Source organism: Leopardus geoffroyi, chromosome B4 (assembly GCF_018350155.1).
Source record: "Leopardus geoffroyi isolate Oge1 chromosome B4, O.geoffroyi_Oge1_pat1.0, whole genome shotgun sequence".
NCBI classification, from domain to species: domain Eukaryota; kingdom Metazoa; phylum Chordata; class Mammalia; order Carnivora; family Felidae; genus Leopardus; species Leopardus geoffroyi.
Window position 1 is genome coordinate 87,898,564 of NC_059341.1, and position 978,087 is coordinate 88,876,650.

General features: G+C 36.9%; 4 protein-coding genes, 1 long non-coding RNA gene and 2 other non-coding genes across 25 annotated transcripts; 4 read left to right on the forward strand and 3 right to left on the reverse strand.

Annotated features, from left to right (window-relative positions):
• Nucleotides 1–134,739: 134,739 nt before the first annotated feature.
• Nucleotides 134,740–630,280, reverse strand: TAFA2 (TAFA chemokine like family member 2). Of its 4 annotated transcripts, XR_006709583.1 has the most exons (6): nt 628,441–628,520; nt 309,199–309,305; nt 184,015–184,167; nt 182,639–182,763; nt 145,303–145,545; nt 134,740–136,859 (listed from the first exon to the last, which is right to left on the reverse strand). XR_006709583.1 is itself a non-coding variant. In XM_045467008.1 (5 exons), exons 2-5 carry the CDS (start codon nt 309,302–309,304, stop codon nt 136,848–136,850), a joined length of 396 nt encoding a protein of 131 aa, XP_045322964.1. In that variant the 5' UTR covers nt 309,305; nt 628,777–630,280; the 3' UTR covers nt 134,740–136,847. The 4 variants fall into 4 exon arrangements, 3 of the variants coding, with proteins under 3 accessions (XP_045322964.1, XP_045322963.1, XP_045322965.1); XM_045467008.1 differs by lacking the exons at nt 145,303–145,545; nt 628,441–628,520 and adding an exon at nt 628,777–630,280; XM_045467007.1 differs by lacking the exon at nt 145,303–145,545 and having other exon boundaries at nt 628,441–628,510.
• On the forward strand, nt 550,741–550,892 carry LOC123592316. The gene has a single exon (XR_006709705.1). It is a non-coding gene; the product is annotated as a small nucleolar RNA SNORA62/SNORA6 family (small nucleolar RNA).
• Nucleotides 630,281–655,693: 25,413 nt separating the features above from the next.
• Nucleotides 655,694–656,929, reverse strand: LOC123592062. The gene is made up of 2 exons (XR_006709571.1): nt 656,854–656,929; nt 655,694–655,937 (listed from the first exon to the last, which is right to left on the reverse strand). It is a non-coding gene; the product is annotated as an uncharacterized LOC123592062 (long non-coding RNA).
• Nucleotides 656,930–686,814: 29,885 nt separating this feature from the next.
• On the forward strand, nt 686,815–805,717 carry USP15 (ubiquitin specific peptidase 15). Of its 9 annotated transcripts, XM_045466168.1 has the most exons (22): nt 686,815–686,981; nt 709,370–709,497; nt 717,157–717,287; nt 726,638–726,764; nt 733,267–733,412; nt 737,340–737,401; nt 756,025–756,111; nt 762,508–762,652; nt 784,433–784,606; nt 786,048–786,206; nt 786,287–786,511; nt 791,217–791,300; nt 791,391–791,485; nt 791,584–791,775; nt 792,682–792,797; nt 792,971–793,243; nt 793,626–793,696; nt 794,013–794,128; nt 794,745–794,894; nt 796,476–796,579; nt 800,620–800,708; nt 803,739–805,717. In XM_045466168.1, exons 1-22 carry the CDS (start codon nt 686,893–686,895, stop codon nt 803,919–803,921), a joined length of 2,946 nt encoding a protein of 981 aa, XP_045322124.1. In that variant the 5' UTR covers nt 686,815–686,892; the 3' UTR covers nt 803,922–805,717. The 9 variants fall into 9 exon arrangements, 7 of the variants coding, with proteins under 7 accessions (XP_045322124.1, XP_045322126.1, XP_045322130.1 ...); XM_045466169.1 differs by lacking the exon at nt 756,025–756,111 and having other exon boundaries at nt 686,823–686,981; XM_045466170.1 differs by lacking the exons at nt 794,745–794,894; nt 796,476–796,579; nt 800,620–800,708; nt 803,739–805,717 and having other exon boundaries at nt 793,997–794,127.
• A 42,759-nt stretch (nt 805,718–848,476) lies between these two features.
• On the forward strand, nt 848,477–969,484 carry MON2 (MON2 homolog, regulator of endosome-to-Golgi trafficking). Of its 8 annotated transcripts, XM_045464961.1 has the most exons (37): nt 848,996–849,018; nt 863,728–863,791; nt 869,234–869,314; nt 872,584–872,711; nt 873,926–874,057; nt 875,910–876,039; nt 884,407–884,504; nt 885,224–885,349; nt 887,540–887,734; nt 897,771–897,895; nt 898,314–898,450; nt 900,518–900,671; nt 906,859–907,091; nt 909,241–909,322; nt 909,898–910,082; nt 911,247–911,359; nt 918,764–918,868; nt 919,225–919,305; nt 919,384–919,457; nt 919,727–919,817; nt 924,263–924,364; nt 925,305–925,307; nt 925,496–925,606; nt 927,132–927,307; nt 930,111–930,273; nt 931,893–932,186; nt 934,323–934,521; nt 938,324–938,952; nt 943,601–943,744; nt 944,344–944,361; nt 944,645–944,773; nt 948,825–949,015; nt 955,201–955,261; nt 956,346–956,469; nt 958,987–959,194; nt 961,862–961,944; nt 968,124–969,484. In XM_045464961.1, exons 4-37 carry the CDS (start codon nt 872,625–872,627, stop codon nt 968,285–968,287), a joined length of 4,947 nt encoding a protein of 1,648 aa, XP_045320917.1. In that variant the 5' UTR covers nt 848,996–849,018; nt 863,728–863,791; nt 869,234–869,314; nt 872,584–872,624; the 3' UTR covers nt 968,288–969,484. The 8 variants fall into 8 exon arrangements, with proteins under 8 accessions (XP_045320913.1, XP_045320910.1, XP_045320915.1 ...); XM_045464954.1 differs by lacking the exon at nt 869,234–869,314 and having other exon boundaries at nt 848,491–849,018; XM_045464962.1 differs by lacking the exons at nt 848,996–849,018; nt 863,728–863,791 and adding an exon at nt 866,279–866,295.
• LOC123591137 (activated RNA polymerase II transcriptional coactivator p15-like) lies at nt 856,913–858,264 on the reverse strand. Its single transcript, XM_045464963.1, has one exon. It carries the CDS (start codon nt 857,514–857,516, stop codon nt 857,121–857,123), a length of 396 nt encoding a protein of 131 aa, XP_045320919.1. The 5' UTR covers nt 857,517–858,264; the 3' UTR covers nt 856,913–857,120.
• On the forward strand, nt 964,262–964,391 carry LOC123592331. The gene has a single exon (XR_006709719.1). It is a non-coding gene; the product is annotated as a small nucleolar RNA SNORA38 (small nucleolar RNA).
• Nucleotides 969,485–978,087: the final 8,603 nt, after the last annotated feature.

Genomic DNA, 978,087 nt, shown 5'->3' on the forward strand with positions numbered 1-978,087 from the left:
AACAATTATGTGAGAGGGATGTTATGGAGACTGTTGCTCAGAGTTAAGAAGTGACTTATCAGAAATCATTGTAAGTTAGAAGAGCCTTATCTGAACCAAATTCTCTATTCACCACTGTTATAAAATTACTAAATGTTCTCGGAACAGAAGCAGGTTCTGCAACATGTGATGTTTGGTTATACACAGTGACCCATGCCACTTTTTTTTTATGTTTATTTATTTTTGAGAGAGAAAGAGCACGAGCAGGAGAGGGGCAGAGGGAGAGGGAGACACAGAATCTGAAGCAGGCTCCAGGCTCAGAGCTGTCAGCATAGTGCCCGATGCAAGGCTTGAACTCATGAACTGCGAGATCATGACCTGAACTAAAGTGGGAGGCTCAATTGACTGAGCTACCCAGGAGCCCTGTTACTTTCCTTACAGTAGGATCCACCAGTAAAAAGCCCACTGGGCTACTCACAGGAAACCAAGGTTTTAGCCCTAGGACTCCCCTTAGCTCTGATATCTGAAGTTGGTCAATTCAATTGGCTTTGGTTTCCTAAAAAAATAAGTGGACTGGTTAAAAAAAAATGTTTTCTAACTACAAAATACAAATTTTAATGTTCAATAGTATCAGTTATGTGAGTTTTGATCAAGATTTGGTAAAATGTGTTTTGACAACCCAATGAGTAAAAAGGTACTATAATACTAAACATTTTTCCACAATTAAACATTTTATCTTCCCAACAATCCTATGGAGTAGATATTATTGTGCCTATTTTACATATTACAAAAAACCAGGATCTTGGAGGGTATAGAAAAATAAGCTTTCACTGGTTATAAGTGACACAAACTATAATTTATATCAAGGTATACTGACAACGAGCTCACTGCCTCTATCACTGCCACCCAGCTGTCTCTTGGTCATGGTAGATGAATTTAATTTATTTATATCTGCTCCATTACCTCAAAACTCCCATCTCAGGACCATTGTTGAGGTTGGAGTTCCAGAAAAACAATGTGGAAAAATTCAACAGCATGAAGATGTTTTTTTAGAAAGTTGGAATAATTGTTTTCTTTGCTGTGCAGAAGAAGCATTTTATTTTGATGAAGTCCAAATAGTTTATTTTTGCTTCTGTTTCCCTTGCCTCTAGAGACCTATCTAAAGGAACTTGGTGGGGGGAAGGGAAAAAGAGGAAAACCAAGAAACATACTCTTAACTGTAGAGAACCAACCCAGGGTTGCTGGAGGGGAGGTGGATGGGGGGATGGGTGAAATAGGTGATGGGGTTTAAAGAGTGCACTCTTGTCATGATGAGCCCTGGGTGATGTATGTAAGTGTTCAATCACTAAATTCTACAGATGAAACTAATATTACATGATATGTTAATAAACTTGAATTTAAATAAAAACTTGAAAAAAGAAAAAAGAGGAAAGTTGCAATCAAACAGAAATATATAACACTGACTGTAAGTTGCTCACAGCTTTAATCAGCCTGAGTCATTTACAGGAAGACAGTCTGTTATTACATTTGTATTCCTAAAACCAAAAACCAGAAATATAATCTGGCTAAGCAAATGGAATGTGATGACAGCATTTGAAGCCCTAGTATTTGAGAGAGTTTCTCAAAGCAGCTTTTATATTTCATCCTTTCTTCTATTTCCGAGGTCTGTTCTTATACGAATTGCAACCTGGACTGCAAGACTGGAAGAGAACACACATACAAGCATTCTTTATTAACACCTTTTTCCTTTGAAAACACATCTAGGTTTCTACATTTTAGTTCTTTTAGCTCTTGGGCAAAAGATTTAATTTTTTTTCCAGTTTTACTGAGATAAACTTGACATAGAACACTCTATTAGTTCAAGTTGTACAACATAATGATTTGATACATGTTTATATTGTGAAATGATTACAATAAGTTCAGTTAACATTAATTACATAGTTACATTAATAACATAATAGCATCAGTCACATAGTTAACAATCTTTTTTCTGGTGAGAGAGGTTTTCAGGTCTACTGTCAGTAATCTTTAAATATACAAGACAGTATGGTTAATTATAGTCATCATGCCGTATAGTACATCCCCAGAACTTACCTACCTTACAACTGGAAGTTTGTACCTTTTAAGTAGCCTCATTCATTTTGCACCCACTGCCTTCAACAACTATAAATAATCTCTGTATATAAGTTCATATTTTTTAATCACACAAATAAATGAAATTATACAGTGAATTTTGTTCTTATGTCTGATTTATTTCACCTCCAGATCCATCCATGTTGTTTCAAATGGCAGGGTGTCCTTATTGTTTATGGCTGAATAATATTTCATTGCACATATACTTAGACATGGTGCTAAGAAGTTAAAATCTACCAAAAGCGATTAGAACATAATTTAGAAGATGCATTAATTTCTATTTTTGTTGGGTTTAATAATAATAGGGACTATTGAGTTACCTACATGGCAGTTGGTACTCAACTTGTGTCAGTTGGATAACTTGTGTCACCATTCACTTTGAACAATATCTGGAAGATGTAGAAATGAATATATACCACCATGAAATCAAATTATCCCTTTTATATTGCCATAATTTGTGATATCATAGATGGAAATTTGTTCACCAAATAAAATATTATGTAATTTATGCTACATTTTATAAAAAAGCAATAGTTTGGGAAAATGGTGGAATTTTGTCTTTTAAGAAGGTGTCATTTTGGCGGTGCTTTAAATAAATTTTTGTACCTAAATACTTTCTATGCACTTTCTGACATCATAGTAATATAATCTCTATGTATTTCATTCATTTTTTATTGCTTTATTTGAAATAATCCTCCTTATAAAATTTATTTGTATTTATAACCTCTCCTCAAATAGATAAAAGTCCCTTAGATAAAGACTTTAAAAGATTAGTCTAGCTGCTGAATGGGTAATGAATTAGGAGATGGGATTGGGAAGAAGAAAAGCAGTCAGAGATAGGCCAGGTACAGTAGGTTTTAAGTGTATTCGAATTGGACAGATAAGGAACCATGAATCAACAAAAGTTTGCGATGATAAGATACTTTCCAGGAATGACTCTGAGTTTTATGGTTTCATGTCCTACATGTTTAGACCTTTAATCCATTTTTATTTTTATTTTTGTGTATGGTATAAGTAGTTCAGGTGCATTTTCTTTCATGTAGCTGTTTAGTTTTCTTAGCACCACTTATTGAAAAGACTTTTCCCCACTGCATGCTCTTGCCTCCTTTGTGGTAGATTAATTGACCATAAGAGCATGGGTTTGTTTCTGGATCCTCTAGTGTATTCCAGTGATCTATGTGTCTGTGTTTGTGCCAGTACCATACTATTTTAATGATTACAGCTGTGTAGTATATCTTGAAATCTGGGATTGTGATACCTCCAGCTTTGTTCTTCCTCAAGATTGACTTGGCTACTCGGGGTTCTTTTGTTTGGTTCCATACAAATGTTAGGATTATTTGTTCTGATTCTGTGAAAAATGCTATTGGTAATTTGCAAGGGATTCCATCTTGCACAGTCTTATGTGGAAAGAGAAGAAGAGGAGTTGGGTTGCTGGAGGGTAAGGTGTATCATGTTTATTTGTGCATATGAAGTTTGAGATGCCTGTAAGAAATGCTAGAGAAAATGGCAAATATTTGGCTGTAAGAGTAAGGAGTGTAGACCTCAGAACAGATATCTGACTTGGAGAAATCTGGAAGTTACCACCACATAGGTTGTAAGCAATGGTGTAAACAACCCAGGAAAAAGAGTGCAGGAAGCCAATTTAAGAGGACATTAGGCCAATTCCTTGGAAACTGTACTATTGAGAAATTGGGAAAGGAGTAGAAATCACCAAAGGACATAGAGAATAAAAGCCAGAGACTAGAAAGAACATTAGAAAAGATTGTTTCACAGAGGAGTGATCAAGAATATTACCTCCTGCCAAGAATAGTAAGATAAATACAAAAAAAAAATCCTATTCTGTGTTATGGTGGTTATTGGTAACCTTTGCAAGAGAAAAGTCAAATGGAAGAGGCATGCATGTGAAGAAAATTAAAAGGGCTTGCAAAGCTCTTTTCAGGAGTTTGGTTGTGGAAAGAGTGGAAGAATACACTGGCAGTTCTCTTTATCAGGATAATTGATGCTAGCAGCCTCTTAATAAACCAACTATAGGGCTTTAAACAATAAATGTTTATATCTCCCTCACACAGTGTTCAGTGACCCCCTGCCCTCCATCCTGTGGTTATTTAATTTGCGACGTATGGCTTCTGAGTTCACCATGGCAGGGAAAGGATCTATGAAGGAGGTACGCCCCCTTAGTGTTACATGCCACCTAGTGTTACCTATCACAATCCATGGGCCAAAACTAGTCTTATGGCCCAGAAGAGTTAGAAATTCTAAGGGAGCACGTGGAATAATTGGTGCACACACACACTACTTTACCAGGAGAACTGAAGCAGCATGTGGGGTCAAGGAATATTTTTGTGTGTTGATTGCTTGATTTTGTTTGTTTTTAAGATCAGAAATACTAGAACATATTATCTGATGAGAATAGTCAAGGAAAGAGAGAGGGAGAAGCAGAGAAGGAAAATCTCAGCAGACAAAATTTCATGAGAAGGCAAAAGGGGATAGAATCCAAAATACACAGGAAGGAACTGGTCTCCAACATTTTGTCTGTTGAGTCACTGTCACAAAAGGAGGCAGTAGAGATTGGTGGAGGTCTGTTTATAGATTCGGTGACGGAAAGATGAAGAAGTGCCCGCTGGATGAGTTCTGCTTCTCTACTGAAATGTGAAGTAAGGTTATGAGGTGAAACTCAAGAATGTGGTGCATGGTGGGATGGAAGCCCAGGAGATTGAAGAGCATGATGAAGTCATGAAATTGCTTCTGTGGAGAAGAGAAGGCTTTCACTTGACAACCTATTTGATTTATTTCCTGAAACTCTCCTCAAAACATTCAGTTCTCCAGCCACCCTAAGGTATTTAATATAACCCAAACATGCCATGTACTTGCTCAGGTTCCATGAATTTATTCTTGCTTTTCCTCTGCCTAGACCTTTCTCTCCAACCCCAACTTATCCGCCTTGTAAATCTCCAGTCATCCTTCAGCTCTTGACTCAAATAGGGGCTTTTTCCTGAGACTTTTTCTGCTCCTTTAGGAAGAGCTGGTCCCTTCCCCTTCCTCCTTCAGTAACCCATGTCCTTCCCATCAGACTCTGACTTTCCTAAGGTCAGAAACCTTTACTCTCAGAACCTGGCACAAAATGCAGAGATGCTCATAATTGCTTGCAGACCAGCCCTAGGCATTTAGGAGAGTATAAAGTATAGTAAAGATTGTGAATAAAGATTTTTGCTCTAAACCTGATGAAAATCTAAACTTTAATTATTTAAAATATTAAAAATAGCAAGACAGGATAGAAATCAGCCCATATTTACTAAGGAAAGATAGCTGTTTCCTGCCATGTAAGCAGCCCATTCCAAGTCAGAAACACTGTAAATAACTAATTAAAACATTTTTCTGTTGTAATAAAAATAAAATGCCTTAAGCAGTCTAACCTGCTTTCCCCAACTCATTTAGCAACTTCCTTACTGTGTAAACGCCCTTTACAAAATAGACACCAGCTTTGCAGAAGGTATTTTTGAATAATTGAAATATGAAAGCAAAAATTTTAAGGCATGCCATCTGTTTTGTTTTTCTTGGAGCCCAATGATTTTATCTTTCCTGGGATTCAAACCACCTCACCCTTTATAGCAATTCATTAAAACCTCACTGCAGGGGGAAGGTGAGCAGGAGAATCACAGCCATAGAATATGAAAAATATGAAAATAGCTGCTTCTGTCCTGATTTCTGTATTCAAACTTCCCAGGTAATCCAGGATGTTTCTACCATTTTGAATGATCCCTTTCAATTTTGTAGGCTTTATGGGAAGGAAAATTTGGAGCTAGTTTCCTATTTTGGCAACTCAGTTTTTAACCCGTCTATACTGACATGGTTATGTCTTCCATACCATTGCACAAATCCAACTAAAATTGCTACTACTCGAATAATAAAGTATTGCCCCATTTCTCCATATCAAACTGAAAGCAGGTTTCCAAAATTGCCAGGACCACCCACACACATGCATATTATCAGAAAGCAATATATAATTAGTGGAGGCAGCATTTATGTGGAGCTCTCAAATGTATTAAAGGCAAAATTTGAGAGCTAGTCCTTTACCCTTAATTGAATTACAAAATTAAATGTCACTTCAAAAGTAGGGGAAGCCCCCTTTCCATGGGAAACCATGAAATGAAACTGTGGTACAGTGGTCACAAATGTTGGGCTCTCAGATTTCAGTAATTCTGCCACCACCTAGCTGTGCAATATACATACAGTCTCCTTGAATCTCAGTTTCCTCACCTGTGAACCGAGGGCACTAGACCTCTTGATTTCTAAGATGAGTTTCAGCCCTAAATTTGAAGAAAAACAAAGGCTACCTAGATAATATTTATGTCTTACCATGAAACCTGTCTGTACACTTTTCATATCACCCAGTGCTGTAAAGCTTGATAGGTGTTCAATAAATGGTGAATAAGCAAATGAACACTTACACGGAAGCAGGTATATGAAAAGGCTTGTAAGAGTCAGTGGAATGCAAGACAATAGAAGGAGAGAGCAGATTAATGGGTTGTTAAAAAGGAAGAAAAAAAAGATACAATATTTACTTTTATTTAGCATGCTTGCCCACTTGCTTCTGGTTCAGCCACTACTTACTCTTCTTTAGGTACCGTTTGTTCCTAAACTGGCAGTGGAAGGAATTATTAAGTATTAAAGAATCTCTTTTAATTAGTACTTATCTGAGTAGTAGCATCAGAAAATCCAAAATAATAGTGGCTTAACTGAGAAAAAAAGCTTAGCTCTTGCTCTTGTAAATTAGGCACTTTTGAGCTGGGGGTGTAGCACCATGACCATCAGTAATGCAGGCTCCCTCTGTTCTTTGCTCTGTCAAAAGGCAGATTCCACCCTATAGCCAAGATGGCCCATCCAGCTCCAGCGTGCCAGTAGGCCAGAGCTATGAGAATTAAAAGGAAGGAGAAAGACCTGTCTTTCTTTGAGGAACATCACTTCCTCTCACCCGCAAAGAACACAGTCACATGGCCACACAAAAATACAGAAGAGGCTGAAAAATTCAGTCTGTTTCTGTTACTACCACTAACATTTTCAGGAGTGTCCCTTACTCTGAAAGAAGAGAATGGATATTGATGGATGATATCTTCCATTGGATTTCTGGCCCATGTACAGAAGTTGGTTCTGGGCTCAGAGGCAAAACTGTGAAGTACCTTTTAGGAATGCCTAGCTTCCATTTTCTGCGTCTCTCTCATTCTTGTAACGATTACTTGTTTCCTCCCAGGCACCCTTAACTTGGAGGAACCTAGACAAATAACTCCTTAATTTTAATCTATTTGATACTCAGTATGGTACTTCTCCAAAGAATGTTTGCATTTTCAAAGAAAATCTCAAGAGTTCAAAACTTAAGCCTAGAAATGAAATAAATGTCTGGTTAAACAAAGCCTTATTGAATAAATATCTCAATGAAGGAAAGAAAAGCTTTAGGAGGCACTCTTCCTGAGCAGCTCAGATGATCCCACTAAGAACCACCTGGTCTGTCTAGCAATAGGACCAACCATGTAGCAATTCATTCTTGTTTTTGCTCCACCCCCTCCCCACCCCACTGGGTCCTGGCTTTCTTCTTCCTATGTTCTTATTAAATATTACAGAACTATATTGTATATAGCAGAGTTTTATCTTTACTTTAATACTTTAATTAAATTTGATTTCCTCAACCTAAATGAAGATTATGGTTTGATGTCATTGGAAACTTCAGGTTAGGTGTTCACCCAAAATATAACTATCAAAATCTTAGTAGATGACTACTTTATAGATGCTAATGTGCTCACATTTCATTAGTATTAAATTTTAATTGAATAATAACTGTGCTAATTAAAGCAACAATAAAGAAATAAATGACATCTATTACTATAAGACATTCCAACTTTTGAAAGAAATTTATCCCTTAATATATCCCTCTGTGTCCAGCTATTAGAGTACAGGGATTACTTTTGATTCCATATTGTGAGTCACTTACCATTCACTTGGTTTGCTTTATAGTCACTATGGTCCACTGGGTAAAATCCAGACTATAAATTAAATAGCTAAAGAGCATGACAACTCTCCGTATCTATAACATTTTACATGTTTAAAACAATGTAGACTGTTTAAAATTGTGCTAAAGCATCTGGTAGGTGTTATTTTATTTAAACATGGTACATTTTTATCCTAAATTAAAAGACTGAAAAATTTTAGGATTCTTTTAAAGATACCATAGTTATACTCAGGAGTTGGCAATAACTGGGGCTTGGTTTCATGACTGCCTAGTATACCAGAGTGCTAATTCCTCAGGGAGCATTTGTTCACTGTTCTCAAGGCAGCTCAAGTAAGACATGGTCAAACATAAAAAAAAGATGTGAATAAAAATATTTGGGGTGGGTGCCTGGGTGGCTCAGTTGAGCGGTCGACTCTTGATTTTGGCTCAGGTCATGATCTCATGTTTCATGAGAATGAGCCCCGCATTAGGCTCTGTGCTGACAGTGAGGAGCCTGCTTGAGATTGTCTTGCTTCCTTTCTCTCTCTGCCCCTCCCCTTCAAAAGAAATAAACATTTAAAAAAAAATCTGGGAAGCTCTTAAAAGCACAAATTCATGAAAATTCCCAGTGTTCAATCTTGTAAAGGCCGAGTGCAGACACAACACAGAAATCATTCTCTTTCTTTCACATTACAAGAGAAACAGGAGATTCTGTTGGAGGTTGTGGTAGGAAGAACAGTTCCCATCCTCCACCACTTCCTAATCCCTGGAAGGTGCGTGTATTTACCTTATACAGAAAAAGAAATATTGCAGATGTAATTATGGCAAAGGACCTTGAGGTGGGAAGAAGGGCCTATATTATCCAGGTAGGCCCAGTCTAATCACACAAATCCTTAAAAGTAGATGACCTGTCCCAGCTGTGGTCAGAGGGAGCCATGACCAGGGAAGAACGGAGAGAGAAATGCAATGTTGCTGACTTTGAAGATGGGGAAAGGGGGTTGTAAAACCAGAAATGTGGGTGGTCTCTAGAAGCTGTGAAAGGCTGAAAAAGAGCCTTTTTTCTCCGAGACCCTCCTAGAGAGAAATGCAGCCCTGCTGACACCTTAATCTTAGCTCAATGAGACCTGTGTTGGACTTTTCACCTGCAGAACATAATTATGTGTGTTGTTTTAAGCCATTAAGTGTGTGATTATTTGTTACAGCAACAATAGGAAACTACACTGAGAACCACACTTTGAGTTCCTATTAAGCACTCAAAAATACTAAAACACAAAATCAAATGACATTTGAGTAGAGAAAGTGTGGCCTATTTCTCAAAAGGGAAGATGTTTAGTGTTTGACGATTGTTTAAAATCAGGGATAGGCATATTCTTTCTTCTCATGATACGGTTTTAAACCATATGCAAAACTGTTTTTCAATTTCATCAAAACTGAAAAAGTAAGGATATATGAGGATGAGTAATAAAAGAACATTAGCCGTTGGATGGGAATAAGGAGGAAACAAAAAAAAAAGAGGAGACTTTTGTACTTTTTATTTGTACTTTGTGTGTACTTTTATTGGAGTTAAGCAGCCTGATAAAGGATTTTAGTGATTTCATATTACAAACAAATGCAAAGGTCTGACAAGCTAAGAAGAGAATATCATGAAGTGGCCTAATGAATAGCCACAGCTGTTCTACAATATAGAATTTTTCTGAATATGCCAATGGTATTATGTCTTATGAAGCACATGTGTGACAGTAATTTTTCTTCTGTTCTAAATTTGGCTCACACTACTCCATTTTCAATCAAAAATGCTTGCATCTGCCATCTCCAAACGTTTTTATTTTTTTTTTAATTTTTTTACTTCTGTAATAAAATCTCTGACTCTGCTAAATACTATGTATTTTCCAAATCCTGGATTCCAAATCAATACTTTAAATACTTTAAAATCAATACGTTAAATACTTTAAAACTTAGCAACCCAACCAAATTTCTCTATCTCCTCTAGCACTGGCTGTAAATGAGCTAAACAAGCAAAACTGTAAATGAGGTGAAGTACCTCTTGGAGTGAAGGGTTTTATCTTGTAAGAAGCTATAGTCAGTCCCATAGCTCGGAAACCCCAAGGCTATATGGAAAACCCCTAAGTTATTTGTAAACCCTTGGCTGGAATGATTTGGGGGGGGGGGCATGTAGAAGGTTTGAGTTTCCATATTGCAAAGCCAAAGGTTAGATTCAGAAAAGTGGCAGTTTGAATATGTATTAATTAATACGTAGATGACATAACTCTGCAGCTTGGTAAGAACAAAGAGTCTTGGTAAGACTGGACTTCAGCTCTGATCTAGCTAAATATGTCACCAACCCCACATGTTCTGTTTTAAAAGCCTTCTTTCTTCCACTGGAGTTTTGTCCAGTTGAACACTCTCATTTACCAGAAATAAGTCAATGCTTACTACCATGTTTATAAAAGTACTTTGTTTCTGCTCACACACTAATCCGCAGAGATCTTGGTCTTCTATAAACCTTCCTTCTCTATTAACATCTCTGTCCACTTTTCATACTTTGTTTCTCCTCCATACCATTCATCAGGTGTCTTCAGCTGTCAGTAATTGTTATTTCAGAGCATTATGGATAGATGATAGGCCTTCTAATCACCCAGAATTGCCCCTCCTATGTTTTAAATTCCCAGTAGGTGCTAATTAGGGACCTAAGGAGCAAGGCAGGATCCAAAGGAAGCCTCTAGTCCATTTATCTTTACAATATGGCCCAAGAATTTTCACAAAACAACAGTCAGATTTGGATTAAAGAAAAATCTTTTAAGGCAGTCAATACAGATAGAGGAAAGAAATTAAAACGCTCATCTTTTGAACTGAACTAAACATGAACAAAAGGGATTTCTTAATGGGGCGGACAGTGCTTTTTCTGCTTTGAGGCTGAAACTCAAGCACAGAGATTTGCAAGAAAAGAAATGGGTGATGTTGACACTGCTGACAGCAGTCTTATCCTTTCCTATGTGGCACCTGCAAGTGGGAGAGGAATGAACAATAAATGTATTGAAGACTTACATATAAAGAACAAAACCATAGAAGTTCTGAAAGGAATAATATGGAATGTGGTGGTGGAAATTATTTTGTAGTGAATAAGCCTTTCTATGTTTTTTACATTTTCATTCTAATGATTTTCAAATATGTAATGTGGCAGGCAGATTAGTCCCCCCAAGATGTCCACACCCTAAACCTTGGATCCTGTGATTGTATGACTTTATAGGACTAAGGAGACTTCGCAGACATAATTGAGGTAATGGATTGTAAGCTAAAGAGATAGCCGCAGGTTATCTAGGTAGACCCAGTCTAATCACATGAGCTCTTCAAAGCAGAGAGCATTCTCTGGATGGAGACTAAGGTGGCAGAAAGAGAAGTTGGAGAGATTGAAAGTGTGAGAGGGATTTGATCCACCTCTCCTGAGGGGTGGTTATGTAGCAAACATGAGGAGTGTGGCAGCTTCTAGAAAGAAAGACTGAGCCCAGCTGACAGCCACAAGGAAACTGGGAACTAAGTTCAGTTCTACAACCATAAGGAATGTATCTGGCCAACAACCTGAACACGCTGGGAAGCAAATTCATTCCCCAAAACTTGAGAAAGGAACTCAGCTCTGCTGACAATTAAATTTGATTTTGTGGCACTGAAAGTAGAGGTCTCAGTTGAATTACTCCCTACCTGGTCTTTCCACCTACATACTGTGGGATAATAAATTAGAGTAGCAATAAAAAACTAATTCATGTCAAAAATCTTTTTTAAAAGTTGACTGAATACCTATAGGCCAACTACTTAGATTCAGCAGTTGTAAACATTTTGTCATATCATTTTATGTTGCGTTTTGCTCATTTGCAAGTGAGTTATAGAAGATAAAACTTCATCACTAAGTACTTATGGTCCTGTACAAAAAATGATACTCTGCTATATAACTATAATGTCATTGTCACAATTAACAAAGTTGAAAATACAATCAGGGGCACCTGGGTGGCTTAGTTGGTTAAATGTCCAACTCTTGATTTCAGTTCAGGTCATGATCTCATGGTTCCATGAGCTCAAGCCCTGTGTCAGGCTCTATGCTGACAGCCCGGAGGCTGCTTGAGATTTTCTCTCTCCCTCTCTCTCTGGTTCTCTCTCTCAAAATAAATGAATAAACTTTTTTTTTAAAGCGGTTGTTCAAAAAAATGCAATCAGTTTGTTGTAATGCTTATTCTGAAACCATGAATTTCTTTCAATACAATTAATACATTAGGGAACAACTTGAAAATAACAAAAGCTTGAATTTATGATTTTTGTCAGCAAGCTATACATACAGCTTCTCTTTAATTTGGAACAGGATCCAATCACATATGACAGCATGTATTTGATTGTTATGTCTCTTAAATATTTTATCTGGAAGAGCACAGACTTTTTAAAATGACATTAATTTTTTAATCAGGGCAAGTTGTCTTAATAGAATGTTTTAAATTATTCCTGGGCTTATCTAATTATTTCCTCATGAATTAAGCTAACTTGTTCCCTTTCCCTTATGTTTTATGTAAAAAGTTGGATCTAAAATCTTAATTAGAACCAGGTAAAATATTTGGGGAAGAACAATTCATAGGTAATATCTGTACACCAACATTTCTTCCTCCTTCTCTCCTTTCCTTTCTGTCATCAACTGTTTTTTTCTCCCCTCCCCCATCTCAATTTCCACTGACAAGTGGAGGAAAATGTTTAATTCTTCACGTTTAATTATCAATTTTCATAATAAGGAGTAGGTATAATAGGAATATGTAATTTCTAAGAATAACACAAAACTCAGAAACCATAAAAGAGATGATCAGTATAAACGAGCTATAATTTTTAAAAATGTATGCATCATGGGGCATCTGGGTGCCTCAGCTGGTTAGGCATCCAACCTTTGATCTCTGCTCAGGTCTTGATCTCAGAGTGGTGAGGATAAGCCCCACATTGGGTTCTATGCTGGGCAAGAAGCCTACTTGAATAATAAAATAATAAAAATTAAAACGTATGCATCATAAAATTATGATAAAATCAAAAGAAAAATAGGAAAGAAATGTTTCCTTTTTAATGTTGATTTATTTTGAGAGAGAGACAGCATGTGCATGAGCAGGAGAGGGACAGAGAGAGGGGGAGAGAGAAAATCCCAAGCAGACTCTGTGCTGTCAGTGCAGAGCCTAACATGGGACTCAGTCTCATGAACCATGGGATCATGATTTGAGCTGAAACAAAGAGTCAGATGCTTAAACAACTGAGCCACCTAGGCACCCCAAGAAATGTTGATTTCTGTTTATAAGTACTAACTGTATACCAGCCTCACCTCCTTCTCTCCTTTCCTTTCTGTTATCTACTGGGTTTTTTTGGTGATAACATCTGTGATAGGGCTATTTTCTTAAAGGAAAAATCTCCTATAATTCAGTAAGAGAAATACCAAAATTTCAATAGAAAAATAAGAAAAACAGCTTTATTATTATATAGAAATTCAAATGACTTTTAAACATAATTATTTCTAACATTCATCTCACCTATCCATTTGCCAAAGATCAAAGCTGTATCAATGCACAATGTTTATCAGTGTAAAACACCTAATAATGAAAACACACTAAGCTACAGATGATGTGGACAAACAGGTGTTCTCATGTGTTGCTACTAAAAATTGAAATTGGCGAAAATTATATTGAAGCCCATTTGGAAATGATTATCAAAACTAAAACTCTATTAACAATTCCCCTTTTTAAGAATTTAGTCTATGGGGCCACCTGGGTGGCTCAGTCGATTAAGTGTCCACCTTCAGCTCAGGTCGTGATCTCGTGGTTCACGAGTTCAAGCCCCACATCAGGCTCTGTGTTGACAGCTCAGAGCCTGGAGCCTGCTTCAGATTCTGTGTCTCCCCCTCTCTGCCCCTTCCCTGCTCATGCCCTGTCTCTCTCTGTCTCTCAATAATAAATATATGTTATTTTTTTTTTAATTAGCCTATGGACAATCTTCAACAGATTCAAAACTAACTTACTGCATAGTATTTCATTTATGTTTTAAGTGAAAAAAGCCACATGGGTATCAGTATATATGCCAAAGCTGATATTTGTTAAAAATATAGATGTATATATACAAGCACATGCATACACATCATACATATATAGGCATATATTTTCTTGTATGTGCATAAACTATCCATGAAAGTAAGTGTTTGAAGTCAACTCTTGGGATGAGAACACTGTGGCTGTGAAAAATGGCTGGAGAGAAACTTATACTGTAGATTTTTTTAATACTATAAGAATGTTATGCTTTACATAAATATTACCTATTCAAAAATAAAGTATATACATGTAACTGGAATAAATCACCCAAAGAGTGAATTTAGTATCAAGGAGAAAATCAAGAACTTTATTCTCTCACAGTTTGGGAGGTTAAAAGTCAGAAGGGCCATGATCTCACTGAAGGCTCTAGGCAAGAGTCCTTCCTAGCTTCTTCTAGCTTCTGGTGTTTCTTGGTTTGTGCGAGAATAATTCCAATCCCTGCCTGTGCCTTTATACTGCCCTCTTTCTCTTTCCACCTGCCTCTGGGTTTCTCTGGGCTCTCTCCTTTTCTTGTAAAGATGCCAGTCATTGCGGTGCCTGGGTGGCTCAGTCAGCTAAGCGTTCAACTTCAACTCAGGTCATGATCTCATGTTCCATGAATTTGAACCCCATGTCGGTCTCTGTGCTGACAGCTCAGAGCCTGGAGCCTGCTTAGGATTCTGTGTCTCCCTCTCTCTCTGCCCCTCCCCCACTCATGCTCTGTCTCTCTCTCTCTCTCTCTCTCTCTCTCTCCCTCTCTCTGTCAAAAATAAACATATAAATAAATAAATAAATAAATAAATAAATAAATAAATAAATGCATGCATGCATGCATGCCAGTCATTGGAGTTGGGCCACACATCTTCCAAACGCAGGATGATGTCATTTCAAGATGCTGAATCACACCTGCAAAGGCTCTTCCTCCAAATAAGGTGCCATTGTGAGGTTTCAGGCAGACAATGAATTTTGGAAGAGCCACTGATCAAGCCACTACACATTCTTACTAGGGGAGCTGGGAAGTACAGCCTTTATTCTGGGCAGCCGTCGCTTTAGTGACAACTGAAGGAAAGAAGGCTAATTTGATTTGGAGGGAACAAGCTGGTCCTACCTCACACCTTATTGGCTACACCTTTTCAGTCTTCTCTGCTTTTCCATTTTTTTTTTCAAACACGAATGTTTGGAGAGCCTCACATTCTCCATTCTCTAGCTGTGAGATTTCCCTTTGTAATGAGGTTTGTATCCAAAATCCGTAAGACCCTGGCCTCATGTGCCCCCATTCTTGTGTCCAGGCAAGAGCCACAGAGTATCTCCCACTCAAATCAAAGAAAATGGTGCCTCCTGGAGCCAAGCAGTTCCATCTGACAGGCTCTTTGTCAGCACTAGCACTGGCCACTACACACCTCTTCATCCCAGCGTGTCCCTTCTCACTCCTGTCCCTCATGCTTTCCCCTCGATCTGAAATTCTTTCAATTCTCCATCTGCCTTATTCCAGTGCATCCTTCCATTGTCAGCTGCGTAGGGATTTCTGAGAGAAGCTTTCTCCACCTACCACAAATTGGCCTGTGTCCCTCTATGATACACTCTCAAGGTTCTCCACACTTTTCTGTTTTTGCACTTATTTTTGCCATTAAGTTGAATTCCTCCTTATACAACTGTGTATTTAAAAGATAGCATACCAGGTTTAAATCTTGACTCTTTCTAGTTTTGCAAGCAGGGATAATATGCTCCACTCTCCTCAGCTTCTTCTTCTGTAAAATGGGTGAATTATAATACATACCTAATGAGTTTGTGGTAGAAATATTGATAAAACATACAAATATAGAGGCATGCAAATTAGTGTACCTGATACATGTCATGGCACATGGTTCAGCCCTGGAATTTTCCTTTGTGGGCAGAAAAATATCTGTCAGGTCTATGACTGACACGGCTATAACTTGGGTATTATGAAAGCTGGGGCTTATTTCATTTTATAATTGCAGACGATTGGAGGTACTTTTACATATATAGTGTCAGAATATGCTTCTTTAAACAACATGTGTGTGGAAGATATGATAGGTTGGTTCTACTACCCAATACCTATTTCCACCCCCCACCCCTTGTATTGCCCGAAGTACAGGCTTGAGTTCAGAATATTTGTACTCTTAAGCTTTCTAGCAGCCAGAAATTACCAATGACATGGGTTCGGCTACCCTTGTCATTTGGAGAGTCTTTGGTTCTGTAACCCCAGATTTGTTTAAACATCTGCATGCCTGTTTGTCTGCTACTCAAAGCTCAGGAAATCCTGATGCACTATTGTTGTATTTTTTTAAATTTTTCAATGGTATATTTATTTTATTAATAGGCAAAGAAGTCTATTCTATAATGCAATGCTTCTTAAACTTCAATTTGCATATAAAGGTCTTGGGTTTCTGATTTATTAGGTGTGGGGTGATACCCAAGACTCTATTTCTAACAAACTCCCAAGTGATGTCAGTGCTACTGGTCTGAGGCCCACACTTTGAGTAGTAAGGCTAGAGTGGATTCCTTCCACCAACTTCAACTGCAGCAATGTTATAATTAATAACAATCTTTATTTATTAGGGTGAAAAGGATGTGAGAAAGGCATGAGTCCAGCCAAAGAAGTGAACATGTGTTTTCCATGTTCTCCTTACCCCCTCCCCCCAGTCTGATTCTTTGGTGTCTGGAGCTTTTCTGAGTTTCCCTTCTAGACCATCTAGGCAGGCAAAGTCAGAAAGAGTATCAAAATGCACTAGAAGACCGAAAATCAAGTCTGAATCCGTCATTCAAACACTGTCTTTCTTGTGAAATGAGATGAGAAACTACGCCTGACAGTCTGGGTGCTGCAGTCCTTGACCACCCATCGGTCACACAATCTGGCCCTCCAGTATCAGAATGATGATACAGCAGTGCTTTGGTAATGAGATGAAAATGTTTTTCAAATGAGGCTGCAAAGTGCTGAGTCTCCAGCAGATAAAGATGAGAATGAGAGATAAGGGAATTCATCAAATATTCTTTCACTATATGCCACATTTTTTACATTCAAAACAAACAGCATTTCCCAAACCACTTTCCTATACAAACACTATCAGAACAACAACAAAAGAGGCACCCCCACCATAATAAAAACTCTGCTTATTAACATCACAAGAAGGTGTGTGCTTTGAATTTCTGAGGGAGATTTTACATTTTGAAAAACCAGAAAGACTGAGCCTGAAACCTTGTTTAGACAAAACCATTAAAGAATTTGTCAACAGAAGAAATAGAATCTTCTTCAAATCTAGTAATTAAGTCCTCCCCCCCCCCCCTCCCCAACTGCGAGATCTTGAAATGCTTGACGTTCAAATGGAGTCTACCACAATGTCCGGCAGTCACAGAGGCTATCTTCCATCTCACTCTTGTGCCAACTGCTTTTGGAAACATTGTGAGAAAATCTATCAAGCACACATAGATTTGAGAATTATAAATCAGAACTATCTGCCCAGTTAACAGAAAATAAAGCCATCATCATAGCCCTCTCCCCAGCACTGGGAATCTGTAATAGCACTGAAAGAGTGAAGGGCTATTGTATCTCCTAATATCTGATAAATGGATATATCCCATGTATACTAACAATTACATTTTAAAGTAATAATCTGATAGTCTTTGTGCTCTGATAGTAAACAAAGTAAATAGAATCTTAAATTTGGTGGATGACCAAGACAGCCCCAATCTTTCTCTTGACTAAAATTGCTTGACAAAAAGTTAATCAAATTTCTTGACTCTAGGATTTGACCTCCCTTTTCTTATAGAATTTTCCTTGGAAACTTGAGATTGTGAATTCTTTCTCTGCCCCTTTGAGATGTAAATCTCCCTAAGAGCTTCTTACCGGGTTTGCAAACTAGAGATGTCTCTGAAGAATCTGAGGCCTATTCCTTTGAAAACAAATAATTAAGAAAAACAGAACTCCTGTGTCCCAGTCTTTGTGGGAGGATAGGAGCCTAACTTCTGGGGATACCTTGCTCCAAGTTATAAAGCCACTTCCTGTCATGAAGATAAGTGAAAGTTTACTTTCAGAGGTGTGGTGTGTTGTAATCGCTGATTAGTAAATACAGGTGGTCTAAGGGACCTCCCTCCTCTGCTTTGAAAAGCTCTCCCACCCTTTGGTTCAGCCAAGTTAAGCTCAGACTGTGTTCTGCTCTCTCTCCTATTGCTATAATCTTGAGTAAAGTCTTCCTTGCCTGTTTAACTTTATCCAATGCAATGTTTGCTTTGATATAGACATTTACTTATACAATTTATTACTAAAGAAAATGCTCATATTCTTTAACATGTTCACAATGAAGGAAAAATAAGAAAGGTCAATTTTCCAAGCAGTACTAACAACCACCACTCCAACAAACACATAAGCCTTCTGTATTGGAAGAAGGTAACAGTGAGTTAATTCACTAAATCTCACAACTATGTTAAGTTTATACCATATTCTAGGTAAAATGTCAGATGCATAAGAAATAGAGGTACAGAGAGGAATGGCACAGTCCCTGTTCACTATCACACACTCCTACACTCAACTGTTGGGAGAATCTGGAATGTAAATCAACAATTGTAATTCAATATGGTAATTGCTTTCAGAGTAGTGTGTGCACTGAGTCTTTAGAAGGTCAAAGAGGAGTATCTAATTTAGATTGGGGAGGTTTTAGAGAGCAAGTGACATTTTAATTACGACTTGAAGGATCAGTAGGTATTAACCAGGCAGAAAGTTAGAGAATAGGTGATCTAGGTAGCAGGAACAACATACACAAGCCATGGTAACATGAGAAGGCAGATCATAATCTGACATGATGCATAGTTTAGTTGGTGCCTGGTTCATAAGGTGTGTGTGGAGTCCTTAACTTTTCTTCCCTTACCCCTACAACACATACATTAGCAAGTGCTTTTAATTCAGCTTCCCAAACAAAACCGGTTTGCCTACTTCTTTCCATTTCTATCCTACTTAATGATAACTTTGAAAAACAGAACACACGTTAGTGTTTTCATTTCATAGGCTTAGATTTGAACTTCTGTCGCTTGAACAAAGTCCTAAGTCTAGTAAAATGGCCAGCCCAGAATTCACCCCCTTCTCACTATCTCCATCATCACCATCGTGGGCTATCAATCATATTTTTTACCTGCTTCCTAACTAGTCTCCCTGTCTTCCTCCCTCCCTGGTAAAGTCTACCACTCTACCAATATAATCTTCAAACTGTGCTACAGTGGTCCTTAAAAAGGCAAATCATGTCACTCTCTTGGTTAAATTTTCGCAGTAGCTTCCCATTGCCCTTAGAATAAAATCTACACTTTTTTTTTCCTTTGAGGGGAGGAAGAATACATCTGTTCTACTTTTCTGGTTTCATTAAGGGTTTTATCAGAATATTCTTAGGATTTTGTTCCATTTAAAAACTGCCATGGAACTATTTTTAACTACTGTATCATAAATTGGGAGTAAACTGGGCACAAATATCTCAGCCCCTCTGTTTGGGGTCTAGGGGTTCGCAGAGAACTTGTCCACCAATGTGCCCTCTCCCAAGCCAAGAAAGAGCCTGGCCATCTTGGAGATTTCACATGATTACCTCTTTCTTATTTAGGGATGTCAAATGTCACCTGACCATCCTGTCTAAAGTAAGCCCTCTACTCCCATCACTCTCTTATGTAAGAACCACTGCTATTTTCCTTATAACATCATTCAGTGCTTTGTTATTTTCTTCATTTTTTTTTTTCTGTCTTCCCCCATGGGAATATAATTCAATAAGAGCAGGAGTCTCTTCCCTCCTATGCACTCCTGTCTCTCCAAGGCCTAGAACCACACTTAGCAAAGGTAGACAAATAATTGTTAAATAGCTTGAATCTACAGAAGTAAGGAAAGGCTAGAAAATGAAAGATGTGCCTTGAGGCCTTGAATTTCATAGCATGAAACCTTTACCATCTTCAAATAGAGAAGTTTAAAAAATTAAAATTTGAAAGCATAAAGATAAAAGGAATTGAAGTAATTAAACTTTCAAATGCTTCTTATAAAGCAGATTAAGAAATAATCAAAATTACCAAATAACTATAGTTGTGCAGAATATATGGTGTTTTATTTTGGCTAGTTGAAAGAAATACATCAATAGACAAGTCAGAACTTGGTTACATCAAAAATGGTCACGTTTTTTGTTAATTGCCAAATACCTCAATAATGTAAATTTACAACTTCCCTTTACTTAAGAACCTGAGATATATAATTGGATCTTCTTCTACCCTATGTGTATAATGTCTAATTTTCATATTCTATTTATCATTTATAAGTCTCACATAAAAAAATACGCTGGTGCTTCTAGTTGTCTAACAGGAAACATTCATTTTGTAAATGAATGTGGCTGTAACTTGACCCATTAATCTCTAACTTCACTGGTGATTTAAAGGACCTGATTTTAAAGCAATTGTCTTCCTTGTACTATATAAAGACCGTTTTTAATTTGCTGTCAATATCTTCTGGTCACTTGCTGGTGGTTTTAAGATAAGTCTCAGCTAATGCATCTAGCTTGATTTAGAAAAATCTAAGGCATCATATATCTGAGGCAAAGGTATTGATCTTCTTAAGTGACAGTATTTAAATTCCCACAGTCCATATTCTCTAAAAGGAATGTATTAATGGAAGTGGAGATGCCCAGGAATTACAAAGACAAGAGATAATTTCTTCTTTAAACACTTCTTACCATTGATTCTAACTCCTCCTCTTATCCATGAAGTTTGGTAAGACATCTGGGCAACAAGATTATCATTGCTGCTATCCAAGTGACATTTGATTAAGCCAAGCTTTTAGGGCTTATGAATACTGGATTCTAATGCTAAGAAGTTAATCCTTGTGTTTCTGATTTAATCACATTTGCAGGTTTAAACAGGGTTTTTAATTCTGTCTCTTCCATGGGTGATTACTTTGAAGAAGTTCTGATAGTCTCAGTGATGTTTGCAGTTTGTTTTGGAGATCTTTAAATAATTTGCTATGCTGAAAACCTCTTCCTTTTCCTATTCTTATAAAGGTAGGAGGTTATTGCACTTTTTTTTAGCTATTGATTATTATTGATCTTTTTCAATGTCTCTAAAACTTAAAGTAATGCCAAACCACTTTCAAAAAACAAAATATCTTAAAGACTATAGGTATTAAAAATTAATTTTTGAAAGTGATTTATAATTTATACAAACATAAAACCAGACATAAAATAATATTATTTCTAGAACTTAATGACTATAAAATAGAAATAAATTGAAATATTAAGCACAAAAAAATCCTACAAAACAAATAAAATTATAAATTTATTTACTGCAGTGGATGATGTTATATCACTGGAATTATGTCACTGGAACTGCCAGAGTTGGGATTTAATAGTTAAAAGATTGAACCTCATGCCTACTTCTGTAATTCTCAGTTTTAACTTAATATTCATTCAGAAAATGGATTTCTGCAGAAACATGTTTGGTAAAAATACATTAATAATTGTCATTTTTGTTTGCTATTCCAGAAAACTCAGACAGCCACCCCTTACAAATCACAGCCATCAAACATTATCTCAAATGCCAGTTTTAGTAATTTTAATTATAAATTATAATATCCACTAATTATTGGAATTGGGAACATAAGCATCCATTGCATATGTACTACCAGAGTTACTAATGAAATATTATAGTAAATGTAATTTTTATAGATCACTTTATAATACTTGTGATCACATTTATATATAGTATGACACCACAGGTTCTTAGTACTTGGTCAGCTATGCTAATTGGTGTTTCATGATCACTCAGTTTCCTACTGATAGTTCCTGAGCCGCATTAATCCTTTCTTTAATATGGTACATCACAATGTATTTGGCCTTCATCTGGGGAAAACATAAACACAAATGTAAACGTAGGCATTGTACTTACATGACAGTGCTCAGTAGTAAATCTTGAAGCTCTAAGAACTTGTCCCCATATCCATGGATTTTTTTTTTTTTTTTTACTTTACGTGATTATTCATTTAACCACTATATATATACACACATACATACATACATAGGTAAAATTAGTGAGAATGGTGTCTGTTTCAAAGGTAAGCAACATCCATTTCCTTTGCTTTATTTTTTTAACCTCTTTTTCCCTTTTTTTCCCCCAACCCCAGTCCAGGAAGAGATAAGGAGTTCACAGCAAGGATAAAATTGTTAGCCATCTTCTGTGTACCTGGTGATTTACATAGTTAATTTCTTTTAATCCTCATGCCATCTTTGAAAGTTGGTCAGTCAGGACAGGAGTTCAGAGAGATTAAATAATTTGCTTAAACCTACAAACAGTTGTTACAATCAGTCTCCAAACCTCGTTGTTTGTTTTTTGTTGTTGTTTCCTCCCTCTCTCTCCCTTCCTCTCCCTCACTCTCCCTCCTTCTCCCCCCCCCCCCCCAAGCCATGACTCTTCTGGAGGCATAATTCAAAAAAGTCATACCATCAAATTTAAGTGATTATTATGCATTACTAGTCCCCCCCCCCCCCATCAAAAGAGCTAACTCCTTAAGAGGTGCAATACAATGTTCACTGTGGTGAATGGAGTCTAGCCTAGTGTGGTAACAGTTAATTGTCCATTACTGTCTGTTAATGAATGAATGGAAGAATGATAAAATTTATTCCTGGGCATAAAAATAGCCTCTTTGAATCAATCCAAGTTTAGAATATTCTCTCTCTGCACCCGGAATGAGACCTTACACTAACTTCTATAAGCCTTCATTGACAACCCCAGAAAACAGGGGACAGAGACCTGACCTATTTGCCTTGTGGAGCTAACCCTTGAAAATGTACCTGGTTACAGATACTGTCATTTTATTAGTTACTCAGCATCATAAGCAACAAGTACAGGGTCAGGCTCTGAATGACACCCTCTGCAAACAAAAAAGCCTGGCCAGAAAGTTTGATGAGTGCATTTACTCTATGTGCCAGAGTTTAAAAAGAAAAGGAAAGAAATTCCTAATTAAAATTTTAGACAGTCTTTCCTTTGGGCTATGAAAAATGGTATGCATACCTTCCCTTATGCCTTCCACTCATTATTCATCCATTCATTTAGCTAATTCATTATTAATAATACTATTACTACTACTGCTACCATTACCTGTTTTCAACCCAGTGATGGATTCTAGGGAGTATCCCAAAAGCCACTTAGTAAAATGTGTGTTGTCCTTAGGAGAAAACAGTATCAGAGTAGAGATAAGAAAATGAAAAATCACACAGTAAAGGGGAAAATGCGTGGCAGTATAAAGATAAATGTGGAGTTAATTGGTTCTTAAGTAGAATAATGGTTGTCATACCCATCATAACGTATAGTGCAGTGAACAACCACACAAATTCTCTTTTCTCCAATTATCCTTCGTTTATATATTTGACAAGAGGAATAATTCTTGTCAAAATGTGTTACTAGAAGGAAGCATGAGAGGTCTGTGCAAGTGTTCTCAGGCTGGGAGTAAAAATGTCAGCACCCCTAAGCTTCCAGAAGATAGTGACCATAATGAGTTTCCCAAAGATGAACCCTGGGTGTTTTTATTTATTCTTTATCAGATAAGACTGCTGAAATAAAGTGGTTCTACCCAAACCTCCTATGTCACAGGAAAAGGAAGGCTCAAATTACCTCATAGTCTTCATTACTGCCAGAAAAGGCAAAACAGGTTTTAAAGATGGCCACTGTATTTTTCTCCAAAATAGTCAAGACATTTCTTTTGCTAAAATGTTCTTTAAAAAAATGTGTGATAGGGGCGCCTGGGTGGCGCAGTCGGTTAAGCGTCCGACTTCAGCCAGGTCACGATCTCGCGGTCCGTGAGTTCGAGCCCCACGTCGGGCTCTGGGCTGATGGCTCAGAGCCTGGACCCTGTTTACGATTCTGTGTCTCCCTCTCTCTCTGCCCCTCCCCCATTCATGCTCTGTCTCTCTCTGTCCCAAAAATAAATAAACGTTGAAAAAAAAAATGTGTGATAATAGGCAGCACAACAAAAATGAGATTTTTTTAGAAGTTGAGTCTCTTTACCTAGATTATTTCTGACAGAACCATTATAAAGCAGATAAATTTAGATCTATATGAAAAAGTTCCCCCTAATTTGTTTCCATTAAATATTAGATGAGTACTATGATTCATAGTCTAATATTCCCTGGCAATAGTATTTATAAGTGTGAAGTTAAACTTGGAAATCTTGGAAGTGGGTTTTATTTTAACCACCTGAGAAAAAGTTTATTTGAAATTAACAATTTGAAATTACTTGAAATCATTTCAATTATTTAAAATTATCAAATATTTGAAATTGAATGAAGCTCTGTCAAAAAAATGAGTTTCATAGGTGCCTACATTTTCTGCTATTTTTACCCTATTAGTGAATGTTAAGACATGAATAAATGCTGTATCCATTGGTATGATATCAGAAAAAAGTCTTGTTCTTCCCTTTTTTTTTTTAACATTTTCAATTTACCTTGAAATTGTCTATTAGCATTAATACAAGATTTCATTATGTCAGTTGTAACTAAGCTAATTCATAATTATTAGAATGGTGTAGGGGATTAATACTGCATTCGTTTCCACATCATTTTCCTAGGCAAGACAGATATAGACCATATTCTTACGCAGTTTCTTTTCACTTGTCCGTGGTAGCTTCAAAAAGAATTATACCGTAATCTTTCCTGTAGATAGGAGACTGGCAGAGAAAAGACATACGATGCACAACAGAGAAATACACTAGTAAATGTCATTATGCCCCCGATTTGTGTTTTAAAAGGATCTCGTTCCTATTTTGAGAATAAACTGTAGGACATGATGATAGAAATAGGAAAAATACTTATAAGGCAATAATTAGCAATAATCTAGGTAAGAGATTCAGTGACATGAATATGTGGAAACGGTGAAGGTGGTCAAGTGTGGTTAGATTCCAAATATAATTTGAAAACTGACTTGACAGAGTTTGCTAATGGGTATGATTCATAAAGTGAGAGTTCATAATGACACCAAAGTTTGGAATCCTAAGCAACTGGGTTAAGAGGTCATGCCATTTACCAAACTGGGAACTATTAAGGGAGAGGTGTGGAAACAGAGAAAATGAGGTACAGAATTGAAGAAAATGTAGGAGAGAAATGCTTATTTTGTGCAGAAATAGAAAGTAAAAGCATGAAAGTGAGAGGATAATTGAAAGGTGAAGACAGAAGTCTGAAATGAGACTTTAAATGCAAAAAATAGATATAAATTAAAATTTCTTAAAAATTCAGTTCATTTTGAAATTGAGTAGTTCTGTTGTCACAAACCAGGAAATAGTCTCACCTCATTGGCAGACTTTACACTGAGTAGCCATTGTGTTATCATTATATTACACTTTCCTGGAGACTTGCTTACAAAGTATATTAATATATCCGTTGCTTTTGAAGCCCTCAGCTGAGAAAAGCACAGTACGTCTGTGAACTCGGGTTGTCTTCTCGAACCTAAAAGAGTGCAGCAATCGAAGTGTCTTGCTCACATGGAAGGTGATGGCAGCCCTGGAAAATGATGATCTTCCAAGGGTTGGACTAACAGCCAGCATGCTGTTACACGCTACTGATGTATCCTCCCAGGGAAATTTATTACTCAGAAGTTTTGAATTTCCCTAAGGGAAAAAAAAAATCCTCCATGGGCACAGGTTTTCTTTAGTGCTTATGACAGAGCTTTTCCTCTTCATTCTGTGTCACAAAGATGCCTACCTATTAGGAATGGAAAAAAGTCAGCTTTGATAAATTGGAAGCCTATTTAAAATTCTCCAGCTCAGAGCCATTATCTCTCAATGCATTTTAGCATCTGTCATTCCTTATTTTTTCAAGCTAAAGGGAAAACAGGGAAAAGGGTAACCCTTCTAATGTAATAGATGACTTTGATTGCTGGAGTTTGGTTGCAAAACAATTTTTACGTCACAGACATTGATTATGTTAACTTCCAAATGCAACTTTTTAAATAATTTTTTTAAGTTTATTGAGAGAAGGAGAGAAAGCAGGGGAAGGACATAGAGAGTGAGAGAGAGAGAGAGTCCCAAGCAGGTTCCACAATGCCAGTGTGAAGCTTGATGGGAGGCTCAAACTCACAAACCATGAGATCGTGACCTGAGCCAAAATCAAGAGTCAGGTGCTTAACCAACTGAGCCACCAAGGCACCCCTCCAATCGCAATTTTTATAGGTATAAAATAAACAGTACTGGAGTTAGTCTTAAAAGAAAACAGAGCAAGACCACCATCTGCACTTTAGTCCCTGACCCAAGTTCCTAATATTACAGCTTCTCAGAGTTTTGCTCTCCAGTAGTGCCACTCCCTTCTTAATAGAAATAACTTTATTAGGGGTGGGGTTCAATCTCTTATCAACAGCTTATTGAGGCTAATGGCAGCTATTTGGTAATGGATCTTAACCTTTTATCTTTAAAAAAAAAAAAAGTGTCTACAGTCCCAGGGAACAACAGGGCTAGAACCAAAGTACCTGCTTTCAACATTGTCTCAGTCCAGCTCAGAGTATCATTAAGAGGCAAGGTAGCACAACTGGGCAAGTTTCACAGAGCTACTTGAGAACACAAAGGCAAATGTTGAAGAATTGCAAGCTTAGGCAACTCCCACGCTTTGTCAGGTACACACATCCAGCAAAATTAATGTTTCAGTCCTTTCTATTGATATTTATCCCAAGTCATCCTTCTCATCAGCAAGCTGACTTTAGGTATATATACAACTTACTGGCCTTATTGATATATTTCACTTTTGTCCCCAAATAAAAAGTTTTGAAATTCAGGTTCTCACCAACCACTGAGTAACTCCACCCTGCTGAGCAGACAATTCTTCAAATCATTCTCTTCATCCTTTTTTTTTTTTTTTTTTTTTTTTTAACTCAGACTAATCTCTGGACCATCCTGACTGACCACTCGGCTACATAGGGCTCCTTCCAACCTTCCAAGAGGTTGGGTCTGTGCTTCTGTTAGTACCAATTCTGTTTGGATTATTGTCTTAACCCCCTCCATACTGAATGTTATCAATAGCTGATCTCTAACACTAGTAGAAAGCAGGAGTTGAGTAAGTGTTAGCTAAAAATAGCAAGTTAATTCTAGTAATACCACATCTAGGAAGACTTATTTCTACCTTTGAAAACTTTAAGTTCAAATCGTTGAGTGTTGAGGGCATTGCTAAAGAGATGAAAGTTGAATATCTGAAGAGTACTGGAGAAGAGGTAAGCAGAGACCCTGCTGGCTACCACCCCTGACTCCTGGGTATCCTTACGTATCCTCATGATTGCCAGTACCATTGATGAAAGCTTTAAGGTTTGAATCTACATGTCATTTGATTTTGAGGAAGACTTCTCTATTAGCCCCAAAATAATTTTTTTAAACATAGAGAAACCACTTTCACCTCAGAATACAAAGCACTTATGATTTACTACTCCTGGAATCAAATGCCACTGACCAAAACTACTTAAATCATCAGGATCATTGTATAAATGGACTGTGTGCTTATATTTGCGGTGTTCATTCAACTACAATTTACTAATGATTTGGAATCTTTGGGTAAAAGACACTGTTCTAAACAAAGGAATGTGTGTCCAGTTTTCTCCCTTCTAATGTTGCTTCCTGTGTCTAAAGCAATCATTTGCTGTCTGTTCACAATGTTGCTGTATTTGGAGGAAATGTGTCTGCAACATTATAGACAGCCTAGAAGAAGAGAGAGGCTTGTTCAAGAAAAGGCAGCCAAGTGAATTATTTGTGGGGGTTTTTTGTTTGTTGTTGTTGTTGTTGTTGTTTTGTTTTAAATAAGATGATGATACACCTAGACAAAGAGGTTAAGTAATAAAAAGAAAAGGGATTCTGGAAGCTAGAGTAAGGTCACTTTCACTTATGTAATACAGTGATTAAAAAGAAAAAAACCCACAGAAGAGTGGGCACTGAGAGGACCCTCTGACAAGACCAAACTTTGCCACTGCCTCCTTCAGGGACCCCACCAACACATCCTAATGCCTGCACTGCCTCTGTGTCCCACAGCAACTTGACATGTACTTATATGCTGTCTTGAATTCTTAAAATATTCTTGGCATATGGAGTTGTCTCCCTGGAGATTACAACACATACCTCTTAAAATCCTTCAAATAGCTGGGGACAGCCACTAAATATTTGGTGAGTGAATTGGATCTGGTGAATTAGGTCGTGTTTAAGAGAGCTATTTAGAGATTCTTGTAACAGGACTTTGAAGGAGAAAAGAGGTGCAACAGTCTTAGATTGTGCTTTAGACAGGAAATAAAGGGAATCTCATCAAGCTCAACAACCTTTGAATGAGACTACTTTCACGTTCCCTTGGCTTGACTATACCTTAGACAGATTTTGTCGTCACTATAAGCCACTTATTTTCTTTTTCTTAAAGTATTTGCCTTCAAAAATTTGTAACTGTGTTTTTTTCTCTGCCTTTTTAAGATGGAAATCCTTTTTCATTCAAGTATAATTAACATACAGAGTAATATTAGTTTTGGGTGTTCAATATTATGATTTAACACTTCTATACATTATTCAGTGCTCATCAAGATAAGTGTACTCTTAATCCCTTTCACCTATTTTACTCTTCCCCACCCACTTCCCCTCTGGAAACCACCAGTTTATTCTTTATGTCTAAGTGTCTGGTTTTTGTCTGTCTCTTTTTTCTTTGTTCATTTGTTTCTTAAATTCCACATGAGTAAAATCATATGACATTTGTCTTTCTCAGAGTGCCTTATTTCACTTAGCATTATGCTCTCTAGATCCAACAGTGTTATTGCAAATGGCAAAATTTCATTCTTTTTATGGCTGAGTAATATTCCATTGTGTATTTATAGACCGCTTTACCCATTCATCTATGGATGGATACTTGGGTTGCTTCTATATCTTGACTGTTGTAAATAATGTTTCAATAAACATCCAGGTGCCTATATTTGTCAAGTTAGTGTTTTCTTTGGGTAAATACTGAGTAGTGGAATTACTGAATCATAGGGTAATTCTATTTTTATTTTTTGAGGAACCTCATACCGTTTTCCTCTGTGACTGTACCAATTTACATTCAACAGTGTACAAAGGTTCCTTTTTCTCCACATCCTTGCCAACAGTTGTTATTTCTTGTCTTTTTGATGCTAGCCATTCTGACTGGTGTGAGGTGATACCTCATTGTGGTTTTGATTTGCATTTCCCTTGATGGTTAGTGATCTTGAACATCTTTTCATGTGTTTGTTGGCCATCTATATGACTTCTTTGGAAAAATGACTATGTCCTCTACCTGTGTTTTAATTGGCTTATTTGTGGGTTTTTGGTATTGAGTTGCAGAGGTTCTTTATATATTTTGGAAGTTAATCCCTTATCAGATATATCATTTGAAAATATCTTCTCCCATTCAGTAGGCTGCCTTTTTGTTTTGTTGACAGTTTCCTTCACTGTGCAAAAGCTTTTTAGTTTGATGTAGTCCTACTAGTTTATTTGTGTTTTTGTTTCCCTTGTTGCTAAGGCCAATGTCAAAGAGATTACTGCCTATGTTTTCTTCTAGGAATTTTATGGCTTCAGGTCTCACATTTAGATCTTTAACATTTTGAGTTTATTTTTGTGTGTGTATAGTGAAAGAAAGTAGTCCGGTTTCATTCTTTTGCATGTAACTATCCAGTTTTCCCAACACCATTTGTCAAAGAGACTGTCTTATTCCTATTGTGTATTCTTGCCTCCTTTGTCATAGATTAATTGACCATTAAAGCATGGATTTATTTCTGGGCTCTGTATTCTCTTTCATTGATATATGTGTCTATTTTTGAGCCAGTACCATCCTGTTTTGATTACTATAGCTTTGCAGTGTATCTTGAAATATGGAATTGTGATACCTCTAGTTTTGTTCTTAGGCTATTTGGAGTTCTTTGTCATTTCATACAGATCTTAGGATAATTAGTTGCAGTTTCATGAAAAATACTGTTGTTATTTTGATAGGGATTATATTTAATCTGTAGATTGTTTTAGGTAGTATGGACATGTTAACAATACTGGTTCTCCCAATGAGCATGCCTTTGCTTGTATTTTTAGCTTCTTTCATTGGTGCTTTATAGTTTTCAGTGTACAGGCCTTTCACCTCTTTGGTTAAGTTTATTTCTAGGTATTTTATTTTCTGTTACAATTGCAAATGAGATTGTTTTCTTAATTTCTCTTCTACTTTGTTATTAGTGTGTGGAAATGTGACAGATTTCTGTATATTAATTTACTATCCTGCAACTTTACTGAATCCATTTCTCAGTTTTTATAGTTTCTTGGTGGAGTCTTTAGGATTTTCTATATATAGTATCATGGCATCTGCAAACAATGACAGTTTTACTCCTTCCTTACCAATTTGGGTGCCATTTATTTCTTGCCTGATTGCTGTGGGTAGGACTTCCAGTATTATGTTAAATAAAAGTAGTGAGACTAGACATCTTTGTTTTGTTCCTGATCTCAGAAGGAAAGCTCTCAGTTTTTCACCATTGACTAAGATGTTAGCTGTGTTTTTTTGGGTTTTTTTCCATATATGGACTTTATTATGGTGAGGTATGTTCCCTCTAAACCTAGTTTGTTGAGAGTTTTCTTTTTTCTTTCTCATGAGTGAATGTTATACTTTGTGAAATGTTTTTTTTCTGTAGCTAATGAGATGATCATATGGTTTGTATCCTTTCTCTTGTTAAAGTGATGTATTAAGTTGATTGATTTGCAAATATTGAACTACCCTTGCATCCCTGGAATAAATCTCTCTTGATTTTGATGAACGATTTTTTAAATGTATTTTTGGGTTTGTTTTGTTAATTGTTATATCTATATTCATTGGGATATTGGCCTGTATTTTCTTTCTTTCTTTCTTTCTTTCTTTCTTTCTTTCTTTCTTTCTTTCTTTCTTTCTTTTTCTTTTCTTTTCTTTTCTTTTCTTTTCTTTTCTTTTTTTGTAATATCTTTATCTGGTTTTGGTATCAAGATAATGTGGGAATCACAGAATAAACTTGGAATCTTTTCTTTGACTTCTCTTTTTTGGAATAGTTTGAAAGTATTAGTTCTTTAAATATTTGGTAGAATTCATCTGTAAAGACATCTACTCTCGGGCTTTTGTTTGTTGGGAGGTCTTTGTTTTGTTTTGTTTTGTTTTTAATTACTGATCCAGTTTCATTGCTAGTAATTGGTCTGTTCAGATTTTCTGTTTCTTCCTGACTTCCTTTTGGAGGGTTTTATGTTTTTGGAATTTATCCATTTCTTCTAGGTTATCCAGTTTGCTGGCATTTAATTTTTCATATTTTCTTGTAATTATTTGTATTTCTGTAGTGTTGATTGTCATTTCTCCTCCTTCATTTCTTTTTATTTTAAGTTTATTTATTTTGAGAGGGTGGAGGGGCAGAGAGAGAGAGAGAATCCCAAGCAGGCTCTACGCTGTCAGAACAGAGCCCGATGTAGGGCTCAAAGTCATGAACCATGAGATTATAACCTGAGACAAAATCAAGACTTGGACCCTTAACTGACTGAGCCACTCAGGCCCCCCCTTGTTGCAGGGAGTATGGCTGGAGTCACAAAAGATGAGTCTGCAGACAAAGTGCAGTTAAGTGAAGGTCCTCATACTCGAGTCGGAATGAGGTTCCAACTCCAGAATGAAGCTTCTTTTTATTAGCATAATTTCTAAAGACTACGTGCATAAAGTCAGGTAAGCAAGTGTGTTAATCAATCTAATGGTTTAGCTTTTCAAGGTTGAATTTCAAGTTAATTGGTTTCTATATCACTAGGAAGGGTCAGGTGTGAAGGACAATCCAACCCTGGACAATGTTAATGGCTCCATGCATTCCTTCCAGCAGCCGAGTTCAGCTATGTAAACATGTCCTGAGGCCTTGCACCTTCTCTAGCCCCTCCCTTTTGAAGTCTTTTCCTTTGATGCTTCTCTCCTGCATCTCCCACACCCCCTCCTCCTTCATTTCTGATTTTTTTGTTTGAGTTCTCTCTCTTGTTTGTTTGTTTCAGTGAATCTGGATAAAGGTTTATCAATTTTGCTGGTATTTTTTCAAGGAACCAGTTCCTAGTTTTATTGATCTTTTCTATTGTATTTTTTAGTCTCTATTTAGTTCTGCTTTGGTCTTTATTGTTTCCTTCTTTTTACTGGCATTGAGCTTGTTTTTTCTTTTTCCAGCTCCTTTATGTATGAAGTTAGATTATTTATTTGAAATTTTTCTTGCTTCTTGAGGTAGGCCTTTATGCTATAATCTTCCCTTTCGAACAACTTTTGCTGCATCCCAAAGATTTGGACTGTTGTGTTTTCATTTTCATTTGTCTCCATGTATGTTTTAAATTTCCTTTTTGATTTCTTCGTTGACCCAATAATTGTTTAGTAGCATGTTATTTAGGCTTACTATTTGTGTTCTTTCCAGTTTTTTTTCTTGTTAATGATTTGTAGTTTCATACTGTTGTGATTGGAATGATGCATGATATGATTTCAGTTTTTTTGAATTTGATGAGACTTATTTTATATTCCAACAAGTGATCTCTTCTGAAGAATGCTTCACATTCACTTGAAAAGAATATGTGTTCTGTTGTTTTTCAGTGAAATGTGTTGAATTTATCTTTAGATTTATCTGGTCCAATATATCATTGTGAGCCACTGTTTATTTGTTGATTTTCTGTCTGGATGATCTATCCATTTATGTAAAAGGATTGTTAAAATCCCCTACTATTATTGTATTCCTGTAGATTTCTTTATGTCTGTTAATATTTGCTTTATGTATTTGGGTGCTTTCAAGTTGGGCGCATATATTTACAATTGTTATATCCTCTTGTTGAAGTGTTCCCTTTATCATTATGTAGTGTCCTTCTTTATCTCTTGTTACAGTCTTTGTTTTAAGTCTGTTTTGTCCAATATAAGTATTGCTACCCCAACTTTCTTTTTGCTTCCTCTGACATGAAAATATTTTTCCATTCCTTCACTTTCAGTCTGTATGTGTCTTTAGGTCTGAAGTGAGTCTCTTGTAGGCAGCATATAAATGGGTCTTGTTTTTCTATTCATTCCATTACCCTATGTCTTTTGATTGGAGCATTTAGTCCATTTACATTCAAAATAATTATTGATGGATATGTACTTATTTCCATTTTATAACTCGTTTTATAGTTGTTTTTGTAGTTTTTCTTTTTTCCTTTCTCCTCTTGATTTCTTCTCTTGCGCTTTGATGGTTTTCTTTAGTGATATGCTTGGATTCCTTTGTCTTTATTTTTTGCATATCTCTTACAGGTTTTTGATTTGTGGTTACCATTAGGTTAATAGATAGCATCCTATGCATATAGCAGTCTATATTAAGTTGATGGTAGCTTCAGTTTAAACCCATTCAAAAAGCACTGAATTTTTACTGCCCCACCACCATGTTTTAGGTATATGGTGTCATATATTATATCCTTTTATTTTGTGAATATCTTTATTGATTTTTATAGTTATACTTGCATCTACTGTTTTTGTGCTTTAACCTCTGTACTAGTTTTTATAAGTGATTAATCTACTTTTGTTATGTTTGCATTAACCTGTGATTTTTTTCCTTTCTTTAATTTCTTACTCCTTATTTTAACCTTTCCTTTCTACTCAAAGAATTCCCTTTAATGTTTCTCATAAGGCTGGTTTAGTGGTGATGAAATCTTTTAACATTTGTCTGGGAGACTCTTTCTCCTATTCTGAATGATAGCCTTACTGAGTGTTCTTATTTGCACATTTTCTCCTTTCTACTTTGAGTATACCATGAAACTCCTTTCTGGTCTGCCAAGTTTCCCTTTTATGTAACTGTTTTCCTTTGCTGCTTTTAAAATTCCTACATTGTCACTACTTTTTGCCATTTTAATTATTATGTTGGTTGATGTGGACTTACTTAGGTTGGTTTTGTTGGGGGGTTTCTGTGCCTCCTGGATCTAGATTTCTGTTTCCTTACCCAAATTAGGAAAGTTTTCAACTATTATTTTTTCTTCACATAGATTTTCTGCCCTCTTTTCTCTCTCTTCTTCTTGGCTCACTATAAAATTAATGTTATTATGCTTGGTGATACTAGTGAGTTACCTCAACCTATTCTCATTTTTTTGTTATTTTTTTGCTGTCCAGCTTGGTTGCTTTCCATTACTCTGTCCTCCAGGTCACTAATCCATTCTTCTGCTTCCTCTAGTCTACTACTTACTCCCTCTAGTATATTTTCTAATTTTAGTTAGTGAGTTCTGCATCTCTGATTAGTTCTTTTAAATGTATATATATATATATATATATATATATATATGTATGTATATATATATGTATATGTATATGTATATATATAAATATACATATACATATATATACATATACATATATATGTATATGTATATATGTATATATATTTATTTATATAAATATATATATGTATGTATATTTATTTATATATATATACATATATACATACATATATATACATATATACATACATATATATTTATATGTCTATATATCTATATATATCTTTGTTGAAGGTCTCACTGTGGTCCTCCACTCCTCCAGTCCAGTAAGTATCTTTTGACCATTACTTTGATTTCTTTACCATGCATTTTACTTATCTCTGCTTTAGTTAGCTCTTTTGCTTTAGTTTTGTCCTGTTCTTTCATTTGAGACATATACCTCTGTCTTCTCGTTTTGTCTTACACTCTGTGTTTGCTTCCATGTATTAGGAAAGTCAACCAAATCTCCTGATCTTGAAAGTAGTGGCCTTATGAAGAAAAGTCTTATAGTGTCCTGTAGTGCAATGTCCCCTGTTCACCAGAACCAGGCACTTCAGGCATGTCTTTTATGTGTGTTGCATGCACCCTACTATTGTGACTGAGCCATGTTTGCCTTTGGTCCAGTCATTTGCAATGACTCTTTTTGCCTGTTGTGGGCAAGATTTGGTCCCAATGCTATAAGGGGCTTTGGACTTGGAGTTAAGTCAGACCAGATGCCTATCCTCAGCCCATTTTCTGGGGCTGCAGTCACACTTGACTGTAGGATGCTCTCCCTCTTTTGTTCCCTTCATGGCTTTTGTTTGTTGGGACCTGTAATCCGATCAGATGTCTGCTTCCATCCCACTGCTGGGGTTATAGTGGAACTGATGTGTGTGGTGATCTTCCCCTCTCCCCAAAGCAAGAGTCACGTTGGAGTGGCACTCGTCTGTGTTGGGGCTGCTTACAGAATAAGACACATCAGGGGATGCTTTAGAGGGACTCCTGCCAAGTAAGATGGGGTTTAGATGGGACAAGTCATCAGGAGAACAAGAAGGTGGGCACATGGTGTCAGCAAGCTATATGGAGAGTGTTTACACTGGTTTCCACATGATGTAAATCTTTAAAATCCTTTTACCAGTTTTACAACCCAGCAATGTCTTTGCAAGGACCTAGGTGCCATCCCTTTGACATGTAATCGTCAAGGAAGATAGAGTCTCTGTTCCTAGTCCTTGTGGGAGAGTAGGAGACTAACTTCCATTGAGTGCCTTCCTCCAAGTTGTAAAACCACTTGCCTGGAATTTTCTTTTTTTTTTTTTTTTTTAATTTTTTTTTTCAACGTTTATTTATTTTTGGGACAGAGAGAGACAGAGCATGAACGGGGGAGGGGCAGAGAGAGAGGGAGACACAGAATTGGAAACAGGCTCCAGGCTCTGAGCCATCAGCCCAGAGCCCGACGCAGGGCTCGAACTCACGGACCGTGACCTGGCTGAAGTCGGACGCTTAACCGACTGCGCCACCCAGGCGCCCCGAACCTGGAATTAATTTTCTTTTGGGTAAGGCCAGTTAGCAAAAACAGGTGGCCTAAGCTTCCCATCCCACACACCTACTCTTAAAAACTCTACTGCTCATTTCCTCCTAGTTAGGTATCTATACTTGGTGTGCTCTTTCTTCTATTGCTGAAAATAGTATCATGATAAAATCAATTTGTTTGTCCATTTTATCCATTGAATATTTTTTTCTTTAACACCCTATGCTCCTAGAAAAGGAACAGAGTTTAAACTTAGTGTCCTACTATCTCTGGACCTGACTGTTATCTAGGCCTGTGTAGGTCTGCCACCTGTTTCAGCTCTGCCAAGCAATGGGGCACAGGACCCTTCATTTGGACATTCACCAAGCTCTATACCCTCATACTCAAAGACACCATCTTTTTCTTTCTGTCTTCCTTCTCCTCCTTTTTCTCCTTGCTCCTCTCTTCCCCTTCTTTTTCCTCTTTTCCCCTTCTCTTTCCTTCCTTCCCTTTCTTTTTCCTTTCTTCTCCTTTCTTCTCTGTCTTTCTTCTTTCTCCCTCTTCTTCCTCCTTCCATCCCTCTCTCTCTTTAGTGACAGTTACTTCTGTTCCTGAAGGATACTGAATCTTTCTAATGAGCTTAAGCTTTCAGAGGAAATAGAATGAAATTGATTTAGTTCTGGGGTGCCTGGGTCACTCAGTCAGTTAGGTATCCGACTTTGGCTCAGGTCATGATCTTGTGGTTCATGAGTTCGAGCCCCACATTGGGCTCTGTGTTGACAGCTCAGAGCCTGGAGCCTGCTTCAGATTCCGTGTATCCCTCTCTCTCTCCCCCTCCTCTGCTCTCTCTCAAAAATAAATAAAAACATCAAAAAATTTTTAAATTGATTTAGTTCTAATATGAAAGAAATCACCAACATGGTTCTCTTTCCTACACTGAAAAGGCCATCGGGGCAAGGAAAGCTAAAGGGCCAGGCTACCTTCTTGAAAGGAAAAGAGTAAAGACAGAAAAGGCACAGAAAACAAAAGAAAACAAAACTGATATCTCAACAAAATATCCTATTAAAATAACATGACCAAATAATTCTTCTCAAGGAGAAATGAGACTTTGGCCTCCATCATGTTTCTATGAACAATCTAAAAGTAACTCCCCTTAACATGAGACAAAGTCTGTAGGCAACCAGCAGACTAGCAGCACTGGCATTTCCTAGGAAATTTCAGAGGTGTAGAATTTCAGGTCCTACATAGACCTACTGGATCTGACCTGCAGTATAACAAGGATCCGAGATGATTCTAGTGCTTATTAAAGTTTGAAAAGCCCTTGCATGGAGAACAAGCTCTGGAGTCAGAATAAAAACAATGGAAATTCAACACTATATGTCCAATAGAGCTAATCAATTTATATTATTACCAATATTTTTTCTCAATACATGAGGAACAAGGCATTGAGAAGTAAGGTAACTTGTCCAAAAGTCACAAGGCTAATAAATCGAATAATAAAGTTAAATGAGACCCAAGTTGAAGCCCTGATTCTGCTGATTATTGGCTAGTGACCTTGACTGAGCTGCCTAAACATTCTAAGGCTGTTTTACTATCTGAGCAAGTTTGGGGGGGGGGGGGGGGGTTGTATATACATCCCATAGCTGTTAGGTAGATTAAATTAGTTTACTTCTTTTTTTTTAAATTTTTTTTTAATTTTTTTTTTCAACGTTTATTTATTTTTGGGACAGAGAGAGACAGAGCATGAACGGGGAGGGGCAGAGAGAGAGGGAGACACAGAATCGGAAACAGGCTCCAGGCTCTGAGCCATCAGCCCAGAGCCTGATGCGGGGCTCGAACTCACGGACCGCGAGATCGTGACCTGGCTGAAGTCGGACGCTTAACCGACTGCGCCACCCAGGCGCCCCAAATTAGTTTACTTCTATAAATAATGACCATCATATAAATGGTATTTATTGTATAAATTGTATTTAATTGTATAAATATTATTTATATTTTTAATGTTTCTGATAATCTCTGGGAAAAGTTAGCCTTCATAACTTAATGTATAAATGTATGTAATCATCATTACATTATATATGAAATACCAATCAAGGTAACTACAACGGGAGGTATATGAAACAATACTGAGGAGAATTTACTTAATCTTCAAATCTTTGGCTGTGGAAATATATGATCTATAATAGGGCCAGAGACTAGACAAGAAATTGACAGGTCATAAACCTCAAGGAAAAAATGAAAAGTCACGGGAGGAAAGGTTTCAAGGGGTATCTTTTAGTTGCCAAGTTGCAGATGTTTTCAATTTAATATATGTATTAAGTGTTCAAAGTTAGCCTAATCAATTGTTCTGTCATGCTTTTGCTTTAGGTTTTCTATTTATTTTGTTCTGTTTTGTTTTGTTTGCTTTCTTTTTTTCCTTTTTCTTAGCCAGAGTTTTGCTCCATAGGGTAGAAGAAGATGAGAGACATAAAAGGCTGAACCTATTGAGAAGTTGTGAGGTTACAGTCATGTTCTTAGAATCCCGGTACTATACTAGCCCTGCCAAGCCATGCGGCAAACTGAGAAATCTCCTGCAGTGCTTTCAAAGAAACCAAATATGAAAACCAATCTAAAAACAAGCAATGTGAGGTGTGAAAGAAATCACACTGCTCCAAAACCCTCCTTACCTTTACCCAGAAGCACATGCTATAGTGCACATGTTCACTGCCTCACATAGACACACACACACCCTTATATATCTCCCCCCCCACAGTGTTTTACTTTGCTGGCCACCAGAGCAGAGGTTCTGAAATCATACTGTATCTAGTATATTTGAAGAAAAATGTTGATATTAAATCTTCTTCAAAATATATTTTTATCTTGAAATTTATCACCAAGCACGTGACATGAGGCATCCTACAGTATAGTCAGGGAACATTGCTGGGGTTCCTAATACCATTTGAACCTTCAATTTCCTAATTATCACCTACTTGATACTCCTAGAATGAACCTGTTAGTGTATTTTACAGTATTAATAGATCTTTTATTAGCAATTATGTTTCAGAATTGCTTTTCATATAAAACCCTTGCACTAACTGTGTCATCCCATTGATCTTACCTCAATGCACTCCTTACAGTCATTTCAAAGAGCTAGTAAGTTGCTAATATAACTTTGCAGGTGCATTTTGTACCTTTCTCTCTACCTATTGTAGACATACCAGCTCATTAAACACTGTGAAAGAACACTGGCTAAGGCCCCTTCTTTTAACAAATCAGCAGCGTGAAACCAAAGTGTAAGATTTTTCTTGTAATGATCTGGCTGCACCACCTCCATAATACCAGGAGGTAGGATATGAGGAGGGAATACCTCATGGAGCTGCTTCTGTAAGGGACAGTTAATATTTGGGTGGTATTTCTAAAGCTTTCTTTCAGATGTTGCTTTAATCCTCTGGTTCTTGTCTTGTGTCATTTCAAAGTCTTGTTGGTACAGTTAGCTGGCTGAATGGGGAACATGCCGAGGTCATACTGAACAATGAAACTTGTGTCAAGGCATACTTCCACACTAATATTACTAGCTTCAGTCCAGACCTATCTCTAACAGCACAGAAAAAGAACAACAAGTTGCTGTCACTTGGCAAAATAGCATCAAGGACAGTTTGAGTCTGCAGGAATCCTCATGGGATGATGGCTGCTAACATAGTTACTAACTAGAAAACACAGGATTTTTCTATTCCCAGTAGTCCTTGTGGTTGCATTTGATTATTCGGAGGTTAAGTTAGGATGAAATGTGTTTTCACTAGTACAGACTGTTTAATAAACTGCTTACAGGTAAGGAAGAAATATGCCTGAAATTGTTTATATATTCAATAAGAAAATAGAATTCGGTTAGCAGTAGAACCAATAAGAATTTAGTGGAGTCTCTTGCTGAGTTTACCATATATTTATATAAAACAGATATTGTCTTCCTGCCAGAAAAAAAAAAATCAGCACAGAGCTTAATTTGAATTCCATTACCCCAGTTAAATAATACAAAATGACAAAATTGTTCAATAATTGTATTCTTTTATTATACCCACTGTTTATGCTTTCAAATAAAATCAGTCATCTCTTACAAACAGTGTTTTTCACAGGAGACCCTTTTCGTGAATGCCTACTTCCAAAGTCCTCACTGAGAAAAAACCCCCACTAACTTAATTCACTTACAGATATTTTCATAACCTCTCTCACATGAACATAAATGTTCATGGGCTACATCCAAGAAGTTAACAAGCCTAAGATAACAGCTCTGCCGAGCTCTGAACTCAATTCCTCCTCCACTTTGAGGGAGAACATGAGATGCTAGCAAAATAATGAAATGCAATACATCAACCTGTCTGCCTGGAGAATTCAACTTGCTCAGAATAAATTAATTTAAGCCACCAGTCTGGAGATTTGAAATGCAAATGAACACCAACATGGCTGCACCACCATCTAGTTTTCACCATAGCGTTAGTTTTAAATGTGTGAAACACAGTGATAGTGGCTCTCACCTAGTGCTCCCATAATGCTTGGTACGCACTGCTATTCAAGCCTTTACTTCAACGGATTGTACTTATTTCTTTGGCGAATTTTTCCTCCTAATGATCCTGCATCCCCTGAAGGTGGGGAACATATTTTTGGTTTTAACGTATGCTTGTCGAATGAATGAATGAATTCTAAACATTTCCTTTTTTTCCTCCAAATGTCTTGAGCCCTTTAATTTCAACTCTCGTGTTTAACTCTAGTACTATTTTATGTTTGCAGATATTTAAAATTTCAAATCTACCATTGCATTTTATTTTGCTAATCATCTTTCAAAGACTATTTCAAATGTAACTTCAACCATGAAGCCTTTCTTAATCCCTCTAACTGCTAGGATCTCTTCTTCCTTTGAATACCCATAGCATTTGAAATGTATTTCTCTCCCAGAACCCTTCTTATCCCCTTTAATTCAGAGCTATTTTTTGTAATCCTTTTATTTCCCCAAACCCATGATAGACTAAAATTTCCTCAGGGGCAGGGATCAACTTTTCATCAGTTACTGAGTTCAGAATGAAGCATGGACATGGTGTTCAATTCACCGCAACTTAACCAAAACTATTGATCACAAAATATGGTTCAATACTATAAAAGATATATTAATGATTTCAAAACATAAACAAGATAGTCTGGGCTCACACAACAATCTGACCTTAAAAATAAAATTAAAATACATGGAATTTACCTAATTTAACTAATTCACCAAAGGGACAAGTGTAGGCTAAAATATTTATAGGTATCTGCATAGAGAAATGGATAATGTTTTGAAAGGTAGAGAAAGAAACAAAAACATAATCGTCAAAGATAAACATCAGGAGCTATATTATAGTGTAGAAGAATGAGCGCTGCCATTTGCTATTTCATGTGACCTTGGCAAAATTGCATTGCCTTTTTGGGTCTCTATAAAATGGACATAATCATGCCTACTTTATTTATTGTGAAAAGAACAAGATTTTTGAAGTTTTCTCTAAACTCTAAGATGCTATACAAATATAAGATGTTTTAAAACACACAGGTTGTGGGTTTGGGAATAGAAGGAAATGAAGATGAATAGGAAGGGTAAGGTCATATTGAAAACTCAAAGTCAAACAGAGCAGCTTGTATTTGATGAAATAGAAAGATGTGCATATATCTTTAATGTGGAGAATGGCATTTGAAAAGTAGTTTTAAGATGTATAATCAAGAAGGATTCCATGGCAGTAAAGTGAGTCTGACATAGACAAAGGCTGTACATTCTTACTATGTGTTGTGTCTAAAAAGCAGCTAAACTCTTGAAAATAGTAGAATGGTGATTTCCAGGAGCAAGGGAGTGGGGAATGGGAAGATTTTGGCCCAAGGGTAAGGATTTCTAGTTACAAGATGAATAAGTTCTGAAAGTCTAATGTACAGCTTCGTGACTATAGATAGCCACTCTCAAGTATATAATATAGTATCATTGAGAGAATAGATCTTAAATCCTCTCACCACAAAAGAAAAATGGTAATTATATGAGGTAATGAAGATATTAACTAACCTTATAGTGATAATCATTTCCCAATTATTTGTGTGTCAAATCATCATATTGTATACCTTAAACTTATGCACTGTTATATGCCAATTATATCTCAATAAAGCTGTGGTGAAAGAGATAATTTTTACATGTATCTGTATTTTTTTAAAACCGATTCCGATGTGAGCCAAACTGCAAATGAGACTACCTGCAGTGCTTATGATATTTTAATATGCATAAGTTTTACTTGAGGACATTGTCAATATGCATATTTTGAGGCACTGTATCTGGGTTGTATCTGATATTCTGCATTTCTAATAATCCATAGCTTCTTCCAAACTCTTTACTCTCAAATATACGCTAATGGATAAAAATAATTTTTGAAAGTGTCTGCAATACTTACAAGTCAAAATTCCTATACAAAAGTCATATTTGGGAGAATTATTTTTTTTGGCATTTTTCTACTTTTATTATGTAATATTGTAATATATATATATTATATATAATATATATAATATATTATATATATAATATATAATGTACTATATATATTATATATATAATATAATATAATATATATTATATATATATATATATCACATCACATTTTCTTTATCCATTCATCAATCAGTGGACACTTAGGTTCTTTCATGTCTTGGCTTTTGTAATTAATACTTCACTGAACATGGGGATGCAGATATCTCTCCAGGATGATGATTTCATTTCCTTTGGTTATGTACCGAGAAGTGAAATTGCTGAGTCATATGGTAGTTCTAATTTTAATTTTTTGAGTAACCTCCCTACTATATTCCATAGTGGTTGAATTAATTTACATTCCTGCTAACAGAGCCACAGGGTTACCTTTTCTCCACAACCCTGATAGCATTTGTCATCTCTTCTTTTTGATGATAGCCGTTCTAATAGTGTGGTGATGTCATTTTGATTTGCATTTTCCTAAGGATTAGTGATCTTAAACACCTTTACATGTATCTAGGCATTTGAATATCTTCTTTGGAAAATTGTCTATTGAGATTCTTTGCCCATTTTTAATTGGATAATTTCTAATTTTACTATTGAGTTGTATGAACTTCTTACAGATTTTGGATATTAACCCCTTATAAGATATATGGTTTGCAAATATTTTCTTCCATTCCATAGGTTACCTTTCTGTTTTGTTGATTGTATCCTTTGCTGCACAGAAACTTTTTAGTTTGATGTGATCTTGCTTGGTTTTAATTATGTTGTTGCCTTTGCTTTTGGTGTCATATTTAAAAAATTGTTGCTAAGCCCATATCGAAGAGTTTTTTCCCTATGTTTTCAAATACGATTTTTATGGTTTCAAGTCTTCATTTGGATTATAAGTCTAGAGTCCATTTTGAGTTAACTTTTGTGAGTGGGTAAGGGGTTTGGTGTCATTCTTTTGCATATGAATATTGTTTTCCCAGCACCATTTATTAAAGGGACTGTCTTCCCCATTGAGTATCCTTGGCTCCCTTCTCAACTATTAGTTGATCACATATGAATGCGTTTATTTTGGGACTCTTGATTATGTTCCATTGGTCTCATGTCTGCTTTTATGCCAGTATCTTACTGTTTTGATTACTATAGCTTTGTAATATAATTGAAATCAGGAAGTATGATGCTTCCAGCTTTGTTCCTCTTAGAATTATTTTGCCTATTTAGGGTATTTTGTATTCCCATGTGAGTTTTAGAATTCCTTTTTCTGTTTCTGCAGGAACAAAATGCCACTGAGACTTTGATAGGGATTGCATTGAAACACTACTAATGTCTGCATTAGAAACACCATGATTTTTTGTATGTTGATTTTATATCTTGCGGCCTTACTAAATTTGTTGTCTAAATCTAATAGTTTTTGGTAGAGTCTTTAGGATTTTCTCTATATGAAACCATGTCATCTGCAAATAGAGATTTTTTTTACTTCTTCCTTCCAAATTCTGGTGCCTTTTCTTTCTTTCTTGACTGGACTTCCAACACTATGTTGCATAGGAGTACAAGAATGGACACTTTTGACTTGCTTCTAAAATCAGAGTAAAAGCTTTTGCTTTCAATCTCTCACCGTTGAGTATATTAGCTCTGAGCTTATTTTTTTTTTTTTTTAGTTTTGAAATAAATTTTAAACACACACAAACTGTGATAGAGTGGCCACAGTCCAGGAGATAGCTATAGGAATTTAGGTGAGAAGGTGTTGAAGCCCAACAGTGACGTATACAATGTAGAAGAATGGAAAGACCCAAAAGGTATCTTAATGGACTACTGACTAGAACTTGAGCGGATAGGGATAGGATAATGGCAAAAAGCTAAAGATGAATAAAACTGAGATAAGGAAAATGAATGGTGGCACAGTAACACATGGAACAAGTAAAAAGTGATATCAGTGTAATACATTATTTTATGTTGGATATGAATTTGGAAACAGTGGTCAGAGTCTGTGATTTGGATTCTAGCCAAATTCCTGTAGTATAATCACATAGATTTTGGAGAAACTAGACAGTTTATTATCTAGAAAAGTTGATTTAGCCCTCAACTTTCTGGATAGAAAGAAAAGTTTTCATTGTCTTAAGTGATAATGATCGCATAATGTTCACCTTTTATTTACAAACAATATTATATCTGGCATTTTTTTTACTCTCCAAACTATCTTCCTGATGCTGTCACCTGTTTACTTAAAAAATATATCTTTTACGCAGATTGAATCAACTTCTATTTTTAAAATCTAACTAAATTAACATAACTTATTGGATACCTAGCACTGGGTATTGTTATAAAGGTGAGGGAATGCAAAGTAGAGAATCAAAGATACTTTAAATGTTCATATGATGTTTACAATCTAGAAACTAAAGGCTAAATCCACAGTCCTTCCCAGATGCTATAAGTAAGAACTTTTAATTTCAGTATTGGCTGTGTCTGATTCTTGAGTTATTCCTGGCCAAAGCAGACTTGATGGTAAAGGGAATTGATTCATGTTTCTTTGAAAATCCAGTGTCTAGTGTGAATTTCAGTAACTTGGAAATCCACTAAATTAAATTATAACCTTATTTTTACTCTTCATAGAGTGGATGGACTTCTGCCTCAGTTTCTCTGCATAGTCCGCTTTACTGTTTTGACTGCCAATCTAAATCTAAGATGTTTTCCTTAGGGATAAATTTTGTACATGGACTGGTCTGACCATAAATATGCTTCAAGTGTATCTTGTCATCTGGACTCATCTTACTTTGATTTGTTCATCAGATTCAGTCATTCTTTAATTGAGTAGTTATCGAGCATCAAATATATTCCAGGTTGGCTCTTATAATTTAAAACTACACCTGACTGAATCAAGCCTAACCCTTCTGAGAACTCTACACTGAATTTTTGCAATACACAGATAGGATTAAGAACCTATAACCAAGACTCTTTCTTCTAATTCCTATTCTTCCTTTGAACCCATGTTGCTAAAGTTCTAGCAAAGGTTGTGACTGGGTCTATCCAAGTCATTTAAGAAACAAGGGGTATCACATATAATTATATATTAATATAAATAAAAGCACTCTCTATATACATCCATCCATCCCAAGTGGGAGATTCCCTAAGGAAATTGAAATTAAGTGTGTAATGCCCTCTGCATAACACACCTTTTGCAGTTCCCTCTTTGAGCTCACTGGGCATGCAGTTTCACAAACTTCATGACATTTCTTGTATTCTCTCATCTGCTACCTGGTTTCCAACCCCCACACTTATCTCTATTCACCTACTCACCCAATCTTTTTTCACATGATAAATGCCAACTTCTTTTTCATTTCTAAGCTCTGGCACAGTTTATTGTCGACAATCTTTGGTTTTGTTTCTTTGGAGAGTAAATCAATCCTGCCTCTGTGGAGGCTTGAAGAAAGCATGAATTATAAAGAGGCTGCTTGCTCAAATTTTCCCATTCTGAGTCCCACAATATTAAAAGAAATTGTCCTGTGGATCCCATCTATCTAGATACTAACCCAACAGAATACCTGAGCAACTGAAAATGTTGTTTAATTCTGAGCCTTGTAAGGACAGTAAAATATGTAGTTGAGAGTGATGTTTCCCACTGTGGAATAATAATTGTATATATATCACTTAGCAAAACAATATGAAAACATTTTTTAAAGCTATACATGCAGTGGGGCTATGATACTAATCCTGTTAATCTTCACTAAGGAACAGTGAAAACCTTAGGGTAATATGGCACCGTTCTAGCTGCAATTCCTCTTGTGTTGTCAAAGTTATGCTTTTCTTCTCCTGTGGCCTCCACACAGTTCTTGTCTTCTAAAAGCCTATTCACACGTGTTACTTACTTATCACTAGATTTTTATCTTCAATGTTACCTTTTAAAATTGCTGAAGTTTTACATAAGTATCCAAACTGTGGCAGAGACAAGTTGGTTGTTCACCATATCCTCTTTGTCCTGAGCACAGGAGTAGATTAGTTGTCTTTGCAATGAAGTATGACCATGTGACTGAGCTCTGACCAATGGAATATGGACCAGGAACCACATCTATGGAAACCTCTTCACACATGGTTCTCCATGCTCTGTTTCTCTTCCAACTGGTTAGAAGGGAGATGACTGCGAGGGCCACCTTCTGAGGCATGGATTAAAAGTGGAAATGTCATTAGAAGAAAGATGATGTTTTCAAATCACCACCCACCAGTTGGGAATACCTGTTTGAATATCATCGTACAGAAAAATAGTGATAACCTACTGAAATTTAAAGATTTTACCTATTATAGCAACTAGTACTATCTTAGTTAAGAATAATGCACTATGTTATTAAGCCTGGAAAAGACTGAAGTGCTGTATTTCTGCTCATTGCCTTTATGGATTGGGTGTTTTGTACTTGGCTATTCATCTGGTAAGTGTTTTATCCATTTATATCTTGGGTTTGAATTTCAAAGCTCTAATTGGCTTCCCATTACTTTCCTCCTTAGGAGTAAACAATTATACCTTATGTCTAGTAGAAATCCAAGAGCAAAGATTTCTTATGCAACTATTCTCTTCCTACTATTTCTCTAGCATAAAGGAGATAGAAAACAGGAAAAGCAAAGGCATACAACTTCTCAATCAAGCGCATTCTGCATCAGTGAAGGAAAACAAGGAAACCTTAGTGGTGATAAGACTGGTGCAAAGTATCTCTGGATGTGTAGGTAGATGAGCAATAAAAAAGACTCTCAAAATCAAATTCCAGTTTGCAAAGTGATCTGGGAAGCTGCTTTGTCTTAGAGTAGCTCATATGAAGACTGCCCACCTACTTGGATAAAGTCATGATATGGGAAGTGGTAACTAGAAACTTCTTAGCTGTCAGATCTCCTACCGTGTAGGTTTCTTTCCCCTCTGTCTGCCCATGGAGAGATACACTTATCTTCTCTGTGCTCAAGGGTCCCTCCCTTGGCTGATGGTACATACTTTTACCCTGGGCTTTGTCTCAGTACTTAGAACTTAAGTCATGCTTTACATTTCTTACTAACACCCTCTTTTGTTATGTTAGGAAGTTTATACAGGTTAGCTTATATATTCAGTCCAGGGTAAATAACTCATTCCATCTTGTCACACAAGTACCCATAATGCAATAGTGTCCCAGCTCTCCTGACCCAGATGTGGAGTCCTTACAAAATCTTGTGAATAGTAAAAGAAAAGCTTTTAAAAATGGGAATTATACCTCTAATCTCTTTTCCTCAATAATACTACTCAACAAATACTTATTAAATATCTGCTGTGTGCAAGTCACTGTGTTTGGCTGTAGCCATGAACAAAGCAGGCTCATCCCCTGCCCTTGTTGTAGCTTTAAATTTAGTCAAATATGCCTGGATGGGAAGGTGTGCTGTGCTCTTGATGCTAGGAATTATACTTTTTTGATGGTTATCTGAGCTGAAAATACCTTCCTGTTTAACATCATTAGTAGTTTGAAGGAGCTAAAGAACATATTTAAAATATAGTCCATATCCTGTGGGTCACAACAGCTGTATAATTGTTTACCTGCATTTTTAAACCAAGTTTTTACATTGTTTAGCACAAGAACCATAGTTTATAAATCATTATTTCTATTGCTAATCACAATTCCTGGCACATGGTAAACATTCAACAAATATTTAAGCATACCCAGTATGCCTGGGTACTATTTCTGCCAGCATCAACAATGGTCGCCCTATCCTGTTACCTTCTACTACTCCTATGAAAATCATGGAAATGGAAATATGCCCTACTGATGGTAAAAAGGTCTCAATCATTCCTAGATAAATCTCTTCATTAAGCCTGTTTTCAGTTCAGACTTAACTCACTTTCTCACACTGTTGCCAACATCTCCATTATATTTCTAACTTACGGAAAGTATTTCTGGAAAGTATACCCTCCTACTCACACTGAAAAATACAGGAGTACAACTTTACCTGCTCACCCTTATTTCAGGAGAAGGAACTGTGAGGGTACATGCATCAATCATTCTCTAGAAAGTAAAGAGAGATGTAAAATTTTTGGCAAATCAATAATAAGGTGAGTGGGTGTACAGGAGACAGGTGGCAGAGTTGTAAAATCAGAGTAATTTCAATGACAGAACCTCCTTATTCCACACAATATATGAAAATATTAGGGGGAATATTCAAAATATCAAATTCTAATGAGAATACTGAGTATAGTTATCAGAAAGTCTGTGCCACTGACCTGACAATTCATTCCTGTATTGACTCTTTACAAAACTCTTTACAAAAGCTTAATTAAAACTTAGTCACTAGGGATCTTAAACTACTTACACAGATTCTTCATAAAACATGCATTTTGTAAAGTAAGCATTTGAATTTATTTGCAACTTTATTTTGTGGCTTCATGAGGAGAGGTTTTTCTATGTTACCATCAAATGCTTACAGAGTACATATATATCTGAAAGTTGTAATTATTTAGGTATATAATATTGATACATTTTAAAAGTCATATATATATATATATATATATATTCATATATAATCATCCTATGGTATAATTGGAGATATCTATGATGGTTTTTTAGCCTGTAAAATTATAATAAGTGGTTTAGCTGATACTCCTATCAGAAAGGGACAAAAAAAGGCTTTCATTTCATAGACCCCTTAAAGATTTTACTATTATCAGCATGTAACAAGGCAAACATAAGACTTATGCATTCCTAAAAAACAACCAACTTCAGTGAAGTCCAAAAATTAAAACCAGATTGTTTTATCTTTTTTTTTGTAACTTTTGCAAATTTTTAGAAACAAGAATAGGTTATACCATCAAGATAGTTGGCAATGTCATAATTAAAAATAAACTAATAATAAGAGCCAGGTACTGACTTTCATATAAAGATTCACCCAACTATTCCACATGGCTTCCTGAAAAAATTAAAATCCAAGGTACTGCTTATCTTAACCACTCAGTCATATTGTAGTGTTTATAAGAATGTTCAAAGAATGGAGTGATTCATTTCATTTAAAAGAGGAAATGTTTTAATAGTCAAAACTGGAACACATTGAGAAATACTAGAGAATAACAACAATAATACATTAATATATCAGACCTTTCAAGTTTTTGTCAAGAAAACCAAGATTAATAGATAACCAAAATTAAAATTTACCATAGGATATGAAATGAGTAGGAGAAGAAAGGCTGCATTTCCCATATATGCATGTACATATGTATACATTTCTGTACATGTGTGTATATATGTATGTGGCTATATGCATAAACCAAAAAAGACTCTAAGGTTAGAAGTGAAATACCCTTAGGAATCAATCTGTCAAATAAAATGGCATTGATTTTCAAAGGCAACATTGTTACTAGAACAACTACATGGACTGGGTCAATAATAAGGTCAGAATAAATCTCCAAACCAGCTATAATCCCAACTGCTGTCCCATAGTTCATACACTCTCAAATCTGAGTGTATACCCCCACAAAAAAAAAAAAAATCCCTGAGGTGCCTGAGTGACTCAGTCACTTAAGCATCCTACTCTTGATTTCAGCTGAGGTTGGGTTCTCATAGTTTGTGAGTTCAAGCCCCACGTCGGGCTCTGCACTGACAGTGTAGAGGCTGCTTAAGATTCTCTCTGTCTCCCTTTATCTCAGCCCCTTCCCCCGCTCACTCTCTTTCTCTCTTTTTCTCTCAAAATAAATAAATACATGAATAAACTTTTTTAAAAAACCCACTTCGCCCTCAAACTTCAAGGTTATCTTACAGGTGGTGAGGAGTAGAACCTTCAGTGGATCCTGAGAATTCAATTTGATTTTTCCTGAGGCAGCATCCTGCCGCCCACACGTTATCTATCCTTTGAGTTGAAATAACTCTTAGCATGAAATGAACAAAAATTTTTAAATGCAGAAAATACAGCTTTGGAACTATTGAATTACAGGCCAATCTGAATATAAAATTTAGGGAGTTGGTATAAAACCCAAAATTGAGGCATAATATGGTAAACATGGGTTCACACATCCATCATAAATAGTCCTATTGGGAAAAATTAAAAGAATCCATGTGGAAATTGTCACCAAAATTCTTGTACACATTAGTCTTTGGTCACCCTTCACTACCACCACAACTATTTTGATTGTTTATAGAGAGTGATGGGGCAATAACAGAGAAATTTTCATCATAAGCACTCCTTCCCACATTATTGATTAAGTTCAGTCCACAGTATAAGAAGGGTATTTTTGTTTATTTTTCCCTCTCTCGGTACAATTTTTCTGTTTACAGTTCTATTTTAAGCCAAAGTTACCAAAATGGCAGCTTAGTGCTTCGATTCCTCAGATTGGCATTACAACACAAGCACATTCAAAGCAAATGTCATCACACCATGCTAAGAACATGCACCCAGCTGCTCTGGATGGATTTGGACTTTCAATGCCTAAGTTATACCAAAGAAGTGAAAATGTGGCTATGGTTTTCCATGTATCACAAAGTATGTACAGAGCAAAAAAAAAAGCAAATTCCATTCAATTTATATGTAGGAAAGAGGACTTAATTTCCTCTGAAAAGAAACTCCGATTTTGAATATCACATGTGTTTATATTTTTTGAATACAGGAAACTCATAAGAGAACAAAGAAAAAACATAAGTGACTATTATTTCACTACCTGTCTAGGACCATCATTAATATTTTAGGATATTTTTCACATTTTTCTGTAAATTCATGTGTGTTCATGTGTGTGTGTGTGTGTGTGTGTGTGCACGCATGACTAACATTTTATTTTTACATAGCTTACATTTTATTTAACATATCTGCTTTGCAATTAAAAAGTATTCATGGAAATTAATGGCTACATAATATTTAAACAATGATTATGTTGTACTGTGTTTCTTTTTAATTTTTGTTTCCAGTTTTATTGAGATATAATTGACATATAACATTCTATAGTTAAATTGTACGACATAATGATTTGATACATATACATATATATATGGAAATGATTACATTATATTACACAATATTTAGTTAACATACATCCCCTCACATAATTATTTCTTTTTATATAAGAACTTTTAAGATCTACTCTCTTAGCAACTTTCAAATATTCAGTACAATATTTTTAACTTCAGTAATGCTGTGCATTATGTAGCAGAATTTAATTATCTTGTAACCCGGAGGTTAGTACCTTTTCATCACCTTCACCCATTTCCTGCACCTTCACTTCCTGCCTCTGGCAGCTGTCAATCTGCTCTCTGCTATCAGTGAGTTCATTTTTTTTTTTTTTTTTTTTTTTTTTTTTTAGATAGAACATATGAGACCATGGTATTTGTCTTTCTCTGTCTGACATAATTCAGTTAACATAATGCCCCCAAGGTCTGTCCAAGTTGTTGCAAATGGCAGAATTTCCTTCTTTTTTATGGCCCAATAATATTCAATGTAAATATATACTACAGTCTCTCTATGTGTTTATCTCTTGATGGATACTTAAGATTGTTTCCAAGTCTTAGCTGTTGTGAATAATGTTGCAGTGAACATGGAGGTGCAGATATCTCTTCAAAATAGTGATTTGATTTCCTTTTGATATATACCCAGAAGTGGAATTAGTGGATCATGTGGTAGTTCTATTTTTAATTTTTTAAGAAACTGCCGTACTGTTTTCCATGGTGACTGCACCAATTTACATTCCTACCAACAGGGCACAAAGCTTCCCTTTTCCTCTATCCTCACTAAAACTTGTTGGCTCTTGTGTTTTTCATGACAGCATTTAAACAAGCGCAATATCTTATTGAGTACTTTTTAAATGTTTATTTATTTATTTCTGAGAGAGAAAGAGCATGAACAGGGGAGAGACAGAGAGAGAGAGGGAGGCAGAGAATCCCAAGCAGGCTCTGTGCTTGCAGGGCTTGAACTCACAAACCCCGAGACTATATAACCTAGGCCAAAATCAAGACTTAGACACTTAACCAACTGAGCCACACAAGTGCTCTGAAGCTCTCCCCTTTTTTTTTTTTTTTAAAGATTTTTTAATGAATCAGTGTTCTTACTAATCGTCAATCTGTTCAAATTTTCTCTTTCTTCATGATTCAGTCTTGGTAGGTTGCATGTTTCTAGGAATCTATCTCCATTTCTTTTAGGCTATCCAATTTCTTGGTGTGTAATTGTTCATAGCACTTATGATCCTTTGTATTCCTGTGGTATCTTCTCTTTCCTTTCTGATTTTATTTGAGTTCTCTTTTGTTCTTGGTAAGTCTGGCTAGCTCTCTCTCTCTCTCACTCTCTCTCTTTTTCCATGTGGGGCATTAAAACAAAAACTTTTGGTAGCTACTCAAATACTTCTTCCCTCCCTCTTTCTTCTTTGCTCACATCTCGTTTAAAAAGTCAGAAAAAAAAAAGCCATTTACTCAATTTCACAGATTCTTTCATGATTAAGGTGGGCAGCAACAAAGCTGGGGTCATGAGGGAGACTGCTAGGAGAACTTCTCTTAAGGCATTTGCTTTCTTGATGAATAAATTGGAGGAGAGAGCGGCTTCTGCTTCAGCTTGTCCTTCCTTCTTGAACATTTGTTTTAAGCCAGACAGCTTTCTTGCAACTATGTAGTAATGAGACTGAAGGTGAAATGCCAATATATTATGAATGGAAGAACAGAAAGATAAAGTGAGCCTGGACCTTGACCATATTGTTGAACTAGAAGTCTAACCCCGATACTGTTGTTACATAAACAATAAATGTGCTTACATTAAAATCCTTGTTTAATGGCTAACCAAGTTTTTGCTGTACCCAATAGATTTCCTAACTGATCATTTAGATTGTTTTCAGGTTTGTACTATATATAAAAAAATTATGAGTGAAAATTACGTACATAGACTTGTGTCCCCAATTCCTCTTATATATATTCTGTAAAATATAAAAGAAAATAAATGTTAGGTCAATTCATTATTTATGTTTGTAGAAAATTACTTAAAATATTTAATATTTTAACAATAGCTGTAGGTAGTATTTTACCATTTAAAAATTTTTAAATATCTAAATGTAATAGTTCTCCTAACTATTTATCAGAAAATAGACATTTGCTAAAGAAAATCTAAAATTAGCACTTCTCTTTTGCACAATGTTTTATCTTTGCATTTATAATTATTATGTCCTTTTAACTTTCTGCTTTCTTAAATTTCTTCTAAGTAAAAAAATAAATAAATAAAATTTTGGGCTATAAATTTACCCATAAGATCAGCTTTGGTAAGATCCCATAGTTTTTTTTGTAACTACTTTTCATTTATTATTTTCTGTTTGATGTTGATAGAATAATTATTACAAGTTTTGTGATTTCCACAGAGTGGTTATTCCACAGAGTAGATGTTAATATATAAGATGATAGTGATTGTCATAGTTATTATTTTTACCTACTAACTTTGTTTATTCCAAACTGAAGATGAAAATCCTGAAGTTTCTGCTTTGTGAAATCAAGATGACTAAAAAGTCATTGTTTTTTTGTTTGTTTGTTTGTTTGTTTAATATTGCAAACATATTTTGTGAATCCTACAGGGACGTTTAGCAAGGATACATATTTTCTGCTTCTGATTATAGACCTTAATATATTTCTATCAGTCCAGGTTCATTAATGTTATGACTCATAACTGAGATGTTCTCTCACTTAATGTTCTATCACTTAAAACTGGTAGTGTTGTTAAACTTCCCAACTGTAATTTAAGCTTCTGTTCATTTCCCCTTGAATTCATAAAATTTATTTCCATATTTTGATTCACATAAATTCAAGTATAGTTTCTGGCTATTACAACTTCATTTTGGAATTTAATTTTAGCTATATAAAAGTACTTTTTTGTTATGCTTTAATATATTTTCCTTACTTTTTTGTAAGCTTTTAAATTAACACCCTGTTTTAGTTTTAGTGGCTTTTACTTAATGTTTTTCTTACCTTTTCATTTTTTCTTTTTGATTAAAAAAATAGGTGTGCCTATTCAAAATCTATTGTTATTTTACCTAATTTTATTATAAGTGAAATGTTCAATGTCATTTTACACACTTTATTTTTTATTTTTCATTTTTTTATTTTATTTTTTATTTATTTTTTATTTTTATACTGACTACTTTTCCTTTAGATTTCCATCCTTTACTATACGGTTTCTATTGTTCTTCCTTGTTCTATTATAAAATATATATTCTGTGTTTGAAAAATATATAAAATCTCTGGTTCTTTATATCACTATTTCATAAGTTTATTCTGAGAAACACTACCTTAGGAGATAGTAATGAATAGTCTTAATGGTCAGAAGAGCTTGGGATATAACCCTCCCCCACTCCTGCCTCTGATGTTAACGGCTTATAACAACAGGTTAGCATTATTCTCTCAAAGTTCTATTGAGTGGGCTCAGCTATGGGTCTCTGAGTTTCAGTCAGGTGGGACAGGATTCTAGTCATTAGAACACACAGTCATGGTGGATGCCCAAGGTGACTGGCTCTGACAACTGATCCTGACTGTTGGCTGAGACTGACCTGGGCCTACCAACTGGAGTGTCTACACAAGGTTTTAACATGTGGCTTTTGCTTGTCCCAACCCAGTGGTAGCTGGGTTCCAAGATGGAAAATCCCAAGAAAAATTGTTCTAAGAATTTCAAGCAGAATCTATAAGTCTACTTTATCTAGTCTCAGAAGTTGCAGAAAATGACATCTGATGCATTACATTGCTCAAAAAGGTATTAAGGCCAGCTCAGATTCAAGACGAGGGGAAACAAGTCCCACTTTGGGGGAAGAATAATACTCTCCTCAAGGAGGGAAAGAATTGGTAGAAGTCAGTTTTTAGAGACTAACAAAACTTTCTTGTAGAGTTACAAATTTTTTTAACATATCAAAGAAAAACTCTGTTTAATGGATAACCAAATTATTCTAGGCAAGTCTTTTTCTCACATTTAAATTGTCCTCCTTATAATAGTAGTTTCAGAAGTGCTGTCCTACACCAGCACTACCCCATAGAGATACAATACAAAACACATGTAATTTTAAGTGTTCTAATAGTCACATAAAAAATAAAAATAATTCAGTAGTATATTTTATTTAACCCCATTATCTAAAGTGCTATCATTTCAACATGTAATCAACATGAAAATTACTAACGAGATGTTTTACATACTTATCTTTGAACTATGTCCTTGAAATCCAGTGTATATTTTACATGTTTTATTGAGGTAAAGCTGACACCCTGTACATTAGTTTCAGGTGTGCAAAATAAGGATGCAACAACTCTGTGCATTATGTTATGCTCACAAGTGTAGCTACCATGTGTCATCATACAACGCTATTCCAATACCATTGGCTATATTCCCTATGCTGTACCTTTCATCCCCTTTCATCATGACTTATTCATTCCATAACTAAAAGCCTGTACCTCCCTCTTCCCTTCACCCATTTTTCCTGTCCCCCCAACCCACTCCCTTTTGGCAGCTATCAGTTTGCTCTCTCTATTAATGGATCTGTTTATACTTTTTGTTTGTTCATTTGTTTCATGTTTTAGATTCCACATACAAGTGAAATTATATGGTATTCATCTTTGTCTGACTTAGTTCACTTAGCAGAATACCCCTATGTTAGAGTACATCACAAGGGCTCACTAGGCATGTGTGACTCTTCTGGAAAGTGGTGTTCTAGACTGTAGGTTCTTTAGAAGCAGGAATCATGTTCTGACACAAATCTGCTTGATACATGGGGAGAACTTATATGTGTTCAATAAGTGTGTTAAGGAATGAATTTCAAAGTCAAAACATTTTTAAATGCACTCCTCCAATTCTTCCTCCCTTGTAAATTGAGGTATCGCTTGCCAGTCTTCCCATATTCACTGCTGGGCTTTGTCAAGAGGAATTTGCTATACTTTTACTGTTCTTAACTTACAGAAATAATTCATAGATTGCATTAATTTTATTAATACATTGATAGCAGTAACTTTGATAGTGAGTTTTGTTTTGCAAAGCCACTCATTTATTCCTCTTTTTAGTCAACAAATAATTATTAAGGTCCTAATATTTGCCACATTGTACTAGGAAGGAAATTTAAAACGATGAGAAAAATCAAACATAATTTCTACCCTCTTTCTGTTACTCTCCTTTCATTAGGCCTTAATTTGTTTTTTCTGAGTCTTCTAGTATAACATTTGGAAAAAAGTGATATGTTTTTGTCCTAGAGAAATTGTCAATGTATTTCTATTGATGCCAATTTGACTAAATATATATTCCTTGTATTGCTACCATTTCCCCTTAAATATAGAGTATACATATTTCTCTACCATCATCAAACACAAACTGTTACAGAGAAAAATTCTGAGACCGGCATGATTATTTTCTAGTGGTAGTTGTTTGTTTTCTTTTTTTTTCTGCATAGTGCTTAGAAGATTGATTTCTTGCATGTCAAATTTCTTCAAGATGTCTCTTTTATTTACTTTTTCTTGCAACATAGTAAATTCCTTTAATCTTCACAAAGACTCATTTCTTTTTCTTAGTTCAGGAAAGATTTCTCCTTTTTTTTATTGTTGATTTCTGCTTCTGGTTCCATTTGTTTCACTTTGTTGTTTTCTCAACTTAAGCTATGCATATCTATCATATTTTCTTATGAAATTGTTTTTATTTTACTTTTTCTTCTGTATTTAAAAAGGATTTTTATTCTCCTCTATACAGAACTGTGCACAGTTGTGCCATTGTGACCAAATATTAGCCCATACTCCATTTGTCAAACCATGTGCTCTGAGAGAAGCTGAAACCACTCAGGGGTATACCTTGTTCTTATTTTGTCATTTAGATGGGAGCTTATTTTCCTAATTCATCAGCCAAGATAAAGCACCTTTTCCTAGCCTGCATTAAGGACCCTCTAAAATCTCTCGACAGCCCTGATTCTCTATCATTAACTTTGTATTCTGCCGGGCCATTTTCCTTTTTCATCAATAATGTTTTTCAGTTCCTTACTGATTTTTCTTTATCAGATCCATCATTTTCCTAAACCTATATCTCAGTTGCTTGATAGGGTTTTTAAGTGTTAATAAACTTACCAGATTCTCCGCATCAATTTTTCTTTCACATATCATTGTTTTTATTTTCTATTTTTCTCCAACATTTGATTATGAAAACTTCTCAGCTACAGAATGTATTTTCTTTTATTCTTTGTCATACAAACATTACTATAACTCTGATGAAGCACATGAAAACTCTTGTGACCCAACCTTCAGACCACAATGTCTGCCTCCTCAACTTGAGTCTGTCTCCACAGGCCCAGGTAGAGGCACTTGTGCTCAATTTTTTTTTCCACCTTTTGAAAATTAGTATGTATTCTTGGTTATAAAAAAAAAATTTTTTTTCAACGTTTATTTATTTTTGGGACAGAGAGAGACAGAGCATGAACGGGGGAGGGGCAGAGAGAGAGGGAGACACAGAGTCGGAAACAGGCTCCAGGCTCCGAGCCATCAGCCCAGAGCCTGACGCAGGGCTCGAGCTTCCGGATCGCGAGATCGTGACCTGGCTGAAGTCGGACGCTTAACCGACTGCACCACCCAGGCGCTCCTGTATTCTTGGTTATAAAATTAGTATATGCTCACTTCAGACAGTTTAGAAACTATGTATAAATATTGAAAAAGAAAAAAAAAAAATAACTTATGACCCACCACCCAAAATATTAACTTTCCGATGCGTTTCTTTTCATTCTTGTGTTTTCATTCTTTGCCTTCCTTGTACAACTTATATCATGACATTTCAACACCATTAAATATTCTTCAAAAACATAATTTAAAATTTTGTATACCATTCTACTATAATGATATTCCATAATTTACTTAACCATTGCTTAGTTTAGGTTATTTTAAAATTAAGGTTATTTTCAAATTTTAGCTATTAATGTACAAAAATATCCTTGAATAGAAACCTTTATATGTACTTTTGGTTACTTTCTTTGGCTTTCACTAAAGATAAAATATTTTTTACATACTTCTTTTGGGAAAATATCTCTTAATGACTCTGACCAATTTTTCTTTTGGAATGTTCATGTTTTTCTCAGCTTTATTAAGATATAATTGACATATAACATTGTGTAAGTTTAAGATGTACAATATGTTGTTATGACAATCTTATATTTTGCAAAACGATTACCACCATAGTGTTAGCTAATACTTCGTCACTTCGTATGCTTACCATTACATTTTATTTCCCATTAGGACAAGCTTGTTAATTTAATTTAACTTATTTATTTTTGAGTATAGTTGACACATCATGTAGCATTAGTTTCAGGTGGACAACATAGTGATCCAACTTCTCTATGCCTTATGCTATGCTCACCACAAGGGTAGCTACATCTCTCACCATATAATGCTATGACAATATCATTGACTAGGGTCCCTATGCTGTGTCAGTTATTCCTGTGAAATTTATTCCCATAACTAGAAGCCTGTATCTCCCATTCCTCTTCACCCATTTAACCCATCCTCTTACCCCCTCCTCTCTGGCACCCATTGGTTCTCTGTATATATAGGTCTGATTCTGCTTTCTATTTGTTTCTGCATTTGATTTGCTTTTTAGACTCCACATACGAGGGAAATCATGTGGTATTTCTCTCTCTAACTTATTTCACTTAGCAAATACCTTCCAGGTCCATCCATGTGGTTGCAAATGGCGAGATCTTATCCTTTTCTATGGCTACATAATGTTCCTCTGTGTGTGTGTGTGTGTGTGTGTGTGTGTGTGTGCGCGTGCGCGCACATGTGCACGTGCGTGTGCCTGTGTATGCATCTAAAAACATGCCACATCTTTATCAGTTCATCCAGTGATGAACACTTGGGTTGCTTCCAGATCTTGGCTATTGTAAATAATGCTTCAATAAAAATAGGGGTGCATATATCTTTTCAAATTAGCAATTTAGTCTTAAAGATGGCCAATAAACACATGAAAAGATGCTCAATATCACTAATCACGGATGTGCAAATCAAAACCACAATGAGATATCACCTTATAACTGTCAGAATGGCTAAAATCAAAAAAAAAAAAAGAAGAAGAAGAAGAAATGACAAATGTTGGCAAGGATCTGGAGAAGAAGGAACTTTTATGCAGTGTTACTAGGAATGTAAATTGGTATAGCGTCTAAGGAAAAGAGTATGGAGGTTCCTCAAAAAAATTAAAGAAATAGCATATGTACTAATTTCACTAATTTTTAAATATATTATTTTGTGCTATTATTCTATGTGTTTTAGCCATTAACCCATTATCTGATAAATGATTTGTAAATATTTTCTGCCATTACTTAGGATGTCTTTAACTTTTTTGACTGTTTCTTTTGCTCTGCAGAAGCTTTTTAGTTTGATTTTGTCCCACTTACTGGCTTTTGCTTTTATTGCTTGTGCTTTTTGTGACCTATCCAAAAATCATTGCCAAGATCAATGTCAGGGAGCTTCTTCTCTGGTTTTTTTTTTCTAGAAGTTTTATGGTTTCAGGTCTATATTTAAAATTTTTAATCCATTTCAAATTAATTTTTGCAGGTTGTATAAAATAGGGATTCAACATCATTTTTCTGCAGATGGTTATCCACTTTTCCCAGAACCTTTTTTTGAAGAACCTATATTTTCCCCCATTGAATATTCATTAATCACCTGTCAAATATTAGTTCGCCTTGTATGCAGAACTTCATTCCTGGGCTCTCAATTCTGTCCCATTGATGTATGTATCTATTTCTTTGCCTGTGCCACACTGTTTTGTTTAGTATAGCTTTGTAGTAGAGTTTAAAAACAGGAAGTGTGATGCCTCTGGCTTTGCTGTTCTTTCTAGGATTGGTTTGGCAATAAGGCTCTTTTGTGGTTCCATAAAAATTTTAGGATTGTTTTTTTTTTTCCATTTCTGTAAAAAATGCCACTGGAATTTTGATAATGGTTACATTGAATCTATAGGTAGCTTTGGATAGTATGGACATTTTGACAATATGAATTCTTTCAATCCATGACATGATATATCTTATCATTTATTTGTGTCTTCTTTAGTTTCTTTCATCATAGTGTTATAGTTTTCAGTATACAGATCTTTTACCTTTTAGATTAAATTTATTCCTAAGTATTTTATTGTATTTGATGCAATCAAATGGCATTGCTCTCTTTATTTCTTTTTCAGATGTTTTGTTGTTAGTGTGTATAAATGCAACTGACTTCTGTAAGTTGATGTTGTGTCCTTCCCAGCCTTTTGAGTTGCTATCAGCTACAAGTGCCTGAGGCACTTGCCCTGCCTGCCCTTATTACTTGTACTGAGTCTCCTCAGACATTTTCCACACTGGGGTCAATGTTGCCACTTGATCAGCCCTGTGGTTCTTATTATGATTTCAGGACACACTTCAGCAGTAACCATCAGGCAACTTTGAGGAATAAGGTTTATTACTCACAGGTTCTGCAGGATAAACAGCATGTCAGCAGCCACACAGCAAGATCACAAGGGAAAGAAGGAGAGAAAGAGCAAGCAAGCAAGCATGGACCAGACACTTTGCCTTTATTAGGGTCCAGGGGTGGATTATCTAGAGATTTGCAGTTTCACTCTTTATTGTGTAACTTGAGGCATAAAAGTGGCATAAAAGCATCCGCGTTTCCTGGACTTTCTGAAAGAAGAATCTTCATGGGTGCGGGTAGTCTAATTTCTTACCTAGATGTTTTGTTAGTAGCTGTGTTTCACAGCTGACAATATTTGTATTCAAGATAGGTATCATTTGAGATGGGTGGCTTGACAATAAAAAGCTTAATGTCACTCACTCACTCTACCCTTTACCCTGTGAGGCATTAAAGAGTGGCCGATATGTGAAAGTCAGGGGTAGAGCAAGTAGTGGCCAAAAGTGTGAACATCTGCATAGGATTATAGTAACAAATCCTATAGTAATTATACAAGCAGTGGTCCCCAGGCTGTAGCCATTACCCCCAACTAGAAGAGTCCAGCCACAAAATATGTCAGTGATCTCAGGGACCCTGGAATCTGTTCAGAGATTTTGGGTAATATTGCAGAATATTTTAAATCTTGGGTCATCTGGTAAAGCAGGTTTGAATGTGTCTTGAGTTGCTGATATACACGATACAAGCAGTCCCAAGGGGGCACAAACCTTTTGTTTCTTGTCCAGTAGGTAGTAGGGTCAGATAGTTGTCTAAAACCATTTGGGCAAGAGACTCCTGGGAATGTTGCACAAGAGGCAAGGTTCTATGCAGTCACTCTACATGTTGGGTTAAAGTGGTCAGTAATTGCTGGTTGGTCTCAATTACCCAATTTTGAGTGCCTAGGGCCACTACACTTTTCCCAAGTCCAGTCAATCCTAGTAGTATTGAAATGTCCAGGAATAAGGGAATGAAGATGATTCTTTTAGATTAGTAGTAGCCAGTCAGGGAAGAAAATTCAGGAGGCCTATGACCTCAGGGGAATACTTACAGAGGCAAGCTGAGTGAGACAATAGTGCATTAGAGTGTAGCCCAGGGGAAGCCAATCAGATGGTCGATGAAGTATAGTGTGCCAGGTGAGGTCTTTACAATGTGGGCCTACAGTAAAACCTAAAACTGGATATTCCTAGTGTAAAATATTAATCAGAGCTTCTGGTGGTAAAACCAGAAATGTGAGCCTCTTCTTTGCCTATCTGTGCTATATGATTCCAGGTGGTATAATTTAAGTGGTATGTGGGCCAAGAGCTGTTTTTGCCTGGGCACAGAATCACCAAGGTGACCTCAAAGGCATCCCAAGATGAACTTCAAGGAGCAGGTAGGGCAGAAAATAGTTGGGGCATCTAACTAAAGGGAAGCTCAGGGTAAAGGTAGTGGTGGTAAGTGGAATTGGCTGAGGTTGAGTATATCAGTAGAGTATGAATTTATGATGAGGTATTGTCATTTGGAGGCCAAATCACAGGTCTAGCAAGCTCTGATTTCCAGTGCATGGGCAGCCCTCTCAGCCCAAAGGATATAAATGTTGGTGGTGTTTATGAAGCATGTTGCCAGCCATGTGGAAAGTCTAGTGGGAAGAGTAGTGAAAGTGGTCATGATAACATGGGGGGTACTTGTGGTATGGGATTGTGGCATCACAGGGAAGTACTGGAGGCAGGTTCAGCAGATACGTGGTCAATGAAGTGAAACCTGCGGCATAACTGAGGAAAGCAGGAGAACAGCAGAAGTTTTGGTTGGGTATTCCCATGTAAGCATACAGAAGCTGAAGATGAGAGAGTATAGGCAAGGAGGAGTGATCTAAACGTGTCGTATTTCTAGGTAAGGGAGCTGTCTGGTTCCAAATGGACATTTTGGCCTGCCACAGTGGGGAGATATGATACAATGCTGCCCTGTGGCTGATGGAAGAGGTACTCAGTTTGACGGACAGCTTGGGTAGGCAAACAGAAGGTAAATTCATGAAAATAATATTCCATTGGATCCTCTGATTCCATCAGAGCAGTGTGTTTAACCCATCGTTCCCAGAAACTTTGAGTCCCCATTGTAGTATCTTGCTGAGTTTGCAGTGAACTGGGGCAGGGGGTGGGGGGCGGGGGAGGGCGGGCATCTGAGTTAGTAGTAATATCTGTGATGCAGTGATATGTCCCTGGGGTGTCATCTATGATGTTGTGGGAATAGTCATTTCCAATGATGACCACTTGGGTTAAGACATAGTCATCTCTAACCATGAACTCTTGAGTTGGGGTGATGTCATCTTGGGTGATGTCCTTTCCAGTGATGAGTCTGTTGCAGTTGGGGTTGAGATCCTCTCGAGTGGTGGTCACCGAGGGTAGGTGACCCTCCTATAATGTGGCTGTCTAGTTAGAGTATTGGTCATGGGCTGAGAGTAGAGTATCCTGATACAACTTGGAGGCTTCCCTGAGGACTGAGCTACATATCTGCATAACTGTGGTTAGTGAAACAGATTTTTAAGAGGTCCCTGGAGTTGTTAGTGGCACATTTAGCATAGGAAGAGGTGCTGCCCTTGCACTCCCTCAGGAACTCATTCAAGATGTACAAAGATTCTGGGCAATATCTATATCCTGGGCTAAGGCAGATCTTATGGATGCTATTGAGGCATTCCTAGGACCAACCCATGAGAATGATTGAAAGATTATAGGGGCACAGTCTCTATAACCAGATGGGTTTTATGTATGAGCAACATTTGATGTATTTGGTAGGGGGTGAAGGCGAATGTCATTTAAGCATCAGAAGGCCCATTGCATGTATAGAGATTTAGTCCCTTTGCTCAGTGGCATGCTGTCCTGAGCTCTTCCATCAGGGCTCTGCAACATTCCCTTCTTTTCCACCTTGTGGAGCAATTGGGGACTGGAGTGGTGGTGTTTCAACATTGCTTCTAGGTAAAGATTAGGCCCAAGGGGTCTTCTAGTAACCCGTCACTCAGACTGCACAAAGCAGTAAGAATAACAATAGCTGTATAGAGCACCAACATTTGATGAGCTTGGGTTAGATTCCTTCTGAATGAGCTACCTGCATGTTACTAATGGCTGAATGTGGTTCTCTTTGAGAAACTTTGGGTTACCTCATCTAGCATGGAGTAAAGCCATGACTTACACTTTTCTCTCCATGCTATCCTCTCTAAATATGGATCCAAATATGGCAGAGAGTTTCTTTCCTTCTTGCAGACACCCAAACTGTGCCACTGGTTGATCACGGGGTGATGATTTCCACCTCCTGTAATTAGTATGGGAATTATTTTCACTAGCCAACCTTTATAGACACTATATTCAGGCAGAGTGGCTGGCATGGAGGTGGCTGCTTTTGGAGACTCCTCACCATTGCTAGGGTTTCCAAAGAAATGATCTCACACTAACTTGGTAGACATTTGACCCAGGGAGTATTCAGTGATGAGGGGATCAAACCAGTTGCCCTGGATCACATTGCCATTGAGATGCAAGTGATGAGAGGATGAAAAAATCATAGCAACAAGTGAACAGTGAGTCAGAAGATGAAATAAAAAAGGCAAAATCTTGGAGGGTAAAACATTCATCATCTTGGAGGATAAAAGCTTAAGGATTTCCAGAGACAATCAAAGTGGAATTTTAGGGTGTGTGGAATAGTTGGTATGTGCAGTATGAAGGCCCCAGGGATGAGAATTAAGCCAGGCAGGCAAAATTAAAGGGGCTTAGGGCAAGAGTTCAGTCCATTTTGGGAACCATTTTGGGTCAAGGATTCTTCCACAGTGGGAACATATTAGAACATATTAGCTAGGTCAGTGACTGCAAAGGACATTTCTTGGGTCCATTGAATGTCCTCAATCAATTCTATAACATTAGTAATTGGAGTTTTAATGGGGGGAACCTGAGCATGGAGGTTTCTATAGACAATGGTGAGGCACTACTTATTAGTGACTGGCTTAAGTACAGGCCAACTGTGGCTGTTGAAAGGGGAGATTAGTGACCCCATCTCAAGCATATCTTTAATGACAGGCCTTCAATGCCCTGTTTAGGTTGGTATTGGATGGTGTTTACCATATTGACTGGAAGAGGAAGTCACTGGCATCCATTTGGTGAGTCCCACCAAGAAAGCCAAGTACTTGGGCTCGTTCCATGTGGCTTGGCATAGTCTCAGTGTATCTATGTCTATAAAAGGGAACAAAAAATTAGCCAAGGGGGAAACCACCAGAGGAAGCTGTTTGAGTCAAATTATTACAAAAGTTACGTGAGAACAGATATGTTCACCTTTGCTTGTTTTACCAACAGCACTCTATGTTGAAGGCCTTCCCTGTTGGAAATTTAGGAGATTACCTGGAATGATAGTGATTTGGGTTCTGGTGTTTAACAGTACCAAAAAGGACTATATATTTTTGTTGTCCCAATAGACCACCAGAGGCGTAGTTGTCCCCAGAAGGTGGGACAAGCCCCAAGGAGCCACTGATTTCCTAGGGTAGGGGCTTAATTGAATGCCAGTCCTGGAGATAAGGGAAGGATACACAAGAATTAGTGGAGACTGGGTTTGGGACAGAGGGTTTAGAAGTAGCTGTGTGGCAAGAGGGTAGATAGTAGAAAGATAGATATAGCTGGAGAATATGAGTTTTAGGGACTAGAGTTTAGAAACTGGGTCTGGTGATCAACTGGCCAGGAACACTGAAATTTTATAACTGCCAGTAGAGTTTGCCTGTGTATTCCCATAAGTGGCAAAATTAGGTCAAGGATTTACTGAGGAGGAAGTAGGGAGCCCTTTCATTCAGGGAAATTTTCTCAAAGGGAATTCCTCTGGAGCAGAAGGGGGTACAGGGAAATGAGCCCGGAGTATCTGGACTTCTGAATGAGAATGTCCTCCCTGTCTGACAACCATCTCAACACTCTCCAGTACCTTTTGAATGGTTTTGGCACTCCCAAATAAAATATAGTAGTGCCACCTTGTAATTGGAGGGAACACCTTGTAAAAAGAATTCTCTGGACTTGGTCCAGTGGAGCCTCTTATAGATGATGAGGGGATCACTGGGTCACTACGATCATAGAAATGATAAAGCCATTGGACCAGGCTAATTTTGCACAGCAGGAGACTGGCCTTATTTGATGTTTTCCATTCACTGTGAGCCTTGACAGTCATGTGATGAAAAAACAGGCACAGTGCCAGGCAATAAATACCAAGTGAGGAGAGGGAGGGCCCTGGTATGAATATCAGTAGCTCAAGGGCTCCTTTGTTTCCTTCTCCCTCCTCGCTAGACATCTGGATAACCCTGTCACCTTTTCTCCTGGTGGCAGGAAGCCTCATGAAGCATGTTTCTTTGTATTGCACCATTCGAGGGGAAAGCTGAGGGGCGCAGGATCTGTGGTGTCTCAGAGGAAACATGCATATAGCCCTGATGCATCTTGAAGAGGGTTGTGGATTTTAGGTTATTTTTAAAAACTATTCTTTTTTCAATGTTTATTTATTATTTGAGAGAGAAAAGGAGAGCAAGGGAGGAGCAGAGAGAAAGGGGGTGAGAGAGAGACCACCCCAAGCAGGCTCAGCACAGAGCCCAACTTGGAATTTGATCCCACGAACCATGAGATCATGACTTGAGCCCAAATCAAAAGTTGGATTCTTAACTGACTGAGCCACCAGGAGACCATGGATTTTAAGGTTTTTAGAGGTACCTGCCAGTTGGTGCATTTCGGCAGCCATAAGTAACAATTGAGAGCCTGTTCCAAAAACCTGTAGTAGCCAATCAGCTTCTTTATCTCGCTGCTACACAAAATCTTTAAAGGTTTGAATTTCAGTTAAAGTATAATTTTCAGTTTCAGTTTCTGCTTCCTAGTTTTCTCCTGTTATTTTGACCTTCCGTGTTGTTACTGGGAAAATTTGTGGAAGACATCCCTGTGAGCCCTCTTCTTAAGGGGCCCCCTCCCTTCCAGGGTGTCCCAATTGACCTCTCCAGGATTGGGGTCTGCCTCTACTTGCTCAGCACTCACAGGATACTTGGGGAAAGCTGCTAGGCCTCTGGAGCATCATAATACCAGAACCTTGGCATGTTGATATACAGAGGAATCAAGCCATGCCCAGGAAGCTTCCATGGGGGGGGGGGGGGGGGCGGGGGAGGGTTGCACTTATCAAGGAACTGGTGAACCTCCTTGGGAGTTTTAGCTCAACTTGGCCCAAGGCATGGAGGACACAGTCCTGTACCCTATGCCAATTGTCTGTCCCCACCTACTAATAACAGTGTTATTAACTAGGAATGCCTAAGGCACTTACCTGGGCCCATACTTACTAGTAGTAAGCTTCCCGTGAGGGCCAGTGTTGCGGTGAGACCAGCCCTTGTGATGCTTATTTTGATTGCAGGACAAACTTCAAAAACCATCAAGGATTTGAGAAACTAGATTTATTACTCACAGTTCATAAAGAGAGTTCTGCTCACCTCAGGGTCACACAGTGAGGTCACGGGTAAAGGGACCAAGGGTGTTAGGGTCCAAGTGTGTGGTGTCTGGAGTTTTCCAAGTTCATTCTTTATTGGCTAACTTAAAGCATAAGAGTGTGGATTAGGGCATGGGAAAGGAGAAGAGGAGTTATCTAGGTTATTGAAATAGGGAATTCATGGGGGGGGTGGGGGCAGGGAGCTGGTGTCTGATTGTTTTGCTGTGTCACACAGCTGGTAATGTTTATTTAAGATGGATGTCTTTTGAAAGGGATCCACTGACAATCAAAAGCTTAATGTCAGGCAATTTTACTAAATTTGTTTATTCTAACAGTTTTTGGGTGGAATCTTTATGATTTTCTGTATATAAAATCATATCCTCTGCAAACAGACAATTTTACTTCTTTTCTGATTTGGATGCCTTTTATTTCTTTGTCTTGTCCGATTGCTCTGGCTAGTACATCCGGTACTGTGTTGAATAAGACTGGTGAGAGTGGGCACCCTTTTCTTGTTCCCAATCTTACAAGAAAAGCTTTTAATCTTTCACTGTTGAGTATAATGTTAACTGTGGGTTTGTCATATATGGCCTTTATTGTGTTGAGGTATAATTTCTTCTACCTATACCCAATTTGTTGAGTATTTTTACCATGAAAAGATATTGTTTCAAATGCTTTCTCTGCATCAATTGAAAAGGTCATGTGATTTTTATCTTTCATTCTATTCATGTGGTGTATCACATTTGTTGATTTCCTTATGTTTTTTCAATTTTTTTTTTAATGTTTATTCTTGAGAGAGAGAGAAACAGCATGAGCGTGGGAAGGGGCCGAGAAATCTGAAGGGACAGAATCTGAAGTAGGCTCCAGGCTCTGAGCTGTCAGCACAGAGCCCGATGTGGGGGTTTGAACCCACAAACCGTGAGCTCATGACCTGAGCTGAAGTCTGATGCTTAGCCCACTGTGCCATCCAGGTGCCCCTGATTTGCTAATTAACCGTCCTTGCATCTGATAGATAAAGCCTGCTTGATCGTGGTGTATGATCCCTTTAAAGTGCTGTTGAATTCAGTCTGCTAATATTTTATTGAGGATTTTTGCATCTATGTTCATTAAGGATACTGGTCTATAGTTTTCTTGTAGGTGTCCTTATCTGGACTTGCTATCAGGGTAATGCCGGCCTGCTAAAATATGTTCGGAAGTGTCACCTTCTCTTCAATTTTTTAGAAAAGTTTGAAAAGGATTGACATGAATTCCTTAAATGTTTGGTAGAATTGACCAGTGAAACAACTAGTCCTATAGGCTGTTGTTGTGAAGGGTTTTGCTTTGTTTTTATTGAAGTATAGTTGACATACAATGTTAGTTTCAGGTGTACAACAGTGAGTGATTCCAAAATTCTATACATTACTCAATGCTTACCATGAAAAGTGTAGTCACCATCTGTCACCCTACAACGTGATTACAATAGTGACTTATTCTTAATGTGCACTTTTCATCTTCATTACTTATTTTATAACTGGAAGTTTATACCCCTTTATCCCCTTCACCTATTTTTCCCATTCCCCCACCCACTTCCCTTCTGGCAACCACCAGTCTGCTCACTGTATGTGTCTGTTGGCTTTGTTTGGTTGTGATTTTTTTGTTTGTTTTTTGTTTGTTTGTTTTTTTAGATTACACATTGAAGTGAAATCATTTCATACTTGTCTTTTTTTTGTCTGACTTATTTCACTTAGCATAATACCCTAGGTATATCTAGGTCCCTCCGTGTTGTTCCAAATGGCAAGATTTCATTCTTTTTTATGGTGGAGCAACATTCCATTTTATTCATATACACCCCACACCTTCTTTATTCATCTATCATTACACACTAGGGTTGCTTCAGTATCTTGGCTATTGTAACTAATGCTGCAATAAACATAAGGGTACATATATCTTTTTCACTTAGTGTTTTCATTTTATTTGGGTAAATACAGAGTAGTGGAATTAATTGATAGGCTATTTGGTATTTCTAGCTTTGATTTTCTCAGAAACCTCCATACTGTTCCACAGTGGTTGCACCAATTTACATTCCCACCAACAAGGTACAAAGGTTTCTTCTCCCCCACATCTTCACCAATAGCTATTTCTTGTCTTTTGGATACTAGCAATTCTGACAGGTGCAATGTGATATCTCATTGTGGTTTTGATATGCATTTCCCTGATGATCAATGATATGGAGCATCTTTTCTTTTGTCTTTTGGCCATCTGTATGTCTTCTCTAGAAAAATTTCTATTCAGGTCCTTTCTGCACTTTTGGTCAGATTGTTTTTCTGATGTTAAGTTGTAGAAGTTCATTATATATTTTGTGTATTAACCCTTTACTGATTATCTCATTTTGAAATACCTTTTCTCATTTAGTGGGTTGCCTTTTCATTGTTTATAGTTTCTTTTGCTGAGAAAAAGTTTTTTATTTTGGTGTGTTGTGAGGTTTTTGATTATAGATTCAATCTCTTTACTCACTGATCTGTTCAAATTTTCTATTTCTTTAGGATTCAGTTTTATCAAGTCATAAGTTTCTAGGAATTTACCCATTTCTTCTGGGTGTCTAGTTTGTTGGCATATAGTTGTTTATAGTAGTCTCTTAAGATCCTTTGTATTTCTGTGGTATCAGTTGTAAGGTCTCCTTCATTTCTAATTGTATTTGGATGTTCTCCTTTTAGGTGAATCTAGCTAAAAACTTGTCACCTAGTTTATCTTTTGAAAAAATCAGCTTTCAGTTTCATTTATCTTTTCAATTGTCTTTAGTCTCTATTTCATTTATTTCTGCTCTGATCTTTGTTATTTCATTCCTTCTGCTAACTTTGAGCTTCATTTGTTCTTTTTCTAGTTTCTTCAGGTGTAATATCATGTTGTTGTTTGAGATCTCTCCTTTTACTTAATGTAGACATTTTTCACTATAAACTTCCCTCTTAGAACTATTTTTGCTGTAGCCCATAAGTTTTGGTATATTGTATTTTCATTTTTTTCAAGATATTTATTTTTTATTTCTTCTTTGAAATATTGGCTTGCAGGAGTGTGTTGTTTAATTCCACTATTTATAAGTTTTCCAGTCTTCCTCCTGTTATTGCTTTCTATTTTCATATGATTGTGGTCAGAAAAGATACTTGATATAATTTCTAACTTCTCAAATTTGTTGAAACTCGTTTTGTGGCCTAACCTAAGATCTGTCCTGGATAATGCTGCATGTGCCATTGAAATTCTGATTCTGCTGCTGTGAGATGCAATGTTCTATATATGTCTGTTAGGTGCATTTGGTCTATAGTGTTGTTCAATGCCACTATTTGCATATTGATTTTCTGTCTGGATGATCAATCCCTTATTGAGAGTGGGGGTACAGAAGTCCCCTACTATTATTGTATTGCTTTATATTTCTCCTTTAGTTCTGTTAGTATTTGCTTCATATATTTAGGTGATCCAATGTGGGTGCATAAATATTTACAATACTTATGTTTTCTTGATGAATTGACCCTTTTATTATTATATTATGAACTTTTTTGTCTCTTGTGACGATTATTCACTTAAAGTCTATTTTTTCTGCAATTAAGTATAAGAATACCTTGTTTTATTTCACTTTCTTTACTGCACTTCACAGATATTGTGGTTTTTACAAATAGAAGGTTCATGGCAACCGTGCATGAAGCAAGTTTATCAGCACCATTTTTTTCCCAATAGCATATGCTTCCTTTGTGTTTCTGTGTCACATTTTGGTAATTCTCACAAAATTTCAAATCTTTTCATTATTTTCTTGTGTTATCTATGATCAGGGATTATGACTAGCTAAAAGTTCAGATGATGGTTAGCATTTTTCAGCAATGAAGTGTTTTTTAATTAAAGTACAGACATTGTTATCTTAGATAATGCTATTGGAAAGTCAATAGACTATAGTATAGTATAAACATAACTTTTATATGCACTGGGAAACCAAAAAATTTCTTTGGCTCACTTTATTGCAGTGGTCTGCAACCAAACCTTCAGTATATCCAAGTTATCCTGTATAGCTACCTCTGGTCTGTGTTAGTTAGTATGTGGTTGGAATATCTTTTTCCATCCATTCACTTTCAATCTATGCCTGTATTTTAAAGCTACAGAGAGTCCTTTGTAGGCAGCATATTACTGTATCTTGATTTTTTAATCCATTCAGCCATTCTTTTGATTAGAGAATTTAATCTGCCTACACAAAGTCATTACTGATAGCTATAACTTCCTATTTTAAATGGGGCTGCTAGCTGGGCTCCACAATCATCTCTGGGTGGGTGCAGTCACAGGGTGTGTTCCCTGGCAAGGTGGTACCATTGGTTGCAGTCTGCAGTGAGTTGGTACTATAAGCTTGGGTCTTCAATTACTCCTGGCCAGATAGGGTCTCAGACTGTGCTCCTTGGGTGGATGATACTGCTATCTGGATTGTTCAGGCAGGGCTTCAGGTGGAGCTTCACATCAGAGAGAGCCTCAGGCTGTGCTCCAAGATCAAGAGAGCAACAAGCTGAGCTCCATCATTAGGCAAGTGCTGGCTGTGCTCTGCTGTTGGACAAGCTCACAGGCCAGGCTCTCTGGTCAGATGGGGCCTCTAGCTGTGCCCCACAGTTAGGTGTGGGTGGAGGTTGTGCCGTGTGGTTAGGCAGAGTCACTATCCAGGCTTCCTGTTTGGGTGACACCAGGGGCTATGCTAAACAAATGAGCAGGGCCAATAGGTTGAGTTCAGCTGTTAGATGGAGCTCTGCAGCCTGCCTGTACCATAGGCTGAGCTCCAAGGCTACTCAGATCACTGTTTGTGCTTCCTGGTCAAATGGAACTGGAGGTTATGCATTTGGGCAGGTCTGCTGACTTGCTTCCTTCTACTAGTGTGCCACAGTGTTCTTTGCAGTTTCATGGCATCTATGGTTAGACTTTCTGGTGGGGCAGGGATGGAATCTATACTCACCAGTTGAATGGGGCTGCTGACTTGCTCTCCTATCCAGGTAGGGCCATACAGTGGTCTGATAAGGCCCTTGTCTTGGGATCCAAACCAGGCAGAAACGCCACCTGACTTCCTTGGCCCTGCAGGGTCATGGCTTGGGTCTCAAATTGGGTACCACTTTCATCAGAAACATGGTCTGCCAGTATCCATGCATTGGTTGCTCTAATCCATGGCCCCTTCTCCATCTCTATCTGATGCCTGGTGGTCCAAGCACCCCAATTATTTCAGTGGTCCCTGTGAGGCAAGACCCAAGTGGCCCTCCTGGGAAGCATCCTGCAATTCTGTGGAACAGGATATTTACCTTGGGCTCTCTTTGCCCACTGGAGAAATCCTAGGCTGAAGAACTCCTCTGTGTGCCACTGTGCTGGCCTGGGGAAGGAGCAATGCAGAATGAAACCAATTCTGTTACCCTTCTAATGTGGTTCTTCTCAGCCTCATTCCTAGGAGATGCTTCTACCTAACCCCTGGGTTCTGGGATTTTCACCGCTGTGTCTTGTCTGTGAATAACTTCTAGTTGCTCTTTTGTAAGTGGGATTGAAGTCAGGAACCACCTATTCTGCCATCTTGATGATACCACCTTGTTTCTTTTAATAAGGAAAAAGTAACCTGGCTCAGGACTGTCAGTAGAAAGAAAATACAGATTACCCTTCTTTCTGCTCCATAGTTATTAGGCTGCCTTTAAGTAACTACTGTTAGGCTTAAACTAAACAGGTATAAAATGAAATAGCCCACTTGTATTGATTCATAGGAATTCATCAGGTATCACTTTGCTGAGCAAAGGTAAATCTCTGCCTTCACTCCTTGATTCTCTAGTTACCAAAGTATGTAAGAATTTACTAATGGAACCTAGGAAGGGGATGATCCTGATTCAGCCTTAGAAACCAATGCTACACAATGGGAAATTGGTTGCCACGGTTCTTATTGCTGCATAATCAGCATCAGAATGCTAGAGGTAGATAGTAAGGAGGACTAAATCCACTTTATGATAGATGGCTCTATTTCTATATGGCAATATGAATCACAGTGTTATATCCTCAGCTCCTTATGATCTAAATTTATTGTGATCTGCTCTGTCCCATATATATGGTATTTTTAAATGCAGTCAATTTCAGAGATCAATTTGTTAATCACAACATCAGTTTAGCTGATGTAACTAAAATGATAATAATACTATGAAAATAGTGAGAGAGTCCAGTATTAGTCAATACTAGCGACCAGAGAGAATTCAGGTATCCCCTATTGTTTTTTTACCATTGTCTGTCAGGATTGCATCTCTTTGGAGTGTTACCTTTGGATCTTCTTTTGAGATCTTCATCCTTTGTAACTCATTTAAGGTTAGTACATAGGACTGGTCAATTATCTTCCATTTGGGAATGGTTTCTTGGCCTGGAAAAGCCTGTAGTTCTCAAATGAAGGCAGTTTTTCCACTAGAGGACATTTGGTGATGCCTAGAGACATTTTACATACTGAAAAGCATAGAACAGCCCTCCACAACAAAGAATTACCCATCTCAATATATCATTGTACTGAGGTTGAAAAACTCTATGCTAAAATGACCAGGATGAAGACCACACGGAGGAAAGAGCCAAGAGTAGGTGACATAGTACTTACATTATTACATGTTATTTCTGATTTTCACTATCAAAGTAATCCTGTCATATAGGTACTATTATCCCCATTTTACACATGAGGAAGGTATTGTGTGTATGCACACATATGTAGATAGGTAGGTAGACAGAAAGAAACATTATAAATAACCTTACAAAGTCTATTTTAATTATCTGTTTCCTGTCAGTGCTCAAAAAATACTATAACAGTTCAAAAGGAATACTGGACTCATAGCTCAAGAGCCAAGATCTAAGTCCAAGTCTGTCCCATTGTAAACCCCTCACCTTCCCATGGTAGTACTCTACTACTAATAATACGAATGAATATTTGTTCATCTGTGAGGCATTGGTGAACACTCAACTGTTATTTTGCTCTAAAGGGTAGGTGGGCCTGGAAGCATCCTCCTGCATGTATTCACACACGTGTAGCTCTGTGCAGTTGTAGAAGGGGTCTTTCATATGTTATCTCATCCTCAAAACAATTGTTGAGGTATGAAGTTTTATACACCATTTTGCACTTGAAAAAACTGAGGCCACATGAATTTAGGGATGCCAAGACTCAAACTCTGATCTTTATGATTCTTTACATTAGTCTTTGCTAGAAAAGCCATTCTTAGCTTAGCTTTAGTCATGTTCACCCTAACTGTTCTTTCAACGCTTCTCACAGTTGAACATGGTCGTAATATTTGCTCTTTGCCTTTGGGCAAAGCAAGGTGTTATTTGCTTACGATCCTGAGATTTCAGCTGTTTCAAAGCCTACCAGGCCAAAATAGCTAAATGGACCAATAATTTGGCACATCAGTACCCTACACTAGTGCATTGTGTACACTATGAGAATATCCACTTAATCTCACAAATAGACTTTATAAGATATCTCAATTGACTCCATTGCTCCTAAAATGCTGTAGGCTACACTGTTAATATGTCAATAAGAGTACAAATTTATAATCAAAATTATAGTGATTACTGCCCACATTGGGTATGCTACTTACACAAACATAGTATTTTCATGTTTTTTGCTACTGTAAACATTAAAGAAAGATCAGTTCGAATACTGCCTACATTATTACTGGGATGGATTAAAGATACAGTTTCCACCTAAGGATCTTTCACCCAATATATTGTGTCTCCTTATCAACAGAAATCAGTAAGAAAAGTAAATTATGATATAACCCTGGGGTTTTTTTAGCCCACCATTAATCGTTACCTTTACATGCTATGGAAATTCACTTTACCTAACAAAAACAACATTCTTAATGATATATTAGCTCAAATTTAACAAAGTATGTCAGGAATTAGAAATGTGAATCTCAGACGTAATAACATGTCAGTATGAGTGAATTTCCTTCTGTGTCTGTGTCACTTTTGAGCCTATTTTTCCCCCATCACATCTTGATCTCTTCAAATAACACCAACCCCCATCACATCATTATAAATAAGTTTTAAACCCTTCTGAATTAAATAATTTCACAGTTTCCTCTTGGCTAACCTTTTTCTCTAGCTAATCTAGAATTTCTACGAAATGTGAACAGATCAAATAATCACATGCCATCCTATTTCTTACTTGAATGTGATAATTGTTAACATCTTGCAGTATTTTCTATTATCATGAATAAGATCACATTGATTCACTTCAAAGATGCTGAAAAGATTAACCGTTTGTGGGAACAGAATATGTTGAATGCTCTAGTTTATTTGATGGGTTTTTAGTAAAATTGAATTATGATTGGAAGAGATTGTGAACTTTTCAAATATGTATCTCAGAAGATGTCTATTTGCTTTATTATGGCTAAATGCTTTCAATCTGCTATGTTAATAATATTTAGTAACTTAGACTCCTAGTGAAGAGAAGATATATTCTTACAGAATTACAGAAAACAAACTGGAATGCCAGTCACCTGTGAATTAATTGTCTAAAACCTAAGCTCAATAATTTAAATATTATAAGATCGTGTGCCTATGCTTTCTTTCTTTTTTTTTATTTTTTAATGTTTATTTTTGAGAGAGAGAGAGAGCAGAAGGAGGCAGAGAGAGAGGGAGACACAGAATCTGAAGCAGGTTCCAGGCTCTAAGCTGTCAGCACAGAACCCCATGCAGGACTTGAACCCACAGACTGTGAGATCATTACCTGAGCCAAAGTCGGACACTTGACTGACTGAGCCATTCAGGTGCCTCAGATAATGTGCCTATGCTTTTAAAACAAACACCTGGTATTTGTACCCTGTATGTTTTGCTTTTAATATAGAAATTAAACTGAAAAACAACAACAACAACAAAAACTGTGATCCACCTTTCTGTTTGTCACCAAAACTGCTTGGCTCTAATAAAAGTAAATTTTTTTTCTGTTTAATCTGAATACAATGTTTATAACAGCAACTCCTGCTTGGAGTTACACATACACACACACATACATATGACATACAAATTCCTTCCTCCTTCTTATTGCAAGTAATGAATTCTGCCTACAAGTTGAGAAAAAATTAATTCAAAAGTATTTTATAGACAGTGACTCATAATTTGTGGAATATAAGAAAAAACGTTTTGAATGTAAATCTGTTTAGGTCTCTCCACTTTTAAAAAGTCTTCCCTAATCCCCTACTTACTCAAGGATAAATAATAAGCACATTATTAGGCACCCAAGAACCTTCATAACCAGAGCTAAGCTTGTTTTCCAGCCTCATCTCCCATCCCTTCTTACCATTTCTTCTGATCTATGTCTGGTCTATCTGATGCTCCTTGGACCTACACCCCAGGACACTGTTATTTCAAGTCTTTGCCCATAAATGGCTTTCCCAGGCTTCTCACTTCAGGAGCTCCCATATTTTCTTTATCTCAATGAAAACAATCAGCATTCTTGTCTTATTTCATGCCTATAGCCCTAGTTTGCCACCTAGTCTTATGCTACCTTGTACATACCTCTCCCTGAGTTAGAACCTGACAAATTTGCACAGAACAGAAATATTTGATCTTCCTCTAAGAAACATACAGGACCTTAAAATGTGCATTTTGTACTCTAATCTTACACCTGTTTCAACCTAAACTTATTTTCCCTTTATAACCTAATTCCTGCACTTATTTTGGCTTTACCTTGTTCTGTTTTATGAACACATTTTCAAATAAATAAATATAGTTGCATTTAACTTAAAAGCTGACATCAGAATTATTAAAGAGAAAATTGTCTTTATTTTGAAGCACATTTTTAAGCCATTGGGAGAAAAGGTAAACTCCTTTGGGCAGCCTTCAGGGCAACAAAAGTGATCATCAAATTGTTCTGCAATAACAATGAAGAGAAATTTGTCAGGAAGAAATGAAAAAGAAAGAAGGTAGGGGAGAACAGAATATAATATATAGAAGATTTAAACTAGAATTTTGAATATTTCAGAGGAATTTAGGAACAGAATAATCCTAAGATTAATATTAAGCTTATTTCATTGATGTTAATACAAACCTATGCATCATTCCAAATACCAAATACATATTGTGCACCAAGGGACAGAATCCCATCTCTTGGATGTCTAGATACATAGCAGGAGACTGCTAAAAAGAGGATCTCTAAACTAAGCTAATTGTTGAGTTTGGGAGCTACGTCAGTTATATCCATAAGAACATAAGAACCCCTGATAGTTTCAAGAATGTTGTCCTAGACATTGACCACAATCTATGGAACACATATTAAGTCAATTCGAGCTATACTTTAAGGACAGTGTGATTCCACCAGATAGCTACTATGGAGGAAAATCAATCGTGGCATTATTTTTTTTTTTTTTAATTTTTTTTTTCAACGTTTATTTATTTTTGGGACAGAGAGAGACAGAGCATGAACGGGGGAGGGGCAGAGAGAGAGGGAGACACAGAATCGGAAACAGGCTCCAGGCTCTGAGCCATCAGCCCAGAGCCTGACGCGGGGCTCGAACTCACGGACCGCGAGATCGTGACCTGGCTGAAGTCGGACGCTTAACCGACTGCGCCACCCAGGCGCCCCAATCGTGGCATTATTAACATAAGACTTTGTTTGAAAATGCTTAGGCAGAGAAGGCTTCAGAAATCTTTCTAATTTGAGAAATAAGGGCAGTAATTTTACAGGATTTTAGCAGGAGGGCTTACATAATTTTCAGCTTATTTTAAGAATAGTGTAAGGGCAAATATAAATTAAAAATAAGACAATTTTTGAAAATAAAGAGACTGCTGCCCTTTTCCTTAGAACATTTATTTTAGAGAACTTACTGTAAGTTCTTTTCTGTCCCTTTGAAATGCGTATAAATCTTTTTAGAAGTTATTAAGCCTCTTGCCAGCTTTATGACCCCAAATGTCTTTCTCAAGGACCTGGGAGCCATCTCCTTTTAATGTAAGAATCAAAAGAGTTTGCATCCCTTTCCCCAGTTTCTAGGGGAGGGTAGGAGCCTAACTTGAACAAGTGCCTGGCTCCAAGTTGCAAAACTACCTCCTACCAACAACATATGAGAAATTTATTTTCCCTTGATATTAAAACAAGTAATACAGATTATCACCCCAATTACCAGGTGAATAAATTTAGAGTGAACTGTATATGACACATGGTGCTTTCAAACATTCTTATTTGAGAATCAGTTATCATTTATCTTTAGAAAATGTATGCAATGGGTTGTATCTACTTCCCTATATAAAAGGATGTGATTTCTTCCTGTTTTTGCAATCTCTTAGCACATTGCCTATGGTACGTATCACATTCTGGTTTAATGCTCATTCGTTAATAATAAAACTGGTTACTTTCTTTACTATCCTTGTGAGAAGTTTTCTGGTTGGGAGAAGATTTAAGTTTATGATTATGTCCCCAACAGTTGGTCAAACAATTGACCAACAAGTGGTCAAAAGATGGTTTTCCCAAAGGGAGAAATTTTGCTTCGGATTAGCAGCAACTGGGCAATTTGGATTTACTGAAAGAATGTGTAGGAGGGTATATTACACCATCAGAGATCATTGTCTTTTGCGAAAGAGGGTGAGAAGAACAGCTGTGTGTTGGAGGAGTTGGAATAAGGACATGTAAAAATCACAGTGGAAAATCCTCATTCAGTGTCCATTATAATGAATTATAGAAATTGACAATTATTTATTTGAATGATCTCTCTCCCATTAAACACATTTACATTAGACTGTGTAACTCATATTTGTATTCTTGATGTCTCGAATATATTACTGTGTAATGGACATTTGTATTGATATATAATTGGCATAACATTGTGTAAATGTAAGGTGTACAATGTGTTGATTAAATACATCTATCTATTGCAACATGATTCCTCCCTATCTTTAGCTAACGTCTCTATCATATTACATAATTATCATTTCTTTTGTGTGGTGAGAACATTTAAGATCCGGCCTCTTAGCAGTTTTGAGGAATATATATAATATCATTGATGATAAACACTGTGCTGTGCTTTAGATCTCCAGAACTTATTTATCTACTGCTTGGAAGTTTGTGCCCTTAAATAATATCTTCCCAATTCCCCCACCTCTCAGTTGCTGATAACCATCATCCCGTGTTTCTGCAAGTTTAGCTTTTATTATTATTATTATTCCAAATATAAGTAATACCATACACTATTTGCCTTTCTCTGTTTGGCTTATCTCACTAAGCATAATGCCCTCAAGGTCCATCCATGTTGTTGCAAATGGCAGAATTTCCTTCTTTATTATGTCTGGACAATATTCCATTGTATATAAATAGCCATATCTTTATCCATTTATCCACTGGGAGACACTTAGGTTGTTTCCAATTCTTGGCTATTGTGAACAATGATGCAATAAACATAGGAGTGCAGATATCTTTCTGATATACTGTTTTCATTTGCTTTGGGTATATACCCAGAATAACATTGCTGGATCATGTTCTATTTGTGGTTTTTTGAGGAACCTCCAAAACTGTTTCCCATAGTGGCTGCACCAATTTACATTCCCACCAGCAGCACACAAGGGTTTCTTTTTCCTCCACATCCATGCTTACACTTGTCTTTTCTCTTTTTGATCTTAACCATCCTAACAGATATGAGGGACTATTTCATTGTGGTTTTGATTTACATTTCCCTGATGATTAGCAATGTTCACCACTTTTTCGTATACCCGTTGTCCATGGATGTCATCTTTGGGGAAATGCTTATTTGGTTCTTCTGCCCATTTTTTAATCAGGTGGTGATTGTTGTTGTCGTTGTTTTTGATGCGGTTTTTACTGGGTTGTATGACTTCTTTATGTATTGGATATTAACCACTTATCTGATACATGGTTTGCAAATATTTTCTCCCAATTTGCAGACTGCCTTTCATTTTGTTGATTGTTTCTTTTGTTGTACAGAAGCTTTTAAGTTTAACTTAGTCCCATTTATTGTGTTTTGCTTTTGTTGCTTGTGCTTTTGGCATCAAATCCAAAGAATTACTGCCAAGACAAAGGTCAAGGAGATTTTTCCCTATGTTTTCTTATTGGAGTATTACAATATCAGGTCTTTTGCTTAATTGTTTAATCTATTTCAGGCTAATTTTTGTTAGTGATGTAACATGGGGGTCCAGTTTCATTTTTCTGCATGTGGTTATTCAGTTTTCTCAGCACCATTTATTGAAGAGACTGTCCTTTCCTCAATGAATGTTCTTGGCTCCTTTGTCAAATATTAGTTTGTTGCATATATGGGGGTTTATTTCTGGGTTCTTTTCTGCTCCTTTGGTCTATGTGTCTGGTTTTATGCCAGTATATACTATTTGGATGACTGTAGCTTTCTGGTATGGTTTAAAACCAGGAAATATGATACTCAGTAGTGAAAGAAAGCTTTCCCTCAAAGATCAGAAACAAGATAAGCATGTCCACTTTCAAAGCCTCCAGCTTTGTTCTTCTTTCTCAGGATTGCTTTGACTATTCAAGGTCTTTTGTGGTTCCATACGAGTTTTAGGATTTTTTTCTATTTGAAAAATGCCATATAATTCTGTTAGGACTGCCTCAAATCTATAGATAGCTTTGAGTACTATGGGTACTTTAACAAATCAATTTTTCTGAATTATGAACATGGGATATCTTTCCATTGTTTGTGTCATTTTCAATTTCTTTCATCAAAGTCTTGTAGTTTTCCTTATATAGATCTTTCATTTCCTAGGTTAAATTTATTCCTAAGTATTTCATTGTTTTGATGCTATTGTGAATGGGATAGTACACCTCAGTTCTTTTCAGATATTGCATTGTTACTGTAAAGAAACACAACTGATTTCTGTATGTTGAGTTTATATCCTAAAATTTTACTGGATTTATTTATTCGTTACAAATGTTTTTTGGTTGAGTCTTGAGGATTTTCTATATATAATGTTATATCATCTGCAAACAGAGATAATTTTACTTTTTCTTTTCCAGTTTGGGTATCTTTTATTTCTTCACTGATTTGGTTGCTTTAGCTAGGACTAAAGAGTACTATGTTGGATAAAAGTCATGAAAGTGGACATGCTTGCCTTGTTTCTGATCTTTGAGGGAAAGCTTTCTTTCACTACTGAGTATAATATTAGCTGGGGGTGGGGGTGTCATACTGATCGTTTATATGTTGAGACATATTCCTTCTATATCCAATTTATTGAGGGTTTTTTTCATGAAAAAGTATTATGTTACATCAGATGCTCTTTATGCATCTATTAAGATGACCATATGATTTTTATCTTTCATTCTATTGATGTGGTGGATTATGTTTTTTGACTTGTATTTTGAACCACTCTCACATCCGAGGGATAAATCTCACTTGGGTATGGTGCATGAACCATTTCACATATTGTTGGATTTGGTTTGCTAATATTTTGTTGAAAATTTGCATCCATATTCAGCAGGGATATTGGCCTGTGATTTTCTTTTCTTGTGATGTCCTTGTCTGGCTTTGAAATCAAGCAATGCTGACTTTATAAAATGAGTTTAGAGTGTATCCTGATCATCAGTTTTTTGGAAAACTTTGAGAAGGATTGGCATTAATTCTTCTTTACTATTTGTTGGAATTCACCAATGAAGTCATCTGATTTTGGGCTTTTGTGTAGGGGAAGGTTTTTGATTATCTATTCAATCCCCTTACTAGTAATTGATCTATTCATAGTTTCTATCTCTTCATGATTCTGTCTTGGTGTCTTGTGTTTCTAGAATATCATTTCTTCTAGGTTACCCAGTTTGTTGGCATATAATTGTTTATGGTAGGCTTTTATGATTCAATGTATTTTTGTGGTATCAGTTGTAATGTCTTATTTTCTAATTTTATTTGAGTCTTCTTTTTTTCTTAGTTTGTCTAGCAGAATTTTTATTAATTTTGTTTGACTTTTTGAAAAAACAGCTTTTATTTTCACTGATAATTTTTATTTTTTTTATTTTTTAAACATTTATTTATTTTTGAGAGACAGACAGAGACAGAGCAGGAGCAGGGGAGGGGCAGAGAGAGAGGGAGACACAGAATCCGAAACAGACTCCAGACTCTAAGCCATCAGCACAGAGTCCCATGTGGGGCTTGAACTCACAAACCATGAGATCATGACCTGAGCCGAAGTCGGACGCTTAACCGACTGAGCCACCCAGGCGCCCCTTTCACTGATAATTATTAGTCTCTATTTCATTTATTTCCACTCTGAACATTATTATTTCCTTTCTTCTGCTAACTTTGGGCTTAATTTGTTCTTTTGAAACTAACAACTGACAAACTTAGGCCATGTTTTAGGCTTCCACTACCAATTATTTTTAGAAGGAGTCTAGCTATATGCCACTTAAAATAAGAGGTCTTCTTACAGATACAGATGAACCCTTATGTCTTTAGTGACCCTATTTCTCTGATTATTTGTTGGAAAGGGTAATTAAACTCACCAGAACCACAGCCATCCAAATCTGCATTTGCAATTGGACTTTTTCTTTATGGTAGTTTTGTTTGTTGATTTGTTTTTTAATTTCTCTCTCTCTTTTTTTTTAAAGAATAAACTCCCTGTCACTATACTAACACCTTTTGTTATCAAGTATTCCTTTAAAGTATACATGTCCCATGGTATAGGTTTCAAGAAAACTTGGAATTTAAGGACCTAGGTCTCTTGTTCTTAGTACAGATCACATCATGGCACTGGACACTCTCCTTATTACTGTCCACTTAAGAGACAGTATGTTGCTACAGTTCTTGAAAGATCACACATCCAGGCCAGAGGGCTGCTTTAATCAAATCTTTAACCTCAAGGGGCATAAATAAGCATTTCCTCCTCTGCTTCTTTCATTATACTAATCACCCTGCTATAATCATGTCTAACCTCTACACCAGCTCTTCTACCAGATTGAGAGGTCCCAGATCAGAAATATACTCTATTCATATTTCTGTCAAATCCAGTACCTTTCCTGGTAGTTACTAAATGTTTTCTGACTCAATGAATAAATTGTAACTTCTTCAAATACAAGTGAAATTTGCTGAATTAAAATAAAATGAGAGAGAAAGTTTATGTAGCATGCATCTCTGGATAATTGGTGGTGACCATCTGGAGAGCTATATTGAGAAGGGCTCTAAATATAAATATGTAAGTAAATAAGCACGTAAATACACATACACTCCTTGAAAAGACTGCTATAATAAATTAACAATATTTTCTGTGCACTAGTAGAATAGTGCTGGCACGAATGACACATAGTTATCACCTCAAGACCAAATGATGAAAATATCTATATTTTATAGTTAGTTTTCAAAGACTACAATGTAATTTAAAGCATTTGACTTTCACATCAACCTTTTTCCTGCTTTACAAATGTGTAAAAAAGAGATGAAAGCATGGTCATTTTCCAAAGCTTAGAACTTACAGGTCAATAACTGGCAAACCTGAAACTCACATCTGAATTCTAGCAACAATAACAACAAAATACCAGAGATATCCCCACTACACCACTATTGCCGTCTTTTCTATTACCTGTAATGAACTCAGCTCATGTGCAGTCATTCCCAAGATACACATGGATGGCTACAGTTTGGGCATAATTATAGCAAGGGAACAGGCTGGAAAGTGCAAACTGAACAATTTTACTGAAGTGTATCCAGATGTGTTTCTTGCAAAGTCCTGTTGCATTAACAGTCACTAATGATGTGTTCTTAGACATTTCATTTCAAATTCCTGTATCATCCAATGATTGAAGGTTATTTAAAAGTTAGTTTAACAATAGAAATGTCCAGATAGTGATTGAACTTTGATTGTGAAATGAAGTTGAAGTCCTTTGCTCTTTGCTTTGTATTGCCTAGAAAAGTCAAGTTAGCATAAACAAGCAAACAACTCTAACAGCTATAATCCAAATGGTAATGTAGCTCAAAAATGTGTAAGGTGAAAGTATAAAACAAGAGGAGGAAACTCAAGAAAACTGGCCCAAAGCATTATCAGCCTTTCCATGTATTTGATATTCTTTTCTTATTCTGTTCAGTCCCCACCCCCACTCCAGTCCACCTCCTCAGGCATGTAGAATTGTTGGTCGTCAGAGAAACAATTTCAAGGATTTCTGCAATCCCGTATAAATTCTGCTAAGGCCTTGCTCTGTAGTAGTGTGTCCTGAATTGGAGACTGAGGAATAAAGAGGTTTGGGAAGGTAGTACTTAGATGTGGGAAGACCTTCATGTCAGCATCGGCAAAGAGATTTCCCACAGGTCTCTGGCCTCAGATCTCCCACCAAACAGGATAACATGGAGATGTTAGGAGTCTCAAGTGTGCAAAATGCTTAGGAAAATGCCAGGCATGTGTCAGCCACTCAATAACTGTAAGTCACTAGTAATAAAAGTAAGTGTGGTTATCAAATTGTTTACTTTTTAATATAAATAGTATTAAAATGGTGCTATAGTGGAGAGAACATAAATTCTGAAGCCTAAAGATCTGGCTTTGAATCCATCCCTGCTGAGCATGTAAACAAACCTCTAAACCTCACTATTTCTTAGTATCATCATCAGGAAAATGGACCTAATAATATTTAATTCAAAGGTATGTTGTTAAAATCGGGGCTTTACACATTAAGAAAAAGGGTTTTTTTGCAAACTAAAGGAAAAGTGCTACGTAATCATTGGTTACCCTATCTGCATAGAGTAGGCAGAGCCAGTCTGACTTGAGGGTGACTGAATCTTCCTAAAATCACTTTCTAACAGGCCTCGTGTAGATATTTTTTTCTCACCCTTACAAATTATTTTTGTAGCCAATCCAAGTGCTTCTAAAGAAGATATAAAGCTGTTATATCAATTATGCCATTAGGTAGGCCTAGACTTGTAACAAAGGTATCCCACTCACTTCTGCTCTGACAACTAGGTGAGAACAGATCTGAATGAGGTAGAGGGTAGCATCAGAAGAGAGACCTAGCACATAGAAACAATATTTTGGAAGGACAGAGTGTGTAATAGGTGGTATGAGCAACACACATTAGACTTCAGAGAGAGAGGACATTGGCAGAATCAAACACCGAAGAGAAATTTCACTTGCAAACAACACAATTCAACTAAGTTTGAACTCACAAAGACTTTTTGTCATTTTCTTTTTGATAAAAACTATGAAGGTTATACTTTTGGACAAAATATTTTGCTTTGTTTGATATGAAAGCCATTTTAAAAAAATGTTTATTTTCTTCACTTATGTTACTTGTCAGTCCACTGATTCATCTAAGTGAACTATAGACACAAACTACCATATTCTTGAACCACTGAGTGGGGGGAAAAATCCTCTTTTATTGTAAAATCTTTGTTTTTCTCCCCAAAGATTCTGTGATGAACACTACATAATTTTGATGTGTTATAGTCCCTGAAACTAACTTTATAAAGACAGAAAACAACATTCTGGCTACCAGAAATCTCTCTGTAGTGATGCTGACATCCTGAAGGAGCAGAGAAAAGTGGGAGAGGCCACTTTTCAGTGGGTCTTGGTAAAAGGAAGGATGTCTCCCTTCACAGCAGGCAATGGCTATTACTCTTTAATATGGAAATGAGCAGGCTAGGCATTGTTTCAAAACTTATGAAATGTCACCACACGGATTTCCCTGCACCTGCGTGAGCCACAGAAATTACAGCAGTGCTCCCAATTCATTCCAAACATCACTGACAATCGCCTTACTTTTTGTTTTGAAATTATAAACTTATCTCCCTCTCTGTTTTCTATCCTAAGTATACATATCCAGACTTCCCTGGGAAGCCGCTAGACTTTAGGTAGAACCTTCTGAGATACACAATGGTAATGCTGATTCACACACAAGATTGTGAATTGCCGAGGATTCTAAATTGTGTCCTATACCATGCTTAATTAATGTGCAAACTTACTGTGTTCCTTCTCAGTTACTCTTGCCTGCCTAGTCACAGCAAAGCCACAGAGAGGTCTTTGGGGGAGATTAAGAATTAATACTTGAAGTGGTAACTAGACTAGGGAATGAGATATTAAGATGGGTAAGATGAGAAATATGGATTTAAGCAAAACTTAGACTATAAACATATTTTCTACAAGGTTATGAGTACTTTGGGGGGACCTCTCATTCACTCCATATTGCACTCCTTGCAGCGTCCTGCTCAAATGGGCATTTCATAAATACCTATTGATTATGACGCACAGATACGGCTTTTTTAAAATTTTTTTAATGTTTATTTTTGAGAAAGAGGGGTAGGGACAGAGAGGGGTAGGGACAGAGAGAGAGGGAGACACAGAATCCAAAGCAGGCTCCAGGCTCTGAGCTGTCAGCACGGGGCCAAATGCGTGGCTCGAACTCACAGACCTTGAGATCATGACCTGAGCCAAAGTTAGTCACTTTACGACTGAGCCACCCAGGCGCTCCGACATGACTTTTAACAGTATCCAAGCAAGGAACTCAAAGCTCCAAGTTTAATTAAACCCTTTTCATTGCATTTTTCACCCGATTCCCTAGTTATTTAGAATAGTAGAACATTTAGCTTCCCATTTACATTCTGGACCTAAATACTATTTTCTAACATTCTCATCACTCATCTCTGGACAGTTGTTACTGTCTGGGATGCTTGTGAATGGAGCTAAGTGGCACCCTTTTTTTTTTCTTTTTTGAAAGTTTGTATTGGCAGGTGTCCTCTTCTTAGGAGGCTGACAAGTTGACCAGAAAAAAAGAGAACAGGAGAACCTCTCTGAAGTTTGTAAATGTAAAAAACTATTTCTGATGAGCTAGAATAATCTCACTGAGATCAAACTTCAAAATAATACCAGGGCTCCGGAGAGGGAAATCTACATAAAGGAAACCATCCCAGAGTGATCATCTGGCTGCAACACCAAGACCTAGGTGTGTTTAGAGATATCAAGGCTCTGGCGGGGCTTGTGGTTCAGTGGAATCCATACTGTGCCAGTCTCCCTAGCATTTGCCACATTTCTTAGGGTAACACCAAGGGGCAAACTCCCCAAGAGATAACACCACTTTTTGCTCCAAAGATGGCTATAGGACACACTTTGATTAAATGCGGGCTCATTCTCTAACTTTGCTAAACCTGTGCATGTAACTAGCAGCAACAAGTGCAGACTTCTGGCTTCCCTGTGGGCCTGATTTCTCAGAGAAGCAAGGACCACTTGACTGCAGCAGCACTGCTCCCAGCCAACTCAGGGGTTGGTGAGTTCCATCTCAAGTGGATCACTGACTTCTAGGACCATTTACAGTTGAGAAGTACATTCCTAGGTTAATGATTATCTTTGGGAGTTTAGAGAAAATATTTGAAGAAGTAAACCAAGGAAAAAAAACTGGATTTTTTTTGTTAGTTAATACATCATGTATTTGAGCCTTGAGACCTACGACAAATTGTAAACATGACCTTATTTGATACTGAGTTGTCCAACTGATATACCTAACCATCATCCAAATTGCAAGAACTCTAGGGATTATCTGGGATACAAACAAATAAAACTAATTATAATGCAGAATCTTATTAATTATGGCAAATCAAAATGTCATTTCAGTGGCACACACATCATGCCATTATTTCTACTTGCACTAGCTTTCCTGCAAGGTGTCTGTGAGCTAGTTTAACATGGAGCTAGTTTAACAGAGCTAGTCTGTGAGCTAGCTTATACATTCATTTCCCCAGCTAACCTTCATGCAGTGAAGGCATACATATCTCCTACTGATAACCAAGGGATTCTTATTTCCCTCGTTTGTGAGACACCTCCCATTCAGCCTCTTTTAACTGATGCCAAAGCCATGATGCACATATTGTGAATAGTCTGACATACCCAAGGAATTGACTCATCTCACTTTTAGTCACCTTCTTTCCCCTTCATGCAAATGTTCTGCCCATTGACTACCCTGTGGAGTAGTCATGTTGAGCTTTCAGCTCTCTCCAGCTAACCTACCTGCCACTTGCACAGTGGTATTTCAACTAATTGCATCATATGCAGTGGATTTTCCTTTACCACTTTTAAAGGTACAGGAATTTAGAATGTTGAATTTTTTTAAAAAAAAATTGCTTTTCAAAATAACAAAAGTTTATGATAATCTACCCAAATATTTGAATTGTTTAAATTTCATTTATTTATTTTGAGAGCAAGAATGAGAATGCATGTGTGCACAAATGGGGGAAGGGCAGAGAGAGAGAGAATCCCAAGAGAGAGAATCTGCACTGACAGAGTAGAGCCTGACACGGGGCTTGATCTCACGAATCGTGAGATCATGACGTGAGCAGAAATCAAGAGTCAAGTGCTTAACCAACTGAGCCACTCAGGTGCCCCTCAAATATTTGAATTTTTATTTTATTTGTTCCATATTTATGATTAGAAATTTTATAAAATCTGCCTGATTCTTTTCCATTGTTGGCAAAATAATCACATACTAATTAATAGCATGTAAAACCATATCAATTCTTCTTTAGTATCATACATGTTCTCCTGTAGTATGGATAACTTAGAGCTTTTGAGGAAAAGTTTAAAGGAAAAAGGGAACCAAAATATCTATAATCAAATATAAATATGACCCTATTAAATAAGAAATGTAATAGTATAACTAAGGAAGTTAATATAGTATGAATCATGAATAATGGCAGGGTAGTATTCTTCATAGGACTCAGTTATTATTGGCCCACCTACTCCCAAGCCGTAGTGGTCAATAACTCATAAAACCCTATTACCTTCACACGCCAATCCCCACCAAGGTTCAGGGGGAAATAACAAGTGGCCTTTAGCAGCAGCAGAGCGAATAAAGATTTGAGGAAAACGAAGCTGTCGTAGTTCTAGTATCACATGGACTTATGCATTAGCAAACAGGGAAATACAACTGCCGGTAGTTTAATACAGTTGATAAAGTCTTCATACCTTAAAATCTGAATTGTATACACTTAAAGACTGCATAAGAATTATCTGGCCTTGGATATCAAGACTGACACACGGAAGTGATCACATTAATATGATGCGCAGGCTGGTTTGTGACACAAAAAAAGAATTAGAAAACAACCAAACTCTGTACAGGAGTCTTTACAGGAAAGGCTAAGGATGGAGACATTTAACACATACAGTCAAAACTAAATATATCTCCAGAGACACAAATATTAATGATTCAAGTAAGATGGAAATTTTCTTCCCTCCTGTAATAGTGCAAGACTGGCAGGCAGACTCCACTCTGTCAAGCTATCTGGGGTCCAGGCTAGCAGGACATCTCTACCATCCTGTGGGTATTATTCTCCTCTGTGTGATAGAAGTGAATGTCCAGCCAGGATAACCGGCAAAAAAGAAAAAGAGAGCATGAAGAAGCCTATCTTAAAGCCCCATCCAAAGGGAACACATTTCACTTCTGTTCATATTCCATGAGAAGAAGTAGATAGCAAAATTTGGACAGCTAGCAGAATTGGACTTAATAGCAAGTCTGCACTACAGGTGCATTTTATTTTTGGTTTGAGAGAGATAAATGGTTGGGTGGATGACTGCCATGTATTAGTGATTTTATAAATAATTTGTAACTTATGTTATCTAGTTGGTGTAATGACTTAAATTAACACTTTTTATCATATTGTACAATGCCCTGAGGTTTTTTTTTATTTTTTAATGCTTTTATTTATTTTTGAGAGACACAGAGAGACAGAGCATGAATGGGGGAGGGGCAGAGAGAGAGGGAGACACAGAATCCAAAGCAGGCTCCAGGCTCTGAGTGGTCAGCACGGAGCCTGACATGGGGCTTGAACTCACGGACTGTGGGATCATGACCTGAGCCCAGTTGGACGCTTAACTGACTGAGCTACCCAGGTGCCCCTACAATGCCCTGAATTTAAAGAAAAACTTAGGCTGTTGGGGGGGGGGGGGGGGGCGAAAGCTTATTGATCTGATTGGATTCAAATTGCAGAGGTTAAAATGTTAAGAATAAGGAGAGTAGGTAAGCAGCAACATGACCAAAGGCTATCTAAATCAGGACTTCTCTAGACCCTCCCTTTACTGTGTTACTAAGGATTTACACCTATTTTGCCACATCTTCAACTTTCTTTATTGATGTATTGATGTTTCCTACTTTCTGAATAGTGAGCAATGATAGATAGGTACAATATACCTATTCACATATGTAGCACATCACTGAGAAACATACTACACCAAATATCAATAATTAAATGTGCTGCGAGGATGTGAATAAAAGGGAACTTTTCTGCTTTTACAACTGTTGGTGTGAATGTAAATTGATAGGGCCATTATAGCAAACAGTATGAGGATTCTTCAAAAAATTTAAAATAGGTATGATCCAGCAACCCCATTTCTGGGTATGTAACCAATGGTAATGAAATCAGTATATGTATTCCCATGTTCATTGCAGCATTTTTCACAATAGCTAAAATATGGATATAACCTTTGTCCATCTGCAAATGAATGGCTAAAGAAGGTGTAATACATGTATATGTGCGCACACGGTCTCACACACACACACACACACACACACACACACACACACACACAGTGGAATCTTACTCAGCCATGAGAAAAAAAGGAAATACTACCATCTGTGACAACATAGATGAACCCAGAGGACATTATGCTAAGTGAAATAGTCAGACAGAGAAAGGCAGTACTGTAGGTGGGATGACTTATGTGTGGAATCAAAAACTAGAAGAGAAAAGAAAAGAATAACTTATAGAAGCAGAGAGTAGAATGGTGATGACCAGGGGTAACAGGGTGGAGGAAATGAGAAGATATTGATCAAAGGTACAAAATTGTGAGTTACATAGAATTAATACATCTAGACATCTAATATAGATCAGGATGACGATAGCTCAGAACACTAGAAATTTACTAAGAGAATGGATTCCTGGTGCCCTCATCACAAAAAAATAGTAACCATGTAAAAAAAGTTTATGTTAATCAGTTTGATGATAGTAATTATTTTGCTATATTTATGTATATCAAATCATGCTGCAACCTCAAATATATATAATTTTCATTTAAAAATATTTTTAGATGTGCCTGGGTGGCTGAGTCCGTTGAGCATCCAACTCAGTTTCGGCTCAGGTCATGATTCCACAGACCACATTCAGCATCTCTCTCCCGCTCTGTCCCTCTCCCACACTTTTGCTCTGTCTCTCAAATATACATACATACATACATACATACATACATACATACATACATAAATACATAAGAAAATAAGTAAAAATTTTATGAACAAATAAATAAAATTTATTTGTAATGTGCTGTAACCTGGTCTGGAGACAAACTAATTGACCCCTAATATTTGGGAGGAAAAGGGAGGTTTTTCAACAAGTTCCAGCCATTTGGCTCATAAAACTACTCTCTTTCCTCAGAGCAAAGCATGTCAAGAAGTTACCAGGATCCATATTTAGTATTGTCCATGTATGTAAAGGCCCGACTCCCAACTGCTTTTGTATCTCTGATATATTCATTTTTATCATTTCCCCACTAATAAGATAATGGAAATTTGGGGGGGGGGGTTTATTCCAACCATCTGAGTATTTCCTGATCTGATCTGAGAAGGGTAGTCTATCCAGGAGAGTTCAGAGTGCATTTAACCTGACACTTTTCAACTAGATCATTTGAGAGTCACAGTCCAAGTACCACTTCTTTGGTTTTCCCATCACATTGATCTCAGCAACATCTAAATAAAGAGGAAAGGATATTCTCAAAAACTAGTTTTCTACAACTCTTGTGAGCTATGAGCAAGTGGCAGCATCCACAGAGTGTTGCATGGAAACAGGATCACCATTTTAAGATGCTTCTGTCATAGTATTTCTTAAGGTTTAGGATTTTAAGCTCATTTCACTGACAAGGAACTGTTCCTTCATCCCTATAAAAAATAGTCTTCCAGCACAGTTTTTATTTATATACCAGTATTTTTTTTCTTTCTTTCATTCTCTCATTCTTTCGTTCTCTCTCTCTCCCCCTCCCTGCCTCCCTGCCTCTTTTGTACATCAGTATCTCTTACATGATGCAGAACACAGTAAGGAAAATAAAGTAGCTAGTCTTACATAGTGGTTAGACATAGAGATTTTGCAGGCTGGCCAGTAGATAATGCACCCACTGCTTGTTAGCTTTGAATCCAGCCAAGTTATTTAAACAATCTAGGACTCCGTTTCATCATCTGTAGAAGGATGGTCATGTTTTTGCCATGGCATTGTCTGAGGATTAAATGAGCTCTTTTGCCTGACACATGGTAAGCAGTCAATAAGCACATGACAGTTACTATCGTTTATCCTTTGATTGACTTTGAGTTTAAGAATAATGTTGACCCCTTTACAAATTATGACATAATACTGTTGAGGTCTCTTCCCAGGTCTGCCATCTGCATTGCCTTTCATTAGTATTTAAATTGGCCGTAAATATGTACATTTCCCCAGCATTTCAACATTATGTTTTCCTATATGTTTCAGTGGTGACTGATGGTCAAAACATCTGAGACTCACTATGCTTGAGAAACTGGTAATGAAGCTTAGAGAGCTTATTGAAAGTGCCATTTAACAAAATATATTAGTCCATTCCAAATGTCATCTCAAACTCTATTGTATTTCACGTTAAACGCCATGCAAAAACAGAACTAAAAGGCTCCAATTATTTGCTTATTTCCAAGGGCATGAGGAAAATGTCCCTAGCTGACAAAGTAAAAACGAAGGTTTCTGTAGCACCCCTCTGACAAAATGGTGGAAAGCAAGCTGAGCAAAAAATAGTCACTGATAATGACTCATCACTTATTGGGAATAATTGATGTTTTCTGATTTCCAAATCTTCTTTCAAAATAGCATCTACTCATTTCACTATTTCATGGTATCCTTTTTGTATCCGTTAATGTAACATTTTCTTCCACAATTCAGTGGGGGAGATTTCTCCCTCCTGAAATGTCACCCTCCATAAATAAGTGGAGTGTGAGCCTTCCATCAATGTAATAGTTAAACTATGGCAAAGCTGAGTAATTGAAACAGAAAGAGAAGTCACCTTGACACTCCTATAACTAGGAAAGCAGCTTAAGGCACTGGAGCTTTTATTGTGAATGAGCTGAGTGAGTTTATATCTCTTTGCCAAACAACATATATTTAAATAATATTCCAGCTTTGAGGCAAATCTTCCAACAAAAATTCTTGTTGGATTTTTAATATTCTATCAATTACAGTAAAATATACATACTTTGGGAAATAAAGTGAAACCACAGTTTCTCTAGGTATTATGCAAATTATTGATATCACTTTGACATCTTTTTAAATGATTTTTTAAATATTTTTGTTTATTTATTTTGACAGAGATAGAGAGCGTGATTGGAGGAGGTGCGGAGAGGGAGAGAGAATCCCAAGCAGTCTCTGCACTGTCAGTGCAGAGCCTGACATGGGGCTCAAACCCACGAAACCATGAAATCAAGACCTGAGCTGAAACTGAGGGTCTGACGCTCAACAGACTGAACCACTTAGGGACCCCTCACTTTGTCCCTCACAGGCATCTTTTACAAAAAAAAAAAAAAAACAAAATCTCACCAAAATGAAAAATAAATGAAGTCATTGCTGTTGACCCTTCATATGAATTCTAGGATTCATTAAAGTTTGGGTCTTGTTTTTTTGTTATTTAATACCCCACAATAGGCATTGGAAAAACAGGTATACTAAACAGTCTGGTAGATTTGGAGTCATGCTAGCCCAAGTAGATATTAGGGGGAAAAAAACTAGAAGGGATTTAGAAAGGTAAGGATGCCACTTCACTGTATAGCTCACTGGAATAAGATTTTTTTTTTCTCCTGAATTAAACACATAATTGTACCAAATTGCCATTTTGGCATTGCTAATGTAGGCTCATTCTTGAACATCGTCATTATTATTTTTTATACATACAAGAAAATGGCAGCACTTAACTTTACATAATAAAAGTTATTTTTTGGAAGACTCCTTTGGGTCATGAGGATATAGAATATTTTATAACCTAGTTTGGGCAAAGACCCCATTTTAATGATCTGAACTGAAATTAAACTTCCAGCTCAATATCATTGACACTTAAATTCCATGTAGCAAATACTGTATGACCCAATAATAAAAATAAGGGCTATTCATAAAAATTAGAACTCTTAGCCTTAGTGTTTATTGCCTATCAAACAGATTTTCTCTAAATTTAATAAAATGCAATGTGTTCCTGCTTTGATGCATTAACATTTCCCTTCACACTTTCAATAGCATGGTGATTATTGCTTAAAATTAAATTAAACTTGAACAGGCCTTGAAGTCTAAGTTCAAGAGCTGTTCAGTTGCTGCATTTTTCTGGAAATGATAGAAATGTAAGGAAAGATGCAAAGGTGGAAATCATGGTGCCTTTGGTACCATGGTACCTTATGGTACACCACTGGGCAAACTGAGTTGCTTCATGGAATAGTTACAGAATAACTTGTTTTGATGGAAGTAGTTAGAGACCCTTTTAGTAAATTCAGGCCCCATGCCAACTGGGAATGTGTAAAAATCCTGCACACAGACTCTATATGCAAACAAGGAAGCATTGTTATAGGTGGCCCAGAAATGACTGCTCATGTCTCATTGGACTCTTCAGGGCCACCTGATCTTTCAGTTAGGAATCTCAGTCTAAAATAGTTCTTCCCTGATAGAATGTTTATTGCCTAGATATAGGATGCTTACAGTTCCTATCCAATTACAGACACATAAACACACTCAAAGATGGTCATATGTTGGATTATAAGAATATTTTTCTTTTAAAAAAATCCTTTTACTCAGTCGGTTGAGCGGCCAACTTCGGCTCAGGTCATGATCTCACGGTCCGTGAGTTCAAGCCTCGCGTCGGGCTCTGTGCTGACAGCTCGGAGCCTGGAGCCTGTTTAGGATTCTGTGTCTCCCTCTCTCTGACCCTCCCCCATTCATGTTCTGTCTCTCTCTGTCTCAAAAATAAATAAACGTTAAAAAAAAATTTAAAAAAAATCCTTTTACTTGGACTTCCTATTTTCCTTCATGTAAAGCACAGTGAAAACAAAAATTAATACTACAAGGCACTTGCTATAGTGCTTCAAGTCCAGAAGCATCAAGAGATGACATTTTTAGATTTGTGTTCCGTGTATTTTCCTGGTTTCTAAACTTTGAATATTTATTTGTCAGTATGTATCAGTGGTGTTTTTATTTACCAAAACTGAAAATAATGCTGCAAAGTATGATATACAAGTACACTTACAAAGAAAACAGAGGAGGACTTTTAAAATCAGAATTATATTTTAAAAGTTAGGTATATTGTTTCCTGGGTCGTCTTATGCTCTGTGGAGGGGCTGCCCATCTGGGCAGAATATTGGCAAGGCCACACTGAGCTGGTGTTATAAGGGCAAAAATATCGAATAGGTCTGGCCCTAACTATAGGCCTCTAGGCTTGGTCCTGAAATTGCCGTTAATATAAGTCTTAATGTACTTTGCTGAAAGCAAATTCTTAAAGGGCCAAGCCTGGCAATTGTCTTCATATTTAAATGACCTTTTAAAAACTATTACAATAAATCCATAAAATAGCTATATGCTGCTCTAGTATGAGGGAGCCGATGGTTATCCTGACATTTTTTACCTCTGCATTATACTTTTCGCTCCCATAGCAATGCTATAAATTTTAAGTATAACCACCCTTTTATAGAAAAAGGTATTTAACATAAAATTCAGCTTTCAGCATTGTTTGACCTGAATATTACCAAATTATAAATCCCCTTGTTCTCAGGCAAGCAGTGCTCAGTGAGATTCTGTACACTTACTACATTGCCTTCGCCAGGCCGATTGATACCTGAAAAGCAGAAGATATAATCAGCTGCTACTTAGTTTAAACTATCTGAATAATTATTTCAAATTTACATTTTGCCTGGAGTATGTAAATAAACCATCTTCCTGTATGTACATCCTTTCTTTGGACTCATGATCCCTGATGAAGTATCCTCAGTGTTTCTTCCAATTGTCTTGTCTCTGGGTAACAAATACAGTGATTATCAGTTCACTATTGGATTGACTTTTTTTAATATAACTTATTGTCAAATTGGCTTACATGCAACACCCAGTGCTCATCCCAACAAGTGCCCACCTCAGTGCCCGTCACCCTCTCCCCCAGCCCCCATCAACCCTCAGTTTATTCTTTGTATTTAATAGTCTCTTATACTCCCTCCCTCTCTGTTTCTAATTTCCACCCCCCCTTCCCTGCTCTCATGGTCTTCTATTAAGTTTCTCAAAATCCGTATATAAGTGAAAACATGTGATATCTGCCTTTCTCTGACTGACTTATTTCACTTAGCATAATACCCTCCAGTTCCATCCACATTGCTGCAAATGGCATGATTTCATTCTTTCTCATTGCCAAGTCATATTCCATTGTATATATAAACTGCATCTTCTTTATCCATTCATCCATTGATGGACATTTAGGTTCTTTCCATAATTTGGCTATTGTTGAAAGTGCTGCTATAAACATTGGGGTACACCTGCCCCTATGCATCAGCACTCCTGTAATCATTTGGGTAAATTCCTAGCAGTGCGATTTCTGGGTCAGAGGATAGTTCTATATTTAATTTTTGAGGAAACTCCATACTGTTTTCCAGAATGGCTGCACCAGTTTGCATTCCCACCAACAGTGTAAGAGATGCTCACCACCATCTATAGTTTCCCGGTTTGCTCATTTTAACCACTCTGACAAGTGTGAGGTTATATCTCAGTGTGGCTTTGATTTTTATTTCCCTGATGATGAGTGACATTGAGCATCATTTCATGTGTCTGTTGGCCATCTGGATGTCTTCTTCGAAAAATGTTATTCATGTCTTCTGCCCATTTCTTCACTCGATTATTTGTTTTCCAGGTATGGAGTTTGGTGAGTTTTTTATAGATTTTGGTTACTAGCCCTTTGTCTGATATGTCATTTGCAAATATCTTCCCATTTTGTTGATTGCCTTTTAGTTTTGTTGATTGTTTCCTTTGCAGTTCAGAAGCTTTTTATCTTGATGAGGCCCCAGTAGTTCATTTTTGCTTTCATTTCCCTTGCCTTTGGATACATGTTGAGTGAGAAATGGCTGTGGCTGAGGTGAACGAGGTTGTTTCCTGTTTTCTCCTCCAGGGTTTTGATGGTTTCCTGTCTCACATTGAGGTCTTTCATCCATTTTGAGTTTATTTTTGTGTATGGTATAAGAAAGTGGTGTAGTTCCATTCTTCTGCATGTTGTCTGCTTCTCCCAGCACCATTTGGTAAATAGACTGTTTTCCATTGGATACTCTTTCCTGCTTTGTCAAAGATTAGTTGGTAATATATTTGTGGGTCGAATTCTGGGTTCTCTATTCTGTGCCATTGGTCTTTGTGTCTGTTTGTGTGTCAGTACCATACCTTCTTGATGATTACAGCTTTGTAGTAGAGGCTAAAGTCTGGGATTGTGATGCATCCCGCTTTGGTTTTCTTTTTCACCATTACTTTGGCTATTTGGGGTCTTTTGTGGTTCCATACAAATTTTTAGGATTGTTTGTTTTATCTTTGAGAAGAATGCTGGTGCAATTTTGATTGGGATTGCATTGATTGTGTAGATTGCTTTGGGTACTATTGACATTTTAACAATATTTGTTCTTCTAATCCATGAGCATGGAATATTTTTCCATTTCTTTGTCTCTTCTTCAATTTCCTTCATAAGCTTTCTATAGTTTTCAGTGTATAGATCTTTTACATCTTTGGTTAGGTTTATATCTAAGTATTTTATTGTTTGTGCAATTGTAAATAGGATCATTTTCTTTACTTCTCTTTCTGTTGCTTCATTGTTGGTGTATAAAAAAGCAACTGATTTCTGTATGTTGATTTTGTATCCTGTGACTTTGCTGAATTCATGTATCAGTTCTAGCAGTCTTTTGGTGGAGTCTATAGGGTTTTCCACGTAGAGTATCATGTTGTCTTCAAAAAGTGAGTTTGGCTTCTTTACCAATTTGGATGACTTTTGTTTCATTTTGTTGTCTGAATGCTGATACTAGGGCTTCAAACACTATGTTAAACAACAGTGGTGAGAGTGGACGTCCCTGTCATGTTCCTGATCTTAGGAAGAAATTTCTTAGTTTTTCCCCATTGAGGATGATAATAGCTGTGGGCTTTTCATATATGGTTTTTATGATGCTTAAGTATGTTCCTTGTACCCTAACTTTCTTGAGTGTTTTTATTAAGAAAGGATGCTGTATTTTGTCAAATGTTTTTTTCTGTATTGATTGACAGGATCATATGGTTCATATCCTCTCTTTTATTAACATAATATATCTCATTGATTGATTTGTGAGTATTGAACCAGCCCTGAAGCCCAGGAATGAATCCCACTTGATCATGGAGAATAATTCTTTTTCTATGTTGTTGAATTCAATTTGCTAGTATCTTGTTGAAAATTTTTGCATCCATGTTCATCAGGGATATTGGCCTGTAGTTCTCCTATTTTTGTGGAGTCTCTGTCTGGTTTGGGAATCAAGTACTGCTGGCTTCATAGGATGAGTCCAGAAGTTTTCCTTCCACTTCTGTTTTTTGGAACAGCTTGAGAAAGATAGGTATTAACTCTGCTTTCAATGTCTGGTAGAATTCCCCATCTGGTCCAGGAATCTAATTTGTTGGGAGATTTTTGGTAACTTATTCAATTTCTTTACTAGGTATGGCTCTGTTCAAATTTTCTATTTCTTACTGTTTGAGTATTGGTAGTGTGTGGGTGTCTAGGAATTTGTTAATTTCTTCCAAGTTTTCCAGTTTGTTGGCATATAATTTTTCATAGTATTCTCTGATAATTGCTTCTATTTCTGAGGGATTGGTTGTGATAAATCCATTTTAATTTGTGATTTTATCTACTTGGATCCTCTCTCTTTTCTTTTTGAGAAGCCTGGCTGGAGGTTTTGTAATTTTGTTTATTTTTTTTCAAGAAACCAACTCTTAGTTTTATTGATCCATTCTACTGTTGTTGTTGTTTTTATTCTATATTGTTTATTTTTTGCTCTAATCTTTATTCTTTTCTTCTGCTGCTGGGTTTGGGGTTTCTTTGCTGTTCTGCTTCTAGTTCCCTTAGGTGTGCTTTAGATTTTGTATTTGGGATTTTTCTTGTTTCTTGAGATAGGCCTGGATTGTGATGTATTTTCCTCTTAGGACTGCCTTTGCTGCATCCCAAAGGGTCTGGGCTGTTGTGTTTTCATTTTCATTTGTTTCCATATATTTTTCTAATTTATTTTTTAATTGCCTCGTTGGCCCACTCATTCTTTAGTACGATGTTCTTTAACCTCCATGCTTTTGGAGGTGTTCCAAACTTTTTCCTGTGGTTGATTTCAAGTTTCATAGCATTGTGATACGAAAGTGTGCATACTATAATCTGAATTCTTTTATATTTATTGAGGGCCGTTTTGTGACCCAGTATGTGATCTATCTTGGAGAACACTCCATGTGCACTCTAGAAAAATGTGTATTCTGCTGCTTTCAGATGAGAAGTTCTGAATATATCTGTCAGGTCCATCTGGTCCTGTGTATCATTCAGGGCCATTATTTCTTTATTGATTTTCTGTCTAGATGATCTGTCCAATGTTTTAAGTAGAGTTTTAAAGTCCCTTGCAATTACCATATTCTTACCAATAAGATTGCTTATGTTTGTGATTGTTTTATATATTTGGGTGCTCCTGAATTCAGTGTATAGACATTTATAATAGTTAGCTCTTCTTGATGGATAGACCCCATAATTATGATATAATGCCCTTTTTCATCTCTTGTTACAGCATTTAGTTTAAAATCTAGTTTGTCTGATATGACTACTCCAGCTTTCTTTTGACTTCCAGTAGCATGATAGATGGTTCTCCATCCCCGCACTTTCAGTCTGAAGGTGTCCTCAGGTGTAAAATGGGTCTCTTGTAGACAGCATATAGATGGGTCTTGTTTTTTTTTTTATCCATTCCCATATCCTATGTCTTTTAATTGGAGCACTTAGTCCATTTACATTCAGTGTTATTATTAAAAGATATAGGTTTAGAGTCATTGTGTTATCTGTAGGTTTCATGTTTTTAGTGATGTCTCATGTCCTTTGTGGTCCTTGCAACATTTCACTCACAGAGTCCCCCTTAGGCTCTCTTGCAGGGCTGGTTTAGTAGTGAAGAATTCCTTCAGTTTTTGTTTGTCTGGGAAGACATTTATCTCTCCTTCTGTTCTGAATGACAGGCTTGCTGGATAAAGGATTCTTGGCTGCCTATATTTCCTGTTGATCACCTTGAAAGTTTCTTGCCACTCCTTTCTGGACTGCCAAGTTTCAGTAGATAGGTCTGCTACTACCCTTATGTGTCTACCCTTATAGGTTAAGGCCCATTTGTCCCTAGCTGCTTTCAGAGTTCTCTCTTTATCTTTGTACTTTGCCAGTTTCACTGTGATATGTCATGCAGAAGATCTATTCAAGTTATGTCTGAAGGGAGTTCTCTGTGCCTCCTGGATTTTAATGTGTGTTTCCTTCTCCAGATTGGGGAAGTTCTCATCTATGATTTGCTCAAGTACACCTTCAGCCCCTTTCTCTCTCTTCTTCTTCTGGAACTCCTATGATACAGATATTGTTCCATTTCATTGAATCACTTAGTTTTCTAATTCTCCCCTCATGATCCACAATTTTTTTATCTTTTTCTTAGATTCCTCTTTTTCCATAATTTTATCTTCTAATTCACCTATTCTCCCCTCTGCCTCTTCAGTCCTCGCTGTGACCGCCTCTATTTTATTTTGCACCTCATTTATACCATTTTTTAAAAATTCATCGTTACTATTTTTTAGTTCCTTTATCTCTGCAGCAATAGATTCTCTGCTGTCTTCTATGCTTTTTTCAAGCCCAGCCATTAGTCTTATGACTATTTTTCTAAATTCTTGCTCCATTATATTGTTTATATCTGTTTTGATCAATTCTTTAGCTGTCATTTTTTCCTGGAATTTCTTTTGAGGAGAATTCTTCTGTTTCATCATTTTGGCTAGTTTTCTGTCTCATAGGTACTTTAAAAGCTTGTTGTGTGCCCTGGACCTGCGAGCACTACTATTTTAAAGAGGGGTCATACACTGTCCAGGGCCTGGCCCTTCAGGAAGTATTTTTTGGAGAGTGTTACTTGCTCTATGTTGTGACTTTGGTTACTTTAGCTCCCTACTCATAGTGATATTTTGGACCCTCCACTAGGTGTGCTTTGATTTGTTCGTTGAAGTAGCCCTGGGAAGGAAAACAAACAGAAAACGGAAACAGACAAACAAAAATACCAAAAACAAAGTAAACAACAGGATGGAGGCAATGCTGATGGAAGAGGCTTTATCCCATATAAGGAGAGAAATGACAGGGGTGGGGAAAAAGAAAGAATAAAAATTGACCACAGAGACTATACAGCTTAATCCAGAGAGAGAGAACGGAAAATAAAGAAGGATGTGGAGAGAGAGAAAAAGAAAATAAAGTTATCCAGACAGAGAAACTATATGGATTAATCCAGGGAGAGAGAAAAGAAAATTCAGAAGTAGGTGGGGAAAAAGAAAAGAAGATAAAGTTGTCCAGACAGAGAAACTATATGGCTTAATCCGGAGAGAAAGAATGGAGAATAAAGAAGGAGGTGTGGAACATGTATCAAGAGAATGGATTAAATATGTCTGCTTAAACAAACCAACAACCAGAGTAACCAGACTAGAAGAGTGAAGAGATAAGAAGGAGAAAAGGAAGGAAGAATGTATCTATATAATAAGAATTGTCCAAGAATTAAACCAGGCAATGCAACAGTGCAGGTCTGAAGGAGGAGCCGTCTGTTACCTCAGTGTCTATCCGGCTTGAGTGGATGTGCAGTTACAGGGAGCAGAGGGGTGGGGTTTGGTATAGGTGGGTCCTGGACACCAATCCCTGAGGCCTTGCCTTGGTGGTGGGGGGGAGAAAAATGGTGACACCCCAGTCTCTTCTCCACAGACCCGGTGTCCTAAACCACTCTGTTTGAGCCATCCTCACTGTGCTGTGGGCACAAATGAAGCAGTTTGTCTCACTCTGCTGACTCCTGTGCCTGGCATTTGGCTTGATTCAGACTCTCACTCTGCACGCCCCAGTACTAGGGAAGCATTGCTCCACACCACCCAATATGTGGTCCCTTCTGGCGGTCACAGGCAGGCTTTGTCCTGTCCCATAGCTCTCCAGGGAGGGGATAGCTTTCTTCTACTGCGGACTGTGCCCCTGAGCTAGCCACTGAGCCTGGGGCAGGCTCCCCTCCTCCCCAGGCTCATGATCCAGGCAGCAGGCCACAGTCCAGAGCAAGCCCCACAGTTAGAGATCTGATCTTTCTCCCTCAATTTCTGAGGTTTTTCTCTTGTTCAGATACAGTCCCATGCTTCCCCAGCCGCACTTTATCTTCCCTTTGTTTCTCTGCAGAAGTGGATCCCTCCCCTCTGTTAGTTTTATCTCTCCCAGTTCACAGTCACACACCTATGGCCCATCAGGTTGTCCTGGTGGGTCCCTGGAAGCGCGACCTTCTCTTTTCCTCTGGGACTCTTGGGATTCAAAGTAATTTGGCTTCAACACTTCTTTGTTTGAGAGAAAAGGGAAGTTTGGATCCCCCTACTTCTCCGCCATGTTGGCCCCCTCTCACTATGGATTGATTTAAAATTCCACGTTAATATTTAAGCCTGTGGTGGTATGTATCTTTTCCACAGAATAGACTGAAAAATTAAAGAATCTAGTTTGCTCATTTTATCAAGACCTCTCTAACGGCGAGGCACTAGAAACAGAGATTCTTTCAATCTATTTGATAGGGAAGAAAACAGAGTAAATTTTGTTTTCTGGTATATTTGTCTAAAGTCTATCCCTATAAAGCTTTGAAAAAAATAGAAATGGGGTTGGGGCGCCTGGGTGGCTCAGTTGGTTAAGCGTTTGACTTTGGCTCAGGTGATGATCTCACAGTTCACGTGTTTGAGCCCTATGTCAGACTCTGTGCTGACAGCTCTGAGCCTGGGACCTGCTTTGGATTCTTTGTCTCCCTCTTTCTCTGCTCTTCCCCCACTGATGCTCTATCTTTCTCTCTCTCAAAAATAAATAAACATTAAAAATATATAAATGGGGTAAATGCTTGGGTAATCTGGTCAAAGTGTAGAGTCAAAAAAGATAACCTGCTTGTCTATCCCTTATCTCCACTTACATTTGTGATATTGAATACACAATTTCTAGATTTCTACTTGGCTCAGCTTCCTGAAGATAGAGTCTAAAAAAGGAAACAAAATTCACCATCCCATTTACTGGGACCCTGGAAGAAGCCCAGTGTAAGTCAAGAAAGATAGTGTTGTTGGAACATGGCATTTGCAAATATGTCATAAAAAGTTACATGAATTCTTGTTTTTTAAATCTAGGGTTTTTTTTCCTTGTCACTCATGTCTCAACTGAGGAGATTGTTCTCAAAACATTTTTCCATTAACATCAGTGACAGAAGGAAGGCCAAGGGCTTAATGAACAGAACTCACAAACAGGAAAAATCAGATGGCATCTTGGGTTACATTTTGCAATAGGTCTTCTTTACCAATTGTGCCACTGCAAAGACGCTGACTACTATATAATAATGACATACCGAAAAAGAGAGTCTCCTGATAGAATAATTGACAGAAATCATGATTCACGCTATATAAATAGATGACAATAATATGCAACAAATCTTACTTACAAATATTAGAATCAACCCTCAGTAACAACAAAACAATGTATTATATTTCAAAACTTTTAGTTTGACTGGTATGAATTTGGATGTGTATTTGGATTGTTCCCTCTGGTAGTTGCAATTTTCCATTATCTGAATGTCCTTTTCTTTTACCCTTTAGCCTAGTAGGATAAAAGTATTTTTAAAATAAATGTATTCATTGGGAAACTGCCCAGTGATGGTGATAATGATGACAACTTAAGTAGGAGAACCTGATTGGCATTAATCAATTCACTAAATTCTTACAACTTCAGAGTTAGATCCTGTTGCCCTTACTTTATAGATGAATAAATAAGGACACAGAGACCATAAATAGCTTGTGCCAAGCCGTGGAGCCTGAACTGGAACCCTGGTCTTTCTGATTGAATACTCCAAGTTCTGAACTACTAAGTTAAAACACCTCTGTCCTTTTAATGTAACAATTCTTCCATCAAAAGAGAGATCACAGCTTCAAAAAATTCAACAGCATCTTCTCTTCCACAGAATAATTAAGATTTCTGAAATCACTGGGGCACCTGGGTGGCTCAGTCGGTTAAGTGTCCAACTTCAGCTCAGGTCATGATCTCACGGCTGGTGAGTTCGAGCCCTGCATCAGGCTCTGTGCTGACAGCTCAGAGCCTGGAGCCTACTTCAGATTCTGTGTCTCCCTCTCTCTCTGCTCCTCCCCCACTCGTGCTCTGTCTCTGTCTTTCTTTCTCTCAAAAATAAATAAACATTAAAAAAAGATTTCTGAAATCACTAACTAGACTTTCAATACTGAAAAAGAAAATTAGAGAAAACAGTTCCTCTGGTCAAAAGGCCAGATATTTTATTTCAATTGAGAATGTTTTCACTTGCATTTAAGACGGTGAGAATTAAGTTACTATCTACTTCATGAAATAGCAGTCATTACTATGTTTAGTAAGCTGTTTGCAGCAAGATCTTTTAGAATATAAATACACTGTTATACAGCATTTTCTACCAATAGAATCATTGTTTCCCTCCATATGTTCTTCCTGTAGGTGTCTAATGAGTTTCCACATATGAAAAATTAAAAGGGAATCTATCTGAGGAATAATTCCAGCAACCACGGCATATGGAGACATAGTTTTCAAGTCCCTTTGCCATGATTTCTAGGCAAAGCAGCAAGATTTCCCAGTGGTAGCAGCTAGCAATACTGTCGTCCTCCACTTATAAGTTCTACTGTGTTCTTTGCTGCAGATCTTGGGCTATTCTATTTTACTCCATGTCAAAAGTGATAATGGGAAATGAGGCACATTTTCTGTCAGACTTTGAGTACATACTTTACCTTGTCCAAACCATAGTGGATGCTTCCCTGCCCTCAGCTCAATGCCAGGACTCTGTGAAAGGAATTATTAGGACATTTGCATATGGTGCATTTAGCCCTGCCTCATTTGTGAAGCCCTTTCATGTTTCTGAGTGGCTGATGCTCCCCCAAATACTTGTGAGAATGTGCCACACTAACTGGCTGTGTTTCAGTAAGACATTTTCCAATCCATAGCTCTACTTTTTCCTCATTCAAATGAAGAAGACCCTAATACCTTTGATATAGGGTAGTAGAGACATACAGTAAAAAGTGACTCTCCACCCGCTCTGTCCTTCCAGATCCTTAAAGGTAGTGATTATATGGCTTATTTCTCTTGCATTCCACTTATACATACATATATTCACTCATCAATTTACTCATTCACAAATATTACTGAGAAAATTCCTGGATTGAGGAATTCGTACTATCTTTCATCACACTTTTGTGTGTGTGGTGCTACCTAGGAGTACATATGTTTACTTCACTGATTACATGCCAATTCCCAGCTTGGTCTTTGGTGTTTTGACATTAATGGAATTGACACAGTCTTCACTCAGGCCTATACCTATACTATAATTCTAAATTGTGATTCAAGCAAGTGGCCGTTCCAGCCTTCTCTCTCTGTCTCTCTCTCTCTCTCTCTCACCTGCCTGCCTGCTTCATCACTTAAATAAATGAATATGAGTGTCTGCTACCTGCCAAACACTGTCTTGATACAAGGAAATGATGCTGAAGAAAATAAACAAGATGTTACCTTCATGGGATTCACATTTGAATCAAATGAGAGGTATAAGAGTAAACTAGGTAATATCATATCTTGATGAAAGCTTTAAGAATGAAAAAGTTAAATGGTAGAGTGAATGGACAGAGTAGAGTGTAACCTACTCTAGATAAGGTACATAAGAAAGGTGTCTGTTTAGGAGGAAACGTTAGAAAGGATATATGAGTGACAAGAAGACAACCAAGTGAAAATCTGGAGGGATGACTTTCCAGACAGAAAAGCTCTAGTAAGGAATATGGAGTTATTTCTGTTTTATTGAAGTCTGGTCAACTTATGGTGGGGCTTATTTGGAGGGGTGATTTATACACTTTTAAAAGAAGTTTTTATTGAGAGAATTATAGATCCACTTGCAATATTAGAAATAAAGATAATGGATACCTGACCTATTACCGAATTTTACCAATCTTATCTTGCAAAACTATAGTGAAAAAAAACTATAGTAAATATTACAACCAGAATACTGACATTGATAAAATCCACCCCACTTTTACTTACCACTACGTTTCATTTTAGCTAGCCATATTAAATATGAGTAATGAAGGCTTATTGTGGCTTTAATTTCCCTAGTACCTAGAACATATTTTCTTTGCAATCTTTGTATCCTCTTCAGTAAAACATTTATTCATGTCTTTTGCCCATTTTTCCTCTTAGATCTTTTATTTTATTGCTGATCTTTTGTTTATTTGCTTGTTTAGATTTAATTGATGTAATATAGTATTGGTTTTAGATGCACAAAAAAATATGCCTTGATATATGTGCATGTTGCAAAATGATCATCACAATAAGTTTAGTCAACACACAGTTAAAATTGTTTTCTTGTGATGAGAAGGTTGAATATTTACTCTTACCTCTTAGTAGTGTCCAAATATATAATACAATATTGTTAACTAAAATTGCCATGTTGTATATTACACCCCCAGAATTTACATAATTCATAATGGGAAGTTTGAACGTTTGGCAACTTTCACCCATTAGTGCACCCACCCAAACCCCACTTTGGGCAATCACTAATCTGTTCTCTATACCTGTGAATTTGGATTTTTGTTACGTTCCACATATAAGTGAAATCAGACAGTTTTCGTCATTCTCTGTCAGACTTATTTCACATAGCATAATACCCTCAAGGTGCATCCAGGTTGTCACAAATGGCAGAATTTCCTTCTTCTTTATGACTGAGAAATATTTCTTCTTTTAACAGAGAATAAAGCAGAATTTTAATCTTATACTACTGTACTTTTTTAAAAACATAATTTATTTTCAAGTTATCTAACATACAGTGTATACAATGTGTTCTTGGTTTTGGGAGTAGATTCCCGCAATTTACTGTTTCCATACAACACCCAGGGCTCATCCCAACAGGTGCCCTCCTCAATTTCCATCACTCATTTTCCTCTCTCTCCCACCATCAACCCTCAGTTTGTTCTCTGTATTTAAGAATCTCTTATGGTTTGCCTCCCTCTCTGTTTGAAACTGTTTTTTCCCTTTCCCTTGTCCCATGGTCGTCTGTTAAGTTTCTTAAGTTACACATATGTGTGAAAATATATATTATCTGTCTTTCGCTGACTGATGAAATACCTTCCAGTTCCATCCATGTTGCTGCCACTGGCAAGATTTAATTCTTTCCCCTTGCCAAGTAGTATTCCATTGTGTATATAAACCACATCTTCCTTATCCATTCATCCGTTGATGGACATTTAGGCTCTTTCCATAATTTGGCTATTGTTGAAAGTGCTGCTATAAACATTAGGGTATATGTGCCCCTATAAATCAGCACTCCTGTATCCTTTGGATAAATTCCTAGCAATGCTATTTCTGGGTCGCAGGGTAGTTCTATTTTTAATTTTTTGAGGAACCTCCACACTGCTTTCCAAAACGGCTGCACCAGTTTGCATTCCCACCAAAAGTGCAAGAAGCTTCCTGTTTCTCCACTTCCTCACCAACATCCATTGTTGCCTGAATTGTTCATTTTAGCCATTCTGAACAGTGTGAGGTGGTATCTCAATGTGGTTTTGATTTGTATTTCTCTGATTATGAGTGATATTGAGCATCTTTCCATGTGTCTGTTGGCCATCTGGATGTCTCCTTTGGAAAAGTGTCTATTCATGTCTTCTGCCATTTCTTCACTCGATTGTTAGTTTTTTGGGTGTTGAGTTTGGTAAGTTCTTTATAGATTTCGGATACTAACCCTTTATCAGATATATAATTTGCAAATATCTTTCTCATTCCATCAGTTGCCTTTTAGTTTTGTTAACTGTTTCCTTTGCAGTGCAGAAGTTTTATCTTGATGAGGTCCCAATAGTTTATTTTTGCTTTCATTTCTGTTGCCTTCGGAGACAGGTCGAGCGAGAAATTGCTGGGGCTGAGGTCAAGGGGTTATTGCCTGTTTTCTCCTCCAGGGTTTTGATGGTTTCCTGTCTCACATTGAGGTCTTTCATCCATTTTGAGTTTATTTTTGCATATGGTGTAAGAAAGTGGTCCAGTTTCATTCTTCTGCATGTCGCTGTCCAGTTTTCCCAGCACCACTTGCTGAAGAGACTGTCTTTATTCCATTGGATACTCTTTCCTGCTTTGCCAAAGGTTAGTTGACCATACATTTGTGGGTCCAATTCTCCGTTCTCTATTCTGGTCCATTCGTCTTTGTGTCTGTTTTTGTGCCAATATCATACTTTCTTGATGATTACAGGTTTGTAGTAGAGGCTAAAGTCTGGTACTGTGAGGCCTCCTGCTTTGGTTTTCTTTTTCAACATTACTTAGGCTATTCTGGGTCTTTTGTGGTGCCATACAAAGTTTAGGATTGCTTGTTCTATCTTTGAGAAGAATGCTGGTGCAATTTTGATTGGGATTGCATTGAATGTGTAGATTGCTTTGGGTAGTATTGACATTTTAACAATATTTGTTCTTCTAATCTATGAACATGGAATGCTTTTCTACTTCTTTGTATCTTCTTCAATTTATTTCATAAGTTTCTACAGTTTTTAGCATACAGATATTTTACATCTTTGGTTAGGTTTATTCCTAGATATTTTATGGTTCTTGGTGCAATTATAAATGGGACTGATTTCTGGGTTTATCTTTCTGTTGCTTCATTATTTATGTATAGAAATGAAACTGATTTCTGTACATTGATTTTGTATCCTGTGACTTTGCTCAATTCATGTGTCTGTTCTAGCAGCTTTTTGGTGGAGTCTTTGGGGTTTTCCATGTAGAGTATCGTGTTATCTGCAAAAAGTGAAAGTTTGACTTCTTCTTTGCCAATTTTGATGCCTTTTATCTTATTTTGTTGTCTGATTGCTGAGGCTTGCACTTCCAACACTATGTTAAACAACGGTGGTGAGAGTGGACATGCCTGTCATGTTTCTGATCTCAGGGGGAAAGCTCTTAGTTTTTCCCCATTGAGGATGATACTAGCTGTGAACTTCTCATATATGGCTTTTATGATGATAAGGTATGTTCCGTCTATCCTGACTTTCTTGAGGATTTTTATTAAGGAAGGACAAAATAAGCTGTATTTTGTCAAATGCTTTTTCTGTATTGATTGATGGAATCATATAGTTATTATCCTTTCTTCTATTAATGTGATATATCACCTTGTTTTGTGAATATTGAACCAGTCCTGAAGCCCAGGAATGAATCCCACTTGATCGTAGTGAATAACTCTTTTAATACACTGTTGATTTCAATTTGCTGGTATCTTGTTGAGAATTTTTGCATCCGTGTTCATCAGGGATATTGGCCTGTAATTCTCCTTTTTAGTAGGGTCTCTGTTTGCTTTGGGAATCAAGGTCATGCTGGTTTCATAGAATGAGTCCAAAGCTTTCCTTCTGTTTCTATTTTTGGAACAGTTTGAGAAGGATAGGTATTAACTTTGCTTTATTTTTTAAACATGTTTCTAAGGTTTATTTATTTTTGAGAGAGAGGGACAGAGCATTAAGGGGGGAGGGTCAGAGAGAGAGGGAATCACAGAATCTCAAGCAGGCTCCAGACTCTGAGCTGTCTGCACAGAGCCCGATGTGGGGATTGAACTCATGAACCATGAGATCATGACCTGAAATGAAGTCAGACACTTAACTGACTGAGCCACTCAGGCACCCCAGATAATAACTTTGCTTTAAATGTCTGGTAGAATTCCCCTTGAAAGCCTTCTGGGCCAGGACTCTTATTTGTTGAGAGATTTTTGATAACTGATTCGATTTCTTTGCTGGTTATGGGTCTGTTCAAATTTTCTGTTTCTTCCCATTTGAGTTTTGGTAGTGTGTGGGTGTCTAGGAATTTGTCAATTTCCTCCAGGTTGCCCGGTTTATTTGCATATAAGTTTTCACAGTATTCCCTAATAATTGTATTTCTGTGGTGTTGGTTGTGATCTCTTTCATTCTTTTTCATTCATGATTGGGTTCTCTCTCTTTTCTTTTTAAGAACTCTGGCTAGGAATTTATCAATTTTGTTTATTTTTTCAAAAAACCAGCTCTTAGATTCATTGATCTTTTTTTTTTTTGGATTCTCTATTATTTATTTCTGTTTTAATCTTTATTATTTCTCTTCTTCTGCTAGATTTGGGGTTTCTTTGCTGTCCTGATTCTAGTTCCTTTAAGTGTGCTTTAGATTTTGTATTTGGGATTTTTCTTGTTTCTTGAGATAGGCCTGGATTGCAATGTATTTTCCTCTTAAGACTGCCTTTGCTGCATCCCAAAGGGTTTGGACTGTTATGTTTTCCTTTTCATTTGTTTCCACATATTCTTTAATTTCTTCTTTAATTGCCTTGTTGACCCATTCATTCTTTAGTAGGATGTTCTTTAACCAACATGCATTTGGAGGTATTCCAAATTTCTGTGTGTGGTTTATTTCAAATTTCATAGCATTGTGATCTCAAAATATGCATGGTATTATGTCCGTTATTTTATATTTATTGAGGGCCATGTTGTGACCCAGTATGTGATCTATTCTGGAGAATGTTCCATGTGCACTCGAGAAGAATGTGTATTCTGCCACTTTCAGATGAAAAATTCTGAATATATCTGTCAAGTCCATCTAGTCCAGTATATCTTTCAAGGCCATTGTTTCTTTATTGATTTTCTGCAGAGATAATCTGTCCATTGTTGTAAGTGGAGTATTAAAATCCCTTGCAATTACCATACTGTTATCAACAAGATTGCTTGTGTTTGTGATTAATTGATTTATATATTTGGGTTCCTTCAAGTTGGGGACATAAACATTTACAATTGTTAGCTCTTCTTGATGGATAGACCCCATAATTATGATAAAATGCCCTTCTTCATCTCTTGTTACAGCCTTTAGTTTAAAATATAGTTTATCTGATATAAGTCTGGGTACTCCAGCTTTCCTTTGACTTCCAGTAACATGATAGATGGTTCTCCATCCCCTCACTTTGAATATGAAGGTGTCGTCAGGCCTAAAATGAGTCTCTTGTAGACAGTATATAAATGGATCTTGGTTTTTTTATCTGTTCTGATACCCTATATCTTTTGATTGGAGCATTTAATCCATTTACATTCAGAGTTATTATTGAAAGACATGGATTTAGTGTCATTGTGTTATCTATAGATTTCATGCTTGTGGTGATGTCTCTGGTCCTTTGTATTCTTTGCAGCATTTCACTCACAATGTCCCCCTTAGGATCTTTTACAGGGCTGGTTTAGTGGTCATGAACACCTTAAGTTTTTGTTTGTCTGGGAAAGCCTTTATCTCTCCTTCTATTCTGAATGACAGCCTTGCTGGATAAAGGATTCTTGGCTGAATATTTTTCCTATTCATCACATTGAGTATTTCCTGCCACTTCCTTCTGGCCTGCCAAGTTTCAGTGGACATGTCTGCTACTACCCTTATGTATCTACCCTTGTAAGTTAAGGCCCATTTGTCCCTCGCTGCTTTCAGAATTCTCTTTATCTTTGTACTTTGCCAGTTTCATTGTGATATGCTGTGAAGACCTATTCTTTTAAAATATTCATGTATATTATATATTTATATTAATATATATTTATATTTATATTTGTATATATCTCAAATCAGAAAATGCAAAACCACTGGACTGATATCTGACTGTGCCTTGCAAACAGTGGTTGTGCTGGTCTGGAGGAGGGGCTCTCTTCTTTGGGCTTGAGGGGCTCTCAGTGTCAATCTTGCTCTGATACACAAGTTACCAGTCATGGAGAGGCATGGTTTGATGTAGGTGGGCCCATTGTCCATTCCCTGAGGCCCTATCTTGTTGGTGATGGGGAGAAACATGGTGACACCCCAGTCTCTCCACCCCCCCACTGCCCTGGTTCAGGTGTGCCAAACCATTCTGTTCAGGCTGTCCTCTTAGTGCCGCTCAGGCATGAGCAGGCCAGTTTGTCCCACTCCACAGTCTCTCATGCCTCTCAGATTGTCAGCTGGCTTTCAAACCCTGATGTCTTGAAGGATCCCACTCCGCTTGCCCTGGTTTCATGGCAGAGCCACTCTGCCACACGAACAAAGGGCCTCTGGCTCCTCACTGTGCCCTGCAGGCACGAGTGGGCCTGTTTGTTCTGCTTCACACTCTCCTGCACTTCCCAGGCACTCAGCTGAGATTCAGACCCTGATATCTTAAAGGATCCCTTTGGTGTGTCCCAGTTCCAGGGTAGTGCCACTCTGTCAGCCAGCTGACAGAGGGCCTCTCTGACTAATATTTCATTGTATCTATATATACCAACTTTCTTTGTCTATTCATCAATGGACATTTATATTTTTCCATGTCTTTTCTATTTAAAATGAAATTTTAATGTTTTTTTCTGGGGGAGAGAGAAAGAGAAACATGAGTAGGGGAGGGGCAGAGAGAGAGAGAGGGAGAGAGAGAATCCCAAGCAGGCTCCATGCTGTTAGTGCAGACCCTGACATGGGGCTCGATGTGGGGCTTGATTTCAAGAACCATGAAATCATGACCTGAGCTGAAATCAAGAGTTGAATGCTTAATCAACTGAGCCACCCAAGCACCCCTACTTATATTGTTTCCATGTCTTTCATATTTTAAATGCTACAGCAAACACAGTGTTTGGGATAATGGTGTTGTTTCATTTGGATATATACTGAAAAGTGGGGTTGCTAGATTACATGGTAGTTCTATTTTTATTTTTCTGAGGAACCCCATACTGCTTTCCATAGTGGCTGCATAATTTACATTCTACCAACAGCATACAAGGACTTTATGGATTCTGCTTCCTTGCCCACACTTGTTATCTATTGTCTTTTTGATAACAGTCATTCTAACAGGTATAACCTGTTACCTCATTGCAGTTGATTTGAACTTTCAAATTTTCAAATTTCAAGATTTTTCAAATTTTCAAATTTGAATTTGAGATGGCAAAACTGCTATCTCATTGCAGTTTTGACTTGATTTTCCTGATGATTTGTGATGCTGAGCATCTTTTCTTATTATCCATTTGTATGTCTACTCAAACAAAAGTCTATTCAGTTCCTCTGCCCATTTTTTAATCATATTTTTTAGCTATTTAATTCTATGAGTTGTTTTAAAATACATTTTGGAGGGGTTCCTGGGTGGCTCAGTCAGTTAAGTGTCTGACTTTGGCTTAGGTCATGATCTCCCAGTTCTTGGGTTCTAGCCCCATGTCAGGCTCTGTGGTGACAGTTTGTATTCTGTGTCTCCCTCTCTCTTTGGCCCTCTCTCGCTCATGCTCTGTCTCTCTCTCTCTCTCTCTCTCAAAAATAAACATTATATATATATAAATATGTATATGTTATTAACCCCTTACCAGACATGAATTGTAAATATTTTCTCCCATTCCATAGGTTGCCTTGTCATTTTATTGAAGGCTTCCTTTGCTGTACAGAAAGTTTTTAGTTTTTTTGTAGTCCCATTTACTTATTTTTACATTTATTGCCCTTGGTTTTGGTGGCAAATTAAAAAAAAAATCAATGCCAAGGCCTATGTCAAGGAGTTTACTAAGCATGTTTTCTCCTAGAAGTTTTATGGTTTCAAATCTTATGTTGAAATCTAATTCATTTTGAATTGATTTTTGTTTATAGTATAAGATAGTGGTCCAGTTTCATTCTTTTGCTTCTGGCTCTCCAATTTTCCCAGCACCACTTATTGGAGAAACCATCCTTTACCCAAATTTTGGCTTTATTGTCTTAATTGACCCTATATGCATCAATTTATTTCTCAATTCTCTATTCTGTTCTATTGATACATGTGTCTGCTTTGATTACTGTAAGTTTGTAACATAGTTTGAAATCAGAAAAGTGTGGTGCCTACAACTGTTCTTTCTGAAGATTCCTTTGGCTATTTGGATTCTTTTCTGGTTCCATACAAATTTTAGGATTGTTTTATTTCCATGGGAAATGCCATTGGAATTTTGATAGGAATTGCACTGAATCTGTAGATAGCTTCGAATGGTATGGACATTTTAACAATACTAATTTTTCCAATTCATGAGCACAGAATATCTTTTATTTACGCCTTCAGTTTCTTTCATCAATGTCTTATGGTTTTAATTGTACAGTTTTTTTACCTGCTTGGTTAATTTATTCCTAGATTTTTTTATTCTTTTTGATGCAATTGTGAATGGGATGTTTTCTTAATATCTCTTCATGATAATTCATTATTAGTGCATAGAAATGTGACAGATTTTTATATATGGATTTGTATACAGCAACTTTCCTGTATATTTTAATTAGTTCTAACAGTTTTTGGTGAAGTTTTTAGGGTTTTTCTACATATGATATATCATTTTCAAATAGAGACAGTTTTACCTGAATAACTTTTATTTCTTTTTCTTGTATTCTGATGCTTTGGCTCAGACTTTCAGTACTCTACTGAATAAAAGAGGTGAGAGTGGGCAGCCTTTTTTGGTTCCTGATTTTTGAAGAAAAGTTTTCAGCTTTTCATCATTGAGGAAGCTGTGGGCTTGTCGTACGTGTACAATTTTTATTATGTTGAGGTACATTCCTTTTATACCCACTTTGTTGAGAGTTTTTATCACAAATTGATGTTGAATTTTGTCATACATTTTTTCTGATCTATTGAGATCATATGATTTTTTATCTTTAATTTTATTAATATATCACATTGATTTGTGGATGTTGAATGATCTTGCATCTCTGGAAAGGTTCCATTTGATTGTGATATGATCCTTTTAATGTATTGTTGAATTTGGTTTGCTCTTACTTTGTTGAAGATTTTTGCATCTGTGGTCCCCAGGAATATTGGCCTATGATTTTCATTTATTATGGCATCCTACTCTGGTTTTCATCTCAGGGTAATGCTGGCCTGGTAAGATGAATTTGGAAGTATTTCCTCCTCTTTTATTTTTTGGAAGAGTTTGAGAATTTGGTATTCTTTTTTAAATGTTTGGTAGAATTGAATAGTGAAGCCACCTGATCCTAGACTTTTGTTTTGCTGGAAGTTTTTGATTACCGATTCAATCTCTTTACTAGTTATCGGTCTTTTCAGATTTTTTATTTATTCTGGGCATGTTGCATGTTTTTAGGAATGTATCTCTTTCTTCTACGTTGTCCAACTTGTTGGCATATAATTGCTCATTGTAGTTCTTTTACAATATTTTTATTTCTGTGTTACCCTTTCTAATGTCTTCTCTTTCATTTCTGATTTTATTTCAGTCTTCTTTTTTATAGTGTGTCTATCTAAAGGTTTGTTATTTTGTTTATCTTTGAAAAAACCACCTCTTTCAGCGAATCTTTGTTATCATCTTTTTAGTCTCTATGTCATTTATTTTCACTCTAATATTTGTTATATGCTTCCTTTGCAAACATTGGACTTAGTTTGTTCTTATATTAGTTTTTTAGTGTATAGATTTGGATTGCTTATTTGAAATCTTTCTCTTTTCTTAATGTATGCATTTTTCACTATAAATTCCTTTTTAGCATTTTTGCTGCATCTCGTAAGTTTTGGTACGTTGTATTCCCATTTTCTTTTGTCTCAACATTTTTTTTTAATTTTTTTTGTTGACCCATTGGTTGTTCAGTAGTATGTTGTTTAATCTCCATATATTTTTTAATTTTCTACTTTTCTTCTTGTAACTTCTAATGTCATACCATTATGATTGAAGAAGATGCTTGATATGATTTCAGTCTTCTTTAATTTATTAAGACTTGTTTAGGACTTAACATATGATCTCTACTGGAGAATGTTCCCTGTGCCCTTGAGAAGAATGTGTGCAAGACATTCTATAAATGTCTAAGTTTATCTAGTCAATCAAGTCATTTAAGTCCAGTGTTTCTTTATTGATTTTTCTGTCTGGCTGATCTACCCATTGATGAAAATGGGGTATTGAAGTCCTCCAGTATTATTAGATTGCTATCTTTTTCTCCCTTTTGGTCAGTTAATATTTGCTTTATATATTTAGGTGCTCTTAGAGTGGGTGCATAAGTTTTTATAAATGCTATATCCTCATGTTAGATTCATCCATTTATCATTATATAAAAACCTTGTTTGTTTCTTACTACAGCCTTTGTCTTAAGGTACTTTTTGTCTGATATACATACAGTTACCCCAACTTTCTTTTGGTGTCTGTTTGCATAAAATACTTCTTTCCATCCCATTACTTTCATTTTGTGTGAGTGTCTCCTAGGCCACATGTAGTTGGGTCCTATTTTTTATCCATTCAGCCACTCTGTATCTTTTGATTATAGAATTTAGTCCATTTACATTTAAAGTAGTTATCAATATATATGTACTTATCACCATTTTGTTAATTGTACTCTGGCTGTTTTATAATTCCTTTGTTTCAGCCTCCTACCTCTGTGCTGGTCTCTGGAGGAATAGTCAAGGTGAGTAAGCTAAAGTCTATTAAGAACTCTTTCTTAGTCCCTCTCACTTGTCACTGTGCTGGTTTTATGGCAAGACTGTATGTTGTTGTGCTGGTGTTTATAGTAAGGTCGTGGCTGAACCTCTCCTCCCCATTTTGATGTGTGTTTTTTTTCTCATTAATCTGATGTGTAGGAGTTGTCCAGATAGTTTTTGGATTTCTTTCAAAGGGAACTGTTCCATATGTAGCTGTAGACTTGGTGTGTCCATGGCAGGAGGTGAATTCACAATCTTCCTAAGTTGCTATCTTGAATCAGAACTTCTATTGTTGACTTTTGAGAATATTTACATATTCTAGATACTGTTCATCTGTTGTATATGTGGTTTGAAAATATTTTCTCCAAATCTGTAGTCTGTATCTTCAACCTTTTCACATTGTCTTCCACAAAGCAAAAGTTTTTAATTTTGATGAAGTCCCAGTTATGAATTTTCTCCCTTAATGGATTATGTATTCGTCTCAAATCTAAGATTTCTTTACCTAAATCAAAATCCCAAATATATCTCACACTTAAAAAAACATTTCTATTATTTTAAGTTTTACATTTAAGTCCATAATCTGGATTGTTTTATTTATTTATTTTTTTAATGTTTATTTATTTTTGAGAGACAGACAGACAGACAGAGAGTGAGCAGGGGAGGGGCAGACAGAGAGGGAGACACAGAATCCGAAGCAGGCTCCAGGCTCCGAGCTGTCAGCACAGATCCCGTCGCGGGGCTCGAACTCACGAACCGCGAAATCATGACCTGAGTCGAAGTTGGACGCACAACTGACTGAGCCACCGAGGCGAGCCAAGGATTGTTTTAATGTTTGTACAAAGTATGAAATTTTGTTTAAGGTGAGGTGTTTTTTGTTTATTTGTTTATTTTATCTGTTTTTGTTGGTTTGTTTGCCTATAAGTGTACAATTGCCCCCACACAATTTGTTGAAAGATAGATTTATTCTTTTAAAAGTTTTTTTCTGGCTGTTGTGTGCAGAATGGATTATCGTCAGTGGTCTGTATAGGAGTGGGAGGACCAATTAAGAAACTTTTTCATTTACCTAAGTAAATCACCTGGTGAATTAGGCCAGGGTGATGGAATAAGAGATAAAAATGGACTCAAGGTATTTGAAGCTGTTAAGTGAATAATGCTGCTGATGGAATAGATGTGGAGGAAAGAAAATGAGAGAATTCAAAGATGACTAAGTGTTTAACATGATAAACGAAGTATATGGTAATTGTAACATTAGAGGAGACTTAAGAAAGAAGGAAGAATGATCTGTTTTGCTCATGTTCTGTTTAAAATACCAATTAGACAGCTGAGTGAGGATGTCTGGTTGTAGGTTGTTAGACTAATGATCTTAGAATTCAAGGGCAAGAGCAGGGCTGAAAACACACATTTGAAGAGTCATGTGTGGATGATCTTGCTTAGGAAGAAAGTCTAAATAGTGAAGAGAAAAATTTTCATCATTGTCATGGTTCAAGAAATTAAATCTCCTGAAATATTCACATATAAAGATTTCCTAAAAGTGATTAAGTTGGGATACTATTAATCTAACATAGCAAATCTCTATTTAATTATTTATACTGGCATTAATCTTTGATTAAATATTTTAATATATTTTATTGTATATACTTATATAGAAAATACTAATGATCTTAATGAAATGACAGATTTTACATTAAAATCTTGTATGTGCTTCATTGCACCAAATCAGGATCCAATGAAATAAAATGACTTAGTCTATATTGATTAATATTTTATCTTTTAAAAATAGAATCCAGGGGCGCCTGGGTGGCTCATTTGGTGAAGTACCTGACTTTGGCTCAGGTCATGACCTCGCAGCCCATGAGTTCAAGCCCCACATCAGGCTCTGTGCTGACAGCTCAGAGCCTGAAGCCTGCTTCAGATTCTGTGTCTCCCTCTCTCTCTGCCCCTCCCTGGCTTTACTCTGTCTCTCTCTCTCTAAAAAATAAATATTAAAAAAAATAAAGATAGAATCCATAAAATAAACAAAATACACTGGCATAAATTATCACTGGCCAAACATTATAAGTTTTCAACCTTAATGACTGTGATTCTAAGTGAAGGCAACCCTCACAATACAATTAATCTTCACTTTTATGTGATTCAAAGGAGTCTTGAGTGAACGGATTAGTTCTGGATATGGTAAAAATACTTGTGACTGCTTTTAAGTGGATCAAAGTTTGTCTCTAGGAATTGTTAGTCAAAGACATTGATAGATTCCTATAAATTGGAAAACAAGTTTATTTAAGAGTGACTGAGAAATTGAAAATGGGGTAGGAAAATTTACCTAAAAATTTTGATAGAGCTGCAAAGAGAGCTCTATAAGGAGTTCTCCAATTACTAAATTAAATTACTCCAATTACTAAAAAAAAAATGTGCAAAAGATGAGAGCACTTTAAGTATAGACTTTACAGTATAGGCTTGCGTAAATAGTAACTGGAAATCAAGAACTGAGAAATATGGGAAATTCTTTTAAAACTAAACAGTCTCTTTAATTTCTCTTAACACCCATATCCCTCTGTCCTAACTAGTTGCTTATGTTAAATGGTGGTTGAGAGAGAATTGCAAAATAAAATAGAAAGTATAATGTACATTGGAGTTTGGGGAGATTTGGATTTGATACTCAATGATTTACTTAATGGTTTTATAGCCCTCAGATAGTTATATCTATGAATCAATGTTCTCTGTAAATTTAGTGATTATGTATATTCTCACATGACTGTAGTAAATATCAAATGAAATTAATCAAGGGTCCAATATTGCAGTAGGTGTGTTTTAAAATACAATATCTCTCTTTAATTTGTTTTACTTCTGCCTGCTTTCTCAAAAGGAATTAGTCTTTATTGTAGAGGGGTAATTAACATTAGAAATAAGGTAGCAAGTGCATATATGAGGGAAGAGATTATTTTAACATGATTTCATTTGATATGGATGGTCTCTCAAAAAATTATTGAAAGAACTCCTAGATTATAATGTCAAACCCTTGAATGAAGTCATTGACTAGTCACAGATAGTGGAGAAATGCTGGAAGGCTAGGGATAGTAAACGTATTTTTGATTTCCAAAGATCGAAAGAATAATAATGGTTGGATTATGGGACAAATAATAGGCGTATCCTATTCTAGGTTACAAAATAATTTCAAGTTCCATAGAATTCCTTTGATTCCTTTGATAATAGTGTTAACATAGCTACACTACAGTTAAAAAACATGACCAAGCTACATAATTTTTTTAAAAAAGACATGTAAACCTCCATATGGTACTTTGTTCTCATTTGATGGAAATTTTGACTCCCAATAATAGGACATTTGTTTAGGAATATTAAACTGGACGTGGAAAAGCCTCGGCTTGTGATAGCATCCCATGCGATATCATAGTTGTGTGAATATTCAAATATGACATCTGGTCAGCAGTTGGGAACATGTGATGACTCACCAGGAATATTAGATATTTGCCAATTTCTTCTTTTACTTTTTCTAGTCCACAGGGACTAGATAAATAAATGGTGTTGATGTACATGGAAAGTTGTCCATGAAAATATGGCCTTCAACCTTAGCCTTATTTTTACAGCACTCAAATCACCTGATCTAGAAATTATAGGCATCTCTGCACATTACCCATGTGATCTGTAGTGTTTTCCTATACACAACTAAAGGGAACACCATGATTGATAAGTCAATGCTCATGAGCCACAGACTTGGGTAGTCAGACATCTCGGATTTGAATCCTGCTCTCACACTTAATAGTCACATGATGTATGTCAACTAGTTAATCTCTGCTGCTTTAATTTCCCATCAGCAAAATGCAGACAATAATAGTACCTGCTTTATGTGAGCACTACAGGAGTGAAGATTTCTACAAGGCTTAAACCATATATGACAAATAAATATTTGTAAAGTAAATAATTAAGCTATTGTTTACATTTTGTCTTTAAACTGAGGCTGCGAACTGACTTGAACATGGTCTTTTGAAGAAAAATAAGCATTTCTAATTAGGAGTAAGAGAATTACAGTGCTACTCAGTCCTTAGGATAGCATAAGAATGCCACACACCTACCCTATTTACTCAAATCTATAAATGTTTAAAAGATAACATCCTTCTAATTGTAACAGTATTAAAACCTTGTAAGAACCACCGTGTGATATGCCCTTGTTTTAATTAACAATGTACTGTAAATAGCTCTCACTGATAGAAAATGTTATACAGATTTCACCAAGATCATATGCCATGTGTCTTCTCTGGCACACTCTCACAATGAAAATAATATTAGAACACATTTTCCTAGCATGTTTAACTTTGCAGAGAATTAAGCAGTCTCTCACTTCATCTTCACAATAGCTCTGGGCAGCAGAGAAAACAGATATTATCATTTATCTTTCACTGGTAAGAAAATTGAGGCCCAAAGAGGTTAAGTCATTTGCTTGCCTAGGGTCACAATTTATCAATTCGTGGCCCATATTCTCTACAGTGCCCTCAAAAAATGCCTAAGTCACGAATTGAAAATCTCTGTCACTCTTATTCTCTGTATTCCTTTGAAACAAAACAGGAGGCAATATCTCTTTCATGATGGAGAAACTCAACAGAGATTCTGTTTATGGTTGTGCCTACTGGACACTGCACAACTCCTCAGGACCGACATCCACATAATGATATATGTCACTGGTACTCCCTGGATTTGTAGTGTCTAACCTGTATGACCGCTTGAGGCACGGATGGAGCAACTAGTTTCGCTGATCCAAAAGCCTGAGTCAGAAGCAGCAAGCAACAGTAGAATTGACATCCTGGTTTCCATTTCATTGTATGGTTTCACAGCAAATAAGAAAAAAAAATAATAAAATCAAACAAAAGTAACTTTAAGAGAAAAATCTGTCACTCAGGTTGAATTTTCTCTTAGTTGAAATTCACCCTGTCTATATTCAATTGAATAGAATGACATTTGATTGAATGACTGGGGAAAAAAGTGACACGATACATCCGGATTCAGGCTCTCAAATTCGGTTTATTGTTTAGTGCAGCAACCCCTGAAATTAAATGAACACATACAGGAGATTCATCATAATGCTATCTGTGGAATCCTGTTATAGGAAGACAGTGCTATTACAAAGTCCTCCCACAGTTAAACTCCCAAGATGGACTCGATATTCTGCAAAATAGCACATTGCATTTAAGCTGAGCCTGGGATTTTTCTCTTTCTTTCCATTTTTTGACTTAAATAAGAAAATCTTGCAATTGGATTTTAAAAAGCTCCTTGTGAAGTAATTATCTATAATCCATTCGCAAGTATTCTTTTTCAGTAAACCTGTAAGAGATGCTAAGAGGTATCTCATACTTTCCCTTTCACAACTGCCACATGGTTCTCATCTAAACTGGTTCTGATAATGAGTCTTTTAAAACAGAAAATGGACCATTTTAACTTTTTAAAACTAAATAGGAATCATAATAGAAGAAAGGGGCCTAATGTTAAGCCAGAGGTGAAATGAGGAGGGTCAAATGAGTTTCATATAGTATCACTAGGAATGCTACCAGAAACAATTAAGACAACAAGAATATTTAAGCTTCCACTAGTGTTTATGGATGCTGGCAACATACATCATTAGGTTGTTATGAAACAATATGAAATTTAAAAACTTCTAAAATTGTCTTGATAAAAGCATAAAGGAAATTCACGAAAAGAGCACTGAAGGTGAAAATCAACAGTGACCACTGCTGTTGATAATTTTAGTAAAATATTTGAAATGACTGACAATGAAAGAGCAACAGCAACAGATTGTGTACGTCAAAACAAACAACTTTTAAATTGTAATTTGAGATTTGAGTGTGTTTCTTAATGCCTTCAAAGTAAAAAAAAAAAAAAAAAAAAAAAAAAAAGGATGTTTTTTCTATGTGAACTCACCAGCAAAGACTGACAAAAGTGGTTAGGTAATATCTTTCTGCCATTTAGCAGCATGGAGATTATGAGGAACGGTTTAATCCTTCAGATTGTTTAGCTGTGACATTTTTGATGAATAGTACAAGAGATTTAACTATCAGCCGGAAAACAAAAAGAATTAACGTGACATTTGCACTGCAAATCACCATCACGCTCCATTTGCCAGAATCTTTCCTAACAGCTGATACTCAGCATTTTGAATAAGGAACAAGTTAGTCAATCAACAAGAGCAAACTCAGTTATTACTAAATGTGCCTTTAATGTAGTGTACATTAAATCATGCAATGATTCACTTAATAAGCAATGTCTTGGCTGCCTGCTGCATCCCAGAGACTGTTATGCAGTAAGATTATCAAGAGAAAAAGAGTAGGATTGCAGAAGTTAGCCAGACAGCAAACAAAGGAACATTGCAAAAGAAAGCAATGTGAGCATGTAGAAAAGGCACCTACATCTTGTGGGGTTCAGGGGAGACTTGATGGAGGTACATACTTTAAAGGAAAGCTCTAAAGTATTTTTTTCTGTCTCATATCAAAATCATTTTACCAAAAAAAAAAAAAAAAACCTGAGAATGGATGGATCACAAATAATTACCTCACAAGCAACTCTACAAAACATCTCTGTAAAATATTTTTAATACAAATTATAAAATATCAACAGAAAAAAACTAAGATTAAATTTTTAATATACACTACCCTTTGTAGAACCCTGAATTAAGTCCTTGTTGAGAGTAAGTCCTTGTTGAGAGTTGGGTTGTAGGAAGACTTTACCTCAAAACTGTTTTACCAGTATGAGTCTTGTGATAACATCTCAATATTCATCCACTTAATTTTATGGTGGAAATATTAATTAGCAACCGAATTTGATAATTTAAACTTACAGATATGAGAAAGGGCTGATTGGAAATAGCTAGGGAAAGATGGAGAAAGAATCCTTCAGAGGCAAAATGAGTGTTTGTAGAAGCAGATGTGTTCTAGGAAGTACATACAAGGACTTGGTGTGACAGGATTTGTTGCATAGGGGAGGAGGTAAGAAGAAGTAGGTAGGGGCCAAATAATGGAATGCCACTTATGTTTGAGTATAGAGTATAGGTTTCATTTCAGGATAGTGGGGAGCCACTGAAGAATTTAAAGTTGATGTATATCAAAATCCCATTAGGATTGAAAAGATTACCGAGATAACCAAGTAAAGTTTGCATTGAAGACTATCATGAAGCTACTAGTGGTGATTGAAAAAATGGCTCCAATTCTTCATCCTTGCCTGCATCTAGCCTTGTATTGTGTCTTTGCAGTAACTTTCACCAAAAGGTGGAGTCTTTTTCTCTACTCCTAGAATGTGACCTACCCTTATAAGTTGCTTTGGACATAGAATATAGCCAAAGTGAGTATGTCCCAGTCCTAAGCCTTTGCCTATCTATCTTTATTGTCTCAGAACCTTGCTTTCTCTGCCATGAGAACAGGCAAAGCACGTGAAAGGTGACATACCACGTGGAAGTAACTAAGTTGCTCCAGCTAAGGTAATGGCATATTGGCCTATATCTGGAAATCTTGAACACATGTGACAGTCCAAACTGAACACTGCCTGTGCATCCACAGCCACCAGCAGTCACAAGTGTGAGCCCAGCCATGACCAGCACAATTTCCCAGCTAACCCATAGATTTGGAAGCAATAATTGAGGGTTGCTGTTTTATGCTTCTGTGTTGTGGAGTTGTGTATTACATAGGAATACGCCTCTCTAACAGATCTTCCCTTGATACATGACAGTTGGGCACAAAAACAGGAAACCTCACTTCCAATTATGAACCAGAGGTAAGCCTTTAATATAGAATGCCACCTATTTGGTAGTCTTTCTTCCATAACATGCTCAAAACATTGCTGAGGTTCCCAGTAATTAATACATACCTGTCCTCATCAAAAGAATAGGCTTCTTTCTAAGCTATTTTATCTCCCTGCTCTTCATTTCGCCATCTTACATCCAGCTGGTTCTCTTTGTAGTGCTGCTTTGACCTCAGCGCCTCATGCCATCTTTCTGAACATTCTTAAGCTAAGTATCTTCAAATTCAGTTTATTACCCCTCCCAAGAAGGATATCATTTGAAAAGAAGGCAAAGCTTACTACATTTGACCCTTGAACAAGGCAGGGGCTAGAGGCACTGATCCCATGTACAGCTGAAAATCAATGTATAACCTTTTTTCTAATTGAAGTATAGTTGACACACTGTTACCTTAGTGTTAGGTTCAAACCAGCGATTCAACAGCTCTGTACATTATTCTGTGTTCAGGGGTGTAGCTTCCATCTGTCACTTCCATCTGTCATACAACACTGCTGAAGTACCATTGACTATTTCCCTGCGCTATACCTTTCACCCTGTGACTTGTCCATTCTATAAATAGAAGCCTGTACCTCCCACTCCTCTTCATTTGCCCTTCCCCCAACCCCCTCTCCTCTGGCAATCGCCAGGTTGTTGTTTGTGTTCATGTGTCTGTTTCTGCTTTTGTTTGTTTTGTTTCAATTTTTAGAGTCCACATGTCAGTGAAATCATATGGCATTTGTCTTTCTCTGTCTGACTTATTTCACACATAATAGACTCTAGGTCATCCATGTTGTCACAAATGGCAAGGTCTCATTCTTTCTTATGGCTAAGCAGTATTCCATTGTGTGTGTGTGTGTGTGTGTGTGTGTGTATGTGTGTGTGTGTGTGTATTTACATGTGTTATCTACCCACCACATCTTCTTGATCCATTAAGCTATCAATGGACACTTATGTTGCTTCCATATCTTGGCTATTGTAAATAATACTGCAGTAAACATAGAGGTGCATATATTACTTCAAAGTAGTGTTTTTGTTTTCTTTGGGTAAATAGCCAGTAGTGGAATTAATGGATCATACGGTATTTCTATTTGTAATTTTTTGAGGAACCTCCATACTTCAGTGGCTGCACCAATTTACATTCAAACCAGGAGTGTACATGGCTTTCTTTGTTTCTATATTAATAACACTTGTTATTTCTTGTCTTTAAATACTAGCCATTCTAACTGGTGTAAAATAATATTTCATCGTGGTTTTTATTTGCATTTTCCTGATCATTAATGATGTTGAACATCTTTCCATTTGTCTTTTAGATTTAACCCCTTATCAGATAAATCATTTGAAAATATCTCCCATTTAGTGGGTTGCCTTTTTGTCTTATTGATGGTCTTCTTTGACGCACAAAAGTTTTTATTTTAGTATAGTCTCAATAATTTGTTTTTGTTTTTGTTTTTGTTTTTTTCTTGCCTAAGGACACATGTCTAGAAAAATGTGAAGGCTGACAAGATTATTGCCTGTGTTTTCTATTAGGAGTTTTATGGTTTCGGGTCTCACATTTAGGTCTTTAATCCATTATGAGTTTACTTTTGTGGATGATGTAAGAAAGTACTCCAGTTTCATTCTTTTGATTGTAGCTGTCCAGGGTTCAGTGTTCCCAGTACCATTTATTGAAGAGATTGTCTTTTCCCCATTGTATATCCTTGCCTCCTTTGTTATAGATTAACCGACCATAGAAGAATGGGTTTATTTCTGAACTCTTCTGTTCTGTTGATCTATGTGTCTATGTTTGTACCAGTACCATACTGTTTTGCTAATTATAGTTTTGTAGTAAATCTTATAATCTGAGATTGTGATATATCCAGTTTTTTTTTTTCTTTCTCAAAATTGCTTTGGCTATTTGAGGTTTTTTGTGGTTCCATACAAATTTTGGTATTATTTGTTCTAGTTCTGTGAAAAATGTTGCTATTTTGATGGGGATTGCATGAATCTGTAGATAGCTTTGGGTAGTATGAACATTTTAACAGTATTAATTCTTCTGGTGCATGAACATATTAGATATTTGCATTTGTTTGTGTTGCCTTCAGTTTTTTCATCAATGTTTTATAGTTTTCAGAGTACAGGTATTTCACGTCTTTGGTTGATTCTTAGGTATTTTTGTTGTTGATGGTGGTAATTGTAAATGGAATTCTTTCTTAATTTCTTTTTCTGCTACTTCGTTATTAGTGTATAGAAATGCAACAAATTTATGTATATTAATTTTGTATCCTGCAACTTTATCAAATTCATTAGTACTTTCAATAGTTTTTGGTAGAGTCTTTAGAGTTTTCTCTGTACAGTATCATGTCATCTGCAAATAGTGACAGTTTTACTTTTACCTTACCAGTTTGGATGTCTTTTATATACTTTTCTTGTCTGATTGCTGTGGGTCAGACTTCCAATACTATATTCAATAAAAGTGGTGAGAGTGGACTTTCCTGTCTTGTTCTTGATCTTAGAGAAATCTCTCTCAGGTTTTCATCATTGAGTATGAGGTTATCTATGGGTTTGTCATATAAGGCCTATATTATGTTGAGGTATATTCCCTCTAAACCCACTTGTTGAGAATTTTTATCATTAATGGATGTTTGAATTTTGTCAAATGCTTTTTCTGCATCTCTTGAGATGATCCTATAATTTTTATCCTTCATTTTGTTAATGTGGTGCCATCACATTGATTGATTTTCAAATACTGAAACATCTTTGCATCCCCAGAATATATTCCACTTGATTGTTTAATGCATTGTTAAACTAGGTTTGCTAACATTTCGTTGAGGAGTTTTGCATCTGTGGTCATTAGGGATATTGGTCTGTAATTTTCTTTCTTTCTTCCTTCTCCCTTCCTCCCTTTATGTCTTTCTGTCTTTCTGTCTTTCTTTCTTTCTTTATCTGGTTTTGGTATCAGGGTAATGCCGGATGCATAGAATGTATTTGGAAGCTTTCGTTCATCCTTTATTTTTTGGAATAGTTGAGAATAGGTCTTAACTTTAGAAGAAGAATAGGTCTTCTTTAGATGTTGGTAGAATTCATGTATGATGCCATCTGGTCTCAGTCTTCTATTTTTTATTTTAGTATTTTATTGATTACCAATTCAATTTTGTTACTAGTAGTCATTCTGTTTAAGTTTTCTATTTCTTCCAATTTATTTTTGGAAGATTGTATGTTTCTAGGAATCTATCCATTTCTTCTAGTTTGCCAAGCTATCTGGCATATAATTTTTCATAGTAGTCTCATAATTCTTTATGTTTCTGTGGCATCATATGTTATTTTCCCTCTTTTATTTCTGATTTTATTTATTTTTAAAAAATTTTAACGTTTATTTACTATTATTAAGAGACAGAGAACATGAGCATGGGAGGGGCAGAGAAAGGAGAAGACACAGAATCTGAAGCAGGTTCCAGGCTCTGAGCTGTCAGCATAGAGCTGGATGCAAGGCTCGAACTCACAAACTGTGAGATCGTGACCTGGCCAAAGTCAAACGCTTAACCAACTGAGCCACCTAGCTACCCCATTCATTTCTGATTTTAAATGTTTGGATTCTCTCTTTTTTCTTGAGAAGATTGACTGTCAATTTTATCCTTTCATAGAATTAGCACTTGGTTTCATTGATCTTTTCTCTTATGTTTTTGTCTCTGTTTTTATTCATTTCCATTCTGATCTTTATTATTTCCTTCTTTATACTAATGTTGGGTTTTCTTTTTTTTTTCTTCTTCTTCTTCTGGTTCCTTTAGATGTGAGGTTAAATTGCTTATTTGATATTTTTGGGGTTTTTTTGTTTTTTTTTAATTTTTCTTATTTCTTGAAGTAGGCATGTATTGCTATAAATTTCCCTGTTAGAACTACTTTTGCTACATCTCAAACACTTTGGACCATTGTGTTTCATTTTCATGTGTCTCAGGTATTTTTTATTTCCTCTCTGAGTTTTTCATTGACCTGTTGGTTGTTTAGTAGCATATTGCTTAGCCTTTATGTGATTGTGTTTTTTCCAGTTTTTTTTTTTTCATGTAATTGATTTCTTGTTTCATACTGTTATGGTTGGGAAAGATGCTTGATATTATTTAAGTCCTCTTTAATTTATTGACACTTGTTTTCTGGCCTAACACGTACTTTGTCCTAGAGAATATTCCATGTGCACTTGGAAAGAATGTGTGTTCTATTGTTTTTTGATGGAATGTTCTGTATATATCTGTTAAGTATATCTGGCCTAATATGTCATTCATATGTTTGCTTATTTTCTGCCTGGATGATGTATCTATTTATGTAAGTGGGGTGTTAAAGTCCCCTACTAGTTAATTATTGTCTGTTTTAGGTATTGCTATTCTGTGTTTGTTTGTTTGTTTGTTTGTTTCATTTGCATGGAGTATCTTTTTTCATCCTTTCACTTTCATTCTGTATGTGTCTATAGGTCTGAAGTGAATCCAGCATATAGATGGGTCTTGTTATTTTTTTTTTTTATTCATTCTGCCACCCTATGTCTTTTGATTGGAATATTTAGACCATTTACATTTAAAGTAGCTATTGATAGGTATGTACCTATTACCATTTTGTTAATTGTTTCTGGTTGTTTTGTTGTTCTTTGTTCCTTCTCTTTTTCCCTTTCCTTGTGATTGATGAATTTCGATAGTGTTATGCTTGGCATTCTTACTCCCTATTTTTTTGTTCATCTGTTATAGGTTTCTGACCTGAAGAGAGTTTCAGCAGCTTTCCCCTTCCATTTGGTGGAGTTCTAGTGCTGCATCTTTTATATTGTAGTTGCTCCTTTAAAATATGTTTTTTTTTCTTATGCCCCTAGAGCCTGTAGGGTTGTTATGTACTAGGGGCCTGAGGCTTGCTAAGGCAGCAGGGCAGTTATGGTACCTGGATCCTACTATCAAGGTGGGGTGAGAACGTAAACCATGGTTCTTGCCAGCCTCGCTGACCTGAAGTGGGTACCAGCTGTTACCCTGCCATTTGTCAGGATTCTAGGGCTCGTTCCTTTATATTTTGATTGCCCTTTTAAGCCATGGCCTTTTTTTGTGAGCCCCAGGGTAAATGAATCTGCTCGTGTCCATCAATACTATCCCTCCACACTGCAGTTCGCAGCATTGGGGGTGGCGGTTCCTTTTGTTACTGGGTCTCTGTCTCTCTTCCTATTTTGTACATGGTCTCTCTGTCTTCTGTTGTGCAAAAGCTGTTCAGTCAGGCTTCAGCTTTTCTTCAGGAGGAATTGCTGTATAAGTAGGTGTATATTTGGTGTGTCCATGGAGGAAGTGAGTTCAATGTCTTTGTCACCAGCTTAGACCTGAAGTCTCCTGTATAACTTTGGACTCTCCTAAAACTTAACTACTAATAGCCTATTGTTGATCAGAAGTCTTATCAATAACATAGTCAATTAACACATATTTTGTACGATATATGTATTACATACCATATTCCTAAAATAAAACTAGAGAAAAGTAAATGTTATGAAAATCAAAGGAAGAGAAAATATATTTCTAGTACTTTACTTTAAAAAAGTCCATGTAAAAGTGGACCCACACAGTTCAAACCTGTGTTGTTCAAGGGCCAACCATACTTATATTGTATTCATTGCTTCTAACACGATTCTTGGCACACAAGAGCACAAAATGATTTGTTAAATAATGGATCTCTCCTTATTCCTTATGTCTAATAAAACTGCTCTCCAGTTTCAAATCTAGTTTCTTTGCTCCTCTCTAAATTTATAAACATCATTCCCTTTTATTTTACTTGCCCTCTGGGGTCTTCCTCTAGCCCTATCATATACTCCAATAGCATGTAAACTGACAACCTGCTATTTACTACTACACAGGTTAAAATCCTGGCTTTGCCACTTACTGTGACACTAGGGAAACTGTTTAACCTCTCCGTGCCCCAGTTCTCTTATTACAAAATGGTAGTAACAACAATATGTATCTCAAATAATATTAACTTAAGTAATAAAGTTCCTAGAACTCTTGTCACAGAGTAAGTACTCAAGTGATGCTAGCCTTTTTTTAGACCTTGGACTATGTTCATCCAAAGATGATCCCAACTATTTATTTTCACCTGTTCGTTGTCCAGACTGCATTATACTAAAGGAAAATCACATATCTCTACCAATTAGGTGCCCTATATTTTGACATTATTGTCTTGTGAGCTCTGAGGATCTAAAAACACCAAAGTTTGCTTCAAATATTTTCTCTTCCCCTTGATTTCAAACCGAACTCTGTATCTTGTTTTACTCAGCAGATAAATCTCATCTATTTGAGACCTGCATGTGCCGCTGTTCCCTCAGCCCAGAGGCCCCTAGGCATTATTTCTCTTAACCGCACTTTTAAATAGCTTCACTCATTTTTGTTCATTTATCTAACAGCAGAAACACAGATTCTTCTCACACTAAACCGTCCCTTTGATATTCCCAACCTATTACCAATAAATTGGTAATAAATTGGTAAATCTTCTTTTATCAATTCCTCCTTCTCTACTTCTTTTTCAGTCAGCCTGTGAATGTTTCTGGTCCATGTCAAAAAATAGATATATTTCTGCTTGTTCTGCCACAAGTTATTCTTTAACCTTCTTTGCAGCCACACAAGTTTTGAAAAAAGGGGCTTAAATATAATGCCTCTACATCTGCCCATATACCAGCAGGCCCCCGAATTTTTCATATCATATATGATATGATATTATATGCTATCAACACAACTTTTACACTGACTGCAGGGTGAACAGAACTGACCTCTTTCAAAAATGAAGCACCACCATTTAGTTAAATACTATGCACTAGATGCTGCACTTTGCATATATTAACTCATTGAATCTTCACAGCAATCCTGTGACATTACATATTTTCACATTATAAATAAGAGTATTGCCACTTAGGTAATTTATTTCTTATATATTTATGATCTTAGAGTCATTAACTAAAGTCTCAGTAGCCTGGGTATAAATTGATACCCTTGTACTAGTCAACCCAAGTTACTTGACTCAGGGTCTACCATACTAGTGACACTGTTTTATGGGGGGGTCACCAAAGACCTAAGCACCAATTGCTTCTTTAGTGTTCACGCCAGTAGATTTTCTTTGGAATTTGGATCTGTTTATTCCTTACACATTATGACTTTATTTCCATCTAGATATGGACACTCCTGCCTTCAATTCCTTTGTATTTTCAGTTCTAGGATTTTTTTTAATGTTTATTTATTTTGAGAGAAAGCGTACAAGAGAGCAGGGAAGGAGAAGAGAGAGGGAGAGAGAGAATCACAACCGGGCTCTGCGCTGACGGAGGGGGTGGGGCTCAAGCCCATGAACCCTGAGATCATGACCTGAGGCAAAACCAAGAGTTGGTCACTTAACTGAGCCACTCAAGCTCCCCCAGTTCTAGTTTCATAACACACCTCTTCCATAACACCTCTTTCATAACACACTATCTTCCCTCCTTCTTTTGCAGAATATATAAACACAAATTTATCTCTTCCACGTTTAAAAAAAATGCACTTTTTGAATTCTACCTCCTCTCCATAAACATTACCCCACTTTGCCTTTTCATTTCCCACTGAAAGAGAAGTCTGTGTGTGCTACTTCTACTTTCAAATCTCTCATTCACTCTCCAACCCACTGAAAGCTCACTTCTACAATAGACACTTCATTGAAACTGCTCTTACCAAGACCAACAACAATCTATAATTACAAATCCAATAAAACCTGTTCCGTTCTTATCTGACATGAATTTTCTGAATGTTTCATTGGCGCTTTAAACTCCATAGGCTTAAAAAATTTAACTCATTGTCTCTACTAGCCACTCAGCCTGCTTTTCCCCAGGTTTTTCTGTCATACGTAACTGAATCTCAACTATCCCATCTTAGTAGGGGAAGGGGACATTCCAGAGTCCCTTTCCAAGTGTCTCTTTCACTCATGCAATCATGTCATCCAACTCATCGCTCCCACCTTGGGCAAAACCCTTCATTAGTGGTTCTTGACCCTGAGTGCTCATTAGAATTACCTGGGGAGCTTTAAAAAAATGGCCTAATATTAAAGCCTGAGCCCAAGTAAGAGAATATCGGAGAGTAGGGTCAGACATGGGTCATTGTTAGTATCCTCAAGTAATTTAAATTGCAACCAGGATTGATATCCACTGTTTCACATTCTTCTCAGTGTAATAATAGTCCAAGTTCAGGCCCTCATTCCCTCTACCTGGATTTTTTTTACTCCTCTGTCATTTCTCTTCAAGTCCACAATCTCTCAAGATTCTCAGTCACATTTTTGCTAAAATCTATAAAACACCACTTTGGACATGCACTGTCCTCCTCACCTAACTTCTAGAATAAAGTTCATAAATAAGTAAGTGAGTAAATAAATAAATACTGTTTGGTCACTCTGCATAATAGAATTTCCAGAAAAACATTTAGGACATAGTACCTATTTAGTAATTTGCAATACTTTGAAAACATATGAAAAAATAAAAACAAATGTGAAATACTTAAAAGTCTTTTGGGTGCTCACTTTCTCAAAGGTTAGCATAGTGCCATGCATATGGAGAACATTGAAAAAACTACCTAGTGTACTGATTTTAAAAGTGTTTTAAAGGCTAAACCCCAGGTAACCCCAAAATGTAATCTAGCCAGATACATTTGGATCTAGTAGGAATTTAGTAACTGTCAGTTAAATGCCAGATACTTGTAATGTCTATGCTACTTTTCACAGCTTTACACAGTGCAAATAAAAACAAGGAAGAAGAAATCTGCTACCTCTACTCTTTTTCAAGAGCATTCTATTACACATAGGCCTTACCTTGATAAAAATAGTACCACGTGGAGTTCTCTGTGTGGGTAAGGGGAGCAGGAAGCTGCCAGTGTACTATTTCTCTATTTTTTCTGTTTCTCCTAGTGAAGTGTCTGCCATCATTCTAATTCTCCCCACTTCAAAGTAAGTCGAAATGAGAAAGGGCAGGATGATGAAAAATACTATTTGATATTTTTGCATATATGGCTCTTTCAGATGGATATATCACCTATGAATTGAGAAAAGATTCATCCATTTAATCACTGTGCTATCAGCTATTGTGTGTTACCAAAAGTCACAACCCAACTGTACAGCATTGTGTGATAGAACAGGACTTGCTGAGGGCAATGAAAAAACAGGATCAACTCCCTTTTTATTTCAACCTTAGATACAGACTCTCAGTTCTCCTCCTACCCATTTAAGTCAAAACTAAATTTGAAATCACACGTGGTACGGCCTGGTAATAAAACTGGAAGTTTCCATTATGTTAAGGCAACAAGGGTGTATAAAAGTAAAGAAAAACACAGCTAAAGGATGTTATTCTAAAAACAGAGAATTTGGAAAAGTTATTAAAAATCAGTTACTCATTGACCATATTCTTAGACTCTACCCCACACTACAGTGAACGTTTGCCAAGTTAATTGAAAAGGATAGTATCTCTCTCCCCCACCCCCTCACACACACAAACAAATATACACACACTGTGCATGTGAAACTGGTAAAATCTAAATAAGGTCTGTATTTGACTTAATGGTATTATACCCATGCTAGTTTCCTTATTTTGTAAGATTGTATCACTGGAGGACAGTGGGGAAAGGGTACGCAGAGGTTCTCTGTTCTTTCTTGCTTTTGAATTTTAAACTATTATTAAAAATTGCTTTTTTAAAAATTTAAAAGCTGAGTTATAACCATATCTGATATTTTCATCAATATTTCCATATGTAATGTATTTCAAAGGATAAACAGCCTATTTAATAATTTGTATAATAACAACTTTGCGTATTACTAGCAAACATACAGCAGTTGTGCTCATACTCAAGATGTGGGCAAGTAGCACAAGTGTAAATGTATCTCTTTCATTTGTTTCCTAGCAAAGAAGCAAATCAATTATTGGAACCAAGATTTGCCATAGGTTTTTATCAAAAGGAGGTTGAAAATTTTATGTCAGCTTCCCCATTAATTCAGAGGTTTTCCTGAACAGTAACAGAAGGACTTTTAAAATAAAACACTCAAGGGGAGTCTGGGTGGCTCAGTGGGTTAAGCGTTTGACTTCGGCTCAGGTCATGATCTAATAATGGTTCATGAGTACAGTCCCCACATCAGGCTCTGTACTGACAGCTCAGAACCTGGAGCCTGCTCAGATTCTGCCCCTCCCCCTCTCAACAATAAACATTAAAAAAAGTTTTTTTTAAATAAAACAGAATCAGAAAACAGATTCTCCAAATGTAACTCATGAAAGAGAGTCCATTTTATATCCCAATTTTATTTACCTTTTCTGAATAGTCACAACATTAATCTATGGGGGATAATCTAGTTAGTATAATTGAAATTCCATTTATTTTTTTCTATTGATATGCATGTGTCACACTTGTATATAATACAGAATTTCCAGTGTTGTTTTAAAGGACGCATTTAAAAAAACGAGAAGCATGATCTACAATTTCAAACAAACCTAGGACGAATTCATAATTTCCAAGATAAAATAGTTTTCTAACTCTGTTCCAAAGAAATTAATGATATTATAATTGGTGCAAAAACTCCAGCACAACTGTTCTTTCTTTCTGATTTCATACAGTCTTGAACTATTGTAAAATCCACTCAGAACCATCTAATTCATTTTATGTATAATTAAAAGGGAGGGAAGAAGTCATTTCATTCCATGGATTTGTGGGGCAGTGTCCTTTTTGATTCAGTGCCAAAAGTGTACTTTACAAATTTAATTTTGAACAGATTTTACACTTTTGATTTTTATGCCCAGAGACATTCTGGGAAATGTATTGGTCTTTGAAATTTGTTACCAACTAACAGTCCAAAATTCTCCAAGGTATGTCAGCCCCCATCAGGGAAGCCAACATATAACTAGTTGGCCATGTCAGTGAGTTTTAAAAATATGAAAGATGTTCATATCTTCTCTAACATAATGGAACTTCTAATAGGACAGTTTCTGAAGTATCTTCCTATTAGTCTAAGATGACTAAGCAAAGAAGTCTTTCCCTTTACATCCCAATTACAGAATGGCTATGAGATTTCAATTCTTCCTTCACATAACAAATGAAACAAATGTAGTATAAAATTATACATTCTGTAATAACTTAGGAAAAAAGTACATACATGTTTAAGGCCTTTATAAATATTTGTAAGACTTTCCTGTAGAACTGAAAAACAGAAATGTTAAAATGACTACAAAAATGTGGACAGAAACTGACCTAAGAAATTGTTTGAATGGGACAACTATAAGCAAATATTTATAAATTTGATACCAAGGAAAATGAGTAATTCTATTAACAGACTGAACAAATATATAAGCATTCAAACAGTCATTGGGAGCGAGCAAGGGGCAGTCTATTAAAATGATAGAAAGTATAGTTAAAAAAAAAATTACTAGAAGAAATCTAAGTGAGTAACACTCAAGCTAAGAAATCAGATATCCACATGCATCCCTGGCAATTTTTTGAAACTGAAGGCTACCTACATATTTGACTGCTCACTGCTGATTTCTGTGAAGGAAAAAAGTAAACACAAACATGAAAGAAAAAGCCCACTTAAAAAAGAAAAACTGAAAGGGAGAGTACTCTAGAAGTACAAAATAGTATATAATGAAAATGGAAATTCAGTTCTAACTATTACCTATTTGACTGACAGAGAGCTGCAGTAGAATGTTAGCCTTGGGGAAACATGTCAGCTTGTCTATACATTCTTATATGATTGATGTATTCAGATAACTATTACTTGCCAACAATAATTATTATCAATGGATATATATTTCCATTCCTTTAACAAAAGCAACTTTAAGATGTTAAAACATGTAGGCTTTCAGAGCTCCAAGATTAGGATACAAATAAAATCGTCTCAGTCTACACCATGCCAAAGGAGAAGTTTGCAAAGGAAATATCAATAAAGCTGGGTGCATTCCCACTAGCCAGTGAACACAGGACCGGACCCAGGAACACATCCATGGCAGAAGGCTGGTGCACTTGGCAAACTTTCAGAAACAAGAAAAGCAGTCATATTTGAAGCCAAAAACCCAAACGGTGAGTGTCTCTGACATCACCTGGAAACACCAACTCTTCAGATGGGAACTTCAAATTTTTTTAGCAAGTGCAATTTTACGAGTTGAACACAGTTCAAATCTGACATCTTCATGGCATAGAAGTTCATGTCAGACTTTTTTAAAGTCTTGGTTTCAAGAAGAGGCTGATTATGAGCCATGAAATCCCTTGGAAATATAGCTCTGGAGTGCCTCTTGTGAGCGGTATAAAAATCTCCCTTCAAGATCACCTCAGGAATTAAGTTTCTGTGCATATGTTGAATGTAATCAGGCTTGAGGATCACTTGATTGATTTATCCTTGGTTAATGGGTTACCTACAAAGGAAGAAGAAAATATAATCATTTTATAACAAGGCTATAATCTTAAAACTCCAAACACAAGTTAGTATTAGAAATTAATAGAGAACTCAAAATGGTGGTATTTACTTTATCAAATAAAATGTTAAAATTTTAAAGGCTACCACACTCAGGTGTTGCCACCTTATAAAAATACATCATTTCTATTTATCATCTCACAATATTTTTAGAGCCACTTGCACAACTATTCAAATGACTGCAACTGTGACCAGGAAGATCTTAACTGGTCTTGTTACCCATCTCAAGTCCAAAGAATGATTCTGGGATCTTCATATGTCTTCATATGTCTTCTTGGAAGACATAATCCAGAGATCATAAACACATTATGCTAGGCCTCAGTAAAGAAAGGCCTTTGTTCACAGGAGTACAATCAGACCACATACAGTCCTTGGGCCTTGTCTCCATAAGATCCATTCTTAAAATAGTTTAAAACATGGGTGTTTATTTGACTCAATTATGTTTCAGAAAAATTAACTCTTTAATGAGGAGAAAAGGAACACCTGGGGAGAAAAACAATGATTACGCACCTGTTTTACCAAGTTTTAAAGGTGTCAAAAATTCTCAAAAATTTGATTAGAGTTGTATGAATGCTGTTATAAATATTACTGAGGGAGATCCACACTGGCTTTTCACAACATAATAAACATCTAGAATTCCTGATACCTCTATCTTTCTATATACGCATAGATGTGGATGATAGATGGACATAGAGAAAGAGACAGATTTCTGCTGTGTCAGTGAACTTCCAGGCACACTCTAATACCAAGGTACTTAGAGTTTCATAATTGTTCTTTTTAAGCAATAGTTATAACAAAAAGTGAATCCCTGGAAATTACTGTGGATACTTTGCTTTTATTCCATTAAATTACATAATTACTCATCCTTTCATAAGACATTTATAGAAAAGCTTTTTTTTGTTTTGTTGTTTTTTTGAGCAACTATGAAAAAGAGAAACAGTAAGCAAAATAATCTAGCGATGGCTCTACCATGGCTAGTCTCCAATTACACTACAAAAAGAAGATATAAAATTCAAAAAAGTATTTTCTGCATAGAGGCAGTCATCTTATTTGTGTCTCTCTGGTCAGCTGTCTTTCCCAAGGAAGGAGCATCTGCTTACATATTTAAAACTACATGCTCCCATGCACAGAGGAACTATGGAAGGAACTGAACTGAGGATGAAAGGATACAAACACAGAAAGGGCCTGCTGACATCTAGAGATGCTGGGAGCAGGGGCTATCTTAGGTAGAGCAGCAATCTCATGATCAGTTTGTCTTCCACTTAGTTGGTCACTTTACAAAAGTTCTGTGAATAGCTCCCAATTTGAGTGTTAGTGTTAAGAACAACATGGAAAGTAAATATAAATGTCTCTACAGACATTAATGGAGAGATAACCGATCATTGTGAAAAACACAGAAACTTCATGACAGACTCTCTTGATAAACACTGATTTACCAGAGTCTTTGATTGCCATTGCCTGAGCAAGATTGCCACTTGCCTTTTCTGAAGATTCTCCTCTTAGTAGGAAGAATTATAAAGCATAACAAGGGATTATATTTCCAAACTAGTGCCAGGAAAAGAGAGGAATTGAGAAAGAGAGGGACTGAGAGGAAACCAAAAGGTTAGCCTCAGCAGAGATTCAGCACAGGCATCTGGAGGGACATGGTGCGGTGAATCCATGAGAGCAAGTGGCCTGACCTCCTACATCATTTCAAGCCCTGGTTACAAGTAATCTCTTCATGGGTATGGTAAATGCATTCTTCTATCTTCATTCCAAGCTAAGCATTTTAACCTACTAGGTTATATAAAGCTGGGGAGTGATTCTCTCAACTATTTATATATTAAAGCTTTATTTTCACATTCTTTTAAAAATAGACACTCAACTTTACAGTACAACACCAAAGGTCTATGTACCTGGAACAAATTTTTCCTCCATCTCAGTAAACATATATGTGTACACATAGACATATATGTATATATATATTGTGTGTGCATATATATATATATACAATCCATATCCTAAGAATATCATAAATATACATTTTTATTGTTTCTATCAGCTAAAATAATTGCTAGAAAATGAAAATTTAAACGCAACTAAAAGAATGATCTAAATAAGCATAGACTGAAACCTGATTAAAACAATTTTTTCTCACCCCAGTTTTACACAATGCTCCTATGTTATTAATCCTAAAAATGTCCTAGCACATTTTATGAGATGAAGATAGGGCTTAAGTGGACTGTTTTAGATTCAGTCTTTGTAGGGGTGTCTGGGTGGCTCAATCGGTTAAGTATCTAACTTCAGCTCAGGTCATGATCTCACAGCTCATGGGTTCGAGCCCTGCCATTGGGCTCTGAGCCTGGAGCCTGCTTGAGATTCTGTGTCTCCCTCTCTCTCTGCCCTTCCCCTGCTCACACTCTGTCTCTTTCACTCTCAAAAATAAATATTTAAAAAAAATTATAGATTTAATTTTTGTAGATTACTCTGATCCAAAAATTGTGATTTGGCCTGTGGAGTTCTACAGTAAGGTCAGTGTGGCAATAATAGCAGTCACAGTGGATGTGTCATGCTACCTCTGGGCCCCTCAGTTTTCCCCTATGTAAAAAGGTTGCTGTGCAGATCAAATAGTATAATGTCTATGAAAACACCTAGCTCTGAGCACCTGGATGGTTCAGTCAGTTGAGCATTCAACTCTTGATCTCAGTTCAGGTCATAATCACATGGTTGTGAGATCCAGCCTCACATCAGCTCCATGATGGGCATGAAGCCCGCTTGGGATTCTCTCTCTCTCCACCACCTCTCTCCTTCCTCCCCCCCCCCCCACCCAAAAAGCAAAGAAAGTAAGAGTGAGTGAGAAAGAAAGGAAGAAACCACCTAGCTTTGCCAACTCTGGAGTAGTACAATGAAAGTTTGTTTTTTTTTTTTTTTAATGCACTAAAAGCACAATGAAAGGGTCACATTAATAGACATTCAGTCAAATTAGAGAATTCCTACAGAACTCAAACAAAGGCTAATTGTCCTTTTCAACGTAATATAAATATGAACCTGTGTGAGCATGTATCAGCACCCTCCTTGACACCCTCCAGATTGTACCAAATGAAATGGCAAAACCAAAGATTTAAAAACATAAAGATGATTTTGAATATAGGTGCATTATCAATTTTAATTGCCTAATACGCAAGACCCAATAGTACTTAAAAATGAGACTGTCTAAAATGTAACACACAAACAAGTCAACCCTTCACAATTTAATGTGCTTCTTAAACAAGTGCAAGTTACTCAAGTCAAAGTTCTGGCGGACTAGTTGGGAAACAAGTGCCATTCTACCCTTTGTAGACTATAAACTAGAACTTCCTGATATGCAAGGGTTGTTTAAGCAATATTTATGCAATCTAACATTTAAAAATGTTGCTTTCATTTAAAATTAATTTTTAATACACTACATCAAGCATCGCCTTATTTTCAGAACTCAAATATTGCTCTCTTTTCACTCAAGCTGTATCTTTTGGAAGAGGCCAAAGAGTAAAAAGTTTTAGGTGGTCAAGAAGATTTTCAGTAAAATGTTTTAGCTGGTCAAGAAGATTTTCAGCAAGTTACCAGTAACTAAAAGCAGGAGGTTGTTATAAAACCATCCTTACAGGATAGGAAATAGCATTTGCTACCATGAATGCACTGTCTTTTGGTTCTGAGGGCAATAGATATAAAATACTGCATGAGGGAGTGAAATGGTCCTACAGTCATTATAGTTGTGCCTTGAGCTTTATAGGCTTTAATCACTACCTCAGTGAATTTGCTTTCCAAAGGCATTGTTTCACAAAGCTGTTTCTTTTTATGTAGGTCTTATTTGTGCGTGCTGCACACCAGCCAATTCAGCAAGAGAAACTACTTAACAGTTGAACACATGCAAAAGGCTAATAATAATAATAACGGCAGTTTTTCTAGTCACAAGCACAAAGCTATCTTGATAATGATCCACCAGGATGAAACTCACCTACTAACATTAAACAAATTAATTCTTTAAGAATTACCCCCTTTTTAACCCATCCATTTATCTCCCCCAACCTAACAAATCTATTATAGAATACTGATTAGGTTTCTCAAAAATGTATGCTAAAATCACATCCTTTAAATCTGTTCACCAATTAGAGAAAATAAAACCAGGTAATAGCATATATAACATTAGTTAAGTGTGAAATTAAGTGAAGTCAACTATTTTATACTGTTTCTATTTTATGTTTTGAACATTATGAAGTATCCTCTGCCTATCTTCAAGATAAATTAAAAGGCTAAAAAGGAAATTCAAGAATCTATCCTGTCCCCTGTGTAAAAGATGATTTTATAAAGTTCTTAAAATAATTATATTCATGGAGTCTGTAATTCCTTTTTTTTTTTTCCCACTCAAGCCTGTGCCTGCATTGTCAGGGGGAGACACACTATGGTGACAGGCATGACAAAGTGTGGGCTCAGTGGGCACACAGCCTAGGTTCAGATCTCTGCCTTAGCAATTTCTCACATTTTGGGGCTGAAGAAGTTATTTGAATTCCCTGAGCCTTAGTCTCCCGGAATGTAATACGAGAATTGTATTATCATCAGGCTTCATACATTTCCTATTGTGCTTAAATAAGACAATCCCTTGAAAGTCTCCAGGTAAATGCTTTTTAAATTATAACAGGTGGCAGTAGTCATAATTCCCAAACACGACACAAAAGATGATACATAGGATAACTATTGGAGGGGGCAATACTGCTTATTTCTCTGTAAGTATTGATTTCAAGTTAATTTTCCGTGTCTTCTAGAAACTGATCTTGCAATTATTCATTTCATATTCTTCTAATCATAAAAGTCATATAAAGAGGGGAACATGGCCTTTTAGCCTGCTTTGGGAGTGAGACTATCTTTTCAGATGAGATGATACAGAGGAGCGGTTTAAAAGAATGTACCTGAGGCTGTGCTTCCTAGGTTCAGTGCTTAGTTCTTCTGATAACTCAGTGTGTGACCTTGAGTAAAACAGGGACCTATATCATAAGGTTGTATGATCTGAGGAGCAAATAATAGGCCAAGTGCTTAGAACAATGCTAGGGACATAATAAACTCTATGTAAATGGTAACTATTATTCACACACACACACACACACACACACACACACACACACACACTTCTAGGTATCTGAATGCAATGAATTCCTAGTTTTTGTTCCTGATTATTTCTGATCATACATCACTAGTCTTAATAGACACATAATTCCATTCTTTTTTATTCTTACTTTGTCTTTTGCATGAGACTTTGCATACAGAACAAATATTTAGTAAGTAAGAAAGAAATATGTGGCGATATTTCCAAAAGGAGGTGGCAGGTTTAAATGGAGCACATGTCCAGTCTTCATAATACAGCTACTTAAATAACATCACAATAGGCACCATGTCAAACTCACATTACGATAAATAAATGTAACTTATTTGATAAGAGTAAATGGAAAGCTAGATACCTTTATAATCCTAAAAGCTGATTTGAATGAACTTTCCCTTGCGTGGAACATCATTGCTGCTTCACTGCAAATGTATTTTTTTAATGTAGCTCTTACAAGTACATGAATTAAGCTCTTCCCTTACTTTTTGTGTACAGAATGTGCAATTAAAACATCATCACTCCGCAGAAGCAGGTTTTCTCATTTAAACTAGAGAAAAGCTGCCATTGAACTGGTCATAACTGTACATGAATGCACTTGTCCTATCTTAAAGCACCTTATATACTTAGGTATTACAAAATGAAAGACACCTGTCTGTCTAGGATAATCATTCAAGAGCAAGCTGAACAGACAGCTTTTAGGTATTGATGAGGCACTATAAGGCAATGACATATGAATCATCTTTATAATTATACCCACCTATAAAAAAAAAACTAAGGCTGTATTTTACTTTCTTGGCAATGGATGTGATTCCTATAGCCATGAAAACTATTGGATTTTCATGCCACAGTTTAATTTTCCCTCCTAAGAATGTCTGGTGCTGGCTTGTCCTGAACATTTAACATTTGAGGCACCAAAAGCCATCTGTATAATAGTTCAGCTAGGGTCAGTATTTCTACTAAATGACTTTGTTATCTGTCCTATAAATTCTCAAAAAATCTAACAGCTTTGGATGTTTGGGAGTCATTGCAGACAGCACAGAGCACTGCCCTAGCTAGCTGGATATATTTAGGTATAACACACGTGGGTACCAGTGTGGAAGAAGAAGATGGCATATAATCTAACCAGACTTCTGGAGAGAAGCAAAGCACCAAACATAACTGAGGAGACATGGCCTTATTCTGATAAAAGTTTTATACTAGTGTTACTACCTGCTAGTCTTAGAACACTGGACAAGCCACTTAAAAATCTCAGAATCTCCAGGGCTTGTATCTGTCAGCTCAGTCTGTCGGACTAAGTGAGCTTCTAATTCCCTTCTATCCCCAAACTACTAAGACTTTTCTTAAGAAGCACTGATTCCAAATGGGATTAAGCTTTATTCTGATTACCTAAATTCACTGGTGGTACAACCACTGTGTAGAGTTCATTTTTCTAAGAAGCCTATTCATTATATTAGAATGCAGAACTAGTAAGCTTTTACCACAAACACAACATCTGTCACTGGCTTTCAACTTCCTATGCTGTGTAAATGAAGATCTTGACTGGAAATGAATCTTTGGAACAGATGGACCTGCCCTATTTCTTGGAACTTTGAAAGCTGTACAGCGCGCCTGCCATGAACTCTTCTACGTGACTCATGAAAGCAGATGACTGTTTGCACTGCCATTTATGCACATTCATCTCCTCAGAAGCAGGTCGACTGATACTGCCTGGATGACATTCACTGCTAGCAAAACAAAACATTGCCTGATTTCTCTTTGGATAGTTAATAAATTCCTCTGGGACATCAAGGAAATTTAAGACTTTCCTTCTCCTGGCTCCTGTACACAACTTGTATTTATTCCAGGTGGAAAATGACCCCCAAAATGAAGATAATTCTGAAAGACAACAGGATAATGGGATCCAGTTATTTTTCTCTCAGAACCATTCAAAAGTCCTTAAAAGAGGAAAACAATTATTTTGAATACTTGACGGAAATCTGAATAGACTTAAAAAAATATTCCATATACCAGCAGAGTTCCCGCATTTTTAGAGACAGTGGAGATTATGAACTCAATCGGAAGGTACTTTACCTGCTAAATTTGATACTGGGTTCGTTTTTTAGACTCACCTCTAATTTATGAAGGAGTCATTTGAATTGATAGTTTTTATCCACTTTCTGACATAAAGCCTTACTTTAAAATTTTAAATCTGTTCAAGAATCTCACTTCTCAAGAGTTTCAGCTTCACTGCATATGAGGGCTGGCAGAAGGTACACAGTACAAATTGTGCTCAAAAGGTGAATTTAAGAGAAGTGGGTAGGGGAGAAGGGCTAAAACTTGATAGCCTAGAGATTACCAAGAACAACATTTTCTCTGAGCTTCCTGGATGGTTTGAGTTATAAATACAAATGGCTCTTTCCTTGAGATACCTGTCTGAGTAAAGAAGATGTTGTTGTCACCTGGAGAAGAACTTGGTGCAACGTGTACCAAGCCGGTACCATGCGTGAAGTAGCACATTCGCCCTCCTCCCCAGCTAATATTACATTAGAAATTATCCTACCATATGTGGCAGATCTTGGAAAAAAAATTGCTGTCTGTAACTTCCAAACCTAGAATGTATTTTCTGACAAACAGGGTAATATAGTCAGTGATGTTTAATATGTCGGGTGCTTTTGCCTCTTCCCTTCTTTTTCCTCAGTTATATTCTTCCCGGGGTTTCTTTTTTTTTTAAGAATAATAGTCACATATCAGAAGTTTCAAAATCTCAAAGTTGATTAAAATATGAATCTTTAGCTACTTCTAATAGCTTAGATGCTAATTTGACATAGCTGATTCAATTATAGAGCAATTTATGTAAGGATTGGACCATTAAGTAAGAATATTATCTTCATTTGGGCTCAGTACTTTTCCTGTTAACTTCTACATTAACAGGCAGGTTGAACACTGACAGAGGTCCACTAGTACACCCAAAGTTTTTATTATCCATTTCCTATGCTTGGAAAAACAATGTCAATGGCAGGGCCACTGTAGGTGACAATATTAGGTTCACCTCCTTGTGGCAGGGTTGTTTAATTGGTGGGCCTCATAATAGTTCAAAGAGCGATGCCCCCTCCTTATTTCTATAGGAGATAGTTCAATGCCTTTCTTTACTGAATACTGAGACACTTCATTGCTTTCTGATCCCTAAAGCTATACCAAGTTCATCTTTCACCCTGAAATCAGGAGCATCTGGAATGCTAATGGTAACTATAAGAAAGATTAGGTTACAGTTAATCCTGCAACACAGTGTACACACCTGCTCTGTGAGAAATAAATCAAGACGAGAGCTCATTTCGGGAGATGTTTTGAATCTTTACTCCTCAACGAAACTTCTGTCCCTTCCTTAGAATCCGACCAACACTAGGATTCACCACACTAGTGCTCCAACGTGGAGCCAGAATATTTTTGAGTGTGGAAAAATCAAAAATTGTCATCAGGCACAGCAGAAACCTTCTCTTTCTACTTCTCCATTCGAACTTGAAGAGTTTTACACGTTTGCCTAAGGAACAAACACATGTCAGGTACTCCACTGTTCAACAGATTATTACAGGAAGCAAACCTGGGAGAAAGGGAACATTTCAACAAACATAAAGGGACAGTGAGACAATAACTTCTTTTACGTCCATAAAAGTTCACAATGGAGATAGGTTTGCATCTCTCCTAGAGGATCACGAACTCGTAGAACATTTTTTTTAATTTCAGAAAGATACTCATAAATGGGACCTAAAATGAAAAAGCTTTTACGAGAAATTGATACAAAAATAGCAAGAATTTCTTGTGAATATTTTGAGAAGCGTTCTGCACAAACTTAATTAAAAAGTTCATTAAAGTAAAGGGAGAAAGTATATAGAAATTAGTACACCATCGTTTTAACATAAAAGGGTAAGAGAACTATGCAAATAGTATTATGTAGTAATATTCAATCACAGTTCAAAGATTTAATATTCATGATCTTTCCTGAACAGCCATGTCTACGGTAATTTGTGATTTTGCTAAAGCATGAACCTAAATTGTACACAATTTAATGTTGATAAATGGGGCCAGGTCATTTAACCAATGTATAGGTCTAGCCACCCATAGGCATTCACAAGCCAGCTTTGTTATTCTCTGCTGATCAACTGTGTAATCCTCATTAACAGTCTGAATGGGATCCATGACATTTTACAGATATAGACTTGCAAAGGTTTGCTTTATAATCTCTTTCCCAAGCTACTCCAGAGATATCAAACATCTACTATTTGAATTTCAAATATTTGAGAGTATAACATGAATAACAATAATAAATAATAAAAATCCTATGAAGGAGTGGCTAACAATTTAGAATCAGACAATAGAAGGTTTTGGTAATATGAACCAGAAGTAAAACATTTCCTACATAAATTTGAGACTTCAGGATAGTTAAAACCAATAGCACGAGAAAAAATTAATAATGTTATAATATAGAAAGATGTCTCCCAATTTTGAAAAAAAAAATGGAATATTTGAGTAATGAGAACCAACCCCTTATCCTTGTCACATCTAGATCTCTCCCTACCTGAATGGAAAATGGAAGACTAAAATGATGACCTGAGAAATAACAGAACTTTTGAGTTCGGGTCATCACGAGTACTTGATTTTATCCACACAGGTCAGAGCCAATGCAGTCATAAAGTGGGTCAGTGTCATGACTTGCCATAGACACTTGTTATAAAGGATGAAGCTGGAGGAAATTTATAGGAGCTTCATATCAATCCACCTACCCTCATCTCTCCATCTTCCCAATCCCTTCAGAGACAAACAGGCTCATCTCTAGTCATAACTAACTATTTAATACTCACAGGACTTGATATGCCCATTCATATCTCCTTATCTTTATACATTTTTACCTTTGCCAGAAATCTCTTCTTTCAAACCTCAGAAGCAATGTTACCACTTCATAATTCATAAGCCTTTTGTGATTCATCCAGTCAGCACTTTGTCCATACATCTTTTATAAGACATATCTCATCATATTATGATTATTTAGTAATCTCTGTTTCTCGCACTAAGCTATGATATAGTAGAAAAAAAGATATTCAGCATACATTTTGTTTCCTCAGTGCTAAGCAGCATTCTAGGCACATAAATAATGCCTAATATTTGTCAAATGAAAGACTGAAATGATGGATGGGTGGGTGGATGGGTAAATGAAAAAATGAATGAATGAAGGTAAGAGGAAAGTGATACATAATTTCAGGAGAAGGACACCTAGGGCTACTATTTGGATTCTCTGTGAATAGCTAGGGGAACAATGAGATGACCCCAAAGGTCAGTTCCTCCATTTTTAATTTTTTTAGGATTATTCCCATGATTCTGTGGTTTCAGAATTTGAAATTATAGATATGCATGGGTCCTGACATCGGTTTCAAATTTGCACCTTGGATATTTAAATGTATTCTCATTTGGAAAAGGTCTGATTTTTAAAACAAAATTAATTCATGAAAATAATGATGCAAGAAGATAATAGCAATGTGTGATGCTTTAATTGGTATTAGACTAACCACTTGGGATGTGGAAAATGTCCAAATAGATACATCAAGGTTGATTCCAGCATACTCATTACAGTTAACATTTCAGTTAGAAATTATCCTAATTTTTTTAAATGCAATTCTCTCTTGAGTAATTTCCATACTGCTGCTTAACACTGTCAGGAAAATTTTCTCATGAAATATTCCATGGTGACAATTATCCTACACCTAAGTATTACATGCTCACTTGACATCAGGTATGGTGTTACAAATGAAATACCAACAAATTTCTTATAATGGAACAAAGTAAACAAATTTCACAATGATTGATTCACTTCCAAAATAACTAATGTGAATTCAATCTCTCTTTCTTATATACTGATTATATACTCTATGTAGTTTAGGATGCCTCACCCCTCCCCCTATTTCTTTTTTCAAATATAGAGGCTAGAAGGTTGGTTTTGTTTGTTTGTTTGTTTGTTTGTTTGTTTTGTTTTGTTTTTGAAAGAGATAGCAAGTGTGTGCAAACGAGGAAGAGGCAGAGGGAGGGAGGGAGAGAATCTTAAGCAGGCTCCACGCCTAGCATGGAGCCTGATGTAGGGCTCAATCTCACAAACATGAGTCTAAAGAGTAGAAATGACAAATAACAAATAACAATAACAGTAGAAATAACAAATAACAATAACCAATTAATGGACTGAACCACCAGGCACCCCTAGAGGCTAGTGTTTCAGAAGGCAAAGAGTTGATTTTTGCTTAGTGAAATGCAACAGACTCCATTATCTGGTCTAGACTAGAATGCCAAAGACAGCTGATCCTTCTCCTCATGGAAACCTGGAACCTTCCTCACCCTTTCCTTTGCCTCCACCTTTCAGATCATAATTGCTGGAATCAATAGACAACTTGGTGCACATTTATGTTCCCTTGTAACCCTCAGAATTATTCTTTGAGATTATCCCCATTTACTATTTACAGTTATTAGGCCTTGTTATTAATGACTATTATCTCCAATTTACAGTTGAAAACACTGAAGTTCAGAAAAATTAAGCAAAACTTCTGGAAGATGCATCTAAGCAGTGATAGTCTAGGGACTGAGATCCTCATTCTGGGACTTCAAACCTACTAAAATAGGTACTGCATACCTGTTTCTTCCATTAATTTATTTGACTAATATTAATTGAGCACATAATAAGTAGTAGGGATACACTTGGGATATATTTTCCAGTTTGAGGAGTAGTCCTGCTTTACACCTGTTGTCCCGACTTTCTGTTGAGCTTATCTTGGAAATATGTTCTATTATGGACAATAAATTATATCTTCATTCATATAGAGTACTCATCTTTACTGTGGAAATTTGAATTTTAGTAAACAACTACTGAATGTTGAAATCTTAAAGCTACGAATGAATGATTCTTTAATACGGGAATTTAAGCCACTGTGGTTGCAAAAAAGGGAACATTTTTTGAAGCATAAAACATTTCTGAAATCCATTAAATCACATCAAGTTGGTAATAAATTTTTAAGGCTGGCATTGAGGAAGGGTTCCTAGATATAGCTCTGTACTAACTTCTTCAACTTTTCCATCATAAAAATGAGACATTGAGGTTGTAATGTGAAAGACTGACTATAATATTATCAGTTACTATTGTAATCCAAGGTCATGAACTCAGAATCAAATTAAAGCCATGGCACACACTATTACCTTTGAGATAGAAGATTCATTTTAACAAAGAGGTCAAAAGAAGCTTCTTACAAAATCTAGATCTATTTTGAAACACTAATACTCCCTTAAGTATGAGGTTCGCTTACTAGATATTTTTGTTATTTCTATTGCACCATAATGAAAAATATTTTAATGGCATCTTTCTAATCTTGAGTAAAATTGAAAAGTGATCATTGGGATTTTCAATTTCCCTCATTTTTTTTCTTTTCTTGACCATGAATAATTAAAAGTTGGCCAAGAGGTGGTGTGTCCTACGTTTATTTAAAGTTCACCTACTGATGATATTAAAAAAATAATAATAAATTTAAGACTTTCAGAGAATCAGGCAAGCAGTAATTACAAGTAATGGTTAAGAACATGGGTTAAGAGCATCCTCCAGCCATGGCTGGTTCTGACTTCAGTATCTTAAATGTGCGGCGCTGTTATTTCACTACAAAAAAACTGTTTTCTTTCCTATACATGGAGATTGTCCCTGTCTCATCATACTACTATGAAGATTAAATGAAATAATCTTATTCTTACTCTATTCTTATTCTATAATAAGAATACAATAAATACTAACTTTTAAACATAAACAGTACCTTGAAATAAATATTTTCAGAAACATAAGTTTGTATACTTAACAACATTTTCAGTATCCCATTGTCATTATAAAATATGAAATCTTATTCTATAATAAGACATTAAGTATGGATGTATTTCTGGCTCTCTGATACTATGTCCTTTCCAAAGCTATAAATTTCCTGTGCAAAGTTTGCTTTATTTTCAAAGGTTATGCTAGAGTCAGGATAAATTATAAGGAGGGTATATTATGCACATGAGGTCTAACACAACTTTTGTTATTTTCTAAGAGTAGAAACTTATATATAACACATTTTGTTGGAAATGTACTGAGGTTAAAAAAAATCACTTAGGTTTTATTTGTTATTCCATAAATAGGAATTATTAGCTTCTGCTAATTGCTGAATATCTATAAACACTTTCAGCATCAGCTTCTACTTGCTGTTTTTGTGATTTAGTAAGAACATTAATGTTGTATTACTAACAGCAAAATGGGCAAGAGTGGCTCAGGATTCAATAAAGCAGTCCTTTACTGCTGTACCAACTACTCCAAGCTAACTTCATCTTAAATTGCCATAGGCAAACAAATACAAAAACCTTAACATGAAGAAGAGAAAAGAATAACCCACAAACCTAGCACATAAACCCTAGCATAACATTTCTTTCAGGTTAAGAAAACATTTTGACCATAAAGGGAAACTTTTTTGGTGAGACGGTCTTTGAAATATACGAATGGATATAGAAATACCAGTTGAGTAAATGACAATAATTGCAGTGTTCAGGGGGAAAAAAATGCCACCTTCATGTGGTAGCTTCTGATAAGTCTCTGAAGAGATGTTGCTGAAGAGCCATGGTCTAGTGGCTGTAAAGGAAAACCTGTATCTGCTCCTGCAGCATAAGCCTAGCAAAGGTGCCTTTACAATTGATAAACACAACAGTTTCCATGAGGCCCATCTGTGGTAGCTAACTGGAATGGCCCAGATCCTGTTACCATCACAGACACTAGAATCCACATATTTCCTCTTTGTGATCCCTTACCAGCATGATCTGTTTGCAGCTAATCCAAAAGAGAATAGGTGCACAGAACAACCTTGGAAGAATGTTTGCTTTTGAAAGCCCACGTATAATATGTATGGAGGCGGTAAGGGGAGACTTGAGATATCTCTACATTAGTGCTTAATCAGATTGACAACTTGGAATATAATGTTCATGTTTGAGTTCTGAAAAAGCTGGCTCATTTTATACACCTGTTAACTTTATTGTTTAATGTATTTTACTTAACAAGTAAATATAGCCCTTACCCTTAAATAGGAACTATGTTGAGTGCTTTACAAATATTAACTTATTTATTCCAGACAGGGACCCTATGTGGTGGGTATACTATTGTCCCGATCTCACAGATGTGCAAACTGAGGAACACAGCTATTAAGTAACTTGTTAAAGGCCACCAGCTAATAAGTGGCAGATTAGGGAAATGAATCCAAGTAATCTGACTCCAGAGACCAGTTTCTTAATCATTACACCATCCTTGAAGACATTCTCAACAGAACACAGCAACCATTTCTCATCGAGGCAAATAGGACCCATTGTAAAAATAGACAAACAGCTCCTGGCAATTCATCCATTGTGAGTGATTAAGGCAAAACTAGTACAGCTCTTGGAAACGGTCTGGAGTCTCAGAGAAATTTTTTTTCATGCAAAAGTCTTGTTAAATTAAAAACAGAATATTACTCCCTTCCCAAGAAACACTTTCTTGCTTATATATTAGACTAAATCACTAGGCATACTAGCTCTAGAATGTGTTTCTGACTGCTATGTTTCTTAGCTCTCTGTATGTGGTATGACTAAAGAATGAGGTTATATTCTTGAGTGTAATAATGGCTGTTGTTGTTCTTATTAAAAAAAAATGCATCTGGGGCACCTGGGTGTCTCAGTCAGTTAAGCATCTGACTTCGGCTCAGGTCATGATCTCGCAGTGCATGGGTTCAAGCCCTGCATCAGGCTGTGGGCTGACAGCTCAGAACCTGGAGCCTGCTTCAGATTCTGTGTCTCCCTCTCTCTCTTTCTTTCTCCCCCCCCCCCCACCCTCTATCTCTCAAAAATAAATAAACACTAAAAAAAATTTTGTTAATGCATCCTAATATCATTTAGAATGACAACTTTATAATTTACTTGCTTGCCTTATGGATTTTCTCAAAAGACTGGCATTTCCTAACTAATCTGGTATCTCATAATATGAGGAATATAACCTGAAGAGGTAGGTCAGAAAAAATATGTCAAACTTCCATTGTAGATGGGACAAGACAATGCGCAGAAGAACTGGGATCTCCATACAACAGAAATATTGTGACTAGATTTGTCTTTGGTGTCTAGTTCCTAATATAATGACTGGCACTAAATAGGTGTTCAGTAAATGCTTAGCAAATTCAGATTCAGGTATGATTTTGTTCTATTTCCATTGACAGGTACAACACACACAGTTTTTAAAAAAAACCTCCAAATTTATACGTAAAGTGCCACACCTGCACACATAGAAAACATCCTCTAGGTATATAAAAATATTCTACTTTTTAAAAACATTTTAAATTCTTTTTTGATATATAATTGACATTAGTTTCAGGTGTACAACATGATTCAATATTTATATACATTGCAAAATAATTACAACAAGGATCTACTTAACATAAATTTTTTTGTGTAAGAATTTTTAAGATTTATTCAGTTAGCAACTTTCAAATATGAAATACAATATTGTAAATGATAGTCACCATGCTATATTTAATATCCCAATGAGTAAATTATTTTATAACTGGAAGGTTGTGCCTTGTGACACCCTTCACCCATTTCGCCCACTGCCAACCTCCACCTTTCATGACCACCAATCCATTAACTGTATCTATAAGCTTGGTGCTGTGGTTTTTTTGTTTTGTTTTCTTTTATTTATATTCCACAAATAAGAGATATCATATGGTATTTGTCTATGTCTGACTTATTTCACTTAAAATAATGCCCTCTAGGTCCATCCATGTTGCTACAGATGGCTGAAATTGTGCCATTGTATGTGATACACACACACACACACACACACACACAACATTTTCTCTTTTTCTAAGTTTTTATTTTAATTCTGATTAGTTAATATACAGTGTTATATTAGTTTCAGGGGTACAATGTAGTAATTCAACAATTCCATATATCACCTGGTGCTCATTACAACATGTGAACTCCTTAATCCCCATTACCTATTTCATCTACCCCCCCTCCCCCCACCTCCCCTCTGGTACCATACAGTTTGTTCTCTACAGTTAAGAGTCTATTTCTTGGTTTGTCTCTCTCATATTTTCCCTTTGCTCATTTGTTTCTTAGATTCTACATGAGTGAAATCATATAATATTTGTCTTTCTCTGACTTATTTCACTTAGCATGGTACACTCTATCTCCATACATGTCATTACATGATATATATATATAGATAGATATATAGATATATGATATAGATATAGATATGATATATATATGATAGATATATATATGATATATATATGATAAATTAGTTTATACACCACATCTTCTTTATCCATCCATCATTTGATGGATACTTGGGTTGCTTCCATATCTTAGTTATTATAAATAATGCTGCTATAAACAGGTGTGCATGTATCCCTTTGAATTAGCATTTTTATATTCTTTGGATAAATACCCAGTAGTGCAATTGCTGGATTGTAGGGAAGTTCCGTTTTTAACTTTTTAAGGAAGCTTCATACTATTTTGCACAGTGGCTGCACCAGTTTGCATTCCCACCAACAGTGCAAGAGGGTTCCCCTTTCTCCATATCCTTGCCAACACCTGTTGGTTCTTTTGTTGTTGATTTTAGCCATTCTGACAGGTGTGAGGTGATACCTCCTTATAATTTTGATCTGAATTTCCATGATAGTGAATGATGATGAACATCTTTTCATGTGTCTGTTGGCCATCTGAATGTCTTCTTTGGAAAAATGTCTGTTCAGGTCTTCTGTGTATTTTTATATTGTATTATTTGGGGGGGGGGTGTTGAGGTTTATAAATTCTTTATATATTTTGGATAGTAACCCTTTATCAGATATGTCGTTTGCAAATATCTTCTCCCATTGAGTAGGTTGTCTTTTAGTTTTGTTAATTGTTTCCTTCACTGCACAGAAACTTTTTATTTTGATATAGTCCTAATAGTTTATTTTTGCCTTTATTTCCCTTGCCTCAGGACACGTATCTAGAAAATAGTTGCTGTGGCTCATGTCAGAGAAGTTGCTGCCTGTGTTATCTTCTAGGTCTTCAGGTCTTACATTTAGGTCTTTAATCCATTGTGAATTTATTTTTGTGAATGGTGTAACAAAGTGGTCCAGTTACATTCTTTGCATGTAGCTGTACAGTTTTCCCAAAACCAATTGTTGAAGAGACTTTTTTCTATTGGAAATTCTTTCTTTGTTGAAGATTAGTTGGTCATATAGTGGTGGCTTTATTTCTGGGTTTTCCATTCTGTTCTATTGATCTATGTATCTGTTTTTGTGCCAGTTCCATATTGTTTTGATTACTATAGCTTTGAAATATAACTTGAAGTCCAAAATTGTGATGCCTCCAGCATTGCTTTTCTTTCTAAAAGCTGCTCTGGCTATTCAGGGCTTTTTTCATTCTATACAAATTTTAGGACTGCTTGTTCTAGTTCTGCAGAAGATGCTGCTGGTATTTTGATGAGGATTTCATTAAATGTATAGGTTGACTTGGGTAGTATAGACAGTTTAGCAATATTTGTTCTTCCAATCCATGAGCATGAATGCCTTTCCATTTCTTAGTGTCATCTTCAATTTATTTCATCAGTGTTTTATAGTTTTCAGAGGACACAACTTTCACTTCTTTTTTTTATTATTTTTTAAGGTTTTTAAAAATTTTTTTTAATGTTTATTTATTTTTGAGACAGAGAGAGACAAAGCATGAATGGGGGAGGGTCAGAGAGAGAGGGAGACACAGAATCTGAAGCAGGCTCCAGGCTCTGAGCTGTCAGCACAGAGCCCGACGTGGGGCTCAAACTCACGGACCGTGAGATCATGACCTGAGCCGAAGACGGACACTTAACTGACTGAGCCACCCAGGCACCCCTCACTTCTTTTTTTTAATGTTTATTTTTGAGAGAGAGAGAGAGATAGAGAGGCAGAGTGCAAGTGGGAGAGGGGCAGAGAGAGACAGAGACACAGAATCCAAAGCAGGCTCCAGGCTCTGAGCTGTCAGCACAGAGCCCAACACAGGGCTCAAGATCATGACCTGAGCCAAAGTTGGACACTTAACCAACTGAGCCACCCAGGCGCCCCATAAGTCTTTCACTTCTTTGGTTAGGTTTATTCCTAAATATCTTATTATCTTTGGTGCAATTTTAAATGGGATGGTTTGCTTAATTTCTCTTTCTGCTGTTTCATTATTGGTGTATAAAAATGCAACCAATTTCTATGCACTCATTTTGTATCCTGCAAATTTACTGAATTCATCTATCAGTTCCAGCAGTGTTTTGGTGGACACTTTTGGGTTTTCTATGTATAATGTCATCTCATCTACAAGTAGTAAAATTTTACTTCTTCCTTACCAATTTGGATTATTTTTATTTCTTTTCATTTTCTGATTGCTGTGGCTAGGACTTCTAGTATTATGTTGAATAAAAGTAGTTAAGAGTGGACATCCTGGTCTTGTTCCTGACCTTAGGTGAAAAACTCTGTTTTTCCCCATTAAGGATGATATTAGCTATGGCCTTTAGGATGTTGAGGTACATTCCCTCTAAACCCACTTTACTGAGGATTTTTATAATTAATGGATGTTGTACTTTGTCAAATGCTTTGTCTTTGTCTATTGAAATGATCATATGATTCATATCCTTTCTCTTGAAGTGATGGTATCACAATGATTGATTTGCAAATACTGAACCACCCTTGCAATCTAAGAATAAATCCCACTTGATTGTGGTGAATGATTTTTTAATGTATTTTGAGCTCAACTTATTAGTATGTTGAGTAGTTTTGCATGTTGATCAGGGATATTAGCCTGTAGTTCTCTATTTTAATGGTGTCTTTATCTGGTTTTGTGGGCTAATGTGATGTATTCTGGAGAATGCTCTGTGTACACTTGGAAAGAATGTATTCTGCTGTTTTAGGATGGAAAGTTCTGAATATATCTGTTAAATCCATCTGTTCCATTGTGCCATTCCTAGCCATTGTCTCGTTTATTTTCTGTTTAAATGATTCGTCTGATGATGTAAGTGGGGTCTTAAAGTCCCCTACTATTATTGTATTATTATCGATTAGTTCATGTCTATTATTAATTGTTTTATGTTGGGTGCATAAATATTTATAATTGTTATATCTTCTTGGCTTGTCCTAATTATTATTATATAGCATCTTTCTTCTTTGTCTGGTTACAGTCTTTGTTTTAACATTTATTTTGTCAGGGTGCCTGGGTGTCTCAGTTAGCTAAGCAGCCAACTTCAACTCATATCATAATCTTGTGCTTCATGAGTTTGAGTCCCACATCAGGCTCTGTGCTGACAGCTCAGAACCTGGAGCCTGCTTAGGATTGTGTCTCCCTCTCTCTCTGCCCCTCCCCTGCTTATTGCTCTGTCGATGTCTCTCTCTCTCTCTTAAAAATAAACATTTACAATTTTTTTTAATTAAAAAAAATAGTCTCTTTTGTCCAATAGAAGTATTGCTATTCCTGCTTTCTTTTGACATCCACTTGCATCATAAATTTTTCCATCGCCCTCACTTTCAATGTACAGGTGTCTTTAGGTCTAAAATGAGTCTTCTGTAGGCATCATATAGATGGGTCTTATTTTTTATCCATCCTGTCACACTATGTCTTTTGATTGGAGCATTTAGTCCATTTACATTCAAAGTAATTATTGGTAGATATGTGTTTATTGACATTTTGTTACTTGCTTCATGGTTGTTTTTGGAGATTTCCTTTGATCCTTTCTTGTCTTTGTCTCAAGTTTTGTTGATTTTCTTTAGTGATATATTTTGATTTCTTTCTATTTACACTTTGCATACTCACTAGGTTTTTTTTTTAATATGGTTACTATTAGGATTGTGTCTAACTTCTTCTGCCTATAGCAGTCTACATTAAGTTGATGCCTGTGTAAGTTTGAACCCATCCTTTACTCCTTTCCTCCCCCACATTTTAGGCCTATGTTATATTTTATATCCTTTTTTGTGAGTTCCTTGGTTGAATTTTTACAGAAATATTCATTTTTACTACTTTTGTGTTTCCTACCTTTGTACTGCCAATTTTGGCCTCTATTTTCCACTCAAAGAGTCCCCTTTAAAATTTCTAGCCAGGCTGGTTTACTGGTTACAAACTCCTTTAGTTTCTGTTTGTCTGGGAAACTCCTGATATCTCTTTTTATTCTTAATGGTAGTCTTACTAAATAGAATATTCTTGCTGCAGATTTTTCCCATTCAGCACTTTGAATATATCATGCCACTCCCTTCTGACTTGGAAGGTTTCTTCTGAAAATTCCTTGCTAGTCTAATGGGCTTCTCTTGTATGTAACTGTCTTCTTTTACATTGTGGCTTTTAAAACTTTTCCTTTATCACTGTATTTTCAATTTAATTACAATATGTCTTGGTGTGGATGTGCTTTTGTTGATTTTGTTGGGGGTTCTCTGTGCCTCCGGGATTTGCATATCTGTTTCCTTCCCCCACATTAGGGATTCCAGTCATTGTCTCTTCAAATAAATGTTATGCTACCTTTTCTCTCTCTTTTTCTTCTGGAACTCCTATAATACGAATGTTATCACATTTAATGACATCACTGAGTTCCCTAAGTCTATTCTCATTTTGCATAATTTTTTTTCTTTGTTTCAGCTTCATTACTTTCTGTTACTCTATTTTCTAGGTCACCAATTCGTTCCTCTGTTTTTTCATCAAACATGTTCATTCCATCACAAGTTTCTCATATTGTTTATTGAGACTTTTACCTCAGTTATTCCTTATGTCTGTGTGAAAGCTCTCATTCATGTATTCCACTTTTTTCTCAAGTCCCATGAGTATTTTTATGATCATTGCTTTAAATATTCCATTATGGGGGCGCCTGGATGGCGCAGTTGGTTAAGCGTCCAACTTCAGCCAGGTCACGATCTTGCGGTCCGTGAGTTCGAGCCCCGCGTCGGGCTCTGGGCTGATGGCTCGGAGCCTGGAGCCTGTTTCCGATTCTGTGTCTCCCTCTCTCTCTGCCCCTCCCCCATTCATGCTCTGTCTCTCTCTGTCCCAAAAATAAATAAACGTTGAAAAAAAATTTAAAAAAAAATTCCATTATGCATGTGACTTATATCTGTTTTGCTTAGATCTCTAACCATGGTCTATTTTTTCATATGGAATAGATTTCTCCATCTTTTCATTTAGCCCAAGTCTCTGTGCCTGTTTCTGTGTGTTAGGAGACTCAGCTATGTCTCCTCTTCTTAAGAATAATGGCATTATGAAGAAGAGGTCCTATAGTGCCCTGCCATGTAGTGTCCCCTGTTCCCCAGGGCCTATTGCTTCTGAGAATGTCTTCAATGTGTGATATATGTGCTCTGCTGCTTTGTCTTGGCTACTTTATCCTTTAGGCCAGTCATCTGCAGAGGCTCTCTTTGCCTATTGTGAGCAGTGTTTGGTCCCTGTCCTGAAGGTGGCTCATTTTAACGAGGTGTGCTCTGGTCTGCTTGTGAAATGAGACCTGTTGCCACCCCCACTGGAACTGAGGTTCCATAAAACTCCTCCCATGTTGGGAGATGTGGTGTAAGCAGGAGTTTGGGGTCAGTTTTCTGGGGTAGGGGGCCTGTGAAGCTTGACTGAAGCAAAAGTGACTGTGAAGGGTGGTTCCAGTAGACTGGAGAAGCAGGGCTTAGTGTAAGCTAGTTAGTTAGCAAGAACATGTGCTCTGCACATGTTCCCACAGGTGGCCCTGTGCTCATGCTGAAGGGTAGGGGAAGGAAATGGCAATAGTTAGTTCCTTTGTTCCCAGTGAGGTCTCTCTGCGAACACTGCCTCTCTGGTACATGCTCTGGGAAGAGCAAATAGTCCCACACTGTGTGCCCAAGGTTCTCTTCAGATTGCTATTTCCATACTGTGGATTGTTAGCTTGCCTTCTCTCCAAGATCAGCACAATGCCCTCTGGGCTCAATCTAAGCCAAGCCTGCTGACCTTTAAAACTCCAAGCTTTAAGCACCACAGGTGCCAGAAGTAACAGAATTCAGGCCCTCTCCCTTTCCAAGTCCATTGAAATGGGGATTCATTTACCCTGCACAGTCCTCTGTGTTAGTCTGATTCTCAGCCTTTTCCATGTTTCTGGCTCCCTCCCCGCTGTAGTGTCCATTATATGTTTCTCTTCCAAACCACATCTCCACCCTTCCCACCTTCCTTTATATGGCCTCTTCTCTACCTCTAGTTGTGGAGTTTGTTCTGCCAGTCTTCAGGTCAATTTCTGGGGTATTTAGGATGATTTTATAGTGATCTAGTTGTATTCGTAGCATAAAGCAAGCCTAAGGTCCTCCTACACTGCCACCATATTCCTACATCTTAACACATTTTCTTTGTTCATTCATCCATTGATAAACAGTTAGGTTGTTTCCATGTCTTGGCTACTGTAAATAACGCTGCAGAGAACATGGAGGTGCATAGATCTCTTAAGTTAGTATTTTTGTTCAGATAAATGCCTAGAAGTAGGTTACTGGCTCATATGGTACTTTTAGTTTTGATTTTTTGAGGAAACTCCATACTGTTTCCATGGTGACTATACCAATGTCTATTCCTACCAAGAGTACACAAGGTTCCCTTTTCTTCATATCCTTACCAACACTTGTTATTTCTTTTTTTGATAGTAGCTATTCTAATGTGTGTGAAGTGACATTTCATTGTGCTTTTGATGTGTATTTTCCTGATGATTAATGATGTTGAGCATCTTTTCACATATCTGTTGGCCATCTGTCTTTGGAAAAATGTCTATTCAGATCTTCTGCACATGTTTTAATCAGATTTTTTGGCTATTGTTTGTATTCTTTATATATTTTGGATATTAACCCCTTATCAGATATATGATTTGCAAATATTTTCTCCCATTCTGTAGGTTGTCTTTTCATTTTGTTGACAGTTTCCTTTACTGTGCAGAAGATATTTAGTTTGTGGTAGTTGCAGTTGTTTCTTTTTCTTTTTGCTTTGGGTGTCAGATTAAAAAAATCATCTGCAAGACCAACATCAAGGAGCTTACTAATGTTTTCTTCTAGGAGTTGCATTGTTTCAGGTCTTACATTCAAGTCTTTAATTCACTTTGAATTAATTTTTGTGTATGGTGTAAGATAGTGGCCCAGTTTCACTCTTGGGCTGGTAGCTATCCAGTTTTCCCAATACAACTATTGAATAGGTGGTCCTCTCCCCATTATGTATTCTCAGCTCCTCTTTTGTAAATTAATTGACGATATATGCATGTTTTTATTTCTGGGCTGTCTATTCTCTTCAACTGATCTATGTGTCTGTTTTCATTCCAATACCGTACTGTTTTAATTACTATAGCTTTCTAATGTAGTTTGAAATCAGGAAGCATGATATCTTCAGTTTTGTTCTTCTCTCGAAAGATTGCTTGGCTATTCAGAGTCTTTTGTGGTTCCATATAAATTTCAGAATTCGTTGTTCTAAAACAGAATTGCCATTGGAATTTTGATAGGGATTACACTGAATCTATAAAATGCTCTAGGTAGTATGGGCATTTTAACAATACTAATTCTTCCAGTCCATGATCACGGTATATCTTTCTATTTATTTGTGTCTTTTTCAGTTTCTTTCATCAATGCCTTATAGTTCTAAGTGTGCAGATCTTTCACCTCCTTGATTAAATTTATTCCTATGTATCTTATTCTTTTATAATGGGATACTTAATTTCTCTTTCTGAAAGTTTATTATTAGTGTATAGAAACAACAGATTTTTGTATATTCATTTTGTATCCTGCAACTTTACTGTATTCATTTATTCTAAGAGCTTTGGTGGAGTCTCCAGAGTTTCTAAATATAATACCATATCATCTGTATACTAACAGTTTCCTCCTCGTCCTTTCCAATTTTGATTTGTTTTTGCCTAATTACTCCACCTAAGATTTCCAATATTATGTTAAATATAAGTGGCAAGAATGGGCATCCTTTTATTTGTTTCTAATCTTAGGGAAAAAGCATTCAGCTTGTCACCATTGAGGATGATGTTAGCTGTGGGTTTGTCATATGTGGCCTTTACTATGTTGAGAGTTTCTATCATAAATGGTTGTTGATTCTGTCAAAAAGCTTTTTCTGCCTCTATTGAGATAATCATATAATATTATTCATCATTTTGTCAATGTAGTGTATTCACATTTATTGATTTGCAGATGGTGAATCATCTTTGCCTCTCTAGAGTAAATCCCTCTTGATCATAGCATATGATCCTTTTAATGTACTGTTGAATTATAATGCCTGAAATTTTATTGAGAATTTTGCATCTATGATCATCAGGGATGTTAGCCTATAATTTTATTTTCTTGTGGCATTTGGTCTTGGTATCAGAGTAATGCTGGCCTCAGAAAATGAGTTTGGAAACATCCCCTGCTCCTTGATTTTTTGGAAGAGTTTGAGAATAATTGTTATTTAATCCTTCTTTGAATGGTTAGTAGAATTCATCAGGGAAGCTATCTGGTCCTGGACTTTTGTTTATTGGAAAGTTTTTGATTACTGATTCAATCTCCTTACCAGTAATCAGTCTGTTCATGTTTTTCATTTTTTTCATGATTCAGTCTTGGTAGGTTGTATGTTTTTCAAAGTTCATCTATTCTAGGTTATCCAATTTATTGGTGTATAATTGTTCATAGTAGTATGTTATTATCCTTTGTGTTTCTGGGGTTTCATTTGTAACTTCTCTTTCATTTCTGATTTTATTTGTTTGGGTCCTCTCTTTTTTTAGTGATAATAGCTAAAGGTTTATTAATTTTGTTTATCTTTTCAAAGAACTATATCTTAGTTTCACTGATCTTTTCTATTGTTTTTTGCCATTGCTTTTCTTCTAACTTTGGGCTTCATTTGATATTTTTCTTATATTTCTTAAGGTGCACAGTTAGGTTGCTTATTTGAGACCTGCCTTGTTTCTTAACATAGGCATTAATGGCTATGAGCTTCCCTCCTACAAGTGTTGCATAGGTTTTGCTTTAGCTGTGTTTCATAGTTTTTGGTATGCTGTATTTCCATTTTTATTTGTCTCAAGGTATTTCTTTTCATTTTGATTTTTGACCCATTGGTTGTTCAAGAGCATGTTGTTTAATCTCTACATATTGTTGAATTTCCAATTTTATTTTTGTAATTTCTAGTTTCATTCCACTGTAGTCAGAAAATATGCTTGATATGATTTCAGTAGTCTTAAATTTATTAAGATTTGTTATGTGGTCTAACATAGGATATATCCTGGAGAATCTTCCATGTGCACTTGAGAAAATGTGTATTCTGGTTTTTTTGGATAGAATGTTCTGTAAATATGTGTTATGTCCATCTGGTCTAGCATGTAGGTTAAGTTTGATATTTCTTTATTGATTGTCTCTGGATGACCTATCTATTGGTAAAAGTGGAGTATTAAAACCTATTTATTGGATTGCTGTTGATTTCTCTCTTTAGGTCTATTAATTTTTCCTTTGTATATTTAGGTGCTTCTATGTTGTGTGTGTAAATATTTCCAAATGTTACATCCTTTCATTGGATTAACCCCTTTATCAGTATGTAATGCTCTTCTTTGTTTCTTATTACAATCTGTTTTAAGGTCTATTTTGTTTGATGTAAGTTAGCTACCTCAGTTTTTTTTTGGTTCCCATTTGCATGGAATATATTTTACCATCTATCCACTTTAAGTCTATGTGTCTCCTTACATCTAAAGTGAGTCTTTTTTAGGACATATACAGATGGGTCTTATTTTTTACTTCATTCAACCATTCTGTATTCTGATTTTAGAATTAGCCTATTTACAATTAAAGTAGTTATTGGTAGGTATGGACTTACTGCCATTTTGTTACTTGTTTTCTGGCTGTTTTTTTAAGCTCTTCCCTGTTCCTTTCTTCTTCACTTGCTTTCTTCCTTAATAATTTGGTGACTTTATTGAGTTGTATGTTTAAATTTTTTCTCCTTGTCTCCCAAAGGTTTTTATTCTGTGGTTACTGTGAGGCTTACATATTTGTAATGGTCTATTTTATGTTTGTACTGAAGTTATTATAAGCTTATCTAAAGCTCTACATTTTTTTTTATTTTTTTTTTTTAACATTTATTCATTTTTAAGAGTGAGAGAGACAGAGCATGAACGGGGGAGGGGCAGAGAGAGAGGGAGACACAGAATCGGAAACAGGCTCCAGGCTCTGAGCCATCAGCCCAGAGCCTGATGCGGGGCTCGAACTCACGGACCGCAAGATCGTGACCTGGCTGAAGTTGGACGCTTAACCGACTGCACCACCCAGGCGCCCCTAAAGCTCTACATTTTTTTAAGTTTACTTACGTATTTTAAGAGAGAGAGACAGAGAGTGCACATGTGTGTGCAAAAATGAGGAAAAGGCAGAGAGGGAGAGAGAGAATCCCAATCAGGCCCCATGCTATTGGCACAGAGCCCAATGTGGGGCTCATCTCATAAACTGTGAGATCATGACCTGAGCCAAACAAAAGAGTCAGATGCTTAATCACCTGAGCTACCCAGGCACCCCTAAAACTCTACATTTTTACTCTCCAATCCCACTTTTTATGTTTTTGATGTCATATTTTACATAGTGTGTTTTCCTTAACTAATTATTGTACTTATTACTTTGTCTTTTACCCTTCATACTAGCTTTGTAAGTGATTAATGCACTACTTTTTCTTTATATTTACCTTTACTAGGGAGATCTATTCTTTTCTTGTTCCTAATTAGAGCTCTTTCTTTTCAACTTAAATCCCTTTAACATTTTTTTTTTTGAAAAGCCAGTTTAATGATGATGAACACTTTTGGCTTTTCCTTGTCTGGAAAACTTTATTGTTTTTTCAATTCTGAATGCTAACTTTGTTGGGTAGAGTGTTCTTGGTTGTCAGGTTTTGGTTTTTGTTTCTTCCTTTTAGCACTTTTATTACATCATACCACTCCCTCTGGTTTGTCGTTTCTGCTGAAAAATTGATAATTTTATGGGGGGATTCTCTGTACATAACAAGTTACTTTTCTCTTGTTGCTTTTAAGATTCTCTCCTTGCCTTTAACTTTTTAAATTTTAATTATAATGTGTTTGGGTGAGGTATTCTTGAGTTCATCTTATTAGAAATTTTCTGAATCAAAATTATGTTTCCTTCCTCAAGTTAGTAAAGTTTTCAGGCATTATTTCTTCAAATAGGCTTTCTTCTTTCTCTTTCTGTCTTTTCCTTCTGGGACCCTTATAATGTGAATGTTAGTCCACTTCATGTTGTTCCACCAATCTCTTAAACTATCTTCAGTTTTTTAATTATTTTTTTCTTGTTGCTACTCTGATTGGATGTGTCCCACTGCCCTGTTTTTAAATTACTGATTTCTGTTTTCCGCTTCCTCTAGTCTGCTGTTGAATCCCAATAGTGTATTTTTCACTTCAGTATTGTATTCTCCAGTTCTGTGACTTCTGTTTGGTACCTTCTTATATTTTCTATTTCTTTGTTGAGGTTCTCAATGTATTCATCTGTTCTTCTCTTGAGTTTGGTATCTCTGTACCAAATAGTATTTTTATACTATCAGTTTCAATGTTCTATTATATAACATCTCCATTTCATTAAAGTTTTTTCTGAAGCTTTATCATATTCCTTTGTTTGGAACACACTCCTCTGTTTCTTCGCTTTGCTTGACTCTCTGTGTTGGTATGTATGCATTAGCTGAAACAACCACCTCTGAGACTCTTGAAGGAGTGGCCTTATGTAGGAGATTCGCCTTATTGCTCAACACTGCCATAGCTCTTGGTTGTGTCTCAGACCTTTGTAATTGTCCAAGCAGCTTATTCTATTTTTATTAGCTCCCGGTGTTTAAGGGTGTGCTACAATCTATGTGTCCCAAAAGGGGTGGGATCTAGATTCAGTGCCTAGATTCAGGCTAATTGTAAGTGACATCCTTAGCAGATTTTAGAGTATGCAAATATAGTCCTATGTACTACATGTGTAAGCCTTGTTAGCAACCAGAGCCAGGCAACCTGGAGGTGGCCACTGGGTGGCAATCACAAAACTCAGGACTCCACACAAGTGTATAAGATCCTTTCTGGGAGATATTGGTGCTCTAGAGCACAGCAGAGAGGGAGCATAAAGATGGGACCTGCCAGGAAAAAAAAAGAAAAAAGTTGGCGACTGAGTGCTGGAGCAAAACATAGGGAGGGTGTGAAAATGGTGCCAGCCAGTCTTCATCCCCAGAAAATATTCCAACAGTGTCCTACATATGTATGTTAAGTGAGATGCCTGCCCCTTAGGCCAACACTTTAATATAAGCAAATGAGACTCTCACTTAAAGTCTGAGCATGATCTGCTACCTTTCAGCAGGGCCCTGGGGCAGGTGACTCCAAGTGCACAAGCCCTTTAAGAGGCATTTCCCAATTCACTGCAGCCTTGTGGGTCTTATGAACAACAGCTCCGTTGTTTTTCAAAGCTAGATGTCTTGGCAGTTTGTCTCTCAGGTGTGTCTCTCTTAAAAGTTAGTGTATCCAATGTGAGGTTCAAACCCTTTGCTCCTCAGGGAAAAGCTCCAGGCTTGGAATTCTTTCCCAGTTGTGGGTTGCTAGGCCAGGGATGAGGTTGATAGTGAGATTGTGTTCTGGTCTGTCCTACCCACTTTAATGTGGGTTTTTTTTCTTGTTTACCCAGCGTGTAGGAGTTATTTAGCCAGTCTTGAGGATTTGTTTAAAAAGCTCTTCCATATATATAGACTTAGTGTGTCCATGGAAGGATCTTCCTATGTTGCCATCTTGAGCCAGAACTCCTAGAGAAAAACTCCACTTTTTGAACCTGCTGCAGTTGGGTATATCCATAACAGTTTTGATCAAGAATTGTGGTCAGATTTGTTGCTTCAGGGCTGATTGCATAATTGCTAGTACAAACCCCTCCAGAATTATCTTTCCTTCTACCTTGGAAAACAACAACATGCCAGACCATGTCTGCACTTTGGTCTTTGGAAAGAGGATGACCCAGAATTGACACTTTGAGGCCCTCTATGATGAGAATTTAGCCTGAATAAGACATAAATCTTTGCTTTAAATTACAGATGTTTGAAGCTCATTTTTTTGTTTTGCTTTTTAGACTAATCTAATGCGGAATCCATCCCATCAGATCATGTGTTGGAACATCTCCTGGGCAAAAACAATGTCTTATTCATATGTGTATATCCACAGGATTTAGTATAGACCCTGACATATAGTAGGTATTCAATATTATTTTAATAACTGAATATCTGTTTAATCTTTATCAGCACAACATTAAAATGAGGTACAATACCTACAGTTTTAGGGAAACAGAGTTTATAAACAGCACTGGAAAATTCTGTAATTCACGGAAATCAAGTCAGGGGAACCTGAGTGGCTCAATAGGTTGAGCATCCGATCCTGGCACAGGTCATGATCTCACTGCTTGTGAGTAATAGCCCCACGTCTGAGCTGACAGCTCAGAGCCTGGGGCCTGTTTCAGATTCTATGTCTCCCTCTCTTTCCACCCCTCCCCTGCTCATGTGTGCACTTACTCTCTCTTTCTCTCTCTTTCAAAAATAAAATAAACATTAAAAATTTTTAATAAAAAAAATCAAGTCAGAAACCTGATCAAAAGGGGTTATTATATGGATGCCTAAAACAAAGTCACTGAATTACAATTATAAATTTTGTATAGACCTTCTATTATGCAAAAACAACAGTTGTCAATTGAAAGTCCTAGAGAAGAGTTTACTTAAGTGATTTACAATGCATTTCTAGTCTCCAAAAATTCTCACTTGAATACTGGTTCATTGGTTATAATTCTGCATGCCCATGGCTAGTTCAAAAGGTCTTTTCTTCATCAGATACTAAGTACCTTGTTTGTTTTTTTTTCCTTGTTTTCATCTTAGTACAAAAGTTCTTCCCGATGGATGTGTATAACGCATGGATCTTGATGAACTGGTATTGTTTCCCTCATGAAAGCTGCAAGTTCCTCACATTATATCCTGTGAAAACTACTACCAGTATTTTATCTGACTTCTAACTATAGAAGTGTCTTAACTTTTAGTGGTGGGTCTAGTTCTTTAGCCCTTGTAATTGTATATAGATGATTATACACACACACGGTGTTGAATATTCACAATATTTCTTCTAAGAATATCAACTATGCAGTCATAGCATTTGAAGAACAAATGACAATCATGTCAATATTAGTCAAAACTGAAAAAATATTGTAGAAAATATATTTACATTATAATGGTTACATGGCACCTAGAGTTTTTATACTTCTTGTGAACAATATATTTATTTGGAGAGTGTATAATCTTTGGAAACAGATTGGTGTTTGACCTTTGTCACTTACTAATTATATAACTTTAAGAAAGTTAATTTCTCTGGGCCTCTTTTTCTCATCTGTACTAAGGAATAAGAAAACTTATAATGCCAATGCGGTAATTACTAGAAATATTTTGTTGAGATGATACAGCATAGTACCTGACAAAAGTTCTAACTCATCAAAGACAGGTATTATTATCAATGTGATTGCTATTTCATATCTTCTATCTATTTTTTAATACTGTTGCAAATGTATTAGGACAGGAGGGCAGCCTTTTGTTCTAATTAAGATTTTGAATGGATAAGGTCCACCCACATTATGGAGGATAATCAGCTTTACTCAAAATTCACGGATTTAAGTGTAAATCACATCTAAGAACACCCTCACAGAAGCGTCTAGAATAATGTTTGACCAAATATCTGGGTACTGTGACCCAGATTAACACACAAGATTAACTGTCACAAAAACTAATTTGTTGCCTTTGACTTTCTGAACATATGATTCCTATACTTCACCATCTTGTGAATAAACAAGATTATCTGATGACTAAGCAAAAACTACAATACTTGTTGAACTTCTCTCTAGTAGACATTGAAAGAGACACTCCTAATGGAATCATTCCTCTTATAAAACCTATTAAGAGGTAGATGACATCTGCATTTTGAATAGGGATTAGTCTATTTTCATGTTTGGTTTATAGAGCTCTCATTTTGTACTAGATAAGAAGAGAAAAGAAGGCAAGTGCTCTGGAGAATGTATTATTTCTATTCCAAATACTGAATGGCAATACTAATACCCTATCCTCATGTTAGCAAAATCTACCTAGTAGCACTCTGGAAGAGCACAGCATACTCGGCAAGCATTCGTCATGACACACAGTTGGTGTGCATGTGTGAGGATGTGGCTGAGAGAACCACGGTGAAGAAAAGTGTAAGGATGACATTAGGTTTATAAGGCTTGTGGTACCTTGACGTCACTGCACAGCAACCAGAGCAACTCTCCTGGGGAAAATGGTGAATTAAAAATCACCTGATCCATCCTGACAATGTCTTCATCTTTCTGTAATCTCAGTAACTTCAGAAAGGCTGAACCCTCAGTGAGAGGTTACTGGTACTACCAAAAATAATTCTACCCTAGATTTTTTTAGATCACTGATAGGAACACTTTCCTTCCATGTTATGATACCTGTGGTATCATATAGCAAAGTGATACAGTTTCACTGACTAGGGTCTCCTTAAACCACCACATAAGTGTAATATCAATTTGTCAAGATTAACATTAACAGCCTTTATTCTAAACCTGTTCATAAGGAATCCCCTTACAGCTCCTATAAGAAATCCTTATAGTTAAATGTTAAAATGTGGAGGCAGATAGTTCACATCTATGTTACATATGCAAGGGTACTCTCAACAAGTTGATTTCATTTGTGAAATTTAATCTCAAACAGTGGTTGACTGTCTGCCAGACATTTGCCTTCAGTAATCTTGCAAATCAGTCATATGTTGTAATTGAAGTTGGAGGTTGAGATTTCTAATCATGATACCTGTTTAAATTTTTCTGTCAGCCAAAGTGTCTACGGAGAATATTCAATTTTATTTCTTTCAAGACAGTATAAAAACATCTCAGTATATGAATCCTAGAAACAGTCTGACCAAATCAACTCTCCCCACAATTATTCCAACAGCTCTTGCCAGAAGGGGTTATTCTGAAGTTGCAAAGTAGAGATTGTATTCAATTATTTCCAAATGTCCTTAGAAAATGAATTTACACTACCTAGTATGATCTATTCTGTCTCTCTCACTCATATTCTTTTCCAAGTCCTGTAAAAGAAAACTAGGAGATATAAGGTAAAGGTAAAATATGTGTGCCACCAGAAGAGAACAAGCAATAAAAGGTGAAGTAGTCAAGAGTAAGCAGAACCCTACAGAATAGTCCTTTATTGACTTTGGGCTAATCCCACCATACATCATGGGAACCCAACATTGCTACTTAATATAAGAGCAAAACCCAATAATACTAAACCACAAGAGCTAAAGGTATATTCAACAGCTAAATAACTCTCATCTTTATTAAGTTCAGTATTAACCGTTACAAGAAATAGAATTCCTAGCTTAATATAAATGATAAAAATACTTATTTCTTTATTTTAATTTGGCAATTTGAGTATTAGATCTTTTCAGCTTAATGGCTGACTTTGCTTTAAAATATATTAATTGTGGGGCACCTGGGTGGCTCAGTCGGTTGAGCATCCAACTTTGGCTTAGGTCATGATCTCACAGGTCACGGGTTCGACAGCTGACAGCTCAGAGCCTGGAGCCTCCTTTGGATTCTGTGTCTCCCTCTCTCTCTGCTCCTTCCCAGCTCATGCTCTGTCTCTCTCTGTCTCCCAAAAATAAATAAATGTTAAAAAAATGAGAAATAAATAAAATATATTGTTTTTAAAGTGTTATTTTTTTAAAAATTTGTTAATGTTTATTTATATTTTTGAGAGAGAGAGAATGAGCAGGGGAGGGGCAGATAGAGAGAGAGAGACAGAATCTGAAGCAGGCTCCAGGCTCCCAGCTGTCAGCATAGAGCCTGAAGTGGGGCTCAAACTCACAAACCACGAGATCATGACCTGAGCTGAAGTCAGATGCTTAACCAACTGAGCCACCCAGGTGCCCCATGTTTTTAAAGTGTTCTATAAGCTAAAAGCATTAATAAATGTGTACACTGTTGTGAGGCTCCAGTATTTCATGGCCACAATCTTAAACTATTTTTTATTTAATCAGTTACTATTACCCTCCCATATATAAAATCCTTCTTTCCCCCTCTCCTCTCTTCCATATTTTGTAACTGGTAGGAAACTTTAAAATGATTTAAAAATCTAATCTGAGAAGTTTTACTTATGGGTCTATTCAAATTATTTCTTCTTGTTTCAGTTTTGGTAGTTTGTATGTTTCTAGGAATTTGTATATTTCTTCCAGATTTCCCAGTTTGTTGGCATATAATTTTTCATAATATTTTCTTATAATTGTTTGTAGTTCTGTGGTGTTGGTTGTGATATCTCCTCTTTCATTTGTGATTTTATCTATTTGAGTCCTTTCTCTTTTCTTTTTGGTAAGTCTGGCTGGGGGTTATCAGTTTCATTCTTTCAAAGAATCAGCTCTTAGTTTCATTGATCTGTTTCATTCATCTGTTTTTTATTGTTGTTTCTATATCATTCATTTCTGTTCTAATCTTTGTTATTTCCCTTCTTCTGCTAGCGTTAGGCTTTATTTGCCATTCCTTTTCTAGCTCCTTCAGGTATAAGGTTAGGTTGTGTTTTTGAGACTTTTCTTGCTTCTTTAGTAGACGTGTATTGCAGTATACTTCCCTCTTAAGACGCCTTTTCTCCATCCTAAAGGTTTTGAACTGTTATGTTTTGATTTTCATTTGCTTCCATGTATTTTTTAAATTTCTTCTTTAATTTCCTGGTTAGCCATTCATTCTTTAATAGGATATTTTAATCTCCATGTATTTGTGATCTAAATTTTTTCTTGTGTTGACTTCAAGTTCCATAGTATTGTGTTCTGAAAATATGCACGGTATGATCTCAATCTTTTTGTGGTTTTGAGGACTGCTTCGTGACCCAGTATGTGATCTACTCTGGATAATGTCCCATGTTAACTCAAAAAGAATGTGTATCCCACTGATTTAGGATGAAATGTTTTGAATATATCTGTTAAGTCCATTCGGTCCAGATTGCCATTCAAATTGTTTCCTTGTTGATTTTCTGCTTAGATGATCTTTCCATTGCTGTAAGAGTAGGGTATTAAAGCCCCATACTATTATTTTATTATCAGTGAGGTTCTTTACATTTGTTATTGATTGATTTATATATTTGGGAGTTCAAGTTTGGGGCATAAATATTTACAATTGTTATATCTTCTTGATGGATAGACCCCTTAATTATGATAAAATTCCCTTCTTCATCTCTTGTTATAGTCTTTGTTTTAAAATCTAGTTTGTCTAATATAAGTATGGCTACTCCAGCTTTATTTCTACATCCATTAACATGATAGATGGTTCTCTATCCCTTCACTTTCAATCTGCAGATGTCTTTAGCTCTAAAATGAGTCTCTTGTGGGCAACATACAGATGGGCCTTGTTTTTTTTTGTTTGTTTGATACCCTATGTCTTTTGATTGGAGCTTTTAGTCCATTTATATTCATAGCAATTATTGTGTTACCTATAAAGTTGGTGTTCCTGGTTATGTTCTCTGTTCCTTTCTAGTTTTCATTGCTTTTGGTCTTTTATTTCCCCCGTCAGAGTCCCCTTTAATATTTCTTGCAGGGCTAGTTTAGTGGTCACAAACTCCTTTAGTTTTTGTTTGTCTGGAAAACTCTATCTCTCCTATTCTGAATGACAGCCTTGCTGGATATTCTTGGTTACGCCACTCCGTTCAAACCTGCCACATTTCTGTGGACAGATCTGTGAACCTGATCTGTCTTCCCTTGTAGGTTAAGGACTCTCTTTCCCTTTCTGCTCTCAGGATCCTTTCCTGATTTGTGTTTTTGTGAGTTTGACTATGATATGTCTTGGTTATGGCTGTCTTTTGTTGAATTTAGTGGGAGCTCTCTGTGCTTCCTGGATTTCGATATCTGTTTCCTTCTCCAGATTAGAGAAGTTTTTATTATAATTTGATTAAATCTCCTTTTTTCTTCCCTCTTTTTTTTAGCTTCATTATTTTCCATAATTTTATCTTCTATATCACTCATTTGTTCCTCCACTTTGTCCATCCTCTAGTTCTTTTATCTCTGCAGTAAGGGATTTTCTAATGTCTTCTATGCTTTTCTCAAACCCAGCTAGTATCCTTGTGATTGTTGTTTTAAATTCTGGTTCAGACATCATCTTTGTATCTGTATTGATTAAATCCTTGGCCATGACTTCTTCCTCCATCTTCTCATTTTGTGTGGGTCATCACTGTTTTTCGTATGTGTTAAGAAAGCATGTTGTATTTGGGCTCCTGAGAGTAATGGCTATAGTAAGAAGAGGTCCAGATTAAAAAATAAAAAACAGGAAGCTAAAATCTATTTCCCCTAGAGCTGAAGCTTTGCAGCACTCTATGATCAGTAAACTTGATGCATGGGAGGGGTCTGTGCTGGTGTTCTGGGGGTAGAGCTTGCTGTGCTGATTCGTGCTCTAGTGAGGGCATGGCAGGGGCGGGGGGTGATGTAAGCAACTCTGGCCTCCACTTGGGGGTGCTGTGTTGCACACTAAAGTTGGTCACTGCTGATGGTGGTGGCGGGAGGGGAGAGAATGGTGTGTCCCTGCCCTCTCATCCTGAGAGCAGGGAGTTCATGCCTGCTACCTCTTACTGCTACTCTCACCTCTCTTCTGTCAGATCCCTGGCTTCAATGAGCTGTCTGCCTGCCAGGCAGCGCAGTACTCCTGTTTTGTTTTTTTTTTTTTTTTTAATCTCAGATGTGTTGTTGTGTTTCAAAACTCCAAATCTTGGGGACCCACGATGCAGACCCGCACTGATCCTCTGGGAGAGGGTCTGGTTACACGTTTGTTGTTTCCTGGTTTGTCCCAGAAAAGTGGTCCCACCTCAGTGCAGCAGTTCAGAGTTTATGGTAAAACACAACACAAAGCCAGCAAAGGTTTGTTTCCCTCAGCCAGTGTCTTTCTTCCTATACTAGGAAACAGGGCAGCAGGTTGACATCACCAGTTCTTTTTGTCCCTGGAGAGGCCATGTCAGCACTCGCAAATGTACTCCAAACAGGGGAACTATTTCTCCTCAGGGGGCTCAGGGGATCCTCAGACCATACTGCCTGCTTTCAGGTCTCTGCCAAGCCCACCAGGCATGACCCTGGTGATGGTGTGGACTTCTAAAACTTCAGATTTCCAGCTCTGCTGCTTATAACTTGTACTATTCAGCCCCTCTCCTTTTTCCAGTCAGTGGTTTTGGGAAAAAGTTTTTCTTGTGCAATTTCCCCATTTACTTTTACTCTCTTTACCTCTCTCTTGCTCCTCTCTCTCTGATAAGGGCTCCCTTCCCTCCACAGCACTCGCAATTCTTTTCTTCCCCAAATTAACTCTCCATAACTCCCGTCTTCCACAATGTGCCATTTTTTTTCTATCTCTAGTTGTGCAGTTTTACTCTCAGTCCTTGGATCAATTTCTTGGGTGTTCAAAATGATTTGATATTTATCTAGGTGTATTTGAGGGATGAGGCAAGCGTAAGGCCCCCTACTCCTCTGCCATCTTAATCTTCTCGTTCTGCTATACTCTTATTTTAAAAATGTTTCTTATATTACATTCTACTTTAAATAGATGTATATTCTACAGTATTTTCAATGGTTTGTCAATGGTACCATACAATGCGGAAGCAAATCTTAAGATTATGAGAGTAAATCATATTCAACTAACAGATTGTGAACTTCTAATATTTCTTGCAAATGTCATGTTCAGAAAGAAATTTAAAGTCCACATAATCTGGTAGGTTCTATATACTTGTTGTATAAATTGATGGCTCTGGCTCCCTGGAACTCTCTCTTTCTGCATTTTCTAAGACTCTACGGTCTCTTCGTTTTCCAGTCACTCTGTCCACATTTCATGTTCCTAAGCAGGGACCTTCTTGTGAATTACCTGAAAAAATGTCTTTGATTCTCTTCTCTCTCAACACATGTCTTCTCTGACAGCCTTCAGAATCATTTCCTCATCATCTAGGGGATAACTGTTCTCAAACTTCTGTCTTCATCTCTAAGGCTGTATATCAAACTGTCCAGTCGATCTCCATCTCATTGTGTCCTTGTCAATTAATATCACCAAATAGGTTAGGCCAAAAATAGGGGACTTTCTGAAATTTTCCTTTCACTATATTCTTATATAAAATTGCCAAACCCTATTGATTCTACTTCTTAGGCTATGACACCCTCAGTGTGTCACTTTCCTGTCTTAGTTCAGGCCCATCATCTCTTACTCCTCTCAATTCCTTGCAGGTGACACATTGCCAACAAATAGATTTTCTAAAGTGTAAACCACATCTCTTCTCTTTTCATTAAGGTTCTTCAGTGGTTTATCATTTCTTAGAGATTAACATCCAATCATTTAGCATGGCATTTTAAAAAACTATTATGATAAAAACTCAACCTGCCATGATTCCCCTCACACACACATGAACTGATTTCTATTCCATGAGCAAAGAAAGACATGATCTTCTATACCTCCCTGCCTTTGCATAAGCTGTTTTGTGGTGGTGGTGGGATAGTAAACTAGCCCACTCTAAGTTTCTGCACATCCTTTAAGTCACAAATTGATGACTTGCAGAAATTTACTTTTTCCCAAGGCAGCCCATTCAACATCATCTAGAGCTGACACCATTAGAGTTATTCCTTGCCCTTAATTGTACTCCTTGTGGTCATGCAGAACAAGTCTAATGTTTTTCTTTTATGTGATAGATCTTCAAATAATTTAAAACATGTTACTCCTAGTGCTTCTGTTCTCTGACGTAACTATCCACAAAATCCTTTAGATAAGCCTTTTTTTTCCCCTAGCCCACTAAAAGTTAGCATCCAGAACTTTATCATGGTCAGACATGGTCTCTGGGGTACACAGTAGAGTGAAGCTTGACTCTGCTCTTTGTATTATGCACACCTCACATTATTCACAAGTGGATTGCTCAGCAGAGAGCCGGGATTCATGCTCATCCTAGAGAGAACTGGGAATTAGGCCACAGTTTTGTTTTCTTATGCAATCTCTGCACCAGTCATAAAGCATTTGAAATTCTGAGCCTGTGGGAAAATTACCTTTTATTTCTCAGCTGTATCTTCATCCTGTTGGCCAAAGTAAGAAAATGAAATTGGATCTGAAATCACTGATTAAGAGTTGTAGATTCCATGTAAATTGTATGAAGAGTAGAGAAGAGAAAGAAGTATGGGGGATGTATACAGTGAAGATTATCTATGGTTTTTGACAGAGCTGTCACCCACTATGGGAAAAGGAGAAGGCATAGAACCCCCACTAGGTAGCATGCCTTGGAGAGGAGAACGGAATATTCAAGTCCTTTGAGGTAGTGTTCTTCATTTATTAAGGCACTACAGATAACCAAAAACAGGCTTGCCTCTCTGAGGGATAGTTACCTCTGAACAAACATCAAGCTCTTCCATATTAAAAATGTATCCCTCACAGAAGTTTAATCCTCAGATAAGAGAGAGGGATGTGGTCCTCACCACTTAATTCACAGGACATAAGCAAGAACCTAAGGATGTACCTCATAGTTGCTAACGAACTTGTACCATGTCCCAACTTGATTCTATTACCATGTGTGAACATTCACAATTAATGTTAAGATTATAATCACAATATTCAGAATAACACAAATAAACGCTTGGCTCAAATACTATAGAAGTATTTAAATCTTAAAGGAACTTCAACGTATTCATATGTTGCCCATTTTTCATTTTAATTATAAAACTATAGGCCTCATTTTGGAAATATAGCCCTGATGATATGTATTTTTAAGTCTTTGCGTTAATTTCCAATAACTCTCTAAAGAAATACCAAGAGAGACACTTCTGGCCCTATTAGATTATTCTTAAGTAAGCAGCTCTTAAATTTAAAACACCAGGTTTAAATGTTACTTTTACCAGTGCTGTTACATGGACACTAGCTTGTTTTCCTACCGACCTTTGGATTCATTATCTAATTGAGGGGGAAAAGTCCTTCATTATATTAATCCATTTCTGTCCGCATCTCTTTAAAAAAAATTATTATAGTGATTATATAGTCCCTTATATACTTTTCCAAATGTCCCTAATATTTGAAATTTTAAATCTTTTGCGATATTAAGGTCACTAAATGTGTGTATTTCTTACCTAATACTTTTTACCTACTCTTCTTAATACATATCAAGTTCAAGATGTTCTACTGTATTTATTTCCATTAATTAAAGGACCTAGACTTAGCAGTATTAATGCAAAACATAAGACATGCTCTGCCTACAACTGTCTCCATCTCCCCTACTGGCAACTTCGTCATTCTGCGTGCTCAGGACAAAAATTTCAGTCAGTCGTGATAGGCCCCTGTTACCCTTCCAATCCTAAACTTAAGCCTCGCTCACTGCACTCCAGCCACACAAGCACCACTGCTGTCCCTTGAATGTGATATTCCCACAGCAGGTCCCAGGTCAGGTCCCTTGTACCTGTTCTTCTCTTTACCTGGAAAACCTGTCCTCTAGGTAGCCATGTGCCCCATTCCCTCACCTCCTCCAGGACCTCAGTGAAATATGCAAACTTCCTCCTCTGCACTCTCCATTTTCTTCCATGGCACTTATCACCATCTACCATACTATCTACTTCACCTACTTATTGTCTCTCTCTGCATGATAGGTACAATTCTAAAGATGGACCCCCAAGATTACTGTCCCCTAGTTACTGAAATAACTTTGTAAGGGACTTTGTAAGGTCTCTAAAGTTGCTAAACAGCTGACCTTAACATAGGGAGATCATCTGGGTTATCTGTGTGGAGCCAATGTAATTATACCTGGCCCTCAGAAGCAGAAAAGTAAGGCAGAAGACATATGGGGGTCAGAGAGATTCAAGGTATGAGAAAGACTCCATATGCAGTGGCTGGTTTGAAAATGAATGAGTGTGATGAGGAAAGCAGGCATTCTGACTGAGGTGAGAGAGGCTCCCTAATGACAACTACTAGAAGAACAGAAACCTCATTCCTGCTTGTACAAGGAACCAAATACTGTCAACAACCTGAATGAGCCTAGAAGCAGAGTCTCCCTAGAACCTCCAGACAGAAACACAGCCCTGCTGTGAAAACATGAAACACACCCTGCGATTTCAGCCTTGTGAAACCCAGAGCCGATAAATAACTGAACCATGCTGTGCCGAGTCTTACCAACATAGAATAAATGAATGTTACGGTAAGTCACTACATTTGCTAAGGGTGCAATAGAAAACTAGTATACCCTATTAGAATATAAGCTTTATGAGGGCACGGATTCCCATCTGGGATTTTTTTTCCATGCTGTGAATAGCACCTCACAACAATAGACAATAAATACTTGTTGAATGAATGAATATACACAGTATATGCATTCTTTCCCATGAAATCTGTATTTTACAAGATGATAACGTTTTTTTGACCCCAAAACATTGAATGAAAATATTTAAAACTAAAATGTAAAAGGTGGATTGATTTGAAAACTGTTTAATCAGTAGTCTGTATCTCTGCAAGTTAGTGGCGACTGGTTGCCACTTCCTAAAGCACTGGTTTTCAAAATGCATATCCTAACAGGTCATAAAATCAAATTATGGGGTTGAGATAGGTATGAAGAAAGTAAAACCAAAAAATTAGAACTTTAACTTCAGTGTGGGATGTATGAGTGTGTGTATTCTGGATCACACTGTAGGATGTATTTCTTACTGTAGAAACGTACCAGCAAAATAATTGGAAAACAACAGCCCTAAAGGTCACTGCACTCTGTGCTGTGGACCAGGATGCAATTTAGGGCCTGACCAGAGGTGAGATGAAGACAAATGAATGGTGAATGTGTCTGTTACAAAAGAGTTGATCAGGAAAGAACTACACTATGCGAAGTCTGTGATTAAATTTGCAAGGCAAGAGAGAGCACTATGGTTGAAGTAGTCACACAAATTGCACCATGTTAAAGTGAAGAAATGAACCCTTTTCCTCGTGTGATCTTTTTTGTTTTGTTTTGCCTTGGGGCTGGAATGGTGCCTCTGGACACTGTTCAGACCCCCCTAACAAAGAACAGTGTTCTTGGTATAAAATCCAACAGCATCTGGAAGAGGAAGACTTGAGGCTTTCATCAGCAAAGCATCTAAGATGCTGTTTCTCTCTTCCCTTACAGGGAAGGATTAAAAACCTAATACCTATCTATCTTCTGAGATTAGCCAGTTATTAGTGTCATATAAATTTAGCAGGAAAGGAAGTTAGAAGTTTCCTTGGCACGTGGAACCAAAAAATAAATACTGGTTAGAGGAACTGGAAATTCAATCTAACTCAATATTCTCATTTATTTTGCAGATGATGAAGCTGACCCAAAGGCTTACACTATCCCCATTATTATAACAATGTTACTCTTATATTTATCCATGATTCCAGTGCTGTCTGTGGACTGCATATGGATAACAAATATAAGGATAATGCAACTGTATGCTCTTCATTCCCCTTCTCAAGTGCATACTTCTGGCTGATAGGGCTCACACCATGTATCTTTGTACCCTCATTAATGCCTATTGTGGTTGGGGAACTAAGATAATACCTGCAGTCCACTTAGCAGAGTGCCTAGTACACTATAAAAGCTAAGTAAATACCAGCATATATGCTTTTGTGGCTTTGACTGTAATAAGAGCATTATTACTATAGAATGTTTATGCATGGGGAATTCTTAACAGCTGTTGATTTTCATTGCATTATAGGACAAAAAAAAATCATGCTTTATCCACTTATATTCAGAGACAATAGAAAACTAGAGTTTTTATCTCCGTAATGCACTTTAAGTAAATTAGTATAGATGAAAGAATTCCAATTAAAAATCACCCAGAAAATTTCTTATGTGAAAAATAAATAGACCTAGGATTTATGATTCATAAAGATAATATTTCTAATGAAAATATAAAATCTTGCATATTATGAAGTTCATCTTTCTTTAGGTAAGAATCAGACTTAATGCTACATGACCATTGGCATTTAGAGTTTCGAGCCCATACCCAAGGCCATGGGCTCTGAATTCTAAAAGCAAAATGTGAGTTCCTTTAGGAGATGTTCCACAAAGAAAGAATTTCAAAACATTAAAATAAGTGAATCATAGTCTGTTTTTTTCTGAGGATCCAACAATGTTATCAAAGATTTTTTTTTTCCCTCAAATCTTACAGCTCTATAGCACCTTTCCCCCCTGCTACTTTTGTATGATAGAATTAGCGTATAATTATGTGCTCTTTCACACTGGAAAGACTATTCTTTTATTAATGACTCTTTGAAAAAGTTCTTTATTATTTATCTTTGAAAGTGAGTTTGAAATCAAAAGGCTCTCATGACTTTTCCTTTCCTTCTTTTGAGCTTAGGAGTTCTTAAAAGTAATACAATAGGTGGTTATGGATGTCACAGGCAGTCCTAAGTTTCCATTTTTAAGATGAGAAATCAGGTTCAGGAAACAAAAGTTGCATCCTCTTTTCCCTCCATATTAAATGTTTGAGGTGTCGAAGAACATGTATGCAAAATATTGATGTTCCAAAAAGGCTATTTGCCTTTTCTCTCCCTTGTCAGGACAAATAGAAAATGCGTCAGAACAATAAGAAGGGGGATATAATTCACATTTTATAGTAGGCAAATTCCAAATTAGTCTTAAATGAGGGATTCACCCAGCCCATAATCTATAGTCAATTCTGGAAGGTACCACTGTATCTCTGCGGAGGCTAAGCAAGCCTCATTGCTGTTTTTGGCTGACTGCTTTTTTTCTAACATTAGGCTTACCAGAGTACTCCAGATTGAATATGGGCAATTAAAAGGGAGGGTGTACATTATTGCAAATTTTAATCATTTCTCGGGCCATTTTGTTTGCAGTGATAATCCCACACGACCAACATATCTTGCATAAGAAACTCAAATGACTCTTGGATGCAAGCAGCTCTTCAGTTACTTTGTAACCTATTCCTGCTTAATTTCTTGGACTTTCCCCACTTGTGGCCAGGACCTGCCAAATCAGGGCTTCAGTGGCTGCTTGGCTTCCCACAGCCATGGCTAACTTATCAAAGACTGGCACATGAACAATAATGCCAATGACTCAAGTGATGATCAGAATCTTCTCAATTACACTGCTGCTATTTATGTATGGCAGGAACTCTCTCTGTCCAACACTTCCACTGTGTGCAAAGTAATACTGTGCCAGAACTATTTCAAAAATGTGTATCTCCTATGTTTTTGGTACTATTTCAGTGGAGAGAGAATAATAATAACCTGATGACCTTGGAAACTTTGTTTTTGAGGCCTCAGGGAAATTTACCCAAATTTTTTTGTGAGCCAAAAAACATTCCAAATTGCACATCTTTTTGCCTAGCCATTTGGAATGCCATGATATCCCTTTAGTTGGAAATGTCTACATAGCTGCATTCTCACCAGCCATCTTTTGCTTTTGAAGAAAAAAATAATAATTTACTTTGATTGTACGCAAGAAATTCCATCTTTCAAGATCACTGGTCTTATATATGATGGTTTTTCCTTTTTAAATGAGAATAGTTGCCTGAGTCCTCCCTCAAATATCTTCAGTGAGGTCCTCCTTTAACAGATCTTCAGGGCAAAAGAGACGAAATATAAACAGAAAGTACAAGCCACTATATGTGACATCACACCTTATAACTAAAACAAAATGGAGGATCTAGATATGGTCTTCCTCACTCACAAGTTCTTAGCCTGTCATCCAACTTGTTTAATTACATTATGAAAGCCAGTTAAACCTGAAGAATTTCAGAGACTCAATTTTACCCTTGGACCGCTGAGACTAGAGCCCAGCAGGGAGTGAAGCAACCACTTGTAAAACAATTTACTATGAGAATTTCCATCCCATGGTCTTGACCTTTTCATTTCAATGATCCAGAAAGTTAAAGGTCTACCTGATATGAATAGAACGATAGGAAACTTTCCTCACTATTACTTAGTTAAACTTAAGTTAAATTACCCAGTTTCAACGACGGTTTAAGAAATTAGATTCTGGAATGAGCCTGCTTGGTTTGAACTCTGGCTTCCCTGTTAATTAGCTGGCTGACCTTGGGAAGTCACTGAAGATTCTGAAACTTTGGTTTACTCATCTGTAAAAAGGAGATAATAACATTATCTTCCTCACTGGGCTGTTAAGAGGATTAAATGAGCTCAGTCACATGCGGTACTTTGTTCGGTTTATGGCATATGTTTTAAGTATCCAATAAATGTTAGCTTCCCCATGTCCACCGAAGTAATAAAAAGCTAAGTTTAGTTGTAGAGTGCTATTTTTTTTTTTTTAATTTGCTTCGGAATCTCAAATCTTCAGTGAATTTCCATGAGTGCTATTTTGGACTAAGAATTAACAGTGTTAGGAAGGAAATATTTCCATGCTATAAATAACTTATAAGGAAATTTTATATTGCCAGGATGTTTTTTAACAAATCAATATAGTTGATATCATGTGCTAACTGACTGAATAATACAATTATTCTAATTAACTGATCATGCAGTCTATGGGTTTTGTAAAAGTGTGTCAGCATTTAGTCAACAGATACAGTCATGAATAATTTGACAAAGTATAAAGTTATTTTTGCTGTTGGAAACTTAGTTTTGTGTATGTGTGAACAGTCAATGCACTAAACATGTTATTCAACAGACTGAATTATATATCTCATGGGATTTCAAAAATAATCTTGAATAGGTCCAGACAAGGTTTTTAAAAAAAACTGCTATTATTAAACACTATGGTAAATTAACCAGTCTCTGGTTTTATGTTACTATTTATAAAGTATCACCTTATATCATTATTCTGTTCTTGTCTCCAATTATCCAATTCTAATCAATAGTCTGCTTTCCCCTCAAAGCAAAAAGCAAAACAAGACAGAACTTTCATTTGCTGATTCTACAAAGAATTTAAATTCTGCCAGTCCAGAATATCCATGGAGCTAATTAGGAAATTAGAGAATAAATCTAACCATTGTTCACTTCTCTACCATGTCCCAGAAGTCAATCATTGCAAAACGAAATACATCATTGTCTGAAGAGTATTCCTTTCATATTGACCCTGAGATTTAGAAACTACTCTAGGTAACTCATTACAATGATTACAGAGTTAACCATTAGAAAACTATTTACTGACCCAGAAATCAGGGAGATCAAAATAATTACTTTCATGAAAATGAAAGAATCTTCACTGGGAAATTGAAATAAGGTTTGTTTTGGTTTTGGTTTTTTGGGTTTTTTTTTTTTTTCCCAGAATTTATTCAAATTACTGTCCATTAGAATTAAGGATTGGGGTTACCTTCCCAGCATTTAACATGATTCCTCAGGGGATTTCACATTACTGTAAGTATCTCATGAAGGAACAAATAACATTAATTTATTAAATAACATGACAGTTTATGGAAATCTATAGAAGATGTTATTCTGAGTGAAATAAAAATGTGCTATGAGAAAATGAATTAGGAAGAAAATGGAGGGGGTGGGCGGGAAATGTAGTATGGAAAACTCTTCATTCTACAACCATCACTTAACCATGTTACTACACTTTCCCATGCTCTATAAATTCAGAGACCTTTTGCTTTCCCAAGCTGGCTGTCCACTTACCCTAGTTGTTTTCACTTTATTCCCAGAGGAACAGCTCCATCCTTTCCGATCCGGAAGAACTTTACATTCCTCTCCCTCAAGACATGGCTGCATATGGCACCACCATTTCTGTTCCACTATTGAAGCTACAGGAGATAGAAAAATCAATTCAGTGTTTTCTATTTGGACTAGTTAATTCTCTGAATGTACATTTAAAGAGGAAAAAAGGGCACCAATTTTCCCCATCACTGGGTAGATTGGGTTTTGAAGCATGCTTCTCTTTTTGTCCAAAGGGGCTGAATCTTTCTAGATTTTCTGGCTAAAAGAATTTTTATTTTCTATTTTAGTTTATTGTGGTGAGAACACTTAACATGAGCTCTACTCTCTTAACAAATAGTATTGTTAATTATAGGCACATTGTTGAAGGATTTTTTCATGTGAACATATAGGCTTCATTGGAAAGAGACTTCTGTAGGCATATGTGTGAAATTATTTACCTAAACATATAAAAAAATAAACCTATTACCAGTTCATAGTATTTTAGAATCAGTGTAATATTTCCCACAAGTAGGCTAAAATTAGGAGGCTATTAGAATTAATGTAATTGGGGGGGATTTTGTTCTTGTATTTTTTTTAATTTTATTTTTTATTTTTTAAAATTTACATCCAAATTAGTTAGCATATAGTGAAACAATGATTTCAGGAGTAGATTCCTTAATGCCCCTTACCCATTTAGCCCATCCCCCCCTTCCCACAACCCCTCCAGCAACCCTCAGAATTAATGTAATTATTTTAATGTGGGCAGTAACCATCATCACAAGGAATGAACCATGCTAATATGAGTACTTAATTATCTATGATAATATCAATTAAATAGACCCATACAAAGATTTATCTCCTATTGTAATTAGGTGAACCCTCCAATAAAGAAATTAATATTTTGATGGATCTCCATAAAAATCAATATTTCATGTGAATTTAATCTACAACTACAACTTTGCTCATTTGTATGGTGCTTATTTTTTCATTCTTAAGAACCATCCATGGGTTCTTAGGCAACCATACTGTTTAATCCATTATTTTCATCCTTCCTTTCCCAATTAATTTACATACATAAGCCCTTCACTGGCAAATCAGTATTTCATGGTATCAAAGTAAGAAACACATGGACTTGTCGGAACCTCATTATAATGCCTTATTACAAAACGGAGTAAGGTCTTCGACCTCCTTCCAAAGGATTTCAGATTTCAGAATACCCCCCAAATAATCTCTGTACAACCACATGATTTATGGTATGGTCCCTCAGGATTGACCATAGTCAACAGCATTGTAGTGGGGTTCCAGTTCTAATGAGTCACCAGCTATACAACCACAAGAAGCAATGGAAGAAGTCGCACCATCCACACAAGATGGAGCTGCTCGCGTGGTGCCTGCCACCTGTCCGGGGAAGCAGGAACACTTGACCGTCTGTGATCGCTCTTCTATCTTGTTCTTATTACAGCATCTGTGGAGTGCCACCACCTCACAAGTGCCCGTTTTAACATGGTGAGCTGCACAAACAAAAACAAGAGATAAGGCAACGCTGAGAAAGCCTTGGATACTCCCGCCCCTTTTTAATTAGAAGTGCATTAAATATTGCTCTATAAGGGACCCACCATGCATGAAACTAGAAATACAATGATGCTGACTCCATAATGCAGATTTGATTTCTTTTCTAAATGTGGTAGGACCATTTCTGTCAGTAAATGCTTGGTGAAGCAGGAACAAAAAGTGACCAGATTAGGATGAGCTGTTAGAACAGTCTGAAATACAGAGGCAATATGTGGTGCCATCAAAAACATACTTATTTGCATAGGACTTTCTGTCCAACAAAGAAGAGTAAAGCCATAGACAAGGTATCCTGCAGTGGGGCTAAGAGCAGACCTGGTCTCAAAGTGGGGGAGGAGGGATTAAGGTTATGTTGTTCTTCTAGGGATGAGTGCAAAGGCCAGAAATGGAACCTCTTTTCAGGAAGAAAGTACAGGGTGGAACCCATCTTCTAGGTATTCTTCTGCCCAGTTTCCCTGGGCATGAATTAATTGGGAATTCTTCAAGTTGCTGCCATTTTCCTGAAAGTCCCAGCCAGCTTCAGACCTGAAAATCATTTCTTTCAGTTCCTCCTGAGGGAACAACTGCCACCAATAGCAACAACTGTCGCCAGAATGTGGATGGATTTATATCTAGCCTGGAAGCCCCATCCAACCAGCTTTAAGTTTCCCCGACCCATGGCGTTAACCTGGCAGTAAGGCTACTGAATGGTTTGGGTGCTTGAGAATTTTGGACCTCACTTATCACGTTACATTAGGGTTCTAGTTTGCCCTCACTTTTTTGCAGCATTTCATCTTCAAAGTATTAACCCTACTGTGAAATTATAAAGAAGTTTCATCTGCTAAAAATAACAAATTTAAAATCAAACATCTGTTGAAACACTATGCTTTCAGAAATTTAAAAAATGTGATTGATATAAAAAGCACATCTGAAGTTGTTTAATGTTATAAACATATCGAGGCCCATTTTGTAAATGAGATCAGTACATCATATATTTATATTAATCTTCCCCTTGGGTATGAGTATCACTGTGCTGTAACTCAGGTTAGATACCTTCCTTAGATTTTTCTTGTGAGAGAGAACAAATCACACATATTGTCAACATCATCCCTCTATGTGAGACCAAGAAAGTTGGGTGTGACATACAGCTTTGACATGCGATTCTCAAAAGAATTTGCAAGAAGCAGATACCATTTCCAATGTCATAAAGATCTTCCTGCCACTGAAGATACAAATGGGGATGTCTCGGTGTTTGATTCAAACAGAAGGCTATCTGTGGGAAAGTTAAAAACTTGAGAGCGAGACTTCTTTCTTCTTATGCTCTAGAAAACATTTTCTTAGCTAAGGATGATTCAGTTTGTTTTAATTTATTGAATGCTTCACATTATGTCATACAAGTCCATATACTGCTTTCTATACTGCACTTCACTTAATCAGATTTTATTTGAGTCAATATCACACCTGAGGTATGTTTCTGAGTACTGGGGCTACAACAACGAAAAGGCAGGACATAAAGCCAATACTAGATTTTTAAGCTCCTGGAAGGAATTTCTGTAGGATAGGTGAGAGTAGAGAGGGAAATTATATTTTTGTAAGTCTCAGAGAAGACTTCTGTGAGTTAATCTAATGATGACCTGAGTGAGAAGAAAGCATCTATTATGAAGATCTAGGAAAGGAAGAGCATTCCAAAGAAAAGCAGCAGTAAGTGACAGGGAACTGAAATGGGGAAATGTGTGCTGTGTTCCCAGGTTACAGTGTGGCTGAACAGTTGAGAGGTCTATGGAACTGTGTCAGAAATGTAGGAAGATCAAGTGGGGGCTGGGATGCTGCAGTGTGGGGACTGGATTTCACAAGGGAAATACTCTGGGTGGATATGGTACCATCTCATAAATGCTTTAGAAGTTTGCTCAGACTGTTCTTTAAATAATGGACTGAAGAAAGCAAGAGTGCGATCAGGGAGACCAGTTACAAAGAGTTTGTAAGAGTCTCAAAGATAAAGGATAGGACTTAGGCTATACTAATAGCAGCAGAGTTGGGGAGAAGTGGAAGATTAGGAGTATTTCCCTGTAGAGCTGTCTGACTTGTTAGGGGATTGAATGTGAGCTGTGAGTGAAGGAGGAATTAGGATTCCTCCTCAGCTTGTCCTGAACAATTAGAAGTTGGTAAATTGGTGTTCCTGCAAATTGATGTTTGCCAGATGGGAGATTGGGGGGTGGGGGGTTGAAATAGGTGAAGGTACATTCATCATGATGAGCACTGAGCAATGTGTAGGACTGTTCAATCATTATACTGTATACCTGAAACTAATACAGCACTGTATGTTAACTATACACGAACCATACACATATATAGTGGTGGTTCTGGCAGATAGAGAAAGCCTGGGAATAGGGGGGTCTGGCAATAGCTGGGTGGGGTTAAGACATCTATAGTTCTGTATTGTCAGTGTTAAATTTGAGATTATTACAAGGCACCCAAGTAGCTATGTAAATCAGGCAGTGGCATTTATGAAGCAGAGCTTAGGGAAGAGATCTGGGCTGCAGATACATACTTAAGAAATCTAGACTCATAGGTGATATTTAAAGCCACAGACTAAACCAAATTACCATGGAAAAGTTGCCGTGAGAGAAGGGAAAGAATAGTCAAAAAAAACTCAGTCCTAAATGGGGAAGACACCAATAAAGACTGACAAAGAGCAGTGCATTAGGTAAGAGAAAAAGACCATGGGATGAAAGCATGAAAAACCAAAAACTAAAATGTTTCAAGAAGGAGGGGCTTGATCAGCTTTGTCAAGTGCTGCTGAAAGGTTCAATAAGCAAAGAGACATCACTGTCCATTAAAAAAGTAATATCATGTACTAGCCTTGAAAACCAGAGTAGCTGGGTTCAAACGTAAGCTCCTCCGAAAAGCTGTGTGACCTTGGGCAAATTATTCAGTGTCTCTGAATAGCATTTTTTTTTCCTATCTAAAAGAGGGATACTAACAGCACCATCTTTATAGGGTTGGTTTGAGGCTAAAATGAGTTAATGGATATAAAGTATTTAGAGCACTGCCTGCCTTATAGTAGGCACTCTGTGTTAGCTATTGTTAGCATTTGATCACAGTAAAAATCATTTTAGAGGCATGATGAAAATAAAAGCATGATTAAAGTAAGTGTATTGGAGAATGGGATGTAAAACAGTGCAATTATACAAATTTCTTCGAAGAAGCTTTTCTGTTAAGGGAAGAAGGAAGCGAGCAATAGTTGGAATGAAACATGGTGTCAAGGGAATTTTTTTTTTTTAATGGATGCCATAAAGGCATGCTTGCTTGCTGGAACGATCTGGTAGAGAAACGCACAATATAGGAAAGAAGATGGGTAATTACAAAAGAATGTTCTTGAGAAGGCAGAAGGAATTGAGACTCGGGGCACTTGGGGGGTTAACAATAAATTGATGTGAAAATAATCCATTTTAACAAGAGTGAAGGTCGGATGTGTAGCTACCAAGGCAGGTAGGTGTGAGTAGACTGGGCGGTGAGGACGTGAGGCAGTTTCTTATCCGATTTCATCTAATTTTGCCATGAAATATGAGAGCTGCTTGAAAAGAAAAAAGAGGATATACAATAGTTATCTGAGAAAGAGGGAAAGTAATTGTACTGGGAAGGAGTAGGAGGATTGCCTGAGGGAGCTGGCTGGTGCACACTGTAAACTGCAGAGGACGTGGCAGGATGCAAGAAGGGCTGGGATTTCAGAGTGGAATGGAGAAGACCCTCTCTGTCATCATTATTTGGGATCCTTGGACTTCTGATAGTGAATCAGGAAAACGGAGATGTAGGTCATGAGATCAGCCCTACAAGTCTTTGAATGGAAGCCAGGCTGGAGGTAAGAGATTATTAGTGACTCTGTTCAGCACTGAGCTGAGACAGCTCTGGGGACAGCCTGAGGTGGTGGGGGTTCTGGCCCCTTCCACAGTACAATGGCAACCAGGAGCACAGAACAGCAGGCCACTGACCTCTCCCCTGAAAGAAGAGGCACTATTTCAGCACTCACAAAAGCCATTTTACCGTCTTTGTTATAAGGAGAGTTTATCATACACTGGAAAGGGATGGACAGGCAAAAACTCTGCATCTGGTTTCCCCTTCCCAATGCCAGCACCAAAATTCATTTCTACGTTGCCTGATAAGAACTATAAAAGGATAAAGTAGTTGTGGTAGTCATAATAAACATTAGTACTGACTGCCAAATATTTCTGGTTCTCTCTTCTGGACACACGGTAATATTGTACTTTTCCACCTCATTAACTTTAGATGTGGTGATGTGACTTGCTCTGGCCAATGAAATGAAAGCTCAAGTAAAATGAAAGCAGTCACTTATGAGCAAAAGCAAAGGATATCATCTGTGTGGCCGCTTTAAAAGCTAGTGTGTAATTCACTACATTCCTCCCTACCAGCCCGAGCCACCAAATCTGTTCTTAACAGTGGGAACTACATCAACCTGAGTCTCCAAGTGAAGAGACATGAAGCAGAGTCCCCACCAACCATGATGGACCTGAGTGGGAAATAAGCCTTGAGTTGTTAGAAGGCTCTAAAATTTTGAGGTTGTTGTGGTTACTGCGTCAAAACTTAGCCTGCCCTGAGGACATAGTAGTACTTTCTACCACATCCTAGATTGTTTAGTAGGATATATTTTTCAGAATGCATTAGTTGGAGGATAAACCAGTGAAGCATCATATCTCAAAACATATTCTAGCTTCTATCTGAGTCAATGCAAAATGCATAAAGGAAAGTGTTTATACATTATATAAAGGACTGCAGAGAATTATTCCATGATTGGATAATTACATTGGCTAGGTTTGATATGTGAGGACTCTAGTGAAGGAAGTTATGCTTTCTTGTCTGAGGAGAAAGGAGGTAAAATGATGCCCATATGGCATAATAAAGAGGAGGAGAAGGCAGGAGCTGCACTGGGAAGACTGACAGACATGTCCTCCCCCTCAGAAAACATGGTACTAAATATGAAGAGATTAATAATAAAGCTGACCAGGAAGAGCAAGCCTGACAGACACGGGCTTTGCTGCTGTGACCTTTCTCTTCATTGAGGAAAGAAAAGAAAATGTACAGACATACAGGTTGAGTTTCCTGGTGAGAAATGAGACTGAGTAAAAACATCTCTCTCAGCGTTTGTTCTTCTTATTAAAATTGAAGTTGTAAAGCTTCTTTTGTGGAGAAATGAGAGAGTGTTAATTAACCTTTTTAAAATAGAATAGATGATAGGTAAGTGGATGGATGGATGGATAATATACTCACAGTGTTTGAAGGCATGGGTAGGAAGAATATGGCCCAGTACGTTCTCATACAAGCCGGTAAATATGCCAAGTGAAACAAGACACCTCAAAATGCGGAAGTGAAACTTCTAGCAGAATTTAGTTCATCTAAGCATGGCCGGTATATACATATACATAGTTTTCTTATTTATCTATATGTCTAACATCTTATGATAACCAGATTCTTATATACAAAGACTAATTTTTCATGTAAACTGCCCAGCATGTGATACGTGTTTAATAAATGGTAAACAAGCAATTTAAGAAAATAAAACTAATTCCCGTGGTTTTCCTTAAAAGGTTAATGAGACTGTAGGAAATTCCAGCAGTTACTAGAATTCTCTACACAGATCCAGACAGAGCTCCATGATAAACTAACCTAATCAAATATTAGGGCTTTCCAAATTAACAAAATAGGCTTCACAGACAGTTAGCATCATATTAAAATAATGCAAGACCCCCTGGAGAAGATTTAAATGAAAAAAGAACAAACAAACAATTTTCTTCATGTCACAATTCCCAAGTCAGGCACAAGCAAATAAAAAACACCTTTCTTCTATTCTATTTTTTCCTCCCTGGATGTGATGCATGAACACCAAGTGTTGCCTCCTACATTTTTGCGAAAGGATGCTAGAGACACATAACTCTTATGAAACATTAATTCTTATGAAAACAGGGATATCAAGTTTTACACAGCTCTAATTGTTGCCTTCCAAGGTTATTACCCTATATCTCATTTCAACAATAGGATCATTAGCCTAGAGTACCCCCAGAACATGACCTTAAGATAGAAAAGAAAATGTGCAGACATCCAGGTTGAGTTTCCTGGTGAGAAACTCACCTTGCCTTACAGGGCAACTGGGTGGCTCAGTCGGTTAAGTGTCTGACTTCAGCTCAGGCCATGAACTCATGGTTCATGAGTTCAAGCCCCACACTGGGCTCTGCACTGACAATGCAGGAGCCTGCCTGGGATTCTCTCTCTCCCTCTCTCTCTCTCTGTCCATCCCCCACTTGCTTGCACTCTCTCTCTTTCAAGAAAAATAAACTTTAAAAAAAAAGATACTGCCTCTTAAATCATGTCTCAAGACTCCTGAAAGTTTTCTAAAGCTATTGTGACTGGTAAATTCTGTGGCATGAAGTCCTATAAGGAATTTTAGCAAACGTTTGTTGTTTTCAACTACTTTTTTACCTACTGAAAGGAATTTCTCCAGAGGGGGGGAAAATGGAATGAAATAACATTTGCTCTGTATGCATGCATAGCTTTTTAAAAATTATATGGCCATACACATAATTATGTATGTATATGTATATACATATATATATATACACACACAAGCCTTGTAAAAATTATGCCCATACACATAATTATATATGTGTGTGTGTGTGTATATATATATATATATATATATACACACACACACATACATATATATATACACACACGTAGGTTTATACATATGTTAATATGGTCACATTTTATTCATCAACTGTGAATCAGCTATAAACATATGGGTATGAAAAATTGGTACACCATAGAATATTTATGCAAATCATTTTACCTTGAGTAGTGTTTGCTGGCCTTAGGTTAATAAGAGCACAGAGCTACACATATCACATTCTCTATATATGAATTATTTGTTCACTCTGAAAACAATGTATAAAATAATGATTACTGCTACCATTTATTGAATATTCACGGTATGCCAGGCATTATTCCATTTTATCATTACAACAACCACTGGAGAAGAAGATAAAATTATCCCCAATTTACAAATGAAGAAGCTGAGTCCCAGAAATATTAAGTAAAATAGCTAGTAAGAGAAAAACCAGAGATGAGAATCCAGGCAGTCTGCTTTCAGAAACCATCATCTTAAACACTATCCTACAGTGCCTTTTCTATAATGCTCCACACGCATCAACAATCTCCAGTTCCAGATGACTGGAGGAATACAGGACATGTTCCCCCACAAGTGATGCTTGGTAGCCTCAAAGGGACATGGGCTCTGGAGCTCAAATACCCCAGTCCAGGTCTTGCTATACCTACACTGTACTTGAGTAAGCCCTTAAGCAAATCCATTCACCAAAGAACTGCTTCGTACATCTCTAAAATGGCTCCGCAAAGTCCTTGTGAAGACTGCATGAGACAATTTATATGAAACTGCTTTTAAATTGTACAGCATTACTGCAATATTAATTAAATTTGTTTTTACTATTAATGTAATTAACGAATACAAAATGATGGAACATATATAAGTTACAAAGACACAACGGCTAGGGAAAATTATCTACATTTTCTAAAAGTTCTAATTTGATATTTCAAAAAATCTATATATATACTTAATTGTGTTGACATGAGATGCATGTAAAAAAATACTTAATTTGACATGTAAGCTACAGAACAGAGTAAATTTAGCATCAAGTTGTGAATTTGTTCCTAGTTGGTTTCCTTTCCATTAGATTTCAGTTCTTATTTGTATTCTGATTTGTCTCATTGATTCCAAAATTTTGTTTGTCTCTGTACACTCCTATTTAATAGTTTTACCCAGCTTGACTAGCTCCCCGGAGAGTCTGCATTACACCTTCTAAGCAGAAATAAAGCATCACCTACATGCACCAATAGACATCTGAAATGCAAGCTAGTTAGTGGATTTAGGTTGCTGTAAATCACTTTGAATGGAAAAAATGTGCTGAAACAAAAACTTCTTAGGACAGCTAATTTCTCACTTTAATTCATTAGAAGGAGAAAACAGGGCACATTTTTAGACTTTCATGCTGAAGCAATCTAATTAAAAGAAATGGTTATTTAAAGAGCTCAATGAAATTTCAAAAGTTCACATAATTTATGAAGTCAAAATGATCAGGGAGGAAATAGCCAAGTGCTGGTGACATTTTTACAAAGCCTGTTTTCTAAAACTGCTCCGTTTTTATCTGAAAAACAGTCATTGGGGGAAAAAAGATTGCCACTAAAGGATAATAACCCCACTAACGGTACCATTTCTATTAAGAGAAAGCTCTCAACCAGAGGATGTCCACCAATCTATTTTAAGAGAAAGAGGTAGAACAGAAGAAGATCCACTCTTGAGAGAATTTTAGACACGTTGCCCCTCAACTCAATCATGAACATCTTCTACATCCACATTCTTTTAATATTTATTTATTTTTGAGAGACAGAGAATGCACACATGTGAGCAATTGTGAATGAGCAGGGGAGAGGCAGAGAGGAAGGGAGAGAGAATCCCAAGCAGGCTCCACATTATCATTTTGGAGCTCTACATAGGACTCCATCCCACAAATTGTGAGATCATGACCTGAGCTGAAACCAAGAGGATGCTTAACTGACTGAGCCATCCAGGCACCCCTACATCCACATTTTAAATGAGAATTGATGTGAGGGAGACAAACCTCACAGAATAGTGGTCTCTTTATAAACTGTCCAGAACTTCTGCTGGTAATGCCTGCTCTGAAGAACAGAATCTGGACGGATCAAATCCCTCTGGCTGGAAATTTGAAATGAAAGCCACCAAACTGCCACATGGAAATGGGCACTTGAGCCAAAGGTCATCTGGCATTCAGAATCAGGTGACCCACGGAGAGATGTGTGTATGTGTCACGGTGATGGGACTCCAAGGAAGCAGACGAGAAACGGAACTAAGCACAGATACAAAGCGAGGTTAGAGATAAGAGAATGAGTAGTCCGACAAGCTGCCTTGGTGTTTGCCCTTCCTCAGATCTTCCTGAAAATTTTCCTGCATTCCTGAAGTACTTTAGAGAATAAGTTTCAATGAACCTCTTTTTTTTCCCGAGGTAATTTCATGATGTTTGTGTTCTTTGACCCAAAAATGTGCTGACCAGGGTAATTCTCTCTTTTTTTCTAACTGAAGTTATTATTAACAAAAGCTAATTATCAGCTAGAATTATCTCTGTCCCCACTTATAAGAGCAGGAGACAAGTGTCTACCTTTTCAAAGTATGATCCAAGAAATGCCCAATCCACTTTCTACATTTCCCTCATAATGAAAATTCGACATTTCAAGTCATGACCCTGAGGCCATCTTGAATTGCTCAGACAGGAAAATGGCCTGTTGTGCTTTTTTAAATGTTTCTAATGTCAAACGTTTAAAAGCAGATTTTCTGCTTAATCCCAAATTACATACACATTTAAAAAATGTGAAGAATCAGAACATCCCCAATTCCTATAAACTATAAGAGTCATGCTGTTCTTTTATGATTAATAATATTCCTGTGAGTGTCCCTGGGAGGGAGGGTAGCACAGCCCAAGAGCTTCTTGAGGAAAATGACATGATGAGTAGAAAAGCAGGCACAAGAAAGCTGGGATATTTGGGCTCTCATGAATAGTTCTCTGTCTCTGAAGAGTGTAATGTGGAGTAGGTCATTTAGGTCTCTGGGTATCTTTCCTCTCCTGCAAAATGAAGAAATCAGACTAGTTTTAGTGGTAATTTAGAATTGAAAGTTCCTTCCAATTCTAAAATTCTTGGAATTTATGAAATGACTGTTTCATTATAATGGGTACAATATATTAGACCTATCAGAAAATGAAAGTCAAAGTAAAAGATTTTTTAACTGCTTCAAACTAACATAAATTAAGTCTATTAATTCACTGAACTTAATGAGAAACTGAGAAGGGAGTTTATGAAATTTATATTTTGAATATATTTCTTATCTGTGTGAAGTCACAAATCTTAACTACACAGAATAATATGCACTATAAAGTCAACCTGCATCCTTATATTGTTTTATGTACAGAACAGTTTGATTACTGTCAATTCCATGAAAGCAATCAAATCCAAAAGGTAACATAGCACAGTGGTTTGGGTGAGGATTTTTTTTAGATATTTGTTTTTAAGAGACAGAGAGTGTTAGCAGGGGAGGGGCAGAGAGAGAGAGGAAGAGAAACAACCCCAAGCAGGCTCCATGCTGTCAGTGCAGAGCCTGATGCAGGGCTCGATCCCAAGAACTGTGAGATCATGATCTTAGCCAAAATCAAGAGTCAGGTGCTTAACTTACTGAGCCACCCAGGAGTCCTGGGTGAGGATTCTGATGCCAGATGGTCTAGGCTCAAGCCCCGGCTTCAAAAGAGAGTGCCTAACTGTTCACCAAGCCTTCTTTTTCTTTTCTTCTGGGCATACAACTAGACTGACTACATTTTCTATTCTTTCTTGCATGTGACACATGGAATATAGGCAGAAGTTATATGTCTTCAAAACCAGGTCTATAAAAACCTACTTTGTCAGCCACTCTCCCTCTTCTTTCATATAGATGTCAGTGCTAAAGGTGACCTTGAAGAGCTACCATCAGCCTGTGACCCTGAATGACTGTATCAAGGAAAGATCCAGCCCCTGACACTAACTGGTTTCACATGCAGAAGAAAGAAGCTGTGTTAAGTCATTGAGATTTAGAGGTGTATCTGTTACAATAGCAAGTATTAACCAATATGCAATAATATTCCTATTATTGGAAATAGGAAAGAGTCAGGTAGAGCACAAATGCTTCTTAAGGGAGTTTATACAGTGAATCAAAAGAGCAGTGCTGTGTTTTGAATGTTTGTGTCCCTGCAAAAGTCAAATGTTAAAAAAGGTATGCCCAAGGTGATGGTATTAAGAGGTAACACCTTTTGGGGCGCCTGGGTGGCGCAGTCGGTTAAGCGTCCGACTTCAGCCAGGTCACGATCTTGCGGTCCGTGAGTTCGAGCCCCGCGTCAGGCTCTGGGCTGATGTCTCAGAGCCTGGAGCCTGTTTCCGATTCTGTGTCTCCCTCTCTCTCTGCCCCTCCCCCGTTCATGCTATGTCTCTCTCTGTCCCAAAAATAAATAAACGTTGAAAAAAAAAAAAACTTAAAAAAAAAAAAAAAAAAAAGAGGTAACACCTTTGGAAGTTGATTAAGTTTACTGCTGATACAAAAGAAGCCCCCGAGAGCTAGCTCACCCCTTTTGCAATGTGAGGGTACAAAGTGAAGTCAGCATCCCCGAGAAGGGTCCTCACTATACCATGCAGGCACCCTGATCTTGGGCTTCTAGCCTCCAGAACCGTGAGCAATAAATTTCTCTTGTTTATAGGCCAGTCTCTGGTATTTTGCTATAGGCAGCCTGAATGGACTGACAGAGAACAAAAAGATATGATCTAAAAAATTTATTTCAAGTCTCTATGCTTCAGCTACTCATCTGTAAAATGGTAATTATAATATCATCTACCATAAAGGGTTGTAATGAGGATCCACTGAGTCGACATTCATAACGATGCTTATATTTTGATGAAGAATAAATGTTAGCTATAATTATTATAGAGGCTAAGATGACCTTACTTAGATCCTTGATTCTATTTATATAATACAAGTATCTAAGAGAGAACCATCAATTTGTAGAGACTTAAAGAAAAATAGAGATAAAATCCTACCTTGCCATTTTACAAAAAGGAAATTGATGGTTAGAAAACATCTACAATATTCACTAGCGCAAGATCACAGAGCTAGAGAGTGGAAGATCCATAATTAGAACTCGGCTGTCTTAATTTTCCATTCAATCTGACTTCCATTACCTAACCCCCACATCTCTGTTCACCACATTCCTCTCATTCTGCCTCTGTACTCCTTAATTTCTACCCCTTCCACAACTTCACTTCTACTGACTTGGCTTAAGCACCTTTAGCATCTTTTCCTTGCATAACCATCAGGGGCCAGGACTGGTCTCCCTATTTGCTAACTTGTTCCCTTACACAGCCATAAACATATGCATTATATTACAGTAGATCTCCTTAAAACTAAGCCCAGAGTGTAAACTATTCCTAGCTCTTCATTTTTTTTTTTGTAGGATACAGTCATACTCTTGGCACAGCCCAAGCATTTTTCCAATGGTCCATCCTCCAGCCACAATTTCATAGGCACTCTTGTTGCACACCCCACTAAAATCCTATAAACTATTTTTAGAATCTTATTATTATATCTTTGCTCAGGCTACCTATCACTCTTGAATCCTTGCCCCACTTTTTATCTCCAGGAAACCTCTACCCCTTCTTTCAAACTCAGAACATCACAACATCTACTCTTTGAAGCTGTTAACTCCTCAGGTAGACTGAACCACTCTGTCCTCTGAATAACATTTTCTTACTTTTTCTGCAATACCTGTAACAGTGTTCTATATTTACTTTTTATATCTCTGTTTTTCTCTACTAAATTGTGAGACCCAAATTCATGATTATTCATCTCTGAATCCCCAGCTTGAGGCACAGTTTGAGATCCATAATAGAAAAATCAATATGCTTGATGAATAAATGAATAAATAGATGATTTACTATAAGAGTTCTCAAAAGAGAAAAAAACAGTAAATTGAATCATTTTTCCAAATGCATGCTTAGATGAACTTACTAGAAATTGTAAAAACATTTGACCTTGTCATTTTGTGGTGGTGTGTGTATGTGTGCTTAATTTGTTCTACTAGAGAGCCAAGTAGGGTTTCAGGGGGAGAGATACACTCAGTGAGCCCTGGATTGGGAGATGGAAAGTCCTAGTTTCTATTTATAGCACTACCATGAACTATTTAATCTTTGGTAAATCAGTTATCTCCTGAAGTAACAAGTTATCTGTAAAATAAGGAAGTTGGCTATGATGACAGATGATTTAATATCATGGGAATGGGAATAATCATGGTAATGGGAAAAAAACGTGTAAAGTCAGCTAAAAGTATCTCAACCAATAGTATTGGTATATAACAGAAGAAACCTCCAATGTAGTCAATGAAAACTTATTCACCTGAGGATTATGACTTTCTGTCCTTCCCCCCAAAACCTTGATTTTGGTTCCAAATTGGTCAGGACAATTCTTTGAAAACTCAATTATTTGGATTTCAGTTTCCTCAACTACAAAATTAGAAGGATCTCTCAGTATCTTCTCCTCTCTAAAAATGTAATCTATGGTGTGCTATATGTACAAATCAGAGGGATAGAGGCACTAAAGTCTTTTAATTTTAGGAAATAATTATCACCTAAGAGAAGGAAAACTTTTACTGTTTTACTGTTTCCTTTATCTAATTTTGCAGATTCATAATTCTATACCCTTCAGTATACTAAGAGGTTTTCTACATATGGGGTATTCTTTGAAGCCAGCAAGACACCTATAAGCAGAAGAAATCAGTAACACTCAAGAATGAACAAAATCTTTGCCTTCCAACAAAATCTGTTCTCACACACAGATTTGCTTTGTTCCCAGTGATTGACATGAAAAGCAAATTTAGATTATCTTTCCTCTACACTTCAGCAATTTCAATATGGAACATCCAGGTTGTGAGTGTCACTCTAGATCAAAAGGATATAAATCTTAAGTCAAATTATTAAGGAAGACTAGATGAGGCTTTTTTTCAGTTTTTAGAAGAAAGATGCCAGTAACTTTTGAGAAATTACATGCCGTACTACCTATTCACTGGATAAGGATTTACACTGCTATCAGTTAAGCTTTTTGTTGCTGTTGATAGCTTCTGAAAATGTCCTTTTAAAAAATGACTTTAGAATTCATTAATGATGTGAAATTCAAATTAGAATAGAGAAGTAGCAAAGTATAGTGAGAGGATCACTGGTTGGTGAGTTGGAAAATCTACATCCTCATTTGTACTCCATGACTAACTAACCAAGAGAGCTCTGCCAACTCATTCACACACTGAAGACGCATCCAACACTGACTCAGTGCCAGGCATTGTGCTGTCTCCCCAGAATACAGACCAAAGGAAAAACTCTACCTGTTTTCATGGAGCTCAGCAGGCCATAGAGGGAGGGCATCGTGTATACAAAAAGAAAATAAAGGATAAAGGGGCCATGACACCAGGAGCCATAGAATGTACTAAGAGTTTTTAAAAAAAAAAAAAAAAAAAAAAAACAATCCCACCCAATGAGGGGCAGGCATGAGAAATGAAATAGGAAATAATTTGTGAAGAAGAGTAGGGAATTTTTTTTTTAATGTTTATTTATTTTTGAGAGAGACAGAGTGTGAGCAGGGGAAGGGCAGAGAGAGAGAAGGGACACAGAATCCAAAGTGGGCTCCAGGCCCTGAGCTGTCAGCACAGAGCCCGACGCAGGGCTCAAACCCACGAACCGTGAGATCATGACACCATGAGACCATGACCTAAACCGAAGTCGGACACTTGACTGACTGAGCCATCCAGGTGCCCCGAGGGAATAATTTTTAAAGAAGGTGATGCTTTATCTGAATTTTGTGAGATGCCTGAAAGTTGACATGTCAAGTCAGCAACATTAGCCTCACTTAGTTTCCTGATCTAGACTAGATGATCTCTATGTTATCTCTGATTTTAAATTTCTATAACTTTATGTACCTTCTTATTAACAATACAAAGAGGTACATATTTGTGTTTTGCTTACATGAGTACATTTAACCATACCACATATACTATCTAGAATGCTATATTGAAATATTTCTAATATAAAACTTTTTTTAATATTTATTTTTGAGACAGAGGGAGACAGATGATCCGAAGTGGACAGAGAACTCAATGCAGGGCTGAAACTCATGAACCCTGCCTCAGATCATGACCTGAGCTGAAGTCAGATGCCTAACCAACTGAGCCACCCAAGCACCCTCTCATATAAAACTTTCTAAAACACTTACCTTGCCTTTTTTTTTTAATTTTTTTTGAATGTTTACTTATTTTTGTGAGAGAGAGCACAAGCAGGACAGGGACAGAGAAAGGGGGACAGAGGATCCAAAGCAGGCTCTCTGCTGACAGCAACAAGCTCAATGTGGGGCTCAAACTCACAAACTGTGAGATCATGACCTGAAGTCAGATGCTCAACTGACTGAGCCACCCAGATGCCCCCCACTTATCTTGCTTTTTTTAAACAGTATCTCCTAAATATCATTTATATTAATCTTCGCCATGATCATAAGCATTCAGTTCTCAGGTGTGTTGGAGTATAGCTTTATACAGATGCAAAACGAAAAGAAAGAAAAACCCAAACAAACAAAAAACAAACACCAAGACATAGTGTGAAATATGTACAACGTATACTGACTGGCATCCCAGGAATTCTTGAAGAGGTCTCTGGTGTTCTGTTGTTCTTTTAATAATTTGCCTTTTTCTCCTGAGGGTGAAGTGCACACATATAATAACATGCCCTCCTGGGCAGCTTAAAATGGACACCACCCAGCAAAACTAATTAATGAATCAAAAGCTAAAACACCCCTCTGTGGGAGGCAGCAGAGCTTCTGGGATGTTCAAGGGAAAAATCAGACAGATGCCAGGTTTTCCACAGCTGTCAGTAGCTGTGTGACTGAGCAAAGTAACATTCAAGCTTCAGTTTCCTCATCTGTACACCAAAAATAATAAGCTAACTTCACATTATTGTTGAGAAGATTAAGAATAGGGAAGGCTCTTAACACCGTGTCCAGCACAAAGACAGTGCTCAGTGATCATTGGCTGTTATTATCATCATTATTACTAATCCAGAGACTCCTATTATCCTTGTGAGAACATTCCTCAGGAGGAGAGGTACACAGGTGGCAATGGTTTTAAGTGAAGCTAATGTAAGGATCTAGTCCTCAGCAAGTTACCTCTTTGAGAGTCGGTAGGTAACATAGTTAAGTAGTAATTATGAAAACACAGATTCTGGAGCCAAGCTATATGGGTTCCAATTCCAGCTCTGCCATTTACTTCCTGCATCATTTTTGACAGGTTAAGTAACCTCATCTCAGTTTCCTCTTCTGTAAAATAAGGCACAACCATAGAGTCGGCCCATAGCACTGTTCTGAGGACTTAATTAATGTATCTAAAGTGCGCGCAACAGCATTTGGCCACAGCAAGTATTCTGTAAATGATTGCCACTGATAGAAATGACATTTTGCTTAACACCTGTGGACAAGGAGGAGGTAGTGTCATCCATGGGGAGTGAGAGGGACACTGGTGTTCATGGTAACATCCTGCCTTGGTGGTTATGGTATTCTCATGAAGCCCCCTGAGAGTTCATTCTCTAGTGTCAGACAGACCCAAATTGGAAAGGTGACCTCTTGTGTATGATTTTTGCTCAAGTTATTTCACTCCAAAGTCTCAAGGGACTCGGTGATAACATAGGAATAGCAGTATCTACCTCATAAAACTGTTGTGAGGATGAAATGGGATCCTGAATGTAAAATGGTTACTTCTATACTGGATTTTTGGAGATATTTTAAAGGGCTCTACGTTAGGCTTAACTGAATTTGAAGCTCACACCTTGACCACTGCCCCACACTATCTCTGAGGGGCAAGGAAGCTACTCAACTGCCAAACAGTTCCACTGCCAAACCCCCGCTCTTAAACCTTGCTACCTCATTATATCCATCCGCCGGTGCTGCTCTGGTTCTCACCCAGGACTCTCAGTGAGCGTCCTCATGATGACTTGTGAACATACACATCCAACACTGTGCCTCCCTCAGATGCCATCTTTTGTTCTTATTCCCTCTCCCTCTCATGTGTGACTTTAGTCATTCATATATTTACAAACACCTGTGATTTGCCAAACACAGGGAAGCCAAAGTCCCTGCCCTCATGGAGAAGATAACATTGAAATATGACAGGGAAAGGCAGTATAGGGGGCTGGTTCAGGACACAGGTTGTGGAATTAGATCAACCTGGAGTTAAGCCCCAGTCCTCTTGTTCATTAGCTGTGTGTTGAACAAACTAGGTAATTGCTCTAAGCTTCAATTTCTGCTTTTGGGAAATGTGAATGCCAAAGTCCTCTTGAAACTGGAAGAATAACCCTCTTGTTGACCATCCACCTCGTATCTGCCTCTTAGAACTAGCTGCAGACCAAGAAAGGAAAATAAATCATCGTACTAGTTCCCCTTTGCTTACAGAGTCTGACAAGAGAGGGTAACTTGCTTTAAAATGTGATTAGTTAAAAAGGTGGGGGCGGGGGAGAGTTATGTTTTCAAAGCTTTGGCCAATTTTTCTGTAATAAATGGTCACCACCACATTTCTGTCTTTTGAAAACACAAAGCAGTGAGTCCCAATGGAGAATGAATTGTGCTTTACAACGTAATGTAAAGGTGTTTGTTCACTGTGAGCAGGTATCCTTTCATATCATGTTGCATTTAAGACATTTTTTTCCTCAAATTACACTTAAAAGGTAGTCAGTCTAAAAAGCACCTTTTTTCCCTTGGAGTAGTGGTGTCCATCATGTGAATATGTGTATATGTGTGAGAGACAGAGAGAATGAGAAAATGTAATCCAATAATTGCACACCTGAAAGCATGACTGAATAAGGAGACGCACCTTCAGTACATGCTGGTAGAGGACCCTCAGAAGGGATCAGTACATGGAGTGAACAAGCTCCAGTGACCATATAATTTATGATCCACGTCAGGAGCCATTTGAAAAGTAAATAGATTTGCTATTAATGATTATATTGGAATAATAGGTGTTAACTGCAGCTGTGTGGATGCAAACTGGAACATATAATCACTGCCAACGCTCCCTCTGAACTGTTCTGCTAAAGCCTGCCCTTGCTAACTATGGTGTTATTCTAGCCTAAATACCCAGGCTTTTGAAAATGTGCTGATCTGGGTCATTATGTCCTATGGAGTCTCGCATTGGGATTGGGGGCGGGGGAGACTAAAATCCTAGTGATGAAGTTTTGGGGTGATGGTGCGGGGTTTGGAGCTGACAGCCAAGAAAGAATTTTTGAAGATGTTTTTGGTGCAAAAAGGTAATTTTATTAAAGCATTGGGACAGGACCCATGGGCAGAAAGAGCTGCACTGGGGTTATGACGGGTAACTGATTACATGCACTCAGTTTGGAAGGGGGTTAGGGATAGAGTAGGTCTTTAGGGAATTTTGAAAGCAAGGTTTCCAAGACCTTGAGGGGGCAGCTGGTGTTAGGAAAACACCATTTATTATCATTTAGTAAAACTTTAGTCATGAGACCCTTCAGATCTGTATCAGAGGCCATAAACTTGGACTATGATTGCCAGCATATATCTTGGGGGAGTTCAGATAAAGGAAGTTTCCAAAGGAAGTTTTATATATTAAAGTAGACTTACAGGATCCTGGGGGTTGGGATAATGTTAAGCTAAGATTCTCTTTGGCCCCTAGCCAAGTGTCATCAGTGAGGCATCTGAGCTCCTGGAAGGAGGTCACTCTGCCAGTTTCAAGGACTTGTCAATGGGCTGTGGGCAGGAAGGGAATTTAATTTTTCATTTACCTTGGTTCCCCACATCACCAGGCAAGCACTTAAACCCCTTTCCTTTGTTCTTGGGTAGCCAGGAGTATCCGAGGAATATCACACATATTCCACCTGGGGGGGGGGGGGGGTAGGGGGAATGCCGTTAGCCTGTACTTTGCCCTCAGCTTGCCCCACACTCCCTCATCATAGAAGAGACTAAAGTCAATTGATAGGGAACAGGTTTTCCTACATGGGCATAGGGATTTTTGCACTCTGAAAACTCAGCCACATGTTTTCTCTGAAAAGCCTAGATTATATTGGCTGGGCTTGAAGCCTCCCAGATACAACACAGGTGGTTTCCTCTTGCTCTGCATCTATGACATCTTCTTTTCTTTTGTTTTGTGACTACAGATATTAACCCCCAATATGATAACATCTCTATTCACGAAGGCATGCAGCCCAGTACTATGTCGATTTTAGACAAAACCTTGTAACTGGAGGTATAAATAACATTGTGTTCAGAGGTGTGTTTGAGGACATCAAATACAGAAAGTTACAATATGTAAAATCATTAAATGCAAACGAAAACAATGTCAAGTATCCCAGAACATAATGTATGTGATTCCAAGCCAGAGGGCATATGGAACAAATGGCAGAAATTAGATTAAAATTGGGAGAGAAGGCACATAAGGTTGAGGTAGGATAAATGCTAACACACATACCTCTGTGAGGGCAGAGCATGTATCATAAATGCAAGAAACTAATAATACAGGGATATCAGGTCAACTACAGTCAATGCAGTAAGAACCAAACATTTTATAATGTTCTTCAGCAGGCTGGAGAGCTTGTAGGTGGTGTTAGAAAGGGGAAGAGTGTGGAAAGTGGATGGCCAAGATGATCTTACGGTTCTCCTCAGCCTGACTGAACCTGAGACAGGCTTTGCCCAGACTGTATATCTCTGACCTCCCTTTTCTTACAAAACTTACTTTAGAAAATATGCACTTGTAGATTCTTTCTCTGCCTCTTTGAAATGTAAATCTTTTCCCAGACTTTTGCCCATTTTATAACCCAAGAATATCTTTCTCAAGGACCCTGGAGACATTCCTTTGAAATGCAACCATCAAGGAAGACAGAGCTTCTGTCTCCCAGTCTCTGTGACAGGTTAGGAGGCTAACTTTGATATTCACCAATTAGCAGACACAGATGGCCCCAGATAATCACATTGACCAGTCTCCCCAAATTGTCCTTGAATACTCTTCCACCAATTGACCCCACTATTTAAAAATCCCCCTGCCTTTTTTTGAGTTCATTCTTTCCATCCTTTTGCCATAGTCTTGAATAAAGTCTTCCTTGCCACTTTTAAACAAGTGTCCAATACAATTTTTCTTCTATAGGGCTTACTGTAGAGCATCTGCTCGGACAGCTGAAAACATCATAAACTCTAAATTAAATTTGCTTGACTAGAACAACTGTGATTTCAGGGGCTCCAAAGGGCCTCCTCCTACCTTACTCTCCAAAAACAATCTCCTCACCAGTTTGCAGAGGAAAACAAAATTTTTCTAACAAAGAATCAGCCTCTCCTACAATCAGAGATAAAAGGCTGGTTGAGGTAATGCTTCAGTGTGAAGGCATTTCAGTAGTGGTGTAATCAGCCAATCAATAGGTATAAATGGGTCATTATGAGAGCCTTTCCTGTTTGGATTAAGGAGCAGGAAGCCTGAGAAGAATAGAAAGACAGGGGGCTGGTGGTGCAGAGGAGGAAAAAAGGCAGAAAAAATGAGGGCAAAGAAATTTCACAGGATTTACAGCTTCGCCTAGAGTCTGCCTCATCAACCTCCAACTGGTTTAGGATAAAAAGAAGTTGGGGGCTGAGGTATTTTTGCCATGCAGCTGCACACACAGGCAGCCACACTTGGTTTGATTAATGAAGATGTTCAGGGTTTGTTTTATTAAACACTTCTGACTTCTTGTAAAGTAGCTTCGATTTTAGAATATCACTGTACTTGAAATCTGACATTGTTTCTTCACTTTTCTTTCTATAGCATGCGTCAAATTAGCGCGTGTATGCACGTGGTGCACGCGCGCACACACACGCACCACCATAGCCTCGGACAAGGCAAAAATTACCAATCTCCCTCCATTCCATTTATTGCTATATTGAAAAAAAAAAAGCCCTCAGCAATAACATTAGAAATAAACTATATACATATATATATATATATATATATATATATATATACACACACATATATATATATACACACACATATATGTGTATATATATATATATATATATATATGTATGTATAAAGTCGTTAATAAAACTTTTAGGGAAAAATATTGTAACACAATTATATATTGATACAAAAAACTCAATAGATTTATGAAATAACCTACAATCGACAAAATAATTGAGCTAAGATAATAATAATTACAATTAAAAATCAGGAAGACCAGCAATTTTTACTTCTGTGCAGGAAGAGTTGCTAATAAAAGAAGTAAAAAATAGAAATTTATGAGATTTCATGCCATCACCAACCAGTAAAGCTCATAAAATTCTTCTAGATGTTTTTTTCTCATACCTCCTGAACTGGGATATCCCTTAGGAAACGGGGAATTTGAGAAGAAGGGGAATGTTGTGTTAGACATAAGAGTGTAAATGACTACTGAAAACGTCAACATTTTCATGTAAATGTTTCCACCCAAAGGTATAAGCTTAAATTATAGGCCTAAAAACAAACCAACAAACAAACAAAAAACCTTGCAAAGATTTCTCCATCTTTCGTTATTTAATCAGGTTTTAAACTCCTCTGTAATTCAAGAGACTCTTTAGAAGAGGTTTTAAGTAAAGTTGCCATTGTATGTGACACAGTATTTATGAGCTTAGGTGAAGCAAATATATTTATTTCCTATTTAAGATATTTAGCAAAGACTTGAAACCTACTTCCCCTAAGAACATTCCAAAGAGTTCTTTCATTGTCTCATAATGAAGAGCACAGCTGACATACAATTTTTTTTCCTGGAAGTTTTAGAATTTAATCTTAAAGCTTCAGGAAAACATTTATTTTTGGAGAATTTATGTTAAATTACTTTACATATTGGGTTTTCAACATACTATCACATCAAAGGGTCAGTAAGTTGTTTGAAAACTACTTATATAAAATACTGCTTACAGATCATTAACTACCTGATGGACAGCCCCAGGCAAGGAAGTCTGAAGTGCTTGGAGCCCAGGAAAGATCAATCAGAAACGTGAAAACAAACCCAGAAAAGGATATTATAAGGAATACAGAAATTAGTATTCATTTTACAGAGAATTGTTGAATAATGCCTCCCTATTTTGATTAAGACAAGTTCCTGTGAAGAAGCTTTGATTTCACATGCCTAATTATACATGACAGAATCAAGTTTATTTCTGGTAATAAAATTAAGAGCTTGTGACAACTCTTGTTTTGTACCCCCAATGCGCTGAGGCAGTTATCAGATTCTATGGTAAGAACTGGCTTCCTCTGAGACAGACATTTCTTGCATTTGGCACAAAGTACGTGCTCAATAAAAATCTATTGACTTAAAATTAATGAGCACTAAGCATATGCCAGACAAGAAGCCAACCAGGTGTTCTCCACTTCCTGTCCCAGACATGATATTAATTATTTCATGAACAGAAAGCAACTTCGGAAAGGAAGTGGGCAAGGGGCTCTGCTCTTTAAACTAGTAAAGGAATAGATGGTTAATATTGTAAATTATTTTAAATATGACTAATTGGGACTTAAGTCCCAAGACAAAATCAACAAGACCTCACTAAAAACTGCAAAATTCAACATTAGATTTTCTAAAGAAAATTCATTGCCATTAAGGAAGGTAAGAGGTATGCCTTTTAAGTATTTATATAGCTTAATGTTCCATTTCAAGGCTTGTATTAACAGTTCATTTAGTCAGAGGAGATTAATATATTGGTATTTTTCTTAAAATAACTCAAGACAATCCACTTTAGATCACGTATAAGTGGAAAACTAAATGGAAGCCAAAGGCATAAAAACAGCATGGCTACTTTATGAAAACAACATACTTTTGTCATCGAAGTTTGTTTGGATAGTCATGCTTCCTCCTGTGAGACTGAGACCTTTTCTGCAAAAGAGATGTAAAATAGGGAAGAAGGAAAGGTCATAATCTAATTCTTTTAGGTAATTTGGAAATAAGCCCACTCTATAGAGAAAAATGTGAAAAGTATAGAGAGAAGAGGATACTGAGTAAGAGGTCCAGGAGGATGTCTTGGTTTGGTCTGCTATGACAAAAATATAATAGACTGGGTGGCTTAAACAACGTACACTTGATTTCTCACAGTTCTGGAGACAGATCTGGTGTCTGGTGAGAGCTCACTGCCCTGCTTGTAGACAGCTGCCGTCTCACTATGTACTCGCAAGGCTGAGAGAGAGAGGTCATCTATCTTCAGTCTCTTACAATATGAGCACTGATCCCATTCATCTGGGCCCTGCACTCATGATCTAATTACCTCTCTCTCCTAATACCATCACTTTGAGGGCAAGGAACTCCAATCTATGAATCTGGGGGAGGAAGGGAGGGAAGGAGGACACAAGCATTCAGTGCACAACAGAGACTGCCTCCCACTTTAAGTCATGAAGCTTAGGTGACTGGGGAAGGCCTGAGAAGTAATTTTTCTTGCTCAAAGAGTGATCAACATAACAAAGAACTGTCAAGTATATTAAGTGCTATAAAAGAAGTCCCCTCAAAAAGGGGTGAGGCGGGACTCTCCTCTGGTCCTCATAGTGTCTCAGATTGATGAAGGAGCCAAAGACAAGCTGAGGGCAAAGGAAAAGCTAACACCCCCTCACACTCCCTATCCCCCAAGGTGGGATATGTGTGATATTCCTCAGGCACTGCTAGTGCCTAAGAACAAAGGAAAGGGAAAAACAAATGGTTAACTGATAGAGATCACAGTCATGCAGGACACAGTCTCCATCAGTTTGCAACTGTTTTAATGATTTACAAGAAAAAAAAAGGCTATCTCCAGAAACCTGTAGACTCAGTTTCCTGGAGCCCTAACGTCACCCTACCCTCCATAGTGATGTGGGGAACAAGAAGAAAATGTAGATAAAACTAAATTTCTTTATAACCTGCAGCCCACTGACAAATACTTGAGACAGGCAGAGTATAACATTTCTCTAGGAACTCCCTACTGTCCTAATGTTAATGCTTTGCTAGAGGGAAAAACAACAGAGCTTGACAACAGCTAAGCATCCTTATGTCAGGAGTCCTCTTTAGCACATGAAAGTCCTTATGGAAACCTCTCTTCTGCCTCTACCTCCCCCAACTCCATAGTGCACAATCAGTCACTCCTTACAGCCCCAGTGTCACTCTTTCTGCCCACAGGTCTTGCCCCCATGCTTTAATAAAACCACCTTTTTGTGCCAATGTCTCAAGAATTCTTTCTTGGTCATCAGCTCTGGACCCCCACCATCACTCCACAACTGCAAAAAGATCAGAAGTGAGAAGAACCCTCGAGTTTCACTGGCACAATGTTATCCTACTGGAAGTGGTTCCAAACCACAGTTTGGGAAGAGAGTTTATGGAGAGAATTTCTCACAGTCCAGTACAGGGGGAGAGAATATGTTACAGATATAAGTATGCAGTGTTCAAGAATTTTTTGTTGTCAAAAGAACAAAGTTAGGTTTGAATGTATCACTAACTCTAATCAAACTAAATGGGGACTTCAATATGTCTTAAAATATCTCCCCCCATTTTTCAAAAAATTGTATTTCAAATTTATGTTATGTACAAGGGAAGCTTTATGTATTTAGTCTTTCTTAAATTCCCTCATTTTTAATTATTTACTTTTATCTTTCCTTGTTTAATTTCATTTTCTGACTCTTAAGGAAAGAATCAAAGGAAATGAACATTTTACTATAGTGTAGTTTTTCTATGCTACAAAAGCCAAGATTACTTGTACTTGTTGGCAATGGAATAATAACTGTAAATATAAAAGTGCACCTCTCATGCCATTTTGCAGTCCGTGAAGTATCAATTATGCCTTGAACTTTGTGTAAGAATTAGGACTATAATATGTCCATACTTTTAGTATATGAGCAAGTTTGTATTATATTGTTTATTGACTCTAACATATTGACACAAATACAGGCAAAAAATCAATGCCACACACACACACACACACACACACACGTGGCTCCTCTCAAAATCCTATATAAGAAATATTGGAAATAAGATATAATTATCAATAAAAAAGAAGAGATATTGGACATGTGAGAAAATTAAAAATTGAGCACAAAACAGGAAAAAAGTGCTTTACCAAAATATATGTTTATAAGAGGATTGAAGTCTTAAAGATACTTTTCAAGTTAGAAGCTATATATGTCATATTGCCAAAATGTGTTGTTGTAGCACTGAGATAAAAAGCATGCATAAGGTTTACTTTCATCTGTAAGCTTCTGCAATAGTTACTCATATGTAATTTATTTGTAATGAGTATTTTTTTTGCATATTGTGATCTATATGAGATCCTTTTCCTCAACTGATACTCTAAAAACCCAAATATTAACGTTAGGAAGAGTCCAAAAGTGCAAAATACATTTCTTATCTTATTTCGCATATAACTTATCTCATATAAACTTCATAACTACATATCAGCAGGGAAAGCTGTCACCTTAGACTTTTGGAAACTGAGGGTCAGAGAGGTTTAGCAACTTGTTCAAGGTCATATCATTTATAAATGATAGAGCCGGGACTGAAGCTCAGGTCTTCAGATGCCAAATCTTACTTTTATATAATTTGAAATGATTCATTTATTAAATGGCCAGATATTTGTTATAAGCCCTATACTAATTGTGTATAATTAAAGTTACTTTAAAATTTTTAGGTGACCAAAGAATTAGTTTCATGCTTTCTTCAAAGGAAACAAATTCCCATTCTAAGAATAGTTTGATCCCTATGAGAATCACATATAGGATGAATTATTAAACTAAAAAACACAACAAAACAAAACTAGGGAGGAGAAGCCCAGATGGGGCCTAGCTGATGCCATGATGCCCAGAGTTAAGGAGACACAGTTGTGAGAAAAAGTAGCTAGAGTTCACAGAGCAGTTTACCAGAGAGGACAGCTATACAGAGAGAGAACTTGAATATTCAGCAGAGTACTGATACCACAGGCTTCTGAGAAAATTCTCTGAAGCAAGGGAAATACTCAAAAGGATTCAAAGAAACAGTCGCCAGAGACCACACAGGACTGGGAGTTGTAGGTGTAAAGTATGTGGGTATAAAGTATATTTAACTGCAGTTTCTGAAAGAAAGGAGAGAGAGGTTGGGAGATAGAAAAAAATATTACAACATTTATAAGAACTAATGGAAAAAAATCCCAAAGTTGATAAAAGTATATATAAACTCACAGATCCAAAAAGTTCACCAAACACCAAACACAAGAAATATGAAAAAACTGCATTAAGGAATATTATATATTATAATATAATATAATATAATATAATACATAATATAATACATAATAATACATATATTTTATATATATATGTATATATATATATAAAATATATATATTCTTACAAAATGAAAAACGTTGCCAGAGGAAAAAGTCTCATTAGGTACAAAGGAACAAAGATGAGGATATTAGCAGATTTCACACTAGAAATAATGCAAATGAGAAGTAGTGGCACATCTTTTCACAGCTGAAAGACAAAAACTGTACACCATAATTCTATACCCAACAAAAATATCTTTTAAAACTGAAGGCAGAATACACACATCATTTGACATAAAACTATTAGAATAATTCATCACCAGCAGACCTACACCACAAGAAATGTTAAAGGAAGTCCTTTAGACATAAGGAAAATGATACCCAGTGGAAAAATGGATCTATACCAAGGAATAAGAATCCTGGATGTGGTATTATGTGGAAAATATGTAAGTTTTTCTGATAATTCAATTCTCTTAAAAAGATAGTTGACTTCTAAAGCAAAAATAATAATAGTGTGGTTTGAGGTGTATACAACAAATGAAGGAGTAAAATATATAACAACAATAGCACAGAGACCAAAGAGGGAGAAATAGAAGTACATTACTATAAGATTTTAAACTGTACATGAAGCAGCATAATATTACTGTCAGATAGACTGTTACCTTCAAGATGTGTACTGTATACTCTAAAGCAAAATAAGAACTATAAGAAAGTTACAATTAACAAGCCAAATAAGATATGCTAGAATTGTAAAACTTAATCCAAGCGAAGTGAGGAAAAAAAGGAATGAAGAGCAGATAGAAGAAAACAAAGAACAAGATCAGTGATTTAAACTTAAACATACAAATAATCTACATTAAATAAAGTAGTCTGAATGCTCTGAGAGGCAGAGATGATGAGATTAGGTAAAACCACAAGACACAACTATTTCCTGCCTATAAGAAATCAACTATAAATAATGAAGACATAAATAGGTCAAAACAAAAGGATAGAAAAAGAGACACTATGCAAATACTACACTAAAAACTTGGTTGTGACTATTAATTTCAAATAATGTTGACTTCAGGGCAGAGAATATTAACAGGGATTTAAAAAAGAATACTAATGGATAAAGAGATCAGCTCATCAATAGGATATAAGGATCAAGTTACAGAAAGCATGTTATCTGGCCACATGGAATGGAATTAGAAGTCAACTACAGAGCTATCTAAAAATTGCCCAAATATTTGGAAACAAAGTAACACCCTTTAAATAACTCATGGGTCAAAGAAGACATCAAAAGGGGCGCCTGGGTGGCTCAGTTGGTTACGTGTCCAACTTCACCTCGGGTCATTATCTCATGGTTCCTGGGTTTGCATCCTGCTTGGGCTTTGAGCTGACAGCCCAAAGCCTGGAGCCTGCTTTAGATTCTGTGTCTCCCTCTCTCTCTGCCCCTCCTCTGCTTGTTCTCTCTCTCTCTCCTCTCTCTCTTTCTAATAAATAAATAAATATTTTAAAACATTAAAAAAAAAAGATATCAAAAGGGAAAATAAAACATGTTTTTAACTAAAAATATATCAAACATATGTCATTATTGTTAGGATGTCCTTGGAACCACAGTGGAGGGGATGGCCATCTTGCCAGCACAACCCAACGAAAAGCCCCTAGTAGCGTGCCAGAATGGAGGTCGACCAATCACTGGGTGACAGCACGACCTGACGCGAAAAAGGCCCACCTGGACCTAAACCCGGAACCGCTGCAGCTTAAAAACCCCACCCCACCACACCTGGGCACGACTTCCCTGACTCCTCTCTCTCTCCCTGAGTCATGGAACCTCGCCCCAGACCTTAGTTCCCGATAAAGTCTTTGACTGCTAAAATTTTTTTAGCCTCTGACTCTTATCTTTACCCTGCCTTATGCCTGACCCTAACATTTGGTGCCGAAACCCGGGGAGAGGTAGTAGCTCGCTTCCCTTGTCTGAACTCCCTCCTCGCCAAGCCAGACGCCAACCACCCTACTCCTAAGCGCCTACAGGAGCGGGTAAGTAGGACAGACCCCTCCTTCCCTCCTCTAACTACAGCTGACACCCACTACAGACGTCTCGCAAGTCAGTCTCCTTTCCTCCGCCCGCCGCAAGGCCCGCACGCCACTAGCCCCTTATTGCAGCGCGAGGGACACTTTGCCCTGCCACGCCAATGGGGAGTAACGAGTCTAAACTGCCTGGATCTCTTACCCCCCTCCAATGTCTGTTAAAAAACTTCTGGCTCCTGGGCTTACAAGGCGAACTTTGTTGTAACAGACTCATCCGCCTTTGCACTGTAGTCTGGCCTCAGTACAAATTAGATAATGATTCTCAAACCCACCTGAGGGGTCTTTACAATACCAAATCTTAACCGATCTGGACAACATCTGCCATCTGCGGGGAAAATGGGAAGAAATACCCTACGTCATGGCCTTTTGGGACCTCAGGTCTCGCCCCAACCTATGTTCCTCCTGCCCCTCTGCACGCATGCTCCTTGCCGGCCCACAACCCCCCAACCTCACCAACTTCCCTAATCTCCGACCCATTAGAGGATCTAGCCACGCTGCCCACTGGCCCTCGCCCCCCTCCATACTCCCAACCCCCAGCCATCCTGCCCTCGCCTCCCATATCATCCCAAACTCGTGCTCAGGCCCCTCCCAGCGAAAAGACCCCAGCGGCCATCTTACCTCTCCGTGAGGTGGCAGGACCTAAAGGTCTGGTTCACGTTCACGTCCCCTTCTCCCTCCAAGACTTATCTGCCATTGAAAAGCAGCTAGGGTCATTCTCGGCTGACCCCACCCAATACATTAAGGAATTCCAATACCTTGCCCAAGCCTACAGTCTCACATGGCATGACATCCATGTAATCCTCACCTCTACCCTCACCCCTGAGGAGAGGAAGCGTATCCAGGCCACAGCCAGAGAACATGCAGACCAAACCCACATGACCGACCCCACTATGCCTGTAGGGGCCGATGCTGTCCCGGCGGCCGACCCCAATTGGAACTACCAACATGCAGGCAATGGTCACCGGCGCCGGGACCAGATGATCCAGTGCCTACTAGCAGGCATGAGGGCAACCTCAAACAAATCAGTAAATTTTAACAAACTTCAAGAAATAATACAGGACCCCAATGAAAACCCCGCAGCCTTCCTTAGCTGGCTCACAGAGGCACTTACCCAGTATACCAGACTAGACCCTACCACTCCCGCCGGGGCCACAGTATTGGCCACCTATTTTATTTCCCAATCAGCCCCTGATATTCAAAAAAAACTAAAAAAGACCAAAGATGGTCCTCAAATCCCTATGGCCGACCTGGTAAAGATGGCTTTTAAAGTTTTTAATGGCCGAGAGGAAGCTCAAGAACAATGGCGACAGGCCCGTCTCCAACAAAAGGTACAATTACAGACCCAAGCCTTGGTAGCTGCCCTGAGGCCAGCCACAATAAAGCCCTCTGGACCACAGCCCCCTCCGGGGCCTTGCTTTAAATGTGGCCAAGAAGGCCATTGGTCTCGTCAATGTCCCCATCCCAAAAAGCCTACCAGTCCATGCCCATTGTGCCAACAAATGGGCCATTGGAAATCTGATTGTCCTAACCCAAGGGACGACAGACTCATGACGCCTCCACATGGCAAGCTTCACCTCAATTGGACTCTGCCTTCCAACTGCTGGAGATGGAGGATGATGACTGACGAGGCCCAGACTCAGTAACTCTGGTGACCCACGCTGAGCCCAGGGTAAAACTCCAGGTAGCGGGTAAATCCATCTCCTTTCTGTTGGACACGGGGGCTACCTAGTCCATCCTGCCGAGCTATTCTGGCCCCATCACGCCGTCCTCCATTTCGGTCATGGTTATAAATGGCACCCCCTCCATTCCCCATGCACACCGGTACTCACCTGCTGCCTGGATGGCTTCCACTTCTCCCACTCCTTCCTAGTCATCCCCACCTGCCCCGTCCCCTGTTGGGCCAAGACATCCTCAATAAATTAGGAGCCTCTATACACCCACCAGCTATCTGCCCCTCTCCCTCACCCACTCATCTCCTACTGACTGTTATCACAGACAACACAGACCACAACCTTAACCCACACCCAGACCTCCCAGTAAACCCAATCATATGGGATACATCCACCCCGACGATCGCCACCCACCACCTGTCCTCATTAGACTCAAAAATCCATTGCAATTCCCGTCTAGACCCCAATACCCAATTTCCCACACCCACTGACTAGGCCTAAAGCCCATCATCGATCGCCTACTCAAGGAAGGCCTCCTAATCCCATGTCACTCCCCCTGCAACATCCGGATCTTGCCTGTAAAAAAGCCTAATGGCTCATATAGACTAGTACAAGACCTCCGAATAATCAATGAAGCGGTAATCCCTACCCACCCAGTAGTGCCCAACCCATACACCCTCCTCTCCCAAATTCCCCCGTCCACAACCCATTTTACAGTGCTTGATCTCAAAGATGCCTTTTTCACTATTCCCCTACATCCTGAATCCCAATTCCTCTTTGCCTTCACATGGCAAGATCCAGTTACCTCTTTGGCCTGCCAACTCACATGGACGGTACTTCCCCAGGGGTTCCGTGATAGTCCCCATCTCTTTGGGCAAGCCTTGGCCAGGGATCTCCTCAAAGTCCCACTCTCTAGTCTCTGTACTCTACTACAATACGTAGATGACCTTCTACTATGTGGTACCTCTTTCAACCACACCAAACAAGATACAATCCATATCCTAAACTTCCTGGCTAACCTGGGGTATCGAGTCTCCCCACACAAAGCCCAAATCTGTACCAGCACAGTCACATTCCTGGGAGTCTCACTCACACCTACCACCAAGGCCCTAACCCAAGACCATCTCCAAGCCCTCCAGACCCTGTCCCCACCTACTAATGCAGACGAAATCCTCTCCTTCCTGGGTTTAGTGGGCTTCTTCAGGCACTGGATCCCTAACTTTGCTGTACACGCAGCCCCCCTATACAAAGCAGCTAAAGAAACCCCTCAAGGCCCACTCTCCAGCCCGGGATTGGTAGCAAGGGCCTTCCAATGTCTGGTCACATCTCTAGTCACTCAACCGGTCCTTTCCCTCCCCAATGTTTCAAAGCCTTTCCTCTTATACACAGATGAAAGGGCTGGAATTGCAACAGGGCTCCCAGCCCAACCATGTGGCCCCAAGTTACAAGCTGTTGCCTACCTCTCTAAACAACTGGACCCTACTATCAAGGGGTGGCAACCCTGCCTCAGAGCGCTTGCAGCAGCTGCCACCCTAACCAAAGAGGCACTCAAACTTACCCTACACTGCCCCCTAACGGTACTCTCATTGCACCGTCCATCTGATCTCCTTACACATAAGGCCTTGGCACTCCTCTCCCCATCACGCACACAATTGTTCCACCTGCTCTTTATTGAAAATCCTGAAATATCTCTCCAACTCTCCCCCAGACTCAATCCTGCCACCCTACTCCCACAAATTGACCCCAAAGACACTTCACAGCCACCCTTCCACTCCTGCACTGAACTCATAGACATTCTCTCCAAACCTCCATTTAACTTAAAAGACCTTCCTCTCACTTCCCCCGATCTCACCCTATTTGTAGATGGTAGCTCACTAGTTGACTCCCAAAGCCACCGACGAGCAGCGTACGCTGTAGTTACATTAAACCAAACTCTAGAGGCCCAGACACTACCCACGGGAACCACATCCCAAAAGGCTGAACTCACAGCCCTCGCTAGGGCTCTCCAATTGTCCAAAAATAAGAGAGTCACAATATACACAGACTCAAAATACACTTTCCTTATTGCACACACACACTCCCACTTATGGGAAGAAAGAGGATTCCTCACAACGAAGGGCCATTCATCACAAAACTCCTTGAGGCCCTCAAACTCCCACAAGAGGTGGCCATTGTCCATTGCAAAGGCCACCAACCCTAACCACAGAGATAGCTATAGGAAATCACAAGGCTGACAACACCGCCAGAAAAACAGCTCTCTCTCAACCCAGTTCCTATGGGCATCCTCACCGACGATACAACTCCCGACTACACCCCAGATGAACAAAAACAATACATGGCCCATCCTGATGCCCATACCAATGCAGGCTGGATCATGTTAGGCCCCCAACTGGCCTTCCCAAATAACCTAGCCCCTTCCCTACTAACAAAAATCCACAAAACCCTACACAGTGGGCTGGAGGCCACATTCAACTTCCTTAAGCCCATTATGTACCATCCCCACCTATGACAACTGATCACCAAAACACACCAACAATGCACCACATGCGCCACAGTGATCCCCCAAGGGGGAATTAGGCGCCCAGGCCCTACTCATCAGATGCAGGGCCATCTCCCGGGCGAAGACTGGCAAATAGATTTTACTCACATGCCAAAACACAAAAAATTATGGTATCTCCTTACTATAACTGACACCTTTACAGGGTGGATAGAAGCCTTCCCCATCTCATCTGAAGGGGCCTCCACAGTGGCTGAGATCCTACTCAAGGACATCATCCCTCGCTTTGGTCTACCAAGAAGGATACAGTCTGACAACGGGCCTTCACCCAACAGGTCTCCAAAGCTTTAGGCATTACTTGGAAACTCCACATACCATACCACCCCCAATCTTCGGGTAAGGTTGAAAGGGCCAATGGCCTCATAAAAGACCATCTCACTAAACTCTCCATAGAGGCTTGGCTTTCTTGGCCTCAACTCCTGCCTATAGCACTCACCCGACTCCGAGCTGCTCCCCGAGGACCCGCAGGCCTCAGCCCATTTGAACTCCTGCACAGGCGACCCTTCATGCTACCCCAACCCATACCAAAAGATCCTCCTCCTTTGGCTGCCTATCTTCCTTACCTTAGCCTGCTCCGCCACCTGATCCAACAGCACGCTGACCTCATTCTACCAGCTCCCACCGATCTCTCCTCTCCCCCAGTATCTGTAAACCCAGGAGACTCGGTACTCCTTCGAGTAAGACAAAAACCAACCCTTGCCCCCCGATGGGAGGGTCCCTACATGGTCATACTCACAACCCCCACGGCTGCTAAATTATTGGGCCACACCCCGTGGGTTCACACCTCCAACCTCAAGCACCCCCCCCCCTCTTTACTCCCCATACCAGAAGAGTCATGGACCTCCCAACCAACCGGCCCCCTCACCCTCAAACTAACTGGACAAACCCCTTCATGACTGACCCTTCCCCTCGGTTTTCCACCTTCACAATCACGATACTACATGAGCTACAAGTCTCCCACCCATCCGACCCTACCACCTTCCCCTCATTCTTCTCCTGGGTCTCCGACTGTTGGCTTCAGGGAACTCTCTCCGATTTCTCCCCCACAGAAATCTCCTTCTTTACCTTTTTGCTAACCATACTTATATATCATGATGATACTCCCCTGTTACTCCTCATTAATATCTTCCCCCTTATACCCTCACAGCCCTCCTATAGGTGGATTTTTTATCTATCTGAAACTTTTAATGGACACACCTCTATCATATCCTCTACCCCTTGCCCCCTTGTTGGGTGCCAAAATCAAGTTACCTTTAAATTTCCCTCCTTCAACACACTCCGAGCCTCTGCACAGATTACTCCCGCCATTTGCTTTTTATATGACCAAACCGACAACAAATGCTCCCAAACCTCCCCCCCCCCAATATGGGGGATGCCCCTATTACTATTGTAACATACACTGGGTCAACCAATACTGTTTCACAGGGACAAAGACGGGCCGCTTCTGCTTGAGAAATGGCAACTTTACCCTTACTATCCCCGATCCATGGGATATCCGCTGGCAAACTCGAACAAGGGGCAAACTGTATCAGAACGGCCATCACTCTAACCCCGTCTCCTCTTTAACCATCTATCGATCCTATGAACCCTCAATGGCTCCTTCCCTCTCCAACCTTAACGATCTTACCCAAACAATCACAGACCAAGAAAACCAGCTCAACACCCAACTACAGACACCCCCCACACAACATCCCTTCTCATGGCTTACGCTAATCAGACAAGGAGCGATCCTGCTTAATCACTCAGGCTTGACTAACCTGTCATACTGCTTTCTTTGCGCATCCCTCCAGTGGGATCCAGTAATAGCCGTCCCATTACCCACCCCCTTTCCCAATGCCACTAACTCCATCAATCACCCCAGAAATCAAACCTTCCTACAGGTTCCCATCCTCACTGAGACCCCTCAATGCAACACATCTCACCCGACATGCTACTCTTCTCATGCCTCCCCAACTTGCCCCTCCCCCTTGCCTATGCCTAGCCACAATCCCCCCCCCCCCACCCACCCAGGGGGATTCTATTGGTGTAATGGCACAGCTTATAAACAAGTACCAAAATGCCTCTATCTGCCTCCCAGTCACCATCATCCCCCAACTCACCCTATACGGACAGGAAGAACTCCATCAACTCCTCGAACTCCGTCTCCAAAAACGAGCCGTTTTCCTCCCACTAATGGTCGGACTATCCCTGGCCACCTCCCTATTGGCCGCTGGGGTGGGGACCAGCTCCCTAATACACTCCATTAGCTCCTCCAAGGATCTGTCAGACAGGCTCCCAATCTCAATAGAAACCTCAGCAACCTCCCTATCTGCCTTACAAAGGCAGATCAACTCCCTAGCACAGGTCACTCTACAAAAACGACAGGCCCTAGATCTCTTGACAGCAGAAAAAGGGGGAACATGTCTATTCCTGAGAGAGGAATGTTGCTACTACCTCAATGAATCAGGCTTAGTCGAAACCAATATAGAACACCTAAAGGAAATCCAAAAAACTCTATCAGCCCACCCAGGATCCTCAGACCCCCTAACCCCCTCCTAACTTGGCTCTTCCCCATAGTCACCGCACTAGTTGCTATCTGTATAATACTTATGCTCTTACCTTGTTTTCTCCATTTCGTACAAAAACAAATTCATGAAGTTTCCCAGGTTGCATTTCACCAGATGGTGGTCCGGCCATATTCCCGCATTCCAACTTCAGACCCCACATACCATAACGTCGCCCTTACACCCACAGGAAGCAGCCAGATCAGATCTGTCACCCATTATCACCAATAAGAGATTGGAATGTTAAGATGTCCTTGGTACCACAGTAGAGGAGATGGCCATCTTGCCAGTGCAACCCAACGAAAAGCCCCTAGTAGCATGCCAGAACGAATTGGAGGTCAACCAATCACCGAGCGACAGCATGACCTGACGCGAAAAAGGCCCACCTGGACCTAAACCCGGAACCGCTGCAGCTTAAAAACCCCACCCCACCACACCTGGGCACGACTTCCCTGACTCCTCTCTCTCTCCCTGAGTCACGGAACCTCGCCCCAGACCTTAGTTCCCAATAAAGCCTTTGACTGCTAAAATTTTTTAGCCTCTGACTCTTATCTTTACCCTGCCTTACGCCTGACCCTAACAATTACATATTTGCCCAAATTCAGAAAACGTACAAAACAAAGAGAGAACCCTAAGGTACACTAGGGACTTTGGATGATTATGATGTGTCAATGTAGATTTAACCTTGGTGGAAAAGTACTGTTCTGGGGAATGTTGATAATAGGAGAGGCTATGCAAGTGTGGGGGCAGTGAGTATATGGAAATCTCTCTATCTCTCTTGGTTTGCAGTAAACATAAAACTGCTCTAGAAAAAACTGTCTTTAAAAACAACACCAATCTGTTCTCTGTATATATGAGCTTTTTGTTTTGCTTTTAGATTCCACCTACAAACAAAATCATATGGTATTTGTCTTTCTCTGTCTGACTTATTTCACTTAGAATAATACCCTCAAGATCCACCCACGTTGTCACAAATGGCAAAATTTCATTCTCTATTTTATGGCTAAATAATATTGCATTTTTCTACGTATATACCACATTTGCTTTATCTATTCATCCATTAATAAAACTAAGGTCGTTTCCATATTGTGGCTATTATAAATAATGCTGCAATAAACATGGAGTGCATATATATTTTTAAGTTAGTGTTTTCATTTTCTTCATATAAATACCCAGAAGTGGAATTACTGGGTTGTAGGGTAGTTCTATTTTTAAAATTTTTAAGGAATCTCCATACTTTTTTTTGCCAGAGTTGCTGTACCAATTTACATTCCCATCAACAGTGCACAAGGGTCCCCCCATCTCTCTACATCCTCTGCAATACCTTTTATCTCTTATCTTTTTGATAAGTTACTGTAACACGTGTTTAAGGTGGTATCTCATTATGGTCTTGATGTGCATTTCTCTGATGTTTAGTGATGTTGAGCATCTTTTTCACATACCTATTGCCCTCCTGTATGTCTTCTTTGGAAAAACGTCTATTTGGATCCTTAGCTCACTTTTTAATCAGATTTTTTAGTATAGTTAATAATACTCTATTGCATGTATTTTTTAAATGTTTATTTTTGATAGTGCATGAGCAGAGGAGGGGCAGAGAATGAGGGGGACAGAGGATCCAAAGTGAGGTCTGTGCTGACAGCAGCGAGCCTGATGCAGGGCTAGAACTCACCAACCATGAGATCATGACCTGAGCTGGAGTCAGATCTCAACGGACTGAGACACCTGAGTGGCCTATTTTCTATTTTCTATTGAAAATTTTAAAGTCACTAAGAAAGTAAATCTTAAAAGTTCTCAACACACATACACATACACAAAAGTTCTTATCACAAAAAGATTATAATCGTATAGCAATGAAAGTTAACTTGGGCTCTTTGTGATGATCATTGCACAATCTATAAATATCAAATCATTATGTTGTTTATCTGGAAATAATATAATGTCATGTGACAATTATATCTCAGTAAAAAAAATTCAATTGAAAAAATCAAATAATACAAGCAAATTTTCTGGTCACAACTGAATTAAATTAGAAGTCAACAATAGAGAGCTATCTAGAATTACCCAAATTTATTTGAAAAAAATACATTTCTAAATAACTCATGAGTCAAAGAAAATATCAAAAGAGAAAATAAAACTTGTTTTTAACTGAATTTTAAATTAAAACAAAACATAATCTATCAAATTTTATGGGATGCTAGGAAACTTATAACACTAAGCACCTATATTCTAAAAGAATAAGGATCTCAAATCAATGACCTCAGCTTCCACCTTAAGGAATAAGAAGAAGAAAGGAAAATTAAGACCAAAGTAAGCAAAAGAAAGGAAATAATAAAGATTAGAATTAAAATTAGTGAACTAGAAAATATAAAAAACAATAGAACGTATCAATAAAACCAAGAGCTAATTCTTTGAGCAGTTTGATAAGATTTATAATCTTCCACCCTGGGCTATCAGGAACAAATGCAAGGGGGGAAAAATTACCCAAAACAAGAACGAGAGAAATGAGAACACTATTGTTTTTATAGATATTAAAAAAGGAAAAATAAGATATTAACTTCATACCAATAATTTTAACAATTTATATGAAATGGACAAACTCCTTAAAAAATACCAACTGCCAAACCTTACTCAAGAAAAACTGAATATGGGGCGCCTGGGTGGCTCAGTCGGTTGAGCGTCCGACTTCGGCTCAGATCATGATCTCGCGGTCCGTGAGTTCAAGCCCCGCGTTGGGCTCTGTGCTGACCGCTCAGAGCCTGGAACCTGTTTCAGATTCTGTGTCTCCCTCTCTCTCTGACCCTCCCCCATTCATGCTCTGTCTTTCTCTGTCTCAAAAATAAATAAACATTAAAAAAATTTAAAAAGAAAAACTGAATAACCCAAATAGCCCATATCTATAAAAGAAACTAAATTTTTAATGAACCACCTTCCCATGAGAACTCTATGACTGTATGGCTTTACTTATTAATTCTACAAAACATTTAAGGAAGAAATAATACCAATTCTACCAAAAGTCTTTCAGAAAACTGAAGAGGGGGACTACTTCTCAACTCATTCTATGAGGCCTTCATTACCCTGATAACAAAGCCAGCAAAAACATTATAAAAAAGGACAGAAAGCTATAAACACACACACACACACACACACACACACACACACACACACACACAAACTATTCTTCATGAACACAGATCCAAGAATTCTAAATAAAATTTTAGTAAAAAAAAAATCTAACAATATATAAAAATGATAATATAGAGTGATGAAGTGGGGTTTATCTTAAGAATTCATGGTTTAATATTTGAAAAATAAAAATCTGCCATATTAATAAACTAAAAAATTATTTCAATAAATACAGAACAAGCATTTAACAAAATCCAGTATCCATAATAAAATCTCACAACAAATTATGAATAGAAGACGACTTCCTATCCTTGATAAAGACTATTTATGGAAAACCTACAACTGTCATACTTAACTGTGAAAGATTAATTATTTTCTCTCTAAAATCAGTAACAAGACAAAGATGTCCCATTTTCACCACTTCTACTGAACATTTTACTAGAAGTTCTGGATAGTTCAATCAGACAAGATAAAGAAATAAAAGGCATCCAGAATGGAATGGAATAAATAAAACTATTTGCTGACAATATGATCACCTATGTAGAAAACCCTCTGGAATCTAGAAAAAGGATACTAGAACTGAGTGAGTTTAATCAGGTTACAGAGTATAACGTTAATATACAAAAATAAGTTGTACTTATATATATGAGCAACAAACAATTAGAAACTGAAAATGTTTTATGAGCAATTATATGCCAATAAAATGGGCAATCTAGAAGAAATGGAAAAATTCTTAGAAACATATACACTACCAAAACTGAAACAGGAAGAAATAGAAAATTTGAACAGACCCATAACCAGTAAGGAAATCGAATTAGTAATCAAAAATCTCCCACAAAACAAGAGTCCAGGGCCAGATGGCTTTCCAGGGGAAATCTACCAAACATTTAAGAAAGAGCTAACACCTATTCTCTTGAAGCTGTTCCAAAAAATAGAAATGGAAGGAAAACTCCCAACCTCTTTCTATGAAGCCAGCATTACCTTGATTCCAAAACCAGACAGAGACCCCACTAAAAAGGAGAACTATAGACCAATTTCCCTGATGAACATGGATGTAAATACTCAACAAGATATTAGCCAACAGGCTCCAACAATACATTAAAAAAATTATTCACCATGACCAACTGGGATTTATACCTGGGATGCAGGGCTGGTTCAATATCCACAAAACAATTAACGTGATGCATCACATCAATAAAAGAAAGGACAAGAACCATATGATCCTCTCAATAGATGCAGAGAAAGCATTTGACAAAATGCAGCATAACTTCTTGATAAAAACCCTCAAGAAAGTAGGGATAGAAGGAGCATACCTTGAGATCATAAAAGCCATATATGAATGACCCAACACTAATATCATCCTCAATGGGGAAAAACTGACAGCTTTCCCCCCAAGGTCAGGAACAAGACAGAGATGTCCACTTTTACCACTGTTATTCAACATAGTATTGGAAGTCTTAGCCTCTGCAATCAGACAACACAAAGAAATAAAAGGCATCCAAATCAGCCAGGAGGAGGTCAAACTTTCACTCTTCGCAGATGACATGATATTCTATATGGAAAACCCAAAAAATTCCATCAAAAAGCTGCTAGAATTGATTCATGAATTCAGCAAAGTTGCAGGATATAAAATCAATGCACAGAAATCAGTTGCATTCCAAGACACCAACAATGAAGCAACAGAAAGAGAAATCAAGGAATCGATCCCATTTACAGTTGCACCAAAACCCATAAAATACCTGGGAATAAATCTAACCAAAGAGGTGAAAAATCGATACACTGAAAACTATAGAAAGCTTATGAAAGAAATTGAAGAAGACACACACACAAAAAAGGAAAAAGATTCCATGCTTCTGGATAGGAAGAACAAATATTGTTAAAATGTCGATACTACCCAAAGCAATCTACATATTCAATGCAATCCCTATCAAAGTAACACCAGCATTCTTCACAGAGCTAGAACAAATAATCCTAAAATTTGTATGGAACCAGAAGAGACCCCGAATAGCCAAAGCAATCTTGAAAAAGAAAACCAAAGCAGGAGGCATCACAATCCCGGACTTCAAGCTGTATCACAAAGCTGTAATCATCAAGACAGTATGGTACTGGCACAAGAACAGACAGTCTGATCAATGGAACAGAACAGGGAACCCAGAAATGGACCCACAAACATATGGCATTGTTGATGGGAATGCAAGCTGGTGCAGCCACTCTGGAGAACAGTATGGAGATTCCTCAAAAAACTAAAAATAGAACTACCCTACAACCCAGCAATTGCACTACTAGACATTTATCCACGGGATAAAGGTGTGCTGTTTTGAAGGGACACATGCACCCCCATGTTTATAGCAGCACTATCAACAATAGTCAAAGTATGGGAAGAGCCCAAATGTCCATCGATGGATGAAAGGATAAAGAACAAGTGGTATATATATACAATGGAGTATTACTCAGCAATCAAAAAGAATGAAATCTTGCCATTTTCAACTACGTGGATGGAACTGGAGGGTATTATGTTGAGTGAAATTAGTCAGTCAGGGAAAGACAAAAATCATATGACTTCACTCATATGAGGACTTTAAGAGACAAAACAGATGAACATAAGGGAAGGGAAATAAAAATGATACAAAAACAGGGAGGGGGACAAAACAGAAGAGAGTCATAAACATGAAGAACAAACTGAGGGTTACTGGTGGGGTTGTGGGAGGGGCGATGAGCTAAATGGGTAAGGGGCACTAAGGAATCTACTCCTGAAATCAGTACTGCACTATATGCTAACTAATATGGATGTAAATTTAAAAAATAAAATAAATTAAAAAAAGAAACAATATGCTTTAAACAGCACATAAGATAGCATCAAAAATTATGAAAACAGCTGAGAAAAAAATTGGAAGACCTATACTCCAAAAACTGTAAGGCATTTTTGAAAGAAAATAAGATTTAAATCAATGGAGACATATATCTTGTTCAAGTGTCAAAACACTTAATATTGTTAAGGTGTCAGTTTTCTCCACAGTGATCCTTAGATTCATTGTAACCCTACTTAATACTAAAATCCTGGCAGCAGATTTTGCAGAAATTTACAAGAAGCTTCTAAAATTACTACAGAAATTCTAATTAATTGATCAATTTAATTAAATGATTAATTAATCTACAGACCTAGATTATTGAAAACAACTTTGAAAATAAAAACAAAGTTGGAGAATTAATGTTTCCTGGTCTTATATTTCTTATAAAGCTATGTTAATCAAGAATGTAAAGTACAGGGGCAGCTGGGTGGCTCAGTCAGTTTAGCATCCAGCTCTTGATTTTGGATCAGGTCATGATCTCACAGTTCTTGGGATTGAGCCCCACTTTGGGCTCTGCCTTGATGTTGCAGAGCCTGCTAGGGATTCTCTCTCTCACTTTCTCTATCCCCTACCAGTCTCTTTCTCAGTAAATAAATAAACATTAAAAAAAAAAAAAAGAATGTATAGTACTGTTAAGTCACACAGGTGAGTGAAACAAAATAGAGTCCAGAATTAAACTCACACATATATGATCAATTGATTTTCAACAAAAAGACAAAAGCAATTCAGTGGAGAAAAGACAGCTTTTTAACAAATGGTACTGGAAAAATCGGCGAGCTATAAGCAGCATGGATACTTCAATAACAGAAAAATATGATGAGTGACAAATATGCATATGAAAGGATGTTCCACATCAGTAGTCATTGTGAAAATGCTAAACTACACCACAAGAAAATATCATCACACACTATTAGAACTGCTAAAATGAGTACTCTAGAACAAAATTAGTGATAATGTGAACAAAATTGAAGACTCTGAAGTCTCACACACCCCCCAGGAGGAATGCAAAATGAAGAGCCACCTTGAAAAGTAGTTTGACAATTTCTTACAATGCTAAACATACCACATGACCCAGTCATTCTACTCTGAGTACTTTCCTGAAGGAAATAAAAACATGTGTCTATATAAAGACTTGTAAATAAAATGTTTATAACAGATACACACATACACTAATCAGAAACCGGATATAACACCAATGGCAAGCAAAAAGTGAATGGATAAATTATGGTGTAACCACACAGTAAAATACTACTGAGCAATGAGAAAGAAATGAACTATTGATACAAACGACAACATGGAGGCTTCTCAAATAATTATGCTGGATAAAAAAGCCCGATTTAAAGAGTGTATATAATTCCATTTATATCAAGTTATAGAAAAATTCTAACTAATTTATAATGACAGGAAGCAGGGGTGCCTGGGTGGTTCAGTCGGCTAAGCATCTGACTTTGGCTCAGGTCATGATCTCACAGTTTGTGGGTTCAAGAGCCCAACATCAGGCTCTGTGCCAACAGCTGGGAGCTTGGATCCTGCTTCAGATTCTGTATCTCCTTTTCTCTGCCTCTCCCCAGCTCATGCACTCTCCCTCTCTCGAAAATAAACATTAAATAAAAATTTATAGTGACAGAAAGCAGGTCAGTGGTTGCCTTGGAACTGGGAGCTAAAGCAAGATTGGGAAGGGGCAGAAGAGAGATTTTTAAAAGGAAAAAACAAAGAAAAAATGATAACATTATTCTCATAATCTAAGAAAACAATTTCCTACTCCAATGGAAAAAAAAAGAGATCAAGAAATAAGATTTGAAAGTTATTATTAAAAGTGTGCTTTGACTTGATGGGCACCTGGATGGCCCAGTTGGTTAAGTGTCTGACTTCGGCTCATGTCATGATCTCACAGTTCATGAGTTCGAGCCCTGCATCAGGCTCTCTGCTGTCAGTGCGCAACCTGCTTTGGATCTTCTGTCTTCCTCTCTCTCGGCCCCTCCCCTACTTGCTCTCTCCTTCTGTCTCTCTCAAAAATAAGTAAAACATCTAAAAAACTTTTTTTGGAAGTGTGCTTTGACTTGAAAAGTCATGAGTGTTTAGTAGTTTTAAGCCCAGCTATTTGTGTTCGTAATGAATAGATGAGAAAATGGTGGCTTCATTCATCTTGTCTTACCTTTAGTGAACAATTCTGTCAAACACCGTCTTCTTCCCAAATTTTGGGAAGTGGCAGGGAATCTTTGCAAATCTGAAATTTACTGACTTCACAGTTTAACATATATACAAATGCAGAAACATATCTAACAACTAGCAAGAAATACAGGCAAAGAGGACATGCTTAATCATACCTCTTTCAAAGAGCTGTTACAAAACTCTCTCAATCAGACTAATTCCAGGGAGAGCAGTTGTGAATTCAAAGAACTAATTCTTGGTAAGTGTTTACTATACAGATGTTATGCCAGTTACATCAGAAGAGCTGATTCGACCAAGCAATTAACCCATTTAGTCCAGTTGGGTGTAGAATGTTGAGCAGAATTCACTGAGCATCACACACCAACAGCAACTCTGGTAGCCTTTAAAAGCGAGGCTAACAAATGGTTTGCCAGATCCACACTGCCAGGCATGCTCCACCGCATCATGCCAAAGGAGAAAATTCTCCTCCATCAGTCTGCCTGCCAGCCACCAGTAACAGCCATCTGTCAAGGAAGACTTTTCCTCTTTGGAAAAAAAAATCAAGGGAAACTCAAATGCAAGTAATTCTCTAAGGAGTTTATACACTAATGACCTAGTGAAATTAAGCCCCAAATAGTCCCAGGACACTGTCCATGAGCTGCAAAGGAAGTTGTATGGATTTATAGCTGCTGAGCCTGGAAAAAGTTTATACAAATTTCAATAGAAAATTGGCCTAGACTCAGTTGGGCACAAAAGTCATTAAAGCAACAACAACAACATAAAACCACAGATGGAGTACTCCATGTAGAAACTCTAGGACCTGGCCAGTTTTCAGCCATCTGAACTCAGCCTCCTGGCTTCACATGGACTCATTTTATTCAATCAGTGCTTCAGCACTGGTGAAAGCATGTTTCTCTGAATAGGTGATCTCATCTTCCACAAAGTCAAGATCCCTCCATGGCCACAGGAACAGAGAACTTTATTGCCGATGCTGTAATTAAGGGTGCAGGGATGGGCTGGACACCAGTTCCCTATACTTGTCAATACAAGAGCTTGCTGCCAATCAGACTTTCCCTAGAATGAAATTTTTGTCTTTCAACTTTTTGACTCTCAACCACAATAAGAAATATATTTTATATCATGGTCTAGTACATAATACATGCAGAGGCGATTTTCCAAATATTTAATAATCAGTGTGTTAGAGGCATCAATCTATCAGAAGAGGGCATTAACTCAAGAGACCAAACATCAGCTGTAAACAGCCTATTACCACTATACCAATGTCAATTCGGTAAATTATCATGAAATGGAAGTTTGAGCAACGCGTACTCTTATGAGCAATGCATGCATAGGTGGTGGTTGTGTTGTTGTTGTTATCTTCTGTTCTTCCTTTTATTTGTTCAAATGCTGATCATTGCTGTCAGGATCAACTGATGCCTTAACGTCTTGCAGTTTTAAAAATACTGCTCTTGAAAATCAGTTTCATGTTTGTTTGGTTTTTTACTGTGGTAAAATACATGGAAAATTTACTGTTTTATTCACTGGAATTGAGCACATTCACATTGTTGTGCCACCAGCAACACCATGCCTCTCCAGAACTTCTTCATCTTTCCAAACTAAAACTCTGTACTTATTAAATACTAACTCCCCCATTCCTCTCTATCCCAAACCCTGGAAAACACCATTCTACTTTCTGTCTCTATGAATCTGACCACTTTATGTACCTGAGGTCCATTCTTAAGGCATAATGGTTCCATGAAATAGGACAATAAGAATATGTGCAGTGGGGGAAAAGGGTGAAACAGGACAAGAAGTGAACATATAATAGACCCATTGTCAAAACGCAAAGTTCTATCATACTTACATATCGTATAGTTAAATGTTTTATAAAAAGATATTAAAGATCAGTGATTCAGAGATCCACTAGGATACATAAGATATCTAAAACGTTCTATAGAATGCTAAGACAACTGACTATATGATCTTTCAGGAGAAATGCCCAGCACCAACAATGTTTATTCTCCCTTTTTCCTTGAGGGCCAAGTGCCCAGAATATAAAACCAGCAAGAACAGATTTCAGCCAAGAGACAAAAGCAGATAGAAAACACAGCTTCCTTCATTTCAACTCCACTGAGTCTCTATACAACTGGCACCAAATGGGCACATATGCTTTATTACCAAATGTGTAAGATGCACTTTTCACTTTCAAACTCATGTAACAGATAATAGTATTTTGTGGCTACAGAACAGTATTATAGAGTCCCTTGTGATTCTTTCAGTATGTGTTTGTTCCTCATTTTTCTTCTTGTAACAAATTAATAATGTGTTGTTTATAGTTTACTGTTTAGCAGCATATTATTATTTTTACTTTGGAGAAGTCACATAATAAGTGTCATCAAGCATTTTTGTCATTAAAGACATTGGTCCTATTTTACATCACGTTTTCAATGTGTGATGAGAGGGGCTTGCATGAGAACTGAGGGAAGGCATAAGAGATCTCTCAGGGTACAGAACCAAGGCTCTCTTAGGATAGAACCCCTGTCTGAGGCTCATCAGAACTCTTATGCGATAAACAATCAAAAAATATATTTCTATCTCTAATTTAGAAGTGAAAAATTAAAAATCCAGAGGATAAAGTTGTTTACCAAGTGGTGGAATCTGGACAAATACAGAGGTTTGAGGGTTCCAATACAGCTCTCTGTCCCTCCAGGAAAGAATCTTTCTATTCCTTCTAGATTAGGATTGCATAAAATCAAGTAAATTACATTGCTCTCAAATAAATACTATCATTTGGAATGGTGAGCAAGTAATGGATATTTTTATATAAATGACAACTGAGAAGACATCATACAATTAATTTAAGTGGCACTTAAGAAGCAAAATGTACTTGGGGCGCGTGGGTGGCTCAGTCAGTTGAGCATTCAACTTCGGCTCAGGTCATGATCTCACCATTCGTAGGTTCGAGCCCCATGTCGGGCTCTGTGCTGACAGCTTGCTCAGAGCCTAGAACCTGCTTCAGATTCTGTGTCTCCTTTGCTCTCTGCCCCTTCCCCACTTGCACTTTGTCTCTCAAAAATAAATAAATGTAAAAAAATTTAAAAGCAGAAGCAAAATGTACTTGAATAAATAAAACTGGTGATCAGATGTCATTAGCCATCATCATGAATGATAGATTCGGTATTGTGTGTACCAGATACAATGTTGGCTACCTGTACTTTTGATGACTCTTTTGATCTTCACTACAACTGCAGGAAGTTGGTAATATTTGTACCCATGTGTTCTGTATTCAAATTTAAGGTTTGCTGCAGAAAGAAATTGCAAAATTAAAACCTTGCTTTCAGAAGATATATTTGACAGATTTATACAATTTATACTTATTAGGAGGAAGCTGCAGGTGGGAAACCATGATTCAATAACTGAAATCAGGAAAACATGAGAGAGCTTTATTCGAACACAATGAATTGGTGGTAACAGCCCAGTACTGGGAGAGAAACTCATCAAGCACTTGGAAACATGGGGCAAATATTGAGGAACTTGATTAGCCTGAGAAATGAGATGGGAAGAGGTTTGCTGCAAAGGTGCAATCTATGAAGTTTTAAGACTACAGAAGGCATGAGCGGCGGCAAGGGTTCAGAAGGAAGAATTTGGGAAAGGGAGAAGGAGCAGCAAAAGAGAAGGAATGTTCAGAGATACAGAAGAAAGAGGATAATGCCAGATAGAGAAAGAAATGGAAGACAGATTTGAGGTTATGGACAAGAGTGCCAAATGCTTCAGAAAGGCTGGGGAGGTCCCTTATGGAAAAGATTCCTCTCCTGACCCCCAAGGGAACACTTATAGGGTCAGAAATAGACTCCACACAGAGCAAAAAAGGGTAAAAATTAATGAGATGCCATTTCTCATCCTCTTACTGTAAGGCAGCAAGGGTCACTACATTACACATCATTTATGAAGAATGCATCACAGGACTCCACTGGGCTGGAGATTTTCAGCGTCAGGGACTTCCATGTGTGCGGTGTTCTATACCCCAACAGTTATAACTTGAACCTTGAATCCCTTAATAGCAGTTTTTTAATTAAAAAATATAGATAGATAGATAGATAGATAGATAGATAGATATTCCATTTTTTTAAGAATGGATAGCATATGGAATCTAAAACAAACCTAATTTTTTAAAAAAAGCAGAATCAGATGTGTAAATGCAGAGAACACACTGATAGTTGCTAAGGGGAGGAGGGCAGGGGGGCTGGAGAGGGGAAGATACAGGCTCCCAGTTATGGAATGAATAAGTCATGGGAATACAAGGTACAGTCAATGGTATATTAGCGTTGTGCGGTAACTGATGGCAGCAACACTTGTGAGCACAGCATAATGTATAGGCTTGTCGAAGTGCTATGTTGTACCCCTGACTAATGTAACATTATGTGTCAGCTACACTCAAAGGAAAACATTTTTTTTGAAACTTCTTTCTCACAAGTCCAGTGTAGTAATGAAAAAAGTTTTTAAAAAATGCACAGCATGAATAAAATAACTAATATTTTTCTTCCTGTGGAATATAGATCTGACCAATACTTTTATCTATGGATTACAAATGATAAGACAAATTGATAAGAATAAAAGACATATGAAATGACTAGCAAGACTCAAGAATGAGCATGCCTACTGTTTCATCTCTAAGGCCCAAATTTCTGTTAATTCAGAGCCTCTGACTAGGGAGAAGCTACCTTGGAGTTGCAAGTCTATCATGCAATAGAATTCAGAGTATAAAAAAGAAATAAGTAGTGGAAAAGTAACAAAATTAATTGCCAAGTAACACAAAGCCAATCTGATTTCATTCAGATTCTGCAATGAACTTTGTGCCCAGCTTTAAGTACTAATGGTCTGTTCCATCTACATACATTAAATAAGAATTTTCAGGGGCGCCTCAGTGGCTCAGTCGGTTAAGCGGCCGACTTCGGCTCAGGTCATGATCTCACGGTCTGTGGGTTCGAGCCCCGCGTCGGGCTCTGTGCTGACAGCTCAGAGCCTGAAGCCTGTTTCAGATTCTGTGTCTCCCTCTCTCTGACCCTCCCCCGTTCATGCTCTGTCTCTCTCTGTCTCAAAAATAAATAAATGTTAAAAAAAATTTTTTTAAAAAGAATTTTCAGTGATTAAAATCAACAAATTGTGTCAGTAATTATGTCTTAATGGATAACAAAATTATCCTAAATCCCCCTTACACATTATATACATAACCTCTATACTGGCATAAATACTTGAATGGAACACAAACACAATTATATTTTTAAGATTTCACTCAATTTTCTTTTTACTTATTTATTTGTAATTTTTTAATGTTTATTTTTTAGAGAGAGAGAGAGAGAGAGAGAGAGCGAGCATGAGTAACGGAGGGGCAGAGAGAGAAAGGGAGACACAGAATCTGAGCTGTCCGCCCAGAGCCCGATTCAGGGCTCAAACTCATGAACCACGAGATCATGACCTGAGCCAAAGTCAGATGTTCAAGCAACTAAGCCACCCAGGCATGCCAGATTTTACTCAGTTTCCTAAGGTGTAACTATCATTCACTGACTTATTTAAATAAATATTTTTATTAATTTTTAAAATATGAAACATAACTTCTTCATTGCTAGCTAAATGAGTTCTCAAGAGATTTGCCATTAGAAACCACAGATATACCAAAGAGCACATACTCCATAATAATGAGAAAAGCAATACCTAAGATTTATATATCACTCCTATGTGCAAAGTGTAATATTATGCATCTTACATATATTAACTCTTTCAATACTTATAAGCCTAGGAGAACAGTATTAATATTAAACACATTTTTATTATTCACTCAGTAACCCGAAGAAGAAAGATAGCACTGAACTCAGTACATTTGTCTAAAGCTTCCTACTCAAAATACTCAACATCTTCAAATGACAGAGTGAAGTCTTCTGAGACCTGGAAAACCAATCTACAGTTTTCCATCCAAGTCAAGACTAGAATATAATAGCTTTGCATACTTTAAATGTAAACACTTATAACTCATATTTCTCTTTCATAAGCCTCCAGTAATTTAACAAGCAACTGACACAAATGTTCCATAAATGTTCCATTTACTACTACCGTTGCTAACATAGAAGATATTATGTCCATCTTCAAAAACATTTGTCACTAATTCCAAACATTCACATGCCTATCTGTCAAAAACTTGCTATAAACAAAGCCATATGTTTTATGCCGCCCCCTTCTCACCACTTCATATTCAGAGAGACTTGAATTAGCTCAGCAGGCACACTCTCCTTGGTCTTCTCTAAGAGAGAAAGACAAGAAAAGGGTACTTCAACCAGTTACTACTTTTTTTAATTACTAAAGCACAGTTGACATACAATATTGTATTCGTTTCAGGTATACAATATAGTGATTTGACAATTCTATACATTATGCAATGTTCACCATGACAATATAGGCACCATCTTTCACAATAAAAAGTTATTACAGTGTAATTAACTATATTCCCTATGCTATGCTTTTCATACCCTTTTTCATGATTTTGTAACTGGAAGTTTATATCTCTAAATCCCCTTCACCTCTTTTACACATCCCCCTACTCCCCACCCCCAGGAACCACCAGTTTCTTCTCTGCATTTATGAGTCTGTTCCTGGTTTTGTTTGTTTGTTCATCTGTTTTATTTTTCTAGATTCTGTATATGAGTGAAATCATACTGAATTTGTCTTTCTCCAACTTACTTCACTTAGCAAGATTTCATTCTATTTTATGGCTGAGTAATAATGCATTATATGTATGTATGTATGTATACATACATACACCCCATATCTTTCTTTTAATGTTTATTTTTGAGCGAGCACACACACACAGTCAGGGAAGGGGCAGAGAGAGAGGGGGGAAGAGGATCCGAAGCAGGCTCTGTGCTGATAGCATAAAGCCCAATGTGGGGCTTAAATTCATGAACCATGAGATCATTACCTGAGCCAAAGTCGGACACTTCACTGACCAAGCCACTCAGGCACCGCCCCCCCCCCCCCGCCACATCTTTCTTATTCATTTGTCTATCAGACACTTAGGTTGCTTCCATATATTCACAATTGTAAATAATGCTGCAGTAACATAAGGGTGCATGTATCCTTTTGAATTAGTGTTTTTGTTTTCTTTGGGTAAATACCCAGTAGTGGGATTACTGGATAGTATGATATTTTTATTATTAATTTTTTGAGGAACCTCCATACTGTTTTCCAAAGTTGCTTCCCCAGTGTACATTCCTGCCAAAGTGCATGAGGGTTCTCTTTTCTCCACATCCTTGCCAACACTTGTTATTTCTCGTCTTCTTGATACTAGCCATTCTGACTGGTATGAGATGATATCTTATTGTGGTTTTGATTTCTGTTTCCCTGATGGTAGGTGTTGATGAGGACCTTTTCATGTATCTGTTGGTCATCTGTATGTCTTCTTTGAAAAAAAAATGTCTTTTCAAGTCCTTTGCCCTTTTTCTAATCAAATTAGTAGTAGTAGTAGTAGTAGTAGCAGTAGAATTTGGTGTTGAGTTATAGGAGTTCTTTATATATTTTGGATATTAACCTCTTGTTGGATATATCATTTACAAATAATACCTTCTCCCATTCAATAGGTTGCTTTTACACTTTACTGATGGTTTTTTTCCCACTGTGTAAAAGCTTTTTAGCTTGATATAGTCCCATTAATTTGTGTTTTTGTTTCCCTTTCCTGATGAGACATATCCACAAAAATGTTGCTAAGGCTGATGTTCAGGAGATTATTGACTATGTTTTCTTTTAGGAGTTTTATGGTTTGCGAGCTCACATTTAGGTCTTAAATCAAAGTTGAGATTATTTTTGTATATAGTGAAAGAAAGTGGTCCCATTTCATTCTTTTGCATGTAGCTTTCCAGTTTTCCCAACACGATCTTTTGAAGAGAATGTCTTTCCTATGGTATATTCTTGCCTCCTCTGTTGTAGACTAAAAATATGGATTTATATAAATATGGATTTCTGGGCTCTCTATTCTGTTTCATTGATCTCTATGTTTATTTTTCTGCTAATACCATATTGTTTTGATTACTATTGCTTCGTGGTATCACTTAAGATCTGGGATTGTGATATCTCCAGCTTTGCTCTTTTTCAGACTCCTTTGGAATTCAGTAGTTTGTAGTTCCATACAAAATGTAAGATTATTTGTTCTAGGCCTGTGAAAAATATTGGTATTTTGATAAGGACTGCACTGAATTTGTAGACTGCTTTGGGAAGTATGAACATTTTAACGATATCAATTCTTTTACCCATGAGAATGATAGATTTTTGCATTTATTTGTGTTTTCTTCAGTTTCTTTCATCAATGTCTTACAGTTTAAGACTACAAATCTTTCACCTCCTTTGTTCAATTTATTCCCAAGTGTTTTATTCATTTTGATATAATTGTAAATAGGATCATTTTCTTAATTTCTCTTTCTGCTACTTCATTATTAGTGTATAGAAACAACAAATTTCTGTATATTAGTTTTATATCTTGCAACTTTACTCAATTCATTTATTAGTTGTAAAGTTTTTTTGATGATATTTTTAGAGTTTTCTACACATATTACCATGTCATCTGCAAACAGTTCTTACTAATAAACTTGTGCCAATGCTATCCAGGAAATGGATTAGATCAAGTTTGGAGCAGAGAATCAAGTCAGGGACTGCATTTTATATGACAATGATTCTAAGTGCCATTTATAGAACACATTTGGGCCAAAATCATTTAGCCAAGTTAATTTTCCATAAAACGAGCTACTACAATATGTGCTCTGTAGAATCATCATTCCTGGAAGTCTTTTAAAAATTAATAAACCCTAATATCTTTGAAGCATTTTGAAGCTTTATATCCATTATCTCATTTAAACCTACAATAACCTTTTGTACCTATCCCTATTATTTTTCCTACTTTTCAAATGAGGAAATTGAGACACATAGAAATTAAATAACTTACCTAAGATCATACAGTTCATATTTGGAAGAACCAAGATAAAAATTGAGAAAATTTCAAAATTCCAATGGTATTTAGAAAGTTACCTATACTATTCCTAGTTCTACAATTCTTATTGACATTGTAAACTAGACAGTAGGACAAGGCTTACCATGCACTTTCACATGTGACCAATTAAGCCTAAAAGCAAAATTAGCATATAATCATGAATATGATAATTCCTTGTACCAAATTAATAACTCTATTTTTATCTATCCATAAAAGAGTATATATCCTGAATTTATAGGTGATAACACATATTATGACCAAAATTTTATTTTAAAGATAATTTAGTAATTTAGAATAGTGTCTAAAGAGGGCCACATGGGTGGCTCAGTCGGTTGTGTTCAACTCTTGATTTCAGCTCAGGTCATGATCCCAGGGTCATGGGATTCAGCCCCATATCCAGCTTTGTTCTGAGCCTGGAGCCTGCTTAAGATTCCCTCTCTCTCTCCCTCTGCTCTTCTCCTCTACTTATGTTCTCACTCTAAAATAATAATAATAATAATAATAATAATAATAATAATAATAATATGCCTGAAGAAATAAAATGAATAGAATAATGATAAAATTCTTTCTAATATATAACATTTGGCCATGACATTTAGCCACTACATAAATAAGTTGTCAGATGTCAAAATACACTTGCAGTTTGCATTTCTAAGGATTATTACCTTATAGCGACAGAGATTTATGACACCTACCACCAGTGGTAGAAAAGATTCTATCGTTACTTCATTCATGATTGTATGTGGAAACATCCACTTTTAATATAAAACCTCAAACTTCAATGAATATTAAGATTACATATTGCAAGATTTAGAATATATTTATTATTTTTAAACAAAATGCTCCAAAGTGCATTTTTATTTTTACTAATAGTTTTCCAAAGTTTATTGCTCAGATGTTCAACACTGTTTAATACTTAATATTGTGATGGAGATTATTATGACAACTTCATGCCATATTAAGTAATTCTTTTCTGCAGGATATGTCCATCAAGATGCCCTAGGCAACATTATTTTAATTTCCAGAATGAATATGTGCCCATAGAAATAAGAAACCATATTCATTAGAATGTGGAAATAGCAACTTATTTAATTTAACCTCTTAAAAATACAGAGATACAGGGGTACCTGTGTGGTTCAGTTAGTTAAGCTTCTGACTTCAGCTCAGGTCATGATCTCGTGTGATCAGGTCGTCAATTCAAGACCCGCGAAGGCTCTATGCTGACAGACAGCTCAGAGCCTGGAGCCTACTTTGAATTCTGTGTCTCCCTCTCTCTCTGCCCCTCTCCCACTCGTGCTCTGTCTCCCTCTTTCTCTCTCTCAAAAATAAATAAACATTAAAATTTTTTTTAAAAATAAAAGTACAGAAATACTAATAAGGAGAACTTAATAATATGTTTTTAATAGGACAATAATTTATTTATGGAACCCAAAACTGGGATGAGATTTTACCCTAAACTGCTGATGGTTTCATCTTGGTGGAGTTAACAAATTAACAGATTAAATTGTTTGCTACTATGTATTCAGAAATATACAGTGCTAGAACAAACATCCTTAACACATAGTCTCTATAATCAAAACACATGGAGAAGAGGAAAGAAGGGAACAACAAACTATTAACACTGGTTACTTGGATGTGAGGGTGAAGAATGCAGCTGGTTTCCTCCACACTGTGTTGTATTTTTGCAGGGAACATGTATAGTTTTATTTTTCTATTTTATACTTTTTTGTATAAATGTATAATAATTAGAAAGTAGTATACAATTATTTATGTGTGCATTCCCTATTTCACAGGCAATAGTAACCCCATGGGAAAACCTTAAAAGATGATTAGGATTTAGGTAAGTTGAAGAGCAAAGCAATGTATGCCAGCATGGAGGTAGAAAAGAGAGGAAAGGACATGTTGTTTAGCCTGTAATTAAGACTGGATCAATGCTTTAAAAAGTCTTTAAGCAGCAAAGTTTAAATTTCCAGCATGAAAGCAACATTGAACGACTGTTGATCTGGAAGGAGTAATGCTAATGGGTTCTAGGAGGGAAAGATTGGAAACAATGAATCAGTATTTTTTACAGCAGCCTCACATCCCTATAGAGTGCCTGCAGCACAATATGCAATCAGTAAATGTTTACTGAATGAAAACATAAATGAATGAACTATGATATCAAGACAGAAAGTCTAGTAAAGACATCTAGAAATGATGGTTACAGGAAATAGATGAGTCACAGAGGCTCAAGTTTGAAAGCATGTGTGCATAAGACCACACGTATGGAAAGGGAGAGGGAACAGGGTTCAGTGAGCAACTCCAAAGTCAGGCTTCCTGGATATCATATTGGAACCATAATACTTACATGTGAGCTAATTGGTGGAAGTTATTTAACCAATGTTTTTTTCATATTTAAAATACTGACAATGATAGTAATTTCCTTACCTTTAAAATGGCATTAGAATAGTACTTATAAGATTAGTTGGGATAGTACAAGTATTTGTCAAACTGTCTTACACATAGTAAGCATCAATAAACGCTAGTTACTATTCTTTTTTTTTTATTTATTTTTTTAATGTTTTGTTTTTGAGAGAGAGGGAGGGGCAAAGAGAAGTAGAGAAAGGGAGGGGGAAGGGGCAGAAAGAGAGGAAGACGCAGAATCTGAAGCAGGTTCCAGGCTCTGTGCTGTCAGCACAGATCCCAACACGGGGCTCGAACTCATGTGAGATCACGCCGTGAGCCAAAGTTGGAAGCTTAAGGTACTGAGCCACCCAGGTGTCCCCATTAGTCACTATTCTTGATGTTATTTTTTTTCTTTTTTCAAAGAAAGAAAAGAGCTACTGCTCTTTCAGATGTGGTTCAGGTATAGTTGACTGAGCCTCAGGGCATTTGTCATAATAAAACTATGCTTTTTATTTAAAAAATTAAAAAACAGTGCATGCACTAATTATTATCTAACCCATGAAACTACCAGGAATCATGATTAGAACATTTTTCAATTAAACAACAACAAAAAAGCATTACTCCTACAAGATTTCAACTGATAGTATTAATGCATTTTCTTCCCAGTTTTACATCTTAGTGTTTTACACTACAGGAAATTTAACTTTTACCTGCTGTTGAGTGTAGGAACGCCTATTGAGGATAAGTGTATATACCTACTTCACCATACTGTCATCAGCACAAAGCACCAAGCCCTTCTCGGCTTTGGTGGCCACTCTGCCACAGAAGGGCAAATTGCAACACTTCTAAGCACAGGTGACTTGAGTTTGATAAGTTCCAGCATTTCCAGGGGGTAATTTCCATACAATTTCCCATTCCCATGGTGTTTGCTGCAGACATAATGGGCCACCCCTCCACATCGGCAAAAGAACCATAGGACAATGTTAGGGTCCTCTTGGGAACCACATTTCTTCTCCCATCATCTTTGCCCTCTGATCAAATATTTCCCTTGTACAAAAAATACATAAATAGTGATTTCCTGTCTTTTGAAGATTTCACAAGTATTGGTAAATGAGCATGTAATATTTTTCCTCAAAATAAGCCCTGCCCAACATTTTAAGAATTCTGCCTCTCATTTCCAGTGTATCAAACTTAAACCTGGCTTCCTAAAATGAGCTCTGCTCTTTCTCTAGCGGGGAAAAAAAAAAAAAGCGTTTTAAGGAGGCACCACCATTATTTTGAATCTCTCTTTTCCAAAAATATAACTTTAGATAATGACTCCTCTGTTTTTAAAATGTACATATTTCCACCTAAGTATATTTAAGGAGATTAAATGTAGCCTCAGGTAAAATTATATGATTAGGAAGGGAGTGCTCACAGTCAAGAACAGATTAGAATTATTGTTTCATATAAAGTGTTCCTATTATTTTAAGGTGACTGTTCTAATAACATCTAAATATTAGCAAAGTTTAAATAATATGATAGAGATAGCTACTTACCTCCCTTGTATTCCCTTCCTCATTTCAGTGCTGTTGCTGAAAAGTTGAAAGTTGCTGTCTGACTAGACACGACATTTCCCAACTTCCCTTATCTCTTGGTGGGGCCATGTGAGTAAGTTGTAGTCAGTGGAATCAGGGTACAAATGAAGTTTGCTACTTCCAGTCCTGGGGATTATAATCTCCTCTACAATCCTCAATGATCTTTCTCTCTTCTACCATCAAGCCAGCTGAAATTGTCTAAGGTGACCTTGTAAACCAGGTATTAAAGAAGGCGGAGTTTAGTCAGCCTGGGTTGCTGCAAGGCTGGGTGAGAATTAAGACCAAACTACCACTATTTCTGCCACTGTCAAGTGGTGTTGGAGGAGGGGAGGGCATGGATAATCTTTTATTGTATTAACCTATTGAGTGTTGGTACTTAATTTTTTATACCAGCTAGATTAACCTTAACTAGTCCATGTAGTCAAATTACTATCCAGTAAAAGAAAACCATATTGACCCTATATAACTTATAAGAAAAAATTACATTTCTCTCAAAGGGAGATTTCTAAATGATAATGTCAACAGATTAACACACAATTATTATAAATAGCACATGATGGAAATTATTATGATTTGTCTAACACTTATTGATTTCTTACAATGTGCCATTCTACATATATTACCACATTAATTCTGAAAATCCTACCACTGGAAAACATAAAGCATAAAGAGGTTGAGTGATTTGCCAAAGATTATTCTGGTATCAGTTGGTAAGAGAGGGGATTTGAAACACCCATCAACTGCAAAATAATCATGCGCCTAGTGAATGAAGAGAATATTAAGAAGCCCAAGCCATAAAGAATAAAGCCAATCTGTAAACTCATCACTCATTCAATTAGGAAGTTTTTAGGTACGGGGCATGATGACATTCAAGGACTGTGAGAAATAAGAATATGTAAGGAACATGAAGCACATTAAAAAGTAGTTGGGGGCATCAAACATGTACAAAAATAACTGCAACAAAATATAGTATATAGTAAATGTCCTAATAATACTACAGAATATTCTGAGAGTTTAGATGAGAAAGGTCATTTTTAGCAAAGAGTCAGCAAACTCTATAGAAAATACCACTTAACCTGGCCCTTCGTGAATAGGTAGAATTCAACGGGTAGAGACAGGAAAAAACCTTTCAAGTGGACAAATATAGGTATAATGGAAAACAGGAAATGGATAGGCAAAGAGCTAGAATGACAAGTTGGGATCAGTTCATAGTGGCTCTTGAATATCAAGCTAAGTTTTGACTTTGTTACGCATGTAACAGAAACTATTATTAAAGTTCTATACTAGCTAGATAAATCTAAGGATCAAAAATGGATTGAACTAGAGGATTAGAATCTGAAAAGCCTCATTTTTTTTCTCCCTCTATTAATGTAATAGCTATTTTGTGTGGTGTTTTATTTTTCTTTTTAATAAATATTTACTGAAGACAATTCAGAGAATACAGATGAATAAAAACCAACAAATAGTCTCCTAACATGTTTGCTGTAACTCCTTCCCTAATTTTTCCTTGAAAATATACACAGAAAAAAATGCTTTAAAAAATAGCATGAAACAACACACACTGTCTGTAACCTACTTTTTTTCTAACTTTTTTTTAACATGTATTTTTGAGAGACAGCGTGAGACAAAGTGAGAGTAGGGGAGAAGCAGAGAGAAAGGGAGACACAGGATCAGAAGCATCCTTCAGGCTCTGAGCTGTCAGCAAAGCCTGACGCAGGGCTCGAACCCACAGACCATGAGATCATGACCTGAGCTGAAGTTGGACGCTCAACCGACTGAGCCACCCAGGTGCCCCATTCTTAACCTACTTTTAAAACTTCTTCATCATAATGGTTGTAAAGCATTCCACTGACTAAATCATAATGTATTAAACACCCAATTATTAGAAAATTAGTTTTTACTCATTCACTGTCATTGATAACTGTGATGAACAGAGCAATTCCTCTACTCCACAAAGATGTCCATGTCCTAATCTGCAGGACCTGTCAATATGTTACCTTACATGGCAAAAGAGACTTTGAAGATGTGATTAAATTAGGGATCTTCAGATGGGAATATTATCCTGGATTATCTAGGTTGGCCCAATGTAATCACAAGGGTCCTTTTAAGATGGAAATAAGGAATCAGCATCGGAAAAGGCAATATAATAATGGAAACAGAAAAAGAGATTGGAGGATGCTATGCTGCTGGGCTTTAAAAATAAAGAATGTGATCACCAGCCAAGGAATGCAGATGACTTCAAGAAGCTACAAAAGGCAAGGAAATGGCCTTTCCCCTAGAGACTCCTGAAGGAACAAAGCCCAGCTAACACTTGGATTTTAGCCCAGTGAAACCGATTTTGGAATTCTGACCTCTAGAATTAGAAGATTATCAATTTATGTTGTTCCAAGTCACTAAATGTGTGGTTATTTGTTATAGCCACAGGGAAGAATAGTACATAAGACTTTTGCATTAAGTAATTAATGGGGGAGATGACAGTGTCATGTAGTAGAGCAATGGTGACAGAAATAGCAGAGAAGTGGGTGGAAGATGGTGGCGTAGGAGGACGCTGGGCTCACCACGTCCTGCGGTTCACTTAGATTCCACCCACAAGTGCCTAAATAATCCAGAAAACCACCAGAAGACTAGCAGAACAGATTCTCTGGAGCCAAGGGTAGACGAGAGGCCCACGGAAGAGGGTAGGAAGGGCGGAGAGGTGGTGCACCCTACAAGGACAGTTGGGAGGGAGCTGGGGTGAAGGGGCAGCCCGCCGGCCAAGCAGAGGCCCCTAGTCTGGCTTGCAAAAGTGGAGGAGCTGGACAGAGTGTGTTCAGACAGCAAGCTGGACTTAACATCTGGAAGGTTATAAGCTAACAGCTCTGCTCAGAGAGCGGGAGGGCTGGAGGACAACGGGAGGGAGAGTTGTTGAGCCCCGGACGACAGAGCTCAGCTTGGCAGGGAACAAAGGCGCTCACCAGCACCATCTCCCTCGCCCATCCCCCAGCCAAAATCCCAAAGGGAACCAGTTCCTGTCAGGGAACTTTCTTGTACCACACAAACACTCAAACACCCAACTCTGTGCTTCTGCAGACCCATCCCTCCGGCGGTGGTTCTGACTCCCTCCCAGTGCTGCAGGGCCCTTCCCAAAGCGGACCTCGAAGGAAAAGCGAGATGAGCCTGCCCCTCCCGCCCCCATGCACCTGGCCGATCCACCCCAGCTAATACGCCAGATCCCCAGCACCACAAGTCTGGCAGTGTGCAAGTACCCAGACGGGCCACGCCACCCCACAGTGAATCCTGCCCCTAGGAGAGGGGAAGAGAAGGCACACACCAGTCTGACTGTGGCCCCAGCTGTGGGCTGGGGACAGACATCAGGTCTGACTGCGGCCCCACCCACCAACGCAAGTTATTCAAGACAGCACAGGGGAAGTGCCCCGAAGTTCCGCACCGCTCCAGGGACTATCCAAAATGACGAAATGGAAGAATTCGCCTCAAAAAAACCTCCAGGAAATAATGACAGCTAACGAACTGACCAAAAATGATTTAAACAATATAACAGAAAGTGAATTTAGAATAATAGTCATAAAATTAATCGCTGGGCTTGAAAACAGTATAAAGGACAGCAGAGAATCTATTGCTACAGAGATCAAGGGACTAAGGAACAGCCAGGAGGAGCTAAAAAATGCTATCAACGAGTTGCAAAATAAAATGGAGACGACCACAGCTTGGATTGAAAAGGCAGAGGAGAGAATAGGTGAACTAGAAGATAAAGTTATGGAAAAAGAGGAAGCTGAGAAAAAGAGAGATAAAAAAATCCAGGAGTATGAGGGGAAAATTAGAGAACTAAGTGATACACTAAAAAGAAATAATATACGCATAATTGTATTCCAGAGGAGGAAGAGAGAGGGAAAGGAGCTGAAGGTGTACTTGAAGAAATAACAGCTGAGAACTCTCCTGATCTGGGGAAGGAAAAAGGCATTGAAATCCAAGAGGCACAGAGAACTCCCTTCAGACATAACTTGAATCGAACTTCTGCATGACATATCATAGTGAAACTGGCAAAATACAAGGATAAAGAGAAAATTCTGAAAGCAGCTAGGGATAAACATGCTCTAACATATAAAGGGAGACCAATCAGACTAGTGATGGATCTCTCTACTGAAACTTGGCAGGTCAGAAAGGAATGTCAGGAGATCCTCAATGTGATGAACAGAAAAAATATGCAGCCGAGAATCCTCTATCCAGCAAATCTGTCATTTAGAATAGAAGGAGAGATAAAGGTCTTCCCAAACAAACAAAAACTGAAGGAATTTGTCACCACTAAACCAGCCCTACAAGAGATCCTAAGGGGGATCCTGTGAGACAAAGTACCAGAGACATCACCACAAGCATGAAACCTACAGACATCACAATGACTTTAACCCCATATCTTTCTATAAAAACACTGAATGTAAATGGACTAAATGTGCCAACCAAAAGACATAGGGTATCAGAATGGATAAAAAAACAAGACCCATCTATTTGCTGTCTACAAGAGACTCATTTTCGACCTGAGGACACTTTCAGATTGAAAGTGAGGGGATGGAGAACTATTTATCATGCTACTGGAAGTCAAAAGAAAGCTGGAGTAGCCATACTTGTATCAGACAAACTAGACTTTAAATTAAAGGCTGTAACAAGAGATGAAGAAGGGCATTATATAATAATTACAGGGTCTATCCATCAAGAAGAACTAACAATTATAAATGTCTATGTGCCGAATACAGGAGCCCCCAAATATATAAAACAATTACTCACAAACATAAGCAACATGAATGTGGTAATTGCAGGGGATTTTAATATCCCACTTACACAATGGATAGATCATCTAGACACACGGTCAATAAAGAAACAAGGGCCGGGGCGCCTGGGTGGCGCAGTCGGTTAAGCGTCCGACTTCAGCCAGGTCACGATCTCGCGGTCCGTGAGTTCGAGCCCCGCATCAGGCTCTGGGCTGATGGCTCAGAGCCTGGAGCCTGTTTCCGATTCTGTGTCTCCCTCTCTCTCTGCCCCTCCCCCGTTCATGCTCTGTCTCTCTCTGTCCCAAAAATAAATAAACGTTGAAAAAAAAAATTTTTTTAAAAAAAAGAAACAAGGGCCCTGAATGATACATTGGATCAGAGGGACTTGACAGATATATTAAAACTCTGCATCCCAAAGCAACAGAATATACTTTCTTCTCGACTGCACATGGAACATTCTCCAAGATAGATCACATACTGGGTCACAAAACAGCCCTTCATAAGTATACAAGGATTGAGATCATACCATGCACACTTTCAGACCACAATGCTATGAAGCTTGAAATCAACCACAGAAAAAAGTCTGGAAAACCTCCAAAAGCATGGAGGTTAAAGAACATCCTACTAAAGAATGAATGGCTCAACCAGGCAATTAGAGAAGAAATTTAAAAATATATGAAAACAAACAAAAATGAAAATACAACAATCCAAACGCTCTGGGATGCAGCAAAGGCAGTCCTGAGAGGAAAATACATTGCGATCCAGGCCTATCTCAAGAAACAAGAAAAATCCCAAATACAAAATCTAACAGCACACCTAAAGGAAATAGAAGCAGAACAGCAAAGGCAGCCTAAACCCAGCAGAAGAAGAGAAATAATAAAGATCAGAGTAGAAATAAACAATATAGAATCTAAAAAAAACTGTACAGCAGATCAAGAAACCAAGAGTTGGTTTTTTGAAAAAATAAACAAAATTGATAAACCTCTAGCCAGGCTTCTCAAAAAGAAAAGGGAGATGACCCAAACAGATAAAATCATGAATGAAAATGGAATTATTACAACCAATCCCTCAGAGATACAAGCAATTATCAGGGATTACTATGAAAAATTATATGCCAACAAACTGGACAACCTGGAAGAAATGGACAAATTCCTAAACACCCACACGCTTCCAAAACTCAAACCGGAGGAAATAGAAAGCTTGAACAGACCCATAACCAGCAAAGAAATTGAATCGGTTATCAAAAATCTCCCAACTCGGGGCGCCTGGGTGGCGCAGTCGGTTAAGCGTCCGACTTCAGCCAGGTCACGATCTCGCGGTCCGTGAGTTCGAGCCCCGCATCAGGCTCTGGGCTGATGGCTCAGAGCCTGGAGCCTGTTTCCGATTCTGTGTCTCCCTCTCTCTCTGCCCCTCCCCCGTTCGTGCTCTGTCTCTCTCTCTGTCCCAAAAATAAATAAACCGTTGAAAAAAAAAAAATTTAAAAAAAAAAAAAAAAAAATCTCCCAACAAATAAGAGTCCAGGACCAGATGGCTTCCCAGGGGAGTTTTACCAGATGTTTAAAGCAGAGATAATACCTATCCTTCTCAAGCTATTCCAAGAAATAGAAAGGGAAGGAAAACTTCCAGACTCATTCTATGAAGCCAGTATTACTTTGATTCCTAAACCAGACAGAGACCCAGTAAAAAAAGAGAACTGCAGGCCAATATCCCTGATGAATATGGATGCAAAAATTCTCAATAAGATACTAGCAAATCGAATTCAACAGCATATAAAAAGAATTATTCACCATGATCAAGCGGGATTCATTCCTGGGATGCAGGGCTGTATCAACATTCGTAAATCAATCAATGTGATACATCACATTAATAAAAGAAAAGATAAGAACCATATGAGCCTGTCAATCGATGCAGAAAAAGCATTTGACAAAATTCAGCATCCTTTCTTAATAAAAACCCTTGGGGCGCCTGGGTGGCGCAATCGGTTAGGCGTCCGACTTCAGCCAGGTCACGATCTCGCGGTCCGTGAGTTCGAGCCCCGCGTCGGGCTCTGGGCTGATGGCTCAGAGCCTGGAGCCTGTTTCCGATTCTGTGTCTCCCTCTCTCTCTGCCCCTCCCCCGTTCATGCTCTGTCTCTCTCTGTCCCAAAAATGAATAAACGTTGAAAAAAAAATTTTTTTAAAAAACCCTCGAGAAAGTCGGGATAGAAGGAACATACTTAAACATCATAAAAGCCATTTATGAAAAGCCCACAGCTAACATCATCCTCAATGGGGAAAAACTGAGAGCTTTCCCCCTGAGATCAGGAACACGACAAGGATGTCCACTCTCACCGCTGTTGTTTAACATAGTGTTGGAAGTTCTAGCATCAGCAATCAGACAACAAAAGGAAATCAAAGGCATCAAAATTGGGAAAGATGAAGTCAAGCTTTCACTTTTTGCAGATGACATGATATTATACATGGAAAATCTGATAGACTCCACCAAAAGTCTGCTAGAACCGATACATGAATTCAGCAAAGTTGCAGGATACAAAATCAATGTACAGCAATCAGTTGCATTCTTATACACTAATAATCAAGCAACAGAAAGACAAATAAAGAAACTGATCCCATTTACAATTGCATGAAGAATCATAAAATACCTAGGAATAAATCTAACCAAAGATGTAAAAGATCTGTATGCTGAAAACTATAGAAAGCTTATGAAGGAAATTGAAGAAGATATAAAGAAATGGAAAAACATTCTGTGCTCGTGGGTTGGAAGAATAAATATTGTGAAAATGTCAATACTACCCAAAGCTATCTATACATTCAATGCACTCCCAATCAAAATCGCACCAGCATTCTTCTTGAAGCTAGAACAAGCAATCCTAAAATTCATATGGAACCACAAAAGGCCCTGAATAGCCAAAGGAATTTTGAAGAAGAAGACCAAAGCAGGAGGCATCACAATCCCAGACTTTAGCCTCTACTACAAAGCTGTAATCATCAAGACAGCATGGTATTGGCACAAAAACAGACACATAGACCAATGGAATAGAGTAGAGACTCCAAAATTGGACCCACAAAAGTATGGCCAACTCATCTTTCACAAAGCAGGAAAGAATATCCAATGGAAAAAAAAACAGTCTCTCTAACAAATGGTACTGGGAGAACTGGACAGCAACATGCAGAAGAATGAAACTAGACCACTTTCTCACACCATTCACAAAAATAAACTCAAAATGGATAAAGGACCTGAATGTGAGACAGGAAACCATCAAAACCCTAGAGGAGAAAGTAGAAAAAGACCTCTCTGACCTCAGCCGCAGCAATTTCTTACTTGACACATCCACAAAGGCAAGGGAATTAAAAGCAAAAATGAACTATTGGTACCTCATGAAGATAAAAAGCTTCTGCACAGCAAAGGAAACAACCAACAAAACTAAAAGGCAACCAACGGAATGGGAAAAGATATATTTGCAAATGACATATTGGACAAAGGGCTAGTATCCAAAATCTATAAAGAGCTCACCAAACTCCACACCCAAAAAACAAATAACCCAGTGAAGAAATGGCCAGAAAACATGAATAGACACTTCTCTAAAGAAGACATCCAGATGGCCAGCAGGCACATGAAAAGATGCTCAACATCGCTCCTCATCAGGGAAATACAAATCAAAACCACACTCAGATATCACCTCACGCCAGTCAGAGTCGCCAAAATGAACAAATCAGGAGACTATAGATGCTGGGGAGGATGTGGAGAAACGGGAACCCTCTTGCACTCTGGTGGGAATGCAAACTGGTGCAGCCACTCTGGAAAACAGTGTGGAGGTACCTCAAAAAATTAAAAATAGACCTACCCAATGACCCAGCAGTAGCACTGCTAGGAATTTATCCAAGGGATACAGGAGTACTGATGCTCAACGTCACTCCTCATCAGGGAAATACAAATCAAAACCACACTCAGATATCACCTCAAGCCAATCAGAGTGGCCAAAATGAACAAATCAGGAGACTATAGTTGTTGGAGAGGATGTGGAGAAACGGGAACCCTCTTGCACTGTTGGTGGGAATGCAAACTGGTGCAGCTGCCTGGAAAACAGTGTGAAGGTTCCTCAAAAAATTAAAAATAGACCTACCCTATGACCCAGCAATAGCACTGCTAGGAATTTATCCAAGGGATACAGGAGTACTGATGCACAGGGGCACTTGTACCACAATGTTTATAGCAGCACTCTCAACAATAGCCAAATTATGGAAAGAGCCTAAATGTCTATCAACTGATGAATGGATAAAGAAATTGTGGTTTATATACACAAGGAGTACTACGTGGCAATGAGAAAGAATGAAATATGGCCCTTTGTAGCGACGTGGATAGAACTGGAGAGTGTGATGCTAAGTGAAATAAGCCATACAGAGAAAGACAGATACCATATGTTTTCACTCTTATGTGGATCCTGAGAAACTTAACAGAAACCCATGGGGGAGGGGAAGGAAAAAAAAAAGAGGTTAGAGTGGGAGAGAACCAAAGCATAAGAGACTCTTAAAAACTGAGAACTAACTGAGGGTTGATGGGGGTGGGAAGAAGGGGAGGGTGGGTGATGGGTATTGAGGAGGGCACCTTTTGGGATGAGCACTGGGTGTTGTATGGAAACCAATATGACAATAAATTTCATATATTAACAAAAAAGCAAAAAAAAAAAAAGAAATAGTAGAGAAGTAAATAAATGATATATATTTTTTCTAGGCAGATCTGATAGGATAAGCATTGGATTGGATCTATGAGTTTTGACTCAAGCAGATAGATAATGAAGATAGGTATTAAGCTGGGAAAATTGTACAGAAAACAGGTTGGGCAAAAAAGGAGAAAGGGAAAATACAGTTTTATTTTGAAAGTGTTAAGTGTCTGATGCCTATTAGACAGTCCCGAGAGGGTAAGAAGTAGGCAATTGGATATGTTCATTTGGGATTCAGTGCAGAGGTAAGGGCTGGAGGGTTAAATTTTACTTAGAATTTGGAAGTCATCACTATTTAGGTGGCATTTGAAGCTATTAGGCTAGATAAAATTACTCCTTTAACCACTAAATATTTATTAAGCATCTGCTTTTCTAAGACCAGGACACACGGCAGTGAGCCAGACAAACTGTCCCTACTCTCATGAAGCTTTTATTCCAGTGAAAGGAGACAGATAATAAACCACATGAATAAATAAAAAATATAAGGAGGAATAAATGTTTTAATGAAAATAAAGCAAGATGGCAGGGGTCTCAGGGCTGTTTTAAATAAAGCAGTTGGAAAAGGTCATTTTCAGAAACTGATAAAATATATTAGCATTTAAAAGAGAAGGCATCCTTAAATTGAGGACCAGAAACTTTTTTTTTTTTTGAATTTTCAGGTTAATTCCAAGACATTTCTTTTTTTTTTTTAATTAAAAAAAATTTTTTTTCTTCAATATATGAAATTTATTGTCAGATTGGTTTCCATACAACACCCAGTGCTCATCCCAAAATGTGCCCTCCTCAAAAAATATTATTTATAGCAGAGGAGGGGCAGAGAGAGGGAGGGGGACACAGAACCAGAAGCAGGCTCCAGGCTCCATGCTGTCAGCACAGAGAGAGCCCCACCCAGGGCTCGAACTTAGGAAGCATGAGACCATGACCTGAGCCAAAGTCGAAGGCTTAACCCACTGAGTCATCCAGGCATCCCCAGAGACTTCTTTATTGAGAAATCATTTAAGCTGAGATTTGAATGACAGGAAGCAGCCATACTTATTGTCTTCTCCCATCTGATTAAACACTTGGAGAAAAAAACACCTTTTCTTTTTTTGCATGCAGTCTGGCACTGAGGTAGCTATTATTATGATATATATTATTGTGTTTGCCACTGAAAAATTATGAGGAAATAATAAGTGTTTATTATCTACAAGGTTGGGGGGACCAAAAGAAATAAAAGGACTTGCCCTTTCCAATAGTTCACAATCGACTTGAAGAGACTGCATAAACACAGTGACCCAAACGGCAATGTATCAGGCAGCATGATGTGTATTGCTACAGAGTATGCTACCTGAAGACATCCTGATAAAGTGAATGAAAAGTGGACTTGTAGTAAGGAGACAAGATTCTCAAACCGGATCTCACACACAATAGGACTGGGGACTTTGACAAGTAACTTCTGAGGCTTAATTTTCTTTAAGTTTATTGATTTTGAGAGAGAGAGAGAGCGAGCAGGGGAGGGCAGAGAGAGGGGGAGAGAGAGAATCCCAAGCAGGCTCCACACCATTAGCACAGAGCCTGATGCAGGGCTGAGACTCCCAAACTGTGAGTTCATGACCTGAGCCAAATCAAGAGTCTGACACGTAACCTGACTGAGCCACCCAGACTCTTGAGGCTTCATTTTCTAATCTATAAATGGTGGTAAACATATCTTCCGCTCTTACCTGCATGTGACAGGGCCAAGCCAGTCACAAAGTGAAAACAGTAATTATTATAATAGTAAAAATAACAAATATTGGGATAATCATTAGGATAACACCATCAAGAAACTAACGTGCCAAAAAATGGCCTAGAGATAGAGAATGTATGATGATGAATTTGCTTTATATGGTTTTGATTTACTAGAAACCTTAAACATACATGAATCAATTCCTAGACACAAATATTTCCCCTGGAGAGCTTTTTATTTTTTCCTACTCAAAAGGTCATCTTAAAGTTAGTGCTTTAAAGATGCTTTGTGTGTGTGTTAAGTGGCAACTAGGCATGCCCTGGGTCTTTAAAGACTGATTCTGCAACTCTTCCCAGTTCTGATGCAGATTAGTGTAGCACAGAGCAGCCATAAAAAGGCCACAATGAGTGAATTTTAGCAGAAAGCAATAACAGTGATATATAAAAATGCCTAAAATAAACATAAATCAGCTACCTCAAAATGACATATTGACACAATTCTGTGGTCTACTCAACCACCCTCTACCTTCCTCTAGGCATTTTTTTCTCCCAGTGCTCCAAACTTCATTCTCAGAAACTTTAAATCACAATGATGGCTCTGGGGAGCCTCTGCTATTCAGCTACCTTCCCTTCTTGCTTCCATCATCCTTCAGCAACACCCAAGGCTGCCAAGTAGCCAAAACAGGCTCTCTCCCAAGCGTCCAACATCGGCTATATCATTTCTCCTCATAAGTCAGCATCAGGATGCCTGGCAGCCTCACCACAAAAATGGAATCCACATCTTCCTCCACTGAGACTTTCAGCCAATTGACTCTGATAATTTTTTCTGAAGCCCCAACTTTCTCTATCCTTCTTACCTGTCATTAAATCTTCAGCCCATTCTCTCTGTTCTATATTGTCACATCTCTCTTTTTCTTTAACAAACAGAATCTGCCAAACCCCATTCCTTAAAAAATTGTACATTTCAGGGCTCATGTTCTTTTACCTGTGTTTAATAAGTAATGAGCCAAAACAGTTATTCATTTTGGATACGTAATATAACATCCCTGGGTCCTTCTCACCAGTAAAATTGAGGTGGAGTGGACTAAAATGACTGGATTTCACAATTTTATTAAATGTTGTTGTATATCTAGGTATAAAAAAAAAAGTCACCCAAATAGAGCACGACCTGACACAGGTTGGAATGGGATTCCAGAACCCTGCCCCCATGGTGTATCATCACCCTTTTTTATGGTGGCCCCTGAGATATTTCCAACCTACAAGACTCCAGGGAGCACATGAGAGTCTTTGAACTAAGGGATCATTAAGTCCCTTTACAGCTCTACTATCCAAAGATTCTATTCAACATAAGAAAAAAATAAGTAGGGAAGAAACTATAATATTGTTGAGTGCTAATTTTCACTTTATTGAAACGTTCCATAAGCAGTATCCCATTTAATCCCCCAATAATGGTATCATTTTTACTAATGAAAAGACAGATTCAGAGATGATAACTTGTTTAAGTTTACATATTTTTTAAGAAGGCTGGGATGGGATTCAAACTCTTGCTTCTTCTACTATTGTACGTTACCTCTAAACCAGATCACATCTTCCTAACCTAGTCTGCATCCCACAATGATCACGAATTACATTCTCTTATATATTGTATTGTGAAGGTGTTCGGCATATCTGATTAACATGGTGGATGTTAATATTTACTTATACTAGTAAAAAACAGAACAGCAGCAAGGAGTAGGTTTGCATAGAGCACTAAGTAACAATAGTTTTGACTGGAAGAGAGAAATGGGGAGGATAGTATTGATAAATTTATAGTTAAAAGTTTTCAAAGTTTTCAAAGACTTTTTTTAAACCAAGTCTTTCAACTGTACTAGAAAAATTGTCATTACCTGAGAATATTACTTCAAAGAATATATTTTTAATTCATATTAACCCATCCAGTACCATCAAGTCCAGAGCACACACTGGATTTGTAGCAATTGTAAAATCTTTCCAGTAATAAAATGCAAAAATAAGCAGAATTCTTCTCCTAATCAGCTGAATTCCATGTCCTTAGAACACTGCTACTGCAAATCCAAATATCTCTGGATAATTACAGAAATAGCATAGTTGTGGAAAACATACTAAGGATCTGAACTCAAAAACTTGTTAGATACTGCATTCTCGTTCTCTGTTTATCAGCTTATATTTTTCCACAGATTCTATGTTATCTTTGCTCTTTTTCCTTTGGCAGATGTTCAGGGGTGAATTATGCAATTTAGAATCCAAAATTTCACTCCATCCAGATGCCTAATTTGCTAACTATTCACTTGTCAAAAACACATGTTTACTGTCTATTACGTAATGACACCAGCTCAGAACAGCTCTGGTTTCCATTTCATGAATCGATACAGAGAATCTGACAAATGTCCCGGAAGGCATTATTCAGTGCACATTTCCATGAAATTTTATTAAATTTCATAAATGCACCAACATCTGGGATAGAAAAACTTCTTCTCCAAAAGTTTTAAGTTTCAAAATCATTGTACATTTTTCTGTTCAAAAATCCATAGATAAATTTGTGGAGTAATGATAAAATTTCACTGAGTCTTCATATTTTGTTAAAAGTTTAGCTGATCTTGAAAAGAGCCACTCTACCGTACCCCAGAAACACAGGGCAGGGGGGCGGGGAATGTTTGCACAAGTCTTAATAGTTGTTGTTAAAATTTTTCATTTTCTTTCTTTCTTTCTTTCTTTCTTTCTTTCTTTCTTTCTTTCTTTCTTTCTTCTTTCTCTTTCTTTCTTTCTTTCTTTCTAGCAAAAGAGGGGGAGGGGCAGAAAAAGAGAGAGAATCCCAAGCAGGATCCTTGCTGTCAGTGCAGAGCCCAATGTGAGGCTTGATCCCACAAACTTGTGAGATCATGACTGGAGCTGAAATCAAGAGTCGGTCACTCAATTGACTGAGCCACGCAGGTGCCTCAGTCATTGTTGAATTTTTAAAGAAAAGTGCATTTGTATTAGTTCCTCCCATACCAATAGTTGCTAACGCCCCTCATAGGGTCAAGGATTACATTACTGTGTGAATCAGTGATGATACAGTGATAGGCAGTGCATCTATTATATTTACTTTAATGTGAAAAGTTTATAAAACAGTGGGGTGGTCATGGAGAGTTGAAATAACTAGACACCAACAGATAACATTATACTGTGTTCTCACTTTAAATCTGTTTTAATATATCCAAATAATATGGGAAACATAAGTTTTTGTTAACTATAACATCTAAATTCATGCCCTAATTGATTTTTCACTAAACTCTAATAAGCACTAATATAAATAAGCAGTAATATAAGAATAATAATATCTTATCTACATATGTATCTATTAATCTTACCTACCTACCTACCTACCTACCTACCTACCTTTGTGACTTTCTCGAACTCTACCTAACTGTAAGCTTTAGGAACTTCCAATAGCCAGAACAGTGTCAGTTAGAGTAAGTAATACAAAAGAAGGAGGAGAAGGGGGAGGGAAGGAGGGAGATATCAAGCTTTATTATACCACCTTTTCTCTCTGTCCTACTAAACAAAGTACTCATTGATTATTTGATGGCTCTAAATAAATGAATATGAAAATAAGTTGAAAAGAATTCTATTTGGGAAAGGAGATGGATTTTAGTCCAAGGTTTTTTTTTTCTCTAGCAGAAATATTCAGAAACACATTGGCTTTTGTGGATGTCATATACACCATGAAGAACTGGGACAAGGCAACTTGTAATTTGAGCACTAACATTCTATGAGGGTGTGTATATATAGTGATATATATGTTTATATGGAGACTCTTATTTTTGTTTTGAAATATGATGCAAGCCCTGGATATACCTATATACCAAGCCTTGGGAAGGCGTCTGTACCTTTGCTAATTTGTTGGTGGGAAATAATAGCTTTTTTATTGCCTGCACACATAAGTCATTCATTCAATGATTAGTTACTTCCTTTTTTTCTTAAAGACCTACTACCTACAGTGTTGACACTTCATTTGATAGAGCCTTACACACACACACACACACACACACACACACACACGCACATACACACTACACAATTAAATGAGTTCACTAAAACATCTCATTGCAATTTGAACTAATTGCTGTATTGAAGGTGAACATATCTCCTAACTTACTTTCTATAGCTAAACGGTAAAATGTTGATATAGTCATATTGATGATTAAGTAGTTAGAATATAAGTGAATGCCTTGAAGATTCTCAAATTTTTATTAGGTGGAATCTGTTTTTACTGGTTCTTTTTAATACCTAATTTAGGAAGTAGTTAGGAAATAAAAATAAAACCAAAATACATCTACAGTTAAATAAGAGTTCTCTTCCCAAACCTAAATTGGAATTTTCACTTTGAGATAGCCTACTGAGGGTTATCTTTCAATAAAGTGGCTTGCAAGAAAGAAAGGGAAGGAAAAAACAAGAAGAAGAAAGACAGGGAGGGAGGAGTAGAGAAGGGAAGAAAATAGAGACCTTAGAAACAAATGTTATTTCAGAGCTGTTCTAGGAAACTCTGTGTCATTTGGACTGTGACTCATATTAACATAAATTTGCAAGCAAGAACTCTAATAAGAACATATTTATCCTCCATCCTTAAAATTCCACCAGCACCTCTCCAAGAGAATGTTAATTATAACAATGTATAACTAACTTTATGGGATTTAAATTCAGAGAAAAAAAATTTTTAATTAACTCATTTTCTGCCATGCTTCCAAACTTGTTCTCAAAACTTAAGAAATGAAAATTCTGAACTCACATTTCTGAATTTTGAATGGTTTTCATTTCTTTAGAGCTTTTAATTTGTAGGGAACTTTCCTAGCCATGATCTTCTTTGAGTTTCACAACCCATCTACAGGCAAATTGGGATTGTTAGCCCCATTTTTCAGATAATCACAGTTACATGTGATTAAATGAATTAATTTGAAAATTATCTATAGTTTTATAATTGAAAATCACTTATAAAGCAACAAATAAAATAAATTTTATGATAGATTTTTATGGATAATCTCTTTTTTGAATTTATTTTGCAAATTTAATTTCTCATTTATCCTTAGGGAGTCATTTGTACTAAAAGACATAATTAATTTGTATACTAATCCAATCTGTGTCTGCTATATGTAAAAATATTTACCTTATTCTTCACTGATGATGAGAAAACATGAATTCAAGATACTGAGAAATTTTTCTCTCACCTCTAAATCTCGTAATAGCACAGATCTAAAATAAATCACCTACTTATTAGGCACATCAGTGCATGTACCCCTTTGCTATGGGGTCATGAATAGCATTAAGTCGGGAGCAGTATCAAGTTGTAAAGGAAATGACAAGGTGCTTTCCCCCATGCCTCCCCAACTGTAATTTATTACAACTTCAATGCCGCCTAAATATTCTAAATTGGAATAAACACCCAACTGTGAAGAATCAAATGTAGATAAGGTAAAATTGCTAGAGAACTAAGAAACCAGTAGGGAGGACAAGGTGAGTGTTCACTGTGCATCCCAGCCTGATGTTAAATGTCACTTCTCTGAAAGTCTCCTGAATTCTTCAGACACAGATACTGTTCCTGCCTAAGGACTTATACCAGGGCTAGTTCATATTGCCACACTCTGAGCATACTGTGTATTAATTTTGTTTATGCTTCCTTCTTCCCCACTAGACCATGAAGTACTTAAAAGGACTAACTCTTGATCTTGACATTCCTAGGGCCAGCATAATGTCTATGATGTAGTATATACTAAGCTGCATTAATATATAATTAAGTAAATGAGCTGATGATTCACAATGAGGGAAACACAAATATATACTCTAAGAGGTAGAGCCTAACCAGGATCCAAAAAAGAGCCAGGAATATAATAAAGATTCAGGTCAAGGTGTTCCGTGTATTTATGATTCATAATTTTGACCATTCATTCCATATGTTTCTCTATAGAGTTATAGTTAGAGACTTGTAGGAAACACCATGTTAGTTATTTTTTTACTCTATATAAAGCTAACTGCTAGCATATGCATAAAATATCAAAGTGTCAAAAATAAAAAAATAATAATAAAGTGTCAAAGAATCTTTTAATTTTATTTTTTGTGTACCAAAATAAGTATAGTTTTTACTCTATTACACTTTTTTCAAAATGTTTACCAAAAAATCTTCCAAAACCTGTTTCTTTGGATCAAAGTCAATCTCCATAAACTATATTTAACTGAAATAATTTCAGGGCAAGTACTCATTACCTCTGCTATCTAAGAGCTCAGGATCCCCAGGTAGATCACAGATTGACTTCAATCCTGGACAAACCAGTCAACCTCTGAGCACTTCTGTTTGCAAGTGAGTAAAGTGAGTAGTTGTATCAGATGACCTCACAGGTTCTATCCCACTCATCACATTCTGTGTTGATGTAACTCCTTTTTAGGAATCTTAGTATGAACTCTGTAATATTTTCAGTTCTTGAGACTACTAACAAATAAAGGTAGTCTTCCTGCCCCCTGCAAAACTATCAGGTCCTTCAATTTTAATATCCTTACAGTGGAAATCTACACATAAAAATAATTTTTAAAAAGAGGTACAGGGAAGATTCTTAAAATAAACTACAGCAGAGCTTGGACCAAAATTTATGCATTAACAAACAGGAATCATATACCAATGCCATCACTGTGGTGAAAGACTTTAAGTTGGCCCCTAAGATAGCCAATTATTGGTGTTTACACTCTTATAAATCCCCCTCCCTTTAAATATGGGTGAGACCTGTGATTTGCTCATAACCAGGAGAAGATGGCAGAAGTGATAGGATGTCACTTCATGACCATGTTATAGAAGACTGTCTTGCCAGCAAAGTAACTCCCCTCTCTTCCTTATCAGCTGTGAAGAAGCAAGCTGCCATAAAGTAGAAACTCATGCTGCAGGGAACTGCTAGTAGTCTCTAGAAGGAAGAGTGCAGCCTCAGTCCTAGACTGCAAGGAAATGAATGGCCAATAACCCAAGAAAACCTGAAAATAAGTTCTAACCCAGTTGAGCCTCTGATGAGACTGAGACCCAGCCAACACCTGGACTTCAGCCTGGTGAAATCCTGAAGCACAGAACCAAGTCATACCATGTCTAGACTCCTGACCTATAAAAACCATGAGATAATAAATGTGTATTGTTTTAAGTGGCTAATTGTGTGCCAATTTTTCATGCCCCAATAGGTAACTCGTACAACTATGAAGTTAATCTTGGTCTTTTCATGCTTGAATTTTGTGTAGGGTCCTCATTAGTGCTATGCACATAGGAAGTAAAATGACTCATTTTATCTCCTCTAGAAAAGCAATGGATATAGCTACTGTATTTCTAAAAAAGTTATTACATTTTATTCTCTCAGAAATCTGGAATAAAGCATATTTTAGAGAATGAATGAGGAACATATTTCTCAAAGTAACTGACGAGGTCTCTGGCCATTCTTTACAATTAGGGTCTACTAATACTGATAGCAACAAGTCTTAAATTGGTTCACTCATTAATTTATCAAATATTTAATGCACTTCTGTCTTGTGTAAATTGTAAAGAGTACTCTGGGGAATACAGATATGAATAAGACATAGCTAGTGCCCTAAGAGAAACTACAAGTTTGTTGCACTAAGTTTTGAGAATATGTTGTCAATATGAAAAGGTTTAAATTGTTTGTAATACCAAATATCTTAACAGAAGAAAAAAATTTATTATTGAAAAGTAAAATTGCTTATATGAACTTATCTATACCATCTTTGTGGGGAAAAAAATGGCTTCAGTTAAATGACCATGAGTGTTTTGAATGGATGGGTAATATTTCAATAGCTAGGTATAAGACAGAGAACATTCTATGGGAGAAAACAGTAAATGAACGCACCTAGGGGTAAGAATTGGGGGAATTTTCATAGAACAAGTGATTTGGGCTTGAAAGACATCATAGTTTATTGGGAAAAAACAAGAGAACGGTAGTCAGCATCAATTAAAAAATCATGAAGGCTTGAACCAAGCTGGCATGGAGAAGATCCTGACAGAAAAGAAAGATATTGTGGACTGGACCCTACAATAAGCTGGTCAACTGATTGCATGAGACAGATGATAGAGAAAGACGAATTGAAAATGACTTTGAACTTTCAAACCTGCATGAGAAGGAACAGAAGCAGCATTAAAAGATGTGAGAGAGATAAGAGGCAGACTGGTTTCTGTGGAGGGAGCAGGTGTATCTGGTATGTGCTGGACTTAAAGGGAAAAGTGAGTAGGACGAGAGGTGAGAAAGAAGTCAAGGAGGTCTGCCAATGAGGAAGCCCATAAAAGTGCAGTTTCACTTGAGTATTGGGTGTACAGTGAATAAGAAGCAGGTTAAGAAATAAAGAGGACATAACAACTACATGTAACATGCTTTCAAGGTAGCAAAGCAACAGGATCTTGAATAAGAACATGCAAAACATTAGGAGGAGATTGGAGTTACCTAAATGCTTTTCAGGGTATGTCTGCCTACCAGTCAAAAGAAGAGTTCTGATCTGAGTATTTTCAAAAGACGAAAAGTATTATATTGAAGGAAGCCACTGAAATACATACAACAAAAATCTTAAATGTAATTTGGTGATTTTTGACATACATGCCCTTTGGTACATAGCAATTCTGTTGTCTGTTAGGGAAAATTAAAGGAAAAAAGTAGACCATCTGTCCTGATTTTGAATGTAATATAAGATAGGCACATCTATAAAAATGGACCACATGGCAGCTGTGATGAGTATGAAAGGATTGGTGAACGTTCAGAGGAATATGGAGTTACTGTATGTATGTATGTGTATGTATGTGTGTGCATAGATAGATAGATACACACATATATGTGTATACATACACACACACCCACACATACACACATACATATATTGAGCAATTTTCTGACATGCTTTCCATTTCTTAATACAGCACCCTAGATTGACGCAATGACAGCTAGATGCAAGATTCTAACACCTATGTTTTCAGCTATGAAAAGCAAGTTATTTCTTGATGATGAATGTTAGGTCCAGACAAGCAGATAACACCATGCCCACTAGTCCTATAATTTGCATTTTGTTTTAGAAAATTTTGTTTTCTAGGTTTTCTATTTTTAAAGTATGTGTAGCACAGAACCTCACAGTAACAAAGTGCTACCCTTTTTCACATATTCCATAGCATTTACTGCAATTCTATATAGAGAGGGTGCTTATAATTACTTATTAGTTTATATATATATATGTATATATAGTTTGTATATACATATATATATAGTTTTATAGTTAATATACACATATTAGTTTATATGTTTATTAGTTATATATACTTTATATATTAGTATATATAATTAAAAGGTTCTTATAACTATTAGTTTATATATGTATATGATGTATATACATAATGTAAACGTATATGTATTTGTAAATTTGAAATTGTGTTTAGTGTTTAATGAGAAAATAGATGTCAAATATAGGCAAACTGATTGTTCATTAAATAATTAAAAGAGGGCGCCTGGGTGGCGCAGTCGGTTAGGCGTCCGACTTCAGCCAGGTCACGATCTCGCGGTCCGTGAGTTCGAGCCCTGCGTCAGGCTCTGGGCTGATGGCTCAGAGCCTGGAGCCTGTTTCCGATTCTGTGTCTCCCTCTCTCTCTGCCCCTCCCCCGTTCATGCTCTGTCTCTCTCTGTCCCAAAAATAAATAAACGTTGAAAAAAAAAAATTAAAAAAAAAATAAATAAATGAATAAATAAATAATTAAAAGAAAAATGCAATCTTAAAAATAATGAATGACAGGGGCACCTGGGTGGTTCAGTCAGTTAAGCATCCGACTCTTGCTTTCAACTCAGGTCATGATCTCAAGCCCTGAGTCAGGTTCTTTGCTGATAGTGTGGAGTCTGCTTGGGACTCTCTCTCTCTCTCTCTCTCTGCCCCTCCCCAACCCACGTGCACACATGCTCTATCTCAAACAAATAAATAAACTTAAAAAAAAATACTGAATGACAAAAAGTTTTGAAATTCTTAAAAAAAAATAGGAAACAGTCCTTAGCTTCAAAATTATCTTATGTAAAATATGAACTGTTAACACCATCATAAAGCAAATATATATGAATATTTGAGTGGCTATGAGTCAGAAAGCACATGTGGCTTTTTGAAACAGTACATATGAATTTACCAATGGCCAGGGAATCTTACCTTATATGCAAAATGTTACTCTCAGCTTTGACTCACAGCAAAATGCATTATACATGGTCTAGCTCATCTCATTCATATAGTTTCATTTGTTCATTCCTTCTCTGTGTGTTTGCACATTCTTTCTCTCTCAGATTTATTATCAACATTTTATATTTTGCTAGATTTTCTTGGATTTTAGATATATACTTAAGGGAATGACAAAAATCAGTAAAGAAATATACTTTTAATTTCCAGAGGGAATTTTTTCTTACAAATATTATGTCATCAAGATGGCCAATAGACAAATGAAAAAATGCTCAACATCACTCAGCATCAGGGAAATACAAATCATAACTACAATGAGATATTGCCTCATACGTCTCAGAATGACTAAAATTAAAAACACAAGAAATAACAAGTGTTGGTAAGGATGCAGAGAAAAAGGAACTCTCTTGCACAGTTGTTGATGGAGATGCAAACTGGTGCAGCCACCCTGGAAACAGTATGGAGTTTCCTCAAAACACTAAAAACAGAACTACCATATGATCCAGTAATTGCATTATTGGGTATTTACCCAAAAAATACAAAAACAGTAATTCAAAGGGACACATGCACCCTATGTTTACTGCAGCATTACTTACAATAGCCAAACAATGGAAGGATCCCAAATGTCCATCAAGAGATGAATGGATAAAGATGTGGTATATGTATACAATGGAATATTATTCAGCCTTAAAAAAGAATAAAATCTTGCCATTCCCAACAACATGGATAGATCTAGAGAATATAATGCTAAATGAAATAAGAGAAAGATACCATAAGGTCTTACTCATACGTGGAATTTAAGAAACAACAAATGGGCAAAGGAAAAGGAGAAAGAGAGAGAGAGAGAAGGAAACCAAGAAACAGACTCTTAACTATAGAGAACAAACTGAGGGTTACTAGAGGGGAGGGGTGTAGGGGAACAAGTGAAATAGGTGATGGGGATTAAAAAGTACACTTGTGATGACAAAATTTTTTTTTTTTAATTCAAAAACCACAAATATTATGTCATCAAAAGAAACTGCTCTGATAGCTCGGAGACTGCAGGTTTTTCTCTAGTATCCATACTCTCCTACTTTTATAGTAAGAGAATTTCCCAATCCTTAGCTGGAAATATAACCACCCAGAATAAACCGAGGTAGCTCGGTTTACAGTTGCAGTTACAGGTAGCTATAAGATTCAATTGTAGCCAAAAGGATGTCAGTAGTAGTGTGTAATTTGTAAGTTGTGCCCATAAAAGAAAGTGGTTTGTCTTCTCTTTCCCCTTTTCTGCCTTCTTAGACCACGGAGATGAAGGGACTGCGCTAGGAGGCTGGAGTAACAAGGTAGAAGAACCCTCAGACTTGATAAATTCCCACAGCATATCGCCAATACCATTTCAGAATTTTATGAGAGAATAACCTCTTTTGTTTAAAGCAGTATTATTTAGGATCTTGTCATGTTGCTGAATGTCTATCCTTGTGTATTACTGAGGAAATAGGAGGTTCTCCATCATTATTTGCTCTTGGACATCATGCTTATTTTCTTTTCCTTCCAAATTTGCAGTTCCACTTTGGAAAAACAACTATAGTCAAATAATCTTAGAGCTTTAAGGAGCTTTATGTAACATGCAGTCTGGTGTTTCCTGATGTGTATTTAATTGGATAGGCAGTAGTCTCATGAGATAACAATAAAGGGCATCAAAGTCAAAAAAGTTTGGAAAACACTTAAAATTAATTCTCTTCTTTGAGATGCACAAGGCATATTAGCATATCAAAAATGAGTATTCCTGAAATAAAGGATCATGTTTAACTTTTTTCCCCTAGCAATGGAACATAGAAACACTTTAAACACAAAATATATTAACATATTTTATAACTGCAATTCTGTAGAACATTCTTTGGAGAATTTTTAATCACTACATAATGCATAAGTTTCTACATGTTCAACAAATAGTTCAACTCTTGCTAAGTAAGAAACCTTCCAGTAACAGAACTTGCTATTTCACAATATGGTCCATTTCATCCACTTCTTACTTTTCTAAGTAAAGACATTAATTAAGATAGACATTAAATGGTTCTATTAAATTTGCCCATGTCCACCTTTACTGGCCACAATATAGTAAGGATTATTTGCTAATTCAGTGATGGCATCTGAAAGTTTAATGACACAAGTAGCACTCAGTGAAGCAAGTAGCAACTAGAACTCAGTTCCTCTACTGTTATTGTCCACCTGCAGCAGTGTGCACTCAATTCACTTCAGTTTCATGGACAGCCTACATTGAGGAAAGGGGTAAACTGAGGAACTTTTGCTTTCACTCAATCATATAATAACAAATATCAATGAAAGAAAGTCATTGTTTTCTTTTTTTTAATATAATTGACAAATTGGCTAACATATGGTGTGTAATGTGTGCTCTTGGTTTTTGGGGTAGATTCTGTGGTTCATCGCTTGCATACAACACCCAGTGCTCATCCCAGCAAGTGCCCTCTTCAATGCCCATCACCCACTTTCCCCTCTCCCCCACTCCCCCATCAACCCTCAGTTTGTTCTCTGTATTTTAGAGTCTCTTATGGTTTGCCTCCCTCCCTCTCTGTTTGTAACTATTGTTTTTTCTCCTTCCCTTCCCCCATGGTCTTAATCTATTAAGTTTCTCAAAATCCACATGCGAGTGAAAACATATGATATCTATCTTTTTCCGACTAGAAAGTCATTATTCTCTGATAATGAACATTACCAGTTTCATTACTTGCCATTTGACTAGAAACTCAAGAATCACAAAACCAAAGAATTATACAACTATAATGCACATTTAGTCTTCCACATCCATTCTCTTAATCAGTAATTGTTGCCTCAATAAACAATCATAAATTCATATGTGGATGGGGCACATTGAAGTTTCATTAGTCATGTTAATAAAGTACAGTCTATTAGAAAGTTTTAAATAAACTAGATCTACCAAAATTATAGGATTTACAGTATAACTAACTTTATGTAAGTCTACATAGTAATATGTTTGGTAGTAATAACTAACTATAAAATTAAAAATTGCCTTACCAAAATAACCAATTTTGAAAAACAAGTATATAAATTATTTGTTGTGACCAATTTTTCAATAGCATTTTCTTGGCCAGTTTGTTTGTGACCAAGTTGGTTTTAATCAGATCATGTGCTACCATTTCATGAATTAACCAAATATACGGCTCTCCAAAAAAAAAAAAAAAGTTTTTTAACTGCATTTAGTCTAGGTAATCAAATTGATTTCAATCAAATCTCTTGGACCTCACTAATGGTAGCTCTCAACATTAAATGTCAGAAGTTTAATTAAAGATAATTAATAGTGATTCCACTGAGCTCTGAGTAATATGTAAACTTTTGAATAGCTATCTAATGACTCCACATGGACAGTTTGATTCTGAATATGAACATATTCTTGAATAAATTGTGTTCTTGTTTCTTTTCTCAATTATAATTCCAAATTAAACTTATTCAAATGTCTTGTCACATTGGTAAGATATTTGTGGGTATTAATTAATTCTATTTAAAAGAAAAAATGGTCTCAGGATACATTTGGTTCCTGAGCTGTTTGTTTGATACTTAATGGTTTTACAAAGAGATGGGCATTCAATAGGGAGAGACTAAAGTTTAGTTTCAGCCTTGGTATTACACTCAAATCTGCTGTCACATGTGACTTGAGCCATGACCTTGAGACTACCAAGGAGTTAAAAAAGCCTACTTTGATGCCATTTCTGGCCTCAGTGAACTTGTGTGTGATCAAAGATCATGTAATGGGTAGATGACCATCATTTCTACAGTATTAAATAAAGACAAGTCATTTCAATCCATTGTTAATATGTGAATATGTAACTTGGAGGAAATTTCCTTCTGTGCTATGTATATCATAATAGATAATATTTAATATGTAATAATTTGGGGGCACCTGGGTGGCTTAGTCAGTTGAGTATCTGACTCTCAATTTTGGCTCAGGTCATGTTTTCACAGTCATGAGGTCAAGTCCCACCTCAGATTTGGTTGGAGCACAGAGCCTATCTGGGATTCTCTCTCTCTCTTCTTCTTCTTTCTTTGCCCCTCCACCATATGTGCATGTACTCTGCCTCTCTTCAAAATAAATAAAATCTTTAAAAACTGGTAATAAGTTCATTCACTAATGCAAATGTATTTTTCTAAGAGTAAAATGCTGTAACAATTTATATCTAATAATAAAAGCTGCTAATTTTATGTTGAAAATGATTAAAAACACCCAAAGGGTTAAACAGGGAAATGCATGTAATTAATAAATATCAGGGAAAAACACATTAGCTATATAACTTTATGAAATACATATTTTCTTGACAAGTTTTTATGAAATGTAAATAATAATAATGTAAATAGTAAGAATAGTAGGCACTATATTGTCATTCCAATTTCTCTAGAATTAGTTTATAAGCATTGATACAATTAAAAAATCTATAATTACTCCATCCATAAATAAATAACACAAAGTATAAAAAGAAATGTCTGAGAAAAAAATGTAGTACTCCAAAATATCCTGCTCCCCCACCTACTTCAGTTAGTGTTCTAACAAAAATAGAGTTCAAAAACTTTTAAGAGCAAAATTTGGGGGAAAAAACACACACAAAACAAACCAGCCTTGTATTTAGTGCAACTGATCGCTATGAATAAAATACTTATTTAGATGTAAAAATTCTTATGTCTGGTAGAAGCACATACATACTTGGCCCAGGGAAGCCAAGGCCAAAGTCATATTTCACATTCATAGAATTAAATTCTGAGGTGTGATCATAAATCTAAAGGTTTATATTGCATAAAACAGTTGACACTCACTTATTATAAAGTGGAGATTGTTCTACTGCATGTGAAGTGAAGCATGCAGATTTCTGTATGTTCTCAGTATGCATCACTAGATAATGAAGTCTTTTGTGAAAAAAGGGGAAAAAAGAAGAAAAAAAAAACACTGTCTTTGTAAACTAACCAATTCCGTTTGAGTGATTGAGTGATCCTACACAAGCAATCTGAATTATTTGAACCTTTTGGATAATAACACCTACTTTGCAAGAGTGAAAGGATTTAAAGGGATCACATCTGTAAGGACTCTGGCTCAGAGCATGATATGTACAGATCTGCAAAGACTGGTACTTTTCACTTTCTTCTTTCCCTGGCCTGTCCTCAATGTTTGGAATTGCTGTCAATGTCAGCTTATGAACAATACACAAAAATAGGAACATAGAAAGTTGGAAATAGAAGGAACTTTGAGAACTTCTACTTTGTTGTTTTCATTTTTTTTAGCAGCAAAATCCTTTTTCAAAATAAAATCCCAACTGGAGCCCCAATATAAAACTGATCAACTAAGAGCTGCTCTAGTTGAAGCAGAGATGGAGAGCCCTGAATCCACATCTACTGTGAGCAAAGCAGATTCTGGACCACCCCACTCCTACAGAATTCCAGGCTGTTATAATGGAATGGAAAGCACAGAATGGATGAGGGCTTCTGAGTCCTGCTTTCTGGAAACTGGCTTTCCTCCAAATTGTGTGCCCTTGTTCAGGTCACTTAATCTCTTTGGTTAAACTCTTCATGTTATTATTATTATTATTATTTGAAATAAAAAGTTTGAAATATTCCATTTATGTCTAATCCAGTCCATCTCTTTCTTTTACCACCAAGCAGAGAAATCTATATACATAAATAAGATTATCAAAAGTTATCAATTGTGGCAAATTGCATTTTCAAAGACGATAGCTATGAAATATCTCTCCCTGCATCTCCTTTTGCACTGTGATCTTGTCACTTGCCAATCAAGAAATGGAATCTAATTCCTACCCCAACCCCCAATTTTGAGTGTAATTATCTTCCCTTATCTGCACTGGTCATAGTTACCTGCTCGTAGTCAACATCATGTAGCAGCACGACACTGTGTGATTTCCTAAACCGGATCAGAAGGGCCATGCAACTTACATCTGCTTCCCTTGGAAAGCTCATCTACCAGATGTACCTACTCTGGACAGTTCGTCTCAGAAATAACCCTGACATCAAGCTATGATAAGCCCAAGCCAGAGGAAAGGTCACCTTTAGGTGCCCTGGTCAACAGTCTAGCTGAATCTCATCTAGACCAGGCACCAGACATGTGAACAAAGCCTCCAGATGATTCCAGCCCTAGTCTTTAAGTCACTCCAAGCCAATCAAGCTTTCCCAGCTGAGACCCCAAATAAGCCACTCCCACTGTGCCATGTCCAAATTCCTAACCCAAAGAATCTGTGAGCATATCAAAATTGTCTTTTTGCCACTAAATTTGAGATGGCTGATTATGCAGCAACAACCAGAACATATGTGGCTTTATTACTTACTAAACCCAATGCCCTCTACAAATTTTTCATTCTGTTAAACCTTGCAAGCACCCAGTCTTTAAATCTCTGTCCTACCTTTACATTCATCACTTAGCACATTCTGATTCTCTCCCTACCTCAATCTTTTTCAGTGGATTTATTTCTTCTAGCACACTCTTGAAAGAAGGCACTCCTAGAGGTCATTTCTTCAGCCCTCTTCCCTGCTATCTCCTTTTGATTAGCTCATCTACTGCTAGGATTTCAATTATCACTTCATGTATTAATTCATTCAATAAATATTTATAGTGTGTGGCAGACACTGTTGTAGGAACAGCTATAGATAGCTGTACACCAAACAGATAACATCCTTCCTCTGATAGTGCATAAATTCTAGTAAAAATAGAAAATAAATTGGCATACAATAATATAATAATACAAGTATAAATAAGTAATATGAAGAAATATAAAGCAGGGTACAAAGGATAGAGAGGTACTTTTTACATAGAGTGGTATTAGAAGACCTTTTTTTAGTTTTATTTCCTTATTTATTTTTAATTTATTGTTGAGTTAGGAAGACATTTTTAATAAGATGTATTTGATCAGAGGGGCACCTGGGTGGCTCAGTCAGTTAAGAGTCCGACTCTTGATTTTGGCTCAGGTAATGATCTCGCGGATTGTGAGATTCAGCTCCTCATTGGGCTCTGCACTGACAGCATGGAGCTTGCTTGGGATTCTCTCCCTCTCTCTCTGCATCTCCCCTGCTCACTGTCGCTCTCCCTCTCAAAAATAAAATAAATACTAAAAAAAAAATGTATTTGACCCGAGACCTATATAAAATGAGAGATCCAGTCCTACACGTAGAGAGAGATCATTCCAGGGAGAAGTCTGCGATCAGAGTGTTCAAAAATAATAAGAAGGCAGGAATAGCTAGAGTAGAGTGAAGAAGTAGGACAGTGGCAGAAGATGTAGCCACAGTTATCCAGGAAGCAGATTCTATGAGCTCTTTTGGCTATCACAAAGGCTTTGGATTTTATTCTAAGTAAAATGATGTGTGAAACATTAAATATGTTCATGAATCTCTAGTTTTTTTCTCCTTTTTGGGCCACAGAAAATACACTTCTCAGTTGGACAAGACCTTTTGAATAGATGTGGCCAATGAAATATGAGTGGGAGTACCAGGTTACATTTCAGTTGAGAAAATAAAAATGTCATGTGGATTCTTTAGCCTCTCTTTTCACGTGCCTAAACAATCAAGAAGGCTACAAATTCCAGGTGGTTGAACTACCACAAAGCAAAGCCTCTGTTAGCTTGGATACCTGAGTAACTACTGGGAACAGAGATCACCACTCCTTTCCCCAAACAGACACACAATGGACATGGTATGTAAGTGACAGTCTTTGGCAGGGACAGGGGGGCTCACCGCTGAGGTTTATTCCTGTAGTATAATCTGGCCTACCCTAAGGATGGAAGGTACTAGAGGGCTTGAAGGGTGACTTGAGGGCTTATATTTTGAAAAGGTCATATTGGCTACTATGTGGAGAACAGACTATAGGACAAAAGAATGAAATGAGAGACTAGTGAGAGTCATTGGCAATAGTCCAGGAGATAGATGATAGTGACATGGATTAAGGTGGTAACTAAGATGACCATTATCCAAATTAAGGCGCTTTTGAGAGTAAAAGGGAATGCTGTTAACAATCATGAACTAAGAATGCCTCAGGAAAATCAAATGGTAGCTATACAGGTGAAAAGGTAAGAATATCAACAGGATATGCTGATGGATTGAATGTTGAATGTGAGAAAAAGAGAAGTGTCTGGGTAAATTCCAATGTTTTATCTTAGCAACTGAAGAATGGAAATGGGAAAGACTGAGAAAAGAGTAGATTTAGGGCAAGAGTTGGGGAGTCAAAATATGATATTAGAAAAGTTAGGTTTGAGATGCACATTAGATATAAATGGGAGATGTCACTTAAAGAGTTAGATTTAGGACTATATAAATAAAATTTTTTTTCAACGTTTATTTATTTTTGGGACAGAGAGAGACAGAGCATGAACGGGGGAGGGGCAGAGAGAGAGGGAGACACAGAATCGGAAACAGGCTCCAGGCTCTGAGCCATCAGCCCAGAGCCTGACGCAGGGCTCCAACTCACGGACCGCGAGATCGTGACCTGGCTGAAGTCGGACACTTAACCGACTGCGCCACCCAGGCGCCCCCAGGACTATATAAATAAGGGGACAAGTTGAGGCTACAAATGAAAAATTTTTTGGAAGTCAAGAGTGTATAAATAGTATTCAAAGCCATGAAATGGCTGACCACACCGTGGGGGTCTAAGTAAATAAGAGATCCAAGGGCTGAGTGAGAAGATGAGGATTCTTCAAAGAAATAGAAGGATGGCAAAAGAGATTAAAAGAGAACCAAAAAAAAAAAGGATCTCCAAGAAAAATAAGTAAAGAAAACATCTTAAAAGAAAGTATGCTCCATGTCAATATCTGCTGTGATTTCCAGTAAAGTGAGTGCTGGGAATATATTATTAGTTTTAGCAACATGAAGATCCTTGGTGACCTTGACAAGAGCAAATCCAAAGGACTGATGGGAACCAAGGCCTGACTGAAGTGGTTAAAAGAGAAAACAGAAAGATAAAATATAGAAACAGCACATTCAGACAACTCCTTCAAGGAATTTTGCTCCAATATGGAGCAAATAAATGAAGCAGAAAGTGGAGATGGGGTCTGGAGAAATAAGTGTGCTTTTATGTTAATAAGAATGATCCAAAAGAGAGGAAATAATTGATGATGCAGGGGAGAAAAATGAAAAACCAAAGGCAACCTTGAGTAGGTAAGAGAGGATTTATCTAGGGTTTATACATAGAAAGTTTGCCTAAATAGGGATCAGGGGCAGAAGAGAAAGTAGAGTACTGAATAAGAAGATGCACTTACAGGTTCAGGTTATAGGGAATTGTTTCTATCTACTCAAAAAAAAAAAGAAAAAAAAAAAAAGAAAAGAACAAAGCCAATACCTGAAAGTCATGAGGTAAGAAAATGAACAGTATTCAGAGAGAAAGAGAAATCTTGAAATGCTTTTACTAGTATAAGAGTGAATTGACGAGGCGCCTGGGTGGCGCAGTCGGTTAAGCGTCTGACTTCAGCCAGGTCACGATCTCGCGGTCCGTGAGTTGGAGCCCCGCGTCAGGCTCTGGGCTGATGGCTCAGAGCCTGGAGCCTGTTTCCAATTCTGTGTCTCCCTCTCTCTCTGCCCCTCGCCCGTTCATGCTCTGTCTCTCTCTGTCCCAAAAATAAATAAACGTTGAAAAAAAAAATTTAAGAGTGAATTGACTATGGCAGAGCTTCTCAAACCTGGTTGCATATTAGAATCACCTGGGGAATCTTCACTTGCTATCAACGGGGACACTCTACCCCAGAACAATTATATCGGATCTTCTGGAATTGGGACCAGGGCATAGTTATTGTTTAAGAGCCACCCATGAGATTATTAATTGCAATTAAGTCTCAATTAATTTGATGACCATGAATATAAAATGAGATAAAGCATAATGGTTCTTCATGCCCACCCTCCCAAAGTGTTCCAATTTATATTCCTGATGCTCAGGACCAAGAATATCATTCTTAATCTCTCCTCAATCTTCAGTGAATCTCTAGCACCTAGCCAGTAAAGTCAAATACCTCTAGCATAGCACCCAAGATCCTTTATGTAATAACCCAAACTACCTTTTTGAATTTATCTTCATCTATAGCATTCCAGAACTCTCTTCCTCAAATAAACTGGGCTGACTCATTACAAACATCACACAAACCTCCACACTTCCTTGCATTTCATTATGCTGTTGTTCTCCACCCACAGCTCCAACTTCAATGATCTCAAACCAGGCTGTGCATCAGAAAAATTGGGGGAGGTCTAAAATACACATGATATAGCCCTGTTGCAACATCTAGGTAGAGCCTAGAGAGTCCCTATTATTAGTAAATTTCCCGTGTGATTCTTACACAGCCAAGGTTGGTTCCTAAACCAAGGATGGAAATCAATGCACCTACTGAATCCATTAAAATTCTGCTCATCCTTCAAGACTCAGGGACTATCCCTTTACCATTATCCCTTCTTACTGCAATTTACTAATCCCTTTTCTCACTTACACTGTGTTTATTCCATAGGCCAAACACTGATCTAAATACTTTTATATGCATTAATCCCCACAAGCACTATGAATCAACACAGCTTAGATATGGCTTCTGCCTTATTTCATCATTTTGCTGCTGGGCCCAGCTGTGGACATATGTCCAGTTTACAGAGATCCGCTGCTTCTTCCTACTCCAGAGAAATGAGAATTTGGCAGCATGAGCAGGAAGTCAGTAAAATCAATAGCATTGGGCTGTCTGGTGCTGTGGCTTGCTACTGGATTCCTTACCTGCACATCAGCTCTTATTTCTGCTATGAAGAACACCTCTGATTCACAATGTTGACCTTAGCCTGACCCAGTGACATTGGCTTCTGCAGAGGGAAATCTGGCAGACTGACAGGGCCTTCGGGCCAGTCTGCAGCTCCTTTTGCAACAGAGCACACCCGCAGGTTATGTCTCTTTACGGTTGTATACTGATCTGGTATATGGAGCTCTGTACAATGTTTTGCTAAGAGGTCAGTACAAGTTTTCCCACATTCCTTCCTGGCAAAACATCAACTCATGGGGGACTATCCTAATTAGATAACTTCAAACAATGAACAAACTCTGCAGATAAAAATAAGTGGAAAAAAACTGCAAGAAATAACCAGTTTTAAAACCCTACCAATGATAGATTTTATCATTTGGCTGGGTTCTTATTCTTTCTGGATTAAATGACAGACATTTCTCTTACTATCATTTCCTATCCAATAAAATCAATAATACTGTGTAACTTATTGAAGCCACAGCAATTATTTGTTACATCAAATCGTGTAATTTATTTCTGTCATGGTTCTAGTCACTCCAAACTTAATTTTTGGAATACAATCTTTTCTTTTCCATCATTTTGTTAATTTTTCTTTCTCTGTGACTATGATCTTCCATAATTGCTTATGTTGTCTTAGCTACCCTGTCTTGACTGTTCTTTGCATTTCGAACTGAAGGCTAATTCGTTTCCTCTCATTGCCTAAGGAAAAAAATCAGTTCTACCCCCAAACTTTATTTTCTTCTTCTGACTATAAAGTGATACATAAAACCTGTGAACAGGTATCAAAAAAAAAATTAAAATTACACACACAACCCCATCTGAGCCACTGTTAATAGTAATGTGTTTTTCATTCCAGGCTTTGAGATATATATAAATTTATTTATTATAATTTTTTATAATTATGATAATGCTATGTATAGTTTTCACTGTAACTTAAAATATAGCAAATTTTGAGCATTTTCCATGTTCTTTGAAAAAGAGACTTTATTATTTAAAAAAATAAATCACTTTTAATAATGGTATGACAGGTTATCAAACATTACCATAACTTATTTTTACATTTTTGGATATTTAGGATATTTTCCATCTTTTACTATTACAAACAGTGCTTCAGTAAGCAACCCTATAAACCGTCAAAAAAAAACTTTCAATAAACACCTTTAAACATAGATCTTTGGCATAGGTCTGAATTTTTGTTAAGACAGATTTATAGAATTGAAATATTACCGAATGAAAGAGCACAAACATTCTGTTCCTTCCTTAATCCAACCTACAAGTGCATAAACACCTATTTTGTGCTAGACCCTCTAATAGGCTCAAGAAACATAGGTATGGACAAGATGGAGTACCCATCCTGAAGGGGCCTATGGTTGAGCAGGAGATAGGTCAACTGTAAAAGTGCACTCAGCATCTTCAGTACTGAAATAATGGTAAGCACAGCAGATGTGTCTTAACTCACTTCCACTTAGACAATACTGGATTATTTGGTGTCATCCACTCCTAGCCTTTGATTAATGGATTCCCCAACACCAAAAGTACATATTCTTAGTTAATGGCTATTCACTTCTACTGGTTAAATTGATTACTTACCAAAAATCCTTTGCATGTGTCCCCAGACATGTTTACATTACTTGTACGTGCCATTGCGCTTACATAATTTAATTATTGTAAAAAACTGATGCTATATGAATGTGAAAAGCTTTGGCAAGATTCAAGAAAGACAAGTTACTAAAAACATATTTCTGAGGAGCTAGGTGTGACTGAAAAACATTTTTCAAAAATTAGGAAAGATTCTACAAACAGATTATTCAGCAAATGCCTTAGATTCTTGAATCCCAACCTAGAAATTTAGATGATGTGTTATATACAGGGAAGATAAGGCAAAATTCTACTTTGAGGACCCATCTCAAAGAAAAGGACTTAGCCTCTGTAACAGTTGGGTGAATTAGTATATGTATTTTCCAGTTTTAAATTATACAATTTCCTCCTTAAGCCAGCTATTGGGCTAACTAACTACTGCTGGCCTCAGTGTGTGTGTGTGTGTGTGTACATGTAAAGATATATACCACTATTATGCTTTTAGCAAATTGAAATGGAACCAATTTCTGTTTGTTTATATCTTTATTGGGAATTTGTATTCCTTCCTTTGTGAACTTCCTGCTAATCCATACAAGTGTATGCAGAGGGTTTTTTTTTTTTCTTTATTGATTTGTAAAAGATTCTTAATGCATTTAAGCTATTACCCTTTTATGTCATAAATATTGTTGAAGTCTGTTCCATATATTTTATTTGTGGTGTTTTTTAACTACCACAGTTTCCAATATTCATGTAGTCAAATCCATCATTCTATATCATTGATCTCTAAACTTCCCTCTACCTTATCTATATCTTGTGAATGATGTAACAACCAACAGATTTGATCGGGATGGCAGCCAGTATTCTATCTCAGAGCCAGTTTAATTTTTTCTTTTATTACTATTTAAGTTTTGAGGACTCAAAGGTCATGTGGTATGCCTTCTTATAACCATATGAGATTCCTCCTCTACTCCAGCATCCTCCTCACAAGGATGAAAATGAGTGTTGCTCTTTAGTCACATCATAATTTTAACTATTGGTGCTACCTTAACAGTTACATAAATTGCAAAGCACGTCTGGTATATAATAGTATTTAAATTGTATTTGAATGGGAATCATATTCTTGGTGTAGATAGCAGGCATTAGATGGAATCTGCTAATACTCCTGTAAATGACTAATTTGGAAACTTTAAGCACTTCCTTGCTAAGACATCACTTGCATATGTGATTTGCTAGGTTTGAAATCTTATGACCTGGTCCAGGAATTCATTCCTATATTCAATAACTATGAACCAAACATGTACTTTTAGCAAGACGTAGTGCTAATTGTTGAAAATAACACAGAACAAACCGACATGGTTGCTGCATTCCTGAAGCTTGCATTTTACTGAAGAGGAGGGATGGCAAACAAATTATACCAATAAAAAAGTAATTATAATTTTAATAAGTATTATGAAGAAGTTAAAAGTGCTACAAGGGCTTGTAATTAGGGTTCTTTGGGTAAATGACATCAGAGATGAGCACTGAAGGATTGGAAATAATAAGCCAGTGGACTAGACGACATTGGGGTTAGCTGGGTAGCTCACAAAATCTGGAAAAGAACCCTGTGCTGCTATGTCTGTCTTACATGAGCTTAGCCCACAGCTTGAGCTGATTAAAGTATGCATAGACCTTTGATCTAAGGTAAGCCAATTCTGGGGACTAAACCTAAGAGAAGAGAATCAATGCCTCACAGGTGGTAGAAGTCAACACAAGAGGCAGACTCTGCACACCACTGTGGCTCTGTTCTTCGCATGTGGACAAAGAAAGTTGTGGGAGGAGAAAATGAAGTTTCTAGCAGAGAGGAAAGGACAGGACAGCAGAGGGGTCATGCAGACAGCATTTAAGTTTCTTGTGCCAGTTGTACCCAAGGCCTGATCACCCTGCCCTTCATATAATCTTGCAAGATACAATAGCATGCCTCCAATAAACCCTTTTTCCAAAGTTTGTTGAATATGAATTTCTGTAACTTTCAACCCAAATCATGCTAATTAACATGAGCAGGGGAACAGAGGCAGTATATTCCAGATAGAGAAGATAACACATTCCAAGGCTCAAGGCAGACAAAAGATTGACACATGAAAAAGTCCTTCTAAATGGAAATAAAAATCATCTGAGAGGAGAGTAGTCAGGTAGGAAGAGTTGGAATCATTCAGGGCCTTGTAGGCCACGTATAGGATTTGAGATGTAACCTACAAGCAATTTTCACATTGTTCCTACTGAAGCAGAAAGAGAATCAAACAAAGAAAAAAAGGGCAATTCAATGATTGAAAAATCTGTTCTTTCCAAGCATTTTTAAAATACTTTCAGCAGACATTTTTGAGCATCTATTATATAGCAGGTGTATCAGGGAGTGGGGCAGCAGTGGGGGGTGGGGGGGGTGGGGAGGATAAGCATTGGATTTTCCAGAAAACATTATATAAAAAGTAAATTTTCCAATTATTTTGAAGAAATAGAAAGTTTGTTCAGATTATGATGAATATCCTGAGAGCAGTAATTCTCAACTAGGAAAACTCTGCCTCTCACCTCCCAGGGAGAGTGGTTGAATACACTTTTGGTGGTCACAGCTGGGGTTGGGGGCTGTTTGTATCTAATGGATTGAGATCAGGAATATTGTTAAAATCCTACAGTTCATAGGGCAGGCCCCCACAACAAATAATTATCTAACTTCAAATGTCAATAGTGCTGAGGTTAAGAAACCCTGCCTCAGAGGAAACAAGGTGTTATCAAAGCTATTAACATTGAAGACAAAACAGCCCAAGAGCAGAGAATCTACTCAGGCTTGTGTCAGATGTTAAAACCGGTCTGTGCCATTAGGGCCCTGAAATAGGCAGTCATTTGCCCTCTAGAAACTTACAGTCCAATGGGGAACATAGGGCCAGGAAGACAGGAAGACAGAAATGTTGTCAATACTAAGATACTGAGGAACATATGGTCCTATAATACAATGAAGTGAGTATCCAATCCAGTCTGGGGGGATCAATAGACACTTCTATAAAGGAAGATGGTCTTAGATGCTGCCTAAGAAGGTAAGAGAAGGATCAGAGTCAGTACCAGAAGAACAAGGTAGAATTAGCCAGGCAAAGTTGGCATCAACATGGGGAAAAGATTTCAAACAGAAAAAAAGCCTTATATGCAAAGATGTGAAGTCGTGATTCAAAGATCTGCACCTGTGAAAGCATGTGGACTGTCCACGGGGCTCAGGCTCTCAGGACTTCTGAAGCAGAGAGACCCAGAAACAGCAAGGCTAACAGAGATCATGCTGAAGTGGCAAGTCCTCACTGCCCCCAGAGCAGCGGTAATTCAAAACCAAACGCAAGGCTGCACCAGTCGAGTTGACAAAGCACACAATTGTGATTTGGTGCACTGTGAAGTGGGAAGCAGGGGCATTTTGAGGTTAATTCTGACTTAATTTGCTTCAAGTCTATTTTTATATGTGTGCCTGAAGTGCCTCCGTTCTGTATTTCACTGTGCCTGGATATTTATATCGAGAGTGTGATAAATCAGTGATAATGTTATTTGGCATGTTTCACAACCAGTCAGTTTGACTGACACAAGGAATCAACCTCGCATATTTTAAAACTTCTTAAATTCACTTTGGTTATAAGGTTGTATATATTCAACATCCACCTCCATTGTTCCTTGACAAACCTTTCTTTGATTTCATATACATGTTAATTTGCAAGATACACCATTCAACCAAAGAGCAGATATTAAGCTGCACAGATCCTAGGAAGAGAAGCCTTACTAAAGGGACTGGTTGAGAGATGACACAACAGATGAGGCAGCTGAAAAATCTCAGGTAGAGAGCAAAACAATTTGGTATCAGTTGCCAGGGAATTATCCTAGTTTCTAAGGTAACTCTCAACATAGCTTGTTGTCTTCAGTATCTATTATATTATACTTTGGAAGATTTTCAGGCTTTTTTTTTCCTTTTCTTAAAGGTCTTTTACTCTTTTAAATATTCAAGATCACCAGTTAAACAAACAATTGACTATTTACATGACCAGCCTCCCAGTAAAGGAGCAGAATAAAATAATGGTATTTCTTTCCTACAGGGTTTTGTTTCTGTTTCTCTTCTGAGAATGTCATATCAAGATAGTGGGAAGGTGAGGACAGTGGTAGACAGACACTTGAGAGATCAGGAGTAGAAATCTTGAGGGAAACTTAGAATTTAGGTAAGGGCAAGGCCAGCATTCAGAAGCCGAAAAACACAGAGGTGCCTGAAATCAATGTTAAGCAAGGTCAATCATCAAAATGAAAGAGTCAAGATCCCAGATATAAAAAATATCTTATACGGACACAAAGCCTCCTCCATTTAATTCAGCAAAGACTGGTGGAGTCCCTAATTCACACAGGGCACTATGCATACCCATGTTTCCTGCTGGAGCAAGGATCAACACTAGTGACAGGTCAGCCAGCCCCCAGTCTGCTTGTACCAATAGGTGAGTCCCATTGTAAACATGGCCCATAGCACTATATCTGCCATGGACAGTGCACAACCATATCGAGAGCAGCTCCTGAAAGAGTGGTGTTACACTACATCAAAGGCGCTCTTCCTTTATCCAAACTCAGAATAGTCAAAATAGGGCTTCTTTTTACCAAAAGAAGGCTATTTTAGAAGGACCTGTCTCAAACCAGTATACTTAAGGATGAGGCTGTTTGGAAGAGTAGGGAATTCATAGGGAATCTTTCTTTTTTCCTTTTTGTTCATAGTTCAAAGGTGTACAGAAAATAATTACACTTAACAGGTTATGGATCTTCTCAACCAACTACATGGGTTTACTAACTACAGAGGGACAAAGGATAGGAGGGGAAGAAGAAAAGAAAACATGGTCTATTTTTGCTCAATCAAAAGGCTACTTCAACATGGGGGAACTTACTCTTTATTTTGGGGAGGTCAAAATATTGACTGCAACTAAATGCCTTCATTCTAAAGGCAGATGCTATTTCAGCACGGTGTGTTCTTGATTTTTTAAAAGTTGAACTCTGTTGTTCTTGAAAATGTCAGGTACAAATCCTTTGAAATGCCTGACCTTTTCAATTTCCAAACAATGGATTGCATAAATCTGTATGAAGAATAAGAGGCCAAGTTAGGAATCTGAGTTTATTCAGGTTTGTGAGGTTTTTATGATGAGCCCATTTAAAGGATGCTCATGGCACTGGGTGGTGTTTGTAAGCGATGAATCATGGGAATCTATCCCCAAAACCAAGAGCACACTGTATACACTGTATGTCAGCCAAATTGATAACAAATTATATTAAAAAATAAATAAATAAACAAAGGATGCTCCTGCAAAGGCCTAATGGACTCTGTGAAATACTTTCTTGAAGTCACATTAAAACATACACTCTATGTCAAGAAAATTTGGATGTTCCTAGATTTTTCAAAAACCTCAATGAGAAGCCCTAAATATATGATATTTTAATTTCATCGAAAATGAAAAATATAAAATAGTAGCAGCCACAGACTGAACACTGGGGCAAACCAAAGAGCGAATCAACATTAAAGTAGACACTCTTTCCCTTTGAAATTTTCTACACAAATCATATTTAAACTTGAACCACAGTTATTTAGGGCATCTTTCTCGGGAATTTTCACTTGATATTGTGATACATCAGGCTCAGATTCAGTATGTGCCTGCATCTGATGTTGTATAAACTTGAGAGTTTATGGGTGGCCATCTAGGCATGGAGAAGTAGAGCAGATTCATCGAAGGAAGAAGGAAACAGACACACAGAGGAGGGCTGAGATTAACCAGAGAGACACTAAGGGAATGGCTGCCTTTGTATCATTAGACCTTGCAGGGAAACTGAGACTAACTTCAGAACAAATTTGCCTCACCTAAGGGAAAAGAGGGCAATCAGGAAAGGTTATTTCAGTCAAGTCTTTTCTCTCTGTAACTACAGATCTGAGGTGCCTGAGTCAGATAAGGAAATTATTTCTTTGTTTAATGAATTACCCTACTACACTCTGTTCTTAAAACAAAGTTGTATGCTATTTAAGAAGCACTGGGACTCAAGAAAATGGGAAAATTATATTTGAGGGAAGCCAGAAAAGTGAGGTTGACCAAAAAACTGCAGAAAAAGCAATAGAAAAATATTCAGAACACTGTACTTTCCATTTATTCTGCTTTGGACAGTTCCCAGTGCATAATTAAAGTAACCTCTGATACACAGAGGTAAGTCCTCAAAAGATTATAAAGGAAAGAGTCTGATTTGAAGATTAGTTGAAAGAACTGGGGATTTTAATTCTAAAGAAGAGAAGACAGGTGTCTGGGACATTTAAAGGACGATTAATTACATAGAAGGAATGGCCATGTGATACCTCATTACCTATTTTCAACTGCAGTTATGCAACACATGTTATTACTTCTAATTTTCAAAGTAGATGCATACATATCGCACAAATTGGTAAACAAATGTATAAGTATATAAAGACATGATACAGAACTTCAAAAGAAGTTAATGGTTCAAAAAATAAAGTAGGTGAACTTCGTGAAGTTGTGAAGCAAGCCCGTGACAATAGATTTTAAAAGCTGAAGACTAATCAGGAGTGTTATAGAAGTGATTCCTGCTTTGATTAGTGGTTAGAATATATGGCCTCTGCTTTTTCAATCCTGAAACTCTGGATCAATGAGTTTCCTGGGAGGAGAAAATGTTTCATGTTAATAACAATGTATACATGGCTTGTATGAGATAATTCTTAAAAGATTTAATATTTTATGCAGAAACGTAGATTATTGAGAAAGGCGGTATTTTACAAGATGTTAGTTTTATAAATTTGTACTTTCTCATTATTCATTTAGTAATTTCTTCCCTATAACAGCCAAATGAGACTTTCTGAGAATTTCACTTTAAATCGTTTCTACATTTTAGCCAATAAAAAATACTTTAGCCTTGAGCTTAAGACTGATACTAAATGGGAAACATCTCTGGTTTGAAAAAGATTTTAACTTTCCTGATAAAATATTTTGAAAATATTTTGGTTTTTTGAAAAATATTTCAAAGAATCTGTAGCAAAACTGAAAATTGATCTAGTTTCAGTGTTTCAGTATTCAGAACTGAATATGGAGTCACTTGTTTGTAAAAACATTTAAAAAATTTTTTTTGCCTTCTTGTTACAGTAGTACCAAAAAAAAGGAGCATTTTGTACCTATTTTCAAATGTTTTTTATTTCTTTGAGATACAGAAATTTATACTACTAAGTCTTTATTATTTAGGTTAAAATGGATCATTTTTACAGGAACTAGGGTTTTTTTTTTAATTTTTTTAACGTTTATTTATTTTTGAGACAGAGAGAGACAGAGCATGAACGGGGGAGGGTCAGAGAGAGGGAGACACAGAATCTGAAACAGGCTCCAGGCTCTGAGCTGTCAGCACAGAGCCCGACGCGGGGCTCGAACTCACGGACCGCGAGATCATGACCTGAGCCGAAGTCGGATGCTTAACCGACCGAGCCACCCAGGCGCCCCCAGGAACTAGGTTTTAAAGCTCCTTACACCCAAAGATTTTCATTATAATCTAATTTGAAATGAAAGGAAACAGAAATAATAATTTGGTTCTTCTAAAAGAAGTCGCTGTGCTTTAATAAAATATCACCAATCACAGTTCACAGAGAAGCAAGAAATTAGCTAAAGAGCACAACTCATGAACAATTATCAGCCATGTGAAAATTCATTATTAGTTTACAGAAAATCATCTATGTCTATGAGGAGTAACTGGCAGTTTGCTCATCCCTAGATCGTATATTGTTGCCTTCCTTACAAACAATCCCCAAAGCAAGCTCATCTGGCAGTACCACAGAACATAGAACTATATGCACAGTGTACGTTTCTAGGTTAATATAATACATAATAGACTACCTACCAGTCAAAGAAAGTTGCTATTGTGTTGAGCTCAGGACCAGCTACAGAAATGAGTTGAAGTCACAAGGAATTAAGCATGAAGAAATTGTCTGTGTGACATGACAGAGATGGGTTCCAGGAAAAGAGGACACAGAGAGCAAAGATATTTCATAAAGAGAAGAAAGTCAAATAATAAACTAAGAAGTTTCCAAGGCAATTAGATGAGTTAGTATTTTAAATCTCTGGTGTCTGAGAGAGCTCCAACCTGATCATGTCTGTAGCACTACCAACAACAGAGGAGTTTTTTTTACTGTGACATAAGTCATTCAGTGAGACTATAAAAATTGTAACACAAATTTTTACTTGCATTATTAATAGTTTTTACCTATGTTCCCATGTTTAATCAGAGACACTATCTCTAGATAAAAGGAAAAGCATATGGAGACTCCACATATGCCCAAGACTTTGGTCACCTGCAAATTCTGGATCCTAATGTCCAAGCCCAAAGCTTCTCATTGCCTTTTTAGGCCAGAGAAAAATGATACAGAGACCTTGAAACACTGCAGTGCATGAGATGCTGTGGCTTGACGATCAACCTTTGATTTATGAAGAATTTGTTTAGCACAGGAATGTTCCCTATGAGGAATCAGTATTAGGGCTTTGAGCGAAGCCAGATTTGAAACATTAAAAAAAAATCCCCTAGAGAGTTGAGATAGGTCAGTATCCCCCTGGAAAGATTACCTATTTTCCAAAGAGAGTATCTCAGCATTTGGAATTACAACTTCATATTTTAAAGCTCCCCAGCGTGTGCAAGAAGCATAAGCAATCATCTGATAACTCTAAAGTCTAAAGCCCTTTGCTACCACCACTCGTGTGAATGATCCACAAAAGAAGATTCTACAAAAATACAAAAAATACAACATACCATATGGTAAGGGTCCAGGATGTTCCTACTGACAGAATAGGTAGTTGTCTAATTCCATTTTATAAGTTCATAATTTCTTCACTAACAGTACAATGCCGTGTCTGTGTTGAACTGACCACAGAATTCTTATATAAAATAAGCTTTTGTTCATTTTCATGATATTATTGAAAGTGCTATCAGTCTACATTGTGAAATAAAGTAATACATTTAGAGCCCAGATTGGGAGTCCAGACTCTTTTTGAAATATGAAACTTTAGCTAAAGAACAACAAAGTGAATCTTGAAAAATAATTCTAGAACTGATCATCAATAACAATATCCTAGAGTACCTTCAGAGGTTCTGTCTTTGCATGTCTCATTTCCATTGCAAGTCTGATGGAAAGATTTTTCTCTATACTTATTAATGCATTGTAAATATTATTGTGGCTTTATATCTCATATTCCTTAGCATACTTTCTTCAAGTTATTAGGATTTGGGGCTTTTCTTTTGATCAAATATACATACTCACTTCCAAGAGCATTTTCTTAATGATTAGATTCAAGTTCAAAAACTGCTTCTGAAAGATGAGTGGGAATCATCCTACTACTTCTACCAAGGTGATACAGCATTTTCATTAAAAAGACAACTTCACAGAAGTTTATGACTTATTTGAGAACTCTTCAGTCTGATAAAATAAAATCATAACTTTATGATTTTCTTACTTGAATTTGTAAGTGAAACAAATTCAAGCAAGAAAACCATAATGGATAATGGGTTTTAAATGTTTCTATGATAGAAAGGTAGACCTTATTAAAGCTATAGTCTTTGTTCATATAACCTGAATATTATTGCAATTAAAATAAAAACTTTATTTGTGGTTAAATGAGAATGCAACTGCAACCTAAAACAACCACCTGACCAAAGAGCTCTGAGAATGACAGTCACATTTTGATAGAGATATTTAATGTCCTCCATAAAAACACAAAGAGATTAGAACAACTGTTCAGTTAAAGTGGTAAAAGTTCTACAATTTCAAAAATCCAAGCTGTTACTGGGGAAAAACCGAAGACTCAAGTTCATCTCCCAGGGGTGTTTCATCAAACAAGTTGTTTTGTGATCATAGCTTAGTCTCCCTTCCTTCTTACTTCCCACATGGATTTCTCATCCTTCCCTTAGCTGCCTTCTCACCACCTACGTGTTACCTCCCATACAAGTCCTTTACTCATCCATTAACACATCAGCCATCTCCTACCTACATGGACACTCTAAGGCTGACAGATTTTTGTACTTTTTAGTAACTTTTTTTGGTACTTTTTGCACTTTTCAACATTAATATGAACTTGCCTCTATCAGTTCTTCTGCTGTTGTTATTATATACACGTGAACATGCTTTGTCCTTATCTGTGAATGGTAAGATTTTATTAAACACTCATGGTGTTCATACTTTCATTTCACAAATGTGCTTTTCTTCTAGTTGATGAGTTCCTTGAGAGCACAATAATCTAATTCATTGTGATGATCTCCTGGAGCCTAAGCAGTATGTGACATATGACAAATGCTCAGCCCATGTTTCTGAATGAATGAACGAACGAATGCTTGGAAGGGAAAAAAAAAGACAATCAGAATTTGATTTTATTTCAGAAACTTAATTGTTTTCAAAGAGTTGATTAGTATAAATTACTTTGAAAAAACACATTATATGTAAAATGTGTAAGAGAAATACGTTGGGATATAATTATATGTTAATATGATTTACCTAGAAAGGTGAAATTTCTTCAGTGTTTTTTTTTAAATGGTCTCATTTACAAAGTTCATTTAACATAAATTTTAGAAATATATAAATTGCAAAGAAAAAAAGTGCTTCATCTGTCTTCGATCTAAATGTCTAGTGGGCACCAGCATTCTGGAGGAGTATTTGCTACAGGATTTCATATCAATGTTAGAGCAGCATATTTTTGTGAGGAAACAAATACAACAGTAAAGGTGATTTTACTTAGGTAACATCTGTACTGAGATAAGACATTTGCAAAGTTAGAAAAAAACACATAAGCTAAAACTACTACACAAATAACCTAATAACATATTTTCTCCTCTATTAGTGAAGCTGTCACGTTTATCTATAGTTGATTTTCATTTCTTTTTTAACGCAGTTTGGTTCAATTCAGGTAAAATTTTCAATTAATTTTCTCAACATGAATCTTCCAGTGAACTAGTTATAACTTGAAAATACATTAAAAAACAACATGTAACACTCTACTAACAGGTAACACTCGGTTTCCTCAAAATACTCCCACAGGTATATATTTGCAAAAGCATATTAATTTCATGTATATGCAAATAATTAAGGGACTGATCATTTTATGTGCCATATTCAAAAGGGAAAGAAAATGTTCCCTATATGACTTACACTTTAATTTTATTTCCCAAAAAATGCCTTTCAAAATAATCAATACTTATAAAAGTATCAGTAAAATTTAAATTATACATCTAGTAAAAACTATAACTTACATTTTACGGCCCTTTAAAAGAAATATCACACACATTATCATTTTTATCTATCAATCCAGTATAGGATATAGAAAAATAAGCACCTATTATTCCTATTTTATGGATAAAGAAATTAAAATTTCAGAGATGATATGTTTTATTCAAGGAAATTCAGCTTAAACCCTAAATTCTCTTGACTCAAGTTTTTTTCTCTTTTCACTACTGTCATCAGATATGTATATTACCTTTTAAAATTAGTCTCTCAATCTGTTTATCCTACAAATGCAGTCTCCCACAGTCATTGTGAACTTATAAACAATTTATTTGGAAAAGTAGACAGGTTCATCATGAGTGATCAGCTAAGTAGTCATTGTTTGGTAATTTAATATCTTGTCTTGTGTCCTGTTTATTTTATTTTATTAACATCCAAATATCATGACTAGACAAATTACTAAGTAAATGACTTCCTATTATCCAGGCATCCAATGTGTTAGTGATACAGACATGATATTCACAATATGAAAAAGTAGAAACTATAGAAAATACTAAGAATATTTCTCAGTGGCCCAATAACATATAGTATTGTAAAAATTATAGGACAGTATGGTTTGATAATCTGATAAGAAACGTGTTCCCAGCACTAAGGTTAGAAGGCTGATGTAACTGAACAAAAATTTTAGTACTTCAATAGGCCAGCATTTTTTTTTATCACACTCATGAAAAAGACATGAATAAAATAAATCATATGATATATGAAAGAACTTTTTCCCTCAAATATGTTGTCATACGAACTCATTAAAATGTAGATTATTGATCTGCTAGGTGATATTAGCTCCTCCAAATCCTTAAGGTCTATTATGTCAATATGTTATTGGGGACTTTGATAAATGATGATTAATGACAGGAGAAGAGTACTGTGAAACAGATAGCACACTAACAAAAATTGACTAACTCTGGGTCATGCATTTTCAACAAGGGTGAAAATTGATTCATGAGAAAAAAATCTTACCCCCTAACTATAAGTCACAGATATATATGCAGCACACAATCAGATATACAGTATATCTGTGGTATTAAAATCTTAAAAGAGTGGGGATCAATTAGGGGGAAAAAAATCTAAAAACTCCTTAGAGTGCAAAAATGAGAAAACAATTGAGAAACACTCTTCTAAGTAAACGAGGACTAGCAAATTCTAAGTTAAACTAATTCAAGATGTCTTTGACTTCTTTTGATTGTTGCTACACAAGGCAAATCAATCATAGGAATACATTAAATTTCCCCAAATAATTTATGGAATGCTTTTTGATGCCTACACAATGTCCAGTATATGCCCGAAAATAACTAAATATTTTTCACCTAATGAATTTTTCACAATCAAAAAAAGAATAAATGCTTTATGATGTTTATCTTTTTTTAAGCATGCAACTACACAACAATGATATATACCTTTATTCAGTGACTATCGAACCTGCCAATACCCAAAAAACTATATTGTATTTCCTGAAATAGTAAGATCTAGTCTCCTCATAGTAGACCTGTTCTACTTTAGGTTTATTATGAAAAAAAATTCTTGAATGCATGAGACTGTGAAAGAATATTCCTTTCACAGCCCAAATAAATAATGTATTTCAAGTCATACTAGAAATAATAGGATTATCCATTTTTTAACTTTAAATATTCAGAATTTCTCTAATTCTATACTTTCAAATACATTCTGAACCAAAACCAAAACCCAATAACTTAAAATAAAAAGAGAAAAATATTTCTGAAATGTAATTTTTAAACTTTTTTTTAAAAGTCAACATTATACTTAATGCTGAAACACTAGACCTGTCACCATTATTTTTTTTTTCCAATGGAATATTATCCAGTCTTTTTTTAATATATGAAATTTATTGTTAAATTGGTTTCCATACAACACCCAGTGCTCATCCCAAAAGATGCCCTCTTCAATACCCATCACCTACCCTCCCCTCCCTCCCACCCCCCATCAACCCTCAGTTTGTTCTCAGTTTTTAAGAGTCTCTTATGCTTTGTCTCTCTCCCACTCTAACCTCTTTTTTTTTTCCTTCCCCTCCCCCATGGGTTTCTGTTAAGTTTCTCAGGATCCACATAAGAGTTAAAACATAGGGTATCTGTCTTTCTCTGTATGGCTTATTTCACTTAGCATCACACTCTCCAGTTCCATCCATGCTGCTACAAAGGGCCATATTTCATTCTTTCTCATTGCCACGTAGTACTCCATTGTGTATATAAACCACGATTTCTTTATCCATTCATCAGTTGATGGACATTTAGGCTCTTTCCATAATGTGGCTATTGTTGAGAGTGCTGCTATAAACATTGGGGTACAAGTGCCCCTATGCATCAGTACTCCTGTATCCCTTGGGTAAATTCCTAGCAGTGCTACTGCTAGGTCATAGGGTATAGACCTGCCACCATTAAAATATAAAATAAAATAAAAACAAGGATATCTGGTATCAGTATTAAATTCTTAAATTCTTTTGTAATTATGTAAATTTGTAAATTTCTGTTCAATGTTTTGAAATATGAAATCTAAATTAAGAGCATATTTAAAAGAGGAGACTAGGTTATCATTTTAGTTATGCTAGATACTGTTAGGAACAGGCAATGCTGAACATGAAATATACTTGCATCTATCCTCATAGAGCTTATAGCTAAGTGGAAAAGTAAGCATTAACAAATAAATTGTACAAATAATCAATTAAATGTAAGATAAGACATACAAAGGGTACAAGGTACTATGTGACCCTTTGAAACTAACCTAGAAGAATATGAAAAGTTTTCTGGGGGAGATAACAGATGTGAATAATAGCTTGCATTTAGGTAGACAAATAAGGCAATAAAATGCAAAAGGCACACAGAGGCAAAGGTCACACAAAGGAGCCCAGTGCCTTCAAGAAACTGCAAAAGAGAATGTGTTTGGATCACACTAAGAGGGAAGGTACCTAAAGAAGAAAACCAGAGAGAAATCACACAGGGCTTTGTCAATTGTGTTCTAAGTTTTAACTTTATCTTCAAGGTCCTAGGGGTACCTGGGTGGCTCAGTCAGTTGAGCGTCCGACTTCGGCTCAGGTCATGATCTTGCGGTCCGTGAGTTCGAGCCCCGCATCAGGCTCTGTGCTGACAGCTCAGAGCCTGGAGCCTGTTTCAGATTCTGTGTCTCCCTCTCTCTGACCCTCCCCCGTTCATGCTCTGTCTCTCTCTGTCTCAAAAATAAATAAACGTTAAAAAATTTTTTTAAAAAAAAAAGTTCCTAAAAAGTAAAATAACCAAATATTTACTTTTTTTAAATGTTTGTTTATTTTTGAAAGAGATACCACACGTGCAGTGCACACACAAGCAGGGAAGGGACAGAGAGAGGGAGACAGTGGATCCAAAGCAGGATCTGCACTGACAACAGAGAGACTGATGTGGGGCTTGAACACACGAACCAAAATGTGAGATCATGACCTGAGCAGAAATCAAGACTCAGAAGCTTAACCAACTGATCTACCCAGGTACCCCACCAAACATTTACTTTTAAATTTCACTTCAGTAGTTGTGTGGATAATAGATTAGAGTCAGGAAATACTGGATGAGAAGTGAATTGCAATAGCTCAAAGAAGACAAAGACCGTGGAGATGGAGAACATTCAGATCTGAAAGGCTCTTAGGAATGAAAACTAACAGGATTTTACAACTGATTGGATATGGGGAGAAATAGCAAGAAAGCTGTCAAAGATACTGCCGAAGACTCTGGCCTGAACAACTGGCAAATGAGCAGTGCCAACTGTGGAATGGGGAGCATGCTGTTGAGGATGCCGTCTGAGCATTCCGAATTAAACAGATGTTCTGAGAGACCAAACAAAAACCAGAAGGACAGGGGCGCCTGGGTGGCTCAGTCAGTTGGGTATCCGACTTCGGCTCAGGTCATGATTTCACGGCTTGTGAGTTCGAGCCCTGCTTCGGGCTCTGGGCTGACAGCTCAGAGCCTGCAGCCTTCTTCAGGTTCTGCCCCTTCCTCTCTCTGTGCCCCTCCCCTGCTTGCGCTCGCTCTCTCTCGCTCTCTCTCTCTCTCTCAAAAATAAATAAAGATTAAAAATTTTTAAAAGAAAGAAAACCAGAAGGATAATGATACCCTCCCTTGACTTCATGGGTACTAAGTAGCCTTCAGAAGAAGGTGGGAATGTCTTGTGTTTCTAGCAAGAAAGCCCATGCCAAGTCCCAAATTAGCCGCATATATCTGGTGCCTATCACAACGGCTACCTCAAACACTAAGAAGAGACCAGGCAGGTACCTGAACTGGCCATAACTTCAGAATGTCTTACTTACATTCCAAGAGCAGAATTCTAACAGGATACACATGAGGAGAGAAAATTCAAGACCTACTACCCAGTGGACAAAAAATAGGAATAGATGAGAAAATAGGAAGAAAAAAACAAGGGCTGCAGAATGTTATTTTTTAATGAAAGGGAGAGATTATAGTAACTCTAAAACCAGTTTCACAGCATCATGTAAAAATATATGACATTTAAAAAATTCTCTTAAAGTCCTGCTTTGTACTTTCATATAATTCAAGAAAAATGGACTTGATGAAAGCAAGGATGACAAATGAGTTGCAACAACAGAATGTGGAGTAAAAGTTTGGAACTGGAAAAGAGATATGTGGATGTAAAAGAGAGCCTAACAAGAACATGTAAAAGAAAACAAAACAGAAAAAAGAAAAATTAAAGCATCATTAGTGTTCTGATTTAAGAGGGTGGACTGAAAGACGCATCTAAGTAGGAGGCAATGGCAACAAAATTTTAGAATGAATTTCCTGGTCTCAGAAAAGAGACTCTCTAGGCTCGCAGTGCAGAATTATCAGAGAATGGGGGACTGAAAGCAGCAGATAGGTGTGGAAAGGGTGAGGGATTGAAGGCAATAATTAGGAGCCTTGGTGAAAGCTGTCTGAGAGGCAATTAAATCTCCAGTTACTCTCCATCATTCTATGTCACTAGGCAGCTGTCCACCTGCCAACCCGGCAAAAGCTTGTAGGTTTATTATTTGGGAAGAGACACAGGTAGTGTCTGGACAGGGGAACCCAAGAGAGAGGAGAGGTTACGGGCACCCTACTGAATCAACTACAGAATGGTGAAGTGAGACATAACTGCTCACCCCAGCCGCTCTTACCTTTCAACTCTCTGACATTCTCAGCCAAGAGATTAAAGGATTCTTCTCTAAGAAATCTGGCCAGTCCAAAAGGGAAAACTCAAATGTACTGACATCGCTGGGCCTCCAATGAAAGCCCTACATCATCTTAAATTGAATCTCAAATTTTATAAGCCCCAGTGACGTGCCCAGAGTTTCCAGAGCAGACAGTTTGGGATTAACTATCCGTTATTTGAGAAAAGCTTCTAGCATGGAACACAGAAACTAAAGTAACAAAGGAGGGAAAAAATATATACATTAGAAGCAAAACTATGTAACAAGAAATATTTACAAATGGGGGCCAGGAGAACATCAGATAACAAAATAGCACATAGAAATTAAAAGTATAAAGAAGATATAAAATTTTACACAGGTTTAGACAAATAAAGGTGAAAATATCCCCCACCCCCGCAAAGAAAAAAAAAACATAAAGCAAAAAGACAGAAAATATAAGACTAGAAGAAAGCAAGTCCAGGAGGCCAAAGAGACAAACAATAGGGGATCTAGAAACAGAGAGGAGGGAAAAAATAAAACAGAACAAAAAGACAAAAGCATTATTAAATGCAAAGTAAAAGTAAGGTTTTCTTTGTTCTTTGTTTTTGTTGTTTGTTTGTTTGTTTGTTAAGTTTATTTATTTGGGGAGAGAGAGTGCCTTGAGTAAGGGAGGGGCAGAGAGACAGAGAGAGCAAGAGAAGCCCCATCAGGCTCCACATCATCAGGGCAGAGCCAGATGTGGGGCTCAAACTCACAAACCATGAGATCATCACCTGAGCCGAAACCGAGTCCAACGCTTAACTGACTGAGCTACCCAGGTGCCCCAGTAAGGTTTTCTTTGAAAACTGAAATCTAAGCTTGGAAAGATTTACTCCATAATTGAAAGAAACTAAACCTAGATATATGTTGGCAATAATCATTTTTTTAAAAATTTAAGGTAAAAGAAACTGTCTTAAAAGTATCCAGATATTCCACCCCCCACCCCCCAACAAAAAAAGAGAGGCAAGATTACCTCTAAGTTAGTAAAAGGAGAAGTATGGATTAAAATAGACTGGGGCTTGGGGGCTCACACAAAGTGTGTGCTAACACAGTGACTAGACAAAATATAAACCACCGGTCACATGACACAAAGCATTTGTTCTTTACAAAGAGCTTTCATAAAACTCTAAAGAAAAACAGGGTCATCTAATGAAAATAATAGATAAAATACATGAAAAGATAATTAATAAAAATATCAGTGATCAATAAATCAATGAAGACGTGTATCATTTTAGTAATTAAGAATTGCAAATTAGGGGCGCCTGGGTGGCGCAGTCGGTTAAGCGTCCGACTTCAGCCGGGTCACGATCTCGCGGTCCGGGAGTTCGAGCCCCGCATCGGGCTCTGGGCTGATGGCTCGGAGCCTGGAGCCTGTTTCCGATTCTGTGTCTCCCTCTCTCTCTGCCCCTCCCCCGTTCATGCTCTGTCTCTCTCTGTCCCAAAAAAATAAATAAACGTTGAAAAAAAAAATTTTAAAAAAAGAATTGCAAATTAAAACAAGATGAACTCAACCAAGATTAAACAGAACGATAAATCTCGGTGTTGACAAGAATGTGTAAATTCCCTGCTGATGGTAACGTAAATTGGGATGTTTGCAACTTGACACTATATATCAATATGCATACATTTAACATATAATAAATATTAATAAACATCCTATATTAGATCATTTTTATCAGTGCTTCTTTTAGATTTTTCTAAAAAGAACACAAATAATTTTATAGTTAAAAATACCATTGTCCAAACACAGTAATATTTTAAAATTTAAGTCATTTGACCTAATAATTCCATCACTAAAAATCTAGCGTAATTAACAAATATGGGGAAAAGCAACATACAAACGTTCATTATAAGAACTATTTTATCAGAGAAAAATAAACAGCTTAACTACCCAATAATATAGTGTGGCTAAATATTTTCATAAGAAATATGAAGACAGTCTTGTAATATAATAAGAAAAATCTATGGATATAACATATTCTTGATATTATATGAATAATATTCAAGAATAAATAGTGATATATGTGTAAGATTATAGGTGTTATAGAATTTCTTTATATTTTTATATACTTTCCAAAATATCTCCAACAACAAGCGTAGGATGCTTTACGTTCTGAAAAATATAAACATTATTTTAAAACAACATTAAATTTGAAAAGCATATAAACTGAAAATACACAACGAACATGATCAAGCTTTAAGAGTTATGTAAGGTTTTCAAACAGATCAACAGTAAGAAATACTGAATTGGCAAAGGAAACGATGAATAATTCAAATAATAGAAAATGAAGAGTTCAAAATGTATTCATTCGTTAGTACTCAAAAATATTAACTAAAACTTGAATAACTATGTAAGGACCTTTTTATTTAAAAAAGATTTTTTTAAACTAATAGCCAATATTTTCAGAGTGGTAAGATGGGAAGTTTTATATACCTCTGTGAGGGAAGACAGAGTAAATTGATAATATAACTATTCCTGCATATATAATATACATTCCTATATAAATATTCCTGTGGTAGATATTTGACACTTTCTTTTCCAACATTCATTTTTCTATGTTCCTCTCTGTACTGAAGGGGGAGTGGGATCTTAGATATTAGATTTCTCAGATTGCCTTGCCATTTAGATACTGTCCATCAAGGTATGACAGCCATAAGGTGTGTGCTTAGATCTCCCTCAAAAGAACCCACTGCAAAGAACATAGTCGACCTATGACGTCCATCTGTCCCACCTGTAGATCCATTATAGGCTCCCACCAAGGCCACACATTCCCTGAGCTGCTACCAGTGGCTGAGCATGACAAGAATTCTATAGCACATAATGGGACTCTCTCCAAAGGGTAACCTTTGCTTAAGGATTCCAAGTTTGCCTAAGATGTTTTCAAAACTGTGCTGAAGTATGAGGCTCCTCCTCCTTAACTTTCCTTCTTTTCTTCTCTTCTTGCACAGGGGTCAGAACTTCCTCATGCTCTGAAGGCTTGCCTCCATCTACTCCTGCTCCTGCCCCCTTTGTACTTCAAAAGTGTCTCCCCCAATAAATTTCTTGCACATTGAATTCCATCTTGGAGTCTGTTTCTCAGAGGAAGGTTCTCATAAGAAAGGGAGACTGGAAGAACAAAGAGCCATCTATTTTTTTTTTTTTTTTTCCTGTTTCTGGCTTCAGAAGTGCTAAGGAAGGATAATGTAGATGCCTGTGGGCTTTGGCAGCATTAGTGTAGTCTGGCAGCATCAGAATTGGGGCAGGCTTCCTACTCAGTGGCATTGGAAGTGATTCCTAAAGCAGTACCAGTGTTTGAGCAACCTCGACAGCAAATACATTCAGGAGCTCTGGGTAACACTGCGTTTTGCGGGGGGGGGGGGGGGGGGGGGGGGGGGGGGAGTTTGTTTTGTTTTTGTTTTTTTGCTCTTCCACCTCTAGAGGCAGGAATGGCTTTCTGCAGTTACCAATGTCTGGGGAGTAGTATCACCCTCCTTGTTTCCTTTCCCACCCTTTCAATACTTTTGTAGCCAATTCCCTATTTTTAAATACCCTAGTATGATCTCCTCATTCCAGAGTGAACATTGAATGATACAAACCTGTTTCATTCTTTTTGACCTCAGAAATTGTCATTAGTGTTAACTATGTAAAGAAATGAATATGAACAAAATTTATTAATAAATTTAATGAATTAATATTACATATAAATGATTATTGCACAAAAATTTTATATTAGTACGAACAAACAAAAAAAGTCCCAAAGAAATCCAAGACTAGAGAGAAGTAATTTACCAAAGGAATTTAGAGTATATTATTATGTTTTCTTAAGCCCCAGATAAGATTTGTGTTTATGAATGGTGTTTAGATATATAAGTTAATACACATCATTTACTGTTAATTATACAAAGTGGGGGGGAGGGGAATGTTAAATATGCAGTTATCAGATGAGTCATAAATGTCTTATCTTAGAAATATATCCTGGGGAAATTTTTTACATGTAAAGCAAAATACATGTACAATAAAGTCTATTGCAGTGTTGTTAAAAAACAACCAACAACTTGAAAGACCCAAATGTCCATCAATCATAAAAGAAATAAACACATAACAGTATATTCATATAGTGGAATCCTATGTCACAGCATAGATGAATCTCTAGAGAAAATCTTGAGGGCAAGCAATAAATAACACTTAAAAAATGTCCATAATAGGATTCCACTTTTACGAAACTAAAAATCACACAAAATTATGTTCTGTTGTTTAGGGGGAGAAAGTCAGGAAAGGAGTACATCTGTAAGAGGAGGAGTTATAATGAGGGTGAGGCATAAGGAGCTGTGAGAGGATGACAATATTCTATTTCTCGTCCTGGTTGATGGTTGCCCAGTTGTTTACTTTATAATTATTATTGCAAGTGTACATACATGTTTTATTCTGTATTTTGAGGTATCTTAAAATAAAAGAAGAAAAATATCAGGACACGGAAGGATAAACTCCAGGAAGACAACACCTCTGTCTTCATAGTTTAAAACAGAATCACCAGCTCAGGGCAGTTCAGTCTCTCACTTACCTATGTGCATGTCAATAAATGTGTGAATAAATAAATGAATGAACATCAAGCTCTCAGACATTTTAATATGTTCATAAATTAAACCAGATGAAAATACGCCCAAATGACATCTAATAATTACCATGCGAAAGGATTATAGGTAACCCTATTGGTCTTCTTGATATTTCTCTTCGTTACCAAAATTTCTCAAATGAACATGTATTACTCTGAAAATTAAATAAAATAATGAAATATGTTGTTAAAAGTTCAGAATTAGGTCAGTTTTATGTTCTGGCCACTTTTCTTTCTATGGGAACATTAATCCAATTGTTTCCACAAACAAGATCCTTACAACACTGAATTGTATCAATATTTTATAGTTTTCAGAGTACAAGTCTTTCATCTCCCTTGTTAAGTCTGTTCCTAGGTATTTTATTCTTTTTGGTGGAGTTGTAAATGGAAATATTTTCTTAATTTCTCTTAGTGTATAGACACTCTATCAGTTAGTGGGCATTATTTTTGTATTCTGCAATTTTACTGTATTTATTACTTCTAAGAATTTGTGTTTGTTTGCTTGTTTTGTTTTTTGGTGGAGTCTTCAGGGTTTTCTAGGGATAATATTATGTCATCTCCAAATAGTGACAGCTTAACTGCTTCCTTACCAATACAGATGCCTCTTATTCCTTTTTCTTATCTTTTTCTTATCTTATTTCTTTTTCTTATCTGATTGCTGTGGCTAGGACTTTAAGTACCGTATACAATAAAAATGGTGAGAGTGGACATCCTTGTCTTGGTCTTGATCTCAGTTTTTCACCACTGAGTATGATGTTAGCTGAGGGTTTTTCATATGGCCTTTATTATTTGAGTTATGTGCCCTCTTAACCCACTTTGTTGAGAGTTTTTATCATGAATGGATGTTGAATTATAAATCAGGATTCCTAAACTTTGGTATACATCATAGTCAGATGAAAACCGGCCCAAGAGAATCTATTAATATCATAGCTAAATTGGATCAATTTTAACTGTTAGAAAACCAGCATTCTGAATATGGCCTCAAAGGAGCTACACCAGCCACCTTTCCAAGCTGACTGCATGCCACTAACCTCCTTGCTTATTTTCTCTACAGACACAGCAGTCTTCTCAGCTCCAGAGCATGCTGTTCCTTCATATCTCAGCACCTCGCACAGGCTGCTACTCTGGCCTGGATGCCCCACCCTGTGCCTACTTAATTCCCACTCCCCATTCAAAACTCAGCTCAAAGGTCTATTCTCTAGAAAAGACTTCCCTGATCACCCTCCACCATTTTACAGTTTAGATACTCTTATCGTGAAATTTTATTTTTATAATACTCTTATACCATTTTAATTAAATATTTGTCTGATTATCAGATTAACGTTTTCTTCTCTGACTATAAGCTTCATAGCACGTGGGTCATGTCTATTTTGTTCACTTTTATTTTTATTGAAGTATAGTCAAAACACAATGTTACATTAGTTTCAGGTGTACAACACAGTGATTTGATAAGTTCATATATTATGCTGTGCTCACGACAAGTATAGCTACCATCTGTTACCATATAATGCTATTACAATACTATGGACTATATTTCCTACACTGCACCATTTTGCTCACTTTTGTATCTCCAGAACTTGATCTAAAACTCGATCCTCAAAATAGATTAACAATCTCAATATACATTAACAGGCCTTCAATATAGATTTTGTTTACTGGGTCATTGGTTAGATAAATAAACTATGAAAATAAACCAACAAAGAAATAAAGAGCTACCGGAAGATGGCGGCGTAGGAGGACGCTGGGCTCACCGCGCGTCCTGCTGATCACTTAGATTCCACCTACACCTGCCTAAATAACCCAGAAAACCGCCAGAGGATTAGCAGTACGGAGTCGCCGGAGCCAAGCGCAGACGAGAGGCCCACGGAAGAGGGTAGGAAGGGTGGCGAGGCGGTGCGTGCTCCACGGACTGGCAGGAGGGAGCCGGGGCAGAGGGGCGGCTCGCCGGCCAAGCAGAGCCCCCGAGGCTGGCTGGCAAAAGCGGAGGGGCCTGACGGACTGTGTTCCGACAGCAAGCGCGACTTAGCATCTGGGAGGTCCTAAGTTAACGGCTCTGCTCGGAAAGCGGGAAGGCTGGAGGACAAAGGGAGGGAGAGCTGCTGAGCCCCCGGACGACAGAGCTCAGTTTGGTGGGGAACAAAGGCGCTCGCCAGTGCCATCTCCCCCGCCCATCCCCCAGCCAAAATCCCAAAGAGAACCAGTTCCTGCCAGGGAACTTCCTCGTTCCGCGCAAACACCCAACTCTGTGCTTCTGCGGAGGAGCCAAACCTCCGGCAGCGGATCTGACTCCCTCCCGCTGCCACAGGGCCCCTCCTGAAGTGGATCACCTAAGGAGAAGCGAGCTAAGCCTGCCCCTCCTGCCCCCGTGCACCTTGCCTACCCACCCCAGCTAATACGCCAGATCCCCAGCATCACAAGCCTGGCAGTGTGCAAGTAGCCCAGACGGGCCACACCACCCCACAGTGAATCCCGCCCCTAGGAGAGAGGAAGAGAAGGCACACACCAGTCTGACTGTGGCCCCAGCAGTGGGCTGGGGGCAGACATCAGGTCGGACTGCGGCCCCACCCACCAACTCCAGTTATATACCACAGCACAGGGGAAGTGCCCTGCAGGTCCTCACCATGCCAGGGACTATCCAAAATGACCAAGCGGAAGAATTCCCCTCAGAAGAATCTCCTGGAAATAACAACAGCTAATGAGCTGATCAAAAAGGATTTAAATAATATAACAGAAAGTGAATTTAGAATAATAGTCATAAAATTAATCGCTGGGCTTGAAAACAGTATAGAGGACAGCAGAGAATCTCTTGCTACAGAGATCAAGGGACTAAGGAACAGTCACGAGGAGCTGAAAAACGCTTTAAATGAAATGCAAAACAAAATGGAAACCACCACGGCTCGGATTGAAGAGGCAGAGGAGAGAATAGGTGAACTAGAAGATAAAGTTATGGAAAAAGAGGAAGCTGAGAAAAAGAGAGATAAAAAAATCCAGGAGTATGAGGGGAAAATTAGAGAACTAAGTGATACACTAAAAAGAAATAATATACGCATAATTGGTATCCCAGAGGAGGAAGAGAGAGGGAAAGGTGCTGAAGGGGTACTTTAAGAAATAACAGCTGAGAACTTCCCTGAACTGGGGAAGGAAAAAGGCATTGAAATCCAAGAGGCACAGAGAACTCCCTTCAGACGTAACTTGAATCGATCTTCTGCACGACATATCATAGTCAAACTGGCAAAATACAAGGATAAAGAGAAAATTCTGAAAGCAGCAAGGGGTAAACGTGCCCTCACATATAAAGGGAGACCTATAAGACTCGTGACGGATCTCTCTTTTGAAACTTGGCAGGCCAGAAAGAATTGGCACGAGATTTTCAGTGTGTTAGACAGAAAAAATATGCAGCCGAGAATCCTTTATCCAGCAAGTCTGTCATTTAGAATAGAAGGAGAGATAAAGGTCTTCCCAAACAAACAAAAACTGAAGGAATTTGTCACCACTAAACCAGCCCTACAAGAGATCCTAAGGGGGACCCTGTGAGACAAAGTACCAGGGACAACACTACAAGCATAAAACATACAGACATCACAATGACTCTAAACCCGTATCTTTCTATAATAACACTGAATGTAAATGGATTAAATGCGCCAACCAAAAGACATAGGGTATCAGAATGGATAAAAAAACAAGACCCATCTATTTGCTGTCTACAAGAGACTCACTTTAGACCTGAGGACACCTTTAGATTGAGAGTGAGGGGATGGAGAACTATTTATCATGCTACTGGAAGCCAAAAGAAAGCTGGAGTAGCCATACTTATATCAGACAAACTAGACTTTAAATTAAAGGCTGTAACAAGAGATGAAGAAGGGCATTCTATAATAGTTACAGGGTCTATTCATCAGGAAGAGCTAACAATTTTAAATGTCTACGCACCGAATACCGGAGCCCCCAAATATATAAAACAACTACTCATAAACATAAGCAACCTTATTGAAAAGAATGTGGTAATTGCAGGGGACTTTAACACCCCACTTACAGAAATGGATAGATCATCTAGACACATGATCAATAAAGAAACAAGGGCCCTGAATGAGACATTGAATCAGATGGACTTGACAGATATATTTAGAACTCTGCATCCCAAAGCAACAGAATATACTTTCTTCTCGAGTGCACATGGAACATTCTCCAAGATAGATCACATACTGGGTCACAAAACAGCCCTTCATAAGTTTACCAGAATTGAAATTATACCATGCATACTTTCAGACCACAATGCTATGAAGCTTGAAATCAACCACAGAAAAAAGTCTGGAAAACCTCCAAAAGCATGGAGGTTAAAGAACACCCTACTAACGAATGAGTGGGTAAACCAGGCAATTAGAGAAGAAATTTAAAAATATATGGAAACAAACAAAAATGAAAATACAACAATCCAAACGCTCTGGGATGCAGCAAAGGCAGTCCTGAGAGGAAAATACATTGCGATCCAGGCCTATCTCAAGAAACAAGAAAAATCCCAAATACAAAATCTAACAGCACACCTAAAGGAAATAGAAGCAGAACAGCAAAGGCAGCCTAAACCCAGCAGAAGAAGAGAAATAATAAAGATCAGAGCAGAAATAAACAATATAGAATCTAAAAAAACTGTAGAGCAGATCAACGAAACCAAGAGTTGGTTTTTTGAAAAAATAAACAAAATTGACAAACCTCTAGCCAGGCTTCTCAAAAAGAAAAGGGAGATGACCCAAATAGATAAAATCATGAATGAAAATGGAATTATTACAACCAATCCCTCAGAGATACAAACAATTATCAGGGAATACTATGAAAAATTATATGCCAACAAATTGGACAACCTGGAAGAAATGGACAAATTCCTTTACACCCACACTCTTCCAAAACTCAATCAGGAGGAAATAGAAAGCTTGAACAGACCCATAACCAGCGAAGAAATTGAATTGGTTATCAAAAATCTCCCAACAAATAAGAGTCCAGGACCAGATGGCTTCCCAGGCGAGTTCTACCAGACGTTTAAAGCAGAGATAATACCTATCCTTCTCAAGCTATTCCAAGAAATAGAAAGGGAAGGAAAACTTCCAGACTCATTCTATGAAGCCAGTATTACTTTGATTCCTAAACCAGACAGAGACCCAGTAAAAAAAGAGAACTACCGGCCAATATCCCTGATGAATATGGATGCAAAAATTCTCAATAAGATACTAGCAAATCGAATTCAACGGCATATAAAAAGAATTATTCACCATGATCAAGTGGGATTCATTCCTGGGATGCAGGGCTGGTTCAACATTCGCAAATCAATCAACGTGATACATCACATTAACAAAAAAAAAGAGAAGAACCATATGATCCTGTCAATCGATGCAGAAAAGGCCTTTGACAAAATCCAGCACCCTTTCTTAATAAAAACCTTGAGAAAGTCGGGATAGAAGGAACATACTTAAAGATCATAAAAGCCATTTATGAAAAGCCCACAGCTAACATCATCCTCAACGGGGAAAAACTGAGAGCTTTTCCCCTGAGATCAGGAACACGACAGGGATGCCCACTCTCACCGCTGTTGTTTAACATAGTGCTGGAAGTTCTAGCATCAGCAATCAGACAACAAAAGGAAATCAAAGGCATCAAAATTGGCAAAGATGAAATCAAGCTTTCGCTTTTTGCAGATGACATGATATTATACATGGAAAATCCAATAGACTCCACCAAAAGTCTGCTAGAATTGATACATGAATTCAGCAAAGTTGCAGGATACAAAATCAATGTACAGAAATCAGTTGCATTCTTATACACTAACAATGAAGCAACAGAAAGACAAATAAAGAAACTGATCCCATTCACAATTGCACCAAGAAGCATAAAATACCTAGGAATAAATCTAACCAAAGATGTAAAGGATCTGTATGCTGAAAACTATAGAAAGCTTATGAAGGTAATTGAAGAAGATTTAAAGAAATGGAAAGACATTCCCTGCTCATGGATTGGAAAAATAAATATTGTCAAAATGTCAATACTACCCAAAGCTATCTACACATTCAATGCAATCCCAATCAAAATTGCACCAGCATTCTTTTCGAAACTAGAACAAGGCATCCTAAAATTCATATGGAACCACAAAAGGCCCCGAATAGCCAAAGGAATTTTGAAGAAGAAGACCAAAGCAGGAGGCATCACAATCCCAGACTTTAGCCTCTACTACAAAGCTGTCATCATCAAGACATGGTATTGGCACAAAAACAGACACATAGACCAATGGAATAGAATAGAAACCCCAGAACTAGACCCACAAACGTATGGCCAACTCATCTTTCACAAAGCAGGAAAGAACATCCGATGGAAAAAAGACAGCCTCTTTAACAAATGGTGCTGGGAGAACTGGACAGCAACATGCAGAAGGTTGAAACTAGACCACTTTCTCACACCATTCACAAAAATAAACTCAAAATGGATAAAGGACCTGAATGTGAGACAGGAAACCATCAAAACCTTAGAGGAGAAAGCAGGAAAAGACCTCTCTGACCTCAGCCGTAGCAATCTCTTACTCGACACATCCCCAAAGGCAAGGGAATTAAAAGCAAAAGTGAATTACTGGGACCTTATGAAGATAAAAAGCTTCTGCACAGCAAAGGAAACAACCAACAAAACTAAAAGGCAACCAATGGAATGGGAAAAGATATTTGCAAATGACATATCGGACAAAGGGCTAGTATCCAAAATCTATAAAGAGTTCACCAAACTCCACACCCGAAAAACAAATAACCCAGTGAAGAAATGGGCAGAAAACATGAATAGACACTTCTCTAAAGAAGACATCCGGATGGCCAACAGGCACATGAAAAGATGTTCAGCGTCGCTCCTTATCAGGGAAATACAAATCAAAACCACACTCAGGTATCACCTCACGCCAGTCAGAGTGGCCAAAATGAACAAATCAGGAGACTATAGATGCTGGCGAGGATGTGGAGAAACGGGAACCCTCTTGCACTGTTGGTGGGAATGCAAATTGGTGCAGCCGCTCTGGAAAGCAGTGTGGAGGTTCCTCAGAAAATTAAAAATAGACCTACCCTATGACCCAGCAATAGCACTGCTAGGAATTTATCCAAGGGATACAGGAGTACTGATGCATAGGGGCACTTGTACTCCAATGTTCATAGCAGCACTCTCAACAATAGCCAAATTATGGAAAGAGCCTAAATGTCCATCAACTGATGAATGGATAAAGAAATTGTGGTTTATATACACAATGGAATACTACGTGGCAATGAGAAAAAATGAAATATGGCCTTTTGTAGCAACGTGGATGGAACTGGAGAGTGTGATGCTAAGTGAAATAAGCCATACAGAGAAAGACAGATACCATATGGTTTCACTCTTATGTGGATCCTGAGAAACTTAACAGGAACCCATGGGGGAGGGGGAGAAAAAAAAAAAAAAAAAAAAAAAGAGGTTAGAGTGGGAGAGAGCCAAAGCATAAGAGACTGTTAAAAACTGAGAACAAACTGAGGGTTGATGGGGGGTGGGAGGGAGGAGAGGGTGGGTAATGGGTATTGAGGAGGGCACCTTTTGGGATGAACACTGGGTGTTGTATGGAAACCAATTTGACAATAAATTTCATAGAAAAAAAAAAAAAAAAAGAAAGAAAGAGCTACCGAAAAACAAAAATTAAATGGCAGCTCTCTCTTCCAAGCTTTGAACTAAAAGTCACCTGAATTTTAATTTTTTTTTTCCTTTGGAAAAAATTCCATTTAATCAAAAGTCTCAACTCAGATTAGTAATTACTTTGTATGACAATGAGGATTATATATATTAAATCTTAGCTAAGGAATTCTGATTTTTTTTTTGTATATAACTCAACTGTGTGTATTTCTTTTACACTAATACAGATCCTTTTTCCAACCCAAATATCCTGTGATGACTCATTTTCTTTAGATTTAGTTTGGACATGATGGGTAGAGGAAGAAAAGGCTAGAAAATGTATTAGCCTCCTAAGATTAATGACTATATTTTTCTGTAGGGAACTTCGAGTCCTAAACTGAAATGTTTCCTCTCTGATCCCTAATATCTGAAGCTGGACCTAATGTAATTGCTTCCAAGGGGGAAATACTGCTTATGCTTTCTGACTGGCTGTCACAATGCTCTGAGTTAATCACCATCCCTTCCCAAAGTGCCCAGCTCAGTACAATCATGAGAATTCAGGACTGAATCTCCACGGCAGTTCGAGCAATAAACTTATTTATCTGTGTGTGAGGGACTTTTAGTTCCCAAAGCTCAGAATATTTTACTACGTTGGTGACATTTTCTGATTTTTAGATATCTCATTTTTCAAACCCAAATGCTTTGGATTTCTAGTGTTCCTAAGTCGTGTTCAGAAAACAGAGTAACACAATAATCCATTTGGTTGCTCTTGCGAGCACAATGCTATGGCACTGATATTTTAGAGTTATTTATTCCATTCTTTCATCTTCTCCATTTACCTGTTCTGTAATGACCTAATCTCCTACCACTATCTTTCTTACATACTCTCCTCTATGCATATCATTCTCCTCACTGTCTCCAAGCATGCTCCTACTTGAAACCATTCATGTTTATTGCTCCTTTGCCTGCAACACCTTTCCCTTAGATATTTCTGTGGCTGGCTCTAGTGGAAACTTTAAGTCTTACCCAAAGGCTTTATTTAAAATTACAATCCCTCTTGAACACTTCTTATACCTTTCTTCTTTTATTTTTTCCACAGCACTTACATGATAAAACTATTTTATTTTTCTCTTTATTATCTGTTTTCCTACCTCTAGGACAAAAGTTCCATAAAGACAAAAAATTTTTGCCTCTTTTATGTACTGATATATTCTCAGCCCTTATTGTAGGTACATGAAAATTACTGAGTAAAACAAATATCCCATTGGAATTACCATAACTTAATACTCTTATGAAAACTACCAATAGACTCTATAAGTCTAGGAGTACTGGTTCCCAGAAAGGGGATACTTTTACCAGGGGAAACAGTAGGAGTTCAGCTGAACACAAAGCTAGAGCTGCTTCCTGGTAAACCGCATAGACCAACAAGAAAGAAAGGAGTTAATAATATTGATGTGGCAAATGACCCTGATGACCATGAGGAAGAGGGTAGTTACTATGAATGGAAGGAGGAAGTACAGAAACGAGTACGTTAGGCTCTCGAATGATTCACTGGGCCATTTTTTGGCATCTTCATGTCAGTTATAACTATAAACTTGTAAGTACAACCATAGCATTAAGAACATGATAATCCAGGGCTCAGAATCCTCAGGTATTAGGTCTGGGTAAAACATCAAGCAAGCCTACCTGATGAGAAGTGCAGGCTAAAGGAAAGTGAAACCTAAATGGCTAGGGGGCTGGACAGATCATGAGTATCAGTAATGGCCTTGATACCAACTGTATTATCAAGTACCTTTTCTTAGAAATTGCAACCAACTGTGACCAATTTGATAAACTTTGCCTGGATGAAGTGAACTTATATAAGCAGCAAGTGGATCTGAGGGCTATGAAAAATGGACAGTAATGGAATACAGATGGTGCAATGTTACCAAGATTCTTTTTTGTCAGCTGTGCACCTTTCCTACATTTGCTGTGAATGTGAGCAGAATGTGAGCAGAATGTTCTCAGCTCTTCCCTTCTTCAGAGGTTTACCCTCTGCAAAAGAAGAGCCACTTCCCCAGGAAGGCAATCAACAGACTTGACTAGACAATTACTAGTAGACACAAGGGTGGACGAGGCTGTCTATCTTATCTCAAGGAGAGGCCAACTCTGGAGCAATTCATGTTTCAGAGCACCTTCAAAGAACCTGACTAGGCTATTCTCCAGCTGAGACTGTATTTGTATTTAGCCTTTATTTCCTGCTCTATCCTGCTGCCCTTGCTCTCCTCCTGAGAGCACTCTTTTAATAAATCACATAAACAAGAATTCCCGACTTGGCTCAGCTTCTGGAGAACCATACCTAGGACATAGGGTAATACGCAAATCATCTGAAAGAATGCATCCTAAGCACAGGCCTTAAAGATTCTCACAAACATGATTTCAATGAACATTAGTTCATAATTTTTTTTTCAAATCACAAAACTTTATAATACATATCATGAGTGAGATTCACCAAGACACAAAAATTTTAGAAAAGAGAAACAACTCAAATATAAAACATATATATATAATATACACAAAACATGTATTATATATACAATATATTCTGTATATATTATATGTTGTATGTATACAACATATATATTCTCTATATATTGTCTGTATATAAATATATATAACTATATATACTTTAAAACATATATGATATATACAAAACATATATTGTATAAAATTCATAAAAAGAGGAAATGCAAACATGAATGACAACAAAAATATATCAATATCAAAAGTCAATTTCACCAAAAGGAAAAAAAAAGTAATCTTGAATAGCATATAGTAGATGAAACTAAAACTCAATATATGGATTAAAGAGAGATTAGATTGAGGAGAACAAAGAACTAGTGTGGCAGGAAGATGTGAATAAATACCCCAGAATATAGTACTGAGAGACTTAAAGGTGGAAAATACAAAGGTTGAGATACACAGAGGACACTATGAGAAAGCTGACATACACATGACCAGAGCTCTAGTTTAGCAGAGATAGTGGTGTAGAAGAAATATTTGATGAGATAATGCCTGAAATATTTTCAAAGTTCATCAATCCACCAATATACAGATTCAGAAAGTCAGCCAAACCACAAATAGCATAAAAAGAAATTCACTACTAGGTATATATCATGGTTATATGGAGCAAGACTGCCTAGATTTAAATCCTGCCTCCGAGTTACTAACTAGCCATTAGGGGACAAAGTATTTAACCTTCATTTGCTAATTTCTGATCTGTAAAGTGGGTTTAATAAAATTTCATACTTCAGAGATTGTTATGAGGATTAAATGAGTATCTGTAAAGCTCTTAGAATAGTGCTGTTGAGTTTTTAATATTGAGCTTTCTAACTTTTCTCTTGAATGTTTATACAAGGTGCTCTGAATCAGATATAGATTCAGATATAGATATTATGATTACCTCCCAATAAATAAGTATATTGGCCTGCTGTGCCCCAAGCCTTACTCATGATGAAAACCAGCTCAAATGTCCTACACAAATAGCTGAATACTTTACAGGTGAATGAGAGAAGAATGGGCTTTTCATCACTTATATACAGGAGAGACAGTCATCCTCTCCCATCCTGAAAGGAAAAAAAAAATCTTTTGCTGCTTTGAGATGGGTTGGAAAGGATCCTAGGTTCTCACTCTAATCTTTTGAATGTAAATACATCTTTCCAAGGGTCAAAGAAACCTCAGGGGTCTCCAAGATCTGAGTTTCATACTTAGAAAGGTAGTGGCCCTAATCTTTCTGACACCTTGAGAGCTTAATCTAGGGACATAATCCAAGCTGTTAACCATTTATTTCACTTGAGGGGACAAGAGGAATTTTATCATTCTTTTGAATCAAAGCAATTAACTATATAATTAACTCTAGGTGTGATATATCTCAGGAGGCTGGGACTTTTTATTGGAGCACTGAGAACTCCAGAAAGTTTCACTTTCCCACAAATACCCACCCTATACTGAGTTTAAGTGATTGTTATATAAATAAAAATAAATACAATTAATGAAGCTATAAAGATAAGAGCAGAAAGTAATAACATATAAGAAGATACACAAAGGACAGGATCATTTGAAAATGAATAAAATTGACCAATTCTGGTTTTCTCAATCAAGAAAAGAGAGAAGACACACTGAGCACTAGTCACATAGAAAGAGGAGATATACATACACACAGAGAGGGTTACAAAGATAGTAAGAAAATATGCCCTGAACTACTTTATTAGCACTAACGCTTTGGGAAACCATTTGGCATCATCCGGTAAGTCTGAAGATATGCATGCCGTGAGAACCAGCATTTCTGTTCCTCAGAATGTGTTCTGAGAAACTCTTGCACATGTGCACCAGAAGTATGCAGATATGTATAGAAGCATTGTTCATAATGGCAAAAAAATAGAATACCAAATGTTCATGTATAAGAATATAAATATATTAATTGTGGTGACTTTATACAAAAAAATACAGAGCAATAGTAAAAAATGAATAAACCAGAGCTATATGCCATCACCCATAATTAATGCCACAAATACTTATTGGGCAAAGTACAGAAGAATACAGTATAATACTATTATGCAAATTCAATAACAGCCAAAATTAAGGAATATGTCATTTGGATGTAAAGACATAGTGAAATTAGAAATAAATGCAAAAGAATTATAATCACAAAATTTAAGAATAGTGATTATCTGGGGATCTAAGAGGCAAAGGAATGAAATCAGAGTGGCAGACATAGCCACAGAGTATTAGAAATACTACATTTCTCAACTGGGTGGTGAGCATGAACCACATATTCATTTTATAGACATGACTTACATATACATCATACTTACTATTTTAAATGTAAATTAGTTTAAAACAAAAGGGGCATTTTGCATGGATCCTATCACTTGGCTTTGAGCTGAGAAAGCATCTTTATCACAAACCTTTGCTTCACAAGAGTAACACCGACCATTCCTATAACCGTCCTCCACCCAACTTCTCTCAATTCTTTTATCGGCTGGGAAGGGGCACTGGGGTGACCACCCATCACAGAAGGAATGGTGTGTCTTCTCCTGTTACGTGAAGGCAGGGGGTTCGGCCCTCATAGTTTGCAAGTCTTATCAAAAGGTGAGTATTTGGGGTGCCTGGGTGGCTCAGTCAGGTGTCAGACTTCAGCTCAGGTCATGATCTCACAGTTCGTGGGTTCAAGCCTAGAGTCTCCTTCAGATTCTGTGTCTACCTCTCTCTCTGCCCCTCACCTGTTCCTGCTCTGACTCTGTCTCTCAAAAAAAAAAAAAAAAAAAAGAGGTGAGTAATTAACACTACTTTGTCCTTAGATTTGGTCCATTGTTGCCAATTGGAGGCATGGGGAATAACGTCCTTCTCGCCATCTTTTTAATTTTACACTAATAACAATTATCAAAGACCATTTAAAGTTTGATTTGTGGATCAGTATGCTGTATTAAAGAAAGAAGGAAATTCTAAAAAAGACATGATAAAATTAATATTATATGTATACACTGCCACACACACTGTGGGGTGAAAACAGGATTATAAAATATGAAGGGCTGCTTCATAAAACTCTCTTATTTTGAAAGATGTCTCTTTTTGGTTTTAAACATGGAGGTAAAGATTTTGTCCAAGAGGCATACCTCTCACAACACATCCCTCCTCTCCCTGGTGTTAATGTTCCATGTGATGCTAATGAAGTGCACATGTGTAACTAATTTAAGTGTTACAGAATTCAAGGCACTCTTAACTCCCTCTCCCCCTCAAAATAAAATTTAAATGTTGCTCATCTCTAGACTTTAGAGAGGACTGAGAATTGAATTGTAAAATCATATTTCACAGAAAAATCTGAATTGACTATTCAGGTTATGAATTCTTGATTATGGTAGGGACAGTTCAGAAATAGCCCCATTTTAATTCATTTTGAAAAGGCAGTTATTCATATACTGAGTCTTACGCTCAGGAAAGAGAACAGAAAGGTCCTGAGCTGTCAGGCTTAACACATATGTTTAAAACAAATATTCTCACTCTGTCCTGAATTGAGCCTGCTGAATATCGTACTAGGGATAGAGTCCAAAAGGTGGTGAAAGAGGTACTCTGGCATGAAGAAATATGATCCATAAAAAGCACTGAGGGGAAATTTACATATATATATGTGCATATATATATATATATATATATATACATATACATACATATTTACATATATATTATATATGTATATTAAGATACAGATCCTTTCATTACCAGGATGACTGCAATTTGAAATTCATGTTTATTACATGTCAACTAAACATTTTAACATCAATACCTTGAAAATGAAATGACGGCAGAAAGGCAGAGCCAAAATTCCGAACTCTTTGAACTCTTTGCAGAAATGGCAATAACCCTAGAAACATTTGAGCAATCATGCTTCCCCTAACAAAGCCATATCAAGGATAACTCTCTCTGCATTTTTACTTAAAGAGAATGACCAGGAAGGACCCATACCCAGCAAAACTAACAGACCAGTGAAGATAGAACAGGACGGTCTGGGTTAAAGGAAGTCACTTTCTACAGAGAGCCGAGGGAAAAAAAATCAGAAGAGCTTACCTTTATGATGGTTTGCACTGGACACAACTTTCCCCCACAAGGTCACAATAAATATTATTATGAGCAGCTTTCCTTTTGTGGCTTTCTGTAAGTATCTCTTACTCATCCTGCAAATAAAAAACAATAATAAAAACCCTAAGCATATGAAATCACTGTTTTTCCATTATAATTGTGCTACATTTAAAGCTTTCATGACACCTGAACACCTGAAAATTGCATTTATTGTATTTGGAAAGCTGTTTACTGTATATAAACTCTGAAAAGAAAAAATAAAAGTATTTCAAACAAACTACCTTGATATGATGAAAGAGATAAGAGAGGCCCTATCTCAGTCAGTCTTCATTCACTTAACAATAGCCTAAATCAACGGGGAAACATTACCATTTTTCTCCATATAAATATAGATTAACTTATTCACAAAATCCGAGGCATAGTTGTTTGAATAAATAAGTGACTTATCTTACTTTTTTTCCTAAAAGATTCCTTCTTCAATGCCAAGTCAAATGGTCAGAGTAAACAGTTTAGATAAAATGTGTGAGATGAATTCCTGCCCAGAATAAACTCATTTCAAATCTATTATTCCTAATGTGCTTTAAAAAAAAAAAAAAGTCACCTGGTACAACTTCTTACAATTCTACCATTAGAGACACACAGATGTTTTAATATTGTTGGAATCCACCATTCTGCACTTTATCAGAAGCAGGAGAGAAATGGAAAAGCAGAATGAAAAATACCAAGCAAACATTTTATTATTTTTTTAACGTTTATTCATTTTTGGGAGACAGAGGTAGACAGAGTACAAGTGGGGGAGGAGCAGAGAGAGAGAGAGAGACACACAGAATCCGAGGCAGGCTCCACACTATGAGTTGTCAGCACAGAGCCCAATGCGGGGCTCGAACTCATGAACGTTGAGATCATGTTCTGAGCCAAAGTCAGACACTTAACTGACTGAGTCACCCAGGTGCCCCCCAAGCAAACACTTTCAAGTTGAATGCACAAAACTCAGGAAAGCTATGTTCTAATAAAATAATAGCCACCTATAATAAAAGTTCAGCACCTACTTTCTCTAACTTTCTATGACATTATTTCAGTCGTTCTTCACAACAAATTTGGGATATTGGTATGTCCATCACCATTTCAAAGATGAAATTTAGAAATTTGCCTAAGCTCATATTTAATGATAGAATAAACATTCAAACCCAGAAATGCCTAATTCTAAATTCCTTACATTACTGCCTTGTTAAGGGGTGAGTGAAACTGATATAAAATACAATTCATCTGCATTTTTTTCTGAGGGACATAAAATATATGTCCATCACTTAGTGCCTTCTCAGATTCTGGTCCTATATTGAACTCCATTCTTGTTTGACCTACAGATTCTTACATTATTTCTAGGGAAGGTTCATGAGGTCACTTTCTGACCTAGCTTGATTCTTCTTCCTCTTGATTCTCTAAGTTACCTCTTTCCTCACATCTTTACTTCCAAAAATTCCATCTCCAAAAATATGATTCAGTGGTAGCAATGATGGCTATAATTTTGTATAATTTTGAAAAGGAGTCTTTCATATGGGTAAATGCCTTAAAATTGAATTATTATCTATTTTAATATAGATATATGCTAATATTCCTTGGCATGAAGAAGCTGTATGTACTGTGTATACACTATACACAGAAGATAATAAGTACTCAATAAATGTACACAATTACTATAATCAATGATAGCAATGGAAATACATGCTGTTTTCTAAAAACTACACTGAAATTACAACTATGTAAAAGGTGTATGTACATAAACACAATGGAGTTTGCAAAAATAAATAAATAAGTAAACTTTTAAATCAAATAAAACAATTACTTGGTTAGTCCAGCATTTCCCTTGGGTCATTCTGTGAGGCATCAATCTTCACAGAATGTTAATACAGTATTAGTGAAAAACATAGGGGGCATATATGTTTGTGTATGGGATTCAACAAATGTAAGAGGCATATCTGAGTATGCAGCATTTTCCAGAAGCCTTTCTCCACAGAGTAACACAGGATACAAGTGTTCCCAGGAAGCCTCTTGGAGAAATAATCTGGTCTTGTATTCTTTCTCCGTAAACCAAATACCCATTCTACACCTTCCATTTTGTAGCCTTTGTTTCCTCTCAGGACTCTTACTACTAGTTTTGTTCTGAGAATCTACTTTTTCTATACTTTTTCTAACATTTTTTTTAGCCCTCCTGCCTCCCCCCACACACACACCCGATCCCTGCAATCTTACTGTACTGCATATCATATAACTGAATGAACAGTTTAGCAAAACTCATCTGACAAGAAGAGCTGCTTAGCATAATTCTTGATAATAGCTTTCCCACAGCAAATGGCCTCTGCTACAAGGTCAATGACCCATTTGTATTTTCCATACCATTGTGCACTCACCAAATGGGATGACAGATCTGACAGCTGGTCAAACTGGTAACTGGACATATGGAAACAGAAACACCCACAAAGTTGCCAGGCTGTCAAACTAAGAAAGGAAGGGGAATACAATGCAACATGTGGAGATGTATAAAGACCACTTCCTTCTCCCTCTCACACCCCCTCCATCCCCTCCAGTCAATTATCATCTTCGGTCAGTACTACTTCCTGAGTATTTCTTAAATGTATACACTTATTTTCATTCCTACTGCAATACTGCAATTCACACCACCCAAATTTCTCTCTTAGCTAGATTTATTACTGCCAACACTGTCACCCTCTGGAATTGAAGACAAGCTCTCTGTCTGCCTTTTTCATAACCAAATTTGTAGTGTTTAACAGTCAATAAGTGCCTAATATTGTTGACTGAATGTAATAGAGTGTGGTCAAATACATAACTATGATCATGAGACACGCTTTACATGATTAAAACCTTCACAAGAATCCCCTTGGGTTCAGAAGTAAACACCCTTAATAAGTTCTTAGCAATTATATTAAAAAAAAAAAAAAAACCTAAATCAGAGATAAACATTTTTTTTTTACTATGTCCCTAATCTTAATGTTCGGGCTTTCCTCCCCATCTGCCTCTCCACACATGCTCCTAGTCTGTATTTTAACTCCATTACATTTCCTCAATTTCTTCCAGCCAAATTTCACTTCCACGTCACCTAAAACCTAACAGCCATCCACTCCATCCTCCATTCTTGTTAATGCTAACATTCTATTCACTGGTCAAGGGGCAGATGAGCAGTCCTTCCAGGACCAGGTTGAGCATCCTTCCTTACGCACACCAGGCACGTGCTACACTATTATAATTTCCATTTACTTATCTCCATCCTTCACTGTCATATAAGGTTCCTAAAGATAGGGACTGTACTCCATACAATTGTGAATAGCTAGGGCCTGGCCCAAGGGTCAGCTTAGAATGGAAAATGAGTTTTTGTTGAATGTTGGTGGTGTCCTAGATCCAAATATATTGTGTAGTTGTCAACATGAGGAGGAAGCAAGTATGTGTCATTTCTTTAGGGTAAAACTGGGAAAAGACAAACAAAGAAGAATGTGAGAAAGAGGTGGGGGAGGGGTAGACAAGAAAGGGCAATCTGGAAGAGAAGAAAAAAGGAGAAATCCAATTTGGAATTTGTTTTATTCTGATTTTAAGTTTATTTATTTTGAAGGAAAGAAAGAGGGTGCATGAGGGGCAGAGAAGGGAGAGAGAGAGAGAGAGAGAGAGAGAGAGAGAGAGAGAGAATCCCAAGCAAGCTCTGCACCATCAGCACAGAACCAGATGAGGGGCTCATATCCATCAACCGCGAGATCAGGACCTGAGCCCAAATCAAGAGGCAGATGCCAGACTAAGCCAGCCAGGTGCTATTCTAACTGAGTTTTAAAGAACAATCAAGTTTGAGCAAACTGAAGTGCAATGGAGTGAAGGAGGGTTTTCAACAAAGGAGCGTTATCAAGAAGGAAGAAGGCTGAGTGCTCCATTTCTTCTTGACCTTCTGTGAGAGCACAGAAGAGGGGGCATTCACTTCTCATTCAGTGTGTAAACACCAGACCCCAGTTTGAACGTGTCCACCACAGTCAAGGGTCAGACGCACTTTCAGAACTGTCCCCTTCATCTGCGAAAATGACAAAATATAAGTGCATTTTTTAACAGCAACCTCTGAGGGAAGAAGAAACGGGAAACTGCAGGATAAATACACACAGAGGATGAAACCTTGAAATTGCTCCTCCAGCAGCAGCAGCTTACAAGGAGCACAAGGGAAATGGGATAATTGAGTAAGCGTAACCTTGGCAGTGGAGGATGTTGAAAAGTTGTCAGAGGAGAAAACTGACAATTAAACCTTCAGACTTTCTCCTACTCCTTTCTTTCATATGACATGTTTCAGTTATATTCTCTTAGATTTCATCTTTGAAGCACTGGGAAACCCTTCGCCTCCCTACTGATGTTAAAAGTGTGTTTAATTGTAAATAAGCAAGAACTGAAAAATTGTTACGCTACTAGAAAAATCGTCTCCCCATAAAAACAGAAAGTAAGTTTAGCTGATCTAAAGAGGAGAAGATGCATGGGAAAAGGAGATAAAAGCTGGAGCCTAGTATCCACCTGGGCTCCCCTTGAGCTTAATATGCTCTGTAGAAATAAAGGCCATGTAAGACAATACACATAAGGGTCTTTTTAGGGCTCTCCTCTACACTGATCTAATGTGTATACCAATCCAGTGTAGGCATGGACTTTATCAGCCAAATCTAGTACAGGAATTTACCCTTGAGGCAGAATGCTACAATTGATAACACCAGTTCCTTTTCTCCTCACAGGGGCCAGACTGGTCTTATAAAATTTAAATCCAATCATATTAACTCCCCCTAACCCTCCTGCACCCCTGCCAAACACACACTCCTTACTTTAAATCCCATAATTTACCTACCTATTGAAACCAGAGTAAAATCTAAAATTCTTACCAGAAAGATAGCTCAACATCATCTCCCCCCTAGACCTCTCTGACCTCACCTCACATTCCTGGTCCCTTCCTTGCCTACACTGAAGCCACATTGGCCTTCTCTCTATCCTTTTGCTGGGGAAGTTCATCAAGAAGACATGACTGATAATTGGCTGCCGAGCTGGACCCAGGCAATCAGAGGCTTCTCACCCCTTGCCTATCCTTGGAAGATACATTCTTCCCACCATTTACAGAGTGGGAGTTGTTTCAAAGACCTACTCTTGAGAGTAGAAGGTGTTGCTGACACCATCTGGAATGGTATACGTGACTGAACACCATTCAGGACTCTATATATACTTTTAAGAGTCTGGTGGGTGGGTGGAGACATCTACTCTGCTTGCAGCCACCCAAGACAAGCCTCATATGTAAGTCCCCTTGCTTAGTATTCCCTTCCCTGACACCTACCAATCTGGAGGGGCCTGCCTCTTTCTTCACTTTCTCCTTGCCCCACATGTATGGGAGTCAGTTTTAGATTTCACTCAGGAAACTCCCAAGGGTACAAACCAACACCCTCATGCCAAGCTTGTTCTAGACCTTACACTAACTGCTAGCTCTGCCTTAAAGTCTCACCCCCAGGTCTTGGTACAGTGAGCTTCTATCTATGATAGCCTCCACAGAGTGGCTCCTGACCAGCCTACTTTCCAGAGTCCAGAGAAACCCACCCCACAGTCTCTCTTGTTCTCTTTCTCCACTTATTACAATCTGAAGTGGCCTTATTCACTTATTTATACATCTTTAGGGTTTACTTTATTCTTCTTTCCATTAAAAGATAATTTTCATGAGAGCAGGTCCTATCTAGTAATCATTGCTCCAGCACAAAGAATACCAACATCATGGAATATCAACAGCTGTTCAATGAAGGAATGAGTATACTGATTTTACAATCAAAAGGAATGAATCCTATTTAATGAATAACTTTAATTACTTATTTTTTTTATTATTTATTTTTAGAGAAAGAAAGAAAACACACACACGTGCTTGGGTGGGTGGTGGGAGGCAGATGGAGAAGGAGAGAGAGAATCTTAAGCAGGCTCTATGCGGGGCTCCATCTCATGCCTGTGAGATCATGACCTGAACCAAAATCAAGAGTTGGATGTTTAACAGACTAAGCCACAGGTGTCTTTTAATTTAAACAATTAAATTTCTATTATATTCAGCAGCTAGGAATGCTAATGGTAAGAACCACATACATATTAGTGGAGTAATAGGAGATAAAATAAAAAGAGGACTGAGTGGGAGGCAAGGAAATAAAAACAAAGACCAGATTAATCTCTCAAGATACATGCAGAGAAGACAAGTAAAAATACAGTGGTGTTAGAGAGATCTGAACAGAGTGAAGGGAAGGGGAGAGAAGGAAGAGAGAAGGTAAAGATATCAAAGTGAGGATAAACTTGAAGACTGAAGTTTTTGTACATTTTTATGTTCCATAACTATGTTATTATTACAATGCTGTTATAACATTGTTTTTTATGATTATTACTACTTCTAATTTCCTCATTTTATATTGAAACAAATGTATCTTCCAAAACTAAATGATTCTTCATTTGCTGATAGGTAATTAGAAAAAGCCTACTGAATAGCACATGTAAAGCCACAAATTTCACAACATTGTTGGCTTTATCCAAGAAGAATGTCAAGCTTGATGAACATTTTATGATAAATACTATGACTCTATCTACTATATCCAAGTTGTTGACTGAAATAGCAATTATCTTTGAAGTAGACAGTAATATCTAGATTAAAGATTAAAGTATTGTGCATATAAAAGAATATATAGTAACAAACTTAAGAGATAATCATGCAACTCTACCAGTAATCCTACACTGTGTGTTACATCATCCAGAAGCTGGGGTGGTTGATTCAACACATTTTCATTACTGCAATTTATTTTCTTTACATTTTACATCATATAAATACAATATCATTACAATACAGTCCTTAAACCACACTTACCAAGTACATTTAAATTAAAACCTCCCTCCTGAACAATTAGAATCTGGACTTCCCAACTTGTAAATATGATCAAAAGTTTACAGTTGCATTTTCATATGCCAGTCATATGATTAGCCCAGTTAGCTTGTATTTCCTTAGGTAACTTCAAAACAAAGTTTTTGGAATCTTAATCAGTTTCTCAACTCTTTCTGAATTAAAACAATGGCTTTAAAAATTTCATTCTAGGGGCGCCTGGGTGGCGCAGTCGGTTAAGCGTCCGACTTCACCCAGGTCACGATCTCGCGGTCCGTGAGTTTGAGCCCCGCGTCAGGCTCTGGGCTGATAGCTCAGAGCCTGGAGCCTGTTTCCGGTTCTGTGTCTCCCACTCTCTCTCTGTCCCTCCCCCGTTCATGCTCTGTCTCTCTCTGTCCCAAAAATAAATAAACGTTAAAAAAAAAATTTAAAAAAAAAAAAAATTTCATTCTATTTGTTACATTAGTGTTTCATGATGAATCTACATTTGGGATTTTATTCAGTTAAGTCAACCCTGGAGGTTTTGCCAAAAAAGCTCCAATGGTTTCCAAGGCTTGCCTGGTAGCAAGTACAAGATCCATTTAAGAACCACAACTGCCTCCTCCCTTCACCCAAATTTTATACTTCCATTCATTTTGCCACAATACTGCAATTTTCATGGGTGTAGAAACCAAGGGAGAACTTTTGCTTAATGCCTGGCAATGTATAGCCAAAGTGTTGATTGTGTACAAATGCCTTTGCCACCTAAAGACCATAATGATAGGAAATAAAAACGTATCATCACTTAAATGATTTCTCCAGAAACATGCAATATTCTAGGGATTCAAGCTCTAATACACCAAACTGGCAAAAATGAAAGAAGGCAAAATAAGTCAATCACTGGAGGTTTATGAAAGTCCTAGAAAGATATCTGCAATGAGGATGACTAAATTGAACCCCAGTGCTGTGCATCTGTGATTACAATTGAATCACGTACCCTCCTTTTCCATCTATAAAACGAGAATATCACTATATTCTCAAGCAGGAACGCCACTCTAACAAACAAGAATTCATGTGACAGTTGGAACTTAATAAAAGATATATGATAGGGGTGCCTGGGTGGCTCAGTCAGTTAAGCATCCAACTTTGGCTCAGGTCATGATCTCACCATCTGTGAGTTTGAGCCCCGTGTCAAACTCTGTGTTGACAGCTCAGAGCCTGGAGCCTGCTTCAGATTCTGTCTCCATCTCACTCTGCCCCTCCCCTGCTCATGTTCTCTTTCTATCAAAAATAAACAAACATTAAAAAAATTTTTTAAATAAAAAAGTAAAGGTATATGATAGATCAGAGGTGTTACTATTTCTTCAAAGGTCCTTCTCTCAGAGCATTGGCTTACAAGTCAGAAATACCTGCTTGAGTGAGATACTGGCTCTAACACCTAAGGAAACTTGATAAATTCATTTGTCTGGTAACAGCTTTGAGTCTCAAGGCCCACATATGGAATGCGTGGATACTATTACATATTGGTGGGACTGTTGTAAGAAATAAAAACGATGTATACAAAGCATCTACCGCAAACCAGAATACAGTAGACATCAAAACTGTATCTATTATTTTATATTATTAATATTTGGAGCATAGCTTCATTCTAAGAATGAGTGAAATAGAAAAAGCCCTTGAGCAACAAAAAGACCTCATGTTCTCTAATCATAAGTAAGACATAAACCTACTTTTAGGGATGTGGGCTAAGTCTACAGAATTAAAAGGTGAGAATATTAAGCAACAGGCTAAAAACTGGAGGCAGGGCTAATGAACAGAGATTTCTGATGGTTCTGAAAAATAAATAGTGATACAAGGATAACAAAGAATACATCAAATCTATAAATATACAGCATTCTAGGATCATTAGGTATAAGGACAAATACTCCATGGGGTGCCTGGGTGACTCAGTGTGTTAAGCCTCAGACTCTTGATCTTGGCTCAGGTCATGAACTCAAGGGTCCTGAGATAAGAGCCCTGTGTTGGGCTCTGCACTGATAGCACAGAGCCTGCTTGGGATTCTGTCTCTACCTCTCTCTGTCCCTCCCTCACTTGCTCATGTGTGCTTGTTCTCTCTCTGTGTCTCTCTCTCTGTCTCTCTCTCTCTCCCCCCGTCTCTCAAAATAAATAAATTTTTTAAAAACTTTAAAAAAAAAAAAAACTTGTTAAATAAATAGGACAAATACTCCCCAGATACCCCTAGAGGTAAGTAGAGCACAGCATGCTAACTGAAGTTACTAATATCACTGCATATGTTTCTACAGCTTTAAATGTACTGGCTTCAAATATATTGGCTTGTTTAATGTATCACTGAATCCTCATGATAACTCTTTGAACAAAGCTCTGCATGTATTAATATCCCCAGATTACACATGAGAATCTGCAAGAATAATCTGAAGACAAGTTATAAGTGGGAATGTGGTCTTGAATCCAGATCTTCTGCCCACTGGCTTGGTCCTCATTGAGACAGTAGATGAATAATGCTCCATATTCTCCGTAATGTATCTCAAAAGTACATGCTGCATTTTAGGATAGTGTGCACTGAAAAAGGCTAAAATGGAGTGCTAGCTCTTGGTTATCTGGCATTTTTTTTCATCACTTCTGTGCCATGATACTGGATAAAGGAGATACTATTGTATCTCATTACTGTGGGCTATAAATAAGATAAACAATCTTTACATGGTGCACCCTTTATCATGTATACACCCTGGTTTGATGAAAGGTGAGTTAACACTTTCAGAATTAAACAGAATTAAGTGTCCAGGATCTACCAGACACCAGTCTTTTGAGATTAGACCTAATGGAATTGCTACACCAAGAATGACAACCTTAGTTACATTTGTCAGATAAAATACAGAATGCCAATTTAAGTTGGAATTCATCTCTTTTTCACAGGTTGAGATACAACTGATACACAAAAATATTTACAGATATTTGGAAAAATATCTATTCAGATCCCCTATTTTTTAATCTTTTTTTTTTCTGCTACTGGGTGTTTAAGTTCTGTGTTTATTTTGGAAAATAATCTCCTATCAGTTTTATCTGAAATTGACATTTTAACTGTGTGTCCTATAATGCTACTTGCCAAATCTGATGACTCTACCCTAGTTTTCAACTATATCATCTTAAGCAAGAAACTAACATTGACATCTACATGGAAGCATGCTCATCTAAAGAAAAAAACAAGCTTAGAATTTTAGAGATGATGACAAACACTTAAATAATGAAATCTTCATTTGGTTTTTTTTTTTTTGTTTTTTTTTTGTTTTTTTTTTTACTATTTTATGCATACGGACGCAAGGAGACACGGCTAAAAACTATTTCTTCAAGTTGGCTGCAGTTCTGCTGGCCAATTTTGAAGATTCTCAATTGTTTATTCTGGCTAAAAATGTAGCATATTTAGTAAAGTATGGCAATTAAGAGCATGAGGTTTGAAGTCAGACATGGATGTCAAGACTTGGTGTGTACGAGCTGTTAGAGACATGCTGTTTAATTTCATAAAGATCCATTTCCTCTTCCATAAAATGCGGATAATAACTGCCTCCAAGAGCTCTTGGGAAGGTAAATGAGTTCATTGATGGTAAAGTATTAAGCACAGATCCTGACACATAGTAAGCAATCTATAAATGCGTGTGTAATATAGTCGTCATTTAAAATTCTTCTGTGATTAATTCTTCATTAAATAAGAAAAAGCCTGTCAACTGATCTCCAAATCTGGCTGATAAGCACCACAAGGCATAAGGAAGCCAGTACTGAACACGTCTTCCTTCTTACATGACCTGTTGAGGTATTTACTCCCTTCTCAGTGGCTTTAGACAATTGAGGGTAGTGTATCCATCAGATTTAAATTTCATATCTCTTTGCACTTCACAATATTAACCTTAAGCTACATTCTTTCTCTGCACTTCTGTTTCATATTCAGTAGCCCTATCCATACCTTTTTTTTATTGATTTTTTTTAATTATGGACTATTGCTTCTGGGATCCAAATGTGTTCTTCCTAAATTAAAAATAAACAAAAGGCACTACGGTTATATGGTATGATCAAAGTGAGATTTCATACTGAACCACCTGAAACAAGCAATATACAATATCAAACAATAAGCTATAAACAAATGTGAGTGTAATTGAGCTAAAACTTAAAATGTAATAAAGCCATTTAATTGGAAATAAACTAGCTTGTACAACTTAATATAAAACATATGTTTACCACCAAATAATGGTACATTGATGATACTTACAAAGAAAACTACCAGACCACGTAAAGCATCATTTCATATTCAATCTCTTCTATAAAGAAAAACTTCAGGCAAAAATGTCAACAACTAGGAAAATTTGGATTTACCTCCTCTCACCCTCTTGCAGCAATGACGCTATGTCACATGATGGCTAGGAACAGATTGTGGGAGACAGACAGTATCTAGACAACTCACAGAGCATCTACTCCTGAATAATATAGATATGGCTACATCTCACAATTGTTGGGTAGAGGATCATTAAGTAGCATAAGAAAACTACCAATCATATGTAGCTAAATCACAAGCCTAGCTTTTAATTTTGTATGTATGATAAAAACAGCTCTGCACATGTATCTAAGGTCCACATAGAGTGTTCGTAATAAAATATGTCCTCTTTTTATTTTAGAGAGAGAGAGAAAGAGAGAGAGAGCTGGGTAGGAGCAGAGGGAGACAGAGGATCTCAAGCAGGCTCCATACCCAGCACAAAGCCTGACATGAGTCTCGATTCCACGACCTTGGTATCATGACCTGAGCCAAAATTAAGAATCAGAATAATCAACTGAATAAGCCACCCAGGTGTCCCTTCCTTTCCTTTTTAATAAAGCTTGTATAGTTATGAAAGCAAGTAATTTATGGTCATGAAATCAGTTATTTTTGTCTACTCTGTTAGCACTGGGACTAGTTAAGAACTTTTTTCCTTTTACTCTAGTGTACCTGTTCTCTTGGGAAATGAGGCCACAGAAAAAATCTACTCCACCTCAGGTCCTCCTATACGCTAGCCAAGGAGCGAAAGAATGAGTGAGAATAATAAAAAAAAAAATTAATCTTTAAGGGTTTCCTGTTAGGATAAAGTTTGTGGTCTGAGAAGGACACATCTCACCTAAGAGAGATACACCTTTACCAATAAGCCATTGCAACACAGACCTTCCCCTCCACATAGAACCTCCTGTGACATAAGTGAACTGCAAGGCTCAAGACCTCCCCTCATATAACCATCTCCCCCAAGGCACCAATATAAACAAATTTCAACCTTATGAAAATCTATAAAAGTAAATAAACCATGAAAAAGACAGTTAACAGCTATGTGTTGAAAGGCATGTGATTCTACATCCTCATAAGAAAACAATAAGAGGTCCAAGAAGAGGCTATTTTTTTTTCAATGTTTATTTATTTTTTGGGGGACAGAGAGAGACAGAGCATGAACGGGGGAGGGGCAGAGAGAGAGGGAGTCACAGAATCGGAAACAGGCTCCAGGCTCTGAGCCATCAGCCCAGAGCCTGACGCGGGGCTCGAACTCACGGACCGCGAGATCATGACCTGGCTGAAGTCGGACGCTCAACCGACTGCGCCACCCAGGCGCCCCAAGAAGAGGCTATTCTAATCAAGTTCTCAATGGTCCACACTTTGCTCTAAGAATAACTGTTTAGCCAAGATTTTTGGACAAGCATGTATACCCAGTATTAAACTCTAAGCATATCAACTTCACAATGTATAATGAAAGAGAGTGACACTAGGATACACCCATTTTCCTAACTGCATTTTATATACAATCCTTGTTTGTGTTCAGCATTTGTACATAACTTCATATATCTTAATGAGCTCCTTTTGAGGGAAGAGCAGAACATTATCGGATTCTAATATAGCAAAGTACTATACTCAGCTTTCAGTTAATAGCTTAAGCAGCTGTAAATGCAACCAATTAAAAATCAAAGCAGCAACCTCCATCTACACAGTAAGCTCTATGATAAATTAATAAATGGAAGAAATACTATATGTCCTCTTAATTTTGAGTTTGATTATCCTACATGATAATGTACTTTTTCTTACATCTGGTAACAATGACTACCTCTTTCCCTTGTAGGCAGGATACTGTCAATTGTTATTTTATCTTATATGTAAGCCCTGTCTCTGTAACTAGATTCCAAGTTTGGAGAAACCATATGCTAGCTCTGCTTCCTCATAAAGTAACTCACCCTTGAAATATGCCATATGGTGTACTAAGAACTTTCACATCCATGATCACATTCAATACGCATGACCAAGAGGCTGGCAGATATAATCACCTGGCAGAGATGAGGAAACAAGCACAGAGAAGTTAAATGACTTGTTCAAGGTCAAAGTTAGTAAGTGGCAGAGCCAAAACTCAAAACCAGGTCTTCCAGATCCAATACTGTTTTCATTGAAAGTATGATAATGAAGGGCACCTGGGTGGTTCAGTTGGCTAAGCATCTGACTTTGGCTCAGGTCATGATCTCACAGTTCGTGAGTGAGAGCCCTGCGTTGGGCTCTGTGCTGACAGCTCGGAGCCTGCTTAGGATTCTGTGTCTCCCTCTCTCTCTGCCCCTCCCCTGCTCATGTTCTGTCTATCTGTCTGTCTGTCTGTCTCTCTCTCTCTCTCTGAAAAATAAATAAAAACATTTAAAAAAAAAAGATTTAAAATGACGATAATGAAAATAATGACACTAATGGCACATTTTCTATGCTTTAAAATAGAATACTTTAAGTCCTACTATATTTCCTTTCGGGGCTTCTAAAAAAGATACCCTGACCATAGATATCTTTTAATCCTCAAAGATGCAGATTATCCATGTCTGGAAATAAATTTAGTGAACTATTTCCCAATATAATACTGGATGGAGGGAGAGAGGGCCTTCATGGGTGGAGAGGATGTGTGGAGGAGTAGAGGAAGGAAGGAAGGAAGGAAGGAAGGAAGGAAGGAAGGAAGGAAGGAAGGCAGGCTACTAGCTGTATATAGATCTATGATGGGGCCAGCAGGAGCAATAAAGTAAGGAAGTGAAATGGGGAATCAGTCTCACCCTCTATTTCACCTCCAGAAAACACCTCCAGTCCATTGGTGATACATGGAAATGTGAGCTTTGTTCTGTCATACCCTCATTTCTTATGAAGAGCCAGAAATCCAGAACCATTTATGAAATCTCTCAATTTTTCAATGTTCTCAATTAATTCCATTTTAAGAACACTCTGCATGCCAAATACAGCCCTTGAGCAGCTAGTGTGCACCTTTGATCTAAGCCATTATTTTTCTGTGTAGGTTATAGAAAATACTTTCCAGTAATAGGCTATATAATTCTGTTTGACTTGGATCAGAAAAAAAAAAAAGGAGCATATAAAGATGAAAATAACCTTAAACCAATTAGCAACTTTCCCTATACTTCTTATTTATTCCCAATTTAAAATTGTACCTAGACTTACAGGCTTCAAATGAATGCTTTTTTAATCAGACAACTGAGCTTATAGGAGTATTTTAAAGTCCTCAGATTTAAAGATGCTCCGTTTAAATGGTATCTTAAAACTGTTTGCATTCCATGCGAGAATCAAGAGGCTAAAAACAGAGTATTCGTTCTTACAAGGACAAGATGTGACTCTGTACTTTAGCAGTGGCACATAAAGATTATAATCAGGAATGAAAGAAAGAAAAGGACCTACTGAAAAGCAGATGTCTTGAACTAGAAGTAGCAATCACAGCATCTGCACTTTGGCATCGTGTAGAAAACACTGAAGGAAAACAATAAAGCACAAGGTATCAGAATACCCAAGAAGTCAGCTGGTTCTTTTCAGCTGATAGGAACAAAAACTACAGAGTACAAAAGGATATTTAGAAAATTTTGGTAAAAATGTGAAGCCTTAAATAGCTTATGGTTCAGACAAACTAGAAACTAGAGGCAAAGGAAGTAAATGGAAAATAAGTGGTTTTACTTAGTTTTTCCTCCTCGTCTAAGGCTCGAAGGACAATTCAGAACTACCTCAAATTCAGACTCTTTCACCAAAATCATTAGCATTGTTTTCTTGGTGATACCATCTTTCAGACGCCAAAGCCACATCAATTTATTACATATAACTTTCCAGAAACACCTTAAAAGCATGTTTAATGTGATCACCCCAGTCAACATTCCATTCTACATGAAAACACAGAAGGACTGATTTGCAATAATAATATTTGGATTCAAGCCTTGGTCACCAGCTACTGTTAGGTAGATGATTTCTGGAGTCATTTTATCTCTTGAAGCCTCTTTTTTTGTTAAATGAACATAAGAACACTTGCCTTCACTACCTCATCAGGTTGGTGTGAAGATCAAAAGAGATAACCTATATGAAAATGTCTTGCAACCTAAATAATATATTATCCAGAGTCAAAGGTCCATAACCCAATGAAAACTACATCCTCACCCACCATTCAACAAATATTATTAAACATCTACTGTCACTCTAAATACTGGCAATATAGCTGTGAAAATCATAGGCAAGATCTTTACACACAGAGCCTACATTCTGCTAAAACTGTCAATTTTTAAATTTTTTTTTTAATTTTTTAAAGCAAGAAAAAGTGTGAGTGGGGGAGGGGCAGAGAGAGACTACCAAGCAGACTCCACACTGTCAGCGCAGAGCCTGATGTGGGGCTCACACCCAGGAACCTTGGGATCATGAACTGAAGTAGGACACTTAACCAACTGAGCCACCGAGGCACCCCTAAAGTTGAAAATCCTTAATTTAAGGTTTGACAACAGCATAGTAAACATAATAATTCCCCATTTGGCTAATAAAGGATTATAAATAAGGCTCTGATAATGCATTGCTTGCTTTCCATTCATTTCCATTAAAAAAAGAATATAATAGCATATCTTAAATAAATTCAGAAAGACACTTAGCCTAAAATCACATAGTCAAAGTATTGTTTACTATATATGCATCATCGGTACACAGTCATTATTAAGCAGTCAGAATGAACCCACTTCCTATCAGGCAAACTTAAGGGAAATGCAGCTGCTTACTCAGTTTGGCTTGGGGAAATACCATATATTCATCCAAAATAGCTATTGTTAAATGCTTATGTTATGCAAGGCCCTATGGAGGGCACTTTAAGTGATACCAAGAACAGCAAGTCCCAGGGCCTTCCATCCTTCGAAGGACTCGTAATAGAGCAGAAATAAGATTTGTAGATGTGTAAGTAGGGAATAATGCATGAAGTATTAAATGAAGGATTGTAATGGCTTAGCGAGATAAACCAAAGTTAGAAGTCAAATAGAAAATTTTAACAAATAGGACAGAGAGGAGAAAAAGAACACAATGCCAGGCCAGTAGCCAAAATTCTGAGTTAGATTCTGATTATGTCTTCACCTAAGTCTGGTTATATGAACTAAAGCAAATTACTTCAACCCAGCTTTCCTGTCTGTAAAATAAAACAATAAAACTTTACTAACTTTTTGGCCTTCACAAACTCTTCTGAAAAAAAAAAAGTCAGGATAAATTTAACAGATTTATCTGAATATCAGTTACTCCACAACTTTGGTAGTTGAATTAGATAACATATGTGAAGCACCCTCACTATTTCAGACACCAGAATGTCCTCAATATGTTTTAAAACTGGCTCTGAAGTAAGAAGTAACTGACCTACACCTTGAAGTATGGGTCAAATTTTAATAAGCTGAGATGATAAGAAAGACATACCAAGTCAAGGGAACAGGTAGGGAAAGATATGGAATTGGGAACGTGCAAGGAGGAGGGAAGGCAAGCAGTCTCCTTTGGCTCCACCCCAAAGTCTATGGAATGGAGTAATAAGAGTTAAATCTGGAACAATCTATTTCAAAAATAATAAAGCCAAGATAGGTAAAGTGACTTGCCCAAAAGGAACACACCCAGACAGGATAGCTGTAGGACCCACATCCAGGTCTTTGACTACAAGGTCCTGTTCTTTCTACTACATCAACCTAAAGCAATGCCAGTGGACATTTCACCCCAGAAGAAGAGTAGAGAAAGAGTCCTCGCTTATTAAGTGCCACTTTGCACAAAGGAGGAACAACATGACGCCAGGGTGCAGGGTAGCACTGCTCCTTTTACCCTCTTCTTTAGTTCTATACCAAGAACTGTACAACAATCACATTCACAGAACCCCAGACACCATCTGCTGACATCATACTGTACAAACACCAGAGGAAGATGATAATACAATTAAGTGTTCATCTACCGGGGGTCACTTCCCAATTTGTGGATTATCTAGGGAGCATGCGTCCCCCACATAGTTCACCTTCGCTCTTCACCTGATTCTGAATTAACTCCTTCCAGCTTAAAGTGTGAAGACTAAAAATTGATCACTATACGAAAACATATTTAAGGAGGTGATTATATGCTGACAACTACACAATGGTCCCTAATAGTCAATAGCAGCAATCTTGGACTCTCTGCTATGTAGGTTTAAGGACATCACCCTTCTCCTCCCTCCGTACCAGTGATTTGACCACTGATGTTATGACATGCCTAAATAGACTTAATCCCCACTTTCTACCAGAAGATAACATACTGATATGAAGGATTCTTCTCCCTTTTCAAATTTTTTAGTCCTGAGGAAAGCAGACAACATATCTAGGAATACTGTCTTTGCTCTTCCTCAAGAACCAATCAGAAAAGAACCTAGTAAGTACAACCAATGGAATGCACCTAAATCTAGAAATAACCCCCACATTTATGACAAATAATTGGCTAATATTTGAGACAGGATATGGGCAAGGTCTTCCTCTGATACACAAAAAAAAGCATTTTCCCAAAGCCAGAACCTCTCTCTATCTTCTTTAGGCTCAGACCTTCCTCCAATAATTAGGATCAGCCCTAGCAATTGCAATAAGAAATTTAAGAGGATACAGCCCAATACCATGGTACTCACATCACATTTGTCATTCTAGCTATCTCATGGTGCTGCAGTTCTAGAAACTGAACTTCTGCCATTTTCCCAGGCTTGACCTCCTCTCTTAGTAAGGACTTTGCTCTTACTACCCACCTGGAAGGCTGTCCCTGAAATTTATCTCTAGTCTTTGATCTTTCCTGACAGTCTTCCGTGACACTAATTTGTCTGTGTATATCTCTACCGCCCTCCATAAGATTTCTCAGGCTTTATTGACCTTGCCTTATCACTTAGATACCATACATTGCCTGTCAGAATGGACCAACCCTCAAGACCCAAGCTGGATTTGATTCCAAGAGCAATCTCTCATAGTGGCAAGGTCTGGTTATGGGCCCCAGTGGTCCTCATCTGTGTCAACTTGCTGATATTTATCACTCAGGGCTTATAATCTATTTGAAAGAGATGCACATAGGTGCACTTGGGTGGCTTAGTTGTTGAACACCCAAATCTTGATTTAGGCTCAGGTCATGATCTCATGGATGTGAGATTGAGACCTGCATTAGGCTCCCCACGGAGCATGGAGCCTGTTTAAGATATATTCTCTCTCTCTCTCTCTCTCTCTCTCTCTCTCTCTCTCTCTCTCTCCCCCCTCCCCCTCTCCTTCTCCCTCTCCCCATCCCTCATGCCCATGCACACATGCACATGCTCTCTCTCTCCCAAAATAAAAAAAATAAAATAAAAAAGAGAGATATACATAAAAAAAAAGATTGGTTCCTCACTTTTGTTGTTTTATACTGTTAGCTCTTACAGGACATTTAAAATATCAGAGAATAAAATAGTATGGTTCATGAACTGGTAAGGTTTGGGCATCAGCTATAATTACAACTACCTTATGTGACATTGACAGTGCAATGGCTGTACTGAGTGGTGGGTATGTAACTCAGGAGTGACTTCCTGGAATCAAACCATTCTTTTGACATTTGCCAACTTTGGGTAAATGGACAAAATTAGCAAGAACTTTCATTTTTCAACTATGAAATAGGGGAAGATAATGGTGCCCTTCTTTTCTTTTTAAGCTTATTTATTTTGAGAAAGAGAGAACACACAAGTGAGGGAGGGGCAAAGAGAGGAACCCAAACAGGCTCTGCACTATCAGCACAGGGCCCAACTTGGGTCTCAAGCTCATGAACGGTGAGATCATTACCTGAGTGGAAATCAAGAGACAGAGGCTTAACCGCCTGAGCCACCCAGGCACCCCAATGATGCCTTTCTTAAAAACTTCATTAAATAACACATATAAAGGGCTTATAGCAGGGCCTCATTCATAATAAATGTTCAACAAGTATTATGTGGGTGGGCTGCCATATCTAATAAATAATTAGAAGGGTCATAGAGAAGACCAAATGTAAAAATCAGTGCCATGTTGAAATCAACTATTAACTTTTCCATGAAGGCATCTCTGCCATTCCCCAGGACAATTTGGATTTGCCTCCTATGTATCAGTAACTGCTTAGTGGGGAGGTTTGAAGCACTAGGTCAGCCTTGACAGCTTACTACCTGTGTATAAGTCCTTTATCTGTTAAATGTGGAAAATAATTCTTCCCACTTAACAGGGTTAGTCTTCTTATTAAATTAGTTAAGACACATAAAGCACTTAGACTGGCACCTGACATACAGGAAACACTGAAGTGCTAGCTACTCTTCATTATTACTGTAGCCCGCACAATAGGCAGGGAGATGAAATGATGAAACCAGCATGTCCCTAAGCGATTAAAGCCAGGAGGCATCCATGTTTCTAACAAACAGGCAGTGTGTCATTAGTTCTGGCCCTGATCAGGACTCTTCCCACTGAAAGCAAGCTGAAATATTAATTGCAGCCTAAAGAAGAACACACCCCATGGAAAAGATCACCCAAACTAGAAGGAAGTAATCATAACTGCATCACCCTACAAAGAAAGAAAGCAGGCAAAGGGAGCATAACAAGTATACATAACAACTCACATTTTCAAAGCTTTTAAAGGATGCGATCTTTGTTAGAAATTCAGTGAGACACTGCACTTTAGAAGAGCAAGTGAATACAAAGACTCTTAGAATAAAAATTAGGGGCCCTAAGCAAGAATGCAGCAATCCAACACACAATGGCATGAGGCAAGAATAGTGTGAACACAAAAGAGGATTAGAAGTACCTAAAGGAAGAGAAATTCGGAGTGTGCCAATGTGCATTACCAGCTTCATAGTGACTACATCCTGGAAATGAATACAAGTTCCATTCTACACCATTTGTAGTTATCTATAAACATGTCCTAGTCATGTTGTAAATTTCAGAGAATATTTCTTATTCCAAAATGTAGATTCAGTAGGTTAAACTCCCCTAGAGTCACGGGATGCCCCGTAAGGTGTCTACAGCAGGTTGGTCTTGACTGCTAACTGCCTGTGTGACCTTGGCAAAGTTATTTCATCTCATTCTCCATTTGTCTCATCTGCAAAGTGAAGCTAATGTTGAATTCTAGCTAATAGGAATAGCATGATTATTAGCTAACGCAAATGAAAGACTTAGGATGGTGCATGACACGTACAAACATACGCATGTTCTGTTGTGACATAAGGTACCAAGTTAAAGGAAGTCACCTTTTGTTGTTTATGAATATCCAGACTAACTGGACCCCACTGAGTATTCCCGTCGCTACTCTGGAGACCAGAGGGGGCACAAGCTGATCAGTAACACTTCTCTTAGAATGCTGTGTCCTGCTCTGTTCCCCAAGGCACAGTCCCCATACCAAGGCTTAACAAGGTTCACTTTCTCTAGATTTACTCTACATTTACAACCCGAGATACTAGGAATGTGCTACTTGAGAAGTCAGATTATGCCTTTGATCTCTGTGCACCTTACATTTAACACAGCACCAAGCTCAAGCCAGGGTCTCAAAGAATAATGAATGATCAACGAATATCAAACAAGAAAAAATTATTATAAATCCAGGACTACTTGCTAAAATCAGAAGACTTTTAAACTCACTAACAAAATTATTGTCATTTTAATATTCTTTTAATAATTTATAGCTAAGAGCATTAGCAGTGTTTTAAAAAAAAATTTTTTTCAATGCTTATTCATTTTCTGAGAGACAGAGAGAGATAATGAGCGGGAAAGGGGCAGAGAGAGGGAGACACAGAATCCAAAGCAGGCTCCAGGCTCTGAGCTGTCAGCACAGAGCCAGATACGGCGCTCGAACTCATGAACCAGGAGATCATGACCTGAGCTGAAGTCAGCCACTTAACTGACTGAGCCACCCAGGCACCCCAAGTAGTGCTTTTTAAAGGGCATTGTGTAAACTGGTATATTGGAAATCTTGAAATGGTTAAAATGAATATTACCAGCATTTCCTTCCATCTAAAGACTTTTTCAAGGTTTTTTTTTTTTTTTTTTTTTTTTTGTCTGCCCCAAATGTTCTGAGAAGCACTAGGGTCTCTATGCATTGGAGTGCCTAAACATAGAAAAATTATCTGCTTCCCCATCAACGACTGATTTTTTCCATTACCAAATGAGAGGTTCTAAAGGCCCACAATGACTAGGATAAATCACTCCATTTCTTTGACTCTATTAAAGTAGATATTTTATGTTCCACTGCCACAAAATCCAAGATGAACACCAGAAATAGCCTGTGAGTTGAAGACTCTCATTTTAAAATGGCACCACAATTTATCCTAGTTCTTACTGTACCATGAGCATTACATTATTCATTAGAAGTATTTGTTTTTTAAGCAGCCATTACGCAGCTTTTGCTGAGTGTGGCGTAAGGCGATGATTTTGAGGGATATCTTCCAGAGATAAGGTCACTTTGTGGAATTCCCACCTACATGAACCTAATGTGTTTGCATAAATATAAATTCACTCTATGACATTCCTGTCATGTTTGCTCAGTGAGCAAGTAATTTGCCATTCTCATTACTCCAGGTACAAGGTACCTTGTAGAAAATCAATCTTCTTTCTGCTTCATACATCACAGCTTCCCCCCGACATCCAGAGCAGTCTGACACTGAAATGAAGGTGTAAGATACAGACACAAGTCTGTCTCAGCAACTGCATTGTCCAAAGGGGCTAATGAATGTTACACCTCACTGGGAAACCCCATCTTGGGGCAGGGGAAATGTCTATATACAAAGCAAAGATGTTGTTGCGTGCAAAGCATTTCCTATACCAGAGGGAGGAAGGTCTTAATAGTGGAACAAACAAGTAACTACAGGGGGTTTAGTGCACAGTTTTTCAAAAATATTAATCTACCATCTCTCCAGGTCACAAATCATTTTCTCCACCTCTTGACAGGCTGAAATTTGACTTTGAAAGACAATACATTGCAAGATCCTGACTGGCTATAATGTGTCAGGCTTCTCCCCAGGGACAGAGCCAGCTCATACCAGCAGATGAAACCATTTTCAGTGTTTTCACTGGTGTTGATTGCTGTTTTTTTCACCAACACATCCAATTCAACATCACGTATAAGTGCCAGTGGGGGGAAAAATACAGTGCAAATATTTTTATTCTATACCTATCTTCAAATCCATCCAAGGGTAATATGCTAGAACTTTCATGATATATTGTGGCTCACATTTATTGCAGAAAACCACTGTTTCAAATGTCAACAAACACTTGAGTACTTACGTATTATCATACAAACTGTACATAAAAATAATTAACAAACAAGCAAAAAATACAAAACAAAACAAAACAAGGTCCCTCCCTCCATGAAATTTATGTTCCAGGAGAGAGAAAATGAATGAATACCTAAATAAATCACTGTGAAAATTTCAAATATTGATCAATGCTGTGAATAAAAGAGTCATGTGATAAATAGTGATAGGTGAAAGTTAGAAAGTAGTATTAGATAAGATAATGACAAAGATATTAGTGATGATATTAGCCAAGGAAAACATCCACAAGAAAAAAGAAGAGAAAGTATATTCCGGGGAAAAATAAAGACACAGAAATAGTGAAATAGAGAGAAGGCAGTGTGGCTGGAGGAGGTAACATGAATCAGAAGAGTAGTACTGGCAAGCATCAGATCATGGAAGCCTTGTTGGTTATGATAAAGAATTTGAGTTTATTTAAAGTGCAATGAGAAGTTACTGTCAAGTGGAATTAGGAACTTTGAAACAACAGGGCAAATGACATAATATGAGAGACAGTTTTTAGGGATCCCTTTACAAACTGTTTTGCATGGATAAAGAGTTGTGGGAGGTAGACGTATTAGAAGCAAGAGGAACATTTAGGAAGCGGAGGCCATGGTCCAGGCAAGTTATCATGATGGCCTGACTGAGGAAGCTATTAGTGAAGATAAAGCAAAGTACATATACTTGTTTTAGACATATACATGTTGGGACTCATCCAAAGACTGATGAGAGGATGCTAAAAAGAATATTGGTGTCATTACTAAGACGGAGAAGGGATAGAAATAGGCAATTCTCTTTCAGACATATTAACTTTGAGAAGACAGATATCCAAATGTTACTTATGAAATTGAGAGCACAAACCTGGAACTAGTTAGAGGTAAATTCTAGGGCATACAGATCATATTTAACACCAAGTAACCAGAAGAGTTCATCCAGAAAATGGTTACAGATGAAATACAGGATACTAGTGAAATTTGAATTTCAGATACAATAAATAATTTATTAGTATAAGTAAGTCCCAAATATTGCATGGAACATAATTATACTAAAGTATATCCCTATAGTTTATGGAATGGATGCACAGATAGACAGAAAGACAGGCAATACAAAGATAGGTGTGTGTGTGTGTGTATTACGTGGGAAAAAATTACACTAAAAAAATTTACCTGAAATTCAAATTTAACTGGTTATTCTATATTTTTTTTTTTTGCTCAACGTGGAAACCCTAACTCAGGATGAGATTATAAATACAGAAGACCAAGACCTGGTGTACTCTGACCTGCAGAGGTGGATCAGAGGAAGAAGAGTTTACAAAGCATATATAAGGAGACTTAGAAGGAAGGATCAAAAGGAGAGTGTGGGGTCACAGGCAATAAGAGAAAAAAGGTGTCCCAAGAAAGTGATGCTTGACTGAGTCTAAAGTTTTGGCTCTTGCTCAGGTGTTGAATAAAATGGATTCAACTAGTAACCATGACCCTGGGCAGCATGGAAAGAAGCCTTTATGACCTTGAAAACCATAGCTACAGTGAAGTGGAGGAACAAAAGACCCACTGGAGTGGGATGGAAAGATGAAGAAGTGAATACAGAAAATAGTGGTAACGATGCGGTGACAAAGGGTGGAGAAGATACACTAGGATGTGTATGTCAGTGGAATGACCTGGTAGATAGAGAGAACTGGACGATTCAGAAATGAGAGGAGAAAATGGCGGGATGAAAGCCCTTGGCAGGAAATGAGATCCAAACTATGATGGATAGGTTGACTTTTAACAGTAGTAGAAACTATTCTTCCATTTTAACAGAAAGTAGATAGCAAATTTGGTGTGGTTTCTGAGGGTTTCGAATGTTATAAAATGACTCCACTTATAAACATGTACACAAAAATATCTCATGTATAATAAAATATGTTGCCTACATTGTAGTTCGTCCAAAATTACTCAGCTATTATGTACTCATGCAAACGGAGACATACTCAAAATTAGTTGCGTGTTTCAAGATATCTTGATAGCTAAATGAATTACTCTTAGATAGTTGTTTAGGAAAAAGTGTTCACTTTTACTTTCCCATGGTTGCCATTATTTTTCTTGAATATGGGAAGTATAAAATAGCCTCTAAACTGTTATAACATCAAGCTGAAGTTTTTCTAAATGGAAACCAGAAACTCCTAAATAACATTTTCTGCAACAACTGCATCATACCATACATCATTAAGTAGAAAAGTTTTGCTAATACAAAGTGAATGTAAAGACTGCCAAGCTCCAGGGAAACAAAGGTCAGTTGCTGTGGGAACCATACTTTGGACCTCCTGACCTTTGCATGTATTGCATTAATGTGGATATTTGCATTGGATCTCCTCCAAAATAAAAATCAGGTATTCAGTGATATAGCTATAAATGCAGCTCAGCAGCAAAGAGTGCTGCATTTTGAGGAGCACAAAGAGAAACAGTGAAGACATTTTAAAAATAGATATATTACTTTTAGAACATTTTTCTAAATATCATGCAGTCATTTGTCAGTTACCTGAGTTCCTGATATTTGTAAATGAACATGATTATTTGCCTATAACACTTCATGTTCTTATTAACAAAAGAGTGATGGTCTGATAAACAAAATTCCCTGATTTATTGAAATTTCAGAGTAAGGATTGTATGCATGGTTTCTGTTATTTTTAACACAAAGCTCACAGCTAAAACAATCCTGTATTCTTTTGAATATTTAAAGGAATGTGTCTCCTATCCATATCCCGCATTTGAAATCAAACTGATACTGCTTTTAGAATTGATGAAAATATGGGTACAGAAAAAAAAATCCTGATTATTAAACCAACTAACACATCGTTATCTTTTGATAATATTTTCCAGATAAACAGGCCTCTTTCTCAGCAAGTTTACTACAATTTAAAATTTCCACCTTCACTATCTTTGGGGAGTATTTATCTTAGTTTCCTTCTATGAACACAAGGAGCATAGACAGAACAAAATCTAAGCTCCATAAAGACAGAGCCCTTTTATGCTGCAATTGCAGAGCATCTGTTACCCAAAAGGCAGTCAAGAAAGATGGATGGAGGGAGGGAGGGAGGGAGGGCCAGCCAGAGGATTACGGGAAGTGGAAATTATGAATTTAATGAGATGACAGAAAGAGATTATAAATATATTTTTAATCAGATGAGAAAACTAAGACATATCAGAGATTCTCAATGACTTGGTACCATCCCTAAAGCAACAAGTTAGTGACAAATATTTTAATTCCTTTTTAAAAACCCAATCATTCTATATCCTTCCACCCCTCCCCTACAAAGCACACACTTTCCCTCTTCTCATTTACCTATTCACACACTCAAAAAGTAAGACAGATCTCGGGGCGCCTGGGTGGCGCAGTCGGTTAAGCGTCCGACTTCAGCCAGGTCACGATCTCGCGGTCCGTGAGTTCGAGCCCCGCGTCGGGTTCTGGGCTGATGGCTCAGAGCCTGGAGCCTGTTTCCCATTCTGTGTCTCCCTCTCTCTCTGCCCCTCCCCCGTTCATGCTCTGTCTCTCTCTGTCCCAAAAATAAATAAACGTTGAAAAAAAAAAAAGTAAAAAAAAAAAAAAGTAAGACAGATCTCATAAAAATTAGCCCAGTGACTCTCTAGGCTCTTGTGGCTAGATTTTTCCTTCAGTTTTATTGAAATATAACAGATAGTATTATATAAACTAAAGTATACAATGTGATGATTTAATATACAAATATCAAGTCTTGCTAATAGAAACTGAAAACAAATACTAAGAATATTAAGAAATAATTACCACAATGAGATTAGATAACACCTCTATCACTTAATATAGCTACCTTTTCTGGTGTGTGTGGTGAGAACATTTAAGATTTATTCTCTTAGCATTTTTCAAGTATTCAATATGGTATTGTTAACTATAGTCACTATGGTGTACATTAAATCTCCCAAACTTATCTTACAACTGGAAGTCTGTACCCTTTGACCAGCATTTCCCCATTTCCCCCACCCCCAGCTCCTGGAACCACCAATCTACTCTGTTTCTTTGAGTTCCGCTTTTTGAGATATTACATAAGTGAGATCATACAATATTTGTTTTTCTCTGACTTATTTCACTTAGCATAATGCTCTCAAGATTCATCCATGTTGTCACAAAAGGCAGGATTTCCCTCTTTTTACGGCTAATATTCCATTGTGTATATATCCATGATATGTAATAGATCTTTATCCATTCTTTATTCATTCATCCACTGACAGACACTCAGTTGTTTCCATGCCTTGGCTATTTCAAATAATGCTGCAATAAATTTAAGACCTGGTACGTGGGATTTTCTCAAGGGTACCAAAACCATCACATATACAGTGCAGAAGAGAATTAGAGAGGAAATCACAAAGGCCAATATCCCCAAGAATGACAACTGTCCTTCTTTTAGATAACCGCAACAGTTCATATATTTGACGGCACATACTTCTAAATCATAAAGTAGGGTAATTCCTTCACACAGAAAAAAAAAACTTCGGAGGCTGGGACTCTGTTATTTTCAACTTGATATCCTAGCAGTCCACCACAGCACTATTGTGTGGTAGGTTCTCAATACAGTGTGTACTGGATGAATGAGTGAATGAAAGCATGAATGCCCAGGCACTCTAGTAAGAAGCAGAATGTAATCTGGTAACTAATGTATTAAAAAAACAGTTTATGCAAATTCCTCAAGGGTTTGGTTTTAGAGAGAAGTTACTCCACCCCCCAAAGAAGGATTGCCTTGTTAATAAGGATTTCTTAAGACTAAGACCACAAATCCAAACAGCAATAAGAGAAAGGGGAGATAAAGGAGAGAGAAAGAGAGAGGTAGAGAGAGAGGGAGAAGGGAGGGAGGGAAAATAGGAGGGAAAGGAAGAGCCAAAGGGAGGGGAGGGAAGAGATACAACTGCCAAAGGGTGGTACCAAAAATCTATGCTCCTAGAGGAGACAATGGGGAGCCAGTTCTTTATTTTACTTTTCACTTCTTTTTATAGCAATTAAAGCCTTAAACTTAGCCAAAGCTAAGTATGAAGTGTACGGAAAGTAATGACTCTGGGGTTGGGAGTTAATAAAATTTTGGAATGAAAAAAATTAACAATGGCAGTCAAAAGCACAAACTAAGCCAAGATCTAATTATATTATACTTTCATGAATGTAAAAAACATTATGAAATATTTAATAATCTACCAAACTCCACGTTTTTCATCTGCCCAGGGATCCCATAGACTTGCATACAATTATCTCTTCAGTTAAATACACAGCACTTCACAAGTGCTTAGATTCACATTCACATCATTGTTCCTGATATTATGTGGCCACTTCAAATGGCTGGAAGCTCTTCCCTTGACAATCCCTCTGCTTAGAGAGTTTAGGTTACCAGAGATTCAATATGCTTGTTTTAATTAGTACTTCTGTACTATCTGCCTATATCTTACAGGTGAGCCTTTCAGCAGGTGATTTGATTTTCTTTATTCTGATCTTGCCAGCATTTCTAAAATTGAATGAATGAAGAAAGGGAAAGGGTTCAGCAGGCATCGAACAACATGACTCCCTGTCAACCAAAATGCTAAACAGATGTCCTGGCTTCTTAAGGACCCCAGAACACGAGCTCAGCTTTCAAAAAGAAATGTAACTGTTTGTATTATCTATGTTCTTTTGTTTGCCATCAAGGTAGTTGTGATTTAACTAGCAAAGGAAGGTTACCTAAGAGTTATGTAAGAGTATAACAAATAGACTTATTTAAGAACATGGTAACCTAGGTAGTACTCCACTGTCAGTCAAGAGGATTCCCATTATAACTGATTTCATGAGATACTACTTTTCTATACTATTTGATACATACACAAACAGGTAATGTGTGTATAGTTAGAAAGCATAATAAAATAAATGTGAACCACCACCTACTGTGCATTACTAATTTAAGAACAAAAGCATTATCACTGTTCTTAAACCACTCTACTTTGTGCTCCATCCCAGCTCTTTCCTGCTTCTCTTTATGCAAAAGTAACCAATAACTTTCCTTTTTTAAAAATAATTTTAGCACATATATATGTATCCTGTACCAATGCATTATTTCTATTTTCTTGGTTTGAGCCTTATAAATATAGTAGCACACTGTGTATAGTATCCTGAAACTTACTTCATTCACTCGACATTACATTTCAAAAGATATGTTTATGTCATTGCATTCAACTGTAGGACATTCATCTTCACAGTTGTACAATCCCTTGTGTGGTTTTAGCAAAATACATTCACCCATTTCCTCTTCATGGACATTTAGGTTGTTTGTAGTTTATGTTTTTGCCATTGTGAATAATACAACTAGAAATAATCTTATACATGTCTCCTGGTTCACTTGTGCTAAGAGTTTCTCTAGGAGTTATACAAGAGAAAGAAATTGGTGGCCACAGGGAATGCATGTGTTTAACTTTACAGGATACTACTGAATTGTTTTCCAAAGTGGCTGTCCAAATTAACATCACCAATAGCAGTAGTTGATGAGGTTCCATTACTCTACATCCTTGCCAACTTTTGATATTGAAAGGTTTCTGTATTTTTTACACTCTAGTGAGTACAAAATGATATCCATTTTGGTCTCAATTTGCATTCCCCCATTTGAAGGCAAATATTGTTTTTATTATTATTAAGATATAATCGACATGTAACATTGTATTTAGCCAATGTCTTTTTCTATGATGCTTGTATTTTTTGACTTCATGACTTTCATTGATATCCATTAATTTCTGAACAATTAATGGATTTTCAGGCAAGCAGTCAACACCATCCCTTTTTTTCTATCACCAAAACACCAAGATCACATCAAGTTTTTCATTAAATTAGCCACCCAGTACTGAATTTTGAGTTGTAGATACGATTACCAGTTTCTGGTCCACTTATAACAAGTATGTCAGATTTTAAGAGCTGCTGGTCACTTTTCCATGATCTTTATAAAATCTATGCCTAGATATGCTATTGACTGATCCTTTTTTTGCCAGTACACAAAAATTTCTAAGTAGAATTTTCTAAGTAGAATTATTCCAATTTGCCAAAGTTGCTTCCCAGGTTTTAACTCTTTAATTTCACTTTTTATAATAATTTTGATTGTTTTCCACCTTTGTAATTGAAAATCATTCTCTAAGTTTTATTAACACTTGCTAACTGTGGCAAAACAAACATATAGAACTCCTAGAGTAGAAAAAAGACACAGTGGAATTACAGTGAAAAATGCCTTGATTTCCTTAAGATGCTATTTGAAGACAGCTCATGTACTTGGCCAATAAAAATGAATTCTTCTCCTCAGATGAGAAAAGACAGAATGGTATTTAAAGTTGAAATGAAAGCACAGCCTGATCAAACATTTTAGATCCACACAACTCTGTTACATTATGTCTCCCACAGCATCCAGAGACAATTTTAGATTGTTAGACCATGTCAGTTAATGATGATGATTATACAGCTATACAACCTACTACAGATCTACCATAATATCATTTCTGACAATAGGGTCTGTTTCTTTGAATACTTTTATGCATAGGCATCACATTTTTCTTATTTACTACACATGACTAGAATAGCAGTACATCTTCTATCAAATATAGTTTTATGATTTTTATAGCACCTAGCTATGGCTATGGACAGGGCTTCCAGCTCTGCACCTCTGCCAGTTAGACTTTTTAAATTCAATCTGCTAACCACAGGGCATTAACATTAAAGAATCTGTATTTTTCTGGTATGGTACTATAGGAATAATCTAGCCTCTTAGTACCCTATTAAATCTAAGCAGTCTACATAATGCTTCAATCTAAGGATTCTAGCTAAACTATATAGAACTTGGGAAACATCTATTACATCAACTTTACATTTTAAAAATGACCAACTGTCACAAGCTTAAAATAACACATTAATACTATGACTTACTGTCCATCCAGTTCAAAGCTGGACATAGCATATTATCAATGCTCAATTCCAAAAACAGCACAGACACAACCTCCTATGCTGTTGTTAACTTTGCTCTCCTCATTTCCTGGGGCTCTCTGTAGCATAGACACAATTGAGCATATCCTTCTTTTTTAAACATTTCTCCTTCTTCTGGGAGTGAGGAACCCAACACCCTCAGACTCTTGATTCTCCTACTACCTTACTGGGCTCTCATTCTCAGGACACTTTGCTAATATTTGCTCTTCTGGATAACCTCTGAATGACTATCACAGTGCCCTGGGGCTCTGCCAGAGCCTTCTTCTCTATCTACAATTTCTCCCCAGATGATCTCATCTAGTCCCACAGTTTGGGTATGATCTGACTGTTCATTCACAAAATTTCCTCCAACCCTGACATCTTACTGGAGCCAGATTTTCACATTCAACGTTTATTTATTTTTGGGACAGGGAGAGACAGAACATGAACAGGGGAGGGTCAGAGAGAGAGGGAGACACAGAATCGGAAACAGGCTCCAGGCTCTGAGCCATCAGCCCAGAGCCTGACGCGGGGCTCGAACTCACGGACCGCGAGATCGTGACCTGGCTGAAGTCGGATGCTTAACCGGCTGTGCCACCCAGGCGCCCCCAGATTTTCACATTCAATTGAGAGTTTCAAATCTCCAATATAGATCACATCCTTATAGACATCACAACCTTAAAAAGTAGAGTTATGCATTTCCATCCTTCTCTCCAACCCACTCTTCCTCTCCCATTCTCCACTGTACCACCATCCAGCCAATGGAAATACTCAGAAGTCACTTGTGATTCCTCTTTCCCTCACTCTCATTTCCAACATTTCAGCACAACCGATGCTCAACATTTTAAATATAAATTAAATCCATCCATTTTTTTTTCCACCTACATTCTTTCCCAAGTCTAGCCTTCACTACTACAATGGCCTCCTATCTGATCTTTCTGCTTCCACTATTTCACCATAGAATATTTTCTCCTAATAACACACAGAGTCGTTTTCTTTTTTTACATGCAAATCTTACCACTGCCCACTTACAATTTACCAATGTAATGTTACTCAGAATAAAATCTCAACTCCTTACCATGACCCACTCACCTCTTTTCTAAAAGTGCCAAAATCCTCAAGCTCTTTATACTGCCAAGTTCCTCAGCCTAGAAGTCCCTCTCCTTCTTCAGATTTCTGTCCAAAGTCTTCATAGAGTCTTTCCTGATTATCACTTATAGCTGAGCATCCAATTTATTTCCAGTCAACAAACATTACTATCAGTGATAATGTGTTTGTGTACTTGTTTGTATATTTTCTGACTCTTACCACTAGCATCTAAGTTCCATATGAGGAATCTTTTGTCTTGCGTACCACCATGTTCCAAGCTACTTGGTCTAGAGCAGCTACTGGTTCACAGGAGATAGCAAATAAATATATAAAACATAAATGTAATAAAGACTCTTTCCAGTACCCAATAGCCATCCGCCCCCAAAAAATGCCCTGAATTATTTATATTTTCACATAAAATTTAATAGTTTTGGATAACTTGCTTGATTTGCATGCCATTCTCTAATTTTAAGAAAGAGTCATTTAAAATTTCTACAGTTTGTATATCAGCTATTCCATGTTGAGTCAAAAATGCAACTGTACTTATGAAGTCAAAAACCTCACTTTTATTTTTACTTCTGAGGAACTTGAAGAGCTAAAGCTCTTCTCTACAAAGTCAATTGTAATTTATACTCATTAAATTCTACGCCTTTCAGACAATGAAATAATAATAGCCTAAGTGATTTGAGAAAAAATACTCAGCTTTTGGCAAGTCCTGCTATTCTTTTCAAGATCCATCATCAGAAATTACTAAAGATTCCATACCTTCAGAGCCATGCCTTGGGGACAGTATAAAACTGACATAGAAGTTAGAAGTGGAAACCTCAAAGCATCCTTCCATATCAACTATATTATTAATAAGGTAAAGGAAAATGTAAATTTGATGAGCATCAGTACAGTCTAGCAATTAATGGTGATGTTCTAAAGATATAACACCCACAAGGAGGTCCCCAGCTTTGCAGCCACCATACTAGGTGAAAGGTAAACAATCTCCAACATAAACATTTGGACGTTTAAACAAAAAATATTACCAGTTTTTTCCTGGTGGGACAAACTCCCTCCAAAACTCAGGTACTGAATCAAGACGCAGGGTAGAAGAGTAAGAATGTAGGGAGATTTTAGATTAAGTTCAAAATTTGGCTCTGCCTCTCACTGCTTGTACTTGAACAGATTACAGGTCTTCCCCTCATCAAATAGCCACTGAGCACCTACTCTCCCAGGGGCTATCCTAGGTGAAGGCTACAAAAATAAGTCTATCCGGTAATTTAGAGACATAGTTTAGAACATTAGCTTTCTCCGAGATAAAACAAGAAAAATACTAATCCCATTAATGATCAGCCAAGATAAAGTAGGCAACATACTTAGCACAAAAGAAAATGCTTCAATAAGTAACTTACTATTTTTATAATTTTCAACCAGTTTACATTATTAACACATGGGCTATGTGATTCCTTCTAGCCATTGACAGTATACATTTGAAATGAAAATTTAGACTCATTCCATTCCACTGGCAAGAATACACTATAACCATTGGCCTGAACATATAAATGAACAATATTAAAAAATAGTTATAATTATATATTTTTGTATGCTTAAAGATTGAGTAAGCATTTCATTGGCCTCATCTCTGATTCACTGAAAAAGTACAAAAATTCACAGTGTTGATATATTTACTAAACAACCTAATTTTTAATGTCATATATTCACCAGGTTGCCATTAAAAACTATATCCTAAAAAGAAGTCAGAGGAAATTGTACATTTAGTACCCACTGGTGATTCAAGAGTGTGGGGTAGTATTTCCCCCCATTTTCTGGTTCTCCATTTCATAACAATTAGTTGGCTAAATACAGGAATATAGCCAAGAAGTATTATTCTGTTTCACAGAGAATTACTGTACCTAATTCAGCAGTATGTGAGACTTCTATAGTGTAATGGACCTATTTCATGCCTATCTTAAAAAGGTAGTCTCTTATCTTCTCATAGAGTAAGAGATTATTTTGTTGTTCAAAAGCCTAAGCCAGTGCTAGGCCTTCTAATAAGTGTGCTAATAAACTTGAAATGACTTGAGAAGTGCCACAAATGAAAAAGCAATAAATTGTCAGTTCTTCTGAAACTATAGTTTAATGGCCCAATATTACTATTACCTTCATATCAAGATACTAATTTGGAGTAATAAATAGCTGTAATAACAATGACATAAATTAAACAAAATAAATCATTCGCTTACCCTCTCAAAAGGTAATATGGTCTTAATATTTTTTCACCGAGGATCAAGTCTGAAATATACATGTATGAATATGTAAACTACAAAGTGCTAAATAAATGTACAGAATTAGTATCACCAGAGAGTCTCAGTATCACCAGACAGATCACTGTTACATATATTAAAAACTGTTGAGGTCTCTAGAAAAATTTTCTTCATATCAAATTAGTATAAAATGAGATTTTAATTAGAAAAAGGGCTTCTTGTCCTCCTCACTTTTGAAAGCAAAGAATAATGTAGAATTCCTTTCTCATATACAGGAGATAATAGCTTTTTGAAAATTACCAAAAGGCAAATACTCATTTTATTAAGTCCCTGAACAAAATGCCTCTGACATCTATCTATTGCTATCAGGCACATAGACACTCTCTCTCACCCACAGGCCCCAAATCTCTTTTACAATGCTTTATCAATTCATCTGAGACGACATGGAGAAAGTCTAAGTTCAGTAATCATGTTGTTAACATACACCTTTACTACTTTTAATCTTTCTTTTAAGAAAGAAAGTATACTACCTCATTCAGAATAACTGCAGATGAAATTGGTTTTTGACAGGTTGTCAAGAAAAAGTATAACTATTCTAAACACTGAATGTTAACTAGGAAATACAGAGGAGTCACTGTATCCATCTGCAAGTATTGAGGATGTCATAAACTCTACCACAAGGTCACGGATTCTAGGGATTTTGAAAGCTTCAAGCCATGTGATATGTGGTACTAGGATATCCCAGAACTTCAAGACTTCCAAGAACCACTGGCCCAGACACCCAAAATATTTTGTGATATGACACCAAATGATGGTCCACTGAAGATACTGGTTTTGAAGAACATGAATGTATTCCATGTAAATTTGGGGAAATCTCTTTACAGAGTAACATAAACCTATACGTGAGAATGAGGGAGGAAACAAGGTAATAGTTCATGGTCTTTCCCATCCTTTTATTTCAATGTATGATCACAATGTTGCATTCTTTGCAAACCTAAGCCAAAATGATAAAACTGCTCCAAAGTCAGTTTATTCTCAGGTTTCAAGTGTAATTTTTAATCTTAGAGCGATCCATTAGTGCAATTTCATGAAGAAAGTTTTGCATGAAGGAGCCTGTGTTTCACTGTGAGAGAGATACCAGAGATGGGAGTTTGTAATCCCATGGACACAGTGAAGGATGTCCACATATCCGGAGAGAAAGATGTCCAAGGCCCTACACAGGATAAGTAGTCATTCACAAATTCGTAAACTATAAGGAGCATTTTGACCTTGAAATCAAAACATTTTCAAGGGTCTATTTGCTAGTTTGAGAAAATGGAGGTATGTTACCAAAATATAAGAAAAATCATGCAATTTGAGAGCATGCTAATAGTGCCTAGGAACGCAAGGCTAAGTAACCCACAGACCCTTCTCACCAGTAAAGCTGACCAACAGGACATTTTTATATAAGGTTCTGAGCCCCAGGAGGAGATGTTTAGATTAAAAATACACATTTGGGAATCATATCATATTGGGGCAAGAGGTAGGGATAGTTAGGACTGAGAAGCATGATGAGATCAACCAGGAAGGAATACGGCATCAACAGAGCTCTAGAAGAAGATAAATCCCTAAAGAAATGCCAGTGTTTAAGGAGAAGCAAAGGAGAAGCCTACAAAAGACAGGAGGCCTGCCAAGTACCAGGAGAGTGCAAAGGTTAGGCAGCCAATGGGGGATAGAGAGTCAGTGACAAGGGATTAAATAGCAAATGTATCAAAGAATAATAAAGAGATTGGAAACCCTTCACTGACATATTTATACAATGGGGAAAAGTAGATTTGAGAGTGGTCACATCTAAAGGCTTCTGGTTTTCCATAAATTAAAAGTCATGGCAAACTGTAGAAAACAGAAGTAGCAAATTTGAGGGCAGTCTTAATAGAGTGTGAAAAGTTTAGAATATTCACTGAGAGGAATTTACTTAAGGGAAAATTTCCTAGATTCCTTAAAAGAATAATTGATACACTTACTGCCTTTTAAATATGTAAAGAAGGTACATTTATTCAATAAAAAAATATTAAAGGAGATTATGGGAAAGGACAAGGATATGGAAGACAAACCTCTGACCTCGGGAATTCAACTGTGTTAACAATTTTCAATACAATGCAAAACAAGTCCCGAGAAAAGTCACAAATATTCTTCTGTATGTGTGTGTCTTGTCTGGTGGTTATGCTGACCCATCCATACTCTTTTCTCTTTCAGTCCCTCAGGACACAAGGCATGTACTGTCAAGAGAATTTATGGAATTTAGGGGTACAGTCCATGGTATGAAAAGAAGTTCTCTCTTACCTTATTCTTTGGTATTACGTATCAGTATACATGCTAGGAACATAGCTTAGATAATTAAGTAGAGAATACTGACTTCCAAAAAGTACAGGTAGCTGACAACAACTAACTGAAGCTCTCAGGGAGCTGAAAAGCCTCGACTCTGCCTGTCTCTCATCTCACTGGGTAACATGCGCCCCAGAAATTGACTCTTGGAATCAACATAATCAACAAATGCCCACTGGGCAGGGCTGGGGGTTAAAGAGATATAAATAATAGCCCCTGTTTTCGAGGAGCTTCCAATTTAACTGGAAAATTACACCCAGCCCTGAGAAGCCCTAAATAAATTAAGATGTTATACCCTGGTCAAGACAACTAGAGGGCAGTTAGCTCAGGGTTATGCCTAATTGTTAATGAAATTTGTAGTACAAATGGAAATGTATTAAAAGAAGAAAGAACATACCTCAGGAAAAGCTGGGAAAAAGGCAGGAACTGCACTATCTCTTAAACCTAGGTGAAGCCGGAGACCCCAAGCAGCAAAGTGAAACCAGCCAGTCTTCTCATAGTTAGCACTCCCTTCACCATTACCACCAATAAACTCACCCCATGCAACTCTGAACCATCTGTGTTTCTTCAAAGTGAGTAATATCAGCCCTGATACTGCCAATGACTGGGACAGCTCTAATTTGGGAGGCACTTGTTTCAAAGATCAGATGTCTCACAGTTTCTTTGTCCTTCCAACTTGCAAAAATAAGTAATTTGCTTAGAAGTTCCCCACATGGCTAAGGAGTTACATCAAGTGCAGATGTTCACAAAGGTTGTATTTATTGTACTTTGTCCTTGCAATTTTCAAAAGAAAATAGCCGTGTTTATTCTATGTTATGTTTTCTGGGCCATTCATTTAGGATTGGATTGGAAAGTTTCTTTGAGTTTACATTTTTGCATTTAAAAACACAACAAAATAATCCAACATGCAACCAAAAAAAATAGCAATTTACCATAATTAGCACTCTTATAATCACTCAGCAGCAAGAAGCTCCCTTCCCTGATTCTCTACTCAATACTCCCACCTTTGCACAGACTCTGGGCAACATATCAAGCAAAGAGGCATTGGGATTGGCCCAGTCCTCCAAATATTCTAAACAATAAACAACCCTACCATTTCCCTTACACTCATTACTCCCACGTCAAGGAAACTCCATGTACCACCAAGTTGTATTAAATCCTGACATTTTGCACTCAAATACCACTTCAGATTAGTTTGCTTTGGCTACCAAATTAAATCCCGTAAGGCATTCCTTGTCAGGCTGAGGTACAGATACTAAAAATCACCCCAAATCTTTAGAAGGCCAACACTTCTCAGGCATTCAGTGAGCAGGGTTATCTATCCTACTTTATTTTCTGAGGTAGAGCAAGAATAAAACCAGGGTTGGTGCCAGAGAAGCAGAAAAAGCTAGCATCAAGCCTAGACAGTGAGTCACAAATAGAATTGGGGGGTAAAATCAGAATTGACAGCAAGGATCCCAAATGAGAGATGTCAAGAACTTGAAGGTGAAACATCAGAACAGCATCCAGGAAACAACAAGCAAGGCTCTGAAGAGGGAAGTGAGCAATCAAAATGCAAACAGCACAGGCTAAAGCAGAGGATGCAGAGAATCTCAAAGAAGATCCAAACCAATGCCACACAGAAGTTAATGCCTTGTCCTCACTGGCTAATAGTTTTCACCCAGTCCTTATTGAGTAGAAACTTAAGAATATCATGCAAACTCTTCACTAGAATCTAAGAATACTTGTAGCTATGATATACCTAGGGCCTGTATGCTAAACACTTTATATACACTATCTCGTTTATTTTTTTAATGTTTATTTTTAAGAGAGACAGACAGACAGAGTGCAAGCCTGAGACGGACAGAGAGGGAGACAGAAGCTGACCATGCTCTAGGTTCTGAGCTGTCAGCACAGAGCTCGATGAGGGGCTTGAACCCATGAACTGTGAAATCACAATGTAAGCCAAAGTCAGACGCTTAACCGACTAAGCCACCCAGGTACCCCTACATTATCTCTTTTAAATGTCACACCCTCTAGACAGTTATTAATTTTCTATTTCACATATGAGAAATCCAAGGCCCAGAGAGATAATTTCCTTAAACTCACCACATAGTAAGAGCCAGAGCTGGGATTCAAAGGGCTCATTTCTCTATAATATGCTATTTATGATAAAGTTTGTGCAGATGAAAATGCATGTAGTTCTTTTTCATTCTAGAACAGTGCTGACCAATGCAATTGCCACTGGCCACAAGTGGTTATCAAGCATGTGAATTGTGACTACTGCCACATGTTGAAATGATAATATTTTTAATACATTAATTTGAATAAAATACATTGATACATCGTGAAAATTAACTTCACCCCTTTTATTTTTTAAAGTGACTAACAGAAACATACATATTTATATAAAACTTTTATAAAGAAATTTATATATGTACATATATATATGACTGAACTTACATTCAAGAATAGTGCTGACCAATAGAAACGCAGACAATTTATTTCTTAAAACTTCTTAAAACAAAACAGAACCTCCAAAGTCTTAGCTACAGAAAAACAGTATCCAGAAGAGAAAAATGACAACCGAGTGCCCTCACTCTGCTCCCTTTTTTACCGTCCTCACTGGAATCCCTACTTACGGCCACACCATCATGCCAGCATCTAAGTGTGGAAACAAACTCTTCTTTTACTTCCTCTTAGAACAGCAAAGAAATGTTTGCCTCTTCAAAAGGATATTTTAAATGACCACAATACAACAGAGGTGAATCACAGAAAATTCAAGAAACATTAACATAGACCTGAATACAAGTCAGAGGTTTCAATTCTGAGCTTAGTTAGCTTACATAAGAACTTGTAAGCCTCATCCTAGCTTAGAAAGGAAGTAATCCTCTAGGCCTGAGATCAGGGACCCAAGGACTTATAGAGTCTATGCTGGTTATATAAATGTAGTTCTGGTGTAGTACAATAGAGAGTAGTAGGAAGTCTGGTAATAGGTGATGTATGTCTGGCTAAAGGCATAAAATTTGAAAAAAATTTAAGACATTCTGTTGAAATTGCTGAGGTAACCATGAACAATCTTCTGTCGCAGTCTTAAGGCCATAGGCTTTAGTACACAGAACGAAAACCAAGATAAGAAAGAAAGAATGAGAAAAGAAAATATGCAAGGAAAGAGAGTGCTAAGAAAGGAAAGTGAGCATAAAATGGTTCTGATTACTCCACAAAGTAGCCATCCCTATATGACCCAAGAAATCTGAATCATCAATTGACATTTATAATACAAAGCCTCTAACATTTCCCAAAATACTGTATGGATATGTGCTGATTATTATACACTATAGTCCCTAGAGGCAACCCTAATCCAACAAAGAAAAAAAATGGGAGGTTTTATTATTGAAGACAGCACTTTGAAAGCATGACTATGATTCTGTTCTCAATCTATGTGTCACATTCCTTTCTGTCTTATACCAGAAAAGTCAGAAGGATGTGAATCACAGAGACCGAATGGATAGAATCACGATCCTGACTTCCAAGTAGTTGTAACATTTTTCATTAATATTTTCTACACCACTTTCTCAGTAATGTAATTCTTAAGAACATCAATGAGGTCAACAAACACAGGAACCTATGTCCTTCATGCAAGAAAGCCACAATCTGGTCACAGAAGAACATATACCTCTAAGGCAGCTATGCCCACCCCTGAAAGAACACTTAAGGACAGTCAGATGACAAAAGCTGGATGCAATATCTTCCCAAACTTTCAAAAGACTCCAAAATCTGAGTCCTAAGAACCATGATTTCATAGTATTCAAAATAAAGGTGACAAAAGAAACAAATGTTTAAGTAAGAACTTTTGGAAGTGGCTCTGTGGTATAGTACTAGAAGCCCAGGACTGAAAAAAGAAGACTCATATGTATGCCACCTCGATTGACCTGAGGCAGGACATTTAACCTTGCTGGACTTAGATTAGATAGCCACTGAACCACTAAAAGCACCAACACTGTAGGATTCTGTAATGGAGAAATTTGTTCCTTACACCTATTCTAAGCAATTGTAATCATGCCATGTAAGGACCAGACCAGTCTTTACTAGAGACAAGAAGAGTGATGAGATTTGGGCACTCCAGGAAATCACCTTTCTCTCCTCACATCTGTCCCTGATGCCTTAACTTTAAGGTTGAGGACCCATGGGTAGAATTTGAGGCAGTATAAGAAGAGACATGTTAAAAGTTCAGCTGCAAGGCATTAAAGTCAAACTCCATTTACTTCATAATTATGCCATGGGCCATCACTGTCTTTGGGTCTGATAATATATTTCTATTAATAGTCTAAAGCTAGTCTCACACCAAAAGTAAAGGGGAGGCCCAGAATATGGATATCACATTCACCATACTGCTCCCCATAGCTCAAAGGTCCAAAAGTGTAGGAGTTTGAGCAATCACTGTGAGTGTCCATAGGTTGGGAACACATTCTTTGGAAAGCCTACTTATTTGAAACTATAGGTCACTCTCAGTCCCATGAAAATGATTAATGCCACTCCAGTTACAGACTCTCTTGGTTTATCAATAAGGCTACCTAAAAGAAAACAAGACATGAGAGAATTTTCCTCAAAAGAAGTTTCTAAAAAAATATTCTCATTGCTAGATTGTAGGACCTGTCTTTATGTTCTCAAGACTTTACTCTAAGATTATCCTATACCATTCACAGATTCATTCAACAAGCATTTCAGCATCATTGTATGCCAGGCAAGGGATCTAAAGTTGGCAAAGAATTAGGCAAGGCTTTCATTCCCTAAATAGCTGCTTTCCAGTTGGAAAGGCAGGTTATTAAAAAAAAAAAACTTCTTTTATATCTGTAGTATAAGAAAATGATGTGCCATGGGGCGCCTGGGTGGCTCAGTCGGTTGAGGGTCGGACTTCAGCTCAGGTCATGATCTCACAGCTTGTGAGTTCAAGCCCCGTGTCGGGCTCTGTGCTAACAGCTCAGAGCCTGGAGCCTGCTTCAGATTCTGTGTTTCCCTCTCTCTCTGTCCCTCCCCTGCTCATGCTCTGTCTCTCTGTATTTAAAAAATAAATAAACATTACAAAAAAAATTTTTTTAAAGAAAATGATGTGCCATAAGCTGGATGTGATTTGCAACTGCTCTACAATTCTATTTCCTAGACTAATATCATTTAAGGTTTAGAAGAGACCATAAATGTATACGGCCCAAACTATCCAATCCTCTCTACAAGATCCCCACCAAGTGGCTGTCCCACATATCCTAGAAATCACCGTCACCAAACTCATTTTCCCAGTAGATCCTTGTCTCCCACCATGTAAATGAAGTCACAGTCCCCATCCATATGGGTATTTTTAAATACTATAGGACAGCTATCACCTTCTTCCTGATTGATCTAAGCTGTTCCCAAGGCCTTCAGCCCTTCCTCATAATGAAATGATATAAAAACCTTCTGCCACTAAGTTCACTTTTCTGGACAGGTTCCAGTTTGTCTATGTCCATCTTGAAAAATGAGATCCAGAAGTAAACATAATCAAGGGAAAATATATATCATAATAGCTTTAAAAGAATAGGCTTTGAGTTCTGATAGATCTGTATTAGATCCTCAGCTCTACAACTTCCCAGTGCTTGGCCTTCAGCAAGTTAATTAACTTTTCTGTTTCCTCATCTCACCTTCCACATAGTAGAGATCAGAATGTTTCATTACATTCCTCAAAGGTTGATCTTAAGGATTAAATGTAATGTAGTGTGTATAATATTTAGTTTGATATCTAAAAGTTTAAACCAAAAGTTTAATAAATGGTAGTTCTTTTTGTATTGTTACTGTGTTTACTCTCCAGCTGTTATCTGACCAGCCCACAGTAAAGCATGACTAAGTTATATTTGAAGTTGTTTAAAATTTACCTGAAGACAGTCTATTATCTGTTTCTGCTTTTCATCTTTTGGTTGCAATTCTATATTTTTGCTTTTTTTATTCTCTGATTTCTTGGCTTGGTAACTCACCTACCTCTGGCTTCTTCTTTCATCCCACTTTTATTTAGAAAAAAATTCTAAGTGGGGACACTGAGCCATGTATCACAGTAAATTCGGTGTGTGGGTTCATGATAAATCTCTAACTCCCAATTGACAGGATCATAGTGAAAACTCCCCATTAATCTAAGATGCTCTCCATTTTTGCTTGAAAAATAATTAAGAAAGGATATATTTCACATTTGATGCTTCCTTATCCAAATTATGTACAGATGCTGCATGGAAATGTCTTCTTAATAGCTACATTAACTATGGTAAGTTCACTCACATCATTGTCATTCATGTCTAATTAACCTAAATGCCCGACTGGGAGTAGTAAGAACTTGCACAAGGCAAGGAGACTGAGTCTCCTAGCTCCCAGTCCTGCCATCTAAATCTACAAAAGATAAGAGAAGGAAAGCAAAATCAGTGTTCAAAATCAAGAGGAGTAATTGTCAAGAGAACCTGACAGACTGCTTTAATAGCAGAGATCTGAAGTTGTTGGGCATGGAAACTTTCTTTTGACAAGGAAACATTTGTGAAATAATAAAAACAGTAAGAAAATGTCTAAAATTGTCCCTATAAATCCAAACCTAGACAGTGTTTTGAAAGGAATGCGCAAAATTTTTTTCATAATTTTCTCTTGCCAGAAATTAAACATTTAGTTTTCCTTAATAGTAAAGTCAGAGTTATATCCAGTTTCTTGTGTAGTATCCTTGACAATAAGGCATCCAGATTGTGCTTGATTATGCCCACTGGAGAAAGGCTCACTACCTCACAAGCCACAGCACAACAGTGATAAAAATTTTTTTGTTAGGCATTTACTCCATTTATTTGATTAAACTCTATACCCTCCCATAATACCTACCCCCCCCCAAACCCATAATTGACCTGTGCTCTCTAGAGTGACATTGATCAGTAAGCTCTGCAGGTGGGAGATCAAAGGGAAGGAGCTGGTGGGTACTTATGGACAGTGCCTATTAAAGCAGGCCAGGCTACTTCTATCTACTGGGGGACAATCTCTACTAGGGGCCTGAAAAACATAAGAATGTGTGATAACTGGGTATAGGTCTAAAGTCACAATTCCTACATCAGGCATGGATGTAAGGCCCAAGAAGCCATGCAGTAAAAAACAAAACAAAAAACAAACCTTAGCTAGCAGGCAGGCAGAGTCTAGCCTCATGGAAGAGAATCAATACCTAAGTTGTGTAAACAAAGGACAACTTGTTCAAGAGCTTCACAAATCATATGAATGAATACATGCAGTTGTAGAGAAGCAGTACTGGGTAGTTCAGAGATTCTCAAATTATTTAAGCCAGGCTTGTTTAAAATGCAGACTATTGCCTCCTTTCCTGGAGATTCTAACTCAGTACCTCTAGTGTGAGGCCCAGGAGGCTTTATATTTAGCAAGAGCGGGCTCTTTGGGAAATAGCAATGCCATGGTTAAGAGCTCTAGACTCAGAAAGACATGAGTTTATACCTGCACTTTGCCAATCCCAAACATATTTCTTCTTTAGCAAAATAAAAATGATAATCACAGCTTCCATCTGTTTGGATTGTTATAAAAATTCAATAAGAAAATAAGTGTGAAGTATGTAACACACTGTCTATAGTGGCCACTAAGTAATTTGTAGCAATTATTATTTTTAGTTCTCATTATTATAACATATTGATTTTAACTTCCCCTCAAGGAATTACTTACACTTTCAAGACCACATTTCTCTCTTGGCTTCCTTATTTCTGATGCTCTGTATATCTTTGGAAATAGGGCAAAGAGGAACCAACCAAAAGACCTGCTAATTTAATATTCGCTGTATCTTTCATAGACAACCCTTCTCCCTTGCCCAGACACTACCCTCCACATGCTCACTGTCACTTCTCCCATACAAGCCTTCTGGCATGTTGCACTTTTTGCTAGAAAGCCTTCTAAGTGACTTTCTCAGCAGCTAAATATTTTCCATCTGTGAAACACTCGGATCAACCATCACCTCCCCAATGCAATCTTTCTGATCATTGTATGTGTTCTCTAATTGTAATTGTATAACAGGCAATTTCTTCATTTATCTCATTTGATCATTGAGTCTAAATCTGTAGTAAGAGAGAGAAAGGGGGAAGTTGGGCAATGAAAGATAATCAATCACTCAACTCAAAACAGTAAGGTCTGTTTCAATTGCTGAATTCAGGCAAATGCATTTTGGGCCTAGCTTATCAGCATAATATCCTCAATTTCCTACGTCACTTTCTTGATGTTGACTCATGCTAAAATTTATTGGTTCCATTAGTTCATTACCAATATGAAATTATTATATGCAAAATTTAAAAATAGGTAATAATCACAAAGGCAATTTTTGAAGTACTTGAAGCATTTTCAAGTACTAAAATTAAAATACCTATAGTATCAATATAATATATAATTCATAGACAAATAAGCACCAACTTAGACATTAAATGAGACACTGAATTGTGAAAGAATATTTTTTCCACTGACAATAAATCATTAGTAAGCATACTATATAAGATAGTCTAAGACTCTAATAATATAACAGTATAACAACAAGTTATCTATGTAGTAAGTATTAAATAGTAAGGTTAAGATGCTATGAACAAAAGGGCAAGTGAAGAGTTGCCAGAGAAGCCCTCACTAAAAGGATACAACTTAAAGAAGATGAAGAATAGCCTAGTGAATACTGGGGCAAAAATTCCCTCTGCAAGTGCAAAGGTCAAGACTCAGGAATGACACTGGTGGACTTACAGGCTAGTGTAGTTAGAGTAAGAGAGGTGAAAGGGAAAGCAGTGAGAGTCATTAGAAAGAAAATGGTGGTCAAATCATTATGGGATTTTTTGGCCATTAGAGGAATTGGTTTTTACTCTGTGTGACAAATAGTGCCACAGGAGTGTTCTGAGCAGAGGAATGACAAGCTCTGACTTAGATGTGAAATTAATCACTCAGGCTGCTTGATTATGATGTACCTTAAGGGAAGGCAGAAAACAGGGGGGCCAGTCTGGAGATTATGCACTAATCCAGGTCAAAATGATAGTGATTTAGGCCACCTGATAACAGGGCAGGTGGCAAGAAGCGATCAGATATTGGATATAATTTGAAGGTACAATAAGACCTACTAAGTAACTGAACATAAGTGTAAGAAAAAGAGTTCTCAAGGAGGACTCTAAGATTTGGGGACTGAGCAGTGGAAGGATAGAATTTCCACTATGTGAGACAGAAAAGGCTATCAGCTGTGTATCAGCCCTCCATGGAAATGCTGGATTAAGCAACTCCATATCTAAGTGAAGAATTAGGGATAGAGATCTGAATCTAAATACCAGCTTGGGAGCCACTAGCATAAAGAAATAGATCTAGGTATGATGACTATGGGAGAGTATGAACAGAAAAAAGAAGAGGATTAAAGACTGAGCCCAAGACCTCACCAACATGATAAGGTCAGGGAAAAGGAAGCAACCAGTGAAGGAGACAGAAAATAAGGTAGGAGAAAAATCAAGTGTATGATGCCCTGTAAGTCATATAAAGAAATTGTATCAAGAAATGTGTGATCACCTATGTCAGATGCTGTTAACAAATCAAGGAAGATGAGGACTAAGAAATGAACCTTAGAATTGGCCACGGAGAAGTCTTTGGTTATCTTAGTAAGAACAGGTTTCAAGGAGTGGTGACACACGGACCAGATGAGATGTGCTGTCAGAGAGAATGGAAGAAGAGCAAGATTTGTTGCAAAGGAATATAAAATAATAAAGCTGATGGGGAAGTGCAGTAAAAAGAACTTTTTAAAAAAATAATAGAGAAATAACACCACGTTTGTATGCAGGGAAAATGAATCCACTAGGGAGGTGAACAACTGATAACGGAAAGAGAAGGGAGAATCCCCAGTGTTATGTCCTTGGGAGGTGAGAGGAAATAGGAGCCAATGAACAAATGGAAAAATTCGCTTTAGATAGTAACACGGATACATCTGTGGCAATGGTTCACAATGCTGGCTGAACAAAAATATCCTCCGGGAAGTCCTTAAAATATAATACCCTGGTCTCAACTAACCATGCAAGAGCAGACACATTACTAGATTTATAAGAGTCCCAGGAGATTCCAGTGAGCCCAGAGGGTTGAAAAACACTGCTCTATAGTACAAAGCAGGAAAGCAGATGAGGGGGTGCAGGTAAATGTCTCAGTGGAACTTCGGTGTTGATCCTTTTTTTTTCCCTCCTCAATAAATCAGGAAGCAAGGCCATTAGGGAAGGGTGAGAATGAGGATGAGGAAGAGGTTCTGGACTATGAGGACAGAGAATAAATAGTGAAATGGGCATGCAGAGAGCAGAAGAGTAAAACAAGTGAAGGACACTATGCTGGCCAAGAAGCATTCCAGACCCTTTTGAGGTATATGGTTACAGATTTAAAGTGATACCAGTCAAATGGTTTTATTCTAACATCAATCAGCTACATAGGTATAGAAATAGAGGAGTTGGGTATAAAGAGAGTTGTGCTTCTCCAAGCAAGTATCGAGAAGCACAAGAAAAACAAGTGGGTCAAGAATGTATGCAAGGCAGTGAATATAATGATGGACTGGGAGATTAAAATCAAGTAAAGAGGGGCTCCTGGGTGGCTCAGTTGGTTAAGCGTCTGACTCTTGACTTTGGCTAAGGGCATGATGTCACAGTGATGAGACTGAGCCCTGCATGGAGCTCTCTGCATTGATAGTGTGGAGTCAGCTTGGGATTCTCTCTCTTCCTCTCTCTCTTCCCCTCCTCCACTCATGCTCACTCACACTTGCTCTCTCTCAAAATAAATAAATATTTTTTTTTTTAAAAATTAGGTAAAGATTGGCTAAGAGAATAAAGAAGCTGAATGATGGTAAAAAGATGGTAGGATTAATGGATTGAAGATCCTGGAGGGTTGAAAGATTCATGAAGGATATTAGAAGGATGTCAGGATAGGAAAACAAATTAAATTAAAAGATCACCAATGGTAGCCAGAGAGCAGCACAGCTGAAATTGAAATTATATGTGGGCTACAGTTATTGGTAATGCAGAGGCCAGAGAACCACCATATGATTCAGTGGCTGAATCCTGATGTAGGAAGCAGGACAAGACTATAGAAGAGGAGTTGGAGAAACTTACCTGTCAAGTGTTGGAAAGATTATGTGTATATGCATATTAAAACTGCCATGAATTAAAATATAAATAGTAATGGACAGTGGCATGAGTTAAAATTATCAAGAAATAGGGAAGAATAATTCAAGGATCAGTTGATCAGAACAGTGAGAGGTAAAGGATCAAACAGTCTGCCAACATGGGATTCAGCACTGGGGTGTTTCAGGGAGGACAGAGGGAGAATGATCTACAAGTGGCAACAGATAACTAGGAAAACTTCCCCAGCTTCAGCCTTGATAGTAACAGAGCTATTGGAGGGGAAATGTCACCACCTGAGATAATCTGCAGGGGAAGCAAGATCCTCTGAAGAGTGAGTTAAAGGAACTGTTCAGAGCAAAGGATGTGAATATGGGGGCTGGGCTCATGATGGACCTTGAAGAGCCCAGTGGAAAAGTTTTGGGGTGTGGGGAAGGGTAAGAGAAGGAGACAGAATAGGATACAGGCAAAGCTGATGCAAATTACAAGGTGGGAGAAGACTGGAGTCTTGTGGAGAATAAAGAAATTGAGGGCCAACCTAACGGGCTCAAGTTCAAATGGGCTCAAGGTAGAATGTGATAGTGAGGCTGAGAGCATTTGGGAAGAATGGAAAAGAACCCGTGGTTCCCTCTCGACTCCTTCATGTATAATCAAGGAGGTCTGGAGTAACACGATGTTCTTACCCCTACTGTGGGTGGAATGTAGGCTCTCCCCTTAAAACTGAAAGTACAGCGTCTCTTTAAAAAAAAAAATGAGGTGGTGATGGAAACAGTGAAAAGAACACAGGATTGAGACACAGAACTCTTGAAGTTAAATTCCAACTACAGTAATTGGTAATCAAATCACTGCTTTTATAGATTCCATCATTTATTGACCATAATGACTCCAAAAAGATTTATGGTCACACAAGCTGTTGCTTAGCACCTTTATTCAGTTTGTGTTATCCTAATCTCTAGCATACTCTTTTAGAAGATTTAGAATCACTAATAATCTTAATGATAAACATAAGCTCATTAAGCAGAGTCTGCAAGGGCTATAGAGTCAACAGGCCAATAGAACTGGAAGGGCAATTCAGTATCAAGAGCCAAGATGGTGCCAAGTCTTCAGAGAAAAGTCCACCAAGCTCCCCCAGATCAATCTCCATGCAATTTCCACATAGAGAGAATTGGAGATACATCAACACAAAGCAAAAGATGGCAAATGAAAAGCAAAACAGACCATTTGATACTTCCTGGATGCCAAAACACTCAAAAAGTAACTTGGAGTTTAGAATCAGCTCTGGGCAGAAGGAGGAGAGAGGGGAAGAAAGGGGGAATAAAAGAGGAATATAAAATCCTCAAATCTGACTATTCACTCAAAGCAGACTTAAGTTTTAAATGAGAAGTGACTGTATAACCTCAAGTTGGCAAGATTAAATCTTTTTTTTTTTTTCCCCTAGAGCAAAAATGAAGCCTCAAGAGCTAAACTAAGTTCAGAGAAAGGAACATACAGAAGCTTACATCTTTGTATCCCTTGAATGCTATGAAGCCACTTCAATAATAACAGGAGACATGCATTGAGCACTGAGTATGCGATAGCCTCCGTGTTAAATAGCTGACATGGATTATCACATTCCTCTTCAGAGCAAACTTACGAGGAAACACTATTATTAGATCGACTGTGCAGACAAGAAGGCTGAAACCTCATACCTACTCATAGCAAAACCAAGATTGTAACTGCTGGGTACAAAGCCCCTGACCCTAATCATTGTGTTCTATATCTGCCTCCATCTAGTAGAGCAAAACATTCATACACTCAATACTTTAGGATAGTAGATTCAGTGGATATCTTCAAAAGACTTATTTTCCCACAAGATATAAATTCCCTAGGACCTTGGAACATATTTTCAGCATTTTTAGTTTTCCCTTATAGCATTCTGCATGAGGTAGGGGGTAACTTATGCCCTTAAATGGCAATGTCTGTAATCCAATTTGTCAGGTGCCATGAGGTACAATGGTCCACATGGGAAGAGCACTTCCTATGATAGCCTTGTTGATAAATCCTAAAGAGGATTGCATGGCAGAAGTGATTTGGTGCCAACATCTTAATAAATACAGTGAGAATCTATCTCCCACTTAGGCTTTGGGATAGTTGATCGGTTTGATAAAATGACTAGAGAGACCAAAAAGAGATCATTTATTTCCTTTTTTTACGTGTCAAAATGGCTAATGAAATTATGCTGTTTAACATGTTCCTGTTCCTCATGCCATCATCAGTGTAATCATTATCATAAATTAGTATAGTTTCTCACAAGGAACTAGAGTGAATTATGCTAAGCTAAATAAGTCAGTCAGAGAAAGACAGAGATCACAGGATTTCACTCATATGTGTAATTTAAGAAACAAAACAGATGAACATAGGGGAAAGGAAGGAAAAATAAGATAAAAACAGAGAGGGGAGGGAGACAAACCATAAGACACTCTTAAAAACAGAACAAACTGAGGGTTGCTGGAGGGGGTGTTGGGTGTGAGGATGGGCTAAATGGATGGCGGGCATTAAGGAGGACATGTGCTGGGATGAGCACTTGGTGTTACATGTAAGTGATGAGTCACTAAATTCTACTTCTGAAATCATTATTACACTATATGTTAACTAACTTGGATTTAAACAAAATTTTAAAAAATATTTACAGTGAAAGTATATTACCACTTTTTTTCAATTTTAGAATTACTAGAAACTGATCCATTTCATATGTTGTCTTTCAGCATTCATAATTAATCCCTGCTATGTGCACATCAAAATCAATCCTCATATTACCTATATTATATTGGAAATCTCAGACACCTTGGTTTACCTGATACATCAAAATACTTACTTTAATTTTAGATTCAAATATTACAGTAGTCCAATTCAAATCAATATAATAAAGAGGGCACAATGCCTGACCTTATGCTGTGTGAGCACATAGTAAGGTCCAGCTGCTGTGAAACTGGACACCGTTTAATGCCTTTCTGTGATTACCATATTATATGAAAGCCATAAATGAGGAATCCCCAAGCCCAAGGTTTATTTTTGTTGCAGCTTACCTATGATCCTTTATGAAACCCTACTCAATACACAAAATCTTGGATCTGTTGTGCCTCTCCCAGAAGTTTCAAAAACTAAAGAGAAGTGAGCTATTTTAATCTCCAGTATGGAAGGTGCTGTTTGACTCGAGCTGCATATGTCCCTGGTGGTCACTGTCACTTTGTAATCTTACAAGGTCTTTTGTTTTAAATGCACAGTGGGCTTACAGAGCAACATTATCAGATGAATTATCTTCTTTGGGAAATCTTCTGGAACACAAAAGGTAATATGCAGCAAACCAATTTTTGTATTAGGTTTGTGCCAGGAAATTTCTATATATAATCAAAGCTCTGTATATAGGGCTCTTGCTTGCCTACAAAAATGTATTTGAAGAGAATTCTGCTTCACCAATGTTTTCATTCCTTGCAAGTGTTATACCTAAGCCTAAATTTCCTCCTTTGCCTCATATCTTTTTTCACTTCAGCTACATCAAATAACATTAAAAATCACTGACTCATTTCAAATTAATTTTGTACCAAAAAATGAACTTCCTTATCTACAGTAATAAAATAATGTATATTACTAATGTAATATACAAGAAGCCCCCAAATGGTATTTTAAAGGGAGAAAAATAGCTTGTAGATTTTCCTACTGGGGGAGTGATCTCTGAAGGGGTACCACAAATGCTGTCCGCCGAGTACATCAAGGATGGTGCCCTTTGCAGCCAAAGACAAGGGGCTACGATCACATGACACGTTATTTTTCTTTGCTACTTGCATTTCAACTTTATAAAGAAACTTTGTGGTGGTGACCTCTTAATCATAGTGGAATAACAGCTGTTTTCCAAGGTTGGGAAATGGTGTAGCTAGAGTAGAAAGTGGAAAGCAGATAGTAGTACAGCAAAGAAAGACAGGATGTACACCCTAAGTCTTCTACTGCCCCCGAAGAGGCCCCCACAACCCTTCTTTTCTATTCAATAAGCTCTAAGTTTTGTGCACCCAAGTGGTTCTGTTAACCTTCCTATACCCTTCCTCTTCCTGGCAGAGAGTCGACTCCTTAATATTTAATGAGAGTCTGTTGGAAATTAGTCTGTGTGGTAGACATTTTGCTACATTATGGAGCCACCAAATCAAATGTTAGATACTAGTAGGCTTCCCTAGGCCACAAGCTACTGTCTCCTGGGACTAAGGAACTATAAAAGCTGAGCTGCATTCAAGGCAACCATGGAAAAAAAACAGAAAATTGAGTTTGCCTCACTGAGCTTCTTACCAAGTTCCCTAAACAAGTCCCCCAAACACAGTGAAAAAGATCCATTGAGGTCAAGGTAAAGAAGATACTTGTGTTCATGCAAGAAGAAATATGAATTTGCTTCATTTCTAGATTTATCTTAGATACTTCATGGCATCAAAGAAGAAATGCAGAATTTGGGATCAAACAACTGACTTCAAATCCTACTTCATGCTCTTACAGATCCTTAGCAAAAGTATTCTGAAAAGGTCTGAGCTGTGGTTTCCACATTTACATAATGGGTAGATAAGAGCTACCTCATTAGTTTGTCATGAGGATTAAATAAAAATAATGTACATAAAGTTCCTGGTGCAGAACTTTATCCCAGGGTTTGAAAAATTTGTTACCTCTTTATTGGTCAAAAACTATCCAAAATAATAGTAGCATCCATTCCAACAGTAGCAGATACAGTAAAAATAACAATGACCTACTATTCAATACTTTACAGGCTAGTCACTGTGCCAAGCATATGGATATAGTATTTCTAAATCTCATTTAAAAAAAACCTACAGTGTGAATACATTATTATTTGACAGAACAGTATCCCTGGTAAGTGATACAAACAGCACAGAGAAAACTGGACATGTAAAGGATATCCCATCCGTTGCTTTGAGTCAGGGTTCCACCAGACAAATTAGCATCTAATTTGACTTCAGAAAAGGTAACTTCTCCAATGTCACACAGCCAAGAACTGCCCAATGCTCATTTTCATCATGTATTCTAAACGTAATAGTTTTCCTTAGTTTATGTAACAGATCTCAAAACCTAAGCGAAAGAGATTTTTGGGACCCAAGTAAATCTATACAAACTCACCACCCTAATTCCTGCTGCCACACTGCCCAAGACTCCCAGAACTCCCCTAACCAGAAACCCATGCAGTAGGGTAAAGTAGTACCACCTATCAGAGAAAGAAGGCCAGTGCCTCTAGCTTGATTAGAAAGTCCCAAGAGGCTAGCTGACAGTGACCCAATGTCACAAAACTTCCACTCAAAGAGCTTGGAGACTCAGAATTGAAGAATAAAGCCTAACACTCACAACCGCCAATGACACTGAAGTAGGTAGTGGAGGAAAGCAAATGCCTCTTCAGGAATTAAGGTTGAGACCAAACACCAATTGAAATGACCTCAGCAATGAACAAAATTACTACAAGAAAATGAAAAGCTACTTCCTGTACCTTTTTATCAAGCTAAATTGAACTCTGAGATGATACAAAATAACCCCTGGGCCCATATATACCTACCAAATAGATGTTCATTTGCCTGGGAAAACTCTGCCTCAAAGCAGAGATAACTGTCCTCAACTTCTCCAGATGTTTCTTCATGCTGCTATGATACCTGACAGAGACATTTCTCTGTATGTCAAAAACTGTTTTTCAAATATTGGAGATGAGCAAAAGTTTCTCTGGAGAGAACCTTCCATATCATCACTCTTGACATTTATCACACTGCGCATCCAATGGCTAACTCAGGAAAGTGATAAGAGAAACACCTAGATCAGAATCTAAATAAATAAAATAGATTGATTTTTGCAAGAGTCTCCACTTCTCAAGAGGATCTCTTTAAATAACCACTTCCTTACCACACTTAATGTGTGATTCTATTTACATAGCCCTTTTGGGGAAATAGACTTAATTTCTAAAGAACACCTGTATGTATGCCTCCGATCAGATAAGATTTATGAAAAAATGAGTGCATTTGGCTGAATTCATAAACATCAACTAAGCACGGCATGAGTATATGAAATAACTAATTATTGACTGTATAACACCATCGACTGAATCAGGATGAAAAATGGAACTACAAACAGCTATATGCAAAGTCCTAAGTTTTACTAATATTCCTTACCTTGAAAAAATGTTAACTCTAGGAGAGTGTGTTTTATTTTTAGAATGTCTGGTTTCTGACAACATTATCCAGAAATAATCATTCAATAGTGAATGCCAAGAAACCCGAGTACTAAAATGATAAGAAATATTTCAAGCTACCTTTCCCAGAAATACAATCTGTTTCTCAATTGATGGAAATTCATCATAAGCAACTGCCTAGATCATAGTTCTCCAGAAAGCTTCATCATGCTCTAATTCATCAAAAGCCACCAGACCAAATTGCCATCTAATCCCTGAATCAATGAAATAATTCATCTAGCTATTTATAAGTTTATGAACACCTTATCAAGTACCTGATGTGCTATGCCACACTAATTTTAAACTCCATCTAATGTATCAGAAACTCTAATTCTTGACATATACTTACTTTCATTATGGGATTTGCACAAGATTAAAAACCATGGCTTTACGAAAATTACAAGGGTTGCCTGGGTGGCTCAGTCAGTTAAGTGTCCTACTTCAATTCAGGTCATGATCTCATGGCTTGTGAATTCAAGCCCCGCATTGGGCTCTGTGCTGACGGCTCAGAACCTGGAGCCTGCTTCAGATTCAGTGTCTCCCTCTCTCTCTGCCCCTCACCAGCTTGTGCTCTGTCTCTGTGTGTCTCTCTCTCTCTGTCTCTCAAATATAAATAAACACTAAAAAAAGAAAGATATGAGATTCTTCAACATATTTATTACTTAGAAAGAGAAAAATGGTAAGCATTTATCAAGAAAAAATTTGCAATAAATTAAAAGAATCATTTGTTTGAAAGATCAATTCTTGAACAAAGCACAAAGAGAAACAGAAGTGAAAACCCCGGGGGCCCCAGCAGGGACCTGCTTCTCGCTAGTTGATTAATCTTAGGCAATTTGGATTCCAAATTCCACATCTATAAAGTGGGAAAAAGTACAATTTCTCTCTTTCTCATAGACTTTTTTTGTGGAGCAAATGGGATAATTTAAGAGATACATAAAAGTATGTAATGTTAGTATCAAGGGCATTTTCCAGTGACTGGAGAGGAGCAGCAAAATACATCTGGTGGCTGCCTCTTCTTGCATGGCCTTTCTCTCCACCCACTCAAAACAGAATACCAAAAAATAAGTTATCACCTGAAGTAGGACCCAGAGAAAAAGACCAATTCTCTGGCACTGAAATGTTCACTCTGGGGGCAGTTACTAAATGTCACAGAGCCTTAGTACCTCTTTCTAAATGGAACAGCTTACCTGACCCCACCTATGCAGGCAAATGACAATAGATTTAATAGTGTTACCTCACACGGCTTTCTGTCTGTAGAACTGGCTTTAGAGATAATATATTTAAAGCAGATAGCGTTGTGCTTAGCACATTCATTTATTCAACAAATAATCTTTTCTAGTTGCTGTAGATATAATAGAGATTGGAACAGAAGAACCCCAGGCCCCACTGAGCTTATATTCAAGTAAGAGAAGAACAACCAACCAAATAAATGGGTAAAATATACAGTCTGTCAGATGACGGCAGCACTTGCCCCATGGACATGCAGCCTGTGCAAGTTCACACAGCCCTGAGCAAAAAGGATCTCAGTTTGATTTAATCTTCTACTGTTGCCATCTTGAAATTCTTAATGTTTATTGAATAAGGGGCCCCATTTTCATTTCCTAGATGGTGGTAGATGCTATGGAGAAAAATAGTGAGAAGGGATTAGGGAGATGGGAGGCAGGCAGAGTGATCACCAGGGCCTCGACATGACATTGCACATTTTGAACATGACACAAAAGTGCCTAGCAGAAGGGGCTGATAGGGGCCGAAAACCACCTGGAGGAAGGGGACCTGGGTTTCTCTGCACAAAATTGGCTCCAGGAAGCTGGCTTTAAGTGGGGACAATCATACATATGACAAGGTGCCAGAGGTACCTTTAGATGCCGTAGTCTACCTGCCTGTCTTATTGTCCATCTGTGAAACAGAGAGCCATGACCCAAGAGTGGGTACCCACTGTCTTATTTACACAGAGATTCCAGTTAAGCTAGCAATGGGCCTGCCAGTTAAAAAAAAAGGTATCCTGAAAAGGTGACACTTGAATAAAGGTCTGAAAAGGTGAACAAATGAGTTGCACAGAATGGAGTAAGAGAACAGTAGGCCAAGGGAATAAGGGCCAAGTGAGTTCAAAGGTCTTGAGACAAGAGCTTGGCTCATGTTCCTCAAACAGTCCCAAGGCCAATAAGCCCAGAAAATGGAAAGGAAATCAGATCAGAAAGGCAAGTAGCCTTGTGAGGCCATTATCAGGTTTCATTCTAACATGGGAAGCCATTGGAGTTTATACAAAGTATCATGTTCCAGATTCTGCACTGAGAATGTAATGAACTGAGCAAGAGTAGAGACATGGAATGTAGTTAGTCATTATTTAGTTGAGAACAATGGTAATTTAGGCCAGGATAGTAGCAGAAACAAAGTGATGAGAAGTGATTTAAATGTAGGACATATTTTAGAAAGTAAAACCAACAGGATACTGGATATGAGAGGAGGCAAGAATGACTCCAAGTTTCTTGTCCAGAGGAACTAGAAGGCTAGAGTTGCCATCAACCAAAATAGGGAGACTGCCAGAACTTCCTGGTGGGAAATCAGGAAATCAGTTTTAGATACATTATGTTGGAGATGTGTATTAAACATCACACTAGACATCAGAGTAGGTCTATGAGTCTGGAGTTCAAATAAAGGTCTGAGCTAGAGATTCAAATTTGGTAGTCATCAACATGTTGATGATATTTAAAGTTATGAGACTGGAGAGGATCAAAACATGAGCGATAAAAAGTTCCAAAGACAAAGATATGAAGCCTTTCAACATTTAGAGGTCAGTGATATAAAAAGTAAAGGAAATTGAGAAGGACCAGCTAGCTTAAAGGAAAACTGGGAGGGTATGTTGGCAAGAATCCCAGGAAAATATGTCCAAGAGAAACAAGAGATCATTGCACCACATGATGCTTAAAGGTCAAATAAGACAATGAATGAGAACTGATCTTTGGATATAGACACATGGAAGCAAGAGTAGACCCTCAATAAATGGTGGTTTTATGGTAAATATTGTGGAAAAACTGCTCTTATCTATAAACTACTTCATGAAGCTACTAGAATGCCACAGTTGTGAGTTTATCATTCAGATACATTAGGGGAAATTGCGTTCATTTATTTAAGGGGAAATAGTTTAATGCCAGGTCATTCCAGACAAGAGCCATTAGCCATATTTTAAATGAATTTTTAATTAATTTTACTTAAATTTAATTTTTAATTTAAAAGATATGACTGTTATTAAAATTTTTTGTGTATGTTTTGAACATGTACATGAAACTATTTTTAATTGTAAGTTTATGAAATTGAAATATGGTGTTTTCCTTGTGTTTAAAATTTGGGGTCTAGAGGCACCTGGGTGGCTCAGTTGGTTGAGCCTCTGACTTTGCCTCAGGTAGTGATCTCACAGTTCTGTTCATGAGTTTGAGCCCTGCATTGAGCTTGCTGCAGTCAGTGCAAAGCCTGTTTCAGATACTCTATCACCTTTTCTCAACCCCTCCCAGACTCATGCTCTCTCTCTGCCCTTCCCCAACTTGTACTCTCTCTCTCAAATATAAATAAAACATTTAAAGAATTTGGAGTCTGAATTAAAAAAAAAAAGAGAGAGAGAGAAAAATTTGGAGTCTGAATTACAAATGCTATCACTAAATTGCACACCCAAAATTTAAGACTTAGTACCAAAACAAGAACTTAAAATATGTCATGAATAATTTTTATATTGATTATATGTTAAAATGATACTATTTAGATATGTTAGGTAGATAAAATATATCATTAAAATTAATTTCAACTCTTTCTCTTTACTTTTTTAATGTGGTTACTAGAAAATTTTGAAATTGCATACTGGCTCCCATTATATTTTATTGGACAGTATTAGTCTAATGGATTATGTTGTAGGCAAAATTAAGTACTGCAAAAATTAAGAATTTTGTCACCTGTTTCATTACAAGCTTCTCCACAACAACTGAAAGACAACCATGTACTAGGGACCACGTGATGCTTCCTGTCTGAAAATTGGCATGTAATCTTTCCATTCTGTCTGCTCGTTGGAAAGCCCCACCTTATTTCCCTGGGCCAATTTCTACCTACCCTTCCAAAATTCTACCCCAGCAAAATATGCTCTAAGAAGGTGAATTTTCTGATTCCTGAAAGTCAAGTTTCCCCCTGTCTCCCTGCATATACATGATAGTACTAGTACATTATGCTTTACATGTCTGTGTGCCCTACAAGACTCCTCAACTTAAAAGCAAGGAAGTGTCATTCATTTTTGGATCTCACGAGTTTAGCACAAGTCTTGATATATGGTAAGCCTCAAAAATACTTGTTGAATAAAGAAGTGTGCACAAAGTATAATGGTAGTGGAGATATATAAGGATATATACATGCATACTTTAGAGAAACTCATTTATTCAGCTGTAAGACCTATAGCAACCTCAAATACCTGAAAAGCAGCCATGTAATCCAAAAAAGAGAAGAGAAGAGAAGAGAAGAGAAGAGAAGAGAAGAGAAGAGAAGAGAAGAGAAGAGAAGGGAAGAGAAGAGAAGAGAAGATGCTAAGAATGACTGAGTACCCAGGCACACTGACGAGAATTTTTCATTTAATCTACACAAGAACTCTTCATTATAATAACCTTTAACAGTTATTGAGTGTTATTATTTTCCAGATACTGTGGCAAGCACTTTACATATATTAATTTTTTCCATGTTCACAACTCCATACTGTGGGTTCGATTATTATTCCTGTTCCAAAAGAAGTTAAGTAACGTACACAAAATTACACAGCTTGTAAGTGTCAAAGCCAAGTTTAAAATTAGGCAGTCCCTAATATTTGAGATGTGAAGTAAGTATAACCTTACTGCAAAGGACTTCTAATACAAACATTTACAAACCTGGAAGCCAAGAGAAATCAACTGGAGGTAAATGTTGACCACAGACACATATGAGGGCAATTGTGAGACACAGGTTTTGAACCAACTCTGTACCATCAACCCTCTTAATCCATAGGAAAGGTGGGAGCTTCCTTGGACTAGAACCTACTGCTTTCTTATTGGCTGTACAATCTAGCAATCATGTTCACCTGGCTTTTGCTAGACTAGAGTTTTGCATTCAAAGACCAAAATCGCAAATTAGATGCCAAAAGGGCTGGGTGCGGGGGGAGAAAGAAAGGGCTGAGGGAAAAATAGTACTAGATAAAGATCAACTACTGAAGTTTGACTTAACAAAAAACAAGTCAGAAGAACCATCAACTCAACAGGAAACTGAAGAGATTTGGCGCAGGAGAAGGCAGCTTCACATACATGAATTTTCCCCCAAGGGCTCCATGGAGCACAAGAGGAAGAGTGATGTTTACAAAATGATGCCTACAAAAACGATCTTACCAAGAACAGGCTAAATCGTTTTTGGTTTTTTTGGTTTTTAACAGGCAAATACATAGTTTAAAGTTTTTTTTTTTTAACAAAATGGTAAAAATAAAAAAAGTCTGGTATTTTAAAAAGTAGAAATATCAGCAGTATGGACTATTCTCTACCCAGAAAACCTTACAGACTGAAAATAACATCAATCAAGAATTAGTGTGAGTGTGCATGCCTGCAATAAATGTGCACGTTTACGTAGCTCAACAGTTTGACAACTAACCGCTAGATGTGCAATGGAAATTAAATAAGCCATGGGAGTGAGGAGTAGGGAGAGTCAGAACCACATGGGAAAGCCTAGGTAACTTTATGTCTGGAAAACAAAAGATAGGAAATGAAGGACATGGAAGGAAAGAGAAAAGTAAAGATGGTGTCAACAAAGGAAATATAGTTTCTCTTTTTTTCTTCTCCAGATGACATTGAGGTATATACTACAAATTTCAAAATAAGTCTGGAAATCCATACACACAGCTAAAATTGTGCCATAGTTTCATTCATGGGTTCTGGAAGGACTGTCAGTGATGCCACCTTTGGTGCCCTTCGAATGATGATCCACAATGATGCCCTCACTCTTTTAGACTCATGTGAGACAAGGACACCCTTTCAATAGGATTTGGTGCTACAGAAAACCTTGGCAGTAATATGTAATCATGTCAATATTTATTATATCCTATTTCCTCTTTTTTTTTTAAGTTTATTTTGAGAAAGAGAGAGAGGGGGGAGCAAGGGAGGGGCAGAGAGAGAGAGAGAGAGAGAGAGAGAGAGAGAGAGAGAGAGAATCACAAGCCGTCTCCATGCTGTCAGCATAGAGCTCAACACGGGGCTCAAACCCACAAACTGTGAGATGATGACCTGAGCCGAAACCAAGAGTCAGACGCTTAAGTGACAGAGCCACCCAGGCGCCCCTCCCCTATTTCCTCCTAATGAAATATCAATTGAGACACTTTATATTCAGTACCTGTATGATAGATCAGGTATACCCAAGAAGACTAGAAGGAAAACACTAGCTAAAAATAAAAAGTCCTGACAAAATGCTACTTGGTTCTTATTACTTCCCTGTCAGAAACTTTGTGGTTTTTCTAACAGAATAAAATACGTTGTCTGTCAGAGACAGTCCAACTTTCCATAAATCTTTAGTTTGGCCCTGGGGCTTTTTATTTTGTAAATAAGTCACTGTTCTAGGTGACTGTTGCATTAAACTGATTTTAATTTTGCAATTGTGAAGTGTCTGGAAGGCGGGATGAGGAGAGAAGGCATGCCACAAACTACAGAGTTACAATGAGGTGCTGACTGCTTGGCCTTAACTTTTAAGGTCTAAGACTGTAAAAATAAATCTGAACATAAGGAGGTTTTTTTTTTCAGATGACCAAGCAAAATTAGTTGAAGCTACACCTTCAACTAGGAGTTAAAATAAACCCATCAACTGCAACGGTGGGGGCTGAAAGAAAATATGGGTTAGTAAGGGGCGCCTGGGTGGCTCAGTTGGTTAAGCGTCCGACTTCGGTTCAGGTCATGATCTCACAGTTCACAGGTTTGAGCCCGTGTCGGGCTCTGAGCTGACAGCCTGGAGCCTTCTGATTCTGTGTCTCCCTCTCTCTCTGCCCCTCCCAGGCTCGCACTTTGTCTCTCTCTCTCTCTCTCTCTCAAAAATAAATAAACATTAAGAAAAAAAATTTTTAAATATGGGTTAATAAGTTTAGGTTACGTACAGTCAAACATTGTGCTAAGGAAATAAGGAAATCAACCTTAAACAGGACACTGGGATAACTTCCAATTGTGCAGCTTAAAATAAAGGGATCCTGAACTCCAAAGTATCTTCCAACTGTCTTCCTCCCAAAATTCACCGTGCCACTGCAATCTGAACGCCCAGTCCCCAACTCACACAATGTTAGAAATAAAAGGGGTCCCAGCTACCATTTACACCTCCCTGTGGTACGAAGAAAGACACTGAGACCCAGAGAACTTAAGCTACTTGCTCGAGGTCACACAACAGTATTAATTAGAATTAGGCCCAGACCACTTTCTGCCATACCACACTGGCAAAGCCAGTTGGTTAATCATTAGGATTATCATCCAGCTATGTCAACTGCTGTCCCAATTTCGTCATCCATCACCACCTCTTTCCGCCACAATCCTCCGATCCTGATCAGTCAATAACCAGGATCAAAATTAATCAGTAATTCCATTTCAAATGCCTGAATTCTCAATTAAGTCATACTTCTGCCAAACTAATCACTGTGTGCACCTATTACGGAAACTGGCTGCTCTTAAAGTTTAAGGCTTCAGTCTAATATTTCTGCAGAAGCTGCAATATTTACTTCATAACACAAAGGAAAGGTTAAATATGGCTTCACTAGTATACACTTAAGAAAGACTGCAAAGCGCTTCAAGCAATATAATAACCTAAGACGGCCAAATCCAGAGTAGCACTTGGACTTCTTCCTGGTGTTACCGATGCATAAGTGGTGGAAAAAATGGATGGCCAAAGAAATATTTCTCATCTCTATTTCATATTTTTTTCTGCTTTTTATGTGCACACATGCCTCATCCCAAGTGCCTGCAAATACTACCATCTATCGAAGTGATGATTGACAGGAAGGCAGACAGGTGGAGGCAAGACAGATATCAGGGCTGCCCATTTTCCACCACAGACCATGTGGGTAAAAATAAATATCTAACCTGTCAGTCAATAATATTACAGTGTTTTCATTAATTACTTTTCTCTACTCATTAGGTAATGAATAAACTATGAGATTTTCAGACAGAAAAAAATAGGACTATGAACAAGTAAAATTGAAGACTTATATCCATTTTTTTCCATCCTCGATTTGCTTTGCATGCACCTTTCAGAGGGTTTATATTTTTATTCCTTGTTCTTGCCATCAATTTTGCTTTTAATTAACTCAAACTGGCTTGTTCTTTTCCGGATTTCCAGTAAACACTTATCTTGCTGGGATCGATATAAAAACATCAAGAACTGACAAGGAGTAGCCACTGGAAACAGAAAGATTTTCAGAAACACAATACTTGCACTCTACTATTTACAGAAAGGAAAAAAAGCAAGTGACCTTTTCATCTCCACATATATAAGCTTCATGTATCTACAGTTTGGTTTTCCAATTTGTTAATCTTTAGGATTCTTTTTATTGCCTGAAAAACTGCATACAGAAATTTATGAAATAGATGAAACTTTAAGCGAAATTATTTGCATGTCTCAGAATGAGGCGTGCTCTCTGACTAAATACATGGTTATGTATATATGATGATGTGTGTGGCCATGTAAAGAATTAAGTGCCCATTTTTGGACCCAAGATCAACTTTTTTAGACCATTGCTCCTCTTTAATATTTTATAAAAACAGAAAGATATGATCTGTTAAAACAACCTAGACCAATTTTTAAATATGTCATTTTATACTGAATAGCACAAGGCTATGTCTTTCACCAGTTACTTTACTTAAGTGAACATCAATTTTGGAAAAAAAACAAACAAACACTGATATATATAATATATAGGAATCTCTGGAGCTATTAGATGTATGGGTCTATATGCAATTTTCACTTACATGACCATACTTTTAAGTTCTTATTAGTTGGGCACTTAAATAGGAAAAATAGACTGTCTTTGTTTTCGGGAACTTTACAGTATTTCATGGGGATGAATGAAATAGGAATTAAAATAAATAGTAGATAAGGGAAAATATACATGTTTGTGAGATGCATAAATAAACTATTTTAAGAGTCCAAATGAGAGGGAAAGGACATATCTGGTAAAGGAGACAAGAGAGAGATCCATGTAGGAGGTAATATTTAAGATGGACCTTGAAGGACAAGAAGAATTATGTCAAATGGAAGCAGTAAGGGGAAAGTTCTATGCTGAAGACACAGAATAAACAAAGGCAAGGAAGAGTTAATGTACTCGAAGAGCAGAGCAAACTGGGGGCCTAGGGAAAGCAGTTTAGCTGGAACATATACTATCAGGATCAGTGTGAGACAAAACCAATGCCTCGCTAGATTTTTACTTAATTTAGTAGTCAAATAAGGAGTCACAAAAATGTACCCAAACCCAAACTGTGACTCTTCATCCCATTTCTCATGTTTATCATTTCTTCCATGAAGCTTAAGTCTTTTCTGGAGATCAAAGAAGCCACATATACAAATTCAGCCAGTCCAGCGTCCTGAGAACCCATCACCTCCTGAGCACTAGGCAAAGTCACTGTTTGCACTTTCTAAGAAATGACACTCCCCTTAGAAAAGCCCTATAACTTTGTATTACCACCATCCACCTAGTCTGTATTTTTCAGATAGTTATTCAAGTTGAATTACAGGTGTTTGTAACAGGAAGTTAAACGCAAAAGATACTAATCCACTGCAAAACAGGTACCAGTCAGCACCAGCTTTCAAGTCAAGAAAATAGTTAAGTAACAGTAACTCAAAAAAGGTGTAATTTCAGTGAAATTACGTTGCAGGATAATAACAAATGAAATACAGCTATGATTCAACTTTTGTCGAGACTAATAACTACTGCCAATCACTCACTGAGAAATTCACATTTCTTACAGCTTCCATCATCATTTATTTGCTACATTTCTGTGGGAGTTTAGCTTATAAAAAATGTGTATGATTAATAATCAGTGGCTTCAGCTAGGAGATATTTGTTAGTAACACATATGACACAACAGTTTCATGATTTCTATACAATTGGGGGTTGGGGGAAGGCAGGAATGCTGTCTCAGTATCTTCAAAAGTACTTCATCCAGCAAAACACCAGGGCCTGGTTAGACAAACCCCAGAAAGTCATACATCACAAGGACACAGAGAGAACAGATGAGAGTGTGACAAAATCAGACACAGAGATAAGGCATTCCATTGATAAATCACTATACAGGCAATTTTTTTGAAAACTGTATTTAAAAAAGGACATCCTTTCTTAAACCTACCATTTCCTGAATTTATTTAGAAATATGGGTTTAGGGGGCACCTGGGTGGCTCAGTCAGTTGAGCATCCAACTCTTGATTTTGGCTCAGGTCATGATCCCAGGGCCACGATCTCATTCTGAGCATGGAGCCTGCTTAAAGTTCTCTCTCTCTCTCTCTCTCTCTCTCTCTCTCTCTTTCTGCCACTTTCCTCCACTCATGTGCATTCTCTCCCTCTCTAAAACAAATTATAAAAAAAAAAGAAAGAAATACAGGTTTAGAAATGAGTTTAAGGGAGATGTTAAAGTATGAATTTATAGCACCTGCAGAGCCACTAATAGGAACTAATAAAGTGTTAAAAATAAAGGTTTTACAAAGTCCACTCAAGAGTCTAGGGAGAATACTTATCTTTTTCTTTGGGTGGGGAAGGTGAGTCAGTGGAACACTATATTATATAGCATTTGGAGTTTGTAATATATAAATTTAATTTCAAGTTAATTGCTCAGAAAATAAGAGTCATCTCATTCACAGTATAGATTTGACAATGGTCAATTAGCATTTATCCTATGTGTGTAGCATTTATCCTATGTATGTGGGGGTTCTGACATAGTGGCAAGGAGAGGATGGGCTGGGATGGGCTGAGCATCACCAGTGGCTCAGAGAATGGTGGAATCTGGGAAGGTGCTGTGGCCATGACCACTGTTTCCTGAAGTCCAATCTTGCAGAGTCTCCTGAGAGGTAGGGGGTGGGCAGAAGGACGCTGGGGTGAGAAATAGCTGGGTGCCCCAGAAGCCAGAGTCTCCTTTTCTAAGAATAAGGAGTTTGGCTCACACCACTAAACACAAAACCTAACGGTCATGGACCCCCACACCTGCCTCCTGGCCCCAAACAGAGTCACAGCACAGGGGTGCCTCTGCCCAGAGGCTTGGCTGGGTGCCGGAAGTCCTGAGACCCAAAGGCAGTGCAGGAAGGCTACACCATAGGCTAGAATAGAGAGTAAACTACACATGTGCCAACCCCAAATCTGCAGCCTTCCAGGAGAGAAAAGGGCTTGGAGTAGCAATGGTGGGTTTGCAGAACCCTGGGGCCCCAATCCCACCTCTGCTAAGGTCCAAGGCCAGAATAACCTTAACATTCCATCCTTGGGACCAGCTGTCCCTCCCTGCAGCCATGAGGTATCTAAAATTCATCCCAAGAGAAGGTAGCTGCTTCCCCCCATCCCACCCCACCCCCGCCCCGGAGGCTTTCCCCTAAAGAGCAGCCTCAGGGCATTACTCTCTCTGACCCAGCCCACTCACTAGCACCCTGTGAGAAGTTTACACACATAGGAAAAGTACCTGGGGTATTACTGCTTCAAAACACATAGGTGGGGTGGACCAAGTTGACAAGACAGTATTACTTTGGGGAGTAAAGTGGACAGAACAGATAATGAGCATCCTTTATGGAACTTTGCCTAAATGGTGCTTACTTTTATTTGAGTGATCTACTTATTACAGTATTAAACACACAGTAATCTCAATTTGGTGCAAAAAAAGGGAAATTCATGTACATGAATGACACTAAGCAACTTGTAGTATTTGAAACCAGAACAGACAAAATAAATAAATAAATAAATAAATAAATAAATAAATAAATAAATCTCTAGCTATTACATTACTATAGAAATATTGTGACTTCAGGAGGTTTTTCTCATAGAAAGCCCTATTTCAGGGTTCATTTGATCTATAGGAAATCATTAAACCACAGAAAAAAATTAACGTGAAACTTCATGTATTTTTAACTCTTAGAAGCTTACCAGGTACCAGGGTAAATTCCTAAATATGCAAATATCATCATTCCAGTAAAGAATATTGTGAGAGTCTTTAGGTATTAAGACTACAGTATGTGGAAATAATATTAGCTCTACTATAAATAGTGTCAAATTCCCCATAAATAAAAATAAAATGTCTGGATTATAAACTTACTGGTTGGTATTTAATGCTTCATTTGGAGAAAGTGTTAGCTAACCTAGATAGGTTGGTCATATACTGTTAACTATTGTCATTTAGACAAAAAACCAGAGCACAATATTATCCTATGTTTACTGTCATATGATAGATGTTTTCAGAAAAATTTAAGTTAAATAAAAATGTGTATCAAATTAATTTTAAATTTGATGCATACTCAAAAAGAAGGCTGAGTTTTTCTGGAAGGTGTTATTAATTCAGAAATCCATGAATCTCACAAATTATTTAATTTACAATGTTATATAGTTCTCACACTGGACATTGGAGTGGTAGATGAGATTCAACCATGAATCAAGCACATGTTGATTTTATTTATACCAATTATCCTGGTGCCAGGAAGCTCCCATAATGCCCTAAATTTCATGATATAATTTTAGTGATTCTAAAATTTTGTAGATCAACGGGCTCCTAGCAAGGTGGTTCAGTCAGCTGAGCATCTGACTCTTAATTTCAGTTCAGGTTGTGATCCCAGTGTCATGGGATTAAGCCCTGCATCAGGCTCCATGCTGAGCGTGGAACCTGCTTATGATTCTCTTTCTTTTCCCCTCTGCCCATCTCCCCTACTGTGCTCACTCGCTCTAAAATAAAAACATATATATATATTTTGAAATTTCATAGCTCAATAATATGTATAAATTTTAAATTTGGTCTTAATTATGATTTCTAAATTAAGAGAAACATGAAATTTAGTGGCAGGCAGACAATAACACATGAATAACAGTTACCAGAAAGCTAGGTTCCAGTAGCCTAGTAATTTGTGAATACCAACTAGATTAAAAAACAAAAAAAAAACAAAAAAACTTTTGATCTGCATTTGCTAAAGATTTTCAGAAACCTTCATCAGAGTACAACGACTCCATTTTATAACACTCTGTCTCCGTCTCCGTAGATTCTTGTGTATTCTTTAGCAATGTATCTCATAATGTCTCATATTTCTTTAATGATGGTCACTATGAACAGAAATAGGCCTCTGCTAAGAAGAAGAGGATTCTTTGGCAATGTATCCCTTTATTAGCTTTATACATGTCAATTTTCATATACTCATTCATATTTCTTAAACTGAGACAGATATGTAACCCTTGTCTTTGGTAGGGGGATTAAGAATTTCACTGACAAAGTAAAATGAAACAACTTTTTCATGATTATGTTTTGCTCCCATCTTCTCAAAACCCAAAAGGAGGAAGGAAAACACACAGTAATACTGGTTTGATAACTCTTTGCCTAAGACCCCAATATTTCTAAGAATTAAGAGGAATAAAACAACTCTATGTTCAGTATGCATGATACCTGAAGACATCATTGGGGTTGTTGTTGTTGTTTTTCCTTAAATCTGAAGTCTTGTTTTCACAGAAAACCAGATGGTGTTTTTTGGTGTCGGGGTGGTAGTGGAATTTGTTTTGTTTGTTGTTGTTTTTGCAAAAACAGGTGTGACAATCATTTTCTCCTGCTACTGTATTAGCACATTTAATTGCTAAGTTCACAGGCAGCCATCTCAATTCTTTTACCAGCAGATGGTGAAAGTGATTTTAAAAGAGGAGTAAGGATTTTTCAAAAACCATTTCAGAACAGTATGAGATTTGCTCTTTCCTCAATGGGTGTGTCAGCCTCTGATGAACACTAATGGAAGTCACATAACAGCATCCACATTGCATTTGCCTTTAATTACTTGACAGTTATCCAGATTTTGTGAAATTACTCGCACATTATCTAACAAAGCATTATGTACTTGCAGTAACTTTCATCAAATCACTTTATAACCATTAGCTAATTAAACTTCACAATACTTCCACAAAATATGGAGATAGAAAGTTATACAAGTTCATTTTGCTGAATTCTTGGGTATGTATCACTAACAAATGGGAAAGTTAAATCCAAGTCGCAAACTCACAAGGATTTATGCCCCATTTCACACTGGTTCCTCAAATGGAAACGACCAACTTTTAGAATAAGGAGACCTTTGGTTTGCAGGCACACTGTTAATTGCTTCTCCATTATCCATTTTTCTCTTCTTCTTGGTTAGCAGAGTCCTACTTCTGTTCAGAGTGACCATCGTTAAAGGAAAATGATTCTGACACTTGTTAAAATGGTAAGGAAGACTCTATCCAAGACTGTTGCAATAAGGACATTGCAATAGCGGACAGAGATCAGACTCAACTCCAAATACAGCGAAGACAGCTGGGGATTTATAGCCACGACACAGAGCGACAGGGTCAGTGGAGAGAAAACTGCAGACAGAAGATTTCAAGGGGAAGAGAATTCTTGCGAAACTGACCTAACCTGATTCTCACTATAGACAAGCCAAGAATTTTATACAAGGTGGGGGGATAAGGCACGTGATCAAATATCAAGGGTGGAAAGATTCTCACTAAAGTGACTTAATAGGATTCTTTTCTAATGCATGGCTGGGCAGGCCAAAGATAGAGTGGGGGCCAAACTTAAGTCTTAGTCAAAAAAGAAGGCTCAGAGGACCCTGACTAGAGTTTGGCCAAAGAGTCTTTGTCACCACATATGTAGCTGAAAGTTCAAATCTCTCTTGCAGCTAGGTATGACATGTTACATGGCTCTGAACATCAACTCATTAGAAAAATCCTGCTGGAAAAAGTGTTGGGAATGTTTTCAGTTTTCTGATATTGGCACTGCCTCTTCCCCTCACTTCTTTCCTGATTACAACAAATCCCAATTGTGACCATACGAATTAAAGCCACATGCTAAAGATGGTGAGATACAAAGGAGGAGTCCAGAATATTGAAAATGTGGAACTGTTAATGCAGCTCTGGACTGCTTCCTCCAGACTTGTTGTATGAGAAAAATTAAGGCAATATAGTCAGGATTTCTGTAATTCACAAAGAAAGCAATCTTGGCTGAGACACTTGACAAATATGACTCCCTTATTACAATAGAGTGCTCACGGCAAAATTATCCTAGGTTGAGTTGGAAAGATAAAATCCAAAAGATAATTCTAGGAAAATTAAATATTAAGAATGAGTGAGCCATTGACATTTCTTTCTTCAGCCTGCATTCAGTGCTTGCTTTGAGAATATTCCACGTGGAGGAGAAACTTGGGTTATGGGATATAAAGATTTGCTACCCATTTTTTAAAAACTTAGCATGAGCTAATATAACCCATAAGTAACAAAAGAACTGCTGGTTAAATAAAAGAGAAAATAACTTCTCATCAAAATTGAAATTATAGCTTTCCAAATGGCCACACACACATTTTAACTCTCCGGTTCTCTGGAGCAAAACCTCTCCCCCTGGGCAGCAGAGTACATGGCTTACAGGACTGCAGAGCCCCTGGGCAAGTCAGAACTAAGCTCCAAACAGCCTCCCCCACCATCCCACTGTGCCAAGCAAATGTTATCATTTCCTATGTGTGCTAGGAGATGAAAAATACAGGGAAGCCCTGCTCTAAATACTGATTCATAGCTATGGCATAAATTGTGGAATGAATCACAAGTAATTTGTTATAAAAATATTAAAATTTACAAATGGCTTTTTTTTGCAAATAGAGGCAAATACATAGTTACTCGTTAGTACCATTTCTCTCAGTCATATTTTGGTAATTTCCTCTTTAGTTTGTCAACGCTTTGAATTTAAATTATGTATAACCACACATAAATGCATAAATGTGGCTCACATTTTTTGGAAAGGGCAGCCTTCTTTTTCTCATTTCCCTTTTTAATCATCTTCCCATGTCCCCTTATCCTTTGTTCATGTCCTTCAGTCTCCATCCATAATAGCACTTGCTACTCAGCTAAACCTATCATAAGTTACCACACTGATGTGTATCCTTTCCTATTTTCTCATACAATCCTACCCAGACCTATATGTGCACAGAGCTACATATACAGATACATATATAAAATTTGCCTTGCATTGTTTTATTAAACTGATAATAAATATTATTAATAATAAAATATTATTAAACATTTTTTTCTTCCACAATACTGCAAGGAAATCCCTCAAAATTATCTAGTATAACACAAGCATTTTCTTCTCTAATGGCTGCATAATATTCCAAAGTATGGATATATACCCTACTGCTGGGTGCTTTCTTTTCAGATTTTTGATAGAACAAAGTATCATACTAAACATTTAACTATATGTAGCTGCTTTTATTTCTATAACTCCCCAACACTACAATTCTAGATTTTTTCAAAGACCTCTGCAAGAGGCTATATCCATCAGCAATATATAAATAAATTTGTCTATATTCCTACCAATAATTTGCATTACTAGCCTTTAATTTCTGCCATTCTAATATTTATGAAGTTATATCTCATTTTTATTTTCATTTACATTTCTCAACAGAAATTTGAGCATCCTTTCATATGTTTGTTGATAATTTATATTTGTTCTTCTGTGTAAACGTTAAGAAAAACAATTTTTTTTTACAGCGGGGAGGCAGGGGGCGGGGGGTGGCGCCTGGGTGGCTCAGCCAGTTAAGCATCCGACTTCAGCTCAGGTCATAATCTCACCGCTGGTGAGTTTTAGCCCCACGTCGGGCTCTGTGATGACAGCTCAGAGCCTGGAGCCTGAGCCTGCTTCCAATTCTGTTTCTCCCTCTCTCTCTACCCCTCTCCCACTCATATTCTGTCTCTTTCACTCAAAAATAAACAAACATTAAAAAATATATACATTTGTTCTTCTTTGAATCACATATTCATAACATTTGCCCATTTTTCCTAATGCGTTTGCCTTTGTTTTACAACTTTTCTTATCTATATAAATATTAAAATCGGGACATATATTTTCCAGATCCATTGTATGTTTTGGTTTCCATACATAGGTTTTCCATAGGTTTTTAGTGGTTACATACAATTATTTTTTTCTTTGAGATAATGGGTTATTAGTCCTGGTTAAGAAGTTTCATTAATCTCTGTATTTTTTTTAATCATTTATTCACTTTTTAACTTTTTATATTGTAATCTGTCTGTAATTTATTTTTGCATATGGCATAGGGTAAAGATCCATTTTTCTTCTCTTCCAGAAAAATTAAAGCCATTTCGTTTGTCAATATTAATTCCTTACTTTTAACATATTCATCATTCTCTATGCTTTTCTACCAACCTATTCATCTATTCCCATGATGATTTGACTACAGAAGCTTTATTGTATGCTCTGATATCTGATATGAAAAATACTTTCTTGCTGTTCTTTTTCACATTTTTATTGGCTGTTCTAAAACATTTGTTCTTCCATGTGAACTTTAAGATTATTTTGTCCACTTAATAATTAATCTGCTCTGATTCTCATTGAAATTGCATTAAATATATACATTAACCTTTAGGAAAATTACTACTTTCATGATATTGACTTCTCCATCCTATAACACGATACATCTATCCCTTTATTCAAATTTTGCTTTATGGGTTTAATTAGATGTCATTGTTTTGTTTGTATAGGTCTGCTACTCTTCTGGTTAAATTTACTTCTAACTATTTGATAGTTTCATCATGATTATAAGACAGCATTTCTATGTATTTATTCCTAGAATAAAGAAAATAAACCGATTACTTTTGTTTATGTGATGCACATCTAGCCAACTTGCCGAATTCTAACATTAATTCTTTAATTTGTTTTTATTCAATATAAATATACATTTTAGATATATGCTTTAATGAGTAGTAACAAAGAAACAGAGCAACAGTATGGGTCCCAGACCTGGAAATTATGTCTATCATGTTAACATTAAATATTATGCCTTCGTGTGGAGGTGGAAAAATAAAGACAATGTCCAATAAATATAGGGACTGTATCATTTTCTATAATTTTTTTTCTTCAGCTAGAAGTAAACATTTCTGTGTTTTCTTTAAACAGTTGGAATGATCTCATAAATTAACAGTTTATCAAAAGATTCAGTACATTACTTTTTATGCAATAACATGGCTGGTTTGTGTGCTGCAATTTGTTGATTTGATTTTTTAATTTCATCCTTTAAATTTCATATTTAAATAACTTGATAGTTTCTTTACCACTCACCATTGTAAATCTATGGGTGTGAATCTTGATATCTCAAATTTGTACGGTGCTTTTCAGTATGATTCTAGTTTCAAAATCTTTCTCTAAAATATATCCATGCTCCTCCCTCTGTCCTCCAAGATCACTCTGCACACATATCTAATTAAGTGGCAACAAAACAGCACAATAAGGACCTAGCCCATTACACTGTGTGTTCTTGAAGCGAACAAGCTTTGTCCAATTATCATTATATTCCTAACATCTAACATCCTGCTAAGCATATTTTTGGTGCTAAATGTATTTGTTGAATAGAGTTTTATGGCTCACTAAATTTATATTGATTCATTTTATCTACATACTACCCTTGAGAAATGCATTATTATTAACCTCATTTGTCAGATGAGAAAACATACTCTAAACAGCTCAGAGACTGATTGTATAAGGACTGGGATCTAGTCTCTCACTTCCCCCTCCCATATGTTCCTTTCTATTACCCACATAATCATAAGTAGTATATCCTCCAATTATAAATTAATGTTTAGCTATTTAATGAATTCTATGAATCAATTACACTACCTTTCAACTTTTTTTAGATAAGAAATTTATTAAGATGTAAATTACATAAGTTTCACCTTTTAAAAGCATAGAATTCAGTCAGTTTTAGTACAGTCACACAGTTGTGCAATCATTCATCATTAAATTTATCAGATATGTTCCTCGGACAAGACCTAGAATCCTCTTTTCATCATATCACAGCATGTTTTCACAAATCACCACATTGGACCATTGGGCACATTTTTATTTATTTTATTTTTATTTATTTATTTTAGTTGAAGTTTAGTTGACATACAACGTTACATTAGTTTCAGGTATACAACACAGTGATCTGACAATTCTATACATTACACAATGTTCATCATGATAAGTGTAATCACCATCTGTCACCATACAATGTTATCACAATGTTACTGACTATATTCCTTATGCTGTACTTTCTATCCCTGTAACTTATTTATTTATAATTAGGAGTTTGTATCTCTTGATCCCATTCAACATGTTTTTTAATTATTTAATTTTATTTAAATCCAGTTAGTTAACACACAGTGTAGTGTTGGTTTTAGGAGAGCTGAGTGATTCATCACTTACTTGTAACACCCAGTGCTCATCCCAACAAGTTCCCTACTTAATGCCCATCACCCATTTAGCCCATTCCCTCCACCTAACATATTTTTTAAATTATCATTATGCCTTTTCTAATTACAGCCACTTAGTTCTATTTCAATGAAAAACCCTTCTATACTCAAAAATGCCTTGCTAAACATTTACATGTACCACCTGGTGAAAACAAAGAAAACGGAACTCGTCTTTTTTTCCTTTCTGTATTTGCTATCAACTTGGGGCCTATAATTTTTACTTGGATATATACTCTCCATCTGAATCATAATGTTATAGAACTGTGGTCATCTGGGGTGATGAGATGATATAGTTTCTAATCAAAATTTTATTCCAGAGCTAATCCTTCACTTTGTTTTCTGAAAGCTTTTAGCCTCACAGAATGCCTCCTATTCCATAGCACTTTTACATAAATTATTGGCAATCAGGCCCCATCTTTCCTCCCTTATTTTACAGGTAAAGAAGTTATAGTCTGAAAAGGTAAGCATCTCATTCAAGGTCACAAAAGTACTGAGTGGTCAAGCAGGGATGCATGTCAGGTCAAGCAGGGATGCACCAACTTCAGAGAGTTGTTCCTCTTACTTATGCATGTAATAGAGTATATTTCAGGCTCCATGTGACTGGTTGTTTTGTTCTCTTTGAGGTTCATGTCCTTGTAGTTTTTCCTGTTTGTTTTAATCTCTTCTCTAACATCAAATGCTTTGCTTAGAATGATCCTCCAAATCTATCTGGTTGTATTTTGTTATCTATGGTTTTTGAGATAAGTAGACCTAGTGCTTTCTCTACAACAGGAGATAGCATTCAACTACAGTTTGAATTCAGAATATTTAATCCCTCTAATTGGTAGAAAGCTAAACTAGTGTGGTTTTTTTTCCTTTCGACTAGAACTCAAAATTTGAATTTTGCTGATTACAACTACAATACTTTCACTACTTATATGGATTTACATTAAAGCCAACAAAATGTCACATTCACTCTTCATTATTATTATTATTAAAGATTATGTACATTAAAGCTAATACAGAAATTCTAGGAGTTTGTTTGCCTTCATATTTTAACACAAACTGTGGGGGATAAGCTTAGAATCCCCAAGGCTTACAACAATGGGTTAAAAAGGCATGAAGAAATACAAAATCATAAAATGCTCACACCCAAGTTTGGGTAAACCAGATTGGCACCCCAAGAATAAGGGGATGCAAAGACACTCCGAGAATAGGGAGGCACAAAGGCGCCAGAAATAGGGAGAGGCAAAGGCATCCCAAAATAGAGAGGGGCTGCAGAGCCCCAGAATAGAAAGGGAGAGGCAAAGGCCTAAAATAAGAATGGCGCAAAGGTGCCAATACATAAGTATATGTAATAAACAAGATTAGATATTTAGGGTGGTAACACTCCCAGTTCAGTACTAAAGCAGAAAAGCTGCTTTCACAGGAGGATAGGGCCAGGTTAGGTAAATTGGTGAATTGGACTATGGACCACTGAGCTGCAGGCAAAGCAGCCCAGAGGGGACACGGTTAACAAAAGAAAAAGTGCCTTGTTAACCCTGAGGCTATTTTCCTTACCTGTCTCATCTCCTAGGCTAGCTAAGATAAACAGAGCTGCTGCATCACGTCTGCTGTTAACAACAACCTTCCTCCCAACTGCCCGGTGCCGGGATTTTGTTTTGTATTAACCCAAAGCCCTAACCACATATATCCTCAAGACCCCCTTTCCCTCACGTCCAAAGTTAATGTTCACAGATTCATTGTCCCTTTGTGCACGTCCATCGCCATGTTTGTAAGCCTTCTGATCCTAATAAAAATGGGGCAAGGACCCTTATTCAGGGCTCTTGTCTTTCATCCTGAGTCCCGCTCTCTACCTAGACAGGAGAGAACTTTAGACCCAGAGTCTATGACACCAAACCTCTGAAAAGTATTTTAAGTATTTGCTTCACAGCTTCATTCAGAACAAAACTCAAGTAAAATAAGTTATCTCCCTGATATAGCTCTTTTTTTATACATAGAAGGCTTTACCTGGTCTTCTTTTCCTACAATAGTGTTTGATCTAGTCACCATGGAGCTTAAAAGGAGATAATCAAATAGCCAAGCTTATAATTCTGAAAAATGCAGTCATGATTGGATGGGGACCTAAGTCATAGAATTTTTCTTGTTGCTTATTTGGTTTTTGTCTTATTTCTTATTTCTTTTTTTTTTAATGTTTATTTTATTTTTGACAGAGAGGGAGACAGCACATGAGTGGGAGAGGAGCAGAGAGAGAAGGAGACACAGAATCTGAAGCAGGCTCCAGACTCTGAGCTGTCAGCACAGAGCCCAATGTGGGGCTCAAACTCCCGAACCATGAGATCATGACCTGAGCTTAACCGACTGAGCCACCCAGTCGGTTTTATTTCTTTTTTAGTCAATATGTGGTTTATATTCACATTTCATTATTTTCTAATTATACCCTTATATAAATTGTTTATTAGAAAATCATATCACTCCTTCTAATGTATTCCCAGTATCTTAATTTAGACAGTCATTTTAATCTCGATTTTTGTAAAAATCCCCCAAATTATCTCCCTCCCGCTGTCTTTCCTCTGAGAAACCTCCTTTCTATGAGGTGCTACCCAAGGAATGCTAAGGTTGAGCTATCAGAATGCTGTAACCTTCACAAGATGCATCCAAACACCTCAAATTCACCATATGTTAAATAACCTTCTCTTCCCCTACCTTACCCAAATCTGCCACTGCCCCAGAATCCTGAGTCTTGGCGTTACCACATATCCAGTTAGTCAAGTTAGCAACACACAATCTCTTTGATTACTCCGTCTTTCTTATCCCACACTTTTATTCATTCATTAATCACTGAACAAATATGTAAGGCACTCTATGTATCTGGGGCAGTGTCAGATGCTAATCATTTTGTTCTGTTTGTTAGACTTTTATTTCAGTAACACCTCTCTTCTCAATATATCAAAATTCTATTCATCCTTTGGGACCCAATCCAAATGGTATTTGCAATGCCTATATAACACCTGCTTTAATTTCTCTCCACCATCCCCTGCAAAAATAATTTTCTTATGTGTTCAAAGAATTATTTACTTACATACTACTATCACAATACTCATCATAGTTTGATTTGTATTAGACAGTTATCTGTAGCCCCTCCACTAGGTTATATATGACTGTCAAGTAAAATGCTTTACACATCTTTAGTTTCCCATCAAGAGATTAGTACAGATATTTGAAGGTTAATTGACACCATAACCCAAAATTCCAAAAGGTTAGCAGAGCAAAGAAATAGAATATTTAGGCAAAGTTCATACCTAAGAATCCATGCAAATAAAAAATTACTTAGGAGAAGGTAACTGACAAGAAAAGATCCCCCCTAGGAGAAAAGTGATCTACTGGGAGGGTAACCAGGTAAGGACTCAATCAGAGAGCAAGGAAGGTTTATTTTAAACATGAGAGTCCAAGCAAACATAAACAAGTGAAACAAAATCCCAGCTAAAAAGCTTCTGGACAGCAAAACTTCTAAAACCATCAACAAAATGAAAAGGCAACCTACCAAATAGAAGATATTTTCAAACCACATATCTAATTAGGGGTTAATACCTAAAATAGATAAGAAACCCATGCAACTCAATAGCCAAATAAAAAAGAAAGAAAAAAGAAAGAAAGAGAGAGAGAGAGAAAGAAAGAAAGGAAGGAAGAAAGAAAGAGAAAGAGAGAGAGAAAGAAAGAAAGAAAGAAAGAAAGAAAGAAAGAAAGAAAGAAAGAGAAAAATGAAATGGGCAAAGGACCTGAATAGACATTTTTCCAAAGAAGATATACAAATAGCCAACAGGTAAATAAAAAAAGTACTCAACATCACTAATCATCTGGAAATGCAAGTCAAAACCACAATGAAATAACAACTCACACCTGTAGGGATGGCTATTATAAAAGAGAGAGAGGGAGAGAGAGAACAAATGCTAGCAAAGATGCACAGAAATGGGAACACTTGCACACTGTTGATATAATTATAAATTGATGCAGCCACTAAAGAAAGCAGTATTAAGTTTCCTTAAGAAATTACACATAGAAATACCATATGATTCAGCAACTCCACTTCTGGGCATATATCCAAAAGGGTTGAAATCAACATCTTGAAGAGTTATATGTACTCCCATGTTTAGAGCAGCATTATTCAAAAAAGCCAAGATATGGAAACCTCCTATGTCCATTGATGGATGAATAAAGTGTGATACACACACACACACACACACACATACACACACACACGTATATTATTCAACCTTGAAAAAGGACAAAATCCTATTTGCAACAACATAGTTGAAACTGCAGGTCATTATGCTAAGTGAAATAAGACAGAGAAAGACAAATTTCACATGCTATCACTTATACGTATACAAACTTTCAGTTATAAAATGAATAAGATCTGAGGGATTAATGTATAATCTGATTGCTACAGTTGATAACACTGTATTGCATAATTAAAATTGCTTAGAGAAGGAAGCAGAAATATTCACATGCACACACACAAAAAAGGTAAATACATGACATGGTGTACTTGTTAAATTAACTCAGTGGGGGAGGAATTCTTTCAAAACATATATGCACATCAAATCATTACACTGTAAATATCTTATTTTGTCAATTTTACCTCAATAAAACTAATTTAAAAAATCAATAAATGCTAGAATCCAAGATCAGACAAACTCAGAAGCAACAAGAAGTCTGATTCTCTGGGATGGACTGGTTCTAAGAATACTCTGACAACCTCATGCAATTATTACTCCTTAACCAGTCATCAATGGCACGGTGAAGCCAGTACAAAACAGAAGCTGCAAGCAGATGATCAGTGGCCCTAATTATGGGAAACTGAGAATAATATGGAGTTATGCAACCCCCAAAACACCTAATCAGAGACACATTTAATTGCATTCAATGAAAATGGATATTTGGGTTAAAGACTAAAATCTATAATGTGGCCTAGAACTTCTGAAAAACACGGACCTCGCCTCCCTCTCAAGGCTCATCTGATACCACGGTCTACACATCCCACAAGGCTTTGGCCATCCTAACACCTAGTTTCTCCACATGCCTCTCCCAGGGCCCTCTACCTTTCTGCCTTCCTTCTACATGAAGCTAACTCCTAATCAGCCTTTAGTATTCCACTCAAGTAAGTATAACTTCATTTACTTCATCACCACAAAGAGACTGTAAAACACTGAAGACAGGAACTGTGTCTTAATCATCGTGTAGGTGTGAGGGGGTGGAGTAAAATATACAAAACATAAAAATGATTAAGATGATAAAATTTAATTAAGATGATGAAAATATAAAGCATAAAAGTTAAGATGATAAAATTAAGATGTACAGCTCATCAGTGTTAAATACATTTACACTCTTGTACACATATCACCACCACCCATCTCCAGAACTCTTTTTCATCTTGCAAAACTGAAACTCTATACCCATTAAACAGTAACTCCCCGTTCCGTTTTTCCCCCAGCTTCTGGCAATGACCTTTCTACTTTCTGTCTCCATGAATGTGACAATTCCAGGTTCCTCATTTAATTGGAACTGTTGTTTTTGTCCTTTTTTTGTGACTGGCTTATTTTACTTAGCATAATATCCTCCTCTAGGTTCAGTCATGTTGTAGTATATGTCACAATTTTCTTCCTGCTTAAGGCTGAATAGTATTCCATCCAAATGTATATATGCCACATTTTGTTTCTCTATTCATCTGTGGATGAATAATTGGGTTGTTTTCACCTTTTGATACTTATAAACAATACTGTTACAAACATGAATGTACAAAATCTCAAGACCTTGCTTTCAATTCTTTTGGATGTATGCCAAAAAGTTTAATTGCTAGATCATATGGTAATTCTATTTTCAACTTTTTAAGAAACCAACATACTGTTTCCATAGCAAAGTGCACCATTTTACATTCCCACCAACAGTGCATAAGACTTCCAATTTCTCTTCATCCTCGCCAACACTCGTTATTTTCTGTTTCTTTTTTTTCTAATCTAATGGGTATGAGTGCATATTAATCATATTTTAAATCATTCACATCAAGGCTATGGCTGAGCATATACATTTTCAATAAATATTTATGGAACCAAATCGGAGAGTTCAGCTCAGTTGCATCCAAACAAAGTAGAACCACATTGTATAGTATAATTCCACTTCAAGAATCTTGGAGTACAGCCCATTTTGTTCTCACTTGCAGGTTTGTTAACATAACTTCTATCTTCCTTCTTTCTTATTTGAAGTGTTTTAAACTGCCGAGACATATTTACAACACTAGAGTGACAGACTTCTATAATAAATATAAAATTCCTTATGTTTTGCCAGTCAATGAAATAATCACTTTTCTATGGGTGTCTTTTTCTATGTGTATATTCTACTGTTAAATAAGTTTACGTATGAGCAGTAGACATGTAGAAGAATACCCAAGCTGACCTGGGGAAACAATGCATATATTATTACAAATAAATTTTAAGTTGCTCCAAATTAAAAATGAGAAATTATGAAGGTCTGTAATACAAAGTGTCCCAATCTTTTCTTGTGGGTCAGGCTTCAGTGAGGAGGTGACATCTGAGTGTATCTTTTTCTATGTATATATTCTATTGTGTTAAGTATTCAGAGCAGCACATGTACTCTTCTGAAATTAGGCAATAATTAATTCAATCAAGAGACACTAATTAATTACCTGCTAAATATAAACACTGTGCTAGGCCCACTGGGGTTACAAAGAAGAACCCAAGGACTTGACTTCCTCCAAAGAAGTGACTGGGAATAACGGTCCATGCTCCATGGAGATCCTTTATCAGAGGGAATTCAAAGTCCTCAAACGCAATAATTTAACTGTAAAGGATAAGTTAAAGAGAATCTAACAGCCATCCATTATGTATCTAGTGCGATGACTTGATTCTAAAAAACATACTACACCCGCACTCTTCCTTCTATCATTTTGAATGAAACACATTCAACATACCACATACACTCTATCAAACAGCACTGGCAGGCTGATACAGTTCTTTCAATCTATAATAATACAAAATGCTGGAAACTCAAGTAAAAGTTGAACCAGCTCCTTGAACCATTCAAAATAATGCTTTCAGTATTTCAGTTCAAAACTTGAAAAGCAATCAAGAATACTGGCAGGAGAAGTGAAAACATCAGAAGAAAGCAAACTGATAAGCACTTACAGTCAGGATTAATGGAGCTCCTGTTTCTGCATTGTATTATATGAATGGGGAGAAAAGATAAAGGTGATCTATTCACCACTGTCATACATTCTCCAATAAAGAAAATAATAGTCCAAATAGGATATATACACAAGCAGTGAATCTCTTCAACAGGTGTACAGTCCCACATTTCTGTAATGTTGGTCCTGCCCTGGTAATGTCCCTGTGGCCAACCATTGTTTAATGAGGTCTCCATGTTGGTTCAACGGGTACTTATCACTTAATAGATGTAACTGCAACATATTATCATTTAAAACATGTTTAAAACATGTTCCTTATCTCCTTGTTACATTAGCTACTCTTCTAGGTGGCAGCAGAGATGGCTAGAGATTTAAAAGAAGAAAAAAAATTTGTCCAGGGCCGACCTCATTTTTTTTTTCCTCCATATACAACTTGTTCATTCCAATTTCTGGTCCTTTCATTATGCTATTTTATCTACACACATTTATCTATCTATCTCTCTATAAACGCTCTACCAGCACTTTCATTACAACTCTGTCAGTATTTTTAATTTTCCCTAACTCACTCCATTCTCCAAGCCAAATACCTCTTTCTTCGAGCTCTCTTACTCTACAAATGTATGTCAGTAAAATAAACTTGAACTTCAGCCCCCGACATTTAACATGCCTTAATAATATACATTAAAGCAACTGGTTCATTTTAAATTTTTTTTTCAACGTTTATTTTTGGGACAGAGAGAGACAGAGCATGACCGGGGGAGGGGCAGAGAGAGAGGGAGACACAGAATCGGAAACAGGCTCCAGGCTCTGAGCCATCAGCCCAGAGCCCGACGCGGGGCTCGAACTCACGGACCGTGAGATCGTGACCTGGCTGAAGTCGGACGCTTAACCGACTGCGCCACCCAGGCGCCCCGCAACTGGTTCATTTTAAAACACTATATAAAAATATGAGACACACAACATGGGCCTCACTATCAATGTCATTGCTTCAAGCCCACATGCAGCATCTTGAGCTTGCTGTGTTTGTGCAGATATAGGTCTGCTTTCCTTGTTTATTTTTTCAAAGGCACTATGATGAAATCATGATGATGATCATAGTGGCTTCCAGTTTTTGAGAGCTTTGTTCCAATCACTGGGCTCATTATCTTTCACATATTATCTTAGTCAATCATTAAAACAATTCTATGCAGTTGAGTTGGGAGGAGGATAATTATTTTATTTAACTATATCAGGAAACTGATAGAGAAAAGAAATTAAGAAATTTTCCCTAGAATTCATATCTCAACGAACATTCAAAGAGATCACTAGTAAAGGGTGGGACCAGAGTGTTGGCTTTAGACACACATAAAACTGGCTGATTTCAAATTCACGAGCTAGGTTGTCCTGAATGAATTTATTAACCACTTTAAGCCACATTTCTTAACAATGAAATAATATACTTGTGAGTATGAACAGGAATTAGGTATATGAAACACACACACACACACAAAATGACTGTCATACAGCAAACACTTAAGCAACTATTTTCTCTTTTTCTCCTAAATAAATTGGAAGCTCTTCATGCCAAAAAACAATTTTACGACTTTTCTGTGCTCTATTGTTTCAAGTATAATAATTTTACCATAAGTAATCAATAAATGCTTTACTACTGAATATACACTTGTGATTAAATAAAGATATATTCATATGCTAACCAATTTTAATGTTAGATTACAAGATCCCTTTAAAAATCTACTTTAAACTTTTTTTCTTTTTAACTTTTTAGTCTATTATCCATCAGTGAGATTATACTGAGGATATGAAAAATGATAATTTAACAAAGGCTGCCTGGAGACAAACATCTTCAATGACTAATGAGTAGAATCCTAACCCAGCTTGTGGCCATGAGACACTTTAAAAATATAGGATCTGGTATGCTTGCCCAAATCTTATTTTATGTATGGTATAAGAGAGCAGTGCATAAGAGGCATGTATCCCTAAGCATCTCTAATGAAAGATCTACCAGGTATTGAGTGGGAAAAAAAAAAATTGAAGACATACACCTGATCTCCAATGAACTCATAGTCTAATAGAGAAAACATGTATAACATAATGTGGTAAATACTTTTTAAAAGGTACAAAAATAATGATATAACAACATAAAGGAAGGAGATATTAGCTAAGCTTGAAGCATCAGAGAACTCAATACACATACGAACTAGGCCTTATAGAAGAATACAAATTCACAAGGCTAAGAAGGAAACAAAATGATATTCCATATAGAGGGAATTGTGGGAACAAAAACACAGTTGCATGGAAAAATTAGGTTGCAACATTTTCAGAGGATGGCAAGAAATCTGATAAGGCTAAAGCAAAGGGCAAATACAGATGTAGGTCAGAGACAGGATGGGAGGGAACATACAGTCAGGTTGTTAAAGACCTTGACAGCCATATTTTCCTAATAAAATTTGTATCTAAATATATTTGTGTTCCCCAAATATTGGATTTGTTAGAAATAATGGCCACAAAAGAAAAAAAAAACCATGTCAGAAGCTGTAATTTATTAAATGTGATAAGAACAAAAAACTAGTTGCAAAGGACAGGCAAGATATTAAATAAACAAAAGAGGGTTAACATATCTGAGATGTAAAAAATAAACCAGGATAGCAATAAGAACTTTTTCTACCTCAAAAGTTACAGTGTTAAGAATTAAATGGCAGATCGAGCCCAGAGTCTAAAGTCCAACAGTCAAAGGAGTTTGGCAATAACAAAAACTAAGGTCGTCTGAGAGAAAATGACAGAAGCACTATTTTTGGATCATTAATTAGCTAACAAACATGCATTCAGTGCCTACCACATATCAGGAAAGAGGAGTCACTAAGAAGTAGTTACAGAAACAAGAATCACCAGTTAGCAAGCTCCTGCAAAAATTATTATGAACACCCAGATTAGAAAGATCTTATTAGGAATTATGAGGAAAAATTCAAAAAGCTTTTGGGAGATGAAAAAAATATCCTCAGTAATTCATTTTATATTTGTTTTTTTTAACTTAAAGAATATTTCTGGCATATCTGTATTTCACTGTAGAAATTTCAAGAATGAGAAGGTAAACCATAATGTCTAGTGACCCATAAGTTCTATATCAATTGAGACTGACAAAAAGTTAGGATATAGCAAAACATGTCATTAGTAAACTTGAAGAAATAAAAAGAAAATGGGAGGGTATGGAAAGCAGGGCAGAAAATGGAGTGAAAATCAAAGACACAACGACGATGGTTATAGAATACTCATTCAAAAGTCACATGGAAAAGGTGATCAGTGACTCCTTGCGGAAAAAAAATAGAAAGGTTATCTGGGTTTTGAATGGTAAGAATCAGATAAAGAGAGTGGTGAATTATATAATAATCTTGAATCTACTCAAAGTCATGGGGAGAGAATAAAGGAATAGAAGTTATATGCAATAAAAGGTCAAGCAGCTGGGCATGGTAATCAGCACTGTCTATAAAGAAGGTATAAAGAAAGAAAACTTGAGAAGGGAGGACCTCAAATTTGTTCAGTCAGGAGATACACTCCAGGGGTGATAATTTCACTCTCCCAGGCTTTCCAAAGTTGTATGAATCCTCAGTCCCTGTATTAGAACCTTCACATTTAACATTCACAGAGTGGATTCTGTTTTCTTGGCCAAACCCTAACTGGTGGGTATGGTATGAGGGTAGTAAGTTTGGAAAACAAAGGAAGCTAGAAAAGAAAAAGGGTCTTAGGAGTAAAAAAAGAAAAAAAAAAAAAAAAGGACAGAATAAAGAGTCTGTAGTGGAGGGAGAAGAAGCCGAATGACTTTTTTTTTTAAAGATCAAATGACTTGTAGCTGAGAACAAATTTGTCATTGGACATAGATATTATTGGCAGCAGTAAATCATCTGGAGGAGAAGCTGGGCAGCCAGAGATGAGCTGCCGAAACAAAGGTGCCAGACAAGGAATATCTGAGGGAAAGTGGGACAAAACCATTAAACTAGGGTCAACTGCTCCAACCCATTGTTAAGAATACAGGATTTATCTTTCACAAACATCTAGTGACCCAAATCAAGTAACTCATACTTTAAAAATTTTTTCCCATTGACCTCAATACCCCATTCAAATACTAGTACCAGAAATTAGAACACCTACTATATTATTACTCCAGATAAAAATACTCATGTGAATTATATGAAAGTAATTTGTTTTTTCCCTTTCAAATATAGAACACTCATTTTAAAAATGCATATTTTTATACATCTGTCAAAGATAGATTATAGATACTAATAGTAAAGGGCATTTTTGTCCATTTCTTCTACCTGGGAGCATACATATGAATACAATTTAAAAGTGCACTACAGCACTACTAGGTATTTGTCCAAGGGATACAAGTATGCTGTTTTGAAGGGACACATGCAACCCAATGTTTATAGCAGCACTATCAATAATAGCCAAAGTATGGAAAGAGTGCAAATGTCCATCGATGGATGAATGGATAAAAAAGATGTGGTGTGTGTGTGTGTACACACACACACACACACAATGGAGTATTACTCAGCAATCAAAAAGAATGAAATCTTGCAATTTGCAACTACATGGATGGAACTAGAAATATTATGCTAAGCGAAATTAGAGAAAGACGACTATCATATGACTTCACTCATATGAAGACTTTAAAATACAAAACAGATGAACACAAGGGAAGGGAAGCAAAAATAATATAAAAAAAAAAACAGGGAGGGGAACAAAACAGAAGAGACTCTTAAATATGGAGAACAAACAGAGGGTTGCTGGAGGGGTTGTGGGAGGGGCTAAATGGGTAAGGGGCATTAAGGAATCTACTCCTGAAATCATTGTTGCACTATATGCTAACATGGATGTAAATTTAAAAAAATAATTAAATTTTTAAAAAGTGCACTACAGTTGTGCCTGGGTGGCTCAGTAGGTTAAGCGTCCAACTTTGGCTCACGTCATGATCTCATCATGGTTGTTAAGTTGGAGCCCCATGTTGGGCTCTGTGCTGACAGCTTGCTTCAGATTATGTGTCTCCCTCTCTCTATGCCCCTTCCCTTCTCACACTCTGTTTCTCTCTCTGAACAATAAATAAACACTAAAAAAAATTTAAGTGCACCACAAACATTTTATGAGTTCCAAGTACATCCAACTTTTCACTTACACAATGTCAAGGGCAAAGAATATCTCATATCTTATTTTCATCAAGTACACAGACTCCAAGGATGACCACATGTTGAAAACATATATAAGTTCTGATTTCCTTAGAATATATCATCTAAAATTCTCGGTTAATACAATGGTTCCCAAACCTGTCTTCAAATTGGAATCACACGGGATTTTTAAAAATTCCAAATCCCAATCTACCACCCAGAGAAATTAAATCACAAGTTCTCAGGGTACAGCATAGGCATCATTTTTTTTTCTATCCCCTAGATAATTCCAACATGCCAACAATATGGAAACCACTGTGTTAACACAGAACTCCTTAACGGAAACCTGATTACCCCTTGAGAGGATCAAACTCTGCTGCACATCAAAATCATGTGAGAGTCCTAACATCCCTAGACCCAGCTGCACCACAGACTAAACTATAATCATTGAGCAGTCAGAGGCAGACATCAGTTGTTTTTTAAAGAGCCCAAATGTACACCCAAGTTTGAAATCCAATGCCTTAAATCACAAGATGGTTTGTAATACTAATCAAAATCATTAGATGTCTGGAAAAAGAACTTCATTGATACCATAAAAATTCTTGCTAAAACTCTCCAAGAATAGAGAAAGAACAAAAATACATATGTTATGTAAAGATAATGAAGCTCTAATAAGTAGACCAGCTATTATGTTAACAATATTGAAAATTAAGACAAAGACAGAAAAGGGCTAAGCAAGACAAATGGAGAAAAGGAGTTGTAACTTAACCTGTTATTTAAAGATTATGATTCTTTCCATCTCTATATAATTAAAAAATACATATATGCTCCTATCCTATTTACTACCCTTGCCAAATGTATACACCTAGGAGAATTAAAAAGTATTTCGGTGGTACAAAAAGGTTTCCAAATACTCAGATATGTAAATTAAGTAACTGAATAATTTCAAAGTCAGAAAAGGTCATCTCTCATTTCTCACCACCATTCTAATCAGTAGTAACTGGCCATTCTTTGGCTGTCTTGAAAATTAGCTCAGGAAGAAAAAAAGCATCTATTACATTTCAAATGCAATGGAGGAGGAGGTTGAATTAAAATAATTTGATGATGTAATTTTTAAGTGTTACTTAATTCTTCACTTTTATATAAATATCTTTCAATGGGATGTTTAAGTATCATTTAAAACAGGTTTTATAAAGTATAATTAGATGTGTTGTCAGATGGGAAGACAAATTAAAAGTGCAACTCACACTGTTACAGTAGCAATGCCACCCAGGAACAGCTCATCTTTTCCACAATGCTCACAGCACAATGTAATCCAGTCTCTACAGCACATGTGATTATGAGACTCACAGAATAATAGTATTTAAATTATTAATCAATGCAGTTTCCTTTGGTGAAAGAACCTGAGTGCTACAGAAATAGGGGAAAGATGTGTGTGTGTGTGTGTGTGTGTGTGTGAATTGAATTGACTACCTGGTAAAAAGCCTCAGTTATCACCAGTTCATCTATGTAAGAGCTAGATATACAATACCAATTGATAGTACATGTTTAAGATACAATTAAGTGGAAACATTTATGTAGCCAATCATTTGGGGAAGATTTTGTAGTTGTTATAAATGCAAATCCTTAGACCAAAGCCTGATGACCAACAGATTTCTAAATTATCTGCACAGTTCCTAGTGCAGAGGTAGATATGATTCTAGATAATTGTACTCTTACCCTGAAACATCAAGGGGGAATCAAGAGGCAGTCCTTAAAAATCACTTTTCCCTCTTCATTGGCTTAGAAGAATTTCTTTAAAACAAAAAAGTCAAAGATGATGTAATTTGCCTTTTCAACTTCTTCAGTGAGCCACTAATGGACTCACTAGTTGCCCACTCAAAGCCAACACACTTTTTTTTTCAACAACCTGAGTTATTGTTACATTAATAAGGTAGCCATTAGACTGAGATGGCTCTAATGCTATGATGGCCCCAAACCATGTAAGCAAACCAAAATATAAGTCTTCCAATGTCTCGAAGTTACAGAATCAAAACCTAAGGATGACCAATCACAAACATCCAACTAGGCATTAAACTGTGGCAAAATAACTTCTTTCTTTGCTTCCATACCCCTTCTGTGTCTTTTCCTTGGCTCCTATAGGTAGAGCAGTCCTAACTACTTCTGATGTGACACTGCTGGACTTGATCAATTTTCATTCAATTCAACTCTTAAAATTTTTAATATTCCTCAGTTTTCCTTTCAAAATATGTAACTCTGAGAATATAAATAGTAAAAACAACTTTAAAGTGGACTCTCCTGCAAGTAAAAAGAAACACACGTGAATCACCGAAATCAGCTTTTACTTTGAAGCTGGATGTAGGGAAGCAAATTTTGCTGCTCCAAAATATGCCTCTTTGGCATACTGATGATTCAGTATGAATAATATTGTTATTGGTTATTGAATAATGATTACTCAATGCAGTTATTTTTAAGAAACTGCAGACACAAGAGATACTCAAACTCGAGAAGTTACTCTTTTGTAAGAGACATTTACATATATATATATATATATATACACACACACACACACACACACACACATATATACATATATATATATGGTAAATCTCCATTTTTTAGCGTTTTCCTCAGCGAATTACTCTAAATTTCTAGAAAATGTGATCTGTGGAAAAGGCATGAACTTCAATCTGCATAACCACCTTACTCTTATTCACTGTGTTTTGGTAACCTCCCCTAATGGACTCCCCACCCACAACACCTTCTTTTGTCTATAGCTAGAGATAGTATTTAAGGGGGTGGCTGTGGCCATCTTGGGAAGTTACTCAGTTTTCTGGGGTCTCTCTCATGTATACAGTAGGTATACGCGTTATTAAACTTTTGTTTGATTTTCTGTTATTGTCTGTCAATTTTATTCTTAGTCCAGCTAGAAGAAACTTGAAGGGCAGATTAAAAAAAATTTTTGTCCCCAACATCAGCAATATTTATGATGATTTGTAGGGGCTAAGGACAGACCACCCCAAGATGGGCCACTTTGGCACGAACATTATTGTGGATGAAAAGCAATCAAAATCCAGCAGATTCAAGAAAAGCTCTTTATCTCCCCCTCAATTGCCTGCCTGTACCAGCAAAGAGCTATTAACAAAGATTCCTCTTTACCTAAAAAACTTATCTAATAGGGCAACCATTGTTTTCCAAACAGCTCTCACCTTCCTGCTAATGGTTTTCCTCTCCTTTGTATCCTCAGACCCTAACCCTCTCTCTAACTCATCTAAGCTTCACATTGCCTTATTGTTCTTGGAATTTCATGTCTGTGTGGATTCCTTGTACATACAAAACTAAATTTGATTTTCTCCTGTTAATCTGTCTCATATCAATTTGATTCTTAGAAGGACTTTGAAGGGCAGAGGAAATTCTTCCTCCACAATAGATCCAAACATAAAGAAAGTGAAATAATTTAAAAATAATTCTCCACACAAAACATTTTGGAATTTTTCATATGAATTAGCACTATAAACTATATGAACTTTAATACCAAATGAAAGGCTCAAGCATGCTTTTCTGACAAAGCTTTATCAAATGATTGATGTGATCAGAATTTCACTTCTTTTTGCAGAATTTTCGGATAAATAAAATATTTTGTGTCCAAATTTTAAAATGGTTCTAAGTTGTTAATATTAAATAACTATTGTTAATATTAATTACCTTATTCCCTGAAAGGTGGTCTATGCTTTTCACATCTGCACTAGAAATATTATAAAGAGCTCTAAGCAAATTATGAAACAAAATGACTTTCCTATTGGGCATTATTCACCCAAGTGTATACTGAATGTTGTGTCTTCCATTGCAAAGCTCAAACAATGGATGTGCTTCTGTCAGCAAGACCTGTCTGACTAAAACCTCTTCTTTTGTAAAACTCACTCAGTAACCCTGTACCTGGCCTCTAAAATGAATAAAATTGTATTTTTACATCTTATAGTTGGTAGGCCAATGAAGTAAAATTGTCACTCTTTAAAAGCCTAGTTTTCTCGAGGTTGCATTCATTTAAGTCTACACTTTGTCACTTCCTCACGTATGCAGCCATTCTTTCACTTTGTCTCTCTCACCACAAGAAAAATCAATGCACAACAGCCACTTCTGTGAACGTCAGTCTTTCTTCCAGCCAGCCTCTTACAATGCAAACATAGTGGTGTCCTCATTCTTCTGATAGGTTCTCACACATCTTGGGATTCAGGGCGGGAGGGGAGGGGAGGAGGTGGTGGAAAATATAAAAAGGAAAGAAGGAAACCATAACAAATTATGGTAGATTAAAGATTTGCCTTTTTTTTAATTAAGAATTTCTTCTATAAAAATCATAAAAACATTCCTACAATCCTGTCCATGATTAAGGTGCTCAAAAGCCGTGAAGGGGAGTAGAATTTGACTTTAGAATATGTTTCTTTGGCACAAAGATTACTTTAGGATGATTGTTTTTAGGAAGTAGCAGACACAGGAAAAGCTGTAAAAACAGAGAAATTGCCCTTTTTTAAGAGACATTTACAAGGAAAATCTCCATTTGTTAGGGTGTCTCCTTTTCCATACCAAAAAGAGGATGTCTAAATCTCCAGAAAAGGGGCGCCTGGGTGGCGCAGTTGGTTAAGCGTCCGACTTCAGCCAGGTCACGATCTCGCGGTCCGTGAGTTCGAGCCCGGCGTCAGGCTCTTGGCTGATGGCTCAGAGCCTGGAGCCTGTTTCCGATTCTGTGTCTCCCTCTCTCTCTGCCCCTCCCCCATTCATGCTCTGTGTCTCTCTGTCCCAAAAATAAATAAACGTTAAATCTCCAGAAAATTATCAATACAGAAGGCATAGATTTATACCTGCATAGCAACCATAACCTTGATTACTGTGCTTTGCCTGGTAACCTACCATAACTGGCCTCCCCTCCCTCCAACATCTTTTGTCTTTAGCTAGAGATGATTTCTAAGGTATTATCTGGGCCATTTGGGGGAGTTACTCAATTTTCCTGAGTGTCTCCCATGTCAATAGGAGGTATACCTGCTATTAAACTTCTTTTAGCTTTTTTGTTAATCTGTGTTTTATTACAGGGGATGTCTCAGCCAAGAACCTGGAAGGTGCTAGGAAGGGAAAAAATTCCTTCTACCCTTCAAAATTCTTTGGCTGAGCTAATAACCAAATTAACATAAACCAGGTTAACAAGAGAGTAACAAATTTAATTACATTGGTATGGGGTCCCCATAAGAATTTAAGACCCAAAGACAACCCTGGCAATTGAAGCTTAATGCCATCTTGAGTTAAGACACGGGATAGGGGCTTGAGGCTTCAAAGGGGAGGAGAGTGATTCACAGTATAAGAACAGATATCTGGTAATTAGATGTTTGTCTTGCCACACAGGCCATTCGTATAAAAATTTATCTCTTTGTAATAGCTCTCTAAGTCTACATTCTGTTAGGTAAAGGGAGAGGTAAAAGTTTTTCTTAACTCTGCTAGGCCCTGATCACCTTTAGCTCAAAATAGTCCACATGCTAAAGTGGCACATTTTGGAGGAGGCTTTTTCTGAACCCCATCAAACAATAAAAGGAAAATTATTCTTCCTCCTCAAAGCAGCATTACTCAAGTTTTACTTATCAATGAATATTTACTAAGCTGTGTGATTTGGGGCAAGCTCCTTAGCTTCTCCATGCCACAATTTCCCATGTGAAAATGAGTATATTATTACTTCTCTCAACATGAGATTGTTAGCTTAAAAGGGATGAGGTATATTGGGGCACATGGGTGGCTAAATCGGTTAAGCGTCTGCTATTGGCTCAGATCATGATCTCACAGTTCATGAGTTTGAGCCCTGCATCGGGCTGTGTGCTGACAACTCCAAGTCTCCTTCGGATTCTGTGTCTCCTCTCTCTCTGCCCCTCCCCTGCTCACACACACACACACACACACACACACACACACACACTCTCTCTCTCTCTCTCTCTCTCCCCCTCTCTCAAAAATAAATAAACATTAAAAAAATATATAAAAAGAAAAAGGGAAGAGGTATGTAAAATACGTGACCTGCCTAACTGTCCTATTAAATAACCCTTATTTTGAAAGCAAAACTTCACAAAGATCTCAAAAGGCCAATCATCTTTTATAAATGTATCCTAAAATGAATTTAGTGAATCCAGTATCCTTATGTGTTTACTATGTACATCATACCTCACATTCAAGACATATATGTATTAGTCACAATATTTTTGTAACAAATACTCTTATTGGGGTATTTGGGGGGCTTACTAACTTCAAAAATGGAAGTTTACTTTGAAATTGAAAAGAAAGGAGAAGAGTGCCTATGAGAAAGAAAGTTGAACTGGCATACACATATGTTAGACAGAAGTACTGGGAGGTGATGATAAAGAAGAAAGAGCCCACACAGGTCTCCACACACACTCACACATCAGACCTCGGTATCCTCATGATGTTTAGTGGCTTTGGATTCATCCGGGGAGCATTTGAGTCCATCTAGGTAAAACACAGATTTTAGCACCTCAACCTAGACCTACTGAATTAGAATCTGTAGGGGGCCAAAACTAACATTTGACAAGAACCCCCTCCTAGGCTCAGTTCTACCAATGACTGTGATGTCAGTAGTCCATGTACCTGAAAGGGTTCAGAACAGGTCTCCCCAAAATGTGCCACTTTAGCATGTGGACTATTTTAAGCGGAAGGCTATCAAGACCTAACAAGCTCAAGAGAAACAGTTAACAGTCCCTTAACTACATAGAAGAAACTAAATTGGGGACCTGTCCCAGAATTAGGGTTATTACCAGAAATCAATTTTATCTGCGTGACTCATCTGTAGGGCAGAACCAATATCTAGTTGGCAAATAATCTACTCTTCTTATTTCCCTGTGAATTGCCCTCCTCCCCTTTGAAGCCCCAGGCCCCTCTCCTATTCCTTAGCTCCGAGTGGCATATATACCCCATTTTATATTTCTGTTTTTGAACCTCTCATGCATGTGGGGTTTCTGTACATACAAAATTAAACTTTATTTTCTCCTGTTAATCTGTCTCCTGTCAATTTAATTCTTGGGCCAACCAGAAGAACCTTGAAGGGTAAAGTTTTTCCTCCCCAATATGCCATACTTGAAGAAACTGTAAGAACTGAAGTCCCAAGTTGGCAGTAGTTATGCTTGCTGAGTCTTGCCTATTCTTGCCTTCGTTTGCATTGCCTTTCAAACTAGGCGCACACAAGGAGATAATCAATATTTCCTAAATGAACACTTGCAACTGCTTCCCAATCAAAAAAACCGAGGAACTAGTTCTCCAGCAACCAGGAAAGTATGTGAAACTCATTTTCACGGGAGAATACACTTTGCTTCTTTGGTGCTAAACTGTAATAAGCTATAATGCAAAATGAAATGACATTTGCCATTTTCCTACAAGGAACTTGATGTTATTCTCTTTGGGTATCAAATGAGTTACCATTAAAATGAATCCTGATCACACAAACTCCTCCAAACACCACACTTTGTAATTGTGGAGAACATTGCTTAATTACCTGTCCCTGCATAGCATTTACCACGTAATTAGAGAAATAGTAATTATCCTTTGAGGAACCAATAACTAAGTGGAATTGGTATATGGTAAAAGATATCAATGTCTTACTGGATAAACAAAAGAAGGAGACCTTCAATGAAGTCCTTAAAGTTAAGCCACTAAAAACAGCTCAAAGGTCATGGGTTTTAAATTATATCACCTGAATAAGAAAAGGAACAAAGTCAAACAGAAAAAATTTAGTGAAATGGTGATTCATATACTGTATCATCATTTCAGAACTTAAAGTTGGCAGCATAATTTCACCCTTTCCACTTTAAAAATGCTAAAATTCAAGTGAATTTATATAGCCAGGGCATAGGAACAGTACAGGAGGGAGGTAATATGTATTCTAGCAATTCACTGAAGCACTGCCCATAAAATATCCTGAACTGGATAAAGCGACATCAGAGTTGGAAAAGGATAGAGAGTTCCTAAGGAGGAAATTAAGAAAAGAACAAAGAAAATTAGAGGAAAGAAAGAAAAAAAAAGGAGAAAAACCAGTCTCCAAGAGAAAAGCTGTGTTGCCACAAAGTAAGTTCACAGCAGACCCCCAACCCCAGGCAGCCCCATCACCACAGTAGAGGGGCCTACAAAAAGGCCAGTTAGTCAAAGACACAGCTAGGAGGAACTAGACTGGAAGAGAAGTCTCACAAAGAAAGCACTGTGGAAACAGAGCAGATATAAATGAATAATTAACAGCCCTCTATGTTCACTCCTTACCCTCAGACCCCACAGACAAGCCTTACCAACCCTGTATTTTATAAAAGAGCACTCTAAATGCCACACTAACTAGAAGCATTAGTGCTAACGCTGAATTAGAAAATGTTTTTTCTTTCTTTTACATAAGTTATCTTTAAAGTGTATTTCATACTCATGAATTATTTAGAATTACTTCCAGTACTCTTTTCTCCATAGGAATGTATCTCTGAAGTCACAATATATGAGAAGCAGAAAAGACCATTTAATTTCCAAACAAGAGAGCATGATTTCCTGTGCCTTGAACCTCGGATGCAAGAGTTCATCATTTTCCTCAGGTCAAAGCACACTATCATTACTGTAAAGCCTCTGCCCTGCTTTAGCTTCCTTTCCAGTTAATCCTTATCCTCCCTTGCCCAAACATCCCTCCTTTCCCAAACTGCTTGAAGTCCCTAAACATGCCCATATTTATAAAAATATTAAGTTCATATCAGCGTGTTTAATTGGCAAAAGTAGTATTAGGCTTTGCATCTCATTTTGGGTTGTTTTCTCTTAACTCATACCAGATTATTACCATCCATCCGAGCTCTGGTGTCTGTCCATGTTGCTCTATTCATATCTAGTCTATTAGCTTCAAGTGCCCTTAGTAAGTAAGCATACATCTTCTGCATTTTACTTCCTCAGTCCCCAAGTTATGGACCATCTTTGTTGCTTCTAACTCTCAAATATTCTCCTGACACCACAAAACTAGACAGGTGAGAGAGATGATTCTCAAGCATATTCCGTGCCCTTTTTTAGAATTTTCTATAAGGTATACCTAGGCCTGGGTGAGTAGTCATGCAGCAAATGCTCATTTAACCACGTGCTGCCAGACTGCTTTCCAAAATGACTACATTCCCACCAGCAACTGGGTGAGAAAACCTGGGCGGCTTTTCATATATTTAAAAGTTCTCTAATTCTCCTCCCTACCCTATGAGTCCACACTCCATTTAAATTTAGTTGACGAAGGTGGTGGAGGAGGAGGAGGAGGAGAAGAAGAAGAAGAGAGGCAGGCTTGGTTTTGAAAGCAAAAAGTCAACTGGAAAGCAGTTTGGATGGAGTAGGAGATAAAATATGTCCTAGTTTAAAAAGCTCATAGAATAGACTGTAGTGAAGCTAAAAAAACTATACAATGCTAGAATGTGGTGTATTTTCTATGCACCACCCTACTTTCCTTTCAATAAGCCACAACTCCCATAAATCCACTCTCCCATTTATGCCCAGTGAGATCTAAATGACACCTCTGGGGCAGAAAACAAGCAAAAACTCCCATTCAGACTACTACTGATTTTGAGCCTGGGAAACTTTCTGCTATTATCACCATGTAAGAAAAATTGGAAAGAGGTGGAATTCTTGGTCCGAGGCCCCTAAGACTATTCATCAGGACTTTAGAGACAATTCGGAAGCCCCTGCATTTAAGAATCAGGGAAATCCGTGCAATATTCTGCTCGAAGGCTGAAAACAAGCTTGAAGGCCACGATTAAACAGAAAAGGCTAATAGCCTCAAGTCCTACCACCAGCACCTCTATGATTTCAGGATGACTCATTTTTGTTTATATTTATTATTGATATTCTTTAAACACAACTAGCATCCTAGAGTCTCTATTTACTGTGCTCTGAACTCTCTATCCCCATATATCCACATGGCTCATTCCTAGCTTAATCAAGTGTCACTTGAGCAGAGAGGCTTCCCCAACCACTCTATACAGCACCATGCCCCCAATCACAGACACAGCAATGTTGTCCTTCGAAGCACTTATCACATATATCTTCCCACTACAGTATTAATGCCATAAAAGCAAGGATTTTGTCTATTTCTTTCACTGTGCTAGCACCAGCATGTAGAAGAGTGTCTGGCCCAAAGAAGGCACTCACATATTTGTGAAACAAATCAATTGAGATTATCATAGATGCCTAAGATCCAAAAATGAACAAGAGAGCGGAGTCCCTGCCTCATGGAGCTTATACTCTTGCAGGGGAAACAGACAAGTAGGCTGTCTGATTTGTGGCACTCACATCTTATAATTCATGCAGCCCTTCCACTCTGCCATGCTGAACAAAGTACAAAAGAGAGGGTTCAATAATTTAGCAACAGCTGAGGGAAGACATTAACAAGCATGAGAAAGAGCTGAAAAGCCTGAGTTGGTTGCCTTTTTCCATCATCTATCTTTAAAGCTCTCTCAGTTTTTTAGAGGCCTATTCAAATTAGGCCACAAAAAGAGGAAGTAGCCATGAGAATTCTTCAGACTTTTATTGTTCTAAGGAGCATTTTCAGCTATATATTTTATACATGGGATCATATTTAGGTTTTAAATAAATTATCACAGTAGTAATTTAATCGATGTGTGTAAATTTACACATATACATAATTCCGTGTATAGTTTAACAATGGGTACAGGAGCTGACAATTTGGAAATGTCTCAGTGGTTATGTAACAGGTCCTCATTAAGTCATGATGCTTGTTTTCTAATGGAATGAAATCATCATCTACCAAGTCTTAGAATCGTGATACTGGTCTCTCAGTGAGCCAGTAAGAACATAAAGCTTCAGTCCATATATACTGGTGTAAGAATAAATATGCCATGTTATATTATAAGCCAGACTCCCCTTGACTAAACATGAGGAATGTGAAAGAAACGAAGTTTTAAATTCTGTCCTAGACTTTAATTGAGAGAGAGGGAGAGGGTGAAATTTGCTTAGAACGTAAACCTGAGCTGATCATGCAATTTACTCTCCAGAAGTCACATTTCCTTCCTGGCCACAGACAATCCTCTCTGACACAGAAAAATCCAATAAAACAGAAGAGTTCCTGCACTGAAAGTTTAGGGACTGAAACCCCAAGACTAAGAAGGAATAAAAGGCTTATTTTGACTTGCGTAATAACGCCTAAATATGTGTGAATAAAAGAGCCTGTTTTTCTTTTTTTTTTTTAAGTTTTTATTTTTTTTATTTTTTTTTTCATTTTTTTTATTAATATGTGAAATTTATTGTCAAATTTGGTTTCCATACAACACCCAGTGCTCATCCCAAAAGGTGCCCTCCTCAATACCCATCACCCACCCTCCCCTCCCTCCCACCCCCCATCAACCCTCAGTTTGTTCTCAGTTTTTAACAGTCTCTTATGCCTTGGCTCTCTCCCACTCTAACCTCTTTTTTGTTTTTTTCCTTCCCCTCCCCCATGGGTTTCTGTTAAGTTTCTCAGGATCCACATAAGAGTGAAACCAGATGGTATCTGTCTTTCTCTGTATGGCTTATTTCACTTAGCATCACACTCTCCAGTTCCATCCACGTTGCTACAAAAGGCCATATTTCATTTTTTCTCATTGCCACGTAGTATTCCATTGTGTATATAAACCACAATTTCTTTATCCATTCATCAGTTGATGGACATTTAGGCAAAGAGCCTGTTTTTCATATTTTCACTAGAAGTTTTCTTTGTCCTATATATACCTTTGCTCTTGGAACCATAAATGACAAAGTGTTAAGCAGCAGTAATCCTAAGCTCTTGAGGGGAGGAAAACAATTTTGGTTTATTCTAAACAATCTCTTATGAAAAAAATTCAATTGTTCTGAGAATTCTGCATAGTTACAATGGGGTTATTGTTATTTACTTTTAATTTTAATGTTTTAAATCTAATAGATTCAAAATATTATCATTTCAACATGTAATCAATATGAACTTAATGGGATATTTTACACCCTTTTGTTTTTCCTTTTTTCCCCCCAGCTGTAGTGAGGTATGGTTAAAACAAACAAATGCAAAAACTACCCATAGGCCCAATTGTCACTTAGACCAAATCTCAAAGCGGTGTTCAATACATAATTTAATTACAGTTCCAACTTCCCCCAGAAATGTAGTCTTAACCAGCCAGCCAGGAATTTTTCAACCCATGCCAATATGTCTGTCACATGGGCCCTCTCCATCCCACAAACAAAGAGGAGATCATCTGCATGATGAGATCATCAGCATCTTATTTTTCCCCCAGAAAGCTGCCCAGCCTACAACAATCCTTTTCCTTCCCTAATAACTTTCTTACCCCTACCCTCCTATAAAAACCTTCCATTTTGTACAACTCCTTGGATGGACTCTTACTTGCTAGATGGTGTGCTTTCAGGCTCATGAATTGTTTAGTAAAGCCAACTGATCTTCCTATTTATTTGAATTCCATTATTCAACAGATTTAGTGGCAGCAATGAGATCCAAAGTGAACGTCCAACACCATTGAGAGATGAGAAACTCGGGTGTGATACCCGCAGACCCTTTGAATTCAGCAACTTCTCAGCTTTTTTGAGGGCTACGGTAAGCTCCTCAGGGTCTAAGCTTGCCTCTTTGTGGCACTGGACTCCAAACCTGGTTGGCTTTCCTTTACAGGGCAGGTCAGCTTGAGCTGGCAGACATTTATACTTGAAGTCAACTGAGATGGACATTCTGCCCAGAACCCAGTCAAGCGTGCAGTTTTGCCCAGAGTCTGACTGAACTGACAGAAGGGTCTGCCTACAGCCAAGCCCCTAGCCTTTTAAACCACAATTCCCCAGGTGGAAAACCTCAGTAAGGTTCTACAGGCATTGGAGGTGGTACACACAGGGCCTTCTTATGGCCACAACACAGTACTGCAAATATACAAAGCTACATGTTTGTCTTGTTTTGTGTAAAATGAGTTTTGAAGGCTGCTAAAGACTCCACCTCAAGAAGGATCCCATGATAGGATGAGCTGGTCACGGAACAGGTTAGACTGGCAGTAGTTCACCCACCAACCTCAAGAAAATTTTATGCAATGAAGTACAATCCCCAACCCCAAGGCCCATCCCTTTTAGGTCTTAGATTGATTCCAAGAAATCCAAAGACTTAGCTAATGGGATTCTTATATTCTGGCATGCTACCTTCCAGCACAGCTGTTTATTTTATGTCTAAAAACTAGAGTCCTGCACATTGCAGGTATCTAACAAGATAGAAAAATTTTATTAACAGTAACTGAGAATTACAGTGGCCATTATGGGAATTGTTCCAATTAAATAAGATTGTTCATTTAAGAAGTGCTCTTGAAAGTAAAGGTTCCCAAATTAAGTCAACAGAATGGGGTGACTATTTTCATTGGTATACAGAAGCTTCTAAAAGGCTTTAAGATTCCAAACTAGTCTCAGTGAAGGATTTGTTACAAAAGACTAACATAAAATTAAAAACACAAGAGGTATCTAAGACAAAAGACAGTAACACTGATGTAATTTCCCTCTCTTCTTCAACAGGGGCCAACGGCAGGCCTCCCCAGGGTGGGCCACTTTGGCATAAATATTTTGAGTTAAAAGAAAACAAAACCCAGCATATTGAGGAAAAGCTCTTCACCTCCCCCTCAACTGCCTGCTTGTACCAGGAAGAGAGCTAATAACAGAGATTCCTCTTCACATAAGAAACTTATATACATATAGGGCAACATTGTTTCCCAAGGATTTCTCACCTTTCTGCTAATAGTCTTTCTCCCCTTTGTATCCTCAGACCCCCATCCCTCTCCTTACTCATGTCATTTTGCCTCACTGTTTGTGGAATTCCATGTCCATGTGGATTCCCCATAAATACACTATTAAATCTGATTTTCTTCTGTTAATCTGACCCATATCAATTTGATTCTTAGTCGGCAAGAAGGACCTTTAAGGGCAGAGGAAATTCTTCCTCCTCAGCACTTCTTTACTGGAACACCCAATCTACTAATTTGGTAGTACAAAATTAGTACTACTAATTCATACTACTAATTTTCTGAGCTGTCTTTCCACTCTAAAGAGATAGTTATCTTTTCAAATAAAGTCACCTGAGGTCATAGGCAACCCTCTTCAGAGAGATCTTTCACTCCTTGGTCAAAGACTGAACCAAGGACCACAGTAAAATATTTTTTAAACATAGAGATGATTCCCAACAGGTTTTTTTCTTTTTCTTCTCCTCCTCCTTCTCCGTTTCCTTCTCCTTCTTCTTTTTAAATAATCTCCTGAACTCAGTTAATACCGGGAAATAAAAATTTACATTATCTTTTCCTTTCCAAATCCAGACCCACAGGCTAGTAATCCCTTCTTACCTGAGAATAACTAATTTTTTTCTTGCTCATCTCATTTTAACTCTAAGAATATGGCTTGGCTTTCTGCCCGCCTGTGACATGCAGACTGTCAGTTCTTTCTTTGGCCTTCTTTGGGAGTAGCTCTAGATCTTGTAAAAATAGTATTTTTCACACCCTCTTTGAGGATGTTTCCTGGGTTCATAAGGTTGTTTAATACTGCCAAAAATCTTTACCGCTTGCCCTGGCTAAAAGCTGACAAGGTATTTAAAATAAAAAAAAAAAAATTATGTTTATTTTTGAGACAGAGAGAGAGAGAGAGAGTCAGACAGACAGCGGGACAGAGGATCCAAAGCAGACTCTGTCCGCACTGACAACAGAGAGCCCAATGTGGGGCTCGAACTCATGAACTGTGAGATCCTGACCTGAGCCAAAACCAAAAGTCAGAGGCTTAACAAAATGAGCCACACAGGTGCCTCAAGATTTAAAAATTTTTAATAATCTATAGTCAGAAATTTGGCCAGATTGAAAGCTGATATTCAGACCCTGATGGAAATTTTAGGCCTTCTCCACTAAGCTAAATGTGCCCAGAGGAAAACAACACTTTCTCATAGATGGATGGATGGATGTGTCAGTACTTTGCTATTATTTAAGCAACAACCCAATCGTGTGAGAAATTAAAACCATCTGTCCTTGTTTTACAAATCTATTGTCTTCACAGAACCAGAAGTGTAGTTCCAAAAACAATTCAAAAACCACCATTCCCTTTACCAATCTCAAAACCTCCGTCATTTTATCTCAAAAGGCTCATAAGTACTGTTAAAATTCTGGCCTTAAGAGAACAAAAGTCCTTCTAGAAAGTGCTTGCATTTTTTTTCCTTGCGCCTTTAGGATGTAAATATTCAGTGTTCTGTCTGGTCTTCTCCAGCAACTTCTTATCTAGCCCATCTCTTTAAAAATGCCCATTGCAAGGAGGGAATTCTTATGAAGTAAAAGCAATGGCCAAAGGCCTTTTAAAACCTGACTTGCCAAAGAAAAATACAAATCTTAAGTCTTCTCCACAAGTAAAAGAAAGCTTTAGCCATCTAGACCACAAAAACAAACTCAGATCCAATGTGTGATACACATACATATACATAGACAGATACAGTGTGTCTGTATACAAGTTGTGTTGTAAATATGTTTCTAACCTTGGGATGGTATAGCTAAAATTAATTTGTAAAACAGCTTTATTTAGTTGAAGACAAGCACTTATAAGGAATGGGCATTCTAAAACTCAAAAAAATTAATAGAAATAAACAAAATGCTTTTCAAGTTCACATATCTGAAAAAATATTTGATAGAAAGGCAAGTTTGAAATTGATGGTTTAATTAAACATGTCTTCAGAGTTACCAACATTAAATGCAAAACTTTTATTCTACCTAAGTTTACTAACCAACTAAATTTATGTTATCTCTTATAAGACCAATTAAATAACAGCTTAAAATAATAACTGACTTCATCTAAAGTTTAATCAAGTTTTTGTGAGTAATCTAAACCTAATTGTTAAGTAGATTAAATTAAAAATTTTAGGTCAATTTTCTAAATAGTGTGGGGGACACCAGCAAGCCATCTCAAGAGGGACCACTTCAGCATAAAGATTACTTCGAGTTAAAGGCAATCAAAACCCAGCAGATCGAGGAAAAGATCTTTACCTCTCCCCCAGATGCCTGCCTATACCAGAAGAAGAACTGTTAACAGAAACTCCTCTGTACCTCAGAAACTTATCTGTGTAACATGGGAACCTTTGTTTTCCTGAAGATCTCCTGTCACCTTCCTGCTAACTGTTTCCCTTCCTTTTGTATACCCAGATCCGACCACTCTCCTTAACTCAAGGTGTCCTGTAAGCCTCATGTTGCCTGACAGACTCTGGAATTTCACACCTATGTGGATTCATTGTACATAGAAAACTAAATTTGATTTTCTCCAGTAAATTTGTCTCATGTCAATTTACCTCTTAGTCCAACTAGAAGGACCTCAAATGACAGAGGAAAATCTTCCTAACAATACCTTCTCCATTTTTTTTTTTTTTTTTTTTTTGGTAATTTGAAAACTTAAAAGTTTTGCTAAGTTCAATAATGAGGTAAATTCATTAAATGTCTAGATCATTTTCAAATAAGAAAATAATTAAAAAGAGGTTAGATTGGAAGAGAGCCAAAGCATAAGAGACTCTTAAAAACTGAGAACAAACTGAGGGTTGATGGGGGGTGGGAGGGAGAGGAGGGTGGGTGATGGGTATTGAGGAGGGCACCTTTTGGGTTGAGCACTGGGTGTTGTATGGAAACCAATTTGACAATAAACTTCATATATAAAAAAAAAGAAAATAATGGAACATTAATTACTAAACATAGGTTTATCTACCTTTGGTTTATTACAGAAAAACTGTAAATATTTGTATATGTTAATGTTGTAATTTGAAAAAATGGTAAAGGAATATGCTTCTAGAAATTTTAAAATATGTTCATAAATTTGCAAATTTAAAAATAAATGCTCGAGACAGACCATCACTATTGTTTACTGCTTGACTTTCACCAGGAATCAAGTTTCCTAAGGGTTAAAAATTCTAATTAATATGTTATTTAAACTATAAAAATTATATAAACATCTTCATATGCCAGGAAGACAAGATATTTTCAATAAAAACAAACAAAAAAAAGAGGTATGAGGAAGAGGTACTTTTTTTGCTAAGGAAAAAATAATCTTGTCCTAAAAATGAGACTGGTTTAAAGAAAAAACATAAGATAAAAAATCAGGTTTGTTGAACAAAGGGGGGAGAAAAAAGACAAACCAAAAATCAGACTCTTTTTTTTTAATTTTTTTTTAATGTTTATTTATTTTGAGGGAGAGTGTGAGCAGGGGAGGGTCAGAGAGAGAGGGAGATACAGAATCTGAAGAAGGGTCCAGGCTCTGAGCCGACAGCACAGAGCCTGATGTGGGGCTTGAATTTGTGAACCACTAGATCATGACCTGAGCCGAAGTTAGAGGCTTATCCAACTGAGCCACCCAGGCGCCCCAAATCAGATTCTTAATTATAAAGAACAAACAGAGGGTCACCAGAGGGGAGGTGGGGGAGGGAATGGGTGAAACAGGTAAAGGGGATTAAGAGTACACATCTCCTGACGAGCACTGAGTAATGTATAGACTTGTTGAATCACTATACTGTACACCTGAAACTAATATAACACTGTATTTAACTATATTGGAATTAAAACTAAAAGCTTAATTAAAAATATTGTGAAAAAATAGAGGTAAATTTTTTTAAAAAGTTTTTTTAATATATGGCCAATGTAAGATTAAAATAAATTTATTTTTAAAAATTTTAATATCAAAATTAAGCTGTTCTAAAATTAAAATTTGGTCTTCTCTGCTAAAAGGACAAAGTTTTCTTGGACTTTGGGCTGCTTTTTGATAAGGCTGTTATAAGTTTGTATACCTTTTAAATATTAAGTTTCATAATGATCGGTGATCCTATTTAGATGAGAACTTTAAAACCTTTTTTGACATTTTTGACAAGCTTCCCAAAATGAAATTCTAAAAAATGAAAAAAAAATGCCTTTTTGATCTGAAATATTCCAAAAGATTTGCTAAACTAATTAGGCTTATTTACTATGTAAATTACATAGGAAATATTATCAAACACTACATTTTTTTAGATTATACTTGTAAGATGACGACAAATGTAAATAAAGCCCATTTCACTTCTGCAAAAATGGCTCCTCCTTGCCAGATTTTTGCCATTCTAATGTCCTTGTGACCTGGTAACAATCTGCTTCTGAAAAAAAAATTAATATGGGCAAATAATGGTCGTATATTCAGTAAACAGTCAGGGCTAGGGGACGCCCAAACCAATTCCCTAACAAACGCCATTTTTTAAGTTTTTGCATTCCTTCATCCACTACGGTACATTTCAGATGACTCAAATTATGAATAAACATTGGTATAAAGACGTCTATAAAATTTTAACACTTGCACGTAGACTCCATGTAGCTGCACTTAGTATGAGTTATCAATTATGTTCTCGTTATTTTATGTATATTATCTGGATGGGTTAAAGCCTTTCTTGCCCCAAGGCTGAAGGCCTCAAAACTGTTAAAAAATGTATTTCCCAGTTGGGGGGCACTTTCCACTATCTCCAGTGATCAAGGCACCTACTTGACAAGAGAAATCACAGGAACCTCAAAAACCTTCTTAAAATTCTATCAGTATACAGCCTTCTACTGATCCCCTGTTGTCTCATGCTAGCATGACCTGCTATTATAAGTCTCTAATATTTCATGCTCAAGCCTGTCATCAATGGATTAAAGAAGCCTTTCTAGATCCTAACTCAAAAGAACTTTTTGGTCATCGTCTACAGCCTGGCAACTTGGTATTATAAAATGTTATCAGAGAAAGACAGCCCTCATGCCATTAAAGGGGACCTTACCAAGTGTTCCTGACCACTGACAATGCTGCACTAGAAGATGCTAGAGATCTCCAAATGAAATTAATGAGGCAGATAAGTGGCTGACATTGAGCTGGACTGCTTCTGTCCAAAACACTAGATCAAGATTTCATACTGAACATAGAACACTTTCTCCTTCTTTTCCTTTTTTTTATACTGACATTGGCCTAAAAGAATAGTGCCCTCCTCTGTATCTCCCAGGCTACTGCTAGGGCGGGGTGTGTATAACCTGTTTTATTTTAGTCTAGGAAATAACTGAGCCCATAACTTTTCACAAGCAAAATAAGACACCCCATTGGTTGACTCCCTAAATTTACATTGTTGAGTTAAAAAAGACCTGCCAGGTGACTTTCTCAATTTAGGACTTACTTCTTCTGGCAGGTCACAATTTCCCTGATTAGGGATAAATGTAAATAAGGCTATGATCAAGAATGTCTCCTTAATTCTTAAAATTATTACACAATCTGCTGCTAAAGCAAGAGCAGCCCAACAAAGATCCTCCAACTTTCTAGCCAAAGTTGTCCTTTATAATAAAATAGCTCTTGATTATTTTTTTTGTCGGGCAAAGAGATATCTGTACTGTGTCTACCAGCACCTGCTCTGCCTGGATTAACACTTCTGGGGAAGTTAAAAATCAACTCCATAAGAACAAACTGCTTGTCTTTAAAGGGTGACTCTTTCCATAGGAGTGCTTCTTTGACTTATTTGATTCTGATTGGTTTGGGTCTTGGAGACCATGCCTCTAAAGTGCACTCAAATATTGGGAGTCATCTTGTTTACAGTAATCATAGCTATCTCCCTGGTGCATTGTATTCTCTCAAAAAATTTAAACATGTATTTACAGCCATTAAGCACCAAACAAGTGAGCTCCCTAAGACAAAAATGTCTAAAAAACAACAACAAATTAGGGAACAACATGGAAGTTTTTTGTGTGTCTTGTGTGCATGAAATACAGACAGACCAACACTAAACCATCCTGCACACCTAGAAAACTTATCTGAGGATTAACACAATAATCTGCACAACCTGAACCACAGAATTCAGCAGGTACACAGCATGGAGAAGTGAACTGGGGGGAGAGAGAAGCCATGGAGGGCAGGAAGCTGCTTTTGTTTGCGGAGAGAGGATGGAGATGGGGCGGGGGGGTGCTTCCTGCACCCCCCCCCCAAAAGCAGCTGGAGAGAAAGTGGAAAAGTGGAAACAGCCATGGTGACTGAATTAAAAATGGAGAAAGGAGAGGGTTTAAATTCCATTAAGACTATAAATAGGGGGAGCACAGAGTCTGAAACTCCACAGCTCAATACCTGGCAGTGCTCTGGTGGAAAGGGCAAATTTCCAGGAGCAGAGTAGAGTCCGGGGTTCTTTAGGCCACATGGGAGAAGCAGTTCCCTTGATGGGAGGACATCTGGTAGAAGCTGTGTGGCCACCCCACAGGGAAAGGCCTCAGTGGACTGGGGAGAACAACCACATTCACTGGTGCTGGAACAAGGTTATTGGGGGTGAAGCCTGGTGCCAGATGTGTGTTGTGATTTTCCATAATCCCTGAAACGCTGCTGCTACATTATCTTGTGAAGTTTTTCTGGGGCAGGCTGGCACCCAGCCACAGTCTCTGAGCATCGGCAGCAGCACAGGACCACAAACATTCCTGGGAGCAGATGGTACCTGGCCATTGCTCGATGAGACACTCCTGCAGAGGGGCAGAACAGGTAAAAGCCACAGTCCCTCAGAAGTAAGGGATCAGGAAAAACAGCCACATCTGAGACAAAACTCAGGAGGGAGGTGCTGCCTGGGGCTTGGTCACTGACTGTGTAAACGTGGGGAGTGGGTGGAAGCCAGAGACAAAGGACAGGTGTGTGATTGCTGACTGGGAGAACAGAGTACTGACACTAGAGACTCGGTGGCCAGGTGATTCCATTTTCACCACTCCCGCACGTGCACATAGGCACCTACAAGCGCCAGAACAATTCACCCCACTAAGCTAAGCAGCGCCATCTAGTGGAGAATACAGCCATTACACTAAGCCCCACCCAATGGGGCCAACCTCACTGTTCAGGAACACAAATCTCTCCACCTGCTTACTTTATGGACTATAAAGTGCTTCATAGTTTGACTTGTAGGGGAAAACAAAGTAATTTCAGCCATATTTGTCTGTTCGCCAGTCCATCTATTCAATTTTCTTTTTTTTTATTTTTCTCTTTTTCATTTCTTTTTTTTAATACAGAAAGAGAAAAAATTCATTTCAATTTTCAATTTTTATTAAATATATTTTCTTTAATTTTTTTCTACTATACTTTTTACTTTGGTGCAAATTTTTACAAATTCTATTTTACTTCCCTTTTCATTTTAGTATATACTTCAGTGTATTCATTTTTTCAAATTTTCAAATGATTTCCTTTTTTTCCCCTTTTTTCTCTAATCGATAAAGCTGCTTTCAACACCCAGACCAAAACACATCTAAGATCTAGCATCATTTATTCAATTTGTGTGTGTGTGTTTACTTAAAATTTAATTCTTTAATTATACATATTTTTTAATTTTAATTTGTTTTGCCTCATTAATTCCTTTTCTCCCTTCAAAATGATGAAATGAAGGAATTCACCCAAAAGAAGAGCAAAAATAAATGACAGCCAGGGACTTAACCAACACAGGTACAAGTAAGATGTCTGAACCAGAATTTAGAATCATGATAATAAGAATACCAGCTGGAGTTGAAAATAGATTAGAATCCCTTTCAGCAGAGATAAAAGAAGTAAAAGCTAGTCAGGATGAAATAAAAAATGCTATAACTGAGCTGCAATCTCAAATGGACGCCACGGTGGCAAGCATAGGTGGGGCAGAACAGAGAATCAGCAATATAGAGGACACACTTATAGAGAATAATGAAGGAGAAAGAAGAGGGAGATTAGGGAAAAGAGCATGATTTAAGAATTAGAGACATCAGTGACTCATTAAAAAGCAACAATATCAGAATCATAGGGGTCCCAGAAGAAGAGACAGAAATATGAGTTGAAGGGTTATGTGGGCAAATCATAGCAGAAAATTTTCCTAACCTGGGTAAAGGCACAGACATCAAAATCCAGGAAGCACATAGGACTCCTATTAGATTCAACAAAAACTGACCGTCAAAAAAAAACAAACAAACAAACAAACAAACAAACTGGTCATACTCAAATTCACCAAATACTCAGGCAAGGAGAGAATCATGAAAGCAGCAAGGGAAAAAAATTCCTTAAACTACAAGGGAAGACAGATCAGGTTTGTAGCAGACCTATCCACAAAAACTTGGCAGGCCAGAAAGGAGGGCAGGATATATTCAATCTGCTGAATCAGAAAAATATGCAGCCAAGAATTCTTTATCTAGGAAGGCTGTCATTCAAAAGAGAAGGAGAGATAAACAGTTTCCCAGACAAAAAAAAATTAAAGGAGTTTGGGACCACTAAACCAGCCCTGCAAGATATTTTAAGGGGGACTCTCTGAGGAAAGAAAAGATGAAAGAAAAAGAAAGAAAGAAAGAAAGAAAGAAAGAAAGAAAGAAAGAAAGAAAGAAAGAAAGAAAGAAAGAAAGAGACAGAAAGAAAGACAGACCAAAAGCAACAACAACTAGAAAGGACCAGAAAACACCACCAGAAACTCCAACTCTACAAGCATCATAATGGCAATATATTCATATCTTTCAGTACTCACTCTAAAGGTCAATGGACTCAATGCTCCAATCAAAAGACATAGGGTAACAGAATGGATAGGAAAACAAGATCCATCTATATGCTGTTTACAAGAGACCCACTTGACTAAAGACTCCTTCAGATTGAAAGTAAGGGAATGGAAAACCATCTACCATGTTAAAGGTGAACAAACGAAAGCTGAGTACCCATATTTATATCCAACAATCTAGACTTTAAAATAAAGACTGTATCAAGAGATGAAGAAGGGCATTATATCATAATTAAGAAGTCTATCCACCAAGAACTAACAGTTGTAAACATTTATGCACCAAATGTGGCGGGCCCAAATACATAAATCAATCACAAACATAAAGAAACTCCTTGATAATAATACCATAATAGTAGGGGACATCAACACCCCACTCACAGCAATGGACAGATCACCTAATCAAAAACTCAAAAGGAAAAAATGGCTTTGAATGCCACACTAGACCAGATGGACTTAACAGATATATTCAGAACATTTCATCCTCAAGCAGAAGAATATAATTCTTCTCCAGTGAACATGGAACGTTCTCCAGAATAGACCACGTACTGGGACACAAATCAACCCTCAACAAGTACAAAAAGATCGAGATCAGGCCGTGCATATTTTCAGACCACAACACTATGAAACTTGATATCAACCACATGAAAAAATTTGGAAAGGTAACAAATACTTGGAGACTGAAGAATATCCTACTAAAGAATGAATGGGCTAACCAAGAAGGTAAAGAGGAAATTAAAAAGTATATGGAAGTCAATGAAAACGATAACACCACAACCCAAAACCTCGGGACACAGCAAAGGCAGTCATAAGACAAAAGTATATAGCAATCCAGGCCTTCCTAAAGAAGAAAGTCCTCACATTCACAGTCTAACATTACACCTTAAACAGCTGGAAAAAAAATACAGCATATAAAATCCCAAACCAGCAGAAGACAGAAGATGAGAGCAGAAATTAATGCTATTGAAACCAAAAAAACCCCACAGTAGAACAGATCAATGAAACCAGGAGCTGGTTCTTGGAAAGAGTTAACAAAATTGTTAAACCACTAGCCAGTTTGATCAAAAAGAAAAAGGAAAGGACCCAAATAAATAAAGTCAATAATGAAAGAGGAGAGATCACAACCAACACAGCAGAAACACAAACAATACTAACAGAATATTATGAGCAATTATATGCCAATAAAATGCACAATCTGGAAGAAATGGACAGATTCCTAGAAACATATACACTACCAAAACTGAAACAGGAAGAAACAGAAAATTTGAACAGACCCATAACCAGTAAGAATATCGAATTAGTAATCAAAAATCTCCCACAAAACAAGAGTCCAGGGCCAGATGGCTTTCCAGGGGAATTCTACCAAACATTTAAGGAAGAGTTAACACCTATTCTCTTGAAGCTGTTCCAAAAAACAGAAATGGAAGGAAAACTTCCAAACTCATCCTTTGAAGCCAGCATTACCTTGATTCCAAAACCAGACAGACACCCCACTAAAAAGGAGAACTATAGACGAATTTCCCTCATGAACATGGATGCAAAAATCCTCAACAAGATATTAGCCAACCGAATCCAACAATACATTAAAAATGTATTCACCACGACCAACTGGGATTTATACCTGGGATGCAGGGCTTCTTCAACATCTGCAAAACAATTAACGTGATGCATCACATCAATAAAAGAAAGGACAAGAACCATATGATCCTCTCAATAGATGCAGAGGAAGCATTTGACAAAATACAGCATCCTTTCTTAATAAAAAGCCTCAAGAAAGTAGGGATAGAAGGAGCATACCTCGAGATCATAAAAGCCATATATGAAAGACCCAATGCTAATATCATCCTCAATGGGGAACAAATAAGAGCTTTCTCCCTAAGATCAGGAACAAGACAGGGATGTCCACTCTCACCACTGTTATTCAACATAGTATTGGAAGTCTTAGCCTCTGCAATCAGACAACACAAAGAAATAAAAGACATCCAAATCGGCCAGGAGGAGGCCAAACTTCCACTCTTCGCAGATGACATGATACTTTATACGGAAAACCCAAAAGATTCCACCAAAAAACTGCTAGAACTTATTCATGAATTCAGCAAAGTTGTAGGATATAAAATCAACACAGAGAAATCAGTTGCACTCCTATACACCAACAATGAAACGACAGAAAGAGAAATCAAGGAAACGATCCCATTTACAATTGCACCAAAAAAACCATAAAATACCGAGGAATAAATCTAATCAAATAGGTGAAAAATCGATACGCTGAAAACTATAGAAAGCTTATGAAAGAAATTGAAGAAGACACCAAAAAATGGAAAAAGATTCCATGCTCCTGGATTGGAAGAACAAATATTGTTAAAATGTCGATACTGCCCAAAGCAACCTACATATTCAATGCAATCTCGATCAAAATAACACCAGCATTCTTCACAGAGCTAGAACATATAATCCTAAAATTTGTATGGAGCCAGAAAAGACCCCGAATAGCCAAAGCAATCTTGAAAAAGAAAACTGAAGCAGGAGGCATCACAATCCCAGACTTCAAGCTATACTACAAAGCTGTAATCATCAAGACAGTATGGTACTGGCACAAGAACAGGCCCTCCAATCATTGCAACAGAATGGAGAACCCAGAAATGGACCCACAAACGTATGGCCAACTGATCTCTGACAAAGCAGGAAAAAATATCCAATGGAAGAAAGACAGTCTCTTCAGCAAGTGGTGCTGGGAAAACTGGACAGCGACATGCAGAAGAATGAACCTGGACCACTTTCTTACACCATACACAAAAATAAACTCAAAATGGGCAAAAGACCTAAATGTAAGACAGGAAGCCATCAAAATCCTTGAGGAGAAAGCAGGCAAAAACCTCTTTGATCTTGGCCATAGCAACTTCTTACTCAACACCTCTCCGGAGGCAAGGGAATCAAAAGCAAAAATGAACTACTGGGACCTCATCAAAATAAAAAGCTTCTGCACAGCAAAGGAAACAATCAGCAAAACTAACAGGCAACTGACAGAATGGGAGAAGATATATGCAAACGAGTTATCAGATTAAGGGTTAGTATAAAATCTATAAAGAACTTACCAAACTCAACACCCAAAACACAAATAATCCAGTGAAGAAATAGGCAAAAGACATGAATAGACACTTCTCCAAAGAAGACATCCAGATGGCCAACTGACACAAGAAAAAATGCTCACATCACTCATCATCAGGGAAATACAAATCAAAACCACAATGAGATACTACCTTATACCTGTCAGGATGGCTAACATTAACAACTCAGGCAACAACAGATGTTTCGAGGATGTGGAGAAAGAGGATCTCTTTTTTGCATTTCTGGTGGGAATGCAAGCTGGTGCAGCCACTTTGGAAAACAGTATGGAGGTTCCTAAAAAAACTAAAACTAGAACTACACTATGATCCAGCAATTGTACTACTAGGTATTTATCCAAGTAGTGTGTGCTGTTTCGAAGGGACACATGCACCCTAATGTTTACAGCAGCACTATCAACAATAACCAAAGTATGCAAAGAGCCCAAATGTCCACTGATGGACGAATGCGTAAAGAAGTTGTGGTATATATATACAATGGAGTATTACTCGGCAATCAAAAAGAATGAAAGCTTGCCATTTGCAACCACATGGATGGAACTAGAGGGTATTATGCTAAGTGAAATCAGTCAAAGAAAAACAAATATCATCTGACTTCACTCATAGGAGGACTTTAAGATACAGGACAGACAAACACAAGGGAAGGGAAGCAAAAATAATATAAAAACAGGAGGGGGGACAAAACATAAGAGACTCTTAAATATGGAGAACAAACAGAGGATTACTGGAGGAGTTGTGGGAGGGGGATGGGCTAAAATGGGTAAGGGGCATTGAGGAATGTACTCCTGAAATCATTGTTGCACTATAGGCTAATTTGGATGTAAATTTAAATAAATAAATAAATAAATAAATAAATAAATAAATAAATAAATAAATAAATAAATTTTAAAAATTAAAAAAAAACAATGAATTAAATGTAAACTAGAAGACATGACCTGTGACTATCACAGAGGTTAAATAAAAACATTAAGGCACACTGAGGATTAATAACCTCTGGGAACCTCCAAGTGGTATCCAAGAGTGACACTAATGACTAGATATTTGATCACATCCCTCATTTAAGCTTAGAATCTGATCAAAAGTGGAGAATTCTTGGGTGCCTGGGTGGCTCAGTTGGTTAAGTGTCCGACTCCTGATTTCAGCTCAGGTCATGATCTCAGGGTCATGGGACCTAGCCCCATGTGGGTCTCTGTGATGAGTGTAGGGCCTGCTTGGGATTCTCTCCCTCTCTCTCTGTCTGCCCCTCTCCCCTGCTCACTCTCTCTCAAAAACAAAGGGAGGGGGATGGAGGTGACAATTTTTTAAAAGCAAAACAAAATAAAAATGGGCCCCAATATTGTCACTTAGACCAAATTCTCCAACTAGTGCTCAATATATAATCTAAGTGCAGTTTCAACTTCCCCCAGGTACGCAGTCTTAACCAGTCAGTGAGGAAATTGTCAATCCATGCCAAATATGTCTGCTACATGTGCCCTCTCCACCCCACAAACAAAGAGGAGTTCATCTACAAATTAGGATGCTGAGGTCATCAGCATCCTACTTTTCTCCCTAGAAAGCTGCCTAGCCTACAACAATCCTTTTCTTTTGCTGATAACTTTCTTTTTTTTTTTTTTTTAATTTTTTTTTCAACGTTTATTTATTTTTTGGGGGACACAGAGAGACAGAGCATGAACGGGGGAGGGGCAGAGAGAGAGGGAGACACAGAATCGGAAACAGGCTCCAGGCTCTGAGCCATCAGCCCAGAGCCCGACGCGGGGCTCGAACTCACGGACCGCGAGATCGTGACCTGGCTGAAGTTGGACGCTTAACCGACTGCGCCACCCAGGCGCCCCGCTGATAACTTTCTTGCCCCCACCCTCCTTCTATAAAAACCTTCCATTTTATACAACTCCTTAGATGGACTCCTACATGCTAGATGAGGGGCTGCCTGATTTATGAATCATTTAATAAAGCCAACTGATCTTCCAATTTATTTGGGTGAATTTTGTTACTTAACAGGTATAATTGACAAATAACATTGTAAGGTATTTAAAGTATACAAGGTGATGACTTAATAAGCATATACACTGTAAAATACACACACACACACACACACACCATCAAGGAAATGTGAGCCACCACATCACCTATTTACACTTTGTTGGGTCAGGGACTGGGGCGTGGGGAGTAGAAACATTTAAGTTCTCCTCTCAGCAAATTTCAATTATATAATATAGTCTTATCAACTATAGTTATCAAGTTATATATTAGATCCTCAGCCCTTATTCACCTTATAACTGAAATTGTGTGCCCTTTTAACAACCTCTTCCTATTTTGCCCACTCCCCACCTATGAGGTTATTTTGAAAGACTCAAGTGAAATGATCCCTACTGAACAGAAGTCAAAATAATTCAAAGGTTTCTAATATTTACTTGTAAGATACAAATCTCCCCTGCTCAGGGACACAGTATTAATATAATGAAAAAACCTAAGAATTTATGAAAAAGACAGTAAGTTATCACATTTTAACACACCAGCTCCTTCCTCTTCAAAAGTTTGATTTCTCTAACCTTCTAATAGCATGTTTCTCTTTCTCTTTGTTGCTTCTGTTTTTGAATGTGGGCAAAGAAACCAATTGCACTTATTTCCACTGAATTATGATTTTTAGGAACAATCAAAAGAATTTTTTTTTCACTTTCAGCTTAAAAAGTCAAGTTATTATATACAAAATATGTTTTTGATTGCTGTATTTAGATGCAAGATACAAGTCTGCGCACTTCTTGGTTCTGTTTGTTTTTGAGTGGGGCATACACTGGTAATCACAGCACTGGACCATTCAACATATTATCAAGACTTCTCACCTAACTTAGCCTACATCCATCACTCTGGGATATCATTTTTCTCATGGCATCTAATAGCTTCCCCTGGCGACCACTGAATAAATAGTACACACAAAGGGGTCCTATGCCACACCATCTTTTGTATCATGTTCAGCATATTTCCTAAGTGAAAAGTGACAAGACCCAAGTCAAATGATCTAAGCTCTACAAAAGGTCTGTCACATATTGGTCATGTGATCTGGGGGAAAAAAGTCACTTAAACCTCTTCAATGGTAAAACTTACCCTACCGTCCTAACAGAGTTAATTATATCAAATAAAAATAAAAGGTGTTCTTACATAGTATTTAAGAAGTGTGTGTGTTGGGGCGCCTGGGTGGCGCAGTCGGTTAGGCGTCCGACTTCAGCCAGGTCACGATCTCGCGGTCCGTGAGTTCGAGCCCCGCATCAGGCTCTGGGCTGATGGCTCAGAGCCTGGAGCCTGCTTCCGATTCTGTGTCTCCCTCTCTCTCTGCCCCTCCCCCGTTCATGCTCTGTCTCTCTCTGTCCCAAAAATGAATAAACGTTGAAAAAAAATTTTTTTTAAAAAAGAAGTGTGTGTGTATATGGTTGGTCAATAGTAATGAAATCACAAATGTAATCAGATCTTCAGCATATGGTTTTCATTCAAGCAAAAATCAAATGGAGTCCTTCCAGGAAAAGAGCTCTCTGGTAAAACAACCATGTGTTGGTAATGTTCACTTTCTTCCTTTCCACAGCTATTGCTCTCAGACTTCTAGGATCACAGGGTATACAAGAGACTCAAAAAACATTTCTTTTTAATCCGAAGAAATATATTTATAGATGTAGAAGCGTCAAAAGCATACCAACTTTCTTTTATATGTTTGAAAACTAAAATCATTTAAATTTGAATAATTACATAAAACATGACATCATATAAACACATCTTGATAGAAGCAAAACCAGGGAGAAGACAAGCAGATCATTTAGGTTAGAGGCTCGCATTCTTCACCAGTAGATAGTATCTGCTACACAGTGATTCTCTTGGTCAAGAAAAAGCTCCAAAAAAGTAACTGGGGAATTCTTTTGAACAGAATGGACATACTATTTTCTTTCAGAAACTCCTATTATGTGGCTGGGTTCCCGCCTCCAAACATAAGAAAAGTCATTAAAGTCATAATTTTGCTACAATTTTTAAGCATCTATTTTGAAAGTGAGGAGAGAAAATACTTTTTTTTCTTTTTGAAAGTCAAAGAAAACAAGTTTGCATTCTGGTTTTAAGAATCTTGGTGCAGCAGACTCCACAACTCATAAATTATAATGCACTTCTCTGCAGTTTCCTCTTTACATGTAGCTGAATTATAAAAGCAATAAGGGGAAAGCAATTGTGCCACTAATTTTTTTTTTAGAATGAGGACTCTATCTATAGATCTCTGCCTTCTTTTCAAACCAATAATCCATCAAGGTCCAGGACAAAGAAGTAAATGGTTCTGCTCCACTCATCACTGAAAAAATATGCTAATGTGCTTCTCTCTGGGTATGTGTGCCATCATTGCATAGCTTGGGTATCATGTGCAATTTGTATTTTGCTTTGTTCAGAATGCAGATTACCTCTGTTAGAAATAGGCCAGAAATATTATCCCCTGCCAGGTACTAAACCACAGAGCCCAAGAAAGTCTGCACCCTTCCTGAATGACAGTTGCCCTATTGAAAGTTGTACTTCTGATAATACAGTAACACCTGAACCCAAAATAGCCCAATCTAAAAGCACTTGAATTATTCGGATTGTTCTGCCACCTAAAGTGAATTATCAAAATCCATAAATAAAAAAACACTGTTACATCTAAGGAGGAATCTCTGTTGTAGAAGTGAACAGACTCAGAAATGTTACCCCAAAACACAGTGTACTCAGAAAGCTCAAAAGGAAGACCTACCGTTCTTGTAAAGTGCTCAACTTAATCGAGGCTCTCAACAAATGTTTGCTGAAGCAAATTAAAATCAATAAACTTCCCTAAGGCTTAAATCACATCAAATAAATCAAAGATTATAAATCATCACCACAATGAAACCCTTCTTTTAATTAGTATTCTCCCATGGTGGAGGAGTTGGTGCTTCTGATAAATGCAGTGGGTTATGGCCAGGTTGGAGGGATGTCCTAAGCTTTGGGCGCGTGTGTATGGGGATGCCACCATGGCCCTGAGCTCCAGGCTGAACTAAGCTTTCATCCTCAACGAGAGGAGCCCTTTCTTCTCAAACAACACTTTTGGGGCTCTTTATTATTTTGTTGCTGCTTTCTTTTTCATGTTTCATATATGCCCACCTCATGCCCCAAAAGGACTTGAAGCATTTCAAGCAACAGATAATGAAATATACTATAGATATTCTAAAATGTTCCAAGAAAGAGCCTGGAGAATTTCTGTAATAATATTAAAACATATAAATATTGGAGTTAAAAATTAAAATGGATTTGAAACCATTTAGGAAGTAATGAAATCAAAAGATGCGAATACATATGGAAAGATAAGCTCTGGGGGAGAAAAAAAAGACAAACTCTGCTGGTACTAAACCCTTGGAGGCATTTTCTACATGATACTTCCTGGGGGAAGGGGACCTTAAGAAGCAGAATACATAAGGTCTTCAATTCATTCATGAATTCAACTGTTTACTGAAAGCACCCACTCTGTGCACTACAATGTTAAGAAATACTCTTCAAATAGCTGTTTCTTAACTTGGCCTCTGATCAAAGTCATGAACATAACTTTAATTGTCCTCAATAAGTCAAACTCAAAAAAAAAAAAACTTTTAAAAAGTACTCAACAAATACATTCTATCAGAAAACTAAGGTTGTAGCTAAGGTATGTTGTATTCTGGTGATATGATTTGGCCCCAGCAATAGAGTTCAGAGAGTATTCAGTTTTTATGGAATAGTTAGTGTGTCTTTTGAACTGAAATGTTTCTCCAAATACTGTTTTAAACATGCTTCAGCAGGAGGCTGCCCATGCAAGCCTGAGCTCCCTGCTGAGTGCTGCAGGAGGTGGGAGTCTACATTTTTTAATTGATGCCAGACAAGCAGAATAGACATTTTATTTTGACACTTAGGAATATAACGTTCATCCTTATTTCAATGGAAACAATCCCACCTCAATATAGGCAGATACAGAGGTGTCTATGAAAAGGACGAATATTTTTCTTAAAAATGAATATATTTTCAGCTGTTCAAACTATTCTTACATAGTACATAATACAGATGCTTTTAAGCAAAAAAAAAAAAATTGTTAAGGATGCTATTAGCTAATACTGTTCCATATTGGTGTGCTCCTTAAGATGACAAATTTATTTTTTTAACCTTTTATTTATTTTTGAGACACAGAAAGAGACAGAGTACAAGTGGGGAGAGGCAGAGAGAGAGAGAGGGAGACAGGTAATCTGAAGCAGGCTCCAGACTCTGAGTTGTCAGCACAGAGCCCAACATAGGGCCTGAACTCAGGAACTGTGAGATCATGATGTGAGCAGAAGTTGGGCACATAACCAACTGAGCCACCCAGGTACCCCTAAGATGACAAGTTTAAAGTAGCACTGCATGTTGGGGCTCCCCCCCCCCCGCCAAGATGAGCTAGCTGTAACAGGGGTCTCAGGTCTGTGCTCAGTGGTTTTGTGCAACAGCATGGAACCTGAAAGTATAGTTGCATGTGTCTTCTCATCAAATGTGGAAGAGTGCCTGGAAATCTGTAGAGGATGACAGTAACAATGTACACCATACAAAAATAAACTGCTATCCCTGCCCCTCCCCCCCACAAAAAGGCTCGTGTCTAAGACACACTGAAAACCTGGATCTTCCCATTAGCTTTTTCCCCACGGAGCACAACTTTGACAACTGCACATGACACTGATTTTGACAAATGCCCATCACATTCCAACAGTGCCTTGGCTATGTGAAATCACTCCTGTCTAACCAAGAGTGTAAAAATAGTGCTCCCCACTAACTCTTTCCCAAGCCCCTCAGCACCACCTCATGTAAACACCACCTGCCTTCCTCATCCAGACAGCACTACTGCCCATCTTCTCAGAAAGAAGAAGCCAGAGCCAACTCACAGCTTGTGTCAGAAGATGGATGTGAGAAGCCACACGTCTTTACCCACCCCCAGAATAGATGTACTTGAAGCGTGGCATCTGGCAGATCTAATCATGTGAAGCAAACCTGCAGAAGTGCTCCAAATAGGATGCCAGAAAGCTTATTGCCCTCATAGCCTGTTACAATAAATGGAGAGAGGTATGCACAGAGGGAAAGATACCAATTACTCAAGCTGGAGTGTGCCCAACTCAGAACAACTAACACACCCTAGATGTGTAAATCATCACCCTCAATATTTTAATGATTTCGGTAATTGAGAATCGTCTTTCCTTCACCCATTTCACCTCCAAAACAGCACTCCCTACAATCCAGTCTCCATTAGCAATCTGCTGAGACATTAATTGGATATTGACCCAAAGAAATGTCTGCTACCTGAAGCATCACTACAAGTCTCAATTGAAAACCAGCTTGGAATGTGAGAGGCGGCTAGTAAAGAATCCCATCTCACCACTTTGATTATATTTTAACTGCTAGTACCTGGAAGCCAAAGGATTCTATTTTAAAATAATGATTAAAAAATTTCAAGACAACTGCAGTATAATGAAAAAGCCCTGGCTTAGTAGTCAGGAGTCCCAGCTTTCTATTACTGCTCTGTTCTTCCAAGCTCTGTGACTATGACTCTAGACCATTTGTTCATTTACTCTTTTATTCAACTATTTATTAAGTGTCTACTCTAAGCTAAGCACTGTGCCAGTTTCCAACAGCCTCTGATTTTTCATCTGTTTAAAGGCAATATTTATATCTATTCTAACCACAGGGTTGCAATGATAATTAAGTAGACATGTTTACGTGGTAGTTTTTAGGAAACAATAAAGCACTATGCAATTATGAAGTGACCATTATTAAAAACATTCTAATTTGCTTGAATCTGTGTCTGACCACCACCTTGAGGGGTGTATATGTATATGAACAGAAGCTGTGTATACACGGTATGTAAATTATGCACAGTGATATACGTATCATAATACATGTGAGCCATAACAAAGGAGATATAATTTGTAGAACAGGAAAAAGAGAGGCAGAATATTTAGGTGAAGGAAAGAGCAAACTTTTTTTAGATTCTGATGAAATAACTATAAATGGGGCCAAAAGAAATTTACAGTTTAAACACACTACATGGAGAAAGACACATCAAACATGGTGCTTTATGCTGTATTCTGGAACCAGATTGTTGGCTTATTATTAGCTCTACTACTTATAGCTGTTGCCTAGGAAAAGTTGCTTAATCTTTGTGCCTCGGTTTCCTCATCTATAAAATGTGGTCAATTATAGTATCCACCTTCTAGAAGAGCTGGTAGGATTAAATGGGCTAAAGTATTAAAGTATATGTTGTACAGCACGTTTTAAGTCCACCTAAAGATGAGATGTTTATCCTGCTGGGACTTTACCATCTTTTATTTTTAAGGGGGTGTTATCAGAAGTAATGATGCTTAAAAATCAATGAATTTAACTATGGGCACATATTTAGGTTTTTATGTAATTTCTCTATTCAAATATCTACAAAATCTTCATGTTCCTACCATATGGAGTTTAAGGTTATTCACTGGCTTTCAAAGCTCTGTATTACCCATGATCCAAACATTTCTCACAAATTCTAACATGAATTCTACAGTTCAATGACATCAACTTCTCCTTCTATTGGCTCTTTGCCATTAACATAAATAAAAATTGTATCCTCCATCTTAAAAAACAAACAAACCTCTATTGATCTTCTTTATTTTTTTTGTTCCCTTTTACAACAAAACTTCTTGAAAGAATTATTTGTACTTGCTGTCTGGATTTCCTGTAGCATTCTCTCTTGAGCCTATTCTAATTTGGTTTTATTCCCTGCTCTTCTCCCTAGAACAGCTCTTGTCAATGTCGCTAATAACCTAAACATTGTAAAACCCAGCTGTCATTTTTCTCAGGGATTCTCTTTCTCATCTACTTGTCAAAAGTTGATTTTACTGATCACCTCCTGTTTTTTGAAACACTTCCTTCATTTTGGCCTCCGGAAGACTGTTCTTTCAATCCCTCTCCATCACCTTTCAGTCTTTGCTGGTTCCTTCTCACCTCTCTGACCTCCAAGCATTCATACAACCCAGGACTCCTCTTCAGACCTTCAGAGGGACACTAACTCCCTCGTTCCTATCAACCAGTCATATGGCTTTAAAAAATTATCTAAGTGTAGATTTCTCTCAAATTTATATTTTCAGGTCCTTCCTATTCTCTGAAATCCAGACACACATCCAACCTCTATTAGTTCATTCCATTTGTAAAACTAAAACCTCTCAAAGTTAGTATGTCCTGAACTCCCATATGTTGTTCCCATATGTTATTCCCTTATGTTATTCCCATATTTTCATATGTTATTCCTCCCATAGTTGCTAATACTCCCATCTCCCTAATCTTTGTAAATGAAGACTCCATTCAGAAGAAATCTTCCTTGATTACTCTGTCTCACACTCTACATTCAATTTATCAGCAAATCCTTTCAACTGCTTTCTGGAAATATATACAATATCCAACCAGCTCTCACAGCTTCCCCTGCTACCCAACCCAAAGGCCTCTTTGCCTCTCATTTGCACTTCTTATAGGAGCCTCCACACTTTTGCTCTTGTATTCCTATAGTCTGTTCCTACCCAGCAGTGAGAGTGAGCCCTTAACGTAAGTCAAACTGTCACAGCTCCCCTCAAAATATCTCACTATTTTCCCATTTCATGCACTTAAACCAAGTATCTTCACCACAGCCTCCTGTGATGCCTTCACCAAAGCCCTGTAGGACTTGGCTTTCTCTGACCTCAACCATCCCACCTCACCACCTTCTCAACCACCTTTTTCCGCTTCACCCACACTGCTCTTCCTTTTATTCCAACACACATCCCTTCACAAGAATATAAGCTCCATGAAAATGGCAAATTGGGTGTTTTATAAACTGCTGTGCCCCTAAACTACAACAATTCATATATTCATTGAAGAGATTCAAAGATGAATCTTTATATATATATAATATATATATGTATATATAAAGATTATATATATATATAATACATACATATTATATATATATATTGTTCCATAAATAGTAGCTCCTCCACATTGAATGCCAAGCCCAATGCCTACCCTATGTGAAACCTTCACAAAAACTTATTATCCTTGTTACATAGATAAGGAAGCTGAATCATGGGAAGGTTGTATTTCATATCCCAGATCACACAGCTGGAAAGTGGTAGCACTGAGGTTTCAACTCTGTGGTCTTTTCACTAGGCTCCTCTACATACTAAATATTGCACAATTATTTCTATTCTTTAAACTGGCAGTCTTATGTATCTGGAATGCCCTCTTCCAACTCCAAATCTCCCATATATTACAAATCAATACTTCTCTTCATAATTTCCATTCATTCATATGAATCATTCCAATTTATATCAGTGTCTCCATTTTCAGGATTAAAGCACTTAAAGTTTGTGAAGTACTACAGTGCTCTCAAATGTGCAAGCCTGTCTATAATTTTCTAAATTGTAGGTCTGTGTTAGTCTTATCTGTCCAAACAAATACAATTCAGGTCTTTAGTTTGGAACCTACTTTGTTAAAATGTCTTTCCACCTCATACATTGGTCATTGTGTGTGTTTCATTCTTTTCTTTCTTTTTTTCTTTCTTTTTGGGAACTGTTTTGTTTGTTTATTTGTTTGTTTCTTTTGGTGACTGTTTCTAACAAGTGTTAAATGATGAATTAACCTGAATATACACATAATATGTAAAAGAATACAAGTTATCTGTCAGAAGCTACACAATTCATTGTTGCTATTCAAATATTCCTATCATTGAACATAAGGGCACAGAGAGTAGATGCCCATTTGCTCACTCTAATGAAAGTCTCATAGATCAGTATTTTCCTTTGTTATCTTTTTTTTTTAAGTTTATTTATTTTGAGAGAGTGAAAACATGAGCGGGGGAGGGGAAGAGAGAGAGTGGGGGACAGAGGATCCGAAGCAGGCTTTGCTGACAACTTTGAGCCTGGTATGGGGCTTGAACTCACGAACCATGAGACCATGACCCAAGCTAAAGTTAGATGCTTAACCAACTGAGCCACACAGGCACCCCTTTTGCCATCTTGTTAACCCTCAGCTTCCCCATTTGTAAACTGAGGACATTCTGCAACTGGTCACTGTTAGATACAGATACTGAAATAGATTGTAACTAATTTTCTAACACAGACACTAAAGTGTGTGTGTTAACAGGATGTTTATTTGCCTCTTGAGTCTTTCCATTCTGTTCACTGTCTATTTACACTGAAGGCAGTGAGAGATTCACCTTTATTTTTTAATTTTTTTTTTTATTTTCAGAGAGAGAGAGAGAGAGCATATGTGGGAGAGGGGCAGAGAGAAGAGAGAAAGAATCCCAAGTAGGCTTTGGGCTGACAGTCTCAAACACACACAGGGCTTGAACCCATGAACCGTGAGATCATGACCTGAGCCAAAATCAAGAGTCATACACCACTGACTGAGCCATGCAGGCAGCCCTCATTTTCTTAAACACCACTTCCCTCGCATCACTCCCTCCGCTATGATACCCTGCACAAACAGCTCTCTACTACCTAGAGTGAAGTTTCGACTTCTTAGTGTGATACTGAACACTTCCTACAACCAGACCCCACTCTCTACAGGCTGACAGCCCACAATTTTGTAACAAACACTTCAGGCCAAAAAGCTGGAGTCCCCTCTGTGCTCTGTGCCCTTGCCCGGGTAAGTTTACCTGCACCATGCACTCTCCCCCTCTCTCTCTTTAAGGTCAACATTCTCACCATTTTTCAGTCTGTACACCTCCGCTGTGAAGAAAGTCACCAAAGTGGCACTCTATCAGCAGCACAACCTCAAACAGACAAAGCTGTCTGTGCCTGCTTTTTCCTCTTCCCTCTGATTACAACGGGAAAAATGCCACTATTTTTATTAAAGACCAATGTCTCCAGTCACGCTCAGGATCCCATCTTGCCTTCTCCAGACCTCTCTCCCACAACTTCAGTCTCCCAGTCTCTCACCCTCTCCTGAGTAATTCTACCAATCAAATATGTTTCAATACATCCCAACTGGAGGGGAGTAAAACACCTCACCTAATTCACTTATCTCTCCACTTGCCTAGAGATTTTTCTCAGTCTCCCTGTCTCCTTCTCCATCTCTCACTTCTACATACGGTTAGGGCTTGGGCCTGGGCCAGCTCTTTCTCTAGGTTCTACATTGTATGTTGAACATATTCACTTCTCTGCATCTCCATTGAAATGAGCCCTTTCCAGGCCATCATCCTTGCTAGCCTCGTCCACCTAACAGCCTCCTACCTGGTCTCTGCCTCAGGTCTTTTGCATGAGCCACACAAGAGTGACCACATTAAACATCAATCAGTTCACTTCACTGTCCTGTGAAACACCCTCAGAGGCTTCCCAAACACCGAGAACAAAATCCAACCTTATATAATGATCTCCAAGGCCTGCATCATGTTACCTTCCCCTGTCTCCACCCCACATGGACGTGAATAATCCCCATCACTGTGTTCACTATGCTACAGCCACAATGGTCTCCCTTCAGTTCTGCAAATAAGCTAAGTTTTCCCAGATTAGAGACTTTACATATACTGTTCCCTCCTGAGAAAACACCCTTCTCCCACCTTCATATCACTAGTTCCTTCAAGTTCAGCATAAATGTCACCAGCCTCGGGAGGTTTTTCTCATGAACTCACAATTCAGGGGGTCTCTTCCATTGTCAGTTTTCTCTATTTGTGTCCTATGCTCTCATCATAAAATTTATCACAGTAATTATTCTATGTGTTTTTAGGCTTGTTTTGTTTCTATCTCTTCTACTAGAATATAGACTGGGACCAGGTCTGCCTCTTTTAACATCATGCCCCCCTCGCCCCACACCCAGGATAGTGCCTGGCTCACAGTAAGTACTCAGGAAATATATGTTGAATATCAATAAATATGTCCAAGATTTAAGATTACATGTAATTATATATTATATGATCCTATCTATCTGAAATATCCAGAATGGGTATATCAGTAGAAACAGAAAGTAGATGAGTAGTTGCCTAGGGCTTCAGGTAGATGAGAGGAAAAGAGGGTGGATGCTAAGAAGCGTGGGATTTCTTCTGGGGTGACAAAAATGTCCTAAGCTGGATTGTGGTGATGCCTGCACAACTCTTCAAATATACAAAAATCATTAAACTGTACATGTGAAATGGGTGAAGTTTACGATATATGGACCATGTCCCAATACAGAAAAAAAAGAACATTTGATTAATCCATGGGTTGATTGATTTTTTAATTTCATAGATAACAGATGTACACTCGCCTATATTTTGTTTCATTTTATAATACTAAAAGTAAATGAATATGGACTAATGTTAATAAGGCAGTAAACAAGGAAAGAAGTACTTCTTCAATACCTACTGCAAACCATGAAGGTACCGGAAGTGACCAAAAAGAAAAATGCCTCAACTCTTCCCTTAAGAAGTTTGAAGAACCCATTTAATCCATATTAAGATGATGAAGAGGTGAAGAGCGAAGGTCACTGTATCAGAAACCTCTCATGATTCATCTACTATGCTCCACCATCCCTTTTTACCCCAGCTGGCATTTCAGCAACCAGCTGTGTGCAGGTTTAACTAAACAACCCCTCCCTCCTACTTTCTACCGAGACTTACACTGCAGCCTTGTGGGACATTACAGAACCACTCAGCCATTCCAACACATGTGCAAACCTGGAGGAGGTGGGCACTGACAACAGGTACAACCCTCAACCACATCAGAGCTAATCCATAAATAGTCCACTCTTCTGTGTCTCAGGTGTAATTATACCACTCTTCTAAGTCTGCCCAGTGGGACTGAGTCATAGCTGCCCATAGCAGTAAACAGCTCAAAAATGTACCTTGAACAGGCTATTACTCCTTCCCTCTCTTTCTTCCAAATGTTCCACTTCTGTGTCCTGGGATCACTTCCCCAAATAAACTACCTATTGAAAGCCTTGTCTCAGTATCTATTTGGATCTCTGTTTCAGGCAATCTTCAAAGTCTATTTCTCTATTCTCATTGTCTTACCAAGAGGACCTAAATATTCTGAATTCATACCATGGCACAATGTCAATCAGATAGGACAACCATAAATTATGCTTATAGGACTACACATTTGCCAAAATAATTCATTCAACAATTCACTCATTCTCACACCAAATATCCATTTCCACTATAAATCAGGTTTTCTTCTAGGTTCTGAAAATACAGCAGTGGACATAACAAAATCCACATTCTCTAGAGGTTTTATTCTAGTAGCAAGAAACAACCAACAAGTAAATATATAATATGGTAGATAGTGATAAGCTTTATAAAAAAGGGGTTTTTTTTTTTTTGTTTTGTTTTTTTTGTTTGTTTTTTAGAGGCTGTGACCAGAGAAGGAATTTCTGGAAAAGTGTATTTGAGCAGAAATCTGAATGATTATTGGGAGGAAATCCTCCCAGGTTAAGGGAACAGTAAGGACAAAGACCTGCAGTTAGAAATGAATTTGTTATGTTCAAGGAAGACCAAGAAGGCAATACAGCTGGAATTGAAGTATGCAGGAGAAGGACAGGAAAGGAGGCAGGGTGGCTCTTGAAGGCCAAGGGACAGAAGTTAAATTTTATTCTGAAAGCATTTCTCCAGTGGACAACTGTAAAAAGGGGAATGGTGTGATTGCATTTACATTTCTATAAGATTATGCAAGCTGCTGGGTGGTTACACTATGGGAGGCAGAGGTGGAAGCAGGGGCCCACTCAGAAAGCTTTAACAGTGGTCCAGGGGGGGATGTGAGAGCAGATCAACATGGAGGGAGGGAGAAAGCATTCAAATGACTTAAGCATCTAAAAAAAGGGGGGGAGGGGTGCTTCAGTGGCTCAGATGGTCCAACTCTTTTTTTTTTTTGAGACAGACAGAGAGTCAGAAAGAGAGGGAGACAGAGTCCAAAGCAGGCTCCAGACTCTGAGCTGTCAGCACAGAGCCCAACACAGGGCTCAAGCTCATGAACCATGAGATCATGACCTGAGCTGAAGTGAGCCGCTTACCCTACTGAGCCACCCAGGCGCCCCAAGCATCCATCTCTTAATTTCTGCTCAGATCATGATTTCACAATTCTTGAGATCAAGCCCTACGGCGGGCTCTGCTCTGCCCTGACAGCACAGAGCCTGCTTGGCATTTTGTCTCTCCCTCTCTCTGCCCCTCCCCTGCTTGCATGCACACATGTATGCACTGTCTCTCAAAATAAATAAATAAATGTTAAAATTAAATAAAAGTAAAGATGTTTGTTCTGCTCAAGCATTGTTTTTCTTGCAAATGAATATTCTGACAGAAAGCTATTCATGTTTAACCAAAAATTTTAAATTAATTCTTAATAAAAATATAAAGCTGATCTGGAATATTACATAGTGTTCATATAGGTTACAAAGCAAAGCAAAATTTGATTTTTAAGCACGTCTTTTAAGGAGAAAACTTAGATCAACCCCATTGTCACAATCTACAGGAAATCACAGTCAGGTGTAAATTATCCAAGTCAGAAGGGAAAAGAAAATCTTAGGTTCACTATGCTAAAGATTAAAAAATTAAAAGGAATTTAACGGATAAAATAGCACAAGTAAAAGAGGAGTGACAATTTCCCTTAGAAGCATAATTGCCCATTCCTGTCACTCAGAATACAGTATGAGGGGAAATCTGAAGTTTCAAAGGACATAATAAGATTTCAGATCTATAAATTTCTTAATAAATGTAATTTAGCATAACATTTTAAAGATATTTCCAGAAAACTTCATTTAAAAACACACCTTTTGCTTGTTCATTTACTTCATCTGCCTTTCTTGCTCACATCTCTAAAAAGACAGCACTCTAAAAGGTACAAACTTCATGAGTAAGTCCTGAGGATATAATGTGAAGCATGGTGACTATAGTTAACCATACTGTATGGCATATTTGAAAATTGCAAAGAGTAAATCTTACAAGTTTTTATCATAAGAAAAAAAAATTTTGTAATTAAGTGAAGTGATGGAGATTAACTAGACCTACTATACTCATCATTTTGGAATACATAATCAATTATGTTGTACACCTGCAACTAATACAATGCTATATGTCAATTATACCTCAGTCATAAAAAAGATTGAATCTAAAGATGCAAACAGTACTTTTTATGACACAGATAGGTATTTTTTTTCCTCTTAAAAACTTCATATATTAAAGGCCAACATTTAACATAGTACTTAGTACATACAAAACACTGTTCTAAGTGTTTTACATGTATAAAAGCATTTAATCCTCACAGCTACATTAGGCATGTACTATTATATGCCCCATTACACAAATAGCTCCCAAGAAGTTAAATATCTGGACCAAGGCCTCACAGGTGGAAGCCAGAATTCAAACCCCAGCAGTCTGGCTCTGTCCTCTTAACCACTACACATACTACCTCCTATTGTATTGTGCAGATGGTACCTTAGTTTAGAAAAAAAACAAAATCAGAACCAGCACCTAAAGGATGTAATTGAAGAAAAATGAGGAAAGGGCTGGGAATAAGCATCTCTCCTCAATAGCTAATTCTACTGCCACCAGGGAAGATGCAAATGATGTTCTCTAATCCTCATCTCATCTACAACTGTGAGAGATTCACCTTCCATATCATAGGCAGATTCTCATATCCTGAAAAATTTCTCCTACTTGTAGCACTCAAGTACTAACCTGTTCTGTAATAATACCAGAGCATCATGTCAAAGAAGCCGGCTTTTACTCAGCTGCATGAACAAAATCTAGTTTCAAATATTATACTTCCTTACTTCTTCTTCTAGAGATCTTATTGAAGACTGAAAAAGACCCTTGCCATAAGAGGATCTTAATAGGAAAAGAACCAATTCCATTTAATTCCAGGGGATTTTGTCCTCCAACTTAACTGAATGACAAATTCAAATTACTATTGAACTAAAGCTAGTCCCCTTCTTCAAAAGTGACCTCGGGACTCTCATCTCAAGAACCTTCCCAGATATTCCCAATTTATTCAATAGCCTCAATAGCTGAATTTGTTGTAAATAACGGCTGTCATTTTGTAGTACCCAAATTTAACCTCATAAAATCCACCAAGAAGACTCATCAAATTTAGTATCTGAGGGGCGCCTGGGTGGCTCAGTCGGTTGAGTGTCCGACTTCGGCTCAGGTCATAATCTCACGGTCCGTGAGTTCGAGCCCCGCATCAGGCTCTGTGCTGGCTGCTCAGAGCCTGAAGCCTGTTTCAGATTCTGTGTCTCCCTCTCTCTGACCCTCCCCCGTTCATGCTCTGTCTCTCTCTGTCTCAAAAATAAATAAAAAAAAACATTAAAAAAAATTTAAAAAAAATTAGTATCTGAATTTGCTAAAGAAGATAAAGGATACAGAGCTTAAATGTCTTGGTGGGATCACATAAGTAGGTGAAGTATGGAGGTGATATGTGGATATAGCTCCATGAAAGTGAAGATCAGACCATTCAATCATCCATTAAAGGTAAATCATTCAACAGGCCATTCATGTGGCAAGTTCCATGCTAATTGATAGAATTCCATAGAGAATGCCGTGAAATTCTCAAGCAAGTTATTTAAACACCTTGTACCTGTTTCCTTATCTATAGTGAGGCTAATACTAACATCTATATCCCAGAACTATTGAGATGATTAAATGAACTAATGTATGTCAACATTTAGCACAGTCCCTGGAACAAAGGATTTTAATAAATACAAAGAAAAATTTTGCAAATGTAGCTATCTAACGAGTGAGTTCTGTTCACCAGAAAGGCAGAGAGGTGGCCTGGGGGACATATCTCACAAATGATGGGAAAAGACTTTCCCAAACCTGTGAGATTATGGAAAGAGATAGGATCTTGGCCAACATAAATAGTTCTTACACCTATTTTCTTTTATTATTTTACTTTATTTTAGAGAGCGAGCAAGCTAGGGAGGGGCAGAGAAAGCAGGAGAGAAAGAATCTTAAGCAGGCTCCACAGTCAGCATGGAACCAGATGCTGGGGCTCCATCTCACAACCCTGAGATCATGACCTGAGCTGAAATCATCAGTCAGACTCTTAACCAACTGAGCCAACCAGGCACCCCTACATCTATATTCCAATAGAGGAGATATTTCCCAGAAATTTTCATATATTTATAAAGAAAAAATCTTATAAACAAAAAAATAATATTTTTTAGAGATATCAAAATAAATTTGATCAAATGTTTGGATGAGCCAAATTATTTATTTTTCCACTAAGATTACTGTCATTTCCTATTGTTTATACTTTTTCTTTTTTTTTTACTTTTGAGAGAGAGAGAGATGGAGGGAGAGAGAGAGCATGAGCAGGGGAGAGGAGCAGAGGGAGGGAGGGTGGGGGAGAGAGAGAGAGAGAGAGAGGGAGAGAGAGAGGCAGAGGCAGAGGGAGAGGGAGAGGGAGAGGGAGAGGGAAAATCTTAAGCAGGCTCCACACTCAGCACACAGCCCAACATGGGGCTTGATCCCATGATCCAGGGATCATGGCCTGAGCTGAAATCAAGAGTCGATGCTCAACCAACTGAGGCACCCAGGCACTCCTAGCTTGTACTTTTTAAAAAGAAAACCAAAATTATGAACCGAAACAAAGTCACAATTAATGGATAAATATAGCTGTTACTAGCTTAATCCTGTAATTCATTATCTTATTGTAAATTATGTTATCCTTTGGTTTCTTCACAGGTGTTACCTATCCAACTACATTAGGGGAAACTCAAAGGCAGAAAGTACATCATACATTGCTTTTTCATTCCATGCACCATTTACTATAATTTCCAATATATAGAAGGTCAATACCTCAATAAGGCCATTGTAGTTCTGAACTAGATTCTATAACAAGTGTTGGCAAGAATGTGGAGTACATGGAAATCGCATCCATTATAGGAGGGAGTTAAAATTGGTACAATCGCTTTATCAAAACGTTTGGTAGTATTTACAAAACTGAATATACACATTCCCTACACATACAGCAACTCCACTGTTGGTACATATTCAGCAGATATGCATAAATATGTGTACTCAAAAAAATGTACAAAGATGTTCAAAGCAGTAAAACATGGAATATCACCAAAATGAAACAATCTAAATGTTCTTTCAATACAGAATAAATTAAGATATATTCACATCATGGAATGCTGCACATCAGTGAAAATAAACTACCCCCTCTGATGATAAAAATGGTGACTCTTGGGGCTCCTGAGCAGCTCAGTTGGTTGAGTGTTCAACTTCAGCTCAGGTCATGATCTCACGGCTCATGAGTTTGAGCCCCACGTCTGGCTCTGTGCTGACAGCTCAGAGCCTGGAGCCTGCTTCAGATTCTGTGTCTTCCTCTCTCTCTCTACCCCTCCTCCACTCATGCTCTGTCTCTCTCTGTCTCAAAAATAAACAAATATTAATTTTTTTTAATGGTGACTCTCACAAGCATCATGTGAAACAAAGGAAACCACCCCCAAATAGATTCATACTCTATGATTCAATTTATATAAAGGACAAAATCAGGAAGAATGAATCTATAATAACAGAAGTCAGAAATAGTGATTACCTTTGGGGGAGGGACACAGGAGGGACCTCTGAAGTACTTGATCTTTCAGGATTCCAACACCCAATTTTAATGTGGGGAGGAGAAGTTTTCCCCGCCACACACGACACCTCGCAATTCTCAGACACCAGCAAGGTGTAAGAATTCAACTCAATCCTGATACTGCCCACCCAGAGACAGCCTCACATTCCACAGGTTAGGGGTTCAGCCTTAAAACACCGCCCTCCATCCTCCACTTCAGATGCCAGTCATAAATCTCAGTCCTGGTTAACTATGCTTCTGACTGGCTGGCTACAAATTGGAGGTTGCAGTGATCTTTTTAGGTTTGGTTAGTTTGCTAAACGGACTCACAGAACTCAGGGACATTTACTTATGCCAGCTAATTAAAGGATATGATCAAGGATACAAATCAACAGCCAGATGAAGAGTACATTGGATGAGATCCTGAACAAAGGAGCTTCTGTCCTCATGGAAGTTGGGGCCTAGTCCAGTGGCACAAAGAAGTGCTTTGATTCCCTAAGCATGTAAAGTCTTGAAGAAGAAAAAAGAAGAAGAAAGAAAAAGAAGAAGAGGAAGACCAAAAAGCTAGTTTCTTGGGTTTTTTACAGAGGCTTCATTACATAGCCATGACTGACATGGCCATAAATCACTGGCCATTGTTTTTATTCAACCTCCAGCCCCTATCCCCTACCCTGAGGTCAGAAGTTGGAACTAAAAGTTCCAAACTCTCAAATCACATGGTCTGTCCTCCTGACAACTAGCTCCTGCCCTTGAGCGGGGTCTAAAAGTCATCTTCATTAATAATAAGACACCCATTTCACGTTTATGGCTCTGAAGTTTTTTTTTTAATTGTGGATGAAGACCATATATATCTAAGAAATATATTTTGGTCATCTGAATGATGACTTATAAATCACATCACAACTAATAAAAAGTGTTTATGTAAATTTAAATCCTCAGAATGAACATCATTGTACTCCACTGCTCTGCTCCCTCTTCCCAAAGATATCCCTACAATTCATAAATATCCTACAGAAAGTATAAAAGGCAGGGGAAAGAACATCACAGCATTTACACTGGCCTATACAACCTTTGAGATTCTGTTGCTTCCTCCAACTAGCTTTGAAAGATTGCTAAACTTCTCCCTGCTCCCTCATCCGGGAAATAAATGTACTGGACTTTTTTATACCCTAGGCAGCACAATATATAGTGATCCATATTGTATGTAAAAAGTAAAACAAAAACACATATGATTACAACAAATTAAAAACTATGCAAATATCAAAACACACTATAGAGAGATATAATTAGCTGTTTATGAGTGATGATGTTTAAAAGAGGTTTTAATATGAATAAAACTTGGAATCAAAAGATCCCCTAGTGATATAAACAGAATAGTGGTACCAGAAAAATAGAGCCAGATGGTTTTATCACCACCCCCGAGTACCCTCAACCCTCCAACCTCTCCCTCTTCTGTAGAACCCCATATTAATTGACCCCTTTGTCCAGACCACGGAAAAAATCTTCAGAGACTGGTGATGATATGGTGGGGCAGGTCACTGTAATTGTCTGGCCATGGCTTATGTTTCACTGCATTTTTCATGGACCACAGACTATAGTACTTTTTACATTGCAGGTATTCAGTAAATATTTGTAGATTTGATTCCTTGGGATAAAAAAGAAAAAACAGGAGCAGGAGTTTTCTGTGAGGCATATACTTCTATCATAAAAGACAGGTCTTGGTTTCTCTTTTCAATGGGAAAGTAGCCTACTTATAGCCTTCACCCTCTCTCCCTTACAGAAATCCTGGCTCCTCCATGACATGAGCACCCCACTCCCCTCACAGCTCAAGTGCTGGTTTCTCTCACTGAGAGCCTACAACTCAACTGAGCCTACAAGCAAGGTAGATGTCCCCCTTTCTCCTCATTGCAGCCTCCCTCTCTGGTGATGTTTTCATTGTACCATGTCACATCCTGCTCTTTACACTCCCACTACTCTCCTCTATAAAATTTCCCAGCTTGGAATCTCATCAGATATAATCACTGTTGGTGCCATCCACTCATACCGGAGTCATTCCCACTCACTGCTTGACAATATTAACTCCTAGTTCACTACGACTTTCATACAACACAACTCCTATCTTAATATCTGGCTATTTCAATTCATACATAGAAAGGCCTTCAACATCCTGGCCTCTTCCCAAATTTCTCTCTTCCAATAATCATGTCCTATACCCTGCCCTAACCACTCACTCCTAAGACCCATTCTTCACCTTTTTATTACCTACAAATTCTCCAAAATTTCAAGCCTCCCACTTCCTGGCCACTTTCTGTCTTCAAGTGCATTGCTTCTAGTACCTCAGTTCACTCCAGCTTAAATCTCCTGGGAACTTGCAGAGCATTGATCCCACTAATTTTCACTGTCCTCCATCCATCTGACATCTCTCCACCCTCCGTACTCAAAACTCCATGGTAAATCATTACAATCACTTCCTCACATACATCCTTGATTCCATTTCCCTCTCACCACATCATCTTTCACCTGGGTTATCATATTAGTCTCCTAACAGTTCCCCCAGCTTATCCACCATCAGTCTATTCTTAATAAGCAGCCAGTAGCAGCCTTTAAAAAAAGGTCAATCGAATCATGCCATTCCTCTATTCACTACTCTCAAGTGGTTTGCATCTCATTCACAGTAAAATCCAAGTCCAAGCAATGGCTTATAAGCCCAGCTGTGACCTGTGCCCCTTACCTCTGACTTCCCCTCCTACTCCTCTTCTGTTCCCTCACTGTAGGCCAGCTACTGGAACCCTCAATGCTCCTCAAATCTGTCTGACATGCCCCTCCCTCTGGGCCTCTGCATGGACTAATTCCTCTGCCTACAATGCTCTTAAACTAAATCTATTCACATGACTTCCTCCTTTGCCTTCTTTCAGTTTTGCTCAAATCTCAGCCTCTGAATGAGGCTTACCCTGAAACCTTATTTAAAACGGAAACCTCCCCCAGCCTAGTACTCCCACTTTTCCATACCCTATTCTATTTTTCTTTTTACCATTGTACTTTTAACTGTCTACTATAGTATATAATCTGTTTATGTATTAAACCCATCATCTTTCTCTTGCCCAGCCCCATTACTAGAATTTAAACTCCATGAGGGTCAAAAGTTTTGATCCGTCTTATTCACTTATACCCACCAAGTACCTACAGCAATGCCTACTACATAGTACATATACCATTTATACCAAATAAATGTTTAAATAAAAAACATAAATATGCCTCTATGTGTTACTTGCTGAATTTCAACAGAACCAGAACTAGGCTGCAGTATAAACTTGCAGATTCCTCATTTGTTATCTTTCTGCAGGAAGTGGATTCAAAAAATAAATAAAAATCTCCTAATTGACCATATGCTATAGTCCAAAAGTTGATTTCTACATTTTCCCCCCATAGGTAAGAAATGTTCTAATTGGAGATCCAGAAGTCAGTCTACAAAAGCATATTTAATTTACAAGTACCTAAAATACTGCATATTATAAATGGGTAACAGTGAATTCAACCATTTCAATATCAATTAACAAGCAGAAATGCAAAACGCAAAGTAACTTTGGGAGTTTATGCATCTATTACCCTGATTGTGGTAATGGTATCATGGGTACCTGCATCTGTCCAAACTCATCAAACTGAATACAGTAAATATGTGCAGTTTCTTATATACCAATTATACCTCAATAAAGCTTTTTTGAAAAGCAAAGAAAATAATAAAAAGTATTATTTGATCTTGAATACCAACACTTAAGAGCAGCTATATTTAATTAAAGAAAGTGAGAGGAAAGTTGGAAACTTTTATGTTAATTCTGAAGGGGACTTCAAGGCCCTGGTAAAGTTATTAGAAATGGAGTCTTTGCCACGTCTATTTTCACTTCAAAGCCAAGGATTTCCCCTTGGCTGTCACAAGTGGATCACCAGCACTGCTCTTATACTTCTAATCCACAGATACTTTCTTTTCAACTCATCTAAACGAAATATAAGGAGAACTAGATAAAAGGTGAAGGAAAGTAGGTCTTTCTGAGATTGCTAACCAAGAGCTAGAAGGTGGCGGAGACAAAAAGTTACCTAAAAATTTACTTAAGTTGAAAACAGGTATGTTGTAAAAGACAAAGGAGCATTGCATCTATGCTCAGACATGAGCAGAGAAAGGGCAAAACACTGTCTCTAAATTTGGTGGGAAATGTGATAGTGTGTAAACTGTCTTTAGAATAAGCAGGATGAGCAAGACAATTGTTCAGTTAGTGAATTAAGTGAATGAATGCACAACTCATGCATTTATAACCCGAGGATTACTTTGTCACTGGGAAGGAAGGTGCTTGGGAAGAAGGGTTATGTTTCCTTGATGGTCTGTCATACTGGCTGCCTTTTAAGGGCCTTCGTTTGGTTCATATTGCTTCCATGCAACACTTGCTTCTTTCTTTCTTTCTGCTCAGACCTTAAATACTGATCACCATGGCTTCAGAATGCAGATACATTCCCAGAAATTCACATACAATATAATTTAATTTTAAAATACAGAGACAACAGTAAGCAAATAAATAAATAAATAATATAGGTACATACTGCTTTATTATTCAGTTATATTTACATAGCACTTTCCAGTTTACTAGCCATTTTTTCACATTTTTTTCAAGTTTGTTTATTTTTGAGAGACAAAGTGAGAGAGAAAGAGTGTGTATGTGAGAGTGGGGGAGAGGCAGAGAGAGAGGGAGGCACAGAATCTGAAGCAGGGTCCAGGCTCTGTGCTGACAGCTCAGAGCTGACACGGGGCTCAAACTGTGAACGGCAAGATCATGACCTGGGCTGAAGTCAGACGTCGAACTGACTGAGCCACCCAGGCACCCCCCAGTTTACTAGCCGTTTTAACATGAAATTTTAGGATAAAATTTCTTACAGAGACCACATACCTAGACCATAGATAATCTACTTCAAACTAGATAATCTACATCCAGAGATGGTCAACAACTTGTCAAAGGTCACAGAGCTGGCCTACAATGCAGCTTCCCTCTCTCTCCATCTTTTCTTTCCAAAAATCCACATAAATAATTCAGCCAGGCATGACTACATGCATTTTACAAATAAGGAAAATAAGGTGTAGACAGGTCATCTGTCCTAAACTGTGCAAACCATAAGCGGTTCAAATCACATTTAACGATCTAATATGCACACCTGCCAATGAAAAATCATATCTGGAAAAGAAGCAACTGCACAGCACATCTTCGATAATCTACCCCTAGATCATCTATTTATTAAAATATGTATTTCAATATTTTCATACATAGCTCTATTAATAAAAATAAACCTGTCTTCCCTCTTTAAGTATTCTTCAGACTCATAGGCAGCATTTATTATTGTATTTTTTTCTTCTCTTGATTTATAAAAACAACTTTTAATCTCTCTTAGATGACTTCGAACAGTGTAAAATCTTACCTGTACTGACTAGATCCTAAGTTTCCTTCTATTTCATGTTTTTGTTTCATAAACCACAGAGAATTTGAAAGTTTATCATTTTTGAAAGTTTAAAAAATCTAATTCATCTGTGCTTTTGTTGACAAAGGCAAAGAGAGTTGTGAAGTGTGCCCTCTGCTGGTAAAAAAAAAAAAAAAAGGAAAAAAAAGAAAATTGTCATACTTTAAACCAGAGACATCCTATGAGCTATGTGACTATCTAGTATTATCTAAAGATCTAAAATATACTAGGCTAAAAATTATTTCTAAAAAAGCCATCATGATATAAGACTTCAAATAGGAAACAAAATATATCTATAAGGCACAGAAACTGAAACTGAATGAAAAGATTTATCTTATTAGCATATTAGTGTGTGTGTGTGTGTGTGTGTGTGTGTGTGTGTGTGTGTGTGTGTTAGTATTTTATGTTTGCATTACTACTAATTGAAATCTAACAGAGGCTACAGCTAGGACGTGATAGTGAAATCATACTCAGATAGATGGTGTCACTTCTGTTATTCATCATATTTCACCAAAGGAAATTGTCGAATGGAAGTCCCCAAATTTGGTTGCCAGCATATCTTCTCCCAACCCATTGTCTATCACCATTCTACAGTAATTCCCCCATAAACCTTTTAAATACCTGTTTACAAGCCAAGAGAGACAACTCCCTGCTTGTGGGCTTTGGATTCAGGCAAATTACTTAAACTATCAACTATAAACTTAGGATAATATTTCTTACCTTCTGGGGTGCCTGGATGGCTCAGTCAGTTAAGCCTCTGACTCTTGATTTCAGCTCAGGTCACGATCTCATGGTTCACGAGACCAAGCCCTGTGTGGAGCCCCTGCATTGGGCACCGAGCCTGCTTGGGATTCTCTCTCTCCCTCTTTGTTTGCTTCTCCCATGTACACATGCACACACTCTCTCTCTCTCTCAAAATAAATAAACTCTAAAAATATATATACTTATCACTTCCTAAGGTATATTTGTGGACTAAATGGGCACTATATGTTCCTTATGGGGCGTTGAGACACAGGTGTTGCCCATGATGTATGACATCACTCTGGGAAGTGATAAGGAACTCTCTAAGGTAGTCACCTGGCCACCTCCCTGACCATTCTCCCCACTTGCTCCCTGTGCTATGGCGACATTGATCCCTTTCTAAACACACCATGCCCCTGAGGCCTTTGCACTTACTGACCCCTATGATTGTAATGTTCTTTATACATTTAGCCACACTGCCTGTTCCTACAGGAACATACAGGACTCTGCACAAAGGTCATCACATCAAAGAGATATTCCCTTGATTACCCCATATAAAATGACCACAGCCCTTGACTCTGCTTCTCTCATGAGCATTTATTCCTTCCTGTTATTATAGCCACTGTGCTTTGTATATAGTCCCTATCTTCCCACTCGGAGGCAAGCTCTGTGAGGCAGAGACGTCACTTACCTGGCACCCTGCTCTGTTCACAATGACTGGAAGAGTATCTGGCTAATTGCAGGTAATAATTAATATTTGTTGAATAAAAAGTGAATGAACTTATCAGGGACATTACAGAGCTCATTTCCACTTTGAATGAGAGAGTGGTCTCATGATGTCTACAGCCCTAGCCTGTGATTTTGTAAAGAAAGATTATCTCAAATAAATAGACCCTATGCTCTTCCTACTGTTTCTAAGAAGAGTATTTTTAGAAATCCTCATAACTTTTTGAAAGGAATAAATTATAAATAAAGCAATTAAATTAATTTTGAGGACACCATCAGATGTTTAAAGATTTCAATGCACTGTCATGTAAAATACTTTTTTCTGGATCACTGTCTTTTTCTTTTGATCAAGCATTTTAAGACAAAGTACAAAACCAAAAACAGCTACAAAAATACAACATTTCTGGAAATGGATAAGTGGTTAAAGGGTAAATATTTCACATAGCTTCTACTCTTTTAAATGAAGGCTATAATACAATAATGTTTCTTGAGAATGAGAAAGGAAAAAAAACACAGATAACCTACCAATTTTAAGTGTGTGAGCTAGTACCTGTTTTTAATAGGTCACTGCCAAACCTTGTTCAAATAAAAGTATTTTAACACATTATCACACACTATTAACATCTAAGTCTGATTCAAAAATGATATGCCTAGAATTCATCTTAAAAAAATATTACTCTCTTAAATATATGCTCATATAAAAGGCAAGCTCTAGGATGAACACATTTTAAGTATGCTTATCATCACTAAAGAATTAGCAAAAATGGAAAAATTGTTAACACGTGTGAAAATCCTACCTGACTTTCTGGCATTGCTGTCTATCTAGATGCACCAGGATTACACACAAGACAAATGATTGCAATCATTTGGAATTTTGAAAAAATGTCTGACACTATCCATTTTATTGCCAGCATTTTAGGCCGCATATTGCACATGATGAAAGAACTGACCTTTGAAAGAAAATCGTGCGGTCGAATAGAGAAAAATCAAATGACAGAAATTGACAGAAAGGACCACTATTGCAATCATACTTGGATCTCCTTCTTAAATAACCAACTTTTCCAACCACTAAAGTTTTGTTATTAGTCATGCTTCTCAATGAAAATCTCCCATCCAAGTACCTCTATGGAGAGAAATCTGGTAGCACAAGTAATCAGTTTTTTTTAAAAAGGACAAAACTATAAGAATTTCATTATCTATTCATATGTAGAATCATATTGAACATATAATTGTAGATCTTTGTAATATTTTGCAAAGTAATAAATTATTTTAAAATAAATTAAAATTTAAGGACATTGTAAGACCAAAAGGTGATGCAAGTCCCTTCAATTATGAAATCATCATGTCCTCTGGGACTCATTCTTCTAATAGAGGTATCAAAGGACAAAGGAGAAACTTTAAGTTCCTTAGATATAGCTCTTCATTTATTCATTTAATAGGCATTTCTTGAGTTTCATGAACTAACAGATATGGGAAATATAAATATGCATAGCCCCCAGCCCCTTTAGGGCTGACAGAAGCAATAACATGGCAGGGACTACTTCTGATCTGGAGAATAACATCACCATCATGAAAAGTTCTCAAAGAAAAGTCAAAACAGGAGATAAAAGAAGTAAAAACCAGTCAGGATAAAATAAAAAATGCTATGACTGAGCTACAATCATGAATGGATGCCACAGTGGCAAGAACGATGAGGCAGAACAGAAAATCACTGATATAGAGAACAAACATATGGAGAATAATGAAGCAAAAAAAAAGAGGGAGATTAAGTCAAAAGAGCACAATTTAAGAATTAGAGACATCAGTGACTCATTAAAAAGGAACAACATCAGAATCATATGGGTGCCAGAAGAGGAAGAGACAGAAATAGGAGTTGAAGGGTTATGTGAGCAATCATAGTGGAAAACTTTCCTAACCTGGGAAAGGCACAGACATCAAAATCCAGGAAGCACAGACAACTCCCATTAGATCCAACAAAAACTGACCATCCACAAGGCATATCATAGTCAAATACACAAAATATTCAGGCAAGGAGAGAATCATGAAAGCAGCAAGGGAAAAAAATTCCTTAACCTACAAGGGATGACAGATCAGGTTTGCAGCAGACCTATCCACAGAAACTTGGAAGGCCAGAAAGGAGTGGCAGGATATTTTCAGTGTGCTGAATCAGAAAAATATGCAGCCAAGAATTCTTTATCCAGCAAGGCTGTCATTCAAAAAACAAGGATAGATAAAAAAGTTTCCCAAACAAAAATTAAAGGAGTTTGTGACCACTAAACCAGCCCTGCAAGATATTTTATGGGGGACTGTTTGAGGGGAGAAATTATGAAAAAATATATATAAATACATATATAATAAATATAAATAAATAATAAACATAAAAAGTTTAAATAACTATAAATAAAAATATATATAAATATATAAATAATATATACATAATATATAATATATAATAATATATAATATAAATATTATTTACATAAATATAAATTTATATTACATATTTATATATTTAAATATAAATATAATATATAATAATATAAATAATAAATATATATAAAATGAATAAATTAAATACCAAAAGCAACATTATTATCTAACCATTTATTATATAAACATTATTCAACATTTATTATATAAATATATATTTATATTATATATATTTATATTATATATATTTAAATATAAATATAACAATATATAACAATATAAATAATATATATATAATGAATAAATTAAATACCAAAAGCAACAAAAACTAGAAAGGACCAGAGAACACCACCAGAACTCCAACTCTACAAGCATCACAATGGCAATAAATTCATATCTTTCAGTACTCACTCTAAAGGTCAATGGACACAATGCTCCAATCAAAACACACAAGGTAACAGAATGGATAAGCAAACAAGACCCATCTATATGCTGTTTACAAGAGACCGACTTTAGACCTAAAGACACGTTCAGATTGAAAGTAATGGGATGGAGAACAATCTATCATGCTAATGGTGAACAAAAGAAAGCCAGAGTAGCCATACTTACATCAGACAATCTAGACTCTAAAATAAAGACTGTATCAAGAGATGAAGAAGGGCATTATATCATAATCAAGGGGTATGTCCACCAAGAAGAACTAACAGTTGTAAACATTTATGCACCAAATGTGCCAGGCCCAAATACATAAATCAATCACAAACATAAAGAAACTCCTTGATAATAATACCATAGAAGTAGGGGACTTCAACACTCCACTCACAGCAATGGACAGATCATCTAATCAAAAAATCAAAAGGAAAAATGGCTTTGAATGACACACTGGACCAGATGGACTTAACAGATATATTCAGAACATTTCATCCTCAAGCAGAAGAATATACGTTTTTCTCCAGTGAACATGGAACGTTCTCCAGAATAGACCACGTACTGGGACACAAATCAGCCCTCAACAAGTACAAAAAGATCAAGATCATGCCGTGCATATTTTCAGACCACAACACTATGAAACTCTAAATCAACCACACGAAAAAAATTGGAAAGGTTACAAATACTTGGAGACTAAAGAATATCCTACTAAAGAATGAATGGGCTAACCAAGAAGGTAAAGAGGAAATTAAAAAGTATATGGAAGCCAATGAAAATGATAACACCACAACCCAAAACCTCGGGGACACAGCAAAGGCGGTCATGAGACAAAAGTATATAGCAATCCAGGCCTTCCTAAAGAAGGAAGAAAGATCTCAGATTCACAACCTAACATTACACCCTAAACAGCTGGAAAAAAGACAGCATATAAAACCCCAAACCAGCAGAAGACAGAAGATGAGAGCAGAAATTAATGCTATTGAAACCAAAAAAACCCCACAGTAGAACAGATCAATGAAACCAGGAGCTGGTTCTTGGAAAGAATTAACAAAATTGATAAACCACTAGCCAGTTCGACCAAAAAGAAAAAGGAAAGGACCGAAATAAATAGTCAAGAATGAAAGAGGAGAGATCACAACCAACACAGCAGAAACACAAATACTAACAGAATATTATAAGCAATTATATGCCAATAAAATGCACAATCTGGAAGAAATGGACAGATTCCTAGAAACATATACACTACCAAAACTGAAACAGGAAGAAACAGAAAATTTGAACAGACCCATAACCAGTAAGGAAATCGAATTAGTAATCAAAAATCTCCCAAAAAACAAGAGTCCAGGGCCAGATGGCTTTCCAGGGGAATTCTACCAAACATTTAAGGAAGAGTTAACACCTATTCTCTTGAAGCTGTTCCAAAAAACAGAAATGGAAGGAAAACTTCCAAACTCATTCTTTGAAGCCAGCATTACCTTGATTCCAAAACCAGACAGACACCCCACTAAAAAGGAGAACTATAGACGAATTTCCCTCATGAACATGGATGCAAAAATCCTCAACAAGATATTAGCCAACCGAATCCAACAATACATTAAAAATGTATTCACCACGACCAACTGGGATTTATACCTGGGATGCAGGGCTTCTTCAACATCTGCAAAACAATTAACGTGATGCATCACATCAATAAAAGAAAGGACAAGAACCATATGATCCTCTCAATAGATGCAGAGGAAGCATTTGACAAAATATAACATTCTTTCTTGATAAATAAGCCTCAAGAAAGTAGGGATAGAAGGAGCATACCTCGAGATCATAAAAGCCATATATGAAAGACCCAATGCTAATATCATCCTCAAAGGGGAACAACTAAGAGCTTTCTCCCTAAGATCAGGAACAAGACAGGGATGTCCACTCTCACCACTGTTATTGAACATAGTATTGGAAGTCTTAGCCTCTGCAATCAGACAACACAAAGAAATAAAAGACATCCAAATCGGCCAGGAGGAGGTCAAACCACTACTCTTCGCAGAAGACATGATACTCTATATGGAAAACCCAAAAGATCCCACCAAAACACTGATAGAATAGATTCATGAATTCAGCAAAGTTGCAGGATATAAAATCAATGCACAGAAATCAGTTGCATTCTGAGACACCAACAATGAAGCAACAGAAAGAGAAATCAAGGAATCGATCCCATTTACAATTGCACCAAAAACCATGAAATTCAAGGAATAAACCTAATCAAATAGGTGAAAAATCGATACGCTGAAAACTATAGAAAGCTTATGAAAGAAATTGAAGAAGACACCAAAAAATGGAAAAAGATTCCATGCTCCTGGATTGGAAGAACAAATATTGTTAAAATGTCGATACTGCCCAAAGCAACCTACATATTCAATGCAATCTCGATCAAAATAACACCAGCATTCTTCACAGAGCTAGAACATATAATCCTAAAATTTGTATGGAGCCAGAAAAGACCCCGAATAGCCAAAGCAATCTTGAAAAAGAAAACTGAAGCAGGAGGCATCACAATCCCAGACTTCAAGCTATACTACAAAGCTGTAATCTTCAAGACAGTATGGTACTGGCACAAGAACAGGCCCTCCAATCATTGCAACAGAATGGAGAACCCAGAAATGGACCCACAAACGTATGGCCAACTGATCTTTGACCAAGCAAGGAAGAATATCAAATGGAAGAAAGACAGTCTCTTCAGCAAGTGGTGCTGGGAAAACTGGACAGCAACATGGAGAAGAATGAACCTGGACCACTTTCTTACACCATACACAAAAATAAACCCAAAATCAACAAAAGACCTAAATGTAAGACAGGAAACCATCAAAATCCTTGAGGAGAAAGCAGGCAAAAACCTCTTTGGTCTTGGCCGCACAACTGCTTACTCAACACGTCTCTGGAGGCAAGGGAAATAAAAGCAAAAATGAACTACTGGGACCTCATCAAAATAAAAAGCTTCTGCATAGCAAAGGAAACAATCCACAAAACTAAAAGGCAACTGACAGAATGGGATAAGATATTTGCAAACGACATATCAGATTAAGGGTTAGTATCCAAAATCTATAAAGAACTTATCAAACTCAACACCCAAAAAACAAATAACCCAGTGAAGAAATGGGCAAAAGACATGAATAGACACTTCTCCAAAGAAGACATCCAGATGGCCAACCGACACAAGAAAAAATGCTCACATCACTCATCATCAGGGAAATACAAATCAAAACCACAATGAGATGCCACCTCATACCTGTCAGAATGGCTAACATTAACAACTCAGGCAACAACAGATGTTGGTGAGGATGCAGAGAGAGAGGATCTCTTTTTTGCATTCCTGGTGGGAATGCAAGCTGGTGCAGCCCCTCTGGAAAACAGTATGGAGGTTCCTCAAAACAACTAAAACTAGAACTACCCTGTGACCCAGCAATTGCACTACTAGGTATTTATCCAAGGGATACAGGTGTGCTGTTCCAAAGGGACACATGCACCCCAATGTTTATAGCAGCACTATCAACAATAGCCAAAGTACGGAAAGAGCCCAAATGTCCATCGATGGATGAATGGATAAAGAAGATGTCATATATATATATATATATATATATATATATATATATATATATATACATATATGTGCATATGCGCGCGCACACACACACACACACACACACACACACACACACACACACACAAAATGGAATATTACTCAGCAATCCAAAAGAATGAAATCTTGCCATTTGTAACTATGTGGACGAAACTGGAGGGTATTATGCTAAGTGATATTAGTCAGAGAAAGACAACTATCATATGACTTCACTCATATGAGGACTTTAAGAGACAAGACAGATGAACATAAGGGAAGGGAAGCAAAAATAATATAAAAACAGGGAAGGGGACAAAACCTAAGAGACTCTTAAATATGGAGAACAAACAGAGGGTTACTGGAGGGGCTGTGGGAGGGGGGATGGGCTAAATGGGTAAGAGGCACTAAGGAATCTACTCCGGAAAGTGTTGCTAGCACTATATGCTAACTAATTTGGATGTAAATTTAAAAAATAAAATTAAAACCAAATTAATTAATTAAATAAAATGAAAAAATAAAATCAAAATAGACTAAACATTACCTATGGGGCAATTCAGACACATTCATTTGGCCATTCCAGATATTAAAAACTATAACCATGTGCAAGTCTCTTATTATTTCCAATGACTAAACCATGAGAAGTGATACATTATGTCATCCCATCCACTTATCACCCCTCAAAAAGATTTTGAGAATTTTATTCCTTGTTTCACCATTTAAGAAACTAATACTCTGAAAATTTTGCAATATGTATGAGGTCAAAAACATGAGGGGGCTCTTAGACCTTAACTCTTGTCTGCTAGTTCCTAGGTCATAATTTTCCTATTATAAACCATATAAACTCATCTTCCTTGCATTTTCTTGCATCTTCCTTGCACTGTTTCTTCAAACATTGGCGGGAATGCCTTAATAACAAAGTAGTGTATGCTAAAATAATTCAATGTACTTTTAAAACTTCCCCCAAACAGCTTTTGCAGTGTCATGAAAACATAAAGGAAACTGACCAATTGAGGCCACCACATCTAACATACTTAAATGCGGCTAAGAAACACCCATTCTCCATTAATTCTCACACTTTCCTTTTTTTTCCCAGAATTCAAAACATCTACACAAAAACATTAACTCGAAACTATTGTATAAGATAGCCAATGAGCTTCTGGCCTTACATTAGGTAGACCAGAGTTTTTTAAAACCCTGGCAACTCCTTTAAGCTCTTTAAACCTCAGTTTGCCTCATCTGTAAAACAGAGCTAGTACCAACTATCATGTTTGTGCAATGCTTGGCTGAGTTCCCAGGACACATGTGTTAAATAAATCATCCATTTGTGTATAATTTTCTAGTGTTTCTAAGTCATTTCCTATTGCACCGTCAACACTACAGCGAGCATCTTTGGTGCAAATCTAGAATTTCTAAGGGCAATTATTTTTTTAGTCATATCCGGGAGACATTAAATAAAAGTGATTTAGCAACAATAATGAGAATCCAAACCACCTGATGCACATCAGGACATGGGTAAATCATCAACAAATGTTAATTATTAAATATAATATTTAGTGCAGTGAAAATCTGCACTTCTCTTAAGGCAGATATAAAAACATAACATTCTTTCTGTAAGCAAACTCTTAGTTTTCCTACTTTTATTTTCCTTTAGGTGTATGTACCATATTGAAACCAGTGAGAGGCACACATACCATCCTTCTCATATCTCAGTATTTCCAACCAAACACACTGTTCGGTTTATAATAGAGTGTTGTTGTTGCTGTTGCTATTTTAACCTCTGTAGGAGCTTTGAGGAGGCACAACGGTGCCTGTGGTCAAAAAGATATTTTCCATTTTTATTAGTACCTTCAAACTTTCACTGCTTTATGTTCCTACTGAATTTTCTCAAAGCACAAAAGTAGAAAAATCTCTACCATGGTGAAACTGTACCCAAATTATTTCATCTCAGACTTTGTCTTATTCCTAAGTTTATTCTATAGAAACAAATATTTGGAAATTTAATGGGAAATAATTCAATCTAAAACACAGTACTTTAAATTTCACCTTAGCGATAATAAAAGCAAATCAGTACAGTATGTTTTTGATACTCTAACACAGCTAAATATTCCACAGTAGAATGCATTTGGAAGAGAAAAAAAATCCTATTTTCCTGATTATTGTAAGGTTAGGGGGAAAAATCGCTTAAATCTAAATATGGAGGGAACAGTAGTTTGTAGTAAATAAGGTAACATGCACTCATGCTATAGACAAACATCATCCTGAAACTGGCCCAGTTAACAATAGAGTTCAGAGCTTCAACGTGCATTTACACACCCTCCTTGTTAAAATGGTGGAAATCAATTCCTTGCCCAAGAGGCATTCATGGTCCCGTATTTAAAATCATCCAGGTTCACAAGGGAACGTTTAGATTATCTGCAGATGCTGTCATGTGAATTTAGCCTCTTATTGAGCATTTGCAGTTTATGGACAAAAGATCGGTAAATTCAGTGAGGTAGGCTGTGTGAGAAGGATTAGGTTATGAGACTATAAATGAGATAGAATTTTACTACATGGAAATTGGGGAGATAAATTGAAGCTTTGTAGCTTACAAATATGTGGTATTTATAGCAAGGGCGGCACAAAAGAAATTGATGCCTGCCGCTACCCACCCACAAATCTCTAATCATAGCATGTTAACAGGTTTGAACTAATGCAGGTTCAAGTAGAACACAACTTTCCTGGTTAACGCATTTCAAAAGTGTGGTAATAAGCACTCAACAAGAAAAAGAAAGGAGAGTTCCTATTGCTAACGGGTACCATTTGCGGCTTGAGTTCATAATAAGTCTTAAACTCCAATATCGTATTCTTCAGACAAACACTACACCCAGATATTTAACACCACACGTCATCATGACACAGTATAGTAGCTCTGTGAGATTTAATGCTACTAAAATCACCCTTGTGACTAGCCCAATACCACAGCGTGAGTAATGAAGTGCATTGTAAGTACTATAGGATCACTTACTGAACTGCAATAATAATGCAATTGCTTTTTAGTGGAATGTGTTGAAGCCAGATCGTTTCATCTAATAACCTATCTTACTTCCTCAACTATTCAGTCTTCAAATCTTGACCATCTACAGTTAAGCACTGTGGGAGACTCACTATGTAAATATGATAAGTTAGCTGTAAGTTAAGTGATAATGTAAAGTCATCTTCAAATATAGCATAATCAAATGCCAAAATAGCATTACACTTTTACAATGGCAAAAGGTTCTATCTCATAAGGCCTACCCAATTGGTCTCATCAACATACACAGAATGAAAATTACCAACCTTTGATTCACTTTGCATCAGTAGCACCTGGAACACAGTAGATGTTCCTTAAATACTTGATATCTATCTGATTGCTGACTGATAACTTAGCATGCTACTATAAAACAAATTACCCAAATCTTTAAAATACGTATTATTCCACTGAGTTCTATAAACAGACATTAACTTGAAAGACCCTACTGGCATCACAAATCTTGATTCCCAATTAGGCACTAAAAGGCAAATAATTAGAAAGCTACATCCTCAAGGTTACTATGTACACTTAGTACAACAATGGACCATATTTGGCAGCATTCAGACCTAATCAGACAGTATGTTAACCAATACTGCTGAGAAATTAATTTTGTGTTTGTGAGCTTGAAGTAATTTAAATCATTTTCAGTTTTCTGATTTTTCATCTTGGCTGCCATAATTAAATATACCAAAGAGCAATGCAAAGATTCAGCAGCATTTACTAAGCATAATCATTAAATACCAAGCACTGGGCTGGACTTTTCCATATACACTGGTGATTCAGATGGTCAACCAGGTTTGGAAACCAGTTGTCTGAGGGCACTCTCTCTACAACCTATGCCTAACTAGCTCCAGTGATAAGACAGACAACATGAAAAAGGCCATCCATGCATTTCATCTTTGAAGAGCTCTATTAGCAAATTCTTCCATAATTAGCCAACATCTGTATTCTAAGAATGTCTACCCTACTACCTCTTTAAGGCTTTCAAACAAGCCTTCTTGTTCTCCTACATGAGAACACAGGTCTTCACAAACATGAAAATAGTTATCATTTCTCCACTTGCCTCAATTTAAAGTTGTCCACCCATCATCAATCTTTCTGATAGCATCCCAGCTTTCACCCTTCACAAAATTTACAACTAATATATCATTTGTGTTTTCACTTTTTACAGCCGGTGCTCTCTACTAGGACTCTGTCCACGAGTTCAAGGATCATGGCCATTTTGTGCACCACTGCACAGCCAGCACATAAAACATAGCAGGTACTCAATAAATACTTGATGGATAAATAAATTAAAGAATAAATGAATGATTTGGAGGGGCATAAGCCCATAATCATTTGGATTAGACCACCACAGTTTATTTTTAGAGACATGATCATAGAAGCATAGGAGTTGCTGTTTTAGCTGATCTCCTACATAGTAGAAAGTCTCAGTAAGAGATATTTAAATGATTTTTAAGTAAATATTTTCCAAATCAGAAAGATCAGCAGCATTTGTTTATTCTATAAATATTTGTTTCTCTACAGTGTACCAGACACTGATTATATAGTGGTAAAGAGAACAGATACAGTTCTTGCCCTCATGTGATAATGAAATTTAAGGGGTTTCTATATAGAGAAGCAAAACAGAGTATTGATTGCAAGAGAATTGCATTAAGTTCACATCGTTACATAGATCTGGCAGTGGAACATCAATCCCAATAATCAGATAATAACCACAACAAGGAAAAACAGAAGATAGTAGGCCTCAATTTAAACCAATAAATTATGGAGTTATAAAAGTGAAACACAGGCAGTCAAATTCACAGAGACAGAATGCAGAATAGCGGTTGCTAGGGGCTGAAGGGGGAGTTACTGTTTAATGGACACACAACTTCAGTCTGGGTGGATGAGAGAGTTCTAGAGATAGATCGTGGTGATGGTCACACAACAATGTGAATGTTCTTAATGCCACTGAACCATACACTTCAAAATGGTTAAAATGTAAGTTTTAGGTTTTTTATATTTTTCCACAAAAAAAAAACTATGGGGAAAAAAACAGTCACACAAAGCACCCCCATGTACAGAATTGCCGGTCGTGACTTTGTTATTGAGTTGCACATGCACAAGTATGGAGAAACACCACCAACAGCAGGATCTTCAAGACAAACAACTATGTTCGACAAATGATGCATCATTAAATGACGAGCAAGAAACCTCAGGGACACAGCTCATTTTTTACTCAAATTCCCTTTCAGGAAAGTTCTCCAGGGCTAGGAGACTCAACGATTTTTGTTTTAATTCTCTTACCTCCAATAACGCAAAGAAATTTTTCCCCCCTCAAGTGAAAAATCTTACACTTTGAAAATCCCAGAGCACGACCACCAGAAATGACTTCAGAATGAAACTGAGAAATACTGGCAAACTTAATTGGAAAATGTTAACTCTGACTGAATACAGACCATTCTCAGTCCCTTCTTTACACAGGCACAGGGGAAACAAAACTCAAAATCAAGATGCAGGTAGTATATTACTGGGGTGGGGAGGGAACTTTACAACATAAAGGGTGAGGAATACTATACCAACATTCTTCTGAGTCCTACTCAGAATCAAACACTGTACCAATCATTCACGTGAAAAGCAAAACCAGAAACAGTATCATTGCCAAGCCAGCAAGCTGTCAACATTTATTACTGTGTGTATGGGGTACTAGTAGATGATACTAAAGAAGAAGTCTCCTCCTTTGCCCTTCTGGAGCTCAAGATTGGAAGGATAATGATTGCACCATGTATTTTCCCCATCGAGTTGACACACAATGATGTAAAGAGCATAGGCTCTCTGAAATGAAACAGATCAGTGATGTAATCCCAACTCTACAACTTTTTAGCTGCACAACCGTAGTAATACTAGCTAAATTACTTAGGGTTTACCAAGCACCAGGAAGTTTGGTCTATAATCCAACCCAGTTAATCCTCACAAACCCTACAAAATAATACTCTTGTCATTTTACACATAAATTCCAGTTATTTTATTTCCCTGAGCCTCAGGTTCCTGGGGGGTGAGGGAAGAGAGGGATTAATACCAACCACATACAATGGTTTTGAAAGTCAATTCATTTAATGTGAAAAAAAATACTAGGTTCTCAGTGAATGATTGCCATCATTTAATTATTTTATGTTTACAGAAATAGCACATGTTTGGAAAAGTTATTCTAGGAGAGAATTTTAGCAATCATTACTTTTTCATACATACTGTCTGAACTGTTTATAAATAAAACTTAATTCAACAAATATATGTGCTGTTGTTATATACAAGACACTGTACCAGGCACTGCTAAGTACACAAAGATATAGGACACAATTCCTATCATTAAGATGTCTGCATTGCAGAGAATATTTAACAAAATATATTGTAGCTTAAAATTAAGGAAGATACCGAAAGGCCTAAGGGTGAGGGCTTAGTGTGAAATGCCCCTATTCTGGAGTGTATTCTATTAACATTCTCCGTCATTGTTTTGTCCGGTAACTGCAAGATACCTATTTTTCCCCATGTAAGGACTTTGCACAAGTTAAATACCAAGTAAGTTCACCTGAGCATGGTTGCTCTTGCTTTTCACATTAATACAGCATATATTTTATAAACACGTGTACCAATTGAACAACATGCTTATTTCCAATCATTGGTATGCAATTCTCTCAAAGAAAGAAGATAAGCAGCCAGTATTCTGACATTCTGTTTATGATGACAACCTAAACTGCCATCGAAACTCATTACTATCTGTTATAATTATCAGAACTGGTGAAACTGATTGATCAATAATGGAAAAGCTGGTTATTCATTGCACATGATGAGATGCCTTCAATTCCTAGAGAGATTTCCCCAGACATTTATGGTGAAATATACCCAGAACAGTGATCTCATTTGGAAATCTTATAGTGTGGGAGAATGCAGGAAATTTCCCCAGAGAACTAAGGAGATATATGATATAAGGTACTGGGTATTCCCACAGTAAGTAAGGATTCAGCATGTATAAAATGCTTGAGAGAATTTTTATAACAGAATATTTGACACAGTAATTAATGTACATTACAAAATGTCTCCTATCTCTTCCAGCTACATTCCATCAAAGTAAAGTTTTGAAACCCGTGAACTTGCGGAAATAACATGGTCATTAATTAAAATCTATTACATTTTGCCACAAAATCTTCAGCAATATCACTCTCCTTTGCCTTTCCAGAAAACAAGAGCAATACACATATGCTATCACTATTGATATCACCATTTATTCACACAAAACCAAGCAAAGGCTTAAATACATTTGGAGATTTCAATTCTACTAAACTTGAAACTAAGTTAAAAAATTGAGATATAACATACATAATTGATTTAGTTAAGTTTCCAATTTTAATTTTTTTCAATTTCTTGTTAATACCGACAATTGTATTCAATTTTAATTACATTCATTTCAATGTTAAACACTGAGACTACCTCCAGAATCATTGAAAGTTAGTCACATCACTGTAGATTAAAGTGATGCCAGTCTCAATAGGATACTGGAAATTTATATGAAAAGGTTTCATTTTATTTAGTTTTTAATAAATGACCACCATGCCAAGTTCTATACTGGCACAGGCATATGACTTTAGAATATGTTGGGAAAGAGCAACACACACAAACATAAGAGTTAAAATACAATGTGAGGGGTGTCTGAGTGGCTCAGTAGGTTAAGCATCTGAATGGGCTACAAATAATGTCAGTATATTGTAAGAGCATGAAATTGGGACACAGAGCCCAAATTACAACAAAGGACTGTGATTAAGAAAAAGCTGATGAAATTAGATTAGATTAAATTAAAAGAGCAAATCACAAGGAACCTTATATGTCATGCTGAAGACTTCAAATTTCATTTTGAAGGCAATGGCAGGCCTCTGCAGGGTTTTAAGAAAGCCTGTGAGGGGAGCCTGGGTGGCTCAGTCAGTTGAGCGTCCAACTTCGGCTCAGGTCATGATCTCGTGGTTTGTGAGTTCGAGCCCTGCGTCAGGCTCTGTGCTGACAGCTCAGAGCCTGGAGCCTGCTTTGGATTCTGTGTCTCCCTCTCTCTCTGACCCTCCCCCGCTCATGCTCTCTCTCTCCCTGTCAAAAATAAATAAAACATTAAAAAAAATTAAAAAAAAAAGAAGGCCTGTGACATGATCAGTCTTACATTTTAAAACAGTCATCCTGATAGCAATGTATCTGATTGTATTTAACATGTTTTCTTTTCCTACCTAAGAAAACACAGCACTGGGATGTAAGGAATATTTTCTCTAGGAAGAACTGAGAAACATTCTTATCAGGCAACCATCATCCTTACTCATTTTCTCTCTCTTAATAAAAATAATAGTAATAACACCTAGTACTTAATGAATGTTACTATGTACCAAGCACATGTAAAGTCCTTTAGATGTATTAGCTCATTCAATCCTCACTTATATGCCCTGCACAAGTAATTCTCATTGAGCTGGATACATAAGATAATGTGACCAGATTTAACTGTTTTCTGGATGAAAACATTTCTAGGGTTCAAACCATGTATGTTTTCTGCTCCTGGCTAAATATGTTCAATATTTGTAGCATAACTTTAACTTCCCTTGTGAGGTGAGACAGACAAGTAGTTGACTAATGAACTCATTACCTACTACGACAGTGCACTAAGCATCCATCATGTACCAGGAATGGTGCTGAGGAAACAGTGGTTTACACCAGTCAACAGTGCCCATCCCCAGGGTTCCAATCACTCACTGAGGGAAGCAACCAGGACCAATCTCAGACCTGAAACACACCGTCCGCCCGATCCACCCAGGATTATACTGCCAAATACACCTAAACCTTGAAATCCTCCTTATTTAAGCATCTGCCTTCTAAGTAATTTGGCGGGTAGATGTTTTAGTCATGTGGGGAGAGAAAGAAAAACAGAGAGACAGATGGGGTGGGGGGAAGGAATTAATGAGCGTTAGTGATGAGAATGAAGCTAAGAAAGAGAGAAATCAATGCTTAATACATGGTATTTGGGGCCTGTTTCCCAATAGCAAAACTGATGAAATTACAAGGAATTGATACTGGCATGACTAGCTTAGTAACAGGGAGAAGAATGCATAGGGAAGGTTGGGAGGGGTGGGGGGTCAATAGGTGACCCACTATGGATGAACAAGAGGTAAACCTCTCTTGGGGATAGGAAGCAATTAACTTCATTTTTACACTGAAAGTACAGAAAATGATTCATACTCTAAGTATTTTGCTTATATTAAATACAGTAGCTTTTGAGTTCAGATCTAAATTTAGTAATTATAGGATACGGTATATTTTATAGGCTCAATCACTTTATTGGAAAATTAGACAAAATTAGATGACAAACAAGGAAGTTACCACTTCATTCGAGCACTACCCACACAATACAAGACTGACAAACCAAGACTTCTGGACCATGAGTTAGAAACCATGATTTTCTTGCTGAAAAGGTGCTGAAGCATATGTGGACTTTCCTCTCAATATCCTAAAACAGCAACATAGCTTTCAGATATACTAGAAAACAGCAGTGAGAGGGTGACAGCATTTTGTACCTCCGTACTTCCTCAGTTCACCTTAGATAGCTAGCTTTTTCTACTACCTCCACTCCTTACAGTCTGAACTTGACCTGCTACCCAACAGGAGGAAAAAAGGGAAAGATAAAAAAATCAGGGAAGGAAAAACTACAGGTATCTCCCAAAAACTTCCCACCAAGGTTTACCTATTTTTTTCTTCACTGTGTGTTACCATACTTATTGCCAAAGGGTGACTAACCTCAGTTATCTTATGAGAAGGTTTATAGGATAGTTAAATAGACATTTGTTAAGATTGTGGAAGTCCAAAGTGTTGATTACTTCTAAAGCATCTTTTTTATATCTGATGTAATTAAAAATTTTCTAATATCAAGATCAGCTGTCTTACCTGGACAGCTTGAAAAGACTCTGTTCCTATTCCTCTTGCCTGCCTCTGATGTGGAGACATTTTCTGTATCATGCAGATGCTTTCCTCCCCCTCTCATCACACGATAATTTGGTATAATCATCCTTGGCCACACTAGGAAAGTCAACCAACAGCTCCATGATCTCAGCATTCATTCTCCTTAGTTTTTTGCACAGATTTGGTATATACTACCAGAAATACCACCTTCCCAAACCCACTGTCTAAGGAACCTGACTGTATTATGTTGATCAAAGATGAATAGTCATGGAGAGTTGAATGAATAGTTGTCCAGAAAGAGATAGGGATCTCACCATACATAATTTCTTCTAAAATGATTCTGTGATCCTGTCCACGGTGCCTACTGCTTCATTAGAGCAGAGCCTCTGAGGCTTTTTTCTTTGCAGCTATATGAAATTAATATCCCATGTGAGAATCCATTCTGATTTCTACACACTGATAAACTAGTATTTGACAGCTTTCTCTCAATATGACATAGATCCAAGAAACATTACTGTGGACTGTTTTTACTTGTAGGAAAGAGTTTCTACATAAAATTTATCATGCATATTCAAGTAGAGGAGATAAAATTTAACCAGAACACTTTATTGCTTTTGTTTTGTTCTTGCTATGGTTAAAAAAAAAATCCCTTTTAACTTGCTTTGTATCACACTTACTAGAGCATAATAAGTATGGCATTTTAAAGTCCTCTAATAATGAAAAATGTTTTTATGAGAAAGATTATAACCTAATTCAAATTTCATTTTATACCTTTAATTATTAAAAATTGGTTGTTCCATCTTAATTACAATGCAAACTAGAATTTTCATCTAAGGAAAAACTCTAATAAAAAATATGGAGCACCTACTCTGTGTACTGCAGAGGAACCCAAGAAAAATAGGTAATCTAGACAAATTAACTCTAAATTAACCGGTAACACAGCAAATAAAAAACCCTACCTCATTTTTCATACCATATATATTTCAGTACATGCAATAACCCAATCAAAGAGGGGCACTAATAATTTACATGACAAGGGGTAAAAAAATTCTGCTAACAATATAAGCGTTGGAAGAGACATTCACATCATCCTTGTCAAATCTAAACACTAACCATAAAAAAAATTTCTTAAAATTAGTCTATTGCCTTTCTCGAATCTCTGACAAATCACTGGCAAAATAGTTGCTTAGGTGTTCCATTTGGGTCATTTCCATTGCTCATTTATTTCAACAAGGTTTACCTGAGTAGATGGTATAGCCAGTCAAGGAAGGCACACAAAGCAGAGAGAAAGGACCCTCTCAGGCATCCCCACGATTTGCACTGAGGTGAACCCATAACAGATTTGCTTCCTTCTTGGGAATGTGAATTTCCAGACTCTTGGCAAAGCCTGAAGACATCCCTTGTCACTAGAACAGGTTGATGTACTTATTGATCTGATTCTATCTTCTAGCTCCAGTTCAGCTTGACCTTTCCTGTTGCACACTTCCCCGTTGGCCTCACAAATGGCTCTGATTCCTCCATCGGCTGGCAGACAGGGGTTATTTTGTCCAACTGTGTTTGGGTTCACAGAGCCTGGGAGATGAATTTGCTGAATAATGCTATATTATTCAGCGTACTCTCTGACTCTTCTATTTTTATCAAAGGTTTCCATTTCAGAAAATACTCAAAATTGTGGTAAGCCTTTTGGGGATTTCAAGCTAAACAAAAATGCCTTCAATGAAAAAAAGCATTCAGAATTATAAATTTGCATTTAAACGCTTGGCCATACCGGCATCACTCTTGTGGCAATATCAAACAGCATGAGATAAATCAGAACACAGCTTGAAATTATACTCCTAACTTAGCTGATTTCGTAATAATTTTAGGGTCTTTTCCTTTAAAAACCAATAGCTCAAAGACTAAGATTTTTTCAGGGGAATTCTCTCTTTTTGAATAATAGCTCTCCCATGGTTCACAGAAAGGCATATATAAAAGTACTATTTCTACAATAATTATTCCTAATTTTTAAATTTAGCTAAACATGGGCCACATATTTATAACTATAAAATTAAACAAAATCACTGAACTGAAAGCAGACTAATTTAAAATATGTAAATGAAAATTTTCTAGGCTGGACCAAGGACCTGCATGTAAGTTACTATTTTGAATTACATTTTGTGTGATTTGAAGATAAAGAATTAACATGCAGCAGGTAGCCTTTGGCATGGCCCTAAACACAGAACAGAAACTAAGAGGATAATGTTTACACTCAAACAAATTAATAAACTAGAATGTTGTTCATGAGGCAATAGAGTTGGGCTGAAAAAAAAGCTGCTAGAGAAAATTAAATTATCCCCAAGAGAAGTGATATAAATTTTAAATGTCCTAAAAAGTGAAATTCACTGCAAAGAACAAAGCAAGGAAACATTCATAGCTTTCTTTTCGCTGCAGAGCCCAACACAGGGCTTGAACTCAAGACCCTGGGATCAAGACCTGAGCTGAGATCAAAAGTCAGAAGTGACTGAGCCACACCAGTGCCCCATGATTGGTAGTATTTCTATAGCACTCTTCATATATGAATCCCCAGTCTAATGATATTTTTCTTGCACAGAACATCTATGTTACCCTACTTCATAAAGAGTATATTTTACCTCCCCTCTTCTCAAAAAACAACCTCAAATGTGGTACTTGGCCATATGTCAACCCCAGTTCATTGTGTATTTTTGTATTCTAAATCCTCTATGCAGTAAATACTATTCCCATTTTAGAGACAAAGAAACTGAAATACACAGGGGTTAATTTGTCCATTTATTAAAGGTCAAAAATAGTAAAGTGGAGATTTTAATCCAGGTACCCATCTTTAGGATTCATGTGCAAAACAGCCATGCTTTAATGCTTTTCCATGACAAGCACCTCTGCAGAACTACAAGACTAGCTCAGATCTCTGAGGAGCAGCAGGCTAAGAATCCCATGTCTCTGTGTTATCCAAATCAATCCATCCTGTTTCTTTGTTGAAGGACTTTGAGCCTCCAGGCTAGGTCTTTACTTTCTACCTCTTCTGCTATAGAGACAGGCTCTATTACCTGCCTGTTTGGGTCCAAATTCCATCAGGCCACGTCATAGATGGAGGAAAATCATGTCCCCAGTGTCTTTATTTTTCATAAGAGCAAATTCCCCCAAATATTTCTCTGCTAACCTATTACCATATCAAGGTCTCAAGGAATATATAAAAAGGCAAATGCTCACACGTGTTTTTTGTGGACTTAATCTGGCTTTCTACTATGGCAAGCTGGGCGGGGCTTAAGGACCTTATCTGTCTATGAAGAGCTAGACAAGGAAGGGGCAGGAAGACAAGGGATTTGCTCCTTCCAGTGAGTCCCATGCTCTCTCTACCCATCTTTAACCTCTGAACCTTTCCCCTCTGCCAGGAGAGAAAGCCAGCAGGTCTTGGAAAAACACCTCTTCTACCTAACCCTCATAGCAGAGACACTTTTGAAATAATTCTCAACTGCCAGCTACTGAACGCTTAATACACATCTAATGTTAGAGTCCTCTATAGCCAAACATGTCAACACAGCATAAAAGAAAAGCATCATGTGAGTCACTAAAATCCACGTCAGCTTGCAAGTAAGTTTACAAATTGTGTAAACTCAGTTAACTTTCCCAAGTTTTTCTAAACTATTGCTTTAATCACAACAGAAGGTTTTCAAAGCTCCTGACAATCAGCAGTTGCAGAGGCAACAACAGGCTCACTGACCACCTGTTGTGAGTTGGGAGCCAAGAACAAATGTGAGTAAAATCAATTTTGTTTATTAAGTAGGAAAAGGGACTTCTGCCATAACAGCCAGTACAATGACCCCAAAGGACAAACTATACACCAAACTACTTCCTGGTTTCTGTTTGCTTCCATTCACCCCTCCTTCATCTCTAATACAGGAATCTCTGCCATCTATTATCTGTACTATGATAACGTGTTACCAAGCATAATTATTTTCACTTTTAAAACATGTGTTAAAACATGTGTATTTCATTTGTAATTAATACACAGAGACACACAGACACACACAGACACACACAGACACACACACACACACACACACACACACACACACACACACACACACACACAAGAAAATTTAGGGGCACCTGGGTGGCTCAGTCAGTTAAGTGTCTGACTTTGGCTCAGGTCATGATCTCACGGTTCCTGAGTTCAAGCCCCATATCAGGCTCTGTGCTGACAGCTCAGAGCCTGGAGCCTGCTTCGGATTCTCTGTCTCATTAAAAAAATATTTTTCAAGAAAATTTATAAAAAATGGATATTTTGAAAGACTGAATAATATGTTCAACATTAAAAATGGAAAATGTTGTCAATGTATTTGTTTTTTATTTTTTAAGTTAATTTTCTGAGAGAGAGAGAGAGCCATCCTGCACAGCAGTGGAGGGGAGGGAGAAAGAGAAAAAGAGAGAGGATCCCAAGCAGGCTCTGCACTATCAGCACGGAGCCTGACACAGGGCTCGAACTCACAAACCCTGAGATCATGACCTGAGCCAAAATCAAGAGTCAGATGCTTAACCCACTGAGCTACCCAGGTACCCCAATGTATTTATTTTTTAATCAAAAATTAGGGGTGCCTAGGTGGCTCAATCGGTTAAGCATCCGACTCTTGATTTCAACTCAGGTCATGATCTCACAGTTCATGAGTTCAAACCCCACATCGGGCTTCCCACTAATAGCATCCAGCCTGCTTGAAATTATCTCTGTCTGCCTCTTGCACATGTGCATGCTCTCTCTCAAAATAAATAAATAAACTTTTAAAAACATTAGGTTAGTAACATTTTAACCTCCACTAATTGATTTTAAACAATCCTTTTATATTTCTATTCCAACTGAAATCAGACCAGTTATCTCAAACCCTTTAGTTAGAATTCATAACCTATTAGACAAACACCCACTGGCAACACTGTTGTAGTCAGTTGAGATGACAAGAAGGAAGAAAAACAACAAATTATATAAGATCTAGCACAGGCCTGATATGCTGGCCAGTTTCAACTGTATGGCATCTTTCTAACACTAATATTATTCATGTTAGGAAGGTATTATCATAGCCAAGTTGCAGATAATGACATTTTATCTCTGAGAGGCTAACAACTCATCTAAGGTCATACAGCTAATAGTTAGCAGACCTTCCGTTTGCAAAGCTGCCAATGCCAGTAAACTATGCATTATTTAGTTTCTATGTCCCATACCTCTTGAAGAACTTAAATTCATATGATAAGGTGGCCAAGTATCAGACAATATGGCAGAACATCCAGAATTGACAAGATAAACTCTTCTTCCCCCTCACTTACCCAATGCGGAAGGAAGGAAGGAAGGAAGGAAGGAAGGAAGGAAGGAAGGAAGGAAGGAAGGGGAAAAGCCAAAACACAAAAATGTGGACTCTAAAGGCAAGAGAAAGTACAATTGCCCCGTACTTCGATATCACCTCATTAATGAAGTATAAATCAAGGTCTCTCTGGAATAAACAATAAGTCCATGTGAGAAAACTAGGCTCCAGCCCTCATGATCATAGCCACATAGATGAACCTACACAGATAGGGGTCTTTCTCCCCCTCTTCCCCTAACCATTTTCCATGTGTGTGCATGCACACACACACACACACACACACACACACACACTCACTCACACTATCCTGGACTCCAGAGAAGTTTCTAGAGAATCAGATAAACATAGGAGCAGTATCACAGCAATGTCTGAAAAAAAGTGGCCTCAAAATTAACTGCTGTCAGAGCTACATATACTTCTCACTGAGGTCTCAAAGGTGGTAGTCAGAGCAGGATGCCTAAAACTGGGAATCAAGGAAGGGTTGCAATTATTGGTAAAGACAAGGTCTCTGGAATATAAGATCACGGAGAAGGAGACTCCTAGGAGCTGAGAGGCAAGGATAGTGAAAAATCATCTATATGTACATTTCAGTGGCCGAGAATTAAGATGGGGTAGCATGGGACAAAGTGAGAGCCAGGAGAGAAAACTGCTGAGAAATGAAGACCAAATACCCAGTGGTTGGTAGGCAAGAGAAATGAAGAAGAGTAGTTTAAAGGAGTTTAGGAGGAGGACAGAAGCATGGTCTGAAAATGACAATGAGGAACAAGGAAGATGCCTCCTCACCCTTGGGCCGAGCAGTATGAAGAAAAGGTACAAGAGGAAAACAGCCACTTCTTGCTAGGCATGCAGTGAAAGCAACAACCTCAAGCAGAGCCAGATGTCAGAACAAGAAAGTAAAAGGTGGGGGGGGGGGGGGGGGTGGATGGCTCATGTGGGTGGCTCAGTCGGTTAAGTGTCCGACTTTGACTCAAATCATGATCTCGGGGTTTGTGGGTTCTAGCACCTTATCAGGCTCTGTGCTGACAGCTCAGAGCCTGGAGCCTGCTTCGGATTCTGTGTCTCCCTCTCTCTCTGACCCTCCCCCGCTCTCACTCTGTGTCTCTCTCTCAAAATTAAACATTAAAAAAAGAAAGTAAAAGAAATATTCAGAGAAAAGTCTGACACTGTTGCAGACTTTACTGATAACAGCTCTCAAACTTTATAAGGCACAAAGAAGAGTTCTAGGAGTCAGGGAGGGGTGTTATAAAGGGATGGGAGAAATGTTTATAGCAACGCTATTGATAGCCAAAGTATGGAAAGAGCCCAAATGTCCATCAATGGATGAATGGATAAAGAAGATGCAGTATGTATACAATGGAGTATTACTCAGCAAGCAAAAAGAATGAAATCTTGACATTTGCAACTATGTGGATGGAACTGGAGGGTATTATGCTAAGTGAAATTAGTCAGAGAAAGACAAATATCATATAACTTCACTCATATAAGAAATTTAAGATACAAAACAGATGAACATAAAGGAAGGGCAGCAAAAATAATACAAAAATAGGGAGGGGGACAAAACATGAGACTTTTAAATATAGAGAACAAACAGCCTGGAGCCTGTTTTGGATTCTATGTCTTCCTCTCTCTCTGACCCTCCCCTGTTCATGATCTGTCTCTGTCTCAAAAAATAAATAAAACTTAAAGAAAATTTTCTTAACAGTAAAAAAAAAAAAAAATAGAGCAGAGGGTTGCTGGAGGAGTTGTGAGGGGGGAGATGGGCTAGATGAGTAAGGGGCATTAAGGAATCTACTCTTGAAATCATTGTTTTACTATATGCTAACTAACTTGGACACAAATTAAAAATCAAATAAATAATTTAAAACAAATAAAATGTTAAAAATAAAATAATAAAATAAAATAAAAGGGACAGGAGAGAAGATGTACAAAGGCTGAAATAATTCAAGTATGAAACATAGGGGTGGGGGGTCACCTGGGAGATAAAATTCTTGTCATGACTAAAGATTAGGAACATGAAATTTATCTCAATGGATTCAAGGTAGATGGTGAAGATAAAGCTGTGAGTGTTAGAGATAGAAGGGATGGGTTCTGGGGCTATCTCTTCACCCTCAGTGATGCAGATAAAAGGCATAGGGCAAGTGTGGGCTTCATCTCAGTTCATATCCAGTCCTCATAATGGCCCTATGTAGGAGGTACCATTATCATCCCCATTTTACTTATGAGAAATAGAGTTAACTCTATTTAGCTCCTGGGCAAAGGAGTCATGAACTAGAAAAGTTAGGTTGTCTTTGCTTAAAGGAGAAGGGATGTGTACCTTCAGAGAGATGTTGCAGAGGGTGAAGATCAATGGGTAGACCCAGTGTAAAGGAGCAAAGACCCGGACTACCAAGAAAGTCCTTAAGGCCAGACAAATCCACAGTAAATTTTACAGAATGCACACAGCCTATGCATATATACCTTGAGAATTTGCGGAATCTAAGTTTAATATTCATTTATACTATAAAGTTCTCTTTCAACAAAAGACATGACTCTGCCTGTTGCAGAGTCATGTCACTGCCAGTGATATGTATTTTGTAGCATTTGGAACATAATTCCAATATTTATGGTCACCTACTTTATTGCTAATCTTACTTACTTTTGAGTGCACTCCAGTATTTTCAGGATGAATTTTCCAGGCTAATTTCTTATTTGATAAGAAAAATATAGCTGACGTGGTATGATGAATATTATTAGGAAACAAAAAGTGAATTCTTCTTACCATTGGCAAAGATTTTAGTTAGGACTTTTTTGCCTTCTATTATCAGATATGGTTCCCACCGTAAATAACAGCGAAAAGTTGGCTGGAAACTGCAGTTAGAAAGCAGTTACTGATGGTGTAACACCAACCTGGAGATGCAAAGCAAGTGTTAGTCCCAGAGATCAGTGGTGAATGATGACTTACAAACAGCTCTGTGGGTAGGTTTAACAAATAATGTTGAACACACAAAGCAGACGAATGTAGCTATGATGAGGGAGAAACACACCTGAGAGAGGGTACAAGACAGAACTTCATTCAGTAATATGACCCTTCTCAATTTCATTCGACACAAAATTTCTCCACTGGATCCCACAATACAAATTGGCATTGATAAAACATGCCCATTAAAATTTCATCAAATTTTGCCAATATCTCTAACAACAGTTCTGAGAACTATTTTGCAAATCAAATATATGAAAGGATTATAAGTATCTTGCCATTTGCCACGAGGAGGATGGAGCTAGAGTGCATTATTATGCTAAGTGAAATAAGTCAGTCAGAGAAAGACAAATACCATGTAATTTCACTCATATGTGGTATTTAAGAAACAAAAGAGATGAGCATAGGGGAAGGGGAAAAAAGAGGGAGGGAACCAAAGCGTAAGAGACTCTTAACTACAGAGAACAAACTGAGGGTTTATGGGGGTGGGGGTAGGTGGGGGAGGTGGGCTAAATGGGTGATGGGTACTACGGCGGGCACTTGTGATGAGCACTGGGTGTTATATGTAAGTGATGAATCACTAAATTCTATACCTGAAATCAATTTTACCATATATCCATGTTAACTAACTAGGATTTTAGTAAAAAGTTGAAAAAAATCTGGAGGAATATATTAAATTGAAAATAAAACAGGATTGTAAGTAATAAAAACATGTTGCTTTTAATAATGACATCTGTCATAACAGTAATAATAATAACTTTAGTATTACTTCTAGTCTCACCAATATCAGCCTCAAGAAACCTGGCATAATAACCACTGGCAATCATATCATTCATTAGCCGATTTTTTTTTAATTGCTTAAGTTCCATACAAATCATGGTGTTTTCTTCCAACAAACTCTCATATAAGACTTCTTGATGTATTAATAAAGAATCCTGAGGTCGCTTTTTTAACAAGGCAAAAACAACAAACCTGCTTGGAGCTACTTATATTTATGAGCATCAGGAGTGTTGTTAGCTTCTCTTGCTAACATTAATCAGACAGCAGAAACAAAGGAGTATGGGGAAGTTCCCACATTCCACTATTTTATCTAAAAATTAACAATAGAAAAGGAAGCTACATTCTCACCTAAGAATATCCTCTCCCTCAATAATGATCCCCACATCTTCATGGATTTATTACTATTATTACTATTATCATTATTATTTCCTCAAGGGATTAAAAGAGTTAATAAAAACTCATTCAGCTCTCTCTTCTTCCTCCCCAAGTAAAGATCTTCCCTATAAAGAAACGCACATATGGACCACTCCTACAGCCATGTCATACTGGCACCTGGAAAGTTATTCCAGCCTATGCAGAGAGCAGGACTGAGCTAAGCTGTTACCCCTGCTCTTCAAAGGCTGAAATTATGGTGAGTTACATCACCCTTTGGCAGAAACAGCACCCTTCCTGTGTCTCATTATGAAACACCAACCAGATGCCCACTCACATCATGAGATTTTTCACAAAAACACAAATATTCCTGTGTGTCTGGAGAGCTAAAAGTCCATGAGCTACAGAATTCCCAAACCACTAACATCAGGAAATAAACAAACACTAAAAATGACCTTCATTCATAACAGCAACCCATACACATATATCAGCTCCTAGAAAGGGGGGTTGCTTTTTATAATTCTGCAAATTTTTCCTACATTTTATAAGATCCCAAAGACCCTGTTCCCTAGTGACAAAGGTTTCTATTAATGACTCAGTGCCTCAAAAAGAGGACACAGACTCCAGTAATACTGACATTATCGTCTAATTCTCTTCACATCCCTAATTGCTAGTCCTAAACCAAATGACTAACAAAGTATCTTCTATCAATGATCCTGTCAGAAAATGAAGAAAATTCTTACAGGTCCCATAATTTAGGTCACCAATCTATGAATACATCATATACTCAGTGTTCATATAAAGTTGAATTTTGTAGTTGACATGCCTTTTCCTACTGAATCAATGGCTTAAATTATTGCTAAATTTTTCCCGGTAGGCTATGAAAATCTATTTGAACCATTATGTACCTGAACAAATAGTATGATTTCTAATTTGTTTCACTATTAATTAGAACATCATTTCTATGGAAAAATAAATTCAAAGTCCATCCATTCATTTATTTATATTAAAACAAACCATACGAGGGGCGCCTGGGTGGCGCAGTCGGTTAAGCGTCCGACTTCAGCCAGGTCACGATCTCGCGGTCCGTGAGTTCGAGCCCCGCGTCGGGCTCTGGGCTGATGGCTCAGAGCCTGGAGCCTGTTTCCGATTCTGTGTCTCCCTCTCTCTCTGCCCCTCCCCCGTTCATGCTCTGTCTCTCTCTGTCCCAAAAATAAATAAATGTTAAAAAAAAATTAAAAAAAAAAAAAAACCATACGAAAATGTCATTTTTGGTAGGTCAGAAACAGTTGAGTACTAACAAATTCATAGGGTTAAACCTGAAACATTCATCAAAAAAAATTTAACTGAATGACATAAAATAGAAAGAGGTTAGGAACAAAGCTGTGTAAATCAAAATTCTTGTATTTACAGATCATCACATCCAGTTAATGCACAAAGGTGTAAAACTGGTATGTGACATTATGAACAGCAACTTGTTGCATTTTGACTCAAGGGCAGCTAAAAACAAACCACACATTTTTTAAACCCCAAGCCATGGAAGCATGAACCCACCCCCCTCTGTGAACCCCACACCACACCCTGAGTAGGGACAGGATGAAGGTTAGGCATCATTTACTTGGCAGTCAAAACACATGAGCAGGAGTCAAATGTTTACTAGACTTACAGACATGAGAAAGGGCCAGACTCAACTCATGCTCTATGAATATATTCATAGAGAATGGTCTGTAATTCAAATTTTTTATTACTCTCTTTAGCTATAATGTTCATTCAAATTTGTTTCAGGTAATAAATAGATTAATCAACCTAATAAAGATCTCTGGTCTGTTTTCCATTTGAAAAATCTAGAGGATGAACACCTCTGTTTTGTGTAGGCTGCTTAATTATGCTAACTATATTTGGCTGAGAATATATATTAGACAGTGAGCCAAGCAGGATGTTTGGATCACAAATATAAACCCTTATCCTCAACTCCAAATTGCATAGTTAATCTTCAGTGAAATTTCTCACAAATTTCTCCATAGTCAATAGAATGCATCTGTTATCTTAATATTATTAAACTCCTACAAAATTGCAGTTTGTTATCTTAATATTATTAAACTCCTATAAAATTATAGTTTGGGGAATTGGATGATAAAATCTTAGAATCCAGTCCAATTCCAAACTGAATTTTAAAATTTTAATCATCTTTCTGAATATAAAGTGATATTCATTAATTTTTTAAAAATCAGACAATGCAAAAATAAAGTAGAAATTGAAAGTCAGCTGTAATTGGAGAGGGCAGAAAATGGAGAACAAGGAATGGTGATAAAGGAGAGTGACTTTGCACTCACTGTATCAAAAACAATCACATCCAAAAAGCCACAGCCAATATAGCCTACTTAGCCTATAACTACTATACAAAACCATGTATGTTTAATACCAGATATTGGTTTATATAAAAAGGCCTTATGGATTTAGAATAAAGAGGTCACCTAAAGTGTCAAAATAGCAATGGGTCTAACTTTTCCTAAATAACTGTCAGGTACATTATCTTATTTGATGACTCACTCATTCCAAATATATTTATATTAATTGACTACCAAGTATGAAGCACTATGCTAGTCTCTAGGGATACAACTGTGAATAGGCCCTGCCCTCCTGAAGATTACATTCTAATGGAGCAGGTAAGATGTGAACAACCAGTTACACAATAAAGTATTTAATTAGAGTGTAAATAAAGTCTAAGGCACAGGAATACATGGTGTTCTAAGAGCATAAGGGATTCTAAGCTAGTGGGAGAAGCATGGGAGGCTTCTTTAAGGAGTGCTATTAGCTGAGTTCTGAAGGATTCGGAGCTAATTCACACTTGGCAAATAACTGGGAAGAAGGTCTATGTACAGAGAGCTGAAAAAACCCTAAAAATAAAAAAGCAACAGAGACTACTCAAAGAACTGAAAGGAAACCAGTACGCCTAGAGTAGAGACAGCAAGTGTAGGGTAGCCCCAAGATTAGGATGGTGAAGCAGATGGGGGCCAGATGGCATTAGGCAAGATTTCTGAACCTCAGTGCTACTGACATTTGGAGTCAATAGTTCTCAGTGTTGGGGACCTGTCCCACATATTGTAGGACTTCTAGCAGCATGTGTGGCCTCAACACACTAGATAACAATAGCACCTCTCTCCTGCCACCACCACCGCAATAACCAAAAATGTCTCCAGACTTTGGCAAATGTCCCCTTGAGGACAAAATTGCGCTTGGTTAAAAACCACTGCCACAAGGCCTTATAGGTGATTTAAGTTTGGCCTTTATCCTAAAAGCAATGAAAAAACACTGCATAATTAAAGCAAATGAATGATTTTTTCAAACAATCTGGGTAGGGCAAGAAGACATTAATTAAAGGAGTTAAATTCTACAGCTGCCGGAGAAATCAAAGTTCTCCAAGCCTACGGAAGACTAGGGTGACAGTAGGTCAGTCACTCCCAGGATAATCTGAGTAGGTCAGCTGCCTCACTGGAAGTGCAAACAGGGTCACTGGTCACGTACTTCCGCACTGTCCCTTCATGTAGCTGGATCATCTAGGCTTCAGGGGCCTTTTGTGCATCTGTGTTTACCAGGCAGCCTGGCAGTAATGCTCTACACAGTGTTTGCTAAATAAATGTTTGTCCATGATTATTGGAATTCCAATATGGATATTAGGGACGGGGTAGGACTTAGACAAAAATAGTATGGACACATTGAGGAGGACACTTGTTGGGATGAGCACTGGGTGTTGTATGTAAGCCAATTTGACAATAAATTATATTAAAAAAATAAAATAAAATAAAAAATAATATGGAGAATAAATTGTAGATATATATTATAAAATAAAGAATATATTCTCTCTATATTCTGTATATCTCTCCATATGTAAATAGATGGTATTTATTCTCCTTTGAGTATGTCCTTATACATTTTTTAGCACAAAACTAAAAAACCCAAATCATCAAAACCAAAGCAAAAATCAAATACAGAAAACAAAGTTGTTTCACCAGAAACAGTAATTCTTTTCTTTAGAAGTCTCATGGCTGTACTAACTTGAGAACTTTATTAGTTAGAACAGAAAGTTAGTCAACTATTTCCACTCTTGTTAACTTAGCTCCTTCTGCTCTGTAAGAAAAACATGTAATTTGTCACTGAGGTTTCTTGTTATTTCAATCCCGTTGCATTGTTAGCTATTTTTATTTTATAAGCGCTTGAAAGGTATTTACTATGCAATTTCATGGCAATAAGTAAGGTAACTCTGGATGAGCATCTAAAAGACTTGCTATGTATCCCCTTACTGAGAAACTTAAGAGGATGGAACATTTCCTATAATGACCAGGTGAATGTTAATTTCGTTTAGCACCTCCACCCCCAGCCTTTGTCTTTTTCTCTCTTGCTATTTCCCACATGTGGGCTCTGCCAGTGAACTTACTGTTCCTTCTCCATCTGTGCTTACAAACCATGGTCCATCTGTGCAGGATGAGTTTCATTTAAACCAATAACCAAGAAGTAAGAGCCAATGTCCTTAGGCATACTAGAGTGGAAAAACACTGCCCACAGAATCCCTCTGACCCCTGAGTCTGGTGAAGTCTCCAAGGACCAAAGCTATCATTAAATTGCTCTATTGGAGTTCTGGCTCAAATTTCCAGGCAAATTCCTGATTTTTACAAAACCTTATGATTCTCGATCTACTCGTGCCACAAATCAACATATAGATCATTCCTGCTTCTAGGCACTTGCAGCAGAAGCTCCTGAATTGTGATGAACCTCATCTGCACTGCCCTCAACAAAAACATATGTGTGGGCCCCCTACAGTCTAATGGAATAAGATTAGCCGGAGATAGGGGCAGACCCCCAGTCCTTTTAACGCAATCCCCAAGAAAACCTTCACACCCAATTCTGTGTGCACCAAAATTTAAGAATAACTACCTTATAGATGACAGCAATAATTACTAATGGTCATATAATTATTAATGAGTCAAGGATAAGAAGATTGACAACATAAATTATTTTTCCCTAGATGAACTGACAGGCTTCTGGAACAGACTGAACAAAATGACCTTCGAATCCGGATACAATTATATAACAGATGTTTAATAAAACTTGGATAAGGAAATACAAGCATATTTACATACACGTACATGTACTTTAATCCGTTTTCTCGGTTTTTTTATATAAGAAAAACCTCAAGACATACACGAAGGAAGAGAAAAAATGAGATTTCTCATTTTATCACTTGGAAGTGTTATGCAAGAAAGTACCAGGTTCCCAGGAAGGAAATGCATATTTATCTTACCCATCTTTTCTACCATGAATGCATCTTAAGTCTCAATTATTAAAATGAATTAAGATAAGCTATTTATACATGATAGACCTCCCAGGAAGAAATTAGATTACTCCCAAGCTTCTCACTCAGTTATCTCCTATACTCCCTGTTGTCTGACCTGACCACTCGTCATTGCTTTACTCTTTTGCAAAGTCGGCCTCAGAAGATGTCTGCATATTTGCAAAAAACAGTGTAACGGTATCTGTCCTTGCCACAGGTGACCCACAAAGGAAATTCTAGACCCCACATCTGATTCGAGATGTCAGGAGCTCAAATGCAAGGAAAATGGAGAAACAGAACTACCAATGTACAAATACAAAATGCAGTTGGGTACACTGGACTGTAATGACAGGCAAATTCATTTGATATGTTAAACCTTAGGCATCTTGCACTAGTTCTCTTTTATTTTAAATCTGTCCAAAAATAACAAATACTTTCCCACTCATAGAGCATTCCATGAAAACTGCTGAGTAAGGACACTAGAATAGGTTCTTCAGTCCTAATAAGTCACTCTAATTTATCATTTATGTTGCACAAATCCCCTTGGGGAGGATAATAAGAGGATGATATGCATAACATATTTCCTTTAAAAAGAGAAATGCCTTTCACTAGGTTCTTACTCACTCTAGACAAGAAGTTGTAAAGCAGAAACTTGATGGTTGAGAGCAGGGCATTAAGCAATGTTGAGAAAGATCAGTTGCCAAATGGAGCTTAGAATAGGACTTTTACAAGTAACTCAGATGAAATTGATGCTACATTGCCTCAATATCAATGCCATCTTTCCCATTAGTATGCCTAGGAATGCTGCTAAGAACTCAAAGGAAGGGAAGTTAAAGAGGAGGGGGAATGCTCCTACCTGTTGCTTAAACAGTCTTGTGATGAATACACACTTGTATGATCAACCCATAAAGCCTGCCATCATCGCCATAGCCAGTCGCCACAGTATCCTATACATACCAAATCAAATTCAGTACTTCACCTACAAAGTGTGTAAGAATCACCCAGAGATATTCTTAAAACAGTAATCTGAACCCGGGGACCATGGATTTGCATTTCCAAAAATCTCCCAGGTGATGCAAATGCTGGTCTATGGGCCATATTTTCAGTAATATTCCTCCAAGTGATTTTTTTTCTGATTCCTTTTACCCATGAGGGTTGTTTCTGAGTGTCCCATACTAAGTTGGTAAACTAAGAATGCTGAAGGCCAACTCACTGGTGAATTTAGCCTCTGCTATGCCATCTTGGCCCTGTGTTTCCCTGGGAAGATCCCTGAACAGGAGAATACCACTCAACAGACCCCTGTCAATATGGTGCTCACATTGGTGAACTCACCAGAAAGTGAAATAGCTACAATCCAATGTGAAATGATATGATTCAAAGACCATGTTCACTCCATTATGTGACAGTTATCATTAAATTCAAGAATGGATACAGAAAGAGAGGACCCAAAAGAGGCTGAGGTCAGAAATCAAAAAAAAAAAAAAAAAGATATACTGAGATTCTAACCCCCAGTACCTCAGAATGTGATGTTTTTTTGGAAATACAGACTTTACAGAAGTGATCAAGGAAAAGTGAGATCATTAAGATAGGCCCTAATCTAGTAGGAACCGTGTCCTTGTAAAGGGAAATTTCAACACAGAGACAGACACACACAAAGGGACACAACTACATAAAAAGACACAGAGCAAAGATGGCTATATGACTGGAAAAATCCAACCACCAGCCAAGGGACTCCAACGACTGCTAGGAGCTAAAAAAGGCAAGGAAGGGTTCTCCTCCAGAGCCTTCAGAGACAGCATGTCAGTGCAAACATCATGATTTCAGACCTGTAGAGACTAGAATTGTAAGATCATAAATTTCTATTGTTTTAACCCATTCAGTCTTTGGTACTTTTATACAGCAGCCCTAAAAAACGCACAAATATTCACAGGAACAATAGGAAGTGGCAGCAAAGAGCCCATGGTTGGAGAAAAAGGAGTGTTGTACCATAAGACCAAAGGGAAAAGAGGTTGAACTGAATTTCAGACCAAGGACAGTAAGAATTTCACAGAAATTACCTAAAGAATTGTTCTCCCTCTAAAGTGACCTTCCCGGGGCACCTGGGTGGCTCAGTAAGTTAAGTGTCTGGCTTCAGCTCAGGTCATGATCTCATGTTTCAGGGGTTCAAGCCCCACAATGGGTTCTGTGAGGACAGCTCAGAGCCTAGAGCCTGCTTTGGATTCTGTCTTCCTCTCTCTCTGCCCCTCCCCCATTCATGCTCTGTCTCTCTCTCTCTCTCTCTGAAAAATAAACATTAAAAAATTTTTTTAAATAAATAAAGTGACCTTCCTGGTCAGGTGAACAACTTTCACTGGCCATGTGATTATGCAATCTCAGAACAGTTTTGAAGTATCAGTTGATAGCAGGAAGGAATAACAATGAACCCTATATGTCCTTAGGACCTTATTATTCAAAATGTTTTTATTATCAATTCTGAAGACCATCTGATGAGGTAGGCATTATCTCTACCATTTAAATCAGAAACTGGAGCTAGCAAAGAACTAAACTTTAAATGAAATTATATAATGTACAGGCACTATATTAATGAATTCCTTATTTAATATCTGTAATTACCCTCTGAGGAAGGTGTCTTATCACCTTTCACAGGTCAGGAAACCCGTGTGTTAGGTAAACTGCCCAAGATCAGAGAGCTGGTAAGAGGTTTAATAAAAAATAAAAGGGGGTTGGGGGTCAAAGTCATATCTGTTGCTTCCCAAACTCACAGCCTTTGGGGGGCCTGGGTGGTTCAGTTGGTTAAGCATCTGATTCTTGATTTCAGCTCAAGTCATGATCCCAGGGTTGTAAGATCGAGCCCCACGTCAGGGTTCTCTTGGTATTCTCCCTCCCTCTCTCCCTCTCTCTCTGCCCCTCCCTGACTCACACATGTGCTCTCTCGCTCTCTAAAATTAAAAAAAAAAAAAAAAAAAAAAACTCGTGGTCTTTCCACTACACCATAACTGGCTCCATGTGGACTGTGGGGCTCCATGAAATAATTGTTAAAATGAGCATATGATTAAAGTGGATTTATGGAAATATATACATATATTTTAACCTTTTAATCCTCTTCACCCATTTTTCCCAGCCTCTACCTCCTGGCTTCTAGCAATCACCTATCTAGTCTATAAGCTTGGATTGTTTTGTTTGTTTTTTAGATTCCAAATATAAGAGAAATTATATGGTACTTGGCTTCTCTGATTCAATTCACTTAGCATACTTCCCTCAAGATCCATTCATGGTACTGCAAATACCAAGATTTCATCTTTTTTATGGCTGAGTAATATTCCATTCTATGTATATACCACAATTTGTTTATTAATTTTTCCATCAACAGATGCTTATGTTGTTTCCTTATCTTGGCTACTGTAAATAGTGCTGCAACGAACATGGAGGTGTATATATCTTTTCAAATTAGTGTTCTCATTTTCTTTAGGTAAACACCCAGAAGTAGATTTGCTAAATCAAATAGCAGTTTTATTTTTATTTATTTATTTTTTAGGAAACACTGTACTGTTTTCCAGAAGGCTGCACCAATGTACATTCCTAAAAACAGTGCGTAAAGGTCCTTTTTTGTTTCACATCCTTACCAACACTTGTTATTTACTGTCTTTTTATAATAGCCATTCTAACAGGTATGAGGTGATAGCTCACAGTGTTTTGATTTGAATTTCCCTGATGATTAATGATGTTGAGTGTCTTCTAATGTACCTCTTGGCCATCTCTATATCTTCTTTGGAAAAATGTCTATTCAGATCATCTGTCCATGATAAAAATATAAAATTTAATAAGATTGGGTTTTTTGCTATTAAGTTATATGAATTCTTTACATATTTTGGAATATTAACCCCTTATCAGATAGAAGTTGCAAACATTTTCTCCCATTTGGGTTGCCTTTTTATTTTTTTGATAATTTTCTTGGCTGTGCAGAAGCTTTTTAGTTGGATGTCACCTCACTTGTTTATTTTCTTGCCTTTACATTTGATGTCAGATTCAAAAAAACATCACGAAGACCCATGTCAAAGAGCATACTGCTTGTTTTCTTCTTGCAGATTTTTAGTTGTAGGTCTTACATTCAGGACTTGAATCCATTTTAATTTTTGTATCTGGTATAAGATAATGGTCAAATTCATTCTTTTGCATTTTGCTGTCCAGATTTCCCAGTAATTATTTCCAAATAATTATTAAAATGAGACAGGCACTGAAGGCAGGCTTGGGAAACTACAGTTTCCTAACTTCATAGATACAGCTAAAAAGTATTTCTCTTATTGAAAGGCCGTATGCATAGAAGAGCTGAAGAAGCCACTCACCTGGAAGTAATCAGAATTTATTGCTGCCAAAATAAAATATATTTCCCACCAATGTGTATTAGTAAAATTGTCTTTCTGGTCAAGTGGACAACTTCAGTTATAATTTAACTTTAGAAAATCTCAAGGTGGAATTTGAAGGTTACTATCAGAGTCATGTGTATGCTTATGTACTCTTCCCTTAATAAAGAGTGGAGAATCAGCTAGAGACCCAAACCATATGGTACATTAAAATATAAAATTTAAGTATTTTTAATAACATCATGTTTTCTTATCACACTCAAGATTAAGTAAAGCTTTATGGTTTAATAAAGATTTCTCACAGGACCTAAAAGATTCTGCTCAAAGACTATCCTACTTCATTTTAAAGCCATTTTTTATTCATCTTTAAATTCTGAAAGAAGATCCAACATTGCTTAAAATCCAAGAATCCAAAGATAGAGCATTCCTTTTATTATTAAATGTTTATTCTCAAAATCACAGAGTTATAACAGATGTCCAAGAGGTATTTCATTTATCCATGTAGTCTTAATACTTTATATAAGCATATTTTAAATAATGATCATGATGGAAAATCTCTAAGAGTAACATCTATTTCATACAGGAAGAGAATTCCTACAGCACAGGGGAGAAACTCATGGGATGTCCTCCCAAGCTCTTTTCTTCCCACAACCAAGAGCACTTGAAGGCTCAACTCTCCCCCAGTGTTTAAGCCAAACCTGATCTTTTGGAGGAACACTATGAACAACTCTAGCCCAAAACTTACAGATGGACAGAAGTCTCCTTGACTACTAATCCACTTCAGGTGCCCTAGAAATTTTTGTACCCCAATTCTGATCAGCTGGATTTAATTCTAATTTCTATACTCGTTTTTCAGTAATAGGCATAATGCGTGCATTCCTCCAGATTTGAGACTTTGTCTTCCCAGTGTCCCTACTGGAATAGAGTCTTGCCCTGAATTCTCATCTAGTGGTTGAAAACTTGCAATTATTTGAACGGTTTCTTTGGTTCTACCAGCCTACACGTCTGCCTGGACTCCTAAGTACCTGCATTATATTACTTTACATTTGCAACTCCATGATGAGACTGTATTTTGTTGTTGCTACACCTTTTGATAATGTGCTCTGTATCTCATCAACTCTATTAAACCACATAAATCATCTCAATACCTGTCCCATTCTAGTGGAGTAGACTTTCATATACTCTACCCTATGAGGTTAAGTGTGCTATATCCAGTCCAATTCTGAGCACGACCTCTTGTGGTGATCACTTCTTGGATCAACCAAATGCAGAACTGCCAGTACCTTGTCCTTCCTTCCTTTTATTAGGGCCCTCACATTAAAATGTCATAATTGCTGCCTATCTCAATTGTTTTAAAAAATAAAAATTAGATCCTTGAAAAAAAAAGCAGATAGAGATATTAACCATAAATGATAAAGACAGTAGTAACGAATATTTATAAGTATACAAGTAGTATATTTCTTGTTTCTAAAATAAAAATCTAAAAAATTCCATTTTAATTAATATTTCAACGCGTGTTTTAAGTTCTGTCTTCTTTTAGGAGTACTAGTATTTACTATTAATCAAAATTATTATGGTAACTGAATCTCAATAATTAATTACATATTATGTCTTTAAATTTTACTTGTTGGTGTTCTGATTTGCCTCAAATAATTTTTGGAAATGTGTCACACATAAACCACCTTGCAAGAAATGTAAGTTCTTGGTGGAAAGGGCTATGTTGTTTTGTGTATAGCAAGTGATAGTTCCAGCCCATATTAAATCCATAAATCCCCATACATTGGTTAAAACCACATGCAGGGCACTTTATTAAAATTTTTTAAAGCTTGGCTGCCATCAGATTGAATGCTGTATTAAAAGCAATTATGCTGTATTAACAGGAATAATAGAATAAACAAAACAAAGCACAAAAAAGTAACAAGTGGCACTTGTTCTAACATTTTAAAGCAAACATAATCCTCTTCCAATCCAAATCTATTAATTACTCGTGAGACTTATAACAGTTCTACACAATTTCCAAATCTTTTTCATCTTTGAAATGCAGACTTTCAGATGCAGAGGCACTTGAGAATCCACTAGCAGTGTGATTCTAAAGTAATAAGCCTTCCTCCTTGCCTCCTGAGAAGAGCAGGTGGGTGGAGAGTGAGTATTAAGGAGTTGTGGTTTTCTTTTTCTTCCTTCCTTCCTTCCTTCCTTCCTCCCTTCCTTCCTTCCTTCCTCTTTCTTTCAAGTAACAGGAAAACTCAGATTCCAAAAATCTCCTTCCCTCCTTATATATTTATTCCTCTTTAAATTGCCCAAAACTTCCTCTTTAAATGTGGGATTTGAACTTACGACCCTGAAATCAAGAGTCGGATGCTTAATTGACCAAGCCACCCAGGCACAACAATTGCCCAAAATTTTTTAGTTTAAATTCTTAATACTAGTATAAGTAGCAACAATTGGGGAATTTTAATACTTTAAAGTTGCTATCATTTTAATATAACTTAGAGTGACAAAAGCTCTGTATTTAAGATTAAAGGGTGAGAGCAAATGGATCATGAGGATTCTAGGAATCTATGCCTGGTAGAGGGGCTACCAAAAGGTAGCAGAGGGCAACAGATTATGGAAGGAAAACAAGGCCAATTGTGTGCACATCCCAAGAGTGGAGAAAGCCTGAACAGCCTGAATTTTGGCAGGTACCATCACAGCTCAGGTCAACAGATACCAAGAGCTATTAAACATGGAGGGGACCAATGACATTCAGCTCAGATTCATCCTCCTTTCATCTGCCTCCACTGTCTGCTTCCTACCTGCTGGGAAATCAATAGTCCAGCAGACATTATTAGATGTACCAGACATTCTGGGGGCCAACTGGTTCTGGAAAAGTCTATGAGAACTAGAATTTTTTATCTTTATCTTTCATCCTCTTGAGGCACTACCATCCAAATAGTGGTTCAACAACTGGGCTTAAAATCTCTCTCAGACACAAAGGAATGTGAAGCCAAGCAATCAAGCTTCTTCAAGCTTCCAAACTATGTGAGAACAGAATAAGACCTAGGATGGTCAGGCTGCTTTCTGCTTCTACTTGCATTTGGCAGGAAGGGGTTTCCATCTGGGTTCCTTGAGCCCTTGGAAAATTGTTGTTCCTGGCATTTTAAGGCCCGGAATACCAGAGACAACACTCCATGGAGAGGGAAGAACAGACTGAGATATGCACCCAATACAGCAATGGGCCTCTTTACAGAGAAACTTAAACTAGCCCATCTGGCAGGTATCTGAGGCACAAATATTCTTTACTGACTGTGGACACAGCCTAAATCATACAGAGTAAGAAAATAAGAATATAATTCTAAGGAAATACAAGTTCCCACAAATTAAATTGATTTCATTCATGCTCCAGTTGCCCTGTTCATTTCTAACATTTTTTACACTGATAACCTCCTTCCCAACTTCTCTGTTCATGCTTGGGCTCACACATTCTTGTAATCTGTTCATTATCTGTATTAGTTATTCATCAAATACTATATACCTTTGGCTGGAATCTGACCAACTTATAAAAAAAAAAAAAAGTTTGCTCTCCTAGGAAGAACTTATAAAAGACAAATCTTGACTTCATCATACAATGGCACATGGTATACTCTCCAAAGAGTTCACCATTAAAACAGAGCTATCTACCCCTTCCTTTCAAAGCCAAGATATGTGGATTCTGAAAATTTCAGCCAAAAAAGAGTATCTTCAAAAACCACAAACTATTTACGGGTAAAGGTGTTATTTATTTATTTGTTTGTTTGTTTCGCCTTCAAATTTATGTTCTACAGACTTTTGCCATGTCTTCTATTAGAAAGCATCAACATAATACACAGGTACCAGATATTAACGCGGTCTTTAAAAATGTTTCTGTTTCTAAAAATTAAGAAATACTACGTGTGAGAATCTAATATGACATTTTTCCTTCTTTCTTTCCCCTTTGCCAAATCAATCAAATTACAATAGCTACCAGAACAGTATGAGAGAAACCTCATCATCCACAACACACAGAGAGCAAACAGCAAGGCGCTTCCCAAACCAGTATTGCATGTGGAGAGTCAACAAAAGACAGGAAAGAATACAAACTGCCTTCAGTAAGAAACACCAGAGCAAGGGATCTGAGAGCTAACAGTGAACTTAACAATAAGAACTGGGATCCAAAGGAAATCTGAGGGAAAACACAATAAATAGTGAAATCAGAAAGAAAGAAAACTAGCTCGCAAAATAAGGTGCCCCAGACAGACAGGGATACAAAGGTCAAGGTAGCCCATGACCATAATGATGGATTCAGAAAGCAACACTTCTGTAATGTGCTCTTTAAATACTAAGACTGGATCCAAATGATTAAAGTGTGTTTCTCATACTATTTGACCCCAAAATTCAACCTGCTCCCGTGTCGGTTAGATATCAGAGCTAGAAAAATGAGTCAAGAAAAGTCAGTTCCTGTGCTGATTTATTGCCATCCAATTAGGCAGCTCTCAGCTCACTGATCAGAAACAAAGATTAAAGGAAAAAAGACACTATAAAGGCTAAAACTTCTGCAATCTTCTATCTCAACCAACTACACCAAAAGATATACAGAACCAAATTTAGTTTGGGTTATAAATCACTCCAAGTGTTAAAGGGAAAAGAAAACAGATGTTAACATTTAAACATGCTCCTTGTGAATTTTGGTACATTATTATCTAACTGATTAAAAATATTTTTAAATGAAGTGGAAAATGCTGTTATTTTACTGCCTACACCAAACAATTACATCCGATATAAAAAGCTGCTACAGGAATGAAAAGTTTATCGAACTACAGAATATTATATAGATTTGAGTAAGTATTGTTACTATAATTGTTATTTGTCCCACTTCATTCTAATTGTTTATGCCTTACTAAATCAGAAAAAAACACTCATCAGGATCAATATATGAATAACTAACACTGTGTGGACTGAGGGATTTGTCTCAATCCAATGGTTATGTAACCGATTACTGCTCTGTTCATTAGAAGATGTTAATATTCCAACACAGTATTTGCAAAATCCCAAGAATTTTAAGTTATGCTTTTATTTTTTATTCCTTAGAAAAAAAGTGCATGTATAAAAACTAAGACAATCTAAAAGCTGGGAAAGTAAAATAGTAATAATAATTAGGTCCAGAATTGTAGCATCAAGCCATAGCCTCTCTAAACCACAATTTTTTCTTAATATATCAGCCCAACTTATATCCTACAATCACTGTCATGATTCCATTAGATGGTGTAGGTGACATTTTTTAAATGATAGAGCCCTATGTAATACACATGTATTACTACTACCAATGCTTGGGTAACCAGAGGAAATAAGAAATAATGAAAAATAAATTTAATTCGGTTCTGGGTTGGTTTTATCACAGAATACTGATAAGTGTCATTAATTCAACTTCCAATATAGATTTTCAAAATTTATTTATCCAAAGTGTTAAGTGGCATATTTTATAAATCTCTGTTTAACAGAAAAAAAAACTTAATTTAAAAAGATAATTAGGGGCGCCTGGGTGGCGCAGTCGGTTAAGCGTCCGACTTCAGCCAGGTCACGATCTCGCGGTCCGTGAGTTCGAGCCCCGCGTCAGGCTCTGGGCTGATGGCTCAGAGCCTGGAGCCTGTTTCCGATTCTGTGTCTCCCTCTCTCTCTGCCCCCCGCCCCCCCGTTCATGCTCTGTCTCTCTCTGTCCCAAAAATAAATAAACGTTGAAAAAAAAATTAAAAAAAAAAAAGATAATTAATAAATTATTTTCCTTCCTTGAGGTACACATACCCACAAATGTGAAGCAAATTGTCCTTTTACTATGTGAGATTTTCAAAAACATCAATAAATAATAACCTATTAGTACCACCTTAGCCTACTGTCATTGAAGAATAATATAGTGCTGTGAAATAAGTCAGAGAAAGACAAATACCGTATGATTTCACTTGTAGGTAGAATCTCAACACAAAACAGAAACAGACTCATAAATATGAAGAACAAACTGGGGGTTGCCAGAGAGAAAGAGGTAAGGGGAAAGGTGAAATAGATAAAAGGGATTAAGAGGTATAAACTCTCAGTTATTAAGTAAATAGTCATAGGGGTGAAAAGCACAGCAAAGGGAAAATAGTGAAAAAGATTGTAATAACGTCATACGGTGACAGATGGTGACTACATTTGCCATGGTGAGTGCTGCGTAATGTAGAGAATTGGAGAGTCATTATGTGATACACCTGCAACTAATATTATATGTCAACTATTACTCAATTAAATTTTTTAAAAGAATAATATAGTTCTGGATTCCCTAGAATACTAGGATGTGCCCAGGTAGAGGTTAAAATGGAGCTAGTATAACTGCTTCCTCACTCTGAAAATTCCTGAATAGAACCTCTTCCCAAGTCCTTGATCTGTGGGTTTCCAAAATTTTACAAGGGAAAAATAAATAAATAAAATAAACACAACCACACCAATTCCTGCTTCAAAGTAAACACTGTGTGATGATAATATGATTTCTGAAGCATATTTTTTTAAATAATTCTTCTTTTGGTGATTGCTTCCAACCAAGGAAATTATCTCTCCAATATATGCAGTAGATAGTTTTGGTAAAAGCAGATATAAGACAGTAACAATACCCAAAAGATTCTGGAAACTTAAACTTTCACTTAGCAGCTAACTTTTCTCTGGTTACATTTCCCAAATTTCTGAATCTTCACTTGTTGTCAGTTACCCCTTTATTGACAGCTCAACCTCTGATCATAATGCTGTTATATCAAATTCATTATTACTTTTGCCCCCATTCTTATTGTTATAAACAAGCCTTATTAGGAGTAAACTACACCAAGTGTCCAAATAGCTGAATTAATAAAATGGAGAGCTAAATCATTTCGCACAACCTAAGATGTAAACCCGGTTATCATAATAGAGTTCTCTCATAGTAAGGGCCAGCACCCACTTAAAGTGTGTGAATATTACAGCTGAGTACTATGTACTATATACACAGAGCAAGGAAGGGAATCTATCACCAAAGATGTGATAACAGACAAAACCACAGTAAGAGGCTGACTAGTCACACAGTTGCTCATATTACCAAGAAACTATTGCTAGAAATATATCAAGATGGTGAAAATTGCATTTTACAAAGTCCTCTCAAGGACAGGCTAAATAAGAGACTACTTCGGTGAAGTCTCATGAGATGGAGTATATCCTCCTCTGGACATATCCAAGTCGCTCCAGTGACGTGCTGCTTAGGGAAGCAGACGGGATTTACTGAGCAAGCCACCAGCAGCCGTACTCAAACCGCTGCACCCTCATGGCAGCCTTCTAAATCAATGTGGAAGAATAAAGAGAACTTTTCCAGAAGGGGCACCAAATTATTGCCCTAGGAGGGCAGCCAGATGTCACCTAACCCAATCCGATTTTCATTTTAGATGGTGCACTCTGGCAGCACTACGGATTGGAGGGGAGACACTTAAGCGTCTTCTTACAACCACCCAGACAAGAAGTACCTAGCTAGCAACTAACTCAATCTGTGGTAGTGAGGATGGAAAGGAATGAGACTATGTCCTCTGGCCTTCCTGAGAGGTGCATGAGTTTGGATGAGGTCTTAAGGAGAACAAGCAGAAAATGATGAGAGCAGGGGTGCCTGGGTGGTTCAGTTGGTTTAAGCGCCCGATTTTGGCTCAGGTTATGATCTCCCAGTTCGTGAGCTCGAGCCCTACATCGGGCTCACTGCTGTCAGCACAGAGCCTGCTTCAGATCCTCTCTCCTCCTCCCTCTTTGGCCCTCTACTGCTCATGCTCCCAGTCTCTCTCAATAAAAATAAACATTTTTTAAAAAGAAAGAAAGAAAAGAAAATGATGAGAGCAGAGAAGGCACTTAACTAACACAGTTTCAGTTGAATAATGGGCAAAGAAGCCAAACAACATTGAGTTCAGGAGGAAGTGGGAGAATATGAAGAAGAAATTAATCTAAACCCCTTTTCTATGAAGACTATCAAAGAATATCTTAAATGTCACAAATAGCTTTGAAACAAAGTCAACAGATATAGGATAAGAAAGATATGAAAACCAGGTTTCCAACATAAAGTAAATTTATGTACATTATGTCAATATGTCATTAACTTTTTTGAGTGGCATCTTAGCAACACAGAGAAAGAATAAGTCAGACTCTTACCAGGTAATTGCACGATGGAGGCACACTGCTGTACCTAGCACACAAACAGGATGGACACGGTTCTGCAGGGAAGCACTGTTACCAGTTGCCTATAAAAGAAAGAGGCTTCTCAAGCCTTCCAAGCGGCTACTTGAATATCAAAACTGGATCATTTAGTTAGGTGTGAACTATCCTCAGGAAAGGTGTAGATTTCACAAAACCAGATCAGTGTTGGCTAGGACAATTACACAGTGCTGGCTCATGTCGGTATACACCAAAAATTCTCAAAGCCATCTCTTCCCTGTACCTATAGGAGAGTTCACTCATTTGAAAAGAGAATAATGAAATGCCTTTACTTGTCACCACTACTGAATGGCAAAGGAAATGCCTAGAACCATTCTGTCCAACCTTCCTGAGACACAAATTTTGCAAACTACAGTTGCCTCTCCCACCAAGATACAAAGAACAACACTTTGTTACAAACTTTCCACAATTTCATATCTAGCCGTGTATGTAAAACAAATGCTCACATTCATACTTCTTAATTAATAACATGAAACACCTCCACATAATTTCTAATAACCTTGCAGTAAATCCCTACAACAAAGAGCCAAAGTTACTTTAAAGGGCTGTGTGCTAGAACCAGCTAGCGCTCCTGAGAGTTAATTTTGTGTATTTCTTTCCAACTCCATTTTCAGTAATGTCAAGTCAGTAGCTTAAATCAGCCATGGTGGGAGTATTTACACCACAGAAGCTAGAAAACACTACAAATCAGAGTTTTTGTCACCTTATAGAGAGCAGTTGTTAAACCTTTACCAACCCACCACTACTCTAGGCACCCTTTAAAAGCTGACTTGGATCCCTTCCCATCTCTCAGTTTAGAAGAGTTCTCCAGGATTTCCAAAATGCCAACATTTCCCAGTCTGAAAATTCACTCTCTCTGAGGGAACATACCTTAATAGCATCCTTACTGTTGCTAAATTATACCAGAGGGAGAAAAAAAAATACTTTTTTGCTAAATCAGCTCTTGGTATTGCTCTAATATTTCAATTCTGTGCTGCCTGACAGCTAGGAGTCTAATTACCACTCTTCCATTCATCCATTCAGCAATCCTTGACTATTCAGACCTTCAACCCAGCAAGGCATTACAGATTACTCCTCACTCCTCCTCCTCTTGCCTGCTTCCCATGAAAGGACTTCATCGGAATCCAGAAGCAAATGCCTATTTTCGGTGTGGTGAGGAATGCCAGTCACCGTACTAATAAATTGCTTCGCAGGTATATACTCCATGCTGTATGCCAGGCACAAAAGAGGAATCAAGCACAATCCCTTCTTACGGAGATCAAGTGTGGCAAACAGACGTCCCCCATTGTATTTTAAGTAAGAGTAGGAACAGTGAAAGTAACTGCTTCTCCATTGTATTTTAACTAAAAGCAAGAAGAGTAAGAATACTTTGGAATTCAACGAGGACTTTTTAAATATGCAATTTCTCATTACATGGATACTTCGATTCAACACAATTTATTGACTCAGGGACTACAGTGAGTGACTTACTGTGCATACCTGTCACCTATCCATGAGGAGATAGAAACAGGGGGAGAAGCAAACATGCAGTCAAGTTATACTACACTATGAGCCATGTGTCAGACGCCATTCAGCTCTAAGATACACTTTAGTCCTTAGAACTATATCATACATAGCCAGAAAAAAAAATGTTTAAATGAATTAAATTTAAAAAGTATTAAATAAAACCAAAATATAAAGAAGCTGGCATGCTTTCCAAAATGTTTCTCTGCCAACCTTCAAGAAAATAAACCAATTATTCTAAAACTTCTCTTTCAACCACTAGATGCATTTTATAAGGTTAATGGTTGTCATGTAACGTGAAACTTACAGATGTCACACATTGGTGTCACAGACTGCTACTAATTCAGAGGAATATTTAATTGATATCTTGTAAAGTGTCCTGCAAACGAGAAAAGTAATCTGTACTAACTCCCATTAACAAAATATCAAATGCAGTAAGTAAAATAAAAAGCTATTTTAGCATTCCAATTTTCACTAAGTCATGATCAAGATCTCCAAATGAGGGGCACCTGGGTGGCGCAGTCGGTTAAGCGTCCGACTTCAGCCAGGTCACGATCTCACCGTCCGTGAGTTCGAGCCCCGCGTCAGGCTCTGGGCTGATGGCTCAGAGCCTGGAGCCTGTTTCCGATTCTGTGTCTCCCTCTCTCTCTGCCCCTCCCCCGTTCATGCTCTGTCTCTCTCTGTCCCCCAAAAAATAAATAAACATTGAAAAAAAAAAAGATCTCCAAATGAGAATTAAATTTCCATACAAAATAAAAATTCATTTTACCCCAAGGAATATAAATCTATTCTTAAAATAATTGAATTATAGTAATAAAATATAAATTTTTCCAAAGGTATGAACATATCTTTTCATATGATGAAGTAATTGACTCAATGTGACATTCTAAGATAATTTCATTCCAAACCACACTACTCAAGCTGTGTGATATGACATCAGTTTATATGTATACCTACAATACCTTGAAGGGAACTTGCAAATAATTTTCATATATAATTTAGACCAGGAGTCAGCAAGTATTTTCTATAAAGGATCCTGTAGTAAATATTTTAGGCTTCATAGTCTATATGGTCTCTGAGGCAGCTACTAACACTGCCCTTGCAGTATGTAAGCAGCCATAAAGAATGTATGAACTAACAAATATGCCAAGCCCCAATAAAACCTTATTCACAATAACAGTGGGTCACAAGTGACCTGCAGGCCATAGTTTGCCAACCCCAATTTCAATTTTTTTTAATGTTTATTCATTTTTGAGAGAGAGGGACAGACGGTGTGAAACAGGCTCTGCACTGTCAGCGTGGAGCCCAATGTGAGGTTCAAACTCACAAACCATGAGATCATGGCCTGAGCTGAAGTCGGAAGTTCAACCAACTGAGCCACCCAGGTGCCCCGCCCCCCAAATTTCAACTTTGAAAACTGAGATGACATCTTCATAGTGCAACCAGCAACCCAAGAGTTAACAGGGCAGAACAGTGCCTCTGCATCTCTTATCAAAATCTTGTTCGTTCTCAGAGTGCTGATGCCACCGTTTCTATAATATTCCTGCCTGACACCGTCATAACTGAGCGTTAATTTAGTTATTCTGCAGGAACTCGAGGTTTCATCAAGCAGCCAGCCAGAACCAGTTACGACCACTGACCTCCTCTTTGAACACAACAAAATGAAATTAACACACACCACCCCCCCCATTAGCAATTTCTTTTTATCTGATTTTGAACCTAGTAGTTCCTCTCTCCTTTACCCAGACCCTTTTTTCTTGACTTTAAAAATCCCTGACTCTCCTTGGGGGAGGTGGGGACGAAGCTGAGGCTTGCCCTTTCCTGTCCTCATCTGGCTGCCTCTCAGACTTTCCTTGCACACAGTCCATGTCTCAGTGATGGGCTTTGCTGCAACTGGGGCACACGAACATGGGTTCAGTTACAACAAGTACCTCTGAGATTTACCAGTATATCCTTCTCCTTTTACCTTCTCTTCATTCTGGATAGACTGTCTTAACATGTATGGTCTAAGCAATTGGCGATTAGATACTTTTGCATATTAATATTTTATTTTAACACATCCTCTGCCTACACATTTCATCAGTCCTCTAGCACCTGGCACTGAATAAGCTCCTCATAGGTCCTCAGTGTAGCCAATTGATTCTGTTGGTGCCACTAAAATGAAACAAAGCTGCTCTGCCTCAATTCTAACTGTTCCAGAACATCAGGGTCTGACTCAGCAAAACCATGGAATAGTAGGATTTAATAGAACCGGCAGACTTGGTGAATATTAGTCACAAAGGAGGATTGTATCCAAGCATGATGTTTATTACTTGCTAAATAGGGAGTACAGATTCAAAATATTAAGATAATTTTTTAAAGTTAATCATTTGAATTTTTTTTAAGTTTATTGAGCAATTTTACTCAGTTCATTCGAAAAAACTGAGAGATTGAAACTTACTTTGTTGGTATTATGGATACTTTGCTTTATTTTATGCTGAATACTTTTAGTAAACAAGTATTTCAGACAGGGTCATACTAAGTAGCAATGAGCATCCTAGATGAACACTGGCTTGCTTAAGAAGTAAAAAGTGGGGTGCCTACGTGGCTCAGTTGGTTAAGCATCTAACTCTTCATTTCAGCTCAGGTTGTGGGATCAAGCCCCTTGTCATGCTCTGTGCTGGGTGTGGAACCTGCCTGAGATTCTCTCTCTCCCTCTCCCTTTGCCCCTCCCCACCCCACATACACTTTCTTTCTCTCTCAAAAAAAGAAAAGACAGAGAGAAAGAGAAGTAAAAAGTGATGGGGAGAAATGTTGAAAGGCTAGTGATTTCTTTTATAGCACAGAAATTTCTGAATTGAGCAAAGGGCCAAAACATCACAACGATCCACAATTTAATGTCCTGGAACCATTAGACCAATTATTGATGGTACCATAAAGACTTCCAAAATGAGAGTTAATTTCTTGTCCTCCACATCAAAATCATGAATGCATATAAAAAGCAAGCAGTACATTTTCCCTAAGCAATAATTTTTCCTTTCCCTAAGTTTCATATAAATTACAAAAACCCACATTAATATTTTTTAGGACATTTTGGAAAAAGTAGATTTCTTTGGTCAGTATACGATGCCTCTCTGAACACATATATTTAATCTTCTGGTATATTTTTCAAGATATTCTTAGTTATCCTTTCACTGTGAGTTTGAAAGATCTTCATAGAGAAAGACCCTCTACTGTAGAGTGAAACATGCAGAGCATACAAGATTCTAATATAAGTATTACAAACAATTAACCAACTTTGAAATAAAAATCAATAAGCAAACTAAAAATTTTGTAGTTTAAGCTATTTGGTATGATCCTATCTGAAATACTTATTTACTGAAAATATTATTTCAGCATAAAATAAAGCAAAACATCCATAATACCAACAAAATAGGTTTCAGTAACTCAGTGTATCAGAAAAATGTTAAGGGGGACTCCCTTTTTCCACTGCTTTGCAAGTTGAGAAGCTGTACCACACAACAAAATGCGACTCCCTAACACAAAGTCTGACTCATGCTTAGTAACTGAGAGACTCTGGGCATGTTACTTAACCTCTCACGTGGTCTCAGTTTGCTGTGCTGAAAAATGGCATAATTAATAATATAAGAGCCTATCTCACAGGGTTGATGTGAGATAGTTATCTGTAACCTACTATAAACAGAGCTTAAAACATAGAAAATGTTGGATATTAGCCATTAGGCGTATGTTGTTTTGTCTGGGTTCTATATCATTTGCTACGACTTAACCTCACAAATGACAAACAAGAGACTATTATGTAGAGCTGCATAGAAAGGAAAATTGAGGTTGAGCAGTTTGGACAGGAGAAACACACCAGACAGAGCACAACTCAATGGATATGATACAACTGTGTGCTTCTTGTGAAGTCAGTGGCTGCCAGGTGGGTCCCCTGCACTACAGGCACGATGCTGAAGCAATGTCCTTGGCCAACCACATCAAGTAGATCAGAAACCCAAAAAGCAAAAGTACATCCAGTGACAGATTCTGTGGTTAATAACTATAAATCAAATATAGAAAGCGTGTCTGCGTGCACACCAACTCAAATATGGGCATGATATTAAAAGGTTCCTGTTTTGCCTTTTCAGTCCCTTCACCATCAGTGCCTTAGATTTAACATGAAGACTTGCCCACTGTGTTTTTCACAAAGCAACGTTTCAGAAATAAAGTTCCAGAACACTTAACCTAAGTCTCAGACCATGCAAAATCGGGAGTTCGCCAAACCGTCATCAGCCTGAGGAAATGCACACATGCTACCAGACACTTGAAGCTTTAGCCCACTGAATCTTATTAAAAAAGAAAGGGAAGATGTATTTTACTGCGAATTGCATTTTAAAGCAAAGGCAATATAATGGTACTTCTGGAATCTCATAAACTTTGAATAAAAACGGAGCAGTTCACTCTTAATGCTTTGTTTTATAAAGCTCTTCCAGATACCTGAAGTGTGAAAGCTGCTACTTTACATAAAACAACATTCTATTCCATACAGCTGTGTTCTAAATATATAACACTTGGGTACATTTCATGGCATTTTAAAATACCTTGTTTTGTATTCTGGAGCTGCATTTATTTTATTGATGTCAGAACCAAAGAATTATAAAATGGTGTCACAATTTAAAACGTGGAAACATTAGGATTTCAACACAGAATCTTCTTTTTAAAATAGTATTTTTATCTTCTAAATATAATCAAGAAACAACTTAATCTCATACATATAATGGGTTTTTCTAGATCACAGCAGCAGTTAGTAATTAACCCATTTATTTCAGAATTTTAAAAATGCCTGTAACAGAAGGGAACCTCCTCTCCATCTAATTTTCCACATACAATTTAGTCAACTTACTACAACGGTAACTATAGGTATTTCCACATTCAGTTACCATGGGCATTAATTCCAAACTTCACAGCAGAATTAAACTCATCCAAGATGATTATGTGTTCTGCAGGTTACAATTACTATGCTGCCACCATTTCAATGGCAAACTAGAAAGATTGAAAGAAAAATGATTTCAAGTGACTATATCTAAATAATCTGTAGTAATAGAGATCAACGGCTATCTAAAGAAAAATGAGCAATCTAATTATATTTTAAATAGTATTTTTCAAACTGCAGGTTGTGACCTATTAGTATGCCTCCATATAATTTAGTGGTTTACAACCTGCATTGTTTTAGCTAAATGACAGAAAAGAATAAAACAAAAACATGAGAAATATTAAAGTATATCATAAGACTATCTTTTCATGAAACATTTTTTTAATTATGTATTTCTGTGCATGTTGAATTACAGTTACAACCTATTTCTTATTATAAGTCACTGTCAAAAACCTTTAAAAGAGAGAACTATTACACATAAATATAAAAATAAAATGTAAAACTCTTGACTACTGCTTACAATTGATCTATGTAGTTCACTTCCCACGCAAATCCAAGAAAGCAATATATACTTACACAATATCTGAAGTTCTAACAAATACAGTAAAATGATTCTCTGCATTAAAGACCATATTTTCATTCCTGATGTTATGACTTCTAAAAACTGGAAATACAACTTTTCTCTTTTTATTGCTCCATCCACCTCTTCTAACTCCTTTTTTGGGAGATATATGAAGTTGAGTACCACAAAACCAACTACACAGTGGTTAATTGCCAGCTTTCTGGAAGCTTAAAACATCCTCTCTTAGAAAGTAATTAAATTATGTTATTCTGAAAAAAAGAAAAATCTCTTCTTCAGCTCAGCAATATGCTATTGTAGTAGCCGATATTCCCTCTAATTTTCACAAATGTGTATAGGTATCAATGCTATAAACATAACTGACCACAATGTCTGAATCTAACTTAGAAAAGTTAACCTGATATACATAAACAGCAGCGTGGCATATAATAATGAATAAATTAGTAGTAGCAATAGGAGCACGTGGTCTAACCAGTCACTGAAAGGGTATCAGCAGAAAACAGTTGTCCTGAACTTCCCAGAACCTGGGTTTTGTGGGCCACAGGCTCCCCTACCTAACTCCCTTCCCTCATGACACACTCACTCTCCTAGAGCTCCATCAGCACTCTGGAACTTTCTCAGGCTGACTGGACCTTTGTCTGCTCTGATACAGATCTTAATTCCCCAGGAATGAACACACTCTTTAGCCAGGATCTCCCAAGAACACTGAGGTCACATGATGGGCCGTGCAGAGAAAATGAAAATCAAGAACTATGTCAGAGACACTAACTCCTGCATTCCCTAGCAAGCTAAACAGGTGGTACTGGCCTTGAATAGTAACCAAAAACAAGAAAAGTAAGGCATTGAGGGGAGGGGTGCCTGGGTGGCTCAGTGGGTTAAGTGACCACCTTCGGCCCAGGTCGTGATCTCACAGTTAACGAGTACAAGCTCTGCATGGGCCCCCGCTGTCAGCAGAGCCTGCTTTAGATCCTCTGTCCTCCTGTCTCTCTGCCCCTCCCCCCATGGTTCTCTCTTTCAAAATAAATAAATAAACTTAAAATATTTTTAAAAGGGGTTGGGGGAAGATTTCTAATCCTTTGTCAAGACAAGGTTTAACTAGCATTCTCTGTACAGCATTTCTATTTACATTCCTGAGAAAGGCCTGTCATTTTCTTTTCTCATACTGTCCTTTTCTGATTTTGATGTCAAGACTGTGCTGTACCTTCCATCGCTATTCTCTGTAAAAGTTTAAGGTGGGAGATTGGAATTAGTTGTTCCTTGAATATCGGGATGAACGTACCTCTAAGGCCATGGGAACCTGGCATTTTATTTGTGGGCAGATTTCTACTAACTGATTTAATCTCTTCAATGCTTATAATAATTTTCAGGTTTTCTATTTCTATTTGAGTTTGTGTGAAAAGTAATTTTCTAAAAATTTTTTGCCACTTTGGGCTAAGTTTTCAATTTTATTACCATTCCATTACTCACAATGTCTTTCAGATCATGTTAATTTCTCAATTGTGCCCCTTTTTTATTCTTAATTTTTTACACTTGCTTTTTCTTTCACTTGACCAATCTTTTTAGGTATTTGCTAATTAAGTCTTTCCAAAAAAACAGATTTTGACTCTGTTGCTCCCATCTCTTAAAAGTGTGTTTTCTTTCTAAATTATGATTGTATTTGGATTTGTTCCTACTATGTTATATTCTGTTTTCTATTTTTCTCTCATTTCTATGTTTTATTCCTCTCTTGCCTATTTTAAATTATTTTCTTCCTCGTTCCTTTTTTATTTAATTAATTTGGAAATTATGTATTCTTTCCCTTTTCTTTGAGTCCTACCCTTGAAATTTTATTATGCATACTTACTTAAAAATGCAAAGCCTAGGGGTGCCTGGGTGGCTCAGTTGGTTCAGTGTCCGAATTCGGCTCAGGTCATGATCTCGTGGCTTGTGGGTTCGAGCCCCACATCAGGCTCTGTGCTGACAGCTCAGAGTGTGGAGCCTGCTTCTGATTCTATGTCTCCCTCTGTCTGCCCCTCCCTGCTCACACTCTGTCTCTGTCTCTCTCTCAAAAATAAACATTTAATTTTTTTTTCAAAAATGTAAAGTCTAATATTCATCAGTATTACCCTCCTTTCAAAAAATGTTTAGATACCTGAAGTTGTCATACGCCATCGTTCCACTGGGAATTATATACCACTGTCAAATATCTTAGTTCTATCACTTTAAGCACACTAATCAGTTATTATTGTTACTGATTCATGCAGTGAGTAACCACAAGCTTCCAATTTTCTTTGGTCATCATTCTTTCTTGCATTCAGATCTCCTTTAAGGAATCACTCTTAAGTATATGCTTTAGAATTTCCTTTAGTGAAGAGTATACTGATGGGAAGCTCTCTCTTAATTGCCTGAAAATCTCTTTGGTTCACCCTTCCTCTTGAAAGACTGGTTTGCTGAATATAAAATTATAGTGAGATAGTTGTTTTCTTTTCGTCATTTATCATGGCACCATCCTCTGGCTCCCTTTCTTGCTATTCAAAAGGCAACTCTGCATCTGCCTGTGTAGGAAATCTGTCTTTCCACTGAGCTGATTATAAGATCTTCGCACTGGAGGGGAGAGGAGACCACATAAGGCTGTGAATATCAGGGAATAGGGATCAGGGCCCACGCTAGAGTCTGTCCCCACTGATTCTGTTTGTGGTTCAGCTGCCTCTCTCACATCAGGCCTTGTTTCAACTTGAAAGTCCTTGTCTTTGTTAATTTTTTTTTTTTTTAATTCTTGGAGGCATAGATACAGGAAAGCCTCCTCTGGAGAAGATTTAGCTCTGCTTCTACCGAAAAGGAAAAAGGAAAAAGGAAATCGAGAACATGATAAAAGAGCTGCTAGTTTCAGGTTTCTTATGGGCCGCAAAAGCAACAAGAATTCAAATTTCAACTCAAGCAAGAGCCATATTGTTTTTACAAATTCTCAGGGGTGATTTTTTTCCCCCTTTAAAACCCAACAACATCAAGACAAGTATATTTTCTTGCCTCATCTTTCTGTATGATGGGTTTTCACAGGTTTACTCTTTCACAAAGATCTAACTGTTTGGTCTCTAAAACTGTTTGGGTGGGCCTTAGGTTTTGTCCCCTGTCCTCTGTCCAGAGCAGCCATCAAATAGAAGTAGGCAGGTGCCTCCAGGGATGTTACAAGTATTAAATATATCCTACAGTGAGGGCAGTGGGGTGAAAGGGCAGTCACAAGATGTGAGGGAGAAAATAAAAATGTTCCATTTTTAGTGTAACCTTTAAATATAATTAAACCTGATGGCCATTAGGAGATTACCCACATTATGAGGTAGAGGAACTAATTTTGAAAACTGGGGGCATCACAGGAATATGGAAAGCTATCAGGTGCCAAAGAAAGTAAGAAGTCTTCATTCATTCATTCATTCATTCACTCGACAAATATTTATTGAGCACCTACAAGGTAACAGATTAGACTTTTCTCCAGCTTTTGGAAATACATGAGTGTCATAAGTGTCAAAACTCCTTGCCCACAGGAGACTGACATTCTAGAAAGCATGAGGACATTAACCTATTTATTGTAAGGGTGAGAAAGACATGGCATTAAGAAGTCCAGAGGAAGCTCATAAAAAAAGAAACATAAAATACAAAACTCTCCTCCTTGGCCATTTTACTTAGAATCGGATCCAACCCTTCATTTTCAAGATCTCATCTATTATCTTAGAATGCTCACTAAGTCTGTAAACAACATGCTCTGAATTATAGGAGAAACTCAAGTTTCTTTCATCTGGATGGGGAGCATTAGAAGATAAAATTAAAACCATATTGGAGGTGCCTGGGAGGCTCAGTCGGTTGAGTGTCTGACTTCAGCTCAGGTCATGATCTTACAGATCATTGGTTTGAGCCCCAGGTCAGGCCTTGCACTGACAGCGCAGAGCCTGCTTCGGATGTTGTCTCCCTCTCTCTGCCCGTCTCCCGCTCACACGCACACTCTCTCTCTCACTCTCTCTCAAAAATAAATGAACACTAAAAATAATAATAATATTGTATGGTGACAGATGGTAGCTACACTTGTGGAGAGCACACTATAATGTATAAATTTGTGGAAACACTATGTGTACAACATAGCTAATGTAACATTACATGTCAGGTAAATAAATAAATAAGCAAGCAAGCTAGCTAGCTATAAAAAAAAAAAAAAAAAATTAGAAGGACAGGGGTTTTCAGGGTGACCTGACATTACAGGTCTTTTCTTCTGTATATGGAGTATCTCTTTAATACTTTGAATTCCTTTTTGTTGTTGTTGTTTTGTTTTTTAAGAATATGCTCTCTTGACTCAGCCTTATTGTGAAGGCTACCATGCAGGAGGTATGTAAAGACCATCCTCAGACTGTCTAGCCAGGGAGGATCTCTCCCCACCTGCTCTCAGGACATCTTCGAGTGGGTCAATTAGGCTATCTCTGCTCTAAATCTCAGGGGAAAGGGGCACCTGGGTGGCTCAGTCAGTTAAGCGACCGACTTTGGCTCAGGTCATGATCTCACAGTTCGCGAGTTCAAGCCCCGCGTCGGGGTCTGTGCTGACAGCTCAGAGCCTGGAGCCTGCTTCGGATTCTGTGTCTCCCTCTCTCTCTGCCCCTCCCACGCTCATGCTCTGTCTCTCTCAATAATAAATAAATGATAAAAAAAAACTTTTTTTTAAGTTTATAAATCTCAGGGAAAAAATGTGATGCCTTTTTCCCTTGGGTTCACCTTTCCCTGCTCATCTTACCATGTTAGGAGGAGGACAGCAAGTGTCAAGTTCAAAATATTGAACCTGGGGAAAAGGGCCAAGAAGTACAATGGGATTGTTTTTAGTCTAGTCCTTCCATGAGAAAGATGAAGGGTGCTGGAGGTCCATGCACAGTCGCATCCAACTTATAAAGGCCAGAGATTTGGAGCAAAAATGTATAATGACAAAAAGAGTTATTACATCAAAGAATCTCACTCTGCAAGTTTCCCGATAATACTACAGTTGTGGTCAAGAGCTAGTCAAGGGCCTAGCAATAAAAGTCGCAGGCCAACTCAGCCTCCTTCTACCCTGAAGTTATATCTAAAAAGATCCAACACTATTAAACAGAGAATATTATCATACCTCTTTACAAGTAAAGAAATCAAGACTTGGAACTCAAATGACTTGCCCAAAGCCACACAGCTAGTAAGGATTAAAACCAGCTTATGGTAAAGATTATCCACTCAACTGTACTGATTTGTTAAAAGACCTGGCTATTTTCCATTGGTGTTTGCAATGGTTTTCATACATGGTCCTCAAAATCATCAAGCAACGTGTTAGAGCAAGTATTATTATTCCATTTTACAGAAAAGAAAAAATCCAACTCCACTGCCCCCTTGTCTTTATCTGCCGAAATGAAGTGCAGAGGTGATCCCACCTCTACTAGTTTTCTGTTGTTATCCTAACAGATTACACAAACAAAGTGGTTTACAACAGCAAAAATTTATTTTCTTACAGTTCTGTGGCTCATCGCACTAAATTCAAGGTGCTGGCAGGCTGCATTCCTTTCTGCAGGCTCTTAATGATATTCCATTTCTTGCTTGTTGACAAATTCAGTTCCTTATAGTATTTAAACCAAGGTCTCCATTTTCTTGGTGGCTATCAGCTAATGGCCTTTCCCAGTGAGTAAAGGCCAGTGACTTTCTTGGCTCATGGACTCCCCTTCTCTACTTTCAAAGCCAGCAACAGTGGGTGGAGTATCTCTCACACTTGAAATCTTTCCTCCTCCCTCTCAGTTCTCTGAGCCAGCAGGAAAGATCCACTCTTAAGGACCCATGCAATAGGCTGGACCCACTTACATAATCCAGTAAAATCCCCCGTTTCAGTGTCCTTACCTTTGATCACATCTTTAAAGCCTTTTTCCCATCATTACAGACTAAATGTTTGTGTTCCCAAAATTCTTATATTGAAATCTTAACCTCCAATATCATGATATTAGGAGGTGGGGCTTCTGAGAGGTACTTAGGTCATGAGCCAGACTACTGCTCTTATAAAAGAGGCCCCAGAAAGCACTCTTTTATGACCTCTGTCATCTACAGATAACAAGGGCAAAACAGTCTTCCACAAACCAGAATAGGACTCTCACCAGAATCCAGTCTGCACCCTAACTGCAGACCTCCAGCTCCCAGAACTGTGAGAAATAAATTTCTGCTGTTTATTAGCCCCCTCATTTATGATGTTCTGTTACAGCAGCCCAAAATAAGACAACCATGTAAGGTAACACATTCAGTTTCTGAGTATTAGGACTCAGACATCTTTGGAAGGAGAAGACGTTATTCTGTCCACCATACTTGACTCCCTGGTGGACTTCAAGCAGAGAATTTGTACTTCTTTACAAACAGAGGCTGGTTTCGGAAGAAGAAGAAAAGTGTTTTATTAATGGCCTCTGCACAGCACAAAAGGGGAGATTTCCAATAATCATTATAATTAAATTACTATTCTCTAAGTGCTTTTAGAAAGTTTCAAAAGAGGACATCAACTTCCTAAATAAAATTAGAACAGAACATTTTTTATTGGGGTACACTTACTTTGTGATACAGAATAACTTTGCAAGATATGTATTATTAAGTTCCTATTACATATCATTAAGATGCTTTATGAAACAATAATATTCCAAATCTATAGTACCAAACCATGTCACCATAGGGAAGTATTTGTTTCCATAAAAACTTTGGTAATGACAATGCGTTAGGGTTGTTTTCTCTGTCTCTAGGTTTATGCTTACAGTACTTTATCACTTCAGGATAATTCTCTTTTTCAGCGATGCAAGTGTTTTCCATTAATTCAACCCGAAATGGCAAATTTTAAAATGTTCTTTGTGATTTCAGAGTACATTTACTTTGCTCCATTAGAAGATTAGTTTCTTCGTGAGTATTATTTAGTCGTTTTAGTCTTATAAATGAGAGATGCTTTGTAGAAGACAAAATTGGTTATAATCTTACTATTAATGTTTTCCCCAAATCTTACCATGAAATAGTTCTGCAATTTCCAGTGCCAATCTAAGCCAATAGAGATAATAACTGGGCTATTTATGTATCTACACCGTGTTATGAATAAATCCAAGAACACATCTTACCATAAAATGCTTATTCACTTATCTGCTAAAGTTTATCTGAGCAAACAGAAATGTGTATTCCATATATTGTTTGGGTTAACCTTTACTCTGTACGCTTGGGATCTTTCTAAAGCAATGAAATTCATTCAGTATGCAGCCCTAGAAAAGGCACCTTTGATAGAAAGGCAGATACAGAGGCAATGAAGTGTTCAACTTAATGGTTACCCAAATCATATTTTTCTATCTATTTGCCCAATGAATGCTATTCTCATAGCAAATTCTTCATTACCCAAATGGAATAAGTTGTTTTGATATATCATTTACTACGATTAATAAAGGTATGAGACCTGTAGATTTCTTCTAATCAAAAAACTTGAAGGATAAATAGTAAGCATCATTAACGATACAGATATCCCAAAATGAATCCAAATACAAAGGCCAAAGGTTTTTTTTTGTCATCACACTTAGGAAAGATGGCTAGGCTCACAAAGAAAATAGATCAGATGATCCTAATGTTTAAAGACAAGAACAGAGAAGCAACTCTGGAGAAAAACAATATAATAAGAGTTATTTACTGTCCCCTTTTCTATTTCTGAGACAGTGCCAAGTGCATAATATATATTAATACATTCCTCACAGCAGCTGCGTAATTTATGTGGCATGCACATTTCAGAGATGGGGAAACTAAGGCTCAAAGACAATTTTTAAAACTTGCTTAAAGGCAATTAGCTAGCAAGTGTCAGAAGTGTAATTGTTTTACTGTTTATTTTTGAGACAGAGAGAGAGGGAGGGAGGGAGGAAGGGGCAGAGAGAAAGGACGACACAGAATCCCAAGCAAGCTCCAGGCTCTGAGCTGTCAGCGTAGAGTCCTATGAAGGCTTGAACTCACAAATGGCAAGATCATGACCTGAGCTCAAGTTGGATGCTTAACTGACCAAGCCACCCAGGTACCCCTCAGAGTTGTAATTTTTAAACCTGAATCTGGGCATAAATTTCATCGTCTTTCTAAAATATACTGAAAGCTTTACCTAACAGTCATAAACACTGTTATTTTTTAAATTCTAGGGGAAAACTTAGTTTTGTTAATTTATATAAAATATATAAATTATATTTTATGTATTTATATAGAGACAATTTTGGCATGTTTTACCATTGCACACTGACAAAATAATTTAGGTCAATTTAAAAAATTATAGTTGTCAGACAGCAAACTTACAATGCTTTCTTTTTTTTTAATTTATTTTTTATTTTTTTTTAAGTGGGCTCCAGCATGGAGCCCAGTGTGGGGCTTGAACTCACGACCCTGAGATCAAGATCCGAGCTGCAATCAAGAGTTGGATGCTTAACTAACTGAGCTACCCAAATGCTCCAGCCTATGCTTTCTTAGTAACAAATTGCCAGTACAACATTATGAGGGAACCCAGGTTTGGCTTGGGAGCCAAAGCAATAAAAAGAAATAAAACAAAAAACATACATCACCCAAACATGTTGAATTTGGTTTTCAAATTTGCCTCTCCAGTGGATTCCACAACAATGCAAAATCTTAAAATAATTACCCAAATATAAGATATGTTTCCATTCAATATAATCATTAAGTTTTCCATTTGTTTCACATAAAGTATAGTGCTGGGAAAAAATAACTTATTTAACTGAATGTGATCTCTAATAAATGATATTAAGATACATATCAGTTCGCTATATACATATCCATCTGCAAACCTAAAACAAAATGGTGGTCAATAACAAGTTTCAAGTGCACATGGTTCCCATGTAATCCAAAGAATTTACAAAACTATTGCTGTAGGAATACCACTGACGATCCTCACAGTGATTCTTTTGAATTTGCATCATCTAATGAACTACAAAGTCCAGCTTTTGCTGTCTACATTCCCTAAGTTGTCAATATTAATTGTGCTATTTTAACTAATGATACAAGGTCTTGAACCTACGTAACTGAATGCCATATATTTTAACATTATATCTTAAAGCAGTGTCTCAAGTTTAGCAAATCACACGGCCTTGTTTTTCCTCCAAAAAGTTCAGTTCCAAAAACCAGTCATGGTACAAGCATTTTCTGCAAGTTATTTTCATAATGAATACAAGCTTTGCATGAAATCAGAATGTACTACACAACACATGTATTTTACTGAGAAAGGGCTCATTAAGAGGATACACCTCACTTCCAGAAAAATCTGAGCCATGTGACTAACTTCCAGGAAAAAACATACAGCAGTCAAAACATCAACAGTTTCTGTATGCAGAGTAAACAGGAATAGGAATTTCCAAATTACATAAATCAAATATTCAGCAACCTGTTTGAAACTAAAGTCCTGTGAAGAAACAATCACTGAACATAATATAAGAGGCTTTTGTTTTCCTACCTAATTATAGCAATAAAATACTGTAACCATGTTGGAAAATGCGCAGTTGAAAACTCAAATCATACTGAGACTTGTAAAATTAGTTTTCAGACTAAAAGTGTGTCATAGTATCTGAGCACAGGCCCAGAACATAATTTATTATAAACTTGTTTGTCTTTATTCTTAGTTGGCCTCTAGTTTACAAAAGGTCTTCAGCGCTAATCAATTTTTAAAAATCACAAAATCTGACTATCCAAGAAGTGTTACGTATGCCAATGAAAAATTTAACTTGTCTGTGTTAATGATTAATGAAGGTAGAAGTACAACTCTGATTTTCATCTCAAAAGTAATATTTACATCTGGCTTAGCCTTATCATCCACAAAATGATAAAAGGAACAACAAGCTTTCTCTTGCATGTCAGTTATGAAAACACCAACAATCTCCAGAACCACACCACTTTATAAAACAGCAGGTTACAATTATTAATGTCAGTGTAATCCAGAGAGCACCAGTGCACATAGGAAAATCTGGAGATAAACCCTGTCATTTCTGTGTGACCAGGAACAGGAATTTTTTTTTCACAGAGAAAGGAAACTGTGAATTAGTAACATAAAAGTAAAGACAGGAGAATTCCCCATACAAATAAAAGTCTGATAAGCCTTTTTTGAAATAGTCCAACTTAAAAAAAAAAACATGCAAGTATCAGACAAAATTCTAGTCTTCTTAGAGTCTCAAAAAACTCTTGAGAACTAAGTATCTTCTCAATATCCAAGGATCATTCAGAAGGCAAATAAAACACTAGACTTTACAATAAGATTTGCATTTTTATGTCACCTAATGACTTTGATTTGACTGTGTCTCTTTATTACATTCCTTTTTTTTTTATATGAAATTTATTGTCAAATTGGTTTCCATACAACACCCAGTGCTCATCCCAAAAGGTGCCCTCCTCAATACCCATCACCCACCCTCACCTCCCTCCCACCCCCCATCAACCCTCAGTTTGTTCTCAGTTTTTAACAGTCTCTTATGCTTTGGCTCTCTCCCACTCTAACCTCTTTTTTTTTTTTTTTCTTTTTTCCTCCCCCTCCCCCATGGGCTCCTGTTAAGTTTCTCAGGATCCACATAAGAGTGAAACCATATGGTATCTGTCTTTCTCTGTATGGCTTATTTCACTTAGCATCACACTCTCCAGTTCCATCCACGTTGCTACAAAAGGCCATATTTCATTTTTTCTCATTGCCACGTAGTATTCCATTGTGTATATAAACCACAATTTCTTTATCCATTCATCAGTTGATGGACATTTAGGCTCTTTCCATAATTTGGCTATTGTTGAGAGTGCTGCTATGAACATTGGGGTACAAGTGCCCCTATGCATCAGTACTCCTGTATCCCTTGGATAAATTCCTAGCAGTGCTATTGCTGGGTCATAGGGTAGGTCTATTTTTAATTTTCTGAGGAACCTCCACACTGCTTTCCAGAGCGGCTGCACCAATTTGCATTCCCACCAACAGTGCAAGAGGGTTCCCGTTTCTCCACATCCTCGCCAGCATCTATAGTCTCCTGATTTGTTCATTTTGGCCACTCTGACTGGCGTGAGGTGATACCTGAGTGTGGTTTTGATTTGTATTTCCCTGATAAGGAGCGACGCTGAACATCTTTTCATGTGCCTGTTGGCCATCCGGATGTCTTCTTTAGAGAAGTGTCTATTCATGTTTTCTGCCCATTTCTTCACTGGGTTATTTGTTTTTCGGGTGCGGAGTTTGGTGAGCTCTTTATAGATTCTGGATACTAGCCCTTTGTCCGATATGTCATTTGCAAATATCTTTTCCCATTCCGTTGGTTGCCTTTTAGTTTTGTTGGTTGTTTCCTTTGCTGTGCAGAAGCTTTTTATCTTCATAAGGTCCCAGTAATTCACTTTTGCTTTTAATTCCCTTGCCTTTGGGGATGTGTCGAGTAAGAGATTGCTACGGCTGAGGTCAGAGAGGTCTTTTCCTGCTTTCTCCTCTAAGGTTTTGATGGTTTCCTGTCTCACATTCAGGTCCTTTATCCATTTTGAGTTTATTTTTGTGAATGGTGTGAGAAAGTGGTCTAGTTTCAACCTTCTGCATGTTGCTGTCCAGTTCTCCCAGCACCATTTGTTAAAGAGACTGTCTTTTTTCCATTGGATGTTCTTTCCTGCTTTGTCAAAGATGAGTTGGCCATACGTTTGTGGGTCTAGTTCTGGGGTTTCTATTCTATTCCATTGGTCTATGTGTCTGTTTTTGTGCCATACATTCCTTTTTGAAAGATTTTATTCTTAAGTAATCTCTACACCCAACATGGGGCTTGAACCCACAACCCCGAGATCAAGAGTCACACGCTCCACTGAGAGAGCCAGCCAGGCACCCCTATCACTTTCCATTTTAGTAATTCTTGGTTTTACTTTTTGATTTGTTCAGGTTCTTCTGCATAGAAAGGATGATTATTAGTATCAGATCTTCAATGCAACAAACTCCTTTTTGTCGTTCCACAGTGGCCCCATTCTCCAGTCACTGGACTATAATTCCTTTTCCTTTGGCTTCCCCAAAAATAAAAATAATAAGACTTCTTTACCATCCTCACTTTGAAAATATCAACACTGATGCAACTCAGAACAGATTTCTCTAATTTTGTTTGTTTTTAATGCAGGAAACATTGTGATGAGCATCCTTACAAAGACAACCGAAAGAAGGACACTAAACTACCAAGTGAACTTTCAAGAAATGTTAAATTACAAATGCCCCAATGTGAGCAGACCTGTGGCCACTCTTAAGTTCCAAAGGCACATCCTCGGCCACCTGGGAAAATCCACCACAAAGACATCTCAGCACTGACAAAGTTGTGGGACGGAGCTGCCTGAGAAAGAGATGAGATGGGATTCTCTTTTTATAACCTTACTTCTGCTCTCTTTTGAGAAGCTGAAACGTATCAAGGCTATTTTTCCTGCTGGCAGCCAAAGAGCAATTATCTTGTCTTCCACCTGCCTCCTTGGAATAGGTCTTACAACAGTCAAGCAAGAGGCTTATATATCATGCCAAATTATCAGATGAGCCCGCTTTCCGTGAGAATATAGAATGGAAAAATGCACGGACTTCAAATATTGCTCAAAAATTTTAATTTAGAGGATTTCTCCTTCACCAAGTTAAATGTTATCTTTGGTTTTATATAGAGGACTGGGGATGTTATATACTACTCCACCATTATTACGAATCACTGGAAAATGTGAACCTGCAGTCTGCAACATGGCATCCGTCAGAAATAGTGATGATCATAAGCAATCATTTAAACATAGAAATGATGAATTCCTACTCATTGAATGCATCAGTGCTACCAGCATCAATGCTCCAACAGGAGGAGGTTACTCAGAAACTGGGTGCCTGCATGTCACCAATTTTCTTCATGTTTTCAAAGTTTCTTGTGTAGGGACATCACAAAGCATGTACTCTCTGGAAATGAACAAAGCTGGCTTGAAAACCTCAATCACAAAAGAAACACAGGGATTCCATATCACAATTTCCACAGAGAAGATTAGCTTATGGAATCTAAGGGAACCACCAATAAATGGCGTCTAGGCTCCATACTGGTCTCTTGCTCTCCAGGCTGACCACTCTTATTGCTCCATGGGAGCCTGTTAACTCTGACCTTCAGATACACTTTAGTTTATCTCTGACCATAACAGAAAATCCATAATGGCATAGGGGCAGGAAGGAATTAAGACAGATTTCTTTAACATCTTGTGTTGTTTATTTTCTGGAAATGACCAATCGGTGCTCTTACTGAGTCCAAGGAGCAGAGACAGATCTAATTCTTTAGTCTGTATACAAATAGTGCATTACCAAAATTAAGAATATGCTGAACTACAGTTTTTCCTGGGCTAAAACTACCTCAGAAGCTTCAGAAGCTACATGCCCTAGGAGTTCACCCAAATTGTACTTTAATAGTAAGAACTTCCAGGGGATCGTGAACAACAGACAAGAAATGCATTAAACCGTGTAAAGACATTAGCTAACATGTGTTGAGCAGTTCCTAAGTGCCAAGTAAATCTGTAAATACGTTCCTCACTTACATTGAGTCCAAGTACTTGTTTCTTGTACTTAAAAAAAGGAAACTGATGATATATCACTATTCATGACTCAATCGCCAATGTTGGATGTTTGAATTTTAGCACTTCCATGTGGTAAGAACAACACAATACTAACCATGCACATCACTATGGCCTCAACGTGCAAGTCCATTGCATTCTTCCTTAACATTGTAAAGATTTACGACAACATTTTAAAATAGGAACAATTTTATTTGAATTAAGTAGCATGCTTATTATGGCCAATGCATATATGTTGAGTTTCTTCTAGTACTTATAATGTTGTAAGGTAGCCTTACTTCAGGTAGACATTTAGACACCTGCTTGCTAGTCTGGGGAGTAACATTAATTTGTTCATTCATTCATTCTTTCATGAGCCATCTGAGACAAGCTCTCAGCATGGAACTAGAGGAAATTCCAAAGATAGAGGTCAGCTTCCTTTTTAAGGTATTTATTGCCTCTGCTGCTTTATTTTTGGAACATTATTAGGGAATTTGAGTTTAAAAGGTGTACTGAATGACATAAAAATAGCAATGGACTGCTGAGACTTTCTTAATCTCTAACACTGATACAACCAGTAACTTTTTTCAAGCCATCCTCAAGGGATATAATTCTTGCCATAAGGACAGGAAAATCTGTATGTGTGTGCGTATCAGACAGAAATAGTGTGACAAAACTCACGAAACATTGAAAAATAGGCTTTAAAATATACCAGCCAGGAGCAACAACCAGAAAAGGAAATATGGTCAACAATCTGATCTTTCCCTTGATTAAATTGACACCCCAAGAATTTTGGTGGCAACTCTCTGTCTAGGGAGCTAATGTTAATGATGTTCTTGTTCTTCAAGGGAGCCAATGAGATCTTGACAATTTCTCCCACCAGAAGAGCACAGAGGATAGGGCAAGGACAAAAACAAACTAATCCAAAACATCGCTTTTGATACCAGATATGCCACATCCCACTTAGAGTGTTATAAAATAAGCAATGAAGATCAGTGGACAGAAGCAATCAAAAAACAGGGACCGAAAAAATACTACAAATATCTTGCCCTAAACACTCTTGCCTCAAGATTTTCACTATTACTCTACTTTTCATTTCTGTGTACTAGACATTTTTCATAGTTTGTCTTCTTCCATTTAATCCTTACATCACTCCTTTGAGACAGGTATTACTATATAAACAGGAAAATGCATGTTCAGAAAAGGTAACTTGCATAGCATTACATAGTTAGTAAGGGATTTAGCCAGGCTGTGGCTTTAGGTCTGTTGAACTTTAAAATCCCTGATTGTGCCTCCCTATTTTTTATAATTTGCTAGATACATTTCTTTTTTGTTGTTGTTTTGCATTTTTATTTATTTATTTTTAATGTTTTTATTTATTTTTTTTTATTTTTTTTTTAAATTTTTTTTTTTAACCTTTATTTATTTTTGAGACAGAGAGAGACAGAGCATGAACAGGGGAGGGTCAGAGAGAGAGGGAGACACAGAATCCGAAACAGGCTCCAGGCTCTGAGCCACCAGCACAGAGCCCGACGCGGGGCTCGAACCCACGAACCGCGAGATCATGACCTGAGCCGAAGTCGGACGCTTAACCGACTGAGCCACCCAGGCGCCCCTGTTTTTATTTATTTTTGAGTCAGAGAGAGACAAAGCATGAGTGGGTGAGGGGCAGAGAGAAGGGGAGACACAGAATCTGAAGCGGGCTTCAGGCTCTGAGCTGTCAGCACAGAGCCCGACGCGGGGCTCAAACTCATGGACCGTGAGATCATGACCTGAGCTGAAGTTGGACGCTCAACCAACTGAGCCACCCAGGAGCCCCTATTTTTTTTTAACTTACATGTAAGTTAGTTAGCGTATAGTTCAATAATGATTTCAGGAGTAGATTCCATTTAGCCCATCCCCCCTCCCACAACCCCTCCAAGTAAGCTTTTGTTTGTTCTCCATATTTAAGAGTCTCTTATGTTTTGTCCCCCTCCCTGTGTTTATATTATTTTTGCTTCCCTTCCCTTATGTTCATCTGTTTTGTTTGCTAGACACATTTCTAGTTACACCATAGGTATAAATAGGTATACACCATAGGTATAACATGTACATAGGCAGTACATGTTCAGTTTTCTTCCATTATGAAGTGACAGGGGGGCTCAGGTGACACAGAGATCCTCCTATAGCTGTGGCTCTCCAGACAAGAGTGAATCCTTCCACAGAATGGCCAGAGTGCATGGACTGTTCCTGAGAAGATAAACCAACCATCACACCTGCACACTGCTGGAGCAAATTGGATCTCTATCTTGACTACCTTACGGGTTTATGAAAGAAATATTCTTAAAGTTATGAGTGCTGAATCTGAGGCTGGGTTAGTGAGTGCAAACTTGCTTTCGTTTGATTGACTTGGCCAGCAAGGCACTTTGTAGTAACATCTATTTTTCATTAAATGTACAGTAACTGACAGACACAAGAGTGATTGAAGTTTATGCATTGTTACCCTTTACTTTCCAGAGCTAAAACACACACACACACACACACACACACACACACACACACACACGAGAAGATAATGTATGTCAAAGCCACGATGTGCTTTAGACTTCTTGTGCCCAGGCAGAATATAGCCCAGCAGGAACCACAACATTCCAGCCAACACTACAGCAGAGGCACAGAGGTTCCCCAGCATATATCACTAAGTATACTTTTTTGCACTGTAAAATTTCCCATACTTAATTCTGAAATTGAAGGATTCATTTAAAAGGAAGGATTTTTTTTTAAACCCTTCAAATTCGAGTCTCTAATGCAATTTGTTTGGAGTCATGTGTCTTATGAGCTAATTCTTAATTCATGGTAATCAATTTGTTAATTTGGAAGCATTTTCAGTAAAGCATTATATATTTCCATTTTTTTCACAACAAATCCATAGTTATCGAGCACTTTGAAAATAAGAAATTCTATTTCTCTCTTGCTTCTGAAGCCACATCTGTCAATCACCAATTTATTTTCACAACAAATAGCTTTCAGCAAGCTTGTCTGTGCAATATTCACATTCAGAATCCTTTCTCTACATGATTTTTAAATATGTAATGACTACAGGAAATTCATCACACATGAAAGACAGACGTGTTGTATTTTCAGATTCCAATCACTGCACAAAGAAACAACATTCTCCTTCACTGTTAATAAATGAAGCATTAGTAATAATAACTATCACTTGAGGACTTACTGTATACCAGACACAAACATACTATTTAGGTGGTATTTAATATGCAAACCATTCAACATTCTAGGCATTCTTAAAAACATTTTTTTAATTTTTTTAATGTTAATTTTTTTAAAGAGAGAGACCAGGTCCAAGTGGGAGAGGGGCAGAGAGTGAGGGAGATACAGAATCCAAAGCAGGCTCCAGGCTCTGAGCTGTTAGCACAGAGCCCCACACGGAGCTCATACCCATGAACCACGAGATCATGACTTGAGCCTAAGTCGGACACTTAACCGACTGAGCCACCCAGGCACCCCAACATTCTAGGTGTTCTATTAAAAGGGTAATAAAGAAAAAGCAGTGTCCATCATGGCTGACAGCATAGCTATCCACTGTTCTTCTGAAAACAATGAAGTTCTAGGTGGGATGTGAATGCCACCGTAGGCATTATTTATCCCCTGGCTCCCTTGCACTTAAATGCAGCCACATACGCAGGCTCTTGCCAGTGGCCTGGGTAGAAGCAGTGTGTGCAAAGTCCACCTTATTTGCCTGAGTGGAAATCAGTGGACCCGGATTAGATGCTCTCCTCCTTCTCATAGCTCCAATGGCTGTTTCAAGTCTGTTCCCAATTAACTGTAAGAAGAAAAGCTACCCGTTAGATGACAACAATCAACTTAGAAACTTTTCTTTAACCATTATTTTGACGTCTGTTTATTGTAGCAGGCTAGCCTAGCCTAATAAATTTTGCACACACGTTTGTATGTATACACACGTGTGTGTGTGTGTGTGTGTGTGTGTGTGTGTGTGTGTGTGTGCTATAGTCAATAACCAAGAGGGGCTTTTGTCTTTACTTCTGCAGGTTTATTAATCCACTAAGTTCTTTAAGAAGTACAGACCAAAACATCAAGAACACCCAATAAGCTATAAATGAAACTATTGCTTTTTGATATTATATTGCTAATGACAATCAACATTTTATTTTTTTTTTCAACGTTTATTTATTTTTGGGACAGAGAGAGACAGAGCATGAATGGGGGAGGGGCAGAGAGAGAGGGAGACACAGAATCGGAAACAGGCTCCAGGCTCTGAGCCATCAGCCCAGAGCCCGACGCGGGGCTCGAACTCACGGACCGCGAGATCGTGACCTGGCTGAAGTCGGACGCTCAACCCACTGCACCACCCAGGCGCCCCGACAATCAACATTTTAACTGAATAGTTGTGAACTTAAATTTTATGGTTTACAAAACGTTTCCAAAAACATTCTCACTTTTTCCTCATTATACATCTTCTATTTTGTAGATCCCAAACTGAAATTCAGAGTGGTTAAGTGACTTCCAAACAGAAACAACTATCAACTGGCCTAGGAGGTACTATACCAAAATCTGTACTTTCAAAACTACATTGTACCAGCAATTTGTGATGATATCTCTAATGTCTGACTTGGCAAATTCAGCTAATTTGAGCTGCATATTCAAAAGGGAAGTTAATTTTGCCTGTCCTTATGTTAAAAATTAGCTAAGGGACACCTGGGTGGCTCAGTCAGTTTAAGCGTCTGACTTCAGCTCAGGTCATGATCTCACGGTCCATGAGTTCAAGCCCTACGTCAGGCTCTGTGCTGACAGCTCAGATCCTGGAGCCTGCTTCAGATTCTGTGTCTCCCTCTCTCTGTCTCTTTCTCTGCCCCTCCCCTGCTCACATTTTGTCTCCCTCTCAAAAATAAATAAAAATGGTAAAAAAAAATTTTAAAACATATTAAAAAATTAGCCATGATCAGACGTTCCTACTTCTATATATTTGAGCATGTCTGGTATAATCTATATTATTCTGAAAAAATCCAATAGACCTATGTGGAGAAATAGGAAAAGAAAAATGAAGAATTTTAAAGTTTAAAGTCTCTGAGGAGAAAGCCTCCAAATTATCTTTACGTTTTGTTAGCAGGGTAACTCAGTGAGATATAAGGCATTAGAAATAGAAATTGATTTTTTTTAATAAATAAATATTTCCAGGGCAAAAATCTGTATAACTTTTTTCAAAAATCACTTTTCTGTACTGGATTTCAGCAAAGTCTTATTATTGACATGACAGTTGGGATAGTTATGTATTTTTTTTCTGCTTCCTAAGCTTTCCTTAAAGCTTTCCAGGGATCTCCCTCAGTAAAATCTAATATTCTCCTCACAACTCTTCCAATTCTTCTTTTGCTAAGGTTAGACACCAAACAAAAGTCCATGGATATTCGCCAGGAACCTTCCCAATCCTGCACCCAATTTTGTGTCACATTTAAATAGTGTTTCTCCTACACCCTTAAAAGAAGGTAATCAAACAAGGACTTGTATCAATTCTTTTTTCCGGAAAATTAGCCGGCAGTTCTGTTACACAACACACAAAGCAGAAGGGGTAGAGATATAATTTATTTTTTATCCCCATAACTATCCTCACAGGCTAGTATTCAGATAAGACCATTCTTTTGAAGGCCCTGAGGATGTAAAAAAGCTGTTCAAGGCAGCATCAAAGTCAGGTAGGGAAGGGGAGGGGGGGGGAGCATCGACATGAAACTGAAACCTGTCAAGAAAAGAACTCAGAGGTAGAATTCCAATAGAAATAAAGTCTCAAAGTTTCGCCTGGGTGGCTCAGTCGATTAAGCATCCAATTTTGGCTTAGGTCATGATCTCGTGGTTTGTGAGTTCAAGCCCAGCATCGGGCTCTATGCTGACAGCTCAGAACCTGGAGCCTGCTTCGGATTCTGTGTCTCCCTCCCTCTCTGCTCCTCCCCTGCTCATACTCTGTGTCTTTCTCTATCAAAAATAAATAAACCTTAAAATTTTTTTTTAAAAACAAAGAAAGAAAGAAAGCCTCAATGAATTTTAGATTCCTCTGGTATATTAGTCTAGTTTCAGTGATTAGCTTTCTGAGATATTTAATATAAATGAAAATAATGCATATTCTTCAAATCCTAGATAATTATTTATGAATCTGTCAACCATAAAAGGAATTATTCAACACGAGATAAATTATTAAATTCATTAATTATCAACCTAGAAAATTATTGTTGACTGATTTGATTAGGTTTCTCCTTAAAACCAACAGTTTAAAGATACCTCTTTCAATTAAATTGACACTAGTGATTTCAGATGCTGCAAAATATATGAATGTGGTTTAATGAGATGCTTTTACTTTGTGTTCTGTTTTCATTAACTGACAAAGAAATATTCACTGAGAGTTTGGCTCCAAGTCATCGTACAAGCTATCTTTTATATGAGACAAAATTAAACACTAAAGTTCCTTCTTAAATTAGCAAGTAATGATTATTTAATTACAAAAGAGGAAACGCTTGGTAACTTCTTCTGGATTGTTAAAAGGAAAGTGATATTGTTGGTAAAGAAATGAGGATCATATCGAGCATGGCTGATTTCCAAGAAGAAATTTCTTTTAGTGACTAGATCATTAAATCCCTCTAAAGCTATTCAACAGGTATCACCAAGGGTGGAAGAAATTTTATAAAGACGTGAAATCCCGTTTCTCCCTTAGCTGCTAGGATATATCACTTTCCAATTCTCTTCCAAACTCATCAGTATTATCCAGTATTGCCTGTCTGTCCCGAGAGCTTTTTCTTATTATCCCACATACTCCTCCACATGATCTAATTCACATTCATGAATTCAACTTGCACCAATACACTGATTGTCAAAATCTACATTTTCAATACCAACCTCATTCTAAGTTCCCAGTCCATATTTTAAAACCTCTTCTCTAACACGAGGACCTCAAAATCAACATGCTCCAAATTTACTATCTCTACTTCCTACCCCACAGGCAAATAATCTGTTAGCTCTACTGCATTTCCTCCTTCCATGAATGGTGTCCATCTTTTCCTTCAGAACTTGGTCAGTGTTCCTCTGGGTATATCCACGAGTATCTATGGTCTTCATATCGCCAGAGGCAATACCAAGCCTCACAAGAAGAGGGGAAAACATGAAAATCCCCTCTCTAGTTTACTTTGGCCCTTGGAGATCCACGCAACCCAGCTCATGTGCATGTTTCACAATTTTTTCTTGAAAACAACTCAAGTTCTGGCTATAGTCTTTCTCTGTGTAGGGTCCTATGTAGCCCATAGAGACATAATGGATTCCTAATGTTGTATCATCTGCAGATACCATTGTTTTAACCTCAGTTCTCCAGCAAGATACATCAACATCTCTTTTGCAAGCCCCTTTCCTACAAATAAGTCTACAAACAGAAGCCTAGGCAAATTGTGGGCCTCATATACATTTGAATCTGTTTAACCTCAGTTCTCTCTCTCCCTCTCCCTCTTCCTTCCCCCTGCCCCTCTCTCTCTCTCTCTCTCTCTCTCTCTCTCTCTCTCTCTCAGACACACACACACACACACACACACACACACACACACACACACACACGTACGTTCCCAAATCTGCAAATTAAGGCTGCGTTTCTCATCATCACTCACCAGCATCTCTGCCAGAGGGCAGGGAGTAAAATGACATAAGAAAACAGAGCATGAACTTAAAATGTAGACATTAATAAAAAAAATATTTTATCAATTACATTCAAATTATTCAATATTTCTGATAGGTCTTGGGGTTGGAGTCAACAATGTGACTTGATAAAGGTTTAACAACACGTTGTGACTGAATCCATGATCTCAAATTAGTATTTCTGTCTAAAATAATTCTAGGATATTCAAGTTAATGTGGTTCAAACTACTCTTTTTTTTTTCAGAAGCTGCTCACAAGAAGTAAATCAAGAAACACACGAATGGAATAGCTAATCCCTAATCTCCCTGTATTAATTCTCTACAGCTGCATCACAAATTACCACAAACTGGACACCTTCAAACAAGACAAATTTGTTAGCTCCCAGCTCGACAGGCCAGAAGTCCAAGAGCAAAGACACAGGTTTCACTGCTCAGGTCTCACAGGCTGAAATCATAATGTGAGCCAAGAGGCGCTGTCATCCGGAGCTTCTCTCCTCTTCCAAGGCAATGTCATCATGGCGGAATTCCGTTTCTTGCAGTGGGAGGACCGTGGTGCCGAATTCCCTGTGGACTATCAGCAGGAGGTTGGTTTCGACTCCTAGAGGTGAGCCAAACCCCTCGACATGCGGCCCCCTCTCCATCTTCAAGGCAAGCAACACGGATTGTCCCTTGTGTCAATACAAATTCCCATTCATTCCAAATCTCATTTTCCAGGAAGAGAGCAGTCCCTTTTAAAGATGTACCTGATGAGGTCAGGCTCGACAAGGATAATCTCCTTTTCCTAAAGCCCCATTATAGTCACAGTTCAGGCCCACATTCAAAGGGAGACAATGTATACCAAGGCTTGTAATCTTGCGGAACATCTTAAAATTCTGCCTACTAATTATAGTTCTTTCTACTACATAATCAGACACTAGACCACATTATCCCCTGAGCAGAGAGAGGAAGGACCAATGGAAGGAGCAACAGACACAAGAAGGAAGAATGTGTAATACTGTTGTGGCTTCTTTGATTTACCACACGTACAAACTTCACAAAATTCTAAAATCTATAATTTATTTAGTGTGGCTCTATTAAATCTGTGAATTTCTCTGGCCTTCAGTTTCATAATTTATGAAACAATGATTTCCATTTTGCATGACCATACATTCATATGTAACATGTTTATATTAAAAAATGTACAAGGTTACAGAAAAGGGAAGATGGTCTCAACTTAACTTTAATGCCATGAAGAGTAGTCTATGCAACAAGTTCATGAAAAAGCAGCCTCCTGATCCTTTGACGCATGGTCTATTTTCTCTTGGCATTAAAACCTCCTCCTAGGAGCACCTGGGTGGCTCAGTCACATAAGTGTCTGACTTGGGCTCAGGTCACAACCTCACGGTTCATGAGTTCGAGCCCCGTATCGGGCTCTGTGCTGACGGCTCAGAACCTGAAGCCTGCTTTGGATTCTATGTCTCCCCCTCTCTCTGCCCCTCCCCTGCTCATGCTCTGTCTCTCTCAAAAATAAACAAACAACAACAAAAAGAAACCTCCTCCTAAATATTACTTCTACGTATAGAATTATAATAATATCTTTGCATTCATTTTAACTTTAAATCAGCCTACATTTTCAAGTAACTTCACAATTATTGTCCCATTAATTTTATAATTAAAAAATCCATGTACAATAGATAGGTACAGCATGTGTTACTCCTCTAATTTCACAGGTGAAAAAAAAAATCTGAGTCTGGGGAAAGGTTTAATGATTTTTTCCTTAGCAAGTTAGGAACAGAACCAAGAGCAGATGCCAATTTTCTTCTCATTTGGCCTGAGGCACTTCCTATTCCACTGGCACTCCCTGTCATCTTTATTAATAAGCAACTGAGGGGTTTTTTTTTTTGGTTGTTTTTTTTTTGTTGTTTGTTTTCTTTTGTTTTTCAGTGTACAAACATCACATCTTGTTTATCTTGCTTTGTACAGGGCATAGCACACAGTCAGTACTTGTTCATGCGATAGATATTGAACACTGCTGTGTGCCACATAAGGTTCCAGGCTGGGGTGCTGAGGCTGCCTCAACACAAGGCATAGTCCTGCATTTATAAAGCTTATCCAATTTGGAAATTACTTCCAAGGAGAGTGGTTTCTGACGGTCTCCAGGGAGCACCTGGGTGTACATCGAGTCTTTTGATGGGGCTATGGAGTCAAGCAAAGACTCCATCATGTATCAAAAAAATAACTAATCATAAACTCATCACAGTGGAACATTCCCATCCAATTCTAAAGAATATCCACTCTAAGCTGTAAAACACAGCCTCCGAGAACAGTTTGTGCCATTTACTCACTCACTAAAGACAATTAACACACAATAGTAACTATGGGTCCACCATGTTCTACAGTAATTTTTTTTCCATTTAATCCTTGCAACAACCCTTTGAGAGTAGGTGCTGTTATTATTTTCATTTTACAGTTGAGGAAACTAAAGCAAAAAAAGGAACTTGCCCAAACTCCTGCACAGTAGATCATATTGCTGAAATTTAAACTCTCAGAATCTGGTTCTAGAATCAAGGCTCTTTACTAGTAGACTCTGTTGCCTCAATGAACATTTTTTTGAGTTTCTCTTAAATTCCAGGCACAGGGAATTTATCTTTTATGTTAAAGTTCTCTTTTGTTCATCAAGATTGTAAACCAAGGCAACAATCTCATCTCATATGAACTTGTCAGGCTCTGATAGGACTAGGGTAAGGTCTGATCTGAATCATCTCTTTGGGTGGAAAATGCACTGCTTCACTGTCCACAGCTTTCTCAATGATAGTTATCTCTTCTTCCTTCTAACTCTCTTCTTATCAGGGGAGAGTTTTCATTTGTAAAGGAATTTCAGAAAGTACAAAAATGCTTACTGGATACGCCCCAAAGTCCAATTAAATATTTCTCTGGGGTATGTACCAAAGATAGCACGTTTTATATTTTTAATTACCTCTAACTTTTAATAACCTGCTCTCCTCTCCACCATCAACAAAATTAAATATGGCTGAGCTTTTGTTTGTCTGAGTCTGACCAATATTTTTAAAGCTGCAAACCCAAATCACATTTGACTACAAAGGCTTGTACATCATTTACAAACACAACTTTACCATCAAGAACTCTGGTTTGGGGGCACCTGGGTGGCTCAGTCAGTTAAGCGTCCAATTCTGGATTTTGGTTCAGGTCATGATCTCACAGTTCACAGGTTTGAGCCCCATGTCAGGCTCTGGGTTGACAGCATGGAGGCTGCTTCAGATTCTGTCTCCTTCTCTCTCTGTCCCTCCCCTACTTGCTCTCTGTATCTTTCTCAAAATAAATAAAAATAAACTTAAAAAGAACTTTGGTTTGTCTTGCAAAGTTTTAGCATGAGAGAGTAATAGGCCTTTTATGTTTAAATGTTATTTTCATTAGCAGTGGCCAGATAGTAGAAAAACTAGTGTAGGAGTATCTAGTGTACTAGAGTATCAACAGATTACCTGTCATCAAAATATCTAGAACATTTAAATTATGTTAATAGCATTAGCATTTATGTGACTTTTTTATTTTTTTACCATCCAATTTAAATTCTGCCCACATTGCTGTTACTCAGAGAATATTTTATAATCATGGTGTGTGTGCTTGAGCGTGTGTGTGTTTCTAAAGATACATTCAAAAGGAAATGTGTCGGTATTCCCAGGGTGTTTTAAATTGAACTCCAAATTCAAGAGATTTATGGCTTAAGTATGAGTATACAGTACATTTTCAAAGAAGCCAACCTTTCATCAAAATCTGTACTAGGTATGCTAAGAGACAAAATCATCTGGAAACTGCACTACATGTTTCTATTATTTTCTTCACCTATTATATTCCTTTTCCTCCTACAATTTTCAAATCCAAGTTTACATGGAAGCTTTTTGAGAGCACAAAACCACTTCCCAATTATATGCTTAGTACTTAAACACCTAATAGCTTATCTAATACTTGTTTAAATAATGAATCCAATTATGACAGTCATTAGCATTTTTCCATTTGCTCTTCTCTAATTATAAAAGCATAGTATAAAGGTAGAGGCATAATACAAATGCTGAACTGACTCGTGCACAGTCATATTCACAAGAAGTGGGGAAGGTCTCTTGGCATATTTACCAATGCACAGTTGTAAATGTTTGCCAAAACCTGAGAGCCATGTTTGGATATGAGTCTGCAATAATTTTTATGAGAGGAGAAATCCTGCTCCCCCACCAAAAAAGGGAAAAGAGAGTAGCAAAGGCAAGTTCTCCCTCCAGTGGTTTATTTATTTCAGCTGAAATTGTCCTTTCTAAGTAGCAGGCCTCATGCTTAGACTATCAAAAACACTCATGACTAGAAATAAAGACTGGACAAAGCAGTAATAGAGATAGCAAACACTTATCTGAATGATAGAACCCTTTAGAAACACTCTAAAACCCACCCAGAGATTTTGTTTTCTTTTCCTCATAATCAGTAGAGTTAAAAAATAAAACTTACATTTCAAAAAAAAAAAAAAAAACAATCAGTGAGACAGAAAGGTTATAGCAAGACAGGTTGACATCAGTTAAAACATTTCAGGCTCTCCTGATATAGGAACTGTTTCCCTATGCCACATGAGCTAAAGAGTATGCTCAAAATTCAGTTCTTTCGGTGACTGAATTAAAAGAATATCCAAGTTTCTTTCTTTCTTAAAAAAGAAGAAGAAGAAGAAGAAGAACAACAACAACAACAACAACAACAGCAACAACAACAACGACCTGTTTGAGTTGCCCCAGAAGCCACTGTATTCATCACACATAACCTCAAACTTTAGGATCCATGAGGAAATCACCAGTTGCTACTCCCACTAAGAACTAAAAATCCCAATGATGTTGACCTTGACTGACCCCTCTCAGTCAGGCTTCTCCAAGACAAATGCTTCCTCACTATCTTTTCAGGCCCTCATGCCCCACTCCACACGCAATCAGAGGGATGGATTACCCCACCCCAGACTGAGATGAGACTGTTTCCCACTGTCCTGGTAAACCTGTCCCTATAGCACCTCTATCATCAAGCTATGATTTGTCTTCCTTTCATCAGACCTCCCTATCTCTAGCAGCAGATTCTTGCACAAATAGTTTAAGCAGATTTTCTTGAGGTAAGAGGAGGGATTATGAAGAGTTTTCTCTACCCTCCAATCAATTAAGAAAAGCAATGCTGAAGTTTCCAAGCCTGCTTTCTCAATTATTGTTCACATAACATGCTAAGAATTATAAACAAGACTGTACTTTCCTAGGTAAAAGAAAGAAACTAGACAAAGTTACAGCATCTTTAACATTAAACTTACATGAAACTTCACAATTCTAAAAAGAAGATCTATTCTGAAGTTCATTGCCCCCATTTCTTCTACAGAAGAAAGAGGTCTTTTCAATGTTATGTTTGTTATGTTACATTACCTTACACTACTTACGTTATGTTTAATCCCACTCTTAGCAGATGGAGATAAATTGAACTTGATAAACCACATTTCCAGGAACATAATTTCTAGGCTGGATGACCAAAGAAATAAGAGCTAGAAGAAAGCAGACCTAGAAAGTGATTAACACAAATTGAATAAGCTCTCATGTTGGCACAAGATTCTATGATTCTGAGAAGTGAATGTTTATTTACCTTAAACACTTCACTTGAATATCTCCTTTTGTTCATTCATTTCAGATTTTACTATATGCCAAGCCCTAATGGAAGGGCTAGAATACAATGTAGAGCAAAACAAGCATGATGCATTTTCTCATTAAGCTTATATTTTATGGGATTCACAGAAATAAAAAAGAGCAGGTACAATATACCATATGCAAAAATCTATTTTAAATGAATCAAAGACCTGGCGCCTGGGTGGCTCAGTCAGTTGAGCATCCGACTTCAGCTCAGGTCATGATCTCACACTTGATGAGTTCGAGCCCCACGTCAGGCTCTGTGCTGACAGCTCAGAGCCTGGAGCCTGCTTCTGAGTCTCCCTCTCTCTCTGCCTCTCCCCCACTTATGCTCTGTCTCTGTCTCAAAAATAAATATAAACATTAAAAAAAATTTTTAATGAATCAACGACCTAAAAAGAGCTAAAACTATAAAACTCTTAGAAGAAAACATAGAGAGAAACCTTAATAACATTGGATTTGGCAATTATTTCCTGGATGTATTATCAAAAGCACAAGTAACAAAAAAAAAAATTGATAATTTGGACTTCCTCCAAATTAAAAACTTTTGTGTATCAAAGGAGTAAAAAAGCAACTCAGAGAACAGGAACAAATATTTGTAAGCCATATATCTTATATGGAAAGTATCCATAATATATAAAGAACTATAACTCAACAACAAACTCATTTTAAAAGTGAGCAAAGGACTTGAATACATATTGCTCCAAAAAAAGATACACAGTCAATAAGCATATGAAAAGATGGTTCAACATCACTAGTCATTAGCGAAATGGAAATGAAACTATAGTGATACCACTTTACATTTATTACAATGACATATTAAAAAAAACCCACCCAGAAAATAAGTGGGGGTGAAGATATGGAGAAATTAAAACCCTATCACTGTGGTGGGAATGGTGCAGCCAGCATGAACAACAGCATAGTAGTTCTTGAAAAACTTTAAAACGTAATCCAGCAATCCAACTTCAAACTTCTGAGTGTGTACCCAAAAGATCTCAAAGCAAGGTCTGAAAAATGTAACTGTACGGGGGCGTCTGGGTAGTTCAGTTGATTAAGAGTCCAACTCTTGATCTCGGCTCAGGTCATGATCTCATGGGTTTATGAGTTCGAGCCCTGCCTCAGGCTATGAGCTGTCAGAGAGGAGCTTCCTTGGGATTCTCTTCTCCCTGTCCCTCTCTCACTTGGGCTCTCTCTCTCTCTTTCTGTCTCTCTGTCTCTCTCTCTCAGACTTTTAAAAAAAAAATTTAAAAAGGTATCTGTATGCCCATGTTCATAGAAGTATTACTCATAGTAGCCAAAAGGATCCATCAATGAACAAATAAACAAAATGTGGTTTATAGACGCACAATGAAATACTGAACCTTAAAAGAAACTCTGACATATGCTACAACACAGATAAACCTTGAGGGTACTATGCTAAGTGAAATTACACTTACATGAAGTACTTTGAATAGTCAAACTTAAACCGAGACAGAAAGTAGAACAGGGGTCCCAGGGCTTTGGAGAAACAAAACAAGACACGTTGTTTATGAGTGTGGAGTTTCACCTTGGGGAGATGAAAAACATGCTGGAGAGAGTTGCACAACAAGGTCGATGGACTTAATGCCACTGAACTGTACATTCAAAAGTGGTTACCCTGGTGGATTTTATGACATGCGTATTTTACCACGATTTTGAACAACAGAGTAATTTCAGATACTGGGAGGTGCTATAAAGAAACATAACAAGATGCAATGACTGGAGAAAGGGTAAAGATGGCATTAGAATGAGTTAGAGTACTTGGAGGAGGTGACATTTTCTGAGATTTGAATGGCAAGAAAGAATCAGAAAGGTAGACCTGGTGGGCGAGCATTTCAGGCAAGAAGAAGAGCAAGTGCAATGTCTCTGTGGCAGACCTGGGCCTTGCACGTGAAGAACTACAGAGAAGGCCCAGTGGAGATGAGGCCTAGGGATGTTGCTAGGGGATGACCTACAAGAGATAGGTAAGGCATTACAGGCCAGGGGAGCATATGAATTTTCTTCTAAGGACTTGGAACTTTGGGAGATTTTGGAACAAGGGAATTATGTGCTCTAATTTGTTTGAAAAGATTATTTTGGCTGCTGTGTAGAAAATGAAACCTGTGAAGGCAAGAATCAAAGCAGATCCACTAGGAGTTGTTGTAACAGCACACGTTGATGGCTTGGCGATCATAGCAGTGGGGATGGAGACAAATGAATTCATTCAATGTATGTTTTGAAGGCAAAGCTAACAAATCTTATGTATTTACTCACGGATAGGGTAATCGTTCATTCCCTGTTCGCCTGTGACAAAACTGATTTCTGTCTATGGTTGCAGTGCCCCATATAGGGCACTTTCATTCTCAATATTACCTCAGTTTGGGCAATAAACCACAGTTACCCCAGCTATGGGGAATAAAGGAAAAAGAAGAATCAAGCATAACTCTTCAGCTTGAGCAACCAGAAGTTTGTGGTATTGATGTTTCAATGATAGTCTATTAATAGCATCATCAAATAAGGAAAGAACAGTTAGAACTCCACATCCCATTCGTTTTTATTCAATCCTTTTTGTCCACGATCATTCAAAAATCCCATGTTTCTCTTTTCATTCCAATTTAGCAGATAAGTATGCATCTTAAAACTTCAGCAGAAAAAAAAATAATAATAATAGAAAATAAAGAAAAAAAAAGCAATTTCAAGAAGGGAGCAGCATACAGAAGAATAGCTCCCATGGTGCCCCCAGTCCCATGTACAGACAAAGATCACAGATGTGGCTCTCTGGCCTGGCAAGACTATGGTAGGATGAGCTTTATTCTTGAGCTGGGAACAACAATGGGTCTGTAGCACTAACTGAGTAGAAGGAAAGACTCTCAAGGATCATCTCTGGGAAAGGAGCCCTATAGAGACACTGCTTCCTCCCCAGAAAATGGCACTGGCGATGAGCTAGAAAACACATTAAAAGTGAGGAAGGCTATGGAAGATGCTTCCTTAGGAAGACAAAGGCATAGGAATACCCTGCATCTAAGTAATTACAAGTGATGGAGATAGCACTATGTAAAATTCAAGTTAAGAAATATGTTCGTATATTGAAGTTGTCAGCTCCTGAGGTACTCACAAGGGGTGTCAGATTTATTATGATTTTGCATTCTGAGAGAAAAATCTAGATTGATGTACACTGAAAAAACACCTGCTATCTATATGTCTGTGTCTTTCTCTCTCTCTCTCTCTCTCTCTCTCTCTCTCACACACACACACACACACACATACACACCAAACCTCATGAAACAGTATTCTTTCTTTCCCTTTATCCAAAAGAGAAGTAGTAGCAACAACAACAAAAAATGCTCTAAAGTTTTCTTCTTAATTCTCAAGGTCAACAGATTTCCTCAAGGACAAAATAGGATTTCAAACCAACTCTGAGATAATGGTAAAACAAATTAACACCAAAGCTATACTAGCACTAGTCTCTTTTATGAATATTTGAAGTCCAGTTACTTAACATTAAAACCTCTTATGACAAAATAAACCAATATACTTTTTTTGCACACATATTTATTCTCATGTTGTTTTTACAACCTTGCTGTGATATTAAGATTTACTCACATATTTCTAATGGTGTTATTTTTTTTCAAATTTTTATTTAAATTCTAGTTAGCCTACAGTGCGATATTGGTGTCAGGAGAACAATTCAGTGACTCACCACATACATACAACACCCAGTGACCTGGTGCTCATCACAAGTGCCCTCCTTAATACCCATCACCCATCTAGCCCATCAATCACCCACCTCCCTCCATCAACCGTCACTTTATTCTCAACTCTTAAAAGTCTCTCATGGTTTGCTTCTCTCTCCCTTTTTCCCCCCTCTCCCATATGTTCATCTGTTTTGTTTCTTAAATTCTACATATGAGTGAAATCATATGGTAGATGAAATTGACTGGGGACTATCAGTGAATGTGATCAGAGTCAAGCAGCAAATGCAAAGATTAGTTTTGTTTCAAAGGGAACCACCACACTTCACCTGCTACCCATCATTTCCAGGCTATTTTAAGCCTCAGTTTTGTGAACCATCTACATACTATGATTTCCAGTATTACCCTAAATGAAAGAACCCTAGCAGTGCCCAAGGTCTTAAGTGATGAGTTTTTAATTTCAGTCATTGGTTTTGTCAATTGATAGTTTTAAGGTGAGCCAAACAGGATATGAAAAGCAGCAGGACTTAACCAGAGTCTATATCGAGCTGTAACATTAGTGGGGGGGAGGGGGCGTACCAATCCCTTGAGGCCAATTGAATCTATTCTATATTCCTGTTGACCTGGCCCAAGCTTTTAGATATATGTGGCCCACAGAAATAGCTGAATGATCTTTGAAAAACCACAGTGCTGAAACAAATAACTGCTAATGAGTCATGGGAACTGAAGATGAAGTCCATGTTTTATGAGGTTTTGAAGATCAACGGCTACAGGTAACATACCTGATTAGGCTTTCACCTATGCAAGCATCCTTCGTCCTGCCACTTGCCATTTGCTTTATCCCCCAACAGAGTTCTTTAATCACACTATAGATCCATCAAACCTCACACATCATTGTATCCTGCACTGTGAATTAAGCTGGATATCATTTGGATATTATCCTTTATGAGTTATGTGCTACCTAAATATTAGCAATCCTCTCAAGACTGCCTGGATATTGTGTTCCACACACAGTTACCTTCAGGCTCTGGGAGCGACTCCCCATTTTACTTAACGTTAGAGTCTCCCCCTTTGGTTTCCTTTCACATTCAGATCCTGACTTTTCAGTGAATAAAATTTCCACATGATTGCAAACTAGTCTCTAACCTCTAGTCCAGTAGAGTCAAACTCTTGGGGAATTTATTCAAGAATTTCAATTAATGGACTGAATTGAAAGCTTTTTCTACAAATAAGTGAGGAGCTACAGGAAATTGGACACTGAACAAAATCTCCTGGCAGTCATTTACACATCCATTATCTAACAGGAAAATTTTCCAACTTTACCACAAAGCTATCAAAATTATACTGCAAAACCAAATAAAATACGTTTCTACTTTGGAAAATAGAAGCATGCTTTTACAGTCTGAAGAACAGCGAGGTTTCTAAACAAAACAGTTGGCATTACTTTAAGCAAGCTGCTGATTTAGAAAGAGAAAGGGCTTGCCTCAAGACTGTGAATAAGAAGTTTTCCTTTGGCAATTGAGTAATAATTGAAGGCTGAAATAGAGTCACTATCAATCCTAGTGCCGGAGCCTCAAGGTCAACTGAAAAGCTAGTCTCTTCTCTCTTTTCCACATTTAGTTATGCCCTTTTCTTCCCTGTTGAACATGACAGATATTTTTTCTAAAGAATAGATAATCCCAATTGCAACCTTCACATTCCAGGGAAAATATTCCCAGTTAGATCAAGACAAATAAGCAAATCTATCTCTTCTTTGGTTGTTCGGTCACTTCCAGAAATCTGCCACTTTTGTTAGGGCAGTTCATAAATCTTTAGAGGATAGCCTATTTGGGCCTACACTAGATTTCCAGTAATTTAGATTTGATAAAGCTGGCAAAGCTGGATTCTTTTCCTACATACATACAGTTATTTATGCCTATTATCTATTGCTTTGCCGCTTTCAGGAAATCTGAACAAAAGATTTGAATATTCACACATGTAATATAGCAAAAGTAACCAAACAGGCATTGTTAACTACTTATTACGTGCCAAACATTTTGCTAGGTGTAGATACATCTTTTTCTTATCTCAGGTGCCAAGACAAAGACATGGCTGGAAGTCCCAGTGCAAATTCCACATTTTTATCCAACTTTTCTATGACTATTCCAGTTCATATTTGTTCTGTAAGCAACTATAGCATTTATATTTATATTTCTCATTTTAATTCAAGGCAGTGAATGCCCATATGACATTAAACAACATTACAGAGCTCGGCACATGCTTAGCATATAATAGATATATATTAAGTATTTGTCTCCCTCTTAAACATAATGTATATACTTACATAAACACATAGACATCCATTATGTAATGTCTCTCTAGATACTGGCCTTGCCTTTTACACCCTGTACTTTACAACCTTCCGATCACTGGGGGGTGGAGAAGAGGAGGATCACCAAAGCACCCATGTAGAACTAAGTGACAGATCAACTGGTACTCTGAGCAGGTAATTCAGATCTCATACAGCTATTTGCCATCTTGTCTAATTACTCAGATTTCCAAAGAAATCATTTGAAGGTCCCAAATTAACAGCCACAACTAGGTGATCCCAGTCCCTATATATTCATTCAAATATTTGTCAAATTGAGGACAAAGTGTAAGTTCAGTCACAATACTGTTCCAAAACCACCTCACCTGGCTCTAGGAAAGAGATTCCAAATCGCTTTTTGAAGAGCTGCTATTAAGTATTTTTCCTTCTCATACTAGTTGACACAAATAAGCAGCCCAGTTTCCTTGAAATATCTTCCTCACTTAACTTGCAGAACATCACACTCACCTGGTTTTCCTTTCTACTCCTTCTCGGCCTCTTTTACTGATTCCTGCTCAACTCCCCTACATCCAGGCAGCCCAATATCTAGAACAGTGCCTGTAACACTGTACATGTCCCATAGATGTCACTTGAGTGAATCAATCCATCTCATTAACAAATGTATTGAAAACCTACTAAAAAGTAGGTTAAGACATGGCTCCAAGGACAAAGGTATCTTTTTTATTTTTTGTCGCATCTGCCTGTTTGTGGGAATATTCTATTAAGAGAGAAAAGGCACAATGTTTACATTTTTTTTAATTTTTTTTTTAACATTTATTCATTTTCTGAGAGACAGAGGGAGACAGAGCATGAGCGGGAAAGGGGCAGAGAGAGGGAGACACAGAATCTGAAGCAGGCTCCAGGCTCTGAGCTGTCAGCACAGAGCCCGACACGGGGTTCAAACTCACAACCGCGAGATCATGACCTGAGCCGAAGTCGGACGCTCAACCGACTGAGCCACCCAGGCGCCCCTACATTTCTTTAGACAGTTTCAGAGACATCAGTCCTGTAAATCATCTCTCTCCAAATCCCATACAATTTTTAAAACCATTATAATTAAATGAATAATAACCATTTACTATCGGTCAGTTTTCAGTCAGATTTATACATCAATATTTTCTTTGCAATATGGAAACTTTATAGTCCATTCATATCTTCTTTATAATCAATATGTTCAGTATATTTATGGATATTTTATATGACTTAGTATACTACTTTAGTATTTTAGACTATTATAAAGGGCTTGACTGTTATAATTTTGCATTTTTAATACATTATTGCTACATCTCTGATTTGATTTTTTTGTCATTTGTTAGGAACACAATCTCCAACAGTAGTTCCTTTGGGAAGACATTATCTCCTTTATAGAACCATTTTCAGGAATGTGTTGTGATGGAAAGCAATGAGAGAATGCATTTATATGTTTCTAATATAAACCACTCCTGTGTATATGTTATGGATTTATCAAGGTAGTATTAATGATGGAAGTGAAGATTTCAAATATGTGTGATTAGAATGACAAATATTTAATGATAAAATGCAGCCATGACAAAAAAGGATCGCAAATTGACATTGCTAGAGTTTTGTTTTCTTTTTTTTTTTTTAAACTAATAGAATTCACACATTCAAATGAATTTTGCCTTGAAAGTTGTTATGTACCTTGAAAGCAAAGAATCAAAAAGACCCTCCGGGGAGTTCAAATTTTAGCTATAAAACTAATAACTGCTAGAACTTCTACATCCAAATACATGTTGTTCTCAAAGTGGTAACCTTATAAGGCAACACCAGATTCCAATGATGGTGCCATATGTTCACGACGTTTTGAGAACTCCACCTTTGAAAACATTCCCAAAGCACAAATTGCACTCTTGATTATCCTCAGAGAGCCGCACGTGTTCATTCACTGAGGGTGGATTAAAGAACCAAAACCATTTTGTGTCAAGTCCAATAAATCCGGTGAATGATAAAATTAAGCAATACTCAAAACAAGATTTAACTACAAAATAAAAAGGCAGATGTCCTTGGAAAGAGTGTAAATTTGCTCTGAAGGCGAATCCAAGAGAAGATTTTAACATGTATTGAGTAATTGCAGCAGGGTTGAAATGTGTGCAGCCTCCAGGGGAAAATATTTTCAAAGATATCAATCGTGTTTATTATACATTCAGGAACTTTTGTGTTTTAAAAATTCCTTGCTATGGGTATTTGTAAATTTAGGCACCTAGGAGACAACTGCCCCCATCTTTCTCAGGGTTATGTCTCCCAACTTGAAAAATACCCATGACTGGCATTACCACAAAAGAATTTTAGAAAGAAATTAGTTTACCTTTCAAAATTTCAAATGGCTACATAACATAGGAAAGAAAGAGAACAAATTTAAACTTGAATTTTAATCCTGATTTATCAATTTATTTTGACTAACACTGAATGTTTACTCTCTTCTAGAGACTGCTCTGAACACATTGAACCTATTAAAAAATTGCATCTTGGGGCCTGGGTGGCTCAGTTGGTTAAGCATCCAACTTCAGCTCAGGTCATGATCTCGTGGTTCATGAGTTCAAGTCCCATGTCAGGCTCTGTGCTGATAGCTCAGAGCCTGGAGCCTGCCTCAGATTCTGTGTCTCCCTCTCTCTGCCCCTCCCCCATTCATGCTCTGTCTTCCTCTCCCAAAAATAAACATTAAAAAAAATTTTAATAAAAAAATTTCATCTTTACAAGACTACTGTAAAATACATCCTCTAGTTAGCTTCATTTTTAAAATGAAGAAACTCAAAGCATAGAGATTTAGAAACCATGCATACTTGTGTTTATTGCAGCATTATTTACAATAGCCAAGATACAGAAGCAGCCCAAGCGTGCATCGACTGATGAATGCATAAATAAGATATGGTATATACACGCAATGGAATATTACTCAGCCAGAAAAAATAATGAAATCTTGCCATCTGCAATGACATGGTTGGATCTAGAGTGTATAATGCTAAGTGAAATAAGTCAGAGAATGACAAATACCATATGAATTTATTCATAAGTGGCATTTAAGAAACAAATGAGCAAAGAGGAAAAAATAAGAGAGAGCACCGAATCAAGAAAGAGCCTCTTAATTATAGAGAACGGATAGTTACCAGAAGGAGGTGGGTGGGGGTGAGGAAATGGGTAAAACAGGTGATGGGGATGAAGGAGTGCACTTGTGATGAGCACAGGGTGATGTATGGAAGTGCTGAATAACTGACTACACCACACCCCTGAAACTAATATAACACCGTATGCTAACTAACTTGAATTAAGATAAAGTTAAAAAAGAAAAAAAAAAACACTAAAAACCACACAGATCAAAAGAGGTAGAGCCGGGACAGGAACACAGGCAATTCAATCCAGATCCTGTTCTCTGAACTACGGTGATATAATTGCTTAGAATATTGGCCAAATTACTACAACAAATTAGAAGAACATGTGTTTCAAAGGTATTAAAATTTGCAGGAATGAGGAGAAATAACAACAAAAAACAAACAGCCATTGACAGGTTTTTGTCAATTGCCCAGGTTTCCAAATGCTGTGGATGGTTTTAAAGGTACCATCTATACATGCCTACCTACCCCTGGATCCCAGGCCCCAGACCTTGTAGGCCAGACTTTGCTAAGGTATCTCAGGAGCATACTGAAAGTGTGCAGCTTGCACACATGTAGAAAACATTCTTACCTAATCATACCTACAACCACAAGAGTATCATATGCATGATTCTACGAGAGGAAGAAATACAAGGTACTTAGGTATCGGGCAGTGGGTTAGGCACGGGACTGCACCTGAGAGATGGAATTACAATTGCCAGCCTGCTGGAGCTCACATCTTGAGGGGTAGATGGTCATGAAACAGGCAAACAAATTAAATGCTATTTGACTTATGAGGGAAATAAACATGGCACTGTGGTAGAGAATAAAGGGAACGGCTAGGAAAGGTCTAGAAGACCAGGGTCAGGCCCTTTAAGGCCAAATATCACAGCAGTAAATCAAATGTCATGGCACAGCAAGAAATTACGGACCTAGCATCCACATGTGAGTGGCACAGCTCAAATGAATTTTTTTTAATGTTTATTTATTTTTGAGAAAGAGTATGAGTGGGAGAGGGGCAGAGAGAGAGAGAGGGAGAGGGATACACAGAATCAGAAGCAGGATCCAGGCTCTGAGCTGTCAGCACAAAGCCCAATGTGGGGCTTGAATCCCCAATCCGTGATATCATGACCTGAGCCGAACTGGGACGCTTATCCAACTGAGCCACCCAGGAGCCCCCAAATGAAATTCTTTTAATAAGGCAGAACCTCACCCTAAGTTGGTATGTCCAACTCTCACACTAGCCTAAAAATGGTTAAAAGGCAAAAAGCCCTTCTGCCCTGTAGGATCCGTCACAGCTGATTCTACTAAATTTTGGGTGTGCCTCTCAAAAACACAGGAGGTTAAGGAATCTGTTCCCTCCTTGACATTGTGTTGCTAAACTCACATGTACCCTTGCACTGTTTATTTTCCAATTCATAGTAATATACAAGAACACTAACAGTACTCAAAGATCAAGAATTCTTTTTTGCAAATCCTCAAGCATGAACCAGTCTTTGCAAACTGGCCTACCCCAGAAAGCCTCTCTAAGGATGTGATGTTAAAAATGACATCTAAAAGGTGAGAAGGAACCCGTTATGCAAAGCCCCAAGAAAAAGAGCCTGACAGATCTGGTTCAAAGAGCAAACTTTACAAAGACTGGTATTGGGAAAATGTCTCCCTGTATTGCCATTGCCATATCTTTCTTAATACCTTTGTACATGATCATTCCCCACCACCATTAAACCAGCATCCCATGATAAGCTGTGGAAGCTATTATCAAAAAAAGCAGAGTGTGACTTTGGATTCCCTTCTTTGGGGATCTTATCTGTTCTTTGTACCTTTAGGTACAGCCCAACATCACAGATAGGTCCAGGGACTCCTATCTGGATGCCAAAGATGTTGCTCAGACTGAGATGTGCTCCTTAAAAAGTCAAGCATCCACATATCACTGAAATTACAAATACTAAAATCATCAAAGTATCATCAAGAAAACAGGGGAAAGTGAAGAAGGCCTGCTTAACTATACCTGAACCCAAAGGAAAGGGGTTTTGAGGGGGAGGGGTTCGTTAAAGCTAAGATAAAAAGACATGTAGCTCATCACAATGTGATCAACTCATGGAAAAGAAAATGTAAAATATTACCTTTAAAAAAACAGGGAATAAAGTTGATTTAAAAAGAGTAAACTAAATTTGGTACAAAGGATTATAATCCCAACTACAACTGTCCCCCTTTTTGTATGTATTCCCAGAAGAAGGTAAATGATCTTTAAATTATTTTTAAGGAAAATACTTCCCAAAAGTGTACAATGCAATTTACAGTATTTCGATAATGATAACTCAGTGTTACAAATGAAGCCAAGTCTGCCAGCGGAGCAAGTGTTGAAACACAGGCAGAAATGGCTTAGCTTGTCATTCACAGGCAGTGTGCAAAGCTTTCCCCAGGCTGCTAAGTGGTCCTGATTGCCAGGCCTCCCCAGCGTCACACCGATTCGCTCAGGGGCGGTTGAGCAGGAGGCACGCGTGCCTATGCGTGTCCTCAAGGGGCACGTGCCTGCAATCACACAGCCCCACGCCCCAGGCGGCAATGCTGTTCAGTGTGCGTTTTGCATGTGTATCTCTCTCTGGCTCCACCATCGGAGTATCTGCTATAGTTTATCACCCCCTTGCTCCTTCTGTGCTCTGCACTCAGCTGCTGCAGCTGCTTGGTAGCATCACTACTCTCTTCCCGTTTCTTCGCTGATTATTTAAAAAAGCATTCATTAAAAATTACGTCCCAAGCACTGTGTTGGGCACCAAGTGAACAAAACAGACATGATACCTGACCGCACAGGGCTTATAACGTAAAAAGGAGATAGACATTAAACCAGCAAATCCATCCTCACAACTTGCACCGATACAATACTACTGAGGGAATACCACAAAGTCCAAATATACTTAGGTTCCAGAAGGCCTTTCTGAAGAAGTAATAATTAAATCAAGGTCTATAGGACAAATAGGAGAGAGCTACGGGGGGAAAAAAGCAAAAGTGAAGACGTTTAAGGAATAAATCTCAACGTGGGGAAAGACTAAGAAACATAAGAGCTTGGCGCATGTGCAGAATAGAAACGCCAGTCAAAGGGGTGAAACTGGCATATGACCACGTGGGGAAAGGAGGCGGAGCCAGACCACAGCTTATAGATCATGTTAAATATTTTTACTACAGGGATTGGTCAATGACCAGTACTCACAAATCTGCTTGGTTACATGTTGAATGATCGCTCCGTCTGTTCTGTGGTAATAATTTAAAAAAAAAAAAATGGGGTGAAGGAGGTGTGGCACCTGGGTGGCTCAGTCGGTTAAGCTTCTGACTTTAGCTCAGGTCATGATCTCACAGTTCCTGAGCTGGAGCCCCATGTCGGGCTCTGTGCTGACAGCTCAGAACCTGGAGCCTGCTTCAGATTCTGTGCCTCCCTCTCTCTCTCTGCCCCTTGCCAGCTCACACTCTGTCCCCTTTCTCTCTCAAAAATAAACATTAAAAACTTAAAAAAAAAAAAAAAAAAAAACCAACTAGGATGGCAAGAGTGGAAGACAGGAGGCTGGTTTCAAGGGCATTGCAATAATCCAGGTGGACTCCATCTCTTTCAATTAGGTGAGTTTCTTCCTTCTCCACCAGTCACTTATACCCTATTCTGATTTTCGTGGAAAAGCTTGAGTTATTAAAGGCCCAGATCCCTCTTTTCCTCTGTGTGTTAAATCCAATAACTAGCATGAGAAAAGTTCTGGCCCTTCCCTTCTCAGCTGTGTTCACTCTTCATGGAAGCTGCTTTGTCATTAAAGCTTAAAGATGTTTTAAGCTTAGGAAGTCAATCCCCCAATAATAAAATCTTTACATTTCCCCATATTACAAGGAGATATTACCTTGAATTCTATCAAAGATACACTCTTTTCTCTCTAATAAAAAGAATTTACTATTTTAGAAGTAAAAATTCGATGGGGTGCCTGGGTGGCTTAGTCGGTTGGGCATCTGATTTCAGCTCTGGTCACTATCTCATACTCCGTGAGTTCAAGCCCCGCATTGGGCTCTGGGCTGACAGCTCAGAGCCTGGAGCCTGCTTCAGATTCTGTGTCTCCACCTCTCTCTGCCCCTCCCCCGCTCATGCTCTGTCTTTGTCTCAAAAATAAATAAAAACATTAAAAAAAATTTTTTTAAAGAAGTAAAAATTTGATTTCACATTTGATTTCCAATTTGCCAACATTTGATTTCAACAATGAATTGCATTATCTTAACATTTTATCACAGGGGCCTTAATTTGAAGTCCAAACTTCTAAGACACCATGAAGCCGCTCCCTGAAAGAATTACAAACACTTAGAGCCGTTGGTACTTAGCAATTTTCCTGCAGAAGTCTATAACACTCGCCAGATTTGCAGTAGGGTTCAAGAGTGAATGACTGAGGTTAACCTACCTGTGCCTAGCAAACCTTCCCATCACCACCATCTGATCAGCCTGGCCAATGGAAATCTTCCCCCAAACTGACAAATGTATAAGAAGAGAGTGAAGTTGTTTTTCCATTGGCATTGCTAAGCTTGGGCTGCAATGGCCTTGTGTCCTGCCATATGGAAAAATCCTTTTGAAACAGAACAAATATGTAAATAAATAGACACATGGGTAAAAAATAGAGATAGACTTCTGCCATCATTGAGTCCCTGGTTCTACTCATTAAAGTCCTACTTCTTGCATCACTTCCTCCGGATCTGAGATCTACTCCCAATATTTATTGAAGCTACTTAGCCAATCAATTCTTTTTAAGCAAGTTTGAGTTGGGGTTCTCTGTCACTTGCAACAGAGTTAGTCCTGGCTTAAAAAATATCCCCCCAAACCTTAAGAATCATCTCTTTCATGTAGTGGTCTGATATCAGAATTCAACAGAGACTTAAAGATATTAAAATTCACCCAAAATACAAATTCCTATTTGATCAGTTAACATTATGAAGTATTACTAGGACTTAGAGACCTAAGTATATTTTAGTGGATTTAATTCTAGTGGCAGAAATTAAAGCCTAATTAGAAAGCTGTGGGAATCTTATTAAATTATATTTACACATTAAGTGTTTGCTTAATAAATGTAATAAACCATAAGATCACTTGAGGTTACAAAGCAGATGGTGTATCTTAGATAAATTTAAAGGAATTAGGCAGCTCTCATAAAATTATTTCATCCAGTACATGTCATAAAATACTAAAACTTCTATGAGAGAAAAGGATCTGTATGTCTTTTCAATTTGATTCTACTGGTAATGATGATACAAGGAACAAAAACTGGTAAATCACAAAATATAGAAACACTCTGCCTAATCAATAGTGTAAGTCTCTAGAACATCCTCCAAATCAATAAGATATATAATAAGGACAAGAACCACCTAAGAGTAAATGAAAAAAAAAAAAGTGAATTGTAACACAGCCCAGAAACATTATCCAAGCTATATTAAAAGTGCATTTAACACAAGAACGTTATCAGTCTTCTTAACTTCAGTAGCACAGGCAACAAATAAAATTTATCTTTCCTTCTTCATACTAGAGAGTCATAACATTCCCAAAACCCCACCAAACTACAAAACAAATAGTTTTAAAGTATTCAGACCACCTTACCACTTTGCTAGAGACTCCCCATCTGCAGGCTTTTTGCAGTATCAAGACCAAAGGTTATAATTACTAAAGTCAATGACCGGTTATTGTCAGAGATGTGCATTATGAATTTAATTTCTAGTCAGAGAAAAAGCATTGTAGGGAAACCTCATTGAGAATGGGGTGTTTTAGATAAATAAATTTTAGGGGGCGCTGGATGGCTCAGTCAGTTAAGCAGCCAAGGCCATTTGAGGTTACAAGATCAGCTTGATTTCAGCTCAGGCCAGTATCTCAAGATGGTGAGGTCAAGCCCAGCATGGCACCCCATGTGCTGAGTGTGGAGCCTGCTTATGATTCTCTCCCCCGCCTCCTCCCCTCCCCCCACTTTGTGTCTGTCTCTCTCTATCTCTCAAAATAAAACATAAAAAAAATAGGTAAATTTTGCCAAATTGGTAAGAAGGAGGCAAATAATATATTGAGCCACACATGCCAGGCCCTTGCTGGCTGTACTTCAATCACAAATATGATGTCATCTGAGCCTCACAGCACCCCTGCATGGTGGGAACTATCATCTCTGCCTTATACAGAAGAAAGCAAGCTGAAACTCACAGCATTAAGTACACTTAAGCATAAGTGGCAAATGTGGAATGAATCCAGTCCAATGCCAAGTCCTATGTTTTTACCGTGTCATACTGCCTTCTCTTAGCTATCCAAGTTTTTCTTTTTTTTTTTAACATACTTTTATTAATGTTTTTATTTGAGAGAGAGAAAGAGCATGAGCAGGGGAGGGGCAGAGAGAAAGGGAGACACAGAATCTGAAGCAGGCTTCCTGAGTCAGCACAGAACCTGACATGGGGCCCGAACTCACAGACCATGAGAGATCATGACCTGAGCCAAAATCAAGAATTAGCCGCTTAACCCACTGAGCCACCCAGACACCCAAAGTTTTTTCATTTAGACCATGTTTTAGATAATAAATGATCATAAAATGGGAATGAATTTTAGAGGTAAATTTTCCTTTTAGCACAAAAAAAATGGAACATATTTTCTTAATGTCTCAGAGATAATCATCAATATGGAGATTTTGTTTTGTTTTCTTTATTAGCCCTCTAGGTCAAACTTTTGATTATTCCACTTACGTCATTGTGTATCCCCCTAACACCTCATAATAGTAGCTTTACACACACACCCACAGCCCTTCAAGTTTGGTCTTCCAGTCCGCTGTGGATGGGTAAACAACAGAACCAGGTTGTTTAAGAACTGTAGGTTTATTAAGTGTCATTAAAATTCCGGTAGAACTCAGAAAGTCAATTCCGTGTCTTTGTAGGAAGCTCTTTGAAATCACTGTTTCAGAGACCTCCTCACTTTATTTCCTTACTTCTAGTAAAAGTTATATCCTAAAAAACTGACATTTCAGAAAGCAGGACTGCAGATAGAAAACCACCTTCAGATACATGAAATGTTGATATAATTATACATTTATACAGTTTGGTTTGGCGTTTCTCGCCAACAATCTGACTTCTAAATATAGACTCTAGCAATGATTTATGGAGATGACAATTGAATCCTTTACTTGCCCATTAGCATAACTTTAAAATATTGTTTGTTGTAACGATACTATACCTCATCCTATCCAGTCTTCTTAAGGGAACAGTGTGAACCTTCCTGTAACAATGAAGGTTATCACTTGCGCACATCCTGAATGCCAAGCATTCTATGTGCAGTGACTTGTTAATTCTCATAACCAAACAGGTATTCTGGTAGTGGCTGTACACATTCTGCTCTTTCAACTTTGGGGTGCCAGTCATATACATCATAGTATGAATAATGCTCTTTAGGGATGGAACCCAATTATGAGTGGCCTAAAGGTCAGTACTATTTTGACTCCCCTATCATAGGAACTAAGGAATATAAGGTTTAGAAAGTTACACAAATGATGGAGATACTTCAGAAAAAGAGGTCTTAATCACTGTGACAAGCCACATCCTACAATTTCCTACAGATACTAATTAACTGGGATGCGATAAGACATGCCGATTGTGCTAAATATCAATGTCCCCCCAAAATTCCTATGTTGAAATCCTAACCCCCAATGTGATAGTATTCAAAGGTGAGGCCTTTAGGAGCTTATTAGGACCTGAAGGTGGAACCCTAACAAATAGGTTTAGTACCCTGATGAGAAGAAACAAAAGAGCTTGCTCTCTCTCTGTTCTCTGCCATAAGAGGATACCACCAGAAGGTGGATCTTTATTAAGAACCAGACCATGCTAGAAACCCCATCTCAGCCTTCCAGGCCCCAGAGCTGTGAGGAATAAATGTATGCTGCTGAAGCCAGCCAGTCTATGATATTTTGTTATGGAAGCCCCAACTGACAAAGACCATATTCATAGATGCAGACACTTAGATACACACGCACCAAACACTCACAATGTAGAAATGGCCTAGGTTAGCTTCAGATTATCCAACAATAGCTATGAATCAAAGTCTGTTTTTCAACAGTGCTCTAGAATAAACCAAGATCCAGGAAAGCCCTGAGGACTGTAAGAGCTCCCTCAAACCTAAGGGCAGCTTGAGGAGCCAGCACGCCACAGACTAGGTTCTTTGACAATAACCCTGCTCGTCTGAGATCCGTAGGAGTCAAAACATACTTAACTAATGGACTTGGCTGATACAGTGCTGTGGCTGATGCCAAATTACCAGCCTTCTAAATAAACTCCAAAGGTGAGAAGTGACCTATTTCAGATCTATAATCATGCCTATCATAAATTTATACTTACACTTGAAGGTTTTTGCATTTACCTGGAGATGCATATTCATCATGAAATATTTGGTTATCAAATTTCCTTAGATTTAGTTCTTCTATAAACCTAGACCTGTCTTTTATCCTGAAAGACAAAGTGCTGCAAAATGCAAGTGACTTCCAAGGGAGATCTACAGCTAATGGTTTGAAGGACCCCATGTGCAACTTCTACAAGAACAACCCATCACAGGACAGGCACCATCACCACCCTACATAGAGAGTTCTACTTCAACACAGTGAGGATCAACCATTTCTGAAGTCTAATTAAGAGCCCATTCATTTTTTTCATTTTTCACTAAGTATTTATTGAGTGCCTACTCTAGGTCTAACACTAGGGTTAGCATTAGACACTGAGATGAGTAAGGAATAGTCCTTGTCCTCAAGGAATGCACAGGCAAGTGAAGGAGGAAAATATAAAAATCAATGTTAGAACACCCAGCAGTGCTAACAAAATTTGAACCAAGTGCTAAGAGAGTCATCAGCTCTGCCTATGGGTAGTGCAGAAGCTTAAGAAAAAATTCACACACATACAAAGCAACATTTCTAGTGATTTGTGAAGGACAACTAGGAGTTTGCCTGGTTAAGAAGCTGAAGAAGACTGCTGGAATCAAGTTTCTTCTTGCTGTATCACTAACTGTAAGCATGTGAGAGAAAAATGTTCTTCTGGCTCTCATTATACAAGTGCTTTGTCCTCCTCTCGATTATATTTTCTCTGACTTCAAAGTGGGTAATCAGGGAAGATTTACTAGGTTGTTATTTGGATTGAAACAAAATATGCTGGAGTCAGGTAGAAACTACTGTTGTTTTTAAAATATTTTTCTGGAGGCGCCTGGGTGGCGCAGTCGGTTAAGCGTCCGACTTCAGCCAGGTCACGATCTCACGGTCCGTGGGTTCGAGCCCCGCGTCGGGCTCTGGGCTGATGGCTCAGAGCCTGGAGCCTGTTTCCGATTCGGTGTCTCCCTCTCTCTCTGCGCCTCCCCCATTCATGCTCTGTCTCTCTCTGTCCCAAAAATAAATAAACGTTGAAAAAAAAATAAAAATTTAAAAAATAAATAAATAAAATAAAAAAAATAAAATAAAATATTTTTCTGGGTCCATTTAAAATATCTGCCACAGTATCTTGACTTTTCAACAGCTCGCGTTGTGAAAACATGAGACATTTTTCTTCAAAAAGTATAACTAAAGGTCACAATTAAATTAAACATCAACATCTATTAAGATCAAGTTAATACCCCTGAAAAATAGATGACTCTTCCAAGTGTGTATTTAAATTGGCAGCTGGTGACTAGTATAACGTGTTCCACATTGTTACACCACAGCAACATGCAAGCTATTACGTGAATGCAAAAATTGCTGATGTGATGATCCCTGAGATCATTTCCAGTAAACTCCAAGAGCTAAGCTACCTATGAAACAATAGTATCAGATCAGTTCTACGATTACCATGACTTTAGAGAACTCCAGAGCTACCTCCAAAATCTAAGCAATTCCTTCATTATGGGACAATAATATACCCTGAACCCAACTGCCTCCTCAACTTAAAGATAAAGATCAAATATATTCTGGTGGAGAAAAACTAAGGTAAGAACTCATGATATTTTGGCAGACCTATAGCTCCCATGTGTAATCTTCACAGTTTGTCATTAAAGAAGTCTCTGAGGGTGTCTTGAGCAGGGTTGCTCCATCTCCTTGTCTCTTTCTATCAACAGTCCACCCCAGTTCATCCAATGAGGAAAGAAAAAGTACCCAATTCCTACACTGCTCATATATATATTCTGAATGGTACTAGCCTTGATTTCTCTGCCTACAGCACATCCTTATGCACATGCAACCTCTAGTCCTGTCGACAACAGATGTGCAAATTCTGTTACATGACTTCCACTCATCTGATCAGAGTTCCTACTCAGAAAGATTGAAGACAAGCATCTGTCAACACTGCCGTCTCACACTCGACTACAGCTGAAATCAGAGGCATCAAACCAGGGGAGACATTGACCAAAATATTTGCCATTCATTGAGAAATGCTGCTTGCCCAGAACCGCTGGCATTCACCTTGCTAACAGAAATACCTTCTTGGAATCTGTGGTATTTGTTTTATGTCCAGCTGGTCACTTTCATTTCTGATCTCATGCTAAGGTCAGAGTTATACACTTACCCCATCAGAACCTAGCAGCAATGGTCTGTTATTGTCCGGTCCAATTTATGAAGGAGATTTTCAAATTAGGACAGCGACCAGAGATGTGCAGAATGGCTATTTACAGACCACGTGCTTCCTCGGAAGCACCTGGGAGCTGGCAGGGCACGATGGTATGCGCTGATAGGAAATGATACAAATGACAAATGAGCAATGTCTAATTATTCCAGTGCTGCTCAGACACAGAGACAAAGACAAGAAAACTGAGAGTTAGGATGAAACTCCATCCTCCTCTAACCCTATTGTGTGTACTGCACTACATATTAATGTAACATCAAGCCCTATTTTTAGATCTCTGCAATCCACGGGCATAAATCATTCCGGTGCCACAAGTCACCTCTGAGTTAGCAATGCCAAGTTTAACATTTTGCAGGATCCTACTAACAATATAATTGAAAGCAAGTGATATTTAAAATGAATAGTGGTAACTGTAATAGAATAGCATTATCCTATAAATAGATTTTTTGCGAGAATTTATTAAGTAATAATTAAAAGAAAAAGTGACAAACGTGCCACTTAGCTAATTCTATCTTCACAATAGCTCTCAGGGTTGAATTTGGAATGCCGTTCTTCTGCAAAAAAAATGCAAATGGAACAGTCCTGTTTTCTTTTTACATAATACTGATTAATCCACAGTGGTTTCAGCCAAGAGGGTTGTCTCTGAATTGAACATCTGATTAAAGAAGGAAAGACACAGCACAATTAAAGGCATGAGCTGGTCAAAGTGTTACTTTCTATGATAGTCCATGACCATTTTTGGTGAAACAGAATTTAAAGCTAAATCTTCCCTCAACTCAGAAATCCTCCTCCCAAAGTTAGTAGAGGAAAAAAAAACACTTTTACTTTTAAATTAATATTAAACCAGAATGTAATGTGCTTCACATGAAATCCACTAAGAAATGGCAAGAATGGAAGGGGATCTCACTGTTTTATATAGCCAAGCAGATACAATTCACTACATATTTTCAAGATAAACAATAACCAGTCCTCAAGTAAGAGGACACAATAGCACCATTTGTCACACATAGTTCATCTTAAATTTACCTGGTATTTGAGGTGGCCATGTGTGTTAGATAACTGGCTTTACCCAGAAGAGGAGAAACTCCTCCTATCTTTATGACCAGAGGTAGTGTTGCAGCAAGGTTCCCAATAAAGTGAGATTCCCACCCTCCCACAGGTAACAGGAGTGAGGAACACTTTTTTCCTTAATGTTTACATTGCAGAGGGATGGCTCCCGGGTCCTTAAGGAAGATATTCCTGGGTCAAAGAGGTGAGGAAACATCCATAAGGTTTTCAGAAGGATTTATATACTTTTCCAAGGCAGGAAAAAGTACTTACAAGCTTGCTAAAGGAAGTGTTCTAGAAAAAGGGAAAAAACAAGTCTCTTCCCTTATTTTCAACAGGGAAAATTAAACCTCTTAATTTTTATTTGACCTTACACCATATAGGTTCAGTATGATAATCATAATGCAAACTCATTTACGGAAGATAATGTGATTACTGCAAGTCCCCAGAAGAGAAAATCAACAAAATGGGTAAAACAAAAATGCTTTCTAGACCATTAAATCAGCACAAATTAATACATCATGCCAAACCACATGCATTATGGACTGCAATGATTATTGATAACATATTTCACCAAGGGAAAAGCAGACTCTTAATAACCCTTTGTCTTCCTGTCCATTTCTGACAAGGATGATGATTTCATTTTTAATTAGTTCAGAAGTAAATGTATAATGATAACCAGAGGGAAACATTTTTGCCCCTCTGCATGAGATTATCTATACAATCATTAGCCATTAAAAATGTATTATACTGAGTACAAAGGGTAGCTTTGCATTCTTTTAAATAATGCATGTTACCCTACAAATGACAAAAAGTATAGCAGAGATTAGGTAAATGAATCAACTTAGCAAAATTCCCAATCAGTCCTATAGTCAGAACAGGTATTTGGCTGATATGATGTATCCCAGACACGTAGTTCAAACTACTTAATGAACTTTCTACCTTTATGTAGTAATTTTCCACTAAGTGCTCTTATACAGCATCATCTAATGTTAGCATTAAGAGGGATGTGTAATACCAATCAATAGCCAAATAAAACAAAACCACCAGAAGTTAGAAGGGGATAATGCAGAGAGTAATGCTTTCTGATGAGACCTTTAGAGGGCAACATCAAAAGGAATCATCCAGAGGCTGCAGCCATTAGTAGATCACATGCCCCATTGAAGATGTTGCTAACACAGCTCCTATTTGATGAAAAATGGGTGCAATCTTAGTTCTTGCTACATGTGCCTCAATTCCTCTAGAGAAATGCTTCAATAAAAAGGAATATCATAAAGAAAAGAATAAAGGTTTAACGAAAACACTAAGCAGAATCCTAAAATCAGACATCATCCAAAAAGTTTTTTGGTTTTTGGTGTTCGGGAAGGTGGAGAAAGGGGCAAAAAGGAAGGAATGCTCAGTGCTGTCAAATCTAAAATCTGCCCTCAGATCTGATGTGTTCGGCAAATTAAAAGGAAGCCTAAGAGAATCACTAAAGAGGACATCCTGGCCTGTTAGCCAAGAGAGACTCTGTAAAGCAACAGCTAACTTTTCTTTAGTCTGTTCTCCTTTAATTTACATGAAAAGAGACGCTGTTTCTCCAACACTCACCCCGAACTTCCTACTGTGAAGACAGCTGCCTTATTTGCCTTTCAGCAAATTAGAAGTTAAAATAGCCTCACTGTCAGGAGTAGCAGCAGCAATGGAGATGCTTGAAAAAGCTTCCTTTTACTGCAGTGTATTCCATTTCTCAGAGACCACCTCTACCTTTTGACTCCAAGAGAAATCTCTCAAAAAAGGATACCCTTCGTTTACGAACTCAGGATCGCACCCTCTGCTGCTCCCCTCATTGACAAAGATCAAGATAAAATCCCTAACAAGGAGGATTCTGCTTTCTTAATGCTCCTCGTGCACTGATTTTTGCTTTCGTATTCACCCTCTATCCATCACTGCTAATAAAAGTTATTAATAACATTAAAAGCCAAACAAAAGTTTAGGTCATGCTGCAGTTTGGGCAAAAGTGTAAAAATATCTCTAGTATTTTCTTTACAAAAATGTTGAGAATGAGGAGCAATGAGAGCTCATAAAGCCAGTAGGAAAAAAAGAACAAAAAACAAAGACACCATTTCTTCCAAGCAGCAAAAGGGAACATCAAATAAATGCCATCTGAGTCCTAAGTTTGGTTTGCACGTGATTTTTCCAGACAAACCAAATTCTGTGTCCAAAATGAAAATCAAGTAGTGACTTCTGAAGAATCTTCAAAGCCATGTTTTCTTAATTTCAGTCTAGGGACCTCAACATTTTCAAGATTCTGACTCAATGAACTACAATTATTTTCTTAAGCAAGGCTTGCATCCACAGAGGAAATGGAAACAGGAGGCCTGGAAGAAGAATTAGTTCATTAGGATCATATTACTGGACATCTTAACTCTTCTGCATTTCTATTTTCCTTGGTGTAAATTCATAACAACAACCCCTTCTTTCCTCATTTAGCATACACAAGCTCACTGTTTCATTTTGTTAAAATCCCCTGGATGACTGAAATAAAAATGCTACTAAATAGAATATAAATTACTGTAGTATCTATTACAATAATATTATCATTACTATCAACCAGAGGCCATTAAAATTTTTTTTTAATTTTGCCTAAGCCATAAAGAATATTGTCTAAAAAATCATTTTTTCATTCATAATCTTTTCATAGCTTTTTTTCCTGGCCATACATTAGGAAAAGCTACATGGAAGTTTTTGTCAAGTATCATTTTTAATGAATAACAATTATTTAGATAATGCAAAACTCATAAAGTCTCACTAATTAAAGATAGTTGTTAAACCAACAAAGAATATATTGGGTCAGTCTGCTAAACCTCCAAGTAGTAAACTTTTAATAACAGTATAAATCATTACCATTACCAGGCCCATTAAATATGTGTTCAGATTTCATATCGATAATAATACTATGGAATTGAGCTTATATTCCCATCTTATAGAAAGGCAAAGTGCATTGCCCAGGCTGATACAGATGCTAAGTTGTAGAGCCAGCCTTTGAATCAGAATCTACTTGAATCTAAAGTCCAGGATTTTAACCACTACTTAATATTACGGGCTATATTTATATCAATTATCACTGTTGTAAATATATGGGTTGTTTTATTGGTATGATTCATAACTCTAACAGTCCCAAAAGATTCCTCCAAGAATTTTATTTTTATTAACAATTTTGGTCATAGTTCTTATTTGGGACATATTCTAATTCAAGGGCCTCACTCAACTGAACATGGGCTGATAATTATGGATTAGCTGAAGTGCAGTGTGATTTTGGTCATTTAGGCAAGGTCAATTTTTAAAACTATCAATTCCTTTCTTTTTAAATGTTTTTTTTTGGAATATTGACCTCCTTTTGAGTAATTCCTCACCTATAATTTGGCTAGCTTCCATTTTTATTTTAATCTCAAGCCTAAAAGAGAAAGTAATGAATTCATACAGATTAGACATCATCAAGCTAAAAACTAACAAGAGTTACCTTCTTACTGCACCAAGACTGTGTATGCCTCCCTCCCCAGGCCCCCATTTTCCAAGTTTATATAACAGATCATCTTTATGCTGTTGCAGAAGATCAGTATTTCACATTGTACTGATTTTTTTTTCAATTTATGACAGCATATTACAAGAGCTGTGTATGATTTTTACAGTTCATGAGTCTCTAGCCTTGGATCAAGCCACGCTGCAGCTCAATCTTCTTCAGTCCTTGTTAGCAGAGGCCATTGTAACAAAACCAAAATATATGGAATGCACAGTGTCAGCTCCAAATCCTAGACCATAAACTCAGGTGGGCAAGTAATACAACTTTTTTAATATTGATGTTTCTGTAACAGTGTGACAGAAACACCCCAGTAAATTTAAAGATGTAGCCCCTCATCTACACCCTCACCTGCCCTCCCCAAAGTCCTGGTTTCCCAAGGTTATATCCAATTTCCATTCTGAGGAGGAAGCTGAACTGTACCACATTCTAGAGTAGGGGGTGAATCTGACCCTCAAATGCCATTGATCTGCCGTGGTATTTTCTCAGATATCCAGCTTCCTTCCTTGTCCTTGGTCACTGGCCCAAGGAGGTTACTGCCCGGTGTTCCCTCATGCTCAGCCACAGTAGCCCCCTCACTTCTAGATGCCTCAACATTAAAATCATTTGACTCTGTTCCTCTCAGCATCCCTCTTGGTCTAACCTCCCAAATAAAGGGAAGTCAAAGGAATAACAAAAATAGAATGGAGAGAGAAAGGCTATATTAGCTAATCTTGGAAAGTAATATCCAACCGCATTTTAAAGTAAAAGTAAGGGGCGCCTGGGTGGTGCAGTCAGTTGAGCGTCCGACTTCAGCCAGGTCACGATCTCGCGGTCCATGAGTTCGAGCCCCACGTCAGGCTCTGGGCTGATGGCTCAGAGCCTGGAGCCTGTTTCCGATTCTGTGTCTCCCTCTCTCTCTGCCCCTCCCCCATTCATGCTCTGTCTCTCTCTGTCCCCCAAAAAATAAATAAATGTTGAAAAAAAATAATAATAAAAAATAAAGTAAAAGTAAATATGAGTTCTTTTTTCTGTGTATGAAAACAAATAAAAATAATTGATCGGACTTTCACAATACTTAGAGGGTATCCCAAATGGAATTTTTCAAAGAAATATAACAAACAATCCTAAAATATGTATGGAACCACAAAAGACCATTTCTTTCTTAAGAAAACAAAGCTGAAAGCATCACATCCCCAATTTCAAATGATATTACAAAGCTATGTAATTAAAGCATTATTTAGTATTGTGTTGGCATAAAATACAAACACATAGATCAATGCAACAGAATGCATAGCCCAGAAATAAACCTACTCATATATGGTCAATTAATTTATGACAAAGGAGACAAGAATATAAAATGGGGAAAAGACAGTCTCATCAAGAAATGGTGATGGGAAAACTGGAAAGTAACCTGCACAAGAATGAAAGTGGACCACTAACCTACACCATAGACAGAAATTAAATCAAAATAGATTAAAGACTTGAATGTAATACCTAAAAACCATAAAACTCCCTGAAGAAAACCCAGGTGGTAAACTTCTTGACAAAGGTCTTGGCAATGACTTTTGTGTGTCTGACACCAAAAGCAAAAGCAACATTAATTCAGAAATATATATGCACTCCTCTATTTATTGGATTCTTTATGATAGCCAAGATATGGAAGTAACCTAAGAAGCTACTGATAGATGAATGAATAAAGATGTGGTGTATAAACAGACAAATATTACTCGGCCATAAAAAGGAATGGGATCTTATTATTTGTGACAACATGGATGGTCCTACAGAGTATTAGGCTAAGTGAAAGAAGTCAGAGAAGACAAATACCATATGATTTCACTTACATGTGGAATCTAATAAAAACCCACCAGAAACTGGTGGTTGCCAGATGGGAAGCAGGTAGGGAAGAGCCGAAATAGGCGGAAGCTATTAAGAGGTATAAACTTCCAGTTATAAAATAAACAAGTCATTAGAGTTCGGAGTTGAGGCCCTGGCTGGCCAATGAACTCACAAGTGTAGGGAGTATGCTACATTAGGGGCAAGTCTTTCGCTAACACCACAAGGGTCCCGGCTTAATGACTGGAGTTTGATAGTAATTCTTGCTGCAAGCATAAAAAAATAAAATAAATTAAGTCATGGAATTGCAAAGTACGGCATAGGAAATATAGTCAAAAATATTTTAATAACATTGTTTGGTGACGGATGGTAACTACACTTATGGTGAGCATTGTATAAAATACAGGATTGTCAAATCACTATGTTGTATACCATAAACTCAGAAACCACTGTATGTCAACCCTACTTCCATAAAATGTTTTACTTAAAAATAGGACTACCATATGATCTAGCAATCCCATTTCTGCATATTTATCCAAAGAAAATGAAAACACTAACTTGAAAAGATATATGCACCCCCATGTTCACTGTAACATTATAAACAAGCTCAAAGATACAGAGAACAGATTGGTGACTGCCAGATGTGGAGGGTGGCAGATGGGAGAAACGGGTGAACTATTTTTGGTTTTTGTTTTTAGTTAAAATAATCTGATTTTTTTTAAAGCTGCAAGAAGAAGTTTTCTAAGGGGCTTCTAGGAAACTTTTGTTCTGAAAAGAAAAAGAGAAAAAAGAGAAAAAAGAGGAAAGAAAGACACAAAAAGAAAAGGTCCCCCTCCCTCCTCTCCTGCCTCCCTGTTTGTGGCAGTGATGTGAGGATATGATGTCTGGGACCATTTTTTAAACATAAATTGACAAGCTCAAGGATGAAACATTGATGTGATGAAGAAGGCCAAAGTAGAGTTGGGGTGGGGGGAAGCGGGGGGAAGAGCCAGGATTCTTTATGACCTCACAGATGCTGCCCCAACTCTGCCTATTCTTGGCAAAGGAATCATTAAATATTTTGCTGAATGGCTTGGGCCATTTCAACCAAGCACTTGCAGCCCAGAATGAACCTTACTGATTGTGTTGGCCAAGGATGGGATTTATACCTAGGCTTCTGTGATGCTGAAAACTGTTCCCTTGGTTTTCTGGGGGCAGGGACAGGGGGTAGCAGGGTAGGGATAGGGGGAGAAGACTGCTCCCAGGGGCCTTCTGCTGAGGACCACCTTGCCAACCCTAGACTGCTGACACCTATTAGGTTTTGAGAAAAAAAATCCTATCTTGTCTAAGTCATTTGTCTCCATTTCTGCAACATCATCTATTTCCTGCCTTAAAGCCACCTGTGTTGTCAAACAAGCACAATAAGGTATCAGTTTTTGGAATGTGACACAATACCACTAAAGTTCATCTTTTACAAAAACGGGAACCTATTCTTGGGACTTCAAATGTGTGCTACGTGACTTCCCTAAACTTCTCTTTGAGGGACTGAGGAGTACCTCAAAAGAGATAGGTAGCCATCCCCTAGAGCAGCTAACACTAGGGCGCAAGAGGCCCAGATGACCACATTTAGAGATGACACACCTAAAGCATGAAGCAAGATCTTGTCGGCAGAGAAAACACAGTCTTCCAAATATGAGTCCACAACCAATTGCACAGTGACAGAAGCTTCTAATTATTGGTGTTCTTTAAGCTGTTATCCTGTGCTCAAATACAAACGGCATGCCTAGACTCTAGAGTCAGTAGCGACAGAGATTTCTTTATTGAAGTGGCTAATTCTTCCAAACAATTAAGGGGGGAGCCTACAGCCCTTGGTAAAAAATGACAGGGATGTGGGGATAATGGCATTTGCAAATTTAATATCATAAAAATATTTCCTCTAATTCGGGGTCCTTGCTGCTTTTTCATGTCCACTGTGAGACATAAGTTATAAGCTTTATTGTTGTACTCCAATGCCTAGAACAGGGTCTGGCAAAGAGCAGACAGTCTCTGGAACAATCACAGTCACAGAAAAGGATGTTGCTGGGGCGCCTGGGTGGCTCAGTCGGTTAAGCAGCCGACTTCAGCTCAGGTCATGATCTCTCGGTCCGTGAGTTCGAGCCCCACGTCGGGCTCTGTGCTGACAGCTCGGAGCCTGGAGCCTGTTTCAGATTCTGTGTCGCCCTCTCTCTGACCCTCCCCTGTTCATGCTCTGTCTCTCCCTGTCTCAAAAATTAATTAAAAAAAAAAGTTTAAAAAATTAAAAAAAAAAAGAAAAGGATGTTGCTATGGGTTGAGCTGTGTTCCCCCAAAATCCGTATGTTCAAATCCCGACTTCCAATACCTTGCAAGTTAACCACATTTGGAGATAACTTCTTTGAAGTGGTGATGAAGTTTAACTGTGGCTGATAAGGTGGGGTCCTACTCTAATATGACAGGTGTCCTTATAAGAAAAAGAGATGCCTATGACCAGAGAAGAAGACCATATGAGGATATAGCAAGAAGGTTGGTCATCAAGCCAAGGAGAGAGGCTTCGAAACCAAACCTCCCAACATCTTGATCTTGGACTTCTGACCTCCAGAACTGTGGGAAAAGATTTATTCCCATTGTTTATGCAACCAGTATATGGTATTTTGCTATGGTAGCTCTAGCAGCTAATATAGATGGGAATATATATGTTTCACTACAAAATAGTATTGCCAAATTCTAAAAACTGCCCATTATTTTTGTAAGCTGAAATTCCTTTCCCTTTTATTGATTAGTTCTTGTGTTTTGGATGTGGTATACACTACATGATATTTGTATTGTATTTTTATTTACAATAATTCACAATAGATTTAATTTTGCTATTCTAAGATGCTTCCAATTTTGTTTTCTAAATATAACCAAATGTGAATTATAGGAAGTGTATTTTTAGGAAAGCAGACATTTAGATCTCAAGTTCCACATACTGACCCAGCAAATTCAATCCAGGTCCCCGTATCTTTTTTTTTTATTATTACCACAAAGCCTGATGTGAGGCTCAAACCCACGAACTGTGAGATCATGATCTAGCCGAGATCAAGAGCCAGACACTTAATGGATTGAGCCACCCAGGTGCCCCCCGCCCCACATCTATGTTTAGGTTGATGATTTAATGCTTACCATTCAAGTGTCTAATCTCACTGAGATTAGTAAAATGATACACTAAAATATGGTTAAATACTAAATTTCCGTAATATTCATATATTTGGGGTACTATTTCCTTTTTTTCTCTTTGTACCTCTGGTGCACAAAGTTGCATTACTCAATTACTCATAATCTCTGGCTTATAACATATTCTTATTATTCATAATTGTATGACCCACTTTTATTCATTTATTTAGCCATTTTTCATAATATAAGTAGGAACCATGAATCTCCTCACCTGAAAGAAACAACAATACTCTAATCATAGCCCATGTTCAGCTATGTGGTCACCTTATATGACATCCCTTTCGATTCCTGAGACAATAACCATACTGCATTCCATATTCATAATTCCCTTGACATCCTTGTTATACAGAACTACTACGTCTCCCAGTATTTAAGAGATATTTTAGTTGTTAACTTTATAAAAACAGTATGTTGTAAATGATTTTTTAGAACTTGAGTTTTTTAACTATTATATTGCTAAGATTCATTCATATTTATAAACGCTGTACTTCATTCAACTGCTGTATATTATATTATGAATATACATCACAATTTATTTATCTACTCTCTTACTGATATGCACTTGGATTATTTCCAGGTTATACCCTAAATAGCACTGACATGAACATCCTTGTACGTGTTTTCTGTTATACATATAAACAAGTTTCACTTGATACCTAGTAGTGGAATTTCTGGAATAAAGGATATGTGAGTCTGCAATTTTTTCTAAAATGTCAGTATTTTCCAAAATGATTGCACCAATTAGCTCCCTGACGAGCAATGAACATCTACCAGATCTATATTCTCTCCAACAATTGATATTATTAGGCTTTTAAATTTTTTTCCAAAAGAAGCGTATAAAATAATATTGTATAATTGTCTCTATTTGCATTTCCATCATTACTAAGGGATATGAGGTGATGTAATGAACATCTCTTCACATGTTTGTTAGTCATAAGAGTTTCTCTTCTATGAAATACCTATTAAGATCTTTTGCCCATGAGGCTCCTGGGTGGTTCAGTCGGTTGAGCATCTGACTCTTGACTTCAGCTCAGGTCATGGTCTCACAAACATGAGATAAAGCCTTATGTCCAGCTCTGTGTTGGGTGCAGAGCATGGTTAAGATTCTCTCTTTCAACCCCTCCACCCATCTCCCACATGCAAGCATATCTCCCAAAAATTTTTTTTAAAAAAAGATCTTTGCCCATTTTTCTAATTCATTTGTAGGAGATGTTTCTGTGCTCTTGACGCCATTCTTTAGACAGTTGTGTATATTGTGAATAACTCCCCTTAGTTTGTTATAGGACTTTCAATTTAATGATCTCTTGAACTCAGGTTTCTACTCTTAATATAGTAAAAGTTACGTTTTTTTATAATCAACATGTTATATGCATTATTTAAGCAATATTTTCCTACCGCTAGGTCTAAAACACATTCACCTACATTTTCTACTAAATATTTAAAGATTTGTTTTTGGTATTGAAATCTTCATCTGAAGTTGATCTTTTTATATAGTGTGGGATAAGTATCTAATTTCATTTTTCTTGACCCTTAATGAAATTTTCAGGTTTTGATGTCCAGTTTTAGAAAACTATTACACAATTCTAAAATAAGCTATCCCAATATTCTGATATTACTTACATAATACTTTCCTAAATGAAAGAAAATCTTGCATGGTAGAAATATACGTTGCTAATTCCTTCATATACACTAAAATGATAGCAAAAAAAGAGAAACAGGAAGGTGATTTTCCTAACAACTAAGCATTCCCATTCCCTTCCTTAAGACATAGTTATAAATCTATCATGACTAACTGAAACACACATATAAACATACACAAACCACACACAGAAAGCCACAGCAATGTGGAAAAGGCAAAAACACTCATAGCTTCACATAACAGCTTCCATTTCCACTTTTGCATTCATACTATGATTTGTTTTACAGTCGTTTTATATTAGTTATTTTTAAATCTGCTCTAAAATTCAATTGAGTAAACCTGCTCTATGTATAAAATTAATTCACAAATAAAGAAATGGCATACTAAATAGTAAATCAATTGCCAAATATCAACTATCTCAGAGGAGCTCTTGTTTCTCCATTTCTCCACCAATTTACTCCATAAAAGTAAAAGGGTTTAACTTTTAATCCATTTAACAAACATCTATGATGAGCAAAGCAATGCACTAGAGAGTAAAAACAACACAAATTTGCTCTATGATATAATCAGGGAGCCATAAATAAATTTAAAATGGGACCAATTATGACAAGTTATATAATAGAAATGCCCACAAATGTTGATTGAGTTCAATTATGTTTGTATTTACTAAGCACCTAAGGATATGTCATTGTACGTTTCAACAATCTCATTGAATAGGCATTTTTTAAAATTTCCTTTTCAAGAAGCTACTTCATAATTTCATGATGTTGGAAATTCAGAATAGAAGTAATCAACAGGAGTGTAATTTGTTAGGCAAAATCTATTGGCAGGCACGTCTCGGACCATAAGATAAACACTGGCACAGAAGATGATAAATGTTACCAACATCTGATAAAGGCTTTTCTCCAAGCCCAAGAGAGAAGACAAAGAACTGAAGAATAAAGTCTTCAAACTCTCACCTCCTACAGTGTTTATAGTCAGACAGTTACAGGCAACTCAGTTACTTGGCTTTAGGTTTCCACCTGATCCAAGCACCGGACAAGTTCTACATAAAATTATTAGGCTTTTTAATGCCTACTCCAGGTCCTCTATTTTCCAGTCTTCCCTATCTTGACCTTTGCTACACTCCCACTGCTTTTATTCAAAACCTCTACCAGAGCATCCCATCCGGGACTTCCAGTCGCAATGGACTTACCATGATTTCTGTGACCTATCCAAGTGGAAATCTAATTCCGCCCTCTACTTCTCCTACCTCAAGGTTTTGTTTGGTATCACATCCCCTTTGGGCATGTTCCATGGCAATCCCAGCCTAATCTCACAAATTATTTACATAGATATGAGAAATTTGTCGAGGCTCCATCATTCCCTAGGGAATGAAGATAATCGTGAAGCTCTCAATTCAGGTTTCACACACATCTAAAGAAAACCCTCTGCACTTGTAGTCCAAGGACTTGATCAAGTCCAAAGTCCACAGTAATTCATATGTAAGATTGAGTCAGTCATTTAACTCTCCTGAGACTAGGTCAATTTATTACATGGAAGAAACAATGAATTCACCTGAATGCTGTAGGAAATTACATGAAGAAAGCACTTGTAAACTATAAAGTGATCTAAACTATAAGTGATGTTCCTTTCATGGCAATGATAAACCACCAGGAGAGATATTTAATTAGCCTTCCCCCAAGACATCCTGTAGTGATGCTTACTTCTCCTATACTAGGAATAAGACTGCCAAAAATTTTGTAGTAGGGGAGAGGTTTCATTTTTAAAATCATGCCTTCATTTAATCATTGACCCATTCATTTAAAAAAAAAAAGAAAAGTGAAGGCCAGGCACTGGAGATAGAACAGTGACCAAGGTACACAATTCCTGCTCTCATGGAGTTTATATTCTGTGCGTGGTTCAAAGCAACTGCAAAGTGTGGAGACATTGCAGGCACAAAGGGGACCACCAAATTCCCAGGTGAGGACACTTACTGAAATGAGTGTCATCTTTGTTTTTCATTGAAACAAGGGAGGCGATGCTGATATACATCCACCAAGCAGCCTGCAAAACCAGCGTAATCTTGAACCACATGATGTGCTCCTTGATTCTCAACCAGCAAAAGACAAAGTAGTCTAAGTAAGACCCATAAATTTCTTAACAGAAAGTCTAATGAAATAGTTCTGCACTTGAGAAAGGACATTTGCTTTCTGTACCAGTAACACATTAATTCTTTGATAATAACAGCAAATACTCAGGGATCACTAGACTCTAGGTACTGTTTTAAGCAGATGACATTCTATCCCATTTAACCATTACAACGTGATGCCGTGGGCACTATTATTACCATGCCATTTTATAGAAGAAAGGGAAATAAGGCATAGAAAGGTTAAGAAATTTATCCTAGGTCACACATCTCTTTTTATTCAAATCCAGGCTGTCTGATTACACAGTCTAATCTATACCCACCATGTTATAGATTCCTCTCATTAGAGCTACTGATGATTATAATATACAAAGGGCAAAGAACCCATGTTTAATGTAACCTGTCACTCCAGAACTCATTCATAAGAGACTGGATACCTCCAAGAACACCATTCCCTCAGGCTTGATGTGAATGGCACCCCATAGGAGTACACAATATACAAACAACATCACCTCACACAATGAACCTGTATCTCCATCATAAACCATTCTTTCTCAAGTTGCTTCTCTACCAAAGAAGGCCCAGTACCCTCTTTTCTTTCCAGGCACAAAGTCAGTTATCATTCAGGCCTGGCCATATCCTCCCTGAAGCCTTTCTGGGCTCTTCCACCTACCTCAAAGATCTTTTGATCTCTTCTACACACACTTACTTTATGTTCAGTTTACTTTATGTACACTTTGAACTACTGCTTAACATTTGGTTATGTAATGTTTTGCAGTTTACCGAACATGTATTTACTCAGCTACATGTAAGTCTGTTGAGAACAGAAAAAGGTTTTGATTCCCTCTCCTGGTTGCACGGCACCCCCTCATGCCCACAGACACACACCTTCCATACCTCATATTGTACTAAAAGTTCAATAAATGCTGTTTGGATAGTTGGCAGACTAATTGATTAATCTATTGAATAAATATTCAGCTAAACTTAAACAGCCTCCATGATTTTCTGTACTCAGACATGGATACACACACAATGTGTGGATCAGTGAGCTGATGAAATGAAGAAGGAAGTAAATAAAGCGTTCATTGGGAAATTACCCTAAATATAAAAATCACAAGAAATGGGAATGTATTAGGATTCAATCTAAAAAGTTTTAAGGGGAGAACCGGCTAATTGAAAAAGAAAAAGAAGGAGTTTTATACATTTAGCATTAAAGTAGCTTCTCAGGATCTGAAAATCAAATGCTTTAGTCCATCAAGTTTGCCATTTTCCTGCTGGAGATGTAATACATCAACCACATTTCACGTACATCTTAAAATTCACTTGACTTGCACCTTCTATTTTATTTCTTTCTTCTACTCTCTACCCACAGGCCCACACACACGCACACATGTACTCTGTATCCTAACCCCCTTGCCTTAAAAAAAAAAAAAAAAAAAAAATCACCATCTGACTATGAATTACCAGTTCTGAGTCATCAAAACCGCACCAGAGAAAGTTTTGTTCATTACCTTGGGCTCCCTCTGCTGGGTCTGCAGGAGTAAAACATACAATTATGTAGAATTGGAGGTTATGGAACTCCATTCCCCCACAGAATTTCTCCTGTTTTACCTAAAATTAAATTCACTATCTAACAAAACACAATCACTTGAAAACAGAAGAGATTTAGGACCTGGATAAACTAGTAACGATATATCAAGACAAGTGGCTTTTAAGAAACTACTACACAAATCAGGGTTCCTTGTCCGTGTTTATCTTCATTGGTACTAGAATGGTGGAATTCAGCAGGGGAGCTCAGATATTAAAGAGACAGGGATATAAAACTGTACCGAAGAAAACAATCACAAGAAAAAAGATCTGGACTACACATGTGTTTGTCAGAAGCAAATGCAGATGAAGAGGACAAAGGCCAATTTAAAGCCTCTCAGTAAGGTTTCTAAGAAAGAAAAGACAGCATTGGCCAGGCAGTATCCCTAAAGCACTACAGATCAAAGCTGTTGTTAACATTACTGAAATATAGTAGCAAATCCGATAGTAAAGAATATATTGAGCCTACGGTCACACCGCCTCCCCCAAACATCCTAAAATCACAAAGTACATTTGCATTTACTAAAGATAATAGCAGGGCGCCTGGGTGGCTCAGTCGGTTGAGCATCCGACTTCGGCTCAGGTCATGATCTCACTCACAGTCTGTGAGTTCGAGCCCTGCGTTGGGCTCTGTGCTGACAGCTCAGAGCCTGGAGCCTGTTTCGGATTCTGTGTCTCCCTCTCTCTGACCCTCCCCCATTCATGCTCTGTCTCTGTCTCAAAAAAATAAAGGTTAAAAAAAATTTTTTTAAATAAATAAAGATAATAGGAATGTAATTTATGCATCAAAATGGAAATGGTAGATATTGATTTCTGTCAGAAGGAAGTATTATTTCTCATTTAATTGATTTGGTGCTAATTATAAAAGAGAGTGGTTAAGTTGTACTAAAACAAACCATCATACCAGGAAAAAGAATGAAACTAGACCTGAGATCTCTAAAACTCTGGAAAATATGGTCTATAATATTTTTTTCCCTTTAGACTGATTTTCTGCAATGAAGATCTTAAACCAGTCCCAGGGTGATATTATAAAATCATCAAGTACTCAGAGAATTGTATACTCCACAGCCTTGAAATCTAGGACCTGAGCTTTTCTCTACAGAGTCCAGCACGGATCCTGGCATAACCTCAGGTTACTAAAGACCTTTGCCAGTAGCTCTTCTGATGTTGCCAGTCTAGCTCCTGTCTCCACTGTCCTATCATGAGCTGCCATAAAGGGTTAACCAAGACTCCAGCCCATGAGTAGCTACAAAATATGAGACGCCCAGTGCAAAATGAAAATGCAGGGCCCCTTTTTCAAAAAGTATTAAGAACTTCAAGACAGTGATAGCAGAGCAGGAAGTCAACCAAGGAAACCCTTCTAGGCACAGCCTGTAAATATGGAATCCTATGCAACTGACTACAGGGGTCACAAGCCCATGAAGCTGGCCTTGCTGGAGCCCTAGGTTAGTTTAAGGTTAGCAACAACAGTGTCTTCATGGATCCTTCATCCCCAACATCAGACAAAGATGCCAACCTCATCTTATCATCCTCAAAGCATGACCTTTGCAAGAGAGACATCCTTGCTAAAACAAACACGGTTCAGTTTATTTCCCCAAATGCATGCTGTAACCTGTTAATAGGGCATTTTTTTTTATTCTGTCTAGGTTTGGTTTGGGAAACAGAGCATCTGTTAAGAGAACCTAATTCATGCACATCTCTTTTTTTCCTTTCTTGTGAGGGGCTGTTCAATTTAAGTGCTTAAAAGCACAACCTCCAGGGTCAAACCACCAGGGTTCAAATCCCACCTTCACCACTGACCATCCATGCAAGTTTGAACAAGTCACAATACTTTGCTGAATCTGTTTCCACTAGCAACCAACATTAGAACTGCTTCATTGGGTTGCTTACCAGGATATAGTGAGGCATAATTTATAAAGAGTTTAACTCAATGCTTGGCACACAATAGTGATGGACTCGGCATTATCATTACATAATACTTTTTTTTTTTTTTTTCAATGTTTATTTATTTTTGGGACAGAGAGAGACAGAGCATGAACAGGGGAGGGGCAGAGAGAGAGGGAGACACAGAATCGGAAACAGGCTCCAGGCTCTGAGCCATCAGCCCAGAGCCTGACGCGGGGCTCGAACTCACGGACCGCGAGATCGTGACCTGGCTGAAGTCGGACGCTTAACCGACTGCGCCACCCAGGCGCCCCATAATTACTTTTAAATGTATTGGAATACGGGTCATAGAAACCCAGCTGGTTGTCTACGAGCCACCTGGGATTTAAATTTCAGTTGTTCACAGTGTGGTTTAAAGGACTGTCTTAAATAAAACTTTTGTTATAGCCCCAAGTTCTCCAGATTTTTAAAGGTCATTATTTATTCATTTACTTCATAAACATATATTAATTCTCTAATCTGTCATAAGCACTATGCTGGATATTAGGGATATAAAGATTGACACGATTAAATCTCTGCTTTAAATGGACTCACTAACCAGACGTGTAAATGGATAATTTTAATGTAATGTGCCAAGCACAACAATTGCTGGAAGAAAACTCTCCAAGAATGGCTCTTATTTCTACACTTTCTGCAAAGGCATTAACCAATATTTTGTTTCAGACTAGCTGCTCTAGAATGTTTGCATACCACACACCCTTGGAAGACACAGTGTCTCCCTCTCCAGGGCAAAGGGCAGATTTGTTTTCAGAACAGAATAATTAAGATAATGTGTCCTTCCAGGGTAAAGTTTGGGCAGATTTTCTAGCCACCGCCTTTAAAGGACTGGGGTTTCCCCCATGGGGGAGGGGAAGGAAAAAAAAAAAAAGAGGTTAGAGTGGGAGAGAGCCAAAGCATAAGAGACTCTTAAAAACTGAGAACAAACTGAGGGTTGATGGGGGGTGGGAGGGAGGGGAGGGTGGGTGATGGGTATTGAGGAGGGCACCTTTTGGGATGAGCACTGGGTGTTGTATGGAAACCAATTTGACAATAAATTTCATATATTAAAAAAAAAAAGAAAAAAGAAAAAAAATAAAATAAAATAAAAATAAAAATAAATAAATAAATAAAAAATAAAGGACTGGGGTTTCCAAAGTTTCCTCAATTGTGCCACAAATCCACTGTGTGTGTGTAGAAGGGGATACTCCATGCAGAGGAAACAGAGGTATGGGACACCATCATATGGATGCATAACTATAAACAACACAGTCGTGTCGACAGGTATGAGATACAAAGTGGGGAAAATGAGGCCGGGAAGCAATGCAATGGCGGAATCTTAGGGAACTTCGTGTGCCAACTGTAAACTTATTTCATAATGACTTTAGGTAATGACCTGTATAGCTGTTGAAAAGTTATGCATTTTTAAATCAATTTTTTAATACAGCAACATTTTTCCCAATAATCCGCTAAATAAATACACTGTAAGACATGATATACTGAAGTTACGGTTTTAGGGAGACACACTCACCAACTTACTTGACTTACTAGTTTTTAGTCAAAGTATCTTAGGGAATTCATTTAAACATTTTTTTAAATGCTTATTTATTTTTGACACCGAGAGAGAGACAGAGCATGAGTGGGGGAGGGGGCAGAGAGAGAGAGGGAGACACAGAATCAGAAGCAGGCTCCAGGCTCTGAGCTGTCAGCACAGAGCCCGATGCAGGGCTCCAACTCACAGACTGCGAGATCATGACCTGAGCTGAAGTCCAACGCTCAACCAACTGAGCCACCCAGGCACCCCAGGGAAGTCATTTTAATTAAGTACCACATTTGGATGAACCCAAAACATTTTTTGAAAGAGAGAGAGAGAGAAAATACAGGTGTGCGTGCACACATCGTTTGTATTACATGTATTCTTGTGTTTAACTTTTATTTTGTCCTGAAGGTGTTTTCCTGTGTGATCACTTATAAAGTGAAGCTTGAGTGCAGGATAATCTTAAGCCCAAAAAAGGGCCACGAATTGGTAAAGGAAAAAAAAAAAAAGAATTGGTTAAAAAAAGAAAGGGGATCGTGTTTTCCAAAGAGGGTTTCCACTGTACTCTATTTCTAACATTTACTACCTGCTCCCAACAATCTTCTTCCTCCTTTCACAAGTAAAATAAACCTTCATTCCATGTAGATTCTATTTATTTACTTTTAAATTGTTCTTTATTGTTTACATAAACCTGCTTTTAGTGTTGAATTGCTATCTTTTTCTACCTGTGAAACCTGTTTAGTTATCTTGAGGTGGAATTAACTATAATTTTTAATTTGGGGTTAAAATTACTGGATTTTTCTTTCTTACTTTTAGTTTTTCATTTAGCAACAGGTTTTGCAAAAAATGAATTAAAAGTCATTAAATGAGAAGTGTGTTTGATTTTCTTGGTAGGCTCTGAGGGGACACTGATAATCTTAAGTAGAAGAGCATAGCATGGCTGTTGTGACCCATTGATCCCAAATCAGAACACCAGGTAAAAATCTGGCTTTGCCACATACTAGATATGTCACTTATAGAAAGTTCTTCTTGTACCTAAGACTTATCATCTATACGATAAAGATAAGAATAGTTCTGATATTATACTGTTGTGAAAACCTGAAGGATTTACTATACGCTGAATACTTACAAGAACACCAAAGTACAGAGTAAGCATTCCATTAAATGTTATCTGCTAATATCAAACTGGAAGACATATTACAATTTATATGGCACCACAAAAGACCTCGAATACCCAAAGCAATCTTGAAAGAGAAGAACAAAACTGGAGGCCTCACAATCCTAGATTTCAAGATATACTACACAACTGTAGGAAACAAAACGCTATGGTACTGGCACAGAAAACAGACACATAGATGAATGGAAAAGAATAGAAAGTCTACAAGTAAACCCACAATTATATGGTCAATTACTCCCCGACAACGGAGGCAAGAATATGCAATGAGGAAAAAACAGTGTCTTCAACAAATGGTATTGGGAAAACTGGACAGCTACATGCAAAAGAATGAAACTTTCTTACACCATACACAAAAAATAAACTCAAAACAGAATAGAGACCTAAATGTGAGACCGGAAACCATAAAACTCCTAAAAGAAAACACAGGCAGTAATTTCTCTGACATCAGCCATAACAACATCATTCTAGATAGGTCTCCTGAGGCGAGGGAAACAAAAGCAAATAAACCTTTGGGACTACAAGATAAAAAGCTTCTGCATAGCAAAGGAAATAGTCAACAAAACTAAAAGACAACCTACTGAATGGGAGAAGACATGTGCAAATGACACGTCCAATAAAGGGTTAGTATGCAAAATATATAAAGAACTTACACAACTCAACACCAAAAAACCCCAATAATCCAATTAAATTGGGCAGAAGCAAGGGTGCCTGGGTGCCTCAGTCAGTTAAGCGTCTGATTTTGACTTAGGTCACGGTCTTGCGGTTTGGAGTTCAAGCCCCACATAGGGCTCTCTGCTATCAGCACAGAGCCCATTTGGGATCTTCTATCCCCTTCTCTCTCTGCCCCTCCCCTGCTTGCATGCTTGCTCTCTCTCTCTCAAAAATGAATAAGCATTTTTTAATGGGTATAAGTCATGAACAGACATTCCTCCATAGAAGACATACAGATAGCCAACAAACACATGAAAAGATGTTCAACATCATTCATCATCAGGAAAATGAAAATCAAAACCACAATTAGGTATTACCTCACAGCTGTCAAAATGGCTAAGATCAAAAGCACAATAAACAACAGTGTTGCTGAGGACGTGGAGAAAAAGAAACCCTCGTATACTGTTGGGAAAGCAAACTGGTACAGACACTGTGGAAAACAGTATGGAGGTTGTTCAAAAAATTAAAAATGGAATTACCATATGATCCAGTAACTCCACTACTGAATATTTACCCAACAAATACAAAAACACTAACTCAAAAAGATATATGCACCCCTATGTTTATTGCACAATTATTAAAATAACCAAATTATGAAAACAGCCCAAGTGTCTGCCAATTGATGAATGGATAAAGAAGATGAGGTATATATCTACAATGGAATATTATTCAGCCATAAAAAAGAATAAAATCTTGCCATTCACAACAACATGGATGGAGTTAAAAAGTAGAACACTAAGTGAAATAAGTCAAAGACAAATACCATATGATTTCATTCATGTATGGAATTTAAGAAACAAAATTTTTTTGTAAACAGACTTTTAACACAGAGAACAAACTGATGGTTACAGGAGGGGAGGTGGGTGGGGTAAGATAGGTGAGGGGGTTTAAGAATACACGTATCATGATGAACACTGGCTAATGTATGGAATTGCTGAATCACTATACTGTATGCTGAAACTAATAAAACACTGTATGTTAACTATACTGGCATTAAAAAAATATTATCTGTTAATATTATATTATTCACTTCATACTTATGGTTTCTGTAGATCAGTATGACTGCTGTGGACAACAACTTTGAAGGTATCAAGACTGACATGAGTGAAATCCACTGGAGCTACACTGAAGAACAGAAAAAATACAGGGTGCCTGGGTGGCTCAGTCGGTTGAGCGTCTGACTTCAGCTCAGGTCATGATCTCACGGTTCATGGGTTCGAGCCTTGCATCAGGCTCTGTGCTGACAGCTCAGAGCCTGGAGCCTGCTTCAGATTCTGTGTGTCTCTCTCTCTGCCCCTCCCCTGCTCGCTTTCTCTCTCTCTCTCTCTCTCTCTCTCTCTCTCTCTCTCTCTCTCTCTGTCTCTCAAAACTAAATAAACTTTTTTTAATTAAAAAAAAGAACAGAAAAAATGCACGGGGATTAAGAAGCACAAGGATGTTGGAAAACAATGCATTCTATTTTAGACATGTTGAGATTAAGTTGCCTGCATCACTTCTGTCTTCTCTCTCTCTCTCAGCAGTGTGTTCAGGTCAATTTTATCACACTAAGACAAAACAAAAAACATTTAAAAGTTGAATTAGGACTTGTTTTGAAATAGAAACTGCAGAATATATAGGCTCAAGAATTTTCATTGTTTATTCAATGTTAATCTATTCAGAGAAAAGGCCCTGAAAGCCACAGGCTTGTTATGAAGTGTGATGAAATCAATGCACGGAGTTTGTGCTTAGAGAACTCATTTCCTTGGAAACTCAGAGTCTGTGAAACAGACATAAATTATGCTTGGGTGTACCCTGCCTTTCCCAAGGCTAATTATTCAATGTAGTGGAGAGTTAAAAGTATCCAACATAAAGGGTTAAGAGTAATCAAAGCCAGGTTAAAAAAGAAAAAAAAAAAAAAAGAGGTCAACACAGGTATAAGTGACAAATTGCTCCTTTCATGCTTTATCATCTTTTACCACTTATGACACATTACTATTCACATAACTCTATCTCCTCAGTGCTCCTATCCCACTCAACATTCTCAACACCCGTTTCTCCAACTTTCTCTTCCCTGGCCAAGTACCTCCTCCTGCTCGTCTCAGGAAGGCAGGGACTATTCCTGATTCATGTTTCTGTCCCTTCTTGACAGAATGGCATAGTACATATCAGGTGTTTAATGTGTGCTTAGTGAAAAGGAATAATTGCATAAACCCACTTAAGGATGGTAAGTATTTAATGAACTCATATTCAGAGTGGTTCAGGGGATAAGATTAGGGTCACAAAATAGGCTGCTTCTATTATTGAAGTCTTGATAGCTGTAAGTATCATACATTATATCTGAATCCATGTGTGTACGAAGCTACTATAGACATAAAATTAATTTCAGTTTCATGCTTTAAACTTTTATTATTTTCCAAATAATTCAGTAAACGACATCATGAAAAGTTCTATTTACCACGTTAGATCCAGAATGTGAATGAGACAGTCCTCAATAAATATTTAATTGAGTGACTAATAAATAAACAGATTCCTTTGTTTTTCTACCCAGAAACACATAGTTTTCATTTCCATTTTCTTGAATTGTGCAGAGAAATAAACTTTATCCTACAGTAGGAGGAAAATTTTTCTTTCTTATTTTCCCTCAGTATGCTCAAAATAAAAGCATGGGACATTCTAACAACAGCTGTGTTGACATAAGTATTCCTCCAAGGCCACATCACCTATTATTTTTAAAGTACATTTAAGAACAAATTAACAGGAGTGCCTGGTTGGCTCAGGTGGTTAAGCGTCCGATTTTGGCTCAGGTAATGATCTCACGGTTCATGAGTTCGAGCCCCACATCGGGCTCTGCGCTGACAGCTCAAAGCCTGGAGCCTGCTTCGGATTCTGTGTCTCCCTCTCTCTCTGCCCCTCCCCTGCTCACACTCTGTCTTCTCTGTCTCTCAAAAATAAATAAAACATTTTTTTAAAAATTTAAAAACACACTAACAAAGTTAAGTTATATTTCACTTCTGCTATAATGTGAAATGTAAATAATCCTCCCTATAAGGAAGAAGTTGCAATTCCAACTAACTATTATGACACTAGAATTAATTGAGCCTCTTCAAATAATTGTGCCACAGCATAACATCCTTATCCATCTAGCAACTGGGAAGCCTCATAAACTCTTGACACTTCACCAATACAGGAGTAAAGACACAGAAGCACTGTAGACACCAAACTATCATCTAAATCATCGAAAATACTTGCTGCCATCTTGTACTATAGCTCAATTTTGCTGAATATAATTTGATAAAAAGTGCTCATCTGCAGAGCAGTGTTTCTCAAACTCAAAGCTACCAACATCTTGGACCACATCATTCTTTGTCGTGAGGATAGTTTTTCTGCCTGGATGTTTAGCAGCATCCCTGGACTTTACCCACTCAGTGATAGTTGGTGCTTCTTCCTCTCGCCACCCTGACAATCAGAAAGGTCTCCAGACATTGTCAAATGTCACCTAAGGAGCAAAATTGCCCCCAGTTGAGAACCACTGCTATAGAAGATGTAGTATTTGTAACAACCCTTAGAGATCCAAAGTACATAATAATCCATTTCTCAGTCATCCTGGATAAATGAGTAGTCTCTATGTTATGCATTAGTAACATTTCATTAACCAGCATATTAAGCCAACCATAAACCCCATTTCTTTGTTACAACAGATGATAAACATAAATCCAAGGTATTTATTCATTATTCAATTCAAATACTCTAGGAACTTAACCTTCTTACATTTTAGCAGCTATTTTCAACCATAAACTGGAACAGAGTTCTGATAAATTGCCTCCACTATCCCAAGTAAAAGTTGGGGAGGGAGAGAGTTGAGGGACTTTACAACCATAGTTGTAGCCTTGTACGTAATGTCTCCTCAGCTTTTTCTTTTACTCCTTATAATCAAGAGTTTGCAACAGCTATCAGGAGGCCTTCAGAATTTTTCCTGCTGTTGCTGAAACTCACACAAAGGAAAAAAATTATCTTAGCTCAAAATTAAAGTGGCTGAAATGAAATACACAATTCAAAGGAATAAGGAATATATGAATATATAAACTAATAGTATAAATCCAGTAAGACCGGTTCATGACGTGTTTATTGGCTAACCCATTCCCCAGGATGTACTGTTGCAAGAAAATGAATTAAAGTTAGAATTCTTTATTATTTAAACTTAGAAAGTGATCATTTACATGTATTCTTCATTTTGCTTCATCTGACATTTCCTGAGCACCCACTAAGGGGCAGGAACTGTGCTAGGGACATTCACAGCTAAATAAAAACATTTAAAAACACTTCTGCACATAAATGTATGACATGCTCCACATAACGGTCTTCTTTGTAAGTAGCAACTGAAATCTACTGACCCATATTTGGTATGTTTTAATTGTTCAGACTTTCAAACACAATATGTTTCTTTGAGAAGGAGATACCTATTTTATAGGCAAGGTCAACAAGAGGAAAGAGAGGGGAGAGAAAATTACATGTTTGGTAACATTTTATTAAACTGCAAAAACCATTTTCTGAACAAGAAAATGACAATCATGTCAGCAGTTAGCAAACTGAAAACCTGACAAGTGATAAGCACCAATAAATCGCTTAACAAAATGTTAGCTACTGATTACAATGTTGATGTAAAACCAAAAAAGCCAGCTGACATAAAATAATACGTTAAAACTGAAAACCTCACTAAGGGACAATGCTGTATGGTTCATGGGCTTTGTGAAAAAGTGTCACATACAAAACAATGCAAAAACATATACTGCAGTTCACTGGAGAAGCTAGAAATTTGGGGTACAAAAGCAAAAGGTCAGAGCCATTCTCTGCTAAGTAATTACAAAATAAATAGATCAACTACTACCCCTGAAACTGTAAAGACTCTGTGGATCGCATCCACACACAAGGAGAAAGAAAAAAGTGGTAACATTTGCACTTTCTCTATGCACTTAAGATTATCCAAGAGCAAGTAGTTAAGTCCTGCATATTTACAAGTGGTTTGGTATATAAAAAAATTATTTTATAGGAACTTAGAAAGTCCTAGAAGTGAAAAGCTTTAGAAGTATGACCTAGGAGCACTCCATAAATCCCTCTTTAAAATTCACATGACTCTCAGTTGTGCCCCTCGAACACCCTAGAGGGCTATATGTGCACTGCACCAAATATGTATGACCAAAGGAATAGGCATACCTTTTTGGTTTGTAATTTAATTCAAGGCAGCACAGAAGATCTTCACTTCGGTGTGAATTTTATAGCAGTAGAAAAAAAAATCTAAACTCCCACTATCTAAAATGGCGATTTTCAAATGTTTGTTTTTAAACCCTGTTTAAAAGGAACCAGATATGTTTGTATAACTCTAGTCTATGAGTTGTCTCAACTATTTAGCACATAAAATAAACCAACCATTATTCATGTTTTATACTTGCTGCCTTCCATTTCTATCCTTCTACTGATTCTCTGATGATTCTTTTACTAGAAATTAGTATTTCAGTCATTCCTTTTCATGACTTCATGGCCAGGACAGGCTGTACATTTGAGAACCCTTGTAGATGCTGAAATTGTGCATTTAGTTCACAACAGTAAAATGGAAAATGGTGTGTTAAAACAACAAACAAATGAGAGGTAACTACGCAGAGATGAATTAAGTCAAGAGAGAATCTGAAATCTATGTTGATAAAATCTTCAGTGTAGAATAAAATTTATATCACATTTAATCCCAGATGAACTTGCTTTTTAAAGCAATTGGTGCGTATCTTCAAAACAAGAAGTCACCTTAATCTGGATTTTCCCCAAGAATGCATTTAACATTAAAAATATTAAACTCCATGGGGCACCTGGGTGGCTCAGTCGGTTGAGTGTCCGACTTTGGCTCAGGTCATGTTCTCACAGTCTGTGAGTTCAAGCCCTGCAACGGGCTCTGTGCTGACAGCTCAGAGCCTGGAGCCTGCTGTGGATTCTGTGTCTCCCTCTCTTTTTCTGACTCTCCCCCGCTCACTCTGTCTCTCTCTCAAAAATAAATAAAAACATTTTTTAAAAAAATTTTTTAATTAAACTCCAGGGGCACCTGGGTGGCTCAGTCGATTAAGTGGCCTACTTCAGCTCAGGTCATGATCTCACCGTCTGTGAGTTCAAGCCCTGCGTCAGGCTCTGTGTCTACAGCTCAGAGCCTGTATCCTGCTTCTGATTCTGTGTCTCCCTCTCTCTCTCTGCCCCTCCCCTGCTCAGCTCTGTCTCTCTCTCTCTCTCTCAAAAACAAAGATTAAAGTTTTTTTTTAATATTAAACTCCAATTCTATCTTGCAAAAGGCTCACATTTAACAATAAAATGAGCATTTAACAGACAGTGTGGATATCTCTCCAATATCCACTTCTATGAGTGTATATTAATGAGGTTGTACAGGTATTGACCCTACCCCCAACTCCAGGCCTGGTCTCTGATGGGTCTAAACCAGTGACTTCAACATGATCAAACCTAATAATCCTTTATATAATATTTTGTGATGCCTTCATTCTATACTAAAATTAAATTCTCAAATATAATTATCTCCATACATAATTTCAAAAATCAATATAATTTTCAAAATAAAACCAAGCAGAATTTTTAAAGTAATTTATAAAACAAATGTATTCCAATATGTAAACCATCATGAAATGAGACACCTACAAATGCAGGTGATAAGGTATACTCAACAGATTAACTCCAATACCAGGGCAACATCCCAACCATGATGAGATTTTTTCAAATGGGTCAATAAATCTTAGAAAAATTCTGAACAAAGTACAATATTCTCACAATATACCCAGTAGCTATACTTCTAGAAAACTCAGTATATACTCAATATAAACTCAGATATACTCAAACAGTACCACCAAAACTACACTTCATGTTTAAATGTGAAACAGCTAAGTTCTAGGTTCAGATAATTATACAAAACTTTTCAGGAATTCAAACTGATGCAGCAGCTCTGGGGAATAGTACGGAGGTTCCTGAAAAAACTAAAAATAGAACTACCCTACAATCTAGCAATTCCACTATTAGCTAAAGGATACAAAAATATAGATTTGAAGGAGTACATGCATCCCAATGTTTATAGCAGCATTATTAACAATAGCCAAACTATGGAGAGAGCCCAAATGTCCATCAATGGATGAATGAATAAAGAAGATGTGGTGTGTATGTATGTATGTATGTATGTATATGTGTGTGTGTATGTGTGTATATATATATACACACATATATAATGGAATATTACTCAGCCATCAAAAAGAACAAAATCTTGCCATTTGCAATGACATGGATGGAGCTAAAATGTATCATGCTAAGAGAAATAAGTCATTCAGAGAAAGACATCCCACTCTTATGTGGCATTTAAGAAACAAAACAGATGAAAATATGGGAGGGGGGGTGAAGAGTGAGGGAAGTAAACCATAAGAGACTCTTAAAGATAGAGAACAAACTGAAGGCTGATGGATGGAGTTGGGTGGGGGGATGGCTAGATGGGTGATGGTTGGAGGGAACTTGTGATGAGTACTGGATGTTGTATGTAAGTGAGGAATCACTGAATTCTACTCCTGAAACCAATATTGCACTGTATATTAACAAACTAAAATTTTAAATTTTTTAAAAAAGGGAAAAAAGAATACCTAAAATAAACTGAAATATTCTACTTACTAAATAAGTAATTAATAACAGGAAAAAAAAGTTAGTTCTCATTACCACTATTACTTTATATTTTTTTAATGTTTATTTACTTTTGAGAGAGACAGTGTAAGTGGGGGAGGGGCAGAGAGAGAGAGGGAGACACAGAAGCCAAAGCAGGTTCCAAGTTCTGAGCTGTCAGCACAGAGCCCCACGCAGGGCTCGAACCCACGAGCCATGAGATCATGGCCTGAGCTAAAGTCGGCCACTTAACTGACTTAGCCACCCAGGAACCCATCATTATTAATATTACTTAAAATAGCAATTCAAATTTGCCAAGTCCAGTGTCCATACCCAAGAAAGCTAAAAAGATAAACGACTACAATAAAATTCGAAAGCCAAATACATTTTAACAATGCAAATTCCTTTCCAGCTATAGATATTTGGGGGGAAAAAATCTGATGCATGAAAAACCATTTGATGGTATTGTACACAGTAAAGATTAAAATAAATGAAAAAAGGAACAGTCTTAATTTATTCATTAAATAAATGTTTACCAGTTTATATTATACGCCAGGCTCTTTTCTAAATATTACCTAAGGTAGGTAATAATAAAAAATAAAAATAAATAATAAAAATAAACTCAACCTCTTTGAAAATGTGTTAAGCATTTTAAAAGAAAAGTCAAATAACTTGTGTATTAAATTTAATAACTCATAATTGGTAAAATTATATAAAATTGTTTACCTATATATATAGTCCAGAAGCACATCCAAAAGTTATGCAATTCTTTGTGGTACAGACATATCCTACGCATTAAAGTACCTCTAGAATCCCTAGCCTCTGTCCACTAAATGTCAGTTTTCACTCCCCCTTCATTGTGACAACACAACACTCGTCAAAAGTTTCTGCGCACACTTTTCCTTATGCTAGCATGCACATACAACTTGACATCACACCCTACTAAGAATTTCTGGGAATATTTTTATCGCGATAATTTGTTCAGGAATAAATATGGAACCTGGGGTTAAGCTGGTTCTGTCAAGATCAACTCAATCAGCACAAAGCTTAGGACTTATGACGGAAATTCTGGGACCCTTTCTCCTTTTGGACAGAGTGGTATGTGCATATGAACTCTGGAACTGGGCAAAACTGAATTACACAAGAGTAAAGAATTAAGAGAAGGACAGAAAAAATTAGAGATGGAGATTTAATCATCCTGGAAGTTTTATTCCAATTACATAAGCAAACAATTCCCCTTTAATTCCTTAGACATATTAATCTTTGTTTTCCCATTACTTACAGATGGAAGTCCCTATGTCTTCCTCTTGCCCTACAAGGATGCAACATAACTCAGGGAAAAGATGGAACCCTAGCCCCATGGAGGCAAGAATCTTGTTTATCGCTTATAATATGGAGCATATAGCATGATGCCTGACTGCCAATAAATATTAATTGAGTGAGTAAACAAACATATGATTGGACAAAGATGTAGTATATAGGCATGTACTATTTTCATAGCTTTACTATTTAGTACTAGAAATAACCTTGGGCAAATAGCCTCTCAGATTCCTTACCTGTAAAACTCAGAAGAGTTACCTCTTCATCTCACAATACTTTGCTCCTAGATTGATAATGCTTTAGCCACATTAGCCTCCTTGTAAAACTTCTAACATCCCCCTCTCTTTCCTGATGATTATTTGCTCTGTTGCAATGTTCTTTCTCTTCCCCCTATGGTTAGCTTTTCCTGGTCCTTCATGATTCAATCTAAATGTCACTTCCTCCACTGCGTCATCCGGGACAACTCTGCAGCCATGTCCACCTTGCTATCGTGCACTGTTAATGTCTTTCAATGCACTTATCACAAATCTATGCTAATTTTGGGTTTTGTTTCCTTGCTTACCTAGTCTCTTTTTCACTAGAAAGTAAAGTTGATGGGGGCAGATATTACCAACACCTAGCACATAACCTCCAGTACATAACTGTCAAATGAATGGTCCCTACTTCTCCAGCTCACCTCATACCACTCAAATTCTATATTCTGTTGCTACCTGGACTCATTTTAATTCCTCAGATATGCTTTGCATATGCTATTCCTTCTGCCAGAAGTCATCATCTTCCATCCCAGAATTGCAACACTATCTACCCTCACCCCCCATCCCATCATTCTTTACCCATCTCATTTCTACTGTTCTTTCAGGTCTTACCTTAACACCCTCCTTTTCCGGAAGGCTTTCTCTGACCCAAAATGCTATGTCCACTGCCATAATGCCCTATTATAATACCAATCACATGTACTATCATAATTATTTAATTACTTCTTTTCCCTGGTAAACTGTAAGCTCTATGGAGGTAAGGAGTATATCTTGGTCACAGCCATAGGCACATAGTAGGGGCTCAACAGAAACTATTCCATTCCCTCTTCCAATAAGACTGGTACTTAGGTTTGAGGTTGTGAACAAGAGCTTTCTGCCCCAAAAAAAAAAAAAAAGCCAGGTTTTTTTTTGGTTTTGTTTTTTGTTTATTTGTTTGTTTGTTTTGCCAATGGCCCAAGCAAAGCCACATTCTTAGCAAAATCTGATTCCTCTAACGTCCTATCAAGCAAAATGCCACTTCTGAAGGATTGGATAGTTCAATAAATTGCTCAGCGCTCCAGTGACAAGCATCACAAGATTGCCACCAGATTTATGATTTGGAAACTCAACTACTCAACAAAAGTAAAAATCTCTTCATCACAAGGTCAGAGAGCCAGCAGAGTGTTACTCCTACAAGGTGAGAAAGATTTGGAAATCATTACATATAGAAAGCAAAGGGTTATTTGAAAATGAGAATAAACGTTAGGGAGAAAAAAAACTAATGAAAAACAGATTTTCTATATCATGGTAAAACAACCAAATTAAATAACAAAATAAGCTTTCCTTTCAGAAAGCAAATTTAGTGGCTGATTTACCACCTCTGAATTTTTCCACTCATGGATATCATCAGCTCAATTAAGTTAATAACAAAGCTTACATTATACAATAAAGTGAATATCATATAAAGTACTATTAGAAAAGCTTATCTTTTGACTGGTCTGTAGCTCAAGAATGAGGATTTACTTTTTCTGTGATGTGAACTGATAAACAATGTATTTCTCAGGAGAAGTCACATATACGTAGAAGGAATGCATGGCTTCTTCACCCTGATTGACTTTTCTCTGCTCTCCATGTGTCTCAGGAGAAGAATGCTCTTTTTCATGCCAGAGGCTCCATGATGAATGCTGATGGGTCATATTTGACTCATCACTGCCTCGACCCTTATTTTGCATGCAATTTTTCAACTTTGTAAATTCAATGGCTTGCATACACAGCAGTGTTTGTGGTGTCATTCCTCATTAACAAGTGGGCATGTTTTTGTTTTTGAATTGTAGAGATTTTAATTAGGAGGAAAAGTATATTCCTTTTCATTAATTCAGAAGAGCCAAGAATCTTAAAAGTTATTTTATGTAATACAGGGATCCTAACAAATATTAGAAGTCATTTAATGGAAATATGGATACAAATGGGTTAGACAGAATCAAACCCAGAATCAGACAGGATGTGGCAGTTTTCATCTCCTTTGTGACTCTTCTGTCAACTCCGATAATTTTCAAGGAAGGGAAGTGCTTTCCCCATCTACGAAACTCTATCATTCCAATATTCAACAAATATAAATGGCAGAGGACAAACCTTTTCAGAACAGGATTCCTACCCACACAGGTTTTTGGTACAGAAAAAGTAAGAATAAATAAGCTGTCGTTGTAATTCATGACAAAAAGCATAAGTTATAAAGACGTCCTAAGCTTTTTCTGTAAACAGCTATAGGCAGAGAAGTTTATAATTAGCAGTGGTTGGGGAGTCAAAGACAGAAGATATTGACAGACTGAGAAATATAAGAAACAAGGATAACATCTTCTAACCACAAAGTGTTTTGTGGTTAAATATTTGTTAACAGAATTAGCAAGAGTAGGCAACAATTTCTCTTTGCGGGGGGGGGGGGGGCGGTAATTTAGAACACAGCCATTGGCTAGGTAAAGTTTTATAGAACAGTGGTTGGTAACATTTTGGGCTTTGTGGGTCTCTTTGCGAATCTTATAATCTTTGATTTCTTATTCCCCAAAAAAAAAAAATAGTCATATGCACAAAATTTTAATAAAATCTGAGAGGATTTCCTGAGCCCCTTAAGTCTATCCTTGGAAATCCTTCTCCATCTCCCTCCCTAAAAAAACCTCTGCTTTGAAGAGGGCCCTCACCTTAAATATGAAGGTGGGACTGAAACTTAAAGAAAAAAAAAAAAACATCTTATTAGGAATTTGTCTTCAATACAGTTGCAGCTCTTTGGCCAGGAAAATCTCCTATATCTCACCCCTGCCACCTGAGGGTCAGATGCACTGGAAGAAGCCCTAAACAGATACTGCCCAAAAAAGTAAAAGGAATATACTTATAGTTTAGGAGCAAATAAGCCATGATCTACTGAATTTGCATCATAAATGACCATATCTAAACTATTGAAGAACTGAAGAAAACTAATACTTATGAAGCATTTAGGTAAGCTAACCCCTCTACAAGTTGTTATTAGTGCCTACCACAGTAAATCTTCCTTAACAACCCTAGGAGTTAGTTACTATTCCATCTTAGTCCATTCAAGCCACTATGACGAAGTACCAGACACTGAGTGGTTTATAAACAACAGAAATTTATTTCTTATAGTTCTGGATCCTAGAAGGCTGAGATCAAGGTGCCAGAACATTGAGACATTCAAATCAAGACATGTCATATCAAGACATCAAACATGACTGTGTTCTGACGAGCGCTCTCTTCCTGTTCATAATGTCACCTTGTCACTGTGGTGGAAGGGGCGAGGGATCTCTCTGGGGCCTCTTTTCTAAGGACATTAATCATACTCATGAGGGCTCCACTCTCAAGACTCAATCACCTTCCAAAAAACCCTCTTCCTAATACCCTCTCTTTAGAGGTTAAGCTTCAACATAATGAATTTGGGGGAAACACATTCAGACCACAGAATTCACATTCAAACACAGTGGTTCCGTGAGAGAGGCAAACCAAGAAAGAGACTCTTAACTATAGAAAACAAAGTAATAGCTACAGGGCAGTGGGAGGGAGGATGAAATAGGTGATGAGGATTAAAGAGTACACTTATCATAATAAAAACAACAACAGTGTCTCCATGAGGTAAGTAACCTGTCCAAGGTCACACTGCCAGTAGCTGATGGAATTTGGATTCTAACTCTGTTAATTCCAAAGCCCATATTCTATTATATTGTATCTCCCCACAGCTGAGTGCATGGCATGGTCATCTACAGTGCTTAGAACACAGAACCCAGGACTGCTTTCTTGAAGCACATACTTAATCTAGTCAAAAGAATCCCAGCCCTTTCTCACCACCTCTACCACAACCCCCCTGGTATGAGTCATCATTATCTCCATATGGATTCTTATAATGGCCCCTTCACCAGTTTCCCAGCTCCCATCCTTGCCCCCATACATTCTATTCTCAACCCAGCAGCCAAAGGGATCCTTTTAGAGTATAAGTTAGATCACAGCATTACTCCTTTGCTCAAACCCTATGGTGGCTCCCCAAGAGAATCAGATTAAACACAACATGACTTACAAAAGCCTACAAGGTCCAACTCTGTCAGGTCCCATCCCTGCCTCTCTGACTTCACTTCAGGATCTTTGAAACGTCTCCCTATGGATTACTCCAATCTAGTTATACTGGCCTCTTTGATGTACTTCTTGACTTTTGTACTGTTCATTCCCTGTGCCTGCAATGTTCTTCCCTAGATTTCCCATCATAAACTCCCACACATCTTTTAAGACTCTGCTTCAAATACTCTCTCCTCTGTGAGGTCTTCCCTGACCATGCCATTTAAGATTGCATACCAACTCCTACCCCAACATCCCTTTCCCCCCTCCCCTTCTTTATTTTTCCCCATATACTTATCATTTGATATACCATTAACATTACTTATTTGATTATGTTCTATTTTCTGCCCCCTGTGAATGTAAGTTTCAGAAGAGCAGGAATTTTTGCCCAATAGTTTACTGTCATAGCTCCAGATCCTAGAACAATGGCAGGCACACAGTAGGTATACAATCAACATGTGATGAATTAATTAATTACGGAATGGTCACTGGCACTTCAAGTCTCAGTTGACAGACCAACAGAAGACACTGAATTGTAAGGTTTCCCAGAGCCTATTTGGATGATAGCCACTATAATAGGAGGGTTGCCTTGATACACTCCACTGCACGTCAATTAAATGCAGCTTTTGAGTGCATATGCAATGCTCAGCAAAGTTTGGCTTCCCCTGGTACAACCAAATGTCTGCTTCACGTCCTCTTTTCAGTTCAGTGCACCATTTAAGACATCTAAAACAATGGAAACAGAAACATTCATTTTAATTTAAAATAACCTTTTTTCAGAAGAGGTGTGAGCTTCCCATTTTAAACAGGCTTGCCAACTGAATCCTTAATTCAATAATGAGTTCCACAAGAATTAATAGATTTCATGCTATCCAAAGACCAGCAATAGGTTAAAAAAAAGCAATTTCCATCCTTGCCCACAGAGAAACTAGATATATAAAAGACAAAATCTTAAGATTTTATGAAATTGTTAAATGTGGGTAAATGGATAGAAAGACTGTCCCAAAGCTGGTTACTTTTAACACCAATGTAGGAAGAGGTCTTATCGGTCACTTGTTAAAAAGGGGGCTTAGGGAAAATAAAATAAATACAAGTGAGTCCACCAACATATTTCAATACTCCTGAAGAAACTAATAGAGCATAATCATTACTGTAATTCCTTGGTACTGTCACAACTAATGCATCCAACACTGTAAAATGAGTACTCTTTGCTGAACTACAGAGTGTTATAAAATTCTTAAGTATTTCATAGAATTCATTTCCCCCATTTAGGGACTGAGATTTACAAAGAAGTAAGATAAACTGAAACATTCTACCCTAGAGTATCAGTGCTGTAAGTTGTTCTTACTGGAAAAGCAAAATACAGTATTTTGTCCCCCTTATCTTCAGGAAATACATTCCAAGACCCCCAGTGGATTCCTGAAACTGCAAATACTACAAAACCCTGTTCTGTTTTGTGTTTTGTTTTTTGGTTTGTTTTTTTTTTGTTTGTTTGTTTGTTTGTTTTGTTTTTTTTTGTTTTTTTTTGTTTTTGTTTTTGTTTTTGTTTTTGTTTTGCTGCATATACATACCTACGGTAAAGTCCAATTTTAAATTAGGCACAGTACAAGATTAATAATAACATAGAACAATTATAACAATATACCATAATAAAATTTATGTGAATTTGAGGCACTTGGGTGGGTCAGTCGATTAAGCATCCAATTCTGCATTTTGGTTCAGGTCATGATCTCACGGTTCTTGAGACCAAGCCCCGCATTGGTCTCTGTGTGGACAGGGCAGAGCCTGCTTGAGATTCTCTCGCTCCCTCTCTCTGCCCCTCCCACCTCGTGCACACTCTCTCAGAATAAATAAACATTGAAAAAGTTATGTGAGTATGGTCTCTCTCAAAATATCTTATTGTACTGTAGTCACTCTTCTTGGAGTGATATAAGATTAAAAAAATGCCTACATGAGGAGACGAAGTGAAACAAATGGCACAGGCATGGTGACATGGCATTAGGCCACCACTGACCTTCTGACAATAGGTCAGAGGAGTATCATCTTCTTCCAGACCACAGTTGACCGCAGGTAAGTGATACCGCAGATAAAGGGGGGGCTACTGTACACAGTTTTATTATAGAGTATGAAGACTAGGCCTACTTTTATAGTGTACACATTGATTTAATATAAGACTACAGCAATTCTAAGAAATCATTAATGTCTTCTCTTGCTTGGGGATGGGAGAAGGAACACATGAGTCAACATCTATACTAGAGAAACACTTTCTCCAGTTAGTAGGCTATGTGACCAAGGCCATACATCTCAGTAACAAGCATTGCTTGAAACCATGCATGTCATAAAAAGACTAAGGAGGCTACACTTTGGGGACAGGCTTTCTTATCCCAAAGTCATAACATATGAGAGCTGGAAGGTATCGAGTCCAATTTCCTCATTATACCAACAAGATAACCGAGGTTTGAATTTTAAAACTGACTTGCCCAGGGTCACACAATGACTGAGCCAAGGACTAAAATAGTCTCCTAACCCCTAATCCAATCATTTTTTCCACTACATCATGGGTACTTGATAAATCATTGTTTTCTTTTAAGCAGCAGGAGGAAAGGCAGAGGGAGAGAGGACATTCTCATTTATTATTGTTTATTTGTATTTTGTAATATAAAGACTTTAGAAAGACAATACCAGAGTGGCAATGTGTATCTTATTTCCCCAGAGCACGATGTGCTCTTGGGTAAATGTGTTTTATGAAGAGATTTGTCCTGGGAACTTGGCACATTTTACTGTAAATATTTTAGCAGTTTCCTTTTATTTAGTTATAGGATTAAATTTTTATCCCAGCCTCCCCAGATCAATGTCTACAGATTATCAGTGGTCTTGTGAGGGAGTACCTGAACAGGGATGATGTCTTTCGTCATTAAAGAATGTTATGGTAGACATTCAAAGAAAGACCTTCTCAGGGTGCCTGGGTGGCTCAGTCAGTTAAGTGTCTGACCCGGGCGGAGGTCATGATCTCTTGGTTCGTGAGTTTAAGCCTCACATGGCGCTCTGTGCTGACAGCTCAGAGCCTGGAGCCTGCTCTGGATTCTGTGTCTCCCTCTCTTCTCTCTGCCTCTCCCCAACTCACACTGACTTCTCTCTCTCAAAAATAAACATTAAAAAATTTTTTTAATCCAAGAAGGACATTCTCCCAGTCAACAAGGAAGAACAGCTTCAGATATCGGTTCCTTCAGCTTCCCATCAGCTGCAGCAAACTACCTTTCAGGAGCTCAAGCCCTCTGATACCACCCAAATCTGGTGTCCAAGCAAGGTGGGACTATAAACTTAGTCTGGCTAATGCACGGCAAATATGAGGGACAATATTTACTCCCAGAGCTCGCTGCCAAGAGGAACAAAGCTTTGTTGGACCTGCCTCCATCCACCCAATCCTGCTTCCTCCTCTCTTCCTTCACAAGCAGTCAATCCCAAATAAATATCTTCCACACCAAGCTCTGCCCCAATGTCTGCTTCCACTCAATCTAATCTACAACAAATGTCTACTGCGTTTCCTAGGCAGATACCCTAATCAGAGCTAAGAGGATGCACAGTTCACACTACAACCAACTTCCCCAGTGCTGACTATGTATCAGTGCTGTCAGAAATAGGGTATTTCCTGTAGGAACAGGACAGTTTGAGAGACTACCTGGTCGAAAACCATAGGCACTACTCCCATCAGATCAAAAAGTCAGCACATAGGGCGGACTGAAAAGAACCTGGACTGTAGAGAGAGCAGACAGGCTGCTGGTGGCAGGGATATCCGGGAAGGACCCTCTGTTCATATTTCGTGACCAGCTTGTCTGGGCCAGGGACTGTGCTGGCTGCTTTATATATGCTGTCCCTCCAAGTTCTCACAACCACCCTCTGCTCTGAGGTAGGTTTTGTTATCCCTGTTTACAGTTTCGGAAGTAGACTCAGGCTAAATAAATTGTTTGAGGTCACCAACTCAATCACAGACACCGGAGATTCCTTTGACAACGAACAACGTTCTTCATTCCATACACAGAAGTTAGATTTAAAGCCGGTAAGGATCTCTGGAGATGGAAAAGTCAGAAAGAATGATGCCTGGGTTCTGGGGGTTGTGTGTTCCATGCTGCCTGACCAGGAACACTGCAGACAAGAAGGCTTACCTCAGCTGATAGGGATGCTTTTCTCTGATGTGGTTTAAGGTGGTTGGTGCCTGCCTGGAAGGTTCCAGTTCCTGGCCCTGTTGGATGGGCTCTCGTCAGCCTCCACCTTCATAAGCTTTACCTGAAATCGTCATTAGCTCTGCTCCTGCCTTGGGGATATACCTCACACTTGTATTCAAACAAAGAACTTTGGCCCTTTGTTATTTCAATGCTTAAATCTGAATGTATGTCGCAGTTTAATGGTTTTGTCTTTTTTTGTCAGTCATCTTTTGATTTGGCTTCATACTGTTATTTGCTTTTTGAAAACTTTTAAACTGTGAACAGTAAGAGACAAGGTATGCAAAGCAATTATGAGGACAGTCATATCCCCAACAGGGGAAACTGAATGCTCATCTTCTATAGTTAGCTCTGCATAGATAGGCCTTTCCTAGATCCCGAAGTGGGACTCCTACGCAAACCTCAATAAACACTCCACTCGGTCAGCTAAGAGAGATTGACAAAGTCATGCTCATCACTGATCCTAGTGATTTAGGAGACTCCTAAACTACATCTTCCTACAAAATGCGTTGAAACTAACCTTCACCGATTACAGTTGTTTCTGTTATCCACTACTTATTGAATGCCACGAATGCCCAGCTTCCAACAAGGGAAGCATTTTCATCTCCATATATACTAGCTACTGGCAGATATCATCCCTCCTTTTTATAAAAAAAAATAACAAACTGAGGCTCATAAAGATTAAATAACTTGCCACGTTATAAGCTTGCGATTTTAGAGAAGCTATTTCATTGATCTGAGCCAGTTCTCAGATGTGTAAAATGGGGAAAATACTAACTACCAGAGTCTCGTGCTGTCCCCATTTCCCTAGTGCTCTGCCTGACACTAGGCCCTCAATTATCATTTTTTAAATAAATCAAAGTCTCAATAATGGAATGTGAGCAGAATTAGAAATACTATATGAAAACTGATAAAGTCATTATATGGCAAATGGTGGCTCCGGTGTTGATATTCAGAATTACATGCTGGTCAGGAGCAGACCAGAAATTCCAACTTTGTCTCTCACTCTCCAAATGCCTAAATTCCTTTCACTACATTATATCATGCTTCAGATCACAGCGCTGTTATGTTCCCAGAATAATTTGCAGCCTAACTAAAGATATACCACAACAAAAATTCATAGTGTCTCCCATATTTAACTCCCCAATATTGATCAATATTCCATAGCATCTGAGAAGGAGAAAAGCTCTACCCAAGTCAGACTTCTCAATAAAATTCCTCAGCTCTCCCTCAAATAAAATTCACTATGACACTTGCTAGAAGAAGGTACAGCCTATAATAAAATTATTAGGATCCCCTTTAAATTTAGGTGGATTCTCAAAGAAAGCCAATTAAACAGATCCAATCTTTTGTCAAAGCAGAGTGTCTGAGATAATTTTTAAGTGGTTAATATTTTTTGAATTGTAACTCTTTTCCAGATAATGTTTTAACCACTTCATGTGGGTCAACGTCTTTAATCCTTATGACAACCCTATTATATAAGCACCTCTAGTATCCCCATTTTCCAGGGGAGAAAAATGAAGCACACAGAGGTCAAGGAACATGCTCAAAGTTGTACTGTGAATAAAGGCCTACCTTAAACCCAGGCATTCCAGTGCCAGAGACCATAATGCTATACAATCCCTTTATTTCTGCCTTGCCAGACTCCTTTGCTTTGAAAGACACCTAAGAAGTGGCTAGGTTTAACACTGTGCCTAACAAGGTTTTTCAACACAGAGGCGGCTACAATGTGTTGTTACTTCCCGCCCTCCTCGGCATAATTCCATGGTCTTCCAACACTCACAGCCTTCTTTACTTCCCAGAAAATACTCAGCCCCATTCACAGAAGGATCTCCCTCACATGACTAGTCATCTAAAGAAAGTCTCCTAATTGCATGTGAAAAATAGCAGTTATTGCTAAAGGCATGCCTGACTTTCTATAAAGTCAAGTGATCAAGGGGCACCTGGGTGGCTCAGTTGGTTAAGCATTCGACTCTTGATTTTGGCTCAAGTCATGATCCCACAGTTCCTGAGTTCAAGCCCCCGACTGGGTTCTGCACTGACAGTATGGAACCTGCTTGGGATTCTCTCTCCCTCTCTCTTTGTCCCTCCCCCCTCCCTCCTTCTCTCTCTCTCTTTCTCTCTAACACTCACGCACACATGCACTCTCCCTCCCTCTCAAAATAAACGAACTTTAACAAGATAATAATAAAATAAGTTCAAGTGATCAGTATACAGAGTTTAAACCTCACAGTTAATAGTACAAGGTATAACATCCCTGGAGCTACCACATTACTCAATTCCAACATATGCCATTCACCCGATCTACATGAAATGAGCTACCTGGATCAGTGCAGTGTACAACCTGAGCCACTGCAAGCAGCAGTGCTGACACATCTTATGGCAATGTAGTAACAATTTTCTCTGCCTCCAACCACAATCCTATTCACCCAGTCTCCTCTTGATGCTATCTGTTTCTTCAAGACCTTTAGTCAAATTATCCTTTGAAGTTCAAAAACTCCCTTACGTTTACCATGTGGATGATTGTTTTTTTTTTTTTTTTCCTGTGGGAAAGAAATGGAAGTAGCAAAATGTTACTGCTGCCTATTGTTCTTAAATAAGATATGTGTCCTTCTCTAGAAGGTATATTTCAATATAGAGAGAAGGAGATGTCAGCCAAGCTCCTCTAAGAAACATCTCTATCCAAAATTATGCCAGCTTCATGTTTCATATTGCTACTAAAAAGCACAAAGATGCCCTGCTCCTGGTTACACCCCAACGGAGGCATGCAGTCATGACTTAATATTCTTCTGCCCATCACGTCTGTGCAGGGGAACTCCACGAAGATCACTGAAGCCCTAATGAAGGCATGGCCTTATCCCTCCTCCCAACCAAAAAAAGGAAAGGTCAAGATCTGGTTGAACATTTGCAGAAAAAGAATTATGAAAAGAAATGCACAAGGTAGGGCGCCTGGGTGACTCTGTCAGTTAAATGTCCGACTTCAACTCAGGTCATGATCTTATAGTTTGTGAGTTCGAACCCCGTGTCAGGCTCTGTGCTGACAGCTCAGAGCCTGGAGCCTGCTTCGGATTCTGTGTCTCCTTCTCTCTCTCTGCCCCTCCCCTATTTGTGCTCTGTCTCTGTCTCTCAAAAAGAAATAAATAAACGTAAAAAAATACACAAGGAGAGCCAGTGGGAATACATAAATGTTGTGTCACATTGTTTTAGATACAGAACAAAGAATCTTCACTGATTTATGTCTCTAAGTGTCCTGGATTTTTCTCTTTAATTTAAAATACACATTAAGATTAGCCTGAAAGGAAACAGTCCTGATATTTCGCATCACCTAAAGCAACATCCCAGACCCACAAGCAGAGCCCTAATGATACCCGATACCATAGGATGTCACCTCCTCACGGGCTGGCTGTTTTTTCATTGAGCCGCTATCCTCCCAAGATGGACTAGTGAAGAAGGCCTGTGTTCTCACCTCAAAGGAATTGGTCTTATAGTTATTCCTTAGCCAGATGGACTTGGCCTTGATGTCTAACCTGGAAGTGTCAGCAAATCATCAACTACACGTAACAGTTGATTTAAAGGCATCTTCTCACTGGGGTTGAAGCATGAGGTTGGGTGTTTTTTTTTCTCTCCAAAGCCTCCTAAGTGGCCCCTCCCTCCCTGTAGCAGATCATTTAACAATATCCTGGGCAGGCTCCCTAACTTCTTAGCCACCTTTTGGTTTTAATAGTTTGTGCAGTCTGATTTCCCATCTCCTATCAGATTCAAAGCTTTTCCCCTCTCCCAACATTGCTCAGTCTGTGGTAGAAAGGACTGAAGGAAGTGGAGGACATTTTTTCTTTGTCTTCCTTCTTTACCATAGAGCGAACATCCATGCTGTCCATCTAGGACATCCTCCTCCCCTACTGAGTGGCTCCCTTTTCAGGTCAAAGGGACCCAAGTCTCTTACTTGAATGGCATTACTGGCTACCACCGGTGGGCCACAGATGCCCAATCTGGAGGAAGTGTCCAACTCTTCACTCTCTCAGGAGGCCCACTTGTGGTCTCTTTAGCTGACTTTGCAGGTATCCTCACTGTTCCCTGACATGATGAAATCTAGTTCCAGCCTGAGCTGTCTGCTGGCCTGCTCTCAGTTCCTACCTCAAAGCCCATGGCTGTGGGGATGCCCCTCATACTCAGGGGTGGGGCGGGGAAGGTGGAAGCCATCAGCTTCAGTCCAGCCTAATCTAGGACACCAATGACAAACTGACACTTCCTCCTTGCTGTGCCACAGAGTGGAAATGCAGGCTAGTCCCCCTCTCTGACTCCTCTCTGTCCTATTTCACTCCGGCTCTCCTTTCTCCTGTTGAGATAAGCACAGCGAGAGTCCAGGTCATTTGCCATATCCACCCTCTACCCTGCAGCACTGTCTTCACCGCCTTGCAGGCACCTGCAGTCCCGAAGAAGAGCGCTCTCTTAGAGTCCCCCTCATTTCGTCTTGAGAAGCCAAAGCACCCTCCTTCTGCTTGGCATCATTCCCCCATGCAAGATCACAGCGCTGCACTCCTGATGCTACTATATTCTGCACGGCTGCAAGTCTCCCCAGTCCTCTCCCCCTTCTTCTTTTACAGACTGGAATTAGGGGTAGGTGTTGGGGGTAATGACTGGAGGTAGCAAGGCTTCCACCCTTACCCTGAGTGAAGTGGCTCCCAATCAGGGTGGCTTTCTTCAGAAAGGGAGGCTTAACCTCTCTGTCCCTAGCTTTAAGATTGAGTCTCCAGAACCCAGGCAATAGAAAAACCGCCACTCAACATCCTGTTACGTGTAGAAACATCGTCCAAGGCTTTAGGAAGCAAAAAGCTGCCTTTTCGATGATCCTGAGAGTTCTCTGGAATACATCTGATAAAGACTGAAAGTCTTCAGGATGTGACAAGATTAGAAAATCAAACGCAGACTCTGACCTGATAATGTCTTCAGGGAGTTTTAAAACAATTTGTTTCTACTGAGGCTGCGATCTTTTTTTTTTTTTTTTAATTTTTTTTTTTTTTTGTAACGTTTATTTATTTTTGAGACAGAGAGAGACAGAGCATGAACAGGGGAGGGGCAGAGAGAGAGGGAGACAGAATCGGAAGCAGGCTCCAGGCTCTGAGCCATCAGCCCAGAGCCCGACGCGGGGCTCGAACTCACAGGGCCGCGAGATAGTGACCTGGGCTGAAGTCAGACGCCCAACCGACTGAGCCACCCAGGTGCCCCGAGGCTGCGATCTTGAAAGTGACTCCACCTGGGCTAAAGTTTGGGTCCTTTATTAAACTATGAGCACTATGCAATGAAGATACAAGAGGGGCTTATCTCACCAATCCTGATTAACATTAAAAGGGACATTTTTCTTAGTTACTGGATATAACCAATTAGAAACCATTCCTTCTAATGCCAGTATGACCCGTTCCCCAACACAAGATCATATATATTATAATATATAGGTCAGGCTCCCGTGGATTTTTTTTTTTTTTAATTTTTTTTAACGCTTATTTTTGAGACAGAGACAGAGCATGAATGGGGGAGGGTCAGAGAGAGAGGGAGACACAGAATCTGAAACAGGCTCCAGGCTCCGAGCTGTCAGCACAGAGCCCGACGTGGGGCTCGAACTCACAGACTGCGAGATCATGACCTGAGCCAAAGTCGGACACTTAACCGACAGAGCCACCCAGGGGCCCCTGTGGATTTTTTTAGATATCCCAACTTAACAGTCTTCCAAAATTTTTATTTCTTATGATCCCATTACCTGACATTATTATCTTAGGATCACTTAAAATTCTTTTCTAGACCACACCAAATTGGTGGTGGAGTAGACACGCCCTCAGCCTGACCCTGAGCTAGGACTTAGCACAGACTTACAGAATTTGTTAATGTAACATTTGCTTTTGATTCCACGACAAAAACATTCGTGAATCCACTATGTGTTCTTGATATAAATCCCAGTAATATTTCTTCTTTACTATAATTTGTTAAGAATCAACATGAATAGGAAGTGGCTCTTTAAAGTTCAAGTCCTACAAATGTTGGAGAGTAAGACATAAGACACAGATCCAGGCAATCATCTAAAGCTTTTAGAAAGAGGTTTTCAAACCAGGTTCTACAGAACCCTGGGATTGCATGGAGGCATCCCAGGATCCTTGCCAGTGGTGGGAAATTCAGGAGTGTGGGTCTCCCAGCACTGTCGTCCCACACATGTTGCCAACCCAAGTAGACAAGATTTCATTTGCTTTGTATATTAGGCTTAAGGTGTTGTATGGGGAAAATGGTTTTGTCACCAGAAAAAATGAACATTTCCTTTATGAACTCCTTCAGAGAAAATGAATACAGATCCTCTTGCCTTATCAAATAAGAATAAAAGCTTCCTAAAAAAAAAAAAAAAAAAGCTTCCTGCGGGAACTGGACTTTTTACTAATTACCACCATAAGAAACAGAATGTTAGTAACTATGCCAAAGCACAATCATTATTTTTGAGATTCACTGTTCTGTGTCCCACTACACAAATAGTTTCCTTCAACGCTCACAGAAATGCCTTTACAGAACTCTAATTTACTATTATGCCTTAGCCTTTATCAGGGGTCAATCTAAGGAAGAGCAATATGACAAACACTTCTGCTCTGTGTGTGAAATTGCTATTGAAGATACTGTCCATGTCCCTTATATAAAGACACATGTAATGAACTCCCCTTAGAGCTGAGAGCTAGAGAAATCTTCTAGGTTTCTTTTTTCTCTTTTTTTTAAGATACCCAGGAACTTGTAATTTGGTTTGCCTTTAGCTGCTAGTAAACTGAAACTGATATTCAGTGTTTAAAGGCACAGGGTCAGAGGAAAAAAAAAAACCAAAGGCATGGCATCAGGGAGAGGACCCATATTCAAGATGCGGTGTTTTCTGACCCAATTATCAATTTTCTCCTGACTTTCCAGGAACTCAGCCAATGTTAATGGAGTACTCAGGTGCCAAGCACTGTGGCAGGTGTCGACAGCCAAAGATTATTAAAACAGGATGCTTTCCTCAAAATAGACCTCAGTTAGGTGCTTCTTATTCTTATCTTTATGATATTTCTGTGTATCTACCGTTATTTGTATCCAGTCTCATATTTTGATAACAGATATGGTATTACAGTTAAGTACAATGAATTAGCATATTACATAAAGAGAAGGCCCTGATTTCCATTTCCCTAGAGGGGCAGGTAACAGACATGATATTCTCTCTTAGCTTCCTAAATCATCTCACAGACTGAACCTCTCTTCCAACCCATCCTATAATCATCAGATTAATTTTCCTAATAGGTTTGTTCTGATCAACTCACTCATCCACTCCCAAATATTAAGTGCTACCCCATACACATTGTCCTCAAAATCAACCAACAGTATCAAGTCAGAGACAGTCTTGGCACAGAGAATATAGAACCCACCTAAATGCATTGTCCCATATACGTGCTTACGACTGGATGGGACTGAGTAACACACTTCTAGAATGAAATGGGCACATCCAAGTGCTAAAGGCCTTGTCATTTAAAAAGAAAAAAAATATAGTCACACCAGATACATGTGTACTTTCACCTAAAAACCCACTTATGTTTTATCCATTTGGGATCTTATATAACTACCATGTAAGTTGTTTACTTTTTTTTTTCCACAGATTTGCTCACATTTGTATCACCACCACCACCCCCTGGGGGAGGCGGGTAGGACTGATCTGCAGTTTCTAATTTGTAGTTTCAAATGTGTCTAAAACCTGACTTCTGGAGCCAGAGGGGCTCCAAGAGGTTCCTTGATATGCACACCCGTTTTCCTCTTTTAGGCAGAGAGAAAGGCATTCTTTTTGCCCTTTCCAAATCCAACCACCTGGGCGAACCCAGGTCCAAGGGCACCCAGCAAATGAGCCCCGATCATGCTAACTCCAGCTTCCTCCCACAGAGCCTCCACGCAGCAGGAAGCCCACCCATGAGCCCCTGGCTGAGAGCAGTCCACGTGTCTGTCCCCCCCCCCACCCCGCCCATCAGCACATTCCTCCTACCCACCGTCTTCAGTTTCATTCTTAGCTGAAAGTCTATGTGGAGAAAGATAGCGCTCCTAGATTTTGTTACTTGCAGAAAAGCCCAAGACGTGCTTTCTATGGAAAGGAAAGTCTTCTCTTCTTTTTATGCAGAAGATTGCCCAGAATGACAATATATATGGCGCATTTGCAATATCTAAGGTGTGTATAGTTATTTAGTGTCCTATAGAAAAGACTGGGTACCTAATAAGACTTTAGTAACAATTTCAAACACAATTATATATTGTCCCAGAAAAGAAGATCCTTTAGCCAGTTTGCTCTGATTTCAACTGTCATTTTCCCAATTTTCAGAAAAGTGTTCATAAGCTCATTTCTTTCTCCTCCAGATTTAAGTATCTTGTACATAGAAATCTCTACTTCTACACACCCATGAGCCCAACAGGGCTTCTATGCCATACATTAAAATAGACCCTTATTTAGAAAAGTATATTTATGGGGTTAGGAATATTAACAAGACTCAAGAAATAAATTCTTCAGTTATGTTTCATTTAGTTATCAGATACAGTTACCCAGTGAACCAGTGAAACACAGTGATGTTAGCCTTTAGAAGTTTATGGTTCTGGAGAGCAATAGGAAACATAATACAAGGCTGTAGTGCAAAATATTTTCAATAAAGTAGGCATTTCTGATTTAGTACATTCCTCTGGAACAGCAGGCCTACCCTATAATACACAGCAGAATGATATTGCTTTGGAAAGTGTGCAAACATCTTACACTGCAGTCAACTGTATGCAGAGAAGAAAAAAAAAAAAAAGATGATGTCTGGAAGATTTTTTCTTGCCATGCTCATTAGAGAGCATTTTTTAATTACATTCACATTCCCAGATTACTGATTTGTATGCACAGTGAACAATGTAGAGAAAAGAACATAGAGTGGATATGATTTGCTGTAAACTACCAGGGAAAATGTGAACTTAGTGTCAGTTCCTTATACAGATAAAGCAGCTTTGGGGTACAGAGACCCACCAGGAAGATGAAGCATCCTGACACTCCTCAAGCTCAGGAACTCACTCTTGACCCAAAGGATAGAAAATGTGACCAATAATTCAATGTTGAGAAATTTTACTTATTGATTGATTGATCACTGGTAGCATAAAGATGTCCCAAGTTCTCTGCCAAGTTGGAGCCCATAATTGTCTAATCCAGATATGAAGGATAGATATAAACATTCTGACAATGTTCTCCTTTGCGTGTAATTCATCTCCTGTTTAAAGATCTGTGTTATGCTATTCTGAAATTCAGGGTCACTCTCCCACAGAAGTGAAGCACAGAGCCCTGATGGGGCAGTGAATAATTTCAGGCTATTTGGACACAGCTGCGGCTACTTGCATGGGTAATTGCTTTTGCCCAAATCACCAGCATAATTGTGGCTCTAAAGACATAGATTTAAAAGCCATTGAAGTGTCAAATTATATTACAACAATAGAGCCAGTTCTCCAGAAAAATATTCATGTTTTAATTTTCATCAAGCTCCAAGAATGCGTTGAACCCTTGCTATGGGGCAAAAATGCCAAAGTGTTGTGATATGTTGATGTCAAGCATGATAAACAGAGGAGGGAGGCTAACTGCATATACTATAGTAAGAACCTATCCATCATTCAGTACCACCATCTCACCCAGGGCTTGGCTTTCAATAATTTTGTTTTAATGAATGACTACAATACCTAACTTCTACAATTTAAACTGGAAATTTGGGGCTTGAAGATCGAAGGTGGGTGTCCAAAGCAGTCATGACCCCAACAAAAACTGATTCAGCTGTTACCTCTGGCTTATGTTTAGCACAGTGACCCCTCACCTTTCACATCCCATTATTTTAACAGGTAAGAAGGAAGATGAGTGCCTGCTCTGGAAAATATTCCAATCTCATTAGACAAGATCTCTGAGAAAAACAATCACCAATATGCTAAATCCATGGTGTGATAGAAATCTATTAACATTCTCAGTTTCAGTGATTTGACTAAGAATGCACATCACGTAAGGGGCAGTCTTTGGGACTTGAATGCAAGTCTTCAGACTCTGTATCCTATATTCTGTCTCACTCTATTCCATTGGCTGATTTGTATTAATAATGGATTGCATGCAGACCAACACATGTGGAGGCTGTTCTCACACAACAAGTCCAAGAGTATAGAGTTGCTGGAGTTGGTTTGGTGATTTAAGGATGCCACGGTCACTACAGTTCCCTTGGTCTTTCCCTCTGGTCTCCAGAAATGTGTAAGCACTCTAACAATTTTGCCTGTGATAGAAGAAGGAAGGAAACAAGTGTAGAGGAGAATGGAGGAGAGGCTTTAATGGAAGAGACAAAGCTCTCCAGATCCCAGGAAGACTTCCATCTATAGTTTGTTGGCTAAAATTGTGTCATATGCCATTGGTAGCAAGGGAGGCGAGGAAGTGTACATTTTTTAGGTTAGACATGTTTCCAGTCCAGTCAAAACTGGGGTTATATTAGAGTGGAATGAATCGGTAACTGGCATGGTCTGCCTCAATATTCTTTACGGAGCTGGTGTTAAGAATCATGTGAGAACATATTTGAAAATGTTTTGTTGACCATGAAGCTTAACAAAGTTGATTTATTTAAGTTGAATAAATGTGATACTATTTTCATGTATATACAGTATCATGAAAATGGACATAGAGGGGCGCCTGGGTGGCGCAGTCGGTTGGGCGTCCGACTTCAGCCAGGTCACGATCTCGCGGTCCGTCACGTTCGAGCCCCGCGTCGGGCTCTGGGCTGATGGCTCAGAGCCTGGAGCCTGTTTCCGATTCTGTGTCTCCCTCTCTCTCTGCCCCTCCCCCGTTCATGCTCTGTCTCTCTCTGTCCCAAAAATAAATAAACGTTGAAAAAAAAAATTTAAAAAAAAAAAAAAGAAAATGGACATAGATAAAATACTTATTTTAACTATAGATAGGCATATTACCTAATATACAGTATATTAGGTTTTACACACATACACCTAGGAAACAGGAAGGATGTATTTTTCCTTGTATATTTGGGACATTGTACATTAAAGATATATGTAAAAACATGTGCTAAATTAAAAACATACAGCCTATGATATTAAGGCAAAGTATAAAAGTTTTTTACTTCTTTTTTAAGTATATCATTTATCTTTGATGACACAATTTTTTGTCTAAAAATGAAGTATAAGAGAACTGATGGCTATCAGAAGGGAGGTCGGTGAGGGAATGGGTGAAGGGGACCAAGAGTGCCCTTGTCATGATGAGCACTGAGTAATGTATAGAATTGCTGAATCACTATAATGTACACCCGAAACTAATACAATACCGTATGGTAACTATACTGGAATTCAAAATAGTAATAAAATAAAAATTAAAACAGGGTATATATGCTTTTCCCTCATTTACATGTGATAAAACTAAACAGCAATTATTCAGTTTGTGAATTAAAATGCCTTGAAGCACTACCCTCTCCTTCGAAAAAATAAATAAAAGGAAAGACAACCGCAAGAAAAAATTTAAGCATAAAATTTTATATAATTCATCTTCTCTATCCAAGCACATATGATAGACACTGAATTTTTTTTTCAGGAAGTCTATTAATTTTTTCACATCCTAGAAAATGGTTTGAGAAAAAAGTCATTGCGGGAAAGAATAAGGAAAACATTCTGTCTCAGTGACAATATAATTACAGTGCCCTGTGAAGAAGCAGTTGGCACCGTAACATGATTTTTAGTGAATATTGGAGCACAGACCGACATGAACATGCAATTTGAACATGCATGATGTTAAAGTAACATATCAAGGAGCAAATTGTTTGGAAAGCCTGAAAAACACCTTACCTACCGCTCCTATCCCTACACCTACAGCATACGCCATGGCCAGCAGGACGTCTGCGGTCAAGCCCACCCTCCCTCATGACATCTCTGCCTCCCTGAATCACACCCATTCACCCCCACCACCTCAGGGCATTGGCACTTGCTGTCACCTCCTCAATTTTCCACGTTACTGGCTCCTTCTCACCGTTCCACTGCTGATTCAAATGTTACCTCCATAAAGCTGTCTTCTCTGAACCTCCTGACTTAAGAGCTGACCCCCTTCAGCCATTCTCCCCTGAAAAAGTCACTCACCATCACCTTGCTCTCATTTCTTCATGGCATTTACAATTATCTGATATGCTTTATTTGGTTCATTTGTTTATCTTATGCATCCCCACCAGGCTGGAATGTAAGTTCCACCAAAGCCGGGGGCACTGTCTGTCTTGTTTATAGCTCTATCTCCAGTAGCTAGAACAGGGTTCATCACAAAGTAAGTGCTCCATAAATATCTGTTGAGTGAAAAAAAAATTTATATATATAGTGGCTCTGATGGTCTGGTAGGTTAAATTGTGTTCCCTATAAACTTTACTGAAAAAAAAATCAATACCTTTATGGTTTATCCAAAATAAGTTGTTTAAAACACAGGCAGCATTCAATACTTAGTATAATCTCGACAGACAGAACGTGACACAAATAATTATAGGCTGAATTGCATTAATTCAACTATTATTTATACTTAATCTACAAATATGACAAAATAACAAAATATTTGAAAGGACTAAAGCTACTGCATAGAGGTGTCCATAATAGGTAGTATCTCAGATCACAAATATAATTTTTTCTTAATTTTTTTAATGTTTATTTTTGAGAGAGAGAGAGAGAGCAAGCATGCTAGTGGGGAAGGGGCAGAGAGGGAGACACAGAATCCAAAGCAGGATCTGTGCTATCAGTGCAAAGCCTGGACACAGGGATCGAACCCATGAACTGTGAGATCATGACCTGAGCCAAAGTTGTACACTCAACCAACTGAGCCACCCAGGCACCCGCACAAATACAATTCTTAACATAATGCTTCATTAAAACATTTCTATTGGTTTCTAATTACCTCAAGAAAACTACAGAGAGACACAGACAAAAAGAAATTAAAATATTAAAATTAAAAAAAGAGTGATCCAAACATTCTCCTGGTGAGTTCTTCACAACTTATTAGCATAAGAGAACATATTTTTCCAGATACTGTCAACTGTCTATGGGAAAGAATAAAGTACGTCTTCTCAAATCTATAAGCTAGATTCCTTAAATTGAAGACTACTAAACTGTTATGTCCCCTCAAGTCTGCATCTTGTATCTTAGACCTAGGTCTCTGGTCTCTGTTTTTCAGATTCAGTTCCTTCCTACCCAACTATTAAGACATAGTTGTGAAAATACAGCTGGTTCCATTTTGGATGTTTATTTCCCACCCCACAGCCCCACCCACTCCTGACCCCAGCAAATGGATATTCTCTCCCCCCTTAGTTCCCAAGATAGGATGTTAGAGGTACCTAGTTAAAAGCAAATCAGAATGCTCATGTCCTCTACTGTCGCCATCACTTAAGCTTGTGTACTTCCTTCCCACCCTAAGGACCCAGTACAAATGAAAAGGAAAAGCCCTTGGAAAATAAGAAGCATTAGATTCCTTCTTCAATCTATTTAAGAAAAAAGGAAATGTTTGTCTTGAATTCAAATACTCCAGTTTAGAAGTAAAAGGTAGTACCTTCACATATTATACAGGTATGCCAACAAACTTCCTTAATTCAGTAGAGTTCTAAAAAAAACTATTAGAGTTCAGGCTGTCAAAAGACTCATTATAAAAGAGACATAATTTCTTCCTGTCCCATGGTGTAACTTGACCTAGCACTGAAGGACTCTTCTGTTTCTGTAAACGCGTCAGATATGGCTAAATGACATTTTTTTAATGACATTTTTTAAATGCTCAAGTTGTTTCCTTAAAATACTGGCTCATGCAGTGATATAGTCAATCACTCGCCAAAAGGTGGGTTCAGGAGAGAACAAAATGAAAAAAATAACTAAGCAAAGGATTTTTAATGATACTGAAGAAACAAGCACTCCATGGATTGGTCATTAATAAAAATATTCAAACTATAACTAAAGCAGAACTGCTACCATAAACTGAGTAGACTATGGTGAATTACTAAGAACCATAAAATTCTTAAGTATCTTGTAGATGCATTTCCCCCATTTAGGAATTATAACTCAGAAAGAAATATTCTGAAAGGAACAGTCTGCTCCTCTGAGTGTCAGAACTCTAATTTGTTTTAATAGAAGGCCACAATAAATATTTTTTATGGCAGAAACTGAATAATATGCCTGTGTATTCTATCAAGTCCCAGCTTTTGAACTAAGCTCAATGTGATCAATTAGCTCAAGACTGATGCTCTTAGCTTCCCCCATGATATGCCAGTTCCTACACCCTTGGGTTCCCTGTCCCTGGAGTTCCATGACTTCAAGTTTCTTCTCTCACCCCTCTGCCTTTACCCAAGCCATTCAGTTCAAGAACTAAGTACTGCAATACTCTGTGTAACAGGTCCTGTGTTTTTAGAGCTCCGAAAGGCAAAGTGGTTGATGTTGAGGCGATAGTTGAAGTCCTTGAAAAATATCTTGGGAAGCCAGACGTGCAGCTGTCTCAGTTGTCTCTCCACCCCAAGGATGTCTTTCCTGGCCTTTCTTCTCTCCCTAACAGCTCTATGATCTCAGAAGACAATTAGGTAACAAGAAAAAGTCAGTACGTCTGAGTGTGCATGTAGGCAGCTGACAGGAGAGATTTCTACCAAGGTTCATTGTCACTTCCTGTATTAGTCAGTGTTCTCCAGAGAAATAGAACCAACAGGATATGAGAAGAGATTATGAGAAATTGGCTCATGTGATTACGGAAGCGAAGAAGTCCCACAATTTACTCTCTGTTTGACACCTAGTGGTACAACTAGGCTACATCCAAAGGCCTGAGAACAAGGGAGACGTTGAGGTAACCTCCAGTCCCAGGGCAGAGAAAGAGATGAGATGAGGTGTCCCAGTTCAGGCAATGAGGTAGGAAAAAGGGGCATATTCCTCCTTCCTCTGTCTTTTATTCTGTTAGTTCCCAAAAGGTTAGCTGATGTCCCCACCCTTGTGAGTCACTGATTCAAATGCTAATCTCACCTAGAGCACCCTCACACACCCAGATACACCCAGAAACAGCACTGAATCTGGGCACCCCATAGCCCACGTACACTGACATATGAAATTAACCATCACACCTTCTAAGGGCATCTTTCCAGAATCCTCCAGGTGGTTATTCCTTCCTTTGAGCCCTCGGAGCATTCTGTTCTTAATTCTCTGAAAGGCCAGATGCATCATAATTACTTGCTGTCTCTGGTGTCTCCATATTCATCGTTGTTACCCTATCCTTATCACAATATCTGTCACAGTAAATTTTGAATAAATATTGCTAAACATGAAGAAGCTAGAGAATAAGAAATTGTTTTCTGCTTGCCATCCAGGGGCTCCAAGTCATGCAAAGGAGATGAAACATGCAGAGAAATATCTAATATATGACAGAAAGTAATGATTAACTGCAAGTACTTGTGAACAGGGAGGCAAGTCTGACCCTGACCAATTCTATGGTCCTTACCTGTGAGAGGGGTCAGAAATGAGCAACAGGGTGCTTGGGTGACTCAGTCAGTTATCTGTCTGACTTCAGCTCAGCTCATGATCCCACAGTTCGTGGGTTCTGTGCTGACAGCTCAGAGCCTGGAGCCTGCTTCAGATTCTGGATCTCCCTCTCTCTCTGCCCCTCGCCTGCTCACACTCTGTCTCTCTCTCCAAAGTAAATAAAAACAAAAAAGATTTTTGGGGGGTGCCAGTGTGGTTCAGTCGGTTAAGCGTCCAACTTCAGCTCAGGTCATGATCTCACGGTTGGGTAGTTTGAACACCACTACAGGTCTGTGCTGACAGCTCAGAACCTGGAGCCTGCTTCAGATTCTGTCTCCCTCCCTCTCTCTCTCTGCCCCTCCCCCCACTTGTGCTCTCTCAAAAATAAACACGAAAAAAATCTTTTTAATAAAAAAAGTTTAAAAAATTTTAATGAGTCTTGTTGCTCTCAGGTGGTACTGTAAGAGAAATTATCAATTCAAAATAAGAGGCTTAATTACTATCTGGAAGAGACATCTGCACTCCCATGGTCATTGAAGCATTATTCACAATAGCCAAGGTATGAAAAAAAAAAAAAAAGAAAACAAAACAAAAAAGAATAGAAAAAGGTATATTGGTGGCTTGCCAGGGGTTGAGTAGAAGAGGTCACAGAATTATTGTTTAATAGATGTAGTTTTAGGTTTTGCAAGATGGAAAGAATTCCGGAGATGGATGGTGGTGACATGGTTAAACAACATGAACGTACTTAAAATCACTGAACTGGACCCTTAAAAATGGTTGACACAGGGGCGCCTGGGTGGCGCAGTCGGTTAAGCGTCCGACTTCAGCCAGGTCACGATCTCGCGGTCCGTGAGTTCGAGCCCCGCCTCGGGCTCTGGGCTGATGGCTCAGAGCCTGGAGCCTGTTTCCAATTCTGTGTCTCCCTCTCTCTCTGCCCCTCCCCCGTTCATACTCTGTCTCTCTCTGTCCCAAAAATAAATAAACGTTGGAAAAAAAAAATTTAAAAAAAAAAATGGTTGACACAGTATGTTTTATGTTATGTGAATTTTACCACAATAAAAAAAAATAGCATTCTGATGCATCAAATACGACCGGAAAAGAAAATTACTTTAGAGTGGAGAATGTCTGGATTTGTATCTACAGCAGCACAATGAATGAGAAGATCACTCTCCTATATATGATGCTTTAAAAATCTTGTAATCATTTAAAAAAAAAAAAAAAAAAGGAAGAAAATAAGCAAAGAGACATCTTCCCTCCACATCGTCTTTTTTCTTACTTACTTTAGAAAACTTGTCATTTTAATTTCTTTCTCTCTTTGAAATACATGTAAATCATTTTAAACGCCACCTAAGCCTCTTGCTGGGCTCAGGACCCAGGAAGGTCTTTTTCAAGGACCTCTCTCTCTGCAATGTAAACATCAAGGAAGATCCCACAGACACTGGGAGACAGGGGCACTAAGTTTGGCGGGAGCCTAGCACCATTTGCAAAACTCTCTCTCAGCGTAAATAAAGGAGAAGTTTGTTTCTCCTCTGAAGGAAACCAATCAGCTAACACACAGAGACACTCTGAATTGCTAAGTAAATATTGGATGGACTATTCTTGAGAAGCAGTGCTATGAAGTCCTCATAAAGACTAGTTATTGTTTATCTGGAGAGCGGGTATATAACGATTTGTGTCTTCTTGGCTATACACAAGAGTGAGATTTCTGCTTTTCCATCTCTTGGAGGGCCTATGATTCACTTCACATTCTGGTTTAATCATTTTTCAATAATAAAGCGATTCTCTTCCTCTTCTAAGTTTGGGCAGAGGTTTTCTAAATTGGGAGGACAGGTTTCTATTTCCACAACAGTATTCTGCATCACCTCTGGGCACTGAAATGCCTGATACATTGTAGCTTTTGTCTGGTTCCCAGCAAACATGTCCCTTTGACTGATATACCGTCTTGGTTTCAGACCTCATATAATAGTGAAATCTTGTAATGTGAACGAAATTTTGAGTCAATAAAGAGATTTCTGTATCTACTGTATGAATGTCTCTGTGGCATTACACACACGAAAGAAAGAAAAGAAAGAAAGAAAGAAAGAAAGAAAGAAAGAAAGAAAGAAAGAAAGAAAGAAAGAAAGAAAGAAAAAGTCGAGTTTTATTTAAGGTCTAAGGAAAGAGAAGATTTCTCCAAAGGTAGAAATAAAGGAAGATAGCATTGCAAGAGAAGGCACAACATGAACAAAGTGCACAGAAGGAAAAACTGAGCTTTTGAAGAACACAGAGACGTCTCATCACATAAAAAATGTCAAGGGTAGGTAGGAGCTTGGAAGACAAAACCAGTAACAGAAGTTAGGACAACAGTGCAGATATCTGAATGCCAGGAAAAAGATTTAAAATATTCAAAAAGACTATTGAAATACAACCCAGTTTGGCTCTGAAGGGAGCAGTTTATGACTTAACAAGGATCTTTCATGAAAAATATGAACGAGAACGAGTATGTTCAGTGCTATGCTTCCTTTATAGTTCTGTAAAAATGAGCTCCCAGATTCTGGACAACAATCTCCAAACGCTAGAAGAAAATACAAACAAGTCGCAGCTTTTCATTGCTCTTAGGACTTGGTCTTTTGTCTGTCCACAATTATCTGTTTTATATCCATAATAGCTAATAGCAGTATGGGATGTCGATATTAAAATGGCAGGACTGTTTAAAAGAACAATTTCTTTGTTCTCAACTCATCATCTGGGCCAGAAGCAGACACTGCTCTCACTTTTCCTATGCTGTCTCTCACAGTGGCTAAGGCCAGTGGTTCTAGTTTTTCTTTGACCTTCCTTCTCATTTTCAGGGAGGTGTCTTGCCTATTTAAAGATGATTTGTTGAAACCCAGAGGAGCAGTCACGGAAATGTAAGAACCCACAGAATGTCCTCTTTCATTTGCAAAATCTGCATTCAAAGACAGATGCTTTCAGAAAGTGGCTCTTATTTAAGTATGGCAAATATACCTGTTTGTTTTCCAAGTAACATAAATCTTTCGCTGGCCTAACGTAAATGCAACGGACCTTCAACAAGCTGGGCACAGTGACGAATGGATACAGGCAACAGCCATTTGTATTAACAAGTCCAACTTCTTTTGATGCGTGCATTAAAAGCACATGGATTGGGGGTGAGGAGAAGTTGGGGGAAAGCTGTATTTGAACTCTTTCCCATGACTTCATTAAGAGGATTTTCACCTCAACAGAAGCTTCTATAATCAGAGCTAAGATCTAATTTATTTTTGGAAAACAGAGAAAATGAAAATGTTATGAATAGTCTTATTTCAGGCAATCAAAGAGAGTGGAACAAGAAATCTAGTATTTGATTTGTTTTTCACAAGTACGGTTCAAAGAACATCTGTGCTTAAATCATGGATCCTTCTGTATAGGGTTCTCCCTTAGAAGTTTTAATAAGAATGGAGTCCATTGATCTGCAATTTGGTAAACTTGAGGTTTTTGAAGGGCAGCCAAAGTTTCACTTAGTTTTTCAACCCCTCCCTCCCTCTCTCTCTCACCTATCTTGTTCCTAGAGAACTTAAGATATGTTTTTATACTCAAGACATCACTGTGCTAAAACCTGCACACAAAAGCCAGCCAGCCTTTATTGAGACACTGAGTTCTTTCTAAAGAAATATTTCATTTACCTTCTTAACGAACATGTCTGTCTTTAGTGAAGAAATATGCCTAAAAATATACTTCCCATGAGAATTTACAAGTTTTAAATCTAGACAGGATTCAGGTCTTAGACATTAATACACACATGATTCACTCAAGATTTTAGATAATTATTATTTTTAAAAATCCACCCAGCAATTAATCAATTGGAAAAATTAATCAGCTAGAATGTTTTTCAGATATAATCTTGGTTAATTCAGAGCTGCTTCCAAGTGTTAGCGCTTCTGAGGCATCTCAGATTAAATCATGTCATTTTTCATGAAATAGCACCTAAATGAAAGAACAGGTAGTCAGTACAGGGTCTTGCACAGGGCTCAGTAAGCAATAGCTGGCAATTCAGCAGCATAGTAGTGGCCATAATAGTACCAGTCACACAACCCTCTCTGGCCCCAGCAGTTCATTTCACAGATGAGGCCCAAAGAAATTCACTGATCTGCCCAAGGTTACAAAGCTAACTAGAGGTAGAGCTGAAATTGGAACGCAGGCCCCCTGACAAGTCTAATACTGCTTCCCCAATACCTTAAGGGAAATGATTTTTTTCCATTATAATGAGCTATTTTGTCATATAAACTATCCTTAGAGAGAAGGGCTAAGCGTTACTTCCATCCTCTACTAGGAAGTCTGCTCAGTTTCTATCCGTACAACTTATAATTTCAGAATGTGATAGCCTTTTTCTCAGCCTTCACCTTCCTTTAACCTCTCTGCTACATTTAACACCATCACCTACACTGTCCTTTGGCCTAAGGACACCACACTAAATGAACTCCTATCTCTTCTATTTATTCCTTCTGTTTACTTTCTCCTCCTTCCTCATGTACTGGAAGTATGGGCATTTCCAAAGTTGAACACTTCAATCTCCGTACTGTCTCCTTCAGACATCACACATATTCCCCAGTACTCCAAAAACATTTATCTTCAGCCCTAATGTCTTTCTTGAAATCTAGCACCAGATTTCCAGCTTCCTACTGGATGTTGCCATTAGGTGTTCTAATGTTATGTCAAAATTACCAGGACCAAAATCAAAATCATCTTCCCCTTAAAAATAGCTCAAAACCCAAACTTCCACAGTTTATTAACAGTTCCATAATTCTCCAGTCTTGAAACCAAGAAGAAGACACCTTCGAGTCTCCTCACCCTTCATAAGTAATCCAGCATACATTCTATGTCTTTTCTTTATTCCTTCCTTCCCTTTCCCACTGAAATCACATTAGTCTAGTTCCTCATTCCCAGAACCTCTTAAATGATAGGTGTGCTTTTAGTTCTAGCCATCTTAAAAACTACCCAAGGGTAATTGATCCTCCTGAGTCACATTCTATCACATTGTTCCCTAGATCACATCTGTCCACTATGCCTACTAGATAGGATCTAAATGCTTTGGTCTTGTAACCAAGACTCTCTGCCATCTTGTCCAGCCCTGTTATCCACTATGTTCAATCAATTTCTCAGCAAAATACAAACACTACATGTGTTTGCTCAATGTTTGAGACTGAGGCAATGAGAAAAGGCACTCAGTGCTCAAAAGTACAGTGATTGTTTTTCTCTTAGGAGAACAAAAATTAAATGTAAACAGCCTAATACATTTTTAGAGGTGATGTCACTCACTATGAACACTTCTGAAACTAAGACTTGCACTCTCTCAGAAGGTTTTATAACCATGGTCTTCCACACACAATTCAGGCTAAAATACATTCTCAATGATAATAGTACTGAAGAAAATCAGGAAGTCTATTTCATTTTTCTTTAAGAAAAGGTTAAGGAAGTCTGTCCAAAAATTACTGTGTAAGGACTCAAAATTTAACACTTTGCTAGCTGGACTATTTTTGGTTTGGGTTTTTGTTTTGTTTTGTTTTGTTTTTTTAATTGGTGGTTACATAAGCTTATTATAGTCACTCTTTCTCTTTCTTCCATAGTATTAACAAAAATTATCTAGACTCTGACTTCTCAGAATGTTTAGGGGACTGGTACCATGAATTCTCCCCTGGGAAGTCTATTGACTCTCCACAAAGAAACACCTCTACAATAGCATTTCTTTGATTTTGTCACATTCTATTTCTTGTTTTTATGTATCCTTTGCTTTTAAAAAGTTTTTTCTCTAATATAAATTAAACTGAAACACCTGTTCTCATCTATCATATTAGCCTAAGTCCCAAAATTTGACAATATGTTCTTTCGGCAATTTGGTAGAACAATGGGTACTTCATACATTGCTGGTGCTAATGCAAAATGGTATAAACCCTAGGGAGGGAAATTTGGTAAAATTACATGTACTTTTAACCTGCAATCCAGCAATTTCACTTCTAGCAATACATCCCAAAGTAATATTGGCAAAAAGACAAAGGCCCACTTTTATAGCGCTATTTAATAAGAGCAAAGGAACAGAAATAATTTATAAATGGATTAAAACAAACCCCAGTTGCCCTTGCTCAACCTTTGCTTCTTCTTTTTCTCTTTTTTCCCCTTTCTCCTTTGTTTATACCCCCACTCCTCCCCAGCATCCCCAAATCTTGAAAAACTACAAGGATTGCAAAAGAGTTCTACAATTTCGAGGAGGGAATTATCCCCATGATTCCAAACAAGAGGCATGAAGAACCAAAACAATCTCCAAATGTTCCAATTACAAGTTCCTCCACTTAAGTAAGAGGTGAAATCACAGGACCATAACACAGGGACACGCCTTTTTTCCAGTTCTATAAAATTCCTATAAAACTCCAGTTGTGACGCAGCTGAGGGCATTACTTGGTCTTCAGGTAATGCACAGCAGCTGAATGAAGTCTTTAGTATCTACTTAAATCATTTAAATCTTATTTTTCTTTGACAAACCCAATGTCCATCAATAGCAACTGACTAAATTAACTAGGTTACATCACCCATTGAAGTATTACTCAACTATAAAAGGTCCAAGAAATGTCTACATACTACAATGGGATGATTTCCAGAAATAATAACTGAAAAAAAAATCATTGGAGAAAAAATATATGGACTATGCAACCATTTTATCTAAGAGGGGAGGATGTACATACACATATGTAATTACCTAGTTTTTAAGGTAAACAAAATTTTTAAACCATGACCTACAAGGGGAAGAAAGGACAGAGAGAAAAGTTAAACTTTTCTGAATAGGCCTTGTTTTTTACATTTAAATATTTTACATAAGAATTCAATTTTTAAAAACAAGCTCTAAAAGCTAAAAGTAATATGAAAGAATGAGTCTGTCTATCAAGCTGGTAGTATAACCACAGTGAGGGGAGCTAGTTACTAATATTACAGGTTTTCAGTAATCATTTGTTGGTGGTAGCATTAGTATTGTGATCCTTACACCGTTCTATGTGTGTTGTTGAATAAAACGAATGAACAATTATAGTGGCATCATTAGTAACAAGGATTTCCAGCACAGAAAAAGATACAGACAAAAATCAAAGAAATTACGTAAAAACTCTATAGTCCTAAACTTTAATTGGAGATATTATGAATTTATAATAGAATTTACCTTAAAGTTCCTATTTCCTAGTATTAGTACACTGGAAAAACTTTGAAACAGCTTTCAATCCAACAGTAATGGGCATTGCTTGTTCCCAGATTATACTTCAAAATGTCACTTCCTACTAAAATGAACCAGGGCTTTTCAAGAAAATAGCCTGTCCCAGGTTTATGGCAGGCAAATATAAGACAAGGTTGACACACCTTGTTACACTGAAAATAGGGTTGTTTAGAAACACTAATAAGACAACTTGGAAAGGTTCTCACTGACCAAAGATAAGGCAATTTGAACCTCAGGATAATAAAGTTCATAATTCTAATTTTTAGAAAACTCATTCACCTTTGAAAGAGGCTAAATATATATATCTGAAAATGTGTAAATAAAAACAATCAAGCTTTTCTTCTGCCATCCAGAACCTGGAGCCCACTTCAGATTCTGTGTCTCCGCCTCTCTCTCTGCCCCTCCCCCACTCACACTCTGTCTCTCTCTCAAAAATAAACATTAAAAAAAATTTTTTTAATATTCAAGAGCTATCATCAACGAATAAATGTATAGACTTCTTTTGAATCCTGATTTAAACTATATATCAATCAATCCATCCATCACACTCCTCTCTCTCTCTCTCACATATGTATGTATGTATGTATGTATGTATGTATGTATGTATGTATGTATATTATTGCGATCATATGAAATTGTGACCAAATTTTTGGCGTATAACAATGTATTAGTTTAAACTGTACAAAGGGCACCTGGGTGGCTCAGTCAGTTGAGCATCTGACATTGGCTCACTCAGGTCATGATCTCACGGTTCATGGGATGGAGCCCTGCGTCAGGCTCCGTGCTGACAATGTGGAGCCTGCTTGGGGTTCTTTCTCTCTCCCTCTCTCTCTGCCCCTCCCCTGCTCACTCACTCTCTCTCTCAAAAATAAATAAATAAGCTTAATAAAAGTAATAAAATAAACTGTACAACGTAATGATTTGACATTTGTATACATTGTTTTAATGATTAACACAATAATATTGATCTCACTTTACAAAATTTCTTGCAATGAGAACTTTTAAGATTTATTATTTTACGAATTTTCAAATATACAATCCAGTATTGTTAACTAGAGCCACTATGCTGTACATTACATCCCTAGGACTTATTTATCTCATAAGCTGAAGTTTGCATCTTTGATTACCTCCACCCATTTCTTCCCACTGTCCACACTCCACCTGGCAAATACCAGAGGTGTTTTGTTTCCATGAGTTTGGTTTTTTTAGATTTCACCTTTAAGTGTGATCATATAGTTTTTCTCTGACTTATTTTACTTACTACCATGCCCTCAAATTCCATCCATGTTGCCAAATACTGCAGGATTTCTTCTTTTTATGGCTGAATAATACTCCATTGTGTGTGTTTCACATTGTGTATGTGTGTAGGTGTGTGTGCATGTGTGTGTGTATAGATATAGATATAGATATAGATATAGATATAGATATAGATATAGATATATTTCACATTATTAATTTATTCATTGATGAACCTGTAGGTTGTTTGCAGGTCTTTGCCATTATAAATAATTCCTCAATGAACATAAGGGTGCAGATATCTCTTCAAGACAGTCATTTCAAATTCTTCAGATATAAGGAACCGCTAGATCATAACGTAGTTCTTTTTCAATTTTTGAGGAACTTCCATACTCTTTTCCATCATGACTGTATCAATTTACATTCCCACCAACAGTGCAAAAGGGTTCCATTTTCTCCATATTCTCTCCAACTCTTGTTACCTCTTATCTTTTTGATGATAGCCATTCTAACAGATGTCAGGGGATATCTCTCTGTGCTTTTGATTTGCATTTCCCTGATGATGAGTGATGTTGAGTACCTTTTCAGGTTCCTGTTTGCCCTTTGTATGCTTTCTTTGGAAAAATGTCTACTCAAGTTCCTCTGCCCACTTTGTAATCAGATTGTTTATCTCTTTGCTGTTGTTTGAGTTCTTTATATTTTTTTATATGGCTACATATATATTTTATATGTGTAAACATATACCTATAAACATTTATATGTATACATGTACAAATAATATACATTCATATACATACATTATATAAAGTTTCATATACTATAAGACATCGATACAAGATTTTCAAGATGATACAAATAAGTGAAAAGATATCCAATGCTCCCTGGTTGGAAGAACCAACAGTGTTAAAATGTCCATACTACCCAAAGCAATCTACAGATTCAATGTAATCCCTGTCAAAATCCTAATGGGATCTTTCACAGAAATAGAATAATCTTAAAGTTTATATAAAACCACAGAAGACTCCAAATAGCCTAATCAATCTTTAGAAAGAAGAACAAAACTAGAGGCATCATACTTCCTGATTTCTAGCTACACTATAAAGTTGTATAATCAAAACAGCATGGTATTAGGATAAAAACAGACACATAGGTCAAGAGAACAGAATAGAGAGCGCAGAAACAAACCCATGCATATATGATCTAGTGATTTGTAACAAAGGAGCCAATAAATAGCGTAAGGAAAACTAGACAGCCACATGCAGAACAAAACTGGAACTCGATCTGACGCCTTATCCAAAACCAACCTGAAAATGTATTAAAGACTTAAATATAAGACCTGAAACCATAAACTGGAAGAAAACAGGCAGTAAGCTCCTTGATATCCGTCTTCACAACTGTTTTTTTATATATGTATTTGACACCAAAAGCAAAGACAACAAAGGCAAAAATAAATAAGTGGAATTACATCAAAATAAAAAGCTTCTGTATACAGCAAAGGAACATCAACAAAAGAAAAAGGCAGCCTACAGAGAGAAAATATTTGCAAGCTGTATCTGGTAAGGACTTCATATCCAAAATATATAAATACTTTTAAAAAGTCATTATCTTTTAGAAAAACACAGAAATATTTTCAGAAAAAAAAATGATAGCTATCTTCAACCTTCTAATCCGGGGGTAGAGGAGTGGGTAGAGGTAAAAATGAAACAAAACTGGGTTTTGTGGAAGCTGGGTGATTTGGCTAGTATCATACAACTAGTAAGCAATAAAGCCAGAACTCTAATCTTGTTTGTCTGATTCCAAAGCCTATGATCTATTAGATACTCTGAGATACCTCTCAAATGCACCACACAGACACCTGCACACAGCCACTTGTAAATTATTACCACCTGTATTACTTATCTTTGCAGGGTTTTCTATGCCTTAAATATGCATTTAGTAACAGTTTAACAAGTATATATTGGTTATAATAAAGAGTAAAACCAACTAAAAGAGTGGCAAATTAGACTTAGAAAACAGCACAAGAAATAGGCACTTTAAAATAAATGACATGTATTTTTAATAAATGCTTTTGTTAATCCATTCCACTCATAACTGATTAGCACTTGTATAATAGAAATGAGTCTGTGATATATAATAGGAATGGGATTACAATATAAGCACATATCTAAAAAATACATTAAGATTCTAAGTGCATATAGTACATGGCTGTCCAAGTTCTTTATAAGCACCATAACTGTCCTCTTCTTCGTCTTGTTGTGCCAGTGATTTATGGAAGCCAGAAAAGAAACTTGTAGTCTCCAGGACCAGAGGGCAAAACTTAATAGTACCTTCACAGCCTGAAATAATTGGTACCTCTTTTTTAAATGCCAAACAAAGGAAACTATGTGTCAGAGTCCAGTGTTACCATCATCATAAGTCTAAGATATTTAAGCAGGTGAATCTGATATTAAGCGATTAGCATCACACTGGATACTTTAGACAACCTCTTTGAGGAAAGAAATTTCCTAGTGATGCAGCTCATGTCAAGATACACCTTCTTCTGAAATGTTGCCAAGACATAAAAGAAATACTAGTTTTGAAACTTGTCCAACATGTACATCAAGTCAGCCAGGTTCCTGAGATAGATCACTCCGCTTTTACGTTCTTCCATTTCTACATTTGCTCTCCTAGAGTTATGTATTTATTACTTTTCTATAGGATTTACTAAATAGAGAACACAAAGAGCTATAAACCCCAACTGAAAAATGGGTTTTATCAGATAAAAGACTTGGCTGTTGACCTATTCTACCCAGAGCGTTTTATACTCTGAGTTTTCAAAACTGTTTATTCTTAGTTTTACACTTAGGCTGCTGTAACATTTCTTGATTGACCCATGTTTTAGAACCGGTAAGTAGTATGCAACCTAGTAACATTGAATTATTCACTTTGCTATGACCCACCACACTTAAGGTGTCACATAGTCTCTCTATACATCAGATCATTGCTGTTATTATTTTAGTTTTAGTTACTGATTTTATTAATCATCCCCTTTCTTCCACTGGTTGACCCACACAGATGATCTATAGCATTTGGAGAGAAAAAAAGAACAGAGGACATAAGTAAGCAAATCCCCTCTGCATAATTTTTTGGCTCCACTCTGCTACAATTTTACATTAGGGAACAATTCTAAATCCTGAAACACAGGCCCCATACTTTGACGGTATTGTAAGACAACTATAGCTGTGGCCAGAACAACGTTGGGGCAGTAACAAGAAATTTCTGCTCCATGACATTCCCTTGGTAATAAACTGTCAAGAAAAGACACCCCCCCCCAAGTTTCTGTTCTTTCCTTCTGATGCATTATATATTGATAATACTGAAATCAAGTAAGAATAAATACATAAATTGGTATGTCTGCATGACTCAGGTCAGGATCTCCCAGTTCCTGAGTTCAAGCCCCACATTGGGCTCTGTGCTGCTAGTGAGGAGCCTGCTTAGGATTCTAGTTCTCTCCTCTCTCTGCCCCTTCCCCACTAGCCTTTGCTGCTCTCAAAATAAATAAAACTTTTTTTTTAAAAAAAGAACATATAAATCTCTTTTAATACTAAGAAATTGACCACAGGCCCATATCTATTATTCTTTTAAAATTCATGGAGGTTTAGGAAGAACCTCAGAATGTAACTGTATATCTATATATTTTAAATGTAACTGGAAACTTACTGAAGCAAATCATCACAAAATTCTTTATAAAAAAATAAACAGTATTGATCATGCAGTAAAACCCTTCTTTTGAAGAAGAAAACATTTCAGACAAATTTAGTATTCTTACTTGACAATATTATAGGCCCAGAAGATAGAAAACAAGGATACTTTCCTTCCTCCCTTCCTTTCTCCCCTCATCTTCCAACAAACGTTTGCTAAGGGACAGTATCATGCCAAGAAATAGACAAAGATCAGTCTCTGCCCTCAAGAATCACATAATCTACTGGTTAAGGCAAACAAATAATTATATTTTAATAAGGTGGATGCATTAATAGATGTAAATCAAAATTGCATAAATGCCCAAAAGAGAGCCCCAATAGCTCCATCCAGGTAGAAGACTGTCTTGGTATTATTTGAATGATATATTCATCAATATACCAAAGAGACTCTCCAAGATCAGGTAACTAGAACAATCCAGCAGGAAAAAAAGAAGTGTGGGGGGAGGGATGGGCTAAATGGGTAAGGGGCATAAGGAACACACTTGTTGGGATGAGCACTGGGTGTTATACATAGGGGATGAATCACTGGAATCTACTCCTGAAATCATTATTGCACTATATGCTAATTAACTTAGATATAAATTAAAAAATTAAAAAACAGAAAATAAAAAGTTCTTTCAAAACAAGGGCTGACTTCTGCCTCTTTGTATTTAATGCTCAGTATAAAACACAAGGCAGGTGCTTTAATACATCGTAATTGCACACTCAAAGCTAGAAAAATATGCCAAGTATTTTCACCATAAAGAGAATTAAAATGCCAGTGATCTTGGTGAGTTAAAAATATAAGCAGAAAATAAATGAAAACTAGAGCAAGCCTTTGACTTAAAACTCAAATAACCTGGGTTCAAATTCAATTTCAATCATTTAATAAGCCTCTGGCCTTAAGCAGGGTATGTAATAACCTCTTTGACTCTTAATTATTTAGCTATAAAATGAAGATGAGGATACTGATACTAATCCTTTGGGTCATTTTGAGGCATAAATGAACTAATATATATATATGAACTTATGGCCCATGTAGAGTATTCAATAAATTAGTCTCCTGTCTTTACTATTTACATGGAAAAAAAGATTTCCCAACTATAAAAGATCTTGAAGGATCTCCTCATCATTCTCTTTTAAGATGTTCTAAGCTGAATGCATGTGGAAAAGGTTATTCTACAACCTTCCTTATCAAAAGGCTAAATCTCCCTTGAGAGCAATCAAACAGTGCCATCAATATCAAGCATAAACTCCACCGATTAATTTATTTGACAACTACTGCATATCTACCCTCTGTCATGGATTGTGTTCCAGACCAGTGTCTTGTAAACCTGAGTCTAAGTTTCTGTTCTAGATAATCTGATGGATGATTAGTATCCACAACAAACACCAGTGTTGGAATTCACCACTTTCTGAAACAACTTTCAGTCTTTGGACAGAAGGAAGTATTACTCACTGTCAAAGAAAAACAGAAGAAGAGTTTTGATGAAATTGAAAAGGAGTTGAATCTCAGATGTGTAGAGTTTAAGATTCCTGAGACATCCAGGTGGAAAGGTCTAGTATACAATTGGATAGTCAGATCAACAAGGTCTTGCCAGGCCCCAGATTTGGCAATTGTCAACACAAGGGCACTAGATAAGTGATGAGAGAAGATGAGATCAACAAGAAAATAAGAATATGTTGATAAGAGAGACATGCCAAGGACAAAGACCAGGGAACATCAATATTTTGTGGAAAGGCTAAGGAAGAAAAGCCCACAAAGGAGGTTCTAAAGAAATGGTCATAGAAGTAACTTCCTACAAATGCTGTTTAACAAGACCATAGGGGAGAAGAGTTGAGCAGAAAAAGAAGGGAGCAGTCATCTAGAACAAATGTCAAAGAGATCAAATAAAATGAAGCCTAAATAAAATCCATTGGATAAACAATTTACTCATTAAAATGTTCAAAGGAAGATAACAATAAAGGGTCCACTTAATGTTTGAATGCCTACAAAATAATGCTCTCCAGGGAACTGTCCACTTGCACTTAACACTCCCAGTGTTAGAAATTTACCACTTTCTAAAACTCTTTATCTTTGGACAGCTCTAAATACTATAAACTTTCTCATTATGAATCAATATATTTCTCCATATATATATATATATAGATAGATAGATAGATAGATATATGTATATATCTATATATATATCTGTCCACTGATACAACAGTAGACAATAGTTTTCTAAATATCTGAAGATCAATTTTCTGATACAGCACTTACCCTAATTTTCAAACACGTGTATATACATAAATATATATTTATTGGTTCACTCTCCTACTAAACTCCAAGGATACTCTCTGTTTTACATACTAAGTACCTGCAGCACATATCACAGTGCCTGAAACATAGTAAGTGCTCCATAAACAATGATTAAAAAATGACTACATTGACAAATAAGATTTAAACTCTAGAATTACTGACTGAGCTTTTAGCATTCCTTTTTTTTTTTTTTTTTTTTTTGAGAGAGAGAGAGAGAGAGAGAGAGAAAGAGAGTGAGCACACAGGAGTACAAGCATGAACAAGGAAGGGCAGAGGAAGAGGGAGAGAGAGAATCTTAAGCAGACTCCACATCCAGCACAGAGCCCTACTCAGGGCTCAATCTCACAACTAGGAGACCATGACCTGAGAGGAAATCAAGAGGCAGACACTCCACTGACTGAGCCCCCCAGCCACTCCTGGTGTTTTTTTCCTTAATTAATGTTCATATAACTTTCCTAATCAGTATGAGAAAGCAAGATAGACTAGGTGCCTCTTCAACTCCTTCCAGAATGCTGATCATACAAAACGCTTACAAACATTATTTATAGTGGAAACATCCCACTGGGAAATCAGGAAACCTGGATCCCAGGTCTGCCACTATTTCTGTGTCCTTCAGCACATCTGGCTACTTTTCTGGACTGTGGGGTCTCATTTATAAAGTGAATCTTTTGGATTATATATACTCCAAGGTTTTCTCCTGGTTCAAAACTCTAAGATTATGGGGAAAGAGGAGCAGAATCACATGTAAATGTTATAATAAAATGTGTAAAAGAAATATTTGAAGTGTCTACTCATTGCTCTGATCATATCATTTTCTCAAACTTCACATTTTTCTTCTTTTCTAAAGTTATCATGTGTCTACGGTAAGCTCCTTTTATACCACATTTTCATTTTGCCATATCCCCAGTCATTTGAAATAAAACTGCCCTGTCATCTTCGACAAAGTGGCTCTTCAGGTGGAATTATATTGTTGTTTGTTATGATTTTAAATCCTCTCTGTAACAAGGGGCTTTTCTCTTGGCCCCAGCTAGAAAGTTTTGTTGCTACTTATAATTTTAGAGTACAATCTATAGTGATATTTATTGGCAATTAAGACAAATTATCACCAACTACTGTTCCCATTCTTTAAGCCACAGCTATAATTCAGCCCAAAAAAGTGATTCAAGTATACAAAGAGCATATTATATATATTCTAAAAATAAATGTTTTATACACACACACACACACACACACACACACACACACACACACACACACACACGTATTGCATAATACTTCTCATTTAAAAAAAAAAAAAGAGCCAGTATGTCCCCATTCTTTTCCTTCTAAGAGTCAAAAGAAAATACAACATCGCTGTAATACAGTACTTCTCCTTTGATGTTGTCATCATATTAAAAACACCCATAGCCTTCCAGAATAGGAACTTATTATTCTATATTACCATAGAATGTCTGCTGCCTGCATTATCATATCATTAGGGGGAAAAGTCCATTTACAGATATATTTTCTGTTTTACTCCAAAAGGAATTGTCTGAATTCTTCCAAAATAATTAATGTTTTCATGAGGCTTTGTCATTAATCCGAAAATTAGAAGATTGCATTGTTCAATACTCAGCAAGCATTTAACATCTAATTAGCCTTATATTGATGTTCTACAGAATCAACTGAGTTCTGCAACCAGGGACTCTGCATAAGGCTATTCCCACCCTACCCAGAAGAAACCCATTTCTTACACAGCAAAAAGCCCAAGAGAGATTTTTGTAAGGTAGACATAGTAGGCTATTTCTGTCTGAATTTAAATTCCAGGGGCGCCTGGGTGTCTCAGTTGGTTAAGCATCCAACTCTTGATTTCAGCTCAGGTCATGATCTCAGAGTATGTGAGACTGAGCCCCACGTCTGGCTCTGTGCTGACAGCATGGAGCCTGCTTGAGATTCTCTTTCTTCCTCCCTCTCTGCCCCTCCCCCACTCACATGTGCACTCTCTCCCTCTCTCTCAAAATATAAATTCCAGAAAAAGACATACTTTACCTCACATTTCTTTAAGAGGTGAGTTTTGGGGGATGTTTTTCAATTCAAAAGAATAAATATTTGAGTATATAAATGAATTTTTCAATTTTTCTTGAACACCAGTACTGTATCTCATTACTTAAAGTTTTTCATCAAATGAAATTAGGGAATCATAGAAAGTTACTTATGGGTTATTTGAGGCATATTCAAAGAATGCTATGCATGTTAGTGTAATTTTAATGATACAATTCTAAACCTAAAGGAATAGAATCTACTTAGGAGGTCTAAATATAAATCATTTGAACCAAGACAATTCTCTGACCAGCACCACATTAAGCAAAAGGAGTTTCATTTTCCAACAAGTATGATTGAGATGTGTGTTGCATGATTAAAAACTCAGCTCTGAAGGCAGGCTGTGTGTTTCAAGACTCATTTCTTCTTACAATCTGTGTGGCCTTGGTCAAGCCACTTATTTATAAAATAGGGATAACTGCAGTTCTTTCCTCTGGAATTTCTGTGTGAATTAAGTGAGATAATTCATGTAAAGTGTTTAGCACATGGCTGGTCATTGTAAATGCTCAGGTTTTAAATGTTAAAAATGTCTATAGATCTCTACAGCAAGTAATGACCACAGGGGAAATGTCTTTGTCCCCTCCCATCATTCTTGTCCATGACAGCAATGCAGGGAACCAGTCAGTACACAATGATACTCAGGGGGTAGCAGAGCCAAAATGGAAACAGGCGACTCTGGACATGCTCCCCACTTTCCTCCATTGCTCTCTTTTCTTCTCTAGGCAGCAGGTCACTGCAGGAAAGGTAGATTCCATGATGTATGAGGTTTACTTGCTGTAAGCTGAGCAAAATCCCTGAGAGAAAACAATGGAGAGAAGGGTGGCTCTTCCTGCTGACATTAAAAAAAAAAAAAAAGCTACGATTCTCTTATATCCTAGTGTTCTCCAGGACTCTCTTCTTGGTGATTTTTAAGCACTCTTCTTGGAGACCTCATCCGGTTAGAAAGTTTCAACAGTTACATGTACACTGGTGACCTCCCAAACCTCTAGCTCTCAACCATAATTCTGTCCTCAACACCAGACCCAAATTTACGAGTATTTGGATTTTCTTTTGAGTATCCCAAGGATGCCTCAAACTCCAAATGCTTAAAATTAAACCAATTATCTTCATCTATAAAGACTACAGTTGGCTCCGAGATCCTACTGTACAAACAGCATGCGTCACCTAAGCTAGAATCTATTCTGGTCTCTTTTCTCTCCCTGTCCCACACATTCAGTCTCCAAGACCAGTTGGTTCTACCTCTAATTAATGTCTTTTCCTCCTTTATTCCAACTCTTTTCTTCAAACTCTTGCCAGTTTCCACAATCACTGAAATCACAATCACTGAAATAGGTCTCTAGTTGGTTTCCCCGGCTTCCTAGACTCTACCCTCCATGGAAATTATCCCCTATGCTGCCACCAAAGAATCTAATTACAAGAGAAGGGTGGGCTTCAAGAGGGACCCCAGTAGAGAAGTACTAAAATCCTGGCAGTATAATAGATCACTCATTTTTGCTACAGTTTTACTTAGAGTAGCTACAAAAGTAGACATAAACTGGGCAAAGAAAAGGATTTCCTTTGATGTGACAGAAAGATATACTGTCAAGAACTGTGAAGGGTCTGAGATTTTTACCCTCCTTGTAAGCTTACAAGTTAGTCTACCATATTTTATGGATGCTGGCAAAAGACCTAAGACTCCTGAGTCAGAGACAGAGGGCTATTTCTCACACATAGCAAAGCAGCATGAATATCACATTTGAATTGGTTTCCTTTGCCCCCAAATCTCTCAGGTGTGATGCAAGGCTGCCCATGTGGATGCTACACATGCATTGATTTGTGGAGCCCCAAACTTAAGGAACCCAAATATTGGACAAATAATGGACTGCAAAGAGATCTACCCTTTGCTCTAGAGGGAAACACTGTATTTATTATGTTGGACATTGAGTAAATCTGCCGTTACCTTCCAAGCCTATTCACTTCTTAAACATCCTTAAAAAGGTATTATGAGAAGTTAGCATCTTGAGAGACCCATGGAAAATTGTTCCCAACACCTAAGCCTTGAATTCAAACCAGACTCTTGGCACCCACTGGCTGTATCATTTTTGCCACTCTCTGTCAGTTTCCTCACCTAAAATTAAGGATAGCACTCATCCCTAACTCACTTTACAAAATCAAATGAAATCACATCCATGAAAGAGTTTTATAAAGCAATATAGCACTAACAATGCAAATGTAGTCACTTATGCCTCTGGAAATTTGTTGTTTATTACAGAAATGAAAGATGAAAGTAATTCAGAATTTTATAATAAAAAATTAAATCTCAATTAATAAAATTATTATTAATGCCTTACTAAATGCCTGAATGTGTTCTAGGTTAGGTGTGGGTAGTACAAGGTGAAGAATAAGACACATTCCTTGTCCTCAAGAATTCCAGTGTAGGAAAGAAGCAGATAGGACAGCATCTAAGATGTATTCATGTGACAAAATAAAAGCATAAAAGGATGACCTATGGTCATCATTGACTTATAGAGCTTGGAGGAAGTTAAGTAATCATTAAACCTAACCATTTCATTTACCAACAAGAAAACCGATAAATATATATTAACTTTTTTTTAGAAGTTGACAACTAACTGGTGGCAGGGTCAGCATTAGACCCATTCTTTCTGACTTTTAATTTGATAAAAAGCCTTGACAGAAATTTCATATTCCTGATAGAGTTTTTCCAAGACCAAGAGGAAAATTTGGTTTGGCACTGCCATTTCTCTCGCCCCTATGGTCTTATTTCAGTTCGATGCCATTTTACCTCTTTGCTACCCAAGAATAACAACGGTTTTATTTATTCTTTGCCTAACTACTACTACTACTACTACTACTACTACTTCTTCTTCTTCTTCTTCTTCTTCTTCTTCTTCTTCTTCTTCTCTCTCTCTCTCTCTCTCTCTCTCTCTCCCCCCCCCAAAGGTCAAGGGTTTCCTCTTTTATTTGTATAAAAATGCTAGCCAGAACAAACTTCCCTTCTGACCTCTACTTTCTCCCTTTTGTGTCATCTGGGCCCCTACCTAATTCTTCCCCTTCATAGCCCACAAAATCTAACTAACCCTACCACCTTCTCAATCTCTGACTGCTAGTTAATCAATCTGCTTCTTTCTTTCATCTCACTCCAGTCTGCCATACCATCTACACAGTCAACTTGAAGCAGACTTCACAAAATAAAGTGAAACATTAACCACAAACTCTTAAATCCACCTTGAAGATTGAATGTAATCAGCTGCCAGGAGAAGATACAAGGCAAGGAAAACCATAGCTCACCTACTATTCCTAGAAGTACGGCTGGACTTAACAACAGGGGAATTAAGTGTGCCAACTCCTGGCACAGATGAAAAATCTGTGTCTATCTTCTGACTCCCCCAAAAACTTAACTACTATTGACCATGACCAGAAGTCTTACCTGTAACATAAACAGTCAATTAACGCACATTTTCCATGTTATATTATATACTCTACTCTTAGAATAAAGCTAGAGAAAAAATATTATCAAGAAAATCATAGGGAAGAGCATTTATAGTACTATACTGTATTTATCAAAAACAAAAACAAAACAAAACAAAAAACGTATAAGTGGACCCACACAGTTCAAACCCGTGTTGTGCAAGGGTCAACTGTTTAACATGGACTTTGCCCCAGAGCAAAATTAACCAAAGAACAATAAGCTCGATTTTAATTCTACTTACTGATTTTGAAAATTTTTCAGTACTATACAGTACCTAAATTTTTCACTCATCTCTTATTTGGGATTGAGGTGGGGAAAAGGAATAGATCTATTTTTCAGTAAGTTCCAGAGTAGCACTAGCTCCATAACCTTAGAGGTTGTATATTAATTACACAAGTATGAATGTTTAGGGACAATACAGGGAAAAACCAGATCCATCCAACTTAAAGCCTGTCTTTTGACTCATTTAAGAGTTCCAAAAATACTTGCAAGAGTAAAGACATCACACTTAAGGGTTCTGAGAAACTTTTTAAGTATATAGTTTATACGTGTGTAGGTATGTACATAAGTATATGCTAATATATGCAGTTTAGTGAAATTTTTTAAAATAAAAGCAATACAAAAAATTCAAATTAAAGTTTCCAGTAATCCAATCAGTTGACCTTTTTTGGTTTTATAATATATAAAGGTTTCCTTAATAATTAAATATAGTGGAAGAGTTTTAATTTTGTGAAATTCTCCATGGCAAGCATTTGAAAGTTTATTTAACACAGAAGGACTAAAATAAAAATCAATAAATATTTGAATGCATACTATCCATACTAAATAGCATTTAAAATTAGAATACCAATAATTTTCAATATCACTGAAGCCAAGAACAATGGTATCACAGTTAATAGTGTTCCTGAAGGTGAAAAAAGTAAATCTGGTTCATAAGAAATTATAAAAATGGTAATTATGTAGATAAGAATAAATGGCTTTAAGTTCCCTAATGAATGATGAGTCAAGTCACTGACAAGAGCAATCAAAATATACTCCATATGTGATTAACATTTAAATTTGACATTGACAAATATTATTTAATTTATACAACAGTAGAATCACAAGCATACGTAGTCTCTAAACCTCCAGGTTATAATAAATTGTGGAAAGAATAGAATTATCTATCAGCATGTTTTTGTCCTTTATGATTTGCCTAAAATGTATGTATTTTTTGAGGGCTAAAATATCTTTCATGTTAGAGATGGAAAGTATAGGTCAAAATAAATGACTCTCCCTCTCCTTTCTCTCTCACATGCACTCAATTAGACAGGATAAAAGACAATTCTTCACAGAATACTTCTCACCCATTGAAGAAACTTACAAAAAGACATTCTATCAATATGAACTATTAATCTTCTTCCCATTAAATGTATTAAGTACCTATTATGTGCTACACATCACGCTAAGCACTGAGAATCAACAGAAACATGATATACATGGTTTTGCCTCACAGAGCTTACAGTCTAACAGACTCAATAAAATTCACATGATTACTCACCTATAAGCAAAGATATTCTATATAATAGAAACTCCTAAGCCCTTAAAAGAAATTGAGTAAGAAATAATAGCATTATTATTGTAAACTATATTAATCATACAACTTGCAAGAAAACAGATTGCTTCTCTCCCTCAGACTGACATATTGAAATCTAATCTCAGGTTATATTTAATGTACCAGCATAAGGAAACTTAAGAATTCCCAGGGCATTGATAAAACTGACAACAAAATAGTCTACCCAGTGAGCTGAACCTGTGACATGAGACCCAGGTCAGACTTCTGTAGAATAGTCACACACCTGAGCTATGATACCTTCTGGCATTAGTAAAATGGTTTTAGGGGGGAAAAATTAGTAATATATGAAGGAGTCAAACTCCCTAAATAGTAAGTTACTATGTCCTCAATCCTAAAGAGACCTCTTCTGGAAAGGTATTTAGGGTCAAGCAGAGCAAAAACAAAAAAGAGATTCAGTTAAAAGTGGTAAGCCCAGTAAACACACAAAACCATCATTTTTAAATCCCTCTTCTCACCTACTCATAATGACCACTCAAGTAGAACAAAAATCTAGACATTGTGGCCAAAATTTTGACATTTAAGCCCTAAGAGGAAGCAACTGCTGTTGAAATTCCAAAAAACAATGATTTGGAGAGCTAAAATTGACCTTGTATGCTAGAATACAGCCATGTATAACGTGATGCTGTAGTTATGAAATAAATACATTTACTTCTTCAAACTATAAGAAGTAAACCAAACTTGCATTAGTATGTGAAAAGCAGACAGTTTCTGATCTACGCTTTGGGATAAAATATATCCTCTAAATAGAAAACTAGTAAATAAAGCAAACACTTATAAATTCTACACTCAGATTGGAAAGCCTTTGAGGCAAGGGTTTTGAGTCAGTGGCCAGGTTTAGGCTACTCACTATGGGGAGAAACCTGTCAAAGAGGTAAGAGTGGGAGACCTCCCCAGATTCTTACACGCAGGGAATGAAATTCAGTGGTGAAAAAGCTCTCTAAAGCCTTGAAGCTTAAAGTGTAGTCCATGGGCCAACAGCAATAGCTTCACCTGGGAGCTTGTTAAAAATCTCAGCTCCCCCCCGTCAGAACCTCCATTTTGGCAAATTTCCCCACATGATTTGTGTGCAAATACAAGTTTAACAAGCACTGATCTAAAGGAATAAGGCATTACAGAACCATACAGCCCATTCCAAATATTGGGCATAGATTTAAACTTCTGCATTTCCAGCACATCCCTTAAGCCCTCCAAGATACCACCAACTTTAAGGTGAGCTCAGCATCAAGTGTACAATGAGTCAATAAGAAGAAAGAACACTAAATGCAGAGGTTAGAATGACCCACTCCTCATTATCATTCAGCTCCTCCAGCTGAGCCCTAAACTGGAAACCACCCTGGCTCCAAATGCCAGGGGGTTGGAGGATTATGGGTAGAGATGACAGAAGGGCAGGCACATGCATATCTTCCTAACTAGCTGTCCCCACACCTCCATCTGTCAACAGTGGCACATTCATGCCCCTTAGCCTGCATATGGCCTGCAGATATGTCTGTTGGCCCACACAACAGTTCAAATTTGAATTCATTCCCAACATTCATAAATCTGGAACTTTCACATTAAAAAAATCTAAACACCTAATTCTCTTCCACAAATCAGAAAATCTGGCAACACCAGACCCACATTCCAGCACGGGGCAAAGACTCAGCTGTCTCACTTAGATGTTGACCAGAACCTCCTATACTCCCTAGGGTCTCCCCAACACTATAGCTGAGGTTGCATGTCACTTGCAATTTGTTACCTTCCATTTGGTCTGCTTCACTCATTCACATTCCCAGCCTGACCCCTATTGGCTTTTGAATTTTTGACCCCTTTATTGATCTCAAGTCATTCAACCTATCTGAATTTATTCTTTCATATGTGTAATTCAGGAAAAGGGGCTATGGCTTATATCACCTTCAGTTGGATCAGAAACCTTTTGATCTGGAATCAATCCACTGAATTATACAGTACCTCACCTTAAATTAATACTATGATTTTTTTCTACATAATTCATTCCAATTCTGACATTTTAGCTATTTTAACTATTTCTTTTCAAAACTGTGAATCATAGTCATAAACACGAATTAATAGCAAGAGCAGACACAGCAAAATCCATTGTTGAATCATTCTTCCAGATTCATTTCAAAACTTGTATATACTGAAATGGCAAACTGGGCACCTGGGTGGCTCAGTTGGTTGAGGGTCCAACTTCAACTCAGGTCATGACCTCCTGAGTTTGAGCCCCACACCTGGCTCACTGCTGTCAGCACAGAGCCCCCTTCAGATTCCTTGAAACTTTTTCTGCCCCTCTACCAATCGCAGTCTCTCTCTCTCAAAAATAAACACAAACATTAAAAAACAAAAGAAGTGCTAAATTCTATGAGGGCAAGTACCTTTGTCTTTGTTTACTGACATACCTCAAGCACCTAGGGCATGCTCAATAAATTCTTACTGAATAAATGAAGGAATTTCCCAAGAATGATAAATTCTCAAAAATTCATACACAGATTTTGAATGAATGCCTTTAATTGCCAACAAGTATATGAAGATTGATTTGCTAGCCTAACTCTATTTGGGTTCATCAAACAAACCTTTCTATTTCAGTGACTACAAAAACCAGCAGTAAAGAGAAGACATGTTAACAAGCCTAAGCCTAGTGACCTATCACAACTTGTTTTGCAACAAAACAATGTCATGTAAACTAGGCAAAATGGCTACACTGAATTATGATATTTCATCTGATTCAATTCTATGTACCCACATCTAGAATCTTGGGTCATCATCATAATCACCATCATCATCATCATCATCCCAGTCTTATAAAGCTGGACAACTGTCACAGATCACTTATCGAAAAGCATTTATGGAACATTTACTGGCGTGCCAGGAATTAAGCGCTAGATGTCTGACTTCCTAACTAAAAGATATGTCCTATAATACTATTGTATGTATCCCCAAAACCATGATGTTTATTAGATCTGTACACAAGAAAAAAATTTCCATTTTTAATTGTCTTGAAAACTTGGTCAAAAAAATACATTCCTAAGAAACTGAGGCACAGAGAAATGAAGTGATTTTCTTGTGATTATGGGTTATTTAATGGGAGGGCTACAAAAGCATCTCCAGAGCTCTCACCACTGCCCTACACTGGTTTTATAATAGTCATTTTCAAAATTTAGCCGCTAACCAAAATGCAAGCCAATGAATTTTAGCCACTCAACAAATGATATGATGAGCAAATGTATCTTCAAATAGCAAAGTCTAAATTTTGACCAAATTCTGGTATATTTATAAACATACCAACAATCAATCTAAAAAGAGCTTGCAATAAAGTACATGCATCTTAGCAGAAAACTACTGTGATACAGTATTTCAAGAACTAAACCTAAAATAAAATTGTTAGAAATTTTCCTTCAACTTAAAGCTGCCCCAAATGGGGCCTGTTTTATGGAGTATGAGATTTCAACGCCCTTTCACTCTCCTCTTTGTTTTTGGATTGCCTGACTGAAGAAATGTGGATCTTCCACCTCCTTTCTCTTTGTATACTGTACAATAACTAATTTGACTCACCTTTCTGTAGAAAATACAAACAAAAGCAAGACCAGGTCACTGCTACTCACGTGTCTGATGGCCATTCTAAGAAAGAATTTACCAAACTCTTCAGCACCAACAAATGTGAGTATGCTTTTCACCATACATCTAGAGCAAGGTGAAACTAAACTAAGAAGGAAATGGTAACAATAACCAGTTTCTCCCACCTTAAATACCTTTGGAACTGCCCATAAACTAATACAAATAAGAAATATAAGTGTGTATGTTGCTTTCCTCAAATGATCTGCATTGGCCATTTCTGAATTCTTGACTTATTTGAGTAGTCACAAATTCACTGCATTGGTACACAAAGCTCCACCGTTCAAGGAGACCAAATTTTAGAGCTGTGGAAAGCCTGCCCTCCAGAATAATGTATTCTAACAAAAATCTGTGTTCTATTACTAGGTTGAAGCTTTGTTAGTAAGATTCCTATGACCACATAAGCCTTTTTCAGTTGCCTGCTTTTGTTTAGTGTGATCCATAATGACAAACAACATGAAGACAGGAAAAAAAGACAGGGACAACTAACCCAACCTACTTTTCCTCATAGGCTTTTCCCTAAGAGAGCAAGCATATTTAGTTCCTCCAATATTTAAGTACAATTCTCATTGGAATCTCAGAGAAGGAGGTTAAAAAACAGAAATGCTGATCCAAAATCAAATAAAACCATGGCGCAGCTTCTTACCTATAGGTAATAATTGTGAAAGATCAGCTTTTTTGTACCAGAAAGCATTTGTATCCTCATAGCCCAGGCCATTTGGACTTGAAAACTTTAACTGCAAAGCACAAATGCACTTTTCCAAAAATCTTCCATCATAGTGCCTACTACAGATACCTTCATAAATTTCCTTATAGAAGCTGCATAATCCACCACAGAAAACCAAAGTGTTATTCTCTATTATTAAACTCAGCAGAAAGCTCTATATGCAGCAACAGGAGGCCATAGCAATTAACTCTGCAAATTGAAAGGTTTAAAATTTTTGCATGACCTTTAAAGGTCAACACAGTTGCCCATTCACATTCACATGCATGCAATTATACAGCGACTAGTTCATAACAGCAAAAAAAAAAAAAAGAAAAGAAACAAAAATATTTAGTGAAACAAACCTTGCATTCATTAAAAGCTACTGTGCACTGCCCAGCTTTATGTCAAGAGTTAGTTTTACATAGCCCACAGAGACAAAAAAACAAGACACTTGTCGGCTTGTCCCCATTTTGCCAAAGTACTAAATTCAGCCCCACCACCATAATTGCTCAGAATGCAACACTGTCCCATTAACCAAAATACTCTGTGAATAATTTCAAAAATTTACTGTATAAAACAATATAAATATAAATTGAATTAAATTAGTATGTTTGTGCTATGCCTACATAGCACAGGGAAAGGGAGCTATACCTTTGCTAATTGGCCATTCAGAGGAAATCACAAAATTACAGCACCTATGGAATAATCTAGGAAATTGAAGGAAGTGATTAAAAGGGCTTTATTATAAGCATGTACACACTGATTCCTTAGTTATAGCTCATACCTCATTCATATGGATCGCTGTGAATAAAATAGAATATTCTCCATATAGCTTATATATTGTTTTCATCTGAATCACAAAAGTGACCTGAAAGTCTTCTATTTTCCAAAGGCAGTATCGATAAATTGGCAAAATAGGCCAGAATTTCACGGATTCCAGTTACTAGCTTGCCTATCATCGCAACATAGGATGAAATCCAACATATACATGTGGTACACACATTGGGAAGTGGGTGGGTTTTGGAAATCGAACAAATGTGGAATCAGTATGTTTCTAGAAAATTTGTAGATACCATGTGTAAACCAGAGTAGCATGCTCCAATGTAACGCATGGTTTGTTTTAACTGTGGAGGTGCATAGTTAAGAAAGATCACATACAAACATATAAGTGTTTTAAATGTGTTGAAATTCCCAGTCATAGGCTCAATAAACACAACCCAAGCAACTCTACGTAAAGGACAAAGCTGTTTGGTTTTTTTTTTTTTTTTTTTTTTTTGCATTTGTAACCTAACAAAAATATCTCCAAAAGAAAAACTAAAAACATTTGTAACCTAACAAATAAAAGTGCCTCCAAAAGAAAAACTAAAGAGAAAAACATACTACATGCAACGGTGGTCCAAATAGTAAAACTCAATTATAAATGACCTTGTGAAACCATGGATGCAGTTACACTGTAGGTCAAATCATGTAAAATAGTGAAAAACTATGTACCTAAAAATGTAGACTTTTTAAAAACTCATTCTTTCCTCTTTAACACAAAACCAGTATAATACATGGGTGCCATTAAATGAATACACATATATGTATATGGACATACAGAGATATAAAGATTACATAGATAATACAGAGAAATATATTTAAATACTACTTTTCTTCACATTCCAACAAGTCTAACCACACTTCTTAAATTTCTGTTAAAAATAAGAAAATAAGAATTGCTTGCTATATTTCATTGACAAGGACACGTGAATCACTGTGCCAAACGAATAGAATCAGATTTTCCAAAAATGACCAAATAAATCAGTGGTCGATGACAACTAAAAAACAAAAAATGAACGGGGCCCACCTTTCCATCTCCCCTGTATCACACTATGCTCCAGATCTAAGCAAACCAGATCTAAAGCAAAACTTTTCTCTAAAAAGACTTATGATAACCCCCTTGTGAAATTATTCCTATTCTTCCAGTGGTATAGTGGTATAGTTCTCCAAGTAGTTTAGAATAAAGTTAACCAAAGAAATTTTGGAACAAAATGGCTAATATACCATATTATGTATCATTAAAAAAAAAAAAAAACCAATGGTTTGTAAGAGAGATATATGTCAAATACTGTGCAAGCATGGGAACCAGATAGGAAGTTGATTTAGTTAGTTTGGCCTTCATACCCAGCAGCAGCCGGTGTTAATGCATTTCTTCTCTTTGTTTTGATGGAGCCCTACTAATGACAAGTTGATGAATTACATGTGTAAATGTCAGGCATAGATCAAAGGGGACTATGTTAGATGCTTATTTTACTTCAACTTAGTGTTTTTCACCAAGAAAACAAAACTGCATTGCACAGTAAAGTTCCTTATTTTTACTTGAATCTTCAATGAACAAAACAGCTGCAGAATAATACGACTTAATGAGGCATCCCTAATAAAACACTGGAGAAGTAAAAGCAAGCACACTGAACTGTTTGCACTCTGGTTGTTTCATCTTCTCAAATCTATTAGAGGTAACTGATGACACTTTGGAACATTCCTAGTTTGGGGAATACATCAGAGAAGCAAATGGTCATCAGTTTGGAGCCACAGCTGAACTTCGGCAGAATCTAACAATACCTTTTACTACAACCCATGATGATGCCTGGAAAATGCTGGAAAGGCACATCTCACCCTATGTGTATAGGTTAATCCATAGCTGCAATTAGTGATAAATCAACCCTAAAATGCACTTTCAACATACCAATATCCAAAAACACCTTGTAAAAGAATCATCATTAAATACTATAATGGAGATACTGGATCCAGGACCACTAAAATTTTTGATATATATAAAATAATTTTTAGAAAATCATTTATCACCCCCTAAGTTTCATCACTTTATAAATTTTTAAAAAGGTAAAGTGGCCATGTCTAAAAACAGATCATTTTACAGCTGTGTCATCACATTTTATAACTTGGTGGTTAGTAAATACTATAATGCAGTGTCTAAGCAATATGTATCTTTTTTGACACAGATCCATGGGCGTTTCAATGAATCTTCATTCTTGGTTAAAACAGCTAACATTTTTCAGATTCAAAAGCACATATACTCAGAAACCTTACATTCCCCTTTGGCACAACTTGTAGCATCATAGGTGTTTGCTTTACATCGAGGTTTTTGGTTCTTCTTTAAGAGGTATCAGCATGGCACTATGCATAATGTGTAAGTTCAAGTATCCTCAACTACACAATTTTATTAAAGGCAAGAAAAGAATCAAGATTTTAGTCTCAAAAAATGCCACACTGAAACTGTGCTCTTCCTCTTAAGTCACCGGTGTCTAAGTGTTCCATCGGTAGTGACACTGCTCCCATAGCATCACATCTACAAATGTAACCCAATCTTTTCACTGAACATTAAGAAAATAATCAAATAAGCTCCAGTGTGGTTACTGATGGCCTCTCAACGACTACTGATGGCTTTAAAAAATTAGGACTCTAAAAAAGTCAGCATGCAAACAATTGACTCAAGATGAGATCCAAAACAGATAAAGTAGGCAAAGAGAAATATGAATGTGTCTGATGATTTTTAAGGAGGTTAGGTACCAATTCTGAAATTGTAAAAGGTTCACCAGTCTTGAGAACACATGTGCAAACATGGAAAGGCTGGAGTAAATACAAGGAATCTTAATGCTTTGTTTTTTTAAGGTTTTAGAAGTGTTTTTAATCTCCTTTGCTAGTTATTGCCATTTAGCACTTTACACAGAAATCTTAAATTAATTACTCATTTGTCTTAACTTAACGTTGCCTAATAGAGCAGTTTTAAAGTGTTAATTGATAACAGTCTGATTATTGATGTCTCCAGCAATCTAGTTGGGAAGACAGGAACCAGATAATTACCATCCAGTCAATAGTCATTGAAATTCATCCTGTCCTGAGTGAAGGACCCTTACACACTAACTGCTTCGGGGGTACTTTTCAGAGTTAAGATTGCATATAGGGTTTGTTTGTTATTGTTGTTGTTTTTTTCCAAGAATGATTTTTGCACAATTCAAGAGGGGATTTACACTCACAAAAGGAAGATATTTTCTTTTCTTATTGCCACAAGTCAAAGTCAGCCAGCACGAGGGGAAGAGAGGCTAGCTAGCCACTACAGTAAGTACACATTTGATTCCAAACCTTTCAGGCAATTGTTTTAACACTTGGTCATGAAGTGGAATACTGAGTAGAAAAGCGACGCGTCTACCCGAGGGCTCAGCGAGCGCCTACAGTTCGTCCTTTTCAAGTAGAGACGAGATAGCTCAGACTGCAGTTCTAGGAGAAATAGGGCGACGAATATCAAACTTTCCTTTGCAAAGGCAGTTTCTGGAAATAACACGTTCCCCACTGACAAGTGCAGATCAGTAGCCTAAAGAAAACACCTCTTAGTAGGAACCCGGCCTTTTTGAACAGAAGGGGGAAGGGACAGCAAAGCAGCAGGGCAGAAAAGCCATGTACCATTAACAAGATTTGGGGAGGCACCTATCAGGAAAGAAAAGTATTTTAAAAAATCGTTTCTTGAAGCTGTTCTTTTTTTTTTTCTGAACGCTGTTGGTGAAACGATCCTTTCCCTAAAGCTGTCCTGTAGAATCCTTTACCGAAGCTTTGCTTCATTCAGTCATGAAGTGTCCGTTCCCAAATCTAAGAATATCTTTAAAACACGCGAGGCTCCAGAACTTACCAAGATGATTCTTTATGAAAAGAGTTAGAGGTGGGAAAATCAATAGCCTCATTGAAACGCCCACCCTCTGCAGACAGGCCCGAGAATTAACTAATCAGAAGTGGACGGAAAGTAGGGATTTCAGAAAGGCGACCCGACACGTCCCACCGATCCTCCCTTGACCGCGACCCCCAACTCCTTACGAAGAGTCCAAAATGGTTACCAGGCGGGATGGGCTTGTGTGAGGAATGGCATCAAACCCACTGCAACCCTCGGCCGGGCCGCTCGCTGTGTTAAGAGAAATGGGGCAGAGGAGAGAGGGAGGGCACCGCTCCCCGAGCCTCCTTCGCGTGCTCTGAGCCCCTCTCGGCGTCCCTCCACCCCCGCCCCTACCCTGACCGCCCGCGAGGGAGGTGCCGGGCGCCCGGCCCGCACCTGCTCTCACCCCTCGCCGTCCCGGGGCGGGCCCCCTACGGCCCGCGACCCCCGGGTCCTCCAGCTGCCGCCCGCTCCCCGGCGCCGGCGGGGAGGGGAGGCGGGAGACGCGGCTCGCACCTACCTGCAGCCCGGCTTCCTGGTGGCGGCAACACCTAGCGACGCTCCTGCAGCTTCCGCGGGCCCGCGCCAGCCTTATCGCTCTTGCATCGCTTCCAAGATGCCAATCCGCCGTCGCCGTTCAGGGGCATAGGGAACCCACGTCTGGTGTGGGGTGTGCTCGTGGAGGGCGTGTGAGGGTGGCCCTGAGCGCGCGTGTGTGCGCGCGCGTTTCCTCCTGCGATGGCAAAGAGGGCTCAGGAATCTCTTGACAGCCACACTGGAGTCCCCCTGAAAGCGGGTGCAAGGTGGCGCGCGTGAACCTCGCCTCTCTTCCCGGCTCTTTCTTCCGCGGTGTCAAAGTAATCAAAAGACGTGTTTACTGAGGCAAAAGCCCGAGCCCCGCAGCCCTGGCCAGCGCCCGCGGTCGCCCGCGGTCCTCAGCGGGTGCGTGGGGTGCGCTCGGCTCCCCCGAATGCGAGAATCGAGGCGGTCTTGCAGCAAGTAGCTCTTATTCCATCTCTGATCCGTTTGCTCTCGACGCCGAGTAGACTTTTCCTCTCGCCTCGCGTCGCCTCTCCCTCTCACAGACACACACACTCACACATCCTCCGTCCCTCTCTCCCGCCCTCCCTTTGGCTCTCGAGGGAAAGGCAATTGGACGGAACGATTCACCTTCAGGAGAGCAGGCAGGCTACTCCCGTTCCCTGGCTCTCGCGGGTCCCAGGTCTCCAGCGCGGAGGAGTTGCCGGCGAGGCTCGGGGCAGCAAAGAGCGGCTCTGCGCTCGGCGGTCCTCAGCCCTCAAGACGCCGGCCTCCTCGGATCAGCTGCCCCTTGTTCCCGCTCTTAGCACACAGGTCCCAGCTGGTGCCCTCTCTCTCGGACGCTTTGCGCCCAGGCCACTTAGCAGCAACTCCTGGCCAGCTGCAGCCCCTCAATCCCGCCTCGAAGTGCTGCGGGCGGAGCCCCACGCAGCCCCGCCGCTGCCCCCCTGGGCATCGTGGGCTGGAAGGAAGGCAAATCCGCCGCTGTCCCCTGCCCCCAGCACGCGGCCGGCGTCACCACCGACAAGGTGCGACTTCCAACACCGAACACGAGCGAGCAGGTGTTGCCCGTGTCACTTCGCTAAAGGCGGGAGGGAAGAGAGGAGGGGCGGGGGAGGGGGCCCAGGAAACAAATCCGGATGACCAGGCGGAAAAAAAGTAAGCGGTTTAGTAACCGAAACCCGCTCCCCGCCTGTCACCCCAGGCGCTGTACTGTCGAGACACCGGTGGTGTCTTTCAGAAAGTCATCGTAAAGGGCAGGACCCCCTGGGTCCACCCAGACCCCTTATTCCAACCAGCCTGGCTGTCCTGAGAGTACGGAGTGAGGGCCTCCTTGGATGGTGCAAGGACCACGCGGAGAGAGAAGAGGTCCCGACACCGCAGGTTGAATTAAGCATTAAAGTGGGATGGCAGAACCCGGCGGCGTGGCCTCCCTCCGGTCCCTGCCAATAGCCTGTTCTGTTAGCAGCCGCGGCTGCTGCGAAGAGCGAACTGCGGTCCTGCAGGAAAGGAGACAGTAAAGGATGAGAGGGCGGCAATCGGTATAAAAGCTGGACTATGTCTCCCTCTAGAGGGAGAACCGGGTGAGAAAGCTTGACTGGAGGTAAGTAGGACTCCCAGTTTCTCCACAAAGAAAAAAAAACAGCATCTGGTTCCTGAGAATTTTGCATTTTTACAAATTCCAGCCTCTAATGGATTTAGAGACAAAATTTGCACTGCCACCCTATGTAAGCAGAGTCCTTGCTAAAAGAACATCGAGATATTTACAGAAATATAATAGCAAGAGCCTGGAAGGTCATGTCCTTACAGGTTTGGTCAAATTGGCTGTTGGTTTAGAATGCGTATGAACTCAAATGAAGGGTCTTCTTAGGCTCGCTGTGATCGAGTTTGGGATGAGCAAAACTTAATCTAACGATTAGAACATCATAAAAAACGAATGAGTAGCAATACTAGATTTAGAAAAAGATAAGAAAATCTGAAGCAAAGAAATAAGATGCTGATCCACAAAATCTTACATACAAGTCCCTTACAAACTGGGAATGTCTCAAAGATCTTGTTTCAGAGCCAACATTTATACCTCTTATTCAACTAACTGGTAATTTCCAAGGTGACTGAATTCCTCCCAGCTCTAAGTGTTGTGCTTTGATAACTCCGATTTGCTGAAATCATCAACAAACTAAGCATCGCATGCTCCCTTCACCAGCTATAAAATAAAGGTAACACTAGTCACCATATTTACAAACAAATATGGAATATATGTTTCACTTGTTAGTGATTTTAACATGCTTTGTAATTCAAACATATTTTATATCTGAAAGGCGTCAAGTAATTTAGGTTGGCGTGGTTGTTTTAATAAAAGCGCTACAGATTTTATGTTTTGTTACTTCAGTCAGATTCAAGCGAGCTTCTATCTGTAACTGTAATATTTAAGTGTTGTGAACTTGCTAATTGAAGGCTTGCTTTCGAAATGTTTCTGCATGTCTGACTTACAAAATACGTACTTATGTTATGATTAAATTCCTTCCCATTCACCATTCACTCTGAATTTTTGAAGCGATTCTATTTTAACTTGATAATTGAATTTAGTATAAGCCTAAAGAAAGAAAAGAACTTATAAGAAAATACCTTAAACTGACAAGGAGCCAAAACCAAATCAGGTGAGGATTGCTATTTTAGCTAATTTTCCTGTGGTACATTTATATCAGCCTAGCACATGACAACCATTTCAGGTACCCTCAAATGGTCTCTTTCAAAAGACTCATGTCACATGTGCCAAAGATTTTTATTTTATTCCTCTTGCCTGGCTACTTATTTCCCCAGGGATCAAAGTTTTCCTCTTAAAACAACTAGCACTGTTTTATTGCAAATCTTATAGTAATTCTGTGTCTGCTACGTTAAGAAGTAGGATGGAATCCAAGTAGGAATGGCAGTGGAAATCGGGGCCCTGTGCTGGGAGGAATAGCCATTTATAAAATCAACTTTAGAACATTGGCCTTCCTTTCCCACAAGAAATAAAAAGCATACATCATAATCCTTCAGTTTCTAATTCATTCGTTCTGTGTGGTTGTAGGAAAATCTATAATTTTATCATATTGCTGAAACTATTTTTTGTTAAAATGGCATTTTCATCTTTATTTCCCTAATTAAGCCTGTCTTTTTATAAAAATATGAAAAAAAGTAAAGAGAACAAATGTATGAATTAACTACAAAATACAACAGAGAATTTCTTATCCAGCGTCATATGATACTGGAATTCTATAACAACATTCGTACTATTTGTCAGTATCCAGATAATTCCTAGTGATTTTTAGATCAAGGTATTCCTATTTCCAGCACCTCCTAGACTTTAAAACCAAATCTTTTGTTTTCTCCCCAAAATAAAATAGCAAATACATGCCTAGTTTAATAGAAATCTTGAGATGATGCTTCTTATCATCTATTTGTTTAAATTGTCCACTTCCTCCTGTGTAAGCAATAAAAAAATCATTGCTTGGAATGCTGAACTTCACCAATTGTAACTGTGTATAGCTCTTCATATTCTGAGGGAGTACTAAAATGTCACTTTGGGGCACTTTAAGCTTTCTGCCAGAGGTTTAATATGTTATCTCAAATCTTTATCTCAAGTCCTCACAACATCCCTTAAAATAGACGATATTACCCCCATTATACATATGAAAAAAAATTGAGACTTAATTTCACTGTCATGAAATGGCAGAGCTGGGATTCAAACCAGATCTACCTAAATCTAAAGCCAGTTTTTGGTTTTGGTTTGTTTTGGTCTAGGCCTTGATTTTTCTCTATGTTCCCAAGCACCACCGCTAAAACGTGCTATCTCCTGTGTTACAGAGAAAAAAAAATCATTTGGATGTTTGGATATGGAAAAGCCTTAGCCAAGGAACTTGGCTTCATTAATGAGAACAGAAAGGAGTGATGGAAAAGAGAGGAAAACTTAGCACCAGCCCCTCTCCGTAGTCAGCCCGGGGCAGGGAGTATTAGAACAGAGGAACACAAAGTTCTGATTCCCAGTACATACGTGAAAAGGAATATCACAAGCCTCTCATTCCTGCTTGTCTCCTCTTGTTTTGTTTCTTTGGCGCTAACTGCCTTATTTCTATCTTTCCCAATAATGCCTCTCCCACTCATCTTTTAGGTGTTTTTGTCTACTTAGGTGAACAGAAGAAGCACCGAATCCATTTCATATAATCCAAGGTGGCATGCATATGTTATTAACTTTTAGACTCCTCATCACCTAGCATACTACCTAACACAATAAATACTCTTTAAATACTTTCTGGTCGGTAATCAAGACACCAAAGATCAAATAAGCAGAAAGACACCATGAAAAGAAATCAAGAGAACTACTCCATGGAGTGGTGTGAGAAAGAACTGAGGCGGGAAAACTGTCCTATATGTAGCAAATGGAATAATCCACTCCAAAATTGTAGTGACTTAAAGAACAAATATTTATTGAGTTCACATTTCTGTGAATTAGCAATTTGGGTTGAGCTCAGCTAGGCTCAGCTGGGTAGTTTCTCTGGACTCAGCTTAGGTATCTGTGGTGACCTGAAAGTCTAGTGCCTCATTCCTTATCTGACAATCGGCTGACTATACCCTGGAGTATCAGGGAGTAACTAGGCCACGTGTCTCTCGCCATCTAGTAGGCCAGCCTGGCTGTTTAACACAGGCTTCTAAGAGTAGCGATAGGGGAAGCCTCAGTACTTAAGCACCTTCCAAGGCTCGGCTTGCATCGTGTTTACTATGGTCTCCTTGACTAAGCAGCTCATCAGGCCAGCCTCGTAATGGATAGAGCTACAATGACACATTCAGAACCTGGTACAGGGAAAGGAAGAACTTGTTTTGATCTTTACAATCTGGTACAATAGCTATCCCAGAAGGTTAGCATTTTGCATGGTAGCTTAATCCACTAGATGTCTTGTGGACTGAGCTGTGAAAAGCAGAATATTCCCAGCACAGTATAAAGGACACCTATCTTGAGTAAGAACGAGAAGTTTGTCCAGATTATCAAGTCTCCAGATTTGCTCTCATTATCAGATAGTCTGTGCAACAGCTTTCACCAATACAATGGAACATGCCTCTGTAATTCTTCCTCACTAGAAAGCACAAATTTTCCAAGACTTGGTGTACTTTCCACATTAGCCATTGAATCAATCCCAAGGCTTTAACAGACAATTAAGATTTATCAACAGTATTATAAAATCTGACTTGTTAGTTAGAAATCACTAGCAACCTTTACATGGCAGTAATTATTTCATTGTTGGTAAATGGACCCCACAAAATCTGTTTTGGTTAAAGACTTTGTTTACTTCCTGATTTCTTAACGTGTTCCAAAGAGTTAAGAGGAAAAATACCTATCATGAATAACTTCCCAAATGGGCTTGATTGAAACCCTTGGCCCTACCACATCTATAAACAATCTCACCTAGTTAACTACAACTCATTCATTATGGCTCAGGACCAGGGTTAGCCCCTCTAGAAAATCATCTGAAGTGTGAAGATGGAGATCTTCACACTCACTACATTGTGTTATAATTGACTCATTTTTATAAATTTCATAAATTATCCCACATTAGTACATTTGTATTTCACCTCATGAAGCTTTAGACATGGATAGATGGATGGGTAATGAACATATGTCAATGGACAAGATTTTGGAATAACATATGATCACACTTACCTTAATATCCAATAATAATGATTTCATGCTTTCATTGTGCTGATCACATGAATTACATTCATCTAGAGATTAGATCTTCAAGTGACTTCTGGAAATCTTGAACAATGCTGACATGGTCTATGAAATTACCCTTTTTCATTGCTGTACAAATACACACACACACACACACACACACACACACACACACACACACACATCTCCAGAGACAAGGATCTCAGACTCACTCCTTAAGGTCTATCTTGGCCTGCTGACCTCCAGAGTCCCACCTACTTGTTTCTATTTCCTACATTCAGCTGTTTCCATGCACAGTTGAGGACTAAGCCTTGTTTTAGAATAGTAACTGAAGTCCAGTTTGCTCCAACAGCTGAACTACAGTGGCTCCTACGGTTCACAGGAAGTTCCACTTCTCCACAGTGTTATATTCAATCAAGGATCAAAGAAGAATAGCCCTAGACTCCGAACCCTAGCTTTCCATGATCAACTCATTTAAATTACAAGCACATAAACCTTTTTCCCATGTTGCCAGAGTAACTAGGTAAGGAAGAAACCCAGCGTTAGCTTCCTATTGAACTCAGTAAGAGCCCTTCCCTTTGACAACTTAGATGCTGGTGTTTTGCCTGGGTCTCTAATGTCTAGGTATCCTCATCCCTTGTAATCACTGAGGTCTGCCACAAGGAGGGATAAGGTGAGGTGGGCCTTCTTGGTTTCTTTGCCTGCCTGGATGCTTGCTGAGCTGCAGAGACCAGAGAGAAAAAGAGCCTTGGGAGAATCTAACGTTTGTTTCCCCAGTAGTTTGGGAGCAAATGTGAAATTTGCCTGCTTATTGCCTGAAATTTCTAAGGGGAGAAATGTGGCTGAAGTGGCCAAGAAGAGCAGTCCAAAATAGAGAGATCGTCTGAGAGTCAAGAGTCAAATCTATTCAACTGGTCAAAGACATATTAGTTTTATGGACCAAGTGACCATCACAAAAGGCTGTGTATAGCCTGAGACATCAAGGCATTGGGAGAAGAATAAAGCAATGCCTTGACTGCACTTAATAATTTGTGCCCACTTATTAATGAGCTTAATGTTAAGTTATATGAATAATGGCCTTTTGGACATTTTAGTTCTAAAGGATAAAGCAGCACACACACAAAAAACTATTTTACAGACACCACTTGTTCACAGAAAGGAGCTGTTACTATTACAGTAGTCTGAGATCTCATGACTTCTGGAACTAGGTAGGAAGCAAGTAAACAGCTATAGAATGATTATGAACATCTCACATGGATTGAGGATTGGGAAGAAACTGACAAATCCCAGATATATGAGAAATTAGTGGTCCGTATAATGAACATACCAGTCTCAACAACATAAATTTGGAGGGCAGGATCATTGGCTTTGAAGGTGTTGTCTTACTAACTGTTCTCTTGCTCCATCAGAAACAAAAGTTTCCATTGGTTTGAATAAGAAGTCCAGGCTCTTTAACCACTGTTCCTCATTTAATTCATTGGCTGTCTTCTTTCATAAGATTTTTGTAACAGTTACCCAGAGTGGTCTTTCTTCTGTCTTCACTTAAGGAGCAATACAACCTCCTACAGCCTATAGCTCCAGATGGTCCATCTCTTGATTTATCGTGCTTGTAGTAATCACGGCCATTTGATATTTCTCCTAAACCTCATTCTTCCTGCCTGGTTTACTGCATTAATTAGATTGCCTTTGGCCTCTCGCCCCCTTTGCACCCACTTTCCTCTCCCCACTTACCCCACGTAAGGTTGTGGAAGCAGACAGACTGTCGCTTCAACAGGGAACCAAAGATTTCACACAGGAAAGGTACATTCTGGAGGAACAGACCAAGACGAAAGTCAATTTTCAGTACCATACTTGAGGCTGAGTCATCCTAACCTTTAGCTCAAAGTCTCATTTCCCTCTATTATTTGCTGACTAAATAGATTAATAATCCACAGTTTTATTCATTCACAGAATGTGGCTAAGAATGGGGAGAAGGGGGATGAAATCCACTAAACTAAATGACCACACAATAAAGACTATTTTTAACTGAAACTAAGTAGAGAGCAATGTTCACAAATTTTCCGTCAAAAATAAGAAAGAAAACTAACTTCTCTCTTTCTTCTCATAATAGTTCTCTAAAATAGATATCATCTCATTTTATGATTTATAAACTAAGACTCAGAGGTTAGATAACTTGTCCAAGTAATTTAGGTAAAAAGTGAGGGCAGCCAGAATTGTAATTCGATTTTTATTGACTCAGGAACATAAACAAGAACTCCGTCTCCCAGTTTCCAGTCTGGCGTACTTTTCACCCTACGTAGTGTTCTGATCTAATTATTTCCAGAGAGCTCAAGCTCGAGCTCTGAAATTTCTCCATGCAAGCTCTCTTTGAATCCCTATACAAAATATCCTCCCTTTTTAGTATGATAGAGAATGATTTCTGTCACCCAAAAGGATCAGAATGTTGCCCAGGCAAGTTTTAGTTTCAGTTTTTTTGTACATTTTGGCCACCCAGTGTCAAAACAGCACAACTGCAGGCAAATACTAATGTTTCTGAACACGCATGATAGTGTATATACACTGTTGCTTTATAGCAACAAAAATAAATCATGACAGAGGTTCTGGAGTCTTTGAACGGTAACGTTTATACATATAGAAGATACTCCCACCACAGAAAGATGTGCATGAAACTGAGGAGACAAATCATTAAAAATGAAAACTTTAAATAGCATAAGTGAACATGTGCCTGTTCCAAAATGCTAGAAAAAATAAAGGAGTAAAAGGAAATGAGATAATAAAATTTAATTGTATGTGAGGAGGCAGTAAAAATAAGAGGAGTTGTATTCAGGTTTTGTTTCACACATTTTTTAATGTAGAGGTTAATTAGACAGCGTAATGAGCCACACAAAGAATTAGTGGAATTGCCAATATTAGAGGTATTCAGTGAAATCTCTAGTTAGACAACTGATGGGAAACCTATAGAAATCAAGTTCCACCAAGGTGTAATGACAAACACAAGTGAACACCATGCAACAAGAGATCCATTAGGATTAACATTAAAACATCATCATCTAAGTGGACTCAACACATTTAATTGTACATAGATAGCTCCTGCCCTTTGGAAAGCACAATCTAATTAAGCAGAGATGATGACATCACCACAAAATGAAGGTTTTAGCTCATTGATCCAATTACATGAATGACAAAGCAGATTAGGTATAGAGCATATGTTTGTTTTAAATTTAAAAAGCAGAGGGGCGACCGGGGTGGCTCAGTTGGTTGAATGTCTGACTCTTGATTTCAGCTCAGGGCACGATCCCAGGGTCCTAGGATCAAGTCCCACTTTGGGTCCCATGCTGAGCATGGAGCCGGCTTAAGATTCTCTCTCTCTCCCCCTCAGCCACTCCCCCCCCCAACTCACGCACTCTCTTTCTTTAAAATTAATTAATTAACTTTAAAATTAATTAAATTTTAAATTTAGAAAATATAGCCATAGAACTCTGAGTATAATAAGAAAAGGATTTTTAATAATAATAGGTCTTCTTTTGTAATTATTCAGGATTTATGCTTGGGTTCTCTGGGTCAACCTCTATTATGAAATCCTATCTCTATTGGAGTATTGGCCCTAACACCGTGCACACGTGTACAAGGCTATGGATTAGACCAGTGGCTCTCACATTTTGATTATTTCCTTATGTGAGACAGAAAGCATTCTCATAAATGCACCAGGGTTATTCAAAATTCCTGGCTTCTTTCCTGTAAGTCCTTTCTCTCCTGCTGACAAAGCACAGCTAATACAAGTGAGTGAAAAGGACAATTACAGGGATAACATTTCCAGTTTACATTTCAAAATAAATTCTTCCCAAAGTTCAGTGCTTTATTAGTAGTAACTTTATTATTAACAACTAACTTCACAACAAATCACCAGATTTTATGAAGCTTGTAATCAAGCAATAAATACTGTTAAAAATCATAATATAATTATAATTATCCCTTTGTGGTTCAAGGCATATAGCAAATCAGGAAAAAGTGGGTAGAAAGAGATTCAGTCTATACTTATCATCAACTCATAGGATTGGAAAGGAAATTTCCAAAAGCACTCAGTTTTCCTTCAAACTATCCTAGACCCAAAATCTCTTTCTCATTTTAATAACATTCAATACTCAGCAATGGAAACTCAACAGCCTCTCCAAGAACGTACTTGTAAGGAGATGCTTCACAGAGTGCTCTATTTCACAATGTACCTGTTCCAGTTTTGTCTTTGTGGGTTTTGAATAAAGGTCTCCCCCTTTTTATGATCAAGTTTCAAATTCTCCAAGGATATCCTCTAGGAAAACTCCTCTCTGTCACCATTAGATGTTTTGCAAGTTGACAAGGTATTATAGCTGAGCCTACCAAAGTCCTCTGACATCTATAGAGGAAAAGTCACCCTACTCCTCTCTCCTTAATAACATTATGGGATGCCTGGGTGGCTTGGTCAGTTATGCATCTTCTTAATCTCAGCTCAGGTCTTGATCTTGGGGTCATGAATTCAAGCCCTGCATTGGGCATAGAGCTAAATAAATAAATAAATAAATAAATAAATAAATAAACATTGTCTAAGCTTCAGTTCTTTCCTTGACAGACCTCACTGTTTCCTTTAAAAGACTGTTAGAGTCATTGAGATTGTAATATGCTCTATCCCTCCAAAAAAGTACTAATACAAATGAAATATTTGAAAACATTTGTTTTTTTTTTATTCACGCAGCATTCTGAATTACCAAAGGTGTAATCCAACCCTTGAGAGAAAAAAATATAAATTGCAACTGTGCTGCTACAATAAGTTTCTTAACTATTTCATTATTCTGAGAATAAAAAATATACCTTATTTAGTCCAAGAGATGTAAATTCCAAGGTAAAAATTATTTACAGAAGATTAAAACTTAATATGAGGGTGCCAGAAGATGCCCCAAAATAAGCTCAAACAATGATTACTACTTGAAATATTTGCCTCATATTCTAGGGGTTTTTTTAATGCAACTATGAAATTTTATAAAACACAGGCCACAAGTAATGTATTTTGTTCTCTTTGGTGGAAATAATTATAGTCAAGATGTGAAGTAACTGTAGCATTTATACCAGCAACCCAGGAAGTTTTAAGACCACAAATTTTGCCCCGTTTCTCTAATCAGTTTATATCCAGGAGTCACTATAAATGTCTGTCTTTCTCTTCTGGACTTAGACTGGGTAGCTGCTAATATACCAAACAGTTTTCAATCCCTCCTATTTGAGCAAGAAAGGAGGGATTGAATAGGTCTAAACCCATACTTTAGAATTCAGAGGAAAAATCCCTCTGCTTATGGATAATCTGCCTAGTTTTAAGGGTAATTACTTGAAAATTTAAGTAAGTTCAGGGGCGCTTGGGTGGCTCAATTGGTTGAGCATCCACTGTTGATTTTGGCTCAGGTCACGATCTCATGGTCATGAGATTCAGCCCTGTGTCAGGCTCCACGCTGGCCTTGGAACCTGCTTGGGATTCTCTCTCTCCCTTCTCTCTCTCTCTCTCTCAAAAATAAATAAGTAAAAATTTTTGAAAGAAGAGAAAATTTAAGTAAGTTCAATTTGTTTGATAATTACTTAAAGTACAAGTTGCTATTAAGTACTCCTGTGTGTGGTAGTGTGCTTCATAAATATACATACTCTGGTCTTGTAGAAGTTATAATCCAAGCTAAAGCATAAAAATGTTTCTCAACCACTGAAATCCTTTAAAATCAATTATTTTTATCCCAGTTATAGGTAGCTGCAACTAACAAATGGGATATCTTGCAAAACTTTGTTATTTGGAACTCAGATTGTCCCCATCCCATGGAAATAGTGATTAAAATGGGTAGTAGGCGCCCAGAAATGTGAACCAAGATAAAAAAAAAAAAAAAATTCTGAAAAAGCTGTTAAACACAAAGAAGTTGAACCAAATTCCCAGTTGACACGACTACCAGCACATAAACGCCGTTTGGCCTCCTCACTTGTCAGAGAGCCATTGAGAACCTGATGAAAACACATACTTCTCTAAAATTTTCATAAACTCTTTCAAGGAGTCCAGCAATTCCTGACCCATTCAAGCACCCCAGGCTAAGAAGAGCTGATTTAAGAACGCGTGGGTGACTCTGTGGGCTGAGCATCCAACTATTGGTTTCGGCTCAGGTCATGACCCCAGGGTCGTGGGATGGAGCCCCACATCAGGCTCCATGCTGAGCATGGAACTGCTTAAGATTCTCTCTCTCTCTCTCTCTCTCTCTCTCTCTCTCTCTCCTTCTGCCCCTCTCCTCTGCTCACTCTCTCTTTCTCTGTCGTTCTCTAAAATACAATGAAGGGGCAGCTCGGTGACTCAGTCATTTAAACATCCCACTTCAGCTCAGGTCATGATCTCACGGTTTGTGAGTTCAAGCCCCACAATGGGCTCTGTGCTGACAGTGCAGAGCCTGCTTTTGGATCCTCTGTCTCCCTCTCTTTCTGCCCATCTCCAGATTGTGCTCTCTCTCTCTCCCTCCCTCTCTCTCAAAAATAAATAAACATTTAAAAATAATAATAAAATAAAATAAAAATAAAATAAAATAAAATAAAATAAAATAAAATAAAATAAAATAGAAGAGCTGATTTAGACATTTGAGCGATACCAGCAAGATGATAGAATAGGAAGTTCCAGCCCTGGTCTCCCAGCAGAGACACTGGTAAAACAACAATTCTTGAGCCAAAATACTTTTATGCAACCTCCAGAATCCTGTTGAGAATTTGCAACACCCCAGGGGATCATAAAATTAAGAATTTTGCTTTGAAGTGGGTAACAGAAACAGTTTCACTTTATCTGTGTCAGACCCTCCCTCAAGCCACCCAGGTCAGGCTGAGAGAGATCCACTCAGCCTGTAATTTCTCCCTCAGAGAAAAGGCATCCCCAGCCTTTCAGGGCACTGCCTCCAAAGGCCTACTACCTTCTCACCTCACCCAGAGTGTCGAGGCAATGAGTGTAATTAGAACACCTGGGGGCAGCTGAGAACAGAGAAAAGATGGCTTCACTAGTGAATTCTACTAAACACTGAAGAAGAATTACTACCAATCCTTCTCAAGTTATTCCACAAAATTGAAGAGGAGGGAACAGTTTAAGCTCATTTTATGAGGCCAGAATTACCCTGATGCTAAAGAGGGTACTACAAGAGAAGAAAATCACAGGCCAATATGCCTGATGAATGTAGATGCAAAAATCCTCAATAAAATACAAGCCAACTGAATTCAACAGCACATTGAATGGGTCATATGTCATAATCAGGATGGATTTATCCCTGGGGTGAAAGGATGGTACAACAGAAGAATATCAATAAATGTGATGCACCACATTAACAGAATGAAGGGTAAAAATCATATGATCATCTTAATAGAAACAGAAAATGCGTTTGACAAAATTCAACATCCTTTCAGGATTAAAAACTCTCAAAAAATGAGTTATAGAAGGAATGTACCTTCACACAATAAAGGCCACATATAACAAGCTAGCATCCTGCTCAACAGTGAAAAGTCAAAACCTTTACTAGAAGATGGGAAAGTTCAGCACTAAGACCTACTCTCCTGATTCAAAACAAAAGGAACATGTCTAGAAAGGAAAGAAAGTTGTAGAATTCTCACTTGAGAGACATAAACTTAAATCATTATTTTTAGGTAAGATATCTTTGTATATGAACATAGGAGACTGAAACTTTCCCAAAACACTCATACCCTCCAGTTTCTGAATAAGGCAACAAAAGGCAGTTTCCATCCACTTGTTCACATTTGGGGTTATTGATAATAGGTTAACAATTTCCTTAGTCCCTCCCCAGATGGATTTGACTTAATTCATTTACTCAGCTAAGAAAATACTCAAACATTTCAAGGGCTTTGGGACACAGGGTTTGAGTTGATACTGAAGCATCATCACGTTTCCTCTGTTAGAGTACCGGCATATATGAGTAAAGTAATAAATGGAGTCTTGGCCAAGTTTCTGCTAACAGTGGATCCACAGACCATCCAGTGGTCACCTCTCTTGCTCTTAAATGCATAGTTATAATGGATATACCGGGTAACTTGCAGAACCCCCATATTGGTTCCTTAGACTGTAGAATCGTCTGAAACTTTTCCCTCCCTGAAGATTATAAATTTTTATGAAGTATTCTATCCCTGGATGGAGGGTGAGGGAGTAGCAGAGATCAGTGCCCCCCTTAAAAACCTAAAGGATGCATGGCTGCTGGTTCTCATCATTTACTTAGCTAGCTTGGACCCTACAAAAAATAGACATATCCTGGAGAATTACCTCAATTAGAAAGTAATCCCAAATGCAACTGCGGGCCCCATGTGGCCTCTCTGCTAGAACAGATTATCATGGCCTCTGCTGCTTGTTATGCCATTACTGATCTGATGAAAGTATCATTTTCTCCATCCCTATCGGAAAGATCAGAAATTGTTTGAATTTACTTGAAGCAGCTATGTATGTATATTTGTAGTCTTACCCATAACTAGGTTAATACTTTTGCTCTCTGACATAACATAGTTAGAAGAGACCTGACCTGGTCATTTGGTAGAACATTGCGCTGGTCGCTGTATTGATGGTACTGTGCTAATCAGATTGGATAAACAAGAAGTAGCATATAAATAACGGGCCTTGGTATAACATGCCTTACAGAGTGGAAGTTAGACCCTGTAAGGATTCAGGGAAATGCCATGTAAGTAATATGTAGGTGTTAAGTGATCTGGGATACTCTATGACATTCTTTCTAAATCAAGAAACAAGTAATTGCATCTTGTATCTTCCTGCACAAAGAAAGGAAATATAATGCCTTGTATTCCTCTTTGGATTCTAGAAGCAGCATGTTACATACTAGGAAATGCCAGTCTGACACACTTACCAGGTAACATGAAAGTCTGAGCGAGACCCAAAGCAGGAAGGAGACTTGCCGCAGGTTCGGGTTGTAATGCTTGGGCCATATGATCTGACAGACCCTTCAGAATTAAAGGTGGCAATGACGAGAAAGGATATCATGTGGTATTTATGCCGGGTCCCTCGAGTGAAATCACAGCATAGATCCCTAAGGTTCTGGATCAAACTATGCCAACTGCAGCAGTGAGTTACACACTATTGAGAGGGAGACGGTGTGTGTGAGAGAGAAGCTATCTATAGTGCTGCTGTACCTTGGTGTCGACAGAGAGCCTGACCGCGGGAGATCAAGTAATCAGTGGGCCAGAGCTAATCATTATGAGGTGGGTTCTGTCAGACTTCTCCTAAGTCAGCTCAAGAGAGCCATTTCACCCAAGACTAAGCCCTTTTCCTGGGGGCACCCCACTTTCAGTGACTAATCTAGATGTAAGAGTATAAAAGTCTAGCACTCCTTTCAAAGTTGAACTCTGAAGGGGTATACTAATTCCAGAGCTCCCCTGGAGATGGCCAAGGCCATTGTCACAGCTGCCTCACAGCTTAACCCTCCATCTTGCCATTCTTACTTCCCTTGATCCCTATTGATTCCAAGGGCATTCTTCAGTAAAATTCTTGCAAACAAATCTGCATCTGAGAATCTTTTTCCAAAAACAAACAAACAAACAAACAAAAAAAAAACCTACCTAAAAATACATACCAAAATTCTACAGAATTAGATGGGTGAAAATAAGAGAACGGAAAGAGAAGCTTTACTTCTGGATTTTTGTTTTAGTGAATCTGAATTAAATTGCTAATTTATAAAGACAAAGAGTGGAAGAAAGGAAGAGAGGGAAGGAAAGGAAAGGTAGAAGAGATTCCCCTCCCATGTTTAACATATCTCTCCCATTCCTTAAAATGCTATGCGTAAACTTTCACTTCCAAAGTTACTAAAGTGAGGAATAAGGTTAGTCCAAAGAAATACTACCATTTGCGGGGCGCCTGGGTGGCTCAGTAGGTTAAGCATCCGACTTCGGCTCAGGTTATGATCTCACGGTCTGTGAGTTTGAGCCCCGCGTCGGGCTCTGTTCTGACAGCTCAGAGCCTGGAGCCTGCTTTGGATTCTGTGTCTCCCTCTCTCTGACCCTCCCCCATTCATGCTCTGTCTCGAAAATAAACATTAAAAAAAAAAATTTTTTTTTTAAAAAATACTACCATTTGCTATTCAGCAAAGAACTAAACATTTTAACCCAAACCATACTTGTGAAAAGTCTGAATTTCATTCATTCACTTAGTAAAAACGTATTTACTACCTATAACATAACAAATACTGCTCCATATTCTATAATATAGTGCTACTTTTTCTATGTACACTCTTAAATCTATGAATCAAATAGATTTTCTGAATATTCTTGGATAAAGAGTTGTTCCTAGCCACTTATTTTCTTATTTTATATTTTGTTGATTCCTCATTGTAAGTCACAAAGTCAATAAAGCAATGATAATCAGAGTAGATATCAAAGGACATTTAAATTGGAATCGTTTTCTATTTACCAAAGATATTCTGAAGGACATTTTTTCAAGCAGTTACACATTTACATAGGACATTCAATAATATCATACTTGCAAAGTAGGTAGACATTTTGGCATTTAAGATTTGAGATGATGGGATTAAAGTGGCAATATGTGAAACCTGTGATTTGAACTAATTGAGAAAAGATGAGGACAAAATTATATTTTAATTAATAAGAATAAATATGTCAAGGTGAGCATAGTAAAAGAAAAGTTTTAAAGAAAACACATTTTTAAAAAATACAATTTAGAAGTTCTTCTTATTAATATTTTATCTCCATAAATTGATGAATTAAAACATGCTCCACATCCAGCTCTGAAAATAAGAACCTAGGTTGACTTCTAAGAATTCAAACACATAACTAAAAGAAAGTAATATGGTTATTTGAAGTGTAAAAATGAAAAATTAGCTTTGGTTAAAATTATAAATGAAACCAATTTAATTATAAACAAAATACAATTTTATTTGTATTTAATAGAAAACAAAATAAGTTGCTAACGTAAGTGCTTTTGGAAATGCAAAGCATTGGTAGATACGGGAGAAGTTTAGAGAATATTTACATACAGTAACCACAAAATAAATTAAATCTACCCTTAATCTAAATCAATATAAAACTAAATTTCTGTATACCAAGGACAAAGAGTTGTTCTAAAATATTCACAAGTTGATTTCAGTAGTAAAATTCCCAGGACTGTTGACTTAGAACATCTGAGAGTTGCTAATGAGAACTTTTCACTTCAAATTGTAAGCAAAATGTTTCATGAGGGGGTGAATTTGTTCACCAAACTTAAGATAATTAAATCACTAACTATAACCTCACAGTTCACCCAGTCCATGAAAACTTTGCCACCTTCTATCATGTCAGAACTGTAACGGTGAGTCTTCCTTTTGAATGGGTTATTAAAATAAATAAATAATTCTAAATATTAACTTTAAACAGTGCAAAATCTCATTTCTTTAAGTCTCCACTTTTCATAGGAATGTCAACAAGCTAACATACAGACTTGGAATTTTTTTTAGAGCAACTGATGAGCAGATCAGAGAGAATATGAAATGAAAACTGAAAGTACTTACGGAAAGTAGAAAAATCTAGGACAAATTATGGAGTATTTTTTAATTATGGAATATTTTAAAATAGCTAATTATTGAAATGTCACCAAAAAGAAAATTATTTCGGAGTGTCTTTACTAAAGGTAAAAGCTAACTAGAGGCACTAACAAACTGCCCCCTGCCCCAGAAGAAAAACAGAAACAAACAAACAAAGCTGATTAAGTTAGAACTAGGGGCATCTGGGTGGCTCAGTCGGTTGAGTGACCAACTTTGGCTCAAGTCATGATCTTGCAGTTTGTGAGTTCAAGCCCTGTGTTGGGCTCTGTGCTGATGGCTCAGAGCCTGGAGCCTGCCTTGGATTCTGTGTCTCCCTCTCTCTGCCCCTTCCCTGCTCATGCTCTCTCTCTGTCTCTCAAAAATGAATAAACGTTAAAAAAAAAATTTTTTTTTAAAGAACTAGAACAAAGTATGAGTCGTAGGAAAGTAAGTAGAAAAACAGATACAACAATGAAAAACACTAATAGTTATTTTGAAAAGAAATTATAAAACTGAGCCCACTTAGTGAAAAAAATACAAATTAACAAAGGGAGAAATGAAATATAAGAACAAAGATAAAAGATTTTTGAAAAATACCTGATTGAAAGAATGAGATACCACCACACACGTGTTAGAATGGCCAGGCCAAAACACTGACAATGCCCACATGCGAGGATGTGGAGGAACAGGAATTCTCACTCACTGCTGGCAGGAATGCAAAATGGTACAGCCACTTTCAAAGACTGTTTGGCAGTTTCTTACCAAATTAAATACATTTGTAACATACAATCCAACAATTATGCTCCTTGGTACTAATCCAAATGAGTTGAAAACTTATCTCCACACAAAAACCTGAGCGCAGAGGTTAATAAAAGCTTGACTCATAACTGCCAAAACTTGAAAGCAACTAAAACATCCTTCGGTAGGTGAGTGTTGATAAATAATGGAATATTACTCAGCACTAAAAATAAATGAGCTATCAAGCCATGAAAAGGCCTGGAGGATATTTAAATGGATATTACTGAGTGAAAAAGGCCAACCTAAAAAGGCCATGTACTGTATGATTCCAATTATATGACATTCTTAAAAAAGGCAAAACTGTGGAGATAGTAAAAGAAAAAATAAAGAAAAGATCATGATTACCAAGGGTTCTTGGCGGAAGGGGTGAATAGGCAGAGCACAGAGTATTTTCATTCCAGGGGATCTATTCTGTATGATACTGCAATAGTGGCTGCACGATGCATTTGTCAAAACATGTAGAATACACAACACCAAGAGTGAACCCTGATGTGGACTAGGGACTTTAGATGATGATGATGTGTCAATGTATGCTCATCAGTTCTAACAAGTGTCCACTCTAGTGGGGGTGTTGATAATGAAAGAGGCTATGCATGTACAGGAGCAGGGGATATATGGGAAATCTCTGTCCTTCATCTAAATCTTGCTATAAACACTGAAGTCCATTAAGAAAGAAAGGAAAAAGAGGAAGTAAGAGAAAAAATGTTTGAAAACAAAGAAACCAAAATATTTAACAAAATAATCCTCTCTGAGTAGCTGAAATATCGGTCATTTTTATTTTCCTTATCATACTTTTCTATATTTTCTATGATATACATGTAATACTATTATATGTTATAACCAGATATTAACTACACTATTTTAAAAAACTTGGAAATTAGTGAAAATATTTTCTAAGGTGTAACAATAAGGTGATATCAAAGGGAAGTGAATAGTCACAAAACACTGAAAACATATTTTTAAAAATAGGGAGTATTCATAGTCAATATGATCAAAACAGACCAGTATGAAAAAGAATTTATCTTAATAAAGTTTTAGACCACAGATAATTCACTGAAAAAAAAACTTATTATTTTTTAAATGAGAATTATTTAATATACACTGTCCAAAAATATTGAAAATATTGAAAGAGCACCAGCTTATTTTAGTAGGCATCCGAGTTGGTAACAAATACTAAGGTTCATTATTAAGATATGATAACGACGATTGTGTGTTAGTAGCACAGAGATAAATAATTAGGTCAATGACTAAGAAACAACAGAAAACCAAGAAAAATCTATTCATATATGAACATTTGATATATGACAGGAGTAGCATGAGGGATTGGTGGGTAGAGGATAGACTTTTATTAAACGGACCTGAGATAATTGAGGAAAATGACATTGGGCCTCACCTTCACCACATTTATGAACATCAATTCCAAGAGGATTAGAGAAGCAAATATAAAGACAAAATGATAAAGATTTTAGAAAATAATGTTACAGAATATGTTTATGGCCTCAGAGAAAGAATTTTTTAAAACAAGATGAAGAAAAATTATAACTATAAAAGATTGAAAAATTCTAATACATTAAAATGAAGAATTAAATCACAGCATAAAAGGGTTAATTAAAAAACAAAACAAAACAAAACAAAGGAAGCTACAGGGGCCCCTGGGTGGCTCAATTGGCTAAGCATTGGACTCTTGGTTTCCACTCAGGTCACTATCTCACAGTTCATGGGTTTGAGCCCCGCATCTGGCTCAGTACTGACAGTGCAGAGCCTGCTCAGGATTCTCTTTCTCCCTCTCTCTCTCTCTGCCCCTCCCCTGCTCACTCTCTATTTCTCTCTTTTGAAATAAATAAACATTAAAAAAAAAGAAAGCTATAGAGAGGAGAAAATATATTTTCAATATAGTATCCAAAATATATAAAGACTTACAAATCAAAACGTTGCAGGATATTTCCAGATGAAATTTCTAAACCATGTTAAACAAAGAATTTGAATTCAATAAATTGATGGAGTAGGGCTAAATAAGGATCAAAGCAAGCAAGCCTTATTCTAGGAGGCAGTCTGTGTCTGTGACAGAAGGCTGAACAGAGATATTGCATTGTGAGAACCCCTACCCCATTGATCATAGATGCCTATCTCCATTGAGTAGAGAAAAGCAAAGGTTTGAAAACACACACCAGAAAATCCTGAGTCATAAGGAAATTTCATTTAGCCTCAGTATGGCCCCAGCTCCGCTCCAACACGAGGTATCCACAGGTACCTTGCCCTGGAAAAACTGACTTCCCTCAAGATGAGTAGTCAAAAAAGAACCAGTACACGATCTGTACAAAGATACTGCCAGAGTAAATGAATGGGAAAAGCTAATGTAGATGAAGAACATTCTCAAGAAAATAATGCTGAAAAATAAATAAAAGTTGTAACCCACACATTTCATCATAAAAATGATTTAAATATTCAAAGATGTTATTTTGCCTCCATGAACTGAAAACAAAAGAATTCAGAAAGTCTTCATATAAAAACAATGTGACCAGTTAAAAGATACAAAGAAAAGATCTCACTTATAATAACAACAGAAAACATAAAAACACTTGAGAATGTATTAAAAGTATGTGACACCTACACAAAGACTATCTTAAAACAATATTAAAGGACTTGAAGAAGACAAAACAAATGAAAAAGTATACCACATTCTTGATTAGGAAGACTCAACATTATTAAGATACAAATTCTCCTTAGGCTGATCTTAAATTTCGTGTGATTCCAATAAGAATACTAAGATTTTTTAATTAGGCAAGCTGATTCTAAACTCTACATATTCAAAATTTAACATGTAATATATGATCTAATGATTTTTGACAAAGGAACTGAGACCATTCAATCAGGAAAGGACCGTCTTTTCAACAAATGGTACTGGGAAAACTGGATATCCACACACACACAAAAATGAAGTTGGACCCTCACCTTACACCACATAGAAAAATTAACCCACAATGGGTTAAGACCTAAATAGAAGAGCTAAAATTACAAGACTTTTAGAGGAAAACATTGGGGAAATCTTTATGACATTAGGTTTGGCAATTTCTTGGATATGACACCAAAAGCACAGACAACAAAAGGGAAAAAAATAAATTGGACTTGATCAAAATGAAAATTTCTATGCATCAAAGAACATTATCCACAGAGTGAAAAGAGAATGTAAAATAGTGCAGTCACTGTGGAAAACAGTATAGTGGTTCCTGGAAAATGGAACATAGCTACTGTAAGATCCAGCAATTTCACTTCTGAGGATATTCCCAAAAGAGATGAAAACAAATACGTGAACAGATATCTGTACACCCATATTCACAGCAGCATTATTCACCACAGCTACAAGGTAAAAGCAACCCAAGTGTCCAACCACAGATGAATACATAAACAAAATGTCACACACACACACACACACACACACACACACACACACACACTGAAATATTCAGCCTTATAAAGAAACAAAATTCTGAAACATGCTGCAAAATGTTGAACCTTGAGAACATTGTGCTGATTGAAGTAGGTTAGTCACAAAAAGACAAATACTGTGTGATTCCACCTATACGTGGTACTGACAGTGGTTAAATTATAGACACAGAAAGTACAATTGTAGTTGCTAGGGGAAGGTAGGAATGGAGAGCTGTTATTTAATGGGCCCAGAGTTTCAGTTTGGGAAGGTGAAAACGTTCTGGATGCACAACAATGGGATGTACTTAATATCACTGAACAGTACACTTAAAAATGGCTAAAATATTAAATTTTATAGTGTGTATATTTTACCCCAATTTTTATTTATTTTTTTAACGTTTTATTTATTTTTGAGACAGAGAGAGACAGAGCATGAACGGGAGAGGCGAGAGAGAGGGGAGACACAGAATGGAAGCAGGCTCCAGGCTCTGAGCCATCAGCCAAGAGCCCGACGCAGGGCTCGAACTCACTGACAGTGAGATAGCGACCTGAGCCGAAGTCGGACGCTCAACCGACTGAGCCACCCAGGCGCCCCATTTACCCCAATTTTTAAATTAAAATTAAGATTAAAAAACAAGTAATATCCAATACATTTCTGAAAAAAATATTAAAAGGGAATTAGTTCAGCCAATTAATTAAAGTACTAAGATCATCGTAGACCAATGGTGGAAGAAATGAACTAGAATATCCAGAAATAAATCAAATATGGCAAGAATTTAGATGTTTCAAGTCACTGGAGAAAGACGAATTATTATTCCTTTTTATTGAAGGACACACAGTGTTACACACTGACACACAGTGTGTTGTGTTGACACACAGTGTTACATTAGTTTCAGGTGTAAAAGTAGTGATTGGATAGCTGTACACATTACACTATGCTCACCACAACTGTTGGTACCAGGAAGATGGATTACTTAATAAGTGGTGTTGGGACAATGAGCAGCCTTTTAGAGAATAACGAGATTGGGATTCATGTTTCCCATCTTATAATAAAAAAAACAAAATTAAGCAAAAACTCAAATTTAAATAAATCATAAAGGAACTTAAAGAATTATGTGGAAAAAATCCTGATCTGAAAGGAGGAATTTCTAAGTGTGTTTCCAAACTGAAAAGTCATAAAAGAAAAGACTGATTAGTTTGGCTGCAATTATTTAAAAAAAAGAAAAAAACAAAAATGTGGAAAACCCACTAAAGTTTTCTTTAAAAGAAGAAAGTTGGGGAAAATTATTACAACTTAATCATGAGAAGATGATTAATTTTCCTTATGGAGTAAAAGTTTCTCCAAATCAGTATTATAAAGAAAATATGGAAAATGGGGAATAATCTAAAAAGACATTTCATGGGCTCTTGGTCATATAAAAAGATGCACAGACTTTCTCACAAGAAGAGAAACATATATACAGATATGCCAAAATACCAATTTATACCTATAAGTTTGGCAAAGATCAGAAAGTTTAATAACACACTCTTGGGAAAAGCATAGAGAAGCAGGCATTTTTATAGATTGTTAGCTGGTGTGTCAATGAATTTAAAATCTTTGGAGGACAGCTTGGCAAAATTTATCAAAATTTCCAAGTTTCATGCATTTGGATCCAATCTCACTTCTAGCAACTTACCCTACCAATGGTCTCGCACAACCAATATGTACACCTTTCCCAAACAAATTACTTAATTTTGCTCCCCAGGCTATACCTATTGACTTCGAAAAGTTTCCTTTTCTGGCTCTTTGGGAGATGTTCATAATAATGTGTTCTCTCTGGTCCCTCCTACAAATATCTTTGCTTAATTTCTAAGGATTTGCTAACATTTCTATCCATTTTATGCACTGGAGTTTTAGCAGTCTCCTGGTTTGTGTTGTTTTATTTTCTCATTCTCCTAGTTGCTTTTAGATGATTTTTAGCAAAAGGAAAGACAAATGCCAACCACTTATCCCACAATCTTCAAACTGCAAGTCCTCCTGATTACTTGAATCCTCTAATCCCTTGGTGTCTGAAACCAGAATCTCTCCTACTTCTTCTTGTCCTGTATGACCTACCCTTCCCATTCACAGTCATGAATTCTTCTTCCTACGCCCATCCTTTAAATGCTGTTGTGTTTTAGGATTCTACATCTTTCTCTTGATATACTTTCTTAGCAATTCCACCCACTCTCGTGACCTTAACTACCACCAGTATATTAATGGCCCCCAGATCTTTAGCATTGACCCCCATCTTCAGACTTGTATATCAATTCACCTGTGTGGTACCTACACCCTTCAATGGAAACCTAAGATTAAATTTATCCCACTTTCCCACCCAAAAACATTCTTCCTCTCATATTTCCAAAAATCAATTAATGATTACACTATTCACCAAGTTACTGAAGACAAAAATATATGTATAAGAATCATCCCTCTTCTTCACTTTTCACTCACGATCAATCATCCAGTGGTACCGATTTTACCTCTTAAATGTTTTCCAAATCTCACTCCTCCACTGCATCCTTGCTACTGCTGCTTTAGTAAAGGTCCTCATCTTTTTTGGTCCTGGAATATTGCAACAGCTTAACACCTTCTCTTCCTGTATCCAGCCTTGCCCCCATTAAGTTAAAGCCTTAACAATCTATCTAAAATCCAGATCCAAACACGTAGGCCCTATGCTTAACATCCATCAGTGGATCCCCACTGCCTTCAGGTTAAAGCCCAGACTATTTGTCATGACACAAGGCTTTCATAACACATTCCTGTCACCTACTTTTCCCATTGCATACCTTGAATTAACGTTCAGGTAGTGCAGAATTTGTGTGGTAGTTTGGCTCTGATATCAAGATGTTTCTTACCTCTGTCCTCTCTGTTTATCTTCCGTATCTTCCTTCTTTTTGGCTAAACCTTGTTTATCTTTCAAGACAGCAGTCTAATCATATCTTCCAAGAAGACTACTCTGAAACTCTTGGTTGGGATAAGTGTCCAATCCTACTCTGTACAGTTGTGCAGTTTATACACTTCGCTAAAGTACCTGGTTGAGGGGACAGGTGGGAGCAAACAGCGGCATGGCAAAAGTGTGCCTTTTTCTTTCACAAAGGTACCATGGGGGCAGAACCAGCTTCATGGGAATATGACCTATGTCATCTCATGAGGCCCCAGTCTTAGAAGGTTCCCACACCTGGTTTAATACTCTGATGTCACCTTCTTTAATTTATAATAATTTTTAACAATGGCCCCACATTTTCACTGGTACTGAGCCTGTGTATGGACTATCTCAGCCCTATAAATACTCCAATCCTCAATGTCCTCATGGACATCTCTTGTGTACATCTTAACCTTTATTAGTTTTACTATATTATATAAAAATCGTCCATTTTATCAGCACTTTCCATGTGCTGGGCATTGTGCTAAGTATCTTACATGCATTATCTTATTTAACCCTCCCAACCTAGCTCACTGTGGTAGGAACTATTACCTTCTCATTTTGTAGATGATGAACCTACGGCTTAGATACGTAGCTTACCCAGCATTAGGCATATTGACTCTAGAATCCTGTTAAACCTTCAATCCCTAAGGATTTTAAGCGAAACTTCTAATCTATAAATCTGGTCTTCCCACTAGATTTAGAATGACAAATTATGTTTTATTCATCTTTATAGCCCTGGCAACTAGCATTGTCTGAACATTTTAAGTATCTGTTAAATGTGTATTGATCTAAATGCAAATCTAATCTAATCTGCAAAGAGGTGTATTTGGAAGTTATCAGCAGAACTATAGTATAGAGCATTCCTAATGTAGGTGTATTCTTGGTGTATTTATATATATCCTGAATATGACTGGGTATCCTGGGCCATTCTTGCACTGTCTTTTAGCTTCCTTTAAACCAATTAGAATGTATCTTTGCTATCACAAAAAAACAAGAGTCCAATTCCAGGGACAGTGAAAAATATGTAGATTTTTACAAAACAGAACAGCAAAACCTCTTTCTAATTCCCTTTGAAAACCTCAGGAATTTTCTTAGAGCTTTTCTTTCCACAGCAACTGACCTGTCTTTCCTTTTTTCTCCTACTGTGTCAATTGCAGTCATCTCCTCCTTCCAGAGTCTTCTCTCTGAGTGTTAAATCTACAGAGTGGAGAGCAATTTAGCTCTTTAGGCTTCTTCAATTTCCATCCTCACCATGGCAAAGTGTATTTTCCAAGGGTTAGCATCACAATATGTCTCATCTTACAAAGCCCACCCCTTAAAATACTGTTGTGTTTTAGGGATTCATTCTTGATCCACATCTTTCACCTGGTATACTCTTCTAAAGCAATCCCATCTACTCTCTGGGCCATATTAGTATGCTAATGGCCCCCAAGTGTTCCGCACTGATCCTCATCTTCAAACTTTCACACACTTCTACACATGTCTTATTACAAGATGACACTGACATTCCTGTCATCAAGAAACAGCCCTTCTCTTGAATCTGAGTAGACACTTGTGATTACTTCAACCAACAGAGTATGGTGGGAGTGATACTATATGACTTCCACAGCTAAGCCATAAAAATGACATGCATTCTACCGTGCCTTCTTGAAATGCTCTCTTTTTGAAGCTAGCCATCACGCTGTGAGGAGGCCAAGGAGCCACATAGAGAAGCTATGTGTAAATGATCCACCTAAGGTACCAGACGACAGCCAGTATCAACTGTCAGATATATTAAGTGAGTGCATCTTCGGGTGATTCCAAACTCCTGCCTTTGAGTTACTCAAGGCAGCCCAGATGATACTGCATGAAGTAGAAATGAGCTCTCCCCACTGCACCCTCCCAAATTGCAGATTCATAAGTAAAATAAATGGTTGTTGTTTTAAGCCACTAAATTTGGAGTGGTTTGTTATACAAAGAAAGATAACTGAGACAGTTATCTAATGCTTGTCTCAATAACACTAAAGATTTAAGACAGAAATTATTTCAAAAGTTTTAAGTTGCATATATATGTATAAGTTTACTCACTATGCAGTCGCTTAGTCCATAGTTTTTTTTTAAGGTTCATTTATTTTGAGAGAGAGAGAGCACATGCATGAGTGGGGGGAGGAGGGAAAGAGAGAGAGAGAGAGAGAGAGAGAGAGAGAGAGAGAGAGAATCCCGAGAAGGCTACATCCACGCTGTCAGCACAGACCCAGATGCAGGGCTCAATCCCATAAACCATGAGATCATGACCTGAGCCGAAAATAAGAGTCAGATGCTGAATCAACTGAGCCACCCAAGCACCCCTATTCCATTGTTTAAAATGATGATGCTCGCATAAGCTTTTAAGTAACTACAATATATCACCACTATTAGTATCATTTTTGTTATCATTAAATCCTGAAATAAAGCTCTTATGAATATGATAAATAGAAAAGTGAATTGAATAGGTATCATTTAACCATTTTAATCAAATTTTGACATCCACCATAGAATAGGTGGACCAGGGAAGCAGCATCCATTACAAAATGTGTCCCATAAAAATTATTTCTGTCTACTTACAGCACATATTATATAAACTCCTTGAGGAAGTATATCTGATTTTTTTCTGGTCTTCATCAGCACCAAATAGTAAAGAAACACAGATTCATCTCTGGGCACAGGCACTCCCTCTGCAGCACATGATGATGGAGAGCTGAGGGCCCAGAACCAAAAATGGTTAAGAAAGCAGTAATGATGGAAAATACCAGTGACTGTTATTTGGACAATAAATGTCCTTATTTTTCTTTTGATGCCGTAAGACTGATTTTTCTTGACTGCTAATCAAAGAAAAGCTTAGCCGTTATAGCAGCCAAGCCTTTCTCCAGTAGAGGCCAACCATAGTTCTTAGATTCAGGAAGTTTTTTTATCTTAACTTCAGCCTGAGAGGACTCACCAGGCAAAGGCTGGTTATTATTCAAGCAGTTTGAATAATAAGTACTATTGCTTTGCTATATTGCAGTATAATCTCCTGTTTCCTATATTGTGTAATTCTTTAGTCAGCAAATTCTACTTAATTGGCTCTCTAATTATTGGGGTGTGGAGATCTATAATAATTCAAGGTGGCTCTCATTGCAGAGTTGTTCTGACATAGGAAATTAGAAATTGTAGACTTATGTAAACTCCTGAAGATTTGTCTGTTACTGTGTTAGAAACATCATAGCTAGGAACACCCAGATGGCTCAGTCATTTGAGCGCCAAATTTCAGCTCAGGTCATGGTCTCATGGTTTGTGAGTTCGAGCCCCACGTTGAGTTCTCTGCTGTCAGTGAAGAGCCCGCTTTGGATCCTCTCTCTCTCTTTCTCTCTGTCTGCACCTCCCCCACTTGTGCTCCCTCTCAAAAAGAAATAAACATAACAAAAGAAAAGAAACATCATAGCTATCCAGGCTTTTAATATTTTATAGCAAATATACTCAAACATAGAATTCACTAATCTGACCTGCTACTGATTACACCCTTATTATCACATCCCATAGACTTCCAATCTCAGTTTTCTCAGTTAAAAACAAGCACCTCATCAAAAGGTTTTGAATTATTCAATGTAACAAATGTTTATTGAGTACCCACTTACATGCAAGTCCCTGTGCTAAATGCTTTGAAAGATGTAAATATGAATAGAGACTTGATTCTTCCAGGGATTTACAGCCTAGGGATGACAAAAACAAATAGTAAATACAAGTCTCCCATGTGAAAGAATATAGTGCGTGCCATAAAAAGTATATAAATAAAGAGCTACAAAGGGTCAGTGGAAAAAGAAATAACAGGGTAGGGAAATGGAGAGTGAACAAGGTCAGTAAGAGATGAGGTTGTCCTTGAGATGAGCAGAAATATTGGGTAGAATTTTACTACAAAGAAGCCTGAGGGCAGAAGAGAAAAGGGGTGATAAGGACATTCTAGATCCATGGGTTTAAATCCTGAGTGCACTCTAGATCACTAGAGGAATATCTAATTCTCCACACCTCTATCCAACACACACAAGCCAAGGTTGGAACCATTTTTCTATGAGGACAGACTAGCATGGGTTTCTGTGTACCAAGAAGATATGAAATACAGATATGTTCTAGGAAACTGAAGGGTCCATTTTGGTTTTAAACATGAAGTACGTGTAAGAAAACAATGAAAGATAGATTTGTAAAAGTTAGATTGGAATCATATCCTACAGCAAACTTGCCTCACAGTGCACTTCCACTGTAAGCACTTAGATCTGGCCCACTTCCTTTCTGACTTCATTTACTGTGGTTTAGAATTTAAAATGTCTTCTGGTTTTATCAAAGATAAGGAGTGGGTTTCCCAGTTTTCTTCTCTTTATTGTATTGACATTATTTTCCAAAAGAGGACTCGGGGCGCCTGGGTGGCGCAGTCGGTTAAGCGTCCGACTTCAGCCAGGTCACGATCTCGCGGTCCGTGAGTTCGAGCCCCGCATCAGGCTCTGGGCTGATGGCTCAGAGCCTGGAGCCTGTTTCCGATTCTGTGTCTCCCTCTCTCTCTGCCCCTCCCCCGTTCATGCTCTGTCTCTCTCTGTCCCAAAAATAAATAAACGTTGAAAAAAAAAAATTCAAAAGAGGACTCAAAAATATCTTTGCCATCTTTAAAAGGGACTACTCTTAATTTTTCAATTTAATTTCCCTATGAAGTCCTTATCCTGACATACAGGAATTTTAACTAGTTATTTTCCCCCCGCAGGTGATCTTTTTCCAAGTTAGAGATGTGTCAGTCAACTTCCTAATTTGGTTCCAGCAACTGCTACCATGGTAGTTAGTGGGACGGTGGAAGTCTAATTTCTGGATCTTCTGAAGAAATAGTGTACCAAAGCAGAAGCGAGGAAGATGTTTCCAACTGCCTCCCCATTTGAAAATTACCTCAAGCAACAAGGAAAACAAGAAACAAAAACACAAAGTACACCTTTGCCTACACTGGGAAAAGCAAAGGGAAACAAGCTGCCTTAGCCCTCAGAACCCTACAAGGACTTGGGAATGGGAGGCAGTGATGCAGAGAAGGGACTGATAACACAGGGATTGTTTGTAAGATGACACGGTTAGTAATTAGACTCCCAAGTTTTCATCTTCAAGAAAGCCAAGCAACTGTCCTGTCCCCATCCCCATAGGAAAACACATGCTTGTTCTTGAAATACAGAGGTGCCAGTCTGAAGGTTATCAGACATAGGGGAAGGTGGTGAAAGAGTTCATACTGAGCACTAAGACCACTCTCCTCTCTCTTCTCTGTCCAGATCCAGAAAGAAGACCAAGTAAAGCAATGAGAATTCCAAAAATAGTGACAACAGAAGTTCCAAGACAACAGTGAACATCAAGGAGAGACACCAACCTATTAAGACTGGCAGGACATCACATATGTCCAGTGTTGATGTTTCTAAGAGGGAAATTAGAACAAATAAACTTAAAGTTCACACCTGATGAAGATGATATTGAGATATATTTTAAGGAGATTTTGAAACCATGGGAAAAGTTTAGCCAAATTTCCAAAGAAATTCAATGAATGAAAATGAAAAATAAAGCAATTATCAACTTCAGAAAAAGAAAAAAAAGAACAAGATAGTAAACACCTGACTCATCAGCGATCAATATTCACATAGTCAAAAGATGCAGACACAAGATAGAGATTTAATAATCAAAAATTGTGATATAGAATGTGTAAAAGAATAGAAGGAAGGAGTTAGAAGCTATAAATTAGCTTAAGTCTTTACGTCCCAAAGCAGAAAGACTATAGATGTCTATGATTAATGATCAGGCAATACCAGTATAAGCATATTATTTTTAATGGAGGTAAACACCAAAGTCAACTTTTAAAATAATTGAAAGTGGTGGCTTCCAGGGAGGAACATGAGAGAAGGTAGAAAAAGAGACTTTAATTTTTATGATATATTCTTTATAGTGTCTACTGAATTTTAAGCTATTTGAGTAGAATACTTTGGCAAGAAGTAAAGAAAGGACATAGATATTAACATGAACATTTTGCATATGTCAACATTTCTATTTCTAGATACACACTCTATAGAAACTCTCATACGTGTTTACAAGGGGATGAATGTAAGGATGTTCATTTCAGACTTGTTTGTAAAAGTAAAATATTAGCCCAAATTGAAATGTCCACTAGGGGAATAAATAAATAAAATGTGGTATATTTGAAGGACAAAATATTATACAGCAAGTAAAAGCAATGCACTAACTTTATTTTTTTTTTTCAACGTTTATTTATTTTTGGGACAGAGAGAGACAGAGCATGAACGGGGGAGGGGCAGAGAGAGAGGGAGACACAGAATCGGAAACAGGCTCCAGGCTCTGAGCCATCAGCCCAGAGCCTGACGCGGGGCTCGAACTCACGGACCGCGAGATCGTGACCTGGCTGAAGTCGGACGCTTAACCGACTGCGCCACGCAGGCGCCCCGCAATGCACTAACTTTATATAAATATAAATATATATATATATATATATATATATATGCATGTGTGTGTGTGTGTGTGTATATATATATATATATGAAAAACAATGCTGTTGAAAAAAAAGGAGTTGAAAAGTGATTTATGCAGGATGAATTCATTTAAGTAAGGTTTAAAACATAAGACAATACTATATATTTTGTCTGAAAACCATAAAATTTGAATGGAAGGACACACATTAAATTTATGGAAAAGGGGAAAGGAAATTGGACTGAATTGGGGGAACAAAGACTTCAATTTATCCTTACTGTTTTAGTCACTATGTTATAAAAAGATAAAGCAAATATGACAAAATGTTAACTATTGAGTATTGTGTGCTCATTTCACAGGTGTATGTTTTATCACTTTGTGTAATTTCCTACACTTTTTAAATATTTCCAATTTTAATATTTAATGTCACACATATACAGTCTGTGACTGCATCTACAAAGCAGAGTCTTCTTGTTCTGAGAAAATATAGTACTTTGACCAAAGTAAAGTTCACAGAGATTGAAATTTACATGCCTTATAAGAACACAATCTACAAGTAATAGGAACTAACCAGCTTGTAAAATTCTCATCAAAAATTTTCTTCCCACCTTCCTGCCCAAAAGTTGGATTCATTTAAAAGGACTTTGAGGGGTGCCTGGGCGGCTCAGTCAGTTAAGCATCCAACTTCAGCTCAGGTCATAATCTCATGGTTTGTGAGTTTGAGCCACCTCATCAGGCTCTGTGCTGACAGCTCAGAGCCTGGAGCCTGCTTGGGATCCTGTGTCTCCCTCTCTCTCTGCCCCTCCCTGCTCACGCTCTGTCTCTCTCTCTCAAATATAAATACACATTTAAAAAATAAGTTTTATAAAAAGGACTTTGAAATGAGTTCTAACCTGAAAAGTAGATATGAAATATGTGTTTAACATAAAATTTGTGTTGAAACCTATAGGCTAACCTACTAAGATTTTAACCTAAGTTTTTACGATTTTAAATATTAAGATAGTTAAGATACTGAGAAAATGAGGGGCACCTGTTAAGTTACTAAAATGTTAGTTAAGAAAATGAGAGCCTCAGTCAGTTAAGGGTCCGACTCTTGGTTTAGGCTCAGGTCACTATCTCAGGGTCATGGGATCAAGCCCCACAAAGGACTCTAGCCCTACATAAGGCTCCATGCTGGGCATGGAACCTGCTTAGGATTCTCTTTCCCACTCTCTGTCTCCCCTTCCCGCATTTGCACTCTCTCTTTCTAAGACAGAAAGAAAGAGAGACAGAGGGAGGGAGGGAGGGAGAAAATGAAAACACCTTTAGTTACGAAGATTTGCATAAAAAGGACTATCAAGATGCAAGTTTTCCATTACATATTTTGTATAGCGACTACGTTTCAAAGTCAAGCTGCTCCACTTAGTAATATTGATATAGGAAGCGCAGCAGGGAGAAGCTTTAGTACTTATGATGCTGGACATGCAATGTAGCACTAGCAAATTTGGCTTTAAGAACTGCCTAATTACATATTTATAAATGCATATCATGTACCTTTAGGATGGAATGAAGCCCCATAGCCATTTCAGTTTATCAAGTAGATGATGTAATTTTTTAAAAATATTATGCAGTCGATTAAACCAAGCAACAATATACACTCATGGTTACTTGTGAAGGCTACCACTTATGGAATGATTGTCTATTTCATTGTGTGGTTAAATGCCAGGGACTGGAGCAAGCAAAAACGAAATAACCTGGGTAAATGCAGAAATCTGAAATGATGGTTCAGTAGCACTCTCCTGTCAATCAGCACAGCCATTATCTTTAACAGTCACTGTGCATGGGCAATATTCTATTCATTTGATCAAATATCCCTGCCTCTTCAAAGACCAGCTTTTGGCTTTGGGGGATCCTTCTTTTTGTTTCTTTTTTTTTAAATTCTTTTTAATGTTTGTTTATTTTCGAGAGACAGAGACAGAACATGAGCCGGGGAGGGGCAGAGAGAGGGGGAGACACAGAACCTGAAGCAGGAGCCAGGCTCTGGGCTGTCAGCACAGGGCCTGATGCGCAGCTCGAACCCATGAACCGTGAGATCACGACCTGAGCCGAAGTTGGATGCTCAACTGACTGAGCCACACAGGCGCTCCTGTTTCTTTCTTTTTTTTTTTTTTTTTTAATATTTATTTATTTTTGAGAGAAAAGAGTGCTAGCGGGGAAGGGTCAGAGAGACAGCAGGACAGAGGATCTGAGTTGGGCTCTGTGCTGACAGCTGACATCCCAGTGAGGGGCTCACAAACGGGGAGATCGTGACCTGAGCTGAAGTTGGCGCTTAACCAACTGAGTCACCCTAGCGTCCCTTGTTTCTGTTTTCTATTTTATTTACTTCTGTGGCTTATTCTGTTGTATTTTTCCCAACATCTTAAAATAAAATGTTAGCTCACTAATTTTCATTTTTTCTTGTATATACATGAAAGACCTTAAATGTCACCCTTGGTTCTCTTTTAGCACCAAATTATTTTCATTGTCATTCCTTTATCAATCTTATATAATTTCCAATTATGATTTATTTTAGTCATGAGCTATTTAGTTTCATTTTTCAAACACAAAGGACTTTGGAACAACCATTTTTTTTCTTAAAGATTTCTAATTTTGTACAGAAATGGAGATCTTTACAACATGGATTGTTTGATACATTTGTAAAGTTTTTTACCACTTCAAACTGCAATTTTTATGAATGTTTTATCCTTGTTTGAAATAATCTGTATTCTCTAGTTGGGCAGAAGAATCTGATTATGTTGTCCTAATTTTCTATATCTTTAATGATTTTTGCTTGATCTATCAAGCTTTTTTAAAGTTTCTCAATTTCTATATATAATTCTTGAGTCTTTCCATGTTATATACTTTGAGGTGATGCATTCAGATACAAAAAGATTCGAGACGTTACATTTTCCTTATAAGCCATTCTTTTCATCATTTAACAGTCTTTTTCTGATAAGGTTTTGTTTTGTTTTGTTTGCTTCAGAGTCTACATTAATTGATATTTAATTAATAACATGATAAGATAACTCAAAACAGATTTTGATATGTCAGCAAAACCAACTTTCCTTGATATTTTTCTGCCATGTTATTTTTCATCCTTTTACATCCAACGTTTCTGTATGTCTTTGTGTTTTAAGTACCTCTTATGATAAAATAGCTTAAAGCTGCTTTTTTCGTTTTTGTTTTTAGGTATAAGAACCTGTTTTTTAACAAGTCAAATTAGTCTACTCACATGTATTGCATTTGACCTTATTTCTACTATTGTAGATATGTTATGTTTTCGATATGCTATGCTTTCCATTGCTTTCCCTCCCACCCCCCCCCGCCCCCATTTGCTATTATTGTTATCATTGTTGTCTTCATCTGCCTTCTACTGGATTGGCTTAATTTACTATATTATTTTCCCCTCTTCTACTCATTTGGAAATTGTTCGTTTTCCTTTCCTTTTTTTTTTAAATGTTTACTTTTTTTCTTTTGAGAGAAAGAGAGAGAGAAAGAGAGCACGGGGGAGGGACAGAGACAGAGGGAAAGAGACCGTGAGAACATGACCTGAGCCAAAGTCAAGAATCGGATGTTCAACTAACTCAGCCACCCGGGCGCTCCATTCTTTTTCTTTTCTTTTTTTTTTTTTAAATAGTGACTCTTAAATCTTTAACACAGTTGTCTTAAAAATGTCTAAAGTTAATTGATATTTCTATACTTCTGTCATTTATTGTATTTGTTAAAATTATTTCGCTTCAACTTCTTTTTTTCTTAATTTTAACTGTGGTAAAATATACACCAAAAATCTACTATCTTAACCATTTTTTAGTGTACAGTTCAGTAATGTTATGTACATTCACATCATTATGTACCCAGTCTCCAGAACTCTTGTCACCTTATAAAATTAAAACTCTATACTAATTAAACAGCAAATCCTCATTCCCTGCTTTCCCCCGCCCTTTGCAACTACCAGTACATTTTCTGTCTCTGTGAATTTGACCACTCTAGGCACCTTGTGTACGTGGAATCCTATAGTATATATGTCTTCTTGTGACTGGCCTTTTTCACTTAGCATGAAGTCCTAAGGTTCATTCAAACAACTTCTTTTTAAAACACCCCTCCCTCAAGTCAGTCTAATGTATCGTTTTTATTTCCTCGCTCACCAGTGCTCCTTATATTCCTCTCACTTCTAGGTTCAAATTTCATCTTCCTGAAGTACATTGTGTGAGAAACTGCGAGAAGTCAGTATGTTGTAAATTCAATCCTTTCCTATAAATCTCTTTATTTCCCTTCATCTTGAATAGTTTAACTGAGTACAGAATTTTAAGTTGGTTTTAATTTTTCCCTCAGCACTTTGAAGATATTATTCCAATGTCTCCTTGCACATACTGCAACTGACAAGTTTCCATCTAAACGGCATTTCTTTAACAGAGAAATCTTCTTTTTTGTATTTAAGATTTTCTATGAGATCCATATTTTTATGTTCATGAAAATGGGTCTACGTACTTATAGGTATGCATGTATGTGCATTGTTTTTTTTTTATTTTTATCATTCCCATCAAGCTCATTGTAATTTCTGTGTGTACGGGTATGTATGTGCGTGTATAGACAGCGTGTGTATGTGTGTATATAGAGAATTATTTTTTGTTTTATTTTGTTTTCATGAAATTCATTTTAATTTCCAAATCTGAACCTGAAGATTTCTGAGTCTTTTGAGGGGGAGGGGGAAGTGTAGGCATTATCACTTTGAATATTGCTTATTTTCATTCTGGAACTCCTAATAGAAATATGTTGGGTTTTGTCCACTCTCCACGTGTCTTAATCATTCTTTCTGGTTTTTCATACTTTTATCTCTATCCTGCATTCTGGTAATACAGTAGATTAAAGGATTTTTTTTTTTAGCAAATGATCCCTCCCTTCACCTCTCCCTATAGGAGGAATATGCTTTCTCTGCCACAGATTTTAAGCTTGCAAAGTTGGGCTTCTCTCTCCATCACCTGCTTTTTGCATGAGAACGTGACTCAAGTGTCTTCTGGCTTGAGGAGCGTGAGATGTATGTGGAACACACTTTAGTCCACCCTGCAGGTTGCAAGCCAACTGAGCTTGCCAGGATCAGCTAAACTTCAGCCCACCCACAAGGGCACGACTAAGAAATATATGTATATTATCATATGCCACTAGGATCTGAGGTGTTTTGCAAGGCAGAAAAAGTTGACTGATACAGAATTTTATATTTAAGTTTTTTAATGTTTATTTATTTTTTGAGAGAAAGAGATAGAGCACAAGTAGGGAACGGGCAGAGAGAGGGGGGGAGACACAGAATCCAAAGCAGGCTCCAGGCTCCGGGCAGTCAGCACAGAGCCCGATGCGGGGTTCGAACCCACGAACTTTGAGATCATGACCTGAGCCTAGGTCAGATGCTTAACCGATTGAGCCACCTAGGTGCCCCTATAGAATTTTGTATTTAGAGTGGAGTGCTGCCATAACAAAAACTTAAAATATGTGGAATTGGCCATGGGCATGGGGAGTAGGCAGCGATGCAATTATCATAAGAGAGTGGGAAAATGGCAGCAGTCTTATGTAGTAGCAAAACATTTGGGAAAATTGTTACCTGCGATAACACAAAAGTCAGAGTATGTACTTAATATACTTATTAAGTTGGGTGAGGTGATTTCAAAGCAGAATGTTAATTAAAAAAAAAAGCTAGCTGCTGCTTAGCTACACTGCATTTAAAAAGGATAAGCTGTGATGAACACCGGGTGTTGCATGTAAGTGTTGAATCACTAAATTCTACACCTGAAACTAATATTACACTGTATGTTAACTAACTGGAATTTAAATAAAAACTTAAAAGAAAAAATGAGACATAAGAGGTGAACTCAAAAAGAACTGCCTGGATTACAAACAGAATTGAGAAGGAATTTAAGAGTCCAGAAATTCTGAAATTTGTAGGGTTGAAAATGAAACTATTTATCATGAAATCCCAACCTAAGAGAGAAGGCAAATCTAGGTTGCTACCAGTAACACATGACCCTTGGGTAAAGGCAAAATCAAGGCTGTAACTGCAACATCCTTTAGTAAAACCTCAGAAAAGATAAAGGTGGTACTGCAGGTCAGAGTACCATGAAAGCAAAGCTTGACATGGAAATTAGCCTGCACAAAAATGTTCTCAGAATCAACACCTCTGAAAGAAAAGGAAGCAAGAAAGACTGGGCAGAGAAAGAAGGTGAGCTCTACTACATTTACAAAAAGTCTTCAATCCGCTGAATTTAGATGGCTCCTCAGAGTTGTTTCAAACTGAGGCAAAGGTGTCAAGCCTTTATAATCCCACATCAACCAGTCATTACATACTGATTGTCCCCTGGAAGTGAGCATGACCTAGGCATGGTAGCTTCTTGTTTGATATTTTATGAAAGATCCTATGTCATGAGATCAAACCCTCTGTAAGTCCTTTGATGGTAGAAATGGTTGAGGCACTGTTGGCAGGAAAGGAAAATAATACCTGTAATGTCAATTCCAATCAAGATGAATCACTGCCTTCTTCCAGGGTAGGACCCAATGTATTTAACTTACCACCATTTGTTTCTCTTCTGGGGTTGATTCCATATCACAGGCTCACCATTGGTCTCTGTTCCTGGCAGTTTACACATGTGGTAGCAGTAAGGGTTAGATCAGCCTTGGAAAAAGGGAACCCATTCTTTGGTGCTGTTGTATAGACACTATGGTGATGCATTCATGTGCTCATTGCTCTGGCTCTGGGGATGGAGGCTATTTGATGTCAACTGTTGGTGTCATTCAGTCTGTTTGTTCAATACCTGTAATGGTATATCCTTTATGATTGGTGTTCACAGGTAACACTAAAATCTTGACACTTTTACCCACTCCTCTAGGTCCAGCCACATAACTTTTCCTTAAATTTCCTGGTGCTCAATCTAACAATATTTCTCTTTTCAGGACCCTGACCAAACTTGTCTTTTCATGCAAAGTGGATGACCAAGTGTACCATCCAAACCTCTGTTCACTGGGAGAACTTCCCCTCACTACTTGCTTTCAAGTCCACTCATGAATGGATCTATAGTGCAGATGCCATCATTTTTTGGCTTATACCCACACACTGAGCTGAACCATTTCTAAATAAAACCTCAACTTGTCCCCTTTATTGTAAACTAGTCATAAGGTAGCCATCATGCAGCCAGAGGTATGAGCTTAGGTGGACTGTCTACTACACATATTATCTACTAGATCTCTTCAGCTGGGGTGGGGGGAGGGGGGAAGGGAACTAAGAAAGATTAAGAATATGGCCTAACAGAATGTTGATGGAGGTATCTGTAATTAAGGCTATAAAGTGAGGTGATCATATCTCAAAGAGAATTGTGGATGTAGCTTTTGGCATGTAGCATTGACTAGCATCAAATACATAGAAAATCCATAACAACTGAAAGTATCACAGGCTTGGACTAAAAGTCACTGAGACTCTTCAGATATAAAAAGAACCTTGCGCACCAGTGTTCTACACACAGGGGACAGACCACGAGTCTCTTAGCCACCAAGAAGAACCCTCCTCAGAAGTGGCTAAGGAGGGTGATGGAAAAGGATAAATTCTCCCTCCTCACCAGAGGAGCAGAGCAAAGTGCCCTGAAGAAGCATAGATGGGAAGCGTTTTTCAAGAAACAGAAGTAAGACTTCATCAAGGAATATTCCACATCCCCAAGGTGGAGGGACTTGGAAATAGTTGCCTAGCAAGATTTAAGAATTGCTGTGGACCAGTGACTCCCATACGTATCTCATTCTTCTTCTTGTCAAACATAACTGTTGACTATAGTTATCCTACCTTTGTTCTACCATCATGTATTGAATGTGTGAGAGCAGATACCTTATCTTTTAAGTATTCAGGACTTTGAATCACAAGGAGACACTCTACACCTTATATAAATCATGTGATCCTAGACTTTAAGCCTAATGTCATGCTTGAATGAGATTTTTGGGGTGTTTTGAAATGACTGAGTACATATGGTTAGTGAATGAATATTTGTGACTAAAAGGGCAGACTGTAGTAAAGTATATTTAAAACTCTGTCCAACATATAGTCATTCCTTCCCTTCTCTTCCAGGCAGGAGTATACTTTCCCACTATTTGATTTATGGTTTAGTCATATAACATCCTCTGGCCAATGGGATATTAATGAACACAACAGGACCAAAGGCTTACAATGTGCTTGTGTGGCTGGACTTTCTCTTTTGTCCTCCAGCTTTTCCCATCAGAAGAACATGCCTCAGGTAGCCACAAGTCATTATGATGACAGAAATGTACAATATACTTGGGCCCAACTTGCAGCTTAGAGCCAAGGTCACTTGAGTCTAAACTAGATTTGCCAAATCCTAATGGTAGTAAATGTATGGGAAGTAAATGAAAGTATATTTGTTGTATGCCACTGAGTATGTGGGTGGTTGGTTACAAAGCAGAAGCCAATTAATACAGGGAAATTTTCTCGGATTAAGAATTTATGAACTGTTTCCTTGTTTGCATCATATTGGTAACTTAATCTGTTACTATGAATATTTGTTGTGGGGGGGGTGAGGGGCACCCCCACCCTCACCCCAATTCATATGTTGAAACCCTAATCCCCCATACCATGGTATTTGGAGGTGGGCCTTTGGGAGGTAGTTACGATTAAATTAGGTTATGAAGGTGGGGCCCTCATAATGGAATTAATGGCCCTATAAAAAGAGGAAGAGACATAAAATGGCTCTCTGACTGACTGCTTGGACAGAAACATCTGTCTTCCCCTGTCTTTGGCCTGGGACTGATCTCATCTGAACCTTCTGCTAGGTCTCAGGTCTTCAGACTTGGACTAGAAATTAAACCAGGGGCTTTCCTGGATCTCTAGCTTCCAGACAGCAGATTGTGAGACTTCTCAGCTTCTATAAATTGTATGAATAAATATATATATATATATATACACACACACATTTGTATGTGTATGTATATGTATATATGTATATCTATGTATATATGTATATGTATATATATGTACATTTGTTTCTCTGGAGAATACAGAATTTGGTACTGAGAAGTAGGGTGCTGCTGCAACAAATACCTAAAAATGAGGAAGTAGTTTTAGAACTGGGTAATGGGTAAAAGCTGGAAGAATTTTGAAGCACATTCTAGAAAAATCTGGTATTGCTATGAAGGTGATTCTAGTGAGAGCTCAGGAAGAAAAAGAAGAGAGCTGAAGAGAGAGTGCCTCTGTCTTCCTCAAAAACACATGAATAATCCTGAATGGAATGGTAGTAGAAATGTGAATGGTACCAGCCATCTGATGAGATCACAGGAAACTGGAGAAAAGCGGCAAAGAATTTGGCTGAATTGTGTTTGTGTCGTAGTGTTTTGTGGAAGGTAGAACTTCCAAGTGATGAAAGGGGATATTTAGCTGAGAAGTTTTCTAAACAAAATGCTGAAGGAAAAGCTAGGTTCCCCCGATTACATAAAGTAAGTTTCAAAAAAGAAATTAATTAAAATAGAACTGTTGAGCAAAAAAGAGACCAGATCTTAAATATTGTGGAAATTTTCAGCCTGTCCATACCAAATAGGAGAAACTGTGTTGGGAAAAGAATGTTAAGGGTGTGGCTGACTTGCCATTTAATTAAGAGATTAATATGGGTGTGAACCACGGACCTAATCGATGACCCCAGCAGGGGCGTTGCCAGTTTGAACCGAAAGGAACAGAGATAGGACAAAATAAAGGAAGGCTTTTGGGTTTCTTAGATCCTAGAGGACCCAGACCATTGAGTCTTAGGCTACAAATATGTGACATTCTTCAAGACAAGGGAAGCATGATCCTGCTGCTGATTCGGAGATCATGAGAGTCACCAACTCACATTCAGCAGTCCAGACAGCTCTTAATCCAAACTATGGGGGTGAAGATGCCAGGAGCTGTGGGGGATTCACAGTCACTGGCCGAGCTGTGAGGTAGACTGCAGCTTCCCACTGAGCCATGGGGATGAAGCTGCCAGCCCAGTGGATCTGGACGGCAGAGCACCAAACGAAAGAAGACTATTCTCCCACTTTAAGGTCAAATGGGATTTGCCTTGCTAGATTTCGGACTTACTTGGGACCCCCTCCTCTCCCGATTTCTCCATTTTGGAATAGAATTGTCTACCCTATGTCTAAAATACCGTTGTATTTTAGATGCAAGCACACAACGTGTCTGGTTTCACAGGTTCACAGCTAGAGAGGAATTTTGTCTTGGGATGAATCATACTTCAAGTCTCATCCATATCTGACTTAGGTAATAGCTACATGAGACTTTGGCCTTTGGAGTTTAGAGTTGGTGGTGGAAAGAATGGAGACTTTAAGGGATGTTCAGATGGAATGAATATACTTTGCAATGTAAGGATATACATTTGGGAAGGAGTGATGGCAGAATGCTATGGACTGAATGTTTGTGCCCCACCCCCCAAATTCAAATGTTGAAGCCTTAATCCCCAATGTGATGGTATTTAGAGGTGAAGCCTTTAGGAAGTAATTAGGGTTAGATTAGGTCATGAAGGTGGCTCTCTCATGATGGGATGAATGCCCTTATAAAAAGAGGAGGAAACAGGAGATCTATCTCCACCAAGTGAGCACACTGCCTGGAAGGCAGTCACCTGCAAACCTAAAAAGGGCTCTCACCAGAACACATTCATGTCCACACCCTGATCTTACACTTCTAGCCTCCAGAACTGTAAGAAATTTCCATTGTTTAAGCCACCCAGTCTGTGGTATTTTTGTTATAGCAACCCAAGGTGACTAAGATCCCTATCCATTTAGATTTTAATTTCAATAACCATCTTATATATTCATAGAAAGTCTAACTGGTTCATTTTTCAATTTGCCTTTTTGTTTTTGCACATTTTACTGTTCTTTCCTTAGTTTCTATTTTTTATGTTTACGACCATATGAAATTTACTTATTTTTAACACAGATTTTTCCATTACTTATGGTTTTTTAATTTTTTCTTTTTGGTGCATATGTTGACACTTAAATGGTAGTTTGTTTTCTAGTGCATCTTGTAAATTTTTGTTATCTTCTGTATATGATACTTTTCTATGGTAGTCCATGAAACCTAAAATAGAATAATGTTTCTACTGGGAAGTGTTCATTTGATTCTTTCCCATATCGAGGGGTTTCAACATCCTTGGATCAATAGCCTCTATTCAGCACGTTCTACATTCTGAATGTATTCTTTCCCCATACACGTATCATAGTAATGTTTGGTGAGAGTTTATACCTACTATTCTTTAAATCTTGTTTTTGTTTTTATCTATGATACCTGGAGAATTTTTTTAATTCTTGATTAATTTTTGATATAATATCTACCATTTCTATAGGCTCAAGAGGGATTAGATAAACCATGGTGACAAGTTTCCAGATTCCCAAATTCTTGTAAAAGAATCATGTTTATTTCAACAGATCTTTTATGCCTTATGGTACTGCACCCACACTGTGATTTAAAAGATTTCTTTAACTCTATAAATGAGTGTTTTGAAGATAATAGAGCTTCTCTAGAATGACTGATTGAAAAAAAAAAGTTGACTTAGTTACTTGCAAACAGATAACTGGTGATCTAAGCATAAATTACAAGTATAAAGATCTATTAAAGTGGTCTAATTGAAAAGTAAAGTTAACACTGCAGAGGTAACAAATACTAAGATCACTGTAGAATAGATTATACTGCAGATTACTTTAATATTACTTTGGGGGTCTGGGGTGCCTGGGAGGCTTAGGTGGTTAAGCATCCGACTTTGGCTCAGGTTATGATCTCACAGTTCATGAGTTCGAGCCCCGCATCAGGCTTTGTGTGGACAGCTCAGAGCCTGGAGCCTACTTCAGATTCTGTATCTCCCCCTCTCTCTGTCCTTCCCTGCTCATGCTCTTGCTCTCTCTCACTCTCTCTCTCTCTCTCACACACACACACTCTCTCTCTCAAAAATAAAATAAACATTAAAAAATATTTTTAAAAATATTACTTAGGGCCTGGGGGGTTGGCTTTAATTATTTTATTTTCTCTTATTTTTGTTTTGCTTTGTTTTCTTTCAAGTTTTTATTTAAATTCCAGTTAGCTAACATATAGTGTAATATCAGTTTCTGGAGTAGAATTTAGTGATTCATTACCCACATACAACACCCATTGCTCATCACAAGTGCCCTCCTTAATACTCATCACCCATTTAACCCATCCCTTCTGCCCATCTCCTTTCCAGCAACCCTCAGTTTGTTCCCTATAGTTTAGAGTCTGCTTCACGGTTTGCTTGTCACTTCCCCACCCCCACCCCCATGTTCATCTACCTCAATATTACTTTGGAATTCTGTATCTGAGGAATTTTATCTAAGAGCATACTAGCATGTCCTATGTGGTTGACTTGGGACTCAAAGTGAGTATTAGGTATTCAGAAATATTTGTTGATTGAATTAGTGAATGAATAAATGTTTCTTTTTTGTATGTAATATAGGTGTTATGTAAAAGCAAATCAGTATGGTGGGGTGAAAGTGCACTGAAATAGTAGAAAATGTAGATTCTATTGCTCTGCATGTAATGCCTTTATGATTAGAGGAGGACACTTACCCTCTCTGCACCCCATTTTCCTCATACATAAGGCAAAAATATCTTTACACTTTACAAAGTTACAGTTGGAATAAAATCAGATGAATATACACGAAAGCATTTTGAAAATCATAAACTACTTACTATGCTGTTAAAAAATATTATTTGCACTGAAATAAGAAAACATGAAAATGAGACCCTCTTACAGCAAAGACTTTTCCTTTAAGGTTAAGCTATGGTAACAAAGTGACCCAAAAGTACAGTATCTTAAGCAAGATAGAAATTTCTCTCTCACCTAGAAGTCGATACAGACAGTCCAAGGCTGATATAATGGCTCAATGATGGAGTACCAGACTCTGTATCTTTTTGCTCTGCCATCCTCAATAGATGGCTTCCAATATGTGGGGAAAGGTGGTAACTCTAGCTCCCGCTAACGTCTCTGATTTTCAGCCAGCAGAAAGGAAGAAAGGAAAGGGGGGAGTGATAAACAAGACCCTTTCTTGAAAGAGCATATATGAGGGGCGCCTGGGTGGCGCAGTCGGTTAAGTGTCCGACTTCAGCCAGGTCACGATCTCCCGGTCTGTGAGTTCGAGCCCCGCGTCGGGCTCTGGGCTGATGGCTCAGGGCCTGGAGCCTGTTTCCGATTCTGTGTCTCCCTCTCCCTCTGCCCCTCCCCTGTTCATGCTCTGTCTCTCTCTGTCCCCAAAAAAATAAATAAACGTTGAAAAAAAAAATTAAAAGAAAAAAAAAAAGAAAGCATATATGAGAAGTTTCACACATCACTTGTGCTCATGTCCCATTGAACACAACCTAGAATATAACACATGTATTTGCAAGGGAGACTTAAAGCCCATGATGTGATCACATGTTCATAAATTGGAAGACAATATCGTTAACATGATAATCCCCAAATTGATCTGCAGATTCCGAGCAATATTTATCAAAATCCCAACTGACTTCTCTATAAGAATTGAAAAGTGAATCCTACTATCCATAGGGAATTTCAAGGGACTCAGAATAACCACAGAAATGTTGAGAGAGAAGAACAAAGTTGGTGGACTCACACTTCTTAATTTCACAACTTTTTACAGAGCTATATTAATCAAGGCAATGTGTTACTGCCATAAGGATAGACATAGAGATGAATGGAATAGAATTGAGCCTTCACAGTTATGGTCAGTTAGAAAAAGGGTTCCAAGACAGTTAAAAGGGGGAAAGAATAATAGTTATAACAAATGGCGATAGGACAATTAGATATCCACATGTAAAAGAACTAAATTGGGGGGGCACCTGGGCGGCTCAGTCAGTTAAGCGGCTGACTTCAGCTCAGGTCATGATCTCATGGCTCGGCTCATGGGTTCAAGCCCCATGTCGGGCTCTGTGCTGACAGCTCAGAGCCAGGATCCTGCTTCAGATTCTGTGTCTCCGTCTCTCTCTGCCCCTCCCCTGCTTGTGCTCTCTCTCTCTTTCTCTCTCTCTCTCAAAAATAAATAAGTAAATTTTTTAAAAATTTAAAAAAGAACTAAATTGGACCCTTTCCTCATACCACATACAAAAAGTAACTTAAAATGGATCCAGAGACTAAATGTAAGTTCACAAACTATAAAAATCTAAGAATAAAAAAAAGGTGTAAGTCTTTAGGACATTGGATTAAGCAACAATTTCTTAGAACACCAAAAGGATAAGAAACAAAAGAAAAAAAAAAAGAGAAAAAACAGATAAAACTTAACATGACAAAAATCAAAACTCTTTTGCTTCAAAGGAACCAACAAAAAAAGTGAAAAGATAACCGATGGGAGAAATTTGAGGGAAATTATCTATCCAATAAAGGTCTAGTATGTATAATATTTAAAGAACACTTACAACTCCATAATAAAAAGTCAAATTACCTGACTAAAAAATGGGCAAAGGATCGATCTGGATAGATATTTCTCCAAAGACGATATACAAATGACCAATAAGCAAATGAAAAGATTCTCCACATCATTAGCCATTAAAGAAATAGAAATCAAGGGGCACCTGGGTGGCTCAGTCAGTTAAGCCTCCAACTCTTGATTTCGACTCCAGTCATGATCTCAAGGTTCGTGAGTTCTAGCCCCACATGGAGCTCTGCCTCACAGCATGGAGCCTGCTTGGGATTCTCTTCTCCCTCTCTCTGCCCCTCCTTTGCTTGTGTTCTCTCTCTCTCAAAAATAAATAAATAGAAATCAAAACCCAAGTAAGATAACACCTCACACCCACTAGGGTGTCAATAACAAAAAAAGACACATAATAACAAGTATTGCTGAGGATGTGCAGAAATTGGATTACTAGTAGCAAATGTAAAATGATGCAGCCACTTTGGAAAACAGTCTGACTTTCTTTAAATGCTGAGTGGCCATTTGACCCAGCAATCCCACTTTTAGGTACTTACCCAAAAAAAATGAAAACGTACATTCACACCAATACTTATATGTGAATGTTCATAGCAGCATTATTCATGGTAGTCCAAAAAAGGAAATCCAATTGTCCATCAACTATGAATGGATAAATTAATGTGTATATCCATACAATGGAATATTATTCAGCAATAAAATAGTGAACTACCAATACATGCTACAACATAGATAAACCTTGAAAACATTATGCTAAATCGAAGAGGCCAGTCACAAAGGTACACATATTGTTTGGTTTTATGAGAAGTGTCCAGAATAAGCAAATCTATAAACACAGAAAATAGATTCGTGGATGCTTAGGGCTGAAGGATGAGGAGTTGAAGTGACAGCTAAAGGATATGGGGTTTCGGCAGAAGGTAATGACAATATTTTAAAATTGATTTGGTGTTAGATGTACAACTCTGTGAATATACTAAAAACTATTGCATTGTACTTTAAATGGGTCCAATGTATAGCATGGGAATTATGTGTCAGTGTTTTAAAGAAAAAAAAATCCATAGTTTCTTTGTGTGGCCATGTGTTCAGTTGAAACTTCTATTGCTATGGAAGAAAAGCAGAATATATATGTGTATACTAGGGGACAGTAAGCAATCTCTGACATAGGGAGTATTGTGACTTTTGGCATTGTTGGTAAGTTTCCAATTTAGTGTCGAGTCATATTATATTAGGAATGCCCAGCAAAGGAGCGGCGCCTGGGTGGCTCAGTCAGTTGAGCGTCTGACTTCGGCTCAGGTCATGATCTCAGGGTCAGTGAGTTCAAGCCCTGCATTGGATTCTGTTTCCCTTGCTCTCTGCCCCTCCTCCACTCACACTCTGTTCTCTCCGTCTCTCAAAAATAAATGAACTTGAAAAAAAAATTTAAGAATCCCCAGCACCAACACAGTGATTTATTGAATTATTGTGATACTACAGCAAGGGGATTGAAGTAAGCAGTTATTTGGATGCTAGTCCTGGCTCTACATTCACTAGCTTTATTATCTTGATAAGTCACAATCTCTCTCACTAAAAAGGTAAAAATTAAACCAGATGATTGCTACAGGTCCATTAAGTTCTAAGATCATTTGGTTCCAACTGTACAAATTGACCTTTTCACAGATTGTTTCCTCCCCATGTGTCATTTCGAGGCACGCACTTGTTTAGAGTGTTCCCTTGAGTGACCTTCATGTATATCGCCCACTTTAAATAGTTTAAATAATATTTACTTCTCATTTCAAATAGTTGATCTTGAATTTTCTTTGTCCTTTCCAAGTTTGTATTTTACTATTTGAGGTACTAGTGTACCTCAAGTTTTTGCCTCAATATTTATTATAGATTCCTAGGGCTGAATTTGACATCAGGGTAACAAATCCAAAGGACTGACTTTATTCTTTTTTAATTTTTTAAAGTTGCTTTATTTATTTTGAGAGAGACAGAGAGAGAGTACAAGCAGGGGAGGGGTGGGGGGACAAAAGATCTGGACAGTGCTGATCTGCGCTAAGAGCAGAGAGCTCAACGTGGGGCTTGAACTCGTGAGCTGTGAGATCATGGTGAAGTCAGATGCTTAAGCCACTGAGCCACCCAGGTGCCCCCAAAGTCCTGACGTTAAACAGGGAAACACTCAACTACAGTTTTAAATATCATTAATAAAGGAGATTCCCCAAATTATTCAGCAGTAATTTCTAAATAAGAAATCTGTTGTAATTAACACAAATCCTTCAATTCCATCTGTTTCCAATTAAGGAAAGTACATCTCTAAATAATATTTTTCTAGATGTTTTGCTCCTAAACTTAATTATATTTAATTATTCTTATTTTAAAAGCCATGTTTACATTGTCATCGTCTCTGTGTGTTATCTAATAACTGGTTTTTTATTCAAGACTCCTTTGGTTCTCATTTTATGTTCCTTCTTACCTGTTAAAATAGGAGAGTCCGAAGGAAGGAGTTAGTTCCATAAACCAAGACATAGGAACGTTCAGTACTTTTTAGGGAAGTCATGTTCCCTAAACTGCTCCTAAGTATGCTGTACTCAGGAGAAGAGAAATGGGCCCAGGAAGAAAAGATCACTTAAGCTCATTTTGAGGTAGGGTGGGTAGGATAGGGGTGGGGTATCCACTGCCACAATATAAAATGGAGAATGTTTAGCAATAAAAAGAATAATTGCTCATTTTTCATTTTTGTTGCACTCTTTTTCTGTAGAAATCAAGTACTAAAGTACTAAAGAATGTGTCATTTTTACATATCCCCTACATGATTCCTAGGTCAAGAAGAATCTAAAGTTTTGGGATGACAGCAGCCTATAGAAAAGTCTCTTTTCAGTGCTTCCAGAATGAAATCACCTTTTAATAATAAGAGTTTCTACTGTGGTAATCCTTATGCAGTAACAAAGACTATGATCCTTAAAAATGTAAAGCTACCAAGGTTTTGGTACAGAATCTGTAACTTATTACGCATTTAAATTGTCATAGAGAAAAATGTGTGGTTCACTATACAAGTATTTCATTCCCTCTGCTAAAAATGATCTCTAATTATAAATATCTATGTGGTATAGTATATTTGTATTATGTTTATATTTAACTATTTATGGCCTAAATCTTAAGTTAGGTCTTTTTATACAGTACTTCTCTTTTACTATAAAAACTAATTACTTTTACATTTTTACTGAAAATATTTGTCACCAACTGAATACACAATTCTTAACAGTTTATTGTGTTTTAACTGATAGGGACTATACATGGTTAATGTAGAGACATCAAATAGAAGAAATTATTGAATATTAAATCAGTCCACTGAGATAAGCCAACATCTTTATTGAAAATATATTTTAAAAAAGAAAAAAATCCTATTTGAAACGATAACAGTTACAGTATGTGAGTTATACTAGAGCTGTTCATTTAATTTACTGAGATTAAATAATCCTAGAGGGCTAGGGAGAGATCATTCTATCAAGAATGAACAATCCAGCCCCGCAGCTACGATATAATTTCACTCTTGTCACAGGCCATTGCCTGAATCTGGGCAAAATTAATTGAAGAAGCCAACTTATCTCCTTAGACTAATGCTTCCCAAACTTTGGAAGGCACAAGAATCACCAGTGAACTTGTTAAAATGCAGAATTCTAAACTTTATCTACCAGAGATTCTGATTCAGCTCTGGAGTTGAGCCGAATAATCCGTATATTAAAATGCACCTCAACTCTTTGTGACACAGCTTATCTAGAGATTCCATTTTTAGAAACACTACCTTAGAAACACTACCTTAGGCTAAGATGATTTCCTTTTTTAACCCTCCAGCCGTTAACAGTCCATTGGATAAGTGATACCTCTAGGCAGCCAAAAGGAAGAGAAAATTCCAACTGAGTTCCATCATACTTTTCTTAAGTTCAGATGAAGAGTAGCATTCTCTTGCTAGATAGATACACTGCTTCCTAATTTAAGAGTTCTCTTTTTTGAGGCAAAGAGCACTAGAATTTAATTTGGGGTGCCCAAGTCTATTCTTAATCAGAGAATACTATTTCTCTAGCTTTTAAGGAAATATCTTAAAAAATTCCTCAATTGATTTTATCATAAATTTTCTTGAATGTCATGATAGCAAATATGTAATAGACTCAACATTGGTAAAAATTTCCTTCCTACAGTTTCCCATTGAAGAATCTTTCTGCATTTTTAAAAATTGACTTATTCTCTTTAACGTAGTTTTAAACTTCTTTCAAACTTGGAAAAAATGTTCACATCTTTATAAAATTTTATTGTTTTCTGAATTAATTTGCACAACATGAAAATAGAAAGCTAGAAAATGCAAACCTTTTTAACAGTAGAAGCATTTGGGGGGAAATTATTTTAGAAGGCTGACAGTTCTGAAGTTTTAATTTTCTAATTTCCTTTAATTTACTTCAAGAGAAAAAAGTTTGAAATTCATTTTTCTCTGAAAAGGCTGAAAACTCACGGTACAATGCCATTTACATGAGCCATTGAAAAGCAGTTACAGGATATAGAGTCTAAAGGGCATTACTTAAAAGCACTCAGCCCTTGCCCTACTAAAAGCAGGGTTTTTGTCTTCTTACCTTGATCTACTTCTATTTCCTTTTAACCACTTTAAGTAGTCAGTAGAGCTGAGGGTTACTGTTAGTTTTAACCTGCCCACAAAGACGTTTCATTCAGTAAGTACTTACAAGGGAACTACTGTCCACACAAGGTTTTATAAATGCCTGAGGACACAGGAAGAAAGGGAGGGAGCAACTGAGGGAGAGAGAGGAGAAAGGAAGTAAGGGAGGAAGGGGGAAGGAAAGGAGGGAGGGAGGAAAGAAGGAAGGAAGGAAAGAAGGGAGGAAGGAAGCAAACTTTTGGCTATATGTATTGATTTGTAGTTTGGCTAGTAGTCATAAGTACTATCTAGCTCTATATATACTTACAGCTCTATTTCTCATAAGTCAGCTTGACTCAATTTCCTCTGATTGTAATCATGACGTTGGCTAACAGCTGCTTTAGCTTCCCTGAACTGATTCAGTCTCTATTAGTAAGTCTGGATAGCATTTCTTTTGCATAGTCAATAATTATTCCACTGCAACATGTCTAGAAGCTGTTTGAGGATCTACTATTTTCTATCCTTGGCTGATATCTGGCCAGTTGAAGTGTAATCCGCACATTTATAAGCTCCAGGTCCTCACCTTTGATGGGTATTTATTATAATTTGATGTTACGAATTTGGTGACATTACCTGAAGAGTTAAAATAATCTCATAATTGCTGACGACTTTGGTATGGCTATTATTTTATGTATTGTATCAGTTTTATTATTATTTTTAAATGCTTTTTTATTTTGAGGGGGGTGGGAGGGGAAGAGAGCTAGGAAGGAGAGAATCCCAAGCAGGCTCCCCACTGTCAGGGTAGAGCCCAACGCGGTGCTCAATCTTGTGAATCCCGAGATCATGACCTGAGCCTAAATCAAATGGGCCACTTAACTGAGTGAGCCACCCAGGTGCTCACTGTATTGTATCAGTTTTAGAGCTCATCTCTAAAAATGTCTTCCATACTTTTGTCAACTAGTAGTTCGGATAATATATCTTATCGAGCCCAATTTCTTATAATTGTTATCCAAGACATATCTGTGTACTGCTATAGTAGACAGACAAATTGGTCATTTTGGGTCTAAAATGATTTTGTCTCAACTTCCTTAGGGTAGGCTGTTCTACTACTTTAGTTTTCTATTACTACTATAACAAATTACCATAACTTAGTGATTTGAGACAATATAAATGTATAATCTTATATATTTCTATAGGTTAGAAGTTCAATACAGGTCTCACAGGACTGAAATCAAGGCATTGGCAACACTGTTCCTTTTTGGAGGGTTTAGAAGAGAATTCATCCATTTCTAGAAGCCATTCACATTCCTTAGCTCATGGCCCCTTTATTTTATCTTCAAAGCGATTTCTCGGTTGTCATATTTACCTTTGACCGCAGCCAGGAAAGTTTCTCCACTTTTAAAGATTCTTGGGATTATATTAAAGGATAATGTATAATGGATAATGGAAGATAATTTTCCCATCTCAAGGTCCTTAACCTGAATCAAATCTGCAAAGTCCTTTGTGTCATGTAAGGTAACATACTCACAGATCTGGGATCAGGACACTGACATCTTTGGGGAGCCGTTATCCTGCCTTTGGTGTTGTCAGTCCGTGGGTAAGATGACTGTGACACATGTCTTTGATATGTTATGTACCTATTTGTAATTAGAGAACTTCATAACAATAGTAATATTTTTCTGTTATATTGCTTCCAAGTACATTGTTTTATCCTTCAGAATACCTTCACAGAAAAGACTGTGAGTAAAGCTGGAATTTTAATATTATCTTTCTTATCCCTTTAGTGATTAGGTTTCTTTGATACGGGGTACTATTAATTTTAACACAACTGCCTAATCATTTTAATTATTGCATAGCAGCTTTGTGATCTTAATGAACTTGTTTAGACATTTGTCTTACTAGACAAACTGTCCCAGTCAAAGAAGGACAAATATTTCATGTGTAAATGGTACTATACACTGAGCTCTATTAAGAGTTTCACATTCAAGGGGCTTCTGGGTGGCTCAGTCAGTTAAGCACCCGACTTCGGCTCAGGTCATGATCTCGCTGTTACCGAGTTCAAGCGCCATGTCGGGCTCTGTACTGACAGCTCAGAGCCTGAATCCTGTTTCAGATTCTGTGTCTCCCTCTCGCTCTTTGTCCCTCCCCAACTCATGCTCTGTCTCTCTCTCGCTCAAAAATAATAAAATAAACATTAAAAAATTTTTTAAAGTTTCACATTTGTAATTTCATTACCATTTTACTGAATCCTATGAAATAAGTCTATTATTCCCATTTTACAGATGAGGAAACTAAAGTTTTCAGTGTTACAGAACTAGCAAGTGGCAGAGTGGGCCATTCACATATAGGTCTTTCCAATTCCAAAATGTATAATCTTTCCACTCTATTCTATAAACATTTCCATAAACATTAAGTTAAACTGTGTATGGAGGTGTATTACTATTTCCTACACATCTCATGAAAAGGAAAAGTTTTCCTTTCCTCCATACTATAGAAATCATGTCAAACATAGTATATAGTTGCATTCAGCCACTAATAATTTTAGAAATCCATTACTGACATAGTTCGAAAGGGCCTAGACAGAAGTATACTGGCTAGCAACAAAAAGCAATGGTAAATATTTTATAAAATCACTAGACTTGTTTTATCTTCCTCATTGAGGTCTTCTAACAGACCTTTGATAGGGTCTGTAGTGCCCTATTGCTTAGAGATACCTGGAAGACAACATCATGAAAAATGCCTCATTTAATGTTTACATCACTCCTGGAACATAGATGCATTCTTTAAGACCTGCCATTATATTGGGGCGCCTGGGTGGCGCAGTCGGTTAAGCGTCTGACTTCAGCCAGGTCACGATCTCGCGGTCCGTGAGTTCGAGCCCCGCGTCGGGCTCTGGGCTGATGGCTCAGAGCCTGGAGCCTGTTTCCGATTCTGTGTCTCCCTCTCTCTCTGCCCCTCCCCCGTTCATGCTCTGTCTCTCTCTGTCCCCAAAATAAATAAACGTTGAAAAAAAAAAATTAAAAAAAAAAAAAAAGACCTGCCATTATATTGTTCTAAGACTCTTTGTAAGCAGTTTAAATCTTTTTGCTATCTAAGCCAAAATGAAGAGAAGGATTGACCAAATAGAAAATCTGAATAATTCAGTCCTCTCATGGGAGAAAACAAAGATAATCTCTCTGGAATCTATATAGTTACAGAATCAGTAGATCATTACACAACTATCTCCTTCACTTTGGATGTGTAGACTTCCAAAATCCATAAGCATGAAAGAAAACATTTTTAAACTCTTGCACAAAACTGATATAAAGTAAAAACAATCAAGTATATAAAGGTCAATATTTTGTTGTGATTTAACTTGTCTTTTAAGACAAAAAAATCAGCATGTCTAAAATAATTTTGCTTTCTAAAGTTCATTCATTATTATGAAGTTGGGGAAAGGACTCAGAGGCTGTTTAATGTTTCTTTTTTTTTTTTTTTTTCATGAAGTGGTTCTTTATCAACCTTGAAATCTGTCAGTAAATATAAATAACAAAGTATAAAACAGGCAGATTATCCCTACTAGCAACCTTGATTCGATCTATATCACTCTTGCTTGGATAGGATAACCCAATTCTTTCTTGGAATAGTTTCTCACCATGCAAGTACATTTCATTTAAAAATGCCTACAAACCATAGAATGTACTATGTGTATTAAGGATTTTTTGTTGTTGATGATAGAATTCTAGACTGATTAGACTATCTGATTTGTTTATTGATTTCATTCAGTTTAGTTCTATTACCATTCAGTGAGTATCTACTATGGAGTAGACTGACATCAACCTTCAGGGTAGTGTCAGCTTTCAGAGCATTTTGTGTGTGCTTCCAAAAAGAGAATATCAAGCAGCAACTCAGATAATCAAATTCCTAAACTTCATGCTGATGTTAAAATGAGACTTTCCAGATCTTTTAGGGTAGGAGATATAATTTTGTTTTTTCTAATTTTTTTTAATTTAAATAACTTTCATTGGAGCAGACAGTTCATTAGAATTCCCACAACTTCGTACCATCTTACAACAGATTTGCTTCACCCATTTATAGTTACATAGTCTAACCCTTGAAAGCATTTGAGTTTTAGTCCTGGAAGAGTCTAATCACCTTATTTTATAATGAGAAAACTAATGTTTAAAGAGATTAAATGACTTGACCAGGGTTACCCAGCTAATTAGTGGCACTGAGCCAAACTCAAAATTCATGTATACTAGCCCTTTGTACAAGACGGTGTACTCATTTCACTACTTTTTCTTTCTCTTTATCAGGATCTAACGTTTGTCTGAAATAAGGAGACTCTTTTTTTTTTAAGTTTTAAAAACTATAATGGCACTTAACAATTTTTACTCATATCTCAAGTTTCACAACATCATTAACAGATTAAGCACTTTACTACATGCTGTTTTGGTGTTTGCACTACTCCCCCGCCTTTCCACTGCCTTTTAGCTATTTAGAGAGCCAGTAAAGGGAGAAGGGAACTATAAAATTACAAAAGAGAAAAGAATGAAGGGTTTAGAGTGGTGAATAAAATTGGAGGGAAAGGGAGTTATCAGAGGAAATAACTGTAGAGGAAGAACAAGGTAGAAAGAAAAAGTGAAACACTGCTTATTGAAGACTAAAGATAGTAAGACTTGAGAAATAAAGACAGCAAGGTATCAATCACTGTTCTCTTCAGGGATGTGCTCATTCTGGAAGATTCTTCCTTAGGCTCATGTAGACAGCACCAAACAATACTGTGAAGTAGGCAAAACTTGTCCTGGACTTCTCAGTATTTTCTTCCATTCCACTTTATTTAAAAACACAGTGTTTTTTCTTCTCTCTCTGGTGCATCCCAGGCTGAAAACTGGTTCTCACTTGAAACCTCAGGTTTAAACCTCACTCTCTCCCAAAGGTTTACATTTGAAGTCTTATCTCTTAATTGGCGTGTATAAGAAACTCTCTGAAAGGGATCATATAAATATCAGTGAGTAGAGAGGGGAATTATTCAGAAGATCAAGGAACCTTTCCTACAGTATCTCTAATTTCAAAGCCTACTCTGCGTTTATGTAAGGTACACTTGGTTCGAATCAAGCCTCATTTCTTAAGTTCTCAGCATACTCCTCTGCCCTTCTCAAAGCCCTAGGTTAAGGTTTTAGTGGACAAGAAAAGTGCAGAGAGTCTGAAGATGTAATGATAATCACCAAGCAAATAGTACACTCTTACAAAGTTGACTAAGGGAAACATCAAGACACTGATTCCAAATAAGCAATGTAAGTCCTGGCTTATATTCATTTATCTGTATGATTCAAGAGAAAGTTACATTTCTCATCAATTACTACTCATTCAGAAAGGAAGTGGACTTTAACCAATTCAATGTTTATGAATAATATCTTATTTCTCTTCATAATTTAAAATAGAAGCATAAGTAAAACAAGCAGAATTTCCATAAATTAGTAAACTGAGGTGTTAGAAAGTTGACTGCTATAATTAAGATCATCATTTCACAATACATGTAAGTCAACCATCATGCTATACTCCTTAAACTTACACAGTGATACAAGTCAGTTGTTTCTCAATAAAAAGCAGGGTGGGGGGGAGAGATTGTAAAGATGGGTAGAAAAATTAAAACTTACCCAAAACTTCTAGATTTTGGAGCTAGACTGGTTTCAAATTTTAGTTCTGTCAATTGCCTCAATTCCTTCTCTACAGAATGGAAATAATAATAATAATACCTATGTCACAGGGTTGCTATGAGGAATGAGTTAATATTTTAAAGTGCTTAGAACTGGTCTTGGAACTCTACAAGTGCTTATTAAATAAAATACTGTAATTGTTATTTCTTTCCTGCCTCCAAAGGCAACTAATTAGGGCTACAAAATGACCTCATAAATCTGATGTATAATTCAAATTAACATTTAACTTACATATGTATGTTCCAGTTAACTCATTGCCTTGAACATGGTGCAAATGGAAAGATTATTTTACTTTGCTGCATGGTTATAGGCTTCAATATTTCAAATATGCATTTTCTTTGAAAGAAAACTGAACAGTGTGCATGAGGCATCACTTCTCAATTATGCTATGTTTATAAAATACCGTTCATGCTGTCTCTGTCTCTCAAAAATAAATAAATAATAAAAATAATAATCAATGGAAGCTATGTTTATACAATGATAGCATGGTTTTGATTTCAAAGTCTGTGAAATTTTTTTCAACAGCTTTATTGAGATATAATTTATATACTACACAATTCATCCTGTCACTGGTAAACATTAGTGTTTACTGATTAGCTATTATGTCCCAGGCAATAAAAATGTTCCATTGAATCTTCATAAAAATCCTTTAAGATAGGTATTATTATTCCTAATTTTATGATTAAATGAAAAGTTGAGTACTTTGGAGCTAGAGGTTGAGGTGAGGTTTTAACTCCTATTCATGACTCCAATATTCCTATATCATGCTGCCTCCCCTTGGAAAATTACTTTGTTGTCTTTTAGGGGTTGGCGGAGAGGGGGGAAATGTGACCCTTTGATGGTACTCATGGGTAGGGAAACTTTTTTTTAACCTTCATAAAGAAAGTCAAATAATATAAGAAATAGCAGTAACTGGAAGCTTCAAAGTCTGAAGACTCTCAAATCAAGGATGCCATGATAATGCAAAATAGTATTATGAAGAAAATAAGCAATCATAATGCTGATACACACACATCATAATGCCAGTATACACTACGTTAATTTGGAAGGGCTCAGTACTTCTTATGAGCAAAACTGCATTCATCTTTATTATATTCCCACCAAATGAGTTAGGGTAGACATTAAGACTGGGAACGGCGAGATCATGCAGGAATTCTTATTCATCTTCTAGACTTTTCAGATCATTTACATTATCCTAAAGTCAAATTTCTGGACCTCATGCTTGGAAACACTCAAGCAGTTTTGCCACAATTCATTTGAAACAAATATTTAGGTGGTTCTTACATGTTAGGTAGCACTATGCTAGCCACTAGGTGTTCAGAGGCTTAAAATACACACACACACACACACACACACACACACACACACACACACACACGAACCCAGTGCAGCTCAGTTTATATTTCAGGTCGGGATTTCAAAAAAAGAGGTAATCAGTGTGCTCTAGTGGACAGATAGCACATGGGCCTTGGAACCTGGGTTATGAACTTACCTCTCCACTTACCGTGTGACCTTGGCATTTGATTTTTGATACTCGATTTCCCCATTTGTAACATAATTGGCTATAATTAAAGCTGCTATTACTACATATTTCAGATATACACACATTGGGAAGGTGTGGTCAAGAAAATGTTACTTTATAACATCGGAGATACAGGCTTTCTTGCACGTTTTCTTCCTCTGTAGTATCTGGCATTATTAGATACATATTTCACACCCTGTTCACCGAGGAATCGGAACATGTTTTTCACTGCAGTTTGGCGTCTGGGTGTGCCTGGGGAGGCGTCACAAAGAGCCTATAAAAGGTTTCCACCTACAACAGGAGTAGGAAGGCAGGAAGGAGTCCAAGAAGGGCATCGAGGCCAAGTGTTCGGTTTCGGATTGCTCTTTGTTTGGGCCAAACTTCACCGAGCTTAGGTTCTGCGACTAGCAATCTAAAGACTGGTGTCTCAGAGTGATTAAAATTCTCTGCCTGCCGTATCTTAGCCGTCCCCACGCCCCCCGCCCCACCCCACCCTCCAGCGTGATTGAATGCGCAAATAAGGGTTTTCAGCCGTCTGTGAGAAAAAGGGAGGGGAAGGCAGAAGTCGAGGATGGACGGGGCGGTGGCACCGCTCTAGAGACAGAGGACCCAGGGTCCCACAGACAAGACATAAAACCTGGCGGTCCCGGGCCACAAGAGGCCAAGACGAGATGCTGAACGGGCGGGGGCCGATGGGGGGCAGCAGACCACGGCGGCGCACTCGGTCCGCCCCCGGGACCAACTCTTGTCCCGAGGTGCCTCCCCCCATTACGTCTCTTTTGGTTTCGACCTGCCGACTGGGCGGGGCCGCGGGACGCCATTCCCACAATGCTCTGGGGCGTGCCGCCGCCGTCGCTGCCGCCTCCGCTACCGCTAGTGGAAGAAGATGGCGGAAGGCGGAGCGGCGGATCTGGACATCCAGCGGTCTGACATCGCGACGCTGCTCAAAACCTCCCTCCGGAAAGGGGACACCTGGTGAGAGAAAGGCGTTGAGGTGGCCGTGGTTGCGGAAGGATGGGGGAGAACTGGGCGGCAACTGCGGGCCGGTGTCTCTCGCTAGTGACAGGTGCGGGCAGGTCCGGCGGCCGCCGCGCTGGGCAGCAAGAATTGGGCTGCTCCCGAAATGCTGGGGCAAAGATTGGACCCGAGATGAGGGCCAGGGTTCGTGGCTTGTCGGGGCGCGCTGAGAGGTGTGCGAGGAGCGGCGACGGCGACTCACTCAGTTCTTTTCCTTTCCGTCCTCCTTCCTTCCGTAGTGCCGCTCCCACCTCAGGCCTTCCCGAATGATAGGTTACAGTCCTTCGGCGTAAGTCTCCGAATTTTTGACAGGTCCAGGTCCCGCGGCTGATCAAGAGCTCACCCTCTTTCCTCCTCCAGTCGTTTCCTTTTCCCGGCATTGTCGGCATTCAAGTTCCTCGTTATTCTGTTGCTCGTATTCTTCCGGGAGGCGGGCTGCAGGATGTTTGCGGTTCCTACTACACAGGTGGCATGTGTCAGGGCGCCACTTAAGAGAAAGAAACCCTAGTTTCCAGGTCCTTGTCAAAAGGAGGGATAGGAGTACAGATCCTTAGGCTAATGAGGAGTACCACGTGGTCTTGTGCTTTCGGGGAGGCTCGGTGGAAACCGGCAGCATTTCTCTTAGAAGCGCAGCCCTCTCCTCGTTTGAAGGATAACGCAGGCCTGCAAAAAGTAGATAAGTCCACTTGAGGCTTAAGTCGCTTGCTAATAGTCAGACTTATGAAATACCAAAGGATATCCTTAAAACAACTGAAGGAAGTGTGTATACATTCTAATACTTGTCGGCCATTGCAAGTGGCGTTCAGAATAACTTAGATACGGGAATGTGTAGCGTGAAGAGCAAGTGCTCTGTTTATTAAGAAGGATGATGTTCCCCTTCACAGTGGTAACCATTATTTTCGTGTCCCATTGTCACCATATCGCTGGTATATAGAGTGTTTTTTCACCTCCTCTATGACTTACTGGAAGGAACATAAGATTTAGACCTAGTTAGGTCACTGTTTTCACCACTTAACCTGCGGTGTGACTTTGAGGAAAGTTAATTTAAATCGTTGTACCTCAGTATCTTCATCTATGAAAAATGGGCAATAATAATGTCATTATGGGGTTTTTGTCCTGATTCAATGAAATGCTCTGAAATATTATGTTTATGCGATAGCATTAAATTTTAGTTACTTTCTTGTCACCGCCATTTACTTCTAATAAAATGCTGTAGTATTAGGACATTTTCAAGTTAAGCTAGTAGATGGCAGTCTTCGGACTTGAATTTTAGTACTTTGATCTAAGTCTTGGTACTGTTTTCCTACTTTGTGAGGCTACATTCTGTGCTTATATGATAAAAATCCCTGAGGGTGTAAACATACACTTGTTGCAGTACAACAGAAAGTATGCTCTTTGGATGATTTAATCGTCATTATTGTTCATATTGGAGTGCTTGTAGCATGTTTATTCTCGTGTGGAAGTTGGGTATTTCCTGAGACACAAGTTTACCTTAGTCTGTGGATTATTGAAGGTAATTCTTGCTTCCTACGCTTAAAAATTCTTGATTCACCTAGCCAATTACCACCTCATAGGAAGATAAATGTGGACTTCCATGAAATAGAAATCTAAAATTTAAATATGCCTCTTATTCATGTGGCTATTACTTCTCTTTAATGTGTGTTTTTGGTATACTGAGTAATAATTGGTGGTGTTGACACCATAGGGTGATAGGAACAGTATGTGTATTGTGGGCATTAAACTTTTTAAAGTTTAATGTTTCTCAAATAAAAGTATTTTTGCTTTTTGGCAAAGTTATTACAAAACATTTTAAAGATCTAAAAGAATACGGGAAGTCCAAAATTTGCGTCTTTTCAAAGCTTTCATTTTAAAGAAAAGGAAACTGATGCCGTATTTTTAGGTAACAGCAGAATGTGAAAAATTTTATTCTCAAATTCATTACCCTCCTTAGTTAAAGGGAAAAAGAATGCAGGAACAGGATAGTACTGGGGATTTGCAAAAACCAGTTTGGTTTATATGTAAGGCAGTTAATTTGCAATTAGGTGAAACCTGTCAAAAAAGGAAATAGTTCAGATTCAGTTTGATTCAGACCTTTAAGGAGAATAATTTGGTAAGTACAAATTTGATTATGTACACATAATTACAGAACTGGTAAAGATATTTAATAATTTAGTTGTTACTTGGGCTCATGTTTTTGGGACTCTTTCAAACTTATTTTAAACTTGTTAAAAAGTTATTTCTTTTTAATGTCTTTTTAAAAGATCTTTGGATTAGTCATTTTTGCTTATTGGGACAAATCCAGTCTGGTATTTTATAACTGAAATGGATTATATATAGATGGAACGTTGTCTTCATATATGTGTGGAACCATCTTGGAAAAACTGGGTTAATGAGAAAAAATGGAAGATTTACCATAAGTTTATTCTTAAAAGTTTAATACTAATGTTTGATGTTATGGTCAAGGGAATTAAAATGAATAAATTTCATTAGTTTGTGAGCACTTTTGGATAAGGACGGGTTTCATAGTAGTCTGCTCAGTAACTAACACTTAAGCATGGGTACAGATTTGATTCTGCTTGAAAACTAGAGTTTCTGTTTATTTGTAAATAGTGAATGATTTTTTTAATCTGCAGACTGACTTTCTATAGATGAAAATAAGTTGCACAAGTCTGAAATGAGGAAGAACAAATTTTATAACTTTGATACTAGATTTTATAGTGACAACTCAAAATTGATGCAGAATTATACCTCTTAAAAAAGTGAGGTATAAAAGTGACACTGATCTGCATTAGAAGGAGTAAAGAAGTAGTCTTATAATGCTATTTCTTAATCTGTATTTTAGCTCAAAGGAGATATTCAGAAAACCATGAACAAGGTTGTTAGAATTTAGTAACTATAGAACTAAGGATAAAGAAACTAAAATTGTTTAGATTGAATGAAAGATAACCTTCAAATACTTGGTGGCTTCTCATGACATGGAGAGGAGAGGAAATTTTGTTTAAAGTATGTTACATGTTAAGTATATTAGGGATAAAGGAACCTATTCAAGGGGGATAGGTAGTTAAATAAATGACTTACTAAGACAATTTGTGGGTTATGGACTACTCTCTTTGGAGATATAAGTAAATTAACAGATAACTACATATCATCAAAATCATCACATTATTTCCCCATTTTTATGAAATTTTATTTCTCTACCAGTCGTTTTCACTAATTTTTATGTGTGATTTTAACTTTTATGTACAGTCTATGGTAATGCATAGCTAACTTACAAATATAAATTTTGCGTCATTTTTTTAATTAATTTTTTTTATTTTACTTTAATGAGAGAGAGCATGGGCAAGCCAGGGGAGAGAGGGTAGGAGGGGGAGATAGAGAATCTTTAGCAGGCATGGAGCCTGACTCAGGGCTTGATCCCAGGACACTGGGATCATGACCTGAGCCTAAATTAGGAGTCACCAGCTGAGCCACCCAGGTGTCCCTGTGTGTCACTCTTGTATACACCCTAATAACTATAGTAGGTTTAAGATACTTCAGAGAGTAACTTTAATTTGTATTTGGAGTCATTGCACATGATCTGTATGATACTTTTGTTTAAATACGCTGGCAAGGAGTGGTCCATCAGATCAAGGTTTTCACATTAGGAGACATTCAGTTTTAGAGTTTTCCTTGCATTCCTACTCTTTTTACTTAGAAATCTTTGAGGCTTTATTTTATATGGTCTCTTATGTTTCTGAAACTTTGACACTGACAGAAAATACCTTAAAATGACAAATCAGTTTATAATGTAGAAGAGCACTATTAATCAATGTAACCTCCAGATTGTTTACTAAATGCTTTCTAAAAATTTCTTTTCATTACTATTACTGTAAATGTTAATTTTAGTTGTGCCAAAGTGTTAACCACTAAATTAGGGTACATGTCACATCATTTTCAGGAAATGAAACCAGAAAGCAAAACTGTTTTTTTAGTGTTGGTAAATTGGTGAAAATAAGGGCAGAAATAGTGACATTATTAAAGCATATTTTTTACATTTTGGTTGCTTAAAATCCAGAAAGGGAATTTTTCCTAATTTAAGCTTCTTACAAGTTTTTAAATCACTTCTAAGTTCTTAGTCCAAAATTAATGTACCTTATTTGTCAGGAAGATCCAGAGCTTTTTAGTCAGTGATTTCATTTATCTGTTTAGTGACATTTAGGCTTTTCCCCCAAAATCCTATCCTTTTTGCCCCATTAGCACATGTAAAATATTAAATGTTCTTTTTACAAAATAGTTTTGTGACAAGTATTAATCTTGCTTGTACATAAGTATAATAAGAAATTAGTGTCAGGCCACGATGTATAATATTACATTTTTTAAAAAATTTTTTAATGTTTATTTTCAAAAGAGAGAAAGCACGAGTGGGGGAGGGGCAGAGAGAACCAGAAACAGACTCCAGGCTCTGAGCTGTCCCCACAGATCCCAACACAGGGCTCAAACCCACTAACTGTGAGATCATGACCAGAGCTGAAATCGGTTGCTTAACTGATTGAGCTACCCAGGTGCCCCTATATTACATTTAAAAACCACCTGCTGTACTGTTTTAAGTACTTACATATGTTAACTTGTTTACTCTGCTACAACTCTAGGGCACTAGAATGTGAAAGTGCTGTAGGAATCTTAGGCTCAGAGTATTCACGCAGAGATATATTTGGGATTTGTTTTTTTGTTTGTTTTTTTAAATATAATTTATTGTCAAATTGGCTTATATACAACACCCAGTGCTCATCCCAACAAGTGCCCACCTCAGTGCCCATCACCCACTTTCCCTCTCCCCCACCCCCATCCACCCTCAGTTCTCAGTATTTAAGAGTCTCTTGTGGTTTGCCTTCCTCCCTCTCTGTTTGTAACTATTTTTCCCCCTTTCTTTTCCCCCATGGTCTTTTGTTAAAGTTCTCAAGATCCACATATGAGTAAAAGCATATGATATCCTTCTCTGGCTGACTTATTTCATTCAGCATAATACCTTTCAGTTTGGGATTTCAACCCAAGTGGTCTGGGGCTTTAATTCAGGCCCTAAAATCACTGTACTATACTGCCTTTTATTTTGAAGATGCATTTTAAAATGTCCCACTTTAAAAAGGCAAAAAAAAAAAAAAAATGGACGTGTTTTCTTTTTAAATGGAATCTATTTTATATTTAGTAGCAGAATTCTACCATTTTATTGCCAACTTGTCTTTTCCGACTGTTCAGTTTAGATATGTAGTATTTAGAAAAATTGTAATGTCTTTCTCCTGGAAATTGAAAATTTAATTCATTTAAAGTTTAATGGGTGATTAACTCAGTATGTAGAATAAATGTTATTTTGATCCAGAAGTTTATTTAAAATAAAGAAATTGTACGGGGCGCCTGGGTGGCGCAGTCGGTTAAGCGTCCGACTTCAGCCAGGTCACGATCTCGCGGTCCGTGAGTTCGAGCCCCGCCTCGGGATCTGGGCTGATGGCTCAGAGCCTGGAGCCTGTTTCCGATTCTGTGTCTCCCTCTCTCTCTGCCCCTCCCCTGTTCATGCTCTGTCTCTCTCTGTCCCCAAAATAAATAAACGTTGAAAAAAAAAATTAAAAAAAAAAGAATAAAATAAAGAAATTGAGATGATTTATTGTTGAAACTTTGATTTTAAATTGTTTATCAGTAATTGTAACATTTTATTAGAGGCTGTATGGCTCCTTCTCATACAGTTTTACAGAAATAACACATCAAGCAGACAGGAAGAACTTGTAGGATATTTTTGTTTTAGTTACCTTGCCTGTATTTTAAAAGTGTTGGCTTATAGTGAACCGCAAACACATAAGGATCCCTTTTTGGACTGTGAATCCATAGGAACAGCCCAGCCCAGAAATGCAAATATGAAAGTTTGGTATTTTATGTTCCATGTTTACCAAGTGATTTTGTTTTTCAAAAACAACTCTTCATGAATTTTCAAAGTCAAAAGACTTGAATTAAGACAGTGAAAATATTGATACCTCTTTAACATCTTCCTGAAAACTGATGGTTCAAGTAGCATTACTGCAAAGAGAACAATCAGTTTTGCCATATTAGTCATTAGATATATCCATTTTATTATATGAGTTTAATGTGATTTTTCTATTCCTCACTTTGAGAATCACTTCATTAATAAGCCATGATTATTGATAAAAGTGAATTGAAGCCATCAGACATATTAACAAGGAGATAATGGGAAGGTTAAGAACAACCAATGAAGGTGTTTACTTGCATTATCTGATTTAGTCCTTAAAATAAGGATCAAGAATGTATTTATATTCCTTTCTTATAGGTAAGGAAACTGAGCTCAGAGAAATCAGTTGATTTGCATGTGGTTCACAGGTGGTAATGCCACCACTAGTGAACATTTATTGAATGCTAACTGTGTCGTTCACTGTTGTAAATGCTTTATGCTTAGCGTAAGTTTTCTTATTTACCTCGTTTTATAGATGCTTTGAAGAGTTCAGAGCTGGTTTAAATACCTGGTTTATAATGATTTAAAATACTAGGTATTATCAATATCTCTTTAGTATTAGGAACGTCCTCATGCTGTCACTACTCAAATATATTGCAAATAGTATTTCATTAAATCATTATTCCTCCTTAGCTCCTTTATAGAGTTTTTCAACAGTTACTAAAACAGTTGTTTTTCTTCTTGACTCAGTTCAGTTTGTGCCTTTTATTTTCATTTCCCTAGTTTCCACTGCAATTCATACTCTATATCTTATATTTTTTCCATCAAAGTCATCTCTCCACACTCTTTTCCCATCTATTCTTTAAACAAGGGAAAGGAAGGAGCTCCTTTCAGTTTTATCATCCAGTTTACACAGAAGTCACTACTAAAGAAACATAGAATAAGACTGGTAGTAAGTAACCTCAGTTTTGGATACAGTTTAAATGACATATCTGAAGGCCTAATGAAGAATAACTCCTCAAAAAGAAGAAAAGAAGGTGAGATTTTAATAGGCAGAAAGCCTCTGTATGATTAACCTGTATTTGGTTATGCCTACAACACTTTTTACTACTTCCGTCAGTAAGATTCTGCATGGTTTCTTTATAGCCCTCCCCCTGAAAAGGAGGGTAATGACTACCTTTTCTTCTCCCTGAGGAGGAGAGCTAGCTGTCCCTTCTCTCCTTTTAGTTTTGAGAAGACCCAAATAGTAATGTGATAATTCCTTACTGTTAGGAAAAATCATGTAGCAGAAGCAGCCATAGAAAGGACCTCCTTCGTGAAAGAAGTCAAAGGCTTTCACAAGCAAGTCCAAGAGTGGCTCAGGCTATTCTAAATTTTAGAGAGCCAGTTAAATCAAAACCTGGAGCATTAAAGACCAAATTAATTACCCGAGTCAAAAGAGCATGAAGTTCCTTGAGTAAAATGTTACAAAAAAAAAAGATTAAAAATGATGAGGGTGAAATAATCATAGTAAAAGAAATATGAAGATTTGGGTTGTTTTATATTATTTAACTGTTTAAAAAGATTGACCAAGTTTAACAGTTTAATCACAGGAGATTTATGTTTGATATAGATGGAAAATTTATATTCATAAATTTGAATGGGTTTCAAGCTGTAGAAGCTTAATTCTCTGGAGAAGTACAGCTGAATAGTTACATGTATCATATAGTTATGGTGATGGTTACAAAAATTATCACTCATTTACCGTGGTAAGAGCTTTATACCTGTTCTCATTTTGCAGATAGAGAAACTGAGGTACAGAGTTTTATGTACATAGTCACACTTGGATCAGTGGTAGAGCAAAGATTCCCAAGCTAGATAGTCAACTCGAAAGCCCACATTTTAAACTGAGTGCATGATGCTCATTTAAAACTGAGCCATCTACTCATATTATGGAAGCAGCTTTTTGAAAGAAGAATACTTTGAAGTTTTAAAATCAGGAAGTGATAGCTTTATCATATCAAAATAGCACTTTCATCTGTTTTCCATCTGAGGAACCTGTAGGATATTCTGTGGCTCTCTCCTTGGTTTAGCTTTCTAGTCTCTTAGCAGTCTCATTTCTAACTTAAATAGCTCTGCTTTGGTACTGATGGTGTTTCCCATTTCCTGCAAATTACTTACTGATTTCTGCATCATAGGGCTTTACACATCATTCATATTGTTTCAAGTACATTTTACTAATTCTTGACATTGACTTTCTTCAAAACCTAGCTCAACACCAATTTCTGTAGAATCATCCCTAATAATCCTATCCACATATATGACCCTTCCACTCTTAGAAAGAAAGAAAGAAAGAAAGAGAAAGAAAGAAAAGAAAAGAAAAGAAAAGAAAGAAAAGGGTGCCTTGTTGGCTCAGTCCATTGGGTATCCAACTTTGGCTCTGGTCATGATCTCATGGTTCGTGAGTTCAAGCCCATGTCGGGCTCTCTCCTGGCAGCTCAGAACCTGGAGCATGCTTCCAGTTCTGTGTCTCCCTCTCTCTCAGCCCCTCCACCACTTGGGCTCTCTCTTTCTCAAAAAAAAAAAAAAAAAAAAACGTTTTTTAATAGTAAATAACAGCTTTATTGTGATGTAATTCACATATCATACAGTTTGCCCACTTAAAACTTACATTTTACTGGGTTTCAGTATTCTCTTAGAATTGTGCAACCATTACCTTAATTAGTATTGGAATATCACCCCTCCCCAAATCCTCTGTAACTATTAGCTCCCTTCTTCCCCCCATTTCTCCTCAAATCCCCCTGCTCTAGGCAGCTACTAATGTGCTTTTTGTTCTATAGATTTGCCTATTTTGGATATTTTGGAATCATATATGTGATATTTGTGTCTGGCTTCTTCCATGAAGTATTAGTACTTCATTTCCTTTTATTACTGAATAGTATTCCATCGTATAGATAATATACCACATTGAACTTATTCCTTCATCAGTTGATGAAATTTGAGTTGTTCATATTTTTGACTCTTATGAGTAATCCTGCTGTGAACATTCATGTGCAAGTTTTTGGGTAGATATAACTGATTTCTCTTGAGTATAGACCTAGAAGTGGAATTGCTGGGTGTCTATGTTTAATTTTTGAGGAACTCACAGGCTCTTTTCCAAAGTGGATGCCGCATTTTACATTGCCATCAGCAGTATATGAGGGTTCCGATTTTTCCACATCATTGTCAGCACTTGTTAATGTCTTTTTTTGATTACAGCCATCTTAGTGGATATAAAGTGGTATCTCATTGTAGTTTTGATTTGCATTTTCCTAATGATTAATGATGTTGCACATCTTTTCATATGGATATTGACCATTTGTATACCTTCTTTGGCAAAATGTTTATCTAGATCCTTTGCCCATTTTTAAATTAGATTATTTGTCTTTGTATTACTGAGTTTTGAGAATTTATGTATTATAGATACAAATCCCTCATTAGAGAAATGATTTGCAAAATTTTCTTCCATTCTCTGGGTTTTCTTTTCACTTTCACAATTTTACTTGGCCTCCTTCCTGAGTTCCTTTTTTAATCTTAGTTTAGATGTAAAAAGAGGTCATAAAAATTAGTTCTTGCTAACTGATGAATTTAATGTGCAAAGCAGAAAATCAGTTGGACATGCTTGAAATTTAAAATGAAGATATAAAGAGATTAATCAAGCCATTGTTTTATTTGAAAGGACTTCATAGCTTTCTTTGGTTAAGTTTAACTGAAACAATGAAATCCTGAGTTATAGTTTGGTACTTTTTTAAAAAGCTTGTACATTATCTGGTTTATAATGGCTTAAAATGCTAGATATTATCAATACCTCCTTTAGTCTTAAAAATGGTTTTATGTTCTTGCTATGTAAATGTAATCTAAATAGTATATCATTAAATTAGAGAATGAATCTTAGAGTGAATTAGCATCGAGAATGGTTTATTCTGCTAATTCTGCATAAATAGTTATACATGTTTTTTTCTGAAATTGTGTGCTACGTTGAATTAGGCTGAAATATTTGTGTATTTTCTAAGTGGTAAAAGAATTACTATTTTATGTATACGTTGCAGAGAAAAAGGTGGGTTTTTTAGAAAATAAATGATATATTTATGTCAGTATTAGACAAAGAGGAACTGCTTATCTAAAAGTTGTAAGTATAAACATACTAATGGAGAGAAGAAAAGAAAGAACTATGCATTCATTAGCTCTATGATTTCCTAAATGCAGCTACTGAGATTCCCTCATTGCCCCATACTGCTTTTAAACTTCTTTGTGTCTAAGACTATTTCTCATTTATTGGCCCTTATATATCTTTCCTTAAATTTGCTCCCAGCGTGCATAAAAACACTAAACAACTTTTAGAATTCTGTCTTTACCCTGCCACCACCAAAAAAAGAAATAAGAAGAAGAAGAAAGAAACTTGGCCATTTTAGTTCTTATAGTAGGTTTTGAGCATTTGACGACTGTCTTAAAATTAACTTTATTTTGGGTCCTAAAACTGACCCAGCTACTTTGGAGCCACTGAAACCTATTCCGTCCAGACCACAATACAATTTGTTTTTCTTGACACATTCAGATATTTAGCACGATATAATATAGACCTTTTTGAAGTACTTATAGCTTTATGTAAGTTTTTTACTCACCGAAGATTTGATTTGTATTTGATCCTCCCAGTAATCTTGTGAGGTATTTCCAGTGGTCTTCATGAAATGTAAATCAGATCATATCTTTTCCCTGCTAAAAATCTTACAGCGGCTTTCTGTTACACTTAGGATAAAATCCTTATTATTACCCTAAAGGCATTGTACAGTCTGAGTCTATTCTACATCTCTAGCTTTGACTAGCATTTCTCTCCCCACCCTCTTATAAACTCCAACATCATTTAGTCAGTTCCTCCAACATACCAGACTCCCAAAGTTCTGGTCCTAGCAAGTACTGTTCCTCTTGTCTAGATAGCTTTTTTTCTTACTCTTTCTGAAATAACTTCTATTCATATGCTAAAATGTTACTTTTTCAAAGAGGCTTTCCTTTGATCTGAATAGGGAGCCCTTATATATTTTCATAATTTCCAGTACTTTCCCTTCACGGCACTTATAGTATTTTACTACATATGTTAATTACTTAATTAGTGTCCTCCACTGGACTCTGAATTCTGTGAATATAGGGACCTTGGCTATTTTGCTAGCTGTCTATTCAATATGGAATAGTATATATGTAGTAGACGTTTAGTATTTATTGAGTGAATAAATGAATTGCCATTTCTAAGTTGAACAATCTAAAGGTTTTAGCACTAACCTCTTTAAGATCTCACAGCAAGTAATGTTAGAAGATTTTGGCCTAGTCCTTTTTCTTTCGAGTATGGTTGACAACTCTATACATGATGCTCTGCTTACCACAAGTGTGGCTAACATCTGTCACCATACAACACTATTGTGATGTTATTGACTATATTTCCTCTGCTGTACCTTTTATTCCCAGGATTTATTTATTCCGTAACTGGAAGCCTGTATCTCCCACTTACCTTCACCCATTTTCCTCATCACACAACCTCCAGATATTATCAATAGTATGTCATTAAATGAGAGAATTAATCTTAGTACTTCCCTCTGGCAACCATCACTTTATTCTCTGAATTTATATGTCTGATTCTGCATTTTGTTTGTTTTTTTAATTCATGTTTTGTTTTTTAGATTCCACATGTAAGTGACATCATACCGTATTTGTCTTTCTTAGTCTGACTTATTTCACCTAACATAATACCCTCTATAGCCTAGTTCTTTCTCTCTTCTAAATTTAGAAATTATATATATTCCAGTCTGATTTCAGGAGGTAGGAAGATTTGTAAGCAAAACTAAGCATGAAAACAAATTGAGATTAGATGTGAAAAAAAAATTCACCCATGATTTAGTATTCACCTACCATTCTGGAAAACCACCTAAAAGAAAGATGGTGTTCACTTTTTGTGTAGCCTTAATTGACATGAAAGTGTGACTCTCATATAGGCGTAGTGTGAACACTCAGGCTTTTTCTACTAAATTCTTGATAGGCAAAGATCTAACATTTACCAAAGATGCCCCACTTTGAAAATACTTATTTTCTTCATACGTAAAATGGCTAATAGTTGTTAAACTATGCCTTTTGAATAAGTATTTCACTTTTTATTTATAGCTTGGTAATAACATTATGATGTCCCTCTACTATTTCAGTTTTTAGGAGAACGCTTACTGTTTCGTAAAGAGGGGAATGGTACGTGGTTTTACTAAGCATCTATTACGTCTTTAGGTCTTTATTAAATGGGACTTGTAATCAAGTTTAATGTATTAAAAAAAAGCATTGAACTTTAGAGTCTGAAAACTAGAGTGCTTAATGAAAACAGGCCTTGCATTACTCATGTATGCAAGTAGAGTTGTATTTCATTAGTAAGTCACATTTTCTGAGTTTTGGTTTCCCCATCAACTAAATAAAAAAAGAAAGGAAAGGTTACTCTAACTATAAACTAATTAACATGAAAGCACTTTATACAAAACTTTTTATAAATATAAGGCTTTTATATTTTGTTATGTGGTAGAATTCTGATTTAAGCAATGAGCAACATGATCATATTTGTGTCTTTAAAATGTCTGTGGCAGCAGAATGGAAGGGAAATTGGAAGCAGTAAACTTAAAGTGGAAGGACAAGTTGGTCAGCTATTGCAATAATCTATGCCACTCAAAAATGATAGGGGAGGGGAGGTACAGAAATAAGGTACTTTTCTGAAGTTACTTGGTTACTAGATGTTATGGGGTAAGGAAAGGAGGAATACAGGGTAGTATTCTGGTTTCTGGCTTGGGAAATTAAATTATTGATGACATTTATTAAAGGACCCTTAGTGAAGGAGTAAACATGAGGGTGTGAAAATGATTAATGACTGGAGGTTGAAATGTATGAAAAAACCAAGTTGACATGGACTAGTAGGAATTGGAAATATGATTTAAGGATGTGAGGACTGGCCCTGGGATGCAGATTTTGGAATCATTGGTATGAAGTACAATATCATTGGAGAGTATGAACAATGAGTGAAGAAGAAATCAGCAACTCTGTGAAGTAGTAAAGTTTGAGCAGAGGAAGCGAAAGTTGCCAAAAAACAAAAGGTAGTATCACATAGTTTAACTTAAAATTTTTTTTGCTTATTTTTGAGAAGGCGAGACAGAATCCAAAGCAGGCTCCAGACTCTAAGCTGTCAGCACAGGGCCCAACGTAGGGCTCGAACTCACAAACCGTGAGATCATGGCCTGAGCCAAAGTCAGAAGTTTAACTGACTGAGCCACCTGGGTGCCCCTCACATAGTTTAACTTTAGAAAGGCTTGATAAGGTACATAATACTATGGATCCTTTGAATTTTTAAGAAACATTTTGAGGGCTCTTTGGGGTAGGAAGACTTCTTGTACAAGGGTGAAGAGTAAGTGAGGATTGAGGAGTAGAAACTTAAGCTTGATTGCAAGGACAAATCAGAAGAATGGAAGTAGATACAGAAGGAAATGAGTGTAAAAGTTGGGAGGTGATGTGGGGGAAAAGGGTGAAAGAATTGGCCCTTTTTACATGCTGAGTGGGGAAAAAAAAAAAAGATAAGATACAAGGAGAAACAAGAGAGTAGAGGTTCTTAATGGGGTAAGTCTCCAACAAGGCAGAAGGAAATTAAATCCAAAGCTTAGGATCAAAAATAATTACCTTGGATTTAAAGAGGGTTACATCCTTCACCAAACTGTAACAGAATCAGATAAGATTAAGATGTGAAGCGAGAGAGTTGGACAGAAAGTAGAGGCATTCCCCTCAGAAAGTAGGGAAGCAAGATTGTCTGTTCAGCCTAATGGATGAGAGAGTTAGACTGGTAAAGTTGAAATTTTTGGAAATAGAGAAGGCTATCTGAAGATATGCTGGAGGATTGTGGGTTATCTCTGAAGGATTTGAGAGACTGAAGACCATAGATCTTTAATCTCCACAAGATTTTCTTTACTAATTTTTGAACCCAGATAATATTAACATAATGATAAAAATATTTTCATATTAGCGTACTAGAGTGGAGAATCATGGGTAGTGCAAGGGTGAGACACTCATGAAGTTCCTTGTAACCCACTGAAACAGAGGGAAATGGTAGTGATTAAGCTACAGCCAGAGGCCTCAATCATAAATAAAGTGATTTTGATCATATTTTGGTGCATGTTCCTCATGGCATTTTATATGGGAGCACAGCCAGATGTCTTCAGATTATTAAAAAAGGACTCTATAGATTTCACCTTTGGTCTCATATAAGGTATAGAGTCTGTTGTGCAAGAAACTTAAATTAGTGCATTCATCACAAAGCAATTTATTATTACCCTTCTACACTTGGGACTCTCTGGATATTTGCAGATTGGTATTTAGATGAATTTTAGATGGTTGCAAATCTATAAAGTAATACTTCGTACTAAAACTTAAACCAGCTTAAAATCAGTATATGTGTCAATTTTAGGATTTTTGATTGTTTTGCTTATATCATCTTCCCAGATATCAAGGGTTATAATCTGTACTTTCTGTATTTTATATGCTTTTCTTTTCTTTTGTGATATCACCCAATCATTTCTACTTTTCTGGCTTACTGGTTGCTGTAGTTACCAAAGGAAATAATTTCTTGAGAATGAATACATTAATATGTGTCAGAAGCATAATTTTATAAATTTAGAAATAAGTAAATCAGGGGCGCCTGGGTGGCGCAGTCGGTTAAGCGTCCGACTTCAGCCAGGTCACGATCTCGCGGTCCGTGAGTTCGAGCCCCGCGTCGGGCTCTGGGCTGATGGCTCAGAGCCTGGAGCCTGTTTCCGATTCTGTGTCTCCCTCTCTCTCTGCCCCTCCCCCGTTCATGCTCTGTCTCTCTCTGTCCCAAAAATAAATAAACGTTGAAAAAAAAAATTAAAAAAAAAAAAGAAATAAGTAAATCATGCTTTTTCCAAAGAAAATTCTCCAAAACTTATGTAAACTTTTTATTAAAATTCAAATGTGAATTTATCTATTTGGAAAAGATCACATAAGATATGAGATTAGTATAAGAGATAAAATAAACCTACAATTTCAAAAATAAATAGTAAAACAAACTGCATTTTATACATTTTGTTGTACATATTTCTATCCCAATTAAAAAAAAAAAAAACCTAAGTTGTATTTATAATTTTATTTTTATGGTGGAAATGTCTTTTCATTTATTGACTGTCACTTAACTCTTACCAGTTTTGACCTCAAAATTATTCAGTCTAGGGGCGCCTGGGTGGCGCAGTCGGTTAAGCGTCCGACTTCAGCCAGGTCACGATCTAACGGTCCGTGAGTTCGAGCCCCGCATCGGGCTCTGGGCTGATGGCTCAGAGCCTGGAGCCTGTTTCCGATTCTGTGTCTCCCTCTCTCTCTGCCCCTCCCCCATTCATGCTCTGTCTCTCTCTGTCCCAAAAATAAATAAACGTTGGAAAAAAAAAAATTAAAAAAAAAAATTATTCAGTCTATACATTTGACTCCATTTTTGTGTGTGTATATGTATACTGTATATATAAACTGTTATTCTATCTTAAATAGAAAATATTAGCCATGTTTAATGTCCTATTTCAGGAAGACAGAAGAGTATAAAGGAAAATATAACAAAACACTTGTGTACACATCTCTTAGTTTAAAAAAATAAAACATTGGGCACCCAGGTGGCTCAGTTGGTTAAGCATCTGACTTCAGCTTCTTTTGTGAGGTCGAGCCCCGCATTGAGCTCTGCACCCTCAGTGCAGAGCCTGCTGGGGATTCTCTCTACTCCTCCCCCACTTGTTGATGCACATGCTCTCTCTTTCAAAATAAATAAACTTTAAAAATAAATAAATAAGTAAGTAAAACATTACAGAAACAGTTGAATGTCCCTGTGTATGTTTCCCTAGTCCCATCCCCTTCCCTCCCTTGTCAGAGGGAGCCACTGTCCTGAATTAGGTTATTGTTATTACTTTAAATTCTATATTTTATTTAGTTTTATAATTATTAAGATTATCTTATGTATATATTTTAATATATGCATGGATCATTAAATAGTATATACTGTTTGGGGCATGTTTTTAAGTTTTCTGTAGTTGCTCTGTGTGTGCATATCTGTTATCTTTATGTATTTGTGTTATGTTACATGTGTCTTATTTTTTTGGTTCAACATTGTAGTTTTGAGATTTATCCTTATTAATACATGTAGTTGTATTTTTCATTAGAATTCTTGTGTAATATATTTGGTATGAAAAGTGGATATTAGGTTTTTTCCCCCTTTTTCATTCTTGACAAATTATGCTGCAGTATATATTCTTACAGTTGTATTTTTGTAAATATGTGCCAGAGTTTCTGTAGGGTAAAACTTAGTAATGACAATACATGATCGTGTGGTATATACATCTTCATCTTTAGTAGATATTGCCAAACTACCATCCAAACTAGTTGGAAGGAACTAGCAGGTTCTAGTTTATTCCCCTGTGGCAGTATACAAGTTCCTGTTACCCTACATGTTCTCCACAACGTAATATTGTTGACACATGTGCACATGCTTGTGTTCACCAGCTTCATGATATGGTTCAGAACAATATGGTATGGTGTTAGTTTCTTTTTTTTTCCATTGCTGATGAAATTGAGTATCTTCTCATATGTATAGAGGCCATTATGACTTTCTCTTCTGTGAGTTGCTTTTTTTTCCCTTTTTCTGTTAAAAGAATTTTTTTTATTTACTAACTTAAAGGACTTTTTCATGTATTGTAATCCTTGGTCGGTTATGTGGAGTATAAGTATCTTCCCCAGTCTGTATGTTATCTCTTTACTTAATGGTGTCTTTGTTGTTGAATGGTAGCTTTTCATTTTAACCTTGGCAAGTTTATCAGTCTTTTTTTGCTTTTTGTCTTAACTCTTCTATATTCTAAGGTAATGAGGATTTTCTTTTTTTTTTTTAATTATACTTTTACTTTCACATTTACATTTTTAATCCAACTATAACTTATTTTTGTACAGTTAGTTCTGTTGTAACGCGGCATGTGTTCCTAAAAATCACTGTGTAATATGCAAAATCATGCAATAAAAAACACAGCATATGGGAAAAATGGGTCTGGGACACAGCACTCATAAAATTTTTGTCAGTGACACATTAAAAAACATAATAGGTGCGCCTGGGTGGCTCAGTTGGTTGAGAGTCCGACTTCAGCTCAGGTTATGATCTCACGGTTTGTGGGTTCAAGCCCCATGTTGGGCTCTGTGCTGACAGCTCAGAGCCTGGAGCCTGCTTTGGATTCTGTGTCTCCCCCACTCTCTGCCCATTCCCTGCTCATGCTCTGTCTCTCAATAATAAATAAACGTTAAAGTTAAAAATATATATATAATAAAAGTGATAGCACAGTTTTACATATGTTAAATTGTTAAGAAATATAGAACTACCATAATAAATATGACATTTTTCTTTTGAAAATGATGAAGTTGACTTGCGGAAGTAGGATTTAAAGGGTTGCAGCTTGTGAGTTATTGTGGAGGGTTGGAAGGAAAGTTTTCTGAAACCTGCCAAGAAGTTGTGGGATTTTTTGTTTTTGTTTTTTAATTTTATTTATTAAGTAATCTCTACACCCAACATGGGGCTAGAACTCACGACCCTGAGATCAAGAGTCACATATTCTTCTAACTGAGCCAGCCAGGCGCCCCTGGATTCTGCCAAGAAGTTTTAACAGCAGATGTGGCAAATGTGACTCATAACACACATGAAGGTTTGAAGTGTGTGTGCTTTGTGCATTCCTAAGCCGTTCAGTGCAGCTGAGTAGTTTTCTTCGTCACCTTGTGTGTGTTTCAGTGTTAGGACTATGGTAAAGCAGTCTAGGCATTTATGGGGCAGAATTGAAGAAGCTTCCTATTAGGGTTTCTAGGCATCTTACCTGCCTTACCCTAGTCCCAGCCCTGCTTGTGTATTAAAGTAGTGCTTTAACATATACTGAAATTTGTGCTATTGTCCTCAAATATATTAATCATGTTTAGTATATAAATACATTTAATGTTTTCAAGTTTTCAAAACAAACATTAGAGTAGAACAGACTGCATATGTGAGGTAGAGCTCTAATTTTTCCCCCCACACATTTAACCAGATCTTTCCCCACTATTCATAATCATGTTTTGGCATATATCATAGTTCCACATACACATGAGTCCAATTCTTGTTTCTTTGTGCTGTTTTCATTGGTGTCTTTGCTTCTCTCTATGCCATGATCACATTTTTTACCCACAGATCTGGCACTAACTTTGTAACCTTGGGCAAGTTATTTCTGTGTGCCTATGAAATTATAATAGTACCTACATTATTGGGTAGTTAAAGGGATAAATGAACGAATATATTAAAGTGCTTAGAAATATGCACCTGGCCCAAGAATAAAGCTCAAATGTTAATTATTTTGTTATTAAAAGTAATTTCTTTAACTTAATAAAGAGTCTTGATAACTAGTAGGCTGATATTGCCATCTTGTTTTTCCTAATCTAAACTGAGAGGAAATGGGAAAGGCTTATGGAAGGATTCCCTGAGAAAGTGACATGTAGAGTATCTGAAAGATGATAGGAACTAAATAGATGTTGGGAGCAATAGGAGAATATTCTAGGCAGATGGAGCTGTAAGGCAAAAAATGGAGTATCTAGCAACTGAAAGAAAGTTCTTGTAGTTAGATCTCAGCACAAAGAAAATTAGTACCAGTTGAGACTAGATAGGTAGGCAGGAGTAGATAGATCAGGCAAGCCCTAGTAGGGAATGTTAAGGATTTTAGACTTCATCTTAAAATCAAAGTTATAACAGTTTATAAAGATTATTATTTCATGACTTTTATTCTTTCTTAGCGGTCTAAGAATAAAAGTCATGAAAAAATCAATCTTTACAAATGGTTCTAGCTATTCAAAAAAAAAAAATCCTCAGAAACTGAAATTGGTCCATCTGGATCCTAATAGCACACCAAGGATTAAGAGTGCTGTTGAGAAAGGCACCTGGGTGGCTCAGTCAGTTAAGCATCCAACTTCAGCTCAGGTCATGATCTCAAGACTGGTGAGTTAGAGCCCCATGTCGGGCTCTGTGCTGACAACTCAGAGCCTGGAGCCTGCTTCAAATTCTGTGTCTCTCTTCCTCTCTCTGCCCCTCCCCTGCTCATGCTCTTCCTCATTCTCTCAAAAATAAATAAACGTTAAAAAATTAAAAAAAAAAAAAGAGAGAGAAATGAGTGCTGTTGAGAATGTCTAAGTCCTGTCTTTGTTCACTTATTTGTAATCGTTGAGAGGTACTGATTCTGTTGTAGGCTTTTATCAGTTCACATTGAGGAGTCTTACATTTTGGCAGATACGCAGATTAGGGGTTAAGTTTTTATAGTATAACAAATCTATGTATATGTCTTGAAATATTTTTTTTTTAGTTGTCAACTTCATCTAATACTATTATCTTTCTTGAGTATACTTGAGAAGTCTACATACTTTTTTAAAATTTTGAACTATTTCTTTATTTTTTTCAATTTATTTAAATCCAAGTTAACATATAGTGTAATAATGGTTTCAGGAACAGAATTTAGTGATTCATCACTTACATTTAATACCCCGTGCTCATCCCAATAAGTGCCCTCCTTTTTTTTTAATTAATTAATTTTTAAATTTACATCCAAGTGAGTTAGCATATAGTACAACAGTGATTTCAGGAGTAGATTCCTTAATGCCCCTTATTGGCCCATCCCCCCTCCCACAACCCCTCCAGCAACCCTCTGTTGTTTATATTTAAGAGGTTCTTACGTTTTGTCCTCCTCCCTGTTTTTATATTATTTTTGCTTCCCTTCCCTTATGTTCATCTGTTTTGTCTCTTAAAGTCCTCATATGAGTGAAGTCATATATTTGTCTTTCTCTGACTAATTTCACTCAGCAAAATACCCTCCAGTTCCATCCACATAGTTACAGATGGCAAGATTTTATTCTTTTTGATTGCCAAGTAATACTCAATTGTATGTATGTATGTGTGTATACAAGAAAGTATGTATGTGTATATATATATAAATACACACACACACACACACACACACACACACACACACACACACACACATCTTCTTTATCCACTCATCCATCGATGGACATTTGGGCTCTTTCCATACTTTGGCTATTGTCAGTAGCACTGCTATGAACATTGGGGTACATGTACCCCTTTGAAACAGCACACCTGTATCCCTTGGATAAATACCCGGTAGTGCAATTGCTGGGTTGTAGTGTTCTTCTATTTTTAATTTTTTGAGGAACCTTCTTACTCTTTTCCAGAGTGGAGAAGTCTACATATTATTTCTATAATAGATGTTCCTGTTTTTTCCTACATTTCCTTCATCTTTCATTACCACAAAATTCCACAAATAAGATATAGGTAGCCTATAATAGAAATATGGTGGACTTTTTAATTGAAAGTAGTGTTGAAAGCAGATAAATATCCATCAAATGGGAGAGTATCCTCTTACAGTAGTATTATACAGAAAGTAGTCACTTCATGATCTGAGAGTTGAACTAGAAATATTATGGCAAAAGATGAGATGAATACTACCCAGTACAAACTTACACTATAACAGTAAAGGATTTATTAAATACTTTGGCAGATAAAATGCCATCTTTTAGAAGTATCTTTTAAATATAAATAGAATTTGGTAGTATTTCCCAAGTAGTTTTAATGTAAGTTTTATAAATCGCTTGTTATTTATAGTATTACTGTTAATCTATAAATTCAGTGTGATTCCAATCAAAATCTTAATCATAGTTTTTGTGGAACTTGGTAAACTGACTCTAAAATTCATGTGGAGGAGCAAATGGCCAAGGATAGTTTAGGCAATTTGCAAAATCAGCAAGCTGAGGGAACTTGCCCTAAAAAAATAAAGATTAAGATTAAAGTAATAAAGATACTATGAAATTGACACAATGATTAAAAAAAATAGATGAAACAGAGGAAAGGCCATTTAGTGTGACATTAATTTGCAAAGAAAGCAAATGAAACATCTGAATAATTTTATTTAGATATAGGAGACACTTTAAAAGATGTTTAGTGAATGAGGTACAATTAAGTATAATTTTCTTTATTATTTAACATGTAAAGTTATTGCTAATCTATTTATTTTAGAGACAGGGTTTTCTTAGGACTTAGTCTCTGAACTTTTTCTCCACATAAGTCTCAAGTTCTGCAGTTTGAGGACTTTCTGTTACATAGTTCTGACTATAGGTTTGGGGTACTAGTGTATAGATAATTCTACAAAACCCATTTTTAGGGAATTAAACTGCTGATGAATATTCTCTAGGAATTTGCTTCAGATATTTTCAGATATAACTGTAGGATTTCATTCCTATACTTAGTGCTGCATGTGGTAAGCACAGATACATAATAATGATGGTCTCCAAATAAACTTGGCTACCTGTGTTAGTACATATGTGGACTTTAAACATCTTGTTGACCTTTACTCCTGATTTTGTTTGTGATTAAACCTAGTTAAGTATGGGGAAAATATTTCTGGTAAAGAATTTAAAATAATTATGAGTCCATGGCAAACCAGTATTTCATAGTAGATATAAAATAATCAGAATTAATTTGTAAACTTTTTTACGTTTATGATTTTTTTTATATTTTCTTTGCTAGAACACCATTATTTGACTACTTCTGTCACTGGCCATCTGATGAGAAGCCAATTCTAGATATTTGAAAATAAGATGAATACAGTTTCAATAAAGTAAAGCTTATAGTGCTTGGGTACCACACTTTTGAAACCACCAAAAAAGAAAAAGAAAAACAATTCTGCTTGCCCCAGCAGATTTTACTACTGTATGAAAAACAGATGGAGACAGTATTATTGTTATTAACTTTGTTAGTGAAGAAACTAATTGTTTTTATAGTTTTAAAAAAGGTGTTATAGTTATTATAATCGATCTTGCAAACTTTTAATAATCCATTTTCCTTATCCCCCAAAACATAGAGTAAAATATATAAAATTAACATACTGTGTTTGTAAGTTTTTTGCAGAAGAACCATTTTCATGTTTCTTTATAGTTTACCATGTTATATTTTAAAGTTTGTTTTGATTGATTCTTAAGATTACCATTTGAATTGGTTCAATTGTCAAATATTTTATTGAATAGCTACTGCATTTTTTAAGAGGTACTGTTAAGGATTTTTTTTTAACATGTATGTCAATACTTGTCCTCAAATAGATATTTATAGAACAGTAGAAATAACACTTTACACAAATGAAATATTCTTTTTCCAGATACTGAGTCACGTTACAGTTATTCTCAATAATCCTTTGAAGTAGGCATATACTGTAGTATAAAATGAAGTATCAAAAATAGCTTCTTTGCTGTTCCTGTAGTTCCTTTACTGATTTCTTTTCTTTTTTAGGTACCTAGTCGATAGTCGCTGGTTCAAACAGTGGAAAAAATATGTTGGCTTTGACAGCTGGGACAAATACCAGATGGGAGATCAAAATGTATATCCTGGACCCATTGATAACTCTGGACTTCTCAAAGGTCATTATTTCTTTTCTTCAGTTAGGTTGTAAATGTGTTCATTTGAATATGTTATAGTAAATGTATGTAATATGGAAAATGTTAATGTAAATAGATATATTAGAAATTTCTTTGGGACTCAGTTGGTTAAGCTCAGCTCAGGTCATGATCTCGCAGTTCATGAGTTCGAGCCCCGTGTCAAGCTTTGTGCTGACAGCTCAGAGCCTGGAGCCTGCTTCGGATTCTCTCTCTCTCTCTCTCTCTCTCTCTCTCTCTCTGCCCCTCCCCTGCTCATGCTCTGTCTCTCTCTGTCTCTCAAAAAAATGAATAAATGTTAAAAAAAAAAAAATTTCTTTGTATAATAGATTTGACCTAATGAACTCAGATTATTCTATCATAATTAGTTATTACTGTGTATTATGACAGATTGTTTTCATTTATTATGTAAGAAATGTTTATTATTCACATCTTTAAATGAAGAATGTAAGTTAGAAAGCACTATCTTAAAGCACTATAGTGCTACATTATTCCTAATGGACACATGATTCTTTATTTAGTTGGGGAGCACTGATAAATGTTTACATTCTTGGATTTTTGCATCAGTCTTCTCCAACCCTTGCTACTTACCAGTTTTCTGTACCTCTCATTACATTTAAAGGGTATAAAACACAAGTACCAGAGCTTCCATTTCTGGCCAAGATGGAGTGACAGGGACTAGATTTACTCTTCCACCTGAGCAAACTAAAACCTTGACAAAATATATAAATCAGTGGTTCTCAAAACATTGGATACCAGGCAGCAAAGAACAGTGATCCTTGAGATATAGGAAACAAATGTGGTAAGCCCTATGATTGTCTCAGCTTACTGCATTGATACCAGTTTTCAAAACAAGGCACAGAAGAGGAAACCCATGTAGAGCCTGGCACTCTCCCCAGTTGAGGAAAGAGTTTGGGATTCAGGGAGACCCAGGCCACCAGAGTTTTCAGTTTAGAGTACCAGATAGGAATGACCAGCAAAAAGAGACAGAGACCTAGAGATATACAGAGTCTCTCTCATATCTCCAACTGAGTGTTGATTAGCTCATGTATGTGAAGGGGGTACCCAAGGCCAAGGAAAGAAGCGCCCAAAAGAATTAGAGGGAACAGTCATTGGGGCTCATATAGGACCAAGAATAAAGTGTTCATAACAGAGTGGAAAGCCTTATAATTCATGGAGTATACTGCGAACAGTTTTGCCACTGTAATAGGGCAAAATTAATTGTCCTGTCCTTTTATCCTGAAAGCATCAAACTTTATATCTTAGAACAAAATGCAAGAGTACTTAGAGAAATTCAGAAATATTCAGCATCCAACAGGATAAAATTTATAATGTCTTGAATCTAACAATATATTACCTGGTAGACAAAGAAGCAGAAAAATATGCATAATGAGGAGAAATATCAATGTTTAAAAATTTTTTAAGTAGAAAAAATTAACAAATGGAACATACAAAACAAATTAGCAACGTGGTAGATTCAAACTCTTCTCTATGAATAATCACATTAAATGTAAATACCCCTAATTAGAGGTAGAGATTGGATAAGAAATAAGACCTAACTATGTACTGTCTATAAGAAACCCCTCTTTTGATATAAAGGTACAAATGGATTAAAAGAATTGAAAAAGTATGGCATGTTATGGTAAGCAGAATTCTAAGACTGACTCCCAGTGACTGCTCTCTCTCTTATATAATCATCTCCCCTTTGAGTATGGGTAGAGCATGTGAATTAGGATGAGATACCATTCCCAGGATTATTTATGTTGTATGGCAAAAGGGATATTATCCCACCAGGTTTAATCTAACAAGTGCTCTTTAAAAGCAGAGACTTTTCTCTGGCTGGTAGAAATCAGAGATTCAAAGCATGAGAATTACTCAGTACATCATTGCTGGTTAAAAATGGAAGGGGCCATGTGAGAAGGAAGGCAGGGGATCCTTTAGGAACAGAGAGAGACCCTGGCTCACAGCCAGCAAAGAAACAGACCACCTCAGTCCTGGCATCATGAAGAACTGAATACTGCCAACAGTCTGAATGGGCTTGGAAGCAAATTCTTCCCCAGAGTCTCTAGTTAGGAGATCAGCCCATCTGACGTCTTGATTTCTGCCTTATGAGACCCTAAATAGAGAAGTCTGTTGAGCCCCCCGAACTTGTAACTCACAGAACTATGAGATAGTAAATGGGTTATGGTTTTCAGCCACTGCATTAGTTTGTTATACAGCATATAGAAAAGTAATACCTGTGCTAACACTAATCCAAAGAAAGCTGGAGTGACTGTATTAATATATAATTATATAATACATAAATAATATATCAGTAAAGAAAATGAGACTCTCAAATCAGTGACAGTTTTTAAGAAACTAAAGAAGAACAGATTAAACTTAGAAGAAAGAAAGTAATTTCAGAACAGAAATTAGAGAATAGGAAAATAGAGAAAAAAATCAATGAACCAAAAATCGGTTCTTCTCAAAACAAATATAATATGATATGTCAATTATAAAAAAGGAAAAATAAACTCGTTCTTTGTGAAACAATAAAATGGGTCCATATCTAGTTTCTGACTAGCATCTGACTCTTAATTTCATCTTAGGTCATGGTCTCACAGTTCGTGAAATTGAGAGATTGAGCCCTGTGTCAGACTCTGCTGACAGCAGGAGCCTGCTTAGGATTCTCTGTCTCCCTCTCTCACTGCCCCTCTCCTACTCTTATGTATACACATGCACACTGTATCTCTCTCAAAATAAACAAACATAAAAAAAAAAAAAAAGAAAAAAGAAAAGACACAATTGCCAATATCAGAACATGAGAGGTAACACCAGTTCGGAATCAACAACTATTAAAAGGGCAATAAAGAATTATTACGAACTTTATGTCATTAAATTCAACAAACCAGATGAAAAAAAGTGAAACTGCCAAAGCTCATTCCAAAAGAATAGATTGCCTGAAGAGCCCTGTATCAATTACAGAAAATGAATTTGTAGCTTAAAATTTTTCACAGAAAAACTCATCAGATCCAAATGGTGCCACTGGTGAATTCCACCACATATTTATATATACCTGTTTTACAAAACTCTTCCAAAATTGGAAGCTAATACTTCCCAACTCATGCTATGAAACCATCATTACCCTGATACCAAAATCTTACAGACATCCAAAGAAAACTCTTGTCTACGTATGTTGTCTAAACAGAAGTTTAGTAAATAAAGTCCAACAATGAAATGGGTATGTATGTGTAAGATATGTACATATACACACACATACATACATATATATATATTATATATATATATGTATCATATAGAAAAATATATTTAAAAGATAATACATCAGGGCTCCAGGGTGGCTTAGTTGGTTAAACGTCCAACTTCAGCTCAGTTCATGATCTCACTTTGTGAGTTCAAGCCCCACATTGGGCTCTGTGCTGACAGCTCAGAGCCTGGAGCCTGTTTCAGATTGTGTCTCTCTCTCTCACTCAAAAATAAATAAACATTAAAAAAAATTAAAGATAATATGTAAGATAAAAGAATAAAATGAAGGAAGTGTCCTCAGCCTCATAAAGGGCTTCTACAAAAAACCTACAGGTAACATGAAAAAAGCAAGTGTGTCCATTTAGGTCTTCAGCTGACCTTAGAGGTTCCACCCAGTGCAGTAAGGCAAGAAAAAGAGGTAAAAAGCATACAGATTATACAGGAAGAAGTAATAAATCTGCTTTTATTCACAGGTAACTATGCCTAGTTGTCCAGAAAATTTGATTGAATCTACAAAAAACCAAGTTTCTAAGGAGTAATAAATGAGATTGGTTTATAGGATATAAGACGATTATTTAAAAACCCAATTGTATCTTTTTAATTTTTATTTTATTTTAGACAGCAAGAGAGGCAGAGGGGGAGAGAGAGAAAATATCATGCTCAGCATGGAGCCTCACACGGCCCAATCCCATAACCTTGGATCATGACCTGAGCTGAAATCAAGAGTCAGACATATCCTTGCCAACACATTGTCCTTTTATTATAGCCATCCTGCTGGGTGTGAAGTGATACCTCATTGTGATTTTGATTTGTATTTCTCTAGTGAGTAATGATGTTAAGTATCTTATCTGTGCTGTCTATGTATCTTTTTTGGAGAAATGTTAGTTCAGATCCTGTTCTTATTTTTTAATTGGGCTTCTTTTTATTTTTCTGTTTTAAGTGTTATTTATATATTCTGGATACTAGCCCCTTATCAGATATATGATCTCCAAAAATTGTCTCCCAATCTGTAAATTGTCTTTTACTTTCTTGTGTCTTTGAAGCACAGTAGTTTTTAATTTTGATTAAATCCAATTTATATTTTTTTCTTCTTGTGGTTTTGGTGTCAGAATGCATTCCCTAATCCAGGGTCATAAAAGATTTACACCTATGTTGTCTTCTAAGAATTTTATAGTTTTAGCTGTTACATTTATGACTTTGATCAATTTTAAGTTAATATTCGTATACGGTGTGAGACAGGGATCAATTGAACAGATTAGAGAATCCAAAAGTAGATGCACACATATGTGGTCAATTGATTTTAAACAAAGATGTAAGAGGATTTCAGTAAAGAGAGGATAGTCTTTAAACATACTGCTTGAGCTTGAGCTTTAGGTATCTGTTCGCAAAAAAAAAAAAAAAAACAAAACAAAAAAAAAAAAACCAAGAAACTGAACTTGGATCCATACCTGGCATTATATACAAAATAAAACAGATCATATAAATTGTAAAAAATAGGAGAAAATCTTTGTGACATTGTGTTAGGCAGATTTCTTAAATGTGATACGAAAAGCAAACTGATAAAAGAAAAAAACCTGTGCTCAGTAATAAAATCTTCTTCAAATGATAAATGTTAAGAATGAAAAAACAAACCACAGTGTGGGAGAAGTATTTGCAGATCACCTAACTGATAAAAGACTTGTATGCAGAATAAAGAATTCTTGAAACTATATTAATACAGCAAAACCTAGTGGAAAACATAGGCAAAAGATTTGAACAGATGATTCACAAAAGAAAATGGAGTTTTCAAAAACTGCATAATTGCATAGATTATCAGCATCATTAGTCATTAGAGAAATGAGGTTTCAAATGTGTATGTGTATGTTTGTTTGATACGTGTATCAAAATGATTAAAATTTAAAAGAATGATACCCACGTGTTGACAAGGATGTGAAATAAGTGGAGCTTCTATACACTGTTTTTGGAAATAGGAAATTTCTTAAAAACCTAAACCCATGTTTACCGTAGAAACCAGTCATTCCACTCCTACATATTTACCCAAAAGAAATGAGAATATATATCCATATGAAAACTTATACACAGATGTGCATAGCAATGTTATTTGTAATAGAGAAAATTGGAAACAACCCCAAATGCCCATCAATAGCTAACTGGATAAACAAATTATAGTATATCCATATAATGAAATCCTACTCAACAATTAAAAGGAATGAAGTGTAGGGACGCCTGGGTGGTTCAGTTGGCTAAGCGTCCAACTCTGGGTTTTGGCACAGGTCATGATCTCACAGTTTCATGAGTTTGAGCCCCATGTCAGGCTCTGTGCTGGCAGTGAAGTATTAATATGTAGAAACATAGATGGCTCTCAAGATAATTACGCAGTGTAAAGAAAGCCAAACAAAAACACTATATATAATTTTTACTTGAGATTCTAGAAAATGCGTGTAGTAACAAAAGACAGTTTTCATATAAAACTACAAAAGTGCACATTAGTCTATAGTTGCAAAATATGGATAAACAGGTAAGTGATTTTTGGGGGACAGGACAGTAGACTTAGATAAACAGAAAGTAGAGATTACAAAGGACTCTTAGGAATCCTTTAATGGGGAGGAATCTATCCATCATTTTGGTCATGGTGGTGGTTTCACATTTGTATTGATCTGTCAAAATTGACCAAATAGTTCACCTTAAATATGTGCAATTTATTGTGTATCAATTATGAGTCAGTAATTGCAGAAGTAACAAATATTGTCCACTACATATAAAGTTACTATTTGATTCTGGTACATAGTAAAATCATTTACTCAAACTCTTGAATTATTGTGGAAAACAGCTTAAAAGTCTTAATTTTTAAACTTTTCTTTCTTTTCCTAAGTTTTATGGAGGGCAATCTGTCAATAGTAGAAAGAAAATGGATGTTTAAGTAAACCAATCTATTTGAGTCCAATTTGTACAGTCTTCTGTATGTGTAACCTTTGGCGAGTTAATCAGTACTGGAGTCTGTTTACTCATTAATTTGGAGATATCTACCTCATGATACTGTTTTGAAAAGTCACCTAACAGTGTTTTCTATAGTAACACCTTTCATAGTACCTGCAGTTTTCTGTATGTATGATCTTAGGAAAGTTACTGAGTTTCCCTGAAAATATTTTCTAATCTAAAATGGAGATACCTATCTTACAGGATTGCTTTGAGAACTGAGATAACATGGTTGTCTTCTGTAGTATGTCTCATAGGATATGATGCATAGAGGTGTTTACAATGTGTAAGTCTCTTTCACCTTCAGCAGGTTCTGAAAATATGTTCCAAATGATCAGTTTCCATAAAGAATTTAGAATTACAACTAAGGTTTTAAAAATTAGTGCTTAGTTTGCATCTGCGATTGAAGTTTGTATTATAGAACTTAGAGTTTTACCGTTTCTTCTCTACATGAAAGTTTTCTCAAAGTTCAGTGTGATTCTCTGACCATAGATTGATGCTAGATGGAATAAATAACTTTCTTTTAATCTTTTCAGAATTTTTCCTCCTTCTTGTTTTATATTGTAATGTCTAAGAATGTGTTCTCACTGAGATACTACTAACAACAATTTTGCTTTCCATGTTTGTTAGTTTAAGACTGGCTCAGATTGAGAAAATCTTTATGTTGTGTGTAATTCAATGAACTATATGTGTTTGTTTCTGCACTTTGAAAATTCAGGTAACAGGACCAGATAATAAAAAATGAGTCTAAGATTAGAACTGTCATACAGGTGTAACTCATGCTCTTGCTTCTAGATCTCTGGTCTGCCCTGCAGTAAGTTTTTAATTTAACCAGACTTTTGAAAATGATTATAGAATTAGAACCACATCAGAACAACTACCTCTACTTTAGATTTTGGGAGGAACGTAGATCATGGGCCTTCTGGAGTAATGATTTGGTTTTCAAGGTGCCCTTTTTTGATTTCCATCATGGTTCCCAGCCCATATGCTTTGGAGTCATTGTAAAAGGTTATTGATTTGCTTCTGAATTTCCTTCATCACCTAATGCTAGAATGATCACTTTTACCACGTGAGGAATATCTGCTACTTGAAATATTGGGGAAACACTTTTCTTTCAGATCCCTTGGTATTTTTTTAATATTACACCTTAGTATTTTTTTTAAGAGCTTAATAAAAAAATTATGTCTTTAAATGCTGTTCATTGACTACTGGTACACACTGAAACTTTTTAAAGCAACAGTTTATTTTGAAACATGTAGATTTATATGTGAATTTCTTCAGAGCTTTCTTCAGAACTCATTGGTTAAATATTTAAATTAGTCTCCATGAATTTAAGTAATCTATCATAGTTACACTATATAGTATTAGATATATGTACTATTGTTTCTTTTTATGTATCAAGTTTACTATTTTCTTTTGCAGATGGTGATGCCCAGTCACTTAAGGAACATCTTATTGATGAATTGGATTACATACTGTTGCCAACTGAGGGCTGGAATAAACTTGTCAGCTGGTACACATTGATGGAAGGTCAGGAACCAATAGCACGAAAGGTATGTATTAAGCATAACTGAATAAAAATGTTTTTCTCCAACAGTTCACATTTTTGTTGAGGAAGCTCTGTAGGGTACGTATTCTTACCTTCATTTTATAGATGAGGAAATGAGGACAGAGATAGATTCAGGGTCTTTTAGAAAGTCACATCAGTTTAAAAACTTAGGCAGCCTGTTTTCTTAACCACTATGCTGCAAGTTTTACAGTTAGAGTTTAGAAACATTAAAAATGATGCATTATCAGGGTACCTGTGTGGCTCAGTTGGTTAAGCCTCCAGCTCTTGATTTCGGCTTAGGTCATGATTTTACATTCGTGAGATTGAACCCTGTGTCAGGTTCCATGCTGGGTATGGAGCCTGCTGAAAATTCTGTCCCTCTCCCTCTTCCCTTCCCTCTCTCTCTCTTAGTCTCTGTCAAAAAAAAAAAAAAAAAAAACCATTGTTTTTACTTTTTGGAACTAAAAAGTCATTTATGAAAGTAAGGGTGTTGTCATTTAACAGAATACCGAATGTTTAAAGTAGGTCTGCCAATCTTACACAAGTATTTAATAGTGTATCAGGCAGGGAGGGGGAAGAGAGGAAGGAAGAGTTTGGGGACCAGAATCTCTGAGCATATAATTATTTATCTTTTTTTTTTTTCAACCCAGAAACAATTAAAAAAACAAATTAGGTAACACAAGCGTATAGACCTGTAGTAGACCAAACCATACATGGATTTATTTGGAACTGCTACAGAGTTGCTATATTAACAATTTGTATGTGTATATTGGTGGTTTAGGTATAGAATTAAATCTTGGGGTGCCTGGTGGCCTAGTTGGTTAACCGTCTGGCTCTTGATTTAGGCTCAGGTCATGATCTCATAGTTTGTGGGATCGGGCCCTGCGCTGACAGTACGGAGCCTGCTTGGGATTCTCTGTCTCTCTCTCTGTCCCTGGAATTATCAGACTGAAATTTTAAAATACTGTGCTTATGGGGAGCCTGGATGACTCAGTCACTTAAGCGTCTGACTCTTGATTTCAGCTCAGGTCATGATCTTATGTTCATGACAACGAGCCCGTAGTCCAGCTGTATGCTGGACGTGGAGCCTGCTGGAGATTCTCCACCCCCCCTCCATCCCTCCATCACTTGTGCATACATGCACACACTCTCCCTCTAAAATAAATATGAATAAATAAATACTGTGCTTATTATGTTTAAAAATAAGACCGTTGAAGGACTTCAAAACTGTTAAGAATTAAATATAATTCTAAAACTATTAAGAACCAAATAAAATTTGTAATTCTAAAATAATATGAAAAAAATTAAGAAGTAAGTAATCAGTATTTGGGTAAAACAGTAAGCAGAACCAAAGAGAAAATTTCTAAACTAACTGATAACATCAGTAGAAATAAATAGACTTGGGGCACCTGGGTGGTTCAATTGGTTATGCGTCCAACTCTTGACTTCTCTCAGGTCATTATCTCAGGTTTTGTGAGATTGAGCCCTGCGTCGGGCTCCGTGCTGACAGCACAGAGCCTGCTTGACATTCTTTGTCTCTCTCTCTGCCCTGCCCCACTCATGCTTTTGCTTCCTCCCTCTCTCAGAATAAACTTTAAAAAATATATACAGATTGAAGCTTAGAGACACTGAATGATGGAATATACAGAAATAAGCAAAGGCACTTTGAGCAAAGTGCATTAGTTTAATATACATACAAGTGGACTCTTAGAAGGAGAGAAAAAGCAGAACAGCATAGAAGTAACATTGGAGGTGGGACACCTGGGTGGCTCGGTCAGTTGAGTGTCCCACTTCTGCTCGGGTCATGATCTCGTGGTTTGTGAGTTTCAGCTTTGCGTCAGTCTCACTGCTGTCAGTTTGGAGCTCACTTTGGATCCTCTGTCCCCCTCTCTCTCTGTTCCTCTACTGCTCACACTCTCTCTCAAAAATAAATAACAACAACAAAATTTTAAGAAGTAATGCTGGAGATAATAGCTGAGAATTTTCTAAAACCAGTGGAAGGTAACATGCTACAGAATCAAATGCTGTGAAACAAACCCATGCTCAAAAAAATACAAACAAAACCATACCCAATAAAAATGTTCAATAGCAAAAGCAGAAAGATATTCCTCTTACAGCCAAAAAAGAGGTCTATTTACCTTCAAAGTAAGAATAAACAAAGAAATTATTTCTCAGAAGAAATGAAATCTGAAAAATAACAATAACCATCTTCAACATGATGAAAGAAAATCACTGCCAACCTAGAATGTGTATCCAAGGAAAGGATCCTTCAGAAAAGGATCCTTCGGGTAGCGAAGAAAGCTATTTTCAGATAAACAAATTGATAGAATTTGTTACTAGCAGACCTGCACTAAAGGAAATACAAAGCAGTTTTCAGAATGGTAAGAAAATTATTCCGTATGGAAGCTTGGAGACCCAGGAAAAAATGTAGATTGACAAAAGTAAATATTGTGAATAAATCTTAAGGCAGACTATTTAAAATGGTAGTAATATCTTATTAGGATGAATATATACATAAACTTAAAATAAATCATATTAGTATATAAGTTAAGATAGTAGCCTCCAAGACAACCTCCTTATATCCATATCCTTGGGTAGTCCTTTGTGGCAGTAACATGGCAGAAGTTAAAGTGGATGTGTCACTTTCAAGATTAGATTTTAGGGTAAAGGGATCCAGAAGGTACAGACTTCAGTTATAAAATCGGTAAGTCATGGGGTTGTAATGTATGGCATGGTGACTATAGTTAATAGTACTGTATTGCATTTTTGAAAGCTGCTAAGAGAGTAGATCTTAAAAGTTCTTGTCACAAGAGAAAAATGTTTCTAACTATATAGGGTGACAGACATTGACTAGACTTTTTGTAGTGATCCGTTTCACAACATACACAAATATCAAATCATTGTTTTACATTTGAAACTAATGTTACATTTCAATAATACCTAATTAAAATAGAAAAGATGAGATTATAGAAGACACCTCAGCTCCCATCTTGGGTGCACACACCCTCTTGCACTCTGTCATTTCTCATTCTGGGAAGTTTAACTGCATACTCAGGCAGCCTGTGGAACGGCTCATATAGTAAGGAACTGAGATCTCTGGGCAATAGAGAGAAATGGAGACCTGTTAACAACCATGTGAGTGACCTCAGAAGTGAATCCTCCAGTGTCATTACAGCTTTCAGATAATTGAAGCCTTAACCTACAGCTTGACCTTAATCTCATAAGAGACCCCAAGCAGACCAACCTAGCTAAGCTGCTCCAGGTTCTTGACCCTCAGAAACTATGTGAACTAATGTTAAGTTGCTGAATTTTGGGATGATATATTATGCAGCACTAGAAAACTAGTAACTGGGATGCCTGCGTGGCTCAGTCAGTTGAACGTCTGACTCTTGATTTCTCCTCTGGTAGTGGTCCTGGGGTTGTGGTAGTCCTACAGTGGGCTCCCGCTGAGCGTGGAGCCTGCTTGGGATTCTCTCTTTCTCCCTTTCTCAAAACAAAACAAAAAAGTATATAAAAGAAAACTAAGAACTAATTTTGGTAGTTCTGGAAATAGTGTGCTGCCTTATCAAAATTTGAAGTGTGGTGTGGCTTTAGAACCAGGCAGGGAGTAGAAGCTGTAAGAAATTATGAGTATTAATGAAAGCTTAAAGTGCCTTGAATAAATTGATAGCACAATTTTAGACTTTGAGGAGGCTGCCAGTGAGGACTCACAGGAAAGTGAGGAAAATCTTAATGGAACCCAGAAGAAGTGATCTTTGTTGTAAGGTAGCAGAAAGTTTAGCAGCATTTGTCAACTGCAGTAAATTGAAAGGTAAAAAAAATATCTAATGAGCTGAATGATATGCCAAAATATTGGAAGTACTGCCTGGTTTCTTCTTGTGCTTCATATAGTCACATGTGAGAAGGGAGAGAGAAACTAAAGAAAGGGCTGTTAAAAAGGAGCCAAGACTTCCTGGTTTGGAAGATTGATGGCCTCTCCAGATGACAATGCTGAAACTCTGATGTGTTCCCAAGCAAAGATCAGACTTAAGTCACTCTCAGGAAAGCATGAACGAAAGTTGAAGCCAAGAGTACAACTGTAAAATTCTTTATTAAGACCTCAGAGAAGTCAAAGGTGGTACCTCACAATACTGTTCAGACAAAAGGCCCTTTAAAGAATTTCAGGGTGTACTTCACACTTCCTTTCAATATGTGGCTTCTAAGAACAGTGGAGCTTCTAAGAAGCTTAAGAGCATCGCCCTTCAGGCTTTCAGCGTAAACCCAAGATAGGACATAGCTAGAGGACAGACATTTGTGGATGTGACTTTTGTCTAATGGAGTGAGACTCCAGTGAGATCCACTGGAGACCTGTGGTGTTTTCACGAACTGCTACCATCTTGGACTACAGAAACAGTGTTAAGATCAAAGAGGCCTTTGATCTCTGAGACTTCTACAAGCAGAGGTCAGACTAAGAATTTACTCAACTGCACACATGTGCTAACTTTCATGAAAAAAAGTGTGATTCAGGAAACAAACAATGTTGTAAAGAGTCATTTTAAGGCCCTGATCAAGGAACTTTAAGTATTTGCCCAGGTGGATTTCAGAATTTCCATGGACCGTTGACTTCTTTGTTTCTCTCCCCACCCCATCCCCATCCCTTTTAACAGAAATATCTAAAAAATTGTCTTCTGTATGCCCCACCATTTTATTTAGGGTGTATGGTAGGCAGAAAATTTATATCGTAGTTCACAGGATTATAGATGAAGAGGAACTATACCCAAGATGTTTAAGAAACTATATCCAAGGCCTTATCCGTACCTGGATCCGATATAAATGACAAGTTTCTAAACTTGGAGTTGATATTATAATCGGGTGATACTAATGGGGGCTTTGCAGGGAGTAAATGTATTTTGCATGTTGTAGGGAGGGACTGTGACTTACTGGGAGCCAGAGAGTGGACTGTGGTAGCCAGCCTCAAAAAGCTTCCCAGTGACTGCCACCTCCTGTTACTTATATACTCTTGTGTAATCTCCCACGTTGTACCAAAGTTAGTCTGTGTGACCAGTAAAATATGGCAGAAGTGATAGTATGTCACTTCTGGGATTAGTTTCTAAAAGAAAAGATAACTGGTGTTTCTAACTTGGGAAGTGCTCTTTTGTGTGTGCACTCACACGTGTGCTCTCTGTCACTCTCTCCCTCCCTCCCTCGCTCGCTCGCTCACTCACTCTCTGATCAGTCACTCTGAGTGAAGCCATATTGCCATGCAGGCAGCCTATAGAGGCACTCACATAATGAGGAGTTAAATTCTCTGCCAGCAGCTGGAGAGGTTCTGAGAACTGCCAGCAACCACATGATTGAGCTTGGAAGCAGATTTGAACAACGTGGTTAAACAGCATAACCTAATTGACATGCATTGCACTTAGTGCAGAATACAGATTCTTCCTGAGTGGAATTTTTACCAAAATTGACCATGTGCGGGGCCATCAAGCAAATTCCAGTGCACTTCTAATGTTAGAAATTATTCAGTGACTTCTGTCCCCAGTGGAATTTAGAAGTTGGTAACAAAAAGGTAACTAGATAATCTCCTAGCTATCTAGAAATGGAACATTATACTTGTAAAGTAATCCTTAAAGAAGAAATACAAAGTAAAATTAAACATTTTAAACTGAATAATAATAACCACAACATGAAAGAATGACTAAAGCCATTCTTAGAATGTGCTAGCTTAAATACTTATACTAGAAAAGAAGTCAAAATCTTTTGTCTCAAGGAGTTATGAAAAGGAAATTAAGTCTAATCAAGAAACAATAACATAAAATAGAAAAAAACCTATATTAAATGAACAAAGTTGGCTCATAAAGAACAGTAAAATTAGATCAGTAAAATAAAGATGAGTCCAGGCAAGACTGATCAAAAATAAAATAATGCTTGAGGTGGGGGGTGGTGTCACCAAACTTTTTCTGTAAAGAGCAGATAGTAAATATTTGCAAGCCATGGTAGTCTCTGGAAGGTATTCATCTCTGCTGTTTTGGTTGCACTCAGATGATATATAAGTGAATGGGCATGACTATGTTTTAGTAGAATGTTATACAAAAATAGATAGCAAGTCAGATGTAGATGTAGCCTGTGGGGTCATAGTTTCCCCATCCCTGATCTCAGCACTGGTTAATTAATGCCTACCAACATCACAAAAAGAGGGGCAACTAGATAACTATGCATCTTATTTAGAATGTATCTCATTGAAGTAGTTTTACTGAATATTGCAAGAATATGAAGTAGTTTTACTAAAAATTGCAAGAATAAAAAAATGCGTGGTGAACTTGCAGTTAAAAGACATTTTAGAGACTTTTGTGTATGGACTTGATTTGGATCCTGATTCAAACAGTATATTAAAAACGAAACAGTAGGGGCAGTTTGAATATTGACTGGATATTTGATATGAAAGATTCGTTTTAAAGTTGTTTTTTTTTAATTTTTTTAATGTTTATTCATTTTGAGAGAGAGAGAGTGAAGCAGAGCCTAAGTAGAGGAGGGACAGAGAGAGGGAAACACAGAATTGGAAGCAGGCTCCAGACTGTGGGCTGTCAGCACAAAGCCCAATGTGGGGCTCGAACTCATGAGCCATGAGATCGTGACCTGAGCCAAAGTTGGAGGCTTAACCAACTGAGCCACCCAGGCGCCCCTAGTTTTAAAGTTTTTTTTAGGTGTGATGTGGTATTATGGTCCTGAGTCCTTGTTTTCTCGTTTTTGAAGAAATAAGTCCTGAAATATTTGTGGATGGAATATCATATGTAGGATTTTTTTATGTATTAACACCTATGATTTTGAAATTTTGTTAGACTTCACTAGTTATCTGTTTTTACCACTAGGATAAGCATAGTACTCAGTAAGTGCTACAAAAATGAATGCAGCCAACTCCTCAAAAATAGTAAATGTGTCCATTAGGCCATATTATCAGCTTGTTTTAGATACCAGATTTCCTTAGAAATCCCTTGCTGTTTCCAAAGGGGGGAAAATGCTAATATTCACAGCAAAATGAACAAATAGAAATTATATTTATTTTAATTCAATATAAATTTTTATTTCCCTCACTAGTAAAGAGATTTTACCTTTGTTGTGGATATCAATTAATGGAATTACTTTTATTTAGCCATAAGTTTTAAATTTTGGACAGGGAGCCAGATTTCATCTTGTATTTGCTTCTTATTCATATTAATATAACATAATTCACTTAGGAAAAAATGTTTCCGTGGTTATCTCTAATTCTGAAACATAACTACTGCTTTTGAATATTCGCATTCCAGTCTTAATTTCAAATATATATTTTAATGTTTATAATAATTAGGTAAATATAACTTTATACCTTGTTTTTTATGAGCCTGTTTCTTCCTGTTGCACAGTCTTCATAGTCATTATTTTAAATGGTTATTTTCTGTGCATTTTTAATAAGGCAATAGACTTTATATAAATAAATATAAGATGTTATGTAAATAAATAATCTACATAAAACCATAATAACATACATAAATATGTTAATTATTTTTCTCTGCAGTGGAGCTACTGTATTCAAGCTTTAATTATTCATATAGTATGGTTCTTTCAAATAAAAACAGTTGAGAGCATAAACTCACATTTATTTAAAAGAACATCTTTTTATTACACTACTTTTGGAAGTAAAATATAACAGTAGTATTTTGAGTACTGATGATGAGGGTTTTAATAATATAAGATAGTTTTGGAGAAAAGAAAAAAAATGACGAGAAAAATCCTGAAACCCAATAAAGTGGATTTTGAAATAATCTTGGTGTTTTGTTTTCATTGTTTACAATGAGTTTCTGATAGTTAAATCACCAGATTCTTTCCAGGAAAATATCTATTGGTATTACTAAAATTCTCATTTTTTAAAAAATAGCCTTATTTAGAAGAAAATATATCTCAATATAAATCATAATGAGGGATTTTCTTTTTTGTTATTTTATCCTGTTTTGTTATCCTATTACCCTATTCTATTATTGGTCATTCCATTTTTCCCTCCTAAAAATGAGGCCTATAGCCACCTCAGTTTTAGCAACCTGCCAATGGTTAGTATTAATACTATTTTAGGATTCTCACTCAGATACTAGAGTCCCAGAGTGGAAATTTCTGATTGACAGGAATATTTGATTTCTAATTTTTCCTCTTAAATATAGCTACGAGTAATCCTATAAAATTAAATGATATGGTATCTTTTGTTACATTCTTAACCTCAAAATAAATAAGCAAAAGGAATTTAAAACAAATTTCATTAGTTAAGAGACTGTAAGTTTGTAAAATTAAAAGATGGAGAGATGCAGGCTGTTGGCCTGTTTTAGAAATATGAATATAACAAGTATAATTAAGAGAATATAAATGAAAGAGTATCATAAAAATTAGTGTTGGATTGGACATTAAATATTAGCTAAGCTACATTTGAATTTGTTGATCTAAAACAACTTCCCTGCAAGTGAAAGACAAATTTGTAAGTCCTTTACTGAACTGATGCTAAGCTTGTGAGTACAACAGTCTTTTGGAGCCTCCCTTTTGCCATATTTGTCTAATGTATCACATATCAGGCCGATTACTATTTTCAGAAACAGTATTCATGACTGAAATCCTACAGTTAACCTTTAGAAGATCAAAAGGAAATATACTTATTTAAAAGGTGACCCTAATATATATATATATTTTTTTTTTTTTTTACTCCTTTTTTGCTTTGTTGCTTGCATGTTTAGCAGCTTTTTTTTTTTTCCATTTGTTGAATAGAATTACTAAGGGCGTATATAAAGGTCAAACAAAGTCATCTTAGGATGGAAAACTAACGTATCAGTTACAGACCAAAGCTGAATATTTTGGCAGCAGTAATTTGGAGTTATTTTCAAAGATTTAACATATAGAGTGAATTAACATATAGAGTTAGCTGTTGCTAACTGAGATTTTATAAAACTTATCATATTTAAAGGTTTTCTGCTAGAGCTCAAGTACTAAAAGCTAGAAGTAGGTCTGGATAATCAGAGCTGTATTTACATTTGGGGTAAACTTTCTCATTATAAATATTGAATGTATTTGTTATTTATAGTATACCAAAATATCTTCATAGATCAGTAAATGCCTTTCCAAACTACCAGTTAATGTCTAAAATGATTATTCATATTCTGTTAAATATTAAAATTTCCAAATATGTTTCTTGCTTTTCAAACTATCTAGTATCTTTTATTTTATATTGACAGTTCTTAATAGATGTTTTTTATTGGAGATCCGTAGTTTTTTTCTAAAGCCTCTTTAGAGATATATATTGATTGCTGTTAGAGACAGTGAAATATATTGAGCTTTGGCTAACTGATTTCCTTTGGTTTTTAGGTGGTTGAACAGGGTATGTTTGTAAAGCACTGCAAAGTAGAAGTATATCTCACAGAATTGAAGCTCTGTGAAAATGGAAACATGAACAATGTTGTAACTCGAAGATTTAGCAAAGCTGACACAATAGGTATGCAACATCCTGTCCATTGCTATTAGAAATTTAACTGTAATTCTATTTCTTATATGCTTCTAGGATGATAACTTTTTTAAGGTTTACACTTAAACATTACAGATTTCCAAGTTTGAGGCAACAAATCTTAGCCTAGAGTTGAATCATTTATCATGTCTAGATCTAGTTTACATTATTAGATGAGTTTATTATTTGTGTTATTTTACTTAAAAAAATGAAATAATTACTGTTTTAATTTAGCATTTGAAAAAATACGTATCATGTTTGTAACATGAGTATAAATTAGAGAACTGTAAGTAACATGGAAAGTGTTACTTAACATGGAAAATGACAACTGTTTATTTTCTTTTTTCCTGTTTATTCTTTGGACTTTAAATACAATTAAGAAGCTACTTAAATAAGGCAGTAGGCTTAGTAGAGTTAGCATTTTTATGATACATTAATTTTTTTCTTGTTTAACAATGAGTGGATTAGGAAATTATAGTCTCAAGTGTACCCAACTCCCTCTGTATATTTATATATCTACATATCATTATATATTTATATATCTACACATATAAGTGCATATTAAAATATATGCAATTTTTTATTGTATTTTAAAGTCACATTTTAATTTACGGTCAGAATATGTTGAATAAGATATTTTTTAAATAAATGATTATGGATTTAATACCAAAATTGTAGTTCATAGAACACAGCTCAAAATAAAAATTATAGAAGGTAGTTATTTTATAATAAAGTTATTGGAAAACAAGATGAATGGTAATATTGATCTTGTTGGAAAATGTAGACAGACAGTGGAGACATAGCAATTAATGAACAGAACTTCTCAGCCAAAAAAAAAAAAAATGCAAATTTATGTATAGCTTTCTTTGTTGAAACCAGTCATTAAGTATACTTTCTTTAAAAGCAAATAAAAATATTTCTGAATTTCACAAGTATATTTGACTTTCACCACTTACCCATTTCACAGCAGAACATACTTTTAAAACTGTATTTTCCATGAAATAACACCATTCTTCAATACCTAGTGCTTGGTTAATCCTCATGTTTTTACAAATATGATATTATGTATGGATTTTCTGTTTTCCCCGTCTTTATTTACCTAGAACATTTATAAGTTTGTGATGCAATTTAGTAAACTCATTAAGTCATCTTTCTGAAATGAATGCTTAAGGGGTGCCTGTGGCTCAGTTGGTTAAGCATCTGACTCTTGATTTTAGCTCAGGTCATGATCTTACGGTTTGCGAGATTGAGCCTTGCGTCGGGCTCTGTGCTGCAGTGCAGAGCCTGCTTGAGATTCTCTCTCTGCCCCTCCTTTGCTTGCATGTGCTCTCTCTCTCTCAAAATCAAACTTTAAAAAAATACAATGAATACTTAAAATAGTAAGAATTCCATATATAAATGTCATTATATTAATATGTACAATTAGTTGACTTTTGAACTTCTAGACTTGTGGAACATATTCAGGAAAATAAAACATTTCTTCTGTATATGAAAAACTGAAAGTTATCAATTATAGGGGCACCTGGGTGGCTCAGTCAGTTAAGCGACCAACTTCAGCTCAGGTCATGATCTCACAGTTCATGGGTTCAAGCCCTGCATCGGGCTCTGTGCTGACCGCTCAGAGCCTGGACCCTGCTTTGGATTCTGTGTCTCCCCTCTCTCTCTGCTCCTCCCCACTCACGCTCTGTCTCTCTCTCTCTCTCTCTCTCAAAAATAAAAACATTCAAAAAAATTTTTTTAAGTTATCAATATATATAAAATTGCATTAATCATGATATTAAAATATGCAGAGTAAGACTCTAAAGTCTAATAAGGGTAGTCTATTGAAATTAAATAATGTCTGAAATGTTCAGCTAGTTGGAATATAAATGAGAAGCTACTATACAGATAATGTTTTCTAGTTATTTTAAACTAGAGTTTGGTATTTCCTTTTCTCCTTAGCTTATTTCTGTAGAAAAATTATGTATAAATATGGGACAATCAGAAATCTTACTTTTAGAGAGGCACCTGCGTGGCTCAGTTGATTAAGCGTCTGACTTCGGCTCAGGTCATGATCGTGGTTCATGAGTTGGAGCCCCATATTGGGCCCCTAGGCTGACCGCTCAGAGCCTGGAGCCTGCTTCAGGTTCTGTGTCTTCCTTTCTCTACCCCTTCCCTGCTCAAGCTCTGTCTCTCTCCCTCTCAAAAATAAATAAACATTTTAAAAATTAAAATTAAAAAATATTTATAAAAGAAATCTTATTTTAGAGCATTAGTTCACGGAATAATATTTTTAAGCTCATTATATGAAGATCAGCTGGTTTAATTTCTGATTTCAGTACAAGCAGTGTGGAGTTCTCATATTAAGTACTACATAAGAATTTGTCTTATGGAGTTAAATCATTTGTAAAGAATCTGCTTCAAAAAGTTTATGATTTGTATAGATTTTAATCAACATACTAATACTTTAAAATGCTACATACATTGGATATATACCTTAAAATTGTAAGTGACCTGAATTTTTGTACAGCCAAAGTTTCTTACTGTATTAGAGCATGTTTGTCAATACTCTGGGTGGTATAAGTAGTTTGGGAGTGAAAAGAATGGAACAGAAAATATCACAATAGAAAACAACACGTGTATATAGGGCCACGATTTCTTACTGTAGGTCTTAGTTTTTAAAGTTCAGTAATCTGTACTTGAGCAAGTTTGTTCTCTAAGCAAAAGGTTTTACAAAAACTGAAATTTTGTAAAACCTTCACAAAAATTAAAATTAAACTGGGAATTTTAGAGACCTGATAAAATAGTTATCATAGTAGTTAGCAGTTGTGGGACTATGTTTTTGGCACTTTGTAGGAAATTTCTTTTTAAACCTCAGCAATACTTTATCTTCATTGTATAGATGATGAAGTTGGGGCTAAGAAAGGTTAAAAGACTTACTTAGGATCACCCTGGTTCCAAGTGAAAATATCCTAACTGGACACAGTCTCATCTCTTAATTATTGCCTTATATAATCTGTGCAAGGGTTAATTGGGCTGATTTTGTTTTTCTAAAGGAAGTAAGTTTTGAAATGATAAAAAAATTTGGATAATAAGAAAGGAAATATGGGATGTATATTTTTCCCTTGTGGTCTCATCTTGATTAAAAATGATCCAAATATTTATGTCCATAAAATACAGCTATATGCTATGTAAATAGAATTAAGAAATAGAAGGGGCGCCTGGGTGGCGCAGTCGGTTAAGCGTCCGACTTCAGCCAGGTCACGATCTCGCGGTCCGTGAGTTCGAGCCCCGCGTCAGGCTCTGGGCTGATGGCTCAGAGCCTGGAGCCTGTTTCCGATTCTGTGTCTCCCTCTCTCTCTGCCCCTCCCCCGTTCATGCTCTGTCTCTCTCTGTCCCAAGAATAAATAAACGTTGAAAAAAAAAAAAATTAAAAAAAAAAAAAAGAAATAGAAGTATTTGTTTTCTGGTTTTGCCAAATCAAAACTCATTTTCAGCTACTACTATTTACACTGACTTATAATAATAATGATAGTAGCCACAGGCAGGATCTAAATAATTTACCTCATTCAGAGCCAAAATGCCTTGCCTTTGAGTATTTTTCTCCTTAAATTGACATATTTGGATATAGAAAATGTTCCAATAAGAAACATAAAGTTTGGTTTTTATTTTTTCTTTACGAATACACTGGAAAAAACAATGTTTGTTATAAAATTTATTGAAAAGTACTTTGTTTCTATAAAATTTATTAATAGAATTGCTTAACTTTATTAAATATTCTTACTAGAAATGTTTGTCACAACAATTTTGTTTTTATTATATGAGGTAATAATTTTTCTACCTCTATGCTTTTTATTAACTGCCTGACACAGTCAGATTCGTATGTGGAAAAGTCTACACACCCTCTCAATACCTTGACATTCTCAAGTGACCTTTAATCTGTATCCAATTTGAGGCGTTAATTCCCTAGTTATACCCTAGATTGTCATTATCTGTAGCTGCACCTGGTGAATCTCAATGTGAGCATCCGGCTTTCTAGATACCACTTACTCTGTTCCCATTCTCACTTGACTCTGCTGCATCAGACCTTCAGACCTACCAATCCCTTGGCACTGCTGCTGTGATGGTCTCTACTTCTACATTGATAAATCTGATGGTAATATCAGTCTTCCATTTTCTTAACCTGCCAGCAAAAATTAATATACATACTCACTTTTCCATTTACAAATATTTCCTTTTTACATGGCTTCCAGGGCACAAGTTCTCACTGCCTGCATCTTCTCAGAGAATCTGAAAAGATCCTCTTCATATTTCTGATCTCAAAACATCAGGGTATTGCCATGCTTAGTCCTTGGATTTCCCCATTTCTTTGGTGATTTCCTTCTGTGCCCTGACTTCACATACTTTGTGTGTATCGATATCTTTTGAATTTATATCTCCTACCCAAAACTCTCCCTTAATTCCAGTTTTAATCATTCCCTAACTTCACTTCTGCCTGATAGGAATCTCAAGATATAACATGTACAAAACTAAAGTCTGTCCCTTCCCCCCAAAAAACCTGCTACCCTGTCATTCTTCCCCATCTGAGTAGTCCCCACTTGTATTCTTCCAATTGCTCAGGCTCAAAACCTTGGAATCATTCAGATTCTCTTTTGTTTCACGCCCTGCATGTAATCTAAGCAGTGTATCTTCTAAGCAGTTCCTTCAGAATCTGTTCTCATTCTCACCACTTAACATTGCTTCTCCCTTGGTTTTGATTGCTTCAGTAGCCTAGTCTCCTACCCTTGACTCAGATAAAATAGTATATTCTCATAGCTCACAAGATTCTATATAATCCATTTCCACCTTGCTCATTTCACTTCAGCCACACTGCTGCACCACAGTATTCTGAAACATGCCAAATGCATTCTTATCTCAGGGCCTTTGCAGTCCTTTCTTCTGTCTTTAATGTTCTTCCCCTATATGTGAGTAGATTGCAGAACTCATTGAAGAGGAAATTCCCATATGTGTCTCCATGTATTGTGTTATGTATCTGTGTATTAACAGATAAAGGTCTGAAAGAAGAAATAACAAAATGTTAACAGTGGTGTTTGTATTTCCTGAATTTTTGCAATGAGCAAGAATTATTTATGCAATCAGGAAAAAGAGCACTTAGTTTTATAGAAAGACGAAAATGACCTCCCTTCCTCAGCTTCTTCCTCTACCCTCCTTCCTAGGTAATGTTCTGTTTCTTGATATGGATGCTAGTTACGGGGTGTATCCACTTTGGAAATTTATCATTATATACTGATGACTTGTGAATTTTTCTGTTATATATTTATATTTCAATAAAAAGAACAAAAAGGAAAAAGACCAACCCACCAAAATAGAAAGCAGTACTGTTAGTATATTTATTTTGTGTAATTATTTAAATATTCTAGCTAATTTGCGCCAAGTTTTCAGATACATTGTTAAGATTTCCTGTTTATTTAAAGCCTTAATCAAAATCTCATTGACTATAAGACTATTAATGAATTTTAGCTAAGTAGAGCATAAACAATATTATTAGACTAAAATTAATGAAGTAGGATAGGTATAGGTTTTTATATTTCTTCAGAGAACATGTATTAATAGGTTTAGTGTTTTATAAATAATTTCTTCCCAAAGCTAGCCAGGTACTCTAAAATGTAGAAGTATTATATATTTCTTCATATGTCATAAGATACTTTACACTTTTCATGAGTCTAAGGTAGGCAAGTTACTGACCAGAATTCAATAGTTTTAATGCTATTTTCTAATAATCTCTCATGTTTAAAAATTTTAAAGATTCATTTAACTGTATGGCACTGAAATTTAATTACATCTCTACTCTCATATGTGGGGACTCCTGTTGTATAGCAGGTTAAGCTGCTCCAGGTTAAAAATACTTTTTCTACTCACATAATTGATTTAGAAATAAGGAAAATATATGGCTTTACTATGAAAACAAGATATTTTTACTAATACAGACATTCCTTCAAGAAGGCACTTTCCTTTGTGTCCATTTATTCTGTTTAATTTTAGTGAACTATTCAAACTGTAAGTTATATTCAATTTAATATAAATTACCCTAAAATTGGTTATGTTACAATTAAAAATAAAATTTTCTATCTGTAGCATCTGTGACTCATACTTCTTCTGAGTCCATCATATCATGAGAAAAATACATTGAATTTATAATGTGTAAAAAGTTAAACTTCATCCTGTATAATATAAATTATACTGGAGTGTTACATGATTAAATTTTTCTACCTTGTGAGATCTTTGTTTTCCCAAGTAATTATCTGTCAGAATTATAATTACCATTTTGTTTGTAAAAAAACACATCGGTCTTATCTTTTTTGTTCTTTATATATGTCCTACATATTTGTTCACCTATTCTTGCTATTATATCAGTATTTTAAATTTAGGATTTTTATGCTGGTGAGCACTTAGCTCTATGTGGTATATTTTAAAATATGTATTATATTTATATATCTTTCCTCCTTAAATCTAGATACAATTGAAAAAGAAATAAGAAAAATCTTCAATATTCCAGATGAAAAGGAGACCAGATTGTGGAACAAATACATGAGTAATACATTTGAACCACTGAATAAACCAGACAGCACCATTCAGGATGCTGGTTTATACCAAGGACAGGTATTGTTTAGCAGTACTGTTTATTTTAAGCATACTATACATGAAGCTTTTTGGAGTCACAAACTTTATGAATATCTTGACAATCTATAGTGGGTTCTACTCTCTCTGGCTTCCTCTTTCTAACTCATCTCTTCCCTGTTCCTGCTGTTCATTGGCAATAGCTTTTGCTTCCCTCCTTGAGCTTGAGAATAACCTACTTTTTAAAAAGAAATGATTTTCCATCAAAAAACAGCTAAAAATATAGGTCAGCAAACTTTCTGTAAAGAATCATAGTAAATATTTTTGGCTGAGTAGGCCATATGGTCTCTGTCACAACTACAACTTTGCCTTTGTAGTAACAAAGTAGTCATGGACTATATGTAAACAACAAGCTTCATTTACAAAAGCAGTCAGTGAGCTAAGTGAACTGTAGTTTGCCAACCTCTGCTAAGGTATCAACCCCCAATTTGGTCCTTCTTTATGATACAATCCAAAGACATGAATGTGTTGAAAAATGAAGATGTTTAGACACAGTCAACAAGTCCTACTGCTTCTACCCTCTAAATATTTCTTGAATTAATCTCTCTATTCCATTCTCAGCCCTATCAGTAGTGTCTTAACAGATCACTCTGCATCCAATCTTTTGCATATCCACTCTCAGTCTTTCATATTTCTGTTAGAATACTCTTTCTGAAATGTAAAACCTCAGTGTTTCCCTTTTACAAACCTTTCCTGGTTCCTTAACAATTAAATAAAGTCCAGGCAACTTAACACGGCATGCAAGTCAAGGTTTGACCTTTTTGCTAGTCTTCCAGCATCTTGCATTATCCTTGCCTTGTGATTTGTACTCTGACAAGTACCAAACCGAACTGCTTATAATTCTCTAAGCATACTATCCTATTCCAAACTCCTGTGTTTTCATTTGTGTTATTCCATCTGCCTGTTATACCCTTCTTCCCAATGCCTGCATCCATCCAGCAAAAAGTCCTTTTAAATATCAAAATAGTCAAATTAACCATCCATTTTGTCATGTAGTCTAACCAGATCAAATCTTTCATCCTTCAGATTCCAATTCAAATGTCACGTCATCTCTTCAGCCTTTCCTGGTCTATTTTTCTCAGTATCTATTTCAGGTATAGGAGTTTTCTACTTTGGAGAAAAAATTATTCCCTTAACTTTATAATGATTTATGTATAGGTCTTTTGTGTCATTCGTTATGTACTTTATTTATATGTTGAGCTTCCCAGCTAGACTATGAGTTCCTTGTTTTAGTTGGACTTTGTGTCTATTTATTTTTGTTTTTATTTTTAGTACCTAACACAGAGCCTGGTGCTCTGATATATGGAGGGTTTTATTTTGTTCTGTTTTATTAAAAATAACTATTGACATTGGTATTTTGATCCAAGTTAAAAAATTCAGAACAGAAGAAATTAATTTTAAGTAAAAGTCTACTGTATGTCATGTATTGGGCTATAAAAACATTAATTTTCAGACTTATTTTAGCTATAGTCTTAAGGGAAATCTTACAAAAACTAACATGTATTATAATTAAAAGCAGAGTTAACCTGACTGAAGGTGGTATAAGGAATTTGGAACTCTGTTGGTTAGTCAACACTCCCCTCCTTGGCCAATTTCCTCTTTGACTCCTGAGTTACCATCCATAAGTCTTGAGCTCCAAGAGTTCAATTTGAAACACATGGAATCATTTCTTTAAATGTTTTCCAGGATCGAGCCCATGTAAAGGCTGTTATCCATCCATCACGTACACTAGAAAACTGAGACTTAGACAGTTTAAATAATTTGATGTTCCTGATAGGAATGCACTTATCAGCTTGCAGCTGACGATAAATTATTTTAACAAGTTTAAATATCCTTAAGAACATTTGATCTTTTGAAATAATGATGTTTCAAACAACATGCTTTAAATTTTCCAGATTTTGTAAACAGTTATTTTCTGACTGATGATAAGTGAACTCACATTGTCCTGGACTTTTTAAAATTTTTACCGAAATTGAAAGTAAACTGAAACATCAGAAAGTGAAACAAAGATACATAATTGAAGAGTTTGCCTCCCAAAATGGGCGATTCTTATCTCTCTCCCTTAAAAGAGTGTGTGCGTGTGTGTGCACGTGTGTATGCACACATTCAGCTTAATTAAATTTTGAAATATTTCTGAAATAGTTTTCTTCTTGAAAGTTTTAACCATGAGCAAAACTTTATTCAGAAAATAATATATTTGAATAAAGGAGTGAACATTAACATTTCTGATGGCCTTCAAAATTAATATCTGATTGTAAAACATGAAATTTTAACTACACACACTATTAGGAATTAAAATATTATGGTTCACCTTTAAATATTTGTTTGATTCTTCAGTTGTAGGACCTTCCATTGGAAAGCAAACCATAAACAATGATAACTAAATGCATAATTTTGGAATTTTTATAACTGAAGTCTTTCATTTTATAACTAATTTAAGTCTTCCAAATGACTGAAGCTTACATATGTATGTGTGTGTGTGCATATGTGTATGTGTATATATATATGTGTGTGTGTGTGTGTATATATATATATATAAAATAAAACATATATATATTCAAATTTGTAATGCCAAGACATGTTTTCTCTCTGTGTGTAGTTCATATGTAGATGTCTGTAGAGTTATAAGTTGTAGTAAAGAAAAACTTCAGGAGTTAAAAATTACTAAATTCAGTTTTATAAATCTATGAAAATCTATGAATATATGATTATATCGGAATGATATCAGAAAATTGAGGAGAGTGATAAATTGTATATGATAGGAAGGGAGAAAAGTATGATCAGGGAGAGATCAGGATAGTAGGTAGAGTGCTCTTATTCTTTATATACTACACATGTACTTCATACACGTTCCTTGAATGTAGGAAGTATTAACACTTCAAGATAACTTTTATATTTTAATTAGAATACTCTCAACAACCTGGTTCCATTAATTTTTTTTTATTGATGCTTTATTGTTTGTTGTATGTGCTCTGAAACAGGCTTACATTTTATATTATTAGGATCCAAATGCCAACTTAGAAATGGCCTGAAACATACAGTCCACAAAAGTATTTTACTGAGAGTATGTAGAGTAGGTTACAAAATTGCAATTTCAAGAAAAAGAGTTGAAGGTGATTATGTAGGATGTATTCACAATTTGTAATGCTTGAGTTTACTTGAAGACATGTTTTCTATGTTATAGTTCTCCCATGGAAATTTGGTTATTAACGTATTGATATATCACATATTTCATTTGCTAATTTAGTTATTTTTGCTTAGTTTTTCTTCTGTGCACAGATTCACCCATAGCAAAAACTGGAAGAAAGGCTTTTTAGACTGGCAGATAAGGGGGAGGATTCTGACATGTTTTAGAATAAAGCATAGTTCCCTTGCCCTGTACTTTACATTTATTAGAATTGATTTCTGTCTGCCTTTACCATGCTGCAATAAAGAACTTGAGTCTGAATCTCACAATGTGACTCTATCATTTATACATTAAAAGATTCTATAATTTACATAGTGATAACGTAAATAAAGACAAATTTTAAAGCCCCAAATAAATTACGTGTGATCTGTAATTTGGAATTATCTGTGGGGCTATTTTCCAGGATTTGCGTAATGATAGCTAAGTTTATATATCAGTATGTTTAACAACTTTGACCTTCTGGGTTTTTTTGCATGGTACTTACTATGTCACAACCTACAAATAGAAAAGAAATAGAAAATATACTCCCTAAACTCAAGGAATTTATATTCTATTTATATTGCCCGGCTTTGGAATCAAAATTCAAATACCTCTTCACCTTGTCTACTATGTCCTTTAATCCCAGAGTTACTTTAGTTTCTTAGTGTATTCACCTAATCTTCTAAAGCTATCTTAACTTCAGAGTTAAGGAAAAACACTCTTTTATTGTGTCATATTTACAGGTGTTAGTGATAGAACAGAAAAATGAAGATGGAACATGGCCCAGGGGTCCTTCTGCTCCTAAGTAAGTGCTCCCACTTTTTATGGCTGATTGCATGATCTTAAAGCCTTTGATTTCAGATAACAAAATCCAGAATGATAGAAGATACCTAATTGTACATTGCAAGTATATATTCCTACTTTATATTTAAATATTTTATTCCCATTATAGACGTTTTCTAAGTTTGCATTTAAATTAATATGCTATAATTAAAAAGCCTTCCAGTTCGGATCTCTTTTAGAATAAGGTACAATGTACATATGTTATAAATATTGTTACATTGTCTAATACATCAAATCACTATTAAACATTTTGTTTACTATTTTTCAAGCTTTTTGTGATTTCTTTTAAAAGTATCTGTTAAAGAACACTATCAAAATGAGTCTGACATAAAGTTAATATTTTTATTTATTTAAATGTTTTAGAATATAAAAGCACAAGTAGAGATAGAGGAGTATAAGAATTGCTTTTGATGGTAAATGAAGGAAGGATGAAAGAATTAGAAATCGTTTTAACATTTGTTTGAACATGGTAAGAACCCTTAATTTGAGATCTACCCTCTTAACAAATTTTTTAAGTGCACAGTACAGTGTTGTTAACTGTAGGCACATTGTTGTGTAGTAAATCTCTAGAATTTCTTAATATTGTATAACTGAAACTTTATTTCTATTGCACAGTAATTTCCCATTTCTCCCTTCCCCCCAGCCCCTGGCAACCATCCTTGTACTCTCTGTTTCTATGAGTATTTGACCAAGTTTAGATACCGCATGTAAGTGGAATCATGCAGTTTTTGTCTTTCTGGGATTGGCTTATTTTACTTAACAGAATGTCCCCCAGGTTCATCCAAGTTATCATATATGGCAGGATTTCCTTACTTAACACAGTCTTACTTCCTTAAAAAAGTCTGGATAATATTTCATTGCAGTATATGCCACATTTTCTTTATCCATTCATCCATCTATAGACATTCAGGTTGTTTTCCTATCTTAGGAATTGTACTGCAGTGAACAGGGGAATGGAGATATCTCTTTGAGATGATTTCGTTTCTTTTGGATTATACCCAGAAGTGAGATTTCTGGATCAGATTGTACTTCTATTTTTCATTTTTTGAGGAACCTTTGTACTGTTTTCCATTGCAGCTGTATCATTATACGTTTCTACCAACACTATACCAGTGTTTCAATTTCTGTACATCCTGTGAGCACTTGTTATCATTTGTTCTTTTGATAGTAACCATCCTAATAGGTATGAGGTAATATCTCATTCTGGTTTTGATTTGCATTTCCCCGACAATTACTGATGTTGCGCATCTGTACTTATTGACTGTTTGTATGCCTTCTTTTTGAGAAATGTTTATGCAAGTCGTAGGCCCACTTCTTAATCTGGTTATTTGTTTTTTTGCCATGGAATTGTAGGAATTCCTTGCATATCTTGGATATTATCCCCTTATCAAATATGTGGTTTAAAGATTTAAAAATAAGACATGAATCTATAAAACTCCTAGAAGATACCTTAGGGAGAAAGCATCATGACGTCTGTCCAGGCAGTGATTTCTTGAATATGACACCAAAGCATAAGCAACAAACGCAATAGAGAAACGGGACTACATCAAACTAAAAAGTTTATGCACAGTAAGGGAAACAATAAACAGAGTGAAAACACAACAAACCGATTGGGAGAAAATATTTGTAAAGGTTTTAGAATGATCAGTTTTATACTACATTATCGAAAACACTTAGTGCCAGTTGTATTTCAATTTTAGACTTTTCAAACCTTTGAGAAATAATACGGTGCCTATTATTTTAGTATATCTGTAGAATCCAAGGGGACTCTCTTAACCAAATACATTAATCTTAGCAAATATTCACACTAAGTAGGATAAAGGACTATAAATAGTTTAATATCAGTTTAGGTTAGGTTTCCCTCAAGTGAATTGTGAAATATTTTAAACATTTTCAGAGCTTTTGAAATTTCAGAATTTTCATAAGGGATTATAAACTTATAGCTTGAAATACTTAAAATAATGATTCTTAAATTAAAAGTAATTTATTAAATGTTAACCTCGCAAATAAAAGAGAAAAATGATCTGGTACTTAATTTTTATCTTTAAAACTAAAATGCATCTTTAATGAGTGGCTCTCTGTCCTTTTTATCTTGTGAAGTTTTTTTATTTAAATTTTTTATGAGACCACTTAAGTATATTAATTAGATTTTATTATTACTCCCACTTAGTAGGGTGTAATATAAGGGTAGAACTTAGAATAAGAAGATATTGAAAGCACATGGTAGATAATTGTAAATTTCTTGATTGATGAAGCTTAGAAGTTAGAAATGTTTTCTTTGCGAATATTTACTTTTAGTCTTTAGATCAAGATAAATGTTCTTTTTTCTAGCTTATTGTTAGATTGTTATGTATTTGTTAACAGCTTTAAATAATTTTTGAAATTTCAAAGTTGCTTGTGCCTTAAGAAATACCATGAGTTCTAAGGATTTAGAGATCTTTTCTACTTAAAATTATTGATTTTCACTTGAAAGATAAAACTATATATTTTCTTTTCTTCCCTATTTGCTAGCACACAATACCATTTTTATTAAATAGCTGCAGTCCTTCTATAAGAGAAAACACAATTTCTCGTATATAATACCTAACAACATAGACATAAAAAGTGTTGGTGAATGAAAGAACTATACTAGAAATATGCTTAGTTAAGAGTTCCATTCTTCACTGAATCACCCAGTATTTTAATACAGAACCCAAATGTTAAAGCATGAAAACATTATACATATATATAGTATATATACATGATATATATATATACACATATATACATAATATATATATATTATAGTGTCTATTACTATTATATTATATAGTATCCATTATATACTATAGCCTATGATCTAGTATCCATTTACTATAAAATATGCCTAATACCATATAACAGAATGTCCTAAATTGCCCAATGATAGTCCATTAGAATGCAAAAAAAAAAAAAAAAAAATGTGTTTTTTGAAATTAGCATCAGTGTATGAAAAGACTCTCAGAAAACTAAGAATAAAAGGAAATTCTCCTAACTTAATAAAGTCTGTATACCCAAAGTCTGTAGCAAAAATTATATTGAGAAATTTTGAACACAAACCAAGTAAGATTGAAAGTGAACGAAAAAGTTCACTATTTGCATATGATACAGTCATCTATGTAAAACCCAAAACCCATCAGCAGACTATTAGAACTGAGAAAATTCAGCAAGATTCTTTAAGATTAATTTGTAAAAATTAATGTGTTTTTTATACCCAGAGGTCAGCAATCTTTTTAATAAAGAACTAGATATTTTAGCTTTTGAACCATATGGTCTCTGACTTAACTATAACCCTGCCAGTAGAGCTTGAAAGCAGCCATAGACATTATGTCAACAAACGGTTATGGCTGTATTCCAGTAAAACTTTATTTACAGAAAAATGTGGCAAACTGGAGTTAGCTTGTGAGCCATAGGTTCCTGATCCCTGCAAATATCGTTAGTATATACTCCATAAGTAACCCAATCAGAAAATAGTATAACAAAAATTAACCTAATTAGGAATGCATAAAACCTTCATGGTAAATAACTAACCTATTAGAAGACAAAGGATTATCATGTACTATGTGTTTTAATCTGATGATGCCTGTTTCTTGAAATCTATCCTGTCACTGACTCCTGTTAAAAATTCTATCCTGAGTTTTGTTTTGTTTTGTTTTGTTTTTTGAGAAACTTCACAAACTCATTCTAAAATTAACATATCCCAGTAAAGGTCCAGGATTAGCTAAGTCACTTTTGACAAAGAAGAGGAAGGAAGCTCTGAGCCTACTACATGGTGAGAATTACTACAAAGCCATAATAATGAAAATAGTATGATGCTAACAAAAGAAAGGCAAATACACTGGAATAAATTAATGAGCTCAAAAAAAACGCTCATGTAAATATGAGAACTTGGTAAGTGGCACCACTAGGCAATGAGAAACAGGTTGCTTAAAGCAGGTAGATGCTTAGATTTTATTAGGAAAACTAGCTGTTTGGAGAAAAACAGGATCACCAGCTTACACATTATTTATAAAGACCAACTCCAGAAGGAATACTCAAATATGAAATGTAAAACTTTAAAGCTAATAAGAAATTTCAGGAAATATCTATATTTTAAGAATCAGAGAACATAATGTGAAAATTAGTGGGTTTGATTACATCAAAATTAAGTATTTCTGTTAAAGGAACCATAAATGAAGTAAAAAGTCAAGTGTCAGTTTTTTAATATCTAAAACCTACATGAGAATAATACCTTAATGTACAAAGAACTTTTATAAATTAACAGAAACAAAGCAAAAATCTTTTAAAAAATAACTGAAAGATATGAATAGTTTAAAGAAGGGGAAGCTCCATTGCTGACAGGCAGATGAAGAGATATACAAACTTACTTGTAATCAGAAAGCTTGACGCACGAGGTACAACCTAACAGCCACCAAAATGACAAAAATGTAAAAGATAGCTAATACAGAGTTTTGAAGGGTTGTAGGAGAAGTGTTATGAACCAGTGGTGGGAGTGTTTACTAGAACTGCCATTATATAAACCAGTCGGTGTCACCGAAATCAGGAATTGTTTAATCCCTCTGACCCAGCACTCAGGGGAATTTTTATGCAGGTCCCTGAAGATACAAGCTTTGTAGCTGCATTGTTGCTGGTAGTGGGGATTTGGAGGCAGCCTAGCTAAAACGAGTGATGGTATGCTGTGGAATATGAGAGCGGCAGGTGGAAGTACACAATGACAAGATCTTTAAAACTGGGTAAGGTTTAAAATAAATATACAGTTGAGAGAAAAGAAAAAACAAAATGAGATTTTAATTAAGTACCATTTACATAAATTTAAAACAAAGCAGAACATATTACATAAAATTATAGTATTTAAGAGCATAGAGAAAGCACCTAGTATAGAGGAAAATAGGAGTACAGATTAGGAAGAAAAAGATGAAGGAATTACCACTTCTTTTATATGTATAAGTAAAGTAAGGATGCACATTGTTTTTTCTGGGCAAATGCCAGCTTTAAAAAGTGGAATTCTTTGTGTTCATTGAAGTCACATTATAAGCACATATAACTTAAACAAATTCAGCTCCAGCAGAGAGCCTATAATCTTAGGCCCTCAAGAGAAATCTCAGCATATTAATGTGTAGAACATTCTATTGCCATTATATCTGGCAGGAGACAACTCCTAGTCCTCAAGATGATGTGAAGATGCTAGTTCTAATAAACATCACTAACCTGGATTTTTCTGGTGCTCATATTGCTTACCACATAACCGGTTCCTACATAGAGCATCAAAAGTTGAGGGGAAAACATTAAAGTTGTAATAGAGTGATAGAAGGAAGAATCATCTGTTAAATTTGTTAAAATATGGTTTCCTAGGCCCCATCCCCAGAATTTCTGATTTGGTAGAGCTGGGTGGAGCTTCTGAATTTAACATTTCTAATTAGCTCACAGGTGATTCTAATGCTGTTTGTCTAAGGATCACACTTTGAGATATTCTGTAGGTAATGTTTCTTAATATTTACTGTGTGGGACACCATAGGTGGCAGCTTCCAAGATCTTCACCCCAGATAAGCAGAAGATAAATCTTTATGGTGGGCCCAGGAATCTTCATTTTAGGTGCTGCTTATGAACAAGAAAATACCATTATAGTAGGCATATGTTTGTTGAGAGAAAGCATGTTAGTATCTAATTGTCTGACTTTACTACACCACTGAAAACAGGAACTAAAGTGCTCTGAATGTCCTAAAATTGTCCTGAGCCCATTTTTATCATAATTGAGCCTGTATATCCTCAGCTGAAGCTAAATTTTTATGCTACTTGATTGAGAAGAAATGCTAAATATTAAGAAATGTTAAGGGTAAAATATAATTTTGTTTAAAATATGTAGTCCTGCAGTTATAAAAATGCATATACCCTAAAATAACCCAAAATCCGTGTTAGAAATCTAAACCTACCTAAAAAATACTCAAGAGTTTTCCATCTGGATTTTTCTGCTAGATACCAGCATGTGATTTGAAGTTTTCAACTTCATATTTATGTTATATTTTAAAAACTAAGTGCTTAGTTTTTTCAGAACTTGCACTTCTCATCTAGATTTGCTGATTTCTTACAACCTCTAAAAACACAATCTTTTCTAATACCTTAGAGAAGTTTTAACCCACAGTTTTCTGTTCTGTTAAATTTGACCATTTATTTTCTAAAGATGTTGGCATCAGGTACATAGTGTAATTATTCAGGTGGAGATATATAGTTAGTTAAATCTTGTATTTCTAAAAAATTATTTTACAGTAAATAAATTGTAAAAGTATAGAAGTTCCTAAAAAGAAGAGAAACCTGACCAACAGATGATCCCTTACTTTCCAGCTTGTTTAAACATAATACTTTTTTCCTTAGCCATAGCTTCTGAAGTACAACTTTATTAAATTTTGAATTCATTCAAAAATTACGCAAATTTTTTCTCTATGGTTTTATTTAGGTATAGTTACTTCAAAGAATGGTTTTGAGATTATTAATATTATAGACATGAAAAGATCCAAATTTTACGGTTTTACTGAAATAAAATTCTTGTGAGAGCAGCCCAAGAAACTGATTTAATTCAGGTATTTTCAGTAATAGCTCACAAATATTGATAAAAGGCATGTTGATTAAGTATCGGGTGAATAAAAGTTAAGTATTATTGATGATTGTGAAAGGCAGTTTTCATGGGCTAAGAAAACATCCAGAGAAAGAATCCAAAATCAACTAGATAATGCATGAAAGGCCAAAAATACTCAAATGGAAAACTAAGTTAGTTCTCACTCATACATTGTCTTTCGGCCATCTGTGTTGTTCTAATTAACAAATTCCAAATTGGTGACCAAAACACTAAGTATAAACTTAATCTGGTGCCATATTAGTTTTTTTTTTTTTTTACAGCACTCTGTCCCTGAGTGCTCTGCTTGGCGAGAGGGAGCATTTTATAAATAAAACTATTGCATACTACTTTTTGCCCAAGATAAATAATAAAAACACCTAGGTGACTCTGCAGTATTGTTTTTGTTTTTGTACACTATCGTTTTCAAATCTGTATTCGCTTAAATACATTCAAAAAATGCATAATTCTTTAGAACATTTTAGAGAGTGATTAAGCCCAATTTGCTTAATAATAGAACATTAACTGTATAAATGGATTCAGAAATGGTGCATAGACCTATTTGACTGAAAATTATTAAAATAAATATTAGGAAACTCCTACCATGTAAAGTATTGGTTTCATTTTAACAAGTTGTACTGAGACTTTTTAAGTATTTGTACATGATAGGTTCTGCTTATTTGAAACAGATTTGGTTATTACAGTTCTGTTTGGGTACTAAACAAGCTGTAGTTATTAGCATTCACAGAAAATGCACCCTCAAAGTTTCTATGAAAGTATACAAACTTGTTACCAATCTTAACCTTGTTCAAACACAAAGTAGGGGGTTGAATGATTTGAGTTTGTGGGAGTTGAGAGAATGGCTCATAAGCCAGCTTTCAATTCCTTGTCCATTCATTTATATTCACATATTTTAAATTAATAATGTGTCTTCTATTTAAAATGTAAGCTCTGAGCCATAAATCTAGGGTAGTATTCCAAAATCTGCAGTTTGTTGTCATTTTTTAAGACATTTTGAATTTTTGTAAATTTTCTTGCATGCTTTATATCATTTTATTTTGTTCCTATTTTGTTCTCCCTCAGTAAGAGACATACAGTGACTTTTTCCAAGACTCTAAGTTGAGATAATGGAACAGCCAAACAAAACTGCCTAGTATGCAGTTAAAGATCAGGAACCAAAGCTTGGAGGGTAATAACTGCAGGTGCAGAGTTCTATTCCTGGAAGTGAGAAATATAAGGATATATGAATTATCTAATAAAAAATGTAAAGAACTAAATACTGAATTTTAAAGGATGTCCCTAAGAAATGATATAAAACAAAAAGATCAAATAGAGTAATCCTGAACATTTAGGAAAACTGGGAACATATTATATCGAAGAGAACAAGGGGAAACACTTTCAGAAGATAGCGAATGGTCAGCATTGCTAAGTGATGCAGAGACTGGGGAGAGGGATGGGGAACAAAAGAGATTCTGTGTATTTGACAAGTGGAAACAGTATGTTGGGAATGAGAAATAGATGATAGGGAAAGAGGAATTGAATAGTCAGAAAATGGAACAGCTGGTATAGATCAAATCACTCACCATGAAATGTACTGACAGAAGAAAGATAACTAAGAGGGTAAATTGGTTGGAAAGGCAGGGTTCCAAGAGAAACTATATGTAAATCTTTTTGTTATTTGAATATATACATCTTTCTTAGGTATTTGTCACCTAAAGATAGGCATCATAATGATGTTAGAATGAAGTTCCTGTGTGCTGCTGGTTATCAATAAGCAGCTTTTTTCTGGTTATTTTAGATGTCCAAATTCTAAATTCTTTTTGGAAATGCTTGTGCCTACATAAATACACTCCTCATAACTGTACTTTGAGGTTTCTCATTTTAATAAAACACCCATTAAGACCTTGAGTGTATATATATACACTCCTTTGACATGCTGAAAATGCACATGGACTAAATAAATATTTCCTTCCTCCAAACACTGTACCAGCTTCCTGTTCTGGAAAAATAATATATAATCTAGTACCAATACCATGTCTCCCAAGTTTTGCCAAACAGCATGGTCACAGTCAAGTTTATGTTAACTAGTGTCCAGATATTTATTTATTTAAATTTTTAAAAGTTTTATTTATTTATTTTGAGAGAGAGACAGCATGAGTAAGGGAGGGGTAGATAGAGGGAGAGAATCCCCTTCATGCTGCCAGGGCAGAGCTTGGCATGAGGCTCGAACTCAGGAACCCCGAGATCATGAACTGAACAGAAATTGAAGAGTCCATCATTCACCCAACTGAGCTACCTGGGCGCCCCCTAGTGTCCAGTTATTTAAAAGCCATTAATTGAAGTTAGAAAATTTAGTGTATTTCATGCATAAATGAATAAGTTTACAGTTCTCGTATAGATGCTTAATATTCACAGGTACTCACAAATAATTATTGGATATATTCTTTTTTGTTCCCTGGTTTGTTCCAAAAAAGATTTGAGCAATTTATGGTAACATGTATAAGTCAATGTTAACTATATGAATAGATACAGAAATCACTCAAATGTAAACTAAACTTAGTCACAGTAAGGTGAAGCCAGAGGAGAAGTTAGCTGGCGGGAGCAAGTAAGGGCTTTTGAAGTTATCAAAATTGATCTGCAAATATATGGACTTGATTTGGGTCCCGATTCAAACTAACCAACTGGGGAGAAAAAAGTGAACATGAACTGACTGTTTAATTGAGACTGGCACTGGTATCGTATCTCTTGTGGGTTAGGGATCTATACTATAAATTTTTGTTTGTTTTAAGTTTGTATTTAAATTACAGTTAGTTATCATATAGTGTAATATTAGCTTCAGGAGTAGAATTTAGAGATTGATCACTTACATAGAACACCCAGTGTTCATCTCAACAAGTGCCCTCCTTGATATCCATCACTGCCCACCTCTCCTCCAGCAACCCTCAGTTTGTTCTCTATAGTTCTGTGTAGTTAAGAGTTTGTTTTATGGTTTGCCTCTCTTTTTTTCCCCGTATGTTCATCTGTTTTGTTTCTTAAATTCCACATATGAGTGAAATCATATAGTATTTGTCTTTCTGTGACTTTCTTTGTTTCGCATAAAACACTGTAGCTCCATTCATGTTGTTAGAAATGGCACGCTTTCGTTCTTCTTTATTGCTGAGTAATATTCCATTATATATATACTGGTGAAATTACAAATGTCTGGAATTTGCTTTAAAATAGTCCAGCAAAAACATGGGGAAAGGAGGCTGAGACGATACAGATAAAAGTGGCAGAATGTTCATTTTTGAAGCTGAGATCTGATACTGGGCACATGAGGACTTGCATATATTTGAAAGTTTCTATAATAAGTTGAAAAAAATGGGTTGCAGTTTTGGTACTGGGATTCATAATGACTAAAGGAAAGTAACTGTAATTTTATTTTTAAGTGGAATGTTTTATGTTGTAAGTACCATTGGTAGTCAAAATAAGGAACAAAAATAAAGTTATGAGAATCAATTTATACATAAATTCCCTTAAACTTTCTTCCATTTATCTTTAAATATCTAATACCCTGCCTGTCATAGGAGAGGCACACAGCAAATGCTTGTTGAACTGAATTAATCTATATCTTGCAACAGTAAAAGTGTTTAATTTTTAGAGAGATTTAAACTTTTCTTTTTCTCCAAGAACTTATCTTTAGAAATGGGGAGGGGTGCCTGGGTGGCTCAGTTGGGTTAAGCAGCCGACTTCAGCTCAGGTCATGATCTCATGAATCATGAGTTTGAGCCCCACGTCGGGCTCTCTGCTGACAGCTTGGAGCCTGGAGCCTACTTCGGATTCTGTGTCTGCCTCTCTCTCTGCCTCTCCCCTGCTGATGCTCTATCCCTCAAAAATAAATAAACACTAAAAAAGAAATTTTTTTTTTTTAATTTTTTTTTTTTCAACGTTTATTTATTTTTGGGACAGAGAGAGACAGAGCATGAACGGGGGAGGGGCAGAGAGAGAGGGAGACACAGAATCGGAAACAGGCTCCAGGCTCTGAGCCATCAGCCCAGAGCCCGACGCGGGGCTCGAACTCACGGACCGCGAGATCGTGACCTGGCTGAAGTCGGACACCCAACTGACTGCGCCACCCAGGCGCCCCTAAAAAAGAAATTAAAAGAAATGGGGAAAGTTTAAAATTGGTCTTGTTTTTCTTAATAAGATAATTTTTGTTTTACAGTGTTAGATTTTACAACATGTGGTTCTTTTATGTCAGATTTGAAAATAACTATAAAATCTTTCATTGTTTTGCAATGTCAGCATTCAAACTTAACATCTCCATATTTTGGTTGCTCAAAATGGTTTTTTAAATTACATGGTTTTCATGTAATTTAATTATTAAGTTAATTTATCAAGAATATTCAGGTAATTTATCGAGTTGTATTTTTCTGTTGAAGGAAGAAATTCAACTTAGCCTTGAATTGCATGCTTTTAGTTGAAACTCCAGTTTGAAGTAGGGCAGTTCAGATACTATATTTGTCAGGCATGAAGTTTGAATTTCTGTCTTCGTGAAATAATTTCAGTTAAATTGATGTTTTACTGTTTTCTGTCTTGTTTAAGACTTGGATCCCTATTTTATATTATACCTAGCCCAAATTAACCAAAGTTAGTTTAACACTAGGTTACTGGCTTAGTATCTAATCTATGAGTGATATTCTAAGCGCTTTTTTTTTCTCTCTGTTCTCCTTAAAAATCCACTAGAGCAGGGTTGCTGAGGAACGGTGTAATTTCTAAATTACTTCAAAGAAATAGATCTCAAGAGCTCTGGTTATAATCCACAGACTGGCTAGTCAACCCCTAAATTAACTCCACAAATGTTAGCTAGATTGGGCTATGTATAATTTATGTCAGAAGCTGGAATCAGAATAAATAAGTGATCTGTTAACATTTATCGGTAATGTCTATAATGGCATTTTAAAAGTCTTGATATACTTTAGCTTTACCTGTGGACCACATCTATCCTTCTCTTTCTTCTGATCATTATGCTTTTTAAGAGCAATCTCTCTACCAATGCTATTTATCCCAAATAGAGCATATCCCAATGCTTCCTAGACCTTGCTTTTTCTTTCACTATCTCCTCCCTTCTACATATGTATAAATGCCTACCATACTACCACACATATAGTAGACACTCAGTTAACAGTAATTCATTCTTATTTTTTTAATTTATTTGTTTAAATTCTATCTAGTTAGGGGTTCCTAGGTGGCTCAGTCAGTTAAGCATCCAGCTTCGGCTCAGGTCACGATCTCACAGTTGGGGAGTTCGAGATTCGCATCAGGTTCTGTGCTGATAGCTAAGAGCCTGGAGCCTACTTCAAATTCTGTGTCTCCCTTTTTCTCTGCCCCTCCCCGACTCATACTCCCTCTCTCAAAAATAAACAAACATTAAAAAAATTTTTTTTAATTCAAGTTAACATACAGTGTAGTATTAGTTTTAGGAGTAGACGTGCTCATCCCCAACAAGTGCCTTTCTTAATGCCCATCACCTATTTAGCCCATCCCCCCATAAACACCCCTCTAGCAAACCTCAGTTCTCTGTATTTAAGAGTCTCTTATGGTTCACCTCCCTGTTTTTATCTTATACTCCCTTCCTTATAAGTTCGTCTGTTTTGTTTCTTAAAGTCCACATATGAGTGAAATCATATGATATTTCTTTCTCTCACTGACTTATTTCACTTAGCATAATAGACTATTGCCATCACATTGTTGCAAATAACGATTTCATTCTTTTTGATCACCAAGTAATATTCCATTATACACACACACATACACATATCTTCTTTATCCATTCATCAGTCGATGGACATTTGGGCTCTTTCCATAATTTGTCTGTGGTTGAGAGTGCTGCTGTAAACATTAGGGCACATGTGCCCTTTCGAATCAGCATTTTTGTAACCTTTGGATAAATACCTAGTAGTGCAATTGCTGGGTTGTAGGGTAGCTCTATTTTTAATTTTTTTATTTTATTTTTTTTACGTTTATTTATTTTTGAGAGATAGAGTGAGACAAAGTGAGAGTAGGGGTGGGGAAGAGAGAGAGGGAGACACAGAATGCGAAGTAGGCTCCAGGCTCTGAGCTGTCAGTACAGAGCCCGATGCAGAGCTCGAACCCACAAACCGTGAGATCATGACCTGAGCCGAAGTCAGATGCTTAACTGACTGAGCCACCCAGGCGCCTCTCTGTTTTTAATTTTTTGAGGACTCTCCATACTGTTTTCCAGAGTGGCTGCACCAGTTGCAGTCCATCAACAGTGCAAAAGGGTTCCCCTTCTCTGAATCCTCACCAGCATCTGTTGTTTCTTGAGTTGTTCATTTTAGCCATTCTGACAGGTATGAGGTGGTATCTCATTGTGGTTTTGATTTGTATTTCCCTGGTGATGAGTGATGTTGAGCATCTTTTCATGTGTCTGTTAGCCATCTGGATGTCTTCTTTGGAAAAGTGTCTGTTCATGTCTTTTGCCCATTTCTAAACTGGAGTATTTGTTTTGGTGGTGTTGAGTTTGATAAGTTCTTTATGGATTTTATATATTAACCCTTTATCTTATGCATCATTTGCAAATATCTTCCATTCTGTCAGTTACTTTTTAGTTTTGTTGATTGTTTCCTTCGCTGTGCAGAAGTTTTTTTCTTGATGAAGTCCCAATAGTTCATTTTGGCTTTTATTTCCCTTGCCTCTGCAGACATGTATAGTAAGAAGTAACAGTAATTCATTCTTTTCTTTCTTTTCCAGTGTCATCTTCCCCCCAGCCTATAAATATAAATCTATCCTTTCTTTAAACACAAAAATAAAAACAAAAACCGTAAACTTACTCCAGATACCATTCTTTTTTTTTTTTTTCCTTTGTTGGTCAACTTTAAAAAACTAGTACTTACAGGGTGCCTGGGTGGCTCAGTCAGTTAAGCATCCAACTTCAGCTCCAGTCACAATCTCATGGTCTGTGAGTTCGAGCCCCACATTGGGCTCTGTGCTGACAGCTCAGAGCCTGGAGCCTGCTTCTGATTCTGTGTCTTCCTCTTTCTCTCTGCCCCTCCCCTGCTCACGCTGTCTCTCTCTCTTTCCTCTCAAAAATAAATAAACATTAAAAAAAATTTTTTTTTAATTTTTTTTTTTTAACGTTTATTTATTTTTGAGACAGAGAGAGACAGAGCATGAATGGGGGAGGGTCAGAGAGAGAGGTAGACACAGAATCAGAAGCAGGCTCCAGGCTCCGAGCTGTCAGCACAGAGCCCGACGCGGGGCTCGAACTCACGGACTGTGAGCTCATGACCTGAGCCGAAGTCAGACGCTTAACTGAGCCACCCAGGCGCCCCTAAAAAATATTTTTTTAAAGATAGTACTTAATTATTCCTTGCCACTCATTTAAGAGTGTAACAAAGTTCTCATTTGACTTTTTCTCATTTTGTTTCATCTTATTTGACCTTTCTGTAATACTTCTTTTTGTTAACTATCTCCTAGAGAAATTCTCTTAATTTGAGTCTATGATTCAAGCGTGTTTTCACTTTCTCTAACCAATTCTCTGGCTGGCTGGTGCTCTTCTTTCCATAACTGCCATGTTTGCTTGTATGGGTTGTGTACTGCACAGTTTTTGGGCATTTTCCACATTGTAATCTCTCTGTGAAAGGACCTCCTTGGAATTGTGCAATGTACAGCTTGTCTATATGCAGCAGCTCTGCTCACAACTTCAATGCATTGATACTTCACAAATTTCCATCAGATGACCCCTCCTTTCATACCATAATAGATTCTCAAAATCAGTGGATAGACTACGCTAATTCTGTCCCTCAGCTCAAACCCACACAAACATCCCATTCTGTATTTCTAGCCTAGAACTCTCTTCTGAATTCCAGACTTTTTCTAAATGTGGTATAGGTTTCGCCATGTAAGATTCACCTACAATCTTTTTTACCCCACCTTCTCCCATTCCCTCAACCTAATCTATATCCATGTCCTGTATTCCCTACTTCAGGTACCATCTCAGAGCCATCTTGAATTCCTCCTTCAACTTCAATCTTTTCATCTAATTAGTTAGCAGTCTTGCACATTCTACCTCCTAAATCAGATATTTTGATCTTAATACCCCTTTACATTCTTAAAAATTATTAAGGACCCAAAGAACTTCTTTTATATGGGTTAGAAATAAAAATAAATTTTTAAATATTTATTTAAAAATAATAATACTAAACTATTGTATCTTTACATAAGTAATATTTTTATGAAAAATAACTTTCAAAACAAAAAAATTATACTGAGAAGAGTGGAATTGTTTTACATTTTTGCAAATTTATTTAATATCTGACTGAATAGAGGACAACTAAATTCTATGTGCTTCTGCATTCAGTTTATTGTGATACATTGTTTGGGTTGAAGTACATAGAGAATACTGAGCCTCACACAGATAGGTAGAACAGAGAGAAATATTTCAAATAATTGCTACCACATCTGAACTCAACCAGTGGTAGTTTAATGATCAAAGTTTAATTGCAATGTGGAATCTGAAACTGAAATCTTATCAGTGAACTTTTTATACTGTTATTTTAAAAATCTATCATGTGTAGGGGCGCCTGGGTGGCTCAGTCAAGCATCTGAGGCTCAGGTGATGATGTCACAATTCATGAGATCAAGCCCTACATTTGACTCTGCTGACATTGTGGAGCCTGTTTAGGATTCTCATTCATTCTCTCTCTCTCTCTCTCTCTCTCTCTCTCTCTCTCTCTCTCTCTCCCTCTCCCCCCCTCTCCCCCCATTCCTCCCCTGCTTATGATCTCTCTCTCTCTCTCTCCTCTCTCCTCTCTCTCTAAATAAATACATAAACTTAAGAAATGTCTATCATGTGTAACTTGATGTAGTTGGAAAATACTAATTGAGTTATGCAGACAGTCCAAATTAATGACATATTTCATTCTACAATATTTTTAAATCACATTTGTTAAAACGTTACCAATCTTACAAGTAGTGGGAAGCTGTCAAGCCTCATGGTGGCAAAGTCAAGTTTTACAAAATTCTGTTTTTTATATGATCACTTGAATGTTATCATTGGCAACAAATACTTTGTTTTCCTTGAAGTGATAGGCTCCCTTCATTTATTTTTGAGAAGATGTTCTACCATATAGCCTTTTATGTGAAAGAATGTTGCTGTGAAAAGAGTTGCTAGTTCTGCTTGAAATTCAAATAATTATGCAAGTCTTTTTCTTCATGACAACCATGTTACTTCAGTATAGAACCTTTGTGGTTCCTGCAAACTTTCCAGTTGGTCGCATAATAGTAAAAAGAAGTGTATTTAAGGGTCAAGATTTAATAAAATCAGTATTTTCTATTTTTTCAACATGGATATTCTTAAGTGAAAATGACCATTTTCTACTGCAAGGGGCAGTGAAGAATACAATGACTATAATTTGGTGCTGCTGCCTTAACTCATGCTAAAGTGTCAGCAGTTTCACCACCATTGTTTTTGTGCTATCATTGCAAATATCCACCCGTGAAAAAGGTCAAATAACACTTAAATAGCACCTTGAAGTGATTATGAAAATAGTTTTGACTTCATAGATGTACAGTCTGAAAGAATTGTGCGACCCTCTAAGGGTCCATTGAGAACCACTTACTAAACATCCAAGACATGTTGCCCTTGCCCACTCAATAGTCTTAGCCCCATCCTTTATTAATTTTATTAATCACCTCTGGTTTCCTAAATGATCTCTCAGTCTTCTTTCTTTTTCTCATGAATTAGCTATCTAAAATACAAATCTGATTGTGTAGATACACATTCTTCCAAACTTTTAACGTGCCCAGCATAATGAAATAAAATAAATTCCTTCATAGAATATAAGTCTTTTATTATCATGCCTACCTTATTAACTTCTGTTCCTGTCACTACCTGCTTCCTGTTCTTTAAGCCAAACTGAATTTATTGATACTTCCCTAAGCACATCATGGTTTCTACAGTCCCATACATTTGCATGTGCTGTTCTTTCTACTGGAGGACTCTCACATCCAGTTTCTACCTTTCCCTCCAACTCTGCACATCATTTTGAATCACTTCATTTTACTACCCACAAAATTTTATATTTTGTTATAATTTTGAAATTTGTTACAGGACTTGCACTATGTTATAGTTACTTTGCTTATGTGTCTTTTTCTCCCATTAGATTGTGAGCTATTTGAGGTCAAGAACTGTGTCTCTCCTTGTATTCCTAGTATTTACCAAGAGCAAGGCTTATAGTAGTCACTTAATAAATGTTTTGAGTGTTTCAGTGAATTTCATAGAAACTTCTAATATTATCCTTGGATAGAGTTGCTAATGAATAATAAAAAAGGGGAGAGATGGGCAGAAAAAGGAAAAAAATATGTGCCTCAGCCACTTTATTGGATACAGTAATGAATCTTTATTTTCAAAAATTTTATTGCAGGTAAAATTTAAGAGAACATTTCAGTTTATTTCTGTGTTTCTGAAAAATTGAAGTGAATTAAACTAAAATGCAGTAAATGGATCACATTTTGAAAAATTAACTTCCTTTAATTCATTATAACTCAATCTCTAACAAACTCGGGGGTTTTTTTACTTTGCTAATTTAGCATTCTTAACATGAAAGCAAAAATGCCAGGATACTTCTATATTTCTATTAATATTTAAAAACTAGTACCTTAAAATATTAAATAACATTTTAGATGTGTTCTCTCTTTTATATTAAAACTTGGCTGATTGTGTTTTATGTTTTTAACTTAAGCACGGTAAAATAATATCTTGTAAGATCTTCTGTCAGAAAGGCTTCTAAATAGAAGTCTCACTTAATGTAATCTACCTATATACAACCTGTATCAACAAAAAGAAGCACCTTTAAAATAAGAAAAAAATCTTTACCAAGATTTCATAATATACAAAACCTCAAAAGATAAATAAAATTTTTGTGTGTAAGACATTTTTTTGCCCAAAATTTATTCTCCAAAATATGTTGCAAGTATATAGATTAGGTGAAATCCAAATCACCTAAAATTTATAGACTTCAAACAGATTCTGTAGATATACTTTCCTGCCCATTGACCATTTCATTGTTCATTAGCACCTAAGTAAAGGAAATAAAATAATTTTTTAAAACTACTCACTTTGGAGCTCACTAATTTAGAATTTATGATGACTGAGATGCTGAACTGAAAGTTAGCTTTTTACAGCTCATAGACTAGATGTTACCTCATAAAATAAAATTATTAACAAAATTACAAGGGAAATTAAATCTTTAAGAAAGTAATCATTCCTATGTAATGGATTTGTGATTATAAGTTATGCCTTTAAAGCATATTGGTTGATTAAAAGCCATTAGTAATTGAGATTTCTCCAAAAAGATTCTGAATTAATGAGGTGTGTAATATATAGTCAGATGTATGTCCTTTCAGTTTTTGCAGAGATAACTTTGGCCAAAATTACTTCTTGGGATTTAGTTTTGAATTATTTTATGCTATTCTGTCCCTATTGCCTTAGATGTTAAAGAATTGTTAAATCCTCAGATATCTGTATCATTGTTGTGTATAATTAGAATGCCATGGTACCCACTGGGACCCAAATTGGATTGCTTTTATGTGCTTCCTTTAAAAAACTGATATTTTAATTCTACTCATTTAATGAAATTATTGATTGTAAAATATTAAAAATGGTTACTTGAACTCAGAAATGGGTGTACTGAGTCAATAGATATATAGGAATAATATCAAGTTGTATATTTAATTTGGTAAATTTCTTTTGAAAATAGTTCCCTTTGTACCATTATTTTTTATATGAAAGAGTACATAGGAAATAGAAAAACAAAGGATATATAGTGATTTTGCTCATGAATCTGTTTTCCAGCATTCATTTACTACATACATTGTCATCTGTCTTTTCTTTATTTCATAATTAATTTCAAAATTCAGCATTTTTTATCTAATTTAACATTTTCATATTTTTAAAGGTCCCCAGGTGCATCCAATTTTTCAGCTTTACCAAAGATCTCTCCTTCATCTCTGTCAAATAATTATAACAACATCAACAACAGAAAGTAAGCACTGAATCTTAAAAACTCTTTGTTTAATCGATCGCCCTATTGTGGTTGCAAAAAATCTCTTGTATCTAAAATTTAGGATAAAGTCTTAATGCATTAAAATTGATTTTTTTTTTAAATTACGGATCACTTTTTCTAGGAGTAACTTTACAAGAAAGAAAGCACAGTTATAAACTTCTTTAATACATACACTATAGTAATTCACAAAAAGAAATAAAGTACTTTCAGAATTTTACATTTTAAACGCTAATTATTGAAATTTATATAGAAGTCTGTTAGAACTCGATTTTTTAGGAAGAGTGTAAATTTCAGATGTCACTGACCTACAATATGTAGTATTTTTTAAAAGTGTGTATCAGTGATTCTCACCTGGAAAGCATACACAGATTTTCACGTTCATCAACAGGCAATCACTTTTTCTTTAAAAAGTTTAGAGAAACAATTCCTTTGCCCCATCATGAATAATATTCACAATCTTGGAATTCGTAAGAGTTGCGTGAAAGTGTGTGTTGTATGGCCATAAGAAAAAAGGTTAAAAATCACTTGGACTGCACTATAACATCTGACATGAGTGTATTACCTTGAAAACTGGCTTGGTTTCTGTTTTCTAGAAAAGGATAAAAAGAAACCTTTTATTGTTTGTGATTCAGTCAAATTAGGGGAAAACCTTTAATCTAGACAATTTTATCCTTGTTTTATTTTTTGATTATATACATTACATTGTCGTTTATTTTTTAGGTTGACTGTATTTACGTAGTTAAATATTTGCATTGTTTGGCCAGTTCATAAAGGGCATCTGGTTTCCCAAAGAATTAATTTGAAAAGAATAAGGCTATTTGTGAAATAATATTTAAAATAACATCATTAAATGAATTTATAGGTTAAATTCATTTGACCTTAAAATTCATATTTAAGGTGGGGAGAGGGCTTGACAAAAAGATTTTAATGTACATCTAGATTATAAATGTGTAAGAATACCCAAAGTAATTTTGGAAAGGAAAATGAGAAAGGATTAACCCTATTAAATAATGACAACCTGTTATAAAGATACAAGGTTTCAAGCAGCATAGTAGTGACCCGAGAATAACATCTACAAATCAATGAAATAGAAAAGACAGTCCAGAAACAGCCCTTTATACATAAAAGAATTTAATGTGATCAGAAAACATTGTAGACTAATGGGGAATGGGCAGATTATCCAGGAAATGTTGTTTGGAAAATTGGATCACGATTGAGAATTTCTTTGTAAAACTTTATATTAAATTGACTTAAATTGTTAGGCATATAAAAAATGAAAGGCAAAGAAATGGCAAAAATACTTGCTACAAATAGCAGAGGATAAATATTCTTAATATATCAAAGCTGTAAAGATCAGTGAGAAATTTTCTAAGACAAGTAGAAAACTGGGCAATGATGCAGCTGGCAATAAAAGGAAAATAATTAAAATATATAAACATTTAGAGGTGCCTGGGTGGCTCAGTTGGTTGAGTGTCCGATTTGAGCTCAGTTCATCTCACTGCTGGTGAGTTCGAGCCCCACATCCGGCTCTGTGCTGACAGCTCAGAAGAGCCTAGAGCCTGCTTCAGATTCTGTGTCTCCCTCTCTCTCTGCCCATCCCCTGCTCATTCTCATTCATTCTCTCCCTCTCTCTCTCTATCTCAAAAATCAATAGACATTAAATAAGATAAAGTAAAATGTATAAACATTTAAATATTCAAATTCACAACTAACTAGAAATGTGCAAATTAAAACCATAAAAAACTCCATCCACTTCTTTCCATCTCAGTCTCACTGGGAAACATTAAGTAATTATACTTATTCTTGCAAGGAGTGGTTGGAGTATCAAGATTTAAAACATTCATCCCCTTTAGTAGTTTATAAAAAGACACGTACCATAGTGTAATAACATTACATTGTATTGTAATAGTGAAATATCAAAGACTCTATGAATATCCAGTATTGCAGTTTAGTATGCTCTTTTCTGTTTAAAAATGTATGTCCACAGGCGAAAAAGTGAAAGGGAATACCCTTATAATCTGGTTTGTATTATTTTATATGGTATCTTTTAATTAAATTCATCAAAGTAATTTTTTCATAGGAGATAAAGTACTTCTTGTATTTCTACCAATTGGAGATGCTCACACATTTACTGTAAAAGAAGCAGTTCCAGGTATAATGTGTTTATAGTTATTCTTTGGAGAGACTTTTAACATTGTGTGTAGACTGTATTGAGCATAGACTGTATTTTGACCTTTTGACTGGAGTCGTCTTATTAGTATATGTGGTCTGGTGAGTCTCTGTTTTTGTCTTATCTCCCTCCTGTAGTAAAAATAAGATGTTACAATCGGATCTTAAAACCTCTAACTGCAGAAGATACTGAGAGGAATTGGAGGATTTTCTTAAGTTTAAAATATGATTAACTAATGATTCTCCTCCCATGGATAGATTATATTTTTAGGTATTTATAGTTGTTTAATTTAGACACTAAAATAGTCCTTCATATTAGGAAATTTTTATAGCAAATAGCTAATGAGTTACCACCACGCTTAAAAGTCAAGTTTACTTTTCTTAGGTGGAACAAAATTTATAAAATGGAAAAAAATGTTTTACATTAATTTGACTTAGTATTTTGATTATTTTAAATTAATATTTGAATTTAAATTAATATCGTCATAATTATCTAAGTTATTTCACATAAGATTTCTTTCCATTCAGCTTGTAGAAATAAGTAGCGGCTTAAGGCTTCATATGGAAATAGCATGCTTCATTTAATTAAAAGTATGTAAAAAGGCTAATGACATTTTTTAGATAAATTGCATTTTTGAAACTTCAAGTATGTGGAGATATTCTACAAGAACAAAGTATGTATGAAAATCAGTAGTTATGACTTACAAGTTTATATGAAACTATCTACAGTTTCAAGATTTGAATTAAATGGATACATTACTAAGATAAAATTTTTCACTACCAGAAATAAGGATATTGGTCATAAAGATAGTAACAAAGTATACTTGGAACTATTTCATATAAATTTAATAAAGCTTTTACTAAAGACTAATATTATGAAGAATCAGTTGTTCACCCTGATGTAGTAATTTTGCCTGATCGTACATACAGTATTTGGTTGTGCCTCGATTATAATTTAAGTACATTTTTAATATGCACCAGTTTCTTTCTGTTCACTGCATTTTTCTGTCTTGCTGCATTTGCCTTGATAGAATACTGCCTTTAAAAAAATCTTTTTAATGTGTGTGTTGTCCCAACTCGTGGCATTCCACATCAGAACACATTTCTATTTTTATGTTAATTCATTTAAAGCTCTTTTATTTGAAATGGAAATGACTCCCTGTAAGAGATTAAACTGTGAAAAAGAACTTGATTTTGGAGACTGCCAGAGCTAGCCAGCCTTATGGCTCTTTACAAGTTATTTCTGGAAAGCATCATTCATTAACTGCAAAATAGGTATCATTGTACTTATGAGGATTAAATTATAGATTTTTAATGCTCAAAATGTCAAGTGTAAATGCTAATTGAAAAGTCAGTCTTAAATTTGTATAGATAGGGCTCACTTTTACCAAAAAACAACTTACTTTTTTCAGTGTCTTCATTTAGGGTGATAAATTTATAATACAGAATTTATATAGTATAGTAAGTACTAAAATTCCCATTAAGAATACAGGCATATTTATTTTTGCAAAATAGCATAGCCTTAGAGGATAAGGATTAGTTTACAATCTCTAGGAAAAAAACAGTCGTGAAAGATAACAGAGGCTATCTTTAGGCCTAGGTTTCCAGGACTTTGTTGAAGTGTTTAAGAACTGCTAGTTTTGGTATTTTCCATGACTTTAATATTTGATTCACATAGCACATAACATGTGGATTATAACTGGCTAATCTATATAGTATTAACATATTTTAAATTTATCACTTTTCATTACTATCATTGAGCATCTAGACTGTTTCAGTTTTTGAGCAAGAATTATACTTATCCTGTCACTTAGTCTAAAATGTAGATATCCTTTAAGGATTCAAATTTTAAATGACAAAACAAAAGGGGTGCCTGGGTGGCTCAGTGGTTAAGCATCCGACTTCAGCTCAGGTCATGATCCCCTGGTTTGTGGGTTCAAGCCCGGCATCGGGCTCTGTGCTGACAGCTCAGCCTGGAGCCTGCTTTGGATTCTGTGTCTCCCTCTCTCTCTCTCTCTCTCTGCCCCTCTCCTTCTCACACTCTGTCTCTCGCTCTCTCTCGCTCTCTCAGAAGTAAACGTTAAAAAAATTTTTTTTTAAGACAAAACCAAAAAATTGTTCTGCAAGTAAGTTTTTTGTTCATTTCTCAGTAAATAAAAATCCCTATCCTAGCAAATTCCATCCTGTTGCCACTACGAAGAGGAGAGCTTCCAGCATCCTTTCAGGTTATTTGTGGGCAGAGATAGATATCTGAATATATACTTAAGGAAGATGTATGTAAATGTGTTTTTAGTCTTTTCGTGTGTGTGTGTGTGTGTGTGTGTGTGTGTGTGTGTATGAGCGCACACACATCTAAGCATGAGCATGCATTTGAGCATACTTTCCCTATATACTCTGCTCAAATTCTATTATAGTTTTATATCTGGAACATGTAGAATGTATAGAAAATATACATTTTCATTTCATTTTTGTATATAGAGACCTTGATTTTTAGCACTACTTACAGGACTAACAGAAAAACAGAATTTAGCTTTTTGTTACATGTCCTTGAAGAAGTTACATTTGATAATCCAATCACCAGTTACTGACTGAAGAATTGCTAATAGGTGTCTTGTACTTTATTAGTTATTGGGCATATAAAATATTAATCATAAGGCTAGTGATCTGACAAAACCAAAAGATGCTTGTTTTTTGTTTTATACTTTTTTTTAGTTTAAAACAAGTAAATATAGTTATAAGTCTAGAAATTCTGAATTTGAATTAATCAAATTCATTTCTTTGGGCCCTCTTTTTTTTTTTTTTTTTTTTTTAATCTTAGGATATATTGCTTTTTTGAGTCTTGGAGTTGGTCTTTTTATTTGGTGGGGGGGGATATGCTCTTAAAAATGCAAAAGTATTAGTTGGTTAGCATCGTATGTTTAGTTTTTGGTTGAGGTACTTTTGTTTAAACTGTTTAGCTTGTTGGGGGGTGTGTGTGTGTGTGTGTGTGCGCGCGTGTGTCTTTACTAAAGGGTTTGTTAAAACAGGTAGTAGTATAGTTCACTTAAAGTGTTATAATAGAAAAGTGAGAATATAGAAGCTACAATAGAAAGTATTTGAAATCTTAAGTAAAAATTATTTTTAAAAAAGAATACCAGGAATAAAGTGTAGCCAATTGGGATTGTCAGGTTTACTGATTCATCATGTTTATTTGTAACACTGTATTCTTTTATTTGAATCATCATTTGCTTTTAGCAATGACCTTGATTCTCATTCAGGTTTGTTCTAATGAATAAAAAAAATTATGGTTGAAAGTATGCTTTTGAATAATAATCTAAAGTGTCCATTGTAAATATTTTATAAAATAACCTATTAAAAATTAAGGAAGAATCCATCCTTTTCCACAGAATTATTTTTTATTACATGTAAAAAGAAAGAGGACAATTTAACTTATTGACTTTCCTTAGTTCTTTCTAAAATTACCCTGGTTCCCTAACGTTGAAGATGACTTGGCTCTTTGTTTTTAAGATTAATATTTATTCTACTGATAGTCCAAATTATCCTAAGGTTATATTCATCTAGTTGAATAAACTACATTATTCTAACAAGCCAGAAGAAAGAAAAGGCAAATAATACTGGAATATTCTTGCGTAGAATCATTTCATTTTGCAGCCTTGATCAGCCCAGGCTTTTTTCTGCATTTGAATACTAGATTTTGCTGGTCTAGCATAGAAACTATAAATAGAATCTTCAGTGCATCAGACCAGTGATGTCACAGAGGCCTTGGAAATCTCTTCTCTCACCTGTAACTAAAGCACAACTCCTGTTTCTACTGTTCTCATTCAATTACAGTAGCAGGATGTAAAAGGGACATAAATGAGATGATTTATTGCTGTGGGTGGTGTTTAAAATCTCAGTGTTTTAAATTTGATGGAGCAATGAAGAATGGAGCAAGCTGTGGAGCTGCTCCGGCTAATCAAGGGTAGAAAGATATAACAGTGGTTTGTATTGGTTGGTGTGGCATAGTGTGCAGTGATTTTGTTGATGGGATGTATCTTGATTAGAGGGGTTCTTTTGATTTAGATTCATATCTTTAAAAGTACCTGAGTTAATTTTTTTTATAAAGAATTTAATGACTGACCACCTGTCTCAAGTTTAAAGTACTGTGTTCATATAACTATATTATAATCAGCTGCATTATGAAAAATATTCTTTGTTTTCTTCCAGTGTGAAAAATTCAAATTATTGTCTCCCATCATATACTGCTTATAAGAACTATGATTATTCAGAACCTGGCAGAAACAATGAACAGCCAGGCCTCTGCGGCCTAAGTAACTTGGGAAATACGTGTTTCATGAACTCAGCTATTCAGGTAGGTCCTTTCCAAAGTGAAACTCATGTGTTTCATGGAAATCAGCAATAAAAGAAGAGTAGACTTTTACATATCAAAACATAAGTATTATATGTTTTGAAAGTTTCTGTTTTCATGGAAGATTTAAGCATGTATATTTGATTCACTCATTCTAGTACTAGTATCATTATCATGTTCCTCAATTAGGTGGCATATGACTGATTACCACATGGTGGAAGATTAACTATCACTTCATGCAAAAATATAATTTCAAACAGAAAACCTAGACTCTTAAAAAAAAAAAGAAAGAAAAACACCACATGAGATCTCTCCTTTACATATTCAGTAGAAATTTCATGCGTTTTTTGGACATCTGTGGGAATGTTAGAGAATGAATCTTTTATGGTCACCAGTCCTCTAACTCTAAATAAATTTATTTTTAAATCTTTTTTTTTAAACTTAATATGAAATTAAGATTTTTTTTAATGAGAAAATTCTATGAACCTCCTTTTGCATACATATTTTAACAAATCACTTTCCCTTAAAGATCTTTTAATTTGGGGATATAATTGATCACTGTCCCTTTTTTCCCTTTGTCTCTCCATGGAACTCCCCTTTTCTTCCTGCTCTGTCTATATCCTCTTCCAACTTGTTAAATATTTATGTCTTTGATCGACTTTGAAGTAATGACCATAATCTATATATTAATATCTCACTGTTTATAAAATTAGAGCTGGTTGTTTCATTCCCCTTTGATAGAATTCTGTATTTCAAAAAGCCCAAAATAATGGTATACTATTTTTGATATTTCAATTTTAACCTTTTTTTTTTTTCTTTTGGTCCTTTGTTTTGGGGTGTTTTTTGTTTTGCAAATTCTGAAATTTTATTTTTAAATATGAATTTTTTGTTCTCTATTCGTATTTTAATAGTAAATCTCCTATGCCCACGTGTCATCCTACAAAGATATAGATTACATATAGAGTATGGATTAATTAAGGACATTATTACAATTCTTTTTCACTAAGAATAGTATACGACTCTTAACCACCCAGATTTCTAAATAAATCCTTTTGTACTTTGGCCTTAATCAATTTGTCTCCTAAATTAACCATTGCCTTTGCAGCATTCTTGGAAAATTAGAACTTAATTGTCATAATTCTCTAGATCAGGAATTGGAAATCTTTTAGAAATGCATAGGGGACATAAATATGCTTAATTTCTGATTTCTTGGTTTAGAGTTGAGCCACTCAGGAAATAGCCTTTCTGTTCAAGCATATACTGTGTAAGGTTAATAAACTCTTCCTAAACCCTCTTGATGAGTAATATTACTTATACTTTAATGTGAATTTTTTTATTCAAAATTATTTTTCTGGGATCCTAGCAATTTTTTAAAACATTTACCTTTATTTTTCTGGGAGAGGAGAATGGGAACATCATCTGAGAACAAGTCAAAACATATTATTATCCTGACAGCTATTTAGATAAAGTGTGTGGGTGCTGAGCTTGCAGAGACAGGAACAGACCAGACAGGTTCTCATTTTATTTGGGTATCTGTTGGACTACTCTACCTGACCTCTGAACATCATCTTTAATACCATCTCTGGAAAATGTTTTATATAAATGGTGGTTTCATCAGTACCAGAAAACCCTGTTCTTGTGTCACCAGGTCATAATTTTTGTATAACTACTATCCTTGCACTGCCAAAATTATTTTGGTTCTAGACACTTGATGAAAACTTGAGAAATTTTTTTTGTTTTCTTTTTAATCTAGTGTAGAAAACCAATCCTGGTGCTTTCTCATAAGGATTAAGAAAATAATTTTAACATTATAGGCACTAAAAAATTTGAGTCTCTCAGAAGAGAATGAGTTCATGTTCATGCTAATCATTCAGAGAAAGCTCTGGCTTTCATTCAAACTGAGTTCCTTTGAAGGGATTATTACATTCTAATTACCTCTGCCTTTGATATAGTCTTTAGTGTTTTGTTTCCAGATGGTTATAATTTCTCAAAAATGAGTATTAAAATTAAATCTTCTAATCACTTATGTTGAGCTAGATTTGGCATTTGTTGAACTTTCTTGTATATGTTTAAGGTATCAGAAACTTCTATTAGTTTTTGCCTCACTTTAAAGCAGTGTTATTACAATAAGTTGGTAGGTCTATTGCTGACCGTCTCTTAATGTTATATCGCCTTCACATGTTTCATTTCAGTTGAAATTAGATTCATGAGGGTGAGGTTTGTTAGGGTGATAGTTTGTTACTTTCTTGTACTAGTCTTAAAATAAGAAAAACTTTTGATGAAACTTAAGGGATTTAAAATTTTTAAGCAGTGGATATTATTTCATGTCTGTGTCTTGGCTGGAAATTGTATTTTCTCTAAAATAAAAATCTCTACATCAGTTTGGGTAAGAGAAAAAGATGAGTTTTTATTTTTGCTACTTTTGACTTTTAATCTAAATCCACAGTTAGAAAAGCTAGTACTAGTTTCATTTTCTTAAAGCTTTTGTGATTTTTGATTGGTTAGATGTCCACTCTCAACCTGAAAACTCACCATTAAAGGGAATACAAAATGTTGGTAGCCTTTATCCCTGTTTCATGAACACGTATGTAAGTTGTTAGGTCTACAGATGAAAGGGGTAAAAGATAACTAATAGAGTAGATTTTTTAAAATATTTTTTTAGATACTATTTCCTCAATTATCCTTTTTTTCCAGTTTTCTTGTAATACCTGTGAAGTTGAAGACAATTCATGAGCTTCAGAAATATTCCAATATTTCTCCTGATAATTTGAATTTCAGTGTAACTTCTTATATTTACCAATCCTAAAAAATGCATAGACATTTTAGTATCTCAGGCAGTATAATTACTGATATATTTTAAAAAATGTGAGTGGAAAGCGTACCTTTTTTTTTTCTATGTGAGAATGGATTATGCTTATTAAGCTATCAGTAGCCTTGAGGTAATGAAATCTTTTGGTTTCTTATTAAAAACTAAGTGGCACCAATCTTATTATGAATTTAATATTACTAGTGTTATTTAATTATATTGGTATTCAAGATTTTGTCTGATGTAATGGTATGAATGAATATTAAATTTTTTTGATGAGAGTAGTACTGCCATATAGTTCTAATTTCTTAAGTTAATATTTATTGAATATCAAACATGTGAGATACTTTTGGACATAAATCCTGACTTCATGAAGATTATAGTCTAGATGATTTGATTTTCACACTTTCTGTATTTCATTATGAAAATCTGTTTTTTTTAATTATTACTATGAAAAGTTTAATTCTATCCTCTTTTTAAACAGATGCAGTGAAGTTGTTTTGGGTAAAGGATGTGGAGTCCCATCTGCTTTCTCTTACTTTCTTTTCTTAATGGCCCCAGAAGCATTTTCATGGGATTCTAAGACTCTAAGGAATAGTCTAAAAACTATATTATAGCAAGAAAAAAAGAAAAGAACACATTAAAAACTAATAATATAGATTAGGAGCACAGACTATAGAGTTACACTGTCTGGATTGAAAATATGTCTCTCCTATTTATTAGCTGTGTTGCCCTGTTTATTTCCACAACTCATTTTTCTCATGAGGAAAATAATAGTACCTGTATCTTAGGAATTTCATGAGGATTAAATGAGTTGAATATAAAGCTCTTAGAATAGTGACTGTCACATCATAAATGAGTAGGCATTAGGTTAATATTTTATCTTCTTTTTTTTTTCTTTCTTTCAATTCAGGGAGCTAAGCAGAGTGACTCTGGAAAAAAAGTCTACCTTCAATAACCCCTGTATTTATTCCCCTTTCCTACAAGTCTTATTCCACTTGGGTTGAACCTAGTGAATGAAGAAAGAATTAATTATATTTTTAAATTATTTTTCACTCAGTATTATTGTAATAATGGTATTTATCATCTGCTCCATTTCTGAACTGTGTTTAACTCTCCCTACACAAACTGATAGGCAAGGAATATAATAATGAAGAACTCTTTGTGCATATTTAGTCTTCAGAGAGCTCAAAATTCTTGAGATCAGGTTATCCCTGGCCTCAGCCTCCTCAGTAGTTATGATTGTAGCCATATACCACCATGTCCCAGTGGTACAAATAAGTTAGCAAAATAGTTTTCTAATGTCCTAAATCTTTGAGAGAATGTTTAGTTATAAAAGTTTGCATTATTGGAGGTAATTTTAATTAGCATCAGTTGAGTAGATTCAGGAGCACTCCAACCCTTGTCTTTTTCATTGTCAAGGCCTAGGAAGCTCATGATTGGCTTCCTGGAAGAAGCAACTCTTCAGATGGATTTGAAGCAGGGAAGTGATATGGTCTTTTCCACTGGAAGGCAGCATGGCGTAAGATGGTTGTTTTCAAACTCTTTACTTGGAAGTAATAGGGCTCCTTACTGTAGGAAGTCATTGAAAAAAAAATAATCGAGGGTCTGTTCTGTCATATAGTGTGAAATCAGTTGTGATTCCAAGCATTTTTAAAGTCAACTTTTTTATTATTATTATTATCTGTTGGATTAGGAAAAAATCTATTCAATAAATTCAGAAGAATGTTAAATAGAAAGCTTAAAGTTTATTTTTCAAATAAACAGAATGAGTAATACACAGAAATAACATTTTTTTAAGAAACTAAAATCCTATAATACCGTGAAACAGTGGAAAAGATATTACTGAAGGTATTATTTTTGTGTTGTAGTACTTTATAGCTTTGCATATGATGAAGTATAATGCTGTTCTTCTCTCACCCTAAGACATTCTTTTTGCATTATTTGGAACACCAATTCTTAGAAGCCCGGTTTAACATGAAGCTAATTTTGTTTAGCCAAATTTATAGTTAAATAAATGAAATGGTTTTCATCAAAAAAAGAATCATTTAACCCCTGGGACATAAGAATTTAAAAAAAACAGTTGAGGATCTTGAGGAAATGACTTCTTCTAATAAACAGAGAATATAGCTAAAAATTCAAATATTTCTTCGTAGGGAAGATTTTTAAAAAATGATAAATGGCATACAATATTATGTTAGTTTCATGTGTACTACATAATGATTTGATATTTTTATATGTTATAAAATAATCGTCTGTCACCATGCAAAGTTATTACAAAAGTATTAACTGTATGCTGTACTTGACGTATCTAATCCAGGAAATTAAAATCAGTTATTTGAGTTCCTCCCATATTATGTGCCAAAAATTACATGGCACTATCATCAAAAATATGTTGAATCATCTATCAAATGACAGCTCACTTGGGTCTTCTTTCCATTTTGATGTAAAATGGAAATGACCTTACTTATATTAGAACCATTCACTTTCTCAACACAGATACCAATGTTTTTACTTTTCTCTTTGTTTGAGCTAGAGTAAGAGAGAAGTCACCCCTTCTTTCAGAAAGAGAAAGGGGGATGCACCTGGGTGGCTCAGTCAGTTAAGTGTCTGACTCTTGATTTCAGTTCAGGTCATGATGTCACGGTTCGTGAGTTTGAGTTCCCGCTGTTAGCACAGAGCCTGCTTGGAATTCTCTCGCTCAGCCCCTCCCCTGTTTGCACGTTCTCTCTCTCTCTCTCAAAATAAATAAACTTAAAAAATAAATAAACTTGGAAAAAAAAGAAAGAGAAGGGGGTGGAAAAGGAAAACCTGATTTGTCAGGCATTTTATTTGGGGGAAGAATATATATAGCATAGTTCTGTAAGAATATAGTTTTCATGACTGGGGGAGAAATGGTATCTTTAAAAGAATGACTTGAGCCTGTGTAACTTGGCTCATAGTGATTTTTTTGTCATGAAAACACACCTTAAAATTAAAAAAAAATTTTTTTTTTTAGTTTTTAATTTATATCCGAGTTAGCTAGCAACAATGATTTCAGGAGTAGATTCCTTAAGAAAAGATGCCTTTCTTAAAATCAGATACTGAAGCAATCAAACTTATTTGTCTGCTCTTCACATTTTCTGAATGAAAATACAAATTTCTCTAGGATTAATGCTTCAACTTCTGAATTAATATAGACTTAAATGTTTTATCTGCCCCTAATTCTATAATAGGAAATGACATTAAGTATAGATTGTGGAGAAACAGAGGGATGATTTCAAGGAGTTGTAAATAATTACACCTGATTCTAATACAGAATTGTTTCTACATTATTCTGGCTATAAAAAGATCAACACCAATTTACATATACTCACTAGGTAGGATTACTTACAGTGATCACACCTTATAGCAGTGGTTAATACAATCAGACTAAAATATCTTGTATTGATTTTTTTTTTTTTTTAATTTTTAAGTAATCTCTATATCCAACATGGGGCTCAAACTCACAATCCCAGTTTCAAGGTCCACATGCTCCATGGAGTGAGCCAGCCAGGTGCCCTTCTTGTAATGATTTTAATAATTGTTGTAAGGATATTTATTTGTAGGGACACCTGGGTGGCTCAGTCAGTTAAGCATCCGACTCTTGATTTTGGCTCAGGTCATGATCTCAGTTTGTGAAATCGAGCCCCTGTTCCAGGCTATGTCCTGACAGCATAGAGCCTACTTGGGAGTCTCTGTCTCATCTCTCTGATCCTAATCCGCTCATGCTCGTGCTCTCTTTCTCTCGAAATAAACAAACAAAAAAAAAGGTATTTATGGGGTGCCTGGGTGGCTCAGTTGAGTGTCTAACTCTTGATTTTGGCTCAGGTCGTGATCTCTCAGTTCATGAGTTTGAGACCCACGTCAGGCTTCATGCTGACAGCACGGAGCCTGCTTGAGATTCTCTCTCTCTTTCTCTCTCTGCCCCTCTCCTGCTCGCTCACTCACTCTCTCAAAAATAAACATTTTTTTAAAAAGGATGTTTATTTGTAATCAAAGGAAAATGTAAGAAATGTCAATCTATAATTTATAACAATAACTACAAATTTCCTCCCCTCTAAAAATAAAAACCGAAAAAAAAAAAAAAAACAAAGTGGAAGTGGTTCCAGATTTACTTCTATCACCTAAACATCAAACAGTTGATTTTCTTGATGGCAGAATGTTTTCTAAGATCTATTTCCTCCTTTATTAAATATACACTAATATTCAACACTTTATAGTTGGAAGATTCTAAAATGTGTCAGGCTTATAGTCTAAATTCTAAATTGCTATTATGGAATAGTGTCACTAGAAAATATAGGATATTGGACTGATAGAGCCTTAAGAAAAGGAAAGGCACACTAAATCCCCTCTAAATCCCTCTTAAGGGCTTGTTTTGTTATCTTTTGTCTATTTGTTTTAATGTATACATATAAACTCTGGTCAACTGAAGCTGTCCTATATTTATTACTAAAATCTCCCTAATCTTCTGGACTCTCTTTCTTTTTAATGTCCTTTATCTTAAAATCACCTTTCTATTTTAGTTTTTGCGTAGAAATAGTTTGTGATTATGCTTATTGCTCATGAACCACTTCATTAGTCACTTTACAAATAATTGCTTAGTTACATATTCCTTTAGTAGTGTATACATGTATGGAAACCAGTTGCTAAGTAATATCAATAAATTCTTAACAGTGATTTGTAAACTATGCTATACGGGGCAGGGAGAGGGTCAGTGAGTTGGTTACTGAAAGCCATTACTTAATAATAATATTTGAAATAAATTACTCATTTCCCTAAACTCATATTAAAAATTAACAGCCCAGTAAAGAACCTGCAGCCTCTGAAAACAGTACCCTTCTTTGCAGAGTGCAGGTTTTTATATCATTGTCACTTTCTTAATTTCCTCTTCACAGAGGTCTGTCAGGGCATAAGGTATCCTTATTTCACTGATGAGAAAATTGAGGCAAGGAAAGTTTAAGTGATTTGTCTAGAACAAGTTAATAAGTGAGTTAAAACTCAGTTGTTATTCCAAACATTCTGAGATAATGTATCTGTCAAAATTATACTAATCAACTTGTAAGAAATGCATAAAAATACTTAATTGTGGTCAGATATACCTAACATAAAATTTACTGTTTTAATCATTTTTAATGTCCAGTTCAGTGGCCTTAAGTATACATATTGTACAGCCATTAAAAATGTTTTTTATCTAGGCCAAGTATATGGTCCCCTTAATACAAGATGGTCCCCCAAAAGTAGTATTACTTTTGTACAGATCAAAATAGTTTTGTAGGAGATTATGTACACATTTACTCATTTGATAGAGTGTTTAAAACATTTTAAAAACTCCTTTTGGAATTGCTTTTCTTTTTCTTAATATCATTGATATTTCTCTTCTTTGATGATGAAGTTGATTTTCAAAAACCTGAAGTTTTTCAGAACATTATCTTCAGAATATTGTAGGTGATCAAGCTGGGTAATTCTTTTTAATCAAATATACTTATGAATTCATCCATTCATTTACTCAGCACATATTTATTGAGGGCCTACTAAGTTCCTTTCATAGGCACTAATTATAACATTGTGAACAAAACTGTATTTGTTTCCATGGAGCATAGTCTAGTAGAGAAGATAAACATTAAATAAATCATGAATTCTGATAAGCAGCATGAAGAAGAAAAATGGGGTGCTCTGAGAAAATAACAAGAACTTGGAGAATACCTGCTTGATCTTGGGTGTCATACTGTCCATAAGTAACATTTGAGTTATGACCAAAGAACTCATGAATTAGGTGTGAATTAGGTGAGAGTTGAAGTTAGATGGAGAGCAATACGTGTGCAAAGCCTCTAGGACAGGCAAGTTTGAGGAGCCAAAAGATGAGTAGTAACCTGTGGGATAATATTTGAACGGGAGTGGTATAAAATGAGTCTGAAGAAGTAGGCAAAGCCAGATCATGTAGGGGGAATTTGGATTTTAATGTATTATGAAAGCATTAAAGATTCTTAGACTACCGTAATTTCATCTGATTTATTGCAGTTATCTCCTAGCTGATTTATCTGCTTATATTCTTCATCCTCATGACCTTTTCTCAAAAGAGCAGCCAAAGCTATCCTGTTCAAACCTAAGGCATTTCCATTACTCCTTGTCTGTAATACTAAATGCTTTCGTATTTCACTCAACCAAGGTGAAGTTCTTAAAACAGATACAAGGCGCTGTATGATATGGCTGCATGCTATCTTATTTCCTTCCACTTTCTTCCATGTTCCCTTTTCTCCATCCTTATTAGCCCTAGTCTTGTGATGCCAAGAATGTTCATGCCTCAGGATCTCTGAACTTAGAATTTCCTAGCCCTGGAATTTCTTCCTCCAGATACTTATATCCTTGTTCTCTCTCTTCCTTAGGTCTCTTATTATCAGTCAGAACCTTCACACTCACTTTATATGCAGTAGTAACCACCCTCTCCACATTCCATACATCAGCTATGACCACCTCATATGCTCTCTACATATTTGGGTTTGTTGTCTGTCTGCCTTCGCCTACTTCACACACACACACACACACACACACACACACACACACACACACAGAGTTGCATGCTCACACACACACTCCATGAGTTCAGGGCCTTTGTTTTAGTCACTGCTATAGCCCCAAATATCTGTCTACCTCCTCCTACCTCTCTCTCACATACATGCTCCATGAACACAGGGGCTTTCAGTCACTGCTGTACTTCTGTTACCTAGAACAATGTTTGATATGTAGAAGGAACTCGAGTTAATGAAAAGTGAAGAAAGTCAACGTTTGTCTCTAGGTACTGGCTTGTGCATCATAATTATAGCCATTTAATGAAATTGGAGTGATGGGAGGAGGGGCACAGTAGCAGGAGCAAATTTTGGGTAGGGAGAAGAATATGAGTTAATTTTTTTAGGCATATTCAGTTTGTGACAACCATGAAACATCCCAAGTTAGATACATTATAGGCAGATGGATATTCTAACAAGGAATACAGACCAGAGGCTTAGGTTAGCAATGGAAATATGGCTGCTTATAGATGATATTTAATATCAGGTATAGTTGCATCTAAATGAGGGCATCTATGAAAAAGAGGTCCCAAGACTAAGCTTTAAAATGTAACATTTGAGTGGAGTAAAAACACTGCTGTTGCCAACAGGAGAAAAGAAGATTGTTTACAAGTAGTTTCTAGATTTTGTGTTGACTTTCATTATCCTAAAAATACGAGACCAGGTTATTTGCTAAGAATGAAAGAGTAAGATTGCTTGGCAGTATTGAAATCTCATTTGAGTCTGGAGATCAATTTAGAACGGTGTGGGTTTATTCACTTGAAATTTTCTCTAGCAATGTTCAGCTACATGGTGCGTACAGTAGATGACTGGGTTCATATAGTAAGTAACTGGGTTTATCTAGGGTTGGAGAGAGAAAGGGCAAAGGAATTAAGAGCAGCTAAACTAGTTGTCTTGTTTTTATCGGGGTAATTTATTTAGCTAATCCAACAAACATCCACTGAGTCTCTGGGTACCAAACAGTATTCTAGCCATTAGTAATAGAATTGAAAAAGACTGCCTGTGCTCTTAGAAGTTCTTGGTGTTGTGAATGAAATAGACATATAAATAAATAAGACACAGTATGTGATATGATAGAAGCATGATCAGCCAAATGTTACAGAAGCAAAGAGAAATGAGCCCCTGGGAAATAAGTGAGGCTTCACCAAGGAGGTGACTTTTGAGTCAGGCCTTGATTTTATTTGATAAAGTACACTATCCATAATGACTTCTCTTTTATTCATCTGGTCATAAAAATAACACTGAATTACCAAAGGTACAAATACAACATTACAGCTCATGCTTGTTCCCATAATTTTCTATCACAAAAATCCCTACATTAGAAATCTATTTTACCATACCATGGGGTGCCTGAGTCACTCACTCAGTTAGCGTCTGACTTGAGCTCGGGTTAGGATCTCACAGTTCATGGGTTTGAGCCCCATGTTGGCCTCTGTGCTGACAGCTCAGAGCCTGGGGCCTGCTTCAGATTCTGTATCTCCCCCCCCCCCCCGCCCCCCCACTCTGTGCCTCCCCTTCTCGCACTCTCTCAAAAATAAACATTAAAAAAATAAATGAAAACAAATCTATGTTACCATACAAAAAAGCTCATTGAGTATACACACATGAAACACATATTGGCACCCACTGTATGCTAGATATTAATGCTTTTTCATATGTGTGCCAGCTCTATTGAAAAGTACCTAAAATATTTTGAGCAATGACAGTATCAAGAAAACATACAGCCTTCTAAACTGATTACATCAAAGATGATGTTCATTTGAACTTGAAGGGTTTACCAGAAAATCACTACTTTATAACCATGTCGTGTATAATTAAAAATTGAAAGTCTGTCTCTGGCTTTCATTGAGAGAGATGTTGCTTTGAAAATAAACTGAATCACTGACATATATGCACTAATCTATATACACACGTATATTCATTATGTATATATGAATATAAATATATATCTATTTATATATGTAAATATAAATATATATATATAGTTGTTGTTACAGATTTGGTATGTAATTGAAGTATTATGAATGATTCTTCGGTAATTGCCCAGGACCTAATTATTATATACTTTGACAAGAAAAAGTTTTCAATAACTCTTTAAAAGAAATTATAAATTTTTAACCAAAATGTTACTAATTGTTTATAAGGAAATTCTTAATAGTAAGCTAGAACATTTTAAGATTCCTCTTATTCTCATTGTACCATACCTGAAGTGTCTGTGTCATCATGATTATACCACCATCTTCCTGGGACCTCTGCTATCTTCCCGAAACTTGTTCCATTAATCATCATATCTTTGTTATGTACCTTTTACCTCACATTTTCACTGTGTTCCTTTCAGCATATATATATATATATATATATATATATATATATATATATATATATCGTCAAGTCTTTTTTCTTCTTCTTCTTCTAAGTAAGGAGTGAAGAGGACTCTTAACCTTGAAAACTGAAAATAATGGTTTGTACTTTCTTCCTACTTTCTCATCTTCCATTCAGTAGTCCTCTGCAGCATAGCATAGTAGTTACAAGCATAGGTTTTGGAACCTGACTGCTTGGATTGAAAACCTAGTTCTGCCACTTGGTTGTGTGATCTTGAATAAGAAACTTTTTAGTTTCTTCATCTGTTAAATGAAGATAAATTGTTTAACAAGTGCTTGGTACCTGGTAAACAATGTGCAGTTATCAACTATTGTTATGTCATCACTGTGACCATCATACCAACCCCAAAAAATTGCTTTTGATAAAGTCATTCTTGACCTTCTGTTTGCAGGGTTGTTTGTAGCCTCTTTACCTTTGAGATGTCACTCTTTACCTTTGAGATGTTGACATCCACTTTAACTGACAAATCTCAAATCTGTCTCCACTATAATTCTCCCTCCTGAGTTTCCTTCCAGTATATAACAGTTAGATGGACATTTCTGCCTAGATAATATTACACTTAAACTAACCTTGGCTACTAAGACCAAACACTCTCCCAAGAAACCTGATCCTTTTATCTCATACTCCCTTAGTTGCAACTGTCCACCCACTAACCCAAGTCAAAAACTTGAGACTCTCCCTAGATCCTGTTCATTTCAGTACCTCTTAGTGTCACTTCCATCCATCTTCTCTTCTACTGTCAGTACAATATTTGAGTACTTGAGCATCTTTTATGTGACCTGTTGAAATATATCTCTAACTCCTATCTTTATTCCTTCATTTATCCTCTTCCTCTCCATTTAGTGCATTGCTTCCAGAGTCGTCGTTTTAAAATGCAAATATAATTATTTATCTCTTTGCTTAAAACTTGCTTCTCATCACCTAAAGGATAAAACCCAAATGGGGCTTTTCCTACCTCTTAAGCCAAAACTAAAGGTTCTTGGAATTTGTTATGTATCAAACTTGTTTGTGTATACTCCTTCCTTTTCCCTCGTTGCCTTTCCCACATCTCTATCTCTCCCCCCTTTCCTCTCTTTCTTCTGGATAAATACCTATTACACAGTGAGAGTCATGAAAGTAGAGACTGTCTTTGGTTTTCTTTTATATCCCCAATGTTTAGCATAATGCCAGATAATGATTAGAACAGTATTTCTCAGAGTCTGTCTATGGATGAGACAGCATGGTTGACAAATAAGCATAGAAATTAAGTATAAGTGGTCTAAAACTTTTCTAGCAACTTGGTCAGGGTATTTTATATCTATTAAATCTCATAATAGAAGATGAGGCTTTGTTTTTTTGTATGTCGTTTTTTATTTCATTTTTGTAGTGGTTCATTTTTACTGTACTTTATAAAAGTCTCAGTCTATGATGATTTGGAAATTGTTAAGAAATTAGTTCTTTCACATAAACAGAGAAATACTGCATTAGAAAATTTACCAGAAATGTTTAGAACTTCACCTGGACCAGATTAATGATCTTTCTGGAGCTGTCTAACTCCAAAAGAGCACATTAATTTTAAAAAGAATAATAGCACATAACATATATATTTACTTCTTGCAACCGAGTAAGTCAGAAACCCAGCTATGTATAAAGTTCAAGAAATAATACAGCGTTAGGTTCCACCGGTGTAACCAGTCTGATGGCACTTGCATCGGATTGCTATGTTAACCCCAGCCTGGCAGAGCAACCCCCAGTCCCACGCAACTAGTTCCATGAATGCACAGTGAATGATAGGAAAAAATCCTTTTGGAACATTATTTTTATATTACTAGAAACTCTTCAAATAATAATCTTCTGTTCCTAATAAATATCTGTTGAGTGATTATTTAGATAAATTTAAAGTTCTTTTGGATTATGAAAATAATCAGAAACCCTTCATAGTTCATGCTATTACATGGTCCTTAAACTTCTTTTTCAACTCAGCTGAAGTATTTATTGTCAGTTTGGGGTCTAGTGTAATGAAATAATGAAGAGAAGTACATGACTTGGTGATTTCCCTTAAAGAATGTAAAAATTCAGTTAAACTTCGTGAAAAATTTCTGCTATCCTTTCATGTATGCTTTCACAGGGAAACTAAAAAGATCAGTGAATCAGAAATTTGTGATACTTATTTTTTCAAAAATGTTTCTATACTGAATATTATGTGCAAGGCACTGAACCACACACAAAATTATGAAGAACCATTGCTTTTTCTAAAGTCCTTCATCTTGCTTGCCTAAAATAGTGGCATTCATTTCATTGTGAGCCAGTTTTGAATTATTAACAGTGTAGAGCAGATAATAATACGAAATATTACAATTGAATTCATATGCTTTAGTTCTTTAAAATAAATGCAATTTATACTCAAGTTTATTAATATTATTAGAACCATTTGATTTTAGCTTGCTTCCTATAAATAATATTAAACATAAAATCACTCATTAAATAGCCTCTTACCAAAAAAAAATTTTTTTCTAGACAATTGATGCTATAGCTGAGTAGTTTGAAAACCTCACTAAAATACATCTGCCTGAAACTTGCAGTATTGTTGTTGGTATAATCATCTCAGAAGCTTTCAAATTTACTTATATTAAAAATAGATCTTCCGTCTAGTTTCTGCTGATAGCTTTTAGTATGAAAATTAATGGTCTTTACATAATCATGGCTTTTTTAGCATTGAAATCTCTAGTTATAAGCTTTACTCACTGCCAGTAACGGGGTAGACCTTTTCACAAACTTAGAATTCTCCTTCCTCAATTTTATAGATTAGAGAAAAAAATAACACTATTTGTTTGTTAGCCCACAAAATGTTCCCCATTAGTTCTCCTATTTCCCAGAGCTTTCATAATAATTCTTTATTGAATTTAAGTATTGTATGAAGAAGAAATTTCATAGAATTTGAAAGAAAGGGTGACAGCAGGAACTTAAATGAAATTTAATTTATGTCTTAAGCATAGTGACCAGGTTAATAACATACATTACATTGTTAGAACATTATCTTTGTCCAATTCAAAAATGCAGCCTTTGAAACTATTTTATGTAAAGTTCCAATATTTTAAGTTGAATGTATGTCAATTCTCTCTTCTCTGACTAGTTGGGAGAGGGAAAAACAGAAGTTTTGGTTTTTTGGGGTTTTTTTAAATAAATAAATTTATTCCCACTTATATTTTACTTACCTGAATTTATTTTTTAAAGAAAGCTTGGAGGGAGATTGGAAATGAAAAGCAAAATAGAATGATTGTATATGCTTTCCCAAAATATGTGGAGAAGCTTCAGAACTGATCTCTCAAATGTAACGAGATTGGCCTTTCCTAAGGGAAAAAGTAATGAAGAATAAAATATCAGTTGTCTTAAAAATACCTCATTTTTAAAATTTACTTGATGAAGGGGCAGGCTTATATTTATACTTCTTCATTGTAAAAATCTACATCATACTTTCCTTTCTCATCCACTGTTTCATTACAGAACTAGAGCCAATATCCCAGTATTTAGAGAAATGCTTCAGAACTCAGACCTTTTTAGAATGTCTATACTGTTGTCATGACAAAGTGAAAAATGATAGCATGGCAAATCTGAAAATTCTTTATCCATCTAATATTAAAATCCAGGAAAAAAAATACTGGATTATTCTAAGGTCACTCCAGGTGTAATTTTTTAAATTATAAGAAAAGAAAATGGTTTCCTCATTTTAGATTGGGTTTTTATTTTTAGTATTGGTTAGTTTGAAGGTATAGCTACTTTTTTTTTAAAGGGTGTGAGTGGCATTACATTTTGATCAGTTACAGAATGAGTTACACAACTCAGAGCTTTAGGTAATCAAAAATTAAGTTTGTTTTCTTTCCTGTTCTAGTTACCGGTTTACTAAAATAGTGAGCATACATGATCACTTGAAAATTGGGCTTCTGGAGCACCTGAACAGAAAGGGAGTGGTTCATATTCAGCATTACAAAAGACAACTTTCTCTTTTTGAAGGGGATTACTTTGGCTATTTTCCAGGTACTGGGGAAATTCCAGATTCATTACAAGTTATTGGGATGGCTATTAATTATTCATTTCCTAAAATATGTTGATTACAGACTTGAGATTTGGTTATATAGTAGAACTTTATTTCACTTCATCAATTAAAAAATGATATAGAAATTTATAGTGAAACACAAAATTGAGACTCTTATGAGTCATTAATTTTTTCCAGAGAACTCTAGAAACATCAGTCTTATTGATCAGAACATATTTAACGGAAGAACTTTTTGAAAATAATGTAAGAGCAATAGGATTTGTGCATGTGTGTATAAGGAAAACTTATGTACAGAGCATTGTAGCCTTTCCAGCTAATTAAATAATGAAAGAAAATCATAACCTCACATAATATTCCAATTTTAGATGTATGGAAATTTGTAACCAGAGAGTTTTTCATAGAGAATTATTACTTTATAAAATAGTTGAATGGTATATGCATTCTTTTTAAAAATAGTTCTTCATGGTGGCAGTGGTTAAAGTTCTATATACATTGAACCATATGGCAGAATGTCCACTGATTGAGACATTCAATTATTTAGAAGAACTCTCTTCAGAATTTTTATACCTCATTCTAGGTTGAAGATTTATTGAGGAGTCTTGATAAAAATATATTTCCAAATACTTTTCCTTCACATGTCTTTGACTTATATGGATTTATCCTGATAGCTTGGGGCATTCACAGTAGCTATTTTTCTTCATTAGAAAAGCCTGCCTAGGCATTACTGGGACTTTTGTTTTTGAACTTACAGAACTTTTAGATAGGTTATAGTTATATACCAGGGTGTAATTCAGGTCTCTTTAGTCTAGTGTTTTCCCACTGTTCTCAGTTTCTGTAAGGACAGCTTCCAGTCTTTCTGTCATACAAGTTTTCATTCATTCAACACACCTTTATTAAGGTATGTGTCAGGCATTGTGCTGTAGACCCTGAGGTACAAAGGTGAAATAGACATGGAGGCTGCTTTCAAAATAAGCGCAGTGTAAGTGAGTTCAAGGTATAGAGTTTGCTCAGAAGAAGTAATATTAGTTCTTCCTTGAGGTGCTGAGCAAGATAAAATGTTGTAAGAGATACTGACATGAGTGTTAAAGAATAGGAATTTCTTACAGGGGAAGAACATTCTAAGAAAGGGAGGAAGAAGTACATGGCTAAGGTTCAATCTTAATACATTAAACTAAGGACTAATATGTCTTAAGACTCCTAATTCAAATTCACATTCAAGAATACTCTTATTACTTGGGGTTTCTATTTTAAATGCATATGTAAGCACAGGTAGAGAACCACAGAGCCACTTTCAGGAACAGATACTTAGTAGTCATGTCTGCTCACAAAATGACTGGCTTGCACATACCCAGGCATTCTCATTCCTCATGGATAAACCAATTTTTCATACTAGCTTATGTCCTGACCTTCCAGTTAACCAACTGGTTGTTTTATCACAAAGACTAATTTAAATTAATGAATGCCAAAACTCTTTAACATCTACTAAATGTGAAATTTAGTTTCTTAACTAAAGCAATTTTGCTTGTTCATTACTGTAAGTTTTTACTTACTCCTTTTTACATTAAGAATTGAGACTACTGGTACAGAATCCTTCTCTTCATTCTGTTTATTGCTTTATTTTTAACATAGTATTTGATAAAATTCTACCAATTGTAAGAACCACTGTAGGCACCATTCTGATATAAGTAAAATGTGGCTTAAGATCTGTGTTTTATTATGAGTCACATCACCTCATACTTGAACTTCAGTTTTTTTGGTGGTGAGTTGTAAGAGGTAGCTCTCCTTGAAATACTGAAGTGTTGGTATCTGTCAATGTCAGGTAGTTGAAATCTGAATTAACAAAGGTGAAGCTCAAAATGGCATATGACTGGTAGAACATCACAAAACTCATAAGTAGCCATAAAATAACATACTAATACTATTTATGTAATCCCTTTTGTTTTTACAATAGATTTATATCTGTATTCTCAGGTTTTGCTAGGAGAAACCGTTTATGTTAGGAAAGGATGAGTTTTGTTCTGTTCTGCAGTTCAAGAATCATTGAGAGTGAGAAATATATCCACATAGGTGCATAAAACGTGTGATTTCAGGTCCATATTATGTCACTCAATAAAGTATCTTACAGGTTAAAAGGAGAAATTCCCTTTGTCTGTATATGTCGTAAGAAAGGAATTGTTTTGGGACAGTCCCAATCAGATGGAAAAGTGATACATGTTATAGCAGAGGAATCTTTGAGAGAGATGCTTCAGAACTATGATTATTGTTGTTTTTATTATTGAACTAACCAAAATCTTTATTCTTTAAAACATTGTATTTAATGGCAACTAGTCCAAATGTCCAGTTTTCTTGTATTTGTCAAAGATGTTCATTCTTCTAAGATAGCCCCATGTTAAAAGATAGAATGAATTGTATAAATTATAACTCAAACTGCAGTATGACCAATATTAAGAAACTACCTTCTTACTTCTGCCACGGTGATGGCATTGAATACTGACAACACTTGAGGCATGGAAATACTTTAGTTGTTTGACCTGTATTCTAATTATACCTTGAAATTTATACCAAAAATTAAAAGAGAACTTTTAGTATTTTAGGTGGTCTTTATACTAGTCCAAGAATATAATGATTCCCAGAATAATAATTTCAAGGTGAGGGAGAAAAGTATTGTATTTTACAATATGAGAAAGAAAAGTCTGACATCAGTTTCAGTTTTTAAACTACTATGATATGTGCATTAGTAGAACACTTAAACTGTCTATTGAATTTCTGTATTTATATATGTTTGTATAAATTTTTAGAAAAATGTAGCTTGTGAGTTTCTTAACACAGTATGTTCTGGTGTATATCTGAAACTAATGTAACATTGTGTGTCAACTATACTTAAATTTTTTTTTAATTATGTTTAACAAATAGAATGTTTTTTTTTTAATTTAAACATAAAGGTTACCTCAAAATATATTGGTTATGATATCTTGATAAGTAATACAAGCACTTATTAAAACTGTGTTTTGTTTTTAGTTTGTTAATGTTCAATTATAGTCATCTTCAAAATGGCTTGTGTCACTTTGAAAATAGTCATTGGTCTCTGTATCAAGGACTTTAAAAAAAAATCCAAGCAGAGACCCACTACAAAGTAGATAGTGAATTGAATGAAAGTTAAAAGGATGGGAAAGTTTTTTGGTGTTTGCTTGTTTGTATGTTTCAGTTTATTTATTTTACATAATCTCTACTGTGGGGCTCAGGCTCACAACCCTGAGATCAAGAGTCACACAAAAGCATGGGCAAGTTTTTAATAGGTGCTGTCCTTCTTTTGGTTTATATAATTTAAACCAAGTGATTTAAACCATTAAATCAGGTAGAAGTGCTTGATGAAGTTTTTGAGATTATCCATTACCAGCTAATATATTTTTGTCTCCCTAAGTAATAATTCATTCAAGAAAAATTTGCTCTGTGCCAAACATTGGAGGAAAAGATTTAAAAAGCCAAAAGAATAAAAACATTTGTATATATAGGCAAAAACATGTTTTATTAAACGTGTGTTTATTGTACACATACTGAGTGCTGGAGATATACATATAATTGATATTATGGTTCCTGCTCTCATGAAGGTCACAGTCCATTTGGCAAGACAGATAAACTAAAAATTAAAGTTACAGTATATTAGAAAATAAGTGGTGTAGTACAAGTGAGCATTATGCAATATGGAAACATACCAAAGGAAACATTAGAGGGAAATCTAGGAATACTTCCCAGACAGGATACCCGAATCTTGATGGTTTAGTAGAAGTTAATAGAACAAAGAAGGTATATTTCACATAGATGGATTGATGTTGCAAATTTAAGAGTGAGAGAATACATGGAGGTCAAGGAACCTCAAGTAATTAAATGAGGCTAGGATAGAGTCACATAAAGGTATTAGCAAGATAAGAGGCCACATAGGTGGGCAAAAGACAGACTCTTCTCAAAAATTGAGATTTCAATCTGAAATTGCTATTATTTTTAGCATGAAAGTGATATAAATTTTAGAAAAATCTCTCCGGATGCTACTGGAAAGCTGCAGATTTTAAATTATATTTGGAAGTTCTTTGCAAGATAAGGATACATAGAATTAGGTGAAAACAAAGTTCAAAAATTATTCACATCTGTACAACTTGGTTCTTAGTTTGGTAAAACCATAAATTAGGTTCTTTGTATAATTGTGTTACATTAGAATATCATATTCTTAGTATAACCCTGAACTGATCAAATACAAGGATTTGAAAACTAACTGATAATTGTTGGAAATGCTGTCTGACCTCCCCTTTGCCTCATTGACTATATAGTGTTCATCCTGTTTGTATTAAATCAGATGATACTACTAAGTGGTGGCATTTAGTGTAGCCATGGTGTATTCTGGGTTGCCTGACCCTACCTCTAGTGCTGGGTTTATAGTTAAAAGAACATATAATGCAAAAGGAAAAGAGAATGAATCTCAAAAGCTGTGTAAGATTTTGAGAGGTTGACATGTAAAAGGAGTTCAGAAGTTGGAAAGTATCCTTTCCTGAATCGCCTCCTACACTGTAATCTACCTTTATCTTCCTCTTGCTCACATAAAATTTGATATCTGCTGAAAACGGCTTGTAAATGACACTAAGGTCTATATAGTCCACTCTAAACATTTTTATTTGCTTTCATTGCCTAAGAATTAATTATATAATAACAAATTCCATGATATTATAAACAATTTCCCTTTTGCCTTATTATAGGTACTAGACTACCAATTTGAGCAGTATTATTTTTATTACATTGAAAATACCAAAATAGATGTTATGGTTACTTAAGTAAACCTAAATTAATTCATAATTGAAACCACAAAACAGAACATCATAATTTATTTCAAAAAATCAAATATGCTTAATTTTGAAGTTTTAGTCAAACAGTACATGGTATATAGACATAGTTTATGGCACGCCAGTTATTGGCATGAACCCAGCAGGTTGAACTTTTCATAGCTACCAAGACTGTTTAATCCCAGACTATTAACCTAACTGAGTGGTAAGCAAGCTGTGAAAAACTTTGACTCCCAAGACAAATGTCTTCCTGCAGGGAAAAAAAAAAAAAAAAAGAAAAGTATATGTCAGTCATTACATATTCTATTTAATGACTGTAGACATCTAATTCATAAAGTAATATTGGGTTCTTAATAAAGAATAATAACATTGGGTTCAAATTATATGGTATTATCAACTTAAAATTATTCTATCTTGAGATAAAGTGTTACGGAAAAACTGTACTTCTGGTATCTATTTTATTTTAACTCCTAAATTATCTCATTCTGAATAGAAAGGAGATGGAGAATTAACTAATTCATAGTTTTAATCTTGCCAAAAAGGAAAATTGAATTGTCATGATACTGAAGAACTGGAGGAAGTAGGAACACACTTAGCCAGAGTTCACATAACAAAAGTTAAGTTTCCTCAGGCTCAGCGAATCTGTACTGTCCCTTCTAAAATTGGTTGACCAAATGGAAAATGTAAAGGCTGCTCTTTCATAAGGAATTGACAATGGAAGCAATAAATACCTCTTTAAAGTTAATTTCTTGCTTGCACTCTATCTCAGTTTTTACCTACTCAGGCTAATTTGCAGGTGCCTGGGATGAGTAGACAAACCATAATTTCTACCAATCAAGTAAAAGAAGGAAAGAAAACTCTGAGCTTCTCTCCCAGTTAACAGGTAGTTTGCTGTGGTTAAAATTAATGCAGATTTTACAGCAACAAATAATAGCATTTTCATTTATTATAAGTAATTGATTTGAAATTTGGGAAATGAATAGTTGAGTGCATCATTTGAGTGTTCATTTGACCAGTTATTTATTAGTTCATGAGGCCATCATTTAAATTTTTCTCTATATATTATGACAAGTCCGTTTGTTTCTCTCTTCATTTTACATGTTTAACCTGTGGTTACTCTTACTTGAAAATGTGTTTTATTCTTTGCAGTGTTTGAGCAACACTCCTCCACTTACTGAATATTTCCTCAATGATAAGTATCAAGAAGAACTCAATTTTGACAATCCCTTAGGAATGAGAGGTGAAATAGCTAAATCTTATGCTGAATTGATCAAACAAATGTGGTCTGGAAAATTTAGCTATGTCACGCCAAGAGCCTTTAAGGTTAGTATGGTTAATACATTTTCGTTAGGGCTATATGACCCCCAGAACAAAAATGTGTTCTTTGGGGGAAGCCCTGAAAAAGCATAGCTGTTACATTGGCTTATGGCCCTCCATAGGGACCTAGCACAAATAGAAAGATACACAGTATATCAGTGCTGTTCAATTTTCTGGGTGGGAGGTGGGGTGGACGATTACTTTAAAATGTCTAAAAAATGTCTGGGAGATGAGGAGGGAAATATTGAAATAAAGATTGGAAAACACTGTTATGGTACAAAATGACAAGAAAGAGACAGCAGAGCATAGGCAGGTTGCTTTATAATAAGTACATATATGAGAAACCTACATAAATTTATTTATACAAATGTAAAGGCTAAATTTGGGCATGTCATTGAAGTCTAAGCACTCAGGTTATTTTGAGAGTCCTTGTAAATTTGAAAAATTATTAAAATGAAACTAGTCTATATAACCAGCGCTAAATATGAATTACTTTCAATATAATCCTTACACTTTTAAGTTCATTCTTTTTTGTGAAGTGGTTTCTTAGAACCAATAAAACTTTAATTTGTCATTCAAATAAGAATGAAATTTAGTTTTATATAGTTAAAAGAGTTTTCCTATTTATTTACAGGTGAGATCTATGGGAAATTTTAAACTTAAAAGAGAATAAGAAGCTCTCAGCTTTCAGCCATTTTTTAATATACACAAATGATGCTCATATAGGACATCTGCTAAGCAATATTTTATTAACTGTATACTAGTTCCTAAAACATAAAAACAACAAATCAAAATACTCTTGTACTTATCTTAACTTTCTAAGCTTTGAACAAGCTAGTTTAGACAAACTATTTCTCAATCCTTACCCAGGATTCTAGTTAGTTTCATTTTGCCAGCTATTCTCTTTTAAAATTTTGTGTAAACAGGCTCTTGATATCTGACTTTTCCTTTCACATTTCTTTTCAGTCTTATAAAAAAATAGTACTGCAAAGACTAGGAAAATTATATATGAACACAAATATTCCTTTTATCTCTGGAATTTACCCTCTTTTTTATACACAGAAACTAAAGGAGAGCGTTGTAATTTTTTCTAGTGACCCAGAAATATTATTGAATTTTAATAAGTTTGAGTATTTCCAAATCCTTTGTACAAAACTCTACCATATTTTCTCCTTGTTATTTCCTGAGGTCAACATTTCTACATTAGAGATTAGTTATAATTTTAAAAATGTTTTTAGATATGTAATTATCTGTATGAACTTATGTGTCTGTAGTTACCATATCTGCAAATGACTGCCAAAGTGCCACAAGTTGTTTTGAGGGTTACAAATAGATTGTAACAGAGTCAGTGAATTCACAAATATAAAATCCATAAATAATGAGAATCATATTTGTTTTAATCAATTTTGTCCCCGTAACTGATTTTGTATTTTTGCTTTTCTTGCAGACACAAGTAGGACGTTTTGCACCTCAGTTCTCTGGATACCAGCAGCAGGACTGTCAAGAGCTATTAGCTTTCCTATTAGATGGACTGCATGAGGATTTGAATCGAATTAGGAAAAAACCATATATACAGTTAAAAGATGCTGATGGAAGGCCAGATAAGGTAAATTTAATAATATCATTGTCACCATTGTTACAATAATGTGATATTTCTGTGTAATATGTGTCTGTTTTTCTTAACAGATAGTTGCTGAAGAAGCCTGGGAAAACCATTTAAAAAGAAATGATTCTATCATAGTAGATATATTTCACGGCCTTTTCAAATCAACTTTAGTTTGTCCTGAATGTGCTAAGATTTCAGTAACATTTGATCCTTTTTGTTACTTGACACTTCCATTGCCCATGAAAAAAGAACGTACTTTGGAAGTTTATTTGGTTAGAATGGATCCACTTACCAAACCTATGCAGGTAGGTCATGATTATTTTCTTTGCCTTTGTTGCTTTTATTAAAACTTAGTGTCGAGGGGTGCCTATGTGGCTCAGTTCGTCTAGTGCCTGACTCTTGATTTCAGTTCAGGTCATGATCCCAGGGTCGTGGGATCAAGCCCCATGTCAGACTCCACGCTAAGCTTGGAGCCTGATTAAGACTCTGTCTCTTTCTATCCTGCCCCTCTTCCACACTCGCATGCACTCTGTGTCTCTCTCTAAAATTAAAAAAACAAAACAAAAATTAAGTGTTGAGGCCTTGTGTCTCAAGCACAATTCAATTATTAAGTTTATATGTGTAAGAGATTTTATAAGCTAAATACTTTGGAAATTAATACACCTTTTTAGAATCGTGAAAGGCTGAGGGATGTGTAAAGTATCATTATTTGTAAAAATAAAATTCTCAAAGGCTTTTTCTTACAAAAGAAAAAATGAGAGGTTCAATTTTGCAATGTTATAAATATTTTTCCTATTTTCCAACTTTAATGTTAATTGTAATTTTTTTTTCTAGTGTCTTTTGAAAATAAAACTAATAGTACACATTTTGATTCATGTTATGATAATGGTATATTTAAATACCTGTAATTTTTAGGCATCTTAACAACTTGGAGGAGAAATAGAAATTTAGTTGGGCTGGGATGCCTGGGTGGCTCAGTTGGGTAAGCGTCCAACTCTTGATTTTGGCTCAAGTCATGATCTCACAGTCATGAGATTGAGCACCACATCGGGCCCCATACTGGACATGGAGCCTGCTTAAGATTCTCTCTCTCTCCCTTCTCCTTTCACCCCTCTCCTTCTCTCTCTCAAAAAAAATAAATAAATTTAAAAATTTTAAAAAAGGGGGGCACCTGGCTGGCTCAGTTGGTTAAGCGTCCGCCTTCAGCTCAGGTCCTGATGTCACCGTTCATGAGTTCAGGCCCTGCATTGGGCTCTGTGCTGATAGCATGGAGCCTGGAACCTGCTTTGAGTTCTGTGTGTCTCTCTCTTTTTCTGCCCCTCCCCCACTCATGCTCTCTCTCAAAAATAAGTAAACATTAAAAAAAAAATTTAAGAAATTTAGTTCAGCTATAAATACTTGCTTCAATAATGTTCTAATCTTCTAACAGTTTGGAGTATCAATTCAAGAGCCCTGAAAAAGGCCTTAATATCAGTTGTCAGCCTGATTCCATTGCCTAGTACTATAGGATTATTTTTAAAATTTGTGAAGCAAAGCACTATATTTCCCTCCTTTATTAATCCTTTTCTGACACGTGACCGACCCTAACAAAAGTAGTTCCTTCCTCTTCTACCTTCAGTTCCCCTAAAATTCTCTTCCCGCACTTAACCAAATTTCCCTATAACTTTGGTTTACTTAATCATTTCTCTGCTAGACCTTGAGTTCTACTGCAGAAATGGATTCCTAATGGAGAAATATTCAAAAATTCTATTCATTCAAATATGTGTTGGACGCCTAGTGAGAGTGTAAAGCTCTGTTTGGCAAACGGTTCTGGAGGCTAGAAGTCTTACTATCAAGAGTGCCAGCATGGTTGGTTTCTAGTGCAGACTCTGTCTTGTCCTCACTGTGTTTACATAGAGAGACCACATGTATGCACATAATCTGTAAGGGCACCCACCTTTTTGATCTCATCTAAACTTTCTAAAAGCCCCATCTCCAAAGGCTATTACATTGGTGGTCAGGGCTTCAACATATAAATTTTAAGGGGACACAATTCAGCTAATAACAATGTCATGAAATCGATATGAAACATTTGCTTTTAAACGCATTTACAATCTTACCGTTAATTTAGTCAAAGTGTTTGGTTTTACTGTCAGCAAGGGCACAGTAAATGAAGTGTTCATCATAAAAGTACAGTCCTTTCATTCAAAGTAATTAAAGTGTGGTGGAGACTAGTCATGTATTCAGTTGTAGAAATTCCCCCTATTTCTTTTGCTGCTGCTTTTATGTTTCCTTCCTGAAGTCAATGAGCCTGATGCCCTCGTGTCAATATTTCATTCAGTAGTACTAAGAATATTAAGGAGGGCCAGTAAAGACCTGCTTTTATTTTTGACCGGGGGAGATGTGTTCACATTTCTAAAATCACATCCTTTAATAAGTATAGAATTAACATTCTTTTCAATGGAGGGAAACCATGGCAATGCTAAACTACACCCTTACCTCTCTAGTTTGTAAGTTTACAAGTATATGCCAAAGAGTATAGTGGAATGAGAGAGCAGCATAAAACAATAAGTAAAAATTGATCACAACAAAAGAATATACTCTGTTTCTCCACAGTACATTTGTTAAAGACCGTATTCTCCCATGCCAGTAATATAATCTATATTACGTAGAGACAGATTGCATTCAAATTACACATTAGCCCAGAGGCATGTATTGAATATTCTCCCATGATTTGGATTTTAAATTATTTTTCCAGCAATATTAATTTCATTAGTATACCTCTTTTCTCACTTGATTTTTTTTTCTCCCCAAAAGTACAGATTTGTAGAGGTTGGACTCCTGGTCAGCACAGAAGAATTGGGAGGTTTTTTTCCAGTTGGAGGCTGTAACAACTCAAATACAAAATGATAGCCTCATTAACAATGTGCTTTAACCAGCTGGAGAGGAAAGGGAAATTAGCTGAGTTAACCTACTTGATGAGTTTTCCCATCACCGAAGTTGATTTAGGTCATAGAAGTTTATTAGTAATTGTATTGAACATGTCTTACGTATTGGAACTTAAGATTCTGCAAAGTGCTAGAAATACAAAAGTGTTCTTGTTTCTTGTTCCCAAGAAGTTTGTCATGCAGTGTGAAAAGTGCTATGATAAGGTACTTTAGGAGTATATAGAAGGAGTGACATACCTAAACTGGTAATAATGCCAGTGTTGAATCCTTAAGGATGATTAGGATTTAAACAAGTGAAAGCTGAAAATAAAGGTATTGTAGACCAAGAGATTGGCATATACAAAGAGCTAAAGGCGAAAGAGGACATGTCCCACTTCTGGAAATTATAAGTAGATAATATGGTAAGTGCTCACAAAGAATTTTGACACCATGATAGGAAGTTGGACTTCATCTTAAAAGCTAGGGCACCCATCGAAGGTTACTAAACAGATTTGTATTAGAGAAAGAAGATTCAAGCTAGTACAAAGATTGGATTGGAAAAGCTTAGGTCAGATGTACTAAGACCATATAAGAGGTTTTTGCAATGATCAGATGACAAATGAAAAGCGCTTGAACTCTTAATATTAGTGTCAGGATGGCAGTTTGAAGAACCAGTTGAGTATAAGAAACAAAAATGTTTACAAGTATACAAAGATGATGCCAAGCTTACTGGGTTGTAAAACTGAGGAAATAGTGGTGTTATTTATTTTAATGGGATATATAGGAAGAAAGATTTAGGAAGAAACCTATTTTAATATTGGATATGTTGACCTAATAATGACTTAAATCATGTGTAGTCCTGGACATGCTGAAATGCATGAAGAAAATTTAGGTAGAGTTTTCATTAGGTGTTGAGTTTATGTATCTAGACTAGAGAAGAGATGTCTGTTCTTGAGATAGAAATTGGGTAGTGAGGTCTATGAAAATGATAGTGAGTATCTTAGAAGGATGAGATCCCCAAGGCTAGGATGACTTTATAATCTATCACCTAAACCAGAACTCTTAAAAATAAAAGGGGCCATTATTAATAATTATACAAGGACAGTGGACTAAATCTGGACTGGCCAAAGCAAACTGGGATATATTATCATAGTCTCTAAAGAGAGCATATAGAATTCAGAAGAGGGCTAAGGTCAAACTCTAACAGGGTTTGACAACCTTGGTTACAGTTTAAATAAAGAGATGAAGACAAAAGCCACGAATGGATTGATAAGTGAATGGGAAGTGAGGAAGTTAAGATAGTCCATGTAGACATTACTTTTAACAATGTATTTAGAAAGCAGAGGAGAAAGATAATTAGAGGGGAATTTTTAGAGGGAAAGCAATGAGGGACTGGTTTCCTTTTTTTCTTTTTTTTTTTTTTTGAGAGATTTGTAAATTATATGGTAACAGAGAAATGAGAGAAAAAGCAAATAAGAGGTGCACAGAATTTCTGGCAACTGTTGAAGGATCTGTTGAGACTTGGGCACTATGAATTTGTAGCAAACCAGTCTCTAAAGTTGGTCAGGTTCCTCCAGCATATCCAAACAGCTCTAAGAAAGTATAGCAAAAATAAAACTGAATAACAAAATAAAGGTTTTGCAATAGAGTAGTTGAAGTGATGAATCAATCATGGGATCTGGATGGAAGGTGTATGAAGACAGTAGGAAGCTGGTAAACTTGGAGAAAATTGAGAATTAAAAGGACTAGAGCTCTAAATGCAAGCCAAGAATAGCAAAAAATGAATTTCCAGGAAAATTAAGTAGTGGTTGGTTAGTAGTATGAAAAGAGTTTAAGATATCAGAGGTGAAGCCAGTTTATGACAAGGTGCAAGAAGTGAACTCCAGTTGAAAGTAAGTGTGGGTCTTTGTATCAAACAGCCAAGAAACAGTAAGGCTAAGATAAATTATCCCAATGAAAAATGGTGGCGAGGATGACGGCAGGATTGGAGACAGACACTGTAAGCCAAATACCAGGCGAATGTGAGGAAGTCACATGAGGTCATTTCCAACTACTGAATATTTTTTCCAAAGTAATCAATTCATTATAATTTTTTGTTTTTTAGTACAAAGTGGTTGTCCCCAAAATTGGAAACATACTTGATCTTTGTACAGCATTGTCTGCTTTGTCAGGAGTACCTGCAGATAAGGTAAGAGGTTTCTGGGTTTGAAGTATGTAAGTTGGAGTTGAGTTTTTCAGTGATGTAAAACCAGATTAATAGAAATTTATTTCCTTTTAGATGATAGTTACTGATATATACAATCATAGATTTCACAGAATATTCGCTATGGATGAAAACCTTAGTAGTATTATGGAACGGGATGATATTTATGTGTAAGTATAAAATTCATTGTGCAAAATATTACTTGGGAAAAATTCAGAGGAAATAACATAAAAGTTTTCAGAGTTTATGGTCAGTTTTGTCCTTACAGGTTTGAAATTAATATCAATAGGACAGAAGATACAGAGCATGTGATTATTCCTGTTTGCCTAAGAGAAAAATTTAGACACTCAAGTTATACCCACCATACTGGTTCCTCACTTTTTGGTCAGCCTTTTCTTATGGCTGTACCACGAAACAACACTGAAGATAAACTCTATAATCTCCTGCTTTTGAGAATGTGGTAAGTGTCAGACAGTTCTTCATTGACAAAACAATAAAATAGTTAATAAAAAATATGCAGCATACTATCAGAATATAATTTGATAACCCTATATTATCTCAACTTTGTTTAAACAGGTAGCAACTTAAAAAATCAAATTATAGTTTAATTTTGTCTCTTAATCATGTAAAACACATTACTGAGGTAATTTCAAACCCTGAAAGTGAATTCTTTTAGCTGTTTTACACCGGAAGTTTACAGTTGGAAGAAAATAGGAACTTGTCACATCAGCACTGTGAAATTAAAACAAATTTCAGATATTTCATTTTGTTAAACACATTGCTAGTTTAAGAACTCCTACTGATGTTTTTATTTAAAAGGATAAACGTTCATGCTTGATAGTATTTTAAGGCAACCCCTTCTTTGTCTTCCTAAAACCTTGATTTGAATTATAATATAATCAAGACTTCCATTTGATCCCTTTTATTTTATCATTTTTAACTGACACATGTAGTATTCTTTCTTGCATACCTCTTTGAATTGTTACAATCCCAGAACCCATACATAAAGATCATATTATAGAGTTATAAGTAATCTTGGCAATAATACATATCATCTAAATGTGGGTATTTATATAATAATTTTTTTAAGTCAAGAAATTATTTGCCACAAACTTTTAACATAGAAAGATGTTAAAACCCTAGAAGTAACAAATTGCTGTCTTTCTTTTTATATAGACAACCAAAACAGAAATGATTAGTCACTTGCACTTATGGTGCTAGAGCCCGAGTTTGAATTTATCCTTGAATGTAGTATAAGACCAGCATTACTCCATTAAAAAGTTATGTTTTACTGAAGGAATGGAAAATGCTTTTTTAAGGTTTCTACCTTCATAGAACTTAAATTTGATTTCTGATTTTATTTAAGCCGATATGTCAAAATATCTACTGAAACCGAAGAAACCGAAGGATCCCTACACTGCTGTAAGGACCAAAATATTAATGGGAACGGCCCAAATGGCATACATGAAGAAGGCTCACCAAGTAAGACTTTCCTGTTAAATTATAACACCTTTCACTTGGATTATTGCCTCAGAAAAAAAGAAGATGGGGATTAAGGAACTGAAAAATATCTTCAAGCTGGGAAAAATAATGTTAATATTAATTTTGAAATGTAGCATTGGGTTTATTTAAAGACTTCTAATGTCTAAAATTAGGTGAGATGGAAACAGATGAACCAGATGATGAATCCAGCCAGGATCAAGAACTTCCCTCCGAGAATGAAAACAGTCAGTCTGAAGATTCAGTTGGAGGAGATAATGATTCTGAAAATGGATTATGTACTGAGGAAACTTGTAAAAGTCAACTCACGGGACACAAAAAAAGACTATTTACATTCCAGTTCAACAATTTAGGCAATACTGATATCAACTACATCAAAGATGACACCAGGCATATAAGATTTGACGAGAGGCAGCTTAGACTAGATGGTAAGTGTGAAAAATGGCTTGAACACTGAACTTGAACAAACCATGTTTTTTTTTAGGTGAAAACTATGAAATTCAACAGTCATGGGAAATAACCTTTACCTATCTGTATAAAATCTTGAATGAAAAGTCTTAATTTCTAAGTATATTAAACACATCACTGTTTATTAAATGGGGGTTGGACTTATTCTTAAGTCTTGTATCTTTTTTCTTTAACTGCTTAAATATTTTAATGGCTTGGAAATAGCAATTTGTCCTGATAACCTAGTGCAAGTAGAAAAGATGACTATTTGTTTATTCTGGTATATATCTTAATATTAAAATATGTTGATTTTAACATGAAAGCATATTAAGTTTTAAAGGAGAAATATGTTTTCCATCTTAGAAAGATCTTTTCTTGCTTTGGATTGGGATCCTGATTTGAAAAAAAGATATTTTGATGAAAATGCCGCTGAGGTAAGTCATCATTCATTCCCATGTTGATCATACTGTTTTGTTACACTCTTTGCTGCTACCAGATGTGTTTATTTTGCTGGTTATAGACTAGAAAAGGCTTGTTGGTTTCGAACATGCTTTCTATTAACAGTTTCAATCATCCATGTAGGTGTGTAATCATAAGTTTTTTAGACGTATGTAAATCTCAGCTGAAAAAAGCTTTATAATTCTTCTGAGAAAGTTTAGGAGTTTTTCATTACTATTCATAGTAAGATGGTATCACTAAAATGAGTTTTGTTTCATTTGTTCTCTTAACTCAAGAAATACTTCTCTTTAGGATTTTGAAAAACATGAAAGTGTGGAATATAAACCTCCTAAAAAACCCTTTGTGAAATTAAAAGATTGCATTGAGCTTTTTACAACAAAAGAAAAGCTAGGTGCTGAAGATCCCTGGTAAGAGACAAAGTTAAAAAATGTTTCTAATTATGTTTTAAGGATTTATACTAAGGTATGTGCTATATATCAAGTTGAAAAAGTACTAAATTCCCTTTGATAATTTAAATAATAAGCATTTCTTTATATGATAATTGTTAAAAGTGATTAAAATGTCTTTAAAAATATTATTACAATGTTAAGCTCTAATCTCATTACTGTATTCTCTCTAATAGCTGTTTTACTATGGATAATTAATTTTAGTTACTTTTTCCCAAGAATTTTTTTGCTGTGCAGCCATTTTGATAGAAACCTTTTTAGGAAAGTCATACGTTTTGTGGTGCTTTAATTCCATTAGAGCCCAGAAGTATTAAGATTTTCTAATGCTTATTTCTCAACATAGTTCTGTGTTCTTTTAGCATACTAAAATGTAAATAATCTAGCCTTCATCATTTCTTTGATAACTATTTACATACTAATTTATCTCATTATCTGATTTTTTTGAAGATAAAAATGATAAAGGAGTTTATCAGTCTGGTATATATTAGGTGTACTGAATAAAAGAACTTTCCAAGCATATTTTAATTATTATTTTCATTACCTCTATCAAGCTTTAAAGATTTCTCTTTATTTTTAGGTATTGTCCAAATTGTAAAGAACATCAGCAAGCCACAAAGAAATTGGATTTATGGTCCCTGCCTCCAGTACTGGTGGTACATCTCAAACGATTTTCTTATAGTCGATACATGAGAGACAAATTGGATACATTAGTTGATTTTCCCATCAAGTAAGTTTTGATTGTGCTTTATCAGCATTGGACAGCTGTAGGTTTTTATAAACATAAGGTAGCATCAGATTCAGTATTTGTGAGTCATTCTAGCAGTTTGTAAGGATCAGTAACAATTTTATTCCTTTTTAGATATTTTTCAAAGTACAAAAAGACACCTTTTTGAACAACAAAATAAAAGTAATTTTATGTTACGTTATCATATGGGTTCATTGGCCCTGTTTATATATTTAAGATACTCTGTGGGATCTTAGTGATTTTGTTTTTCCTAGGAATTATTTCATCATTAATCATCAGTTATTCCTTGGTATGCTTTTTAAAGAAGACTGGAATAATGTGAAACAGAATAATGTAATTGCTTAAAAAGATGACACAGTAGTGTAATCAGTCATTCCTGTTGTGTCATACTTCAGTTTATTTATCACATTGTCCAGAGTATTACATCACTTTTTTAAAAAGTCTGGAGACAGCATCTCTGTAGTCTTTTTTTTTTTTTTTAAGCTTTCACTAAATTTAATAGAGCATTCATAAGGACAAAAATGAAATAGTGTATTCTCATTCACGTGGTCCAGGAAGGGCTTCATCACATAACATTTTGCAGCAATAACTTGGCACTCTCCCATTTTGCTAAAAGAAAATCGATAGTATTCTTTTATATTTTATGATATTTATGCACCACAAGTTTGAGACAGTTAATAAGTAGACAACTGCCATAGGCAGGTGTGTGTACTAGAGGACTGGAAGTAAATAGATGATGTAATATTGAAAACATTCTTTGGATTGCTTATTCTGATTATTGATTATAAAGTTAAAAATGTTTTGCAGCTTTTTACCAGAAACCAATGGCAATTTTGTCCTTAATAATGAATCATCAAAGTTTTCAAAAATATAACATTTTAACAGTGTGTAAGTATAAGAAGAACCAGCAGTAATGATAATCTAGAATCTATGAGAGATTATTTGAAATTTAGGATCATTATTGCTTTTTGATGACACAAGTACCCAAAAATGAATAATGATAAGCTATAAAATGGTCATGTTACAGTTTTGTGCATGACAGATTACAAACAGTTGGTTGCATTTCAAAGAATGTTGCCTACTCGGGATAGATAGATAATCAAAACCAGGAAAATAGAATAAATATTGGGTTTAGATATATCTACATTATTATAAAATTTCTGTGAAAGTTCGTTTTCACTATTGTTTTATTCTTCCTTAAATAAATAATTACTAAAAATGACTTCAAAAATCTAAAAAATTAAAAGGGTCCAGATGGTAAAGGGTGATGACTGTTTTACTAGTATACTGAAAGTTAAATGTATTAGCACAAAAACATTAATCTGAATAACAGCATTCAGTAGAGAATTTGGAAATTCCCAACCTTTTAAGAATAATTTTGCCAAAATGTTCACATCTCAGAGGGTGTGTGTTTGTGTGATTTGTTTTACAGTTCTTTGGTTCTTAGTGATTTCTTTAGTGAAAGAGCTATTTTTTATATAAATGAGTGAAGCAACATTGACAGAGAATAGAATTCATGACATTTAGAGAAAATAAAACTAATTTGATCTCTTTGTTAAACAGTGACCTGGATATGTCAGAATTCCTAATTAATCCAAATGCAGGTCCTTGCCGCTATAATTTGATTGCTGTTTCAAACCACTATGGAGGGATGGGAGGAGGACACTGTAAGTTGACAGTTACCATTTTGCTAAAATTATGATGCTTGATAACTGCAGACTTTTTTTCTTAAGATATTTACTACTAAAAGGGAAAATATGGGGTGCTTAGCGGCTCAGTTGATAGAGCATGTGATTCTTGATCTAGGATCATGAATTCAAGCTCCACATTGGGACCTGGAGCCTCTAAAAAAAAGCGGGGATTGGGGGGCGGTAGGCCAGGGTATCTTAGTTGGTTAAGTGTCCGACTCTTGATACTGGCTCAGGGCATGATCTCTGCCCCCTGCTGTGCACTGGGCATGAAGCCTGCTTAGGACTCTCTCTCTGTCTTTCCCCCACTCGTGTCCTTTATCTCTCCAAAATAAAAATTTTTTAAAGGGGAAATATAAAACGTGTCTTACATACAGTAGTTGTTCAGTAAATTTGACTAATGAATGAATTAGCTTTTGAACCTTTTTTAACATCAGGAGTAAAGTATTGAGTTAATCATACTTTTCACTTTAATGTAAAGGGACATCATGGTCAGGACTCGTGTCCATTTCCATTCTCCTTCCCTTCCCCTTTCTAAAATGCTTGATGTATGTGTTATAAATCATGTGTCATTGTTAGTTTTTACATGGTTGGTGCAGTATGTTACAGATCTTACATTTTTCTCTTAACACATAAGACATCTCTATGTTACTTTGTGTCCATTTAGTTAATTGCTTCTAACCACTTAGGACTTAGATCTACCATATTTTATCTCTGTGCTCATTTCATGGTCCACATCCAAATTGCGTTTAACTTTCTAACATCACAGGACTGATAAAAATCGTTGTTTATGGTCCCCTATGTGAGAATTTCTTTGAGCAACATACCCAGAAGTGAGATTGCTGAGTTACAGAGTATTTAGGTACTGCCAGATGGCTCTCCAGGACAGTTATACTAGTCCACACTCTCCAACTGATAGATTTTTCTGTTGGACCATCTTTGCATTCCTACTTAACCTTTTAAGTTTTGTTTTGTTTTGTTTTGTTTTGTTTAGAAATTAATTTTTGTTTACTTAAAATTGTGTTTAAATTCACAGTTGAATTTGGTTAACTAATTTTATTTAGAGTGGTTAAGATTTCATTCATAAGTGAAATGGTCTTGTAATTTTTTTATATTCTTTCTTTGGAATCAAGATTACAGTCTGTCCTAATAAAACAGTCTGGGATAGTTTTTTTCTCCATCCTAAAGCAGATAGTATAGTATAGGAATTAACCATTCATGAAAGTCTAGTAGAATTCACCTGTAAAACCATCTGGTTTTATGTAGTTTTTACATAGCCATAGTTTTTTCTATTTATGTCATGATTATTGAAGTCTTTTCACTTTTCTTTTCCCCAAGATGTATGCATTATGGCATTTTCTACTTTTCTAAAAATGTATCTGTGTATTCCACTTTATTTGAGAATCGTTATATATAATACAGTTATGCGATGTCTTTGTCCCTTTTTCGTTCTTTTCTCTAGGTCCAGAGGTCTATCTTATTAATCTATTCAAAGAATTAGCTTTTCACTTTATTAAATTTTTCTTTTTGTTATGTGAATGTATTCTTTCTCACTGATTTCTTTGTTATATTTTCTTCTTCTTTTTTTAATGTTTATTTTTTTATTTATTTTGAGAGAGATGGAGAGCATGAGCGGAGGAGGGACAGAGTGGGAGATACAGAATCCGAAGCAGGCTTCATGCTCTTGAGTTGTCAGCACAGAGCCCAGTGAGGCACTCAAACCCACAAATCACGAGATCATGACCTGTGCCAAAGTTGGACACTTAACTGAGCCATCCAGGCGCCCCACTTTGTTATATTTTCTTCTTGTTACTTTGAGTTTGCTCCATTCCTCTTTTTTTAACTTTTGGTTTGAATACTTTATTACCTTTTGCTTCACTTTTTTCCATGCTCTCTTGAAGGCTATAATTAAAGCTCTAAATTTCCCTCTAAATACTGCTTTATTCCATAAATTTTGAGTTGTAGTATTTTCATTGACTTTAAATTCTATATATATTTTTAATTTCCTTTATGATTTCCAGTTAGTCTAAGGTCGTTTAATCATCTGCTTTTCTTTTTACTTTTTTAATGTTTGTTTATTTATTTTGAGAGAGAGAGAGCAAGAGCACGAGCAGGGGAGGGTCAGAGAGACAGGGTGAGAAAGGATCCCAAGCAGGTTCCACACCATGAACACAGCCTGATACTGGGCTTGAACTCAGAAACCATGAGATCATGACCTGAGCCAGAATCAACAGTCAGATGCTTACTGACTGAGCCATCCAGGCACCTCATATGGTCTGCTTTTCAAAACATAGTTTTTTTAAAGCTCTCCTTTTGTCTTAATTTTATTACAGAACAATTGGTTATATTGCCTGTATTATATTAATCCTTAGTTTATTAAAGCTTCCATGTGCCTTAACTTAATACAGGGTCTGTTTCTTAAATGTTTGTGTGCTTGAAAAAATATATATATTTCTCATTCAGACATAGAATTCTATATGTTTCTAATAACTTGTTTATCAGTTGTATTCAAATCATTACTATCTCTGGTTATTTTTGATATATTTGTTATATTTCTGGGAGGAATTTGTCAGGATTCTTACTAAAATGTTGATTTATGTATTTTTACTTTATTAGTTGTTTTGCACTATTAGTTGCACTTATGTTTAAAATGGGTAGCTCTTTTTGTTTCGTTCCTTTTACCAGTATTTGACTTTTTTTATTTTGGTATCAGTTGGCTTGCAAACTCTGTGTGCCTTTTTGTTGGATTTGTCTCTTATAAACCATTTTATTCTTACACCTTGTCTTTTTATTCAGCCTGGCAATATGTTTCTTTTAATTTGTGGGTGCATTGGTATTCAGTTCAATTGACAAACTTACAACCCACATTAGGATCCACCCAAAAGAGCAATAATTTTGTTTTGTGAGGTGTAGAATTATCCAGAAGATAGAGCCTACAAGGTGTCACTTTTTAGTGACACCTTTTAGAAGCTATGACACTTTTTAGAAGCTATGACAGCAGATAATTGTTTGGGGGACATTTTGTAACTTTGTTTCCTCAGTTATTAGATAGTTTATATAAAGCCTAGGATGTGAGAGGGAGCATTTTTTTTTTTTAACTTTTAAAGATAAAGCAAATCTTTACTTTTTTTTAAGTTTATTTTAAGACAGAGAGTGTGAGTGAAGGAGGGGCAGAGAGGGAGAGAGAGAATCCCAAGCAAACTCTGTGATGTCGGCACACAGCCTGACATGGGGCTTGATCTCACAAACTGTGAGATCATAACCTCAGCCGAAATCAAGAGTTGGATGCTTAAACAACTGAGTCAGCCAGATGCCCTGATAAAGCGAATCTTTAAAAATTTTACAGATTAATCACTTTTTATTTTTCTCTTGCTTAGTACTTTTGTTTTTTGGTGTAAAAACTACAAATTGCTGGGATAGTATTATTGAAAAAAAATTTGTAAATATTTATAAAAATAACAAATACAAAATTTAAATTATGTTTGAAATGTCAAACTCTGTAGTCAGGGACAGACCTGGCTTTAAATGTTAACTCAGCCAATTAACAGCTTTACCCTTGGACATTAAATTTCTCTTCATGCTTCACTTTCCCCATTTCTAAAACTAGAAAAAGAATAAGATAATACCTTCTCTATGAGATAATACATGTAAAGTACAGAGCTTTGTGCCTGATCCGCAATAAGCACTACATAAATGTTAATTCTCATTTATTGTCATTCATATTGTTATTCTGTGCACTAAAAAATAATAGATCTATTCTGTTGTCCTTGGGATTAAAAAAAAAAAGGTCACAGATTTCAACTTCTTTGAAAACCATCTTAGGTATTTAGATTTTAGGAAATTATGCTAAAACCTATAATCGATGGAATCAGTTGAATGTGTAAAATATAGGCCTTGTGTACATGATTATCATGCAGCTTTAGTACGTATTCCTTATATAGATGATTGTGAAGATTTGCAGGTTCCCCCCAGAAACCATAGATCATTCCAGTCACAGAAGTGATTATATTTTTCATTAGATACTGCTTTCGCAAAAAATAAAGATGATGGAAAATGGTACTACTTTGATGACAGTAGTGTCTCAACTGCATCTGAAGACCAGATTGTGGTAAGTGTGTCTTTTACTTCCTGAAAATTATAAGATCCATTTTTTTTAAAGATGCCCATGGAATGGAACACTCTAGTCTGTATTCTAGCCATTCTAATAGTTAAGAGAGACTTGCTCTGATTTAAAGAAATGTAAAATTGTCCCTCTAAATGGAAATTTGTCTTCTAAATCTGCCCACTAACAGAAACATAAATTGCAACATGAAATTTTTCCTGGTACTTTTCAACATGAAAACTGGAATTTAAAATTCTTCCTTTGGGAAATGAGCTCAGATATTTTGGGACATCGACTACTTAAAATCAGAGTACTAATATAGAAAACAAAAAAATCCTTTAAGGGTCTTCCTTACCATACCTGTGATTTTTAAAGTAAAGTCTTATCCTGTATGACAGTTAAACATTTAAACTCAAAATTACATGATTAGATAAAACAAATTAGAGATTTTTTTTAATTAACCTTGTGTATCTGTTACTTTGATATCTTCTGAATAGTAGAAAAATGAGGAAGTAACATCTATTCACATTTACATCAGTTAACCAGCTACAGCTGGAACCAAAATATTGGCATTTGCTTTGCTTCCCATCAGAGCATATTTTTATTACCAAATATTGATTGGTGAAGGGATGATGAGTTGATTCTAAGAAGAAAGCTAACACTCACTTGATAAAGGTTTATTTTTCTATTAAAGTTTGCCTTCTATGAATTTTACTGTTTGACCACAATATTATGAAGAGTGAGAAATGTAGTATTTGCTCCTGTGAGCACGGAGCTCATATTTCCCACATATTTCTTTTGGTGTTCAGAGCACTGACTGCTTTATTTCCCAGTTTCAGTTGAGGGCAGAAACCAGCTTTTTCTTGAGTTCATAATGCCTTAAATGTCTTCAACTTACATTGTTCAATTTAGTAAATTAATAAACTTCTGAGCTCTGTTATTGGCATAGTTTCAACTCATCATTGGGTGAAGAGATATGAAATAATTTTGACTTGTTTCTCTACAGATATTTTAAGTTTGTGTGTTTGTGTGTGTGCGTTATGTACTGTTGCTTATCTCCCTATAGCTATAACATAAAAGAAAGACTAGAACGCTAATATTTTTTAAATCTGTATGTGCCTAAGTTATATTTCCAGTTTATATTTAGACTTCTAATTTCAACTCTCATCTGTCACTTTTCAATCGTGTTTTCCTCTTTAATCTCCCAGCCAGAACATCCTGAAATTACCTATATTCTCTTTCAACATGTCTTTGACAGTGCTGCCCTAATCTTGCCTTCAAATAAACAATATATCTTGTTTTTATACAATACATCTATTTAATGTTACCTTACATCTTAACAATGATGATACTTCATTTAGTCAACAAGTATTTGAGTACCTTCTTCATGTAGGACTCAGTTCTAAACAAGATTAAAAGACCACTATCTCTAACTTAAAGAGGCTTACAGTCCAGAGATGAGAGAGAAGTAAATTACCAATTATATCATAAGTACTATTAAATATCTTGGCTATAAGGAGAAAGGACAGCTATCTCTGCTGATGTGGGGTGTAAGGAGATAGGACCAGTGTAGGGGAGTTTGCATAATAAAGTGGTGTTTGACCTGAGTCTGCAACTACAAATAGAAAAATTAAACAAAAGAAGCAAAGGAAACAGTACTACAAAAGCAAGGAGGCATGATAAAACATGGTATTTAGCAAAACAGCAAACAATGTGGTATTACTGAAAGGAAATCCCTGTTAGGAATATGGGGCAGAAATTAGGCTAGAGCTAAACGTGGCAGTCAGATCAAGGAAAATGACATTCTTCACAGTTTAAAGCTTTTCTTAAAAACTATGAGAATCATAGGTGATTGTTAAGCAATAGAACATTATTAAATTTGGAATTTGAGACAAGAAGCAGGCTATTACAGCCTCCAGCAAAAACAAGGCTGTCATGTCACTTCAGCAATACAGGTTTCTAAATTTAAAGCATGGTAGTAGTAATAAGTAAGCAAGTAAAAATAAAGTTGTGGTAGTATTGTATAAACAACAGGGAAATGGATTTATGAGATTATGAGTTCAGGAGTGAGTACCAGCCTAAGTTATAAATTTGCATTGTTGGTCTTATACTTGAAGCCATAGGTTTGAATGAGTCACCTGGTGAGAAGATACAGAGTAAGAAAGAGTGGTGGGCAGGGGACAGAACATGATTTTTTTTTTTTTAAGTTGGGATTTACTAAGGCCACAAAAAAGTCAGACGCAACCGTGGAGATAGAAGATCTATGGTAAAGTAGTGTCATGAAAGCCAAAAATTGTTTGATGTAGGAAAGAAAAATAGTAAAGCATTAAATGCTACAGCGGTACTGAATAAAAGAACTTTAAACAGTATCCATTTAATTTGTTTACAGCAGGTTATTGTCCCTAGTGAAAGCCTGAAATTTCAGTAGAATGATGGGCGCAACAGATCATGCTGAATATAGGGGTTTGCATGAGAGTGAAAAATGGATATTTGGTGGCTCTGTCTATAACCTGGCAGCTGGAGCAGGTGGTAGAGTGGAGAGGGATTTATAATGGGAAGAGACATGAGTGTTTTTTATGCCAAGAAGTCCAATTGGAATCACTAAATATATGCAGTGGTGACAAATGGAGCAGTACCCTGAAAGCAGCAGGAAAAGCTGGACTCTGGAGCAAACTGAGAGGGAAGGGATGAGTATTAGAAAGAAGCTTCCCTTTTCCTTAGACACAGGAGGGAAGCAGACATAGAACTGTTTCATGTGGCAGTAACTAGGTTAATCTGTGATAGAGTTGCATTTATTCATCTGTTTAGCTAATTTAAAAGAATAAAAATATTCATTCTAGTGACTCTTCTTCCTTTATATATAGAAGTGATCTTGTATTTAACCAATTTAAATAAGTTCCGTTTGTCCATGTACAGTTTTTCTATTTGACTTATGCCCTGTCTCCAAAATCAGTTACCAGGTGAAAAATCCATACTGTGCTTAATATGATCTTTGAGACTTATGCCCATTTTGACATCCTTTGTTTGTTTCAACAGTCCAAAGCAGCATATGTACTGTTCTACCAGAGACAAGACACTTTCAGTGGAACTGGCTTTTTTCCTCTTGACCGAGAAACTAAAGGTGCTTCAGCTGCCACAGGCATCCCGTTAGAAAGTGATGAAGATAGCAATGATAATGACAATGATATAGAAAACGAAAACTGTATGCACACTAACTAATGAAAGTCCTAGAAGCCATAAAAGAGAGACTTTCCTGCTGGTGGTATGAAATGATGAGGTTACCCACCACATTAAACAAAAGTCTGAGATGGGGAGTTTCAGATAACCGAATGTAAATCCTTTATCAGATTTTAACTTGTGGAGTACTTGAAGTGAAACACAATGAAAACTTTAACAGAAATTGTCTCTTAATACATTTACAGTCTTGTAATTACAAGCTAAATATATATAGGAAATCACAAATAAATCCCTTTTAAGTTTGCTGCTGTTTTGATGAATTATGTTTTCTTTAATTTTTTGGATGTGAGTTAATTGATGACAGATGTTAAATTTGTGGATGTTGGTCATTTATTTTGCTCTAATAATACTGCAAGAAAACTATGGCTGAACTTAGTTTTTGGATAATCTAGTTCATGTGCATTAGGCTGCCACATATATTACTATGATATTTAGCTGCGGTATCAATGTGGCATAAATACTGCAGTAGTATTCTTGGAAACCAAATTTTCAAATCTGTCCCTGGTAATCAACATGGGCCTATTAAAAAAACAAATCATGATACAGGAAACAATCTTGGAAAACTTATTTTCTTCTGTAGAATCATTAAAGATCCAGAATGTTATGTTCATATTACTGCCGCTGTGAAAAACAGGTTCTAGATTTCACACTCCATCTAAAATCATTTTTCAGTTAAATGTAAGTATTTTTTACTGCTATTGAGATCTATTCCTTAAGTATTCAAATTTTGTTGACTTGCTTTAAAACGCATATCTTTAATCTGGTGTTGGTCCAAAATTAAAATTTTTGCTGTCTGTTTTTCTCTACCCCATTTTTTGGTAATTTGGCAACCTTTAACCCTTCCAATTGCTATAATACATATAAGGACAGACTTATAGTATTCTGTGTCCATAGTAATAATTACATCAAGCTTAGATGAGAAATTTTTTTTCATATACTGGCCTTTAAATCATTAATGGACAATTGGCTTTAAAGGTAGGTCTGTTAACTTTCTTTGTGTGTTCCTGATGGAATTCACCATAGCCTTACAGCTTTTCTCAGAAGGTAACTTGTTATAAGAGAATTGGCATTTGCATGTTCTAGAGTCAGAACCTGTATAGTATATAAAGTATACAAACCTTGAATTTGATTTTTAGTTCACCACATTCAAGGATCCAGGATGCCAAAAATATGTGTGAACATTTGAAACATTTTTCATTTGCTGCTTTTTCCCTTTGATCTAGTTGAAAGAATGTATTGTCGATTGGCATACAATACTGCCTTTAATAGAAAAATCTAAATGCTGGGGCACATTTCACATATCGACTACCTGAGAAATTGCTTTGTGTCCCACTGTTATTAAAGCAAAAAGTATAATGTTCTTCACTTGAACTAATCAAATACAATAGATTATAAATTGTGTATTGTAAATAAAAGTTCACTCTGTGAGTGCACATTTTGGTAAATTATTTATTTATGTTAGCATTTAAAAAAGAAAAAAATGCATTTGACCAGGATAAATGAGGTATGTTGATCATGGCTTTGCTTTATACCTTGATATTAAAGCTGGTTTTTCATCCTGGTATTTTAAAAGCTGCTTTGGGTTTGTTTTTTGTTTTTTGTTTTTTGTTTTCTTTCCTTTTTTCTTTTCTTTCTTTTCTCCTTTTTTTTTTTTAATGTAAACTAACCTCCTGCATGACAGAGGTTAAAATTTTGTCTGCACTTGAGTTCACTTGAGTTTACATTTGAAATGTGCATGTTTATTTATACAGATTTCAATAAAGCTATTTAAGGCCTTATTTAAGTCTTTTATTTCTTACTCTGAATCTTGATAAAAATTCTATGTGGTAGGTGACTATATGATAGACTTTTTAGTTATCATATAGTTAAAAAATAGAAAGGAAAGCATGTCACAGCTAAACAAATCCTGTTAAGGATGTGTTTTAAAGTTGAGTTTTTAAAAATATGCATTAAACATATATTTGTGCACCTACTAATCACTATTCTGTAGTCTTGAGATATAGCAGTAAACAAACATCCCTCCACTCAGAGCTTGCAGTCTTCTGCTGTCTACCACTTAATAGACTTTCCATTTTTCTGAGGTTTAAAGAAAAACCAAATTAACTTTTCCAGCCCTAAATTGTAGTCTCCACCCTAACTGTCCATAGAGACCATTCCTTTTTAATGCCTGCGATTAACTTTTATTCCCACTAAAAGAAGTGTTTTAAAATAGAAAAGGATGTTAATAATACCATGGAATTTGTCAAACTCAAATTACATTTTCAGCTGCAAAAAAACTAAAGGCAGTGCAAAAGGCTAGTCCATGCTCTAATTAAAAGTAGATATTCATAGGTAATAAAGGTGGTAATAATGCAGCCAACCTAGAATTCTACTGTTAGCTTTTCTACTTGGTAGTCATATGACTTTGAAGTTAATCTCCCCTACTATCTTTCTTCATCTGTAAAATTATAACAATGGTAGTAGTATTCATTGAGCATTTACTCCAGACCAGGTAGTGTATTAAAGTGTTATATGTATTTTCTCATTCATGCCCACAGTAGCTGTGAGACAGAGACATTGATCATCACCATTTTTCATTTGAAGAAGCCAAGGTACAAAGCAGTTAAGTGATATTCCCAAGTTCATTCAATTACTGTGTGATAGAGCCAATATTCTGCCCTCAGATATGTGCACTGCCTCCCACTTTGTTACAGTGTCTGCCTCACAGGGTTGTTGAGATCCCAAATGAAATCATGTATTTTATAGAAAGGTGCTTTGTAAACTATGTGGTATACTCATTACTGATTTTAAGTGTAATATGGCATTTTTCTTCCTTGTTTATCTGACTCAAGTACACCCTTCTGTATATTTCTGCAAATGCAGCCCTGATTTTCATGACTTTTTTCTTCACCTGTAGTTTAGTTTTAATCTCTGAGCAAAAGCAACAGTTTAACACTTTGCTTAAATATCTTGCTTTCTCCTATAGTCTGTTCTTTTAGCAGTCCTATATTTATCCTTGCTTTCCTGGCAATGCACTATAAAACCATACAAAGCATTGATTTGGGCAAGAAGAAACCCAGTAACTACCAAAGCCAGTGATTCTGTATATGGATAGTAGTTTGTCACCAACTAATTTCATTGAGATGAGGACATCTTAAAATAAGCCAGGAAACTATGGGAGAAGATGAAGGGAGTCCCAGTAGCTTACCAAAGGGGTGGGGATGGGGCATATTCAGGTTGGAACCTTCCACCCCCCAGAGGAATTGGCACTACATCGTGTATGGTGAAAATAAAAAGCAAGTCAACTTTCAAGTTGCTTTTTATTTTTATGTTCTTTATAGACAGTGCACTTGATTACTGCCAGCTTCCCACCCTCCTTTCTTGGTATGCTTCTGATCTTTGTGCAGTGTACATTAGCACATTCTCTTTAACTCAGTTTTTAAAGTACAAATGTGGAAAATTCCTATATACTAGGGCATAGGACCAGACATCCTCTAAAATCTCAGAGGAGTAAGACTGTAAAGAAAGTAATTGCATTTCTGGAGGCAAAGAAGAATAGTGGACACCTTTGTTTGTATTTTTTATTCAATAAAATAAAATTTCTCTTTTTCTTTGAAATCACTTCTCTTGAAAACATAATTATGTGGATAATTCCCCAATAATTCTTTTAATGACACTTAAAGGGCCAGAGGAGAGTAGAGAGGTGGGAAGGAGAGTACATGCATGTCCTTGACGACTTACATACTAAGATGCAGAACTATAGTAAATTGTTTTGTGACCAGATTTTTCCAATGAGAAATCTATATAATTTTCTTATAAGCATGTTAGGTTGTAGGACATTTCAATTAGATATGTATGTTTTTGATATGTTCAATTTATATTTACTATGTATTAAAATTTTTTCCAAATAGCTCAGACAACAAAACTTTCATTTAAAAAGTGTATTTAAATTTTTATAAGCTACATGAGTAGGTTTTTAAATATTAGAATTGGGAAGATAAAATGTATATGGTAAAATTCAAATTATCAGTCAAAATTTATTTTCAGTAATGATGGGGTAAAGAATATTTTGATGGATAATATAAAACTACAAAAATCATTTTTGGCAAATATATGCATTGGGAAACATACTCCACATCATACCGTAGTCTAATGATACCCCAACTCTGCCTTTGAGAGCCTGGAAATTGCCAGGGTAATAAGAGGAAAAGAGCCTACATTATAAAGGGAATCCAGAAAGTTGGTAAACCATGCATGAAAATCAAGCCTTGACAACATTTTGGACTAGAGTTTCAAAGGACAGGAAGAAAATCAAGTGGATTTTGAGGTTTTTGTTTTTTGTTTTTTGTTTTTTCCCTAGAAATGTTAAATGTGATTACACAAAGCAGCTGAAAATACAGCTATCTCTTTGGTAATTGTCCTTTTAAATGGAAATGCTGTAAAAATAAGACCAATATCTTCCAGTATGCACAAAATCAAATATTTTAAATGTTTAAACTGTTTTGGTAATTAACTATATTCTACTGCAGAAAATCCTGGTTGAAGGTGGTACTACTCATTTTGCTCAAAATTTTCCTCCTATCAGGACCTTGTAGCTTGTTCTATATAGTTTGGTGAAACAAACCAGTTTCATTTACTGTGATTTTCAAGTCCATTGCTAGCTGGAGTTAAAGCTCCATACATAAAAGTAAAAAGTATTGAACCATCCCAATAGTCTTTTCCCATAATGTATATTATTACATTTTTTTCAATAATTACATAATTTCTCAAACTTGTTTAAAAGCTTAAATATCACTTTGTTTTTTAATTCTTAAACTTTTAGGATTATTAATTTTGTAACATCTCAAATCTGTTATTAAAACTTTTATTACAGTATTTGCCTTTCTTTCAAACTTTATAAGAGAACATTGTAGGTTCACAGACATTGTAACTCCTTATTCCTCTTCTGCTCCTTGAGTCTTAGATACAATTTACATAATTTAGACTCCACTAAAATATTCTGCTTGTCTGGCCTTCCATGTGTGCCTTCACTGTTTCATCTGGCCTGCTTTCTTCTGACCTTCAATTCTCCCTATGAGCAAATGAAAGTATTTCATTTTCTTTATAGTGAAAACCATCTTTCCATTATATCAAATGGTGAATTATCAGTGTCCTGAAAATAACTTAAAACAAAGCACCCTACAAACAAATACAGATCATTTTAGAATTGCCCTCAATTGAGAGAAACAAAAACAATAAATTGTAAATATAGAGAAACTATTTGTAGTGTATTTTTTTGAGGGTGGATTCCTGTAGAACTTTTAAATGTTGAGTGACTTTAGTAAAATTAAACTCTTTAGTTTAAAAAACTCAGAATTACATTCCATTTTGAGCCATGTGTCTATGCGTGAGTTGAGGTGATACTGCAGATGCAAACAGTAAACGTCAGTAATTACAGATACTTGGTTAGTATATTTGTTGGGATACCATGAGATTTGGTAGGGAACATTCTAAATTTAGAAACCATTTCCCCACAGCTAGCTCTAAACAAGTCATTAGCTGATGTTTCAGTTTTCTCAACCATAAAATCGTATCAGTTTCTTGTGAGGAAGTAATGGACACGTAGGTGTGAACTTCCAGGTGTGCAAAATAAGACCATATTTTGTAGTATGGACAACGAGAATGTTGTAGCATCACTCATAAAAGACTTCTTAAATGGAAGGCTCAAATTCAACTTTGGAAATTGTTGAAGTATATATTCTTAGCAAAAGAATAACTAATGGGATGGACCAAATTAAAATTTGTTTTTTGTTTTATATCCTTCTCCTGGCTCCTGTAAAAGAGCAAAAGTATCAGTGTGATGGTAAGCTTAAAAAATTTCATCATGGATACTAGAATCCAGTTGTATACTAACAATATGATTTTTAAAGCTTTTTGTGAGCATAATTTCATAGCTTTTAAATTTAGAACTTTTTCTCTGCCTTGGGCAGCCATGGATTGTGCTGGGTTTTCCCCCCAATTTCATTAATCATTGTCTATAATCATTTGAGTTAAAGATAATAGTCCAAACTCCAGAGTTTATGGCTTTTATTTTGTCTGAATATAGTAACAATTATAATTATTTTAATTTAACCAGTACTAAATAACTGCATGTCATGGCAGACTAAAATGTTGCATCCTCTTTTGAAAAATGTAAATGTACAATCATATCCACTCACCAGGATTATGCCTCCTGGCCACCAGCCTCTTCTTACTCCAGTTCATTCTTTATTCTGCCAGAGTGATCACCATTAAAAAAAAAAAAAAAAAAAAAAAAAAAAGAAGGAAGAAAGAAAGGAAAGGAAGGAAGGAAGGAAGAAAAAAAAGAAAAAGAAAGGAAAGAAAAGAAAGAAAAAAGAAAAGGAAGAAAAAGAAAAGGTCAGATTCTATTCCTCTGTCCAACTTCAAGTTCTCCTCTGGTTTGGAGCATAGACTCAGGAATTAAACCACTTGAGTTCTGGGCCTGCCATTTTCCTGCAAGTCATGTCACTCTCTGCCTCTCACTCCTAGTTTACAAACTAGATCAGCTCTTGAACTCCCACCTAGGAGGGCTTGGGGTCTGATTAGAAGGAAGTGTGAGACTGTCAAAACTGCATATTTGCTTAGCAAGCACGTGATTTTTCTCAGGATGCACAGTTTACTAGTGGGCTACTAATTATTTGTGAGGAAACAGAACTCCCCATCAACCTGAGCCATCCATTTCTGGCACTGCATTACCTACCTTTCAGAATTGTGAAGTTTATGTCTTGATCTTGGTGAAGAATGTAGCAGGTATTATTACTAATAAAGTACCCACGTGTAGGAATGATTGTTCTCTTTATCATTCATTCTCAGTTTCTAATAAGCTGCTTTTAGCAAGAGAGCAAAGAGTAAGGTAACCATTCGTCTACCCAGATTGCCTGTTCAACTGGTGTTTAAGGGAAAAGGTTGAGAATTTGGCCCTTAACTCTTTACCTTTCCTCAAACATACCATACAATTTGACAATGCTGGGCTTCCCCATATATGATTCTAGTTTGCCGGGCTTGCCTTATCTTCTACCTGGCAAACTCCCATACACGTTCTTCAAGACGTGTCCCAGCATGCACCTGCTTAGTCTTCCTGACACATAAGTTGCCATAACTTTCTTTACTCCATTAAACTGAATTATCTGAAGGGAGAATCCTGTTCAGTGTTCCTAACTGTGGTAATTACCAAATGAAATTTTCTTAAAACTCAAACATCATTGTATTGTGATGTTGTTTCATCCCTGACATATTAAAAAACATATATTTTAAAAGTAAATTTGTTCACGAGTGGACACTAAAACATAAAAAAATACAGTGAGAGTCTAAATTCAGTATCATTTATGAAATTTGGAATATTCAAAATTAAATGTAAATAAGAACTATAGTTTATATTTTCTTTTTTAATGTTTTTATTTATTTTTGAGAGAGAATGCAAGCAGGTGAGGAGCAGAGAGAGAGGCACACACAGTCCAAAGCAGGCTCCAAGGCTCTGAACTGTCAGCACAGAACCCGACACGGGGCTTGAACCCACAAACCGTGAGTACATGACCTGAGCTGAAGTCAGACATTTAACCTACTGAGCCACCCAGGTGCCCCTATAGTTTGTATTTTCTAAAGATGTTTTTAAACATTGAGGCACATGTGCCCCTATGAATCATCACTCCTATATTTTTGGGATTAATTCCTAATAGTGCAATTGCTGGGTCGTAGGGTAATTCTATCTTTAATTTTTTGAGGAACCTCTACACTGCTTTCCAGTTTGCATTCCCACCAACAGTGCAACACGGTTCCCACTTCTCCACATCCTTGTCAACATGTGTTGTTACCCCAATGTTTATAGCAGCGCTATCAACAATAGCCAAATTATGGAAAGAACCCAAATGTCCATCAACTAATGAATGAATGAAGAAGATATGATTTATATATACAATGGAATACTACTTGTCAATAAGAATTAAATCTTGCCATTTGCAACAATGTGGATGGAACTGGAGGGTATTATAGTAAGTGAAATAAGTCAGAGAAAGACAAATGTTTTCACTCATAATGTGGGAGAAACTTTTAACAGGACCATTGGGGAAGGGAAGGAGAAAAAAATAGTTTCAAACAATACAGAGAACAAACTGAGGGTTGATGGGGGGGCGGAGTATGGGGAGGGAAAATGGGTGATGAGCACTGAGGAGGAGGGCACTTGTTGGGGTGAGCACTGCGTGTTGTATGTAAGCGATGAATCATGGGAATCTATTCCTGAAGCCAAGAGCACACTGTATCTTAGCTAACTCAACAATAAATTATATTTTTAAAAATAAAACTACTTGTAAATTTTAAATAAATAATAAAGATTTTGTATTGTAAAGAATATCTTCCAACCCAGATCTTATCTGGTTTCTATGGCAAAGTAAAGCATGCTGTGACTAGGCTAATAGTTTCCTTCTGCCCAATATTACATGTTAAGTCTTAAGATTGTCCATTTTACTTGAAAAGAGTCCAAGGTTTTCCAGGAGAATAAACAACAACCAAAAAGATCTAGATTCTTTTTGCCTCTGCATTGACTGAAAATGTAGTCAACAAGTCTGTCTTCCTCCATCCTCTGAGAAGGCAGAGTTCTTAAATGCTGATGAGAGGCTGACCTAGCAATTGCTTCCAGGCAACCTGACAAGTGGTACTGCATTTAAACAAACATGGCGTCCACAAACATTGTGTCGAGACCCCATCTCCATGAAAGGGCACAATTTTTATAGTATGAATCAGCCTGAGTGGTTACTGCTCTTACTATTTAGAAGTTCCTAATCACCCCCACCATCACCACCCAAGCACACTGGAATAATAAAACATTAACTATTTGGTTGGAATACACAAAAATAGGTGTGCAAATTACTAATTTGGGGAGTGAAATAGTTTTCAGACTTGAATCCCCATTTTAAAAAGATCTCACTTTTAAGGCAAAAATTCTTATGATGGCCAAGATCAAGACTCAGTTTCCCAACAGAGTAAGTTAATTTTGAAAACAAAAGGAACCAAATGTTGAGAAAGGAGAAAATAGTCAAGTTTGGTTGGAAAAGAGGTTTTATGTGGGTTTTTTTTTTTTTCTTTAGCGGGTGAGTTAAACTATAAAAATATTTTCACGGAAATATTCCCCAAAATTCCCTTTAAACAACTAGGTAAACTTGAAACATCCTGCATCTTCCCAATTTTGTACAAAGGCATGTGAAAGATGAGCTGTTTAATGATACCAGTTGTAGTTGTGTAAAAATCAAACAGCCCAACCAGAATTACTTGCATACATAACTCATTAACAAAACCTCCAAACCCTAGATAAATAGACTCAGGAGGAAAATTAAATTGCTTAACTGTTCAAAATATGTTTTCTGAAGCACATGGCAAATGATTTAATTGATGTATATTCTACAAGTAAGTAACAGTTTACTATTTGTGCTAACAGTTTGTGCTATTTTAATAGGCTCACAATGAGATGAAAGGTGCTAAAACCAGGTGTTTCTTTAGTGCTAGTGAAATTGTTAGAATTCTGAAAACTGCTTTCATACTAAAATTATTAACTAATTCAAAACTTAACTTCAGAGTTTAGGGTAGTCCTACCAGCCCTTTTTGCCCTCAAAGTGAGACAGCCTAAGACCAGAGCAGAGATAACTCCTTACCTTAGATAATAGCCATATTTTCCCTCTCCCGTCAAGGGGCCCACTTACCTTTCACAGATTCCGAGACACTTCTGTTCACTTAAAACTTTTATGCCTGTATGTTTCTACCCCGATACTTGGCTGGTATCTCTGTAAACCTGAATTTTGACCTAGCCATTCTTTTGTAACTTTTGTCTGTTTCTACAACTACATTGTATCTCCAAGGGCATGGGTTATCTGTCCAGACTCTGACGTTTGCTCATATTCTGCAGTTGTGGTTTGGTTTGTCAAAATGTGATGTTGGGATTTAACCCTAAAATTCAAAGTTACAGTTTCACCTTCTGTGTCTGTGTAGGTCTTCTCTTCTTTGACTGCCCTGATCTGCCTTCCTCCTAAGCTGCCCATAATGAATAAGAAAACTATACTGACTGCACTGCCTATAACTAGACTGTTAACTTAAGGAATGAAGTAGGTCTTTCTATAGTAAACCATTTGCGACTGTATTTCCACAACTGTGACATCGTTGTTATTGTTGTTGTTTTCTTAATGTAATTTCAAATACAGAAAAACCAAGTTCTTGGACAAATGTCAGGATCAAAATCATTACATGAAAATTTATCATAAAACTAATTGGGAAGGGGTGCCTGGTAGGCTTAGTCAGTTGAGAGACCAAATCTTTTTTTATTTTTTAATTTAATTTTTTTAATTAATTTTTTTAATTTACATGTAAGTTAGCGTATAGTGCAACAATGATTTCAGGAGTAGATTTCTTAATGCCCCTTACCCATTTAGCCCATCCCCCCTCCCACAACCCCTCTGTTAGTTCTCCATATTTAAGAGTCTCTTATGTTTTGTCCTCCTCCCTGTTTTTATATTATTTTTGCTTCCCTTCCCTTATGTTCATCTGTTTTGTCTCTTAAAAGTCCTCATATGAGTGAAGTCATATGATATTTGTCTTTCTCTGACTCATTTCACTTAGCATAATACCCTCCAGTTCCATCCATGTAGTTGCAAATGGCAAGATTTCATTGTTTTTGATTGCCGAGTAATACTCCATTGTATATATATACCACATCTTCTTTATCCATTCATCCATCAAAGGACATTTGGGCTCTTTCCATACTTTGGCTATTGTTGATAGTGCTGCTATAAACATCGGGGTACATGTGCCCCTACAAATCAGCACTCCTATATCCTTTCAGTAAATTCCTAGTAGTGCTATTGCTGGGTCGTAGGGTAATTCTATTTTTAATTTTATGAGGAACCTCCACACTGTTTTCCAGAGCGGCTGCACCAGTTTGCATTCCCACCGACAGTACAAGAGGGTTCCCATTTCTCCACATCCTTGTCAACATCTGTTGTTTAATGAGTTGTTAATTTTAGCCACACTGACCGGTGTGAGGTGGTATCTCATTGTGGTTTTGGTTTGTATTTCCCTCATGATGAGTGATGTGGAGCATTTTTTCATGTGTCGGTTAGCCATCTGGATGTCTTCTTTGGAGAAGTGTCTATTCGATGTCCATTTCTTCACTGGATTTTTTGGGTGTTGAGTTTCAGAAGTTCTTTATAGATTTTGGATACTAACCCTTCATCTGATATATCATTTGCAAATATCTTCTCCCGTTCTGTTGGTTGCCTTTTAGTTTTGCTGATTGTTTCCTTTGCTGTGCAGAAGCTTTTTATTTTGATGAGGTCCCAGTAGTTCGTTTTTGCTTTTGTTTCCCTTTGAGAGGCCAAATCTTGATTTCGGCTAAAGTCATGATCTCACAGTTCGTGAGATCCAGCCCAAGTCATACTTTGTGCTGACAGTGTGGAGCCTGCTTGGGATTCTTTCTCTCCCTCCCTCTCCCTTCCCCTCCCTTGCTTGCACACTCTCTCGCTCTCTCAAAATAAACAAACATTAAAAAAAAAAAGAATGAGAAAATACATTCCAAAGATATACATGAAAATGTTCTTTGATGAGGCATTGACATTACTACATTACCTCCATAGGTTGTTAAATAGAAAATAACATATTAACAATCACCAGAAATATAAAGAAATTGGTAAATGGAAACATACAAAAATAACCAAGATATTGGAAGTAGCAAACAAGAACTTTAAAATAACTATAATAAAGATGTGATATATATACACAATGAAAATTATTCATCCATCAAAAGAAATAAAATCTTGCCATTCACGATGGATGGAGCTAGAGTATATTATGCTAAAGGAAATAAGTAAGAGAAAGACAAATACCATATGATTTCACTCATGTGGAATTTAAGAAACAAAACAGATGAACATAGGGGAGATAAAGAGAGAGGGAAACAAACCATAACGACTCTTAAAGAACAAACTGGGGGTTGATGGAGGAAGGTGGGAGGGAGATGAGGTAGATGGGTGATGGGTATTAAAGAGGACACTTGTGAAGACCGCTAGGTGTTAGGTAAGTGGTGAATCACTGAATTCTCCTGAAACCAATATTGCACTCTATATTAACTAACTAGAATTTAAATAAAAATTTGAAGAAAATAAAAATAAAGAATCAACAGGAAAAGTTTAGAATGAATAAGAAATAAAGAATTTCAGGAACTATATGAAAATTATAAAAATAACCAAATGGAAATATTAAAACTAAAGAATATAATAACTGAAAGCAAAAACTGTTTTGGATGGATTAATGCAGAAAAGAAGAACTTAAAAATAAGTCAAAAATTTATCCAAAATAAAAGGTTTTTTACTTAATTAACAGGAACTCAAAAACCATGTGAGACAGAACCAAACAGAAGAGACAGAGAATGGAGCAAAAAAATGTAATTGAGGAAAGATGGCTGAAGTTATTACAAATTTGATAATAAAAAAATCGACTCATTAAGACAGAAATGCAATAGGGAAACACTGGACTTAAAACCACACATAGAAAAAAACAAAATGATGCATTAGATCAGACGGACCTAACAGACATTTACAGCACATTCCGTCCAAAGATAACACAACACACATTCTTCTCAAGCACACATGAAATATTTCCAAGGATATATCATATATTAGGCCATGAAATAGGATAAATAAGAAGAAAACCACATGCATACCCTTAATAGTCAAGCTGCTAAAATTCCAAGATAAAAATAAATTCTTAAAAGCAACCATAGGAAAAAAGTCACATTATTAGGAAATGATGTGACAAGTAACCATTTCATTAGAAATAATGAAGGCTGGGAGAAAATGGGATGACATCTTTGGGGAGCTAAGGGATGGGGTGGGGAGGGACTGTCAAAGTTAGGATTGATACACAAGAAAATACCTTTGAAAAGTGAAGGCAAATTAAACATTTTCCGAGAAAACCAATTTGTCCATTGGCAACCTATACTGAAGGCGTATTGAGGGAAATGCTGGAGGAATTTGCAGATGGAAATTCAGGTCTATGTACAGGAAGAAATGAGGGTTCTGGAGATGGTGAATAGACTATGTGGATAAATATAAAACAATTTATCTTTCTTAGAAAAGTCAAATAGTTGTTCAAAGCAAAATGATAATGTGCAGTGAGATTTGTAATGTGGGAATAAAATATATGTATAACAGTAGGATGAGTGGAGTGTGTGGGAAATTGTATTGTTATAAATTTCTTACGTGTATTTGTGAATTAATGCAAAAAGATCATGATATATTAAGTACACATAAGTCATGGAGCAACCACATACACACAAAAAAAGAAATGAGGCTTAACTAAAAGCCAATAAAAGAAGGGTGAACATCAGTGGTTCAGTCAGTGAAGCCTCTGACACTTAATTTCAGCTCAGGTCATGATCTCACAGTTCCTGAGATGGAGTCCCACACTGAGCTCTGCACCAGCAGTGCGGGGCCTGCTTGGGATTCTCTCCCTCTCTGCCCCTCCCCTGCTCACGCATGCTCGCTCTCTCTTTCTCTCTCTCACTTTCTCTGATCTCTCAAAATACGCTTTTTCAAAGACCCAAAGAAGAGAAAATGGAAAAATAATACTATTTTCACCCCTCCTTGCCCAGAAAAAGTAAAGGTAGGAAAGGAGGAAAAAGGAGCAAAGAACAGAAAGAACAGCTAGAAAACAAAGGAAGATGGTAGATTTCAACCCAATAAAGTTAAACGTAATGGGCTAAATTCTCTAAGGCAGAGAAATTGTAAGATAGGACAAAAAAAAAAAAAAATCCAAGTGTGAGCTTTTCCCAAGAGACACACTTTAAACATAAAGACAAGTTTTAAGTGAAAAGATGGAAAATGAAAAAAAATGGAAAAATGATATACCATGCAAACACTTAGCATAAGAAATTTAGTGTGTCTTCATTAAGACAAGATGAATGATACTTTTAGAGCACTATACGCTACAAAAGCATTGTGGAATAGTCTACATAAACCAAATGCTGGCCCATAATTAAGTCAGCCAATTGTTAACGATGGAGGTCATAGAAAATATGCTGTCTCACCACCAGATAATGATATTGGAAATAAATAATAAGCTATCTAGAAAATTAATGGGTCAAAGAAGAAAACTACATGAGAATTTGTGGGGTGAAGCAAAAACCTCTTCAAGGGAGATTTATGACTTAAAATGCTTATTTGAGAATTTTTAAATTTTAATTTTATTTTTTGAGAGAGAGAGCAGGGGAGGGGCAGAGAGACAGGGAGAGCGAGAATCCCAAGCAGGTTTGACACTTGTCAGTACAGTACAGAGCCTGATGTGGGGCTCAAACTCACAAACCATGAAATCATGACCTGAGCCAAAATCAAGTCAGACGCTTAACTGAGCCACCCAGATGCCCCTAAAAGGCTTATTTTAGAAAAGCAGCAGTTCTAAAATAAATTGTTTAAACATTCTTAAGAAACTCATAAAAGAAGAGCAAACTTAATGCAAAGAAATTAAAATAAGAAGAAATCGGTAAAATAGAAAAAGAAAATCAAGGCAAAAGCTGGTTTTTGAAAAGTCTAATAGGGGCGCCTGAGTGGCTCAGTCGGTAAGTATCCGACTTTGGCTCAGGTCATGATCTCACCATTGGTGAGTTCAAGCCCCACATCAGGCTCTGTGCTCACAGCTCAGAGCCTGGAGCCCACTTTGGATATTGTGTCTCCCTCTCTCTGTGCTCCTCCCCCACTCACACTTTGTCTTTCTCTCAAAAATAAGTAAACATTAAAAAAATAAAATAAAATAAAAGTCTAATAAAAGCAGTAAATTAGCAAGACTGTTTTTAGTTTGCTGGGGTTCTGTAACAAAATGCCACAAATTGTATATTAAAAAACAGAAATTTATTTCTCTTTGTTTCCAACAAGACACTGAAGCCCACTACAGCTTCTGTTTTGTGAATTACAGTAAGATCAAGAATATTCCTAGAGCAACCACCTGAAGGTTCTGAAAAATACATGAAAATGAGGGGATTGTGGAAGGAAGTCAGAAGTTGGAAAAGCAATCCATAAAGGGGTGGGTTTCCTGAGTTTCTTTTGTCTCACAGCTATGCTCCTAAGACCAGGCCTACTTAAAGAAATCTCAGTCATGTAGATGGCTAACCTCCAATGGAGCCTTGTTTTCCTTTCTAAATGAACTGTGAAAGGGGAACCTTGCAGGCTGGAAAGTATAACAGGAATTCTGGAAAGGAGAGATATATGGAAGGTGATTAATTAACTCAGCACAACACTTAACATTCACCTCTGAGTTGTGCATGAACAGGAGAAATCTAAAACATCATAACCTTTAATATTTAGACCATTGCTCAAGTCTCATACTAACCCCTGAGAAACACGTGTGCAGGACAGACCCAAAACAATATAGCCAAAACACTGTGGCTTGAACTGAGATTTAAACCATGGCCCAATTCTCAGACTAAATCTGAGCGGTGGATGTGTGGGAATGTCTGAAAGGAAAATAGAAAAGACTTTGAAAACAGAACTGAGATTGGAAGCACTGCCCATAGAAAGCAAGACAGAACTTTTGGTCTGAGCCTAAACTGGGTTGATTGGTTAAGGAAAAAAAAAAAAAAAAAAAAGTTAACATCTTCCATAGGATTATAAGAGAACTCACAGTCTCCATAGTATCACAGTCACAATTTCCAGGATAGAATCCAAAATTACTTGGCATACAAAGCATGAGGAATGTGTGACCAATTCACACAGGGAAAGAAAACTAACAGATTTCAAGACATACAGCTATAGTAATAAGATTAGTATTGGCAGAGGGATAAACACACAGAGATCAATGCAACAGAAGAGAGATAAATAGTGTCACTCAAGGACAACCAATCAATCGTTGACAAGTTGCAAAAGCAATTCAGTGGAGAGAGGATAATGTTCAACAGTGGTGCTGGAGTAACGGGACAGCCATAAGCGAAAGAATAAGCCCAGACTTAAACTCACACCTCAAACAAAAATCCACTCAAAGTGAATCATAGATTTAAATGCAAAGCATAACACTATAAAACTAAAAGAAGATAACATAAAAGAATCATACTTAGTGAAATTGCAAATGCTGGTAAGAATACAGAAAAACTGGATCTCATTCATTACTGGTACAGCCATTCTGGTCAATATTTGGACATTTTCTTTTATAACCATATATGCAATCATCATGCAACCCAGAATCACTCTTGATGTTTATTCTAGAGAAATGAAAACTTAGGTCTTCATAAAAACCTGAACATGATTGTTCATAGCTTTATTTGTAATAAGCCCAAACTAGAAACAACCAAAATGTCTCCCAATAGGTAAATGGTTAAATAAACTGATATATCCATATTATGGAATTCTATTTAGCAATAAAAAGGAAAAGGACTTTTCCTTTATATATCCATAATTTATTTCCTTTATTTATCCATAATATGGATATATCAGTGTACTTATATTTATTTATATATGTATTTATACACACACACATATATATACACACACATATATACATATGACAACTTTATTGGATGTCAAGGGCATAGTACTGAGTGAAAAAAATCCAATTTCAAAAGGTCACATACTGTATGCTTCCATACATATAAAATTCTCAAAATGACAATATTATAGAAATGGGAAGCAAATTAGTGTTTTTCAGAGGTTTGGTGGTGGGCGCAAGAAGTGGTATGATTATAAAAAAGCATAAGAGAGGTCTTTACGATGATGCAATAGTTTGGTATTTTTACTGCAGTGGTCGTTAGACAAATCTACACATGTGATTAAATGATACAGAACTATATACACACATTGTACCAATGTCATGTCTTGATTTTGATATTGTACTATAATTATATAAGATGTAGTCATTGGGGTAAACAGGGTGAAAGATACATAGTGCCTCTCTGTACTTTCTTGGCAACTTTTTATGAGTCTATAATTATTTCACAATGAAAAGGCTTTAAAAGTTAAATATCTAATTACTGGATGGTTTCAATAGCATAATAGCAATCTAAGAGAAAAAAAAGTGAACCTGAAGAGTGATAAATTATACAGTCTTAAGAACATGGTGGAGGGGGGACTTTTAAAAGAAAGAAAAAGAACAGAGCATCAAGGACCTGTGGAACAATATTTTTAAATTTTTAACATACTTTTTATTGGGATCCCAGAAGGAGAAGATAAGATTGGAGCTAGGAAAATTATTTGAAGAAATAATGCCCTCACACATCCCAAACTTAGTAAGACATAAATTTACAGATAAAAGAAACATGATAAAGCCCAAACAAGATAAACTCAAGGAAAAAAACATTTAGTCACATTGTAACAAAACCACTGAAAACTACTTAAAAAACTATTTTTTAAAAATCTTAATAGAAGGTGCCTGGGTGGCTTAGTTAAGGATGTGACTCTTGATTTTGGCTCGGGTCATGATCTCACTGTTTGTGAGTTCCAAGCCCTGAGTCAGGCTCCCCACTGACAGCATGGAGTCTGCTTAGTCTTTCTCCCTCCATCGCTGCCCTTCCTCCTCACACCTGTTCTCTTCAAAAATGTCAAGGTCATATAAAACAAGAAAAAACTAAGGACCTGTTCTAGATTAAAAGACAGTATAGCAACATGGAATTAAATTCAACATGTGATCCTGGAACATAATAATTTTTAAAAAGTTTCTTTTTTAACTTTTTTAATGTTAATTTATTTTTGAAGGAGAAAGAGAGAGAGCGTGAGTGGGTAGGGGCAGAGAGAGAGGGAGACACAGAATCAGAAGCAGGCTCCAGGCTCTGAGCTGTCAGCACAGAGACTTATGCAGGGCTTGAACTCACAAGCTGTGAGATCGTGACCTGAGCTGAAGTAGGAGGCTTAACTGACTGAGCCCCCAGGTGCCCCATTATCCTGGAACATAATAGAACTCACTGGAGGGGATACCTGGGGGCTCAGTCAGTTGAGCGTCCAACTTCAGCTCAGGTCATAAACCTCATAGTTCGTTTGGTTTGAGCCCCACGTAGGGCTCTCTTCTGTCAGCACGGAGCCCACTTCAGATCCTCTATCTCCCTTTCTGCCCCTCACCCACTGACAGGCACATGTGGGTGCCTGATCTCTCTCTCAAAAATAAATAAACATTAAAATATATATACGTATATATTTCCAAAAAATCTTAATAGAACTAGAGAAAAATGAAATTGCATATGGAAAAACAATGATTTGGATGAGTTTGGATTTCTCATCTGAAGCCATGAAACCCAAATAACAATGAAAGGACATCTTTAAAGTGCTAAAAGAAAAGAACTTTCAACCCAGACTTCTCTATGTAGCAAAATTATCTATCACAATAAAGGTGAAATAAAGACATTCTGCAAGAGATTTGAACAGGCATTTCACCAGGGAAGATATATAGATAGCATATAAACAAGTGAAAAGATGCTTAACATAAGCCATTGTAATGATTTATGCAAACTAAAACCACAGTGTTAACACCACTATACATCAATTGGAATGGCTAAAATAAAAATTACTGACAATAGCCAGTTTTAGTGAGGATGTACAGCAATTGGAACTCTCATCCATCACTAGTGGGAATGCAAAATGGGGTAGACACTTTGGTTAACAGTCTGGCAGTTTTTTATACAGTTAAATATACACTAACCATAGAACCCAGAAACCTCACTTCTAGGTATTTCCCTGAGAGGAAAACTTATTTAATTCATAAATGCATAGAACCCATAGTATGATACACCCAAAAAAATGTTAATTTTACCTGCCAAATTGTTAATTTTATTCTAATTTTTTTAAAAATCTGACCAAAAAAAGCCTTGAAGTTTTACTGCTGATATCTGCCTATCTATCACATACTTAAGGAACACATAATTCCAATCTTATAAAAACTCTTCCAGAAAATAAAGAAGGGAACATTCATGGATTCATTTCATGAGGCCAACATAAACTTGATACTAAGACCTATCAGGTTCAATAAACACAGATGCAGAAATCCTCACACACACACAAAATGTTAGCTTAAGAATCCAGCAATTTATAAAAAGAATAGTACATCTGGGATTTATCCCCAAAATTCAAGATTAGTTCAAAAATCAGTGAGTTATTGCTCAGTGGATACAGAGTTTCAATTTTGAAAAGTTCAAAAACTCTGTTACAGAACAATATGCTTCATATATTTTGATGGTCTGTCATTAAAAGTGTAAATTTTAATAATTTTTATATCTTCTTGCTGTATTGAACCTTTACTAGTATGTAACGTCTTTCTTTGTCTCTTGTAGCCTTTAAAAAATTTTAAGTCTGACATTAGTGTAGCCAACCGTGCTCTCTTTAAGTTACTATTTGCATCAAATATCTTTTTCCAGTCTTTCACTTTCATCCTGTTCATGTTTTTGGATCTCAAGTGCATCTGTCTTACAGACAGCATATAGTTGGATCATGTGTTTTTATCCATCCTGCCAATCTCTGTCCTTTTGATTGAAGAGTTGATTCCATTTACATTTAAAGTTTTTACTGATAAGGAAATACTAACTTATGTCATTCTGTTATATTCAATCTCCTTACTAGTAAATGATCTCTTTACATTTTCTGTATCTTTTTAAATTAAAAAAAAAAAATTTTAAATATACACTTATTTTTGAGAGAGACAGAGATGGAGCGTGAGTGGGGAAGGGGCAGAAAGAGAGGGAGACAGAGAATACAAAGCAGGTTTCAGGCTCTTAGCTGTCAGCACAGAACCCGACACAGGGTTCAAACCTACAAAATGCAAGATCATGACCTGAGCCGAAGTCAGATGTTTAAAAAATTGAGCCACCCAGGCGCCCCTAGATTTTCTATATGTTCATGATTTAGTTTCAGAGCCTGTATGTGTCTAGGAATTTATTCATTTTTTTAAACAATTGTTGTCATATTCAATATTGAATTCAATTCATTCATTTATTTATAGTAATATGATCTTCAGTATTTCTGTAGTAACAGTTGTGATGTCTCGTCTTTCATTTCTGATTTGTTTTAATTTGAATTCTCTTTTTTCTTGGTGAGTCTAGCTAAAGGTTTGTCAATTTTTTTTTTTTTCAGAGAACCAGCTTTTAGTTTTGTTAATCTTTTCTCTTGTCATATTAGTCCCTATTTTATGTATTACCACTCTGATCTTTATTTCCTTTTTTATACTAACATTGGGCTTAGTTCTTTTTCTGTTTTAGTTCTTTGAGGTATAACGTTAGATTTTTTTAATTTGAGATCTTTCTTTTTCATAATGAAGGCATTTATTACTATAAATTTCCCTCTTAGAACTGCTTTTGCTGCATCACATAAATTTTAATAATGTGTTGCCATTTTGAGATTTTTTTTTTTCTTTCCTCTTTGATTTCTTCTTTGTCCCATTGGTTGATCAGGAGCATGTTGCTTAATCTCCACATATTTGAACAGTTTCAGTTTTCTACTTATAATTAATTTCTAGTTCTATGCCATCAAGGTCAGAAAAGATATTTGATGTGATCTCAATCTTCTTTTTTTTTAGAGAGAGAGAGAAAGAGAGAACATGAACAGGGGAGGAGCAGAGAGAGAGGGAGACAGAGAATCCCAAATAGCCTCTGCACTGAACTCACAAACCATGGGGCTTGAACTCACAAACCCTGAGATCATGACCTGAGCTGATATCAAGAGTCAGACGCTTAACCAACTGAGTCACTCAGGTGCCCCCTGATTTCAATCTTCTTAAATCTATTAAGACTTGTTTTGTGGTCTAGTATATGATATATTCTTGAAAATATCTCATGGGTGCTTGAGAAGAATGTGTATTGTGCTGCCGTTGGACAGAATGTGCTATAAATAAATGTCTGTTAGGTCCATCTGATCTAATGTAGTTTTGTTGTGTTGTATTTTGTTTTGTTTTGTTTTTGTAATGTGTAGTTTTAAGTCCAGTGTTTCCTTACTGATTTTCTGTCTGGATGGTCCATCTACCCATTGTTGAAAGTGGAAAGACTCCATGAATTTGTAAGTTATAAGAGAAAACTACTAAGAAATTTTTCCCCTGAGTCTGTTTCAGGTCCTCTAGGTCCTGAAACCTAGGAGAGGTCCCCACTCCTTCTATATTTCACCCACCTGTGCTAGTAGTGCCCCTTTAAGGGATCAAGTGGGAGAAGCACCAGGTTGATGAAGTTGGTTCTCTGCTATAGTGTTATCAGCTCTGATTACATTGCAGCAGGCAGATGACTTACCTGAACATATTGGTACAATACTGCTGAAGCTGTTTTTCTCCTCTGTCTCCTCTCTCCCCTCTTCTTCACGTCCTTTGGAGAAGCACCATGCCGCTAGTTAAAAGTGTGAAATGTGGAGCCGCACTTCCTGTATTCCCAGCCCACCATGTAGCTATTTAACCATGGGAAATTTAACTTAGCCTCTTCCTGCTTGAGTCTCCTTATCTGTAAAATGGATGTAGGAGTGTTTATTTGATAGGATTATTATAAGAACTACATAAGAATATTTGTAAAATGCTTAGATCAATGCCTATGTGTGCCACCTTAATTGGATTCCTATTTCGTGTGCCTGGAACATACTAAGTGTGATATTTATATCCCTGAAATAAATCTTTCTCTGAAATAGAGGTGGCAAGAGTCCTTGAAAGAATAGGTCTTGTCTCTTTTCCTCTTCTCTCTCAATCCGTCTCCAATTTTCTCTTTTGCTACTTCTCACTCACTTAGCAAATATTTAGTGAGCAGCTGTGTGCCAGGTGGTGTTTTAGGCTGTGGTTATATTTTGAATTAAAAAAGCATTATCGGGGGCCCTGGGTGGCTCAGTCAGTTAAGCATCTGACTTCAGCTCAGGTCATGATCTCATGGTCTGTGGGCCCGAGCCCCGTGTCAGGCTCTGTGCTGACAGCTCAGAGTCTGGAGCTGCTTCAGATTCTGCGTCTCCCTCTCTTTCTGCCCCTCCCCCACTCGCACTCTGTCTGTCTCTCTCTCAAAAATGAATGAACGTTAAAAAAAATTTTTTAAGCATTGTTCTTGTCTTCTTACAATATAATGAAACAAATCAGTACTTGAACAGACTATTACAATGCCTTGAGGTGGGGAGAGGAGAGGAGAAGGCAAGATGCAAGGTATTCTGTGTTTATGCTGTTCCTTTGTTTCTCTTTCTGTCTCTCTCTGTCTCTGTCCCCTTTCTTTCTCTCTCTGTGTGTATGCCTCCCGAAGGAAATTAAGAAATTTTCTGGTCAAAGTACACAAAGAGCTAGCTATATTCTATTAATAGAATAGAATAGAATAGAATAGAATAGAATAGAATAGAATAGAATAGAATAGAAAAACCTGTCTATTAGTAGACAGATTTCAATTATTACTGTTAGTAGCTAGTCTGAGATAGTCTGGTTGCAGTCAGTTCCAGCCAGCAGGGGGCAGGAGTGTCTAGCTGTACAAGTCATTGCAGTTCTTTTGGTCTTTCCAAAACCTGTGTTAAATAAGAAGTGCTTCTAATTTGATGTGTCAGATCTTTTCATTTTTTTTTTTTTAATTTTTTTTTCAACGTTTATTTATTTTTGGGACAGAGAGAGACAGAGCATGAACGGGGGAGGGGCAGAGAGAGAGGGAGACACAGAATCGGAAACAGGCACCAGGCTCTGAGCCATCAGCCCAGAGCCCGACGCGGGGCTCGAACTCACGGACCGCGAGATCATGACCTGAGCGGAAGTCAGACACTTAACCGACTGAACCCCCCAGGTGCCCCAGACCTTTTCGTTTTTCAGCTATGCAATTGGTGCATAGTAAAAAATGGCTATGGGTATTGTCATGTTAAAACTGGTAAATTGGAATCAGTTTCTGATTATGGCTCTTGATTTTGATTTCCCACAAAGATTTGTCCTCTCCTTAGACCTCCAAACAAAAAAAAAAAATCTATCTTCACATTCAGCAGATAATGTCAACTGGAGATAGGAATGGAGGGAAAAACATTTACTCTCAAGATATCAGGCCTCGGGGCGCCTGGGTGGCGCAGTCGGTTAAGCTTCCGACTTCGGCCAGGTCACGATCTCGCGGTCCGTGAGTTCGAGCCCCGCGTCGGGCTCTGGGCTGATGGCTCAGAGCCTGGAGCCTGTTTCCGATTCTGTGTCTCCCTCTCTCTCTGCCCCTCCCCTGTTCATGCTCTGTCTCTCTCTGTCCCAAAAATAAAATAAACGTTGAAAAAAAAAATTAAAAAAAAAAAAAAGATATCAGGCCTCATCAGCTGGGCAACCTTGGACTGGCTTATTTAACTTCTCTGAGCTTTTGCTTAATATGTTTTCTTTCCTTTTTTTTTCTTTTTTAATGTTTATTTATTTTTGAGAAAGAGAGAGACAGAGTGTGAGCAGGGGAGGGGCAAAGAGAGAGAGAGGGAGGCACAGAATCCCAGGCAGTCTCCAGGCTCTGAGCTGCCAACACAGAGCCCAATGAGGAGCTTGAACTCACAAACCAAAGGATCATGACCTGAGCCAAAGTTGGACACTTAACCAATTGAGCCACCCAGGCATCCCTGCTTAAGACTTTTTCAAAGACTAGAATGGAGGTTATATAGACTGACCAGGGAAACACACCGTTCAGGGACTGTGGACATTCAGAGGATACATCCAGGTTAGGAGCACCTGGTGACTCATTTGGATAAGCAGCCAACTCTTGATCCCAGCTCAGGTCATAATCTCACGGTTTGTGGGTTCGAGCCCTGCATCAGGCTCTCCATCTACAGTGTGAAGTCTGCTTGGGATTCTCTCTCTTTATCTCTCTCTCCCTCTCTTTGTGCCCCTTCCCCATTGCTCTCTCTCTCTCTCTCTCTCAAAATAAATAAATAAAAACTTAAAAAAAAAAAGAGGATTCATACAGTTGACATTGAAGAGCTAAGCCACAGATATCACCTTGCTGCCTAATATCTTGGCTTTCTGCACTCACAGTGGTTACAACAGAGAGCCATGCATTCCCAGAAGTCGGATCCAGCTCAACCGTGTTAAAAATCTAGGCTTCTTATGTGTTTCCAGGGATCTTACTTTTTATCCCTTTGTTTAATATTTATTTTACAAAAGATGTTTTGAGTTCCCACACAACATACAAATTGTTCTCTAGCCTTGTTGCAGGCTTTCATAGGCTTCATTTGTGCTTTCTAAATATTCCTTGAGACAACCCGTATAGAGAATACTCCTCAATTTCCTTGTTTTTATTATTTAATTTCTTCTTAATCATGAGTATTTTATTTTAAATGTTCAAAAATCATACAAGTTCAGGGGCGCTTGGGTGGCTCGGTGGGCTGAACATACAACTCTTCATTTTGGCTCAGGTCATGATTCCAGGGTCATGGGATCAAGTCCACACTGGGTTCCTGCTGAGCATAGAGCCTGCTTAGAATTCTCTCTCTCCCTCTGCCCCTCTCTCCTGCTCATGCTCTCTCCCTTTCTCTTTCAAATTAAAAAAATAAAATGAAAATTTTTAAAAATTAAAAAAATAATACAAGTTCAAGATAAAAATTTTGAGAAATGTATGTTGAAGACAAAAATTGTTTAATATTTTACTGACTAGTGACAGCCAGCACTAATGTTTTGCTATATATCTTTCTAGTCTGGCTGTCTCTACCATTTTTTTTTTAAATTTTTTAAAGTTTATTTATTTTGAGAGACAGAGAGAGCAGAGGAGGGGCAGAGAGAGAAGGAAACACAGAATCCGAGGCAGGCTCCAGGCCCTGAGCCGTCAGCACAGAGCCCGACGTGGGGCTTGAACCCACGAACTGTGAGATCATGACCTGAGCTGGTCAGATGCTTAACCGACTGAGCCACCTGGGTGCCCCTGGTTGTCTCTATCTTTAAGAAACATGGAATCACACTGGATATGACAGAGGCTGAGAATTGTCTCCCACTATTTGTTTTTCTTATCTTCTTTAGTAGTAAGATCCGAAAGTTTTAGTTCAGCCCATCACCTCAACTTGCAGCCTGGTGTGGCCATTTGACGTTAAGTTCCAGCCAATGGGCTATAAGTACAAATGAATGAATGGAAAATTCTAGCAAATTTCCTTAAAGTAGGGGCATGCCCTTCCTTTCTTTCTCCTCCTTCCCCCTAGTTAGAATACAAACAATAATGATCAGAGCAGGAGTAGCTAGCTTGAACTACAAGAAGCCCCATGCTGAAACTGGCAGTACAATAACATGGAAGGAGCCTGAGTTTCTGGAGTACCTTGGGATGGCCATTCCAGCTTGGACTTCTATGTTTACCCGAAGGCAAAATGAGTTCAACCTTGCTAAGCCATTGTGCTTGGCATTTCTGCAACTCACAGCCATACTTAATTCAAACGAATATACTGGGTGAGGTGTGTATCTAACACAATTACATTCAAATATCCAGTCTCTTTTCCTTAAGGGGGGCGGAGGGCAGAGAGAGGGAAAGAGACAATCCCAAGTAGGCTTTGCGCTGTTAGCACAGAGACCGATGTGGGGCTTCATCTCACATATTGTGGGTTCATGACATGAGCTGCAATCCAGAATCAGAAGCTTAACCGACTGAGTCATCCAGTCGCCCCTACTCTCATCTACTGTTGGGATTTTACTGTTCTTTTTAGAAAAAAACATTATTGTTTTATATTTATAAAAGAATATGTAATGAATGTGTAAGTTTGAAGAATAATAAAATAAACACCGTGGAGCCCTCCATCCAGTCCCTGAACTAAACTATCAATACTTGAAGCTGCCTGAGGGCTCCTCTCTAATCTCAACCCCTGCCAACCCCCAAAGAAAAATACTGTACAGAAGTTTGTGGTTTCCATCCCTCCCTTGTTGTTATTTGCCTTACTACATATGTATCTCAGTTTCTGAAGCCAAAAGCCTTGGTGTCATCCTTGATTTCTTATTGCTCCTCCCCATCCCGCCCTCCATATCCAATCCGTTAGCAAATCCCGTTCCGTTGGCTCTGCCCTAAAAGATATATCCAGAAAACACCACCACATCAACATTCTACTCCAAGCCACCAGTTTTAATTTCCTATTGCTGCTGTAATACAGTTACCACAAATTCAGTGACTTAAGACAAATTTATTAGCTTAAAGTTCTGGAGATACAAAGTCAAAAATGGGTCTTATGAGCTAAAATCAAGGCTTCAGCAGAGCTCTGTCCCTTCTGGAGGCTCTATGGGACACTTTGTTTCCTTGTCTTGTCCAGCTCTTAAGTTCATCTACATCCCTTGGTCATGGTCACTTTCTCTGTCTTTAAAGCCAGCAAAATAACATCTTCACATTTTCCTCACTCCTTTTCTCTCACATACCCGTGCTTCTGTTGTTACATCATCTCTTGTGATTTGGACCGTTCTGGATCTCTCTCACAAGAATCCATGTGATTACATTGGGCCCACCTGGATAATCCAGGACAATTTTTCCATCTGAAGATCCTTCATTCAGTCATAGGCAAAGTCCCTTTGGCTGTGTGAGGTAATATATTCACAGGTTCCAGGATTTAAGATTTAGACTCTTGGGGGTCCGCCTTGGGGTGGGGGCAATTTTTTGTCTACCACACATACCTGTTTGCATCCGAGGGGGCAAAACTGTTTGCATCCGAGGGTGGTCATGTAGTTGGAAGGTACCATGATAGCAATATAGTCATACTTACTGTGGAAGATTTGTGAACCAAGTTCCTATCATACTTTGATTTGAGGGGGTGACCACAGAGACAGAGATGTAAAGGGAGAAGGGCCAATTTTAATCTGATGCCTTAGCAGGGCAGGGGTTTGAATTTGTGATCTGAGCAAGGGGGCTGTATGTAGTTCAGGGCACAGTGAGCTACTTGATGTGGATAATCCTAGTTTGTGACCATAAACCTAGACATCTAAGATGGCAAGATCACCCTATGTAACAGTTGGAACCATATGATATGGTGACAACCTGTAGGGGCAGGTGGGGGGAGGGAGATACATTGATTCTTTAATCCTGGGGAAGGCCTAATTTCTGTAAAATTCCCCAAGTATACTGTAGCAATCTACTTCAACATTAGAAAGATGATGCTTTGGTTCCATTAGAAAAAGATATTAGAGAGCTTCACCATGCTAGGAAAAGAATAAAGAATACTATTAACTTTGCCATTGGCAATGAGTATCTGCTGGCATAGGAGTGAAGGGAGAAAGTACATTAGGTACCCATGTACTTGGTAAATGGGTAGACTGTGGTTAAAACATGTACTTAATCAAAGGGGGCATGTTACCTACAGTTACTGCTGAGAACAAGTGGATCCCATAGATTGTAGATGGAGGTACTGAATGTGCTGAAGTGTAGGAGATCCAGATAGACATGCTCATGAATAGTAGACACACGAATGAAAACAATCAGGGTCACACACCTTTGGGCTCCTGGAATCTGTTTGGGGCTTAGCAATGGCAGGAAAGACTTTTATGGAAAGGAAAGCTGCTGATTGCAACTGACCAGTGAATCATTACCATTTGTGCTGGGTATTTTCCTCTTTCTCTTCTAAATCCACTCTCCCCTATTTTGCTTCCTTCTCTGTACTCTAAGATATTAATATTGAACATCAACAAGCTTCTGAATCCCTGAGGTTCCTGTTGGGTTTGGCCAATGGGAGGCACTGGCAGGAGGGAATAAGGAAGGAAGAGAGTGAGGGCAAGGCATTATTCTTCCAGCCCGCTTCCTACAGGCTCGCTGTGGGACATCTGCTACATTACAGCTACTCACACTAGATTCCAGTAACTGGTCCTCTCCCTGTGTCTTCAGGGTGGAGAGGAATAATAGGTCGTCATAGTTTTCAGCCCACGGTGGGTATTTCACCTTCCCTTAAGGGTTCTTTTAACCTGCCCATACTTTTGTAAATAACCCTGTTGTTAAGCAATCCTTAAATACCCCTTGTAGGAGTGCCATCCATTGCTTGCTTGTCTCCTGACTGATACATCACTCAAACTAAGAAACGGATCCTCCACCAAGGGAATTCCTTATGAGCCCGAGGAGTCCAGGGGTTGCTTAAGGCACTGGGAGGTACTTCTGAATAAAATAATTTAGTTTTTTGACCTAAAGGAATGCAGCAACCCTTGTAACACCTTCATTTATTCAATAAATAATTATTGAGCATATGTTTGTTATCTGCCAGACACTGGAAATACAGCAGTGAGGAAAACAGACAAATACTCCAGTGCTAGTGAACCTTTATGCAGGTGAAGGAGACAGATGATAAACAGGGTGAATAAAATATATGGTGTATGTTCGATGCTATGAAGGAAGAATAAAGCAGGGAACGGAGATGGGGGGGTTGGAAGGTGTGCAATTGTAAATTGGATGCTCGGGGAGAAAGCAACATCTGAGTAATGACCTCAAAGAGAGTTGGCAAAATGGTTGACGGCATACAAAAATAGGACATAGACTATGAAGTCGGTGCCTGAAACGTTACCTACCAGATATCTGCAGGTGAGAGATTGTGCTGTGTCTGTGACATTACATAAAACAAGCTTTCTTCCAAAGATGCTCCCGCCAAATTTTCAATATGGCAGCTGCCAGCAGTAGTGCTGATGGTGCTGAGATTGAGCTGAAGGAATGTGGGCATGCCTGGCATCTTTTCCAACATTAGGCTGAAAACTCATCGTCTCCCTTTCTAATCCTTGGAACGGATGTATTGCGGTGTAAGGAATTCATCTTCTTCCCATGCTGCTTCTTGTAAAGACGTGAAAGAGTCTCTGAAGAGCTGTGTAAAGAAGTGGCAGAAAGAGGGAGTGGTCAACATCCAGGGGCCTTCTGCCCTGGGGTCTCATCCCCATTTCCTCCCTTCACTACCCCTCAGCTTAAACTCACCAGGAAGAGTAACAATGAGAGCAGGCTGTGGCCTCTTCAATACACAAGATCAGACCAGGGAACTGATACCTCAAAGGAATATGAGCTCACAGGCCTGAATAACAAGATACCTCGATCAGGTAGGTAGTTGCTGCTCGTAACAGAAACACATCTATAGTGATACATAAGGGTTAATTTTCTCACATAATTGAAGTCCAGGGAAATAAGCAATCAAGGGCTAATAAACCAGCTGCACAAAACCATAAGAAGCCAGGCTTTTTTTCTCCACCCTTCTTAGCAAGAAGTTTCCACCCTCAAGATCACCAAGTGGCTGCATGAAAGCTCAGCCATCATATCTGTCTTTCCAGGAAAGACGGAAGGGCCAAGACTACACCTCAGCTGAGCTTTTTCAAAGTCCTACTTATCAACTTCCACTTAACCGTAAGGTTATCAGGAAGGGATGTTTTGAGCATTTTGTACATTTACAGTACTGTTTGCTACTTATAGGCTTTTTATGAGTTGTCTTTGTTTTAGGAAATTTATTTGGAATTGGGGTTGATGTGAAATGCATTATAACTTTTACTATTTAATAACTCACAACCTCTCATTTTCTTTTTTTTAATATGAAATTTATTGTCAAATTGGTTTCTATACAACACCCAGTGCTCATCCCAAAAGGTGCCCTCCTCAATACCCATCACCCACCCTCCCCACCCTCCCACCCCCCATCAACCCTCAGTTTGTTCTCAGTTACAACCTCTCATTTTCAAAAAGGGCTGATGACATTAAGCAGGAAATGACTGTAATAGGGAACTAAGTCCAATAGTGTAGTGTAGTGTAATAAAAAAAATCATTATAATCAAGTTTATCCTAAGAATGTAAGCATAATCCATATCAGAAAAGTCTAGCAGGGTGCCTGGGCGGCTCAGTCAGTTAAGCGTCCAACTTCGGCTCAGGTCATGATCTCCCGGTTGGTGGGTTCAAGTCCTGCATTGGGCTCTGTGCTGACAGCTCAGAGCCTGGAGCCTGCTTCAGATTCTGTGTCTCCCTCTCTCTTTGCCCCTCCCCGACTCATGCTCTGTCTCTCTCTCTCTCTCTCAAAAAAAAATAAAAACATTAAAAAAAAATCTAGCAATAGAATACCTTCATAATATTCTACAGAATATCATATGATAAACTCATAAAATTTTTATGATTTTCATTTATGCTAAGATTAAAAAAAATTTTTTTTAATGTTTATTAAAACATTAAAAGCCAAAGCAAGCTCCAGGCTCTGAGCTGTCAGCACAGAGCCCGATGCGGGGCTCAAACCCACTAACTGTGAGATCATGACCTGAGCTGAAGTCTGGCACTTAACCGACCAAGCCATCCAGGTGCCCCTATGCTAAGATTTTTTTATGTTTTTTCTTTTTTTAGTTTTTATTTTTTTAAGTAGACTTCATGAGTAGTGTGGAGCCCAACATGAGACTTGAACTCATGACTCTGAGATCAAGACATGAGTTGAGGGATGCCTGGGTGGCTCAGTCGGTTATGCATCCGACACTTGATTTCGCTCAGGTCATGATCTCACAGTTTGTGAGATGGAGCCCCATATTGGGTTCTGAACTGGAAGTGCAGAGCCTACTTGGGATTCTCTCTCTCCCTCTCTCTATCCCTCCTCTACTAGCACACACACCCTCTCTCTCAAAATAAATAAACTTAAAAAGAAAAAAAAAGACCTGGGCTGAGATCAAGAGTTGGATGCTTAACCAACTGAGTCACCCAGGCACCCCCTTTTAAAAATCTTAACAAACATGAAATAGAAGGAAACTCCCTTATCTTGACAAGGGTTTAATACCAAAAACTTAGAGCAAACTTTTTCTCAGTGGAAAAAATTTACATGTGTTCACTTTGAGATCAGGAAAACACAAGGTTGCTCACATTCATTGGCTGTATTTTACATGGTTCCACAGCACCAAGTAAGCTGTGTAAGAAAAGAAAAAGAAATAAGTGATGTAAGAATTGGGATGGGGGAGAAAAGATAAAGCTGTCACTGATTCTCAATGATATGATTATGTATATAGAAAATTTACATTCAACAACCAAACTATTCAGCATGAAAGAGTATTCAGAAACACCACCAGATATAAGATGAATTGATACAAATCAATTTGTATCAATTGGTTTGACATTTCTGAGTTAATAATCAACTGGAAAATAGAACATAAACAACAAAAATATAATATAAACAACAAAAATATAAGTACCTGGCTAAGTCAGTTAAGCATCTGACTCTTGATTTCAGCTCAAGTCATGACTTCATGGTTTGTGATCAAGCCCCGCATTGGGCTCTGTGCTGACAACGTGAACCCTGCTTGGGATTCTCTCTCTCTCTCTCTCTCTCTCTCTCTCTCTGCCCCTCCCCAGCTCATGCACTCATGCACTCCCTCTCTCTCTCTCTCTCAAAAATAAATAAACATTTAAAAATATATACATATATATGTAAGAATTTAATTTACCAAATAATAGACAAGTTATCTATGAAAATATTTTTAAGCTGTTAAGACATAGGGAAATATTTGAGTAAATGGAAAGAAAGTTTGCTATGTTGAATGAGATAACATTATTATGAAGGCATCTACTCTCCCCAGATTAATCCACAAATTCCATGCAATCTCAAGCAAAATTGAAGCTGTGCTTTTGTTTTGTTCTGTTTGGTTTTGTTGTTTGTTTGGAAACTCAACAGTTAAAAGTTATTTGAAAGAACACAACTCCATGGTTACCTAACTTCTTCAGTTGTAAAAGAAGAGCCAAATGGGGAGGAACAGGTGTTAAGATACACTACAAAGCCATGGAAATAAGGAAGAGTAGAGTATAAGAACAGACAAATAGACACTGGAACAGAATAGAGAGTTCAGAGATAGACCCACATGTATTTGAGACTTATTACCTGGAAAGAAGGGAAAGGACGAACTTTTAATGGATGGTTTTGGGAAAACTGGATCACCAAATGGAAAAAAGTAAAATTGTTTTCCTTCCTGACAGGATAGTTAAATGTGGACCACAAATATATTCAAGACTAAATGTGAAAAGCAAATTCCTAAAGATAATAGAAAATAACGTAGGAGAATATCTTTGTGACCCAAGGCCTCAGGGACATCCTTGACTCTCTAGTAGATAAAGATGGCCGCAGGTAGTGCAAAGAAAAGGGACACTGGATTAAAAATATCCCAAATTTAAAGACAACAGACTACAATCATAGTAGTCCCAATAAATCCTCTCTCCCTGGAATAAGCTCCTAGTTATCCCCCAATACCCTTGAATATGCTGGGTGAAATAATGATCCTGGTCAGTTGGTACCCCATTACCTTTTCAGTAGACACCAGAGTTATCTATTCTACCCCAAGTGTGTAGGGTTAGATAACGTATCTCATGATTTGCCCCTTTCTAAGCCCCTTGGATCACATGTTGACCGACATAACTTTTTGTTAAACTGAGTGACAGTCTCTTAGGCAAGATTTACTTTCTACTTGGGATATTAACATTTCATGTTGGTCCGAGGGACTGACTCTTCAAGTCCCAGGCTTCTCCCTCACTCATCTTTGTCCTCTGACAGCTCTGATAGATTTTATTGTTTTTGCACTGTGAAATGCTCCTGAATGTTTTATTATATTCATGATCTCACAGTTCATGAGTTTGAGCCCCCGTGTCAGGCTCTGTGCTGACAGCTCAGAGCCTGGAACCTGCTTCAGATTCTGTGTCTCCCTCTCTCTCTGCCATTCCCTCACTCGTACTCTGTCTCTCTCTCTCTCTCCCTCTCAAAAACAAATAAAACACTGAAAACATTAAAAAAAATAAAGTTGACCCTTTCTATTTCCTATGCCCAAAGTCCTGGGATACCCTGACATATACCCCCACTCAGTATTGACAACAGAACACTGCTATTAAGAAGAAACAATTAGGGAACAGTAAAAATCCTTGCTCATGATAAACAGAGACCATCCTCTTTAGAAGATTGCTAGCATCAGGGCTATTAGATTTTTGTCCGGGTATGTATACAAACATTGCTTCCAGAGATTTTCCTCCTTGGAAAGGAGAGAGGATTAATTACTGGCTTATTTGATGAAAAAACATCCCCCAAACACCCCATTGCTCTAAAACATCCCTGTCTTAGTTGGGAAAGTGACCTTGGTCCATGCTTGAGCATCCTGGTTTGAGGTGGAGTCTCCCTAGAGTGTGGACATGGGATGGGGCGGGTGTGGAAGAAACCAGACAAAATGCCTTATGCTTTTGTAAGGATCACTCTCGTTTTTCATCATCCTGTCCCTGCTGGATGTCCCTCAGCCTCAGAGCCTGCTCAGTGGTAGTAGAATGTGGTACGTGTCCCTTTCCTTCAATCTGGGCAGGAGAGGGCCTTGGATCTCCCATCCAAAAACTATGCCTGGACCCGGAGTTCCTCCTTGTTCTGACTTTCCTCAAATGCTGGAAATTTCTGCCTAAGATCCTGTTTCTCTCCAAGGATCCACCCCAAGACTTGTATGTGCCCCGGGAGCTCCAGGATTCTGAAAACTCATAATGTCAGCTCTATTTTCATCTTAGCTTCGGCTTCACACAGAACCTGGTACCGACTTGGGTTTTTGCAGTAGTCTTTCCTGGCACTTAGCTCATTATGGTTCCCCACCCCCACCCTCTCCATTTTCGTTTTGGAAGGACTTCTATGTTCTGTGGCAGGACCAGTAGAGTCTTGCTCATAAGGATCTTGGGTAATTCACTGGCTTGGGCAGATTGGCTCTTCCCTCTGACCTGGAGATTCTCTGATCCCCTCTGTACCCTCAACATGCTCTCCTGCTTTGGGGCGCCTAGAGTTCTCTCAGTCATAGCAATTGCATTCTTTTTCTAGCTCTTTCTTGAAACCTGAAATTTAGCATGCTCCTTCTGACACTGGCTGCTCTTTCTGGCTTCCCTATTAACGACAAGCACCTAGGAAGCTGTTGGGTCTTGCCCCACTCTGGCATAACCCTCAGAAAGCCAAAAGTCAAGCTGTCTGAGGTTAGGGGCAATGCAATAAAACAAGCCTGGGCTGTGCTCAGGCTCTGTGTCCAATGTTACCAGGAAGCTGCTCTTTAAAGCATGGCTATCGTGTCTCCGGATCTTGTGCAATCAACATGCTCAGTGATGTGGGCCATTCCTTGCTTACTGAAGCCCCTAGACCACATAGATGCCCGTCTACTGTATCGTAATTTTCTAGGCCACTAGCTTTCACAGAGTCTCCTGATAGTTGAGAAGCAAGGAGCTATTTGGACTTAACTATTTCCCTGGTTTCTTTGACCCCTGACCCTGATTTTAAAAATATAAAGTCACTAATCTTATAATGCAGTAATTTATTTAAAAGAAAGACTTATCAAATGTTGGGCATATCACCATAGTCATGAAAATCATATGTTACTGCGTGCAAAGTAACCAAGACTTGGTCAAGAATCTACACTGTTTTCATTGATCTGAAGAAGAACTCCTGTAGTTACTCAAGTTTTATTTCAAACATTTAAGACACGTATTTCTGGCACACACCATGTGCCACATATTGTTGCCTTCACAGTGGCCAGGTATTGTTACAGGGGAGGTATTAAAATCAGGAGAAAGAAATCTCATTCTTCTTTTAAAAATTAAAAAAAAAATTTTTAATGTTTATTTAATTTTGATAGACAGAGGGAACACAGAGGGGGAGGAGAAGAGAGAGAGGGGGACAGAGGATCTGAAGCAGGCCCCAGGCTCTGAGCTGTCAGCACAGAGCCTGATGTGGGGCTCAAACCCATCGACCCTGAGATCATGATCTGAGCTGAAGTCGGATGCTTAATTGACTGAGCCACGCAGGTGCCCTTAAATTTTTAAAAAATGTTTATTTATTTTTGAGAGACAGAGTGTGAGTTGGGGAGAGGCAGAGAGAAGGAGACACAAATCCGAAGCAGGCTCTAGGCTCGACGTGGGGCTTGATGCGGGGCTCAAACTCAGAAACCACAAGATCATGACCTGGGCCAAAGTCAGGCACTTAACCAACTGAGCCACCCAGGCACCCCATCATTCTTAAAAAAAAAAAAAGTTTATTTATTTTGAGAGAGAAAGTGAGTGAAAGAGAGAGAGAGAAAGAGAATGTGAGCGGGGGAGGGACAGAGAGAGAGGAAAAGAGAGAGAACCCCAAGCAGGCTTTTTGCTGTTAGCTCAGAGCCTGACTTGGGGCCTGATCCCCTGAACTGTGCGATCATGACCTGAGCCAGAATCAAGAGTCGGATGCCTAACCGACTGAGCCACCCAGGTGCCCCGAGATATCTCATTCTGCTGGCAGCATTCATGTACTCACGCAATCACTCATTGACTAACTCACTCAATAAACATCTTTTGAGGGAAGGATGCAGCTATTCAGGGAAAGCTACATGGGAAAAGATGCATGGCAGTTCTCGCTTCCACAAGATTGATCCCAGTCCTGTCTGCAGGAGCAGGGGAGCAGGTGGCCCAGTGTGTACGCCTCAGTACCTCATTTTATTTTTCTTTGCCTGATTTCTTGTCATGTTTTTCAGTACCTTTCTTCCTCTATGATTGAGGACAAGAATCCGTATAACTAAAACAAGTGTTAACGAAGCCCACTATACATATTCCAGTTGCCAGGAACATAGCTATGAATAATGCAAAGGCCTGTCCACCAAAGAAACTGTAAGACGAAAAGATAACCTTACAGTTACACGGGATATATGTTATTCCCCACAGGGAAATGTACTGAATGTTAAGACAAACCCAAGTTCATTCTTTCTTTTTTAAATTTTTTTTTCAACGTTTATTTATTTTTGGGACAGAGAGAGACAGAGCATGAACGGGGGAGGGGCAGAGAGAGAGGGAGACACAGAATCGGAAATAGGCTCCAGGCTCTGAGCCATCAGCCCAGAGCCTGACGCGGGGCTCGAACTCACGGACCGCGAGATCGTGACCTGGCTGAAGTCAGATGCTTAACCGACTGCGCCACCCAGGCGCCCCCCAAGTTCGTTCTTTCTAAGCAAACAATCAATCTGAAAGGAAGGTTCCAGTCACAACACGCGCAGGAAACAGGTGAAGGGAGGACACAGGCCTCCAACTTTAACAGATTTTTCAAGGGACCCCATGCCACTTCTGAAATACAGATGAAGTAGGAGCACATGTGTGACAGTCAAAAAAGCTGGAATGCTGACTCACTACTTTCTAGCTAGAGGACCTTCAGAGACCGAATTAATCTCTTTGAGACTGAGTTTCCTCATCCATGAACTAGAAACAGTAATTCTTCATTCACAGGATTTTTCCAAAGGTTAAATCCTATGAGATAGTAAATGCATTTAGTACAGGGCTTCCACACAGCTGTTCCGTAAATGATAACTATTATCTCTCTTCACACCCAGAGGAGGTCTCATAAGACAAACCTAGTCTGGATGCTGCTTGGCACGAACGTTCTGTCTCCCGATTTCTCCAGTTAGGAGATATGGAGCTAAGCCAACATGATTTCCTACCTCTATAACTGGCTTTATGGGACGTATCTTTTAACTCCAAAGCAGCTGGACATAGATGTATCAGCTGCAATGAGATAAGGCTAAGCAGGAAGAATAACATTTGATGAATGAGCAGTAGCTTGAGGAGCAGGAAGAAACGGCCAGAGAATGAACTAAACTGAGGCCGTAAGAAATCTAGACGAGGAGGCGGCATTTGAAATCCAAGAAAAGATGAACAAATAACCCCTGGCATTAATATTCAGGGTGGATCATTGACTTCAGGAAGATGCAGCCAGAGGGACTGAATGTTCAGCCATGTGTGCAGACAAAACTCTTGGATACAGGGACCTAAGAGCAGGCAATATTCTGAGATTCAGGCAGGTGGGGATAATATGGAGCTGGATTGAGGAACTCTCAGTCAAGGAGGGGTCTGGGGATTTATAAAAATAATCTTAAGGAATTGAGGGGGTACCAGATAGCTTACAAACCAGGGTTTCAAACATAGGAGAGCAAAACAGTGATCTAACTACTGGGACTGGTGTTCGCAAGCTTAGTACTACTGACATTTTGAATTGGATAATTCATTGTTGGGGGGTGCTGCTGCATGCATTGTAATATGTTTAGCATTGGCCCAGATGCCATTAGTATCCCCTCTCCAAGTTGTGACAATCTAAAATGTCTGCACTCATTGCCAAGGGGTCCCGGTGCAGGGAGGATGACAGGATGGGAGGAGGGAAATTGTCCTCCCTCAGTTGGGAACCACTGGGTTAGATGATGCTGAGAGAGCACTGCAGAGAGAGTGCTGCTCCAATGGTGAAGGCCAGGGGGAGAGGGTCTCACCAATAAGCTGATCCACAATAAGCAATGACTGTCAGTGGCCCAGTAAGACAGTGTAGTGAGCATTCTGCCCAGATCCCTGCCCCTTCTATCATTTCTGTGTAGCTTGTCTGGTCTTCTCCTCCTCCTCCTCCTCCTCTCCCTCCTCCTCCTCCCTCTCCCTGTCTTCCTTTTCTTCCTTTCTTCTTCCTCTTCTCCTCTTCCTCCCTCTCCTTCTCCTCCCTCTCCTCCTTCTCCTTCCTCTTCTCCTTCTTCTTGATATTATTATTATTATTATTATTATTGAGAGAGAGAGAGAGAGAGAGAGAGCGTTGAGCAGTGGGGGTGGGGTGGGGTGGAGGCGTGCGGGGAGAAGGGCAGAGGGAGAGAGAGAGAATCTTAAATAGGCTCCATGCTCAGTTTGGAGCCCGATACAGGGCTCGGTCCCACGACCTTGGGATTATGACCTGAACCAAAATCAAAAGTTGGACACTCAACTGACTAAGCCACCCAGACACTCCTGTTATGCTTCTTTTGTCAGAATAGGCAGTTAGGTTCTAACAGGATGCCTGGAGGCCAGCAACAAGGAAGTCATACCCAGCTATCGGAAGAGTCAGAGGCCTATCCTGGCAGCACTCTACAAGAAGCCGGATCAAACCAGAAAGGCCCATGATGGTGGGTGCCATGACAGGAAGCCCCTGACCAACATGGGAAGAAAAGGTGCGAAATCCTGCATCTCTGCCTCAAGTAATGAATGTTTTACCCCCTAGTTAACAGCTGTCAATAAAAGATAAAAACCCAAATCCCAGGCCATGCGTCTCTCAATCCTCTCTCTTTCTCTCTCTCTCACTCTCTCCCTCTCTCTCTCAGCTCACCTGCTCTCACATCTCAAGAATGTACTTTTGCTTTAATAAATTTTCCCACTTGTGTTGCTCTCCTTGAATTCTTTCTCATGAGAAGACCAAGAACCTTCCACGACACCTTTGGGAATGGGCTGGGTCGAAGGCGTGGGGTCTCCCCAGTTCACCTGGAAGACTTTCAGCATGATGTTGCTCCCAAAGTGCTGCCCATGGACTTCTGGGGTTAATTTGCTCCACATATTTGGAAAGCCATACTACCTAAGGGAGCTTTTGGCCAGTGGCTGGTGTTTAAGAGATCTCCCTTGCCTAGGGGTTGGGGTTTTCTCTTATTGGCCTCTTTCACTTCCCTGCTCCCACTTTCTACTGGCTTCTCCTGGGAACACATCCTTAATAGATTAACTACACACAAATCTCTCCTTAGGGTCTGCTCCCAGGGAACTCAGCTTAATACAGGCAGTAGGGCTGACCTGAGAAACAGACTCAGGTATGAGAAACAAGTCCAGGAAAGAATGAAGACTATGAATGATGAGTCTGGCCTGAGCACCCTCCAACCCCCCACCATCAGTGTGATTTCCAGCATGAGATCCAGCAGTGAGAGAGGTGATTTTAAAAGCTGGAGAGGACTGGACAGTGTGGTTTTGGTCTCAGGAACAAAGCTGAAAGCAAGAATAGAGCACAAAGCGTCAAGGCAATATAAAAATAACCGAACTATTAGAGGAAATACCTCTAAAATAATTTGTTGTTAATATTAAATATCTCCAGAGAATCTTCACCACAGAATGAAGGAGTTTGTGATCCTCTGGACTCTGAAAATTTGAAAGGGAGTATTTCAATCTGTACTTCTGTAATGTAGAAAGAACCTGGAAAATTTGTATACTCCTCCCTGCTCCCTTTGTTGTTTAAACCATTCTTTGAGATCCCAGGAGTGGAGGACATCTTTTGGCTGGGACTGTTGCTTCCGCTTTTTTACAGCAGAACTATTTCTGCACTATTTGTACTCAGGTGCGCTCTGGTACGTGACTGATATGATGGTTTTGGGAAGGACTGGCTAAGAGAAGTTTCCTAATAAAGATGGCTGTCTTGTTAAAAATCTGTTCCTTCATTGTTACTACATTGTTGCTGACCTTCCATGCAACAGGCAACAAACTCATGCACCAAGTATAAAATATGTTCTTAAAGCAGTTACAACAAAGACAGAAAATAAAGTGTTTAAAAATAATCTTGGAGGAGTACCTGGCTGGCTCATCGGTAGAGCATGTGACTCTTGATCTCAGGGTTGTAAGTTTGAGTGCCACATTGGGTGTAGACATCACTTAAAAATTAAAAACATTTTTTTAAAAATTCATCTTTAAAAAAGGATTTAAAGAGTAACCATAAGAAGCATATAAACAACGTATTCTTACATCTAGGAACACAGTGTTTAAAATAGCAAATTATAGGTTCTCCACTTATAATTTGTCTTTTGTAATCATTTCCTTATTCTGTAAAGAAACCATGTGTTCTTCAGTCAGTATGTAATTTAGACCAGCCAGCAAGTTATAATTTTTAATTCTGAAAATTAAAGTTAAGGGATTCTTTGAAAATATGTTTTAAGAAATACATAGACAGCATGTACCAAGAGCCATGAAAGACTAATAATTTCTGGACTCTGGAAAATTCTTTGAAAGAGAAAACTGTAAAACTGAATTCCTTTCAGGAAAAGTAATTCAGAGATAAAGAATTATTGATGACGGAAAAAGACAATAGAGTAAGACTGAAATAAGTCTAAAATTTTAATTCATAACAACTATTAATTATGAGTTTAACATATTTTCATCTCTAAATATAAAGTTTAAATTATACATAATACTTAGAATATAATTACTGATAAGAAGTGGGTAAGAAAGCATTTACAAATACATTTGCATATAGGGGTGCCTGGGTGGCTCAGCCTAAGTTCCGACTTCGGCTCAGGTCATGATCTCACGGTTGGTGGGTTCGAGCCCCGCATTGGGCTCTGTGCTGACAGCTCAGAGCCTGGAGCCTGCTTTGGATTCTGTTTCTCCCTCTCTCTGCCCCCTTTCCAGCTCATATTCTGTCTCTGTCTCTCTCTCTCAAAAATAAACATAAAAAAAAACCCCAAATACATTTGCAGATAAAATTTCATATTAACTCATCCAACTAACAGATCTCTGATATATTTTCTTCAACATAGTTATCCATGTTCTGTATCATGTGAACTCCTTACCCTGACCACATAAACCAGTTACCTTTGACCACAGCTGTTGGAATCAGGGGTGTCTCCTGGTTCTGTCTCCAAGGACAGTTGATCTGTATTCTTTTCAGTGACCTAGAAGGCAGTCCAGCAAAAAGCATAGTGAAATTGAAATACAGCATTGATACTCGATTGTTCAACTACTTCGATATTTTCTCTTTAAAAATTTGAATGTGACACATCAAGAGAGAGTATGTAGTTGAAAGGGTAGAGAACAGAAGTTAAATGGACATAGAGAAAGGAGAAAAGAGCAGATGCCACGAGGAAACTAAAGCTATGAGAGAACTGGATCCTGGTGACATGTGGAGTCAGGAGTGAGGCAACTGGTTGGTAGAAGCAGGAGAAATATTAGCAGAAACATGAAGGAGATTGTCTTGGTAATACTTCAGGATCAGATGAGGGAGAAGGAAGCAACATAACAGCTGCTGAGGTGAGTCAAGCAGTATGAACACCCAAGGGCTTTCTAGTTTTCCAAACTACATCCTAGGCTCTGTGAAACCAAGCTTTTCCTATATTTCCAGAGGGCTCTCTCTTGTGGCTGAAATTCCTTGGTCTCTTACTTTCACATGGGTTATTTATATGAAGTCCTACTGTTTGAGGTGTCTAAAAGAACCTAACTAGTATACCATGTAAAGGAGTTTGGGCTTTAATCTCAAAACATTAGAAAATCATAAAAGGCTTCATACTTTGATTTTAGAAAGAGGACTCTGACACAAGTGTGGAAAATAAATTAAAAATGGACTAGAGAGAGGTAGGGGTTATACATTGGGAATTGTTGTTTTAAACCAGTGGGAGATGATGATGGCCTGAGAATGGAGAAAATGGATGAACTGAAATTTACAAAGGGGGATGAATGTAACAGAGTTTGATTCAGCTTAGATGTAGAGGATAAGGGAGGAGTAAGAGTCAAGTTTGATTCTTAGTTTCCTGACATGGGTAACCAGATGGATAGTGGCAACCAATTTCTCTCATTGAGAAAGATAATGTATGAAAAGAATCAACCTCTTTTTGGGAAGGAGTATAGGTGCCAATGAGACTTCCAGGTAAGGATGTCCAGTAGGCAGCGGAATATTCACGTTTGGATCTCACACAAGAGCTCTGGAGTTACACATTTATGTATAAGGTCTTGATATCATGATTCTCAGAGATATTCCAGTAACAGTTTCTTGTTTTATTCCCTTAGTACTAAATTCAGGAATGTACTTGGACTAGGCTGTGTTAGCCTAGGGAAGCTGAGCATCAAAGGAGTTTTCATGTCTAAGTATTCTCTGCAGGCTTCCTTAGCTATCACGCTGTGCATTATATAACTTGAGATTGATGAGCTTCCTTGCCTAAGTGAGATGGTCTCTAGAGAATGCTATGTATAGGACCAATCTATCTTTACATATATAAGGTAGGACAAGAAGGGGAAGTGAAGTTTCTAGAAGGTCTGATGTTATGTATTCCAGAAAGTTTGAATATTTGGAAGGTTTAGAAACTTGAATATCCATCTCTTAGCTGATATTGCAACCACATACCTGCTGTAGTATTTCTGTTAATCTGACATTCTATTGCTATTTGTGAATATGGAGGTTATACAGGGTGTTATCAATAGGTTGGTAGTTATAGGGGCACCTGGGTGGCTCAATCAGTTGAGCGTCCGACTTCGGCTCAGGTCATGATCTCACGGTTTGTGAATCTGAGCCCCACACAGGGCTCTGTGCTGACAGCTCAGAGCCTGGACCCTGCTTTGGAATCTGAGTCTCCCTCGCTTTCTGCCCCTCCCCTGCTTGCGCTCTGTCTCTCTCTCAAAAATATACACTAAAAAAATTTTTTTAAAATAGGTTGGTAGTAATTGAAACCATTGGTGTGCATATTTTCCAGAGTAGAAAATAAAGAAAAGAAAGTAAATAATATAATTCTGGGAAATACTAATCTCTAAGGAGTAGGTAGAAGAGAGAAAAATCCAAGAGGAGAATAAGTGAATGATGGTGAAATCTGAGGGATTGAACAACTAGAAAGGTAAAATGAGTTACATTTGTATTTCACCATCACCTGAGACAGATATTTTAGAATGTCATTGGACAAGTTTTCTTGTTACACATGAATATATGCTCATTGTTAAATAAATACATTTTCCAAAAGATTCACAACAAAGTCTCAGAAAAAGAGAAAAAGACACAGGTTTCCTAATTTTCAACTAGGAGTTTAAAGCTTATTGATAACTAAGTCTTTTTATTTAAACGTTCTTTAATGTTTATTTTTTTGAGACAGAGAGAGAGAGAGAGAATGAGCAGGGGTGGGGGGCAGAGAGAGAGGGAGATACAGAATCCCAAGCAGGCTCTAGGCTCTGAGCTGTCAGCCTAGAGCCTGACTTGGGGCTCAAACTCACAAGCTGTGAGATTATGACCTGAGCCCAAGATGAATGTTTAACCGACTGAGCCACCCTGTTGCACCTAGCTGATTTCTTAACTTGTAGAATCAAGAATGATTTTTACCGCTGCTAACTTGGTTGGTTTTGGCATAAAGCCATGCATTGTTTCTGTGGCAGTACAATCTCCCTGGGCATATGTACATAGAAAACTATTTGGTTTTGTTATTTATTTAATTTGATTTTTGAGAGAGAGAGAGATCGCACACCAGCGGGGGTGAAGGGCAGAGAGGGAGAGAATGAAAATCTTAAGCAGGCTCCAAGCTCAGTGTGGAGCCCAATGGGCCTCCATCCCATGACCTTGAGATCACGACCTGAGCTGAAATCAAGAGTCTGGGGCTTAACCCGGCTCAACTGACTGAGCCACCCAGGCCCCCACAAGAGGATCATTTTTCAAAGTTCCCTGGGACCTCAAGAATAATGCCTGCCATATATTCTACCTAAGATTTTGTTTTATAAATTCACAGTTTTTAATACATAAAGCTTATGTTATAGGACCTATCAAATTTCCCAAAGTCACAATAGGCACAAATGATACAAACTAGTGTTCTGAGAGCTCTATTACCTTATCTGCTATCTTTATCCATCCTTGTGTTACTTCTTGTCAGATGAGGAAAAAATTATTTAGTTTACAAAGTACTTGTGGTGCAAGGCTTATTTTAGGGCCAAATCCTTCCTCCCACTGACAATCTCAGTCCGCTGCCCTGCCTACTGCAATGATGTCATCCGCTCAGTTGTCTGAGGTGTTCCTTTCTTCATCTCCTACCTCTACCCTGGTTCAGGCTTTCCCTCTACCTTCCTCTGCTTCCTACTCAGTGGTTGCAAGATGTTTTGGGCAAAAGCATACAGACCTAGATCTTGGGAAGCACAGGTAAGGTTTCTGCTTACTTGTGCCTCACTTAATATTTGTTACCTAATAAAGGCTTTTATATTGGTTTCTTATTTGAGCACCAAAATTATTTTTACATTCATTCATTAAAATATTTATTGATCAGGGCGCCTGGGTGGCTCAGTCAGTTGGGCATCCGACTTCGGCTGGGGCCATGATCTCACTGTTTCTGAGTTTGAGCCCTGCCTGGGGCTCAGTGCTGACAGTTCAGGGCCTGGATCTGCTTCAGATTCTGTGTCTCCCTCTCTCTCTGCCCCTTCCCTGTTCACGCTCTGTCTCTCAAAAATAAATAAACATTTAAAAATGTAAATAAAATAAAATATTTATTGATCATCTACTATATGCCAAGGACTATTCTAAGTGCCGGAGATAAGAAGGGAACAAAACAGAGGGGGACAAAATCCCAACGCCTTTTAGCTGGAAAACTGGCGGTAAAAGGGGGCGGGGCAGATCGCGTGGCTCCTGGCAGGTGTAAGGAGGAATTCTGACTTTTACCGTGGGCAAAATAGAAGGCCAGCGGAGGGTTTTGGAACAAAGGGTAGTTTTCTCTGTCATTTTACAAATTAGGGAAATAAAGGACTACTCCGCAGTAAGCGTACCAGTATGCTTTGTGCAACTCTGTGGAGGAATTGCAATTTAGATACTTAGGAGGAAAATAAAATTAACAGGAGGTAGGCATTGGTTTGGGGCCACTAGCCTAGAGATTCCAGGGGGCAGAAATAATGAGGGACAAGACGGATGAAGATTAAAACAAAAGGAAGCAAACTGCTTACACTGAAATACAATATAACACGAACAAACCCCAAGAGACACGCCAAGATACACGTGGCTCCATTCTGACAGCTGTCACATATCTACGAAGAAGCAAATTTAGACGAGGCAAATGGTGGCCCACGCCTAGCGGGTCCCAAAGTCGAGCTGGGGAGAGCAGCCCCTCCGGGAGCCGATCCAGCCCCGGACGTGACCACGCCCCTGGCCACGCCCCGCCTGCGGCTCACCGCCCCAGTTGGCCGCGGCGGGGGCGGTGGCCGCGGTGCCCGGAAGTGCGGCTGACGTGTCCCGGCCGCGCTCGGAATTGTGGGCGACTCGGCTAATGGCGTCGGCGAGTCTGGAGGGCTTGGGGGGCCAGCGCTGGAGATTTTGCCAGGTTGGCTGCTGACGAACTGTGCGGCTGGACCCCGCGGCAGCGGGAGGGACCTGCCCGCCTTGTGGGCTCCTCGGCCAGAGCCGCTGGAGCCTAGCGGGGCGGGGCGACCGGGGGGGGGGGGGGCGCCTCGGAGAGGAGCCGCGAGAGTTGCGAGGAGGCTGCGGGGGGCGCTCGGGTACGCTGTGGGTTCGTAGTCCAGGCCGGGCCGAGCCCCGTGGAGCCCAGGAGGCGCGCTGAGGAAGGGCCGGAGGCGCTCTGAGGGAGCTGCCGGTCGCCCGAAGGAGCTGACCGTGCTGGAGTTCGTTTGCGCCGCCCAAATTGGATTGTAGTTTGGTGGATCATGTCCGGCACCAACAGCCCCGAGGCAGTGAAGAAGCTGCTGGAGAACATGCAGAGCGATTTACGGGCCTTGTCCCTGGAATGCAAGAAGAAATTCCCACCTGTCAAAGAGGTAAGCTTTGGGTGACGTCGGGAGAGGGCACGGTGAGCATGTCTGGTCCTATTAGATCCAGTCCTTCGCTCCCAAACTCCTGTCTGATTTTAATTTGGTCCTCACCTTTCCAGATTTGCTAGTCGGTGGGTTGTTCCACAAGCGCTCTTTAGAGTTTCCTTTGGAGACGTCTGGGGAGCTTTGATTTTCTCCACTCCTGTCCTCCGGATTTAGGAACGAAGTTCGCGGAGTGAGCCGATGCAGCTAATTCAGCTGAATGTGTCTTACCCTCGCCTTTTCTGGCCTTTTTCAAGCTTGAAACTAGCCAAGCCAGAATTGAAAAAACTTATGTTTGTTGCTTCTAAAACTATCATCCATCGTTGCGGTGACATCTGTGCTCCTCACGTTTAAAGTGTGTATCACTCAAAGGGGAGTAGCCTTCATTGTTGTCTTGTGTCATGCAGCTTCACTCTGTCAGTACCACGATGTGTTAATAAATTATTCAGCCACTTAACTTATGACAAATATTGAAGACCCGCAATAATTATGTTAAGCCTTGTTATTAGCAATACTTTAATGGGAAGTTTGGGTTTAGAGTCAAATCCAGTACACCTTGAAATACATATTAACCTCTTTGAGGTTCAGTTTTCTTTCCTGTGTAAATAGGGTTAAAGGGTGGACTTACTGGATTATGATGGTAAAGTCCTCAGAGCAAAAAGGGTGTTATTAAAGAGGTTCCAGTTAATTATTTATATAAATTCTCCAAATCTTTCCTAAACTGAAAAATTTGACGTTTAGTCACTATTGATTTTTTTCTCTTAAGATGCCATTTTATTTCTCTTAAACGTTTTAAAAATGCTTCCCAATTTCCTTTCTCATATCGGGGACAAGATATTTCAGTGATAAACTTGTAAAAGCAATCATTTTTATTTTTCTATAATATAGTTTGGCCTACCAGCAATTTTATTTACTATTTAGGATTCACCAAAAGTTTACTAGGAATTTTGGGATGTTTCATATTAATTTAAATGTTTTGCCTTTATAAAGGTTTTGTAATTAAAACTTACCCAATAAAGTTTGGATTCTAGGCTTCCAAGGAATCTTAACTTTTCTGTAAGTGCTTTTGCTTTCATTAGTCTTCAACATGCTCCATCTACTATTCCTTTAATAAAGTAAGCAAATATTACCCAATAATGGGAACCTGATGTGCCACTTTTGGAAAGATAACTATCGAAATATATTTTATTTCAGGTACTCAATAGCTTGTGATATCAATTTTAATTATTTTCTCTGTGTCATTTTCTGCTGAAAGTTATAATAAGTAATTTTAAGGAATTAAGCAGTTTTAAAGAATTTTAAAGAATTAGACTGTTCTGTTGTATTTTTGACAATAATTTATAGAACTGATTGTTCGCAGCTCTTATAATTTATATAGAAACTAAGATTCCTCTCTATTACATATAAAGGCCTTTGTGGACTTGTTTGAGAATTTAGTTGCCATTTATTACCTTATTTTTTTTAGAAAGTGCATTCAGAATTCCAAACAGGTAATTTACAGAGTCCTAGAACTCAGTCCATTTAATCTAGGAACTTTAAATATAGCTCATTAGCTCTTTTATTTGAACATTGGCCAAAGAAATGCTTGGTGATTGCACTACTCTTTGAGGTAATGGCAAAAATCATTCTTTGTGTGATTATCTCTGATACATAATTTCCTATATAGTACCTACTCCGTAAGAATTTGTTGAATGTAAGAACCTTGACGTTTAACCAGTGGCACTTCTAATATGCTTAGGGGCCCACTTTAGGAATTAGAAAATGACCATCACTGTGTTACCAGTTTAAAACAGTAATGAAGTAATTAGTCTAAGAGTGATGATTTTATAGGAGGGACCCTTGACTTTCAAGAAATATTTTGATTGAATTAAATTTTTCCTGGTAAATTAATAGCAATTTTGGCTTTTGTTTTCTAAGAAACTGGTAAGTTTTTAGTTTTATTTATTTGGGGGATGAAGGGAGGATGAGATCATGACCTGAGCTGAAGTCGGACACTTAACCTTCTGAGCCACCCAGGTGCCTCAAGGCAAGGCCTTTCTAAGTATAAAAAGCTTTTCCGTCTGTGTATACTGATTTATTTGCTAGGTAATACTCTCCCAGTATCTTCACAGTTATTAGTTGAAAAATACTTCTGAACTTCTTATAAGGGTACTTAAGAACTTACAGTGGTAATTGTATATGTACTTTGGAAGGCAGATCTCCTTCCCCAGTACTTTTTTTGTAATGTTTATTTATTTTTGAGAGAGGGAGACACAGAGTGCAAGCAGGGGAGGGGCAGAGAGAGAGGGAGACACAGAATCCTCAGCAGGCTCCAGGCTCTGAGCTGTCAGCACCAGCTTATTTTTCTTAGTCCTTAAATATGAATCTTTATGTTTCAGCAATGTAACTTTTTTAGGACAAGTATACTAGCTAATCTGTTCTGGAATACTTGTATGAATAATTTTTTCTTTGCCTTAAAAATTACCTTAAAGCTTTGTAAAATTGCTTTTCTGAAAGTGACGCTCACTGCCTTCAGAGGCACTAATCTCTGAAGCTTTATGTTTATGTATTTAATGAATAAAACATTTTGGTCATTTTCTATTTGCAGGCATTATTCTGGAAACAAATGAGAGGGATCCAACTGAGCTTGGAAGTATGTCAGAGAGAGTTTGTAATTCTTCAGTTGAGTCTTAATAGGATGAGTAGAAGCAAGCCAATAGAAGAAGGGGGCGGTCATTCTAGGCAGAGAAATTAGCACAAGTTTGTATTCCATGTTAAATAAATTTCATGCAGAAGGTAATTAGGAGCCATTAAAGGTTTTTAAGAGAGGGAATAATATCAAATTCATATTTAGTAGCATTTCCGTAACAGTATTCATGGGAAGAATTAGAGGGGACTAACATTGACGAAGAGAGTAAATTTTAAAAAGTGATGATTGCCTGTGTCGAGGTAGCAGTAAAGGTAGACAGGAGGTTGCTTGCATTGTGATAGTCATGTGTGAAAGAGAGAGTATGGATTAAAAAGAGACTTAGCAGTTTAAATTATCAGGGCATAGTGACCTTTTATATAACGTAGAGAAAGAAATCTATGATGCCTCCCAGGTTCTGGCTTGGGAAACTGGGTAGAACACTGAGAGAAGGAACGTAAGAGGAGGTGATGTTTTTGGGCAAAGTGAGTAGTCGTGAATATAATAAGTTTAACATTTATGTGTGTGTCAAGTGGAACTGACCAGTAGGTATTTGAAAGTGATGGTTTGGTTCTTAAGGAGGAGGTCTAGAATTTCAGATTTAGGAGTATCAGTTTATATATGATAATAGAAACCATAGGAGTAGATAAGATGGGTCTGGAACAGTGCATAGAATGAGAATGTCAGAGCCGAAGAAGGAAGTTTGGGAAACAACAGCAGTAAAGGGAAAGAGGCAGCTGACTAAGGTTAAGGAAATGGGAGAGAAAGGGAATACTTGGCAGAGCAAGATCCCTGAGAAGCTGGAGTTTCAAGGGCATAAGTAAATGAACTGGCTCTCACTCTGAGAAGGAACATATTTTCTTCTGACAGAGGAAGGGAAGAAGAAAAAAATGAGTTTGAATGTGATAAATTTGAAGGAGGGACATTGTGGAGAGATAGGAAGTCGTGGATGGTTTGGCCTATGGCCTCTATTCTTGGTAAGGTAAGAAACAAGCTTATTGCTGGGAGCAATTGGTGATGAAAGGAGTGATGGGTAGAAAGTTTAAGAGGAGCAGTGGATCGCTTTGTAGAAGTGGAGGAGAAATTAACCTGGGACACTAAAGAGTCTTGGCAGGAAAAGTGGTTGAAATGATGATAGATCGTAAGATCTGTGTTCTATTTCTAAAGAAGGAAATACATAAAACTTTGATTGATTGGAAGAAGATGGAAGGGTTAAGGGACTAGCAGCACCAATTTAATCAAAGAGCGGTGGGAGAGCTAGAAGGGCCGGGATTGGCACAGGAAAGGGATGTTGGATTTCAGATTGCCAAGTCATGCTGCACTAGAGGATGATGAAGTCCAGGGAATGGGTGGTAGAAGAGGAAGGGGATGAAGACCATTTAAGCTGAGGTGGTCAGAATTAGGGTTTTGAATGGATTTTCTCTCTCTTTTTTAGTGAGATGGAATCAGGAAGGGTGTAAATAGTAAAAAAGTGCAAGTAGTCTTCCTATGCTGTCTTTGTTTCCCCTTGTGTATGTGGTCTTGACAGAACCTAGGTGGGCAGGGATTTTTGCCTTAAAAAGCAGAAGTTCTTGTGGTAGAGTTCCTCAGGGCCCAGTGTTTTTTATGTGTTAGTTTGGTGAAAGAGATGCTTTTTACTCACCATGACAGGATTCTCCCTTTAACCAGCTATTTGGAGATTGAAGATCAAGTCAGTTGGCTTTTCTGGTAGGGAGAAGATCTCATTTTCAGGACCTTGTGACAGTGGAGAATGAGGGCTGGATAATGTTTATTACATGTTTCGTTGGGAGCTATTTGGGCTTAGCATTTTATAATGTACTATAGTTTTTTTTTCTGATGACGTTGGTTGGACAGATTTGCTCATGACACAACCAATTGTGTTCTTTCTCTCATGAGTATGACAGAATAGGTCGATGTTTTACATAATGAAATAAATTAATTTTCATAATTTATTTAAAAAAACTTGCCAGCACCAGTCACATAAATAATGACAATTATGGTAAGGAGTTAGAAGTCATTTTGGTCAAGACTTACTTTCCTATATAATGCAATTTTAGATAATTGTGTTAGATGTGCACGTGGCCTTTGACCTTTGTTTTTTTGCTTTGTTTTGACTCTGCTCTTTCTTTGACTTTATTCCATAAAAGTTATATTAGATTCCTAAGTCTCATTAAATTCATTTTCTTCCAATAAGCAATTTAGATGTTAACTTCAAGAATATATAAGCACAACTTTTTCACTAGGACTTCGAGGAAAATTTTGCTAGATTATTGCAGTATTCTAAGAGCATTTTTACAGTGAGGTATTTTTAAAAAGCTTTTGGTTATTCTATAACCTGTATTATACACTTATTAAAGTTCCATAACCAGTGAAATTTATTATTAAAGTATAAAACATAATAATTTATTTTTACTAAGTTTTTGACCATTGCATTTTTACTTTTATGAAGGAAATGAATAAGCAAAGATCAGTGGAAACATACTTTAGTCAAATGTATTGATTATCTTTTTAGCACTGTGCTTTGGTGATACAGAAGAAATAAATGACATTTATCTGGCTCATAAACCAAAAAGGAAGACATACTCCAAAAATGGGATTATTTTTATTTTTTCTTTTATATAAGCATAGCTTATTTTCAGTCATGTACGAAACACTGGGTTTTGCCGTTACTGTTATAATTTAATAGAAATTTATTGGTTTCTTAAGCATAAAGCATGGCGAAAGATAAAAAAAAATGAATGAGAGACTGCTTTTATTTTTTGAAGTTAACTCAGTGTTGAGTATTGTCTTTCCATTAGGCTAGGGAGGTTGCATCCATTTACACTATTACAAGATGCTATTTTAATTTTACAGATGAGGAAATTATGGTTTCCTCTTGGCTCAGTAACTTGCATAAGTTAGTAGATCTAGAAAGTGGAAGAACTGGGATGTGGCTCCCTGTGCATCCGTCTCTAACTCCTCTCCATTACTCCGAGCTGCAAAATGCCTTCAAAACGTACTTACTTGTTTCTATCATTGTTTCCATTTGTCTGCCTTGCTTCATTATTTGTTACTATTCATCATTCTTTCCATGTTGCCATTCTCTCATTTTGATGTTTGTAGCACTCTACTTTCCTATTACTCCTTCTCTCTCAGTATTCCTTCCCTTCATGTTTATATAGAATTGTATCCCAAGCTCTGTTTTCAGGCCTCTTCTGCATGCTCCTCCCTCATTACTGTCTTCTACTTACCCTCAGTAAAGCTGCCGGGCTTTACCCTGATGCTGAGGACTCCTGAATCTACTCCGTCTACTCTGCTCTCTTTCCTGAGCATAGACCAGTGTCTTTCCTTAGACCAGAATATCTTTCCCATATTTGACATAGGACTTTTTGTAGTTAAACTTATTTGCCCTAAAACTTGCCCTTTACCCACATTTCACTTGTTCTGTTAATGGCATTTATCACTGTTGCTTACCTTAGTCACATTTGGCTATCTTCTCCACCTCAGTTCTCTTTCTTTATTCATTGTCAGCTGTTTGTTCCTGCTCTGTAGTTTCCAACATACCTCTTCTTTTTTCTGTTTTCTCAGCTTATTATTGTAGTACCAAATTTCAAATACCTGGCCGTTAATATGCATCAATGGCACACACACAAAAAATCATTCTGTATGGTGGAGTGCCTGGGTGGCTCAGTCGGTTTAATGTCCCACTTCAGCTCAGGTCATAATCTTGCAGTTTGTGACTTTGAGCCCTGCGTTGGGCTCTGTGTTGACAGCTCAGAGCCTGGAGCCTGCTTCGGGTTCTGTGTCTCCCCTTCTCTCTGCCCCTCAGCTGCTCACAGTGTGTCTGTGTCTCTCTCTTTCTCAAAAATAAATAAACATTTAAAAAATGAAAAGAAAAACCATTCTATATGTAACCACTAGCTTAATATACTTAAGCAGCTCAGAAACCCTTAATGGCTACTCTCTACTTACTGGACCCCTTAGTATAGCATTTAAGACCCTCCTTGATCATCCCAACCTTCCTTTCTAGCTTCATCATCCTCAGTTTTTCCTGATATGCCTTTGTACTTCGGCCAAGGTGTATTGCCTGCTATTTATTCTCCAGATATATCCTGCTGCTTCTCTCTTCCATGCTTCTGAGGTTCCTTTTGCTAGCCCATAATCTCCTTCTCCTTTTTTTTTTTTTTTTAAATAAATGTTTGAGAGAGCGTGAGCAGGGGAGGGGCAGAGAGGGGGACAGAGGATCCAAAGTGGGCTCTGCGCTGACAGCAACGAGCCTGATTTGGGGCTCGAACTCACAAACTGTGAGATCATGACCTGAGCCTAAGTCAGCTGCTTAACCAACTGACCCACCTAGGTGCCCACCTTCTCCTCTTTTTAAATTAAGATCCTACCTTTCATTGAATCCCACTTTAAATGTTGCTTATCTGTTTGTTGCATAAATAAATCAACTTTACAGATAATTTTCTAATTTCTCCCCTCATTCCCTTCATTCATTTGTTCATGAAATAGTTTTTGAGTACCTACTCTGTGCTGTGTACTGTTAATTGTTAGAGCAAAAACAGTTACAGCTCCTGCCCACATTTTCAAACTAATATGTTTTCTTCTCTTTTCTTAACTTTCATTTAAACATATTTTAGGTGTACCCTGAGTGGCTCAGTCAGTTAAGCGTCGGACTTCAGCTCAGGTCATGATCTCGCGGTTTGTGAGTTCGAGCCCCGCGTAGGGCTCTGTGCTGACAGCTCAGAGCCTGGAGCCTGCTTCAGATTCTGTGTCTCCCCCTCTCTGCCCTTCCCTTGCTTATGTGCAGTCTCTGCCTATCTCAAATATAAACAAACATAAAAAAAATTTTAAAATTTATTTTATAAGTTATTTCCATATAAGTCTTATGTTTTACCTTTTGTTTAGTTATTTTAGGTTTTTTTTTGGGGGGGGGAGTCTAAATAGCACCTTAAAGGGTCAGTTTTACGTCTTGTTTATACTTCTGTTCACCATAGTGCAAAGTATTTGTATATCTAGGAGGTACTAATTAGTTACTTTTTAGAGGTTAAATTTTTTAAAAAGAAAGAAAAGGGATACCATTATATATAGGAATATCATATATATATATATATATGTTTATCGATCCACATGTAATCTGCATTTTTTTTACGTTTACTTATTTTTTGTTTTTATTATTATATTTTTAAATACTGTATTACTTGATTTTATTTTACAGTAGGTGGTGGGCACAAAGCAATCCTCCTTAGTAAAGTTGACAATCAGCTTCACTCAGAACATTTTTAATAATGTACATTACAAAAAAAGTATTCATCTTACAAATTGTTCTGCAATCCAAATATGCAATAGCTTGGAAAACAACATTTAGAAAACAAAAGCCAATGTAAAAAGACAGATTAAAACAACTAGAACAGTACAGGTTTTATATGGCTCTGATTTTACAGTTTACTGCATCATCAGTGTCAGAAATCTGTTCCTTCAGCTGGCTCCATTGCTTAGGATTTAAAGAAATACCTTTTCTTCCTGGTTTTATTTCACCTTCCGGATCCATCCAGTATTCTCTAATATCAATTAGGACTTTCCCTTTAAAGTCTCGACCACTGACATACCTCATTTTCCCAGTCTGAAACATGTTATCATCTCTGTGGCTCCTACTCTTCTTAGAGGATGATAGGGCTCTTGAAGTCTCACTGGTCTTTTGCTTCTTTACAGGTTTTTCTGGAGTAACCTGCCTTTTCCGCTTTAACTTTTTGTCAACCTCACACTCAGAATCACTGCCCGAAGAGCTTGAAGAAACAAGTTCCTTTGACTTAGGCATTGCTCCACTCTTGCAGCTGAACAGCCCTCTGCTCACTTGCTTGCAAGTGGAGTTTACTTATTTTGAGAGAGAAAAAGCATGAGCTGGAGAGGGCCAGAGAGAGAGGGAGAGAGAGAATCCCAAGTAGGCTCTCTGCTCACAGAACCCAACTCTGGGCTCCAGGTCATGAACCGTGAGATCGTGCCCTGAGCCAAAATTAAGACTCAGAAGCTTACCCAACTGAGCCACCCAGGTGCCCCTGCATTTCAGTCTTTCATTTGATATGTTAAAGAACTTTTGTTGTTGTTTTGTAGAAGCCAGGGTTTGTTGTTGTTGTTATTTGGTTGGGTTTTTTGTTTGTTTTGGGGCAGTGTTTTGTTTGTTTGTTTGTTTGTCTTTGAGAGACAGTACATATGTACCCGTGGGTGGAGCTGGGGAAGGGCAGAAAGAGAGGGAGAGAGAGAATCTTAAGTAGGTCCACACCCGTTGCAATCCCTGACCCAGGATCCATGGGACTCCATCTCCCAATCATGAGATCATGACCTGAGTGGAAATCAAGAGTCAGATGCTTAACTGACTGAGCCACCCAGGTGCCCAGGTCAGAGGTTTTGAATTAGATGCCATGTAGGTATATATCTTTCAGAGTTTGGGGTTGTAAACCAATTATATGTTATAGAAGAAAACCGTATTGGTTTCAGTGTATTAATTGTTTTATGAGCATATTGTCCTGTAGGGAGTATTCTGGATCTCCTTATTCCCAAGTGTGGACTTCATTTTAGTTTTTTTTATTTTACCTGATATCTAAAATCATAAGTCTTTAGGCAGCTTTATACCTCCCTGATATCTTATGAGTACATTTTTGGATTCAAATTGCTGTTAACCTGAGTTTCATAATACCACCTCAGCTCTTGTTTTATGCTATGTAAGTAAATAATTCATTTGGACCTTTGGTAAATTTGTTCTCATTTTGAGGTCGATTTTCATAGATGTGAAAAGTATGTATTTTTTTTAAAAGACAACATAGGAAAAAACAGAACATAGGAACTTTGATGAAGGGAAGCATCATTAATTTTTTTTTTTTTAATTGTAAAATTGTTTCTAGTACAAGTAGTGGACCTCTGTTAATTCCCTTCCTAGCATCCATTCCCTCTCGCTTCCTTCTGTAGTAGGCTGCACTCTTCTTTCATTTCCAGACCTTTGGATTGAGATGAATTAATCTCATTCCTTCCTTAGGGTACCTTGATTAGTTTAACCTAATTTAAACCCTCCCCACCGCCACCAACCCCACCTTCATTTCTGTCCAAGTTACATAGTGCCAGTGAGTGCTCCTGGACAAGGAGTTTCCTCTTTCTTTTTAAAAAGCTGCTAAAAGAGGCCTTTCTCATATAAAATTGTGAAATGTAGAATGGCTGCAACTGTTTTTATTGGCAAGTTTGGAAGTGGCCAAAGGATGGACCTACCCATGGAACAGGACGGAACCAAGAGAATGGCAGAAAGGTGGACCAGCAGCCCTGACGGCCTTGTGCATACCTGGATCGGATTTCCTCTGGGTTTTTAATTAGTGGGCAGTAGAGTCTCCTTCTCTACTTAGAACTTGTAATACTTTTGTTTAGAAGCATTTATTATGTAGCTCCTGTATGCCAGGCACTGTGATAGACGTTAGTAATATGGAGCGACAAATGGAATAGATTTCTTGTCCTTATAGGGCATATAGCTAGAATGGAGGAACAGACATGTAGTGAGATGAGTGGGATAAAGTGTTACCGGTACAAACCATAGACAGCCCACAAAGATGGAAAGGCTTTTTCATAGTTACCAGAGAAAAAAATTGATGGAAGAAATTATTTCTGTCACTGCTCTTACAGTACCAAAAGCAGGAGAGCCTGCTCTTTAAGCCTACAATTATCTTCATTTTGTGAGCAGTGGTTTAATTTCAGCAAAGCATTATTTGTCGCATTAGTGTTGATTTGGGTTTGTATATAACTTGTATATAACTATAATTTAAGGGCTGTAAAAATAGGAATTTATTCCTAATAAGTTTATACAAACTTAAATTTATCAGTAACTGGGTAGGTTCATGATTGATTGATTGATTGATTGATTTTAAGGAAGTCCTTAAACTACTCAGTTTTGAGAAACACTAGTTGGGATAGGCACTGGGGAACCATTGAAAAGTTGAGTCAATGGATGAGTGGAAGGCAAGATTGTAAGTCCAGAAATCTTTTAGTTTAGGTTGGTAATGAGCAGTTGTTTTTGTTTTTGTTTTTTTTTAATCTTTGTTTATTTTTGAGAGAGAGTGAGCGGGAGAGGGTCATAGAGAGAGGGAGACAATCCAAAGCAGGCTCCAGGCTCCGAGCTGTCAGCACAGAGCCTGAAGCAGGGCTTGAACCCACAAACTGCAAGATCATGACCTGAGCCAAAGTTGGACACCCAACTGATTGAGCCACCCAGGCACCCCAGCAGTTTGAATGAAGGTGCAGAAGTGGGATTTGAGAGAAAGGGTACAAAATATGTTCCCTACATAGCCTTGTGGCTGATATGATTTGTGGGATGAGAGAGAAACCCCAGGTGTCTAGTCAGTGACTGGATGGATACTGCTGCTGTTCAGAGAAGTAGAGATTATAGGAAAAGGAACAGGTTTTTTCTGGGGCTGAAGTGGAAGTGTGTGGAGGGGGTGACAGGATGACACCTGTTTTGAGTATCTTGAATCTAAGGTGCCTTTTAAACATTTAGGTTAGTAAGTCCTATAGTTTAGGAGACAGGAATATAATTTGGGAGTCTACAGCATTTAGAAAGTAATTGAAACCAGGGAATTATTTTTGCCCAGGAAAAGTTTACTGAGTGAGAAGTGAGGTCAAAGATATTCTAGACAGTCTTGGAAGAGGAGTCCGCATTCTCTCTTGTCTCTGTTTTTTTGTGCTACTAGCCTCCCTATTCAAAGTCCCTGGGGAGTATGTCTATTTGGGTAATCAAAGAATATTGAAGAAAAGAAAAGGTATTTCTTGAGAGAGATTAATTTTAAGTGTAACAAGCATTAAATACTGCTGTGTATTTAAGACTTTTGGTATTTTCCCCAAACTCACAGATTGCCCCCCCAGGAATAGAGATATTAGACTACACACCTTAACCTATGTCATCTCTAACCTATGTCATCTCTATCCAGTCCACAGAACTGGCAACTTTTTTCTTTCTTTCTTTTTTTTTTTTTTTTGTCAACTTCAGCAACAACAACAACTTCTCCTTCTTCTCCTTCTTCTCCTCCTTCTCCTCCTTCTCCTCCTTCTTATTCTTTTTAAATATTTTATGCATGAGGGCCAATTCATAGAAAAGAACTATGTTTATAATTGAGTAGTTCACCTGTGGATATACAAGATACCTGTTCAGAGTAGGGGATACTTTTAAAGCAAGAAGTTAAAGACTCTTCTTTACATAGACTGTCCTTGATAAAGAGAAGGAAATCTGAGTCTGAATACCTCCATTTATTTGAGACACTTGAAGATGTAGCTAGGCTTCGGTATAAAGCAAGACTGCAGTGGTTAGAGGGACCCTGATATACATGTGTTGTCAATAAACATTGATATTGAAACTTTCCAGCAACAGTGTGCCTAGAGAATAAGATGTTACAGTTTCAAAATTTGAGAGTAGAAACCTGCATGTAAGAAATGAGGAACTATGTGATAGGTCTAATTATATCTAAGGCAACAAATAGTCCTTTTGGTGGTTTTTTTTGGTGTGTTTAGGAAAGAAAACACTGGTTTTATGTATCTTTTAAACCACTACTTTGGAACTATTAAACTTTAAAAAATGTTCTTATTCCTTTTCCTTACTGTGCATATGTGTAAATATAATTGGTAAACATTTTATCCTCCTTACAACTTATTTATTTATACTTACTTGTACTTATTTATGATATAGACATGGCTCAACTCTTAATTAATCTCAGGAAATCAAAACAGTGTTTGGCAAATCTGAAATCTTTTACTGACATCTAGATACTAATCTAGCATGCCATAGGACTGATTTTGGAAACTGTTAAGAAGGTCAGGCTGGCTAGAATTCCAGAAAGTCAGGACAAATGACATTGCTATTTATGATGATGGTTCAGTGTGATCAATTTTTGTTGAAAATGAAGCAGAAAGAAATATTGAATTTGAACATGTACGGGGTACCTATGGTTATAGTGAAGATGGGGAGAACTTGAAAATCATGGCAGAAGAAATCTCAGTGACCACAGAATGGCCCTGTAACAAACCCAACAGAGTTTGAGATGAGATATGTGAGTATAACAAAGTATAGATAATAATTTCAGTGTCCTTGAATTTTGTATTTGTTTTGTCTGATTTTTCTTTCTCCAAATCTTTATTATAAATATGCTATGGTTTGTACATCTAAAATGTGTTCAGAATCTGACTTCTTACCATCTCAGTCATTATTACCTTGGGCTTATCCACCATCATCTTTTGCCTACATTATTGCAACTGTCTCCTAAATTTTGTTGCATATTGGACTCACCTGAAGATTTGAGAGAATACTGATGCCAGCTCCCGCTGGCATTCCTTGGAATGTATTGCAACCTGAGCATCAAGGATTTTTTTAAGCTTCTGGTGTCTCTAATATGTACTCCCCGCAAATTATCAGAAAATCAGTAATCTTTCCCTGAAGTAATTTATTTTGACTATATTTCTGCTTGTAGCCATATTAATTTAACTTGGGACATTTCCATTTCTTAAAGTTGTAGAACTAAGGCCTTCTTGGTTGTGAGCAGTGAAAGCTGACTGGCTGGTTTAAGCAGAAGTGAAGTTTACTGCTGTCATCAGAAAGAATTCTGTCTTGTTTCTGCTTTTCTTTGTCATTAGCCTCCATATTCAAAATCCCTGGTAGGTGTGTCTGTTTGGATTAGAAAAAGCAGCCAGGCCATGTGGGAAAGCCAGGTATCTGGCATTTTCAATTTTCAATAGTGGGAGATAAGTTCCACTTGCTTACTCATCTTGCTAAACTCATGAAGTTGGGAAATCTCTAGACACAGGCAAGGGCTTCACATGCTTGGAAGCCAACAAAATGACGAAGGTCTGCTATACATAGGATAACCTACAATGTGTTATTTATTTTAATCCACTGGTACTCAAGCTAAGAACCCACAGGACACTGCTGTTATTCCATTAATATTTTTAAACCTTAAGAACCTGCTACCACTTGTCCCTTAGCAAGCAATAAGAGATAACAAAATAAATGAACAAGTAGCAAGCAAATTAATAGGACAACTTAGATATATAGCTTATGAATATTGATATATTATTTTTGGAGACCAGTATAAGTATAAAATAGGCATGGTTCTTGCTAGTAAAAATGTTCTGAGTTTCTTTGATGGAAGTTATATATCAGTGTTATATGTCAGCACCGTCCAATAGAAATAAAATGTGGACCACAGATGTAATCCATATGTGTAATTTTAAATTGCATTAAAAAAGTAAAAAGAAACAGGGGCATTTAATTTTAATAATATATAATTTAACCCAGTATATTCAAAATATTTCAACATTTAATCAGTGCAAATATTTAAGGGATAGTTTGCATTTCTTTTCCATATTAAGTCTTCAAAATCTGTGTATTTTATACTTAGAATACAGCTGAGTTCAGACTAACCTCACATAAAGTGCTTAATGGCTACTGTATTGGACAGCACAGTTCTGTGGCATTTTGTAAAATGCTATATAACTTCCAAATACTGCCCACTAAACATACTTCTCGTGAAGTGTTTTAGGTACCTTATGAAAATCTAATGGTTGTTTGAAAAATGTAAACTAAAAGTAATAATAAAGTTCTTGGTTATTCAGTGTCTTTGAATCCAAAAAGGTTTTACTGGATTTTGCAGTGTTTGGCTTTTTTTTTTTTTTTTTTTTTAATGGTCGGAGGGAGGTATGAAATGGGGAAGAGAAACCTAATTTTTTTTATTAGGCTTTGTTTCTGTTTATTATTTTTATATTTTATGAACACTTCAATTCATGAGGGATTAGATGTGCCTTAGGCAGAGAAGGGCGACGTGCTGTAGTGCCGAGCTTGCGTGTGAACAATCAAATGAATCATATTTTACGACCTATAATGTATATGGCACTACTAGGCTTTAGTATTTGAAGTTTTGTAAATAAAAGTAACAGTGATCATATATATTTCTTTCCCTAGCTAATCCATGTTGATAGTAAGTTTTATGTTCTAATTATTTTTATTCTTACAGGCTGCTGAATCAGGAATAATAAAAGTTAAAACAATAGCTGCACGAAACACCGAAATTTTGGCAGGTAATTTTTTGCATTAAAAATTCAACAATTAATGAAAATTTCACTAATAGTAAAAGTGCACACTTTAAAGCAACAAAAAAACAGCCATCAGTTTTCTGTAGCCTCTCCTCTGTGCCCTAGCATGCTATTTATGATAAAGAATATGTAAGAGTCCCTAACTTATGAACTAATTGGGTTTGCCAAGGATGAATGTTATAAAATTCTCTGAAATTAGAAAGCTTTAAACTACTAACTCCTTACAGGAAAGGATTTGCATTCTCCTCCACCTCTTCTCAGTCGCCTAAAACACACCTTACCCATAAAAGGCATTCAATTAATATTTGTTGTATTGAATTGAATAAAAGGTTGGTTCTCAGTCCACCTTCCAAGATCTGTTTTATCTTTAGTATATTATAAACAGGTGATAGCGTAGTATTATATATTTAGTAGTACTATATGAGTTTTGAATCGTAGGACTAAGACAGTATGGTCATGAAGAAAGAGTGGGAGTAGGGTGGAAGAAAGAAGAAAATGTTTGCTTACATTCTCGTGATTGAACCTGGTTTTCAAGGAGGAATTTTGAGAGTTGTCTTTGGCACTCTTTTGATAGTCTACTCGTTACTTTTTTTTGGTGCCTTCTTGTTCTTGCCTCTGTAATGAACATGGAAAAGAAGGAAACTGGATTTTCTGAGAATCTGTTACATGTGAGTCATTCGTGCCACTTTGTCTTATAAAAGACAACCTTGTGGGGAAATGTTTTTATGTTATAGTAGAGCAAATCGAGATGCAAAGAGATTAAGTTACTTGACTAAGGTCATAGATAAATGGTGGAACTAGACTGAGGTCCCTGGCTGTTGAGAATCCAGGGCATGTTCTTCCTGCTGCAGCATGCTGCCGTGATAATGTGAGGTTTCCACACTAGCCCCTCCCTCCCAGGTGTTTATACTTAATCATTGCTTACTTCACTGATTCTTCCTTCTGCATTTCCAGCTCCAGCGGTGCTATTAGTCTCAGCTGGTTACAGGAGAAAACTAGTCCTATTAAGTTAATTTACCCCAAATCCAAATAGTGACGAATCTCTCTAACTCTCATAAATCTCTTTACATTTTTAAAAAAGGATACCAGAAAAGCTCTAATTGGTGGAATTTCAAAGACTATTACAAAATGAAATGAAGACTTTTGGGGGGCAGTTTAAGGGTGGAAGGCGGATTTCACTTAGGCTTGCAGCTTTGCTGGACATGTGCCCATAGGGTGAGCTCTCCTGTGTTGCATCTGTTTCTCGCAGCTTCTTCTCTGATTTTGAACATTGTGTCAAAACACCATATAGTTTCATAACATTATTCACAGCATTGAATAATGCTCTGTGTGCATTTTGAGAAGGGGTATAGTGAAAGTGGTGGGTAAAGGCAAAGGTATGTGTGGTTGGATTGGGAGGGTGGGCTAGTGGGTTTGGGAGATGCATGTTGGGTGGATTTAGCAACTGTGAGGACATTAATGTTTAAAGATAAATTATGATCTGGATATTTTTAAGTTGGCCAGGCGTATTAGAATATCCTTACAGATAATAACTTTTGCTACCATAATTGCTAATATCATGGTTAGTCCTTAATCATTTCTCCAACAGTGGAAGTTTTCATTGGGTCTGTAGTTGATGGAAAATTTTAAAAAGAGACTGATTTCTTCAGAGGATTGCTGACTGGTGCAGAGTTCTATACTAAAGTAAGGTGTCTAATTGGTTAATCTTAAGGAGGAGTAAGAAAAATTTTGTCTCAGTATGCGTTTAATATATAGGGGGCTATTAATTGCATTTTAATTCAATTAGCTGTATAAAATCAAACTAAAACAAATCTTTATGTGCATACAATTAATAGTTCATGTTTTAATGTCCATAGTTTCCACGGCCATGTACTTGAGGACTGTATTAGCATTTACACTATTTCCTAGCATTTTTTACCAAGTATAACAACTGATACTTTAAAATGTATACATTTTTAGACCACTAGCATCTTGAAAATCAAGGGCTCTTAAGAACAAGGAAAGAGTTTAGTCAATATATAGTTTCTAAACTGCTTAATTAGAGTATAGTTAACACTAAAAACAATTTTAAGTTGACTTTTTAAAAAATTTCATTTCCTGAGAAGTGTTTACTTCTCTATGGTGGTAGGGACTGTAAATTACTACTTTTGTGCTCTCATGGATATTAAAGATATCAAACAATAGAGGAATCTCAAATGAAATGGGATATTGAATTCTCAGATATCTCTACATATTCCAAAAATACAAAAGGTTGCTATAAAAATCAGAATCCTTAATTAGGATCAACTAGTCTGATCAGTGATACTTAGCACAGATTTCTAGCCAATTTTAGTTTTCTGAGACTTATTTTCCAAGGGAAGGTTATTTACATTGCAGAATAAATCTTTGCTTTACATCTCCCCTTCTCTTAAGCATCCTCCTTTAATGTTTATTTTTCTTTGTTTTCACTGCTGTCATGAATGCTGACATAAGTGGGAATGCTATGCCAGGTAATGTCAGCATTGATTCAAATATACAGATCATTATCTCCACATTTCCTTTTCCTTTCAAGATAAAACTCTGCAAATGAGAGATAGCAACATCCAGTTCTTCACTTACGAGGCCAAATGCCTTAACCTGACACTTGACTACCATATATTAGAAATGTTTTTATTAAGCCAGCTTACGGTATACTTGAAATTGACTGAGAAGGCTTGTGTTATACAAAAATTACATAAACAGAGAATCTGTTTTTGAATATTTGAAACAAGGGAACCAACGAGGTTGTGATATCTTAAAATTGTGTTTAACCCATATTCAGAACCGTAGTGGTTACATCTACCTATGGCTGCTTTCAGCCACAGTCAGTATACAAATAGAATTTTTATGTAGATGATCATTGTGTATGATTTGTGTTCTTTTCTCACACAGTTTCCCTCATCTTTTTCATATCTCCATGGTCTTGTTACTAAAACATCTTTAAGTAGCAATGAGCAATATACTTTGGAATTTTTTTCTGATGTTAAAAGGTAATTTATCTGCTGATTTTATTTAGTATTTTCTATTTTAGCAATACATATGCTTGTGATATTTTACAAATATCTAGAGAATATATCATAAATATATTCTTAATAAGGAAAGAGTTATGTACGAATCACTGGAAGAAATACAAAGATGAGTAGTGTAACTCACCTATAGTCTATATGGAAATATAAGAAATATACTCGAAAAGTGTGTTTGTGCCTGCCTTTCATTCCATTTGCCTTTTGAAGTCCTTTGCCAGAAATTTTTTCTTCTAGAGGACACACTTCCTGAGGTCAGGATCAATATCTTATTCTCCTTATATTGCTAGAAGTTAGCACATTACATAGGAAATAGTAAGCCCTCATTTAGCGCAGGCCAATAGTGAGTGAGTCATTCCAAAATGCGAGTAAGTCTGTCAGTGCTACCTCTAGTGTGTTTTTCTACTTTTCAGTCTTTGCCATAATTTTACATGTTATGATGATTCAAGTAGATGAATTTTGTCATACTTCATTCATATCAGCCAGATAACAGAAGAATGGAGACAGACTTTAAATGGAGAATTTTCATAGTGTGGTAAATGCCAAGATGGAAGTATAGACAGGCTTATTTATTATGCGAACATAGAGAAGGCAGGCACCCAACCCAGTCTGGGAATCTTAAGCTGAGTCTCAAAGCTTAAAAAGGAGTGAGCCCAACAAATAAGGTATAGAAGTGGAAAGTAAAGCAGATTACTTAAATATATGAGGTATAAAACAGTGTGGTCTATGTGGATACACTATTCAAGTATTGCCATTGTGTGACTTTCTGAGCTGCTGGATGGAAGGAGTTTGAATCAAGGAAGTGACACATTCATTTTAATGTTTTTATGTAAACTCGCCCAGCAGTGTGCAAGGTGTATTTCAATGTACCATCAGTAAAGTAGAGGTCTGTTGGTAGGTGGTGTCTATAATCCAGGCTAGAAGACCGAAAGGGCTGTAACTAATGCCCTGTGTGCACGTTAACCTAGTGGGTGAGAGAGATTACATAGTTTCTCTATGGTATAATGTGTTCTTATTTATTCTTTTTTCCTTGGATTCTTTTTAAACTTTTAAAAACTTTAATTTGTATTCTGCCTTTTATTATATCATAAATACTTTTTTTGATGGTATCTTTTGTATTTTTTTAATTGCTTCATAATATTTTTTAGCCAGTGATTGTAGCTTATTAACCATTCCTTTATGTGAGGCATGTTTCAGTATTTAGAATTATTTTTTTAAGGTAAATTTCTAGCAATTAAATTATTAAATCACAGGGTATGAACAGGTTCTTGGAATTTGTTACCACAGTGCTTTCTGATAAAAGTTTATGCCCTTAGCAGTAATAGGTGAGTGTATTTTTATAACATCCTTGCCTGATTATTGTTTTAAAAAATGTTTTTGGGAATTGAACAGGTAAATGACTTCTTATTTTAATTGATACTTCTTTTTAATATTGAATATTTTCCTTTGAGGTTATTAAATTTCCTTTTTTCATTTTACATTTATTTCTTTCAGTTTTTGTGTTTTTCTTATATTATTTGAACTATTTTATAGCAAAGGTATTAACTTCCCATCATGTTTATATTTCCTGCAAGTCATTTACCTTTTAATTTTTAATTGAGATGTTTTTCATTTTTTTTTTTTTTTTTTTAAATTTTTTTTCAACGTTTATTTATTTTTGGGACAGAGAGAGACAGAGCATGAACGGGGGAGGGGCAGAGAGAGAGGGAGACACAGAATCGGAAACAGGCTCCAGGCTCTGAGCCATCAGCCCAGAGCCCGACGCGGGGCTCGAACTCACGGACCGCGAGATCGTGACCTGGCTGAAGTCGGACGCTTAACCGACTGCGCCACCCAGGCGCCCCAAGATGTTTTTCATTTTTACATAACATAATTTTTCTGATTTGTTGCTCTCCACTTAGGAAGTCCTTCTCCTTCCATATAGTGATAGTCATTTGTATTTTCTTTTAGTTTTTTTGTTTGATTTTTTCTTAGTAATATATGGAGTGATGTGAGGACCTAGATTCTTTTTTCATTTGTAAAATTACTAACCAATTGTAATAGCTAGCATCATTTTTTAAATAATCCTTCCTTTTCATATAATGTGCTTTTAATATGAAACTGCCCATACTTTTATTTGTCCTTCGATTCTTGATCATTTAAAGTATTTTCAGACTATTTGAACCATTAAATTTTTTTAAATTTTGTTAGAAATATCAGTCTTTCCCATAACTAAATTTTAAGGGATTTTGAGGGTAGCAATCGTATCTACATCATATTTTATTTCTTTCACAAGAATTATAATTTGTTATTTAATGACCATTAAAATTTATCATGATGAAACTTTTATTAACCCCCATTAATGTGATTCATAGTGGGGTATCCTAGTTTAATTCTTTCTTTCCAGGATAAAAACTACAATTATGCAGTGAAACTGCTCAGAGCAAGGAAACCCCTAGGATATGGGGACCTGCTGGACCTCTTTCAGGTGTGTGAAAGTGTATCATTTGATCTCACAGTTATAAAATTTGGAAATAAAATACATTTATCCAACAGTGTTATTCTATTAAAGGAGTCATATTTATTAAGGGACTTAGGTTAAAAAAAATAAATTTTTCTTCCTTACCCCCTAAAAAGCCTGTCTTTATATTTTGAAGGAATTTGAAATAGAGAGTTTTGATTAAAAAGAGTTGAGCCTTTTCTTCTTAATTTCCTGGAATGAGTTTAAAAAATAGTTAAAGCAAGATGTCTTTATATCATTATATAGCTTTTTCCTCATGATTTCTAAAGTCTCAGCCCATAGGAAGGTTTTTATATAAAGCTGTATTTAAAATAACATGTCATTAAAATTATTGTATATAAAGAGCATCTATCTCTCAATTAGAAGAGCAGGCTAATTTCTGTTTCCTAAGACTACTATCACTTTTACAAGAAGAAAAAAGAAAACTTTTTTTTGTTGTAATTTCTGTCGTACTGCATTGTGATCTGGATATGGTAGATACATTTTTTTCACACTGTGTTTCAAAAGACAAAACAGATCAATACGTTGTATTTTTTTTTGTTATTGATTTATTCTGATAACATTGAAACATCCTTTTTTATTATTTTATTCTCATATAAACTGGGAGAAAGAATGGGAAGGAGGCAAGAGATGGATGTTGGATTCCTTTCAGTTACATTAAAATAAAATTCATAAAAATTATTTTTAATACTATTTTAATTTATCCTCACTTGAGACACCTGGGTAACTGTGACTGCCCCCATATACAACATTTTGCTGAAACTCACTTTATGTTATTCTTTCTAAGAGGCACTGTTTTTTCACATTTTAATATTGCCCAAATTGATATGCATCTTACAGTTGATGGCATCTTACAATCATTGTGGGCCAGGTAGTATGTAGCTGTCATTTACAGTGCAAATGTGAACTTGTTTATAGGTTCATATTACTATTACTGTCATTTGAGTTATGTGCATTGTTGATAACTTGTAAGTTTAATTGCTATTTAAACTGTCACCCTAGTTGTACAGAAATTTTCTGTTGACATCTTAATGGTAAGGTCACAAAAGCACTAGCATCAAAATGTGCAGAATGGGTGGCACTGGCTTAGAAGATGATCTCAGAGACAATAGGGAAGTACTCTTTCAAGAAGTGAGGCATCCCAAACAATCTGATTATAAAATGGGCAGAAGATCTATATAGACATTTTTCCAAAGAAGACTTACAGATGACCAACAAGTATATGCAAAGACGCTCAACATCATTAATCATCAGGGAAATGTACGTCAAAACCACAGTGAGATATCACCTTACACCTGTCAGAGTGACTGTTATCAGAGACGAGGGAATACAATGGCCTTGATAGATGACATTGTGAGGAACAATTCTAAGTGATGAGAAAGCATTGACAGAATTAATTGACAGAATTTTAATTGACAGAATTAATATTGGCACTGATTTTTCTGTGTGACAGTTGAATGTGTCTTGAAGTCACTTTCATCAGAGACTCTATGAAAGTACATTTTTTTTTCCTTCTATGAGGACAGTTTCTTTTCCTTCATTTACCTGAAGACTTCAGGCAGACAGCATGAAAGTGCAGATACATTGGTTCCTCTGAGATACTTGTAACTGTTTGAACTTTGATTTGCTTTAAGTGCTGTTTACCTTAAAGAGTGGCAGCATAATGTTGTGGGAAGAATAGTGAACCAGGAGTTAGAAGACCTGTTTTCAAAATGTGGCTTTACCACTTACTATGCACTTGAGCCAAATCATGCTCTAAAAACTCTCTATGATTATTATGATACTCAGATGAGAAACATGTTAACATCAGAAAAATGATAAATGCAACTTGTTACTGTTGAAAACTTTTATTTGCTGAATGGCATTTAATAACTAGGCATGTTCAGCAGAGTTGGGGTAGCCTCACGCTTCAGCAATTCCAGCAGGATTGAATATGGTAGGATATTTACTGCTTCAGAATAGTATTTTTTGAGCTTTATTGTCCTCTGTTAATCATTCATAGAAATGTTTTGAGACATTGTTACGGTACCTTGTGTCTTGATTTGAATCAAAACGTTTATGCCTAGGAAATCAAGGAAATAAGGCAAGGGGAGCCCTTTTGGAAACACTGTTCTTTGCCAATCATATTTGCCATCTCTTAGCTGTCTTAAGTCAGTAATTTATGCTGGCATACCGAAGGACTTTGCAGAGTATGCTGTAGGAAATTGTGGTCTTTATTTAGCATACTATAATGGGAGCTTTGGGAGAAAAAGGTGGGGATTTAAATGAAGAAATTAATGTTAACACTGCTTTTACGTTTTTAATGTGATCGTGGATGACTTTCTAACAATTTCTTTTGAAAAACATGTTAAAACTCAGATTTGTATGTCTTCATTACAATTCTTAACCTCAAAAAATAATTGATGGGTGTCGTACCTTTGAGAACCATATACCAAACACATAAGTTTAATGTTCTCTTTCCTTAGAATCCCATGTTGTCTTTTTAAATTCTCTGAGGGTGGCAGACCTGTCTCATTCATCTCTGTATAGCCATTAAGTGTGTATTGCCTTAATTTCATTTTGTTAATTTAATTTTTGGTTTTGTGCATTTTCTAACTTCTTAGATTTTTGTTACCACTTTAAAACTTCTGAAAGAATTGGCTTGGTAGAAGGGGTTAAATTAAGATTTGGCATTATAGCATGTGCATCCAATTAATTTAAAGTGATGCTTTAGTAACAAGAGGAGTAATGTTACTGTTTTTAATGAGTTTGTTTCTTGAAGAAGAAGTTAGGGCTCTATAAATTCAAAGCATGTAATAAGATTGTGTGGAGATTCTGAACATTCAGAAGGGTAATGAGGATGATGTATATACTATTTTTAATTACTTTTTCTGCTCTAGAATATTTTTATTCATATTTCTCCCTCTGCACTGTTGAAGAAATAGAGTGCTTCTCTGAGGCAGGATAGAACTTCTGAGAAGTTGTCCTTAAAAAGTTTGTAGCAGGAGATGAAGGAAAATCAAAAAACAGTGCTAGGAGAAGGCCATGGGAAAGCTGAGGCTAAGGGGTAGTTAAGATACAGAGTCTGTAATATCTGTCTGAAGTATTTTAACTCTTATTATTTGATTTCTGTTTTGGCATTTATTTTACATAAAGTGGTTTTTATTAAGATTGTTATTACTGGTTGTAAATACATAAAAGTATTTCTACTTATGAATTAGATTTAATAATTTATTTTATATGTGTTCTAAATAAAGCTTTGAAAGAGAACAGCTCAGAGGTTGTTCAGCCGTTCCTAATGGGTTGTGGAACCAAAGAGCCGAAGATTACTCAGCTGTGTTTGGCCGCCATTCAGAGACTCATGTCCCATGAAGTCGTGTCTGAGGTAATGTGAAGATCTTAATTTAAACTGTGTACTTAAGAATCAAATTGGGAGTTTTCATTAGGGGAAAATGAAGTATACCTGATAATTTAATGTAAAACAATTTATGTGCTTGAAAGACATGGCTTAATTTTAAAAGATCACCAGATTTTCTCACTATTAAGCACTCATGAATAATGAATAAAGATGAAGTGCATTTTGTCATGTCATGACTAAAAAGACACCATTGAGTACTATAGATCAGTATCACTGAAGAGAATATATTTATTTATTTATTTATTTCAATATATGAAATTTATTGTCAAATTGGTTTCCATACAACACCCAGTGCTCATCCCAAAAGGTGCCCTCCTCAATACCCATCACCCACCCTCCCCTCCCTCCCACCCCCCATCAACCCTCACTTTGTTCTCAGTTTTTAAGAGTCTCTTATGCTTTGGCTCTCTCCCACTCTAACCTCTTTTTTTTTTTTTTTCCTTCCCCTCCTCCATGGGTTTCTGTTAAGTTTCTCAGGATCCACATAAGAGAATATATTTATTTTTAAAAAGGAAAAATGATGACTTCGCTATATTATCTGAAGTGATAATTTGTTGTTCATTAATTTCAGTGGTTTCTAATTACCTTATGATAGTACAACACTGAAAAACATTTCAGCGGTCTATCTGCATCCTGCTTTCGAGTGCAATGGTCTTTAACTTTGTGGTACTCCATAAGGTACTTTAATAGAAGCGATACATTCTTTTGCCTTTAATACAGCATTCTAAACGATGTCCAATTTAATTGAGTTTATAAATGTTTTGTTAATTTGAGTTGCATTTTGTTTTTTTATGACATTGTAAAGGGAATAATATATGAAACAGTAGTAGTCAGTCTCAATTAACTTGCATGACTATATTTATAAATGTCCACATGAAATATACCCATATTGTAGAAATGAGCCTTGATTTTTTTGACTAGACATCTCAGAACTGCATGCTGCTGTTTGCATATATTCAAATGGTACATTTTAAAGAAATTTATTTTTTGAGAAAAAATTAGTTTAAATCTCAGATTAGTTGAAAGATGTGTTTTGACCTATAGATCCAGAAACATAGGTTTTGTTATTATGACCAAGAACTTCTCTCCAAGTGAGGTAATATTTGTACATCTTTTCTTATTTAGGAACCTAAAACCTTATATTTTATTTGCTGACAGTAATTCAAATAATTATTTTACAGACTGCGGCTGGAAATATAATTAATATGCTTTGGCAGCTAATGGAAAACAGTCTTGAAGAACTTAAGCTACTTCAAACAGTTCTTGTTCTTTTAACAACCAATACAGTAGTTCATGATGAGGCACTTTCTAAGGTAGGAAACCTGTGGTCAAAGTTCATAATTGCTTTGGAGACAGTATTTGAATAAGCTCCCTGAAAGAGGAAAGCCTAGTACCGTTTGTACTGAAAGCAACTTCCCTGTAGTTCTTGTGATAATGGACATTGCATGTTAAAAAAAACCACTAATGCTTTATTTTCCTCAGGTTAGAGTTAAAATCAGGTTAAGGTGATTGAACAGAGTCCTTTGGGAATAGCTGACAGGCTTAGTCATGAATAGGAAAAGAGAAAAGTAGCAGAAAAATATAGAAGAATAGGAAACTGAGAGAAAAAAATGTGTTTGGGGTTGTCAGTATTCTCCCGAATTTCTTTGAGTTTTCCCTGTAAGAACTCTTCTCACCTTTTAAAAATAATTTCACTTGTAGGAGTGCTTAGGTGGCTCAGTCGGTTGAGCATCTGACTTCAGCTTAGGTCATGATCTCATGCCTCATGAGCTCCAGCCCCGCATTGGGCTTGCTGCTGTCAGCACCAATCCCGTTTTGGATCCTCTGTCCGCCCCCCTCTCTGCCTCTCTCTCTCTCAAAAATAAACATTAAAAAATGTCTAAAATTGTAAAATTTTGTAAGGTGTGTAAAATCACTTTGGGAAACTAGCATTTTCTTTAAAAGTTTAACCTTATATTTACCGTATTATCTAGCCTTTTTACTTCTAGTTACTTATCCAAGGTAAATGAAAACACGTCTCTATGGAGACTTGTATTTGATGTTCACAGCAGCTTTATTCACAGTGGCTAAAAAGTGCAAACATCTCAAATGTCTATCAGCAGATGAATGGATAAACACAATATTGGTATACCTATACTGTGAAATACTACTCAGGTGTAAAAAAGTACAAACTACTGATACAGAGAACAACATGGATGAATTTTACAAACATTACAAGTAAAAGAAACCAGATACAAAAAACAGTGCATACTGAATGATGACTGTGTTTGTAGAAAATGCCAGCTTACCGTAATGAAAAAGGCAACCAGGAGGTTGACTGGGGCCAAGCGTGGAGGAGTATGTGGAGGGCAAAGGAGCATCAGGAGAGTTTTAGGGTGATGGAACTGTCTTGTGTCTTGATTGTGGCAGTAGTTTCATGGGGGGATATAACTAAAAGAACTCATCATATTAAATAGTTTAAAGGATTAGAATTTATTGTATATAAATTATAACTTAACCTGAAGTTGATTTTTAAAAATAAAGAATGACTTCTTTTAAAAATTTATCATTTTATTCATTTATGTGTTTAGCCTATTTATATTTCTCCAAGTGACTTAGTGATGTAACAAATTTTGAGTACTTGTTCTTTGCAAAACAAGTCATTCTGGGGAAATAAAAGCATAACACATTTTTATACATATATTAAAAGAACCAAGTTGTGGGTTGCCAGGGTGGCTCAGTCTTAGGTTAAGCAGCCAACTCCTGATTTTGGCCCAGGTCATGATCTCATAGTTTCATGAGTTTGAGCCCTGTGTCAGGCTCTGTGCTGACAGCATGGAGCCTGGTTGGGATTCTTTCTCTCCCTCCCTCTCTGACCCTCCCCTGCTCTTTCTCTCTCTCTCAAAATAAATAAACTTAAAAAAAAAAAAAAGAACCAAGTTGTGAAATTTGTGTTTCACATTATCTAACCAAATCTTATGTGGCTGTATATTTACACAGTTTGAATTATTTCAGAATCCAAGGATTTTTGTGGCTTTATTGTATAAGAGAAGAGGGTGGGACTTTTAGTATCTGTGATTGGAACGGCCAAACATAAATTATTTAGTTTTGGGTTGTGTCTAATAAAACAAATAGTTATTATGTTCTTCAACCTTATTTCACACTAAATGAAAATTGTTCTTTTAGGCAATTGTTCTTTGTTTTCGACTACACTTCACAAAAGATAATATTACAAATAATACAGCTGCTGCTACAGTGCGACAAGTTGTTACTGTTGTTTTTGAGAGGATGGTTGCTGAAGACGAACGGCACCGAGGTAGAGTGATAAACGTGGTTTCCTTTTCACAGTGGGTGGTTTTGCTTGCCTGATTCCTCTTTTTATTTTCCATCTTTGCCCTGTGAACTTAGGCATCTAAAAACTAGAATACTTTAAAAAACAGATTTATTTTAACAATATTATTACGTTGACAGTGGCAGTTTAGATAAATCCCTTACAGTGCTATCATCCCAAGAAGAGGCTCTTTATTTTCCATGTTTATTTCTAATTATGTATAATTTCACATTTTTTTATATCAGCTGTTGCATTGTATGTATTTTTAGCCAAACATTATGTTCTATGAATTTTTCATGTCATTCTTTTATGTTTGTAATTTAAATTTTAACGGTTGCACCGTATTTTGTAGCTGTTCTACAATTTAATGAATGAGTTTCCTGCTGGACAGTTATATTGTGTTCAGTATTTTAATACTGTTTTGAGTGTCTTCTTACATATTTTTTCCATTTGATTTACTTCTTTAAGGTAAATTTTCAGGAGTGAGTTTCCCTCATGTGAATTTTTGTCTGTGCCTTTTAACATGTGTTAATGAATATTTATATAATGTAAAGATTAACCTTTTCATATCTTCATCAAGTATCTTCATTGTAACTTTAAACATCTTTTTGTGATTTTAAAAAACTGTCTAAAAACTTAGAAACATGTCAGTCAGCTGAAGATGCTCTGTTTCTGTTACAGTTTTTACAGTTTGATAACTTTTAGCTATAGAAATTCTGCTTGTTTCATTTATTTTCCTTATTGGATGAAAAGTAAATTTTTTCCCATGATTAGTTTAAAGGATCATACGGTACTACCATCATGAGCAACCTATCTGCTTTATTTACTCAAGAAACTAAAGATTAAACTGGTTTTCCCTTTTACATAGCTTCCCCTACCCCACTCTTAAAATGCAGTTTGTCATTTCATTTGAGGTTCTTTTGGTAATACTGATAAAAAAAAAATGGCAGTCTTAGTAGGTGATGGTAATGCTGCCTACTCTAATTATTCCTTCACTTTTCCTGAAGTTCACCATTGATCAGATTTTTCACGTTTGGTTTTAGGCATTCTTGATCTGTTGTTTATCGTAATATTTCCACTTTGGTATATTGGTTTTTCTGCATGTTTCCCTGGGGAATTCTAGAATTTGAAATATTAAGGAGTAAATTTACAGGGTAAAATGGCAGTTCTCCAGTTTGGGTGTGTTATACATTCATAAACTGAGTATGATTCCTGGATTGGTGGTTTTAGCTTTGTGCCTCTAAAGAACAGTATCTTATTTAATACTTTCTAACAAGGTAGAAACACTTAGAACCTCGTTTTTTTTCAAGTTTTCATTAAGTCAACATTTATTCAAAGCAGGCTGTCATAATTAACAGAAAATGATATCTTACTAGTATTCAAAGAAGTGCTGAGTTGGGAAACACCTTTTTAGCTGACTCTTAGCTAGTCAATACGTATTAACTGACATAGTAATTATGGCAGATCAAGTGGTTAATTCTCTTTTATATGCTGAGATGGTATAGAAATTAACCATGTGGTAAACTTTTATATGTTTGATATTTAAAGGCACATGGAAAGATCATGTGAATTTCAAATTCATAAAATAAAGGGGTTCGGGAATGGGAGACTGGGAAAATCAAATGTATGGATAAAGATGCTAAGCTAAAAAATGTCATAAGATAGTAAAGAGTGATTATGATGGTATTTTGTATAAAAAGAGGTTTTTTTTTCAAAGTTATGACCTTTATTCATCATATGTTTTTCATCTTTTTTTTTCCCCTTTGGTTGTTAAATTTTATTTATTTTTCCCACATAAGGCATAGGGAACTGGAATAATACCCAAGACCCCGAGACAGTTTCTCTATTTAGTTTTTTTTTTTTTTTTTTTTTTTTTACATTTTTTTCAATATATGAAATTTATTGTCAAATTGGTTTCCATACAACACCCAGTGGTCATCCCAAAAGGTGCCCTCATCAATAACCACCACCCACCCACCTCTCCCTCCCATCCCCCATCAACCCTCAGTTTGTTCTCAGTTGTTCCCAGTTTTTAAGAGTCTCTCATGCTTTGGCTCTCTCCCACTCTAACCTCTTTATTTATTTTTTTTCCTTCCCCTCCCCCATGGGTTTCTGTTAAGTTTCTCAGGATCCACATGAGAGTGAAAACATAGGGTATCTGTCTTTCTCTGTATGGCTTATTTCACTTAGCATAACACTCTCCATTTCCATCCATGTTGCTACAAAGGGCCATATTTCATTCTTTCTCATTGCCACGTAGTACTCCATTGTGTATATAAACCACAATTTCTTTATCCATTCATCAGTTGATGGACATTTAGGCTCTTTCCACAATGTGGCTATTGTTGAGAGTGCTGCTATAAACATTGGGGTACAAGTGCCCCTATGCATCAGTACTCCTGTATCCCTTGGGTAAATTCCTAGCAGTGCTATTGCTGGGTCATAGGGTAGGTCTATTTTTAATTTTTTGAGGAACCTCCACATTGTTTTCCAGAGTGGCTGCACCAATTTGCATTCCCACCAACAGTGCAAGAGGGTTCCCGTTTCTCCACATCCTCTCCAGCATCTATAGTCTCCTGATTTGTTCATTTTGGCCACTCTGACTGGCATGAGGTGATATCTGAGTGTGGTTTTGATTTGCATTTCCCTGATGAGGAGCGACGTTGAGCATCTTTTCAGGTGCCTGTTGGCCATCCGGATGTCTTCTTTAGAGAAGTGTCTATTCATGATTTCTGCCCATTTTTTCACTGGGTTATTTGTTTTTCGAGTGTGGAGTTTGGTGAGCTCTCTATAGATTTTGGATACTAGCCCTTTGTCCGATATGTCATTTGCAAATATCTTTTCCCATTCCGTTGGTTGCCTTTTAGTTTTGTTGGTTGTTTCCTTTGCTGTGCAGAAGCTTCTTATCTTCATAAAGTCCCAGTAGTTCATTTTTGCTTTTAATTCCCTTGCCTTTGGGGAGATGTCAAGTAAGAAATTGCTACGGCTGAGGTCAGAGAAGTCTTTTCCTGCTTTCTCCTCTAGGGTTTTGATGGTTTCCTGTCTCACATTCAGGTCCTTTATCCATTTTGAGTTTATTTTTGTGAATGGTGTGAGAAAGTGGTCTAGTTTCAACCTTCTGCATGTTGCTGTCCAGTTCTCCCAGCACCATTTGTTAAAGAGACTGTCTTTTTTCTGTTGGATGTTCTTTCCTGCTTTGTCAGAGATGAGTTGGCCATACGTTTGTGGGTCTAGTTCTGGGGTTTCTATTCTATTCCATTGGTCTATGTGTCTGTTTTTGTGCCAATACCATGCTGTCTTGATGATGACAGCTTTGTAGTAGAGGCTAAAGTCTGGGATTGTGATGCCTCCTGTTTTGGTCGTCTTCTTCAAAATTACTTTGGCTATTCGGGGCCTTTTGTGGTTCCATATGCATTTTAGGATTGCTTGTTCTAGCTTCGAGAAGAATGCTGGTGCAATTTTGATGGGGATTGCATCGAATGTGTAGATAGCTTTGGGTAGTTTTGACATTTTGACAATATTTATTCTTCCAACCCATGAGTACGGAATGTTTTTCCATTTCTTTGTATCTTCTTCAATTTCCTTCATAAGGTTTCTATAGTTTTCAGCATACAGATCTTTTACATCTTTGGTTAGATTTATCCCTAGGTATTTTATGTTTCTTGGTGCAATTGTGAATGGGATCAGTTTCTTTGTTTTTCTGTTGCTTCATTATTAGTGTATAAGAATGCAACTGATTTCTGTACATTGATTTTGTATCCTGCAACTTTGCTGAATTCATGGATCAGTTCTAGCAGACTTTTGGTGGAGTCTATCGGATTTTCCATGTATAATATCATGTCATCTGCAAAAAGTGAAAGCTTAACTTCATCTTTGCCAATTTTGATGCCTTTGATTTCCTTTTGTTGTCTGATTGCTGATGCTAGTACTTCCAACACTATATTAAACAACAGCAGTGAGAGTGGACATCACTGTCGTGTTCCTGATCTCAGGGAAAAAGCTCTCAGTTTTTCACCATTGAGGATGATGTTAGCTGTGGGCTTTTCATAAATGGCTTTTATGATCTTTAAGTATGTTCCTTCTATCCCGACTTTCTCGAGGGTTTTTATTAAGAAAGGTTGCTGAATTTTGTCAAAGGACTTTTCTGCATCAATTGACAGGCTCATGTGGTTCTTATCTTTTCTTTTATTAATGTGATGTATCACGTTGATTGATTTGCGAATGTTGAACCAGCCCTGCATCCCAGGAATGAATCCCACTTGATCATGGTGAATAATTCTTTTTATATGCTGTTGAATTCGATTTGCTAGTGTCTTATTGAGAATTTTTGTGTCCATATTCATCAGGGATATTCTCTTTTTTCACTGGGTCTCTGTCTGGTTTAGGAATCAAGGTAATACTGGCTTCATAGAATGAGTCTGGAAGTTTTCCTTCCCTTTCTATTTTTTGGAATAGCTTGAGAAGGATAGGTATTATCTCTGCTTTAAACGTCTGGTAGAACTCCCCTGGGAAGCCATCTGGTCCTGGACTCTTATTTGTTGGGAGATTTTTGATAACTGATTCAATTTCTTCGCTGGTTATGGGTCTGTTCAAGCTTTCTATTTCCTCCTGATTGAGTTTTGGAAGCGTGTGGGTGTTTAGGAATTTGTCTATTTCTTCCAGGTTGTCCAGTGTGTTGGCATATAATTTTTCATAGTATTCCCTGATAATTGTTTGTATCTCTGAGGGATTGGTTGTAATAATTCCATTTTCATTCATGATTTTATCTATTTGGGTCATCTCCCTTTTCTTTTTGAGAAGCCTGGCTAGAGGTTTATCAATTTTGTTTATTTTTTCAGAAAACCAACTCTTGGTTTCATTGATCTGCTCTACGATTTTTTTAGATTCTGTATTGTTTATTTCTGCTCTGATCTTTATTATTTCTCTTCTTCTGCTGGGTTTGGCTGTCTTTGCTGTTCTGCTTCTGTTTCCTTTAGGTGTGCTGTTAGATTTTGTATTTGGGATTTTTCTTGTTTCTTGAGATAGGCCTGGATTGCAATGTATTTTCCTCTCAGGACTGCCTTTGCTGCATCCCAAAGCGTTTGGATTGTTGTATTTTCATTTTCGTTTGTTTCCATATATTTTTTAATTTCTTCTCTAGTTGCCTGGTTGACCCACTCATTCGTTAGTAGGGTGTTCTTTAACCTCCATGCTTTTGGAGGTTTTCCAGACTTTTTCCTGTGGTTGATTTCAAGCTTCATAGCGTTGTGGTCTGAAAGTATGCATGGTATGATTTCAGTTCTTGTATACTTATGAAGGGCTGTTTTGTGACCCAGTATGTGATCTATCTTGGAGAATGTTCCATGTGCACTCGAGAAGAAAGTATATTCTGTTGTTTTGGGATGCAGAGTTCTAAATAGATCTCAAGTCCATCTGATCCAATGTATCATTCAGGGCCCTTGTTTCTTTATTGACCGTGTGTCTAGATGATCTATCCATTTCTGTAAGTGGGGTGTTAAAGTCCCCTGCAATTACCACATTCTTATCAATAAGGTTGCTTATGTTTGTGAGTAATTGTTTTATATATTTGGGGGCTCCTGTACTCGGCGCATAGACACTTATAATTGTTAGCTCTTCCTGATGGATAGACCCTGTGATTATTATATAATGCCCTTCTTCATCTCTTGTTACAGCCTTTAATTGAAAGTCTACTTTGTCTGATATAAGTATGGCTATTCCAGCTTTCTTTTGACTTCCAGTGGCATGATAAATAGTTCTCCATCCCCCTCACTCTCAATCTGAAGGTGTCCTCAGGTCTAAAATGAGTCTCTTGTAGACAGCAAACAGATGGGTCTTGTTTTTTTATCCATTCTGATACCCTATGTCTTTTGGTTGGCGCATTTAGTCTATTTACATTTAGTGTTATTATAGAAAGATACGGGTTTAGAGTCATTGTGATGTCCATAGGTTTCATGCTTGTAGCGATGTCTCTGGTACTTTGTCTCACAGGATCCCCCTTAGGATCTCTTGTAGGGCTGGTTTAGTGGTGACGAATTCCTTCAGTTTTTGTTTGTTTGGGAAGACCTTTATCTCTCCTTCTATTCTAAATGACAGACTTGCTGGATAAAGGATTCTCAGCTGCATATTTTTTCTGTTCATCACATTGAAGATCTCCTGCCATTCCTTTGTGGCCTGCCAAGTTTCAGTAGAGAGATCGGTCACGAGTCTTATAGGTCTCTCTTTATATGTTAGAGCATGTTTATCCCTAGCTGCTTTCAGAATTTTCTGTTTATCCTTGTATTTTGCCAGTTTCACTATGATATGTCATGCAGAAGATTGATTCAAGTTACGTCTGAAGGGAGTTCTCTGTGCCTCTTGGGTTTCTATGCCTTTTTCTTTCCCCAGATCGGGGAGGTTCTAGCTATTATTTCTTCAAGTACACCTTCAGCACCTTTCCCTCTCTCTTCCTCCTCTGGAATACCAATCATGCGTAGATTATTTTTCTTTAGTGCATCACTTAGTTCTCTAATTTTCCCCTCATACTCCTGGATTTTTTTTATCTTTTTCTCAGCTTCTTCTTTTTCCGTAATTTTATCTTCTAGTTCACCTGTTCTCTCCTCTTTCTCTTCAGTCTGAGCCGTAGTCATCTCCATTTTATTTTTCAGCTCATTAATAGCATTTTTTAGCTCCTCCTGGCTGTTCGCTAGTCCCTTGATCTCTGTAGCAACAGATTCTCTGCTGTCCTTTATACTGTTTTCGAGCCCAGCGATTAATTTTATGACTATTATTCTAAATTCACTTTCTGTTATATTGTTTAAATCCTTTTTGATCAGTTTGTTAGCTGTCGTTATTTCCTGGAGATTCTTTTGAGGGGAGTTCTTCCATTTTGTCATTTTGGATAGAACTGCAGGGCACTTCCCCTGTGCTGTCTTGAATAACTCGCACTGGTGGGCAGGGGCCGCAGTCAGACCTAATGTCTGCCCCCAGCCCACAGTTGGGGCCACAGTCAGACTGGTGTGTACCTTCTCTTCCCCTTTCCTAGGGGCGGGATTCACTGTGGGGTGGCGTGGCCCGTCTGGGCTGCTTGCACACTGCCAGGCTTGTGGTGCTGGGGATCTGGTGTATTAGCTGGGGTGGATCATCAAGGTGCACAGGGGCGAGAGGGGCAGAGTCAGCTCACTTTTCCTTCAGAGATCCGCCTCGGTAGGGGCCCCGTGGCACTGGGAGGTAGTCAGACCTGCCAATGGAGGGATGGATCCGCAGAAGCACAGCCTTGGGTGTTTGCGTGGTGCCAGCAAGTTCCCTGGCAGGAACCGGTTCCCTTTGGGATTTTGGCTTGGGGATGGGCGAGGGAGATGGCGCTGGCGAGCGCCTTTGTTCCCCGCCACACTGCGCTGTGTCGTCCGGGGCTCAACAACTCTCCCTCCCGTTGTCCTCCAGCCCTCCCGTTCTCCGAGCAGAGCTGTTAGCTTATAACCTTCCAGATGTTAAGTCCCACTTACTGTCAGAACACACTCCGTCCAGCCCCTCGCTTTTGCAAGCCAGACTCGGCTGCCCCTCCGCCCCGGCTCCCTCCCGCCAGTCCGTGGAGCGCGCACCGCCTCTCCGCCCTTCCTACCCTCTTCCGTGGGCCTCTCGTCTGCGCTTGGCTCTGGAGACTCCATTCTGCTAGTCTTCTGGTGATTTTCTGGGTTATTTAGGCAGGTGTAGGCAGAATCTAAGTGATCAGTAGGATGCGCGGTGAGCCCAGCGTCCTCCTAAGCCGCCATCTTCCTAATGACGAATCATCATATGTTTTTCATCTTACTGATACATTCTCTTTTTTGGTTTTCCTAAATATAATTTATTTTCACTTTAGCTAATGTACAGTGTATACAGTGTGCTCTTGGTTTCGGGAGTAGATTCCCTTGATCCATCACTTACATACCGCACCCAGTGCTCATCCCAACAAGTGCCCTCCTCAGTGCCCATCACCCATTTTCCCCTAGCTCTCTCCTTCAACCCTTAGTTTGTTCTCTGTATTTAAGGGTCTCCCGTGGTTTGCTCCCTGTTTGAAACTATTTTTTTCCCCTTCCTTTCCCCCATGGTCTTCTGTTAAGTTTCTCAAGTTCCACATATGAGTGAAAACATATATGTCTTTCTCTGACTGACTCATTTCACTTAGCATAATACCCTCCAGTTCCATCCATGTTGTTGCAAATGGCAAGATTTCATTCTTTCTCATTGCTAAGTAGTATTTTCCCCCCAGTTTCGAAGCATAGTTCTGAGCCTATAAAGTTTGTAATTTCATAAACATGTATTTATTTTAAGTAGTGCATATGATTTTTTAAAGGTCCTTATAAACTCCTAAAACTCATCTGATTTTGACTACAGATATTATAGAACAACCAGTACTGGTCCAAGGAAACAGTAACAGAAGATGTGTCAGCACCCTCAAACCTTGTGCTAAAGATGCATATATGCTTTTCCAGGTATTTCAATTGATAAAAAAAAATTTTTATTACAGAATATAGTTTTGTGTAAATTTTTGATTTTTGCATTTTATGTTTGGTTTAATTTTTAAAGTGTCAATTTTTAAAAAGTGTCCAATTTTGAAGTGTCAAAAGTAGTATTCCAAAAAACTTCTTTAATGTTAAAGACTATCCACAGTTAACTAACATGATAAAATGTAACATTTCACTTTAAGGAAATAGAATGAATTACACTATACTAGAAAATACCATATTATATTATACTAGAAAAATAACTAGTACTAAAAAATAATTTTCAACTTAAAATTTAACTAATAAACCTTTGGCCTATTTAATATAATTTGATATACAAATACCTAATTTTTACATTATTTGTCATGAATAAATCTTTTAAGTAAAATGAGACTTATCAGCACTGAAATTTTATTAATTATTTATTAAAGGATTATTATAAGTGTTTTTTCATTAAAAGACTATTAACCGTTTATGTGTTTATATTATGTCTTGTCAAAAGTTACACGATTCCTTAAAAGTTTACTTATTTAATCAAGTATATAGTTTGTCAGAATTTGCATTACCAGTGTTTAGTTTCTGAGGAGTAAATATACCATATAAGAAGAGATAATTTTTTTACTTTTATGAATTCTGAACAGCACATTTCATTCTAGCATGTAAATGTTTTATTTATTTTTTATTTATTGTTTGAATTATTTTCCCAGGATCTTTGTCAGTTGGTTAATGCTGATGCCCCTTACTGGCTAGTAGGCATGACAGAAATGACTCGAACATTTGGCCTTGAATTACTTGAGTCAGTCCTGAATGATTTTCCACAGGTCTTTTTACAAGTAAGCCATTTGTAGTATCTTGCAACAAAATTAATCTATAATTTTTTCACAGATATTTTTCAAGAAAGTAACATGTATTCTTTTTCCCATGTTAGAGGACTGAAAGAATTATAGCTTTAGACTTTAGAACTGTGATAATTTCATGTGTCTTACATTATTGTAGTGCCCTCGCGTTTTGAAATTTTAACCTTAGAATCCTTAGGGACTATCTAGTGAGACATTTCTCAGTCTGTGAATCCACGAAGGAATGTAGTATGTGGGCTATTTTTTAAAATATGTAAAAACTGAAAAATTGATACTGATCTTTACTTGTTTATATGTACCTATGTGCTTTTTGATAATTTATTTGGAGAAAAGTAGTAGTCAATGGCTGATAAGTTTAACTTGCAGTACAGAACATTTCAAAATAGAGAGTTATAGAGGAAAAAGTAAGAATCCAAACTTTTCATTTAACTTGCAAGAAGCTAAAGTCTAATATTGATTCAGTGGTTTACATAGGATTCCTTAGTTATTAGCAAATCTTGAACTAAAATTTAGATCTTTTTACCACTAACCTAGTTCCTTTCCTTACCATACTGCGTCCCTAAGTGGCACTTCCAAAATGTGTGAGCCAAGTGCTACAATAGTAGAAGATCCTTTAGCCCAGGATTTGGAACTGAAACTTTTATTATACAAATGATAATTTGGGGACATAGAGATCATGATGACTGTAGTGAGAATAATTTGAGTGGAGTTGGGTGGTTCCTAGTGGTTATGAAGGAAGCCCAATTGTATTCAGTTGAGTAGTGAGTGGAAAAAGTGTGAATAGATAAAACTTTAAAGAGTTGTCTATAATATTTATCAATTAACCAGTATATAAATTTAGTTAGTGAAGTATGAAAATGTACTTTGGTATGCTTTTCATTTTGGCAGTCAAAGAAACTAATTATCGATAGGACAGTAGAATTTCAAATCACTTAACTCTAAAGATCCCATTTTGGGGGACAAAGAATTAAAAAGTACATTAAAATGTGTATAAAAGTCTAGAAGAATATACATTCGGAAGTTAGCAGTGATCAATAGCGTTTCTCCAGGAAGTTAATATTAGGCAAGGCTTTTATTTTTATCTTTTCACTTACCGGTATTTTTTCATTTTTTTTTTTCCTCTGATGAATCGGATTCTAATAAGGAGACATTTTAAAAATCTTAATTCTGAACAAATAAACTGCTCTGTACCTTATTTGTTCCCTTTTCTGTAAGATTAAAAGATTAGATTGGATGATTTCTATTATTGTGCCTTGTTCTCAGCCTCAGTGGTATTTGGATGAATAAAAAAACAAAATAATGTATATTTGAGGTTAGGCATTAGTTGTGCACTGGACTTTATATTATCAGTAAAATGGGACTATTTTGGGCTAATATAGGCAGGAAATGAATAGGTTAAGGAAGGTTGTTTGCATGACATGATATGACTATAAGTAAATTTTAAGAATCCTTTGCAAGATTCCCCAGACTAAAATAATTATGGGGGGGTGTCAGGGTAGCTCAGTCAGAGGATCATGAGACTCTTGATCTTGGGGTCATTAGTTCAAGTTCTAGGCTGAGTGTAGAGATTACTTAAATAAATAAAACTTTAAGAAATAAAATAATTATGCTTGTTTGTCATTGCATTTTTAAAAATCAGCTTATTGTGTTCTGTTCAAGCAGTCTAAGAAGAACAAAATATTAAGTTAATTCTTAAATCTTCCATACATGAATGGAATTGTTATCTTGGCAAAATAAAATTAATGAATTATATAACATATTTTGTTAAACTGGTGTTCTTTCAGCTGCCTATTTTAAATGCCTTAGCTATTTGTGTAATCTGTTTTCTTCTGTTCTTTATGTTTTTAATTGATAGTGTTCCAGCAAAATTAAAATTCCTAATAATAAACCACTTAATTCCAATTCATTAGATTCCTTTTTAAATTAGATTCTTTTTAAACTTTGATATAATGATGAACAGTTTGATCTTACACTCTCAAAGAGCAGCACTAATTTCATACTTGTGTGTCAACTAGAGTAATAAACTAAACATATAATAAAGCTAAATTATTCATACTGGTTATTAAGTTTTATTTGCTAGTACATATGTTTGAAAAGTAGTAAGTAAAATAAAAATAATAAGTACCAATTAAGTTAATTTTTTTTTTTTTTTGTCTTTGCAAATAGCACCAAGAGTTTAGTTTCCTTCTCAAAGAAAGGGTATGTCCTCTTGTGATAAAACTCTTTTCTCCAAATATAAAGTTCAGACAAGGTTCCAGCTCTTCATCTTCTCCAGCACCAGTTGAAAAACCGTATTTTCCTATCTGCATGCGTTTGCTGAGAGTAGTATCTGTTCTGATTAAGCAATTTTACAGTCTTTTGGTAAGTGCTAATTTTCATGCATGTTTGTATGTGTAATTGCACACAGTGCTCTTTTTAAACGATAATTTATTACAGTGCATTCAGCCTTTTCACTTCAGAATTTTTTGCGTATTGATAGGTATTCTCCTAGTTACTCTAATAAGGGTTTATGCTGTCCTTTCTTAAATCTTGCTTATTTTTAATGTATGTCAAGTAGAGTCATCGACTATTATCTGAAGGCAGCATAGAATTTGTGGCTGGGGAATTTAGCTTCTTAGCTAATTATCAATACCTCATTTGAAGGATAATTAAAATTATAGTATCTTCAATTAATGCTACTTTCATTTATACTATTTTATGTATCTTAACAGATTAAAGCAAAGAAGTTAAAAATTTGGTGAACTCTAGGATTAATAATCAACTATATTGGCTTCTAGTCCAGTATTATATTTATTTTGCATAAATTTATGAATTTGTGGTATTCCTGATCACAATACATCAATGTATCAATATTTTTTAGAGAAAATGATGTATTATATTTCTTTTTAATTTTATATTAAGTCAAATCCAGCATTGTAGTTTTTTTAAGCTTGTATACTTAATTTTAATTAACAGGAATAATTGGTTATTGATCATTGTGGAATAGTAAACTGTATAAAATTATAATACTTCTAATACTGTGAGCATTTGATGTACTAAATATTAGAGATAGCCAACAACTTCACAAACTAGTAGATAATAGTTTATACTAAATTCTGTGGAGAGCTTTTTAAAATAAAGGGCTTTTTTTTTTAATTATTTAGGATAAACATGTTATACATTTTCTTTTCATATTCCAAATCCATTTATGCAAAGTGTATTCAGAAATAATCTTCATAAGCACTGTAGTTATCATTATTTCTGGCCACAAAAGGTATATGTATAATATACATTGATGTATTTAATGCATTGTATAGAGATAACTGTAGGAAATCAAACACTTCAAAAGTGTTGCTATTTATTAGGGAAACTGTTAAGTTATCAGAGTTAGGTGCCAAAGGTTTAAGAGTCTTTTGGTACACCCATTATTATTGGCTTGGATTTTTTTCTCTTCTACCCATGTTAATAGCATGTAATTGAACACTTATATGAGTTTATGAACTTACTTTAGTTCATAGCTCCATCTTTCTCTGTAGGGATTAATTTTTTAAAAATTACAGTCAGTGTTCCTCCCAACATGCATGGTATTTGATATAATTTCCAATAATTATTTTTAATTGAAAAAATAAGACTTTTTTGTCTAATTATATACAGTTGAAATGGAGGGAAATTCTGTGAATCTTTACATTGATTAACTTTTGGAGGTTTTGAAAGGTCTCCTGTCACTTGTTGAAAATAAATGAAAAGTTGCTTAATTTCTCCAAAGATGGAGAACTTTTACCTGGCAGTTGTCATATTTTCTTAATTGTATTTATTATAGTCCGTTTCAATCTACAAAGAAACTTTTTTATTGCCTGTTTTTTTATTTTGAGAGAGAGAGAAAACACGAGCGGGAGAGGGTCAGAGAGAGAGGAAGAGAAAGAATTCCAAGCAGGCTCTGTGCTGTCAGCATAGAGCTTGACACATGGCTAAGTCTCATGAAACGAATTTCTCACGATTTCTCATGAAATCAAGACTCGGACACTTACCTGACTGAGCCACCCAGGCACCCTAGTCCACAAAGAAACTTAAAAAAATTTTTTTTTGTTAACATTTATTCATTTTGAGAGACAAAACAGAGCCTGAGTGGGGGAGGGGCAGAGAGAGAGGGAGACACAGAATCTGAAGCAGGCTCCAGGCTCTGAGCTGTCAGCACAGAGCCTGACGTGGGGCTCGAACTCACTACAAGATCATGACCTGAGCCGAAGTTGGACACTCAACTGACTAAGCCACCCAGGAGTCCCTGCAAAGAAAGTTTTTAAAATTGTAAACCAGAGTGACATCAGCAAAATGTTGGAAGATGAGGATTCAAGCCCTCTGTCCCCCAGAGAGACACCAACTTAACAGTACATAATTACCTCTGTGACAACTTCGGAAACCAGTTGAGAGGTTATAGCACCATAGTCAAATGGAAGGCCAAACAGTGAGGTTCATTACAGTGGGTAGGAAAGCTCATGGCCCTTAACTGCATACCTCACTCCACTCTTTACACATCTCAGCATGGTATGATCAGGAGAAAACTGCCAACCTATGGCTTCTCCTTTAGATGGGCAAAAGATAAAATGCACATCTAACATTCTGACTTTTTTGGGGTACTGCCCACCTAGTTTCTGTCTCACCTGATTCTTGGAACACTGACAGGCAGCACATTTGGGCCTGCTAGGCACCAAGGCAAACCTGTTGCTTGCCCAGAGAGGCATAGTACTGCAGACATACACCAGGGGGAGCTTCTGAATAGAAACAAGTAAGTGTCTTCTGCTGGGAAATTATACACACAAACCCAGAGGAAACACACTGACAGAAGAGGTTTGAGAGGTTTCCAGGCTGATTGGTGAAGTTCTTTCCCTGTACAAAGCCAGTCCATAAAGACTAAAAGAGTTGACTTTTTCAACAACAACAACAACAACAACAAAATAAGGCATACAGAGAAACAGGGAAATATGGCTCGGTTAAAAGAACAAAATTAATCTCCAGATACTAACCATAAAGAAATGGAAGTCAGTGAATTACCTGACAGAAATTCAGAATAACCATCGTAAAGATCTGAATGAGCTAAAAGAGAATACAGACAACTAAATGAAATCAAGAAAATGGTATATGAATAAAATGAGAATATCAATAAAGAGGTAGAAACTATAAAGGAGAACAAAACAAAAATTCTAAAGAAGTATATGGTAATTCTGAATTGAAAAATTCATAGAAGGGGTCAACAGTAGACTAGATCAAGCAGAAGAAAGAATCCACAAACTTGAAGACAAGTTATTGGCAATTACCAGGTCAGAGGAGCAAAAACATAAAAAGCAAGAAGAGCTTCTAGCAGACTTCTGGCATATCATCCAGCAGACCAAGATATGCATGTCTAGGAAAAGCACACTGGGTTATGCTCCTACACTCACAACACCTTGGATATCAGATGTATGGATTTTTTCCCACATCAGCCAATTCTCTGACAGCCAGATACTGTACGTTGAGTTCAACTCTGACACTAGCCAGAGTTAGTACAGATCCTGTAGTTAAGGGCTCAGTTCCACAAGACTCCCCTGTTGCAGATGCCAGTTGCAAGTAGTGCATTGCCTGGTTATCCACAGATTCTAAGTTGGCTGTAAATGGGAAGTTCCCACAACCTCCTCTTTGGGTTTGATCATTTGTCAAAGTGGTTCAGAGAACCTAGGAAAACAGTTTACTTACTATTGCTTATTTATTACAAAGGATATTTTAAAGGATAGCAACGAACAGATTCATGAAAAGAACAGGCATATGAAAAGATTCATAGGGTGAGGTCTGGAAAGGTCCCAAGAGCAGGAGCTTCTGTCCCCATGCAGTTGGGGTATGTCACCCTCTTAGCACATAGATGTATTCACCAACCTGGAAGCTTCCTAAACTCCATACTTTTAGGATTTTTATGGAGGTTTCATCATGTCAGCATGATTGATTATTAACTCAATTTCTACCACTGTTCCCTCTCCAGAGTATGAGAGGTGAGGTTGAAAGTCTCAAGCTTCTAATTATGATTATTTTTTCTGGTATCCAGCCCCTATCCTGTAATCCATTGAGGGTTGCCTCATTTGAATGAAAGAATCACATAGGAAATTTCAGGAGACTTAAAACTCTGTGTCAGATGCTCCTATCACTCAGGAAATTATGAGAATTGTAGGAGCTCTGTGTCAGGAACCAGGAGCAGGGACCAATATATATATTTCTTATTACTTCACAATACATTATTGGAGTCACAGATGAGGAAAGCAAGGGGAAGAGAGCCAGTTTGAAGAAGTAATGGCCCAAACCTTCCCAAATTTGAAGAAGGAAAGGGACATACAAATTCATGAAGCTCAGAGAATTACAACTAGGATTTATCTAAAGAGAACTATACCAAGACATGTTATAATCAAGCTGTTAAAAGTTTCAGAGAATCTTTAAAGTAACAAAACAAAAGCAACTCATCATGTTCAAGGGAGTGCTCATAAGACTCAGTAGATTTCTCAGCAGAAATCTTGCAGGCCAGAAGGGAGTGGGATGATGTATTCAAAGTATTGAAAGAAAAAAAAAACCTGCCAGCCACAAATACTATACCCAGCAAAACTTTCCTTTAATAATGAAAGAGAAATTAAGACTTTCTCAGGTAAACAAAAGCTGGTAGAGTTCACCTATGACAAGGCCAAATATCTATCACTCCCCTACTTATTTTCCTAAGTATTACCAGAGTTATCTTAGGAAGACTTCTCTAAAATGCTGGTTTAACTACATTAAATTAAGATAAAAGTATAGGAAGCAGAGATATTCTTCCTTTTCCTTTTCATATCCACTCCTCAGTCATAGAACACCAAATCTTCTACTCTCATAATCATAATGCTATAAAAAACTTTTATATTCTTACATAAAAAAAAGTCACCTTGGTGCTTACTTATACCCCCTCAAAACTAGTATTTTGAAGCCCTAACCCCTAATGTGATAGTGTTTGGAGATGGAATCTTTGGGAGATAATTAAGTTTAGATGACGTCATGCTGTAGGGCCATGATGATGGAGTTAATGACCTTATAAGAAGAGACACTAGAAAGCTTTCTTGCTCTTTCTCACTCTTTCTGCCATGGGAGAACACAGTGATAAAGCAGCTGCTTGTGAGTTAGGAAGAGCAGTCTGATGCAAATCTCACCTTGCTGGCACTCTGATCTTAGACTTCTCGCATCCAGAACTGTGATAAATAGATTTCTGTTATTTAAGCCACCCAGTCTGTGGTATTTTGGTATGGTATCTCAGCAGACTAACAACTTAGTTTCTGTCCACCACTTTTAGTATATAGCAGTTCATCCAGTGACTTCTTAAGAGATACAGATACTTCATTCCTCAGTAATTTTGGTTTGGGATGAAATTCCTGTTTTTGAGTGCATATATTTCAGACACTATACAAAGTGCTTTACATATATTCACTTAGACTTTACTACAGCTGAAAAAATAAGGCTCAGGATATTTATGTAAAATGCCACAGAGCTGGGATGTTAACTCATTCTTTTAGACCCCAAAATCCTCGCTCTTAATCCCAGTGCTTTTTACTGCTTGTCTGTTTTCTTAGTTCTTATTTCTTTTCTCTCCAAGGCTGTTTAGTGTCACATTTTTCATACTGTTACCATACCATTCTCCATATTTTGACCTTAATCTCCTTGACTTGGGTGGGGGATAAAAGGGGAAGATAAGTAACAGTGTCACCAGCTACTGGAAAGATGGAATATTACTACCTAAAGGTGGTAGAGAAAGGCCTACTTCCGTGTACTTCACTCATTGGGGGTAATGACCAACTGGTAAAACTTACCTTACTGTGTTTGTAAAGGCAAATTCATCTTCAGATGATTTAAAATATTAATTCCACACTGTTAGATTTTGTAATATTGGCACTTTTCATTATGAGCAAGTTCAGACATTCTACAGTTTCTCCAAGGGCAAAAGTTAAAGGTATGGTACTTGTGGAGTAAGATATGTAATTTATGTGCAATGCTTCTCTCTCATTTCTTTGTGTTTTCTTTATTTAAACATGGAAATTATACATCTAGGAGACATACCGGAGTAGTAATTCTTACACTTTTTAGTCTTCGGATCTCTTTATGCTTGTAGGAAAATATTGACCTTTTGTTTATGTGGATTTTTTCTATCATTTATTGTACTAAAAATTAAGTCAGATCATACTGAACCCACTCATGTTAACATAAAACTCATTATTTTTCCAAGAGGAAAACAAAGATATTTTTTGCAAATCTCCTTAATGTCTAGCTTAATAGAAGATAACTGGATTTTCTTATCTTTTTTCATTCTTTTGTGACGTGTTGTTTTGGTTGAAGCATATGAAGAAAATCTGTCTTGTCAAAGACATGTAGTTGGAAAAGGCAGAATTGTCTTCATGGATATTAAATCTATCTTAATAGTGGATATTCCTCTTTGCTACTACACCAGACTGGACCAAGTGACAGTTTCTTAAAGGTGTAGTATTGAAACCATAGTAATGACATTTTCATACTCGGTTACATTAAAATTCATTGATTCATCTTGTGCTCTGATTGTATCTTTTATCCATACATGATTTTGTAATATCATGTATTTTAATTATGCAGATAATCCAAATGTCAACATTTTATACATTACCAGAAATCACTTTTGTTAATCACCAACCATTTATCAGATAAATCTGTTATTAAGAAGTTGTCAAGGTCACAGTGGTAGATATAAATTTTCTAAAATACTTTTGCTTGAAAGCTTAAATCTTCTTGTTGGCAACAAATACTGTTATTTGTTTCCCTTACAGCTACAAGCTTACTTTGTTCATTTTTTTATTAAGTGTCTGCAATGTACACAAGTCTAAAAAGTCATAATTTACCGTTTGCTTTTTCAGTTAAAATGGTGTTCCTTAGGGGGAAAAAAGTGACTAGATCAGTTCTTAACTATGTTTTTCCCCAGACAACCGTTGTACGTAGAAAAACTTTGATACGTAGAAAAACTGCTTCATATATATTCTCATTTTGTCACGCAGAAAATTAAAAAGACAGACACAGGTCAAATTTAATAAAATTAATAATTTGTATTTTATTTTTTATTTATGCTTATTTTTATTTACTTATTTTCATTGTGGTTGTTTAGTGAAATAGACCTTTTTAAAACAAAATTGTGTGTGGGAATGAAAAATACAATGATACTAGTGCAGTTTGGTGCTACTGCCTTGATTCGTGCTAAAGCGCCAGCTGTTATACCCACCATTGCTTTCGTATCATCAGTGCAAATGTCAATACACTAAAAATGGCAAGTAATATCTTAGTAGTACTATAAAAATAATTGTAACCTCATTTTGACCCCACTTTGGGGAATCACTTAACTAGGGAATCTGTTCTCCTTCAGTATTCACCAGCTTATTTTGTTGTATCAAGTAGCTCAGGGGTGGAAATACCTAACATTCAAAGGTTAGTTCTGTTAATATATCTAGAGTGACTGGAGGAAATTGGAATGCCCTGGTCATTCAGGAAGAGATGTAATATAGCAGGTATACTATATTCTTTCTCTTTAATATCATCTGAGCTAGATGCTTCTCTGTCCTCTGAATCATTTATGCTTTGTGTCCAGATATCTTTTTTAGGAAGATAGTTTAAGGGATTTGTGAAACTTAGCTTATAAGTTGGTAGCGTATCTCTTTTCTACCTTTGACTCACTGCTTTTAAAAAGGAGTTAATGGGGCTATTTTGACTTACCCAACCTAATTTTCTACTGCTTCACGTACATGTCTCCAACAAAGGATCTTAGCACTACAAATTCATTAGCCAAAAGGTTGTTTACTCTTATCAGCCTTTGAGAAATAGACTCCTGCATTTATAGTCTATCAGACTGTCTTTGTTGTGTCCTAAGTCAACAGTTACTTTATTATGTACATAGTTCCTTATCAGAAATCCATGTGCTACTGTGATTAAAATTTCTACCAGAATGAGTGATTAATCTTAAGCATCAGTTGTCTCTTAACTACTATCCAGTACCAAAGGACTGTAGGAATTCAGAAACATTCATCACTCTTCATGCTAGTATAATGGAGTTTATGAGGTATCTTCATGTCACATTAGGCCAATTAGACTTAGGCCATAGAAACCATTCTTTTAAATATTCTTTTTAAAAAATGTTTTAATGTTTATCTTGGAGAGGCAAAGTATGGGCAGGGGAGGGGAGAGAGAGAGGGAGTCACAGAATCCGAAGCAGGCTTCAGGCTCTGAGCTTTCAGCACAGAGCCCGACGTGAGGCTCGAACCCAAGAACCGTATGATCATGACCTGAGCTGAAGTCGGATGCCCAACTGACTGAGCCACCCAGGCGCCCCCCATAGATGCCATTCTTAATACACGTTTCCCTGTGAGTACAGCTTCTTGGGAAAAAGGCTTAATAAATTCACAGCAGGTGCCCTCCATTGATGTCCTTGAGAACAATGCAGTGACCTCAACACTAGTTCTCTGATCAGACTTTCACACTTGGCAAGGAGGAAGGAAAGGAGACCAAAGTTCCAGACCTCAGGAGAGAGGCTCTCATTTACCCAAATTACAAGGTTGTAGTGGCTGTAGTATAAGTTGTTTGATTTGCTTTTTTTTTTTTTTTAAGATTACAAATTAAAGCCTTTGAATTTTTGTATGTTTTGTATGTTACAATATATTCATTAAAGCCTTTGAATTTTTGTATGTTACGATATATTCAGATAGTAATTTTTATGAAATAAGTGCTAAAATAATACAGGTCTCTAGGCATTGTTATGTACATAGTACTCCTTGTACATGATTTTTCAGCTGACAGAATGCGCTGTAGTCCTTCTCTTACAGGAGAGGAACTGATATACTCTTCAAAGCAAGTTTTATAATAATATTTCTTTTGGCTGTGATATAATGTTTTTGACAGCCTTTGTTTTCTGGCCTCAAAACCTGGCTTATGAGCCTTCAATTGTACTACCGCATTCATATTTCACTTTTATTCTAAAAGAGGTAGTGCACGTTTGGAGGACCCACTAATGTTAAAACTCTGTTGTAGATAACAACTTGCATAGTGAGTCACCAGCATGATTCTTTATCAGTTCTTTACTAAAAGGGATCATTTGTTTAGGAAAAAATGTGCTCCGTATTTGCATGGCACTTTATCATATTTACGAGACGTTTTTATTTTTACAATTTTCTCATTTGACTTCTCCGGAAGATGAGATGCTTTTATCCTTTATTTATAAGGTTATGTAATTTGTCATCCACTCTGTTGGATAAAGCTGAGCCCATCTGATTTCTGATCTAATGCTTTTTAACAGTATCATGTTTAGGACAGTGATAAGCCTCTGTTTTAGGACTTCCCCAATCATAGCAATCCAAGAATCAAGTTTTTAATTATCCCTCCTGCTTTATCTTCATGATTATGTCCTAGTTTTAAGCATCCAGTTAACAGTACTGCAAGACATTAGAAGATACCAGCTGCTAAGACTTTGGGCTAACATCCTGACGACTGCTATATTTCTGAAATTTCTTGCCCCACATGATGCTTACTCATTTCAGGGTACCCCCAGCTAACTCATCCAATAATGTGCTGCACTTGGTATAAAGGGAGATTTCAGTTTGGCCTACTAACCACAATGTTAGGTTCTTACCTCACAAGGATCCTGCTGTGCCCTCAGTTAATGTGTAACATTAAGAAGTAATCTATTACCTTTTGAAAAAACTGGTTACTTTATTTTGTTCATTTATTCATCTACCACACATTTAGTGTGTAATGTTGAGAATGTCCTCTAAACATTTTTATTTACAAAGAGCTTGCAGAAGAGATGATTTTTATTAACAGTAATGATAATGGATATTTATAAAGAAAGGGAAACCATGTACCAGGTCTCATTCTAAGTACTTTATATTTTATACTTGCTAACTGCTATGGATTCCTTTTTGTTTTTCCCTAGAAAATATACACTAAACATGCTTACGTTTATTGCCTCTTTGTTTAAGCAGCACAAGAACGTATGGAAAAACTTGTGGTATTATTAAAGAGTAGAATATACATCCTACCAGCAGTTTACATGATATGTGTGCTACCTGGCAGCAGTGAGGATGGTGTGATGGTGCATAGTGCTTTCTAAAGAATGAGGATAAAAGATTGACCATGTGAGCAGATGTCTAGTGTGTGTTTTCAGAGATGTATTTAGAGAGAGACTGATTATTTTTACTGTTAGCTTTTCCCTTATATAACTGCTCTTCCCTTCCTTTTCGCTACTCCCCATTAAGAATTGTAATTTATTTAAAGTTAGAAGATTTTATTGATTTTTCCATAAACTAAGAACAAGAGTGTATTTTATAAATTCTTATCTTAGATTTAAAGAAATATTATTAAAAAATCTTATACTTTTTAGGTAACTGAATGTGAGATATTTCTGTCACTTCTGGTGAAATTTCTGGATGCAGATAAACCACAGTGGCTACGAGCTGTTGCAGTAGAATCTATACACAGACTCTGTGTGCAGCCTCAGCTATTAAGGTAGAACCTCAGCAGTATTTAGTTAAATAGGTTAATGTTTGTGCTAGTAGGAAGACTTTTAAGTATTCCCAAACGTTAGTGATTTCTAAACAAAGAAAATTGTGTATTGTATGTGTATAGAGGGGTAGGGGTATGAGTGTGGAAAACAACTGAGAAGTGGGCAAAAAACATGGGTAGTAATTGCCATCAGACCAAATTACTGGTTAATACAGCCAAGAAAAATTTTTTTGGAACATTGACCTCAGTCTCAACCTTTGTATTAACTTAGTAAAATAACTCAGGTGTGATGAAGTTTTAAGTATAGCATTCAGACTGACAAATCAAAATTACTTGCTATTAAAAAATGTTAATATATTCAAATATTTTCCCTAGAAACATTTTATTAAACATTTTATTTTATTTAAAAATTATTTTACAGGTCATTTTGTCAGTCCTATGATATGAAACAGCATTCTACCAAGGTTTTTCGTGATATTGTAAATGCCCTGGGATCTTTTATCCAGTCATTGTTTCTTGTTCCTCCTACTGGAAATTCTGCTACAACAAACCAAGCTGGTAAAGGCTAATTCATATTTTGTTTTTTATATTCTGCCACGATTTACAATATGCACTATTCTGAGAGGGTATTCCATAGAAATTTTGTGAATAGAGAAGTTTGAATTACCTAAATGTGTTGATAGTAAAGACTTTCACTTAAAGAATATTCAATCTCGGGGCACCTGGGTGGCTCAGTTGGTTAAGTGCCCAACTTTGGCTCAGGTCATGATCTCATGGTTTGTGGGTTTGAGCCCTGCATTGGGCTGTGTGCTGACAGTTGAGAGCCTGGAACCTGCTTGGGATTCTGTGTCTCTCTCTAACCCTCTCCCACTCATGCTCTGTCTCTCTCAAAAATAAAATAAACATAAAAAAAAGTTAAAAAAAAAAAAAGGAATATTCAGTCTTATTGAGGCAATTGTGTGTTTTTTTTTTTTTTTTTTAAAGTTTATTCATTTATTTTGGGGGGTGGGGGATAGAGAGAGTCAGAATCAGGCTGTGCATCATCAGCACAGAACCCAGCATGGGGCTTAAAGTCATGAACCAGAGATCACACCCGGAGCCAAAACCAAGAGTTGGATGCTTAACCGACTGAGCCACCCACGCACCCGTATTTCTTTCTTTCTTTTTTTTTTTTAATGTTTATTTATTTATTATGAGAGAGAGAGAGAGCATGTGCATCAACAGGGGAGGGGCAGAGAGGGAGAGAGAGAATCCCAGGCACGCTCCATGCTGTCAACCCAGAGCCCAACTTGGGGTTCGATTCCACAAACCGTGAGGTCATTACTTGAGCCAAAATCAAGAGTTGGACACTTAACTGGCAGAGCCATTCAGGAGCCCTGTGTTTATTTCTTTCCAGAATATGTTTGTTTCTCTGGTATACTTTCAGTTTCTCTCATCACATAAGAATAAGACTTTAGATGTTTATCTTCATTTTAAAAGAGTCTTCATTTTGTGCCTCTCTTTAAAAAGAGTCTGGGTGCACCTGGGTGGCTCAGTCGGTTAAGTGGCCGACTTCGGCTCAGGTCATGATCTCACGGTCCGTGAGTTCGAGCCCCACGTCAGGCTCTGTGCTGACAGCTCAGCCTGGAGCCTGTTTCAGATTCTGTGTCTCCCTCTCTCTGACCCTCCCCTGTTCATGCTCTGTCTCTCCCTGTCTCAAAAATAAATAAAACGTTTAAAAAAAAAATTAAAAATAAATAAATAAATAAATAAAAAATAATAAATAATCAATCAATCAATAAATAAGAGTCTGGTTCACCATCTTAGGAGGTCTGTTAGTCTTTCTTTTAACGAAATGGGTGAACTTGATTTAAGCTTGTTTGGAAATCAGTGTACAACTTCTAGTTTCTCTTTGCCTTCTTTATCTTCTACTTTTTACTATCGTATTAATGGTTTTTTTAATTCATTATTTTCACCTATGGTGAAAAGTGGTCTAACAGAAAGTATATTGTAAAGTTTGTCAATAGTTTTACTAATTAGTACTTTTTTTTTTTTATAAAAAGGGAAATGGTAGGGTATCTGGGTGCTCAGGCAGTTAAGTGTCTGACTCTTGATTTCAGCTCAGGTCATGAGAGCCTGTGTTGAGCTCTGTGCTGGGTGTGGAGCCGGCTTAAGATTCTCTCTCTTTCTCCCTCTGCCCCTCTTCCCTGCTCGTGCTCTCTCTCTCTAAAAAATAAAAAAGGAAATGGTGTCCTGGGAAGACAGAGAGACTCTCTAATAGCCATAACAGGATTGATAAACTTCATTTATTTGTGCAGTATCCATTCCTGCAGAACAAATTAAAAAAAATTTTTTTTGGAACAGGAGTTGGGGAGAGTGGCAGAGAGAGAGAGAGAGAGAGAGAGAGAGAGAGAGAGATTGAATCTTAAGTAGGCTCCAGACTCAGCACGGAGCCTGATTCCAGGTTCGATCCCATGACCCTGGAATCATGACTGAACCAAAATCAAGAGTTGGATGCTCAACTAACTGAGCCACCCAGGTGCCCCTAGAACAATTTTTTTTTTTAATTGAACATATATTTTAATATCATTGATTTGTAATTAAGTAGTAAATTGATATCTTTGTTTTCTTCTCCTTATCTAATAGGAAATAATAACTCAGGGGGCCCTGTCTCAACACCAGCTAACTCAGGAATGTTGGGGATTGGTGGAGGTGTTACTTTGCTACCAGCATTTGAATATAGAGGAACTTGGATACCTATTCTGACTATAACAGTACAAGGCAGTGCAAAAGCCACCTAGTAAGTAGTAGTAGCCTTATTTTATGATTGATGTTGTTGGGGATATTTTATCATAAAATGTTTCTCTCTGCATTATATTTTGAATTTAAGCCTACTAATTCTAATACAGTTTAGAACTAATTTTTTTGGCCATATTTTGAGATTTTTACTAAGGATTGGATTTTGTTTGTTTTCTTTTGTCTATTTGTAGACCTGTTAATAGCATTATGAAACAAAATGTGGTTTTTCTACCTGAGGACCTAGTCAGCTGTTTTATATGGCTTTTTGATTTAAGTATGTGACTTGATTTCAGACCCTTTGGACTTAGGTCTTCTAATACTGACTTTACCAGCAGCAAATTCTTTAATTTTAAAAATCTCAGTTTCTTCACCTATAAAATGGACTAGTGATATATTTACCTTTCAGGATTCTCTAGGTAATAAAAGTTATTTTAACTGTTTAGCTAATTCCATTGTTAGGGTTTAACATACAGTACTTTTAGTTTAATTAATTTGAAGTGTTTAATGGATACCATATATGTTATTTGTATTATCATTAGTTATTTCAGTTTAACAAATATATAGTCGGCAGTGTATTGTTGATTTTTCTTAGGTTGAAGTGAACTACAGTGCTCCAGAGATAAAGCAGTTAATACCACATAGGTTTAATGCTGCAGCTGTTGTGAAGCAGTTAATTCATACATTTTGAATGCTTAGTATGTATAATTAAAATACTATTCCGATGACAGTAAATCAAAACTTAAGATTTGAAGCAGAGTCTCTGACTAGTTTGTTGGTTTATTTGGTTATTTATTCATTCATTAAAATTTGAGCATAGGGGCACCTGGGTGGCTCAGCCAGTTAAACGTCCAACTTTAGCTCAGTTCATGATCTCATGGTTTGTGAGTTCAAACCCTGTGTCAGGCTCTGTGCTGACAGCTCGGAGCCTGGAGCTTGCTTCAGCTTTTGTCTCCCTCTCTCTCTCTCCCTCCCCTGCTCACACTGTCGCTCTCTCTCTCTCTCTCTCTCTTTCAAGAATAAATAAACATTTTTAAAAAATGTGAGTATAGTACACATGTTACATTAGTTTCAGGTGTATAATATAATACAGTGATTTGACAAGTTTATGCATTATGTTGTGTTCATCACAAGTGTAGCTGCCATCTGACTCCTTACATCACTGTGACAATATCATTGACTCTATTCTTTATGCTGTGCCTTTTATTCTTGTAACTTATTCATTCTGTGACTAGAAGAACTGGAAGCCTGTGTCTCCCACACCCCTTTACTCATTTCCCCAACCTCCTTTTCTCTGACTAGTTTAAATGATAAATTTATATGGTGTGTCAGTCTACATTGTACGATCATGATATTTTGCTGTACAGCTTTATTTTGCCTAAAAGTGTAAAAGCATGGAGTCATAGAGGACTGAAATATTTAACTAAAATTCATTGTTATTCTTATCATTTAAAAGATAATGTTACCTAGTCTCATGTAAGCTTTTGCTTGCTATAAAGGCTAGTGGTGCAAGTATACTAGAGAATCAAATTTAAAAGAATCATATTTCTAGCACTGAAGGAGACAGTAATCTGATTCATTCACTTCCCCACCTCATTTTATAAGTTGAAAAAACCCCAACATGGAACTAAATTGCTGCCCGTATGGAACTTATGTATTAGTGAGTGAGATAGTCAATAAAGGCTCAAATAAACATGTAATATCACCTTGCTAGTGTTTAATTCTCTGAAGAAAAGACAAGTTAAGGGGATAGAGAGTGACCAAGGTGAAGATGGGGACAGAAATGATCTCTGAGGATAGAAGATTGAACAGATACATAACTAAAGGGAGAGAGTGAGTGCTTGAGGAAGAAAAATCAGAACAAATGACAAAAGAGTAATTACTTGGCAAAGTTGTAATAATTGCTTTTTTATTAATAAAATGGAAGTCAGAAACCAATGGTCTAATCTATCTTTCTTTCTTTCTTTCTTTCTTTCTTTCTTTCTTTCTTTTCTTTCCTTCCTTCCTTCCTCTTTCTTTCTTTCTTTCTTTCTTTCTTTCTTTCTTTCTTTCTTTCTTTCTTTCTTTTTTTCTTTCTTTCTTTTGAGAGAGAGAGACAGCATAAGTAGGGGAGAGGCAGAGAAACAGGGGAGAGAGAGAATCCCAAGCAGGCTCTATGGTGCCAGCGCAGAGCCTGATGCCAGGCGTGAGCCCACAAAGCCGTGAGATCATGATCTGAGCTGAAACCAAGAGTTGGCCGCTTATCCAACCAAGCCACCCAGGGGCCCCTGAAACCAATTGTTTAATTTATTCTTTTTGTTTTAAAAGAACAGGAAATAGTTTTTTTAAGTTTATTTCTTGAGAGAGAGAGAGAAAAAATCCCAAGCAGGCTCTGCACTGTCAGAGTGGAGGCTGACGCAGGGCTCAAACCCATGAACCATGAGATCATGACCTGACCTCAGATGCTCCACCAGCTGAACCACCAGGGAGCCCCAGGGCCAATTGTTTGTTGATAATTTAGTCCTTGTCAATTAAGAGAGTTGATTTTAACTAGTTCTGCTACTAAATACTGTGATTTCGAGTATAAAGTTATTTTTAGTATTTTCTTTGAAGGTAAAAATGAAAATCTTGATTGTGTATTCTGTTCATGTATTGACTTTTTTAAGTATGTAATCGTTTGAAAACTTAAGTGATGTACAGACAGAAGTAGTTTTTTTGTTTTTTTAAATTTTTTTAATGTTTATTTATTTTTGAGAGAGAGAGAGAGACAGAGCATGAGCAGGGGAGGGGCAGAGAGAGAGGGGGACACAGAATCTGAAGCAGGCTCCAGGCTCTGAGCTATCAGCACAGAGCCTGATGCGGGGCTCGAACTCACGAACCATGAGATTGTGACCTGAGCTGAAGTCGGACACTTAACTGACTGAGCCACACAGGTGCCCTCAGAAGTAATTTTGACCTAAGTATTGTTGACATATTCTTTCAGATTAATTACACTGTGGTTTCTTTCAAAGTTGGGCTTGTGACAGTTTTGCAAGTTTACCTAAATTTAAAAATATTTAAATAAACGAGTTACAGTTTATCTAAAACTGGAATTTATGTAGTGATTCTAATAAAATAGCCCTGAAATATTGAGGTAAGAAAGTGTAGGCCATGTTATAGGCTGTGGTATAAATAAACATAAATCACCTTTTTTCTCCTAACTATTCTGGCACTTAAAGTCTTTACCATAGAATTTGGGAATTGGAGTTTTGGATATTTAAGATTATATTATCTGTTTTATTTTTATTTTTATTTTTTTTAATTTTTTTTTTCAACGTTTATTTATTTTTGGGACAGCGAGAGACAGAGCATGAACGGGGGAGGGGCAGAGAGAGAGGGAGACACAGAATCGGAAACAGGCTCCAGGCTCTGAGCCGTCAGCCCAGAGCCTGACGCGGGGCTCGAACTCACGGACCGCGAGATTGTGACCTGGCTGAAGTCGGACGCTTAACCGACTGCGCCACCCAGGCGCCCCTATATTATCTGTTTTAGATGCATTGTCACAGTAGATCATTTGTTCTTTGAAAGTAGAGATTTGTCTGAAAAAAACAATTAGTGCTGATAGGCTTAATGTGTGGCTTTATACAGTTGAATCCAGAAAATTTACCCTTGCTGTTTGAGCTTAGATCTCTTGATCAAGAATGTATTTATATTTTTATTGAATACCTAAATTTTAAAATACTCAGAGCCGGCACATGCTAGGGGCTAAATTGATAGACTTTAGAATCAGACTTGGGTTAAGAACTGCTGATTGGTAGCTGTGTCACCATAGTCCTTGGTTTCATCATCTGTGTCTTTTAGGGGTTTTGTGTGGAGTTTAAACAAGACAAAATGCACCAAAAAAATACCTTAAAGTCCCGGGCCAAGAGTAATTGCACAACAAATGATAGCTATTTACTTTGAGTTTTGCATTTATTTATAAATTACCTACCTCCAGTCTTGATTATGATTCAGGGACTTTTAGGATTTTAAGGAGGAAATCTCTTTTATTAACTTTAATTTTTTTAAATAATTTTTTCAAATTTATTTATTTATTTTGAGAGAAACAGAGAGAGCACAAGCCAGGGAGGGGCGGGGGGAGGGGAGGGAGAGAGAGAGAGGGACAGAGAGAGGGAGAGAATATGAAAATCCCAAGCAGCCTCTGTAAAGTCAGCGCAGAGCTCGATGTGGGGCTCGAACTCATCAAACCATGAGATCATGACCTGAGCCAAAATCAGGAGTCAGATGCTTAACTGACTGAGCCACCCAGGCACCCCTTTTATTAACTTTTTTTATTGTAATTTTTAGTGATTTCAATTGTATGTGTAGATGTAATTCACAAACCATAAAATTTAGTCTTAGTGTATAATTTATGGTTTCATTGTATTCAGAAGCTATATACAACAGTAACTACCATTTAATTCCAGAACTTTTTCATCACCCCAGAAAGAAACCCTTACCCATTATCAGTCATTCCTCAGTCTCCCTTTCCCCACCCCCTAGCAACCATGAATCTACCTTGCATCTCTACTGATTTGCCTATTCTGGATATTTCATATAAAAGTAATCATACAATAAATACTCTTTTGTTCAGGCTTTCACTTAGCCTGTTTTGAAGGTTCATCCATGTTGTAGGATATATCACTATTTCACTTCTTTTTATGGGTAAATAATTCTGATTTATGGATGTACTGCATTTTGTTTATCCATCATTTGATGGGCATTTGTGTTGTTCCCACTTTTTGGCTTTTAGAGATAATGCTGCTGTAAGCATTTGTGTGTAACTTTTTTGCTTAGACATATGTTTTCATTTTTCTTGGATATATACCTAGGAGTAGAATTGCTGGGTCATGTAGTTGTGGATGTTTAACTTTTGAAGAACTGCCAAACTATTTTCCCAAGAGACTACCATTTTACATTCCCACCAACAGTATATGAGGGTTCAGATTTCTCTACATCCTGAGCAATGCTTATTACTGTCTTTTGATTATTGTCATAGTCTTTTGATCATAGCCATCCTAGTGGATATTAAATGTTATCTTACCATATTTCAACTTGCATTTCTCTAAAAACTGATGACTTTGAGTTTCTTATTCATGTGTTTATTGGCCATTTATATATCATCTTGGGAGAAATGTCTTGTCAGATCCTTTGCTCGTTTTTATTTATTTTTTATTATTATTTAGCTATAAGTGTTATATATTCTTTAGTCCCCTATTAGATATATGATTTGCTATTCTGTGGATTGCCTTTCATTTTCTTAACAGTATCCTTTGAAGGACAATATTTTTTAATTTTGACGAATTCAATTTATTTTTTCTTCTGTTGCTTGTGCTTTTGGCATCATATCTAACAAGTCAGTACTTAATGTGAGGTTGTGGAGATTTTTTCCCAGGTTTTCAACTAAGAGTGTTTAGTTTTAGCCCTTACATTTAGGTCGTTCATACATTTTGAGTTAATTTTTGTATATGGTGCAAGGTAGATCCACCATCATTTATTTACATATGAATATCCAGTTGTTCCAGTACCACCAGTTCTTTTTCCATTGATTTATCTTGACAGATTTCAGTTTTAAGGAACTTAAAACCATGACTCTTTATTTGCCATGATTTAAGACAAAAGATTTATCTTCCCTTTTGAAAGCTTTGTTTTAACTATGGGGTAGAAACTGCTCTAAAATGTGACTTTGACATACTGAAGCTCTGAGTATTATTCTTACTCTGTTGACATATTGTATCTGAGATGATAGCTAAGCTGGATATCTCACAGTAATACTTTCTCAGTGTGAAAGTATCTTCCCGTTTAAAGGATTGATTTGATAGCACCTTATTTTGAAAGCACCTTAGTCAGATTTGAGTGGTTTTATAATCCATTTAGTCTTACACTATTTTGCATGTCTTTATTTTTCTAGTGCCAACATTTAATGAAAATATTGGCACATCTTGTGGGGAGAGGCAAAAAAGTAAGTTATTAAACTAATTAGTTATGGAAGTGGTCAGACCTTAATTTTTCTAATCAGTTTCTTAGAATACTGAGAAGGGAGCCCTCCTCCGAACAACACAAACTCAGTAATGTCCATTTACTTTTGCAGTTTGTTGCTCTTAATTTCTGTAGACTACAAATTATGGAAGTCCTTTCATGTATTTTCATTATTGTGGCTTTTAATTAGTGTTCTGATTTTCTCATAATTTCAGCCTAGAGATGTTGGACAAAGTTGAGCCCCCAACTATACCAGAAGGTTATGCTATGTCTGTGGCATTCCACTGTTTGCTAGACCTTGTACGTGGAATCACCAGTATGATTGAAGGAGAGTTAGGAGAGGTTGAAACAGAATGTCAGACTACCACTGAAGTAGCTTCTTCACCAACACAGTCATCAGAACGGCAAGAATCACAGTCAACATCAGACCAAATGGATAAGGAAATAGGTATATGTGATGTATTTTTAACTTTTATTTTGAAATAATTTGAAATTTACAGAAAAGTTGCACAGATACTAGAGTTCCCATATATCCTTCACCCTGATTTTCCAATTGTTAACAGTACCATATTTGTGTAATTGTATTTATATATGTCACTATACTTTTTACCTTTTTAACTATTAGAGAATAAGTTGCAGACATAATGCCCAATTTCCCCTTAATACTTCAGTGTTTTCTAAAAAATAAGGACAGTTTCCTATATAACTACAGTACAGTCCCATCATAAATTTAGCATTAGCCCAGTATTATCTAATTTGAGACCTCATTCAAATTTTGCCAGTTGCCCCAATGATGTCTTTTTTTCTATTTCTTTTCCTCTTCCTTTTCCTTTTCGTTTTTGTTTTTGTTTTTGTTTTCTGTTTTTAGAGAGAGAGACAGACAGTGTGAGCCAGAGTGAGGCAGATAGAGGGAGAGAAAGAGATAATCCCAAGCAGGCTCTGCACTGTCAGCGTAGAGCCTCATGCGGGAGTTGAACTCATGAACCATGAGATTATGACCCGAGCCAAAACCACGAGTCGGAGGCTTAACCAGTTGAGCCCCCCAGGCGCCCCCCAATGAGGTCTTTTATGTTCTGGGATTACCTCTTGAATTTAGTTTCATGTTGCTATACTAGAACTATACTGTTGTTAATCTAGAACATGTCCTTAGTTTTTTCTTGTTTTATATGACCTTGACCCTTTTGAAGGGTAGTTCAGTCAGTTTGGGTTTGTCTTTTGTTTCCTCATAATTAGATTCAATTTATTCATTTTTACCATAGAAATGTTGCTGCATTATACTTAGTGTATCAACATGTCAGGAGCATACAGTGTCAGCATGTCTCATTATTGGTAATGTTATCATTTGGTTAATATGTCTGGCTGGTTTCTTCAATGTAAGAATAATTATGAACTTTTTGTGGAGAAATATTTTGAGACTAATCTAAAATATTAAAGAGAGCCTTTCCTTCTCTCCCATTTATTTTTTTAAGATTTATTCATTTATATTATTTTTTATATATTGGACATTATTCTTTTTCTGCCACCTCCCCCCTTCCTGCTATTCTTGCCCTGATGTTTTAATGGCAAATACAGTCCTAAAATTACAGAATGTTTTTTTCACTTCAAGCCTTACTACTACTTTTACAGTGATGATGATTATCAGTTGCTTTGATTTTTTTTTCCCCCCAGAATGGCAGAATGGAATTTTATTTTATTGAAGGGTTGCAATCTGTGATTATCATTATTTGGCTTAACACTCAGATTGTTCCTGACATTGCCAGTGGGACCCCTTTCAAACTGGTCACTATGGCCTTTTGTCATTTTCTGACCTCTACCTTACTATCTGACACAACAAAATGTTCTAAACTCATCTTTGATTTTTCTTGCCAAGCCCAGGATTCAGTTATTTATCTAAGGAGCCCTAGCTTCTTTTAGTTTAGAATAGTATTTGGAAGCTAACACATGGGCACTAGTGTGCTTTTTACTACTTGAAAAAGAAATGCACGCATACACATGCACACACAAGCATACATCTCTCTACATTTTAAAAATGCCTGTCTAAAAATGTCTGTGTAAATGAGGTTTCTCCAGTTCTGGTTTAATACCACAAGGTTTATTTTCAACTTTCCATGTTTGTAATTACCTTCTCCAACAGTGAAAACTTGGTCCCAGTTTATTCAGGGGATTCGCTTTATTTACTTGATTCCCAATGTGTGTGTGTGTGTGTGTGTGTGTGTGTGTGTGTGTGTGTGTGTGTGTGTGTGTATCACCAATCTCCTGGCTGAACCAGCTGATCACTCTTAGCTGATCACAGAGGCTGAAAGATTGGCCCAATGAAGGGGAAGGGAAAAGGAACTGACATTACACACACACACACACACACACACACACACACACACACACAAACACACCAGTAAGTTAACTTTTTGAATTCTGAAACTCTGGTGTGGTTTTTAAGTTTTCATTGATTCAAATATATAAATATTATAGATTTTAGTATTATAATTGAGTTGTTGATGGAATATATAATGTATCATCATATGACTAGGGAGGTTTTAGAATAGCATTTTGTCAAATACTATGTTATCATGAAGTATTGTGTGTTTTTGTCATTTAAGTCAGTAGAGCTGTTTGGGAAGAAATGGTGAATGCCTGCTGGTGTGGTTTACTTGCTGCTCTCTCACTCCTTCTTGATGCCAGGTATTAAGTCTTTATAATTTTTATATTGCATATGACAGTTAATAAGAAACAAACATTAAAATTGTTACTTCAATTTGTCTTAAGATTTATTTCTTAATATTAGTTTTTGGACATTATTCTTTTTCTGCCACCTCCCCCCTTCCTCCTATTCTTGCCCTGCTCCCCACCAGAGTAGTTGTCATAATGTTTTAACGGAAAATCCAATCCTAAAATTACAGAATTTTTTTTTTCACTTCAAGCCTTACTACTACTTTTACAGTGATGATGATTATCAGTAACTTTGATTTATTTTCCAGAATGGCAGAATTTACTGATTTTAAAATGCTTGATATTTTAAGTTAAATCTTTGAGTGCTTAACCATTTTCTTTAATAATGAAATATGTATTATATATTGCTTTCACCCAATTCAGATTTTCAGATATTATGTTGATTAGTTAAAATTCCTTAAGTATATTTTGCTGTTATTTGTCTATAGATTTTCTTAAAACTCCACTGAATACCTAATTGCACATCATGTTTGCAGTATAATTAAACATAAATTAATCATATTAAATACAATACTTTATCTTTTCAGCACAGATGAAGCTGCCACTGAGAATATTTTAAAAGCTGAACTGACTATGGCTGCTCTTTGTGGAAGACTGGGCCTTGTAACTTCAAGAGACGCCTTTATAACTGCAATATGCAAAGGTTCCCTGCCCCCCCATTATGCTCTTACTGTGCTGAATACCACCACCGCAGCCACGCTTTCCAACAAATGTAAGACTTCAGCTTACTCGGAGTTTTTTTTCATCTAGTGATGTGACATTATGTAGAGAAAATATTATAGAAATTCCTAGTTCAAGCCTACCTGTTTTACTCTCTGACTATGACCTCTGCGAGAAGTCTGCAGACTTCTCTGGGTCTGCGACCCAGAGCTTAAATTTTTTCCATCTCTTTAAAACAATGGGAGTGCAGGGAGAATAATACCAATTTTCAACAATAATAGTGAGGATAAAAGAAAATAAATCTCCAGGGTGCCTGGGTGGCTCAGATGGTTAAACATCAAATTTCGGCTCATGTTGTGATCTCATGGCTTGTGAGTTCGAGCTCAGCATTGGGATCTGAGCTGACAGCTCAGAGCCTGGGGCCAGTTTTGGATTCAGTGTCTCCATCTCTCTCTGCCCCTTTCCCACTCATGCTTTGACTGTCTGTCTCTCTCAAAAATAAACAAACATTAAAAAAATTTTAAAAAGAAAATAAATCTAGAAGTCTGTTGTAAACTATATCATACTATCGAAATGGTGGTTTGGGGTGCCTGGCTGGCTCAGTCAGTGAAATGTGCAACTCTTGATCTCGAGGTCATGAGTTTGAGCCCCACATTGGGTCTAGAGATTACTTAAAATAAATAAATAAACTTAAAAAAAAAAAAGTAGTGGTGTTTTTTTGTTTGTTTTTGTTTTTATTTTTTTCAACGAACTAGTAGAACAATAATGCTGCTTTTAACGTTCAGATGTTTTTTTTTCTTGTTGAATACTTTGAAAACACTCAGGTTTGTTACATGTAATAGAAATATATTTCAAGATGGTATTTAGTTTTCAGACTGAAAATGTGAGATTTGACATCTAACTTTAACTATAAAAGTTTACTGGGAATATATGTTAAAATACTCCATGTGTCCTAATTCTATTTTGCTTGTGAAAAAGTATACCTAAGTTTTATAATTTTAAAAAGTTATATAGAAAAATTACTTAAAATTTTGCTTAAATTATATTGGTTTTTATACCTCCTGAATTTCAAAAATGTTTGCATATAGATAATAGGTAACTGCATAAGTGTCATAGTTGAACTTAGTTTAATCAAATTAATGTTTTAAAATACAACATTACTTTGAATAATGTGAAAAGTATATCTTAATTATTTAAGCTTTCCTTTGTGTTCTAGCATATTCCATTCAGGGCCAAAGTGTTATGATGATAAGTCCATCAAGTGAATCTCACCAGCAAGTTGTGGCAGTTGGTCAACCTCTGGCAGTCCAGCCTCAAGGAACAGTAATGGTGAAGGACTTTTCTTACCTTAGTTACCAATTAACTATCCAGCAAAATTATTATACCTTTCTTTTTTTATTTTTTAAATCCAAGTGAGTTAACATGTAGTGTAATAATGGTTTCAAGAATAGAATTTAGTGATTCATCACTTACATATAACACCTAGTGCTCATCCCAACAAGAGCCCTCCTTAATGCCCATCACCCATTTAGTCCATTCCCCCCATCCAACACCTCTCCAGCAACCCTCAGTTTGTTCTATACTTAAGAGTCTCTTATGGTTTTCCTTCATCTCTATTTTTATCTTATTTTTCCTTCCCTACCCCTATATTTTTCTTTTTTGTTTCTTAAATTCTACATGAGTGAAATCATATGGTATTTGTCTTTCTCTGTCTGACTTATTTCACTTAGTACAATATACTCTCGTTCTATCCATGTTGTTGCAAATGGCAAGATTTCATTCTTTTTTGATTGCTGGGTAATATTCATTGTATGTATATACCACATCTTTAAAAAAAATTTTTTTTTAACGTTTATTTTTGAGAGAGAGAGAGAGACCGAGTGCAAGCAGGGGAGGGGCAGAGAGAGAGGGAGACACAGAATCCGAAGCAGGTTCCAGGCTCTGAGCTGTTGAGAGAGGCTCGAACTCACAGAGAGATCATTACCTGAGCTGAAATCAGATGCTTAACTGACTGAGCCACTCATGTGCCCCTATATAAACCACGTCTTCTTTATCCATTCATCAGTTAAAGGACATTTGAGCCCTTTCCATACTTTGACTATTGTTGATAGTGTTGTGGTAAACATTGGGTGCATGTGCCCCTTCAAATCAGCATTTTTGTATCCTTTGGATAAATAGCTAGTATGCAATTGCTGGATTGTAGGGTAGCTCTATTTTTAATTTTTTGAGAAATCTCCGTACTGTTTTCCACAGTGGCTGCACCAGTTTGCATTCCCACCAGAAGTGCAGAAGTGTTCCCTTTTCTCCTCAACCTTGCCAACATCTGTTGTTCATTTTAGCCATTCTGACAGGTGTGAGGTGGTATCTTGTTATGGTTTTGATTTGTATTTCTCTGATGATGAGTGATGTTGAACATCGTTTCATGTGTCTGTAAGCTATCTGGATGTCTTCCTTGGAAAAGTGTCTGTTCATGTCCTCTGCCCATTTCTTCACTGGATTGTTGGTGTTTTGGATTTTTAGTTTGATAAGTTCTTTATAGATTTTGGATACTAACCCTTTATCTGATATGTCATTTGGAAATATCTTCTCCCATTCCATTGGTTGCCTTTTAGATTTGTTGACTGTTTCCTTCGCTGTGCAGACTTTTTATCTTGATGAGGTGCCAACAGTTCTTTTTTGATTTTGTTTCCCTTGCTTCCAGTGACATGTCTAGTAAGGAATTGCTGTGGTCGAGGTCAAAGAGGTTGTTGCCTGTTTCTCCTCTAGGATTTTTATGGTTTCCTGTCTTAAATTCAGGTCTTTCATCCGTTTGAGTTTATTTTTGTGTATGGTGTAAGAAAGCAGTCCAGATTCATTCTTCTGGATGTCACTGACCAGTTTTCCCTATACCATTTGCTGAGGAGACTTTTTTTTTTTTCCATTGCATTTTCTTTCTTGCTTTGTCAAAGATTACATGGCCATACATTTGTAGGTCCATTTCTGGATTCTCTATTCTGTTCCAATGATATATGTGTCTGTTTTTGTGTACCATACTCTCTTGATGACTACAGCTTTTTAATACATCTTGAAGTTCGGGATTGTGATGCCTCCAGCTTTGGTTTTCTTTTTCAAGATTGCTTTGGCTATTTGGGGTCTTTTTTGGTTCCATACAAATTTTAGGATTGTTTGTTCTAGCTCTGTGAAGAATGCTGGTGTTATTTTGGTAGGGATTGCATTAAATGTGTAGATTGCTATGGGTAGTATTAACATTTTAACAGTATTTGTTCTTCTGACCCATGAGCATGATGTTTTCCATTTCTTTGTCTCTTCTCAGTTTCTTTCATAAGCTTTCTATAGTTTTCAGCATACAGATCTTTTACCTCTTTGGTTAGGGTTATTCTTAGGTATTTTATGATTTTTGGTGCAGTTGTAAATGAGATCGATACCTTGATATTCTGCTGTTTCATTATTGGTGTATAGAAATGCAGCCAATTTCTGTACGTAGATTTTATATCCTGTGACTTTACTGAATTCATGTATCAGTTCTAGCATTTTTTTGGTGGAGTCTTTCAGGTTTTCCACATAGAGTATCATGTTGTCTGTGAAGAGTGCTAGTTTGACTTCTTCCTTGGCGATTTGTATGCCTTTGTTTCTTTTTGTTGTCTGATTGCTGAGGCTAGGATTTTTAGTACTATGTTGAACAATAGTGGTGAGAATGGACATCCCTATTACGTGTCTGACCTTTGGGGGGAGGTTCTCAGATTTTCCACATTGAGGATGATATTAGCTGTGGGTCTTTTGCATATGGCCTTTATGATGTTGAGGTGTGTTCCTTCTGTCTCTACTTTCTTGAGGGTTTTTATCACGAAAGAATGAAGTATTTTGTCAGATGTTTTTCCTGCATCTATTGAGAGGATCATGTGGTTCTTATCCTTTCTTTTATTAATGTGATGTGTCACGTTGAATGATTTGTGGATATTGAACCACCGCTGCATCCCAGGAATAAATCCCACTTGATTATGGTGAATAATTCTTTTAATGTATTGTTGGATTCAGTTTGCTAGTACCTTGTTGAGAGTTTTCGCATCCATGTTCATCAGGGAAATTGTTCTATAATTCTCCTTTTTAGTAGGGTCTTTGTCTGGTTTTGGAATCAGGTAATGTTGGCCTCATAGAATGAGTTTGGAAACTTTCTGTCCATCGTATTTTTGGGAACAGCTTGAAACGAATAGGTATTAACTCTTCTTTGAATGTTTGGTAAAATTCCCGTGGACATCCATCCAGCCCTGGACTCTTGTTTGTTGGCAGATTTTTGATGACTGATTGAATTTCTTTACTGGTTATGGGTCAGTTCAAATTTAGTATTTCTTCCTATTCTAGTTTCGGTAGTTTATATGTTTCTAGGACTTTTTACATTTCCTCCAGATTGCCCAATTTGTTGGCATTCAATTGCTCAAAATATTCTCTAATCATTGTTTGTATTTCTGCAGTACTGGTTGTGATCTCTCTGTTTTCATTAGTGATTTTATTTATTTGGGTACTTTCCTTTTTCTTTTTGGTAAGTCTGATTATTTTTATTAATTCTTTCAAAGAACCAGCTTCTGGTTTTCTTGATCTGTTCCCTTTTTTTTGTTTTTTGTTTGTTTGTTTGTTTTAATTTCAGTATTGATTTCTGTTCTGATTTTCATTATTTCCCTTCTCCTGGTTTTGGGCTTTATTTTCTCTTCTTTTTCCAGCTCCTTTAGATGTAAGGTTAAGTTGTATATTTGAGACATTTCTTCCTTATTTAAGAAGGGATGGATTGCTATATACTACCCTCTTATGCGGCCTTTGCTACTTCCCAAAGGCTTTGGACTGTCGTGTTTTCATTTTCATTGGCTTCCATGTACTTTTTTTAATTTCCTCTTTAATTTCTTGGTTAACCCATTCTTTCTTTAGTAGGATGTTCTTTAATCTCCAAGTATTTGTGATCTTCCCAAATATTTTCTTGTGGTTGACTTCAAGTTTCATAGCTTTGTGATCTAAAAATCTGCATGGGATGGTATAGGTCTTTTTGTATTTGTCAAGGGCTGATTTGTGTCCCATTATGTGATCTACTCTGGAGAATGTTCCATGTGCACTTGAGAAGAATGTGTACTCTGCTGCTTTAGGATGAAATGTTCTGAATGTATCTGTTAAGTCTATCTGGTCCAGCATGTCATTGTTTCCTTATTGATTCTCTGCTTAGATGATGTGTCCATTGCTAGAGTGGGGTGTTAAATTCCCCTACTATTACTGTATTATTATTAATGACTTTCTGTATGTTTGTGATGAATTGATTCATGTGTTTGGGTACTTTCAAGTTGGCATAAATATTTACAATTGTTCGATCTTCTTGGTGAATAGACTCCTTAATTATGATATAATGCCCTTCTTCATCTTTTGTTACAGTTTTTGTTTTAAAATCTAGTTTGTCTGATATAAGAATGGCTCCTCTGGCCTTCTTTTGATGTCCATTAGCATGATAAATAGTTCTCCATCCCCTTACTTTCAATCTGCAGGTGCCTTTAGGTATAAAATGAGTCTCTTGTAGTAAGCATATAGATCAGGTCTTGTTTTTTTATCCATTATGATACCTATGTCTTTTGATTGGAAGATTTAGTCTACTTACATTTAGAGTGGTTATTGAAAGATATGAATTTTGTGCCTCTGTGTTACCTGTAGAGTGGTGTTTCTGGTGACATTTTCCAGTCCTTTCTGGTCTTTGTTACTTTTGGTCTCTTTTGTTTTGTTTCATTTTTTTTCTCCAAAGAGTCCCCCTTAAAATTTCTTGCAGGACTAGTTTAGTGGTCATGAACTCCTTTAGTTTTTGTTTGTCTGGGAAACTCTGTCTCTCTTTCTATTCTGAATTACAGCCTTGCTGGATAATTCTTGGCTGCATATTTTTCCAATTCAGCATGTTGCATATTTCCTGCCACTCCTTTCTGGCCTGCCAAGTTTCTTTGGACAGATTTGCCATGAACGTGATCTGTCTTTCCTTGTAGGTTAAATACTTTTTTTTCACTTTCTGCTTTCATGATCATCTCCTTGTCTGTGTATTTTGTGAATTTGACTACAGTATGCCTTGGTGATGGTTAGTTTTTGTTCAGTCCAGTGGGAGTTCTCTGTGCTTCTTGTATTTTGATGTCTGTGTTTTTCCCCAGATTAGGAAAGTTTTTAGTTATAATTTGCTCACATAAACCTTCTGCCCCTCTTCTCTCTCTTCATCTTCTGGGATTCCTATGATATGAATATTATTCCTCCTTAATAAATCTTTCAGTTCTCTTAAGTCTTGTATGGTGATCTTTCACCTTTGTTTCCTTCTTTTTTTTGCTTCATTATCTTCCGTAATTTTATCTTCTGAATTACGGATTCACTGCTCTGCTTCATCCATCTTTGCCGTCATATCATCCATTTGAGATTGCATCTCGGTTATAGCATTTTTAATTTCATCCTAACAGGATTTTAGCTCTTTTATTTCTGCAGAAAGAGATTTCCTGGTGTCTTCTATTCTGTTTTCAACCCCAGCTAGTATTCTTATAATCATGGTTTTAAATTCTAGTTCAGACTGTCTTACTTATATCTGTGTTGATTAAATCCTGGCCATCATTTCTTCCTCTTCTTTCTTTTGGGGTGAATTTCTCATCATGTCATTTTGAAGGAAGAAAAAAGTTAATAAGAAAGTAATATTAAAACAAAACAAAATCAAATAAAGGAAGCCAGATCTTAGGTGTATTTCAGTCTTCTTGTGGAGAGAGGTTTGATAGAAAAAAGAGGGGAAAAAAAGTAAAATTTTTTAAATTAAATTAAATTAAAATTTTAAATTAATTAAAAAATGTTTAATAATAGAATAAAATAAAATAGGATAAAAATTGCTCTTTATGTATCCAAGAAAGAGAAAGAAAAGAAAGAAAAAAGAAAACAGCATAAGCAAAAATAGAAGCAAAGAAAACAAACCAACAAACAAGCAAACAGAACAAAACCTGAATAAAGTTAAATCCAGTTTCCCCTAGAACTGAAACTTTTTATTTTTTTTATTTTTTTAATGTTTATTTATTTTTGAGACAGAGAGAGACAGAGCATGAACGGGGGAGGGTCAGAGAGAGAGGGAGACACAGAATCTGAAGCAGGCTCCAAGCTCTGAGCTGTCAGCACAGAGCCCGACACGGGGCTCGAACTCACGGACCGTGAGATCATGACTTGAGCCGAAGTCGTATGCCCAACCGACTGAGCCACACAGGCGCCCCTAGAACTGAAACTTTGACGCACGTGGACTCTATGGTCAGTAGACTAAGCACGTGGAGAGGATTTGTGCTAGTCTTCTGGGGGATGTCTCTGGAGGACGCAGGTGGGCAGGGCTTGGTGTATCAGCTGTATTCTTCACTTGGTGGTGCTGCTTAGCTCAGTGGGGTCAGTCCTGGTCTGCGAATGCATGGGCGAGGGGTGAAAATAGCTTAACCCAGCTCTCTAGTCTCTGGATTAGGAATTTCGTGCCCTCACAGATGCGTGATCAAGTACCCCTCCTTTGTATCAGGCTTCTGTCTGCTCCTTGCCTTTACCCTGTCTGTGTCCAAGCTGTCTGCCTGCCAGGTAATGCCTCCCTCCACAGTTTTATCTCAGATGGGGCTGTGTTTCAAAACCCCATACTTCACAGACACCTTCATCTTTGACCTGAACTGATTCTCTGGGGGGAGGGTTTCGCTGAGCAATCACCAGATGCTGGCTTTCCCTAGAAAATATTCGTACGATCATGCAGTGGCAATGGCTCAGAGTTTTTGGTAAATCATACCCCAGCCAGTTTTGCTGCACTCTGGTGCCTTTGTTCTACTATCAGTAAATGTGACAGCTCTCCAGGGTCCACTGGGACTTTTGCCGATGGGGAGGACAGATAGCCTCTATCAAATGCACTCCAGACAGGAGAACCGCTTCTCTCCGTGTTGCACATGGATCCCCAGTCCACATTGCCTATTCCTGGGGATTTGCCCTACTTCCTCACTGGAGCATCGTCAGGCACTGATCTCTGAACCTTCAGACATTGCGCTCCATTGTTTATAGAACCCTGGTGGTATTGAAACCCTTTCCCCTCTCTCCATTAATGGTTTTGGAGAACAGATGTTTTGTCCAGTTTCCTGTGAGTGTTCTCACTCTTTCCTTCTCTTTCTCTCCAGCTTCTGTCGGGGTGGGGAGTGCTTTTTTTGAGCAATCCTGATGCTCTGAGCTCTCCCCCTTTCTCTGCCCTCTCTCTGTGAAAATGGCACCCTACTCTGCAGCTCCACGGTTTTTCTCTCCCCTATTTCACCCCTCTGCATGACATTCCTGCCAAGTTCTCTGGCTCATATTATGCAAATTGTTGCATTTATCATGAGATCAACCTCTTAGGTGTTCAAAATGTCTTGATGCTGATCTAGCTGTGTTTCAGGGACAAGACAAGCTCAGGGTCCCTATACTACTCTGCCATGTTAACTCTGTCCCCTGTACCTTTCTTTTTGTTTGCCAGATTTTGTTGTTAGAGTTATTTATTTTACTTGGATGATTGATACCTTTAGAAGACAACTGACATTATCATAACAATGATGGTAACACAATTTTTAAGCAAATTAATTTGTTCTTTACAAACCATCCACACCTATTTTCTTAATATATTTGTTTTTTTATTTAAAAAATATTTGAATATGATAATCCTGCTTTACAAGAATGCATAACAATTCTTACAAATATATATTTATTTAAATATAGCTCACTTCCAAAAATATCCAGTGTATGAGGACTTTACTTAACTTGGCACACTGCCATGGAGCTGTTCTTGGAACATCATGGCAACTTGTCTTGGCGACCCTACAGGTATGTTGTAGGCTCTGAGTCAAAGATCAGTGTTCTTTTTATATCTAGGTGCTACCAATTAAATTAAGCAATGCCTGTTGGTAGTTTGGGGAAGCCTAAAGAATAGACAGTAAGTTTGAAGAAGGAAAAGTTGGAAAAGAAAAAAGATGTGGCTTCTCTTAATGGCCTAAATTCTGTCTATGCTTGGTGTTTTAAGTATTTTATATGAATAGCAGTTACCGATTTAAATTTAATTATTGGAAACCTACTTCTGATTTTAATTTTAGTTATTAAGAGTTACTAATGACTTTTAATTTTAGTTATTAGGGTTTTTACAATTTTACAAATTTAGTTATTTTTTTTCTTTAATTTTACAGCATCTTGTATGGATTCTGGGATTAAAGCCTAGTAGTGGTGGTGCCTTGAAACCTGGGAGAGCTGTAGAAGGACCCAGTACAGTAAGCTGTAGTTAGTCTTACTGAATTTGTGCTTCTCAATATGTTCATATGTTACATTTAATTGTACTCTTCTCTTAGGTTCTCACAACAGCAGTGATGACAGATTTACCAGTGATTTCCAATATACTTTCAAGATTGTTTGAAAGCTCACAGTAAGAATCAGTTTTTGACTCTTAAATATAGAGAACAAACAGAGAGTTGCTAGAGGGGCTGTGGGGGGGGGGGGGATGGTCTAAATGGGTAAGGGGCATTAAGGAATCTACTCCTGAAATCATTGTTGCACCATATGCTAACTAACTTGGATATAAATTAAACAATAAATAAATTTAAAAAAAAAAAGAATCAGTTTTTGAAATTGAAAGAAATATTATTAGCTGTATATTTTAGATCAGAATGTCATACTTCTTCATTTTCATTATAGGTATCTTGATGATGTATCATTGCATCATTTAATAAATGCACTTTGCTCCTTATCCCTAGAAGCAATGGATATGGCCTATGGAAATAATAAGGTGTGATATTCTGTCTTTCTGTTTTAAATATGGTACATTATTGAGTTAAATAAGATGTACACTCATAGTGATCTTAGTATTTTAGTAGTGGGACTAATACTTTCTTCCAGTCTGTGTTGCGCTTTGCCATTTAGGGTTATTGGTTGAAGAGGGAGTGAAGAAGACATGACGTGGTTTGTGATATGTCTAATGTATTGTAAATTTAAATTGTGTCCATTTCTGTTGTGTACTGAATATTTTAAGAAACATTTTTTAAAAGAACATATGTAATACCACATTTATAAATGAATTCCATAGAATGTCACAATAATATTTGTAGTTTCAATTTATGATTGGGACAATACAAGGTTTAAGTCAAGCAATATATATATGTCTCAGTTTCTCTTGCCTTCATTGGGATGGAAATAAGGAGCTAATCATTTCTTAGTAAAGGTAATGATTCTCCCTACCTTGAAAATTAAATTTTTCCTTTACTCATTGACTGAATGAATAGAATATAGTACTTTTGAATATTGGCATTCAAGAGCATTTCTTTCTGTAATCAAAATATCATTTTCTATTATACTTGGACAGCACAAGAATATATGGATTTGTTTATAATTTAGAAATTTTGTACAATAAAATGCCTTCTGTGTTTTAAAATAAATATGGTGTAACCATTTACAAATAAGTGAAGATACCTAGAACATGATTAAAAAGCAGAGAATGCAGCTTTGTAACTTGTTTAACATGTATCTGTAAGATCCAAAATTATGTTGTCTGCTTAGTCTTCAATTATAATTCTTTGTATTGTGGCTTGTCATCTGTAGGACTCATTTAAAGATTAACCAATGAGGTCTTATTAAGGAGAAGTTTCATATATTATAGCATATAGTTAGAGTATTACATAAACATGTAGGTGTTTGAAAATATGTTTTATACTTTACTCCAAATTAAGGCATGGGTAATATAAAATACAGTAAAGTAGTAAATTTCTTGATATCCTTAATAATCCTGAATCTTTAAGATTAACTCAACGCATAAATATATTTTTAATAGAGTACTTTAATGAAATCTGAGCAAGTTTCTGTGGTAATGTCTTGAGAATTTACGTATTAACTCAGTAACCATGGTATGTGTACTGTATACATGATAGTGCTAAGAAATATAAAGGATATTTAAGATTTTTACTTTCTAACAGCATGTGAACTACTGGCTCATGGTTAAGTGGCAGTTTAAATGGTATAAGAGTCTAAATAAATAGTTATAGATACTAAGTGATGTGAGACATATTCTGTGAATCTTTAGTGTCCTGTTATAGAAGATGTTTCTAAGTGCATATTTCTACTAAAAGAATTAAGATTAATTAACATAAATTGGTTTGTGATTGGAGGTGGATATTGAAGGAATGGTATAATTTACATAAGAAAGAGCAAGTTCATGGAAATCAAAAGAAAAATGTTACAAGAAGTCAAGATCAATCAGAATTGAGAAAAAATAGGGATTTGATGTTTATAATTATGCTGGAAGAATACAATTTCAAGAGAGTGGTTGGAGCAGATATATTTCAGGGAGGCTTAGAAGGAACAAAGTTGAAAAAATGGATGCGTTGGAATGGAGATTATGTTCCTGAGCATGGATTCTCGTTTCTCTCTTTTAGGATTTAATATTGTAAAGCGAAGTGATAAATGTGGAATGGAAGTAAAAATTTATAAAAATAAAAACTATAAAAATTTTAGACAAATACGGCCAGGCTGACCTTTGCTGCATGTATTAATGTTGTAATGTTATAAAAATATTAAAAAATGTTTAAATGGAGGCAAAGAACAATTTATTATTCAGTTGTGCTTTTTATAAAAATTATTATAAATATGCAGATGTTAAAATTAGAAACTTTTATATTTTTCTTCATTATTAAAAAAAACTTTGACAATGTCAGCTATTCTGAGTGAGTTAAACATTCTAGGGATTAAAGATATATATATTGGGGTGCCTGGGTGGCTCAGTCAGTTGAGCATCTGACTTCGGCTCAGGTCATGATCACACAGTTCGTGAGTTCTAACCCTGCATTGGGCTCTGCGCTGACAGCTCAGAGCCTGGCGCCTGCTTCAGATTCTGGGTCTCCCTCTGTCTCTCTGCTTCTCCCCTGCTCATGATCACTATCTCTCTCTCTCTCTCTCTCTGTCTCTCTCTCTCTCAAAAATAAATAAACATTAAAAAAATTTAAAAAAATTAAAATGAAAGATATATATATCAGTGTTCTTTAGTGTGGATTTAAAGTCATCTCATTTTTGGTCCTCATTTCAGGAAATTTTGCTAATGTGTTGAGAAGTAGCTTATGATGAAGCTTGCAAATTCTTCCCTGAAAGAAGGTGTGGTGGATGATACTTGTGCAGACATATTACCAAACTCAGTATAACAATGACAAAAATATTCTTAATAGTTTACTGTATGCCAGGCACTTAAATGTTTAATTTAATAATTTAAAACAACTCTGTGAGGTTTGGCGGTAGTTTCCCCTTTTTACAGATGAAATATGAAAATAGAGAGTTTAAGTAATCTGCCTGGGATCACATATTTAGTAATTGTTAGAACTTGGGTTTGAACCCACATAGGTCTCATTCTGGAGCTTTTTTCTTAACCACTTCACTAATGGCTGTAACTTTTGTATGCATCAAAGTCTGCTGTGGAGTTTTTTAAAAATGCAAATGCCGGGAATACATTCTAGGCTTTCTGAATAAGAATCTGGTTATGAGGTATGGGCATTTGTACATTTAAAAACAAAAATTTTTTTTTGATGTTTATTTGTTTTTGAGAGGGAGAAAGAGAGACAGAGTGTGAGCAGGGGAGGGGCAGAGAGAGAGGGAGACAGAATCCGAAGCAGGCTCCAGGCTCTGAGCTTGTACATTTTTTTTAAATGCCACACGATTCCTGTGTTCATCCTGGTTAGAATTAGCAGAAGAATGGGGTGGCTGGCAGGCTCAGTTGGTAGAGCATCTGACTCTTGATCCCAGGGTTGTGAGTTCAAGCCCCATGTTGGGGCTAAGAAGGAGGAGGAGGAGGAGAAAATCATACTAGGCAACATTTATGAGGACTTATTATCTGCCAGATACTTTCTAACATGTGGTTGTCTCTGTATATTATTACCCCATCATATAGATTTAAAAAATTTTAGTGAGGGGCGCCTGGGTGGCCCAGTCGGTTGGGCGTCTGACTTTGGCTCAGGTCACGATCTCATGTTCTGTGAGTTCGAGCCCTGCTTCAGGCTCTGTGCTGACAACTCGGAGCTTGGAGCCTGCTTCGACTTCTGCGTCTCCCTCTCTCTGCCCCTCCCCTGCCCATGCTCTGTCTCTCTTGCTTTTAAATAAACATTAAAAAAATTTAAAAAATTTTAGTGAAAGTAGTAACTTATTCAAGTTACATAGCTATTAAGTGGTAGAATTGAAATGAGGTCCTAGTCAATTAAAACTTCACAAATGTCAGTCTTAACCACTGTATCATACTGTTTCTACAATGGTACATTCTTCTACCACACAAATTTTTAGGGTGCCTGTAACATTAGTGCATGCAGCAAAGGTTAGCCTGGCCAAATTTGTCTTAAAACAATACTGATTCCTTTTCTGGTTGGTGAAATGCTAGCAACTGAGGAGAGGGGTTTGTCACCTGTCTCTGGTATTTTTTCTGTTATTTCCTAAACTCACAGCTCCAATATCTGCCTCATTCCTGACTCTATACTTCTTTCCCCTGGTCTCTGTTGTTTCTTTTCGGATTTTTTCATACTTCCTGACATTCACACATAAAACGTGGACATTTGAAGACTGCACTAGTAAGAATATATATCAATCAGCCTAGGCTGTAAGTCTGAGATCAAGATGCCAGCATGGTGGTCCTCAAGTGAGGACTCTTTTCCTGCTTTGAAAGATAGCAGTCTTCTCACTGGGTCTTCACATGGTGGGAAGGAGTGCTCAAGAGCATGCCAGGAAGCTCTCTGGTGTCTCCTCTTTTAAGACACTAATCCTATCTTACCAGAGTTTCACCTTAGTACCTCACTTAACCTTAATTACCCCCGTATAGGCCCTATCTCCAGAGACCATCACCTCGGGGGTAGGGTTCAACATAGATACTTTTTAAGGGGACACAGTTTAGTCTATAACAGAATGCATCTTTCCTTCTGGTCAGAAGAGTAGCCACTCTGTGTCTGGAATAATTTTGAATTTTTCACTTTTTTCTCATGAAAGCATTCTCTTGCTAACCAAATTTTATAATTAGAATCTATCCTGGATACTTGAGGGTGGGTTTCAGAAAGTCTTGTCTCATGATAACTAAGGTTCTGTTATGATTATTGCTAATTTATACTAATTATATATTAATTATAGCCATGCTTTTCAGAGTATCGTCAGTTTTATTTATAGTTGAGGTACTAAAAATTTCTTACAATATCAAAATGCAGTATGTTTTCTCTCTAGGAACCATCTCTTTTTGCTGTTGCCAAATTGTTAGAAACTGGTCTAGTTAACATGCACCGAATAGAAATTCTTTGGAGACCTCTAACTGGCCATCTACTTGAGGTAACTTCTTTTTTCTTAAATGCCGTATTTACTTTTGTTAAGAATAATGATAGACACATTGAACTACGGATTCTGGATGACCATGTGAACAATCAACATTAACTTTTTTCCCCCTTGTCTTTATGTCTGTGTATTTCATTAGGGACTAAAGTTTTGCAATGATTGCCTTGGGGAAGGAATAGGTTGGTGTTTTGCACTGATAATGGGTGACACATCAGTGAAATCTCTGAAGTCTCCTCTAGCTGTTAGCTTGGGTCCTCTTTCTTTTGTTACAGAGTCTCTTGATCCACCTCAGTTTCAGCTAGTTCTGAAACTTTAAGGCATTTGGGGCTGAGAGTTCATTATAAACATTGTTCCTTTATAACCTTTCCTGTGATTCTGAGATAGCTTTTCTCTAAAGGGAAAAGCCTGTGTTAGGTATCACTAATTGTAGATAGTGCCAGGGAATTTCATCTGGATTTGTATACTCTTGTGTTCAAGTTGGAGTGACTGGTAATAATTAGCTGATTCTCAGTAATGGTTGCTTCTGTTAGTATGCGTGTGTATGTGAACTTTAGGTTTAGTTTCCACGATCATTTTGTATTATTTTAGTAAACTAGGAAAGGTATTACTCTTCATAAGAGAAACAAATGAGCTTGAACTTTTCTTTATTTTTTTTCCCCATTTTGTTGGGATTACTTTTATGAATTATTATAGAGGAAAAATGTAGATTTTCTTGTCCTAGACATTCTCATCAAATGGCACAAAAATAAGTTTTTAAAATCTTAGCATAGTATTTGATTATGAGGGTTGGCCTGATTAGAAACCTTAGTATCAGCTTGCTGCTTTTGTTTACTCTGATGATATAATTTACTTTTTTGAAATCCTTTTTTTTCTGTGACTTGTTTAGTTTCATCTTTTATTTTCTGTCTCTCTATTGCTTCCTTTGCCCCTTATACAGAAGGTAAGCTTACTTCCATTTTAGATACAATTTTTTATTCAGCCCTTATTGGTGAACATTTCATATAATTTTTAAAATGTGAAAGAATACAAAATGTTATATTTAAATTTTTCTTTTCTCAGTTGATGTGTGATATGTAGCTTAAGTGTACAAATTAAATATTTAATTTTTGTTCAATGTTTTGTCTTCAGGTATGCCAGCATCCAAACTCTCGAATGAGAGAATGGGGAGCAGAAGCTTTAACTTCACTTATTAAAGCAGGATTAACATTTAGTCATGATCCTCCACTTTCACAAAACCAGGTAAAAAAAAAAAAGTTACCTTGTTTTAAAAAAATTTTTAATGTAAAATCATCCTCTCCTATGTGTAGTCTTTTTCTTAATTTATCAAATCGATGATATTCTGAGAATGGCTGTTGTTTAATATTTTATATGTAGGCCATGGATATCATACAGAAGACTGGTATGTCTGGATTTTTAGGATTATCTTTATTAAAAGTCATGAAAACCTTCTTGTGAATGACACAGAATTAAAGCTGCTAAATTACTTAGAATTAGGCTCCCATTGTGGAAGTTTCCCTATTCATGCATTGCTAAGACTTTATTTTGAGGCCGTACTTTATTAGCCTCCTTGCTTTGGTCCCTAACTATTCCTAATTTTTTTCTCTAATTATCCTTACATGGGGAGAAAAGCAAGTGGTAGAAGAGACAAGTACAATAAAATAGGTTTTTATTTTTAAATAATTTAAAAAGTTCCTTTGTACTTCCCCAATTTATTTTTGTCTTGAGTCCTTTGTCCTGACTCATATAATCATTTATAGATCTCTTATACGGTTTTTTAAAAGTCCACTGAAGTTCTTCTGTTTGAAGATTGAGTAGGAATGAAGATGGTGATTGTATTCTATAAATTTTCTCAATACATAGTTACTGAGTACATACAAGATGCTACCCAGTGATTTAGCTCTTGGAATAGAATGATGAGCAAGACAGAAAAGATAGATGTTCTTATAGAGCTTAAATTTTAGTGACTTCATATTGTTTTCCTGTTACAGTTTAAGTTTTTTGAAAAGAAAACCCTTATCCAAATCCTAGTCACTGTAATACCTGACACATAGGTGAGAGCTTAAATGTTTTTTCACTCAGTGAACCAAATAAATGAATCCTTGAAGAGAAAACAGGTAAAAATGATGCAAGTGCTTTCAGGTCTTGAAAGGACTAGAAAAGAATATTGTCTTTACTCCAGTGGATTCTAATCGTTTGACGCTTTGTTAATGGGTACCATACTTACTCACTTTTTAGTAGTATTAAGAATTTTAAATTTAAATGTATGTGATATAGGGGCATTCACTTTTGAATGTCCCCTCTCTGTAAAGAGAGCTTTCCTACTGTTCTTCCTTTCTAATTGTATATTCTAATAAACTTTTGCCTGCTGCTCAAAATAAACAAACAAAACGTGATGTATATTAACAGAGTAAATTATGAAAGATAGTTTTAGAAATTGGGGATTATTTCCTCTCTCCACATATAGCTAGATGTATATAGACACATTTCCTTTATTGAGATTAATTTCTATACGGGTCTTTAATTAGTGTCCTTTAACGCATAGTCACTCCATTTAATCTGAAATTTAACATGTTAAAGATAGGTTTTTATTTCTCTTATTTTAAAAAAAGGTGACATATAAATCTCTTAATTACTTCAGAGAAATCAGTGTTTGTTTTAGTCGAAAAGTTTTTATTTACTCTTACAGTCTGAGTGGAGGTGAATTTAAATTTAAAAAGTAACAATAAAGCTTCTCTTTCTAATTAGTTTCCTGCCCTCTTTTCAGAGACTACAGTTGCTTTTATTGAACCCATTGAAAGAAATGTCCAGTATTAACCATCCAGATATCCGACTTAAGCAATTAGAATGTGTGTTACAGATTCTTCAGAGTCAGGGAGACAGTCTTGGGCCTGGATGGCCATTAGTGCTTGGAGTCATGGGAGCAATCAGAAATGATCAAGGGTAAGTTTTTAAAACTAACATCCAGAAAGTAATAGAGGTAAAGAATGAATTCATCCTAAAATGTTGCAGAAGTGGTAATTTTTTATGTATGCCCTTCCTGTTTAAGTCTAAGATCTAGAATCATTTTTTCTTAATCCTACCTCCAGTTGGCTGGAGTGAATTATTAGGGCTCACCTTTGTTTTGGAAGGATGGAAAAATTGCTGTTTATTTGACATTTGTACAAGAATACAAAGTTCATAATTAATATAAATGCACCAAGCTAAAAAATTTTGTAACACATCCAAAGATTGGGGTTTATATTATTAAAAGAAATATTTGATAAGATATAAATTAACACTTAGGACTTCTCTGCATATATTGGGAAATCTAAGAATTTGCTTTTAAGTGACTTTTAAAATTTTATTGTTCATTTATTCTGTGCCTAGTATATTCTAAATACTATGCTTGCTAGTTTCTATGATTATACAGTTGGGTAGCTCTTGCTCTAAAACTAGAATCTTATGGAAAAGGAACAAGGATCCTAATAAGAATAGTCTGTTATGCTCCAAAGAATAGGATTCCAGTGGGAAGAGCCTGTGTCCCTGGAGTGGGGCTGAGCCAAAATTATGAGGGACCTTACGTGCTTTTATAAACTATGTATTTGGATTTGTCCTCAGTACATTTGAGAGACATTTAGGAGTTTTAAGCAAAGGAACATTGTGATGTGCATTTGAGCTCTATCACTTTAACAGTACCCTGGAGGGGTGGGGGGAAATGAGAGAGCCTGTAGTGCTCTCTAGAGATAGAAAGGAGGAGATGATGGGGCGCCTGGGTGGCTCAGTCAGTTAAGCATCTAACTTCGGCTCAAGTCATGATCTCCCAGTTTGTGAGTTCTAGCCCCGCGTTGGGCTCTGTGCTGACAGCCCAGAGCCTGGAGCCTGCTTTGAATTCTGTGTCTCCCAGTCTCTCTGCCTCTCCCATGCTCATGCTCTGTCTCTCTCTGTCTCTCAATAATAAATAAATGTTAAAAAAAAAAAAAAAAAAAAAGGAGGAGATGGATTTGAGCTACTTAGCAGATTGACTATAGAGGTGAAGGGTGGAATAGGAAATAGAATAAGGAATGACTCCCACATTTCTGACTTAGGCAGCTTAATGAATGGTGGTGGTATTAACTAAGTAGTAAATACTGAAGGAAGAGCAAAATGAACTTGTTTAGTTTAAAGTGAAACATTGCAGTGGAAAGGTCTATTAGATGTGTGGATATATTTGTCTCATTCTGCAGCAGAACTCATGCCATCTTACATGATGACTAGTTGAGGAGTTTTGTATGGTTGAAATGCTTGAGACTATCTATTATGGAAAATTGATCTTTCTTATTTATTTGTAGTAGTAAATTTCCTTATATTCTACAAAATACTGAGATGATTAAAGTGGAAGGAAGCCAGCGATAGCTTAAATCAAGCTAAAATTTCTTCTCCTAATTTACAGTGCAGTTATAAAATAGGATGTTGTTGTAAGATATTATTTAAGTACATGTAAAACAGGAAGTACATGACATAGCAAACAGTAAGTGTTAGCTATTATAATTCACTTTTGTTATTATTTTTCCCCACTGCCATTTCTCTCTAAAGTCAAATGCTTCTTTAAAAAAAAAATATTTATTTTTGAGAGAGAGAGAGAGAGAGAAAGAGAGACCACAAGCAGGGAAGGGGCAGAGAGAGAGGGCCAGAGGATCTGAAGTGGGCTCTGCACTGCTAGCATCAAGTCCAATGAGGGACTTGAACTCAATGAACCTTGAAATCGTAACCTGAGCCAAAGTCGGTCACTCAAGGAACAAGCCACCCAGGTGCCCCTAAAGTCAAATACTTCTTATTCTCTTCATTTGGAATTCAAAGTATACTATTTTCTTATGCAGACTAGATGGATTATTTTAAATGAGATATACATAAAAAAGAATGGGGAACTCATTGTCATTAAGTGTCTATTTGCATATGCTGGGCACCATGCTAGATTTGTGGGATATAGTGGTGAGAAAGTAGCTATAGTCAATTTCCTTTTTTTTGTTAATGTCTAACTTTTGTTTGGCTGGTTGATACAGCATCCTTTCTTCAGTTTTGTTTGTTAATTTATTTAAGTATAAGTATCTCTTTTACATTATGTAGATGTTAAAATACCGTATGACCTATATTAGGGGAGATTTTTTGGTCCAAATTTTAAAGTTTATTTTTATTTATTTTGAGAGAGAGGGAGCATGAACAAGGGAGGGGCAGAGAAAGACAATCCCAAGCAGACTCTGCACTGTCAACGAGGAACCTGACATGGGGCTCGAACTCAGGAACCTTGAGATCATGGCCTGAACTGAAATCAAGAATCTGATGCTTAACCTACTGAACCACCCAGGCACCCCTCTTGTTCAAATTTTAGAATAGAATTTAACTTGGTTCAAATTATTGTAAGGTGTATATATTTTTTTTTTTTTTAATTTTTTTTTTTTCAACGTTTATTTATTTTTGGGACAGAGAGAGACAGAGCATGAACGGGGGAGGGGCAGAGAGAGAGGGAGACACAGAATCAGAAACAGGCTCCAGGCTCTGAGCCATCAGAGCGGGGCTCTGACTCATGGGGCTCGAACTCATGGACGCGGGGCTCATGAACTCATGAACTCATTGACGCGGGGCTTGAACTCATGGACCGCGAGATCGTGACCTGGCCGAAGTCAGACGCTTAACCGACTGTGCCACCCAGGCGCCCCTGTAAGGTGTATATTTTTACTTACATTTCTTTTAAGTGCATAAATATATATTTATTTTTCATTTTTTTTAGAGAATCCTTGATACGAACTGCATTCCAGTGTCTTCAGTTGGTTGTGACAGATTTTCTACCAACAATGCCTTGCACGTGCCTGCAGATTGTTGTAGATGTAGCAGGTAGCTTTGGACTTCATAACCAAGAACTTAATATTAGTTTAACTTCAATAGGTTTATTGGTAAGTATTACTGCCTTTCTTGTGATCATATAATTTAGAAATCATTGTTAGGCAATTAAGAATGAATGCTAAGCAAATAGGCTTTTTGTTTTATGGGGGTTGTTTGAATGACATTTAAGTGCTAAACTTTTATTTTGCATGAAGGATTAAATGACATAATTTAAGAAATAATTCATTGATAGAATATTTGGAATAATCTTTATCTATTGAGCTGAAATTTTGCTTTAAAAGGTTTGTCATGAGAGGATTTAGTAAACAAGTAATAGTACATAAAAGAGAAATATTTATGTGACTCTCGTGTAAGGATTGATTTTCAATATTGTTTTAGTAGCAACATTTTCATGTACTACTTATTTAGTAAATAAAGCTCCGATAAAAGTCTTTACATGGTCCTGTAGTTCATCCACTCTGCTTCGTTAGCTACTAGAAGGCATATGTTAATGGAAGAGCCTTGACTGTGGGAACAGATATACTTGTATTTTAATTCTCTGTGCCTGTTGTTAATTGTTTAATGACTGACCTTTTGAGCTTCATTTTACTCACTTTGAATGTAGAAGTAAAATCTAAGTTAGGATGTTATTAATATTACATTAATAAACAAAGCTGTTTCCAATATAAATGCATTTAAAGGCAATTATTTACACTTCTAAAAGTTTATTATAAGCCAAAAGTTTTTATTTATTTACTTTTATTTTTTTAAAGTTTATGTATTTTTGAGTGGGGGAGCATGAGCAAGAGAGGGGCAGAGAGAGAGGGAGAGAGAATCCCAAACAGATTCAGCACTGTTAGCGAGGTGCCCAACGTGGGGCTTGAACTCCTGAACCATGAGATCAGGACCTGAGCTGAAATGAAAGAGTCCGACACTTTTAACCTTCTGAGCCACCCAGACACCTCTATAAGCCAGAAAATTTTAAAGTCAGATATCCCTCACAAGCTAGATAAGTTACTATTAAAATGTAATCATAGGAAAGAAAATAAGCACACATATAGAATCCCTCCCAAAGAGTATTTAATTCAGTGTTGACTATATTACTGCCCGGTGTCACCTCTTATATTTATGTTTATAGGATTCTCTACATTTTTATCATTGGTGTAATTCTCATTAATTCATACACTGTACTGTGGTTGAGAATGAGGTCATAAGCTACGTTGGGATATAGTAATTGTTCTATGAAATTATAAAATGTCATTAAATGATATTAAAGAACTGTTAATTTTTTTGTGTCATAATGGTATCATGGTTAATTTTTTATAAAATATAGGCACGAAATAAATATGCCAAAATGTTAATAATAGGTTTTGGGTACATTGATATGTTGATACATTTTCCCTGTTTTTTGTTTTGTTTTATTTTGTATGTTCTTGAAATGTTTCATAACAAAAATATTTAAAAATATTAATGTCAGCACAAGATTGTTTCCCCATATTCTCTGGAAATCAGATGGAGACATATGACAGAGATGTTTTCAAATCTATTCTGCTAGAAAAGGAATTTCTGAAGTGACTTTTTAAGGTTTTGTTTCTGAAAGTTAAAGCAACCAATCATGTATTGAATATTTATTTATGTGTTTAAAATAAAATCTGTGAGTGAAATGGTATTTTTCTACTTTGCTCTTTAGTGGAATATTTCAGATTATTTTTTCCAAAGAGGGGAAACTATTGAAAAAGAATTAAATAAAGAAGAGGCAGCACAGCAAAAACAGGCAGAAGAAAAAGGAGTGGTTTTAAATCGGCCCTTCCACCCTGCACCACCGTTTGATTGCTTGTGGCTGTGTCTTTATGCAAAATTGGGTGAACTATGTGTGGACCCCCGTCCTGCTGTGAGGAAAAGTGCAGGGCAAACTCTGTTTTCAACAATTGGTGCACATGGAACTTTGTTACAGCATTCAACATGGCATACTGTTATTTGGAAGGTATTGTGTATTAGCCTGAGTTATTAGCATTTGAGACAGATTTAAAAATTTTTCAATTAAATTTGTTCTTATTAATTTTTAAAGAAGAATTTCCATGCATTTGTGCTTTTGGCCATACAAAATGTTAGTTTTGTCCTGCTATAAGTTACACCATGGAGCAAATTACATACTGAAAGCCTATTCTCTCTTTTTCTATCTTCATCTCTTAATGTCTGTCTCTGATTTCTGCCTTTGTCCCTTTTTTCTCCCTGTTTTTCCAAGTGGCAAAACCACATAATTGAAATGTAATCAACTACGAATTTTATAAATGAAAGAATATCAACAATAGTGAAATTTACTTGCAGACTAAGCAAATAGAAGTAACCTCTAAGTGGTAAATTCTGTATGTTTGTTCATTAAATATACGGTTTCATTTTTTCTTTTTCTTTTTTATCCTCTAAGACTTTTTTACAGAACTAACAGCTTATTAGTGAGCATCTCCTCTTTGCTTTCCTTTTTGGTTCTGTCTGTTCCATTTTAATACAAGTCTGTTCAAGGGCACCTGGGTGCCTTAGTCAGGTAAGCATCTGACTCTTGATTTTGGCTCCGGTCATGATCTCACAGTTCATGGGATTGAGCCCCTTGTTGGGCTATGTGTTGACAGCAGGAACCTGCTTATAACCCTTACTTTCCCACTCTGTCCTTTCCCTCCTCACATGTGTGTTCTCTCTTTCTTTCTCAAACTAAATAAACTTAAAAATAAACCTGAAAAATAAAATAAAATAAATAAAATAAAATTCTGCTCATCGTCTTTACACTGCTTTTGTGAATTTCTGAGATCAGTTAAGTTTGGTAATAGGCAACATAGTAAATCCTAATTGTATTTAACAATTTTTCTTCAATTTAATAAAAAAGACTCCAGAATGTCTTCTTAAAAAATTAATAATGTAGCCATGCTTTGGGCTCTGGGCACATGATGTGGAGGTGCTTGGGATTCTCTCTCCTTCTCTCTGTGCCTTTCCCCCCGCTCATGTTCTCTTTTGCTGTGTCTCTCTCTCCAAATCAGTAAATAAACATTTAAAAAATTAATGTGCATTTACTAATAAAAATAATTAAAATCTCTTCTCCTTCCCCTGTGTTCTGTTTCAGCTCTGTCTATTGGCTCTTATTCAGATCATAAACATGCTTTAGTCTCCCTTACTATTATTTTAAAAAACAAACTGATATTTTCTCTGATTCCTATTTTCATTTTAAACAGCTTTATTGTTAATCTTGCTGCCTAATTCTCAGTGATTTTTTTTCCTTCCTCACCTCCCCTGCATTCTCTTGACCCTTTAATATGATTTCTAGATTATTCTAATTCAAAGCCTCTTAAACCTTAGTAACAGAGTCCCCTTGAAGTCTTACCACCCCCAGACCCCCAGAGTTTGTGATTTTTTTTTGATCCCCCGGCACAGAGCCTGAGAATTTGCATGTCTGTGAATTTCTTGGGTGATGCTATGCTGTTTGTTCTGAGACCATATTTTGAGAACCACAGAAATTGTTCATAGGCTACAGGTAGTCTTCTAATTGCCAAAATGTTCGCCCTAAGTTTAGTTCTTATCCTACTCATTTTTTTTTTTTTTGGTAGCATTTAATACTGTTGGCTATTTTCTCCTTGAAATTTCTCTTCCCTTGGCTTCTGTTTCACAGAATGCTTTTGCTTGTCTTTTTCATTTTTATTTTTTTTCTTCAACTCCTTCCCCTGAATCTACGCTTTAAATGTAAACATTCTCCAAGTCCCAGACACTTCCTGCTTGATATTTTCAAGCACCCTCATCTAGTCCCGAAACTTGAGTTATAACCTCTATTTAGATGTCTTCTATAATTCTGTTTTTTGCCTGGACTGAATTCCTTAGCTTCAGTCCCTTCTTACACATTACCCCATAGATGCTCTGTTGATACGTCAACAAGTCTTGGAAAATATCCAATCAAATTAAAACATTTTTCATATTCTGTAACTTCAAGTATAAACTTAATATAATACTTCTATTTTTTCTAATATATTGGATTGATCTGTCTGATATAATTTCTTGTGACTTTTGTTTTGACAGTTCTTAATTGTTATGCTTTTATTTAAGCTATGTTATTTTTATATGCATTTTTATAAATATTCAGGTTCTCTTTCATCTATTGGACCGAGTTCGGGAATCTTCTACCACTGCAGACAAAGAAAAGATTGAGTCTGGAGGTGGGAATATTCTCATTCATCATTCAAGGGACACAGCAGAGAAGCAGTGGGCAGAGACCTGGGTTTTAACATTGGCCGGAGTAGCAAGAATCTTTAACACTAGAAGATATTTACTGCAACCTTTAGGTATATATGCATTTTTCCCTCTAGTTAAACAAGTAACTCATTTTAAAGGCAATTTGAAAAATGTAGGAGATTTTTAAAAAAATTTGTATATAATGCTACTTCCCAAGAATAATCAGTCTTAATGTCAGTTTTTGTTTATGTGTGGTGTGTGCATAAGCATACACATTTTCATTCATTTCGTTGAGAAAATGTGTAGTTTACCTCATATGGGCTAGCCTCTAGGGGATACAATGATGAATAAAATACACAACATCTTTGTTGTCATGGGCATAAGGGAATAACTGTAATTACATAAATAAATGCAAAATTGCTACAGTGATAAATGCTACAAAGGAGTAGTGCTTTGTAAGCTTATAATAGTTGTTTGACCAGGCCTATGAGTTCCAGGTAAGCTTCCCTAAGGAAGCAGTATTTTACCTGAGGTCTGAATGGTCAGTAGTAGTTCCATCAGGCAAGGGTAAGATGAAATGTGAAGAATTTTATAGGCAGAGAGAATGTGTAAATGTCAATAATACTGAGATTGAGAAGCCCCAGTGTAGATTATACCTTCAGTTCTGATGATAGTGGTGAGGGGGGTAGAGAAAAGTGAATGGAACAGAAATACTGGTTTATAAAATTATGAGCATGCTGTACATATTATTGCATTTTTACAAATTATTATTTTACATTTGGCTTTTTTGTTCCTGTTTATGTTAAAGCATAAGCATATTTATTCTTTCCATCAGCAGTTTTGTGTGTTCTTCATGTTCATTTTTTCCTTTTTTTACCAAAAGTGGTCTCTAATGTTTGATCCTTTTTGCTCTCCTAGAGCTTAATGTTAAATGTATATAAAAATCCTAGTTTTTTATTTCCATATAAAATTTAGATAAAATGAAATGTACCAGTCTTAACTATATATTTGCTGAGTTTTGACAAAATAAGCATCATTTTTAATACGTCTGTGATAGGGCACCTAGATGGCTCAGTTTGTTAAACGTCGGATTCTTGATTTTGGCTCAGGTCATGATCTCACACTTTATGAATAGGAGCCCTGAGTGTGAAGCCTGCTTGGGATTCTCTCTCATTTCCTCTCTCTTTACCCCTCCCCTATTCATGTTCTCTCTCTCAAAATAAACTTAAAAAAACAAAAACCAAAAAACTTCCATGATAGTTACTTTGTTTTAAAAGCTAAAACCTGGAGCACCTGAGTGGCATAGTTGGTTAAGTGTCAGACTTTGGCTCAGGTCATGATCTCATGGTTCATGAGTTTGAGCCCCACATCAGTCTCTGGGCTGACAGCTTGGAGCTTGGAGCTGGCTTCGGATTCTGTGTTTCCCTCTCTCTCTCTCTCTCTCTGCCCCTCCCCCCCCCCCCCCCCCCGTCTCTCTCTCTCTCTCTCAAAAATAAACATTAAAAATTTTTAAAAGTATGGGGCACCTGAGTGGTTTAGTCAGTTAAGTACCCAACTTCGGCTCAAGTCATGATCTCACAGTCGGTGGGTTCAAGCCCCAAATCAGGCTCTGTGCTGAAAGCTCAGAGCCTGGAGCCAGCTTCGGATTCTGTGTCTCCTTCTCTCTCTCTCTGCCCTCCCCTGCTCACACTCTGTCTGTCAAAAATAAACATCAAAAATTAAATAAATAAATAAATAAATAAATAAATAAATAAATGTAGAACCTAATAACTAAAGATCTAGTTTTTTAAAAATGAAGGCTGTTTGTGTAGCTTTAGTAGATTTTTATAATTTGAATATTGGAAAATGGTCTATATTATTTTAGAATAAGTTTCATATTTTCAACATAACCATGAACAATATATACTTACATCTAGTCTTTTAGAATGTGTACTTTTTCCTAGATATAGAATATTTTAAAAGAGGAATTACAGGGTTTTCCTTCCTGTGGTATGGAATATTCTAAATATGAGATTGAGTCCCCATTCTGATGTCAGCTCAAGTCATGGTCTCATGGTTCCTATTGAGCCCCATGAGCAGAGCCTATTTGTTTGGGATTCTCTCTCTCCCTCTTTCTCTGCCCCTTCTCCACTTGCACACACGTGCTCTCACTTTCAAAATAAACTTTTAAAAAAATCTGTTTTTTATTGTATGTAAGTTATACCTCAATTTTTAATAAAAAAAAAAAAAAAAAAAACGTGGAAAGGAAGAGGCATATAACTGGCCAGGTGTTATTTTTTGTCTTGTATAGGCAGAGTAGTACCTATTGTTTCATCCCAGAACTACTTCCAGCTTTTCTGTTAACTGATTGCTTCCTCAGAAATATGAGGAAAAATTTAAAAATTTACTCATTTATAGCCTTTGTGAAATGACTTTAAACCTTAATTATTTATGTATTTCACAGCCTACTTATGTCACCCTGCTTTGGAAAATGTCAGTTCTTCTGATTTTTGTGTTAAATGCATGTATGTGGGTAATAAGCCATTCTGTTAACAAAGCCATTGGGGTAAATTGCTCTAGGAACAAGGTCATTTTTGCTGGGTTTCATAGAAACAGACTACATGTTGCTGTAAAGAACTTCAACATAAATGTGCTTACCTGGTCATAGGAGTAGAACAAGAGATTGGATTGATCAGTGGAAGCCAACAACTGCCACTCAGCCCATACTCTGCTGTGGGTGGGTCAGCAGACTCCAGTTCACATGAGAGGAGCAGATTTAGACTCAAAGTTGTAAAAAGAAAGTCTCTTCTTTATGGTGCACTTTGTTCTGGTGACTCACTGTAATTGGGAAGAGATGTTTAAGAAAATTCTACAACGAAATAAAAAAAGATTTCTGCAGCTCTAAGTTATTAAAATATGAAAAGGCGTGAAGTTGAGATTTCATGAGTAGAGCATAGTGTATTTTAAAAACTTAGGCCAATAAAAAAATACATATTATTCTGTTACAATTTGTAACTTTTCCAATATGTTTAAGAGTGAGAACATCTTATCTTAATCATTAAATAAAGGTAGATGAGTAAATCAAAGTTGTTACTCAAAAGCTTTTGTTTTTACCCTCTTACATTTTTATTCTGTTTTCCGTAGGCAGAAATAACTAGGAAATAGTGTGAACATGTGTATATACATTTATAGAGTTTTGTTTTTAATATTTTTTATTTAATTTTTTTTTTTTTTAATTTTAGAGAACATAAGTGAGGGAAGGAGGCAGAGAGAGAGAAAGAATCAAGTAGGCTCCACGCTCAGTGCAGAGTCCCTGATGCAGGGCTCAATCCCACGACCTGGGGCTTGATCCCACCACCCTGGGGTCACGACCTGAACCTAAATCAAGAATTGGTCTCAACCAACTGAGCCACACAGGTGCCCCTATAGAGTTTTGTTCTTAAGACCAAAACATTGATATACTCATCCTCTTCTTGGTGTCCTTTGTCCCTAGATCTGAAAAAAAAATTTTTACTTGATTTTTGGGTTTCATTGATTTTCTTTTTTTTTTAATTAAAAAAATTTGTTTATTTATTTTTGAGAGAGACAGAGTAAGAACACAGGAGGGACCGACAGAGAGGGAGACACAGAATCCGAAGCATGATCCAGGCTCTGAGCTGTCAGCACAGAGCCCGACATGGGGCTTGAACTCACAAGCCATGAAATCATGACCCAAGCCGAAGTCAGACGGCTGAAGTCAGAGGCCTAACTGACTGAGCCACCCAGGCGCTCCAAGGTTTCATTGATTTTAATTCACACTGTTAATACCTTAGTACTTGATCATATTTCTTCAGTTTTATAAGAATTTAAGCAGAAAAATAAATTGTAAAGTTTGCAATAGTCTGAGCAATCTTGACCATTTTGATAGATTTTGTTTTTCTCTTCCCGATACAGGAGATTTTTCAAGAGCATGGGATGTTCTTCTTGACCATATACAATCAGCTGCACTCAGCAAAAACAATGAAGTATCTCTGGCTGCCCTGAAAAGCTTCCAGGAAATTTTACAGATTGTGTCCCCCGTCAGAGACTCAGATAAGCCCGAGACACCACCTGCAGTTAATGTACCTGTGCCTGTCCTGCTAGGGTCCATATCAGGCCCTGGCCTGAGCAGACCGTTTGTAAGAACAGATTCCATTGGAGAGAAACTTGGACGATACAACAGCTCTGAGCCACCCGTAGTTACTGACGAGCTTGAAGATTTGAATCTCTGGTGGGCTGCGTGGAATACCTGGTATAGAATTGGATCGGAAAGCACTAAGCCTCCTGTTACTTTTGATAAATTGACTTTCATCCCCAGCCAGCCTTTCCTTACAGCTTTAACTCAGATATTCCCAGCTCTCTACCAGCACATAAAGGCTGGTTTCAGCATGGGCGACTTGCAGAAGCTGGGAGTCACACTGCATAGTGCTGTGTCAGTCCCCATAAGTTCAGACGCGTCCCCTTTCATTCTTCCATCTTATACTGAAGCAGTTTTGACAAGTTTACAAGAAGCTGTGCTTACAGCTTTAGATGTTCTCCAGAAGGTAATAGAGTTTCAGTGGCTGTCTAAACAATAACGTGTGTGGTTCTCTGGAAGTTTTTTAGTTTGCCACATATTTTTTTTTTTTTTTTTTTTTTTTTTTTTGGGACAGAGAGAGACAGAGCATGAACGGGGGAGGGGCAGAGAGAGAGGGAGACACAGAATTGGAAACAGGCTCCAGGCTCTGAGCCATCAGCCCAGAGCCCGACGCGGGGCTCGAACTCACAGACCGCGAGATCGTGACCTGGCTGAAGTCGGACGCCTAACCGACTGCGCCACCCAGGCGCCCCAAGTTTGCCACATATTTTTTAAGATAAATTCTGGATCAGCAAGATTGTTGTATATGCATACTTTCAGATAAACCCAAGGTTCTAAACATCCAGTTACTTTAAAAACTTAGGGCTTTCTGATGTATTTGAAAAGGTAATTCAGGTTTATTTTGAGAGAGTTGCAGAAACTGCCTGTATCCTCTTTTTTCTATTCACCAACATTTTTGGTTTGATTATGCAGCTCTTCACAAGAGGGTATATACTTCTCTGAATAACAGCTTTAGTGAAGTACTTCTATAATTAGAAAATCAATAAGTTATGGGATTATATATATCTGTATTTTTTCATTGTACTTAAATTTAGCTCTGGAATTGTTGGAAGCTTATATTTTAAAAAAAGAAGTAAGAATAAATTTAAAAGTATGTTTCTCACAGAAGTTGCAAAAAGATAGATTTTACCTATGTGTGTTTTGTTACTGTGAAAAAGTTACTAAAACAAACAGACCTAAAAATCATTGAGCAAATTCCAACTAGCAGGCAAAACCAGATCAGAATCAGAGTTCTCTAAACCAGCAAGGTAATTGTTGGCACAATTCACAACAACCAAACTGCTCAACGGAAAAATGCCAACCGAGGAGCCAGCAATTCCAGCAAAGTCGCTGTGACATTCTAGCAAAATTAGAATGGAACTAGATTCTGATTACTCATGTGTTACCAGATTTGTGTATGGCAGATCGTTTTCTAATTAGCTGATTGCATTATATCCAGCTGGAATGATGAAAACTTTCACAGTGAAAGTAGTGGTTTCTGCTGCACCAGAATACCTCTTCACTGGCTCTGGAAGAAGTCTAGCTGTGCAGTAACCTTGATCTCTTTAACCCTAATTGTCTGTGCAGAGAAACAAATTGTGTAGAAACTTAAATTTTAAGAGAATCTGACGTTTAAAAAAATTTATTGTAGGGTTATCAGTTTTCCACAATTGAAATCAAAATAGCTGTTTTTATTTTCAGTGAAGAAAAAAAGTAGCCTGTTAGTACCTACTTTTCCTCCCTTGATTGACAATGCACATGTTACTTATGCAGTGCCCTGGAGGGAATTGAAAAGTTATTCTGTCAGCAAAACAAAGCACAGACCTTAAGTGATGTCTGTAATCTACAACACGCATTTAGATGTTAGATTCAGGTTTTTATAAACAAAGAAATAATAACAAACCTCCAAAATTCTTTTCAAGGAAAAAAATTATATAATTTTATTTATTTATTTATTTATTTATTTATTTATTTATTTATTTATGTTTAATGCTTTTTATTTTGGGGAGAGAGAGAGACAGAGAGTGCAAGCAGGGGATGGGCAGAGAGAGAGGGAGTCACAGAATCCAAAGCAGGTTCCAGGCTCTGAACTGTCAGCACAGAGCCTGATGGGGGCTCAAACTCCCTAACGGCGAGATCACCTGAGCCAAAGTTGGACGCTTGACTGACTGAGCCATGCAGGCTGTATAATTTTATTTTTAAAAGCTCTGCTTTAGCAGTGTGAGAACAAGTAGAATCATTTACTTCAACTACTAGGAACTTTTTCTGAGCTTTTACTAGTTTTGAAAACAACATATACCTTCATTCTGAAACTTAGGAAGCCTTATTTGTTGTTCATTTGTATCAACTGATGCAATTTTGCATTACTAATTCTCACTCTAGCTGTTGTTTACTACTTCTATAATTACCTAAATGGTATTTTATAACACTTGAATATGATTCAGACATATGGTGTCTTTAATATTTCCTAATGGAAAAAGTAAGATATTTCACTATCAGTAAAAGTGTTTCTGTATTTTTTTCCCATGTGTGTCAGAAAATTTTTTCATAAGCAAAATTTACTTGCTTTGGGACTTTATAATTAAATTAGTTTTCCAACTAAACTTTTTATTGGTTAAAGATAATTTCCTTTGTAAAAAACTCATTTTTTATTTCACGTTTACCCTTACATAGTTCAAAGCTACAGAGTGACAGTCTTCTCTTGGTTTTTAAATCACTAGATCCCACTAAATTGATTTAGTTATGTATGCTAATTAATTTTTCTTGGCCAAGATATTTTGACATGCGTGGGACCTGAGAATTTGATTCTGTTTTCCCTGAGTTCTGAGGTCAGGAGACTGCATCTGTCTTATTTATTACTAAACTTCCAGTCAGATGGCTGGACGCTGTATCTGCCTCCATCATCAAGACTGTTTGGAGGGGTACTCCAGGAGACACCGGCACATTGTGTGTGAATGGTGCCCGGGGAGTTGTGCAGTGAAGCCCTGCCTGCTGCTTAATGGGGCAAGTTTCTGACTGTCTTTATTCATGAGCTTCCTAATCTATAAAATGAAAATGATAAATCTACAACTTTTTTTCTTATTAAATGGGATTTGCAAGGCATTTACCACTTGGCACAGTTAAACATTGAGTGAATGTTAGCTGTTACTGTCTGTATCATCAAGTTCCCTGGCATAGATCTTAGTATCTGAGTTGAGGGGGCAAAAAAAAGTCTTTGTATAAGTAGGCACTGAATGAATTATTGTTTAAGGACTTAATAAGAGAAAATTTGAACCACGGGAGAGGTTGGATGTCCATTTTCTGTTCTTGTTTTCACATACAGTTTTCAAACTGGACTAATAGGAAATGTGCAGCTTGCTGACTGATTCGTAGCTTTTGAACTGAAATCTGTTATCAGGTTCATACTATAGTTTTTTCTGATATACAAATTTAAGAACACTGAAAGAAAACCAATAACTTTTTCTTAGATGGAGTTTTTTTTTTTGAATGTCAATTCAGTAGTATGCATTTTAAGATCCTGGAATTGCTTATTAAGTCAGCTATAACAATACAGTATGTTTTCTTTTTATAAATAGCCACTGAAAATTGAAATGTGTAGTCAAAGTCATTGTTTGGTGCTAAGATATTTCCAGAGAAACTGTTAATACTTAGTTTTGTAAGGTAATCATATGGGCTTTACTTTTTTTTAGTCCTTGAAACTTAAGAATCCACTTAGGATAATTATTTCTTTTTCACAGTAATTACTGCTTATTTACTTCTGAGAATTAAGACTCAGCAAGAGCTTAATAAAAAAGAAAGTGAAATTTAACAGAAGCAGTCAGTAGAGTGATTTTTTTAGGCTGTGTACCATTCAGATTCCTCTAATTCACTATTATATCTTTTTTTTTTTTTTTTTTTTTTTTTTTTTTTTTTTTACATTGTATTTATAGGATGATCTAACTTAGGTATGGGCAGCACTTTGCTTATCTACTTTATATTTCAAGACACTTTTCTCTAAAACTTCAGTTATAACTAAATGGCTCTGTCTTCTCTGAGGGAAGATAAAATTAATCTATTACCTGACAGATCAAAAAGCCATGGGTTCTGGAAAACCATAAATGTTGTATGCATCTTTTTAAAGGAATTCCCTAAAAATTTGAAATGCTTTGAATTTTGATCTAGTATTTTGAGAGTATTCAAGTGCAGAATGATTATGTTTTTTGTTTTGTAAATAAAGCACAAGTATATTTTAGATACTACATAAATACTATCATTGAATATTTTTCACACAGAAAAGAAACATTAAAACAGGAATATGTGAAAGGATGGGAGGAGAAAACACATTTGTTGCTAGAAAAAATGAAAATATAAGACTCATTTTAAGTACTTTCAGGCTATCTGAAGTAATTAAAATCTGTAGTGTCGGGATATGTATTTTATTCTGTTTTATCAAATTATTTATAGCAATAAGTTTAATTTCTATTAAAAATTTTAAATTCTTTTGTTTTAAATCAAGTCTGTATATTCAGATACATTAGACATTAAATATACACTGCCATGTCAAAAAATTCACATATACATTTCTTTTAGAAACAAATTTTCACACATTTTCCCAATGATGGTATACATGATTATTTGTTAAAGTTAGGAGACTAAGCATAGTGCAGAAATCAGCTGTCATTTCAGTGAACTGATGCCATTACTTAAATAGAAGTCAGTATCAGTCAATATCCTCTTGGTCAATGAAGCATTCTTGATGACCTAATGGCTGTATTACTGAACAAATGATCGGATTATGGAACCTCAGGACTGCCTGGGACTCCTCTTCAAGTGCTTGCTCTTTTTCTAGTCTGTTAAGTAATAAATCACACTTTTTATTAAAAGGCATTTTTTAGCTGATCAACACAACTTACACTGTATTCAATAACAGCTTAAAATAGCTTGTAATAGCTGTGTCCTTCAGGGCTTATAAAAGATTGTATAATACTTATATAAAATAGGACAGTCTTTCAGATTCTTTGGTTAAGTGCATATACAGTGAAGAAGTTATTGGAATTTAGATTATGCATTCTGTTGTTCATATTTTGCTTTTATAGGCCATCTGTGTAGGGCCAGAAAACATGCAGATAATGTATCCAGCTATATTTGACCAGTTACTGGCATTTGTGGAATTTTCCTGTAAACCTCCACAGTATGGACAGCTGGAAACAAAGCACATTGCAAATGCAAAATATAATCAGGTAATTTACTCTAAATTATATTTTCTCTGTAAGATTTCATGCCTTATTAACAGTTCCACTTAAGACGGACTTTTGAGTATCTCAGAAATTTGTCATTTACAAATAAACTTTCATATGTCTGTTAACAGTTTAAACTGAAAAGAAACACTTTTTGGAAAACCTTTTCCGTGTTCCATTTTTTTCTTGTTTTTGACTTTCCTTTCCCAAGTAGTTCTCTAGAAAGTTTGGCCTTTCATGTTACATTTTTCTTCAGAGGTCCTTTCTTGGCTGCCCCACCCCATTACAAAATGGCTTCTAAATCCCTAAGCCTAATCTTGTCTAAATATCTGTAATACAAAATGAAGAAATCTGTGTGTGCTAAATAAATTGTCTACTGCTGGTGTGAAATGTAGTTGGATTTTATGTCAAAGATTTTTATAGCCATAGTTGGCAAATTTTGGCTTTGTTTTGGCTTAGAGGAAAAGTAAGTTTCTGAATGCATGCACAGGCTGATTTTGTTCCCTCAACATAAAATAATTTTACATCATCCGAAAAGTAGTTTTAATGTGTATTAACTTTTCTCATTCTATTTGTCTTGCAACACAATGGAATCACAATAGATCCAACTATTTGCACCGGTGAGTTAAATTTCCTAAAATTGTCCTAACCTATTGGCAACAAGTAAAACACATCCTTCCCAGTACTTGATAGAATGCTCTCTGCTTTTTCTGATAGTTTTAATTTTTGCCTGGCTGAAAATTACTCTTTCATGAAGTACGTATCTCTTTGAAAACTTTGCATGTGATATAATCTTGACCTAAAACCAAGGACTGAACTTTAAGACAAAGAAGGTTTCTCTTTGAAAACAACATAATTTAATCTCATTTATTTTTAACTCCATGTGAAAATATTACTTTTTAGGCGGAATGGGTAGCCTTGAATTATGTACCGTTTGCTGAAAGGTCTTTAGAAGTAGTTGTGGATTTATACCAAAAAACAGCCTGTCACAAAGCAGTGGTGAATGAGAAAGTACTCCAGAATATTATTAAGGTATCTTTTTTTTAATTTCTATACTTTCACTTGATGATGATACTATTATTGAAATTACAGTAAATTATTGAAATTATAGGTAGTGATATATTATCATATATTGAGATAATGGAAAATATTTATATAATTATTTGTAGAGACTTTTCTACAACATTCATGGATCGTATTTAGGAAGCCATTTTTCTACAGTATGAAAAATTCTTTTTTTTTTTTTTTTTCAATTCACATCCAAGTTAGCTAGCCAAAGTATGGGAAGAAAAGTTCTTTTTTTTAATGAAAAATATTTTAAAATAAGTATGCATTGGATTTTTTACACTTCTTAAATTTTGCTACAGGATAACAAAGTATCCTGTTTCTTATACTTCAAGGTTGATGAGTATTCAGGGAGAAGTTTATAGCCCATTGACTTAACTGATCATGCATGCCTTTTTTGTTTTTAAAGCCAGTTCCCTAGTGTATGGACAACCATTTGCAAAAACTCATCTCTAGTGGATTATGTCTGATTCTTCCAAAGTCTGTTTCTTGGTTTTTTTCCCTGTGTTTTGAAGAACACACCTAAACCTTGCCTTCTATAGGCCAATATGAACTGTCTTCCCTCGTGGAGAAGGCCTTTCTCTGTTTCAAAGCTCATCCTTCTCTCTGTGTCCCTCCTTTCCTCTTTCCCTCTTTTTTTGTTGGTGATGCTTTGTTTCATTTTCCTTTTAGTCTCATAAACTGTACCTTGGAAAGATGATTAAGCCCTTTATAGAGAACTTTCTCTCACTTTACTTCCTACTCAAATGGCCCATCCCTTTCAGCTTTTCTTTCCTTCCAGATACCTTTAAACAGCTTGTGGCCTTCATCTAAGCTGCCACTCGCTCTCTTCCCGCTGCATGTTGGCTTACTTTCATATGGTGCTCCAGAAATGACTTAAAAGTTTAGAAGATCAAATCTTCAAATCCTGTGTGCTTTTCTAATTATCCTCCTTGTCCTATGATACTGCCCTTAACCTTCTTTAAACTCCTTCCTGTGATTTTTGTCATACTCTTTCTTCCCCTCCCTACTCATCCCATCACAGCTGTTCTCTCCTCATTCATTGAGAATAGTTTTTAAGCACCTCTGTTGCCAGGTACTAACTAGTAGAAATTTAAAAATGAGCAAGATAATTCTTACATTTAATAATTCAGTGAGGGGAATATAGAAAAGGCAGACAAAGTATGTTAAGTCCGAAGTGAAGAGTACACAGTGGATTCAGATAGACCTGCCTGAGTGTATTGCTGTTTACTTGCTGCTTTATAATTTTGGGTAAATGGACCTGTCAGAGCGTTTCTCATCTATAAAAGAAGGTTGATACCAATACCACTTATATGTCTTAACTATTGAGAGACTCATTCGAGATACAGCTTATAATGATACTTGCCAAGTAGTCAGTGCTGAGTAAAAAGTTAGGTTCCCACCTCCCATACCCCATAGACAAGGAAATAACTGAACTGTCCAGAGGATTTTGGCAAGGATCAACAGAAGTGACACTTGAAGGAGTAATAGATTTGCTAGGGAGAAGGCGAGGGATTAAGCAATGTAAAAGATTGTGGTATTTTTTAAAGAAATTTTGAGAAATTCCATTTAGGGAGATGTCAGGACCTAGAATAAGTCTTAAAAAATAGCTATGGTTCTTATAAGCCATCGTAAGGAATCAGACTTTATTCTTTAGCCATTGAAGAGTGACATGAATTAGTTTGTATGTTTAAAAGGATTAAATGATCTTTTTTCTGTACTCCTTCCCCCTACCCCTTTAAAAAAAAATGTCTGTTTATTTTAAGAGAGAGCTTGTGTGAGCAGGCAGAGAGAGGGAGAGAGAAAATCCCAAACAGGCTATGCACTCACAGTGTGGTGCTTGAACTCAGACAACTGTGACAGCATGACCTGAACTGAAATCAAGAGTTGGATGCTTTGGAGCACCTGGGTGGCTCAGTCAGTTGAGTGCCCAACTTTGGCTTAGGTCACAGTCTCACGGGTCATGGGTTTGAGCCCCGCATCGGGCTGTGTGCTGATGGCTCAGAGCCTGGAGCCTGCTTCGGATTCTGTGTCTTCCTCTCTCTTTGCCCCTCTCCCGCTCGCACTCTGCCTATCTCTCTCTCAAAGATAATAAATAAACATTAAAAATAAATAATAAATAAGTAAACATTAAAAAAAACAAGAGTTGGACGCTTAGCTGACTGAGCCACCCATGCGCTCCTATGCTGCCCCTTTCTTGATGCCACTCACTACACTGTATTGTGATTAATTGGACAAGGCTCTTTCTTTCTCAAAAATTGTGAGCTTTGTGGCAGCAAGAGCAGGTATCCCAGTTCCACACAGATTTACTGAGTATATGCTTTAAACCAATCTCCATCTTAGTTGCTTACATGTTTTTAAACAAAAAATGTACAAATCACATAAATCTACTGTGTGTAACATTCCCTTAATTTCAGTAAAATATTAGTTGTAGTAGTTAATTATATTTTTCTTTTATCTAACCTTGAGTTATAAAATGTTAACTTAGACTGGCCCTTGTATAATTTAGCACTGTTTTTTGCAAATGGCAAACACTCAGGCTCTGATTAGCCTTAACAATAAAAGGGATTTATTGCCATGCTTAGTTGGAAAATTCAGAGATAGAGGGAGGGTTTTAGGATTGGTTTATCCAGTGGTTCTGCAGTGTCAACAAAAATCAAGTTTTTTTTTCTCTCCATTCTGCTTTTCCAAAGATTGATTACACCCCATATTTCTCCTCATAGTTACAGGCTAATAAGGGGTTTGATGTCCAGTAGGAGGTGTGTGTATATACGTGGTTCTTATCATATTATTCTTCTTAAGTTTCTAAAATTAGCCTTAATTGGACCAGCTTTAGTCCTATGCCCAGTCTTGAACCAGTGATTATGGTCAGGGAAATGGAGTAGATTGATTGGCTTAATGAGCTAATCATCTCTTTACCCTAAATCCCAAATGGAATTGAAGTCAGGTTCCCCCAAAGCACCTGGGGAAAGGAGAGGACTAGATCTGGCTAGGCTAATTATCTCTTAGTGGAGGCCCATTTCATGCTAACATGTAATGGTTCACGAAGTGAGTGAGTAAGTAATAATTTGTATGGAGGATGATGAAATTAAGTTTTATATTCACTCCATAACCTTGAAATATGAAAATTTATCTCTGCTACTCTTTATCTTTCTGAGACTAGGATTTTTATATAAAAGTAGGATTTTTACTCTAATGTACATTATCTGCTGATATGCTGAAACTGGGAGTTTGATCAGTCTAGCCTTGTAGTTGCTGGATAGAACTATAGCCAGAGGACTTCATTCTGAACCACCAAATTAGTTCTTTAATGGTTTATAGCGACCTACCTCAAAAGTTGACCAGTTAAAAAGTAAATCTCAACATCACAGTCACATCACTATACGTAACTCAGATGCTTTACTCCTGTATCTGCAAGCGTTAAGGAATAAACAGTCTTTCTGAATTATCAAACTTACTGAAATAACTTGGAAAAGGAAAAAGTACATTAAAATGTTAGAGTAGAACATAAAGTTCAAAGAATTTTAGAGATAAAACATAAGACTTCAAAGTATTGATGCTTTAGGTTATATTTACCTAACCAATAGTGAAAAAATACAAGGTGTTGATCGTTCTTAAATGGGAGAACCCCATCAGTCAAATTATTTTCTGCTAGGAAAAATATGGCAGAACGTTCTAATTCTGTAACAGAAAGTTGAGAGAAACTGCGAAATTTTAAGTTTACTATTCCTATCTTTTTGGATAACCTCCCTATATTTTATGATGAGAAACTGAAGTTCAAAAGATTATTACTCATTCAAGGTCATTGTTTATAAAATGGAAACAGAATATCTTTTTAGGCAGTAGGATTTGAGGACCATGTCTGAAATACTGATTTTTCTAGAAAATAATATCCTTTTTTTAAGTGAAAATACCTGTGCTCTTATTTTTTTCTCTTTGCTATAGTTTTTTTAAGTAATTAAAGTTGTATTTATATATTTTAATTAATACATATCTTAAATTGTCTTTATTTTCACAGACCCTTAGAGTTCCTCTCAGTTTGAAATATTCCTGCCCTTCTGAAAGCACATGGAAACTAGCAGTATCTTCTCTCCTCAAAGTTCTTTCTATTGGGCTACCTGTTGCCCGGCAGCATGCTTCTTCTGGAAAATTTGACAGTATGTGGCCAGAACTAGCCAATACTTTTGAAGACTTTCTCTTTACTAAAAGGTCAGCTCATTCAATTTTACAATTAAGACAATCTCTCAAAAAGTACCTGTGATTGATCTAAAAACAATCTTTCTCATTACTCATTAACAATTATTAAGATTGCCATGTTGTATATGAAGCAAGACTGAGTAGACCTTTATCCACTAGGTACATTATCATGAGCAATGGAGATTTTTGCTTTTTACACTGTTTTTGTTTTTTTAAGCTTATTTATTTATTTTGAGAGAGAAAGAGGGAGAGAGAGAGAGCCCATGTGCAGGAGAGGGGCAGAAAGAGAGGGAGAATTCCAAGCAGGCTCTGCGTAGTCAGTGCAGAGCTTGTTGCAGAACTCAATCCCACGAACGGTGAGATTATGGCCTCACCTGAAATGAAGAGTCGGAAGCTTACCCCACTGAGCCACCCAGGTGCCCCTACAGTGGTTTTTTTGTTTTTTTGTTTTTTTAAATGTTTATTCTTGAGAAAGAGAGACAGAGACAGAGCAAGAGCTGGGGAGGGGCAGAGTGAAGAGGGACACAGAATCCGAAGCAGGCTCCAGACTCTGAGCTGTCAGCACAGTGCCTCACTCGTGGTTCGAACTCAGAAACCGTGAAATCATGACTTGAGCCGAAGTCAGACACTTAACCAACTGAGCCACCCAGGTGCCCTGTGTTTTTGATTTTAAGACAGAAGTCTGTAAGACAATATGGATGCATCGTAATTAAGGTTTTAACTTGAGGAAGCTAAGAAGATCTGTTTTTTAAATCTGCTGCCCATTTGACATCGCAAGAGGAAAACAATTGCAATAAATTAGTGTTGCACCAGAATAAATACGATTAGTGATGATAATGATTAGCTCTTTAAGATGTTAGTTTTGGTGGGGGCACCTGGGTGGCTCAGTCGGTTAAGCGTCCACCTTCGGCTCAGGTCATGATCTCACGGTTTGTGGATTCGAGCCCCTCATCAGGCTCTGTGCTGACAGCTCAGAGCCTGGAGCCTGCTTCGGTTTCTGTGTCTCCCTCTCTCTCTGCTCCTCCCCCACTCATGCTCTGTCTCTCTCTCTCAAAAATAAATAAATATTAAAAAAAAATTTTTTTTTAAATAAAAAAATAATGTTAGTTTTGGTGAAAAAGAGTGGAATTTTCATTGTGTGACATCCATCTGAAGGCTTATGTTTATGGATCATCTTTTGACCCCTCACTGAGTGAGAGTAGGATAATTAGAAGACATACTAAATTTTATGAATGAGGAATCTGTGGGCTAACTTAAATTTTGTATAAAAGCTTATCTGGTATTTCAAAATTGAAAGTAGTAACATCCTAATTTCTGTTTCCACAAATGGTCAGATTTTGTTTTACTTTCTTTTCTTTTTTTTTTTTTTTTTTAAGTTTATTTATTTGAGAGAGAGAGAGAGAAAGAAAGAACACAAGCAGAGGAGGGGCAGAGAGAGAGGGAGAGAGAGAATCCTCAGCATGCTCCACACTCAGCGTGGAGCCAAGGTAGGGCTCAATTATAGGACCACGAGATCACGACCTGAGCCCATATCAAGAGTTAGACACCTAACTGACTGAGCCACCCAAGTACCCCTTGTTTACTTTCTTATGTATCTCATCTCTAGAAATCTTGTAAATACCAATGCAAGCATACTCTGTATTTGCAGGAAAATTATAAGGACTCAAAGCACATCGAAACAAATTATCTTTTTATCTGTAACTCTGAAAATTTGAATTTCTTTGTGGATTCCATTGCCCAAAATCACTATATTAATTTCTATGAATCAAATAGGTTTAGAGATTTAAACTTTTCTTTTTCCTTCTCAGTTGTCTGTATATTCATGTTGCTTTATTATTTTATTTTTATTTATTTATTTTTATTTTTTTTAATTTTTATTTATTTTTCTTTTTATTTATTTTTTAAAGATTCTACTTTTACATAATCTCTACACCTAGCATGGGGCTTGAACCCACAACCCCAAGACCAAGAGGTGCACGCTACACCAACTGAGCCAGCCAAGTGTCCCATAATAATATAACCTTTTAGAGCAGGTTTTTTGGCAATGAGTAAAACTTCTTTGTTTTCTTTTGGCTGGGTCTTTCTACCATCTTACTTAATTCTCAGGTTTCTTATTGAACATTTTTCATTTTCCAAACTTTGTTCTTATTTTATTAAGTTCAGTTTTCTGAAATTAATTTTATGTGTTTGTGTACAATAAAGTAGGCAATGAAACAAAAGGCCTAATAATAGAAACTGTACATCTTATGTCATTTTGTATTAATGCAGTCGTACTATAATTCATTATAGTTTTTAGCCCAACGGCAGCCCTGCTTACATTAAAGTTTTGGGTGTATTGAGTATGTTGAAAATCATATTACTTAAGAAAGCAGATAGCATAGTGGGTAAGAGCACTGACTTAGGAGTGGGGCCATCTGGATTCAAATCTCAACTGTATTACTTTATAACTGAGATGTTTTGGACAAGTTACTTAACCTCTCAGGAACTCATTTCCTTATCTGTTAATGGGAATTATACTTAACTCGTAGGGTCATTATGAGGGTTAAGTCACTTAAAATAAATGACTCCTTAGAGTAGTACCTGGCATGTAAGTGCTTTTAAAATGCTTGCTACCACTATTATTATCCTCATTATTTCCTTTCCTTAAGAGAAAATGATGCTATCCGTATCCTTTCCCATCAAAAAGCCATATTTTAAACTAGAATTTTAAAGACCAAAACTGTAAATAACTAGGAGTAGGAAATTTACTTCTAAATTTGGAATTGTGTATAATGCCTAGAAAATAATAAAGATACTGACTTCAGTTGTCAGTAACACAGAATCAGTGTTCTAAGTTGTAGTTACTCTACTTATAGATTTAAGCCTTCTACTACATGGAGTAGTAGAGACATACCCTACATTGAAAGTCATGACCTACTTTGGACTCTATCACCTACTTCCTGTTGACCTTGGACTGGTCATTTTTATTTCATAGTCCAAAAAATATTTTAAACTCAAATTGAAACCTTGCATTAGTTAGCTGAAGCTAAAAATGGCAGTGCTCACTAGGAGAACTTAAAACAATGCACATTTTCAGTTTCATGAGGTTTTGTTTTTTGTTTTTCAAATAATTGATTACTTTGGAAATCACAAAATACTATTTTATGTCATATATGTACTTGTTCTCTAACTGAAGTTCATCAGTAATATTGAACAGTAGGGTGTTTCAGAATGTTGCTTGGAATAATAAGGCCTTAGTTTTTATATAATACTAATATTTGAGCATATTTCATCTTGGAACATTTATAAGTCCTTTAACTTAATATACACTCTAAGACTTTGAATAACCATGCCTTTATAATGCTTAGCTTTCTTTTGTTCTTTAAGCTGTTTTGGCAAGGCAGTATAGTAACAAAGAAATACAAATAAAATCAAAATTAGCTAGAAGAAAACGAAGGCTTTGGACATCATTGAAGACTATCATAAATAAATAGTTGAAAGGAGAAAAAGAAAAAACATGATTAAAGATGAAAAACATAAAGACTGTAATCTGGTAGACACTTGAAGTTTATTAGGAGTTCATTCAGTCATCCTTGGAGTACTGAAACATGGTGCTTGTCCTCTAGAATACACTTGAGCTGGGGGGGAATTCATACAAATGGTCTGTGGACCTTAAGTTAAAAATCACTAAGTACTACCCAAAAGAATTCAGATGAAACATGTTCACACAAAAACTTGTTCACTAATATTCATAGTGGTATTTGTCATAATAGCCCCCAAATGAAGACAATCCAAATGTTTATCACCTGATGAGTGGATAAAGTAAATATGGTATGTCCACAGATTGGAATATTCAGCCATAAGAAAGGATAAAATACTGATGTATGCATGCTACAGTATAGATGAATCTTGAAGATGTTATGCTAAGTGAAAGAAACCAGACACAAAAGGCCATATATTGTATGATGTCACTTATGGGGTATATCCAGAATAGGCAAATGCGTAAAGACAGAAAGTAGTTTAATGGTTGCTACAGGTGGGAGAGGAGAGGATGAGGAGTGACTGGTCAAAGTACAGAATGTGTTTCAGGAGTGATGAAAATATCCTAGAATTAGAAGTGGCGCAACTTTGTGCAGATACTAAAAAGCACTGAATTATATAATTTAAAAGGTGAATTTTATAGTATATGAAATTGTATCTCATTACACTTTTTGAATGTACCATGCAGAGAGAACTGACAAAAAATACAAATCATACTTTATCAGTTATTTTATTTCAACTAAATATTTGTGAAGATAATTTTTAAAATTACCTCCATCTTAGAGAATTAAGGATCTTATATGGCCCGTTTCTACCTGCAATATTCACCATCTCTACTTATAATTTATAGGTAAACTGTGTTAATCATCAGCTTTTTAGAAGCTCAACCAATTTTTTTGATATGCTCAAAGTGTTTAGTAAGGATACTAACTATAAGTTAAAAAAAATAACCATTAGTTTGAGTTTTGAGACCAGAATACTTAACCTATGCATCATCAAATAATTTCCTGATTTTTTTGATCGCTGGAATTAGGAGTGAACTTTTGAGTTTCTGACTTTGTATGCTTTCTTTCCTCATAAAATATTTTAAAGTCCACTTCAGTGTTTGATACATGATCCCTGTCACATTTATATTATTACTGTCTGTTCCTAATAAGCTTTTTTTTTAATTCATAGTTAGCCCATCCTCAGTTACCTCCACCATTATCACCATTTTTTTTGTATCACTGAACACTTATATTACTTGATTATAAATTAGAATTAAACACAGCTTTTATCTCCAGAGATACAGATAGGATCTGTGAAGCTACGTTAGTTGTAGCAGTTATGAAATTCCCACCATTGGTTCCAGTTTGGGTACATGTCATTAAAATTTTTCCTGTAGTTTCCTACTAGCAGATTATAGAATTAGTCTAGGACTTGCACACCAGAATGCAAGTTTCATGCAACAGAGACTAAGTGCATCTTGTTCACAGCAGGATCTTGAACACCATCTTGCTCAAACTCAATGCTGTATATATGCTGTATATGGTACAAAGCATCTGATACTCAATAAATATTTGTTGAATGAAAAACATCTAAATCAAGTAAAGATCTGGTACCCATAACAGAGTACATGTGCACGAGTGCTTGTGTGTATTCTAATACTTATAAATAGAAAAACCAAATAATGCTAGAGCAAAAATAGCCCTAGATACAAAACTGTGTATTATAACTCTAAATCTAAGATAACACTGCTTTTACATTTACAACATGAAAGAGAAGAATTTAGGCTCAAATACCAGAGAAGTTTAGGGTCAAATTGTGGCCTTGTCATTTGCTTACAGTACATTCTTGGTCATTTTACCAGCATTCAAAGCCTCAGTTTCCTCTTCTGTCAATTACATGAGGATAATACTTGCTACATGTGGTTACTCTGGGAACTTATGAAATAATACAAATTAAAGCTCTTAGTACAGTGGCTGGCTCTGTAATTTTTCACTGTCATTACTGTAACAATCATTAACATCTTATTCTCAGATGTTTATAAGTAGTTAATATTTCACTGCTTCGTAAGTTTAATACCATTTTACCGCTCATTCTAATTAGGAGCCACATGGTTAGAATTCACCTTGGTTCTCTCAGAATAACTGATTTCCATTGATCTTGCTGGAATAATTTTCTGCTTTAGAAAGTCTGAATCAGCCCTGTTTTGTTTTAGATGTTCTCTATCTTTAATGTAAAGATCTTTAATACATTGTGTTTATTACAAATTAGTGATTAATAGCCAGTCTCTGAGTGAATGGGTTCAGCAGATAACCAAGACTCTTTTAAGTCACTGGCAGTGTAAGTGAATTCAGGTATCCTCACAGTAGTAATTTTTGTTGTAGCTGCAGATGATAGTAATAACCTCACTTTTTATTGTTTTTTTCATTCATAATACTGAAAGGAGTTTAATTTTATAGATTTTATTTAATTCAGGATTGGACCAAGCATTTTTTGTAGTTAAGAAATTCATGTTTGTAATTGGTATAATCCTTATTATACTAATAACTTTAATTAAAAATACTGTTCTTTTAAATAAATGGTGATGTCTAACCTGGGTGAGAAAATAAATCCTTTTTGTCATTTGAATACTGCTTATTTCCAGGGAACATGTTACTTTTAAAAATCAAGTGTTTTATTTGTTTATTTTTTAGCATACCTCCAGATAATCTCTCTATTCAAGAATTTCAAAGAAATGAAAGTATTGACGTTGAGGTGAGGAAGCTATTTAAAACATTTTCCTGTAACCATTTGTGCAAACCAAATAGTAGAAATGTTGAAATTATGAGATTGCTAAAAGAACAAGTAGGGGTAGTAAGTTAAGATTGAACCTAAAAGCTTTAAAACTCTCACAGAGATTAAAGGTTGGTTCTTAAAGCACTGACATGATTTCCTTTTATTTGTTAGCTTTGTGCTGTGTGTATGTTGTCTAGATCCATAGTTGTGTCCATTTAATGATTTTAAAAAGTAGTTGATTCAGTAAAATCTCAGTCATTGAGCACGCATTTGAGAGTTTGTGCTACAGTTTGGCAAACCAGGTGTTTGTCGTTCAAACTAATCAAGAAGTTGTTTCGATTTTTGTTTTTAACCAGCTGTAGATAGAGCCTCTCAAACTCTTGAAGCACATAATGAGAGCTTGTTAAAGAATATTATTTTGTTGATTATAAATTGACTTTAAAGAAGTAGTTTTTTTGGTTATAGATTTTTTTGTTGGGGGTGGTGGTTTGATGATTTTCCTTTAAGCAGGATAAAAGAACTTTTAAGTAAATGAAGTAAATTACTTTAAAGTATATCAAAAAAGTATACGTATAAAATATTGCTTTTTGTCCATTTCTGTATTAAAACTCTTGTAAACTTTTCTTCTTTTTCATCAAAGGGCAAAATAACGCATTATATATTAGAAATGAGCTATTTAACAAAAATGAATGTAATTTTCCTTTCTCTTGTCTCATTTATGGTTATAAAAAGTGATTTCAATCTTATTCTTAATTCTGTTTTGGATACTTTATTCTAGCATGGATACATTTCATATAACATCAACATTACTAAAATGGTTGCATAGTAAACAGTCTATAATATTGACTATTTTGTAATAAATTTATTATTATTACTAAGACAAATGAGGGAAATGGACTACTCATCCTGTATGTTAACATTAAAATGTTTGTGTACTTCAAGGAAGATTCTTTAGTTGATTTTCTTTTAAAATAAAATTTAGGTTTTACTCTAGATACTGTCATTTGAGTTGGTCTCCTTCAAGAAAAAAAAAATGCATTTGAGTTTGCCTCTTTTGTTGTAGGTAGTTCAGCTTATCAGCACTGAGATACTACCTTATGCCAATTTTATTCCTAAGGAATTTGTTGGTCAGATAATGACTATGCTTAATAAGGGCTCAATACATTCTCAGTCATCTTCATTTACAGGTACGTTATTTTAATTTATTAAAAATGTTAGTATTGAAGTACTTTGGAAGAAGCTGACTATATAAATGTTTACTCCTGTGATTATGGTAAAATGTAAACTGGAGAATGGTTAAGGTAATTTCTAAGAACATGATAGAACATTAAGCTTTCTGAGGGGAAAATGTGAATATTCTGTTAAACTGTGCTAAGCACTTTGAAGAACATTTAAATGTGTGTAGTCTGGCCACTAGATGTCTCTCATACTGCTTACTTCACAAACTACAGCACTTCTTTTTCCCAGCCCAAACAAGTTTTAAAAGTGATCTGGTAAAGTGCAGATTTAACAAAAATAATAGTCTCAGAAAAAATAATTAAATACTACTTATATTAATACAGTCAACTTTTTTTAAAATTTTTTTTTTTTTTCCAACGTTTATTTATTTTTGGGACAGAGAGAGACAGAGCATGAACGGGGGAGGGGCAGAGAGAGAGGGAGACACAGAATCGGAAACAGGCTCCAGGCTCTGAGCCATCAGCCCAGAGCCCGACGCGGGGCTCGAACTCACGGACCACGAGATCGTGACCTGGCTGAAGTCGGACGCTTAACCGACTGCGCCACCCAGGCGCCCCCAGTCAACTTTTTATTATTAAAGAGTATATAAAAATTTCTAGATACATTTTTATAAAATGTGTGTTACAAACAGTATAATCAGATGTAAATACTTTAAGCTTAATAAGGATTACTGAGTTGCCATGTATACTTTTTCTAGCAGTTTCTGATGATACCTCTTGCCATTTATAGTATTGAATATACCAAGGTAAGGAAGGTATTTGGACATTCTTCCAATGACTTTGCCATTGGACACAAACTTCTCAACTTTAACTTGGAGGGTTTTTTTTTTTAAAACATATACATAGAAACATATACATAGAAACAGGACCAGGCTTCTATAAAGACCTAGGTTCCAGGGATCAGTTTTGGTCCCCACCATTCTTAAGTATGACCTGATAGCCAAAGCTTTCAGAGAAAATCTTTCAACATGAAAGAGAAAAAACAAATAAAGAGGGAGTAAAAGAAACTGAGAGGAAACATAAAATTCAGAGCCATAAAAACATTACTCCAAAAAAGCACAATTATAATTAGGATGTTCAAAGAGATAAAAGATTTATATTCATGAGAAAAAATACTGTTAACAAGGAGGAATCAGAATAAGAAGGGGCTCATAGAAACTAAAAATGTGACAGCTGAAATAACAAGTCCAGTGAAGGGTTACAAGAAAATATAAGGAGGTAAACTAGGAAGTAGAAAAAGACAAAAAGTAGACAAATAAGAAGAAAGAAATAAAATGAATCCAAGGGGTCTAACATCTGACAATAGGTCTTCCAGAAAGAGAAAATAGAGCAAAGCTAACAGGAAATTATCAAATACATAAACCAAAGATCAGTCTCCAAATTAAAAATGGCCACTCAGTGACCAGAACAGTGAAAGAAAAAAGATCCACAAGAAGGCATGTTGTTAGGAAATTTCAAAATACCTGGGATAAAGAGAAGATTCTACAAGATTTCAGAAAGAAAAGAAAAAAGTCCAACACAGAAGAATTGTATCAAGAGGACATTGGACTTTTCAGTAGCAGCACCGTATGCTAAAAGACATTGATGAAGTAGTTTGAGAGTTAGAAATGGAAAGGATTTTTAAGAAGGAGTTTTAAATGTGGGCCCATTGTTGGCAGAGTATAAGTGTAGAATGGTAATTTTCAAATGTCAGCATGTATTATAATCAGCTGCAAGGGCAAGCTATTGCTGGACTGTACTCTCAGAGCTTCTGATTCAGTACGTATGGGGTGGGATATGAGAATTTGCATTTCTAACGAGTTTTCTGGTGATGTTGATGCTGCTAAGGAACAACTCTTTGAGTACCACAGTAAAGTAATGATATTTTCAGAAATGCAAGTTCTCAAAAATGTTACTTCCTATTCAGAATAGTCTTTCTGAGACATTCTAGAATGTGCTCCATGAAAACAAAGGAGTAAGCCAAGGAAATGGAAGGCATGGATCTAGGAAGTGGGGTATACAATAAGAGAATAAAAACAATTCCCAGGCTATGACAAAGACGAGTTCTAGGAGATAGCAGGACAGCAGGTCTAGAGAGCAGCTAGTCCAGAATAGAGCTCAGGTCTGGCTCTAGAAAGATGTTGCTAAGAGGAAAGTAGGAAGGGAGGGAGGAAGAAGAAAGAAAGAAAAATCACAAGCTTGACCTTGTGGCAAACCACTGAAAAGTATTTTATAGTGCTGTCAAAGAGTATGAAAAAAAACAAGACAAGAAAAATACTAAGTAGAAATGATGAGAGTTGACAGTCTTGCCTTGTTTTTGATCTTGAAAGGGGGAAAATTGTTATATACATGCTGTTAACTGTAAGGTTTTCATAGATGCTCTTCATCAGTTGAAGAATTTCCTTCTGTTCCTAGTTTGCTAAATTGTTATCATTAAGGTTATTAATTTAACTTCCTATTAACCATCAAAAATTGTTAATTTTACAGAAGCAGAGATTGATATTCGTTTGAGAGAGGAATTTTCGAAAATGTGTTTTGAAACATTGCTCCAGTTTTCCTTCAGTAACAAAGTCACAACACCTCAAGAAGGCTATATCTCACGAATGGCACTCTCAGTACTTTTAAAGAGGTCTCAAGATGTACTTCATCGCTATATAGAGGATGAAAGATTAAGTGGTAAATGCCCTCTTCCAAGGTATAGATTTTATTTTATAGATGAAGGGAATATGCTATCATAGTTATTAATTAAAAAAAAAAAGCTTTGAGCACCAAGTTGTTTTTATAAGTGATGTGGATGTAACCTGAAGCTGTTTATAATTTTATTTATTTTATATGGTGTAAATATTTATAAGTTTTGCTGCAGATATATTAATGCATTTTATTTTGGGATGCTCTTTCAGACTCGTCATGAAGGTTAAGTAATATATGATATGTGTACCAAGTTTCCTTTTTGGATTTAAAAGAAAATTTTGAATTCTAAAATATGTTTTCTCAAGGATTTCTGGATAAGGACTTGTGGATCTGTATGAGCACATAGGTGTGGATCTCTCTAGAGAGAAAATAATTGATAAATCATACTCTGGGAACTTCCTAGTTAGTTTTACAATTTTTTTTAGATTTCTCTACAAGTCAGCTAGCATTTTAGATCTTTTTTTTTATCTAGTTTGCTTAATTAAGCCCTTGTTCCTAAACTAATTTGCTTTCCACTTAGCCAAGCTGTGTCAGTGGAACGGGCTCTAGGTCTTTCTGCTAAGCCAAAGCTAATCAAAGTTGGGATAGAAACCAGAATTCATCAAAAAATGTAATCATAAATTTGAGTTATGTCACCAATCTATTTTTTTTATGTGGGAATTAGAGTTTAAAGCAAAACAAATGAAACAAAATAATATTGGAAGATAGAGTTATCAAAGTCAGGATAGAGTTTCAAAAATCATTGTGGGTCCATCTCTTGAGGTACTATTGGAGAGGTAAATCATCAGCCCCAAATCTTTGTGCACATTCTTATTTACTTATAATAAATTTTTGGAGTTAGAATTACTCGTCAAAAGATAAAAACATTTTTGGGGCGCCTGGGTGGCTCGGTCGGTTGAGCGGCCGACTTCAGCTCAGGTCATGATCTCGCGGCCCATGAGTTCGAGCCCCGCGTCGGGCTCTGTGCTGACAGCTCAGAGCCTGAAGCCTGTTTCAGATTCTGTGTCTCCCTCTCTCTGACCCTCCCCCGTTCATGCTCTGTCTCTCTCTCTGTCTCAAAAATAAATAAACGTTAAAAAAAAAATTTTTTTTTTAAAAGATAAAAACATTTTTAAAATTTCTTTTAATGTTTATTTATTTTTGAGAGACAAACTGTGAGCAGGGGGAGGGGCAGAGAGAGAGGGAGACACAGAATCTGAAGCAGGCTCCAGACTCTGAGCTGACCACACAGAGCCAGATGCAGGACTTGAACTCGTAAACCGTGAGATCATGACCTGAGCTGAAGTCAGAGGCTTAACTGACTGAGCACTCAGGTGCCCTAAGATAAAAACATTTTTAAAGCTTTTGATATGTATTCCAAATTGCCTACCAGAAATTTCTACCAATTTACATTCTCCCAGAAGTATATAAATGTCCTTTTCTCAGTTTTTAGCATTTTAAAATTGTTTGCCATTTTATGATTTATTTTATCTTTTTTAAATTTGGTGAATGAAAAATAGTTACATGGTAGTTTGGTTTTTTTAAAATTACCAATGCTTAATAGTCATTTGTATTTCTATTTTTAAGATCCACTATATTTTGAATTTCTGAAATATAAATTATACCTCCTCATATTCAGATTTATATATAAAAGCATTCCAAAGACAGGTGTTAGTAATTTGGTTATGGGCATGATTGAAAATTGATTTATCATAATCTCTGAAGTATACTTGGAAAAGCAGTAATAAAGTTGCTTTGCTTGGAATATTTTTATTTACTAGATTATAACATATTATTTGACTTCAGAAAGCAGCTTTTCCTTCATTTTTCAGTTTTTAGTGTTTATTGCTTTTAAATTGAGTCTTACTTATAGTTGTCCTATAAAGTATTGTATTGTATCATCCTGTGTTTGATGCAGTATCATTACATTACTTTCTAAACTACATTGCAACACAGTAACTTCTTCTATGCTTACAAAGGGAGGCTTGAAATAGTACTCTGTCATAGTATTAGAAAAATTTTTTCTGCAGAATGAAAACACAGATTGGTGTCAGCAATGAGGGGAAAGGGAGGAAACTATGTAGGGATAAAGAAGGGAATGAAGCTACTCTTGTTCATCCTTTACTCCCAAGTTCATTCTTCATTACTGATGTCTCCAAATAGGAGACACCTTAGGATTAGTTTTGAGCATGTTTCTTTTTGTTGTATTAGAAAATCAAACAAGTACTATTATAATTTTAAATGTTCTTTTAACAGCATGATAAAATATGTGCCAGGAGGTAATAGTGGTTTTTATTTCCATTTAAGCTTTGGCAAATCCCTTTTGGTGCTAAGTAGTTAAAAAGAAAAAAAACCATTTTTGTAGAGAAGCCTTAAAAGCATATATTATAAAATGTCTTAACTTTAAATAATTATATGAAATATTTTACAATTATCTTACAAATTTAGATTTGCCTGAATAGTTTGCCTCCCCCTCCCTTTGAAATTGATAACTTATGGTAAAAATAACTATAAATCTTATTTGCACGCTGAAGTATATGTTAATAAAATATTTTAATAAGAATTTAAAACTAAAATTAACTTTGTATTGTGTTCAGTATTTTTCCAAAATATATCTATTTGTATAAACCTAGTAAACACACATGGCATATCTTAAAATCATGATGGAAATAATTTCCCATCTGTTTTTTAGGCAACAAGTAACAGAAATTATATTTGTTTTAAAAGCAGTCAGTACTCTCATTGATTCACTTAAGAAAACTCAGCCTGAGAATGGTAAGTGCTTAGAAACTCAGTTATTCTAAACTCATAACATTTATGTTCTATTTCTGATGTACTTTTCTATTATTAAGTTAACTGAATTTTAGGAACATAACAACTATTAGACTTTCTTTTTCCCAGTCCTTATGACAGCAAAGCATCAAGTCCATTAGGATGTCAATTAAGTAAATGTTTTAGCTTCTTAATATTAAACAACAGTTTGGCTTTTTTTTTTTTTTTATTTAACTAAGTTGGTCTGAAGTTAGGGTGTTGCGTGGATAATTAGTATTTTGTATAAGTTTAATGTGGAGCATCACTGAGTTTTGGGTGGGAGTAGCCTTTATCCTGCATGTGTACTGAATTATGGTATAAGTATAAACTGTTCAACTTTGAATCATTTTATAGCCTTATCTCATTTGTTTCCCCTTTCTGTTACTCATCTCTCTTCTCTCCGTTCTTTACATTGTTGCTAGAAATGATTTTTCCAAAAGTGCAGCTTGGATCATTCATTTTCCCATCCTTGTAAAACAAAACAAAAAATTTTCATGTATCATTACCTACCAAATGCAGAGAGTACTATTGTCAGCCTCTATTAGGTTTATGCTTTATTTCCACTAGATTTCATGTATCCTGTTTCCCACCAAACTAAAATTTTCAGTCTACCCAAGTTTTTCTAACCTTTTGCTTATTTCATTCTCCTACCTATGTCTACCTAGTTCAAATACCACTCCACTTTTTAACCTTGTTTTTAATCTTTAGTGGTGAATGATTTCTCTTTTCATTGAACTCGTAGCTAGTTTATGTGTACCTTTGTCCGAAGGCACTCTATATGTATTACTATTACACATATAGATGAATCAGTCACTTCCCTTAACTTGTAAACTTCTTGAGAGGCTTTTTGGGCCATATTTTGTTCTATTTGAATCCTCTACAGCATTGCTACTCAAAGTGGTTTGTTTGAGGCTAGGATAAAGAGCTGGCATATTTGTGTCACTAAACACAGTGGTTTAGTTGACATTTTTTATACAACAAGAGTTTGTTAAAGAAGGAAGTGTGTTGATTTACATTCTGGCCCAAGCACATTAGCAGACTGGCACTTTACGCAGCATTACTTTTAATACCCAAGAAGAAGGTTCCTAATAAATGCCTAATAAATGAATCATAGGATATTTGTTCCTGGAAATTATTATGTAATAAAAGTAAAGACATATTTTTTCATTTTCAAAATTTACCCACTAGTACTTTGGCCTAGAAAGAGTGAGTATTTTACTAAACCTTAAGAAGTAGTAGATTTGTACTTATTCAATACAAAGGGAGGGGGGTGGAATTTGGTGGTTTTTTTTTTTTTTTTTTAAATCTTTATTTATTTTTGAGAGAAAGACAAAGTGTGAGCAGGGGAGGGGCAGAGAGAGAGAGGGAGACACAGAATCTGAAGCAGGCTCCAAGCCCTGAGCTGTCAGCACAGAGCCCAATGCGGGGCTCAAACTCACAAACTGAGATCATGACCTGAACCGAAGTTGGCCGATCAACCGACAGAGCCACCCAGGTGCCCCGGGAAGGGTGGAATTTGTAAGAAAATTTGTGGAGCAATATCTTGACTTCATCCCACCAAATTCAAATTTGAGTTCTCATCAAAAATGTTCTGGTTGATATTTTAGAGAGAGAAGTCATGCATTAACTTCCTAGTGACCAGTAAAATCTTCATTAGATCATAGGATAGAATTGGATTCTTAATTCAAGTCTAAAATATATTTAGGACTTAAACAGGAAATTCTCCAATTCCCATGTTATTGCTATAGTATATTAAATATAACCAGTATATTTCAGTGCATAGTGCTTGCATTATTTTGTAGAATTTTTAGACAGCTGTCAAGAATTTAACCAAAATTTGTATAAAGGAAGAAAAGGGAAGAAAAACTCAGTAACTTTTTTTTTTTTTTTCATAGCTAGTGGGCCAAGAATAGGGCAGTGTAGTAATGGTAAATGATTTAACTTACTGTTAAAAATTGTCTAAGAGAGTTTGAATTGTGGCTCTGGATATATGAAGTGAAATTTTAAATTAAATGTAACCATAAATGAAGATGATATTGTAACATATTAGAAAGCTATGATAAGCTTCATTAAGAAACAGGAAAGAAGATAACTAAGAAAAAGCCAAGCCTTTCCAGTGGAAATATGTTGGATTGCTCGTTGCCAGTTCAAAATTGTTTAAAACATTAGTCATTTGTTTTAGGGTTTTCTAGTGAGAGAGGAGGCATTTTTGGACTTATTTTTAATTTGGGGGAATTTTGTTTTTATCATTTTACTTGATCTTTAAAATTTGAATAGGTAACCCTCCTACAAAGGCATGTCTGTAGTTCCCTGTCTTTGGACACATAAGAATTGGAGGAAAAGAAATGTGGACTTGGAGAAGTCTGGGGCCAGCTTGCTCATGCAGGCTCAAGATCAACCATCCAACAGAGAGAGAGAGAGAGAGAGGGAGAAAATAGAATTTGAATAGCTAGTAACCACATACACATGTTTCAAAAATTCAAAAATATACAGGGAAATATTTTGAGATAGCTTTATCCTATTTTATATCTGCCTAGTTCTTACCTCGCCATAGGTAACCATTTAACCATTTTTATTAGTTTGTGGATCTTTCCATGAGTTTATTATATAAATACAATATATATACTCCAGTATTCGCCCAGTTTTAAACATAAATGAATATGCATAGTAGCCCCATATTATACCTACTGTCCTGAATACTCTTTATTTTTCTCCACTTCATAAAATTTGGAGATACTTCCATATCAATACATACAGCTTTTTCATTCCTTTTGATAGGTAAGCCCAAGATCTGTAGTGGGATTTTTTTTTTTTTTTAAGTTCATTTCTTTACTTTGGGAGAGAACACAGGTGGGGGAGGGGCAGAGAGCAAAAGAGAGAGAGACAGAGAATCCTATGCCAGCACAGAGCCCAATGCATAGCTCCAACCCACGAACCGTGAGATCATGACCTGAGCTGAAGTTGGATGCTCAACTGACTGAGCCACCCAGGCACCCCATATGTATGGTAGGTTTTAAAAACTATATTTTAAGAAATTTGAAGAGCCTTCCCTGAGTTTAGGATGTGATCTTAAACAGTGTATTTTTTAATTTTTTTTTTTTTTTTTTACATTTATTTATTTTTGAGACAGAATGTGAGCAGGGGAGGGGCAGAAAGAGAGAGAGAGAGAGGGAGACACAGAATCCGAAACAGGCTTCAGGCTCCAAACTGTCAGCACAGAGCCTGATGTAGGGCTTGAACCCACAAACCATGAGATCATGACCGGAGCCGAAGTCAGATGCCCAGTCGGCTGAGCCACCCAGGGGCCCCCTTAAACAGCGTATTTTTTTATTTTCCAGAAGTAAACCAAGAATTAATTTTGTCAGTTGACTCTCCACCTGGGGCAATCTAGATAGGTTTCAATCTGTGCAACCTTTTTTTTTTTTTTTCCCAGTTTTTCTGTTGTTGCAAAATACACATAAAATATTTATCTTCAGCCATTTTTAAGTGTATAGTTCAGTGGTATTAATTAATTTCATAATAGTGTGCAACCATCACCATGATCTATCTCCATAACTCTTTTTATCTTGTAACTGAAACTCGACACTCATTAAACAATAACTCCTTATTCCCTGCTCCTCCTAGCTTCTGACACCACCATTCTATTTTCTATTACTATGACTTTGCTCTCGGTATCTCATATAAGTTGAGTCATAAAATACTTGTCTTTTTGTGACTGGCTTTTTTGCTTAGTATAATGTCATTGAGTTTCATTCATATTGTACCATATTGGAGAATTTCCTTTTTAAGGCTGAATAATATTCCATTGTGGTTTGTGTGTGTGTGTCTCATATTTTCCTTATCCATTCATCCATTGGTAGACACTTGGGTTAATTCCACATTTTAGCTATTGTGAATAATGCTGCTATGAATGTGTGTACAGGATTCTCTTCAAGACCCTGCTTTGTTCTTTTGAGTATATACCCAGAAGTAGAATTGCTGGATCATGTGGTAATTCTAGTTTTTGTTTTTTGAGGAACCACTGTATTATTTTCCACAGTGGCTATACCAGTTTACATTACCACCATCAGTGAACAAAGGTTCTAATTTCTCCACATCTGCACAAATACTTGTGTTTTTTTTTAGTTTTTTGTTTTGATAGTAGCCATTTTAATCAGTATGAGTTGGTATCTCATTGTAGTTTTGATTTGCATTTCCCTTATGTTGGCGATGTTGGGCATCTTTTCGTGTACATTATTGGCCATTTGTATATCTCCTTTGGAGAAATGTCTATTCAAGTCCTTTGCCATTTTTTGAATTGAGTTGTTTTTTGTTGTTGTTGAAGTCCCTTTGTTTACACCTCTATGATCAGAAGCAGCGATCAGAGCACAGATCCCCGATATTTGGAGGATATGGTCTTTTTGCCCACTGTGGCCTGCTGCAGGCAAGCTGCTCCAGGAACACGTGCACAGCTGCCTACCACATGGCTAGGGGTGAGGGATGGGTAGCTGCTACTGTGCTAAGAGCTGAAATTGACCAAAATTAACCACAATATACTATCCAAGTCTACCTCTGGAAGTTGCAAGCCTTCAGTAGACTCCAGAGTTCCAAAATAGTTGTATCAAGCCGATTCTGCCAATACAATTGTTGTCTAGGTGGGTAGACAGATTCCGGGTACTTCCTCTCTGCCATTTTTCCAGAATCCTCTCTGTGCAATCTTTTGTTAAATGGTTAGTGGAAAGTTTCATAGAAGACAGCTGGAGCAGACTGTTTAAAACTTCTCTTTAAACTGTTTGTTTTCTGTTAAGCAAGGAAAATTCTTTTTACAAATGAGATCTCTTATGGATTCCCAAGATATAAAACAGATAAAAACAGCACTGGCCTGAGTCCCTCCTTCACCATTACCCATCCGCTCCCCTCCCTTTTTCTTTTTCCCATTTCCAGTCTGAGGAAGCCTCTGTTTGGGTGAAGAAGGGATTGCATGAACAGTTCAGCATTTCCCAAGATTTGTACTCAGGAATGAATATTAATGATGATGAGTGATGTCAGTAGATATTGAATGTAAAAAAATTCCATAATCAAATTAATTTTGGAAATCCTGGATTAGATAAAGTTAAGCCTCTTTTTTACTGCAAGTTTTTAATAAATTCGTGTGAATTATGAATCCCCCAAAAGGAAGATAATATATACAACATGTGCCAAACTTCCCTGGTCATCGTTTTTATAAGAAGTATTTTGAAGAATACTAGTGTAAGAAACGCATTCCTTTATTCTCCAACAGAAGCTGAGATAAAGAGAATTGGAGTGAAAAATAGAATCAAAGTTCCTTGTGTATAATATAGTATCTTTCTTTTATGCTAGACTGCCTCCTAGATTTGAGACTTGTTTCATAGTGTAGTATACATATACTGTGTAACAAAATCTGTCAGCTGGTTTTGTTGCGTATTGCACGCTCAGCAATATGCACAGCATTTACAGAAAAATAGACATGTAATATGTGATCTCAGAGTATAAGGAAATTATTAACTAAATGGGATGTAACACTTTTTCCCATTCACCAAATAGTGTTCAACTGCACTACTTGTTGGTGATAGTGGAGAGGAACACGGACGTGTCTCTTCACACTGAAGTTTAAATCTAGTGATATCTGTTAAAGATTAGGAAGCAGTACAAGAGAAGAGTGGATCTTTGGTCACTTGAAACTAAAATCAGTATCAAGGACATTACTGGGGAAACCATTTAAATATTTATATTTTTAGCATACAACTGCATAAGAAATTGAGTTGTTTTCTAATTCTAATTCTTCTTGAAATATGCACTACATTGTCTGGCACTTACACTGAAAATGACAGAAGTTTGAATTCCAAGTTACTTTGTTAGCTTCCAAGGCCTTCACAAATTGAAGTATCATTTAAAATGGACTTTAGCACATTCCTTGGTATGGATGACTCTGTACTCTGACCATATGTTTCCCCCTCATATCTTATTCGATCTATCGGGAAGTCTTCCAAAGATTAAAAAAGAAAAGGGTATAAGCTTGTGGAATCTCCATATTGGGGGATTTTTTTCTTTGCCTTGTATTTAAAGGATTGTGTTATGTTAATTGGATAATCTCTGCTATTTAAATACACATGTTTTTGAGATTTTATACTTTTTAATTGCAGTTGATGGAAATACCTGGGCACAAGTGATTGCTTTATATCCAACTCTAGTCGAATGCATCACCTGCTCGTCTGCAGAAGTCTGCTCTGCACTTAAAGAGGCACTCGTTCCTTTTAAGGATTTCATGCAGCCACCAGCATCCAAAGTTCAAAATGGAGAATCTTGACCAGCTATAATAATTTTAAAGAAGAAAGATTATCTAAAGACTGTTTGATCCTCAGTGAGTCTTCTATGAGAAGGACATTTCTTACTACCAATAATTCTTGGCAGCTGTTGTTCGCCTCCTTTAAATTGTACTTACCTGAGTTCAGTAATTCATATTACAAGCTTACATGTCAACAAAGGCTCCTGAGTGAGCAGCGGTGGAAGCCTTTAGTAGGTTAAACTGATGGAGAGTTAGTTAATACTGCAACATACCTGCTACTGTATCTTCAGTTGGTGATTTAAAAGTGAGCTTATGTACAGTTTGTGGTGTATGTGTTAATGATGTACTTTTTAAAAAGAAAGAAAAGATATTTCATTCAGTCAGATTTATTAGGCTGGTGTTTTTGCACCCTTTTTCAAGTACAAATTGTACTAAAATTTTATGCAAGATGGTACTGTAACATTCCATATTATCTATAACCAGCCTTTGTAAACAAAGGGAACTGATAAACTTGTGTGTATAATAAATGGTACAGTTCTGTATAAAATAGTTGCATTTATTATTTAAATTTTTAAAATATTGATAATGTTAAATGCTTGAAGCTGTATTTATTATTAATACAAAATTGTTTGCTTTCATTTTTACTTATAATTTGCCTTCTTAAGCGGCAGGTTTGCTTACCATATGATCATGCAGTTATCTTTAGTGCTTATTTTAAATGTATTTACTAGTGACTATTAAACATCTGACCAGAAAGGTCATGTGAACACAGCAGCAAATAGTTTATGATTTGCTGATTTTGCAACTTTGAAGTACAGTTATTAGCTTAATACATTGGGATATATTGTAGCATTCTGACTCCGTCATACCTCATTTCTTTAAATATCTTTCCCAGCTTTCACGTAAGTCTGTTTTTATATTTGGTGTTTGGATTTTAAAGACTTTTCATATTATATTTCTACTGATTTTCTTTTTCTCACTGACTAAGCATTTATCACTGTCTTTGAATTATGATCCAGGCAAGATGATTCCAGATTTCCTAAATTTTGCCTGTGAAGTTTTGTTCATTTCAGTGCTTCATTTTGTAATGTCTTCTCAAGAAAAAAAATAACTATGCCAACCCATAAATATAAAATGTGTGTGTGTTCTAAAACAATGAGAAGTGTATTTTTGGAGACAGTGAAGCATTTAGAAGTACAGTAAACTTTCTGTCATGGAGTGAATTGCTAATTTTGTTTCACTTTTCTATCTTAGTGAAGAAGAAAAATGCTCTTGAGTACATTACTTGTTTCTTAAAAAACTAACCTAGCTTACTGTATTTTTTATTTAATGGATTGTGGTATTATCATATTAGTTACATTTGCATAAACATTTATGTGAAGACACAAAGATGTTTAAAACAATGATTAAGAAATCATAATGGTTTCAGTATTATGTTAGTGTGCTGGAAGTCCTTTGATTTTAATAGAATTTATACATTGCAGCCTCTCCAGAATAATTATAAAACTAGGAGAAGATATTAGAATTGAGTAATGAATGAGATACAATTTTGAGGCTGTTGTAATTGTGAAATTATTTAATTTGCACTATTATCTGTAAACATGGTAAGCTTTTATCGAGGAGATATTATTTTTATTTACATGAATTAATGAATTTCTATTTTATAATTTCACCTAAAATTAGGGTAAATTAATATGGCATTTCATAGATTCTGTCTTCAGCATTTTCCTTAAAGTTGTAAAAAAGAAAATACCAAGCTGTGTATTCAGTTTATTTCCTATATTTGGATATGTTACATTGGGAGTTAGAAAGATCTGCGTATCATTGATAAAGTACTGAAATAGACTAACAAGGGTAGTGTGCCAGTTAAGTAACATGTTAAAAATATTGCCATGAATTTACATGAAGTGAAAATGTTTATTCCTGAGAAATAATCGATTGATTGCAATCATAAAAGTTATTCTCCAGTGAAAGTTAAATACAAATCAAAGGTATACAGCATACATTTATATAAGTTGAGTAGTTTTAGTTAATATCGTATTAGCCTTCAATACCAGGACCATTCCCTATAGAGCAAAGCATTGAATGTGTTGATACCATAGAATATGGTAATCGGTGCCAGTCTTAGTGACAAGCAAAGTGGGCTGCCCGCTGGTGGTATAATTTGACAGGTTTTTTTCCTCCCAGAATATCTCCTGCCACCCCAGGGGTCACTATCAGCAGTTCATCCCTTGAGTCACACATTCCTCTTAGTCTGCATTTTCTAAGATATCCTGGTCCCTGGGGAGGTTAACACAGTGAGTGCCCTTGTCTTGTTGGTGTGAATTGGGTTCTGTAGTGACCAGAAGAACTGGGCTGTGTGAGATTACTAGATAGTATGACATTAAAAAAGGAAGTTCTCAAGGCTAATATCACTTTACAGCATAGCTGATACTATGACTAGTCCTTGAAGCATTAGTAATAATGTTCTTTGGAACGCATATTATAAATACCATGAGTTTTAAGCCTAATACCATTTTTTTTTTTTTTTCACTGACCATGCCTTTCTTAATATAGATTGTCAGAGGGCAGGTATAATCCAACATCAGATTATAGTCCTTCCGTAACTTTTTTCCATTATAAAAGAAACAAACAAATTTTCAACTCGAATAGCTTACTTTTTATTTTCCTACAATCCTACCACTGCCAAAAAGGAAAAGAAAATAGGTAATTTTGTAGTGTCTCATTTAGTATTTCTGTATAACTGGTGTTAAAATTTTGTTAGTTTTACCGAATAAGTGACACTTATTAGGAGCTTGTAGGGGCTAAAAGAAAAAGCAAACGCATGAAAGTCTGGCCAAGAGAAAACCACTTTCACTTGCTTTCATTTTTTTTAAATTCTTTTTAATGTTTTTATTTATTTTTGAGAGAGAGAGAAAGAGAGAGAGAGAGCACAAGAAGGGGAGGGGCAGAGAGAGAGGGAGACACATAATCTGAAGCAAACTCCAGGCTCCAGCTGTCAGCACAGAGCTGGAAGCGGGGCCCAAGATCATGAAGATCGTGACCTGAGCTGAAATTGGACGCTTAACCAACTGAGCCACCCAGGCGCCCCATCACTTGCTTTCGTTTTTAATTTTATTGTATTGATAGCTATGTTGTTTCTTTCCTGTTTTCCCCCTATTCTTCCTATAATCCTTAAGTTATATTTAGCACCAGAAGGAAGAGATGAACAATTTACACATGTATTTTATTCCGAAGAGTAACACTCATTTAAATTAATTCTATAACAAGCCAGTAACAACTAGGTTGTCTTTTCTCACTGTAACCTTAGAGTAAGTATTTTGCTTATTGTCACAGTTTGGTAGCACTAGTCCCAGGTGACCCTAAGGCCAAAGGATCAGTTGTGAAACTGAGGGTGTGGGGCGCCTAGCTGGCTCAGTAGGAAGAGCATGGAATTCTCAATCTCAGGGTTGTGAGTTCAAGCCCCACATTGGGTGTAGAGGTTACTTAAAGTGAGGATGAAACAGCATAGTGTAGAAAACAACACAAAAGTATTAATGAGGTTGTCATTTTTATACTCGTGTTACTGAAAAACAGTTTATTATACAGTGACCTAATATAACATAGTCTTCCCAAATGTACAATAATTCAGATAGGCAGCCAAATCCTCAAGAGACTACCATAGGTGATAGTACAAGTGGAATGCTCTCAGGAACCCACCTGCCTGTGATTGCTGTGCAATTTAATGTTGGTGATTTAGAAGCCATAGATATAATGTCCAGGCCAGGACATTTTATTTTTATTTTATTTTATTTTTTTAATTAAAACTACCATGGATGTGGACGAAAATAGTCTTATGAGAGTATTGCTAGCAGCCTAGTATGTCCTTTAGATTTCTACAGATTAGGTTTGACATTACGGCAGATATGCTGACCTTGTATAAACTACCACATTTCCCTGTGCTTCATGTTGCTGCTGAGTTGTATATCAGAGTGCATTTTACTTTTTTTTTTTTAATTATTGTTGATAACAGGTGTTCATACTACAGTGTGTTAGTGATTTTTGTATTATGGGAAAACAGTTTTTAATACTTCAAAATCACTTAAATTGCATTTTTTGTATCTGATAAGTAGAGTAGTGCTTTCAATTTGAAATTTTTTATGGATTGGGAAAGAAAGTCTTTGTATCTTGATTTATGTAAAAACTATTTCATAGAAGTTAGGTAAATACCAATTTCTTACAAATCTAGTTAATTCATTTTGAGTGCACTAACAGTGTTGGCTCTCTTTAAAGGAGCTCACAGTGAGTCCTCTTGTGAATATAAACACTCTTAGTAATCTTGACTTAGTTACCTTTAGGCATGTGTAAAGGGGCACCTGGCTGGCTCAGTTTATAGAGCACATGACTCTTGATCTCAGAGTCCTGAGTTTGTGCCCCATGTTGGGCATAGAGTTTACTTAAAAATAAAAAACAACAATAACAAAACAATCCAGTAAATCATAACTTGAGGCACGTGAACTTTTCAAGGCTTCTATTATCATCTGTAAAGCACAGATGATAATGAGTTACTAATTCTTTGGAGAAAAATAATACATGGTTTGAACTTAGATTTGATTTCATAATGATATTGTTAGGTTAACTATTAAAATTGTTTGATAAATTTATTACTCTATAATAAATTTGACTATATATTTTTCTCTCATTTTCTCCTGCATCACTTTCCTTCTCTTTCCCTTTCTTTAAAAAATTCTATGTTTACCTTATCTTCTTTTTTAATACATTCTCCCCAGTTTTTCTATTTTTCATTCCTCTTTTATTTTCTGCCTCTTCTGTTCCAGCTCTTCCTTTAATTTCACCTATACTTTGTTCAAAAGAAGCAGAGCTATTAGTGGTAGCACCACTGCCAACTGCCTTTTTATTAAATGATATTCTGGAAATACCTTCTGCTTTGGCCACTGTTGGATTTTTGCAAAGGTGAAGTCTCCCTGCTATTTCAAAATAGCTGAACAAGTTCTAGTGATGACTGTAGCTTCTACTATCTTTCTGAAACCACAGGGTTCAGCAGCCAGGATGCTGGCAAATGGGATTGCTATGAATATGATGAATTCAGCTAAGCCTGGAACAATCATGTCTTTTCTGTTACATGGAGAGAGATTATACCACTTTTCTGAAAGAGAGTCTTTAAAATCTGTTTAAATGAGGTTTTAAAAAATTATTTGGTTTCTTTTGGAGAGGGCTTTTTCTTTGTTTTTGGAGGCAAATGCTTTGAACTATTTTAGATTTATGTTATCTAAATATTATTTATTTACTTTCAAAAAAACTTGAGGCCGCATGTTGCCCATATATTTCAGCTGTTTCTAATTTTCTGTGGCAAAACAGTATTCTTCAGAGAAGAGCCACAGCGTTACAGTACTCCTCTCCAAGTCTTTATAGAGTATATTTGGTATCCCTGTGCTTAGTGCTTACAGTGACACAGAGGTCAGTTGAAACATTCTTAATTACATTTTAGGATTGATTCTAATCCCTCAGGTAAGAAAAAAAAAAAATTTATTTTACCTTTGAATTCTGAGATCATTTCCAGTTGCTGCAAATGTAGTTATATCGAGTTTTATTTTAAACTAACATTTAATAGAGTGCAACCAGGGGAAGATCTGCTAAACCATGGCATTATTCGGAAACTATTGCAATATAGTAACTCATTTCTGTGAAGTCTTACTAGATGGGAGAAAAATTCCAAGATTGTAATATTGCAATCTTATTCTTTTTATCTAGAAAAATCAAATAAAATATTAGGCTTCAGACCCAACTGTGCAAATTGCATTTGCTTTCCAGCTTTTACTACCTCTGTGTCATAATTTTAACACATAACATACAACTCCTGTCTCTTAAGGCAGTTACCATATGGTGTTTATGTCAGACTGGATATATTTATCTAATTTTGTGAGATTCTTTTTTAGCTCCCAACACAGTTCTTGAAAGTAATACCGCTGTTGTTACACTTTCTCCTTACAATTTTTATGTTGTTGAGACGTATCAGTTATGTATTATAATCATGAAGTCTTCTTGGCCTCAAACCCAAGTTTTCTTTGTGGCCTAGGATATATTTTTCACAAAAACTGCATAGTTACAGCTGTGATTACATAGATTTTTAATTTGCTTTACAGTTACCACTCAGCACGATTCTAGGTTTTTTAATTATGTTCCAGCACTACTAGTTTTCTCAGGGTAACTTAAAATCATAACTACTTTCAGAGTTTACTTTCAGATCTTGCAAATGTTTCATTTTTTTCGTTAATGTACTTTGTGTTTGCTTTCTCATCCCCACTAGGTTCAACACTTTAGAGACACCCCACGTAATTGACTCTGGTTAAAGACTTCATAAGTAATGATTCAAATATGTTTAGGATGGCTTACATATATGGTCATTTTGGAAAAACTTTCATAGAATAATGGAGATGTGTTTTGAGAGCTTTGTTGAAACTATTAATGTGTAAAATAAAAATTAAAAGAACATCTAGTCAGAAGAACATTATGAAGTATCTCAGCAGTTTAGAAAGAAAATAGATGTAGAACTTTGTGTAAAAATTCTAGGTCAAGTGAAAAACAATGTGGTTTAGACTCTTTTAATCTTTTATTTTGTATATTTATTTTTAATTTAGTGAGGCTAATATTGAAATGGCCTATCTATAGCAACGTCAGACTATTCCTCTACTTCTCAAAGAAAAATAGTTTGTTTTAAAGTTTCTTTTTTGAGAACCTGAGTTGTGTGATAAGTGTATGATACTGAAAAATGCCTACATAGTACTTAACAGCAATTAGGTATAGTTATAATACATTTTCTAATTTCTCTTAATCATCATTTCTGGAGTACCTCGTATATGTCAGCCAGGGCTTTACCTATAATTCCTTTTAATCCTCACAGCACTCCTACAAGGAAGGTTTTATATATTATACTCCTTTTACAGAGGAGGAAGTCAGGGTTTAAAGGCTGAAGTGACTTGCCTAAAGACATAGTCTGTGCATTAGCATGTCCTGCTTCAAACGCAGTTTTTTTCCACTACAACATGCTAGTTGCACAGCTTACAAAAAATATTGTCCATTAAAATTCAAGCCTTACTAAAATAAATCTAAAATACTTTTTAGGCAATTACTATTTCTGTGGATAGGAATTGGGATGTAACAAAGAACTTGAAATAGTGTGAAAAAAGATTTGCCTAATGGCTATGACCTCCAGAGCTGCGTTGGACTTTTATTATTGTACGGGACAGTTTAAAACATCTTACTGATTTGTAGTTTGTTATAAGAGGTTTCATTATAGTGATGAAGAGCCCAGAGTGTGGGGTCAGACTCTAGTTCAAATCCCGGCTCTGTTGTTTACTAGTGTGTGATGTTGGGCAAGTTAATTAATCTGTTTTGTTTTTCTCATCTGTAAAATGGATTTAACAGTGGTGTTTAACTCATAGGAGTTGCTTATTAGGATTTAAAAAGGAGTGTTGTAGGGGCGCCAGGGTGGCTCAATGATTGAGTGTCTGACTCTTGGTTTCGGCTCAGGTCATGATTTCACAGTTTGTGGGTTCGAGCCATGGGTCAGGTTCTAGCTGACAGTGTGGAGCCTGCTTGGGATTCTCTCTCCCCCACTCTCTCTATCCCTCCCCCACTATCTTTCTCTCAAAAATAAATAAACTTTGTGTTTTAAAAGAGTACTGTAAAGCACTGTCCCTGGCACCTAGGTCAATGTTATATAAATTAAATATGCTTTTGATACACAACATTCCAAGAAATGAGTAGAAAACCCATGCCTTCTCACAAGACCCCTTTTTTTGCCTTTTATTGGACAACCACTGTGTATTAAGAACTACTGTATGCTCATATCTGTGTCCTTGCTATATGCACAAAGTCATTGGAGGCTCTCAGGTGCTTATAGCTACTTGAGGAAACCACATACATAAAATAATACAAGACCATATATGAAGTACTTGTGTCCATGATATTTTAGTTCCTTTTATTTGTTAGGCATTAGGTTAGTCTCTGCCCTCATGGAATTCAGTTCTGCAGGAAATACAGGTCTTTAACAAGTGTGCAAAGTACTGTGAAAGACAAGTACAGATTAATACGCAGTCATAAAGTAGGGAACCTTAGCCTAGTCTTGTGTGGCTTAGGGTATTATCGCTGTTAGTATTCAGAAGGAAAATCAATTAAAAAGAAAGAAAAGGCTTGATGGTAGAAATAGAATTTTCAATGGGCCTTGAGGGTAGGTAGATTTTTTTTTTTTTTTTTTTTTGCATGGGTCCAAAGAATATTTGAGGGTATTTCAGGTAAAAACAAATAATGTGAGCAAGGCATATCTGTGAAATATGAGAAAACCGATAGTACATTTCGGTGTGTTGTGTGAACCAGGATTGACTGTGAGGGATTGAGGCCCATTGATGGACATTCTTTGAAAGCCAAACAGACTAGATTTCAGATGGCAGAAGCTTGGAGTGATTATTTTTAAAAGTAAATTATAAAACTAAGGAAGATAAACTTGCAGTTATAAGCAGGATTGAGTTGAGGGAATACAGAGCAGGGAAAGCTAAGGTAGAAGCTGTTGCACTTTTCCTGCTGTGCGGTCATGATGAAGGATTGATAAACTGAGGGCAGTCACACTGGGAAAGGATGGTAAAATTCTGAGTATTATGGCTGGAGCAAAGAAAGCTGATAACAATACATTGTGTCTGGATGATGAGTACATTGGTGTCAGCACTGTCAAAAATGGGTTAATTGTGGAAAGGAATCAGGTGCAATTGAAGTAGTGTAATGACTAAATGTAGTCGGAAACTTGATTGCTCTAATGTATTTGTATACTGTAAGCCAAACAATTGACCATTTGAATTTGAAATCCTGTACTATTAGGACATATACCATTTGCTATGATGCAGAATAATGTGGTTGACTGTGCACTGAATGAAAAGTGGATTGGGCCATGGCAGCCCAATCATTGCTTATCAGGACAGGGTGGTACCAATCATAATGAAACTATTAGTCAAGTTTCTGCAGACTTTCTGGTAACCATCACTGTGATGCATAGTTGAATTTCTGCTCTTGTCAGGTAAAGCATTTAACTGCAAGTGGTTCTACATCTATACAAAACAAAATACATAAAAATACATAAACACATACACAAAATACATAAGTACATAAATGTTATTAATTGGAACTATTTCACAGTGACAACAGGCAAACTACCTTTAGCCGTTGCTTTAAAAACACCTATAACGGGGCGCCTGGTTGGTTTAGTCGGTTAAGTGTCCAACTTCAGCTCAGGTCATGATCTCACAGTCAGTGAGTTCGAGCCCCAGGTCAGGTTCTGAGCTGTCAACGCAGAGCCTGGAGCCTGCTTTGGATTCTGTGTCTCCCACTCTGCACCCCCCCCCCCAACATTCTGTCTCCCCATTAAAAATATGTTTTTAAATTGTTTATACTAAGTCTAACATCGAGATCTGTTAGTGGACACAGTCAAGTGTATTTTATTTTCTGAATTTGCATATTACAAATGTTATTTTGAATCATGTCAGGCAGGACTTGTTATAATTTGAAGACTTGTTCTTCATGAACTTGTGTTCCATCACCGATTAAGTGTAGAGAGCAGAAACGAAAAGGCCATGCTATGTAATCTTTACTTTGCAATGAGCCTCTTGACCGAGAGGATCTTTTATTCAAAATAATAATGTAGTTTTAAGGCGGGGGGGGGGGGGGCGGGGGGAGCTTACTCTTTCAAAAAGGAATTATACATGAATGTCCCTTGCACATTGTTACCATATTTTAGTTTGTGCGGCAGTCCAAAGTTTGAACAGTTTAATTCC

Coding starts and splice junctions, on each gene's coding strand:
- TAFA2 (XM_045467007.1), bottom strand. CDS start 628,472: ATGCCATTCCTCACACAAGCCCATCCCGCCTG. Junction 184,168..309,198: donor CAGTGCAAACCATCATAAAG/GTAAGCTCTTCT, acceptor TTGTTTGTGCAG/CTCACCATGTTAAAACGGGC. Junction 182,764..184,014: donor AGCTCCATCTTGTGTGGATG/GTGCGACTTCTT, acceptor TATCTCCTGTAG/CTTCAATAGTGGAACAGAAA.
- USP15 (XM_045466168.1), top strand. CDS start 686,893: ATGGCGGAAGGCGGAGCGGCGGATCTGGACATCCAGCGGTCTGACATC. Junction 717,288..726,637: donor AGGAACCAATAGCACGAAAG/GTATGTATTAAG, acceptor TTTGGTTTTTAG/GTGGTTGAACAGGGTATGTT. Junction 786,207..786,286: donor CTGATGGAAGGCCAGATAAG/GTAAATTTAATA, acceptor TTTTCTTAACAG/ATAGTTGCTGAAGAAGCCTG.
- MON2 (XM_045464954.1), top strand. CDS start 848,908: ATGTCCGGCACCAACAGCCCCGAGGCAGTGAAGAAGCTGCTGGAGAAC. Junction 884,505..885,223: donor ATGCATATATGCTTTTCCAG/GTATTTCAATTG, acceptor TTATTTTCCCAG/GATCTTTGTCAGTTGGTTAA. Junction 934,522..938,323: donor ATATTTACTGCAACCTTTAG/GTATATATGCAT, acceptor TTCCCGATACAG/GAGATTTTTCAAGAGCATGG.
- LOC123591137 (XM_045464963.1), bottom strand. CDS start 857,516: ATGCCTAAGTCAAAGGAACTTGTTTCTTCAAGCTCTTCGGGCAGTGAT.